General features: G+C 47.1%; 6 protein-coding genes, 1 non-coding gene and 1 pseudogene across 13 annotated transcripts; 5 read left to right on the top strand and 3 right to left on the bottom strand.

Annotated features, from left to right (window-relative positions):
* The first annotated feature begins 65,804 nt into the window (after positions 1-65,804).
* LOC123388797 lies at positions 65,805-65,911 on the top strand. Its single transcript, XR_006603302.1, has one exon. It is a non-coding gene; the product is annotated as a U6 spliceosomal RNA (small nuclear RNA).
* An 18,827-nt stretch (positions 65,912-84,738) lies between these two features.
* DOCK1 (dedicator of cytokinesis 1) lies at positions 84,739-582,007 on the top strand. 3 transcript variants are annotated; one of them, XM_045068856.1, is made up of 52 exons: positions 84,746-84,983; positions 139,180-139,263; positions 146,084-146,124; positions 148,872-148,927; positions 152,468-152,564; positions 154,908-155,056; positions 158,695-158,830; positions 159,728-159,885; positions 161,332-161,413; positions 161,827-161,962; positions 165,215-165,287; positions 168,416-168,558; positions 175,276-175,401; positions 179,991-180,115; positions 181,288-181,386; positions 182,343-182,415; positions 187,140-187,243; positions 187,608-187,791; positions 192,146-192,243; positions 196,742-196,831; positions 197,135-197,235; positions 201,725-201,859; positions 211,021-211,129; positions 249,925-249,995; positions 253,687-253,793; positions 271,592-271,719; positions 273,437-273,532; positions 388,645-388,746; positions 395,888-395,982; positions 476,672-476,750; positions 481,863-481,963; positions 497,778-497,836; positions 508,257-508,405; positions 518,709-518,794; positions 518,981-519,137; positions 525,959-525,999; positions 527,174-527,264; positions 530,142-530,261; positions 544,620-544,709; positions 545,481-545,585; positions 549,637-549,778; positions 549,913-549,991; positions 551,898-551,982; positions 554,875-554,961; positions 558,011-558,187; positions 559,187-559,270; positions 563,843-563,980; positions 569,908-570,053; positions 572,657-572,855; positions 574,942-575,095; positions 577,683-577,843; positions 580,879-582,007. In XM_045068856.1, exons 1-52 carry the CDS (start codon positions 84,938-84,940, stop codon positions 580,972-580,974), a joined length of 5,670 nt encoding a protein of 1,889 aa, XP_044924791.1. In that variant the 5' UTR covers positions 84,746-84,937; the 3' UTR covers positions 580,975-582,007. The 3 variants fall into 3 exon arrangements, with proteins under 3 accessions (XP_044924793.1, XP_044924791.1, XP_044924792.1); XM_045068857.1 differs by having other exon boundaries at positions 84,747-84,983; positions 168,479-168,558; XM_045068858.1 differs by lacking the exons at positions 476,672-476,750; positions 481,863-481,963; positions 497,778-497,836; ... (18 more) ...; positions 577,683-577,843; positions 580,879-582,007 and adding an exon at positions 458,078-458,219 and having other exon boundaries at positions 84,739-84,983.
* On the bottom strand, positions 280,234-337,848 carry INSYN2A (inhibitory synaptic factor 2A). 2 transcript variants are annotated; one of them, XM_004751722.3, is made up of 4 exons: positions 337,688-337,848; positions 318,263-319,454; positions 298,035-298,106; positions 280,234-282,810 (listed from the first exon to the last, which is right to left on the bottom strand). In XM_004751722.3, exons 2-4 carry the CDS (start codon positions 319,447-319,449, stop codon positions 282,627-282,629), a joined length of 1,443 nt encoding a protein of 480 aa, XP_004751779.1. In that variant the 5' UTR covers positions 319,450-319,454; positions 337,688-337,848; the 3' UTR covers positions 280,234-282,626. The 2 variants fall into 2 exon arrangements, with proteins under 2 accessions (XP_004751779.1, XP_004751780.1); XM_004751723.3 differs by lacking the exon at positions 337,688-337,848 and having other exon boundaries at positions 318,263-319,539.
* A 79,701-nt stretch (positions 582,008-661,708) lies between the features above and the next one.
* Positions 661,709-665,400, top strand: NPS (neuropeptide S). Its single transcript, XM_045068871.1, has 3 exons — positions 661,709-661,836; positions 661,948-662,029; positions 665,167-665,400. Exons 1-3 carry the CDS (start codon positions 661,709-661,711, stop codon positions 665,344-665,346), a joined length of 390 nt encoding a protein of 129 aa, XP_044924806.1. The 3' UTR covers positions 665,347-665,400.
* An 85,679-nt stretch (positions 665,401-751,079) lies between these two features.
* Positions 751,080-751,930, bottom strand: LOC101684895 (annotated as a pseudogene).
* Positions 751,931-800,828: 48,898 nt separating this feature from the next.
* On the top strand, positions 800,829-802,880 carry FOXI2 (forkhead box I2). The gene is made up of 2 exons (XM_004751721.2): positions 800,829-801,339; positions 802,076-802,880. The coding sequence occupies exons 1-2, from the start codon at positions 800,829-800,831 to the stop codon at positions 802,516-802,518; spliced, it is 954 nt and encodes a 317-aa protein (XP_004751778.1). The 3' UTR covers positions 802,519-802,880.
* A 70,427-nt stretch (positions 802,881-873,307) lies between these two features.
* On the top strand, positions 873,308-885,809 carry LOC101684417. 4 transcript variants are annotated; one of them, XR_006603165.1, is made up of 4 exons: positions 873,308-873,609; positions 877,199-877,390; positions 883,077-883,253; positions 884,319-885,809. XR_006603165.1 is itself a non-coding variant. In XM_045068804.1 (3 exons), the coding sequence occupies exons 1-3, from the start codon at positions 877,547-877,549 to the stop codon at positions 884,404-884,406; spliced, it is 633 nt and encodes a 210-aa protein (XP_044924739.1). In that variant the 5' UTR covers positions 877,420-877,546; the 3' UTR covers positions 884,407-885,809. The 4 variants fall into 4 exon arrangements, 1 of the variants encoding a protein (XP_044924739.1); XR_006603166.1 differs by lacking the exon at positions 877,199-877,390; XR_001179262.2 differs by lacking the exon at positions 873,308-873,609 and having other exon boundaries at positions 876,709-877,390.
* An 802-nt stretch (positions 885,810-886,611) lies between these two features.
* On the bottom strand, positions 886,612-898,890 carry CLRN3 (clarin 3). Its single transcript, XM_004751720.3, has 3 exons — positions 898,469-898,890; positions 891,770-891,949; positions 886,612-888,431 (listed from the first exon to the last, which is right to left on the bottom strand). Exons 1-3 carry the CDS (start codon positions 898,695-898,697, stop codon positions 888,151-888,153), a joined length of 690 nt encoding a protein of 229 aa, XP_004751777.1. The 5' UTR covers positions 898,698-898,890; the 3' UTR covers positions 886,612-888,150.
* Positions 898,891-909,330: the final 10,440 nt, after the last annotated feature.

Below are 909,330 nucleotides of genomic sequence, written 5' to 3'. Positions count from 1 at the left end.
AACACACAGGCCTCCTCTACAGAGCTACAGGAAGTCAGAATACGGTCCTATATTGCATGTAAGGCTTGTCTGATGATGAAAGGAAAGTGTCAGAGCTTGGCACAACATCTCTGGAGTTGGAACTCAACAGATCAGGAGGGGGTTGGGCCCTCCCTGCCATGTCCCAGGAAGCCCCCCAGGGCTGAACAGGCAAGACCTTTTGCAAGGCTGGAAGCAGGATCTCCGGCAACCACGGACCCCACCGTGCCAGCTACTACCACCAGCTATTGTGTCCCGAGACTCCGCTCCAGAGGCAACCTGAGGCATTCTAGAAAACTCACAACCACGTTCCCAACCATCTTGCACCCAAAAGCACCCCTGAAAGAGTTCTTGGTTAACCAAAAAGAAAGGAACCCCGTTTTCTGCCCCAAACTTGGGATTTTTTCAGTAGTCTTCCTCCACAGATGCTTCTATTTACACCCTGTAGGTTTTAAGCAAAGATAATTAAACGGATCTTTCTAGGCAGAGACCAGCCGGTGAGACTACATTATAGTTAAGCACATGCTTCTAATTGAAAGCTGCAACTTACCGAGCGGACCGAGCGCCTCCACCTGATTCGTGCCCAGGCCTGCAGCTGCCGGTCGGATCTTCACCGTCCAGTGCCGTAACCCGCTGGTGGGAGGCCTCTGCGAGCGCCGAGAAGACCATCCCATCTACGCACTCCCGCGCTTCCGTCCCAGTCCTTCCTTTGCTCGGTGCCCCCAAGCAAAGCGGCTTCCAAGCCTTGAGCCTCGTGCTGGGGAAGCGGCCGACCCCAAGGCCCGGCACGTTGTCCGGGGCCGGACGCGGAGCACCTGCCGGCGGCCCCCGGTTCCCGGCGGTGCCTGCCCGCTCTGCTCTCGGAGAACGCGGGGCCTGGGACCCGCCGCTGGGACCTCTTCTCTGGGAGCTCACAGGGGTGCAGCCGTCGAAGGCACGTGCGCGGGTGACAAGGACAGCAAGGCCACGGCGCCCACCGAGGCTCCGCCGCTCGCCTGGGGCGGGGTGGCCGAAGCCCTCCAGCCCCGGCGCACGGCCTGCCCTTCCGCGGCCGCCCTCCGCGGCTCCCCCTGCGTCTGCTCACCGTGGAATGTTCCCGAGCACGGCGCTCTGCTCAGCGGCGGGGATGGCCACGTCCTGCCCGCTTCGACCCTTTTGCACTAGGGGAGCGGCTTCCAGCACAGAACCTTCCCCATGGGGCTTGGTAAGACTCCGGCCTTCGCGGTGAGACGGCGGCTCATCTGAGCGGCGAGCGCAGAGAGTTGCAGCCCGGAACAGGCCACGCGCAGGGAGACCCTAGCGCAAAGCGGGCGAAGAGTGGTCGGGAGGGCGTCCCCGAAACCGGTCCCGGGAGCAAAGCGGGGGTTCGCCCACGGGGCTTCTCACTGGCTGCGTCGTGAGCCTCTCTCATTGGCTGGGCTGTTTCGGGGCGGGAAGGAAGCCTCCCTCTCCTGCGGGGAGAGTCCTTGTGTCCACGACAAGGTCCCTCTCTTCCGCTCGGATTTGCAGCTGAGGACCAGAGGTGGGGCGTGAGCGCTCCCCTGCCAGCCCCACGCTGCCCTGGAGGGAGGGCTCCCCTTATCGATTTTCACAATTCAGGGGCGCCTGGGTGGCTCAGTGGGTTAAGCCTCTGCCTTCAGCCCAGGTCATGATCTCAGGGTCCTGGAATCGAGTCCCACATCGGGCTCTCTGCTCGGTGGGGAGCCTGCTTCCTCCGCTCTCCCTCTGCCTGCCTCTCTGCCTATCTGAGATCTGTCTGTCAAATAAAAATCTTTTTAAAAAAAGTTTGGTTTTTGGTGGTTTTGTTTTGGGGTTTTTTTTTGTTTGTTTGTTTTTGTTTTTCACAATTCATGGGGCCCCGGGGTGGCTGGTTGGGCGGCTGCCTTCAGCTCCGGTCATGATGTCCGGATCCTGGGATCCAGCCCCACGTAGCCGGGCTCCCCACTCAGCGAGTCTCCTCCCTCTCCCTCTGCCTCTTCCCCCCTGCTTGTGTGCTCACTCACTCTCTAATGAATAAGTAGAATCTTTTAAAAAATAATAATTAAAAAATAAACATTCACAATTCCCCGATGACCCCCTGTTACCTACAATAAAGCCAAGGCTGACCTCTTCCCAGCACATTCCCATTCTTTGTCTTCTAAGTCATTGGCTGAACTACTTGTCCTCCTGGTCCAATCTGGACAAAACACCGCTAATGGGACTTAACCAAACTCCCATCAGGCTCTCCCTTTCCCCAGGCTCTTGGGTTTGTCCCGGAGCATTGGAACAAGGAACAGCTACTGCGGGGACGTGCTGAGAATCAGCCGACCTCAAGGAAAAACACTCCCTGCTCCACCATCCTGCCAGCCTCTCCCCTCGCTCCCCCACGCCTGTTCCTCCAGCCTGTTTACCGCTCCCTCTGAAAAGAAAAGCTTTGCCTATGGGGGGAACTTTGGGAGATTGTGCATCTCACACAAAAAGAGTGTTCTTTTTATTTTATTTTTCTTTTTAAGAACCTTTCTCCGAAGTCCCTTTATTTTCTATTTGCAGGAACATTAAGAATGATCAAATATTACCGATTCTTTTTCAAATCTCTAGCAACCAGTTATCTTGTTTTTATGTTCAGTTAGCCACTGTACAGTACATAATTCGTTTTTGATGTAGCGTTCAGTGATTCATTAGTTAAGTATAACACCCAGCGCTCATCACAGCAGGTGCCCTCCTCAATGGCCATCACTCTGTTACCCCCTCCCCCACCCTCCTCCTCTCTGAAACCCCCAGATTGTTTCTCCGCATCCACAGTCTCTCATCTCCTGCTCTGCTTTCTCCCCCTCCCAGTGAAGTGTTCTTATCCCGGTACCCCCCCCTTATGCCAGTGATCCTTCCAAGCCAAGTTCCCCCAAACCTAAGTCCAGATTCATGCTTATCCAACACTGCCAACTCCAGCTTCATTCATGCCCACTCAGTCTTCCGCTTTCTCCTTGATTACCTGGGAAAGTCTAACCAGCCTCTCACACCTCCACTCACCTCCTCCACGGAGCCCTCCCTGACTCTGCCCACATTTCAGCCCACTGGAAATCGGATGGCGTCTGCCTACCTGGCTTCTGATCCTTGTATTTCTGCGATGACCACACAGCCTGCGTCACCTCTCAGAGCTGAGTTTACAATTCTACAAAAGCTGGCTTTCCTCCCAAGAGGAATAAAAGGAGGGTTGGGAGCACAGTGACCATGCAGCACTCAGCCCATGGAAGCTAAGGCCAGCTAACATGACCCAAGTGTGCCATGACGTCACTCTAGCACCCAAGGTAAATGTCACTGGCCGGGCCCAGACATCTTGCCCTGCTGAGCAGTGGACAGAGCAGAACGGCCTGTGAGACGCTAGTTACTGTTAAGAAAGGAAACCAGCCAGGGCAGCTCCAAGAAGCCAGGCTCCGTAATGTCACCAGATGCAAAGCCACAAGCACTTTTGGGTGCCCTTGCTTCCCATGTAGTGGTTCCCACTGGGGTGGAGTCTGACAAGGTAGCAACAGGGTTCTCGTCTCTGTTTCCTATGCGCTTCTCTGGCTAAGGCCACAGATGCTCATTAAAATTCTCATTTTTAAAATTGCCTTGGTTGGTTTCAGAGCACGTCATTGCAGTAACACTGACCTGCTATTTGATAAATGTGCTTTGTATGCAAAGTCTTTCCCAGAATGAGATCTCGGGGGAGGAAAGTTCTGGAAGATGTCCTGTGGCTGAGAATGGTAGGGGGAGGATGTAGGAGTGTATTCACGGCACAAGAAGCAGGGTCACAGATTTTCAGATTTCCCTCTCACATGGTTTTCTGGGCCAGCATACAAATCTTGGTTTGGTTTTACTTTCAGCTTTCGTGTGCTCGCCATTCACAAATGCATTTGTCTACCTTCCGATTGCCACCACTGACTCATCCGTACCCAACACCCACCCTCAGCCGTCAGCAGGAGCCACTTCTGTGCCTTCAACCAGGCCTCCACAAGACACACATTCAAGAGTCCAAGACTCAGAAACTTCATTTATGTAACTAAGAAAGCACAATTTTCCTCTCTGACATAACTTTTCTATTTCTAGAAACATATCCCAAGGAAATGTGGTCCAAGAAAATACATCTAATGATATTCATCAGAGCACTGACTGAACACCAAAAACTTGGCCACAATATAAATGTCTAGCAATCGAGCATTAATACATAATTTATAGCCAGTAAGAAACTATACAGTCATTTAAAAATTATGTGTATGCTCGAGTCAAATATTTGTTTAATAACAATGGCATATCATCTAATGAGAAAATAATACATTATCCTGTAATGGACCCAGTTTGCTCGCTCCCTGATCACACACACACCTGGGGCCTTGGTTGCTGCCACCATGACCTGAGTCTGCCTGCCTCAGTCTCCCCAACCAAGGCTGGGTGTGAGCTTGGACTCAGGCCCCATTGCTCTAGCAGCCAGGTCCTCATCAAAAACTGGCATGGGCTGGCCCTGAGCCCCAGGGTGGGACAGGCTCTCTCCTTTACCTCTACAGGTAGATGCTGATAGCACGAAGCACAGAAATGGGAGGAAGGTGATGTCCCATGGGGCAAAATTTGCCCTGTGAGGCGCAGGAGAAGGAGCCCTGAGATAGGCAGCTCTCCTTTCTAAACCCAACAGCCTGTTCTGAGATGTGGAAGACAGGCCGCTCTGGTATCTCGTGAAGCTTCCGATAACTCAGTAAGGCATTCCCTGTTGTTTGGGCTTTTCCATCTCTGCTTCCTTCCTCCCTGCTGCTGCCCTGGGATGGCATGTCCCAAGAAAGTCTTAGGAAATGAGCCTGGTACCTGGGCTAACAGAACAAAATATCTAATAATCTCTGTATGTGTGCACTTACATGCATGCATGCGAGAGAGAACAGTGCCCATGGGTGATTTTCACTTTTACATATATTAAATTTTCTATAATTTTAATAATGAATATTATTACACTTATAATCATTAAATGTTATTTTTGAGAATGTCGCCCATGAAAAATTTTAACCACTCCTGCAAAGATGAGCCAACTGCAAAGTTGGAGGGTTCACAGTCTACTCTCACTTCGACACCAACTGCAAGTTCAGTGGAGGGAGCTCCCAAAACAAACTTCAGGTCTAATAACTTGCTAGAATGACTCACAGGACTCCCTGAAAACTTCTACTTGTGGTTATGGTTTACGATAAGGAGAGGATGCAAATTAAAATCAGCCAAGGAAAGAGGTTAATGGGCAGAATCCAGGAAAATAGCAAATGCAGAGCTTCCAACGTCCTCCCCTGTGGACTCAGGACCAGCACTGCTCTCCCAGCATCGACGTGTGAGAGCAGGCCTGGAATGTTGCCAATGAGGGATGCCCACCGCAGTCTTGGTGCCCAGGTTTTTACTGGGGCACCATAATGTAGACATGCTTGATCGCTGTTGGGGCTGAGGGGTCACCAGCCCCTCCAGAGGTCAACCGATACCATGTAACTGTAAGTCCCCATCCTACCTCAAACTGTTAGGATCCTGGTTGGCCCAAGGCCCCCAGGAAAACAAAGAAGCTGTTCCCAGAAGCTGAGAACAAGGCCGGACCTCTTTGGGGGCAGGGTTAAATGCTATACTTCACAAGCTCTATGGACTTCCTCCGGCCCTCCACTGCCCTGATGGTACAGCACACCTTCGCAGACCTCTCTAAGATCCAGCAGCACGCCTACTTCCGTCCCCCCAGGGTGGCAGGTGCACATGCATGGCGTCTTCCGCTCCAGGCCCTCGCCCTATCTCCTCTGCCCAGAACACTGGCTAATCCCCCTGGAGCTTAGACGCACTGAGCACCTGCGCCCTGAGCCTGGGATTCTTCCACCCACAAAGCTTTCTTCTTTCAGGAGCAGCTCTCCAAAAGTCATCCTTTTTTAATATTGTTCCTTTAGCAAAATAACACCAGAAGGAAAACTGGCACTGGTGAGGGAAGTAAAACATCTAAGTAAAGATGGTTCTTGGTCAGAAAGTGGAAGTTTGGGCTGGATTAGAGAGCAAAATGTCAAAAATGGCACAGCTTCGTATCTATGCCTGTCATGATTTCAGCCTGCCTGGAAAAGCAATGCAGGAGTTGATTCAACGAGCAGCCCTCTCCCTGCATAAGTTTCGCACCGAGCAAAAGGTACAACTTCAGTGATACTCGGAAGGACACTAAGACATCCTGTGCTGACATGCAGAGAAAGCACGTCGCTATCCATTAAGCAGTTTATTTACTTCATACCCTCTTCCGTCAAGTCTATCCCAAGCTTTTACTAAGAACTATTAAATCCTCTTAACAAGCCTATGAAGTCAGTACTATTATTATCCTCCATTTACCTGGGAGGAAAAGGATACACAGAGGGGCTAAGTGACTGGCTCAGAGTCACACAGCTTCTCAGTGCTGGAGCCAGGGTGGGCATCTAAGTTCTGATTCCACGATAATGCTGTAACACACTAGGGTAGAAACCCCAAGGCACCAGGAGCGGGAATCAATTTTCTCACTGTTGTATCCCCTATTATTAGCATGGTTCTCCACACCTAATAGATATGCAACAAAGGCTTATTGTTAATTGATTAATTAAGAGGACTAAATATGTTTAAATGTCCATTAATTCATTAGTCACAATGACAGTCTAATATGTGGATCATTTAATGGAGATTTGAAGACATTAATTGATCTGCCAGGCAGAAGGATGGTATTTTAGGGAAGGTTCTGCGGGTGTGCGAGAGAGCAAAGGAATTAAAGCCTTGTGTGTGTGTGTGGGGGGGGGGTACTACATGGAAAGAAAACGTTTGAGAGCCCTCTCCTAGCAAACAAGAGCGGGCAGATGACTTTCCAGGGTGACTGGAGCTAAGATACAATTAAATATATTTCTTGTTGAATTCCTGAGTATACTGTCATGTTCATTAGTCAGTGCCCATGAGGCTTAGGTCAAGAGAATCACAGAATTTCAAAGATGGAAGTGACCTTAGAGGTCATCATATTTAGGTTTCTCATTCTGCTTGTGATTTTCATAAAAAGGAACGAAGGCCCAGAGTATTCAAGTGGCTTGGTTGTGACCATCACTCCCTTTACATAGAACCCCCTCCTTCCCCTCCTTGAATGTCCTCATCTAATACGTCCTGCAGGGCTCTTCTCAACTCACATGGTCTTTCTTGCACCCTCAAAGCCACTGAAGCCAGTTATCTCCTTCTAACTCCCACAGCAGCCAGTCTGTAGTACTGTCTATGGCTTAGCTTTTACAGCAAATGATTATGTGTTTAACGTCCCAGATGGGCATAGAGCTCAACAATTACCTGTCGAATGAATGAATGAGTCCACCAAGCTCCATATTGGCTGGCACGGCAGCCCACACCTGGCAGGTCCACATGCCAGCCCAGGGGCCTGCCCAAGGAGAGGCCTAGGCAACATCTTTGCACCAACATACTTCCACCATCTAGAAGGTCGGTCCCCAGAGTAGCTGGGGTCCTGAGCTTCAGAACTTGGGTTCGCTTCCATTCTCCATTGCTAATGAACTGAATTATCCAGGCATTTACTTAACTTCTCTGCCCTCCTTGTCTAGAAAATGAGGATAAAAATAAACCACACTTCACAGCGTTTTCATGAGGATTAAAGGATAATGTTATGTAAAGCATTTAGAACAGTGTTTAGCACATAGCAAGTGCTCAATAGGTGTTAGCAAATGTTGATTTCTTATTATTGTGCTCAGAACAAAGCCTGGCATGTAGTAAGTGCGTAATAGATGGTAACTGCTTTCCGCACCCACGGCGTCTGGAACCTTTGTTGCTGCCTCTAACCACGTTTCAGAAGAGAACATTTCACATTATCAGAAGAACAAAGAACTTAGAGGAGACCAACAGTATGCCCCAAGCAGTAGTCAAATAACCAGGGCATGGTGATGGCAGAAAATCGTAGAAAAGCTTCTCTGTGCAGGAAGAAATGTGTGTAACTACTGCAGACTCTTAAAAATTCCATAAAGTAATATGAGCAATTAAAACACGTTAGGGACCAATTCTGTATGTGCTCCCAGAACCAAATGGTGTAATTGTGTTACTATACTAATATCATCATTTCCATTTAGCGGAAAGAGTTCTCAGGTCATAAACACAAGGATTTGCGTTCCACCATAGCTGACTTCCATGAGCATAACAGAGACCCAGTGCCCAGCCAGCTTACTCAAAGCAAGAAACCTTCCCTCTAGAAGCTTTTGTCACTCACATGGTAGGATCTAAACTCAATAACTACAGCATGGGGGCGCCTGGGTGGCTCAGGTGTTTAAGTATCCAAGTCCTGATTTTGGCTCAGGTCATGATCTCAGGGTCATGAGGTCAAGCCACATGTTGGGCTCCTGCTGGTCATGGAGCCTGCTTAAGATTCTCTCTCTCCCTCTGCCTCTCTCCATTCTCTCCCTAAAAATATTAAAAATTAAATATGAATAAATAAATAAAAAGTATGGCACAGCTTAAACAGAAGACAATGCTTGTTCATCTTTATGAAGCTCTTAGCTCAGATGATTTAAATATACTGAGACAAGTCCTTTGAATTCAGGGGAAAAAAATGCCTCCTCAGAGTTCAGTCACAGAGTGATAATAATTACGAGACATTATTAATTAACCTTTCCTGCCCTAGAACCACAATGCCCAGGTGATGAAGAGGGATTTTGCCCTTCTGTTCTTGACATCAGTGTCTTTCCTCTAATTTTAAATATTAGTCCCGGGTTCTTGTGGCCTGGGGTACGATGACAGAGTGCCCAAATTGCATCCTATTTTCTTAATGTGATTATATATTTCCCACATCTGGGCAAATCGTCGAAATAGCCAGCCTCAGCCAGAGCAAGCGAGGTTTGGGCGCCTCCAAGGGCTCAGACTGCCACGGTCCTGTTGTTTTCTGCACCCGCCCCCTCCATCAGCCTTGGCAGAAGAGGTAAATCTGCGACTTTAAGAAGGTCTCTATGTCCACGTTTATAGGTCTGCTTGACATGTGAGCAGCGCTTACAGCCGGAAGATAGAAACAGAAGCCTTTGTCAGAAAGAGCTTCTGTGGCAGGACACTTTGTGAAAAGAAATGAGACCATTTAATCCCATTGTTAGGCTGTGCTGTGACAGTCACTGCTTCCCTGTTCTTGGGGGGAAGTCTCATTGTGAGGGACGTTACTGGTGTATTTCTATCTAAGTTTTATTTGAAGATAATTCTTTTGCACTCGCAGAAAGTTTCTTTCTTCTTCGTTGAAAGAAGAGCAGCCCTGCCATGGTGTGCCATTCTTTCTAAACGGAGGGGTGTCATCTAGTGCTTTGGACTTTCATGGGACCCGACACTCTGGAGAGTGAGATCATTAGAAGGACACAGCTGAACAGCCAATGAATCCAAATGTCAGAAGAATGCATCGGCACAAACTGGCCGAATAAATGAAGGCATTAGTACAGTGGAATATTATAAAGCTACTTAAAAGAAAGAGGCCGTTCCTGTGTTGATACAGAATGTTCTCCAGGACAACTATTATTTAGTGAAAGATGCAAGACCAGGGGCTCCTGGAGGGCTCAGTCAGTGAGGCATCTGCCTTTGGCTCAGGTCATGATCCAGGGTCCTGGGATCAAGCCCCACATCCAGGCCCCCTGCTCGGTAGGGAGCCTGCTTCTCCCTCTCCTTCCTGCTGGTCCCTTGCTTATGCTCTCTCTCTGTGTGTCAAATAAATTAATTAAATCTTTAAAAAAAATATGTAAGACCATGAAGAGTAGGTAAAATGTGCTGCAATGGGGGGCTTTTTTTAAAAGGAGATATATATCCTTATACTGACAGATGCACACTATTTCACAGGGAGAGTCCACTAGAAATATGTAACAGGTGTTTTCCCTAGGGAGGTAACTAGCATAGTATAGTGAAAGAGATGTACTTTTTTACTGTGTTCTCCCTATATCTTTACTGAGTTATAATATCCTATTTAGAGAGAGAGATTTACATTTTTTTAAAAAAGAAGGATGTTCCTACAAATGTTGTTAGAACAATTGTCATCCATGTGCAAAAAAGTAAAACTTGACCTACATAAAGATTAACTCAAAAATAGTCAGAGATGAAAATACAAACAGATGGTAACACTTTTTAGAGAAAAACCACTAAAGCCTGCATTAGACAGATTTCCTAGAAGTAACCCAAATCATGATCTGTTAAAAACCAATAGATGCGGAGCGCCTGGGTGGCTCAGGGGGTTAAAGCCTCTTCCTTCAGCTCAGGTCATGATCTCAGGGTCCTGGGACTGAGTCTCGAATCGGGCTCCCTGCTCGGCGGAGAGCCTGCTTTCTCTCTCTCTCTCTCTCTCTCTGCCTACTTGTGATCTCTGTCTGTCAAATAAATAAATAAAATCTTTTTTAAAAATTATTTTAAAAAACCCCAATAGATGGGACAGGAGCAGATGGTCGAATTGGAGGTCCTTACAACCCTGAGCAACTGTAATTTGGCAGGAATCCACAAAGAAAAGTAAAAAAATAGTTAACAAATTGGATTTCATTAAAAATTTAAGACTGGTGCTCATGCAAAGATACTATCAAGAGAATAAAAAGACAAGCTATAAACTGGAAAAAAATAGTCACAAATCACGTATTTGATAAAGGACTTGAATCCAGAATATATAAAGAGCTCTCAAAACTCAACAATAAGAAAGCAAACAACCCAATTAGTCAAAGGGGAAAATTTTTGAACAGACACTTCACCAGAGACTATATGAGGATGGCAAATAAGCACATGAACAGATATCTAGCATCATTAGCCACTGGGGAAATGTAAATTAAAATCATGATAAAATACCATAACAGGCCTGTTAGTATAACAGAATTTTTTTTTTTAATGCTGATAATACCAAAGGCTGGCGAAGATGCAGAACAACTCAAATTCAGATACATTGACGATAGGAATACAAAATGATATGGCCACTTTGGAAAGCAGAGAGTCAATCTGTTATAATGTTAAATATGCATTTACCCTATGACCCAGCAATCCCATCCCTGGGTTTTTGTCCCAGAAAAAATGAAAACTTGAGTTTACATCAAAACCTATATGCAAAAATTCATAATGGCTTTCTTTGTGGTAACCAAAAGCTGGAAACAGTTCAGATACTGTCCAAGAGGTGAACCAATAAATAATGTTTGGTATATCCATACAATAGACTATCACTCCGCAATGAAAAAGAAGAAAAGGAACAAATTATTGATTCGTGGAACAGCTTAGATGGATGGCAGAGACATACTGAGTGAGAGAAGCTAGCTTCAAAAGCTAACGTACAATTCCATTTCTCTGACATTCTCAAAAAGACAAAGCTATAGCTATGGAAAACAGATCAGTGGTTGCCAGGAAAGCCAGGGGAGGGGAAGGTATCCCTGGGGAAGGATAGCATTAGGGCATTTGAGGGATAATGGAACTGTTCTGAATCCTGATTGTAATACTGATAACAGAAAGACACACATGGTCAAAACTCATTAAACTATACCAAAGAAAAATAACCTACCTTACTGCATGACTTTTTAAAGGGAAATGTAAGTTACAGCTTCCAGCAATACAGAGCATATTCACACCACTAAGATACTGTTATAATGTTCCTATATTATATAGAAAGCAGTAAAATATTAAGCCTAAGTTGATAAGTTAAAGACACATAATGTAATGCTTACAGGAACCACTAAAAAAATAATTAAAATAGAGATAACAGAGGCACCTGGGTGGCTCAGTCAGTTAAGTGTCTGCCTTTAGCTCAGATCATGATTCCAGGGTCCTGGGATCAAGCCCCACGTTGGGTTCCTGGCTCAGTGAGGAGCCTGCTTCTCCCTCGACCCCTCCTGTCTGCTCATGTCTCTCTCTCTCATGCTCTCTCTCTCAAATAAATATTTTTTTAAAAGGAGATAGGATTTAAAAATAAATATATCAAATAAAGTAGAGGAAAAGCCTAGAGAACCAAAGGGAATATTGTACTAACTCACTAGAAGATGAGAAAGGAGAAACAGAGAGGGTGACTGGGTGATGGACGTCGAGGAAGGTACGTGCTATGGTGAGTGCTGTGAAGTGTGTACACCTGGCAATTCACAGACCCATACTCCTGGGGCTAATAATACATTATATGTTAATAAAAAAAATTTTTTTTAATTTAAAAAAAGAAAAGAAAGGAGAAACAGAGAAACAAAAGACAAATGAGACAATCAGAAAACAATAGCAAAATTCACACCTACATCCAAATCTATCAGTAATTATTAAATTGATACCAAATTGATTATTAAGTGGATTTAAAACTCTAATCCAGAAACAGAGATTTTCAGATTGGATTTTAAAAATTTGAGATCTCAATATATGCTGTCCACAAAGGATACAGCTAACATTTCGAAAAGATACAAATAGGTTGAAAATGAAAAGAAGAAAAAGGATATACCATGCAAACACTAATCATAACAAAACTAGAATGGCTGCATTAATATCCAGCAAAATAGATTTTAAGGCAAAAAGCATTACTGAAGATAGAGCAGAGCCTTTTATAATGATAAAAAAAAAAGTCAACATAGCAGGGAGGCATAACATATTTATAACTGTGTCCTTAATAATAGAGCTTCAAAATACGTGAGGCAAAAACTAATAGAAACAAAGTAGAATACACGAAACCACAGAGCTGCAGATTTTAATACCCCCTCTCTAAGTAATGGACAGAATAATTAGAAAAAATTAGCAATGACAAAGAAGAACTGAATGACACTATAAAACCCCTAAGCTAATAGATATTTACAGAACACTGCAGCTCATAGCTACACGACATGCATTCTTTTTTTTTAACTTAATTTTATTTTTTTTCAGTGTTCCAAGATTCATTGTTTATGCACCACACCCAGTGCTCCATACAATACGTGCCTTCTTTTTAGATGTACGTGGAACGCTCATGACATAGGCCATACCTTGGGCCTAAAACAAGTCTCAGTAAGTGTTAAGAAAAAAGATGGAAATCTTAGAGAGTATGTATCCCTCCAAAATTAAAATAAACTACACATCAATAGGATATGCAGAAAAGTCCCAAGCATTGGAAATTAAACAATAAACTTCTAAATAAACTACTAATCAGATAATAAACCAAAACACCTATGCCAAGATTTAAGTTTTCCCTCACATATCTAGAGAAAAGATGACTAAACCCAAAGGAAGTAGAGGAAGGACATAATGAAGTGAAAAGTAAAATCCAATAAAAGAGAAAACAATGGAGGAAATTTTAAATGACAAAAGGTGATTCTTAGAATAGATAAATCAGGTTCATAAGTCCCTAGTAAGAATAAGGATAGAAAAAAAGAGAAACAATCCTGAGTAGGAAGAACAAGAACAGTGATGTCACTGTGACTCCTACAAACATCAAAAGGACAAGCAGTTGTGAACAGATTATGGCGATAAATTTAACAGCTTAAAAGAAATGGAAAAAGTCCTTGAAAAGCACAATTGATTAAAACTGAAATTACATAAAATATAAAATGTGATTCACATTTATCTAGTCCTGAAAATTAAATTTGTTCCTAAAAAAAATTCAGCAGGGGCGCCTGGCTGGTTCAGTTGTTTAAGGGGCTGCCTTTGGCTCAGGTCGTGATACCAGGGTCCCGGGATCGAGTCCCGCACTGGGCTCCCTGCTCAGTGGGGAGTCTGCTTACTTGCTCTTCCTCTCTCTCTGCTCCTTTCCCCCCACTCATTCTCTCGGTCTCAAATAAATAAAATAAAAAATCTTTAAAAGAAATGCAGCAAAAAGAAAATGTAACCCAGATGTTCTCGCTGGTGAAGTCTGTCAAACATTAAGGATGAAATAATACCAATTGTATTGGTATCGGCTCTTTCAGAAGATACAAAAATAAGGTACACTTTCTAACTCACTTAATAAGATGAGCATAAAAAAAATAAGATGAGCATAACTTTGACTCTGAACCTTAACAAAAACATTGTGAGGAAAGAAATTTATAGTATAATTTCCCTCACAGACATAGGAGCAAGAATTCTTAAAAAATATTAACAAATCAAAAATAAACATATGTATCATTATATATTACTATACAACATAGCATGTAATATGATTATATGTAATTACAAGTATAAATATAGAATACATGGCTATTATAACATATAATATGTTGTAATTCGTGGGTAATATAATTACATGTTATGTTGTTATATATAGTTATATAATACAGTAATGTTATTAATAATTACTATATCATATAATAATTCTAAATGTAATAATTCAATAAACAAGATTATTGTGCATATATTGATTAAATTATTAATTATGTATTATGGTGGTTTATTCATATAATGAGATACTATTCGTCAATAAAAAAGAACAAACTACTGACATACAATAATGTGGGTGAATCTGTCCTAAATTATGGTGACAGAGAAGCTAGGTACAAGAGAGTGCATACATGAGTCCATTTTTAAGAAGTTGTAAAACAGGCAAAAGTCATTTAAAGTGGAAAATAAATCAGAGCGCAGCTGTCCCTGGGGCAGGGGAGGAACTGACTGGAAACGGACCTGAGGGAGTTTTCCGGGCAGACGGAAGTAGTCTACATCACGATAGGCACACTGGCATCACGGGTACATCCCTTGGTCAAATCCCACAGTGAAGATTTGCGTGCTGCAGAGTTTGTAAATTTTACCTCAAAAGAAAACTGTTAAAATAAGTAAGAGGAGAGTGCGGTGAGGGAGAGTGAGGGGAACCAGTAACGAGAAGAAACTGGGGAGAAATGATCATAATTGCTGGAACTGGAGACGGGCACAGGGGTGGTTCACTCTACAGTTCTGTTCACTCTGTCCGTTTGGAATTTTGCAACATGAAAGCTAGAATTTAAGTTTAGGTCAGGAGATGTGGTCTTTCATGGATGGTTTTCATACTTCTCACACACACACACACACACACTCAAACACTCACACACTCACACACAGGCAGCGCTGTCTCTGAGGGTGGTGCCCCACCAATGGCACGTCCATGAACAGTGGCACCCACCCACTCCCTTCCTGTTCCCATGGGTCGTGGGTCTCCAGACCTTCCCACTCTCTCGGCACACCCAGCGCCTGGCAACATCGGCAGGATTGCTCCTATCATTCCCCCCAACTTCCTCTCCTCCTTCTCCACAGGCTCGAGCCCTGCTGTAGGGAACTCAATCCTCCTGCTCCCCTGGGGTCTTCCCCACCCGCTGGTCCTACGTCACCCTGTGAAGCCCTGCCCTGAACGTCCAGGCACTCACCTGATAGCACAGATTGTCTAGGAAAGTGAACTTCCTTTCATTAAATGTTCAAACAATGGACACAAAGTTTAAAAACTGTCAGGGAATCCACATTCTGGCGACAAAACTGGTATTCTGGTTTGGCAAACACATCGGGGCAAGCAAACCCTCAGGCAAAGAGCGCTCCCCACCACCCCCGCTGGAGGGGGTCAGTCACCACACAGGAGGCAGAGTAGGATGAGAAGCTGCCGTCTCCCACCGTGGTCCCCACACTATAGTGACAATGCACACAGCCCAGGAGCAGGTGGAGGGCCCCTCGCTGGCTGTGGGGGTGGGGGAGCAGACAAGAGACGATCGGGACACGTCTCCGAGGTCTGGTCCTTCTTGCCTTCCAGGCCAGTCTCTCCTTCTGCTTTCTGTGACAGCTAAGCTTTGGTTAAACTGTTTGAAGTCTCCCTTTCTCTTCTGATAACACAAAACACTCCACATCGGACTGTGCCACACCCATCACTCTAACTTCTGAAACTGACTCATACGTCAAGACTACCCAAACCCACCTGGAGAGCATCCTTTGAGCTCATGGACTGTCTTCAACCTGTACTTAACTTTTGGACACAACAGAACTAATACCAAGAGAAAGAAAGAAAGTTTTCTTAAAGATTAATTTGAGAGAGAGAGAGAAAGAGAGAGAACACGAGCAGGGGAAGAGGCAGAGGGAGAGAATCTCCAGCAGACTCCCCACTGAGTGCGGAGGCCCACTCAGGGCTCATTCTCACGACCCATGAGATCATGACCTGAGCCAAAACCAAAATCACACATCCAGCTAAGCCCCTCTAGGCACCCCAGAAACATGTTTTTTAAGATTTATTTTATTTTTGACACAGAGAGAAAGAGCTCACAAGCAGGGGGAACAACAGGCAGATGGAGAGAGAGAAGCAGACTCCACTGAGCAGGGAGCCCGAGGCGGGGCTCGATCCCAGGACCCCGGGGTTATGACCTGAGTTGAAGGCAGATGCTTAACCCACTGAGCCATCCAGGTGCCCCGACCCAGAAACATTTTTGTTGTGATACCTTCATGTTTTAAAAAAAGATACAATAATATTTAAGAGAAAATATGGAATACATGACCATGTTCATTTCTTAAAACATCCTGGAACATTACCAGAATGGGCGGTTGTCACTTTGCTTGGCACCGTGTGACTGAGCGCCGCACACTGGGACCATGGAAAATCCAGGAGGTCGGTGTTCTTGCTGAGTAATTTTCCACTCCTTAGAATTAGGAGTCCTGGTCGCTTTCTGATTAAAGATACATGAGTAGACCTGCTTCTCTCATGCCTTCCAATGCTACCCCAAACCACAGGAAAACATCATTCTCAAAGAGCCAGGAAGAGAACCCCAAAGTATAAGAGAACACACACCTGGTCAGCGATGTGAAGTGTGGTCTAGGAGAGAGAAACTGCCAAGAGAGAAGACAGGTCCTTAGATCTTAAGCTATTCACAATGTCCATAATAGTGTCACGGCCGTGAAGGGTTACTCTAGTCATCGGCTTTCAATTAGATCTGTGAATAAGGCAGACTTATGCAGGAAGCAAGCAGATCAATGGTCAGAGGAGGTCAGTAAAGGGGAAAGTATGACAAGTCACCCCTTTCATTATCGGAGACAGCATCCAAACAGAGGGCAAGTGCCAGAGGAAAAGATGAAGGGGAGGAAGCCATAACCAGGTCAGAAAACAGAGGCTAACACCAAGGATTTTATAAAACTCTGCTGGCTTCCTGGTTGCTGACAATTTAAACATTACTTCTCCTTCATCTCAAACATATCACAGCTGCAGTGAACCACATATTTATGTCTCTCCCCCCAAATTCCCATGTTGAGATCTAATCCCTAAAATAAGGCTATTAGCAGGTAGGCCCTTTGTGACAGGCTCGAGTCAAGAAGGTGGAATCCTCCCAAGGGGAACTAATGCTCTCGGGTGTTCCTTCCACCACGTGAGGACACGGGGGAGAGGACACGGGGGAATGATCCAGAAAGTGCGTTCTTACCCTCAATGAAAACGCCTGCCGTGATCTTGGATTCCCAGCCTCCAGAACCGTGAGAAATACATGTGTGTTGTATAAGCCACCTAGTTCATGGTATTTTGTAACAATAGTTCAGATGGTCTAGGACAATAGGCGACCTGATTCTCTAATAAAAGAGATCCAGGGGCACCTGGGTGGCTCAGTGGGTTAAAGCCTCTGCCTTTGGCACGTCATGATCCCAGGGTCCTGGGATCGAGCTCCGCATCAGGCTTTCTACTCTGCTTCCCCCTCTCTGTCTGCCTCTGCCTACTCATGATCTCTCTGTCAAATAAATAAATAAAATCTTTTAAAAAGAGAGAGAGATCCAAAAAGAGGTACAAAGATTCAAAACAGATATTACAAGGCAGCAGAAGAAGATAAGCAAATTGACCTAAGGACAACGAAAACATTGAATCATTCAAACATATTGAAAACAGCCAAAATCATTGTTGGGAAGCATAGTAGGGGCAAAACAAAATGCGAAAAGCAAAGCCATGAACTCGTAAGAGCTCCGCCTTTCTGTAGAACAGAACCGCTCCTGTCAAACCTGGTTATAGGAACTATGAACTCTGGACAAAATCTTTAAAAAATAATGTTTGAGGGCATTAGAGCACAACCAAATTCAAGCAGAAATGGGAGGTAATTCAACCCTTGGAAGAAAGGAATCGCTAGGTGTAATCTTTGCTTAATTGCTTTTCCTTCGAGAACACTCTGCTCCGTGGTAAGGTTCACGTAGATCTCAAGGGAAGGCGCGGTCCTGTCGGCAGAAGGAATCAGAGGAGAAATTGGGGGCTGCCGGGGTGACTAGAAATTAAGGAGAAAATCCAATAAAGGACGGAGGTACAAAAAAGGAGCCCCGCCTCTGAGACTCATCTCCCCCACCCCCACCCCCCCAAATCACTGAATGGCCCTGAACTGCACAGGCCGTGAGATGCCACATTGAGAGGAATGACAGGAGGCTAACGAGCCGCGCAGAGATTTCAGCCGCCACCGTCCCACAGGGAGAGAGTTTGGAATTCGAGTTACCAAGTTAGGAGGACTTTGTAATCACCTGGCTGCCCACTGTCACCCCAGAAAGACCACCCCTTGACCGTAAAGTCCTTATCCCAGGACTGAGAGACTTGCCCGAAGAGTAAAGGCAAAACTGGAACAACCTGCCCTAACAAAATCTAAGATCAAGCCTGTACACCTTCTAGATGGTCTGTCAGAAATCTCACCCTTGCTGTCACAAAAGCCAGCCCCCTTCTTTTCTTTACTTTTTTTTTTTCAGATTTTTATGTATTATTTGAGGCAGGGGGAGAGAGAAATCGAGTGGGAGGTGGGGCAGAGGGAGAAGCAGACTGGAGCAGCGAGCCGGAGGAGGGACTTGGTCCCAGGACCCTGGGATCGTGACCCGAGCTGAAGGCACCACTTAACTGACTGAGCCCCCCAGCCATCCCAAGCCAGCGCCCTTCTGAGCCTCTCCGCAACATGTAAATCACAGCATCCAATGTTAATAAAAATTTAGTCAACCTTGTAGGGTGCCTGGGTAGCTCAGTCGGTGAAGCGAACTCCAGCTAGTGATTTTAGATCAGCTCCTGGTCTCAGATCAAGCCCCTCGCCGTGCTCTGTGTGCTCTGTGCTCAGCCGGGAGCCTGCTTGAGATGCTCTCTCTCCGGCTCCCTGCCCCTCCCTCTGTTCATGTGCAAGTGCGCACGTGCGTGTGTGTGTGTGTGTGTGTGCACGCGCGCACATGCTCTCTTTCTCAAATAAGTAAGTCTTTAAAAGAAATTTAGTAGACATGAGAAGATTCAAGAAATATGGCTCACGGTCAAAAGAAAAAAAATCACTGACTGGAAACAGCACAAAAACTCAGTCTGGGGGGCACCTGGGTGGCTCAGTCATTGGGTGTCTGCCTTGGGCTCAGGTCACGATCCCAGAGTGCTGGGATTGAGCCCTGCATCGGGCTGCCTGCGCAGTGCGGAGCCTGCTTCTCCTGTTCCCACTCCCCTGCTTGCCTTCTCTCTTTCATTCACTGTGTCTCTCTCTGTCAGATAAATAAACAAAATCTTTAAAAAAACAAAACAGACCAAAAAAAAAAAAAAAAAAACCTCAGTTTGAAATTAGCAGAAAAGGGCCCCAAAAAAGCTGTGATAAATGTTTATATATAATTTATATTTTATATACATATAAACAGGATTTTTATATACATAAACAGGACATAACAGTGTGTGTATGTGTATATAATATATACATATGTCAGTAAAATTCAAATATGGTGAATAAAATCATTGAACCTAAAACACACAGAGAGCAAAGCTGCGTGAAACAACCAGGACATCAGTAGCCTGTGGGTCACTCCCGCGCAGCCTGGCATATCCGTGGCTGGAGTCCCTGAAGATGAGGAAGCAGAGAAGGAGGCAGAAAAAAATCTGGAGAAATAGTCACTGAAATTTTTCCAGGTTTGGCCAAAAACAGCAATTTGCCAATCCAAGAAATGCAGTGAATCCCAAACACGGTGAATACAAAGAAAACGGCACTTAAAATCTTAAACTACTGAAAACCATAAATGAGTTCTTTTTTAATCTGAACAGAAGGCAAAGAGAAGACATATTATATGCAAGGGAATAATGATAACAATGAAGCTTTTCAGAAATAACGGAGGCCAGGATACGCCGGAACATCTTTAAAGAGCTGAGAGGAACTGGGCGTCCGGGTGGCTCAGTCCCTTCAGCTCCTGCTCTGGATTTCGGCTCAGGTCGTGATCTCAGAGTCATGAATGGAGCCCCAGTCAGGCTCCTCGTTCATCGGGGAGTCGACCTGTCCCTCTCCCTTCCCCCCTGCATTCATTCTCTCTCTTTCTCTGTCAAATAAATAAATAAATAAAATCATTTAATAAAATAAAAATAAAGATCTGAGAGGGAAAAAATATCTCTCAAACTAAAATTCTATGTCCAGTGGGAAGATCCTTCTAAAATAAAGGTTAAAGACCTTTTCAGACAAAGAAAACTTGAGACAGCTTGTCAATACCATACCTATAAGAAATACTAAAGAACTTTTTATCAGACTGAAGAGATAGGAAGCCAGACAGAAATTCAGAAGAATACAGACTACAAGAGGTAGTAATTACATGGGTAAATATAAGAGACTCCTTTTTTATTTTTCTTAAATTATTTAAGAGTTAATTTACTGTTTTATAGCAAAATTAAAATAATGTATTGTGGGATTTTTAAGGTAGAGGTAAAATAAATGATCAGATTATCACAGTAAATGGAAGATTAATACTGTTATATAATGATACTGCGTCAGGATTCTTCCATTGCATCCGAAGCAGTGTGGTAAGTTAACATTGCACATGGTATTTCCTACCACCACCACCAGCACAACAAAATGCACAACAGTTTTCTAGGTAAAGGAGAGGCTAAACAGCCAATGGAAGGGGGCGCCTGGGTGGCTTAGTGGGTTAGGCATCTGCCTTTGGCTCAGGTCATGGGATCCTGGGATCCTGGGATCAAGCCCCACAGCAGGCTCTCTGTTTGATGGGAAGCCTCTTCCCCCTCTCTCTCTGCCTGCCTCTCTGCCTGCTTATGATCTCTCTCTCTCTCTCTCTCTGTCAAATTAAATAAGCTCTTAAAAAAAAAAAAAAGCCAATAGAAGGAGATCGAATAGGGTGCCTGAGTGGCTCAGTCAGTTAAGCCTCTGACTCTTTTTTTTTTTTTTAAGATTTTATTTACTTATTTGACAGAGAAGAGATCACAATTAGGCAGAGAGGCAGGTGGGGTGGGGGGAAGCAGACTCCCTGTTGAGCAGAGAGTCCAATGCACATCTCAATCCCAGGACCCTAAGATCATGACCTGAGCAGAAGACACAGGCTTAATCCATGGAGCCACCCAGACACACAAGTCTCTGACTCTTGATTGAGGCTCAGGTCATGATCTCAGGGTCCTGAGATCGAGCCTTGAGTCAGGCTCTGCGCACAGTCCATGAGTCAGCTTGTCTCTCTCCCCTGTTCCTCCCTCAGCTCTCGCTCTCTCTGTCTCATTCTCTCTCTCAAATAAAATCTTTTAAAAAGGAGGTAGAATATTAACAAGCACTCTATAAACACACACACCAAAAATAGATGGAAAAGATGAACAAAAGTGTGAAGAACAGAATCAATAAATAGCTATTGTAGATTTAAATCAACCATATCAATTAGCACCTTAAACACAAATTAATTAGGTGCTCTAATTAAGAGGCAGACTGTCAGACTGGATCTCAAAGCAAGACTCCACAATATTTTACAAGAGACCAACTTTAAATATAAAAACACACAGATTAAAAGTAAAATGATGGGAAAGAGCTCCAGGCATAATCATACACACTAGGAAGCTGCTAGAGGGACGCCTGTGTGGCTCTGTGGGTAAGCCTCTGCCTTTGGCTCTGGTCATGATCTCAGGGTCCTGGGATCAAGCCCCGCATTGGACTCCCTGCTCAGGGAGCCTGCTTCCCCTTTCTCTCTTCCTGCCTCTCTGCCTACTTGTGATCTCTCTCTGTCAAACCAATAAATAAAACCTTAAAAAAAAAAAAAAAGAAGAAAGAAAACTGGTAGAGCTCTATTGATGACAGACTTCAAATCAAGAAGAATAACTAGAGACAAAGAGAGATATTTCAAAATAGCAAAGGAATCAGGGACTCTTGGGTGGCTCAGTTGGTTAAGCATCTGTCTTCAGCTCAGGTCATGATCCCAGGGTCCTGGGGTAGAGCCCCATGTCTGGCTCTCTGCTCAGCAGGGAGCCTGCTTCTCCCTCCCCCTCCGCCTGCTTGTTCTCTCTCTCTCTCTCCCTCCCTCCCTCTGTCAAATAAATAAAATCTTAAAAAAACAAAAAATAACAAAGGAGCCATTCATCAAAAAGCCATAAAGACCCTAGAAAATGTATGCACTTAAAAACGAAGCTTAAACCATAGGAAGCAAAATGGACAGATTCAAATGGAGACAGGAAAAAGCCACTCGAAACGTTTCCCTTGCTCAGCCGGTCACTTTAACTGCATCCTATAATAAGCAATCGGGAATGGTACTGAAAGCTTTCTTTGTGCAGAGGGCCTTCTGCTCATCTCCTCCTCCTCTCTGCTAGGGTGCTTGTTGGGCAGTAACCTTCTCACAGCCCTTATAATATCACCTAAGTCAGTCCATATGGTCACCCACTTATTGGCTAAACACTAGGCATTGGCCATCATGATGTAACTTTTCACTTACATAGATTCTCATATTTCCCCTACTAGCACACCAGTCAAGATTTCTGAAGCTGAAGACCTATCCCCCCTAAAATCATTCATCTTTTTACCCATCACAGAGTTGAATGCACCACTGGGCGCATATTAGCCCCTTGGGGATATGTGGTCATTGAATATCACAGCCTCCAATCAGCCTCTAGGGAATAACCTAATTCCAATCCAATTTAAGGAAGGAGCCTCAGAAGCTTTTGGGTCATAAATTATCACCCACTGGGCCTGACCAGCAATGACCACAGTGGAACAGAGCAGATGATGGGCTGACTTTGGTGGTTGCGGGGACTGGATGATCCCCGCCTGCGGTGGACGAGGCGGGGAGAAAGGCCTTCCACCCTCCCTCTCTGCCCATGCACAGCTTTTGGGGGACCCGAAGCACTAAGCCGTGTGTCTAAAAGCTCTGCTGAGCCTGCCCGGAGAGGACAGCAAGCACAGAGGACAGCCTACTCATGCAGAATCGGCTCCGGAAGCCGGCCTGCGGGGACACCCACAGCTGCAGGATGAATGCGGAGGGATAGTCACGGAAGTGCGGAAGTAATTAAAACAAAACTAGACATCACTTTATCAATAGGAGAATGGCTAAATAAATTATGAAACCCACATAAAATGGAAGGCGGTGCAGAGATCACCCAAATATATTATTGACTGAAGAAAAGTGAAGCAGACGTCATTTTTAGACTAGAATCATCCTTCAGTAAAAAAGATATACATGTAAATAACTAAGAGATATATATGTATATATGAGATTATATAAAATATATCATGTTTGCATATTCTGGAATATATAAAATGGCCTCCTATATATAGATAGCCACACATATGACATATTCCAGAAGGATGTACAGGAAAGTATATCCGTAACAGAATGGCTACTGTGGAGGTCGGGGACTAGAATCAGGGTAGAAAGGAGGCGTCTCATTACAAACTTCTTTTTTTGTTGTTTTGTTAGTACTTGATTTATGTTCTATGTTAATAATTTTTTTTTTAATGGAGTGGATTTTGTCATAAAGAGTTAAGCTTGAAAACTTTATAGAATATTCCAGAACAAACCCATTGATTAAGGATAATGAATAAGGCCACAGGAACTCAGGGATTTAAGTAATCTCCCCAAGTCCCAGAGGCAGTTAGAGCAGAGCTGGGCTGAGAACCTTGCTCTTCGGGCCTGTGATTCAACCTTCAAATATCTACATGACCTGCTGCAGCCCTGCTCATTAAGTGTTGACAGTGCCCGTGGGGATTTTTTTTAAACAAGCAAAATATCAGTGTGAATGGAAAATGGTACAGCTATTTTAAGTTTTTAGTGAAGTAATCTCTACACCTAATGTGGGGCTCCCACTCTCGACCCCGAGATCAAGAGTCGCGGGCTCTGGGGCGCCTGGCTGGCTCAGGTGGGCAACTCTCTGACTCTTGACTCTCTGACTCTTGACCTCAGGGTTGTGAGCTGGAGCCTCCCGTCACGCTCTGTGCTAGACGTGGAGCCTGCTTGAGATTCTCTCTCTCCCAGCCCTGTCCACCCTGCCTCGGAGCGTGCACACACATTCACTCTGTCTAAAACAAGCAAACAAAAAGAGTCCTATGCTCTTCCAACTGAGCCAGCCAGGCACCCCAGAATGGTAAAGCTATATTATTGGAAAATAGGATATATCGGAAAATGGGCTTAAAATGCACCTACTATGATCCGGCAAGCCCACTCCTAGGATTACACTATAGAGAAATGAAAACATATGCCCACACAAAACCTTGGCCATGAATTAGCAGCCTTCTAATCGTCGAAAAGTGGAAATGGTGCGGATATCCATCGGTTGATAAATGAACACGCAAAATGTGACCTATCCATGGGTTGGAATATTATTTAGCCAAAAAATGGAAGAAAACACTAATATGCTACAACATGGGGGAACCTCGAAAACAGCATGCTGAGCGAAAGAAACCAGACCCAAAAGATCACATGCCATATGATCCCATTCATAAGAAAGTTCCGGAACAGGCAAATCCAAAGAGACAGAAGACATATTCATGGTTGCCAGGGGCTGGGGTGGGGTGAGGGGACTGCAGGGGAGGGTGACAGCAAATGGTGTGGAGGTTTCTTTGTTGGGTGACGGGAGTGATCTAAACGGACTCTGGCGAGCGCAGCACAAGGGACATACACTGACAGCACCTGAATTATACAAGGGCTTTGAATGCATGAGCTGTGTGGCGTGTGAATTAAATTGCAGTAGAGCTATTAAAAAAAAAGTCTTGGGTTCTACCAGAAGTGCTCAGACCAAGGCCCTGAGGCTTTGGGGAGCAACCCCACCTGCCCTTCTTTCTGCCTGGGGGACGGGGAAATGGAGTGAGCAGGAGAGGAGCAGTGTGGACGGGCCCCCAGGAGACCTACTGGCTGCTGGGAAGGTGGCTCTCTGGAGCCCCTATGTCCAGGCCATCAATGCAGCCACAGGAGTGAGGAGACAAGGCTGAGGCCAGGTCAGAAGGTAAACAGGCACCCTTCAGCTATGGGAGCCTCCAGCTGCCTGTGCTTCTGTCAGAGGAGGGTGTAGGTAGACCACAAAGCCCCACATTCATTCTGGAACCTTCCTCCTCCAGATGCATGGGCTTGCCTTTTCTGAAATGCAGTCTCCTTCTACAGTCTCTAAAACCCAACCGCTTTGCTCATCACCTTTCCAGGATTTCTGAGTGGCCTCCCGGGCCCGGTCCTGTGCTGATGCTGGGTTTCTTCCAGCTGGTTCTTTTTAGCTCCCAGCTTTCACTTCGTCCACCACCCCCTCAACTGCCTCCCTCCATTCTTTTTTTTTTTTTTAAGATTTTATTTATTTATTTGACAGAGAGAGATCACAAGCAGGCAGAGAGGCAGGCAGAGAGAGAGGAAGGGAAGCAGGCTCTCCGCTGAGCAGAGAGCCCGATGTGGGACTTGATCCCAGGACCCTGAGATCATGACCTGAGCCGAAGGCAGCAGCTTAACCCACTGAGCCACCCAGGCACCCCCCTCCATTCTGACGAGACACCATCCTCCCTTGGCTCCTCAGTGATAAGTCCTTGGTGCAGCCTGAGTTCTTGATAAGGGCAGTCAGACCTTAGAACGTGTGGTGGGGGTGTGTGGGGCATGATTTTCTGGTGACCTGCGTGAATCCAAGTCATGACAAGCAGTGTTCCGTAAGGGATGGTCTGCTCCTCCGTGAGGGTGTGCCTGCATTATTCGCTTTCCCATTCAATACCAATCGAGTGGTGATCCTTCCATGAATGGTAACACCGTTTTTAAAATATCGTCTTCACTAACGGGTACAAAGAATGGAAGGCCGCTTTGGAGCTTTCTGAAATCCAGCTGATCTCATGACTTTCAAATGTGCCTATGGGGCTTCTCTTTGAAGAATCAGAAATATAGATTTTTCTGAAGGAAACTTGACTCATTCATTAACTCAAATAGCTGTGCTCTGTCCGCCAGAGCTTGATCTGAAATGCTAGAGGACAAATGCTAACTGAGCTCTGTGACCTCATGTAAGCCCGTTATCTTCTATAAAATGGGAATAATAATGTCACATACTTGATAGAGGTGTTAAAAAAAATAAATGAAGAATGTGTAGGAGGCTTTAGCCCATGACTGGCACAGGGGAACCGCTCAGTGGAAGCTAGCAGGCAGGCGATGCCGTGTCGTTTACGGCTCCACGTAAGGGTTCGTGCAGGACGAGTGCAGAGGGACAGAGATTTGAACACCAGGCCACACAACCTCAGCACTCGGAACTTTGTCACACTTCCTGCAGCACGGACAGCCCTCAGCCCAAGGCTCCGTGCTCAGGAAACACCGGAAACATGCAATAAATCATAATGAGTACAGTTATAAACCAAGGTCTGCTCTCGCCAGGATTCACAATGGTACCTAAACAGATCTGCAGAGGCACAAAGACCCAAACGCAAAGGAAAAAACTGTCTTAGAATAATGAGTTATGGCCCTTTCCTTCCCCTTTCCCTTCATATTATAAAATTAAATAAACCCCTGGGAAGAAGGAGCACATCGTAACGACCGCTTATAATCATTACAAGTGGAGCCCGGGCCTCCACGAAGACATGAGCATTCCTAGAGACCGTCCTAGAACAGCGATGTCCCAACAGATGTGAGGGGAAGCTCGAGTATTTGGTTCAAGTCCAAGACCATCATGATTGTAATAGGTGATCTCTTTACATAAGTGAACATACAAAACGATAAAAAAAAAAAAAAGAAAACCCCACAATTTCTGCCCACTTTTTTTTTTGAAAGGTTGAGAAATGTACCAGTTTTGAGGTAACAATCATAAAGAATTTAAAGATCATTTTCCATTTTTTTACTGAGCTGCTATGTGAGTAGCCAGCTCTCACTCACAGTGGACAAGAAGGAAGCCTCCTAAGAAAAAATAAAATGGATTAATAGTTTAGAAAAGTAAGTTTAGCTCTCTCAATGGTCACAGCCAACAGGTTCCTGAAACTGAGGACCTCAACGGCACAGGTCATGTACTTCCCTGTCCTCCAATACCCCAAAATGCTTTCCATTTCTTAACACATGTCTAGTACCACATGGTTGCTGTTCACTAGAGGCTCCCTGGGTGCTGGGTAGGTACTGGGCACAGTGCTTCTCTGAACAGCTTTTCCCACCCAGTCCCAGCAATTACTAATGCCAGAGCCAGGATGCAGATCCAATATGGGCACGCTCAGCTCTACCGCAGAGTACAGAACCACTGGTGAGCCTCATTTCCTTTTATCACAAACCACTCCCTTGCAGTGTCCCATGCTTGCCTGTCCCTATGTCTTTAATTCTTTTGTTTTTTCTGCAAAAATGCCACCCCACCAAGTCTGTTGAAAGCCAATCCTCCTTCCACATAACCCGCACGGACCACATATCCCTCCCCAGAGAGACTGCTGCACTCCCAAGCCCCCACCTCCCACGCTCCCCAGCTCTGCCCCTACCTGCCTTTCCACACATATGGCATCTGGTACCTCTCTCAGCGAAACCAGAGGGTGTGGGGAGGTTCATGGTGTCCTGGAAAGCGCTTGTGTCTCCCACCAGATTTCGAATCCCGGCTCTGCTTTCCATTCACTATATGATCGTGGATAAGCTCCTAAGATCCGCCATCTGTAAAACAGAGGCATCAACTCCCACTTGGAAGAGCTCCCATGAGGGTTTGGTGGGATGACCCATGAGAAGCCCTCACTCCCTCTCCCTCCGCACCATGAGCAGCCCTCCTAGCTGCCTCCCCTGGTGGCAAGCTGGGATTTCTCTGGTTACCTGCTTAAGTTGTACGAGGCATACGATGGACCCTGCATTATTCATCTCGTGTTTCCTGCTCAGCCCAGTACGTAGTAGGACCTCTATGACTCCCAGTCGAATGGAACTTGATGCACATCTCCCCCAGAACAGGGAGTAAACACTTAGGCTGCCCCAGTCTATTCAGTCTGGATCTCCTAATACACAGTTTAAATGCAATAAGAATTACTCAGAGTTACTAACTTTTAGTAACAGTCTTTGCAAAGAACAAATAAATCTTTAGTAGGAGCTGTGTTTACACAAATATATATTGGTTTTAAGGATTTCAGTGTCTATTGTAAACAATACTTCCAGGCAGAGTTCCTATTATTGCTCAGAATAGACTGAATTTAATTTTTCATCTTCTGTTCTTCGTCATTAAGGACACATCACTCTGCCCTGGTGTGTCTGGAGCTACCAGCATAAAGAAACAAGCAGAGAAAGGAGAGAATTATTCCAGGATCCTCGGTCAGCATTATCATTCACCAGCTGAGGGATGGTAGATGGCTCCATAAATTCATCTCAGCCTCTATTTCTCCTCTGTAAAGTGGGGGTAATGCTAGTATCACCCTTGCAGCGATGTTGTGAGAACCCAGTAAGGAAGTGTATGCAAAAGTGCTTGCTGAGATGAGAGAAACACAATGTTAGTAATAATGATTGTTACCGCACTATTGCATTGGTGCCCCAAAACATAGCTCTGAGCTTCCTGGATATCTGGTCACAAGGGAAAACCACAATTTATATATTTAGTAAGGGGAAGCTGAAAGTTTCTTTAGGAAAGAACCTTTATGCTCAGGGGAATATGCCATGGTGACGCACACAGGAGACCAGCAATTTTCTAATGAACGATCTGTTGGGGGCCATCTTGGAAAGAACAGAGACCTTTTTCTTGGGAGCATTTCTCACAGTGACACTTGAGAAAAGTTGAGAACATAGTATCAGCTTGTCATAAGCGAAGGAGTTTCTGGCAGCCAGATTTCCTGCTCCTTGCAAAGCCTTTCTTAGCCTGGAGAATTTCTCAATATCAGAGAATGGCTTCATTATCTAGCGGTTCCCCCCCACCCATGGCACAAAGAAGAGAGAGAAAGAGAACATCCTTCATCGGGTGTCAGCTTCACCTACTCAAAAAGCAGAGAATCTAGGATCCATGATTTCCTATAATTGTCTCATTTGACAAGCTAGAAAGAGATGAACGACTTTAACTGGGACATAGTAGTTTGCTAGGAGGAAAATCCTTAACTGAAACACTTCCTGGTCCCACAGTAAATAATTAAGCCACAATTTATAACAATTACTTTCATTTAAGTAATGCTCAAATATTCAGCAAATGTGTATTGGGCACCTCTTATAGGCCCAACAGTATTGTTATTGATAAATGCACGTGATAAACATAATAGCAAGCAGTTACTGAGTGCTTTCTAGGAGCCAATGAACATTTGTGGACATTCATGGCCTTAAAGTCGGCAGGCCTTTCCTCTTCCCCTCCCAGGACCTCGAGAACAGGGTCCTTGTCTGCACCCCTAGAGAGGGAGCAAGGAGAGTACTGAAGGCCAGAAGGTTACCTTGAGGATGTGAAAGTACATCTTATAGCAAAAAACAGGGAGACCCAGTCTGCAGGGTGAAAAACCCCTGCATGTGAGGGAAGCAGGTTCAAGAAGGAAGGGTGAAGGATGGTTGGCACTGGGCAGAGGAAGGCGCCAGGACTGACCCAATCCCTGCAAAGAGCAAGTCTGCAGGTGAGGGTTTCATTGAAGTCAAACATCACAAACATGTACTTGCATGCCTGGAATCTTCTATCTGACCTGCCCCACCCTGTTCAAGCCATCATCCTCTCCTCTTGGAGAGTCATGCCCATTTCCTAACTGGCCCCTCCCACCATGCTCTGTACAGTGACCAGAAGGAGCATTCTGGGTTACTGATCTGACTTGTCTCTGCTCCCACTTGAAAGAAGTCTGCAGTGGCCCCCATACCCTCAGCAAAATGACAGACTCTTCACAAGGGCTCTGAAGGCCTTTCTTGACCTGTTCCCACCAATCTCCGTAGGCTCTGCTTCTCCGAGTTCTTCTGTCACTTCAGACCCACTCAGTCCTCTAAGGTTTCCTTCTGGCCCCTCACCTGCTGGCCTGCCTCAAGCCTCATCCACTTCCCTCCTCCCACCCTGCCCAGCTGGCTCCTCGAGCATCTGGGTCAGGTTCATGAAACACGTCCCCGCCCCTGTGTTCCTCTCATGGTGAGGCCACCACACTGGTGACCGTTGCCCGACTGCCTGCCCAGCTGAGGTTGACAGTAACAGCCCAGGGGCAGGCTCAGGGTGGACGTTCGGGAATGTCGATGGGATGAGCGCATCAAAGAAGAGGGGCAGAAGGACGCCGACAACGCCAGCTCCTGTCCCAGTCTCGACCAAGCCTGAGCAGGTGGAAGGGCCACATTAGATCAACCAACTCCTTGACTCTGTGATGACAAACCAACCACAGGCACTTTCTATGAAAGGCCAGAGTTCCTCTTCTGTCCACAACAGTGTTGTTCCTCTAATCGACACAAACATCAGTCAACGCGCACGTCCGTCTTCCTCCCTGGTACCATTCCTTCCTTTGAGAGGAGTACCGCCCCCCTATCTTAAATGTAGGTACCCCGTGCATTTCAGAGGATCTTCCCTCGTGAGCTCGGAAACAATCATCCACAGAACAATATGGTACATTTTCTAGGCCCCCAGGGTGTGAGGGGTTTGGGTTTGTTTTTTGTTTTTTTTTTTTGCCACATTTATGAAATCAAATGATTTTTTCCCTTCAGTGACATAGAGCTGAGTACAATCTCTCACTTATACTGCAAAATATGGACTTCTCAGAATTTTGAAGTTGACTCTCCACTGTAAGTGAAAATAATGGAATTGAATGACCGTGGTTTTCCCTACAATCACCTGAAAGGACCTCCCCTTCTCCACATGCCCACCACCGGCTCCAGGGACCTGAAACTTCCAGAGCAGAGTTCAATGCCAAGTTTAGTGAACCTCCCAAAACACTGGGGATCTCAAGGAAAATGGATAGACTCACCCTCTGAATACGATCAGAAAGTCTGAACAGAAAACACCAGCAATGTTTTGTTTCCACATAAAATGTAGCCCCTTGGGAAATTACACTTGGGTGATTTATGGAATGTCTGTGTTTAGCGATCTTAAACTTTGCGGTGCCGGCAAAGACAACAATAATGTATAATTGATTCCACTTGGATCTCAGCGAGTCAATAAAGAACTTTGTTTATACATAATTTTGTTGGGCAATTCTCCCAGATGGTACTGAAATGTTGCATTTTTAAGAAGTTGCGTTGGGTCCAGGAGGGTCATAAATTATAAAGATAATGTGTCTTTTGTATCATTACAGTCATATAATTGTAATCACAATTAGAGTCACTATGAGATCTAACTACATTCTATTTGAGCATTACTCTCAACATTTTTAAAGCTTCATTTATTTATGAGCCAAAAGTCAAAATAAGGGCTCCAGAACCCCAGAGCTCCACCTGCTAATGCAAGGGCATTTTTACAAATTAAAACCTATGTGAAGATAAAAATTTGCTCTTCTTCTAATAGGAATCAGCAGTACACATAAACTTCAGTGGGTTTAGGTTAACTTTCTCACTCTATAGAATAAGGCTTTTCAGCTAGGTTCCTAGAAAAACTAACACGTTATTTCTGCAATAATTTTCTACTCAACAAAACATGTAACTTGAGATTTTATTAAAGATAAAATTGTTTCCCTCTTATTGCTGCATCACAGAAAAATGCTCGAAGAGATTATCATGAAATTAGGAGAGCAGGTTTGGGATGGCGCGACTTAAAATCTAAGGCTCCTGCTTATGAAATGCTTCTAGGGGCCCCGAGTGGGTGTACCTCAAAGAGTCTGGCTGGTGTCCCAGCGTGCCCCACGTGACCCCTTTTTGGGGACTCACAAAGCCCTGAGTACTAAGCTAATGTAGACAGAGAGAGCAAGTAGCAGTTTCAAAAATGAGCCCCCGAATGGAAAATTACCGGGGCAGAGGCTCCAGATTGTAGACATTGGCTTATAATCCGGCTGCTTCTCCCGAGGGTGCCCGCAGGTCACCTGCTCCCGGTCAGAGGCTTCAGGGAATCAGGTGTGGATGATAGTTAATGATGCTCTCGGGTAATGGCAGGAAGCCCAGCTGCCTTCTGCACAGACGGGAGGAGATTCCGGGCAGCGGAAGAAGCCTCGCAGAAAGGACTAGAACAGCCGACCCAGCCGAAGCACCAGCGGCACACACTCATTGCTGACGGCGGGGTCGGACCCCACGGAGATTCTGATCTGAGCCCTAACGAGTCCCAGCTGCTGCTGCTGGTCCCGAAACCCCACGGGGAGATCCCAGCACTAGAGCCCCGCGGCTTGGGGTGGGGCTGGGGGGGTCCGCAGCCCCAGCAGCACCTGGGGGCCTGTTAGAAATGCAGGCGCTCAGACCCACCCCAGGCCTATGGATTCACACCCACAGTTTAACAAGACTGTTCAGGTGGTTCGTGCGCACGCTGAAGTTCAAAAAGCACCGTACTGCGTGATATTTAAGGCACTTTCGGTCCCTGGGACTCAACTGATTCTGTGGCCAGATGGTTCCGATAGGGTGATGTGCGCGTGCGCAGGCACAGGTGTTTGCCGCGGGAAAGAGAGGGTGTGGCTCCCTCCCAGGTGACGAGCTGCTGCGCGTGCCCTGAGCTGACCGCACCGGTCATGACACCGTGACGGCTGCGGCCCTTCCTTGAGAGGCACCCTGACCCCGTGTCCTGAGAGCAAGGCAGCGATGGTCCTGCCTCCGTGGTCCTGCTACAGCTTGGTCTCGGCCAATGGATGCTGGTGGTTTGACAGAGGGCTGTTGGTCAAGGACAGGTAATGAGACACACAACACCTGCTTCTGAGGTGATACCCCCCCCAAGCCCTCCCCAGCCCTGCCCCCCACCTTCACACCCAAATTCCCTCACCCCCAAAGCCCAAACTGAGCACAGCCCACTCGCCCCACACTCTCCGGATTCACAGCTCCTCTCTGGAAATTACTTGGTCCTGATGGGTTTAGCCCCTGGACCCTGGATGTGGAGGTCTCCATGTAGAGGAATGGACGGGCTTTTTCTTTCTCTTTTTTAAAAAGATTATATTCATTTATTTGACACACACACAGAGACAGAGCGAGAGAGAGACACACACACAAGCAGGAAGAGTGGGAGAGGGAGAGACGGGCTTCCTGCTGAGCAGGGAGCCCAGTGAGGGGCTCCATCCCAGGACCCTGAGATCATGACCTGAGCCGAAGGCAGATGCTTAAAGATTGAGCCACCCAAGCGTTTTCTATAAAGGGCCAAATGGCTAATATTTTAGACTTTTTGAGCCACAGTCTCAGTTGTGCAACTTCGTAACTCCGCATGTTGCTTAAAACAAGCCATAGATAGTATGTAAGCCAACATGCATGGCCACATTCCAACAAAACCATATTTATGGACACTGCATTTGAATTTGAATTTCATATAGTTTTCATGTATTACAAAATATTATCCCTCTTTTGATTTTTTTTCCCAACCATCTAAAAATGTAAAAAGTTCTTATCATGTGAGCCATACAAAAAAAACAGGAAACAAGCAACAAGCTGGATTTAGCTCATGGGCCACAGTCTGACCTCATCTAGAGGACAAGTACAAGGTTCAGGTCAAGTCCTAGCTGGGTGTCTGTCTGTGTGGCATTAACCCACCCACTTAACCTCTTCCTAGCACCTGCTTCAGAGGGCTGCTGCCAAGGGGAAACGAGAAGACCCAAAGTCTGTGCCTTAGTAAGTGACCAATAAACAGCAGTGGTTACCATTGTTGTCACAGCTAATGGAGGGGCACCTGGCTGGCTCAGTCGGCAGAATATGTGACTCTTGATCTCAGGGTTGTGAATTCAAGCCCATGTCAGGCGTGGAGCCTACTTAATTAGTTAATTAAGCCAATGAAAGCCAAGTTGAGGGAAGATCGGGATGCTTCAATCAGGAAAGAGGCCCCCATTTATTAAACGTGGGTGGGGATATAGACTCTCCAAAGGTGAGTGGGGTCTCTCCATGGTGCCCCAACTGCAGGGGCTTTGTGGCTGGTGAGGTGCCAACACAGTGGCCACCAGGAAGCCACACAAACACACCCAGCAGCTACCTGGGACAGGTCAGAAAGTAGGGCAAGTGAAGACATGGGCTACCGTGGCCAGGACAAGCCCTAACCCAGAGGGGAGAGAGCCAAGGAGCCCCTGAAGAGGCCAAGAATGGGTCTGGCTCTCCCCACTGTGAGCCCAATGACAGCCTGGTAATTCAGCGTCTCTGAACCTTACCTGCATCATTATCCTGTATTTGCTAATTGGTTTGACAAATATTTCTTGAATACCCACTCCATCCCAGGACTCCTCTTAGGACTACAGGCACAAATGAAGTAGACATTTTTTTAAAAAATGGAGAGAGAGATGATGGATCTATAGGAAGATGATAGTTGGACAGCTAGATGACGGACGGATGGATGGCAAGCAGACACTAACGTAGCTGCCGTCAGCACTTGCCTTGGCTCAGGGGACAGTTTGATGAACCTGCTGGGCTGTGCCAGGTCACTGCAGGTGTCAGCCTTCACGGGGCTTCTCCAGCTGGCTGCTCTAAGGTGGTAGGGGTGGCAGGACTCTGGCCAACTGGACAGCATGGACCTCCCCTTCAAGGGACAGACTGATTCACCCAGAAAGAGGTCCCCATTTTGCCCAATTGTCCAAATTTTCAAAAGATTTTGGCAGTGCACCAAGTGTTAAATATTGGTCTCTGTATCGAAAATTTTTAAATGCTATGGTCCAAGCAAAGCACACCTGTGAGCTGAACATATCTGGCCTGGAGGCCACCAGTTTGTGATCGCGGATTTAGAAAGAGGCAGCAGAACAGAGAAATTGCCAAGCTGCAGAAGAGCAGATCGGAGATGAGACCGAGGGGGCACGAGCCAGGAGGACAGAGGAGGGAGGCTAATGGGCTGTGTCCAGGGCACCGTGGTCAGCAGGCTCTGAAGGACAAAGAGTTTTCGTGTCCACACTGTGCTGTTCCCATCGTGCTGGCAACTCTCTCATCCCTGGCAGACCTTGGGTAGATCTGCCTTTCATGAGTGTTACGGAAGGAGAGGCAGGAAGGGGGCAGGGCGCCTGGCAAGTGCAGGAACCCCACAGCCCCTTGAAAATGGCAAAAATAGCCTGGATGTGGAATAGGAGATTGGGCTCCATCTAAGTCTCAAGGCCAGGGTGGCACCAGCCTGAGCCAGGCTAAACAGAGGAATGCAAAACCTGACCCCGTCCTCACGGCATCTCCGTGGGGAAACAGACACTATCCCTGCTGGCCTCACGGATAGAACAAGCAAATTTATCCACGAGGAGGTGCTTTCCCGGGCAGCTGCTGCCTGCCCAGAACGTTTGGTCCTCAGGGCACTCTGGGGGTGGTGGCTTTGCTCCCACAGGGCAAGCAAGGAGCGCACTAGTGGACAGAGTGCCCAGAGTCACAGACTGTGACTGGGATTCTGGAACCCTCCCAGGTCTGCCTGCCGGTTCCCTCGAGGGCGATGCTGTGCTTCTTGTTATGCTGGTGTGCCCTTGTCAATGCCCAGCACTGCCTAGAGGAGAGAGACACCAGCAAAGTAACCAAAGGGCAGAGAGACCACAGAGACCACACCATAGCTCCTGCGTGAGCATCTCCCAGCCCCCAAGTCCTTCTCTCCCTGCCCTGTCGCCGTTGCTGAAGGCTTGCGTGCCCGGGCAGGACGGTTGCGTGACCGCAGACACAGCTCTTCATCTCTGGGAGCCTCGTTTGTGAAGCGGGAATAATAGGGTCCCTATCTCTTTTGTGAAAGATGCTTTGTGCTTGGGTTGGTTTAGGGTTTCATTACCGGTGTTGGGGTGATCTCGTGCAGCCTCCACGCCTGGGCGCAGGAAGGAAGCCCTGAGTCGGCCACAGTCATGAACCCCCTCACCTGGCCCAACTCCAAATCTACGATGTGACTTGTCATCACACTGTCAGGTCCCCTCCTTGGGGGACTCATCGTTGGCCTTCCGGCTTGACCCAAAAAGCCTCCTGGGCTGTAGTCACCCATTGCAGTGGGCAGGGGCTCTCAGGGTCCCAAGAGAACTGGAACCACTCGGAGGACCAGGCGTCCAAGTTCAGGCCACTCGGTGTTTCTGCTTCTGCGGCAGCCCCCATCTCTGCTCACCTTGCTTCCAGGTGCGCCTCTGCTCTCCGGGCCAAAATGACTTGCACCAGCCAGTGTGCTGGCTTTCCCGCCCTGCTGGAGCACCAGCAGGACCCCGCACACCCCCCATCACTGCAGCCAGCCTCCCAGAGGGCATGATGGTGTTTACCAGGTAGGGCCTCTGCTGTGTGAATTCAGATACTAACCACAGGTGGACTCTGCGCCCCAGGAATGAGGGCCATGGGGCTTGTTCTTTAGGGGCTCTGCTTGCAAGTAGGGTTTCCTCCAAGAGCGCGGGTCGCAACCCTCATTCTAACTCAGAGCAGGTTCCCACTACAGCTCCAAGTAGGCTCCCCACATGGATGCTCACCGCCGGGAGTCCATGGGCACTGCTGGTAAACACACCTTTTTTTTTGTTTTTAATACCTCCTCATTTTGTGTATACTTAAGTAGGTTCACTAGTCCACTAGGTTCACTAGGGCTTCATGGCACACGAAGTCCCATGCTGTGTCCTGGACAGCAGAGGGTGACCAGGGCCGAGCTCAGTGACTCCAGAGTTGGAATTTCTCTTGAACCCAAAACAGGGGGACCAGGAGAAGGTCTCTCCTCCTGTTTGGAGTCTGCCTCGCCGGGACCAGCCAGCTACCTGCTATCAGCAGGAAAAGAAAAGGGATTTGTCCTCATACTTCCTAAAAGCATTGCTTCTTCCACTAATTTCATTATTTATTTATTTATTTATTTTTTAACGATTTTATTTATTTATTTAATAGAGATCACAAGTAGACAGAGAGGTGGTCAGAAAGAGAGAGAAGCAGGCTCCCTGCTGAACAGAGAGCCTGATGTGGGGGTAGATCTCAGAGCTCTGGGATCATGACCTGAGCCGAAGGCAGAGGCTTTAACCCACTGAGCCACCCAGGCACCCCCAATTTCATAATTTAATTTAAAAAAGCAATCAACTTTGCTTGATATGATCTGTCCTTTGTATACGAAAGGGATAGGCATTACTGCTTTAAATTAAATTTTGAAATGTGCCACCTGGATGCCACCGTCTCTTAAGCCCTTTAAACTATATTCTCTTGGAAACAACGTGACATTTTAGCTGAACACAGTGTCTTTTTTTCCCCAATTGTGAATGAGCATTTTATGTCCTGCAAAAATCAAAAGGATATTTTTGCTGTTATGATTTTATTATGCTTCTTTATAGTGTCATTTGCTTTTGTGAAGTTAAAGAAAGCAGTGGAGTGGAAACCAGTAACAAATAGGGCATACTGAAATCGGGCTCCATAGTTTAAAGTTTCCATTCATTTAATTGGGGAGAAAAGTGTGTGTTTGTTTGGATATCTAATTATTGGGAAAGGAGAGGTTCATTTGTCTGAGTTAATATCCCTTAACCAAGTTAAAAATTAGCATACATCTCTTTAATTACACCTTGGAGTGACAGCATTATGCATCAACCACACGCACGGGCCCATTTGCCACCGTCCGCGTTGGTCTAATCTCCAAACAAGCCTGGGAGGGGATGTTCTGACCACCTGCCCCCTGCACTACCTGTTGCTGGAGGGACGCCAGGCCCCCTCCCCAGGAGCTTCCAGCAACCCTGTCCCTGAGACTGGCTGGAGGCCAGCGTGGCCCTGGGTGACCAGCCTTCCTCCCTGCACTCGGCCACACGCCCTCAGTGCTTTACATGACTTCGTGCGTAGATGAGCATGATCATTGTGGAATGGACGGATGGACGGACGGACGGCCAGACGGACGGATGGGTGAATGGATGAATGCTTGTGAGCTCTCCTCTATGGCATCAGGAGGCACGTGGATTAATATTTGACCTCTGAAGCCAGGTTGTAATCTGTCTTCAGGCCTCTGGAAGACCATCCCGGCTCGGGGGCCGCGCCCCCTGGAGGCTGAGAAGAGAAGGAGCCTTTCCTGCCGCGGGTTACTGGCGAATTTCTTCAGCACATCATCCACCGATTCTGCTTATTGCCTGGCTTGTTATTGCCCAAAACAAATGACCTGTAACTTACGTGTCCAACAACCGAGAGATGGTTATGGAAAGAACAGAACTGTAGTGCATTAAGTTACTATTTGAAATGATGTTTATACAGCACTTATAATAACATGAAAAATTGTTTATGATCTAATAGCAATAGGAAACAAAGTAGTCTGTGCCATGTTATATGAAGACTATTACGGCAAATGCATTTCTTTAAAAAATCAGAATTCTAATATGATACCAGAAGAAAGCAGCAAGAAAGCTATCTTTGCATGACGAGTTTAAGATGCTTATTCTAAACAATGAATTCTGGAACACTGAAAAGAAATTAAAAAAAATAAATACATAATTTTAAAAATACAAAAATAAATACATTCATTTTGTTTTTTTAAAAAAGATGCTTATTCTCCTTTGCTTCTCCATACTGACCAGATTTTCTACCGTGAGCATGTAATACTTTTACTGTATAAAGAAACCATAAGGCTCTTTCATTCTAAGAAAGGGGGATCTCTAGTCACTTCTATACACACAGCTGGCTTAGATGATCATTTTGGTTTTCCTAAAAAAAAGGGTTCTGGTGACATCCGTGTGGCCAGGAGGCTTTCCCATCCTTGGGGGACTACCGGGTCTGTGCCGTAGGGCAGTCCAAGGCCCCGAGCCCCCTGGCAACCCCCCTTTCCAGGGACTGAGGACTGAGTTTCCAGATAACAGGGTCGGTGGAGGAATGGGGTGCGAGCTCTTACCTCTGCTTCTCTCATTAATTATTCAGGCTTGTATGCTGCGCTGCTTTCCACATTACATTGCCAAGGCGCTTTAAAATCAATAACTAATTTATACACGGTCTTCTAAGAAGTAGTTAGGTGTTATTTTTCATCTCATTAGAATGCATCCTCACTTAAGGCATGACGAGTGCTGGATTCGGCTCTGGGTGGGGATCCCGGTAGTGGGGGGTTGGGGGATGGCCAGGGCTGGAGGATGAGGAGGGTCTCTAGACAGTGCCGGTGCTGGGGAAAGGGAAGGCGGTTGGGCAGGAATTCCCAAGTGCTAGGCCCAAGAGCAAAGCCACTGTAGTCACAGGGGAGGGACCACCTGAGTTCCCACTAGGAAGTTTCTCACTGTGCCGTGGTGTGACTTCACTTTAGAGATTTTGTAACTGGTGATAATTGTACATAGAAGTGTATGTAGGAAGGGTTTTTCAGGAGTCCTGTTAGAAGTGTCGACGGCATGTGGCCATTACCACTAATGTGCTCCCCACGTGGACATGTCCTCTGCGCTGTCTGCTCAGGGAAACCAGCGAATATTCACATACTTCCTATAATGTTTCATTTTTGTATAAAAATCATTAAGATTTTATTTAACAGCACCTAAAGCATTGCTGTCATGGGGACAAAATCCCCTTTTAAATCGCTTATTGAACATTAGTCACTGGAGTTCCCAAAGATATGACAAAAATGTTATCACAGTACCATTTAGGTTCTAAAGGCACAGGAATCCATCAACCCCCAATTTCCAAGGCACATATCCTTTGATCCATTGCTATTTCTGAAATCCAGCAATCAAACGTGCTTTGACCAGTGGCCATGTACATGGTCCAGGTCACTGAATCTCTCTCCCCAAACCCCACCTTCCTGTACACTCGGCTCTGGTGACCTCTCCTCTCCTGCCCCACAGGACACCAGGGGCTATGTCATCTGGATGACTTGGCTCTCTGTCTTCTTCTCGGACCCTCTGGCTCCCCAGACTCCCGGTGCAGACCTACCACATCACCATCCCTCCACTGAGATGGTAAGGCTAGTGAGACCATGCGGTGGGGAAGTAAACGGTGGGAGGGAGAGGGTGTGAGGTCAGTCCACAACGGGGGAGGGTGTGAGGTCAGTCCACAACGGGGGAGGGTGTGAGGTCAGTCCACAACGGGAGAGGGTTGTCTCTTTTAAACACCCTTGAGTGCACTGTGAAGGCTCTTACACTTCATTCTGTGGGTAATAGGGAGCCACTGATGGTTTCCAAACATAGGAGTGAGGTGCTTAGAGATGCAGGTTTTGAAGGCCTTGCAAAAAAGATTAGAGCTGGGAAAAAACCACCCCACCCTTCCAGCCGGAAGCTAGACTGCCCCAGCTGAGACCCCCCTCATGTCTTCTATTCTCCGTTTAGGAAGGTTCCTTTCAACCTTGTGGCTCAGCATCTCTGTCCTCCTCTGTCTCATCTTCCCGCTGAGTGTCCGCATCTTGCCGACAGGTTTTATGCCGGATGTACCTTCCCCAATAGCATCTGGGGCAGGACTGCGTACCGCCCCTGCTACCTGCCTCTCCGCCTGATTTCAAACCTGTCTTATTTTGAAAAAGATTCTGGACAAATTGTTGGTGGTAAAGCAATTAGACGAATGTATGGATCTATGAACAAATGAAGACACAAATGAACGCTTGAGGGAGAGCCCGCTTTCACCATCCCAGAGGCCTCTGCTGCTCCTGCAGCCCATCAGGACCATGGCTGGCCATTCGGAGCAGATGAGCTGAGGGAGACTCTGGGACTCCTGCCCTCGTGTGGACCAGCCTCGCGCACCCACCCGCCGACATTCTCCCACCGCTGTTCTCCGTCGTGACTCTTCATCCTCCTCCTCTTATCCCTCAGGATAGAGATCTTCTCTAACACTAACTTTTCAAAGATCATTAGAGCGCAAGGCCCTAGTCGTGTCAAACCTTCCTTAATCACTCATCCTTAACCACACTGCTTTAGATAAACCAAAGCCCATATTACTTTGGCTGATCGTACGGGGGTCCACAGTGATGCACAGATCTCCCAGCTAAGCCTTTGTACGGTGAGTCCACCCCAGATCTGCCCACCTTTTCCAAGTGAACTAGACCCCTAGGTAAGAGAGCTTTTTTGTTTGTTTGTTTGTTTGTTTTAACATAGGCTTCATGCCCAGCGTGGAGCCCAACATGGAGTTTGAGACCTTGAGACCTGAGCTGATACTTGAATCAGATACTTAACCGACTGATACCCCAGGTGCCCCTGAGAGCATTTTTTAAATTCTAACTTCATACAAATATTATTGAAGAAAGTGGACTGGGAAGAAATACAGTGGGTATTGGAGAGATGAGTAGATCCTGATTCTCCACGTTATGCATTTTTTTTAAATAGCCATTACCCAAGGATCTTTATTTATGATTTTGAAAAGCTAACTGTTTGGAAAGCTATAATAACTTTAACCACAGCATAAAGGAAGGTACTATGTAGCATGATTTGCTTACCATTATGTTATTTGTACTGTATAGATACAAATTTTCAGAATCAGATGTTTTATGGGGAATCATTATAATTCTGAAAATGTGACTGAACTTTTCCTAAATATATCAAAACTGGAACAGCTTGTGAGCATACATAATTGAAAACAAAGTTTATGAGGCAGTAGATGTCTACAAATATCAACAGAAACTTAACAGAACTATGTCAAAATTTGTGTTTTGTATATTACACTCAGAAAAACACTCCACTGCATCTATCCACCATTCATGTAGTTGGTGGCAATGAGTCCATTCACAGATGGGTAAAATTATTTGATGCGGTCTATGGGGCTTGAGACTGATGGGGCTGTCATGGACAGCCATGCAGGTTGCATACTGAACAACTGCAGGAGACCCCCTTCAACATAAGGAATGATGTAAAAGGCCCTTCTGGAGCTGTATAGTGCACAGCCCACACAGCAGTAGAGTTCCTGAATCACATTGAGGGACAGGCAGAGTCCACCCATGTGTCCCCAGAAGAACAAAACCAAGAAGGAAAGCAAACTTGAACTCTAATTAAAAAAAAAAAAAAATCCCCTAAACTCTTGTGCACCATTGGTAAGGACGTAAATTGGTGCAGCCTCTATACAAAACAGTATGGATGGTCCTCAAAAAATTAAAAATAAGATTATCATATGATCCAACATCCTATTTCTGGATATAAATCTGAGGAAAACAAAAACACTCTGTTTGGGGTCCTGTGCTCAGTGCAGCATTATTTATAATGCTGAGACATGGAAACAGCCTAAAGTGTCCACGGATGGATGAATGGATAAAGAAATTGTATGTATACAAACACATACATACAGCACACACGAAGGGATATTACTTGGTTATGAAAAAGAATAAAATCTCACTCTTCGCAACACCATGAAAGAGGCTTGAGGCATTATGCTGCGTAAAATAAGTCAGAGAAAGACAAATACCATATGATCTCACTTCGGTGTAGAATCTTACCCTAAAAAGTACCAAGCTCGGTGATACGGAGGACAGATTGATGATTGCCAGAGGTGGGGGGGTAGGGATCAAATGAGAGTCCCAAGACACAAACTTCCAATTATTAAAAAAAAAAAAAGAAAAGGACCCCTTAGCAATCAGAACCACCTTCAATGCATTCATTCACTCATTCGCTTATTCATTCATTCAGCTCTTAAATATGTGCATGCGCGCGCACACACACATGCACACACTCACATGCACACATGCACACACCCAGGGATGCAGGTAGATTTCTGCATCTACAGAGAGCATAACTCCTCGGTCTGCCCTCACTCTGGGATCCATGATCTCACCAGCAAGCTAGAGGGTTTCATCCCATGTTCCTGCCCCTGGGTGCATCTTTCTTTGTCTCCAGGGTTTGTGAGTTGGATCCTGGGGCCTTCTAACAACCAGGAAGGCGATTTATGCCAATTTCGGTTTTGCATCTGGGATGGTCACTAACTCTACCCCGCAGAACATGAAATGACTCCTCAAGCCCTGCTCATGCTAATAGCCTAGAACCACCCCATGAAACATGCCCTCGCTTTAGGCCGAGCAAAACCAATTGCATTCCAACAAATGATTTAGAGCTGACCCAAAAAATCTCTCATAAATAACATAGAAACGAATAAGCACTGAGTAGGCAACTATCATGGCCTTTAAAGATGGCCAGTTGAGGGGCACCTCGGTGGTTCAGTCATGGTTAAGAGTCTGACTTCGGCTCAGGTCATGATCCCAGGGTCATGGGATCGAGTCCCACATCGGGCTCCCGACTCAGCATGGACCCTGCTTCTCCCTCTGCCTCTCTCTCACTCTCGATCATGAAAAAATAAATAAATCTTTTTAAAAAAATATATTCAGTTGGGTATGCAGAGACTCTGTAGCTACCAAGGTTTGGAATACTCAGAACATCGCCTCAAGGACCACCACCTGCCCTGCTCTGGAATTGGGTTTATTGATCCCTGGAAACTTCTTTGCTGATTCTTTCCCACTTAACTAGTGTTTAATACTATCCCACACATCAACACACATTGAATAACTGCAAGAACTTGAGTCTCTTCTGGAGAAAAGAAGCTCAGGTAATTTAGGAGTCAGAAAATAAGACCAAAGAGGAATTCAGCTGATGGAATTGGGACAATTTCACCCGGGGAAGAAACCGACTACGTGATGGGTCACTAATTCTGGCAAGTTTATTAAAAGTTATTTCATGTGGGAAAGTGACCATCTGGTTTCCCTTTCCTGAGCACAGAGAGGAAATGACTTGCAATTGCATCAGGAAGGATTTCGGTTGGAAAATAAGGAAGGATTTCCAGATGCTTAAGGTTGTTAAATCCTAACTGCTGAGAGGCTATAGCTTCACCTCCTGGAAATGATTCAGGGGACGACTGGCTGTCAGCCCAGGCCGTTTTAGGAGGAGTCTGAGCGGAGGACGCGGGACAAGGGAGGTGATCTCTCTAAAATACCTTCCAGAGAGCTCTTCGTTGAACTAAAAGTGCTTCTTGCAGAGCGTACATAATCTCTAGGCTTCCAAAACATTCTTGCTGCCTGGATTGCCCAGACCCTTGCTGGGGGGAGAAATGGGGAGTATCTGGCCCTGGTCCCCCGTCTCTTGTGGGTGAGTCGTGGGACCTGTGACATGTCAAAATCTTTAAGGCCCAGTTGCTTATCCAGGGTTGTTAGCAGGGGAAAGCCCCCCAGTGAGCGGCCTGCTGTATGCATCGGCTGCCACGTTCATCCCCCTGGCATTCCCTACCCTGCCCCTGGATCTGGAATCTGCTTCCTAATTGCAGGGGAGGGCACCCAGTCCAGGTTGCCGTCTCCTGTCCCCTGCCCCTATCCACTGTGACTGGTCTAGAGCTGGGGGTGTAACCCGGGCCAGGCCTATCAGAGCTTTGCCCAGAGTGTTCTATCTGAGGGTGCTGTTTCTTTGTAGAGACTAGTGGGGCTCCATGGTGCATGAAGTTATGTCTCCAACATCTGAAGAAAGCTGTTTCACAAGAATCCCAGGAGCTGGGAGGCAGAGAGGATGAATATGGAGAAAACTTTGCTCCAAGCCTCTAGGTCAGCCTCCCCTGTTATTTCCCCCTTGGGTTTTGTGAATCAAGAGAATACTCTTTTTCCCCCTCCCCGAGGCTAATTTGAGTTGGGTTTCTGTTGTTTGCAACCCCCAAGGCCTGACGAATAAGGAGTAGAAACGAGGTTCCCAGGACGTCGGTGCTGGCAAGAGCCAAAGACACCAAAGACAGTCCCAAGCTGCTCTGTATTAGAAATACCCATTAGCGATACCTCGTCACACCTCTGAGGAAGAGAGGAGAAGGAAGGACAGAAAGAGGGGGGAGAAGAGAAGAGTCAGGAAGAGGCAGAAGCAGGGCCCCAGTGTGTCCTCAAGCACCATGGGACCTGACCCAGGAAAGTAAATCCTCCCTGTGACCCATAAACTTTCAGAGAAAATTCTACCACGGGGAAGCAGCCTATATTCGTAGTAGTTGGAAGGTGGGTGGTGAATCCAGAGGAAGGGCTGTAGGGTCACAGCTGGGCTCACCATAGGGTGGAAATAAAAACAACCACAAGAGGCAGAATCTGGAAGGAAAATTCTTTAAGGCAGGAAAGCAAGAATTCTGGTCTGACTTCCTCCTAAGAAGGTGACCTAAGGACCATTTGCAGAAATCTAAGGATAGGCACAGAATGGGTATTTGCGTCACTGTTATCCAGATGGCATGGGACCTAGAGGCCCCAGAAGGAAATAAAACGTTTTCCTCCGATAATAAGGCTGCAGTGGTCCATGGTCCAGAATCTGTCTGTATTTGAGCACCGATTAAGCCAGGTCCTGTCCCATTTGCATGGGGCATTTTATAAGCGTAGGATGGATGGAGAGTAATAAAGAAAGGCTTCCCCAAGTCTTTCGGGGAGCTGAGCCGGAGCCAAGGTCAAACAGAAATTGTGAACAAGACAGCATCAGTAAAGCTAAGACCATTTCTCCCCCTAAATTGTGAGATGGAAGGAAATAACTTTCAGAAGGAAATTGATCTGGGAGATAATTACCAAGAACACTGCTTTAAGGAACAACCTACCTTTTCAACATCTAAGCTTATTCCGAAATTATTTTACCATTACATTTTAACAAAGAAGATTTCATGTGCGAGAAGCTAAACTTCCATTAAGTCGTTTCAAACACCCCCGATTCATATTTACTAATAATGATGATTTCCAAAAGCTCATTCCTGCAACCAAGAGCAGGCAGAACAGCAGGCAAACACTGTGCAGAGTAATCTCCATGAATAATTGCCTGTCAGCCTAGCATATTAAAAAGAAAACAGCAAGTTTACGAGACAATGCTTTGGTCTGATTTCTAACTTGAAGACACAAAGCCGACACTAGGCTTGAGGAAAATGCTTTTAGATTTCCAAGTATACATGAAATTCGGTAGTCCTAACCCATAGGAAGGGGCTTAAAAGGATCGATGGATGCCCTGAAAATTGGCACCAGATTATTTTCTGTATGTCTGCATCCTGTGCCTTTTCTAGGAAAAGGGTTGATAGAAGGAATATGACCCCCAGACATATAAGAACCACTGAATAAATGGACCTTTACTGGTATTGCCCAGTAGAATCTTCTGGAATGATGGGAATATTCTCTATGTGCACTGTCCAAAATGGTAGCCAGTAGCTGCACGTTGTTATTGAGTACATGGAAATGTGGCGGGTGCAACTGACCAACTGATCTTTTATTTTGTTTCATTTTAATTAATTTAAATTCTAAAAGGAAAAATTATAGAAGTATAAAATAGGTCAGTGGTTACTAGGGATTTGGAGTTGGGAGAAGGTTGACCCCAAAGGAACAGCCCAAGCAGATATTTGAAAGTGAACGACCTCTTCTGGGTCTTGACTTGGTTATATGACTTTATGTAATTGTCAAAGCAAAGGAAACATACATGAAAAATACTGTATTGCATTTAGTGAATTTATTATATATGAATTGAGAATAAAAATTTTAAAGATTTAATTGGCTGCAGGGGTTAGTGACTAGCAAATCAGATGTGCAGCTCTAGACTAGCACTTAAAAAGGCCTACATGTACTGCCTTCCGCCCAGAACATGATCCCAGGGTCCTGGGATGGAGCCCTGCGTCAGGATCCCTGCCCATCGGGGAATCTGCTTCTCCCTCTCCCGCTACCTGCTGCTCCCCCTGCTTTTGTGGTCTCTCTCTCTCTCTCTCTCTCTCTTTGTGTGTGTCAAATAAATAAGTAAAACAAAATTTTTTTAAGTCTACATGTTCATCAACTATGATGTACCTGAGCTTACCTGACCAACAGATTCATTGGCTTAGAAAGGGTTCCCCAAACCACCACTATAATAAAGGGCATTCCTGCCTCACTGACAAAGGCATCAGGCTAAAGGCAGGATGCTGACTCCTGTCCCGTTCCTCCAACTCTGCCAAGTGGCCCCACCCTTCCTTGGTTACCACAAAGTCAGGCCAAGTGATCTCGCCATGTATCTACTGCCATTGTCCCAAGTTCCAATCTCCAGGCTCGGGGCTGAGCTCCTGCCCTTGCACCATCCGCAGAGTCCCCCTAGGCAGAGAACAGGCACGGGGCCTTGCACACATAGTGAGAGCCTGGGTAGACTCCCCTGGCAACAAGATACTTCTTACTCAGAAGCAATCCCAGCCCACAGGCTCCTGCCGACCCTGACAGGCCCAGCCCTGGGTCTCTCCCATATGACCCTGCATTTGTTTCCAAGAGCCACCCTGACCCAGGACTGCAGACCGGTGGCTTCAAACGACAGAACGGATTCTCTTTGGAGGCCAGCAGTTTAAAATCAAGGTGTCAGCAAGGTCAGCATCTTCTTGAGTGGTCAGAGGGAGAAACTATGCCATGCCTCCCTTCTAGCCTCTGGTGGCTTCTGGACATCCTCCGTGTCCCTGGCTTTTGACAGCAGCAATCCCATCTCTGCCTCCCCCGGCCACCCTCACAAGGCATTCTCCCAACTATGGCTCCCTCTGAGTCTCTGTACAAATTTCTCTTTTCTTCTAAGGACACTAGAAATTTGTTTTGAGACTACCCTAATTCATATACTCTCATCTCAACTTAATGACATCTGTAAAGATCCTTTTTCCAAAATAAGTCATATTCCCAGGTAACAGGACTTCGGTGTATCTTTTTTGGTAGCAGGTGATGGGTGGGGGAGACACAACTGAACCCATAGGAGATCCCAACTATCACTGGGACAGAATCCCTTTCCCAGAGTGGAACATTCCAGACCGGGTATGGTTTCACCTCTGACTATCTTTAATTTCATTTGCATGTGTGTGTGTGTGTGTGTGTGTGTGTGTGTGTGTGTGTGTTTTTCCATTGCAATGTTTTTGCCATAATGTGAGTGTCCAGTTTGGGGCAAAAGGGTGATGCAGGCTGTCTGCCCTTAACGTTCAGGAGAAACTTCCCTTCGTTCACCAAAGGGCAGGGCCCCAAGGCATAGAGGTGGCCTGTCTTAGGTCAGTGGCCCTTGAGATGGTTGGCCGAACTCTGGGCATGTGAGTAAATGTGATGCCATAGACCAGAAAAACTGAAGCTGATTCTAAAACATGCTTCTTATTACAGGTGGCATTGGGTTCCTGGACTTTTTGAGCCTTCATCTCCTCATCAGTCATGTATAAATGTAAAGCCTTCTTCTTGGGTTGTTTCCATCAGTGGACAATACACATACTGGGTCCCTAGTGGCTAACTGACCAACGTTACCTTTCTGACTTTTTCCCTTTCCCTTTCCCACACACATAGGTGCCTTCTAAAAATAATTTTTACTTAATATAAAAATGAAGACAAATACAAAGAGTAAATTAAAATATCTGTAATTCCCTGACCTGGATATAGTTGTTATTTAAATGTTCGTGTATTTTCCTTAGTCTTTGTTAACACATATGTTTACATGCACTAGTTCCACAAACTCTGTCCCCTTCTGTACTTACTTTCCGGTAACTACTCTCACTGAACAAGATAGTTCATTTTCCTATTTAACGAAGTGGTCTTCAAAAGCATGGTTTATCATGGCTGTGGCATAATCCATCATGGATACAACATATTTCTTCAATGAACAACCTTCCATGAGCAATGATGGCTGTTGCCAGTTTTTTACTATTTTACACAATATTGTCGGACACATTCTTACAGGTAAACTGCTGTGCACCTCATTGTGGAGGAGAAGTCCATCTTAAGTTCTGTAAATGATCATTTTCTAATTTCCCCTTTCTTCCTCCTTTTCTTCCTCTTCATCTCAGCTGGTGACCTGCCCTCTGTGCTCCACTGAGCGAGCAGAAGGTGCCAGAGCAAGCGAAGTTCAGCCCTTCCGCTCGGGCACCGGAGCCTAACCTCCCTTCTCCCCAGGAAGGTGCTCTTAGAGGCCCCTTCCTCTCCTGCATCCCCCAACCCCTCTTGAATCCGGGTCACTCCCAACACCATGCAAACAGGCTGGCAGACCTCCTACACCCCCTTTCTGTGCCTGCTCCAGCAAATTCCTGCAGACACAGAGCCTTAAAGCAACACCAATTTATTATCATTCAGTTCTGTAGGTCGGAAGTCCAAACTGGGTTTTCATGGGTGAAAGCCAAGCTGTCAGGGCTGCGTCACTACGAAGGCTCCGGGGAGGAATCCATTGCCTTCCCTTTTCCAGCTTCAACAGGCTGCTCGCATTCCTTGGTTCCTGGTCCTTGCTTCCATCTTCAAAGCCAGCAATGACTCATGTTCAAATCTCTCTCTGGCTGACCCTTCTGTCTCCCCCTTCTAAGGACCTTGTAATTACATTGGGTCCACCCACATCATCTGGGATAATTTCCTCATCTCAAAATGCTTTACTTAATGATATCTGGAATGGCACCTGTTGCCATGTAAGGTCACAAACTATCACACATGGACATCTTCGGGAGATCAATATCCTGCCAACACCTTCCGTCTTTCTCCCAGAACCAACTCCAGCTGGACCTTTATTTCACAGGTGTCCTGCTCCTGCCAGCTCACCTGTGATCTCCATGGCTCCCCATCCAGTGGTCAAGTCTCAGTCCTGCTGTGCCCTGAGGTCTCTGCGACATTTGATCAACTGATCATTCTCTCCTTCATGGAACTTCTTCTTTAGCTTTTAGAATGCCAAGATTTTTTGGCTTTCCCTAGATTTCCCTTTATTTGGCTCCTTCTCAGTCTCTCCAATTCAATCCTGCCCTTCCTCTTGTCCATCAAGTAGCTCAAGACATAAGTCTTTATCTGCACTGACTCCTGGGGTGACCTCATTTGGTCCTCTGATGAGGCCCAAATCCATATTCCCAGTCCTGCCTCTCCTCTGAGCTTGCAAACTCAGAAAATTCCCTTTGGAGTCTAATAAGCTTCTCCAACTTGACATGTCCAAGCCTGCACTCCAGGTCCCTCTGCTTTCTCCTGGTCCAACATACTATTCTCATACCAGCAAATGGCACAGTAAACCCAAAGGCTCAGGCAAAAGGCACATCTTTATCCTGATTCCATTCTTTCCCACAAAACAAACATTTGGTCCAACAGTCAGTCCTGATGGTGCCACTTTCCCACATATCCCTAGATGACTCCTTCCTTCCTATAACACTCCTCACACTGCCCCCTCTTTCCCGCAGGGACCTCCAAGTTACCTGGCTTACTGGTTTCCCTATTGCTGGTCCGGCCTTACCCTCAGTTTCCCATGCACAAACTGGAATGACCTTTAGAATTTTACAACAAATCGTGTCATCCTTGTGCTCACACCCTCCATCAAGGGTGTACACAAGACTGGGAGGATAACAGTGGCCCATGGATCTCAGCCATGTAACAAAGGGAATAAGGACTTTGGTTGGTGACCATTGGACAATCCTGGTGGGTATTGGAGGTGCTGCAGGAAGTGAGCTAGAAATGGGTGGGGAAAGGGGAGATCACAATCCAGAAGAGCTACGCATCAAAATTCAACATTTCTGAAAAAATCCTACCCAGTGGCAAAATTAAGGGACATTTAAAAATAAATATATTTTAAATATGTTTAAAATATGTTTGTATGTGTGTTTGTATATATTTATATAGATAGATAGATAGGTATGTGTATATATATGAGCTCCAGCGAGTGGGCCAGGCAGTGGCTCTGGAACCTGGGTGTGCAGCAGAAGCAGCTCGAGAGAGTTTTGACAATATCAACACCCGGATCCTCCATAGATTATTGATCAGAACCTCTAGGGATGAGGTACCAGCATCCGTTCATTTTAAAAGCTCTCCAAACAATTCTGCTGTCAGAACTGAGAACCAGGACTCAAGGGTATGGGCATGGGAGGGAGTGGATAAGGTGAGAAGGAGGAGATACAGAACCACAAGGCCAAGCTGTCCACTGATTATTTATGTGGATACTGAAGTCTGTATACAGCTACAGAGCAAAAAAATCCAGTTCTAATTACAGATGCTTTCTTAAGCTAGTCTCCTGGGCATTTTATTGAGATAAGATGGGCAGCTCGTGATGGTAGCTGGGAGTGTGGTCTTATCAGGGGCATGTGAGCCTCTTAGGGTTTCCCTCAAATTCATCAGTGGGTGGTGTTGAGCCCCAGGGGTGGGATGATCTAAATAAGATCACTCTGAACTTGGGGGCCTCTCTCAGGTCTGTGGCAGGCAGAATAATGGCCCCCTGTCATGAATTAAATGATGTTTCCCCCAAAATCCATGTCTACCCTGAAACTCAGAATGAGATTCTTTGGCAATAGGTTCTCGGCAGATGAAATCAAGACAGGATCGTACTGGGTCAGAATGGTCTTTAACTCCAGTGACTGGTGTCCTTAAGATAAGAAGAAAGGACACAGGAGAGAGGGTAGCCATGTGAAGATGCTGGCCAAGTTTGAAGTGACAGAGCTATAAGCAAGGAGCACCAAAGACTGGTGTAGCCACCTAAAATTGGAAGAAGCAGGAAAGGATTCTTCCCTAGAACCTTCAGGGGGCGCATAGCCATGGGACACCCTCTGGTCTCTAGAACTGTGAGAGAATAAATTTCTGTTGTTTTAAGCCACCCAGTGTTTGGTACTTCCTTATAGAAGCCCTAGGACCCCCCAAGGATGTCCACGTCTGAATGCCCAGCTCCTATAAATGCATTATGTTTCATGGCAAAAGGGAATTAAGGTTGCAAATGGAATTAAGGCTGTTAATCAGCTGACTTTAAAATAGGGAGATTATTCTGGATGATCCAGGTGTTCCCACTGTAGTCATAAGTGTCGTTTAAGTGGAAGAAGAAGGTAGAAGAGTCGGTATCAGAAAGATGTGATGTTGGAAAGACTCAAGTGATCATTGGCTTCGAAGATGAAGATCTGATGAGAGGTCTAGATGCTCCACCTCCAAAGAACATAAACACATATGATTCAAATTTGCCATTATTATGAACCTGGTGTGGTGTTAAGCCAATTGTTGTTTCTTCAGGCGGAAGGCATGAAGCAGAGACCTTATTTCCAAAAGGATTTCTTGCCCCACTAATATGTCCCATAAAAAAAAAAAAAACAACCCTCAAATATACAATGGAAGGCTTTAATTCCCTCAGGCTGAATATTTCACGTCTGGAAAAGAAGGAAAAAGATCTTGTGTTTAAAAATGGATCTAGGCATATACCCCAAACAATCGAACACAAGGACTCAGAGTCTCGCATCCAGGGTCATAGCATGATTCGCAATAGCCAAATGCTTGCAAGGGACAACTCAATGTCCTTTGACAGGTGAACAGATTAGCAAAATGTGGTCCATCCATACAACAGAATATTAGTCGGCCTTAAACAGGAATGAAATTCTGACACAGGCCACAACAAGGTTGGACCTTAAAAACATTGTGCTGAGTAACATATAAACCAGGCACAGGAGAATAAATATGAGACGATCCCACTTATACACTGTGCCCGAAACACGCAAAGGTACAGAGACGAAGAGTAGAACGGAAGAGCTCCCAGGAGCCGGGAGATTGAGAAAAGGAGGAGTGATTGTTCAGTGGGTGCAGAGTGTCAACGGGGGTGAGAATGCTCTGTCCAGGAGCAGTGGGCACAGCCGGACAACACCGTGAACCTGATTAAAGCCTCTTAACTGGACCGGTCAAACAGTTAAAGGAGTATTTTATGTTGTGTATACTTCACCATCATAATAAAAATTAGGACTCCTCCCAGGACTGTCACAGGAAGTTCTAGGCAGAGAGACTAGCGAAGACCTCGAGTTAACTGTTCACATTAATTTTAAAAAGAGAACAAAGGGCGCCTGGGTGGCTCAGTTGGTTGGGAGACTGCCTTCGGCTCAGGTCATGATCCCAGAGTCCTGGAATCGAGTCCCGCATCGGGCTCCCAGCTTCATGGGGAGTCTGCTTCTTCCTCTGACTTTCTCCCTTCTCATGCTCTCTCACTCTCTCTCTCAAATAAATAAAATCTTTTTAGAAATAAATAAATAAGTTAAAAAAATATAAAGAGAACAAAAACAATGGGACTAAAAAATTATTTGCAAATAAAAATACAAAATGACTGCAGCTCAGCTACTCTAGGCTGTTCATTTGTGGATTTATTCATTCATGTAACAGCTATTCACCAAGGGCCCCCCACCTGGCGGCCTCCACTTGAGCTACGTAGACCTGCTCCCTCCCCGCCCGTGGCTGAGGCCAGAGACTGTGCCAGAGACGGCCGCCCTCCAGGCCCGCTTCAGAACCGAGTCCCTCTTTCTCCCAACTGCTGGGAGTTGGCAGGTGGTGGCTCTCAGCCGAGTCTCCAGGTATCACAAAGGCAGTCACCAGGCAAAGATGCTGCATCCCACCTGGGGACAGCCGCATCCAATGGCCAGTCTGTGATGAGTGATGGGGTGTGAAGGTCAAGCGGAGGGGGTCACCCAGCTCCAGCTCTCCATGTGGTAGACAGAGGCCGGTGTCACTGTCGGACCAGTCAGCGCCTTCCATTGCCAAATTCTGCTTCCTCTGCTGTGTCTCCCTCCACCATCTAAGAGGCTGATCTGAAGGATTCTGCCCCAAAAGTTCCTGCACGCAAATCTCCTTCATAGGACCTGTTTCTCAGAACTCGCCTAAGACAGAGGGGAGGCCACGCAGGTTGGTAAACAAGGGGAAGACAAAACACCAATGAGCCTCCCTAAAAGGAGAGAGAAAAATGTCTTCCTGGCTGGTCGGGTTGGTCTTGTTGGGGGTGGGAGGGGTGGCAAGGGGAGGAAAATTTTATCTAAAAATGTGAAGGATGGAAAGGGCTTCTGGTGGCCCCAGGTGGGAAGGCATCTCACCGGGAGGGACACACTTGAGCGCAGATGAGAAGTCAGGGAAGGTGGGGTGTGTCCCAAAGATGGCGCGAGCCTGCTGTGGCCGGGCCAGGGTCTGTGGCCGCGCCTGTGTATGTGGCTGGCGGTGGAATGAGCCTCACTGACCTGTTCCTGACCTGTTCCTGACCTCACCTCGGTTCAGGCACAGAGGCCCCTCCCTGATGAATCATGAAGACCTTATCCTGCAAACAAGCCAAGGAGGGTGCTAGAACCAGAGGAAAAGGCGTGCCTGGGTGGCTCATTCAATCAAGCCTCTGCCTTCAGCTCAGGTCATGATTGTGGGGCCCTGGGACCAAGAGTCCCACATTGGGCTCCCTGCTCAGTGGGGGAGTCTATTCCTCCCTCCCCCACAAAAAAAAAAAAAAAAGAAAGAAAAGGAAGGAAGGCAGGAAGTACATGCAGAGAGGAAGATCAGAAACTTGTGATAAAAGAACTCAGAGAAATTATATGCACGGAATATGGGTATCTGAGAGGTGGGAAAAACTCCCTGATGAGATAAACTGTGAAAGGGACAGTAACATCGGATTCTAAATGCTTCCTCTCATCTGTTCCCAATGACCTGCAGGAAAAATGGCAGGTATTATTTCTAACACCTCTTTTTACAGATGATGATTCAGACAAAGACAGAAGGAGATTAAGCAATTTGTCTAAGGTCAATGATTTGTAGAATCCTATCCTTGCAGGGCTGTGGGGAGCCGAGCAGCATACTCAGCACCAACATTAGCAGAATTTACGAATGCACAGACTTCTGGAAGCTTTAAGGGTTCTTAAAAGTCCTCCATACCATTCATTAACAAATAAGAACAGTGAGATCTGGGGAGGGGGGGTCAACTAGCCCATCCAAGACCACGGAGCTCTTAGAATTAGACTGGATCTCAGTTCGCGGCAATCCTTAGGACGGAGTGGCGACGTTAAATTTTGCCAACAATAGAGTGGGATTTGGGGTTGAATCCTCCTTTAGCTTTAGACCAGCTTTATAAGCAGCCCACCAGAGAGGGCACTTGGCTAGTGACCGGTGAGCAGGAGCTCTAGAAATTATCACTTTTCTGTGCTCCACTGAGATCCAGAAAACTTTTAATGTATTCCACTCCTGAGCAAGACGACATCAAATTACAACTTCCACAATGTGATATCTTGTGGCTAAGGGCCCTTTCTCTAGCATGTGGACCTGCCGTGATCCCAGCTCACTCAGCTTCCAGCCTTAGGTCACCTTATTCTATTTAACCTGCCTGGACCCCAGCAGCACAGACAGCCCACAGTATCCCAGAGCCACCGTGTTGTCACGATCTGAGGCCTTTGCATATGCTCAGCATGACCTGGTCTCTGCCTCCCCCGTTATGCCAGGGAAATCTTACTTCTTCAAGACTGATTTTAGGGGAGCCTGGGTGGCTCAGTCGGTAAAGCATCTGCCTTCAGCTCAGGTGGTGATCCCACAGTCCTGGAATCGAGTCCCACATCGGGCCTCCTGCTCAGTGGAGAGTCGGCTTCTCCCTCCCCCTCGGCCTCTCCATCCCCCACTCACACTTGCCTGCTCTCTCTCTCTCTCCAATGGATAAATAAAATCTTAAAAAAAATTTTTTTTTGCACTTATGTTTATAGCAGTGGATGAACTTTGAAGATACTATGCTAAGTGAAATAAGCCAGCCAGTAAAGACCAATAGCATGTGGTTCCACGTATATGAGATCCCCAAGGTCATCACATCCACAGAGACAGAAGGTGGAATGGTTGCCGTGGACTGGGGGCAGGGGAGAATGGTGAGTTAGTGTTTCATGGGTGCAGCATAGGAAGATCCACAGGCTCTGTGGACTGCTTCATTGTACAACAATGTGAATATATGTAACGATACTGACCTGTACACTCAAAAATGCCTAAAATGGTAATTTTCATGGCAAGTGTATTTTAACCACAATTAAAAAAAAAAAAAAAGCCCATGCTCTTGCAGAGTCTTCCTTGAGCCCCCACATGGGTGATTCACTCCCACCCAGATCTATAAGGTCTTCTGGACACACTTCCACTGATGCAGGGGAACGGTCACCACATCATTACTTACTGAGGTGTTTCCTTCAGTAAATGAGGGACCTTTTAAGAAAAGGATGGCCGGATTCCTTTGGTCTCTGTAGCCATGGCCCCTAAGCGGTTGCGCCCATGACCAGGGCTCAGCCGGTATTTGCTGATCAATTAGGACCCTAAGTAGGATGTTACCATGACATGTCAAGCCTGCCTAGCTCTTTGATATGACCACAGGTCCGCAGAGATTCAACCTGATGCCAGTACAACTGACAAGTCATTTATGAAGAATTGGCCTGACAGATTGAACACTTTCCCCTTGAAAAATGGAGATGAATAAGAAAATATTGAGCATCCCGAAGCAATTGGATGATTTACAGAGACATTAACGAGAGCAGAGCCCTGCCCAGCTCAACTTTGCATTGTTGGCATCTAATGCACCTCCCCAGCCCTCCTCCCCTTATCGGGATCTGCAATCCACAAGCCTATAAATATTGCAGGAGCATATGACCGGGGGTGTCAGGGATGTCAGCCGCGGTGATAAAAGTGTCTACTGAAGAAGCTTGAAGGTGCATCTAGGTGAAGGATGGACTGGAGGCAGGCCATGGCTAATGTTAATTACGGGGCTGGGTTGGGGATCCAGGCACAAAGGCAGCTGTGGAGGAAGGAGGGGGCTGGGCCACGGGCCCTCCCTGGGTCGTTCTTCTACCTCCTGAGCGGTTTGCTGCACTTAGTGCTTATGCTTTGGGCCCCATATTGAGCTGTACTTGGGTCTCAACCCACGTCTGCAGGTTTTCATAGTTCCCCCGTCCTTATGCTGCCTCCCCTGCCCCCACAGTCAGCCCTGGCCTTGGTAGGGATGTAAAGAGGAACCAGCTGTCTGGGGCAGGTGCCCTCAGATGGGTGAAGGGTAAACCCCAAGATTTGGGAGGAGAGAGGTCATCAGTGGGAACTGGGTAAAGGGATGGGAGCTGATTGAAAACGTGTCTCAGGGCCAAGGTCACCCAGATGGTCCGGAACGATTCATGCAAGACTGTGACAGGGGTCCGAAAGCAAAGAGCAATGCCTGCACACAACTGATTGGCTTCGTCGACAGCAACAACAGTGATAACGTCCATCGGCTCCGTGGTGAGCCCCGGGCGATGCAGTTTTCAATGGACTCTCTCCTTTGGTCCTGCGGTAACTCCCTACAGTGTGTTCCATTATCTCCACTCTCCTGTTAAGGAAATGGAGGCGCTAAGCGGTCAGGAAACCTGCTTGAGGACCTGTGTGATGCCTGGGTAGGGACAAACACGGGGAGGCCGGTCCGCACCATCATACTTAAAGATAAAGAGCTGAGACCCCGGCGCTGGGTCGCTGTGAAAACACAGGTTGAAGACCTGCCAGTGATCGCAGGCAGATGGTCAGAAGCTGGGACTAAACTGCCATCCAGGTGCCAAGCGTTCATATTAATCAGAGGGTAGGTTGGTATTTCAATAATAGAGCTATAGAGAAAGTGGCCACAGAGACGGCCCCTACCCCGAGACAGTGCGTTCCAGGCCACGAGGCCACCTGTCTCCCAGAGAATGCCCCAGTGGCAGGGAGCAGCTGTGCCAGCAGGGAAGGCGGGCTTCCGCCCCTGGGGTTCACCCACACTCACTCCAGCAAGACCTTGGCTGCATGTAGGGGGTGTCCCGATCTGGCGATTCGTGGACATCCATATCTTCAGAGAAAAGGAGTAGGCAGCTCCTCGGCAAGGATCCTCCACCTGTCCCTTCTTCAGAATCTGTAATGAAATCTGCCTGAAATTGCAGACTTAATTTTTAATGATCCCTTGGTAGAACGTGCCGTGGGAAAGAAAGATGGCGCACGTTCCCCAGCAGGCAGTGGGAGAACGCCGTCCGCTCCGATCATTTTCGCCCTGGAGATGTGCCACGTGAGAGGAGCCCATACCACACTCGGCACGTTTGTTATTGGGCTTCCTCGGGCCACGCGCTATGCCGGGTCCTGGGGCTCCAGCCTCGAGAAAGACATGGGTTCAGCCTGCAAGGGGCGCACCTTTGCAGGGGCCATGACGGGTCTGTCTGCTGCAACGTTGCAGGAAGCCCTGCGTCGGGAGGTGATGGGGTTGCCTGTGGAGCACAGTGGAGAGGGGCCCTTTGGTTTGGATGCACCTGGAAGCCAACCTTGAGGCCAGAACTGGAATGCCAGGAGCTGCTTGGGAAGTGCCAAGTCCGCTGGCAGGGGAGTGGGGAATGAGACAGGGAGAAAAGTACCAGGGGTCCTGCCTTCTTGAGCCAGCTTCCCTGTGGGAGGAAGGTGCTTCATCCTGCCAGGGAAACCGAGAGCCAGTGTGGAATGCCTGCCTCTGGGCCATCCCAGTGAGGACAAGGCAGCTGGGGCATTTAGGTGTCAACTCCCAGCATTCATCTACTAAATATGCTCCCCAGGGCTTTAATTCTCTGGCCCTTCTGACCTGCGCACAGGTGATAGACAGTTCGATGGGCAAACAGAATCCTCAGGAGCTGTGAGGGAAGAGCTTGTGCTGGTTGCTGGTGCTGGGACTCCAGCTAGTCTGCCCTGGCGCAGTAAAGGCGGAGGGGACATGGCCAAGATGCTCACTATGTCCATCCCAGGGTCACACCCCTCCCAGTGGTTGTTTTTAAGGGGCTGATCTTGTCTTTTAAACTAAAACATAAACCTGTCCAAAGACAAAGGCCACTGCCCTGCCTTTTGACATCCAGTCTTACACAATATTGCCACATGTTCAGCCAACACCCTGTGCCCTGCAACAGACCAGGAGTGTGGAATTCATAATTCCTCCAAGGACTCTGCTATGTGGTCATCAGCTGTTTTACAGAGAAGGAGACAGTCCAGGCTGCTGCCTGTGGGCTGTGGGTGTTGTGCACAACACACCCATAGGATGCTATTCATGCGGACTTCTATATGAATGGAGCCATCTAGAGTTGTGCAGTGTGGAGCCTGTGCAACATATTCAGAGGCCCTGTCTGAGAAAGGTTAAGCTACTTGCCAAGCATCCCACTATGAGGAACGGACATGGAGGAACCCTCACAGGTCTGCTCCAAAGCCCCAGCAACTAGTCCCTGCCTCTTCCCCTCCAAAACCCCGGGGGAAGGCAGTCATAAATGACTCACAACAGCATAGGGCTCCTAGAGAAAACCCATTAACTCTGAGTCCCTCCAGATGCCGCTGGGTCATCCAGCTTCATTCAGTGCTCTAGAATTGGAGCACATAAACAAGAAACTGGGCCCCACCAAAGGGTAGCATGCGTCATGATAGCAAAAAGAAAGAGAAGCAAGAAACTAGAGAAGGGGGTGGGACAGAATTGGCAGAGTTCCTTAGAAGACAGTGAAGCAGCTTCAAGAGGCAAATGGATATAGGAAGAGCCACTTCTGTTCCCTCGTGAGCTGGGAGTTCAGTGGCTCTGGAAGGAGCTGGATCACCAGAAGTAACATGGAAACAAGTCATGGGGACCCTGCAGACAGAAATCTGCAAAAGAGCGTGTGCCCCGGCTGGGTGGTCTTGTACTGGAATCAGGTGACCTTCCTGGGATGCTTGAAACGTCTCCCTTCAACCATCCAATCCCACCACTGAGCCCACGGCCACGCCTCCTTCCTGCCCCCAACTCTGCTCCTGGTGTCTAGAAGCCACATCCACTGACTGGGCGCAGGGTGGGGGTCTCCTCCCAATTCAGTGAGAGTCCCAGTGCTCTGGCCCCCAGCCCTGAGGTTACAGGAAGGGCTGGGCTCCCACACCCTTTCCCGGCTCCATCACTTTCTTCCCTCTCATCCTGCAAACCTGCCTTTGAAATAAATGTCTCTGCTCTCTCTCCCATTCCTGACCTCACCGCAAACAGACCTCACAACACCAGTCGTGGTACTGGTATCCAGGTCAGGCAGGAGATCCATCGCCGTGCAAATGGGCTCTCTTTTGTGTGCTCACCAGCTTCTCTGCTCCTTCCTGCTGAAGCACCACCTTCCTCCGCCTTCTGGGAACCCCTGTCTCCGAGCTTCCCTCCTGATCTTTCAGGTGCTCCTTCCCAGCTCCCTTTGCCACCTTCTCCTCCTTCTGAGCCTGACAGCATAGCCAGGTCTGCGCTGGGCCGCCTTCCTCTTTCTTCCCGCACATTCTCCCGGGTAACGCCATCTTGTCTCCAGGCTCTCCGTGCTGGGTGTTCGACATCCCTCTCTTCCACCCCCCATATCTCCTGCTCTCACCTCCTCCATGAGTTCCAGATCCCTAGATCCCACTGCCTAATGGCATGGCACTCAGATGCCTAGGAATTATCTCAGACTTAACAGGGCAAGCAGAATCCTTGGTTTTCTTCCCTTACCCACAGCTGGTACCTTCCTGCATCCCCTCCAGCTCCATAACCCGCCCCACCCCCCCCCAGATTTTCAAGCCAAACATCTGGGAATTCCCATGGGGGTCCCCTCTGTTCCTCATTCACTCACCACTTGCAGTCCTGCCATAGCCCCGCTACCAGGGCGAACCAGGACACCCTGATCCCCAGAGATCTTTAGCACCTTCCAGGGGGCTTTCTGCCTTGGACCCTCCTTAGTCTACTCACAGTAGAACAGCTGGCAAATTCTTAAAAAAAATATTAGATCTGTCTACTCTCAACACGCAAGGCTGGCTGCCACGTTCAGAGTAAAACCCATCCCTGTCTCCCTCTCAGCCGGATCTGCTCTGTTGTCCACTGTGCACACTTTGCCAGGCACACAGCTCTGCCTGTTCCTCAAACTCACCAAGCCCACCCTTCCGGCTAGCTCTTGGTTCTCCCCAGTCCCTCTCCTCGGAATGTGCACCCCCAGCTGGCACATCTAAAGGTCCTCCTGGTCTCTCTTACCTCCCCCTGTTGTAACTCCCCACAGAGCCCTTAACCCATCTGCTTGTTTTCTGGCTTATATGCGTTTGTTTATTGTCTGTCCCCCATCCCCCAACACCGTCAGGCCCACGCTTGGGGCTGTGACTGAGCGTGGTGGTTGTGAGAAGCACTTGCGCGGTTAAGATTGAACAGGTGTTTGAATTGATCGAAAGAGAGGGGAAGCAGGCTGTGCAGTTTCTTTCACAAATGGGCATCCCCAAGAGTCCACTGAGAGTTAAACCACCTACGAGACCAATGAGATCACTGCTCTTCTAATTGCCAAAGACCAAAAATAAATGAAAGTCAACCCCGCAAGTCCAGACAAGGACACCTCTTTCTAGGTCCTCCTCGAAATCAATCTCATCATTGCAATGAGCACATCTGACATTACGGTCAACCTGAGCTTGATGGCAAATCAATGACACCGGAAATGGCAGAGAAGACCCGGGCCCATTGTACCTTCTGCAGTCTCAGAATGTCAAGGAAGTGTTACTTCTCCTCTCACCCTTGACCCTGGGAGCTAGCCCCTTGGTGCTGTGCGGTGAGTAATAGCTTTATAATCGTGCTGTGGGCCAACTGCCTGGGTTTTCTTTCACTGGGATTTGGATCCTGATCTGTCATTTTTCTGTAATTACATGTCAGGATTATATTTCAGGAAGAAAGCTTCTTTGAAGCCAAAAGTATAGCTCTTAAGTTTAGATGTTTAAAAAAAAAAATGCACCAGCACAAGAAAGGCTTTGTGAACCTCTGTTGGATGATAACCTGGAAGCCAGAGTGGCCCACAGCTGGGCAAAGTCAAAACTTAATGCTATTACTATTCAAATGGGTAAAGTCTTTGGATGTTGTTTGTTAGAGGGAGGTATATGCAAAAAGATCTTGAAGGTGGAAGGGGCCACATGACTGAAGAAAAGGCCAAGACGTCCAGCTTGACAAGAAATGTTCTAGGAAGAGGAAGCACGGACGGCAGAAGCGTGTCCTGGGCTGCCTCGAGATAGTAACTTGCGGTGCCCCCCACCTTGGGGAAAACCTGATTTATCACCATGAAGGATGGTGAACACCCACTCTTAGTCCAATTTCCAGAGCAGATCAGAACCTTAGGTCCAGGGCGTCCTTAAGGGGGGGTCAGTTAGACCAAAGGAGAGAATGGGGGAGGGGTCCATGCTCCAGAAGGCTCCAGGTCACAGAGTGGTCATAGTGGCAGATTCTTCCATGGTGGCCCCAGTCTGGATCACATGGATGTGAAAAAGGGGGAGCATAATAAGAAGGATTAAGCTCTATTAAATGAAAATATGCAGGATTTGCACACCCTCCTCCCACCCCAGCCAGCAGTAAGTTTTGCCTTTTGGCACATGTGACACTCTGGGATGCCATGTGACATATAGCTATAGACTTTCATCTTAAAATCTTTGTAGGGAGAAGGGATGGCTCCTGGGTGGTTCAGTTGGCTAAGTATTTGCCTTTAGCTCGGGTCATGATCTCAGTATCCTGGGATCAAGCCCCATGGTCTGGGCTCCCTGCCCCGAGGAAAGTCTGCTTCTCCCTCTGCCTCGGCCCTCCTCTCCGCTCATACTCTCTCTCTCTCTCTCAAATAAATAAATATATAAAATCTTCCCCCTAAAATCTTTTTTTTTTTAAGTAGGCTCCATGTCCAGCATGGAGCCCAACACGGGGCTCGAACTCAGCACCTGAGATCAAGACCTGAGTCAAGATCGAGAGTTGGACATTTAACTGACTGAGCCACCCAGGCTCTCCTGATTTTAAGATCTCAGTGCATTTTATAATATGTGTCTTAAAGCCTGAGGAAAATAGCATGATTCATGTTGTATTAAGTTCTGATAAGCAACTTCTCAATATTACTGTGTTCTAGATGTTCATTCTATGACTTAAACTTGCGGGTTGAATGGAGTCACCCCACTTACCCACCCTGTGAATCGTGCCTAAGGATCCATCCAACAGCCGGAGATCTAGCTTTTTTGTGGTCTCTTATCTTATCTGCCATCTGTTCTACCAACACCTATCCTTCCTCCCTGCCTGGGGCCAGGCCCTCAGCGCTTCTCACCTGGCGGACTCACCCGCTTCACGGCCCAGACTCCTCATCTAAAGACGGGCATCTTCAGTCCAGCCTTCCCACTGTAGCCTCCGCCTCTGTTCCAAAGTACAAATCCAGGGTGCCTGTGGGGCTCAGTTGTTAAGCGTCTGCCTCTAGCTCACGTCCTGATCCCAGAGTCCTGGGATCCAGTCCCACGCTGGGCTCCTTTCTTAATGGGGAGTCTGCTTCTCCCTCTCCCTCTGCCCCCTACCCCCTGCCCATGCTTACTCTCTCTCTCTTTCTATCATATAAATAAAATATTTTAAAAAATAATAAAGTACAAATACAGGGGCACCTGGGGGGCTCAGTCAGTTGAGTGTCCTACTCTTCCTTTTGGCTCAGGTCATGATCTCAGGGTTGTGAGATCGAACCCCATGTCCGGCTCGGTGCTGGGCATGGAGTCTGCTTCAGATGCTCTCTCTGCCCCCCACGACCTTCTTCTCTAAAAAAATAAAGTAAAAACTCAGCACAGATCCCAGGAGCAGGCATCCGCTTGCAGCAGCATGGAGGGCGTGGGCTTCCCTCTGCAGGAGTGGCAGGCAGAATCTCCATCCTGGGGACCCGCAAATCCCCGACATCGCAGAGTTCCCGCTGCAATAGGGAAGATAAGCCAGAGATGTCACCGACGAAGCCGCTAACTGCGCCCACCACGTGTGGCAGCGGCACGAACCAGGCATGTCCTGGCAGAGCCCTCCATGCACCGGGCACCAGACATCAGTGACGCAGGTCCAGAAACTGACTCCAGGGATGATGAGACGTAGGAACACATTCCTGTGAGCAAAATTTCCATAAAGCGAATGTATAGATCAGAACAACCTAAGAAATAAAATGCTTAGCAGCCCGTAACTCACATCTACAGATCTGTGTATGCTCCCTCTGAAGGGAGCCCTGCAAGGGCAGTCACACCGCCAAGTGAGGTGCACTGGGGACACAGAGTCCAGCAAAGGCTGCTGGTTTGATGAGTCTAAGCCCAAAGCCAGGGGACTCTGCCAGCCAATGCCCTTGTCTCCACTGTAAGGTGGGGCCGCACTCAGCAGAAACTTGCATTTGTGGGCACCTGGGTGGCTCAGTCAGTTAAATCTCCGACTCTTGATTTTGGCTCAGGTCGTGATCTCAGGGGTCGTGAGATCGAGCCCTGCCTTGGGCTCTGTGCCGAGCATGCAGCCTGCTTGGGATTTCTCTTTCCCTCTCCCCTCTCCCCTCCCCCTCCTTGCTTGTGCATCTTCTCTCTCCCTCTCTCTCTCTAAAAAAGAAAGGAGAAAAGAAAGTTGCATTTGAATGGACCCCTTTTTTTTTTTTTTTTTTTTTTTTTTGCTTTCTGCCTGCCCATCTTCTGGCCCCTCTTCCTCAGAATGGACATAAGGGATCAGGTTTAAGACTTTTGGAAATAATACCAAAATTAGTTGATGTCATAGTTTGGAGCTCCTGAAAGCAGATACCATGACAAAGACTTGAATGAAGATAGTTTTTTGGATGGTGATCCCAGGAAGCACAAGGGAGGACATGAGAAAAATGAACCAAGGAAGGGAGAAAAGTCAGTGCCCGTTCATTAGCGCCACAGTACTCCGTTCTCCACCAGGGGCTGTCAGATACGTGGGAAGAAAGCTCAGTAGAGCATATTCCCACCGATTCGTTCTCCATTGTTTATTTACTACCCAGCACACCTCCAGGCATGCCTTAAGTGTCAAAGAAAGCCTTCAAGCAGAGAGGACGAGAGAGAAAGCGGAGTCTACGGTGGGGAGATGCCAGGGTGCTGAGAATTATCTGCAGGTGCCCATGAGCTCAGGGGTGTCCGCACGGACTGTGCTGTAGCTGAGAAGTCCCAGAGCCCTCTAGCCACACAGTCACACTCAGATAACTTGCTCCACAAATGACTGTCCTATACTCAATTCTTTTTTAGTCCCCTTGAGGAACAGTCTCCCAGTAACCTCTGTTCAAGCCCCTGCCCTGGGCTCGTGGTCCCAGAACATTCAGCCCAGGAATTCAAGCCCAAGAATAGGAAAGATACTCCATGAAAAAGACTGTTCTTTTTTCCCCAATGTTTTCATTTACCATGAACTATAAATGATTCACAATCTGATTTTCCCCACTTGCCACAGATTATGAATTTTCAGTTCATTTTAGAGATTAATTTTTTGGGGCACCTAGGTGGCTCAGTTGGTTAAGTGTCTGCCTTCGGGAGTCATGATCCGGGGGTCCTGGGATGGAGGCTCGTATCAGGCTCCCTGCCCAGCAGGGAGTCTGCCTCTCCCTCTGCCCCTCCCACTCTCTCTCTCCCTCTCTCTGTCAATTAAAATAATAGGAAATCTTTAAAAAAAAATAAAGATTAATTTTTCAACCTAAACCAGCCCTTAATAAGGTAGCGATATTTAAAATCATCTTTCAGTTCATTTCTATTTTAATATAGAGATCAACAGACCGATGTAAGATTTAAGATGTTGTCTTTTTACTCAATTAATATCTTAGAATTAAATATTTATTATTGATATTAAGGAAAACTAAAAAAAAATTAATTGTGCCTAAATTACAATCAAGTCAAAATTTTCCAAATGAAGATACAATACTCAAACAAACACTTCACACTCCCTTTGGCTCATGATGTAATTACAGAGACAGTCAACCTGCTATTTATCTACAGTATTTATTGAACCACATTACAAACCATTAATTTTTAGAGAAAATTCAGTTGCCAAACACTCTTGGCTTACGCCTGAGCATCTAGCGTATAATCTTTGTTTTTCCTCCAACTGTGAGAGCACATGGCAGTGACACAATTTCTGGGATCTTCCACTTGTAGCTGAAGTACTGTGATGAAAGAAGTGGACCATGATTCAAAGCCATCAGAAAGCAAAGGGACAGGGGAATTTCAAGAACAGCATTTGAAACCCGGAGAGGTTTTGCCCCTCCCAACAGCGAGTGACTGCAAAGGTCCTTGGGGGGAAGAAGGTCAGAAGGGGCTGTAGAGGCTCAGGCTCTTTGAAAGCTCCAAATGGCCCTGCCAGGATTGGCTTCTAAAACAGGACACACACAGAGGAAAAACCTCAGAAAATGAATCAAAATTGTCCAGGGCAGGAGCAATACAGACATAGGTAAGAGAAGACCCAGACCACAGTGGGGAAGGTGACAGGCCCAGGAAAGTTTTCCCAGAAAGCAAGGCGCCGTAGGTTTGAACAATACACAAAACAACAGAGAGGGGAGTTCTGGGAGTTAGAAAAGCTCTTCTGAATGCTGCTTTGATTGGAAAGTTCAGAAGAACTAATTCCACTTAAAAACAAGTAACAGACTTGCTCATTTTAGCAGCACATATACTAAAATTGGAATGATACAGAGAAGATTAGCATGGCCCCTGCGCAAGGAAGACACGCAAATCTGCGAAGCATTCCATATTAAAAAAAAAAAATGCGTAACAGAAAATATCGAGGTCAAACCCCATATGAAATGACTATAAGAGAGTAAGAAGCAGAATAAACATCCGTACAGATCATCAAAGCATGCCAGAAAGATGTGGCAACAGAACAGATCAGAATTAACCTATTATCTCAAAATAAGCTAAAATGATACAACATATGGGTAAACAACATTTAGGAAAACTCAGAAATGAGGTAACAGAACTCAAAACAATTCAAAGTCAAAGAAAGTTTGTATCAAAATGAAGTCTAGGGGGCTGCCTAGGTGGCTCAGTGGGTTAAAGCCTCTGCCTTAGACTCAGGTCATGATCCCAGGGTCCTGGGACCCAGCCCCACATCTGGCTCTCTGCTCAGTGGGGAGCCTGCCCCCCCTCACCTGCCTGTCTGCCTACTTGTGATCTCTGTCTGTCAAATAAATAAGTAAAATCTTTTTTAAAAAATGAAGTCTAAATTAGAAGAAACACAGTAGTGAATAGACAAAAATCATGCCTGAGAAGAAATAGCTGATTGAAAAAAGAAGAATTTTAAATCAGATAGAAACTTAAAAGTGACACCTCGGTGGTTGAGTTGGTTGGGTGTTCAGCTCTTGATTTTGGCTGAGGTCATGATCATGAGGTTGTGAGACAGAACCCCACCTTGGGCTCTGCACTTAGCCTGGAGTCTGCTGGAGATTCTTCTATCCCTCTGCCCCTCCCCCGCTCACCCTCATGCTCTCACTCTCTCTTTAGAGTAATGAATAAATAAATATTTTTTTAAAAGAAAATTTTAAGAAGTTTTGAGAAAAAAATAACAAGTCTTGAAAATAGGCAAAGAAGATTAAACACATTGCTAGTAGGAGTCTATTAAGAAGATAATAGAGGCAAGGGAATAAAAATATTAAAAACATAACTCAAGAAAAATTCCCAGAAATTAAAAAAGACTATGGGAGTCCATATTGAAAAAGCATAACGCACACCTGAGACTACTGAGTTAGAATAACTAACACCAAGATACTGTTTAGTAAAATTACTGAGTTTGAAAAATAAAAACCGAAAAACCCACTTTGGGCTTTTAGAAAAAAGGACCTGGGACTGGTAAGGAAAAGGAAATAAGATCACCTTCAGACTTTTTCACTGGAATTCTTCCTGCCAGAAGAAAATGGAGCTCGTATTTAAGAAACTCAAGGTACTGTAAGTCAAGGATTTTATATCCAGCAAAGCTGACTCTCAAATATAAACACAAATTACTGTGGACAAGCAAGAAATCCAGGGAGGCTCAGTCATCAGCCAGAAGGCTAGGTGGTGAGCATGGAATATACGGTTATTTGTAGATTAGCCGGGATGATGAGCAAGAGGTCTGCGTAAGTCACGACAGCGTGCTGTGACAACGCACATAAAGACAACTGTTTTTCTAACTAGGGGAAAAGAGAATATGGTGAACATTCACTTTAAAAAGATTTTAAATGTGTCTGTGGTAATATTGGTACTTTATTCACAGGCTGCTGTGTCCTCAATATAGGAGAGAACAAGTATGTGGCTATGAGCTATATTAATTCTATCATCCCTGTGTCCTTAACAACCAGGAATCTTGGTATTGAAGAAAAGATACAGACATATTAGAATAGAACTATAGGAGAAGCTTTTTGTTTGTTTGTTTGTTTGTTTTAAAGATTTTATTTATTTATTTGACAGACAAGAGATCACAAGTAGGCAGAGAGGCAGGCAGAGAGAGAGGGGGAAGCATGCTCGCCGCTGAGCAGAGAGCCCGCTGCGGGACTCGATCCCAGGACCCTGAGATCATGACCTGAGCTGAAGGCAGAGACTTAACCCACTGAGCCACCCAGGTGCCCTATAGGAGAAGTTTTATCAAAGCTCTGGAGTCTTAAATCTGAGTGGGAAATCAATGTGAATTTGGGAACATTTTTTTCACGTATAATATATACACATGTACATATCTACATATGAATAGACATTTGTATGATCAAAAGCCATAAACTTCCAGTTATAAGTACCAGAGATGAACAGTTTGATGACTGTAGTTACCACTGGTGCATGATATGTAGGAAAGGTGTTAAGGGAGTCAATCCTAAGAGTTTGGATTGCATTTGGAAGATTGCAAGGGAGAGAAGTCATGATCTTGAAAACAGGTGACTACAGAAGAGTCAAGCCTTATTCTCCCTTTTTTACATGAATCATCCCACTGGGAACCAAGCAGTAGATGAAGGGAAGCATCTCTTTAAAATTGTGTTCCAGGGTGCCTGGGTGGCTCAGTGGGTTAAGCCGCTGCCTTCGGCTCAGGTCATGATCTCAGGGTCCTGGGATCGAGTCCCACATCGGGCTCTCTGCTCAGCAGGGAGCCTGCTTCCCTTCCTCTCTCTCTGCCTGCCTCTCCATCTACTTGTGATTTCTCTCTGTCAAATAAATAAATAAAATCTTAAAAAAAAAAAATTGTGTTCCAGCTCAGAAACGAAAAATGAAATGGTAGAATTAGAACATCACTATTTAGCAATCTCCAATAATTTAACAGATAAAGACATGAAGCATCAAAGCCTGCTAAGGGACAAAGAAAAAGAGACAGCGAATTAAGTGCCTCCTATAATCTGGCCAAAGGGAGCTAACCTGAATCTGATCCAGTCTCTGAAGTCAGCTGCGAATTTTCAGGAAACACAAGGACAAAACACGTGTTAAACTATACCTAAGTGTGCATTCAGCAAAGGACAGACTGTGGGAAATTTTACAGGTCAAAGGTCCCCCAACAGATTAAAGTGTAAGAAAACAAAAGGATGGAAAAGGAACCAAGAGATTAAAAGAGGCTTGAAAGAGAAATATTTTTTTAAGTAAGCTCTACACCCAACGTGGGACTCAAGTTCATGCCTCCAAGATCAAGAGTTGCGTGCTCCTCTGCGGCGCCTGGGTAGCTCAGTGTGTTTAGCCTCTGCTTTCAGCTCAGGTCACGATCCCAGGGTCCTGGGATTGAGCCCCACATTGGGCTCCCTGTTCAGCAAGGAGCTTGCTTCCCCCTCTCTCTGTCTGCCTCTCTGCCTACTTGTGATCTCTCTCTGTGTGTCAAATAAATAAAATTTTTTAAAAATCTTAAAAAAAAAAAAAGTGTTGCATGCTCCATTGGCTGAGCCAGCCAGGTTCCCCAAAGATAAACGCTTATATTATAAGACAATAGTTGTGACATAATATGAAATATGAATCTGGTCTCTGCCCATTCTGGGAATAGAGCTTCTAAGACCTCTGGAATCTCCGGAGTCCTAGGTGTGTCTTTGGTATGCTAATGAGATGACATTGGGCTTGGGGGTCTCTAGTTAGTTGGTAGGGGGCTGGTTGCCAGGGGAACGAGCCCTGGGATTAGTGTTGAAATTTTAACCCCCACCAGCCCCCTTCCATCCCGACCCCTGCCCACTCCCACCAAATCTCCAGAGGGGACAGGAGGGGTAGAGATGGAGTCAATCACTGTGGCCAAGGATTTAATCCATCAGACTTACACAGGAGAACCTCCACAAAATCCCTAAATGATGGGGTCTGGAGAGCTTCTGGGTTGGTAAAGACATCCATGTGCCAGGAGGATGGTACATTCCAAATTCCAAGGGGTCAGAAGCTCCTGTGTTTGGGACCCTACCAGACCTCGCTCTCTGTACCTCTTCATCTGGCTGCTCATTTCTATCTTCTACTAAACCCTTTTTAATAAACAGGTAACAGTAAATAAAGTGTGTCCCCAAACTCTGTGAGTCGATAGAGCAAATTAGTTAAGTTATAGCTAAATCAAATGGAAGTGTACGTGACCTGGGGACTCACTCCTTGCAATCAGCATTGGAAGTTAGGAGTCACTGTAGTGGGACTGAGCCCTTAACCAGTGCGGTTAGTACTAACACTGGGTAGTTAGGGTCAGAACTGAATTAAACTGTAGTCCCCTGCTCCCAGGTAGAATCAAAGAATTGGAGAATTGCTTGGTGTAGAAAATCTGCACATTTGGTGTCAGAAGTGTCATGTGAGAGGAAGTTTTCCTTTAATCGTCGATAGGGATGCATATTTGGGTGATAAAGATGCATTTAAAAAAGCACAGGAAAGTTACTATGTAACAATCTGCATCACGGTTGTGTATGGGGCCACAGGAAGGGTTGTGGTCCGGACAGGCTCTTGTAATTGGATGGGGCCTCTGGGGTGGGCTGGTGAAGTTCTGTTTCGTAACCTGATGGGTTTGCCTCAAAATAATTCGCATGATTTAGCCAGATATTTGATTTGTGAAGTTTTCTATATTTGCGATTTATTATGCAATAAAAGGATTTTAAAAAACAAAAACAAAAGCGTGTTCCATGAGGATGATTTTCTTTCTGAAAGCTGAAACCTGATTTGTCTTGTGTTCTTCTCTATACATTATGAAATAACTGTTCAATAAAACAAAGAAGCATTTAAAACCTCTCCAGGAACTTGTACCTAGCATCTGAATGAACACAGAATTTTCCTCTTGCTTGGTTTCACAAGGCTTAGAATGGCTTTTCTAGACTGCAGAATAGAGAAATTCACCCATACAACTCTCGCTTTCATTACAGAATTAAGCCACGTTTCTTCAATAGAACAAAAACGTACTTCTCTATTATCTGCTTGAGAGTGGATGAGGGACAGACTGAGATTCTGTAATTATTTTAGAAAAGTATGGCCCAGTTTGGGCACTTAAAGTCATCCATGCCCGGTGCCCATTTGAGCTTGAGCTAGCCAAGGGCTCCCTGCCTCGACCTAACGAATGGATCTAGGAAGCTAGAAGAATAGATTGCATCCCAGGGACACCTTGGCTCCCTCTAAGCCTCCCTCTCATGCCCTTAGGCTGGATACTTCCCTGTGCACCTTGTTTATAAGCTTCCGGAATCAGTCACTTAGCAAATACACCGAGGGCTCTTGGGACACTGGGCTTGAACGTTGACCCAATAAACCCATTGATGAAGTAAAAACTTCCCCCGAGCATTGATTGCTCACAGGACAGGGAACCAGCAGGAAGGCATGATGGTCCGCCTTGTCCATAGCCCTTTCTGCAGCTGTACTCCCCTAAACTCATCAAGGCATAAACTGGGGGGAACCTAGTCACGTAACCTCGCCTGCCAGTGCAGTCATTCCCTAGCTACTAGCAGTGTAGTTATGAACGTTAAATATGATCTCTATAAAGGCTTCTAGAAAGTGGGACTTTACCTTTACAATGGCCCTCACAAAGCCTGGGGTGCTGGGTTCTCGAGAGAGCTCGAGCAGAAAAGGTCTCCTTCATTCCCAGCTGCCAGCCTCCAGCAGAAGCCCGGCACGGCAGAGGTCCTCGTGAGTGATAGAACACGGTAGTAAATATTTGTACTATATTAGGCATATAATGTACACTACAACACTCAGATAAATAAATGATCATACATAATACTGAGTAATTTTAGGGCACGGTTTCTGCCCTGGGCAGGGGGCGTATGTTGCGCTGACAAAAACATAAAGTAACAAGCAGCTGAAAGCTGAACTCTACCATCTGGCCCTCCGCACCGTCTACCGTCTCCCCTCAGAGTCACACTCCATGGTCTTTCGGATCCCAGCATCCACCAGGCACACTCCCGCCTCAGGACTTTTGTACTTGCTGTTCCCTCAATTCTATATACTTTGCCTTCAGATTTTGGGTGGGGGGGGGGAAGAACTCAGCTCTCAGCTCAATGGTCATCCCCTTCCAGAGGCTTTCCTGGAAGCCCGTCATCCACCTCATTTATTTGCTTGCTGGATTCTTTGCCGTCCTTGACTTAAACCGTAAACCTCATCAGAGCAGAAGTCCTTGCCGCTTGCGTATCTGAATGTGTAGACGACCACCCGACTCCCAGAGTGTTCCGGGGACCAGAAGATAAGCGGTGGCACCTGGCCTTCGGTGTCACCATCACCGTGTCAGGGCCCAGCAGGCTGTTGGGAGCAGGCTCCCAAGTGCTGGAGAGCAGGGTGCCTAGGGCTGGGGTCCCTGCCCACCCTGGGTCTCTTCTCAACCTGGAGGACCTCCGTCCTCTCCCTGATCTACACAGAAAGGGGAAGTCAACATCTTAGGCCTCCTAAGTGGGTCATTAGGCTAGTGGGTCATTGTCCCCAGTCTGGGTGGGGGTGGGGCTCCTGGCTCCCATCAGGGCGGGGTGGAGGGAAAGGCAGGTGTTCACCCCAGGGCTGCCAACACTCACAGCTGCTGCAGGTAAGGTCGCCTGGCTCTTGACTGCCCACAGCCCCTGCTTCCAGCCCTCAGAGCCCCCGCGAGGAGCATGTGCAGGGAGGGCCCCCATGCCGCCCCTCACAGAGAATGCAAGAACCGCTCATGGAACAACCCAGGTCCAAGTCTCAAACAACAGCCATGCCACCGAGTGCTCAGTACCTGGGAGCCCTCAGCCCCAGGCATGCTAGCTGCCCTCCTGCCCTCTCAAGGGCCCCCCGCGGACTCTGTGGCCCTGTCGGCTGGGTGGCACGGAGAGCAGGAGGGGGGACACCCCTGCCCCCGCAGCTCCTCTGCCAGAAGCACCTCCTTCTTTAGTTTCTTTCACAAGCAGTGGGGGAGCCCCGAGCTACAGATTTTATAGCCCTAGGAGATCCCATTCAAGTGGTGCTGTTCCAGCAGAATTTCTCCACGACTCTGCACTTGAGGAAAGAAAAGGAGAAAATCAAGGATGCCTAAAATATACCAAGAGCACCTGTTTCTTAAAACTATTTCATTCTGCTGATTAAAAAAATAAATAAATAAAAAGGAATGAACTTCAGAAAACGAAGATCTCCTTCAAATCCACGCTCACCCACAATAGGAATGCCATGCATATCGCTTCTTAAATTAAATTCAAATAGCCTGAAGCTTTAATTTTCTATAACCTGATAAAAAAACAGGCACATAAACCCTGGAAGATACGCATGTGTCCACCAGTGGTCTCGAGGTGGTGGTGGTAGCAGTGGCGGGGGAGGGGGAGGGGCTCTGCATCGCCAAGTTCAAGCGGAGTGTGGTAGGTGCAGAAAGAACTCAAACCAAACTCCTGCCATGGGCACATCTTACCGGGCTCCCTCCTGTCCTGTCTGGGACGCTGGGTTCTTTCCAGGACAACCCGCAGCCAGGTGGGGGGGGGTGCGGGGGCGGGGCAGCTAGAGGCCAGGAGGGCCAGGGGGAGCAACTCTCTCTTCAGGACTTTTTCCTCCCCCCACATCTAGAGTTGCAAGCTTGCCCTGGGGTACAGCATGGTCTTGGCCATCTTCTGTTTACCAAAAAGAACCGAAGGGCCGGCTGAGCAGGCCCAGCAGTGGGCAGCCTACAGCCTCAGCCTCGGGCAAACCCTGCTTCTCCAGACGCAGGCTGCCCTGCTTGGCCTTGGTCTTCAAGCCAGCAGCGTGGCTTTTGAACTCCCATCTTACCATGCATACCACTCCCTGCTGAAAACTCCAGTGCATGCACCTGCTCCTGACCCAGGCCTTGAAGGAGCACGATTCCACATGCCCCCCCCCCCAACGCCGTGAACATTCCTGCTGGGGTCTGAATGTTTCTCTACCACCCCCCCCATTCATGTGTGAAATCTTAGTGCCCAACGGGATGGTTTTAGGAGATGGGACCTTTAGGAGGTGATTAGTGGGACGAGTGTCCTTACAAAGAGGTGGTCAAGAGCTCCTGCACCTCTCCTGCCCTCTGAGGACACACCGACACCGTGCTATGAACCAGGGAACAGGCCTTCAGCATGTCTGTCAACACCTTGATCTTGGACTTCCAGCCTCCAGAACTTTGAGAACAGTGTCTGTTGTTTGTAAGTCACTCTGTCTGTGGTATTCTGCTACAGCAGGCCACATACACTAGGACAGTTCCCTGCCGGGGCTTCTAGATGGTGGGCTCTTGTAGCAAACACGCACACACGCACTCGCCCCCAGTGGCTTCCTACTGCCCCTGTGCCCTCTGCTCCCCTTGCTAGCAGATTCCTCTCCCTAACTCACGAGTTAAGCCCTGCTCCTGGAAAACCTTCCCCTGTCCCCCGTACTCCCAGCCCTGCCTCCTCTCAGCGGGACAGGGGGCAGCGGGGTTGCAGGGGGCGCAGAGTGTCCCAGAGTGTGGGACAGGAGGGGATTCGAAGTGGGCACAGAAATGAACACTTCTTTCTCAAGGTAGTTAGGCCTTTATTTTTAGTTGCTTTCTACTTACAGTAAGTAATACTGGTTCCCCTTTTCAAAAACATCTTATATATTTTTTAATGTTACATTTTCGTGATTAAAAAAAATTAAGCAGGGCGCTTGGGTGGCTCAGTAGGTTGGGCTTGGTTTTGGCTCAGGACATGATTTCAGGGTTGTGAGATTGAACCCCACATCGGGCTCTGTGCTCACAGATAAGTCTGCTTGTTCCGCTCTGCCCGCCCCGCACTTTGCTCGCTTGCTTTCTCATTAAAAAAAAAAAAAAAGAAATTAAGCAAATGAGAGCACAAGCAGGGCTGGGTGTGGCCAAACTCCTCAGTGTGGCAGGAGTTGCTGTGATTTTTAGAACCTGTGGCCCCGGTTTCTGTCCTTTCTTGCCACTTACACCTTTCTATGGAGCTGTTTCCTGATCTGTGTCCTCCAGACTGAGGTTCTGGGGAGTGGGGACATCTCTTGGCCATGGCTGGGTCCCCAGGACATGCACTGTGCCTTGCAGGGAGTGGGTATACCATGCATACTTCCTGCCCTGGGCTGAGCCCCCTGTGCTCCAGATCCCCCCACTGGGCCTCCGACACAGCTGGCTTCCAGAGGCCACTTCCTCATTGTCTGTGGTCTTGGTGCTTGGATGATGGCCAAGGGAGAGGGTTTGTGTGCCTGCCCGCCTCTGGCTATGGCCGTGCCTCAGAGGTTCCTACCCACTGTGCTGCTGAATTCTCCTCCCCTGGGGGCTCCGCAGAGCTTGCCCCAAGGCCCAGGAGCCAAGAGTACTTGCTGCTGAACGTGTTCACGGGTCGTAGGCTTGTCCTCTCCCCAGAAGGTCTGGGACCGGGCCCTCCATGGCGCTGAGCTTCAGCAGGCTTGTGCAGGCTCAAGAAAAGTTTCACTGGGATGGGTCCTGTCTCCACTGTCACTCGGCTGCACCCTTGCAGAAGCCAGATCAGCTGGCCCGCAGGCCCCGGACACGAGCTAGGAGCGCTCGGACAGTGTACACTGTGACTCCTGCAGCACCCAGCAGGGAGCCCAAGTTGCCCATGTATTCACTCACTCATTGATTCAGCAAACATCGATTAAGAACAGTAGCTAACATTTTTTTTCCAGATTTATCTATTTATTTGATAGAGATAGAGTGCAGCACGTGAGCAGGAGGAGAGAAGGAGAGAGAAGCTGAAGCTGATTCTGTGCTGAGTGTGCGGCCCAAGGCAGGGCCTGATCTCAGGACCCTGAGATCAGACCTGAGCCAAAACCAAGTGCCAGCCGCTTAACCAATTGTGGCCCCCCTCAGGCACAACAGTAGGCCCAATAGCAGCGAACATTTATTGCACACTCACAGTGATCAGAATGCTTCAGAATGCTTCCATAGTTATCTGCCAATGAGAGGCTGTAATTGAGTGAGATATTCTGTGAGGTCAATGAGGGCTGTCTGTTTGTGTTACGATTCCTCTCCCCTGACTGCTGTTAGCCCCAGGGGCGGCGCTCCCCAGACAGAAGGCTCCCTCCCAGCCCTCGGGGCAGACACCGATAACTACAGGATCCTGGAGGAAAGGGCTTCTGTGAGTGTTACTGAGGGAAGGACCAACTGCCTGTAGGGTGGCCCTCTGACCTCAGGCCCCCGGCTGACCTCTGACCCTGGGCTGGGATGCCGTGAGTCCCCGCCAGAAAGAGGAAGGTGCAGAGATGCCATACTGGCTGAAGAAGGCTGATTTCGGGCAACTCTATCCGTGCTCAAGGGCAGAGCAGGCTGTGTGTCCGGGGACCTGGAGAGAGCAGGTGTGGCCGGGGCCAGGTGGAGAGCGGTGTGGACCCTGAGAGCATCTGGTTAGCACTGTGCTCACGGTGGGCCGGGGTGAGGTGGGGGTGGGGGGGCAGGTGGGCTGCGGTGAGCCCGTGGGTGGGTGGTGAGCTGGGAGGTACGGTCTGGGTGCAGAGGCAGCCCCAGCAATGTTGTCCCGGGCCCAGGCCAAGTGGGACCAAAAAGAGCCAGCAGTCCGTCCCCGCAGGGCCTGGACCTCCATCCAGTCGTGGCACTGGGACATCGGGCCCTGCCTCTTCAGGCAGTTTGACTTTCGCTCTAAAGACGCATACAACTGTCTAACTACTTCCAAGAGGACAGCGGTGTCCACTTGGCCTAGCGGTCCAGGTGGCCCTTATGTGGCCCGGGCCGTGGGCATCCATTGGCTTCATTGTGTACCTTCGGGGTGCTAGGACCTAGCAGGAGCACCGGTCCCTGAGGACTAGAAGTCTGAGGGCCTGGCTGCAGCTGCCTCTGCACTTGAGGAAAGAAAAGGCAGCTTGGCTGCCACAGCGGGTCACGTGGCTGGCTAGACGTCTGGGGCCTGACGTCGGAATGATTGGGTTTAGTTTTGAGTCTACTGCTTTCTAGCTGTGAACCCTGAGCAAGTTCTCAAGAACCTTTAGGAGCCTCAGTTTCTTCTTCTATAAAATGGGAATAACCACAGCACATAACACATGGGTTATCATGAGGAATAAATGCTCTTGGCGCATTGGTGGGAACATTCTTAGTAAATTGGTTGTTTAATTTGTGAATGTCAAAACTCTAACAGATTTCCCAAACTCATCACCACCCCCCTTTCCTTTTTACTAGTTCTCTAGACCCAGTACCTCCTCTCCCCATCCATGTGCTCCTCTGCCACCAGAGTGAGCGTCCTTGGGCACACGTTTGGATTGTGCTGGCCCCTTGGCTCGGCAGGTGCAGCCCTTCCCACCCGTGCTGTTCACCCAACCCCCATCCTCCAGTCCCAGGCACGGTGCAGCTTCCCCGCCTGCGTTTACGTCTCGTGTTGCTCCCTTCTGCCCAGAATGACATGTTACCTTTCTATCTCCTTCTTCCCAGATCGTCACGTCTTTGTCCACTCTCTCTGATTCCTCCAGGGAATACACATTTCCCTTTCTTCCTTCTCTTCCTTCTTTCCTTCCTTCTCTTGCTAAGTCTCTGGAGGCAGGAGTGTGTGTGTGTGTGTGTGTGTGTGTGTGTGTGTGTATGTGTGTGCGCGTGTGCGCGCGCGCCTGGGTGCCCAGACTGACATCCCTGGGGCCCCCGCAGTGAGCCTTCTGTACTTCTGTAGGTTGGCACTCACCTAGACTTCCCATGGCATCTGAGGAGGTATGTCTGGGTCAAGGGATCAAGCTGTGACGCTCTCAGACGGGAAGATGCTGCCTCTGCCATTGGAACATCAGGAGGCAAGATCAAGGCCCTGAAGCAGGTCTGGCCTTCAGGGCTGTGGCTCACATCCTGTCCCTGGCTTTCCCAGTGACTCTGTGTGACCAGCAGTTCAGTGGGAAGCCTTGGCAGCTGCCATGCAGGGGACTGCCACAAGCCTGGGAGGGGACATTTATTCTCACATTTCTAGAAGCTCCAAATCTGAGGTCAGGCTGTCAGCAGGTTGGGCTCTCCCTGAGGCCTCTCTTCATGGCCATTTTCACGGCTTTCCCTCTGTGCACATGCGTCCCTGATGTCCATCTGTGTGTTCAGGTCTCCTCCTCCCGTAAAGACACCAGTCAGGCTGGGGTGGGGCCATCCCTAATGGCCTCATTTAACTCAGTCATCGGTTGATCGAATGATGGAGGCATGGTTAGCGCACAGCGTTCTACTTGTTGTAGGGGTATAGTATAATGATTCAGCGGTTCTATACATTTCTCAGTTCTCAGCTCGATCACTTGCGCCCTTGATCTCCTTCATGTATTTTACTCACTCCCTGTCTACTTGCCTTCTGGCAATCACCAGTTTGTTCTCCGCACTTAAGAGTTTGTCTTTTGTTTGGCTCTCTCTCGTTTTTTTTTTTTTTTTCTTTTTAAAGATTTTTATTTTCAAGTAATCTCTACACTCAATGCAGGGCTCAAATGTACAAATCCGAGATCAAGAGACACATGCTCTACTGACTGCACCGGCTAGGCGACCCACTTTTGTTTCTTAAATTCCATGTATGAGTGAAATCATATGGTACTTGTCTTTCCCTGACTTATTTTCGTTAGCATTACACTCTCTAGACCCATCCTTGTTGTTGCAAATGGCAAGATTTCATTCTTTTTTTTTTTTTTTTTTGTAAAGATTTTATTTATTTATTTATTTGTCAGAGAGAGAGATAGAGAGAGAGCTCACAGGTAGGCAGAGAGGCAGGCAGAGAGAGAGAGGGTGGGGGGGAAGCAGGCTCCCCGCCGAGCAGAGAGCCCAATGTGAGGCTCAATCCCAGGACCCTGAGATCATGACCTGAGTTGAATGCAGAGCCTTAACCCACTGAGCCACCCACCCAGGCACCCAGGTAATTCTATTTTTAACTTTCTGAGGAACTTCCATATGTCTTCCACAGTGGCTGCACCAGTCTGCATTCCCACCAACTGTGCACGAGGGCTCCTTTTCTCCACATCCTTGCTGCCACTTGTTAATTCTTGTCTTTTTGATTTCAGCCCTTCCGACAGGTGGGAGGTGGCATCTTGTTGTGGTTTTAATTTGCATTTTCCTAGTGTGAATGATGTTGAGCTTCTTTTCATGTGTTTGCTGTTCATCTGTATGTCTTTTCTGCAAAAAAAAAAAAAAAGTCTATTCTGGTCCTCTGCCCATCAGTAATGGAATTATTTTTTGTTGTTTTTTTTTTTGTGGTTGAATTGTACAAGTTCTTTATGTATTTTGGATATTAACCCCTTATTGGATAGATCATTTGCAAATATCTTCTCCCACTCCATAGCTTGCCTTTTTGTTTTGTTGATGTTTTCCTTTGCTGTGCAAAGGCTTTTTATTTCAGTGGAGTCCCAATAGTTTAATTTTGCTTTTGTTTTCCTTGCCTCGGGAGACATATCTAGAAAAACGTTGCTAAAGGCGATGTCAGAGAAATTACTGCTTACATTTTCTTCTAGGAGTTTCATGGTTTCAGGTCTCACATTTAGGTCTTTAATCTATTTTGACTTTATTTTTGTGTATGGTATAAGAAAATGATCCAGTTTCATTCTTTAGCATGTGGTGGTTCAGTTTTTCCTGGCGTCACTTTTTTTTTTTTTTAAAGATTTTATTTATTTATCTGACAGAGAGAAATCCCAAGTAGATGGAGAGGCAGGCAGAGAGAGAGACAGGGAAGCAGGCTCCCTGCTGAGCAGAGAGCCCGATGTGGGACTCGATCCCAGGACCCTGAGATCATGACCTGAGCTGAAGGCAGCGGCTTAACCCACTGAGCCACCCAGGCGCCCCCTCAGTCACCTTTTTAAAGGCCCTCTATCCAAATATAGTCGTCTCTTGAGGTACTGGGGGTTAGGGATTCAACATATGAACTTTGGGGGGCACAGTTCAGTGCATAACAGTGGGTCTTCAAAGGACAACCAGGATGGTGCTGTCCATAGGAAGAGGGGGGCAGACAAACTCAACAAATGCCCACTGTAACTCCTGACCACTCTTTACATGTCCCATGCCCACAGCAGTGAGCATGTGCAGAAGGGAGACAGGAGGGATCTCATCTGAATGAGTTTAAAGGAAGACACTTAGAGAATCCCAGATAGAATACGGTACCTTAGCGATATCCACCACCAATCCCACCATGACTGTAATAGCTCCCATTTCTGGGCATTTACTTTGACTTTATGGTCTCGGGTTTTTTTTTCTGAGTATTTTTTGTGTTTTCCCTTACATTTTTGGGTACATGGAACATACTGATAATACTGCCTTAAGGTTTTTGTATCTGCATCTGTTTCTACAGATGGATATTTTCCCCTGCTTATGGGTCATATTTTCCTGCATGTTTGCATGCCTGGTCACCTTTGGTAGGATGCCAGATATCATGCCCCTTTACATTGTTGGGTGCTGGGTTTTGTTGTATTCTTTTAGACAGCATTGGACTTTGTGCTGGCGATATTAAATTTCTTGGGCTCAGTTTCATTCTCTTGAGCTTGTTTTTCAGCTTCATCATGGCCTAGAGCAGCCTTTAGTTTAGGGCTGATGGAGCCCCACTACAAGGGTGTGACCCTTTGGAGGACCGTACTTGTCCCACTCTATATTATGAGCTCTTTGCACATTCCTGGAGGGAGCACTCACTACTCTGTGAGCTCTGGGAATTATCTGGGGCCTGCTACTTTCTGGTCTTCTTTTCACAGACAGCTTCATGAAGCTTTAATCCACACATGTGTAGTATTCAGAGACCCAAGGCAGCCCTTTTTGCAGATCTTTCGGATTCTCTCTCTCTCTCTGTGTGGATAGCCCCATCCTCCTGGGTACTCTGACCCTCAAGTCCTAGCAGTTGTGGCTTCTCTGAATTCCAGTTTCTGTTTCCAATGAGGGAGACTCAAGGCTTGGGTGAGTCCCCTACCTGGGCTTCCATCCCAAAACCACCTCTAGAAAGCCAGCCGGGCAACTGTGCGACGACACTCTCCATTCATTTCCCTTCTATCAGGGATCACAGTCTGGCACTGCCTAACATATGGCGCCTGAAAACCATCTGTTCCTCTGAGGTTCATGGTTGGGGTTACCGTGAGAGCATCCAGCTTCCAAGGGCAAGGCCTCGGCTGCCTTGCCACCCAGATCTAGGGCTCCTTGGATGTCAGGACACTACTTCTCTGGCAGGTGTCCTGGCCCCCAGCTCTAGAGCTCATTTCTTTGTGTACTCAGTGTGGGAAGGACTGCTTGGTGTGCATTTATACTCATAGTTACATTTGCCCACAAGGCACACTGGAGCAGCAGCCAGCATCCTCTACTAAACATATTTGCTCTGCGGAGCTGGTTGAAGTTTAACACCCAGGGTCTGTCTCCATAATCTTCACAGAGAATGCTGAGCAGCACCCCTGGGAGGCGAGGCGGAGGCTGAGCTGTCCCAATGAGGCCAGTCCAGGCTACTATTTCTCAAGTCGGGTTTTAAATCTCAAGCCCTTCCTTTTCCCCACTGACTTTATTTTCTAAAAAATTTCGAACATATAAAAAAGTAGAGGTGAAACACTCATCGACCTATCACCTAGATTGAACAATTTCATCTTTTTTGCAGTATATATTTTTTAAAGATGTTATTTATTATTTGGGAGAGAGAGAGAGAGCGTGCAAGGGGGAGGGACGGACAGAGGCCGAAGGAGAAGCAGACCCCCTGCTGAGCAGGGAGCCCTATGTGGGATCTGATCCCAGGACAAAGGGATCATGACTTGAGCTGAAGGCAGAGGCTTCACCAACTGAGTCATCTAGGTGCCTTGAATGTCATATTTCTTAAGTCTTTCAAAATCTAGAATGGTTCTTTCTTATCTACTCATGTTTTTCCCCTGTAATACTTTCTTGTTGATGACACCAGACCAGCGTCCTATAGAAGGTCCCACCTTCTGTCTAGGTCTGTATTTCTTGTCACATCATTTAACTTGCTGTTTGATCGTCTCTGTAAACTGAAGTTTAGATGTAAAGTCTTGGATACACCTTTTCTGTGCTATGTCACCTTGTGCACTGTGGTGACCTCATGCCTGGTCATCTAAAATGCTGTGGATATCTGCCACTGGTTCAAAGGGGCAGCAACTAGCGGCCTCCAATGCAAGACCATGGCCTCCCCTTTCAAGTGACAAGCAGCCTGTGGTCAAGCCCCTTGTTGAAGAATCAACCCTCCATATCTAGGTCCTGTTTTCATCTGTATTGCCTGCTGCAAATAAATATCTCCCCTTAATCACTGTGCCTTCTGGCGTCTCCACGGGGCAAGAATATACCTCCTGGATTTGTATTGTAAATATGGAAAACTATTTTCAAATTAAAAATCATTTTAATTTGGGCGCCTGGGTGGCTCAGTGGGTTAAGCCGCTGCCTTCGGCTCAGGTCATGATCTCAGAGTCCTGGGATCGAGTCCCGCATCGGGCTCTCTGCTGAGCAGAGAGCCTGCTTCCCTCTCTCTCTCTCTCTCTGGCTGCCTCTCGGTCTACTTGTGGTTTCTCTCTGTCAAATTAATTTTAAAAAAATCGTTTTAATTTACTTTTCGAAATTCAAAACTGTTATGTAGATGATGACATTTCATGGCTCCATCTTGCTTCTCCCACATGTTAAGGAGGTCACTAGGACGAGATGCTTAGGAGGGGACATCTAGGAACTCCATGGTGTGAACTTCCTGGGTGATCACACCTACAAGCACAGCAGAGACCTAAGTCCTGCACCAGGCCTGGTGGATGTGGCAGAGATCTGTGGCCCAGGCATGTAGACTCAGGAGTTAAAAATGCCAACAGGGCTCCTGGAACTGGAGATGTAGTCAGTCCCAAGCTCATGTAACCATAGGGCAAGGAGCCAGGGCCATGGACTTGATTTAGAACCACAAGATGAGACCACTGCTGGAATCAGCCACGGAACGCTGACAAACCTCAGAGCTGCATGAACTGTGGCCACATGTACAGTATCTTGGCCAAGCTCGGGCACACTTTGCAAGAATGGGACCACAGCCTCTGTCTCAAACACATGGTCCAGAGTTTTAAAGTTCTGATTTAGAAAATCATTTATGTGACAGTCTTATAAAAATGCATAAATATGTATTTATCTATATATTCAGTGGGTCACCTTTATCAGACTGCAAGTGGCCGCTGTTCTAGAAAATGTGAACCTTCTTCTATCAGATGAAGAATCTGGGGGCAGCATTACAGGAGGAAGTCAAGCAGAGTTACACATTCTCCTGCGATCTTCAGGAGAGCCTCATGAGCTTGGGACCATGACCCCTCCTTTATATGTTAGAAAGACCAGAACCCTAAGGCTCAGAACATTATAATGACCAGAAATGGAAGAAGAAGGGCCACACTGTGGCAGGGGCTAGCCCAGGCCTCCTGAGTCTTTCACTGAGTCTTTTCACAGCCCCTGGTCTTTCACCACAACACCCATCTTCCCCAATGTGTAGCCACATACGCAGAATTGAAATTGAGCATAAAAGAGAAGGTAAGTATCACCAAAATTTGTTTGCCAGATTTGCTTTGCAGAATCAGAATTCCTGGCAAGACCCTTCTTCTGCGGGCTCATTTTGTGTCCCTTTCTCAGTTTCCCCTATGCTTTAGTCTTTCAGTTCCTTCAGGGATATGTGTTATGTTCCACCCCGGGGCCTTTGTACGCGCTGCTCCCTCAGCAGTTGGCCTAGCTGGTTTCTGCTTGTCATTAAAGATCGGGCTCACATTGCTTTCTTAGGGAAGCCCTTCCTGACCGGGAGGAGCCAGGCTACCATGTCACCTGTCTTAGGACACCCTCCTGCTCCTGCATAGCCCCTTCACAGTAGCTTCTCTTTCAAGTGGTCAGAGTCACCAGGCCATGAGTTCAGGGTCTGAGCCCCTATGGTTTCTAATTTCCATAGAAGAGTTTAAGTGCGTGCATGAGGCCACATGGGATTGGAGCCAAGGTCCTCTGTGGGACCGAAGATCCTTATTGGTAGAATAAGGCCTATAACTTTCTAGGAAGCTGTGGTTGATACCCATGAACTCTGGAGTCACACACACAGCTTATCCTCTTGCTCTTAGCAGGTTCTCCAACCCACGTAGGCTGAAAGGCTCCTAGAGCATTCTGAAGTGTATTTAATCTGCATTCTAGGTGGGATGCTGAGACTTCTCTGGCTCAGAGTGGCCCCAATGGCAGGCAAGGGCATTCTCTATACAGAATGGGAGTCCACCTGGAGTTCCCAGGCCCTACTAGCTCCCTTCCCAGCTCTGCCACCCAGTGCCCTTCCAAGCCAATGGAGCCTTTCATCTTTTTTTTTTTTTTTTTTTTTTTTTAACCTGCCTTCCTCCAGTCCTTGAAGGTTCCCAGGCCTACTGCCATTGTCACTTCTGGGGGGGCATGACAGAGGACCGCCACTTAATATTATTCTGAATTAACTCCACTTACTGAGCATTCTGAGATTTCTCCTTCCTCCTTTTCTTGGTTTTAACCTCATGATGGTAGAATACATCTATGTGTGTGTGTTCAGTTTTTCCTTGGAGAATTCTAAGTGCCCGTGTTTGCTGGTGTGGAAACCCTGAGGGTCTGAGAACTCACCCAGAGGGCGAAGACCACGTTCCAAAGAGTCCCTGCGCATCTTCTCCCCGTCTGGCCTGAGCCTTCCTTCCCCAGCTGGCTCCTCTCCCCACTTCCTCTCTTCCCCTTCCTCACACTGAGTCCTCCTGAACTAGCAGAAGTTTCTGCGAGCCCAAGGAGGATGAAGACTCTGGGCGTCGGCGGGGCTTTTCTTGCCTCTCCCTCCCGGCTTCCCCCGGGGGAACCGCCCTCACTCAACACTCAAGAGAGAGGTCACCTCCCCGGGAAGCACTCCGTGATCGGCACTTCACCACCCCTTCGCCCCCGCCCCGGGCGTCCCCGCCCAAGCACGGGGAGCGAACCCCAGTCCACCTGTGGGTACTCTACCCGGCACCTCCGCGGCCCCAGTCTGGCTGGCGTGGCCAGGCGGTGAGTAGGTGCTCAGTTAAAGTCCGTCTCCTTGGGGGAGGGACCACGTGCTCGGGCAGGCAGGGAACCTCCGGGTCTGCTCCGCTCCGGGACTCCCCGCATCGAGGCGGACCCCGAGTCCGCGGCCGGAGCCCCGTGCTGGGCAAACCCCAAGCTTCATAAATCTCAGAGTCCCCCTCGCCCCACTCCGCCCAGGGCGCCCCCCTCTCGTCGTGGGACACCGCGGGCGGGGCGGGGGGTCGTCCCGCGGGCGGGGCGCGGGAGTCCCAGGCTGCGGCGCGCGGTGCCCGACGCAGGGGCCGCGCTCACAGGCCCGGGGCCGGCCCGCCTCTCGCCGGCGCTCCCGGCCTTTCCCATCCGGCCCGCGACGCTCCGCCCGCCCCGTCCCACATGACACCGCCTCCGCCGCAAACTTTTTCCTCCCCATCCTGTCGCGGCTCGCCAGGAATGGAAAATGGCGGCCTAGGCGCGGAGTTTCCTGCCCGGGCGGCGGCGGCGGCGGCGGCGGCTCTCGCGGCGGCGCCATGACGCGCTGGGTGCCCACCAAGAGAGAGGAGAAATACGGCGTGGGTGAGCTCCGCGCGCCCCACGCGGCGCCGGCCCGGCACGACCTCCCCGCGGCGCGCGCTCCGGAGGGGCGGCGGGGCCGGGCCGGGCGGGGCGCGGCGGGCGGGGGCGCCGGAGCCTGTTGCCGCCGGCCCGGCCGCGGCCCGAGTGCCCGGCGCCCCCTCCGGAGCGCGCGCGAGCGGGGCCGGGGACACGCGGGGGCGGGGGCGGGCCGTGTCACTCCCCGAGGGGTTCCCCCCCCCCTCCTCGCCCCCAGCTCCCCGGCCGGGCACCCGGTGGCGGAGTCCTCCAGCCTCCCGGGCCGCCCGAGCTCAGACCCCATCCTGCTCGCGGCCGAAGTCTGCGTGGGGCTGTGGGGGGGCCGGGCCGGGCCGGCCCGCGGTCGCTGTTGGGCCGCGGCTTTCTGCTTTCGCGTGCAGTTGGTGCCGGCGCTGGAGCTTCCCGGGCGCGCAGTTGCACGTTGCGGGGACCCGAGCGAAGAGTTGTGCTCTCTCCCGGTGGGAAGTGGCGCGCGCGACCTGGGCGGGCTGGGCGTCCTGCCCGCGCCTTGCTGGCCCGGGCCTGGCCCGCGCGGGACCCCGGGAGCGGAGCGGTTCGGGGTCGAGCGCTCCGGCGTCCTCGGGCTCCGGCGTCCCCGGGCTCCGGGAGCGGGCGGCGGAGGGCGGGACTGTTTTGGCTCCGCCGCTCTTTGTCGTTTCCTGAGGGGAGCGGGGCGGGTCGGGTTGCACGTTTACATTTCGGACCCAGCGAGTACGCATTCCAGAGAGCGAGGCTTTCCTGATGGCCGAACCAACGGACCGCAGCCCTCGCCGCGCCCTGCCCTGCTCTCCTCCGCAGCGGGGATTTGCAGCCCGCCTGTCAGGGTCTGGGGTCCGGCCTTCCTTGTCCACCGCTGTCGGGGCCGAGGCTGCTCTCCGGGATCCCGGATCCTGGACCGTCCCCGTTTTCCGCCTGACTTTCCTCCTGCTCCTTTAGCACCTCCGTCACCCGGGCTAGACTTTGCCTGACTTGTAAGGACTTTTGTGACCTTGGCCTCTCCTCTGCCGCCAGGTTGTGCCCTCTCAGGGCTCCTCCTCCGGGGACTTCTCCCACCGCGGCAGCCGCCCCCCCTCCCCCAGGGTCCCTGAGCTTTTGCGGTGCCATGCCTGTGTCCCCACCGCAGGTCACCTCCAGAGCTGGCCCTCTGAACTTGGGCAAGCCTTGGGGGGCGCCCTAGCCCTCAGGGTTCTTCCTTTTTTGTGATTCCAGTGGCTTCTCTCTTCTAGATGTCTGTGGTGTGACAGTGGAGCTGCTTGGGAAAGAGTCAGTCCTAGGACAGTCGTAGGTCCTCTGGGCCCACACTCCTCTTGTTCCACATGCCCATGTGTGGGGCGCTTCTTGCTCCAGGACTGCTCTGACTGAGCTCTCTTCCCGCCCCATTTCTGAGAGGAGGAAGGGAGGCCCAGACACAGGCGTGGAGGTCAGTGACAGGGTGCGGGACCCCAGTGTGTAAGCAGCACCCTAGGTGCCTCCGTATGGTCTCATCCCGGCCATCCCGGTAGAAAAGTCGCCATGCTTCTGCAGCACGTGGGGGAGGTGTGGGGTGCACGTTCAGTGTTGGCACTGATTCAGTGTGACAGTAAGGGTCGGGGCTGTGGAGAGCCTGCTGGGGTGTGTGTGTGAGAAGTGAGCTGAGGACTGGAACACAATAGGGGCAGATGAAGGGGGGCCTGGAGCACTCTGGAGAGGCCGGAGGGAGAGGCCTGAAGCCAGCGGAGGAGCAGAAGCACAGCCAGCCCTGGGGAGAGGAGGGAGGGCGCAGCTCTAGCGCTGGCTGAGGGCTTGCCTCCCCCTCCCAGTCCTGTGGGATGGGAGTCCTGTCACTCCCATTGACAGAGGTGGAGAGAAAATACATCATTCATACCACTAGTATGTGCTACATCTGGGACTGGAAGCCTGGCTCTGGAGTTTACACCATGCCCCTGAGAGCCAGGAGCCGGGGAGGGGGCTCTCTTTGGAGCAGGGAGTTTTAAGATACATTGACGCATCTTGTTGGCTCCCAGCATGACCCGTGACCTGATGGTGTCAGTGAAGACACTACGTGTGGCACTTGTTGACTTGCTCTCTAGAGAAGACCAGAGGGAGCATTCATGACACAGTGAGGGGGTCTCCTTGCTGGGGAGGTGACTGGGGGCAAGAACATGGCTGTGTCCCTCCCTATTACGTCACACACACACCACTCGCTATGGTGACTTCCAGCATCACACCTTCGGCTAATGCTGTGGTTTTAAGAAGAGTCTGTTAGGAAGTTTTCAAAGAACCATGTGCCCGATGGTTTTGCCAGGCAGTTCTAGAACAGTGTGAATGGCCGTCAGGTGGAGGAGAGAGTTTCTGCTCTGCTTGGTTTCACTAGGGTGGAGCCGAGGCTACAGAATGGGGTGGAAGGGAGGGGACAGCACAGCTCGAACGGCATCAGTGGCAGGCCCATGGATTCCGGGCAGAAGGGAAGGCGAGGATGCTCACATCCGGGTCAGCCCAAGCTCTCCACTGTTCTAGGAGTTGGCACTGGAGGGTCCCGAACGGAAGACAGTAGTGCTGGGGGGGCAGGGATTTTTGCCCATTGGCTAATGGGCTGTTTCCGCCCAAGGGAAAATTACTGACCATGCCCCTTACCAACCACAGCGTTTTTTGGGGGAGCCTAACAACAGGGCTGTGTTTCCCTGGAGGGCTGTGGCGGGTCGTGGGTGGGCCTTGCTTCCACTCCGACTACTGACTTGGCGGGATGAATGAATCACGAGGGGAAAGAAAATGATAAAACTCCATCTCATTTGGAAACATGAATCACAGCTCATTGTTTGAAAGTACTTGGAATCTGTTAGAAGCATTGTTTGTAAATGAGACACTTCACTTATTTATTTATTTTGTACGTGGGGGGGGAAGGAGTAAACAGCTGATCTGTTGCTTCCTCAGCCAGGCAGGAAGTGCTCATCCCCTCATCTCCGCCGGTTTATTCCAGTGGGGTTGGGGTTGGGGTTGCCCCCCCCCCCCGGAAATTTACCAGCCTGTTAATGTCTCCCCCTGGGGTTGAATGGGGTGACTCAGTGTTTATGGATTTGGTTATTTAACCCAGGGATGAGTTTTGAGCTACCTGTCACAGGGAGGGCTCGGACGGGGTAAACTTCTCCCTCATCCCCCAGCTGGCCAGAGGCTGGGGTCTCAGTGCCGATAAAATGATGATGGATCCTGCTCCTAAGATGAGGTGAAAAGATGCAGTGTGTTCTGGAGTCACACCTGAGGATGGTGTGCTCACCTCTCTCAGTGGTGTGAGAGGTGGGGTAGTGGCCTCCTTCCCAAAATGTCCATGCCCTAATCCCCAGAACCTGTAAATACGTTATGTGACTTGGTAGAAAGGGCTTTCAGGATGTGGTTAATGTAATGGGACTTAGGAGAGATGATCTACCACGGGCCCTCAAAGCAGAGAACTTTCTCTGGCTGCTAACAGAAGAGTAGAGTCAGAAGTTCTGAGCCTGGGCAGCGTCCCAGGCACAGTTGCTGGCCCTGAGTTGTAGGAGCCCCCTTATAAGGACCAGAGAAAGCCCAGGGAGCTCAGGGCAGCTGCACCCAGCTAGGGAACAGGAACCTTAGTCCTATAGGCACAACTGGGTTCTGCCAGGACTCCCAATGAGCCTGGAAACAGAGCCCTTCCTGGGCTCCCCACGAGAGCCCAGCTGGCCAGCAGCTGGACTTTGAGACCCAGAGCCACTGAGTGTCTGACCTGGGGAACTGTGAGATTATCCCTGCGGACCGTTTGAAGCTGCTCAGGATGCGGCCATTTGTTAAGGCGGCCAGAGAAACGGAACAGTTGGTGCAGAGAGCCGTTCGGGAGAGTAAGGTGCTCTCGCTAGCCTTCAGCTTTGTTGGGGTGGAGGGTGAACACCAGCGGACCCGAGTTGGGTGCTTTATTCTGGCGTTCTCTGTGGAGGGCTCAAACGGGATGCGGGATGCGGGTGTTGGTGCTGTGGGCACCTTTAACTCCCGGCTCTTACTCCTTATGTGGGCTGTAGGGAAATTACTCAGCTTCCTGAGCCTCGGTTTCCCCATCTGGAAGGCAGAGCTAAGCCTGGCGACCACGAAGACCAAGGACGATGCATTGAGATAATGTTGGTAGAGCAGGGAGCGTCGTGCTTGAGATCAGCCCGGCACTCGATGGAGCATTGCTTTTATTAGTATTTATTTAATAAAGTGCGGTTCAGAAGTGTGGTGACAAGTGATTTTGTGTTTGCACTTGACAGGCACAGTTGCTGCAAGAATACTTTTCTCCAAAAGGTGATTTCTTAATGGTGTGTTTTGCCCCTCTGTTGGGAGAAAGTCTCATTTGCTTGGTATAGGGGAGCATGACTTGTGTGTATTTAGATTAGTTCTGAGTGATGATAACTGCTAGGAGTAGTGTAATATCCAAATAAATTTGGGAGTGTGGGAGTTGCAGAAAGATCTCTTTTGTTATCTAGAGTAGCAAGCAAGCTGCTACTTTGGAGAAGAAAAATTAGATTTGATTGTAAGTAAATAGAAATGCGGACATTTTCATTCACTGGAGTTGCAGAAAAACCAAATTAGGGCATATTATATTTCTACAAACCTTATTTGACTTTGAAAACATTATAAAAATTTTAAATTTATTGTTGTGCCAATGTTTTCCTAGAATATTGCATCTTACCGTGATTGTCTTGGGTTGTGAGTGGTTCCTGCTTGTTCCCGTTCTTCCTCCCGTTCTTCCTTCCTCCTCGTTTTTATTTTTTCTTTAACTTTGTGTTTTCAGATAGTCCTAAACACATATGTTTGTAACAGCTAATTCAGAGAGACTCCACATAGCCATTGCCGGTCTCCCCCAAGGCGACCTCCCGCCAGACCGCAGTACCGCACAGAGCCGGGATGCTGGCGGGGACGCCGTCCGGGCACAGAGCAGTGCCATCACCCCCGAGGCTCCTCCTCTTGTCCTTTTGTAGCCACACCCACCTCCTTCCTCCTTCCTGCGTAATCCCTGGCAACTAGTAATCTCTGTTTCTATAGTTTCATCATTGCAAGAATGTTCCATGAATGGAATCATATAGTACGAGACCTCTTTGGATTGATTTTTATCAGGTCATGTAGTTCTCTGGAGATTTATCAGGTCTTTGTGTGTATGGGGGGTGGTTCCTTTTCTTTGCTGGGTGGTGGTCTGTGGCCTGGAGGTACCCAGAGGGATCAACCATTCACCTGACGAAGGATGTCTGGGTTTTGGCTGTTGTGAGTAAAGCTACTATGAACATTTATGCACAGGTTTGTGCGTGAACACAAGTCTCCTTTGTCTGGGATACATGCCCAGGAGGGCCGTTGCTGAGTTGTATGTAGTTGTGTGTTTGGATTTTTAAGAAACTGCCAAACTGCTCCAGAGTAACTGTACCATTTTGCATTCCCACCAGCCACAGATGTGTGATCTGGGTTCCCCTTGCCAGCCTTTCTTGTCCCTCTTGCCTATTTTAGCCAGTCTTGTGGAGTGTGGTGGTAGGTCGTTTCGGTTTGGGTTTGCATTTCCCTCTTTGCAGCCCCTCCTTGAAGGATATCTTGGTGTCATTTGAGACAGGAGCCTCTGGGCAGCTGTGTGAGCCGCAGTGCGCGGGAAGGCGGCTGACGGGTGCAGCAGGGGCTGCACTGAGGCCACCGAGCTGTGCAGGTGTTGAATGTGTTCGGGTCTTGAGAACAGCTGGAAGAGGAGATCGCGGCGTGGAAGGCCGGTAGCGCTGTCCAGCAGTGTGGAGGCAAGCCGTGCCCTATACCACTGGCTGACGGCGGGGCTCCAGGTTCAGACCCCTCCCCAGTTTCTTGGTACGGTCTTCTGAGAGGTGAGCCCCAAGGAGGGGATTCAGGGAGGGGTCAGAATCTGAGTTTTAGTCCTGGTGTGGCCACTCTTCATTGATGTGATCTGGGGCAAGTCTTTGAGCCTCTCCAGGCTGGTTCCACAGGTTCAAAATGGAGGATGATGCTTGGCCTTGTGTACAAGATCTGCTGATGGGAGGTCCACGGGAGCTAAAGGATGGTGAAGGCGCTTTGGAAACATTGTTATGTCAGTAGCAGCTTAGCTGCCGTATATAATCAGCAGTGCCTGAGTTAGCTTTCATTAATCAGGTGGGGAGTGCTTTGGGACCCTCCCTCAAGTCAACATGTGAAGTATGTGCATTAGTTTGCTGCCTTAACAAGTCCACTCGGAGGGGCTTAACTGCAGGAATTTATTTTCTCAGTTCTGGAGGCTGGAAGTCCAAGATCAAGGTGTTGGCAGGGCTGGTTCCTTTTTTTTTTTTTTAAGGATTTTATTTATTTATTTGTCAGAGAGAGTGAGCACAGGCAGACAGAGAGGCAGGCAGAGGCAGAGGGAGAAGCAGGCTCCCTCTTGAGCAAGGAGCCCGATGTGGGACTCGATCCCAGGACGCTGGGATCATGACCTGAGCTGAAGGCAACCGCTTAACCGACTGAGCCACCCAGGTGTCCCGGGTTGGTTCCTTCTGAGGCCACCTGCTTGCTGGCTGGTTGGCTGCGTTCTCACCTCCTTACAAGGTCTTCCTCTGTGGTGTTTGTGTCCTCACCTCCTGTTACTGGATTTGGGCCACCGTCATGATGTCATTTTCTTCATCCTCTCTTTCAAAACCCTGTCTCCATATACATTCTGAATTATGGTGGGGGCCAGAACTTCAGTGTTTGAATTTTGAGGGGCACAAGCCATAACATGATTATCACAAGTAAGATTCCCTCAATTTTTGTGTGCTTTTGGTGGCTACCATCTGAATGATTATTTTTTTGCAAGGTCGTGGGTTCCCAGTTCCTTGGGCATGCCTGGGAGAGTGAGAGGTGGGAGCTTGCAGTGTCTGCCCCCCCTCTCCCTGACAAGGCTCTCAGAATCTAATTTAAGGAATCACGTTAGTGTCTGTGTTCAGCCCTGGAGATTGCTTATATTCAAGTTAGTGACGGGGTGACACAGTCAGGGGGTTTGAGACCCGAACAGGAAGTTGAACATGTTGTAAGTGTGACCATTCACATGGTGGGCGTAGCTGGGGAACAGCTCTTTGCCGGCACACTTGGCTTAGCTGTACTCACGTGCCTGTGGCATTAGGAGACGGAGACCTCTAGCTTGGCTGTGTTTCCAGTTCCTTCCACTTGTAGTATTGGTGTGTGGGTAGGGTGGCCAGGCTCCCTGTGGTTTCAGAAGGCCAGTTGTCCAGTGATGGCAAGGACCGCCTTTGGTACCAACATTGCACAGTCACTGTTGGGCCAAGTGCACAGCTCTGGGGGCTTCTCTCTACTCTGTAACCGTGAAGCTGGCTTTTCCAACCCTCCTGCAGTCTGCAGAGGCCCTGGGCACTCACGGGAGTTTAGTTTTGGGAGCTAATGCGGAGAGGGCAGGTGCTGGCCTGTGACATATAAACGGCCCCATGCTTCCTGATGATGGCTCAGAAGCACAGTGGTAGCAGGCCACCCGGCAGCCATCCACGGCCCCACATGCTCCGGAGATGCTGAACTCTCTAAACCCAGGCACTCTGCTTCTAAAAACCAGGTCGTTTCACCCTAGACAGATGTCTGTCAGCTCGTTAACTTTTCATTTGGGTGCTTTGAGGAGAAAAAGGTGTTCTCTCTGTGAGGGGTACGTGCCAAAAGATGGCATGCAGATGGGGGGCTTGGAGGTGCAGCTTTGGATCTCTGCTTCCTCTCTTGCCAGCTGGGTGACCTTGGGTGAGTTATTTACTGTAAGCCGTTTCTCCTTTGTAAATGGATGATGATACCATCCTCTTCGGGCATTTCCAGGGATAAAGAGAGAGATAAGCCAGCACAAACCTGGCCCCGGTCTGTGCTCAGTAGCTGTGACTTTCATGCTCCCCTCGGCCCCTCTGACTGTGTGACTGAAGCCACGTGGGCCCCATTGTCTCTGCAGCCCCTACTTGTTGTAAGGGAGGGTCCAAGACGGGGAGTGAGGTTTGATGGCTTCCCTAGAATTTCAGCGTTGGCTTTGCGGTCCTGTCAGGTCGATCCCCAGAGCTCCTGAAGGGACCAGGGGAAGGGAGCCCAGTAAAGCTCCTGTGGATTAATCTCTTCCCAAAAATGTCACTTGGACTCCTTGTCCGGCTGGAGTTGCTCTTCACGGGTGCAGTTTGCTGCCGCGTTTTGTTCGGAGCACGGTCCATATTTTGTGGGCCATCTTGAGTGATTTTGTTTAACAGACTTAGATTTGTTAGGTCCACTTTTGTATGTAAATTAACTCTTGTGATTTCTGAATCAGGGTTGGGTGGCTGCTGTGACAAAGAGCCTCAAGATTTCCTAGGCTTCGTACAATGAAAGTTTGTTGTTTGTTTGTTTTAAAGATTTTATTTATTTGCGAGCGAGAACAGGGGATCAGCAGAGGGAGAGCGAGACGCAGGATCCCTGCTGAGCAGGGAGCCCAACATGGGGCTTGATCCCAGGACCCTGGAATCATGACCCAAGCCGAAGGCAGCCGCTTAACTGACTGAACCACCCAGGTGCCCCGAAAGTTTGTTATTTGTTTATGTCCAAGTGGCTGGTGGGGAGGGGGCACGGGGGCTCCACTGCCTCTAGTCATGTGGGGACTCAGGCTCCTTCCTGTGGCCGTGCCCTCCACTAGGCTCTTGGGCTCCTTGCCTTTGAGCTTGTGGATGGGGAAAGCAAGACACGGAGGACCTTTCACAGGAGCTTTTCTCCCCGGCCGGGGCTGGATGTGTGCCCATCCCAGAGCTCAGTGTCTGGCCCAAGCTAAGAGCACCAGGGGCTTTGAAGTAGCGTCTAGCTGTGCGCTCTGCGAGAAGAGGTGTGCGCTGGGGCTGTCTCGAATAGGTCCCTGTCGTCGACACCTGCTTTCTATTAATCAGGAGGAGTTAGGCCCTTCAGCGTTATTGGCATCGAACACAGAGATTGTAAGTTGTCACGCCATCTTGTCGTGAGAGTCGCTCGGCAGAACAGATGTCCAGACCCTGACAAAGATCTGAAGAGATGCGAGTCAGAACAGGTGCTGCCTTTTTCCTTGGCCTGTTTTCTGCTCCTTCTGTCCTGTAGATTCCAGGATGTCCTTCACTGTAGACCTGGCCCTGGGAGTACTCTAGGGGGTTGGGGCGGACCTGTGAGCCTAGGCGAGACTGCCTTCTAAATGAGTCACCTTCACGTTTGTCCGGCGGTTCCTAGTCTCACCATCCCGAGGCATACGCAGCACCCCCAGATCCATTCCTGCGGCTTTGGAATCCTTCTGGCCTCAGGAGGTGGTGAACTAAAGCCTGCTCTTTAGAACCGTGGCTTTGTGTCTGAGTGTTGGTGTTTGTGTATTAGAATGGAATCTCACTGTTCTGAAATAACACTTTATGACTAAGCATGTGCTGAAAAAATGCTATGAAGGTAAATCAGTCACAGCTATCGTAACTTACAGCTAGGTTGGGGGGCTATTGTGGTATAGGGTCAAGAGCACTTGGACCGGGAGTCAAAATGCCTGGAATCCAGGCCCGGGCGCCACGCTTCTGCCTTATCTACCCTCCCCAGCCTCAGGCCCTTGGAGATGGGGCAGTAGTGGCCTCCATCTACCTCTTTGCCACCAGTGCGGGGAGGAGCTAGCAAGAGAATGCATGTGGTAGAGCTTGGGGAAGGAGAAGTACTACTTTCTAGTATTTCCTCTTTCAGAAGGAGAAAGTACTACTTTGTAGTATTGTTGTCAGCCTGTTCTGGGGAAAATACATGGTTTCTGGTGAAACTTTCTTTCTCATTGGAAAGGGGCAATGAGGCAGAGTGAACATTACTTTTCCTAAGGTTTTGTAACTTTTGTTTTATTATCCGACCCGTTGTCTAGTCGCTGATTAACAGTGTGAGCCACAGAGCCTTGTGAGTTAGCCCTAAGCCGAGCGGTTGAACCGGCGTGCGTGATGGGTAGTGGTGAAGGTGAGGGCGTCCCCGCTTCCTTGAGGAGCAGCGCAGTGATACAAGCCACAGAGGAATTATTGGTCAAATAAGACTGTGCCTTCCCCCCTTCCCTCTGGTTTGCTCGCCCCCATTGTTCTTAGATGTGGGGGATCCAGAGTCGCCCTCTAGGGATGTAGATCATGGTACGGGTCAGCAGTGCCTTATGTGGAATCCTTGGGGCTAGTGGTGTTTCCGAATTCAGGTTGGTCTCGGCGTGGAGAGGAAGAGGGTACCTGTGCAGAAGGCTCACGTGTGTGCCGCAGAGCCCCGCAGGTCTGGGGACGTCCCCGCAGTCGGACACACTGGTGAGGCTGCGGGGGCGCCGTACGGTCTCCTGTGATGTGAGGGAAGTGACCCGCCTGCTTTCCGGGCCCGTTTAGGTTTTGCCACTCAGTGAATTACCAAAAACTAGGTTGGTTTTTTTTTTTTTTTTTTTTTAGCTTTGGGAGATTGCAGGGACAGGGATGGGTTTGGTGTTTTTCGTGGCAAACCAGAACATTCAGTGCTTGTCGATCCTGGGCTCTCAGGTTCCCAGATCAGTTTTCAGACTGTGGGGGCTGCTGCCTGCTTGGAAACCTTTTAAAAAAAAATGTCCTTCATAGCCCTCTGGCCTCATTCCCTGCTACGGTCCTGTCCAGTCAGGGGCCGGGCTGGTCCTGGGTCCCAGTCTGTAATCAGCCCATTCCTGTCTTAGCTCTTAGGACCTGTGCCTGGCGCCCCAGCATAGCAGGCCTTATTCTCTCTGCCTCCTGACCCCTTCTGGAAGATTGCCCCTCTTCCCAGCCCGGGCAGTGGGGACAAGTGTGTGTGTGAAGGCTGAGGGCCCAGCATGAATGGCCTTGAGTCCCCAGGGCAGAAGGAGAGATGGGGGGTGGTAGAGAGAGTGGGGGGCGGCGGGGAGTCAGGGTTGGGGAGAAGCCTGCCTTCCCCCAGAGCTCACAGCTCTGTGGTTTTCTCTTCCTGATCTCCTTAGCCACACTCCCCTGATGCCGACGTGTGGATGGGAGGTTGAGCTCTCGGCAGAGGGGCGCCGCCAGGGGCCTGGAGCAGCTGGTCCTGGATCTGGCTGAGAGGCCCATCTCCACCCAGTAGTGCTGGTGGTAAACCCAGGAAGTGAGGTAAACCTGTTTGAGGCTCAGCGCCTCCTTCCTCTGAATTCTCAGGCGCATCAGTGCCTGTGGAGGCTGCCCCGTCAAAGCCAGGGCTGGTTGTCCAGGTTGGGATGTGTGCACGGGGGACTGTGCACTGCCTGGCGCCCCAGTCGGCTCACTCGTCGACCGTGGATAACAGCAGTTGCTGCCTTGCAGAATTGCTTGACGGTTAAACGAGCTAATTCCTGTAAACTTGGGTTTCGGGACCTGTGTACTCTTGACATTCTGGGTTGGGTGATTTTTGGTTGTGGGGAGCTTTCCTTTGCCTTGTTGGGGTCTCAGCAGCATCCCTGCTCTCTCACTAGATCTTAGTAGCGCTCCCCTTCCCTCAGTGTGACAGCCTACATAGTTGTAGCTCTTGCCACATGTCCCCTGTGGGCAAGATGGCTGCCCTGCCGGAACTGCTGATATGAAGTGCAGGGGTGAAGCCTGCAGGGGTGAAGCTGGACTCTGAGGCAACACCCCCTGGCTGTCTGCTGTGGCATCCTGATAGTGTGGCTGGAAGCAGAGGCTCTCCTGATACATGGGAAGGCAGGCTGGGACCCTGCAGGACCGCTGCCTGAGGGGTGTGTGCTGGGGAGGCCGGAGGAGAGGAAGCGGGGAGGAAGGGGAGGAGCCGGCGGCCTCCGGCCAGGCTTGCTGGCTGTGGGAAGGTGGTCAGGAGCCAGCTGTTGTTTCTTCTCCTTTCTGAGAAACACAAATGGCAGTTTTGAGGTCAGGTTCTAGGACAGATGTGCAGTTTGCCAGGGGAATTCTGGACCCTCCCCACATTCTAATTTAGCAACACCTTTCCAGCTGCCCTGAGACCTCCAGAAATACAGGAGTAAGGCATTTGCCATTAGAGTTGTATTTGCTGGAATAAAGGCACTTATCAAGGCTCCTTTTTTTCCCCCCCGAAAATAATAGCTTATTTTCTTTAACATAATTGACTTTTCCAGGGGCAAATAATGATTTAGCAGGAGGGAAATGTGATTATTTTTCTTCCAAATTGCTGTGCTTCTATTAACTTCACAAGATTTATTTTCAAGTCCTTCTAACGTCATGTGTGTTCTACTGCCTATTTTTCAAAGGCAGGAATGCGTCTTGGTCCTCCAGGCACTGTGGCCAGGCTGCCAAGTTTCTTCAGCTGGTTCTTGGGGAGTGTTGCTTTGAGGATCAGCCTGGAGAGGCCAAGGGGAGGGAGAGGTGAGGATGGGAGCTGATACTGGGGATCCCGCAGCATAAAGGGATGGATGGCACTCAGTCCAGCTGGCCTCAGTGATGTCCGGGGCTATTTCTTTACCGAAACTCTGATACAGTCAATGCTGCTGTTCTGGCAGTGCCACTGGGCCTTTGCATATGTTCTTCTCTCTGCCTGCAGACAGTCTTTATTTGCCTTCCACCTCCAGGCTCAGCTCAACTTATAAACCTCTCTCAACCCCCCACCCCAGGCTGAATGCGGGCCTGCCTCCTTGCTGCTCTCTGCAGTTTTTTCACATACTTCCTTCCCGCCTTACCCTTGGCCGCTGCTGGACAGAGGGCCCTTGAGGACAAGGGCTGAGTTGTGTTCCCTTCTTCGTTCCCTGCACTTGACATGGTCCCTAACACACCTGTTGGATGAAAGCAGAGGGACAGAGGGATTTTATCTCAGCCAAGCACTGGGAACTAACTGGATGAGCAGGAGTGGAGAGTGGATGCGTGGAGAAGGAAAACCCGTTTCTGAAGGAAGGTGGCAGGGCGAGTCCCAGCTCCGGGTCCTGGTGGCTGCGGAACCCGAGGGAGGCTCTGAGCAGCTTTCGGGGCCTGTGATCATCCGTAAAGTGAAGCTCTTGCCCTGGTCTCTTGTGCCCTGCACCACGGTGATGAGATGCAGTGAAGTCAAAGTAGATCGTACACACTGAAGTGCTTTGTACCTGCAGAGCCGTGAGCAGCTGAAAGGAACAGCCAGACATTTTTCCTGAGAACAGAGATCTGTAGCCTTTTTTTCTGTCAAGGTCCAGATGATAAATACCTTAGGTTTTGCTGGCCAGGAGGCAGAACAGAGGGGGCTGCGTGGTTATGTATATAATCATTAAAAACATGAAACCCCTCGGGGCGGTTGGATCACTTGGTTGCTTAAGCGTTCGACTCTTGATCTCAGCTCAGGTCTTCATCTCAGGATCATAAGTTCAAGCCGGTGGTTGGGCTCCACATTGGGCATGGAGCCTGCTTAAGGACAAACAAACAATGGAACCACTCGGAAGTGTAAAAATCAGAAGATAGTTTGGCAATTCCTCAAAAAGTTTTAAGCACACAACTACCGTATCGCTCAGAGATTCCACTCCTGTGGCTGTTCCCTGAAGAACTGCAAACAGACGTTCCAGCAAATACTTGTACGTAAACGTCCAGAGTGGTGGTTTCTATAATTCTTGGGACACGGGAACTGTCCACGTGTCCATCGGCAGATGAGTGCGGGAATGAAATAGGGCACAGCCGTGCCACGGCCGATTCTTGAGCCATAAAAATGAGTGAAACACGGATACACATTCCAACATGGATAAACCTAGAAAACTGGGCAGAGTGAGAGAAGACGGTCACTAAAGGACATAAATTTCAGGATTCTCTCAGTATAGGAAATGTCCAGAACAGGCAAATCCATAGACCAGAAAGCAGATTCCGGGGCTGCGGGGGGCTGGGGGAAGAGGGAATGGCAGTGACTACTATAATGGGGGTGGGGTTTCTTTGGCCAGAGAAGAAAGTATTTTGGACCTAGAACAACGTAGCATTGGGGGTTGCACAAGGTTGTGAATGTACTAAACGCTACCGAACTGCACACTTTATTTATTTATACTGTCATTTATTTGACTTCTACAACTTTCCTGCAAAGGGAGTGCTACGTTTGATCTCTATTTTACAGAGGAGATTGAGGCACCGAAATTTCTTTAAGTAATTGCTTTAACCAAATCATACGGTCTAAAGTGGTTCATTTAATTTTAAATCGCATGAGTTTTGCCTCATTAAAAAAAAACTGGTGGAAAGCATTCTTGGTGGATGGGCAGTACCAAGCCAGGCTGTGGCCTGATCTGGTCTGCGGGCCGTGGTCTGCCAGCCCCTGGCTTAGTCTTCATGATCCTTTCACTTTAGAATAATGGCTGTTTTGTCATCGAATTATGTACTAATTAGAAAAGGAGGCAAGCTGTAGGAAAGGTAGAAAGACGTCAGAAGCTCATGGGCGCGCTCTAAAGACTGTACGGTTCAGAACTGTCCGCCCTTCCAAGTGCATCTGTATTCCTGTGTGCGTGTGGATAGAGAAATGGGACGTCCACAGGCTTTTCAGGCTTAAAGGGCACTTAGTCGCCTGCTTCTTGGGACTGTGGAGCTGGGGGTGGTGGGAGCAGAGAGGGGACCCTCTCTGGCACCCGGTCCAGAGCTTTAGTGAACACCGGGCCCTGCAGATGCTCTGGGTGGGGGAGGGGCAGTGAAAGGCGAGCGGAAGGTAAAGAAAAAAAAAAAAGATGCTTTAACAGAAATCCAATTCCTTCGGGTTCCTGCCTCTTCAACCGTGTTGCTTCGGCGGAACCGAAAATGAAATCTCCGTTTTGCTCTTTCTCTGACCAGCAGTTGCCGCTGGGGACCAGATGTGGTCGAGGGCTCCGAACCCTCTGCCTGCGCCTCCTGTCCTCCATCTCCGGGACGCGGAGGGACGCGGAGGGACGCGGAGGGACGCGGAGGGACGCGGAGGGACGCGGAGGCAGGCGCCAGTGAGCGGGTAACGCGGGAGGAGCCTTCGGGCGGAGAATCCAGTCCCTGCGCGTGAAGGACCGCGTGAAGGACCGGACGCCGGTGCTTCCCGAGGGCGGAGCTGTAATACTCGTGGCGGAGCGTCGGAGCGGCGCCTCACGGCCTCGGATGCCGAAGCCCGCGTCCGGGTTCCCCGCCCAGGTCCACCGCTCGCCGCACGCGGGTGCGGCCGCTCTGCGGCTTGTCCGGAAGCGTGGCCGCCCGCCGAGACCGGGTGCAGTCGTGTCGCTAGCCTTTCTGGGGACACGTCTAGCTCATGGAAGCTTCTGGTTTCTGCCTTCTGAGAAGATGAGGGAGGGGATACACGGACCGGCAAGGAGAGGGGATGCTTGCCCAGGAACGAACCTTCGCTCCCGGCGCCGCTGCTGGGTGCGGACGAGCGTCGTCTGTCTGTCGTCTGTCTGTCTGCAGCTCGACGGGGACAGCCCGGGGGGGGGGTGGGTGGGCTGCGGCTGACGCTCGGCCGGAAGCCGCCGCGGTGTGCACCGTGCGGCGGGGAGGCCGGCCTCTGCGTCCGTGGGGCCTCTGTGCCTGGAATAAAACGCTGTGGCGACTTTAAGTCAAAGGTTAAAAAGTCATCAGTGACCCCTGATGTGTGGGGGCGTGGGAGGGGCGGCTGAGGAATTAGCCTGGCTGGTTGTGGTGTGGAGACCGCAGTGTGTCAGGTGCCGGTGCGGTGACCGCTTGTGTCCGGCCGGTGCCGGTGTGGAGACCGCAGTGTGTCAGGTGCCGGTGCGGTGACCGCTTGTGTCCGGCCGGTGCCGGTGTGGTGACCGCAGTGTGTCAGGTGCCGGTGCGGTGACCGCTTGTGTCCGGCCGGTGCCGGTGTGGAGACCGCAGTGTGGCAGCCGGAGCCGCTGTGGTGCCTGTGGCGTTTGGTGAGAGCTAACAGCGCGCGCGTGCAGTGTGCAGTGTGGTGCCTGGCACCTCGTCACCACTTGGTACTTGGAACGCTAACACTGGCGTCAGCCTGAAAATCTGTCCCTGGTGACAGAACGACCCAAGTGTAGTTACTTCCATCTTCCGTTAAAAAAATTCCAAAAAGGTTAGAGCGCCGTTAAGGAGACTCATTGGATCTCCACATCAATTACTTGATGTTTGTTCTCAAAGTTCAAAATTACTCATAAGCTTTAATCCGAATTTAGATATCCAGGAAAAGGAGGCAAAAGAAAAAAAACACTAAGCAGTGAAAAACAGCATTTTCAGGTGAGGACTTGCATACATGTACATCGGAACGTCAAGGGCAGCACAGTTATGATGACACGCGATGACTTAGTAAACCCTTCCCGACGGAAAACGGAGATGTGCTGGGTTCCTGCCTCCGCCCCGCCAAAGAGAGGTGGGCCCTCCTGTGCTTCACAGTGTGACCTTCTTGGAAAGTGAGGGCTCCTGCAGATACAGTTAGATACGCCGAGGTCCCACGGGATCCGAGTTGTCCTTCCGAGAGGGGAGGAGGCACAGGAGCAGGAGGCCCTGCGAGGGCCGAGGCAGCAGGTGGAAGTGAGGCTGCCGCGAGGCCCAGGGGCACCCGTGGCTGCTGTGAGCTGGAGGAGGGGGGAAGGGCTCCTCTCCTAGAGGCTTTGGGGGCGCGTGGCCTTGCCCATACCCTGGTTTTGGATTTCTGGCCTTCAGCACTGTGAGGAAAGCAGGTTTCATTGCCCTGAGTCCCCACGTTTGCAGTCACTGGTGACGGCAGCCCGAAGACAGAGAATTAGGGCAGAGATGCGCTTGGGGAGCAGGTGCAGAGGGCCAGAGGAGAGAGAAGACGGTGAGCTTGTCGGGGCCCCCTTGAGACCCTGCGCCCGTGCTCTGTCTCCGTGCACGAGGCGTGGTCTCCTGTCCTGCAGAGAGGTCATGGCCGGTGACTTTTGTGCTACCGTGTTTGAGAACGGTCTGGAGACTGAGGTCGGTAACCGTGCGCCAGGTACGTGATTCTGTTAGCTGATGCTGGTCTTTCTTGGGTCTGGTTCTTTCTTTCAGTTTGGATTTGGTGTGGAGTTCATGGACCAGAGCTTGAGGTCAATAGGAGATGCGTAATTAACTGCCATCCCCCGAGGAGTCAGGCCCTGAAGTGTACGATGGGGATCGTTCCGGTGCAGTTGACTTGGGGTTTGTGTATGAGTCGACGGCTTCTTGCCCTCCCAGAGAATCTCCGCCGGGGGGTTACTCCTTCCACTCCTCCCTGCAGCGGATACCGAGTCACAGAGGCCTCTGTGGCTGACACCGTCCTTGGTGTTGGGGACCCCATGAAGAACAGGGCAGACTTTGGTGTGCGCCCTTGAGTTGCCAACAGTCTGGTGGGAAAGCAGGCTTGGGACCAGAGAGAGTGCTCCGACTTGCAGGTGAGGGCTACCTGCCCGGGGGCCAGATGGTCTGGTCTGGGAACTGCTCAGAGCAAAGATCCCTTGTAGACCCCTGCAGGGCCTCCAGAAAATACCCTGGGGAGGAGGGGGAGGTGCAGTGCTCTCAGTGGAGGGAGCTGTGTGCCTGAGGTTTGGAGCTCAGATGATTGGCTTGTTGGAGAACCTAAAAGAATAAAACATGAACTGAGCACAGATTCCCTGGATTCAGAATATAAAACCTGAGTGAGGGGAAGGATTCAGAGCCCTCCGGGTTTTGGTGGGGGGTCAGGGGTGGAGGAAGAGTGAGGGAGCAGCAGACCCATTTCTCTGGTGCGCGCCGCTCTGTGGCAGGCTTCACCTGGCTCTCCGCCCTGATTAATTCTGGAGAGCTGTGTGTCCTGGCCTGACGGCTGGGCCCTGTCCCCTGGGGGCCTCAGCAGAGCCCATAGCCTGACTTGTAAACTTGGCCGGCATTACTAAGTCTCCAACTTCCAATTTAGCAGAAATGAAGGAGAAATGGGCTTTCTTGCTTCCATTTATAAGCGTTATTTTGCACAATCGCCGCACAGGCAGTGTTGCCCGGAGCCAGAAGGGCTGATGGATTGAGTCTAGACTGGAATTACGGTTAAGTATTTAATCAGGTCACTTTCAGAACTTTGGCCGAGGGCATTTAATCTCTTGAGGCATTTTCATAGGTCTTGTTTGAGAATGGCATCTCTGTCCAGGGGGACCGCAGGGAAGAGACGGTGCTAACCGTGAAAGCTGCCCTTGCCTGGGCAGGCGACAGGAGCCGGGGTTTACAGCCACGTATAGCTTTATTAGGTGCAGGTGAAAATCCATGCAAGTTTATTTGTGTCAGAATTGATTCTGCAACTCCTTGTCAGGTCCTGTTACGGGCTGGATAGTCCCTGGCCTGGATCCCCGAGGGGTTAGGGATGGTTTGTGGTTGCGCTGAGCAGGGGGTGAGGCCTGGCGGTACCCCCGCAGGTTGTGACGTGTTTAGAATTAGCCTCGCCCTCCAGGCCATGGTTTGCTCATCCGTAAACCGTGGGTAGTACTCCTAGCTGCCCCCTGTGTTGCCACGGATTACAAGTCGACACCCAGGGTGTGTTGTTCCTTATTGGCCTCACATTCAAGAGTCTGGTGGGGAAACGTACCTCTCGGGGTGACGGTTGCAGGATTGGGGGGCAGGGTGGGGCAGGGGGGCATTTGCTGGTACAGTTGTAAGTTTACGAACCAGTTGAAGGACTTACTAAACTGCAGCCTTGAGGGGACATTCACGTGATGTGCAATCAGCCATGATACGTGGAGAGTTCAGTGGCGTTTGGTACATTCACAGCCTTGTGCAGCCATCCCCTCCGTGTGGCTGCAGAGCACTGACGTCCCTGTGAAGTAAACGCCCAGCCTGCCAAGCACTCGGTCGCCGCTCCCTCCGAGGTGGCCCTGGCTAACCCAGCCTGTGCTCTCCGTGGATTTCCCTTCTGATCGGTCATATAGATGGAGTCAGACGGTGTGCGACCTTTGTCGTCTGGCTCCTTTCACTTAGCATAATGCTTTTGAGGTCCTTCCACGATGTAGCCTGTGTCAGTTCTCCGCTCCTCTTTATGGCTGAATAATATTCCATTGTCTGGACACATACGCGATTTATTTATCCGCTCGGCTGTTGATAGATGCTTGGGCTGTTTCCACATTTTGGGTATTGTGAATAGTGCTGCTTTGGGCATTCATGGACAAGTATTTGTTCAAACACCTGTTTCGGTTCGTTTGGGGACAGGCCTAGAAGTGAAATTGTGGGGCCATATGGTGATTCCATGTTTCACTTCGTTGCACAGTTCTTGGGCAGAACAGTGGACGTGTGCTGGGCAATAAAGGTGGATCCTCTTGCTGGGACGCGCTGCTGACATCACAGAGTAGCAGACTCCGGAGGTCAGTTTTGGAGTTTGGGGTTCTCTTGGGCCAGTGACCGCACACCTGCCACTGAACGAGGTCTCTGGTCTCCCTGGAGCCCCAGACGTGCAGGTAGTCTAGGAGCCCCGCTCTGCCTGGTGCCCTGGGAGTCCGCGGCTCTGACATCCGGGATGTGGCGTGGTCCTGGTTTTCAGTAGTTGCAGGGGAAAAATGATGTGGGAGAGGGATGAGGGGAACTGTGGGTCTGAGTTCCATACCGGTGCTTAGAGTGAAGTGTCTGCTGATGTTAGCCACGCTCCCACACGAGGCACGTGCCACACAGCCCGGGGTGCCACACTCGGGTCGCAGGAGGGATGATGAGATGGAGGAGGACTGGGGTCTGTGCCCTGCCCTTACCAGTCTCTAGTAAGAAATCCTGGGTGAATTACAAGTCTTGGGTGTCCTCACCTACAGGCAGCGTGATTAGGAGCCTGCCTTGTAGGGTCATGGTAGGGATGTTGTGAGCTAATGGGTGTCAAGTACATGGACATTGCCTGCCCCATGTTGAGCGTGATTGACTAGTGGTGGCTCTAGTCTTAGCTTCCTGCCATAGTCACTAATCAGGTGGTCTCAAACAAGTGAAGTGTATTTTCTCAGTTCTGGAGCTGGAAGTCTGAAATCAGGGTGCTGGGGATTGGTTCCTCCTTCAGAGGGAGTATCTGTTCTTTGCCTCTCTAGCTTCTGGTGGCTTCTGAGATTCCTCGGCCTTCCTTGGCTCCTGGCAGCAACATTCCAGTCTCTGGTGGTTTTGCTTGCTGTGCTTTCTGTGCCTCTGGGTCTCTGTGTCCAGACTTCCCACTTAACAATGATACCAGTCATAAGATTAGGGACCACCCTAATCTTAACTTGATGACATCTGCAAAGACCCCCCCCCTTTTTAAAAGATTTTATTTATTTCTTAGAGCGGGCAAGCAGAGGGGGAGTGACAGGCAGAGGGAGAAGGAGAAGCAGGCGCCCCTCAGAGCAGGGGAAGCCTGATGCAGGACTCGATCCCAGGACCCCGGGTTCACTACCCTAGCCGAAGGTGTTGCCCAACCGAGGCACCCAGGTGCCCCTGCAAAGACCCTTTTTACAAATACGGTCACATTCACAGGTACCAGGGGTTAGATAGTTGAATGTAACTTTTGGGGTATAAAATTTCACCTATAACAGCTTCTAATAACGAACATCTCAAAACAAACTGATCTGACCAAGGGCTGTAGAATGTGTGGAAGGCTGCAAACCTGGGTGAGCCCTGATTTCTTGGGGTGAATGTGGTCCCGAGTGACAGCACTTTCCTAATCTACACTAGGGAACAGGTCCAGGCAGCAAAGAGCAGTGCCAGGTGAGTTCCTTTATCTGATACCTGCTGAAGACTTTGCTGAGTGGAGCTTCCCTAACTCTTGACTTGCTGGGCTGACAGTTGTCGCTCCTAGATGTTAGGGGGACCAGTGAAGGCAACAGCTACTTGGGTTCTAGTGAAGTGAAAGTGGGCAGGACTGGGCCCCGAGAGATCATTACCCTTCATCCCAGAAGTCATACCAGCTAAAGAAGCCAACTAGGGATTTGGGGAAGGGTTGTCAATAGCTTCAAAGATGAGACAGGCAAGAACTGATAATAAAATCTCTGAAAGGCCCAGTGACCCCCAGAGGGATGGGAGCGCCTCAGAAATAAGATCTAGACAGTGTATTCCCAGATGACCCTGGGGGAGTGGGGTGAAGGACATCACTGTGTCCTCATGGGAAGCCTCTTATGGGCTCCAGCATGGAGAGCTAGCATGGAACTTGGCGTGGTATGGGTCACTCCTGCTTCTGGTTCCTCATCTGTTGAATGGCATGGTTGGCTTCTCTGTGGTTCTCTCAGGCCCTCTTGTTCTATGTTTTTGGTGGAAGCCAGTCTAAAGTGGGAGGTGGTTACAGCACAGAGTTCATGCATTCCGGCTGTGGAGTAAGACACTCCTCTCATCTCCAGAAACCAAAGTGTTTTCATCTATCAGCTCATGGTGGACACGGACCCTGCCTTCCCTTGCCATTGGGGGACTCAGTGAGAGACTGAATGGAAAGTGCTCAGTGCTGTGCCTGTGACACAGTAACTGGCATTCCTGTTGTTGAAGGCGGCTCAGACTCAGTGCCTTTTCAGAAAGTTATTAGAAAGGTAGCAAGGATGGTCAGGTCTTAAAATGGCATTAAGTTCTTGGTTAACAAGATAGAGGAAAAGTGTGGACATAGTCTTAGGGGCTGGAATGACCATTTTTAGAGTTTGTTTTTTTTTTTTTAAGATTTTACTTATTTATTTGATAGACAGAGATCACAAGTAGACAGAGAGGCAGGCAGAGAGAGAGAGAGAGAGAGAGAGAGAGAGAGGAGGAAGCAGGCTCCCCGCTGAGCAGAGAGCCCAATGCGGGGCTTGATCCCAGGACCCTGAGATCATGACCTGAGCCGAAGGCAGAGGCTTTAACCCACTGAGCCACCCAGGTGCCCCATTTTTAGAGTATTGATGGATACATAGTGATTCTCTGGAGATCCTGCCTTTTGGGTTCTACCAGGTCCAGGGTAGTCTGAGCTGAGTGACAGGACCGTCTAGGGCCACAGGCCTGAAGACATTGGATGGACACCTGCCGGGCCAAATGTGGGGTCTTACAGTTAGGGCCCAAGTTGCCTGACAAACTGCAAGATGACAGAGTGGGGCCTTCAAAACCGGCCTCCCAGGGAGACTGGAGATTCCACCTCCGTGAACTCAACCACCAGGGGGACAAGATTGCAAGAAAAGCAAAATTCGCTGCATCGCAGTCTGTCCTGGAGAAGCAGATGGGCGACCTGCAGCTGGAAGGTTTGGGGAGAGATCTGAGGCTTCATGGCCCTTTCCTGGCGTCGAAGTCTATCCGAAAGCAGCAGACAGGCCTGGTCTGTGGCCCAGGGATGCAGGTTGAAGGAGCCAGACCCCTGCTGAGTACTGGGAAGCTCTTCTGGTGGATAGGGGGTGCACTGTCCCCTGGGGTACCATGAACCCACCATGAATGTGTGCACACCTTGATGTGTGGAGTGGATGTGACTTCAGAAGTCCAGGGGTGGGATGGGGATGGAGTCAGATCTCTAAGTTTCTTTCTCCCGGGATGCAGCTCAATTACTGCTGGTCTTGGGGAGCTTTTTATGACAGTGGGTGCCTAGGAGTGATGCGTAGCATCACCACGAGTGGCCCCTCCTTTCTCCATTTGTTCTCCAGCTCTAACATCCTGTCCGGTAATCTGTTCTCTGTGGGTTGACTGGGGTGGATACTGAGGGAGCCTGTAGGCCTATTTGTGGCTGGTGGAGGCAGACAGTGAGGGCTTTGCCTTCGGGCAGACAGTAGTGGAATGGCCATGGTCTAGGAGCTTGGCAACATAGCGCTGATGGGTGGCAGCCTGGACCCCCGGGAGGCTGCTGTGTATGCCAGGTGCTTGTCTGCTGGGAGCCACGTCCCCCAGTTGGGATGGATGCTGGGTGGGCATGGTGTCGAGATTGGTGGTTCTCGCAGGGGTGGAAGCATGACTTTATTTTGGGGGAACCAGTCTAGCTGATGAAAATGGTCCTCGCTGGTGCCGTGACATGGTAGAGCCCAGCAGCAGCAGCAGCAGCAGCAGCAGCAGCAGCAGCATCTCGTGGCTGAGGCCTTCCCTGTTGGGAGAGCTCTTCCCACCAGCAGGGCTGAGCCTCAGAAGTGACAGTGTCCTCTTGGAAGGATTTCTCTTTTGCCTTGTCCGAGGGACAAGGAAGAGGATCTCAGGGTCCCGTGGAACAGGGTTGCTTCCTGCCTCTTCAGTTCGGTGTCTCAAGGATTGCTCTAGATACAGTGATCTGTGAAGATCGTTGAGCCTGGTGAGTTTTACACATGGCTGTTGTTAGGGCTTCCATGTCCTCGCGCTGGCCTGGGTTGAGCCTCAGAGGGGTGGAGGAGGCACCCCTTCCCATTGGGATGCTCTGTGTGGGTGTGAGGGCACAGGAGGCTGAGATGCAGAGACATATAGTGACTTTATCCAACTCTGAACGATGATGTGCTTATTCGTCATGCTTCCCTCTGAGATGACTGTTTTGTGCCAGATGTTCCCTGCGGAGCAGCTCGAGTGTCTAGGACAGGAGTTCTCCAGCAATCTTCAGCTACGGGAGTTTGAAGTTATTTTATTTACTCTTAACACTAGGGCATTATTTATTTTGTAAATCGCGTTTACATTGTCTTTTCATCTTAGTGCAGTTTAGCTTTTCACTACCCCGAACTCAGCGCAGACAGCCTGCTACTTGCCTTGTTGTCACTGGCACTTTGGACATCCACGTTGGGGGTCAGCGTAGTGCCTTCATGTGACAGGTGCAGATTCCCAGTGGTGACCTTGAGCATCACGGGCACGTTGAATCTGAAGCCTGCCGTACCTCAGTGGCTCGTTGCCCACCTCCACCTCCGAAAAGAAGCCGTGCACTTGATTCACTTTCTCCTAATCGAACTCTTGTGCTTAGGACCCAAACCTGATAAATTCTGCAAGTACTTGAAGATGAGTTTTAATTTTATCTTAAAAAAATTGCTATTACCTGATCTGTTGCAGTGAACTGGAGCAAGCCTGGGCAGCCTCTCTAAATCCACTTTGCAGGTTTTTGGGCTTTGATTTCTGCTTAAAAGATGGGTGTCAGCTTTATCTATTTCTCGACCTGCTGTGGGTTGACTTGTAGGTGGCTCGATACCATGGCTGGCCATGGTCTATTTGGAATTTATGGATTTTTTTTTTTAAGATTTTTAAAATTTACTTGACAGAGATCACAAGTAGGCCGAGAGAGAGAGAGAGAGGGAGAGAGAGAGAGAGAGAGAGAGAAAAGCTGGCTTTTCACTGAGCAGAGAGCCCAACACAGGGCTTGATCCCAGGACGCTGAGATCATGACCTGAGCTGAAGGCAGAGGCCTAACCCATTGAGCCACCCAGGCGCCCCTGGGTGTTTGTTTTTAATTTTTGTCTTTACTTGCTGGAGCCCTTACAGGTATTAGGGTGACAAGAAGGATTATGAGGAGTATGCAACTTTTCCTTTGGAATGTGGACTGTAACCTCATAGCTACAGAAGCCCTGATTTTGATCTAGAATTTTCTGCTGAGAACATCATGAAGTTTGAAGAGCAGTTGTGATACTGATCCATTTCATTGGTTTCTGATCCGTGATCCCGTGGTTTAGCCAGACAGTGCTCAGTGTGTGTGGGCATGGGCAGCCCACTGGAGGGGGCAGGAAGCTGGAGCTCGTAATCACTCCATGGTGGATGGGGACCAGGGTGGTCTCCAGAGGAATTTTGGCTGCCTTATAGATGAAGGACCTGCTGGGAGATGCTTTAAAGGGTCAACAGAGCTTTTCTGAGCTTGCCCTGGCTTCTGTGGCTTCCCTGGTATGCCTCGTCACCGCTCTGCATCCAGGCTGAGCTGTGTCTTTGCAGCTGTCACTAAGCGAAGGTGTCGCTGTTCTCTCAACCTCCTTACCTCACCAGCACTTCCCCCTTCCTTCTGCCCTTTCCATTCCTCTCTCTGCCTGATTTCTCTTTGATCCTCTTTCAAGGGTTGGGGACCTTGCCTGCTGTCTGGTTGAGGTGCCCCTCCCATGTGCTGTCCACAACACCCTGTGCATTCGCGTCCAAGTGGCGGGCTGTGTTGTGACCATCTGGTTACTGCGCCATTTCTGCTGTGGCACCAGAAATTCCATGAGGTCAGGGGCTGCGTCAGCCCACCCTTCTTTATATGCCTGGTGTCTGCTGCTGTCCTTGGCACGGGGCCGGTGCTTGGTCCATATTTGTTGAATGAATGAAGTGGAAATGTTTAAAGTTCTGGAAACCTTTTGATAATTTGTGGGAGCAGTGTTGCAGAGCATTTGCAGTTGGGGCTGTTAGAGAAAAGAGTTAATGAACTTTTTTTGCTAAAGGCCAGAAAGTATGTATTTTTGGCTTGATGCTGCCTCTCATTTCTCCTGTTTTAGCCCCAGAGCAGCCGCAGATGAGGCGTCTGTGTATGAGCGTGCTGTGTTTCATCGAAACTGTTTCTGGACACCGAAATTTGAATTCTGTGTAATTTTTGCATGTCATGAAATAGTCTTATTTTGATATTTCCCAACTATTTAAAATGGAAAAACTGGGCTCCCCAGGTGGCCTAGTTGGTTAAGTGTCAGCCTTTGGCTCAGGTCATGGTCCCAGGGTCCTGGATTGAGCCTCATGTCCGGCTCCTTGCTCAGTGGGGAGTCTGCTTCTCCCTCTCTCCATCTCCCTCTTTCTCTCTAAAATAGATAAGTAAAAATCGTGAAAAGTATGTAAAAAAAACTATTTTGGAGTTACAGCAATGTAAACACTGGTGGTGGGCCAGGTGTCACTGGGGGATGTATTTTACAGACCTTTGGTACATGTGGTTACCAGAGATTAGGATCGCGTTCAAACTCTCTCCTGCAAGGGCAAGATTCCCACTTAAAAAGATTAATAAAACATTAGTGTAAAATCAAAGAAAAATGAGTAAATCCGCCAGGTTGAGTGGATTCCTCAAACTTCCCTTGGCATACCAGCTTGCTTACTTTTCATTAGGTGTGTTTTACCGCAATTAGTGGAACTTTGATTCATTTAGAGTTAGTTTTTGTGTATGGTGTTAGGTAAGGATCCAGCTTCATTGTTTCGTGTATGTGTATCCCTTTGTTTCAGCAGCATTTGTTGAAAAGACCGTCTTTTACCCATTAAATGGCTTGGCTCCTTTCAGGAACATTACTTGGCCATAGATGTGAGGGTTTATTTCTGGGCTCTCTGTTCTGTTGCCTTGGTCTGTGTATGTGTTTTTATGGGGTTACCAATCACAGTGTTTTTTTTAAAAATCATTAACTTATTATTATTATTAGTTTAGTAATCTCTGTGCCCATTGTGGGGATCAAACTCATGATCCTGTGATCAAGAGTTGTAAGCTTTACCAAGTAAGCCAGCCAGGCACCTTAAACACACTGTTTTGATTATTGTAGCTTTGTAGTAAGTTTTGAAATCAGGAAATGTGAGTCCCGTATCTTTGTTCTTTTTCCAGATTGTTTTGGCTATTCTGGGTCCCTTGAGATTCCTTATGAATTTTTGGATAAATTTTTCTATTTTTACAAATATCTGACTACTTTAGCTCTGTCTCCTATGCTGATAAAGGATATCAGTATTTTTATGTGGTGTAATCTATTATTATTATTTTTCTAAAGATTTTATTTATTTATTTGACAGACAGAGATCGCAAGTAGGCAGAGGCAGCAGAGAGAGGGGGAAGCAGGCTCCCTGCCTAGCAGAGAGCCTGATGCAGGGCTCCATTCTAGGATCCTGAGATCATGACCTGAGCTGAAGGCAGAGGCTTAACCCCCTGAGCCACCCAGGCGCCCCTATTTGGTGTGTTTTAAATGTATTTATCTTATAATTTTTTCTCATTGGTTGTGGCTTGATTGAGTAAGAATTTGCCCTTAAGCTACCAGATTAATGTTCTATGATAGCCTAGCTCAGGGACCTGGCTGGCTTTGGTGTAGCTGCTGTCATTCTTCCTGAATGTTTGGTATCAGATAAACCCCAAATTTAGAGTATTAGGCTTTTCTGTATTTGGATCCCTCTCCTGGTGGCCACAAGTACTTGCTCCTGGGGAACGGGGGATGGCCTTATTTGGACCCGGTGTCCCATGGGGGTCTTGCCCAGAGGCTAGGGCTGGGGTTAGGGTCAGGGAGCTCCTGGCTGGCGCTAGCACAGGCTCAGGGCTGGAGTGGCCGTATCTTCCAGGTGAAGACAGAGGAGGGGCAAAAGAGAGAGAAGAAAGAAGGGACAATTTATGTTTCCTCACAAATGTCTTTCTAAGCTTTGAAAAGTCTCCTTGTCTGAATTAGAGGCAACAGGAGCCTACATTTCTGTAGTTTCTGTCACCACCAAGAAATGGACGTTGTGAATTAAGCATGGTTTGTGTGAGCGGGGGCAGACCAGGGAGCATCTAAGGACTCGGCGACTTGCTTTGCTTTTTCATTTTGGTTAATTTGTTGGAAGTTGCTTGAGAATGATTTGGAATAAACCCGTCCTAGGAGGAGGAGGTCCATTCTGCTCATTCTTTCAAACCAGGGTGATTTTCCAAATTAGATAACAGAGGGAATCTGGGGCATTTCATACTCGATATAATTTTTCCAAGTACCTATTTGAGTAAACAGACTCGTCACTCCAAATAATTCAGAGTGCCAACTTTTGTTGTTGGCTAGGGTTTGTTTAATTAGGGTATCAAGTAAAATTTGAATGGTATTGACAAGAACTGGAGTTGTGATAACAAACAGTAATTGCTGACTCTTTATCTTATCAGGGAAATCAAAAGTGTCTATTGAATTATGGTGACTCTATTATGTTGCTCTCTGAACTCACCAAGATAATCCTTTTGAGGGTGATTAAATGTAATCGTGAAACCATATATACGAGAAAGCAAACAGATGGATAAACAACCAAAGTAATTATCAGTTGTACATTTACATTTTTCCATCGTAATATTTCAGGGACTGGCTGGTCCAGAGGAATCTGTGGGGTCATTGTCTGGAAGGATAGTCCCCGTGTTGCTTGACTGATTATCTGCTCTGAGATCTGATGGGAGGGCGTGGTAGCAGTTTAACCACGCAGATACTGTTTGGAGACGCTATAACCCAGATACAGTGGACAAAGAGGAAGAGAAAGTTGGATGGTGTGTGTTCTCTGGTCAGGAAAGGAGATGCTGTATTGTATAAAGAAGTCCTCCCCGAAGAAACAGATGAAGGAGATTACATCGTGCGGATATATTGCACAAACCCAAGTCCTGATGAACTTTTCTACTTCATGATGCCAGTTTTGACTCTAGGGATCCTTTAAAACATAAACACAAAGCACATCAGTCAGCCAACAACAAGAATCTGGTGAAGTCCTAGTTTAAACAGAATTTGTGGGTTTTCCCTGAGCAATGTCTGATTCCTCTCCTGGGAACTTTCTCCTTTTTTGGCCAGGTTTGCAGGCAGGATGTCAAGAGTTCAAGATCCCTTGTGAAGATACCGAGGATAGTGGTGCCTGTGGTTCTCTGTACATCTTTTTTTTTTTTTTTTTTAATTGACCTATCGCTGACATACACTATTGCATTAGTTTCAGGTGTACAGTGTAGCGATTCAACGTTTGTGTATGTTAGGAAGTGATCACCCCATAAATCATCTGTCACCTTATAAAGCTGTTAGCTATTATTAACTATATTAACTGCATTCCCTATGCTGTACGTTGTATTTCTGTGATTTATTTATTTCGGAACTGGAATTTTATATCTTTTAATCCCCTTCCATTTTGCCCATCTCCTGGCTCCTTTCCCCTCTGGCAACCACCGTATTGTTCTGTGTATCTGTGAATCTGTTTCTGTTTTGTTTGTTCATTTGTTTTTAATTGTTGTTTTTTTAAAATATTTTATTTATTTATTAGAGAGAAGGCTCGAGCAGGGTGAGGAGAGGACAGAGGGAGAGGGAGGTGCTGGGCTTGATCCGAGGGCCTCAGGATTGCCTAGGACCTGAGGCAAAGGCAGAGGCTCAATGGACTGAGCACCCAGGTGCCCTTGTTTGGTTTTTAGATGCTACATGTTAAGTGAGCTCACATGGTATTTGGCTTTCTCTGTCTGACTTATTTCACTTAATGTAATACCCTCTAGGTCTATCTCATGTTGTTGCAAATGGCAAGATCTTATTCTCCTTTTTTTTTTTTTTTTTTAAAGATTTTACTTGTTTATTTGACAGACAGAGATCACAGGTAGGCAGAGAGGCAGGCAGAGAGAGAGTGGTGGGGAAGCAGGCTCCCTGCTGAGCAGAGAGTCCAATGTGGGGCTCCATCCCAGGACCCTGAGATCATGACCTGAGCAAAGGCAGAGGCTTAACCCACTGAGCTACCCAGACACCCTGATCTCATTCTTTTTAAATGACTAATATTCCATTCTGTATGTTTATGTGTATATGATGATATATATGCATATTATATTTATAATATATATAATTTACACATTTAATTTATCCATTCATTGGTCGATGGATACTTGGGCTGCTTCCGTATCTTAGCTCTTCTAAATAATGCTTCTGTGGACATAGGGTGCATGTATCTTTTTGAGTTAGTGTTTTCATTTTTTTTGGATAAAAGCCCTTAAGTGGAAATATGGTTGTTTGATTTTAAGTTTTTTGGGGAACCTCTGTACGCTTTTCTGTAGTAGCTGCACATTTTACATTCTTTTCAGTGGTTCACAAGGGTTCCTTTTTCTCCCCAACCTCACCAATACCTTTTCTTTCTTGCCTGCATGTCTTTGAAGCTGCTTTGTTTGGGTATTCTAGGATGTGGATGGTCAGCTCACATGGGGAGGAGCTGAGGGCCAGGTGGTTCTGGGTGTGTGCTGGTGTCTGTGATGTTGGCTCACTGTCCCAGTTCTCCTGCAGGCTAAGTAATGGGCGCAGGAAGAGGTGGCCTCAGCCTGTCTCTTCTCCGTAGTTTTTCAATGGTGTGAGATCACTTTTTATTTCCAGTTGAAACTGTGCACTGGATTCGTTGGGGGAGCTGATTGCCTGATATTACAGTAGAAGTGTCTTGAAAGATCTTCGGACAGTAGCATCAAAGGGTCATAGATGAATCTGCTCCTTATTTCTGATTTGCAGGACGTTGCCTTAATGGAATGAGCTGGCCTCCAGGGATCAGCCATCTCTGGGAACCTGGGACCTATGATAAAGCAGAGAAATACCATCCTACTTGTTTTTACTGTAAATACACTCAGTGTTACACAAATTCATTAAGAGATAACTTCAAGCTCTGTCCTTTTGGGAAGCTTGTAATGGGAAGGAGGGGATAGCTGATGGTTTCTCTGGCTGGGTACTTACTTACAAGGCATTTCTTTCCAGAAAATACTTAAATACAGTACATGTTTCACAACCTCAGTATAGGCTCTTTTGCTTTTCACGAGCACTTGTGATTTTAATTACTATCTTAAAAAATATTGATTTCCCTTCCTTTTTCATCTAGAAATGGTCATTAAAATGAACAAACAAAAGTTTAAGACCTTCTTTGAACCTTACTGCCTTACTTTCTTTGAAAGGCTAATTTTTTGTGGTCAGGAGCACACGCTTTTGGAGCCAGACTGCCTAGGATCGAATCCCAGCCCTGCCACTTCTAGCTGGGTGACCTCAGGAGGGTCAGCGTGTGCGTACCTCTTTTTCTTTCTCTGCAGAACTGAGATGCTAATAGTGGTCTTGGCACAGGGCTGAGGTGATGGTTAAATGAGTTAGCATATGAAAGTATCTACCAAATGTTATTTAAGCTTGCAATCAATGAGTGGATTTTGGCCACCACAGGCTTGCATTCAGGAAATAATGCCTCCAGTATGCCAGCCACTGGGCTAGGCCGTGGGATACAGTTTGGACTGAGGTGGATGTGGAGGGACGGCCAGTAACTAGACAAGCACGCCACAGAGTGGTGGAGGATAGGAGGGAGAAGGGGCTGTCGCGGAAGGCTTCCTGGAGGAAGTGACATCTGTGTAGGTGATTTGAAGAATAGGTATGAGTTAATGTGATGAAAAAAGGCAGGTGGGAGTCATGTAGATACATCTGAAGGCCCAGAGGCACGAGATGCCTGTGACATTGAAGTTCAGTCTGGATCGTTCTGAGGATGGGAGGGGTCGGAGCAGACCGCAGGGTGGGCAGGAGAGCTCAGGTGGTTCCTGCGCTTTACGGAGGGATCCGCGTTTATTTTCAGGTCGGTGAGTAGTTATTAAAGGGTTTCAAGCTGAAGAGTAACCTCATCTGATTCTGTTCTGGAAAGATCCCATGGCTGGTTTGAAGGTCAAGGAGGAGGAAGGAGACGGGGTGGGAGGTCAGGCAGCTCCCGTGTTGACTCGGCTTCGAGATGGTGGTGGCCTGGGTGATGGCAGGAGCAAGAGGTGCTGGAGAAGTTGCTGCATAGGAGAAGCACGAGGCGGGTCCGCGGTGCAGTGTTGTGACTGTTGTGGGGGGAGCGGCGAGAGGGGCATGCGGACGGCATGGATTGTGCTGCTGCTGTCGTGGGTGGGTCGTCCTGAGGAAGCGTGGACTCCACCAGGACACGGGGACTCGCTCGAGGCAGACGTTCCGGAAGGACTTGCTGCTTTAAACGATGAGCAGTGAGCCTTGTTTGGAAGGGCCGAGTATGATGTGTGTGCCTCCGCACCTTGAGTGTTTGGTGCCAGGGATGTCTGTGATCCTGGGGGTGTCTTGGTGGCGAGGGGTTGGAGCCCGAGTGGGCGGGTTGGGGTCAGAGGTCCAGCTGTGGGAGGGAGAGAGCCCTGAGCAAGTAGGTAGAGGGAGGCGTGTGCTCAGGGCTGCTTTGGAACTCGAGCTGGGCACCTGCTGGACTTCCAAAAGCAGAGGACAAATTCTAGCTTTGCCAGTTTGTCTGTATTAGTTATCAGCTGCCGTGTAACAAATGACACCCAGCTTGGTGGCTTAAAAGAGTGTTTGTCATATCACAGTTCCTGCGTGTCAGGAATGTGCATATGGCTTGCTGGGTCTTCCAGCTCGCGGTGTCTCGGGAGGCTGCGTTCCAGTGAGCTCATGTCGGGGTTCAGCCCGGACAGGGTCCGCTTCCACGGTCACAGGACGGTTGTTGGCAGGATCCCTCAGTGGCTCTTACCTGCAGTTTCCTGCCACGTGGGTGCCTTCTTAGGGCAGCTTAGCACGGCAATTGGTTTTATCAAAATGAGTAAGCTCTGAGAGCGACGCAGACACACAGACCAGCCAGGGTCCTTCATGGAACCTCGTCATGGAAGTGACGTCCCATTACCTGCTGTTGGCTGGAAATGCATCAGTAGGTCGAGCCCACACTCAAAGGGAGGGGAACACCCAGGGCACGAGCCCCGGGAGATGGGGATCGTAGTAGCCATTTTGGAAGTCTGTCCATCCAGTCTTTGAGTTCGGGGTTCTCAGCCTTGAGATGTCCTGGTGACCTCATCCCGTCTGGCTGTCACGGGTGCCCAGCACATGCCCTCCCCACACCATGATGATTAGACAGGAAGTATTGGTTCCCCCTTGGGGTCCCTTTCTCAGCAAGGAGCAGGCGAATGCTGACCTAAGTCGCACGGATGCTGTGGCTGAGAGACGCCCCTGTGGAAAAAGAAAATGGACTTGAGTCTTCATGGGATGCAGTCTCTTTTATAAACTGTCTTACACCGAGTGGGTTTAACGTTCGGGAAGTGGGAGTGGGCACTCTTCCTGAGCATAAGTGAAGGCCAGCCTTGCTCAGGAGCGCCGCGTCTGTCACGAGCCGCGGGCAGGACCCCGGGGGTGGAGCGGGGAGCGATGGTGATGCTCCCGGGACTCCGCGGCCCCCGGGGATGCAGTGTAGGGTGTTTCCCAGGGCCCATAGCTGTGCTTGTTCTAGGAGTCCTGGAGCATATTCCCAGAGTCACGGTTTGAGGACTTTGGGGCAACGACTCGGCTGTCGTGCTACGCTGTACATAAATAAAACTTTATTTGTAAAAAACAGGCATCAGGCCAGATGGGTCTGTAGGCAGTGGTTGCTGACTCCTGATCTATGGCGTGAGCAAAACAAAATGCCTCGGATGCTTTGCACCAATTGTCCTCGATACACATTTACAATTTGTTGTTGTGTGTTATTGTCCCCGGTACAGTGTGTGGCTGGGCTTGTGGCGGTGGGATGGCGAATTTGGAGAGGTGCTGGGGGAGTGATGGTTGAGGCTTTGCTTTCCTGACAAGGGCTGCGTCTAAGTTCTGGGACCTCAGACAAACGGCCTATCCGGGTTTATTTTATAAAATCGAGCTCTCTCTCCTCCCTCTCCCCCTTTCCCCTCCCCCTCTCACTTCTCTCTAACTTGCTCTTGCCTTGGGCCTCTGAACAAGTTAGATTTTGTCTGGAGAAGTTTGTTGCACTGGCCTCTTCGTTGGGAGTATTCCCACTTCGAAACTGGTAGCTGAAGAAGCCGAGTCTGAGACCCGATCCTTGTCCAAGTAGTTGACCGAGAGGGCTCTTAGGGGAAAGCTGGAGGAAGTGACGAGGGACAGGATGGGGGAGAAGCCTCAGCCTGACCGCACCTGGGGGCTCTGCAGTCGGAAGAGCGGCGGGGATTTGATGCCGCCCAGGAACGGAGCCTGGCCTCTGTGTTCTGGAATCAGTGAGTCCCTGGCTGTGGGTTACGCTCCGGGTCATCCCTAGCATCCCCCGGCGTGCCTGAGGGAGGCGTGCTTGGGGGAGGCGAGGCAAGGGTGTGAGGAGACGAGGTCGAAGCTCAGGTGCTGTGAAGTCCTTCTTCCCTTCATGTAGACATCTGGGCCAACCCCAAGGACGTTCTTCCCAGGATGGGTCAAAGTGATGATCAAAAATGAAAAGAAACGTTCAATTTTGAAAGCAAGGTTTTTTTGGGGGTGGGGCTGTAATTTTTTGGGTAAGATTTAAAACTTTATTTATTTTAGAGAGAGAGAGAGAATGTGTGAGCACAGCGGTGGGGGAGGGGCAGAGGGAGAGAGAGAATCTCAAGCAGACTGTACTCTCCACTCGGAGCCTGACGTGGGGCTCGACCTCACAACCCTGAGATCATGACCTGAGCTGAAAGCATCCAGGACTCGGACTGTCCTCCGACAGACCCACCCTGGCGCCCCTGGCGGTATTCTTAAGTAGCAACGTACGGGTCGAATTTGGGTCACGGTATTTACGTGGGTTCTCTGGGAAGATGGGGGTGTGAGTGAGACACTCTTTAAACCCGCCTTGCTGGGCTGTGCGCCGGGTCCCTCATCTTCCTCTTTAGTCCTGAGAGGCCTGTGTTTGTGCAGCCCTCCTGTGCGCAGCCTGGGGCTCTGCCACTCGCGGTTTGTGTTTTCTTGGAAGCTCTGGTGGTCTGCTGATGGAGGCGGCCTGGTGTCGGTGCGGCCGTGCTCACAGGGTTCCGTGGCCAGTTCCGGGACATCTCACAGCCGCTGGGAAAGTCTCACTGAGCGACGCAGACCCACTGCTGGACAAGGCCACTGCGCACACACTCTGGTTTTTAAATGGCCTTACTGAGATCTTATTCATACATGATGCATTTTACTTACTTGAAGTGCAGTGGAATGGTTTCGGTTTGCACATTATTAACTCTTCCAAGGCTACAGTGAGATCTGTATACTAGAACCTTTCCTTTCTGCAGCGGGGTCCCGGATGGAGCAGTGGGGGAGGCCCTCCCGCCACTCTGGTGCAGGAAGACTGTGGGGCCCTCAGGCCACGTTTCCCCTGCATCTTAGCCTCTTAAAAAACCCATGATTTGTATATTCAGCTATTGAGCTACAATTAACCCCAAACTTCCCATCCCTGCAGGTGTGTCTGAGCAACGCTGGTCCTTTGGGGGTGATTTTCTATCCTGTCCCTCACAAGGGACCCTTGCACCTGTCTGTCCTCTCAAGGCAGGGGATGTATGCTGGTCTGGCTCGTGTCAGCTCACCTGCCCGCCCAGACGCCCACGGTGGTGCTGGCGCAGGAGGGAGGGCTGGCCAGCCCGGTGTGTTTGCCAGCAGGCCGGCGAGCTGGGCTCAGATTAACTTCTTACCCAGGCCTTCCTCCCTGTACATGCCTACTTTGGATCTTTCTCCCTTTATAACCACCCTTTTGCCTTTGCCCCTGGGACCCTGGGCACCCATTTGGGTCCTGTCCACCCTTACCGGATGGCAGTGCAGGTCCTGATGGGGACAGAGGGCTTTCCTAACTCAGGGGTTCCACCTGAGTGGGTCTTTCTCCGTGTCTTGTTTCCTGCCCAGTCCTTGAAGATGTAGGTAACAAGTGCACAGTGTGCTGGGCCATGGGGCCATAAACTTAAGAAACCCTTACTTCCCTGCTCATATAGAAGTATCCTTGCTCATATAGAAGCAAGGACAGGGGAGCTTTAAGATGCCCCTAAGCCATGCAGTACCTTTGTAAATCATAGAAAGGCTCCCCCTTGGGGTGGGCGTGCTGCTTGGCAAGCGCGGGTGGGGGCGCAGGGTTTTAGCTCCTCCTTGCCCCTTCGGCACGGAGTGTTTTTGTGAAGTTAGAACCTACCAAATGCAGAAGCAGGTCCTGAGCGTGGGATGTGATCCCATGATGGGACCCACCCTTGTACGCCCCTTCTCTCCCAGGGCACTGTACAGCTCCTGCTGTACTTCAGAGGAGCAGGGCAGAGCTGGGACATGGATGGATTTCTCTGTGCGATCGTGCTCTGGGAGCATGGGGTATTGGATGTCCTTTTCGTGCAGGAACAATAAATTTGTGTCAGACAGGAAAATGTAGGAGTTTGACGGATGCAGAAAAGATCTGCAGTGGGAAAGTATTAGTAGAGAATATTTCACCTAAAAAGGACTTGGTGACAAGGTTTGCTTGTGATAGTCCTTGTGTGATATTAGATGATATTTTGTGTGACTTTTGTTTTGACATCTTTCCGCCTGGTTTTATGGGAGCTATTTAGGGAGTGCCAGAGGGAGAAGAGCCAGGGAGGAAGAGCCTGTCCAGCTGCTGTTGGGGGGTAAGTGGGGGTGGGCAGGGCTCCTTTTGAATTCGGGCTGGGTGTTTTGTAGCAGTTGGCTTAGGACGCCTGGCTCCCAAGCCTGAACTTCCCTGTCTTCCAAAGGCCTGGGACTCTGAGGCAGCCTCAATCTCGAAGTCTCATTTCTTGACCTATATGATGGGTCTTGTCCTACTTCCCCGGCAGGGTTTTGTGATGATTGCATTGGATTGTCCTCGAGACGTACCTGGCTGTGGCCATCCCACGTGAAGGGCATCGCAGCTCTCTGTCCTTTGGGGATCTGGCTTCCAGCTGGAGTCCAGTGGCAGCGTGTCTGTATCAGACCTCTCTCTGCTTTTCGGACTGCGGGAGGTTGGTTGAGACTGTGAGCTGTCTTGGGTGGAGGATTCTTGTCTTGTTCGTCTCCACCTGCTCTCGGGGCGTACCTGGGATCTTCGGTGGTCCAGGCTGCTCTGTGGCTGGGCTGGATTGACTGATGGTCATAGAGGCTCTGGTGAGCTCGGCCTGAGGTGACCTGGAGAGGCAGTTTCTCCTCTAGCCTGGGCTTCCCTTCATGGGATTAATGGAATTGTTATTTCATGATGTCTCAAGGGCTTTCTCGAGTAAGGGATAGGAGGCCTGTGACAGTGTTCACTATTGTCACAGCCCCTTAGAAGTGCAGGGGAGCTGGTCTGGTGGAAGCACTCTGAAGCCCTTGTTTGTGAGAAGCAACAGCATAGCCTCTTTGTTTGGGAAGCCTGGAGCATTCAGGGAGGCTTCCCCTGCCATCTCAGAGGTCACATGATGCCCCAGGCTGCTCCCGCGGCTCAGCCTCCTTCCCCTGTTCCTGGCTCAGAGCTTTCTACGCAGAAACGGAAGCCCTTATGACCCCCGTCATGGGGCTGGTATAGGGCAAAATGAGGCAGTGCGTGAGTTCTTTAGTGGGGTGTCTGGTCTTAGGAAGTGCAGAAGGAAAGCTAGCTGTGATTATTACTGTGGCCTTGGGGATGGTGGTGATGGTGACGGTGGTGTTGCTGGTGTTGGTAGCAGTGCTGGTAGTGCTGATGCCGATCACGGTGGTGGTGTGTTGTCATTGGTGGTGTCAGTGATGGTGGTGACGGTGAGGCCCCCGGTCTTTCTCACTCACTGCCTTTGTGGCAAGGGCTTCAAGGGAACAGTGTGAAAAGAATATCCCTCGTTTGTGGTTGGGATTTTTCCTAGTAAACTGGTTTGGTGCAGGAAATAGTTTCTACGTGTGTTGGGGTCAGAGGCTCTTGTGGCTTCTCCGTGGTCAGCTGCAGCATTATCTCGAGCGTGCTGTGTGCGACTCAGATGGGACAGCGGGGGATGGTAGGGAAATCAGTGTTTTCCAGTGTCAGGCTTTTAAAAGGTAAAAATGGAACAAAGAAATGGTTGAGAAATATTCAATTGTTTGCTTAGTGCATTAGAAGAAATACCGAGTGGCTCCTGTCTATGGGGTATCATGGCGGATACACTGTTGGATGAATTTTCTGGGATAGAGTCTCCTCTGCCTTCCCTTTATCCTCTTCTGCTTTTGTCCTGTTTAGCAGCAACTCTATAAGCAAGCAAATAGGTTTTTATAGCCTCTTGCTAAGTATTTCTCATCTCTTGCTAAGTATTTCTTCCACGGTGCAAAAGCAATTTTGTTATGTGATGCTGTATTTTTATAGTCAATTGAGATGACTATTAAAATATAACATAGCTCGTCAGGCTCACAGTAGCTCTGCTGGAGAAACACTGCCCTTGCAAGATGGGGTAGCGGCGGCCTAGAAAGAGAGGCTTCTGGAAGCCAGAGCTGGAGTCACGGGCCTGAGACCTGCGTGGTCACATAGGACCCTGCACTTAACTGCTTGTTCCTTCTTTCTTTCCTTTTTTTATTATGGCAAAATGAACATCACATAAAGTTGGCCATTTGAGTCATTTTTTGGTGTACCATTTCATGGCATTAAGGACATTCACGTGGCTTTGCGGCCATCACCACCATCCTTCTCTAGAACTGCTTCATCTTGCAAAACTGACACTGTCCCGAGGAAACCTGAACTCTCCCGGCGCCCTCCGCCTGCCCCCGGCACCCCCCCATTCTGTATGAGGTTGACTCTCCCAGTACCTCATCTGAGAGGGGTCGTCTGGTATTTGCTTTTTGTGATTGGCTTATCTCACTTAACACAAGATCCTCAAGGTTGAGCCACGTGGCAGCCTGAGTGGAAATTTTCTTCCTTTTCAAGGCTGAATACTATTCCATCACACGGATGGCTCGTCATTTGTTGATGCCTTCATCTGCCCACGGGAGCTTGGCTTGCTTCCCCTTCTTGCTGCTGTGAGTCCTGCTGCAATGAACATGACTCCAGATACGGGTCGAGTTCCTGCTGTCAGTTCTTCTGGGTATCGGCCCAGAGGAAGAATTGCCCGGCTGTGTATTAATTATATGTGTTTTATGGGACCGCCACGCTGCTTTCTGCAGCAGCCGTACCCTTCACATTCCCATCAGCAGGGCACGGGGGTGGGGGCGGTGAGCAGGGCTTGTCCTGTCAAGCCTGAAGGCCCTTCGTGGCTGGCCTGGGTCTGGGCAGAGTGGCGTTGGAGGAGCACACAGGCAGGCCGTGCGAGGCTGCAAGCCTCTGGTGGACTTTCGACGCCTCATCTTAGATCTGTGCTCAGGCCTGGGTGTCCATGCTCCGTGTTGGTGGGCAGAGCCTGTGGCCTGCTCTGCGACGGGCAGCCCAGCTGCAAACACCCCTCTTACCTCTTACCACGCGGTCTTCCCCTCTTTGGGCACTGCCCGCGGAGGGCAGGTTCATCAAGTAAACACTTGATGGAAAGTAAACACTGAGGAAAGACTGGTCTTGCCTCCTCTGGGAACCTGTGCGGCTCACCAGATGGTTCAGACGGGACGCCGGGGGAGGCCTCGGGATCACACATGTCCACGCGCCTCGTGAAACAGACGTGACAGGCGGGTGGCCCAGTTCTGGCCATGTCAGGATGGCGGCTCCCTCTTTAAAGGCCATGGTGGGACGGGCTCCCTTCCCATTTCCCCGCTTCCCCCCTGCAAGTGTGGAAGTGTCCCTTTCTCCCCAGTGGCGCGTCCGGGCCAAGCCGCGGCTGTCCGGTGTTGCTTCTCTTCTCCTGGAACAAGAGGGCTGTGTCTGGGCGGCCTGGCCGAGGCGTGGCTCGTTAGCAGTTAGCCTCCGCAGGGTACAAACACATCGGAGCAGCTTTCCCCTTCCTTCCGGAGGGCAGTCCTTTATGGGGATTTCTGGAAGGCGGGGACTGCTCCAGGAGGAGAAGCACATGCTGATTCTGAACTTGCTTCCCTGCAATCGCAGCTTGTGCTGAGGCCCTGGCGGCCGTAAGCATCTTCCCTCTGTTTGCTCTTGCAGAAATGACTGAACCCTGTCCCGGGCCGGCTCAGGCAGTGAGAGGAGCGGGCCTCAGAAGAGGACGGCAGGGAGGAGGGGTGGCGAAGATGCCTCCTGGACGATGGCGAAAGAGCACTGCTTTCACTCCATGTGCATGGCAGCCTGCGGAAAGCAGATTCCAGCACAGAGCTGGCATTTACTGTGCACGTGCTCAGGGCTGGCCTTGGCCGGGTGGCTTTCCCATGCGTGGTGTCAGGTGCACCGAGGGCTGCTCCTTTGTCTGCCATCGGTCCCTTCCACAGAGGGAGAAACGGAGCCTTATAGATTGTGTGTTACTTGCCCAAGGGCTTGAGCGGGGGTTTGGCATTGGGCCTGTGTTTCCACGCTGGAGTGTGAGTGCCTTGCCCAGAGGGGATGGCTGACTGGTCTGTAGAGGGCCGGAGAGTGTGACCTGTTGCATCGAGGGGCCAGCAGGCCTTGGAGATGGCCTATGCAACTGGGTGGTGGGGGTGGCGTGCCCTGGGGCTGGGGTCCTGGATCGGGAGGTGTTGCCGGGGCCCCTTCTCAGGTACATCACACACGTGTCTCCCTGCTCTCACCTGTGAAAGGGGGCTGTGTGCGGACTGGCTGTGGGAGGGTCCGAGGTGTGGGAGGGTCAGGTCGGAGCACAGCGGAGGCAGAGGGCCTTGTCCTCTGAAAGACCCCTCCACCGGCCGGGGGTTGATGGCTTGTCCCTGGAGCACATGTCTGGAAACCTGGGGCTGCTGGGGGCTCCCCTCCAGCAGTGCCTGCTGAGGTTTCTTCGCGAACAACCCCATGTGTGCTCGGCTTTATTGTTTTTTCTCCAAGAGCGACTGATTGTTTTTTAATCTTCAATTTTGTATTTTATCAAAGCTAAGTCATGTAACACTCAGGAGGAGGAATTGCAACAAGCTGCAGAGGAACCAAATGTTTCCCTGGTGCGGAGCACGGCTTCCCTGGGAGCATGGCTTCCCTGGGAGATCCGGCGTGGAGGGGTGCCCACACCCCGAGCCTGCCTGCACCCGCTGGGCCTTTGGCCTGCTCCGGGGTTGCTAGGTGCTTCTGCTACGTGCTGCTTCTCAGAGCAAGGCAGAAATTCCCCCTGGTGGAAACATTCATGGGAGAAGGTTCGGTGCAGCCTCTAATGAGCAGCTCTATAAACGGGAAATAAATCACGCAAACATCTGTCCTCGGATCAGATGGTGTGTTGGGATGTGTTGATACAGCGGAAGGCTGTACACCCCCAGAAGGAACAGACCTGTGAGGGGGCCCTGTGCGTCCCTCTGGAAATGCTGAGCCAGAGAAGGCGGGATAATGACATACATGTGATAGAATGGCTCTTACAGCCAAGAGCTGACCGCACACGTTGGTACGTTTGGATTCCATGAGATCCAAGAGTGGACAGGATTGAGCTATGGTGAGACAAATCAGAACCTGGTGTTGTGGGAGGGAAATTGCCTGGAGAGGGGTGCAGGAGTACTTTCTGGAACTCTTACGTTGGGTTGATGAGGGGTGTAGAACGACCTTACACTCATTGAAGTGATGACCTAAGATGGTGCATTTTACCCCGCTCGTTGGAACGGGGCTCCGAGCGCAGGCAGGTGAGCGCATTCTCCTTTGCTAAGTGGTCACTGCATTCGTTTTTTTCTGTACCCAGAGATACTGGATGCCTCTGTGTTCATGCAGCACACAGGGTTATTGTTTCCTTTACCCGAAGCTTTAAACCCCTGTGGCTTCCAAAGGGTAGGTTGAAGGGAAGGAACGCTTGTGGGGACCACAGGTGGGGCTTTGTCTTTTGACATTTGGCACAGTGCATTTTCCCGTGTCTCTGCAGAAGCCCATCGCGGGTGATGAGGCTGTCTTGACTACAAGACAGGGAGATGGGGAGTATGGAGATGACGCTGTTTGAGGCTGAGGGCCCTGTTAGGAAGAGCAGGTAGTTGGTTGTTCTCCAGAAATTTGGGGGCCAGTGTCCGTGCACTGCAGTACATCCTACGTGACCCCAGTGACTTCATCCTGATTTTAGTGGGTTCTCATTCTTGGGTGGGTGCAGCTCAGCTCCCCGCTGAGATCTCTCTTTGTGGAGGGTCTCCAGGGAGTGGTCAGGGAAAGGGAGAACCTCCAGGGGGTGCCAGGCAGCATCTCTCCCAGGCAGAACCCCGCTCAGAGCCCAGGGTGACCTGCTTAGTCTCTGCTGCCCCATGGAGCCCGTCATGGTTGTGGGGTTCGCCGGCGAGGCTGAGCGTGTGCAGCTGTCTGGATGGGACCTTCCACACCATTTGTCCAAGTGAAACTGTGCTTTGTTTCTGGGCACACGGTTGGACCTCCAGGACATGCCTCCCTGGTTTGGCCGTCGAAATGCAGGGATAGGAAGTTGGTTCGCTAACTGAGACCCTCATCTGGTCTTCAGTTCCTAATGTGACGTCAGTGAAAACACAACTGCAGCGTTTTCCTGGGGATTTCAGGTTCAAGTCCCTGTGTTGATTTGTTAAGTGACTCAGTCCACATTTGTGCCGTGCTGGGTGTCCAGCACTGTTAAGCTTGGAGGCAAAGGTGGAAAAGAGGCAGGATGGGTGTGAGAGGAGGCTTGGGAGCAGCGAGCTAAAGGGAGGAGCTGGCCTCCGGTGTTCTAGAAGGACTGTTTGCAGAATGGGAAGCTTCCCGGCTCTCTTTGAGCGGTGTTGGGCACCTGTGATGTGGTGGGTGCATCCAGCATGAGTAGCGAATGGGCAGGTCTCTGCTGGCACTTTGTCAGAGTGGGAAGGCGGAGCTGTGGAGCTCGGTGCCCGCTCCCTTAACCCCTGCGAGGATGGAAGTGACAGGGAAACTTCCCGAGGTATGGGTGAGCTGCAGGGCCTAGCCCTGTGAGCAGGGGACAAAGGGCGTTTCAGACAGAGTCAACCTTTATCTAAAGACCTGATGTGGGAGTTGGGGGGCATATGGGTGCCTGTGGTTCAGTTCCTTGGGAACACCTCTGCTTACATTTGCATAATGACAAAGGCTTCTCCCAGGGCAATTGCTAGCTTTGTGATTTTCATATATAATATGAAGTAACATATAAACATATATTCTTATATATGTTTATAAATACACATGAAATATATATTTACACACATATGTACATATATTTTTTTAAGAAAAAAGAGTTAGCATTCTGGAATGTTCTCTATGTCCTTCCCTTTCTTTATTTGTCGCTAGTAATATTAGACTGAATGTTGTGAAAACGTAAGAAGTGGCATCATTCTATGGAAGAAATCACCTGAGACCTTTCTGCTAAAGCCCAGGAAGAGGAATTCAGGAACTTAACAAAGCACCCTTCTCGTTTAGGATCACAGAGAAATTGGTCTTAGCCCATTTCTTCTGCTCCTTTTTTTTTCCCCCCATTGCATCTGCTGTGGTTGGGGACTCTGCCTCAAGCCCTGATTCCTTGGGTGGATTTTCAGGGTGCCCTTTGTGTGGAATTTGCTGGACTGGTGTGGGGAGGAGTGCAAGTCTGGCGGGGTTGGTAGCACAGGAACTAAGCCCTGCATCCAGTCAGACGCTGGAGGGGTCCTGGCTGTGCATGGTCTCCATTGGGACTCTTCCTGGGACCAGTCCCGGCTGTGGAGTCCATTGGGTCCATCTTGTGCCCTTTTGCAGGGGGCCTTCTGGGGTGGCCTGTGGTGGGGTCTGCCCAGGCCCATGGGGTCCTGTCAAGTCCCCACGGCTGGGGGATAACAGCCGAACTATCTCTCTAGTATGTATTTCCTAAGCATCAGTAACCTTTCTGCCTAAAAGATGGATGATGCAAGAGATGAAAACTTTCCCCCTATCTTGTCTCTACCCTTCTTTGCTGCTGGGCAAAATGAAACACAAAAATAAATAATTTTCAGGTCATCTAAGCCTTTTCTTACTTGTGGGCAGATCCAGAAAGACTGTCAGTGATGAAGTCATTGGCTTCCTCTCCTGGCACCGCGTTTATGAAAGACAAAATGTTGAGAAGTGGACTCTGATTTTTCCTGTCAGAGAGAAGCAGGAACGCCAACACCCCTCCATAAGCCAGTGTCTTTCTTCGGAAAGCCACGTGCTGTGGACTCTGTGACCTTTCGGGCCGGATGGAAGCCAGGCGGTCAGTCCCTGGCTCGCTGTGGGTGAGGCGCGCAGTGACATTTCATTCTGGAGAAAGATATTAAAATATCTTTGAATTGTGTCTGTCAGTTGCATTAGAATTTGAGCAAAGGCTCTTTTGTATGTTTCTTCTCACACTCTTACCTTCACCATCCCTCCTACCTGTCTCCATCCAGAAGGCAAGAAGAAATCCTGAATAGCAAACAACTGGTCCTTTATCGTGCCGTGCCCCTGCTCCTTCTTGTAATTATTTAGATGAGTTCCTTGATTCTGATATTCAGACATTGCAGGGAATCCTGCCTTCGGGGATTTGATTGGCTGCGAAACCATCTCTGTTCCTAAGAAAGCAAGATAGGAACCCGAAAGAAAGAACACTGTGACTTTGAAACTTTGAAAGTGGTCTCCTTTTTAGAAATGTGGGTGTTTTGTCTCCTCTCTTTCTCTCTCTCTGTCATACGTACCTGTAGCTGTTCTTTGATCTTGAGCCCATCACCTCTAATTTCTTCTTGCTTCCCCTTCTGGTGTGAACCTCCCGTGTGGACCGAGGTAAGGGAGGGAAGAGGCTCCACCCCAGGGAGCTTGTAGGTGGAGCTGCTGAGTATTTCAGAGCTCCGGGGAATGGGAGATGCGAAATCCGAAATCCGCTAGGAAACTTCCTCATTCTCTCTAGCAGCCTTTCCTTTTTTTCCTTACATCCTTTAAAATTATCATGGTAAAATATGCACAACATGGATGTACCAGTTTAACCATTTTTTGGTCTGCAGTTCTGGGGGATTAAGTACATTCACATTATTGTGCAACTTCCACCACCTCCATCCATCCCTAGAACTTTCCCGTCTTCCCCAACTTAAGCCCTGTCCATTCAACACTAATGTCCCATCCCCCTTCTCCCCCCAACCCCTGGAAACCCACCATTCTCCTTTCTGTTAATTTGACAACCGTAGGAACCTCATGTTGGTGGAATGATGCCACATCTGTCCTGTTGCATCCGGCTTATTTCATCACGTCCTTAGTATCATGTCCTCAGGTTTCATCCCCATGACAGCAGGTGTCAGATCTTCCATCCTTTTTAAGACGGAATGATACTCGATTATATGGACAGGCCACATGTTGCTTATCTATTCATCCCTGGGTGGACACTTGGGTTGGTTCCACATCGTAGGTGTTGTGAATAGTGCTGCCGTGGACATGGCCGTACACATTCTCTCTTTGAGTTTCTGCTTTCGGGTCCCGAAAAAGTGTAATTGCTGGGCCATAGGGTACTTCTGAGTTTACATTTTCAAGGAACAGCTAGACTCTTGACAATGGCTGTACCCATTCACAGCCCCACCAGCAGTGTACAAGGTTTCCAGGTTCTCTGCAGCTTTGCCAATACCCGTTGTTTTCTAATACCGGTCATCCGGCGAGTGTGAAGGGCTGTGTCGTGGTGATGTGGAGCATCTTTCCGTGTGCCTCTTGGTCACTGTTGTATTTTCTTTGGAGAAAGGTCTGTTCAGGTCCTTCGCCCATTTTTAAAATTCTGTTGTTTGATTTTCATTGTGGTTGTTGAATTATGGAAACTCCTTCAGTATTTTGATGATCAATTCCTTATCAGAGACAGGATTTGCACACATTTTCTCCCATTCTGTGGTCCTGCCTTTTTACTCTGTTGGTGTTTCCTTTGGTGCCCCAACATTTAGAGTTGTGATCCAGTCCAACATCTGTTTTGTGTTTTATTGCCTTTGATTTTGAAATCATTGTGAAGTCCAAGGCTATGAAGTTTCTCGCCTATGTTTTCTTCTAAGAGTTTTATAGTTGTAGTTTTTGTGGTTAGGTCTTTCATCTATTTTCATCTTTCCTTCCTCCATGCCTTCTCCCCGCCTCCCTTCTTTCCACGCATCTATCCACCCATCCATTTTAAAGGTCCTGTTGTGTGTCAGGGACGTTCCGCTGCTTGGGAGAAATGAGACTACTGGCAAAGCAGTGCTCTGATTCAGTATGGCTCAGGGCTCTGGGACACTCTCACCTTGCCTGAGTGGTAAGCCTGCAAAACGGTGAGGGGGAAGGACTGGCTTACCGGCCAGAGAAGCTATTCATGGCATGGCTGCCAGTCTCTTTTTGAAGACAGAATTTAGGAAACCCAGCCCTCAGCTCCAGTACAGATTGGGGGTGCAGGGCTGGTGTCTGTCCAGAGTGAAGTTCAAAGGATATCTCTTGTCTCTGTCTCTATCTCAAACGTTCTGGTTCTTTCTGCACTGGTTTTTCTGATTGGGTCCAATGTGTGAAAGGGTTGCTCTTGGAGGTTCAGGCTGTAGGGTAACTGCTTCCAGAGGCTGCACTGGGCCCAGCACATCTCTCAAACCCCAGGACCAGCTCAGCTCTAGCCCAGAGCAGGAGCCCTCTAGTGTCTTGGGAAATACCAAGTGTATGTTTCTGTCATGGACTAGACAGCAGATGGATAGCCCCTTAGAATGAAGCCCTGTACCAGGCACAGACAGGGCCCTTGCCCAGGTCCCCTTAAGGTTATGGTTTACATTCCCCCTAGCCCTGAGAAGATGCATGCTTTTGAACATTTTTCTCCAACTGAAGGCAAGACAAAGGGAATGAGATAAAAAACAGAGCAATTAATCTTCACAAATTGACTTTTTAAAAGAATTAATTAACTTTTAAATTGCTACTTGAAATCCTGAAGTCATATTTCAAGGGGCACTGTGTGGGATAGAAAGAGCTGAGCTGATTTTAGAAGTAATGTGTGGTCAAGCCCATACCTTCCATGTTTTAAGGAGACTTTGAATCTGAGCGCTGATGGTGAGTTACTCATTAGATGGAAAAGATCCAAAGCAGAGACAGGAAAGCTAATGCTGTCTCTCTTTCTTACTGATTGAATATGTGTCAGCTCCTAGATCTTTCTGCGGGGGGGGGGGGCAGGGTCATTTTGAAGAAGGGGAACATATGCTTTCCTTTTTGCTCTCACTCTGTGGCAGACCACACAGGAAGGAGTACTCGCTGATCTGGTTTAATTCTGTGAATTTTTATTGAGTTGCCTGTGAGGCATGATATTAACTACTATGGGAAATCCGATGATTAATAAATGTTTACTTCCTCAAGGAAATCTGGTCTGGAGGGAGAGATAGATTCTTAGATAAGCACTTTTGCAAGGCCTTGGGATGTCAGATAGTTTATAGGAAAAAGTTGTGGAGCACGCAATGAATTTAGGTATGCACGTACCTTTTTTTGGTCAGTGGAGAAAGTCAGAGTTCAGGAAGGCTCTGGAGAAGGATGTGAAAAGAGAAATGGCCTTGTAGGCGAGGGGCCTTCAGAAGTGGAGGGAGTTAGGCATTTCCACAGGCAGAGCAGCTCTTGGAAGGCCTGTGGTGTGTGTGGGGCAGCTGGAGGCATGTGGGGGGGAGACGAGATGGGAAAGATGGGTTCAGGTCCCATCCCTCAGGGCTGTGCGTGCTCTGCTGGAGACTTGACGCATTATTGACACAGCCGAGGGAGATGGGCCGGTGTGTGGGAGCAAGATTTCTGGAGGGTAATTAGGGATGGAAGAAAAGAGAGCTTCTATGAGAAGGTCAGCTGAGATGATGTTGTTCATTGCAGAGAGAGGTGGGAAAGGCTTGGGTGAGGCAGCGTGGGGTGATGGAGACAGTCTGGAAGGGACCCTCTGGGGTCCCAGGGCTGTCATCGGCCCCCTGGGTCACCTTGAGCAGGTCAGAACTCCTCCTGCATTGGGTTCTGTGTTTTCGTCTGATGGGTGGTGGTAGTGGCTTTTTTCCTCACGTCAGAGTAGTCAGGTGGGTTTTTTTTTGTTTTTTTCCCTGAGCAGGAATTATATTTCCTCAAATGCTCTTTCTGTGCCATCTGGGATGATCCTATGACTTCCCCATCTACTCTGTTAACGTGGTGAGTTACCTTGATTGGTTTTTGGGAGTTACACCAACCTTAAATTCCTGGAGTAACCCGAACTTGAGTTCTTTGTAAGGAATGAGAAATCCGGGGTGCCTGGGTGACTCAGTGGATTAAAGCCTCTGCCTTTGGCTCAGGTCATGATTTCAGGGTCCTGGGATCGAGCCCCACATTGAGCTTTCTGCTTAGCAGGGAGCCTGCTTTCTCCTCTCTCTCTCTCTCTCTGTCTGCCTCTCTGCCTACTTGTGATCTCTGTCTGTCAAATAAATAAATAAAATCTTAAAAAAAAAAAAAAAGGGGAAGGAGAAACGGTCCGCGGGTTGCTTTAGATATTGGGGGACTTCAGAAGTGCGCAGGCTGTTTGCCTGTCAGGGAACTCCAGGCTGCATGTTACGATTTTCAGAGGAGCTACCGGGAGAGCCATCTGAGGCCCAGGAAGGGCTGTGGATGACACTGGCTAAGGATTGAGGAAGGTTCTGTGCAAGGTGTTGGCACTGAGACCCTTCCTTCAGGCTGGCTGTGACCCTGTACCACCCTCCAGGGGCTGCTCAGACATGGCAGACTCTAGGCTGCTATAAACTCTGTTGAAGGAGATGGAAAAAATTCTATACCCACCTCACAGGACTGTTGTGAGGTTTAAATTAGTATGAATATATGAAGTTCTTTGCCTGCTGCCTGGCCCAGAATGTAATCCGTAAATGTCAGCCAGCATCATTAGCATTGCTGCCACGGCCACCACCGTCATGGCCACTGTCATCACCGGCATCACCATCACTACCGCCAACATTACTGTCATCACCGCCATCTCCACTGTCACTGGCATCATCAGCACGATCATCCTCACCGCCATCACCAGCACCACCATCACTGCTCCCATCACTACCAGCCCCGTCACCATGATGATCACCAGTATCCCCACCATCACTGTTACCACCGCCCCACCACCATCAGCACCAGCACCAGCACCACCACCTCATTACCATCATTTTCACTGTCATTACTAGTCTTCCCGCCCTCACCGTCATTACTACCGTTCTGTCATCACCACTGCCACTATCCCCACCATCTCCATGATCACCATCCTACCCCTATCCGCATCACCACCACCACAGTCACCGTCATCACCACTGCCACTGTCCTCACCATCACCACCATCGTCACTGTCATCACCAGTATCACCACCAGCACTGTCCTCACTGCTGTTGTCACCATCGCCATGATGATGGTGATCACCATCCAAGGTGTCCCAGAATTGTACCATCCTCGTCAGTAGCAGCTTCATCTACAGCGTCATCACGGTTAGTATTGTGGATGGTATGAGTAACCGGGGAAGCCCTCTTCTTTCATTTTCAAGCCACGTTTCTTTCTTTACATCCCCAGGCAGCCATTTTTAGGGTGATTAGGAGATTGAGCAGAGGTGGTGACGTTGCCATTTCACATTGCTGATGCATAGAAGCTACGTGAGGCACAGACCAGCGTGTTTGTTTTTATTTTGGGGAGAAAAAAGGTCCATGTGCTTATTCACCCTGGGGTGCTACCGACTCTTCCAGAAAGAGAAAAAAAAAAAAAGAAACAAAACCCAGCATTCTGGGAAAGAATGTCCGTGCTGAGTTCATCTCTGCATCTTTCTCATTTCACGTGCTTATTTCCCACAAGCAGCATGGCGATCTGCTACACTGGGCTCTACAGTCCAGGACCGAGAAATTCAGCTGAATGTGCGTGTACACGCAGTGACGCCGCTTTAGCCAGGCTGTTAAAAAAGGCAAATGGGTCTGAGGAGGAGGAATGTATGAAGCATACAGCCCACCAGCCAGATGGAGGTGAATCCAGAGATGTCATTGGACACGGGATGACCATATCCTCTGTGGACTTATTCCCAGATCTTAGCAGATCAGAAAAATAAAGAAGACAAATGGGCAAGTCGCAAAGAGGCTGCCATCTTTGTGCTTCTGTCAAGCGAAAGACATTTTAAAACCCAGAGGTCATCTGTCATCATCCTCTTAAGAAGACGTTTCTGCTCTTTCTCGTCCTGTCCCCACTATCCAAAGAGGGGCGGCTTTAAAGGTCAAATAACCAGAATTCGGAATAGTCTCTTACCTTGAATACTTCTGGGTTTAAGGAAAATTCATTGCATTGTGTTCATTTCTCTATCACCCAAGAATTGGGGAACCTCAACCGAGGACTGTCAGGTTCTGATATGGTTCGTTGGGACCTCTGCTCCAGCTGCCTTCAGCAGTGAATAAATTAACCACAAAACACTGCTTTTGCGTTGTCTTCTGCATACCCCGCCCCCCCCTGTTTCCCATGGCTGTTGTAATGCATCACCACAGAGTCAGAAGCTTAAAACAACATGTATTTGTATTATAGCTCTGGAGGTCCAAATTCCCAAAATCAAGGTGTGGGCTATGTTCCTTCTGGAGGGCCTGGTGGGGGATGTGGGTGGGGGATTCCACTTTCTCGCCTTTTCTGGTTGCCTGGGGACCACCTGTTTTCCACCTGTGGCTCCTTCCTTGAGTCATTGCAGCCAGGCTGCGTCACATCTGACTGGGGCCCTCCTGCTCCCCTCCTGTGGACCCTTCTGATTGTACTGGTCCCACCTGGGCAATGCGGAATTAGCATTTTGAGGTCCTTACCTGTGACACCCCTGCAGGGGCCCCCTTTGCCAGGTAAGGTAACACCTCCCAGGGTTTGGGCCTCTCAGGGCTTGGATGGGGACGGTCTTTGGGGGAGGCAGTCATTTTTTCACACTTCCCCTTCCCTCCCATTCCTTTGGCCAATAATCTTATACAATTGATCTTGCAGTTTGCTTTTAAATAGGGGCTTGTTTAGGCTGTGATATTATCAACAGAGGGCCAGGGGCTAGACAGCCACTGTGGTGGTCCTCCCTCTGCCTAGTCTTGGGACCACAGGCATGAGCCCTCAGAGGCTCTTTCCCCCTTCATCTGTAAAGTCAGGGGTCTTTACGGCTTATTCATAGCTAAATTTGAAGTTCCGTTTCCCACAACTGCTTTTGTCTGCCTCCTTCCTTGGGAGGGGGCCGGTACTTAAAGATTTTTGCATGTGTGCCTTACAGATTCGTATGGGCCTGAATGTGTTTATAGTGGAGTGTTCATTTTATTTTATTATTTTTGATGTGTTTATTTTAGGCATGTCTCTAACAGAATAGGCATGCTGGCAGGATGCTGTTAAGAACTGTGAGAAACGCATTTATGGCTCCTAAAGGCTTAGGAATATGGTTATGCTGAACCAGGAAAGGCTGGCATATGCTCTGGGCTTCCTTTGCCTAATGCAGTTATTTCTTGTTAAACACTACCATAAAATGCTAAATAAACTTAATAACTACTAATAACCATTTATGTCAGTTTGAGGACATTGAAATTTTATGAATTTTGGTGGAAATAGAGAAAAAATAACTATGAAAATGGAATTTTCTGCTTGTATATGGTTTTTGATGTTTTAGGATTTTTGTGAACATGTGTTTTTTTGCTCGCTTTGGTTTTTAAAAAAGGATTCTGGTAGGGATGGACATCTTTATTGCAGTGAAAACAAAATACTCCCAACCACAGTAAGAGGCTTTATCATTTACTAAATGTTCAGTGCAGGACACCCAGTGTTCAAATCCCCAGATCTGTCAGTGGCATGATTGTCTTTGAGACAGAATGCACACGTGGTCCTACAAGGTGTAAATATCAAAAGCCTTATTTTGTGGGGAAAGCTGAATGTGGAAAAGACACGTCATTTGCTGGAGGTCCCTTGGATCCTCAGGGCTAGAGGTGGGACCCTGCGTATTTCGTTTGGCCGCAGGGACCATGGACGTGAAAACCAGGGAGGCTGCCTGGGCCTACAGCACCTTCCCAGCCACGGTAGCTCAGGTATGGAGTGGACAGCAGGCGGTATGCTGTGGTGGGGATGTTTGGAGATGGGTTGAGAGGAGGGGTTGGAGGAGGGGTTGGCTTTTTGAAGAGGTGCAGCTGTTGGGAAGACCCTGTGGATGGAGGGTAGGGTTGGTTGGTCCACACAGGTATGGGACAGGCTGGCTTCTGCTGTTCAGGGAGAAGCAGGGACAGGGGCCCTCCTGGAGCCCATACTGTGTGTGGTTGGAGAAGGCGAGGTGAGGTGGTCGGGTGGTGGAGGACCCACCATACTTGCTTGAGGAGTTTGCACACGCTACGATCCAGGAGAATTTTAGAGAAGGACACAGTGAAGGACCCTTTGTGACTAGCCTGGTCTGGCAGAGTGTTCGGGATGGATGGATGGGAAATGGACCATGACTTTTACATTTAAGTCTGCTACGTTTTCAAGTAGGATCCTTTGGGAAGGAGGATTATCACTGTAGCACTGTATTTCTGTCTTCTTTTCTCTTCTCTTCATTTCTTTTGTAGTGATTGGAAGTTTGTACCTCCTAATTACACCTGTTTCAATTGTCCCACATTCAGCTCCTCTCTGGCAACCACCACTTTGTTCTGTTTTTGTCAGTTTTTTAGTTCATTTCTTTGTTCATTTGTTTTTTTAGATTCCACATAGAAGTGGAATCTTAGGGTATTTGTCTTTGTCTGACTTATTTCACTTAGGATAATGGTGCCCTCTAGGTCCATCCGTGTTGTTGCCCATGGCAAGATCTTCCTCTCTTTATGGACGCGCAGTATTCCATGGTGTCCGTAGAGCCCGTCTCTAGCCATTCATCTGCTGATGGACACTTGCGCTGCTTCCGTATCATGGCTCTTGTAGCTGCAGTGAACACAGGAGTGCATATATTCTTTTGAATTAGTATTTTCATTTTCTACCCAGTAGTGGAATTGCTGAATCGTATGATGTTTATACTTTAAAGTTTTCGAGGACCCTCCACACTGTTTTCCACAGTGGCTGCAATTTTCATTGCCACCGAGAGTGTGCAAGGTTCCCTTTTCTCTACATCCTCGCCGGCACGTGTTACGTCTTGTCTTTTTGATTCTAGCCATTCCGATTGGTGGAAGGGGATGTTTTATTGTGGTTCTGTTTTGCATTTCCCTGATGATGAGTGATGTTCAGCATCTTTTCATCTGTCTGTTGGCCATCTGTGTGTCCTCTTTGGAAAAAAATATCTATTCAAGTTGTCTGCCCACTTTTTAATTGGATTTTTTTTTGGTGTTGAGTTGTAGAAGTGTGTTGTATGTTTCGGATACGATCCTCTTACCAGAGGATATCATTTGCAGAATATTTTCTCCTGTTCAGTATTTGTCGTTTTGTTTCATTGATGATTTCTTTCCTTGTACAAAAGGTGTTTTTTTTTTTTTTAAGATTTATTTATTTATTTGACAGAGAGAGGGAGAGAGAGAGAGAGATCACAAGTAGGCAGAGAGGCAGGCAGGGGGAAAGGGGGAAGCAGGCTCCCTGCTGAGCAGAGAGCCTGATGTGGGGCTCGAGAGCATGACCTGAGCCAAAGGCAGAGGCTTAACCCACTGAGCCACCCAGGTGCCCCAAAAGGTGTTTCTTTTTTTTTTTTTTTTTTTTTTTTTTTTTTTTTGGTCTGTGTCTGTTTTTGCTACAGTCCCAGTAGTTCATATTTGCTTCTATTTCTCATCCCTGAGGAGACATATCTAGAAACAAGTTTGATGTTAGAGAAATGGCTGCCTATGCTCCTGTCTAGGAGTTTTATGGTTTCAAGTCTCACATGTAGATTCTTAATCCATTTTTAAAAAAGATTTTATTGACTTATTTGACAGAGAGAGAGAGAGTATAAGCAGGGGGTGTGACAGGCAGAGGGAGAGGGAGAAGCAGGCTCCCCGCTGAGCAGGGAGCCCAGTGTGGGGTTTGAACCCAGGACCCTGAGCTGAAGGCATCCGCTTAACTGACTGAGCCACCCAGGTGCCAGCAGTGTTTTTTGCATATTAAACACATTCTAATGCCCTTTTCCCACTGTGGCTGTTACCTTCATCTCATCACGCGTGAGCAAGAGTGTGCTTGGCATTTAAAGGTATGAGTGTTTTAGGTGCTTATCTGAAAGGAATAGGAACTGTTTTATGTCAGAACACACATTAGGGATTTCAGAGATGTGTTGAGTATGCTAGTTTTAAGAATTTCTTAATGTTGGACATATTTTTGCCATTTGACTATAATGTAGCTTTTTGGCTTAATATCAGCTTTAATTATATGATTATTTTGATTTTATTTTTTAATTATATGGTAATTTTGGTTATATGATAATTTTAAAAATTAGATTGGTTTCCAAAGTCATTCAGCCCACCAGTATCTCATTCTTTTTTTACGGTTGGGTGGTGGTCCATAGTGTATATATATCAGATTTTTGTCTACTCATCTGTTGATGGACACTTGGGCTGGTCCCATAACTTGCCTATTATAAATAATGCTGCAGTAAACATAGGGGTATGTATATCTTTTCAAATTAAAAAAAATATTCAGCCCATATATAATTGATTCATAGAAAGTAATTATTTAATTAAAAAAATCTATTAAAGGAAATAAAAGGCAGTATATGAAGTGATAATTAAACTGTGAACAGTATCAGTTTTCTTCCTATTATAAACATTATTCAGCCGTAAAAAGGAATGAAGTTCTGATACATGGGGCAGCACCTTAAAGCATCATGTTGAAGAAACCAGGCAGGAAAAGTGTAGTATTGTTTGGTGTGCTTCTGTGAGGCAAGTAGAGAGAGCAGTCCTGTCCATAGGGACGGAAGGACTCAAAGTCTCCAGGGGCTGCAGGGAGGGAATGGGGGTAACTGGTCTGTGGGTACCGAGTTGCTGTTTAGAGGTTGAAAATAGTGTGGAAGGTGATCACAGTGACGGTTTCCCAACATTCTGAATGTCGCTGCCCCCACATTGGACACTTAAGATGGTTAAGACGCGGGACGTCACGGCATCGGTGCTGACCATGTAAGCGTGGGTTTATTTCCGGTTTATGTTCTTGGTCTGCGTGTTTACTTTTGTGCCAGCCCCACACAGCGTTGGTCACTAGTGCTCTTCAGGACCACACTAAAAAGATGAAGTCCCCTTGTATGGTGTTCCGAGTTTCTTCTAGTCGACGACGCTTTGTATTTGTCTCTTGAAAGAGAAGGCTACCTTTGTGGATATCAGAGGGGCTGATCCAGGCAGACACTGCCTCTAGTCCACCGTTAAAAACAGAAACAAGCCAGCAAAGTCACTTTACCTCTACTCATGTCTCCTTACCTCTTTCTCTCTCCTTCGCAGCGTTTTATAACTACGATGCCAGGGGAGCGGATGAACTTTCTTTACAAATAGGAGACACTGTGCACATCTTGGAAACATATGAAGGTGCGTATACTGCTGGTGTCTTTCCCTTACTGTTTTGGGCAGTTAGGTCACCTTCTCAGAGTTTCAGAGTATGTCCATCTGATCCGTCTTCCTGCAGGCGGTGGATGCCTTTTCCAGTGAGGGCAGCCGGGAGGCTTCTCATTATTTAAATAATAGTTGATTAACATGAAATTAGAACTAAAAATTCCAGTTTTTCGCCTCTACAGTCTTCTGTAGAGATCGCTATTTTCATTAAAAGCAACAGAACACGTTGGTTCCTTTGTTGCAAATGTATGTGAATCTTGACTGTGAATAACTGACCGCTTGAAAAACTATGAAAAAAAAAAAGTACATTTAAGATATTTCCATGTTCAAGTCATCGTTTTGATGTGTTTGATGTGAGTGGTGAGACTTCCTATGTTTTCTCTTAGATTTGTTAGGAAAGGAACTAAAACTTTTTATTTGACCCAGCTGTAGGATGTGGGCCAGTGAAACAGACATTATCCAATAGATTAGAAATCCAGAAAATACTATTATAATAGTAGTTTCTCAGTGTCCTTGGATTTTCATACAGTCGGGTTTCTTTTTAAAGATTTTAGTTATTAATTAGAGAGAGAGAGACAGAGAGACAGAGAGCACAAGGCGGGGAGGGCAGAAGGAGAGGGAGAAGTAGACTCCTCCCTGAGCAGGGAGCCCAACGTGGGACTCGATCCCAGGACCTCAAGGTCATGACCTGAGGTAAAAGCAGCCTCTTAACCCACTGAGCCACCCAGATGCCCCACACAATTGGTTTTTATATTTACCCCCTCTTCCTTTTATTCTGTGGTTATTGCGGCACAGAAGGGAAGCCGTGATGGGCTTGCTTTCTGAGACTCCTCGGATTTGGAAACTTTGTAGAATTGTGTAATTAGCGTTGGTGGCTTTACTTCCTGCTTGAAGGGGTGACTCCCATATAGCAGATGAATGAAAAGAACTGATTAAAATGGATCGTTTCAATAGAAGAATTGCTTTCAGAGTGGGTTTAGCTCAATCCTTCCCGTAGGAGCTGGGGGTTGGAGAGGAGACTGCAGCGGGCCCACAGTGAACCCACAGAGATCTGCGAACTGGCCCTCAGGCTCAGGCTGTGGAATTTGCATAAGAGTGAAGTGGATGTGAGCCTCTGGGCACTGGGTGGGCTGCAGCTTGCCCCAGGGCCCCTCCCAGAACTACAGGCAAGCAGGAACCTATCAGACACCCATGGCTCTGTCCCGTATTTCCCTTGTGGTGTGTGAGGACTTAGAATTCTGGTCCCTTTGCCTCTTTAACCCTAAAATCTTCCCACTGGGGGAAAAAAAAATCAGCATTAGTGGCGTATGCCTGGAAGCAGCTGTAGCTCTGTGAGAACAGACCCTGTCCTTAAGTGAATGAGTAGTTGTGATGGGTGCCTTCTGCTTGTTTTCAATTTTTGTAGCTGACAGTTGGATTGCCTTATCTGCTCTCAGTATATTCTGCCAGTGTTTGAGAGGAGACACGGAGAAATTAAGCAGAGGTTAAGGATCAAACCTCTCATCTCAAGACACTTTACTGATCTGAAGGGAAAAAAGCTCTTACATCTTCTTTATGTTTGCCCCTGCTCTGTTGAAGTGGAAATCCTGGTTAATAAACACTGGGTGATGACGTCATTCCTGAATAGATAGCAATTTCCGGTCAGCCTGGGTATGTGGGGACTGCCACCTCTTGTTCTCTGCTTCCCAAGAAGAATGTTCTCTTTAAACAGTGGGATCTTATCACCAGCAATCCTTGCTGTCTGTACGTTTGACTTAAAAACAAATTGGGTAGCCAGCATGATGGTTAAGTCTTCTTCAGTGAGCATTTTGTTTCAGGGCTAGTCAGTCTTCAAGATTCTGATTAAAATATTCCAGTCTTTATAAAGACCCTTTAACACAAAACAAATTCCTTTTCCTTGACAACTATCATTTTGGTTTTAATCAGAATCTGATCAGAGAAATGCTTTTGGGGAAGCAGTTTTGACTTTGGGAAACTTGGTGTCTTTATTCATGAAATAAGAATGGAATAATTGTTTTTCTGCTCTTTCCTTTTGTTCTATTTTAGTTTCACAGATCATACTCGTGTTTGGCATTTTTTTTCTTTCCTCCTCTCCCCTCCTACAATTCCTCTAAGAAAATGTATTTCTGTTTGTCAAATTTAATTTTCTTTTTCTTTGTGATCCTTTTCAGGATATTACTTGGCTTTCTGCAGAGAATATAAATTCTAGATGATGGCTCTTTATAGTAAAGTTCAAAGAAAAAATTTTACCTTTAAGTTATGGTTAAATTCTCTCTCTCTCAGGCTTGTGAAGGCCTGGAGCAGGGACACAGGAAAAGCAGGGTACAGGTCGCTGTGGGGGTAGAAGGAGCTTGGAGAGGTCATTGGAGGGCATATCCCCAGTTTTAAGCAGTGTCCAGACTCAGCCACAGGAGAGCGAGCCAAGATCCCATGTTTATAGGGCGATTGTCGAGGGGCTGAGGACGTGCGGGGCCTGCTGCCTGCTCCTTTCCATGCTGCCCTCTGGACGCTGGACACTGGACGTCATGGAGCCTGCAGGGTGCAAAGATTAGGGAATCATTCTTTTGATTAAACCACTACACTGGAACTGAATGTATTCCAGTTTTTAGAGGGTAATAATGTATTTTCTTCCAAAATATACCTTACTTCCCTCTTGTACTGTCAGCATATGTCAACTGAAGGTCACGTGAGACAGGGTGAGAGGTTTCCTGGGGCCTTTGCAACTAAGGACCATGGTTTATAACAAAGGACAGCGCTGAGTGGCTTAACTGGCAGGGGTGTGTTGTCTCCCACTTCTGGGAGCTGTGATATGAGATCAAGGTGTCAGCTGGGCTATGGGGGCGAAGCCGTTCCTTCTGGTGTTTGCTAATAGTCATTGGTGGTGTTTGGGTTGTAGCTGGGGCACTCTGGTTTCTGCCTTTGTCTTTGTGTGGCAGCCTTCCTGTGTGTGTCTCTGGTTGCTTCCCCTTTATACAAGGACACCAGTCATTTTGGTTTCTGGCCCACTGTCACTAACTCATTTTAACCCGATTGTCTGTGGAGACGACCTTATTTCCAAATAAGGTCACATTCACAGGTAGAGTGAGGACTTCACTGTCGAGTTTGAGGTGAACCTGTGACAGATGGGAAAAGGCAGTCACAGTGGTGAGGTTCTCATTTCTTAGACCTGGGAGCCCCCAGCCCAGCCTCCACTCAGCGAGCACCCTTCGTACCTTGTCACAGGTGACCGGCCACCTGGTCTTGGCCTGCGGAAAACTGATGTGGCTGTGGGTACTGTCTTCTGAGAGTGCTGGACATGCTGCTCCCGGAGCCTCCAGCCGCGGGACTGAGTCTGCACCTGCGGTGCCTGCAGCGTGTTCCACAGAGAGCACCTGCTGGTTCTTTCTCCAGAAGGCCCGTTGTGTGTGTGGATGCTGTCCATCAGGACATGACTGGTCGCTTCTGGAATTTGGCTCTCTTGCCATTCAGAGCATAGGCCACTGTCCTCCTGACAGAAGGGAATGTCCTGTCCATCTTCAGGCAGCTCCTGGTAAACTGGGCTGATCCCAGGACCGTGGTGATGTGGTCTTCACCTGTCAATCCTGAAGGAAACTCCAGCTTCTTCCTCATGCGTGTCTTGGCCTTGCTGCTGATGGTTTCACAGGGCACAGTGAGTGCACCTGCTGCTCTGCCTCCTCCGTCGTGACCCCTCCCTCCTCCATCTGGCTAACAGTGAGCCCTCCTCGAAGACTAAACCTAAGCACACCTGTCTGGGCAGGCACTCCTTCCTGCCTGTCCCCCACCTCCTTTGCTCTGCCTGATACTGTTCCCTCGTGGCACTGTCCCTGGACTTAAGTGTGTATGTGTGTTCCTCCCGGTTTTTCTGCTGTGGACACTGTATGGGACTCGCTGACTTGGTTGGTTGCCGTTTTCCTGTGCTGGACTGTGTGCTCCCTGAGTTTCAGGGCTGTGTCTTGCTCATACCTCCCTGTCTCTTAGGTTGGTTGACTCCATGGAGACTACTCATGAGCCCTGCCTGGGAGGAGTTAATCAGCCCGTTGCTGCTACAGACCATGGACCCTCCTGCCCCTAGCCTCACCCTGTCTTGCTCCTTCCCCTAAGAGCATCCAGGCCTGCATTCCCTTACAGCCCCTCCCTCCCCTGCAAGGAACCTGTGCAGGGATTCCTCTCTCCTTCATGCTAAAGTCTGTCCTGTAACATGGCTGGGCCCCTGCTTGTCTTAGGGGTCTTCCCATTTGTGAGCTCATGGAGGGCAGAAATGAAGTCTTACCTCTTTCGGTATTTTGCTCTGTCTAGTGCAGTCTCCGGCATGAGTGTATGAGCTGGAAGAACTAACGTATGCAGATGATCTTGGGGAGGGAAGCAGTAGGTTTTCATTTTTCCTAGGAAGGCAGTTAAAAAAGAAACTCCATCTATTATTATAACATTTAAAAAAAAAGACAGGACTCCCTATCTTTTATCCCCATGGCTCACCCCTTTCTTCTCCCTCTTCCCATTGAAAACCCTTTTACTGTGTCTGAAGTGGATTTTTGTGTTTGCCTGTGTTCTGGTAGTGTTTGGCGTGCATGTAGTTTTCATGTATATGAACGTGGGTGTAGCTCTTGCTCTCGTTCTGTTTCTTACTATTTTATTCAGTGCTGTCCTCTAAGAGGCACTTCTGTTTATTTTTAGTGTATGTTTAGTTCACGGTTCCCACTGCTGTGTGCACACTCCCCGTGTTTTACTGACAGCCCTCCCAGTTCCGGGCACTCTGCTCTCTTCCATGTGCTAACCCTAACCCTCACATCACACGGCCATGGGATCCTGCAGCCGTCCCCTGTGCACAGGAAGATGTGCACACGTCTTTCCCAGGGATGCGTTCCCAGGATGCGGGGACAGATACTGTGGGGACAGATGCTGGTTGCAGGCTGGGGGGACGGATACTTGGGATAAGCAGGGATGGCTGCTCCCATTCAGTTACTGCAGGCTCCTGTCCTCCCCAGCACCCGGGGCTGCCTATATCCTGGGGCATTACAGTTTTTAACCACTGAAGTTTGTTCAGTTAAATTGTATCTGATTATCTTTAAGTTTGAGCAATCTCTTCATATGTGGGTAAGTCCTTGGGCTCCTTCTATACACTGTTGGTAAGTATGGCTCTTTTTCACGTGGTTGCATCTCAAATCGTCCTGGCTTGTCATCGGGCAGTATTACCTTTTATGTTCTAGGACATTGATCCCTTGTCAGTTTCAGGAACGAAGGGGCGTGTTAATAATGAAGACGTGGGAAGGTTGTAATGACAGCATGGAAGACCGTCCTTAGAACTGAATAAATACAGCCTTTATTTGGCTCTAGATGTAAGCCGGTGACTGTGTAGACCTCCCCTCTTTCTCCCTTTAACTGCCTGGGAACGCTGCCCTGGATGGGCACGGATTCTGGGCCGGGTGCAGGAGCCAGCGAAGCAGACAGTGCAGCTCTACGGAGATAATCCTCCACACGTGCGACTGAGCTCCAGACACTCGAGTCTGCAGTGCCCCCGGTCCATCTGCCGGGCCCCTTTGTCAAGAGAGCCCTGCGGTCACCACTCAGTCTTAGCAAATCCTTTGCAGGGATCCTGGGAATGTCCATCTCCTGTTCTGAATGCTTGAGGAGCATCTGTTAGTAATCCCTTGAGGACTTTGCTCATTTCCACCCCATCCCTTTCTGGTCTGTGACCGTTCTCGCCTCTGGTTGATAACATGATTGCTGTTTAAGAAGGTGCTGTCCTTGGGGCACTATTTCGAGCTCACTCAGACATCGCTCGCTTCCGAGCTTTGACTTTCTGATACTGTGTGAGAGTCTAATATTTGGTTATTCTCCAGGAATTTACCCAACCTGCACTCTGCGCGCTTCTGTAATTCTCTGACCACGTCTTTTCTCTCGTGGGCAGAGTTAGAATTTGAGCTTTGGATCCACTTTCCCTGAGCAAGGTGGCCAGAGTGACTTGAAAACGTTGGGGGTGAGGACAGCTCCACAGTGGTCGTTGGCTGTCGTGGGGATGTCGGGACGCTGGTGACCGGCTGTGCACCCGCAGGGCACCTGCGAGGGTGTTTCTGCCCTCAGCTGTGGGCTCGAGGGGAGGTGCCGGGGTGTGGTCAGAGCTGCTCTGCCACCCTTAGGCCTGTTCCACGTAGCACTTCCTTCGTGCCAGCCGTTGTCGCGGGCCCGGCTTCAGCTTCCTCCCCTCATGGAGGCAACTGGGAACTTGAGTCTAGTCGCACCCCCAGGGCGAGGTCTGCCGTGTTCCTGGGTCTGGCGCTTCCTGTGGGGGGCTGAGGCTTTGCCACAGACACACTTTGTGAGATTATGGCTGCTCTGGGGCATGGCGTCTCCGGATTGAGGAGGGAGGAAGTTAGCGCTCAATGGGTCCTCTGTCTTGGAGCAGTTCCTGATGATCTGGGGATGCTGGTATGTGCATTTGGCAGTGACCCCGATTCAAGTCAGTTAGAGGGACAGATAGGGAAACGGATACCCAAGGAGCCTTCTCCGGGGTGAGTGGTCAAAAGGATGTTTCTTCCTGGGACGGTGTGGCCTAACTTCAAGGTGGCGGCTTTAAGTTCGCCAGCAGCAGACGGAGATGAATGGGCTGGTGGGGTGTTCAGGAAGGTCACTAGCCAGGACGATTTGAGGTGCAACTCTCTGGAACCTTCTAGTGTATTTTCACAGTGTTAGGATTATTGAATTCTGGTGACAAACTGATGAATTCTCCAAGACAGGAAGGTATCATGAGGGTCCTGGGGTGTCTGCTCCTTCTAACTGTTGCAACTTTGTATTTGTTTAGGGTGGTACAGAGGTTATACCTTAAGAAAAAAGTCCAAGAAGGTAAGTCCTTTTTTCTAAACCTCTGCATTTCCATTCATTCATCACACCGAGAGAGGAAATCAATCCTATCCCATTTGTGTCTTCGAGTTTTCTGTATATATCTCTTTCTCTGAACTTAACAAATGTGTGGGCTGACACGTGGGCTACCCTGAATTGTTTTCTTTTGAACAGTATGTGGGCACAGAAACACCAGCTCTGCATCCGTGGTGGGACTGCTGGGCTGTGGCTCAGTCCTGACCTGTCATCACGAAAGGCACAGTCCTCTTTTCCTGGTAGAACGTCACATCCTATTTAAGCTTGGGAGGTGAAGAGAAGGACCCTGGGGATAATGACTTCAGAAAAAAAAATACCACTTACGATTTTCAGTCTTACGTTATCCTCGATGACCACAGATTTGCAAAGTTCCTGCGTGCTTGTTTTCCCTTTGCGCAGAACTATTTTAAACTGCCTGACTTGCCTGCAAAAGAAAGGCTCTGCTTTCCAGGGCCTTTTGCATGTGAGGTTCTTTGAACTTCTGAAGCCAGGACCTGCAATTATGCCTCAATCCTTGTGGCGGACACTCCCTGACACGGTTCTGTTGTGGCTTTTCTGTTCTTAGCTTCTCAAAACCTAATTACAGCCCTTCGGTTTTATTCTGTGATTTTGAAATAATGTCCATTCTGAGCTGTGATTAGGCTCTGTCCACGTTAACTCACACACTTTAATATCGACGATAGCTTGACAGAGGGTTCGTTTTATTTCTGTTTTTTTTTTTTTTTTAAAGATTTTATTTATTTATTTGTCAGAGAGAGAGAGAGTGAGAGCGAGCACAGGCAGACAGAGTGGAAGGCAGAGGCAGAGGGAGAAGCAGGCTCCCTGTGGAGCAAGGAGCCCGATGTGGGACTCGATCCCAGGACGCTGGGATCATGACCTGAGCCGAAGGCAGCTGCCTAACCAACTGAGCCACCCAGGCGTCCCTTATTTCTGTTTCTTAACTCTGCCTCTCATGATCTCCTTACTGGACTGGACTCCTCATGTGGTCCTGAGCCTGTAACTTAAGGCCTCCGAGGTCCGGCGGCTGAAGCACAGGTCCTGCCTGCCCAGCTTCCCCCAGAAACCCTACATCTGGGCCCTGCTGGACAGGTGGGAGCTGTTTGTCCTTTGTAGCTGTCATTTGTGAAGGGCCCAGCTCGAGCCACATTTTTTTCTTCTGAAATCCTCATTGGAAGACCAGGCATTTGTGAAGCCTTTAAAGATACTATGGTTTCTTAGTTGGCCCCTGCATGCAGTGCAGAGAAGGCACTTGGCCCCCAGTCACGCAAACTCCCAGGACCCATCCTTTGTGTCAGTAGTCACACAGATGGAGTTTGTCTGGGCGAGTGTGAATGACCCCAGCTGGAGTGGTTGCTCATTTCATACCTCTGCGTGTGTTGCCTCTCTGCCTTCCACTCCTCCTTCTGTGGCTTCATGGTGCCTGCGAGCAGGTTGACTGAGACGGAGGGCTGTCTTTGCTTGTGGACACGGGTGAGGCTGCCTTGTTTATCCTCTTCCCTCTCCACCTGTGCGCACACCTTGACATTACCTGTGCTCCTGGAGGCATCCTGGGACTTGGGCATGTCCGGAACACCTGGGACCCTGTGGAGCTCCCAGCCTCGGGGCCCCTGAGTCCGCTTCCTTGCTCAGCTGTTTGTCTTCTGCCTGACCGCTCCCTCCTGTCTCTGCGGTAATTCTTTATGGGAAATTCCAGCTTTCCGTGTATGCAGGAGGAGCGTGAATCTGGGGTGTCCATGCTCCTTCCAGACAGATTAGTAGCTGTGGTTTCTGGTCCTCCTGTGTAAATCCTTTGGGGCCAGATGCCAGGGAAACGCGGTCAGAAGCTCCTTTCACACAACAGGTGCCTGGAAACCACCAGTGCTGCAGAGTAGATTTCCACTGCATGCACTAAATCTCACACGGGAAGCCCTTGGCTGTGCTGGGCAGCCCCGGATCCCAGCGCCTCTTGCCCACTACCCACTTTCAGGTCCTCGTTTCTGCCTCACTCCAGAGAGGGGGCTCTTTGTTTGCTTAGGAAGCAGGACAGCAAGTCTTGATTAAAGCCCCTAGCACTTTGCCGTCCGCACCCGACACTGAATTTGCGCTTGAGAAACTCCCTCGCACACTGTGCTGCTAAGCCCCCAGCCCCCAAGCATGCTGCCTTTGGGGGATGCCGAGAGCTGTGAAACCGGTGTCTGGTAGTTGTGTGGATTGGGCGAAATTTGCCCATTTCCTGTATTTTCTCACATGGCCCCTCTTTTGGAAGGTTGATATGAATCTGTGGGTCAGGCAAATAGTCCTCCATGCATACGTGGTGATAAGTGGTGGAAATAACTTTCCATGGCCATTTTAGCTTTTCCGGAAAGAAGGAACTGTCAGAGACCATCATCAGATTGTTTTTAGGCATCCTTTGGCTTTGGAGCTGCCTGAGTCAAGGGCATCAGAGGACTTGAGGTGCATCCAGTGGGGAAGACACAGGCCAGTCCTGTGCACTTTTTTCCTGGCACACAGACCGCTTCTGTTTTCTTCCGAGACATCTGTAGTCTCCGTGAAACGCGAGCAGGTTGAGCCCATACTTCCTGTTGGCCCCACTCTGTTGTCTGTGAGACTTAGCGTACGCCTTGCAGAATTAAGAGCGATCCAGCCATCTCTACCCTCACCTTGTCGGGGTGGTTTTTGATTTTCGGTTGGTATTCAAGTTGGTAATGAAATTACTGTTTTTTTCCCCCCCAAAGGGTATATTTCCTGCTTCATATATTCATCTTAAAGAAGCCATAGTTGAAGGAAAAGGGTGAGTCTGGTTTTAATGTTGAAATGAAGAAACATGGTGATTGTATTTGACTTTGCTGCTGGTCCATATGGCAGGGCCTATTAGGGGATTGGATGTGGGTGTGAGTGACCGTGATGGGACAGGAGTTCTGAATCGAGAAAGGGGGCTTGGGATAGAGATGTGTGTACAGCATGGCTTTGGACCTTTGAAAAGTCTCAAGTCTGCACTGCACCTGCACTCGTGCTTCTCAGACCTGAAGCTGGTTTTGGGTAGCATTGGCCCAGTGCTCTGTGCTTCTCTGTGAGCAGTCCCACTGGGTAGAGGCTCCAGCCCCCCAGCTCTGAGTCCATTTTTCTGGAAAACTTTGAACGCTATGACACCAGTGGAGTTTAGGGTGAAGCAACAGTTGGTAAATTGGGACGTGTGTGAATTTACATTTTGTGTAATTGTGATGTATGTTTCTTAGAGGTCATAAAACTGATGTATAAGATCATTAAAAGGACTTTTATAGAACGAGAACCCATTAGACAGGAATGGCAAATGAATAGCCAGGTGTGAACTTGGAAGAAGGAGCATTAAAATGTCTTCCTTTTTTGTCTCTTCTACATCTTCACCCTCAGTTAAATATGTAAATTATAAAATTACTAATCATATGATTACTGCATAATGACATCTCTTCGGCTGATTACAAAATTGCCTTTCCAAGCACTGTACTTTTAACATATGAAAAGGACTTGCTCGGGTTCTGTAGTTGCGTGATGGGTGATTAAAATGAAGAAAATAACTTAGAGGCATAGATGGGGATGACCCGTAATACGGTATTTTTTTATAGCGATAAAATGGTTTGTGTGCAGTTTTTTAAAGGGAAAGAAAAAAAAGCAAAGTTCTGACTCTTGTTGTAGAAATAATGGAACAAAGTATGCATTGAACGTATTTTACATCTGTCTGTGATTAATTTTTATAAGAGAGCACTGTGAGTATACAAAAGAACACATAGAGAATGTAATACGAAGCATACTAGTAATGTGAATGAGAGATTATTTCGATTCTCAATGAGTAGAGTCACACCCACGTAGACAGACACACTGCCTCCCGTTCCTGGGGCTCGTGGGAGATGCCCTAGGTTGAGTGACTGAACGGTGCACCGGGGACAGAAGCAGTTAAGAAACAGTTTCTCTGCCTATGCTTTGGGGCTCCCTGTGTTTTCTCCTCACGCTGCTCCTCTGGTCCTGCCTCTCCTCTGGTCCTGCTACTCCCAGCCACGCTCAGCTGCTTTCTGCCTCCCTCCTTGTAAAGACCCTCCTGCCTTCAGACTTGACAGGAGGTCTCAGCGCTCCTCCTTTCCGCCGGAGATCTGTGGACCTCGACCTCCCCTCCCCATGGTCCTTCCTCCTTTCCAGGGCAGGGTGCTCTGTCATCCAAACCTCCAGCCTGCCTGCTTGCTCTCCAAGGTCATTACTCCATCTCTCTTGCCGGGTTTTTTTCTTTCTGTGTCCCCTTGACTCTCACATCCTTCCCGCGTGCTGGCTGCCACTGATTCTCTACCTTTTCTCCCATAACCAAGGCTGTTCCCATTTGTCCTCTCTCCCATGCTCCCATGGCTGACCAATGTCTCCTCCTGTTGGAGCTTCCAGTATCTTCTCAGGGCTGCTCTTCTGGTGCTTTCCTGCAGTGTGGGACACTGGTGGCTAGCGCCTTCACCGAAGCCCCTTGTTTATTCTGATGCTTTCGTACCCTGTTTCTCTTGCGTCCTAGCCTATTTCCCTGCTGCCCACTACTCCCAGGGTACCCTCCTTGTCCTTCTCCTAGCCCTGTGTTGCCCCTCTGTTTGACATGGCCCATGTTGTATTTCCTCTCTGTGGGTGATGTTTAGATCGGGGCCTCCAGCCCTGACTGTCCCTTAATGCCTAGCTTGATCATTTAGAGCCAAGTGACTAAGGGGCCACCCCCGTTGGCTGAGCGTCTGCTGTGTCCTGCCCATCCTTCCACGCCCCGCGTGAGGTTCTTTCTCTAGGTCTTACAAACAACGCTATGAGGCAGCCGCTGTTGGCTTTGTACGCTGCTGACCCCTTGCAGGTAATGAGGTGCTTACGAGATGGTAATATAGTGAAGCCAGGTCTGATACATAAGAGCCAGTTGGCATATTCCTTCCAGGGACAGATCAGACCTACAGAGAGGGAGAAAGTGAGAAGGATCCAGAACTGAGACCAGGACACAATGTGAGCAGTGGGGCCTTCTCTGTGTGGGGGAAACAGGGTCGTCTGATGGAGTTCCAAGTTTTGGAGAGTGAGTGCAAGAGCCCAGTGGACTCAGCACGAAGTTCAGGATCTGGAGGACAGAAGTTTCCCAGTTATTGCCACACCTGCTCATCCTGCGAGAGAAGGGAAATCTGTCCCCCGAGGCTTTCTAAGGATGGCATCGCAGAGTGGGATGAACCTCATTTTCATCAGCATCCTTCCTGGGAACAGCAGAGACAGACTTGGCAGGGCTGTGCTAACAGCCACTTTCTGGGATAGACACTGAAGACGTCCCATCAGAGGGGAATTCCTGAAAGTAGTTTTGTGGGGTGTGGCCCCGCACACCGCGGACGGCTCGTCACTGCCGCTCCAGAGGCGCAGGCTGCCGCACCCGTCCACAGAGCCTGGCCTTTTCTCCCGGGACTCCACTATCTCTGCCTGTGGGAGTCTCCACCATCAGCTGGTCATCCAGGCCTAAACCCCAATGTGAGCCCAAGTGAGGGTCCCGCTCACCAAGATGGGCTGTGGCCAGAGCAGGAGCGGGGCGGGGGGGGGGCTAGCGCAGAATCCCGGCACGTTCCATGTGGTGGGCATATGGTCTGTTCTGGATGCCCGGTTTCCTGGGCCTGCCTTCCGTCTCTCCCTCAGTCCCAAGCATTCTGAGCCTTCCCTTCCAGGGCCTGTGACAATGGGAAGACAATGGCTGACAGGATTTAAAAAAAAGGCACAAAGCGATAGCAAGTTAATAATCAGTTCAGGGTTGCCGTGTCGGGGTGCAGGGAAAGGGAGAGGGTCACCGAGTGCTGGGATCAGATGGAGCACCTCCGGACATCGGACAGAGCCGAGGCCTCCTTTGTGTCTCACCAGGGTGACTGCTTCATGTATTATCAGACAATGAGTTTGATGCATGATGGAAATGTAAAAATCGTCTTAACCCGAGCCTGCATCTTAACGCGGCACAGACTGGCTATAATTGATGGTGTGTGTAAGGTAGATGGGCGCGCGTATTAGGAATGTGTTCTCAGACCCTGGTGCTCTGAAGACTTCTAATGGGATATTATTTTCCGCCTCCGCCTCACCTTGACGTGCGAGGTGGACGCCTTTACACGTAGGTAATGTGTGAACACACTTGAGCTGTGTACAGATGTGTCCTCTTGTTCTTAGAGGTGTGTGTGTTCATATGTGTGGACACAGTCTTGTTTGTATATTTTTTCTCCGTTTGCTTAAATATTTAATTCTATGGGCTAGATTTGGGATTTACAAGTACAACTTGCAGACTGTAATGAAGCCGTGAACGTGGCTGTGCTCTCCTCTTTTCCCTTAGGCAGCATGAAACGGTCATCCCGGGCGAGCTCCCGCTCATACAGGAAGTCACCACGACACTCCGCGAGTGGTCCACCATTTGGAGGCAGCTCTACGTGGTGAGAACACGGGATGTTGAATCTAAGCTTAAAAACAGAGAATGGTCTTTTTGGACCTTGCTATACCGGTGGGATTTTTTTTCCTTTCCCTGGGAACCTCAAAAGCAGAACTTCTGGGACTGAGTCATGTTCAGGGCGAAGAGAGCCCATTATTCTGGCCACCCTGGGGGGCTGTTTGTCCTCTCGGACCTGCTTTGCGTTGGGCTGCAGGCACGCTCACTGTGACAAAGCACCGGTACAGGGAAGGGCCGAGGATTTCCGCCTGCTGGTGCAGAACGGGAAACTGGCTCCTCGAGCCCTTTGGAAGACAGGAGTAGGCAGGCTGCAGGGTTTATATGTTGATCATGAAAACTAAAATCAGCTTTTAAGCTGTAATGGGTGCTTATTTATGGATGCAGTAGAGAACAATTGCTGTTTATTTATTTGTTTATTTATTTATTGGCCATTGCCTGTGTCTTATCGTTTGAGTAAGACTACGTAGTCTTCCAGACCTAAGCGTGCCTGTTACAGAGGTGGGGAAGTTGTGTGCATTCTGGCTTCACGTACGACTGTCCGGTTCTCCCAATCATGGGAGAAGCCTTATTAACGCAGGGAGGTTGAGACTCTGACATCTTCCATTTCCTATTTCCTCGGGGCATTTCTTTGCACATAAATTCATATTTGCAGAAGATTACCTTTTGTTAAGCCTGTATTTCTATTCAGAGTGTTGATTTCTCATATGCTAATGTTGTCAGCACAAAGCAAGGGCTCTGGAGAGAAGTCAGTGCATCGATTTCTTGGGAACACAGAAAACTTGCAAAAGTCCCACAGCTGCTCTCTGGGCAGGCTTGTTGTTTTTGATTATACAGTGGTTTCTTGTAAATGCACAGTAATAAGCAGTTGCAGTAATTGGTCATCAAATGTTCTCAAAAACCGAAAAGCGTAAAGTTAGCCATGAATGTTTTGTGTAAATCTGAGCAATTTTGTAGTTGGTCTTTCATGTTCAACTTAGCAATTTTTAAACAAAAATATGGCAGCAAAACAAACAGGGCTGATGCTGAGTGATCCGTTAGTGGGCATGGCTCTAGCCTTCCCACCCTGGATAGGCATGCCCGGCCATTACCTTGGTTTCCTTTTTAGAAATGAGGGTTTCCCTCTTGTGGACTTACATTGTTGGATTTGTACAAAGCTAGAAGAAATTCCTTATAGTACTTGTCTACGAATTGTTTTTTTTGCTGTGCTCTGTGGTTGTAGACAAGTTAGCAGAATATCATGGAGTTTAGATATTTGACAAGGCTTTAGGAAAAATGAATTATTAAGAGGAGATAAGCCTAGTGTGGAATAAACCATTATTTTTGGCCATTTAGTTATTATTTAAGAAATGAACACTAGGACAATGCTGGGAAGAGGAGTTTGTGGGGTGCAGGATAATCTACTGGGGTGGGGATCATAGAAATCGCTAAAAGAAGTTCACATGCTAGAAATAGTGGGATGAGAGCCTCAGAGATGTAGAGCAGAAGTCATTTTAAAAAGTAGTAGTGGCCACATTTTAATATTTATAGGGACCCTGTTTAGAATTTTATCAAAGTAAGTGTTTCCTAGATTTCTTTTTGTGGAAGGAACCACTGGCTTCTTTTAGGAGGTTGGGCAGTCCCCAATTTCCTCGATGAATTCTGCTCTCTTGGCTGTTGCAAAACTGTTGCCTTCTTTTTTTTTTTTTCTTTTGGTACCATCAACGCCTTCAAAATATGTAGAAAGTGATAAAAATGTGAATTTTTATCACTTTCCTTTTGATGTAAATGCCCCAGGAGCTTGTAGATTAAGGTTTTACTCCTTCCAGGACCGCTATGTGTGCGCTGAGCGAACCCTGGTGCGTGTGGTTCCATGTGATGCTGTTCCCTCTAACTCGCCTGATGTCAGGCCCAGGTGGTCACTTGCTTGGTGTGCTGAGCGTGGCACAGGGCACAGTCTTCAAATATTGAAGACTCCATGGCAAGATCTTCAGGCTCACAATGAACATGTGGGAGTTCCTGGGTAGCCAATCTTCAGGCCATGGACTTCTAGACTAGTTCATGGGCTCAGTTTGCAGCTCCACGTCGAGATCTTGCTCTGGTTAACTTCTCGATTCAGGGGTGCATACTCAGAACGTTGGCTGGAATATTGAGGATTATGTATGACTTCTTATCCTTTTGATCTGTGAGTGCCTGATGGGAAGCAGACTCCATATCATGTGTTCCTGTTTCATGCTTTTGACATTGACTGAATCCCATCACGTAAAGTCTGTGCTGCACGTGCATTTGGAAAACCATCCGCAGTGCTTGTTTCTACCAAGAGCTTCACGCACAGCTTTTGTCCCCCCTGCAGCAAGACAACAGGGAGATGTTCCGAAGTGTGCGGCACATGATCTACGACCTCATTGAGTGGCGGTCGCAGATTCTTTCTGGAACTCTGCCGCAGGATGAGCTCAAAGAACTGAAGAAGAAGGTCACTGCCAAAATTGATTATGGAAACAGGTTTGTTTATTTGAAAGATGATTTCATGCTTAAATTATCCAATCTAATAACATTACCATAAGCCTTGAGGAGGCTGAAATCCTATTTTATCATAAAAAATAATTTCTGACATCACAATAACGGCGAGTTTTCATTTTTGAAAGGATGGGTTATTTTCTGTTGGATTCTAAAAATCAGGAGTTTTCAGAGACATTGTCGAAACCTGTAGTGATCTGCAAGAAGCTGGGGCTGGGGTGGCCTGTCGTTTTCACTCTTCCATAGGTGGCACTGCTCTGATTTTCCCTGACAAGGGACTTCTTTTGTTTTCTGCTCACAGTTCTTGACTTGGAGTTCAGACCTAGGGATACTTTGTGCAATAACAAGCACTGGGTTGCTTTGTGGAACCCTAAGTTCTAAGAGTTGGAAGGGACGTCAGAGGTCACCTTGAAACTTAACACCGGGCCAGGGGCTCCAGGTTTGGCAAACCCAGATACAGCCAGCGAAATCTGAATCTCAGATAAACAACAACCAATTGTGCTTTGTGTAAGGATGTTTTTTGCAAAAGTTCCTGTCTACAGTGGGCCTCCACTCAGCTCTGCTTGAATGCCTTCAGCAGTGGTGCACTCCCTTCTCTACAGTGCTCACTGGGCGTGCCAGTGTTCGCTAGCCTTCCTGATGCTGAGCAGGATCGAACTGCCTCGTCTGTGATCTGAGTGAGGCCCTGCCCTTTCCCACGGGATAACTCTCTAGTTATTCCTATAATGTCAGAGCTGCAAGAGGCGTTTAAAAATGATCTGGTCATAGGATTCCCAGATACTGGTCTCTATCAGAATCATTCCTTCGAGCTTTCAAAATATAAAATTGTGGGACGTACTCCTGAAGATTTTGATTTCTAAGATGTGGAATGCTGGCTGGAAATCGCAGTTTTTAAAAATAGGGTTGGACCATGCTGGATTGCAGATTGGGGAACTTCTGGGAGAGTCAGAACCTCTCATTTTACATATTAGGACTGTGTGCCCAGAGACTGGGAGAAGTTTGCCCCCAGCTGTTTAGCTGAAAGTTGCCCTGGGTAGAATTATAACATAATGTTGTTTTCTAGTACTTCATCCTTTCAAGTGTGAAAAGTTTCTAAAAAAACATTATTACTTAGATGTAGTATTTGGATTAAAAGACCAACAGGAGAAGGTGTTTCTCCCCTACCCCCTTGCCCCACTAAAGCTGTGTGTAGGATATTAGATATTGTTGCAGGGAAAACCATTTCATGAGGACCTGCTTAAATAAGAAAACGACGAAGAACAACAACAAACTTTTGGAGCTTTGATTCTGTTTTCTGTTGGAATATTGTATTTTAAACTTATGTTCAGAAACCACCTGCTTAATTTGGCTGTGGGAAGAACCAAAGTACATCATGTCATGGAATAATCTAGTTAAGAAAGGAAGTGTTTCAAAACATAATTTACTACTTTGATCGGAAATACAGTCCTTATTAGGACTGTTTTTGACCTCTTGCTCTGCTAAGTTCTACTGTGATAGTAGAAGTTCACCGTAAATCAGAGCCATGTGAGCACCCGTTGCTGCAAAATACACAGAATGATTGGCATGAAGAAGACCCCTGACAGGCCACTTCCTGTACCATTTTCCATGTGGCATTCTGGAAGGAGCCTAGACGCGGCCATGAGAGTGTTCTGGCTCAGAATCCAGGCTCTGGGTTCTTCTAGATGGTTCCCTGAGCTTAGGTTACTGCTTCTGTGAAATGATCTGACCACCTGTCATGGCAGCAGTGAGAGGAGGAGCACATGGCAAGATGTATGCAGCAGGGGGCGCCTGGGTGGCTCAGTGGGTTAAAGCCGCTGCCTTCACCTCAGGTCATGATCCCAGGACTCGGGGATCGAGCCCCGCATTGGGCTCTCCGCTCAGCAGGGAGCCTGCTTCTCTCTCTGCCTGCCTCTCTGTCTGTCAAATCAATAAATAAAATCTTTAAAAAAGAAAAAAAAAAGAGGTATGCAGCAGGCTGGTACATAGCCTGGGCCTCTCTGCTCCTTAGGGAGCCTGTTTCTCTGTGGCCCCTCCTCCTAAAGCCAGGTGCTTTGTAGATAGGCCTAGGCCAGCACTGGCTCCGCCCATACAGGAAAGGAATCTCTCCCTGCCTCATTAGCATTGACTCCACCCATACTAGCATTGATCCTGCCTACACCAGCACTGGCTCCGCCCATGCAGGGAAGGATTCTCTCCCCGTCTCATTAGCATTGGCCCTACCCATACCAGCGCTGACTCCTCCCAGGGGCAGGTTTATGGTTTGGATGAGCTGTAATATTTGGGAGAGGGGCTTTTCCTCGTTAGTGGAACATGTTGCAGAGACAACTGATGAGGGCCCAAATTTATTTTTTTCTTTTTTAAAAATGTTTTTCTCTTCCTCTTGAGGCACCCCACAATCACTGCAACTACTGAGGCTGTTTTCATGCAGAGCAAAAAGCCTCTGACTCTTTGTTTAAAAGCCTGTTTACCCTCTTGTTGCTGACAGGACCAGTTGGTTCTGCTTCACCATCAGTAGATTTACTCAGTAGATATTTACAGGGAAAAACAAGGTCTTTATTTACAGGGAAAAACAAGGTCTTTGTGATGGCCTTCCAAATGGTGCAGTGGCCCAGCATATCTAGCAGAATGATCCTGCCTGACATGGTACCAGACTCCTATCCAGTGTTAAGGTGTGTGACTTTCAGAGAAGAGAGGTCAGAGATGAATTTTTCTCGTTGGAGTCATTATTACCAAGTCAACTTCCCTCCTAAAACTGTAACTGTTAAAGGTGTTACTTAATTGAAATTTATCTTTCCTTCAGCAGACTCTTTACATTGCTGTATGCTTAAAAAAAGCCCGAAAAGTTCCTGCTTCTATAGACTTGTTAATCACAGGAAGAAAATCCCAAAGGCAAACTATAAGGCATCTGTGGTTAAGAGCCTCATATCTTATTAAAAAGAAAACCATAACACATCACATAGCACAGCTCCTGGTTTGTTTCTTTACGTAATGGTCTTTGTTTATTCTTTAAATGAAAACTGTGCTAAAAATCACCTAACAGTTTTCTTGGATTTGGGGAACAGAATGTTGCCCAAAAGACATTTCCAGATATAGATGGACAGACTTATTAGACAGATGCTGCTCGTGTTTTAAGTTGGCTACTATGTTTAGCCATCTGGCCAGAAAGTTGCTTAATGTTATTGTGGGTAACTTCCACATGTTTGGTATTGAAACATAATAGAATGTCTTTACGGAAGATCTTCTGGTGGGATTATTTGGGGATTAGAACTGGCTGTACGTACAAGGAAAGCTGTGTGATAAAACTGACCAGAATAGAATATACCTCTGCTCCGGCTCTTCCTCCCTCTTCTCCCTAGCTTAGTGATGATGGGACAGTCACAACGACCAGTTTTAAGTATTTGGGCATGTGGGTTTGTATATCATTGCATATATACATATATATGAGGAATGACTACACACATATAGACACTCCATCTGTACATGCTATATATCCCACCCCTCCCCCGAATATACACAGCAGGTGTATGCTTCAAACTGTCCACGCTGTGCACGTAGTACTTAGTAACCCACACTTCAACGCCCTTGGTTTGTGTCCATGAAGTTCTGGATGCTTCTTGTTGTAGAATTCTCGACCTGGACTTGGTGGTGAGAGATGAAGACGGGAACATTTTGGATCCAGAACTAACTAGCACGATTAGTCTCTTTAGAGCTCACGAAATAGCTTCTAAACAAGTGGAGGAAAGATTGCAGGAAGAAAAGGTAAGTTCTATTCTCCAGAATGTACCCGTTTACGTCTGAAGTACCTTTCCTCCGTAACTGCTTTCAACAGTAATAAAATGCCAGTGAAGCCCAGAATTTGCACTAGAAAATCCCCCAGAAGCACAACTGAACCGCACACTTCATGCAGTGACGAATGGAAAGGAACCCAGGTCAAAACATGCTGCTGATGACCGGAAAGAGTTTCATCCTTTGGTTGGGGGAGGGTTGTAAAGCACTTGCTCTGTCTCAGGAGGCAGGGTCTTAATGACATTGACTTCGTGTTCTCATACTGTGGGAAACAGGACTCGATTCTGCATTTCCTCTTTGATAGGAGCCCACGGAGTGACATACTCTAAGCTCGATGAGGTCAGGGAGCACATGTCTCACTGGTCTTCATCCTATCTGGTCTGTCACGGGATCTTCTCTCTAGCAGCTATTCAGAAATCAGCTGATTGAGTCAGCCATTCATTCAGCGAGTCTTCATTGAGCACCTGCTGTGTGCCTCCTCCTGAGGACATAACAGTGAATAAGACAGAAATGTCCTTGGAGGATTTAGCCGGATGCAGAAACGAAAATTAAGCAAGTATGCTTGCAAACGCCATTGTGATCGATTGAGGAGACCCTCGGGTACCTGAGGACAGGACTCAGGACAAACTCTGATGGGATTTTGACCTTTGCAGAGGGTTGTAATTACTTCTCCTTTGGGTGTGTGCATGTGTTGAGAACTTGAAGTGGGGCAAGGAAGTGACTTGTGGCTTTGCTGTGTTAGGCCAACCGGTTGCACATAGTTTCTTCTTCTGTCGAAAATAAAGCGAGGGTTGATGGTAAAGAAAGTGAGGGAGAATAAAGAAAGCGAGGGTATTGCTAATTTCCACTTTCTGTTTTATTTCTACTTAGTCCCAAAAGCAGAACGTAGATATTAACAGACAAGCGAAGTTTGCTGCCACCCCTTCTCTGGCCTTGTTTGTCAACCTCAAAAATGTGGTTTGTAAAATCGGGGAAGATGCCGAGGTGCTCATGTCTCTTTATGACCCTGTGGAGTCCAAATTCATCAGGTCAGTGATGCGTCCCTGCCGCAGGCTTTCCTCTCTGGTTAGTGGGTTCGTGTTAGGAGAACGGCACTGGAACCGCCCTACTTGTTGCTCTCAAAGATAGCACGGGGGGTCGTCCGCTGGCCGGGCTTCCCCCAGCAGCTGAAGCCAGTGCTGTTTTGGGACTTCGTAATGGCAGGGCTTGGGCTCTGGGCCAGCGTCCCCTCTCTTCTTCCCTGCCCGCATGTGGGTATTTGAACGTAGTTTGGTCTTGTGATGTTTCAGGGACCTGGCAACTGAAGATTGAACTGATTGCTTCCTGCATTGTCCTTATAAGGTTCTATGTTTCTAGACCGCCCCCTCTCCCCCAAAGGAGTATCATTCTTATCTTAATCTTTTAAGCTTTTAGTTTTTTGTAAGTTGTATTTTTGGACCTTTGGCCCGTTGTTATTTCTGCAACACGATTGGCTGGAAAGTAGCATCTTGACCAGTGCCTGCTACAGTGCTCTCACTTAATATATGGTGAACAATTTGTTGAACAAAATAGTATAAATGTAAATATTATAAATCTTGTCTCTGCTGTTCCTGTCACTTGTAATATGGTCTCTTTTCCTAGTTCTAGCTTTTGTCTCTCAGTATAACGTTCACTTTGTCCATATGGAAAAATGACGGTTTAGATTATGTGTGACGTGTGTATGTGTATGCATTTAAAACGGAAACTTCTTCATTTATATCATTCACATTTTTTTAAAGAGAGAAAGCGTGCACATGCGTGTGAGGGTGGGGAAGGGAAGAGAGAGAAAGAGAGAGAATGGGTCTTAGGCGGACTCCACTCCTAGGGCGTAGCCTGATACAGGGCTCGATCTCATGACCTTGAGATCTTGACCTAAGCCAAAATCAAGAGTCGGGTGCTTAACCAACAAGTCACCCAGGCACCCCTGTATTATTCAAAAATTGAAGAGTTAGTATGTGACAGAAAACAGAATAAATGGATGAATTTCATCCTCATTTCTGATATGGACTTCATTTCTTATTAAGATTCAATTTAGGTATTTAGCATAGTTGTTTGTTATAGGCTATGAACTAGTCGTGCAGTGTTTTTTTATGCTGTAAATGAATGAATGCTGAATTTTGGATTATAATCGGTCTAAATAAACCAGTAATGCTCTTAAAATAATGAACTTTGAAATGACATTTGCAAATAGTTCCACTGCAGTTGTAACCCTAGACATCCCAAATGACAACCCCTCAAGGGTTTTGTACTGACCCTTCGCAACTGCTACCTTGTGTGGGAGATGACTTACATGTTAATGGAAGAGCCGCTCTGTGTGGCATGGTGACATTTTTGAGCTCATGCAGTCTCCTGCATTGTGGACCTCGTTGATGGTAATCATAAATCAGTGTGGGTGTCTGTTTAGTGCCGTGTTGTATTTGGAAAATGAATTCGCTTTTATTTCTTTTGTTTTCAAGTGAAAACTACCTGGTTCGCTGGTCCAGTTCAGGATTGCCTAAAGATATAGACAGATTACATAATTTGCGAGCTGTCTTTACTGTAAGTACACCCAAAGCAGTTCATTTGAATCATCCACCATCCTAATGATTATTTTTAACGACCTCCCTCTGTCTTCCTCCCTGCTGGAGCATGGGTCCTTGGGATGCCTGCAATCCATGGGAATTCAGTAATGACAAAATGCCTTCCCAGAGCTGTTCTGGGTCTCTAGCTTCCCTGTGAATCCCCGTGGCAGAGATCTACCCCAGCACTCTCTTAAACTTGTATCCGAAGTTTGCTTAACATTAATATGGACTGTTGTTACTCAGTTCCTTTTTGTTATGTGAATAACTTATTAAGATGCTAAAAAGTGGTCCGAGAAGAGCATCTCAATCCATCTTTTTACTGTCTGTTTCAATTGAACCTTCACTGAGTAATGGTTCTCTAAAATAATTTATGGAAATTAATATTTCTAGGACCTCGGAAGCAAAGACCTGAAAAGGGACAAAATCAGTTTTGTTTGTCAAATCGTTCGAGTGGGTCGCATGGAGCTGAGGGACAACAACACCAGGAAACTGACCTCAGGCTTGCGGCGGCCTTTCGGAGTGGCCGGTAATGCCCCCCTCTCCTTTTCCCCAGAGTTTCAGGATCTTCACTTTCACTGTGAGTCGGCCGCTGCAGCTGAATGCTGGACAGCAGGCTGCTCTGATTTATCAACTCTTCTGTTAGAAGAAAAAAGTCTTCTTTTCTTTGTGGTTTCTGTGGACGTGCAGCTCAGGAGGCTTCAGTCTGCAAGTTTCAGATGTAAATCATATATTTGGTTTTCAAGCAGATCCCATCTCCTGAGGGAGACCCTGACCCACATTCTCAGCCTGGAGGAAAGCCAGCCACTGGATGCTTTCAGAGTTTCTGGACTTGGGGATCGGTTGATTTAGGAGGGAATTTGCACTGCAGAGTCCAAGTGATGAAGAGGTAGAAGGAGAGCAGATCGCGAGGAGGACATGGTTATCTTGAAATAGGTGTCGTCTGGCTTCCATGCTTGTGTTCTGTTATTTTGCTAACACCTCAGGGAAAGGGAGAGATGAGTCACATCTGCTGGGGGAAGTGGGGGGAAGGTGAGAGTGTCCCTGGTCTGCTTGGGGGAAGGTGAAGGTGCCCCCGGTCTGCTGGGGGGAAGGTGAGAGTGTCCCCCCAGTCTGCTTGGGGGAAGGTGAAGGTGCCCCCCCGGTCTGCTGGGGGAAGGTGAGAGTGTCCCCCCCGGTCTGCTGGGGGAAGGTGAAGGTGTCCCCATTCTGCTGGAGGAAGGTGAGGTGTCCCCAGCTTGCTGGGGGAGGGTGAAGACAGCTACATGTTTTTGGTGTGAAAGATAGATACTTGAATGCAGTGATTCTTGATGCTAACTGTACCTGAGAATGGTTTGGAGAACTATTGAAAAATGTATTCTTGCCCAGCCCCCACAGCCTGCCAGTTAAATTAGAATTGCTGCTTTAACCAGCATCACCTGTGAGCCACTGTGGGCCCTGCAGTGAGGAGGGCACAGTTATCTTGAAGTAGACAGCGGACAGCAGGCCGCTGCCATCACACTCCTTCCTCCTTGTGTCGCGTGCGGCGCGGAGCATGCCGGTGGGGCCGTCCTGAGGTCGGGAGCACCCGTGACCTACTCAGGGTGTTCTCCCACTGGCTGTTCGCTCCCCACCTCAGAAGGTGGGTCACCTTTTTGGTAATCAGCTTCTGCCCATTTTGGTGCAATTCCCATTCCCATATAGGAACTTACTGAGGTTTTATCCAGAATAACTTATGCGTGTTTATGTCGACAGAGCCCAGATGAACGTGTCGTGGACCTTTAAGCCCATGGTTCTCTGGAAGCCTTCTATGAAAATATCATGTCACATTTCTCTCTTAATATGCTGCAACGGCAGGGATATAAAAAGTACAAGAAAGCAAAAAGCATCGTTAAGACATATGTCATTCAGATTCCGTGTAGCTGGGCTTGTGCCGGACTCCCAGCCAGAGCAAGATCTTTCGTGGCACGGGCCAGCATGCTGCAAGTGGCCGTGAGGGAGACACCCCACGAAATCTGTCCATATTGTCACGGCCTTCACCTCTGGGCTTGGGAGGGGGTCCTGGGAGCTGCTGGGAGGGCGGTCCCTTCCAGGACATAGGGGATGAAGGCTGCCTTCTCCTGCCTGGATGCCAGTCACCATCCTTGCTTCCTCGCTGCTTTCCTGCGAGACTTGGGTTCCTGATGTGTTCCCAAGGCAGACACTGGGCGTGTTTGACCAGGGGACACACTCAGCTGGCGGGATCAGCTCTGCGATGGAGGGTAGAGGTGTGCAGACACATAGGCAGGCGGGCCACCGTGGCTTACGGGCAGCAGGTGGTGTCCGAGGCTCAGACGCCTCGTGTCATGGCCCAGAGTTCCAGGCTGGTGCTAGAAGTGTGGTCTTGGTCACGGGAGCATCCAACAATAGGTGCACCTAGAGCCAATGGCTTGCCTCTAAGAAGGCTTCAAGCAGGGAGCATCTTCTGGGAGGTGGAGACTGCGGTCCAGGCTACACACTGCAGAGCAGCCGCAACCGGATGTTCCAGTTCGTGTGTGCTTCTGCGACCTGCATCTCTCAGCACACGCATAGGCTCTTTGCTCTGGGAGGAACACTGGTATAGCAGAGGACGTGAGGCTGCGTTCTGCCTGGGAGCATACCCAGGGGCTCCCTGGGCTCCACTGGACCAGCTAGGAGCAGGCATTGCCCCTCTTCTGGTCCTCTAGAGCCCTCCCCATTTCTGGGGGTCGGGTGGTAGAAATGGAAATTGTCCGCATTTGAAGTTAATGGCTGTGGACACCAAGGAAGGCACCATGAAGAGAGAAGCAGGCCTGCTGCCCACCTCTCTGGGGTCAGGGGTGGTGATCAAGTAGAGAGAGGGTGACTGTCCAGGACTGTTCTTCTTGGGGTCTCTGGCTGTGTCGGTCAGAGCTTGACCAGCAGAGATTTTCTGGCTGTCTGACTTGGGGCAGGGTCATCCGATTGTGTCCTTGAGCCTGAATTTCCTCAGTTGTGTGGGAGGTGATGGTGAGGAATCGCTGGTCTGGTGCCTCTTGGAAGAGTGTCCACAGATGGGGGCGTGCAGCGGGTTGGTGGATGGCAGTGACTTTACTATCATGATGTCACTCGGGGCAATGCGAGAACTTTCAGATGCCCCAGAGCTGGGCCAGGCAGTGTGGTCGGCCCTGGCCATGGGCGGTTGTTATGTAGAAGAATGAATTCAAAGGAAAAATTCCGTCCTACCACCACATTTCAGATGCCTGTGGTTCCAGAACATCTCATCACAGGACGTACTGCTGGGCAGTGCATCTCTAAAGTGTCTCTTGTATCCTAAGCAAAGGAATGAATGAATGAATGAATGAATGAATGAATGGATTTATTTTTAAAATTATTTTAAAATAAAGAAAAGATTTTATTTATCAGAGAGAGAGTGCACAAGTGGAGGAGAGACAGGCAGAGGAAGAGGGAGAAACAGGCTCCCAGTTGAGCAGGGAGTGTGACATGGGCTTGATCCCAGGACCCCGGGATCATGGCCTGAGCCAACGTCAGACGCTTAACGGACTGAGCCACCCAGGCGCCCCCAGGCAAAGGAGTGTGCTAAGTGGAACTCTGCTGTTTGAACCCCATTGGGCCAGCATTTTCATATAACTTCATTTTTCTTTTGAACATGGAAGTGCTGTAAACTCAGCTATTTAAAAAAAAAAAAATATTGCCGCTGCACGGTTTATGCTGTTGTTGGTCAGAAGACAATCTGCTGTTCCTTTTTGTTTGTTTTCTCTGATTATAGCACTTATACAAAACAGTGTTCTTTTCTTGTCCCCAGTGATGGATGTAACAGATATCATAAATGGGAAAGTTGACGACGAAGACAAGCAGCACTTCATTCCCTTTCAGCCGTAAGTATGGAGCCATCAGAGCATCGACGGGATAGAACATGGAGAACATGTGTTTGTAGTAATTCTCTTGGAAACTAAGTTTATAAGTTCAGTACCAATAGAGATTGCTTCTTTTCTAATAATGAAGAATTTGTGGAATCACTGCTGTCGTACATGGCATTTTGTAGCCCCAGGAATCTTGGGTTACAGTTGCTTAATGGTCTTGCATGGAGACGTTTTCTGTGTGTTTCAGGGGAGTCACCTTATATTACATGGGACACGCAGAAATACCCTTCTGTGAGCATGCGTGATTCTCTGCATCATGGATGTTTTCTAGTAGCTATTCACATACTCAAAATACAGTACATTCAAATTCATCACGGGAGGTGGCTCCTTTTAAAATAGAAAACTGAACAAAATAATTATGAATTGTTTTGTAAGGCGAGAAAGAATGCTGGAAGCAAATAATCATGCTGCTGATTTTCTGTCTCTGGGTTGCTTCGAGTGGACTGGGTCTGTGCTCGCCACTCTTAGGGTTTATCTAGTTCGGAAGCTGAGCGTGTGGAGAGGTGCGGGAAGCTTGGAAAACATTTAGAGGAGATTTGTTAAATTGATTCTCTGATTGGAAGGTAGATCCCATGGAAATGGTCAAAAGAATCAGTTATTTCCTTGGAGAGTAAGGTGAGAGAGTACCTATGTAACAGTCCGCAGCCATTTCACTGGGCACTTCTCCATCTCAGACGCCATGGAGAGGAAGGGGTTTAGAGTGGTTTAAGATAATCAGAAGAGACAGTTTCCTCCTGGGGGAGGGAAGTCTTAGAAGAGGTGACCATAAGGCGTGTTGGCATGACCTGTTTAGAATGCTCCGCCTTCTGCCTCTTCCCATTTCTGCTTTTACTTAAGTGGTTCCATGCTTGGAAAAAAAATTTATTTTAGGACCTGTACCTTGTGTTCAGGTGTTGGCCAAGGAGGCCTGGAGGCTGGTGATCCCCAGCGTGTGGCTGAGCGAGTCTCCCGGGGGTAAGGCGGGCTGGAGCTGTGAGCGAGGCTCCTCTTTGTACCACCCATTCTTGCATGGGGGATCCCCGCGCTCGGCCCCAGGCTGGAGAACCACGTGTTTAAGATGGGATTAGAGTGGTTTTCTTTGCTGGCAGGTGGTCTAGTCAGAAGGAAATTCTAGTCTAGTCTAGGAAATTCCACAGTCTGCTCAGTGGAAATTTTTGTGATCTTCCCAACATGAGACTAACTGAAAACACTGCATTAGCGAGCATGAAATGGGTGTCTCGCTACACAGAACTGGAGACACAGGTGTTTTGTGGCTTTATTCTGTTAGAGTTGCTCTTCTGCCCAATATGGTAACCTTCTGTCCAGTATGGTAATCATGAGCTACATGTGGCTATTTAAATTAGTGAAGATTGAATAAAAGTAAATACTTAGTTCTTCATTTACACTAGTCCCATTTAAAGTGTTCAGTACCACAGGTAGCTGGTGGCTACCGTATTTATCATTGCGGATCTGGAGCATTCCCATCATTGCAGAACATCCTGTTGGATAGTACGTCCTTGTAACCCCACCCAGTGAAGATAGTTACAAGGATAGTTACCAGTTCTGCACGATCTGGAAGTTTCCTCAGTAAACAAGGGAAACATCATCTTCGAACATGGGCAGATATTGAGGTAATAAATAAAATATACCCTTAAAAAATGATAATATTAAGTTGCTTCTTTTGCCCATGAGAAATAATGTAGCCCAGTGCTGATTTGAATGCTGTTTTATCTATTAGACCTCAGAGTTTCCTGATGCCCTGATGTACCACTGAGTTGAAATTACCTGTTGCCTGCTAGTATCTTCTGGGAAAAGTCAAAGAAAAAAAAGGAACTGTGGGTTATTGTTTGAAAAGTTCGGAGAGTTATTAGTTTTAGATTCCCTAGTTTAAATTTCAGTGGGACATGTTAGGAGCCATCTGAGCTAGCATATTGCCGCCATCTTTTTCTGTCTTATAGCAAACTCCCATCTTAAAAAATACTGTTACACGTTCAACTCTTACTGTAATTTGTGACTCCTTGCTCCATTAAAAGAAGACTAATACACAGATTAATATTTCCAGTGCTTGAAACAAAAGAGCAGCATGATTTTAATAGCAAAATAAGCAATGAAACCAGTTCTTTGGGAAATGCCATGCTAATGAAACTGTTTTTTGCTCCATTAAAACTGATTTATTCTATCACAGGATAAGTTTTAGGGAAGGAAACACAGTGCATATCTTTTTCTTTCTGTCTTTTTTAACTTGGTGAAGTAAATGAAAGCAGTCCTCAGCTCTCTTGAGTAATGTGGGCTCACACTTGGCCTTGGTTCTGGAAATGATTTTAAGCGTTAGGCACTTGATGTCCATTTTCTTGCTCTCATTGCATGCTGTGTTTGCTGTGCTACGTGGTATTTCTCTTTGCACGTGGTGCCTGTTTGTACTTACCTGTTGGTTTTAGTGTAGCTTCTATGAACAACTCATGGTCCACGGGACCGCCAAATGTTGATGGTTTACATTCATAATTGGGTCACAGTTTGACATTTCAGAGAGGGTACTTGTGTTCTCCAAAGACTGTGCCATTCTTCTCATACTTAATAATCAGAGGCCACATTGGGTAACACAGGTCGATGGAGCAGAGTGGTTGGTCGTCACCCAAGTTCCCCAAGCAATTAAGTTGTAGGGATCTTTTTTTTTTTGGTCTTGATTTTGCTTTTCCCTTTGCACCACCTGCCCCTTGACCTATGCCATCCATGGTCAGGAATTACTGAAATTGAAGAAACAGATCTAAACATTCCTTGCAATTAAATGTTGTCCAACCACATTATTTTCAGATAAGTGCCCTTTTTTATTATCTGGTAGAAAGGGAGTGGAGGCTTGGTGCATGTTTATGTCTGGGGATAGGGTCGACCTCGTTTGCTTTACTTCTTTTGTGTGGTTCAGCATTTTCCTGATCAATGCTCTTCCCTGTCTCTCTTGTCACCTATCCTGTCCTTTGTCGTGCGTTGATTCATGATGACTCTCTCGCATTCGGTGACGATGATCTCTTGTGTTCCCTTGTTACCGTGACCTCTGGGTCTCTGTGCCCTTTTGTCTCCTGTGGTCTTGGTCGTCCCGTGCCCTCCAGGCTCGCGTTGGACGACGCCATTCGACACAAGCCGCTGAACATGTCATCCCGTTTTTCACCCAGGGTGGCAGGGGAGAATGACTTCCTTCAGACTGTTATAAACAAAGTCATTGCTGCCAAAGAAGTCAACCACAAGGGCCAGGGTATGTATTCTGTTGTTTTATTGCTACAAATGTTCACTTATTACATGAACTTGGGATAATGCTGTATGGTTTGCATTTTAGTTTGATGATCATGATGGTGGTGATGATGATGAGGATGCTGCTGCTGATGGTGGTGATGGTGCTCCTGGTGGTGATGATGTTGGTGACGTGATTGGTGATGATGGTGGTGGTGATGGTGATGATAGTGATGATGTTGGCAATGGTGCTCATGGTTCTGATGATGTTGGTGATGAGGATGGTGATGAAGATGGTGGTGATCGTGATGATAGCGATGATGGTGGTGATGGTGCTCGTGGTTCTGATGACATTGGTGATGAGGATGGTGATGAAGATGGTGGTGATGGTGGTGATGGTGCTCGTGGTTCTGATGACGTTGGTGATGAGGATTGTGATGATGGTGGTGGTAATGGTGATGTTAGTGATGATGTTGATCATGGTGCTGATGGTTCTGATGATGTTGGTGTTGAGGATGGTCATGAAGATGGTGGTGATGGTGATGATAGTGATGTTGGCGATGATGCTTGTGGTGGTGATGATGTTGGTGATGAGGATGGTGATGATATGATGGTGATGGTGATGGTAGTGATGATGGTGGTGATGGTGCTCGTGGTTCTGAAGATGTTGGTGTTGAGGATGGTCGTGATATTGTTGGTGATGGTGATAGTGATGATATTGGCGATGGTGCTTGTGGTTCTGATGATGTTGGTGTTGAGGATGGTCGTGATATTGTTGGTGATGGTGATAGTGATGATTTTGGTCATGGTGCTCGTGGTGGTGATGATGTTGGTGATGAGGATGGTGATGATGATGATGACGTTAATGATGAGAACGAGGGTGGTGGTGGTAGTGGTGATGCTGCTGGTGGTGATGGTGAAATGGGCAGTGTTGGGTCATGATCTACATGGACAATGGATGTACAATGTATGGAGGTTTTATTGCTGGTCCCGCTTGTGAGCATAGCTGAGAGCCAACCCTTGGATGAGTGGGGGAAGGCTGAGTGGGACACAATGACATGTTTGCAAAGAGTCCAGAGTTGATGAGACCTCGAAGCAAGTAATTTGCCTTCCTGAGTCTTCTCCAGCTCTTCCCTCTCCTCCCAGCCATTTCTGAAAGCACATAAAGGATTTTACTAGAGAATACAGTCACTGTCCACCGGTTGTTACTCCATCTTTGCTGCTCAGAGAAATGTGGAGGCACTGGACACAGCCCAGCTCTGCGTGCACCCTTGGTTCTCTCTTCCATGCCCTTGTCACATGCTTGGTCCCAGCACATGGTTTCCTGGGCCTCTCCTTCCTCCCCCCCAAAGCTGTGGCTTTGTTTTGGAGATGAATCTCTCTTCAGTTTTGTAATGGAAGGGATTTTTCCTCCTGACTCCACCGTCTTGCACTCATCGTTTTTAATCCCACGCTGACAGGTTTCCCAGCAGCTGACCTTCTGTTGGCAGAGGCAATGAATCAATCACCCGGGGCTGGTGACAGTTGGCACTCGGGTTGGCCAGGACCGCTGCCAGAAAACAGCTGTTTATGGAGGCCTCGCCTCCGGCTCTAGGGCAAGTCACCTTCAGAACTTCTCCTACCTAAGGCTGCTCTCAGCAGCAGTGGGAGAACCCACTCTTTGGTCCTCGGTTAGATGCAGACTTATCAGAAACTCAGTGGAGCTTAAGTGGCTAGACCTCTTTCATGTCGAGTTATCTTATGTCACTAGCTTTTTAAGAAATGATTCTCTTGCCTCATCTCCCATTGTTATAAAGGAGAGTATGAATTGAGTTTGAAGAACGTTCTGGAGGAGGGAGAAGCCTTTGGCTTTCTCTGGTGTGAACCAGCCAGCCCCCTCCCTGATAAACAACAAGAAAACAAAAACCCTAACTAAAGCATTAATGAACTGTGGCCTCTGTTGACAGAGTGGTTTAAGCTGACCAGGACCCACCTTCTCATCAATTACCAGCTCTCTGATTTGCACTTTAATTGAAAACCATAGGGAGAGCCAATTAAAGCTGTTTTGATTGGAGCCAGCCTCAGCCTGGGAGCACCTGCCCCCAGACCCCAGGCTTCCACTGGATTGAATTTCTCTTTCAGAGCCATCAGATTCTGAGAAACACTGTCCCAGAGTTACACAGGAGAAGTCGAGGTTGGTGTCAGGCCAGCAGGAGGACCCACAACCAGGCTCATGGGTGTCGGGGTGCAAACCTGTGTCCCCAGAGCTGAGAACGGGGGGCTCAGTTTCTTGAAGTCCAGGAGGAGGGGTGTTTCCAGGTCACAGTGAGAACTGAGAGACAAGAACATTGTTTTTTCAAGGGGACCCCAGGTACCTTCCTGAACTGAGGTGCCCCTGGGCAATGTTGCTGGCTGGTTTTTAGATTGTCCTTGAAGCTAAAGTGAATGTCTCTCTTGGGGCTCACTGGCAAGCCTGCTTTTGTGTGTAGCACGGAGACCAGAGAGAGAGAGAGAGAGAGAGAGAGAGAGAGCGAGCTGTGAGGCGTGTAGGTTTGCCCCCTGGAGCTCCGTGTTTTCACCAGTGGTGACCCACGCTGCCCCTGGTGATGTCTGCCTGCCGGTCGGGCTGCAGTGGAGTCCCGGGCAGCACAAGGGATGGGAGGTGGGCGGTCGGCACAAAGAACCGGGGAGCTTCCCATGCTCATCTGTTCTGAGCTCCTCTCTAGGCTTTGCCCATTTTAGGTTGACGTCCGCATGTTTATTTGTCGCAATTGACATTTTTTATGTTTAGCCCAAATTATCCTGAACCCTGACCCCAGAGGTGCTGGGTGTTTAACGTGGACAGCGAGACTGCAGACACACCCGGACCTGGACCTCCGTTCCTATTGTTTGCCAGAGAATGTATGCTAATCTCTTTGGTTTGTAGCTACTCTGGTTAAGCAAAAGTCAACCTAGAGTGCACTTTTTCTTTGGAAATTGGCCTCATTTTCTCCTTTGAGGAAAGTGTTTTAAACCCAATGTAATCAGGAGAACTTAATCTCCGTGTTTAAATCGTGTTATAACAAATTGAATTGTGTCATTAAGTTACTTCGTTTATGAACTAAGATGGTTGAGCAAGCTGGTATTTGTGAGAAAGAAAAGGTGTTGGAAAGGCGGCGGGAGTTTTGCGAGGTGTTCTTAAACATTTCTCTGTCTCTGACCTCTGTAGGTGATCACTGTACCCCGTCCTACAGGGCCTTGTGAAATGTCTTTGAGTCCCATTCATTCTGGGGACATTCATTGCTTTGGCAGGTTTTTGGGGACTTGTGTGAGATTTGAGAGCCTGTCTGCAGCACCCTGGTGTCGCCAGAAGGGATCCCATGTGACTGTGTCACCTCCTCTGATAATTTCCCCTTGCATTTCCACGGGTGTCCCTTTCACATGGCTCTGCTCTGCCAGAGGACACAGCCATGGGTTCAGTGCCTGGCCCTTCAAGGGACCGCTCCTGCAGTTCCAGAGCGTCACCAGCCTGTGGTGCTTTTTTGGGAATTAGAAAAAGAGTGCCCGTCATCTGGGTGATTAGGGAGATGCAGGCAGTGCCTGGGTACACAGCTTGGGGAGCAAGAGTGTGGGTAGGGCTTAGCTCCCACTTGGCTTTCTTTCCGGGGCCTTGTGGCAGGGCACGTTTTTTTTTTTTTTTACAGATTTATTTCAGAGACAGACTTACAGAAATAGTGTGAGAGAGAGCATGAGTAGGCAGGAGAGGGAGAAGGCAGCCTTCCCACTGAGCAGGGAGCCTGGTGTGGGGCTCAGTCCCAGGACCCCTGAGATCATGACCTGATCCTAAGGCAAATGCTCAACTGACTGAGCCCACCAGGTGCCCCTGCAGTGCACATTCTGAGCCATGAGACACAGCCCCCTGTTCTGGTGTCGCACCCTGACATCGTCTTAGGGACGTCTCTTTATTGGTTATGCTTCTTTCCTCTTCCTTCAAACCCTCCCTCTTATGATTTGGAATTTTAGATTCTGAAAAGAAACAAAGGAAAAACTATGAAAGGAAAGGAAAATACCACGCATGAAACAGTCTACCTTAGATAACACATGTGTTTTTGTTTTTGCCTCTTTTCTCTCCCAGTTTCTCAACAGAGAGGCTTATGCCTCCTCCCTCTGACCTTGATTTTCTGTTTCTTCTTTGTCCTTCTCCCATCAGCATTGCCCCCCCCCCCAACCCCCGGCCTTAGCAGGGTGCCCTCGCTGAGGTCTGCGGTAACACCGGCTGCTCTCTGTGCCAGGACTCTGCCCTGGTGCCCTGTTCTCTGGGCTGCATTTTGTGCCTGTGGCCGCACTGTGCCACCCCTCTGGGCTTTCCATTTTCTCTGGCCTCTGATGTCCTGTGTGAGCTTTAATGTTGGGAATTCAGTGTGGAGTTCAGGGCCCTCTTCTTTCTATTCTTGCTTGTGCTCTCACCTTCCTCCCCTAGGATGCATGTTTCCAGGGAGCAGGGACCATTCACCACCACTCAGCTCAGCACACTGCCTTCAGTAGAAGGCCAACGGGAGAACTCTACACTCTGTCCACCAACGTGCATTCCAAGTAGATCTGGGAGACACCTGATGATCCCACACGGGAGATCACCTGAGGCCTTCAGGACGTGGCCGGGGTGTAGGGTTTTCTGGCTCAGGGATGGGTATTCCTGGCACCTGCTATTGCTTGTGCCCATGGCCCTCCCCTGTAGCCACCCCTCCTTCGTCAAGTTCTGGTTTGATCTCCACATAGGCCTCTCCACCCCCACCTCCATGGTGTTGCCTGGGTTCCTGCAGTGTCTTCTCTGCTGGGATCCTCACTTGGCTCTGAACTTTCCCCCCTCCCACCTGCTCACGAACCCCCACGATCCCCAGAGTACTGTCAAGTGGGGTCTTGGTACTTGCTTGTCTTTCCAGCCTCCCCACTCCTTCAGATGGAGCAGTTCCCACCATGGCTGATTGGGCCCTGCAGGGTTGGGACCCTGCTGCCTTCCGAGCCTCCTCTCATGCGTCTCCCCCTGCGGCTCAGGTCATCCAGCACCCGGGTAGGCACCCAAGCATGCTCCTTGCTTAGGGTCAACTCATCTCCTGATCTCTTGTGATGTCCCTTCGGGAGAGCCTTGGTGACCCTCAGGATCCCCATCTTGGGGATATACTCTCCAGGTGCCCTGGACTTTTCCTTACAAAGCTCTTGGCCATTGCATATTTCACTGAGCCCGTGGGTATTTTACTCGTGGGACAGAAGCTGAGTCCCTGGTGAGGATACAGTGAATGTTTGCTCTGTGTCTGCTGTGCCCAGTGTGTGTTGGGCACACAGTAGGTGCTTACCGACACTTCTGAGTAGATCAGAGGGATTGTCTAGATGGCAGGAGGAGAAGGCTTCACCACCTGGCAGAGAAAAAAATGTCATCATGACTGGGTTTTCACCAAAAGTGATGTAGGTCTTAGCAGAGGATGGATTTTTTGGGCCGGCTGATAAGAGACAGGAAGCTCGAGAAAAAGGGTGTGAAGTTTGGGGTTTCATCAAGCAGAACGACTCTGGACAGCAGCAGCCTCAGGTGATCTCCCGTGTGGGATCATCAGGTGTCTCCCAGGTCTACTTGGAATGCACGTTGGTGGACAGAGTGTACAGTTCTCCTGTTGGCCTTCTACTGAAGGCAGTGTGCTCCCTGGAAACATGCATCCTAGGGGAGGAATGGGCTGGACAGACAGATAAACACACACACACTAGTAGTGTTAATGAGAGCAAATGCCTTTGTATTCTTATGGGCACTTAGGGTCCTGCAGGGCCGAGTGACCAGAGAGCTAGCAGGCCAGGCCTCCAAGGTCCCAGGGATGGAGACCCAGATGTGTCAGCTGACAGCGACAACCTCCCTTCCCACCTGGAAGCGAGGCTCTGTCTTTTGAATGGCTGAGAGAGCCATGTACCTGATTTGTCTCCCGCCTTTGATTTTGTTAGAAAGTGCCTGCTGTATTCCCTCTTTTTACTTCCTGTGTGCTGGCTGCACAGCAGTACTTTCCACAAAATGCAACTCTTGCTTCGCATGGTAGAGGGAGAGGTTGGCAGATAGCCTCAGCTCACAGCTGGCAGCAAGTTCACCGTGTTCTCTGCGCAGCAGCCCTCCCGTCTAGCTTGGGGTTCTGGAGTCTTCAGTTGCCCTCCTTGGAGGGAAGAGCCAAGTAGGGGGCAGAGCATTAGTTCTCCTTCACTGTGATGTCATGCCACAGAGGGACCAGGCTTCCCTGGCTGTGCGGGAGCTGACTTGCTGGTGGCTCGCAGCCCAGCACCGTGCTCCCCACAGTCTGTGAAACTCCCTGGGTTAGGGAAGCTGTGCATTTACCTCCTGAACTTCACTTTGTGCTGTCATCCTTCTGGGGACAATGGAAAAGGAGAGTTTTCTTAATCACTCCTAGAAAAATGCTTCTTCCTGATTTATCTTCAGTGCCTATGAGAAGAGTCATTGGTTCAGGGCAGGTGCTGTGCATTGCTGCTGCTCTTGTGCCTTCGCCAGGGCACGGGGCCCCTCCAGGGTAGGGTTTGTTACCCCCGCTAGTCAGATGCAGGGGATTCCCCTGTGCCAGCTGTCTTTCCCTAGCCCCTCTCTTTCTCTCGCACCCATGTTTTCTCCAAAGATGTTGACTTGTTGACTTGTGAATTACCAGTTGCTCATTTGTTGAGGTTTTCCTGAAAAGGTTTTCTGAAATAATCTTTCAAAAATATAGAAGATAAAACATGACTCATGTGTCCATTGTTTTTCTAGGTTTGTGGGTAACACTGAAATTACTTCCTGGAGATATCCATCAGATTAGAAAAGAGTTTCCTCACTTAGTGGACAGGACCACAGCAGTGGCTCGGAAGACGGGGTTTCCGGAGATAATCATGCCTGGTAAGAACTGATTCCTTTTGCGCTCTGGGTGTGGTGTGGATGTGGATGGCGTTCGGGGAGCTTGTACAGCTGGCTGCAAGGTGCAGTATGGGGATGGTGTCCTGGGGGAGCTCTGGCAAGCAGAGAGTTGAGCTGGTGGGAGGTGATGTGTGAACCCCAGCATGGTCATAGTTCATCCCTGCAGGCAGGAGCTGAGGCCAGTCTGAGAGCTGACCACCTGGGTTTGGGCTGCGGGGGGGTGGCTTCTCTTGGTTGTCTTAACCTGCTGGTGGGAGTGACTTTTGGTGGCATTGTATAAGGATAAGCGAGGGAATGGATGTTTTCAGAAACCCAGCCCTGAGAACCTGAGGTGGATTTCCACCACCAGCTGGAATAAACATCATCATTCCCGTAAGCAAAGCCTCTGTTACCCTTAATCTAGAAGCCTTTCAGGTTATCTCTGCCCCATATCATCTGGTGAAAAGGAAGAATGGGAGTGAGACATTCCAACAACCCTGGCTGCCAGGCTACGGGAGCTGGGTCGGGGAATCTCAAATGTAACGAAGGACAGTGGAGCATGGGGCCCTTTCAAGGGCCCTGTGGGCTTCACTTTAGGTTGTGCTCAGTGGATCAGTCGTGGTGGTTGGTTCACTGTAGGATGAAGGCAGCAGTTTGGTGATGGTAACGTAGGTTCATAGTGAATGTCCTGTAACTTCTTTGGAATCATCTAGAACGTGTTCAAAGTTAAGGGGCACAGTTTAGGTAAATGGACCCTACTAGGTTCCAGACCCTCAGGGTCGGTTGTGGGTTAAATGTCTCTTCACCGCTGTGGTCCCTAGCCTCAAACTTCACCTTCAGCCCAGAGGTGAAAATGCAGGACCTGGAGTCTGGCCTCCATTTGGAGCTGTGCCAGGGCTCCTCCCCAACCTTGCTCAGCTGTGCTCTGCTGCTCTGAAGAGAGTATTGATAATTCTTACCCGTAGGGCGGGGTGGAGTTGGGATGCTGTAGTGGGTAAAGTCACAAAAACACAATTCCGGCTCAAATGGCTGAGCCCTAAGCATAATCACTGGCTTACGTCCCTGAGCGATGGACAGCCGGGCTCCCTTTCTTCATAGTAGTCTCTGCTGCGTTGTCTCCTGTGCGTATTGACTTTGTCGTCTGGGTAAGGGCTCTGCTGGCTTCCGTGTTCTTTCCAGACCCCAGTGTCCTAAAGGAGATAGTGTGCTTTGGACCCACTGTTGCCCAGCAGGGAGCCTGGGCGTCCTGCAGCCTGATCTGCTCAGGACCCTGCCCCGTGGCCCCTGGACAGCGATGGGTTGGGCAGTGGGGTGTGCACATCAGCCACCTAGACGTCCGTGCCTCCCAGCGGCAGGGGTTGTAGGAGGGAGACAGGGACACCAGACGTGTGTCTGGGTAGACACCTGATCAAAACAAGAAAGGAGGGGCAGCAAGTGAACGTTGACACCTGAAACCTGCTCAGTTCCTGTTACTTATTAGTACCGCTCAGACTCGGTAATGGATGTTAAGCTTCTTAAACCAATAATGGAATTCCGTGTAAAGATTAATCTCATATTTACATAATACTTTTCAGTTTCCAAATAACATTCATATTAATAATCTGATTTGATCCTCACGAGATCCTGGGCAAGCCCGTGAATATTTATCCTTTATATCTGTGGGATACTTTTTGGTCTGCTGATAATGCTCATGGAAGTCTACACGTTGGTGTTGAACTAATTGCAACTGAAATTAAGCCATAGCCTAAAGTTACACAACTAATGAGCAGTAGAAATGGGGCCACACCACCGCACATTCAAGGATTCCCCGTGGTGTCCCTTTAAGGGCCCTGCTGCACATTGCAGGAAGAGCTGTCCGCTCACTGCGTGCCCTGTCAGAGCTACTGGTTTGTGTAGTGTAGGGTAGGTGGGGGTGTGTTCCTTCTGCTTCCTCGATGTCTCGGGGCTGTTGTGGGTCATTGCGTTCTCTGGCTGGTGAGCTGATGTAAAGAACTTCTCAGATTGGTTAGGCTGGTGTGTAGCAGCTTCCCCATACAGAGGCTGGTGTGTAGCAGCTTCCCCATACCGGAGGAAAGCATGAGCTCCAGCTCGCTGTGAAACCGAGGGGTACCTTCAGCGGGCAGGATTGAAGTCTGTGCACAGCAAATTAATTTGGAGCTCTTAGTGGATGCATTGCTTGCATGTGGAATTGAAATGAAATTTATAGATTAGGATGACATTGGGTATTCGTCTTGGGTGGTCTGGGATGGCCTCATGTTCAAAGAGAGGCCCGGGAAACTTCTAGCTTGTACTGGTCATATTTCCCTTTATAACTGACCAACCTAAAAGGTAACTCTAGACCTCTAAAATAATCTCCTCATAGATTCCTGCAGAAGCCTTGTAGCTGCCTGTTGTTCAGTGGGTTCTGTGTACTGAGTTGGGAGTTGGGGTTCCTGTAGTGTGGGACTCTAGCTAGAGGGAGCCACCATGTTCTCTATGGCCAGGGAATCGTCGACAGGCTGTGGGTACCGCATGGTACCCTTGGGAAAGAGAGAGAGATTGAGACTCAGGGGTGTTTTCACTCAGGTCCCTGGCCTTTAGCTTGGTAGGACCTGTGCATTGTTCCCATCTTGTCCTGTCTTATGGAGATGTTTTTCTTTCTTTCTTTCTTTATAAAATTTTATTTATTTGATAGAGACACAGTGAGAAAGGGAACACAAGCAGAGGGAGTGGGAGAGAGAGAAGCGAGTTCCCCACTGAGCAGGGAGCCCAGTGCGGGGCTCGATCCCAGGACTCTGGGATCATAACCTGAGCCGAATGCAGATGCTCAATGACTGAGCCACCCAAGCGCCCCATGGAGATGTGTTTTACAGAGATGTGCATCTCCTTCACACAGTGGGAGAGCCTGCTGTGTCACCTGTGTGTTTCTGCCAGCTTTTCTGCCTTTCTGTGAGCCACTGGAAATCTGCAGGCTTTCTGAAGGATCCTGGTGGGGAACAGAGTTTTCCCCTGAGCCCAGAAGGTGGCGGGAGGCCTGCATGAGGCAGAGGGGGTGTGAATCCACCCACGCCTGCCTGCGATTCCTTCCTCCCCAGAGTGAGAACCTTGGGGCCCTGCAGGCCTCCACTGAGGGCACTCTTGTGAGTGTGCATCTGTGGGGCTCATCTGCCATAAAAAGGGTCTCACTTCTGGGCCGGCCCTGCGTCTGGATGTCTAGGCCAGTAGGAGAGTGAGACCATGGGGTTCACCACCTCGCTGCCCCAGCGTGTCATGGCCGTCTGGCTGATGAGGCCTTTAAGAAGCTCTTGTAGCCCTTTTTGATGACAGGTTTTGTGCTTTGGTAGAATGTGCAGGCCGAGGGGTCCTGCAGATGTACCCGGCCTTATCTTCTGCTCAGCGGTGGGTGGTGTGGGAGGTCCGGTGACTTGTCCGCAGCCGCTCAGGGCTTGGTGGCAGGTGTTGGCCTGGCAGCTTTGCTTTCTGCGCCTGGCCTGGGCTCCATCACTCTTAGCTTCTCGCAGAGTCAGTATTACTGACTACAGCCGCACTCCCTCTCCCAGCAGCGTCTGTGGCTGTGGAAACAACCCACTGGGATTATTATAATAATGACTTTTAAATGAAGGCTTAATTTAATAGCTGGAGACATTAAAAGCCAGAATAGAGCAGAAAAAAAGAAAGGAAGAAAACAAGAATGCAAGGGGACTTGTTCTTGGCCATAGTGGGCCATTTGCTTCTTTTGATGGGCCGGTTCCTCACGTCTCCTGTGGGAGGGCAGGTGGGTCCACGTGGGACGTGACCAGACACACAGCAGAGGGAGAAGCACTGGGTAGTGGTGCTTGCTCTAAATCATGCGGCTAATGAAGCTTGCTAAGTTTTCCCAGTCGGACCATTACCAGGGGCCTCATAGGCTCTCAGTAGGAAGAAGCATGTTGAGTTTGTTTGTTGTGTATGGGTTTTGTTTTTGTTTTCACAGTTTATGGCCAATCTCACTTTAAAACACACAGGTCTGTTCTGATCCTGACAGCGGCCCACCAGAAGGAGAGAAACTTCTCTCTTGACCCGCTCCTAGTCCCTGATCCCAGACATCAACTCAGAACCTTGGCTTGTGGCTCTGATTCTCGATCAGCTTCTTGCTCAAGTCCTTGGAATAATGTAGAGGAAGCCAGTATTACTCGTTGTCATCTGACATGTGCCACTGATGGTGTGATGATCTCGGGTGACGCATATACCGAGAACACAGCCCGTGGTCCACCATGCGATGGTGATGGGGGTCACGCTGGGCAATGGACACCGGAGAGGGGATGGTCACTGCGAACCCATCGGTGGCATTCGCATTGCGGTGGGCATGAGCTGTCCACTGAGGTGAAGGACCGTGCTGATAATTCAGGGCCTTGAAGTTTCTCCTCCTCCTTGTGATCTTACGATGACGATGCTGAAAACTGCTTTTGTCATGTGTTTAAATGCTGAGACTGTTTTGTAGAAAATATTTTGTAATTATATATACAGTATTTATAATTCTCTGCTAGGATTGGTAGCAATTTCAACAGTGTTGCAGAATTCCCTGTTATATTATGAATAATGGATTGGTTTTAAAGGTATAATTTCTCCCCCAGGTGATGTTCGAAATGATATCTATGTAACATTAGTTCAAGGAGATTTTGATAAAGGAAGCAAAACCACAGCAAAGAATGTGGAGGTTACAGTGTCTGTTTACGATGAAGACGGAAAACGGCTGGAGGTATTTATTGTTGCAAAGCTTTATCTGTGGTGTTGAAACTTTATTTTCCAAGTGTTTTCTTGGCTCTGCTGCCGAATAGGAAAAGACATAGCTAAGGCTGCTTGATCCCATTTCTGGGGATGAGAGTTGATTCTCTGCCCCTTTCTCCAGCTCACCATAAAGGGCTGGTGTCCTCGGGGTCCTGGCTGCCGCCTACCTTGAGAGACCCCTGCTTTGAGAGACCCCTACCTCGAGAGACCCCCTCTTTCCCGGTCCTATCACAGGGCCTCACTTGCCAACATAGACCCAAGCCTCAGAGGTCTAGTGGTCACACTAGAAGTTCAGACACAGTTATTATCACCATCTGAGAGATAGGGAAACTGAGGCCCGGGGAAGTCTTGTCCAGGGTCAGAGAGTTAAGTGGGAGTTGGAACTGGGTTTTGAATCTGGGCCTCTGACCTCGTGCTCTCCTGGGTGGTGGTGGTTACCATGGTGGCCTGCAGGACTCGGTGTGCTGGGCGATGCTCAGGGATGGTGACCTCCTCTGACGACTGGAGGCCGCGCCAGAGCAGGTGTCCCTGCCAGATACCCCTCTGGACCCTGGGGAGCGGACTGGGCTCCTCTGGGCCCACGTGTCTGAGAGCAATGCCCCGTGTGTGCACCTGAGGCTCAGCTGTGCCAGGAGGTGAGGGTGGCGTCCTTTCTGTGTGGGTGGCCCATGTCCAGGGTCACTGCCGGGTGGTGTTGCCCTTGCCACTTGGGCTTTATCGGTATAGCTTCTGCTGGAGCCGAGTGGTCAGTTTACGGCTGGTAGAATGGGAAGGAGCGTTGCCATCTCTTTCTCGCCTCTCGCTCTTCATCCTGGACCTGCTGAGTGAAGCCGGCAGCTTCCTGCCGATCCGAATGTGAAGGCTGTTAGGGGTGAGGGTCGGAAGGACAGAGGACAGTAGCGTTCCTATACTGATAGCCATCAAGATGCGGGAATGTCTGCGAGCGAGACTGTATGCTGGCCGCGGCGGCTCCAGATGGATCTGTCCTTCCATTGCTGGGAGCATATTCCATTTGTGATGGGGTTTATTGGCATTCCTGTAGTGCTCTGCTTAGCTCATCTAATGGGGGCGGGAGGTGGGGAGATGGATGCAGTGTCAAGCTCTATGAGGTCTGATGTGAACTCTTTATGCCTTCTTTTAAAGCATGTGATTTTCCCGGGTGCTGGTGATGAAGCGATTTCAGAGTACAAGTCCGTGATTTACTACCAAGTAAAACAGCCACGTTGGTTTGAGACCGTTAAGGTATCATGTACATGGTCATTTTATCCCACGGGGTTGATTATGAAATGCTCATTTGTATCCCAAGGAAGTCCCCGGCTCCCACCCCGCCCGGGGCTGCTCGCCAGCGGGCACCCTGAGCCGGCAGAGGAGCTCTCCCCACAAAGTCGTTCAAGGTTGCTAAGGAACCATGCCGGCATTTCTTGGAATACATTTACTCCCATCTCCTTTTGGACATAAAAATAGGACTTTCATGGAGACAAATGACAAAGTCCTTTAAAGATCGCTGTTATCTCTCTCTTCCCGGGTCTGTTATGTGTGTGGCACGCTGTCTTTACACCAAATGGGAAAAAATAGAGGTGACAGTGTATGGAGGACGTCTCTGGGGAGATGGGTCCCCATCCACGAGGTGACACTGCTCTCCCGACGCAGCTTGCTGGCGTCAGCACGGCAACCTGCCGTAGCACACCACAGCCCCGTACCAAGGGCTTGAACGTTGGGAAACCCAGCCTGGGGTTGGCCTTAGAAGACAGATGGTAGCTGGGAGAATTGGGGACAGTCATTGGTTAAAGGCAGCATGCATGGGGTCTGTCTGCTTTGACTGCTCGTCACAACAGGAAGGCTTTCTTCCTGATGCCCTAGGGTAGGTCCCTGAGCTGTGGAAGGACTGTGGACACCTCCAATAAGGGCTACTGGGAATATGGCAACTTGTAAAAGGTAGACTTTAACAGTGAGGACATGAACATTTATGAAATTTTCTGTTGTCTTACAGAATCGGTTTGGCATCCCTTACAACATTGTCTTGTTTAAATTTTCCAAAAGCATTTTGCCTTCGGGAAAGTCCCATCGGGATTAGGCATACCGTATTTTGGTCCCTGCAGGGAGGAAGTGCGCAGTCGCACAGTATCTCCACTTGAACAAAACCATTAATGCGAGAAGATACGGCACAGGTGCTGAAAGCTTCTTTTTCCATTGCACAGGTGGCCATTCCCATTGAGGACGTCAACCGCAGTCACCTTCGGTTTACCTTCCGCCACAGGTCATCCCAGGACTGTGAGTAATCCTTTGATTTTAGCCCGTGTTGTTTGCAAGGGGAAACTGGGCAAAGCTCCGTCGGCTACACTTGTCACTTGTTCTGGATCCAGAACTAGGTGATCCTAATAGATGCAGTTTTAATCCTTTAGCTCATTTCCATGTTGACTTGTGTCTGGAAGGTGTTACTGATTCTTTTTCATTGCGACGCTTACAGGAGATCTTCATTTTCTTCTCGACTTTCTCCTGCTGCTACCTCCTGTTCTTCCTTTCTGTTTCTTCTCTTCCACGTGACTTTCTAAGGCTGTTCCATTCATCCAGAAAGTCACTGAGATACAAGTAGATTTCAGAAATCAGCTCCTAATGCTGTTTGCATCAGAATGGAAAGCCTCGATATCTGTTTTGTGTTTGCGGGTAGCCCCCACGTCTGGCTTCAGACTGTACTTCTCTGGTGGGAGATGTTGGTGTAGTTGTGACTGATGCTGAGAAGAGGGGAAGAACTGGGGTTCGGATCCCTGCCCTTCCAGAAGAGTTCTTTATCAATGACTGCAGTTCCCCTCTCATGTTCATTCTTGTCTGCTAAGGACAAAGCCCTGTACTAGACAGTAAGACATCACGACAGACAGCTGTATCCCTCCTTGCCCTTTGTGGTCTGTACCCCCAGGGCAGTGAGCTAAGATTTGGGACAGTAATGCCCAGCAAGATGGGCTGCATTGTGTTGCTGTTGCTTTGAGGGGAAGGGTGGTTTGGGGGCTGTGTTTATCACTTGGGTGGGGACCACTTGAGGAAGGGGGGGTCCTCTGCCCTGGCTCTCTGGAGATGCTTCATCTGGAGGATAAGTGCCTGGGGGTCTTGACGAAGTGGGACGGAGGCTACGGAACCCATGGCACGATGTTTGGCATAGAGGAGGGGGTGGGCCCTCAGAAGCCACTTCTTTGTGGTAATATGTCCATCCTTCATGCTGTTTCTGGAAGGGGGCCTGCTTGACCTGGGCCCTTTCCGGGGTACGGGACCCGCACAGGTAGGGGGTGCAGGAGAGTGAGTGTGTGCGCAGCGGTGTGAAGCGGGGGGAAGGTGGGCCTTACTGTGCGGCCAGCAAGGAGCCAAGACCCCGTTGTTGTTGAGAAGCTCTGGGGAAGCATGTTCCTGTGGTCTGCAGGGCTGTTGTGTGCAGAGCACGCATCTCAGCCTGAAGACGGGCTGTTGGGGGGACGGGGCAGGTGGATCTGGAGCATCATCCTATCTCCTGTCCCTTCCCAGGGTTTCAGCAGAGCAGGGCCCTAGCTCATGAGGGGTTGGGGTTCAGGGAGACGGGGAAAAGCAGGGTGGCGAGGGCTGGGCAGCGTGGGAAGCGGTCCCCAGCCAAGGTGGACTTGCCTGACGGCCGGAGCCAGCCCGCCAGGTGGCGGCCTGGGGTCTGCTGGTTGTGCATGGCCCTCCTCGGTGCCCAGAACCGTGGGGTAGGAACAGTGACTCAAACATGAGCTAACATTCGTGTGCTCTTACTGTGCTGTTTGGATCTGTTCTCACCCATGACAGCCCCGTGGGCCCTCACTGTGGTCATTGCTCTGCACTTCCGGTGGAGGAACTTGTGGCTCACAGACCCAGCTCAGTCCCCAAAGTCACCCAGTTTGTCAGTGGGGGAGCTCGGGTTCAAACCCGGTCTGTGTGCATGAGTGTCCACTCCCACACCTCGGGGGCATGGCGAGGCCACTTAACGTCCTCTGGTCTTAGTTTAGCGCCTGCTGTCTACATCTCACAGAGAAGATCCTCTTTGCACACTTTAGTTTGAGATGAGTTGTGAGGTCAGCGCGGGAGGATCATGGAGCAGTAGACAGGGGCGCGGGGTCACCGGAGCGGGGTCCATCATGGGGGCCGCTCAGGGGAGGTCATTCCTTGCCCAAAGCAGGGAGCAGGGGGCCGGGTAGAGCGGCTGGGAGTGGGAGCAGGCCGCAGGGAAGAAGGTGGGAGCACTGGCGGGCAAGGAAAGAGTTCTAGAATCCACAGAAGCTTGTCTTAAAAGGCACACTCGCCCTTTACAATGAGCTTGTTCTCTGGTTAATAAATTACATTAGGGCAGAGGGATATCCTCTGTAGCATTTTAATTTTCAAAATCCTTGTTTTTCTAGTCAGTTTTAAGTACTTGTTACAGACAAGGTGCTGTCCCCCGACATGCCGCCACACATTTGCATAATTAATGAGGCTCCCTGGCTGTGGCTTGTGGGGTTTTGGAACCGTGTGGAACACCGGGAGTGTGAGGCTGACTCTGTCCTGAGCCGGCCACCGCGGGAGCGCTGACAGCCCCCAGGGCCTCCTCAGCCTGCCTGAGCGCACACCCGCAGGGTCAGAAACCGGCCAGTGTGGCCCCCCCGACCCCCTGCAGTGAGCTGCTTTTTTTTTTTTTCCCCTAAAGGGAGACACGGTGAGCATAGGGAACCAGTGATGGGGCTTCTCAGGCTGGGATTCGTTCCGGGGGGGCGGGAATTCCGGTGCTGATGTGACAAACACTCTAGCAGCCTGTGAGCACTTCAGGTGCGTCCGCTCCTGTTTCTCCCGAACTCGAGCTGGTGTGCAGCACTGGGTCCGGCTGGCCGGGAGCTGAGTTTCCTGGGCTCTCAGGGGGCCTGGCTGGGTGGGGCGGCCCTGCCTCCTGTGCCCCTGGTGTCCTGCAAAATTGTTGTCTCCTCCCGGTGGTGCCAGTGAGCATGTAGTCAGTCCTGCCTGTGGCCTCAAGATCAGGGTATAGGACATGAATCAAAGGTGCACAGTGTTACTTTGTCCTACTTACTAGTAAGATCAGGGGAACCCATGTGCTGACGGGGGTGCTCATGTGTCCTGAACCATGGCTGCTCGCACAGAGATCTCTTCCTTCTTACCTGAACATTATGGTAGTTCACGTTTTCTGTGTCCTTTTACAAAGTTGTTACTGCTATTTTTATTCCTAGAGTAAAAATTTTTTTGTCTTCATTCCTGCCTTTGTTTCGGTAGGTCAGTCATTCCTTTCTCTTTCTAATTAGCCAGAATTTATTGAGCACCTGCTACGTGCCGGGTACTCATGGACACCAGGACTGCAGAGATGAACAAGACACGTCATCTTTGGCAGTGGTGGTGACTCGGGATAGATATTTTGATCTCCTGGCTCAGGGTGTAGGTGGGTGTGCTCTTTTGTTGACCTCTGTCTGTCTGTCTCTCTCTCTTTTAAGATTTTATTATTTGAGAGAGAGAGAGTTCGGGGAGGGGCAGAGAGAGAGGAGCAGACTCTGTACTGAGAGTGGAGCCTACATGGGGCTCGAACCCAGGACCCTGGGATCATGACCTGAGCGGAAGGCAGAGGCTCAGCTGAGTGAGCCTGCCAGGCGCCCGCTCTTGTCATCTCTGAAAGAGAATGTAGGGTGTATAATTTTAATGATGATAGCCCTGGAACCCAATGTTTCCGTGCCACACTCTGTGGCCATCTTGCAGAACCTGTTCAGAATCTGCTTCTTCAGATTCCGCCTTATCTGCCTCCTGCTCTGGCCCTGGCCCACTCGCCCCCCGCTGCTCACCAGCCACCTGGCTCTCTGTCCCCAAGGGCCAAGCGCAGGGCCACTCAGGGACTCTGCCTTTGGCCGTGTCTCTTCTGGGAAGGTTTATGCACCAGCTCACATGTTGTCCATCTCCTCAGAGACCTCGTCCAACCATCTAGACATTCATCCCTGTTCCACCATGCCCCTCTCATGTGTCACTGTCACCAAGCTAAAGGACCGGTTTGTTGGTGTCTCCCCAGCTAGAACGGATGCTTACCGAGTATCTCATAGACGGCAGGCCCTGTTGCTCGTCCAGCTTGTGAACCCACAGAGGAGGAGAGCTCTGCTGTCTTGCTCTCTTTTCTCGAAGGGCACGGATTCTGTGGGGTTGGTGCTCCCCCTTTAAGGCCTCACTAACCTTGAGCTCTTTCCTATAGGCTGCACGTGGGGGGTGCTTCGGGTTCTAGGCCAGACTGGGGAGGGACACAATTCAGTCCATAGCAGTTGAGAAGAAGAACACATCGGGGGAGGGGAGAGAGTGTGCCCGGGTTATGATTTACTGCGTGAGATGGTCTGGTTACCTCGGAGCAGGGCATCTGTCAGCCAGAACTTGAATGAAGGGAAGGAATGAGTCTCACCCACACGCAGGTATCTAGGGGAGCGTTCTTGCCAAAGAACAAAATTTCACATTCATGCATTCCCTCCGCCTGAATTTATCGTAGTGGATGTCATGGGGTAGGAGTCTGTTCTGTTTTCCCATACTGATAGCCAGTTTTCTCAGGGAATGGCCAGTCCCTACTGCACTGCCTTTTGCACTGGGTTTCCGGACGCCGTCGCTTCTGTTGCCTCTGGGCGTCCCGGTATTAAGCCTTGCTGTGGTCTTTGTTGTCATTTCCCAGACACTGCTGGTTTCCTGGTTCGCAGACCTCCTGCCTCCCCATCCTTTGTGCTCTTGAGCTTCTTCCACTGCTCGTGACCGTGGGAATCCGCTTGCATGTTCCATGAGGAATCTCTTCTTTGAGGTTCTAATTGGAGTTACTTGGAATTTACAGGTTAATTGGAGCACCACTGGTCCCATTAGGAGGAGTCTTCCTCCTAGTGAACACACTCCCATTTTTCCATTTCTATTTCCTTTAATTCAGTGCAGTTTTGTCATGTTTTTGTAAAGGGTAGCCCTTGTAGTTTTTTATGTGATCTTGCCATGACGGGGTGGACAATGATGATGGATTTCTCTTGCAGCCAAGGATAAATCTGAGAAAATATTCGCACTAGCCTTTGTAAAGCTGATGAGATACGACGGGACCACGCTGAGGGACGGGGAGCACGATCTCATCGTCTACAAGGTATGCTGCTTGCTTGGTGCTGTACTGCTGGGGTGGAGCTCTCTCCTACTCCGTCCTCCCCTCGGGGACTCCTGGGCTGAGCTGACGTTTCCTGTGTGTGTGAGAAAGCTGCTCTCTGGTTTCACTTACCTGCATGCACATCTCCAATGACCAGCCCTTTTGCTGTCCCTAATGAGAGAACAGGATGTGCAATAAATGTTAAAATGAATGAACCTATACCAATAAGGGCAGCTGTTAAAATGAACAGTTTTGGAAGTGATAAGAGCAAACGTGGATAAAAGGATGAAGGACAGTGACGGATAGAACAGAAGCAGGGGTCGTCGGCTGTGACTTGCTTCCCACGTGCCCGTGATTAAACCCCCAGGCGGAGGCGAAGAAGCTGGAGGACGCCGCCACGTACCTGAGCCTGCCGTCCACGAAAGCAGAGCTCGAGGAAAAGGCGCACTCGGCCACCGGCAGGAGCATGCAGAGTCTTGGGAACTGCACGATCAGCAAAGACTCCTTCCAGATCTCAACTCTCGTGTGCTCCACCAAACTTACCCAGAACGGTGAGTCTGCGGATGGCCCCGTGTTCACCCTGCACTTTTCCTCCCTCAACCACATCCTTTTCGGGCTCCCAGCCCACTCTCTGCTCCCAGCGTCCTCCATGTGCTGGTATTGGCCGGCACCAATGTCCATGGACCAGAAGGGGGCGTGGCACCCGCTGCACCTGAAAATGTACTATAATTTTGGTCTGGGCGTTAACCTTATAGAGAGATAACCTTTTGGGTTTGCTTTCAGAAAAGATTTTTGGCCACAGGAAGGTAGCATGATGTAAGGGAAAACCCACGGGTTTTGGAGTCCGATCAAAGACCGGGTGTGGAGCGCTTGCTGTGTGCTCACCCTGGAAGCGAACTTGAATGGAGCCTGGAAACTGAACCTCACTCACCTCGTCTCCGCACACATGCGGGTGTGACATCTGCCTCAGAGGGCTTCGTGAGGGTGTGGGGATTACAACGCCAGAGGATCTGAGCTACCCGCTCTGCGTGTGTGCCTTTCTATCTCCCAGTTACTCGCCCAGAGAATCACCAGTTAGCTTTACTTCGAAAGGCCGGCTTGGTGGCCTGGGGCACGCCTTGGTCCCCGGGGCGCTGTCTGGCTGCAGCAGGGCTCCCTCTGCACACTTCCTCCATTTACAGATTCTGTCCCCCATGTGTGGCCGGATCACGGCCATGCAGAGGGATTGCATCCTCTTTCGAAACTCAGCTGGAAAATCCAATTTTTTCCTCTTCACCACCCAATATGGATTTTGATTATAAATGTTGGTTGGTATCTTGAATTGTGTCCCTGGGGATTGTCCGTAAATCTTGGCAGTAGTCTCGGATTTGTCCGAGGCACATTCATTGTTTGGACTCTAACCGGATAAACGTGCAACAAAGGGACCCCATCATCAGAAAGCCATGGTACTGGAGTAGAGAGCGGGCTGGGTATTGCTGCTGTCCATGCCTACTGTCTCCCTGCTGTTCTGCTGGCTTTATAGACTGTGCCTCCTCACCACTTGTCTTGTGAGTCACCCGTGTGGGGGAGCACGTCACTCAAATGCAGGAAGGCCATTTGGATGTGTCTCTCTAATGTTACTTTCATCATCACAGTTTGCCCGAAGTGTTATGAATTCTCCCAGCTGGTGGTGTGCAGTGATCTCCGTAAGCAAATGCAAACCCTTACCTGGGCATCAAGCTCTGTGCAAGTGTGGGGAGGGGTGCAGAATGCACTGGGAGTGTGCAGCTTTTGTGCCCAGGAGCATGTGGTCAGCAAAGCAGTTGCTGGTTTGGGACTGCATTATGGAAAGGGTGCCCCACTGGTCAAATGTTCCTCTCTGGATATGGTCCTGCGAATTCCCTCCCTAGCCTGACTGCTGCACTGTCCAGGGCCTCATTAAACTCAGGGCAATGGCCGCCTCACTGGTGAGTCACTACCCCACATGTGTGGCACGTGGCTTTTCATCACCTGCCAGATGAACGAGAGCTGCCGTGTTATGCCGTTTTCACTACGTAGGAAGTCACTCATGTTAGGCTTGGGTCACCACTCCAGAAGTACGTTTGGAAGTTGTTATTTGGAACTTGAACATGTTTTCCCCACCAGAACAGTGTTCCAAAGAGCAGTTAGGTTGGGAGGCTCACACACAGAATCCTTCTTAACCTGCGTATTGCTGGGGAAGGGGACTGGGAACCAGAAATCTCCCAAGGTATTAAGAAGCAGAAATCTCCCAGGGGTGTGAGGCCAACTCCTCCTCATACCTCCCAGCTCCCTGGCTGTCATCAGTCACAGGGTAATTCCCTCCCTGGAACTGAGGGCGCAGGGGCCCTGTTCTCCGCAGCGGCTGTTGCTGGGCAACAAGGAGATTCCAGGGTGATGCTGCCCGCAGAGTCAAGGGGACCTCTTTCGGCTCTCGTTGCACACCTGCCAGTGATTCTCCTTTTTTGGGATGGTGGCGTGGCAGGTGGTGTGGCAAGATGGAGCTGCCCCACTTGGCATCTGAGCAGCGAGTCTCAGATTCTCATTCTGGGAGTCATTTTTCTGCGTCTGTGATTTGTTCCTGCGAAGTTCCGTTACTTAGGGAAAAGTGGTGGCTGAATTATTCATTGAGGTTTGTATTAAACATCTCTGTTCTCAGCATTACTGGATGCTTTGGGGTATAAAAGGAGAAGTATAGGATGTGATTTCTCTCTTCAATGAGCTTCCTGTGTAATTAGTGAGAAGTCACAAAACACAGAATGGCCATGGGCCAAACCACGGTGGCTCCCTGGAATGAGGGCTGGGTCGGGGAGCACTGGTCTGACCAGGTAGCTGGAGGGTTGATCGAGTTCTGTCTTCTTAAAACACACTGCCCCTCCTCAGAGGCCCTCTCCCACTGTTCATTTGCCAGCTTTTCATTTTCTCAGGTTTGCCGTACAGAGGTCAGGCTCAGCCTCCCTCATTCCTAAAGTGCCACTAACTGCATGAATGGAATCCAGATTATTAGCTAGTTGCCATTAAAAACCAGATAAATAAACAACTCTTATGGGCTGGAAATCTGCCTTAACCTTGGGACCAAGAGCCGGTCTAGGCAGGATGTGGCCTTTGTCACTACTTTCCTTTAGGAAGGAAGAAAACAGGTGAATTTTCATTTAGAAATGAAAACATCTTAACTTTCACCATGAATGGTTAAAATTTTTCACTTCCTGATCATCTTGTTGATGGACGGCTGCTGTGGTCCGTCTTCTTGCTGTCCATCTTGCCTAGCACTTTTAGCAGGCCACACCTTTTAGTTCTGGTACCAGCCCTGACTCTGGCAACACCGTACTCATTGTACAGATAGGTAAGCTGAGGTGGGGTTCCTTGTCTGGGGTCCCCTGATGGCGGAGTGGCCCAGCGGGTGTTTGAGTCTCTTACACGGTCGTTCAGCTCCTGTTCTCTCTGTTTCCACGGGTCCCCTTGCCAGATGTACTTTGGAGTAAGGACAAAGAAATGAGAACAAATGTTTGGGTGCTCATCACATGAATAATGCCTTGTGCGTGGTTCCGTCCTTACTAGGTGTGTCGTGTTCCCTGAAATTCTACCTATTGCCAAAATGGTATTTTTCTTTCCAGTATTAATTAGGTTGTGGTTTGTTTTTTTTTTTAATGGAGGTACTTTGTGCAGCTGAAGTTTGTGCCCAATGAGCATAAATGGTAAATTGGATACACTTTGCTAATTGTGTTTTTTTCACATAATGGCATATGAGTATAACTTCCAGGGAAGATTGTGTAGGCCCATGTTCTTTCCTAGTGATGCTGTGTGTTCTGTCTTCATGCCTTCAAGAACATCTTGCTGCCTTAAACGAAGTCATTTCTGGACATTGTCTTCTGCATTTAGCCTGTAAAAATCCATCCATTCAGCCTATGGTTTTTTTATTAGAAAACAAACAGAACACACATTCAGCCCTAAGAAACGAGCAGCCTTGGAAGGCCAGGCCAGACTGAGGGCAGCAGTTGCCCTGTGGTTCAGCCTCCCTATGACCTTGCTGTTTCTGTACCTGAAGGTACATTTCTTACTTTATGTTATTTAATTTAAAAAAAAAAAAAAAAAAAAAAAAAGCCTTGTTCTCAAGCGGGAAAAAGCCATTTGGTGGAAGATTTCAGGGCCGTGCTTTGTGGGTGAACAGCCTTCCTCCAGACCCTCTGCTGGGCTGAGTCTACCTCCTTGCAGATTGGAGAGGCGAGCCCTTTTTCTTTAAGCTCCTGAATGCGTTTTAAAAATGATTTATCTGGGGCGCCTGGGTGGCTCAGTCATTGGGCGTCTGCCTTTGGCTCGGGTCATGATCCTGGGATTCTGGGATCGAGCCCCGCATCGGGCTGTCTGCTCGGCGGGAAGCCTGCTTCTCCCTCTCCCACTCCCCCTGCTTGTGTTCGTTCTCTCACTGTGTCTCTGTCAAATAAATAAATAAAATCTTAAAAAAATGATTTATCTATTTATTTGAGAGAGAGAGATAGGAGACTTATAAGTGTGGGGAGGGGCGGGGGGAAGGAAAGAGAGAGAGAAAATCTCAAGTAGACTCCCCACTGAGCATGGAGCCTGCTGTGGGGCTTGATCCCAGGACCTTGAGATCATGACGGGAGCCAAAATCAACAGTTGGCCACCCAACCGCCTGAGTATCGAGGTGCCCCCCAAATACATTGTTAAGCTTCAGTGTGGAAATCATTTCACAGGAAATGTCGTTGGAAATAATGAATTCAGCCATACTAGGTGTCAGGTATGTTCTAGAAAGAAATGAAGTATGGAACAGACAAATGTTTCCAGATAGGGTGGATTTTTCTTTTTCAACATTCTGTCAAAACCCTCGCCTGCTCCATGATGAAGGGAGACAAAGCTGCTGAGGAACTGATCTTGGTTCTGTGCTTTCAGTGGACCTGCTGGGGCTCTTGAAGTGGCGTTCCAACACCAGCCTGCTGCAGCAGAACTTGAGACAGCTGATGAAGGTGGACGGCGGCGAGGTGGTGAAGGTAACACACAGTGTGGGGGCCCTTGCTCCATTTCTCTTCCCCGTGGGAGCAGACCTAGGCACTGCCTCCACGGTGGCGTGGGCTCCTGGCTATAATCCCTTGATCGGACGTGAACATGGACCTAGAAGTGGACAGGCTCCGGCTTGGATTCCGATTGGGAGGGCCATCTGGCTTCCCGGTGATGGGCTCTGGGGTCAACCTAGTCTTGGGTTCTGGCCCTTCTTCTAGTGGGTCCTCCCTGTGGGACGGACAAAGGTGAAATAATCTGTTCCAGGCTTCTTTCCTCTTGCTATGTAAAGGAGACCATGGTAATGCCTTCTCATAGGGTTGTTTGGAGGTTCATGAAACCTGTAGTCTGGATCTGGCACATGGGGGCCCTAGCATTCAGCCCTATTATTATCATCTTATCAGCATTATTACCATCCTCATTATTATTAGTCCTGGCTCATGAGTCACCTAGAACTTCTGTGGTTGACCTGGAGAGATGGGTGGTGTGGCATGAGGATCACAGCCCTGGGAGTCCTCTCTTGACCGTTTTTGTCCCCCTTGTGATCTTGGACTCATTTCTTAGCCTTACACAGAGCAGGCTCTGGAAGAGTGTCAGATCAGACTGGAGTGACCCAAGATCCCTTGGAGAGACCCAGTTACGTAATTCTTCTTTAGGGAATTGCTGCTTCTGATACTAGGCTGTTCTCGCCTCTCATTGGCTCTGATGATGTCTCCTTGTTTTTTTAAAGATTTATTTATTTATTTTAGAGGGAGAGAGAGAGAGTGAGAGCGAGAGAGCATGAGTGGGATGGGCAGAAAGAGAGGGACAAAAAAAATCTCAAGCAGAGTCTGAACTGAGCGTGGAGCCTGACATGTGTCTCGATCCCCTGATCCTGAGATCATGACCTGAGCTGAAACCAAGAGTCAGACACTCCTCCAACCATACCACCTAGATGTCCAGACTTTTCCTTTTCTATTAGGAAACCCATTTCCAGTTTCAGGAGGCCCCATTTGGCCTGCAGACGATAAGCGGGTCCACACTTGCGGTGTTCTGTTAACGAGGTGTCTATAGCCAGGTCTTTCCGTCTCTGGCTCGGTCCTTCGCCCTCCACGAGAGTGACTGCAGGAGACTGCCTTATCTCTGTAAAAATTAATTACTTAAAATGGCCTTAATTAAGCAGCAATGTGGTTAACTTCAGTATAAATTAATTTGGTTGCACCACTTTCTGAGATTCATTGTATAACCATTCAAACATCTCCTTGCTAATCTTCTAATTTTAATCATCTTTTTAGGTTCTTGTCTGCTACCTCTGGCTTGGACAATGTTAATTGCATTTTAAACTTCCTGGGTTCTGTAACTTCCCTGATTCAGATGGAAACTGGGTGAATAAGTTAATGTAACTTTAGAAGATACACGGTTAATGAGATTTTGTCCTTTCTCATTTTTAAATCCCTGTATCACATCAGGAATTAGCTGTATTTCTGTTGGCCTATTGTTACACGTAAGGAGAAGATCTAGAACCATCTTGTCTTACTGTTGTCCTGCACTCCCCTTACCTAATCTATTATCAAACCCTGTTGTTCAGCCCAGGAGATGGTTTTCACCAGCCCCCTCCCTCCCGTGTGCACTGGTACCAGCAGGTCTGGATAACCTGTCTGTCCATTGCTGGGGCATCTTTTGTATCCTGTTGGCCCAGAGAGGTGAGAGGACCTAAGGCCACACGGATGTTAATGGGAGGCAGGGCTGGAGGGTTTCCCAGCGCTCATGGGGTTCCTTTTCCTCTGGGGACATCACAGACTGAACTTCTTATGCTCCTCCAAGGCCCCCTCCAACCCTTACATCCATTTATAACTGGTAGGAGAGAGATGACTTGATGCGTTAAGAGTAGTATTGGCTTATTTAGTAAAAGATACAGGTGCCCATCTTGGTGGAAAATGAAAATGGTGATTATTTTGGGCCTCCAGTGGCTAGCCATCGAGAGAGGGCAGGTGTCAAAGGAGTGTGTTCGTGGGTCTGGGTGCGGGCCCTCCTTGGGGATCCTGGCATCTCTGTGCGTCCGTGGCTGCACAGCCTAGTGCAGGCGGCTCCTTCTCACTATGGCCATGTTTCTGGGCTACTGATTATGACCTTTGTCTGGCTGGCGGGGTAGTCGACTGCAGGGACTCGGTGTGTGAACCAAGACGAGCCAAAGCTTGGCACCTGGCGAGCCCAATGGCGGTAACACAGGGCAGTTAGCAGATGGTGTAAAGGTTTGACCTTTGCAAAGGTTTTACAAACTGAAGATGCTAGGAGATAATACAAAAGTCATGAGGTGGTGTGGGCCCTAGTAACTGTGGGCTGGAGGAAGGCTGATATCCAGACCAGAATGTCGGGGTGAATTTCATTCTCCTGGTGCTTGTATGTGGCACTTTCTGGTATAAAATAGGTGGTGGGTGGGTAGCAGGGGTGAATGAGGCTTTGGGGTATCTGGCTGGCTGGTCAGAAGAGCATGTGGCTCTCGATCTTGGGGTCGTGAGTTCAAGCCCTAGAGATGGTTTAAATTAAAACTGAAAAGGAAAAAGAACATAATGAGGTTTTTAATGCTCTGGTGGGTCTGAGATCTCTAACTGGGTTTGGGAGTATGTTCCTCTTCCTGAGGGAGGTCTTGGCACTGGGTTTGGAGTTACACAAAGTTTCATAGCCCGAGGTGGAACTGTGGGGCAAGCGCTGGTTTTGGGAGCAGGTCCCGGTGATTTGGTTCCCCAGTCTGAGTGCTCTAACCATTGGAGACCCACTGTGAGGACCTGAGGGCCCCTGTGGTTCTGTGTTGTGTGCATGGGCTGAGCCTTCTGGGAAGAACCTGGACTGGACATCCCATTCAGCCATTCCTTTGACACCGTTGCTGTGGGACCCTCTAGCCTGTTCTTTTGTTTTGCATAACAGCTTCATGGAGATAGAATTCACACACAACGAAGTGCACTTAATTTCCATGGTGGCGGTATGCTCAGGAGTTGGTGCCACCATCTCTACTGTCTGGTTCCAGAACATTTCCATCACAAGAGAAAGCAACCCTGTAACCCGTGGGCACTGACTCCGTACTGTCCCTGCCATTGTATCTGCTTTCTGTCTCTATGGATTTGGCTCCTCAGATGACATTTTATTATTTTATATAAATTGAGAATTATACAATCTGTAGCCTTTTGCGACTGGCTTCTTTCAGTTAGTATATTTCAGAGCGTAACATGCCACATGTTAGAACGTCATCCCTTTCTGTGGCCGCATAACAAATATTCCGATGTATGGATTTGTTCTCCCATTTATCAGCTGGTGGGCATTTGGGTGTTTGCCGCATTTTGACATTTATGAGTCAAGCTGCCCTGAATATTTGTGTACAGGTTTTTGTGTGAGGTCTGTTTTCTGTTCATTTTGATACATCTTTACGAATGATTGCTTGTGCGGCAAACGTACATTTAACTCTTTGAGGATCTGTCACCCTGTGTTCGAAACTGTTGTACTATTTTACATTTCCACCAGTGATGTGCAAGGGCTCCAGTTCCTCCACATCTGTGGAGTACATTACACTGCATCAGTGTAGTACACTGACTGTACTGCTCAAGTCCTGATGAATGCTTTTTCAGTGGGTGTGAAGTCACATCTCACCGTGGATTGGGTTTGCATGGCCCTGATGACTCATGGTGACATATCTATACTTTATACTCTTTTATGTCCAGGATTCCGTCATGTGGCCTTCTGCCTATTCTTGAACTCCCCCACTAATGGGGAACTGATTACCTTCAAGATAGTCTTTCGTGGTCTGTCTTACACTTCTTCCAGGAGAAGATGGAGATAGGATTGGAAGCCAGTTTCTAGTGTGATATAACTTTGGCGTCTCCTGATTTTTATCTCGTTCTTTAATTAATTCATGATGGTTTGTCGTTTTGGGCCCTAATGTTTGTTTGGTGAATTATAGTAGGGCTATAAAAGGAATTAGTAAATTCCTCTTGAATAAAACATGCTTCCTAGTGTTCTGCCGGGTGCCCCAGTTTCAGAGTCCCTTGCCTCTTCCGTCTGTGGGCATCTGGGTCTGTGGAAGGTCCTTCATTATACTCAGCTGGATGTTTGTCTCTGTGCGGCTTCTGCCTACTCCTTGGCTCAGGTCCTACACTCGAAAGAGCTTGGGATGAGGCAGAGCCGGTCCTCTGAGAGCTGCTGTTGAGCTCTTTGTCCCCGGACTGGTGAAGACCTGGAAAACGGTTGGGAAAGTCTTATAGGGAGGGGACCACAGGGCGGTTCCCTGTTACCCATCCTCCTCTGCTTGGCGCAGGGTGCCATGCCTTTGTTCTGAGTTCATTCATCTCCGTTTTTGTCTTGCGCATCGCATGGCTGGGAAGAGCCCCTGAAGTGTGTGGCTTCATTGGTGACATTTGGGAAAGGTGGGTGTTTGGAGTATGGCCGAAGAGGGTAATTACTCTAGGTTGGGGGAAAGTGAGGTGAGTTGACTCTGTCTGCTGACATTTTGTGTGTTTCTAGTTCCTCCAGGACACCTTGGACGCCCTCTTCAACATCATGATGGAGAACTCTGAGAGTGAGACGTTTGACACGCTTGTGTTTGATGCTCTGGTAAGAGGCTTCTGCGTTTCATCTGCTCAGGTGGGGAGGAGCTTTTCATGCTCCAGCCTGTGAGGCTGGGGGAGGGCATCCCTCCCGGTCACCTTGGAAGTGTTTTCTGTTGTAATTCCAGTCAAAGCAGTTGGGTTGTGAGGCGGTTGCTTTCAGCAGGACAGTGTAGCTCAGCTAAGGTCGTTTCTGAGGTAGAAAGAGGGACCGTCCAAAAACGTTTTAGTTCACGGACGCGCAGCAGTGCCGCTGATTCAGATGCGGCCTGCCTTATTTTACTAATGCATGTGTTGATTTGACCAACAGGTATTTATCATTGGACTAATTGCTGACAGAAAATTTCAGCATTTTAATCCTGTTCTGGAAACCTACATCAAGAAACACTTCAGTGCAACGCTGGCCTACACGTAAGTTCCTTTTTGTTGTTTCAAAACCAATGCTTTGTTTGGTGAGTTTGTTACTAAGTGCCTTTTTCATGTACTTTTGTCTGTGGTTGGGTATGTGCCCCTGCCTCCAACTCTGAATTTACTGGGATAATTTTTATCGTTGTTCCCCTCGTAACAGGCCTAGAGATCTTGTTGAAAGAAGATACGTGAGAAATCCTACCATTTGGAATAGATTCTTGTTCTCCTCTCTACCTTCCATTTGTCTTTGAAATTTTCAGTTTATGCTCGACGAGACTGTCTGTGCCTCATGGCAGCCTCCGAACCAGCTTTTGGCAAATGAATAAATAGATGTGTTCCTGCTTTGAGATTATTGGTTGTTTAGTGTGAATAAAATTCAGCTTTTTACCTCTTTGTGTATCTTTTTGTTCTTTAAAAAAAATTCTTTTTTAAAGATTTTATTTATTTATTTGACAAAGAGAGAGATCACAAGCAGGCAGAGAGAGAAGGGGAAAGCAGGCTTCCCCACTGAGCAGAGAGCCCGATGCGGGGCTCGATCCCAGGACAGTGAGATCATGACCCGAGCTGAAGGCAGAGGCCCAACCCACTGAGTCACCCAGGCGCCCCTCTTTTTAAAACTTTTTTGTTTTTTTATTTTTAAATATTTTATTTATTTATTTGACAGAGAGAGACACAGTGAGAGAGGGATCACAAACAGGGGAAGAGAGATAGGGAGAAACAGGCTTCCTGCCGAGCAGGAATCCCGATGCAGGGCTCCGTCCCAGGACCCTGGGATCATGACCTGAGCCAAAGGCAGATGCTTACTGACTGAGCCACCGAGGCGCCCCCTATTTTTTTGCTCTTTAAAGAGGGCCTTCCTTTTTATTCTAGATGCTTCAGCTGTAACTAACGTATATTCTGACTGCCCAGCCAGCTGCTCTGAACCTGCCCCCACAACCCCATACCTGGGCATCTCTCTGCAGCCAGAGCAAATGCGGTACGTCCAGGCCTATGAGGCGGCTCACCTGGTGTAGACCAGCACTGTCCGGGAACCTGGCTTCACCTGTAACTGTGTCGCTTACAAGTTTAAATTTCTGAACCTCTCTGGCCCTCAGCCTTCACCTCAGTAAAACGGGCACAATCTTACGGTTTCTTGAGACTTTTAATGAGTTATTACACATTACGTATTTGGAGTAATCCTTGGCACTTAGAAAGCTGAAGCCATTGTTATGTTTCATTATTACTAGAATGATTAGGATGAGTTCCTCTGCCTCTCTCATGGTGGGATTTATTGGCATTTATTCCAACTTTGAATTGTGTGTATGTTGCAGTGAAAAACAGAAGTAAATAATTTCTTTAAGAATATCTCTCTCCTGAGAATCACTAGAAGTGGTTCTCTTTAGTGCCAGTGGCTTGAGTCAAAACTTGCGTGTGCCTTGACCGTATTTAAGTCAGAATCTGTTTCCTTGCATGTACGCAGCCATGAACTCTAGGTCAGAGGTCTGATGCTACCTATCTGTGGGACATCGGTCATCCCGTCCTGGGCTGTTTTCATGTGTGCCTTGAGTGGCTGAGTGGGCAGAGAGCTGCCACGTCCGCATGCACAAAGAACAAGCTGCCACTGGTCCTTTGTGCTTGCTAATAAATGTTTGTTTCAAGCAATTTGTTCTCTTTGTGGAGATGTCCAGTGTGACCATACTTTGGCCAGTTCCTTTCAGACCTTGGGGAGGGCGGACCAGGTGGCGCCATCTTGCTGTGGTGACCAAGCAGGGACTCCTGAAGTGACTTGTAAGTGGCTCCCCATGGGCCATAATCTCTCTCTGAGTCAGGTTCTATCTGTGTCTTTATTGAAATGTGGCCACACGGCTCTTCTCAGATTAGCTTCCGTATTAGAGTTTCAGAGAGTCCGCACAGTGACTAAGCCTGCCATGCTGCCTTCCAGACCTTCTGTTGGCACTGCTTTCTCTGTGCCGTTGTCCTAGGTGGCGAAGTGAATATCAGGGAGTCTCCGGCAAGTTACTGAATGGAAGAAACAGAGTCCCGCTCTGTCTTTAAGACAGGATGGCACTGAGCCGAGACTCGGTACCCTCCCATTCAGCCCCTGTGATCTGCAGGAAAGGAGATTCATTTTGCAAAATATCCTTATCATGTTTTGATAAAGTAGCAGCTCCAAGTGGCTCCTTGGCAGTGTGAATCTGAGTTTTTAAGCTTCAAAATACCAAGGAGATAACTCTGATTCACACGGCTCTAACTGAATCATGGAAGGTTGTCTCTGCGTTAATGGAGTGCTCGTGGTCGTTGCTGGGCAGGGGGACGCCCTGGTAGTAAGGATCATCACAGAGGGTCTCCCTGCCGCTGCCCCTCTAGAAGCCTCGGCAGGCACAGATGTAGGTTGGACTCTCTCCGAGATAGTTACTTATGTCTTTCTTTGCGTGATGTTGAGATCTGACTTTCTCCAGAAAGGATTCTAAGAGAAGAACGGAAAGGAACCTGGGCTGTAGCTCTTACCTGCCAGCACTCCGGGGACCTCCCTGCACAGGAAGTCAGGGTGCTGGAGCCTCAGCAGGCGCTGGTCCTGGCAAGAAGAGAGGGAGGCATCTGCTACGGGGACTGTTCTTCCAGAAAACCAGCAGGGGCAGGCTCCTTTTTGTCCACAGAACTACTTTTCCTGGAGGTGGTGCAGGTCTTGCCTCCTCCTACCTGATGCCCCATTCGGTCTGCCCCTCTCAGCCAGCGCCAGGGCCTTGATCTTTCTGCCATTGCAGATGGTCTGGCTCACAGGGGTCTGGGTCGTTGGACTTCCTTATTTATTTTCCGGATCTTCGTCATTCTCTTCCCAGATCCGTACCCATCCCTCCCTCTGTCCCTTCTGTCTGTCCATCCGTCTGTCTGTCTATCCATCTGTCTATGTATCTATCATCTATCTATTTATTTGTTTTTGATTAATCTGTTGGGAAAATTCCAAAGATGTGTTTTATGGAGTATATGTTTCTTGGACCATCCATGGCTTTAATAAGAAAAGGTGTCTGGTCAAGAAGCTTGAGAAAATAAGTTAAATCAGGTGAAGCAGGTTTTACGGCAGGAGTTTAGGTGTTCTCCTGTGCCTTGAGAACCACCAGAAGACATGTGTTTTGAGCTCCCCATCCCGGCATGGGACCTGAGGGAATCTGTGGAGAGGGCCTCTCTGGCCCTGCTTCTTCCCCACACCTTGCAGGGGGCTGCTCCTCTCAGAGTCAGGCTTCTTTGCGGGGGTTCTGCAACCTGATGAGTGTTACAAATGAATTCTCGTGCACTTGGTCACCCGGAAAGCTCTTTGTTGTGATTTATCCAGACAGGGGTTATGTTCAGGACTGTTCAGAGGTTCTCCTCCATGCACGTTACAGCAGCTCCTATGGGCATCTTGTAACAGTCTCCACTCACACTCTGTTACGGACGGGCTCACAGCCTAGCTGGAGGTGCTGGCCGTGCCCTAGCAGGTTGTTTTTATGAGTATAATGAATATTTAAAAAGCCGCAGTGAGTTCTTGTTGATGACATGAACAGTTGGGGGTCAGAGCAGTTTGGTTAATGGGCTAATCTTGTTGGTGGTTGTCCTATAGGCTGCACATATATGGCTAATTTTTGGAGAATTAGAGTGCAGACCGATACATTAGGCCCCGAAACTCCACGGAAGTTAATTTAGCTGTTCTTTTATGATGTAGAAGCACAGCTTTTGGGGGTCAGCCTCATGAACAGTGAACAACGATTATTAGTTTATGGGCCAGTAATAGTAGAAAATGTAGACGTCTGGGCAGAATTAAAAATTGATTATCGTCACTGCTGCCTCTATCATTGGGAAAAAATGCATGCTCGATGTTGGAAAAAGCATTGCAAAAATATATATGGCGATGAAGAAAATGTCTTCAGGTTTATTTAGTGTTGGGAAAGGTAGTTCATCTCCTCAACCCTGGGCTTCTTGACTTGTAAATTAGGGATAATATACCTGTTCGTATGCCCAATTATTATTATTATACTCCAAAATAGTACTTGTCTTATTATGTTATTGTGACAGTTAAATTATATAATACATCTAAATGCTTAGAAAAACATCCAAAACTTAGAAAAGCAGTTTTTCAATGTTCACATCTCACTCCTGAGTGTTTTTTATGGCTCACTTTTCTTCTGTTTTGAATACATTTTATAAATACACGTCTACTGACAAGGGTGAACCAAAATAACAATAGCGCACTTGTGTATTTCTGTCCCAGTTAAGAACTGAGATACTGGGGGCGCCTGGGTGGCTCAGTGGGTTGAGCCTCCGCCTTTGGCTCGGGTCATGATCTCAGGGTCCTGGGATCGAGCCCCGCATCGGGCTCTCTGCTCAACAGGGAAGCCTGCTTCCCCTCTCTCTCTGCCTGCCTCTCTGCCTACTTGTGATCTCTCTGTCAAATAAATAAAATCTTAAAAAAAAAAAAGAATTGAGATACTATAATCTTCTGAACTTACTAATTAATTTGTGATTCCGCTGTGATTAGGAAGCTGACAAAAGTGTTAAGGAACTACGTGGACAATGCCGAGAAGCCAGGAGTAAGCGACCAGCTGTACAGAGCCATGAAGGCTTTGGAGTACATCTTCAAGTTCATCGTACGCTCTAGGGTCCTGTTCAATCAGTAAGTGTCGTCTGTTCAGCCCTCCTAGGGGATTTTGGGAGATCTTTTCCTTCCTTCCTTTCCCTTGTCTGTCTTCCTCCCTCCTTCCCTCCCTTTCTCTCCTTTTTCCTCCCTGGATTTGCTGTCTAGTGTGACAGGACTGTAGGAGATGGCCGTCCCGCGCTGGGCTTCCCTCTCTTCGGGTGACTGCCGCCCGTCTGTGAAAGGCAGGCACAAGCTGGAGCCGCGAGTTCTGTTCCCACGTCTGGAGTTCGTGTGTGTGAGTAGTGCACTGACCCTGGGAAGTATTCCACGTTGGTCAGAGGTCTTGCAGGGTGTGCACAAGGATTCTGACGTTCTTTTCAGTTTATCTTCCTGCGGAACAAAAGCCTCCAAAGAGCAATCAAAACAAGCAACAACAACGAAAGGCCAAAACCAAGTTAAATTGCCTCCCTTGGGAAGGCTGTGGGACTTCCTCTCTTTCTTTCCTGCAACCAGAATGCTATTTTGTTTCTGGAGCGATGGGGTCACGTGTGGAGTTGACGGGGGAATGGGCACTTAGCTGTTCAGCTCAGTGACTTGTTTCTCATCTTCTCTGGCTGAATTTATGCATTGCTTTTGAACTTTAAAGTGGATTGGGGTGCTAATGACTTTGTTATTTTCTGGAGAACATTAATATTTTTCCAGATATCTGTGTGAAAAGCAGAACTCCAGGTGGCCCGTGGTATGTAACTGTATGCCCGGCGACATGTGGAAGTAGGATAGTGTTGAGTGTTGAGTGTTGCGGTGACTCTCTCTGCGTGTTTCTTTGGGAGGTCAGCTGCTTTAGGTGACATGCTGTGAGTGGTGTTGGTTCACGCGATTATTCAAGGCTGATGTTCTTGTCGTGAGTTCTACACACAGAGGTGAAGTTTCACAAAACGACATTCCTGTCACTTAGAGGACACACATCGCCTTTTAAAAGCACAGTGCTCTTGAAATTTGTGAGCGAAAACTAGTCTTTGAACCAGTGTAGACCCAAATCAGTCCCTCGCTCTTCATCTGCACTCTATCTTTGTTGGCCTAGGTGGCCTTCTTTAGAAGGGCCCAGGAGAAAGGGAGGGTATTCAGAATCTAATCTTGTGCATACACTGGTGCAGAAAAAACCCCAGAGGAGCAAGTTATTGACTGTGTGTAGATCTGGAGAAGTCCTACACAGGGTAGGACCCACACTGATGACAGTGGTGATCAGCGGTTACAGCCCCTGTGTTGCTGGTTAAGGATCATTGTGCTTGTGTTCTCCGTGGAGTTGATACGATGTAGACAGCAGTCTCTGCGCTGCCATTTGATTGTATGCAGACGCCAGTTTGAGGTCATCGTGCTGTCATTCCTGGGGAAGGCCTGGAAGCCGTGCTACTTCATTTTGCTGACTATGGGGGTAGGTGTGAATCTCGCTGTAGTCTCTTTTTATTTTTTTTCTTTAAGATTTTATTTACTTATTTCACAGAGAGAGAGAGAGAGAGACAGAGAGAGAGAGAGAAAAAAAGAGAGAGAGAGAGAAAATGTGCTAGGATGAGTGGTAGGGAGGAGCAGACTCCCCACTGAGCAGGGAGCCTGATGCAGGGCTTCATCCCAGGACCCTGGGGTCATGACCTGTGCCAAAGGCAGATGCTGGCTAAGGCTGAGCCACCCAGGTGCCCCTCAGCTTTCTCTTTTCTTTAGGGTCAAAGCCATTAATGATTTTCCCACTGCTAGTTGTGAAAGATGACAAAGTAATGTAGGTTTTGTTTTCCTGGATTTTATTTTTTTTTTCTAATAAAGTTAATTCTATGAAAATGAACTTCTTGGTACCCTCTATCTTGCTTTTGTGGATTTCCCCACTAATTTTAAATCATTAATTGCTCTAAACGAAAATGTACACTAAGGTAAGAGCATGAACTTGAAAGAGCAGTGTAGTTGGATAATATGTATGGATTTTGTCATGTTTTGTTTGAAAGAATCTTAATCTTGTACAATGTATAGTCAATATGACATTGAGTCAGGAGTTTGATGATGCTCATTTTCTTCTTGAGCACACTGCTGACTTCCCTTCTCATTTGGGGATTAGGATTCAAAAGAAATGTGCATTGATAATCTATGTTGCTGTTATTGTGGTAAATTCTTTAATCTTATATGAAATAATGTGGCTAGAAAAGACTGGGGTCATCCAAGTGGACCAGTGGCGAAGTTGTTTCTTTCTCTTAATCTCTTTCAATCTCTAAGTACAAATGGTGTGATATCTTAGAACCATGGTCCATAAATTGTTGAATTTGATCAATCTTACAGAGGTTAGGAATGTGATTGGCTGCTGTTACAGGAAAGCCTGACTTAACACGGCTTAATGTGATGAGCTTCACTTCTCCTCACCATATATATAACGTGGAGCCCAGAGTAAGATTCCAGGGTTGATGCACTTGGGCCCGGGTGTCCCCATGCGCTTGGCTCCGGAGTTGCCCTTCCTCTCCCGCATCCTTAGGGTCTGTCTCTGTGTCCTCCGGCCCCACACTGGTTCCTGCCCTGCCTTTCATCAGGACTGCATTCCAAGCAGCAGAGAGGGGAAGGTATGGTGTAAACAGCCTTCCGGTTCCTCTCCTTTTTTTTTTTTTTTTTTTAAAGATTTTTTTAATTTATTTGACAGAACAGAGATCAGAGGCAGGCAGAGAGGCAGGCAGAGAGAGAGAGGGAGGAAGCAGGCTCCCTGCTGAGCAGAGAGCCCGATGCGGGGCTCGATCCCAGGACCCTGAGATCATGACCTGAGCCGAAGGCAGAGGCTTTAACCACTGAGCCACCCAGGCGCCCCTTCCTCTCCTTTTAAAGAACTTTCCCAATGCCTACAAAGTGTCATCTCCAAACTGTGTCACATGACCACCCTAGATGCAAGGGAGATTGGTAAGGACTTTTAGATGGACTTATTGATGCTTTCAACAAAATCAGAGTTCTTATAGTAAAGGCGACCGGGAGGGATATATATTGGATAGGTGATTAACATTCTCTTCCTTATGCTTTTAACCTGAATTTCTCTTGCCTGACAGCTCAAAACGCCCCTAGCTTACTCTGGGTTCTGAAGTCCTACTTAATTAGGCCCCTGAGAGCTTTTCTCGCTGTTAGTTTGGGGTCGGTCTCTGAGACGCCTGTCACTAGTATCTCCTTGGCTTTAAGTCTCTGGAGCCCTGTGTGACCCAAAAATGTGGTTCAGTCTTCTGTGCTGCACAGAAGCTCAGCAGATCCTCGCCTGTGACCCAGGGAGATGTTTTATGTTTGATGTCCTGAAGAAAGCCTTTGTTTTGGTGCTGGGTCGTATGTTGGGACAGATCTTCATCCTGCTGCCTGCCTCTGATCTGGAGTGGCCTTTGCGGGAGCCGTGGCCTGATCACGACGGGGGTCTCTTTGCTGGGATGACTTGTTTGTCATGAGCTGACACTGTCCAGGACAGAAGGGGAGAGAGGTCATGAGGCGAGTAGCAGCAGTTGCCAAAAGGCAGTGAGACTTCCCAAGGCTTCCAAGGCCCTTGTCTGGGCTTTCCTGACCTCATCCGAATACTGTAGTGAACACGGAGATTTCGATGACCAGGTCCTTCCCTCCTGCCCTTCCTCCCGTGGCCCTTGCTTCTCCCGCGTAAGGACTTAATGAGCTTGGGAGCCCTGACTGTATCCCCGACTTTAATAGTTTATTGGCCTTAGTTTTTTCCCAATTGCTTCCTAAATGTGTATCTTGGCTGTCTTCTTTGGTTCCTGAGGGCAGAGAGGAACATATGTTCTCTTCAAAACTTAGAACACAGTTGCAGCCACATTATGTAGATAAGATACTATTTCCTGCATTTAAATCTGTACTCCAAAACCGAGAACTCGGATTCTGTGGGAAGGAAAAAATCACGGCCTTCAAATCACGGACCACAGGGCTGAAAACTTGAGTAGGATCTCATTCTGCTTACCCCCACTCGCCATGGCCCCAGATTTCAGCAGCTTTTCTTCTGTGATCATCAAAGGCATGAATTCTAGATGAAATAATATTCCTCTTTCGTATCGGCTTCTGAAAGAGAACGCAGTCCTGTGTCCTACCCAGGCGTCCCGTGTGTTTGCTCCATGAGAAGTTCCTGGCAGCACCTCTCGTGTGGTGCTCGCAGAGCTGGGGAGGAAGCAGATGAGGGTCCCGTTTTCTTACCTGTGCCACATGTATTAGCTTCGGAGGAAGACCATGGCGCTCATAGCTGGAGTTGACAAGAGTGTTTTCCTCTTTGCAGTTGGAACAAACGTTAGAGGTTCTTTATTTTTCTTCTCTCAAAATGGTCTGCTGTGTTTTCAGGTAATGTAGTACTTTGTAAAGTTCCCGGGTAATTGACAGTCATTATTCTTCCAACGAACAAAGAGGTGAAACATTGGAGATGTAGATATGGATGCTTATCCCACTATTTTTCTCACTATGCAAATCCATACTTTTTGTTTTGTTCAGAAGGCTCATTTTGTTTTGAAGTGAGAACAGCAATTTTAAAACTCTGGCCCAAAGACATTTGGTTCAGAACCCACAGAAAGATTCCTGACAGCCAGGGGCACTTCTCCACTGGTTTTTGTTTGTCTGTGTTTTCTGTGTGGGTGGATCACATTAAGTGGAAAGCCAAAAAACAGACACATCCTGCTTCGGACCTTCTGAAGCAAATTACTAAAGCTAGTTATTGCTGTATTCTTCTTCTGTCTTCCCGGTGCTTTGTGGAAGCTTTGCCTGTCATCCGGTGTGCATAATTAGTTATTGATCATGAATAACTTGTTGCAGATCTGTCATTCTGCTGTCATTTCCTGGGTCACAGAAATAGAATGTAGCTAATAGACAACAGTCTTGACATTCCCTGATAATGAATACTTTTAATGTGTAAATGGAGCAAGGAGCGATAACTAGCTCTAACTCATCTAGTTACCTGCTGATAGCTCTCGGAGCTCTTTGCTCAGCCCTTCTTCTATCTGAAGGTGGGTCAAACAAGTGGCTGTTGGGTTTATTGGATAAAACCAAGAGGTGAGATTCTAGAGGCCTCCCTTTCATTACAGAAGGATGCGTCAGTGGGAATGCTGTAAAATACTAGTCATTTCTGTGTTTTAAATATGTTGATTGTCAACAGAGAAACTGCTCAGTTTTAATCTTTGAGGGATTCTTGGTAGAAATTTAGATAGCATGTACTCACTACTTATACCTTATAGATTTTGAAACTGTTACTGGGGGCATACGGATTTAGAATTGGATCTCTTGCTTGTGGATTTATAGGCAAACTCACTTTATTGCTCTTTGCATATACTGTGGTTTTTATAAATCCAACAGTTGCGGCACCCCTGCATCAAGCAAGCCTTTTGGTGCCATTTTTCCAAAAGCATTTTTGCGCTTCGTATCTCTGTGTCATGCTCAGGTAATTCTTGCAATATTTCCAACTTTTCCCTTGTTACTATATTTGTTATGGTGCTCTGTGATCAGTGATTATCAGTGGGTGAAACCCCAGATGATTATTAACACTTCTTAGCAATAAAGTATTTTTTTAAATTAAAGTATGTACTTTTTTAAAAAGACAAAATGCTGTTACACATTTAATAGACTGCACTATAATGTAAACATAGTTTTCATATGCACTGGGAAACCAGAAAATTAATTTGACTCTCTTTATTGCCATACTCATTTTATTGCAGTTACCTGGAAACGGAACTTACAGTGTCTCTGAGGGATGCCTGTACCCTTTCATCAATCTGAAAACTTGCCCTTTATCTTTTGGTTAATGTTTGCATGCAATATCTCTTCTCTTTTTTGCTTTTAACCTTTCTGTGTCTTTATATTTAAGCTGTTTCTCTTACGCATAACACATAGCTGTATCTTTATTTCATCCAGTCTAAAAGTCCTTTTAACTTAGGATATAGTCTGTTTGGATGTGATGGGTTTAGACTTATTTTCTGTTCATTTCCTCTTTTATCCGTCTGTAGTACGATCTCCTTTTTCTCCTTCTTTGCGTTCTTTTGTAGAAAGCCTGATGGGCTTTTTCTGGTCTCGTTTTCTCCTCTTTTGATCTGTTAGTGATCTGTTCTTCTACTGTTCTTTTAATGATTTTCCTACATGTGACAACATGTGTGTTGGAATTCTTACAGAATAATTAAAATCATTACTCTTGCCACTCCCCTGATAACACTAGACATGGCTGGAACAGAGCACTCTATTTCCACATGAAATCTCCTTTTTAAAATTATTATTGTTTTGCATTTCAAGATACCTATATTTTATGCCTCATAAGACACAACTATTACTATTTTGTACAGTAAGTATTAATTCAATAAATTTTTAATTTATTATCATATTTTGAGTTTTCTTTCAATTTCATGTTTATCTATGAGGTTAGTTTCCTTCTGCACTCCCCCCTCCGACCCCCCCCCCCCCAAAACTCCTTGTAGAATTTCTTTTAATAAAAGACTGCTATAGGGTTTGTATGAAAATCATTTATTTCCTCCTTGGGGTTTTTTTTTTTTTTTTAAGATTTTATTCATTTATTTTACAGAGAGAGATGACAAGCAGGCAGAGAGGCAGGCAGAGAGAGAGAGGGAAGCAGGCTCCCTGCTGAGCAGAGAGCCCAATGTGGGGCTCGATCCCAGGACCCTGAGATCATGACCCGAACCGAAGGCAGTGGCTTAACCCACTGAGCCACCCAGGCGCCCCTCCTCCTTGTTTTGAAGGAAAATTTTTATTTAATATCGAATTATAGTTTGGCAGTTAGTTCTTTCAGATACTGTGCTCTTTTCTCTTCCTTTCCATCTTTTCTGGTGAGAAATCAGCTTTCAGACTTCTTGTTATGTCTTTGAAGGTGACGGTGTGTTTTGTTTGTTTGTTTTTCCTCTAGCTGTGCTTACAATATGTTGTTTCTGTGGTTATGAGCAGTTTTACTATGGATTTTATAGGAATGCTTTTACTTTTTTTTATCCTACATTGGATTTTCAGAGCATCTTGAACTTTGGATTGATTTTTCTCTATTCATTTTGGCAAATTTATTGTCATTATCTATTCTGGTGTCATATTTGTCACCTGTGTCTCTTCTGGAACTTCAGTCATATATGTATTAGACCCTTCATTATACCCTACATATCTCTAACACTCTTTTGTCTATTTTCTCCCTCTGTGCTTATTTTCATGTTGATCATCTTCCACTTCACTAATTCTACCTTTTACTTGGTCTGATCTCAATTTAACCCACATAATGAATTCTTAATTTTAGATATTATAGTTTCTAGTTCTAAAGTTTTCATTTGATTTTTTTTTGTAGATTTATTTCTCTACTAAACTTCTCATCTTTTTTTTTTCTCTATCAATTTTTTCATATTTCCATCTTTTTATTTTCTCCATTTTTTTCCTGCTTTAAAATATAGTAATTTATGTTGACATTTTTGCTAGCTAGCTACAGTATCTTGATCACCTGTCTGTCGTTCTGTTCCTGTTGTCTTTTTTTCTTTCTCGTTTGGTCACGTGGTCTGTTCTATTTTTAGTTAATTTTTACTTAAATGTAGCTCCAGATGATGGTCTCTTCTTTCAGAGATGATCATCCTTTCCCCTTCTAGGCAGGACATGGGACTGGCCTTTTACTTTAACAAGGCTGTGTGTAGCCTTCGCAGGCTTTGGTCTACATTTGGTTGGTTCCTGGTTCCCCAGAGTTTTCAGTGGAGAATCTGCTCTGTCATGTGGGACCCATCTCCCTGGCATTTTCTAATTCATTACCATTCATTATCTTTGGAGACTGATAGAAAGCCCACTCTACAGAGATTTTTAGTCTTCTACCCCCATGAGGCTCTAAGATTGGCAGATGTCCTGAGGACGAGAGTTGACTGTGTGCTTGAAGCCTCCCCAAGTGTTTGGACCGGTCTGTAAAACATGGCTCTGTTGCTTCATGTTCCCTGCAAGCAGGAGTTCATGATTGTAGGCTATGGACCTTTTAAACAAACTCCTATCGAATAAAATCCTTTATAAAATGGATACACTAGGTCACAGTTTCCCATTTTCGATTGCATTTGTTGCTTTACAGTGGAGCTCATTTAAATATAAGATGACCTCTAGGGTAATTAATTATCACTTAGTTTACAAAATTTTGTATTGTACACAAGTTTTCAGGTATGGTATACTTTAATTAGGCAGAAAGCTAGTCTATATTAAGAAACCATCTGCGTTGCAGCATTTTAAAATGCAAATGCGTTGCTTTTTAGTAACACAGCAACTTGAAGTAACTGCTAATAAATAATTTATACGTGAAACTTATTTATAATTAGCAACATGTATTTGTCTGTGTGTAACCAATGTATAACTTCCTTATTACCCATTTATTGAATATGCTCCACCTCGTGACAATTTTCCCTTTACCAGCAATTCTGTGATGAATGAATTGTATAGTGTCATTACTCTGAAATAAAGTAATTTTGAATTTACTATTATAATATCATTTTCAAATGGTTACAAGATGGTGTTAAATTCAGGAAATTAAATTTATGTTAATTACGTGACATTGTGGGTTTAAAAAAACACTGGCAGAAAATACACCAAAATATTGACGGTGTAATCTCCGTGGGCTAAAATTAAAGCTGAATTTCTCTGCTTCTCCTTCCTCTGGTCTTCCTTCCTCTTTTTCTCCTTCCCTCCCTTTCTTTTTTTTTTTTATACACTTTTTTTTTTAAGATTTTATTTATTTATTTGTCAGAGAGAGAGTGAGTGAGAGCGAGCACAGGCAGACAGAGTGGAAGGAAGAGTCAGAGGGAGAAGCAGGCTCCCTGCGGAGCAAGGAGCCCGATGTGGGACTCGATCCCAGGACGCTGGGATCATGACCTGAGCCGAAGGCAGCTGCTTAACCAACTGAGCCACCCAGGCGTCCCCCTCCCTTTCTATACATTTCCAATTTGCAGATTTAGAAAATGTAGTATGTTACAGTGAGAAAAGCACATAAATGGTACGGTTAAAAACCAGCTTCTTCTGCCTGAGGCCCCAGTCCCCTACCCATGTGGCCCAGATGAACCCCGTTTCTGAGCTGCCTCCTGTGTTCCATGGATGTGGCGTATTTTCTTGTTCTCAGTTGCCGCCCCAGCAGCAGCTTGCAAGGCTGTGATGCGGGGGCAGACAGGCATGAGGCCCTGTCCACCAGGCCCCATCGAGCGTCCTGTGCTCCTTTGCAGACTATATGAAGACAAAGGGGAGGCTGACTTCATGGAGTCCCTGCTGCAGCTGTTCAGATCCATCAGTGACATGATGAGCAGCGTGTCGGACCAGACCGTCAGGGTGAAGGTAGGCCCTGGGGTGCGGCGGGAGCGGCCATCCTCACGACCGCTGGGAGCTGCCGGGCTCCCCGCTGGGCATGTGAGAAGCAGGGGCTCTTCCTCCCGCAGAGCCTGAGCTCACGGGGCAGCTCAGGGGTGGCTTTGGCGGCGAGTGCATCCTGCCCGCCGTGTCCTGAGATGCTGTTTTCCCTCCTCTGGCGGTGTCTTCAAGCCTCCTGCCCTCTCTTTGCTCCGCAGCAAGTACGTGTTCTGAATTGATATAAACGTGAAGATGTTGATAAGAAAAATGTTCGCGTGTCACTTGTCGGGGTTTCTCGGGGGCTGGGAAGAGGTGGGGATGCTGAGGCTGTGGGCGCCTCGGGCATCAGTCGGACCTCAGGCTACGGTGCTGGATCGCCGCTCCGTCTTGGTCCCGCACGCTTGCCCAGAAGAGCGAGGGATCCAGGATCCCCACCGTCCCCATGTTTACCACCTCGAGTGACTTGTTCTCACCCTGTCGCCCCGTGGAAGGACCTCATGAGAGGTCGTCGGTCTGTGGTGTGGAGGTACTGGGAGGCGGGAGCACAAGGCGGCCAGCCCGCTCTCCGGCTTCCCCCGTTCTGGCCGTTTCCATGGGGCTGACTGACTGTGGACAGAGGTGTGGTGTGCGGGCCGCCGCCCAGGCTGGTGCCCTCAGAGGACAGGAATCTTCTGAGTGATTCACTTGGCGGCTTTCATGCGACTGTTCACTGTAGCTGCTGGTGCTGTTACTCTCTTCCCTTAATGCTCTTTTAATGCGTAATTCAGAAAACATCGTTACGGCTGTTGTCTTGAAAATGTTTTGGAAAGTGATTACCATTCCATTTGGAGCAAAGACGTGTGTGTGTCAGGTGTGTCCCAGAGTTGCTGTGACCAGGGCCACTGTCACAACCAGCCCTGGGTGGAGTGCACGGGGCCTTCTATCTCAAGGTGGTGCAGCTGTCCACAGAGCTGCTGATTCTTCCATGGACTTGCTTGATCTTGATGTGAACTTCCTGTACAAAAACTGGTGATCTACAGGCAAAGGGACGTGGTGCGTATGTTGAAGTTTTAGGCTAACCATTTTGGCAACTTGCTATGCCTCAAGCTTCCTTATTGTCTTAGGGTTAAAATTAGCAACGTGTTCAGGACACTTACTACTACATCCTGTGTCATTTCAGAAAAACAGGCGCGGCGGTTGTAAGAATAGATAAAAATTACAGGAAGTTTGAGCCCAGACGTAATTTTTAGATTTCTAAATATACTCTTACGTTACTAAATTTGGGTGGGCTTGACTCTTGTCTGCCCACCTCCCTGTGTGTCGGATTATTCAGTGAGTGGAGTCTTGCGAGACCTTCCTTCAGTGGGTGTTTTCTCGTAAGATGGGAGTGAAATCAGGGATGTTCATGCGTGATGAAGCCTTTATGTCTGCAAGACCGGCTGGTGGCAGAGTGTTGGTTCAAACGTTGCCTCCCCTGCGGCTAATTTTGTACCTTGTTTTTACACAATAGGTGCTCTCTGTCCAGGTGAGATTTAAAGACTCCTATCCCAGGTCCCTGGTTTTTGCGTTGTTCTCATCCTCCAGGCTTTGCTTTGTGGAAATGGAAATAACAGTTATGAATCATCTTCTAGAGAGAAGATACAAAAAAGACCGTGGCATTTCATAGGGTTACGTGTTGTTCCCCAAAGGGTGGCCCTTTTTGATTTTTTGTGGCCGTTTTGATATTTGAGAGGATCTGTGTGCCCTCATATGTGACTAGGAAGTCCGCACGCTGTTGTGTCTTCCTGGCACGATGTGGGGTGAGCTGACGGGACGGGGAGTGGGGGTGTGCCTGCTCTGTCCCCAGAGCCGGCCTCCTGCAGTCACCTTCCCAGAGCTGCAGCCGCTCCTTCCATCGCCCTGGCCGCCGAGGGTCAGCCCAGGCATGTATGCCTTCAGGGAGAAAGAGGCCAGAGGAGTTGGGGGGAATAATTAACTGCAGGATGAAGATGGCATCAATGTCATTGTCATCGTGGCTGCCTTCCGTTTGACTCAGTACCAGACATTGTTCCTGGGTCGCTGAGTGTATGGGAGCACACACACAAAAGGGGTATGTTTTTGTGATGTGAGCGAGGAAACTGCAGGGCTGTGTGCACTGTTCTCTCTCTCCCTTCTCTGCCTGGAGCACTTCTGGATCCTTCTCTGGGGAATCCACTTGTTTCTGATCTTTTTGCTGCTTTACTGTCCCTTAGTGAATGCCCCCAACCTCGGGACTGTTTACACCTTTTGGCCATTGTGAGTAATGCTGTGAACCTAAGTTTGCAGATAATTGTTCAAGTGTTTGCTTTTACTTGTTACTGATATGTAGGGTATATATCAGATGTGGAAAGGCTGGGTCATATGGTAATACCATGTTTAATTTTTTGATGAATTACCATATTTTCCACAGCAACTGTACCATTTTACTCAAAAAGATATTTTTCTTATATTTAAATTTATCTTTCTTTTTTTATCTTTAGATTCCTTTGTGAATTTACCTTACCAGCTATTTCTGGCAACTTCTCAAGCCTGAGCTTATCACCACCCCCCTGCCACCACCTTTAGCAAATGATGCTAGTCTGTTTGCTTTGCCGAGAAGATCCTTTACGATCTGTCTGACATCACCTTTCCTTTCTCAGTCCCCATCAGGACGCTGAACGTAGCCTTCCACGGTGCGGAGTCTCCCCTGCCCACTCCTGCCTCTGGGGTTTTGATTAGTCCCTTACCCATCCTCTCAGTCTAGAATCTTCTGTCTGCGTATCACATTGCCCTTTCAGTTTGTCTGCAGTCACGCCCAGACTTTCTCAACACTCAGCAGGTGCTTGTGGGATCCTTCTCTGCTGTCACACTTCTCTCTCTCCTTCCCATCCCACGAGTGGGTCCTTGTACCGTGGCCGGTGCCCCCTGGTCCTCTCCTCTGCTCTCCACTGTGTGATCGTGGTCCATCTCTCTCCCACGTTTGATGCATTGGCACTCAGATGTGCCCTCTCCAAAGCCAGATGTGGCCATTCCTTCCACTGACTTCTCTTCCGTTTGTTCTCCGGCTGTGATACACACGTATGTGTTTGCTCATGGCCCCAGTTCTTCTTGATAAAATTGTGCAGAGAGTTTCTTAACTCTGCTCTCTCTGCCCTCAGTGCTGTACCTGTCCTTTCTTATTTCCTGACTGTATTTCAGTGTTTTCCTAAAACTCACATCTGCTGGTGGTCTCCTTCTTCTCCGAAAGCTGTGATGTTTTCCAGCTGCCTGGAGAGATGGATCAGATCGCAGTTTCTGCATTTCAGAAACATTCATAGCCAGCCCAACCAACCCTCCTAGCCTTTAATTCCTTAGAGGCTGAAGTAAGTAGAGTGGCTTCCTTAGAGAACACAAAACATCTGGATGTAGGGAAGCCTCCCTGAATTAATTCCAGGGGTTGATAGAATCATGAGCTCCACGTGCTAGAATAGCAACAGCTGATACGCATTGATCACTTTCTGTCCTAAGTGCTTTATGTGTATCAGTTTATTTGATCCTTACGATAAAACTCTTAGGTAGTCTCCTTGCTTTCACATGCAGACAACCAGAGATGGGAACTAGCTTGCCCAAGGCCATATGACTAGCATGGGAATGGAGTGATGATTTAAGCCTAGCTTAAATTCTAGAGCCACATTCTTTTCTCTTCAACTCCCCTGGAGAGCAGTGTTAAGTACCAGCCATCTGACTGTATTTAGAAATGGCTCATACCTGTCGTCCACACTGGTGGACAGCAGCACTGTGTCTGATGCTTTGGGGCTGTCAAGGCATAAATATCATTTCTGGTGGACCTTTCCATCAAGTAGGCATGTGGTATGTTCATGCGTAAAGCAATTAAAAATACTTTGACCAGGGACGCCTGGGTGGCTCAGTTGGTTAAGCAGCTGCCTTCGGCTCGGGTCATGATCCCAGCGTCCTGGGATCGAGTCCCACATCGGGCTCTTTGCTCAGCAGGGAGCCTGCTTCTCCCTCTGCCTCTGCCTGCCATTCTTTCTGCCTGTGCTCGCTCTCTCCCCCTCTCTCTCTCTCTGATAAATAAATAAAATCTTAAAAAAAACAAACAAAAAAATATCTTAAAAAAAAAAAATACTTTGACCAGGGGTGCCTGGGTGGCTTAGTTAGTTGAGAGTTCAACTCTTGATTTCCACACAGGTCATGATCTCAGGGTCCTGAGATCAAGCCCTGTGTGGAGCCTGCTTTAAATTCTCCTTCCTTTCCCTCTCTACCCCCCCCAACAAAAAAACCAAACAAACGAATGAACAAGCAAACAAAAACAACTTTGACCAAATACCTCGCAATTCGGTACATTTGAAGGGAGTAAAGGGAGTCCGATGGGGCTGGTCACGGAGGCTTCTAGGAGGACCAGACAGATCTTGGTCATGGTCCCACTGTGTTGGCTGTGGGTTTTTCTCTTTCTTAACCAGATTTGGGGTGGTTGGGGTTTTACGATCAGAGTTAATACACACATTGCAGATTTACTCAATTCCAAAATATTGCAATATTAACTGTATGGAAGGATCCTAGAAAAGACCACCCTGCCTCCTAGGCATGGTCTACTGGTGTGTCTAGGGAGAATTCTAGAACTTTGTGTAGAGGGAAGCTTTGACCAAGATCCACATTAAGGAATAGATTCTTGGTGTGTGTGTGTGTGTGTGTGTGTGTGTGTGTGTGTGTATAAAGCTGAAAGATGTGGGCGCCTGGGTGACTCAGTGGGTTAAGCCCGCTGCCTTCGGCTCAGGTCATGATCTCAGGGTCCTGGGATCGAGTCGCGCATGGGGTTCTCTGCTCAGCAGGGAGCCTGCTTTTCTCTCTCTCTCTCTCTGCCTCTCCATCTACTTGTGATCTCTGTCAAAAAAATAAAAAAATCTTAAAAAAAAAAAAGCTGGAAGATGTTTCATGGAAAGGTTCTTACCTTTATTCCGTATGATACCCTCCAGCATTTTCTATTTTAATGTCCTTCAGTCTGTTCGGAACTAACATTATTACACAGAAACAAAAACGAAAAACAAATTGCGGGTCAACAGACACTAAATTTTTTTCCTGAACGTCTAGTGTATCTCACCCGACATTTAAAAGCCTTGCTCTTTATCATTCTTCAGGTTTTTTTCTACTGTTTCTCCTTCAGTTTAGTATGAGAATATGGTTCATTTTCTGTGCCTCCCATTGACTTATAAAGACTCGGGCCACTGTGGCTTGGTGACTTTCCCTTGCGGAGAATGGATTGGCCAGGAGTGAAGAGTGATTGAACTCGAGGGCCCCAAGCTGAGGACGGCGCACAGATGCGGGAGGCCTAGTCTTCCTTCCCGGGGCTGCCCCGGGTGTGGGCTTGCTTCTTACCATTCGTGGTGCTGGTCTATCTGGGCTTCTCTGGAAAGCTCTGTGTTGGGAGTAAGTTGTACCGTGATTGTGGTAAATGCCATTTTGGGTGAGTTTTGTCCTCTGAGAAGCACTGTTTCATTCCCTTAAAAACTGTATCCTGAATTGAAATGAACAGCACTCACTTGCCATACAGCTTGTTCTTTATCAGAGGATTTTGTTGATTTTCTATCATTTCTAAGCTAGCACTAGGGGTCCACACTGCCTGTCACAAATTTGAGAACTCAGAGTTTTGTGACCTCAGGAAAAGCTGTGTTGGTGTATTAGGGATGACGGCAGATAAGGATCCCAAATCATCGGTTCTTCTTGCAGATGAGGACGTGAGGCTCACAGGGACCTCCGGACCTTCCAGCGTTCAGTTACAGAACTGGCTTCTCCCCACTCCGCCCCTGCCTTCTGAGCCCTCCCGGTTTCTGCTTCTAGTGCTGGGTGCGAGATGGCGAGATTTCGTGAGGATGGAAATTACCGCTTCTCCTAAACAAAGCGGCGTTTCTTGTGCCCTTGCCCTCATTTTTAAATGTAATTGTGATCTTGTTAGAAAAGTGGAAAATGCCAAACATTGATAAGAAGAAGAAGACTCATTTACCATTCATCTCCCATGAATTAGTTACCCTGTTAGTGTGTTTGTCTTTATAATGGCAGGCTTTTTCTCCTTCATGTCATCAGATGTCTGTGGGGATATGTGCTGTATAGGATATGTACATGCATGCATATTGACATATATGTACATGTGTGTGTGTGTGTGTGTGTGTGTGTATTTCCATATGTATTTCCCTCTATCCTGAAGTATTTTTCAAGAACATGTTTCTTAAGGTTGCATGTGACCTCCTGGTTATGTCCTCACTGCTTGAACCACTTTTCTGTGTTTGGGAACTTGGATTGTTTCTGGTTTTCGTCTTGATAAACAGAGCTTTAGGAAGCCTCCCTGGCTGGCTCTCTGGTGGCACAGCCCTGGCTGTTTCTGTCTGGTTTCCTGGGAGGCAGCCAGAGTTCCGAGTGCTCTGACGTGCCCCCGAATTATGGCTCCATGTGCCCCTCTCTGCACTGTTGTATCCTGTGCCACCACCTGGCCTTGGTTTCCCCTGGAGCCCGGGTTCTCCCCGTGCTTGCACTTCACTGCCTGCCTCGTGGGACCCAGCCTCTCGGGTGCAGGGTCATGGGGTTGCAGAGCCATTCTGTCCATAGAAACCACCTCTTCTGTCGGTACCGGCTCAGTGGCCATGCCAGGTGTGAAGATGAGAGCTCTGCCGTCCAGCTCCTTCCACCCAGATGATTCTGGGCCCTGAGGGAACCAGGCAGGGAGAGGGAGGGACCAGAAGAGGTACCTTAAAGAGATCGGTAGCATCTGAGCCAGGAAGGTATACTAACAGCAAACAATGAAATGTTTCTTCATTCTTGTTCTGAGGTTGGGAATGGCTGTGGACTGTGGTGATAACCCAAGAGCAGCAGAGATGTGAGGCAGGATGTTGCTTATCTGTCTCTCGTCACCCACAAGGACCGGGGCGGGGGGAGGGTGGTTTGGATGGTGACCTTCCCGGTTATGCTGTCTGCTCTAGGGGAAGTCCTGTTGGATTAGAACATCCAGCCGCTGAGGGTCTGCAGCTCCGGAGAAGCCAGGTCAGGCCTCCCCGAGAGTTCTCGTACTGACACAGGAGGAGAGGGAGGGCCAGGACTCAGCAGCTGTGGGGACAGGCCAAGCCAAGCCTGGGGGAAGAGTCCATCTCTTGGGACAGCTGGACCAAGGGATTTCCAAGGGGGCTCCTAAGACAAATGTATTCTCTCCTGTTCCTTCTGGGTGCTTGTCTTCATCTGTTTGAGCCATTACCACAGAATATCATAGACTGCTTTTCCCTCACATGGAGGAGAGCAGAGGCAGGAAGCAGGTTCTTTTGATCCTTATTAGGGCACTTACCCTCTCACGGGCCCCACCGTCGTGACTGGCATCTGACCCTAGCCACTCCCCACAGGTCCCAGCTCCTGTCGCCATCGCGCTGGGGTGTGCAGGTTTGACATAGGAGTTTGGGGGGCGTATAAGCATACAGACGTAGCCGTGCTCTGGGGTCTGTTGCATGTCTTTCTCCGGGCTTCTTGTGGAGGCCAAGAGTCCTTGGCCTGTGGACACCTCACTCCTGTCTCTGTCTCTCTCTTCACACTGGGTTCCCCTGTGTGTCTGAGTTTTTGTGTCTTTCTTCTTCTAGGGACAGTGGTCCTATTGAATTTGAGGCCTACCCTGTTCTTGTATGACCTTGTGTTAACTTGAATCTGTCTGCAGAGACTCTTTCTAAATGAGGTCACTCTCACAGGTACTAGGGGTTAGGGTTTGAACAGATCTTTTTCTGGGACATAGTTCATCACAGCGGAAGTCAGTGTAGACTCTACAGGGATGCCAGCGGCACCCAGACCAGCGGTTCAGGAAGAGCTGGAGGGGCAGCGCACGGGGCCCGGGGCCCAGACCTCAGTGTAAGGTCTTGTCAAAATGGAGATTCTTACTCAGTAGTTTGGAGAAGGGGACCCAGGAGTTTTCATGTTAATTCTGCTCGTGTTGGTCCCTGGGTGACCAGTGGCCAGGGCTGACCTAGCATACAGAACATTCTGGCCGCTGTGTGAGCACCAGCAGGAGGGGAGGCACGGGAGTCCGAGCCTGGACAGGTTTCCCTTCAGGGCTGGCTTCACCTGGGCTTCCACCCCTCATCTGTCTGATGTTCTGGATTATTCTGATGGTATAACTTCTCCCTATAAACAGGTGAAGAGATGCTTGGAGGTCAAGTCATGACTCAAGTAAAAAAAGAAGCAGCAGTAAAAACAAAACCCCAGAAAGGTGAACGAAGTATTTTATGACTGTCTCTTAGTAAATCATCAGCTCAAAATGCTTCCAGTTTCCTCTCACTGCTTTCTGGTCTGTGGCTTCCAGACTCTGCAGAGAGTTCCACTGTCTGGCCGAGGGATTTGAACACATCAGACATCATGCTTCTGGCTTCTGCCAGACTGATAGTTTGTAACATTTGCCTAGCTTTGGATTTCTGGGATCTCTTCTGGCCCCAGTGCACACACTTCTCGGGTGCTCCCCTGGGATGCTTTTCTTGGGTGCTCCCCCGGGATGCTTGGGACACCACCCATGGGCAGGACGTGTGTACGGATACACGTGCCTCCTTGAGCCCCTCTTCACCCCCCTTGGTAGAACAGGGCTCATTGTAACAGTAGCAGAAATGAAAGTGGTTTCTTTCTGCCACTGTCCTTGAGCCATCAAACCATCTGTATTGGTTTTCCACCAGTTGTGGTGCATGGGAATGCAGATTTTGATGTTTCCAACACATGCCATTTGGTTTCCTGCTTCTTTGCCATTATATCACAGGCGTCTTCCCGTATAGTCATAATTACGACTGTCGTGGCTCAGTGCCCATTCAGGACAGGCACCTGAATTGATGTGCATTCAGTTAGTTAATCAAGTGATTTTTCTTTGTATTAATTTTTACATTGTTGGATACCAGGAGTTTGATTTTAGCATTTTAACCCTGCGATGAATCATTCTGTCGACAAGTAGTTGTTGGCATTTATCTTTTTAAAAAATTCTGTGGCAGGTTTCCTTCATGCTGGGCATCCCACTGTCCTGACCTGTATCAGAGGACAAGCCTTTAATTTGGGACTGCAGAATTCCAGGGATTTCCTCGCCATTCCCTCTGTCTTGGCCTTCGACATGATGCTCACTGGGGAAAAAGCGCTCCTTTAAATTTGTGGCTCCAGTGAATTCCTTCTCTCTGCCCCTGACCTTGGCCTTCTGGAGGTCACTCCCTCACCTACCTTCCATATCTGTGCTTTCTGCCTCTGGTTCCCCGACCTTCCACTCCTGGGCATGAGGTCATGCAGGCCGCCTTCCTCCCTCACAGTGCCAGTTTCTTCAGTGTCCCTCTGGGTGTGAGCAGGCCTCTGACCGCTTGAGGGCTCGCACTTAATCCCTTGGTCATATGTGTGTATGTGTGTGTTTCATTATTTTACATTTAAAAACATTTTAAAGAAATTCTAATTTATTTGTCAGAGAGAGAGACCATGTACTAGCAAGCGGAGAGGGAGAGGGAGAAGCAGGCTCCCTGCTTAGCAGGGAGCCTGATGCAGGACTTGATCCCAGGACCCTGAGCTGAAGGCAGCTGCTTAAGCAACTGAGCCACCCAGGCACCCTGGTCATACATTTTTAAAATGCACTTAATAATATGTTCATTCTCTGTTCTGGACACTGGGCACAAATAGCAGAGACAGGGCTTTTGTTCTCATGGTGATTGCATTTAAGAATGAGCCAGAAATTAACCAAGTAGCCATACCCATAAGCATAGAGTTGCAGATGGCAATACATGATTTTAAGCAAATCGTAGGCATAAGCTTCTCACTTTAGATTATAACAAGTCCACTTAAGGACAAGTAAGGGAGAGGATGACAAGGTATATCAGGAGGTGGGGATTGGAAATAATTTGGGGGTTCAGGGAAGGTTCCAAGGAGGAGCTGGTTAAAGTGTGAAGTGGGGAGGCCCCAGGTAGAGGCAGCAGACAAGAAGGTATTTGTTGCTGTCACAGAATCCCAAGATGATCAGTGGTTGTGGCTGGATAGGGTGACAGCGAGAAGGCCAGGACTGTGAGGAGAGAGGAGAGAGGCAGCTCTGGGCATATGGGGCAGAATGCTGTGGGCCTGGGGAGGATCCCTGGAAGCCACTCAGCAGGTCCCCGGGGAGGGTTCGGTCAGATCAGATCTGGCTGCCGTCTGCAGGATGGATTAGAGCATCCGAGGGAGGAAGCCGTGGGGTGAGAGGCTGTTAATGGAACCCAGGTGAGGGACCGTGGTTCTGGGGCCAGAGCAGAGCTCTCCACCTCAGCACTGTTGACCTTTGGGGCCAACAATTCTTGGTCCTGGGGCTGTCTTGTGCAGTACAGGATGGTTCACAGCATCCCTGCCATCTGCACATGGGAGCATGGAGAACCGGCAGTGTCCCCGGGCGTCCTGCCAGTGCCTCCTGGGCTTGGGATGGCAGCATTGTCCTTGGACAAGATCCGTTGGGCTGCGGTACTGGTCACGAGCTTCGAGGAGATGGGGACCTGCGGAATAATTTGCCGGCCATGGTGGTTGATCTGATGTAGGAGGGAGACCAAGGGAGGTGTCGTAATCGCCTACGAAGTCTTTGGCTTAAGCAGGCATGCTGGAGATGTCTCTCGGAGCAGGGGAGGGTTGTAGAACGTATGGACTTTGAGCATGGGCTTCTTCCAAGACTCTGCTGGAAACTTCTTTCCGGGAATTGCTGTGTGAGCTACTCTTCTCACTGTCAGAGGAAACCTGGCTCCATGCAGCTGTCGGGTGCTGACCCGTCTTTTTTTACTTCCCAGGCACCTTCTGGATAGCTTCACGGATGTCCACATGCCATTTCTGAGTGTACTGCTGTCTTTTAGGACCAGGCTCTCATTTCCTTTCTTGCTGAGCAGCTTCCCATTTCCACCCATCGCCGGAGTCTGCTCAGTGGTGCTGCAGGCCGACGGGCTGTTGGTGTTTGTGCAGATGCAGAGCCTGTCGCTGCTGGATGCTTGGTTATGTAACAGTGCGAGGGGGTACCAAGCCCAGGCTCCCATATGGTTTGGAGGGAATTTATCTGCTGCTTTTGTCCAGCCGGATTGTGGAGCGTGAAATAATCCTCATGCCTTGTATTTGTGTGGTTTTTTTCCTTGTCAAAGCCTTTGGATGCACGCCCTCTCTCTGATCCTCCCAGTGCCACCATGGTGTCCATTAGAAGTAATAACGGAAAAGCTCTCCCGAGGGATGGGCAGAAAGCATAATCATGTAAAAAGTCTGCATATTAGAAGCTGAGTTGTTGATAGAAACACTTGTGCCCCATGTTCACTGGCTCTTCTCTGGGATCCAGCTACAGCTACCCCGTGAAGCCCCTTCCCAGAGATTTATTTCTAAGAAGGATGACATTTAAAATGGTTTTAAAAAACCGCCCGACCCATCTAAAACAAGACCTTCACAAGGGAACTGAAGATGGGGCATCTGTAAGTGCTCGCGTGCAACTCCCTGGTGCAGTGGTGTGTACAAGTGCATTTGCTGTCGGTCTTGGGGATTGATTTTTATATTTTGAGTTTCTGTGGAATGAGGCTTCTTTTGATTGCAAATTTCATAAATCTCAAGAAAGAGATAAATGGGGAGATACTCCAGTGTATGGATAAAAGAACTCAACATTGTTAGGACACCCGTTCTTCCCCACCTGACCTGTACACGCGTTGTCATCTGAGTCAGGATCTCAGCAAATACCTTTGTGGGTATTGACACGTTGATTCTGAAGTTTGTGTGGAGAGTCAGAGGACCTAGAATAATCAGCTCGATGTGGAATTAGAACAGTGGCAGAACTCTGGACTACTTGATTTCAGGTCTTACTGGAAAGCTGCAGTAATCCGATTGCTGACACCCCACTCAAATTAGGTCCAGAAGGAAGTAGAATAATTGATTCTTGGAACTGGGGCATCCAAAGTGTTAGACAGGCACGACTGTGACCAGGGGGTAGAAGATCTCCTCTCTTGGCTCAGTTATCTGTTCGTGGAGAGAATGGCCACCAGTAATCAGGGGCTTGTATTTTTTTACTGTTTATAAACCGAGAGGACGTGGAGATCCATCTATCTCTTTAGGTCCATAACGACCTTCAGAACAAACGCTCATCAACCTCCTGGATGTAAAGGAGTAACCATTTCTCTAAGGAATAGACTCAAGGAAGTTGAAAAGAGAAATAGCAGCTTCGTGATGCAGAGATCATGGGGAGGGAGCTTGAAGGGCCGGGGGACGGAGGAGGGTGCGCGAGCCGTTTGTACATGTAGCTGAAGCCAGTGCAAATTTGTGACTTTGTGAGATGGGCCCCACAGCTCTTCTCTGGCCTTGTCCACTGGCTGATGGAAAAGTATTTAATGCCTTCATGTAGGATTGGTGTTCTGGCTGGCATGCCAAGTAGCCCAAGCTGAGGCCCAAGAAGAGACCAGACCTTAAATATGCCCAGGAAGAAATTTACTGAGAAACATGTTGGCTAGAGCTGTCGCACAAGCAAGTGTGAAAAAGGACTACGTCTTAGGTGTGCTTAGAAAATGAGCAGCTGCATTATAGTGAATAATTAGAAATTTCCTTCTAACTGTTGTGCAGAAGTTTATGGTGGAATGAATTATTTTTATATGTGTATTGATGGAGTCATGGACTTTATGTGAAGCTAAATTTCAAAAGCCTTCAAGTAGTTAACACTGGGGGATTGGTGAGCTGGGGAGTGAGACAGTGACATCCAGAGCTGTTTGAGTAACTTACGCAGGAGCTGGGTGGGTCCTGGGAGGGAGGGTTTTCCATCCCTCAACCCACTGCTTTTCCCGTGACATCCTGAGTCAGATAATAAGTTTGTACATTACACCGGCTTTATTTAGAATCCTGTGCTAGGCAGTATAATTTTGATGAGAAGCTGAGCAGTATTATTCTCTATGAACTGTGAATGTGACACTTTTATAATTCAAGTAGAATTATTTTTCCCTTGGGAAATCCTATGCATTCAATATGGTACATTGAATTAGGGAAGAGGTAAAGGGGAAAAAGCCATAAAAGGTGCATGTTATTAAAACAAAGCAGGTTTTATTCTTGCCTGTGTAACCTTTAGATATGGTGACTGATTCCTAGAGACACTATTTTTTTTTTCAGCATAAATTCTCTTCTCTCTAGTTTAATGATTAAGGAAGAACAGCAGTCCTCATCGTTTGATTAGGTGAAACATAACAAATGCGTAATTAAATTTTGGAAATGATATTTTCGTAACATTTCGTATCATTGTGACATTACACATTTTGTGTGGTCACCACTCAAGAGTTGCTGTGTCTGAGAAATGAGGTGTTTGCCAAGTCTTTTCATTGTTTGCCTTTTAAATGATTCATTTTATATGAAGATGGAAGAAAATACTATTACTACTGCTGTTTGTCACGCCAGTCTTCTTGTGATTGTTCCGTGGTAGGTCCCTTCTCTGCTCACACGTTCCCATCAGTGCATTCTGCAGAGGAGTAGCTTTGTGGATCTGTTATCCCTGGAAGTGACCTTGTTGCTTTACAAGGTCGACCAGTTGGCCATTCTCCGTTCTGCCGCCACATTTTATCAAATCCTCATAGCGGGCATGGCCACAAACTGCTGGCTCAGCAGCATGTAGGTTTGTGCCAGGTGATACGATTACATTTACCCTTTGCGGGTGTCTAGTATGTGAGTGTCAGGGACTTAGTGTCCCACCTTACGGCTGCAGCCAGAGCTACCCTCAGAGCAGTGGGCAGCCGTGCGTGGTAGCAAGCTAATGTGGGTGTTGAGTGTTCTTAGTGGTTCATTATCAAAACCTCTTCTATCACAGCATCTTGAGCCAACAAAAACTGTAGGAGGACTATTTTTAAATGAAATTTTCATTTCTTTATTTTGATGGCTTCTCAAAGACAGGGAACAAAAAAGAATGAAGTTCAGTAAAATAACACATGAATCTACCACTCAGATCATTCACTGTCAGCTGTTTGGTCATGATCATTTCTGAATTCTTTCTAGTCCTAGATGGATTATAGATAATGTTTTAACAAGCCAATGACAGATACATGGCAAGTGTTGTTCTCTACTTTGTGTCCCCACAGCTTATGTATGAATTCCATTCCATGTGCATAGGTAATACCTCCTTATTGACACACGGAAGCTTGGTGTTGGGTCCCCTCAGTATCCAATGAAATGATGGTCCATTGAGAGCTACCCGACACCCAGGGACACCAGAAAGCTCAACCAGAATGAGCAGCAAAGATGCAGGAAGGCAAAGCAAGGAACCAGAAAGCAGGGGTCCTGGTGTCCACCTCAGCAGAAACCTTGGACGTCAAGACCACAGGCAGAGTCCCTTCTGATGGAACTCTGCAGGTCTGGGGCGGGGGAGGTTTGCAAGGGCCGCAGATGCCACTGTGAAGCCTCCCAGGTTCTCTTGACTGCTCCAGTGCCCCCTCCAGTGCCCCAGACGCTTTCCCACTCTTCCTCGTCCTCTTTCTGCCCTGGGCGCGCACCTGCTTCTTGGGTCTGGTCCACGTAACACCGGGGCTCGTCTCTGGGCTGGCCCCTGGTTCCCCTTTGCTCTCTGCCCACTAGCCTCCTGTCTCACCTTCTTCCAGTGCCTGCTCTTTTGTTCGTTCTTCCTGGTGGCATTTCCAAGTGGGGATTTCTCCTGCTTGTTTCTCTTGGTGTGTAGAACTTCTCCATTGCCTCGGGCACTTTCCTCCTGGCCTTCTGGAGGTAGGCAGGGGCCTGAAGCCGGTGTGTTCACAGTGGGTAGGGACCTGATGGTTCTGTAGGAGTGGCCAGAAGGACTCTCTTCTTGAAAAAGAAAGTGGTCACTTAGATATTTGTGCAGTTAGTTTGGCTGATGTTCATTAAGTTCTTACCAAGAAAGGAACCTTAAGTGCTTGCCCAGCTCTGCTTTGCATTATTTATTTTTAGAGATTTTATTTATCTGAGAGAGAGAGACAGGAGAGAGCATGAGCTGTGGGGAGGGGCAGAGGGAGAAGCAGCTGCCCGCTGAGCAGGGAGCCTGATGTAGGGTTCAGTCCTGGGACCCTGGGATCGTGATCTGAACTGAAGGCCGATGCTTTATCGGCTGAGTCCCACAGGGGCCCCACTGTCCGGGTCTGCTGTAGATGGTGAAATCTTTGTGGTTGTTATTGTCAGGTTTTGCATTTTTATATATTTGCACTTTTCACATTGTGTACAAGATAATGTGGATTGGATTCTGTGACTTCTTAGTGTTTTATGTGCTTGTTTGGTACCAGCCTTGCGTCATACTGGCCCGAGGCCATCAGGAATGTATAGAGAAAGGTGTCGCCTTCTGTCTGCAAGAGGGGAAAGCAGGTGTTTGGTTCCCAAAACAGGTAACAGATGAGGTTGTGCATCATGACATCTTGGGGCATCTGAATGAGAGATTGCAGGTAAGGCAAGGAAGGACCTGTAGAAAGTGGCAGGTGGCCTGAAATCCTTAGAGCAGTGTTGTTGGAAGCAGAGAGGACTGGCTCTGAGCTCTGAGGGGTGAGAGGGAGTGGAGATGAGGTGAGATCCAGGGAGGGGGCAGAAGGAGGGGGAGATGGGCGAGACAGGGAGAAAGAAAAGGAGAGAGTGGGGGTCGCAGGAGTTGACTGGTTTTTTTGGAAGACCGGAACCCAAGGGCTGTCGTGGAGATTTGCATCAGCAGCAGGAAGCATGGGGTGGGGGCTTTCTTGGTCCTACCCTGTGTCCTCAGAGCTGAGAAGGGGAGCACAGTGTGTTCTGATCGTCAGATGTAATATCTGAGATCCTGGACTGACTCACTAAAAACTGACATATGGGTTTATTTTCTGAATCCAAAATTACATTTTTAGAAAAGGACAGGATCTCCCAGGAAAGAAATCCAAGTTGGGATTGGGGTGGGGTGGGGGTGAGGGAACCGGACTTTCCCCCAGGGATCCCTCAATATGAAAATTACATGAGTTCTTAAAAATTTTATCTTATGAGGTTCTTTATTAGTTCTTTTATTTTTATCATGGGATAACTATTTTCATTTACATTTTTAAGTAAAATATGTTTTTAATTGAAAAAAGTTTTCCTGGAATCAGGCAAGTCCCCTTTTGGAGCTTTGTGGCTGTCACTAGGAGCCTTCCCAGGGTGCCTGGCCAGTGAGGGCCCTGCCAGGGACTCCTGATGTTCTGGGGGGGGTGTGGGCCCAGCACCTATTTCCACACAGGAGGCCCCGATCAGCTGGTGAGGTGTTCGAAGTGGTGTGCTGCGTTTGTGAAAGTTATTCGTAGAAAAGAGCGATCACTTTCCAAGGGGTCCATCCTCTTCTCCGGAGGATATGATGTGTCCGGAGTCACTGATGTGAAGACGGGCTCCGTCCCCTGCTTTGGCTTCCCTTCACTTGTGTGATTCTAGTCGCTCCTGAGCTGCCCTGTGGGCTTTCCACTCTCCTCCTGCATGCACTCCTGCCTCTTCGCCAAGCCTCCTCCGCAGGGTGCAAGGAGACTGGTCCAGGGTATGGGAGACCCTGGACAAGTCCCTTCCTCACAGTCTCAGCTAGACAATGTGTGCAGGCAGGATTATCGGGGCATGAAGAGCTTGGGGACTTCTGACTGACTACGGTCACCCATGTCTGTGTGCTCCTGTTTGTTCTCATGGAGTATCTCTTTCCTTTGTTTTCAACATGTCCTCGTTCCTTTGTTCGAGGACAACATGTTGTAAGCAGCACGTTGGTGCCTTTATCTGGAGCTGACAACCTTCCTCCTTTATTTGAAGTATTTAATATACTTACTTTAAACATTTTTTTTATGATCCCTTTATCAAAAAGCTGAATTTTAGACCGAGGGATAACTCATAGACATCAAAATGCCCAAATGTGATGCGCACGGTATCCTCCGTATTGTCAGATGCGTACGTCATGTGTACATCTCTCCATCGAGGTGTAAAATGTGCCTGCCCCCGGTGCCTGGGCTTTGGCTTCTCCGGGGCTCCTCTTCTGTTCTTCTCTCTGGAATCTGAGTCTCTGAATCCCAGTTCGTCCAGACAGAAACTTTTCTACTTCAACTGAGTCTGCCTGTTCCCGCCTATAAAAGAAAGGACAGGGTGAGACTGTATTCTGAGGGCCTTTGTGTTGACGCTCTGTGATCGGCTCTTCCGAAATGAAATAGTCACCTCTTGAAAACAGTGAACAGCAAAGCAAACCTTGCATAGACTGAAAAGGACAAAATGCCATCATTTGCTTGCAATTCTTTCTAAAAGTAATTTTTTCAAAGTGTGCACAGAGACGGATTTTAAAAGAAATCTGTTGTGTGTGTAATGCAGTAGTCCGTCCTCTAAGAGGGATGTGTCTTTGTGTTTTAAACTAATTGTAGCTCCCCAAATTAGCATGCCAGCTGTGTGATATTGCAAATCTTTTCTCTAGTTCATTTTTTTTTTTTTGACACTGTGTTAAGTTCAGTAGAGCATAGTCTCATTTACACCCCCACTTATTTATAATTTGGGATAATTATTATAGTGGCTGGGCTGCCAGTCACCTCTCTGGTTAGGAAAATGAGGCTTTGCCAGGCAGATACGCAGCGTAGGTTGGGTTAAGTCATTGCTGGCACGGCTTATGCTTCAGGAGAGGATAACCTCTTCGGAGGCATTCCCAAGTCTTGTTTGCACTAGGTCGCTTTCAAGGAGTTTAGAGGTGATGAATTCCCAGTCCCCTCCTCTCCCACTCCCAGCCCAGAAATTCCGAGTTCTTGTGAATAACCATGCTAAGCTGGGTTGCTAATTTCCTTTGAAAACTAGAAAGTGACAGCATTTCATCTTTTGAAAATTTATTGCTCTCACTTCATAGATGTTCTACTAATCTCCCCCACGTCCACTCCAGGGTTTGATTGGTGATTGCTTTTGTATTATAGTTATGCTTACTTTAACTCCAGCTACCCTGAGGTTCTCTTCTCTGCAGCCTCTTTCCATTGGACCTGGTGGATGCCGTGCCTTCTGGAGATGCTGGGGTTGCTCTCTTAGTCCTCTGAGTTTTTGTGGGCATCTCTGGCTGCTGGGTCTCAGAGCTGAGCATGTACCTTCTTCCTGGAAGGAACCCTAAGTGTGTACGTACAATTGTGCATCACAGTGGACAGTGTCTCTACCAGCATGTCATTAATTCCAGGCTATTAAAAATCAGTTTTATTTATTCTGTGTTGGAATCTGGAGTTTCCTACCCCATAATTTAATATTTTTTAAATGACACCTTTGGTTTTTTACTTGTCATGAGCAAGGATAGAGTTAGCCAGCCTGCAATTTTGCCTCTCCTTTCCAGTATCTATTCATTAGCTCCTAATTGTTTTATAACCTCCTCCGAGTCTGCTGTGAGCTCACTCTCAACCCTTTGTGACACCCCCCCAAGGTAGTTAAATGAGGTTTTGCTATCTCTATGAATTAAATATGTCATCTCTTTTTGAAATGTTCCTGAACCCATGGTGTTATGTTTTGGCAAATAAATACTATTTTCAGAGAATTAAAACCCAACCCATCCATTTATATTTCCTTTGGTTAGGAGATATCATGGCTTCCCAGCTATGTAACTCTTAGTGGATACTCACCTTCCGGGTGGTTTTTTAATCCGTGCATGTGACAGTGCTTGCTCACTGGTTTGTACTTGTGCGGACCCTAAGGGTGGGGCGTTTTTGTTTTTTGAGACTTCTACCTTGAGTAGATAATGACATTTCATCCTGCTTGATGCTTCGTGGTCCCCAGGTCTGAGGGGCTTGCCCCTGGGTGCTCTCCATGCATCAGACCAAACCCAAGGGGTCAGCGTGGTTTCCGTCTCTGCCTGACTTCACTCCGGTCTTCTCCCCGTATCTCTTTTCCGGTAGGTCTCTGTGCTGTGACATGGAGCCGACTGTGGTCGCCACCCGCCCTCGACAGCCACTGCAAAAGCCACAGTCCAAGCCTGGGGAGGAATGCCTGGGTCTTGGTTCTGAATTTTCCACAGTCTCTTCAGCTCTGCTCTGCTGTGGACAAGCAGAATCAGGGTCCCTGTGGGTTGTTTTAAGATCAAGTTTATTGAGGTTTACCAGTGCAGCCTGTGAGTGCGTTGTCTTTCCTCACACCACAGCCCAGAGTCTGAGCATCTCCTGACCCCCACGAGCCTTCGGCCAGCCTCTGATGCTCATCCACGGGGCGTGTCTTCACACGAACGCAGCTGACTCCAGCGAGGGTGACGAGGGCCCCCATCTCTCTTCCCTTTGGCTTCTACTGCGAACTTCCTCTAAGCCACGGGGTTTTGCTGTTTAGTTACTCTCCTCTCCATGACCGGGAGGGGCTGCTGGTGCCTCAGGCCAGTGGAAGGTAATTGTAGGAACTAGAGGAGGAGCTTTCCCGCCAAGTGCCATTCTCACCCAGGCACAAGAGCCTGTCTTTCTCACATTCCTTTTCTCCTTCTCCAGGTGTGGACACAATAGGTCATCCTGGCCCTTCTGGGGCTAGGGGTGGGGGTTGGTGTCTGCTTGGGTCTGCTTGCAGGGGAGGGGACAAATCGAGGCTTAAGTGGGAGAAGAAGTGACAAGGAACTGGGCTTCTGTCCCCTTGGCCCCATGCGTGTCCCCTGCTGATTGGCCCCAAACACCTGTCAGCTGCCTCCTCCCTTGCTTTCGCTTTGCTCCCTCTTATTTCCACACATTACCCCCGAAAGTTCTGCTCATTTCCTGCCTGTTGCGCTTTCCTGTCTTCCTGTCTTTGCACGCAAATGCCTCTGCCTGGAACGTGTGTTCCTCCTGTCTCCGGGGGACCTGCCAGGCTGCTCTGAAACTCAGTGTGCGAGCTGCTTGTTCCAGCTTGCCCTGGTGTCCTGTGCCTCTTGCTTCTGTCTGCAGAGTCCTCTGCTCAGGCCTCTCTAATGTTACTGAACCGCGGCGAGCAGGTGTGTTGGCTTCACCAGCAAATCTAGTGTCTTGGCTGTTGAGTGCTTGGCCTAGCGTGCCATGGGCGCCAGCACCTTAGGAACAAATAATACGTGAATGAGAGATGAGAAAAGGACTCTGAAAATGTACCTGCCACCGGCATTCACGGAAAGGTAAAGCACCTGGTGCTTGCCTGTCGGGGCCGCCTCCCAGCTGCCTGGGCAGCGCCAGTCCTCCGTGGGCCTTCGTTCCTGCACGGCCGGCTGTGCGCCTTCTCACCTCCCTGTGCTGCCGTGGGGTTGCACTGTTGACTTCACTGCATGGATTGGAGAGACGCTTTGGCTATTAAAATAGGAGTTAATCATACAGGAAACTCACTAACTGAACGTCCTGGTGAGGAAGGCTGCTTCCTGTTGATAGATAATAAAACAGAGTGGAATAATTTGAATTCTTTATAATGGATGTGATTATAAATGATTTCCCTATTTACTCATATAAAAGGCTAAATGGAAGATGATTAGTGAGTTCTGTTTTCTGTTTTTCCTAAGGTGATTTCTTAATCTTCCAAACAAATACCTGTGATACATAGAAGAAAAAGAAAAACCCACTAAAAGTTACTTAACATCTTTAAGAAGCTTTTCAAAGCTTTAGAACGGAGTAATTTTTCTGTCCCTTAACTATGTCGTGATACAGGAGAGAAAATATATTCTCGGCAACCATTTTGTTGCGCTTTGTTAATCTCATGGTCAAAATTGATAGATGTGTTCTGATCACAGTATTGGCTTGTTGGCTCTTGACATCGGAGGAATGATGAGATTTTAGATTTAGCCGATATTTATACTTTTCTCTTTTATTGTATTGCCCCTAAAATATTAGTATTCTGAAACTGAATCTTTCTAAACCTTATTACTTAATGTCGTCTCGTCATTGGGTGACTAAAGGATGCTACTTTTTTTTAACTTTCTTTATCCTTAAATCCTTCCTCTAATCATCTCCTGGCCATACTGTGGATGTTTCGTGACTTGCAGTTAATTAGTTCTTCGTTGGCAATTGATTGTTGCACATTGCGATTGGAAGATACACGAAGCTGTCGTAACCCAAGTATGTGTACATTCTCCATCACACTTGGGTTCCAGCGGCGTCTGGTTGCCTCATTAGAATTCTCTCCTGTTTTATTTTTGTTAAGCATAGACATCTGGTTGACAGTGATTCTCTCACTAGCATGGCATGACATTAAGTTGAATCATGGTGTAGAAGACCCTCTCCCTAGATGGGCCTCTGAGCAGTAATGGGGTTGAGGCTGTCCTCTCGGCATCCAGCACCAACTTCTGGGAGCCCGAAAGGAAGCAGAAGTGTTGCTGAGGCTCCCACGGGTGCAGTGTTTCAGGGCTGCCTTCCTGACATGGAAGGGTGGGTGGCGATACCACCGTTTCCTAGGTCATGCCGGTGAGGACAGAAAACAGGATACTGTCTCAGCAAAGCATTACATTGCTCTGTCGTTCAGTGAGTTTCCACAAGGATTTCCATATTTGAGGGTAGAGCTTAAACACTGCAGTAGATTCCTCGCCAAGTACATGTGCCCCAGGGATGGTCCTGGTCCTCCCAGGGATGGTCCTGGTCCTCCCTGGTACCCTCAGCATGGGGATACAGAATCTTACAAAGGCCGGCAGAGGGTAGGGCAGTGCTCGATAGGGCATTGCTTCTGAGAAAGAGGGTTGATCCGGGGCGTCCTACCTCAGTAGTCCTGGCGATGAGTGAACCCAGGGCAGCCCGAGAGAGGCAGAGACCTCCTTAGCCCAAGCTGGGATGCCAGACTAGAATCCACTGCCTTTTGATTCCTAATTTGTTCATCATCCTTTATTCCAGTCTCTGGATTGTCGCCCTGACCTAATTCTTACACCCTCAATCCCTGGCCTCTGCAGCATGGAGAGAAGCCTTGGGCCTAGAGTCTGGGAAGGGAGGGGGAAGAAATGGAGGTTAAGAACCCTTCCTACACCTTCGCCATCTGTACTGTGGGCTTCCTGGATCCACTTACATAACCTTCAGCAGATGATCACAGGCCAGTTGTATTCATGAGATACATTTTAGCCCATGTGTACTTGCCAGGCACTCTTTTAGGCATGGAGACCTGTTAGCGGTCAGAGCGTGCGAGGGGGTTCTGTAAGCTGAGGTTATGTTCTTGTCATGGGGAGAATGATGTCATCCATCTTTTGGTGATAAATAATGATAGAAACTGCCATTTGTCAGCACTGTGGTTTTATTTAAGAACCTCCTGACCTTCTTAGAGGGAGAGGAGGTCAATCTCATGATCGGGAACAGGTCTAAAATTTTGAAACCTCTGGCTGTTATAAAATTATTTCTTTTCCTCCATTTTTCTTATTTTATCACAGTCCAGTGATAAAACTGTGGGGAATCTGTGATCGAGCACCCCATGTTGCACACAGGTAATTAGGACTCATGACTCTTCACGACATCTGTATCTTTGGGGTAAATACCCCATAGTGCAATTGCAGGGTCATAGGGAAGTTCTGTTTTTAATTTCTTGAGGAATCTGCACACTGTTTTCCAAAGAGGCTGCACTAACTTGCATTCCCACCAACAGTGAAAGAGGGTTCCCCTTTCTCCGCATCCCCTCCAACACATGTTGTTTCCTGTCTTGCTAATTTTGGCCATTCTAACTGGTGTAAGGTGGTATCTCAACATGGTTTTAATTTGAATCTCCCTGAGGGCTAGTGATGATGAACATTTTTTCATGTGTCTGATAGCCATTTGTATGTCTTCATTGGAGACGTGTCTGTTCATATCTTCTGCCCATTTTTTTATATGATTGTCTGTTTTGTGTGTGTTGAGTTTGAGGAGTTCTTTATAGATCCTGGATATCAACCTTTTGTCTATACTGTCATTTGCAAATATCTTCTCCCATTCCGTGGGTAGCCTCTTTGTTGACTGTCTCTTTGCTGTGCAGAAGCTTTTGATTTTGATGAAGTCCCAAAAGTTCATTTTCGCTTTAGTCTCCTTTGCCTTTGGAGACATATCTTGAAAGAACTTGCTGTGGCTGATATTGAAGAGATTACTGCCCATGTTCCCCTCTAGGATTCTGATGGATTCCTGTCTCACGTTGAGGTCTTTTATCCATTTTGAGTTTATCTTTGTGTACGGTGTAAGAGAATGGTCGAGTTTCATTTTTCTACATATAGCTGTCCAGTTTTCCCAGCACCATTTGTTTGTTTTTACTTGAATTTCAGTTAGTTAACATCAGTGTAATAGTGTTTCATCTGAGCTCTTTCTCCATAGCTTTGTTTTTTAATACACTGTTGTGTTTGTCAAATTCTAGACTTGCCCAGATCCTGAGCTAAATTACTGAATATTCTTGAATGATCACAGCATTTATTTCCCAACAAGTAGAATTATTTTCTTGCTGTTGGCTTTCGTAATTTCAGAGTTTTCTTAGATGGACTCTGAATCGTCCTTGACAAATGCAGAGTGGAAACTAGGTGGCTTTCTAGTTGGATGGTGGCAATTACAAGTGTAATTATAAAATTTATTCCAAATTTTATTTCACTTGATAACCACTTTTGCCATGAAGTGCCTCAGATTTTTCTTTGTCATATGTTCAGGCGCATTGCAGAGTCTTCAACTAACAAACCATTTGTAAATTGGAAGTTGATGCTTTTGTCCTTTTCGCTTATTATGGTGCTGTTTGCTGTCATTTCCTCTGACATTTGCTCTGTCCTTCAGTCCACTGTGGGAGCAGCGCTGTGCTCTGGAGCAAAAGACCACTTCCGCCCCGATTGCAAACAGGGTCTTCACTCTCATGTCTGTCTTAAACAGACTCGTCAGAAATCATTAAAAACTATAAAGTCGGCGACCATTTATGTGTGCAGTAGAACCGCAGCGTTGTGTTTTCATTTGCCCTGGTTTTCTGTCTTCATCCTTGTTGCATTGAAATGGATCTGTCATTTCTGTTCTTGCGTCTGAGCGTGCCATGAGGATGGCACTTTCCAGATAGCGCACCATTTATTTGAGCTGTATTGAGGAAAGGAGACATGAAAGGTACATTTTATTCCTTTTCCAGTTACTGGAACTACGTAAATGAAGCCAGGTTTTGGGAGAAGTCAATTTAAATGAATTTATGTTGCCTCTTCGGTGACTCTCGTCACGTTTGCCTGCGGTGCGCTCTCCGGGCACTTAGGCCTGAAGGGGGCTGAGAATCCACCGTCTGCCGCGTGGGCCACGCACTGCTCCTCAGAACTTTTATTAAAAAAGAAAAAGAAAACCCTTGTTTGTGGCCATGGACGGTCCCATGTGTCAGGGAAAGAAGCCGGACTTGGGCCTCTTGGGGTTGCGATCCCTGGAGTCCCTCAGCGGCCAGCTCAACTTCTCTGTAGGCTTGTGGCAGCTGTCCCCACAGGGAGCACTTTGAGGCTTCGAGGGCCACATGGGAGGCAGAGCACCCCTCTGTGCCCAGGAGGAGTGGAGGTGTGGATGGCAGAGGACTGTGGAACGGGAGGGAAGAACCTCTGCCTGGAAGCCGTGTCCCCCCGTGTGTGGAGGTGGCCTGTGGGTGTAAGAGGGGGTGGGCGTCGAAGGAAGCCAGTCTCCGCTCCTGAGCTCTGTGAGCTGGTGTGGAGGGCGGAGGGAAGCTGATGAGGGGAGCACAGTGCGCTGAGCGTGGGTGCGCACAGAGGCCATCTTCCCTGGTCATGGATCTCCTTATCTGTGACGGGCCTGCCCTGTGTGTCGCTGCAGAACAAGAGCCATTCCATTTGGTCCCACACTCAAGTACCTTGACTTGCTCCTTGTACATGGACACCTGTAGCTCTCCTGAATTGTAACTCGCTCTTGGCAGGCTCTGGGCTTCATTCTGTCCTTCTGCAGCAGCCACCGAGACCCACACGAAACACCCGATGCGATCGCCGTTTACGATTCGTTCTACAAATGTTTGTGGACCTTTCCTGCCTGTCAGGTGCTGGGCATGGTGTTTCGGGTACAGTCCTGAGCATGAGCGAGGTCTCTGCCCTCAGGATGCGGAGTCTAACATCTCAAAACTGTGGGTTTCAGTCCCCCAGTGCTGATGCTCGGCATCGTGGGGACGAGTCCCTGCCAGTAGACAGGTCAGTAAGGTGTCTGTGTGCTGTCCTGACGGGAGTCCATGTTCTCCGTGGCTGAGCATGGGGATGTTTGGAGAAGGAACTTTGGAAAGAGGTTTTGTTAGCAGATTTTGAACTTTCCCTATTTTTTCTTGCCTTTCAAAGGACCCCTTTTTAGTTATCGACCTTGCGGTAATTTGTAACAATGAGAATGCCATCAAGTAGAAGACAAACATCTTCTTTATGAATAAATGCGCTTGCTTGAAAGAGGGAGAAGTGGGAACGGCTGTGTTAGGTGTTGAAGTTCATCTCCCAGGTTCATAGGTTGCCCTCCCCCGAGTCCCCCAGAATGTGAATGTATTTGGAGGTAAGGCTTTTAGAGAGGTAATTAAGTCTGCATGAGGTCATTAGAGAGGACACTGATCCAGTCTGACTGGTGTCTTGGTAAGAAGAGGTGAGGACAGAGGAGAGGCCATCTGTGGACCCAGTGAGAAGGAGCCATCTACAAGCCGAGAGAAGAAGACTCAGAAGGAAGCAACCCACCGCCACCTTGACCTCGGGCTTCTAGAAGCTGCCTGGTCTGTGGGCTTTGGGGTTTCCCCAACAGACTCCTGCCTCGGTACAAACCCAGTAAAGCTGCCTGTACTTCCCGAAGGCGCTACCCTTTCTCACCACCTGATTTGGCTGCCACCCCGTGAAGGGGGCCTTCCCCAAGTGGCCAGACCTTGATGGAGTCCCTGGTCCTTGGCCTCCCTGGAGACTCATCCCTGCTGCCATTTTCTTTGTTGTCCTAGGTCATCTGTGCAGTCTCCGTGGGTTTCTCCCCCGAACCTGTTCCCTGGGTTCCTTCCATTCTTTTGCTCTGTCCGCCTCCCCTATGCCTTCCTGCATCCTTCTTTGGGGGACCACAGGATAATGGAGGTTTCAGACCCTGGCATCTAGGACAAAAGGATAGGAAACCCCACTCAGGAGCAGCTGCTCCAGGGTCTCAACCCCAGGCCAGCTTCTGCCTTTGCAGGCGTAGGATCTGTGGGGTCAGGGGGCATGCTGGGGGGGTGGGTGTGATAGATTTTGCCGGATGCTGGTGTCTGGGTTCCCTGATAATTAGTTTTCCTGACCAGCTTTTCCTTTGGAGAAGAAGATCTGACCCACAGAAGTATTTTTAATCACCTTAACCGAAGGCTTTTCTTTATTTTGGCAACATTTTAAAAAATTACCCATTCTCTGAGTACATTTTTCCGAAAGTTATGAATTTGGATGTTCATATTTTAAATCCTCTGACCTGTATAGTAACTGTTTGCTGAGGCAGAAATGAGAGATAGAGCTAGAGAACCATATGAAAGTGTTTAGGGGTGACGTTTGGGACAATGATGGGTATTGGAGACACTGGGATAGCTCTTTTTTTTCTGGTTTCCTTGGATTTCTGCTGTGGTAGTTGGTATTACATCTTGCTTAATTAAAACATTGGCACTGAGAGTGGCTTGCTTGAGGCAAGGTGTAGCTGTCCCAGTGAACCAATGACATTGGGATCATTATTATGATGACTAATTTCATGCCTCATTTTAGAAATAGCTGGAGGCACCATGCTGTTTCCAAGGTGTTGGTCTGTCACCGCTAGAAACCATCATGTGGGGCAGTCACACGTGTTACAGCATGAATGACAGTGATTCTGAGTTGCTTAGAGCGGTCCTGTGATTATTTTAATAAAAAGTGCCCTTTGTAGTTGAGGGCAGGTCATTATTTTTGAAGTTAATTAAACTTTTGTGGTGGCATCTACATCCATAGAATTTACCGTCTCCGCCATTTTAAAGTGGCCATTTGGTACATTCCCAGTATAATGCAAATGTCACCCCCACTGGTTCGAAAATATTTTTGTCATCCCGAAAGGAGGCCCTGTTCCCATTATTTTCACTGCCTAGGACTCCCTCCCATGGCCCCTGGTGTCAGTCACCTGTTTTCTGTTTCCGTGAGTTTGCCTGTCTTGTCATGTACATGACGGCATAGAGTACGTGGCCTCACTGTCTGACTTCCCAGCGTGTTCTCAGGGCTCATCTGTGTTGCAGATCTGTGTTGTCTCGGTATTTCCTTCTGTTTTATGGGAACTCCTGTTCCGTTATTTGGGCACCCTATTCCATATGGACAGTTTCTGTGTCCGTTCCTCAGTTGATGGACATCAAGTTGTGTCCCTTTTCTGAGGCTTTCACTAGTGCCGCTGTGAATGTTTGTGTACGAGTTTTTCTCTGAACACCTGCTTTCTGTTGTTAGGGGACAGACCTAGGAGTGGAACCACGGGGTCCGGTAACTATTCCCTTTAATTGATTGAAGAATAAACATTCTTTTTGTTGCTTTCTTTGCACGGACTCCTGAGTTGCACCTTCAAGTTTCTGTGCCCTTTCTCTGTAGGGCAGTTGAGGGGCTGGGCATTATATTTTCAGATATGGAGGGTCTTCCCTGAGTCAAGCTTCGAGGGATCCGCGCTCATGCTGTGGTGTCCCCTGAGCAGGAGGGCGGGCTGTGGAGCAGGAAGAGAAGAACACTTAGGGTCAGAGTCCTGGGATGGCAAATCCATCTTGAGATTTTTAGAAACCATTACAGATATGTGACTTTTCCAGGAGTATTTTATGTCAAATACAGCATTCCTAATACAGCAAAATCCGTGTTTGTTCCGGCTTGCACGCTGCCTCTGCCTCACACGTGTGTGCCTCTGTGCCCCGTCCCCCCCCCCCCCTTCTTGACTATAACGCCACCGGCACTGGATTCAAGGCCCGCCGTCGTCCGGTATGACCTCTTCTGAATTTCATCTGCAAAGACCTTCTTTCCAGTTAAGTTTGTATTCACGGGCATCTGGGGTTAGGGCGTGAATACATTTTGGAGGAAAACACAGTTCTGGCCGCCATGGGTGGGTTTGTGTATGGGATGCTGGGCAGCTTCTGGGCACGTGGCTTGGGCTTGGGGTCAGAGTGGGACAGCTGCTCCTTGGCCTCCTTGGAGACTCAGCCCTTTGCTTTCGCTGCTTCTCTCTGAGGGGACCCTTCTTCACCCTGCTCGGCCGCCTCTGCCTGTTGGGTGTCTCCCACCTTGATCTTCATCTCCAGGGCTTTGGCTCCGGGTTGATGTGGGCTGAGTGAGGAGGGCAGGGGGAAGTGGCTGGGGTTGGCCTGCCTGTGCTGCCCCCACCCTCCTCCTGCATCTTCGCGATCCCTGCCCTGCAGGGGCATTTCTCCCACCCGGTGCTCACAGGCTCTGTTTTGTGAGGTTGTTCGGACCACGAGGAAGACACAAGCGTGAGGTGTTGCGTTTTCTAGTTGCTGTTTTCAAAAGCACTTCACTGCAGTTCAGGCCCTTAAGATGCTTCTGAACTGGACCATTTTTCTGTATGTTCACTTCTGAATTTCAGGTGACTTTTAGAAAATCGCCATTATTTGTAAGTTATGCTTTGCTCTTGGCAGCTGTCCAGACCGGTAGCCAGTTTTCGCCAATTTGTTGCTGTGGAGGCCCGTTCAGAGGATCGCTCGCTCCCCTTCTCCGTCTCCCCGAGCCTCCTCGGCTACATGGCTGTGCTGGTAAAATGTGACAAAATAAAAGTTCAGGCATTTAATTCAGATTTGTTCTTGCCTACATTATGGTTAATAACCCTTTTTAGCGTGACGTAATTCCTGGCAAATGGATCTTCAGAGGTTAAGGAGAGCATCATGTCTCCAAAGAAGAGGGTTTATCCTCCCGTGTGTCGTGGTTCCATAATCTGTCCCTTTCTCATTCTCTTGCCGTGCCCTTTCTGCTGCCAGGTTGGGCTGCTTTGCCCCGCATCTGCGGCACCTGTGCTCTGTCCTCACTCCTCGAGTCACGGCGGCTCCAACCTGCTTCTTTATTGTTTTATAAGTCATTCCTTTCTTGACCTTTCTTGACCAAATGCCCGCTAGTGTCCTGTGTGCCCAGCAGTGGGGAACGAGGGCTGAAACAGGGGCAGGCCCCAGGCGCTCGTTGGAACAGTGTGCCTTACCATTGAGAGAGGAGGTAGCCCATAGCAGAGCCGGGGCTCCCCCAACTGCGTTTTCATACCGGGGCACAGAGATACTCGTCATTGTTCATTAGTGTGGCTTCTTGTGGCCCGAGTAGACCCTGTGGCCCAGGTCAGGCCAGGCTGACGCAGAGGCTGAGGGCTTCTGCGGACTGCTGGGGGCCTGTTTGTGACACAACTGCATGGCTGGGAAGGTTCTTGTCCAGGGCCCGTTTGGGAACATCCAGCCCTTGTTTGCTTGTGGCAGTGACAGTGTGTGGGTGTTGTGTGCACAGAGGTTATTTCTGACGTTTAATGTGCAGGAGACAGTGGTACAGCTCTGCTACAGTAGAGCCCTCCCGCCCAGGTGAGACCCTCTACCTGATGCTGGTACTCTCCAAGGAAGGCATGATGGATTGCTGTTTCTTTTACCTGTGTGTCTTTAACTGTGGTAGAAGCTGCATAATAGAACGTTCCTTAAACAGTTTTTACAGTTCAATAGTGTTAACTGTGTTTATACTGCTGTGGAACATTCTGGAACTTTTTCTCTTGCACAACTTAAACTCTGTCCTCATTAGACGACAGCATCCCATTTCCCAAAGCCCCCAGCCCCTGGCAGCCACTGTTCTGCTTTCTGTCTCTGTGAATGTAACAACCTCAGATATCTTGGATAAGTGGAATCATGCAGAATGTATCTTTTTGTGACTGGCATATTTCACTGAGCATTACGTCCTCAAGGATCATCTGTGCTACAGGATATGTCAGAATATCCTTCTTTCTTAGGGCTGAATTCCGCTCCCTGTGTGTATCCACTGCCTTTTTCTTTCTTCTTCTACCCATCGATGGACATGGGGTGGTTTTTTCACTTGGCTGTTGTGAACAGTGCAACTGTGAACATGGGTTTGCCTCTTTCTCTTCACGATCCTGCTTCTGTTGCTTTTGTGCTTATATTCCCAGACATGGGATTGCGGGATCATATGAGAATTCTGCTTCTAATTTGTGAGGATCCTCCTACTGTTTTGCTTAGTGGCTGTATCTGTTTCGATTCCCATCAACAGTGGACAAGGGCTCCGGTTTCTTCATGTCTTTGCCAACACCCCTTCCTCCCTTCTTTCCTGCCAGCTATCTGAACAGATATAGGATGGTAGCTCATTGTGGTTTTGATTTGCATTAATCATTAGTGCATCTATAGAATTGTTGGCCGTAACATGGACTTTCCCATATATTGTTGGCAATAAATGGATATTTTTTTTTTACAATTTTATTTTATTTTATTTTATTTATTTTTCTTTTTAAAGATTTTATTTATTCATTTGACAGAGAGAAATCACAAGTAGACGGAGAGGCAGGTAGAGAGAGAGGAAGGGAAGCAGGCTCCCTGCTGAGCAGAGAGCTCGATGCGGGACTCGATCCCAGGACCCTGAGATCATGACCTGAGCCGAAGGCAGCGGCTTAACCCACTGAGCCACCCAGGTGCCCAATAAATGGATTTTTAAGTGTAGGAGCTTATCTTGGATTTATTGAAGAATTTTAGTAAACATGTGCTTCTTTCTTTCTTTCTTTTTTTGGGGGGAGGGTTGGATTTCATGATAATTAAACATGAAACTACTCCTAGGAATGATTTCTTTCAACCGCTAAGTTGTCAGGTGGAGTTAAATGAACCAGCATTAGTAGTATGGTGGGGAATGCTATTTTAAAGACCAGTGTCTGCTTAAGGGAAGCTCGATTTATAAAACAGAAGAGTTATTTTTAGATTTAGGATACATTAGATGTAGGTAGTCTTTTTTAATAATAGGGTGTAAGGAATGGAAGCAATCACTGTCCTCATGTTTGTTGTTCTGGAATCTAGCAATTCCTATAGGAGGGTGACTCTCTCCAGAGTGCTCTGTGTTTCTGTCCAGCCATCTTGCCTGTTTCTTCCGTTTCCCCCGAAAGGCACAAGCTCAGGTGTAGGGGCTCTCATTGGCCGAACTGGTCTGGCCCCACTTTCCTGTATCAGAATGCCCTGGCTCTTCAGAGGCGGTTTGGCCATGCCCCAAATCTTCCAAAGATGCAGCACTGAGGTCTGGAGGGAGAATACGTGGGCCATATATATTTGAGCTCAAAACATCCAAATGGAATCATTTTAATATGCGTTTTCTTGAGAAATATGTAAATTAATAATTGCTTCATACATTATTCAAGGAAAACTTATTTTGTATCACCGATAGCTCTTGTAATCTTATATAAAGATATGCTAATGGATTTAATTAAAATAATTATACTGAATAATGTAGCCTGAACTTTACCCTAAAATAGTGTCTATTAATCATCATCAGTAGTAACAGTTTTAGCCAGAGAGACACTTACAACATTAAACCGATATTGGGTAGAAGGTGCACTTTCTGTGTTGTTTTACGGCTTGGATTAAGCTGGCATTCTCACGAGCTGCATGATGATTACATTTGCTCAGAGGAGAGTATACAATTTATTTAACTTCCTCAACCTGAACTATTTCAGTGGTTAGAAAACTTTTAGCGTTTCCTGCCACTTCATAATCCTTTCTATGTGTTTATTATTATTATTTTTTTTTCCTTCTAAAACTGTGGTTTTAAGATGCCTCTGGTCTGTTTGATTCAGGTCTGACCTTACCCCACCTGGAGCTGCTGTGGCTGGATATCCTGGGTTCTTGATTGCCGGGATATTAGGCAATGGACTCACGTTTAGGAGGGGCCCTTGGCAACTCGCCTCTCTTTTAGTAGAAATAGAAACAGCTTTACCATTGGCGGTGGTTCTTTCTAATTTTGTTTCTGGTGTCTTCACCACTCACTGGCTTTCAGTTATTGTTCATTGGTCGGGAGCCCTGTTGTATTTGGGGGTGATTTCAGTTTTCCCTAAAGCTTCATGTGCTGGGGTGTGCAGCGGACTCAGGCGTGTGACCCCAGCATGTCAGTGCACACGTGTCCATTGCCTGGAGGCCCGAGTGCATAGAAATGAACTGGTCTGTCCTCAGGTGGGCAGATGAAAGCTTTGCCAAGTTCAAAGAGAAAAGCAAGCTAGGATTTAAAGAGCCATTTCATTAATTTGCTTAGTTTTAAAGTCAAACCTGAAGAAATAACTTTCTGAGAAAGCAAACATTGATTCGATAAGGACAGTTATGTTTTAGAAAAGAGGAGATGAATAAACAAAGCTAAACACAGTGAAGTCATCTGAATCCCTATGTTGTGCTGTTCTCTTTCTGGCTAGGCCGTGTCAGAAAGGAGGTGCCCTCACAGGCTCTGTGGCAGTTTATTTAGAGAGAGCGCATGTGCGAGTGCGGAGTGGGGCAGTGGGAGAGGAGGAGAGAGGCTCGGGCGGACACAGCACTGAGCACGGAGCCCGGCACCGGGCTCGATCTCACGACCCTGAGATCACAACCTGAGCCGAAACCAAGAGTCAAAAGCTCAGCTCTCCTTAGTTAGAGCTGAGGAGCCACCCAGGCGCCCCTCAGCTCTGACTCCTGATGCATCCTGCAGGCCTTGCGCCCTTCCCACTCCCGGTCCCCAGGCCACAGCCCAGGGAGCTGGTTAGTGATTGCCATCCTGGTATATGGAGCCTCGCCAAGGTGCTGTGGGCAGGGGCTGCTGGCGGGCTGGCCCCACATACTCCGAGCAAGATTTTGTTTCAATAATGAACCAGATTTTAAAAAGATAATAAAAATAGAACTAGAAAAGAAAAAAGAAAAGAAAACCTCAAATGCATCCCTGAATTCAGTGATAAGCAAATCACTCTGCTCCTTGCTGTTTACCTCTTTGCATAGGACTTCATAAAATTCCCACCGTACATGGTGGAGTCCCGTTTGAGAGTTGTGCCTGTTCAAGAGGGTTTCTGTGCCAGCGTTTGCACACATCCTGGGCTCTTCTGCCGCACGACGGGTGGCAGCAGTGGCTGCTGTGGGTCGAACACCCATGTTCGGGAGGACTGCCGAGCGGCACACACACAGCAGCCTTCCATCCTGCTGGCGGTCTCTGGACGCCGGTGCGGGTAAACAGCAGGTTTTACCAATGAGAACCACTGCCAGGATGGGCCAGAGCTTCGTGTGCCCACAGCGTGGCTCTGGGACGAGCGCCCGTGTCCCAGGTACGGCGCTTCCCCCGCGCGTCATGCCGGCGTGGGTTCTCTTGCCGGCATCCGGGACTTCCTGTCCACGAGGGGTCTTTCTGCCCATGAGATTGCAGCCAGCCCCGTCTCCCGTCCCTGCGGAAGCCCCTGCTCTGTCTGGCCTGTGCTGCACGTCTGGGGAAGCTCCTGCACCGGCTGCTCCTTGCAGGAGACCTGAGTTGAGTGAAGCAGCCCCTGAGTCCAGAGAGAAAATGAAGCCTTTTGCTGCAAGCATGAGCGGAAACCAAAACACTTGAAGTTCTTGACAAATAACCAATATTAGGAACTGGCAGAGCTAGTTTTTCAGTCAGGAAGGTCTGAGCTCGGGGTGGCGTGGACATCAGCGTCTGTGCCTCTTCTGTCCGGCTCATCAGACTGGAGAGGATAGAGTTGTTTTTCTTGGCTGAGGAGGGGGAGTTCTGGGGGCTTGCAGCAAACAGGTGCAGTGTTTCTTGGGAATGAAGAGGTGATTTAATATAGAGCTCTGTCAGTCTGGCTGTCGTGGGGTTTCTGCTGTGTCTAAGAGACTCGGCACAGCTTGAGGGAGCCCAGAGAGAAGGAATAGCTGTGCCATACCTCAGGGGCTCTGGGCTGGGGGACACAGACACCAACCCTCTCTTCCAGCCCAGAGCTGGAGTCACTTTAGATGCCCAGCCCGGAATCCGTATATCTTGAAGAAAAGGACTGAGGAGTAACCAGGGGTTAACTTTGAGTGTTTTGGGGCAGCAGAGGGAGTGATGGGCAGGGAAGCAGGGGTCCAGGAAGAGGGAGCACTCATACACTGGTCTGCTGGTGGGAAGAGGCTCCTCCTTGGGTTGGAGAGGGTCCTGCACTGGCAGGTGGAGGTTGCTGAGCAGAGACACCAGGGAAGAGGGGCCCGAGCCTCCAAGGGTGCTCGCTTGTTGGGCTGGTGCCCGAATTGTTGGGTGGTGCCATCCAAGTGTCTAGATAAGTTGTGCATCTGGTCTCAGGAAAGCTACTCTGGCTTCAGCCTGAGGCGTGAGCTTGAGGGGCTCCTCCACGTGAAGGTGGGGGGGTCAGTCAGTAGGCTGCGGCGGGAGTGCTGGACAGGGACAGAGGACTAGTCTCTAGGTTGTACAGACTGTAGGAGTGGAGAAGGGGCTAGAACCCTGGGCAGGTAGTGGGGAGGCTCTGCCGTGCTTTGTGATTGGTCCGGAGTGGCTGTGAAGCAGAGGGGGCATCCGAGGGGGCTGTGACCTGGGGACTCAGCAGCCGTGTGGCGCCCTGAGTGGAGGTGTCCCAGGAAGGCAAGGGAGCGGCCGGCCTGTGGCAAGTGGGACAGCTGTACACAGAGGCGCAGCGACCATTGTGTGTGGGTGTGACGCGCAGAAGGAAGGTGGGGTCCCTGAGGAGTGAGTGGAGGAAGGAGAGAAGTCTGGCATGGGACCCCAGGGACACCCAGCTTTAAGGGGCAGTGGCGACAGGCCCCAGCGTGGAAAGCTGGGGAGAAGTGAGTGGGGAGGAAGGCCAGGCAGGTGGGCGAGGGGTCGCCTAGGAAGAGGCTGGTGGCCTTGGCAGGAATGGAGACGGTGGGGCTGAAGAGGGGCTACAGAGGGCCCAGCGGGGAGCGTTCTGGACAGCGGGCACCCTGCCAGCCCACAGTCCAGCTGCTGTTGCCGGTGGGACGAGGTCCCTGGGGCCCCCCAGACGTTGCTTCAAGAGACTGGGCTCATCTGCCGAGGGAAGGAGCCAGGTGGTGTGAGGACCGAGTAACCTGGAGGGACTGGGCCGGGGTGGGGGGGCGGTGTGTGTGTGTGACAGAGGGCGCGGAGGGTCTGCGCTGAGCCCAGGCACAGGATTGCGTCCCTTTTTGCGGTGGGTGCTCCCTCTCAGTCTGGGTGGCGCACAGAGGTGTGGGCACTTCTGGAGTCTCTGCTCTCTCCTGGTGGATTTTGTTTTTCTGGGAAGTAGGAGGTAAGATGGGCTGGGAGGGGTGGGCTCTCAGGCTTGAGGAGAATCATAAAGGGGGACCGTGAACAGGGAGGGACACCAGGTCCACGAGGTTCGAGCCTGCTGCTCCTGTTCTCTTTGTGCTTTCTTTCCATCCTTGGTTATTTAACCTGGGCTCAATGGCAGGTGCGTGGTTATCTCTGTTCTCTCGGAAACCCCAGAACTGTAAGAGGTACCAGCCCTAGGGTCTCGGTCTGTTAGGCAGACTTCTGTGTTAGACAGCATTTTGGAGTCGCAGTGGGCACATGCCCCTTTTAGTGGACATTGCTCTGACCTCTGGTTGGGCAGAAGCCCTAGGGAGCCCTGACCCTGGCCTGGTGCCCAGTGTGCCTGGTTAATGCAGTACCTGGGCGCCCCAGCGCAGCCCATAATGTCTGTCTTGTTTGTCCGCATCTGAATGGAGGTAACCTGCGATAACTCGGTGTGTTCCAAAGGTGAATCTCAGAGGACGAAGTTGGGATCCCTTGATCTGGCTGGCATTGAAGGACAGGGTCAAGACGTAGAAAAGAAGCCTTGGTGATTGTGCAGTGCAGAGCCCTGCTTCCTGCCCCGTCTCATCAAGACCATGAAGCACAGAGGAGGTGGTGAGGAGTCTTGTGCTGGCTTCATGCTCCCCGTGGACGTTCTCAGCCTCACTCCAGATCCCAGTACTATGAATCTGGATACACGCCTTCCCTGTGTGCCTCTACTTTGTCATCTGTGAAAGGGGATAGCAGAACTTTCTCATGCTTTCCTGAGGATGTGTTGTGTCCATGGAGTAGAGGATCTAGAAGAGTCTCAGGTGTAGACAGAGTATTCCCAAGCTACAAATTAGGAAACTTGGACTCTTTTGAGGTGACTGGAATCGACCATTTAGCTCTTTTTTCAGGCATCAGTGTTGAGATTCAAGAACATTCTCTTGGGCCTTTTCCGTGCCTGGCTCCCCAGGTGATAGAGCTTTTTACATTTTGACCTTGAAGGTCCAGTTTGCACCGAATCCTACGGTCGAGTTATGGCCCCGGCATTCCTCTTTCCCCCAATGCACACAAGCCCACCCGCCGCGCCACCCTACTGCTTTGCCTTTTCCAGAGTGTTTGAAAGATGGACCCACATGGTGTGGAGCCTTTTGAGTTTGTCCTGGTCTCTGTCTCACAGGGCATCTGAGATTCATCCGTGTGGGGTGTAACAGGAACCTGGGTTTTTCTTTTTTTTAATATGGAGTATGCTGCATAGTATGGAATCACCTCTAATTCTGAGTATGCTACATTGTATGGAATCATCTCTAATACCGAGTATGTTACATTGTATGGAATTACCTCTTGAGGGACTTTCGAGCAGTTTCTAGTTTCGCCTGATTACAGATAAAGCTACGGAAACACTTGCATGCAGGGTTTTCTGTGAGCGTTAGTTTTGCGTTTCAGCTGGTCAGGACTCTGGGGTGCAGTCGCTGGGCTGTGTGGGGAGTGTGCATCTGACTTCCTGAGAAGCTGTCTTGTGCTTTTCTGTGGTTGCTGACCTTGTTTTGCATTCAGTCCAGCAGCCCCACTTGATACTGTCAGGTCCTTTTTTTTTTTTTTTTTTTTTTTTTTTTTTTTGCAATTCTAATAGGTGTTAGTGATACTTCACTGTGGTTTTAATTTGCATTTCCCTGGTGACTAAAGCTGCTGGGCAACTCTTCAAATGCTTATTTGCCATCCATATATCTTCTTTGGCAAAGTGTCTTTTCAAAGCTTTGGCCTATTGCAGGGGGAAGACTATTTTCTCATTATTGTGTTTTAAGTGTTCATTTGGATATGCTGGATACAAATCTCGATCAGATACGTGATTTGCAATTACTTTCTCTGGGTGGGAGACTCATTTTTTATTATCTTACCAGTGTGTTTTAAAGAGCAGTTTTTATTTTGATGAACTATCATTTATGGATTTTTTTTTTCTTTTACAAATTGTGCTTTTGGTGTCCTAAGAAATCGTTGCTTAGTCCATTACAAATGTCTTCTAGAAGTTGTGTAGTTTTAAGTTTTATGTTTAAGATTTATGATCCGCTTAACTTAATTTTTATATAGGGTGTGAGGTATGGAACCCATTTCATTTCCTTTGTTGCAAATCAGTTGACCAATCATATATGTTCTGTATATTAAAGTGGGCTTTTCCTGTCAAAAACCAAAATTCAACGGAGTAAATTTGAAGATCCAATTGTCCTTATTCAGTGATTCAAAATGATTCAATTCGAAAGATTCAGTGATTATAGTTGATTCAAAGTGAATAGGACAGCATCCCGTCCAGCAGGCAGAAAGGAGCTCTGAAGAGCTGGGTAAAATGAGACTTTTATAGGCAGAAGGGGGCAGGCACAAGGAAAGAACAGGCCACCTCTTCTGTCTTGGAGGGATGGAAGGGGCTGTCAGGTGAATCACCTCACTGGTGCTGACCAGGGAGTTCCAGATTGAATGTTTGTTTTTTTTTTTTAAAGATATTATTTATTTATTTGACACAGAGAGAGAGAGAGAGAGAGAGAGAGAGAGAGTGCACACAAGCATGGGGAGGGGCAGAGGGAGAGGGAGAAGCAGGTTCCCTTTTGAGCCGGACACAGAGCTGGATCCCAGGACCCTGGGATCATGACCTAAGATGAAGGCAGATGCTTAACTGACTGGGCCACCCAGGCGCCGCTCCAGATTGAGTAGTCTGATCTTATATTCCGGAGAGAAACTACAACTGGAGTTTCTTTAGGTATGAAGCCTTGATTTGCTGACATGGAGTTAAGCAAAAATGACTCCATTTTGATATATTTTTTTTTTTATTAAACACTACCTTTTTGCATTCAGAAAATAATGCTAACAATTATATATGCAATAAGTATAGTATTTTCCAGCATTCAAAGTGTTATGTGTTCAGCTTGATTTTGAACTTTAATGCAACCTCTGGATGTTCTTGGTATGAGCGTTATTTCCCCCACATTATTCTGGGAGGTGGAGCCCAGCCTGGTACAAGAAGTTGTGTAGAGTCACAGATCGAGGGGGGCCCAGCATCGTCAGAACACTGAAAACACGAACTTTTCCCATCAGGGCGTGGCTGAGGGGTGGGACTCAGGCTGCCCACTGAACTGAGTTTTGATGCTCTCCCTGTTCAGTGCTCGCAGTGTGACCAGGGGACTTACCATCTCCATCGGCCGTTCCCCTGCTGTCCAGCAGCCGGCTCCCCACCAGAGGTCTGGTGGAATAAAGGAGAGAATGCACAAGGGTCCCTAGCTCAGCACACAGCGTGTAGTAGGAGCTGTCGTGCTTACCGTCACTCTTGTTTTTTGAGATCGTGGGTTTTCTGGAAGATACAAAATAGGAATAGAAGAGAGAAAGTTACTAAAGAAAAAACAGACTCCTAGTGAAGGGATGCATGGGTGTACAGAAACCAGTGTTGGAGTGGAACAAAGACAATCGTTTTAGATATTGAATATGGGGGAACTGCAGTGACTTGGACAGTAGGGAATTCTTTCGAGGGACACAGATCTTCCTCTGCCATTGCTTCATTAGGGTTAAGGAGAAAATCACACGGAAACTTAGTGCAATGTAGGCATTCTGTCAACAGGCACCAACTGTTGGGCTGTTAAATCATTATGTGTCAAGGTGACCAGTAACATCACCATTGTTTGTGGCCCAGAGGTTCTTTCTTTGCTCTGTTTTTGTTGTGTTTGGTGATTCCATTGTCTCATCTAAAAAGTGATCCTTCTCTTCTAGCTATGTCTGCGGTACTTCCTAGGAATTACAGATTTGTATTAACACTTGCCAGAGTGCACGAGGCTCAGCATTCTTTGCTCTTGGTTTGCAGGGGGCGGCGTTGAAGTACTTGCCGACTATTGTCAACGATGTGAAATTGGTGTTTGATCCCAAAGAGCTCAGGTAAGAAAGCACTCGGGGGGCGGGCTTCCCACATCCCGTGGTCTGCCTCCTTCCCGTGCAGAGAGGTCACAAGAGGCTCGGCCTCAGTCTCATGTTGGCAGACATCAGTGCCCTGGATTGTTCTAGAACAAACTCATGCTGGTTGTGGTGTCTCTGACACTTCCCTAATTATGACTTTATATGGAAAAGACATCATCTATCAACACAGTATTTTCTTTAGAGGGTTGCTTATAGCCCAATGGGTAGATCTTACAAATTTGGCATTTTGTTTTCTTTCAGGATTGAATTTCACTATGTGGTGGTTGGGTTTTTGTTTTGTTTTTAACACCTAAAATATCTGACACTGGAGACTGACTATTCACTCCCCTCCCTTGCCCCCCAGCATGCATGGCTGTTCTTCTGTGCTACCGGCTGATGGACTGTAAGCCTAAGGCAGAATAGTCAGGAGTTGTCACCTAAGATAATATTAACAAAACCACAACAAATGCCAAGGAAGCTGGTTGTTGGGCTTTCAGACCAAGGACAGAGGCTGGGGACCAAATCCTTCCTTTTGCACCTGTTTTTGCCACCTGATTGGCGAGCCCAGTCCTACTTGTGTAATCTGTAGGGGCTTGTATTTCACAAGATGGTTGAGCACCACGGGCATGTGCAGCCTGTTTAACCCCAGACATGTAAAGCATAGCCCTTGTCTGCTTTTGATTTTGACTTTGATTTAGCATTTAACACCATAAACTACCTGCAGGGGATGGCACCATTTTTAGCAGCCCGAAAGCTCATCTAAATATTAGTAAAGGTCCATGTGTCCCCTGAGTGGTTAAGCTGAATAAGAAATGCTCATCCCTCCTGTTCTTTATGTCCACTATAGGTTGCTCATGCCTGGGAGGGGAAGGAGGAGCATTTGGGGGGAGGGGGCGGTGGTCCTCTTCTCCATGAATCACCAGGTTTCTGATGTGCCTGAGGATTTAGTGTCCTGCATGGACACATTATTTTCTGTTCGTAGGCACTAACAATGCGGGGGACGGCTTCGCATGCCCTAAATGAGAACAGGAGATGTGAATCGGCCCATCGGGAGCAAGTCTGCCCTGGGTCTTCGGAGTGGGCCTGCCCCTGCATTGTGGCTGCTGTAGAAGCCATCACTAGCCCCTGAGGTCTTGTTAGAAAATGCTGAATCTGAGGCCCTTTCTCAGATCTTCTAAGTTAGGAATGGGGGATGGGGCCCAGCCGGTTGGTTTTAATGAACCTTCCAGGAGCTTTTGGTGAAGGTTCTTGTTTGAGAGCTTCAGGTTTGGAGAACAGAGCAAGTTGGGGAAGCTGTGGTTGGATGGACCATACTCTGGGCCTATTCTTAAGGGTCCCAGGGATCAGACTAACTGGTTAGTGGGGCAGCATCAGTGTTCCCGGTGGGTTCTGGTGCCTGTGCTTGGAGAGTCAAGGAAGACCCTTTTCTCCAGGGCCAGTGTAGTCAGCCCTTGACTGCTTGTCCCTTTAGGCATGTCTGTATGCTGTTTCAACTCCTTGTCTTCAATAACTTTTTTTTTTTTTTTTTTTTAAAGATTACTTTATTTGTTAGAAAGAGTGTGTGCATGTGGCTAGTGCGGAGAGGGACAGAGGGAGAGGATCTCCCAGACTCCCCACTGAGCGCAGAGCCTGACACTCACTCTCACGACCCAGGAGATCATGACCTGAGCCAAAACCAAGAGTCGATTGCTTAACCCAACGAGCCACCTTAACTACTGTTTTTTTTTTTTTTTTAATGTCCTTGTAAATCATGTACGTATTTTTTCCTTTTTAGAAAGTTGATTGATATTTTGATGAAACAGAGGAGAATAAATCAAACTTAATTCCACTGACTAAAAACAACTAGAAGGATCTGGTTTGTACACACGTATACACATGCATGTGTGCAGACGTATTCCCCTAAAAAATTCAACACGGTCATATTCTTTATTTTATAATGAGCTTCTGCACACAAGACCTCTTATTTTCCTACATTGTGGAGTAGTCTTTTTAGTAACTTCCATGGTGTTCGATCCAATGCTGGCCCCATCATTTATTTACTAGGCACTCACATTGATCACATGCTTTCTCCATATAAAAGAGGCTCCACACGAAGCACTTTCCATGTATTGTTCAGTTAATCTTTGCAACAATGGTGTAACATTGGGTTCTGTTATTAGCTCACTTCGTCCCTGAGAACTGAGCTGCTCAGTGGTCCTGCTTCCAGGCCAACACGGCTTTTGGATTACAGCGGACAGGCCTCCGTGCGATAGGGGTGTTAGGCTTGGTTCGGTTTTTCTTATGCAGTGTGCTAGGATAAATTCTTTTGTAGCTTCATTGTAGTATCTTGCCCTTATTTATATCATTAGCTTGAACAGTGAGTGATGTGGGATTACAAGGTCTTATGTTCTCTGCCTTTTTTTTTTCTTTGTATTTTCTTAAAGGATTTAAAAAAATATTTTATTTATTGATTGGAGAGAGAGAGAGAGCAGGAGCAGAGGGAGAGGGAGAAGCAGACTCCCCACTGAGCAGGGAGCCAGAGGTGGGGCTCCATCCCAGGACCCTAAGATCATGACCTAAGCCAAAGGCAGACCCTTAACTGACTGAGCCACCCAGGTGCCCCAAATGATTTGTCATAAATATGATCCAGTTGCCCTCTAAAGGTCAAAGCAACCTTTTGCCAAAGCATGTTGGTGTCTGTCTTCCCAAACTTTGTGGGTACTTGGAATTACTCTTTTACAGAGCCTTGCTGATAGGATCGGTGAAAGGCTTTTCTTTGTTGCCAACAAGAACCCTTCTTCTGAGACTCCTTTATAGTTTTATTGGCTGTTTGTAAAAGTAAAGTTGAAAAAAAAACACTCAAGTGAGAATAATTCACATATATAAAGTTCCCCAAGTGTAGAGTGTGTAATTAAATGAGCTGTGTGCCCGTCATCATGGTTTAATTGTGGGCATTTTGATCCCCATAAGATGCTGGTGCTCTGAATAGTCATTTTCTGTCCCCTCCCTGGCTCTTTTTGTATATATAGCTCTGCCTTTTCCAGGCATGTTATATGAATGAAATTATATAATATGTAGCCTCTTTGTCTGGCTCCTCTTCCTTGGCATTATGTTTTCAAGGTTCACCGTGTTGTTAGCATGCTTCAGAACTTCATTCCTTGATACGGATGAATTTTATGGAAATGGTATATCTTGTTTATCGGCTGCTCAGGCGACAGATATCTGGGTCTTCCCCCCACAGAATATGAAGGCTAATGTTCCTGGGATTCATCTACCAGACTGTGTGTTGGAGATGTATTTTTGTTTCTCTTGGGTATATATACCTGGGAGTGTAAATGCTGGATCACATGGTAACTGAGTTTAACATTTTCAGGAAATACCCAGCAGTTTCCCAAAGTGGCTGCACCAATTTACATTCCCATCAGCATGGTAGGAGGGTTTCAGTTTCTTTAAATCCTAGGGTGGTCTTTTGTTTGGATTATAGCCGTTTGAGTGGGTGTGAAGTGAAAAATAACATTTAAAGTATCATTTTGTTGGATGAGATTTTGGCCCATTTTGGATAATGGACCATCTCCAGTGTTCTGGTAGAACTTAATCACCATTTAATGACCTTACATTTTGATCTGGTCTTGAACACAGTAGATCATTTTGCTGTATATCCCTAAACTCTTTTCACTTGTGTTTTTCATTACAGCAAAATGTTCACTGATTTCATCCTAAATGTTCCCATGGGTTTGCTGACCATTCAGAAGCTGTATTGCTTGATTGAAATCATTCACAGTGACCTCTTCACACAGCACGGTGAGTGGAACCCCGAGTATTGCGAGGATGTCACGTTATTCATTGTCTATAGGCCTGTCCCTTCTGAATTCTCTCCTTCATGCCAACAGGAGTGGAGGTTGTAGCCAATTAAAACAGCTCCATTACAAGACAGGAAGATTTAGCCCCTACAAGAGAATGGTAATTGACATATGGTGGAGTAATAGATCATTGAAAGATGAAGGGGAAAACCTTGTAGTTGGTAATTTAGGTGTACACCAAAGCCCTACGATAATCAGCGTACATTGTAGCCTTTAAGATGTATGATTGTCTATCCTGAGGAGGCAATCACCTGCTTCCATTCAGATGATTGCAAAGAAAAATGTCAAGTTTTCTTTAAATTTACCTGAACTTTGCATTCTTTGACAGGGTTTCCTCAAGCCCTGCTCAAAGTAATAAGAATTTTAATGATTCCTCAACTCATTTATCCTAAGGAACACCTTCTATTTCCTCACATTATCTCCCTACCCTTTTTATTAATCATTTTCTTTCTATTTGGACAGATTGAATTAATATTTTACACTTGTCAAGCAGTTTTATTGAAAGCTTAAAACCTTTGCATAATTCCACAACCTTTCTCATTTAGCGGAGGCAGATGTGGGGACCGTTGAGTGACATTCTGACTGTGAAGCACGGGTTTCTGCTCTTCTATTTGTGTCCAGAAATTTGGCTGTTGGATTCGTTTTTTGTTTTTTTTTTTTTTTTTTTTTTTTTTTGGTCTCTATGTGTGGTGTTTCAAGGGCAGAGCAGCCTGGCCTGGGATTTCCTACTGAGCTCCTGGCTGCACCGAGAACTCAGTTTATGTCCACATTAGTCCTTTGTACCGTCTGGGCTCCTGGACCCTGTGCTCTCCTGCTGGTTTTAGCCTGATTTCTTGATTGAACTTTATCACTACCCTGGAGTCTAACACGTACAGCTAAGGCTTCTGTTAAGAGAAAAGGTTAAGACTTCATTTGAGTGGGTGTGTTTCTTTTTGAGAGAAGTCAGCAGACCAAGAAATAACTGGGTTTCCGCATCCCTTCCAAACCCCTCTCTCTGGGCCACAAGCCCATTGTTCACTTGCCTAAATGGAAGTCCGCTCCATTGCCCTTGGTTGGGATTCAAAGCACATGAATCTCCCTTACCTAACAATCTGGATTGTCCATACTTCAGGGTCTTGTTGGAGGGCTGGGTCTTGAATTATTCACAAGTTCTCCTGGTATCTTCTAAAGTTTGGTGAAAAAACATGGGGTGCAAGAGGACATGTTTATGTGGTGATGGGTGGGGACTTCTTCATTGTTTCTTTCCATATTGATGATATTTTATACCAAAACAAGTAAAGTCCCCTGGAAGTTTTCTGTTTGGATTTTGTTAGGTAGGTTATTGATGTCCCTTCTCCTAACCATCCAACCCCAGAGACACACACGGCAACTACCACCTCTGACTTAAACCACTTCACTGAATGAATAGTTAATCAATTAATAACAACCGTCAGTGGATTATTTGCACTTGACTTTTACTGACTGTTGCTGTAGGGGAGACCTTCTTCCCTGTATTGCATAATTACTGTTGCCGAACTTTGTGCTGTCTTTGAGTAAGGACTTAAAACATAAATGGTTCAGTTAAAATATTTAAAATAGGACTTCTTCAGAGAATACATTTCAACCAGCTGAGGGTTTCTCGAGGGTGGGGGAGTAGAGATAGGGTGGCTGGGTTATGGATATTGGTGAGGGTATGTGCTGTGGTGGGTGCTGTGAAGTGTGTAAGCCTGATGATTCACAGACTGTTCCCCTGGGGCTAATAATATATCATATGTTAATTAAGAAAGTGTATTTCAAGGGTATCTTTTCCTGTATTGAAACTTAACTTCATTCCCTTTGCTAGTAGAAAGCTGGAAGGGGCTCTTCCTATTTATTTTTGGTAATTTTGTCAGCCTGGGTATTTGGTGATTGTGTTTTTCTTCTTCTTTTCTGTGCCCTGTTTCTGTTTTCATTCTCGTTCTCTAAGTCTTTTATCAAAGACAGCCGCAAGTCCTGTTTGGGAAGTTTTTGCAGCATGCTGTTAATTATTAACTTAGCATCTTTTTAAGTACAAAGTTAGGGACTTAGTTTTCATTGCAAGCTGCACCCAATATGGAAAAGGAGGTCCTGTGGTATAATGCGAATCGAAACTGATCGTGTGGCCCAAGAGCCACCGTTCACCAGAAGCCTCAGTGTCTTAGAAGCAGCCCACCAGCTGCCCAGTCAGTAGCCTTGTCTTAAGCCAGTGCTGGCGGTCTAGACTCACTTCCAGATGCTCATGGGCGGTCTGGAAGTGTTTCAGAGTACATTGTCCAATGTCCAGTGTGGAAGAGGGCTCCCCCACCCCCGCACCCAGGTTTACCCAGGTTTTGAGTGTTGGGAATCTCTCGGGGAAGGGATCACGAAGACAGCCCTGATTTTTCTCACCTGCAGGCTCTCTGCTCCTTCAAGGCAGCCTGCAGCTGTCTTCCCTCCTTGTCAGGAAAGACCAATCTGTGGAAGCCTTCCCACTGGTTTGTTCGCACGCGGATGTCATTACTGTTGCGAAATATTCCCTGCCACGTTTGGTATAAATTGTTGAAGCCACAGTATTTTCTGAGGAGATATGATGGCCCTGATTTTCCTGCTTTGTTCCGTTTCTTGCTGATTTGTAACAATGGTCCTGGTCTGTGTACTCTTCCTGATCCCAGTGGAGCCAGTCAGCCTACGGCCTCACATGTCCAGAGTTCTAGAACCTGATAGAACCAGAGTTAGCTGCATAAGCCACCGATGCTGCTAGCCTGAAGTAAACATTTTCTCGGGAATGTGGTCCAGGTGCATGGCAGTGTGGCTCCTCCAGGTTCCTCAGTGAGGGCTCCAGGCCCTGTCTTTGCTCACCAGCATGTGGGTTGCCTCACTCATGGAAGGGACTCACTGAATTGCTTCACTCTCAAACATTGCTTTGCTCCTCCCCACAGTATCAAATACAGCCCATCGTTTGAAGGGTCTCCCTTCAGTGTGGGTGACAGGCTGATCTGCGTGCAGCATGGCTGGCCGTGAATACGGACACTGGAATTGCTTCTCGGCAGAGAGGCCTTCTTTTGCCCGGCATGGGTCCCAGGGGGCTGAGGCTGAGGTGCCCTGGGGTTTCAGCCGTGTTTTCCTGACTGCATCCCCAGCCTCTGAAGGACACGGAAACAGAGCAGAGCTCGCGAGGCTGGGGCAGGAGATGTGTGTTTTGGCAGAGAGGGGTGTTTGGCCCTAGTGGGTGTGGACACCAGAGCTGCTGTCACTGTCACTGTCCATGCACAGGTGTCCCAGCTGCCATGCTCCTTCTGGATCAGGGCCTTGCGACTCCTGCTTCTGCAGCCACCACCCAGTGGAAGAGGAGTGTGAGCTCTTCACAGAGCTGTCCCCCCCACCGTTGGCTGTGAGTGGCGTCAGGGCTCTCGGCAACGCCTGGGACGTACCCTGCCTTACAGTTGTCGCAAGAGTGGCAGTGGACATGTCCTGACTTCTGTGCGGGGGAGGGACAGCTCGTAATAGAGAGATCTCTCCCACGTATGAGAAGGTTTTTCTGCAGCTGGGGTGGACCCAGTGGCCACGGTAGTGTTCGCTACACAGTTTGCCCATAAAGCCAGCGTGCCAGCTCCTGGAAACTTCACTGCCTGCAGCGTGCTGTTGACTGCCCGCGCCTTCATCTTTGACTCTGAGCACATGGCCCTCTCCTTTATCTTTGATTTGTTTAAAAAAAAAAAAAAAAAAGGAATGACTTATTTGCATCATTTCTCCTACAAATGATTTTACTTCCTCGTTAATGAGGAGCTCTGCATTTCAGAAAGCCTCTCTGTGATGAGGGTGGGGCATACACAGTGGGGCTGAGTCTGGGCTTTACCATTACTCTGCCTGGGTTCAAATCCTGCCTCTAGCCCCCACTCACTCAGTGACCTTCGACAAGTTACCCTCCTGGCTTCAGCTTCCTCACCTGCCCTGTTCTTGTTGCCTACATCCTACATTTTGGAAAAAAGAGCTGAAAGTCAGTAGACCTGGATCAAATAAAGAAAAGCATTCCAGGGAGCGTCCTCTGGAGGTGCTCTGCTCGTCCGGTTCAGAACAGCCCCAGCCGCTCTGCCCTAGGCCTGCTCCTGCCACTCCCCACCAGGTGAAATCGTGGTGTCCTTTCTCCTTTTGGCTTGCTGATGATCTGTGGTCTCTCCCTCGAATGAGAGATCCCCGAGCCTGGCCGCCTTGTTCACGTTGTTCCTGCTTGATCACTGCTTTTAGGACAGTGCCTGGCGTCAGACATGGCCACAATGTCTGCATGAACAAAATTAGTCATGGATGTCCACGCCCGGCATTTCTTCTGTCAGGATGCAGCACAGAGAAGGAAGCCGGATCGGCTGCATACAGACGCGGTTCGGTGGATTGAGCGAGGAGAGTTTCTGTGTTTGTGCAGGGAGCCTGGCCGTCACTCTTATGTTCGGCGCTGACTGGATTGATCATGGAGGAGGAAGGAGTTGTCTTTGAGGAGGAAGGAGAGATGGAAAACGGAGACTCAGTGAGGGATTTGAGCTGTGGAGGGTCATCTGTGAGCGGTTCTATAAGATCAAAGTCATCTTTTTGCCCCTGATTTAGTTCTTCCTCAGTTTGTGGAAATGTGAGCTGGGGGAGGAGGACAGTTCAATTCTACCTCTGGATTCAAGGTAGATTTTGTTAAAATGATCAAAAGTTTTAATCAGAGAAAAATGGGAAGAAGAGTGTAATAACATGCGTGCAGACTCCTCACTGAGCTTCCGAAGGTATTGAGTCCTGGTTGGTCTTCTTTTTAATCTCTGTGCTCTTCCTCCAGCTATTTTGAAACAAATCCCAGTCACCCCAGATTGTCATTGGGATGGTTTTTTGCGAGTATGGTGGTATTCAAAGAGTGAATGATTTGTTTCAGGAAAGGGATGGTGTGCAGAGTGGCTGGTCCCTGGGCTGGTGTTTCCACTCCCCCTTGGATGTTCCTGCTTCTGCTCCCGCATGGAGGCCAAGGGCATCTGGCTCCTTAGCAAGCTGTTCACGAGAGCCAATGAATGGGTGGTAATGGCTTCCCAGCGTTGTCTCTGGATGTGACTTGACTACTTGAAAGCTGGTTAAATAGATTATGTGCTTCACAAAAAGATGCCTCTTGCATATCATCTGTGGTGTGGAGTGAGCAGATTTTCAAAGCAAGATACAAAGAGACAGAAAGGTCAGAGCTTCATAATTTGTGCATTTGTAGCTTTGTTCCCCTGTGATTATATTGTTGCCCACATATCTGACAAAAGCTGTGAAAATTAAAGCTTAAATCCTATTATAGAAATGAAAAGTTTCAATGTAATTAAATTAAAATAAACACTGGGACACCAAAGTTTAGGATTTATGCCCACAAAAAATGTTTTACGTTAGTGTTAACAGCAATTGGGGTAAAAAGGAATCAACCTGAAATAGCATTAACTTTCACATTAGTCAAGAGCATTGGACATACTTGGAAGATCCCCTTGAGTTAAGATGAGCGAGCCTCTGGAACACACGTTTTCACCCACATGGGCTCTTTTCACCATGGGTCTGAACCGGAGACCTTTGGGAAAGTTCATTCCAGTTAACACTGTATCATTTCTTTGTCTTTCAGGAACTGACCTTTCCATATTCCCATATTGAAAATGACCAAACCAACTGACAGATTTTCTTTAGAGCTTACTATGTTCTTACCATTGTGTCTTAAATTTTTTGGTTTTGGAAGGTAGTATAAGATTTGAAGAGTGAAGATTTGAAGACTTGGTGGCAAGATAATCTCTTTATAGTCTTGACAGTAGTTTAATACTCTTGGTGGATTACGTTGTTCTAAGCTCACTATTCATCGGCACCCCTTTGTCTGTTTTTCATTTTTGGGGTTTTTTTTCCCCCCTGACAGTTGTAATCTAGCGGTGAGTAGGAATGGGATGTGTGCCATTCCCTCATTTCCTGGCCATTCCCATGACTTTCTTTCAATATAGCAAAAAAGCTCCTTTTAGACAGTGTTCGTCAACCTCATAAAACTTCATTTGTGTTCCATTTTTGAACAATAGAGAGCTTCTTCAAGATATAGGCCTAGAGAGCTTGAATTATTTTCCTCATTCTTCTTTTCAAGGTGAATGATTCTTCCAGTTATCAAGCAGAGTGAAACTCTCCTTTTTAATGGTAGAAACATTAGTTACAGCAGCCCTTTGAAATCTGAGGGCAAAGGCTCAGATACCAATGAGACTAGTTATTAGGAAATATTGAAGTCAGATTTCCAGACTACTTTTGTTGTGATTAATATATGATATTATAAATATATTTACATCAAATATATTTATTTATAAATATAATATATAAAATATATAAATATAATTTATATTTCTTAAAATCATTCATTTAATTCATTTAAATTGCGGAAAGAATAGCTATATATTTAATACAGATTTATAATGCAATATACCTTCTTAATGCTTCGATTCATAAACAGATCAAAATAAAAATCTCTTGAGCTTCTCCGCTGTGGAAAATGGAGAGCTATTTCTCTTTTTTGAAGGGATCTTAAACCCAGAGCTACTGTATAGTAATTTTGTTAACTTGAGGGATATTGTACAGAAAGAAAAATTGAGGTTTGGGGCCTTCGTGTGACATAGTCACATAATGTATCATCCGTCTAGCATTCCAGGATACTTTAATTAGGTAGTCGTGCTGATGACTTCTAAGGAATGTTACTTAGTTTGAACCCCAAAGATCGGTTCTTGATATAATGGTGGAATGTGAAATCATTTTCTCCTCTTCTGTTTGAGACAATTTTAATCTTTATCTGTAAGGTACTGTGCCTTTTTCATACCTCATTGTATATATCACTCTATATCATTCATTATATGAGTGTTTGAAAAGACAATCTGTTAAAACAGTGCAGCCTTTTAGAAAGGGCTTATTGAGTCTAGGAGGGTGAACTCAATTTCGGTTTCTTAATTATATCTATTTCCATTCCATTATAATTTGTTGAGCACCTAGCATGTGCTCAGGACCGTTGGTTAGCAAGTTGATTCCTTTGAGAGGCTTCAGAGCCATCAGCTTAAAATTGTATAATTGGAAAAGAGTAATTCTCTTAATTTACAGATAAGGGCCCAGGAGTTAGGCAACAGGTCCTACTAATTTGTAAGCAAAATCCCAAGCAGGGAGCTGTCCACCACTCTAGTGCTGATTAAGGAGTTGTCTTCTTAGAAACCCGTCACCCACTCTGTTCTTAAACTGTTTCACATTTACTGTATGAGTAATACATTCCGAATACTGAATTCACTTCCAGTGCCATATGGAACAAGGTAAAATAGAAATATGTGGATAAACAAACACATAAATAAATGTAAACAAACTATGCAAAAATAAATAAGCCAAAATGCAGTGTTGTGCATAGGGAGTTTTCATACTTTTTTCCTTTGTGTGTGTGTGTGTGTGTGTGTGTGTGTGGCGGGGGAACTCTTATCTGTGATCAAATTGGTAGTTCCTCAGCATGTGTTTGGTCCACCTTTATTATAGTCTTTATTATAGTTAACCTCTTGTTCTGTACCCACCTCTGGGTGACCTCCTATCCCTGTTGCTTGATGTTGGGTGCAAGAAGAGCAGCCTTAGAAGAGCTTACCTCTCTCGTCCTGTATCTGTTCATGCTCACACGGGGCATCAGGACAGCAAGTCTGTGTGTCGCCCCAGTTCATGATTCCTTCTAAGCTGTATGAGACTAGCTCTGTACCTACATGATGTGTTATCTACAGTATCTTGCCTGGGACCGTTGGAGGAGCCCCAGGTCAGTCTGCTTTCTCCCAGGTTCTCCTCGAAGACCCCATTCTTTTTCTGTTGAATAAACCCTTTTCTGACTGCACAGACCATCTCTGAAGATAGAGTGGACTTGACTATAGGGTTTTGACACTGTTTTTACTGTGTACATTTCATTGTCAGGGCAAACGGGAGTTTGTAGGCTTGTTGTTTTTATTGTTGTTGTTGTTTCTGGTTTTTTGTTTTTATCTTAGCCGGTCGACTCAGTCTTGGAAGCCAGTGTAATTACAAAGAATCTATCACCTTGAGAAAACATTTATGAAAATCTTGATCAGATTCAAGAAACTCCACTTCAATTTTCAGCTCAGAAACTCCACTTAGTTGCAACAGATGTGGCGATGACGCTAAGCATCTCTAGTCTTTTCCATAGAGTGAATAAGGTAGAAGTTTGACAGAGATACTGGCCTTGAAGCAGCACTCCTCAGATTTCAGTATGGCCCTGTGCATTTTAAACAAGCAAGACTAGAATGAGCTGTAGAGTTTGTAGTAATATATTGAGTGACAGATGGCAGTTATATCAAGGGGGCTGAACAAACATGTGTAGTAACAAAACACTGTGTGTGCTGGAGTACAGTGGCCAAGACTTAGGTTCCTGTCTTCCCTCCCTTTCCTGGTTAAAAGAATGCATACCACACCTCAGCCCTGTACATTGTATCTTTATTTTCTTATCCTGCACTTGGTGAGATTCTGCCTAAGGACTGGCATACCTGTAGAATTCCTTCTGAACTTACTAAACCACCCCTTTAATGCACTTCCATCCATCTAGCGACTAGTTTCCTGGCCCGACTGGCATGTCCCACATAATTTTCCCCAGGACTTTACCTGACTGTTTCTAATTTTTTCATCTAGTCTTTTAATCTGCTTGTAAATGGGACTCTACTGATTTTTCTCCATTGGTTGTTTGTTCATTTCTTTCTTCTGAAAAATTATTTATTACTATAATACCAACGAATGTCTAATTCCTATTATTAACCGAGCAGTTAAGAAATATCTCCTTTTCCATTCTTTCTTCCAAAAAGACGACATGTATTGTGCTGGGTTCAGTGGCTTCATCCAGAAGATACCTTTGATCAGCGTTTTTTCCCATTGCTATAGTCTCTATGCTACCACATTCTCCTTCCGATTTCCAAGATTCATTTAATGTCTTGTGTTTTAAAGATTTTATTTATTTGAGTGAGAGAGACAGACAGACACAGAGAGAGTACATGAGCAGCAGAGGGAGAGGTAGAAGAGAATCTCAAGCAGACTCCATGAGCATGGAGCTGACATGGGGCTCGATCTCACGATCCTGAGATCATGATTGGAGCGGATGCCAAGAGTCGGATGCTCAGTCAACTGTGCCACCCAGGCACCCAGTGGATTCTTCTAATTTTAATGTCATCCTCTCAATTAAAATTCCATGACTTTGGGTACCTCAAAACTGACATGCAGGTTATCTTATTTCTGATAATTTCAGCACTTAGCTGAGTGGCACTGAGGAGCTTCTGACCAAACTATTTATGAAGGTGTTAACCGGATGGTAGGAGTAGAAACATGGTGAGGACAGTTGTATTTACTTCATTTCACAGACAAAGAGGAAAAATGAAAGAGGGAATCCAAAAATGAAAAATGATTTACCTAGGATTCCTCAGTTTGTATTGATTCTCTTGGTACTACCAATGATTATGACTTGTTACATTAAGAAGATCCTTGGAGAAATGTAATATGCATCTGACTTTTAAAGAAGCCAGAACCACATGTGGTTACAGGCATGTGTCATTTAATCTAAGGAGCTATGGCTTCAGAATCAGGCACCTAATTCTGGGTCAGCTGCTTAGTGGCACAATCCCTGGATATCCCTTCTCTCTGGCTCCTGGCACCCTCATCTGTCAATCTGGACATAAGTAGATGGCTCCAGTGATCGCTTCCACTGCTGACTCCATTTCCTACATTTCTGTTGTTTGAGGACTTGAGGGAGATAGTGATTAGAATAAACTGAATCGTGAGTACAGAGTTCTTAGGTAGTTGAAAAATAAGACGAGTGTCTATAACAAATGAGTAACCAGCATCCCCCATTTATATAGTTCCTACTGTTTAATTCTCATTAAAAGTGTTAATCTGGGTCTCAGTTCAATGTAACAGGCTCAAGGTTATTAAATGCACTTTATGGATCATTTGTTTAATGTGACCAAACTAAAAATTAAGCAGCGCATTACTCAGTGTTCATAAAATGAATGTTTTAAATGGACAAATTCATTCTCGTATTTGCATCTTGCTTTAATGTAGAGCCGTAATGGGGTTATAGACGGATATTCTACTTGGACATTTATAAGCTGATGATGCCTGTTGAATACCTTTTATAAAGATTAATATTTTTTACTTCGTGCCCATTACCAGAGCATTAATCATCATGGCTTCAGCCTGCACAGCTGAGGATGAACAGATGTTGAATTATTGCTGTCTGTAATCATAGCGGATCACACTGGGAGGGGGGTTCTGGAAGGGTGGCTGGGACCTCTGATCCCCACAGCCGATTTGTGTGGAGTCTGGGTCCACCGGGCTTCCTGCATTTCCCTTGTCTGGCGGGGAAATCAGGAGAACTGTGTCAGCTAGTTCTGCCTTCCCTGGGGTTTCTATCTCTACCTAACTCAGACTGTCGGGCGCTTCCAAGCCCTGTGGTCACATCCATGTGAAGAGAGATCTGATAGGAGAGATCTGCGGTGGCCTTCATTCTCCTTCCAGTAATGAACACGAGTTCATTAAAATGAGAAATCACACAGGAGGTCTTGAACATCTGCTTCCTAGCATCCTCGGAGACCAGGCTGTCCAACACAAATACAGTGTGAGCCACATATGCAATTTATGACTTTCTAGAGGCTATAGTAAAAAAAAAACCAAAAAGCAAAGCAATCGCTGAAATTAATTTTAATGATTTATCTAAAATATCATCTCAACATGACTTTGATCTAAGTATTACTAATGACCTGGTTTCCATTCATTTTTTTCCACACTGTGTCTCTGAAAGCCAGTGTGTTTTTGACACCAATTGCACGTCTCAGTGTGGATGCTTAATTTTCATCACAGATACTTAATCTGTGTTTTGAACATTTCATAGAATTTACTACTGAAAAGTAAATTCCCATCCTGAAGTTGTTCCAGTCTTCCATACTAATGTTTCCGATAAGCAATGTATCATTTTTTACATTTATGTTTTAATTACTTAAAAATTAACTAAATTTGAATTTCATTCCTTCTTGGCACCAGCTGTATTTCAAGTGTGCACTGTTAGGCACTCTGTTAGGTAGTGTATCTCTGAGGCATTCGCCTTTATGTACTTTTTGTTGAAAGGCTGACTTTACGCCATGATACTGTTTTGTTCCTGTTATTGGCAGCTCTCATTTATCGAACACCCCTATTTGCCAGATGCACACAATATACCATCTGATTGTCACAGTGAACCTCAGAGATATGTACGCAGCCCCATTTTGCAGATTAAAAAATTAAGGCTTTGAGAGTAGAGGAAACTTGCCCAAGATCCAAAGCAAAGAGTAAGCAGGGTGCGTTTTATCTTTTCCTAATGTGTGTGAGTAAACTGAATGTTAATGAGAGTAAAGCCTTTCCCAAAATTGAAGAGTGACCCAGGTTCCTAGGCTTCCAGTCAAATATTTAGTGTAGCTATTTTCCAATGGTTATGTGTGGGCAGTTGATTAAAATGTGTTCTCTGTTAAAATTCAAAGGTTTGTTTGTTTGCTTTTGAGGGGGATTGTCAGTTTCCCAGGCCATCTGTCTTGAACCTAATTGGGCTGTTGGCATCAGTCATGGTAGAGAAATGTCACTGTGTTCATGGGGAAGGGTATTTAGGACACCGAGTTGGGATGTTCAGAATATGACAGGAGATTCTTCTTTCTTGGCTGTGAGAGACTGCATCTGAGGCTTTAAGATTTTTCATTGCATGCATGAACATGTGTTTGCTGTGTGTGCATGTAGTGTGTGAGTATGCGTGGTGTGTGTGTAGTGAGTGGTGTGAATGTGTGGTGTGGTGTGAGTGAATGTGGTATATGTGTGTTGTGTAAATGTGTTATATGACTGTGGTTTATATGTGTGTTTGTGGTAGAAGGAAGTGTGTGTGGTGTGGTGTGTGGTAGGAATGTGTGGTGTTCGTGGTAGGAGTGTATGCAGTGTGTGTGGTGTGAGTGTGGTGTGCTGTGTGACAGTGTGTGTGGTAGATGTGTGGATGTGTGTTTGTGTTGAGTGTGTGTGGTGTACTTTCCTTTGTGCTCTGCATTTTTTGTCTTGACCTGATGGTACAATTTGAGACTTGTGAGTCACTTAGACCTTGCGCCCGCCACTTCTGGAAGAAGCTGGAAGTCACTGACATGTGGAGTAAGAGATGGCTTGGATAGTTGAGCTCGGGGATCCTCTGTCCCTTGGGCCCTGTTGGGGTCGGCTGAGAAGCTGGGATGGCACGGGGAGGCAGACCGGCTTTTTGCCGCACACCTCTCACTTGATCTGATGAGATCACCTGGAATGGCAGATCGCCCACATCAGCTCTCACATGTGTGTCCTCATGTGCACATGTACTTGCACACTCCCGTCCTGGCTGCCTTGGACACCATCCTGTGAAACCGGGTCACTGGCAATGGGGGATAGATCTTGTTATGGTGCCGTCTTCCCTCTGAAATCTTTCGAGGATGGGGCACTGGGCACGGTGGCTCTGACCGCAGGTCCTTCCTTCCCGCCAGTCAGGACCTGAACGCTGGTGTTTACAGACCAAGAACGAGGGACATGGGTAACAGCTGTCCTGCTAACAGGCAGCACACACAGGCACAGTCAGGTCTTAGAGTACGTGTGGCGTCCAGTTTTCTTGGGTGAGAGGAAGCCCTCTGCTCTCATTAAGACTGCATCCCAGCAAGGATGGTAGAACCGGTGGTCATTTACGGTGGTCCCCACATTGGGTGCCTGGGGCCCTTCTGCCCCAGTCTGTCCGTGGGCCATGCTGGGTCCTGCAGATCACGGGCCACCAACAAGATGTGCTGATTGGCCAGTCTCCAGCTTTGGTCCCCTTGGCTTCTCCAGGTCTCTGGGGCATTGCCTTTCTTCCTGTGGGCCTGGCACATAGTTCTGAGGTGTGCTGCTACCCTGTGACCCTCTGTCCTCAGAGACCTGCATGAGATGCCTGGTGAGTTCAGTGTGGTCTTTGAGGAAAGCCTGCACACCTTGGCTGCCCGTCTCCAGAACTCCACTCTGGAGATGGGCTGGGAGATGGTGATCCTTGACACCGGGGTGTCAGGCTGCTTTCATGAAGTCCTGCCGACACTGGCTTCTCTCATCCTTCCAGTGAAGGGTGCTGCTCCCCTTTTCCCACTTTCCCGCCACCAGCTGTGGGTGAGGAGGATGACAAAGGACAAATGAGGGGCACCTGGGTGGCTCAGTGGGTTAAGCCTCTGCCTTCCACTCGGGTCATGATCTCAGGGTCCTGGGATCGAGCCCCGCATCGGGCTCTCTGCTCAGCGGGGAGCCTGCTTCCCTCTCTCTCTCTCTGCCTGCCTGTGCCTACTTGTGATTTCTTCTGTCAAATAAATAAATAAAATATTTAAAAAAAAAAAAAAAAGACAGATGAGCTACATTCTTCCATGGTTACTGGAAGCATCCAGCTTGTGGTTGGGTCCCTTGGGATCATGGTTTTTATGTTCTCAGGGGACTAAGAGAATGAAATGTCTTTCCATGTGACAAAATGGCAGCAAAGTTTATAAAAAGTTTTGTCATTTCTCATCAAGAGAAGTGGATAACGAACAGGTGCAGCTCCCTAGCAGACCCCTGGCTCGGGGAGAAGGTGGGCGTTCCCACCGTGTAGCGGAAGAGGGCTGACAGCATCTCCTGCCGAGGATGAATGGGGCAGCCGTCACTTCTTCACCCTGGAGTAATTCTGACAAATGACACTAACACACTCAATTACCTCTGATAACGGGGACGTCAACAACTGCCGGTCCAGCATGACAGATAAATGGTTGGTAGGAGATGGATTTCGGCCAGGGCATCTCGGTCTTGGTGCCTACAGGGACATTGCTGCCATCTCGTGAGTCCAGAACTGCGCTCCTCTGGTTTTCTGATACTGCTCACGGACACCATCCTCCTTCCAACCTGGACTGGCCTTCCACCTCTGTTGGGTTCCTCCTACGCTTGTTAGACCTAGCTGACAGTCATTCATTCTCCTTTATCATGTTGTGAGGATCCAGGGCTTTGTGGCTCCAACTTCTCCCTCTGAGATGTCTTGGAAATCTGACTTGCCTTCAAGATGGGGGCAGTGGTAGGGATGAACCAGCGGACAGGGGCGACCAAGGAGCTTGGCCCCCTGGTGGAGGTGGTAAAGCTAGGTGATGTGTTTTGGCAAAAGAGAACGAAGACCATCGTCTTAGAGATGTCTTACCAAGGGCCATGAGGATGGATGCAAGCAGGGCTGGACCCAGACGGGTTTGCCAGAAAACCTTCCCAGCCTGTTGGGTTCAAGGAGGTCGGTGCGTAGTCGTTACACTGAATGCGGTCTTGTGGTTCAGGTCAGCGTGTCAAGAGCTACTGAGGGCAGATCTCGTTTATGAGTGTTGAGATTCTGTAAGAAAGACGGCGTGGGGTGCTTATGCTATTCGTGTGTTCGGTGGGTCAGCATTTGGAACCGATGCATTTTCAGGCTGGCTTCACTGCCATCGGTCATTTTCTTGCGGCATTTCCCTTGGACTGGCTTAGTCTCCGGCCGCTCTCTGACACCTGCTCCTGCACTGACTGTAGGCCTTGGCTCTTTGGAGCACTTCCCCTCATGAGTTTACAGGGCTGTGGTATTTGGGGAGATGCTCTCTCTGGGAGTCTGACTTCCCCGTTGGCATCACAGGGAGGGTTGGCTGAGAACGTAAGGGAATCTTGTGAGGGCCCCCTGACGTTGGTGAACACAGAGGATAGCGTCTCTCCACGTGCTCCGTGTCCCACTCCCTGGCCTCCGGTGTTTCCTGACATTACAGCCAGCAGGGTGAACTGGGCCTCTGTCCAGAAGATGAAGAGCACGTCAGTCCCTTGTGCATGAAGTATTGACTACTCTAATTGTCAACAAGTGAAATCATATAATCATTGGACGAAACTCTCTGGAAAAATGTAGCTGCTATTCGTCCTTTTCAGGGGACTTAGTATGGGATTTGGAAAAACCTTAGCCTGAGCTTCCCACATGCGGTTCCCTGAAGTCGGTGGAACAGAAGGGTGTGTGCTCTGTCTTCCTTCTCATGGCTCGCACCTGCACCCTTGGGCCTACATTACCGTGTAGTGCTTGTGGAAGTCTCGCTAAGTGGGTCTCACGTACTTGCAAGAAACATTTCAGCATTGCAGGCTTTGTTTTTTCTTACTAAAAAACCTCAGGAAACAATAGTGCAAAACGTGTTTTTATGTGTCATTAACGTAAGCCCTAAAATGTAAAATCCTAAAAACAAGCTAAGTATATCTAATGTTTCAGAGTTCTGCCATCTTCTGTCTCGTGCTCTGCATTTTAAAGGGAACAGCGGTGGCTGGGCTGGTTTCACCAGCAGAGCTTGCGTGGCGAGAAGATACTTGCTCATGGTGGGGGGAGGATGATACTGGATTTAAATGGGATTTCCCAACTGGAAGAGACAATTAGTAATTACATTTTGTCTTTAATCTCCTTGTGTTTGTTTCCTTATTTTTCTTTCATTTTCTGAACATTTTTTGCTCTGCTTCTCTCTAAAAAACAAATGAGAACCTGGATGTTCCTTGGTCCTTACATCCCAGTGTCCCTTCATCACACAGCTGTTCTCCTGGGAGCTGTGTCTTTATCTCTTATTGTCATTTTTTTAAAATAAAAATTTTATTTATTTGACAGAGAGAGACACAGCGAGAGAGGGAACACAGCAGGGGGGAGAGGGAGAGGGACAAACAGGCTCCCCGCTGAGGAGGGAGACCGATGCGGTGCTCAATCCCAGGACCCTGAGATCATGACCGAAGCTGAAGGCAGATGCTTAACGACTGAGCCCCCAGGTGCCCCCCCTTATTCCCATTTTTCATCCCCGCTCAGCCACTGCTGGAAGCTGCCTCAGGGGGCCCATGGGCCTCGAACCGCCTCATCCTATTCTGGAACATGCGCCTGTTCTTGCTGCTGTATTTGGCCACGTTGACCACTCTCCTTCTTTGGGGATGTCACTTGTCTCTGGCTCCTCCGCATCCCTGCCCTTTCCTCCTTCGTGTCCTGCGCCTCCTTCTAGTACTTCCTTCCTGAGGCTGGTCCGGGTTTCCTGCTCATTCTTCATTTTCCCTTTGATAGTCTTCTAGGATTTCATTACTGCCTAAAAGCTGATGATTCTTCATTTCTAAGCCAGAGATAACATCTAGAACCCTGTCTCCATTTGCCTTGTAGAGGCAACCAGGGTGTCCATCAGGCAACTCAAACTCAACTTGTACAAACTGAACCCTTCTCTTTTTAAAATAGATTTGTTTTCCCACTTTCCTCTCCTTGGGTGGCATCACATGGCTTCTTGGATGACACGTGTATGACCAGGGTGCTGGGCACTGGGTTGGACACTCTTTTATCTGCCACCTTCCCTCACCAAGCACTGTCTAGCCTGCCTTCAGTGGTCTTGTTCAAAGCCTCTTTCAGACTTACCCCTCCACAGGAGGTCAGGGCTCTGCTTTTTCTTGCCTGGATGATCCTAGGAGCTACCAGGTTTCTCTGCCTCCTCTGTCCCCACTGTCCTTCTCATGCTCTGTCCCAAAGTGTCTCTAGCCCTTAAATCTGCTCATATCTCTTCCCCGCCAGCATGTTCCACTTCTCAGCTTCCCTTCACTTATGCTTTCATTTTCATGCTGGTTTCCAACTGCCTGTCGGGCCTTTTATCCTGTCCCTCTTCTCCCTTCCTCTAGAATGTGTTCTGTGCACCTGCCACCCTGACTTTGTGTACAGTTTTCCCATTCTTCGGTTGCCTGCCCCATGTGAGAAGTTATTATTCCTCTTGCCAGCAGGTGAGGGTATTGCCCCTCTGAAGGAGGCCTCCCGGACCCTCATCTGCACACTCAGTGCTTGCCCCCTAGAGCTCCTTTCAGGAGCCCGCACGTTAGCACAGGAGTCTGGAAGCCAGAGAGAGCCTATGGCTCCTCATCTGTATCTCTCATGTCCTAAGAGCCAGTCCCTTGTCCTAAGCAACTAACTAGGCCCGGTCCTTCGCACTTAATCTTGTAGGAGTACATTGTATTCCAAGCCTGTGACTAGCTCGTGCCGTGTGTCCATGTCAGACTCAGCTAGCGTGAGCTGCTCAAGATGTCTTTGTTCAGAAGGGAGAACTTTAACCACCAGCCTCTTCAGAATCTGAGTCCTTTGCCCTCTGCAAACTGTCTGTAGGTGGGAGCCTAGCAGAAAGCTGTCCCTGAGTGAGCAAAGATCAGGCGCAGAATTTAGTTGGTTATGACCCCGCTGAGCTCAGAAACCTGCATTTATGAGGCATATGGGAGCAGAAGGAAACCATGCTTTGGTCCTCTTGGGAAAAAAAACAAGAGTAGCTGCCATTCAAATAATGTTTGTTGCAACTAGTATTTCTTTTAAAGTTGTAAATCAGTGAATTTATAGCTCAGCACAGAAAACTAGTCAGAACTCCCAACAGGTGCTTTTGTGTTTATCTCTCTGAACTCTAGGGGATGCATGTGTCAATGTGTTTATATATGTCTGTGGATTATTCTTGTGTAATTACAAGGTCCCACACATAGATGTGTGCACACGGACTTGTGTGTAAAGTATTTACAGAGCAAGATAAGTGATTTCCTCCCATCCAGCCATCTGACCCCCTCCAGATGTCAGTTTCACATTTGGAAGAAAGTAAATGTAACATGCTTGGAAATAATGTAACATGCTAGAAAAACAAGCTTCTAGCAAATAGAGTTGTGTCTTGGTGGGTCTCCTGCTGACTGGCAGCCCCGTGTCCCCTGCAGACTGCAGAGAGATCCTGCTTCCCATGATGACAGATCAGCTCAAGTACCATCTGGAGAGACAGGAAGACCTGGAGGCCTGTTGCCAGCTGCTCAGCACCATCCTGGAGGTTCTCTACAGGAAGGACGTGGTGAGTAATGGCTACGTTTGCCCAGGCTCCCTCTGGGGGCCTAGCGGGAGGGGTCCCTTAGCATCAACGTGAGCCCCCGCCTCACTGCACAAAGGTGCTTTGAATTTATTTCAGAAGGAATGACCTTACTTTTAAGGGTTAGCCTTTCTCTCCGTTGAGTGGTATCCTTTAATCGTGTGTATTTATTTATAAAGTGTGATACTAACGTGAAAATGTGTATTCTTCCAAGTTAAAAATCTTTCAAGTTTTTCCCGTGACTTCTTGGGTGAATGCCTCCCCAAGACGTGTTTTAATCTTTAAGGTCAGAAAATGGCTTTGATATTAAAAATTAGAAATAAACAAATGGAGGCTAGTTATCTATATTCTTTATGCCATTTCTTAGTTTAGAATAATGCAGGCACTGAGATTTGGGTTTCTTTTTGTTTTGTTTTACTTTTTGTTTTTGTTTTTTAAGTCATTGATGCTTCTGAGAGTTTTGAGAATGGCTCTCTGCCTCTGTTCCCACATTCCTCTCCTAACAAGTAATTTCCTCCTGTGCTTTTTTAGATAGCACTTTTTTTCTTTTTAAACGGTGTTTCCTTTTGAATTTATAAATTATATGCTTAGTTCCCTGAGCTTTTTTCTTAATCAGAAGTTGGTGCAGGTACATGTGGAAAATCGGACTCTCTGGATTCCCGTCCCCAACATACCCCCCAACCCCTCCAGCGTACACATCTGTGCACCCACGCACACACTTAGGAACTCACTGAGTCTCTGGGTGTGTCTGGAAAGGCATACAGGTCCTTGTCCATCCATCTGTGCCTCCAGCAGGAGACAGATGGGCCAGGTTTTTAAGGTCAGCAGGGCTTAATCTTTGCTCTCCCCCACATGACCTCTGTATACCTTCCTGGTCAACACACACATGTACCTGTCCTGCCCACTTCCTTCCTGCATGGGCTCATGCTCCAGAGCCTGGCTAGTGCTGTTGAAGGAAGAGGTGAGATTACATCACTTCATAGCAACGGTGGCCCCGCCAGCTCTTCCAGGGGGCTGCTTTGCAAGGTTGTAGACACCTTCGTCCAACAGCTAGCCTCTGGTGGCCCCACTCCAGGGCCTGCCCTTTTCTCAAAGGGGAGAAGGTTGGGAGTACAGGAGCTGTGTGGCCCAACCTCATCGTGGAGGTGGTACCTCTCCTGGCCTTGTGTGTGAGCACCTGGAGGACATATGTAAACAAGTTCCAAGTTCAAGAAGAATAATCAAGAATCCTGTCCCATACAAAATACAGGGCAAATTCTTACTGATGGAAAAAAGTTGGGGGCGTCTGAGTCCTAGATAGTGTGCTAGAATACAGGTGCTGTGTTCCCAGCGGTCGTTCCCCAGGTTATTCAGTCTTGCTTCCCATTTACAGATGGACAAGTATCTCTAAAAAACTAATTGGTGGGCTAATTAGGGATCATAAACATTATATTATTTACACAGATTGGTTTTATTTTTAAGGTTTGCTTAAATTAAATTACTATGATTATATAACAAATTACCACTAATGGTCTATAATTAATAAGATGCCTTGTGTTTTCTTTGTGAAGGCTTTTGCCTTTGACAAGGGCCATTCTTCATCTTGTTAAGGGTTATAATTGATTTACTTTTTCCAGGATAAATGGATTCAGTGACAATCGCCAGGGCTTGCATGCTAATGATTGTCTTGGGTGTTGGTTTTTACTGGTGTGTCTTCCTCTAGGGGCCAACTCAGAGGCATGTCCAGATAATCATGGAGAAGCTTCTCCGGACAGTGAACCGAACCGTCATTTCCATGGGGCGGGATTCCGAGCTCATCGTAAGTCTCAGTGAAGTGTGCTTGGGTGTGCAGTGGTGGCCAAGGCCGTCTTTCTCAGGCATGTCACTGTCGTCCACCTCCTCTTCCGGCTGCCTTTATTTTACTGCATTGTAGCAAGCAGCTGACGTACATTTATTTATAGTCTGATCTATAAAATAGGTTGATTTTCCATGGTTCTGGAACCAAGTGTCAGAGTTGAAGGGTCAGCAACCTAACATTTTGGAGACAGAAATTTCTGATTCTAGTTGACTCGTAATTTACTTCCAGTGAAGGATATGTATTTTCTTTAAGTCTTTATTCTTCTGGCTGTTTCTTTCTATGTATGTACATTTAAGGAGCCATTAATAAAATTTTATGAAGGACCTTAAAAAGTAATTGAGGTGCTCCAAACCAGCTATTTTATTGTCTGCTCTCAGATATTGTAGATGCTTCACTTCAACAGAAAGTTTTACCAATCATTTAGCCAGTTTTTCAAGCTTTGTATTATGGTCTCCCCCCACCCCCTGAATTTACCATTCTCCTTCCCAACCATTACTTTTAAGTTTGGTTTCTTAGGCAAAAGATGCACACGTAGGTCCTTTTATTTCCCCTCATTTCTAGTACCCGTTACCATTTCACTAAATTCGGTTGATGGCATTTCAAAAAGAAAATTTTTTTTTTTCGAATCCGGGAGCAACACATCCAGTTACAGAGTTTTCACTGGAAACCAGACCAGATACATTGGTCTTCCTTGTGTGACCATAGTTCCCTCTGCTCATCCTGGGAGGGGGTTAAGTAAGGGGACATATAGGACTGTTCAGGCAGCAAGGCAGGAACACAGGTAGCATTGGACTGTTTGGTTTCTGTGGCTGGCAGGAGTAAAGGATGTGGTTTTGGTGAAATCACAGATGGGTAGCACAGAAGTGGGACAACTGCTGCCTTAGTATGTTTCCATCCAGTGAAATAACCTACTTTATGCTTCAGAATTTCAACATGTGTTGTGTTCAGATTTTCCTTTTTAAGGTATGTCTCATTTGGGTTTGGACGATCACATTTATAAATAAGGAAATCAAATATTTCCCTGTAAGTTGGCTTTATTTGCAGTGGACTTTTCCACTATTCTGCAGTAGTAGACTTGTCTACCTTATCGTGGTTTTTTTCTGCAATTGTAACACCTTTGAATAGGTGGTTGGAGACGGAGTCCCGTGGAGTAAGATGTGAGGTCGTTGCAGGGTCACCCCCAAGGGCGGGTCCTCACGCCTTCCTGGGGTTGTGCCATGGGTGTCCTTGGAACACTCTCACGTTGTGGACCTCTGAGGGGCCCTGTGGTGGGATGGATGATGTGTGGTTTGAAGTTGAACCAAGTTCATCTGGCGGAACTGGCGGAATGGGTTGGAGTACAGAGGTGGGGGTGACATGGCACTGTGGGGGGCAGGGAGTAAGTGATGGGCAGATGGGGGTGGTGGCCAGTTTTCAGGCCAGTGAGCTGAGGAGATAGTTCCGGGGCTTGGGCGCTGACCCCGGCAGGGTGTTCACTGGGGCCATCGTCTGCTGGCAAGCAGTTAAGCTGGGATGAGGAGGAGCAGAGGAGCTCACGTTTTTCTGTGCACAAGGAGGACAAGGTTGGGCGGTGCCTAGAATATGGGTAGATTGCAAGGCGGTTTGAATCAGTGGATCTAGCAAAGGTTGAACAGAGCAGGTGGAGTGTGATGTCTTCTCTCAGACCATGTGGTCTTGGTTGCCTTGGGAAAGTTCTCATCTCGGGCATGGTGGCCCTCGCGGTGATCATAGCAGCAGCACGTTACCGACACGCAGCGTCTGTGCTGGCTGCCATGTGAGGAGTGGGAGCATTCTCATTTAACTTTCAACTTGACTGTGCTTATGGGACTGCAGAAAGTGTCCTACAGAGACATAAGAAATGGGTCTAGATGTCATAGCTGGCATGGGAATTGTGATTTGGCACTCTGGCTTGGTGCTGGCATTGGTTCTCCTAGTCTTTTCTGCAAGTTTGATACGTGGGGCACTCATCTCAGTGGCATCTGGGAGGCGTCAAGCGGGACTGTGAATCGCTCCCGGGTCTTCATCCTAGGTAAGGAGGCAGCTGTCCAGTGAAACAAGTGCACGTCTTTCCATTTAGCACCTTTAAGTCATTTCCATGGGCCAAACACTAGGACACTAGGATCTCCTGGAGGTTCAAGGGAGGGTTCGGTGCCCCTTTATCTAAGGGCTCAGAAAACCCCTCAGGAGTTCCTGACAAAGACCCATGCGTGTTTGAAGAAGGAGGGATGACAGTGAGAACCCACACTCAGTCTCACCCCAGCTGGGGACCTGTTCCTGTGGACCAGTTGGCAGGGGTTCAAGGCCCCGTCTGGGAACAGGGGTGCAGGGCCAACCACCCATGTCCGGACCCATCCGCCACCATCCTGACTTTCTCCAACAGACATTTCTAGAAGCAGGAAGGGGAAGTAGGCCCTAAGCTGACTCTTCCCAATTCCAACATCTTCAATATCTGTAAAAGGAGTCCAGAGATTCCTTTTGTAAAACGAGGACGTCATAGAAAGAATCTCAAAAGAAAAAATAAATTCTGAAAAAGCGATCATTATTCACGGAGCGACAGCGGCATCAAGATGTTTTCATGAGGGATGATTACCTTTGAAAATAAGTTCTTCAGAAGAATCTTCAAGTCCTCAACGAACCATGAGCCCTTGTGATGTCCACAGAGTGGGAAGACGGAAACGCTGTCTTAACTCTGTGTGCCTGACCTTGCTTTCCTGATCTGCTCAGGTGCAGATTGATGCGTCAGTTTCTCAATGTCACTGTTGTTGTTCTATGAGTTTAGATTAGACGAAGATGTGGAGAGAGAAATATCCATGACACAATGGATCAAAAACTCAATCAATGGACCTTTTAGAGTAGAAAAGAGCAGAGAGTGGTTTTCAGACCTGTTGTGGGTATGCTGTAATACTCCAGTTTAACATGGGGATTTCTGTCCCTATGTGTTCGCTACTCATTGTTGCATAAATGGAATGGAAATGCTGTAACGATGAGTCAGCTTGAGGATTCCAAGTCATCACTGCACGTGGATTTAAAAATTAAAGTGATTAAAAAAGTGTTGAATAGTTTTACTTCATGTAATGATTTATTCCACGATGCTGTCAACAATGATACCCGGAATGTGGCCTCTGTTTCCATCAGAATGTTGTCAGTTGGGAGTGCTGTTGTGGGCTGTCGGTTTTCCCACCTATTTATGTATGGAATTGAGAAATGAGGGACTTGTCCATCACGGGAGAATCTGTGATATATAGTGTGAGTCTTTTTAAATTTTTTTAAAATTACTTATTTGAGAGAGAGAGAGCAGGGGCAGGGGAGGGGCAGAGGGACACTCAGACTCTCCACTGAGCAGGCAGGGGTCCAATGGGGACTCAATCCCAGGACCCTGAGACCATGACCTGAGCCAAAGGCAGACGCTTAACCGACTGAGCTCCTCAGGTGCCCCGAGCCTTTTCTTTCATCTGTGTCTGTGCTGTGGTGTTTCCTAAACACTGTACAGTTGATTGTGTATTGTTTGTTTTAGTTCATTTTATACCTTTCAGCATTCTGTGTGAGAGTGAGCTATTAGAATGCATCTCATGCATAGGATAAAAATGTGCCATACTCCTAAGTATCATACTTTTTTAACAAAATTGCATCTGGCAAAGTACAGAAGTGTAGATCTTATAGATCCCTGAAACAGGCCCTGACCTGGTAACCTTGTAATGACCTTGCCACAGAATCAAGATGCCATTTTTATCTTTATTCCACTGGGGTCTCAAACTGTGGAATCATTGAATAACATGCTTAGTTTTGTATCGTCCAATTTCAGATTTTATTTTTTTATTCCCTTTTTGAAGTTTCTGAGGCCCTCAGGGTCTGGAGGCGTTCCTCATTGTGGTCTATGGTTCTGAGCTGGGCCGGATTAGGCGTTCTTGTTTGTGGACAGGCGGCCTGACCTGTCTTCTGCGGGGTGAGCTGTAGCCCTCCTGCCCCTCCCCCGCTCGCGTCTGTCTTTGCCGGGATGCAGCACTTGTACACAGCTGGGCTGAGGGAAGACCAACAGAGCCATCCGCGGGCTGTGCCTCCTCCTGTGGTATTAGGGTGCTGCTGCTGCTTCCCAGCGATCCGATTTACATGCTGCTAATGGTCCTTTAAAAGTGTAATCGAGTGAGAAAGACTTTTAAAGATTTTTCTATGGCCTGGATACCCACCAGAAGACTGGCAATTGCTAATTCACTAAAATGAAACTGTGGGCCTTTTCTAAGGACTGATTTCCTTACAAGATGCACCAGGAGGCCTTAGGAAAGGGGGAAATGGTGCCTGCGTTGTCTCCTTGCTCTTGTGACTGGCACACCTGTTCACTACACTCCTGTGATGGAATTCGTTCTGTCTCCGCCTCGAGCGCCAACTGAGGGCGACACAGATGGGCCGGGGTGCGGTTTATTGTGAGGTCTGCATCGCTGGTGGGGGAGACGCTGTTGGTGATGCTTTCTTTGGGCCTCGGTAACTTTTAAGGAGCTGACATGATTCTTCACTTGGAAAAGAGTGTTCTAGAACTGGCCTCCCAGTGAAGAGAGCCATTTTACCAAGACTCCTGACTGTATTTTCACCAAGATGTATTTTGTCCCCATGCACGAACGTTCATTTTTGTGATGTTTGCTCTAAAGGAGTTGAGATACGACTGTGCTTTTTAAAAAATTCTGTTCTTAATTTTTATTTGCAAAAGAAAGTAATATGTTATAAAAGTTCGAAATGTCTCCCTCTTCTATATGAGCGTCATAAGATGTGTCTTTAAACGGTATGTTTGCCAATAAATCTACCTTGAAGACTCGTGGCTTTTAGAAAAGCATAGCCTGACATGCGCGTGCATGCGAGCTCCTGTGGCTCTGTATATATTCATTTTACTTGGTATCAGTACCGCAATTCTTTCTGCTTTTTTCACATTTCTGGTGTTTTCTCAAGGTTGGTCCCTGACTGTGGATTCACCGCAGAGGGAGAAAACTCATGTCACTGCCTGAGGAAAATAGTCTGGGTAGTTCTTGCATATTCATAGTAAACCCCAAAGGTTTCTTCAGTGAATTATCGAGCTACTTAGAAGGCGATATGCTGCCCTCACATGCCCTTCTCAATAGGCCAAAACATATGCTGCATGCGACAGCACGACTCGTTGACGCCGATTCACAACATGGAACGCGCTCTCGGAGTCCTGTAGCTCCTGCAGTGAATAAATTGGTCGCACATGTATCTCATGCCAGATGTGTCAGGGAGAGAGTTTTTCTAGATAAAAGGACGTATTTCAGTAGGGAAAGCAGATGCTGTGATCTTTGGGTGACACTGCGCTGACAGAATGGCCTTACTTAGTAATTAAGTCAAATTTTACTTGCTGATAAAAATGCTCTGGAAGGGTCAGTCGGGTGGTGGTGGGCTTTGTAAAAGGCGGCACGGATGGATACGCTTCTGACCTGGTGCTCTCTTCTCCAGAGGCACAAAGCCGGCACTCTGATTTCTTTTCTGAGTTGTAACCCAGGATTGCGTACCTCAGTTCTGCCGGGCGACCATAGTCCCTGCGTCATCGGCCAGGCTCGTGGGTACTGTCTGAGGCAGCTAGTGCTGGCGGATAGACTGTGACTGCCGTCTCCCCAGCAACGGACACCTCGGCAGCCCTGCCCACTTCCTGTACCCTTTGCAAATTAGAAAGGTTTGCCCACACCTTGATTTCCTCCCTATATACACTCCGCTGTGATTGGGGGCGGGCCTGAGATCCAAGGAGCAGATGCAGAGACCCTGGGACCCCTCCTTGGAGGCGGTCACAAACCAGTCACTCGGAAAGTACCCACGAGGCAGAAAGCCCTTTGCCTATCTAGTTTGTAGAGCCAACACCTGTAGGTGGCTCAGAGGAGGGAATGGGACCTGGAGTCTTTTTTCCCCAGATGCCCCAGGCTGGCAGCCTGGGTCTTCCTCTCTACCCTGCACACGGGTTACGCCCATCTCTTCTTTTCCCTGGTGAGCGTGTGAGGCCGCAGAGCCTCTGTCTCAGCCTCAGTGGTCCCAGCATCCTGGCAGGCAGACTCTGTTAGTGCAGACAGCCAGAAAGGGTGTGAGACCTCTCGGCTCCCAGGCTTCCAGGTGGATCTCTCCCTTGGGATAGGGCATGAGTATTGGGTTGATCTCTGCTGGAGGGATGGGGTACTCAGCCCAGCTGGGGTGTGGATCTTTCACTCCCCCTCCCTTCTCCCCCAGACAAAAATGAGGAGACCAATCCCCTGGGGCTGGGGACCTGTCTGGTGGCTGATTTAGAGAGACACCGTCTCCATGGAGCCGTTAGAGGATTTGGCTTGGAAATACTGATGTGTTCACTTGTCTCTCTGAGGTTCTTTATAAATGACACAAGTTAGCCATATCCTGCTGTGAGCCGGTGTGGGGCTCTGTGCCCAGTCCTCCTGGTGGCTGATGCTCCTGCCGGGGCCCCGGGGTCTGGCAAGCACAGTCTGAGCTGCATTTCAGCCCTGTCCTCTCCAGCCGGGCCAGGTGAGCCGGCAGCTGCCTGACCATCATCTATCTGCTCTCCTGAACACTGCATGGAGTTCTTTTTACCCCCAGTATCCTTTCTTTATTATTACTTTCTTAGATTACTCCTATTTTCCCAAATTATCAAGACAATGAAATAAGTCTAAGAGCCACACAAAACATGACCTTTGATTTTTTATTTAAAAATTAATAAAGAACTTAGTGACAAGTATAATAATTTAACTTCTATACGTAATGCCATGTATACATGTACATATGAGGGAACACTGTACTTTTTACCTTGGTTTTGTATCAAAGTTTTTACTTAAATCTTTCTAAGAGAAGAATAGGCGTCTGTTCATGACACATTGCAATTAAACTATGAAATGATTTTGAAAAATTTTTTTTCTATTCTGAAGATAGTTTTAAATAGGAATTAGTTTATCTTCAGTTTCCTTTTTGACTTTGAATTTTTTTTCTTTGATCTAGACTGCTTTTAAACGGTGATGTCATTCTGTTTACTAGGATGCCCTCTTGTTGAGACAGATTTATAGCACTAATTAGAAAGCTGCTAACACCCTTATTTCAATTCACCAAGATCGTCGGGATTCTTAAAACACAAGGGGATATAACTTGCAAACATTTTTATAACTTTTAGTTAAAAACAGTATAAAATACATGAAACACTTTTTTTTTTTTTAATTATTGTCTACATGAAACAATTGCACTTCCTTCATGGTACGGGATCAATGTGTCCCTTTCCTTGCACAAAAACATTTCTCAATTCTGTTTACTGATAATTCAAGGATTTCTATGCTCACATAGTGTTTCCACAAAAGATGCGTGTTTTTCTTTTTAATTAAAGGATACATCTGCAGGATAGTGTGAGTAACCCCCAAAGAATGCTTACAGAATTTACTCTTCATTTGATCAATTCTGGGTCTGATGGCTGATCACTAGGTCCTTGTAGAATTGAAACACTTAGAACTAAAATAGATTTGATATTGAGCGAGGAGGAAGACGCATGGCAAGAAATAGCTCCAATGGGAAAAATGCAAGTAGACATCCTTTTGGCATCTAATCAATGACGTGTCCATGTCAGCATGAGGTTAGATGTGAAACTTTTGGACAGAAACTTGAAGACTAGGTTTTCTGGTATGTTCACAAACTATTCAAAGTTTTACTTGTACAAAAAAAAGGCAAAATAAGATTCCCTACTTCCTATCATGAAAAGCAAAAAATGGACAGACCAAGTCATTCGTAGACAAGGGGCTTTTGATTTCTATAAAAAGATAATTGCAAAGGTGCAAAAGAATGAGTGGAAAAATAAAGGAACTAAGATTTATATTGCAATGTGTAATCAAAAGAGAACTCTAAGTGTCACTGTTTATTTAAAAAATACCTAAAAACATTTGATTCACAGCTTTCCCCTAGGTATGTCATTGAGTACAACTGACTAATAGGTTGGATGTAGGTGACATTAAGTTTGCTGGCGGCAGCTAAACTAAACACGCGGCTTCTCTTTGAGATGGTCCGGTCTTCCACGGTGGTGACAGAGCAGAATGGATTGTATAAAAACAGTCTGGCTGCGTTTTTGGTGATGAACAAGGTCTCAAAGACTTATCCACAGAAACACTTTCCGGCGGCAGAGAACACCTATGATTTATTGGTGACGGCGTTATCTATTGTGTATCTCTATGTGTATTTTCAAATTCTTGCCAGAATTTATCATTTGGCCTTTGGGTACCAAAAGATTAAAAATGAGATCTAAGAAAGCTTAGTGTCCAATAGCTCTGACCCTGTCAACTTCAGTGAGTAAAGGCATGTCCTAGACTTTGGGGGACTCCTGGCTGCTGGCCATTTGGAAAATGAGCAGTAAACATGTCGCAGGTCTGGAGATGAAGAGAATGCTAAGTCTGAGGTGACAGTGTGGCACTGAGATGGGGTCACTTGGCTTAGCGCTACAGCACGTGAAGGCAAATATACATATAGTCACATTTTAGAGATTATTTACTGGTCTCCGACCACTTAAAAAAATTGTGCTTTCTCCAGAATTTGATGTGCTGAAAATGGCACTTGCCCCCTGCTTATTTGCAAAACTAAACATAAAAATGAAGTCTTTTGCAAACATAAGGCTTGCTTTGTCTTCTCATTAAAAAAAAAAGAAAAGAAAAGAAAAAAGAAAAAGAATAAGGAAAGGCTAGAAAATAATGATGAGTTTTAGCTGTGTACAGAGTGACAGCCCACCGTCTCGCAGGCTGATAATGTAACACTTGCCGATCTGGGGGTGGGGTGGGGGCATAGCGTTTTTCTTACCCTCTGACTACATAAGCTTCATTTCAGAGTTTACATCCCACATCCGTGAACGGCAGAGAACAGCCCGCAAGGTGTGACGTCTACTACCTTGCTCTGGTCACTACCTGTCGGGACAAAGGCCTTTTCGGTAAGCGGGGTGGGAAGTGGGAGGCGCCCGAGAGGCCGCCGCAGCTCACTCGATCCTGTTTGTTTTGGAAAAGGATTTACCATACTCCATTGGGTTTTAAAGACGGCCTTTAGACTCCACACGCCATGAGTTTTAAAGAAACCAGAGTTTCCATCTTCCGTGCTTTTTAGATTCGGGTTTGGATTTTTGCTTGGGAGTCGCGGAGTAGGGCTCCTGAGAGTAAGGCGAAGGTGCGACCTGAGTCTCCTCAAAAGGATGGAGTTTCTTCAGAACCGGCTGGAGCTTGTCTTCTTGCTGCTTAAAGTCCAGCTCCACACTGGGAAGAGGAGAGAGGGGAGAACTTAGTGCTTGAGCTTTCATATGTAAAGATCCCCCTTAGTGACAACAAAATGTGAGGACATCATAACCAGGGTGATGACAGTTTGCATTATGTTAATGTTTATTATGTAATTTCATGGCTCTGTAGTGAGCAGTCAGTTCTGATCTATTTTAGCTCTGTGTCACTGGGAGCTGTCTCAAGTAGGTTCATTTTCTTCAAAAATCACTTCCTTGCTTTTGTGATGAGCCTTTGAAGTTTCATGAATGCACTCAGTTTTATGAATGGTGTCAGAGTATGGCCTGTGTGTGTTGTAATGAGAAAGGTGTCATCCAAATAACCTTTTCTGGCTTGTCCGTAGACCACACACGTGCTTCATGGAATGAACGGGGAATCAGAAGTGTGAGTGTTGGGGGGCCTTCCCCGCTCACACAGAGCAGCGGTGTGAGAGCCCTGGGCTCGTGCACCTGTTCACAAGATCAGAGAAATCCGTGGATCTTGCCTCAGTTGGTGGCATGACATGACCTTGGCTTCCATTCTCCTTACGAAATCTCATTGCCTGCCAACACAATAGGCACCACGCTATCCATCCTCGGGGGAAATGGAGTGTTTATGGGGTCAGCGCCATTGAGTGTCACTGAGTGGTGATCAAGGGAAGTTTTCCTGGCAGTGAAAATAACCTAAAATTGCGATTACATTGCTTAAGCCGAAGTGTGCGGACGTGTAGCCATGAGGTACCTTTGGCAGTAGTGACGATGTTTCTGTTACAATGGCAGGATTCAAGAAATTATTTTCTTAGGAAATTTCTCCACAGAATACTGTGGCCTGCCTGGGGCCCTTCCTTCCCCTCATGGCTTTGGGAAGCCCATTGTTGATCCTCTAAGGGACTAACTTCTAGGGTTCCCCTGGGGCTTGGGGATCGGACGCCCTGGTCCAGTGACACTCTTCTGTGATGGCCCCAGTGGTGATGAGCCTTGCCTCCCTTCTCACTGCCCATGTACCCCAACTCTTTGAACGTGGGCATCGCATCGCTCCAGGCCTCTGGAGAATTCCACCCTGGGCTCCTTCCACATCTGGTCTGGAGGCCGACTAAATGTCAGTAGATTTCAGTAAAGGCTCAGCAATGATGATAAGACATGAGCTCATAACATTTTATATCCAGTAGAGCCATAAACCATTTATAAACATGAAATCCTATTGATTTAGAGAACCATTAATCCTAGCCAAATTTTGACATTTTGGAAAGACAAAACAGCAAAGCTGTATTATCCAGACTTTTAAAAACAAGTTCAAGACCCATCTAATGGACCATTTTATGTTTTAAATCCACTGTTCCATTTTTCTTACCGTCGAAGACTACTATAATAGTACTGGAAAAATTAAAAATATTGTCAGAGAAGTTTATGGCTAGTTAACCCCTGCTCCCAAAACAAGAATTATTTTTTTTTCCCTTCATTTCAGATGGCCCTTTTGAGTTACGCTGCAGTTTATAGGAGGCAGAATGAAACCTCGTACGCTCGTGCCTTGCTAATCTAGAGCACGTGATGCTGGAGGCACGGTTCCCCGGCAGGGCGGGCGTGCAGCTGCCCTTGCGAACTGTGAGTGCAGTGATGCGCTGCCATAGGAGGAACAAGGACCAGCATCCTGCCTTTTCCTCTTGTTGCTGCAGGGGCCATGTGGGCTTCCCCAAGTACCCGCCTGACAGTCTCCCTGAATTATGGTGAGGATTTCCAACCTCCCCCTGCCCCGCAAAGAAAAGTCAGTGTAAACATGTCCTAAACTCTTAAGCTGCAATTCAGATCTTATGTAAGCCTTATTATCTGATGATGCCTCATTTTATCATGGGAACCAGAGCGAGCAGTGACAAAGATACCCATCGGAGAAGTCTTCAGCTCGGGCCTTTCACAAGGAAAAAGAGGACCGTGCAGTTGAGTGTGGGAGATCCTGTGGTATCCAACCTGGTATGTTAGGTACAAAGGGGTCATTTTAGCAGGTGCATGTTAATACTGGAAGCGCGCTCTCCAGATCATAACCATGTCAACGGTCCCAGATAGGTTTTGAGTTATTAGATTGGCAGGCGGGTGCTCGCCTTTCCTAGGCTAACAGTATGATTCCGGGTACCTGTAATTACTGAATTCCCATTAAGCCGCTACATTGGGAACCCTGTTATTAACCAATTTATCACACCGCGGAACCATGTAATCACAGAGTAATCGAATCTGAGTTCTTGTTAGCAGAATGACTCGACGCTGTCTGTCGAGCTGATCCCTGTTTGCCTTCCCCCCAGTACTGAGACGCTGCCCTCAGGAGCGGGAGCAGGCTTCGTTACAGAGGGAGCGTGTGTGGCCACTGATGCCCTCGGGAAATGCCCCTGGTGGGGCTGGCAGTGACCTTGAGCCATGCCCCTCCCTCCCCTCCTGTCACTCATGAGGATTAGGGCATCTGCGGTGTGCCCTGGCTCGCAGACACATGATGCGTATTGCTGTGTACACTGTTGTCCTCTGGGGGCCTTCTGTCATTGTGGAAGGAACTCACCAAGTCACCAGGTTGATCTGAAGCAGACAACTCACTGGAGAGGGCAGCGTCTGAAGGTCAGTCATCTGGCCAGCTCTGGCTCACACAGAGCAAAGGTCCATTGAGTCTTAGGAGATGGCCAGAAGAAAGCAGCACCTGCTGTCCTCGCTAGAACAGAGGTCCTGGACAGAAACCCTCAGTGGACATAGGGCACTAAGACTCTGTGCACAGACCCCTGTCCCTGTGAGACACCCAGATTGTGCCTGTGGGAGGCTGCCTGGGCAAGAGCCACTGCTCTCACTCTGGGCTCGAGCACGGACACCTGAGTGATACCAGGTGTGGGGACGGGGCCCTGTGTGCTGACTGGCAGATGGTACGGTGTGGGAGTGGCCACCATTGCTGCGGTCTTTATGGCTTTTACTTTCTCCCTGCCCGAAACACCTGTCCTTGCTCCTGGCATGGCTGGCCACTCCTTTGTCCCCCAGGTACACGTGACCTCCTCATCCTCTACCATCTTCTGACAGATCACCCTCCACCATTTTCTTTTCTCCTTCTCTGCCCTCACCACCGATAACTGCTTACTTGTTTCTGTATTATCTTGCCTCTGTCCCCCAGATGCAGGTGCCAGCACTGGCGATGCTGTCCCGTCCCCATTACCAGCACCTACAGCGAGACCTGGATCCTGACGGTTGTCTGTGTACTAGTCACTGAATTAAACAAACGAGCACAGAGCCATAAAAGATAGATTCCCTTTGGCTTTAGTCCGAGTTGCCCCGGTTGGTCGGTTTGCATCAGCGCTGTGGCTTGTGCCCCCCTTTCCCCCCACCCTGGGAGCCCACTACTTGACCCAGTCAAACGGGGCTTCTTTTGAAAGAAGTTGGTGGGCTCACTCCAGGTGGAATCTGGCCCGGCTCCATTCTTTCAGAACTTAATCGAAGAAGATGGTGAAACATTGCAAAACACACAGGGATCTTTTTGGAGCTTGTTCCCTGCACTTCGACTTCCCTTTTTCTGGGAGAGTCTACAGTAAGGATGGATGGGGTCAGTAGGGGGCTCACAAGTGGCCAGCTGTTCCCGTGCTCTGCTCGTGGGAACTTGGGAGTAGCATTTTATCCTTCCTGTGTGCTGGAGGAAGGCCTGGGTCGAGTAGGAGGCCCCGGTGGCATCTTCCATTCTGTCAAAGGTGACCCGCCTCTACCATGCGGTTTGGGCCTGCTTCCCCAGAGCGGTCCCAGCTCAGAGACTTACCCCTGATGGAAATACAAACATTCGCATCTGCTCATTCCAAGTCTGGGCTTAGTCCTCATGGCCCTTTCAGACTCTGGTGGGGCTTTAAACAGCTCCCTGGATCCTCCGGGGCCTGTGTGCCCCGCAGCCACACAAGGTGGGAGGCTGCTGGGGTTGCAGGCAGGGTCTGGTGTCCGTGAGGCACTGTCCTGGGGAGACTCCCATCATGCTGAATGCTGTTTGTCAGAAGGAAAGCAATCGGGAAAAAGTCCTGGTGCTTGAGTTCTGAAGCATGAATGTGAAGGGGCTGGAGCCAGGCCGGGCTTACCTGTGCTTGGTACTCTCTGAACAGAACACAGGCTGCAGCTTGTGCCGGGTGAGACTCGGTGCCCAGACGTACTGGGACTGTGGACGAGACCTAAGTCCCCAGGAGCTCCTGTTACATTCCACATCTCTCCTTCCCCTGCTTGCCTCCCCTTCTCTGTCAGACAACTGAACCATGTGACCAAAGCTGTGCATTGAGACCGTCACGTGACCTGAAGGCGGCCGCGGTGCTACTGCAAAGCCATTTTCCGTACTCCATGTGACTCAACTGCGATGAATGATTAAAGCTGTAGATTCCATTTCTTTGGTTAGTCTTTTTCCTCTTAACAGTGGGAGTTTTAAGTATGGGCACTTTTCTTGCAAAATTATTATTCTGTACATTTCCAAAGAAATAAGTATCTGTTCTAAATCTCAGGCTGCTCCATTAGCTGGCAACGCAAGCTTTGTTCCCTTCCCGGAGACTCTGCTCAGCTTTGTAGTAACACCTCTTCCCCCGCTCCCTGTGCTTTTGCAGAGGAGCGTGCTCGTAGCTTCAGTCAGAGCTCTGCTCGTCTGCAGCTCCTATAAATACTTGGACCTCGCCACAGTTTCTTTAGCACACTGTCGCCAACTCCTCAAGTTAATTTAAGGGTAATGTAGTTAAAACATCCCTTTCTTCAGTCCTCTGTGTGTAGCCGTTAGGAGTTAAAGGCAAGTGAGTTTGGCTCCCAAGCGCTTGTGTTTTCTGGAATGGAGGAAAATTGGAAATCTTGGATTTCTCTGGCCTCGGCAATGTCGGCGGGCTCCGTAGACTGAGGAGCAGTAGCATCTGTTTTTAATTCTCCCTGAATTAGATCACCGAGTTCCCCTGGTGCTGTCTGTGGCTCTGACTGACTCACGCTCTGCCACTATGGATAAATCATCTCACCTATGGGGACCTGAGCTTGCTGGGTCGTGAAACAGTGGTGGAGATGCGCTCTTACTCCACGTGGGGGTTCTGTGGCACAACCTCGAGTGCAGGGAAGTGCAGCGCGTTGGGGCATGTGATGGTGCTTGCTGTATAGATCTGGATGGGACACACTGTGTTCCCCAAAGTGCAGTGCTTTTTGTCTAGGGCGCAAATCTGGCCCGGTGCATATCAGCACCATGGACAACTCCAGCACTGTCTGGAGGGAGCTTGAGGTTAGGCTCTGAGTTTCAGGCTTGCTGCCTCCCTTGCAAACTGGATGAATTTAGGCAAGTCTTTTCCTCTTGGGTCTTGGTTTATGTACATGTCGCTGGCCCTGACTCCAGGTAGTTAAAGAACCAAGACCCAAAATAGCCATCATACTCTCCCAAATGCGGCTCCCCTTGAATATCTGAGGGGCACCATACATCCAGCTTGTCCTAAATCAGATCTTTCCTTCAGCCTGCTGCTCTGTCCTTCCAGACAGTGTACGGCCAGCATTCATCCAGGAGGCCACACCGCGCACCTTGGCCTCAAGCTCCTCTAGTCCCACCATCTGGGTCAGTGGATCTGCCCTCAGGAGGCTCCAGCATCCTTCCTCTTGGGCCCCTTCCACTACCCTTGTTGAAACTTGGAGAAGTTTTCCCGTTGACCACGGAAACAACCAACAGTGGACTTGCCTTCTCCCTCGCTCCCTCCTCTGTCTCCCCTCCGTTTATGCCCTCTCTCCTCCCCCTTCATGCTCTCCCTCTCTCCAGCCCTCTCTGCCTTTCCTTCTCTTCCCTCCCCCCCCTCCCTAACCCGTTTCCCAATTACCTTCCGGGGTCACCTTCAGAAATCCCTAGACTCCTTGGTAAAGTCCTGCTATCCTTCAGCCTAGCTACATGTCGCCTCTTCTTTCTGTGGACTTTCCAGAATAATCACATCTGCCCACTCTTCGTCCTATCCAGAAATCCCCCAGAACAGGTTGCCCCTCGAGCATGCTTGTCTCCGCATCTTTACTAGAGCAAGTCTGTCCCATACTGGATTGTAGCTGTTTTTCTCATGACTGTGAACTCATTGAGGGACGGACCCTATTTAATTCATCTTATGTTCAAGGTGCATTTAGTACAATGTCAGGCTCAGAACATGCTTTATTACTGAATTGAAATAAATGGATGAACTGAACCCAAATCCCCTCACTTCTAATCTCTGCAGAATGCTGCTGGTCTATTTTTATCTTATATTTTAAAATTTGTCATCAAAATGAAGGTATGTTGTAAAATATGCCTATGTGTTAATATCCTTGTATTATCTGTGGCTCCCATTCCAGTTGTTTCAAATACTAAAATTTGTATTATCAGCTTTTAACACTTTGAACATAAAATGGATTCATCGTAACTTTGGATCCTTCTCTCACCACTATTTCACATAGTAGGTGCATAATTCAAGTTCATAGAATATCTATAAGATGTAAAATTCCAGATATGGATGAGTATTCAATAATATTATACCCAAACTATAAGATCTGTCCCCCTTGCCTGGTATTCTGTTCCAAGGAAATTATGATTACAGTTATAAAAACCAAAACCTCAGCCTATATCCTAGCTATCATTACACTCTGGTAGCCAAAGCTATTGTTACTGACTTTCTGAGCGATTATTCATCCTGGCCATATTGGAGAACAGTCCTCTTCCTTTGATGCTTGGCTGAACTCCATCCTCGATCTACATCTGATCCTTGAGTTCCTCTACAGTACAAACACTGGGCTGGCACCCAGGCCTCATCCAAGTGCCTGAGTTTATGGGCTGGCCACATGCACCAAAATCAAGGAACCACATGTTAGCTTCCCATAAATGTTGCCACAGAGAAGTCAAAGTGGAAAGACTTCAGCTCTATTTATAACTTCCACCCATAATAATTTACCAAGTAGGAAAGGGACCAGATCACTGACAAGACTGTCACATGTCTATTAAGCATATCTTATGGCATACTCCTAGCAAGCCATAGAGATTATACACTGTAATCACAGGGACACTGTACTTAACTACATGTAGCCTGCCCTGATGCTGCTGTCCTTGGCCTCACTGAAGAGGATGAGGTTTCTTTCTTTCTTTCTTTCTTTTTTTTTTTTTTTTGGTGTTGTTTTAAATTTTTGGTAGGAAGTACATTGTAACAACAGTTAAAAGGAGAAAACACACAACTCTCCAAAATTGGTTATAGTGAGCCTGCCAGGTACCGGGGTAGAACATGTAAGGTTACTGAGAGTTGGCCAACACCTTGGCCATCACGTCATTTGTTCTTACCCTTTTGAGGATGGGCACTTGTCTGCCTAGTGAGGCAGTGGCTTCCTGGGGTCACAGTGCTGGGGGTGGTATGCAAAGCAGCTGATCTCCTGAGCCACCAACCCAGGTCTCAAGTTCTAGATGCTCCAAGGAGCTCTCCTTCTATTCCAGTCTGAGCTGAGGAATGTCAGTGCCACTAAAGGAAAGCAGTGAGAGTCTCATCGTACAGACCAGAAAACCATTAACTTCTCGTACATGTCTTCTGGTGTCACCAGTGACTATCCAAACCCCAAGCTCCCCACTCTTCCCCCAGGGATGCTATGTGTAAAAGAGGAGTTTGTTCAAGTCGTCTGGGTGGTTCAGTCAATTAAGAGTCTGCCTTCAGCTCAAATCATGATTGCAGGGTCCTAGGATCGAGTCCCATGTTGGGCTCCCTGCTCTGTGGGGAGTTTGCTTCTCCCTCAGCCTCTGTCCCTCCCCCTGCTTGGGTGCTTCTGCATTCTCTCGCTTGCTCTCTCTCTCAAATAAATGAAATCTTAAAAAAAAAAAAAAAAGGAACTTTTTCCACAATGGCAGACAGGAGAGTCCTTCGGGTGGTCCTAGCAATCTTGTGGTCCTAGCAATCGAGCAATCTTGTCTAGTCACCACATTTCCTGTGGAATTTCAAATGCTCTAACTCGGCATTGTGGTAGGGACCAAGTCCTGCAATCTAGCCCCTAAAAACCCCAAATCTGTGTTCATGTAGTAACAAATCACATTCATTTTCTCATGATAGTGACAGTGCAGCCTCCTCTCAATGGTTTTGGACATCGATGAATGCATCCTTAAATACTACTCTGGGCGTAACCGAAAGTGAAGAGGAGGGTCATCAGTGTAATAAACCTTTCTCTGCTAAACGTATTTTAACTAATTGCTTTACAAACAATATGTTGAGATGAGGAATCAGTTTCAGTTTTCCAGCACCCAGAGTTCTATGTTAGAACAGAGGTGTTACTGTTACAGAAGCCTAAATCCTTATATATTAGGGAAAAAGAAATAATATGTTTATAAAGTTCTAATGGAATAAAAAAAAAACTTTGGTTGTTGGCTTTGGGAATTTTCAAGGAGAAGTGAGAGGTCTGTTTAATCTTTTGTTCTGGCTTTTAATTTACTTTATTAAAACAATGCTTCCTTACGCCAGAACCACCATGTAAGGTGTCGTCCCTCGACTCCTCGCTGTCCTCTTCCGCGCGGCCCGTCGTTCATGGTGAATACTAAGAACGGAGCACTAAATATTAGACAAAAGGCTAATTTCCTCCACATCAGTTCATGTTGTTAAAGAACTTAATATGCACAAGTGGTGGTAATTAGAGCAGGACTGGAAAGAGCACTTCCACTAAGAGATAATCACTAAATGACAAAGGCTGCAGAGATCCCGCTCCAAGTGGGCTCTGGACAGGCTAGACTTGGCACCATTTCTGCATACAAATGCAATTACCTCTCTTAACAATAAGACTTCATTAGTCAGGAGGCTTTCGGTCCTGGTGGCTGCGCTGATTCCGCGTCCCCCGCAACAGCTCTCTGCGGCTAGCGCCGTACCCTGGAATCGCTAGCTACAGTTTCCATGCACGATTTTATCTGGCATCTTTGTGTCCTTATATTTTGTGCTTTTCTTGGTGATGATATGAATTGCCAAGGCCGGTCTGAGAAGATGCCGCCTGCTTATTCTGGGAATTCCTCCTTCCGTCTCCTAGAAGGTTCACGGACTCCTCTTCCCTGAAATCCTCCAGTCATTTGGGAAACGGAGGTGCAGAATTAAGGAACTTCCTACTGGATGAACACTCAGAGATCGCAAGTACTAGAAAGTTTCCAGCTGCTATAGAGATGACTGTACACGTGCAGGGAGGCCTCTCCATCTACTCTTGGGCAAGCTCTGGCTGTTTCTCTGCCTAGTTCCTATCTGGTTTCCGACTGTCTAGCGTGGGGACTGGGCTCTAGAGCACACATCTGAACCCTCCCCAGCATGCTGTCCTTCCAAGACGGTCCTGCCTCCTGGGAGTCGGCCCCGTCACAGGTCAAGCATCCCTGCTTCCTTCAGCTTCTCCTTCTCTGTCTTTTGTCCTTGTGTCTGTGGTACACTTTGCGTCAGAGCTCTGTTCTAGTACAGTCTTCGTGTAGGGGGTGTATGCAGGGTTCTCTTCAACCCCATTATAGACTCCTTCCCATCTCCCGGTGCCTGGGGCAAAGCCCGTCATTTCCTAGGAGTCCCGCTGGAAGTGCGTGCTGTCGAAATGCATATAAGCACCACATGGAAGGGGACTCGGGTATTTCGTCCAGAGTGGGTGTTGGAAATCCTGCCCGTGCTTGACCATCAGTGGATCCCATCAAATGACAAAAATAGGACACAGACAACATGGTCTTCTGCAGGGTCCCTCCCTCAGTGGTTTTGAAAACAAAGCAGGCCCTCCGCATTTCTGTCCATCCAGAAAATGCCCCATTACTGGTCCACTATGTAATTAGTGCCCTGGAGGCCAGGTGTGTGGTGGCCTTGATGTATGGAAAAGGAGCAGGTATGGGCAGTATTGTCCTGGGGGAACAGCAGCCTCAGCCCTTCTCACATTCTCGCATTCGAACACTTACAGGAGAATTTAAAATTCTGGTGAAGATTCTATTTAGTGAATCTGAATCGGCATCATTATTGCCTTTCAGACCTTGCTTTCATTCCCACAAGCCTTTGAACCAAGGTTAGCACATGCTATTTTCATAAAAATGCATGAATCTGAATTCAAGCCATTTTGTGGTGGTGTTATTTTACAAATTAACCACTTCAGTAAAGGAGGGAAATCGTATATTTCATTGTTCCTTTCTGAACCACAATCTGAACAAAGGTGAGTCATCAGAACCATGACTCATCAGATTCGTCTGACAAGAGAATTAACCCAGACGGGCTGGGCGCAAAGGATCTTAGCTGCTTATGAGCAAACATTCCATTAGTAATTTATCCATAAAACACTGTCTGAAATAATTACAGAGTATTGTGGCAGGAAATACGGATGATTAGCCAGGGAAGTTTTACTACAGAAAACTGAAAGTTGGATCTCTCTTCATCTTTTTTTCATGCTGAGATGGTCTTCATTAGAATTTCCCAGTTGGTCCACATCACAATCCAAGGGATGTCGTCTTGGGGAAAAAATGGAATCCCGACAAGCACCTCCAAATTCCCGGTTATGGGAAATACTACTTTTGAGGTTTGAGGTTTCAGTGGACGAGGGAGCAGGCGATCAGTTTGTTGCCCAGGAACGGTTGTATAAATCGATTTGCCGATGCAGGAATGACGGTCCTTGGTTGAGGAATGCCTTGTGCCTGCCCTTGCTTCTCCCACCGTGTCTACTTTCTGTGGAAGCTCAGACTCACTGCTGCACTAAATTACTTGTAAATCACCCAGTCAGCGAGCTTTGAGAGCTGGAAGGGCCCTCTCTGATCCCTCCGTGCTGCCTCACGGGGACACTCTGCCAAAGAGCCAGAGTGGGGGTGCGGCCGAACCTCTGGGGTGCCTGGCTTGGGTAGGCGGATGTTGCCAACCTCTGGCTTCTGGTGCTGGCAGACTTGTTCCCCGAAATTGCTTCAAGACCTTTTGTCCTTTTAATGTTTCTTCCAAGTGCTGTATATTTCCATGACAGACTTATTTTTTTTAACGAGAAATCGGTACCGCCGCCCCTGGCCAAGGTACACATTTATTACAGGACTGTGTTGGTCAAACCACAGGAAACCAGGCCTTGAACATGGCACCCTTTACATCTCCCTGGGCCAAGCAGTACTGGAAACACGGTGGATTCTTATGCTGCTCAGAGAGGGTAATTGGGTTTCGAGTGAAAATCACTGTATACCTGCAAGACAGGCGAGGTCAAATTCATTGAGCTCCAGGGCTCTCTCCGCCAGCGAACAAGTATGATGAACTGCAGCATGTTGGTGCGGCAGCTCTGATGGCCTCTTACGTGCTCCCAGTTTCTGGGATATGCACAGTGTTTTGGGATTTAAAATTTCTTTATTTTTTGAAACTCCTTTAACCTGTTCAGTCCCGAGGTACTTGAGGCATCCCGCGGGTAAGACAAGGACAGCGGCTGTGATGGTGGTACGGGGACTCCTCGGGATTGTGGGATCGTGCCGAGGTCCAAGGCGCAGGCTCTGGTGTCCGAGGGCTTGGGGGCCAGAGCCATGTTTGGAACCAAGGACCATGATCTTGAGCTAACTCGCCCTTGGTGATAGGACCCTCCCTCTGTTGTATGCGGGAACTGAAGGAGGACTTGCTTGCACGTTTCTTTGGTGAGAAGACACGGACCTAAGTCATAAGGCCTCTGAAATCTGGACACTTTCTTTGGCTCACTTCTGAGATGCCGGGGCTGCCCACGTGCCTTGCTGCAGGCTCCGGAGCAGGTGATTTGTCCTGCAAAAGGACTGAGTTCTGAGTGCTTTTCTACCAAAGAAACCTCTATTCTTCATGAAGCATTTGGCCTTTGAGGATCAAATCCTAGGGCTGACCTGAAACCGAGAAGTCACCTGGCCGAATTCCCCTGTGCTGGCCTTTCTCTTTTGATGAAAGGGAATCCTACCATGGGGAAGTTAGGTGTGTCCACAATGGCCAGCCATCATGAAAGACCCAGAGAGATGCGAGGCTCCCAGGAACCAGACCAATTACCTTTTGTCCTGTTCTATTAGTCTTTGGTATTCAGACAGTGTGATGGGAGCCCCCTTAACGGCTGTCCGGGGTTAGTCACCATGTGCATCCCCCCGGGATGTTACTGATGCCCACACAAGCTGTCACTCCTGGTGAATGATCCATAGCCCTCTGGTTGTCCTCTGCAGCTGTGTGCTCACCGAGAGGATGTTGTGTTGCGAATGTACAAATTCATGCCACTTGTACCCCGCATCCGAATGATGTGATTCGTTTGAATGTTGCATAAACCAGTTTAATAGCACTTGGGCAAGAGAGAATTCCTTCTGTGAGTTACCTGCTTTGGACAGAGTAGGGAGTGGCCAGATAGCAAGTGTGGAAAAGCTAGGGGCAGATCAGGATCTAGAAGTGCTGTGAACTCAGATCCCTCACATGGTGGTTCATGGGTAATCACTAGGAGCTCGAGCATGAGGCCCACATTCACAGAAGGCATCTGGGCTGCCCCCCTCAAAAGTCTAGCATACCTTTAAATCAGCCACACGGAAGATCTCAATTTATACGATTCAGATTCAGTTAACAGGTTAAGTGCATGAGTTCCCTTTTGACTGGGTTTGGGTTAGCTGACTAGCAGTGAGCTTTACTTGTCTTAGCATCCACGGAGCTGGAGCTCGGAGAACTCTGGTCCAACCTCAGTAACCAGGGCACACAGTGTCACATTTTTCTTTTGTGACCTGTAACCTTGTGACCTGTAACCTTGTGCAGGTTAGCAACAGTTAAATTGCCATGATTTCTAATGTAAAATGAGAGGAAGATTGGAAAGATTGGGAGCCTGGTGAGCTGTGTGTGTTCACCTAGGTAGGGGCACTGAGCTGCATACTAGCAGCTGGTGGTCTGGACACTGTGGGGGTCCAGCTGAACTGTTGTTCCTGAGACCTCCTAAAATAATGTGTTTGCAGCACAAGTTCGGGGGCTGGGGAATTAGTGTTGCTCTCACTCTGAAGGGAGAGATTTTAAGACACTTTCCCCAAAAAGCAAGCTAACATTCCAGTTTTTGTAGCACCACCTCTCCAGGGATGCTTGGCTCTTTTAGAGGGAGGGCTTAGGGAGGGGGTGTGCCTGGCTCTGGAGGGTCCTGTCATGTGCCCCTGAAGAAGCACCCCAGGGCCTAGCCATCCCTGGGGTCACATCCCTGATGATAAAGGTCTCTGTGAGTGGAAGGGTGTTTCCCCCATTTTGTAGGAGGTAACCATAGTGATCCCAGTTGCCCAGTCCCTCTCACTGGTGAGTCTTGGTTAATTTTGGCAATTTCCTGTGATGCTGAGACACTCACGGTTCTTTCAGAAAGTGGGCCAGTAGCTGGTGTACGGGGATTCGTGCAGAAGCTGGTTGAGCCAATTCTAAATAGCAACCACTCCAAGCTAATTCCTGAAGAAGACAAATTTCTGTCCTTCACGGGCTTGTTAAATCACTTTTAATATCACTTTTAATGTAAGTTACTTCTGGATTTAGAGCTAAATTTACTTAAATTACTTCAGTTACACTGGAGAGTGCCCTAATAAATTCTTTTTTCCATCACCCACAAACTGTTAAAGGGTTTGTGCTCGTCAGGCTCACTCTGAACCTTCTCTGGAAAGCTTGCTCACTCCTGCTCTGCTGTACCCAGAGACTGGGTGAACCCTAGCTCCCAACCTAACAGAGGCCGGACAGTGAGGCTAGATGCCGGGCGCTCGACACTCCTCGCTTCTTTTCCTAATGACTAACATTAGCGAAGGGAAAATGGCCGAGTTACATCCCTTCACTGTTGATTCTAAATTCTCTTCCACAGTGTGATTGTAGTGAAAATATTCCCTCGAACCAAACCTCCCTGCAAAGGCATGGTCTCTGAGGAGGTAATTTGCCATTTGTGGGAGTTCCTGACAAACAAAATTTGCCGGGGGGCTTGCTTTCCACCTCTTCTTTGTTAAAAGTGGGAGGACAATCAGGCAGCTTGGCATGCTTTTAGAGACCTTAACCTGGCGATGGTTCTAGCAGGGCCGGCTTTGTCAACCTCGATGAATTCAATGATTCTTGTTGCGGGGCTAGCCTCTGCTTTATAGGATGTTAGTGGCATCCCTGGCCTGTACCTACTCAATGCCTGGGCACCTCTCTCATTGTGGCAGCTGAAAACGTCTCCCTTCGGACCTTGCCAGATGTCCCCTTTCAGGCCAAATTGACCTTTGTGAACGTCTGGAGTAAGGAAGTGCTAGGCTGACACCCGCTGCTTGTGTCTGCCTTTGGGTTCTCCTGCCTGGCCCCAGAGAAGGTTACCATGTGATTCAACTCTGCTTTTAAAGAGTCTGAGTCCCATGTGGGATGTTCTGCCTTGGCTGGAGATGTGTGATGGGCCCAGGAGGGTGTGGATTCAAGCTTTTTTGCTACATGGAAGACATTTACACGATCTCCCTGTCTCCTCCTTTTTGATGAAAGGATGGTGACTTTGAAGAACTTTGTAGAGGGTGTATTTGCGGTGGGGGTGTGGAGCGGAGGAGGGGACAGGATACATAACTGTGCAGTGAGAATTGTTTTGGATAATTTGGGAAGTCCACTAAAATTGTCCTGTAGGCTTTAGTTTCAACACTGAACTATATTGTAACATCTCTTACTACTCTCGCATCTTGTTTGCAAAAATTAGATTTCCGAAAAGAAAACCGAGAATAACCTCCCGGAAGGTTGTGACGACATCCGAAAATTCTAAATTTCCCTGAGAAGCCTAACATAGATTTTCCCCGTTGAAAGTTTCTGCTCTCTTCTTGTTGCTGTGAATATCCTAAATTAAAAAAACGTGATGAACCGCGGTACGGATTCCAGAAGGAATGATGTCCCAAGGGATGCCAGAGCCACGATCTGTGTGGGTTCCTAAGGAAATTAATGGCATACTGGTGCAAGCAGCCTGGGTTCTTCCACAGTATGCCTGGCACATCCAGTGTGGTTTACAGTCTTTGATTTATACCATCTGCAGGGGTCCACTTTCTGGTCTTGTGCGAACACACAGTACAGTGCTCGCGGCGGGCGATTCTGAGGGAGCAACCATCAAACTTACACCAAGTTTTGAAACCACCAAGATGTATTTGCAGGATGAGTGAGTTCAAGCTCTCCCTCATCCTGGGATTGTACACCTGGGGTTGAGTATTTAGAAGGAGCTGAGAGTTATGGTCAAGTAAGGCCCTTTACTTTGTGTCTGATATAATCATCCCAGCATGGCCCCCGATGATTCTTAAATTCGTGGGTAAACATCATTTGTCACTCATAATAGAAAAGTGGGAGGAGGAGGTTCACATACCTATAGATAATACATGCACTGTTCCTGCATGTGTCACAATTAGCTGTGTCTTGCCCCGTCCGATATGAAAGCCTACAAGATAAGAACAGGAGAGCATTACAAGTGGTGGCTGGTGGTCACTGGCTGTTACAGAGCTTTCCCAATGCCATTGCTTGTCATGGTAATGGAAACTGATTCCTGTGTGTTTCCCATTTGGCTCCTGTCTGCATTTATCATACAAAACCACTGCAACGTCTATAGCTAAGATGATAGCTAAAATAAATCCAGAATGTGAACATAAGCTACTGGGTGAAGGAGATAATCTGATTTTGCTAAAAGAGAATTGGGGGTGTTTCAATGCAGCTTTATGTTTACAGCTTTTGAAAGAAACATGGAGGGAAAACCATTGCCCGATATGCGGACTGCATGGCTTCACTTTGCCCCACAGCCTCTTGGCCTGCTGGAGTACAAGTCTGCAATCCTCGGTCTGATTTTGCCCAGCAAGCTAAGAATGGAGTTTCCATTTTAAATGGTTGGGAAAGAAAGAAGACAGAATAACAATATGTGGAAACTGTAAATTAATGAGATTTAAATTACAACGTCCATAAGGATTTTGAGAGTAAAGAAATTGTGAACAGTTTTTCCTAAGTATCTATGTGGCATCTTCCATTCTGCTTCTTGGTTTCCAGATTCCATTTATTCTCTGGCTTCAGAGAGAAAGCAGTTTACTCAGTCTTGTGGTAGAGTATCCAGTTTTGCTGTCTTGCCTTCCACTGCCCTTGTCTGCCTGGATCATCTGTGAGATCTGTCTGCCCAATGAGGCCACACAGTTTTGTGTTTTTTTGGGGTGTGTGTGGCCAGATTGGTAACTCTAGTCCTCTTAAAAAAAAAAAAAATTAGAGTATTTTTTGGGAGCGTACTGTGGAAGGTTGACTCAAAGGTTGATAAGCAGGATTTTCTTGACCAGGCCTTGACTATTTCTTGGCCTGGTCACCTCAAGGAATTGGCATTAGCAGTGCTTTCCTGCCATTTCTTGTAATAACTTCAGCTGACCTTTCTTCTCTGATATTTTTAACAGCCAGGTGTAGTTTTTCCGAATATTCCTTGGTACCCAGGGGGCAAACATGATAACCACAGCCTGTTAAATTTGTGACAGAAGAAAAGCTTCCATCTAAATTGGCTTATATATACTTAGGGGGTAAATTTACGTTCATAGAATCACTCAACGTGGGAAGAGTATGCACAGAAGGTTTTCCGTCAACGTCGATAGTCAATATTTTTATCACTTTTGCTATGTAAACTGCTCTTGTGTGTATCGTGGATTTTGAATTGAAAATAACTTTTGTTTTCCTCTCTGTATTTTGTGTTACATAAACATTTGACTAAAAGATTTCCCACTCAATGTCATGTTGTCTCAGTGAGCTTTGGTAAACTGGGGACTTGCCCTTTGAATTCTGTGTATTTTACTTATTAATCAAGTGGCCGTATTCTGCCCCAAAGTGCTGCTGATCATTGCCTGTGACCGCAGTGCATTGGGGCAAGGCCTGAAATGGTGGTGTGGCTGCGTGGGTGCTGACCTTTATCCAGCCTCACTTTTTGTGGGGCTCCTTGGCTGTGTGGGTTTGGTATTTTACTCTCCCCTTGGCTTAGTCTGTAGAGAGGAGCAGTCGAGAGCCCGTGTGCATCACAAGCTCTCCCTCCTCCTCCCCGGACATGGCCACTTTCTTACTTAGGCTTTTCCTTTTGACAGACCCCACCCGTATATTCCTCATGAACCTTCCCACCTGGCTCCAGATCAGTCAGACCCATTCCAGGGTTCCCCCGTGTCATGATGTCAACCATCTCCATTCTTCCATGCCTGATGTGTATCTAAAGGGACTTTCTCCATTAACCATATTCTGCTAGCGCTTGCCCTAAGGTCATGTCTCACTGACGTCATTCCGTACAATATTGTGCAACACTTGAGCCCGTGTCCTAGCAGTGACACAGGTGATGTGGAACGTGTCGTCACACTCTTAGATTGGGGTGCAGTTGAGGTACTGTTCTGCTTTTGTGTTGCACGAGCATATGCTAACCACCAGCCAGGGTGGCTGTTTATAGGAGCTAGGCACATGGCAGAGGTGAGGCTTTTAAAAGAAAGCAGGCAGAATCAGGGACATTTCTTAGCCCTCATCTGAGGGGCAGTTTTTCTGGGTTCTGAGGAAAATACGAATTCCAAGCTTGTAGAACCTTCCTGTCTTAGACCCCAGGAAAAATTCTGATCAAGCCTCATCAACACCAGCACCCCTTAATTGCCCAGTATTGTACAGTTCCCAAGTGTCTCACATTAAAGCCTTGGGCCCTCAAATTAATTATGGTATCCTCGTTTTAAAAAGGAAAATAGAGTAACATTTCACGTCCAGGATCTCATTATTCTTAGACCCCAGGCTGTTGATCGATTCTCTGTGATGCCTTCCTTCTACCTTGGGAAGGGTGTTCTGCATTCCGAGTAATTGGCAGCTTGGGATAGTCAGTGAGTCCAGCAATGCCAGGACAAGGGCTTCAGGTATCAGAAATGCACTTGAGGACTCTCTTCCAGGACCTTGGCATTTTTCGGTTATGCTTTCTTAAAGCATTTTCTGAAAGGACTCTACTCTTATCCCCTTCTTAAGCACACACACATTTTTTAAAAACACTGTTACAGTCAGTAAGCAAATAGTTATTAAGTGCTTATTTGGTGTTAGATTAGTTTGCTACCAAGGAGACATTTTTGAAAAAGACAAAGTCCTTGTCCTCACAAGGCTTGCAGTAGAGTGGCCAAGGCAGGCAGGCAGTGGGTGAACGCATGGATGGATGTATGGATGATTAACACATGATAACATGTGTTAATGGCTGTGAAGAGGTGGCTTTAGCTTGCTAGCACACTGAGGACATGGATTCTGAGGTGGGACCTTGATGATAATAAAGAAGGAGTCATCTGAAGACCCAGGGTTGAGTGGTGTAAGCAAGGGGACCGTCGCCTGTGAACATCCTGCAGTGGGAATGATACTGGTACGTTCGCCTGACAGAGAAAAAGGCCAGTGTGGCTAGAACAGACGTTGCATATAGGAACTGGGGAGGAGATGAGATTAGATCATGTAAAATGGGAAACACCTTGGACATTATTTTAAATTTAATGGGAAAGCCACTCTAGACTTTGTCGTATACTTGGATGAAACAGAGACGTGGAAAACACTTTTTGACTTTCTCTGACCCATGCCTCAACATCACTTTCATCCAATTTCCATTCTCTTGCTTTTTATTTACAACAAAACCCAATTTACTCAGTCCTGAGATACAGGATGGTTTGGCTGATGTCTATTGATAAGAAGCAAATGAGTCATCGCGCCTGCTTTGTATGGAGACATATCTGTGCGCACTGGTTGTTAGCTAATTTAAAAGAGAAACAGGCAGTCAGTCCTATTTCCCCTGTGTCTGCGAGGTATTTTCAGGATCTCATTGCCATGAACTTTTCTTAGAAAAAAACCCTTATGTTCCTGAGATTTTTTTTTTTAAAGGACCTTTCTTTTGTTTAAAGAATTTAAGTGTTTGGAGTCCATGAAGGCAGTTTATAGAAGGAGAGGTCAGTGGCAAATTCATTTGTGAATAAAATTGAAAGTGTTGCCCTTGTGTCATGGGGTTAAGTCATGGGCCGCCTCCAGCAGCTAACGTCAATCAAGGTATGCCTGCAAAAATTTTATTAAGCATGAGGGTGTTTTCAGTAGAGGGCTTAAGCCGTGTAATCCACTGTGCTTACTGCTTTGATAATCCATCTAATTGTCCTTGGAGCTTTCAAGCTGTAGGGTTTGGCTTCACTGATAATTTTATGGTCACATTAATAATTGTGTTACAGCATCTGAATGAATGTGTTCTCTAAATATAGATGAAACCGATAAATTCTTTCTATAGGACAGGGAACACAAAGTGCTGTTATGGAATTTCCCTAATTTTTCCTTCTCACTTGGAAGCAAGTCATAAAACCAATACTTGGAATGATTATAATTCCCACTGCCATGGAGAGGAGCAGTCCAGACTCTTTGAACTGCTGGACCAGATGCTTCTCTAGTGACAGCAGGGCTAGAGATCTTCGGTGACTCTACGTTTGGAGAAGAGAGAGCTAAGATTATTGATGTAAAAGCTGCAGAGGAAGAATGTCTTGATCAAAAATTTTAAGTTTTCCATCTTGCAAGTTACTTACTATCTTTGTAAAGCTCTCTTTCTTTTTGTTTTGAGGAGTTATACCTTATATGGGTTTATAATTCTCTGTCTGTCAGAGTGCCCAGTACACAGAGTATTTGGTTAACAGTAATGTGACCAGCTAATACAGTCCACTCTTTGGGTTCTCGTATTGAAGTTCAGTAATAGACAAATCTGATGAAAAAATTCCTACCAAGTACAAAAAGCAAGTGAAAAGTATACATTGTAAAAAGCTCTGGTCCCACTTTTTTTCCCAGTAGGAGCCCCTTTGTACCCTATGATAGGCATGCTCATTGTAACTACTTTTTTTTTTTTTTAAATACACTGATCTTTGTAGCACTCACTGTTGTCCACTGCAGTTAGTTGCCATTGGCCAGTATTCTCTGCTCTTAGCAATGTCTGAGACTAGGAAAGAACATAATATTCAGCACCAAGAACAGCACCAACCTATTGCATTCGCTTCAGACCTTTTTCTCTTCTGTTCCCTTGATTCTCTTGCTCCCATCACTCTAGAACACAGTTCTGACTGAGGAACGGACTCCAGAATCTGCAGCCTCTCCTTGCTTGATGCCCTTTTGACATTTATGATCTTGGAGGGCTTCACTGAAAGCTAAAGGAGACTAGACACGAGTTATGAGATGAATAGGGATGTAAAGAGCATGGACGTTGTGAAAACAATGGAGGAGGGAAGTGTTGCTCTGGATTTGTCCAGACAGAGGGATGAGGACAAGTGAAATTTACGTGGTTCTGGTACAGTCCAGGTGTGGAGCCATTTCCACCTCTGTTTTGTGGATTTCTTTATAAGACCTTGCTCTACTCTACAGAAAGCAAGATGAGCGTCCTTTATAGAAGACAGTGTGGAACTCTAGTTGGGGCACCCCCATCCAAACACAACACTGGGACCTCCTTTCTGGAGTGGCCTAGAATTCTCCAGGTTACCTCTGGGTGTAGTTCACCAGTTTCTCCAGTACCCCAGGCTTCTGCAGTAATCTGCTCCCATTTTTAGTTATCCTTTTCAAATGTATACGTTCGTTTGCTTATATAAAAAGGAGAAGAATGGTGCTGAATCTGGGGTTTGCAAGTCTTTGGTCATTCCTGTAGCAGAGCAACAACAAGAGGTGATGGAAAGTAGAATCAACAACAACGGCAACAAAGAAGTTAAGGCACATGGCCGAGCTTTTATAACAAAGATGTGGGGATGCGGAAGGAAGGATGGCTGCGGTGTCAGCCTGAGCTCTGCCCTGGGGGGCAGTGGCTGAAGAGCAGGGGTGTCGCTGACAGACAGCATCTGCTTTCTTGAGAATGTGTCCCAGGGCGATCTAAGATAGCAAGGCCCCAGGTGGTAGGAAAAGGTGCTGAGAAATGTCACAGAAAGGTCACTGAAAGCTTTCTTCCTGGCCAAATACCCAAGCTGCTCAGTGTCTCTGAGACCTTGAAGATAAGGCCTGAGAGGCAGGACAAACAACTCCGACCCCCTCCCAACACCCCCCGTCCCCAAAATTAATTGTTTGGTTAAAAGGTCAGGAAAGGAACACAAAACAAAACCTCTCACTGTGCCTGTTATCGGAAGCAAAGTCCAGCAAAGTCCTTCTCCATCTCGGAGAAGAATGGTTGGCAAGTAGAAATTAATCCTATAGTATTTAGCCAAAACTACTAGCACCAGATTATTGGATTGACTCTCTCCATGCTGTTCCTCCTGCCACATCCCACAACCCAATTTTCTCCTTAAGATCTTAATTTCCCAGTTGAAAATTTCCTTCTTTCATTCCTGGGTGACTATAGGTGGTTTTTGACTTCAGAAAAGCATTCTCTGAACTAATGTTGCAAGTGCATTGGCGCACAGCGTGCTGTGGGCCTGTCCCCTGGAGTCCCGCATTGGCACACCGTGCATGAGACCCTGGTCTGCACTGCTGGTCTTTTCAATGGCAGGTGATTTTCAATAAGTTCAGAATTTCTGTCGTGCAAACAGATGGTGTCTTAGGTGATGCTAAGCCCAGGGCATGGTCCTTTAATCGCGGTCTTCAAGACACGCGCATCACCTAGAGTATCTGATTGGTCACGTGGACTTAGCTCCGAGGTCTGTATTAGGGCCTTAGCTAGAGATGGTGGTTGCTGTAGAAGAGAAAATTGCATGCTCTCTACCATCAGTGATGATTTTATGCACTTGCTTAATTTATTCTTGTTTTGATCCTTCTTGTTCTTTTGGCTTTCTCACTGGATGCCAAGAAGTGTTTTTTCTACCACATTTTAGCCCAGGTTTGCGCTCCAGCTGTCCCCTTCATGATAACTGAGCCATCACTTATGTCAGCATCTTAAAAGGCTTTTTCATTTAATAGTCTCAAAGTGACTTTAATTAGAGGCATAAAGTGATACCACAACTATTGTTGGGAGAAACTAAACTTCAAAAAGTAGTCAAAGGCAGCTGTTTTCAGTGACCCCCTACTATGTTTTAAGACCACCCCTAGCAGTGGTTTTGGCTTACTCCTAAGGCTGAGTTCTCCCTAGGAATTTGCCAGATTATACTCTGAAAGTACAGTTACTTCGCATATTAGCTGTTCCATAATGAAAGTGAATTTAGACTTTCCCTGTATGTCCATGCAAACTGAACTGTATCTCTGTTTTGCATCTAAGCTACTAAATGCCAGAATTTGGGGAACATCCAATTTAATTTAGTGTTAAAAGAACTTGAAGTTGATTTTCCAAACCCAACTCCCAAGGTCGTCCGTTGATGAAAAAGAGGCAGTGCTGGCTTCAACGAGCAATGGTATGACCTGTTCCCTCTTCCCCAGAAGCTGAGAGGAGCTGTCTGTTAGCCAGTGGCCATCTTACTATGTTAGGCTGAGCAGTCCTCTGCTCATCAGTGGCCTGGGACGCCCCGCTGGCTAAGCATTTTGTGTCTTTTAGAAAGTGAGTGGTGTTTTAAAGAATGCAAAATCAATTGCCCCAGGTCTTTGTGGAACCCGTTTTCCCTTGCCTTCTGGGTGTCTGAGAGGGCTGACTGGTTGGAAGCCTTCCTGGGTTTCAGAGGAGTGGCACAGTCAACTGTGCCCCAGGTGCCTTCAGGCAGCTCCAAGTTCCATTCCTCTGCCACAATATCTGCCAGTCGATGTTGTCTTGGTACGCAGCAGTGTCCTCTGTTTACCCCGCCAACGACCTGCATGCCAGTCACAGGAGGGGTGGCCATAAAAACTGTGGCTACGTGCCCTGATGAGTGGAAGACAAGTAACAAAATTAATTGGGAAAGTAACTTGGATTCAGCAGATCTATGAGGGTTGGATTGATCTCAGATCTGGTGGCTCTTAACCTGGTTTAAATAAAACTCAGGAAGACCCATATCCATGCCTTCTGTTCAGTATCTTGAATATGGCATAATCACCAAATTATTTGTATTTTGAGAATTTTAACCAGCAGTCATTAGTTATTATATTACCGTGGTTTCTCTCTTCTTCTGCTCTTTTGCTTGTAGATACTAGTTCTGGCAGTAAGGCCAGTCCCATTACACTGCTGGTTTCCTCTGTTCATCTAGGGCTTCTTTTTGGAGAAAAGAGGTCTCGTTGACATTGAATTACATCAAACTCTTCTGTTCCACACACACTCATGTGATCCTCCAGAATACAAATGTGTATGTTCCAAGCGTCCCTTGTGTAAAAAATAGAGTTGTCCCGGCTGACTCCCCTAAAGGAGATCTATTTTTGGAATTTCACGCTAGAAGGGAGGAGCGATCTCCTATTATTAAGCTGATGGTTAGATTATGTAGCACTCTCTAGTGGAGTGGCAGGATAGCTATGAAGTCCCTGGAGCCTGGGAACCCCAACACCATTTTGGCTTGTTGGAAAGTGTGCTGTGGTCAGACAGATTACTAAGAAATGATGTTTTTATAGCACAGCACATAGATGGGGTGATTCTTTCTTCCCATTTGTCTCCACCTTCATTTCTTCCTTCCTCCCCCGTCCTTCCTTCGCTCCGCTCCTCTCCTCTCCTCCCCTCTCCTTCTCTGTCTTTCCTTCCCTTCCTTCCTTCCTTCCTTCCTTCTTGCTACTTTGAAATATCTTTTACTGTTTAAATAGGGGTATTTATTTATATATAAATATTGCCTTTCTGTACTTTCAACTGATGAAATGTTTTCTCCCTTAATCAAAATTACAGCGAGTAAGTATAAACACTTTTAAGTTAATAAATATGTATAAGTTGATCTCTTTATTTTTTCAGATTCAATTAACATATAATGTATTATTACTCGTTTCAGAGGTGGAGGTCAGTGATTGATGAGTCTCATGTATCACACCCAGTGCTCATTCCATCCTGTGCCCCTCTTCGTGCCCGTCACCCCATCTCCTAGCCCTGCCCCTCCAGCAGCCCCCAGTTTCTTTCCTATGGTTAAGAGTCTCTTGTGGTTTGTCTTTCTGTCGATTACGTCTTGTGGTTTTTTTTTTCTTCTTCTCCTGTGAGCCTCTTTCTTTTTTCTCAGATTCCACAGGGTAAAGTTCTCAACGTTGTTCACAGCCTGTTCCCCAGAGCTGGGAGTGGAGACGTTGATCCTTGAAGGAGCAGCTCCCCATGCGAGCCCCGTGTCATCTTAGTAAACACATCCTATGACCGAATCCTGCTTATTTCTGCTTCATCTTCTGGTTGTGAGACCTTAACGGGTTTGGCCACAGATGCGCCCGGACAGCAAGCCGGCCTGCAGCCTGGTTGCATGGTCACAGCTCATGGAGCTCTTCCTCGGCGTCAGCCTGGCGCTGGGCCTGTTCCAGGGAGAAGTTGCTTGGGTGACTAAAACAGTCCTTGCCCGCAAGACACCGAGCATCTAGAGGACATATGTTTCCAATAGGAAGGAGCTGCTTCTTTGCTGACCTAGGAGAGATGTAGATCTATTTCTGGGGACAGTTTCTGCGCTCATTCAAACGCACGTCTTGTTCTGGCCCAGATGCTCTGTTCCCTCATAGGCTGCTGGCAGGTTCCCAGCACTGTGCTGGTGGCTCTTTTGCAGCCGTTTTTCAGTGGATTATGATGGTGTGATGAGGTGTTTCTGTCCCACATGACTGAGAGTATCTTGGTGGCCCCAGATTTATCTGCCCAGTCCTGGCTCTGAGTTCACAAGCACTTTCCGTGGAGCAGAGGGCTTGAGGTGTCCATCGTAAATAACCTGTTTCTTGCGTGACTCTTGGAAAGTGAGTACTGTGCCTCTCTGCTTTCAGCCTTTCCACAGGATTTATCAGGTGGAACGTGCCAAACATTTTAGTCATTATTTTGCTTTCAGGTCCACCCCCTCCCCCGCATCATGTCAGCACCACGGGGGCAGATATTTTTGTCTGTCTGTCCTTGATGAACGTTCAGGGCTCACGTTGGATAATGAGTGAGAAAATGAGGCAATAGGGGAATGAATGAATGAAGAATCTGGATGAGCTCCTGCTGGGTTAACTGACCTCATACCCTGTGCTTCCAAAATGAAAATAGGACGGTCAGCTTTGCGCGGCTTCCAGCTGGATCAGGTGAGAGCATCTGTCTCAAAGTATTAACATTATCCTGTCTTAAATTTCCCAACAAGTGGAAAAGGTCAGTCAGCTTCTGCTTCCCGAACCCAGATATTAAAATAAATGGCTCAGCCCGCTGCTCCGCCAGCCCCTCCTCATCCCCGGGAAGTGTGTCTTCTTTATCTCAGAAGCAGTCCTAGTGACGGAATGTCCATGTGAAACAAACACCTGATTAATAATGAATGCAGGTGCTTTCTTTACATGGTGTTGACCAATTCAAGTTTACTGGCCAAGCAGCTCCCCCAGTGTGGTGACCCTATAATTCTCAGGAGGCTGTGGCTTGTAGGGAAGCTTGCAATGCTTTTTCTCCTTCTAAAGAGAAACAGAGTGGTGGCCAGTGGAGGCTCATGGCAGCCGGCGTGACGCTTTAAGCATGCAGGAGACCCTGGGGGCCAGCTGGTGTCCCTTGCTTCTCCCTTGGCGCTCTGCTGCACCCCGCAGGGCCTCCCTCCTCTCCCTAAGGCTCTGCTTCATCTTCCTGCTCACTTCCCTTTACACAGCGCCCCGCGTGACAAAGAACTAGGAATATATTACTATTATTACTATTATTATTATTACATATCCATTATTATTACTGTCAGAAATACACGCAGACTTGGACAGAGACAGACACAGAGATAAACACTATTATTAGGGCAGGCCTTCTCTCTTTAGAGTCTTATCATCATATTTCCATGATATAAAATCATCATAGGTAGAAACTGGGGAAGATAGTAATTTTTATTTTGTGCGTGGACTGCCTGGTTATGTTACAGACAGGGCAAAGCCTTCTTATATTCCTAAGTTGCAAAATGGTAACCATGATGACAAACAAGTCCCTCACCCCAAAGGGCACCAGGAGTAGCTTTTAATAAGGAAAACAACTTTTTAGGGCTGAGCTGAGGCTGAGTTGATTAACTTGTTTTCCTGGAAGACAGATAAAGCTTAAGCGATAATTTATTGAATATTGATGAAAATGAATTATGGTGGCAGTGGCTACCGAGCTAAAATGAGAATAGGGATCTGGGTATGTTGTCCTAAAGCAGAACTCGTTCTGGCTTGCCGTGCTCTGCCATGCTAGTTCTCTTCCATAGAGTCTGACTTCCAGAGGTTTTAATCTGAAAGCATTTGTGTGCATTTGCTGGTACTTCTGATCATAAATATCCATGGAGCCCTTCATGTTTGATGTACGGTTTCTTTTGATCTGTTTTTTATTTTTTTTTTTTTTAGAACAGTTAATTTTGAATCAGAACTTACTGTTTTTGAAGCATCTGCATTGTCTTGAAAGTCTGACCTTGTGCTGCTTTGTTTTTTAAACAATCGCTTCAGAGCTCTTGCAGTTGAAGATAAAATCTTTAACTTTTGGTGTCATCATTTATAAGATTCTTGAGGTCCAATTATGAGGCTTTGATCTGGGCAGATAGTTTAGTGCCCTAACCAATGAGATGTCGAGAGAAAAAACTGACTCCATTTTTGATGCCCAGGACCTCGACTCTCATAAATGTCCTTTCAGATGTGACCTTTAGAATACATGCATGCTTGTTTTTGTTGCATTGAAAACTTTTTCCTCCAACTTGTGGTTCATGTGAATTTAGCCATGTATTTGAGGAAAGCAGAGCCAGTGGGGCACCCGGCACCCAGCAGTCACTCACTGAGCCACTGATGTGACAGATGGTACCTTAAGGCCTTGAAGAGTCCTCTCCAGGGATGTTGCCTACGGATAGATTTTGTGCTTGCCACTCAGGTCCCTGAACTTCAAGATCAATGGTTCTGATTTTTTTTTTTTTCCTAAATTACCTCACAGAGGACATTCCTCTTACTGATTATGAATCCTTGAAAACATGCCTTAGTACTGGGATCCCTTTAAAAGGTGCTTTCTGCTTTCTTCAGAAAATAAGTTTGTAAAGATCTCACAAGCTCTGGACACAAGAACCCCTTAGTCCCTTCAAGTTAAAGGAAAAATCCAGATGTGCAGTAGCAATGAACATGCTTGCTTTTTAATTCTGTGTGGATACAGCAGGTTTGCCATTCTTCGAGGGTGAGATGGTGGGCACTTGGGCCCAGTAGAGATCGAGCTGGGAAGTCTGCCTTTGCCATTTCTCAGAGCCTTCTGACCTTGGGGATGTCACCATGCAGAGCCAGGCTTTACTTTTCTGGTGCAGAGAATCCCTACCTTCAGTGTTATTTTGAGCATTCTGTGAAACCGTGCAGAATGTTTGCCTATTGGAGGTGCTCAAAATAGATGGACATCGTGGGTGTAGTGCCCACTTCCCTGAACTCTTCCACAGATCCAGTGGGCAACAGAACTTAAAGCCGTTTTTGCAGAGCCTAGGAGAATTTGTATTGGATTTGAAAACGAGAACATGTATTTCATCTCTTAAAAAAAAAAATAAACCCCAATTCTGGGATACAAATCCATAAATGTTCATGTCATGCCTTGAACTGCTCATTTTATCTGCAAATGCGGGTCTGGATTGCCTAGGAAGTCTGTGGTGAGGCATTCATTCACCTACCAACTTAAAAGGCCAGGGAGATATTTGAAATCTGTTTTGTCATTCTGCACAGGAAGATTATTTAAATTACATTTTCAAGTAGGTGTGATACCCACATGAAGCCCAGAGCAAGAATTTGGAATGTGTTTTATATTCTTACAAATGTATTTGCTCCATTTTTCACATTAAGCGTGGAAAAGCTTATTATTTTTGAAGAACTTAAAAAAAAAGTGTTTATAAAGTTCTGTAAATATAAGCTGTACAAAAGACTCACTGTGGTCCTGTGCGTTAAGGGAAGAGAATGCTGGATGGTACGTGATCTGTGCCTCCATTGCAGAATCACAAAACAAAACTTACACTTAAGGGTTTAAACTTGAATATTTGATCCCAAGTACATAAAAGCCATTGGTTGCAGCAGAAAAAGAAAATGGAAAGGTATTTCTGAAATCTGTTCAAAGGATGACCGCCGAGAAGGATAGACACCAGTTCAAGCCGGTGTTGCAGGTGAAGAGATGAGAAGTATAGAGTCAGTAGACAGAAAACACTGCGGCGGGATCCCTGGACGCACTTACTGAAGGCCGCCCGCAGACAGGGCTCTGTTGCTTGATTCTGTGTCTCTCTCTGTCAACTTTTATATAAGGCAGTGGCTGAAGTCACCCTGTTGGGAGGCCTCTCTGGAGCAATTGTTCTTAGAGCAGAAGGGAGCTGCGAGATCCCCTGTGTCCCCTGGACTGTCCTGCTTTCTTAGGGGAACAGGGAGCTGGGAGAGGCCCAGCCAGGAGGAGCCGGGGAACATGTTTCCTGACTCCGCAGTCTGCCTTGCCCACGATGCTGGATCTGCCTGGCCTATGCGCGTCTCTGAAAACGAACATGGAGCTAATGTCTCCCTTTGTAATCCCCCTGCCTTGTAGCTTTCAGAACGAAACCAGCCTTTATCAGAAAGCAGGAGGATCTCTCACTTGAAAGGTTTAGGCCTGCCCCTTGCTTCACCTCCCCACACTGAGAACCTGGAAGGCTCCTTCTCAGTCACAAAGTAACCTGGAAGGAGGGTTGCTGAGACCAAAGACAGCCCTTGGCTGAGAGCCTTGTCCTCTGTGTTTGAGAAACCCATGAGGCCAGTATGCTCAGTGCTCCCTTACCAAGTCGCAAGCTGAAGTTCGGAGAGGTTAATCACCTTGCCTAAGCACAGCTAGGGGAGAGAGAGGCCGAGCAAAGTTGCCAGCTCGGGACCGGCTGACTGCAGGGCCCCAGTCGCTCCGCTCGGCTACGCTCCTGGATCTCACTCCTGGAAAATGGCACAACGAAGTGAGCAGGAGGCAGACCTCGGCCGGCCGGCTGGAACGTTTGAGTGACGACAAATGTGCAGAGACACCGAAACTGATTTATCAAGAAGATTAGGAAATGAAGTGCTGACATTTTCATCCTGTTCAGATAGGGAGCGCAGAGAGGGCCGGGAGGGCCTTGGCAGGAATGAGGACCTTTTCGCTCCTGATCTCCGTGCTGGGTGCTGCTTTCCCTTTGCTGCTCACAGTCTCCTGCGTTTCTGTGCTGCATCGTGCCAGACGCCTGGGAAGTCCGCACACGGCCTTCATCCCAGAAGAGACCCAAAGTGCTGTGTGCAGAACCGCTAACGCAACCCACCTCCCCTCTTCAAAAGGGGGCCATGCCAGCTAAGCAGGTGGAAAACTTCCATCTCAGTCAGTGGGTGGGTTCTGGCCACAACAAGCCCAGCATCCCTCCAGAGTGTGCTCTGGCACACTGAGACGGGCCTGCCTTACTGTGCCCAGCTTCTCGCTCTGCTCTAGCAGGCGGGCTCTGGGAAATTCCATCACAAGCTCCCACGGAGACCTTGATGATTCCCGTGTTCGAGGCCTGGCTGCCGACGCAGCAGGGCATGGGTTTCCATGGGGGTCTTTCTGCTCTGGGACTTCAACTGTCCCTTTGCGCTTCCTCTGTAATTGCGTTGCAGTGTTTGTGCTCTGAGGGCATAGGTGGTGAAGGAAACTTCGGAGACATTTCTGCTTCCCTGATGGGCCCTTCTGAACGGTGTCCGATTCCGAGTGATCTGTCAATACAGGGTCATAGAAGATGAAGCACGGGTATCATTTCTGTCCATGGGCCATCAGTATCTGGGTGAGAGCAAGTCATGGCCCACAATTCTGTGCTGTGACGACCTCTTCTTTGTGCTGGTGGGAAAGTGAGACCTTTCTCATGTTTTCAAGACCTGCTGTCGCCGTCATATATGTATTATATGTACAAATTACATAGCTGTGGGTAACACACGTGGAGTTTGCAGGCAGGAGGCCAAAGTTTGTGTGGGCTGAGGATGAACAGTCAGGTGGAGGCTTGGCCAAACTGATTGTCAGTGACCTGGGAACGCTTCAGAGGGGGACCTGAGCTCATGTGACTTGTAGCCCCTCCTTGCCTGGCACAGGGCTCAACACACAGGAGACTCTTGTTAGAGGCCTTCTGAACAGGCACATGAATGGTCCCTCTGTCTGGCGGTCCCGCACCCATCCTCTGACCCGGGTTTCCGTTGAGCAAATGTGGTCCCATTCACAAGATCGTGTGGCACAAGTCAGCATACCCTGCCTGTGGCCCAGATCTGGCTCCTTGGCTTTTCTGTGCGCAGTTCTGTGGGAACAGAGGAGAGCCATTCTCTTCTGTGCACATACTGTCCATGGCTCCTTTCGTGATACAGCGGCAGAGCTGAATTGTTGGAAGAGAGACGGTGTGGCCTTCAAATCCAAAAATATTTACTATCTGGCCTTTTATAGATAAAGTGTGCCAACATCTGCCAGGTCGAAAGGTGACGCTGAAGTCTTCAAATAACCATAGATCCCAAAAGGCTGATTTTTTCCCCCCCTAGATGTGAGTGTCTGCACATACCTTCACCTGCTGTGTGCTCAGCCCCCTTGCTTTAGTGATTAAAAGGAAAGCAAAGCTGGGCCAACAACACAGGACTCCTTGCTGGGTTTGCATGGACTTGTTGCTGCCCTCAGCTCTTTATTCCTACCTCTTTTGTCTTCAAAGTCACTGTGAGCACTGTCCTCAAAGGGCCCCTGGTCGAGGGGGGATTCCCTTGGCTTGTTGCTAGTCCCATGTGCCCTGGACCTCACATCGCGGAGAAATACTCTTTCTTGGGGAGGTTGAACCAGCTGGACAGGACCCCGGGAGCCATAGCAGGGAGGAGCGGGAGACCAGATCACCGGGTTCATAGCCTGCCTGCAAGCTGCTGGGGTCCTTGGGCTGTTGAGGCTTCGCTGCTTTTAACTGATGGTCTCACATTTGCTCTCAGTACAGCTGCAAAGCCTCTGGCTTCCAGGTTTCATCTCTGCCCATCCATCACATTTGACAGCCCAGAATGGCCCAGGTCCTCCTCTCTCGCTGCCTCTCCCAGCAGCCACGCCGGCAGGTAACACCCCTCTGACACGGGGAGAGATGTGACCGGCCAAAGAGGCTACTTGACTCCGGGCAACAGCCGATCCTGCCGTCACGCACGATAGCTCATGTCAAGCTGCTCATGTAGTTTTCGGGTCTTCTCTGCATTGCCGATTCTCATTAGGCTGTCACTTGACCCCCAAACGCACAAAGACACTCAGAGTGTGGGAGTGCAGTCCTGGAAGTAAATAACCATCTCCTCGTGCAGCGCCCGTCGCAGTTGCTGGTGAGTGCACACTTAGAACCTGCAGCCAGTGCGTCAGAGGGTCTCCTGCCCGGCCACCCCTGGCTGCTCTGGGGAATTACGGCTGTTACACGAAGCAATGGGGTTTTTTAATGCAGTTCCCTGTTCGCCTGGTTCCCAGCCGTCAGCGACTACATTAGTGGCCTAGTGAGGCAGCCTGTGTGACCCTGAACTTCCCGGAAAGAGACAAGCATAATGCTGAGAGCTCTGAAGTAAGCAGGTGTTCATACCAGCAGTGACCAAATGCTGCCCTCCCTGCATAAAGCGAGCGATGTTTGTGAACTGCCTGAATGTTTTTATAAGGGACTGAAAGGCGTGATTTTGAATACTTTTTGCACAGCTACCTCCTTTACGGAATGCGTCCTCTGAAATGCTCATACTAGGACATGGCCTTTCCTCCGTGCCCGCTGTGTGCTGTTTTCTGCTAGTAGTTTTGCAGACATTGTCTTTAAGCTTTTGGTAGCCTTGTCTGGTACAAGATGAAATTGGGGCTCTCTGAGATCCAGTAACTTCCCTACGCTGAGAACACTCTGCTGAGGCTTTTTGGAAATCGATATAAGTGAGATGAATGAATCACATGAAAAATAACTGGGAAGCTCCTGCACGGGGTTAGGGTTGGTGACCCAGGAATTCCTGTGCACAGAGGAGCGACTTCAGCGGGCTTGTCTGACGGACGCGATATGCAGTTTGTACAAACTCACTAGTGAAGGGAAGTCCCACAAAAAAGTTTATACCTTCAGTGTAGTTCAAGAAACGTAAGTTGGCCCATGGAGCCTCGCCACGGTCCAGGAGTGTTGCCTTCCCTGGCTCTGTCCTCCTCTCCCACACCGTAGCAAGCCCGTGGCCTCACTGTGCGATGTGGGTGTGGAGGCAGCATCTGTCACTGGGATTCGAAGTCGTGGGCTCCACAATGCACATGAGATGCCTGTGCCCACTGGGAAACCCCCACCCCCACCCCAAGCGCAGGTGAATTCTTGACAGAGCAGGATCTCTGTGCTTAATGGAGGGTGGAAGGTGAGTCCAGAAATTTTATCCAGCGCCTGCACATTCTCTACTGTTGATGGCTTTTTAAACTCTAGAATATTTTCCAAGGAAAGCTCTGCTGATCTTTTTAACTTGGTCATGAAATTCTTTGTCATGTTACATAATGACTGTATAATAATCTGTAAAAGTAGAGTGGGTTTTCCTGTTCTTTTACTGTGAGATGCAAAGAGAACACCTCATTCCCTGGCTCACATAAGGTACGTGAAGTAAGCCTTCCTCTAGAGTGACCCTCCTGCGTCATGCCCATCAGGGGCACGGTCTGGTGCTCGGAGGAGCAAAATGGTAAAGTTTCAGGGTTTTGTGACCTGGATGAAGGTGGCCACGGTAGCAATATTTACACCATGGAAATCAGCAAATGCTATTCATCCCCATCCCCCCTTGATAAAGAGGTACCAGCACACCTGTCTTTCACCCTCTGCTCTGTGATGGCGTCAGGCACCCAGGAGAAGGACGGAGAAAGAGCTTACCCCTTCTGTGTGCAGCTGCGAGGCTGCTGTCCCCTCACATTCTGACATAGACAAGAGTGGTGGAAATAGGAGTTTTGGCAAAATTAATGGCCTCAGGCACTGGCAAGAGGGGCGACCTTCAGGGTGGCCTTGGGGTTTGAAACCGCTTGACTCACTGTGATCTGAGTCCAGAGGGCTCAGAGACAGGTGGGAAGGAAGGTTCTGGAACGGCTGTGGAATATGGACCTTTCTGCCGCGAGCTGTACTGCGGCAGGCAGCAGCTGAGCTAGGGATTGATTTTAAAGTCATCTCTTGCCTTGATCAGTGCTGCTCAGTCCTCACACAGTTAGTAGCCAGGCACTGTGCCCCGTTTTGGGAAGACCAGGCTGAAGGCCTTCTTGTGAGGATGGCAGTGCTCTGTGTTCTGTGCAGTAACCAGTCATTACATATGGCTCTCAGGCACCTGAGATGTTGTCTGTATGGCTGAAGAACTGCAGTCAAATGCTCTACCACTGAGCTATACCCCCTGTATGGCTGAAGAACTGAAATTACAATTGTAATTCATCTGAATCTGAATTTCAGTAGCCCTTTGTGGCTGGTGGGTACTGCAATGGACCGAGAAGCTCCGGGGTTGTAGGAAGAATACTGATGGCAGCCTGTGTGCTGGGAGTGTGGAGGGTACATTCATCACACTGGACTCAGATGTGGGCTGCTAAGTGTTCCCCAAACCCCACCGTCTTTGACCAACCCGACTAATTAATACTCATGCCACCACAGATCTTAACCCATTCAGATGCACCTGGCACTGCATTGGAAAGTCACCCCACATCATCATCCCCCTCCATCTGCAGGCTGAGTGATGATCTCCAACTTAGAGATGAAGCAGTGGGGCACAGAGGGGTGTAGCCCTTGTCCCGTGTCCTCAGAGTCAGAATTTCCACCTAAAGGTGTCTCAGAAAGTGCAGAAGCAGTGTGTCCCCTGGCAGGGCTGCAGAGAACCTAGAAGCTCCCATTGAAAACAGATCTCTACACTCATTCGAATAGCGTAAGGAGCCTACAGCTCACCGTGGTTCTCCTTTCCTGGGTGTTCGCGGGTGTTCAGCCGCCTCAGCAGGGTTTTCGTTTGGCACCTGCCCGGTGAGCACACACAGTCCTCTAGCATATGCATTTGGCTTTATCCCATTTGGTCAGTTTTTTCCCCAGCAAGTAATGTTGATATCTTTCTATGTTGCTGTCTGATTTCAGTCACTACGAGCTGTACTGAAGTCAGCAATCAGGTCCCTATTTGGCCTTAGAATTCTGTGTGGTGTGGTCTCCTGATCTGCCAATCCTGTGTACACCCACCTGAGTATGTTGCTTTGGGATGTGTACATATTCAAGTCTAATAAATGATTGAAATGGGATGAAAATGGAAATGGACACCCAAGACTGAAAGAGGCCTTTTGAAAACATTCTGTAATGTTAGGTTACCCCTCATTGGCCAGCAGCTGAATACCATCGAGTGGAAACTGTGCTCTGTCCGGGGGGCTGGAGGCATTAGGGATCATCTCCCTTGTAGATGGGCCACCTACACTGTGCTGGAGAAACAGAAACCAGGGCCAGAGCCTGCACCAGGCACCTTGCCTCTGGAGCCACGGCCCACGTAAGCCTCACCTGCTGCCTTGGGCAGTAGAAACTGTCTCCTCTCCCTTGTTTGCAGTACACAAACACTGTATAACTGAACCACAGAAATCCTCTTGAGAAAACTGCTGGTTCCTGGTGATTTGCTGCCCTGATGATGCATTTCTTGGCTTCCGTTCACACTGGCTGCTAGCTCACTTAACAAGGGGGAGGGCCCCCAGGATGGGGAACTAACCCCATGAGGCAGCAAGGCCCTCCCTCAGATCCCACCTCTGGATCAGGGGTGGCAGGGAATCCAGACAGTGTCCAGGAGAAATGGGAAGTAGAAAACCTGGCAGTCAAGACGAGGGCCAGTCAGCTGTGGGCACGGTTTTGAGAAGCTTGGAACTAGAACAGTGCTGGCACTTTGTTTTCAGCGAAGCACACTGCCAGGCCCCCATGAGCCTTCCTAGCTGAGGGGCTCTAGGCTAGCATCCCTCCGTTAGGTCATTTACTTTTAAATTTGCCACTGCACAATTTCAAGTTCAAAAGATGGGAAACAAAGTTTAGCGATCTGTTATCAAGGCTGGATGGTTCTGGCTGCCTACTGGGTATGATTCCTTCTGTAGCCCAGCTGCACACGAGACACTCAGGAGGAAAGGCATGTCTCCTAATCACACACGGAGAGGCCTTGCCTGAGGGCAGGCATTGCTTCTAGGAGCTCCATAGCGGGACCCAGAAACATATCCTCTATTGTGTGAAGCCTTGTATAGTCCTGAATATCAATGTTATTCTAATGATTTAATAAAACCAAGTCAGCATTTGCTTTGCACAATGTCATTTCAGTTCTTTCTTTTTTCTTCCCTAATACGACTCCTAAGAGGCGAGTAGTTTCTTGGATATTTTGGGCTGGCGCACCTGTTGCACTGCCTTCCTAGCATGAACTTTTCGTTCTAAGACATACAGAGTTAAGAGCCGTCAATTCATGCATTCAAAGCAGAGGTATAGGGTTTGAATTTCAGGCCAGACAGATGAATACTAAGCATCACGTGAGTCTTTATGGTGAGCATGCAGTGACGCCCAGCCCTCATCAAGCAACCCGGGACCCCTTTGAACTTGGCCTGCCCTCAGACTGTCACCTGCTCCCAGAAATGCTGGCACCAGTCTCGAGAGGGATCTGGGGCATTACAGGCTACAGAGGGACCCTGGGGGTGGTGAGCCCACAGAGCTTCATGAGAAACATGGGCATACATACCCTTCCCGATGGGCCTCTCCTTTCTCCAGCTCCTGAATGACCCCCAGGAGCACTTTGATGGTTTCCTGGCTGGAGCTGATCAGGTCCTCCATCACTTGCAGCTGTGCTTTCAGATCGACAACTTCCGTGCGGGGCACGATCTGTCGGCATTCCTCGCCCACCGCGGCGGCCGAGGGGCAAGGCTGGTTCTCCTCCCCCGGCGGGGCTCGAGTCTGGGGGGGCTGCTTGCTACATTCGGGGGACAGGCACTGCATCGGGGGTGAGCAGGCCGCCGCGGGGCCCTGGGGGCCCTGGAGCCCGTTGAGACGCGGGGCTCTCCTCCGCTCCTGGTCAGCTGCCGGGCAGAGGGGCTGTTCGCTCGTGGCGGCAGAGTTTGACAAGGCAGCCTCGGGGGCCTTCGCGCTGGGGGCAGGTGCGTAAACGGTGGCCACCTCGGTTTTAAACACGGTCCCGTGGGCCGACAGAGCAGCTGCCTCGGGGTCTGGTGTTGCCCTGTCGTGCTTTGCTCTCCCGTGCAGCTGGTAATTGGGCTCCTGGGAGGGAGGCCGGGCGGAGTTCTGGAGTGGCTCATCTCGGCAGCTGTGCACATCAGGGTTTCTGCACGGCTCTGCACAGTTGACCCCGGCAGGCTGGTCCAGGGCGTTCACGTGTTCGTCGGAGTGGAAAACCAAGGCTGCCGTCTTGTGTACCCGGCCGGCACCCCACGGCCGGGCCTCCTCCCCCAGGCCTTCCTCGCGCTTCTCCTTCGTGTCCGACGGAAACCCATTGTTTTGATTCTTAAAAGCATCTTCAGCAGGAATGCTTTTGAGGTTCCCTTTTTTGCGGTCCAGCGGGAAGGTCTGGTAACACTTCTTTAGGTCCGGCGAGGTCTGCACGCCTGTGCTCTTGGTGACATTGGGGATGGACCTCCGGGCGGGCACAGTCATGTATTTGCGGTAGGCGGCCCTGTAGGACACGGGCTTAGCCTCGCGCTTCTCGCCCGGCTGCCCCGCCGAGAGCTGCGGGTCCCTCTGCTTGTTCTGTGCCTCGCAGATGTCCTTAAACCGCACCTGGAGGGCTTTATTCCGTTTCTTGATCTGCCGGTTGGGGTCCAGCGCGTACTTCATCTCCAGGGCCAGGCAGGCGGCAGGCTCCACGTCACTCTCCGATGTCGTGAGTACGCATTTGCCGCTTTCCTTACTGACCATGATTCCTGCGTTCAGAAACACCAACACAGGCGTCAGTGCAATAGAAACACACACATGAATACACGGGCAGCACAGACTGAGCAAACACTATTACTGCCTGCTTCCTAATTATTTTTAAACAGGTGAGGTTGGCCTTTATGTTAAGGAAAATCAGACAGGCGGAGAATTGCTGGCAGGCATAGCTTGAAATGCTTCTCTGATATTAAAGCCTACTTGCTTTTCCATGTGGGATACATTCGTTTCTTTTGATAGTGATGCATGTTTCCCCGTTAGACAAACCTGTTCCAGTATCTTCATCAAGAAGCCCAGCGACGCTGCCTCTTCCGCTTTGCAGATTATCATTTCACATACACTTCCTCACTTCAGAGGCAGATGGTTTTCCAAATGCATCTTACTTGGTTTGGGTTCTTACTAGTTTTTGGGTGACGTGATTAATCTATTATTGGAATCCAAGAGAATTGCTGTTTTCTTATTGGAGACTCTAGGTCCTGATCAGATAAATGTGGAGAGCCCTTCATGAAGGACTGACATAAATGTATTTGTCTTAGCCGTTATGGATGTCATGGGACAGTGGGGCCTCCTGCTCCATGGGACGACCTGAAGGGGTTAATCTTGTGATGCGGCTTACTTCTACTGGGTTAACGCTAGCCCTAGAAAGAACATGGGTTTCCCTGCATCTATAACTCTTTTCTTTGTGTTCTGTGGAGAGTGGTATTTGAAAATACTTAAAAAAAGAAAAAAGAAATTACTCATTCTAGATCAAGTTTTGTGTTTTGATCACAACCTCTGTGAAAACAATGGTGGTGGTTTGAGTATTTAAATCCTGAAAGAAAATAAAATCACAAGGCTTTATGTTAATCATGCAAATTCATCTTGGGCTGAATTATTAAATGCATCTAAAAAGGTGCAGGTGGCCGATGATCCCTCTGGGGAATACCAGTGGGGTAAATGCCTTTACTTTATCAGGCAGATTCACAGCTGCTCATTGCACGTGGAAGAATTTTCTTGCGGGCTGAACTTAAAGGAAGAAAATAGAGTTACGTTGCTTGTGAGTTAGCGTTTGAGAAGAAAGTAGTCCGATGGGACGGACTGGGGTGTGCAGGAACCTGGTGTTGGAGCACCATGTCCAGAGGCAAGGTCACAGACATAAGCTAGTGGAAAAGAACAGGCCCAGGCTGCACTGCCCAGTCCCTTCGGGTTGTCCGGGGAGGAGCTGTGGGCCAGCACAGAAACCCCCAGGAGCGCTTCTCCAGAAATGCCACAAGGAACTGGGTGGCTGGTGGCGGCCGCTCCAGAAGGCAGTGAGCGTGTAGGCCATCGGGAGCTTCACTGCTATGTGAGGGCTGTGCCTACCACCTTCAGGGCCATACCGCCCATCTGAAGGAGCGAAGTGGGGTTCAGAGAGGTGATGTTACTTATTAACGTCCTACAGCAAGTAGGACGTACAGGCAGGAGCTGCACCTGCTGTCCCTGATCTCGGAGTTCCTGCCGTCTCAGTGTCCGTTGTCTAACAGACAGGCAGGACACGTCCCCATGGCCTTAGTTCTTACTGCGTTAGAACTGCAGGCCATTGGGCGTGGTGGTCCGATGAAGGAAAAAAGTGGGGAGAAGCCCCAAGCCCCCATGTGAGAGTGCATTCTAGAACTTCCTCTCTGTGCAGTCTGGGGACCCCATGAGCCTGGTTTCTCATCACGGGCCAGCATGGCGCTGGCACTTTACAGGTCCCCACCTGAGCTCTTGAACAAAAGACTTAGAGAAGATGGAATTATTTCATCACTTATGCCCTGACAATGAACTGGCAACTCTGCTGGAGGGCCACAGAAATCAGCTCTGTGGAGTTTGGTTTTGGTCAGAGAGCCTGGCCACTTCTGGCATTTTAGGCCGGTTGACCGCTTACCCTCCTGTGCATGTAGAAATGTTTAGCAGCATCCCAGTTTCTACCCATTAGACCTAAGGAGCGCCCTCCCAGTGTGCCAGCTAGAAAAGTCTCTAGACATTGCCAGATGGCCGTGGGGGGTGAGGGGGCACAGCCATCCCCGGGGAAGAACTACCAAACTAGACCTTTCATCTTGGGTGGCTGGAGTGTGTCCCTGAAAGGGAAGGCCTGGGAGAGCAGAGCAAACGTCTGGGAACAGATGGCACTGTCCGGGCACCTGGGGACATGCATGGCTGGTCTGGAAGGTGGCTGCTTTGAAGGGCTCCTCCGGAGCCACCCCAGCTCTGTGCTGAGCCCGGAGGAAGCCACGTCCTCATGCCACTGTTGCCTCTGTGTGGCCTCGGACAGAAGAATTACCCGAGTGGTCGCTCTTGTAGGTTGTCTGGGGAAGACAGAGAATAAGTCTTCTTTGACTTTTAGAGCTTTACTGGGTGCTGAGGATAGCTGCAGGCCTTTGTAAGTTGGAAGCAGAAATACTGGGCAGCTTTGGAGAGACTGGAGAAGGAAACGAACAGACCAGAGCCATAGCATCTCCTGGCTCCGTGCTGGGAGGGCGAGACTCTGGAGAGTGGGTGGGATCCAGCACGCCAGTAAGAACGGTTAGTACGTATCTTTTACAGACATTTATCCCAACAGGTTAAAATGTTGCACACAAAACGACCTGGTGTGGGGTGGGTCTGGGGGCCGTGGGGGTATAATGAGAGAATTAAATCCTAACCCTCCTCTCTCAAAGTCATTCTTGAACTGCCTTTGTTGTCCAGCTGTGCCAGACTATATTGTGCCATCATTCTGCAGAAGACCTTCCTACCAGGGAAAATTTGAAAGGGAGAGCATTTTTACAAAAAGCAATTTACTAGTAATTTTTCAGCCTTTTCCCTGCCATTCCTGAAAAATGTGTGTCTGAATAAGTTTGTCCTACCATGCTATTCATCATTGCGATTTGCCAGGAACTGCACTGAAATAATTTTCTTACATCAGTCTGCTGGTTTGGAAAGATATTCTGAATCTTGGACCCAACCATCAAACTAATAAAACAAATCAAAAAAATTAATTGCCAGTGGCAAAATAATAATAATAAAGCAATTCTAAGCTCTTCTCTATTTTACATGGAGTTGCTAAGTTTATAAAAATCATTTTCTTATTAGTAAAAATGATGGTGATACTTAGAGGATTTTTTTTCTCAGGGTGGTTTGCTGATGTATTTGTTTTGCAAGTAGTAGAAATGGAATTGTCCTCATCCCACGGATAAGAAGGTTGTCACATGGTCCTTGTAGTTGGTTTACTTGGACTTCAGATGGAGATCGGTGCTCCTTTGATGGCTGGGTGTCATTTTCTAAAGCTTCAGAGTGGCTTTTTCCTGGACATTAAGAACTACTGTCATGTTATGGGGCTATACCTGTCCAGCGTGTTCATTTACTGTTTATTGGGGTGGGGAGGGGCTAGTCATCCCTCATCCCTTTACACATTCATTCAGCAAATGAGTGTGCGTACACCACAGCGTGATGTTGGCGTGCAGTCGTATGTACTTCTTTTCCTCCCCAAATGCCAGCATCCTTGGCGCTGCACTTGGATTTCCTCCTTGACCCTCAGAATAGCCTCACGAGGAGACGCTCTTACCACCCTCAAGCTGCAGGTCTTTTTTTTTTTTTTTTGTAATTTGTTGGGAGTCAAGCAGCTGGAGGAGGACCCCTGCCTGCACCAACCCCGTGCCCTGCATTGAATTTCTCAAAGCATCCGATGTTTGGGAATCATCTGAGCAATTTCCTTGGCCTGTTTCTCTCGAGGTTTCTGGGTCCAGGTTGTGCACAGCCCCTCCAGGTTGGTCCCAGGAACACACCTGGCCTTGGGCACAGATGTGGTGAGGTCTGTCGGGAGTGCTGGACCCCTCAGGAAGCCACAGTGGCATTTTCAGTGACGGCCTGTCACCTCCGAGGACCATGGGCTCTGGTTCTTAGAGTTAATCTCTTGGCTCTGAATCAGCAGGAGTTCATAAAGTTTATTTTTCATATGAGAATTGTGTTTTGGAATTCATCGGACTGTGCCATCTTGAGGTGACTCTGGCGAGTCACGGTGGAGCCCGTCTGGCTCAGGGAGAGCTGGTGTCGAGGAGCTGTTCGGAATGCAAATGTCTTAATTACCCTCCAATTAAAGTGCATAATCAAATGTGAGTTGTAAGTATATAAACCCTGTATTTTTAGATTAGTGATGGAGAGTCCTCTCTGCATGCTGCTTTAAATTAACAGCTTATATAAAAATGTTCTTTCCAGCTTAAAGGAGTGAAAAGCGGCAGCTACTAAAAGCCTAACAATAGGTAAACGGTTAAGTAAATAATGGCGTACATCCACTCAGTGTGGCCATTAAAGTGATAATTATAAAGATTATTTAGGATCGTAGAAAAACACTTATGAACTCATGTTAAGTGAAAGAAAGTGTTCTCCCAAATTGTACTGGAAGAAAATGAACCAACACGGTCATCATTGTGGTATTAAGATCGAGCGTTCTGGAAAATGAACCAACACGGTCATCATTGTGGTATTAAGATCATGCGTTCTGGGAGATCCGTCTTCCCTTCTGTTTTCCAGTTTTGGTTGGGGGAGCTGCAGTATTACTGTTTGCCAATTTAAAAAAAAAAAAAAAAAAAAAAAAGCAGGGCAATGTCAGGCCACTCCTGAAGCAGGATGACAGGATCAGGCCGCTCAAAAGTATAAACACTCGGATCAAAAGAAGAAAAACCCAGAAATGATTAGATTTGGGTACATGCCATCTCCCAAAGGTCATCTTTTATTGTTTTGAGGATGTTTTGAATAAAGAAAATGAATTTCGGAGCATTGACGGTGTTTGCGTGTGTGGTATGTACGTAGATGGTGTCTGCGTGTACATGTGTGTACATATGTGTGCACGGACTGCCTAGGAGAAGGGGTGTTCCGCTGAAGATATGTCAGTACATGAGCGAACTTGCGGCTGGGAGGAGGTCTGCCCTCTGTTTTAATTAGATGGAAAATGGATTTGGCGTATCCTCCGCGTTTAGTTTCTGAACTAAACTGGGATCCCCAGAGCTGACAGGAGACTCTCCACTGGATGAGCTCTGTTCCTAAATTGTGAGGTTTCTGGTTTGGCCTCGGTGAGGTGATGATGCCGGGCACGGGGCAGCCGACTTGACCGTGAGGGCTGGTGAGTGCACTGGTCTCGCCAAGACGCCCTGGTGTCCCATCCTTCTGGGCAGAGAGCAAAAGAGCTGGCCAAGCAATCCGATGACTCTGGAAGGGGACTGTGTGTTACTACTGGTTTTTCTAGTGGCTTTCCCGCTGTTGAGACACCTTGGAGTCACAGATGCTGGCTGGAATTCAAGATTAATTGGGTCAGCATTTTATTCCATATGCTGAGGGAATGCCTGAGCATTAGGCTGGTCAGGACGGGGGGAGGGGGGACCGAGAACCTCCCCTTCTTTTAACACTCAACTTCCTGGAGGGAAAGGAAGGGAAGACAGTGTTTCGGCCGTTAACTGAACTCAGTTGTGTTGTGAAATAGTTAACTCTAGTCCTATTTTATAGGCACTGATTGATTCTTCCAAAGTGGAAGGCCTCCCTTCCTCGGGGCACAGCTGACTGCTATAGATTTTGGACGGTGCTTTAGTTAGATTCATTATCCCGTTTAATTTCCTTTAATACACTGAAATGATATTTTTCCAGACGTTTGTTCACTTCTTCAAAGGTCACTGATTCAGGAGGGCTGGAATGGGGTCATGAAGTGAAAGCACACATCCCTGCGGGAGGGGTCACGGAGGAAGGAGGCTGTGTGTGAGGAAAAGGCCGGGTCGCAGCCCGGTCCCTTGTGGAAGATCGCACACAGGCCTCTGTCATTAGGACCGGATGGGCATCCGGTCAGAAGGAGGGAAAAGGGGAACTCACAGACTTTCTATGCAGGCTTGAGGCCGAAGGAGAACCACTCTAGGCGGGAGGTCCCCCGTTCATGCCCACGAATTCAGAAAACACACTGTCCCCGAGAGAAAACCTGTCGCCGAGGACTCCAGCCACACCGCGTAAATCCCTGTTGTCCCACACTCACACTGGCCTGTCTCCGATGAGTGGGGAACCATCTAACGAGGGGCCGTCAACCATCCATGCTATACATGGATGCTTGGGGTATGGCGCAGAGGGTCAGAGAAACCAGAAAATGGCCTCTTCCACAAACCACACCTCCTCCTTCATCTTTGCACGATTTACTTAGTTCCTCAGTCTTCGGCTTATACTGATAGTGACCTTTGCTCATCCTTTGTCCACATGGAGCCTAAATGAGTAAAAGTGAATTAGCAGAATTTTATGATGTCAGGAATAAACCAACTGGGAAAAATGCCTCCTCCGAGTGAGATGTTACATCAGTGTAGGAAGCGACTTTTATTTGCGGCAGTTAGCTCTGCTAACTAACAATGTCCATGGAGAGTCCAGAAAAACGGGTTCCAACAACCCATCAAAAATCCTATGTAAGATTAGTAAAAGGAACTAATTTCCCTGCTCCTCTCTTCTCCCCAGGAGGCAGGACAGCTCGAAAAGATGTTCAATGTAAGAGCTCTCGTTTGAATGTAGCTCATAGATGGGTAGAGATTACTGTAGCCGGATGTCCCTCCTGCTCTATTGCCTGGATGGCTCTAGGTAATTAAGCAACAACCGGCTGGTAGTTTGGAGCCCAATGCTAGGAAACTTGGAGTTGGTATGATGTGGAAGAGGTGGCCCCCCTTTCTTAGAATTTATGGGAATCTTGAGTGAAAACATGCACATTGCAAAATGAACTTTGGGATTGTTTTGTTTTACTGATTGTAACAAATCCATATGTTTTTTACTAAACAGCATATTTTCACTCATGCTATATCCTTGAGCTAAATTTAGAATGTTGATTTTTCCAAAAAAATAACTATGTCAGAAAAGTATGTGTTTTCCCTGATGTTTCTTGAAGTCGAATCTCAGGGTACCCAGGGCAGGATTTCTGCGTGGAATCAACCAGTCGCTGCAGTTGCAGTGACTTCGAGTTGAAGATGCAGTTCTGTCTTTCTGGCAAGACTATGTGAGCGCCCATCCATTACAATCAGAACAGACCCCCCGCCCCTTGTATTTTTCACTATAGTGCATCTCCCGTGTTTCCTTGGTCTAGCCAAACTATAGGGCTTACAAGGTCTTGAGTTTACTATAGAGGTAGCTAAGCCAAGAAAGATGGGGAGAAATGAACATTTCTTATAATCAGCTTCTATTTATAAGTAGACAGCAAAACGTAGAAAAATTATGGCCCCAGGAGCCTAGGTACAGAATCCTAACAAGAGGCCTTGGGCCATGACCTACGACCCTGAGGTGGACTATACTTAACCCAGAAACATAGCTTCTATGCTCCCGTTGGATGCATGGAGCAAGGGCACCCAGTGTTACATGCAGGACTGAACTTGGCTTGCAGTGGGGTCCAAAGACCCATGCCCCAATTTAGGATGGTGGAGAGTTCCTCGCTTTCTATTGTGAGGGCTCCCTAGTGGGTGCTGGCAGTGCTCTGTCTGATTCATTCTCTAGTTTAACTCATCAAAGCCAGTCTTCTGAAGGTCTTACTGATTTTTGTTTTTCCTCATTATTGATTTACCTCTTGGCTTCTTCCTTTCTGTTCCCACTGCTCCTACCCTGACCTTGGCATTCTTACACCCCCCATCCTCCAGGTCCTGCTCATCCAGGTTTCAGTTCCTGCTCTGTCTCTAGAACATGCCATGGCCTGTCCCTGCTTTGGGTCTTCAATTCCCATGGTCCATGTTCTAGGACTGTGGCCCTAGCCTCCTCTCCCTGGGTGGCCTCTGTGATCGTCCAGTTCTACTTCTGTCTTCTCTGCTTCAGTCCTCCTGCTGCCTTCACTGACATGAAGAAGAGCACGTGCGTGTCTGGGGTGACCCGGGATCATATCAGGTGCTGGGGAAAGACATGCATCTCTGAAAGGCACAGCGCACGGTACCTCCCTGGGGGACTTGGAAGAGCAGGCCTAATGCATGAGTCAGTCTTCTTTGATGTGCGTCAGTTCTCTCCATACACAAATGTAAGTGATTGTAGTTGAGGTCCCTTGATGCACCTCCTTTCTCCTGAACTGGGTCAGCTTTGAAACTTGCTAATTGATGAAAGAATATAATGATCTACATCACAGTGTCCTCACAGGCGGGGCCTTACCCATTGTTTTATAGAAGGCTTGAGATGTATTGGTGGCTTCCAAGGATTCTTTCTGTGTAAGCTGGATCATCAGACCAGGGGGAATGTGGCTGTTTTGTGAAATCTGGGTGGGAATTAGATGAATGGAAGGGAGAAGGCTATGGTTTTCTGAGGTTAGTAAGTAAAACCATGCGCAGAGATTCTGATCTTGTGAATCTTTGCATAACTATTTGAGTTTGAGTGTTGTATGGGATTACCTTAAACTTTTCTTCTATGCTCATGGAAGAGATAGAGATGACCCAGACATTCACAAAATTGAATGTATGGTTCAGAAATGCTATATACCGTTGACCCATGAACACCATGAGGCTTAAGGACGCTAAACCCTGCATAGTCAAAAAGGTGTTTTTTGACTTGTAACTTTTTTTTAAAATTTTTTAACTTTTAACTGCCTCAGAACTTAACTATTCATTGCCTTCTGTTGACCAGAAGCCTTACTGATAATGTTGATGAACACATTTTGTATGTTATATATATTACATACTATATTCTTAAAATAATGCAGGCTAGAGAAAAGAAAATGGTATCAAGAAAATTATAAGGAAGAAAAAATACATTTACAGTACTGGACTGAAAAAACCCACTTGCCTATAAAATCCCACTCGCACAGTTCAGGCCCACGTTGCTCAAGGCCATCTGTATGTTTAATCATGTGGTGCTGTGGGGCCTTTCGATTACCTCTGTGTTCTAGCAAACAGGACTTGCTGGGGAGTACAGTCTTTCAGGTCTTATGTTATCTAGCTCTGTGCTCCAGAGTGGGATGAGGTGGGGCAAAACTCATGAAGAACTTAACTGAAAAACGTAAGTGCTTGGGATGACAAAAACAGTTTAAAGTCTGGAGTCTTCGCTCATCTCGCCTTCTCATTGGACTCTGGTGTTGGCTGTAGAGAAGGAGCCATTGATGGGCATGGTTGTGGGGAGGAGAGAAGTGTGGGGGGGTGCATGGAGGGTCCTGAGCACCCCAGGGAGTCCAGCTACTTTCGAGGGGGTGTTAGGCTCAGCGCTTTTGAACAAAATCAGTAACTTTCATTTCTCCTTACTTTGAATTGAGTACCTGCTATCTAAAATTATACTCAATAAATAAGATCAATATGTAGAATTCTCCATTATGTCTTGTTCGCGCAATGAACATCGAGAGGAAGGGGAAGGGGAATGGAGAAGTAGGAAGAGCTAGAGGGCAGCAGGGGAACAGACAGACATGGGGGAGGAAGCGTGGTCCTCGGGCAGGTGAGTTGCAATACACCGCATCACGTCTGCTTGCTGTTTACTGAGAGCCTCTGCTGTCAGCTTTTGGATTCTCTAAGGGCTCTTGGAGCTGCGCCTTCTCGTCCCAGCCAGATCAGAGCCGGACAGCTCCTCAGGCTTGCCCAGGCCTCTGAGGCAGCACATCACATGGCCTCCTGCTCTAGGAACCCCCCAACTCGGTAAGGGCAAGTCATTTCATGAATAACCCCATCTTCAGTTTATCTTTCTGTATTCTCCTTCTACTTTTTCATCTGCCCAGTACCTCTTTGGATCAGACGGCCTCTTCCTTCACAAGGGATGTGGGAAAGGGAGTGAAAGGCCCACGGAATGGACTGTGCAGGTTCCTGAGAGAAGTTGGCAGCGTGGCAAGTGAGCAGGACTGCTGATCAGGAAGCAAGTCTCTGCGCACATCAGCACCCTCAGAGTACTTTTCAAAAGGAAAACCTAAGTTTTCCAAAACCTGAAGTGACCCCTCTAGGCTTTGGCCTCCTTGAAGCTGTAGGCGGGAGCACAGGTGTTAAAGAAGTGGAACCGTTTACAAGTTTTGGTTTCTTTGTTTTGTTTTGTTTTTTTCAAAGCATTTCCAGTTATGTAGAAGAGGCTCTGGAGGGAGACTGTGTTCCCACAGGAACAAGGAGATAGGATCTTCCTGAAGGACTCTACTCCTGAGCCTGGCTTTCTAGAAAACATAGATGAGGCCCCAGTCCAGGTCAGTCAGAATTTCTGGGGATGGAGACCTGCAAACAGGATGGCAGAGGTCAATGTATTAATTCATCTGTGAAGAACCACTAGGCACCCGTTATTCTCTTCTCTTTCCTGCTGTGTGGCTAGAGCACAGAGCAACATGTGGGACGTGAAGGTTCCCACAAGCCTTTGCCAAATGAAGGGAAGAACCAGTGATGCCCCAGGGGAGCAAGGAGCGCCGCCCCTTCCATGTGGTCTGCAGCGAACCTGCAGCTTAGCCAGGTGTTGGGCTGGCTGATCGCCCCCACTGGCCGGGCCGTGGCCCACAGTGTGCCACGCTGCCACTGGGGCAGCAGTGGGGATGGATTCTCATTCTACAGAGGGACAGTTAGTGACCATTGTCAGGGTACAAAATACAGGTGTTTTGTTTCTTTTTGTTTTTTGCCATGTGGACCAATTATTGGATGGCAGAGTCCAAATAAATTGTCCCCTGGCAGGTTAACCGCAGGAAGAGCAGGAACAGTACGGCATCTTCTCACCTTTGTTCTTTGCATGTTTCTGCTTTGGGATGCAAAATATCTAGAGTTCTGTCCCTTCCTGCTGGCAGCTCTTCCGAACCATCGACCGGGGGTTTGAGATCAGTTACTAGTATATTGCCGTTCTTTTCAGAGGATGATTTACTTTTGGGTTTTCCATGTCGGATTTTATCAGATGGTGAGTGGGGGTGGGTGGACACGCAAGATGACCAGTTGGGCACTGTCACACTCTGTAGGCTTCTCTGAACATAGCAGTTCCCGGCTGTGCAGGCTCATGATCCTTGGGAACGGCGGTGTAGACACCGACTGTCTGATTTTTGGTTCTGGCCGTCCCTGGACTTAGCCCAGAGTCCAGACCTCGTTATACAGTCTGGGGGAAGGAAGGTAAAGAGCCGATCCTTCTGTGGTGCTCGGCTTAGCTTCGGTGCCACCTCCCACTCCATGTGTGTTTTCGCATCGGCTTTTCCAAATACCCTGTCGAGGAGACGGTGCCATTTTTGATAAAGGAGTGGAATTCGAGCCACCGACAGGTGAATCTGTGCCCAGGACCACACAGACACACAGACAGTGCCTGGCTGAGCGGGGAGTGCACCTGCAGGCAGCTTCGCTTGGACGCTGCTCTCCCGCTCCCCTCTGTGACCAGGGCACAGTAGGTGGCTGCCTTGAAACCCTCTGTGTGTGGTCTTGGTGGTGCTGCTGCTGCAGAGGGAGGGGATGCCGACAGGGGCAGACACGCTTACAGCACATCCTGTGTGTGCATGTCACTAGATACCATTTGTTCCCAGACAGAAACATGCTTGAAAACCAGCTGGTAGTTTCAACCTTGAATGGCCAATGAAGAGAAGACAGTCATCCTAGGCTTTTACTTAAAGCTGGGCATGCCCTTGGTCATTCTCACTGGGTCTTCAAGTCTAGATTTAGAACTGGTGCCTTGATGTAGAAGATAATGATCGTTAGGTGTGGAGCCCTGGACGACAGTCCATCCCGCACTAATCAGCTGCTGACCCTGCGCCGTGGGGCCGCGTGCGCCACCCTCCTGCCCCTTAAGACCCGGTGGTCTTTTCAGCGGTCCAGCATCCCCAACACGTGGTGAATTCCACCATTCAGCCTCTCCCTGGGTATCTTTGGAACATTAGCAAATCTCACAGACACGATCAAGAAAAGGGTGATACACTTGAAGCAGAGTGAATGTCATTTATGGAGACAAACATAAATCAGCAGAACCAAGCACCTTCAGGCTGGAAACCAGTTCTGTGAAGCCACGGCACTGACGCCTACCATTAAAGCAAACACACCCAGTGAGGGAGGGAGGAAGAAATGCAGTTACCGTTGGGCTCTTCAATGACCAGAGAAGGCAGGTGAAAAATATGGTTGGAAATTTGAGGAACTTGTCCATTTCAGCATTTTTTAAATTTCAAATTCTCTACCGTTGCATGTGGCATGCCCTGTTCTGGGGAGTGATTCTTGTCCATGCTGCTCTGAGCCGTGAGAGTCTCATCAGCACAATTAACAGGACACTGGTCGTTGGTGTCATGTGATTCCCACAAGGGAAAAAGACAAAGAGCAAGTCTTTATGCACCAGTGCCGTTCTGATGAACAGAAGTGATAAATCGAGGAACCTGCCCCGGAGATCAATGAAGTTGATGTCATGATGTCAGACTGAGTTGGGAGGTCAATGCTGAGAGGCAGACGGACGTTGTCTGGCCATCTGGGCTTGACCCATTGGGCCCTCCAGTATTTTGGTAAAAGCTCTACTGAAAATTCCTTCCAACCAAAAATGTCAGCATTTGGGGTATAAGAGCATTGGATCTGATTGAGGCAAGTTAGACTCTCTCATTTCTCATTTGTTTCTTTTACTCAAATACTAGGCCATTGAACTTAAACACATTCTTTCCTTAGAGACTCAACTTCTACCCAAGTGAATTTTTACCAAGGAAAACTCTAAGGCTGAGTTTGGTGGTAGAAGAACCCAAATCTTTGATACCTTTTTCTTTAATCACCACCATGTGGCCACACGTAAGGATTGTCCATTTCTAGAAGCAGGCTTCCTTTAACCACCTTCTTAGGTGTTTCCTCTTAATTATGACTACAAGAAAGTTACAAGTTGAAGTGGAAGAAAAAAATTGTTGTCCAATATGGAGTCCCCAAATTTCTAACAAAATTGTTGACTATCTGATAGCTTTGTTAAATATTTATTAAGCATCTGTTATTAGACACTACTACTCTTAGTTCTGTAAGAATGTCTTTCTGTATTGAATCCTTTGGTCCATTGTTCTCTTCTTTGAAAGTATTCCTCATGTTCTAAGAAGTAAAAGATGATGAAAAATTTTTAATAATTTTATTATTATAGTATTTTTTAAAATAGTATTTCTTGTTGGAAACTCAAACTCAACTTTCTAATGGTAAGCCTATTTTTTCCCCAAAACCTGCTTGGTTCCCTGACTTCTCTCTTTCCATCTGGATCACCCACCACCATGTCGCCGCCATCTTTAATCCCTTCTTCATATTGCCATGTTACAAAGATTGGCCACGTGGGATGTTTCTCTCACAGCTGCTCCCATCTCTAGTGCCACCAGTCACCCATGATACCAATTAATTGTCACCTGTTCAACCCTCTCAACTGGTCTCCAGTTCCAGCTCTCTGGTTCGTCTTGAGCTAGCAAGACTCCGTCTTCTGGACATGTATGTTATTGTTCCAAGTACTCAGTGGTCGCCCACAGTCAGTGAACAGAGGCCCCTCTTGTCCTGCTGGTTCTTCCTCAGACTGGTTCTTCACTCTCTGATCCCCGTTCCTCCACCTTTTCCCAGCGTCACTTCTCATTCTCCCCATACCAATCTCTTGGTCTCAGCGCCCGGTGACTGGGTGTTAGCTCTAGGATTTGCCTGTGCTGGGCTCAGGAGTCCGGTCTTAGCCTTCATCCCGGGCAGGGCATTGCTTTCTCTTGGGAACCTCCAAGAGTACTGTCTCCTCTCCTGATTCTACTTCCCACCTCGTCCTCCTGGCCTGGAGGTTCTTGAGGACTTGTCACTTGGTTTCAGACACTCACACGCTGCCTTGGCCACTGCTGCTTGTGTTCAGTACATTTCCATGAACCGGCAGTCCTTTGTCGACAAAATCATCTTCATGTCAGTCTGTCTTTCCCGTGTTTGCCCACGTTCAGAACCCAGATTTTATAGTTCCACTACATTTCCCAGGACATGAAAGTCACTTACTATGAAAGTGAATTATGGATGATTTGAGGACTTTAGTCTAACCACAAAGGACATGTGCAAAGGACAGAGAAATGAGAAATTGTCACACGAGGATACTTCCTGGGAAAACCAGGGTGGAGGGACCCACATCACCACTGGAATGACCTAGAAACATGAACAAAGACTGGTCAGTTCCATGAAGGTTGAAGGTGACTGTGATATATCTCCATGGTGATTCCTCAGCAGGGCCGCTGGCAGGAGGCCCCAGACCACGAGCCTCCCCTCCCTCGTCTTTCCCTCCGGACTTCTGAGGAGAGAGCCACTTTCATTTGTGGTAGCCCACAGCCCCCTCCTCATGTCTCTTGTAGGCTGTGGTTTACTGCATTTCATCTTATGCCCAAGGCTAGATTATTAAGGATTGAATTGGAATTTTCCATAATAACTGCAACATAAACTTTGATTAGCATTTTGCCATGGTGTGATGATTTCTAAAAAATTTCCTTGCCCCTGTTATGGCTCTATTAGCGTAACTCAGGGGAACATACGCTGTGCCCACGTGATCCCTCTCTGATCTTTCCGTGCTCAAACTTCCCTCACAGCAAGATGACGTGGTAGAGAGAGTCCTGGGGATATATGTACTTTGGATAATCTGATCCATGCTCTATAAAAGCAACATTGATGAGTAATGCCTGGGAGATAGTTCTTTCCAAATCCCTCTGAAATACGGTATTGGCAAAAATGGTTTATACTTGGGAAACATGCTTCCTTCTTTCCCTAATACCTGCTTTTCTGTATTCAAGTTAATTTTTTTCAGTGTCCCAATGAGAGAGGGAAGTATACACTTAGCAGAGAGACATAGAGCCTTCAGGTTAATGTGTTTTGTTTTTATTTAGACCAGTGGTTCGTCTCTTGATAATATGTTTGTATACCTCCCAAGCCCCTTGACTCATCCATTGTGTTCTGAATGATGGCTGAAGTGCGTCTGACTCACACCCACACTGATGACTTAAGGTAGAGGAAGCTACTACGGATTTCTATCAGGAATTGTATTTGCAACCAGGAGCTGTCTCTGAAGTTATGGTTTCTCGTGCTTGGAGAGGTAGGGTTCTTGGTTGCTTGAAGACACCTCAGCGCTTCTGGATCTGAGGTGGATACATTATTGTACGTGGTCCTGAGGTTTGGACCTATGCTTCCTGTGGCTTACTGTTTGTCATGAGATGCTCTCTCCACAACTTGATTGTAGGAATCCTGGCAAGGGCCCCACAACTTGGTACCAATCCTCTAGCCTGCCCTTCATATAGAAGATATATTAACTTCTAACATAAGTGGCTTAAAAATTATGACGTTTTGCTACCTTCACATTCTAGGTTAGCTCACATATTGGAGAAAGACTTATCCAAATGTTTGTATGTGAATTTCATGGTAATAAAAGTGTTGTCATGTAATATCAATCATATTAAATTTCCCTTTAAAATATTGAAGTCACTCCATAATGTTATGAAATATTAAAATCAAATATGTGAGGAGACTGAAAAGGATCTGCCTCATAAATTATGTCAGCTAATTTTGGGCTGGAAACTAAGGTCTCGGTGGAATCACGGTGGGGAAGGGTTCTTCACGTTTATGAAGGAATTGTTTAAAATACAGCTGCTGGTTTTGTCTGGGGAGGCCCTAATAACCTTACTTTCCCCAGATGGCTGTGGTTTACCTCAAGCAGGAGTGCTGTTTCTGGTGAGGCCCTGACTGGTTAAGCAGCAGCCTGGACGCCACCTGCCCGGCTGTCTGATGGGCTGGTCCAGAGACTCAGAATAAAACATCCCACTGACCCTGCCTCTGCCTTCCTACCTGGATGCTGGTCCGCAGACTCGCTCTGTGGTGTAGCTGTGATTTCTTTATCATTAGTCCCCGAGAAGCAGCCTGTCCCCAACAGTAACTAATCTGCTCCTCATACAAGAGAGTTCGTAGCTGTTGCTCTAAGTGAGACAGCCACGGGTTAGGACAGCCAGGAGAATACAAATGTCTAGCTAAGTGAGCACATCTGTCCAGCTGCTCGGCTTTGATCAGCTGTGTTAGTTCTGAGAATCATTTGTATTTTCTGACTGCTTATTTCAGTGTGTAGGAGTCTTCCTGCTCGACTGGTGCCTTTCGTGCACAAGCCTTTCACTTATGTGCTTATTTAAATTTTTTTTTCTTTTTTTCTCTATAGAGGGAGAAACATGACAAAAATTCTCTATGCTGCCATGGAGAAAATAATTGTGGTGGAACAGAGAAGCCCCCAAGTAAACGGGGGGGGGTGATGATAATATCCAACTTTCCATTGGGCTTCTTGACAGCTCTTTGTGCAAACATGGATCTTTCCAGCTTTTCCCTCATTAGCCGGTTTCTTAACCAGCAGTTGTGCTTCTCAATAGGGTAATGGGCCTGATATAAGTAAAAGCTCCAGGTCTCCATCACAAGAAAAAAAGATGAAGTCCTGACAACTGTAGTAAGTTGAAAGGCATATAATTTGAGTTTCAAGGGCATCCTGTCTTAAAGTAGAGGTCTTTCCTTTAGCTAAAGAAATTAAACAGCATCCTTCTCTCTTTAAGGAAACGATGAATTTAGTGAAGAAAAGCACAAACTCTCTGTGCTAACCTAATTTATGCAAAATCATGCAATTAGTGATAGCTGTGCTAGACATTTTTTATCCAAATGCGCCTCTAATAAAACCATCACGAGGAGCAGTGCCATCTAATGTAAGTAGTAAACATGGGTAGTAAATTATTAATATCTGGTGAGGCATGCAGATGGCAGGGCTTCCATTTTCCCTTTGAGCTGCTTGTGCCCATTTGCTAATCCTTCTTGTAAAAAAAAATGGCAAAGATAAATATGAACTTTTCTTTGGAAAGTAACATTCAACAGGATATGAATGCAATAAATAGCACAGTGAATAGTACAGACCGCGCTTTCCACCTCCGCAAAGTGAAATGGTGGCTACTTTCTGCTTCATCTCTAGCATAACCTTAATCACGGAAGAGCGTTTTCACATGTGTACAGCTGGCTGGGAATGGCCCAGGTCAGGTGATTCGGGTGGTATTTTTCAATCAAGTCCCCATCGCTGTAACCTTGACAGGCCCCCACTGGCAAATGGAAAGGTAACCCCTAGCAAGTCCGTCCAAGGGAAGACATCCAAGTGCACGGACCCCGACCCTCTACCAGTCTGAGCTGTAGTCCTGGGGAATGACAGCGTGGCTTCTGAGCCAAGGCAGGGCCACCCCGAAGTTCCCACGCTGACCAGTGCACCTCGAAATGCTTCTGCAGAACATAAGCGCCTAAGCAGACAAGGTCAAATGAAACTGCCTCATTGCCGCCTCTGGCTCTGGGGCCCAACCGGCCTTGCAGCCCCCAGGCACAGACCTGCAGGGAAAGGGGTCAGCGTGGAAGTCCTGCTCTGTAGATGAGCCAAATGCACTGATTCTCTCCCCTGTTGACTCCAGAGGCGCCTCTCCTCCCCCACTCCTGGCATCCCCTTATCACTAGCTCCATCTCCCTGTGGCTTGTTTCTGGGGAGTAGAATGCTGAGGTCACAGGGACAGGTTCTTTATCCCAGCGATGCTGGAACCCTGAGCATGAACCAGCAAGACGCAGACTCTTGCTCTTGACTTTGGGCTCCAGGCGCCGCCCCGGCCACGGGCCGGCCTGGGGCATCCTCCTCCCTCCTGCCCTCGCCCTCCAGCAAGCTCGCTTGCTCCCTCTGCAGCGCTGGTTGGTTTCCCACACCTGTCCTGGGCTGACACGGGAACGGGACGCCATGCGCCCCGAAGCCCCGCGGACGCCGACCCCGGCCCGCAGCCCCGGGAAAGTGCCGACCCAAGAGAGCCCCGGCGCCACGGGAGGAAATGGGTATTTCACGTGGGCATCTGCCTTCGCTCCTGCTCGCGCCTCTCCTTCGCGGCAGGCGTCAGGGCCCCTCTGCTCGGACATATCCCCCCCCGAAGTTAATCAGCCGCGCTTGCCAGTTCGCTCTAGTTTGTAAAATACTTAAACACCTCGAAACGTTCCAGAGACGCGGCCGCCCGCGATCCCCCAGTTCTGCCTGGCTAGGGTTCTCGGGCGCTCACGAGGCTGTGGCGTTTGTCTAGAACCGACAGCGTAGACATGCAGCCCCACCGCTCCCAGGCCGTCGTCGCCAAAGTTGCCAGACGCCCCTCGGCGACCCGGCCGCGCCAGATGCAGTTGCATAACCTCGCTCGCCGCCCGGTCCGCTCCTGGCTGCACCGGCGCGTCCTGGCCCCGGGAGCCGCCGAGTCCCGGACGAAGCCTCTTTGGGGGCGAGCGGGAGCGCCCGACCGGGGTCAGCGCCCGTCCGAGCGGTGCTCTGCCTGCGGCCAAGTGCAGCGGGCGCCCGGGCGCGGGAGGAGGGCACGCGGGGCTACGCTTACCTTCGGCTGCTTACAGATAAGTCGAGGTCGGTGCAGCGCCTGGCTCGGGCATGTCTCGCCGCGGACCTGGGCAAGCCTGGCGCGGCACGGAGCACTCCGGGCAGGGCATCCGCGGCGAGGCTCGCCGGGCTCGCGCGGAGGAAGGCTCGGCTCCGGGGACTTGGCCGGCTGCGCGCCCGCCGCCCGCCCCCTCCACCGCCGCCGGCCCGGCCCGCCCGGCCCGGCCGGCCCCCGCGCCGCAGCTCGCGTCCGGCCCGGCTCAGCGACGCGCACGGGGAGGCAGCGGCTCGGCCGGCTCCGGGGACGCCCGCGCGTTCGCTCGCTGGCGGCGCGGCGGAGCCAGCCACAGCCACCGGGCTCCGTGCTCCTCCGATGTCCTCATTTACTGCAATTGTCTTCGGCGAGATCTCGGAGCCGGGGCCGGGAGGCGGGGGCGGAGTGGGGGAGGGAGCGGGAGGGAAGTCCTTGCAGCCGCCCCCGGGTCCCCGCTACTCCGCGGAGCCGGGCGGCCGGAGGAGAGGGCGCCGGAGCCGCGCGCCCGCCGCCTGTGCGCCCGGCTGGCACCGAGGCGGGCGGAGCCCCGGGCCCCGCGGGGCGGGGGCGGGGGCGGGGGCGGCGCGGGGCCCCGCGGGCCGCGTGCGCGGGGTGGGCGATCTGGAGGGAGTGGAGCGGGAGGGAGCGGGGAGCCCCCGCCCGCCGCCGCCCGCCGACGTCCGAGCCCGAGCTGGAGGAGGAGGTGGAAGGAGCCGCCGGCGGCTGCCGCCTGCGCGCGGGGCTCCACCGCGGCGCGTCCTCAGGGTTTCTGGGCTGCAGGCGGCGCTGCGCGGCCCGGGAACTTGTTGAGTCTGCCCTCCAGCCGCCTCTGGAGCAGCTGGAGGGCGGGGGACCTGGCGCTTTTCTCTAGGGAGGGGTCGCCGGGGTCGCCGTGTGATGGCTGCCTGCTTGCCCGTGGGCCTAGCCCGGCGTAGCTCTGAAAGCCTGGAGCTCGGGGGGCCGTAGACGTCTGTCCCCTCACCTGCGGATTGCTGCCTAGGGGAGGCCAGGGTCAGGGTCGTGTTTTCCTGCGGAGTCCAGCCCAGGGTCAGCATTTCTAAGTGGAGACTTACAGGCCCGCCAGCTGTGTGTAGTGAGGATAGAGGTGGGAGTGCCCTCCCCCACCTCCTGGGTCTGTGGCCCAAGGCCATTAGGAACACTCCAGAGCTGATGCTGCCACTGCTCCTCATCAAGACGCCCCCTCCCTCCCTGTTACACATACCACCTGCCTGCAGCCGCCACAGGGTATGTGTCCTTTTTGTCACAGAGCAGAGTTGAGCTCACTTGGGGAGGAACAGATCTAGGATGCCCAAGGAGCTCTTCCCCACCCACTCGGCAAATCCACCCAGTCCACCAATGGGTAGTGTGTCTTCTGAGCTCAAAGCGACTGGGCCACTGGCCTCCCTGATTCTGGCAGACCCTGGTGCCTGGGCCTGGGACCAAGCAGCCAGCTGGCCACAGGTCTCCCAGCTCCCCAAGTTTTCTCAGGATTGTAGCTTGAAGTTCACTCTTCTTGAACATTCTTGGAAGTGACCGCACTCGGTAGTGTGAATACTTCCCAAGAAAGGGCAGAGGAATGGTGGATCCAAGGGCAGTGGCTTTGGGGATGAAATGGGAGGACAAGAGGAAAAGTACCTTTACCACATGTTCAGGCAGAGCGGCAGGTGCACACACCTGCAGCCATCTCCACGCCCACCCCCCGTCCCTGCGGCAGCACCAGCCCCGTGCCCAGGACCCAGCCATTTCTAGTTCCTTGTTCACTGGGCTCAACTGAGTCTAGCAGGGTGCGTAATACAGTGTCTGTTCTTTATAAATTTCTTTATATGTAATGCTTTATTTGTCTTAATGTGGTACTTGGGGCATCGTGTCCAAATGTTCCAAAAGAACAGCATCCTGAAACCGCCTCCTTCCCCTCTTACCTCTTAGCCTCCTTATGGATACAAGTCTGCAGTCCTCTGGCATCCAGATATGTCCAGGAAGGGAATCCTGAACCTGGGTCTCCAAACTCTGTCTACTCACTCCTTTTCTTACTCCAGATTCTGGAGTGTAGTTTTTAGCCTGTTTTCTTCTCTGGCTGGCCCACGGTGCTGGTGAGAGCTGGCTGGAGACATGTAGCAGCAGATGCGTGCGTAGCCTGAAGACCTACAACTCCCTGTTCTGCCTGGATGGGACCTGATGTTGGGAATGTGTCGGACTTGGGGACATTTGATGCCACGTGGAAGGGATCACTGTCATGGATCGCTCCAAGATAATTCCCCTGGGGATATGCCATTGCCACTGCCTGCCCAGTATTTCTCCAGCTTTCTATAAATCTTGCTTTATTGCTAATCCATAAAATCGAAATCTGCCTTCCATCCCTTAAACATGTCACTGTAAAAAAAACTTCCAGGAAATACTGAAATTGTGCCGGTGGTAATGGACAGCCACATTTCTAGGACCCTGAGTAAAAACAGATAAACATAAAAGCATGCACCGCAGGACGGAGCAGAGCCCTGGGGGGCCGTGTGAGCTGCCAAGAAAATGGCTTCAGGGACAGTGTTATTGAGATCCCCATGATGTGTGATTGTAGGAAGAAAAACTGTAAGTGGCAGGTTAGAAAACCCACTTACAGGAAGACGAGAACTTAATGAACTTCTTAGTATCGTCAAGACTATCTCTAGGTGTCTGGTTGTCTCCTAGACTCCTGGTTGTTTTTCAGTTATCCACGTCACTGGTATCCTCCCTCTGTTTTGAAGTAAGTCATCTTTTGTCTACCGTGTTTACCTTGCAGGTCTTCACATCACAAGTGTAAATACTGTTGAAAACATGTTTCACTGTAACTTTGCCTGTGGAGGGAGGTTCCACATGCGTGAGGCTGATGAGTCCTTGTGTCCATCCTGTTCTCACCTTGAAAGCAGACACTGCGAGGGGCTGGCCTGGGAGACTGGGGACTCATGAATGCCGTCTTCCTGCCTGCACACTCCCCCCTGCATTATAATTAGTGTCTTTTACAGATGAGACACATGCATGTTTTTAGGGGCTAGGATGAATCATTATGTTCAGTTTCCGCAGAAAAAGAGTTACAGTTGGTAGAGAGTTGATTCATTGTAGGAGTCAATTAGGTAAAATTGGTTTTGATTCAGATTTTTGCTGAAAAAGATGGACTTCCAAAAGGAGAAATAGCTACTTTTAAAGTGGGATTTCCTGAAAGCAGAAGGCCCTAAGAATTAAAGAGATGAGAAAGTACGAGAGAGATGACTAAGAAAATAGCCAAAGCTCTCCTCTCTTGCCTTCTTCTTGGCTGCGTGCAGGTGTCTCACAGAGATTTGCTGGATGCCCGCCCTCTTGTTGAGTTGTTATGAAGTCCCAGTTTCCACCTTTAAAAAGACGAGAATGTACCAGTCAGAGACAGACAAGGATGTTCATAACAGTTCTGACCACCTGAGTTCCAAACTGGAAAGAACTCCAGGATTTATCAGTTGTAGAAGGGATACCGTTTTTCTGGGTTTACTCCTGCAGCAGGGTCCCACCCAGCAGGGGAAAGGACCGGCTCAACGCGAATAACTTCACAAACGTTATGCAGAAGCAGCCAGGCACCCGAGTACACGTCGTAGTCCTAGGATTTCATTTCAGTGACGTTGCAAGAATGCAAAAAAGTCCAATGTCAGGTGGGGGTTGTCTTTGGCCTGGGCCACACTGCCTCTTGTGGTGTGGATTATCTGTATCTTGAACTAGGTGGTCACACACCGTATTCATACAGATCAATTCACTGAGACGCTCTCATCTTTCGAGTACGCCTCCTTTCTCTCTGGGCAGACGCGCTGTCTTTGCAGCATCGACACACGTGCCCCCTAGTAATCTTCCCTTTGATGGGACCGGCTTATGGTCAGTGAAGTTGGCTTGCTATATTGCCAATTCATAGAATCGTCAAAGCTGCTTTCTCTCCACATCCCAAGGTAAGAGAAAACAGGTCGCCTGCACAGGCCCTGCTGATGTCAATAAGACTTCTTGTCTAGCTAAGTACTGGGACCTCCTTCTTTGAGAGGCTGCCGCGAGCATCTGCTCGACTGTTGCGCACAGCCATGGTGGGGTTCCCTCTGGAAAGGATGTTCCGACCTTGTGCTTTATTGTCCTGAGTGACTGTCAGGTGAGCCGGTGTCTGTGATGGCAGGTTCTGTCCTCCAGCCCCGAAGCAGTGGTTGCAGATCAGCTGTACGCCACCACTGCAAAGGAGAGGGAACTCGACTGGCCTGAACCTGGAGGGGAGACATCAGTAACACCCAAATGCTTCTCTTTTCTCTTTCAAGAACAAGACATCCTGCAAAGGGGCTCCAGCCAGACCTCATCTTTTGCCTGGAAGACCTGAGAGGAGGCCTTCTGAATCATTTCCTTTGTCCTGTTCTGCTCAAGCATTGATGCTCCCCTTTCTGGACTGACTTTCTGAGCAAAAGAGTCTCTCTCTGTGTGTAACCCCATGCCTGTGGCTCTGCCATTGTCCTGGCAACAGAGGCTGTGTTTCCTCCTGGTGGGAAGCAGAGCTATGTTTCTGAAATGCTGGCCTGTGCTCCTGGGACGCTCCCCACCCTGAATTTCTTTTCCTTCCTGATAAGCGACCAGAGATGGTTTATTGGCCTGGAATACAATTTGGTTTGGAAAAACTGAACATCACACAGATTAGTTGAAATCCCTCGTTTTCTATTATGCATCATTGTGAATCTGATGTATCTGTGGGCAGTGCAATGGTTTTCTTTTTCAAGAGAACAAAGGTGGCTCTAGGTTTCCTTTACCACAGGGACAGCAACAGGAGGAGACGGTTGAAGAGGGACCCTGTGCTTCTGGCTGGCCCCTTTCTACCCTTCAGCCCCTTTTGAGTAGGGCTCTGATGGAACCCAAAGGCTTTCAAAGGCTTTGGCCCCCCACTAAGTCAGTAACTACCCCTCCCTGCCTTCAGGTGGCTACATTGAGAGAGAAGCAGGGAGACTGTTTTGCTGACCTTCGTCTTGTGAGTGGGGGCTTTTCCATTGTCCAAGTCTGACCTGTTGGGGAGCGGACCTCCCCCGCAGGAGGAGAAGACTAAGGGGCTTTTCTGAGTCCCTTCTGGTAACACCGGTGTCTCTCTGAGCCCGCCGCACAGCAGGTTGTGTGCCAGGCCGGAGAACCATACCTTGGACCAGAATTAGGTCAAGAAGGGATAAAAATTGCTTTCAGATTTCAGTGTCTGCTCTGCTAATTTACTCTGCTGGTGTCAACCGTGGACAGCCCTTCCACGGCCCTCTGCCAGGTGCTTGCAAGGCCTCTGCTGGTGGAGGAGAGCTCCGAGGGGAGGCCTGAGGTATTGCACAGCGCCCCCTGTGGGCTGTGTACCCTGGGTGTTTCTGAATGCCCTCCATTGACCCCCAAGCTTTCCTAGACCTGAAGGCAGGAGGGAGAGAGGGGAGGGAATAGAAAACGAACCTCTCCTGTTCCACTCCTGTCCTGGCACAGAGTCTGTCTGACGGTGGCCGGCCACTTTGGTTTTCTGCCTACAGAATGGGAGGTGCCCGGACTCTGCTCAGCATCTCCTTTTCTCCTCACCGGAACACCCTGAACTGGATAGTGTTAAATTGTTCTCATAGATGAAGACCAGAGACGTTAGGTAATTTCTCCAAGGTCACGCAGATCGGAAGTGAGGAGGCCTAGATTCCAGTTCAGTTCTGCCTGGTGCCGCAATGCAGCTGCCTGCTTGGGCTCATTGTTGTGATGCGAACTTGAGTAGCGTTCAAGAGCACACGTTACCATTTAGTGTTACTCGAAAGGACCGCCTGCTCCTCAGATGTCATGGCGTGTCCACACTGGAACCCTCCCTTCTGGGCTCTTGTGGTATTAGTGGGGCTCTCTCATGGGTGAGATACTGGCTTGAAATGTTAACTGCCAAGACCACTGTCTCCTCAAGCAGATAACACGCCCAGGCTGACTAAAGAGTGTCTTTGAGCCGGTCATCTTTTACCTTTACTAGCTCTACCTCCTCTTATCCCTGTATCAGTCACACTTCGAAGTCAAAGCTGTCCTTGGAGCAGCGGTGTGCCATCACCGTGGCACGTTTGGATAGCACTGTATGCTCGTCCAGTAGAATCTTGAGATCGTGACGCATTTTCTTCATTGAATGACAACAGCTGTCCATCGCTGTATGTGTCTGTTCCATATTTACCCCAAAGACCATTTCAGGTTCTTTGGGCACCAGTGATGGTGACATAGTCTTACTGTGGTCTTTGTGGACTTTGCCCAACCCATTGGTGGTCTCAGCACCTGACTTCAGGTGTACTGCTCAGGGCTGTGGATCATGGATGACATGGTAGCAAGCTACCATCTATTGGAAAGCAGGCATTTTGCTTTTAAATGCCACATTCCAAATGAGAAGAGTACAGAATTGTTTAAAAATCTCCAGTTACGTTTGATGACTTCTAAGGTCGTGTATGGATTTTCAGTTCCATATATTTTTTTAAAAAAATAGTTCTTTTCCTTGTATCATTGGGTCCTCGAAGGATTAAATAGGTCGCTACTTTAATTCCGCTGCACTGTAGAGTTGCAGATCTCCTGTTTCCTATTTGCCTAATTTGTGGTTTGGCACATTCTGGAACTTTGGGGGGCTCTAAATGCGCGTGGTGCCTTACATACTCACTTCTAGGTTGCCATTCCTGAGCCCTAGTGTTCCTTTAACCAATGTTAAAGCACGCATCAAAAACACATTTTAACACAGTTCTTGCCCAGTCATAACTGTTTGGGATTTCAAGAAAAGGAAGACGTTTTGGTTTTAAATGTTGCTCAGCAGTCTTTCTTAAACACAAACCTAGTGCGCATTGGTCAGTGTTCTGTGGTCAGAGGTGAAGATGTCATGGTTCTCCCCGATCCTGGTGTCCCAGTGAACACCGCTCCAAGACAGGTTCTTTCCCTGCCCTGGAAGGAGAACTCCGAGCGGTCCCCAGGCCTCCCAGAGTCAGAAGGTGGAAGCATCTCAATGTTCCAGAGCACGTGTTGCTTTCAAGTGAAGGAGGCAAATCATGGAAAACTTTTTCCCACTTGTGCTCATTGTTTGGTTGTTTTGGTGGATTAAAAGAAGAAACTTGAAAATTAGTGTTTCTTTAAAGAATAAGTTTGAGATGTGAATTTGGAGATTGTCACCAGTGAGATGAAACAGCATCAGCAGAAAAATCAGTTAGTATAAAATTTAAAGGAAATCTCAATTCACTTTATGTGTATTCTCAGCCTGAGCCTGAACCTGAATTTGGTGAATATTGAAAAGTTCACCTGGGGTAAGACAGTTAAGCCATAAGTGAGGGTTCCAGAAGCCGGGATAGGTGAGGACCAAAGAGGCCTCTTTTGGCCACAGTTCAGCACGCCGTCCTTCCATAGGATCTGTCTTCCCTCGGCCCGTCTTGCGCGTGAGATCTCTCTGCCTGTTCCAATGTGGGTTGCTCTGCTCCATTTGAGCAGCATAAGCAAATGTAAAATTACCCTTTTATTAGGATGTCTTGGGCTGTGAGCTTTGTGCCCTCAAGTTCCATAGAAGGTAAAATTTATTGATGATTTATTTTGCTCCCTGAATCCAAGTATGTAAGTGAAGAAATTCATTTTAATGGTGCCTCCCCCCCCCCTTCCCAGCAGAGTAAATATTGTCACATGAATTTGCTGATGATACTTCCGAGTCCCTTAAAATAAGACTTGTGATTCATTCACACCATGAAAATAGTAAAGAGCCAACAGCTTCACCTGTGGGTTCATAAGTTACTGGCTCTTTCCTTTTTGGTCCCTGGGTGTTAATGAACATTTTGACTTCTGGAGCTTTCTCTGCTTCCAGTTCCTGCAAGGACAAGGAATAAGGGCTCTGGCTCTCCGGTTCAGGCTCTGGGGCTCAGCCCCGGGGATTTCATGTGCAGGCTCCACCGCTGTGGGCAAAGGGAAGAGATTCCATCCGACATTCTGGACAGCTTCTCATAAGAAAATAGGGTACCCCCTCCTGGTTGTGGAAGTGGTCTGAGCCCAGTGCCCACGCCTTAGAGCATGTGGCTTGCCAAAGAAATGATTTCCTCTCGCACTTTAGGCTCATACAGAGTTCTTTTTTGACTTCTTGCTTTCTTGATGGGAGTACATACCTTGTTAGTACTGAAAGGACATTTTAAAACGTTGCCGAAGTGAAATTAGCTTAAGGTGTGAGGCGTATGACAAGCGTTGAAACGTGGCTGGTCTTTGCCGTGAAATTTAAACAACCCCTGCTAAAGCAGAAATAATATTTCTATACCATGTAAAACGCAAGGATCTCCTGTAGACTTGCCTGTTCTTTATTTCTTGACAAGCGTGCATAATCTCTACACTTGTATACAGAAAGATCCAGTATTTTTGAAGTTATTCATTCATGGGTGCGGCTCACTTTAAACAAACCCCTCGTATGAGAGAAGGGCTTGGCCACAGGTGCACTGTGAGGTTGCCCTTTTACAAGTGCTCATTTTGTATAATGCTCCTTGCAAAGACCCACTGCCTGTTATGCACTTACAGGGTTTCTGTCTTCTGAAAATTATTTGCTTCGCGACTGTGTAGCATTGCATCTCTTTCAGCAAGTGTGATCTTTGGTGTTTTCTTGCATGTACGCATGTAGCAAGGCTCATGTATGCTGGGCAGTATCCGACATTGCTTGTGCTGGGTTCCTGCACTTGTTCCATGAGGAGGATGATTTGGGCGTGACTAGGGCAAAGCAGGACGTAGGCTAATTTCCCTAAAGTCCCCTTCTAAGTCTGGGCGGCATTTCCTCAGTAAGAACCAGAGCTCAAACAACAAAGAAGCCAACGTGTCTGCCACAGGGCCAGGCTCCATGCTTGGAGCTTTAGACATTTTTCTCTTGTGTTCAGCCCCCCCCCCCCAGCAGTGTTAGGAAGCTCTAACACATGATCCGTTCATGTGCTATGTAAACTGGAGGGCTGGTTGTATAGCTGTGTGAAGGAATCGTGGAAGATTCCTTGCCGATACCTCTTGTCAAAGTTGCAGTAAATTGGAACTTACTGATGTGCTCTTCTTAGTTCTTCTACAGATCTTGTCCAGTTTGACGCTGTCTCTTCGTTTTTATGATTGCCAACGCTCTGCTTTCCCTAATCTAACTATAGCAGACCCTTGGACAACATGGGTTTGAGCTGCATGGGTCCACTTAGATGTGAATGTCTTTTATATAAATACCATACTCTAATTTTCTCTTCTGATTTCTTTTAACACTTTCTTTCCTCTAATTTATTTTACTGTAAGAATACATCATTTAATATATACAACATATAAAATATGTGTTAATTGGTTGTTTCTTGTTTTTGGTCAGGCTTCCAGTCAATGGCAGGTCCTTGGTAGGTGAGTTTTCTGGAGGTCGGAAGTTCCACGCAGACTTCCCTCTGCATAGACATCACTGCCCCCCTTCCCCACATTGTTCAAGGTTCAACTGCAGACTCCTTGCTTATTAAATACTTTCTTCAGAATGTATGCTAATTTTTTCTGGGTAAAAGGCAAGCCTTGGCATCTCAGGTCTTATTCTCCATGAAGTGCAGTCTGGTTTTAGGTACACTCTTTCCCCCATAACTGTTATTACACTCGGGACCTTCATGTGGAAATAGAAAAACACTACTACCCTCATTCTCCAGTCTTCATTGAGCTAACTTGAGTTTATGCCAATTGGTTCTTCTCTGCTGCTCATGATTGTAGAGCTTTACATGAATCAGCACCTTAATCATCCTAAAATCTCTGTAAACCTAAGTACTGTTATCAGCACCATTTGTCAGATGAAGAAAGAAGCACAGGGAGGTCAACAAATGTGATGAAGTAAGCCAGGAATCTTCCTTAGAAATCACTAGAAGTTGTGGAGAATTAAAAGTAGTCTCTAGAAGTATCAGATAACAATTCAACTTCCACTGAGGCAAAAACCATATTTTGGCCTCGTTCGTTTTTCCCTCACACCTGCATGAGCCAGTGTCCCTTTTGGGAGGCCTGGAATCACTGTCTCCCTTTTCGCGGGACAACAGATTAGCATTTGTTCTTGGACACGTTGAGAACGTGGATGAGTATCTTATTTTGGGATTGCCTTCATAGACAACTGACTTTACTGCCTAATTGTTGATGGGAAGAATAGTTTATAGCAGTGGTTATCAACTTTTTCTTGGAGAGTTACATAATAAGTGTTTTCAGCTTTGTGGGTCATACTATCTCTTGTGAAAACTCATCTCTGCTATTGAAGCAGGAAGTAGCCATAGAAAATACGTAAACTGTGAATACGGGTGAGTTCCAATAAAACTTTATTTGTAAAACCAGGGAGTGGGCCAGATTTGCCCCATGCTGTAGTTTGCTTTTTCCTGATTTATACCATAAGTCCCTTTGTAAGAATTTTGATTCCCATGCATAGACCCCAGTTTTTTGTTTTTGGTTTTTTTTTTTTTTTAAGATTCTATTTATTTCCTTGACAGACAGAGATCACAGGTAGGCAGAGAGGCAGGCAGAGAGAGGAGGAAGCAGGCTCCCCGAGGAGCAGAGAGCCCGACGCGGGGCTTGATCCCAGGACCCTGGGACCATGACCTGAGCCGAAGGCAGAGGCTCTAACCCACTGAGCCACCCAGGCCTCCCTAGACCCCAGTTTTTAAGGATGAATTTATAAAGCATTTGATTCATCACAGGAAACTGTTTTTTCCCTTTTGCTTCTTGTATATGCTGGATTCTTAGAAACCTGCCTTATTTGAGATCTGAGCAGAATTAGATCAGTATATTCTATGAAGGATTACTTTTGGTGAAGAGTATGGTGATGGAACTATTCGTGTGTATTTGAGATGCACCTTTTTGGAAAAACAGAAAAAAACTAAAACTGGGGATGGCAACATCTTTGTCATTGTGTGCTAGAAGAATTTTGCTTTTCTGGGTATGACATAACTCTAGTTACTGGAACTTGAATGCAGTTGTCTCTTCAATGGGAAGCCATGTATGCTGGGGGCTTTTTTCCTTCCCATACTCCCCCTGAGAGAACATTGTGTAAGTCAAGACGAGACAATGCCGGACAGTTAATATTGGATTTTCATCTCTGGCTGATTTATTTAAGTGCTTCATGAGACCAAATGAAATATCTTTGCTGTAGGCTTTTCATACTAGAGCTTTTATGCTGACTGATGTATTTTTTGTTTTGTTTTGTTTTGTTTTTGTTTTGAGAACTTCCAAGCAATTGAGATAAATAGTTAAGTTTCTATAATTGTTCTTTGGTACCCATTTGAAGAATGCTTACTAGCTTAATGTGAATTTTCTCACCAAAGGAAGGATCAATAATCAGTCAGATATCATTTATTAATGTTGTATTTAATTCTTCAGATTTGAGTATCGTTAGGGAGCAATGATCCCATGGCCTATATGTCTCTCAACTTGCCAAAGATGTGACATGGTGATCGTTTAATTCCATAAACTTTGTTATATGTTCCTCCCGACTTTCATTTTTGTCAATTCTATATCTGTTAGGGCTTTGCAAATTCTCCAGAGACATAAGATCAAACTTCTGACTTTCATGTACAGTGTTTTTGTGTAGCCTGTCATGGGGACTGTGGGGCTCCTGTGTTGATTAAAATTAGTTCCTTGTGCACGGTGCTAGAATCTGCCTCCTGGTCTTTAGTACAGTTTCTCTTTGGTGGCGCCACGTGCTTACCTAGCAACGAGAAGCCTGGCCTACCTTCTTTTCTCTCAAGTGTGTTTAACTGAAGGAAGTATTTGAAAATTTATCTTCTCACTGCATAACTCTCGGAAGCACTGAAATTCCCTTGAATATCCAGAGGCAATCTTTGGTTTTATACTCTGCGCCAGCCGACAATGCATAGTGGCTTTGAGAACCAACGCGTCAGGATGTTGAACTCACAGAAGGTAGGAGAAGGGTGAAGTTGTCTTTGGATTTGGGGACAAATAGGTGTGTATGTGTGTGTGGATGCGTGTGTTTTAGGGCTTGGTTTGGATTTTATAAAAGAAAAAAATCAGAGGTCACTTTGCATGGGAAGATCTCACTTAGGATTTTCTGTAGGTTGGAGAAAAGAGCAAGGGAAGGTTGAAGCTTTGAGGAGAGCGGAACTGGGGATCGGGTGGCCTCTGCATGGCCTTCGCTTCCCTGGTGGCTTCTGGACGCGAGGTCGAAGGCACGTGTCATCCCCTTGTCAGAACTGACAGCATGACCAGGCACGTCCTGCAGTGCCCCAGTGGAGCTGGAGGGCTTCGCGGGCTCACCAAACCCATCCTTCCTTCTTCCCTTGGTCAGAGCTGCCTTGCATTTTTAAATGATGGATCTGGAAACTGGAAGAAGTATAAATGCAAGAAGTGATCCCTGCCAGTGAGTGCTCCGTCAGATGAGTCGTCCAAACAAACATGTCCCCCAACTGGGTGATTAAGTCTTACACGTAGAATTTCCTGAGGGAACTTTGCCGAGACCCCAGGGTCATAGCAAGCCTCAGGAGTGGGCGTGTCTGCCGCCTTGGGTCCCCGTGTACTCCCAGGCAGCACAGCCCCTGAGCACCTGACTTCACCTGAGACATGTCATTTTGATTGGAGTTCGCCCTAGTAGTTTCCACATCTGCCCTGCTGTTTTCCAAGGACAAGAGGACTTGGCTTGGGAACTGCAAGTTTGGCCGCTGCATGGGCCGGTGGCCGTCCGCAGTCCCTCCCCGGCGCCCCTTGGACACATCATCCTGCTATGCCAGTCTTACTGTTAGGTTTTCAATCAGGGGGATAAAAAAAGAGAGAAGATTTCTATCTCTGTTTCTTGGTTCCCTCACAGCGAGAATGAAATTTTTTATGAAGTCTTAAATTTGGTGGTTACCGTCCCATTACCTGTAGAAGCTAGCATAAAGACTCTGCTCTGCTGCCATCAGCACGTGCTGTGGGCCCCGTCAGGGCCCGGAACAGGGCCCCAGTGCTCGTCCCAGGAAGAACGGCCCCTGCTCGGCTCTGCAAATGGCTCCCACGGTTGCCGTGGAGCTCCAGGGAGGTGACACGGGAGGCCTTAGCGCTGCTGTAAAGGGACCGCGCCTGAGACCCTGTGTAACTGGATGATAATACAGTCAGGAGGGGCTTTCTGTGATTACAGCCAAATAACTCTCCGGTTGAGCTCCGGAATCCAGACGAGCAAACTACCAGGAGCCAAGTTAGGCTGCTGCTTTTCCCTCCTCCTCTTTCTGCTGTCTGTCACCGGGCACCTCGAGAAGCTAATGGCGCAGGCCCCGAAATCTGGAATCTGTGGGGCCCAGCGAGCTCTTGGCTCTGCCCGTCCCCGCAGGAGCTGAGCTGGTTGAGCTTGGAAGCAGGATGACCTCTGCTGGTCTCTCTCTTTGTTTTCTTCCCCAAGGATTCCTGGGTACATGAAGTTGAAATGCTAATGCAAATTCTCTCCCTCTGCCTCATTGTTCTAGGCATTACTATTTTTATTTTTTTAAAGAGTGGACTAAAAGCTCTGATGACTCTTGTGGCTGATTTCTGAGTGTGAGGAGGGCTTTATGACTTAAATTCGTGCCAGTCAGTCCCTCTCGGCGTCTCTCCTCAGGGCTAGGCTGCTGAGCCCTGCACACCCTTTGCAGGAAGGGCAGCAGGGGAAGGCCAAGTGCGCCTTGCTGGACGGAAGGGGTTTGTGTGTCTCCTCGGTTGGGTGGGGCATTTCTCTTCATTTACTCAGTGGGTTAATAGTCTAGGGTTACAGGCAGGTGGTATCGCTTGCTTTAAGAGGAGACACGCTCCTGGCAGGGGGCTCCGAAGCCTCATTTGCTGACCTTAGGAAACCATCATCTGAGTCTCCCATGTGCTGTCTTTACAGAGGCAGGCAGAGGGACTGCCTCCCCTTCCTTGTGAATTCGGGGTCTCGAGATACGCTCTGGTCCTCCTTAGAGGACACTTTTATTATTATCTTATTTGTTTCTGACATTTTACAACTTTTATTATTGAATTTTTAATACATGGATTTTTTTTTGTTTTTTCCTAGTAGATGTAGTTTCCTAGTGGGAATTACATCTGGGTCAAATAAGAGAAGTTCCAACACCATGATTTCTGTTAAAACATACTCAAAAGTAATGCAGGTAGCTGGTGGCCCAGGAAAGTGGTGTCACAGGGTGTTGGGGGATCTCTACTTATCAGCCACCCCTGCATGGGGCCCTGAGTCCTCCCTGGGATGTGCCCTGAGACGCACACAGTGGCCGGGAGACTCACCCTTTCCTCACTCGGGTCCTTCTCCTCTCCTCCCCCCCCCCCACCTCTTTGTTTCTTTCTTTGTTTCCTTCCTTCCTTCCTTCCTTTCTTGATTTTATTTATTTATTTGACAGAGAGATAGTGAGAGCAGGAACACAGCAGGGGAGCAGGAGGAGAAGCAGGCCACCCACGGAGCAGGGACACCGATGGGGCTGGATCCCAGGACCCTGGGATCAGGACGTGAGCTGAAGGCAGACACTTAATGCTTGAGCCACCCGGCGCCGCCACACTCAGTTTGGTCTTTGAACTCACACGAACAGTTTCTTTACAGGCAGACATATGCAGGGCTGCTATGTGATGACCCTGGTCACTTTTCAAGAAAAGTATGTGCTTGAGGGGCTATGAAAGCATGTGTTAGAAATCCAGATGGAATTCTGTTAGTACGTAGAAAGACTTGACTGTTATAAACTTTCGATTCAGGCCCGTGCTGCCTAAGGAGGACCAGGCCCCTTGCTTCCAAGAACCCTCACGTCCTAGACTGGTCACCCCTTTGTGCTTTCTGATCACCTGGCTGAGTTAAGCCATTCCCTGTGGGGCTTCCCTGAAGCACAGTCACTCAGAAGCTCTCGTTCCTGTATGAATTTGTGCAGACTTTTTTTTCTTGCCGAAGGAGGAGTTTATCGAGTCTGTAAGGTGCCTGACCGCAATGGCAGCGCCCCTGCTAAGGACGGACGACCTCATCGGTTAGCTGTCCTGCCGGCTCTTCTTCGTTCCCTCCCCCCGTGCTGTCCCCAGAACGACGGAGAGGATCACGTTCACTTCCAGGCTGACTCCCTGCCATCTCTGTTCCATGAGGATGTTCTGCTTCTTTGTTTTTCTTTTTCCCTTTCAAGATTTTATTTAAATTCAAGTCACTTCACATATGGTATAGTATTAGTTTTGGGGGTAGAATGTAGTGATTCATCAGTTGCAAATAACACCCAGTGCTGCCTGTGTCAAAGGCTCCTGAATGCCATCACCCGGCTCCTCCATCCTCCGACCGCCTCCCCTCCGGCAGCCCCAGCTTGTTCCCTAGAGTTAATAGTCTCTTATGTATTAGGCTAAGTGAAATAACTCAGAGGAAGAGAAATACCATATGATTTTATTCATATGTGGAATTTCTGAAACAAAATGATGATGTCTACTGCTTTATAAAGGTTTTATTTATTTATTTGTCAGAGAGAGAGAGAGAGCGAGTGAGCGAGAGTACAGGCAGGCAGAGTGGCAGGCAGAGGCAGAGAAAGAAGCAGGTTCCCTGCTGAGCAAGGAGCCCGATGTGGGACTCCATCCCAAGCACGGTGGGATCATGACCTGAGCCAAAGGCAGCCCCTTAACTGACTGAGCCACCGGGTATCCCAATGATGTCTTCTTTTTCTTCTTTTAAGAAGATTTCATTCATTTATTTAACAGAGAGAAATCACAAGTAGGCAGAGAGGCAGGCAGAGGGAGAGGGGGAAGCAGGCTTCCAGCTGAGCAGAGAGCCTGATGTGGGGCTCCATCCCAGGACCCCGAGATCATGACCCAAGCTGAAGGCAGAGGCTTAACCCACTGAGCCACCCAGGTACCCCTGATGTCTACTTCTTAAATTTAACTTTGGAGAAGTGTTTTCACTTAGAAATCTCTCTCTCTCTCAAATATATATATTTACTTTTAGCTGTAGTATGTGCATTTTATAATGTGTGATAACCACACAATGAAAGGATGCATGAAATCAGATTCTCTGCCCACTCCCCCTATCCCATCCAGACAGCCTGGCGTATTATCTTTCCACACCTGTCTTCTTGTTCATGAGTACTTAGACAACATTTTTATTTACATATATATAATCTCAGATTATTACCGAGAGTGGGAGAGTGATGTTTTCTTTGTTTTGTGTTTATAAAGTGGAATCAACATATTCACATTACTCTGCATTTTTTGAGGAATTTTTTAGAACAGTTTTAGGCTCACAGCAAAACTGGGGGAAGCACAGAGATTTCCATGGATGTCCTGTCCCCACACATGCCCAGCCTCCCCGACAGTCAGCATCCCCCTCCAGAGCGGTCCATCTGTTAACGCTGATGAGCCCACACTGACGTGGCGTCATCACCCGAAGGTCACAGTTGAGGGTCCACTCTTGGTGTTAGAAATTCTGTGGGTTTGAATGAATGTATAATCACGCACATCCACCATTGTAAAATCATACAGAATAGTGTCATTGCCCTAAAAGTCCTATGTGTCCTCCCCTGCTCATCTGTCCCCAACAGTCCCTGGCGACTACTGATCTTTTCATGGTCTCCAGAGTTTTGCCTTTTCCAAAATGTCATGTACGTGACCTTTTCAGATTGTCTTCTTTCACTTAGTAATATGAATTTAGGGTTTCTACTTCATTTGGTGTGATTGCTCATTTCTATTTCGTGCTGAGTAACACTCCATTGTCTGGGTGTAACTATTTATACATCCTTCTACTGAAGGATGTCTTGGTTGCTTCTAAGTTTTGGCCACAATGAGAAAAACTCTTGTAGACATCTATGTACAGGCTTCTGTTTGGGTATAAGTTTTCATCCACTTTGGGTAAATACCAAGGACCACAATTGCTGGATCTAGTGGTAAGAGTGTGTTAAGATTTGTCAAGTTGCTTTTTTACATTTGACAATAAACGTGCACGTTCCTGCAGTCTGTAGATAGGGGCCTGAGTGTTCTGTTTATTCCACCAGGATATTCTTTAAACATTTCTCATCTGTAATGAACTGAAGGCTATCATTCCTTCCCTAATTTTTCAGAACAAATGTATTAGTACTAATTACCTTTGCTGCAAATACATTCATGTTTGTTCTTCCTGGTGGAATTAGTGATTTTAACATACTGTTTACAAGATAAGTTGTTTTGGGGTAGCATCCCCAGCAGCAGTAGGATCCTAGATAAAGAAAACAACAGATAATTTTTCTTTTTATTCAAAGCAATCACATGATATTTTCTAGTGCTTCAAAAGGTGATAGATCTAGAGCATTCCTAGGAACGATCCGATGTATGCTTCATAAGGTACTCTTGTCTACTCTAGGCTAGGGTACAACATATATGATTTGGAATCTTATGTGGGGGTGTTGTCAAACATTTTCTGAGCGATCGTGATCAGTTCCACTTAATGGACTGGTCAATAAGATTGTGTAATACCAAGCTGAACCAAATAAAAATGTTTCCTGACAGCAGCATTTGCAGAAACTTTCATAGCTGAACATATGTTGTGAATTTATAAAGGCTGAGCTAGAGCTCAGCATTGCAATGTTTTCCTGACTCTCCTTCCCCAGGAGCTCTTTCTTTACGTATTTTGGTGAAGCATGCCAGGGCATGTTCCAGGGGATACACTTTGGGGAATGACGCTCCATTTTTGCACACTGCATGTAGATCCTGGAGCTTTCCTACTGCAGAGCACTCTGCCTTTTCCCGCCTCACTGTCAGTGCTCAACAGCATCCTTCCTTCTAAATTGATATTTGTTGTACACACGAGAGAATAAATACAAGTGTGTACGGTTTGTTTATTTGATTCTGTTAGTTAACGTACGGTGTTATATTCATTCCAGTGTACTACGTCGTGATTCAGCACTGCCGTACGAGTATGTACAGGTTAAAACGTAATAAAATGGGTCGTGTATCGCCTCAAGCTCAAGATCCTAAGATGTTCTTGTCCCTCAACCAAATGCCTCCTCTTTTTCTGGTGTCGTCTTTCGTCAGGCTTCTGGGTTACTCGCCTCCTTGTTCTTCAGCATCGTCTCCTCACGTATTTACATAGTCCTTCACAGTATTTTCTTCTCTTTTGCCTCTATGAGCCTTCCATCGACATGGAATCATAGGACACACATTTTCCCATGACGATATGGTTTTGTGATCTGTCCACGTCGGCGGGTTCGGCTGTGGTTCCTTCCTTTTCTTTGCAGATTATAGTTCCAGGCGGAGGATAACATCACGGCCGGGTTATCCTTCCTACCGCACGGACATGTGGGTGGTGTCCGTGTGTGTCCTTGGAACCGTGTTGTGAAGACCATCCCTCTGGCCGTGTCCTGGCATTGCTGTGCCAGCGTTCCTCTAGGTTACAGACCCCAGAGTGGAAAGGGGCTCAGTTTCTCTTTAAGGCAAATGCATACATAGTCAAGGAGTCCCGGTGTTTCTTGGGCTCCCAGATCTAATCTGTGCCGTAATGGTGGCATTTACTCTCTGCCTCTGGGATTCTGCCACTCCTCATTCTCTTTTTCCAATCCAGAATTATATGTATTAAGTGGGTGCCTGTGCCGTTCTGTGTCACGAGGATATATTAATGGCCTGAACCTGAGCCCCCTCCTGCTGTCTCTATCTCCTGGCCCCCCCAGAAGCTCAGGGCCCCTTACGTAGACCGTGTAGCACAGAAGCCTCCGTGCACATCTGTGCCCTGTTGGTCTTGAGTTCCTGCTCGCAGGGATGAACAATGATGGATTGTGGACAAATGACTCTGTCTTGTTTTGTTAGACCCTGAAATAGACAGGATGGCTTTGGTAATGCTCTTTGGCTGATGGGCACTTTTTGTAACTCAGGCACATTCAGGGTCTTAAAATATGCTTCCACAAGGTTGATTTTAGGATAAATTATGCAGAGCTAAAGAAGAAAAGGCAGAAAAACCCTACCCACACAGGAGATAACTTACAGACATTTTCGAACTTGTCAAAGCCAACTCTTTTGGTTATTTCTGTTGCAGATTCAAACAAACAAACATACAAATCCCTAGAAACATCTACATGCCATGGGCAGTGAGAGCCCATGTATTTGCCTGTATTGCCCTGTCCCCTTGGCCTGAAGGAACCACTGTCTGTCCCATTGTGGCTCTGCATGGTCGGCTGTGTTTCTGCGTTGAATTGGCGATTGCCCCTTTCCATCTGATGTGGAAGCTCTTAGGGCTGTCGCTTCTCAGTCAGTGTATCTGAACTGTCCCAGAAAGGTTCATTCACAGGAATTGACATCACAGAATCCTTGGTACCTGGGAGTCAGGGAAGGGACTGGTTGTGAGAGTCACGAATGAACAGTTTTCTAGAAGGTGTGTCATCTGCCAGGTCCTTGGGCTGCATGAGGGAAAACTAGGAACATAAGGTCCCCTGTAGCGTCACTGGTGAGTCACTTATCGGAACCTGTGCGGGAAGGTGTCATTCATTATGTGGTCTCTGAAGTCCTCAAGTTTGGAAGTACCTTCTGTGAGTTTCTCTGTCAAACTTCACATGGAATGACTGCCTGGTCCAGAAGGAAAGAAACAAGGCATTGCAATGGCACAGATACTCGCTGTGCAGAGACGAACACAAGAGAGGTCAGTTGTCTTCAGAAGCATTGACAGCTTTGAAAGGGAAAATCACCTGCAACTTAGTGGGAATCTGTTGTTCTTTCTAAGTCAGTGATTCCCAGGAGCCACCACCCTAGAGTTAGTCTTCATGACCATGTGTGGCAGTGTCTGGGCTGGGCAGCCTCCCTGTTCCGCCTTTTGGAGAATGAAGAGGCTGAAATTCATGCTTATGCCTGAGCAAACGGCTGCTGTTGATCGTTGAGAATTTCTCGATGCCTTCCTAATCACATGCCTCCCCCCTGTCTGCCGCAGCGCTTCGCAGCTGGGGAACGGGGGCGTGTCGCCCCGTACGCTCCTCTGGGGGCAGAAGGCTCGTCTTTTCTCCTTACTTTTCAAAATTAGTGAAGCTTTGAAACATTAAGGAAAAAAAAGTTAACTTGCTAATGTAACATAGGGCTTGGGTGAGGCTGTGACTTTGTGCTCACTCCTGGAGCAGGTGCATGTCCCCTGCGGTGGAGACGTCCTCTTGGAACTGGCATGCTTTCTCTTCAGTTAAGAGCACAGCCTCCGGGGTGCCTGGTTGGTTTAAAGCCTTGGCCTTTGGCTTAGGTCATGATCCCAGGGTTCTGGGATGGAGCCCCGCATCGGGCTCTCTGCTCCACGGGGAGCCTCCTTCCTCCTCTCTCTCTGCCTGCCTCTCTGCCTACTTGTGATCTCTGCCTGTCAAATAAATAAATAAATTTAAAAAAACAAAAAAGAGCACAACCTCACGATCCTGCCTTGGGAACCGGGCCCACGACCCTTGCGTTTGGGAGGTCGGCCCACGCCCGTCAGTCCGTGAGCTCTGCTTTGCTCGTGGCACTGCAGGGTACAGAGGTTTGTGATACAGGACTTCGGTCAGTTCTGTTTGCTGTTCTGGCAGCTGGCTGTGTCTGCCACCAGCTGCCTCGCAGATGGCATGGCCGTCCTCCTCGAGCCCCCGCCCAGAGGTCGTCCTTCCGCCACACACTGCGTCCGAGCCGTCAGACGGGAGTGGCCGCGGGCTCCTTTCCCTGCTCTTGTCATTTGAGAATGGCATGCCTGTCACTGCAGTCCCGTCCACAGGTCTCTCCTGAATCGGAGACAAGACTGTCCTCTCCCATTCAAAGCCAGTCACGCTTGTTCCTTGCTTTTATTCCCTGACTTTTTCGGCACTTGCCGCGTTCCTGATCCCCACGTCTCTCGCGTCCTCTCCCCTGTCTTGCTCGAGCTGCGAACTCTCCTGCCCTCATGCTGCCAGCGTGCTTCCCTTAGGCCAGGTCAGCCTGGCCTGTTCGTTCCTGGCCCATCAGCCTTCAGTGGCTCCTAGAGAACGTCCAGCTGCTGCCTCCATTTCTAGCCACACCTGCAGCCTTCTCCCCTCTTGCGTGGGGAACAATTCTGCCTTGGGGACGCTGACAGAATCCTTACAGCCACATCTGCTGCCTTGAGCACAGTCGTCCTTCTCGGAGTCTCTCGTGGACACTGGGTTACCTTTTCCTTGTTGCCGATGCACACGTTTGACAATTTATTAGGTATCAGACATTTTTAAGACAATACTAGTGGGTAGTACAGTCACCCTAGATTTATATACATGAACACGTTGATAACTCAAAGAGATTAAATAATGTGCTTATGTTATGTGATATATGCAGTTACTGGAATTATGCTACCAAAATGTGTGCCTGTGTGTGTTAAATACACCACAGCCCCTTACTGACGACCTTCAGTCTTTAGTTCTTCCACCTCTCTGAGCGCTTTCGCTCCCTGTCTTTTTTATGGCATTGCGCGGTCTGCCTGCCACCATCCTGGTCACTCTGTTAATGTTTTCTCTTTCAGTTTCTCTCATTTCTTATCCCGCTCGCACTGCATGAACCTTGGCCTTCCATGCAGACTGCCACGTTCTGCATCCTTCTTCCCCGCCTCTGCTGGGGGCCCTCGCTGTGTTCACACGGAACATCCTACCGCTGGCTCTTGGTTCCCTGTGATTGCTTTGCCTTCCAAACATCGCTTTGTAAATTTTATCAGCCTAAAAGAGAGTTCCTTATTTTTCTTCACTATTTTATAACTCTGAAAGATTTCAGTTATTACCAGGGATAAGGAATGCTGCCTTGACCTTCTTTCTACTTCAAACATTTCTCCGTTTAGGTTTGTTTCCCTAGGACCTGCTCCCACAAGCAGTTTGCTGAGTCAAAAGTAGTTGAAAGGAATACTTAAAGATGTCAACGTGAGAGATCGGATGAGTGAAACAGGAAAACAAGTCGAGACTGCAAAGCTTAAAAGCTAACAATGAGATGGGATCTGTAAATCGAAGCATTGAAGTGCCTATTTGTAGATCAAATATTATTGTTGATCATGGTCATGAACCGTGTGTTGCGCTGGCTGTAAGCTGCTTACGGATCTCTGTAAACGGGCAGGGGCTGGCGTTTCTACACACATGTTTGACTCCATCACCTGTCCTTGTGGCAACCATCCACATTCCATTCTGCCAACCGTCGAGGTCCCAAATACCACCGTGGGCACCCAGATTGGGCCTTACACGAAAGCAGGGTTTTACTGGTAGTGGGATTCTGGTTCGTTAATTTCATAAATTAATTCTTCCCTGCCTTTGCAAGAGTTCTGGCCTTCAGAGCAATGTTTTCATAGCTGCAGTCAGACAGAGGCCAGAAGTCTGCTGTTGTCAGCTGGAAGAGCTCTCCCAGGAATGGGGGTGGGGTGGGGTGGGGATTTGAACTGCTCTCCAAGGGAGGAAAGCCTTGTAGTCATTGGGAGGGAAAACCATCTTCTCCCAGGGCAGTGGGCTCCCCCTAGCTGGCGGCGTTGTAACCTTTCCATCATTGAGTCTGTGCAAGGGGAAGGGTTTGGTGTTCTGGCGTGGTTGGTCCTATAGCTCTGGTCTGGTGAGGTCCAAGGAAGGTTGGACACTGACCATTGTTTCTGCTCTTCGCTCCATCTGTCCGCTGGCCAGGTGCTGTAGAGGCGGGGATGGTTAGAGGTGAGATTTGTTCATCCACTCGTCCACCATATTTATAAGGTGCTACCAAGTGCCCACATTCTCAGTTCTGAGCCTTTAGTCCTGCACTGTAACCCTGTTCCTGCCCTTGTGGACGTCGTGTATAACCAAGTGAGGGAAGGGGCACGGGCAGTTAAAGCGAGAAAACTTCCAGAGACCTGCATCTCAGGGACATCTGCATCTCAGGGACATGTTCCTAGAATGAGCATCTGCTAATGGGATCCCTGCTAACACCTTCTTTTGTGGGGCCTCAACTTTGTCCTTGATTTCCAGCTTTAAGAGATGAAAACTGGTTTTTTAATTGGATTCTGCACATTACTTCTGTGAAACTGCATAGTGTAAGCGGTCTAGGCCGTTTCCTGCTGGGTTTTATTTCATTAGTTACACCATGTGTGGATTATAATTCTCATAAAGTGATAATATGCTGATTTGCCAGAAGCCAAAATGATGAGACGCCTACTGTGTGTATATACCGTCTGGGGTGTATTGTCCTTCTAGGGGGATTCTGAGCTCCGGCAGAGTTCTTGTCGTCTTCTCAAAAAAAAAAAAAAAAAAGAAAAAGAAAAAGAAAAAGCAAAGACGTATTTTTACTGGTTGTGGTGCATAAACAATGACTCTTGGAGCACTGAAAAAATTAAATTTAAAAATATTTCTACTTAATATGTTTTAAGTTCACCTAATAGTTTCTTGTCTGTTTGGAGATCTTCAAGGAAATAATGGCAAGGTCACGCTTCGGACATGGAATGTCGACACACAGGCAGTCTGGGCAGCTCAGATAGGCTTTTGCATATTGAAGAGTGAAGTTCTCTTACACTCTGGTGGCCTTGATCTGAGGAGAAAATGCCCTATGGGGAAGATATTTATGAGAGTTAAAAGCCGTGGAATAGAAATACTTTCATTAATCTGAGAGAATCTCCATCAAGATACTTGGGGTTTTCCTTTTGAGAAATTTAAGAGGCACCATTTGACGTCACATGCCGTTGCGTGCATAAGACCGCAGGACTGACAATCTCGTCGTGTCCAAGGACAATCTGCTTCTGTTCTTCAGGCATCGCTAATGGTAGAGCCCGGCGCATAACGTCGGTTCACAGTGGACTCATCGAGTCATAACATTTTGAGCTGGAGGACTCTCTTTATTTGTCCTGCTTTAGTTTAATCGAAGTCCTATTGACGTATGGTGTTACATTAATTTCCGGGGCATTCACAGCGACAGGACACTTCTGTACGTTGCGCAGTACTCAGCACAGAAGTCTGGCTACCACCTGTTGCCATCCGACGCTACTATGGTATCATTGACTCTATTCCCTATGCTCTGCTTTTCGTCCTCACAACTTACTTATTTTATAACTGCAAGTTTCTATCTCTGAATCCCCTTCAGCTGTTTCACACCCCCCTACACACACACACACCTCCACCAGTTAGTTCTCAGTATTTAGGAGTCTATTTTTGTTTTTATTTTTGTGTTTTGGCTGGAGGTAGAAGGTACGAGAATCTTCTTTAAACGAGAAAAATAGGTGCCTGGCATAGCTTGCCGGCGTGTGACTAGGACAGACGGTATCGGGGCCCTCTGTGGTTCAGTCTCCTGCCCAGACTCATGCTGCTCATGCTTCTCTCCATTCTCCAGCCAGCAGCGCTCTCGTGGCACGGCCTCCTGCAGTTTGCACTGAGGTAAAGCTGTGTTTTGCCAAAGTTCACACGTTTCTGTCGTCTGCACCGCTGGTAAGCGTAGTCTGTGCCATATTAAAATTTCCCTTCTGATGTCCTGCTGTTATTTTCCAAGTGAACGACAACTGTGTTATATGGTCCAACTTACAGGATGTTGTTTGCTTAATTCTGCAAATTCAGAATTGGGCCTATGGATTTGTTCTGGAGTTTTTATTTTAGGTGAAAACAGATCAAGGGGGAAAGCAGAAACCACAGAAAATGCATCTTCATGTTCAACCACTGTGGTTGTACTAGACTTGCGGGAACATTCCGCAGGCCCTAACAAGCTTGAACATGAAGATGCATTTTCTGTTCAGACCAGCCCTAAGGAAGCAAAGATTTTGGTGAAGCTGACTGCTGTTTCACGGCCACTTACTTAGCTTTTTGCTGACTTCTTCTACCTCCGTCATGTTAGTTGTTCCCCTCCTGGGCCATTTGGTCCTTATAGAGGTGCGAGGTCATGTCAGTGGAGTGCTAGATCATGTCAAGGCTGATTTTTTTTTTTTTTTCTTAAAGATTTAATTTATTTATTTGGCGGAGAGAGAGATCACAAGCAGGCAGAGAGAGAGGAAGGGAAGCAGGCTCCTGCTGAGCAGAGACCCTGATGCGGGGGTCGATCCCAGGACCCTGAGATCATGACCTGAGCCAGAGGCAGAGGCATAACCCACTGAGCCACCCAGGCGCCCCAAGGCTGATTTTTTAAAAATTAAGAAAATATTAATTGTGGTCAAATATACATAACAAAATTTTACCACCACCCGCCTTTTTGTTTGTTTGTTTGTTTGTTTGTTTTGAGCAAGAGCATGGTGGTGGTGAGTGGGTAAGGGCAGAAGGAGAGGGATTCAGAGAATCTTAAATAGCGTCCGTGCCCATCGTCGCAGAGTGTGGCGTGAGGCTTGATCTCGGACCCTGAGTTCGTGACCTGAGCTGAAATACAGAGTCGGACAATCACTTAACTGACTGAGCAACCCAGGTGCCCCGCCCCTTAACCTTTTTTAAGTGCACTGCTCAATGGCATTGAGTACATGCACATGTTTGTGCAACCTTCACTCTGTCCATCTGCAGACTTCATTTTATCCTCCCAAACTGAAACTCTTACTACCCATTAATTAATAGGTCTCCCTTCTCCCCTCCTGGCACCATTCTTCCCTCTGTCTCTGTGGATTTGACCACTCTGGGTAATGAAGCTGATTTTGACAGCTTTTCTGGACGTGAAATCCCATTCAGTGACAAGTGCAGTGTGCAAAGCCCAGCCCTACAGGTTGTGGCACCTCTGTCCCCAGCCCACATGCTCTGTGATGCTCACCGCGCCCTAGCCCCCACCCATGGCAGGTGTAGGCTGGCCCTTTCCATTCTGACCTGCCCTCATGCAGCACCGTCCAGTGGTCATGCTGTCTTCTCCCTTATGGATTGAGATTCCCACATACTGAGACTGTGCCCTCATGTTTCAGGATCCTTAGCCTCTTGCTCAGCCTTGGGCACAGAATTAATACCAAGAGTAGTAGGGATAAATTGTAGGAAAAACAGTTCAAAGATTTCATCTGGTTAAAGATCTTCCCTCTCTTGGGTCCTCGAATGGCCTTCCTTATATCTTCCTGGGCAATGAGCATTTGTCTTTCTCCATAGACATGATACTTGAATGTACAAAAGTTTACAGTTTGCCCGGAGAGAATGAGCAGAAGCTCAGAAAGGGGCCTTGGGGAACACCTAGACTGAGCAGACAGGAGGAGGTAGAGGGGGGACAGTCTGAGAACAGAGAGGCTCAGGGAAGTGTGCATCAGAGCAGCTTTGACTAGACTGGGCAACAGCAAGTCACAGGTGCGGCTGCCACATTCAGCAAATGAAAATACAGGACATGCTGTTAAATTTGAATTTCAGATAAGCAACGAATTTTTAAAGTATAAATATGTCTCGCATATTGCATGAAATATACATTAAAAGTAATTTGCTCTTTATCTGAAATTAACATCCAGCAGGGTGTCCTGCATTCCTGCATTTTCTTTGGTAGCCTTAGCAGCAGAGGGAGGAGTCTGGGGGTGGGGACAGCTGAGCAGAGGAGCCCCCTAGCCCAGCCACAGGGGCCTGTGGGGGTGGGGATTCCAAGAAGCACAAGGGAGATGGAGATGTGGAACTCAGTCCTCCACCTTTTAGGAATTTGCTTTTTTCCCCCCCTTTTGTCTTTATGTCTGTTTTGAGCTATTTTCTTTTGGATATTCATAAACCCAGTCCCCAAACATCCTCTCTTACATGCCCTGTCCTTAGTGCGGTGAGTGCGCGCCGTGCCTTGCTTGGTGCTGCCCTGGGACTCAGGGCAGTAGGCTGCTGCTGCTGTGAGGTGAGCTGAGCTCCGTGCTTTGATGTGCATGTTTGTCAAGCATCACCCGTGTTTGTCTCCAAACCTGTTGTGATAGCGCCTTCCCTGTTAAAATTACTTAGCTTTGTTACCTGTCATCGGAAGATATTTTCTTTTCCACAAGCTATGGAAAGGCCAAGAAAAGTCCGTTGCTGAACAGTTGTTGAGTTGGGTGCAGTGAGACCACTGTCAGAGGTTGGGGAAAATTATAAGAACCAAGGAAAATTTTATATTCAGCTTGTTTTTCATATGTCATCAAGTTTTGTAATGGAACTGAAAACTGTAGAAAATGTATTGGGCTTAGGATTTAAGAGACAGAGATGGGCCGGTGTTTCATGCCCTGAACCCACATGCAGGAAAAAGGCCTGTCTGTGTCTTCCCCGAAATGCACATGTGAAGTGTCAAACCTCAGCTCCTCAGGAGGCATCCTGATTTGTAGAGCAGGTCTTTAAAGAGGTAATTAAGTTAAGCCATTCATTTGGGTTCTAATCTAATCTGACTGGTGTCTGGAGGACACAGAAGAAGGGGAGCAGGGTCTCCAGGAACTGTGTGAAGAGGCCGCAGGGGTGACCCTGTCCAGCCCAGGATGGAAGCCTCAGGAGAGAAGAGCTCTGCTGAGCCCTTGATCTTGGATCCAGCCTTTTGAACTGACAAAGTAAATTTCTGCTCTCTAAGCTCCCACCGTGTGGCATTTGGTAATGGCAGCCCTTAGTGGCCAGGTTCAGGCAAACATACTGATAACGCATAGGTAAGTTCCCATGAAAGGCACATTTGTATTGTGTTTGGTTCCTCCCTGCTTTGAGCTGCCATGTGGTTGTCAGATCAGAGCCGCGTAGAGGTTCTCCATTGTGCCTTGCATGACCAGCCAGCGCCCTCTTAGCTTCTCTGCAGGACTGTTCCCATTCTTGGACTCTGCTTCAGTGCTCCCACCAGGTACATGGTTGAAAATGGAGATGCCCAGCAAGGGTGGACAGCCACCCTTGAGCTCACATGCCCCCTTCTTTGAGGAGCCAGTGTGACATGGAAGGACTGAGTGAACGTGGCCTCTGTGGCACGTGGTCGCTTCCAGAGGGCTTCCTGGCACATTTGTCAGTCCATCTTAGGAAGTGGCACCTTGGGCAGTGCCTCGAGTCAGAATGTGTCTCAAAATGGTGATCTAGAGTGTGGAACGTGAAGCATTATGGCTTATCTTTCCGTTACTCGGTCTCCTTCAGTCATTTCCTTAATTTAATATATAGAGCTTAGTGCTATTTTAATGAAAAAACATGGAAGTTAAACATTTGGGAGGACATTCTGCATCTTGGGCATTCATCCAGCATTTTCCGTTCTGAAGCACAGCAGAGGCATCGTCCTCTCTCGGAGAAGACTGAAGTGCCATGCCGGGTGTAGATGGGCCTATTGGGTACGCGGTCTTAACACGTGAGCATCTGGCTGAGGCTCTTTAGTTCCGTGACATTCCGTCAGGATGCGGTTCCAGTAGCATCGTCTGGTGGTGTTGTCTCTGTAGTCTTGGACCTGGGCATGGAGAGGGGTGTTTGCTGTATCTGAGCTTCCTGGAGCCACACGGAAGGTCCAGACCTCCAACTCTCCACATGCTGAGATTGCCAGCATTCATTTTTAATCAGGATTTGTGCTTACAAATAGCCGGCTGGGAAGTAATTGCATAATTGGCTTACTAAATCACCTTTTTGTCATTAGCGTCTCCCTATCTCTGAAAAATACACCCCGTCTTCGAGACACCCCATCCATCAACGTAGGTTACCTTCTTTTATGATCAGCTCCTAGCAAGAAGCATGTAGCACACCCAAAAATCTGGGCTTGGTGAGATTCAGATGCCCCTCTTGAAGCCTCAATTCCTTTGTTGTGTCCAAGTATTAAAAAAAGCTCAAATCAGAGCGTGTCACATTACGAGCAGGATGGACCTCACTGGGCGGCAGTAGCTGACTCATGCAGGGTTCTTTTTGTTCAGGCTCTTTGATTAGACAGCTTTACATAAGTACAAAAAAATCTTTATATCACAAACAGTTGTCCTCATTAGATGAATTTTACAGTTTTTCTAGAAAGACAGATCCCCCCCCTTTTGGGGATATAGCATTTCTCCTGTTTTTTTTTTTTGTTTGTTTGTTTGTTTTGTTTGTTTGATTTTTTAATAGCTTTATAATTTGGAATAGTTAGATTTATGGATGAGTTGCCAAGATCCTACAGAGCGTCCGCTGGTATCCCTTGCCTGGCGTTGGCATCTCCTGTCACTGTCGGATCCATGTCCCAACTCAGCAGTCAACCCTCCCATCCACTCTGAGTTCAAGACGATGTTTCATTGTTTTTATTTTATAAACAACACAAATCAGTACCTTTTGAGGAGATTTTGAATAAAAATAGCTTAGAAATGTGTACAGAAACAAGTGAACTATAAAATTTTGTGCACTTATTGTTTTGAAATGCCCTTTAGTTTAATAAAATGTTACTTAACTCACCATTTTTTGAGCCTACTTATTTTATTTTGCTAATATACCTTCAATTCCTACTTCTTGAGTAGAATACTAATAATATTCTCCACCGAGGAACCGATGGAGGATGAGCGTCTGAATCAAGCTCTAATGAGTGCTTCGCTCCGTTGGGAGTGATGTCTGTGTCTCTAAAGCATCGGTCCATCCTCGTGCGCTCCCCGCTCCGTGTTGCAAGGAGCCCCGGACACCTCCCTGGAGGTGAAGGTCAGGGGAGCTCTGCTTCATGGTCGCCCCAGTGGTGCAGGGGCCAGTGAGACAGTGTGGAGCAGCTGTAGAAGGGGGAATGAGTTAGTGTGACCGTGGAGAGGGCCCTTGCTGTGGGTTGTTTTCCGCTACTTTGCTTATCAAAAGGAGTTGGAGACTCACAACAACAGTAAGATATTGATGTTTTTTGGGGTATGTGTATATAACCATGGTTTGGGCTTTGGGCTTACATGCTCCTTCTTAAAAATTCATGTATTTACTTTCTGTCCCTGGAAAAATCAAGTTTTTGTTCATTTTTGTTTTGTTTCTACAAGCCATCAATTATTTATTAAGAAAAGATACCCTGTTTTATTACATACAAAGATAACTTTGGATCATGCTTTTCAGGAGGAGAAAGACGATTAAGCAATACTAATGTATGGTAGGTGGTCAGAGAAGCAGAAAGAGGGGATATATATTATATATATTACATATGTATTTTATTATATATAATTATAAATCTAGTATATATTATTTATTTTATTATATATTTATTATATTATGTACTTTATTATATATATTATATATATTTAAAGACATATATATGTATTTTTTACCTTGCCTTATATTATTTGAAATAAATAATTTCAAATAAAAATGAAGATTTGAAGCAGGAGTCTCAAGAAGGGCAGGGAGGAGTATATATAATAAACATTCTTTTAAACTCAAAGTAGTAGATAGTTTATATATGTCTTAATGAATCCAAATATGTTAATAGGAGAAAGAAGGAAAAAGCTGTACATAACCATTGGACTGGAAGTAGGTATCAGAAAAATCACCGTCTACTTTGGCAATCGAATGTTGAGTAGGTTACTACACACGTAAAATTATGTTTACAAAATATATGCTGAAATTCACATTTCTCACTAATAATCATTCTCTCTTTGCCAGAAAATCTGAATTAGAGAGATTTGGAACCCATATGTTATTATACGTCAAAATATAAAAAATAATTACTGGGAAGGAGAACATGAATTGTGATTTGTTAGCAGGTCCCTTGTAATTGGATTTTCTAAGTACTAAACTGACATTTTTTTTTTTTTTATGATTGAATGTTTTATTGGCAATGACCGGCAAGGAGGAAGCTGTACTCGGTCAAGCACAGCGCCCTCCGCCTTGCTCCATCCGAGCTGTAGGCCAGGAAGGGCACCTACAGGTGCATCCCCAGGGGACACAGGGAGCAGCTCGTGTGCCCTCTGCCTTCTCATCTTGACATTGTCTCTGATCATTGTTTTTTCCTTTTAGAATCAAGAGAAATGACCACAGAGTGCCCCTAAGCCTTCTCTTGTTGACAGTCTTCTCTGCCTCGTGTCCTTCCACACTGCAGCCACCAAAGGCAGGGCTTAATCACTTGTGCCTTTTCATGGCATCGGCCTTATGAGTTCTAACTGTTGGCTACATCGTCCAGAACCCCCTTTTCACTCTGTCTTTGTCAGAAGGGGAATGGCATTTGTGTGGAAGAGCGTGTAAACACCAAGCCACATACAAAATAGTTAATGGAATATGCTCATTTCCCAGTGAACATCCAAGTTGTTGGTGTTTCAAAGTTTCCATAATAGGCAACTTTCTTTCCCTATCGTGTTGGTTGTGTTTGTGGGCTGGACTAGTGTCCACTGGACACTACTCTGTAGACATAGGAGGCTTGAAAGGCAAATAAAAAGAAGCAGTGCTCCTCCCCCCATTATTTCCTGGCTTCTAATGAAGCCTTGCATATAGGAACAGGACTGGTAAATGCTGCCAGCCCGGCGCATTGGCCTTCTAGCTCTGCATAGCGCACTGCATCGCGTTCCTGGTGTCCATGGGCTTTTCTTCGCCCCCTCTTTCTGCCTCTCTGACCACCTACCATAAGGAGTCCTGTTGGGCTCCCAGATTTCGGGATCCTGCGGCCTTCCCCACTGCAGTTGCGCAGCACCTCTTCCCAGACTGAATTTGTCCGCCCCTATCCGTGCCTCCTCCCGGCTAGGTGGCCCCTGTTCCGTTCCCCTGCAGCACTCATGTCGCCCTGCAGACGTGGCTCCTCCACTGGTCGTTTCTCACTGGACATGGGCAGATACTTCATTGGTTTATTGTCACTCATGATCCAAGCCCCAGCACAGGTCCTGGCCTGCAGCAAAGATGACACGCGGGCTTGCTGGCAGCAGCGGGCGGACCATCCCGAGGACCCGGTTCCAGCAAGCTCCCCAGGTGGCCGTCCTCGGCGCTGTCGACCCACGCTGGGGCTCGGCAGCAGGCCCCGAAGGACACGCCTGGACTGATCTCCCACCGGTCCTCTTCGTTCGCCAGCTTTGGCTCGGCCTCTTCTCGTCCTTGGTCCTTCTGCTCTAGAGCTTCTGGTCTGGACACCCTGCGTCAGGGACAGGGCAGCGTGAGACAGATGGAGAGAGCCGGCCGTCAGTGAGAGCCCTGGGGCAGGGGGAGGCGAGGCTGGACTTGGGAGCCTCTGGCGGCGGTGGCTCCCGGAGCTCTGGGCATAGTTGGCACCATTTCTGGGCAACACATTTTGTAAGCAGTGCTCCTAATGCCTGTGCTCTGTGTCCTCTGTGTGTCCTGAGCACCCGTCCGACTTGTAGGAGAGGGACACGAAATGGGTGTGAGCTGGCCTCTCAGGTCCTCTGCTGTCTTCATTCTGAGCCACCTGCTAGCAGCCCTTGACCAAAATGTCTGGCTGCAGAGGACGGTCTGAACACTTTGCACAGATTCTATGCAAAGGACCCTGTTCTTCCTGGACCCGAAATGTTGCCCTCTGTTTGCAAAAAGCTGAGATCATGCTAGTTGTAAGCGGAAGGTAGTGCGGAGAAAGAGCTGAAGCCACAGTGCTGTTCCGCTCTGCCCCGGGGCCTCTCCGCTCCAGGTGGGAAGGACCTCGTGGTCACACCAAGGCTGGCGGGAGTCAGAACGACACTGCCTTCAACTTGGGCCCCTAATATTGGGGCATGGACGCAGGTTTTCATTGTGGCTCAGACCCAGTCAGCTGTGGAAGCCACATCTCAGAGCGGCTCTCAGGCTGGTCTGAGAATGGATTCTCAGCGATCCCACCCATGGCGATGTGATTAGGGAGGACTTTTTGAGCCTTTTCTAAAGCCGGCCATATTAAATTTTTCTGAGCTCTGGCTGTTTCTTCCCCATTACCTTCATAACCCTTAGCTTGAAATTTTACGGCCTGACTCATAACTGATGTTAGTAATCAAGTAGATTGTCCATCTGGCAAAATCACAAAAGTGTTAGCAATATGGAGATAATTTTGATATTTTGAAACAAGCCACATTTGCCCTTGCCTACTTTCCTTAGGGGAAGATGATGCTCTCAGGTGGTAGAGTGAGGGGGATTGAGTCATTTGGCTGCACGACCTCCCTGTGTCCTGATCCATCCAGATGCAGTGTGCCGAGGAAACCCTCCAGAAAGTTGTGTCTGGGTCCCGTTCGCTCTGTCCGAGTCCCGTGGGGGCCAGGGAAAGACTCCCTTTGTTTCTCAACTGCCGGGCAGCAACCAGCACAGGGCACTGGGCTTGAGGTTCTCTGAAAGGCAAGAGAAGCCCTTCAGCAAAATGAGGCTTTCTGCTTCCTCACTTTTCCTGGGTTACAGGGCTGCACTGTGATGGCTGGGTGGGCACCAGCACCTGCCTTCTGGTCTTAGTCTTTGCCGTGTGTTTTGATGGAGGCTTGTCATGATCTGATGTGGCTGAGCCCCGAGGGGAAGCTTTGCCTGGGAGAGAAGCCACAGGCTTCACTTGGATGCTGGAGCAGAACCTCGTTAGTGTCTAGTAAATATACTCGCAGACCATACTTTTGTCTTACTACAGAGCCCTGTGCTTTTGCCGTACATACAAAATTGCACAAATTCACCAGCATATCGAATTGTCATTATTAATGCAATTTCCATTCAGTGAGCGAGCAGTTTTCTTTAAGACTCATCCGGTGATTCCTTTTTCCTGAGCAGGCTTTAATTTGCTTTGAAAACGATAAAATGGCAGGAGTGCACACTTGAGAGGAAGGAGAACACCTGGGAATACCTGGGAATCTATGAAGGTAGATTCTAGCATTCAGGTGCCCTCTTGGCAAACCCTAGCATGGAGATGTGTGGAAAACATGCATTCAGTGCGATTCTAGAAGCACCCTTGTCCCAGTTTATGCATTTTGAGGTTATTGTAAAAATTGCTTTTATACATGAATTTCTTTCGATTGGTACCTGTTAGCTATCAGTTTAGGAATTTTTTTTAAGACTTCATTTATTTGACAGAGAGGGAGAGCACAAGCAGGGGGAGCAGAAGGCAGAGGGAGAAGCAGACTCCCCGCTGAGCAGGGAGCCTCACTACATGGGACTCGATCCCAGGACCCTGGGATCATGACACGAGCCAAAGGCAGACACTTAACCTACTAAGCCACCCAAGTGCCCAGTTTAGGGATCTTTAAAAGGATTAGAAAACAGTGGGTAACGTCATGAAAAGTCCATTCTTCTGTCCACTGCTAGAATCGGTCCCTCCTTATTTCAAGTCATAACTTTTGCCAGACGGTACAGTTTTCCCTTCTAGTGTTTGTATTAGGCCTTGTTCTTTTCTCAGACTTTAGACATTAATTTTTAAGAAAATGACAACCGAATGCATACATGGATTCGTTGTTCTTTTCTAGAAACGAGAGAGGTCTGTTGGTGGCCAGACAACGATACCTGTCCTTGCAGAGTTTACGTTCTAAGGAGGAGAGTGGCTAGACAATGATGATAAGCCAGTGTGCATCTTACAATGTTCCTGAGATGGGAGTCAGGTGCGACGGTGTGCACAGTGAGGCTGACGCTTGAAGTGGGATGCTGTAGGCTTAGCTCTTCGGAAAGAAGGCCTTGAAGCTGAGCAGGAGGAAGGGGATGGAGGGAGTCAGGTGGTCTTCTAGCTGAGGAGCCTTTTGCCAAGGGCAGGGGCAGGCAGTGTCTGCAGGGGGAGGAAGCTGGTAAAGGTTCTAGGACCCCAGGGAAGTGTGGCTTCAGTAATGAGGGAGGTTGCTAGTGCTGCCCTATCCAATACCATCCAGTGAGTGGCCTACCCTACAGAAACTCATTTTCCCACCTTTCTGGGGGAAATCCAGAAATCTTGGATCGAGGCTTTGATGCCTCTTCTAAGGACTGCATCCTTGCCTTCTCCCCCTCTGCGTGGCTCTGCCTGCATCTTCTCTTCTCATAATGACGTACTGGATTCCCCGTCCATCTCCGTGACCTCATGTAGCCTTCATTACCTCCTTTAAGGCCTTCTTTCCAAATAGCCGTGTTCCGAGGGTGGTGAGGATTGGGACTTCGACATAACGAATTTGGGGGGCCACACTTCCGCCTGCAATAGAGCTGGAGTTGTTGAGGATGGTCTGGGAGGCCGGAACCTTCCTCTGCAGTAATAGTGCCATTTTGCTTTTTAAGTCTGGTAACGGTTTTATCCCAAATAATGGTGATTGGCTTACCAGAATTTGCATGTAGTCCTGCTTGAGGTTTGTGATTCTCTCCAACGAATGCCTCCTGTTGGCTGTGCTTCTTTTTGATTGATCCGCCTAGATTCCCGCTTTTACCTCTTCCTGACGCCTCAACCGTTGACTTAAATTCAAAACAAGTGGCTTCATTATCCTGGCTGCTGTTTGTTTAGACCGGAACTCGGAGCATTCCATTTCGCAAACTTTTAACTGTGTAGCCAGATAATTAGCTTGTGAAAAACATACTGAATTTTGCAAACCAGTAATGACTCTGGAAAATAATTAAAATTAGTCACTATAGTACCACTTTGTGGGTTTACCTTCCACTACATGCTGTTAAGATCTTGCCTACGCAAGATTAATAAAAAAATAAAGAAATCTTGATGGAGCATCTGTTGGAAAGTGACTTCCAATTTGCATCTTCTCTATGTGACTTGTGGTTCAAGTTTTGGGTTCAGGTAATGGGAAACCAGTTTGATTTGTGATGGTTTCTTTTTTAATTTTATGTGCTTGGCGAGTAACAGTGATGTCCCATGATTGTCATAAGGTAAAACATTAATCTGGGGGCACCTGGGTGGCTCAGTGTGTTAAGCCTCTGCCTTCGGCTCAGGTCATGATCTCAGGATCCTGGGATCGAGTCCCACATCAGGCTCTTGGCTCAGCGGGGAGCCTCCTTCCCCCTCTCTCTCTGCCTACTTGTGATTTCTCGCTCTCTGTTAAATAAATAAATAAATGAAATCTTTTAAAAAAACCTTCAATCTTAAAAATATATGAATTTTGTTTAAGGGGATTAATCTCGGTAAACCAATGTTTTGTACTCTCTAATTTAAAATCATGATGGTCACTGTTATGATCAAAGCTAAGTAATTTAGTAATTATAAAATGCGACTCTAAATTTTAATCAGATTAGTGCAGTGACTTCTTCTAGTATTCTCATTATGTCTATGTAGAAATAAATAGAAAATATGAAAACCATTTACTTAACTCTGGGTAATTGCTACATATTTTAATTGATATTTCCTTGACTGTTTTCACCGAGCAGACATCCAAGAGGGCTCTTTTTTTTTTAAGACTTTTTTTGTTTTTTGTTGTTTAAAGATTTTATTTATTTAACAGAGAGAGATCACTGTTAAATAAGTAGGCAGAGAGGCAGGCAGAGAGAGGGTGAAGAGGCTCCCTGGGGAGCAAAGAGCCTGATGCGGGGCTCAATCCCAGGACCCTCAGATCATGACCTGAGCAGGGGCTTAACCCACTGAGCCATCCAGGCGCCCTCCAACAAGGGTTTTTTATTTTGTTTTTACAAAATTTGCTATGAAGATGTCTGCAGTGTGTGCTTGTCCAGTGTGTGACGTCACCTTACTCCAGGCTCCAGGGTCTCCGTTGTTAACATGCTCGTTCACCCCCACTCTGACCAGTGAAGCTGACGTTTCTGCTGCTAGGCTCCCTGTCAGCGAACTCTGTCCAGCAGAGTGTGAGCTTTGGGCGAGCTCCAGAGTGTGCTGCACATACAGCAGGCCTCTGGGAGTGCCTGTTAAATGAATGAATTAATAATGTGGCTCCGTTCCCCTCCTAGGAAATGAGATTTGTTAAAAGTGTTACTGTTCTAAGTTTTGTTTTATTATAGCTTGTCTTACATATTTATGTTTCCTAGGCAGTCCTATTTTTACCCATTAGTAAGAAGTTACAAGCATACCTATGTGCTTTTTTGGATGCTTAATTTTTTAACATTGTTTTAATTTATTTTTTCATTGAAATTCAATGAATTAAGCTGTAGTATATTGTGAGTTTCAGAGGTAGAAGTCGGTGGTTCATCAGTCTTACGTAACACCCAGTGCGCATTGCATCACGGGCCCTCCTTAATGCCCATCACTCGCTCCCCCATCCTCCTACCCCACTCCTGTCCAGCAACCCTCAGTTCGTTTCCTGTGATAAGAATCTCTTACGGTTTGTGTCCCTCTCTTATCACTTTGTTTTATTTTCCCTCCCTTCCCTGTGCTCAGTTTTGTTACTGATCCGTTCGCTCCTCAGTGATCAGCCTCTCGCAGTAATGCCCGGAACCACATTTGTTTAGCCTCCTCCGTCTTGTTGTAGTGATCTCTAAGTTAGGAATACTTCCTTAACATGATACACAAGTTCTGTCCTCAGCTAATATTCAAGAGACGAGATCTTAAACGGTCCCACTGCGTACAAGAAGTGGTGACTTTGTGGCCTGGTAGAGGTGCTCCTCATGGTACAGTCATAATCGTACTGCAAGAGTGTAAAGTGTGTCAGATCAACTCATCGCACACCTCCAGCTTATACCGTGTTATGGCCCGTTACACCTCCCTCAGCAGAAATGTAGAAATAAAAAATCAGACCCTTTGAGCATGCCGGCTAAAATCTCTAAGAAAACAAAGACGTCAGGAGTCATTAGTACAACCTGACGTTGCCTTGGTGGTGATGCACTGCGTCATGAATCTAGACACAAGAATAAGAAACAGAAGCGCAGCACTGGCAGGAGTACACAGTTATTGACAGATTTTATTTCTTTAGAGCCCATCCTTCCCCCACCCCCCTAATAACCAAAACTATTGGGGGTAGTAACTAAATTCTGTTAAGTTCAATCACAAACTATACACGTTAAATTCAGTCATTTCCCAAATATACAAATAAAGATAGAAAATTCAAAAGGTTTTAAAGAAGGCGCCCCTCCCAGTAGGAACAGCAGTGACAAGGGCTGTTTACGATCCGTGTGACGAAACCGCAAAATATGCTTGAATGGCCTAAAAATAGACTCGAACAAATGGATACACATTGTATTTGTGGAAATGAGAAGGCTGATATCCTGAGCCTCCTCGATTAATTAGAAAATTCTGTGGAATCTCAAGTTAAATCCCACTGGGACCCGTTTCAGATCGAGTCACGTGGCTGTAATGTTCATGGGCAAGAATAAATTGGCACGGCTACTCCGGAACAATAGGAAAGACACGGGTAATGATTGGGCTCGCACCACCGCATAACAAAGCCATTTGGAAGTGACAATAATTAAAGTGTGGTCCTGCTTTTATTAAACCTAGCCTGTTTCCCTATGTGTAAGAGCAAGAAAGAATCCTTTATAATATCAGGATTAGTTACATTTCCTGTACAGGGAATTTTATGACGCTCAAATTTTCTTCTTTATGTGCGTTTTCAGGGTCATACAGTAACATCCCTACTTTTCAGTTCTGCATTTTCACAGTATCTACATTTGGCATCTTCAGGACCCATTGCACGGGTTGGAGGATTCCCGTTCACCTCCAACAGTCCCTAGTGCCCATCTGGAGCCCTTCTCCCCCTCTGTCACTGTCGTGCTCAGCACTGTTCTATCCTATGTACGTAGCACAATTTGTTCACCCATCTACTGACAGGGGGTGGGTTGGGTGTCTCCCTGAGGGGAGTTAGGAATAGAACTGTCTATAAAATTTGTGTAGAGGTCTTTGTAGGGACCTGTATTTTCATTTCTCTCAGGTAAATACTTAGAAGCAGGATGGATTTATCTTCTCATCAAGTAAGTATATGATTAACCGTGTAGGAAACTGCTGCAGCGTTTTCTAGAATAGCTGTATCATTTTGCCTTCAGACCAGCAATTCAGGAGAATTTCACTTGCCCTGCATCTTTCTGCCTTTTTTTTTTTTTTTTCCCTTAGACTTTAGCCATTCTAATAGTTGTGTCCTGGCATTTCCTTGTGGCTTTAATTTGCATTACCCTATTGACGAGTGACACCGATTGTGTTTTCTTGTGTGTCTTTGCCATTTGTTTCTCTTTTTTGGTGAAGTATCTTTATAAATGTTTTCTTTTTTGCCAAGTTTTTGATGGGTTGTTTTTATTATTGAGTTTTCAGAGTTTTTATATCCACTGGGTATGAGTCTTCTGTCGGATATGCAGTTTGCAACTATCCAGTTCCACTGCTTGCCTTTTTATTCTCTTTGCAAAGTCATTCATAAAACCAGTGTTTTTAATTTGAAGAAGTCCAATTTACCCTGTTTTTCCCTTTTGTTTTAAGCTCTTTGCATCCTGAGAAAAACTCGCCTAACCCAACTCATGAAGGTTTTCTCCTGTGTTTTCCTGTAGTTTTGTTGTCGTAACTTTAGCATTTCCGACGATGATCTATTCTGAGTGGATTTTGTGTGTGGTGTAGGGTACGCATCAGCCTTCCTTCCCTCCCTTCCTGTCTCATTGTACCTTTTGGAAGTACCACTTGTTGAAAATGCTCTACTTTCTCATGGAGTTCTTTGGGCACTTGTTTTGTGAATCCGTGAGCCCGGCGCGTGGTCAGTTCATTTTATGGACGGCCTGTTTCACCAGCGCACCTGCTCCTTTGATGCTGGTAGTTCTATAATAAATCTTAAAATCTGGTAGTGTTCTACTTGGTTCAGTCTGTCTTTGGCAGTTTCCTGTCCCTGTTTTTTCTGTGTAAAGTTTGGAATTAGATCGTTGATTCCTACGGTAAACACCTGCTGGTGTTTTGTAACAGTAGATCGTTGGTGGCATCTCCACTAGGCTGATTCTTCCAGATCACGAATATATCTCTTCCCTTTTTTCTAAGGTCCTCTTTGGTTCTGTCTTGAATATGTTGTGAGTTTTCGTATATAAACTTAGTGGCTTTAAAATAATCTTCTGTGTGTTTTTTTGTATTTTATTCTTCGTCATCACTGTCTCCGCCACCATGAGAGCCGTCACTCATTACATAGCCAACGACTATGCTAATATCCTTTCGTATGTGATCGAGTTAAACCTTTCAGGAAGCCTGGATTTTAAATCATTGTTGCCATTGTGCAGATGAGTAAACTGAGGCTCGGAGACATGAAAAAGTCTGTTCTGCTTTGCATGGTATTCTTGGTCTCGGTCCGGTGGTGATTGTAAAATGCCTCTGGAAATTTGACTGCTGAACTACTCTTCTGCGACACAGCTGTGTGACTCTTACCATAAAGAGAATGAGCCTGTGAAACGTCAGGAGTCTGAGTGGTACGAAGATCCCTATTTGGTGGGGAAACAGGATGTTTCTGCTCTTCCCTTTGTGCTTTCTCTGTAGGGCGAGAACACACGTGTGCAGCCATCCCAGCATTCACGAAGAACGCATGTGGTGGCTCTTTATATGCAAAAACCATACACCCCTATTTGGTTATACTTCAGCTCCTCAAACATTTTCCCGAGTGAATATTCCTGAATTTGGGTTACTTAAAGCTCTTCACTTCTCCAGTCTCCCCTCCCCAAGCATATCTTAAAATAGCTAAATCATTGCTTGTGTTCCTGTTATTATATTGAGTAATAGTTCCTGGGATTGGAAAAGAAACACTTCCTCCTTAGAATTCCCTTGTCAGTCTGTAATAACTCCCTTTTCTCGTATTTGTGACATTGTGTCTTAATTAATTGTCATGTGTGTCTTCTCTACTAGACTGTGGGTAGACTCTGTATTCCCTCAGTTTTTTTATTTTGAAAGTTTTTCTTAGATAAAGAAATTGGGGGGGGGGGAAATGATAATTAAAACCAGTAGTCTCATCAACTAGATCCACCGTTTATGGACATTTTGCCTAAATGCATTATCTCTGCCCCTCTTCCTTGGTGGAGTTGTGTATGTGTGTCTTGTAAACTTGTTATTTACTAGACCAAGAGTTCGACACAGACGTCATGACTGGTCACCCTTGTTTCATGTATCTCCTAAGGATGATTCTGCTACATAATCTAAGATTATGACATCTATTAAAATTAACCATGATCCCTTATTAAAATGTAATACGTGACCCAATTGAAATTTCCTCATTGATTCTTTTGAAGGCCTAGGTCAGTTGTCTTGCCAGGTGTCCCATTTCTGGATCTGTCCTGCATTTCCTCATGAGCAAATGTTTTTGGCACAAAACGCTACCCGGGTGATCATGTGTCCTTCATGTGCCAACATACTAGGAGACACAGAAGAACCTGTGGGCAGGATACAGTACTTTCAAAGTGAGCAGCTGTCTTCCTTTTCTGTGACCTCAACCTGTGGGTTTCAGTGTCCAAAGCACACCCTGGCTGGAATCAACCAGTCCTTTTGGGGTTGAAAGTGCAATCTTCGAATTCTTCTATTCTTCTGTCTGAAATCTTTTATCCATCTGTGTTTTTTCTTCTTCTCTAAGGAAGAGCTTTGCCCCTCCTTCTCATCTTCCACTCCCCTTACTTATTTATCAGTTTATCAGTTTAGATTCATATTTTCAAAATTTAGTGTTTATAACCCTTCTCTCCTACTCTTCTTTTTGAAACGCAGTGTCCCAATTGCCCCACCTGTGGCCAAGGGAGCCTCGTCAATCATCCTTCTGTGTCCTCTTGAAGACTTGGTTACCCTGGTGTGGAAGAAGGTTTTGTCTCTGGCCCCATGTGTGCTGGTCTGGGCAGGACTCTTTCTAGTCCCCTCTGACCTCCCCCCAGGAACCCCATCTGCCAACACACACTCACGCTTTAATGGTCATTGAGTGTTGCATTTGTTAATACTCTGCTCCATTTGGAATCTTCTCATCATTTTGGCCTTATTCCCTCAGTTTCTCCTGGTGCATTCCAAGTGACCCCATTTCCTGAGAATCTCAGGAAACTTTGATTTCCTCAGGACTGTGGTGAGGTGAAGACGGGTCAGGATGTAGCGCCGGTGGGGTGTGTTTTCTTTTATACATCTGCTAGACAGGTACATTGCTCTGCAGAATTCCTCTTGGATACGCCCGACTTGAGTCACACTTCCCCACAGCAGGAGACTTTTAAAATAAGTATCAGGGGCATTTAGCTTCCATATATACCTTTGGGGGCATAGAGTCATAAGCAGACAAACTGTGAGTGCTGTGTTGGGATGTGTAGTGTTTGAGCACATATCTGCTCATTATGTGTATATATGTGTGTGTGTGTGTGTGTGTGTGTGTGTGTGTGTATTTATGCGTAATAGATATTAGAAATAATGTTATAACTGAGATTTTTCTATTATATAATAATCTCATATTTCAAAATATATCTTCTCTCCTTACGATTCATGAACTTAATTTTTATAACACTTGGTATGGCACATAGTTTCCTAAAGAGGAAATCCACACATCCAACCAATATAAATAATATTGAGAATAATATCCTTTGTGATTCATGAAGAGGAATTTCATCTTATTCCAGGAAGTTTCAACTGTAATCTGTAAGTAGGATGATGATAGTCTCATTTATGGACAGAAGTCAATTAAAGGAAATATGTAGGCATATTGATCCTTCAGTGGTAAAATTTTATTATGTCTGAATTATCCTTATTTCTACTACAGTGTGTTTAAAGATGCTGTATTTCATGGGAGAAGATTTGGAAAATCCTAAGCTCTGTAAGGCTTTAATATTATCTGATTGCCGAGTTTATGAAAATAAATAAAAAATTTTCTGCTTTACTCCCTGACTTGTGTTAGCAACAAATGGGTTATATTAAGAAGTTGTATACAAAGTATATATTCCTCATTGAATCCTAAAGTATAATTGTATATGTAGAATTTTATTGTAATTTATTTTTGTCCTCTGTAACAAATGTGAATATGTGTTTAATTTATTGCATTGAATAAGTAGCAGATAATTGTTACGGGTAACTTAAGATCCAGATAGTTCCTTTTGGAATGTTTGGCCTATAAACATCTTCCTACAATTACTGCCATTGTAAAATTGAAATTGATTTTGTTTTTTAAAATTAGATTTCTTTCCTTACAGTGTCTGTGATAATATGAAATACCAGTACTCTATGAACTCAACCAGGCACTCAATTTAAATTTAAGATACAGGTGTAATTTTGTTACTAGGAGTTGAAGAAAGCTAATGGATGACATTAGTGTAGTCTCTCAACCATTCCATTTTTAATTTCGTGTAGTTTCTTTTTACCAACATTCCTCACTTTATGGTCCTTCATAAAATAAGAAATTGCAATGTTTTGGAAACTAAATTAATAAAAAGATGCCCATACATTGGATAAAGACTTTATGAGACTGAATTGCTCTTGAAATGAGAAAAGAAACGTAACACAGTCCTCAGTTTTACCATGGATTGTCTTTCTGGGAAAGTTCACTAAGTTCAAATGTTGTGAATGAATACTCATTTTTCTGAGGACCTTCATTTTAACAATAGAACCTGATTGGGTCTTTCAATTATATCTTATGTTTCATCAAATATTTAATTAACAACGTATGAAATACCTTTATACAAGTACAGCAGTGACTTGTGCCTTCTGATGTATTTTTCATGGCCTGCTTTTCCTTTCATTTTGCAGCATGTTCCACCTCTGCATTTTCAATGTTAATTTCTTCTCTATAGTTCCCCTCCAATCCTGAAAGGGTTAAGATGTTTCATATGACATGGAAACACATAAGTGAGAAAATTTAAAGCAACAGGGAAGAACTGTCATCTGTGTATTTCAAAAAATCTAAGGAGAAAGAACAACTTCACAAGGATCATAGAATTTGCAATTTTTTTTTGAAGTATTTACTATTATTTTACATCTGAGTAGTACATTTCCATGGTTGATCAGGGCAACTCTTCCCTTTCCTTTTCTCTTTAATGTTTTAGAATCATTGTTTTATCCTTAGTATTGTGAACTCTCATAAGGATGAGTCTTGGTCATCCTTGACGCTCAGTGCGTGCCATTTGAGAATAATTATCTCATTGAATTATTTTCTGTCTTTAAAAGTTTTTGACAGCTTTATCGAGATATAATTCACATACTCTAAAATTCATCTATTTCAGGTGAACAGTTTAAGTGTTTAGTGTAATCACAGAGTTGTTTATTACCATAATCAACTTTAGATTATTGTCATCATCCCCAAAAGAAATAAGAACCCATGAGCAGTCACTTCCCATTTACCCCCAACCTTGAACTCTTGCCCATCACTAATTCCTTTCTGCCTTTATAGGTTTACCTATTCTGGATGTTTTCTAGCAATGGAATCATGCAGTCTGTGGTTGTCCGTGATTGGCTGGTCCGTTTCTACAGCGCTGCTGGCTGGGATTTGGATAGGGAGTGCACGGAATCTCTACGCTAATTTGGGGGATGCCGCTATCATAGCAATATTAAGTCTTTCCATGAACATGGGGTATACTTCCATTAAGTATTTTTTTTTGATGTTCTTATAAATAGAGTTATTTTCTGAATTTCATTCTTGGGTTGTTCATTGCTAGTGTAGAGAAAGGCCATTGTTTTTTATATTTTGATCCTGTATCCTGCAATCAGCTGAACTCGTTTATTCAAATAGTGTTTATGTGGATATCCTATCATTTTATAAAAACAGCTTTTGTCTCTCCGTTTTCTGTATTTTTTCTTTCTGGAATCCTTGCCTATCAGATACCGAGCGTTTGTTGTTGTTTTTAGATGTTATTTATTTGAGAGAAAGAGAAAGAAGGAACGAAAGTGGGGGGAGGAACAGGGAGAGGGACATCAGACTCTGTGTGCTGAGTTCGGAGCCCCAGGCAGGCCTCGACCACATGACCCCAGGATCGCAGGAGCAGAGCCCAAATCCAGAGTTGGACACCCAAGCGATCAAGCTACCTGTGCGCCCCAGATACTGAATCTCTTGAATGGATTCTCTGATGTTCTTAGTCTGTATGTGTGTGCGTCGTTTTGTTTCACTCTCTGGAGGATTTTGTTTTACCTCCCCATGTTTGGTTAAACTGTTTATTTCTGCTATTGTAGTTTGAATATTCCAGAATCTGTTCTTGGTCTTTGTTCCTATTTTTTATAACATTATGTTCTTGTTTTATGCATATAATCTATCTAATCTATTTATAGTAATTAGTATAGATCTTTGAATTCTCTTATATATCCCCAGTTTTTTTCTTTCCTCTGGGTCTGTTTTTGCTCGTTCGTTTGGGTTTCTCTTACTCATGCTTGATTAACTTCACTCATGAGGCCACGTGGTCTCGATCAGACTTTCTGTTTCCCACATGTGCATGGAGGTTGGAGGGGCAGTGAGCCTGGGTGGGCTGAACCTCTGTGGGCAGACAGTGCATATGCTCCCTTGGGCTGTTCAGTTTCTCCAAAGAGGATTCTTCTCATCCCTTGTTCCAGTTTGATGTGGGTCTGAGACCGGTGGAAGGGGTTCTTCTGTCCTTGCTGCTTTGCCGGAAGCCGGGCGTAATGAGAGTGGGGGACATACAGTGTTTGGTTGCCTGTAACTAGTACTTTCAGCCACGTGGCTCCTGCCGCCATTTCTCTCCGACTTTGTCAGGCACCCCCCACCTTGCCGGGAATCAACATGTGGTCGCCTGCCTGGGGGTGAGTGGGAGCATCCCCTCCGCGGACGTGCTGGGAGTGGGCACATTGGCACCGTTGATTTCCACCTCATAATGTAGCCTTCGCTTTCTGAGTCTTCCTAGGGTTCTGTGCCTGGAATCAGCAGTTTCCTGTTAGAGGATTATCCCCTTCCTGCATCTGGGGTGCTTGATAACCATTCATGCTTCCCTTGTCAGCTTCCAGAATTCTCTTGTCTTTAGTTGTGTCTTTCCTCAGTCTCTTCATCCTTGTGGGTTTGTGAAGTAAACGGTGTTCTCTGTTGTCTGCTTAATGTGAGGAAACAGAGGTGAGGTGTGTTTGGATTATTTTTAATTCTTCATGCAGAAGCCCTGAGGTATATTCTCACAAACATCTTCTCTACAGAGACTTTGGAGGAATCTTTGGGCCAGGGAACATTTTGAGGTATTCCTCAAAATGTTTTGTTGTTAACATTTTGGACTCCCTATTCTATTTTATATTTCCTCCTAGCAAATAGCACCCTTACACATTTCCCTTGTGGCTTTCCCTTTCTGAATACAGAATGCCTTCAGGAGCCCTAGAGCTTCCCCTTCGCTGTAACAAGAACTCATTCATCCAAGTCTTGCCTGGCTTTGGAATGGCAGACCCTGCTCTCAGTTCCTTCCCTTTCTCTACTTTCCGTGCTCATAATGTAGCTTTACAGTATTGGTTCTTTGGTTTGAATGCCCCCCAAAATGAAAATCATTTTGCCAAGGCTTCCATCTTCGCACCTGGACCACGAGCCTTGCCTGGTGCTGCTGAGCGCTGTTCCCACCTGTCGAGGGTTCCTTTTTCTTTCGTCTCTAGTGATGATCATGAGGTCTCTTTCCATCACCACACCTGAAACTTCAACATCTAAATGAGAGTTTCTCTTTAGAGTGCTTACCTCGGTGAAAATGTGTTCAAAATCTTTTAATAAGCCATCCCTAGAAGTCAAGAAGCATAATCCCAGACTTCAGTGGGATTCTCTGGTCCTTCAGACCTGGATTCCCCCCTCCCCCTGCACTTGGGGCTGCTTGCCATTTGGAGCACTTTGAAGAGAATTAAAATTTCTGCCTGTACCATGTGCCCAGAGAGAAGAGGCGGGCTGTGTGCCAAGTGTGAGCTCCAAGGTCGTGAGTACCATTTTTGTCTCGTCGACGGAACCACCAAGGGCAGTTTCGTACGGCACCTTCACGTCGCGTGGCTACCCTGCGTCTTAGTACAGCGAGGAGGCGTACACTCGCAGGACTGCTCCGGGCCAGGCGTTCGAATCCTTGGGGTTTCTCCTTCCCATTCACGCACTCACCCTTAGCCCTTACACGAGGCAAAGCAGACAAAGATACTGTTTCTAGGGTAGGTCTCGCCCTTGATTCCCGTTCTCCCAAATGTGTCCTTTTCAAAAATCTTTTGCTTCTGTAACCCGTGGTGACGTCATAGATTGATTTGCAAAATGTCCCCTCCTCCAAGGGAAGGGTTTGCATCTGCCTGTTGGTAGTTTTCCTGTTCCCGCTCCTGCCTGTCTGTCTGCCTGGTGCCCTGGGAGCCCAAGCAGCTTTGACACAGGAGCACCGACACATGGACAAGGTGGCCCGCAGCTGAGATTTTTGAGGCTAGGGGAGCCGGAAACACGGAACTCGGGAACAGGGACAGCTGGTTCCTGCTACCAGATGACATCTTCTTCTCTCAGGACCATCTTCTAAAATACTAACATATTTCCAGTTTAAAAAAATAATTTAGTTTTGCCCTCCGACCCCTGGTGCCTGTTTCTTTCCCTTCGTTCTCTTCCTTGTTGTTCCTTTATCTCTTTGCTTTCTGGTGCTCTATCCTCTATCGCGCCGCAGTATGGCTCAGGTAGTGATCTCCGTGCTTGCTCCTCGAGCATTTTCTCATCTTATTGAAATATTTCAGATTTGCATGTCAACGTTTGATGTTTTCATGGTTGCACCACGTTCCTCGATCACGCTCTGGGGGAGGGTTGCCTGATTTAGCCAATAGCAATACAGGGGACCCGGTTCAACCTGAGCTTCTGCTAAATGATACAGGGCTGGCTTCGTGTAAGGTATTCCATGCAGTATTTTCCAGCACGGTATTTGGGACATACCTATTTTTCTGTTGTCCACCTGAGATTCCGAATGAACTGGGCACCCTATGGCTTATCCCGCCGTCCTACAAAACATCATATTGTTCAACACAGTTGCTTGTTTTTCAACATGATGCACATATTTTCAGCAATGCGACGGACATCTTTAGGCATAAAATTTCATATTTTGAATTAACTTCCTTAGGTGGATTGTTAGCAGTAGAATTACCAAGGAAATGAATATTTTTTTTCTAAGACTTTTCAAAGCTGTTGCCAAATCGCTTTTTAAAAAGGTTATAGCAATTTATGCTCCCACCAGCAGTGTGTAAGAGTGCTTGTGCCCTGCCCCCTTGCTAACAGGATCCTCACTTAAATACTCCTTTGCTCTTTTGGCAGGCAAATAATGATAAATCATTTTCATCTGTGATTACTAATGAAGTTCACATTTTTTTTTTTTTATTAGCATTCTGTGTCCTGATTTTTAAATTTTCTGCCACTGAATCCTGACTTCTCTGCTCCTGCTTTGCATTGCTTTGAAATGTAAGGAATATGTCTGATCCTTATTTATTTCCTTGTGTTTACTCCGCCGCTGGGGCGGGACCCTGGTCCCCATGCTCAGATTTCAGGACGAGTTCTGTACAGTCCTCACCAGCCTACCTGCCAACCCCCCATTGTTCAAAAGCAAAAGCTTCCTAAGACTTCTAAATGCATTTCAAATAAATCAATTAAAAAGCATAGGAGAGTAGTTTTCTTTTGAGCCTGCAGCATGAAAGTTTTTTCACAGTTCTCCTTCATTGCTGCTTCTTGGGCATGGACTGGGTTCAAATACAGCTTCGGTAACCACTCCCTGGGTCTGTCCCCAGAACCAAACCCTCCTTCCCCACCCATGTCCGCTCTACAGAAGAGTTCTGCTAGGTTCATGAGAGCGTAAAGCCTCATGGTCCCCACATCCCTTCCCTCTGGAAATATGGGCACCCCGTGTGTGGGCCTCCATTCCAAAGGTAAGGGGGAGCATTGCTATGAATTTCAACAGGCATGTTACCCTGTTCCTGCTGGGGTCCAAAGCTTCAGCCTAGTACAGAGTACAAAATAGCAAGATTTGCTTCCTCTAAGGAAGAAAGTCTGAATAGTACACATGTTCTGGAATACTTCTGTAGGTGAAGTAAAATAGCACCTTTGTGCTTCCTGGCCTTTTGACCTCTAACTCATGGTATCGCCCTGCCTCTGTCTCCCTCCCTTGGCGGCCTCCCGATTGGTCCTCATCACTGTGAAGAGGCCGTTGGCTGGCCTTGAGAGTGCTGCGTTCTCCTGACTTCTTCATTTCATGCACTGTGCCAGCTAGCCCAGCCTTGGCCCTCCAGGAAGTTCACAGCATTCTGGGGCAATCTGCTTTCTCGATCGAGTATCTCTCTACTACCGGCTCGAGGACCTGCCCGGGCCCCCGATGCGTCGCTTTTGCTCCCTGGTGCTGCTTCGCGCTCCTGCTCTTGGCGTTCTCAAACCTGCTCGGGGGCCTCGCTTTCCTTCTTCCGACTTGATATTGACATTAAGTACTGGGGTATTCTGCATTGAATTACCCAAAGCTGGCTTTGGGATTTTAGTGATTCTAATGTGGAAGCCCCCATTTTTCAACTGTTCTGACCTGCAGTGAGATAACTTGAGCCCCTGCCAGGTGCATCTCGGCCGGTTCAGGCCCCTTCTTGCTCCGGAAAAGCTCTGGTCTCTGGAGGAGGAGCCCAGCCATAGAAGGCTGCATCGGGAGGAAACTGGGGGTGCCCGGTGACGCCCTCTTCTCATCCTCCTACAGCTTTCTCTGATGCCTGCAGAACGTGAGTCTCCATCTCACGTTGGCCATTAGCAGCGGCCTCATTTTTCTTAGAAAAAGCATTAAAATGTATATCTGGACAAGAGGAAAGACTTGAGCTCTGCTGCTAGGCTCCCACCTTGCCAACGGCAACACTAGGGCCGTGCCCACCTTTGCCGCTAACTCATGGCAGGGGGGTGCGTGGCGCTCAGCCTCAGTCTTACTGCCTGTAAAATGGGTCAAGAAGAGAGTCAGTGGTGGGTTTGAATGAGGCCTCAGCACAGCCCTTGACACATGGTGGTTGATTGACACATAATATCATGAAGACCCTTATCCAAGAGTAGCTAGCATCTTGTTAAGAGTAGAGAGACAAAGGCAGGTTCTCCTGAGCTCATGGGAATGCCAAATATTTACATATTTCAAAAGTTCATCTTCAAAGACATTGTGCCATTTTACAAATCCTTCCTCCAGCAGAAGAGAAGCATTCTTCATGTTTTCTTTTGTTTTTTCTTGTTGCTGTTTTTGAAGATTTTACTTATTTATTTCACAGAGATCACAAGTAGGCAGAGAGGCAGGCAGGGGGGGGTGGGGAAGCAGGCTCACTGCCAAGCAGAGAGCCCGATGCGGGGCTCAATCCCAGGACCCCGGGACCATGACCTGAGCCGCAGGCAGAGGCCTCAACCCACTGAGCCACCCAGGCGCCCTTTATCTCTTCTTTTGAACTCTGTCTCGGAATCTGAGTCTAGGCAATTGTCATCATTCACAAGTAATTTTACATTTCTGGGCAAACAGAATGTCCCCTAGTTCATACTTGTATTTGTTCAATTTGTGTCATGTACAATTTGGGGACTCATTTGGAAGCATACATGTGTGTTAGAGGAATACAGGGGATTGGGGCAAAGAGTGGGCTGTCCCGTTCACTGTCAAGTGTGTGTTTAGGTACATGTAGTAGACCTGGGGGTATCGGGTGTGCTGCTTGTAGGAGTGGGGTTCCTAAAGAAATGCGGTCTGGGATCTCATTAAAGAGGGCAAAACTGGGGATAGGCCTGAACGTGTGTCTCATCCAACAACTGGACCATACTTGTATTGGTTTAGTGGGAGAAAATATATGTCCCGTGTGTCTTAAATGTCATTAATTTAGGGGGACATATGGAAGAGCAAGGATGGCTTTTAAGATGTCCTGTGCCGTGACTCCCAGAAGGGGTAGACGGTGGACAGTGGCAACAGGACTACTTGGCCCTCCACCGACCCACAAGCTCAGTCCCCTTCAGTGCACACACATGCACATGTGCGTACACACACATGCACACACACACACCTGCCTGTGTGCACAGACCCGAGTATACCCACGATTGCACACATACCGGCTGCCTCTTCGTTAGCTGCTTTGGTCTTGCTGTTTTCTCGAGGTCTTGATTCTGTTGGTTGGTTTCTGTGTTCCCTCTTCCTCTTCCTTTTCTGCAGGAGAAACCCTTCTCTCGCCCACTTTGCATTCTGATGAGCCTGCCTGCCTCTTCACATTCTTCTTGTGGACGAGAATTGGACCATAAGTCATTGTGGAATCGGTGGTGATTGCCTCCAAATTGGCCAAGGGGGACACAGGCAGAGTTTGAGAAATAAAAGTACTCTCTTTGCCACGGCCCGAGAGGAAGGGCTGCACACGTGGTCCGCCCAGTAACAAGAGCAGCGACTTTCCGTGGAGCACCAAACAGGAGCGGCGGTGCTTTCAATCTTGTCTCTAATTTTTGCATATTTAATGCAAAACATATTTAGAGCTTGTCTTTCCAGCCTCAGGAAGCATTTAATGCAGTTCAAGAGAAGGAGGTGTAGCAAAGCCCAAGATGGTGAAGTCGGAGGGCCTGGTCCTCGTAATGCCAGCCATCCAGCCAGGGGGCTGGAGCTCGGGGACCCCCTGCCCACGCCCCTGACCCTTTCCACGACAGAATCTTAGTGGATACCGATGTTTCCTGGGAGTGGTGTTCTCTCCCCATCTAACTGATTCTTCTCATTCCTTTACAGGGAAACTTCGTGGCTTGTATGACAGCGATTTTACGGCAAATGGAAGATTACCATTATGCCCATTTGATCAAGACTTTTGGAAAAATGAGGACTGACGTTGTGGTGAGTGTGAATTTGGCCCTTTTCATAGGAGTATGTTTGGGGGCGAGTGTTATAGGCAAGACACTGTTGTCGGTGTTTCCATTTTAAGTATGACTTTCCGTATGGGGACTGATTTAAGTATAAATTTGTGTGGGGACTTGGCTCCAGTTGGTTTGAGAAGCTACCTGGCAAAAAGGAAGCTGTGTTTCTAAGAAGACGAGGGTCCCAACACACAGGCTTATTCTTAACACTGAATTTGGGAGTAACTCAACATGTCAGCCCAGAAAGGGATTCCTTATGCTCTGGGGTCACTGGAGATGTGGAGACCCTACCCATGGAGAGTGTTCTAGTAACTCCTGTTCACGTATTGATTGGCTTCTCAATAGCAGAAGGCAGAGAGTCTTTTCAGCTGTAAATCATACTCTTGTATTAATTAGCTCTAATCATGGGAGCTCATCAGCATTTCTCCAAATAATTCTTCAGTCTTCCTCAATGCAACTATGATACGGCTTAATTAGGACAAGCATAATAGAGGGGAAGTTCTTGCTTCAGAAGCACCTCCCTAACAACCTGAAATCCCGTGGCCGGACGGTAGATGTCTTCCGTGAAGCTGCCACCACACTCGTTGGCAGAATTCTCGGCTAGATGGTGACCTAAACTCTGGTAACACAGATTTCATTTCTGAGACCCCTAGATTCCTAGTGGATCTAGCAAATGGCACTAGTGTTTCTAGAACAAGGTTGGTGACACTTTACATCATTATATCTACTTTACTAAGGGAGGAGAAGAAGAATGCATGCGATGATTATTTTCCAAAGGATTATTTCTAATGAAAAACAGCCTTATTAATTGTTGCCACTCTGAGTGTGTTGCATGCATGTTTTTAAATTTCTAAGGAGACAAAAATGGGTCTGCACCTTAAAATCATAGCAATTTTCCTTAAATGAAAGTGAAGGAGAAAGAATATACATGTGTTTGTGTCTCTTGGTGTTTAGTTCTTTAGCTTAAAGGACGGATTGCTCAGGTATGTGATCTGTATTACCTTTGGTCCTGTCCCTCCTCGGCTGTCATGGTGGAGTGAAATCATGTGATACGGGGACGTTCCGTGCCATCACTGAATCTGAGCGGTATCCTTCATCCCCGTTTGGGTCAGTCGAAGGGAGTTACAGCCAAACCTACATGAACAGTTTCCTAGATGGCATTCCAGGCTGAAGAATACAGTTTTCAGAATGAGAAGCATTACCCGTCCTGGATACTTAGGGCTGCGATTAATCATTTGTCCTTTATCAGAACAGTCCTATGATCCAAATCCACACATGCAAACCGTGAAAAATATTTCATCTGAACCATTAAGAGGTGTCGTTGGTAGGGAAGCTCTAGTGCCTCGAGAAACGTGATTCTACAGAGTGGTTTTTAAAAATGACTCTAATTTGCTGAATTCTGAGTGGTGCCCTCTCTCCTTGCTCAGAGAAGATTCCAGATATTTACTACATGTTGTGGTCCTGATTTCCCGAGGGATTTTTTTTTTCCCTTTAGACACAGCAGTTCAGAAAATCAATTATGTGCAGACGATTTGATTTCCAGTATAAAATGGCATTTGTGGTTTGGATATCATGAATTCCTATTGCAAGGACTGTAGACATGTTTATTGTTGTTGATCTGTCAGAACCTTTGTGAAGTGTGTTCCTATCTGTTAACTGTACATAGAAAGTATTCGTTTTTCAACTCCGACAACTGCCCACAAAAAGGAGAGATCATTTTGTGTTCAGTAATTGAAAGTTAGTTAGTACTGCGATCTGAAAACAGCCTAGACCATATTCTTGGGACCACGTCCTCGTAACTGGTGCTGCTTCAGGTTTTCAAATTGAGCCCTTGTTTGGTTGGATGAGTGATCCCCATACAAAACTGTAGTCACTGTCAATGCCAAAGTCATGGGGTCAGCGCTGTTACTTTTACGGTCTCTCAAATGGCCCTGGGACTCCAGGCCAGGGAGTGGAGGGAGCACGGTGTGAGGCAGAATGATCTAGAAAAGAAAAACAATGGACATGTACGGGTCCATATTCTTGGGACAGACTGATTTCCAGTGTGGTGTGCCTCATGGGACTGTTCTGTTCCTGTGCAGTGGAGATGTTGAGTGGAAGGATGGGCGGCTGGCTCTTACCTGTCCAGCTGCACCATCAGGAACACAAGTAGAGAACTTGCTCTGTGTCTGTTGTAAGATCAGAGGTGATGAGGAGCACCCTGGACCTTCCAGGGAAGACGGCTGCCTTGCCACATGTCCCAGATTCCCACTGGGTGGCCCTACAGAAATGTCTGTTGAGTGACCGAATGAACAGTGCCCTAACTGAGGACAGTGCAGGTAGAAGTAATGCTTGCTGGTTAAATGTCAAGTGAAGGGGTGCCTGGGTGGCTCAGTTGTTAAGCATCTGCCTTCAGCTCAGGTGATGAACTCAGGGTACTGGGATTGAGCCCTGCGCCGGGCTCTCTGGCTCTCTGCTCAGTGGGAAGTCTGCTTCTCCCTCTCCCACTCCCTCTGCTTGTGCTCCCTCTCTCGTGGTGTGTGTGTGTGTCTCTCTCTCTCTCTGTGCCAAATAAATAAATAAATAAATAAATAAATAAAATAAAATAAAAAAAAAATAAATGTTGTGTGAATGCAAAACTCGAGGGCCATGGCCTTCTGGCTTCCGCATGGACTCACAGTGACTGTGTGTCCCCAAGCAGCCCCACCTGTCCCGTGGCCTCTCCACTTCTGGGTTCTTACCTAGGGAAGCCTAGGGAGTAGGCCGGTGAGCCAGCAGGCTTCTGTCTCTGGAATGCCCTGTGCCTTCATTCAGTGTCAGTCCCACCCGTTCTCAGGACCATGACCTGACAGCTGTTCCCGTCTCGCCAGGCAGACACACACCCTTTGCTCATTGTTCCTTACCCTGTGTGTCCCACTCAGCCATCAGCCTGTCCTGAGGTGGTCCTGACATCTCCCACCGGGGCCGCGGTGAGTGAGGATGCTCGTGGGGCTTAGGAAATCAAGGATGTTGGCAGGCAGCTGTCCATGTGTCTGCGAGACCCTCCGCTTATGGCTGAGCCTTGAGCTCCACATGGAGGGCGACCACACGGTGACCTGAGCGTCCTCAGTGGCCGGGGAGCCTTGTGCGGAATGTTTATTTCTTGGGGCCTTTTCCTTGTAAAACGAAGCTATAGTGGAGGAACTCGTCACTAGATGGTGAGTCTGGGGAGCGCAGAAGCCTTTCTCAGTGAATTCCCCCCGTGACCTGTTGAGCGTCAACCTGATGGTCGCACAGTGGAGGAAGCAGGCAAAGCAGACAGGCCTGCTCTCGGGGCCCTGTAGTCTGCGGGAACGTCCCCTCTAATCGGGGCGTCCTCCCGCCCCACCCCCGCTGGCCGTGCTGCAGCACAGTGACCTCCTGAAGTAGCCGGACCAGACGGAGTCCGCTGGGCAGGAAGGCTTTGCGGAGGAGAATCGTGGAGCACTGAGGAGTAGAAGGCTGAGCCCTGCAGGTCGGGGAGCGGGAGGGCCGCTGTCTTGCTCAGGAGGCTGTGCGGGGGCGGGGCGTGGGGGTGGGAAGGGGCAGTGAGAGGACCAGGGCTGAGGTGAGCCTCCACAGGGCCATCCGACCACACAGGACCCTGTACACCATGCTGAGAAACGCTGTGTTCTTCGCTTGTTTTCAACTTCCTACACCATTTATTTGTTCCTCTTTGTTTTAAAATTATTTTTCCAGGCCTTTGTCTTTTTTGAGTAACCTTTTTGAGATAATTGTGGCATCACATGTGGCTGTACAAAGTAAAATTCTACCTGCTTTCCCCAGTGCTAACGTTGTACAGATCTATAGCCCGGGATCCAGACTGAAGGGCGACGTTGCTGTGGTCCCCGGATCTCAGGAGCATTCCCCCAATTCTAGCTGTACTCTCTCCCCTGTTGGTCACGCAAAACTTCAACTGTGCAGAGAGCCTGAAAGAATAGCACCATGAACGCTATGATTCTTGCCACCCAAATGCACCAGGCACGAGCACTTTGGTTCCCGTAAGTGTGTGAGGATGGTGCCTCTGCCTTAGTGGGTCCGTGAGCCTCTCTCACGAATGAGGACCTCCCCCAACAGCCTCACTGCCGCTCCAGAATGTCACACACAGAAGCATGCATACTCAGATTTTCTCCATTCTTCCCGGTCTTTCTTGTCTTTCATGAGGGGCTTCCTCAATCCAGGATCCCGTCCAGATTCCCTCATTGCATTTGCTTGTGCCTCCTTCATCTCTTTTTTCTAGAACAGTTCCCTCACCCTGTCTTGTCTTTCTTCATGCTGCTTTGTATGGTTTTCGGCATACGTATGGTATGCTGAAATATGGTCCCTCCGTGGGACCGTATGTCCCGTGGTATGGTCCCTCCATACGTCCTGCACACTGGAAGCTTGGCCTGAAGTTCAGATCCATCCTTTTGGCAGGAGAGCTTCAGACCTGGGGGGATGTGCTCCCCGTTTTGCCCACTGGGAGGGTGGGGATGCCAAACTCTCCGTGACCTGACCGTGAGTTTGATCACTTGGTTGAGAGTGGGCACCAGCCTGACCTCCCCATTGTGAAGACTCCTAGCCCTTCACAACTGTCACGTGATCTTTAGCTTATGCTTCAGCATCCCCACAGCATTGGCCAGTGACCAGTCTCCTGCCCGTTCTTCATCTGATGATCCTCTACTGAGGGTCCTTGTCTGAAACACGTTCTCCTTTGGCATAGCAGGATTTCTTTCGAGTATCAAGATGCTTTGTCTTTAAGAACATTGGGAAGCCTCCGGGCATGTGGGTGAAATGGAAGGTTGGGAAGTGTTGGTGCCGTGGCCAGATTTGTAATTTGAAAAGGCCACTCTGGGTCAGGGGGAGGGATCATGAGGGACAAGAGTGGACTTGGGTAGGGAGGCCAGGATTCCCCTCAACAGTCTGGGTGAGAGAAGATGACCATTTGTTCAGTGGGTGCGGATGGGAATGGTCAGAAGCAGATAGATTCGTGACAAGAAGATTGTGGCTGTGGACTGACGGCTGTTGTTAGAGCTGCCCACTTATTATATGGGGCATCCTGTGAATAATCAAACTGAAAAAGGCAGCGGGAATGGATTGGCACTGAAAGAGGAAATTTTTTTTTTTTTTTTTTTTTTTTAAGATTTTATTTATTTATTTGACAGAGAGAAATCACAAGTAGATGGAGAGGCAGGCAGAGAGAGAGAGAGAGGGAAGCAGGCTCCCTGCTGAGCAGAGAGCCCGATGCGGGCCTCGATCCCAGGACCCTGAGATCATGACCTGAGCCGAAGGCAGCGGCTTAACCCACTGAGCCACCCAGGCGCCCGAAAGAGGAAATTTTCACCAAAGATCTTATTTTAGTCCTCTGTGTCCCCTTGTTGACTTGGAGATAGCAGTGTAATCGTCTGCTAAGCCTCATCGGCCATGGAGAGGACCATCGCCATGGCTAGTAAATTCTGCAGACGGACAAGGACGCCTTGCAAAACCTCATCCTCCACAATATGCAGCATTTTGCCTGATCAGCAAAGTACCAAAATTTAACAGCTGAGCCATACTAATGAAGTATGGGACTGTGTTTCCTAGGAAAAAAAAATAAGGGAGTTGGGGAAAATGTGCTTCTCTTCCAGAATAATAAAACCCAGACCCTGTATCTCAATTATTAGGCTTTGAGGAGTGATCAGCAAGAAAGCAATTTTATGCAAATAGAGATGTGGCTAAATGGTGGCACTCAGCCGGCCAAATATGCAACCTGGTCATTAAAATGTGAAACTCTTGACAAAGTGGGGAAACTTAAGTGGGGAAATATAAATTGCTGTTATTAGCCTTGGGAGAGATGCCCCATTCGCTGTGTCCAGGGCCCCCGGAGCACCCTGCCCGGCGTGAACTCAGGGCTTTGTGGTCAGAGCTCGTGCAAGCAGAGTCTGGAGGACGGGGGTGACTTCTCTCTCTCTCGAAGAGGCCCAGGTGCTCATCTTCTCCTTGACTGGGGGCCTCTACTGTCAAAAGGGGATCACGGTTGCTCACTATTTTATTCATGGTAGGGTGCACACAGTAGGCATCACTTGCCAGAATCCGGCATGGCTAGTTCGGTTGCAAAGAAAGGATTTGACTTGGCCCAGCAGCTCACCGATGCTATCAAATTTAGCTGGTGCCTTTTTGCGAGAAGCACTTGTTTACGACTTTGCTGAGAGTTGCTTTCTTGGCTGCTTAAATTCTGTACACTACCGTGGGCTTCACAGCCAGTGCACCTAATTATGATTCCATAGATTAAATAAATGAGAAATAGCCACTCATTTGGTAATCTCTGACCATGGCCTCATTTTTCTAAGTGAATTCTCTGTGGCTTTCCCCACCGTCCACGCTGCACTGGAGGGAGCTTGCAGACTCCTGGAGAGGTGTGCTTTTCAGGATACGTGCTAGTTCTGTGCTGGTCAGCTCAGAACAAGGGCCGGCCTGCAGGTTCAAGAAATTCTCCAGATTCTGACAGGCCCAGGCTGGAGCCCCTCCGACACGGATACCCCTTTGGTACGCCACGAGCAGCACAGCACGTCAGGGAATGACCCGTATGGTAGAGAGGATCGTGCCCAAGGTTGGCATCAGCGTCACTGAGTAGGCTGTGGGGTTGCAGCTGCCATCTGAAAGTGGCCACATGACCACGTGCTCCGATGGTTATGATGAACTGAGCTGCTGCAGATGGTCAGGAGTTCCCACCTGAGCCTTTGGCTTGTAAATTACATAAGAAAAAGGAATGGTATAACTACCCCATATTAAACCTGCTGGGCCCTGTTCATAATGAAAAATATGTTTTGAGTAAATCCTGCATGTGATGTTTGCAAAATGCACGTTTCCTATAAGCAGAAAGAATGCAGTATTTGTAACCTGGAGAGCTCCTCTTTATGACTATGACAGAGAGCCGCCCAGGTCCCGTTTCTGAAAATATCCCTGCGAAAGTTATCGCAGGCAGGAGGTACCCCGGCAAACAGAAAGCAAAAAGCTCCTGTGAAATACATCTTCATTACCTTTTAGAATGTTTTCATTCCGCTAAAAAAAATGAGGTCATTTATACTGTAATTATTCCAGAGGGGATTGGTTTTCTCCTTTCTCTTGGTGGGCTGTTGCAATGTTCTATTTTTTTTTTATTTCAGGATTTCCTGATGGAAACATTCATCATGTTTAAGAACCTCATTGGGAAGAACGTCTACCCTTTTGACTGGGTGATAATGAACATGATGCAGAATAAGTGAGTATGGAGGGGAAAGCTCCCACCTCTTCCAAGGTGTCTGATTCACATCTGCTGGGAGCAGTGGTGTTGCCTGGATACCACGGGGGCTCTCCTGTGAGGAACACATCCTCCCCGTTCTGTGATGCAAACAGTTGTTTGGAGAAGCAGACCTGGAGAGTGGGTGATTTCCTTAAGCTAACTTGGGGCTCTGCCTTCTGGGGAAACACAGAGCCGAGCCCTAGCCCCCTTAGCCTTGGTCTGCAGCAGCCTCTGGCCAGGGTACAGTTTGCCATCTTACTTTAACCACGTGTTTATTAGCCCAGGTGATTCTCCTCTGTCTAGGTTTTTGAAAGGTGTTTGCATTTCTCCTATTTCAGCTTTAAAAAGTGAGCATTTTCTTTGTACTTATTATATATTAATCTCATGCCTTGTTTATCATTTCCCCGTGAAGGCTGTTGGTTAACTTTCCAGTGCTTGTGTTCTATAATTTCTCTAAGCGCCAGTAACAGTCCTTGGGTTCTCAGTCACATGTGATTCCTGCAAGAAATGACCGTTGACCTCCTTTCTTCCCCTCCTTCCGTATTGCATTGTTCACGGAGATAATCGTAGATCCGTAGGCGTTGCGGTCATAAAAAGAACTACAGAGAGATCTGTGTATACTTTACCCGGTTCCCTTAGTGATAACATTTTGCAAAACTCGAACTCCTTGCTGCAGCGAGGGGCTCAGCGATGAGAGTTCATGGGGGTCCCACAGATCTTCCTGCGGTGCTTGTGCTTGGCCATGGCGCCTTTTCTTGAATCTGCTGACACGTGGGTCCTTCTCGCTGTCCATGTCGCACACGTCCACCTCGCCCCTCCAGCTCTACCCTCTCGAAAACCGGGGTACCCACTAATTTTTCTTCCACTCCTAAAATTTTGGCATCTCAACTGTGATGTGTAAATGGAATTATACCAAATGTAACATTCCAGGATTGGCTTTTTTTTTTTTTTTTAAAGATTTTATTTATTTATTTATTTGACAGAGAGAAATCACAAGTAGATGGAGAGGCAGGCAGAGAGAGAGAGAGAGGAGGAAGCAGGCTCCCCGCTGAGCAGAGAGCCCGATGCGGGACTCGATCCCAGGACCCTGAGATCATGACCTGAGCCGAAGGCAGCGGCCCAACCCACTGAGCCACCCAGGCGTCCCAGGATTGGCTTTTTTCATTCTCCTTCATCCCCTACAGATGCATTCAGGTTGCCGGGCACAGGGTCATTTGTTCCTTTGGATTGCGGGGCAGCGTTCCGTGGTCTGGATTGTTTAACCATTCACCTGCCGAAGGACAGTTGGGCTCTTTCCAGTTTGGGGCTATGACGAATAAAGCCTCCACGAACATTGGCATATGGAGTTTTATGTGAGCATAAGTTCATTTCCTTGGCATATACCCCCTGGGGTAGGTCTGCAGGGTTCTGTGCCCGCTCCTCGTTTAGGTTTATAAAAACTGCCTGACTACGGCTGTACCATGTTACGGTCTCGCTAGCTGGGTGATAATGAGCCTGCTTTTCTGCATCCCCGCCAACATTTGCCAGGGTCACTGTTTCTCATTTTAGCCCTGGGGAGAGATGTACCGTGTGTTTCATTGTGGTCTGGATTCGCATTTTTCCCGATGCGACAAACAATGGCATCATTCAAGAGACTGTTGACCTGGTCTTCGTGCTGACCAGAACTGAAGGCAGGCCATGGTGCAGAGTGTGGTCTCTCTTCTCTTCCTGGTGACCGTGAACGAGAATGGCACCTGCATCTCTCAGACAGAGTGGCCGCTGCGGCCTGGTGCCCAGCCCATCCGTTCCGCACCCTGGCGTGGGGCTTGAGGGGGCGCTGCTCCCTCAAAGGTCAGATGCGATTCACACCTCTAAGTTTGACTTGGCGCCTCTAATCCCAGGCTCCCACGGGGTAAACTGTCCGGATGGTACAGCTGCACTCTATTGAGTGGTGCTATTTGATGACGAGCGAGAGTCTGTTTCCATTTTTACCACGATGATCGCCTCATTCCCTCTCCCTTCTAGTCCATCCTTGGCCTTCTGCTGCCACCCTGACGTGTCTGAGCGTCTTCCCATCACCCCAGAACCGCAGTGTGGCTGAAAGCCACGTGGCCTCTAGTTCAAAGTGTGGAGCTCTGTGCTCAGAGCCTCCTTCCCTGGATATTCTGTCCAGCTGCTCCCGACGTGTTCTGTTGTTTCTGCGGTGAGAAGATAGCTTAACCTGTGGTCTCCAGAATCACGTGTTCCCTGCACATCAAGCCACTCCTGTCCCTGTGTCCCAGCTCACTGGCGCACGTCTGCGGGGCCCAGCTGCGGGACAGAGACACCCGGTGTGCGGTGGCATCTGGGAGCCAAGCCTTTGCATCTCATTGCAGGGAGGAGCGTTCTTGTCTGGGGGCAGGGAACCTCTACGAAGGAGAAGCCATGTCTGCTGTGTCCTCATTGCAAAGGCTGTGACGGCCACTTTGAGGATGAAGTCTGGTGTAGGTGATAATGGAATTCAAGTCTGGAGCCGGGCATGCATGCTCTCCTCTTGTTTGGGGTGCCCAGAGGCTGCAGCACCAAGAGACATCTTGATGAGGGACACACTGTGAATTTAAACTCCCTGTGGTTTATGTCACACATAAAATGTGGTACAGAACTGTCTCATCTAAAATCCTAGCACTCTGGGGCTGAGCCATCCAGCTGAGAGTGCTTCCTCTGGTAGAACTTTCTAAGGCTGAGCAGTGTTTGTGCGTGTACGTGTATCCCTGTGTCTGTGTGCCTGGGCGAGTGCTGGTACCAAGCGAAAGGTCTTGGGCTTGCAGAGATTCTGGCTGTGCGAGGCTCTGAGCCACGCAGGTTCCTGTCACAGTCAACACATGCTATAGTAACGGGTTCCCAAGCCAACATGTAGTGCAGAGGAGTGAGCCACAAAGGATGCATGTAGGTCAGTGTTTGTGCAGCAGTGAGTGTAGGCTTCGTTCGGGAATCCCACTGTGGCCCGCTCTGTTGAGTGAACAGTACTGGTTTTTAGAAGCTGAATTGGTTGGGTTTGGGAAGACACCTGGGTGTGTGGCCCTTCAGTTCTCTTGAACGTTCTTGCTTACATGTCCGCTTCCGAATGAAGAGCTTATTTCGTTTTTCATGGGAGGCGGTCATTCCTTGCGATGTGTCCTGTGTTTGCATCCGAGGGCTGCACATGAGCATTTGACAGGCTTTCCGTGTGCCAGGCGCTGCCGTAGGGATAGCCCAGGAATCATGCCCACATGGCCGCAGCAGCACTCTGAGACAGCTGGGGTTTTATGCCCATCCTACAGATGGGGAGGTTGGAGCCTGAAGGTTTGGTAACTTGCCAGAAGACACACCGCTGGGAAGGGATAGGGCCAGACTTTACACCCAGAGCCCCCCCTCTAAACCACCTTGCTACCTTGGATATGTCTCCCGTGCCTCAGAGAGAGTGTCGTTTTTAACCCCGGTGTCCTTCGAGTGCACCTTCCCTGGGAGACTCCTGCTTACCTGAGTGACTGTGAAGCACAGAAGTCAAAATGTTCTGTGCTCGGCTTTCTTCGCCGTGAAACGGTGCTTGTTGAAGAGGATATCACTGATTGCCGCAATGGAGGGAGTCCTGCTGTAAACTTCTAGAACAGAAGCTCACGACTATTGTAATGAAGTAATTTCCTAGAAATTATATAGATGCCATATGGCATTGTCTCTGTGCTATTACCTATTTGTTTTTTTTTTTTTTTTTTTTATCTATAACTTCATAGCTTGATACCTTCCATGTCACCAGACTGCTATGCTCTTCCTCTTCCCGGCATGGGTCAGAGACCTCCTTGCTTCCGCAGGATAAGCAGTAATTCCCAGAAGCTTCCACAAGCCTGTATTTAAGTTTAATGGCACAGCTGGACATGCAGTTTTACCATCCGCAGCTTAGAAATTGACAGATTCCGCCTCCGTGGTCTCTTCCGTGTTTGCTGCTTGTTCAGCTTTGTGTCTGCAAGTGTTCCATCATCCCTCAATACCGGGGGCTCGCCCAGTGTCATTGAAGATGGCGCCCATCAGTTCTGGAGCAATCACTCGTAAATCAGGAACCAAAGTTAGAGGATCCAGTGACTGTCCCAAGGACAGGGGTTACTTGGTTGCTATGTTCAGGGTAGCAACCGAGTGATGATGGCCTGACATCATAGCTCTGCTCTTGGATACAGCAGTGCCAGATGGTAAGATGACATTTAAGATGAGCACAGTTCACGTCTCGTAGAAGTGTGCTTGCGTGTTATCTCCCAGAAGTGCTTCATAATCTTTCCCGAGGGAAGCAAAGGCTAAGTCTCCTTGTAAGATCTGATGCTGTACTAGAAGCAGAGACCTTCTGTGTTAGCCTTTAAGTGCTAATATCCATCCTTGAACTCCTAGTAGCCAACTTTCCCAGATTTATGCTTCACGGTGTGCACATGGAGTCTAATACTGAAGACTCGTGCTGTGGGTCTCCTGGAGTTCTCTCTGGTTCTTGGTAGAAGTGTGGCCACTTGGTTGAGTTTCTGTGTCTTTCTTTTGTTCTTAGGACTTGAATTCATCCCAGTAGTGTGTCTGTACACTAAAAATCCCAGACTAGAATTGTGAGGCGTAGTCCATGAGTCTACTCGCTAGTTTGACTGAATTCCTTTTTCACCTTGAAGAAAGCTTTTCTTGTTAACTGCCATAATTTCACCTGAGAAAGGCACTTCTACAGTGTACATTGGGGGAAGAAAAGGGCAATACAGAGTTTAATTTTCAGATTTTTAACATTAGACTTCCTAACTCATGCTGTGTGTGTGACATGGACCAAAACCCTTCCTGCATTTGTCAACCATTTTGTTTTGCAACAGAATTTTTTAAAAAATTCAGCTACCCTGAATTGGATTCTCAGTAGGCTTTGTTGCATGTGTTCCTCTCTCAGGATAAAAAAAATAAATAAATGAAACCACCAGTTTTACTTCCTCAGATCACTCAAAGCTTGCAATGGTGATTATCAATAATTTTTGAGTGTCCCTCTGTATTAGCACACATTTGGGGTCTGGTACTTTCTGCTTTTGTACACGTTAAAGCTGAGGCCCATTTATGATTTGTGGTTTATATCCTACATACTTTCATATAGGGCTTGGTCTGTTTTATAAGTAATGATTCATAGATCCTGAATATAAAATAGAACATGGAAAACCATAGAGAAAACACGAAACTCTCTAGAAGCCAAGAGACTCAAAGCTGCCTGGAAGACAAAGCAAAAAGGAAAATAGAACAAGTTTCAGAATTCTCACTGGATGATAAAAAAATATTCCTTGTAGTTTGTCAGCAGAGACTGACAATGGGTGGTGTAGATCCTTCAGTGACACGTGGAGCAAGAGGAGATCGCAGTTAAGGAATCAGACGAGAACTCAGAATTCTGCCCGTGGAAGACGGGAGAGATCATCATTTCAATTTTAAAATGCTTAGAATCTTGCCACGTGGCATATATTGGCCATGACAGAGTCCGATCATAATTGGACCTACCTGGAACACTGCCTCATCAAATTCAGTGCATTTTGCTGACTTGCCAAATACAGTCTTGTCTCATTGTTGACCACTTCAACATTGAAGACCATCAGTCAGACACGATGGTCTGGTTTTATTTTATCTAGAGTCAAGTTAATCTTACTTTTGTCCTTAGAAACCTTGAAATTGTGTCTCTATTTGAAATTTGTGAGATCACCATTGCCATTGAGCTCATGGGTCTAGGTCAGGGTTTTTGATCATGGCCACGTGCAGACTGTCCCAGGACAGTGCAGGCTGATGTTTGTTCCATCTGCCCTTTTGATCCCCTTTCTTTTGGCTGTAGTGTTAGTGCATTTGGATGTGCCCCCTTCTGTTCCTCCTTCTCTCCCCCGTGAGTCAGGCATCTTATGACCAGAATGTGTTTGCCTCAGTCCATTAACACAGCACATTGTGTTTCCACCAACCTAACGTGCACAGTGCGTATTCACATCATCCTAATCACCTGTGGCTCCTCGTGTGCAGTAAATCTCCCGTGCATAGTTTTATAAAGGAGCCATTTCTCTCCTTCTAAATAGAGCACATTTCCCCCACTCGGCAGCAGTATCCATCAGATGTGTCGGAGTCCAAGATGGCAAGCTCCTGGATGTTTCTGCCAAGATTAATTTGGCGTGTAGTCAGGACAAGAAAGGGCCTTAAGCCTTAGAAAGGTATTCTACCTTTAAGATGCCAGGCTTCTTAAGGGTAAATCATGATAATGGTCAGAAAGCAAATTTGCCGGGAAGGCTGTTTGCAGGGACATCGCCATTTGGTTCCAGTGTTGTGGAAGAATTTTTGTCCTTGCTAGCACATACCTTGGGCTCAGAGCAGAGAAAATGTGCCATTTGCCCAGGGATGAAAGAAAGAGAGGTGGGGGGTCCCCACTCGCTGGGAAGCTGCTGCAGGGGCTCTGCCATCAGGCAGCCGATAATGGTAGCATTTGGGAGGACCGTGTTTTCCTGTTGGACCTCCTCCTCAGGAAACACCTCACCCATGGAAGGGCACGTGGCTAAAATCTTTGTGCAGGTTGAAAGCATGGACAGAAAGCGTTTTGGGCTCCAGAGACTCTTGGATTATTTCAAATCTTTCCCTTGAAGCCTGGAGTCTTAGTTGATGTTGTTACTTTTAATTTAATTTATTTTTTCAACTTACTGGCTTCCTACTGAGGTTTTGCATATCCAGTGGCTTGAAGATTTTAAGCACACCCAAGAATCATCTTTCCCTTTGAAACTCTGTACAGTGGCTGTTGACATAAACATTGTCACAACACGACTTACTGAGGACCACAGGAAAAAATAAATAAATATTGTTTCTCAGGAAAGAACTAAGAATTCAAAGTCAGTATAATGAAAGCATTCTGGAATGAAAATTTCCCCAGAGCTCAGCATGCCCACGTTTTACCCGGCTCACACACTTAATAATATCCGTCTTTGAACCTTTTTGCTCTCCAAAGAAATTGGCCTAACCTGAGATGTTTCGCTGCTCAGACATCAGTCTGCAGACACTGAGGCACACGCCTGCGGGTTGGACCAAACCAGGCTAGAGCTGAGCTAGAGGCAAGTCTCCTGGAGAAACACACGAGGCGTTTCTCTGGGACTGGGTTGGCCACTTTAAGCACTGGGATTTCAAGACAGATACCAAATCACATCTAGTAATGGCACCCCGGGTCCCCCAGCGGGAAAAGGACCCCATCTGCATGGTACGTGGCTGCCGTTGGGAGTTCCCTTTGTTTTTTGTGGTCTTTTCATAAATTATTTTAATGTTTTCCGTGTATTTTTTCTGTGACATGCATGCTTTTGCTCTGTGCTTAATAATTAAACTGGGCCTGAAATTAAAACAAATAATTTCAGATCTTCCCCAGTCTGTGTAACCAATTTATTGCACGGAACTTGGATCTTTCATCCAGTTGGATTTTATTCAGATCGCCTCTTTATTTAATTCAGACATGAGAACTCATGCTACTCTCAGGGGAACGGCAGTGATGAAGAGCTCTCAGCCAGGACTCTTACTTAGGGAAACTTGCTTCAGAGGAAAGTTTTGAAAGGGCAAAGTCTGTTTAAGAATTCTCAGAGCGGACGCACACCTTGCTGTGAGCTCGTGGCTGGTGTTGATGAGGCCGTCTGCGGGCTCTTAATCCTGGAGGACGTACTTCAGTTTATGAGAAATGAAGCCAAGTGAGCTCTCTGTTTGATGCATGAAACTTCCCTCCATGCACAAATCAAAAAGGAGGAAATACACTTTATTAAGGTCATTCTCCAGATTCTTCCGTCCTAAATGTTTACCTCCAGCGCTCCTGGGACTTGGAAGAAATCGTGTGCCCTGTAAGACCCTGGGCCGGGGTGCTTTCATTTTTAGGCTCGGAGGGAGGAGGAGGAGACGGCCAAGGCGAGTTGAATGCCTGCTGGGTTGCTGGTGTGGTCTTGGTCCCTTTCTCGTGGGTCTCAACCAGGGGGATTTTGTTATTCTCCCCCAGCCCCCACCATGGAACATGGCCACGACCAGGCACGTTTTTGTTGTCACAGCTGGGGGAAGGCAGGCTGCTGGCATCTCGTGCATGGACCCCAGACATGCCACTAAATGTCCTTCCCTGTATAGGACGGCCCCCTTCAAAGAATCATTCGACTCAGAAATGCCCATGATAACCCTATTTTCTGGATGGAAGGAAACAGAATGTCAGTGACAGGAAGTAATTAATGGAAACACCGTGATTTGTTTCCGTGATCTTCTTCTCTTTATTTCCACGTCTCTCAGCACCCGCTCCCTGTTGCCTGACCCCAGCAACGACAGTGTCCCTTACAGTAAACACTAGAGGCCATTGCCTGAAGAGGCCAGGACTGACCTTTCACCTGCCAAGGATGCGCCTGTGAACCGGAGGTAGTTTTCTCTGAGATGCCCAGGCAGGTGCCCCAGCTTCACAGTGAAGACCTGTGGGCGTAGCCCGGGCTCACCTGGGGGTGGGAGTGCGGAGCGGGTGGAGATTAGAGTCACACTGACCCGAATGCAGATCCCAGGCTGCGCCTACTCGGACCTGGTACGGAGGACACGTGCACGGAATATTAGCCAGTATCTCTTCTGGGCGAGTTTGTGTGTGTGCGTTTTAGAAAACATTACATATCATACATAATTATATTAATTAATAACATATGATATATAAAATATATTCATGTATGAATTCTAGATAAATAAATAAGAGCTCATAGATCTGTGAGATCACTTAACTATTTGTCTTTCTCTGTCTGACTTGTCCCACTTAGCTTAACATCCTCAAGGACCCTCCGTGTTGACACAAATGTCAAGATTTCGTTCTTCCTTCTGGCTGAATTGTATTCCGTTTTCTCTGTCTGCGTCACATACTCTTTATTTACCCACTGATGGACGAGTGCTTAGGTTGTTTCTGTGCCTTAGTCTTTGTCAATAACCCGGCAACAGATGTGGGGGTGCAGATAGCATTTCAAGATAGTGCTTTTGTTTCCTGTGGAAATACACTTGGAAGGAGACTGTCTGCATTGGATGCTGATGCTATTTTTAATTTTTTGGAGGAGGCTCTGTACTCTTTTCCACAATGGCTGCTCCAGCCATAGTACTCAAGTGTCCTTTTCTCCAAAAACTCACCAAAGTTGCTCTCTTCTATTTTTGACAATAACCATCCTAACCGGTGGAAGGGGATACTTCACTGTCACCTGATGTGTGTTTCCCTGATGATGAGCGACGTCAGCAGGATTGTGGCATCTTCTATACGTGTCTGCTCATAGAAGAGGGTTTTCCATGTCCCTTCTCTGTCTTCATGGAATTCATGGCCTTTGATGCCGTGTGGGGGAAAATCCCTTCTTGTCATTCTGGTGGCTGGTCTGTGCCCAGTGATCCTGCCTGGCACAGAGCAGGTGCTCAACAGACAGTAACTACCCGACTGAAAGAATGTCAGTGGGAAATGTGTTCTGTTTTTTTTGTTTTTTAATTACGAAGTCAACCGATAAAGTACATGACATATTTTTGTAGCCTTGCTTTCCCTGGAATAAAATGCAGTTACCTGTTTTATATTCGGGTCCACAAAGAAATAATTACGGGTAGAGGTATCCAGTGAACAAAAGAATGCTTCTTACTATCTTGACGATCTCTTAATGAATTGCCTTAATTGAAGGTCATCTGACACTGACCACAGAGGCGGGGCGGGGTGGGGGTGGGGAGGTGGTGGATGCGCATTTGTCCTGACTTGCCAGCATCTGGTATCCACCAGGAGGGTGCTGTCTGCTGTTTCCTGTTGCGCTTTCCACCGAGACTTCGCAGGAGGGCTTTTACTTAACACTGTACCTGTCAAATACCCAGAGCTGCAAGTAAATTGAAGATACAAATTATATTGTAAAGTGAAATATTTCGTGTTATTCTACAGTTTGGTTGATTTAGGAAGAAAATGAACGCTGACAGCTTGGTCTTTTCAGTTCACTGGATTCTAATGGTTCAAAAACAAAAGCCTGGACTGAAAGCCTTTTCCCACGTTGCCACATCAGAGATGCCCCGATTCTTTCTCTGCGCTCAAGACCCAGTGCCCCGCAACTCCATGTCACGGATACAGAGGACCCGGGGAAGGGAAAGGCAGTGCTAAGGGTGACTATTTGAGAATATAAATATTAACCGTGCCCAGCAGAGGAAGGGGTGCGTTAGCTGTCTGGCAGTCTGGGCAGCTTTTTAGCACTTGACACTTTTCTTAGCATGCAATCTATTTTTCATAGCAGGAACGATTTTCCCCCCATTCTGCCTGATACGTTTTCCTTGCAGCAGGAACACGGGGCTGCTTGGGATGCAGACATGGTTGGGGAGAGTCGGTTAGAGGAAGCCCCTCTGTCTCTCCTTTTCTGTGATTATTCTTGACAGCCTGTCTTCTCTCCTGATGCATCGCGTTCAGGGGAAAATCACTGAGGTTTCCTGCAAGAACTAGAAAACCCTAAATGGTCAGAGTGAGTGCCTCCCCTGTAATGGACTGGGATGCGATGTGTTTTGGAAAGATGGGTGAGTGTTTTGTTACGCTGTGCTCCTTTGACCGAGGCTGAATTATAAATAGTCCCCAGTTCGGTTTGCTTAAACTTCCAGTACCTGCAGTGCTATGGATAGCGGAGGCATTGGACCGGTGGCAGCCTGGGAGGGTCCTCCCCACCCAGCTCTGGTCCCTGCCATGTGGAAGTGGTCCCTGTGCTACTTCCCCCAGCCTCGAGGGATTAAGTGGTCAGAAATCTGATTTGATTCTTCAGACAGAGTGTTATTGCTCAACTAAAGTAAATGACCATCTCAGTTCCCGTCTGACTCTATAGCTTACTGTGGGGACAGTATTTTCAATTAGCCATTTACCTGCAGATGATTGGGACATGGGAAATCGGAGTCAAGCTGAATATTGGACAGATTTCTTTATTTTTGATATTAAACCTAAGACTTAAGCTTGATTTAAAAAGAATGGTGTGTTTTCGTTTCATGACACCCTGGAGGTAAACACAGTCTGTATGTCACTTAAGGGGGGCCCGGCTTTTCCGAGTGGTGTTTGTCCAGACAGTTGGGTGTTCTCTGTTGGACCCTGAGGTCTCCAAATGTGTGGTGCCTTATGAAGTGAGTTTCTAATACTGAGAAAAATGCGAGAGAAAGGAAGTTCCCCACTTGTTATTTATATTTTGCCTATATATATGTATTTGGGGTGGTTTTCCAGTTTAAGGAAACCATACATACAGCATGACGCCTAAAAGTAACTATGTAGTAAGATGGGCATCACTGAAAAGTGGACCGGAGGGAACCCCATGGGAACTCAGCACGCTGTGAGGCACCTGCTCTGCCCCCAGGCCTCGCCAGGTGAGCCCAGTGAGGGCTGGTGTGATTCCATCATTCATGCGGCCTGATCAGAAAGGGTCAGACTTTCTCCCACTTTTCCCTGATACTAATTTCTTTTTTTTTAAAAAAAGATTTTATTTATTTACTTTTGCAAGAAAGAAAGAGCACAAGTGGGGGGCACAGTGGCACAAGGAGAAGCTGGCTCCACACTGAGCAGGGAGCCCAATGTGGGGCTCGATCCCAGGACCCCGAGATCATGACCTGAGCCAAATCCCAGACACAAATTGCTCAGGAAATTTCTTAGTGTCATCCTCGGAGGCCGAGCAGGAGTTGTTTGGTTTTGTTTTACATGATAGAAGACGTGCTCCACAGCAGATGTGAAGAAGTGGTACAGACCTTCTTCATGTGTTCTTCCCTGTGGTCACCTGGTCAGTCAGGACCAACCATACAAGGAGCTCACTTTGTAGATGGGGAAGCGTGCCTGCCTTAGCACAGGGTGTGTGTTGTTTTCAGCACACCCTGCGAGTTGGGTGGCCTTGGGAAAGAGTTCCTGGGGACGCCTTTGCGTGAAGAACATTCGGGAAGATGCAGATTCATGCTGGTGGATGCCAAGTGTCCAGCAAAGACTACCATTCCCCACGTGCTGGAGGGAGTGACCTCCCCATGCCCAGGATTTTCACTACTGTATTATTTCCTCATGCGGGGAGTGCCGAGGTCCAGCTTTGGGAACCTGGACAGCAAGTGTCTCCTGAGGCCCTGGGCTCTTCCTTCCCATTGTCAGTTGAGCTGCCCTTGCAGGAGGGGCTGCATGCGGAGCGGTCTGCCTCCAGCTCTGCAGAGCCGGTGATCCCAGTTAGTGGACGGAGATCAGCCCAACGTGGGAACCGCAAGCGGTAAACTTCTGTGGTTCAGTGTGTTCCTGCCCTGGCAGAGCCCGACCCTACCGTGCCTGTGGGGACGGGAACCACTTTGTATTTTAAGTCCTGTGCACAGTCAGTGCCACTGACCAGAGAGGGTATCGGCCTTCGCTTTGGCCTTGAGTCTGGTCCTGGTGGGGGGCACAGGATCCAGCCGTGTCCATGTGTCCCCTCTGAGATTCCAGGAGACAGCTCTCTGCCATCCTTGTGGCACATTTCCCAGGGTGAATACGGTCTCTAATTGCCCCAGCCTCCTCTTGCCTGCAGTGTTGGTGACCTTGAACCTGAGTTCTCTCCTCCCTAGACAATGCTGTTCCAAGGAAGCCAGACTCCTGCTGATAGGGGTCCCCAGGGGAGAGCTGGCTTCCTGTGCTTCAGGCTGTGGGGTCCTCATGGGGCAGCACCTGTCTCCCTGCCCAGCCCGGGTAGCTTTGCCCAGAGAATGCCCCTCCTAGCTGCTCCTGTTGCATTTACAGAGCTGCGGGGAGTCAGAGCCAAAACCCTTTTCTGGAGGGCGTGGGATAGGGTCCCCTGTGGCTGTACAATGCTCCTATAGTTGGGGAGCTGCAATCTTCACGTTGGTGTGCTAGGGTCTGCTGTGTAACACGCCCTCTGAACACACGGTGGCAAGTGTGCCCAAGACTGGGCCAGTGAGGCCACAGGGCTGGAGCATTTTGGGGTTCTGGGTGTGACAAAGAGGAAGAAAGGTCTGGTTCCTTCAGCTACTTGGGAGACCAGCCATGTAGGATGATTGGGTAGGACCCCCCGATGGTGGAGTTCAAGGCAGATTTTGCAGTGGTTGCTTTGAGACCAGTCACAAGTCTTGAGTTTAGACTTAAGGAGAACTCCTTGTATTTGGGGGGGGGGGTGGTTCTGATTTGTTCTGTGAGGGGCAAATCAGGGTCCCAGACTCCCAGAGTGAGGGCGTGTCTGAGGCCAGAAGGTTTGGGACAGAACTCTGTACCCTTGGTCACATTGTATTGTTGTGACAAAGGGGAAATGAAAACGCGGGGTGTTACACTGTCCTGTAGCCCGGCCGTGGCAGGGATTTGCTTCCTTCTCTCCGTTAGTTGTCTTGATATTTCTGCTGCTCATAAAAAGAAAATATTTGCTAAATTTAGTTATTCGATTTTTGATTGTGTTAGGGTGCCGTAGGAAGCTTGCGGTGATGTGGCATCGAGCCCCCTAGGTAGCAAGAGAACATCTTGAGGTCCTATGGTGAGGGTGTTGAATTCCTGACATCTCTCTCACACAGACAGATCCTGCACTGCCTCATTGCTGATTTTCACTTTTCTTGGGTCGTTGTTTCTTTCAAGTAATTCCCTTTGGATTTCTCGATTCATCTTCTTGGAAAGCAGTTTCTGCTTTGCGTGGAGCTATTCAAGGACAGGTCTTCTCCCTAACACAGAGCTACACACACACACACACACACACACACACACACACACACACACTTGTTATCGAATGGGTGTAGGGGGTAGAGGGGGACCTAAAGGTGTCTCTGGAAATCCTCCACAGACAGAACAAATAAGGGATGAAAATAGCATGAAACTTTCCAGTTTGCCAATCCTCGGCCCTTATACTTGGCAAGCTACTTCTTGAAATTATACTTTCCATAAATGGCTTGGGGTGACCTTTGTTTTCTTTCCATGAACATCGGCCGTTGGATGGCCGCCCCCTCCGCTGTGTTCTCCCCGCCCAGCCACGGCTCCCCGCTCTTCCTCCGGCTCCTCCCTGTTGTCCTCCTGTTGCTCGTGCTCTCCAGTTGCTGGGGCCTCTCCCTACCAGACTTCCTTGTTTTCATACCTTCCCTGGACTCTCACCTGGTGTTTTTCCCTTGGGTTTTTGTGCACCTTTCCTCCATCCGCGATGCTTGATACATACATGTTTCAGAGAACAGTGCACCTCCTCCGCGGCAGGGCTGCTGGGGGTGGGGAAGCCCAGAAGTAGTGAGCGGACTCGGAACACGTGGAGGGATCAGCCCCAGGCTTGTGGTCTAGGCTCGCATAGAAGGCACGTTGAGTCTCAGGTGACTCCCATTAATTCTGGAGTTTCAGCTTCCTTATTCCTGAAGTGGAGAAAATAATGTTTTGCAATGAGCATTTCAGATGTTACAAACCCGAAAACTGGCCTGCAACAGACACACTGTATCATAAGGGACAAAGCAAAGAATTTGATGTCTGTAAGAATAAAGACTTCTCCGAAAGCACATGGGTCCTCGCTGTAAGAGAAGACAGAAAGATGTTACAAATAAACAAGAGATGAAGCTTTTGTCTTAACTACGTTCGAACATCTTTAACACAGTATGACGTCCTCAGCCACAGATGGATGTACGGTTTTGTGTGGTGCTCTGTAACGAGAGACAATTTCACTTCGCTTTCATGCCGCATGGATTGTGATAGGTGCATATGTTCTTGCTCCTGGATCAATGCCTATTGATTGATAGTTTATTGGAGGAAAGGTATGGTTCTGGCTCCGGGAACATAGAAGGAACACGGCAGAGCAGACCCAGCCTCCAATAGCTCCGGGCATTTCAGAGTTCAGGGTATTTGGGAAGGACGGACCAGAAAGAAACTGACCAGAGAATTAGTAAGCCTGAGTCTAACCACGAGAAAAACTTAAGACAAACCCAGATTGAGGGACCTTCTGCAGGGTACCTGACCAGCTTCTCAAAACTATCAAGGTCATCAAAGATGGAGAAAAGTCTAAGAAACTGTCACAGCCAAAGGGGCCTGAGAAGACATGAAGATTACAAATGACATAGTGTCCTAGGGGAGATCCTGGGACAGGAGAAGGACATTAGGAGGAAACCTGTGAAATCTGAGTAAGGCGTGAGGTTTTGATTAATAGCTTAGTAAGGCAGGGGAGCCTGGGTGGCTCAGTTGGTTAAGCATGCAACCCTTGATTTCAGCTCAGGTCATGATCTCAGAGTCGTGAGATCGAGCCCTGAGTTGGGCTCTCTGCTCAGCAGTGAGTCTGCTTGAGATTCTCTCTCTCCCCCCCCTCCCCCTCTGCCCCTCGCCCCCATGCATGCATGCTCGCTCTCTCTCTCGCAAATAAATAAATCGCTTTTAAAAAAAAAAAAGGCAATGAAGTCTTTCTTTTTTTTTTTTTTTTAAATATGACAAAAAAACAAGGCAGGCAGATGAGAGAGAGAGAGAGGGAAGCAGGCTCCCTGCCGAGCAGAGAGAGCCCGATGCGGGACTCGATCCCAGGACCCTAAGATCATGACCTGAGCCGAAGGCAGCGGCTCAACCCACTGAGCCACCCAGGCACCCGAGGCAGTGTTGCTTCTTGATGGAGACAAACGTACCGCAGCAACCAGGAAAACCGAGTGAGGAGCGTATCCCAGAACTCTGCACACCGTTTCTATAAAGCTACAGCTATTCTAGATTGACATTTATTTCAAATTAAAGAAAAAAGAAAAACAGCAAGTTGGCAAGTCTCAGGTGGTGAAGGTGGTGAGGATTGCTTGAGGATTGGAGTCCACGGCTATGACACACTGGGGGTGAGGGGGTGGGGGTGGGGAGGATGCCTGAGATCTGGCCCTCGGTGAAGGGCTCCCAGGGGAATGGCAGCCAAGCTGGGCTCTGAATGATCAGTAGATGGCAGAATGTTCCAGGGAGAGCAGGCACCACAAAGCTCTTGGTCAAAGGAGCAGAAGGAAGGCCAGTTTACTGTCATAGCAGGGGTTTATTTTGAGGTGGAAAGTTGGTGAACACTTTATTTTTATTTATTTGAGGGTGAGGTGGGTGGGCTTTTGGGGAGAGGGAGAGGAAGAGAGGGTCTCCGGCAGATTCCCTGCTGGGCGTGGAGCCTGGCACGGGGCTCCAACCCAGGACCCCGAGATCATGGCCTGAGCGGAAATCAAGAGTCTGACATTTAACTGACCGCCTCACCCAGGCGCCCCAGTGATGGCCACTTTAAAACAGAGAAGTGACATCACTGACCTGTGTTTCCACATAACTATTCGGTCTGCCGTTGAGAGCACAGAGCACAGGCGGAAACTGAACTGGAGAGCCGGGTGGGAGCCCGTGGAATAATGGAGCAGGAGAGGTTTGGCCAGGGCTCAGGCGGTGTTTGGGGAAAGAAAGAAATGGAAGATTTGGGGCCTATTTCGGAGGCAGGTCAAGCAGACTATTACAGGTTATATGCAGGGAGGGAAGAAAAAGGAAGAATCGGGGAAAAGTCCCAGGTTTTTGGCTGGAGCCACGGATTGGTGGCGTTCCTGTGAGAGACTCGGGATTGCGGGTGGGGCTCACTTGCTCTGTCCGGGCAGCTCCGTGGTTCTCAGCCTGTTTTTCATTATCACTCTCCTAAGGAGAAGGATTAGATTAGATTTACATTTAATTAAGGGACATTAAATGCTAAGAAATAAGCGTTAGTAGGGGAGGGTATGCTTTGGAGGGGCGCAGGCCAATATAATGCCTACAGTGTTCTGCTCCTCCTGCTTCTTCTGCTCCGAGAACCCGTTTGCACCCCCTTGGGGGAGATGCTGCCCCCATGGGAAATGCGTGGCCCTGTGAGTTATGAGGTGCCTGGGGGGTGGCGGGTGGGACAGGTTCGGGAGCAAGTGGAAATGTCAGCCCAACGTCGAGAAGAAAAGTAATGCTAGAAGGTCTGGTGTGGGGTGCCACTGGCATCTAGATGGTGACTGTGAGGCCAGCTGGAGAGGGACAGAGACTGGAGAAGAGAAGCGGACCAGGTGAAGTCCAGGGGCACCCTCATTTTTAGGGGCCTACCAGTTGCAGGGAAGTCAGCAAAGCAATTGCTGGCATCAGGAGAAACGTCAGGGATGGGAAATGGTGTTACAGGGAAGCTGCCCCTGGTTTCTGCCCCCCGGGTCCCTGGCAGTGTGGGCCAGAGCAGCACCCTTGGCCTGGCAAGGAGCTCAGCAGCCTGCAGGGGTCACACTGAGAGTGGGGTGTGAAGAAGCGGGCACCCCATCCGGGGTTTTGACATGCCTGGCTCAGAGACGTGGTGCCTGGAGGGGATGTGACGTTCCTCTTGTGGCTGTGGATTTGGGGCCTGTTGGGAGAGACACAGTCAGGGTCACCGAGGAGGCTAGCGGGAGCCATGAGGTGCAGAGTGGAAGGTCTGGAAGGGCAAGGGCTGGCCGTTGATGGGAACAAGGACAGCTGGTCCGCTGGGACAGGAGCCAGGGCCCTGTGGGTAGAGATGTCAGCATGGGGTTAGATGTGGGGGATGGGTGATGAGGAAAACTCTGTGTAGTTGCTTCCTGTTTTCTCCCTAAAGCATGAACAAGACGGTGTTTAGGGAACAAAAGTTAAATGCCCTGCATCGTGACCGCGCAAATCCGCCATCCGCATCCTGGTCCTGCTGGGGCACACTCCTGGGCACTGAGCATGAGTGAGGTCCCTGTAGATCGTGCCGCCCTCTTATGTAAGCCCAGGAGAGGCCTCATAAGCAGACGCGTTTAAAAGGATACACTGCTTTAAATAACTCCTATGAAATCATCCTTCTGTGAACATTTCTAGATGGATCTTGTCTTTTAAGCTTCAGCGAACCCTATTAGCCATCCAAACCGTCCAGTCTCCCAAAATAGCCCTCCTCCAGCTTCTCCCCACACACCTGCACCATGGCTGCATGGCCACCGGCGAGGCTGGAGTGGGATGCTGGCCTGGAGCCCCTGGGAAGCGGCACTGGGCCACCGCCATTCTGTAGCGGTCCCATTCTCAGGGGCCTCCTGGCGTCTGGAGTGTGGACTCTCTGAGCCTGTGTGTGTCTCCTCTTTTGGGCTCAGCTGAGGACTTCAATCTCTGGGAATGGGGCAGCCTTAAAACAGTGTTTGCAGGTGCCTTGACCCTCCCACCGCCTTCCGCTCCCTTGGCAGTGAGTTCTGCGATGCTCTGTCAGGAGCCTTCCGTGACCGCTTCCCTCTGCTGCTGCTTCGTTCCTCTGCTTGCATCCCAGGCCCCAGTCTTCCTCACCTCCACTCCGTAAGGACAACAAAAGCAGGTTCTACTCTGGCCTGACATTGCAGGTCCCAGCCGTGCTGTCGTTCAGTCCTTTGTTTGTTATAGAATATACAGCTCTGTGCAGGGGAAGGCTTGGATGCCGCAAACATTTTGAGAATCAAATTCTTCCTCTGTGACCCCAATGACTCTGGTCTCCATGAGGCCCCTGCTGGCCCTGCATCTCCGTGGCAAAAGGCTTGAAGGGACTATAGAAATCACACGGTAAGTGTTCTGGGCCATTTCCTGGCTCTGCCTTCACCTTCCTGGTTCCTCCCCAACAGGAGACCAAGGTCCCTGGTGCCCATGGGCAGCCGGTCGACGTGTGCCAAGTTTGGAAGGCTGATGGCCTAGATGTGTTTTACCAAGGATGTTTCTACAGAGGCGTCCGCTCTCTTGGCCCAGCTGAAGCCTGATGCCAGCTGGGCAGCCATGACGGAGGGAATCCTGTCACAGCTGCCATGATGTTGGGTGGGAGCCAGCGCCCTGGGATCCCAGTCGGTTTCCGTGGTAGAAGAGATGGCACTGTAGACACAACTCGTGAGCACCAGTGATCTGATGGCCTCTGAACTCGACCCCAGTTTTAGTTTCAGTCCTGCAGCTTAGCCAATTCCATCATAGCATAGTTGGTGGTTGATGGAGAAATGGGGTCGGGTAGTGAGTCATTGAAAACAAGATGCATAGAGTCCTGCACTCAACTTAGCAGCGGTCGGCCCGCATTCCTGTGACCGGCTGTGCTCCTCATGGGGCTTTACTCTGGTCAAGGAAGGAGGGTCTCCTCATGAGCCTCTCGCGTCATCTTCCCGCAGAGAGCTCCCCTGGTGAGAGGTTCTCCTGCCTTCAGACTGCGGAATGGAAGCCTGCTCGGACCGCAGCCGAGCAGTTTTCGGCTTGCCCGGGCTCCCCCAGGTGTGTCGTGCCCACCTGATGGGACAGCGATGTTTATAATGAGTCATCTTTTTACTCTTTTCAAAGCTTCAACTTCATTTTCACATAAAAGTCAACTTTCCTTTCATAGCCCTATTTTATCATTTTATATAACATAAACCAGGCCGTTATTCTGATGGGTTTAATGGGCAGAAGCCAGGTGAAGATCATATCCAAGCGGGTGGAGAACGTGCGTGTGCTTTCCTCTTAGCTGCCGACCGTACCTGGTGCCATCCCTGGGGAGCTCCTGAACAGAACCCGTGGTGTGGTTGTTGTACGGATTTTTTAAAAAAAGCCCAACAACTCTGTTAAAGAAGTTAGATCCTCCTTGGGGAGTGCCGTGTGTGGGCATTTTTGTTTACGGGTGTCTCTGCAGTCCAGGACGTGAAAACAGAGGCTTGCTCTCTAGACCGTGCTGGACCGCTCCACGCAGAGACACAACATACATAAACTGGCATTAGTTGAAGTCCTGCCGGCGACACGGCCGGTGGTGTTCGCTCTCACTCGCCAGCCGTTCACTGAGCTCTGATGTGGCGGGTTGGATCCTCGGGAAGCGAGACCCAGTTTTATGAAGAGCTGAGAGAAAAGTATTAAAGGAAGCAGAACCAGAAGTCAGGGGACCGGAGGGTTTTGTTCTCATTTATCTCCTGAATAGCCCTCATCCCGTCCTGGGGAGAATTACGTGAGGGTGACAGAGATCGAGCAAACTGAGTTCGGAAAGTTATAAAGGAAGGTTGATTTAGCTTTAAAGGTTTATGTTCTTCCCTGGCCCTGAGTATTTAACCTCAGCATTCATGGAAACACGAGCTGATCACGTGGTCATCGATGGGAGAGCGCGGTGCCTGAGGACAGGGTGACTGGGGTCGCGTGGAGAAAGCACCGCCCAGGCTGTGAGCTGGCAGGGGAGGGGCTGGGTGGGGGGCCGCGGAGAGAGCAGAGGGCGTGTGCTCTCCCTTGTCGAAAGGGAATCACTCAGCAAACTCATGAAATGCTCTTGGCATTTTTTTTTACCAAAAGAGGAAGTTTCCTTCTGTAAGACAAACAGAATGTTTGCTGTTTCTAAGATGATGGGGGCAGAAATAAGTCCCTTCACTAAGAAATGAGTTCCGAGATGGACTCTTGAGGGATGAGCCGCTAGAAACCCCAGCATGGGGCCCGCCACCTGCTGGAGGGAACATCTGGGTTCCCAGGCAGTATTTGATGAATTGATGAATCTGTTGTTCCTGGGTCATATTTAATTAATAATTTTCCCATGTAGTGTCTCCCGCAGAAGGGTATAAATCTGTACGCATGTACTTAATTCACAATAAAGTAGCTTTCATGATATTTGAGACAGCTTAGAAAGGCCCAGATTGTTTCTTAGAATTCCAGGTGTATTTCACAGGAATTATTATCAAGGATGACGAAAATCATTATCTCTAATCTTTATCAAGCCTTCGTCTGAGCTACACGCCATATGTACATCATTGTGTTTAATCCTCTCAGTTGTAGAAGGCCGGTCATATGGTCCTTGTTTTGCAAGGGAGTTTGATACTGATTTAGGGGTTCACACGAGGTCGCTGGGCTGAACAGTCAGAGAAGACCAAATTCAGACCCAGGTTTGCCTGGCCCCAAAGCTTGTGTCTTAATTTTTTAGTCTCGTGACTTTTCACCTCTCTTGTACCTTCTTTTCTCTTATTGGGGGTAAACCGGGTTGTAAATGCATGCGATTGTCCAGGATTGTTGGACGAGACTTCCCACTGTTGTTTGGACGGAGAACCTACTCCACGAATGTCCTCTGTCAGCTAGTAAGCACATGTTTGGGACCCTAAAGTAAAGAAATTCTTTGTGAGACTCGTCAAAGATCGGTCCAGCAGGTTTTACAGAGGAGGAGAGAGACGGGGCTCCACTCTGAACGCAGCCCGGGCAAGTGGGGTTTAGAGCCACAGAGCGTGGGGGTCCGTGGATGGAAGACCACCGAAGAAACATCGTGGGTAAGGGGAGATCCTAGCTAAACTGACCTAAGGGGATTCCCAGTGAGGGCGGCCAGCGTGGTCAGACCTCAGGTGGGGGATGGTGGGGAGAGACGCCCCATCCCATGTCAAGGATGGGTGATGCTGGCTAAACCGACTTAGCAGGGTTCTCGCTGGAGATCAATGTGGAGATGAACACAGAAGCTGGAAAGACAGGGTCCGTGGAGGGCAGAGTTCAGGAGAGCCTGAGCTGGCCTAGGAGAGGATCTTTCCACGGGCCTGTGCAGAGCTTGGGAAGCATGGCGGAGGGGTGGGACTGAGGGAGGGTCTGTTTGACTCACCATTTGTCATTTATCACAGCAGGGGCTTTCCCCACGGAATACTGCCCGTCACCAAATTGTAGAAAAGTGACCTCACAGTTGGGTCAGATGTCCTGCTTGGAGAACACATTCATTGGTTTAGAAATTTTGGTAGTTTCAAAATGAATTACATGTATTGTGTTTTATTTTTTAAAAAGGGAGAAACCTTCATTATTTGAATAAAATGCCCTAATAGTGAATATCTCTCTTTATTTTGAGAACACGGACAAAAACACCACATATTTCACCGAGCACATCCTCACCCGCCATTGAGACGGCTTTCGGGCACTTGGGAAATGGAAAGCCAAAATGCAGGGGACCCACTCAGCCTTAACAACTGCTGGGGACGAGTCTGGCAATTTGTTCAGTATTCTCCCAAGCGCTCGGACATAGAGGCATTCAGGGTGTAGATCGGGAACTGCGAAAACACATGATGGCCAGGGAAGCTGGGGGCCTAGAGCCGGAATCCAGAACGCCGTGCTTCTCCAACATCTGCTGAGAGGTGACCCTGTTTGTGTCGAATCAAGGTTGCCTTCCTGGTTTCTTCCCTCCTAGATGGGCAAAATCCAGACTATTTGCAACTTTTCCAGTTGCAAAATGGTGCAGAGGAGACAAAGATCAGATCAGGGTCACGGTCCTCATTTTATTCCTTGAGTTAGCGAATCACCGACACTGTTTAGTTTAGGAAGTTACTCTGCTGGAATTTACAGTGCAGCCTTATTTAATATATTTCCATTTAGTGAGTATTTGTTTTCAATAACTGCCCTGGCTTCCTTGTTTGGTTTGTGCTGGAGACTTTGTCTCTCTGTTTCCAGTGTGGCTGGGAAGGGAGGCCCAAGGGTTTTGCCACACTGATCCAGTTTTATTTTTAACTTGAAAAGCCGATTTGTTTAATGTCCGTCAAGAAGCAAATTCATAAAGCTGCGGCATTCCTAAAATGCTTTGCCAAAGTCATAATTGGTAGAAAGTTAGCAAGAGAGAGGGATCAGCTCATTGAGCCATGGTACAGCAAATTGTAACCGTCTCGAGTAGTTCTGTGGCTTGTTGAGAGAATGATACATGGTTTAGCGTGCATAAGCACCCAGGCTTTGACATAAAGCCCACCTTCGCTGGAAGAATTTGTAATAGGATGGTTCTCACCCCTCCTGGAGGAACACACGAGGACACATCATTCCAGAAAGGATTAGGAGTCTTCTTTCGTCATTTGCCAGGAATCGTGCCGGTCCTTGGGAATCGGTATAGCCAGTGCTCATCTTGCTCGTGGGGCCCCTGGGAGGCACACGTTCGGGTCCCGGTTCCTCCTTGCCTCGTGACTCAGCTCCGCTGGCATCGCTGAGAGGCGACCAGAGAGCCTGTGGCAGTCAGAGTCTAGCAGAGTCACCCCAGCCTCGTCCAGCCCTCACACATTCTCATCACAAAGAGCTGGGTGTCTATTTTAAAGGGAAAGTAGGATTTGCTTGGCAGAAAGTGTGTGGGGGCGGGGGTGGGTGGGTGGGATCCGTGTACCTTGAGGGCACAGAGTGTGCACAGACAGAGGGCTACGCCGGGGCCTTTGTTAGGGGATCACCTGGTCACCCAGGATGGCTGAGCAGAGAGGGCCATGGGATTTAGCAGGCCAGGGCCATGGAGAGAGGCTCTCAGGCCAGATCACAGGATTCCTGAATGGCCATCTCAGGAAGAACGTTTCCACAGGAGCCACTGAGAGGTTTCTCACGTGGGAGGGCCTGTGTCCTGGCGGCCCGTGGCTGCTGCAGCAAGTGACCGCAAGCAGAGTGGCTCACAGCACTGCCATGATCTCGCAGTTCTGGGGCTCAGGAGTCCGAAATGGTCTCCTGTGCTAACATCACTTGTCAGCAGGGCTGTAGTCTTTTCTGGAAGCTCCTAGGGAGAGTCTGTTTTCTTGCCTTTTCCAGTTTTGGGGGCCTGCTCGCCTTTCGTGGTGCATGGTCCCCTTGCCTCTTCAAAGACAGCCACGGCCAGTTGATCTGCTCACGCTGTGGCAGTCTGACATTGACCCCCTGCCTCCCTCTCCCACTTGGGAAGACTGTTGTGATTCTACTGGGCCCGCGTGGATCGACCATCTCAGGGTCAGAGGAACAGCTCCTTCATTCCACCTGCAACCTTCCGATCCCCGCACATGTCCCGTAACCCGCGTTCCCAGGCTTCTGCAGAGTGTGGCAGACCTTGCGGGGTGGGAGCTGTTATTTTGCCTGCCGAAAGGGGCACAGTTGTTCTTGTTTGTCCTGATATGCGAATCTTAGAACAGGGCTTGACACCGGCTAGGAACTCGGCGTTCTCCTGGAAAGCACAGTCGGTTTCCACACAGTGTCCTTTCCTCTTTTCTCCTTCCCACCACAAAATGTGCGTAGGGAGATGTGTATGTTTTGTGCTGTAGGAAGTTCTCTACAAGATTTATGGGGGCACCGACTGAATTTTGTCCTTCTGTACAAATCATAGACAATTGGATCCTCAGTGGGTGTTGCACTCAGGGAAAGAGCTGTCTCCTCTGGCTTGCTGAGTCACTTTCTAATCAACTAAATTTTAATCAGCTGTAGACTTTCCCGTACCTGTTACATTTACACATCATCACATCGGCAAAAAAAAACCCCACAAAAAACAAAAAGCAATCCCCCCTCCAAAAAGCACTCCCAAATTAGGAAAGACTCAATGGCTTTGGCTATTGTAAGACTTTTATCCAGCAAAAAGACAGTATTATCTTCAGAGATGGTTACAGTATGTGAAATTTTATGTACATAAAAAGGATAATTAATGATTTGGTGGTTTTTGATCTTCTTTCTTTCTTTTTTATGGGGGCAGATTGCACGTTTCTGGGAGGAAAACCTAGGGGGAAGAGGCAGGTATCCCCACTTCTGAAGGGGAAAGTCGTCGGTCAGTGCTCACTGCACCATCATTATAGCAAATGAATCTGAGCTGGTTCTCTTTGACGGACTGTTTTCTTTCATCAGGGTTATGGAGCTTTAGTCTACGCTTAGGGCAGTTGGCCCATTTTAAGTGTACAGATTATTTTTGAAAACCTACCTGATTCCGAGATCCTGTTGGGAGAATGAGGTTGAATGGCTGCTACCCTTTTGCACAACTTTGGGAAAAGGTTGGTAGTTCATGATCGTGGTCCTGGGACGGCCTTTACTAGCCATGATTCTGATTCCTTGAATCAGCTACATCACATATGCCTGAAAATACAGCTGTTGTTTCATCTTTCAGTGATGTCCCATTCTTCAGGGCTTTAAGCGTACAGGGTCACAGAATCTTCCAGAAGGCTCAAAGTTTCTGGGCCTTTGTGTTAAACATGGAAACTCTCAGGGCCTCTTTCCTCTTCCTACTTCGTTGTGTCCTCTTTATGGGAGAGAAGCTGAAGGTGCAGACTGATGTGACTTGCCCAGCGCTCCCTGGTCCCTCCATGGAGCTGGTGGTGTCTATGCAGCTGAGGGACAGGCGGGGCCTTCTGGCAGGTGGTTCCATCCCAGAGAGTGGCTGCAAGAGCAGAGCCAGTCCCCCTTGTGCTGTGCAGGAGATCCGTGAGCAGCCGGCCTCTAACTGAGTTGGGCCTAGAATCCTTGAGCCTTCAGCCACCTGATGGGGTCTGCCCAGAGTGGACAGCGGTCAGGATTCTGTTGCCGAGGTGAATTTAAAGAAGCCAGTGTAAGCCCACAAGGCGGTGGCCCTCGACCTTTTGATTTCCGTACCACACTGTCCCACCACGGTTTCCCTCTCCTCTCTGCTCTTGGCCATTTTCGCCGGGCTCCTTCAGCAGCAGCTCATCTGTGACTGGCTCTGTGCTGTCTTTACTCAGGTGGTTCTGGACTTACGCTGAGTCCTGAGAGCACACTCTCTTTTGGTAACACACAGTGGTCATTTCTCCGTAGCCGACTTTTATAAAAGAAACAGCAAGGAAAGGCGGTCTCTGCAGAGGGATACTGTGTCCCCGTGAAAGAGGCAAACCCACGCAGCCTGTGGGTTGTCTGTGACTTCTCTGTTTACTTTCCTCCTGCCACATGAGATTAAAGACATGAGTGGAGTTCTCCTAACAGAGACGATGTGGCCCATGAGCTCCAAGGGTAGTAGGTGAGCAGGGCGTTGTGGGGGATCTGGGGGGACCGAGTGTCACTGGGTCTGCAGTGGCCCGCGGTGTCCTCTGCTGTCCTCTGTCCTCTGCAGAAGTGGACCTTGAAGGCCACTTGCAGAGCTGTGCCCCTGGAGCGTGGCTGCACGGAGTAGTGACTCAGCAGTTTGCCTCCGCCAGCTGTGCTCTCAAGGCCACACTCCTGCAGGGAACCGCTGGCTCCTGGGTCACAGGAGGTAATCACTTCGAGTACCAGGGCAGGCGAGGGAGGGAAGTCAACTTCATAGCCAAGCAAGCTGGCAAGATGGGGACAAAGCCCTTAGCATGCACCTAGCCCTGCTGTGCAGCCTTGACCTGATTTCTCAGCATGGACTTCACAGAAGGCTCCAGAAGGCATGCTGTCTCCCAGGGCAATCTCCTAGGGCAAGGAGCATGGAAGAGTGCTCCTTTCCCATCATTGTATTCGTTCGATTACGGAAGGGAAAAAGCCATCCTCTGCCCACCTGGAAAGGAGTGAGACTCCCGTGACCACCACAGCTCCTCCCAGTTTGGATTCCTGTGGATCTTTATGCATGTTTATTTTACTCTCTTGCATTTGTAGTATAAATATCATCTGTGCCCTGCATTTTGTTACGCACCAGTCTATCACAAGGATTTCCCATCTCGCCACAGACCCATCGTCAGCAACTTTCTTACTGGCTGCATGCAAATCAGGCCAGTGATTTGCCAGCATATTCTCTCATGTTGTGTACTTTCAGGCTGCTCTCAAGTTGTATCTGTTACAGAGAACATTGTGGTGAGTGTCTCCATGCATATGGTTTCTGTATTTTGGATTATTTCCTAGGATGCATTCCCAGAAATGGGATTACTGGGGCCTGATGCATTTTGTCAAGTTGCTTTCCAAGAGGATTTTTACCATTTTATTGTGCCCTTGCCAGAATTCAGTGTTACCTTCAAAATGAAAGTTTTGTTAATTTAACAGGTAAATAGTTGCCTCATTTTGTTTAGAAATGTATTTTTCCCTTTTTTGCAGGATAATAGTTTCTATCCATTTTCTAACTGTAATTTCTGTTCTATAAACTGTTCATCTTTTGCATATTTATGTATCGGGTTTCAGTGTGTTTTACGTAAGAATTTTATTAGCATTGGCTCATATGAACCCATTTAATTTTTCATGAATGCTTCATTCTATGTTGTTTGCCATCTCATTTGGTTGTGTGTGTGTGTGTGTATATATATGTGTATATATATATGTTAATGCATAGTATGTTTATGTGACTGTACATACAGAGTATGTTAACGCATGGTATGTGTGTGTGACTGTACATACAGAGTATGTTAACGCATAGTGTGTGTGTGTGACTGTACATACAGAGTATGTTAACGCATGGTATGTGTGTGTGACTGTACATACAGAGTATGTTAACGCATGGTATGTGTGTGTGACTGTACATACAGAGTATGTTAACGCATAGTGTGTGTGTGGCTGTACATACAGAGTATGTTAACGCATGGTATGTGTGTGTGACTGTACATACAGAGTATGTTAACGCATGGTATGTGTGTGTGACTGTACATACAGAGTATGTTAACGCATGGTATGTGTGTGTGACTGTACATACAGAGTATGTTAACGCATGGTATGTGTGTGTGACTGTACATACAGAGTATGTTAACGCATGGTATGTGTGTGTGACTGTACATACAGAGAATGTTAACGCATGGTATGTGTGTGTGACTGTACATACAGAGTATGTTAACACATAGTGTGTGTGTGTGACTGTACATACAGAGTATGTTAATGCATAGTGTGTGTGTGTGACTGTACATACAGACACTAACTTTTCACATCTTTCCACCTGTCTCTTTATCATTTCTCTCCTTTGGCACCCTCTGTCCGCAAATTTGGATATTCAATTCTAGGGTTTATTATTTTATATTTACATTTTTAGTTTAATCTCGAATTTGGCTCTGTGCTAAATGTATATGAATTGATTTTGAAGTTGCAAATAGTGATTACCACACCATTTATTAAATAATCTTCTATAGTTTAAAAATGATCTTTCAATTAATTTTTTTTTAAGATTTTATTTATTTATTTGACAGAGAGAGAGAGAGCACAAGCAGGGGGAGCAGCAGGCCAAGGGAGAGGGAGAAACAGGCTTCTTGCAGAGCAGGGGAAGCCCAACACGGGACTTGATCCCAGGACTCTGGATCATGACCTGAGCCAAAGGCAATGGCTTAACCCACTGAGCCACTCAGGTGCCCTCTATTAAATTTTTTAGGTAACATTATTGGTCATTTTTGGGCGATCTGTTGCTTCAGCGATACCATCTTCTATTCTTGGCTTAGGACCACATTATTTTGATTATTACTGTAAAGGCATTTTTTAATATCCGGCATCTTTAGAAGCTCTCTTACCCTTCTTTCTCTGTTTCTTCTTTATTATTCTTAACTATTGTTCTACCAAATGAGATTTAAAGTCACATTGTCTAAAAACAGGTAAAGTAAAATAAAATGATATTGTCTAATCACCTCTCAAAAGTAACTATTTTCAAGTTCTGATTGGATTTGTATTCGAGCTGAGTGTGAAACAGGCACATTTTATGGCACTGAATTTCCTGCTTTGTGTATTTTATTTTGTCAAGGAGATCCATGTTTATCATGGAAAGTCTTGGAAGATAAAAAGTAAAATGGCTCGTCACTCACTAATGACCTTGCTGACCATTTTACACAGAACTTTCTGGTTTATTAATTTGTTTCCTCTTTCCTGGCTTTGGTGGTGGGGGTTCCCCACCCTGCGCCCTGTCAGTGTGGAGGCGAGACAGGGACTCCATGGCGAGGACCCCAGATGCCATCTGTCCCATCTGCAGGGGGCTGGGCTCTGGGGGTGAGGCAGGCATGCTCACTTGGTGAGGGTACAGTTAGACTACAAGGTCCAGCTGTCCTTGGGATCTTGGTCTTTATAAACTGCTGCTGGGACAGGCTGGAGGGTGTGGACCTCTGAGGATGCTCTTCCACATGCTTCTACAACCCCACCACAGTGCTTTCCAGCCTGGGGAAATCGTGGCTTTGTAGCCAGAGGTTACCTGAAAGTCCTTCCTCTGGCCTCAGTGGAGCTGTCTGAGCAGATGACTCACTGAGCTGATTTGATGGGCTGGGGCTCCAGAGAGCCTCGAAGCGGCCCTCCCTCTCACATCATCTGTCATGTGCCAGGGCAGGTGTCCCTCTGATGGTCCCTGTGTGGTGTCCTGGCATGTGCCTTTTCTGGTGGGCTTCACAGTCCACTCAGACATCAGCGTGCCTCCCTGGACTCAGCTGTCCACTCACCTTTCTCTCGTTCTCCTTTTCCTGCCTTCCTTCAGATAGCTTCTAGTGTAGAGCTCCACCTGACTCCCTTGCCGTGGTAATTAAATGGTCCCTTCACATAACCCCTTACTTCCCCTCTGGAACTTTTTCCCCCTTGCTCAAAGAACACTTTAATCTGCTGATTTTACATTCTTTAATTATTTGTCTAAACATGTCTTCAGTTTGACTTTATTTCTGGAGATTATTCTAGGTAAAAAATGTTCGACTGCCTGTTCCTTTTTTTCAGTGACTTGAAGATAATTCTGCGGTCCTTTGGCTTTTGTTGTTTCTGTTGAGTCTTGTCGCTGCTTGGAAGGGGATGTGTCTCTTCCTCCAGTGGGGTTTTCATCCCAGTGTGTTTGCTTGTTCCTTTTGAACTTTATATTACGGAAGCTTCAGCATGTATGCAAAATGAGAATAGTATAGGGACGCCCCGTTATAGCCCGTCACTCAACTGTAACATCCCAAACCATGGATGAACTTATCCTCCTAGGTGCTGGCTTGGCTCTCTGATAGGATAGAATTTCCCCGGCTGATATGGTACGTTACTTGCCTCATATCTGGAATCAGCCAGCAGACTGTAGGTGCTTTTCCTGGGACGTGGTGTTTAGAGATCAGAAGATGGGCCACAAGGGTACTCAGTGTGACTCGTTTGTCATTGCTTCCAAGCCTTTCAGTTGGCAGGACTGGGAAATGCATTTCCAATAGAAAAAGCAACACCATGAATTCCGACTGATATTTCCTATTCCATTTTAGGATTATGAAATTCCTGCTTTTCTTTTTGAGTGTTTATTTGTACATTTCTTTTTCTTCCACTGAAAATCTTTGTTCCTAATTATGCTAGCGTAATTAATTTTTCCTATCTTTGTGTATTTATAGGTGTATGTGTGAATAATATACAATTTACAACACATAGTATATCATATAAAATAATAGCGTATAACATTTATTTATCACACACACATATAAGTTTGTAAAATAGTTTCAGAATAGAAATGTCAATATTATTGCTAACATTGTGATTAGTTTCTTGGAGGAGATGTGTCCCACAAGAAATAAACAGTTGAATTATTTCATTTTGCACATACTTGAAGTGATTACCCTATGTGGCTAAAGTCATCAATTTGATAACTTTGATACTACTTAGGATAATTTCACTTTATTTTGATCTTTTTTTATTGGTTACCCCTTTACTATGTTTTATAATTATGTGTATCAAATATACTAACAAGACATGTTTAGATTACTTTCATTTCTGCCTTGTGTTATGCTGGGAAACCTATATATTATGTCCCAAATTTCTGTTACGGAATTTCCATTTTGTTATTTTAGCTGATGAAAAACAAAATGGTTCATCCATTCTTTTAATCACTTAAATACTGTTGGTGGGTCTGTTTCTATTGCCTTTTTTTGTGGGGAAAGGGGTCTTGGTCTGTGGTTGCATCTTGATTTCTTGCATGCCTGGATTTTATAAATTAATGCCAGAGATCACATGTGAAAAATATATAGAATTAATTGGATCTGAATGACGTTACTTCAGATAGGACTTACTTTTTTTTGGTCATTTCCTGTGGTTTTCATAGTGTGTTTATTTAGAGAGTATGATCAAACCCCCTTCCTGTGATATACACGATGAGGGTCAGAGTACTCTGGAGTAGAAAGAGTTTTGACTGCATTTCTTTAGCTTGTTACTCTCAGATAATTACAGATTTCCCTGCAGCATTAAGAAATACTGCAAAGAGATGCACTTACCTTCGCCCGATTTCTCCCCTTGGTAACATCTTACAGGATGAGGCTGTGTCACAACCAAGAAACTGGATGTTGATGCAGTTCATGGGCTTTGTTGAGATTTTGACAGTTTTGCCGGAGCTCCTCGGTTTGTGTGTGTGTGAGTGTATATTTAGTTCTCTGCAGTTCCGCCTCACGTACAGGTGCCCTCCGCCCGGCAAACTCCAGTCTCTTCCTCCTCCCTACGGTTTCCACCTGACGGTGTTCTGTAGATGGGGTCGTACAGTGCATACCCTCCAAGAGTGGACACTCTCACTCGGCCTGATTCCCTTGAGAGCCATCCGGATTGTTGGATGTATTGTTATATTTTCCTTTGATTGCTAAGCACTCTTGCATGTCATGGCTGTAACGCACTTGTAACCTGCAAGGTATATCTGGGTCATGGCCAGCCTCGGGGCTATAATGATAAAGCTGCTATGGCCATTTGTGAAGCGGGGTCAGTGCCTGAAGGGTAGCTGAGTCATATGGCAATTGCGTGCTTGGTTTTGTAAGAACCTGGAAGTCAGGATTCTAAGGTTGCTGAGCCTTGGGGATGGAGGGCCCAACTGAGACTTTGTCTCTCCTTCTGCTTCAATCATGGGCACATACCCAGGACCTGGTGGCTGCTGGTTTAGGGAAGACATTGCGAAGCTAACAGGTGTCTTCTCCTTGGAATATTTGGTGCTACTCAAGACTCTTGGTTACAAGGATCAGGACGCAGGCTCAGAGTAGCTTAGGTATGACATGGATTTACTGGAAGGATTGCTGAGGCAGACGTAGGCGGCATGTAGATGGGCATCTGGGGCTAATCAGAACCAGCAGCTTGGATGTTGTCCTTCTCTCCCCGAGTGCGTGTCAGCCGCATTCCTTCTTGCCTTGTCCTGTCGTCCTCATGGCAGGCAGGCGGTATGGCCACTTGCCGTGCTCAGCCCCGCCCCCACAGCTCCTGTGCTCAGAGGTCATACGTGACCGTTATTTCAGTTCTAGAAATCCCGAGTGGAACTCCGAATCCCCTGGGAGGGTCAGATGCCTCCTTCACAGCCCAGGAATCAGCCAGGTGCTGGAGATGGGGGGATCGTTGTAAGCCAGAAGGACTCACAGTTGATTCCTAGGAGAACCGAAGGGTGCGGGCTTAGTCTAGGTCAGACAGGGCTCGGCAGCCGAGCCACAGTTGCCTGGTATCTGTTCTTCTCCTTTTTCAAGAGGCAGGGCTCAGCCTCCCTGCTCTGCTGTTGTGCTGGGTGTATATTGTTTAGGAAAAGCCTGGCTCAGTAGAACCCAGGGACAGACGGTACTTCCAATCACAAGACAAGTGGAGTGAAATGCAGGCCATAAATAATGAAATAAGGGGTCGCTGGCAGCAGGAGTGTCTGTGTGAGGAAGTTGGTGGGCCTGGACTCTCTGCGGGCTCCCGCTGTCCCCTCAGTGTCCTCATGGACCTGAGCTGTTAGGCTCTGCCCCTGGGTACCTCTCCGGAGCAAGGATCTGTGGCTTCACAAGGACACGAGTTCCCGCGGATTCTTGGAAAGTCTTTGTGTCCCAAGTGCCTCCAGATACATTTCATCGATTTGCCTGAGCTGTCACGGTTGGCCTCTGACAGCATTTCTTATAGACCACTCTGATTTTGGACAGTTTTCACTATGTGCATTTTCAATATGACAATTCCAGGTCCGTTTCTCTCTCTCTTTCTTTTTAAAGCCTCTGTAAAATGTTTGCTGGGGAACCTGTGTCACCCGAGATGGGATATTTCCAGACCCTGTGGGCTCTGTGTACCCCTAATGCCAGCCCCTAGGAAGGCAGCTGTGAGTCCTCCCTGGCTCTGTGACCTCGGGGACTCAGGGGACTTTTCCAGGGTGTTGAGGGGGGACCCTCACTGCTGCAGGTGGGTCACTGGCTGCCTCTGCCGCAGAGCCCTTCTGTGTTGCTTCATGGGACCTGGAAGTGTGAAACTGTGTTTTTGGTCTCTTAGTGTCTTCACAAGAAAGAAGGGCGACCAGTGTGTGTCACAGGCCTTCAAGTTAACAGTGGGACAACGTTGGCCAAAAAAGGAAGTTGGTAATGGACGATCCAGGGGGTGACATTAGGGACTTACTTGTTTTCGGAGGCTCTGTCGGGTCAGCTTCCTGTGCGCTCGCACCTGTCACTGGATTAAAGGTGCTTGTGCCTCTGTTTCCTGCCCGTCGGGAGTATGTTGGCCACCTCGATTTGAGAGGGAACCTTGTGCTTCACGTTGCTTACCCACAGCAGTGGGCATTAGGTTTTGCCCTCCCCAAGGAAAACCTGCCGCTGATGCGAGGTGACAGCCGACCAGCCGAGCACTGACGCTGGCGGACAGACCTCAGAGCCTGTCTTGGCTGCTCCTGTGCCGCCTCGTCGTCGGGGACACTGACTACCGGGTGGGAAGTCCCAACCTGCAGTTTGTACTGTGAAAGCCTCTGGGGAGAAACCAAACAGGGTCCCCGGCAGTGCCCCGCCAAACCCGCTGACCAGGAACTCGGCAAGACCACGAGAGGGGGTGTGCAGCAGGAGAGTGCCAGAGAGACCCCTGTGGGATGCCCGGAGACCTTCCCCACAGCACCACGAGAAGGGCTGACGGCTGCCTGGGTCAGGAGACTCTAGGGAAGTGTAGACTTGGTGGGAGGGGCCGTTGCAAGGAGACATTAGTACAGGCGAGAGGGAAAGAATGCCTCCCTCTGAAGAGAGGATGCTGCTGGCCCACTGGTGGCTGTGGCTCTCCCAGACCTATGGGGTGGGTCCTGTGTCTGGACACTGAAGGGCCAGGGCCGAGTTTCATGTGTCGCTCCCTTCCTCCTTCGGTGCACCCAGCCCAGACCCAGTGTGTGGGCCAGTGTCAGTGAGGGGAGCAGTGGCTTGGATGCTGATGTGGACATAGGTCCTTCACCAAGGCGCACTTCTCACCCTCTCCACCCTCATGATGGGCAGGTTGTCTTCTTCAACCTGCTGACAGTGCTGGGAGGGTTGAGTCCAGGGCCGGAAGGTGGGAGAGGGGAAGGTTATTTGCCTGCCTAATGAGACAGGTGCTCAGCCCCTCTGAACCTGGCACAGATTCTGTGACCAGATTGCCCTTAAATACTGCATAAGACCTAGCACGGAGGTGGCACCCAGGATATACTTGTGGAATGACTACCTGAAGTAAAGGAAACCAGCAGAAATAGGAGGGTTCTTTGTTTACTAAAATAACCCAGTGAGAAGATCTAGGAGCCCCTATCCCCAGATCCCCTCCTCTGCCAGACCCTTTACCTCTGACTTGCCCCTAGAACTTTGTGGTCACCTGGTCTACCTCAAGCATTCAAGCACCGAGCCGCCTCAGTTCTCAGGGAGGCTACAGTGGACGCATCAGTTTCCATTCCCACCAGCAGTGCACGAGGGTGCCTTTGTCTCTACATCTTTGCCAACACCTCTTGTTTCTTGTGTCCTGATTTTAGCCATTTTGACAGGTGTGAAGTGATATCTCATTGTTTTGATTTGTGTTTCCCAGGGAATCGGTGATGTTGAGCATCTTTTCATGTGTCTCTTGGCCATCGGTATGTCTTCTTTGGAGAAACGTCTGTTCATGTCTTCTGCACATTTTTAATTGGATTATTTGTTTTTGGGTGTTGAGTAGTATAAGTTCTTTACATATTTTGGATATTAATCCTTTATCAGATACATCATTTGTAAGTTTCTTCTCCCATTCCATAGGTTGTCTTTTAGTTTTGTTGTTTCTTCTGCTTTGAAGAAGCTTTTTGTTTTGATGAAGTCTCAAGAATTTATTTTTGCTTTTGTTTCCCCTGCCTCAGGAGAAATACTTGGGAAAAAAGTTGCTATGGCCAATGTTGGAGAAATTGCTGCCTGTGCTGTCATCTAGGATTTTTATAGTTTTAAGTCTCACATATGGGTCCTTAATCCATTTTGAATATCTTTTTGTGTGGTGTAAGCCAACAGTCCAGTCTCCTTCTTTTGCATATAGCTGTCCAGTTTTCCCATCACCTTTTGGTGCAGAGACCACTTCCCATTGCATATCCTTGCCTACTTTGTTGAAAATGAATTGACCATATAAACGTGTGTTTATTTCTGGGTTGTCTCTTTTGTTCCCTTGATCTGTGGATCTGTTTTTGTGCCAATACCATACTAATTTGATTACTGCAACTTTATTTTATTTTATTTTTTTTTAAGATTTTATTTATTTGACAGAGAGAAATCACAAGTACACTGAGAGGCAGGCAGAGAGAGAGAGAGAAGGAAGCAGGCTCCCTGCTGAGCAGAGAGCCCGATGCGGGACTCGATCCCAGGACCCTGAGATCATGACCTGAGCCGAAGGCAGCGGCTTAACCCACTGAGCCACCCAGGCGCCCCGATTACTACAACTTTATAGTATAACTTGAAACCCGGAATTGTGAGGCCTCCAGCTTTGTTTTTCTTTTTTAAGACTGTTTTGGCTATTCTTGGTCTTCTTTGGTTCCATGCAAATTTTAGGATTGTTTGTTCTAGTTCTCTGTCAAATGTCGGTACTTTGATAAGGTCTGCATTAAACCTGTACATTGCTTTCGGTTATTTGAACAATACTGGTTCTTCCGATCCATGAGCCTGGAATACCTTTCTACTTGTTCATGTCACCTTCAGTTTCTTTCATCAGTGTTTTACAGTTTTCAGAGTACAGGTCTTTCACCTCCTAAGGTTTGTAGCCTATGTGAATTGTCCTGTTATTGAATAAGGATGACAGAACTATGATAGGGGGAATTTGGGGCTGGGCTGGGGAGAGGAGCCTTTTTAACAAACGCAGCCCACAGGTGTGTGCTAATGGAGGCTCAGGGTTCCTAATTCCAATATCAGATGGTTATAATATATTCTTTTTGTTCCTAAAAACAGTTATAGGTGTAACTAAGGTCTTGACAATATAAGAAACCTAAATGAGGTTTGTGAACAATACTTACCCCTTCTCCATTGGATATTGATAATTGGTCTTTTAAGTTAAATACAGGGGTCCTGATTAGAAGGGACAGGTTCTGGCTTCCTTACAGCATGCCCTATGATTCTGGGCAAATTTTTTTTTTAAACATATAATGTATTATTAACCTCAGGGGTATAGGTCTGTGAATCATCAGGCTTATACAATTCACAGCACTCACCACAGCACATACCCTCCCCAATGTCCATAACCCTACCAACATCTCCCTATCCCCCTCCCCTTGGCAACCCTCAATTTGTTTTGTAAGATTAAGAGTCTCTTATGGTTTGTCTCCCTCCCAATTCTATGTTTCATTTTTTCCCCCCAAACCCCCCACTTTGCCTCTCAAATTCCTCATATCAGGGAGATCATATGATAATTGTCTTTCTTTGGTTGACTTATTTAGCTCAGCATAATACCCTCTAGTTCCATCCATGTCGTTGCAAATGGCAAGATTTCATTTCTTTTGATGGCTGCATACTATTCCATTGTGTGTGTGTGTGTGTGTGTGTGTGTGTGTGTGTACACACCACATCTTCTTCATCCGTTCATCTGTTGATGGACATCTAGGTTCTTTCCATAGTTTGGCTCTTGTGGACATTGCTGCTATAAACATTTAGGTGCACGTACCTTTTTGGATCATTACATTTGTAACTTTAGGGTAAATATCCAGTAGTGCGATTGCTGGGTCATAGGGTAGCTCTGTTTTCAACATTTTGAGGAACCTCCATGCTGTTCTCCAGAGTGGCTGCACCAGCTTGCATTCTCACCAACAGTGTAGGAGGGTTCCCCTTTCTCCGCATCTTCCCCAGCATCTGTCAATTCCTGACTTGCTAATTTTAGCCATTCTGGTGTGAGGTGGTATCTCATTGTGCTTTTGATTTGTATTTCCCTGATGCCGAGTGATGTGGAACAGTTTTTCATGTGTCTGTTGGCCATCTGGATGTCTTCTTTGCAGACATGTCTGTTCATGTCCTCTGCCCGTTTCTTGATTGGATTATTTGTTTGGGTGTTGGGTTTGATAAGCTCTTTATATATTTTGGATACTAGCCCTTTATCTGATATGTCATTTGCAAGTATCTTCTCCCATTCTGTCAGTTATCTTTTGGTTTTGTTGACTGTTTCCTTTGCTGTGCAAAGTTTTTGATCTTGATGAAGTCCCAATAGTTCATTTTTGCCCTTGCTTCCCTTGCCTTTGGCGATATTCCTAGGAAAAGGTTGCTGCTGCTGAGGTCAAAGAGGTTGCTGCCTGTGTTTTCCACAAGGATTTTGATGGATTCCTTTCTCACATTGAGGTCTTTCATCCATTTTCAGTCTATTTTTGTGTGTGGTGTAAGGGAATTGTCTAGTTCCATTCTTCTGCATGTCGCAGTCCAATTTTCCCAATGCCATTTGTTGAAGAGACTCTCTTTTTTCCATTGGACATTCTTTCCTGCTTTGTCAAAGATCAGTTGACTGTAGAGTTGAGGGTCTGTTTCCGGGCTCTCTGTTCTGTTTCATTGATCTCTGTGTCTGTCTTTGTGCCATTACCATACTGTCTTGATGATGACAGCTTTGTAATAGAGCTTGAAGTCTGGAGTTCTGATGCCACCAACTTTGGCTTTCTTTTTCAACATTACACTGGCTATTCGGGGTCTTTTCTGGTTCCATATAAGTTTTAGGATTATTTGTTCCATTTCTTTGGGGGAAAAAAAAAGATGGTATTTTGATAGGGATTGCATTAAACTTGTAGATTGCTTTAGATAGCATAGACATTTTCACAATATTTGTTCTTCCAGTCCATGAGCATGGAACGTTTTTCCATTTCTTTGTGTCTTCCTCAATTTCTTTCATGAGTTCTTTATTGTTTTCTGAGTACAGATTCTTTACCTCTTGGTTCAGGTTTATTCCTAGGTATCTTATGGTTTCAGGTGCAATTGTAAATGGGATTGACACCTTAGTTTCTCTTTCTTCTGTCTTGTTGTTAGTGTATAGAAGTGCAACTGATTTCTGTGTATTGATTTTATATCCTGACACTTTACTGAATTCCTGTACAAGTTCTAGCAATTTTGGAGTGGAGTCTTTTGGGTTTTTCACATAAAGTATCATATCATCTGCAAAGAGTGATAGTTTGACTTCGTTGCCATTTGGATGCCTTTAATTTGTTGTTTGATTCCTAAGGCTAGGTGTTCTAGTACTATGTTGAATAGCGGTGGTGATAATGGACATCCCTGCCATGTTCCTGACCTTAGTGGAAAAGCTCTCAGTTTTTCTCCATTGAGAATGATATTCACTGTGGGTTTTTCATAGATGGCTTTGATGATATTGAGGTATGTACCTTCTGTCCCTACACTTTGAAGAGTTTTGATCAAGAATGGATGCTGTACTTTGTCAAATGCTTTCTCAGCATCTATTGAGAGTATCATATGGTTCTTATTCTTTCTTTTATTAATGTGTTATATCACATGGATTGATTTGCAGATTTTAACCAACCTTGCAGCCCTGGAATAAATCCCCCTTGGTTGTGGTGAATAATCCTTTTAATGTACTGTTGGATCTTATTAGCTAGTATTATGGTGAGAATTTTTGCATCTGTGTTCATCAAGGATATTGGTCTGTAATTCCCTTTTTTGATGGGATCCTTGTCTGGTTTGGGGATCAAGGTGATGCTGGCCTCATAAAATGAGTTTGGAAGTTTTCCTTTTATTTTGATTTTTAGGAACAGTTTCAGGAGAATAGGTATTAATTCTTCTTTAAATGTTTGATAGAATTCCCCTGGGAAGCTGTCCCGCCCCGGGCTCTTGTTTGTTGGGAGATTTTTGATGACTGCTTCAATCTCCTTACTGGATATGGGTCTTTTCATGTTTTCTGTTTCTTTCTGGTTCAGTTTTGATAGTTTATAAGTCTCTAGGAATGCATCCATTTCTTCCAGATTGTCAAATTTGCTGGCATATAGTTGCTCATAATATGTTCTTATAGTTGTTTGTATTTCTTTGGTGTTGGTTATGATCTCTCCTCTTTCATTCATGATTTTATTTATTTGGGTCCTTTCTCTTTTCTTTTTGATATGTCTGGCCAGGGGTTTATCAATCTTATTAATTCTTTCAAAGAACCAGCTCCTTGTTTCATTGATTTGTTCTACTTTTTTTTTTGTTTGTTTCTATTTCATTGATTTCTTCTCTGATCTTTATTATTTCTCTTCTCCTATTGGGTTTAGGCTTTCTTTGCTGTTCTTTCTCCAGCTCCTTTAGGTGTAGGGTTAGGTTGTGTATTTGAGACCTTTATTGTTTCTTGAGAAAGGCTTGTGTTGCTATATAGTTTCCTCTCAGGACTGCCTTTCCTGTGTCCCACAGAGTTTGAACCATTGTGTTTTCATTATCATTTGTTTCCATAAATTTTTTAAACTCTTCTTTAATTTCCTGGTTGACCCATTCATTCTTTAGTAGGATGCTCTTTTTTTTTTTTTTTTTTTTTTTTATTTGACAGAGAGAGATCACAAGAAGGCAGAGAGGCAGGCAGAGAGAGAGGAAGGGAAGCAGGCTCCCCGCTGAGCAGAGAGCCCGATGTGGGACTCGATCCCAGGACCCTGAGATCGTGACCTGAGCTGAAGGCAGCGGCCCAACCCACTGAGCCACCCAGGCGCCCAGTAGGATGCTCTTTAGTCTCCATGTATTTGGGTTCTTTCCAACTTTCCTCTTGTGATTGAGTTCTAGCTTCAGAGCATTGTGGTCTGAAAATATGCAGGGAATGATCCCAATATTTTGGTACTGGTTGAAACCTGATTTGTGGCCCAGGATGTGATCTATTCTGGAGAATAGATCCACGTGCACTAGAGAAGAATGTGTATTCTGTTGCTTTGGGATGGAATGTTCTGAATGAATGTTCTGAATATATCTTCTGTTGCTTTGGGATGGAATGTTCTGAATGAATATTCTGAATATATCTGTGATGTCCATCTGATCCAGTGTGTCATTTAAGGCCTTTATTTCCCAGTTGATCTTTTGCTTGGATGAGCTGTCCACTTCAGTGAGGGGTTGTTCAAGTCCCCTACTATTATTGTATTATTGTCAGTATGTTTCTTTGATTTTGTTATTAATTGTTTTATATAGTTGGCTGCTCCCACGTTAGGGACATAGATATTTAAAATGGTTAGATGTTCTTGTTGGACAGACCCTTTGAGTATGATATAGTGTCCTTCCTCATCTCTTATTATATTTTTTAGCTTAAAATCTAATTGATCTGATATAAGGATTGCCACCCTAGCATTCTTTTCATGTCCATTAGCTTGGCAAGTTGTTTTCCACCCCCTCAAATCTGTAGTTGTCTTTTGGTCCAAAATGAGTTTCTTGTAGACAGCATATTGATGGGTTTTGTTTTTTTATCCATTCAGATACCCTGTATCTTTCGATTGGGGCATTTAGCCCATTTACATTCAGGGTAACTATTGAAAGAGAATAATTTAGTGCCATTGTATTGCCATTGTATTGTCTCTGTTCCTTTCTGGTCTACTACTTTTAGGTTCTCTCTTTGCTTAGAAGTCCCCTTTCAGTATTTCCTGTAGGGCTGGTTTGGTGTTTACAAATTATTTTACATTTTGTTTGTCCTGGAAGCTTTTTATCTCTCCTTTTATTTTCAATGGTAGCTTAGCTGGATATAGTATTCTTGGCTGCATATATTTCTCATTTAGTGCTCTGAATATATCATGCCTGTTTTTTCTGGCCTGCCAGGTCTCTGTGAATACGTCTGCTGCCAATCTAATATTTTTACCATTGTATGTTACAGACTTCTTGTCCTCAGCTGCTTTCAGGGTTTTCTCTTTGTCACTAGGACTTACAAGTTTTATTATTAGATGATAGGGTGTGGACCTGTTTTTATTGATTTTGATGGGGGTTCTTTGTGCCTCCTGGATTTTCATGCTTGTTCCCTTTGCCATGTTAGGGAAATTCTCTACTATAATTCACTCTAATATACCTTCTGTCCCCCTCTCTCTTTCTTCCCCTTCTGGAATCCTAAGTATTCTAATATTGTTTGTCTTATGGTATCACTTACCTCTCGAATTCTCCCTTCATGTTCCAGTGGTTGTTTGTCCTTCTTTTGCTCAGCTTCTGTATTCTCCATCATTTGGTCTTCTATATCACTAATTCTCTCTTCTGCCTCATTTATCCTGGCAGTAAGAGCCTCCATTTTTGATTGCTCCTCATTAATAGTTTTTTTATTTTCGTTTGGTTAGATTTTAGTTCTTTTATTTCTCCAGATAGGGTTTCCCTAATATCTTCCATGCCTTTTTTGAGGCCCGCTAGCACCTTGAGAATCGTTATTCTGAACTCTAGATCTGACATATTATCAATGGAGAGAATTTGCTCAGGCTGGAGACTAGAAGAAAGCCGTGTGCTAGATTTATGGTATATTTTGATCTATTAAAAAAACTATATTCCAAAAAGTTTTTAGAAGAAAAAACCCTGTATGTATGCAAAAAATAAGGTTAGATACAATGAAGGATAAAGTATGACTATAATGTCGAAGGTTTAAAAATGTTTTTCGTTATGAAAGGCATTGTTAAGATAAACTAGTTTAAAAACGTTAAACGAGGAAAGAGGAAAAGTTTAATAAATTAGAATAAGAAAAAAATAAAATTAGAAAAATTTAACTTTGCACGACTAGGGAATTGTGGGGAGAAAGCCATGAATTCCATGCTTTGCTTTCCCCTCCTCTTGAATTTTGCTCTTCTTGGTCAGTGAGCTTGGTCTTGGCTGGATGTTTTTGCTGATCTTCTGGCCTGTTGTGATGCTCAAGTGTCTTTGCCTGCGGCGGAATTGCGCTGCCCTCGCCAGGTCCCCGGCTAAGCAATCTGCTGGGGTTCCTTCTTGGAGTTTTTTGTTCCCTGAGCGCTTTCCGTAGCGCTCTGGAGAACAGGAATGGAAATAGCGGCCTCCCAGTCTCTGCCTGGAGGAGCCGAGAGAGCAGGGCCTCCTCCTCAGTGCGTCCCCAGAGAAAGGCACTCCCGTCTCCCTGGCCTCCGGCCGCGCTCCGAGCTCATCCAGCCTGTGACCTGTGTCTCTGCCTCTTGCGCGCGGCCCCTTTGGAATCTCCAAACCCGGCAGATCCTGCCGCTCTGCTCTTTGGCCCCTGGAGGTGCGTCTCTGAGCAACCTTCCCGAGCTCTCTAGCGTTCTTCCTCATCTCTGAAATGAGCAGATGTACAGCTGTACACGTCTGAGGGCCCTTCTCACTCAAGAATTCTGACTCTGCTTCAGAGAAGTGGATTTCCTCCCTATCCCTGGCTCAGGATGGCCGTGCAGCCCTGGTTCCATTAGAGGAACAGACTAACCGATCACTTTTCACACGGACCTTTGCAAACCGCTGAAAGTTTGCAGGTTTCTTGCTTGCAAGGGTTACTTCCAAGGGAAAGCCGAAGAAGAGGGAGATGTGGGGCCCGCAGCGAGAACCTTCCCGGAGCCAGGCAGCCACACCTGCGGGTTCCCGTTAGGTTCCCACGCTCCTCCTAGCACCTGAGCACACAGGCCTGTTCTGGGCACGTTGGTGCCCTGCGGCCCTGACACAGGTCAAGTGTGCTCTGATTTACAAAATAAATGATCCAGTAGTTGAGTGTGCTTTTGTCTCTTTGCCAGGCTGTCACAGCAGGCGGATGGGAAACCTGCTGTTCTCTGTGTCGTTGCCGCTGAGGTCCGTTTGCAGGAGCTGAGGTTGTCCTCGCCCTGTGTACACTCACCCTCCACTCTGATTCGACAAAGTGGTTGCTGTACCGATGAGTCTCAGCTCCTCTGCCTCAGTGCTGAGCACCTAAAAACCCAGGTCCCTCGGAAGGCCCAGGCCTGTGCACAGCCCACTGCAGGACAGAGTGCTGAGGGCAGGAAGAGTGAGGGCAGCCAAGGTGGCCTTTGTGTGGCACTCATACACGGAGAAGATGAGACACTCCACTCTGGGTCGGGATTGATATGTGCAGAGGATTCGGCCCTCAAGGCTTGACTCTTGGGGGCACGGTGAGGGAGAGAGAGCCTTCCGGAAAAGTGCCCTGGAGGAATGTGTCTGCCTTGTGTGGGAACGAGCTGTGTCCCGTCAGTGGCTTGAGGTGGAGTCGTCGCTGTTTTTCACCCGGAGTAGGACTGGGGCAGGGCCTCTGGCACACTTGCTGTGACATCAGGTGAGGGTGGCCATGGGGACACGGCGACCAGTGGAGAGGACGCAGCAGCCCGTCGCAGCTCGCAGGACACCAGTGGCTGGGGAGTGTACACAAGGGCTGGGAGTCTGTTGTGTCGGCAGCTGCCCAGATGTGGAAGGCAAGGAAGGGCTGACGGAACGCAAGGCTGGAGCTACGACCAGAGCTAAGTGGGCTCCAAGGGCAGAAGGCCATCGCAGGTTTGATGCGGGGTTCGCTTGGTTTGCGAAGCCTCTGGTAGGATGGGCTGGCCTGGAGGACACAGAAGCACAGGTCTGAGGCTCAAAGCAAGTGGTGTCCAGAGGACCTTGTCCCCATGGGCAGTAGAGAGGTGAAGGGTCATGAGAACAATGAGACCTCGTGCTGCGGTCAGAGGGTTAGGAGACTTAGGACACGGTCATGGGGGCCATCTTCACGGAATGGGACAGCAAGGACAGATGGGCGTGGAGCACGGAAGGAGGACCCTCCTGGCTTTGTGCAGCGTACCCCAGCGAAGGAAGCATTTGATGGGCCTGTTCTTCTCCAGGTTTTGCAATTAGGCAGCAGAATGATATTCCTCAGAAAGGCAGCGTGCCTCTGACTCTATGTCCCTCCCTGATCAGCAGTTTCAAATTTTAGTAACTCTGCAGTTACATTTGAGAATCTTGGAATGTTGGAAACGTAAGCCAGACTCTCTCATGCCTTTGGCTTGGGAGGCCCTTACGATGACAGCTTCGTGAGGAAGGAAGTGAGGGAGTTTGTTCTCTAGGAAAGCGCTGATGGCCACGGGCATCGTGCTGAATTCAGTTCACCACTCATAGCCCGTCAGGTACCTTCTTCTCCACTGCCTGGGCAGGACAGGGCTCCTTTTAAGGTTTTGTTGATATTTTCTGGAGGGGAAGCTGACACTACTTAATTAATCCCACCAAACCTCCTATTGTAAAAACAATATTATTCCTACCACGTGTAATAATCCATCTGTAGTGAAAATAATCCATTAAGTGTGAATCAATGTGAATTTGAAAACTTGTGATTAAGATCAGATTGGATCCTAGGTACGAGCACTTTAATCCGTGTTTGCTCGTGCGTACTTTGTGATACCATGTTCTATGACCCTAAAACCTAATACCACACAAATAATATCTATATGGCGATTAGTGTCAACAGTCACAGGTAAGCCAATCAAATGTTTCACAGATGAATTCCTTTGTTTAGGGTTAATTTAGAACTGTGACTAATTAGATGGTGATCCTCTGTTTTTAAATTCGAGTGATAATTGTAGCAGAGGGTGAGTTTGTTTGCATTTTCAATAAATCATTCATTAACTGAAATGAAATCTTTTCATTAAATTACCTCTCATGGTTGAGTTAATAGGGAGTTTTCCTTTCTTTTCAAATTTACTGGAGTATCCTTCAGTTCTCCTTGAGTGAACCGTGCAATTGCTTTGACCATTGTCAACCAGAAAGCATTTCCCCTCAGCATTCTCTCTTCCCCAACTGGGCCATAAATTGTCTCACAGCTGAGATTGCTGTCTGCTTCCGCAGAGTGTGGAGGCTGACGGTCTGCTCCGAGCTGCTGCTTGTCACACCTAATAAGGCGCATAAAAACGGCTATTGGTTGATTTCAAGAGAAACACCTAGCAAACTTATCTGGGTTTATATCACGAGGCCCAAGGCTACAGTCAGAAGAGCATCACTTTTGAAAATCCACTGGGCACATTTGTACGACCTTTCCTGCATTTTGATTGTGGAAGGGACGTGAAGGCCCCGCTGGTGAGATAAGAGAAAATCTACCTGCCTCATGTGATTTGGAGGTGTTCAGAGGAGGTGTGAAACCGCCGGCCGGGGTGCCTGTTTTTTGGTGAAGTATGTCCCTCAGAAGACAGGTAGAGTTCCTAAACCCGGGTGCCCGTGGAAATGAGATTATATGGAACTAGAGTCTTTGCAGACGTAGTCACATCAAGATGAGGTCATGGCGAAGTAGGGTGAACCCAAATCCAATGATTGGTGTCCTTATAAGAAGAGAAAGCAGGGCCAGACACAGACACACATTGTGACTCAACATGACAGTGAGGACAGAGGTCCGAGTGACGTATCCATAAGGAATGTCAGCTATACCAGAGAGAAACTAAGGGAAAGGCAAGGAACAGAGTCTCGCACACAGGCTACAGAGGGAGCCTGTTGCAGCGGACACCTCGATTCTTGCCCGTGTGAGGGGAAAGTTCCTCGTCTTTTGCCACCCGTGTGTGGTCCTTTGCTGCTGCAGTCCTGGGACCTGAGAATGTCACTGTTGGCACGTCTGGTTGAGTCCTAGTCTCGCCTAACTGAACCTTTCTGGCCCCTCTGGAAGGGAGGACTTGGTCAGTTTGGCTCAGCTCTCACTCCCCATCCTCACCTCAGGCCTTACCTCCTGGCTCTTTTCCTCTGCCTTTCTGGAGATAGGTTTTTTGTTTTTTTGTTTTAAGATTTTATTTATTTATTTGACAGACAGAGATCACACTGAGCCACCCAGGTGCCCCTGGAGATAGGGTTTTAAGAAAAGAAAAGTGTCAGGGCGCCTGGGTGGCTCAGTGGGTTAAAGCCTCTGCCTTCAGCTCAGGTCATGATCCCAGGGTCCTGGGATCGAGCCCTGCATCGGGCTGTCTGCTGAGTGGGGAGCCTGCTTCCCTCTCTCTCTGCCTGTCTCTCTGCCTACTTGTGATCTCTGTCAAATAAATAAATAAAATCTTAAAAAAAAAAAAAAAGAAAAGAAAAGTGTCTTTGTGGTGTGCTGTATCCCAGACTCTATGTCCTTTTTTTTTTTTTTAAATTTTTGAAGATTTTATTTATTTATTTGACAGAGAGAGAGATCGCAAGTAGGCAGAGAGGCAGGCAGAAAGAGAAGAGGAAGCAGGCTCCCTGCTGAGTGGAGGGCCAGACATGGGGCTCGGTCCCAGAGCCCTGACATCATGACCTGAGCTGAAGGCAGAGGCTTAACCCACTGAGCCACCCAGGCACCCCAACTCTGTGTCCTTTCTTGGCGCATCCTGGTCTTTGGGACCTGACTCTGGTTCCCCCATATTAATCATGTGCCCAGAGAAGACTGTGAGAACCATGGAAGGGAAGGGTGGTTGGCAGCCTCCAGAGGCACAGTAAGCTCTGCTTTCCTCCAGGAACACCCCACAGGCTGCCAGCAGCCCCGGGAGGGAGCTGGTACCCTCCTTCGGTGGCAGCCACCAGCGGGGGAGACCTGCTCCACCTCAGCTTTGGGAATGGCAGGATAGAGGTCACAGGGGGCGAACCCGTTGAGAGATGACACCAGAAGGCCTCTCACTCCTCCTGCTCCTTTCCGCACCTGACCCCACTGGCCTGTGCTTTCCAGATAATTCTCTTTCCCGAACTACCTGGAGAAAACCAAATAGGAAATGAGCCACTGGGCCCAAGTAGTAAAGATTAGTATGTTCTAGAATGTAGGGCCCCAGGCAAGGTGATCAGGACCTAGAGAGATGTGTAGAGCATCAGGGACCGCATGCTGGGGGGTAGTGGGGAGGCTGGTCATTCGGCCACAGAACAGAGAAGGGATGCCCCCTGCCTTCATGCTGTGAATTTTACCCATCTCGCTGGGGCCAGGGATGATATTCCCGTGTGTTCCCCTTTTCCTTCACAGGCCCTGCGATTCCTTATCTATCTGCTTTGAGTTTTTTGTGAATGCTCATTTTGGGGGGCCTTCGGTCTGCACACCTGTCATGACTGCTCTGGAATTTCTCCCTTTTCTTCTCCAGGCTGGCCTGCCTGTCCTCCCTGGGCACCACCCGGCTTCCTTTACTTTGTGTTTGTGATTAAATGTGTTCATTCCTTCCTCCTGGCGGCGTGGAAGGCTCTGAGAGCCGCTTTCGGCCCCTGCCCACGAAGCCAGGCTGGGCGAAGCCAGGCTGGGCGCACCCACTGATGGCAGTCTGCCGGCAGATCCAGCTTTCCCTTATCTCCCAGCCTCGCTCAAATCCTCAAACTGTCGGAGATGTCGGACTCATACCTCCCCTGGGAAGATGAGCCGACGTTTCTGTCTCAGCCTCGACAATACCCATCTGAGCCGGGGAGTCTCTGTAAAATAAGCCAAGATCAAGGAGGGGAGGGTGGGGCTTGACTCTTTCTCCCTTTATGGTGAGAAGCTGAAGTCCACTTGCGGGCATGCCCAGGGCCTCGGTTACTGCTCTGCTGTGTGCAGGCTTTGTTCTAGATCAGAGGGTTAATGACTGAGTTTCTCCTAGGTGGTTTCACACACTGGCGTGATTCAACAAAAGCTTTGAAAAGTAAATTTTGCTTTCTTTGTTTGAGCTTCTAGCCACATGTATTGATTCTAGCAAAATGACCCAAATGTTTGGTTGATTTAACAAATAAGAGTTTGTAAAACTAACCTTAATGAGTATTAACAGCTTTTTCTTTTGCAGGGCTAAGAGAAAGACGGCTGTTTGCAAAACAGCCACACTTTTGTAGTCTGGAATAATAATTTTCATCAGTGCTGGATGATGATTTCTTAAGGCTCTGAGGTCACCCATGAATATGCATGTCAGATTTCAGTATTGGCCAAAAAACAGAAAAAACCTGAATGTGTCCCGAGCATGGTTTTAGACCGAGTCAGTGACTCGAGGATCCTTGGACCTGAAGGAACACCAGGAGCCCACCGCCACCTGACCTCTCTGTTTCTGTTTGGTGATGGTCTCTTGGGCCTCTTTCCTTCTGGGCTGTTTTCAGTGCCAGGCTTCAGAATCCATGTCCCTTTGCCGCAGGGCAGAGCCTCGAATGCCGACCCGGACCCCGTTCTTGCCCAGCTGTTGTCCACTGTCTGTGTGTCCTTCTCTCGGGCTGCCCTGGAGCATTTCAGATGAGCCTTGACCTCTGCTTGCTCACCGGGGCCCCTGGGCACTTGCCCTTTCTGCACCCGCCTGCGAGGGAGGAGGGGCGGCAGCTGGGTGGAGGCACGGCTCAGGGGTCACTGAAGAGACGCCTGGCACTGAGCTGAAGGGTGGCCACCCGGAGGCGGTTCCCAGAAGGCCGGAGCCCCTCTCTGAGGGAACTGTGGGCCTGTCCTGTCATTCTCTGTTAGCTCTGCCTGCCCCTGCAAGAAGGCTGTGCCTGCTCTCCAGAGTTCAAGTTAATTTGAGGATGGGAGATTTAATATGATACTGTCCCTCTGGTGCCAGCTTTGTGTGCGGGTGAAAAGGCGGGTTCGAGGTCACTAGAAAAGCTGCATTGTTCTTTAAATTTCTAGCTCCTTTGAACACCATTGTAATTTTTTTTTTTTTAACCAAAATGTAGCATGATTAAATCCCGTGTTTAAGTTTGGAATAAACAAAAACACTCTACATTGTTTAAAAAAAAAATTATCCCGACCCTTGTTAAGAGGGTGAGTACGACTGACTTTATTCAGGGCTATTGTGATGGGCATCAGGGGGATCCGGCTCAGCTCTGAATAGGACATGAACAGCAGGGAAGTGTGGTCAGGGAGCTGGTGTGGGGGTCAGTGGATGGAAAATTACTAAGAGTTGGGCATGTTGCACCTTAACACGAATCCTGCTGAAGGTGCCAGGTGCTCCTACATCCTCCTTGGGGAGGAGCATCAGGTCTCTAGTCTCAATAAGTAAGGTTGGGGGTGAAAGTCAAGGCCTTATTGAGAAGGGGGCCCGGGAGAGCCTGCCTAAAGTTTGGTCAATGAGAGAGTCTGTCTGTTGGCACTTGATTTAAAGTCTTACTACGCAACAAACGGTTACTGACGTTTTCTGGGTTTGGCTGGGGCTTAAACAATTTTTAATGGAGGATGAGAAAGAGAGCGTCAGACAATCTCAAGGCATTGAAAAGCGCAGTGTGCCTTCCTCATTAGAAGTGTTCACTCTGGCCCAGGCTGCCGTTGCCAGGAGTTCAACGAGGAGGCTATTTTGGGGATTGTCCTTATAAGATTTTTTAACAGTTTGTTGAGGCTGGGAGTATTTGAGAATGGGAAGGGCATAGGGTAAAGGAACAGCATTTGCACAGCGGAGAGGATCACATGTGTCTCCCAGCCTCTCTGGATGCAGAGGCCCAGATGGGCCCAAGGGGCCCTAGAGAATTAGGAATAGAGACTAGAGACTAGGCAGAGGGAAGGTTTTTCCACGTTCGTGAATGAATCCCAGCCGTGCTGTTCTATGAGCTTTTCTGCCCCGGCAACTTGTTTCTCATAGGCTGGTGACCTGAGACCATCTCAGTGTGGGACTTCAGAAAATAAATCTCCTCTTTTGTGATGGGGAACATTCTACTGTATTTTTGCATTTATACCAGAGAGAAAAGCATCGTGCCTTTTCCTGAAGTCTCTTATGCCCACTCGTGACCTTCAGTTAAATTTTAAAGCCTTCCAGACTAGGAGGGGGTCTTCTGCAGAGTGGTTAAACAAGAAGTTAGGTGATTCATTGAGAAAGTGGAGGATTTTGTGGGCACCTGAACAGCTCAGTCTCTTAAGCATTTGACTTCAGCTCAGGCCCTGACCTCAGGATCTTTGGGATCGGGCCCTGCTTAGGGGTTCCCTGCTCCATCTCTCCTGTGTTCTATCTCAAATAAATGATTAAATACATCTTAGAAAAAAACGTTTTCACTTTTCTCTTTTTTTTTTTTTTTGGCTAATTTTGTTATGTAGGGCTAATGCCTGCTTTTAATGTCGTTCCGCTGATTAACTTTCATGTAAGATTCCTTTCACGTGGAGTTAGTAGATTTTCACATTTTCTCGTTTTTCCACTTGTCTCCTCCCCACCCCCACCTAAATTCGCCAAATTTGTAAAGCTGTTTACCTTGATAATCTTTCTAAAAGATTCAGTTTTGTTTTCCACATTGGTTCTTCTTTTGGGCTCTCTTACTGCATCGCTTCCTATTGTATTTAATTGCCCGTCTCCCCTTGGGACTGTGAGCCTCGGTGGGTGCGTGCAGACAGAAGAGCCCGGATGTCTAGAAAGGAGGCTCTGGCTTCAGTGGTTAGGGTGCCATGGAGACTGATCAGCATGTTTTACCGAGGCTCCACAAAGCGTCCGTGAACTCGGGAACTTGTTTCCCTGAAAATAATTCTGAAGGATTTCTACTGGACTTAAGTGTCCAATACATGCGTTTCCTTGTGTGAGGTCCTGAGGGGAGCACCCACGATCTATCTGTATGACCAGGGCCCTTGAGACATACAGTTTAGGAGGCAGGATGGCCATCTGGTCACAGTGCAGAGAATGAGATGTGCCCTCAGGGAGACAAGTCAAGGAGCTCCTGGGGACAAACGGAGCAGCGGTGACCCTGTGTAAGCCTCTGCAGTGGTCCTCAGGAACACAGTCTTCCATGAGATTGACAGTCTGTTTGCTATCAGAAAGAATCTGGAGGGAGGATGTTTATGACCAAAATTGAGATGTGGGTTCGCTGTGGCACCTCTGTATGAAGGTGCAAGTTTGCTAGTCAGTTTCAGAGGTGGGTTTTCCCAGACCGTGTTCATTTCATCTGTTCACGGGCATCCTAGAGCAGGCGCGTGACCTTCACAGGACCCGGCTGACCAGATGGCTTCAACCCTGGTCTGTGTATGGAAATCAAGGTAATTGGAGGTTGAATGATTTTTGTGTTTAGCTCAAGTGTATTTTAGCCATCTGTTTGATTTCGAGTTGGTGTATGTACTTGAAAAACCTCAAAAGTGCTTGTGAGAAACACGGGAACTTCTTAGGGACGTGTCTCCATGTTCACTCACTCATCTCAGCAGACTCTTGGTGTTTGGTTCTGCGGCAGCGTCTCTGGTCCCCACATTCGGGAGCAGCAAATCATCTGAAGATGTTCATCTACAACCTGGTTCACGAACAAGTGAACAAGCGTATGAGAAACAAACAAACGGTCTCTGAAATACAGAGAACAAACCGGTGGTTGCCAGAGGGGAGGAGGGTGCAGGGTGGGCGAAATTGATGATTTATTATAAAATAAATAACTCACGGGGAGGAAAAGCACAGCAGAGGGAATATTGTCCGTGATATTGTAATAATGTTGTCTGAGGACAGACGGTGACTACGCTTGCGGCGGGGATGGGGGGGCACTGAGTAATGTATGGGAGTGTCGAACCAGTGTATTGTACACCCAAAATTAAGCTAACATGGTATGTCAACTGTACTTCACAATGAATAATTAATAATAATAATAATAATTATTATTATTATTATAATAGAACCCTGCTTTATAACTGCCTATAGAAGTGAAATGTTGTATCATAGGGGCTCTTTGGAGTGTTGGAAAACATTTTGTGTTGATGGGAATGAGGACTTTTTTCTTTCTTGTAGAGATTTTTCCCACATTCAGTATAGGGCCTACTTTCTCTGACTTTGACATTTTATGGTCTTAGGAATTTATCAGGGAAATGTGTTTTGTTTATACTGACTATATTATGGGAAGTGTGGATAACTGTTTGGGGGGCTTTAAAATTTACCTCTATGTACTGGATTTTTAGTTATTATGAAATTAAACCAAAAGTGAAGCAGTGGGGGGCATTAAAATTGAAGTTTCAGAATCTGAATGTCTTGATTTCTTAAAAGGAATTTTGCCGTAATCTCTCTCTGGATAAGAATTAAGAAAAATATTTACATGTATTATATGCAAAGTATAACAGTTAAATTAGCCATAATTGAAAAGATGTAATACGCTGACAATAATTTGGAACTGTTTTAGGATTAAAAGTAGGATCCATTTATAAGAAAATGTTTTCATTTGGTTTTTGTAGTGGTAATTTGGTAAGTTCGGTATATTGCTTTGAAAGTGGGTGAGGAGGGTGAGGGCCCACTGCACCACGCGCATCGGTTTGAAGGTGCCTCTGGCCCTGCCTTACTTTATTGGAACATTTCAGCCTCGTGTTGACTGTTCCATCATTTGATGAAAGGCAGACGAAGCTCCTCCCTTGGACACACACATCGGGCCGCGAGGTCCTTGGCACCAGTGGCAGTGTTGCCGTTCTCCGTTGCACCTTTTCAGGGTCTGTTCTTCCTCAGCGGGCCTGTCCACTCTCGCCTCCCTTCCTCCTCTCTCTGAGAGGACTTAGATCTTCATTTCGTCTCTAAAACTAGAAACCAAGTCGCCAAAGGATATTCTGGTGTTCAGCGCACAGTGTCCTGGCTATCAGTTGTCTCATCGGGAGACGGATGTGCTTTGCTGTCGCAGGCTGCCGTGCCCTTCCCAGAGCCTCCGTGGGTGGTGGACATCGGGTGGCCCTTCCCCAGCCCTGGCCTGGGACAGAAGCGGAAGCCAGACACCTCTGAGGCTCCTGGCAGGGGCATCCTGCCCTCCTGGCGGGGACGCATCTTCTCCTGGGCAAGGCTGTACTCGGAGCCTGGTACTGTTCGGATCACTTCCACTATCGAGTTGCTGGCCCATCTCGGTTGTCACCCGCTTCGGCGATGCATGCTGAGTATCGAGCACCTGGTGATACAAATGCCACCTTCCCTGGGACATCCTGCTGTCCAGACCTCTCTGTCTCTTTGTCTCCTGCCAGCTTTGTCTTTGCTTGGGAGCTACTCTTCCCAGGAGCTCTTTCCTCTTCTGCCACCTGTTCTCCCCAGTTGTCACAGCCCAGGTGAGGCTCTGTGGTGAGGGGCCGGGGCCGGGCAGGTAGCCCTCTGGTTGTCTCGGTAATGGCCCCTGTGTGGTGACGGGACACCCTCCTGCTGGGCTGGTTCCATTTAGGACTGCCTTTTGAAGCAGGAAGAAATCCGTGGGGGAAGTGGCTGGAGTTGTCCCGTCGACGTGGTAGATGAGATGGCTGTGTTTCTAGCTGTCCCACAGGAGGAGGCTCAGATTGTGTTTCTTGATCCAGTCCTATTGGCTTTGTGGTTTGTGGAAATTAAAACCGCACTTGACTCTGTCCTGGCCTGACAGCACTGTGAGCTTACGTTTACTTTTGTTAATCCTCGAGAGTATTTCAGTCCCAGACTGGGACCCGCCTGTGTGCCTGGCAGCTAGCCAGCCGCCTCTGTGCCGTGGGATCCTTCCTCTTGCTTCTTTGGGCTCGGTGGAGGTGACCTGGGGTACTGAGCCCACTCTCTCTTTGATCTCAGTTTGGGATTATCTGCATCATCTTAATAAGGACGCAGCTGCAACCATGTTTCTCTGGTTCTCTGAGCATTTCTTAGGCCTGTTGGGACCAATCTCATGGAGAACTTCCTTAATTCTCCGTGTTAGCACTTTTTAATCACCAAGATAGCTCACAACGTAGAAAAACTCCTTTCACATTTTATGTTCTAGATCAAAGGAATTTCGTGTTTTGTATTTCTTATTACATTCCCGGTGATAATTAAAATCGAGGACTAGGTTTTGGGACGTTCTATGAATGGGAGCCCATTGCACCTTGCATCCCACACGCCCCCACTAACTAACCTTCTGGCTAACGTCCTGAAGATTGGAGCAGCCCTCGCTGCGTTAAGCAGGCGCCCTGGGAAACGAAGAAAATGGGTATGACGCTGTCCTCGGTGACCGAGTGCTAAATTAGCTGAACAACTGGATGGCAAGTAAATAGTTGAGCTCGTTGCCTCCTGATTCCGGGTTGGTTTGGTAGGGAGCAACTTTTCCGACTGTTTACATCCCGGAAATTTGATAACCTATTTGTATTACTTAAACTGCATATTTTGTAAGTGTTGTCAAAGCAAGGGAGTAATTTGTAACAGAAGCAGAGTATGTAGAAACTGTTCTCATAAAAGTGTTCTCTAAATTGCTTTGCTTGCAGCTATGGGCGCTGCTGTAAAGAATGGTTTCTCATATTGGATTTCTAAAGCCGCAGGAGTGGTCACAGAGCAGGCGAGGGACAGCGTGATGATTTAAGACTATTTAATGCCTCAGTTGTCATGAAATAGAAGAAAATAAACTCCAGTGGGCTGCTAGAACACATCACTACAATCTCTTAATGCCCCAAACTAGGAGGCTGATTTATCTCCTTTCTGTCTTATTAGATGGCAATCGGACGAAGAGAAATAAAGGGACAAGCAGAGCCAATGGCAGAAAATTAATCTGAAACGAGCGTGATTCAGAACAACACACTGTTCGAGTCAAGCTTGGACATAGTGCTCCTAGAGTACGTTTTATTTCTTGTGGTCACAGATACAGCGGAATGGGCATAAGAGTGAACCAGGAAGCCCTCTCCCCCGCTCTTCCCAGAATTTCTTATGCACAGCACTCCCCTGGAGATCTTACTAAAGTGCAGATTCAAATCAAGAAGATCTAGGAAGGGGCCTTGCACTCCTGCCTTTCCAGCAGGTTCCCAGGTGCTTTGAAGGCAGCGCTGCTCGAGGCCACAGTGGGAACGGTGCGCTCCTAACCTTCCTGTGCTGATGGCAAGCCAGCTGGCTGTCATCCTGTTCAGGGCACCCTCCCTGTGCACATGTGGGGACCAGGGAGCACCCTCCTCCTGCGGTCGGCACACTGTCCAGCGGGTTTGCCCTTCCTCCCGGAGACAGGCTTCCTGCGCCCCTGCAGTGAAGTCCGTTCCCGTCCTGTGTCCTCCCCAGTGAAGGGAAACAGGGTTCCCTGCCTATCACAGAGCAGCCCAGAATTTATTTGAGGGAATTAAAGTATCGCCTTCCAATCTCCCTCAGGCCTGAGTCAGCCTTGCTCCTGTCCTTGCGGTCCCCGGGCCTCATTTTAGTCCCTCTAGACGAGATGGTCTTGGTTTTCTCTGGATCTCTGGATGGGTCTTGCCGTTTTGCAGTTTGTGATGAGTGCGCAATCTTGTTTAATCTTGCCTGGTGCTTCTGGTACCCGCAGCAGACAACGCTTTCCTAATTTCACAGTGCAGAAAAAGACACCAGTTCACCTGCTGTTCACTCGCCTAGAGAGAGAGCCAGTGGAGGTCGGCCGTCACCAGCCTTTTGGTTCTACCCCAAAATCCATGGCTGAGAAGAACAAAGGAAGGTGCTGAGCCTTTCCTGTATCCTAAGCACGTGTTTTTTAGTTTTTGCTGTTTAAGAGAGAGAGGAAACAAGGAGAGGCAGAGGGAGGGGGAGAGTGAATCCCAAGCAGGCTCCGTGCCCAGCATGGGGCGACCCAGGGTTGGATCTCACGACCCCAAGATCACGACCTGAGCCAAAATCAAGAGTCAGACGCTTAACTGACTGAGCCACCCAGGTGCCCCCAACTGTGTGTTTTTTAATTAAAAAAAATAAATTTTTAATTGTGACATAGTACCTAGGACATAAAATGCCCCATCTGAAACATTTTTAAGTGTACAGTTCACTTGTGTTAAGAATATTAGCATTGTTGTGCCGAAGCTTTTTTTAATCTTATAAAACTGAAACTTTTTCTCCATTAAACACTAATTCCCCATTTTCTTCTTCTCTCCCGAGCCCCTGGTATCCACCATCCTACTTTCATTTTCTATGAATTCAGCTACTCTTGGAATCTCATGTAAGTGGTATCCTGCAGCATCTGTCCTTTTGTGGCCAGCTCATTTGGCAGAGTGTTGTACTGTCCCCAGCTTTAAGCATATTGGGGCAGGGTTCGGCGTTTCCTTCCTCTTGGAGACTGAATCATAGTCCATTGTGCGGATAGACCCTGTTTTGTCTAACCATGCTGCCGTGGATGGACCCTTGGGTTGCTTGCGTGTTTTGTCTGTCGTGAATAATGCCGCTGTGAACAGGAATGTGCCAATACCGTTTGTGAGCCTGCTGTTTAATTTTGAGAGGTATATCCCCAGAAGTTTATCCCCAGATACGCTTTATAAGGTATATAAGATACACCTTCCCCAGAAGGTGTATCCCCAGAAGGGAGACTGCTGAACAGTCGAATGGTCATTCTATTTTTAAGTTTTTGAGGAACAGCCCCTGTGTTTTTCGTAGCACCTGTGACATTTACATCCCCACCAGTGGTGCAAAGAGATTGCAATTTTTCTACAAGTGCTCACCAATGCTTGTTTTATTCCCTGTCCCCCATTTTTATAGTAGACATCCTTATGGGTACCTTATGCCATCCTTATGGGCATGAGGCGTGTTTTGTTTTGTTTTTTATTTAAATATATTGGCTTCCCATTATAATCCTCATGAAACGCCTCAGGCTGTGTTCTTTTTACAGATCAGGACTCTCTGGGGTGCTAACGAGTGTGTCCCAGGGACAGACGCAGGGATGGGTGGGGATGGAGCTGCCCCGCGGGTCCCTGTCCTTCTCCCCGTGGAGCATGTTGGCAGTGCTAGCCCCAGAAGGCCACCACACCCCAAACGGCCGAACAGGGCAGTCATCTATTGACTGTTCACGTCTCATTATTATTTTGGAGTCGAGATAGTGACCAACGATGTTTCCGAACATCTGATACGAGCAACGTTGATACGTTGATTTTCCGAACAACTGATACGTTTCCAGAGACGTTGTCAAATGGAGTATCTCCTCCTTGAGTCAATGAGCTCATTTCTCCTTGTCTGATGTTGTTGTGAGTTTGCTTAGGACCTAGTCATACCCCTCCAGAGGTCTCGATGCACGCCCCCTCTCCGTCCTGTCCAGCCTCCACTGCTCCGTCTCTCGCCTCCCTTCCCCCTCCTCACCCAGCTCTCTGGACCCCGCTGCGCTCTAGCTTCCCTCCGCAGATGCCAGCCAGCGCTCCTTCTTGAGACCATTCACCTGCGGGCAGAGGGACCCAATCTAGACTGGAATGGCCTGCCTGGCCACTCCAGGGACTCAGCTCCCAGGGGCTCCCACTGTGCAGTTCTGACTTTGCACATGCTTGCGCTCGATCCGGGTGTGTGTGTGTGTGTGTGTGTGATTTTTGTATAGCAGCTCCCTGTGATGTATGCAGTTGATTTGTTTGGTGAAGACTTTCTGTGTGCAACAGATTTTATGTGGTAGTTTTTGGAGCCTTGCACCCTTTAAGGAACAACTTTTCATGCCCACAGATACTGAAACTGGAAACATTTTTCTTGACTTGGGAGCATCTTGCATGCACCTGTTTTATTCTGTGGCTGGTGAGTCTGCTTGTGACCCGAGACTCCTTCAGGGACCTGGGCTATTGTACTGATGTACTGTTCTGCTATTTAGCGGAACCTAAAAACAAGACAGGGCAGGCCACAGAAATTCTTTCCTTTGGAGTAGGAGGGTGTAGAGTTGGTGAGATTGTGGGGACGTGTGTGTGTTTGCTTTGATTCACCATTTTTCTCATGTTGAGGTAAAGAAAGGGAAAAAAAGAATAACAAAGGGCCAAAGCCAACAGCCACTTGGAAATAAACGATGCTTCCTTGGAGTGGGTTCTGGGCGAGCTGTGGGTAAGCTTTACTTGCTAATTTCTTTCTTTTTTTTTAAATTTTATTTTATTTATTTATCTGTCAGACAGAGAGCACAAGCAAGGGGGTGGCAGGCAGGAGGAGAAGCAGGCCCGCTGCCGAGCAGAGAGCCCAATGCGGGACTCAGTCTCAGGACCCTGGGTTCATGACTGAGCTGCAGGCAGATGTTCAACTGACTGAGCTTCCCAGGTGTCCCTACCTGCTAATTTCTTTCTTTCTTCTTTCTTTCTTTCTTTCTTTCTTTCTTTCTTTCTTCCTTCCTTCCTTCCTTCCTTCCTTCCTTCAAGATTTTGTTTATTCATTTGAGGGAGAGAATGAGAGAGGACAGCGAGGTGTAGAAGGTCCGAGGGAGAAGCGGAGCCCTTGCTGAGCAGGGAGCCCGATGCAGGACCAGATCCCAGGACTCCAGTATCATGACCTGAGCCGAAGGCAGTCGCTCAACTGACTGAGCCCCCCAGGTGCCCATTACCTGGTAATTTGGGAGATGAGCATCACATTGGTCTTGGGGAAAGTCCAAAATTACTTTAGCAACTTCCGTTCTAAATGGGTTTCGTTCAGTTGTGACTTATTTTGAATGTTCTCTGGCTCCAAAGCTGCCATCTCTGTAAGGAATTTTGAATCCGTGTGTATATAGGCAAAGCCACACGTGTTGTGGTCTCTGTTAGGTTTCTGTTGAAAACTAGGAATCACGATGTGACTAAATGCCCTTGCTCTCAAACTGAGAGGAGCCCACCTGGGCCACAGAAGCATATGAGAGAGGCTGGTATTCACAGTCTCCCCAAGTTCCTTTTAGAAATGGCTGTGGGGGCAGGAATCTTGTCTGTCTGTCTGTCTCATGTGGAAGTTCCTTTATGTGTGAGCCCCAGCTCGGCTCCCCCTCCTAGGACTGGCCAACGGGCTCAGCACCGGCATTTACGAGCACACACACTGTAGGGCTGTGTGGTGTTTACAAAACTTGTGTTGTGTCTCTGCTTTGTGTGCTGGGGATTCAGAGATGGCCTAGTTGGGCTCTACCTTCAAAACACTTGCTGTTCAGATGGGCAGATGAACATAGGTAAACAGTGTAGACAGTTGTGGTTGTAAAACAGTGACTACATAGGATGTGAGCGGTGCCAGCCAAGATGCAAGTCCCCTGGTCCCCCCGGCTGGTCCTGGGCCAGCTCCTTTTCCCATATACCCCTTGGGGTTATCCGGATGGCACCGCAGAGAGCTGCCCTCCCCTCCATGAGAGGAAGGGAGTAAGTTGGTGTGGAATGTTGGCCAGGAAAAATAACATACACATACACATACACATAGGTATAGCAGGGGAAACCTGTCCATAGTCTCTAAAAATAGATGTGGAAGGGTCTTCGGGAATGAACCTGTTATGGGATGAATTATGTACTCTCCTCCCGAATTCCTTGGTTGAAATCCTCATCCCCAGTACCTCCAGAATGTGACAGTATTTGGACATAAGGCCTTTATAATGATAATTAAAGTTAGAACGAGATCATTAGAATGAACCCTCTTACTAAGAATTCGGGGGAGAGGCAAATGACAGACTCTGCTGATGCCACGGTAGGACCCCGCGATACTGGTTAGAAGGTGGGAGGCACTATGGGATTCTTGGTTTGGAACTCCGCATCATGTTTAGAGAAAGGAAAAACCATTGTGTTCTGTTTGGTTTTGTTCTTTGGTTCATTTTGAATAGAGCATTAAAACCAAAAAGCTTTGCTTCCTTTCTTATCTCTTTTTCATATTTGGAAGTACTGTGTCTGTGTTATTATTTTTGTGACACCTCGGGCCTTTTTTTTTGGACTATGGGTGATTTGAGCGGAGAAGGATGACTTTTAGCTTCAAAGGACAATGGTAACAAGATAACTGAGGGTGAGCCTGGGACATAGCATCATCCTTCAGAGAAGCCAAAGCAGAAGTGGGGAGCTGCTCTCCGTCCGCAGCTCACCCCTGCCCCAGCCCTGCTCCCGTGCACCTGTGCGGCTCACGGGCGGAAGGACTTGGGAATAGCTCCCCTCCAGCTCCACGGCCCCCTGGCCAAGAGCAAAGACCCTGCCCACCCCCAGCTAGGCCATGAGAAACACATCAGCATGGAGCATAGAAATTCCCCTTAAATAAGGAAGCGTTGCACTTCCATCTTGTTCGCTGCTGTCATTAGCTAAAATGAGCCGATGCTTCTGTGTACATTCTTGTATCCTTTCCTGGATGATTTCCCAACACTTGACAGACCTTAGTAAAGCTATTTTGAGACTTTGCTGACAGTTTTTCTGGGCCCACACTATGTGTTTCAGCCATTTCAGTCTTAACTCTGTGACCTCATTAAATGTGTATTTTTGTATAAGCCTGTGGGTACGGGTGCAGTAACACGCGCCGAGTTCTTAGTCAAGAATCCCAAGTTAAAAACAACCCTGCTCTTTTTCTGAGCTCTCTGTGTGTCCGCGTTTTGGCCAGGAGAGAAAGGCTTCGTCCACTACAGCCTTTTACAAAAAAAGAAGCATTAAAACGGTGTTGGGTTTTTTTTCCTCGAAAATTTCATATAACGTGGCATCTTTTGATTTGTTGAAGTCATGCAGACTTCCCACTCTTGAGTTGCTTGCCGTGTTCACAGAGATGTTCTCAAACATCCAACCCCGGACCCAGGTGTCCTGCTGCACACACAGGGCACAGCTCCTCTGATCACCTGCCGTGACGAATGATTAAGGAATTGACGGAGCCATCCTGAGAGCACATGTGGCCGGAGCAGGCGCTGTGGGTTCTAGATCTGATCCCCTCATTGGTCCTTCCAGGAAGGTCATTCTCTAGCGTCTCCTCGTGCTGCGGCTTCCTGGAGCCATCTCATGGGGTTCGGTCAGTGGAGGGAATGAATTTGGCGGGCCTTGGAAATCTTGCACTGAGCCTTGCAAACTTTGGAACTTGCCTGCATATTCGGGGCTCACATGCAACTGGGGGCACCTTTCCTGCTTTGTGTGTTACCGGAGGACCCTGAGAGTTCTTCCGTCGACACCCCAAAGTGTCCACCTTGCTGGGATGGGCTGCTATTCCAGCCCCACTCCGCTCGGCCTCGGCTGTGCTCAAGTGGTCTTGGAGCCAGTAGACTGAAGGCAACAGAGTGTCTTGTGTGCCGCATGACTGGGCCACAGACCCTGCTCAGCGGTTACTCACCTTCCCTTTTCCCACCTTAATGTAGAAATGTATATAAGGACACAACTGGAAAGTGACGTGCTCTGTGCAACGACTTTCGGATCAAGTGAGCGAGCTTAGGGATCATTTTCATGGCAATGCATGTTTATTCTTGTTCCGTTCGAGGGTTCACTGCATGCCTGCTAAGGGCCATGCGGTGTGCTAGCTGCTGGGGGGTAAATGTGAGCGAAAGCAGATGCGGAGTCTGCTGTCAGGGAGCCGAGAATCCCAGGGGAGATGCGGGACATTGCTCAGACTGCCAAAGGAGAAAACCTAGACTGGCAGACGCGACCCTCTCACTCCATCGGGAGGCACATGGATCTGTGCAGTGCGTCATGAGGGACGAGTGGGTCTGTGAAGGCTCGAAACGGAAGCCTGGAAGCTGCTGGCCAGGAGGAGTTTCAAGGCAGGAAGCGGAAGCCCTGCAGGGAGAGGGAACAGCATTTGCGAAGTCCCTGCAAATGGGAAGCACTGAATAAAGGTCAGTGGGGCCTAGCGCTGTGTTCAGCCTACGAGTTGAGGTCACAGAGCAAGCCCCAAGGCCGCCTTCCATAAACACCTTCCCTCCCTACACCTTCCAGCTGGGATGAAACTTACCGAGCTTTGGACTCAAGATGGTGGCCTCGTCACAGTTGAGAAGGTGTGACTACATACCTACGTTGGTGCCTGGCCCTTTGTAGACATGGGCATCTAATGCTGAATGTTCCCTTCGTGGAGGTGGCCTGCTGTTGGGCAAGGGCTCAGACGATCCGCTAGCAAGCGGACGACGAGACCGCGCAGTGTCGATGACAGGGAAGCAGACACGGCCGGGGCTGGGGAGCGCTTGGTGGCTGTGGGGCTCCCGCAGGGAGGTCGGGAATTGCTTCGCGGGAGGGAGGGAACGGACCCTCCTCCACCAGAGACGGGGGTGCTGTGCGGCCTTGCCAGGGGTTCCCCTCTCGGGCTTGCGCCCACCTGCCTCCTCTCCACCCGCAGAACTGAAGCTTCCCCAAGGACGACGGAGGGGAGGGAAGGGAACTAAGAAACAAGAAGGGATGAAACTGACAGAGATCGCCAAAGCATGTGGCGCGAACGCTGATCACATCAGTAAGAAGATTGTTTCCATCCCTGATTTGCTTTTCCTTTAAATAGGACATTCAGTCATAGCTTCACCATAAAATTGATTTATTGTGTGGAAATAATTTCCGTAGCAGGGGAACTAATTTGATTGTGTAGCATAAAGAAAATGTATGTGGGACAATCGGGAAGAATAGAGCCAAAATGAATCCAATATATTTTAATCTCCGCAATACAGATTATATTTTCAATTAAGAAGCTCAACTTGTGTGTGTTCGGCTGGCGGGAGCTTCCCGGAGCACTTTGTGTGTGTGTTTATGGGGAATAAGTCACTCAGCGTTAAGAAGGTAGACGATCATTAGCCCATGATCACCCAGTTGCTTCCGCTAATAGCAGAGTCAATGCGTACCGTCGCCAGGCCGCATCTCGGTGGTAAAAAGTGGAGTAGCGTGGAAAATGAAACTGTCGTGTTGCTGAATGTGACACGGCTCGGCAGAACGAAGGGATCCTCCCTCCCGTCCCCTTCAGCCCAAGCAATGCTTGGGTCCCTGTAATCCTGGTCGGGTGGCAGGCGGCCTTCAGATCACCACCACCAGGCTCTCCGGAGCAGAGCCGAGCAGAGCATGGCCTTGGGTCTGTACAGCTTTATTAATTATGTCTAAGGAACATGGACTTGGGAGCAGACAGACTTTCATCTTGGCACCATGGCTTGCTTGGTTCCTCTCCGCCCTTGGTGTTGCTCCTCACCTCCCAGCTCTGGGGGCTCCTCAGCGAAGGGGAAGTGAGGGTACCAGCCTGTCCCCTTGTCTCGGGTCTCATTTAATCTGAAGTCAAACCCACGAGGTGGAGCCACCGTCATTCCTGTTTTACAGGCGGTGGAGTCGGGCCTTTTGTTCAAGAGTCGACGAGCCAACAGCCAGCATCCTTCTGCGCCTTGCCCGTGCGCCCAGTTCCTCGTCAGCTCCCGTCTGCTGCTGCCTCCCGGTTCCCATCTGCTGAGCCAGAGGGTTCCTGCCCCTGCAGACCCGCACTTTGACGGACTTCCTCCCCTCTTTAGCACAGAGACATAGGATTAGGAGAAGTGCAGGGAAGAAATAAAGGGGTCATTTAAACAGAGAGAGAGAGAGGGAGAGAGAGAGAGAGGGAGGGAATCTGGCAGGAAGAGCAGAGGCAGATGTGGAGTTCGTGGGTTTTTTGTTTGTTTTTTTTTTTTAAATCTATTTCGGGCCTTTCCAGAAGGCTGGCTGGGAAGGCTGGGGCTGTGGACACACAGGGGCTGGTGCAGCCAGAGCACAGTTGTGTAAGTGTGCGAGATGCTCAAGGCTCCCTCCTGCGCGGCCACGTGGCTGCGATCCCATGGGGTTTGATAGCATCAAACCGGACACCATGGAGCCGGATGAAGGACGGGAAACAAGGTCAGAGCCGCGAGTGGGGCTCGGGGCCTGACCCAGAGGCCAAATGAGGACGTTGCTCAAGGTGGAGGGTGTGAGCAGCAGGGGTGAGGAGGCCGACATCGGGACACACACGGGCCGCAGGACGCACACGGGCTGCTCAGCCAAAGGGAGGAGAACCAAGATGTCAGGTGCCAGGTTCAAACTCTGGCCTCCCCAGTGCCTTTGGGCATTCAGTAGTTCTGGGACTGTTCGTGGAGCTGCCCCTGCTGGGGTGCAAGTGAGTCAGCCCCAGGCCCCGCCAGTAGGAACCTCTCCCCTCTTTTCCTCTCCCTCTGTCCCCTCCCCGCCAGCCCTTCCCCTTGTCACCTGTCTCCCCTGCTCTCCCCTCCCCTCTCGCCCCTCCTCATCCCTCCCTCCCTCCTCTCCCTGCCCTCCCAGCCTCTTAGGTCCTCTCTCGCCTCCTCACACGCCTCACACATGCGCCTCCCTCACAAGTTCTTCCTCTTCCGCCCAGAACAACTGCTGGGGTTCCCCAAGTCTCTATGCTTGGCCGGCCTGCCTTTCTTTCTTTCTTTCTTTCTTTCTTTCTTTCTTCTCTGCTTACTCTCACATCTCTCTTCCTTGGACGCTCATCTGTCCTCCAGGATTGGTTTATATGTGCGCTCATAGCCTGTTCCAAATATACATCCCCCCTTTGACCTTTTCTCTGATCTCAGGCCTTGCTGACATTTGGGGGACCAAAGCCTGAAGCCAGGGTCTAACTCCTGCAGGGGCCCTCTGAGAGCAGTGCGCACCTCCCTAAACACCGCGGACATGGTGCCCAACCTTCGTCTTGGTGCACCGTGTCATCGTGCTCCCCGACCCCACATCCAGCCCATCACCCCTTCTGGACCCGCTCCGGCCCGGCACAGTGTGGGCACTCAGTCCTGATAAAGAATGAGTGGGCGAGAGCGGGACAGTGGGCAGTGGGCCCAAACATAATTTTCTAAGCCATGGGTTGGCAAAGCATCATCTCTGGGCCAGAGTGGTCCTGCCACCGGTGGTGGTGGATGTTTGCGACTCTCAAGCTTAGTTGTTACATTTTCAAATGGTTGAAAACAAAAAGTCAAAGGAAGAATGCTATTTCATGACACACACAAATTATATGGAGGTCAGATTTCAGTGTCCATAAATAAAGTTTTATTGGCACCTAGCCATTTCCCTGCTCATTTGATTTTTGCCTTTGGTTCTTTTTGCTAAAACAGCAGATTCAGATAATTGCAGTCGAGACCATATGGCCCACAAAGCCTAACTTATTTACTGTTTGCTCTCAACTGAACAAGGTTGCTGATCCCTGGTCTGAACCGTTTAGCGTGTAACACACCGTGTCAATAACAGACACAGTTATTCACATGCTGTCAACAATGATTAATCTTTTAAAAAATCAATAATCAATCAATAATTCTGATATTAACCGGGGACCTATTATGTAGGAGGTGGGATGAAGGGCCCAGAAAGTGGCTTCCATGTGGATTCTGGCTTCTGGGAGATAGGACCGTTCCCATGGAAGGGAGAGTGAAAAACACCAGCCTCGGGAAGTAATGCAGGTGGCGGCAGCAGGAGCGATACGCCGTATTGATACACTGGATCAATGCAGGTGTTGTGGTTGCCAGGTCCTTTGATTATCATTGCGGGAGGCAGAATATAAGTTCCCTGGAGGTGTCCGGATCCTCACCCCTGGATCCTGGGACTGCGTCGTGCTACTTGGTGAGGGGCTGTTCATTACAGATGCAGATGGATGTGAGAAGCCAGGAAAGGCAAAAAGATGGAAGCCTCTGGAGCCTTCTCTAGATCCTCCAGAAAGCGTGCCTCTCTTCTAACCCTTGAACTTTAGCCCAGGGAGACCCGTTCTGGATGTCCAGCCACCAGAGCTGTAAGACCATGCATTTGGGTTGTTTGAAGCCGCTGATAGTAATGTGTACACTCGGGAATATTATATTTGAATTTCCTACTTAAAAACACACGAAGTGCCGGGACTCCTTCTGGTCTCCTTCTGTCGGTCACCCGTCGGCTTGGCTCTCCCTGTCCTTGGCCTTCCCTCTTTCCAAGCTGGGTCAGGCAGGGTCTGGGATTCCAGGTGCTGGCTGTCTGTGACCCCGAGAAGAAAATCAGCACAAAGCTGGAGGGCTGCAGAGTTCCCTTGTTGTAACTTGACATTGGTGAACTTTGTTGTAAGTGGCAGTGCATAAAGATTTTCTTTACCTCAGTGTAAAAAGTCATTAGGCTCGTTGCAGTTCTAATGGTTCTTAACACCTTGGGCAGGTGGGACCACTCGGTGTTTATTCTGCTGTCCCCCCAGTTCTGGAAAAGGCTCTGCTCTTCTCTGTGGAGCTCCCTGGCCCCCTGGGGCCCTCTGTTCCCATTGGCAGTGTCCTGCCCATGGCCCCAGGGAAGGGTCTGTTAGAGCCCATGCTCCAGCCCTTGATGAGGGCTTCCCTGGTGTGCTCACAGCCCACGTCTCATATTCTGGGTGCTCCACATGTCACTGGGTCACCCCATGTCACAGCCCCAGGAACCCCAAAGACTAATCCAATGAAACACTTAACTTACAGGGTGAACAGCAGACACTTCCATAGGTAGAAGATCCAGCTTTCCTAAGTCCCTTTGCTCCAAGCCTGTGGGCGTAAACGGTATGGGGGGTGGGGGTAACATGGTGTCCACGCAGGCTTTCCTGATAGCCTTCTGGAGCTGGGCAGCGCACCCCACGCACAGCTCACCTGGACAGCAGCGGCTGCACCCAGGGCTAGGCCGTGTGCTGCTGCTTCATGTGATGGGCCACTCCTGCGTCCTGGGAAGACTAGAGGCATGGCCTTGGTCTGCAGCCACTCTGCCAAATGAGTGTGACGATGCCCGAGGTGTCCGCTGCCATGAGCGCTCTTGCCCCTCACCCGCTTCCCTGGCCTCCCCACAAGGTCCCCTGCGGTGGGGGTGTCCCGTCCACGGGTGCTTGGTGCTGGAGCGATGTGCCCGTAGTTCCTTTCAGCCCAATATGCACACGCGAAGGCAGCTGCGTGCACTGGTTTTCCTGACGTATCTTCCCTCACCCACTTTGTGATCTATAGAAGGTGCTCCTGTGGTGACCCCAGGCAGCTCAGTCAGATTTCAGGGGGCTTCTGGGTGAGGGATCTGGACACCTGCCGCCACCCTCACACCTTGTGGCCGGCGTGCCTTGCCTGGGGACAAGGACGGGCAGCAACTTGGCTTTTGCCAGCTGCTCTGTGCCTTCCCGCTGGGCAGCCAGAGCCAGCCTCCTGCACCCTTCGAATGCCACCTGTCCGACGCAGAGAGCAAACGGGGGCGCGGGGGTGCCCCTCGCCTGCCAGGCCCCTGCCAGCGTTGCTTGATGCGTCCACTCCCGTCCTTGTGCCGGGTGAGCAGGAGCCTGCTCTTCCCCTCCCGTGCACTTCAGCCCTCAGCCCATGTCCACTGTTTCCCTTGCTGCTGGGTGGTGTCAAGGTCAATTGTGAAGTCAGCCACTGCACGTCTGACTTCCGAGCAGTCCCTCCAAGGCTAGGTGTTGCAGCAGAGGTGAAGGGAGCTGCTTGCATGAAGCTGCTTTTTGGTTCTTGAGGAGGCGGGAGGGGTCCAGAGCTTCATCCTGTGTTGTCACGGGATCTGGAAACAGCCGAAAAGAAAGGCCCTCAAGGCCATCGAGAAGTGTAATGGAGAGGCTGAGAGTAGACGCTTGTGGGAAGGGAATTCGCCTTCTGATGCCTTCAGCCCATGACTCTGAAATGACAATGGGACGGGCTGAGCAGAAATAACCCATCTCAGATTCAGTTGACAAGCTAGCACCAGCCGCATCTCCTGGGAAACGGGAGGCGGCCCTGTCATCTGCCTGTCATCTCATATTGCCCTTAATTGGGCATTCACGAAGCAGCACGCCAATATTAGAATTCAGAAGTGCCCGGAAGGTTGGTTTCCTAAGGGGCAGCTTGAGAAGATGCACCTGTCTGGCCCCCAGCTGAGGCGATGTGTGCGCCTCTTGTCCCGTGCATAGCCCATTTTACAGATGTGGCAGCTCAAGTCCAGTCCAGCCCCAAGACATACCTCTGCAAGGGGCCAAGCCACACTGTTAGGAACTGACCCAAGGCGAGTCTTAGTGCTGTTTTGGGTTTTTACTTTTTCTTTTTCTTTCGATATTCTTAGTCGTTCCTCATTAAAAATGGGAAAGTTACCTGTTCTCTTTGCTACCAGCTTAAAATGAAGGCAAGTCTCAGGCCAAAGGCAGCCACACAGACAGTTAAAAGACAGTTCTTCACCAGCTGGTACAATCATGAAGCCCCAGTTCCCTGTAATTTTCGGTGCTGAGCAAGTATTCTGGAAGCAAAATTCACTGAAGCTTGTAGTCATCATCCGGCCACTAGGATCCTCAAACCAGTGACAGGAACTAGAGCACAGGCTCCAGCTTTAGGCCCTGTCCCTTGAGTCCAGGCTTCTTAGAACCGTAGGGGAGAGGCCCTAACATATTTCAGTTTGTCCACATACCTTACATGGCATTGGTTTCAAGTGGGAGAGCCCATTTCTGTTACCCATTACACTCATTAAGAAGGCCCAAATTTGGGGCACCTGGGTGGCTCAGTGGGTTAAAGCCTCTGCCTTCAGCTCAGATCATGATCTCAGGGTCCTGGGATCGAGCCCCTCATCGGACTCTGCTCAGCGGGCTGCTTGCTTCCTCCTCTCTCTGCCTACTTGTGGTCTTTCTCTCTCTGTGTCAAGTAAATAAAATCTTTGGGAAAAAAAAAAAGGCCCAAATTTCAAAAAGAGTAATTTCTAACCATTAATATTCTTGTGTTTCTGCTTTTGATCAAATAGGAGAGCCAAAGCACTCCTGTGGAAAGTGGTTTTCCTATGGAGGGCTAGGCCAGCTGATGACTACACTGTATCCCTAAAGTTTGTGCTCGCTGTTGAAGTACTTGAGAGTGATTCGCAGGCCTCCTAACCCTTGGTGCTCACCATTTGCAGGAGCTGTTCTAGATGCTGCACACATTTCATCTCACTGAATCTTTACCACCAAACCAGTAAATGTACTCTTAATACCCATTTCACAGAAGCGGGAAAGGCAGAAACCCGCTCAAGGTCTCCAGAGCTGGTCAGTGGTAGAGCCTAGATTTCTTCTCAGGCTCTTCATTCCCTTGCTCCTGCTGTCTGTGCATGCTCAGCTGCCCCCAACACCGAACGAGGCCCAGTTGTCACTCTGGGGCTTCTGTTGTGGGGAAATAACTTCGGCCAAGGTCTTGGAGATGCTGACTTTTCTATCCAGGAAAGAATAAACCAGACCAAATGGCCTTAGTAGTGAAAGGAATTGATTTTAATTTAAAAAGTAGGGAAGGGTTAATTAGAGAAACTGTTGTTAGAGGTAGGACTAGGTAGTAATACCTGTTCTCCTTGAGTATTATTTGACTGAGTAATGGACCACATTCTCGTCTTGGTGGGCTGTGCCTTCTGTGTTGCAGCATATAAACAAATGCGTGTGGCTGTGTACTAATAAAACTTTATTTGCAGAAACAGGCAGCAGGCCAGACTTGGCCCAGAGGCTATAATTTGCCCATCTCCGAGATAGAGTGCTGTTGAACATTGGGTAGGATACTGTTCAATTTTATATGTCCCTGTTGGGGGTTATAGCACAGGTATGGAAGATGTGGTTTCATTATTTAGTGTGCAGGACCACACTCCGCTCAGTAAAGAGACAGCCTCGTCTCTTTCATGTGGATCAGAGGAATTATGTAAATGTGAGGGACTATTTAGGTGCATATTAGGGACTGTATGGGGAAGAAAATCATTATTCGGTTCTTGAGCCCTTCACAATCTGAGTTGCTACACTGAATCCGGTGAACAGATGAGCTTGGCATCAGATGACATCACGAGCTTCGAATAAGGTTATACCTGTTAATAGAAAGTGTCACTCAGTGGATTGCAGACAAGTGGCCTCCTGAAACTGCACTTCATTCTCACAAGACCTGGTTCAGGTTTGTATTTCTAGCTCTGTCTTCTACCCTCCCCTTCCCTATACGTCTTTCACCTTGTCACAAATACTCAGAACAGCACAGGGGCCACCGAAGGCAAGAATTACGTGATGACAGCCTGTCCTTCTGGGCTTAGTCTCAGGCTGCAAGAAAGTGGGAGTAGGGCCCAGGAAAACCAGTCTGATTCTGAGGTTTGTGGCCCTAAGGGATCAGTGAGGGTCTTCAGGGCCCTCCTCCTTCGAGGATGTCGGTGTGGGTGGAGCCATGAATAGCACGCCTTGTCCGTCCTATGGTTTTGTTATGGACAAAGGGTCCTGCAGGTATCATGAACAGTAATAATTAGCCTTAGATAGGAGTTATCCAGGAGGGCCTTGTGTAATCATGAGAGCTCTTTGAAAAGAAAGAGTTTCTCTGGCTTGCAGTAAAAGAAAGAAGCAAGGAATTTGAAGCAGGAGAAGCACACCACATGCCCTTGCTGATTTGAAGATGGAGGGACCGTGGGAGAAGGAATGCAGGCAGCCCCTCAGAGCAGACAGTGGATCCCAGCTGAGAGTCAGCGAGGAGACAAGGAGCTCGCACGCACAGGGACCTCAGACCACAAGGATGGCTTCTGCCTGCAACCTGGATGAGCTGGGGAGACAGGAGCCGTGGATCAGAACGCAGCCTGGTCCACACCTTCACCTGGGCCCTCTGTGAGCTTTAGCAGAAAACCCTGCTGACCCTCCAGGGAATTCTGACCCACAGAACAGTGAGATAATTACTGGGCATTGTGTTAAGCCACCAGGTTTGTGGTCATTTGTTACGCACAGAGGAAAACCTTCTAAGATGGTGGCCTTCCCCATAGGAGGCTCCTATTGTGCTGGGAGCCAGGGGTGAGCTACAGTCCAGCGGTGACACCTGTCTCTGGTACCGTTTAGAAAACGGTCTCAGGATCTGAGCACAGACTTCACCAGGTCACCCATCTCCATCCATCTGGGGAAGTTAACCCCTTCCATCAAAGTCTCGGAGCTGCTCTCCGTCGACAAAGATGGTTGAGGAAATCACCATACACTCAACAGCTGAGTGGTGAGAATTCTGAGCCACAATAGAATCAAAGAACTAGAATCTCTCAGTTGTAACATTTTCTCTTTTTCTAACATCTCGTCAACAGCTGAACATTCATGAACATTGGTCTCCTAATTTTTCCTGTACCTTCCTTTGGATGCCTCTTCTGAAACCAATAAGAGAGGAGAAGTCGAGGCCTTCATCTCTAGTATCATTCTCATATTCCCCAGAGTAGCTGCCAATCAGTCACTAAACAGCTAGTATGGCCCAGGCCCTTGACAAACACGGACTCCCTCTAGTCTCTCCTACCCACCAGGAAAAGCAAGTTCAGAGTCCTTTATTTACTTGCCCAAGGTTGCACAGACTGTATGTGGGAAACATGACTTGGGCACAGAGCTCAAGACTCCTGCTTCTCTCCACTGCCCACCTCGTGCTTTTCTCCATGGGGATACACCACAGGGAGAGGCCTAGCTGGCCTCTTGAGAAGGAAACTAAACCAGGAGTGAGTAGAAGTAGAAAGTAGCCAAACACCAGCAAAGATGGGGAAACGTGTAAAACCTCACCCACTGCCAGGTAGTCACTTTCAGAACATTCGTGAGCACCTAGGCCCCCGACAGGGCAAAAAATGGTGACCCAGTTTTTAGCCTGTAATACACGAGCCTAAAGCAAATTACATTCATTTGCTAAATGATGGCAGTGCCCTTTAGCAAGTCTCGAAAACGAACCAGAATAAATTCCTCGGCATGGCTGGGATATTCCAAGCATGAAATAACTGGAAAGCTTTCCCCTTTGTAATTATCCTAGATTCTCTTTAGAATTTCTGCCTTGAACCCTACAGTTGGCTCAAGGCCTCCGACCACTTAATTTTTCCCTGGGCTCGCTAGATGGATTCAGTTATACTGTATTTTATTTTATACAAGATACATTGCTTGGTGCTACAGGGAGTAAAGATTCAGCACAGATGGGCCATCAGTGGGCTCACAGTAGATCTGGGACACACCATGTCTGTGACCACTGTCGTGTGTGGAGTCAAGTGAGAAGTGACATACGGGCCATAAAGGACTTTGGGTGGATGGTTATTGCCATTATTATTTCTGTTTACTTATGTTTATGCTTATTTATTAACGGCCCATCTGCTCCCAGAACAGATCTGAACAATCTTATTCTTTGAGAAGCAGAGGCCAGAGTTTCTTGTTTCTAAGAACACGTGCGTGCGTGCGTGTGTGCGGGTGTGTGTGTGTTTATGTGTGTGTGAAATTGTGGAGCCGAATCACACTGATGGTAGAGTTATAGACAGAGAAATCATGGTCCCCACTGCTGCAGTTTCTGGAAATGTCTCGTTCCTTTCCTTCTCATGTTTTCTTTCTTTTCTGTGGTAAAATATATGTGACTTAAAATTCCCCATTTTAACCGTGTATACAGGTATAGTTCATTGGCATTAATTACATTCACAATGTTGTGCAACCATCACCAGGGCTTATTTCCAGAATGTTTCATCACCAAACAGAAACTTCAATGCCCCACACCCGCCCTCCCCTTCCCAATGCCATATTTGGAACTCGGAAAATACTGCAGTGACAGGTGCTCTTCCGCACAGCCTTACGTAGACTGCGTGGGCCTCGGCCCCAAGGACGGGGCAGTGGTGACCCCGTGCTCTGCTTGCTCTGTGCTCTTGCCCGCCTCTCGCCCGTGCGGCAGATCCACCCGTGGTTCCCATGGTCTTGGGAAATTTTTCCTGTGCCCATGGTGCTCCTAAATCCATCAGCACTTTATCTTGTGATGTGGACAAAGGGAAGCCAGGAGGGTTGGGAGGAAGAGGAAGGTAAGAAGGAGGAGGAAGCGAGAGAGCAGAGGGAAAGGATGGCTTTCTGATCTTTAAAACTTGCCCCTGAGCTAAGACTGCTGCTTGAGACATGCTTGGTGCCCTAGAGATGGAAGTGGCAAGGCCCTGCCTGCTTTGGATTCTAAATCCCTTGTATCCCAAACTCTGCTTCGGAGCTTGAAGCAACCTCCTCCCAAGTAAACATTCAAGGGGGTTGTCTGGGGCCTTTTTGATCAACACGTCGTCTTTTCTGATGACCGAGAACCAGGTGTGAGCCCCATTCCCAACCGTCTACAGGCAAAAAATTCTCCAAAACCCTGTAAAGGATGATCAGAATAGAATCACAGCTTCCAAGGGATGGCAGAATGTTCCCTCAAGAGCCAGGTAACGTGGCAGGCACGGCTGCTCAACACTGCTCCTGTAGGAAATAGCCACAGAAAATCCCTAAATGAGTGGGTGTGGCCGTGTTCTAATAATACTTTATTTATAGCACCAAACACTTAGGAGGGTGGCTACCATGACCAGAAGCAAAAGCTGACAAGCGTGGCTGAGGATGTGGAAACATTGGCATCCTTGGGGGTTGTAGGTGAAACAGCAGGTCGTGCAGCCGCTGGGGAAGACCGTGTCATGGCTCCTCAGAACGTCGATAATAGAATTCCCACATGGTCTGGCAAGTCCACTTGTGGGAATACACCGCAGAGAATGGAAAGCAGGGACGTGAACACACCTGTGCACCCGTGCTCTCCACAGCATGATTCACGGTAGCCGAGAGAGGGTCGCCACCCAAGTGTCCGTCTGCGGTTGAGCAGAGAAATGAAATGTGGGCCATTCTTAGCATGGAATGTTCTTCAGTCTTTAAAGGAAGGACATTCGGACAGTGCGGCAGCACGGATGCACCCAGAAGACCCTGTGCTCACTGAAATAAGCCGGTGACAACAGGACAAGTCCTGTTTGAGGTGCCTAGATCATTCTGACTCTGGACAAAGGAAGTAGAACGGCGGTTGCCAGGGCTGAGGGAGGGGAGCGCGGGGAGTTGTTGCTTTTTGGGTTCAGAGCTTCTGTTGGGGAGGAGGAAGGTTCTGGAGGTGATGGTTCCACGGCAGTGTGAATGGGCTCGATGGCAATGAAGTGTCCACTTACAAATGGTTAAGATGGTAAATTTATGTCATATGTATTTTACCAGGGTTTTTAAAAATTTTCTTTTATTAAAAGAACTTTATTTGCAAAAACAGGCTGTGGGGCTTAGTTTGCTGCTCTGAAGCCTGGGACAGGGTGGGGATTGTAGGCAGTGTAAGAAACAGAATTCCAACCAGTGAGCTCGGTGAGAATTAGCTCAAGTGGGATGTGCATCCAGCTGGTCTCGATGTAGAGAGAGCCATACTGTACGAGTTACGAGGGCTTTGGTGCCAATCACAGGACACCTGCTGGGCTGCGGACACAGGACTCTGTGAAAGCCTCGTGTCGTTGCTGTCAACAGCCCATTTTACATAGGTGAAGACTGAGGCTCTAGGGGCAGAGTGACCTGCTCAAAACCATGCAGCTCATTGGTGGCAGGGATGTGTCTGAGCTCTAGGTAGCAGCATGGGGCACCGTGTGCCCTGATGCTGGGAATGGCCCCGAAACCCTTCGGAAGGCTGGCCCTCTCAGCGGCCACGGTGTGTAAGAAGGGAGCCTCATGAGAGTGTCGCACACCCTTCCTGTAAAGCGCCTTAAGCATCGGAGGTCTGAAACCTGGCAAGAGGGGACTTAGGAAATACTATCATGATCACATAAGCAATCTGAAAAGGCTACATACTGTATCACGCCAACTATAGAATATCCTGGAAAAGGCAGAGCGGTGGAGACAGCAGAAGGACGCGCGGTGGTCAGAGGCTCAGTGGGAGGAAGGGTGGGAGAGCGCGGCTCCGAGGGTGTCCCGGGCGGTGTAGCCCTCAGCAGGGCACCGTGATCCTGAGTTTCCGTTGTCACATGTGTCTCCAAACCCGCAGGTTGTTCACAGTGTGTGCCCTCCCACCGACCACGGACTTGGGGCGTAACTGTGACCGTGCGCATTCGTCCAGAGAAGGCTGTGTAGCCCCAGTGCAGTGCAGGACACTGACCAGGGGAGGCAGGGGACATCCGGGAACCTCTGATCTCTACGCTCCATTTTGCTGTGAACCTACAGCCACTCTCTAACGTTTTAGGCCCTTAAGGAAACACTAATAATAACAATAACGTGAAAGGGTTTGGATGGGAGAAAGACGAAACGCTCAGAAGGTGATAATCATTGAAGCCCAGGGAGGGGGACATGAGTTCCTTATGGGGTCTACTGTTGTACGTGCCTGGAATTTTCTGGAATATATTGTAAAAGCAAAATAATTTCTGGGATTTATTTGTATTCTGCTGAGAACGCCGGCTGGGCTTCCTGAGGAAGGCTGTGCAGTGTGGGCGCCGGTCCTGGGCTTGGCTGAGCCTGCCGTGCCCTTCTGGGACCATGTGCTTTTGCCTCTTGGAGCCTTTTGGGTAAAATACGAGGTAATTCATACCCCGCCGGACTTGGGTGCATTAACTGGCACAGTTTTTACGAAGTGACAGAAGTCACTGGGAATATACAAGGCACTCGGTGAGTGCTCACCAGCAAAGCCGCAGAGGTGAGGGGTGGCCGGGCATGGCCGAGCTGGGTGGGTCTCCGCCACCATCAGGGCTTCTCACCTGCAGCCCACTGTGGTAGTAGCTCCTTAGCCATAGTCCTGTTTTGGTGGGACCTGGACACAGAGTATGTCCCCAGAGTGGTGGGACGGGGACCCCGTGCCACGGATGTCTGCCCTGGGAACCCACACAGCAGGGGTGATGTGGCCTCAGCCCTGAGCGGCCAGTCCCTGGGAGCCCCTGCATCCCGCGAGCTGAGCCTGCTTCCACCAGGGCTGGCCAGCGTGATGGTTCACAGCACTTTGGACTTTAGTTCAGAGTTTGACGGATGCTAAAGCCTGAAAGGAAAAACGAATCAGGCCATCTCGACAAAAGGAAACACCTCCAGTGTGTTGGGGAGACCATGGCAGCTGCCTCTTTGGACTTTACTGCTCTTTCCCTGCTTGAAGTCACTGCCGTGGGCTGCACCCCAGCCTTCCCAGCCTCCCGCAGTCCAACCCCTGCCGATCCTTCCAGCCTCTTCCCTGGAGGCTCTCTTGACATTGGTCTTCCCACCATCTCCCAGATCACACATGTGAGCCGAGGTCCCAGCCAGGCCGCCTTCCGTGTTCCGCGGCTCACGTGCGATCCCAGGGTCTTGCCACTTCTTGTGCACGTGTGGTCGTCACTGCCCGTCCAGGCTCCCAATGGAGGAAGCGGCTGATCCCATTTGGTCCCGGCCTAGACCGGAGCCTCTGTGGTGTGTGGCTGTGCTCACGGGCCGGTCAGTGGCGATGACCCGGTCCTTCTCTCGCTGTGCCGGCTGGCTGAAGTGATGTTCTCTGCATCTGCTTATCACGTGCCCCCAAGTCCTCCCTCCTTCCCAGCATTCCTGAATTCTGTGGAAATCATTTAAAGGCATAGTTAATCACTTTAAATTTTTTTCCTTTCTTCCATTTGTTTCGGGAAAACATTTTGTTAAAAGGTGCTTCCCCCCCGCCCCCAGAGCATCTCTTGTCTTAATGCCAGAGGTGTTTAAATGCCCTCGTGGTGAACTGTACGATCTAATTACAGAACTTAAAGTGAGTTTAGGAAAGGAATGAAATACCCCGCAGGTTCACTGCCTGAGAACAGGGTTTTGGGTTCCACTGGAAGTTCACTGGCTTTCTTTCTTGCTGTTTTTCCCAGTGTCGTAACGAGGCACCTCATCTTCCAGTTTTATTGGCAGCAAACACCGGGTAACAGTGATGCTAGAAAAGCCCGAGGCTCCATCATGATAAAGTCATTTTAGCGACTGTAATTGTGCCAGGAACTTGTAATAGTTAAATTGGTTCCTGATTATGTTCCACTTGCTAAGCCCTCTCCACTCAATTAACACATAATTATTTAGGACTCTGATACTTTTATTGCTCGGCACACACTGCTTTCCAATAGGCAGCTTATCGGGCAGGGCCCCCATTGGAGCCCACGCGGCTTCCGAGGCCCTTTCGGTGCAAGGACAGAGCAGGATGTGGCCCCAGAGGCAAGGCCTGCAGGACTTTTCTGGTGAAATGCTCATGTTTGAGGGGCTTGGATCCCCGCAGGTGCCTCCTGCCACTGAGCTCCACATACCCAGCTGGTCTCCCAAGATGGGTATCGAAGTGTAGAGCTCCATGGCATGTCTTCTCCAGTCTGCCAAACGCCACTTAACATTCTGTAAAGTGTTGGTGGAGGTCATGGTGTTAAAATGACTTTAGACTATGTGGTGATAGCTCTGTGTTACCTTTAATCTCTACGTTTAAAAAAAAAAAAACCAACAAAACCCTTACATTCAAAGTTCACAGTTCAGAGGTATCTCAGTTAGTACTTCCTTTGCTGGTTGAAAATAGGAGAATCTCAAGGACATGAGTCACTTTCTGAGGGTCCTGGAGCAAAATGTTTACATGGACATGAAGAAGATAGACCAGTAGATAGATAGATGATTGACAGGTAGATGAGAGATGGCTAGAAAGACTTTTCTGAAGGTCTCATAGCTAAATGTTTACACGGATGTGAAGAGATGGGTAGATTGATTGATAGGGAGGGAAAAAGAGAGAGTGAGCAAGAGATAACAGATAGATGATAGATAATGGATAGAAAGAAGTGAATCCAGACTGTAATTGGTTGTGTGTGTGGACAAGAATCCAGCTCATATCTGACACCATTAGGAATTACAGTAGGCATTTTATTTCTAGTGGGAGCTCACTGTGTTTAAGTGTCCACATAGAAGAGAAGGAAGTCAGGAAAACTTCCTGTTTGTTTTAGTTGTATGAGGTTTGGGAACAAACTCCATCTCACACTGACCCCTAAATGATTGAAAATGAGAACATTGTAACAAGATCGGTAAAGGGGATGACTCTGACTTTGGGGAGACGGGAATCAGTTACCAAGAAGCGTGAGATCAAGTCCTTTCCTTGCGGCCATTAAAAATAAAATTTGCAGTCATTTGCTTTGAGTAATTTGAGTGTCTTAGAGAAAAGTGCATCTAGACCTTATGGCTCTTTAAGTCTTTTCGAGATGACATAATTTGCCTGTGTTTCGCTCTACATTATTTATTTGTAGGTTTGGTTTCATCTTCCAAGATTTTAGGTTATAAATAAAGCCATTCAAAGATTAAAAATGATTGAAAATAACTCTATTAAGTACAGGCTCACACTTTTTCTTAATCATTTGACCACATGGGACAGCCTCCATGGAAGCATTTCATTCTCACACCATTAGTTTTGTTTTCAGAAATTACTTAATCCTCCCGGCTGGGAATAGACATAACTTGTTTGGCACACGGACTTATGAATCTTCTTCCCCCGAGCACCTCACTTTTCTGGCAGAGTAGAAGCAATGCCGGTCTGTACCGTTTCCGCCTTCCATTGCCCGCAGTCTCTACCCCCTGCAGCGTCTCACGGCCGTGTTCTTGGAAGCTCGGACATGAGGAACATTATGCATTGTGTACAGTAATATTGAGTGGGGAGGGTGGATTCTCTCTCTGCACTAGGGCGGGCTCGGGGTGTGTTTATTTGTTTTTGTTTTGTTGTATTCGGCTGGTGCCAATCCTGGACACACCACAGGCTCTGAGAGATCTGTTAGTGTGGGTAGAGACCAAAGGTTTCTTAGATCAGAACACTTGAGAATATTCATGGTGCTGAAGGGGTCCTTTAAAATGCTCTAGGGGATCCTGATATGTAAGTGACAAGGTTCCTGTCATCAGGAACAGGTTCCAGTGGTGGAGAGGCGAAGGGAGAACCAGCTCTAGGTGGGCAGAGAAGAAAGAGAGGACCAGCTCTGGAGGTGGAGAGAAAGAGGAAATGTAGGACTAGCTTGAGAAGTGGAGAAGAGAATCAGGACCTGCTCTGGGAGGTGGAGAGGAACATGAGGGGACTAGCTTGGGAGGTGGAGAGGAGAAGGAGGGAGCAGTGCCCACTGATAAATGCCAAGTGTCTAATGAGAAATTTGGTTAATGAGAAACTCAAAACAGCAGAACCCCACAGTGGACAATCTACTCATGGATATCAGGGGCTACTGACTATTCTAACCTCTCTGTGCCCTCTGATTTGGGTTAGAGTCTGATCTTCTGAACCACACACCCATCTATCCATCAATCTGTCTGTCCATCCATCCATCTGTCCGTCTGTCCATTCATGCATCCATGCCTCCACCCATCCTTTCCTATGACAGACACCTCGGGGGCTTATGAAACCATGCTGGATCCTGACGTAGCATCACAGGCACAGGAATGAATAAGCAGACAGGACTATTTGGGAACCGTTTGGAGGGCTTCCCTGTCCCTGAGCCCAGCTCTAGCAGTCACCAGGACCGCAGAGCCAGCCCATTCACATTGCCCCTTGAATAAAGGATTTGATCTTGAGCGATGTGGAACCCGCCTGAGTTCCTCTTGCAGACTGGGAAGGTGTCCCGCTGTCCAGTCGCTCAGCTTAGCTCGCAATCCTCTCCATATTCCTCTGTGTGACTGACAGCAGATTTTTATGCATAAGCTTCTCATGTGATTTTCTTATTTCTTCTCTCTAATTTGACATTTATTAGAAATAACCTATGAATTGTAGCAAATAATAGATGTTCTTATGTAAAAGTTAACCCCTGTTCATGTTTCTTTTTCCCTAGTTGGGTCAATGGTTCATCCTCAGAGGGCCTTGGCATGGCTCAGCTTTTGATCCCATCATGTGTGGGCTCTGGGGTGTATATAATTTATGGGTCCCGGCTGGTTCTGTGGGCCTCGAGGCAGAGCCTGAGCAGCTCGCCCTTGTTGATGGCGCTAATGACTGTTTTCATTTGGTCTTCCCTTTAGTTGTCCTGCTACAACTCTCACTCTGTGTTAGTTGCTTCTTGTCCTTGCCCTTTAAAAAACTTAGAGTGAATCTAAGTTACAGAATCTCTCAGCCCCGTACTTTCTCAGCTGTCGGTTCATTACAAAGTTTTTATTTGGCCTTCGTATTATTTCAGCACGGCATATTTTTTTTTAAAGTCATTTTGAGAAATACCTTTATTTAACTGACTGAAATTGTTCCAGAGCTTAATTAGAAGGGGCACATTGCAGTTGTTTGGGTGCTGTCTTGAGGCAGAATCATTGCCATGTAATAATTACGCATGTTCTAGTGAACTTGCCTTTATTGTCCCAGAGGGCTGGTGGGAGGGTCTTCCTTCAAGCTCGGAAGGACCCCGGGGGACCCTAGTCAACAGCTGAGTTCTAAAACTGAAGGAAAAATTACAAGGTGGTCAGTAGCCCAGGGTTTTGTGCTGCGTGAGAGCCCCTCTCTAACGACAGGGAGTGGTCCCACACCACTGACACTGGCTGTTGGGGTTAATGCCTGTGCGGGTCCCCAGATGCTCTCAGAGCATAATTGCTGGGGGTCAGATGGATAAGGCAGACCATTTTCTCTTCAGGCTTGCATCTTGTGCTTCTGAGGGCTAACCCTGGCCCAGGAGACCCCAGCCCAGGCCTGGAGGGCTGATGAGGCTTGCCGGGTGTACTCTAGATACAAGACCCATCCTAACTTGAGTGATTTTTATCCTGGTCCTCTATTAATTCATCAAGACACCCTTAGTGCCCTGTGTTCAGTTTTTCCCAATAAATCCCAAATTTCAGCTGTAAGAGCTGCTTTTCAATTTAACTAGGCCACCTGTAGTCATATTTTCTGGCAACCCTCTGGCTGTGAGATGCTGCTGTCCCTTCTGTGCCCCTGACTAATGGACAAGGCCAGGATCCCCACACCCCTCCACTCAGAGTCACTTAAAACACGGATGCCTCCTTTTCGGTTCTATTTAATGTCCCCAGGGAAGAATTCTGGTAAGTCTGACCACAGTTTTCTTCAGCAGCTGCAATGGCAGACTCCGTCCCGGCCCTTTTGTCACACCTGTTTGGGCCCTGGATCCAACCGATCAGTCCGTTAATGAGATGCTGTCTGCAAACCTCCTTTCTTGGAGTTGTCTGAGGATGTGAGACGCTGAAGTGCTGGGCAGGAGGTGGGGGATAGAGACCTCCTTAAAGCCCCAGGCAGAAAGCCCCTTTCTTCCCCCTCCCAGGTGCCTGGCCTTCAGGGGACTCAGGGACACTCTGGCACGGGGAGCTTCTCCAGGCAGGCATAGCTAAAGAAAACGTGCTTTCGGAGATCCGGAGAGCGCTGATTCCTGGGAAGTAACCTAGATTTTTCTTACACTCTCTGGCTGCTTCCTGCTGCCTAAACAGAGGAAGTGTAATTAAGTTTATTATCTGTGACCTAATGCTAGTTCTCCATGCATCCTGCCTTTGTGCAGAGGGAGAAGGGTCCTTTAAAAAGGAGTATCTGGACGGAGCTATATTATTGTGAGCACTCAGGGACAATAAAAGTAATCTGCAGGTCGCACAAGCTGGGGGAAGGCTTAGACCTCCGGGGTCATCTGTAACCCGTCAACACAGACAAGCAAAAGTCCAGGTATTAAAGGATGTAATAGTTTGCTCTGGGTGCTTAAAATTGTCCGTTATCAGTGGATCAATGCATTGAAATTCCTGCTAACCTTCTTGTCAAATCGCTTATGCATCTACCATAGCTTTTTTATTTTTTTTAACAAGTCGTTAGTTACCAAAATCAACATGTGGATCAGAGGATGAATAACACCGAAGTAAGCTGTACCTCCAGGTAGTCACCAGACCGTGCCACACCTGATAGATGGTGTATCACAGCACTTTCAAATGCTTACCTGTAAAAAGCCTGCAAAGCAAAGACCAGTTTAATAATGTTCCATGAAGACATGGTGACTTGACAGGAGGCTTTAATTATCACCTTTTCCTTTCTTTTAAAAAAAAATTGGGTTTTTTTTTTTAGTGATACTTTTCATATGTTACTTTCAGATGCTAGCATTTTGGTCTGTTTCTTTTATTCTGCATGTGCTGATTTCCTTGATCAATTTGGAGCACATATGCGTATAATTCTCTGGGCTTTTTATTGGCACAACCTCATAGCTTTTCACAGGACTTCGAGCGCTCACTTTCCAGACAGACGCGGGCTGTGTCTCATTGAAATGCCAAGCTGACAGAGGTGCCGAGCCTAAGTGTGTAATTATGTAATTTTCTCTTGATCTTTTCAGAGTCTTCCTGCGAGCGATTAATCAGTATGCAGATATGCTGAACAAAAAATTTCTGGATCAAGCCAACTTTGAGCTACAGGTAAGAGAAGAGGTAGACGTGCCCTTTGTTGGGAAATATGCTAAAACAAATTGCTGGTCGGAGCCAATATCTTGGATTTCTAATCCCCGAACTTAATTGGTTTCCCATGCAAGGTATGGAAATGGAATTTACAAGATGTACTATTGGAACCCGAGGACTGAAAATTATGCCTTTGGAGTATTTGCTCGATTAGCAAGGAGGGAGATGGAGCGGTTTCAGAGCAAAAGTAGGAATCAGAGTGACACGTAGGGAGTGAGCAGACAGGCCACCCACGTGTGTTGTAGCAGAGAGGCTGACTCAGACCCATACTGTCCACACGTTGGGAGGGGGGGCTCTGCAGACGGGGCCAAGCGGGTTTGCATCCCTGAGGTCTGCTGGCATTGAGAACGGGGTTCTCTGTGGGTGCTGCCTGCAGGGGTCTTTCCTTGAACAGACCCTCCCCAGACCCTCCCCCACGTGGCTCTGGGTTGCGTCAGCCCATCTATGGGTTTGGGCCCTGTTTCTTCAGTGCTTGCCGGGAGAGGCGGGGGAGGGAGAGGGAGGCTGTGTTGTGTGTGTATGTGTGTGTGTGAATGATAAGGATTGATGTTGCCTGGCATGATTTACCACATCTGGAGTTTGTGACTTTCAATTTCATTGCACTCTGGGTGTATAATAATGATCTATCTGCTAATAATGATTTTTTTTTTTAATTACGCAGTCTACTAAAGTTTGTTAATTAAAAAAAAAAAAAAATCCAGATGTAAATGGTACTAGTTTCCCTGGGCAGGACTCTTCATTGAGATGGAACCCATGCCTGTATTTCCTTAATAATTTTTAAATGGTAAATGTCTGTTCTATCTATGCTGTGGAATATAAGTGTATATTAATGTATCAAGAACTGTAGATCTAAAGTGTTACTATTTTTATTTTTTACAATATTAAGGATGGTATCATTTGCTCTGCTTAATGCTTATTTTCCCACATCCTAAAATACAGGTCTATGCTCATTGTAAAATATTCAGGCACTGAAAACCAGCACATGAGGTGAAATATGAAAGACCCCTCCTCACCCTTTTCCCCTCTGCGGAGTGACTTTTAACTAACTGTGGGCGCTTCCTGATACCTAGTTAAGCATTCATCCAGACCTGTGCATGCTTTCTTTTGGCTTTTAACGCTAATCGGATTATATTCTGTACTTTTTGCTCTGTTCCGTCACACTTAGCGATGTATATGTACGAGTGTTTGTGCAGGCCCTCCTGCACGGAGGACCTCCGCACCGTGCCGGGTTGCCCCTGCTGCAGGCAATGCCCCTCTGTGCTGCATTGCTGTGAACGGGCTCCTGGAATGGTAGCTGCCAGGCGGAGTGGTAAGAAAGTGTACGTGAACGGACACTGATACATTATCCTCTGTAGCAATTTACAATCCCATCAACCTTCTTTGAGAGCAGCCACTCTCTAAAACCATCTCCAGGACCAATTTCTTTAAAATTGTTGTTTCTTATTTTTGTTGGAATTTCTCTGATTGCTACTTAGGCTGAGAATACTTACTGTCTGTGTGATTTCTATTGTGAACTGACTGATCTTTCCCTATACTCATTTTTCTATTGGGCTATTTGTCTTTCTTTTTTCTAAGTTGAAATTTGTAATACAGCCTAGTCATGGGTTTAGGCTTATCATATAGAAATTTTTAATTTTTCTGCAGTTGATTCTGTCATTTCTTTTAATGCCGCTTTGGTTTTATGTTTTGCTTGGCAAATCCTTCTTTGCCTCAGCGTTATAAAGGTAACTTTTTTTACATAGTTAGTATGTGCTAACTATACTTTATAATTCTGCCTTTTTTACAAAAACTTCCTGATGATTAATTTACCTGGAATTTTTTTGTTAGTGTTAGAGCTAAGAGTTTAAACTTCACTTTTCCCCATATCATTTCATGAATAGATTTAAAACGCCACTGTAAAAACGGTGATTTAAAACACCACCGTAAAAAACACAATTGCGTGTGTGTGTGTGTGTGTGTGTGTGTGCGCGCGTGTACGCGTGTGCATCCATTCAATTCCCTGCGTTATTACCTTCTGGTTTTACATACCCTGCTAGTAGAGCCAGGACTTCCCCATTAGTTTGCCATTGCAAAACCATCTTGGTTTCTTTTTTGTATTTCCTTTCCTTTCCTTTTTTTTTTTTTTTTTTTAAGATTTTATTTGTTTATTTGACAGAGAGAGTGCACAAGCAGGGGGAGTGGCTGGCAGAGGCAGCGAGAGCACCAGGCTCCCCGGAGCCCAACATGGGGCTCGATCCCAGGACCCTGAGATCATGACCTGAGCTGAAGACAGACCCTTAACCAACTGAGCCACCCAGGCACCCCTTTTGTATTTCGTTTTTCCATACGAAATGCAAGAGCAGCTTGTTATCCTTACTTTTTCAAAACGCTGCATTTACTTATTGGGAAGCCATTGAGTTTACAAATAAATGAAGGGGAACTGATACAGGATGAGGGGGAGTACTTCGCAGTATTCCTTTTTTCCCATCCCATACAGGAGTATTTAGGTCGTCTTTTTGTGTCCTTCATTAGGGTTTTCCATTTTACCCCTATGAGCCTCACGCCGTCCTCGCTGGGTAGATTGTCGTGCTTTGGAAGAGTGGCTGCTGTGAGTCTGGGCTCCTTTTCCCCAGCGTGTCTGTTGTTGCTGCTCTTGTGCACGGTTTCCTGAGGAAGGACCCGAGGCTGCTTCCCTCACGCGTACACACTTTGGTGGCCCAGTGTTCTATGGGCCAACATAGCACCTTGGCCATTGGGGAGCGTGAAGTACATTGGGCCTGCCATTCCAGCCAGCAGCAGCCGCCCCTGCCCACCCTCAGGTGGAGGGCTTGGGTGTCGTACGGCGGCAGCGGCCTTCAGTGTGAGCTCCGGGGAGCTGGGGCTCCGACGGGCTCCAACGGGCACGCTGCTATGTTCTTACACCGTGGTGTTCACCGCACAGTTCTGTCCACTGACGCCTCCTTCTCCCTGAACTCATCAACCCTGAGGGCTGCCACCTGCTTCCCCTTCGGTGTCCCCGAGCTCCAGCCCAGCCTGCCTCCCTTTCCTGGCAATACAGCACAAAGGACTCTCATCCAATAGCCCCCAGTGTTATAATGCGTATTTCCTACAAACAGGAACTTTCTCCTGCATAACTACTGTAAAAGGACCCACACCAAGCTCACATTATTACTACCGCCCAGTGCTCAGACCCTGTTCAAGGTCGGACACCCCAGTCACAGCTTGGCATACCTCAAATCACGCAGGACATGCTGTTTCTTGGCTTGTATTTTTATGTGATTTTTTTTACGACCTTTTTGTTTTTTAAAGATTTTTAATTTTTTAAGAGAGAAAGTTCACAAGACAGTGAGCACGAGCAGGGGAAGGGGAGAGGGAGAGAGAGAAAGAAGCAGACTCCCTGCTGAGCAGGAAGCCCCACATGGGCTCCATCCCGGGACACCCCACTCGAGACTGTCCGTCACGTTTAACCCATGGCTTTGTGCGAGTCTCTGCACCGCATCCAGGAAGCAGGGGCCCCGCACTTACTTGGATAATTCTGCAGCAATCAAACGAGCTGCTGTGCTACTGAAGAAAGTGCCCCGTGCATGAAAAGTGTTCGGTAAATGGAAGACCACACATTCTTACAACTAGGCTCTAAAATCCCACTTACTTCACAGGTGACCAAAAATAGAGTCGCTACTGTTTATTTTTACATAGCCTTTTGCAACTGTCTCATTTGATATAATAAATATTTTTCCTATTTGGTAAACAAGAAAACCCACACCCCCAGGTTTCTTCTAAAGATTGTGGAAGCCTTTCGAGCTTGGACGTGTGATGGGAGCTCTGTCCAGGCTCTTTCCCTCCTGGGAGCAGGTGGAAGCCCCCCCACCCCGCCCCAGACTGTCGTCTGGAACAAGCTTGGTGGGTGTAGGAATTACGTGTAAAGGCCAGGAGTATGTCCAAATCATCACTGTTTGTGATCCAAGAATTCTTCCTGAGTCATGATGTTCTTGACCTGGTCTTAAGCACTGATCCAACCAGGGCTATTAGTTCCATGACTTTAAGAATCCACACATGATGATGCTATTAATTAATTTTAGCGGGGAGGGGCAGAGGGCTAAGGGGAGAATCTCAAGCAGACTCCCTGTGAGCAGGGAGCCCGACGCAGGGCTCGATCTCAGTTCCCTGAGATCACGACCTGAGCCCTTATCAAGAGTCAACTGACTGAGCCACCCAGGTGCCCCCATAATGACACTGTTAAGATAGTAAATCTATGTTACTGTGTTCAAGTAGACTGAGCTTCCACAGGTCAGAGCTTTATAACAAAATTATTTCAGGGGCTTCTGGGTGGCTCAGTGGGTTAAAGCCTCTGCCTTCGGCTCAGTCATGATCCCAGGGTCCTGGGATCGAGCCCCGCATCGGGCTCTCTGCTTGGCAGGGAGCATACTTCCCTTCCTTTCTCTCTGCCTGTCTCTCTGCTACTTGTGATCTGTGTCAAATAAATAAATAAAATCTTTTAAAAAAATCATTTCATAGTAAATCATCTGTTAAGCCATGTATCACCTGTAAGTCTTTGAAATATAAAATGTTCAAAGTTTTTCCAACTCACTTTCTTAGTTATCTAGTGTTTATGGACATTTTTGGTACCCGAAAAAGTCGTAAATTATAGAAATCTATATACTAGTAAGGAAGGGGCTCCACGATGCCCCGGTAACAGGAAACAACATTATCTTGTCCTTACTGCTTGCTCCGCAGCCCCCCAGGCCCCCTGCCGAAGCCTCTCCCCTGTTCACACCTGTGACCCTCTTGCAACCCCAGGAGACGGACCCTGTGAGACTCCCCTTTTACCTCTCAGGAAACCAAGGCCCCAGGAGATTAGATTAGTTGCCCAAGGAGGTGGCAGAGCTAGGATTTGAGCACGCGCACTGGGACCTCGGTGCCCACACATGGCTGTGAACCACACCGTGGCCGGCTGGCTCACCACCTGCCTAGAGTGGGTGTGGATTTCTAAACATTTAAGAAGAGTGTGCAGGAAGATGAGGAACGCCTCCGAGCGTTCTGAGACCCACTAGTAAGCTATCCGGCACTCAGCATTTCCCCTTTTTTGGTTTTCAGCTTTGGAACAATTACTTCCACCTGGCTGTTGCTTTCCTCACTCAGGAGTCCTTGCAACTGGAGAATTTTTCAAGTGCGAAGAGAGCCAAAATCCTTAACAAGTAAGTCTGCGTCCAGCCCTGAAATCGCGGGCAGGAGCCTGCCAGTCTGTTAGCATCATTTCTGGGTCAGGTCTAAACCAGCTGGGTGTGCACCTGGGTTCCAAATCCCGACTCTGGTGCTGCCTTTTCTGGCCCACAGATCAAGATCTAAAACTGCAGGGTTCATTCTGGTGAGTTCTAGTCATTGTCACTCACCACCGCTAGCACCACCCAGAATGGGAGTTTCAGGAGATAATCACTTCTGCTCTGCACCGTCCTGATGTCTTTCCACATGTGCTTTTCTTTATTGTCTGCTGTGCAATGATCCTTCGAGAAAGGAAGCATCTCGTGCAAGTGGTTGGCACAGTTGAGATTGTTGAAGAACGCCGTTAGAGTGAGAGCTGCCCAGGGTCTCCTCCTTTGAGGTTACCCAGGTCCTGCTCGAGGTGGGAGATCCAAACGGCTAAACTAGTTCTTGGGTGATCCTAACCTCTCAGGAGCCCTGCGTCGCTGCCTTGGTCCTTCAGTTCTGAATCCTGCCATGCTTTCTGGCCTTGGGTGCCCTGGAGGGTCTTGCCACCTCTCTGCCTCAGTTTCCCTAACTTCTCTCTCTGAGCACCCCTTTCATAAATACTTGACAGGGGGGAGGAGTCAAGATGGCGGAGAAGTAGCAAGCTGAGACTGCTTCAGCTAGCCGGAGATCAGCTAGATAGCTTATCTAAAGATTGCAAACACCTGAAAATCCATCGGCAGATCGAAGAGAAGAAGAACAGCAATTCTGGAAACAGAAAAACAACCACTTTCTGAAAGGTAGGACCAGCAGAGAAGTGAATCCAAAGCGACGGGAAGATAGACCCCGGTGGGGGAGGGGCCGGCTCCCGGCAAGCGGCGGAGCAACCGCGCACAAAATCAGGACTTTTAAAAGTCTGTTCCGCTGAGGGACATCGCTCCAGAGGCTAAACCGGGGCGAAGCCCACGCGGGGTCAGCGTGGCCTCAGGTCCCGCAGGGTCACAGAAGGATCGGGGGTGTCTGAGTGTCGCAGAGCTTGCGGGTATTGGAACGGGAAAGCCGGCTACAGAGACAGAGCCGACAGTGAGCGTGCAGCTCCGTGTTACCTTGAACCGGTCGCAGGCTCGGTGAGCTCGGAGCGCGGCCGGAGGTCAGGCAGACGGGAGTAACTGGGCGCGGTTCTCTGAGCACGCACTGAGGAGTGCGGCCCTGGGCTCTCGGCTCCTCCGGGCCGGAGACCAGGAGGCCGCCATTTGTATTCCCGTCCTCTGGAACTCTACGGAAAGCGCTCAGGGAACAAAAGCTCCTGAAAGCAAACCCGAGCGGATTACTCACCCCGGCCCCGGGTAAGGGCGGTGTAATTCCGCCTGGGGCAAAGACACTTGAGAATCACTAAAACAGGCCCCTCCCCCAGAAGATCAACAAGAAATCCAGCCAAGACCAAGTTCACCTACCAAGGAGTGCGGTTTCAATACCAAGGAGAGCAGCAGAATTCCAGAGGAGGAGAAAGCCAAGCACGGAACTCATGGCTTTTTTCCTGTGATTTTTTTTAGTCTTGCAGTTAATTTAATTTTTTCTTTTTCATTTTTTTTTTTTTTCTCGCCTTCGGGTAAAATTTTTTTTTAACTGTTACCTTTTTCTTTTTTAACGATTTTATACTAGTTTATCTAATATATATATTTTTTCTTTTTTACATTTTTCTTAGGTGTTTTCTTTTTTAAAAAATTCTTTTCTTTTCTTTTCTTTTTTTTTCTTTTTCTTTTTTTCTTTTTTTTTTTTTTTTCTTTCTTCCTTTTTGAACCTCTTTTTATCCCCTTTCTCCCCACTCACGACTTTGGATCTCCTCTAATTTGGTTAAAGCATATTTTCCTGGGGTTGTTGCCACCCTTTTAGTATTTTACTTGCCCCTTCATTTACTCTTATCTGGACAAAATGACAAGACGTAAAAATTCAACACAAAAAAAAGAACAAGAGGCAGTACCGAAGGCTAGGGACCTAATCAATACAGACATCGGTAATATGTCAGATCTAGAGTTCAGAATGACAATTCTCAAGCTTCTAGCCGGGCTCGAAAAAGGCATGGAAGATATTAGAGAAACCCTCTCGAGAGATATAAAAGCCCTTTCTGGAGAAATAAAAGAACTAAAATCTAACCAAGGTGAAATCAAAAAAGCTATTAATGAGGTGCAATCAAAAATGGAGGCTCTAACTGCTAGGATAAGTGAGGCAGAAGAAAGAATTAGTGATATAGAAGACCAAATGACAGAGAATAAAGAAGCTGAGCAAAAGAGGGACAAACAGCTACTGGACCACGAGGGGAGAATTCGAGAGATAAGTGACACCATAAGACGAAACAACATTAGAATAATTGGGATTCCAGAAGAAGAAGAAAGTGAGAGGGGAGCAGAAGGTATACTGGAGAGAATTATTGGGGAGAATTTCCCCAATATGGCAAAGGGAACGAGCATCAAAATTCAGGAGGTTCAGAGAATGCCCCTCAAAATCAATAAGAATAGGACCACACCCCGTCACCTAATAGTAAAATTTACAAGTCTCAATGACAAAGAGAAAATCCTGAAAGCAGCCCGGGAAAAGAAGTCTGTAACATACAATGGTAAAAATATTAGACTGGCAGCTGACTTATCCACAGAGACCTGGCAGGCCAGAAAGAGCTGGCATGATATTTTCAGAGCACTAAACGAGAAAAACATGCAGCCAAGAATACTATATCCAGCTAGGCTATCATTGAAAATAGAAGGAGAGATTAAAAGCTTCCAGGACAAACAACAACTGAAAGAATTTGCAAATACCAAACCAGCTCTACAGGAAATATTGAAAGGGGTCCTCTAAGCAAAGAGAGAGCCTACAAGTGGTAGATCAGAAAGGAACAGAGACCATATACAGTAACAGTCACCTTACAGGCAATACAATGGCACTAAATTCATATCTCTCAATAGTTACCCTGAATGTGAATGGGCTAAATGCCCCTGTCAAAAGACACAGGGTATCAGAATGGATAAAAAAACAAAACCCATCTATATGTTGCCTCCAAGAAACACATTTTAAGCCCGAAGACACCTCCAGATTTAAAGTGAGGGGGTGGAAAAGAATTTACCATGCTAATGGACATCAGAAGAAAGCAGGAGTGGCAATCCTTATATCAGATCAATTAGATTTTAAGCCAAAGACTATAATAAGAGATGAGGAAGGACACTATATCATACTCAAAGGGTCTGTCCAAACAAGAAGATTTAACAATTTTAAATATCTATGCCCCCAATGTGGGAGCAGCCAACTATATAAACCAATTAATAACAAAATCAAAGAAACACATCAACAATAATACAATGATAGTAGGGGACTTTAACACTCCCCTCACTGAAATGGACAGGTCATCCAAGCAAAAGATCAGCAAGGAAATAAAGGCCTTAAATGACACACTGGACCAGATGGACATCACAGATATATTCAGAATATTTCATCCCAAAGCAACAGAATACACATTCTTCTCTAGTGCACATGGAACATTCTCCAGAATAGATCACATCCTCGGTCCTAAATCAGGACTCAACCGGTATCAAAAGATTGGGATCATTCCCTGCATATTTTCAGACCACAATGCTCTAAAGCTAGAACTCAACCACAAAAGGAAGTTTGGAAAGAACCCAAATACATGGAGACTAAACAGTATCCTTCTAAAGAATGAATGGGTCAACCGGGAAATTAAAGAAGAATTGAAAAAAATCATGGAAACAAATGATAATGAAAATACAACGGTTCAAAAATCTGTGGGACACAACAAAGGCAGTCCTGAGAGGAAAATATATAGCGGTACAAGCCTTTCTCAAGAAACAAGAAAGGTCTCAGGTACACAACCTAACCCTACACCTAAAGGAGCTGGAGAAAGAACAAGAAAGAAACCCTAAGCCCAGCAGGAGAAGAGAAATCATAAAGATCAGAGCAGAAATCAATGAAATAGAAACCAAAAAAACAATAGAACAAATCAACGAAACTAGGAGCTGGTTCTTTGAAAGAATTAATAAGATTGATAAACCCCTGGCCCGACTTATCAAAAAGAAAAGAGAAAGGACCCAAATAAATAAAATCATGAATGAAAGAGGAGAGATCACAACTAACACCAAAGAAATACAAACTATTATAAGAACATACTATGAGCAACTCTACGGCAATAAATTTGACAATCTGGAAGAAATGGATGCATTCCTAGAAACATATAAACTACCGCAACTGAACCAGAAAGAAATAGAAAGCCTGAACAGACCCATAACCAGTAAGGAGATAGAAACAGTCATTAAAAATCTCCAAACAAACAAAAGCCCAGGGCCAGACGGCTTCCCGGGGGAATTCTACCAAACATTTAAAGAAGAACTAATTCCTATTCTCCTGAAACTGTTCCAAAAAAATAGAAATGGAAGGAAAACTTCCAAACTCATTTTATGAGGCCAGCATCACCTTGATCCCAAAACCAGACAAGGATCCCACCAAAAAAGAGAGCTATAGACCGATATCCTTGATGAACACAGATGCGAAAATACTCAACAAAATACTAGCCAATAGGATTCAACAGTACATTAAAAAGATTATTCACCACGACCAAGTGGGATTTATTCCAGGGCTGCAAGGTTGGTTCAACATCCGCAAATCAGTCAATGTGATACAACACATCAATAAAAGAAAGAACAAGAACCATATGATACTCTCAATAGATGCTGAAAAAGCATTTGACAAAGTACAACATCCCTTCCTGATCAAAACTCTTCAAAGTGTAGGGATAGAGGGCACATACCCTCAATATCATCAAAGCCATCTATGAAAAACCCACCGCAAATATCATTCTCAATGGAGAAAAACTGAAAGCTTTTCCGCTAAGGTCAGGAACACGGCAGGGATGTCCATTATCACCACTGCTATTCAACATAGTACTAGAGGTCCTAGCCTCAGCAATCAGACAACAAAAGGAAATTAAAGGCATCCAAATCGGCAAAGAAGAAGTCAAATTATCACTCTTCGCAGATGATATGATACTATATGTGGAAAACCCAAAAGACTCCACTCCAAAACTGCTAGAACTTATACAGGAATTCAGTAAAGTGTCAGGATATAAAATCAATGCACAGAAATCAGTTGCATTTCTCTACACCAACAGCAAGACAGAAGAAAGAGATATTAAGGAGTCAATCCCATTTACAATTGCATCCAAAACCATAAGATACCTAGGAATAAACCTAACCAAAGAGACACAGAATCTATACTCAGAAAACTATAAAGTACTCATGAAAGAAATTGAGGAAGACACAAAGAAATGGAAAAATGTTCCATGCTCCTGGATTGGAAGAATAAATATTGTGAAAATGTCTATGCTACCTAAAGCAATCTACACATTTAATGCAATTCCTATCAAAGTACCATCCATCTTTTTCAAAGAAATGGAACAAATAATGCTAAAATTTATATGGAACCAGAAAAGACCTCGAATAGCCAAAGGGATATTGAAAAAGAAAGCCAACGTTGGTGGCATCACAATTCCGGACTTCAAGCTCTATTACAAAGCTGTCATCATCAAGACAGCATGGTACTGGCACAAAAACAGACACATAGATCAATGGAACAGAATAGAGAGCCCAGAAATAGACCCTCAAATCTATGGTCAACTAATCTTCGACAAAGCAGGAAAGAATGTCCAATGGAAAAAAGACAGCCTTTTCAATAAATGGTGCTGGGAAAATTGGACAGCCACATGCAGGAAAATGAAATTTGGACCATTTCCTTACACCACACACCAAAAATAGACTCAAAATGGATGAAGGACCTCAATGTACGAAAGGAATCCATCAAAATCCTTGAGGAGAACACGGGCAGCAACCTCTTCGACCTCTGCCGCAGCAACATCTTCCTAGGAACAACGCAAAAGGCAAGGGAAGCAAGGGAAAAAATGAACTACTGGGATTTCATCAAGATCAAAAGCTTTTGCACAGCAAAGGAAACAGTTAACAAAATCAAAAGACAACTGACAGAATGGGAGAAGATATTTGCAAACGACATATCAGATAAAGGACTAGTGTCCAGAATCTATAAAGAACTTAGCAAACTCAATACCCAAAAACAAATAATCCAATCAAGAAATGGGCAGAAGACATGAACAGACATTTCTGCAAAGAAGACATCCAGATGGCGAACAGACACATGAAAAAGTGCTCCATATCACTCGGCATCAGGGAAATACAAATCAAAACCACAATGAGATATCACCTCACACCAGTCAGAATGGCTAAAATCAACAAGTCAGGAAATGACAGATGCTGGCGAGGATGCGGAGAAAGGGGAACCCTCCTACACTGTTGGTGGGAATGCAAGCTGGTGCAGCCACTCTGGAAAACAGCATGGAGGTTCCTCAAAATGTTGAAAATAGAACTGCCCTATGATCCAGCAATTGCACTATTGGGTATTTACCCTAAAGATACAAATGTAGTGATCCAAAGGGACACATGCACCCGAATGTTTATAGCAGCAATGTCCACAATAGCCAAACTATGGAAAGAACCTAGATGTCCATCAACAGATGAATGGATCAAGAAGATGTGGTATATATACACAATGGAATACTATGCAGCCATCAAAAGAAATGAAATCTTGCCATTTGCAATAACATGGATGGAACTAGAGCGTATCATGCTTAGCGAAATAAGTCAAGCAGAGAAAGACAACTATCATATGATCTCCCTGATATGAGGAAGTGGTGATGCAACATGGAGGCTTAAGTGGGTAGAAGAATAAATGAAACAAGATGGGATTGGGAGGGAGACAAACCATAAGTGACTCTTAATCTCACAAAACAAACTGAGGGTTGCCGGGGGGAGGGGGTTTGGGAGAAGGGGGTGGGATTATGGACATTGGGGAGGGTATGTGATTTGGTGAGTGCTGTGAAGTGTGTAAACCTGGTGATTCACAGACCTGTACCCCTGGGGATAAAAATATATGTTTATAAAAAATAAAAAATTTAAAAAAAAAAAAATAAAAATAAAAAAAAAATAAAAAACTAAAAAAAAAAAAAAAAAAAAAAAAAAAAAAAAAAAAAATACTTGACAGAGTTCTCTTGCTGCTCCCATGTCTCCGTGTCACCGGATCCTATGTGTTGTTTCATAATTCCTCTGCCTTACATTGACTTTTCTAAGACTTTGTCCCTCCCTGACATTGGGGACTCCAGAGGGAGTCTCAGAAGATGGCAAAGGCACGGCTCAGCGCCCCTCATGCTCTCTGAGCACGTCTCTCACTTGCTGGCCTCACCAATAGCACGTCATCCCTTCAAAGTGAGAATTATGTCAGCAAATATTTATCGAACTTGTACGCCAGTGACTTTCTAAGCGCTCCGAGTGCAGTTTTCATATATCATCATTAAAACCAGAACAGAAGTTGTTCATTGGATTCCCTTTTCATCTTTAACTTTCCAGAAAGGAAGGTGAAACATGTTTGAACAAGTCACATGGCCGGTGCTACACGCCCAGTCATTCTAACCCAGGCAGTTCTGAACCAAGATGTTCACCCGCTGGTCACTGCTGGGAAGGCGGGCTCTGCCTACACGCAGACCATGTGGGGTCTGACTGCCAGCCCTGGCTCTAGAGACAGACGCCAGGTGGCACCTTCTGGGGACTGGCTCCGTCGGGAAGCTTCCACTTTGCCAAATTTACATCTTCTCAGGGCTCATGTGAAGTTAGGGATGGTACCTGGTGGCTGTCTCTGCCCTTGTTTCGATGTGCTCATGGTGGAAATTTCCATAGTAGAGGCAGAGATAACTCGCACGCTCTGAGCACCGAACAGCTTACTCACAGCCAGCCCCGGGCACTGGGGACGCCTTGTTATCCAGTCCCGTGGAATGACAGCTAGGACGTGGCAGGTGGATTTCGTGTGTGCGGGGGTCACTGTGCGGTGAGGTTGGAATCCAGACCCAGCTCCAGCCGGCAGCACAACCCATTCTCTGCCAAGCGCACAGCGTGGCCAACCCTTCAAGATGCCTGTAGGACAAGAGAATTTAAACCAGAAATCTGTCTTAAAAGAGCTGCATCTCCTGTGAGGTTTTTAGAGTAAAACCATTGATTCCGAGCTGTCTCCAGGCCAGGGCCGGGTGTCTCTGTGCTGGGCCTCCTTTTGGCCTGCGGATGTTAATAGCCTAATAAGCTAAAGCCACGTCATACATGCATTGTCCACACAGGGTCCTCAACTGCCAAAGAAAACACTTGCTTCCCACATAGCCCTGTGCCTTCAAAGGGTTCAAAGCCAAGGAAAATGAAACACGGCCAGCTGGTGTCTCCCTTCCAGAGATGCAGGGCTTCCAAATAGAGCTTTGAGTCTTCTCTTCCTCATAACCGTGGCAAGGAGAGACTGCGGATTTTCCCTTTGAAATTTTCTCTTGGATTTCCCCAAGGGGGAGTGGGGAACCCAAGCGTTTTAGAAATTGTCTTTGCAAGACTCTGGCAGGACGGCCTCAGCCCCTTATGCGCCCTGAGGGGCCCTCTCCCAGGGACCTAGGCTCGGTGTGTGGCCGTGATGGGCCACCAGGCAGAAGTGTTCTCTGTCGGAGACAAGCGCCTGTGGGCTGGGAGGCCGTGTGCCTCAGACATGTGGCCGGTTCACCTGTGCTTCTTGTACTCATCATGCCTCTGTCTCTACCTTAAACACTTTATAATCAATGTGCCATTTTAGTTCTAAATACCAAAAGCTACATAAGACATATTTGAAGTCATCCTACCCACATGGTTCAATTTCCCCAGTGCCTAGAAAGGTTTTAATCTGCTTCCAGTGGTTCTAGTGAAAAGGGATCATGTGCCTGTCCCGTCCGTGCTCGGGGTCCTGGTGCTTGGGACGCCTAGGCGAGAGGTTCACAGTCTCGGATCGTGTGCCTGTCCCGTACGTGCTTGGGGTCCTGGTGCTCGGGACGCCAAGGCGAGAGGTTCACAGTCTCGGATCGTGTGCCTGTCCCGTCCGTGCTCGGGGTCCTGGTGCTCGGGACGCCAAGGCGAGAGGTTCACAGTCTCGGATCGTGTGCCTGTCCCGTCCGTGCTCGGGGTCCTGGTGCTCGGGACGCCAAGGCGAGAGGTTCACAGTCTCGGATCGTGTGCCTGTCCCGTCCGTGCTCGGGGTCCTGGTGCTTGGGACGCCAAGGCGAGAGGTTCACAGTCTCGGATCGTGTGCCTGTCCCGTCCGTGCTCGGGGTCCTGGTGCTCGGGACGCCAAGGCGAGAAGTTCACAGTCTCGGGCAGTTGGTGATCATGTGGAGTGTCAGGGCCCAGCGGGCACCTTGACAGCCTGCACATTCGCGTTTGGGAGTGGACAGGGGTGCCCCAAGGCCTCCGGTGGGAGAGGCTTCCAGACTGGGTGGGATAGGAACAGGGAGGTCGGCAGGTTGGCTGGCTGAGCCACGGGCCCACGGACAGCCAATCTTCAAAGGGGACGTCAAGCCCCCAAGGCCATGGCCTGCTTCACGAGCAGAGCGATGCGCTGGATTGTTGAAGTGTGAGTGAGTGGCTTGACCCTGCTGGCTTGGGGCAGAGTGGGAGGCCCAGCGATCTGGGAATCGACCTCACGGGTCTCAGCAAAGGGTCCGGTGCTGACACAGGGCACACCCGGTAATTCACCTGGCTCTCTCTTTCTAGAGGGGAAACTCGTGAGCTCTGAAGGCGGAAGGATGCCACCCCCCTTCAGGAGCCTCTGGCTGCCTCCCTTTGGGCCAGTCTGCTGCTCTAGGGTTCCTGAAGTCAACTAAATGCATCTCTGAGTGAGGGCTTCAGTGAGGAGCTCCGCTGCCCTCACACCCTTCACACTCAAGCCTGCCTTCTCTTCCTCTCCGCCAAGCTACGGCATGGGGCCCCAGACAACAGGAAATCCCAGGGTCAGAAGATCTACCTGCTCCTTCCCTCACGTGAAGCTCTCTGCCCTCCTGATGACCTAGTTGGGGAGATAATTAGGATATTCATTCCAGAGACATTCCCCAATGTGTATGGGAGTAGCATAAAATAATGGGCCAGACCATGCAGAGAACTGGTTATATCAAACCCAAACTGAGTATGAGATTTTCCAATGAACCACAAAATAAATAACCACCAGGAATCAAAGTCTATAATAAGAAAATGTAACTGACTCAGCCTTCAGACACCCTTGGTGCTAGTGACTCCCAGCAAAGGATAGAGGTGTCACAGGCATGAGAAAACTGACCATTATTTCTCCTCACCCCATCCTCCACCCCCACCCCACCCCCAGCCTCTGACATTACGGGGACTTAGGGAATATGATTCAGATAGAAAAAAGTTGGCTGTTCATCAGCAGCCAGCTTGACCACGTTAGTATGCAGGACATGTGTGTCCTCGTGTGGGACAATGTGACCCGTGACTGCAAACAGCCTTCTGTGTTCAGGACCAGACTTCGTTCTAGAAGAGAAAGGGGTTGAGGCACCGGGCATCCGACATATCTAAGCATAAAAGGCTCACTTAAAATTTTCAGCCCGAGAGTCAAGCTTGAAGGCCAACCCCAGGTCCATGCATTTGAAGCTGTGTGCGGAGAGCGCCCTCCACAAAGACCGTCTCCTCGGTTTGTCTCCACGCTGTATCTCATCTTTATTTACTTATTTCTATGTGTTTTTTCGTGCAGGAGTCACACCCTCTGAGAGGACAGGTTTTGCGACCAGGTTGAAATTCCATATACACAAAGATCTCCATCTTCCTGAGCACGGGGTTCTGAGATGGTCGTGTGTTAGGTCAAACTAAAGACGTTGCTTTTAGGGAAACCCAAAGAAAGCTGCAAAAAGCCCCACCTTGCAGTGTGGGCTGATCTGAAGCTGGGATTGGAGACCCCAGATTATAATAAGGAATGGTTTAGAAAGTAGAGTTTGTGTTTATGCTCATTGGTTAAGAGACTCCAATTATTCAAAATAACTCCACTCTAAACCAGAATTAGCAGGGGGCCCAGGGAGACAGATTTAATGAACAGTGACCTGTGCCGAGTCCCTGGCCAAGGGAGGTGTCCCATGTGCTCTGTCCACACGGTAAACCTTGGACGGCGCAGGGCACCGTGGCACATCCAAGCCCTGTGTGTAGTAAACTTGATTCCCTGGGTTACAGATGGGGTCCCACCTCCTCTCACCTCCCCCCAGGGACTTGCCATTCAACCCAGCACATCTTGCCTCACCATGTCCCTCCAGCAGCCTCTGTCTGTCCGCCTTCTTCAGCCTCCACCTACTCCCCACACGGTCTTCCTCTTTCCTTTCTCTGCAGAGCCCCATGGAGATCTTCCTCCTCCTTTCTGGTGTCTCTGTTCCCTCGTCAGGTTCCTGACCCTCCGTTAGACCTTGCAGTGGGGGAGCCCCTCACGCCTTGGTCTTTGGGCTTCTCATTCCATCCTCCCTCTGTCAGATGGCGCGCTTCAGCTCTGCGTCTCGACCCTTCCTTGGGCCATGATGGCAGCTTAATGGGTGTTTGTATTTGTTCCCTACAGTCATCTGCCCTCAAAGTTAACAGAGCCTGGACAGCTAAGACCTACGGAAATTTATTGTCTCCCAGGTCAGGGGGCCAGGAGTCCAGATCAAGGTGTGGGCAGAGGTGGTTCCTTCTGGAGGCTCAGAGAGAGAACGTGCTCTGTGCCTCTCACTGCTGGTGGTTGTCCCCAGGCCTTGGCACTCCTTGGCGCCACACTCGACCTCCATCTTCTCGTGGCCTTCTTCCCGTGTCTCCAAATATCCCTCCCCTTATGATGACGCCAGTCCTTGGACTTAACTCCCCTCTGACATCTGCAGTCCAGTATGATGTCACCTTAACCTGGTAACACCTGCAAAGTTCCTAATTCCAGATGAGGTCCCCTTCACAGGTCCCAGGGTTTCAGACTTGAACATGATATTGTGGAGGACATAGTTCAACCCACAACAGTCATGCCCAACAGATTTTTTTTTTCAGTGAAATAAAATGTAAGAAAGCATCCAAATTTACTGAAGATAGTACGGTTAAGTGTTATTTCATAAAACAGTCCTACACAGATATTTATATGTGCGCTACTTAGTGAAGTAAAACCTACTTCTTATTTCAAAAATAGTTGGAAAATGAATCTTTAAAAAACTGCCTCTGTGGCCTTTGGTCACACTGTATCACCCTTGGTCTCTTAAAGGGAAGGAGCAGGCTCTCTGTCTTCTAGCCATACATCGTCCTTTGGTCCATATACTTACCTAACCTGTCCCTGCCACAGGGCCTTTGCACCTGCTGGTCCATCTGCCCAGAATGCCTGGATTCTGTCTTTCCTTCTTCATATCTGAGGGTCAGTTGTCCCAGGGAACTGCCACGGCAGTCTGGGCCCACTGTTACACTCTCACTCCTATTTTTCCTAAAGGGCCATGATCACAGACTTCGAAGGACTACTGTATGTATAAATGTGTGTGTTGTTCTAGTGCGATTATTTGTTTAATGTCTGCTACCATGCTACTAGAGCCCGAAGGTCTGTGGACTTTGTTCTCCATGTTATATTACTTTTCCCATAATAGCTCTGAGCCTGGCCTCTAGTGAGTATTCAGTAATCAGTGCATCAGTGAGTTATGTTCCCTGAATGAATCAATGTAAATGACCATTGTAACCACGAGGGGGTTCCTGTGATGAGGTCTCGTCTGGGCTTTTAAAGGAAGCAGCTAGCCTGGCTTGAGTGCGCTCTAGGACATACAAGGACGTCATGTCTCTCATTCTCAGAAACTCGGGGAGATGGAACATCATACATCATTATTCCAGTACTACAGATGAGGAGACTGAGGGTCAGAGCGCCCAGGTCACTGGCCCAGAGTGCTTAGATTTAGGCGCAGGTCAAGGCTTATCCCCAGGCCTGAGCTATCTGTGGTGGACATGGGTTTTCTGCTTTTTGGGATGAAGATTCATAAAACCAGGAGCTGAGATGAGGCCCCAGAGACCAGATTCATATGCTATTTTAGCCCAGAGTTCCGGGGCTGGATGTGGACTACAGCTTTGGCTGTGGAAAGCTTGCCTCCTCAGCGGCCCCCTTGGCAGCCTTCAGGTGCGCTCTGACTTGTGTGTGTGGTGGGTGGGGCGTGATGGGACGCGCCAGGTCACTCTGCTTCTGCTGCTATAGCCTTGTGGGGTTAGGCGCAGTGGTTCAGCTTCGGGAATCTCTGCTTCCTCAGTGGAAAGAGGGCCTCGGCAGCTTCTCTCTGCTCACCTGGTAGTCTTGTTACCTGAGTCAGATGAGACCAGGGCCCTTTGAGAGATGTGACACAGCGCTGTGCCGTGGCGTCATGGAGGTCCGGACTTGCCAGGCTTCGAGATGTGTGCCATGGGGCTGAGCACGGACCTTGCGGTCTGAAGATCGGGTTCTCTTTCTTCTCTCCTTGCCTGTGACTCGGCCAGGTCCTTGGGCTTCTCCCTCTGGGACCGCTTCTGTTCCCTCCTCAAATGTCAGTTGTCGGAGTTGAACTTGTCTGTGTCTGTAAGGCTGCCACCAGCCCTGGGAGCCCGTGGCTGTGTAAGGAGCCAGGGTCCCCGCACCCCGCATCACGGCTGCTCTCTCCTTCCCAGGAGGAAGGTATGAACGGTTCGGGAGTCCCTCTTGAGGTCTGGTGGCAGCCGTAACTAGATTGGGGGATTACGCTGACATGCGTATAGATTCATCAAAGCTGCCTTCTTATAAAAACTAAAGAAAAGACCAGTCTCTCTGCCAGAGAGTCAGCCCTGCCCCTCACCTTCCAGCGCCTTGTTCCCCTTGTTACCTTTGTTCTGGCTCTGAGTACCTTTGTCTTATTTGAGTATGAAAACAGCATTTTAGCCCCTTGCTACAGCAGGCCTGGACCTAGCGAGGGCTGTGCTCTCAGGTCTTTGTTGATCGCCCATCCCCCGTCCTCCAATCCTGTGAGGACGTGTCATTGTCCACATCCAGGACAGAATAGTGTCACTGGGAAATGTGCATCGGACATCCACGAGCATGTCATCCTCTGCCAACCCCACAAGGAGAGAGGGTGTCCAGGGAGAAGCAGGAGTGGTGAGGCTTCCCTCTCCACATGGGCCTCCTGGTCTCCAGGTGTCCACCCCAGCTCAGGGGAAATGACACATCACTGCAGGACACCAGACATTGGGTCACTCTGCAATGACCCAAACCACCTAGCATTTTAGCCATCCTTCTTTTTTGTGAGAGATTATTCCAGAACCAGAAGGAATCACTCAGCCGTTGGAAGAGTATTTAAAGCTTGAGTCAGTCTGTGGCAGGCCAGCTGCTGTGACCAGCTCACACCACCTCCATTGGTCGGGGGCGGGGTAGGGGCGGTGCTCAGGCCGGCTCTGCTCAGGCTCCGTAGGCTGGGATCTGAACATGTGCTGGCAGGCCCTGGGGGTCAGGCCTGTGACCTGGAGCTCCCCTGGCTCAGCACATGCCCACTCCACCGAGGCGCGACTCGCCCACCTACATGGCAAGCACCAGCACTGGGTGTGAGCCTGGCTCTGTGCTGCGCCGTGTGTCTCCCTGGTGGTTGCCAGGAGCCTGTGGGCTGTATCCTCTCCCGGCCCCGGGCTGTAGCGGCCGCTGGGGGCCTCTGTCATTTATGCATGAGCCAGATGGGAGTCGGGAAACTGGACCCCCAAGGCCAGGAAGGGTGTACAACTGAAGGGGGCTTCGATCGTATGGACTGTGGGCCATGTGGGGTGTCAGTTAGACAGTGGAGCCTGCTCTCCTGTCACCCCTTGGCTGGGTCCAGTAGCTTTGCTGACAGTGGACAGGCATCTCCTCCCTGGGGCGCTGGCGATGGCTGCATTCCCCAGACCCTCCCTCTGTCACCCACGTCGGCACTCCTCTCGGATGGAGAGCAGGAGGTCCGCAGACCTCTCCTGCCGAAAGTGACAGCTGGGTGCGTAGGGCCCTGGAGACTCCTCTACGGTGGCAGCCCTGGACGGCTGTGGGTTGACCAGGAGGCGTTTTGCCTCGAGAGCCCCAACCAGGTCATCTGTGAACAGCCGCTTCCCTTTCCATGTGAGCTGACGTGAGGATGAACAGAGCAGCTTGATGACCTAGCAGCTGCTAAACTGTAATCCTGTACGATAATTGCGCAAATTATTATTTTTAATATAATCAGTTCCTTCCTTAGGCAATAAAGGAAAAAGTGAAATTGCTCACAAACTAATAAACGTTTATCTTCTGAAGCATCAAATTCTGTTTACTCACGAAAGGCACACCTCCTCTGCTGACCCTGTGGGAGGAAAATTAACATTTCTTTTCCCTGATAAACAAAAACAGGAATGTTTGTTGACATCTTTTGGTGCAGAGCACTTCCTTACATGGAAAATGCTAAGGAAGGGTGGGAGGTATTTGAAAGAGGCCTTCCCTGCTCTGATTGTCCACTCTGGGGCTTAATTGTAACCTGTGAGAGCTGGTTTTGTGAGCGGGGCTGGAGGATGTCTTTTGGTGTCTGCAGGGTTCGGATGCTGAGAGCAGGCTCTGAAAACAAGCTTCCCCTCAGGCCAGGGACCCAGGTCGTCCTCTTGCCATTAGAGACTGAAGAAGGAAAATGCCTTCCTTACCCTCCAAGACTTCGCCCAAGTTCCCTGCAGGGTGGGGGGTGGAGGGGAGTTACATAATCAGCGTTGGGGGGGTGGGGATGGGTAGGTGAGACTCCCTTGGCTGGATTCTTCCTCCTTCATTTCCCTTTGGTGGCAAGAGAAGCTTTGATCCTCTCTTTGTTTGTCTCAGTGCTGGGAGACTTTCGTTTCACTTAAAATTAATCAAAGTCTGATTTCCAAATGCCCAAAAGAGTGACTCAGCATTTCCCTTGTCCTCGGTTCCCAGGTATGGAGATATGAGGAGGCAGATCGGCTTCGAAATCAGAGACATGTGGTACAACCTCGGTGAGTAGCTGGGATTGCTGGGGAACCGCGGTGACTCTCCCGAAACTGGTGAGGAAAGACATCAGCCCTGGCTGTCAGTGCCGGGGAGTTTTGAAAGTCTGGATTGCGTCTCTATCTCAGAGAGCAATTGCTACCTTTGCAGTAGTTGTTTTCGGTAAGTAAGACATAGGAAGAAACTCTGAACCGTGGGGCAAATGGAAAAATCAGTAAGAGTGCCCCTCTGTCAGGTAAACACGGCTCTGCCTTGAAATTTCTTGCTTCCGGGCCTCACTAACATTCACCCCGCGTCCAGGCATCAGAGCAGGTGACCGGGTGGCTCATCCCACTGCTTACTGAATTCAGTTGATCACATTTTACCCTCAAAGGGGTTTTTTTTGGCCTGCTCCAAACCAGACACGGTGTGTAGGTACACTGCCACCCGGTGGTGACAGTAGGACATGCTCGCACACTGAGAACACACTAGGGGCTCCTTGTGCTCAGATGAGAAATTAATGTAGGTGTGTGTCACTACAAACTTCCCTCTTACTACTGCTTTTGCTGCATCTCGGGAATTTTCGTAGATTTTGTTTTCATTTTCATTTGTCTCAAGGTATTTTCTGATTTCCCATTTGATGTCTTTGACCCATTGGTTATTCAGGAACAGGCTTTTTAATTTCCTCTGTTTGTGAATTTTCTAGTTTTCCTTTTGTTTTTGATTTCTGATTTCATTCCATGGTTGTTGGTATGACTTCAGTCTCCTTAAATTTGTTAAGAAATGTTTTATGACCTAAGATGTGACATATCTGAGGGACACTTCGTGTGCCCTTGAGAAAACCATGATTCTTTTGCTTCTAAGTGGAATGTTCTAGGTGTCTGTTAGATCCATTTGGTCTATAATGTTGCCTTGATCAGTAAATATAAACAATCTAACCTTACACCTCCAGGAACTATAAAAAGCACAAAGCCTAAAGTCAGCAAAGGGAAGAAAATAATAAAATTTAGAGCAGAAATAAATGAAATCGAGAATGAAAAAAATCAATAGAAAATTCAACACAACTAGAGTTCGTTTTTTGAAAAGATAAACAAAATTGACCAACCTTTAGCTAGATTAACTAAGAACAGAGGAGACGTAAGTCAATAAAATCAGAAATGGAAGCAGAACCATTACAATCAATACCACAGAATAAAAAGGGTCAAAAGAGGCTACTATGAATGATTATTCATCAGTCAACCTTGAGGAAATGGACAAATTCCTAGAAACATGCAGCCTACCAAGACTGGATTATGAAGAGACAGAAAATCTGAACAGACGGATGACTTGTAATCAGCAATCGAAAATTTACCAACAAAGAAAAGCCTAGGACCGGATAGCTTCAGTGATGAATTCTACCCAACATTTAAAGAACTAATGCCAGTCCTTCTCAGACTCTTTCAGAACATCGAAGAGAAGGGAACACTTCCCAACGCATTTTATGAGGCAAGCTTTACCCTGATAATGAAGCCAGATAAAGACACTACAAGAAAAGGAAACTATAGGCCACTGTCTGTCATGAACATAGATGTAAAAATCCACCAGAAAATACTAGCAAACTAAGTTCTGCAGCACATCAATGGGATCATACCCCATGATCAAGTGGGATTTTTCCTTGGGATACGAGGATGGTTCTGCATACACACGCTAACAAAAGTGATACACTGCATTTACAGATTGGAGTATAAAAGTCTTATGATTATTTCAATAGACACAGAAAAAGCATTTGACGAAATTTAATACCCTTTCATGTTAGAAACTCAACAAACTGGGTGTGGAAGTAATGTACCTTAACATGACAAAGGCCACATAGGACAACCCCACACCTAAGATACTCAGGAGTGAAGAACTGAAAGCTTTTCCTGTTAGATCTGGAACACAAGGGGGCCCACTCTCTTGTTCCTATTCAGCATAGTACGGGAAGTCCCAGCCAAAGCTATTAGGCAAGAAAAAGCAATAAAATCCATTGAGATCACAAAGGAAGAAGTGAAATTATCTGTTTATAGAAGGCATAATCGTTTATATAGAAAACTCTAAAGCCTCCATCAAAAATGCTATTAGAACTAACAGATTAAGAAAACTTGCAGGATACAAAATGAGCATAGGAAAACCAGTTGCATTTCTATGTACTAACAACTATCTGGAAAGGAAATTAAGAAAATAATCCCATTTCCAGTAGTGTCAAAATGAACAAAATACTAAAAGTAAACTTAAAACAAGGAGGTGAAAGACCTAAACAGTGAAAAGTACAAAAATTCAATGACAGAAATGAAGGAAGAAATAAATAAATCTAAAGACATCTCATCTTTGTAGATTGTAAGACTTGAGAGTGTTAAAATGTCCATATTACCCCAAGCAGTCTGTAGACTCAATGCTATCTCCACCAAAATTCCAATGGCGTTTTTCACAGACATTAAAAAATAAGATTCCTAAAGTCATATGGAAGCACAAAAGACCCTAAGTCACCAAAGCAGTCCTGACAAAGAACAAAAGTGGAGGCATCATACCTCCTGACTTCAGAATATGTGACGAAGCAGGAGTCAGAATACTCTAGTATTCTAGGCAGACACAGAGACCAACAGGACAGGAAAGAGAGCCCAGACCTAAACCTGCACGTATGCAGTCCCCTGACCTTAGACAAAAGACCTGAGAATACACAGTGGGGAAAGGGTCACCACTTTGGTAAATGGTGTTGGGAAAACTGGGTGTCCACATACAAAGGGAAGAAGCTGGACCGTTGGCTAACATCATACCCCAAAACCAACTCATCGTGGGCTAAAAACTTAAACACAGACTCCAAACCTTAAAACTCTAAAAGAAACCATAGGAGAAAAGCTTCTTGATACTGGTCTTGGTGATGATTTCTCGGAAATGACAGCAAAAGCAAAAATAGAGAAGCAGGACTACGTCAAACTCAAAAGCTCCTGCACAGTAAAGGCAGCGATCAGCAAAATGAAAGACACTCTGTGGAATGAGAGAGAACAGTTGCAAACCATAGATCTGCTAAAGGGTTAGTTTCCAAAATGTATTGGGAAAACTTACAACTTAATAGCAAAAAAAAACCCCACCAATTTAAAAACGGACCAAGGACTTGAACTGACATTTCTCCAAGGGAAAAATGCAAATGACCAGTAGGTATGAAAAGGTACACAACATCACTGACCATCAAGGAAATGCAAATCAAAACCCCAATGAGATGTCCCCTCACACCTGTTAGGATGGCTATTATGAAAAAAGCCGAAGATAACAAGTGTCAGCCAGGATTTACAGAAGTTTGAACACTTGCACAGGGTTGGTGGGAGTGTGGCAAACAGCATGGAGGTTTCTCAAAAGTTAAAAATAGAACTACCATATGGTCCAGCCGTCTCCCTTCTAGGGGTACATCCAAATGGATTGAAATCAGGATCTTGATGAGGTATTTGCACACTCGTGTTCATGGCAGCATTATTCACAATAGCCGAGAAATGGAAATAACCTAAGTGCCCAGCGACGGCTGAATGGATAAAGAAAATGTGGCATGTGCATCTTCAATGGAATTTTATTCAGCTTTATTTTTTTAGTAAAAACGAAATCTTGCCAAATGCAAAAACATTCCACTTACATGAGTTTCTGAAGAGTTATCCTCTCAGAAGCCGTGAGTAGAATGATGGTGGCCAGAGGCAGGGCTGAGGGGAGCCGGACGCAACGGGGAGGTTTTGGTCAAAGGTACAAACTGTCAGTTATGCAAGATGAAAACGTTCTAGAGATCTGCTATACAACATAACACCCAGAGTTAACAATACTGAGTCCTGCATTTAAAAATTTGTTAAGAGGGTAGATCTCATCTTAAGTGTTCTTCTGAGGGTAAACAATAAAAAGAAAAAAGAATATAATAAAACAGTTTTCAAAGATTTTTTAAATTTACTCATTTGAGAGGGAAAGAGTGAGCGAGAGCATGAGCGGGGTGGGGGTGTCAGAGAGGGAGAAAGATACTCCCCGCCGAGCAGGGAGCCTGATGCGGAGCTCGATCCCAGGACCCCAGGATCATAACCTGAGCTAAAGGCAGACGCTTAACCAACTGACCCACGGAGGAGCCCCAGTAAAATTTTATTAATGAAAATAACATGGGATTCACTATTAAAATGTTAGTCACTATGCCATGTAATTCAGTTAGGTAAGGAATAAAGAACTGGTAATTGGGCGTCCTATCACCATCTTGAATGGGTCCTCAATGGACCCGCCTCTCTCCTAGATGAAAACTCTAGGAGTTTTCTAGTTTGGATCATATGGTGGTTCTATTTCCAGTTGCTGGGAGATGAAACTCTTCCCAGCACCTGTTCTCCACTGTCAGCTGGCTTCGTGCCAAGGCATCCAGGTGCCTTTCTTCAGCCTCACGGAGGGTCCTGTGGAGGGTCCTGTCACTTCCATGGTATTTCCCATATGAAATGTTCGTTTTGTTTACTTTGGCCCATGAAGCCAGAAACGGCTGACGGCTGCAGAGGCCACCCCTCCCTGCTCTCCCCAGTGACTCTCTTCTCTCCAAGGAGGCAGGTGTCTGTGCACCTCTCCCTCTAGTTTCCCCATAGCGCCCGGGTTAAATTTGTTCCCCCAAGACTGGAGCAGCTCAGTTGCATCCCACATTGCTCCGTTCTTGAATCGACTCCCGCTATCTGTGCCGTGGCTAGAGACCTTAGCCAGAAAGATCCCCTGACATATCTCTGTTCCTTGGGAAGAATGCAGCAGGATGATAAACATGGAACATGATGGTTTTTTCCCTGAAGGTGGGGACCTGGACTCCATCGCTCTCCCGAGGTCCCTCCGAGCAGACGGGGTCAGGGTTTGGGGACCTCGCCTGTAGTCCAGCTTTGCAGTCAGCAAGTTCATGGCCCCTTGTTTTCAGCCTGAGCCAGGTTTCCTCACGGGGGGTTGCTGGCTCATCCTTCTTGAGTCTCCGGATGTCAGCAAACATGTGTAAAGGCAGGCCCTCTCACTTCTGTAGGAAAAGTTAGAATTTCCAAATATCCTTTGTCCACCTGTCTATATGAAGGATGGAGTCTTGATCAAATGGGTGTTACACGAAAAATAAATGCAAAAGGCCTTGGGGAAAAAGCTATACGATATCCTATGGATAATGCTAATAACATAGAAATTAAGAAGCCTGGTTTAAAGGGAGGCAGCAGCTGGGTTCTCAGGGATCAGATTCCAGCACAAACGCTCTCAGGAGCTGCTGATGAGCCCGTCGGAATGGCTCCATCTGCTTGGAACCTGCAGCCGGCATGCTGTTCGGGCCTCAGGCACTTGAGCACCCCTTAAGGAAACTCTTTGCTGGGTCATTGGAAGGGACTTTCCTGCAGCAGCTTCAATGCCCAGAAGCTGAGTTACAGCTCCAGGCTGTCCAAGGGCTTCCTGCATCTCCCAAACTGTGCCTTCCCAGGCCTTGTCCTGTCCTGGATCTTCCTGCCAACCGCCCCCCCTTCACCCCACCCCCCTTCCCCGGGAAGAGAGGAGGAGCCCTGGCTCCAAGTGAAGACTTGAATCCTACCACAGATTTCTTCCTGCCTTGCCTCTACCTGGCCGTGTGGCCTCCCCCATCACCCAGTCTTTCTGGGCTTCCATCTGTTTTCTAGGCTGTAAGATAGAGAGGTTGGACCGAAGTTTTCAAGAGCCTTCCAATCCTGACGCTCCATAATTCCTTAGATATGTATGATGATCTCAATAATGAAATGCCAAGGCTTCTAGAACAGGGAGGAGGGCCATCCATGATTCATTTTAATTGATCATGTTCTGACAGATGCATTTGTCATTTGCCCTGCGGAACTCAATGTAAGCAAGGGACCAGGCGCAGCCCCAGTAGAGAGCACAGAACAAGGGACGTTTAGAGAGTGGCATGGAAGGAATCGCTGTCTGCTGGCCGAGAGGGAATCCAGGGCTCTCCTAGCTGCCAGCAACCACCTGGCAGGTGCTGTAGGCTTACCTGCCTCCCCGGCCCTGCATGTGAGCCTCCGGGCCGTCTCTCAACACACTCACCCTTCCCAAGAGAGGGGCATCACCCTCTTGTGAATTGTTCAGTTTCATTTCCCAAGTACACACTGTAAGTTGTGTGTTTACCCCCAAAAGAGAATTTTAGGTATGATTTCCAATGACAGTACTTAAGGAAATGGCTTGATACCTGGTGCATCATTTAGGATAACTAGAAACATCCACCCAGAAAGGTGAAGCGTCTGCCTTCAGCTCAGGTCATGATCCCAGGGTCCTCGGATTGAGTCCCGCATCCAGCTCCCTGCTCAGCGGGGAGTCTGCTTTCCCTCTGCCCCTCCCCCTGCTCAAACAAAAATAAATTAAAAAATCTTTAAAAAAAATAGAAAAGAAAAGAAAAAGAAAGGAAAAAGATAAATAAAGTGCTTTTTTCGTGCTTGATAAATAATTTTTTCCCCAACTCCACCCATCCTGGCCCTTTAGTGCTCCCCAGGACCTTCCCTTTTGTGAGGGTCACCGAAGGGTCACTGCCTGGCAATGGAAGGCTCCAGAACTCAGCTCAAGCCATGACTGGCCTGACTGATGGATGCAGCTGCCTTTCTGACTTTTCTTTCTTCTTATAAAAATTTTGTTCCTAGTCATCTCTCGGGTCCCTGAGACTGGCCACCATTTGCAACTGGCCCCATCTCCAGGGCTGTCCTGAAGGAAGGTATAAAGGGCCCGGGGTAGTGTGAGCTGCTCTGTGACACCACTTTCAGGCTCTGAGAAAGGTTTGACCTTCTGAGGATGCCCCCTTAGGTGGAAATCGGGTCTTTAAAGCTGTTTTGGAGCAGTTGGTTCCCTTGACATTATCTGTCATTATGCTCCAAACAGGCTGAGTCAAGCAGATCTTCTGATTTGCTAGGTAAAGGATGCAGTTAGGAGCGCAAATGTCCCGTTGCATCCTGGCGGTGGCTGATTTGAATACGGTGATGAAAGATCTGCGTTCTGCCGCTTTTCAGCCAGGAACCTTGACTCTGGCCTGAGAGGCTGCCAAAAGGTCAAATGTATCATGGCCTTGGTCAGTGAAGGGTAGGAATCTGGTAACAGCAAGAAATAACCATCAACCAACATGATTGCTTTCCTTGCTTGTAAAATAATTGCATTATTTTGGGAAAATTAAAAACATAATAAAAAGTATCAGTTGCCCAAAGGATCTGCCCTGAGCAGCCCATCAGAAGAGCTAAGAACGGTTCCATGGGGTCACGTCAGGCTGCCTGGCTCTTTCCTACTGCGAACTCAGGTGTTGGAGCCTGCCCCAAGTGTCACTGCCAAGGCCCCCGCTCTAGAAGTTTATGACAGCACGTCTCAGTTCCCCAGAATGTACACAACCTATTTTCTACACAGCCTTTTTTTTCTAATGGGCTCAGGTTTGGGAACATATTGGCAGCTTGATCTAGCCAGCTCTGCCAAGAAAATAAAAATGGAAGTCAGGTATATTTATCATCTTAAAATTAGTCACCTATCGCACGATGGGGCCTTGAGCCTTTCAAAAGGTCACCAATCACAGAAGCAAAATGAGGGAGTCACCGAAGTAGTATCAGTAAAGGTTTATTGTGCACACACCACGGAGACAGTTAGCAGGCCGAGAGCCCTCAGACCAGTACGTGGGGGGAGGCTCAGAGGTATATGTTAGGAAGCAGCTTTTGTCGTGAGAAAACATGGACTGTTTATTGGTTATAATATTAGTGATCAGTTATAATTTTAGAATTCTCTTAAATGAGGGGGAATTGGTTCGTGGTTATCTCATGTCAGTCATTGGAAAATGTTTTGTTTTTGTTTGTGTTTGTGTATGTGTATGCCTATGATTTCCAGAGGCAGAAGCACGAAACACCTCAGGTCAAGTTAGCCTTGCAAAATCAGCTAAATGTAGTTTTGCTTGTAGGACTGAACTGGTTTTGTACGCTCGGAGAATGTTTGACGCTGGTCTCCATTTGTTTTTGATTTTAACAAGCCAAATGCTCCACGAGACTGTTTCTTCCCTGAGTCCTTGCAGTCATATGTGCGGTACATTGAGATGAACGTCTCGGATCTCCCCTCCGAGCAGAGCTTCATAGCAAGGACTGCAAACACGGCGTTGCCCCGTGGGACAGAGCGTGTGTTTCTCCCCTCCCAAACCTGTCACATGTTGAGTCTGAAAGGAGAAATCAAAAGTACACTCTCTCCCAGAGAAAGGAGGGGGCAGGAGGGATGTGCCTCCTTCCCGAGCTTTTCAGTTATTTATCAAAGCTGCTCTGGGAAGCAGCGCCGGAGCACCTGCTTTCCCCTCGGCCCACGCCGCCTCCACTTCCGATTTGTTTATTACACACGGTGGGCCAGCCGGCGGGGCCGGTGCCCCCCGAGCCAGCGTGCCTGTGGCAAGATCCCGATTGGCTGGGTTTGTCTGGAATAGTTTTCAACTGGGGGTTCCCTTCGTGGTTGATGCTGGGGACTGGACAAATTAGGTGCTTTCCTTAAAGCCTGCATCGATGGTCCTCAGTTTGCCTGGATAGTGGACATTTTTGCTCAGTCTACCTGTGTGTACCTGGAGATTTTCCTGGGGTAAGACTGGGTTTAATGTCCCGGATTTTTGGACCCCCGTGTTTGCTGAGATCATCTCTCACCCAGGGAGAGGCTGCTGATGGGTGAGACCTTCCCCCGCCAGAGAGAGCATGGCCCGGTGTCCAGACGGAATGGGTCGGCGCCATGTTTTGTAACTAGAAGAGAGACGCTTGGTGGGTTTTAAAGAATCTGGGAGTTGTAACTAGGGGATTGGCAAGGTGACCCGAGGTAAAGCGTTCCTACAGTGATCTGATAATTACCTTGTTCTTCCTTTGGCCCAAAGGGGGAAAAAAAAGTGAATCCTCTTTTTCTTGAAGTCTACACTGCAAGAGTCACCTTGATCCTCATTGATTTCAAACCTGAGTTCATCATTAAATTTGAGCAAGATATGCTCCAGGGGAAATCCATAATGCAAATGCAAAAAAAAAAAAAAAAGAGAGAGAGAGAAAGGAAAAACAAGAAAGTAAAGATGATTCCTGGAGAACACCCAAGCCTTGCTCACCGTGAGGACCATTTGTTCGCAGAGGTTAAATCCCCGGGGTTATCACTATAGGTAGAGCTCAGCACTGACCCCTGGCCGGGTTCCCGTACTAAAGGGCAGGAAAGTCAATAATTGAAAATTAGAAAACTGTCATTCTTATAGCCTAGTTTTCCAATCCTTGCATCTACGACCACTTGCTCCTGCCATTTCTAAATGTCACTGCCAGCTTGGAACAGTAACAGCTGTCAGCGACAGACCGAGTACTCCATGACACTCAAATTGTATTGATGAACGACTTGGTGTCACTATCATCTGTTTTCTGAAACACTGGCTCTGACATCTTTTCGGCATAATACAAGACAAGTGTCACCTGAGAGACTGAGTATAATAGCATTTTTAAGAGAATGCTTTGCCACAGTTACATGCCTATCAGAGACATTAAGCATTTGAGGAAGTGATGAGAATCCCGTTTTTATAGCCTTAGTCCAAATACCACATATTTAGTAAAAGTTGAAAATAAGATTTTCATTTTATTCAGATTCCTTATTGGAGGTTACATTTTATATATGTGTCCACTTAATGTAAATTTTAGAAATCTATTAATTTAAGTTTATTAGGAGGGTTATGAACTTTGTTAAGTGTGGCTATTTATTATAGCCAGATTTATTTTATGGCTTCCTTTACAGGAATCCTTATTAGCTGAGTAACTAAAAAAAAACTAAACTAAATTCTTTAGAGGATCCATTCTCTTTTCTGATTGTGCAGAAAGATGAGTAAGATAGATTAACTCTGGATAAGTTGTGACTGTTAATAACAAAATGGTACCACTGAGATCCCAGGTATGCTGTCTCCCAGCCCTGCTGTAGAGCCCCGCTGATTTTTGTGATAAAGTTGTCTGATTGTGAAATAGCATTTATCTTATGTAACACGTAAGTCATGACTACAGATCTTACACTGGATGGATATTTTAATAGCTTCCTTTACAACATTTCAAATACAGTCCACTTGTTTTTTCTATTTTAAGATTTTATTTGTTTATTTGAGAGAGAGAAAGAGAGAAAGTGAGCGGGGGAGGAGTCGGGGAAGAAGGACAAGCAGACTCCATGCTGAGGACAGAGCTGATGTGGGACTCAGTCCCAGGACCCTGAGATCACGACCTGAGCTGAAATCAAGAGTCAGATACTTAACTGACTGAGCCACCAAGGAGCTACTGCAGTCCACTTCATATGCTAAAAGCTGAACACATTGAAAAGTCTTCTGGATGAGAAATGGTTGCATGTTCTAATATCTCAGCTTTCAAAGTCAAACTGATCTGTGTTCAGTTTGGTCCATCAAAGCTCATTTAAAATCCTTTAAAAAGAAAAAATTCTGAATAATGCCTTTCTGTATTTAAGGTCAACACAAGATAAAGTTCATTCCAGAAATGGTCGGCCCGATATTAGAAATGACGCTGATTCCTGAGACAGAACTGCGCAAAGCCACCATCCCCATCTTCTTCGATATGATGCAGTGTGAATTCCATTCGACGCGAAGCTTCCAGATGGTAAGGGCATACATAGTAGGTGTGCGGTAAGGGACTTGGGGAGAAGTCACACAAGGCTGAAAACCTTGAAAAAGGCTTTTTAAGTGGCTCTGGAGATAAAGATGTTGAACATGAAAACCCAATTCCCTGCAGTTTAAAAGAGAAAAACCCTAGGCCTTCCCTTTTTGAAGAAGCTTATCATCCTTTGTCCTCTTCTTTAGGGAGAAATACTTCCAATTATTATTAGCTTTTACTTATTTTAACTAGATTTACTACACATTCCACCCTGGATAAAAGTCTCTTCCCCCTTGGTACGTACCCTCCAGATGTTTAACCAGATGTTACCACACTCTGTCAGACTGGCTGCTTCTTGCCAACGTGTGTTATTTTCAAGTCAAAAAAGTCTTTGCTTTTCCTCTCTCACCTGGGTCTTGGTCTTTACCTGTGCAGCAGAACTGATAAGAGCTCCTCGAAGAAAGTCCGTGTGCCGTGCTCAGAACATATGGTATCAATAGGAAAGACAAAATCTGAATATTTATGTTGGAAGATTAAATAAATCTTCCCTGGATTCCATGAAGAGAAGTATGTGTTTACATATTCGCTGTCGGGTAACACACTCACATGCACGAGAAGAGCCAAGTGGTAGTGGGTCCTCCCTACTGAAAGCAACCTTTGCTTAAATATTATAATAATTCAAGTACGTGAGTATCCATTTCACATGGATTTTTGAGAAATATTAAGGAAAAAACTCCTATATTGGAAGGAAACCAAAACTGCCCTAGAATAGCATGATTGTTGTGGGATCTCTTATTTATTTATTTATTTATTTATTTTTATTTTTTTAAAAAGATCTTATAGAGATCACAAGTAGGCAGAGAGGCAGGCAGAGAGAGAGAGAGAGAGGAGGGGAAGCAGACTCCCCGCTGAGCAGAGAGCCTGACGCGGGGCCCGATCCCAGGACCCTGAGATCATGACCCAAACCGAAGGCAGCGGCTTAACCCACTGAGCCACCTGGATCTCTTATTTAAAGAGTAGAAGTTCCTTCTCCCCTTGATGCTGTTTGGTTCTTCGATTGTGCATTGTTTATGGATTTCCACTGGTCGGTCCTCATTATTGTGGCATGAAGGTGGTAGCCAGGCAGAATAATTTTGGTATTTTCTAGAGCCAGAAACAGATCAAAGCTAAAAGAACCTCTCCTCTGTGAGAAACAGTTAGGTTTGCCCCCACCGAGGTCGGGAAACCGTGACTCCCGGGACCACCTGGTTCTCCAGCAGATGACCAGACGTCCTTGGTCTTCGATTCAGGCCGTGACGTTGGTACAGAATGGAACCAACTCCAAAGGGATGTTGTGTGAAAAGGGAATAAAGCAGACCCGTGAGAACCCCCCGCCCACCCGCCACCTCCTTCCCTCCCTCCCTTTGCTTCTTACCCCCTTTCTTTGGTTCTCTCTCTCTTTATTTGCGTAAGGGAAGAGGGCTTCCTTGCACTTATTTATCTATAAAAATTAAAGAGATTGTTTTAAAAGAACAGCTATTTCTATTCCTCTGGTTTGCAATCAGTCTTTGTACACATGTAATGTAATGTTGTAAACATTGTCCAAATTTTGGGGGTTCTCTTTGTTTGGCAATCTATCACAGACATCTTTCTTGATTACAACGTGGTAACCATGATTTTTATGATGGCATAACATTTCATAAAATGAAATGGGTAATCTTCTCGTACCCATCCCTCTTGCTGAGCATTTAGGTGGCTTGCACGTCTCACTACTGTGAGTAAATGTGCAGTGAACACGTGCATGTATATAGCTTGACTTTCTTTGGAAAGTTTTCCTCGTATGCATTCTCAGAAATGGAATTGCCAATTCAAAATATTTTTGTAAGTTTTGACATCGCCAGTTTTTTTGGGGGCGTTGTTGCCGTAAGATTTGACCCATCTCCACTGCCACTGGCCCTAAGTCATGGTCCAGCTCATTGCCAACCTACCAGAAGTAGGATTTGGAGTTTAAAACGCCTTTTCCTAGTCTGAAAATACATCTGACTTTTTGAATTTTATATGAATTAAGCCCCAAAGAAGGACCTTATGAAAAAATGCTATTAAAGAATCAGGTAGGAGCACCCAGATGGCTCAGTCTATTAAGCATCCAACTCTGGATTTCCGCTCAGGTCGTGCTGTCAGGGTTGTGAAACTGAGCCCTGCGCTGGGCTCCACACTGAGTGAGGAGTCTGTCAAGGAGTCTCTCCCTGTCCCTGTCCCTCTGCCCCTTCCCCTAACCCCCACCTGTGCTAGCACGCCCACGCTCTCTTGTGCTCTCACTCTCTCAAATAAAGAAATAAATCTCTAAAAAACAAAGAATCAGATAAAGGAGAAAACTGTGTTTATATGGTAAGTGTTATGAGCCCAGGAAACTAAGATCAAAGGCCTTTAAAACACTGCGTCATTTGTAATTCTTCAAAGCCAACTTTGGGGCCAAACTAAGGTCAAGAGCAGTTGGAACAAGGACCAGGGCATGAAGGAGAATTTGGCTTCTGAGTTGTTCCTCTTCTCCCTTCCATTCTTGTGGTTCTTATTGCTGCAGCTTTAAAACATCTCACCTGGTCGCCTGTGGCAGGGATTCATTTTCTCCAACTCGCAGGGTCTCTGGCTCCTCCCTAAAGGGCAGGAAGTGGATGAAGGAGAGTCCTGGTGTTTCTCCCTCTGTTCTCAACGCTGCCCCCAGTGGTGGGTTCAAAAACGGTCTCGTATCAGGAGACCTCATTCCAGAAAGCCGAACTGTCTGTGTGATACCAAGAAGTAGTTCTGCACATTTAACTCTATTCCACAAACAGTTTCATGTCCCTAAAACATGTCCCGCTAGGATATATGTGAATAAAAGCATCAACCTGAAGACACAGGTCCCCAGATCCTGCCACCAGGCTGAGGGTGGTCCGCTACTTGGATATTTTTGGTTAGTGGTCATCGACTATTCATTCATCTGTGTTGTCATCTACTCGTACATTCAAAGACAAAGGGTAGGACATGCCAACATTTTGTTTTGTTTTGTTTTTTAACATTTTATTTATTTGTTTTATTCATGAGCAATAGAGAGAGAGAAAGAGAGAGAGAGAGGAAGAGGCAGAGGGAGAAGCAGGCTCCCCGCTGAGCAGAGAGCCTGATGCTGGGCTCCATCCCAGGACCTGGGATCATGACCTGAGCCGAAGGCAGACATTTAACCCACTGAGCCACCCAGGCGCCCCAAGGCCAAAGGTTTTTAAAAGCAGAAAAACAAACTTGTGAGAGGAAAAAAAAATCAATAAAATCTCTCTGCTCTATTAACCCCATCTTAGGAACTGGGGAAAGACCCGTCTCCTTTTCTCCTGTGATGCCTCCATTTATTTTTTCTCTTGATCTCTCTCGGCCTCCCGGGCCCGGTGTCACACACAGTATCATCCTTCCTAGACCTGCTCCCCTGTCATCCCCATTTCTGTCAGGCTCCTCCTCATTTGGTTTGAGGGTGCAGGTTACAGTCGTCTTGTCTTTGTTTGGTCTTCTGGCCTCCGGGTGGGTTGCGGTGACTCATGCGTCCTTCCTCTGTCTCATCTCCAGCACGGCAGCAGCTTCTCTTGGGCCCTCGCCCAGGCCTGTTCCGGACCCCAGCATCTGTCTCTTGACTTCTTCTATCTTGTCGAACTCTTTCCCAGTCTCAGGTCAGCCCTCATCTCCTTGGGGCGCCTCCTCTTGCTGAGGCACGAGGTGTGCCCTCTGGCCTTGCTGGGGGTGTCGGGCTCTTGCCACGAGGGGGCGCGCGCACAGAACAGCGGGGCACAGGCAGCCCCGCCTCCATCCCAGGAGCTTCCGGTTGGGGCTGGCTGGTGGCTGTGTCACTAATCCGCCACCAATCCAATTACCTAACCTTATTAGTCACATCAACAAGGGCTTAAATTGGCTTCACTTTTAGAGCAGATGCGCAAACCTAATGAAGTGTGGGAAGACATTAGGGTTTTTTGTTTTTACAGAACATACGTGTTTTGAACCTGTTTTGTTGCTTATTTATTTATTTTTTTAAGTGTGCTGTGTCTTTCTGAGTGGGTCTGTTAATGGGCTGTCCTCGGTGAGGTGTGCATTCTGTCTGCGGGGGTAGTGTGCTCTTCCCGCTGGAGTCGACAGTGAACCCTCTGGACGCAGAAGGACCTGCGTTTTACTCAAGATAAGACTGCATCCGGCCAAAGCCTGCGTTCCAGATGCGCTTTTCTCCAGTTCCCCAGAGCTGCAGCTCCTGTGGTCTTCTGCTGCAGTGGAGGACTTGCATTAGAATGTTCTTACACATACATTTCCCCAAAAGTCTACTTCTTTCCTCTACTTCTCCAAGAAAGAGCATGACTCTTCATCCAAAGAGACGTGTCCCTGCCGTTGTCTCTGCCTCTCCCGGGTCCAGCCACTGGATGGCTTCACCTGGCTGTGGGATGGGGACGCATGGAGTTACCTTTCAGGTGCTTTGTCCTCCTGCTGGTCTGGGACATGCTTTCCAGGGCCTCGGGCAGTGCCTTTTGTCCCCTTGATACTGTTTGTGCTGGGCAGACCTTCACAGGTGCTGAAGAAGCCCTGCGAAGGCCAGCTCACAGCAGTTCCTGGCTCTTCTCGCCCTTCCTAAGAATCTTTTATGCTATGGATGCCACTTCCGTTCTCCTCCGTGGTCCCCCTCTCCTGCTCCTCCTCTGCCCATTAGCCCTGGAGGATGCATTTTCTGGTCTCTCTCCTTGCCACTTGCCCCCTTCTCAAGTCATCCCGACAGGGGGTTCCCTGTCCCCCATGCCCACCCGCCCCCTGGCTGTCCCCAGTCCTGGATTTGACTTTTTTCAAAGAAAAGCTCTGACATGGGACTTAAGGATCTGCTCTGCTAATGTGTCAAGGTCTGGAGGCACCGGCATCTTTGGGTCCCTTGCATCGTCCGTGTGCACCCGCTGGACCACATTACTGCGAGACCAACCTTCACGGGCCTGAAACTGACCTCTCCCCTGGCTCACCAACATCCCCCTTCAAGACCAGCAATGCTCCAAGTCTCAGCCTCACTGGATTTTGCTTCATAAAAAACAAAACAAAACATACTTTTAAGTTCCCTCCTGGCACCTTTTTAAAGAATACCATTTGTTATGTCTTTGGGAAAAACAGAATTAACAGCTGGGAAATGTGGCCAGTGACCGTCCGGGCTGTATACCATTAATAAAAATGGAATGGAAAAGTCCCTACAGCAAAATTATATTTTCAGTCATGGAGCTATTTTCTGTCATCTTTGTGACGGTCAGTAAAATGCTCCACAATTTCCGGAAATTCCTGTTTCGTTGTAACACTATTAGAACATGAGTAATCTTGGCATCTTCGATGTTTTTGAGGTGCTGTTTCAATAATCTCTTTCTACGGCCCATGCTGGGAACTCTTGAGTGACCTAAGAGGATGTTGGCAGCTTCTGCCACTTGGAGGGCGAGCAGGATAGTTTGCACTAGCCTGTGGATGTGATTTTGGTGGTGATTTTATCCTGCTTATTCTTTAATTCTTTGGGATTTTGTTTGTTGGCTTATTTTTGCTTTCGATTTCAAAATACTACTTGATTTTATTGTTTTGGACCCTGAAAGGGAACGTACAGCACAAGAACTAGGCTTTTATTTCATTGAATCCCAGACCTAAGAGTCTTTGAGAGATCATGGAAATGAAAGCCCTTGAGTTTAAGAGTTCGGATTACCTTGAATTCTGTTCTTACAAGCCCTCCAGCAGAGAGATGCCCACACTTCTGTATGTCTTTTAGCCAAATCAAACAGGATGCACTCTAAGAGCATGTTCCTGGAGTCCAGGGTCGTTGAATACCGCCCAAAAGTCACTTGTCAGTGTGTGTGTAGGGTGTGGACATGGGGAGCGGCTGTACCTGTCTGAGCCATTCCCAGCCAACCAGGCAGTGGACAGTTCCCCAGCCTTGGGGCTCTTGGGCTCTAGACAGAAGCTTCAAGGTCAGTGAATAGCCTTCTTGTTGGATTTGGAAGGATGTGGGGATTTTAGAATGTGAGATATGGCGTGTGGGAGATTAACTGTGTAATTAAGTTTACAGAGCGGTTAAGCAAGAGGAATGCAATATACATAAAAATATTCGTGTGTCTGAGCGCAGGGATTAAAGGCTGTGACAGGCTGGGGGGACTCAGTGGCTTCTAAGATGTCACATGAACACAGAGCCCTGAGAGTGTGCGCATGCCAGGCTGCTCCCTGCCCAGCATGCTGGCTCCTTTGTCCCTCGGCCCTGCTTTCCCCACAGGTACGATTCAGTGATGTTCTCCTGCCCGCCCCTCCTGCCCACACTAATGAGAAGGGACATGGTTCTGCAGTCCTAATGGATTGGCCCGGTTCCTTCTGGAAGGTCAGAAATTGAGAATCTGATTTGTTGGAGCTCTCTGAGACCAGGGCGTGCTCACGAATCATAACCTTCCCCTGCGGCACCTGTGAGCACGTTTTCTTGAACAACAGGAGAAGGCAGAGCAGAGTTGGATGAAGAGCACTTTCACTAAAGCTTATCTGTATGAAAGTCAAGAAGCACTTCTGCGAATGCATGTAGAAGACCCTGTGCCTAGATTTTAGATTTCACCCCATTCTTGATAACCTCCGAGCACTCTATCGATGTGGTGAGCCATCTGTGCAAACCCTTCCCTCTGGGTCCATCCAGCTCCCTTCCTTGCTCTGACGTAAGCTCTGATCTCTTTTATAAATGTGTTCCTGGATGCCTGGAAAATGCAGGCCTGGTTCTAAACATTTATAAGCGCATTAGGCCGGGAATGGTCAGTCTGGCTCCCAAGAAAAATGAAACATTCTCAATCAAATAGACTTGGCTTTTGGATTATCCACTACTGAGCTCTTTCACCGTATGATCCCTCAAATCGGAGCCAATAACCTGTGGATAACTGAGCGTTGAGCATCGAAAGCAGTCATCACTTCCAAAGTTAATTGAATTAACAACGCTGTCAATACCCCTGTGAGTGTAGCCCCCTGCTCTGCCACATTTGGCTTCACAGCAGCCTTCCAGAAAGCCCTCCACTTACACGTGGACTCCGTTCCATATTCTTGGAAGGCCAATGGTATCAGATGCTTAGGGATGCTCTGGTTGGTATTTTAAGTTGGACACCTGTGGACATTTTTGTAGTGCTACTGGTGATTTCTGAAAAGAGAAGAACTGTAATGATTTTGCTTATCACGTGAGTGAGCCTCTGCCACCTTTTAAGCAACGCAGTAAACCCTTGCTAATTTTAACCTAAACGTCGAGAACCCTGCTGCACGTTAGACATTTGAGTCCTATAATCAACAAACTTTTTAATAAAACCAGCTCTGCTCAATCAGCAAATGGACTTTCTCTCGTTTATTTGGACAGGATCGTTGAGTTCTGATGATGATCACAGTTCGCAGCACACTCACAAATTGATTCCGGTATATTCTGTAAAAAACAATGCAGACCCTGGAATGAGAGGCTGGCTGCAGATCCTGGGGTATTGAATCCTTGCTGATAAACAGAATAGGGTTGCCAGGTGTTTGTGCAAATTACTTGGTTTAGAGGTTAGTAAAATTAGAATCAGCTGTGTTCTTCTGATTTACTTATCATTCATCCGCTCATTTTAGGAAACATTAAATTCATCAGTCAAATCTGATAAGCAGCACACTTAAAGAGCTGGTGTTTCCTTAGTGCCCTGGTTTGTGACAGCTACGTTTACGTGGAAGCAGAGAAGACATGCCATTTCCATAAAGTAGACTCCAAGTTCCAATACACCCGTTTAACTAGGGATGAAGAGTGGAAATGCCTGCATGTGTTGGTCCACGCTAGGATAAAGCCCGTTTTTCTGCATTCTCTGTGCCTTCCTCATTGTATGCTCATTAAACATGTGCGGCATGCAGTCGTGTGTTTTAATGAAGTTGAGCCTTATTTTGTACTTCAATTATTTGTCTTGAAGAACCAGCATTCTCCAAAATCTCTGTGGTGTCCCATCATGGTCCCCTCCGGGAAATGGGACTGGCCTGAAGCATCAGTGTTTGGGCTAATGGCAGCTGATCTGCCTCATAGTTGATTCCCAAAAGGCCCACCTTTTGCAGAACTCTTGACTGAATAGAACAGTGTACTAGTGGGTTAGTATCAAAAGGTGGTTATTTTACAGGAGAGTCGTTATCATGAGGCTTCAGGTAAAAACAATAAAACAAGCTTTTTTTCTTCTTCACTAGAGCTGCCTTTTTATCTATGTTCCTAAAATCCCTGAACCTTTCAGGCCAAACAGGATCAAACAGAGGGTGTTTACTTGGGGAGGAGACAACAGGGAAGATCAAGGAGAGAACCGCAGGATATGCATCGAGGTCTGGGCTCCGTGATGCGGCCGAGTCCTTGATGTCAAGCAGGAATCAATACACCTCTTGAGTCCCGTTTAAGCCTCCACTTCATCTGCACTGTGATAAAATTGTGGCTGCAGGCAGCAAGTCCCGATCAAGGTCAGGCAGCCCTGTGCCTATGTGAGTCTCCCCAGACCCCTTGCCTTCTGCCTCACAGGGGCCACAGTCAGCTGCCCCCCAGAGTGACAACAGCACCCCGAGTGCCCAGCGCGGACCAGATGCCTGCAGCCCCTGTTGCCAGCCATCGTCATATGAGTGTGTCCAGCCCTTGGCTTGCGTGGCCAAGAGCCCAGGCTGTGTCTTAGCAACCTGCGGCACTGTGCCCCTGCTGACCTGTGAAGCCCTCCCCGGCTCCAATGCATTACGGATCCCCTAAAGGTCCTTGTGCACGTCGCACCTTCATGCCGTTAAACACCACCACAGACTGTTCTAGAAGAGACCCAGAGAGACGGAAATTCTTTCTGTTGCACAGCTTAAATAACTACAGGATCCTAGTATCCATGGGAGACTTGGAGATTCTTCCCTGGGAAGGCATTGCCTGAGCATGTATTTTAAGGGGATCCTAGGGGCACATAGGTGGCTCAGTGGGTTAAGTGTCTCCCTTCAGCTCATGATCCTAGGGTCCTGGGACTGAGCCCCGTGTTGGGCTCCCCGCTTGGCGGCGAGTCTGCTGCTTCCTTTCCCTTGGTCCTTCCCCACTCGCCCTGCTCGTGCATGCTCTCTCTCAAATAAACACCTCAAATCATTTTGTAAAAATGTTTATTCTTTTAAAATTTCTTTTCAGTGTTCCAGAATTCATTGTTTATGCACCACACCCAGCTCTGTGTAATACGTGCCCTCCACAATACCCACCTAAAATCTTTAAAAAATAAAACTAAGGGGCTTCTAGAGACCCCTGCCTACATACAGAGTGTTCTTGCTTTCTGAATCCTGAATTTAGCTGTTTCCCTCAATTCCTCCTAAACTTGCCTTCTTTGAGTTTGGTGTGGATTTTCCCACTCTGTGGGAACTAACTTTCTCCTAGGCTTCCTTCCTCCCTGACCCAAGTCAGTGGGTAATTTCGGGGCCCCTGCTACATGGAGATAAACTGTGAAGAATCCCATAGGAGTGGGCCTGAACTCTGCCAAGGGGAGGGGACTGAGCAGCAAGGAAGGGCTCAGATCTGTCATTAGTGAGGTAGTTACTTCTGGCCTGGTCAGCCCAAGGTTCATGACCCCTGTGAAAACAGCCTGGAGATTTGTACCTCTCCAGAATTTAGAGTTTTCCTAAAAACTCCAAGAGACAGAGTTTGGGTCCAAGAGACAGTTCTGGGGATCCTTGCCCACTGTGCTCTGGAATTCTGATCGGAAGCTTTGGGGTGTTCAAGAAGGCCTGCAGATGGACCTTCTTGAGACGTCTGCTGGTCTTTTAGAGACTTTGTCCCTCCTGTGTTTTGTGACCTTTTTTTTCAACCAAAGTGAGCTGTTTCCTTAGATCCATCAAGGAATGGCAGTGAAGTGGCCTCTTGGATGTTTTGCGATTGCAGGGAACTCTCTGCTGGCAAGTGAAATGCCATCTGTTCCTTTCCAGGAACCACTGAGCTATTTTCAATGTTACTTGTTCGCAGAGATGAAGTTTGAGACGCTGTTTCCTACTGCTCCTTGGTTGTTTTTCCTGTGGTTCCCTCGTCTGTCTTTCTTTAGTTCTTGTTCCTGCTATCAGAATATGCATGTTTATTAACTCAGTTAACCAGGGGAGGAAATGAAAGGGTCCCCCTGTGACAGGGAATCGTCAGACATTTCCAGGGCTCCAGGATGGCAACTCTTCAATGAAGTCAGGCTTCAAAGGCTTAGGGTAACTAACTGTCTGATGACAATCTCTCACCGATTCACGTACTACTGATGCTCAGTTTTAAAAGGAAATATCCACCATGCTAATTATTTACACTTCCTGTGTTTAATTATAGTTTGAAAATGAGATCATCACCAAGCTGGATCATGAAGTGGAAGGAGGCCGAGGAGATGAACAGTACAAAGTGTTATTTGATAAAATGTAAGTGTTGATTAACAGTAGGATTTATGTCAGAACAGAGACAGAGAGACTGTAATTAGACTACAATGAACTTTGTAGCCCAGAAATAATTAAAATGTGTTAATAATGGAAAATATTTTAAATTGCACCTCAGTCAACTTTCCTTTTCTGAGCGTGATTAACAAGGTGTGCATAATTATTTTTCAGCCTCTTGGAGCACTGCAGGAAGCACAAATACCTCGCCAAAACAGGAGAAACTTTCGTCAAACTCGTTGTGCGCCTGATGGAAAGACTCCTGGATTACAGAACCATCATGCATGATGAGAACAAAGAAAATCGCATGAGCTGCACTGTCAACGTGCTGGTGAGTGAAATGCGAGTTCATTAAATTTCCAGTCTTCACAGGGAGCCAGAAACTGGACCAGAAAGTTCAAAGGCCTCATGGCAGCTGGCCTTGGAGCGTTTTGTGGGGGGAACTCAGCCTCCTTCGCTCATTTCCTCGTCTGCTGTGGGGAAGGGCAAATGAAGATGAGTCCTGCTGCTCCACTGTAAACAAGTCTGCAGAATCATCACCCCTGGGGGTTTCCAGGTGGTTCTTCCTGGGGCTGAGAATAATCAGCCAAACTGTTTTGTTGCCAGGTAGCACCCTCGTTGATGACAGGTGTCTAGGGCTTCGTCATTAGGAGATTGCAAACATGTCCTGTTGTGGGTTGAGTGGTGGCCCCCATGAGATGGGTCCAGCTCCCAATCCTCAGAACCTGTGACCGCACTTGGGCCAAAAGCCTCCTTACAGATGTGATTTAGTTAAGGGTCACAAGATGAGATTGTCCTGAATTACTGTCCAGTTGGGACCCTAAATCCAATAACAAGCATCCTTATAAGAGACAAAAGGAGATGCACAGAAGACCACATGAAGGTACAGGTAGAGACTGCAGTGATATAATTACCAGCCAAGGGGCTCTTGGAGTCCCCAAAAGTGAGGAGTGGCTGGGTGGGATTCTTTCCTGGAGCCTTTAGAGGGAGCATGGCCCTGGTGATGCCTGGATTTCCAACTCTGGCCTCCAGAACTGTGAGAGAATATATATCATTTTAAGCCACCAGGATTATGATGATTTGCTACAGCAGCCTCGAGGAACTAGCTCATGGCCTCTTGAAGAGCGGGGGCTCGGGTAAATGTGGCTGCTGCCATCCACAGTCCTCTTGCACACCTGCTATCACTGTGACATGGCCAGGTCCTACAGACACCCCCTTCCTGGCTTAGTGGTGGTGCAGAGCTCGGGGCAGTGCACTTTCAGGAAGCTTGATGACAAGCTCAGCTGCAGGGAGTGGTTGGTCAGCCTCGTCACTGTCAGGAACCACGTGACTCCTATATCTCCCTCCAGAGCTCTCTGCCCCTCTCTGCCTCATCCTCCTCTGTCACTCCCAGAAGGAGCCAGAAAAGCAGACTCTTGGCCCTGAGAGGGTTTGTTTTTATTGCCCCTGCCTGTCCCAAGGCAAGAATGTGAGAAAGCATATTCCTGCTTCGGGCTGCCTACTTCACTTCTCAGGAGCTTGTATATCACCATCTGGTCGTTAGATGACATGTGGATGTTCTGCCCTCACTTCATACTGTCCACCTCCATTGGAATGGACTTGTAGGCACTTTGAGCTCGTGGAAGTGGACTTTTGTGCCAAGAGGAATATGACCCATCCTTCATTCTTTAGAAAACCACCAGAGATGTGATAGGTTTAAAAACATATTTCCACCTTCCATCCAGTTTATTGTCAATACTGAATTTGTACTTTGCGTGAGAAACTGGAAACTGAAGGCTCATGGGCCACCTCAGCCCCTGCCTTCTGTGGATAGGCAGCCAGTTCTCACTAATGATAAATACCATCTGTAGCAAGTTTTCTTTTCCCTAAACATCCAAATATGGAGGACTTCTGGTTTCCGGTTTAAAAGGAGCTTGGACTCTTCACCATAAGAAAAAAGCTGAAAAACCAAAAATCAACAAATCTTCTTAGTTCTGTCTTTCAGATCTGCAGGGAAAACTGCTGCCCCCCAGACTGGAGAGGCAAGAGAATCCAGTGAATGACAGCTCAGTGGAACAGAAACCATCCCTAGAGCCAGGACTAGCTTAGATGCCTCTTACCTAGTGCATTGTGTCTGCTGGCGACCTGAAATTACAAGGCATACTAAAGGCAGAAAACACAGTTTGAAAAGAGAGAGCAATCATCAGAGCTAGGCTTGGATATGGCCCAAGTTTTGGAATTTTAAGCCTGGGAATTTAAAAGAACTATGATTAGTATGTGAAGAGCTCTAATGGAAAAAGTGGACCTTATGCAAAAATGTTGAAGTAATACAAGCAAAAAGATGGAACTCTAAGAAAGAACCAAAAAGAAATGCTAGAAATCCAGAACACAGTAATGGAATAAAGAATGTCTTTGGTCTCTTCTTGTTTTTTAAAGACCTTATTTATTTATTTGTTTGTTTGTTTGTTGATAGAGAGGCAAGACAGGGAGAGAGGGAATACAAACAGGGGGAGTGGGAGAGGGAGAAACAGGCCTCCCACCAAGAAGGGAGTCTGACAGAGGGCTTGATCCCAGGACCTCGGATCATGACCTGAGCTGAAGGCAGAATGCTTAATGACTGAGCCACCCAGGTGCCCCTTTCTTTGATCTCATTGGTAGACTGGCCAGAGCCAAGGAAGGAATCAGTGAGCTTGAAAGTTCTAAATAAGTACGTGGATGTCATAAGGGTCTTAGGCAACTGTGAGTATTATGTGCTTCTGGCTTCTCTCCCTGAGATCTGGCCTACTGCTAAGTTTGCTTTTATAGTCACCTGGAGGCTAGTTGGGTGAGGGCCCCAGTCTTTTGCTCAGGAATGCCCTGACCCTTGCTTCATTGTCTTCCTGCATTCTAACAGCTGTTCAGAGAAATTTGCTTTTATAATGACAAAATGATTAACATGAAATAGAAATCAATATTTTCCTGTTTGAGAGAAATGGAAACCTTTTAAAAATAATTTCCTACTATGGACATACTGTTCTAGTGCTCACTAGGATTTTTAAGGGGATCTAAGAAGCTGATTTGTGTCCAGAGGGAAGAATTATTAGTAAGTTTCTTCACTTTCCAACTTTGATGATTGAGAATACTATTTTTTTTTTTTTTAATTTTAAGCAAGATCTCTCATGCTCACCAGGATGTGAAACCTAGTGGAGATGTACTCGGAATGTGGCCTTTTATCATCAGAACCCAGGGGCAGAAAATCAGCTCTCGAAATGCCACCTGCAGTCACAGTTTCTGATGTTAACCTGTGTTCCTCTGCCATACGGAGCCTCACGCAGTACCTACCTGTTGCTGCAGTCAGCACTAGCCAGGCTCTAACCAAGAAGCACACCTGACATCATTAACCTCTCTGAACTTGTAACACCCTGAATCATTCAAGGAAGAGTCAGGTGTTCTATTCTTAGCCTTTTCCTAGGGATCATAAGATGGGTCCCAACCTATCACAAGGCCTTCCCGGGTTTTTACAGACCAATGTTCTGTCTCTTAATAGTCACTACCCAGCTCGTGTTTAGTCACATAAGTAGAAACATAAATATATTTTTATCTCCTAGTCCATTTTCACCTTTTCTCTTGGTACTTTCCTTATGAAACAAATTATGAATATGTATATCCATCTCTAGATGAAAATAGATGTCTAAGCATACATTAGGGATATATAAAATGCACTCTGTTTATTACTAACCTGGAAATCCTAAAGTTAAAAAATAGAATAAAAAAATAATAAATAGAATCAAGAACATAGGATTTATTGATGCTCTTTAAGCCCATTGCCAAATTTCCTTTAGAACCAGTGCTTTTTTTTTTTTAATGGAATCAATGGAACATTCTAACTTGTGTGGGTTCATTAATGTGTTACTGTTCCTTGCATTTAAACAAAAATTTTTAAAAATAATTGAGCAGTCACTCTGTGCAGGGACCAGAGTCCGCTACCCGTACCCATCCCTGAAGCACATCTGTATTACACTAGATCACGGTTGCCCCTGGACAGAATGTGCATTTGTAATGAAGTAGAGTTTTGTTGTCCCCTTAGAGTCGTGCAGTCTTTCATGACTGGTTGGTAATTCGTTGTGTGTCACCACTATTCTACACAGTCATCAAGACAGCCCTCTCTCAGACACGATAGACTCCTTGTTATTTTTTAGATATAAGTTACTTTCTTCGTGGCCCCTTTAGAAAGGTAATTAAGCTGGCTGTCACGAGAATTCTAAAAATCTCAGCATTTGTTGTCATCATGAAGGAACACAGAACTGGAATATAAAGCAAATGTGTAAGTTCTGGAAGATGGGTGTGTCATGGTGCATTAGCACTGGAGGTCTAGTCCTGAAAGGGTTGCAGAGATCCACAATGATCCACAGAGCTGGAACCTGGCCCAGACCCAGCACCAGTGCAGAGGGGACCTGAGAAGCGGGAATGATGGGGAGAGGGGAGGGGGGAGGGGGTGCTGCTGCAGGGCCCAGAAGTGGAGCGCCGGAGCAATGTGACCTTTTACGTAAGAAACCCACAGTTTTATATAGAAACTGGGGTTTGAGATGAGCGTCCTTCAGTTGTAGAGAGGTTTTGAAGTCCTAGGAAGGGAACAGAACTAAGCACAGGCAGGAAATAGAAGACATTTCCATATCCGTGAGAGAGGAATAAAGGTCACCTGATATGCCCATTGTGAAATTGTAAAGGAGAATGATCAAAAGCTTGGGGAAAGATTAAAAATACCAGTGCAAAATAGGATAGTATAAAATCGTAGCTTGTAAATACTGGTGAGTTAGAGCTGGAAGTGAAGGGCTCATCCTCTCCCTTTGATGCGGATTCTCTTTGTTACGTCCCTCTGAGTTGTCGGCTGAAAATATCCTCATTACTGAGCCATAGCATATGAACCAGAGGACATTGAAATCTCAGATGCAGCAAAATAGGAAAATCTTGGAGCATTTTTCTAAAGGTGCCCCCTCTTACTTTCTATATTTATTTATCACTTCTTTTCAGAGAGATCAATTTCAGAAGCAGGGTCTCTTTTTTTGCTCATGAAATTAAACAACTTATTCCATCTTAAGGGATAATTGGAGTCCTTTATAATGGTGATATGGACTATGATCTTGGGGCCTAATCCTAGAGTCCTCACATTGTATTCAGGTGCTAAATTTCACACTGACAGTGGCTGTGATGTTGCCTGCCCTCCCTTGGGCCTGGTTAGGTGAGTGTTCTGCGCCTTTTTGGGGCCCCAAATCTTAAAAAAGATTTAAACCTTTAAAAAATTTTTTAAATGTTTATGGAGATGTTTACATTAAGAGATAGAATTTTTTTTTTCTTTTTTAAAAATATATTTAATTTATTTATTTGAGAGAGAGAGAGAGAGAGCACAACCAGCAGGAGGGGCTGAGAGGGTAGGAGAAGCAAACTTCCTGCTGAGCAGGGAACCCAATGTGGGGCTCGATTCCAGGACCCTGAGATCATGACCTGAGCTGAAGGCATACACTTAACCAACTGAGCCACCCAGGTGCCCCAAGAATAAAAGGTAGAAAGAAATTTTCTTGGTCACATTTTACAGTATGTGGAAATAGCCCATTGCTTATAACCTGCTAATTAATATTTTTCATCAATAAGCATTGAAATACAGAATGTGCTTCCAAGGCCAACTGGTTTCTTTACTGTGGCTTGCAAGGTTGGTCTGTCTGGAACAGCAGTGTCCAATAGAAATTTCTGTGATGATGAAATGTTCTCTCTCTGTACCATTTGGTACAGTAACAGTAGCCCCACAGGGTTACTGAGTCCTCAGGGTATGGCAAACATAACAGAGGGAGCATGGAAGCACCTTAAAATGAAAACACGACAGTCCAAAACCTTTGGGATGCGGCAAAGGCAGCCCTAAGAGGGAAGTATATATATAGCAATACAGGCCTTCCTCAGGAAGGAAGAAAAGTCTCAAATACACAGCCTAACCTTATAGCTAAAGGAGCTGGAAAAAGAACAGCAAACAAAGCCTAAGTCCAGCAGAAGAAGGGAAATAATAAAGATTAAAGCAGAAATCAATGATGTAGAAATTAAAAAAAAAAAAATCCAGTAGAACAGATCAACGAAACTGGGAGCTGCTTCTTTGAAAGAATTAACAGATTAATAAAGCCCTAGCCAGACTTATCAAAAAGAAAAGAGAAAGGACAGAGTAAATAAGTCATGAAAGAAAGAGGAGAGATCCCAACCAACACTGCAGAAATGCAAACAATGAAAAGAGAATACTATGAGCAGTCGTATGCCAACAAATTAGACAACCTGGAAGAAACAGATAATTTCCTAGAAATATATAAACTACCATGACTGAAACGAAAAGAAATAGAAAATCTGAACAGACCCATAACCAGCAAAGAAATTGAAGGAGTAATAAAAAATCTCCCAATAAACAAGAGTCCAGGGCCAGAGGGCTTCCCAGGGGAAGCAAATGTTTAACTTTATTTAATTTTTTTTTTAAAGATTTATTTATTTATTTAAGAGAGAAAGAAAGAGAGCAGTGGGGAGGGGCACAGGGAGAGAGAAAATCAGAGAATCTCAGGTAGATGTAGATGCCCTGCCAAGGAAGGAGCCTGACTCGGGGCCCCTGACCCTGAGATCATGACCTGAGCCCAAGAGTCAGATGCTTAACCAACTGAGCCACCCAGCCAGCCCTAACTTTATTTAATTTTAATTAAATTTACTTTACATCGCATACAGGTAGCATGGCTACTGTATTGGCCACCTCATGTCTAGAATACCACATTGCCCTCTCGTGGCTCTAGCCAAGTCTGGGCCCAGCATGGTTTAAGTCTTGTTAGATATGGGATCTTGTTAGATATGGGATCTTTCATGTATTTTTCATGAATGACTTTCTAATGTCTAAGGCATCATATCTTTGGGGTAATACCTTTATTTAGCTAAAGACTAGGTTTCAGTCCTTTCAGTGTAGGAAGTGGAATCATTAGCATCACCCCCCGCCCCCCAAAAATTGAAGACCAATGTAAGACATCTTTGTACTTTATGTGAATTTATGGTTCTAAACCAAAGAGCTCGGTCCCTTTGGCTGTGCTTGACACCAGTGGAAGAACCTTGAGTGTTTAGTGCTTATGTGACACCTTTTGTAGAACAGGTTTCTTAAAACAGTGTTGTGGTTTGATTTTTCAGAATTTCTACAAAGAAATTGAAAGAGAAGAAATGTACATAAGGTATGTCAGCATCCCGCTTGTCCGTACCCTCTGCAGGTTTATGATAATTGCTGTTTGTCAAGTGCATGCTAACAACTGTTGTATGACCACAGGGGTTTATCTTGTAGGAGTCATGAATCCTGGAGGTTGAATTTGGTGTATCCTGACTCCTGTGCAGATGCCAGTGCTGACATTTCGGGGGTCATATTTAGCTAAATACTATTTCACAGGGTTTTGGTATCTCTTGACTGACTCATGTGGCCCTTTTAAAAAGAGATAAGAGCACAATTTTCATGTTTTACAGTAAACCATATGATCAAATGAGAAATCAGTTTTAATTATATCATAAATAGACAATAGTATATTTTTTCAGTCTATTCTTTTAACTGATGCTATATTCTGATGTTTTATATTTTCTGCTGGATTTCCCTCCTTCGTTTGCCTTTTTCTCTAGAGGGGGTTGGCTGGGATGGATCCCCTCTCTTGGTCATTTCAAGGGGCCAGTGCCAATATTTAGCAAGATGATAACTTAGAAGAGAATAAGATTATGTTCATGTGGCTTAATGTTTAATGATGTGTTTACTATATCAAGCATGCTCTTCTAACTTGATTTCTAAGAATGTTTTTAGTTTCTCCTTTATTAAAATATACCAAATAAACTTAATAAACTTCTGCAAAAGCAGCCAGATTCTTTTATCTAAAATGTAGTTTACTCTATATTAAAAAGCAATTTTATAACTTTATGGCAGAGAAATTTTTTGATCACATTCAGTGTGATCATTGGAGCTCTTTATTTTTATGGATTTGTGTTTTTATGGATTTCGGGAGGGGGTGCCTTTGTAGTCAATAGAAACGTAAGAAATTACAATCAGACTTCGTGATCTCATTTCACATGTAAGATGAAAAGGAAAGAGAGACCCTTGAAGTACAATTCTTTTCATTCTTGGGCTGTCTTCATTTTCAACCTGAAAAAGGAGCACTTAAAATTTTTTTACAAAATACGATTGTATATTACTCTTACTGGCTTTCCTTAGTGCTTTCTGCACCAAAAGTGTTCAGGGCTTTGGGAATTGTGAACTCTGTGAAGAGAAAATGTAGATACAGTTTACTGTTGAAGGTAGAGTTTAACTCTTGCAATCTTCAACACAAATGATTTGTTGACATCTTAGACGATCACTCTGTTTTGTCATCTCAGATACCTGTACAAGCTGTGTGACCTACACAGAGAGTGTGACAACTACACAGAGGCGGCCTACACCTTGCTTCTCCACGCAAAACTTCTGAAGGTAACAGAAATTGCTACATACTTTCATGATTCTGTTATTATAAATTCTGAGATGATTTAAAATTTTATTTTTCCATGATAAATTTTAATAAACCTATAATTTAAGTTCTTATGGATTTTGACTAAAGGCAGTGACATAAACAAAGATATTTAGAAGGCACTTTGATGACAGACTTGGCCCTACTGAATGCAGATTTAACAAGATGTTAGAACGAATTATCACTAAGCATCATAAACACCCATTGTTGGGGTGTTTGCTGTCATTGAGTTAGAGATTCTGTAGGTCCTTCTTCATGCCAGCAGGACACAGTAGTAGAGGAAGGTGCTGTCAGTAAGAAGGAATTTCTGAGGTGGACAGTTAAGAGATAAGATGAAACGTATCCCTGATTACCTTAGAGAAGAGTTTACACTGAGATACTGTATTGGTCCATCAGTTCACGTGAGACCTCCCGCCTCATTCTCCTGGAGTGTTGCTCCTGAGCACAGGTCTGGCATGACAACTTTTAGTTCCAGTGATTCTTTTGTTATGCACATATCTTTTGACATTGGTCGTTGTTTGGTTGGTTGGTTTTCAATAATATATTCATGCTCTTCCCTCATATCGTTCTCGCCCAGCTAATCATAGAGTAGACCCTCAGTAAATAATGGGATGGGTGGATGATGAATGGATGGATGATGCATGGATGGTTGACTAGTTGGTTGGATTGAAGAATGAAAGTGTGGGTGGGTGGGTGGATAGATAGATGACTGGTTGGATGGTTGATTGGTTGGCTAAGAATGAGAAGGTGGGTGGGTAGGTGGATGGGTGGACGGATGGAAGTATGGGTGGGTAGATGGATGGAAGGAAGGAGGCATGGAAGTGTGGGGGGGAAGGTGGATGGATGGGTAGATGGATGGATGGACACATCGATGGACAGATGAGTGGGTGGGTAAATAGATTTATCCAAATGTCTAGGTAGGTGGGAAGGTGGGAAGATGGATGGACGAGTGAATGGATGAAGGAAATGCTATACAACCTCGAGTTTTACATTTTAAAACTTCAGGTGATCATTAGATCATCCTTCCTATCACATCCTTGGAAAAAAAATGAAAAATTATAAAGTAGATAGACAAGAACAATTAGGAGAATTAGAATTTAGTTGAGTGACCCAACAGAAAGACCGCTCGTTCAAGGAATCCTGTTTTCAAAATCAGGACAGCCTTTGAGCACCAAAAACGGAACGAAAGAAAACCAGGAAAGATTACTTTAAAACGGGCATTAAGCAATGTCTGTGAATGATGAGAAGCCATCAGGAGGATACTGTATTGGGAGTGAAACTCCCAAGAATCTTCCAGCCTTTGGACCAACCCCAAAATCTCCAGCATCTCTTGATGCTACAAATCTACACAGGCTGCTATGGAGACACTGGAGTGTGGGCATTTACCTTTGCTTGAAAACAAAAGGGTCCATGACAAAGAAAAGAGGAGAAGGCTCCATCTGGGGTCTTCATCAGTAGGCATCAATAGACCCCCTTTGGCTTCACAACACATAAAGCTCTCACAAGGAATGCGATTAGGACGATAAAGATTTCCCTTGGCATACCTGACACCAGCCGTACCACTAGGAATTCTAATGGTTTTCATTTCTGAGGACCCCAAATTTCAATAATAAGGCATTTTTGCAAAGACGAAGGTATTTCTTTTTACCAGGATTGAAATGGGGTTGACAAAATGCTCACTCAGCTTCCTCTTTCATAGTACATAAACGTCTGTTGAGCACAGATGGGTTTGTCATAGATCACACGAGGGCATTTCACATCCCAAACCACAGGCCCGGATGCATTATCTTTTCTACTGGGACTCTGGATTTTCCAGTTAAGTGGCGAATGCTCTGTAATTTCTCTCCATATCTTTTACACCATGACGTTTCACAGTGTTCCCTAAAGACGTTTTGATAATTGCAGTCAGCGTGAACTCATGCTGGTTAATCAACTTACGAAAGGCATTATTTGAAAAAAAAAGAGGAAGGGGGAAGAAAGGCATTATTTGTATTGCTATGAAAAGTGTTCTTCAACGTGACAGATATATTCTTGTTCATTAACAAAACATTCTCAAATATAATCTTTTTTGGTTATTTTGTCAAAAACAAGAGCAGTAAAACTGTTAGCCTTGAGCCCTAGTAATCAAGTGAAATCATGTGAGTGTTTAAGTGGGAGGGGGAGAGGGATTTTTACTTCCCTGCTCAATATTTTTTAAGTGATTTTAAAATGCAAGGAAGTTATTAGACATCAGAACCTTATTTATTTTATTGTAGTTACACAGTAGACTCACCTAAAATTTTACGTTTATCCCCCACGAAGTCAGGACTCTAGCTAGGCCGCGAGAATCCCATAATTAATGATTTGTAGCGACTGGTTGTAGTCAGGATACGCGAGTCTGATTTTTAAGGCGAAGCCTAAAGGTACGACTGCTATATGAGATCCGAGTGTCTTCTCTGCTGTTGACTAAAATGTTGAGGATCTCCAGATGGAGGGCAGCCCCCCGGGATGCCTCACCTGAGACAGCCCCTAAATCGCCCAGCTCGTGATTCACCTCAGGAGTTACAAGGCGCTATCAGCAAGAGGACGGTTCTGTGATTTCCAGAAACTGCTGGGTTTCTCTTCTGTATGAATCGAGGCTCAGCTTTGCCTCCCTCTTGTCTTTCCTTCCTCGTGGGCTTCTGCACAGAGGTTCTGCACTCATTTCCAGGTCCCAGCAGCCCCGAGTGTCCCTGGGACCATGGCCTGTGTACGTGCAGGGCATGGGGGCCTCGCCGTGGTGCATTCTGACCAACAGTGGGCCAGGGGTGGCACTGGACACACCCTCGCCTGACCTGTCTTGTGCTTTGCTTTGGCCTCAGTGGTCGGAGGACGTGTGTGCGGCCCACCTCACCCAGCGGGACGGGTACCAGGCGACGACACAGGGCCAGCTGAAGGAACAGCTCTACCAGGAAATCATCCACTACTTCGACAAAGGCAAGGTAAAAAAAAAAAAAAAAAAAAAAAAAAAAAAAAAGACTTTTTTTTTTTTCCTCTGCTTTCCTTTTTATGTGTACCTTCCTACAGCACATGTCTTGTAACATAGGATGTTTGTGGAATCGGACACTTGTCACAGACTGTGTATTGGAAGGTTTTATGCATGGTCCACCTGCTGGGACTTCTAAGTAGAAATCCTAGCCCAAAACCCTGCAGTTCTTCCCTTTGCAGAGGCTCTGCAAGTAAGGACTAAAAAGCACAAGTGTTTTGCTTGTCCTGCCGGAGAGCACTGTGGCTGGAACCTTGATATGGAAAAGCTTCTGGGCACGTAGAACGAATGGATTCCTTTCACAGTTTGTGTTTTTCTGTGAGCGCTGAAAAATGAATCCTGTGGTAAGACCCATAGTGCTCCGTTTTGGTGGATTCTAGATTAAGTGGCTCCCACAAATTATTTATTTCTTGGACTTCTGTGAAAAGGAAACATGCCATCATTTTTCCCAGCCAGTAACAGATCTCATTAGCGTAGTTTGTGATTCACATAAGCCGTAACTATTTGGGGGAGAGAAAAAGGTACCTGAACTTTGGAAGTTTTGAAAATCTGCCACCAAAGGGACGTTGGAGCTCATTCTGGGACTTCCTTAGGATTCTGAACTCCTCTTGGTTACCTGCTTTTCTTTCCTCACTCGGGGGAAGGTAACCAGAGACTCCATGGAGGTACCATGTGTGTCTCCTAGGGCTCCTATAGGAAAGCACTACCAACTGAGTGGCCTTAAATGACAGCAGTGGGTTCTGTCACCGTCCTGGAGGCTCTCAGTCTGACGCAAATGTGTTGGCAGGGCCGTGCTCTCTGTGTGAGGATGACGTAAGGGAGAATCTGTTCCGTGCCTTCCTCTTAGTTCCTGGGGCTGCTAGCCACCCTCAGCGCCCCAAGCTCCGCCTCCGACAGCACATGGCACCCCCCCTGTATGTGTCGCCGTGTCCAGATTACCCTCTTCCAGGCCCACCAGTCTTTGGATTTACCGCCCAGTCCAGTGTGACCTCCTCTTCACTGATCACATCCAAGGGCTCTATTTCCAAATAAGGTCACATTCACAGAAACCAGGGATTAAGACTTCAACCTATGTTTGGAGGGAGGGAGCGGGGGGAGGCAGGACACATAAAATTCTACCCACAACAGCACTTAGAGCACAAAAGGATGCTGGCCACCTCTTTTCGTGGCTGTCGATACAGACCAAACCCTGCTGAAAAGATAATGTGTGTTGTATTCATTCCCTACTGTCCTTCACATAGACAAAAAATCAAACTATTCGGAATAGCATGGAGATCGCCCAGAGGCCACTTGGAAATGTTCTGTTGGATTATGCCTAGTCCTGCAGTGGAACAGAATATATTTCTTCGTGGCAACGAGATGCTTTCGTAATTAAGGCTGATTACTAAAATTTTATTAGTTCAGCTGGGGGAACCCTGTTTCTCAGCAAAGTCCTAGAAGAAATGAGGCTGATTCAGCCATTCCTTACCCTGATGACTTCCTGGCTTGCTGTCTCCTGGCCTTGCCTTGGAGTGGGCAGAGCAGGAGAGGGACCTGGGGGAGCCGAATGTCATCGGGGCTGAAGGAATGTGTGCCTTTGCTCATGACCATTCTGGGCTCTCACAGTTTCGATGCCTCCTCTGACAGCGTCGGCCCTGAGACTTCCTCCTGTCACCCCTATTCCCTCCCTCACACCCTGTATTCCGGCCACATCACCCAAATGTGGGGGGGCTCACACACACCAGCCCGGCCTGCCTCTGCCTGGTGGCTTCTGCTTCTCCTGCTCTTGGCTGTTTTCTTCTCATCTCAGCTTGAATGTCATCTCTCCTCTGACCCCACGGTGTCTCTCCTCCTCCACAGCACTCTACAGTTTGCAGCGGTAAGTTTGTGCGTGTAGGTTGTCAGCAGCTCTATCAATAGGCCGTCCGTGCCAAGAACATAGCCGCACATTTTCTTCCCACCGTGTGTCTAATTCTCAAAATGATTGGCATGTAACCCGGTGGGCTTTTGTTGGAGAAACCAGTGAAAGAGTGAATGGATACTCAGCAGTTAAGAGTGACTCCTGACAGTGGGAAATGCTCATTTATCGCAGGTCCGTGGCCTGCAATAAATAATAAATCAAAGAACAGAGTCCTTTTCATTTCTAGCAAAGGCAGGCTCGTATGGAAAGGGGAAAGAAAAGAATATGCTCAGTTTAGAGTAGAGTGGTTCTCAACCAGGACCCTCCCGGAGACATTTGAGGTTGGCGTGACTGGGAGAGAAGACAGCCCTCGCCCTGGTGGATGAAGGTCAGGGAACTGCTGAGCATCCTGGGACGTACAGACAGTCATACGACAAAGAATTCTCCAGCCCAAAATGTCAGTATTACCAAGGTTGAGACATCCTGGTTTTGAAAAAGCTCAAGGGACAAAAGATTAGAGGCAGGAAGAGAAGCAGGCAGAGGGAGCGCTCTCGTGTGGTCCTGTTTTCGAAGGAGACATGGAGATGGTTATGGGAAAGTGACCAGTTGGCTTTCCTGGAGTCCGGAAGACAGTGCTTGTTAATCACAGTGTACGAGGGTTGTCTCCACAGTAGCTTTTAGACTTGTCTTGGCAAAACAGATTGAAAAGCACTTTCTGAGGATTTGTTACTTTTCCACCAGAGTGTCAGAGAACCAAAGCCCCCTCATTTGTCGGAAGCTCACTTGGAGAGTGAGCACAGGTGAGGGAGAAAGTTCATCAGATGAGATCTGAAGTACCCGAGTGATTAGCTTCAAGGCACAAAAACTTAGTCTGACGTCAACAAGCATGACATTTCCTGGGAAGAAGAGAACAGAAGGAAGCAATTACTCATCGCCTCCATCAGTCCCGGTGGATAGGAATATGCTAGAGTTTCAGCCACCCAAAGTCTCAGTGGCTCTGGGCCACCCAGGAGTGTTTTTCACTCATGCCACATGTGTGTCCTGCTGTCCCAGAGCCCAGAAGGGCACAGGTTTCACTACAAAGAAACACAGCCATGAAGGGACGGTGAGTTGCAAGTCTGGGCCTTGCACACCCTTGTCCAGAAATGACCCACGTGTTTCTGCTCATGCCATTGGCTAAAGCAAGTCACAGGACCACAGTGGGCCCCGGGGATGGAAGTTCCCAGAAGGAGGGGCAGACGTGAAGCACCTCCCCCTCTGAGGACGTAGAAGTAGACATGTGAGTCGGGCTTCTAACGGGGGCCTCTCAGGGCCCATGGAGATTACCCCAGTAGGTGTATGTTTTAGAAAAGGTGATATACACACAAGTCCCCCAGCTAGTACAGCTCCCCACAACTGGACTTGTGAAAATGGAGAGATCTCACAGAACCTGGTGTTGGGCTTTGATCGCCATTTCTCCATAGGTCAATTTCCTTCTTCCATCAGGGCAGGGCTGGGCATGGCATGCACAGCAGGAGAAAGTGGGCTCCTGTTCCCTGTGCCTAGGACCCTGGAAACTGCCCAGCCGGGGAGGGAGGGAGGTAGGAGGTCACAGAGGGGATCTGATTTGGGCATTTTGTGCCAGATCACTTTCATGTGGACATGGGTGTCCCTGCCAGGTGCAGGCCTGTGCAGGACTTGAGAAAAAGAACGTCCTCTGTGCCTTTTCGGAACACAGTGGAGTAAGACAAGTGGCTGTGCTCATTGCTGCAGATCACCAAAGCTGATTTTGGGAGAGCCTCGATGTACACGTCTCTGTTTGCAGATTGCAGTCATCTTGGGGGGAGCCTATCTCACAGTGGCTCTTGGGTGATGGATGGCAAGTGTTCTCGGCAATGGGAACTTGAGAAGGGCCTCAGTTAATGCGGGGGACCCCTGAGCAGGTGCCCTGCGGAAGCTGGTGCTTAGGTAGTGCTGTGGGACTGTAACCTGAGCATTCTGATCCTAGAGTCACAAGGGGCATGTGGTCATTGGCACCTGAACATAGTCATTGGCATCTGAAGTGTGGCCAGTCCAAACCAAGACGGGCTGTCAGCATCTAATACACGCGGGATTTTTAAGACTGAGTGTAAAATAGAGAACATTGTTCAGAGCTGAGCTGTTTGTGCCAGCAATTCACACGGTCAAGTCCTAATCTCGAGGACCTCTGTCTATGAAAGAGTTGACAAAGCAAAGTGAGGTCACTGGGATGGGCCCTGATCCAATCAGACCCGTGCACTTCTAAGAAGAGATTAGGACACAGACACACAGTAAGGACCCTGTGAGGGCAGAGTGAGAAGAGGTGCCTGTACACGCCAAGGACAGAGGCCTCCCAAGAAACCATCCAGCCGGGGGCTTGGTCTTGGGCATGCAGCCTCCAGAACTCTGAGGGGATAAGTGAAGGGCAGATATCCAGTCCATGTACCTTCTTGCGGCCACTAGAGCGACTCATGCCAGCATCAAGTATCTCACTAATTTCTGTGTTCTGATTACGTGCCAGAATGGTAATGTTGTAGGTAAATTTTACTAAAATGAATTCCACTTTTTAAAATGTGGCTACTAGTAATTGACATGACATACTTCCTGTGCATCATGTTTCTATCGGACGGTGCTGATCTGAGCCAAAGACTCTGAGTGTCTAGACCCTGGTCCTGCTGGCACATCCGTCCACCTGCTGGTGTGAAGGGAGGGTTTGTCCTTCACCCTCCGGGGCCGTCTCAGGCAGCTGGGACTGCTTCTCTGCCTGTTGGCACTCGTGCTGAGTGGATATTCGAAAAACTAGACAGTATCTAAGAGAATTAGAACATGGGGACCAAAGCCAAGAAATAATAGAACTTATGTCAGAACGGAAAGGGAAAGCATGATAACTAGCATCAAAATTAGATTTTTTTTTTCTTGTGACCCAATGTCTTTTCTACAATTTGGGGGGAAAAAAACCTGTCAGGAGTGTGGGAGTTATTCACGTCAGGAAATTTGAGGGGATGCGTGAGTCAGAGACTCTTTTATGGCAGAGGATTCTTGGAAGGGAAAACACGGGGCAAATGTTAGGAAAGGAAAGAGGCAGAAACAGAGCTGTGAATGAAGATAAACCATGAGAAACCAAGAAAAACTAACATAGCTTTGTTGGAGCAAGAGGCAGCTTTCTGGTGCTCATTTTATTTTATTTTTAAAATGGAGCATTATGCCCCTCAGGTATGTTCTCTTTCCTGCTTTGACCAAAATCAGTTATAATCTCATTCTCAGGTTCCAAGCTCTGAAGGAGGAGTCCTGTTCTCTCATTGTGATTTGCGTATTTAAGTGCCTTTGGGAATGACAGCCCCTGACCGATGCACTCTGATCCCTTCACTGGCTGGGCCAGGATCCTACCTGAGGCCCCGCTGAGCCCTTCCAGTCTTTGGACAGAGAAGGTCCTTCTAGAGCCAGCTCATCCACAGTCCTCTTTGCATGAGCTCTCTCTTCCCGGCGTCTAGTCCCAGGGGCCTGCCCCCCTCTCCCTGCCACTCTTCCCCGGGGGCCACCACACTTCATGAAACATACAGTAAAGTGTGTGGCCACAGCATCTAGCATGGCTTGAAGCACTTCAAAGATTCCCATGCCCCCGGGGCCCCCCACCTCCTCCTTCAAGCCTCTCTCTACCCACAACATCTGGCCTTTGTCGAGAAAAGGTCAGATGCTCTTTGATTCCTAACCGCCTGGACTTGCCATGGTCTTCCCTGGGTGTGGAAGGTCCCTTGTCACCTGCTGTTGTGTTCCCACGCTCTCTCCATGTTGGACCCTCCCTGCCCCCATCATCCATGAAGATGTCTCCTAGGCACCCTTTGCCCTGGCCTTAGAACTATTTCTATGTCTCCTGTCTCCATGCTTTGAATATCTCATTCTTTTCAGCCCCCTGAGCGCCCGGGGATCTTGGTAAAGTGCAGACTGGGATTCAGTAGGTCTTGGGTGGGGCCCGAGGCTGCATATTTCTAAGCAGCTCCTGGTAATGACAAGGGAGCAGGTCCAGGGACCACCTCAGTCACCAGGCCCTGCTTTGGCTGAAGCTCCTTGAGCTTCTGTGTCCCTCTCAGGGAGACCGGGTCTTCATAGAAACTGGACACTCGGGTGAAAAACGTTTTTAGTAAGCTTTACTTTTGAGAGCAGTTTCGGGTTCACAACAGAATTGAATGGGTAGTGCAGGGAGTTCCCCTCCCCCTCCCCCCACCCCTACCCTGACACAGGCGCTGCTCCACCAGCATCAGCGCTGCCATTCTGGCTCGTCCTTTACTGAGTGGAGCACCTTCCAGCCGGCACTTGAGCAAAGACTCGGGAGGGCACCGTCACTCAGACCTACCACAAAGTGCCTTCTGTTGGGCACCTTTGTCTCCTCTGTGTGGTCTTGCTTCCTGGCTCAGACTCTGAGTCCCTGAGAGATCTAAGGGGGCAGATCTCTGAGCTCACTTCTGCAGTGTGTGAGCTCTGGGGGGGCTGGGAACGCTTCCCCAGCCCCCTTTCCCAAGCCTGATGCTTGCTGGTTCTCCAGCACCACGTTCACTGCAGAGCCTACAGATCAGACAAAGATCATCTTGCAACACCTGAGCCGCTTTTCCTTCCTGGATTCTGTGCATCTTCTAGAAACGGCAGTTCTCGGTCAGGATGGCTGCGGGGGCTCCTCAGTGAGTGAGCAAGACCGGGAGGGCGTCCGGGGCGGGCCACGCCCTCTGATTTCATTGCTGACCCAGGTTCCATCCCCAACGCCGTGATCTGCGCGATCGCGGGACGCAGGATCATTTAAATCACAAGCATTTGGTGTGATCTCACATTTATTTCATCTTAAGGAGAAAACATTACAGCTCTGATTTAAAAACATATATCCGGGTAAGGGGACCTCACGGCATCGTTGGATTTAAAGGCTGGGGATCACGAAATTCTAAAATGGAAACTCAGTAGGGCCTCAGTCTGGCAAAAGTATGACTCAGTTAAAGCTTCATCGATGCAGGCTGTCACCATGTGGCCGGATCCCTGGGTAATTAAGGAAGTCTTCATTATGTCCTTAATGTATGGAAACTTTACGCATTCCAGAGCTCATTTGCACTGTTAAATTTATTCATCTTCCCAAGGGACACAGGGACAGAATCCAAGGCAGGGACGTCCCTCAAACACCTTGGCGGGCAGTGAAGGAGTGGGCGCCCGTGGAAGGCGTCCCAGGGGCTGCGGGGACAGCGGAGGACAAGGGACCAGGCTTGGAGTACATTAAAACTTTCTCTGCCTTTGTGCTCTGAACACTGGAACGCTGAATGGATTTTCTGCTGCTTAATACCGGACACTCCGGCTTTTGAATTATGTCCTGTTATCTTTCCGTGTTTCTTCCACACGAAGTCATTCTTCTATTTTTGCCTTTCTATCGTTTTAAAAAGTTTTGAATGTCTTTCAGCCAAGCTCTTGGGCTTTTCATCTTTTTCTCTGTCTCCAAAAAACGTCATTTCCATCTGTTGCCCCTTTCATTCTCTTGCAGTTCTTCCTTCCTGGGCTAATAACCACTCCTCGCTCCTTCTCCATTCTGTTCTTACCACCCGTTTGAGCATCCCCCTGAAAGCCTGCTGTCGGGTTTCATCCTGGCAGACGGGTGTTCTTTCGCGAACACGCGCTGCATTGTCTGCCTTATTGTGTTTGGTTGAGGCCTAGTAATTTTCAATAAAGCCCTTAATCCAAGTGCTTCGCTGAAAATTACCAGGCTTCTCTATGGAGGATGAGGCAAAAATAGCAGCCGCGCTACCAGGAGAGCGGCGTCGGAGTGCGGGAGTCCGCAGTAAGCCGCGTTAAGCCACCTCGGAAACTGGGAAGCAGCCCGGCGGCGCCTGGAGAGGGAGCAGGACTGCTGGCCGGCGTGCGGGGCGAGGCTCCGACTCTGCTTCCAGCCGCAGCTCCGTTTCCTTTTCCCTTAAAATAACCTCGCCTCGACAAAGTTCCCACTTTGCCTTGTGCCCAAGTCAAAAATGAGGCATCGCGCGTCTTCCTGTGAACTAAAAATAGGGATTTGGGGAGCCAGTGTCTGCATTTGGTGAAATGAGTCCATTTCTTCTTGAAGTCTTTGGGGTGAAGTTTTCCCATCCTATGAGTTTCCCTTGTAAAGCGCTGCGGCGATTGCGGGAATTCAGGCACAGGCAGAGACACCGTCTTCCTGGGTTGCTCTCAGCATCCCCAGATGTTTGGGTGTCTGGGTATTTGCCAGCATCTGTTCAGTTAGGGAGAATCTGACCTGCTAATGTGTTCCCAGAGATCACATTGATACTTATTTGCTCCTGTAAAAAAGGAATAAATTTGTCTTTTTATCAAAGCATGAGCAAAATCAGTGCTTAGAGTCTGTAACCACACTACTCCCCACGGTCTGCAGGGTCCCTAACAGGTGTTCCATGGCCAGGGCTGGAATGACGGAGGCCTGCCTCCAGGGGGGCTAGTCCACCCCCGGGCTTGTGTGCAAGCAGATACGTAAAACCTTCCTCTGGTCTGTCATGCTGGTGGGTTCTGGGTGTACCAGTCTAACAGGTGTGGGAGTGACTGCTTCTTTTAGGGAGAAAGGAAAGCCTTCCTGGAGGAGGTGACACACAGATTGGCTCCTGAGGAAGGAGATAAAGTTTGCCTGGCGATGGCTGGGAGAAGCAGAAATGGTAAGGAGTGGGAGTCGTGCTAGCTCACGGAGGGCTCCCGGGCCATCTTGCTTTTCTGGGGATGCCAAGGAATGTGTCTACAGGCTGGGGGGGTGAGGGGTCCCAAGACACACGGATGTAGGAGACTTGAGAGCCACTTAGCCCTTGGCCTCGTACGTCTCCTGAGGATTGGATTTACTGCATCAGGCACAAGGAGCCCTTGAGATCACATGAGAAGAGGCAGCGGTGACTTCCTTTTCCTCTTGCCCAGCAGAGGAGGGCGGTGTTGCTGGGGGCGTGAGGGGTGGAGACCTGCGGGGAGGCCAGAGCAGCTGTGCAGGCCTGGGATGCGGGGGCCCCAGGCAAAGTGGCCGGCAGCAGGGATCACAAAAGGGAGGGGACGTCTCCAGAGACTTGAAGTCAGCTGATCACGGAGTGCCTCTTAAATAGGCCGATGTCAGAAGAGCAAATGCTGGAGGAGCCAGGGTGCCCGGCACAGCCCAGCAGCCTGAGGCAGAGCGAGGGCCGGTATCCTCACCAGGCTACGCAGTCGGAAGGGGCGCTCCAGCTAAGCCCAGTGAGGTTTGACTTCCCACGAAACAGTTAAAGCCATTCCGAGGGACAAGGCTCCGTTCCTGGCACATGTTCACTCTCTTTTCCGAGTAGTTGACTCTCCAGCAAGCAGTTCCCCGGCTCTGTGATGCCCCGTCACCGTCCACACATCCCTGGTGTGCCCTCCCCCACTGGTCTCTGTCCCTGTATGCTCTGCTTCCGTCCTTTTGGAGGGATGGGCTCTCCATGCCCCTATCCTGTGCCCCGGAGCCCCTCGCCTGTCCCTGGACGTCAGGCCAGCCTGTCTGTCCATGTTTTGCTCTCTGTAGGCTAATAATACATATTTGCCTACATCCGTGCCCTTGTTTCTCCCAACTTAAGTTCTCTCTCTTTCTGACTCCTCTCTCCAGCGACTGTCCGTCTCCTCCTTCCCGCACTGTTCCTCAAAGAGCTCTCTGTCCTCACTTCTGTCCCTCTCCCTGTTCTCTGGAGCCCGCTCCCATCATAGATGCCCAGTAACTCCCCGCGGAACGAAGCAGCATCCCTTCTTTGCTGCCTGACGTAGGCTTTTCTCTTGCAGGACTGCAGATGTCCTGGCCAGAAGAAAAACCGCAAAACCTCTATGTTATAAAGATATCTTTCCTTCCTCGCTTTTCCTTTCAGGGCGTTAAAAGCTGAGCAGATAGTTTCCTGTTCTGACAGGTCTTCCCTTCGGGGAGAAACAGGCCAGGTTCATGACCGTGACTTAGATGGACAGTGATTCCTTGAGTACCTGACTGCTCAGAGGGGCAGGGTTTATTGTTGATGTGGTTTGAGAACCTTGTCATCGAGGCTCCCTGAGCCCAGCCCAAGTCCCAGGTCCCCCTGGCTTCCTGCCCCATCTGATCAGCTTTCTCAGGTGCTGACTCTGTCTCTGCGCCCTCAAGAGGAGGACAATATTATGACTGCCCGATCGGGCAGCTCTGAGCTGCAGACCACAGAGACAGTGCACCTGCTGGGCTGGGAAGGGGGAGCCTGACCCTGTCCCTGAGAAATGTCTTTGGAAAAATGTGGCTCCCTTGATTTGATCAGCCGACGCCAGGTAAAAACACCAGGACCCAGGATAGGGCTTGGCTCAGGAAAGCAAGAGGCCTAGAGAGAGGGTGAGGCCTGCAGGGTCTCTGTTTTTTCAGCTGAGCCACAGCCCTTGGAGTCACGTGACCCTTCTCATGACACATTTTCTCTGGGACTCCCTCCCCTCCTGCTAGAGGGACTGGAAAGAGACTGACGCACAGGCTCCTGGACCTGCTTACTGTTTCTGGGCTGCCTCGCTTCCCTCTGTGCTGCGGGACCTCAGCTGGAGTTCTGGATTCTTCCAGGCCATAGCACCTTCATCCATTCAGACATGAGAGACCTACATGGGATGGGAAATCCAGAGGTTGCTGAATAGGAGTCTTCCCCCAACAATTGCCTGGAGAAACAGCTGACTTGCAGAGGAACGGCTGAAACCTGGCATCCCATAACACGTCTTCACTGAGGACTCCTAGGGGGCTCAGTTGGTTAAGCATCTGCCTTTGGCCCAGGTCATGATGCCACGCCCACGGTCGCAGAATCAAGGCCCACGTCGGCTCCATGCTTATCAAGGAGTCTGCTTCTCCCTCCCTCTGCCTCTGCTCATGTGCTTTTTCTCTTTCTCAAATAAATAAATAAACAAATAAAATCTGAAAACAAAACAAAACAAAAAGCGTCTTCACCAGTGAGTCACTTAGACTAGTAAGTGAATTAAACTAGCATTGTCCGCGCGGTCCAGCGAGTCAGCGCCAGCCCGAATTATCAGAAAGGGCCGGTTGTCCCGGCTGGCGTCTTCTCTCTCGTCTGCCACGGCTCCTTGGTCCAGGGAGGTCAGTGTTGTTCTGCCCGAGTGGCTCACCATCAACTGAGTCGTTCTCCATAGGAAATCCGTAGCTGTTCTGTTCTCTACAGCCACTGCTGTCTGGGAATTAAGGGAAGAGTTTCATCAGAGGAAGAATAAAAAAAGAGTTTCGGGCGCCAGGTGGCTCATTCGGTTGAACATCCACCTCTTGGTTTTGACTCAGGTCATGATCTCAGGGTCATGAGATCCAGGCCCGCAAGGAGCCTGGTGTCTGCTTGAGATTCTCTCTCCCTGCCCCTCCCACTTGTGCGCGCTCTCTCTCTCAAATAAATAAATCTTTTTTAAAAAAAAGAAAGGAAAAAAAAGTTATATTCATGAAACGTGAAGAAATGGGACTTCCAGAAACTGGGAGGTTCAGAATGGTGGGGACAAGATGGTCCTCTCAAGCCTGAAGGAGCCCAGACCCTCTGACGGCAAGAGCTGGTGGTATGGCGCTCTGCGCTGCGAGGAACCCGCGGTGTCAAGACGCGGTGAAGTGGGGTAAGGATTTTAATCAGAAAACAGGCCCGTGTGAGGATCTGGTGCTATTTCATTCAGGGCTATGGTAAACCTCATTGCCTAGCCCAGAAGCTGAGGCAGGACGTTCAAACCCACAGGTCAAAGCAGTTCTTTCCTGGAGGTCATCTCGGTCTTGATCGCATGGAATCTGTCTTCTCCCTGGCACTGAAGCATCTTTCAGGGTGTTCATATCGGAAATAGGAATTGCCCCCCTCACTCCCCCCTCCTTCGAGCCCTATCCAATTAAAATCTCCCTAATGCAGAATCCTTTAAGGCCCTGGGCGGGGGAGGGAGTGGGGAGAAGGTGTATTTATAGAGAATCTGATAGAAAACACAATCGTGTCACCTTAGGGTGAGTCGGATAAGATATTTACTCAAGACTAACATTTCTTTTAAAAACAATTACTTTTGATATGTATCTAAAGCATCTCATCTGTCTTTTAGGATAAAAACAGATTAAGCTTTTACTCGGTAATAAATTAGATGCCCAAACATTCTAGGCAGCTAATAGAGTATGTGTTTGCTTGCAAAAAACTTAAACAAAATTCTCTTGACAGAGAATCGCAAGTAAAGGTAATGTTTTCTTTGAAATGGAAAGACTCTAAGGGAGGAATTGGTCACTGGAGCTTTAAAGAAATACAAAGTGCGAGAGGCTTCTCCTTCCTAGAAATGTGAGTTTGGGCTCCGGCAGAGGACCCAGGAGGATCTGAGGCTGCAGATTAAAACAGAAAATGCAGGGCAGCTCTGAATGCTCCAGCGGGATGGAGACTTGATGACTTTAGGAAGGGGAACAGGTGCGCGGACCCAGGAAGGGCACCTTGGCCACTTTCTCTTCCCTGGGCACTGGTCCCATCTCAGAAATCTTTCTCTACTCTGGGCTTATTTTTATTTTGTCTTGCAGAGTATTAAAGTGTAACTCTTATTCCAGAATAGCTTTTTTCCTCCTAAAAAATAGCAGATGGTTTATTTAAGTAGTGGCTCTAAAGAGTATTTTAAATCTATTGGGCTGTTTATTAATAGGTAAGGCCCACAATGGTCATTCTCCTAAGAAGCAAAGACCAACCAGCAGAGGAGTCCTTAGCAACAAGGATGTGCCAGGAAGGGGCCCAGCAGCTTGTTTCTCAGCAGGAGTTCATGGAGTTCAGCTGGGATTCATGGTTAGCCTAGTATCCTCTCAAACCCATCCCAGTAGGAGGGGGTGGGAGAAGCTGGAAATGCTCTGACATCATCGTCGTTACGGGCTGAATGTTTGTGTTCCTCCCTCCCCACGCCGAACCACCAAATTCATCTGTTGATCTACCACCTAATAGTATTTGGAGATGGAACTTTGGGACGTGATTATGTTCATATTGGGTCATGAGTAGGCTTGGCGCCATGATGGGATTCCTGCTCTTCTACGAAGAAGAAGAGAGCTCGCTTAAGGCCCTTGGAGCACACGGTGAGAAGGTGCTGGCCCACAAGTCAAGACGAGAGCCCACACCAAGAACCGAATCTGCCTGCACCTTGATCTTGGACGTTCCAGCTTCTAGAACTGTGAGAAATAAATGTCTGCTGTTTAAGCCGCCCCATCTACAGTGCTTTATTATATATAGCAGCCCAAACTATGACAGCCATCAAAAGCAAGAACTTTGGAAGAAGATCCGGTTGGGCCAGGTATACCTCTCTGTGCCCTTGGGCAACTTGCTGATCTGTCTGATCCCCAACCTCCTTATCTGCAAAATGGGTATAATGAAGTCCCACCTGACAAGGCAGGGGACTTGCTGGACAGAGAGCAAGTTCGGAGTCACTTGTCCTGACTTGAGCACTGCCATCTTGTGGGAATAGTGGCAGTTGGGAAACGGATGGTTCCTGGCTGCGGACATGTGGGGGACATGTGGGAGACATGTGGGGGATGGTGCCATGCTTTCCTGGTTCGAAGTCAGCAAGCTTCAGTTCTTTTGATAAACATTCTTGAGCAGACCCTCGGCTGCGATCCAGTGGTTTCCACTAACGCTCAGTTCCTCAAGGGGGTTGCGGTCTCTGAGAAGGAATGACAGAGAAGCACTTCAGTTTCTCTACATAACCAGAAGGTTGGAAGTCAGGGGATGCTGGGTCATCGAGAGGGCATGAGAGTTGGCACCCAGAAAGCCTTCCTGGAGGAGATGGTTCCTCCATATGTGATCTATTCTTCTTGAGTAAACCACTTAATTTTCCCCAAGAAAAATAAGGGAAATTCAGGTCTTACTGTATGCATCAGCAAAGTATTCTGTATGTCAAAATTTATCAGCTTTCTAATAAGTCAGTTACCTGATTGGAAATCCTCTTTCAAACTAATACCCCAGAAAGTTCCCTCTTTCAGAGTTAACACAAAGCAACTCCTTGTGAGCTTCCATTTAGAGCTGAAATACATCCTCTTCTTTCTGACAGTCCAGCGTTTGTTTAATGGGACAACTGGGGAAAGGAGCAAAACCAGGCTCCTTGTAGCTTCTCCTGTACGGTGGCTCCTTCCGCTGGCTCCCCTGTTGCTCCAACCAGCGGGCTTCAGCAGCTGTGCCTGGCAGCCGGAGAGAGGACAGAGTGGGCCAGACCTGGTGGGCAGACTGCTCTGACCCTGGGCAGAGGCCAGCATGACTGACCAGCCAGTAGTGGACCCGTTTAGTCACTGACGTCTGGTCATGAGCCAAAGGACTGTAGGCTCTAGAAAATGCTTGTATTTTTGTGACATTATTCCTGTGGTGTTTTCAGATTCGGCCAGCGTGTTTCCAGATTGTTAAATGATGTTAAATAAATTCTTTGACTGCATGATTCCGCGTTGGGTTTCTCTTTCTCCTTTTTCTTTCTTTTTCCTCACAGATGTGGGAGGAGGCCATTGCTCTTGGTAAGGAACTTGCCGAACAGTATGAAAACGAGATGTTTGATTACGAACAGCTCAGTGAATTGCTGGTAAGCCCACTTTTCTTTATAGTTAAACGAACACGGGTGATCTGTGCTTGTTTTTTTTGGATTTCCCTTTCCATTCTAACTCAGAGATTCTCTCCAGGTCTTCTGCAGCTGTGGCCACGGTCCTCCATTTTGTCTAGGAGGATGGTCTTGATGTATTTGCTGGCTGATTCTGGCCCACAAGTACTCACTTATATTCCCAGCAGTGCTTTGGAAGCCAGACTCCACGATTTTTCTGAGCTTTTCTATGTCAGCAACTGCCGGCTCCATGTGTGCACTGCTCTTGGTGGCCCGAGAGACGCTGAGAGTCGCTGCTGGGTTAAAACTGACCCCGTCCATGAGGCGGGTGGGGGTGGGAGAGGAGCCTAGACCCTTCTGCCATTAATTTAGACCAGAATTCTGCCCTTTTAAATTCTTCTTTAATGTATCCCAGTATTTAATTGATACCAGTTTTTTAAATCCTGAAGACTAGCCATTTAACTATAAGAAAAGAACATTTCTGTGGCACCTCTTTGGTTATCAGAAACATGGATAAATCCTACTGGTTACTGAATTCGGCTCTTCTGGTCAGATTCTCTGCTAAACACTGGGGGTGAGTGACAGATTCTGTCAAGGCCACATGGCAAGGTGACCAGATGCCTGTGTCCCGGGCTGAGCCTCCCACATCCTCACACTCCCACCCAACTGGAATTGCCAAAGCTTGAAGAGCCCACCGGAAGATTCTAGAAGAAACTGAATGCTATTAAAACCTGACGTTTTCTTTCTGCCTTTCAGAAAAAGCAGGCTCAGTTTTATGAAAACATCGTGAAAGTGATAAGACCGAAACCAGACTACTTCGCTGTCGGCTACTATGGACAAGGATTCCCCACATTCCTTCGGGTAAATTTTGATTCTGTTGAATCTGAGCCAGGGTTGTTCCCTGGCTCGAGAGCCCCTTCCCATTCTGAGAAACGACTTGGACTTTGCATTTGTGGGTCAGAGTCTGAATCCGTGCTCTTAACAGCTCTGTGCTTGGCTTAGGGGGTGAAAGAAGGTCTGATAATATTTTCTTTGCATATAAACCTTCCATCTGCTTTCTCCTAAACATAACTGGGGATTTACGTGTGTTTTTTTCTTAATTGTGATAAAGTACAGATTACATAAAATTTACCATCTTACCAGTTTGAAGTGATGGTTCCGTACACTGCTGTGCGGTCATCCGTCTGCAAACTTTTTCATCTCTCCAAAGGGAAATTCCATAGCCAGTTAAACAGTAAGTCTGCATTACCCCACTTTCCAGCCCCTGGCAACACCCTGCTCCTTTATGTCTCTAGGAATTGGCCTGTTATCAGTAGCTCATAAAGTGAAATCATACAGTGCTCGTCCTTTTGTGTCTGGTCCGTCTCCCTCGGCTTGGTGTTTTCAGGTTATCCGTGTTGGAGCACGTGTCGCGTTCCCCTCCTTTTTATGGCTGAGTAATATTCCACCACACAGTTTTACCGTATTTTACTTGTCCGTCTGTCCTTCAGTGAACGCTTGGGTTGTTTTGGCTACTGTGAATGATATTGCCATGAACATGTATATTTTTAATTATATGAGCAATTGCAAGTGGATTTCCATGGCCGAGTTGCTGGGGACTCTGGGTCAGGCTCCCTCCCTTGGACAGGTGTGTGTCATTTGACACACGATTGAAGACACACTGTGACTGTCCACCGGATGCCCCTTCCCTGGCACTCACGAGGCCAGAGGAGAAGTTGTGTAAATAAATACTTCTTGACCTACTAATAGAATTGTTTGAAGTTTCTCATGGTGCCATTGACCAGTGGGTCATGATTTCTTATCACTCCTTACGATATTTTTTTTAAGACACACGGTTTTCTCTCATGCTGGGAGACCTTGCGTGATTCCTCTGGTTTCCGGGAAGGCGGTCTCTTGCCTGGAATACGGCTGTCTGGGGCAGTTAGATCTGGTCAGGAGGTTTTTCCCATCCCAGAGTGTGTCCCTTTGTCTCTAGTGGTTCTGATCACATGGAAGTCCCTGATAGGGTAAGATCCTCCTTGGTGCCACAAGGAGGAAGGACTTCTTGCTGAGGGCCTGATGTTGTTTATCAGACAACCAGTGAGCCTTGCAGGCCTGGTCTGCTCCGAAAAGTGACCTGTTGGTTTGTGCACTCTCTCGGGGTCCTGCGTGACTGGGGCATGGGCCCCGCCCTGTCACTGCTGGTCGGCCCTCTCTCCTTGAGCCAGGACACACCTAAGACAGCAGTCGGTCAGAAGCCCAGATTCTGGAGCAGTCTTCTTACCAAAGAATAACTAAAGGACATTTCATTATAAATTAAGTTATAAATGTTCCCCAAATCAGGGAAGATTTTTGAAATCAATTCTATTTTATATAAAAAACCCAGCTATAGTAGGAGCTTGGAGTCGATGTTGTTAAAGCCTTTAATTAATGTGTATGAATCTGTGGGTGCATTCCCATTTGTGTCTGTAAGAAACAGAGGGACCGACCCTAAACCACAGCTGACCTCTGTTGTGCCGAGGCGTTCCAGCACGTATGTGGCCCTCCAGGGATAGTGCTGTGGCTTAAGGCCACTGACTAGCTCTGCCCTGGCTTCCTGACTTGCTGGCGGTGGGGTGGGCACTTTGCAGTCCCCGAGCGAAGAAACGCCTGGTGTGTGCGGGGAGGGCACACACAATGTGTGCTCCAGGGACCGCACTGGGTCACCTCCCCCGTCCAAAGAACAAAATGCGAAGTGCGAATGAAGAGTTTAACGGGCTTGATTAATATTGAACTGATTACCCAGTTCCCCGCCGCACCTGAATAATTGCATGGGACTATAGCAATATATTTACGATGCTTCACAGATCACCTGTCAGGGGTCAGTCTGACAATGACATTAGCAGTTACAAAAAAGCAGGTGAAATGTTTGGCTGTTTAATGCCTCTGAGAATTGGCTGTCCCTTTTGCTTTGTTTTTCTTTGAGAGTTGGTCTCATTAGGTTGTTTCTTTGGTTTCATTTTTTGTTTGTTTGTTTGTTTGTTTGTTTTTTGCCTTCATGTTAATATTTATGGCTCTTACAAGCAATAAATATCTGACTGTATGTATCTTTCTCCCTTATTTTCATGTTTGAAGGGACTGCTTCAGAATGCACAATAATTGACATTTCTAGAAAATGTTAGTGCTGTTTTCATCTGTAATTCACTAGTGTTTTTCTGTTAAAGCCTTTATATACATTTTATTATTGTGTCTTTCTTCCAGTGCAGGGAGTAATAGATGCATGCAAGCTCGCAGTAGCCTGTTACACATTAAATCTTTCTGGATTTCTGAAATGTTTGGCTTTATATGGCCTTAAAAGATGCCCACACTGTGTTTGTATTTCTAATTAAGACTACATATTACTTTGGTTTCTGCTTGACATTATTTTTTCGGGAAAGAGAACATTTTTCTTCCATAATGGGTACTTTAAGACATACCTGAACACAAATTGAAAAAAAATATTCAATTCTTAAACTGTTCCTTCTTTAGTGATTTATAAGGACTCAGATAAGTCAGGGCCAAGGAAGGAAATAAACTGAGTGCCGTAGGATCTCTCTTTATCTTTTAAAAATTAATTAATTAGACAAACTTTAATTTGACTTTGCACGTAGTCTCCAGGAGATGAGGGAAAGAACGTGCAGCAGAATGCTCTCCTGTCTGGCTGGCTGTCTCTCCTCTCGGGCATCTGTCTGCTGGCTGTCTCTCTTCTCGGGCATCCGGCCGGGGTCATGACAGAGGATAAGGCCGCACCTGACTTGCAGCCAGCCAGCCTAGGGTCTCCGGCTCAGGGTCCCCTGGTTGAAATAACAGATCCTGTGAGGGAAAGCGTCAGCCCCAGCCTTCCATTTCTCGGGTCCTGTGGCATCTTTTCCTTGTTACAGTTTTCCTTCAGGATCAGACAGGTGGGCCGGGCAGGGTGTTGGGAGACAGGAGGTATAGGCTCGGGGGGCGTCACACTACCCATTGCCACCTTTCCGTGACTCAGTTGACAACTCAGGACACACCATTGACTTTTGAAGGTACAGAGACCTGCTACATCTTAGAAGCAGAAAATTCCCTAGAGCTACATTTCCTGAGGGACCGTGTCACACCCAGACAGAAATGGCCTCGACAGGGCAGCCTGTGTGAGGAAGAACGCTCGCCTGCCTAACACCCACCCCAGGGACACCTCGCCCTCAAAAAGCACCCCCACTTGGGCTCTCTCCAGCTCGGAATTTATGGAGGTGATGGAGTGTCATGGGAGATGGACAAAAGCCAGCTGTTCGAAGGAGATCTCTGACACTCTGCCCCCCACTCATCAGTGGGTAATTCTTCACACGAGGCGGCCGTGCGGCGAGGGAAGTGCTGCCATCGCCCTCTGGTTTCTCACCACCAGAGAGGCCGCCGGTCCTCACCCCTCTCTCCTCTGCTCTCGACCCCATTCCCTGGTTCGGCTCTGCCCTGGCTGCGTCCTCTGAGACGCCGCAGAAGGTCGTGCTCGGGCTCCGAGCGGTGAGCCCCTCCTCGGACTCACGGAGTCTCACTTCCTCTCGGGAGACGAAGGCTAGCGCATCGGGGCCTACCCGCAAAGACCCACTTGCCCTCGTGCCTTGACCCTTTCCGCCCGCCTCACGCCCCCCCGAAGGCGGGCCCCGATGGCCCCCTCGGTCCCCCGTGGTTCTAGCCGAGCGCCGCTGTCGCACGGAAGCGCAGCCGCGGCCGTCGGGCATGTGGCCTTCGGTGCTGCTTCGACACCGGCGACTGCTGTGCGCGGCCGGCGCGGTGCTGATTAACAAGGCTGGTGCACTTCCAAGCTGTTCTTCAATCAGTGGCTTAAAAAAAGGAAAAAGAAAGCATCTTTCGAAGATCAGTGCGTTGGCGCGTGCGTGGGTCCTGGCCTTCCCCGCTGGTATTTGATGAATGTCATTGTTTCCAGGGGAAAGTTTTCATTTACCGAGGGAAGGAGTACGAGCGCCGGGAAGATTTCGAAGCGCGGCTGTTAACCCAGTTCCCCAACGCCGAGAAAATGAAGACCACGTCCCCACCAGGCGACGACATTAAGAACTCTCCTGGCCAGTGTATCCTTTCCGACAAGCCTGCGGAATGGGACGCGGCCCCCGCGCCGTGCGCCTGGGTGGCTGGGTGGGCCTGGGGGCCCCGTCGCGGCCGACGCGCACCCCGTCCGCTGGTCCTTAACCCCCTTTGCCCTCAGATATCCAGTGCTTCACCGTAAAGCCCAAACTCGATCTGCCCCCGAAATTTCACAGGCCTGTGTCGGAGCAGATTGTAAGGTAAGCACCCCGTGTCTGCCACCCGCCGGGAGGCCGGAGAAGGGCTGGGCGCTAAGAATTTCACCCTCCAGACGTGGATTGTAGCCTTTGATTCGCTTTCCAGATGCTCTTTCTCTTGACTTAGAAGAGCAAGGGAAGCAAATTCTTTCTAGCATCCGAACAGTGAGGGGAGAGGTTAGTGTGTGTTGCCGGTGGGTACAAGACGTTCCTTTCCTGACGTGGGGAGACGAGGAAAACTCGGGAGGACCGAAGGGAAACTCTGGTCTCCTTATGCCCTGCCAGGGGGCTGGGGGTGGGGGCGGTGGTCCCCGCAGAGCTTAGTGGGGCTCCAGCCCAGTCCCAACCCAGCACTTCCGAGTCCACACGCCTGGGGAGGGCCAGAGTGTTTGCGTGCTGTAAGGCAGGACAAGGGATTGGGGCATTTGCTTTTCTGGGTGGAGAAGCCCCAGATCCCTGCAACCCCACAATTATGTAATGTGGGATGATGGGGCTGATGGTTAGACCCACTCGCCGGCTGTCCGAATTTGAGGGTTTATGCCTCTCTGGTGAGTTGCCCCTGACCTAGCAGTGCTGTAGAGACCCCCTGCTTGAGATGTTCCATTGATGTTCCGACTTTTCTTTCTATGCAATCCATGTTCTGGTTAAGAAATTAACCTCTTTGGTGGCCTGATAATGCTCAGAATCTGCTCAGTTCGTATCCTGAAGTGTGGGGGGCTGTGTTCTTCCTCCACATTCCCTCTCCTTTCTTTAACCTTGTATCTCAGCCATGGCGGCAGGTCAGCCAGGACTCCGTTTACCGATGTTTATCAGTTTATGGATGAACGATGGCTGCCACAAGTTTTGCAGCAGTGTATTTCGGAGAGAGGCATTAAAGCCAATAGTGAATCATAGCTGATGCTCGGCTGTTCGCTGGGACGTGGGGAGGTGGCCGACGTCTCAGTGCTGACGAGGGATGTCTGCCTCTGGCACACGTGTGCCACCCAGCCCTTCCCCAGGGAAAGAAAGGACACACTTGTCGTGCATGCTGTCCTTTTGGTTGCAGACTCTACCTTTGGTAGAGCTGAAACGAAGGCATATAAGGTCTTTTTAAAAATAAGAAACATGTTTGTGGAGCATAAGAAATAACACAGAGGACATGGCGAGATGCAGAGGAGAAGGGAGTTGGGGGAAACTGGAGGGGGAGATGAACCATGAGAGACTGTGGACTCTGAAAAACAATCTAAGGGTTTTGGAGGGGAGGGGGGTGAGGGGTTCGGGGAGCCTGGTGGTGGGTATTATGGAGGGCACGGATTGCATGGAACACTGGGTGTGATGCATAAACAATGAATTCTGGTACACTGAAAAGAAATTAAAAAAAAAAGAAATAAAAAAATAAATATATCAATGAGTAGCTCATCTAATCCATGGGAAGTGTTATAGAATGAAAAATAATTCTTAGGAAAAGGATTATAAGTAAAGCTGGATTCTTTACAGTAAAAAAAATTAGAAACATAATTTTTAAAAAAATTAATAAAAATCATTAAATCATTTCAATAACATAATCGTTGAATCACTCAGTCAAACTAACAGAGTCAATGGGATTTTGAAGGGGGAAACACCGGAGTGGGGGACCCAGGCCCGTTTCCGCTCTGCCCGCTTCACCTTTTCTCCGCGTGTGCCCGCCTCCCTCCTACTCAGCATCTCCTCTCCCCTGAGGGTTTGCAGGGACAGGGAAGAGGCAAAAACTCAAGGCAATTTTTCCACCTGCCGACATCTCTCTTCCGAGGCTGGCGGGGAGAGAGAGCCACAGCGACCGCTCGGGGTCAGGGTTGGGGGCGCTCGCAGGGCTGCAGGGACCCCACGTCTTAAAAGCATATCGGCTGCTTTGGGGGTTATTAAATGTCTAACGCTTTATCTGTCTCTATAGTTTTTACAGGGTGAATGAAGTCCAGCGGTTTGAATATTCTCGGCCGATACGCAAGGGAGAGAAAAACCCAGACAATGAATTCGCGGTAAAGAAAACAACCAAAAAACCCCCAAAGGGCTCCCTCCACCACCACCGCCCCTGCCTGTGGAAAATGGCCTCAGAGGCCACCACGGGGCAGTATTAGATGCCTTTGTGCCTTGTGTGCAGAAATCCGAATTCCAGATCCTAAGCCCTTCAACTGTAGCGAAAGGATGACCATCTTACGGACGATGTCGTTAAGGCCTTACGTACGTTGCTAGCAGAGGGGACGAGTGCTGGGAGTCTGCTGCTTATGCTCCTGCATCCTCGCTTCCCTCCTCGGCTTCTCTGAGTTGTCTCCCTCTGGGCCCTGGACCCCCGAGCACCCTGCTGGTGTCTCTAATACGAATAGGCAAAGGGGCCTGAGCACTCTGGCTTCTGCTGATGGCAAGCAGTTGGAGGTGAGCGGAGCAGAGACCCGGACAGACACTCCTATTCAGCACCTGAGTTTTCCTGAGTCTTGAGGCCCAGGGGCTCCTGGGTGCCACAGAGTCGTGGACCCGGTCATTCTCTGTGACGGAGCCACCCTGTGCCTCGGAGGACATCGAGCGGTCCCCTGTCCCTCTGCCCATTAGATAACGTAGAACCTCCCCAGCTGTGACAACCAACCAAAAAGGTCATCACACCTTGTCCCCTGCAGTAGTCATAGAACTAGTAACAGAAATTTTTGCAGCTTTTAAAAAAATACGCATGCACTTGGTTTAATGGTTTCCATTTGCAAAGAATATTCTTTGCAATAAAGCGGAGTTCTTTAACACGTCAACATTTCCCTCCTTCTGGCCTGCAAACTTCCTCGGGAGTCGCGAGGTGGGCCCTTATTTCCATGACCCATTCGCTGCAGGGACTTCCAAGGAGGGCCAGCAGCTCTGCTGGGGACTGCGTCCCCTTGCCTGTCATTCGGAGGTGTCTAGGGGCGCAGAAGGTCAAAGGTGACCTGACCCAGAGTGAAGTTTGGGGCACTGCCAGCCGCGATGCTTCTATCCAGCCTCCCCCTAAAGCCCTCCCTTTCCTGCGGTCTTCCCATGAGAATCTCTAGTCACAGGCCCTTCCTGCCCGAGCCGTGGCCTGGTGTCGACGACGAGCTCGTCTTCCGAGAACCCCAGTCATTCCCGCTTCCCACACTGCTGATCTCAAAACGAAGACCCAATTTCTTGGTTGGTGCCAGCGTCCCAGGATCCTGCACTCAGTAACTGGTCACTGCGCTGTTGTCTCTAATAGTGAGGGAGGGGACAAGACATCAGCCCCAAGGGGGCGGCTTTCTGAGCCATCTCTGGTGGGGCCCTTGTGGCCACAACATGACCGTTTATGTACATCTCTGGACTGTGGGACTTACAGGCAGTTCCTGAATTTCCCCCACACGTCTCGCCTCCAGCGGCTGCGCCGTATACGGTCATACCGTAGAGAAAGAGACGCACGGACGTCAGGCAAATTGCTGACAGGGGTGCAGCCAATTGGGGGACAGCCAAGAATAACCGAGACCCCTGACATCTGGGGCTTCACTAAGCCTCGTGCTTCTTCCAAATGGCCCTGAAATCCCCTAATGGCCCCGTTAGGCCCTCGCACTTGGATGAGGCTTTCTGAAGCCACGGGATTTAGTCCTTCACACGCCTGACAAAGCCTAAAGCTTCCAGATAAGCGTGGGGCTTTTTGCAGCAGTGAGAAGCGGGGCTCGGCCCCGTTTCGGGAGGCCTGGCTCTGCGGGCGGGACGCTGGGCAGGCCCCCTGCCAGGCTAAGCGCTCTCCGTGGCTGCACAACAGGGGATGAAACCCTGGGCCCCAAGAGCGGCCGAGGAGGTGGGAGACAGAGAGCTCTGGGTTAGCCCATGCCAGTTGTCCAGAGAGCCCTTGGTGGAGCCCAGGGCCCCAGCGGGCTGTGTCAGCCTCTGGGGAGACCCTGCAGGTGCTCTGAAATGTCACACTGCTGTTGCCTTGGGCAAGCGCCCAGGGGAGCCTTCTCCTAGGTCCCCTTCCTTCTCCCCTCTAGAGCCTCACAGGTGGGGGAACGATGCTTATCTAAGATCCAGTGCAGCCCCCTGGACTGGCTGATGTCAGCCCACTGTGGCTGGACCCCTCCCAACACACCTGCATGGCCCAGTTATGACCCAGGACAGGGAGAGGGTGGCCGGAAGCAGACCATGGGCTCCCAGATGGGCGAAAGGTCCCCGCTGGTTAGCTCACTGCGGGTTTCTGCAGCCTGGGAGAGGCACAGGGGGGTGATGCTCGTTGGCTTGCAGCAGTTTCCTGCCACACATAATGTACTGTTCTATGAAGACTCTGGATTATCAAATGGTATCTTATGGAAAATACGCATCTACATCTGCCTTTCCAGTGCTTAGTGAGAAGTCTTGAACAACAGTTACTGAAAGGTTTAAGTTACCGTCTCCAGGGGGTGGGTGATTTGTCCACATCTTTATTTTCTGATGTGAATAGAGATCAGTTGTGCAGGAAACACACTGAAGCCCAGCGTACTGACTGGTCTGCATCTGGCGTGAGCGGTCACTTACATGAAACCCGGATTTCCTTAGCACCCTTCCTGTGGGTTTCTGTTGAACCCGAAGTCAGGCCAACATGGGAGCCTCTTCAAAAATCCCTTTGCTCAGAGGGAACGTCCCTTGTTCTGGCGTACAGAGTCCTCCCTGGCTCTCCAGCTGGGGTTTCTTGCCAAATGCCAGGGAGGCCGACGCCACCGGCCAGCCAAAGCAGGGGACATTGCTGTGCCTCGTGTGACTGTCCGACTCACAGGCGAAAAGGCACGCAAAAGGGCCACGTGCGATTCCTTGCAGGGAGACCCGTCCCCTGGGAGGACGTGCCTCACAAAGAGTGGTCAGTCCCCATGAGGGCCGACACTGTCCACCTGCTGACATCCTTGTGACCAGTACCGTGTGTGTTTCCTTTGCAGAACATGTGGATCGAGAGAACCATATACACCACGGCGTACAAGTTACCTGGAATTTTAAGGTGGTTTGAGGTCAAATCTGTCTTCATGGTAAGGATACCCCCCCTCCCAGGAGGGATTGTGCGTTGCCCTCTGTTACAGGGTGTGGTGGGCACATGGAGACCCCAGGCCAGATGAGGCTGAGCCCGTCGTCACCCTGCACATTCCCCGGGCCATCGACTGTGCAGGTCCACAAACATTGTTGTAGAAATGCTGTGTAATCACGACCAGTGCTAGCTGACGAGAAAACCAGCATTAAGATTTTCTTTCTTCTTACAAAATATTTAAATCTAGTCATTGCTGTGCTGTTTTGACAGCTCTTTCTGTTAACTAAATGAAAAGTTTAAGACAAGTTCCAATTTACATACACTTTTTAAGATCTTTCTTCCTGATGGTTTTATTGCCATTTACATGACAAACGACTTGATTAATAGCAATTGCTTATTTCAAGTAAAAATAGCTTGAGAATATACCCCTCACTGGCACTTTTTTAAAGAAATAATGACTCGCATCTCATTAGCTAAACTTTGCTTTGCCTCAGTGGTGAGCCCTGGGACAGTTCCATCTCCGTGAACCAGAGTTGGGCGGCAGATTCTTACTGAATACACAGAAGTATCAGAGAGTGGGATAAAGAGATCTGATTGAAATATGTATTTTAATTCACGTATCTCAATGCCTTTTGTGTTCAGCCAGCAGGATCTTATCCAGAGGGCTGGTGGCCCCCCCTGGAGTTTATAGTGAGTCTCCTCAAAACTCCCTGCTCAGTTCAACCTGGCTGGAACCTCTCTTCCCAGCCCTGTTTCTGTTTCCTCTCTTTTTCTGTCATCCATGCCCATCTGAGCTCAGGGCCACATCTGCCCCCCCCCCCATCCCAGGTGCCCCCTCCTGCTTCTCTGAAGCCCTGGGTCTCTCTACCTGTCCCTGCCCTGGGCACTTGGATTTTGTGCCCAGGGAGTGCCCACTCTGTGCCCCCCCCAACACCCAGGCAGCCCAGATGCCTGGAGGGCTCAGAAGGTATGTGGCAGTGGCAAGTTTTTGCTGGCACCATATAGAGCTGGTGATGTAGCACGTGAGAGGGCGGAGTAGGGGACACTTGGTGTAAATAGGCACTAAGCTTCCTAATGAGCCTCTTCCCAAAGCCCTCAGTAATCCGGGATTTTGTGAGCCAGCCAGATTTCGAGAGGAAGGAGCTTAAGAGCTCAAGGTGGAGAGGGTGAGTCCTGACTTTCTGTAAAGATGTGGTTCTGCCACCGGCGCTGTTTGCCATTTTTAACAAACTAAGAGGCCGGAAGCCGAGTAATCCCAGAGCACAAAACGAAGAGCCGCTCTTGATACCCATCCCACCGCCCTTGCCTTGTGCATGCCCCCCGGGACAATCCGCTGGGGATGTCCAGGGGGTGGCGCCAGCTCTCCCGCTGAATGAATAGAGGAAACTATTCTTGCTTGAGGCAAACGGGGTCAGGGTCAGGGTCAGCGGTCAGTCAGAACAGAGTCCTGCCCTGGGGTGTGCCATTGGCGAAGGCGTGTGCCTGGGATGCTGCGTTCCAGGCTCTGAGCCCGCCAGGGCCCACGTGGGCCCACCTGGGAGCCACAGTCCTGCTTGGACTACACGCAGTGAGGACGAAGGGCCGACCGGAAGCCACCTTTCTGTACGGGACAGCCTGTCCCTCAGCTCCCAGGCTGCACGGGACAAGTGCAGTGGGTGTTTTCCTCCTCTGTGACTTCCAAGTGTCGCTCTGCAATGTGGGACCTGCCGTGAGAAGAGCTGTCTGTTCTCAGGTCCCTGTTCCCCGTGCTCTCTTTGTCCCTTGCTACAGATACCCTGGGCTTCCAGGCACGGGTAGGGATGCCTCCTACCTCCTTCAGGAGGACCAAAATGCTCCTGTGTTGAGGTGACCCCTGGATGTGGCTTTGTGGCCAGCTGAGCATCTCTTAGAGGAGACCTGGAGGGCAGGGGCTGCTGTTGTTTTAAACCCAGCCATGTTTTCGTGGCACCTTAGGGCTGAGCCAGAGAGACATGCTCTGCTGGGCCTTGCAGGGAGCTGTTGGGTCCCCAGACAAAGGAGGGCAGTTGCAGGATGGACAGTGGTCCCCTGCCTCCTGCACGAAGTTCCCGCTGACCGGTGGTCGGTGTTCTGATGGACAGGATGGACAGTGGTCCCCTGCCTCCTGCACGAAGTGTCCCGCTGACCGGTGGTCGGTGTTCTGATGGACAGGATGGACAGTGGTCCCCTGCCTCCTGCACGAAGTTCCCGCTGACCGGTGGTCGGTGTTCTGATGAGGCCTGTGAGGTACCATTGGAAGTGGTGACGTGCTCCCCCTGGGGCAGCAGAGCTCTTCCTTCCTAAGAGAGTACATGGTCTACTCTGGAGATCAGGGCAGGGCCCAACCCCCTTCCCTGACCAAACAGTTACCAGAGGATTACAAAGTGCCAAGGCCTCCTGCCTCAGGGACAGTGACAGATGGCTCAGAATTCCTTAAAATCTTACCCTTCTTTTTGTAAGATTTTATTTATTTGACGGAGCTAGCAAACACAAGCAGGGTGGAGGTGAGGGGAATGGCAGAGGGGGAGGGAGAAGCAGACTCCCCACCGAGCAAGGGAGCCTGATGCGGGACTCGATCCCAGCACCCTGGGATCCTCACCCGAACCGAAGGCAGATGGTTCACCGACTGAGCCCAAAATCTCACCCATTTTAAAAGAAGCAGACCACATGTGTATGCGCACATACTTACACATGTGCACGTGTGTACAGGCACACAACACACACATACACACACACACACACTCGTGCACACACACATACCCCCTCAGAGCCAGCCCGCCTTGTATTATCGCTTCGGAATTTGTGTGCGAGGCCCATGCCTACTGGCAATGCACAGTGATGCAGAGATACCCAGCTGCTCTTGTTGGGTGATAACAGACAACCCCGAAACCGCCCCCACCCCGGGAAGAAAGGTGTGATGGAGGAATAGGAAGCCTGGCCCCCCTTGGGAGTGCTCGTCCTCTGGCAGGACCTCACGGGCCAGAGACACAGCAGAAGACCCTGGCGGGGTGGACACAGCAGCTGGCCTGGGGTCCCATCTTCTTCCTTCCCCGCAGGTGGAGATCAGCCCCCTGGAGAACGCCATCGAGACCATGCAGCTGACCAATGACAAGATGAACAGCATGGTGCAGCAGCACCTTGATGACCCCAGCCTCCCCATCAACCCCCTCTCCATGCTCCTGAATGGCATCGTGGACCCTGCCGTCATGGGAGGCTTCGCGAATTATGAGAAGGCATGTGACATGCCTGAGGTCCAGCCCTGTCCCGGGACAGATGTCTCCAGAAATATACCTCCCAGCCCAGAAGCTGTGCTGGTCTCTCTGGCCAACCTCAGCCGTGACTGAGCCAAGGCTGGGGACCCCCTAGAGGTGACCCCTGCTGGCTGCGGAAGGTCAAGGCCCGACCCCGGGCATGACTCCCCTGGGTGTTGTCCTCCCAGGCTGGGCTGACGGAGCTCTGCGGGGCTGCCCTCGGGGGGCTCTCAAGAGTCCTAGGATCACGAAAGGCCAAGAGACACGGTTTTAGTGAGAGACGAAAGGCTTAGAATGTGTGGGATAGGTAGGCATGGCGGGTACACAGCAGAAGGCCAGCCGGGCTCGCTGGAAAGCCTCTCAGTGGGAATGGGCAGAAGTTGAAGGATGTGGGGTGTGGTCTAGACCAGTGGTCGGCCCTACGGTCTGCTCTCTGTGTTTGACATCAAGTTCGGACTTGGCCGCGGCCATTCACCACTTAGTGTCTGTGACTGTTTTCCTGATGGAAAGGGGCGGCATTGAGGCCCTTCTCAGAAAAGTTTGCTGAGCCCTTGTCCAGACAGAGTAAGAACTGAGGCAGAGAGCAGGCCGCGAGGAGTCATTGCCCTGGACCTAGAGACGGCTCTTGGTTGTAAGCAGCCGGAGGTGGAGGACCAGCCCGGGGTGGGGGGCAGGGCGGGAGTTAGGGCGCTGGGGAGCTGCCTCCCAGCCGGCTGAGCATCCAGGTCAGCTTGGGTTCCGAGGACAGAGATGCCACCCGAAATGCCCCTCCTGGCTGCCCCGTTCAACGTCTCAACATCTGTGGTGTTGGGCCCAAGCAGACGTTTAGCCCGGAGTGCTGGGGAGGGTCCGTCCCCGGCGGTGCGTCTGTTTGACACACACAGGGTGGGCCTGGCTCTCTCCCCGGCTCTGGTGCACAGCCAGGGTGCAGAGTTGGGACCGGGAAGCGGTGTACCGAGTGGCCCTTCCTGTCCCCACCAGGCCTTCTTCACAGATCGGTACCTGCAGGAGCACCCAGAGGCCCATGAGAAGATCGAGAAGCTCAAGGACCTCATCGCATGGCAGGTAAGTGTGGGGTGGCCGCCCTGCAGGCCAGACCCACGTCCTCCTGGGCCACCTCAGCACACACACCAGCCAGCACAGAGGCCTGGGACATGCGCCACAGTGCGCGGAGCCACATGTGTCCCCAGATAACCCACCCCCAGATATATTAACTAGACTCCTAGGCTACATCATGAGGTTGAACACACAGAGCATTCTCACTTACCAGTGAGCCTGGTCTGTCTCTACTGGAAGACTCTATCTGGTATAGACAGAACTTCAGAGGAAAGCTGAGAGCTGTGATGTGTTCGAGAGCTTGGCTCCTGCCTGTCCCGGGAAGGGCACTCGGGCCGGTGCTGCCCGTGTGGGAGGTGACAGCGGGCCACTGTAGAGCGCCCGCCGCTCACGTTCTCCCTGGTGGTAGCCAGGGCTGGGGGCGTCCACATCGTGTTTTCCCAGCTGTAATTCTGCATATAATGGTGCTTCTGTGCTCGTGCTCCTGAGGTCTCTGAGTCTCACCTTAGAGGGGCCTGCTGTTAGGACGACGTCACGGTAATAAACAGAACATACAAGGTAACACATTGACCAGTTTGACGTCACGGTAATAAGCAGAACATACAAGGTAACACCGTGACCAGTTTGCAGTACAGTCGGGCGACATTAAGCACATTCACACTGCTGTGCGACCATCCCCTCTGTCCGTCTCCCGAACTTTGCCACCTTGCCAAAAACCTCTGCACTGATTCTCCATTCTCCGCCCCTGCAAACCACTCTTCCTCTGTCTGTCTCCATGAACTTGATGGTTCCAGGTGCTTCACATTTGCAGACTCATACGGTAAAGTCATACGGCTCTGGGGACTGGCTTGTTTCACTGAGTACAGTCTTCGGGGTTCATCCGTGTTGTAGCCTGAGTCAGAATCTCCGTCCTTGTGGGGCTGAATAACACTCCCTTGCGTGGACAGGCCACATTCGGTTCTTCCGTTCATCCGCCTGTGGACACTCAGGCTCCTTCTGCTATTTGGCCGTGAACATGGCCACACACGAGTCTGTTCATTTTCCTGCTTTCTGTTCTTTGGGGTGTATTCCCAGAAGTGGCATTTCTGGATCAAACCATGATTCTACTTGTCAATCTTTCGAGGAACCACGTTCCTCTCACCCCCTTGTCAACACTTGTCAGTTTCTAGTTTCTTTTTGTTTTGTTTTTCACAATGGCTGTCCTCATGGGTGTGACTTGGCCACAAATCACTAGACATTTGTTTGCAGTAGAATTACCCTGTGATAATGAACCCGGGGGGGGGCTGGCTCCGGCGACCTGACAGGCCAAGGACGGTTCTCTGCGTGGAATATAAGCCTCATGTGGACGGTCTCCCTCTGTTTCCAAAAAGAGAGTTTAAAAGTCTGAGTGATTCCATTTTAGATGTAGAAACCAAAAGGTACAAAATTCAAACTGCATTGAAGGCTATAACATCATTGCCACACAAAAACTAGTTTGGTCTGCAAAAGTTGTATTGATTTTTTTTTTTTTGTAAGCTTTTACAGCAAATTGGATTTTAAGAGTTTCAAGTCCTACAGAGGAAAATAATTTGTTCCCCAGAGAGAACTTTATGTCAGCACTATGTCATCACCCCTAATAACTATATTAAAGGATGAATTTTAAAGCAGTTCACAGGAAAGCCGAAAGAAAGAATCCATTTTCTAGCAACTTCATTAAATCAAAGGGTGATGGAAAATGCATATTCAAAACATTACCTGTGATTTCGCTTTCATTTGCAAATGTTTGGAAACCCATATTTTAGTATCACTGATTGAGTCATGCAGTCATTAAAAATAAGAAGTTTGGGGTTATCAGGATGCTGTCTTAATGTTTTCGTTTGTGAGTTTGTTTGGTTTGGTTTTTTTCTGGAAGCTCCATCAGGGCAGAGTGAGTCTTTCTCTGGGGAATCCCAAAGACTCACTGGCAGAGTTTCCATCACTGATAAGCAATAAGCACATCTTGGTACTGAAACTGGTTGTGAAGGCAGGTTGTTAAATCCCAGGCAGCTCTTGGCTCTGCTCTTGACATCCCCAAACCAGGACGATGCTGACCCGCTTCTCCCAGCTGGGAGCCAGTGGCTGCAGGCGTGTGGGGCCTTCCTCTATGTTTACAGCCGACGCCAGGTCAGAGTGGGCTCCAGCCCCTTCCTCAAAGGCACAGCTCTGCCCTTCCCCAGATGCAGCCGTTTCACTGAGCATCCCTGCCAAGGCCCGAAGATGAGTCCATACAGACCATACACCACTGCTGTGTTGTGCACCTACGTCTCTTTCGAGACGACAAAGACAAAAGACCGGACTCACGCCGCATCCCCAACTGATAAGGGGCTCAGCCGTTGCCCTGCAGGGGTGGTGCTCTTGGAGCACTGAGCTCTGCTCCCTGATGTGCCGTGCGCTGGTGGGCTCTGAGTGAGTGCAGGGGACACACAGGGGCAAACTTCACATGCAGCACTGCTGTTCAGAAGGGCGTCTCAGGAGAGCAGGCTGTGTGCTCATTTTGAACAACCCAAGGTGTTAACTTTGGGGATGTCTTCTCTCCTCTCCCCACTCTGGGTTCTGGGAGACTTTTAAGAAATGGAGATTCCTGAGATCTACTCCAGAGCAAACCAGGACTCCAGAGGTGGGGTTCAGGAACCAGCCCAGAGATGCTGATGCTCATCCAGCTTGGAACCCACCGAATTACAGGGTCCCCGGAGATCGCTTCAGGCCTCATTCCATGCCCCATGTTTGTATGTTAAGCACCCAGTATGTTAGAGTGTTTGCGCAGAGCATGTTTTTACGCAGAGCCGGGGCTTAGCCCCAGTCGGACACAGAACAGAGGCCAGAAGAAGAAGGTTGTATCTGACAGCGTCAGGGACCTGCAGAAGTGGTCAGTGCTTGTTCCCTCTAGATGTTGCCTGCCAAGCTGCCGCTCACACAGCCCCAGGGACCGAAACCAAACGGTCTTCACTTTAGTCCAGCCGGTAGCTTCTGGTAGGTCAGCGCGTCTGGCCCATTAAGGCTTTTAATCAAACCAACAAGAAGAAAACAACAACAAAATGCAGAGACATTTAGACTGCATTTTATGTATTTGAAAATGGTTGATTCTACACAAAAATGCTTGTAGGAACTCACGTAGCTGGGCTTTCACCTTGAGACAGCACCCCCATCCTCAACTCCGCACCCAGAGAGATCCAACACATCTGCCATCCCACCAAAAGTTGTCTCCAGCCTGCCTGTGCCATGCCCCGAGGCGGAACTCGGGAAGCATAAGGATTACTGTGAGCATTTTCTAGTGTGGAACCTGACCACACTGCGGCGAGCTCCGGGGAAGCTGCCATCTGTAGGAGTAATTCACGTGGAATGTCAGAACGTCTTCTCCATCGTGAAAGCTCACCTGTACACCCATCGTCCTCTTGGCGGTCACCGGCCAGAAGGGGACGCCTGGCCCGAACCCTGGTGGGGAGGCCCAACTGTCAGCGAAACAAGCTTTGAGCCCGTGCAGCCCCAGGGCAGGCTGGGTGGGCTGCCGGGCGGGCTGTGACATGGGGGCCCTGACTTCTTCTGTCTTTCCCCGGAGACCACAACAGGCAATAAATAGCGCCTGCTCCACATGGCAACCAAATACATTTTATGCATTGATTCATCTTGATAAGAGTTCTCAAATTTGTTCACATGAAATTCAATTGTGTACTTATTATCCTGCTTCCTAATAAATCTGCTTATTTAGGTAGGTGTTCTGTCATATTAGGGAAATCTGTTTTTAATCAGGATTTTGATTTAATTATAAATTATTAAGAGGAAGCCTCTTAGCTTGATTGCATTGAGGAATGTCTAACTCCTGGTCCACGCATTGGGGGAAAGCAGAGCCTGGGGAGAGAAGCCCTCCTGAGAGCCCTCCCCACCCCCCAACAGCAGTGATTCTAGAGGGCCTCCGGGGCTGGGGAATGAAAATGTCTCCCTGCGACGCTTTTAAAGGTCAGCTACATCTCTGCGCTTGGGAGTGAAGTGTTGGCACGGATATTTGTGACAGCAGTGTTGGCAGGGAAGCGATTATTTTTAGTTTTAAGGAAGAATAGATTTGGTTTTCCTTTCCAAATAAGAAGATCCTTCAGGACTATAGATCACATATAATTAGATTTTTTTTAAGTTTTAGAATAGGGTTCTCAATTGCCTACAAAGGCGATATTCTGAACTAAAGAAATCTTTGCGCTGTGCCATGACCCTTTGCTAATAGACCAAGTTACAGCTAAACAGATTCAAACTGCAGATCTTTCCAGATTCACGTGGAAGGCACAGATGAGTTTATTCTGGAGTTGGTCGGCCAATGGGAGTCAGGCATAGTCACCGAGTGGCCATTGTGTGCCCAGCACTGCACTGAACGTGTCCAATTTAAAACACAAAGGATTTTAATTTGAGCATTTTGGTCTTTGGGGGTAATGTGCCTGCTGATGACTTTGATTCACGGTTTGATTTGGAAACAAAACAGTTGCATTTTGCACACAGCGCCACTTTCTGCCTGGTGTGCACGCCTCTCTCTAGGCCATTAACCAGGAAATAAGGAGTGTTGACTGCTATGTTTTTCAGATTCCGTTTTTGGCTGAAGGGATCAGGATTCATGGAGACAAAGTCACTGAAGCACTGAGGCCATTTCATGAGAGAATGGAAGCCTGTTTCAAACAGCTGAAGGAGAAAGTGGAAAAGCAATATGGTGTCCGCACCATGGTAAGTGGGGAGCCCTGCAGAAGGGCAGGTGGGCGTCTTTGCGTCACATTGTCCAACTGTGTCGGGCTCACAGGCAGGGTGAGTAAGAGGTATACGTGATGCCTGCTGGGGAAGTAGGATTCGAAGGACCTCGGACCCTCGGAAGTCTGTCTGCCAGTAAGCCAGCAACCTCCTTTCAATAACTGGAAATGTCAGGGTGAGTAAGCCTTCATGAGTGTGCCTGATCACCGAGCGCCCTGCTCGCCTGCCTCGGACACAGTCTGTCCTCAGTGCGGTGGGGCCCCATGGGCCTCAACTTTGGCTGGTCGTGGAGGCCACTCCTACAGCCATACCCCACACACAGAGGGGTAGGGAACACACACGCAACAGTACTCGTGTCCTGAGGCAGAGCTGGGGCCTTTGTCCAGTCCAAAGTCAAAGTCGTTGGAGAGAGTTGCTGGGATTACTGAAATTGTCATCAAAGACTTTAAGTCTTAAAGGCGTGGTTACGGGTCTGAGCCAAGAAAGGTAAGCTGGACACAGTCAGGGGAGGAGGTGAGGAGAAAGGCCTGGAGACTGGAAATCGAATGGCAGGCCCGAGGCCGTGCAGACATAGCCGTGCCTGGGATGGAAGAGAATTCACAGGAGAAGCTGGAAAGGTGCCCAGCCTCCAAGAGCCTGGAATGGCAGTGTGGGGCAGGAAGCTTTGCTCTGGATGAAGGGCAGAACTGGGCTTTTGCTAGGAGTTTGTAGAAGTTTCAAGTTTGCGGCTGGGTTCAAGCTCATGATTAGAGTGGCTTGTGATAGGCAGTGATGCAGACTGGCCGGCAGTGAGAGCCTGTGGCAGGCTTGAGATGCTGTTGCGAGCCACGCGTCAAAGCCACCTGGGGGCAAGGCCGAGCCCCGGAAACCAGAACGCCACACAGTGGTCTCTAGGGGCCTTGGTGGGTCCGAACTTTGGCCATCCCTGGACTCTGGAGATGTCCGGCACAGCAGATGATGCAAGGCCTGCTTTCCGTGATTTTCAGGGAAGCAACAGTGTGACACAAAGAGGCAGCAAGGCTTCCGATCTAGAAGCCCAGCCCTTGGCATGAAGGGGGTGAGGGTGCACGTGGTCTCCACCTTCCTGCCAATGAAAGGCATGCTGCTCACATCGCACGGCACTCTTCTCTCCTTCCGAAAGGACCAGGTGTCTAATGTAGGGCACCATTTTGGGTTCTTTTTTGGCCCAATTCCATCCGTCTGCCAGCAGCTCTCTGTTGCTCTTCCTGTTGAACTCACTTCTTTTCCCCACACACGTGGCTCACTCAGCAGACACTCGTTCATACTCACCGTGTGCCAGGGACCTTTCCATGTGCTTCACAAGTACGAACTGGCTTCATCCACTTAACACTATGAATGAGGCACCGCAGTCATTGTCATTTGACAGATGGGGAGAAGGGGGACATGCGGTCACACAGTAACAGTGGCCACTGCAGCCACTGATGGAGTTTGAAGCCTGCTGGTCTGACTCCAAGTTTTTGCTTCTAGCCACCACTCAAGTGACACGGCAGAGGTTTCCTTTTTCTTGCTCATGTGGTCGGAGGCTGGTAAGAGGCTGAGAAGCCCCCAGAGCGGGGCTATTGGGCTCTGAGCCCACTCCATGCTGGCGCAGCCTACCCGCCCACGCCCGTGTGTCCCCAGCAGAGTGTGAACCTGACAAAGCCAAGAGAGTGCAACCTTTGGGCTCTGGTCTGAAAACTCAGTGCATGGGGACCCAGGGCAGCCAGCCCAGCAGGAGCTGGACAGGCTTCGGACTGGGATGCCCTCATGCCAGCCAGAACCCTTAAGGAGGGCTTGATGGCCTCAGGACTTGTGACTCATCGTGGTCGGAGTCGAGGGGCCAGAATTTCGTAGCTCCTCATCCTGCATCTCTTCCCAAGTCTAACACAGCTCTTAAGTCTTCTAAGAAACAAACACTTGTGAGATCTCAGAGTTTGCCTCCTAAGTGAAAGTCTTCCCTTTTACCGCTCATGTAATTTATATTTCAAAGTGACAGACACCTGTCTGGCTCACCACATGTCCTTCCTGTTCCGTTCTCTGCCGGGATGCGGCACGTCTGTGCGGGCTTGCTGCTGGGCCCAGGGGAGACGGAAGGCCAGGCCAGGAGGCAGGGTGTTGAGGGTGTCCCCCTCCTCATGGACAGGTTTCCCCTGTTCCTATGCAGCCATCTTTGGCCAGAGGTGAGCAGTGTCCTCCACATCGTGGGACTTGGTCATGTCCCCCAAACTGCCCGCCTCTCTGTGGGGGCAGCCAGCGCAGCCCCCCACCCCTGCCCAGCTAGGGGCTAGTCAGGCTTACTGGGATTGAGGAGTAGAATTAAGGATGTATTTCCTCCCCTTGGATGCTTTGTTGGTTGGAGCTGCCTTCCTGGGTCCTCTGTCCTGGGAGCCCGCTTCCCTCGAGCAGACAGAGACAGACAGATGCCCTTGTCAGGTTCTGAGAAATGCGGCAAATAAAAAGCAGTCTGGTATGAGCCTTTCCTGTCTTATCTACTCTGAAAACTTGCAAGCATCTCAGAATACTTGGAAAAGCAATATAGTACCATCCTGTTTAAAAAAAAAATGGATTTAAAAATAAAAACCCCATAGAAAAGACATAAACCATTTTGTCAATTTTTCTGATCCAGCCAAAGCCATAGATAGAAACAGAAGACTTGGACACCCTCTGACTTCTTAATCCATAGCCGGCTTCACCAGAGCCCGGCTCCCGCCCCGCTGGCCTTCTCCCTGCCTGTGCTGGGGCTCTAGGGGGCCACAGCTCCCTGGACAAAAGCTCACACACAGCCCAGCTTCTCCAGATGCAGAGGGAGTGAAGAGTGCAGACCCCGAGGTCCCTGAGGAAAGGGCCATGAGCACCTCCTGCATTCAGCACCAGCGTCTGGGTCTTCCAGAAAAGCAACGTGCCTGCTTCTTACCCTACCCAGTAAAACACTGGTCGCCTCAACGAAATCCAGCCCTGCCCACCCGCCCCTGATCTCTGGGCAGTAGGCAGGTGTGGGGGTCAAGGGGGGGGGCATTTGGGCACAGTTGGAAGAAAAGGACACACTGGGCAGGGTGGGGCTCGCTTCTTGTAAAAAGCAAAATGAGTGTTTGCTTCAGGCCGTGATAATGACAACAGCAGGGACAGCTACCCGAGGAGTGTGCCAAGGCCCCGGGATTCCGGCTGCTTCCTCCCATCTCGCCCTCACACCGTCCTCTCGAGGCGGGATGATTCATCCCTGCGTGCTCTGGAGAAAGCCGGCGCCCAGAGTGGTTCGTTCCTTCCACGCGTGGTGCCAGGTCACATCGTCGGTCCCAGAGCTAAAATTCTAGCCTAGTTGTCACTGCCCCACCCCCACCCCTGCCAGACCTGGTGCCAGGATACAGGGCCACCAGATGACTCATGTCATGATGCTGGGGCTACACCTGTCAGGGCTGGGAGAAACTCCGATTGCTTCAGAAGGGGGAAAAAGTCCCAGTTCTTCAATTTTTAGAGGCTCTACTCAGTCAAGACGGAATTGTGAGACAAATGGCCCAGTGGGCGCCCTGGAAGTACGGGACCCAACAGTGGCTTCTGTCCCTTTTGGCCAGAACCCTGCTCCTGCCACCTCCCTCCCCTTGTTCTACAGATAGATCCGCCAGAACTGCAGTTTGCTTCTCCAGAGACATCACCAGCCCTTTGTGGTCAGAGGGAGGATGTTCAAGGCTCTTCCTGGACTGAGGTGGTTCTTCCTGGCCGTCGCCCCCTCCTGGTCCATGGCTGGCTCTCTCCTCTGCCCTGCGCACCTAACATAGCTGGGAGCGGCATTTCACCAGAAAGACAGAAACCATCAGGCCAGGAGCGGGGCTCACAGCACCCGGATGGCGGACAGTCACGTTTCTTCTCTGTACGCTCAGCTGCATTTCCTTGAATGCGAGTCTCCCTGTGGCCGACAGACCATGGGCTGTGAAGGCAGCATCCTCCCGGCCGCAGAAATCACCGGAGCCTGACTCCGCTGGCCTTCTGCCCTTCTGCTCCCCGCCTGCCGCCGCCCCCCACCCCTGCCTCCAGTCCAGGGGGGCTCCGTGGAAATGAAACCCAAGGCTGTTGCAGGGGAGGGGCGGGAAGGCGGCCCCCCAGGGTTGGCAGCGGCTGCTCGGATTCCGCCCCCTCCCCGTGAGCCGCCCTCAGACGCTGCTGCTGTGGAGGAAATCGTAGGGGACAGTGTGGGCTTCGAGAGGCAGAGGCTGCCCGCGGGTCTCAGTCAAACCATGAAGAGGGTCAAATTGCACCGAGATGCAGAAAAGAGCGGTGGCCAGGCGGGGCCCCGGGGGATGCGGCGGTCAGCCGGGCCTAGAGCAGCAGGCAGGCCTCTGGCCTGACCGTGTTGGGAGCGGTGGGACACGGACCGTCCCGGGGTGCAGGGGTGGTGGTGGGGAGCCACGTGTCCGAGAACCAGGCCTTCTCCATGACTCGTCATGTGTCTCAGCCTGAGAAGAGCCTCCTGTGGACCTTGAGTTGCTAGATTTTGTACAAGAAACGTGTCCCCGATTCGGACTAAGTTGTACTTCGTTTCCTTTCTGGTTTCCTCACAAGGCCAGTTAGTGCCAGTGGACGTTGCCTTGAAGGGGTGCGATGGCGCCGTCCCTGTGCCAAACCCAAGACCTCCCCTCTGCGCGGGCAGACTCCAGCGACACGTGGCTCTGCACTGGGGCTTGGCAAACCGGGGCCCGCTGCCCTTTTTGTAGCTCAGGTTTTATCAGAACGCAGCCCTGCTCACTCGTCTCTGTGTCGTCTCTGGCTGCTTTCGTGCTCTGATGGATGAGCGGGGTCGGGGGCGGAGAGCCTAAAACCCGTCTGGCCATTCACAGAACGAGTTTACCAGCTCCTGCTTTAAACTGTTCTTTTGTGGTGGTGACCCTTCTACTCCTAACAAGAGAGCGAACAGATCAAGTCGTAGTTCACATGCGAAACACCTCTTGAAGAAACGGGCCCACTTTTCAGATGCGGAAGTTGTGTTCAGTGTATCATCAGCTGCGGTCCTAAGCCCGTCTTCTACCAGTGACGGCCCGAGGAACTGGCTTCGGAGCTGTGGGGCAGGGCGGTGGGGAGGTCAAAGCCGCACAGAGAGGAAGGGCCCTCCCTCCTCAGGTCAAAGGAAGGAGCCTCTGCAGCAGCTGGCCTTGGGGCACAGGGACGCTAGCGTTTTCCAGGTAATTAAATAGTGACATGAGCTATAGCGCAGTGAGTCGTGTTTGGGTGATAGAAATCCTACTTCAAAGAGAGGATGGAAAATTCCATCCAGAGGCCATTTTTCTCCAGAATGCATCTCTAGTTCACAGCCTGGCTGGGAGGAGGAGCTTGAGTGGGCCCAGCCGTGGCTTCCTCGGCCCCGCTGTACTGGCAGGGGAGCAAATCTGCCTTTAAATAAGCGGCAGGAGTATCTTACTTTGTTCTAGAGTCAGATGCGTGACTCGGTGATCTGTGTGGTTTGTCAACCTGCAGAGAGGCGCAGGGTTCATCTAAGGGTCCTAACAGTCTCTTTAATATAGATGCTACTCCACAGATTTCTTTCCTCCAGATGCGACTCTGTACATTTTCTGGTCAATACATTCTACGATGGCTCTCAGACGGGTTGATGGATTGTAGTGTTGGTTAAAAAAAAGGTGCATTTAAAATTTTAGAAAAATAGGGAGGTTACTATATTTTTCACAATATCGGGTAAGATTTCAGAAAACCCTGAAATAATCGTCATTTTCATCTTTCACTCTGGACGAGAGTATGCACTGCTCATCCAGGTGTGGACGGTTTTGGTCTAGAAGCTCGGTTGCTAAGACCACTTGGTCCCAAGGGTCTGACCACAGGGGCCAGAAGTCTTTTGGCAAAGAGCATCAAACAAGCCTCTCTCTCTCTCTCTCTCTCTCACTCACTCTCTCTCTCACTGTCAGCCCTCAAGTCTGGATGACCGAAGAGGCAGCCGTCCCCGGTCCATGGTCCGATCCTTCACAATGCCTTCTTCATCCCGGCCTCTGTCGGTGGCCTCCGTGTCTTCCCTGTCGTCGGACAGCACCCCTTCCAGGCCGGGCTCTGATGGGTGAGTCCTCCCAGCAGCAGGGAGGGGACATAGAGGGTCCGTCCTGTGAGCAGCCACTGGGACTGTGGGTTTGTCTGATCACAGCGGAGAATTTTTCTTAAAATCGAAACCATCTTTGAAACTAAAACCCTCCAAGACGTGGCAACTCTCGTGCTCACAATGACTTTCAGGGTCTTGTGAGTTTTTGAGAAAATATTCTTTGGGTAAGGTTTCCATCAGATTTTAAAACACTGCAGTGAGTGTTGATTTAGTTCTGTTCTGGAAGTTCTAGAAGGACTGTCTACATTCCTTGCTGGCTGTGTACTTGTACTTTTCCTCTCCTGCTCATTTCCCTGGTGTCAGAGCAGCGCAGAACTGTCTCACACTGTCAGCCTTGAGGGCCGGCAGGGCCGCCTTCCTTCTCCAAGACTTCTCTGGAGACCCCGGTTTTGCTGCTGAGCACCCAACAGCACAAAGTGACCTCAGAGCGAAACAAGAAGCTAATAGACTAGTTAATTTTGGTTGAGCTCCCACTGTGTCTCTTGTATTAACTTTGAGTGTTAAAAAGCATCAATAATTTTTTTGTGGTTTTGAGTAACAAACATGTTAAGTTTGTTTTTATTAAATAAAGAGGAAAAATGTGTCCTGCCGTTTAAACCCCAGAGAACAACTGCTTATTATTTTACTGGTGAGTTTGCACAGTGGTGTGTGTGTACAGCCCCATTTGGGTTTCCGTCCATTGCCTTACCAAACCTGCATGCTCCCGGCCTTGGCCACACACAGACACACACTTCTAGAGCGCCCCAAGGAACAGCTCAAATCTATGTGCCCTTTTTTGCCGATGACCGGTGTGCCCAGTGGAGGATTGAAAACTAAACCCACTTTTTTTTCCTGAATAGTAATTTTTATCAGTGTCTGCTACTTATAAAGCCAAATCCATATGGAAATTCTCAATTTAGAGGTATTTAAATCATGTGTGCTTGTCACTTAGAGCAAGATTGCTAAAGAAATTTAATTCAACTTTTCCCCAAGAAAATCCCCAAGCTAGTTATGAAAAGGTTTTTACATTTCCAGGAATGTAGGGGTGACGGTGGAAATGGATCTAGCGCTTGTAGATAGAGGTGTGGTGCATCACACGTGTGAACTGAATGCGCGCCTCCTTCTCCCAGGAGGCGTTGTTTAACCTTGAACTGGAAGGCATCTTTATTAGACTCCAGATTTTTGTTCGTTCTAGGGTTACCACCCTTAGCTGTGTAATTAATGTGGAGAAAATGAGACTTCGGTCCCAAATGGCACAGGTTACATGCAGAATAAAGGTTCATCCTGTCCACAGGTGCTTCTCATAATGTGAAAAATTTTAAACGTAACCTGCCTTTCTCTTGGCTCTTTGCGCACCCATCAGGATGTTTGCAGCTGTTCCGCCGGAGATGAAAGATGTCCACTGATCTTATCCCCCACCATGTTAATTGTCTCAAGTTATATGAAACCTAGAATAAAATCTTGAGGATTATTCTGTTTTTATTGACTATATCCTATATGTTCTGCTCCTCCTTCCTGTGCCTTGTTTCTTGTATAACTGGAAATTTATGAAGTTTCTGAGATATTTTCATACCATTATCCATGTTGACCCTCTCTCCTAACTCCTTCCTGCAGCAGAGGCTGTAACTTCAACCTCACACTGTCATTTCTTCTCTCTCCTGGTGGCTTACTAGGACAGAAATAGGATGGACCTCCCCTCATGGCTGGCTGCCCCAGTCTTGTGTTAAAATAGCAAAACCACAATTGCATGTGGAAGTGTGTGCGTGGTCAGCTTTGACACATGCCCTAGAAGCTAGTCCAAGGCCCGCCTACTCAGTAGAACCATTAACATGGTTTTAGACCAGCCAGTTGGCCTTAGTAGGCCCAAGGGCAGTGGTGTCTTTTCTTTATCTTGAGACTGGGGATGTCCAGCCCACAGGGCTTAGGGCATGGCGAGACTCCCCAGTAGGTGGCAGAGCCAAACCCCAGGTCTTCTAGCTTGGTGCTCAGCTGAAAAACTGAGGGTCTCTCATGTACCTGTGAGCAGGAATCTGCTAGCTTCTCCCCGAGTCATCCAAAGGGCTTTCAAATTGAAGCAGCTGACGTACCTGTAATCTTGAGCCAGCTGTGGGAACTTGGTCAGAATCGAGATACCAGAAATTTCTTTGCATTAGCATCTGCCTATTCTTACTGCAGTTGGGATATTTTAGTATGAATCTCTGTAAGCGAGGGCGCCCCTTTTGAAACATACCCCAAATGCCTTCCTCCCATCAGACATCTGCGATCATCTCTTTATGTCATCGTGTCCTGTCTGCTCCTCAGACTTCACATCTCCCAGGTCCTCCTGTACATGTTCTGCTTCTTTCCACTTTGTCTCTGTTTCTTTCCAGTTCGATCTTGTCGGGTTGCACAGTCTCTCTGTTACAGCTGGTTAATATGTATCTTAATTCCCCCTTGGCCTCTCTTTATAAATCATTCCTTTCGACGTTCACGTTCCCAGTCAGCGCTTGGCGTCCGCGGGAGCGCGCTCACATTCCTCTGCAGGTGAGAAGCTACTGTTCTCCTCCTCCGAAGTCCTGAGTGGTTGAAGGAACCGTTTCTTCTAGGTTTGCTCTGGAGCCTCTCCTGCCAAAGAAAATGCACTGTAGGTCCCAGGACAAGCTGGACAAGGACGACCCAGAGAAGGAGAAGAAGGACAAGAAGAAGGAGAAAAGGAACAGCAAACATCAGGAGATGTTCGATAAGGAATTTAAACCCACCGATGTTGCCGTGCAGCAGTCTGAGGCCGTGATTCTTTCTGAGACGGTAATTTTTTTTTTTAAGATTTTATTTATTTATTTGACAGACAGAGATCACAAGCAGGCAGAGAGGTAGGCAGAGAGAGGAGGAAGCAGGCTCCCTGCTGAGCAGAGAGCATGATGCGGGGCTCGATCCCAGGACCCTGAGATCATGACCTGAGCTGAAGGCAGAGGCTTTAACCCACCGAGCCACCCAGGCGCCCCTGAGACAGTAATTTGTCCCCACTCCGCGGTGGCTTCTGGGACCTACCTCTGCTCCACATTTAGCCAATGAGGCTGTAAATTGGATTTCACTGAATTTTCTGTCAACCAGTCACTTTGCAAATCTGAGGTCTCCCTCGACCCTCCCCTTGTATCACACAATGCTGTGGGGCCCCAGAGGCTCAGAGAGGAGCTGAGCTTCTCTGGAAGGTTCTGCCTTAGCAATCATCCCCATCCCAAAGGGGCTCCGCTGGTTCTAGGCTCTCCAGACTGCGTGCCAGTCAGACCGGCAGGCACATGCTGCTTGGCTGTCTGAGGGCAGAAGGCCGATTCGGGTGCCACAACATGGCCTTCAAGAAGGCAAATGCCCTTCTGAGGCCTTCAGACACAGCTCTGACTGCTGTGTGAGTGTGGCCGAGGGCGTCAGAGCATGGGGAGGGGACTGGCCAGAGGCCAGTGTTCATGCCCAGGCGCTGGGCCTCCAGCAGCTGGATGGAGAGCCAGATGGTTCCTGGTGAACCACCCAGTGTTCTCTGTCCACTAGTCTGGAAAGCTGGGGTGCCGGTGACATGGCACACATGGCCAAGGTCGCCATCTCTTGAGCTCAGGATAGAGATCTCAAGTCTAGAACATCAGAACTGGGTGGGGGAGTTAACAGAAGCTCAGGATATTTACCGGGGGCTGGACACGCCACATGTCCTTTCATGGATCTTCAGTTAAGCTGCCTTTTAAGCTGCCAAGACCAAGGGCCTGAGGGAAGTTGAGCCTCATGGGAGAGCTGGTCATAGTTAAATTGTGTGAAAAGGGGTCAAAGGTCAGGCCAGGCACTTGGCCATTCCACACAGGGTCTGTCCCTCCCTGCTTTGGCCCTGTTGGCTTGCAGGGACACTAGCAGAAATGGGGTGAGTTCAGCCAAAGTAGGCCTGCCGTGCCCTCGGCAAGTGCATAGAAATGGCCGAGGGTCAGCGCACTGAACCCGGTCCCCTGTCAGCCTCTCATGACTCTCAGAATAACCACAGCCATGGTGGCCCCGGGGACAGGAAGCGCGACCTCTGGCTGGGGGCAGACTCACTGTGCTCGGTCCAGCCCAGCTACCTATCTCTCTCCAGAGGGACTTGTCCTCTGGAAGACAGGGGTCAGCGAGGTCTGTAGCACTGGGGGTAGGACCTGGAGTTTCCTAGGCCAGCCTCCTCGTGCCTGGGACCAGCCAGGGGCCGCAGGACAGAGCAGGTGGGCAGATTGGAGGCAGGTTTGCTGGAGTGGAAGCAGCAGCCCCATTCCCAGGGGCAAAGCCAGCACCCACTAGCATTCCCTGGGCCCGCCAGGGTGGCCTTGGCTTTCTGCCCCACACTGGCCCTCGAAGCTATACCTCTGTCACTCGGGGGGCTGGGCTCAGTTTCCTGCTTGATTGGCCTCATCACCAGTCTTGTGACCTTCTGCTCAGACTCAGAGCCTGCGGCAGGACACCTAGGTGGGGGGGCCCTCCGGGGCAGTTTGCTTCACACCAAGAAAGCATCCTTTGATGTACTGAGTCATCAGAATGTGCCTCGGGGGATAGGACTGTCACCAGTCCTCATGCACATTAGTCCTGTCCAGGCCGCCCTGCCCCGCCCAGGCCCATCAATATCCGGTATACCTTGGCTCATGGAAGCATCACCCTGATCGCTGCCTTCACACTCACTGAGTGCATGTGTCTGTGTCCAAATTCCCCCTTTTCATAAGGACACCAGTCCTGTTGGGTTAGGGGCCCACCCTAATGGCCGCATCTGCAGAGGATCTGTTTCCAGGTAAGGTCACAGTCACAGCTGCTGAGGGTGAGGACTTCAACCCGTGAGTCATGGGGGGAAACAAAGCCATGGCAGACCCTGACTGTGCTCTTTCCTCCACCGTAGATAAGCCCCCTGCGGCCCCAGAGACCGAAGAGCCAGGTGATCAGCGTCACTGGAAGCGAACGACGTTTCTCAGTCTCCCCGTCGTCACCGTCCCCACAGCCGGTGCCCCCTCCGGTCACGCCAAGGGCCAAGCTCAGCTTCAGTTTGCAGTCGAGTGAGTAGAACATTCTCCACATTGGAATTCGCGACTTTGCTCTGGGACCCCCTCCTTGCCCAGAGGCTTCCAGTTAGGCTCGCCTCCTCCCCTTCATACAGATAGAGTTTCCACGGGCACCTGGGTCCAGGGAGTCCCCTCAGGCTTCGGCAGACCAGTCTTCCCAAGTTCCCTGGGTGGAGAAGTGAGCTCTCAGAACCTCCCTGTGGGCACGAGCGGCGCATGGACGGCCTCCCTCTTTGTATCATGGGGTACGAGCCGCAGGAGGGTCTTGGGCATTCCTGCGTTGAGGTGGAACGTGAAGTGAAAAGCATTTCCAGGCTATTCTGAAGAGCTAAGCACATAACTAATTTTTCTAGTTTCTCCCAATTTCTAGGGTTGCCGTGACTTATTACCCTATACTTGTTGGTTAAAGTGACAGAGATTTATTCCCTCACCCTTGTGGGGGCCAGAAATCAGAAATCAAAATAATAGGGTTGTTTCCAGAGGCTCAAAGAAAGACTCTGTTTCATGCCTTTCTTGCTGTTGGTAGCTTCTGACAGTCCTCAGCGTTCCTCAGCTTCCAGTCTGCCTCCCTTCGTGTGGCCTGCTCTCCCCGGTGCTCTGCTCTTCATACAAGGACACCAGACCTTGGCTTTAGGACCCACCATAAGTCAAAGATGATTTCATCTTGGGATCCTTAATTCATTTCATCTGCAAAGAGCCTATATTCAAATCAGGTCACATTCTGGGGTTCTGGGTGGACATGAATTTTGGAGGGACACAGTTCAACCTACTACCAGTGGTAATCAGCTTTTCACCGCTAAATCCAGGCCTGTCAGAGAGGAGAGGTCTTGGCAAGGGGAAGGTGTGCGGGAGTGCGGGCCACCTTCCTCCTTGGGAGAACCTGCCTTCCTTCCTGTGCCCTGTGTAGAGGGTCTGGAAGGCAGGGACTGTTGTCCTTTGCACCTGGTTTTCTTCTTGCTGAAGGGAGCGGTGGCCGTTCTGGGGACCGTCAGGTGGGGGTCGGCACTGCACCTGCGGACAAGCCCAACTGAGAGACAGCTTCCCGGCCGCTGGGAAGCAGATAGGCTCTGTGTGTTCTATCCTCATATCCTTACACTATTGCCCCAGAAGCTGCTTCTGAAAATATTTTATTATCTCCTTTAATAATTAAAAAACAAGCTGCACTGCAGCTGGGAAACAGTTGGCGGTGTCTTGACATTAGACCTAGGATCACCACAGGCCCCAGCAAAGCCACTCCGAGTCTATACCCCAAAGAATTAAAAACAAGGACTCATTGTATATGAATGTTCACAGCTGCATTCTTCACAGAAACAGAAGGTAGAAACATCCCAAGTGTTCATCACCCGATGGATGAATAAACGAGACGTGCATCCAAAGACAGTTAGCCACACGGTGGAGTAGTACTCAGGCATAAAAAGGAACAGACCTCCATCATGAGCGAGCCTCAAACACGTTACGTTCAGTGAAATACACCAGAAGCAAAAGGACAAGTTTGCTAGGATTCCACTTATGTGAAATATCTAAATCAGGCAAATTCGTAGAGATGGTAGATTAGAGGTATCAGGCTGGGGGAGGGGGTGTTGCTCTCTGGGGACAGACTGTGCATTCGGGGTGATAAGAAAGTTTAGAAATGGGTAATGGTTGCCCAACACTGAATGTAATCAATGCCTCCAATTTATATAATGAATTACAGCTAAAATGGCAAACTGTAGGTTCTGTGAAGTTTCACAAATACGCAAGCGAGAAGTGGTGAGGGCGGTCGTCCCATCAGATGTGTTCTGGCTCGCTGCCTTGGCTTCACCGGCGAGCCTCCCTCAGAAGCCCACAGCTCCCCCGGAAATTCTTTCCCCTAAAGAAGGATTTTTCATCCAGTGGGTGGGTGGGAAAACCTTCAAGAGACCCATCAGTAAAAATGTCCATTTACCTCTAATATAAAAGAAAAACACATTTGTTTTTCCAAGTCTCCACAAAGGTTGAGAGTATCCTATCTTAATGATTTTACTGCCATTTGAAACCGGCTGTTTTTTCAGTTGGCTTTAAAAATCAATTGTACTTCCCCCTCGGCTTCTGGAAAAGTCATAGCCGCCGTGCCCATGACCGCTATAATGGTCTTCCAGACCGTTGTGGGTTTCCGTGTCAGGAGAGACTTGAAGGCTGGATGACTGGCCAGCTGTTGCGTCGCTAGCTTTCCCTTCCTGCAGCCCTCCCAGTAACAGCCACAGGACACTGGTTCGGGCTCTGAAACCGCCAGTGTAGACAGTCCTTGTGACCCCCTGCTGTTTAGATGCCACCACGGCACAGAGGCTTGAGGAGGGGTCAGGAGGGGCCCTGGCTTGACATGGCTGGGTTTACAATGGATTGATGCCTCCTTTAAACTCGGGTTTTACATGTCTTCACGGCGCTTAGTATTCTCATTCTAGAACATTCCTTTAGGAAAGGATCCGACCCTTCCCCTGCTCTACCCCTCCCAGCTCACCTTCTCCATCAGCCTCCCCTGCCTCTCCTGAGAGAAGGTGAAGCAGCCGTGTGGGCACTCGGGCCTAGTGGCCCAGCTTGATTCTAAATCCGTCCGGTTTTCCAGGTTTGGAGTTGAACGGCGTGAGCAGCATGACCGGGATGGACACGGCCGAGGTCCCACCGCCCCTTCCTCTCAAAGGCAGCATGGCAGATTATGGGAACTTGGTGGAAAACCAGGATTTGATGGGCTCACCCACACCCCCGCCCCCTCCTCCTCACCAGAGGGTAAGTCAGCCAGGAGCCTGAAATGTGGGTTTTTAAAACCGTTCCCTCCTCCACCCAATAGGAATCCCTCCTTCCCGATGTTAGCGTGCTTGCGTTGGGCCAGCCCACGTTTGATTTTGACAAAAGAGGTCAAAGCGAGAAGATCTCTGTCTACCGGATCTTGGCTCTGTGGCACCCAACCCGCTCTGGAAACACTCCTTAGAGATCCAGCCCATTCCTCTCCTGGTTCTCAAGGGTTTTTGTTCTTAGGAGGCCACAGGCCGAGGTCAGCGTGCACGCTTTTCCCCCTAAAAACCAATATAAATCCTATGGACTCTTTCTTTCTTTCTTCCTATGGGTACTTTTCATGGGGTGTTCTGCAAGTTTATTATCTGCTCCTGTGAGTGGGGCAGGAGAGAGCGGGGGTTTTCTTACGGTACATGTATTTCATTCTTTCTCTTATATAAAGACACACACCAGCAGGGGGCTTCTTCTTGGATGCTGAAGGGATGCTGACCTTCTGAGACCTTTCAGATCAGCCCTCTGTCCCCAGAGATGCCATGATGGGGAACTGGCCCTGGAGATGGGGCCACGTTCCTCCCTGAGGGCTCTGCAGGAGGCTGCGATGGTTCGATCAACCACAGAAAACAGGAGTCTGACCTTTCCCGCTGACTTTTAACTCTAAGTTAGAAGGAGAGAGGCCCAGGGAGTCGAGTGAGAACATTGATTGTTTGGGGTGTTGTTTTCCTAACAGCTTAGTTAACCGATCACACCTTTGTTTTCATACCTTTATTTAATTGGAAAAGCAGGACTGTCTCCTGGGTCTCTCTACACCACTGAACTGAAAATTCTGAACTTGGAAATATGACCCGATCTATTTTGTTACAGATCAGTGCAGGGGCAACGTGTTCTCATCTCCAGTGCCTTCTCTCCATCATTCGAAGGGACTGATGCCACGTGCTGCTGGGTCAGGAAGGAACATGTGCGAGCCTTGGCTCCCCTTAGAAATGGTTGTGATTTCAATTAGATTAATTACCCAAGTCTCGTTGCTGTGTGTGTCTTGATTCCCCTGCAGCACGAGAGTGAGTTCCAGTGACACGCCTGTGGATTCGTGGGTCTTAATCCGTTGGGGGCGGTGGTGTTTCCAGGGCGTCCCCCTCTGAGCAGGCCTTGCGGGCTGTTGTAGGGGAACGATCGCTCATCTGCCTTCGGGGGATGATCGATACCTCCTGTCGCTGTCATTGATCGGCCTCGGGCTTGTGGTCAACCCTGTCTCTGGTTGTCGCCACTTTAAGCTGTCATTTCTTTCCCAGTGACTCTTGCAAGCAATAATCTGACCTGTCACTTTGCTTCATTGCAATAAATCCACTGTCCTCCTGCCTGGCACAGGGGCATCTCCAGCATTGTGCCCGCGTCTGGCTGGGTTCACCCGACTCACTCCGACCCCCCGTGGTGGCTTGAACGCGTACAGAAGCGACCATTTCATCACATCTCGAAATAGGTGTTTGCTTCTGTTTTTAACCGTTCTGACCGACCTTGAGAAAACTCAAGAGTCTGCTTGCTACTTCATTTTTTATCACGTTTCAATGTCCATGCCTCAGCTGTGCATGTCCCTATTTATTCTCTTCTGTGTGTTAGGCATGGGGTCATCTCAGTAGTTCCCTGTCTGGGAATTGGGAGGAAATTCGGTCACTAGCAGAGAAACTGCCGTGTCGCCGTTCTGTCCTTGAGACTTCGTCCCTCACGTTGCATTACACATGAGCCTCCGCCGAGAGACGCTGCCACAAGACCCCCCTCGCTTAGGTGACGGTGTTCTGCGATCTCCCTCTGGTTCACTCTGCCTGTGTCCCATCTGTCATGTTTTCTTCGTCCGCTCATTCGAGGCTTCATTTTCTCCCCACGTTGACTCATTCGCTTACGTGTTCGGCCCACGTGTATTTACAGAGCATCTCCCACGGGGCAGGAGCCTGACTGTGGGGAGGGTGCGGCCGGCTGCCCTCAGTCACTGACGCCCGGACAGGTCCATGAAGCAGGAGGTCTTCCCATCACCTTGGCAACTGTCAAATCCTTTGCAGGACTCCAAGGGCAAACGGTGGCCCGTGGACCAAGCACAGCCACTGCCTTTTCTTTTTTCTTTTCCCGAGAGACAGAGAGTTGGGGGGGGGGTGCAGAGGGAGAGGGAGAATCCCAGGCAGACTCCCCACGGAGCACAGAGCCTGACGCAGGGCTCGATTGAGTTCATGATCTGAGCTGAAATCAAGAGTCGGACCCCTCACTGACTGAGCTACCAGGTGTCCTGACCAGCTACCTTTTTTTGGTAAATAGTCCCAGGGAGACCCAGCTGTGTGCGCTCTGTGGAGGGCATGTTTCCCCCTTGAATAGTTCAGCCACCCCCTACGCTGCTCTTCCCCTCAGTTTGCAGTTTTGGAAGAGACTGGATGGAAAACTGCCTTTAAAGGGGTCTCTTGGCTAGTGGCCACAGGTACCCAGCTGGCACTCTCTCGGGAAGCTTTTCCAGTTCCAAGAGCAAAGGGAGGGCTTCTCACCCACCCCCGGAGAGTCTGTCCCGGACCGCTTTTCCCTGTACAGTTGAGGAACATCGTCGGGGGACACGAGCCAAGGCCCATGGATCCTCATCAAAGGGCACTTGGCTGGGACAGCGCCAGGCCACGGGGGGGGGGGGGGGCTGGGTCAGCTCTGACCCTGGGATCCCCTGTCTCTTCACCATTTAAACTGCCCAGTTCTGAAACCAGTCCGTTTCCAGGGGCCCCGGGGACCGAAAGGCCCTGGAATAAAAGCCGCCAGGCAAAGAGCAGCGGTGTCCCTTCTCAGGTCCATGCAGACAGACGGCTGATGCGCTTTGCAAAAAGCAGCTGATTGGAGATGCCAGAAAGGCCTGTCGCCACCAGCTGTCCGGCCGCAGGGCCCACGGAGAGGGCCGTCCCCTCAGCCCCCCGAGGGTGCGGAGTAACTTTCCGTGGCCGCCCTGACTCCGCCGCTGGGCCCCACCCAGAGCGCCTCACTAACGCCGCCGCTGCCGTCTGTCTGTCTTCCAGCACCTGCCCCCGCCGCTGCCCAGCAAAACCCCGCCGCCGCCCCCGCCAAAGACGACGCGCAAGCAGACGTCGGTGGACTCGGGCATCGTGCAGTGAAGGCCTCGGGCCCGCCCTCCTCTCCCTCCGCGTCTTCTCCCGCGTCTGCTCTTTACCTCATGGGGCCCGTGGTGTCGGACACGTGGTGGGGTCGCTTGTCCTGCAGAGGAGCCTCTTTCCCGCTGCGGCGTGAGCGGCCTTCTGCATCGGGGAGCGGCGTGGATGTAGGTCTGGACCGTCCTGTTGCGCTTATCGAAACTGGCGGCTTCTGACCGTGTCTGTCTGGAGAGAGCCCAAGTCTTGCCCGAAGCCCTCTGTCTGTGCCACGTGACACGAGCAGGGACCACGGTTGACCCGGGTTTGGCGCAGTACGAGGGGCAAGGCGGTCCCCTGTGAGACCATGTAGTGAGTGAGTGCTCATTTCTCCCAGGGCCGCCCCCAGGCTGTCCCCGGAGGGTGTTGACTCAGCCCTGGTCCTGCGGGTGGGATTTCGTGGTCAAGTGTATCTTCAACCTGTATGGGGCGTTTAAGGTCAGCCCTTTGGAGGAGGGGGACAGTTTCCTGATTTCCTTTGGTATAATTTAAAATAGGATTATTTCTCAGCTACTGAACAGTTACTAATTTATGGAGTGGAAACACCAGTAGAAATACCGGATCAAGAGGAAGAGGGAATACAAGTATAGGAAGTCCATTTTCTTTCTTTTTAAAAAGAAAAGGTCCATAGCACACAGATGGCTTTAATTGATGAGTTCTTCCTGTCCTCAGTCTGTACAGAAGTTTGTATATATGGTGGTTCTTAGTTCCGGCTATTGTGATAGGCTTCCACACAAGATTCTCCGTACGTGTTAATTTTTAACTGCTGGAAGTGTAAAAAAACACAAATTAAGTTTTGTTGATTTTTTTTTCCCCTAAGCGCTGAAGTCCTGACAGTGTTGGTGGACGATGATTTAAAAAAACAAAACAACTAACTTTGTATGACCTAATATTTTTATTCTGTCATCCATATTTTTTTATCCACTATAATCATGCTACTCTCCTAGTAGGCTCAGATGTTATTCATTGACAGCAAAAAATAAAAAGCCAGTTAAAAAGACGCAGTGTCTGAACACTATGTTTTTATCCCTTGGTGTGATACAATGTATCTCCAAATGCCATTGTTGTGTTTTTCTTTCTTAAAGAGCTTTGTGATTTAAACTTAATTTAATTTAAATTAGATTTGTGATTTAAAGAGCTCACCTTTACAGATGTGTGCATGTTTCTTAACTGCCTCTGTTGTCTCTCACTTGTGGCCCCACCCTGACTGACAGCACCCCGTCTGTCCCTCCTGTGTCTGTGTGTCCCTACAGAGGGAGCGGAGCGGAGCCCAGCTTGCTGATGCTTCCCCCCTGAGCCCGACCCGGCTCCGGCTGCGCATCATTTCTGCCCCTTACAGCCTTTCAGCGGCTGACCTGAGAGCGGGTTTTGTTTGATGCGATGCGTCATTCGGCATCAGACTCCAGAGCTCTCTGGATCTTCAGTGGTTAGAAACAAGGCGACGGGGTGCTCTTTTCCGTGTAAAGCTCACTTGCCTGTTCCTTCCAGATGTGTCCCTGTTGCCACCACAAGAATGCGCTCCACGGCCCCGTTAACCAGACCTCCAGGGAACCTGCCGCAGAACCCAGGAGACTCAGGATTCTTCTCTCCTACTCGATCTCTCCCTCGCCCAACCCAGTTTATTCGTCTTTGCTGTAAATATCCCATCAACCCCGAGGAAGTGTGAGACTCAAGTGAATATAGAATTTTTTCCTTTGTGAATTCTTACTCTTCAACTGAGATAAATATTCCTCCTCCCTTGAGTGTACTGGAAACCACACACCATCGGAGATCCTAAAAGAAGTGCATTAGGCGTCCTGACCTGGGAGACGAGAGGAGAGAGTCCGGCCCCTGGCGGTGGGTCCTTGTGCAGTAGCCAGCATCGCACACTGCAGAAGCTGTTGCCCCAAATTGTAAAAGTAGTTCCTGGCCCTACAAAAAAAAAAAAAATGGTTCTTTTTCTTTGAGAATGGTCTCTGGTTCCAGTTGTCTCCCCATGCGGCCTCCTCCTGAAAGTCTTCCTGGATGATGCTTTTCAACCTTTCTTTCCTCATTAACTTCCAAGGAGCATTTTTAGACATTTTCTTCCTAATCATTTCCCCATTAAGAAATTTTGACCATACAGATGTGCTATGTGTATATTTATGTACTTTATGTGTATCTCTGCTTTTTACATGAGCCAAACAAGTTTTTTGGTCCCTTAAGCACTGATTTCCACCCCCTTAGAGGTAATATGGCTTCATTGAGAATGCATGCTCTAACACAGGAATGGTGGGGATCTTAGGTTCTGTTTTTGCTTTGGGTGCCAGGAAGCTCAAAGCCAAATTTAGCTCTCACACATCGAGCTACATTTTGGTTTTACTCGCCAGCCTTCCAAAATGCTCTCTAGTCTATTACAAATCCATCTTGATTTCACCTTACTTAACTTCATTTTATTTTTAACTACCCAGTTTAATACATATTTTTCTCAAATCTTTATTAAAAGAAGATAGCGCATGAGCTGTATTTTACAAGTATACAAGTCTTTTTTCCTTTTTAAAAGCCACCCTTGGTGCTTGAAGAGTGCTCGCTAGTATTTAAAGAAATTCATTTTTAATCAATGTTAAGATCATTCTTTCTGCCAAAGATCTGATCGTTTCACGTCTCACAGGTTTCTTCACTCCAATTCTTCTGCGCGGTCGGGTGCTCTGGTCCACGTCCCCGAAGTTTTGGCTGACGTCATGGATTTTAGCTCTCATGTTTTCCTTCTATCTCTGATTACTTTTTAGCATTTTGTGTACTTTTTAAGGTCTTTTTTAGGACTTTACATTTTGGTTTTTTTTTTTTTAATCTGCCCCCTCTGAATTAAACATCTAATGTTTAGTTGGTGATGCCTCCGAAAGACCCAACAGGGAACCTGATGGGTCAATAACCCTTTGCACCCGATAAAACCAAATGAGGCTTTTGTCTTCCACCAGTACAGAGAAACCCATGCTCCATCCATGTCCTGCGATGGCCTAAACCCAGCAGCCTGGGCCCCAGAGGGGAGCAGGGACTGTGTGCTGTGTGATGCACAGCAAAGCTCTTTTTGCTAACGCTGGTGGGTTCATTTCAGCCCCCAGCAAAAGACTTGTGACATTACTATTACATGTCAACTTGACCGAGCTATAGCATCTGTGAGTCAGATGCTAATCTAGCTATTGTGTTGGAGATACTTGGTGAATGTGGTTCACATCTATAGTTGACTTGAAGTAAAGGGAATCACTCTCAGTAATGTGGGTGGGCCTCGCCCAATCAGTTGAAATCCTTAAGGGCAAGAACTGAGGTTTCCTGGAGAAGAAATTCAGCCTCCAGACTGCAGTGTGGAAACCTGGCCTGAGTTTCCAGACTGGGCTAGGAATGCTGGATTTGCCAGTCTCTAGAATCACACGAACCAATTCCTTTAACTGAATCCCTCAGTCTCTGTGTATCCGTATCTCCTGTTGGCTCAGTTTCCATGAGGAGCCATGATACAAGAGTATTGGGACCTATTCAGAGCAAAAATGGTCGCACAAGAGACAAGAGGTGGAGCACAGCAAACGTCCTCTAGACAAGCTGTGTTCGAACTGACAGCGGTAGCTGGAGAGGGGAAATACCCAGACAGATGCCCAGGGTAGAGATCGCAGAGAAGCACTCGGCCTCTGCAGTTCACCAGTCCGATGATAACGACGACTGCTCACATTGTCCTTTGTGTCCTGGGGCTGGCGTGTCCCAATGGCTTCCTCCACGGGTCTGGCACTGCGGCTACCTGAGGGCCCTCTCTCTAACTCTCTTTCTCGGTGTCTGTCTCTCTGGGTCCCCTCTCCACCCCACCCCACTGTCTTTCATCTTCTAGGGCCATTTTATCTGTAGGAGGTGACTTTGGAAAGCCAAGTTTCTCCCTGTTGGAACTCTGCACAGAACGTACCTTCTCTGTGAAGCCACTGTGAGGCTGTGGCGTGACCTTCCCGGTGGCCCAGCAGCAGGGCCGGGTGCCCGTTCTAGGCCATGCAGTGGAGTTCTGCGTTCTCCCTCCGAATCCCAGCCTGTCCCAGTGAGTCGCAGCCTCTCCTGGGCTCCCGGGGGCCAGCGCTGCCCAACCCTTTGCAGGTCGGCTTCGGAGCTGGTGCTGGAAACGGCCCCCCGCAGCAGCCCTGCTTCCGCCGCACGGTCTCTGCACTACCTTCGCAGCGTCTGCCGTCTCCCCGGCGCGTCCTGTAGTCCTGCGGCGGCCTCGCTGCCTCTCCGGCCCCGGCAGGAGCCCCATCCCCCGGTGTCCTGTAGTTCTACCCACCTGTGGCCACCCCTCTAGCTGTTGCTACTCATGTTTATTTTCAGTATTGGAAAGTGCTGCATTTCCTTTACTGTTTTCCCTTCTCTTACTTCTCTTAACTGGGCGTGCCACTTTGTATCCATTCAGATGGTGTTCACAGCGACAGGCCCTGTTCTTTGTCAGGCGCAGTGGCGCCTGGTGATGGAGCATGAAGAACACGGAGAGCGTGATGGCGTAGGGAGCACGGGGAGCACGGGGAGCGTGTCAGGCGCAGTGGTGCCTGGTGATGGAGCATGAAGAACACGGGGAGCGTGATGGCGTAGGGAGCACGGGGAGCACGGGGAGCGTGGGGGAGCACGGCGAGTGGGGCGGGGTGCGGGGAGTGGGGCGGAGCATGGCTGACGGAAGCTGATGTGGGCGGTGTGAGCAGGGCTGCGGTGTGTTTACGTGGACTTGCCAGCCACTCCAGAGCACATCCTGGACTGCGGTGGCCTGGGCGTGGCAGGGACTGTGAGTGCTCCAGGACACATGGATCCCATATCCCCAGGGGACCGGCCTGTGAAGGGGCCCCTCGTCAGACCTCTCCTGGTCAGTGGTGTCCGAACAGCCCTCAGCTGCTCTTCCAGGAAAGGGTCTTGGGGCCGTGGCGCCGCTTGCCCTTGTTGGCTTCAGGCAGCGTCGCAAGCCACAAGAAGCAGCAGGACCGTCTTGCGTCCTGGTACCCTCCTGTCATCTTGTCTTCCCAAGTAGACGCGCTCCTCGTCACAGACTATGTGGGGGCGGAGTCCTTCGGATCTTCCATAAATCCCGTGGCTCCCAAAGTAACGCTCCGCTCCTTTCTCTTCGTTCCCCTCCCCTTCCTTCCGGAACAGTTGAGCCCTAAGGCAGGCATCTGTGCTGGGGCCAGAGCTGGGGGAGGGGGCTGGCGAGTCCTGGACCCAAATGCAGCAGGAGGGACCCGTGACCTGCTTTCCCCAGGGTGAGGGCCAAGGGGGGCACCGTCCCTGCGAAGGACTGAAGGCAGCTGGAAGGTGTGGCTGCGGGCTCTCCCGAAATGTACTCCCTTAGGTGAAGCAGATGGCCACACCTCACCGTGGCGGTGGGCTTTGGGTTTGCCGCAGCGGCAGAGTCCGTGATGCTTTCACTGGGGGTGAACAGGGAGAGAGAGAGGCTCCGAGGAGGGGTGTCCACAAGCAAACCTGAGCCACTCCCTCCCCATGAAGCCAGATCAGGCAGGAGCAGACAGCTTTCTCCCGAGCTGCCCTGACCTTGAGAGATGACACTTAACGTCGGCCAGGGCTGGTGGCGTCCCTTGTCCCACCGAGATCGTGACGGGGCATATCCGCAGGACACGGCAGCAGGCTGTGCGGAAACCACCACGTGGAAATGGCCAGGCGTCTAGAAGCCGCTCTGAAAGCCCGAGTCCTCGGCTCCTAATGCAGAAGTGCAGTAATTGGGGGTAAAAATAAGCAGTTTGGGAAAGAAATATTTCTGAATTAGCATAAATTATACCTATTTAAAAATCCTTGTTAACAGTTAATTTAGCATTAGGAACACTTGCGTTGGAGTGGAGGGCACTGACTATGGAAAAAGGAGCTACCTGCAGAAGGCACGGTTATTTTTAAGCTCCTGCATATTTGGGGTTTCTCCGCAGGGAGCACAGACGACCTCCATGGGCTTTCACTGCCTCCAAAAGCTCTTTCACATGAAAAGTGGATTTTGGAAAGTGAAGCAATTATAATGGAAAAGCAGCATCGGAACCTTCCCTCAGCTTTGCAGAATCGGTAGGGAAATGAATATTCTCCTGTACAAAGGAAAACCACATTCTCCTGAAGAGGCTGCTGCCTCCTGTGTTTCACGAGCCCCAGAGAAGGCTCCGTGGGTAGAAGAGGTTGGTGGCTGCAGCTTTTCCTCCTCTGAACACCCTTTGGATAACGCCACCTCAGGGGAGGATGTCCCAGGAGAAACCGTGGAGACGGGAGGCGTGGATGGTTCTCGCCTCCTTTCTGGGACAAGAGACAGCTCGCCTGGAACGATGGAGGACCTGGAGTGGTCTGGGGACCATCCCAGGCCCGCGCACGGCAGCTCAGGGTTAGAGACGGGCCAGCAGAGCTGGAACGGGACATCCAGAGCCCCTTCCACTGCAAGGCAGCCTGGAACCTTCGAACGTGCAGTGCCGGGGAGGACCGCCTCTATGACGCCTGCTTGTGGTCCTGCCCCCGCGCCTGGGGAGCACTACTGCCAGGTGAAAAGGAACTGGGGGCCCACAAGTGGCACAGACTCAAACTTTGCAAAAGTAGAAAGTGAATCCTAGAATTGGGGCTCAGTAAGGACCCTTAGAGCTCCCAGGACTCAAAACCTAGTTTTGAGATTCTTCACTTGTTGGGACACTTTCTGCGAGCCTGGCAGGTGCGGAGCACTGTGCAGGAGCACAGGACGGTCAGGCGGTGGACCGACCTCACACGGCGGGCTCGCTGTCTGGGAACATTTTTAAAAAACTCACTTTGGATTAGAAATGGACAGTGCAGGAGGCACATCTTACATTCTTAGTAAGGCTCCAAACCTTCCCAAACAGATGTTGAGCACAACTCAGTCCCCAGACTCGGGAGCCAGTCGTGCTGCTTTCTTGGGCCGCTATAGTTTTCTCTGCACAGAGTGTGACGGAATGGCCCGCGGGGCTGCGGGGGCTTTTCCCACAACGGTGCCATCAGGAACTGGCATCGCAGGATTGTTCATGCCACGGTACCTTAGCAAACTGTGTACATAGTAATTACTCCAAGCTATTACCTGCTGATAATTTGGAAAGCAGTCATCTCACATCACCTCTCGTGGATAACCCTGTTGACACCGAGAAGACTTGAGTGCGGGTGTAGGTCTTGCCCACGTGGCTTCCCTTTGCGGGCGGAAGGGGGCACATCCTGGACTGGTCTTCATCTGTGGCCAAGGGCCTCGGTGAGCCAGTCTTTGGGGAAAGTGGATTCAAAGAGATAAGATTTGGATAGAAAAACAGAACCGAAACCAGCAGACTTGCAGAAAACCACTGAATTTAAGGGAAGGGGGAGCAACAGGTAAGTTTTTTGAAAGCCCCCAGAACACAGTTTGAGAATACTCTGTCCCCAGCCCTGTCACTCTCTCTCCTCAACCCAACCCAACTCAGCGGTGCCCCCCAACACGCACACTAAAGAAACAGTCGCACTAAAGAAACGATTTTCCTCTTAGAATTGCCTTGCCTCCACTGCTCTGATTTCTGCCTGACAAAGAGCGTTAAGTGACGGGGCCACATGACTGAAAGTGACTGGTCACCACGCAGCTGTGCGGCCAGGGGTCCGTTCTCGGACGCCGGGAGGCAGGGAGCGCACCTGCCTTCGCAGGAAGAGGGGCTCGGCTGCAGGTCTTCTGTCGTCTGAGATGAAGCAAGGCTCTCACGGGGACCTGCCGGCCCACACTGCACAGGCTGGTAGACAAGGTGTCTCTGGGTCTGGGGCAGCCCAGACCCCTCGTCCTGAAGGCACTGAGTCTCATATCCATGATTTTCCCCAAATCATCTTGGTGACTCCAGCACAGCATCGTTGGCATCTGCACGCTCATAGAATAGTGGGAAACCACCGGGGTCTTCCCTCTCATTTAATCCTATTTTTCACTGGGATGTGGCTACGGTTCCCATTTATGTGCCAGCGTGCTGGTAGTGTTCAGCTCGGGGCACACACGTCCCCCACGATGCATCAAGAGACCAGAAGTTTGCCTCGAGTTAGTGTCCCTGGACTCCAGAGCGACACCTGCCCCAGCAGCTCCTGTTACGCCTCCGCCCAGGGGTGTGGCCGGTGGGGGGCTTGTGCCCCCTGCACAGAGTAGACAGAATGTTTCTGGAATGTTCCTCCGTCTCCACTCCACTTCCTTTGTAAATGAAGATGATGGGGAGACGCAGGGGCTTTGGGTAATAGCTGAAGACCCAGTAGATCACGGCTCTCCCGGCTTCGCTCCCGGGAAACGCTGCGTCAGCTCCTGTACTGGGACCTGGGGCATTTGGGAGTGTGTGTGTGTGTGTGTGTGTGTGTTCCCGCATGTGCCCAGGATGCTTTAGGAATCCCTGATCACAGATAGTTATTAGGGTAGAAAAGCCGTCTGTGGAGTGCCTACTGTACGTTTCTTGGCACATTAGACACTTTGTCTACATTATCAGACAAGATTGTATCCATGTCACGGGAGAGGAAACGAGGTGCAGGCTGGACCCTGCGCTCTGCCCACCCCCCAGTGTATCCCCCACCCCACGTTGTTTTCAGGAGGTGACACCGATGTTCTAAACCCAAGTAGGACCCAGTGGGGGGGAGTTCAGCCGTGCTCCCGGCTGCTTCCAGGGCTGGGCCCCTCCAGCGGCGTCACAGAAGGAGGCCTTGTATCGTCCGCCGATCCGACGGGAGGAGAGCAGCCCGCTCCCGGTGCCCGACGCGGCAGGGGTGACCCGCCGGCTTCCGCTCGCTTGCGGCCGAGGCTGGGCAGGTGAGGGTCGGCGCCTTCACGTCCCCTGTGCGCACAGACCGTCTCCCGGAACAAACTCGCTCTCTCAGGCTCGGCTTCTGGGGGGCAGAGGGAGGGACCTGGATTAAAACAGAGGCGGTGCACCCGCTGAATGAGGGAGTAAATGCAGAGGACAGTCACTGGCTGGGGCCCCGACCCACCAAGACAGGGGAAAGTACAGAGGATGGAGGCCAGCCAAGCCAGATGAGGGGCAGGTGCGGCCCGCGACCAGCACGGAGCGGCGTGCCAGCTGGCAACCTGAAGCGGCTTTGGAGCTCCTGCACCTGTCTGCGGGGCCAGCTAGCTGTCAGGCCTTCGGTTCTCCCAGGGACTGAGTCAGCCTCCCTTCTGAAACCGGCAGGTGGTCACAGAGCTGGATAGCCCCAGAGCACAGAGCAGGGCCCCAAGTGGCACGGCTGTTGTGTTCCGGATGGAAGATGAGGATCCCGGCTCAGGGCTTGGGCTCATCCGTGTCCCCCCACCCCTGCATGTCTACACAGCCTCCTCCCAGCCCGGTTCAGGCCGTCCCTCCCTACCCAGCATGCCTTCCTATCCTGTGCCCGTCACTCCACGCCCCTGACTCCCTTTCAAATGCGATTCAGACGGAGCCTGGTCCCCGGCCCACCCTGCACCTGTGCACGTCTCGCCCCTGCTGCACTCTTGTTTAAAGTCTGCCTGAGCTTCCTCTGGCTTTCCATTCCTTCAGCTTTCTTGGGCTCCCTGTAGCTCTTCGTTCCCAGCCCTTTATACAGTAAGCGCACAGCTAGTAACCGCTGAATGAGTTAAGCCACTGCACTAGGTTTCTAGAAAAAAAAAAAAGAAGCCAGCAGAAACCTGAGTCAGGAGTAATAACAGGAAAAAAAAAAAAAAAAACCTCTAGAACACATAATCTTTAATATAGACCTCTCTCCTGAGCATATCGACTTTGGAAACCTCCAGCAAGCCTATCTTGCTGAACTTCCTATAATAAACTGTTAAGCTCCTTAGTAATGAATTCTAGAACCTAAAATATGTCTGTAGGGAGCCCTGCCCTGCTGTAATAGTTTATGTGAGTCTTACCAAGCGGGAGGGACAGACTGGCCCAAGAGTCCGCTCTTCTGTTTTGGGTCTTGCAGAAATTCATTTTCCAATCCATGTGTCCAGGGAAATACTCTGGCCTTCACGGTCTCGAGACTTTTCATGTAACAAACGGAGTTAAGGTCCAGCTCTGGTTCTGTCTCTGCCCATCCTAGAACATGCTGGCTGGCGGGGATCTTGCTTCAGGCCTGAGCAGATGAGAGGAGAGCCGGAGGCCAGAGCAGGCAGGAGAGAGCCGCTGGGGGAGTGTGTCCCTGACTGTCCCGGTGACAGCCATCCTGGCCATGGCCAGTCGGGAGGCATCACATCCCCGTTGTTTGGGCTTGTGTGCACTGACCCCTGTTTCCCTTCGAAGGTCTCCTGCGGGGCCCCGGGCAGATCCATCGTAGTCTGGGCATAGAGCAGGCCTTCAGGAGGCCGGGCCCCGAGTCAGAAAGCTCCTCGGCGGTGGTTTGGAAACCTGCATGGAAAGCCCCGCCCCGGGAGGACTCAGCCCAGAGAACGGCCCCCGCAGACTGGAGATCCTGGCACGGAGGCACCAGCCCAGCTCCACAAGCGGCAAAGTCTTCCCGACCTCCCATGGTCTCCGAACCCAAACCAGCCTTCCCTCACCGCCCCCGAGATTTGCCTGGTCATTCAGGCACCGTCGGTCCAACACGAAAGCAGGGATCTTAGGAAGTCTGCAAGTGTGTCCTCAGATGGCATTATTAGACCTAATCTCCAGGGATGCTGGTAGGGGCCTAAGCCCTGGGTAGCTCTTGTCAGTGAAAACAGGTTTGGTTGCTCCAGAGTGAGTGTCGCTCTGTGATGAGGGCACGGGGGTGGGGGGGGGCACAAAGTTGCCTGGGTTTGGCTTCCCAGGGTGGGCTGCACTTCTCAGGGCAGGCCAGGGGCTGGTCTGTCTTTATAGCTCCCCGGCGCCTGGCGGCCCGCCCGGAATGGGTACCTGGTCCGAGTGATGCGCAGGCGGCTGGATGGATCCTTCATCCTTCCCAGTGGAAGACGTCGGAGAGGAGAACGGCTTCCCCCGAAACAGAGATCATGAGCAGAGGAGAAACGCAGGCTCGAGTCAAAGGACCACATGAAAGGCCGCTGGGGAAGAACCTCCTGCTCTCCTCTCTGCTCTGCGTTCATACAACCGGGACTCAAAACTGTCCTGCTCGTTCCCCATCGACAAACGACCCAGGGGGCGCCTTGCCGCCAGGACCCCCATTCCCCGGTCTGGGGCCCGCGAGATGCCAGTGGTGCTTCTTTCTAAGCCCCCCCTCCCCCGAGCCCAGGGCTCCCTTTGAGGATAGCGGGCACTTACGGAACCAGGGGGGTTCCTCCCCGTTTTTAAATTCAGGAATAAGTGATCTACAGTGTCGTGTTTATTTTAGGGTAAAATACAGTGATTCGATAATTCCGGACATCCCTCTGTGCTCATCAACTGGTCTTAAAGAGAAGCAGATTCGGGCTGCCCATGCGTTCCTGGACGTCCGCACGCGCCGTGAGTCTGGATCAAGCAAAGCCAGTCTGGTCGTGGCAGGACCGGTGAGTGGAGGGCCGTGGGGACCCCTCACGCCCGCGGCGCGCAGCTCCCTGGCTCGTTCCGATACGGTGATTCGTTCATTGTAAAATGAACCAAGAACGGAATTCTGAAAAAGAACAAAGACTCATTTCTAGAAGGGAAGAAATGAAGACGCACACGCACGTCACTCCCTGGTTGAGGGGTGTGGGGCTGCACGCGTAGGGCTGTGAGGGAGCCTGCCGGCCCGAAGGGCCCTGGGAAGGCCGGTGGAGATGCTGGGATGGAGAAGGGGGAGGGGGAAGCAGGGCGAGGAGGAGGGGAGAGGCGGGGAGGGGCGGGGGGGGAGCAGCTGCGTCTGCGGGAACCATTGCTCGTGGTAGACACGATGGAATTAAACACGATGGACAGCCCGTTCCGTAGCGCCAGAGCTTGATGGCTTCCAAGTCTCTACCCTGGGTTCCAGAAAGCCTCAAACGTCACACTACTCTCTCCACCCCGGTTCCAGAATGATGTTGTGGCTCAGTTTCAGGATTGCCCAAGGCATGCCTGATGGCTGCTGAATGCAGAAAAAAAGATCCATCTTTTTAGAGATCTTACAGCGGGGGCCCTCTCACTGCAATTCTCTTAACCTCTTTTCTTGGCTCTTACTGCTAACTTAGCCTTCCGAATGTATTCTCACTCATTTATTTTTCAAAATCAATTTTGAGATAATGGAGTCAATTTGTTGGGGGAAAAGATGTTCATTAGTTTTCTAATATTGAATCACCGTTTCGCTCCTGCGTACACCTTCCTCGGTCATGGAGTAGCATCAATATTCATTTAATGCCCTTGCAGATTCCGTGTGGCAATATTGTAGCAGGAATTTTTAATTTTGTCTTTATAAGTGAGGTTTGTTTACTGTCTTGTGCTGGAGAACTGTGTCCTGTTGGTTTCACACTTCGTTGGTGTTAGGGCTTGGTGGCTTTAGAGTACAACTTGGCTAGGTTGAAGTAGGCTTCCAAAAAGTCTTTTCCTTGTATGCTTTGAGCTAAGATAAGCCACGAGATATTTTTGGAAGATGGCAATGCAGATTTGGAAGGTGGCAATGACACAGCACCCGTGTGTGTGTGTGTGTGTGTGTGTGTGTGCACGCACGCTCACTTGGAAGGTCAGGCAGGGGCTTCCATGGCTCACACACATCGCTACGTATCTGCTGACTCACCTCCTTGGCACGGGGCAGCGGCCGGACCCACAGCTTCTCTACTGTCCCTGGAACCCTCTTCAGCTCCTGTGACTCCCGGGTCAGCTGTGTGGTGGGTTACGTTTGTGATGCAGGGTCCCAGCTTCCCCCAAAGGAAGAGACGAGGCAGGAAGCCTGACGAGGGCACTAGTCTGTCATGGACTCAAGTTCATCTTTGCTGTTCTCCACTTTATACCCATTTGCTCTTCCCAACCACCCCCACGGCGGACCTCAGGCTCCACCAGCAGCCGGGGAAGCAGGGTCTTACTGGGACCGTTGGACCAGGCTTCCCAACCAGTAGAGTCAAGTCGCTTTATGTACGTTCTAGTGGTCCCTTCTCTGACTGAAACATTGCTGCTGATACAGAATTTGGTCCCAAGGGTAGAGGACTGTCATAACGAAAGCTGAGAAGGTCAGCGTGGCTTCGGAACTGGACAGCGGGCAGAAGCTGAAAGGTTCTGAGGAGAGTTTAGCGAGAGCTTCGAAAGCCTTGGTGGGGCTGCTTGTGGAAGTGTGGTGGCCGCCGATGGGGGAGCGCCTCGCGGAAAGTGAGGCCAATGTCATGGACGCCAGAGGAGCAGGGATCCCTGTTAGGGGGCAGTAGAAGATCATAGAACTGTGAGCGCCCCAGAGAGTGCTGTGCAGGGGCGCTGCCACCTGAGCTCACGTCGGAAGCAGAATACTGAACTGGAGGAGGCAGCTGAGAACACTCCAGGCCCAGTGGTGACAGACGCGGTCCGGTTTCTTCCTGCTGTTCATACTCAAGTAGGAGCGAGGGAAAATAACCTAAAGAAAGATCATAAACGTGAAAGGAGCTAGGATTTCATGTTTTCAAAACTTCTTAGTCTCTCCAGATGGCAGATGGTGCTGGAATTAAGAAATGGTTGCCAAGTAAAGGTCAAATTCAGAGCACTCGCAGGAAAGCATGGCCTCAAGATGAAGCCGAGGGTATTGCTGAGTGTCCTTGGGTCGACCTCAGAAGGGTGGAATGTGGCGGCTCAGAGAATTATTTAGTCAATTAAGAAACAGAATCTTAATAAACAAGAATCTTAAGGGAGTTTTCCCTTAGCAGAAGCTCAAGGAGAGCCAGGTTTATCTCTAAGGTATTTATGACGACAGCTTTTGTTTAATGGACTAAATCTCCGATAAGATTTGTAAGAGAACTACAAACTTCAGGGGAATAAAAAGGAGGGGGGGGGGATTGGCCAGAATAACACCAACTGGGACTGGAAGGGGTGGGGACAATACAAAAGGCAAAGAGGCGGTGGGACCCCCGACGTTCCACGGGCACAAAGCAAGCTGAGAAAAGTTTGTGACGGCAAACATGGTTGCCTTTTATAGAAAAAGAAAGGATGAGTCAAAAAGCAGAGCCAAGAGCCCAGAGGATAGAGCCAAGAGCCCAGACAGTAGTAGGACTGAGTCCTACTAATCCTGGCTGGATTTCAGAATGGGTGTGCTGACTTCTCTGAGCTTTCCCTGTCCCCCTTTTGAACAAGTGTCCATAGCAGTGTTGCCATCGCATTTCTAGATGTTGGGCGTGTGAGGGCCAGATAACTCTTCTCTGTCCAGGTCCCAAGTTCACAAGTCTCCAAGAACAGGAAGGGTCCTGGAGGAGCTGTCCTAAGGAGCTGCATGAGAGGAGACTTATTGGGTCTGAACCCAACTCAGAAGACAACAGTCTGGACTGAGAGCTAATGCCCTAGGGAAATGGGCTTCGGGGAAGCATTTACGGATGGGGTGAGGGTATTTGCACGTAGGGGGAATGTAAATAACTTGGGGCTGGAAGACAGACTATGTTGGTTTTACAGAACGTCCATGAACCCTTTGATGCACCTTCCTCCGAGCTGTAAGACTTCGTGCCCTTCCCCCGAACGCGGGCAGGGACTCCCGATGAAGGACCGCGGTGAGGCGGGATGGACAGGTTGTGGCTTCTGAGCCTACATCAGACAAGTCACTGCGACCGCCTCCTTATTCTCTGACATCACTCTTTCTGGAAGCCATTGGCCCTGTCATGAACACACTCAAGAAGCTCTCTGGAGAGCCCTACGTGGTGAGCTAGGCCACCAAAAAAGAGGCAGAAAAGGGAAGACCATCTTGAATAGGGGGGGGGGGGGGGGCTCCGGGCACCTGGGAAGGCTTCAGAGGCTGGAGCCCCCCCAGCGTCTTGGCTGCAGCCTCAGAGGGACCAAGCCCCAGAACCACCCACCCAAGTTGCTTTTGAATTCCTGACGTGCAGAAACTGTGAGATAAGAAGTGTTTGTTGTATAAAGCCCCTAAGTCTTGGGCTAATTGATGAAGCAGTAGTGGGTAACTAATGTAGCTCTGTTATGCTGGAAAATTAAATTGGAATACTTTCCAGCCCTCTGGATGGTGAAAAGCACATCAAAATTATCTGTTTCTTGGGAATTCAATAGAAGTCCCTCAAAAATCCATTTGTTGCAAGAGGCTTTATTGCTCTGTTTTTTAAATTTTGTAAGTAGATCGTTGATAGATTTTAGATGTCCCCTTCGGCTTATTTGGATTTTTGACTTTTTAGTGGTTCCTTGATAGATTTAAAAATTATTTCAACTTCCTTTAAAAACGGTTTGTGTTTATTTGTGTTTTCCTAAAACATCAACCATTTCATTTAAGTTTTAAAATGTCTTATCTTAGGGGCACCTTGGTGGCTCAGTGGTTTAAGCCTCTGCCTTCAGCTCAGGTCAGGATCTCAGGGTCCTGGGATCGAGCCCCACATCGGGCTCTCTGCTCAGCGGGGAGCCTGCTTCCCCCCGCCTCTCTCTGCCTGCCTCTCTGCCTACTTGTGATCTCTGTCTATCAAATAAATAAATAAAAATCTTTAAAAAAAATAAAATGTCTTATCTTAGAGTTATATTTTACCTTAAAATCTATTAGACTCACCTGTATATCCCTTTCTCATTCAGAATGATGTGCTTCTGTTGTCAATCATTTCCCCTGGCTACATTTTTTTAGAGGTTTGCCTGTTTTACTGTTTTTTAGAGAAACATTGCTTAAACCCATCAATGTCTTTTTTTTTTTTTTAAATATATTCCAGCTCTGTTCTTTGGCTTTTATCTTATTCCATTTCTCCACTATGTTTTCCTCAGGCCCCCCCATTCAGTTCTTTAGTTGAATGCTAAGTGTACTTAAAGTTTTGTGACTTAATAATAGTAAGCTAATGAGCATATGACTAAGGTTTTTACCTTTAGAGTTCCCATTGTCATTATTACATAAACATCCAGTAATTGCAATTCTGATATCCTGTTGTCTCAAGTATTAGCTAAAGGACTGATAGACTTTGCTTTTAAATGGTTGATTTTTTTTATTACACATTTGTAATTTATTACACTGTGGTCTGAGAAGGTGACTTAAGCATTCTTTACTTCTTAGAATATTTTCATTTTTGTACATGGCCCACAGATTTTTTTTATTTGTTTCATAGGTAGAGGTCAGTGATTCATCCGTTGTGTGCACCACCCAGTGCTCACCACATCCCGCCACCCCTCTCCCATCCAGCAGCCCGCAGTCTGCTTGTTTCCTGGAGTTCAGCATCTCTTGGGGTTGGCGTCCCTCTCAATTTTCATCTTATTTTATTTTTCCTTCCTTTCTGCTATGTTCATCTGTTTTGCCTCTTAAATTCCATGAGGTACAATGTCTATGCTACCCAAAGCAGTCTACATATCCAATGCCATCCCGATCAAAATACCCTCAGCATTTTTCACGGAGCTGCCCCATGGATATTTTGAAATAGTGTATATTATCTAGCGAGTGCCAAGTTTTCTATATTTGCATATTGTTTTATATATTTAGATATACATACATGTATATAAATTTAAGTATATAAAACCAGTAACAAGGTTAATAATGTATACATCTATGTATGTATATATACACATATGTATATATAATATAATATATATATTATATTATATATATAATATACACTGTATATATATATATAATGTGTATATTATATATATAATTTATATATTTAATCGTAGTCTCAGTTTTTCCTGAGACAGAACCATAATTAATCTCCTCTACAAAGCTTTTCCTGGTGCGGTGGCCCGAGACGGCTCTCCCGGATCCCCTGTCGACCCCGTCACTGTCACCATGCAGGCGGGTCTCCCTGCCCTCCCCGGCATCAACACTGTGCTCAGCACAGAGGGGTAAGCATCTTTTGAACAATGTATTATTCTCATACATACAGCAGTAAGCATTTATTGAATCATATAATTTCCAAAGCCAGCTACTCTAGTGTCAGTTGGGTACGCATTTTCTCTGCGCAGTGTCCTGTTTTCTAGAAGAACACAGATCAGCTACCTTTTCAATCAATGCACAGTATTATCTTTTGTGTTAAAATTCAGCCCTTGTCCCAGATACGTTGTTATGAACCTTTTTCCAACTTCAGTCTTGTCAAGCTTCATTATTCTCAATCCAGTCTGACAATTGGAGGTTAAGAAGACACCCGTGGCCCGTGCAAACTACCCGGCCCTACAGGTGGCAGTGCCGGTGAGCGGCTCTCCCTGAGAAGGTCTAGGGTACTCAGGAGATTTAAAATCCTCAGAGCATTCCGTTTGCAACTATTTACCCAATGCTTACCTACTGGCACTAATTGTCATTCCACGTGTTATATGCGGGTACCATATGGTATAGGCAAGACATTTTCTAAGAAAGAATATTTACCGTATTCCCAAATGTTACATGAGGGTGATTCTTTTTATGTTACATTTTACTTTTATTAGGAACAGCTGAGGTTGTAATCTGCCTTCTTTACACTCCTCATCATTTAGGAGTTTTAAAATTCAGAGTTTCCTTCTGAGATTACTTTTCAAAGATTTATTTAATTAGTCAGTTAATTAATTAATTTAGAGAAGGGGGGCAGAGGGAGACGGAGAGAGAAAATCTCAAGCAGACTCCCGTTAAGTTCGGAGCTCGACATGGGGCTCGATCTTCACAGTCCTGGGAGGCGGACAGACCCGAAATCAAGAATCGGACACTTAACCCACCGAGCCACCCAGATGGCCCTGGAGACAGCTTTAATTTGCAAAACGGCCCACGACCAAGGTGCTGAAAGGCTGCTGATACCTTGTTGACTCCCTGAATGCTGGGATCATCTCTGCCAGGGACCGAAAGCCTAATTAGGGGCGCTGTACTCGGAAAGTAGCTGACCATTGCTTAGGAACTTGACCTGAGAGCTTTCGTCCTGCAGAAGAAAAAGGGCAACGCTTTGGCGAAATGATCACATTCTATTTCCCATCCTCGATGCTCCTATGAGAGATGATGACATTTATGAGGGAAAGGAAATGTTTCAACTTACCTTATTGTGTAATAAAGCCATTGTGGGGTATATAATCCTCGTCTTCTGTTTTCGAGCCCTCTCACGGGGATCACTGTCCGAAGGGGACAGTGTCATCGGCTTATTGGACACGTATTCTGTCTTCTAGTAGTTCATAATGGTTGTAGCGATGCCCTCTACTGAATGCAGAGGTGAATTGTGGTTAAGCACAGGAGATGAACCAATAATAATTGGGGGGTGTTTTGACCAATGATAGACTGTAAAGTGTTTAAAAAAATGTATCCATCAAGAGAACTTTATTTACTCTCCTTTTTTTCCCTAATGTGGTCACATCATTTCTTTCACTTTCATGGGTCAATAGGTATGACTAATCTCATGGTGCTTCATTCTACTTAATGTATTAGGAAGATGACTTACAAACGTCCTACATACTATGCTCCCACTTACAGATACGAATGATGGTTCTTTCGAAGTTCCGAAGTTCCGTGGGGTCCCCGCAGCTACGTGAGAATCTGCTTTGAACAATGTCTTCAAATTCTTACACCAGGAAGTGTTCCCCATGCAACTGAAAGAGGTTAAAATGGTTCATAAATTTGTAACAAATCTGTTGACAATTACATAATTCCTGTGGAAAAAGAACAGTTAAGAGATGCTGGAAAAAAAAAAATAGAATGTCCTCCCCCCTACCCTCTTCAATTGTTTGCTAGTAGCTAGATGTTTTTTTTTAGCTGGCATGGTTTCATTTTTTCCTCTGAAAATTTAGGGAGCTAGAGCCTGAACTAATTAAAACCAACATTAAATAAGGGTTGAATGACCTGTCAAAAAGGTTTATTCTGTTTTTATTTTAAATACCAGCTGAAACACTATCTGGTAAAGCACTTTTCTTTGGTTCCTCTACATCATTAAAGATTTCCACCCACCGGCTCGGCTGGCTGCGGGTTAGGACACCCCTCCTCGGGGACACTTGGGTGCCCTGTGGCGTTAGAAGGAAGGTGAACTCTTCTCTACCTTTCCCCCTACCACGATACTCAGGCCATTCCCTTTGACCTTGCAGGTTTCAAGTCTTCTTTGTCGATGGGAGAGGTCAGAGAAACATACAGGAGTGGGGAGAAGCACTAACGTTTTGTGCACCGACTATGTGCCCGTTGTGTCTTGGCATTTGACCTTCACCATCCCGTGGAACGGTCACCGTGACATTATGGAGGGATATGGCGATATTCAGTTAGTGAATGAAGTCAGGTCAGAACCTGAAGGGACCAAAGAATTTTCCTGAGGCCGTATTATGCACAAGCGACTGGCATCCCTGGGAAGTCTCCTGTGTTTCATAGCCCGTGTCCTCCGCTCTCTGCGAGGCTGTGCACACCAGCTCCCTCTTCGCTTCCACTTCCTCCGTGGCGCAAGCAGGGAAGCCCCTGGCTCCCCTCGCTCCCCTCAGCACAGAAAAAAGGAGCTGGACCAAAAAATGTTCAAATATCCTTTATGTGAGGTTCCAGGGCTTTATTGGGACGGAAACCCACAGAGTTCGCTGGGCCAGGGAAATGGGGGTCTGTTAGGGCTGCCCTGACTTGCCCGGCTCCCCAGCGAATCCGCGAGCCTGTTCTGACTCTGCACCGGCCCCGGGAGCCCCAGGCTCCCGCACCAGAAAGCCCCTCCCACTGCCATGCGCTTCTGCTTCTTCCCCCTTCGAGACCGAGACCGAGACCGAGACCGAGACCGAACCGAACCGCCCTGACACCTGTTCTCCCTTACCTCCCCTGCCACCCAGCGCTGGTGCGTTTTTCCCTCCCCGGCCAGGGACATTCCCAGGGCTGAGGTCCCCAGGGGTGCTCTGCCGTGCCGGGGGGCTGTGGCGAGTCTCTGCTGGTGTCTTCTCTTACCACCGCGCGGCACAGTACTCTTCCCTCTCAGAAGCACCTTCTCCTTGGTCTCCTGACTGTCTCCCCACCGCCCTGACGGCCCCTCTTGGGGTCCTTTGTGGGGTCTTCCCCTGCCCGTCCCAGGTCCAGGCTCGTGGCTCCTCGCACGTGTGTCTGTGGCTCAGACGTGCTCCCGAGCTCCCGGCGCCCGCGTCCTGCCGCCCAGGCCGGCGCCACCTGCGCGCCCCGTCGGACGTGAGCGCCCCGCGCTGTGCTGCGCGGCCGGGGCTGGGCCGGGCGGCGTCTCCGTCCTCCCGCGGGATCCTGGCTGGCGCGGGCCGCGCGGGGCGGGCTGGCTCCGTCGCCCTCCGCCCCCTTAGGAGGCTGTCGGGTTTCCGGAGGTTGAGGTGGGGGTTTTCTCGCCAGTCCCCTTCCCGGGGGGCAAGGGATTGACCCGGTGTCCCCCTCCTTCCACGCAGCCAATCTCTCTGACTCAGTAACTGATGCTCCTCTTTACCTTCTGGCGTTGAAGGGGGGTCTGGCCTCCCGCCCCCACGTCCTGCACCTTCCCCGTCTTCTTGCCCCTGAAAGCCGCCCGCTCCGCCTCCGGGCGCCTCTGCGGCTGTCCCCTCCGTTCCTGGTGCCGGCGTCTCCTGCTCCCTGGCGGCCGACGGGGCTCTCCCCGTGGACTCTACGTTTCCTTGCCTGCCTTGCCTCCTGCCCAGAAACCCCGAGGGCAAAACACCACCCAGAAGCCGGGCCAGGACCCCGGGGCTCGTCCTTGACGTGTGCCTCTCCCTCACGCCCGCGTCGCTCCATCCAAGCTCCTCTGGAGCCCGCACCCCTCGGAGCTCCGCCCCCGCGGCCGCTGGCCTTGGCCGCACCACCCCTCTCCCCGGCTCGGGACCCCCAGGGCCTGCTGCCTGGTCCCCACTCTCCGCACTCCTCTTTTTGACGCATTCTTTTCGCTGCAACCAGAGCAATTATTTCTTAAACACTAGCCTGCTTATGGCGCCTCCTCCAGGAAACCCTTGTTGAGTTCCTAGGGGTCTCAGGATGACCCCACAAGTCACACGTCTCCCGGGTCCGGCCGACCCTCCCAGCATCGTGTCTCACACGCACCTCTCCAGCCGTGCTGTGTTGGTTTCACACATACCGGGGATACGTGTGACAGCCCGGGGCGCACCTCGCCTGGTAACAGCAGCTGACTCGTCAGATAACATCTTCCACACCCCTTCTTCCAGGAAGCCTTCCCTGAGGTCGCCCACAGCTGCCATCCCAGCGCTCCTTCAGCTTCCTGCACACCTGCCTTCCTCCTCGTCGTCATCATCAGTAGCTGCGGTTTACCGGACTCTGACTCCACAACGAGAACCGTGCTAGGCGCTCCGTGTCACCTACCTCCTAGAACAGGGACAGACTCCCCGAGAGGCCCTGGGGCACCTGTAGGCCGTATTGTACCAGACATTTGCTCAGACAGGGGCTGGATTGGCAAACATCCCCTGAGTGTCATCACCCCAGGCTCTGTGGGCCATGTGGCCTCTGTCACAAGTTCTGCCACCTGCCACCTGCAGCAGCCACAGACCACGCAGAAATAAAGACACATGGCCATGTGCCAAGAACACTGTTGACAAGGACAGGAGGTGCGTGGGTGGCTGTTTGCTGAGCCTCGCTAGAGACGATACAACCTGTGAAGACAGGGACCGTGTCTGCACTTGCCCCACCGTGTCCCCAGCATGGAGATCCACACGTGATGGTACTTTGCTGCTGCCTCCAAGATGGCACCTGGGGTGGGACAAGGAATGAGGAAGAACGAGGTGTTTGTGATTGCCGGGGAAGCTGGTTTCCCTGCTCAGCACGCCGTTGTCCCCCAAGAGAGCCCCCCTTTCCTGAGCTCAGGTCCTTGGGACTCCACGGGACTCTTCCTCATCAGTCCTCCACCGGCTCTTAGGAAGTGCAAAGTCTTCTCTGATGGGAGACCTTCTCCTGTTGCTGTTGGTCTCCGTCCCCACGGCGGCCAGACTCCCCTTCACCCTCTCTGCACCTCCGGGTCCCCTCTTTGACAAAGACCCGTTAAGCGAAACTAACTCGCTCTCTTTCTCTGATCATCGACCCCTCCAGATTCTGGGGACACCTTGGCCTAGACCGCATCCAACCCCAGAGGTGGTCCTGCCTCCTCCAGTGGACGAGCTCCTTGCCGGAGCTCTCCCAGGGGCGCCTCCGGGTTCTAACAGCGTCCGTCTCTGGAATTCCCAGAACGCTCTTAGGGGAGCTCCTCCGAAAGCAGGACTCCCCCACATTTTACTGAGAATGTCTCTCTGTTCCATGGATTTGAAAAAAATGTAAATGCAGAGTCACTGCAGGATTTTGAACTAGGAGTGACATGATGAAAACAGTGTTTTCGGAAAAGTCCTTCCACCGGTGCAGGCATTCAAGACGCACTGCTCACCGCACAGAGAGGCAGAGGGGCTATCAAAATGCAAGGTCACACATTCTTAGGGAGCGGTGTTAAAACAATTTCATGCTCGAGAAAAGGGAAAATCATGTCCTATTTCAGAAAGCCTCCCTCAACACCTCCCCTCACTTGCAATCACCCTTAGCGACCAAGGGCTCAGCTGGAATGCCCGGAGTCTCTGGAGGCCCACGGTCACCTTCGGACTCATCGTCCTTCTCTGTCTTAGCCCCCGTCACACACCTGTCAGCTCCGGGCTTGGGCTGGGGCTTGTTCGATGTGGGGCTTCTGGATATGTTGGTCTGAGCTCCTTGAGAATGGGGACTGTTCTCTGCGAGTCCCCTGTGCCTGGCCCAGCCCAGGGTAGGGGTCTGTGCATAGCGATGGACTTGAGTGGGTTTTCTAGAAAGGGATAAGATGCGTCATTGGGCAGAGAGCTTATGGTTGGTGCCACCAGCCGAGGGCTGACTCGAAGTCTGCCCCGTGTCACCTCCTTGGAGCAGCTGGCAATGCCCCGTGCCCAGCATTTGTGTCCTTGTGTTCGGGTCTTCTGGCCTGTCCCCCCCCCCCACCCGCCCCAGCTGTCCTGGGTGCTGAGCCACGCCAGGGACATCACCCGAGCCTGTGGCCTCCACACAGCTCTGTCACTCCCACTGCTGAAGCATACATAAGATTTAGGTCCTAAACTTTCTGGCACGAATCTCTTGGCAAAATAATTTCATGAAGGTGACTTCTTTGTGTTCCCAGGATGGCCATCACACAATTCCGGAGGCTTCTCAAAATTCATGACAGCACTTTTCAGTGTTGTCCCATGCTGCCCGATTCTCAGATTGCCTCTGTGGGCAGCACAGATGTGCTTCAAGGGTGAGGTTTAATCAGATCTTGTACACAACCAAACACCAGCCTGGTACCTAGTCAATCCTCGGGAAGTAGGGTGCAGTGAATGAGGGAATCAGGTCATGACCAGATACTTTCTGTGGAGGATCCGGAACGCCACCGCCATGTTGGCACCCAGGGTTGAGCGTCCCCAGCTGCGTGGGGCACATCCGTCTCACTAAGCGGTTCTAGGACCCTTCATTTTTAAGGACTCTATTTTTGTTCTTGAAACCCATTAATGAATATTTTCACTTATTTCCTGTCTCCGTATTTGTGCTTCTCGTCTGTCTCCTTGGATAAACTGAGCTGCCAGATTGATTTTCCTGGAGTGCAGCTTCCATCCCGGAAGGAAAGGATCGCTCCCTCAAGCTCCTGGCGGCTCCCCTGCTTGTCCTGCTCCACGGCACAAGCCTTTGAGGCAGCACGGGCTTGCCCGGGCCACCACGCCAACCTTCACCCACCTGCTCCTTCCTCATTTCTACTGCCCATTGGATCTGCGCCTCATTCCCTGGAACCCCTCCTCCCGCTGCTGGCCTCTGAGCCTCTGCCCGGGCTCTTCCCCTGCGGAGAAGGTCCTGTTCACATCTCTGTCCACATCCCCTTCGCTGAACCACGTGTCCTCCCCAGGCCGCCTCCTCTTGTTCCCAGGCTTCCTCCGGGGGCGAGCTTCAGCTCTTGGTTTATATCGCTTTCAGGGTGAGGGAATCAGGAGGACAGGGTTCCAGACCTGGGGGACCCAGAACCCTTCTGCAGGACCTGGATGAGTCCCTCAGCCCCCCGGGGTGAGGTTTTCGTCGAAGTCTTGGCTGGGCCGTTCACGTGCAGTGCTCCATCTGGTTCAAGAGACTGTGGCCGATGGAGAGCTCCTCTCCTTAGGTTTTCTTGTTTCGTGTGGTTCTAAAAATAGTGTATATTCATTTAAACATTAGAACGTTCCAGGAGTTTCTAAAGAAGAAATTCCCCTTAAATGCCAGCATCACAGGTAATTACTGGAAATAGTTTCTAGAGCTTTCTATATAAACTCTCCTTTGATTTATTTTTATTTAAAAATTTTTTTTTAATTTATTTCAGAGAGAGAGAGAGAGAGAGAGAGCGCGAGCGCACAAGAGCAGGGTAAGAGACAGAGGGAGAAGCAGACTCCCCACTGAGCAGGAAACCCATGTGGGGCTCCAGCCAGGGACTCCGGGATCATGACCTGAGCTGAAGGCACACGCTTAACCGACTGAGCCACCTGGGTGCCCCAAAACTCTCTTTTTATTTTTTAGCACCAAAAAGTGGGTTTAGTTTAGAACTTTTCCTTCCATCAAAACCAGCTTTTCACGTTAGACCTTACAGGAAGGCCACGTCTCTTGTGAGAGCCTCCAGTTCCTGCCGGGCTGCGTGGCCCAAAACCTCCTTCAGAGACAGGACGCTCGTTCCCCAGCTGCCTGGAGAGCTGCGGGCCCTCAGCTCCCAGCCCTGCAGGGCCTGACTAAGCACTGGCTTGGCTTGAGGGACTCCGCTGTCCTGGTCCCGCCCACTCCAGAGACTGAGCCCCGAGATGACAGGGCGGGAAGACCTGGTTGCCCAGGCCCTTCGGTGCCTCTGGAAGGGAAGATGAACGGATACCTCTTTTGCAAGAGCATCTGCTTAGTCTTGCTTCCTCCATGTTCTTACAGATGTTCCAGAACCCACTTCCCAGCAACCCTCCAGGGGGCAGATCTCTGTCTCTTGTCTGGTTCCCCCGACGCCCGACCTCTGTTCTGTTTGATTGCACAGGTGCACCAACATGTAAACGGTGTCCTCCTTAGGAACATGCAGATGATTTCAATTTTCCACTGTCTCAAAGATGTGGAGATTGACATTCCTGACCGTCCATCTTGGAAGAAACTTCTGCTTATTTCCGTGGAGTAGCCCAGCACAGGCTCTTCGAGTATAGACCTCTAGGGTCCCTGACACTCCTACTGGAGATCTGTGAGGTCAGAACTGTTTTCAGAATTATGCAAAGATTTCCTTTCTCTCTTTCACCGCGCTGGCATGGCAAAGGGCAGCAGGGGGCCTCACTCGCCGTCCTTCTGTGCACGCCCAATTAACAGAAAAAAAGCTGGATTCACCAAAGAATGCCCTTGATGAAACAACAAAAACTATTAATTTGATTACAGCTCGACCCGATTTGTGTCTCTTTCACATTCTGGGGAATGAGCACCATCACTTCGGCTCCCTCCCCTGGTATCTGCTCCGACTGGAAGAACAGCACGTCTGTGATGCTTTCTGTTTTGAGCCGAATGAGCGGTGTTCTTTGACTTCAAAGGATGACGGACAGACATGCTGCGGCAATTCAGACTGGGGTATTTGCTAGACATTTTCTCAAAAATGAACAAAGTGAGCCTGTCATTTTGACGAAAGCGACTGACAGTGTTTTTTTTTTTTTTTTTTTTTTACCAGTGATAAAATTCTAACTTTCAAGTGAATATCGGAATTTTGGAACACTCACAGCAGCCACCATGGGCTTGACAGCTTCCCGGGGCTTAAGGACTTCACTGACGAGGCTGGTGGTGATTTTTGACAAATATAATTTTTTTAATATTGTTTAAATGTTCCAGCATTTTGGAAGATCTGCATAACCCAGTGAACCAACATTTTCCCAGATGATCAATGCCTGATGATACAAAATCACACGTGGGTTTTAAAAAACCCATTGAAAGTAACAAATGAACCAAAGTGTTTAATTTAGTGGGGGTAGAAAAAGGTCATTGGTGCCTTGATGGGTTTCTGCTTCTTCATGGTTACTAACTTTAAGCACCTATAACTCTTTTGAGTTTTAGTGTCATGTGCAAGACTATCCACCATTATGTGAAAACACTGTTCACTATTGTTCTTTCCTTGGATTGCAAGTCTTTGGGAGGTCAACCAACATATGACCGCACAGCTCCTGTAGAAGCAATCCAGAAGTCAGACAGTAAAGAGATCCAGGGAAATGTACTCTTCTCATTACCCTCTTGTTTTGAAAAACATGGCTAGTTTTTATAAAGTAATTTGTTTATGTTAACAGATAATGGCTTTATTATTCTTCTTTTAAAATGTATTATCAACACTTAGAAGCATTCTTAGTTTTGGTTTCTAATATAGTAAATACGGGTAGATATAACTCATTTTTTACAAAAGCTATTTGTTCCTCAATAGATTTTTAGAATGTAAAGAGCTTCTGAGACTAAAAGGTTTGAGAACTGATAGCGTATACATCTTTCTCCTCATTCCGCAGTCTTATCTGAGGAAGGGAAGACAGTAATCTCATAGACCACTGATCACATCACATTCACTGATAAACCAGGTCACCACCCAAGTATGTTGCAATCTTTCCAGGTTTGTTGCTTATTTTTAAACTCTCTTTGATGACACCTTTGGATATAAAAATTGCTTGAAATGTTTTATAGAACATAAACTTTTAATCTTTTAATTATGCCTTTGCTTAACTGTCATGAAACTTAAATTATTTTTTACCATAAGGTTATAAGAATATTCTCCTAAATTTTCTTTTGACATTTTAATGTCCTCTTTTATTTTAGGTTTGTCCCTTGAATAAAATTAGGATTTTTAAGTGATTTTATTTAAGTAATTTAAATTTAAATTAAATTTTGTATTAATTATAGTGTATTATAATTATAATAAATAATATAAAATATAATTATAATTTTGTAATAATTATAATGTAATAATAATTGTATTTAAATAATTTTAAAACAATAAAATGAATGCTTCTGTATTAAGTATAGGTTTATGAGTTTTATGTTCTTAATGTATATATTTTTATATATAAATGTTTGCCACACGTGTTCACCATTGTATCACAGCGACACTCTTTAGACATTCAATAGTTGATGGACAATTGAGTTGTTTCTATTTAGAGGCTATTGTTAATAAAGCATATGTGAGTCTTCCTGCATATGCAGTCTTTAAAATTATATATTCAAATTGGTTATTACTGATATCAAGGAAAGCTGTTTTGGAAAATATATTAATGTGTATGCAGGAATCTAAAGGAGTGCCCTTTTTGGTTTTGATGGTGTTTCAGTTAATGCTCTTTGATTTTCCATGTAGAAAATGAGATAATGTTCCAGTGACAATATTCTTGTCTTTGAAATTTTTATTTCAGAGAATAATCTCGTCTTTTACTTTCCAATATTTAAAGATTTTGCTTCTTTGTCTTGACTTAGACATGGTTAGAGCCTTCAGAACAAAAGCTGAATGATAGCACTGTTCTTGCCCCCAATTATAGAAGTCATTTATTGTTGTGTAATGTTACAGTTTGAACAGTGTGTCCCCCCATTCATATGTTGATGTCCTAACTCCCAGTCCTTCAGAATGTGGCCTTTACTGGAAATAGGGTCTTTAAAGAGATCATTGAATTAAAATGAGGTCATTAGAGTGAACACTAATCTAATATGACTAATGTCCTTATGAAAAGGGGAAATTTAGAAGTAGACACACATGGAGAAAGGGATGTGAACATGAAGACGGCCACCATAAGCCAAGCAGAAAAGCCTGAGATGGACCCTTCCCTCCCAGTCCTCAGTGGGAATCAACCCTATTGACACTTTGACTTCAGACTTCTGGTTTCCAGAACTGTGAGACAATATACTTCAGTTGTTTATGTTTAAGCCAAAGTATGGGTCCTCTTTTTTTTTTTTTTTTTTAATGGCAGCTCTAGCAAAGTAATACACAGAGCAAATTATCCCAATACCTGGTGGCTTAGACTAGTTCCTGTTTTTATTTGTTTGCTGTGCTGTGGGTCAGTCAGTTGGTCTGGCTTAACTGGACTACCCCTTGCTAGTCTCACCCAGGATCCTTGATGGGGCTGTGGTCATTTGTAGCTCTATCGAGACAGAGTAGCCTAAGATGGTCCATTCACATATCGAATGGTTGTGCTAGCCGTCGGCTGAGACAGCTCAACTCCACTCCATATAGCCTCACAAGCTCCTGTAGGTGAGACTGGTGTTCTCACCTACAGAACACATGGTGTTCTCAGAGCAGCACCCCCAGGGGGCATGAGCAGGAACTACAAGGTCTCCAAGGTCCTAGGTCTGGACTCACTTCAAGTCACTTCCAGCACGTTCCTTTGTCAAAACACATCATAAGGCCAGCCCATATCAAGAGGTTGGGCCAGAGACTCCACCACTTATGGGACAAGAGGCAAAGCAACACCACAAAGGAGTGTGCACACAGGGGTGGGGCAAATGTGTGGCCATTACAACCATCTACCGCTCTGACTTTAATGGGAATGTCCAATGATTTATTATTAGTATGATATCCTGGTCCATGTTTCTAGTAGATACTCTTAATTTAAAAAAAAATTTATGTCTGCTCTCCAACTACTTAGAATTTTTATTAGAAGCAGATGTGCAATTTTATTAAATGTCTTCTTGGCATCCCATAGATGACCATATGGTTTTCCCATTTGACCTCTTAATAAAAGAAATGGCAGTGATGGGATTCCTAATGTTCTGCTCTTGTCTGTACACAGTTTATTTTATCTCTCCACTGAGAAGGGAGCTCTTCGAGGGCATGGACATCTCTGTATCTATGTTCTGGCACACAGTAGACTCACAATTAATGTCTGTTGAAGTAAGTGCTATTGATAATCATCTAAATTCCAGGCATGTTCTATTCGTTAGATCAAACAGGGGCTGGAAGCGGCATTTCCTTCCCCACCGTTCCCACAGCAGATTCCTGGACATCTCGTGAGGGTCGTGAGGGCTGCTGCAGTTCTTCCTTCCTCGCCCAGCCCCCTGCTTCTGTCCCCCTTCCCACTGCAGTACTCCAGCGTCCAGCCCCCTCGGAACTACGCTTCTTCATCATTGTCCAGTGACTGCGGCGTCTACAGAAACGAGAAAGCGGATGACTTATTTTTACGATGGCTGCTCTCTCCCCTGCAGGTGCATGACTTCCCCTACTAGTTTCGGATAACAAGTCATTCTCTCGCGTAGAGCCACATTCACAGAGAAGGAGCCTCTGGGTGGATTCCAACGGGAATTCGGTTCCATGTTTTAACTGCATGCTTATGATTTCACTAGTTTCAAAATTTTCATAGGAAAAGAATTGGGGCAAAATAATCCAATTTTAAACTCTCTCTCACGTGGAATCACTGTTGTGACTTCACTAGAAGAGAATATTACTTCATCATTGCATATCACTGCAATGGCAGAGGCAAAGCTTTCTGGAAAGATGCAGGCCTAGGACTTCATGCAGCTCTGCGGGCTGCACAGACCAGTCCCGGACCTGGAGTAACAGCTGAGGCCCAGGAAGGGGTGTGCACGCTGACTACCACAGCAGCACGCCATTGGACGTGACCTAGTGAAATCCTGCTGAGCTAAGAGATGCAGGTCGAAGACTGATTTGGAGGACGGACGATGTGCTGTGAGCCTGTGGACCTCTGCAAATATCAGGCAGCAAGACAAGATGCCAGGTAAGAGAAGGGCCTTGGGAACCAGGAACCAGGGTCCAGGGCTCACCTGCTGGGGTGCTGGGCTTGTCCGCACACTCTCTTCCTCTTGTCCACGAGTCTCACTGCCAGGAAATGTCGGAGCCTCCGAGATGGCTGTAGGCCTTCCCAGCTTCTTCCTTCTCTCTAACTGCAAACCCCTGGTGGGAAACAGGTAGGCTCTCTAAGGCCACCTTCAGATTCTGGTCCTGACACCTCTTCACTTTCAATGATAACCTGCTTATGACTCAATTCCTGCACCTTGAAGATAGGGTGAGGAAAGGTGCCCGGCCCTCGGGTTGCTGTAGGGCTGGGGTAAGAAGGTCCGCGCGCGCCGGCCGCATGCCGAGTGCTCGGGAATGTGTGTTCGGTCAATGTCACGTCTCGTCTACTCGTTTTTGACCGAGGCAGTAACAAGGTGCCACCAATCTAGAGGCATAAAAACAAAAAATTCAATAAAACACATTTATTATCTGACGGACCTGTAGGCTCGAAGCCCCACCAGGCCAAAATCAAGGAGTCAGCAGGGGTGCCTCCTTCTGGAAGATCCAGGGGACAATCTGCATCCTGGGTGGCTCCGGCTCATGGAGGTTTCCTGCGCTCCGTGGGCCCTTTCCTCCGTCTTCCAAGCCAGAAACACAGGCCAAGTTTTTCTCAAAGAATTTCTCTGATCTCCTCTGCTGCTTCTATGAAAGAATAGAAAATACATGTATTGGTCTCTGTGCTTCCCCTCCCCCATTTCTGGCAGAGATGCTGGGCATCTTCATAATTTCCTAGTGCTAAGAGCACGAGGAGCATCTTTTGTTCTAGTGTTTGGTCTCTGACCGGGTTCCTGACACAGAGCTCCTAAGTCCCTTGGAATTTTCTGGATGACGGGAGTGTCTTTTGCTCTATCCCAGTGACTCTTGGTGGATAGCCTCGGGTTGGGGGCTGGACACCAGAAAGACCGCATCTTGATGAGAAGCTCGGAGCCTTCAGCCCTACCCCCATCCTCCGGGAAGGGAAGAAGCGGAGAGTGAGTCACTGACCGCTCATGCTTAGGTGAGGAAGCCTCCAGTAAAAACAAACAAAACAAAACTCACCGGAGCGCAGGATGCAGAGAGTTTCTGGACTGATGCACACACGGAGGCCCTGGGAGAGGCCCAGAGGGGGCAGGGGCGCTCCACACCCTCCCCCCACCCAGTGCCCCCCCCCATGCAGAGAGTTCCCACAGTCTCTGCAACTCCTCCATCCGGCTGCTCCTGGGTCATATCCTTTTTATAATAAACCGGCAATTAGTAAACCATTCCTTCGAGTTCTGGGAGCCAATTTAGCAAATTAATTGAACTTGAGGGCGGGTCATGAGGACGTCTGATCCGTCGCCACGTCTGCCAGCAGCTGTGGGTAAGCAGAGGACATGGGCCTCCCGTTGGTGTCTTCAGTGGGGCCGCCCTGGGGGACCGAGCCCTTCACCTGTGCGGCCTGGGGTAACTCCAGTTGCGTCAGTATTGAGTTGAACTGCAGCCCCTCAGGTGTTGTTGCAGAGAATTGCTTGGTGAGGGGAGACTCCCCGCCCCCGTCTGAGGTCAGAAGGGTGGAGTGCGGTAGGTGGGGGACAGTGACGGGGAGCTACGGGAGGAGGAGTGAAGGTTTTTCCGACGCTGTCTCCCCTTTTAAGGACTGTTGTGATCACATCCAGTACTCCCAAATAATCCAAGCTGATTTCTCGATTTTTAAAAAGACTTTATTTATTTATTTGAGAGAGAGAGAGAGAGAACGAGCATGAGATGGGGGAGAGTCAAAGGGAGAAGCAGACCCCCGGCTGAGCAGGTTTCACGACGGGCAACTTGATCCTGGGACTCCAGGAGCATGACCTGAGCTGAAGGCTGTCACTTACCCAACTGAGCCCCCCAGGCGCCCCTAATTTCCCTATTTTAAGGTCAGCTGATGAGCAGTCTTAATTCCCCTGCAGCCTGCGTACCCCATGTCATTAACCTCACATAGTCACAGGTCCCCCAGACCAGGGCAGGGCATATTGGTGGTGGGCACTCTTCTTTATCTCCGTACTGCATAACTATTTCTATAATTGCTCGAACAAAATAATAAAACGGGGCGTAATAATTATGGTGAGAATGACGTTGTGCTGAGCTCCTGGCATAGGCCTATGATTCACCCTGTGGTGGCTGAGCGTGAGGATGCAGGGGCGGGCAGAGACCCGGGGCTGGAATCGCAGCGCCCACGGTCACCCCCTGTTCAGTTCGAACGATTTCTTGACTCCCTTTATGCCTCCGTTTCCCAATTTATAGAATGGGGTGACAGTCACAGCTCCCATCGCAAGGATTGCATGAAAAGCTCTCAGGACTTTAGCATCTGGCACTTGCTAAGTATTTTGTAAGGATTGTTCTTATGTGTTAAATGAATGCAAGTTAGCTCATGTATGGACCATCCTTTGCTCACTTTAATGTTTGGGGGCCTCACGCTTGCCCTTTTGATGGGCTACGTGTACTCTCTTGCTCTTCTCTTTTGCTAGATATGTATGCTTTTTGCTTCTCATCTTTATCCACATATGCATCACGTTTCTGACACTATTCCCGGAAAAGCTGGCCTCTGGCCTCCAGGGTCTTCTGTCCTCTCCACCTCTTTTCCAGAGGGCCTGGTCCCTGTGCCCGCCCCGTGGCCTTCGGGAGCAGCCGTTTTCTTTAGCAAGTTTTCAAGAGACGATTCCGCTTCTTTGCATTCCAGCTTTGCCGTCCTCACCCCTGACTCCGGCGCCGTCTCCTCTTGTCCCCCGAGCCCCTCAGGAGCTTCTCATGGTTCTCATGTATTGGAATCAACATCCTTGCCATTCGCAGGAGTCAATGGATATAGATACATATACACAGATGCCGTTCTAACGACTGTCACCAGGACCCCAGGGCCACGTCCGGCCATACAGAGGTCTCGTATTTCTGCACTTCTCTGCACGCACAGACACGCCCTGTTCTCACCACTGTTCCCTCGGGAACCATCTCTACCATTATATCCGTCATAACCATACTCATTGCAAGTCTCAGCATTTGCTTAGGCTCTGATTTCTTTTGTGCTGATCCAGCACTGGGAAGTTAGAGCTGTTTTGACAGCCCTCCACCCAGAGCCCTAACCCATCCCACTCAAGAGGAAGCCAACGGGAGGGTCCAAGACCCAGCGTGACCGCTGACGCCCTCTGTGGGTGGTGGGCGCGTGTGTGGGATGTTAATGTCCTACTTCTGTCCCTTCCAACCCTGAACCTGTGCGCAGAGGCTGTGGTTCTCTGATTTCCCGGCGGGGGGCGGGGGGGGGGGGTCCTGGGCAGCTCCAAGTGTATCTTAGCACATCACTGAAGAACCTTGTCTCCTCCCCAGGGCTCTGAGGGAAGTGGAGCATCTTACTGTCAGGCTCCGACCATGTTCCCTCTGCCGGAGCCGTGTCTCATCAGCACCACAACCCCCAGCGGGTCCAAGGTGAAGGACAATGGAAAGCTGCAGAGCAGTCTAAGCTCAGACGCACAAAACCAAAGCCGTGAATTTAACCACACCCGTGGGTTACCAGAAATAAAACTGCTTCTTGGAGACAGCCACTGAAAAGAAGTCGTCAGTGACGGAAGACAGGCTTTTCATTCTCCTCGGTGGTTTGCAGCAAATTCGGAGCATGCCAGGTCTTCTCTGCATGTGTTTCTGAGCTGACTACAGATCTAACATCATGAAAGTTCTAGAATGTTTCTAAATTGCTATTTAGTCTTGTTCATGATTCCAAACGAAAAGTTCCACGGTAAGGTGCTGTTTTCCCAAGACACTCGGTGGGAGGAACTGCGCATGATTTGGGGGAAGAGCTCCAGCAGATGGAAAAGCTGGCGCCACTATTTTGAGAAAGACCTCCCTGTTTGTGTGTCGTCTAACCCACAACAATATGAACGCCAGGTGAACGGAGGCCTTCACCAAGGCCTGTTTGCGTGCAGGGACATGCAAACGCGAAATCTTTGCAGAAGCCACAAAGGAGGAAGCCGAGGTAAGCTCGTGTCAAACATGGGGCAGGTTTCCTAGTACGATGTGGTGAGTGAGGCTCCCCTAGAACTGTGGGATGACCCAGGGTCACTGGGTGGGGACATGGCTTCTGTGTCCTCATCGCCTGTCACATTTAACAGCTGTATGCGGGAGATCAATTAGGTCCTCTTCCTTAATTAATAGACTTTCTTTCCTTTAAAAAAAAAAGATTTTATTTATTTATTTGAGAGAGAGAGAAAGAGAACATGACGGGGAGGGGCAGAGCAAGAAGCAGATTCCCCGCTGAGCGGGGAACCCCGATCCCAGGACCCTAAGATCATGAGAACTGAGCTGCAGGCAGACACAAGGAACTGAGCCAGCCTGGCACCCCTAGACTTTATTCCTTGGAGCAGTTTGGGGTTTACTTTAAATTTAAGCCAACAGTATAGAGAATTTCCTCCCCTCCCTGAAGCTGTCCCTGTAACCGCCACCTTGCTCGGGTGTGGAGCGTTGCTCACGGCGGGCGAACCGCGCGGCCTGAGCTCAGCCACTCACAGCCGTCGCTGGCTCTAGGTCCTCCTGTGTGTGGTGCGCCCTGTGGGTTTCGACAGACGCATTCGTCACGTATCCGCCCTTACAGGGTCCCTGGGGATACCTTCACTGCCCTAAAGATCCTCTGTGGGGGGTGCCCTCTTTAGGGTCCCAGTGGCAAGCGTCCCTCCTTGTTTTGTGTTTGGTGGCGACTGTCCATGTAGGGCCTTCGACCCGCCAGGACCCCCTGCTGCCGCTTCTGTCCCCATCCTTTCGTCCTTGTGCGCCGCGCCCGGGTTTTGAGCAGACCCCCACCTGATCCGGAGGCTCGCTCTCCTTCCCTGGCTCCACCTTGACTACTTGGGCCCCCGCCGGGCCGCTCTGCCCTCCCCAGCCCGTGTCCCCGGGGCGGCTTGCGCTCGCCGTGGCCCTGGCAGCCTGATGGCCCCGATTCCTGTCCGGGCCAAGCTCCGTTTGGCTCCCCGGTGAGTGGGTAACATGTGCTCCGTGGAGTGACCCGACCCTTCGTCGACTCTGCTGTCCCCGTTTGTGCCTCGCGGGCTCCTCTCCTGTCGCGGGAGCCTGCCACGAGGAACGGTCTGGCCGGGTCACCTCTGTCAATAGCTGCTTCCGGATGCACGGTCACGGCTGTGCTCCGAGCCCACCCTGGAGCCCCGGGACATGAGCCGGGCGACCCGAGCTGCCTGCGCCCTTCCCGGCAGGCGGACGTCCTGCACCCCCGCCTGCTCTCTGCAGCAGACCCAGGAGTTCACTTGTTTTTTCGTGGCGCAGGCAAGTCAGGGGCCGGGCCTGCATGTGTCCCAGAAGCACACACGGGGGCCGTGGCCGGAGGTGGCTCCCCTCTCTGCCGCAGAGTCCCAGCTGTCGGGGTCTGACTGTTCTGCTGTGGCCCGGGGGTCCGGGGATCCAGAGCTGGGTTCGGCACGGGCACAGCCGGTGCCTTGTGATCACCCGCAGCCTCTGGAATGTGTCCTTCTCTCCCCAACGGGCTTCCCCTCTCGAAGATTAGTCTTGTCTGCTTGGAGAGGCTCGTTGGCTGCCCAGACCTGTGGCGCCTGCGGGCTGTAGAATCTCAGCGAGCAGCTTGGGGTCCCCAGGCGCACAGCAGGGTCATGGTGGTTTTGAGGAGACCCTCCTTCTGTCCTCTGTGAGCTTGGGCTGGTGGGACCCTCGGTGCTGCGGCTGAGCCCGCACTTCACCTTTTCACGCTCGCTGAGCACCGAGGCGACATTTCCAGAGAGGACACCGTCTGGCTCTCGGCTAAGCCGCGAGGCGGCTGCAGCAGCCTCTTCCCGTGACCCCGCCGGAGCACCCCGTGGGGCCTGAACAGCGGGTACAGCGGTCAAGGGGACAGGCAGCACAGCGAAGAGCCCTGTGCCGGCCGGTGTCTGGGCTGCAGGGTCGGCAGACGTGTCTGCAGCAAGGAAAGAGGGAATTCAGGGGTGGGGACATTTGCCGTCTCCTCGCTCCTCGCGTGAAATTTCGGGTCAAAAGCAGGACAGAAGCATCTTGTTAGGGAGCTGGGGTGGGGGGAGCAAGAGGCGCTCTCCGCGGGACCGTGCAGGGGAGGGAAGCAGGGCAGGTGTCTGAGCCGAGATGGAAGACGTTCTAAGATCTCTTTTTTAAACCAGAAAACACCGGCACCTTTTTTATGACAGGGAAAGGATTCAGGGGTGTGTGTGCGCTTCCTTCAGGGGCGCTCTAAGTGACGGCTGAACCCAGGGCTCCCAGTGGTCCCCTTCCTGCCAGCAGCTGGGTGAGGGCAGACCTGGTGAGGGAGAGTGTGGGGCCTTCCTCAGGGGTCTGCCTGGGTCATAAGACTCAAATACTGGCTGGTTTATTTGAGCAGAGGGTTGGCATAGTCTACACGGTGTTCCGGAGATTTCACCGGGTGGGCGTGTGCAGGAGGAGTCAGACGCAGGAAGACAGACAGCAGATGCCTGAGCAAATGCAGGGCAGCTGCAGGGGAAGGAAGGCGCGGCCTTGGGAGCCACCGACCGACTGTCCTAGTGCACTCGCAGGTGTTACGGAGACAGGCGATCTGATGAGGAAGATGGCAAGGCCATTGCCGAAATACGGAGCTCAGGATGGGGGGGGGGCAGAAGATAGTGAGGGTGAAGGACCAAAGACTCCCTGTGGGAATCCGGGTGAGGCCACAGAAGGGTGGTCCTGAGCTCAGAAGACATGTCAGGGGCAGGGCCTGTGGGTGTCAGAGAGAGGAATGGAGTTCACGGTTGAAACTGGGGGGATGGGCACGGGACCGTCAGTGGTTGTAGAGAAACAGGCAAAGCTGATGGACAAGGACACAAAGTAACAGAAGGCCTCCAGGAAGGGGGAACAATGACCAGAGAGCAGGGACGGAGTCAGAGGAGAGGCTAGGCAGGGAGGTTGGGAAGAGGGAAGGCTCCGGTATGTCTGTCTGTGGCTCGGGAGGGCAGGCGCATGAGGGGCTGCGGAGAGCCCTGTGGCGGCCTGCGGCGGGGTCCGAATGCTGGTGGACTCAGGGCTGGGGATGGCGGACTGGGATTCAGAGGTGACATTTTGTGTGACTCTCCAGTGAGTATCAAGCAAGCACTTAGGAATTACGTAAATCACTGCAGAGTCAAAGGAGATGATAGATGCGCGGTGGCCCTTGTCACATCCAAAAAGACAGACATCAAAACAAGGAGAGGCCAGCTCACAGGGAACAGCGCGGCTGCGGCACTGAGGAAGGCAGCTCCCTCTGGGGAACGAGAGGAGCATCTGCTGAGCTGAATGTTCCAGATTTCTAGCAAACCTGGCATTAACAAGGCTGCCTGCCGGTAACACAGATGTTTGCTGGGTCAGCGTGTGCACGTGTCCCACCCTCTGAAGACTCAGTTTCCTCATTTAAAATGAGCGGGGCCTGCCCTGGCTCCACATGGGCATTTCTGCCTCCAATAGTCAACTGTTCTAAGAGTCTTTGAAGTACAGAAAACAGTATGGTTGTACCTCAAAATATTCAAGGAGAATTACCATATGATCGCCACTTTCCACTTCTTGGTATATACGCACAGGAATCGAAAGAAGGGTTGTGAAGAGATATGTGGGTGTGTGCATGACCACGTTCGCAGCGTCAATCACAAGAGCCGAGAGGTGGATGGAGCCCAAGTGTCCATCCAGACAAATGGATAAACACAAGACGGCAGACCCCGACATTGGACTCTTACTCAGCCTTGGAAAGGAAGGAAGTTCTGATGCCGGCTGCGGCCTGGGTGGACCTCAAGGACATGATACAAAGGAAAATAAACCCATCACAAAAGCAGATACTGTGTGATTCTACGTATATGAGATGTTTCTACTGGTCGATTCACAGAGACAGCAAGCAGTGGTGGCTGTCGGGAGCTGGGGGAGGGGAGAAGGGGGCGTGGTTTCATGGACGCAGACTTCCAGTTCTGCCACATGAAGAGTTCTAGAGATGGTTACTGATCGATGCACAACAGTGAGACTACACTTCCTGCCCCTGAGGTGCACACCGAGAAGTGATTAAAATGGTAATGTGTATTTTATCACAATTTAAGAAGAGTGATATGAATACAGATATAACTCATTCAAAGTTCTAAATCTTTTTATAAAATGGGAATTTTGAATTTTTACAAAACGTAAAGCCACTGGGAAAGGCAAACCACATTAGATTGTGTGTCAGAGATTTAAGTTTTACTCAGTTTCAATTGAAAAAACAAGCTTTGAAATGAGCAGTGGGGTGAATCTACTCGAGGCCTGGCTGGTCAGCTCTCTCACTGGTGGGTTGACTGACCATGGCTCCTGGCTAGGGGTCAGGTTCAGGTCTTCTTAGAGGGTTTGTCCTTGAACCAGCAGCTACCTGGAGCATGACATTGCATGGAAATGGCAGGAGTACAAGGGACCAGGGCCAACTGTGCTGCACAGTCGTGGCTTCTACTCATGTCAAACCAGCCAACAGTCCATCGGCTCCATCAGTCCAACTCACATGGCTAAGGCCAAAAGAATGCACAGGGGAAGAATATTTTTCTGATAGCCAGGGGGGACTGACTGAAATGGCTCTGACTGTGTCTGCATATAATCCCATGACAGAGTGGAAGAGAGGGGTCAATGCTCCAATCTTCCTCAATCAAATTCCAGAACTGAAGCCCATTTCAGAGTGAATGCGACCATTTCTTAATGTTGTTCCATACTTGTTTGATTTCTTGCAAAATCCTCTCTATAATGAGCCCTTGTTTTCATGACTGTGTTTGTATTGCTATTTAGGTAAACAAATCACAGCCTTTCTGAGAAGCCCTTGCTTCTCTGTTTGTTCTATTTCTGTCGATGAAAGTGGTTCACAGGAGCTGAACTCTTCTGACTCCCATGCGTTCCGCCAGCATCCTTCCTGTCTGCTAGAGTCACACTTTTTAATTTTTGCCAATAGATTTTTTTTTATTTCCACACTACATCAATTTCATCACTGTGCAGTAGCCTGACCCCGTGTCTAGCTCTCACTAATTTCCTAAGACCATCTTGGTCATTAGTTGGAAATAGATCTAGACATTAAGCATTCCTGATAATGCCTCTGACATGTAATCATTGACTGCATCCATCACATCCACCTTCATTATGCCATGTGTCAGGAAAGTTCCCCAATTAACACAGGGAAAGTTGAAATCAGACATATTGTCATCACAGCCGAGTTGTCTTATCAGGACTCTCCTGTTTCCGTGTAACTGCACGGGAAGCTATGCGGGCAGCAGAATTTTTATTAGATAGTATGGTCCAATTTCCTTGGCTCACAGGAAATAATAGAAGTGGAAACCCTCAGGAAGAACATAAAGTGCTAATACTCCTACTCAGTTTATCATCAATGACAAACACCGGCAAAGTCCAGATGTCATTTTGTGTTTCAGTACTCAGAGCCTCACCTGTTAATTCTAGGCTTTGAAACAATGTTTTTGGAAGTGTTGCCTTCATTCTTTGTAAAATGAGTGGATTTCCAGTGAGAAGGCTTTCTTTTTGCCAGGATGCAAGCGTTGCTTCTGGAAGCACACACCTGTGTGCCTGCTAGTTGAGCCGCAGGAGAATGCTGTGTAGGTGCCAAGAAAGTGCAGAGGCTCTGCAGATGTTGCACCGTGAATCAGGTTCTGCAGGACCAAGTGGCCAAACTGGAATCATGGGTTCTGGCGGAGCATCCCTGAGAATGTTGTGACATTATACAGTTCCAGGGGAGGAAGTACTGAAGCAGGACTCATGCAGACACAGCATCTCTGCAAGAAAATTGATTGTGTTAAGTATAAGGTATTAAGAAAGACAGTTGGTGCTGATCAGCTCTGCAGCTGTTGATTTCGTTGGCAGAAAAGACATAACCATTAAGTCACCACCAGAAGGACCTGCTCTACCCTGGCTTCTCTGTGAGCCAGGCAAATCTCCTGCTCATCGGGGGAAACATGGGTCTTGAGGGCAGATTACCCAGTGGAGAGGACAGTGTTCTTCAGTTTGTCCTATTCACTCTCCTGGCCCACCCTCCACGCTGTATTTGAGCACGTGGCTGGCCTTGAATGGACTCACTTAGAGATGAATAGCAACCAAAAAGGAATAGGCGTGGGTCTCAGAAGTAAAAGTGCAAAATAAAATGATACAAAGAACATATTAAAGCAAATGTAGGTCCGAAATACACAACTGAAGAATTACACCATGGGATGGCATATATTTGTGGGCAAACACTTCTCTACGATAACAAACAAAAGATGGTACAATCACTCTGAAACAAACACACCTAAATGAGCTACAAAAACTCAAAAGCAGATGATAAAACAAAAGGAGATGAAGACTGACCTGGAAAAGCTTGGGAAAGAAATGGAGAAAAAAAATCAATTGCAGAAATCCATGCCAAATTAGAATGAATATAGAGAAAATTGAGATTGGCTTGAAGGAGAAAATTGAGGCAATAAAATGGAAAAGAACAGAGTTTAAAAGTCATATATAACATATCACAAATGGAAGATAGAGGAGATGAGAGGAGATGCACACTATAAAAATGGCGTCCTTTGAGAAGGGGAAAAAATGAAATGGAACTGAAAACACATCCAAAGATACAACAGAAGAAAACTTCCCTGTGATGATGGGATTCCTGCATATGAACCTGGAAAGAACAGGTACAGAATGAAACAGGTGCAGAAGAAGGAGAACAGATACAGAAGAATGGATACAGAATGAAAACTTGAGACAGATGCCCAGAAATTTAATGATAAATTGTGTGAGTGTCAGACAAAAGGGAATAAAAATCAAGTTCACAAGGACATAGGGAATATTTGAGCCTTTATTTAAAATGTGACATGACAAAATCCAGCAAAATGAAAAAATTGTGGTGAGCATTGAATCTATGTCAATGTGGTAATTATGTGTAGAAAACAAAGTAAATATTGTAAATCTTGAAATGTAGAACAATCCAAGCATCAGAAGGTCGAGGGTGTAGAGGAGGTGGGAGAGGTGTAAATCATGTGGGTTCTTCATTGTTCCATAGACTCTTGGAAAGATGATAAATCAAGCAAATGTGATAAGGAAGTCAAGGTTTAGACATATTAACGTTATAGGTAACTTCTGAAAGAATTAAACAGCAATGTAACAAAAGAAATTTACAAGAAAGTAGAAATCATACATAATGCAAATGCTGATGCAAATTAAGTAAAACTAAGTATTAAGAGAGAAACATTTCTCACTTCAGTATTTAAAAACTCTCTTAAACCCAAGTGTGAGAGGCAATTATAACCAAAATGACCTGGGACATTATAGCAGGTAAAGAATTATATACCAAAACTTACAAGTAGTTAAAGGATGAACAAATTTATAGCTTTAAATACACGTTATGAACAGGAAAGGCTGAAAATAAATTATTATATAACTAGTGAAGTGTAAAAACAAACAGTAAGACAAAAGGAAATTAAAATGTTAATAAAGATAAATGTAGAAATTAATGTATTATAAATAGAAGAGTGTAGAACTAATAAATTACTTCAAGAGATGGTTCTTTGCAGTGGGAGAGATTATAGCTAACATAATTAATAGAAAAGGACACAAGACATAAATAAAAAAAAAATCAAAAAAGAAATGGAAAAAAATTAGGGCAGAAAATATAATTAAATGCCTCGATGGAATAATGGATGACTTGTTTGGGAAAACATTAATTACCAAACTTGATAATTAATCTCTAGGCGATTGTGGTAGAATATCTAGAATGGCCTCCCAAAGATGTTCTATTCTAATACTTGGAATCTGTGACTATGTTGAAGTCTCACTGCCATGCTTGTTATACACCATAGCTAACCCTACACTAGGAGATCATGTGGGTGGACTTTATCTGGTCACCTGAACCCTTAAAACCGAAAACTTCCTCCAGCTGGTGGTGGGAGAGAAACTCATAAAGGTTTGAAGCGTGAGAAGGACACAGCATACTGTTGCTGATTTGGAGATGGAAGGGCCACATGATAAGGAATGCAGCTGACGTCCACTGACAGCCAATGAGGAAATGTGGACAACAGTCCTACAACCACAAAGGGCTGAATTCTTCTGACAACCTGAATATTCTTGGAAGAAGTTTCTTCCCTAGAGTTTCCAGTTAAGAGCCCAGGCCGGGTGACACCTTGGTCGCAGCTTTGTGCAGCCCTAACAAAAGACCAGCTAGTGCCTGGTCTTTTGGTGGACAGAACTGTGAGATAGTGGATGGATGTTGTTTTAAGATGCTACATTGGTGCTCATTTCAGCACAATGCTGCAATAAGGAACACATACAAAGACACAAAACATCAAAGAAGACAGATTTCCATAAAAGAAACAAGATTGTCAATAAGTTTCAGAGACAAATTCTGTAAAAACTTCCAAGTACACATAATCTTAATTATTTATTGAAACCAGAATAACATAGATGATAGAACTTGACACATATAGCATTACCACAAAGACTCATGGCAATTGCATGTATGAATACCGATGCAGTAAATTTAAAGATTTTATTTATTTATTTGACAGAGAGAGATCACAAGTAGGCAGAGAGGCAGGCAGAGAGAGAGAGAGGAGGAAGCAGGCTCCATGCTGAGCAGAGAGCCTGATGTGGGACTCGATCCCAGGACTCTGAGATCATGACCTGAGCCGAAGGCAGCGGCTTAACCCACTGAGCCACCCAGGTCTCCCCGATGCAGTAAGTATAAAACCAAATAGTAGCAATAGATCACAGCAACATATTATAAAAGCTTAAATATACTACTACCAAATGTGTTCCCCCAAGGAATGCATGGATAGTTTGACATCAGGACATCTGTTAATATAATTCATGATACTCATTGATCAAAGAAGAATGATCAAATGACTTTGATGGGTGATAAAATATATATATTAAGAAAATTCACATTAAGTCTTGTCAAGATAAAAAAATCTTAATGAACTGAGTTGATAGCAGGTCTTTCTTTTTTTTTAAATTTTTATTTATTTTTTAAATTTCATTTCAGTGTTTCAGAATTTATTGTTTATGCACCACACCCAGTGCTCCATGCAATAAGTGTCCTCCATAATACCACCACCAGCCTCACCCCACCTCCAACCCCCTGCCCCTCCAAAACCCTCAGATTGCTTTTCAGTGTCCACAGTCTACAATATAAGGCCAAAAGCTAGTATCCAGCTAGTGTGAACACTGGAAACTATTCCAATAAAACCAGGATAAAGGTGATTTTAAGAAATTGTATGAAAAATAAATAAATAAAAATCATATGAGTTTTAAATATAAAATAAAATATGAAGCTTACATGCTAAAGAACAGACCTCTCTTTACAACATTTTGGACAGGGGTTTGAAAGGCAAGGCAGGTCATATTTCCCAACCTGGACCTCATTCCAATAACAAAATGGTAACTTAGTATGTACCTTTTATTACTAAGCACTGACTATGAGCCTGTGGCTGTGTTAAACACCTTAGTTTCATCCTCCCAGAGACTTTGTAAGTAGTCCATGCTATTCCCTTGTTGCTAGTGGGGGAATTGAGGCACAAGGAGAGAGGCTAGGGGACATGCCCAAGGCCATCTAGCTAGCACTGGATGCAGATGGGATTTTAAAGATCTTATTTATTTCATTTGGGAGCTTGTTTGGAAGTTTTAGCAAGGAGAACAGCTGCTCCTATGCCCTTGACTGAAGAACGGTCCTCCTCTATCAGGGAAGATTGTCCTCTTCCACTAGGCCCGCAGCTTCTAGATGGATGTACATGGAGACATGAGCAAGGTAGGGGACACCCGCCCATCCAGCTAGATCAGCCGAAACAATGCTGGTGGTCAATGGGATGACAGGTGTCACAGCCAGATCACCTTCACATCCTATTTATTTCATTAGAGAGAGAGAGAGAGAGAGAGCATTCAAGCAGAAGTAGGGGCAAAGAGAGAAGGAGAGATATAATCTAGAGCAGACTCCAAGCACAGGCATGGAATCTTATGGGGGTTCTCAATCCCATGATCCTGAGATCATGACCTGAGCAGAAATCAAGAGCTGGATGCTTAACCAAATGAGCCACCAGGAGGGCCAATGGAGACAGGATGTTAACCTCCAGTTAATTAACCCCCAAATCTAAACCTTTACCCTCGGGCTATTTCCTTCTACTTTTAAAGAGAAATAGTAGATGTGAGTGGCCATTTTCCAATAAAAATGTCGTGAATAGTCCATCTGGGTTTACATTGCAGCCCATGATGTTGAAACACCATGGGGGAAGTTGCCCACAAGAGTTGGTGACGACCCACATGAAGATTGAAAAGGGAGCAGAAGGCCGGAAGAGTCAACAAGATGCCGTGGTCCCAAAGCACTCCAGTGGTACCATGGTGGGGAGCTGTGGGGCCCAGGGGATGCTCTGTCACTGGGGGTTTCCTGACAAGGTATGCCTGAGATAGCTGTGTTTGGGGCTGGGGGCCATGCTGGTTCTAGGGGTTGGGAGGGCAGGCAGGATGATGATTTTGATGCTTTTCTCTTTCATCTACACTCTTCAGTGAGGCCTTGGAGTAGGGAACGCTGAGTTGTGTGGCCAGCCAGCCTGGGTTGTGAGTCCTGCTTCCACCCCCTCCCCCATCTCCAGCTTGTGACCCAACCTCTCTGTGTTTACAAGAAGGGTAACTGTGCTGTTGTTTATGCAATGATCCATGGAAATGGCCTAGAACTGTTACCTGAATCATATCAATCACTCAGGAAGGCTCCTATTAAACAAAAGCATGACTTTTTAAATGTTGCATAGACTAAAGGGCCCTGGGATGGAGCTGCTCCTCCCACCTGCCATTAGGCAGCACACGCCTTGAAGACATGCCTTGATGACAAGCAGCTGGCTTTCTGTGGTGGAAATGACCATTCACCAGGTGTCCACGCCCACCCTTTCTCTCAGGTGTCAGAGTCACCTGGGCTCAGGTATTATGATTCCCATCTTACAAGGGATTTTTCTCCTCCGGGTTATGAAGGGGATGACTGGAAAATCCAGAACTATTTCCAAAGTAAAGCTGCCTCTAGATGTTCGAGATCCATATTCATATTTCAAGATCATTTCCCAAGATCTTAGTGCTAGTCAGCGAGGCTGAGTGAAATTTACTTATGTTATCATATTTTATTCCATCTTGACAAAAATATGGAGGTAGGAGCAGTTTTTTTTTTTTAATTGCTACACTGCAAGTTCAACTCCATTTTGATGATGAGAAAAAGTAAGTCTCAGCAAGGCTAAGTGACTTGCCCAAGCAAAATAGCTAATGAGGGCCGGGGGTGTGATTTCAATCCTGAGGGTTTTAATCAGGAACCTGGCAAACTTTCTTTCTTCTTAGCATTTATTGATTGATTGAATAGCTTAGTGTATTATTTTAATGCAAATAGTCTTCAACCATTGCCTCAGTCAGGAAATAGAACTTGGCCAGCCACCTTAGAAATCCTTCCACATGCCCCAGTCCGATCATAGACCCTCTTACTTCTGGAACAGCCACATCCTTGGAGGTTTCTGTGTTTTTATCACTCAAGTGTTGTTTTGCCATTACAGTTTAATCTTGCCCATATTTCAAAACAATATCTATTTTTAAAGTTTTAGGTAATCAACATCTTTTTTTTCCCTTCTAATTTATGTGACCCTTTGTCCTATAGTTTCCCATAGGTTGGGCTTTGCTGGGTGCCTGTTGACAATGTGGTTTAACATTGTCAACTTCTGTATCTCCTGGAATTTGGCACCCAGATCCCAGCGGTGGTTCAGACTCAGGTTGGACGTCTTTGCAAGACCACAGGTTTTATTCTTTCATTAGGAGGGTCTGGTTTATGAGCAACCACGATTCTCAATCCATTGATCCATTCATTCCCTGGAGGTTGTCCTGACTCTATCATTTCATTGCATGTATTCTCTGGAATAATTTAATAAGGATATACTTCTTTCACCTGCTATTTGATCATTCAGTGGCATAATTCTTACAGGAAAAGGAGAGGAAATGCTTGATTCTTTTACCTGTTTTTCCTATCCAAGACAATGAATTAGTCCCTGTCATTGGTTCCTGGATTTAAACATGTTTGTAAACACTACCATTCTTATTCTTATTGAAGTTCACTCTAATTGTCTCATATGTGGTCAGTAGTAGAAAGTAGTCTTAGGGGCTTCCTTGCTATCTGGTATTACAACATGTCCTAGATTCATCTTATACATATTCTAGTCCAGGCCCGAAACCAGTCATTTCTCTAACCATGGTTTCTTTCACTGAGAAAAATTTCAAGACCACAATCTGTGTTCTTGGAATGATCATTGCTGTTGGATGTCAGAAAGGACAGAGTTAGGAGATCTATGTATTTCTCCCCCAAAATAAAGAAACAACAACACATAAATTCATACTTACATTTCCAAATTATCTTCAAGGCTATGGAGGTTTAATTTGGCCTCAGATATATTGTATCTGAATCTCTCTCTCTCTCTTTTTTTTTTTTTTGCACTAAAAATCTTGGTTCCACAGAATGCAAGGGATAATAAAAATAGACTACTCCATAATTATTGATTTGTTCAGCCCATGTAGACACAGTAGCATCTCTTGATGACAGTTCTAATGCTACCACCACCAACTATGATTATTGCAAACATCTTAATTCTTTCATTATGCTTTTACTCTAGCCATTTCTTCAGGTCATATATCAATTACATTCCCTTTTAGCTTATTTATTCGTATTTCTACAAGTAACTATATGTGTAATGCTCACTGCCAGTTCTCATGCTCATGGTTCTCTGATCATTTTGACAGTATAAAGTTTGTTTTCTACTAGACTCCTTAGGAAGATCTCATGTGAACATTATTATCTGAGTTCTTTTATCTTGATAACCATTTGTCCATGCTTTTGATTCTTGAAAATAAGCTTTGCTGGTTATGAAATCCTGGCTCAAATTAATATTTCCTTAAATGTCTTAAATGTGCTTCATTTTCTGCCACAAAAACAGTGCTGGAAAATTTCTGATAATAGCTTAATTTTATTTTCCATATAAAGCCATTTTCTTTTGCCAAAGTGTATTTTTTTCACACTTTTAATTTTTTTCACACTTTTTATTTTAATAAATATAGTAATTTGCTAGGATGTGTCTTTTTTACTGGTTGTTCTATGTTAATGTTGTCTTGCTTCAATATGTAGTTTCATATCTTTTTATTTATTTCAGGAAGCCTTCCTTGCATTCAAGTTTGTCTTATTTATTCTCCATTCTTCATGTAGCATTTTCCTTCAGATATTGCCATGATCTGCATGTTGGACCTTCTTTGCCCATCTTCAATACTTTTTGTGCTCTCTTGCATCTTTTAAAAATCTCTTTTTTTCATATCTTGTTTATTTGCACTTACTTTTTTTTATTAAGACATTACTTATGCTCATTTATGCTTGCATTCTTTCCAATTTAATCTTCCTCTCCAAGATATTTTTAAATTCTTATTTTTCATTGTTTTCAAGTCCTGTTAACCTCATTCTGAGTTTATCTAATTCTGATTTATATTGTTCTTTTGTGTCTTGTGTTGTTTTTAAAAATATCTTTTATTTACTTTTGAAATAGTTTTTCTTCGCTCTTAATACAAATTTTGGGAGTGTTTTCATTGTTGGTTGGGATGTTATTCTTGCTCCATAATCTATTTTTCCTTATTGTAACTTCATATGGGGTTTGATCATGATTGTCTTTTGTGTGTGTGTGTGTGTGTGTGTGTTTAAAGATTTTATTTATTTATTTGACAAAGAGAGAGAGATTACAAGCAGGCAGAGCAGCAGGCAGAGTGAGGGGGGAAGCAGGCTCCCTGCCAAGCAGAGAGCCCAATGCAGGGCTTGATCCCAAGACCCTGAGATCATGACCTGAGCCGAAGGCAGAGGCTTAATCCACTGAGCCACCCAGGTGCCTCATTTGTAGTTTTATGTACACATATGACATTAGTTTTCCTGAACTTTTAGAAAGAAGATTGGTTCAAATATAGCCTTTTGAGCTTCACAGAACTCCTTCTGCTGTTTAGATATGATGTTCAAAATAGGGTTGCTCACCTTCTAATACTTTTCTGGCTCTGTTTCCTCCACCTACACTTTTTTTAAAAAAAGATTTTATTTATTTATTTGTCAGAGAGAGATACATAGAGGGGAACACAAGCAGGGGGAGTAGGAGAGGGAGAAGCAGGCTTCCTGTTGAGCAGGGACCCTGATGTGGGGCTTGATCCCAGGACCCTGAGATCATGACCTGAGCCAAAGGCAGCCACTTAAAGACTAAGCAGGTGCCCCCTCCACCTACACTTTATCTTACTTTCTATTTCTAATGTTCTGGGACTCCTTTCCTCCTCAGTTTTGATGACAATTCTAATAGGATCTTCTTAACTTGGAGCCCTGTCCTAGGTGGAAGCACCAAGGGTCAGTTTTAAGAGTTCATGGGGCCTGGACATTGTCAGACCCTTCAAATCTTCTTCACTTCAGTCTGGGTCTCACTCATCACTAGAACAGTCAAAATCCCTCCATCTTCTAGCTGCTGTTCTTGGATGGACATGTGTTGCTTCTCAATAAATATGTTAACTATTTTGAGGGCTTCTTGTTCTTCTGCTTTCCTTTACACTAGCACCAAAAGTCTGATGGCTTTAGGAGATTCTTCTTTTCTTGCTTACACTTTGGGGTTTGCAGGAATATCTTACTGTCTAGTTTTATTGTGTATTTTGTCCTTGAATTTTGACCTGCAATGTAGTTGTTCTATCTTTATCTCCATACAGATTCTGGAAAATCCAAAAAATATACCTTCTGCCATCTTCCCTGAATTGTGTTTGTTCTTTTTATAAAAGAAATAGTATTAAGGTTTTTCAGAGAAACAGAACCATTAGGAGATTCATACACACATAGGCACACACATGTCTATGAAGAGATTTATTGTAGGAATTGGCTCACATGGTTATGGAAGCTGAGAAGTCCCACCATCTGCCATCTGCAAGCCGGGGACCCAAGAAAGCCGGTGCTGGAATTCCATCTGGGTCCAAAGGCCTGAGAACAGGAGGTTGCTGTTGTCTCAGTGTCAGCCTGAAAGCCCGAGAACCAGAAGCATCAAGGGCAGGAGAAGATGGATATCTCAGCTCAAGCAGAGAGAGTGCACACTCACCCTTCCTCCGCCTATTTGTTCTATTTGGGGCCTCAACAGATTGGACGGGGTCCACCCACATTGGGGGGAGCCATCTGCTTTACTCAGTTCACCAATTCAAATGCTAATATCTTCTACAAACACCCCAGAAATAGTGTTTTACTAGCTATCTGGACATCCCTTAGCCCAGTCAAATTGACACATAAAATTAGCCATCACAGTAATTACAAATTATTTCAGATGAACAAAAACATGGAGAATGATATAACACATATCATCGTATAGTCACCATCCAGGTTAAGAAGTAAAGTATCACAAACACAGTAGAAGCCCACTGGGTATTCCCTTTCAAACACATGGCACAAACCCATAGCAGTGTTCACCACTCCCCAGAGGTAGCCACCAACTGATTAATTATTCTACATTCATAGACTAGAATATACAGCCATGCAAATGAATGACTGGACCATTGTATCACCCAAGATAGGTCTCAAGTACTCTGGTGCTATTTCCACAATAAATTCACATTTCTATCTTTGTTGGGCATGGGAACAGCTGTTTTCATATTTTCTCCAATGACAGTGCTCTCTAGCCATGTGGGAAGCTGACGAACTGACCAGTACTTTCCTTGAGGGAGGCTTCACAGCACCAGCTAATTCACTTAGACTGGAATATTTAGTAGGCCAAATTTGGTATATTCCCACTAGAAACACAGACCTTTCTTAGACTTCATGGTTTGTAATTTCCACAGGTTAATATGCTTTGCACCAAGAAAAAACATAATTACTTTGCACCAAGCTGTAAGGAGCTGTACCAACTCAAGAACATAATTATTGCTGTGTGGTGAGCACAGCACAGTTGATTCTTATTTGTGATCTTGAGTTATTATGCTGCAAGTCTGCAAAATTATTTAGACAGAAATAATTATACCCAATGTAGTCAGATTCAGAGTACTACAGATTGCAGTAAATTAGAAAGCCTGATCCTAAATATATATATTATCTTGTTTTCGTTCTCTCTTTCCCTGAGTCATTTAGTCTTTTCCTTGAAAACTTTTGATTCCCTTAACTGCTTGTCTTTGAAGTTTTTTTTTCTTTTTATATCATAGTTTAATAAGATGTAAATTTTGAGCATCACAGAGAATCAGTCCATCCTTGGCTGGCTGTCTTCTAGGAGGGTGTGTTCTCCCCCCTGTCCCTGGACAATTATCTGCCACTCAAAGTCAAGCTGAGAGACTCACATCGTCTTTAAAAGACCATCATCAAATAACCTCTAACCCGAAAGAGGTCAAACTCAGCGGTAAAGTTTTAAACATGGTGCAGACCACGTGGTGCAATGGAAAGACCACGGACTTGGGGCTGTAAGCCCGCCAGCTGGTCCCCTAGTGTGCAGCTCTGCTAACTCGTGCACCACCTTTCTGAGCATCACTCTCTTCACCTGAAAGATGGAGTTCGTAAAATCAGCCCTGCAAAATTCAGAGTGTGACTGTGTACTTAGCAAAGTATAGACTCTTATTAAGGTAACTGACAAGCAACTGGGACCAACTGACATGAATTTGAACAGGGTTTTATTTAACTCAGTCATCCTCAACCTGGGCTGCTCTAGAATCTTCCAGGGAAGCCCTCAAAAAATAATGATGCCTAAGTCCCACTGCAGGGATTCTGACTTAAGTGGTCTGGAAAGAAGGCAAAGCATCATGTTTTTAAAAAGCTCTCCCAAGGGACTGGACTGTGCAGCCAAGACCAAAAGCCTTGAACTGCTTGACTCCCCCTCTGAGATGATCTATTATCTTGCAATGATTTATTCCTCCTTCAAAGTAGGCTTTGCTGCTGGCTTTGAATAGTCACAAATTTGTGGTTCCCAGAATGGGCTTGCTCAGAACCATCCCAAAAGATATTTAAAGGTGGAGATTTCTATGGGGCACCTGGGTGGCTCAGCTGGTTAAGCATCTGCTTTTGGCTCAGGTCATAATCTCAGGGTCCTAGGATGGAGTCACAAGTTGGGCTCCCGGCTCAACAGGGAGTGTGTTTCTCCCTCTCCCTCTGCCTCTCCCCCCTGCTCGCTCGCTCGCTCTCAAATAAGTAAATAAATAAATAATAAATCATCTTTTAGAAAAATAAAATGAAAGTGGAGATTTCTGAGCAAAGTTCCAGATTTGCTGAGTCAGAATGTCTAGGAGAGAAGACCAGAAAGGAGAGCTTTTTTTTTTTTTTCATAAGTTCCACAACTCTAAATAATTTTCTGAATGTTAACAGGGCTTGCTTTGTTACCCATGGAGAGATTGCCTTCAGGATAAAAAAAATGAGCATGGATCTAGATTTCTCCTTTGAAAAACCAAACACGGTAGATGAAATCGAGTGGTCTACATGAGTCCTTGCTAAATCAGTCTTTATACCTTGATTTCTCCCAATAACCTTTATCAAGCACCTGAAAGCCCACACCAAGCAGACAACCTGTGAGTCTTTACTGGGAAGCACCGATAAATCAGACATCAACTTCTCCTTATAGCATCCTGGTGGAGAAATAGTGATCCAGGAACCTTAAGAGTATCTGTGCATTTCTTTCCTTTCTGGTATCTTCAGGAGGAAAAAAAAGTACATGAAATGTTTTACTATGTCTTGAAAATACACACTGTTTGATGTCTATGTGCATCTCTGATTATGAGCAGCGTCGACTCATTGCTGTAAGTCACCGTGAGCTTAGAGTCTCCATCCTGCTGAATTCCAAAGCACCCGCTTCCTATCATCCAATCAGGAAGGCAGAGAGAGGTTCATGATTGCTGCGTGGGTGCCCTCTACCTCTGTCCTCTGAGACTTAGGGGAGAATTATTTTCTTGTCAACACTCCTTTTACAAATGCTCCAGCTGCAGGAGGATCGACTTGTCCTCATTCTTCCTAGTCAGCTTCTAAAGTGCCAAGATTGTAAGGGACAGTGGGAGGCAAATCTTACTGAGAAAATGTTTTAGTAAGTGGGAATCTGTGACAGGTTTAAGCATCAAAGCTACTCTCTTCTTTGTGATACATTGTTTGAGAGTCTTGTGATGTTTGCAAAAGGATCACAAGATTAGAACCAGCTCCATGCTGCAGCTCATAGGATAGACAAGACCTCCTGAAGGACAATCTGCAATGACCAGGTGTTAAAACTGGTCCTAAATCTGGTGTTTTCATAAAGCACAAAGGCTGAGTTAATGCTCCAAAGATGGTCGGTCATTCATTCATTCATTCATTCATTCAAGAAATATGTGTCGCATGCGCCAGTCATCGTTACAGACTATGACAGAGGGCTTGCTCTACCCAGTATTCACGTTTCTGGGTCTGTGCTTGCGCAAAAGTACCGTTCCATAAGCGGGGAGTCTAGAGAGGACGAAACATGACCTCATCCTGCAAAAGCCTGGGGTCTGGTGGGGCACACTGGCTTGAGAGCTCCTTGGACTTTGGAGACAGAAAGAGTAAAAATTCGGGTGCAACCACCTATCTGCAGCCTTGAGAAAATGACTAACCTCTTCAAAAGCTAGTGTCTTCATTTGCAAAATGGATATAATGAGAGTGTCAGGATGTCTTCGTTGTAGGTTGCCTCGAGGATTCCATAAGACAATGCATGTAATGCGCTTAACACGATTCTCTGGCTCAGTGTAACTTCTTATCCTTCTTATCACAATCCTATATTAATTCTGTAGATTTTTAAAAATATGCACATTTTAAAAATGTGAATTATGAAAGCTTGGTAAACCATAGATAAGGAACAAATTAAGCCACAATTCAAGAAAACAAATAAATCTGGAACATGGGGCATTCTTCAAGACAATTGGGCTTGTTTTTTCAGAGTCAACGTCATTGGAAACAAGACTTTTAATTTGGAGACATAACAGCTACATGCAGTACATGCAACTTGATGGGATTAAGTTAGAAAACAGACTGGCTATAAAAGGTATTTGGAGACCATAGATTAAATACGAACATAAACTGAACATTGGACAAGGTCAGGAAATTATCAGTCATACTCTCATCTGTGATAATTCATATTTTTAAGAGATACAAGTTGAATTATTAAATAATAAAATGTCAGGAAGTGTGTGACATACTTTTTATTTATTTATTTTTAAATATTTTATTTACTTATTTGAGAGAGAGAGTGAGTTTTGGGGGTTGGAGGGGCAGAGGGAGAGGAAGAGAAAGAAGCAAGCTCCCCACTGAGCAGGAAGCTGTACGCCAGGCTGGATATGGGACTCCACACCTGAGATCATGACCTGAGCCAAAATCAAGGGTCAGATGCTTAACTGACTGAGCCACCCAGGTGCCCCAAGACATAATTTTTCATGGTTCAACAAACTCCTTTCTGGACAAGTAACTATAGACAGTTCTTGTGTTAGATGGTGGTTATTCATTTGGACATTTCACTTTTCCATTTCTTGCTTTTGTTCAAACTTGTTGTATGCTTGATTTTATTCTTAAGAAAACACTGAGATTATTTTCTAATTAAATACTTAGTTGTTGTCTAGCCCATCTTGGAGGTAGATTGATGCTGAGGAAGATGTACAGGGTTTATCTGGAAACTTTCGGAACCAGCCCTTCGCCCCAAGGCTGGTGCAGTGATGTCAGAAGCAGGGAATAGATGGTTGATTGTTGAGGTCTAGGTGGGGCTTCCCATCACCAGGACTGAGGGAAATTAAACCTGAATCCCCAACTCTGGGTCCATCCCCCTCTTCCCGGGCTCCCCAACGTGGTCCTGGCCAGCTGTTCTCTTCAGAGCTATGTAAAGAACTGTGATTACAAAACCACATGGAAGACTCCAGTCTCGGATCCCACATCCTTCCTCTCGGGGGACCCTCTGTGGACCCGTGTAGACCAGGATCTCTCCTGAACACTCAGTGCAATTTATAAGAATTGTGGTTTTCCCACCTGTGGTTTAGGTGTTTTCTGTAACCCAGCCACCTGCCTCCCTCACTTCCCCTTAGCCCCAGTAAAGGTAACCTGTTGCCTCTTGCTTGAGATATGGTCAAAATGGGGCGATGCCTAAGCAACTCAGGGTTGTCTCCTTCCTTCTCCATGCCCCACTCTCTCGGCTTGCAACCCAGATGCCATGGGCATGGAGGAAGGAGCTCTTGTGTCACTTGGAACCAGAGGTGGCACCTGGGTCCTGGGTTGCCTTCATCTTTGCTCTTGTCCAGTCCTTGGTATCAGTGGCTGCTCTTAAAGGCTCACCCTCCTCTTGTCCCTAAACTTGGGACCCATTAGTTCCTTTTCAGGGCCTTCTGCTCCCATCTGGAAGAAAACAAGGATGTCTCAGATGCCTTCCTACCCCACTGAAGGGTGCACAGACCTGCAGATCCAGGGAGGACAGGAGAGCGGGGAGAGCCACGGGCACAGCTGGCTGCCCTGAGCCTGCAGGAGCCTGAGGGCCGCCCCCAGGGCCCTGGAGACCCAATGGTCACACCGCTCCCCCTTCTGGAGTTTTGATCTTAGTGGGAAGTCAGGGCTGCAGACCACTTAGGGACCCATGGTTCCTAAATTCACACCAGTTGCCTCTGGTCTCTCTCGTGATCAGGTGGGCAAAGCTTTCTCCACCTTCTGGACAGAAACCAGTGAGTCTTCTTTCTAATCTATTTTATACGGATTCATTTTTGCCCTCATCCTTCAGACTTCAGCTTTGATTTTCCAAATGGAGGTTTTTAGAATTCAAATCAGCTTTTCTCTCCCAGGAGCCTGGCCCTTGCAATGAACACCATAGCTTTTGAGGTCATCATCTTATGGCTGCTCTGAGTGGGGGAAAGGAGTTCCTGGAGAAAGCCCTTCTTGCTGCTAGAATGTTGGAGGGGACGGAAGGAGTAAAAGGAATTCAGAGGAAAAACAGATGACTATTATATTAGGCTGAATAATGGCCACCAAAGATGAGCACAACCTTCTCTCTGAGACAGGGATGTCACCCTGGATGGCAAAAGGGACAGGGCAGATGTGATTAAGCTAGGTATCTTGAGATGGGAATATTATCTTGGTCTATCTGGGTGGGCCCAATGTAACCACAGGGTCCTTGTAAAGGAGAGACAAGAGGGTCAGACTCAGGAAAAGATGTGACAAAAGAAACAGTAGTTGGGGAGTAATGAACCTTGCCAGTGGAAGAAAGGGCCAGGATCTAAGGAATTCAGGTGGCTTTGGAAGAGGACAAGGCAGGGAAATAGATCCTCTCTAGACTCCAGAAGGAGCACAACCCTTTGAAAGGCAATGAAGTGTGCTTTATTCTTTATGTATTTGTGTTTATTGAGATACAACTGACGTAAAACATTGTGTAAGCTTAAGATACATGATGTGTTGTTTTGATCTATTTATTTACTGCAATATAATTACCACTATAGTGTTTGCTAACACCTCTATCACATCCCATAAATATCATTTCTTTTTCATGGAGATGGCAATTCAGAGCTCCCAGGTTTAGAATAGAGCAGTGTTGACTCTCGTCACTGTGCTGTGGACTTGCTGTCCAGCACTTACTTATCTACTGGTGATAAGTATGTATCCTTTTTTTTTTTTAAAGAATTTATTACTTATTTATTTATTTGACAGAGAGATACACAGCAAAAGAGGGAATGTAAGCACAGGGAGTAGGAGAGGGAGAAGCAGACTTCCCGCTGAGCAGGGGGCCCAACACGGGGCTTGAGTCCCAGGACCCAGGGATCAAGACCTGAGAGGAAGGCAGATGCTTACGGACTGAACCACCCAGGGGCCTCACAAATTTGTACCTTAAACAACGCTCCTCCCCCCACACCCCCGCCTTGGTACTACTGTGTCTTTCTGAGTTTGGCTTTTTTAGATTCTCCATAGAAGCGATACCTTACAGTGTTTGTCTTTCTCTGACTTACAGCACTTAGCATAATGCAGTCAAGGTCCGCCCATATTGTGTCAAATGACAGCATTCCCTTCTTTCCCATTCTGCTGTTGCCTTAATTTTAGCCCAGTAAGACTCATTTTGGACCTGTGGCCTCCAGAACTTGAAGCTAATAAATGTGATTTGTCTTAAACCACTACTTTTGTGATGATTTGTTACAGCAGAAATAAGAAACCAGTACAGTAATGTGTCAAGATATTACCCAGTCTGTCAGCGTTTGTGGGGGAGGATGAGGAATGCCATCTCTTTTGAGTGCGCCATAAACCCCACGAGTGAACCCCAATCTATTTTCCTGCGATTGTGGTCTGTCTGTGGCAGACGCACAGGAGATATCTGTTGAACAAATGAATGAATAAATTATTTCCTTTCTTCAAAACTCTGCTCTGAAGACAACCATCTGTCCATCTCAAGGACCCATTACCCAGCAATTCTTGGGCTCTGGTCTCCACATCATAAGAGTAACAGTAAGTTATTCCTGCTACGTCATCTGCTTTTCAGGGTCAAGCACCCCCGTGTCCGTCTTACCTTGCAGGTTTAGTTTCTGTCCCAAACATGCTTTATCTCAGCCAAGTGGTAAGACTGGGGTGCTTGACATGGCAATGAAGATGGCCCTTCCAGGCAAGACTATATTTTCTGCCCATCTTGGGAATTATTTATGGGGACTCAGGTAGGACCCCCACATTTTAGCCCCCACTAAATGGCTTAGAACAGGTGACCTCATCTCTCCCCAAGAGGGAAACACACCTGAGACCTCCCCAGCTTAATGTCAGAGAATCTGAGCTTATCCAGAAGAGTCATGGTAACTCTTCCATACTCAAATATTTTATTCCTAAGGACGTCGACCGTTGTCTGTAATTTCTGGCTCATCTCTGACAAGGTGGGCAGACTGGTATCCGCAGTGTCAGCAGATATGAACCCGTCCATGGAGGCACCTCCTTCTCCTCCCCAGCACAGGCCATCTGTACCAGGGAGGACACATGGGTGTCCTTATATATGGCCCCTGGCACTGATCAATGGTTGCCTAGAGGTCCATGCCGGGAAAAACTGAGGCTCCATCTCAGTTCAGACAAAAGGAGTACTATGATCAATTAGTGACGCCTGCCGGGGACAGTAGGGAAGGGAGCAGTGGCATTGTCCATGTCCCATTCCTATGCCATCCTGCTAGCGTGTCTATGCAACTCGAACCACCCATTTTCTTTGTGTATGCCTCTCTCTAACTGTATTAGAAACATTTGAGGACAGAAATTAGGATACAGACTTCTTTGAGTCCCTAGCACCATGCAGTAGTGCTTGGCATATAGTGGGGCTTTTGTAGACAAGTGCTTCATCGCTTTCAGAATATCGAAATACTCACTTAAATAGAGCCAGGATTTCTTACTCTATGTTATTAAGCCCCTAGGAGAGCAGCCTTGTCTGCTGTCTCTTTCCCCTTCCCTGCAGAGCGCCCCAGGCACATAAGTGAACCCACCTTGATCACTGTTGCTTGTGTCCTTTTGCTGATTCCTCCCCATCCTACTTGGGTTCCTTTTATTCTGCCCTCCACAAATTAGAAGCCTCTCCTCTCGGGGTTTAAGACATGCGCAAATAGCTGTTCTCTAAGTCTGGCGTTGAAGTAGTTGTGAACAGGTTAATTTTCTAGGATAACATCTCTAAATTAGGCAGAGGCACTAGCAGTTAGTAATTTGGGGAAACAACCACTGAAAATTTATGTACATACTAATAGAGTTTTTTATTACATACTTTTGAGTTGAGTATGTGGAACCAGGATGCTGATAAAATGGCAATTGTGATTCTGGATTTAGCTGAAATAATGATCCCAACTTCTTAACCATGTTGTGGTTAAGAATGAATCGACTATCATACAAATTTCAATGAGGAAATTCTCTTCTTAATGATCCTTCCATATTTAACCATCATTCACAGATGACTCAGCTAAATGAATCGATGGAGTTTAATTCCCCCCAACCTTTCTTTGGAGTGACTACTAACCAGCTGTCTTATTTCATAGGTTCTTTCTGGTCTACTAAGGATACACCAGATGGTTTAAAACCCTCTTCCCGCCACCCCACCCCCACCCAATTCAAGCCGGAGAGTGAGAGAGGCGGGTCCATAACCAAGATGTTGTATCAGCTCTTGAAATGAGTTGTGCTCGTGCCTAAAGCTTTTTAGCACTGCTGTGGGTGTCAGGAAATGACAGTTAACTCTAAAAAGGGTTAATCAGATTTAGCGGATTGCTATCCAAGTTTTATCAAATGTCAGGGTTTGCTCAATATGCTGCACGTCGGCAAGCTGAGAATATCATTGAGAGGAAAATGTATAGAATATGTCTTTGCCGATCCCAGGACACAAAGGGAGCTGTTTCCTGGGCAACAGAAGTATCTCCAAGCTCACCAGGTTCAGGGCGATCGCTCAGCCTCCTCCCTCCTGGACTTGTGGATTTGGTCAGGGGCAGGATCCGTCCTCTTTGCGGCGGGTGCTAGGGGCTGTCCTGGCAGAGCTGACCCGGGATCACAGACGTCTCTCCTCCACCTTTCTCGCAGATGGGACGGAGAGGCTGGCGGCTGGGCAGAGGGTGGGGTGGCTGGAACCCAGCCCGGGGAAGGTTATTACCGTCTTGGTCAGCTGCTGTAGATACCTGGACTTTGGGAACAGATGGTGCCATCTGCAACCCAAATTATAGGAGGCAGATTCAATGGAGAGGTAAATAGTACCTACCTTCTTGGCTAACAGATGGACAGCCTTCCACGTATTTCCCAGCTACAAGATATAGTTTCAATTACCTGTATTTAAAATTCCAATTGGGAACGGTTGGAGGAGTATAAAAATAAGGGGAAGCAGAAAGCAAGCAGAGCTGAAGTTTCTAGGGGCAGAGAAGAACTTTAAAACGAATGCTACTCATTAACTGTTTCAACCACAGATTTTATTTATTTATTTATTTTTTAGATACAACAAGAGAGAGGAATTTCGGGACAATAGTCAAAAGGCCAACTTTAAAGAAGCACTGTCCCAAGGCATTCCGGGTGGTTCTGAGTTGTACCCAACATTCGCCTTGGTTTCTTCGAGCCTAGACATCATCTCTTGAAGTAAAAACCTACAACTCACCCTGGGGCAGAGATGGCTGTTCTTCATTCAAACCCACTTCCTCTCCCAGCCCACCTGCAGCCTCCTGACTGCACTCTAGGAGTGCACGATGAATCCAGTTCAGGACCCTGACTTCCAAGTGGCAAATGGCTCCTCTGGTCACGTTTCCTCTTTTGCCCGCTGAATACAATGATGAGGCTCTAGAGGACTTCGGAGTTCTGGGGTGGAAAGAGACTTGACCCCTTTACCACCCCATGGAGAAGAGCCACCCACTGACCAGGAACCCCTCCATGGGGGACGGCATTAGCAAACTCTGTTGTGTTTGATCCGAGGCCCATATTTAGGTCTATTTGTTACCGCAGCCTAGCCCAAGCTGATGAATACACCCATCATTTTATAGACGTGAGTGGTACCCAAATGCATTTGTTTAATAGATGTTTGTTGAATACTATTTTGATTGTTCTGGGGATACCCAGGCATATAAAGAGGATATAATTTCTGTCACTGTGGACTTGTGAGTTACATGGGGGCAGTCAGGTGAAACTCAGGTCAATGAAAAAAAATTAGAAACTGCTGTAAGCTCTATAAAGGAATGGAGGGGGTGTCTGAGAGCCCTTCAGAGGGGGAATTCAGGGAAAGCATGTTCAAAGAAATCATACTTATGCTTCTCTAAAGGATGGGAGAAACCAGGCTTATGGAGAGGGAAGTAAAGGTGTTTCTGGGGGAGAGAAGTGTATGTGTAAAGGCTCAGGGGTGGAAAGGTTGGAGGGTTTGCGAGGAGGACACTGAGGCAGAGACAGGACGATGGTGAGTGCTACAGACATTCTAGGTCAGGGCACATTACAGCGATCCAGTAGAGTCTTGGTCAGAGACAAGCATCAGCTCTATCCTGGCGTTCAATGACCAGGACTTGTTGGTGAATTGAGTTGGGAGGGAAGAGAATAACTTTCAGATTTTAAGCATGAACAACTGGGTGGTTTGTTTACAATGAGAGAGAGACCACAGAGCGGGAAGAGCCAAAGTTCAGTTTTGAACACAGTAAATTAAGGTGTCCCAGAGATATTCTTGTAAATATGCCAAACACATAGTTTGAAACATAAGCCTGTGACTCCGAAGGGAGTGTGGGCTTTGGGTACACTTCTGAGGCCATCAGTGTGTGAGTCCCAGGTCCAGCTTTGGGAAGGCACACGGTCCCCTGGTGGGAAGCTACAGCTGGGACCAAGAAAGGCCAGGACGAGCCAGAGGAGCAAACATCTTGAGGACACGCAGGCATGGAGACATCAGCAGAGGTGATGGAGAAATAGAGGGCCATTTGGACAACAAATCCGGACAACAAATTTTCTTTTTTTTTTTTTTTTTTTTTAATTTTTTATTTTTTATAAACATATATTTTTATCCCCAGGGGTACAGGTCTGTGAATCACCAGGTTTACACACTTCACAGCACTCACCAAATCACATACCCTCCCCAATGTCCATAATCCCACCCCCTTCTCCCAAACCCCCTCCCCCCGGCAACCCTCAGTTTGTTTTGTGAGATTAAGAGTCACTTATGGTTTGTCTACCTCCCAATCCCATCTTGTTTCATTTATTCTTCTTCTACCCACTTAAGCCTCCATGTTGCATCACCACTTCCTCATATCAGGGAGATCATATGATAGTTGTCTTTCTCTGCTTGACTTATTTCGCTAAGCATGATACGCTCTAGTTCCATCCATGTTGTTGCAAATGGCAAGATTTCATTTCTTTTGATGGCTGCATAGTATTCCATTGTGTATATATACCACATCTTCTTGATCCATTCATCTGTTGATGGACATCTAGGTTCTTTCCATAGTTTGGCTATTGTGGACATTGCTGCTATAAACATTCGGGTGCATGTGTCCCTTTGGATCACTACATTTGTATCTTTAGGGTAAATACCCAATAGTGCAATTGCTGGGTCATAGGGCAGTTCTATTTTCAACATTTTGAGGAACCTCCATGCTGTTTTCCAGAGTGGCTGCACCAGCTTGCATTCCCACCAACAGTGTAGGAGGGTTCCCCTTTCTCCGCATCCTCGCCAGCATCTGTCATTTCCTGACTTGTTGATTTTAGCCATTCTGACTGGTGTGAGGTGATATCTCATTGTGGTTTTGATTTGTATTTCCCTGATGCCGAGTGATATGGAGCACTTTTTCATGTGTCTGTTCGCCATCTGGATGTCTTCTTTGCAGAAATGTCTGTTCATGTCTTCTGCCCATTTCTTGATTGGATTATTTGTTCTTTGGGTATTGAGTTTGCTAAGTTCTTTATAGATTCTGGACACTAGTCCTTTATCTGATATGTCGTTTGCAAATATCTTCTCCCATTCTGTCAGTTGTCTTTTGATTTTGCTAACTGTTTCCTTTGCTGTGCAAAAGCTTTTCAACCAAGACAAAGCTGTGATTTTCAGTAAAGGACAACTTGTGGCCCTCTCAGGACAGGAAAGGATGGCAGCAGGACACCTGGAGAAAGGGGTGGCTGGGAAGGGGGTGGGGGTGTGCAGGAGGGTCATAGGATGAGGCTGGAAAATGGGTGAGCCCAGGGTGAAGGAACCTATTGGCCATGGGAAGGATTTTTCACATGACCCTCAAGCCAGTGAGGAGAAAGTAGTCTTAAAACATGGACGTGAGTGGCTTACTCCATGACTTTGGGAGATCACCCTGGAAGATCACCTACATCAAGAAAGGGCGAGTGTAGCAGCAGATCTCAGGGTCCAGATGGAAGGTCATGGGCATGTGCAGGGCAGCTGTGTCAAAGGAAGACAATGAGGCTAAGACAGGTGCAGACATTTGGCAGAACTTGGGTTCAGCAAGGCTTGGGGTTAAGACCCAAGGAGACAAAGACACCTGAGCATGGAAATAGGGTGCACTCTTGAAGCCATAATCCCCAGAGCCTAATTGCAAAGGATCAAGCATCAGCTCAGAAAGCAATTTCGAGTTCACCCAGATTCCTTGCTTGTACTTTCCACTCCTGTGAATGGTGACGGACGGCATGTGGAGACATTTTTCCAGTGCCTCCTTCGTTCAGCCACTTGCCTCACCCGCCCCAGGCCCTGGCATCTCTCCCCGCACATGCTTCTCCACTACCTCTCCCTGTCCCTGTCTCACTGCTTTCCTACTCTGCAGCGCAACACAAACACCTAAAACACTGGTTGGCGGTGCAGAACGTTCCTCAGGGAGAGGAAGGAGATTGAGCGCATAAACCAGAATCGAGGAGTGAGTGACGCCATCCCACCAAGCGAGCAGCAGAGCACCAAGGCTCATATGTCCTCTGGGTAGAACAGAGGAGGCTGGCTGGAGGGGCGGTGGGCGGCTGGTTTTCCCCATCAATGGTTTCCCCCATCAATGGTTTCCCCCATCAATGGTTTTCCCCATCAATGGTTTCCCCCATTAAGCACAGGGTCCCCCTGAGAAGACAAGCGCTCTCAGTATTTTCTCACTGTTCACCCAGGGCAGATGAAATGACAGCAGGAGAATCGGCCCCGCCAGGAAGAAGCCAAGTGAAATGCCCGAGAAGGTTCCTTGCATCTTTTGGGGGGGTGCTGCTTCCTGTTGCAAGTTGCCAACGTTTGGGGGAGAGGGAGTTGGTAGGAGCCACGGTATTCCCAGGCAGCCAGGCTTTCCGGAGACCGGAGCCCAGGATGGTTTTCAGGTAGCCCGACTGTATGCACCTCGCACCTCAGGATGGTCCTTGGAAAATGGGGTCACGCACAGAAGAAAGTAATACGGCAGTTCTGTGAAGTCATGAATTAGCACTCCAACGTGGAAATAAGACTTGAGCATGTCAAATAGCTATCGCGGAGGAAAGAGCGGAAAGTCTCAGTTACAGCCATTTGCTGACCTGGAGTAAAGACACAGTCATTGCGGGACCAACAGCGGCCGGACTGCTGCGCCCCCGGGAAGATCTCCTGCCCTCCAGACGCCAGAGCTTGTGATACCGAAGCCTTGTGAAGTGCGTGTGTGTTTGTGTGTGTGCGAGTGATCAGATTCCCACTTTACTACAGAAATAAGAAGTCAGAGAGGTCTCAGGTCCTTATTGGTGATTGCCGCTGTGTTTGCATAAACTGCAATTTGGTTGATTCAGTTAACTCTGAGAAGCACGTCCCGCTTTTGAAGAGCTAGCCCATCCCCTGCACGTGCCACATTTCAGAGCTGTAACGAGGCATGATTACAATGGGATGAGAGTGTGGTTTTTAATATAACCCCAAATGGAAGCGTTCAAGAGCATGCCATCCCTTCTCAAAATCATTGTTTTGTGAGTCTGCTCATGTCTTCCAGGGCTTCTGTGATTGCTCAAACAATTGTTTGATTTGGTGTTCAGAGCCACAGGATTGAAACTCCAGAAAATCATTCTGTGGCTTCCCAGCCATGCTTCACTTCTTTTTTACCCTAATAGTAGTGCTTGTTTTGGTCCCCTACTGAATTCACAGGCCCGGTTCTGAATGACTTTTCCTCTTTTTGAAAGTCATCACCATCCAAGGCAAAATGGGTGAGAACAGCACGGAAGTGCGAAGGAATCATTTTTCTTATCCTCCCGAATTTGGAAGTAAGGTTTAGGGTTTTTTTTTTCCCAAGTAGTTGCTTTGGGGTTACAAACATACCTGCAGACGTCAATGATCATGATGGGTTATTTGTGAACGAATGAATGGATGAAACTGACAAGCATTCAGTGTTTGTTTTATGTCCTTTATTACCGGGCCAGGTAGGTATTGGGACGGGTCACTGGATAAGCAGTGGCTGTTGGTCTCACGGGGTTCTCAGACGGATGGGAAGATAGACCCGCATGCGGGCAAGCAAAGTGGGTCATGTGCTTGGGACATCTCGGTCAGAGGCAGCAAGTGTGGGCTGGGATGGCTCCCACCGAGACTCCCACCGAGACCAGTCGGCTGTGGGGAAGCAGCGCCAGGGAAAAGAGAAAGACCAGCAAGGGTGTGAGCGCTGACCAACCTCTCCCTCGGGAACCAACTACGACCGGACACTTCATCCAAGAGGCCCAGCAAGGCCAGTGGCTGGGCAGCCCACAATAACTTCAGGGCCCCCCCAGAATGTTTTAATTTCTTTTAAAAATCAGAAGGATGTAAGCCAGTCTGGATTCTATTTGTCTGTATACAAATACAGCCATAAAATGTAACTTTTAATATTTCTTTAAAAGGAATCATTATATTTCTTTTTAGATGAAGGGGTTCATGAAGGCAAAAGTGCCTCGGGCCCCAGAAAGGCGCAATGGGGTCCTGCTTCAGACGGATTCTCTTAAGTGATGTCTCGGTGTTGCCCATATGCGGTAGCACAGCCAGGTTTGCACCCTTGTGCAGGGACAGCTCTGGCTGATGTCTGCAGTGTCAGGTCCTGGCACGTCACCCTTTGCTCACGCGGTGCTGGCCTTCAAAAGCACGTTGGAAGCTTTGGGTGCAGAATCAGCGAAGTAGGACAGGAGAGCTGCTGAGCCGAGAACTGACTCCTGGTTTGCAAAGCCCCCACATATCAGGTGGGGATCAGGGAAGACAGCAGGGAAAAGAGGTGCTGTGGTCACCAGGGAGCTTAGCCGATGAGAACCAGAACCGAGCATCAGAAGAGAGCTGCTTTGATTTTTCTTTCTTGGAAAACGGTGGATTCGGGCTGTGGGAGAGAGAAAGACATGCGTGGGTTCTCCCCTGCTTTCCAACGTGTTGTCCCAAATCAGGAAGGCAGACATAATGTGGCTATCCAGGGTCAAGAGGAAGATGCTGGCAAAGCAGAGTCAAAGGAGGCTGAGATGTGAAACACCTTCCCCTCCCCGCAAGTGTCTAACAGCCTCCAACAAGAGAGCACACGGGCCAGGGGCTCAGACCCAGACAAGGCTCCTCAACACGGGCAGCTGCTTTCTCTGGGAGGAGGCTCTGTGGACGGTGATAGGATGCAGGGCCTCGGCTCCCGGGCTCCCAGACCCTGGCTGGCATTTACAGCATCACCGGCAGCTCTCCCCGGCCAGTCACTTCTTAACCATGTCACCTGGAGATGGCACGGTGCTGAGCTCCTTCTGGCCTTTCTTCTTCGCACCTGCCTTCTTTCCATTATCGAGGTCTGACTCTGCCACCATAGCTTTCTCCCCAGAGCCGCAGACCTCCGAGATGCGAGGCGGCTGGTTCCAGTTCCGAGACCCTCACTGCCGTCTGTTCTCCATTGTTCCGATTGGCCAGTTCACCTCCTGCCAAAGAGAGGGAAGATGTCATCTTCCTGCTCTGCCTCTCTGATGTTTGATAATTCCTGAGCTCCTAAGAAAACCCAGCTATTTCCCAGAGACAGATCTTAAGCATGAGAAGATAGAGCGACTGGAGAGGTGAGCCGGGGTGACGGTGCAGCAGCCTCGGAGTGCCATGGTGGGCCCCCGTGTGGTCCACGCAGTGCATCTGCTCAGTCCCGTGGGGCCCGGGGCTCAGGAGGGCCCGTGCTGGCTGCCCTGCTGTTCTGCTGCTGCCTGGCAACACCTACTGCTCTTTGAAAAAAGATCCCCAAAATTTCACCTTGCTCTGGGCTCTGCAGCCATGTGCTGGGTCCTGGATCTTGGGCCAGGTCATAAGAGCAGGAACAAACTCCATGGCAGTACCAGGCCCTGTTCTAAGCTCGCGTACATCGACACATCTCACCCCGAGTGAGACTGGGATTGAGGCAGTGACTGGGATTTATTGTTAGCTCCATGCTGCGGGGGAGAAATCAGAGGTGCAGAGAGGTTAGGCCACTTGTGTAAGGTCACAGAGCTAGGATGTGGGAGGCCTGGGATCCATCCAGTCTGTTCTCAGGGCCCTATGTCCGGGGACTGCCCAGCCTCCCCTGAGTCTGTCTCTGTGTCTCTGGGGACCAGACATTCCAGGGCTCCACTTCTGGAGAAGGGCCCTGCTTGCTTTCCAGATGGTTCTGGTGCACAAATTCTCCCGTACCCTGAGCCCAGTCGAGGGAGGTTTTCTGACCCAGCCGGGTTATTCCAACCTCCTCTTGTGGGGGTCTTGCCCCAGGGCAACGCCATCAAGCAGTCTCCCACGTCCCGTAGCAGACCACGAGTTCCTGCGAGCTGGATGCTGGGTCTGCCTTGTCCCTGCCCCAGGCCCCCTCGTTCAGCTCCTCCTTGAATTCCATGCATCTCCCTCGGGCTCTGAATTACCCTGAGCCCCCATCAGTGTCTCACAACCATAGAGCCCCAACGGGGCAGGACCTCAGGCGCTCCCTTGCGGCACGGGGACCACACCTGCCTCCCGGGCTGTGATGACAATGATGTTCGCTTCCTGCCTGGCACAAACGTGACACACAGTAGGTACCCAGAGAAAGGTGTGGTAGTAGCCGTTCGAGCTGGAAGTTAAGAAATACGTTCCTCCGGTTCTTGCAACTTCGCGTTTTCACAGTATTACTGGGAATTCGTTCTTGCGGCTGCGAGGAGAAATTACGTGTTTATCATACGCTCAGCTGAGAATCCAAAGGAGCTCTTTATTCTAAAGTGAAATGAGGTTTCATCTTTGACAGGTGTCTTTTTCGTAACGCTGACATCTTTCTCAAGTAGCTGCTTCCTTTAGAATCCCGGCGAGCGGCTGGTGAGTGGTGATCCGTGTTGGCAGAGACAGTCCTTCCGCTTCTCCGGCGGCTGCCGAGAAGAGGCCTCGTATGTCACATTCAAAACACCGCACGATTGTCCCATTTTCTGCCTGCAGACCCCACACCCTCCTTCAGAGCATCATGTGTGAATGTAAGGGAAATGAGTGGTCTGCCGTGGAGACACGGTCATGCTCTAGGCGGAACTGGGCAAATCTTTAATAGGCTCTGGTTGAAGATAAGTAAAATAATGCCCAAAGAAGTAGAGTTCATAAGTCCTCATAATGCTTACAAGACCAGATTTTTTTGTGCTATTCAAATCTGGGGTTGACGTCGACAGCAGGAAGGTCCCCCTAGCTCCCGTGGCTCAGCGGGGGCTGTCCCTGGGGGCCAGGGACCGTCATAGCAGGATCCACCGGGCTCGCCTCTGGCACTCAGGGTCCCACTTAGAAATCCCCAGAATGTAGTCCGCCCTTTCTCCACCCTGCCGGTTCTGGACCATCCACCCAGACATTTACGAGAGGATGCAATAGGCAAATACTAAAACGACTTTGGGTCTGATGACTTTAAGTCCTTCAAGGCCCAGCAATTCTACATCAAATCCTCTGACCACGGGGGCTTTCTTTTACTCTTCCCATCTTGAGGCCAACTCGATCAAGATGAAGTCCAAAATCTATCCTTGCCAACAGCAAAGAGCCTTAATACTTCCTCGTGTGCTCTTTGCGCATGAACTACTCGCTGGCTACGGACGCAGGCTCGAAAGGACCTTGGCGATGTGACCCCCTTTCAGGGCCCCTTGCCCCGCTCATTGGTTCCTCCCGTGCACAGGAAGTTGCCGCAGGCTCCCCGTTAGAGGGCTTTCCCTCGTCTCTTCAACCTAGAGCAACTGGTATTTATCTTATGAAAGTTAAATAAAGGAAACCGAAGGACGCCCTGCGCCAGCTGTCAGATCCACTTTCTTTGTGCTCTTCTGCTGGGCAGGGGAACCCCGTGTCCACCGGAGAAGGAACATGGTCACGTTTGGGGGCGTTGCTTGCAATTCAGAAAGGAGAGGTAAAAGAAACCATTTTCTGTTCCTCCAGGAAAGGAAGCAGGCGAGAGGAAGATGTCAGCTCTCCCCTCACCCTCTCCCCCGTGCGAACTGGGTGTAGGCAGGTCAGTCACAAGAGCTCTGGGAGATAGAGTGAAAAACAGGCAGAGAAGTCCGACCTCTCTGCTTAGTTTCTGGAAGGACTTTGTTGGGGATGACGCTGGGAGCACAGGAAGTGCCCCTCTGTTTTCCAAGCCAGAAAGAGAGCCTGAGATAATTCCTCCAGGTCATCGGGTGGAGACGGAGAGATCTAGAAGTTTCTGCTGCTCCAGGGGAGGACCCGGAGAGCAGTCAGCCCTTGTAGTCTCAGTTGCCTGCGGGACCCTCCGTCCCAGCTGCCAACAGGTGGTTCCCACCTTACCCAGATGCTTCCGTGACGGGGCAGGAGGCAGCGGGAGAAATCCCAGACACGGAGTCCTCAGCCCAGCAGCCCACCTGAAGGTGGCCCTTTAAACAGAAGGAGATCCTTATGGAGCAGGTATGTTGAAATGGCAAGTTTCACACATTTCCAGACCCTCCTCCTACCTTACAGATCTGGGTGTGGCCCTGAAAGGACAGAAACCACCGGGCAGAGAAAATCGGAGGCTGGGGTTATCCTCACCCGCCACTCTGTGGCTCGCCTGCCCCATCTGTATCTACAAAGTTGTCCTAAGGATGGAATGGTGCTGGAAAAGTGAATGTGCAGATCACAGTGACAGCTCCTCAGCCCGCAGGAGGAGGGGGCAGGGGATGAAGATGAGCAGGTACCCCCACCACCCCCATGCCAGGCACATAAGACTTTTCCCGGTGCCCCGGGAGCTGAGGTGCTTCTCCTGGCCTCACGTTGGGAGGTCATGTGCTCCGGCTTGGCTGTCCGGCTTGATTAGATTTTTCTGATGAAGTAGATCCTTGCCTGAACCTTCCTCGTCTCCCTTCCTTCCTCCCACACACCCCCACTACTCAGGTGTTACATTTTTCCTTCTGGCCAGCATCTGACCCCGATTACAAATGTTTCTCCACTAAACTTCTGACAAGAGAAGGAGAAATGACACATAGAGTAGGTGAGATGCTTTCAGTGGGCTCAGAACCTTTCATTAGTTCAGGAGGGAATTGTACTATGACTAACTGTACGGCAAGAATATGAGTTGGAAGCCTTTGAAATGTTCACAGGCAACCGTAGTTAAATAATTAGCCTGAACAGGCGAGGGAGCGACGCCACAGCAGCAGGGGCACGTGGGCGAGAAGCCCCCCGCCCCGCACTCACACTGTGTGTAGTGTGGGTTTCATATTTATAACCAGGTTAGCGTTCCTTTTTGCAGAAAATCGAAGCATACTTAATATTCATTGATAGCTTCTGATTTCTAAATAAAATGATTTTTTTAAATGGTAAAAAAAAAAAAAAATGCCAGAAACAACAAGCATTTTGGTTAGGTGGAAATTTATCTTCACCCTTTTTAGGCATCTGTGGCTCAAAAGGCTCTGTCTTTTAGAGATGATGGTGCGGAATCCGTTGAGCTGGGAGACGGGGATCGTTTTGTAGGCCAGCGTGGAAGCTTCCAGTGGATAAACTTTCAAGGGCCTCATATTTATTTGCCAATGAATACAACCCTAATAAAAGACTGTAAAGTTTAAATGGGTACATAGTTGGACAATAACTATGGTGCTCATAAAAGCTAGAGAGCAGAATCCATGGATGAGAGGTCTGAACCTTCTGGGGGAGCAGATGCAGAGAGGGTCAAGATTAAGAGCATATTCAGCGGCTTCATCCAAGAGATAAGGTTTATGGGAATGTCTGGGTCCTGGAGGGCTGCCTACAGGGAAAAGCCTGCTCTAGGCAAATCCAGCAAGTTCTCCCCTCAGAGCCTGGAGGGTCTGAGGATTTTTCCCCTTTAAGACCTTATTGGGGAGCCCTTCCAAAGTTCTATGGGGGGTGTGAGTCCCTGCTCCAGCCCCATGATGGGAGCAGGTGGGACCTCAGCAGCTGGGCAAAGGCTGTTCTTTTTCTTTGAATTTGCTTTCCTCTTGATGATACTTGGGAAGTGACCTCTGCCAGGTGAAGGAGGGGAGTGGGAAGAAGAGGCAGGGCTGGGTCCCAGGCTGGTGGTCATCTCTTTGAAGACTCTAATCTCCTCTGGGCACCATTGTGCGGGTGTTACACCTTGGTTGGAGCATCATGAGAGGGACCCAAGATGACCACAGCAGAGCCCATACAGTGTCTCTGGGTCCCCTCTACGAATGCAGCCGGTGCAGAGGGTGGCAGTGTGAAGGCCCATGGGGCACCTTGTTCTCTTTCCCGGAGATCACCTTAGCCTGGTCTCCTCTGGGAGGGGGTGGGGAGGGGAGAGCGTTGGAAGGAAGAGATGGCCATTTGTTGTGGTGGCAGTGTCTTCCCAGCTTCCAGAGTTTCCTCTCCAGTTGGCTTCCCTGCAGTTGCCACCGCCACTGAGCAAGGCGACGCCGGTTTCCTCCTCTGACCTTTCTCCTGCCCTTCCTCCTCTGCCTCCTCATTTCTGCTCTTCCAATTGGTTCTGTCTTCCTCTTCGTCAAAGCCAGAGCTGCACTCAATCCATCAGCCTCTCCTGGCTCCACTTGGCCATGACACCCTGCTGTGTGACGTCCGGTCAGCCATGCCAGGACCATCTTTATGGGGACCCTCGGACATCTCTCAAGACTCTTAGGCAGCCATTGCTAATTTCCAAGTGAGGAAGCCAGGCACTCTTGGCATCCTTGGTGCAGCTCCCAGTGTCTGTCCTTTCTCCTGCACAGGTGATGAGGGGACGGGGTCTGCCACACCTTAGTGTACACTGCTATCTCCCAGGCTTTCCCCACTGACAGGCAGTGCCATCAATCTTGCGTTTGCCCGCAACCCCGCCCACCCCAGTCTGGGAGGGAGTGTGGGGGTGGGGGGACTGGTGGGACATCAGGCAGGAAAAGCAGGAAGAAGACACCCTTGGTGCACATATAGTTCATCTCCCCCACAGCCCACCCTGTGATTGATGAGAACAGGACATGGCCTGGGGAGGGGGTTATAAAGTCTTTGTTGAATAAACACATCCTTTTCCCAGAATAAAACCGGTTATTTTCCTTGTAAAATAACCTTTTCCATAATCCTCACTTTTTTTTTTTTTTAAAGTGGTTCTACACTCAATGTGGGATTTAAACTCAAGACCTTGGGATCAAGAGTCAGATGCTTTACCAATTGAGCCAACTGGGCTTCTCTCTCACCATAATCCTTTTGCAGCTTAGCGGCTCATTTTCTTTATTCCCTCATTCATTCACTTGCTCAGCCATTCCACAAATAATTACTGAGTCCTTCCTGTTCTTTGTGGGGATGGTGGAGCAGGAAACACGGCAGTATACATCCTGTTGCTGGGGGGATTGGGACAGGGTACCAAAGGCAAACAAAAGGAACAAAGTGGAGGCTTCCTGGGGGCTCAGTGAAGTCTCGCTGCAGAAGGGACATTAGACCAAGTCTAATGCAGGTGGAGCCAAGTGCCTGGACTCAGAGGGGATTACATCCCAGGTAGACAGAGGTGTTCCAGGTTCAAGGGGGAGAGAGCAGGCCGGCGCGGTTGGGAGGAGAGGGTGAATGAATCTGGGAGGTGGGCTGAGTTCAGATGGTGTGCATCATTTCTCGGGGTAAGACACGCTGACACTTCGGCCAGGTCGGATCCTCACTGTGGAGGACTGAGTCCGGGTTTTGAGCACTGAGTGCAGATGACACTTGCCAGTCATTGTGATACCCGGAAGTCGACACCTTTCATCTCCCGCCCCCCGGAGGCCAGCACCTGCTGAGTAGGGCTTTTAGGCGAGGGACAATAGCGTGGACTCATTCTCTGTGCCATGGGAGACAGTGCCGTGCCGAGGTTGTCACTGGTCACTCTGGCAATTGTATGGCAAAGATTGTGGGAGTAAATAGTGCAATGGTGAGAGCAGGCTGCAGGCTCAACGCAGGCTGCGTCCAATGTTGGCTTCGTCCATACGGAACCCGAGGGAGTGTCAGAGAAGGAGACACAAACTGGGGACTGGGGGCAAACGTCCGGACTCTACAAGGGTGTGGAGGGAGACATGAGAAGGGGGTGCAGGATGGAGCCTGGGCACTCGGAACAGTCACAGTCTGATGGGAGGAGGGAGAGCTGGAAAGAGGTGGCAGAGGAATTATCAGCGAGGGAGGAGAAACCAGGGGAGGGATGTCATGGCTGGTGAGAGGAGAAAGGGCTTCAGGAGGGGAAGGGGCTAGTAATCTGCATCCAGTGTGCTGACAGAGAACAGGGGACACAGGGGCAGAGAGGTGACCACATGTTTGAAAAGATCTTTGGTGATCTTCACAGAGAAGGTCGTGGTGGAAGTATCAGCCTGTGGGCTATTTAAAAATAAACATCCAGATGTTTTATTATAAAATTCTAATGACATGTTTGTAAGCTGATGGTAGGAATCTCTGAGAGACTGAGAGAGAGAGAGACAGAACACAAGGGGTGGGGAGATAACCATGGTCACAAAGTCCTTGGGGGACCTGGGGGACTTGACCCCTCCTGGGGGCAGGGACTCTCATCCACAACAACCCGGCAGAGGCTGTACGGGGAACAGATATGAGTGGGCTGATACGTTTCGTGGTGAGAAGATGACAAAGCATGTGACTCATGGCTTCAGCTTTCTCAACAATGTAAGAGGCAAAGCTGTGAGCTCAGATTTGCGTGTCCGGGTTGGTGGGGAGTGGGGGCTGGCGTACAGTGGGACCATAGGAGGGTTAGATGAGAAGGTATGAAACCCCCCTTTCGTCTCCCGAGAGGATGGGCCTACTTATGAGGGACTGTGTGCTTACCGGGGAGAGCGGAAATCACTAGGGATTTGTGGTCACGAATTTTTGCACAAGACCAGGAGACATGATTGTCAAGTTTTCCTTTAATCTGAAGGAAGATCACAGATAGGTTTGCCCAAGTTTGAAGTTTTGCCAGTCGTGCTTGTTGGAGGGAGAGAGAAGCACTTTTAGGGGTGTGATTCTGACGATGGATGGTGGTCTCTGAGCTCATTGGTGGGGAGGAGGACCCCAAGTGAGGATGTGGCAAGAACACAGACTGGAAACCTCACATGGTTGGGGAGGTTCTCTGGAGCGGGAAGGCGGGAGGCAGCAACCGGGCTCGGGGGGAGTGGCATTCTGGAGGCGCTGTATTTCTGTGTGGCCATTTGAGCTGGTGCGAAAGCTGGTGATAGCTCCCCACTCCGCTCGTCCAGCTAGGAGCCAGGTCAGCTCCACCTCCACTGCCACCCCCCTGGGCCCGTCTTCTCTTCTGGACTCCAACCACAGCCCACGGAAGGGGGCAGACCCTCCTTTTCTGCTTGCTTCTGGCAGCCAGGCCATTCTTCTCAAGCACAGATAGGATTGGGCCATCACTCCTGCTTCAAGGCCTCTACTGGCATCTATGGATCAAGTCCAGGGCACGCCCTATGCAGCAGGGATCCTGCTCTATGTTTGGAAATGGGTTTCTGCAGCACCTGGACTGAGTCACTGGTGGGTCCTCCAGTGACTGTGGCTCCTTCCCTGTCCTACCGGGACACCTGCCTTTCTGTCCCTTCCTCACCATCAAGACAGAGCTCTGCATGCTTTTACCACCCCATCCCGACTTTGGAGCTCCCATTTCTCTCTTCGCTGACTCCTCTGTGACTTTTTCTAATTACTGCACCCCAGAGCCTCACACGGTCCCTGGCATATAGTGCACTCTACGGATTCTTTGATGAATCTATCAATGAAACATTGACTGGCTGCAAAGAACATTCCCGAAAATGCTTTCAGGAGGCTGCCCAGCCTCTGGCAGAGCTCAGTGCTTTATAACAGGTTTTCCCTCTCTCTTGGTCGTTCCTTAGAAAGGCTATTTCCAACTGCTACTCATTGGGTACCTATGTAGTATCCTGTAAAGAGCACATCAGTGATTAATGGGCTTGCTAAATAAAATGCCATTCATGATATGGGGAAACTATGTCTAACATAACAGCTGCCTCCTTAAAAAATTCACAGAATCATTAAAATGAAAACAAAGTGTAAGAAAAATAGAACCATGTGCAGAAGTTTGTGATTAAGAACATATGTTAGTGGGAAAAAAAACGAGTAGCATATTTTATTACTAATTATCTAAATCAACATGTAAAATATGTCATTTACCTCAAATACTGTTTTTGACAGTTTCTAAAAATAACTCTATCTCATTAAGTTGAAGACCCTGTCAATTAGAAGATACACTGCTATTTTATGCATCACCAAGAAAGAAAAATATACCGCCAATTATCTGTGATACCTTTATTGTAAAGCGTATTCCTGCCCCAAATGTCTGCCACCAGCAGAACAAAGAAAGAGCTTAGACCTTCTTTATTTCTTTAACAGTGGTTCTCAACAGGGAGTGATTTTGTTTCCCTACCCCAGGACATTGGGTCCTATCCACAGACATTTTTGGTGGTCACAGGTAGGGTGGTGGTATTACTGTTATCTACTGAGTAGAGGCCAGGGATCCTGCTAACCATCCTGCAAGGTCCAGGGCAGCTTCCAACAACCAAGGATCGTCAGCCCCAAATGCCAATATTGCCAGTGCTGCAAAACCAGGCTCTGAACAGTCAAGGCGAATTGCTTGTGTTTTTTTTTACAGTCCACCATCACCTTCTGGATTTTCTTTGCCTTTTATTTCCATAGAACCTGGATCTTAAGAACTAGGCCCACTCTAGGGGCACCTGGGTGGCTCAGTGGGTTAAGCCTCTGCCTTTGGGTCAGGTCATGATCTCAGGGTCTTGGGATCAAGCCTAGCATTGGGCTCTCCACTCAGCAGGGAGCCTGCTTCCCCCACTCTCTCTGCCTGCCTCTCTGCCTACTTGTGATCTCTGTCTGTCAAATAAATGAAAACAAAATTTTAAGCACTAGGCCCTCTCTAAATTCACATATAAAAACTATAGAAGCATTTTAGGAGGAACCATGAATGAGAGCAATGGATTTTTTTCAATAAATTAACCTAAGCCCTGCACAAGCCTTTATTTCTCCTACTCTAATATAATACCAGAAAATTCACTCAGCCACATTCTACTTTCAGAGTATAATTATGCTTTTAGAGGGTATAACTATTCTATGAATTAAGAAGCAGTAAACTTAAACTGATTTTTTCATATACTCTGAAAGATGGAGGCCTTAATGTGTGTCATAATGCACAAGCAATGGAATCAACTGTAGAATTTTTTTGAAGACACCAGAATCTTACATTACTGAGCTAATAGTTGTTTCCAACTGGTGATGTGTCTCCTTAACATCATTTGAACACAGTTCCACATCGCAGGCTTAGCAAGGAGCTAAACCCAATAGCAAAAAAGTTCGTGTTTGTGGGAAGTTTCCCTGCGTTGTAACAGGAAGCTCTGAAAATTGTAAAAAAAGAGGCCTTCTTTGATCTTTTCAGTCCAAGTTCTATCTGACTTGATGTGCTTGAACTTCTGAAGCATGATTCAGAAAGTGTCACCCAACGTTAGGGGTGACCAAGGAGAAGCAAAAGTCAAAAAGAATTTGTTCCTTCTCTCTCTGGCTTTTACGCTGATGTCAAGAAGACATTTGTGAGAAGGGCATGGGAATCTCTAAGACAGTTACCTTGTGACAAATGAGAGGTAAACTTTCACTGGGAAGTCCATTAAATTCCAAGGCCGAGTCGAGTGCTAACCCGCCCTTTAGGGATTGACAATAGGTCTTCAAATGTTCTAACTGCACCATAAGTATTTGTCATAGACATCTGACTACAGGCCTGGTCACCAAGACGGTCCAGTTCCAGGCAAAAACTCTGGTAAGCCAATGCCAGGCAGAAATCTGACTCCAATCCCATTTCTCACTCCATTCTGTGCCCAGAAGCCACCGAACATACTCAGGTTGCCTGTACTTGGCATTCTACCTGCTCTCTATAATCAGAACCCAGTTGAAATAATAGTTTTGCACTAGACATTTACAGACATTGGTGATAATGCTGTGGATTCTAACATTTTGTTCCTAAACTCTAATTAAGCGCAAAAGGCTCTGCTTCTGGTTCACAGGAAGTCATGCTTTGACCAATAGTTTGGAAAGGAAACTGAGAAGGTAGAGCTTTGGCCCTGCCTCAGAAGTCAGAGCCGTTCTAGGGTGCCTGGGTGGCTCAGTCGGTTAAGTGTCATGGTCTCAGGGTAGTGAGATCGAGCCCCACATCCAGCTCCATGTTTGGCGTGGAGTCTGCTTGAGATTTTCTCTCTCCCTCCTCCTCCCACCTCCGCTCATGCTCTATCTCTCAAATAAATAAATACAATCTTTTTTAAAAAAACAAAGAAGTCAGAGCTGTTTACATGATCTGAGCCTCAGTCGTGTCCCGTCCTAGGTTTTGTCCACCTGCTTGCCGCCTAGATCTTATTTTTAATAAGTTTGAAATGCAAATGAGAATCCTGCTGATGGAGCTTTAGCTGACAGTTCAACAAAGACAAGAGCTGGAGCTGTCTTCTTCACTCTGTGTCTCCTGGTCCTAGGGCATAGCAGGTGACCAGAATACAGATATCCAATGAGGAGATGGTGGATGGAACAGTTCTCCAGTGAAACACTGTTTGCTGGGATGGTTCCTGTTGTGCAAGTCACTTTTGAAGGCAGAAGTCTTTCCTGGGGATATAGGCCCCAGTTGAACACAGATTTAAAACCTCCCTGCTCTATAATTTTGGTTACCATGTATGAGAGGTGACTGCTCTTTGGCCGGCTGCCTGTGTGGGAAGAGAGTTCCCTCCCCCCAATCATGGTGCCAGGCAGTATTGCCGGGTGATCTTTTGAGCTGGACTTCTGGAGAGCATGTTGATATTAAACTCCCTGGGGAGTCTGTTCTACCTGAGAACTAGACCTTGAGGGACTCCAGGATTTTCAGATTTGATAATGTCTCTGGATCTCCTATACTGAACTAATTCCAAGTGATATGGAATTATTTCAACAAAGAAAAAATTATTTCAACAACAAAAAAAGAATTATTTCAACCAGCAATACACTCAGCAATATCTTTAGAAATGTGAAGCTCCCAAGAAGGAGTTCCCAGGAGACCAAGCAAACACTGGAAAAGAAGAGAAACATTTTAAAGCCATTTAAGGCAGTATATGTTTAAGCGTCCAAATGATGCCATTGAGGTGAGTGCAAAATCTCAGATGGTGGTCTTCAAGGATCTCTGAGGATGCAAAGGGGAATGTGGACCTTAAAATTATGGAGGGTTTCTCTGCTCTGGAAAAGTAGGGTAACGAGAGACAACCAGCTAACGGCTGCCATGTCTAGAGGAAGAACCAGGTCATGAGCTGGGGTTGGGGATGAGCATGAAAGCATTAAGGATTGTCAAGTGGTGGGATGGGGAAGTAGTATCAAGACAGTCCCATTAACATCTTGCTTCAAAGACACAGAAGATTAAACTTCAAGGGCATGTGCATGCATGTGTGTGTGTGTGTGTGTGTGTGTGTGTGTGTTGGTTGATGAGGGAGGGGTTTTTGAACGTTGTAAATGCTGTCTCCTACAGATCTGAGTAGATGATCTATGTTCTAGGTCCATGAGAGGGGACTCTGGCATACTGTTTGAAATGTGGTCTCTAAAGTCACACAGGACTGGGATGAAAACAGGACTGTTCCCTTCACAAACAGGGTTATGTTTAACCACCACGAGACTCAGTCTCTTCAACTGAGGCTCGAACTAGTAACAGTGCTTTCTTAGAATAGTGATGGAGACTTCCTGAACGGACCCAGGGGAAGAGTGGTGCACTCTTCAGCGCACAGTCAGTGCTTAGTAAGCAAACACATCCTCAGGTGTGGTGGTTAAACTTTTTTGTGAAAATAACTAGTCTGTGGAAAAGGGGGATTTGGCTTATATGAATGGGGTGTCAGAGGAGAGAAATTAGTTTCAAGCATGGATCTGGAAGTTTAACAATACCAGTCAGTCTCTATCTCTGTTTTTTCCTCTCTCTACATCTGTCTCTCTCAATGTCTGTCCTTTCTCCCTCTTTGTTTCCTCTGACTTCTGGCATAGGTCTCCTTATCAGCCAAGCTTTTTATACATCCCAGTAAATATGTTCTCTGGCATCTCCAGATATATCTGGCCCATAACCACATAATTTTTTAAACTTACCTTCGTCCCAGTTTTATCACATGCACCTGATTTAAAGGATCAACTAGCTCTAAGGGGACACTTCTGTGAAAACAACACTTTCTGCCTCCTGTTCCATTCCTGATCTCAGAATCATCACTTTCAAACTTTTTGGCTGATTGTCTTTCTATTTATCTCTCAATAACATGATCTTTTTTGATTTTTTATTTTCCAGTAGTATAGTATGAATTTTGTCTGTACAAATTAGACAATTCACCGTACTACAGAAATACACCCTTTCCAACATCTAGCTCCCAATTTAGTGAAATTACCCCTTGGTTAGATCATTGTTCAATAATTACATTACTATAAGTATGCAAATGATACTCTCTGCTGAGTCAAGTAGTTAGCTGTGATGACTTTTGTTTCTTACACAACTTTGTTTAATTGGAACAAATGGCTTTTTCTGTACTTTTGCTTTTCTTTTTCTTTACTTTTATGTAGACTTGTCACTAAGTCAACCCCAAATTCTCTGGTTGTTTAATTCTCCTCTCAAGATATGCAGATATTTGATGGCTTTCATTTTCTTACAGAAATCTCTCCCAGGATCATTTAGAACACACCAATCCGGACTTTTTGCCCTTCAAGCCTGGTGTGCAGATCTCACTGGGGATCTCTTCTTACTGTCATTCTGTGAATTTTCTTGCTTTGTTTTCTGTGTTGATGTCCTGTTACATGTATCTCTCACATTCTCTTCTTTATAGGTTCATCTGCTTATTTTTGGTGGATCATATTCTGAAATGCTTCCTGACAAAGGATGTGGGGGAAATATAATTTGGAGATCTAATATATCTGAAAATGTTTATTATAGCCTTTCACTGAAGGGATAGTTTGGTTGGGAATAAATTCTAGATTGGGTATCATTTCACTTCAGAATTTTGAAGTCATTGCTCTATTCTCCTCCAAGCTCTCAATGTTATTTTTGTGAATTCCGAAATATTTCTGGTGTCCGAATCTTTGTAGATAATTTAGAAGTTTGCAGGATGCAATTTGCTGAAATCATATGATTATGTGGCTAAGTATGGGTCAAATTTATCTGTAGCACAAGTCACTTGATAGTTCCTTCCTTCCCCAAAGTCAGTATCTTCTGTTACAGAAAACGTTCTTGAGTTTCTTTATTGATGATTTCCTCTCCTCTCATTTTTTTTCATTTTCTTTTCTAGAATCCCTACTATTTATATGTTGGAACTACTAGATGGATACTATTCTTTAATTATCTTAAATGTTCTCCTTAAATTTTATTCTGTAATGTCTGGGAGATTTATGCAACCCTATCTTTCAATACTTCCACTGAGTTTTTTTTATAGTTTTAATTTTCATGAACTCCTATTTGTCCCTAAATGATTTGCCTTACATAGCTTTCTTTTCTTATTTTATAGACACAACATCTTCTCTTCTCTCTGGGAGAATATTAGTTTTTTTTTTTTTTTTAAGTTTTCTTCTCTTACATTCTCTCCTCTCTCTTTCAAGTTACTTTCACTTCCTGTTGGTTGGTTTCTGTCTTTCAGGATGAAACACTGCTGCTATGGACTTCCCTCCCATTTTCTTCACTTTAACCAATTCTGCCTTTATAAATATACTGCACTGCTTTCAGTTGCATCTATGAGTTGTTTGTTTACATTAGGAATACAAAACAATTAAAAATATCCATAAATTTTGTGTGTATTTTAGTGGGTACTATCAGCCCTGAACTTTAGTGGGTTTCACTTGCCTGGTCTGCTTTTATGCAAAAATGTCTGTATCTCTAGGTTTATCACCTTGGGCTGGGTAGATTCCTCAGAGAAGGTGTTCCAATCACTTGTCTTGAGGATAAAGACCCATCTAGCAGTGTGTGGGAGCTGTGCCAAGGAGATGACCCATCGGTCTCAGCACTGAGTATAACACTTGTTCAACCTTTGTTTTCAGAAATGTAACCTTTTAATAGCACTACACCTGGTTGCCTGAGTCGGGGATATTCTGCTTAAGTGTTTCCATAGCGTGGACCTATAGTCCTCTGCTGGAGCAGAAGTTGTTTGGACATGGGAAGTGGAGAGGGGATGTGGGATTGATTTGAGTCATGTCTTAAACTTCCAGCTGGTCCTCTTCATTTTAGCTCCACCTTCACCACATCCAAAAGTAACTGGTCCCACGAAGACTTAAGACTGTTGATGGTGTATTACTAAACTATTCTAATAAGAAACTTTCTCAGGATCTACTTGGTCAATTTCTCATCAGTCAAAACAACACTTGCTGTCATCTTCTCTCCCATTCTTTTTGTTCTTATGTGTTTATTTTAGCTGGTTTTAAAGAGACACCAAAAGGAAATATGTCTGTTCAGTTTTTGGTGTTCTTAAAACTTTATATCTCGCAACCTCCATGTGATATCCCACAAAAGACTTTGATATATATGTTGGATCACATACCCTGGGTCCCAACTCAGCATTAATCCCTGTGATCTTTATTCTCTTGAGAATCTGGGTCACCTGCTTTTCCTCGTGGTAGACAAAGGGTGACTATCTGATTGACAACTACATGAGAATCATACCGAGCAGCAGTTCCCTAAAGAAAGGGATATAGCACTGACAAATAGGTAACAAATGTCCCAGACACAGGGCAGCTTTGTCCTCCAAAAGGTGCTGATCTTGAGGAAGCAAGGATTTCCCTTGGTTGCTTTGTATTCAAAAAATGCTGGCTCCATCTCAGAAACACTAGTTATCCAAGCAGAAGGCACCTCCCTTGATGTTTTTCTCCATTGTAAGCTTCAGCAACATCTGTCCACACTTAGTGCTCCTGAATCAATTTATTAATGTGGATGCCCATTGGTTTGCAAGGACAGCAAAGGCTTCCTAGAGAAACTCTATGCCCTGGAGAGAAAAAGGAGGCCATGGCAGGAAGCTTTTTCAGAACGCTGGGGCTGGAACTCTGGGTCTGCACATAGAAAGGGGTAGATGCAGCACCCTTCCTTTATCTGAGTGACCAGTGACAAAGGGACATGATACTTTTTTACCTTCTTTCACCTCAGAAGTCCTAAAGAAGGGAAATTCATTGTGGAAAACTTAAGGGGTAGATATTCTTTATTCTTGTAAGTATTTTGTGTTAGTCTCTGGAACATGATGCTGGGACCTTCAAAGAAATAAAGTCGTCCCTCTCAAGTTTTAAACTCTAAGCAAAACAAACTTGTGGTTTCTTTTGAGACCTCTAGCTATGTGTGTCACAGTGACACAGTTTAGAAGACAATGCTTTTGAAGGACATTTTAAATGGCAAACTTTAAATGAAGTCGATCCTTGGTAGTTCACTGACAATGCCTGTGCGTTATTGTCCTTTTCCAACTTAACGAGAACAAAAAAAGAACCAATTAGTCACATATGATGAGACGTGATGACATTTTTACTCCTGAACTTTTCTGGTATAAAAGGGTCACCCACGGAGGATCTGACAGTAAGTGTGAGGAATTTGGCAATAAAACCACTGGCCTGCAGAAATTTTGGAAAATCCAAAATGATTAGGTAAGACTGCCTTTTTTCCATAAAGAAAACTGTTGAGTTCATATATGCTTTTTTACTTATACTTGCCTAAATGATACTGATCTTAGGGTTTTTTCTCTCCCTACCATATAGCTCATTAAAATTCAGCTTTACTCTACTTCTATTGATTTCTACAATGCATATGTTTTGGTGTTATCCTGTTACACCTTCTAAGGTAAGAGTTTTGCCTCCGTTTTTCATGTTTGACTCAATGGCTTATAAGTGTTTAAGTTCAAAGTAATTGCAAGGAATATGTGACAGAAGAGTAATTTCTCTTATTATTAGAGCTTGCAATGAAAAAAAATAAGTAGAGTCATGAAATTAGTAAAAGGAAGCATTTATGTGACAAAAATAATGCCAGACTTATTAAATTTGTTTCGAATTATTTGGAAGTTGGCTCCTACATAAAAAAGCATTCATTTCAATGTAAAATGTAGTTTTGTCCATGAAAAATTATTTATTCCATGTGTCCACTCATGATCAAAGTGAACATTTAGCCATTGGAGCTATATTACAAATACAATGGATCAGTTTTTTAAAATAGTGAGTTTACCAATTTTATAAAAATGGTAACTTTTTCAGATACAGACTATAGATAAAATGTCATATCAGTGAAATACCACATACAATACTAATTCATATGTTTATTCAAAAATATTGATTGTCTAACATTAATCACTCAACTGTTCAAAAGATTCAGAAAATGAGTGTCTTTCTCTGGAATTTTTAATACTATTTCTACATAATATTTCAGTTGTTTTAATGTCAATACTTTGTTTAAAATTAAAAATTTTTTTTATCACTGATAATATGATAATAATACTGTCAGTATTCACTGAAACTTAACCTGGCATACTGTAATTACTGAAACAATGTAATTCATGGAACTACTTTTAGGATAATGAGATGTTACATATATCCTAAATAACAGATATATGTCCAAACATAATGATCTAGCTGTTCATATAATTGGTCTTTTTACTAATCTTTGCATCTGTCATCTTTCTACTTTTGTTTACTTAAGTTAGTTTCTTTTTTTCCTGATTTAGTCCTATGAGCATTCAACACTAATTGAGTCATTGATTCTATAAGACACAAACCATATTGATCAAGTCGATGAGTCACAACCCATAAATTGGTATATTTTCTCAAGTGTCTTCGTAATTACTTTCTATTCTTTTCCCGAAGGTTTGTTCATGACATTTCTGTTGAACAAGAGGCATTTGTGAGCAACTTTTTTTTAAAAATTAAGAATGTACTTTCAAATGTACTTACAAATCTGCTTGTCCATAAATGAAATGCTTCCTTTTTCCATGCATTTTCCATACTTCTATTTTAGCATGTGACAATTTCATTCTCATTACAATTACTTCATGTAGCAATGGTATCAATTTGACTGTTCAAGGTGAGTAATTACAAACAAAAGATCTATTGGTTCTTGAAATATTTGTTGTACTTCACAAAGTACATCAAGGAGGCACGTATACCATATTATTCTGTTAACAACTCAGCTCTGGCAAGGACTCCCTTCAATGATCAGCAAAATACATCAGAATCTTTTTAGGGATGTTTTCAGCATCTTATAACCAGAAATGATGCATTTCTTTTGCAATACAAAGGTGGTATCATGAGTATTTCTGGAAAGAACTGGAATGCTTCCCTTCCTGAATGACTCATAGGGTCCTCCTTGTTGGGGATTTAAAATAGATGGCATTATATCATGCTTAGATTTCCTCCATTAACACAGGGAAAAACACATAGTGGGCTTTCAAATAAGAGTTTTTTTATTGGTTTCCCATGACCAATATTTCTGAAACTCTGTTTGACTGTTTCCAGGTCTAAAAAAAGAAAAAAAAGAAAGTTGCCCATCTTTTTTTCCCCAGAGGCCAGTAAGAGTGATTTGCCTGGGCACTCTAACTGCTGGAACCTTCAGTAACCTACCCAGACATGGGGTGAAGCATCTCAGAGAACATTTTTTTTTTCACTCTGTCCCTATTTCAGCTTCCAAAGTAACCTGAAGCCACACTTGTGTCCCTGCACCAGGAAAGGAAAATGTGTAATTTTTACTCTGGAGTATGTTTCTTTCCTTATAATGAAACCATTCAGCCCCTTTTTCTTTTATTGCTCTCATGTGGTTGAGAAATGGGCTTGGAGTCGTGTGATTCCACTCAAACCCATGCTTCACCTACAAGCCATTTTTTAAAAAATATTTTATTTATTCATTTGAAAGAGAGAGAGAGAGAGAGAAAGCAAGAGACAGAGCACAGGCAGGAGGAGGGGCAGAGGACAAAGGACAAGCAGACTCCCCGCTGAGCAGGGAGCCTGGGCGGGGGCAGTGGGAGGGAGTGCTCGATCCCAGGACCCTGGCATTATGACCAACTGAGCCACCCAGGTGCCCCACCTAGGAGCCATTCAATTTCCTCTCTTAAAACTGAGGAAATGATAATACCACTTCATACAGAGAACTTTCTGGGGAGTAAAATGAGATGATGCCCATAAACGATTTACCACAAAGAAGATCATTGATAAATCTTTGTTCTTTTATCGCCAGAACTTGCAGTTGTAACTCATCAGCATGTACTTCCTCTGAAACCACAAAGGAGGGGACATAGGACAAGTGTTGAAAATTCTTACTTGATCTCTGGGTTGGGCCCACTTCTTGGAACAGCCAGCCCAGTTTCTTGGGACAAGGCCCTTTGCTCTCTACTTGGTTTCTTCATATGGAAAATATACTTGATGGTCATTTTGAGCTCTGATTCCAGACATGCGCTTCTTTCAAGACTAAGTACCCCCTATACCATCCAGACCTTCACATCACTGATAAAGAACTGAATCAAAGTCAAAAGATGAAGATGATATTTTTCAAGTAGCAAGACAGCCTTATGGAGAAACTGGGTAAATGGCTGAAGACAGATCTCAGAGGGAACGTGTTTCCAAATGGAACCTAAAATCTGGTTATCATGGGTTGTTTTTCTTAGTGAATTTTTGAAGACCTCTCAGGACTAATTAGTGCCACTTGAAAGATTCTTTATAAAGTAAAAGCAACAAGAGAACTATGTATGGTGTATGATGCAAATCCCAAAGGATGACAATTACATAAGTGGTATAAAAATTAGACAAGAGAGTAGATAGCTCTGAATAACACTTTATGTTTAGGTAAAGTATATGTTGTGTTCTAGCGTAATTTCTCCCTCACAAAGTTTGGAGACATTGTATTTATAGCCCTTAAGATTTTTTAAAAATTGTTACAACCGAAATAACTTTTCACCTTAAACCTGTTTTTTCTCCTTCCTCCCCCAACTGAATTGCCAGGTGTCTGGAAAATCTGATTACTTTCTCATCCTGTTGAACAGCTGCCCAACCAGGATGGACAGGAGAGAGGGACTAGATTTTCTAAAGCCCATTTTTGAGAAGACGTTTATGAAAAGGTCCTTTCGCAATGGAGTTGGCACAGGAATGAAAAAAACTTCCTTTCGAAGAGCAAAATCATGAATAAGTGTGCAAAGGACTCTGGGAATTGATCTCAAACTTTGTAGAGTGTGACTAATGTGCTAAAAGTCAGTTATATCTTTATCATTAAGTATTGGTGTGCTCTCAATGCTTAAATATCATTTCACTCTGAGCTGGTACAGAGTAAATTGAGTTTTTTTAAAAAAAATGTAAACCTGCCTCAAACTTCCCCTGCAAGAGAATAAACTATTTATGTTATTAGTTAGCAACTTCCCTGGCTAAGGATGGACACATTTGCTTTGATCTTAAATTGGCCAGAAAGTATGAACATTTTTTACTGTAATGACAATGGTATGATTTCTTTCTTGCCTGTAATACGTACTCTCACAGTACTGATTTCTCTTTCTTTTAAGTACAGTGCTCTGAAATGACTCAGCAGGGCCAATTCTTTTGGGATGTGCTATTTCAGTTTCTAAGAGAGTCTTGTGAGATTAGCCAAAGTTAAGATTCATGCCACCATTGTATTTTCCTCCACCAGTTGATTGATAGAGAAACAAACATCACCTGTGCCCTCTGGGAGTAAACTCTTGTTCTTTCCAACAAATATACTTGCACATGGATTTTTGTTTTGTCTTGGAAGTTTGTTGATTCCTTTTATCTTAAAACACAGAAACACCGCCAGTAACAATAATGACAACAAAGGGACTGCTGGTTGCCCTATGGTGTGGGGGAGAGCTTTGGAAGCCGGTTTGCCCAAATTGTGCTGATTAATGCCCCACTCCTTTCCTCTCCACAAAACACCTGGACTTTCCTTCCACAGAAACCCCTGGCATTACTTTTCTTCTTTTTTTAAAGTAAGCTCCACGCCCAGCATGGAGCCCAACATGGGGCTTGAACCCGTGACCCCAAGATCAAGATCAGTGCTGAGATCAAGAGTAGGATGCTTCACCAACTAAGCCACCCACTTGTCCCCTGACATTACTCCTTTTAAAAGATAATGCAACCCTGGTTGATGGGATATTTCTCCAAAGGCCTAACTTCAATAAATGTGTATGTGCATGTCTGATTCTGCAACACAGTAAGGGCATTCTGACCGAGAAAATCATTGTTTTCTACTACGCTCTATGTGTATAGACGCAGATGGGGTGAAAAAGTCCTCACGCACTTTAAAATGGACTAGGGACCCTCATGTCCTTTCTCTTTCTCTCCCTGTGGTCCAGGCCTTTGTTCCTATGGGGACATCTTTAGAAGTCTAACCAGGAGGCCAGCCATAGCTCTACTCTCCCTAGCCTCGATGACCAAACTTCTTTAGTCGCATCTAGAAATGTGGCAAAGGAATTTATCTGTTAGTTGTGTCCTGTCCGCTCACTGGCTCTGCAGCACCATGAGGCCTAATGGATGAGATGCAAAGGACTCCCATTAAGCTGGAAAGTCTGACAGCAGACTGTCAAGGAATCTAGTGTCTTTTTTTTTTTTTTAATCTGCCTAGCGTTATTGGCAGGGAGGCTAATTAGCTAGCCCAATAGGTGTTATTTACTCCTGCATAGTTGAAAAATAGTTACTGCATTGATATGCTCATGGTAAGTGCGATGTCGATTGTGCATCTTGTGTAGGGAAGAGATAATTGTTGCAAAAGAGTCTTCCTGATTTTCTATTTGCATTTATATGGATTGGATGGAGTAATAAAACACTAAAAACATAATTGGAAAAATTCTTTTCCTCCTTCTGGATCTAAAATACCATTCTAACCTAAGGGGGAAAAAGGCCCATGGAAAAGTAGTAGCATTCTAAAAACTGTATCAGAGGAAAAGCTGGAAGTAGGGAAATTTACTTTCTGATGAGAAATTGTACCTCTTGCTAAAATTTTAGGAATAAAGTGTTTAAGGTGAGAAGTACTTACAAGTCGTGTTTGGATAGTTGTCATTGGAGAGGTGACCAAAAGCTATACCCCATGTCAAGCTGGGGAAAGTGAACCCTAAGCCAGTGTAGAAATGAAGGAGCCAGGGGGCTGTATTCAATCCTCCACACCAGTTCAATCATCGGATCCCATCAACCATTCAATCCTTGATACTAGGACACCCGACACTCAGCAGGGCCCTGAGCCCACCTGCTCCCCAGTTTACATGAGAACGACCTTAAATGACAGGAGGTGGAGATGAGCTGGTAACCAGATGTTAATGACTGGCTGCCCTTCCCTTGTCCCCAAGGGCTGTTGATGGAGGGCTGAATTTCACCTTTGGAGCCAACTGCCTCTGGCAAGGCTTTGGAAGCCCTCAGAATGCACACATCTCCAGGGAAAAGGAATGGTGTGAGTTAGTTTCCGTCAACAGTACCTTAACTCGTTTAAGTTTAATTTCTTATCTGGAGAGATTTTTTTTTGAAGGGGAAGGAAAAGAACTCAAGATGTCCATGGGCACCTGAGGGGAAGAGGCTGATATGGAGAAGGTGCATACAAAGCAGGGCTGGGCAGGCATGGTGCCACAGACCCCTAGGCCACATGGACCTGTTTGGATTCCAGAACAGCATTTATTCAGTTGCATGACCTTGCCTGAGCTTCTAGAATCTTTCTGAGCCCAAGTTTCAGCACCTATGAAATAGGGCTAGTATCCTTGCCCTTATAGGATTGTCTATTTACTTAATCATTTGTTGATTTAGTCACTTGAGCAATATTTACTGAGCACCTTGTATATTCCAGGGAGAGTGCTGTAGGCAATAGGAAGGCAATCATTAAGGAAACAAACCGAATTCCTGCTCTTATTGATTTTTTATTAAAGTGGGAGGGGAGTTGGAGAAAAGAGGATAGTTTTGTTAGATCATGATAAATGATAAGGAGAAAGAGCAGGAATGGGGAAAGGGAGGTGAAGGGGTAAGAATCTTGGTATAATTTTAGATAGTGTTGTCAGGGAAGGTGTTGCTGAAAATGAGTAGCAAGAATTCCAAAATTTCTACAGTGGAGTGATGAGGGAGAGGGTGGAAAGGATGGAACCAGACGGGTAGGGGATTTATACAGAGTCTAATCCGAATTCTTGCATTCCTCCGAATGGCGTGGGAAGCCACTCAGGAGTTCTGAGCAGAGAAATGACATTATCAAATATATCCTTTAGCCATCATTAATTTGTAAGCACGAGAAATAAAATGCATGCCTAGTAAGTCTCCGTAACAGCAGCAGTAATTCCTTCTCTTCCTCTCCTTCCTCTCCGATTCTCTTCCTCTCCTGCCTGTCCCACAACCCTACCCTGGGAAATAATCACACTGTGAACTGGAGCCTGTGGCTGGGTGAGGACCCTGGGAAGGGAGGGTTGTCACTCTCCAAGGTGCTGAAAGAATCTTGGTGAGAGATCTGATTCTCATTCCATCGACCAAAACTTGGCTTGAAGGAGAAATTCCACGGGAGTCCCTATTTAAGAGCGAGGAGCAAATTGTTCTTAGAAACACTGACTGAGAATTCCATAGAAGCATCCCAAATTTTGAGGGAGTGACGCATGGGTGTGTGAATCTGTGGGTAGAAAACCCAAGCAAAGAAATACAAGAATAGAGATTTCAACTCACACACATGAATTTTGGGACCCTCACCTCATTTTCTTTCTCCTGGCAATTTATTTCTAATGCAGAAGCATTAAAAACCAAACAAGGATGTTTGTTACAAAATTTCCACTCCGAACACTCATTCATTTTTGAGCATTCCCAGGAAGGAGCAATATTTTAGGGAAGGAAAATCTGAAAACAATTAGATTTCATTTCCCACATATAGTAAGACCCAGAATATAGCATTTTGACTTAAAGTCCCATTTCTACACTCAATACTCTCAACTATTTTTTGCCTGTCAGACAATAACAGCAAAAAACAAATGTCCAGGTGGCTGCTCTCTGCTCCTCCCCTCTGGACTCATTTCTCTCTGCTAATATTCATGTGGACTCCTGTGTTAAGGTAGAGGTGGGTTTCACTGTCAATGGAAAATTATTGCTTTAGTTCCTCTCTGTGGAGGAAAGATTGTTTTCTGGGTGGCCTGACAGCTCTTCTGAGCTGCCTGCGATTAACTGTGTGGCCCATGACGCCTCTTTTTTATGATGCTGGGCCCGCTTTCAGTGACCCCCCCCTTCCAGGGTGTGAAGCTTTCCTGAGCAGCTGACACTCCAGTTCAGTCTGTTTCTCCCTGGCTAACAAATCCATTCTCCTGCTTGCCCTACAAAAAGTGAGACAGCTGGCAGGCTCTCTCTCCTGGAGCACAAACCGTGGTGGACGCAGCCGTGCAGGTGCAGGATGCCTCTGCGTGGACATGACAGAGACCCACACCAGGTCCGGCAGGCACTGCCCAGCTGCCGAGCCTTCTGTTCCTGAGCGCTGCCTTCCATGGTGTGCTGTTGACATTGAGCCTGGGCCTTTTGGCTTTTTACCTTCCTGGCGGACCTCTGCCCATCAACTGTGAAAGCTCTAGTTCAAACAAACTCGCAAAAAATCACATTGAACAAGATCTTTACTAAGTGGGACTCAATGTGTGGTTACACACAGACTCCACTGCAGTTACACTCAACTCCCACTAGCCAGGTTTGGGGCTTTGTGCCAAAAAATTTCCCTATACTGTCCCATTTACACCCTCCATAGCCCTGTGGGAAGACACTGGGATGTTATCCCCATATACAGACAAGGAAACTGATGCTTAGACTGACTGTGATCTTTCTCATGGAGGATCAAGGTCAAATACCTGCTACGTGGCAGGTTTGCATTGCCCAGAGAGTAATGTTAGACACTGAATGGGAGAAAAGGAAAAGAGAAATCAGAGAAGGTATATGTAATTGTTAATTTTATGAGCCAACTTCACTGGGCGGTGGGGTGCCTAGACACTTGGCTAAACATTACTTCTGGGAGTGTCTGTGAGCGTGTTTCTGGATGAGATTAGCATTTGAATCTTCACACTAAGTAAAGCAGGTTGCTCTCCCCACAGTAGATGGACTTCATCTAATCTGTTGAAACCCTGATTAGAATATAAAGCTGAGTAAGAAAAGAATTCTCTCTCTGTCTGCCTCACTGTCTTTGAGCTGGACATCTGAGTCTTCTGCTCTCAGACTCAGATCAGACTAGAACTTGAACCATGGGCTCTCCTGCTTCTCAGGTGTTCAGACTCAGGCTGGGACTGTATTATTGGCTTTCCTGAATCCTGACTTTGCAGCCTTCATAATTGCATGAGCCAGTTGCTTATAATAATCTCTCATAATCACTCTCTGTCTCTCTCTTCTTTCCCTCCTTCTCCATGTATACCCTATTGGTTTTGTTTCTCTGAAGAACACTGAGTAATACAGTGTATTTGTTTTCTATTGCTACATAACAAATGATCAGAAATGTAGTGACTGAAAACAACACACATTTGTTATGTTCTAGAGACAGGAGTGCAGATATAACTTAACTGAGTCCCCTAATTCAGGGTCTTACAAGAGTGCAATTCATGGGTCACCTGGGGCTCTGGCCAAGTCTCAAGGCTCAAACAGGGAAGGATCTACTTCCATGTTTATACAATTGCTGGCAGAATTCTGGTCTTTGTGGCTGAAGACCTGAGTACCTCAAATTCTTGCTGGTTGTTGGAGGGAGAAGACCCTCGGTTCATAGAGACTGCTAACAATTCTTTGCCAGGTGGCTTCCCCACCATGGCTTCTAGCTTCATCAAAGCTGGCCATGGGGAGAATCTTCCAGAAAATTCGCATTGGAGTTTTGTGTAATATAATGATGAAATTGACATCCCATCATCTTTGTTGTATTCTATTGGCCTGAAGTAAGCCATATGTCCTGTCTACACTCATGGGGTTGGGTTGACACAGGAGTGTGAACACCAGGAAGTGGGAATCATGGGGCTACTTCAGAGTATGTCTACCATAGAAGTTATGGGTGACTACCCTGGCTATGGGAGATAAGCATCTATCTCTAGATTAGAGCCCTAAGAAGGAGGAGGAACCATATCAAATGTGACTCACTCAATGTGGGCAACCTCTGGAAGGAAATGTCTGTGAGGTACTACATCCTCAAGTTTGTGCACCTCAGCCGAGCTTCTTCTCTCCCCCGTGTGATTGACCTGCACATTCATGTCCTATGAAACAATCTTGGAATAATTTGGATAACTTGGATTCATTTTAAGGCTTAAACACATAGTGAAGATTACACTATTGGTGTCCTACTATATGCCGGACATTGGCTAAAGAGTTTGCATGTATGATCTCATTTGATTCCTATAACAACTTTAAAAATACAGTAAAATACCTCTGATGTAGGTGCTCTTCTTAATCCCATTTTCTAGATAAGGCTTTAGGTGCAGAGAGGCTAAGTAACCTGTCCAAGGTCACATGACTTGTGAGCAATAGAGCCAAGATACAAACCTGGGTGGCCTTCCTCCTGAGATGGAGCACCTGCCCACTTCAGAATCTGACCAGTTAGACTTAAGAAAGATGCCATTTCCTGGGGGATTTCAGGCATTTTGAATGGCACAGCTGGGTCAAGAAAACCTGGCCACAGCAGGACTATGGGAAGGATATTACGTTGAGTAAGTAAATAAACAAGGAAGAAAGACTCGGTGAGTGAAAATGAAGATATATCTGAAATTTCCAAGACATGTTTGCCATGGAGAAATGTTTTCCCAAAGGAGAGAACCAAGAAGCTATTAGAAAATGACTGGATCCAGTTCAAGTAGAAAATTTTTAAATTACAAAGGTGCTGCCTATGCACTTGGTAAACAAGAACAGAACATCGTACAGGAACCTCGTTGCAAATGACGGAGAGACCATGTTTCTCCGTCTACAACAGCAAAAGTGTTAAAGGTTTTACTGGAGAGGACAGCTTAAAGGAGGTTTGTCACTCTTGTCCTCCTATCCGTGATGGGACTTCTCGGATCCTTGAGCAAGCAGGTTAGTAATTATCAAACTGAATTATAGTCACTGCCAAATGGTGACGTTAGTGAGAATCCTGCTTCCTGCCACCATGATGGAAATCCTCCAGGTACATAAAAGAATTGTGAGTTTAGGTTTTTTTTTTTTTTTTATATATAGCCTTTAAGGAACAAGAGCTGCAACTCAATATTGGTGCCCTGCATCCTCTTTCTGAATTCCTCGGGGCTTTGATGACCCAGGCGTGTGGCCAGTCAGTTCCAAGCGTCTCATGATGCTTGAGATGTATAAGAACAGGCTTTGGATTTAGACACATGTGAGCCCCAAAGCATGCCACTTAAGAAGCTGTGACTGTGGCCAGGATCCTGGACTCCCCCAAACCTCAGTTTCCTTATCTGTAAAATGGAACTCATAGTGGTATCCCAGTAGAGTGGTAGTAAAAGATAAGTGAAACAGTACATGTGATGACCTAACACAGTGCTCAACCTGGTGAATGGTCCATAAATAGTAGCCAGCTGCAGCAGAAGGATGAACATTCCAGTTTAACAGTGCTTAGAAAATTGAGTGTGGGGGCACTTGGGTGGCTCAGTCGGTCGAGCGTCCAACTCTTGGTTTCAGCTCAGGTTATGATCTCAGGCTTGTGAGATCAAGCCTTGCATCTGGCTCTGCACTCAGTGCACAGAGTCTGTTTAAGACTCTCTCCCTCTGCCTCTGCCCTGCAAATAAGTAAATCTTTCTTAAAAAGTGGGTGTAAAACTCACTTTACAAAGAATTGGAAGCAGCTATTGTTTGTCAGTGATGGAGCAATAGGTTGGCTGTCATTCCAAATATACTGCTAAGCTAATACAGATGTTTGTATGACTGAGTACAGGGAAAATTTCCTATATTCTTTAGAAATAGTGTGGCGAAATAATGTATATTTATGGAAGTACACTGAGAGAACGAATACACAGACAACAATGGCCAGACCATATATAACAAGGCAACCTCAGCAGCAACCAGCCTAGAAAGCCAACCTTGCAGCAGTTGCTCCAAAATACTCAGGACTTGATCAACAACCTCCAGTTTCTCTATTCCCCCTCTCCCAACTTCCAACTCAAAGCCAGCAGAGAAAGGCAAATATACTCCCAAACCAATTACATAGGATGCCCCATTTCTGGTCAGGTGCCTCCAGCTTCCCCAGCCTCCAGCACACCGAAGCCATCCCTTTCCCCACACTAAAGCTTTCCTCCTCCTTTGCCTCCTTGTGAGTCTCTGTCAAATGCAAATGGTGGTGGCTGACTCCCTTTCTATAGCAAGCTCTGAACCAGTAGCCTGCTTGTTCTAATTTGGATGTTCTATTCATTTCTACAACATTGATGCAACCAAGGCGGAAACTTCACAGGAATTCCACACTATTGATTAAAAGTAAAAATCTATTGGCATGAACTGTTTTTTTTTTTTTAAGATTTCTGACTTATTTGTTAGGAGGGCAGGGAAGAGCAGAGGGAGAGGGACAAGTAGACTCCACGCTGAGCCTGGAGCCTGATGCAGGGCTCCATCTCAGGACCCTGAGATCATGACCTGAGCCGAAACTAAGACTTGGATCCTTAATCCACTGAGCCACCCAGGTACCCTTTAAGTGTTTCTTTTGAGTAAAGACATTTTAATTTATCTTACTATAAGCTAAAAAATTGGGCATTCAGAAATTGTAAGAAAAAAGTACAAAGAAGCTAAAAATATAATCCTAATCTCATAACCCCTCAGCGTTTTCAGATGCTTAAGTGATGTGGATGAAAATGTGCACACACAGTTTTACATAAATGTAATCATGCAATTCCAGGTCCGAAATCTGTTTTTCCAATTCCAGAGTATGCACGAACAGTTTTCCATGTCTGTGAATGATAAAATATACCATTGCGTTTTATGTCTCTATAGTATTCAATTGTGTGTATATATCACAATTAGATAAACCATCTCATTTCTTATTAATGGACATTTAGATCATTCAATATTGTGCTAATGGGGAAAAATGCTATAATTTATGCTTCTACACAATTGGCCAATTGCTTTATAATGACAAATTGCTAGAAGCGGGAAAGCCATTCAAGAGATATACACATTTGAAATTTACACATATATGGATAGATTGCCCTCCAGAACACTTATATCATTGCGGCAACACTGGACATTGTCTTCTTTAATTTTGCTGGCATGATAGGTAAAGAGCAATGATACGCTATTTAAAATTGCACTGCTCACTTTTCCATTACTGGTAAGGATAAACATTTACGTGTCTGTCTGTCTGCATCTCTACACACATGCTTTGTGGAATATCTTTTATGAATTGCCTTATCAGGTACTTGGTCCATTTTCAGTTGGATTTCTTTTCTTACTGATGTTAAAACTTCCTTATGTAATAGGATATTAAGCATTTTTGTCATATTTCATAATTACATTTTTGTTTTATTTTATTTTATTTTTTTAGCTTCCAAATATCTTTCATTTTTCTCCTTCACAGTTTCTGGCTATTAGGTCACAGGAAAGAAAATGTTCTCATTCCAAGACAATAAAAGGTTTTAAGGTTTTATTTAAATCTTTGATCCAGGACCTTGTCTCTTGCTGAGTCAGATTATATACTCAGGTGTATTTTCATAAAGGCATTTCAATCCTCTTTGCATATCAAGAATGTCCTTCTGCTGACTTCTTGTACAAGGAACAGTGTTTTGGGTATAGCGTTTTGAGGTTAGCTTTTTTTTTTTTTCTGTCAAGATTTTGTAAACATTTGATAGCTCCATTTTCTCCTGGAGTCCTATGTTGTTGGTAAGTCCTAGCCAGTCTTTAGTTTTTTTACTGGTAAATTTCCTATTTCTTATTGATCATTTATAAGTCTTCCAGTTTCTTCAAAGTTCAGAAATGTTACCAGGATAAATCTCCATATTTATATTCTCTATTAACTTTCTGGGTTATGGTGTTTCTTTGAAAGTTCTCTTTTCTTACATTTTTATATTGTTCAATTCCACTTGTTTATTCTCCAGCTTGTAGAACCCAGTACCCACATCGTCTCCAATGCCAATCACATTTTGATCACTGTTTTAGTCTGAATTCCCCAGGACACAGAAAATGGGCAAAACTTCATGGCAACCCCTTGTTTGGAGAGCAACCTCAGGACAATAAGGTTGAAAGCCAAACAGAGGTGAGGGAAAGAAGGAGGAAAAGCAAACACAAAGTTGTGCACCACGAGCTGCTCCTAATGCTTCAGAAAACACAGCTGGTATCTGCGGTGACAGGAGCCATTGGGTCTTGGAACAGGTCATTGGAGAGGAGGGGGAGGTGCAAGTCATGGGTCTACCAAGGCTTCGGTCTAATTTGTCTGCTTGCTCCTTTTCACTGAAGTTTGTCCAGCAGGGTGCTCACTCCTCCGTCCTCCTCATCTGTTTTGCCCTGAAGCCCCAGGCAGCTGCCAAGGAGACTGCATTCCCTGTCCCATCATGTGAGGCTTCCTCTGAGCCTGGAAGTGGTGGGAGGAGCGGGAGGGTCTCATCCTGGTGGGCTGCATGCAGATGCACACCCCGCGGCACTGGGAGCAGCGGTGGAGGTGGATTCTGTCCCGAATGCTAAGCCACATTCTGTCCCGAATGTTAAGCAGGCTTCTGAAGGATTGATTCTGATCGTGGGAGCGCCTAAAACATTTTCAATTTCTGCAATAATACCGTTTCTTTCTCTATTTTTATTTAGGCCGACCCGATCTATTTTAATCTCATTCTGCTATCTTTCTCTACTTTGTATCTTTTGTCCTTCCTACCCTCTAAGAATGTGAAGAAAATTCCCTGGCTTCTTTGATTTCCAAAAATGGCTGTTTTGGGATATTTATTTCCACTCTCTTTTCCTTTTTTTAAAAAAATAAAATTTCAGACTAATCATGCATTTTGAGGGCTTATGATGGCAAATATGTTGTTAGTCATGTAGCCTAAGTTATCTCTTAAGGCTCACAACAGAACGAGGGCATCAGTAGTATTATCTCAGTGAGGCATAGAGTGATTCATTGAATTCCCCAAGGTCACCAGCGAGAACACAGAGGAGCCAAGGGTTCAGCCAGCTGTGCTTGACTCCAAGCCCTGTTTCCATTGACTGAGTGCTTTACATGTGAGTGCTCCGGTGTCCTCCCAGATAGGTCGAGGATTGCCTTTTTAACCTTGTTTATTCATCAAATTAGCTGCAGATCCTTGACCAGGCAGTTGCACCACATCAGTTTCCTCATCTGTGACATAGTTTAAATTGTGTTCTTTCTGGCTCTGAGCGTCTTGGCTCTATTTTCTCTGTACTCTGCACTGCACTGGTTTTTGGAGACCTAACCCAGATTTTCAACATGGGCCACTATTTGTCCAAGATGGAAGCAGTGAGGCTTCAATCTTAGCTCCTTGTCTGCTAAAAAGAAGTTATAAAAACCAGACGCAAATGCCAGGCATTCTCCCTGCAACATTTTCTTGATTGGGTAGCAGAGTTCAATGGATCATTGATTACTGGAAATAGGAAAAGAACTAGAATTTTGCTTCTCAGAGCTCAAAAGTTGGAAAACATCTTTGGGGTAGATCTTTTCTTTGTGCTCAGAAAGGTTGTTCCAGGATGCCCCCTTGACCACCACGTGCGGTTTAAACAGTTACTCAGCACAGCTCCAGGCCCTGGCTTAATGTGAATCCCCACCCAAACTCTTCAGACCAGGGTCATGATAACATAAATGCTGTCCTGTGGAGGGAGCATACATCTCTGCAGAGAAAAAAGAAAAAAATTAACTTCTCTCTATTGGTAACTTCTTCGGTTTTCAAGAGTTGACATTTGAGAATGCTGGGAATATGGGTAGAGACAGAGCTGGTAAAATGGACTTTTCCATAGGGACAGGAGAATGCCTGATTTTTAACCACAAAGAGCAGCATTTGGACTTCACTTCTAAAGTCAAGGACGTGTCATGCAGTGACGTGGCCATGAGGTCCTTAAGCTTTCTCCATGTGCGTGTGTGGACACTGGTTGGTTGCCACCCAAGTATCCATTTCCCCTTCTGATATCGGTAATGGAAGGTTGTGTTTTGGGGCCTCACACTCACTTACGTTGGACCCTGTGGTCCCAGTGGGGTGACCAGTCAGGCCACTTAGCTCCTCTTCAGGAATGACCGCAGGAATCAGCAGATGAAGCATCACAGTTTGTTGAACCTGCCTGGAGGGACAGTTCTCTTTCCTCCATGGCCTTAGAGCTGTGCTGTTGGCAGCCATCTTTCCATGATGACATGACGCTAAGTGATATGGGGATGTGGGGAAAGGCCTGGCTCTGAAGGCAAGGGCTGGGGCCCTGAAGTCTGTCAAGCCTGAAGACATATCATATCCACCTTAACCCTTCCCTTGATGTGAACCAATAAAATCGCCTTTTATTTAAACAGCTTTGAGCTGAGTTTTCTGCAGCTTGCCAACAAGCACTTCTGTCCCACGGTGTACACCTCTGTGGCTTGGACGTCACTGAAGGAAGTCGTTCTTCGTTTCTGCTGACGTCAGATGTCAGCCCTTCCTCTCAGGTCTTGGTTTCTACTAAAAAACTTTGATGTTCTCTAATAACTTGGTCACAGCATTTCATTTGCCCGAGGAACCTGCCTCAGGGTGCCATTTAACTAGAAGTATTACAGAAAGCTTTCAACAAGCAAAATTAATATAAAGTGATCTTCTTCTTAGGTAGGAGACTCCCCTCAGCTTCAGAGTGAACGGCTAAAACACTCCCAGGGCCATGGTGGATATGAGAAAGCTCTGAATGACGCCCCATCTCGCGTGTGCACTAACTGTCTGCCGGGTGCAAATTGGGAGCAGTGAGGAACAGTGAAGTCAGGGGCATCTTCTGTTATAAATTCCTGCCAACCAGATGAGAAAGGGTGACATGAAGGAGGAGCGGGAAGAGGAGGTAGAGATTTTAAAATTTCTTTGGTTTCACGTGGTTGGAACCATAAAATCCAATGACTTCCTTTTGGATGAGTTTTTCTTTTTTTCTCTTTTTTTTCCCTTTTTTTCCACAGAGAGAGTTCACATCAATATCTGAATTGACATAGTAGGAAAGATACCGGAATTTCCATTTTACGGTTGATGAAACTGAGACCCATAGGAATAAGCCCAGGATAAACAGCTCATTACCAATCTGTACTTTTTGAGTATTCTAACTCTGGGGTTCTCATGCTTAGCACTGTCTTGTTTTCCGATTTACAGAGGATATTAGCATGTTAGATTTTGAGGGCAGGATCCATGAGCTTACTGCTGAGCACATGGAGTGGGTTGGTCAGATGCCCTGGAAGTGTCCAGTTCACAGAAGGACTTTGCAATGGGCCAGCATTCCAACCAATGTTATACTTCCATTAGTAACTTGTAAAACTAATTAATTTTAAAGGTACATACAATATTTTAGAAGAACTTTCGAAGGTTAAATCATTATTTCATTTGTAATGTCTCGAAGGTGACCATTTCAGGAGCAGAACGTTGTACCTGGTAGGAGGGACAGACATTTGCAAGATGATGGTTAAAGGACACCGTACCTCAGTTATGGGATAGAAACAGCCATATTGTTGCAAGTCGAGTGTGGACAGGCAGCTCTCCCTGGGCTCCTGGCCTCAGATCAATGGGCACCATTGGGTGGGATTAGAATGTACTGGATTCCATCCACTCCCTGTCAGGGTCATGGGCTCTGCTTCAAGACCCCAGTTGGCAATCCTGCCTTGGCATTGACTAACTGGTAGCCTGCCACATTACTTATTTCTCTATGATTTAGTTCCCTAATCTGCAAAACATCCTTGGTAACAGTAACAATTTTATAGGGTTTTATGAAGATTAAATGAGGTAATACCTATAAATGCCCAGTACCATACCTGATGTTCAGCAAGTACTCAGAAAATGCCTTTAGTCCCAGCATCATACTCAACATGGCACCACTGCCATCAGCGCCACCACTGTTGTCATCATTGACATCAAAACTCAGTTAGGTCTGTCTTTCAGGGGACCTAGCTATCCATCTTCTTGTGATATACTGCAGTTTATCCCCCTGATCCCAGGGTCCACGACCTTGCCTGTCTGCCCATGATGGAGAGATGTGTTCTGCATAGCACACTTCAAGCATCACACCCAAGGGTCAGGATAAACTACGACAAGACATGCAATTTCTTACACACACATTGTGTTTTATGTCATTCAAGCCAAATGGCTCAGTCACTCTACAAACACTGCACCAACAAATTAGAGGGTCATGTGGGTCTGTTGCACAGCTGTGATGCTAAGTGTCTTGCAACCGCCCTCCCTTGCTGTCTGTAGTCACTACTCTGCTTTTCCTTCCCTCTGCTTCCCACATAAGCACAGCCCAAGAGGACACTCCGGGATCCACAGTAGACCCCTGCACGGTAAGGGGCACGTTTTACTTGGAGCTCCTTCTAGGTCTAAGTCATAAGACTTCATTTACCACGATCTTGCTGATTAATGTTACCTTGTAATAACTATATACATATCTATATATAAACTGTATTTGTTTTTATAAAGCTATAGGTATATAAATATGATTTAAAAAGAATAAATAATATATAATTATATCAATACATTAATTATAATTATAGAATATATTAATAATTATAACATACAATTATAAATAATAATATAATAAATAATATATATATTTTAAATCTATGGCTTGGAGAATCATTTACTGTTAGAAAACCCCTTCATCTGGCTATGTTTACTATGCTGAAAAAATGTTGCTAAAAGCTCTTGAGTCTCCAGGATATAATTTGATGTAATGAAAGAAAAGAAAATCTCCTGCTTGGTGAAGAATCTGGGACAGATGGAATAGAATACACCAAGAATTAAGAAAAACAGGTTTGAAAAGTTAATTTTGCTCTCCCCTCCCTCCTCTCCTCCATAGTAAGGTATCCAGTTTCTGAAAAGAAAAGTAATTATAACATTTAGACTGCATATTGTAAAAAGCCATAAGGGTTTTGAATTCTTATGGTAGAGTGGCTGTGTGGGATGTCTATTTACTTTCAGCTAAATTTTCTTTGCTTAAGTTATGTGCATAAGTTTTGCTTTCCACATTTAATTTTAGGATGGCACTCAAGTTTGAGAAAATATTTACACAAAGAAAACTAAGCTTATATTGTACTATTATTAACTCCAATCCTGCTGACACTTACAGCATTTCTTTGTCAGTATCAAATCCAAAATTCTAGCCCTTGTGAAACTATAGGCCCAGCCCTCTGAGCTGTGTGTTAGGTATTTTTGTGGGTTTGGGTTTTTTGTTTTTGTTATTTTTTGGCTGTAACTTAATTGGTTTGGGGCACAGGAAAAGCCACTACTACAAAACACACGGAAACATAGTAATTCTGGTGTCTTGTGATATAGACATAATCATATAAGAAATTTTTCACATTACTGGGCACCAGGAAAAACATTTGGCTTATTGCAAGGTAATCAGATCCTTGGTGAAGGAAGGCACTTGGTAATCTATTAATATACAAGGGTCTGCTGTGTACCTCTTCCACTACATAGAAGTCAAAGAAGGAGGGAGGGCAGGAGAAGAAGAGGCATTCCCTGTCTCCAAGCAGCTGCCACTAAGTAGGAGGCTTCCTGAAATATTACAGTAGCCAAGTAAGTAAGCAAGTAAACCAGTGGAGAAAGAAATGTGACAAATCAGCCTCAGTTGGCTCCTTGCTTCAAATAGAGATTTTCTTGCAAACAGAGGAAGAGGCTTCCCCTCTGAGCGTGGAGTGACCCCTCATGGCAGTTGGATTTCTTCACTGTGGCTGGCTCAGAGAGATGTGTTCTGTGCATTTCAAAGCAACTTTGATCCCAGCAGACTCTCTTTTTCCTTTTCTTCTCCCATTTTTCACTCTAAGTTGAAACACTGTGTTAAGTGAGTGTTTAGAAAGAGCAACACCAATGGAAGAGGCGCACGGGCCTCTCCAGAGTTTTGGCTTCATGTACTGGAGGCAGGAAGAACCACAGGAAATCAGTAACACCTGCTTCTGAGGAACACCAAATGGCATTTGGTGGGCTGCAGGGGGAGGGTTGGTTGAGAGCCCTTTTTGAACAAGAACCCAACCCAAATGAGCTTCAGGAATAAAGGAGTGTGTCAGGATACGGAGTAAGGAATGTGGCTGGAGCCTCAGTGAGGGTGCCTGTCTGGGCAGCTGTCCTCATTCTCCATGTAGGCGTCAATCTTCTCTCACTCTGTGGAAATGCGTTCCTCACAGAATTGGACGTGGGGTTACCTTGAACTCATCTAACAGCTTCAGCCTGAGAGGTCCCCTCCTGTATCCACTGACTACAACCAAGAGTTAAACCCCTTTGTATGACTGTGGTATGTGATATCATGTTGAACTTCAGGTGTGAACCGCTTGTATGAACCTCATTGATGAGTCACAACCATGAAGCAATGATGTGGAGCACCTTCTTAGAAGGGAGCCATTCAGGGAAGACAATCCCATGGGAGTGCACCAGAAGGTAGACTGTCTATTGGCCTTTCATTCCAAGACAGCATTTCTCTGAGTCTTCCATCAGGTCTATAAAACATCAAAAATGTCAGGACAAATCAGTAGGAAAAAAAAATTAAATCAACCAGTTGCTTTGATACTATGTAGACTAAACTTGGTCATCAGGATTGGTCATTCTTGATGTATAAGCACCTCCCCTCAGCTTTTTGGAATAGGACAGGTGAGCTGAGTGATAAGATGTGACAATGCCACCTCCACCATCCCCTTAGATCAGCTGGCTTTTGTAGCTCTTCCTTGGACACAGACATTCCACCCTTCCCTGGAAAAAGAATGTGTGACAGTTAATGTTATGTTATCTCGACAAGTTCAGCCATGCACAGATAGCTGGTAAAACATTATTTCTGGGTGTGTCTGTATGGGTATTTTTGGAAGAAATTAGCATTTGAATCAGTAGCCCCAGTGGAGCAGTCTGTCCTCATCAATATGGGCAGGGATCATCCAAATGCTGAGGGTCCAAATAGGAAAAAAAAAAAAAAAGTGATGGAAAGGTAAATTCTCTCTCTTCTTGAACTAGGATGTCCATGTTTCCTGGCTTCAGACATCAGAGGTCCTGGTTCTCAGGCTTTTTGAATCGGACTGCATTATACCACTGGCTTTCCTGGGTCCCCAGTTTGCATATGGCAGATTGTGGAACTTTTCATCTTCTATAACTGTGTAAGCCAATTCCTATAATAAATTTCCATACATATATCTTATTGGTTCTGTTTTTCTGGAGAACTCAGAGTGCTTCAGACAGAAGAGGAAGCACTCAGTGTTGCTTGCCTCAGAGAATATGGTTTTTCCTGGATTCCTGGCCATGTACAATGAGCCCATTTGGCATGGGTAGCCACTTCTGTGGGGGTGATTAGGAAATGCCCAGGTAACTTTTTTAAACTAAATATGTCCACAAAGCCTTCAGAGGTGCACATTTATTTCTAAGTTTTGGTATGGTTTTCTTATATCTGGTGAGGTGCAAGTTTTATGCCAGTGTTCCAGCCTGATACCAAAATGCAGCAGTTGCAGTTGATTTGTTTCATACACCATCTTCTTGAAGTTTATTTTATGTCCTTATTAATAACCATTTCCCAAACATGGTTCTTATAAATACATAAATGTTTTAGCATAGTGTTTAATGATAGGCAAATCTAAATATACTGAAATGTAAAATGTTCAAGTTAAAAAATTGTGTATCATAAAAGAATAGAAGGAAATGGAGTCGTTACTTTTCCATGATGCCCCCATTAGGATCTGGGAAAAAAGATAAGATTAGTTAAGTGGCATTTCTGTGTCACATATAACAGATAACCATCTTGCCCAGAAGACCAGCGATGTTCCCATTATGAGTCAAAGGGAACTGAAATCTAATCCCATCTCCCGGGCAAAATGTCATCTAAAATGATTATTTAGTTTTGTGTCTGTGTGTTTGATTTTTTTGAGATATTACTGGGATTGTTACACTGAAGAAGAAAACCTCAGAAAAGAATTCCAAGTTACCATGAACACATTTGAGAAATAGCCAGTCAGGAGAACATTAGGATGTCAGATTTCAATTATCAGTTTAGAAAATGACCACCAGGGTTTATGCAATGGGATGTGACACCCTTGGGACAAGATACATTTTTCTTATTTCCTGTTGCAATCCTTGCACTAATCACAGTGACTGGAAAAATCACACTCACTCCACTTGTTAACTTAATGAATAAATTATTTACTTACCTATACTTTGCTTTATTTTAAGAAATGACTAGCTAGAATAAAGAGAGCTAAAAAAAAAAAAGAGCTGAGGAATCATAATGAATCATAAAGTGCACTTAAGTGCAAATTAAAAATTAAGATGACTCTTTTCTTTTTTTTTTTTTTTTTGGTGGGGGTGCAGGGGAGAGTTGGAGGTAGAGAGAGAATCCTAAGCAGGCTCCATGTCCAGCATGGACCCTGACATAGGGCTCCATCTCACAACCCTAAGACCATTACCTGAGCTGAAATCAAAAGTCAGATGTTCAACCAACTAAGCCACCCAGGTGCCCCAGAAACTAAGATGATTCTTAATGAAAAGGAAGAGTCACTTCCATTTATGTTTGATAGTTGCTTAATAGAGTACTTGACAGTGTAAGCAAGGAAGACATTGATTAGCTGTCTTTTATCTTCATGGAAAATCAGACAAGAGAAAATGAGTTAGACATTAGTATGTGATATTTGAGGTAGACATAAGAAAGAGATTTCTGGAGACATTGATTTTCAAAATCTTTAGCAGAGAAATGTTCATTGACATTCCAGTTAAACATGGAAGATGGAACACATATGTCTATGTTTATATCCTCCAGCATCTGCACAGAAATCACAACAAAGGGGTTTTAAAAATAGGCATAAACCCATAAAACTAAGGAGAATGAGAAAGAAAACAATAACAACCAAATTTGGGAATATAGAAAGAATACAGAAAAGGAAAAATAACCTAGTAGACCCCAGAAAAATTAATTTTAGTATGGCAGTGGGAAAAATTTAGAATTAAGCTGACTTACACTACATAAATCTCAAAAGCCCTAATGATTGGTAGCACTGGATATCTCTGAAAGTAGGTTAAAGTAAGGTGACTAAAATAGGAGGATTTCCAGAAGTCTGTTGAAGAAACAATCAGACTTCCAGATCAAGATTTTCTCTTTCATTTTAGGTGGTCACTTCTCATCTGCATCCTGCATGGTCCAAGACTGGAAATTTATTCTCTGACAGTGATAAAAAAGAGAGTTTCTACAGTGTGGAGATTGCTCAAGAAATTAAAAACAGAGCTTCCCTATGACCCTGCAATTGCACTACTGGGTATTTACCCCAAAGATACAGATGTAGTGTAGTACATATGGGGTACCATGTGTACCCCAATGTTTATAGCAGCAATGGCCACGGTCGCCAAACTGTGGAAAGAACCAAGATGCCCTTCAACGGACGAAGGGATGAAGAAGATGTGGTCCATATACACTAGGGAGTATTATGCTTCCATCAGAAAGGATGAATATCCAACTTTTGTAGCAACATGGACAGGACTGGGAGAGATTATGCTGAGTGAAATAAGTCAAGCAGAGAGAGTCAATTATCATATGGTTTCACTTATTTGTGGAGCATAACAAATAGCATGGAGGACAAGGGGAGATGGAGAGGAGAAGGGAGTTGAGGGAAGTTGGAAGGGGAGGTGAACCATGAGAGACTATGGACTCTGAAAAACAATTGGAGGGTTTTGAAGGGGTGGGGGGGTGGGAGTTTGGGGGAACCAGGTGGTGGGTATTAGAGAGGGCACAGATTGCATGGAGCACTGGGTGTGGTGCAAAAACAATGAATACTGTTACGCTGAAAAAAATAAATAAATTTAAAAAAAGAGGGTTTCTAGATTGAAAAAAAGGAAGTAAAACTATACAAGTATAGAAAACAACAATATCAAAAACCAAAGCAAACCAAAACAACAACCAAACTGCCAGTGATATTATTACATAGATAAGGGGGTATAATGAAACCACAAAACAAGAACAGAATGGTATAGAAAGGAACATTCAAGGAGCAACAGTAGAAGAAAAAATTATCAGGAACAATACCACAGCTGTGGAGATCACAAGTCAATGGAAAGGTTTGAAAAGAAGTTGAGAAAGAATTTGAGAATGCGGAACCAAATGAGGAGGAAATGTAACATAAGAGAAAGGAATTAGAGGAGCACTCCAGTAGAGTCAATATTAAATACTGATAGTCCCCAAAAGAAAGAACAAAGAAAAAGAAATGATAAATGAAATAATTCAAGAAAATTTCCCATAATAGAAGGACTCAATTTTAAGGCTTGGAAAAAAAAAAAAACACACATCAAGCATGGAGTACAAGAGTTATAAAGAAACCTCGCCAAAGCACACATTATGACATTTTGGAACATTCAGGACAAAAAAGATCCTATGATTCGATGAACAAGAGAGAGAACCAAAGGTCACTGTGAAGGATCCAGAATCAGAAAGGCTTCAGGCTACTCAAGGACACTAGCCAATTGCTAAAAGCCAAAGAAGTACGATTTTTATAATTCTAAAGAAAATGGTTTCCTACAGACAATTCTATACCTAACTAATATAGCAAAAAATTATGAGAGGAAAAGAAAGGTATTTTGAGAGAAGTAGGTCTCAGAAATGTACTTCTTATATGTTCAGTCTCAGGACACTAGAGTAAGATGTACTTCTCACTGGAAGAGAGTATAGACCAAGGAAGTGGAATACAGGATAAAAGACGGTGATAAAGAAAGAAGATAAATGAAGGGAGCCCTGATAGGGACAGGGAAGGGAGAGCTGGGAGACAGCTGTGTGTAGGCATACAGGGCAGCTCCTCCAGATGGAATAAGTCAGAAGTCTCTGGGAGAGGCTTCATCTGAAAGTTTAAAATGACAACAATCCCGATGTGTCTGAATGTCTTGAGAGATTATATCACTATGAAGCTTTCTTGGTGGGATTAATGAAAAGTGTGTAGAAAATCAGGCACATTAGGGAGATGAAATGTGAACTCCGGGAAAACAAAAATTGTATAAGAAAGCAAATCCAAGCTTGGGTAACTACACGACTTACCTGGGAATGGTGCTACACAGTCCTAAGATGAAAACAACAAAGATTGATCTCACCAAATTGTGACTTAACTTCATAATACCTAAAACTGAGAAATGAAGAATACAAGATTGTATTTAGAGATATGGAGATGAACATCAAAATAATAAGCGGAAGGTGTTGAAAGGGGTTGCCTCTGGAAAGGGGGAAATAGCAGTGACACGGGGGGTTACTGCTTTTATAAGGACATGTGTTGACTAGTTGACTCTTTTATGTATACACCTGTTTGAGTTTGGCAAAACTAAACACTAATGGAAAGAAAAAAAGAAAGGAAGAGAGAGATAGAGGGAGGAAGAGGAGGAAGAAGAGAAAGAAGGAAGGAAGGAAGGAGGGCAGGAAGGAAAAAGAATGAAGAAAAGGGCAAGGAATAAAGGAAAAGAGCCTTGTGGATTCTTTTCTCTGGAGAGACGACACTTTGGTTCATATATGACCTTGTTGGTATACAGGGTTCTGGACCTCAGGTGGCAGAGTTTTCAGAATGCAAAAATTGGTCTACCTTGTGTTGGCTCATTTGCTCTCCTTTCTTCACAACATTAGTTGTAGGTTTTAGCGCACGCTTGAACTGACTATAATCATTCATTAACAAACCAAATGACTATCACAGGAAAATTCTCCCAATATAGGCTGGGCTAAGATAGACATGTCTGAGGTGAGTCAATTAACACCAATGTTGCCTTTGCCCAGCTGTTCACACTTCCATGGTACGCTCGGGAGATCACAGCTATGTTTGTTGAGTTTACAGTCCAGATTGAAGGAGAACTTTACAGCTATTTAGAACAGATTTGTGAAGATAACCCTTTGATCTTCTCTCGCTTTATGCACTTGCAGGTTTGGCTGCTGTGTGGAACAGAGGAGCAGGGCACTTCTGTAGAATAACAAGAGCCAAACAACCTTGAAACTGATGCTGACCTCCTGGATGTCATTTGACCTCAATGGGCGGAGATTTGTAACAAGGCACACTTTGTACCAGCCTCCCATTTTGCATTGCAAGACATGCTGTCAGAATCACTGAATATCAACCCTCTTGCTTGACTAAAAGGGGCATTTGAGAGACTAGGGGCAGCTAAGTGGAAGGGCAGTGAAAAGGCCCCTTGGACTTGGTTTCAAATTTCAGCTCTGTCATTCATTTGGGCAATTTACATCACATCTCCAAGCCGCAATTTCCTTACCTATGAGATAAGGATTACAATGTTCTTTCAAAGGTTCCTAAAGGATTATCTGAGGTCCTGTAAACAAGCAGTGCAGATCTGGTGTACCAGGTGTTCAACAAATGCAACTTTTATTACCCTAAGAATTGCTTCATCATCAATCTCGGTAGCCACTGGCTCTACTTCATCTGAAAAAAGATGACCTCTTCAAGCAGTATCATCTATAGTTCCACTGGGGACCCAACACATGCATTCTTTTATGTGGCCAGAAGAACAACTCTAAGAAGTAGGATGAGCAGGGGCACCTGGGAGGCTTAGTTAGTTAAGTGTCCGCCTTTGACTTCGGGCCAAGATCTCAAGGTCCTGAGATTGAGCCCTGCATCGGGCAATTCTCTCTTTCCTGCTCCCCCTTGCTTGTGCTCCCTTTCTCTGTCAAATAAATAAATAATTCCTTAAAAAAAGAAGACGAAGACAAAGACGAAGAAGAAGAAGGATGAGCAGGACCAGAGGAGTTAAAAAACCTCCAACTGGTCATCCAACTGGTAAGTAGGTAAGCTGAGTTGAATCTAGGACTCTGAATCATTTGAACTCCACATGTAGGAGTGTTCTCACCAGTGTAATTTCTGGGGAGCAGAGTGAATTATTAGACAGCTCTTCCTTGCACTGAGGTAGAATCAATCACCGTTTGACATCAGCTCCTTTTTTGGATCTGATGACCCTTAAAACATTTGAAAACAGCTAATCTGCTCTTCAGGCTTCCAGACCTCCCAGTCAATGGTTGGAAGCTAAGACTCAATTACCACCATTTCTAGGTAAGATGCTAAATGTCCTTCAGGCACGAGCATCCATGAGGACATGAGCATCTTGGATCATTGGCCAAGGTCAGTTTCTTTTTTTTTTTTTCCTTTTTGGTCATGTAATTCAATTAGCCAACATAGAGTAGATCATTAGTTTCAGATGTAGTGTTCAATAATTTTTCAGTTGCATTTAACACCCAGTGCTCATCACATCACATGCCCTTCTTAATGCCCACCACCCACTTGCCACACCCCACCCACCTCCCCTCCAGCAACCCTCAGCTTGTTTCCTATAATTAAAAGTATCTCATGGTTTTTCTCCCTCTCTGATGACCTCCCATTCAGTTTTCCTTCCCCTATGATTCTCTGTGCTGTTTCTTATATTCCACATATGAGTGAAACCATATGATAATTGTCTTTCTCTGGTTGACTTACTTCACTCAGCATAATACCCGCCAGTTCCATTTGTGTCAATTTAAATGGTAAGTATTCACCTTTTCTGATGGCATATATATATATATATATATAATCTCACATCTTCTTTATCTATTCATCTGTTGATGGACATCTCAGCTCTTTCCACAGCCTGTCTATTGTGTACTTTTCTGCTATGAACATTGGGGTGCAGGTGCCCCTTTGGATCACTGCATTTGTATCTTTGGGGTAAATATCAAGTAGCACAGTTGCTGGGTCATAGGGCAACTCTATTTTTAACTTCTTAAGGAACCTCCATATTTTTCCAGAGTGGCTGCACCAGCTTGCATTCTCACCAACAGTGTAAGAAGGCTCCCCTTTGTCCACATCCTTCTCAACATTTGTTGTTTCCTGTCTTGTTAATTTTAGCCATTCTGACTGGCATGAGGTGGTATCTCATTGTGGTTTTAATTTGTATTTCCCTGATGCCAAGTGATATGAAGCATTCTTTCATGTGTTTATTGGCCATTTGTATGTCTTTTTGGAGACATGTCTGTTTGTGTCTTCTGCCCATTTCTTGACTGGATTTTTTTGAGGGGTGGGTGTTGAGTTTGAGAAGTTTTTTAGAGATCATGGATACTAGCCCTTTATCTGATGTGTGATTTGCAAATTTATTCTCCCATTTCCTAGGTTGCCTTTTAGTTTTGTTGACTGTTTCCTTTGCTGTGCAGTAGATTTTCATCTTGATGAAGTCCCAATAGTTCATTTTTGCTTTTGTTTCACATGCCTTTGGAGACGTGTCTATCAAGAAGTTGCTGCAGCTGTGGTCAAAGAGGTTGCTGCATCTGTTTTCCTCTAGGAGTTTGATGGATTCCTGTCTCACATTTGGGTCTTTCATCCATTTTAGTTTATCTTTTTGTATGGTGTAAGAAAACGGTCCAGTTTCATTCTTCTACATGTGGCTGTCCAATTTCCCCAGCACCATTTATTGAAGAGACTGTCTTTTTTCCATTGGATATTTTTTTCTGCTTTGTCAAAGATTAGTTGACCACAGAGTTGAGGGTCCATTTCTGCGCTCTCTATTCTGTACCATTAATCTATGTGTCTTTTTTGTGTGCCAGTTCCATACTGTCTTGATGATTACAGCTTTGTAATAGAGCTTGAAGTCTGGCATTGTGATGCCACCAGCTTTGGCTTTCTTTTCCTGGCTCTTTGGGGTCTTTTCTGGTTCCATAAAAATTTTGGGATTATTTGTTCCAGCTCTGTGAAAAATGTCAAAGGTATTTTGATAGAGATTGCTTTGAGTGTATAGATTGCTCTCGGTAGCATATATATTTTAACAATATCTATTCTTCTAATCCATAAGCATGGACTGTTTTTCCATTTCTTTGTGTCTTCCTCAGTTTCTTTCATAAGTGTTCTGTAGTTTTTAGAGTACAGATCCTTTACCCATTTGGTTAGGTTTATTCCTAGGTATCTTACAGTTTTGGGTACAATTGTAGATGGGATTGACTCCTTAATTTCTCTTTCTTCTGTTTCATTGTTAGTGTATAGAGATACAGTTGATTTCTGTGAATTGATTTTGTATCCTGCCATGTTGCTGAATTGCTGTATGAGTTCTAGCAATTTTGGGGTGGAGTCTTTTGGGTTTCCCATGTAAAGTATCATGTCATATGTGAAGAGTGAGAATTTGACTTCTTCTTTGCCAATTTGAATGCCTTTCATTTCTTTTTGTTATCTGATTGCTGAGGCTAGGACTTCTAGTACTATGTTGAACAACAGTGGTGAGAGTGGGCATCCTTGTCATGTTCCTGACCTTAGAGGAAAAGCTCAAAGACCGCATCAAAAAGAATTACAGACTGATATCTTCGATGAACATGGATGCCAAAATTCTCACCAAGATACTAGCCAATAGGATCCAACAGTATATTAAAAGGATTATTAACCACAACCAAGTGCGATTTATTCTGGGGCTGCAAGGGTGGCTCAACATTTGCAAGTCAATCAATGTGATATATCACATTAATAAAAGGAAGGACAAGAACCATATGATCCTCTCAATTGGTGCAGAAAAAGTATTTGACAATATACAGCATCCTTTCCTGATTAAAACTCTCCACAGTGTAGAGATAGAAGGAACATACCTCAATAGCATAAAAGCCATCTACGAAAAGCCCACAGCGAATATCATTCTCAATGAGGAAAACCAAGGTTGCCTTCAAGGACATTTGGAAAGTTTCTCCTCCCTGGTGACCATTTTGTGAATCCTGCAAGATACTGGGTTCTCAGATCTTCAGATGGTCTTACCCCAAAGCTCTTTGTGACAGCCTTTGTTATAAACATTAGACTTATTTAGTCATCTTTGCAAGCTTATGCCAGATTGAACAGTGCAAAGATTGGAGTAACCACCCGAGAGAAAGTTGTTCAAGGCCCATTTGCTCTTGGCCATGGCATCTTTATTATTGGAGTGGGCTCCGCACTCCTTTTTATTTAAATCAGCAAAGTGCATTTCACTCACACACAATCTTTTTCACGGACTGAAAACTGTACATCCAAGGCTGCCAAGTTCATCTTCCTATAATCTGCTTTGCAACTCGGCAGGTGACCCCAATCCTCCATCAGTATGGAGGCCTTTGCATTTTATGGCTACAGGGGAGAGCACAGGAGCTTTATAATACCCATTAGCAAAGATCATCCTAAATACAATGCCAATTAGAAAAATATACCTTTGGAAATAAAACTCTCAACACAAAATAACTCAGTTCTGGTCCCAGGGAGAGTAAGAAAGCACAGGAGCAAGGATCCTAGATGAGGAAGCACAATAGAGATTGACAAATTGCTCTCTGCTGCTCAATATTTCCTACCGGGCCCAGGGGTCAGGGAGTCTGCTGGGTATAGGCACTGGCTTTGAGTACATCTGTGTGGGTTTAGGATCTGATTCCCAGATGGAGACGGTGCAGATGGTGCCGGCAGCACGTACGGGTGGGAGGATTTGGTCCCTTGGAGGAGAAACATCATATTCCCAGATGGAGAGGTCAAGGTTGCGGATATTTTTGGTGCCTTTCCGTAGGAGGACAACGTTATTCCCAGACCTGATTGGCAATCCTTTTTGGCATAGTGGAATTTAAATGTTGGCAAGGATGCTGGCTTGTTTGTCACCTGGTTGTGTTACAGAAATAAAACTCGGGTGCTCTTGCTTGTCTGTGACGTACGACTCAGTGGTGCTGTCTGCAGGGAGTGGAGGAGCAAAGGATTCATTGGGTAAGTTTAGAGAAGAAAGCAGGACACAACTCTCTCCTCCTCTGTGATAGAACATGAAAAAGAGAAATGTTTAAAGTTGTCAGAAATGCATCTTAGCCATGTAACTCAAAGTCAACTGGTAAACCAGTCAGTCTGGTTACCCCAGCCAAGCAGTACTGTAGTCCATTTCTATAAATCTTAACAAAGGGGTAGCAACAGAAAAAGTGCCAAACATTTTAATTTTGCCTCGTATAATCTATGTAATTTCCTCGTGGTAGAAACTACCAATAATTATCAGGAACCCCCCGAGACACTGCTTCCCATTGTTTGGTTGGAATTTTAAGCATTTTAGTAAGAAGGACCCAAAAATCTGTCCTCTTAATCGTTTGATAAAATGGATCAGAAGTGTGCATAATAACACTTCATCTTTTCTTAATGAAAACACTGCCACCATCTGGTTAATAAATGGTTTTGTCTACTCTTTTTATTGAGTGAAATAAGCAAGTCATGTTCCCTTCATTTAAAACAGGATCACAATTTCTAGTAAAGGTAATTTTTCTTCTTTTCATAAAAATTAATAGCATCTCATAATGCCTGTCATTCTTCAATCAATTCCAGGGTAAACTGCTCTGAAAAGGCGTGTTCCCCCAGCAACAGTGGGAATCATTCTATAGGGCACTGGCAGTTTGCAGACAGGATTGTCGCATCTCGTGATTTCTGGAGGGTTGATCACACAATGCATTTCATCTAGTTCACGGGACAGTTGTCCTCACTTCCATAAAAGCAGGGAGAACCTGGGTTAGGGTCCTGACCATCACAGCTAATGTCCTCCAGTAGCCTCAAAACACTCAAAGCTTGGTGGGTGGTCCTTCATTCTCCAGAACAGTAGTCCAGCTTTATCTCTGCATTTGTGCATGATATGCTCTGAAGAACTTATTTGGACAGTAGGACATCTTTTAGTGACCTACAATTTCTTCAAATGTTAGGACACAATACAGGAAGAGAAGAGAAAAATCCAGAACAGCTACATCTGGTAAGCGTGAAACAGAACTCAAGACCTGATCGAATTTTATAAAATCGGAGGGATCCCTTCAGTACTTACATGCATTTGTTGAAGTCAAATGTGGCACCAGGATCAGGGGCTGTGCCCGTTACTTTGTTTGAAAACATCCTCTACCAAGGAGAGCTGGGAGCCTTTGACACAGATCATAGAGCACGTAATGAACATGTTCCATGTGCCAGGCCCATTTCAGGCTCTTCTTCATAGAGGGTAGAGTTAGATTTTCAAGGTCAGGAAGTGCTCCGGGAAAGGGAGTGAAGAACATCACCTTGGGAGCCCCCTCTGAATTAGTGCTCCCATTTTGGCCAGAATCACTGGAGGGTGATAGGATTCACCCACGGGGGCTGGGAACAGAGGGAGTGTGTGAAGAGGAGGTAGGAACTCCTCAGCCACAGTGACTATAGAATGGGGTGGGGGTGATCTGAGGTGCCCATGTTGGAGAATGTCAGCCATGGAAGTGGTTTTTGCTCTGTTTCTTGGGTTTGGTTTGATTTTAACTGTTACAACAACCTCTGGGGTTTTCCTAACTGCTCTCATTCACCAAGATGGTGGTGGATGAAGTCCAATCATTTCAGGATCTGCAGAATTAACTGGAGTTGCAATATGTGTAGTGTTACACAAACTCGTTGCATTACAAAATCCCTTTTTACTAAGTGTGGGGCAGGAAATGTGCCCAAGGAAGACACACTGGATGCCTGGCAGTGTTGGCTGCATGGCCTCCACACTCAGGGTGGCATCACCATCATGGGACCCAAAAGACAAGAGCTGGGTAATAACTCTAATATTTCTAGGATCTGCTTCCAGTGGGGCACTGTAAGAGCTCGAAAGTACATCACCCCTTCTAACACCTCCCCACTGGTGGGGTGGGTGATACCAGCCCTGCTTTGAGGACAGGAAATGGGCTTGAAAAAGAAGGAAAGTGATCTGTGAAAGTTTACACAGTGGGCAAGCAGCAGGCTGATATTCAAACTCACGAGTTCCTGCTTCCTGCATACCACATGGACAGAGGACAAGAAGCCTAGGCAGTGACCTCAAGGCTACCTAGAACCTGATGGTAACCTTGAATGGTTTACTTGCCCTCTTTGGACTTCAGTTTTCTGACATGTAGAATGAAGTTGTTGGACGGAATGCTATCTAGGGGACTTCAGCTTTTTTTAAGTTCTGAGGTTTCCCACAACTACAATTGTGTGTGTGTGCGTGCACATGTGCGTGTGTGCTCACTATAGTAAGAGCTAAGTAGGGGAGAACATGTCGATGCCCCACCTTTACAACATGATCATATCAACTGAATTTTCACACTGACATTTAATTCCAGTTTTTTCAATTGAAAAGTCAGATAGAAGCCAGAGAGAGAGAGAGAAAGAGAGAGAGAGAGAGAGAGAGAGAGAGAGAGAGAGAGCTGGCATTCACTGGGGTCCCTTTCCTTCCAGCTAATGAGGAAAATGTTAAGGATTTCCAGGACAAAAAGATTCATTTCTCCAACAGGCTTTACTAAGAAAGGGGGAGGAATCATTAAGAATTTAAAATATGAAGATAAAAGCTCTCAAAAGTTCCTAAGCACCGGCATTAAGCTGCAACATCATTTATTAACTGCGTGGTTTTGCAGAACTCTTTATACTTAATACTTAACTCAATTGAGTTCACAGGCATGAAAGTATTTATGCAACACTCTTATGTAACAGAGGGACAAGTGCCCATTTCAGGATATTATAAATGCCTGATGGCACGTGCATTCCATGGTAGAGTTAATGTAAAAAAAGGTGCAAGGCAAATACTTTTAGTGCCCTCTGGCCCTCATAGTGGTCCCCAGAAATAAGGCAGAGAAAAATAATTTTTATTCAGAAATGTTTATTTGAACATTTTTATTCAGAAAATGGGGCTTGGGAGTTTTAGGAGAAAATTTTTAAAAAAATCCTTATGTTTGAAAAATTCTTGCTGAACTACAGTCTACCTTATCTTTTAATATCCGATCAACCTGATACTTTAATGATTTCAAGGCCCAAAGGAATTCATGGTACTGATTTTAGCAAGAACTGGTGCTCATTTATTAAATGTCCCAGGTCTTCCACATGTATCCCGGGTCCTTTCTGCCACAAGACTCAGGCTCTCCTCGCACACTGTCCCATATGCAGAAGGACACACTTGACGGTCCTGACTCTGCTGGGACTGAGTCTGGGCTGCTGGGGCTCTTTTTCCAGTCCAGGAATCAAATCCTTCACTAAGAGGAAGCCCCAAAGCATACATCCCCCACTAATTCCCCAAAGAGCAATTTCCCCCGAATGGGTGCTCTCGGCCTCCATTTCATTACCCTCTTCAACCTCAGAGGTTGAGGAAATCAGAAGCAGCATCTTACCAGGCTTACTCACCTCACACTGCCTTAGGTGCTTCTGCCAAGCTCCCCCTCCAGGAGGTGTGCTAACCTCGGCTGCACAAATGGGACTTTTTCCAGAAATCCAAGGCCTACGGTCGTCTATCTGATGACTCAGACTTGATCAGGAGGGACAGGATCCTGGTGCCAGGGCCGCCTCTGGCTGGAAGATTTTGACAAACAGCTCTACATTCTCACACATTTTTCCACCTGGCCTTTTCACAGTTTTTCTCCTGTTTTGTGCTCACTCCCTCAAGCCATATGATTTCTTTTTTCTTTGTTCTTTTTTTAAGATTTTGTTTATTTATTTGACAGAGAGAGACAGTGGGAGAGAGAACACAAGCAGGGGAAGTGGGAGAGGGAGAAGCAGGCTTCCCACTGAGCAAGGAGCCCAACGTGGGGCTCAATCCCAGGACCCTGAGATCATGACCTGAGCCGAAGGCAAACACTTAATGACTGAGCCACCCAGGTGCCCCAAACCATACGATTTTAAGAAGAACGTTCTCATCACTATTTGAACGTTACTCAACTGGCAAAGATGAATCTAGTGGTGGAAGTAAATTGGAAAGGGGCTCTTCTTGGATGCCCCTTCGTCAGCTGAGAGTAGAACTTGATGGGTGGGGGTCAAGGGAGTTGACATGAAAACTCTGGAAGACAGAACAACTGGATTTTTCCTACTTCATCTGATGCAAGGTTTTATTTCATTCTATTTTGATGTTGTAAGAGTAATGCACAATTAGAAAGTACTATAATGTTCTTAAGGCATATTTAAAAATGATTTCTTAGTGAACAACTCACTTTAAATCCAGAGAGTTTGCCATGATTAGGTGAATGCTTGTGAATCAGTCAGTCCATCAAGCATGTTCTGAACTCATTCAGTGTTACTATTGTCTCACCACTATTGTCAGATAACCTATGGATACTTGTTTTGAGAGATTTTCCTGGATACACTGTTTCCTTTCCAATGCACTGCAATGTTAAACTCAAACAAATTTTCAGATGTTCCAGAGGGAAAAAAAAGGAATATGCTCAGTGTAGAAAATTGGAAAAAAGGACAAAATATAAACAAAAATAAATCCCATTGCCAAAGACAATCTTTAACTTTTTAGTTTATTTCCTTCCAGGGTTTCTCTCCATGTTTTTTTTTTTAAATATGTTTTTAGAAAATAGCTTCATATATATAGGTTTTGTAACTTGATTTTTTAATTTAACACAGCATAAGCATTTTCCATTTCATTATATATTTAGAAAACACATTTAATGTTTGCATAGCACTGCATTACGTTATCCTGTAATTTACTTACCCATTGACCTTTGATACCAATGATCATTTTTGAAAATAAAAATGTATTGAGCGTCGGTCTGAGTCGGGTCTTGCGGTGTTGGACATCTCCGCACTTTGTAACGTTTCAGTTTTATGAACTTTAGAGTGTGGAGTATATTTTCCTTACAACTTTGTGTATAGTTTCAATTATTTTATTTGAATAAACTTCTTCAAAGTTCACCATTGTATAAAAAAGGAATTAACGCTTTCTGGGCCAACTTTTTGTTTGAAAAATTGCAAATCTACAGAAAAATAGAATGATAAAACTGCCATTTCTCTTAGATTCACTGGTTGTGAACATTTTGTTCATTTTCCCCTCTCACCACCTCCCCTCCCCCACAGAAGCTTTCCTCTCAATAGTCTGGAGCTTTGGAAAGTGACTTGCAGAAGTCACGATATTTCACTCACTCGTAAACACTTCAGCCTGTGTCTCCATAGAGAGGACTTTCTCTTACACAGTAATGCTGCCTTTGCCATGTCCGAGAAATTTACCACTTACACAATAACATTAACCAATATGCTGTTCACTGATTTTTCCCCCCAACTCTTCCAATAATGTCATGGGTCTCGAAAATGTGGTGGGCTTGTTTGTTTATACTTTGGATCAGCTTCCTGTTGAGATCACACATCACACTTGGTTATCATGTCTCATTCTTCCCTCACCCCACAGACTTTCTGTGGCAGAATTGACATTGAGTAAAATTCACTCTTTCTAGGTGTATAGTTCTATAGATTGTGGCAAACTTCTATAGTAAGGAAGCTACTTTGGTGGTAGTTTCAAGATACAGAGGATTTCCATCATGACCTCCGTCCACTTCTCCCTGGAAACCACTGATCTAATTTCTGTTCCCAAGTATTTGCCTTTTCAAGAATGTCATATAGATGGACTCACATGGTACATTGCCTGTTGAGTTTGACTTTTTTCAATTAACACTATGCTCCTGGGAGTGATGCTTCCCCTTGCAAGGGTCAGCGGTGTGCTCCTGCGGGTCACCGAGCAGCTTTCCATCATGTGGATGAGCAGTTTTTTCCATCCATTTACCAGCTGATGGATGTTTGAGCTGTTTCCAGTTTGGGACAATGATGAATTAAGCTGCTATAAAGAGTTGGGTATAGGTTTTTGTGCACTAAATTTCTTTTAGGTAGATATACAGAAGCGGGATTGCTGGGTCGAATAGTAAGAGTGTGTTTGACTTTATTAAAAGCTACCAAATCGGGGTGCCTGGGTGGCTCAGTGGGTTAAGCCGCTGCCTTCGGCTCAGGTCATGATCTCAGGATCCTGGGATCGAGTCCCGCATCGGGCTCTCTGCTCAGCAGGAAGCCTGCTTCCCTCTCTCTCTGCCTGCCTCTCCATCTACTTGTGATTTCTCTCTGTCAAATAAATAAATAAAATCTTAAAAAAAAAAAAAGTTTTGAAGAGACACTCAGGCACTTAAACAAAGAAGATGGATGATAGTAAGAATAGTAAGAATTTGAAAAGAGGGCCAGCACCATCAATGATTAAGAAAATGACAATTAAAATTATAGGATCTATATCATACCTGTTAGGACAGCCTTAAAAAAAGGACAAAACCAAACACTGAATAGAGTACATAGCAACTGAAACTCTCATACAACTCAGGGGAACAGACAACAGTGCAAACGCTTGGAAAGCAGTTTGGTAGCTTTTATTTTATTTTTTTTTTAAGATTTTATTTATTTATTTGACAGAGAGAAATCACAAGTAGATGGAGAGGCAGGCAGAGAGAGAGAGAGGGAAGCAGGCTCCCTGCTGAGCAGAGAGCCCGATGCGGGACTCGATCCCAGGACTCTGAGATCGTGACCTGAGCCGAAGGCAATGGCTTAACCCACTGAGCCACCCAGGCGCCCGTCTCTTCAAAACTTTTGTCCATGGGGTTGTTTTCTTAATATTGAATGTTGAGTGTTCTTTAGATAGTCTGGGTACAGGTACTTCATCCAGTATGTGTTTTGCAGACATGTCTTCCCAGTGTGTGTCTTGCCTTCTTCTTCTTATTATTATTATATTTTTTAGTACTGTAGCCCCTCTCATCCTCAGGGGATGCATTTCCTGCAGATAGTACCAAACCTGAAACATATGATGTTTTCTTATACATGCACACTTCTTACAATTTAATTTATAAATGAAGCAACAATAACTAACAGAATGACCAACTATACTGTAATGAAAGTGATGTGACTGTGGTATCTCTTTCCCCAAATCCCTCATTCTCCTACTCAGCCCTCCCCTTGTGATGATGTGAGATAATGAAATAAAGTGTGATCAAGTCACAAAGATTCTCTGCTGATATTTCTTCTGACGGTTTTTATTTTTTGGTTTATTTTTAAAAGATTTTATTTATTTATTTGAGACAGAGAGAGAGCAAACATAAGCAGGGAGAAGCCGACTCCCTACCGAGCAGGGAGTCCGACATGGGGCTCCATCCCAGGACCCTGGGATCATGACCCAAGCCAAAGGCAGATACCTAACCCACTGAGCCACCCAGGCACCCCTCTTCTAACAGTTTTAAAATTTTAGATTTTTATGTTTAGAACTACTCACATAGTTAATTTTTTGTCTATAGTACGAGGTATGAATCAGTGTTTACTGCTCAGGAGGTAGATGTCCAGTTACTCAGCACAGTCTTTTGAAGAGTATTATTTCTGCACTGAGCTTCTCTGCTTTATAAACAAAAGTACACAAGAGTAAAGATTATGTGAAGAGTAGATTCTACTCAGAAATGTTAGACTCCGTGGTACACACATGGGAAATGACCAAGCACTTGGAATTTTAACTGATGAAGTCTACGGATTTAAGATGAAGAGCCAAGGGTCCATTCTTCTAGGGGTTCATTTGTTTGAGGAGACTTTTGGATAAAGAGGGCATTTAGTTGCCAGTCCTCAGTACTAGAATTTAATGCCATATAACAAATTTTAATGAGACTTTATCTAACTCCTGTTTCTTCAGAATATTTATGTTAATATTTTCCTTTTCATAGACTAAAAGAAGGTTAATAAATAGAAAATGTGATTTTTTTTTTTTTTTTTGGAAAATGCAAGTTTTTCAGAACTATTAGACTTGAAGGACAACTTTATGCCTGTAAGACCTCTTTGCACTGTACCATACACCCTTGGGGATACTAGTTCATTCTCTCTACCATAGGGGTTATTAGATGGGAAAAAACATAAACTCCTTTTGATTTTTTTGTCCTTCCCAGTTGTTCTCCACCCTTAGAAATTTCGTGTTTCCATTCAATCACAAGTTAATTCTATGTTCTGATTCAGTGTTTATTTAACATGAAAAATAATAGTTTAAATATACCGTGAAGGAACAAAAGATTTCCTTCCTGCTTCGTTCTTTAGCAGAAGATGACATGTTGCTGTAGCGTGTCTGCCAATTTCCCCAAACTGGACTGAATTGCAAAAAGCTGTCCCTGCCTATCAGGTTCTGTATCCAGTATCTTTTATCTCCTGACTCATTAGGGCGATATTTCAAGGACCCAGGCTGACCTAATGCGTGAATACGAATGCTGTCAGTGTTGATCATTTTCCGTCACCACTGGGAGACTCATTCTGACGAAAGATGCTCTCAACGCCACGCAGGAAGTCGTCATAGGCAGTGCCGGCTCTCGTTGGTGGGGCTTTCCGGGAACTGTCCCTGAGAACTCTCCGTGGGACTCTCCGTGGACTCCCCCCGAGAACTCTCTGTGGGACTCTCCGTGGACTCGCCCCGAGATCTCTCCGTGGGACTCTCCGGGAACGCCGACTGGGAGGCTAACTCTTTGTGCAGGTGGCAGACTGAAGGAGCCGCTGGCCCTCTCTGGGATTACGCATCCGTGATATTTGCAAGTCCATCGTGTGGCCAAGGAAAGGGATAAGACAAAGAACAGAGATGTCTCCTCCCTTCTGGAGCTCAGAACTTGATGGAGAAAGCTGGCAATCGTGCCCGCTGCCATCACGACGTCGATGTCGGGGAGCTCTGGGGACTGAACACACGGAATGCACCCTGGTCGGTCCTTTGCACGGTCACCACGACTATTTCTCAGTGAGGAAAGAGGGTTAGTGATGTACTTTATTTTGCTGCAAATGCAGTAAATCTCCTCACATGTAAATGAGCCGTCAGCTCCCAATGATTAATCATCTTCATGATCAATTGTCTTCATCCGTCCCCGAGCTTCTCTTCATTTCAACAATCTTGTCATGTGCAATAAACAGATTCCATTTTGCCTTGCAATTGTTGATTAAGAATGTTAAACATCTGCTGAAATATACCAGATCTGTGAGCCACTCTTTATTGTTTGGATGAACAATGAATTCATTCCCCTTATGCACGTGATGTCTATTGCTCTTCCTCTGTGGAAGGAAAACACCTGTTTGACCTTGAGTTGGGAACCCTGACCAGGGCCTGCTTCCCTCTGACTCAGCTGTGTCCCTCGGGCAGGAGGACAAACATTCAGAGGCACTTCCTATTTTTATTAAAATCTGACTAGAAACAAACAATAAACCACGGTCTGCTTCAATTGGTATATCTTTACCCCTGCATTTAATGCTTCGTTCACTAGGAACAGTTTCGGCTGCAAATAACCCTCTGACCAGGAAGACTTAGCTTGGGCTATCGTTCAGCCTCAGCATAGGAAGTTAGGAGGTGGCCACCTAGGGCTGATTCAGGTGTCCCCGAGGTGCAGGCCATTGCCATCTCCATGCTTGCGCTCCACTGCACTCACGGCGTCCTCTTCATCACACTTGCCATCTCTGGTCCCAAGATGGTCCCTGCAGCCTGGCATCGAGCAGAAGGAAGAAAACAAGGGGAAGCATCGAAGGAGCATCACATCAGCCACTTGCTACTTCAAGGAGTCTAGAAATGTGTGCATTGAGTCAGACACCATGTGCTGGACCTCAAAGAGTTCCATCAGTGGGGAGCACGGGGCTGTAGGTACTGGCTGGACAACTTGGAGCCTGCCATAAACATGCAAAAAAGAAAGGAGAGGCTCTCTGAAGGGACGTGTGCTTGATGCACTACAGGTGTGCACCAGCAATGGGCACAGCTTGATCGTCTGCTGTTCTCCTGCGCGCTTGTTCCCACTCTTCACTGGCAGCGCCTACATCACTTTGTTGGACGGCTGTCGCCGGCGGCTGGAGCTGGAAATGGCCCATGCACAGGAAGGGAAGAACAGGGCATGGGGATCTGCATCCTTGCACATTAGAGCTCAGCTGTCTTTCCACGAAGAGATGTGACCTACTCGGTCCCCTGCTCCCCCTGGGGCGGGGACGGGGGCAAAGCTGCACTTCCGGAAACTCTGCCTGCTGCCCAGCTTCACTTGACTCCTTGCCTTCCTGGTCCCACCTCCCCCTCCTCCTCCTCCTTTGTCAGATTTTCTGGGAATCCTTCTTAATAAACCCCTTTCCCAGATATCTGCACCTCGGTGGGGGCTTCGGGAACCGAAACTATAACCTCAGCCTTCGTTTTAGCCCCATTGGTGCATCCAAAGGTACAGTTTTTTTCCTTAGTCTATCCAGCAATTACTAAAAAGATATTCACACATTGAAAATTTCTGTACGAGATCCATCAGCTGCTTTGTGGGACCTGGCTCTTGTTAACAGGTATCGCCATCACAAGCATAGGAAATCCACGTAGGTATCCGGCGACCAATCAACAGCAAGGTAGCAAATTGAAGGAAGCTCAGTCTCTTAACCATTTATTTGAGCAAAGGGTGACTTTTAATGGGAATAAAATGCTTTCTTGTCATGCCATTTGAAAAGGGCAGGTTTTCCAACAAAATTGCTTGTATTGGTTCCAGACTAGAATTCATCAGACTAATCTTGTAGGGCTTCACCGACTTTTCTCCTGGTATGTGAATGCCACATTCAAGGGATTTCTGAGACCAAGCTTGGTGGAAGAGCCAAGCAACTTTTTTTTGTAAGTTTTAGGTACTTGTACTTTGCTTTCATTGTTTCTGGTCAGGCTCTTTCTAGATGCAAAATGACCTTAGATTTTCCTCAACGCTCGCAGGTTTGTTCTCAAATACCCTGTCATGATCCTGACCTCAAGTAATTAATTGTTCTGTTCTCCCAAACAGGAGACAATTAGAGGTAAGCATGCTTGTTTGCCACAATCATAAAATTCATCTCTGGAATAACTTTCTAAGAGTACAGTGCCTTCTATGTCAGCCGGTGCTGCTGACTTCTGATGGCTGATGGCTGGGAGCAGCTTCTGCCATGTCAAGTCCAAGGTCGGAATCGCCAGAGACAAAGGGATGTTTGTCTCAATCTTCAGCGAGGCCAGAGGGCTCTGAATGTCTCCATTATCTGGCATGTGTTCACTCATTTCAAGCTGAGGCTTCTAACTTCCTATTTTGAAAACAAAATGTTTCAAGTTCCCGATTGAAAATATAATTTTTAAATTATCATGTTTTAAGCGAGCAAATGAAGAATGGCACCACTGCAGCAAAAGCCAGTTTGCAGTCCTTGTTGTCAGAGAATTCACTGCAGCTTGAACCAGGCAAAGTTGCATTTTCATAAACAAAACGCTTGAATCAACACAACAATGGCAAGCAGTGAAAGTGGCTTGTGTGGGCCGATTTTATTTTCTGTAATCAAACACTGGTTCAGGAAGGGACACATTCACTTGAAAAATGGCTTTCAGTTCAAGATTTTGCACCAAGGACATGTCTTTACTCCCCAGAACAAACCTCCAGCGACAGTAAAAGAAAAAAAAAACCTATAAAAGGGAAGAAATTTGTAAAAAAAAAATTATTACATCTTAAAATGCCAAATGAGGAATGACAGGAGCTCATAAAATCCATCGTTTTTTAGTACATTTATGTCATCAGGGAAACTCTCTGTGGCTGACCCTTACTTAAGTGACTTTTTTTGCTGGTGGTTGTTTTTTGTTTTGTTTTGTAAACAATGTTTACAGGGAGGCCAACAGGATCCACAGGGCCAAGGGCATGTATTGAATTCAACAGCAGCTCATCTTCAGCTCACCAGGGATCTCACTGCTCCCCACACCTCAGCTTTCAGTTCAAGATGGTCTCTGAGCCACGCATTTCCCTTTGCCAGTAGGAAACACACTAAGCCCATGGGAAGGGGAACAAGCAGGGACACGCTCCTAAGAAATAGTGGGTCAAAGACGTCCGTGAACTTCAGAATGACCAACGCCACTATAGAACACGCAGTGAGGGAGCTGGAATCAAGGAGCAGCACGTCGTGCAGTAGACAGCACGGAGGTCAGCGGTGGAAGGATCTGGACCCAAGGGCAGTTTGGGATTCTCTGGGCACGAGCTTGATCCCACTTCCCTGTGAGCTGCGTCATGCACTCAAGTGCAAGTACAAGACTGAGACTCCCCACCTTAACGAAGCAATCACCGGCTGGGGAGAAGCCCGGTTCTAAACAGGTATGCAGCATCTACGGTGTGTCAGGCATGTGTTAAGCCCCAGCAGGTGGGACAAGCTGACTGCTGGGCTCCTCCTTCCTATGCTCCCTGCAGAGCAGGCAAAGCACATTCAGCATCTAGAAGCCTCCGTCTCCCCTCCTGGAGTTCAGATTGGTAAGTCACTGACGCACATGAGAACCTTTCCGAACACCATCTATTTCTAACGTGAACCAATCGGGCCATCTGTCGGGTACCTTTTTAACGACTGTCAATGCGCCAAGAAGTTCTCTGTCCAGATTTGTATGCAGCAAAGGGTGATGGGTTCACGCCAATCAGCAGAGTTCAGAAAGCTCAACTCACTTTAGAAAACTGAGTCTTAAAACAGAAGTTTGTGCTCTGCCCATCTGTTTTGAGGCAACTGAAATCATCCCATGACATGAATAATGATTAACCAAGAACTTACGATTAATTATACCTTTACAAGCCCCTTTAATTGATTTTTTACATGAGGAATTGGTCACACGCTGATACCCTGGATGCTCTGAGCTGCTCCCTGAGAGCCTTGTGGGGGTGGTCAGTGCATTTCCCACCCACTGAGACTCAACTCCCAGTCCCCTTGATTCCTGGCCCAGGGGGCCCCTGAGAGGAGTTTGGGTGTCTCTGGGCAGACACAGACTGCAAAACAGCCATGCCTTTTTAGTGCCATCTTTTCGTGTGAAGGAGACTTAAAATTCCTGTTGCTGAAACTATGAAAAATATAAAAACAAAAACATTCTTGTGCCTTAGCCTCTCTTACTGAGGTTGGTCTCAAGATGGCCCGTGGCTTGTCCTTCTTATCCTCCAGGGATCTCGGCATCCTAAAGACTGGCAGCGTTCCCCAAAGCCCAGGGAATGCATCAGATGGTGTTACAGAAGACAAAGGTTTATTATTATTATTGTTCTTGTTGCTGCTTGGGTTCTTTTGTTTGTTTTCTTTTTTAAATTCTTATAATTTTTATGTATTTGTTTATTTATTGAGAGAAAGAGAGAGAGAGTGCATGAGGCGGAGGGTGCGGGGAGGGGCAGAGGAAGGGGGAATCCCAAGCAGGGTCCACGCCAAGCGGGGAGCCCAACCTGGGGCTCCGTCTCAGGACCCTGAGATCATGACCTAAACTGAAACCAGGAGTTAGACGATTAACAGACTGAGCCACCCAGGTGTTCCTGTTCCTTTGTTTTCTGAGAGAAAGTCTGGGGTTTTGGTGTCTGTGTTTCCGGAATGGCTCAGAGATCTGATGATTGGGGGGGGGGGGGGTGATGGCTGGGGTGAGTGGGTGGAGGATGGTCTGCAGTGCGTGTCTTTTTAAATTTATTTATAATAAGTATGAGTTTTCATTAAGATAAACGTAGAAAGGGTACTGGTAGCATTACAGATGACAAAACACTGGGTTACTTTCACTGAGCCATTGGAAAGACGGGGCTGTCCTCCCTGGGGTGGGGAAGAGTGTGGGTGAAGGAGGTATGGGGGCCAGAGTCAGGAGGGTAGGAATTCAGTGGGGGAAACTCTCAAAAGTGTGTAACAACAACAGCCACAGCAACCAAACTCCACATTACAAGAAATATCAAAGAGCCCAAAATAAAAATAGGAAAAGAACTCTAATAGGCAACTAATTGATAAAGAAATATAAATAGGCAATAAACCAATGGGAAAAAAAGGACTTCTTATAAGAAAAAATGTATATAAAACATTAATGAGCATGTATTTCTTTTCCAATCTAATTTGCCAAGTTACAAAATAGTAATAATCATCGTAATAATAATAATAATCAAGTCCTGGTAAGGATGTGGTTACCTGGGCAACTTCACCGACTGTTTAAGGAGATGCTAATTGCTAGAAAGTCAGAAAATGCTTTGGGAACTAGTTAAATCACTAAATTGCCCGAGATAAATTGTCTTCACATTGATTTAGGTTTTCAAGTCCTATAAACTCTGATGAGCTTTTTGAGAATAAAGATCTTCTTTTAATTGGTTGCATTGTTTGGTTTGAGCTACTTCTAGACTAGAAAGTTAAATTGGATTTTGAAAATAAATACTAATACTTTCTTCCCTTTGCCAAATTTGATTCCTCTTGAGTAAGCCATTGGAACTCAGAGAAAGTAAGTGGCAATCCTGAAATGGCAGATTCTTGAACCACATTCAGTGGGTCAAGAGGACATGGCAAGTGGCACAGCAGCCAATGAGGTTTAGGGGTTGAGTCTAGAAGAAATCACTTCCTATTATTACCACTGCTGCTAACTTAAGCTAAGAGGATGGTGGGGGTCTAATTATGGTTGAGTGTAGATAGCCCCTTCCAAATGTAACATCAGAGGAGATCCTAAATTACCCGGTTCCACAGAAACCACACTCACTGGATGCATTTATCTAATTCTACTAGAAGAGACAGCACGAGTGGTCTTAAGAAGTCCGTGTAGGCACACCCAGTCCTTCACTAAGTCTGCAAGGTCTGTGAGCATAGGACCAGATCTCTCCCATCCCTGAATCTCTAGGGAAATAGATTAGTGCCTGGCATAGAGAAATCACACGAAGGCATAGAGAAGCCACTCAACTAATTCCTCATGAGTAACGAGATAGATCGATGAGTGGAGGGATAAAGTGGGTAGGTGGGCGGTGGGGGGCGGTGGGTGGATGGAAGGATAGGCAGAAGCGGCGAGAAACAAAATTAGTCTTCATGGCATGGCTAAGTTGGTTCTAAATAGCCCAAGGAAAACCTCGCTCTGAAGCAGGCTTGGAAAACATGGTCAGAAAAAAAGATCCAGCTAAGCAACCACTTAAAAGAAGACATTTCCAGAACTATTTGCTTATGGGGAAAGCTCAAGTTTGAAGGTATTCGTGCACTAAGTGTTTCCATGAACTGGTCCGTTCCTGATTCTGCAGATTTAATGATGAACATGTGCTTTCTTATTTTTTAAAAATTTTAAAGAATTATGTATTTATTTTAGAGAGGGAGGGAGAGAGGGAGAGAGCAAGAGAGAGAGTCGGGGAGGGGCAGAGGGAGAGCAGACTCCCTATTGAGCGTGGAGCCTGATGCGGGGGTTGATCTCACAACCCGTGAGATCATGACCTGAGCCAAAAACCAAGAGTCAGACGCTTAATGGACTGAACTACTTAGGCATCCCGGAAGTTATAACTTCCAAAATTCCTGACTTGTTTTCAGAAAAAATTGTTAACAAAGGCTTTTATTTTAATACTTATGATTTCATAAAGGAAGGCCAGCTGAATTTGTAGGTTATTTTAAAGCAAATGACATTTTCTTTCTTGGTCTTATTAGTTAGATGATGCCTCTAGTGTCCCATCTGTGTGTGACAATTCAGTCTAAGGGCTGTTTGAGAATGCTTACTGCATCGTTAGCCACATGCCCTTTACTCACTGTCTGGGGTGATACTCACAGGGCACAAAGGAAGGATGCGTGAGCGATTCCTGTATATGTCACACTTCTCTGAGATTTATAGCTATGCAACTTCATTGGAAATTTGTGCGGCAAAATCTCTCCAAACTTTGCAAAATCCGATGTTTATAATGTCGGTTTGAATACAAAGTGGAGTTAGACTGTCTTGGTAGCTCTGATTCCTTCCCTCCTTGTAGAAAGAATGATTTTACAAAGTAAGACTTGAGGTATTTGGAGACAAAACGAGATACTCTTCTCAAAGGCTGTCTGTGGCCTCAGAAATTGTTTGTTTGATTAAGGCACATGGGGAGAGCTTGAAAACTCTGTCGGAAGAGAAAACTAGACTAGGCCAGTGACTGCTTTGCAAAAGGTAAGGGTTAAGTAAACACCTGTTCATTAGATTTGAAAATATTTTGGGGAAACTTTCAAATGAATGATTTTTAAAATTTTCACATGTTTGTGCTTAGATAACTTCTGGAAATGACTTCTCTCCCACATTAGGGGAGTCAATGGGTCACAATTTGGGGGACAACTGGAGAGCACATGTGGTGATGAGAGAAGACAGTGGTCTTCAACCAGGGACATTTGGCCCCCATGGAGTGTTGGCAATGCCTGGAGACATTTCCGGTGGTAACAACCTAGGTGTGGGAAGTGTTATTGGCCTCTTGTGGGTGGAGACCAGAGAGACTCTAGAACATTCTGTAATGCATGGTTAGCTCCACACAATAAAGAAGTAATCAGGCCAGAATTTCAATACTGCAGGATTGACATAAAGGATATATATAAAGGATTTGGTGGGGGCACTTGGGTGGCTCAGATGATTAAACATCTGCCTTCAGCTCAGGTCATGGTCTCCAGGTGCTGGGATCAAGCCCCATATTGGGCTCCCTGCTCAGTGGGGAATGTGCTTCTTTTTCTCCCTCTGCCTCTCCCCCGGCTTGTGCTCTCTCTCTCTCTGAAATAAATAAATAAAATCTTATAAATAAATAAATAAATAAAGGATTCGGTAGGTTTGAAGGCCAGGGCTGGGTGGCCGGAATTTCCACTGCTGCAGATGGGGGGAGGGGCTCCCAATTTCTCCACTCCATGTCCAGGTGGGAAGGTCAGAACAGCTCATTCATCACACGGAGTTAACAATCAGCCCATGTTTCAATGGAGACTTTCAGTCCCAAACACAAACATGACACTATATGCAATTTCAAAATTTATCTTTACCACATCATGCTTTTCTTATAAAATTAATTGAAAGTAAACTAAAGAGTGTTCACTTCGTGCTAAATGGAAAAACGTCAGATGTGTTATAAATAACATTCAATTGTATTGCAATTAATTTGGGTAAAGTCAATAATATGATTAAAAGCGAAATGTTTAACATGTAAAATACGTTTTAAAAGTAATATGCTTACCAAAAACTCAAATAATTACAAGCCCTTGGGGTTTCAAAAGACCCCCTATTCTTGAGAATGGGACCCATGCGGGCGGATTGGAGGGGATGTGGCAGCCCAGAGGCACCCAAGGTGGAGGGGCTTCTGCAGTCCTCTCGGGTCCGCACCTTGATTCCATCCTGCTCTCTGCATGCCTCAGACCCTCATCCCGCCCAGCCTGATCACCCAAGCCCAGGTGTGCCATTTCTTTACTGGAGATATGAAACACTGCAACCAAGGACATTTCCAATGCAGATGTTCTCTAAAAACATGACTTTTAGAAAGATAAAATCTATCATTCAGCCTAATCCCCAAATGCATATTGCTTATCAATCTCCTGACTCACGTCAAGTAGAGTGAACTTACTTCTCTTTGTCTACCCTGTAATGAGCCCCTCTGGGTCCTGAATCTTCCTTCTAATACACCAGATATAACGGTCTGGCATGCCCGCTCGAATGCCCTCAGGACCGCTGGTCAGTAAAACTACCCACCACCGCTGTGTGTCACTGCAGACTGTGGGTGAATTCCCTACAGTTAGGAAACTGCCTCGAACGTCGGCTCTCCTCCACAGTGACTTGTGAGTCCAGTGTTCATTCGTCACGCTCTCGTCACCTCAAAGGCAATAAAGCCCTGTTTATACACGACCGCCGGATAACTTCATCTGTGCTGCTGTTTGTCGCTCGTCATTAACCATCTTTTTAAAAGATTTTATTTATTTATTTGACAGACAGATCACAAGTAGGCAAAGCAGCAGGCAGAGAGAAAGGGGGAAGCAGGCTCCCCGCTGAGCAGAGAGCCCAATGCGGGGCTCGATCCCAGGACCCTGAGATCATGACCTGAGCCAAAGGTGGAGGCTTTAACCCACTGAGCCACCCAGGCACCCCAGTCATTAACCATTTTTAAAGCACACTCGCGTTTGGAGCCAGGTAGTGTTCAGTGACTGAGAGGTCATTACCAGGGGTCAAGGGCAGTGACTGCAGCTGGGTGCCGATGACATGTCACTAACTGGACGCTCCTGTGGACTGAGCCCTATATCAATGCCGGTGACCGAGTGTTCCGAGCCCTCTCTCCACAAACTGGAGACATCACTGATCTGTCATAAAGCTGCCCATCCCTTCTCCTTCCGTTCCTCCAGGCTTTGGAAAGAATACTGTACGCTGTGGTGTATACATTACTGCGGACTATGTCTTCTACACTTAGCCCACACTGTGCCGTACACGCAGAGTATGCACCATGTTATATGCATATACTACGCAGTGTGCAATGTGAACACACTATACATGGTGCTACGTACACACTTACTACATGCAGTACTATATATACATACAGTGCATTATGCTATATACTTCCTACATGCTGTGCTGTGTATGCATACCATGCACTGTGCTGTATCTACACTTACTACATGCTGTACTATATACACATACTACACCCTGTGCTGTATACACTTACTACACTCTATGCTATATACACTAACTGCACACGGTCCTGTATATTCACTTACTACACCCTGTGCTGTATATACACTTACTACACGCTGTACTATAGATACATACTATGTATTGTGCTACATGCACACATAACACACGGTGCCACATACACACTACATGCTGTGTCAGCTATACATGCCACACACTGTGCTACATACATATAACTAATATGCTTACTACACAGTGTATTATGTACACACACGACACGCTGTGCTCCCTACACTTACGACACATGGTAGTGTACTCTACACTCTGCCGCTGGATGAATTAACAGGCCAGGAATGCCTGAGCTCACTTTTCCTGTCAGTTTTTGTAATATCTCACTTCCTACCCTCCTGTGGGCCGAAGCACAGCCCCAAACCTGGGGTATTTCGGCTTCAAGTCTGAGAAAAGCTCTGATTTGGTGTCTCCTGGCTCTCTTAATTCTAGCTCTGCATGGTCTTTAAATTCAGTTACTGGAAAATTTCCAATTGCGTCCTGCAGAATAAACTTAGATTCACAAATGAGGTGTGTCTGACTGGCCTCCTCACGACTACTGCCCACAGATTCGCTCAGCCCTTTCTATGGTAACATTTTCTTTTCTTTCCAGAGGGGCTCTGTTCTCGCTCCATTTGCATAAACGGAATTTTCTTAACCCATACTTTCCTATTCTTCAACATCACCGCTGATGACGAGGAAGGACTGGAGGCTGCAGGAAGCGCCTCCTGCATAGAGGCCGCCCCTCCCCAGCATCCCTCCACCCCTCTCAGCGCCCCCACCCTCCACTTACTTTGAACCTCCAGAGAGCAAATTGAAAACAATACCTTGAAAGATCTTTTCACTTCCCAGAACTGAGCCCTGGGCTCCCGAAGGCTCCCCACGCCTTCTGTGAAGAATGGTGCCCGGTTTCCGGGGCAGATCCAGGTTTGATAGGACAAGAAATGTATACAATTTGGGGTACTTCTTCGAGAGGAATGTAGTCTCATAAATACATAAGTAGGTATGCAAGTAAACGTTTATTTAAAATGATATATATTGCAACAAATTACAAATTTTAAGAAGCTGAAAATCTGCAAACATTACAAAATCTACAGAAGACAATATATTCTCCTGCATATCTAGCTGCATACTCTGAGTACCTTTCATACAAAAACAACTTAGCAATCGTTTCTGTAAAGCAATGGTGTCCAATGGAAACCTAAAGGGGAGGCACATTTATACTTTTCAGTTTTCTAATGGTCACATTTAAAAAGGTAAAAACGGAGGACATGAGGGTAATTTGAACTGAATGTTTCATTTAACCCAATACAGCCGAAATACAGGAGCTATAAAGTTTCAGTGTTTTTTTCCCTCTGTCCCTCATTCTTTCTCTTCCTCTCTCGGAGAGAAATGGCTGGTCAGAGAAAGACAGACCTTGCTGGACTGTAGTAAGTCTCTTAAGAAGAAGGTCATTAAAACCCTGTTGAGGCTGATCTGCTTCACAGATAGAGATGACTGTTAAAAGTTACTACAAGAATGTTAAAGCAAACCACTCTATTGCAAAGGTTTGGACATCCTTTCTTCTCTGCGCTCCCTCCCGCTCAGGCCTCACGCAAACAGTAGTCAACCCTGTATACCTCCTGCGCAGCCGCTGTAGGCACTCACGCATCTTCCCGCCTGTCTCCTGTAGGATCGATCTGTGACAGCATCTCACTAGGCCAACAGGAAGGGGTCTGCCCGGCTGTGTTCCTTCTGGAAGTTCTAGCCGAGAACCCATTCCCTTGCTTTTCTGGCTTCTAGAGACATCCATGTTCCATGGCTTGGGGCTGCTTCTTCCATCTTCAAAGCCGGCCCGGTGTCTGTCCCAGCTCCCGCTTTCTTACTACCCCACGGCCCCTTACTACCGATTTCTGTCTCCTTCCGCCACATGTAAGAAGCCTTCTGATTACAATGGGCCTTCCTGGATAATTCAGGGAAATGTCTCCATCTCCAGGTCAGCTGATTAGGAACCTTAATTCCAACTGCAGCCTTAATCCCTCATGGTCACGCTGAGTAACCTAACAAATTCCTTAGGTTCTGGGGGATTGAGGTGCGGTCATCTCTGGGGACCATCACAACACCTACCACAGCACACAATTTTGCAGAAGGTGAATTTTGTGTTTTTTTTTAATTTATTTTTATTTTTTTATTATTTTTTTTATTATTGTTACGTTTGTCACCATACAGATCATTAGTTTTTGATGCAGTGTTCTATGGGTCATTGTTTGCACATCACACCCAGTGCTCCATGCAATCCCTGACCTCCTTAATACCCGTCACCGGGCTCACCCATCCCCCACACCCTCTCCCCTCTAAAACCCTCAGTTTGTTTCTCGGAATCCAGAGTCTCTCATGGTTGTTTCCCCCTGTGATTCCCTCCCTTCATTTTCCCCTTCCTTCTCCTAAAGTCCTCCATGCTCATCTTTATGCTCTACAAATGATTGAAACCATATGATAATTGACTTTGTCTGCTTGGATGGAACTGGAGGAGATTATGCTCTTGTTTCTTTGTTTTGTTTCAAAGATAACCTACGCCCTTGCGAGCTGCATCCTCCTCCTACCGCCAGCGGCTGGAGGCCTGAGGCTCCGGAAAGAGCTCATCAGGGTGGTCCTCCCCCGGCGCTTGTACCTCCTGGGGCGGGCCTGAGGTGGCAGGGGAGGGGAGGGGTGGAGGTCCTCCCAGTGCTGCCTTGGCAGCTCCCAGGAGCCAGAAGAGAAGCCACCAGTGGAGGTTGGGGGTGGGAAGGGTCAGACGTGGTTCAGAGACTTTTAAGGCTAGGGAAGCCTAGCATCCAACTTTCAGTTGATTGGCTGGAAGTCAGTGACGCAGAGCTGAGTGGAAGGGGAGAGGTTGGAGCCAAGCACTGCGGTGTGGGGAGGGAGCCAGCCAGACGAAGATGTGAGAGGAGTTAGCACTGAGGACGGAGAATGCAGCGGCTACATTGCAGCCAAGACCAGCGGAGCCCCTGCCCTTCCATAGGCTTCCCCAGAGGACTGGAAAGGATGCTGGCTTTCCCGCCCATCTGCAGCCCGCAGGGACAGTAGGTTAGGCACTTTCACGTAATTCTTTTTTTAATGTGAAATTGACATACAATGACACGCAGAGATCCTAAGTGACCATTTGCTGTGTCTTGAACATGCAGAAACCTGTCTAGCACAGATCCCTACCAATGATGCATATCCCCAGGGCCACCACCCCATGGAGCTCCCTCGGGCCCTTTCCCAATCAAACCCTGTTCTGCCTTGAGTTTTGAGCATTTAACTAAAATCTTTATCTTGAGATAACTATGGATTCACATGTGGTTTTTTTTTTTTTAAGATTTTTATTTATTTATTTGACAGACATATCACAAGTAGGCAGAGAGACAGGCAGAGAGAGAGAGGAGGAAGCAGGCTACCTGCGGAGCAGAGAGCCTGATGCAGGTCTCCATCCCTGGATCCTGAGATCATGACCTTGAGCCGAAGGTAGAGGCTTTAACCCACTGAGCCACCCAGGCACCCCTGCACGTGGTTTTGAGAAATAACACAGAAAGATACTCCAGGTCTTTTACACAGTTTCCTCCAGTGGTGGAATCTTTTAAAACAGTATCATGAGATCCAGTGTCACAACCAGGACGTCGACATTGATGGAGCCAGATAAAGAATACGTCCATATTGGCAAGGACCCTTCTCCTCACTCGCCTTCTCTTTATAGCCATGGCCTCCCTAACCCCTGGCAACCACTTACCTTGTCTCCATTTCTAGAATTTTGTCATCTCAAGACTGTTCTATAAATGAAATCATACAGTACGTAAGCGTTTTGGATGGGCTTTTCACCCCCCACAGCATAATTCTCTGGATGTTAACCAGATTGCTGCATATGCCAATAGTTAGGCTCTTAGAACTGCTGAGTACTCGTCTAGGGGCCACGTGGGTCTGTGGGTCCGTGCATGGGCCACGGATTATTCAACAATTCACCTGTTGAAGAACGCATGGACGGGCTTCCGTTTTGGTTACTGTGAATGGAGCCGTCATAAACATGTGGATCTGTGTGAACAATCATCCTGATTTCTCTGAGATTAACGCACCGGAGCACCTCGTTGGGCTGTGTAGCATTTAAATATTTATTTTTCTTTTTTTAAGAAGCTGCCAAGCTGTTTTCTAGAACAGTCGTAGCACTTTGCGTTCCTGCCAGCCACAAACGCGAGGTCCAAGTTGTCCCTTTCTTCGGCTCCAGGCCTAGGACACCCTCAGGCCTACACCCAAGGAAGGGCCCACTCTGTTGTTTCAGGGTCCCACGGTCCTTGGCTAGTCTGCTTTCTTTGTCCCATGTTTTAGAATTTCCTTATGTTTGCTTCATACATGGGACGTCCAATTGTACGTAGTGGGAGCAGGAGAGAACGTATGTCTACCTCATCTTTCCAGAAGCAGAGGTCGTCCCACAGTGCTTGCTTAGTAGCACTTGGTTAAGTTATAGTTTGCATACAGACAAATTCTTAAATTTTAAGCGCATTGCTGGTTAACATTTCAGATGTGTATACGCCCCATCGTGACCATCACTAATTCCCAATCCATCACTCCAGAAAGTTCTCTTGTGCCCTTCACAGTGAGGAACCACCACCTCCTAGCCAGCCGCTAGTCGGAACTTTACTCCTATAGATTAGTCTTGCCCTTTTTAAAAATTCACATAAGTGGAATCATAGACATCATTGCCGGTGGCTTCTTTTCTGCCACACAGCAGTTTCGAGATGCACCCATGCTGCTCCCCATATCAAAAGCGCATTCCTTTTTACTGCTGAGTAGCGTTAGCAAAATACGCCACAGCTGATCCATCCCTTTTAAAGTTTGTCTTAAAGGGCCATTCAGTGCCGGCAAGCTGAAGGGCTGGAAGTAAAATTCGGGCTGACAAGGCCGATGGCACTGAGGTTACAAAGGTAACGATTACAAAGAAAAATCAGAGTTCTTTCTCACACTTTGAAGCAGGCGAATATGAAACGTGCCGCCTACTTTGCTCAAATACAGTAAATTTAGGAAATTCTATTAGGCGTCCCTGGATAGCAGCACCTTTTGAAATTCTGATGCGTTGAGAGCTTGGGCTTCTCTGTTCATACTCTCAGGATTCGCCCCATGCGCACCACCAGCAACCGGCCTGGAAGAACCGGATAAATCAGCAAAGCGTGGTGCAATTACAGATAAGATTTTCACTTCATACGTGGATTTAAAAAATAGAAAAGCCCCTTCATGCTGCTTTGCTTGGACAGCAACACGAAACACTGGAGGAAACAACGAGATGGTACGTCAGTGACCGCGATGGATTTTGTTCGCAGAGACTTCCACCCACAGTACGTGATGACAAACGTCGCTGCTCAGACAGGGACAGGATCGCACGCCCGTGGTCCCCAGCTGCAGAAGTGGTACCTGTGCTTGGTCCTGGGAGGCATTCACTGGGCCCTGGTGAAGCCCACGTTATAGGACAAGTTGCTCGGTGCCCACAAAGAAAGCAACGGCGGGGCTCTCCCTGGAAAGAGCTTGAGGACAAAGACAAATGCATGGAAACGGAATTAAAGATTCAAGATTTCTCCACAAGCACTCTGGCTGTGAATACATCTGCGTATGGGTTGGTACGTTCTTCACAGAGGACCTGACCCAGCAATCCTGAGGTAATGATAACTAGGAGAGTTTTTTTTTTTTTCATTTTGAAGTGAGTGCGACTTAGGGCAAGTAAGTGGTGTGTCCAAGGTCACCTCAGGTGAGAGTGTGGCCCTCCCTCGGGCACCCTCGCCGGAAGCACACTTGGAGCGTGGGATGCGGATGGGAGAGGCGGGAAAGGACCGAGGGTCTCGGCTGAAGCGGACCCTTCTGGCTGGGTCGGGCGGGCTGAGGTGGATAAGAGGGGATCCCCGCCCCCCAAGAAGGAGTCGTGTGCGCCGAGCCTTTGCGGCTGGCTGGCGAGTACAGCCAGATTTCGGGGAGGGTGTCCAGGGGAGGAGTCGTGCTCGGGATTTCCGGACCTACGGGGCCAGGGGAGGGAAGGAGAGATGCTGCGTTTGCAGCAGAGGAGGGCTGGCGTCAGGACGGGAAGGAGGCTGGCACCGGGTGGGAGCTGCGAAACCGGGAGACGCATGGGCTCTGCGTCCATGCCCGTCCATGCCCGTGTACGCTTTTAGTGTGCCTCCTCTCGCTTCTGTGCGGTTTAGGTCGCGTTCAGTCTTTTTGTTGAAAGGCAGACAGACTGTCCTGGGGGCGAGGAGGCGAGGCAGGTGCCCTCTGGCGTGAGGCCCCCGTGGATCTTGTCAGGTGTTGGGCCTCGCAGACGGCCTTTGCGGCAGGTGTCACCGGCTACTTTCCTTTGGTGTCCGTTCTTGTCCCCCTGGGTCTTCGGGATTCTCTAGAGATGTCTTCTCCAGTGAGGGCTGAGATGCGCGGTTCTTCCCGTGCTTAGAAGGAGCCCAGGGATGCGGTGGTGAGGTATGGGGCAGGAAGTCCTGCAGTCCGTGCTTGGGTCTCGGTCTTTTGCGAGTCCCTGTCCCCACAAGTGCTGCTCAGTTTCGTTCTGCTCTCCCCTCTTCAGCGGGAGCGGGAAGACTACAAGGGGTCAGAGTCCGGTATTTCCCTTCCCCTAGGCCGGTGAAGCTGGGGTGAACCCCAAGGTCTTCAGGCTCTGCTTGAGGGCAGTAGAATGCTCTCAAAGTTCATTTTCAGGATGATTGCTTTTCCCTTACCCCAGCCAGCAGTGGGTTTTTTGTTTTTGATTGTTTGTTTTATTCTCTGATGTACACCCTGAGAACATGGTAGGGTTCCTAGAGGTAAAATTCCTACAAGTGCAGTACTCCCCTACAATTGGGTCCCCCAGGAATTTTTAATCTTGAAGTCTGTGTCCCTGGAGCCTCCGTGGCCTGTGATTTGACCATCACAATGTAGGTTTTCTTACTCCGCCTGGTTCCAGCCATGTGTCACCTCCTGAGCGTCAGTGCCAGGAAGCTGTGATTCTCAGCGTCCGCCTGTCTTTCTCTCCAGTTTCGGGGGCAGCAGTTTGTCCCGTGACCTTGGGTCTCTGATGGATTCAGGAATACTTTGTTCAGCTTCCTTCTTGTGGTGAGAATAGATGTAACAACTTCCAGCCTCCTTATGTGTCAGACCAGAAATGGCAGTTTTTAATCATTTTATTGTGAAACAAATGAACCAATATAGTATTCGAGAAGCTCCCTAACCCCATCACCCAGCTTCAGTAATTATCAATGTGTTCCCAAGCCTGCTTTGTCTCTCCCAACCCCTTTCCAAATCCTTGAATTATATTCCAGGATTGCACCATTTCAGAAATGTCGTTATGTGTCTCTAAGCTATAAGGAATACTGAAAAAAATCTGAGACCATTTCCACAGCTAAAAATCCCCGCTCATCGTGCCCTAATATCTTCAAGTATTGTCATGCAAATTTTCCCGATTACTTCATATTTTAAAATTTATGTGGGTTAGTATCCAAACTAACTTGAGCCTCTTTTAAAAAATTGTAGACTTTATTTTTGTTTATCTCTGCTTTTCCCTCCTCTCCCTCTTTCTGGAACTTGAAACCGATATTAGCAATACCCCTCCCCCTCCAACACACAGAGTCATGTGACATGAGCTTGGTCATTATTTCACAAAAGGAGAACAAATTTGCATGCACACATCTACATCTTGGTTTTCTCACTTAGCAACACACTTGGTACATTAGCTACCAGCTGCTGGAGATTCAGCTCAATCTTTTAAAAAAGCTGCATAATATTTCAAGACAAATATGGACCAGAACTTACTTAATTGCCCATTTATTAATAAGCATCAGGATAAACATTGCAAAAGCATCTCTTTACATGATTTGTACCTAGAGGTGATGTAATTTTTAAAGCATAGGCACTACTGGGCACAGCATAAACGCAGGTGGCATTTTTTATGTCTTTGGTGGAGTATAACTTACATACCGTCAATTGCACCTACTCAAATTTACAACCTGATACGGCTTGATCTTCCTACACGACACCCATGAGACCATCAACACAATCAAAGTAGAACATGTCCTGACCCCCAAAAGTTTCCTTGGGTTTTCCTGTAATCCCTTCCACCCTCTTTGTCCTTAGTGTCTCCCTCCTGTCTTCAGACAACTCTGATCTACGTCCGGTCACGACAAAATGTGTTCATTTTCTAGAATTTTACACAAATGGCATCATACAGTATTCACTCTTTGGTATGTGGCTTCTGTCACTCAGCATAATTCCTTTGAGATTCATCCACTTTGCTGTATGTACCCGTAGACCATCCTTCTATATTGCTCAGTAGTATTCCACTGTGTGGTTAAACTGTTGTCTGTCTCCCCATTCATCTTCCGAACGCTGAGTTCAGGTTTGGGGATGTTACAAATAAAGCAGCTGTGAATGCTAATCATCCAGTTGTTGTTTTGTCTATGCTAGGGCTTTTGCAATTTCCATATAATTTTAGAATAAACTTTTCAATTTCTACCCCTCCAAAAATGCCTGCTAGAATTTTAGCGGGGATTGTGTTGAATCTACAGATTGGTTTGGAGGAGTTACAACTTGATGATACTGAGTTCTCCACCCATGGGTGAGGTGCATCTCTCTGCTATGTGGGTCTCTAATGTCCTCCACTTTTACGGCTTTCAGTGTGAGGGTCTTGAACTCTTGTGTCAGATTTATTCCTCAGTATTTCATGCCGTTGATGCTGTTGTTGGTTACCTATCATGGTAATTTTCAAGTGCCCTATTATATATGTGTAATTAGAGTCTGCAAAGAAGACTAGAACGAGGGAAAAATGTTGCATTCCACAAATCTTAGCATGTTGTATTTCCAGATGGTTTCAAAATACTATGTTTTTGTTTTTAAAATACTATTTTAAAATGTCTACTTATCATGGTTTCTTATTAACATTACAATCAATTTTTAAGATTAATCTGTACCCCATATATTAATTATTTCATATACATTTTATACAATGTGCATTTTGTAGACTAATTGTATCCTGTAATCTTACAAAACTCACTTGTCAATTACAGTATTCTATAACATTATGTACATAGATTATCATGTTGTTCATAATTAAGGATAACTTTTACATCTTTGTTTCCAATTTAGATCACTTCCATTTATTCTTGCACTGACTAGAACTTCCACAACAATGTTGAATAAAAGTGGTGAGTTCTTTCTTCCACTATTAAGTATTGTTTATCAGATTGAGGAAGTTCCTTCTTTTCCTAGACTATTGAAAAATTTTTAAGAAAGGAATACATGTTAGATTTTGTCACATACTGTTTCTGCATCTACTGAGACAATCATATGGTGGTTCTTTTTTAAATAGTATGATAATGTATTGAATTATATTCATTGATTTTCCATTGTTAACTCAATATTGCATTTCTGGGATAAAAACTCCACTTCTCATAATACTTTATTTTTTTGCATATGTGTTCATTAGAGGTATTAGTGTATCGTTTTCTTTTCTTGGTATAGTTTTGGCTGCATGGAAAAGCTAAATTCATAGAACAAATTAGGGATTAGTCTTTCCTACATAATTTTCTGGAACAGTTTTATAAAATTCGTGTTATATTTTCCTGAAATGATTGGTTGATCATCATTGATGTCATTTGGGCCTAGGGTTTTTCTTTTTCCTTTATTTTTTAAAAAATATTTAATTGAAGCATAGTCAACACATAATGTTGCATTAGTTTTGGGCGTACAACAGAGTGATTCACCACTCTCTAAGTTGTACCATGCTCTCCACAATTATCACCATCGCCATACGACACTACTGCGATTCCATTGACACTATACCATAATTCCCATGACTTACTCCATAACTGAAAGCCTGTATCCCCTACCTCCTTCACCCATTTTTTCCAACCTCCACCCATTTTCCCTCTGGCAACCAGTTTATACTCTGTATTTACGGTGTCTATTTCTCCTTTTTAAATATGTTTGTTTATTTGTTTTAGTTTTTTAGATTCCATATATAAGTGAAACATATGGCATTTCTCTGGCAGATTTTTAATTACAAATAACTACAAATATGACTTCTCAGTGGGCTTTGATAATTTTTAGGCTTTTCAAGAAATTTATCCATTTCATCTCAGTGTTAAATGTACCGGCATAAAGTTGTTTATACTGTTTCCTTTTTTTTTAAATATCTGTAAAATATGTTGTGGTGCCATTTATTACAAGCCTGTTATTGGTAATTTTTGTCTGCTCTTTTTTTTTTTCCTGATCAACCTGGTTAAGCATTTATCAATTTTATTAATTTTCATGAATAACCAGCTTTTGGGTTCATTGATTTCCTCTTTCAATTTCCTTTTTTATATTTCATTGGCTTCCACTCTGATCTGCATTATTTATTTTCTTCTGCTCTCTTTGGGTTTGAGTTGCTCTATTTTTAAAATTTTATGAAGGTAGAACCTGCAGCCATATATTGTGGTTTTTCTTCTCTTCTAATGTAGACATTCAGGACTACAAATTTCCCTCAAATTGTAGCATTGGCTGCATTCCACAAATATTCGCGTGTTGTATTTCCAGATCGTTTCAAAATACTATGTTTTTATTTTTAAAATACTATTTTAAAATACTTCTAATTTTTAAATTTCTTCTTTAATCCACTGGTTATTTGAAGAAATGTTATTTAGTTTCCAAATATTTAGAATATATTTAATACCACTGTAGTAAAATAATATAGTTTGCATAAACTGAATCCCTTAACATGTATTAAGACTTTTTTTTTTATATCTCAGAATTTGCTTAATGTTGGTAAACTTTCTGTGCGTCCTTGTAAAGGATGTGTGTTCTGTTAATGTTGGATGCAGTATTCTTAAATTTTTGATTATGTCAATCTGGTTGATAACAGTCTCTATGATAATATACTTTCTTCAACTCTGCTGCATATTAACAATCTACTTTAAATATAAAGACGGGAATAAGTTAAAAGGATTAGGGTAGTAAAAGGTATATTTATACTGATTATAAGAAGACTGAATTGGCTATATTAAAATCAAAATTTTTTTTATAAAGATTTTATTTATTTATTTGACAGACAGAGATCACAAGTAGGCAGAGAGGCAGGCAGAGAGAGAGAGGAGGAAGCAGGCTCCCTGCTGAGCAGAGAGCTCGATGCGGGGCTCAATCCCAGGACCCTGGGATCATGACCTGAGCCGAAGGCAGAGGCTTTAACCCACTGAGCCACCCAGGCGCCCCTAAAATCAAAATTAATTTTAGATTTCCTTACTGATTTTCTCTCTCTTTGTTCTTGTAGTGATTGGAAAGGAAAGTTGAAATCTCGGACAGGTTTGATTTTTTCTATTTCTCTTCCTAGTTCTGTCAGTTTTTGCTTCATATATTTTGAAACTCTCTTATTAGGTACATAAATGTTTAAGACTGTTATGTACTCTTGATGAAGTAATCCCTATATCATTTTGATATAACTTTATTTCTAATAATGTTCTTTGCTCTGCAATCTACTTTGTTGGAAGTTTTTTAAAGATTGGCCATTATTTCTTCAAATGTTTTTTTCTATCTCTTCCTCTTTCTATTCTTCTTTGCAGACTCCAATTACACATATATAATAGGGCACTTGAAAATTTCCAGTAGCTCACTGATTATTAAATTTTGCAGACTTCTTTGCTCTGTTTTATTTTGGATAGTTTTGATCGCCATGTCTTCCCCCACTCTTTCTTCTGCAGTGTCTAATCTGCCACTAATGCAGTCTGGTGGCTCATTGCAGGCCAGGCATTGGGGCTTGGTCAACAAGGTGGGCAGGTGGGAAAACTGCTTGCAAAACTGAGCAGCAAGATGGACAAGAATGGGGCTGATCCATGACCAGGTGGGCTGAGGAGAGCCACGAGCAGGGATCTGAGCAACGCAGCATGTACACAGACAGACCAACCCGTGAGTGACAGGTTAGCATCAGAAATACCAGAGAAGGAAAAAGAAAGACTGGAGACTCCCCCAACATATGGGGGGCCAAGTCCTGAGTGATTTATCTGCTGCAAGTCCACTTCCTTGGCCAGACTGACTTGTGAGGGCACAGACAGGTATTTGTCCTACCCGTGCCAAGTACTTGGTCCAGAAAACTGCTCAGAATATATTTTTAAATAATTGGAAGAATCAGACCTGTGGATTGCCAAAGACCTAAGAGCTGGGTTTAGGGCAAAAAGCCCTTGACATAGGCATTGGGGTTTGGGGTTTTGTGACCTGGAAGCAAAGAGACAGATCAGCTCTTGCCTCGAAGAATTTCCCTCCAACTATGGCTTTCTGGCAATTGTTATATTTTTACAGAATGAGGGGGGCATACATGCAGGATAGTTGTAATTATGCCCACAATGTATAATAGCTACCCAACCGATCCTATATAACTGGATTATGTTTATAATTGGAGTAAATTGTAATTTTAAGTAAAATAAAAATTGGAGTTCTACAAAACATCTCAAATATCTAATTACCAAGAAGCAGTTTGCATAAAACGTTCTAATCTATTATTAACCACAAGCACATTTTCAAAGTGTAACTATCGTAGTTGCTCTGACATGATATTTCATGTCCTTTGCAAAGGCTATTAAAGCACTTTTAACAATGTTTAGCGATGCTGGAGGCTACTGCTTATAGGAAGTCTGAAAAGTGAAGCCATAACAAGATGTGGAGTTCTCAAAACTGTCAAGGTCATCAAAAACAAGGGACATCTGAGGGAGCTGCTGCACTCAAGACAAGCCCGAGGAGACAAGACAATTAAACATCCTGTGGGAGCCTGGAATGGAAAAAAGACGTTAGGTGAAACCAAAGGAAATCTGAATAAGGTAGGGAAATAAGTTAATAGTAATATATCAATATTGGTTGGTTAACCATAACAAATGGGCCAGAATTCTATGAGATGTTACTCATCAGGGACACGGATACGAGGTATATGGTAACTGCCTGTCCCGTCTTCCCAGTTTTTCTATAAATCTAAAACTGTCCTAAGACTAAAATCTATTTGACCTAGAGAAAATGAGTAAGAGCCTGTGGAGGTCCAGACCCCATGTACAGCTGCACCGAAGCATGTTGGTTGGCTACTCCCATCACGTAGTACCTGCAGAGCATGAGCTCCGTTCTCATGGGGCAATGCAGCCATGCAAATGCTAACGTAGGCACTAAGTCACTCTCGTTTTATTTTGCTCAGTCCTTCAGGCATATGTACACGTGTATGGGCATTCACAGTCACCAACATTCAAGTTCAATTATTCATATTTGCCAAATTTTTAAGTTTGCTCGTAATTAGTTGAGCGAGAGCTCTTGAATGTGCTCTGTAAAGTGCAGGAGGCCTCTTGTTTCTGTGTAAAGCCATTTTTACTGGGACAAGTGCAGAGAGAAGACCAGAATACTCCAGGGAAAAGTGATGTTTAAGCTTTTCTCGCTGTCTTCAAATCACTTATGTCCCGTTGGTGAAAATTTATTGTCACACCAAAATGTTTCATTTGTATAGAGCATAAAACCTGAGAAGGACAGTGGTGTTGTTGGTACAGCTGAGAGAACAGTACTGTTCCATCTCTTCCTTGAATTAAAAAAATTTTTTAATCAAATGATTATCCCGTTGAAGATAGTGACATTTAATCTGAATATTCAAACTCTGCTCCCAGTATAATTTGAGAGGTCCTTACAATATACAAATTGGGGCCCACAGAGTGTTTTTTTTTTTTTTCTTCCAATTTACATTTTAGGTAGTTGACATACAGTGCAGTTTTGGTTTCTGGAGTAGAATCCAGTGATTTCTCACTCACATACAACACCCGGCGCCTATCGTAACAAGTGCCTCCTTAACGCCCGTCACCCATCCAGGCTCTCCCCCGTCCACCTCTCTCCGGCAACCCTCAGTTTGTTCTCCATCATTAAGAGTCTCCCATGGCTTCTTTCCATTTCTCCTTTTTTTCTTTTTCCTTTTCCCGTATGTTCATCTGTTTTCTTAAATCCCACGTATAAGCCAGATCATAGGGTATTTGTCTTGCTCCGACTTATTTCACCTAGCATAATACTCTCTAGTTCCATCCATGTTGTTGCAAAAGGCAAGATTTCACTCTTTTTGATGGCGGAGTGAGACCCCATGGTGTACATATACCAACCACATTGTCTTTATCCATTTGTCTGTCGTTGGACAACTGAACTCTCCCGATAGTTTGGCTATTGTTGATAATGCTGTTATTTTCTACTGCAGGATGCTGTGTGACCATTCAGCCCTCTGGGAGAACAGGGCATCTGCAGAGCTGTCAGCAAGCCCCCTGAGCCTGTAGGAGTGATCACTTGCGCTGGGCAGAAATAGGACTCGGTAAGGTTTAAGCAGAAAGCTTAACATAGTATCAGTGGTTATGATAATCAAGTCATTTTCTGAGCCATTACATGGGTCAGGCTCCACATCAAATGCCTCAGATGCTGGCTCTCTCCTTAATCTTCCACAGCGCCACGTGGGCCAGCAGACCCTCCCATTGCATTTGTTACACAGATGCTGAAACCCGTGGGCAGGTGGCTTCAGTGTCTTGCTGGGGCCCCTTGGCTCGTAGGTAGTAGAGTGGGGATCATTAGTTAGAGCAGAGTGTTTGCTAGGAGAGCTAAATCCCAAGACCCAGGATAGCTGCAGAGCTGGGCAGGTATTACCAACTAGTCTCTAGAACTAGCAAACTTCTAGAAAAGCGAAAACAGTAAAATGAACACCCACATACCCTTCCCCTGGGTTTGTCCCTGGATTTGACATTTGTTGATGCCTTGTCTCGTTGTGTGTGTGTCTCTCTCTCGGCATGTAACAGTTTTTGTTGGACTACTTGGGAATAAATTTCAGACATCATCAGACTTCACTCCAAAATTTATCAACACCATCTCCTAAAAATGAGGACCTCCAGTAAAGGACATAGTGGATCAATTCTTCCAAAAGGGATAATGAAGCCGAAATGAGCATGGCAGCATCCCACTGTCTTTTGGAAAATGTCTGGTCTCCTGAACTGCTGTGTCAGGTTCTCCCAACCCAGTTTGAATAATCACATCTGTGTCCTACCATTATTCCCTGTGTGCAGCTGACCACTTACCTTTGTTCGAAAACACCAGCAACTTGATGCTGCTGAACCAGCATTCCCTTCTCTGCCCCTCTAAATCCTGCTCCCTCTTTGAGGCCCAGATAACACCATCCCTCCCCATGGCACGTCCCCTAATGCCCCAGTCTGTGGGGCAGCAGCAGCTGTCTGTAGTCGATAACCCTCCGAGTGCTTGGCTTTGCTTTGGGGTAGCTGTCTTCCTGCCTTTCTCACTGGGCAGCAAGCTCCTTGCAAGCCATGGGGGGAACAAGTCATCTTTGAATCCCCCAACAGTGGGACATGGAGACTTGTACAGTGTAGGTGCTGGATAAGCACTCACGGAATAGGATGGATCTATTTGCTAAAGAAAAACAACACATTGCAACCACTTCAGAGGTCAGACACTAGAAATGTTCCTTTTTTCGTACAAGAGATAATTATTTGAATTAATTCACAGTAACCAACACAAGAAAACCCAGAGCAAAACTAGAGTGGTCTCCCTCTCTCAGATGGCAGCACTTAAGCTTGGAAGTGCTTTCGCTTCTTCTCAACACCATGCTAATGAACAGAGCTGGCCCCGTTACAGAGTCATCCAGCGACTACGCAGCAGGTCGTTCTATCCTGTTTACACCGGGGATCTTACACCACGCAAGGAAAGATGAAATGCTATTAGAAAGGAAATTGTGATTGACAAAACCACAGAAAGGGGAAACATGGCTTTCTTCAAAAGTGCGTGGAGCCTCAAAAGACTGCCGCAAAAAGGAGCTTGTTAACCGCAGAGAGTTCAACAGTGACATTATTATACCCCACTGCCAAAGTTTTGCAGAAAAAGGCAGTAAATGAAGCAGTTGAGATGAACAGAGCTTATTTAGAAGGGGGGAAATACATTGTATTTCTGAATGCAACAGCTGCATGTAAGTGTAACGAGATCCTGGCTCAAATTATAGCTTTGGAGTCTGCCCCCCTTCGCGGGGTCCAATCTGCTCTCGGGAGCCCTGGCAGAGGCTGCTGGTGCGCGCGTCAAGGATGCTCCGGCTCCGCAGCACGGGCGCCGCCAGCTGTGCACCGCGCAGCTGCCGCCTGGGGACTTCAGGTCAGGGCGCGCGGACCGCGGCGACTTCGGGGACGAGCTGCGGGAGCGGCCCAGGCCCCGCGGAGCCAGCCGGCCCACATGACCGGTGCTGCGTGGCTGGGCGGCCGCGCTTCTGTTCCTGAAACACGTCCACCGTCTGGTCCCCCTCAACTAGGGCCAGGTCGGAAGGGCCTTGAGCAACCGCATAGGCGACCCGAAAGACCCAGCACCTTGCTGTTGCCCCGGTCCTTAGCATTCATCCTCCAACGGGGCCGAGGGTCAGGGCCTGGGGCGGGGTGGGAGAAGCCCCGGGAGCCGCCATCCCTCCCCGGACCGGGACACACACGAGAGTCCGCGTGGAATGAGCTCCGAGCCCGCGATGGCGTCCTCTCCGCACGCCCAGACGCGTGACCCTCCCCAAAGGGACGGTGAACCGCCCTGAGTGGCCCATGCGGCCAGGCCTTTTGTCCTTCGTTCCCTCCTGCGTTGTCCCCCAGGACAACGACGCAGGGAAGTGCAAGGAAGAACCACGTGGTAGACAGGTGGTTCCGCTCAGCGTCCCCTCCGTGGGGCGTCACACCCTGCCGCCCCCCGCCCCCCGGCCCCCGGGGTTCTTTGAAGTCAGTTCAACCCCTTTGCCTGGCGACAGGCTGGGCCCCCTCCTTGGTCCCAGGACTGAGCATCTGACCCAAACTGGCACCCAGAGCCCTCTGAGCCACGGTGACTGGTCGGGAGATGGGCACATGACCAGAGCAGGCCGGCCAGAGCCCTCCTGGAGAGGCCCGTTCTCTTCTGTGTGGGCAAAGGCTGCAGGGGCAGGTAGGCTTGGCCAGAAATAGGTCACTCCAGAGCCCTGGGGACAGCTGGAAAGGAGCCAAGCAGGCCAGGCTGCATCAAAAAGAAAAAGGCGAGGCTCCATGACTTTGTTTTCCTAACGCCTAAAGAGCATTTAGCCCTTGGATTTTCCAAGGACATGACCCAAATAATTTGCAGCTTCAGTGTGATTGAACTGGGCTTCTGTTGTTTAATTATTTGCTACCTAGTCTGTGCCCTCTTCTAGGGTGGGAGTTCCTCGAAATCAGGGACTTTGCCGTACTCAAGGTTTTTCGCAGCTTCTAGGATATTTCTTACACACAGTGCAGGTGCTCACTGCCTTTGGGAGAGAAACTAACCTCAAAGGAGAGCTGGGGGTATGGCACTCCTAGGGCTCATATTGCCAGTTTTGGACCTAAGGTGTGAGTTAAGATAGCTGCAAAGGGGAAGCCACCCACAGCACTCCTGCTCGCCTCTGCGCCCGATAGGGAGCTGGGCTGTCTGCAGTGCAGGTGCGGGGCCCTTCAGCCAGGACTGAGACGGGGAAGACTTATTCCCAGAAGAGCAGCCTGGAGGTCTTGAGCCTTTGATTATGGTGATGGTGCATGTCTGAGGAGCCCAGAACCGTCAGGCCCCGCACTAGTCTGAGAAGCAGAGATGCTCCCTGTCCAGTCAGAGGGATCGTCATAACCAAAACTCCTCGGGCCTTGAATTTGGGTTGTGGGGCAGCAGTCGCAAGAACTATGATGTCGGTGACTGAAAACAACAGAATCTTGCTACCTCATGGTTCGGGAAGCCAGAAGTCCAGAATCAAGATGTTAGCAAGACTGCTCCCTCCTAAAGCTCTAGGAGGGAATCCATTCCTTGCCTCTTCCAGTTTCTCGTCCTTCTCAGATGGTGGCTGCAACATTCCAAATTCTGCTTCTGTGATCTCACTGCTCTTCCCCACTTCCTAGTGTGTGGAAACTCCCTCTGCCTCACAGGGATACATACGGCGGCGTTTAGAGCTCACTGCAGATAACCCAGGCTCAATTCCTCATCTCGCCATGCTTCATTTAATCACATCTTTTGCCTTTTAAGGGACAGTCACAGATTGTGGGGATACGATGTGGGTATCTTTGGGAGGTCATCTTTCAGTCTACCAGGGATGAAAAGGAAGGGCCTGGAGGACCGTGGGTTGCCCAGCTTGCAGCGCAGAAGGAAATCAGCAGGCGAACAGGGAGGAAGTATGCAGACCCAGCCATCAAATGTGCGGTGAGACCCCTGGGGACCCCAAGGGGATGAGAATGTCCAGGACTTACACCTGCCTTCCCAGGCTCAGAGTTCACAGCTGCCTTCTGCCCCTAAGTCCACAGGATGGCCAGTGGAGTCGGGGTCACTCACTTGTGCCCACCGTTGAAAGGGTTGAGCTGGTGGTCTGGTGGGAGGCATCAAAGCGCAGAGGAAGGTGTGGGTGTGTGTTGGGAGACCAGCTGCTGGCGGGTGGGGGGAGAGTGGGTCTAGACCCAGCGGGTCCTGTAGCTGCCTCCTAGCTCTAGAAGTATACAGACACTTGACACAGAGCAGGGTGTCAGCAAATGTCTGTCCTCCCCAGCCCTGGTGTGAGCATCCCAGGAGGCAGAGTGAAAAGGTGATCCAGGGAATTCTGGGCAACGTCCATGTCTAACCACAAATGACATTCTTCTTCCCCTGAAAACAGAGGAAGTTTCATCTCTGCCTTCCCTTTTCTGTTCTCAGTAGGCCAGAGAGCACGGGTTGGTGACAGAGTTGCAGGACAGAGGAGACCAGTGATGGGGCCTCTCAGTACAGGAGGCCAATCATAGTGGTTTCAATTCTGGCTGCTCCACTGACCAGTGCTCTAACCGTGGGCAAATGACTTAGCCTACTTTAGTGGTGAAAAATTACCCAAATGTGGTTTTATGTTTTATTCTTTATACCATACAATTTTTAGCTCTAAGAAGAAAACAAGCAAATCGATGTTTTCTGCAGGTGAAGCCTTGATCATACACCTGGCAAAGGAACATGCGAAAGGTCAGTCTTCTCACACTGTTGGTGAGAATGTGAACTGGAGTGGCCACTCTGGGAAACAGTCTGGAGGGTCCTCAGAAAGTTCAAAGTCAAGCTACCCTATGATGCAGCAACTGCACTACTGGGTATTTATCCAAAGGACACAAACAGTGATTCGAAGGGGCACATACACCCCAATGTTTATGACAGCCATGTCCACCATAGCCAAACTGTGGGAAGAGTCCAGACAACCACTGACTGATGAGCGGATAGAGAAGATGTGGTGTAGGTATATGCAGTGGACTATGACTTGGCCATCAAAATGAATGAAATCTTGCCATTTGCAATGATGTGGGTGGAATTAAAGGGTATTATGCTAAGTGAAATGAGCCAGTCCTATAAAGGCAAATGTCCTATGATTTCACTCATATTGGAATTTAAGAAACAAAGCAGATGAACGTAGGGAAAGGGAAAGAAGAATAAAGTAAGATGAAATCAGAGAGGGAGACGAACTCTAGGAAATAAATGGAATTGTTGGGGAGGTGGGCGGTGGGGTAACTGGCAGATGGGCGTGAGGGAAGGCGTGCGGTGTACCGACACGGGGTGTCGTATATAACTAACGAGTCACTGAACTCTACCCCGGAAACTAAGACTACACTAATGTTAACTAATTGTTTTTAAATTTAAAAAATGGTTTTACTTGAAACAGAAAAAAGGCATGTGATTCCAGAACTAAGCATGGGGCCCAGTGGATCTGCCAGGCTCCAGGGGCAACTTTGCAACAAATTCCTCTTTTAAGAAGCCACGAAGAACATAATCTAAAAGTGAGATCTAAGAAAACCTCATTAATTCAGATGTTTCCATTCTCAATGTGTGATCACTTGAATTTTACCTCTGTAATGAAGAGCTTGCAAGGCAAACTAAGAATATAAATAAGATTAGAGGCATCATTTAAACCACTCAAGAGAACCGTGTTTTCATGAATTCATTTACATACCAACTTGATGGGCTAATTAAAATGTCTTCTAATTAATGAAGTCACCTACTGTACATTAGCCTGATAAAATAAATTTACTTGAAAATAAGTTAATTTTATGTTTCTTAAAATAGCGACTTTGGTGTAAATCCATGAAGTTTGGTGTTTAGGCAAGAAACTCAAATCACCTCTAATATTTCCTCTTTAATATTTTCATTTTTTTTTTTTTTAGACATTTTGTATAGACATGCTTTGGTTCTTGTTTTTAGGTCAGTTTTATTAAACAGTTGATGGACATTTGGGTTTTCTATAGTTCTTGGCTCTTATGCATAAAGCTGTTATAAATACCCAAGTATATATACTTGTGTGGACATATGTTTTAATTTCTTTTAGGTAAATAAGTAAGAGTGGACAAAAATGTTTGTACCATTTTGCATTTCTACCAGCAATATGCAAGAGCTACATTTCTCCACATCCTCACAATCACTGTAATTTCAGGCTTTTTACATTTTATCTATTCTTGTAGGTATAGAGGCATATTTCATCATAGTTTTAGTTTGCAGTTCCCTAATACTAATGTGATTGAGCATCCTTTTGTGTACTAATATGCCTTTCAAATATCTTCTTTGGTAAAGTGTCCAATTCTTTTCTTTTTTATTTGGATTGTTTATTTTCTAATCACTGTATCATAAGAATTCTTTATACATGGGGCACCTGGGTGGTTCAGTGGTTAAGCCTCTGCCTTTGGCTCGGGTCATGATCTCAGGGTCCTGGGATCAAGCCCCGTATGGGGCTCTCTGCTCAGTGGGGAGCCTGCTTTTCCCTCTCTCTCTGCCTGCTTCTCTGCCTACTTGTGATCTTTGTCAGTCAAATAAATAAATAGAATCTTTAAAAAAAAATTCTTTATATATTCTGATTCATGTTTTGCAAATAGTTTCTCCCAACCTAAAACTTCTGTTTTCATTTTCTTAAGTGTCTTTTCAAGACCAAACATTTTAAATTCCAGTAAAATCTAAATCACACATATTTTAAAAGTTGGTGGTTTTTGTGTCCTAGTGAAGAAATGTTCCCTAAGCAAAGATCACTGAGAATTCTTTAAAATATTTTATTCCAGAAGCTTTATTACTTAAGGTACAATTATATCTATTTTTGTTACTTTTTATTATATGATATAAAAGAACTTTCTCTCTTTGCTTATGGCAATCTAATTGTTCTGGTATTATACATCAAAAGGATTATCTTTTCCCTTGTTGAATTGCCTTGGCAAATTTTTATGTGTTTATTTTCTGAACTCTCTCTTCTGTTCCACTGATCTAGATGTCTATCTTTTGCTAATGCCACACTGTCTTATTTACTATAACTTTAGAGCAAATTTTGATATCAGGTGTAGTATGTTCCTCAATTTGGTTTTGCTTTATAAATTTTTTTTGGTTAATTTTGGAATTCGCTTGTCCATTTCTTTAAAAAAATTAGTACTGCCTTGCATTAGAGATAAGTTTGAAGGAAACTCACATATTAATATTGAATCTTTTGGCCCATGAACATGGCATATTGCTCCCATTATGTCGTCTTGATGAGTTAACCCTTTATCATTATGACATGCTTCTTTTTAAAGCAAGTCTCAAAAGTATCAGATTGATTTCATGTCACTTAACTGTATCCCAAAACAAAGCCAAAATATGCATATAGAAATAAAACAAAAATCAGCACCTAACAACATAAAATTTAGCTGAATGGGCATCCAGCTAAAAATCACCATGCATGCAAAGAAGCAAGAAAATGAAGTCATAACCAGAACAAAAATTGGTGAGCAGTAACAGATGCAAAATGACAAAGATGATAGAATTAGTAAACATTGATGTTAAAACAGCTGTTGTAAACATTCCCTCTTGGTTCCAGAAGGTGGAGGAAACATGAACACAACACGGAGGGTGGAAAATATCAAAAGACCCAGATCAAACGTCAGAGATAGAAAACATTACCTGAAATGAGAAATGCACTGGAAGAGATTGTCAAGGGGTTAGACTAGAGAAGAAAAGATCATTGAACTTGAAAGCCACAGCTCCCACTGTCTGCAGTCAGCATTGTTAACATGTACTTTCCTGGGTAGCAACCTAATCAACCAGCATGCAAGACTTGCGTACAATTTCTTTTGTCTTGTACTCTTACAGTAACATTTCCAACTTTGGTCCCCTTCAGTGAGATTGTTTCATATATTTGTGTATAATTAGATTCATTTATCACATTCTACATTCCATCCTGGGATTCTCTGATATCCTAAGTGGTTTATTTTTTAAATGAAAATTTGGCATTCATATTCTATAAAGTTCTACGGGTTTTGACAAATATATAATAACATGACAAATGCTTTACAGTGTCATGCAGAATCACTTCACCACCCTATGGTGCTTCATCCACCCAACCTTCCCCCTCTACCCCCTAAACTCCTAGCAATTCCTGATCTCAGTACTATGTCCCAGTTTTGCCTTTTCCGGAATGTCATATAATTGGTATGATATAGTGTGTAGCCTTTTCAGACTAACTTCCTTCACTAGGCAAAATGAACTTAGGATTCATTCACACCTTTTTGTGGCTTATTAACTTATTTCTTCTTATTGCTCTGTACTATATTTTATTGTATTAAAGTTTTTATTATGGTAAAATACATATAGCATATTATTTGCCATCACTGTTTAGTAATTTTAATTATGTTATGTTTGTCACCATACCATGCATCATTAGGTTTTTGATGCAGTGTTCCATGATGCATTGTGTATAACACCCAATGCTCCATGCAATCCGTGCCCTCCTCAACACCAGGCTCACCCATCCCCCCACTCCCTCCCCACCAAAACACTCAGTTTGATTCCTGGAGTCCATATTCTCTCATGGTTCATCCCCCTCTGATTTCTCCCTCTTCATTTCCCCCTTCTTCTCCTAATGACCTCCATTCTATTCCCTATGTTCTGCAAATAAGTGAAAACATGTTTATTGTCTTCTCTGTTTGACTTATTTCACTTAGCATAATCTCCTCCAGTTCCATCCATGTTGATACAAATGTTTGGTATTCATCCTTTCTGATGGCTGAGTAATATTCCACTGTATATATGGACCATATCTTCTTTATCCATTCATCTGTTGAAGGGCATCTTGGCTCCTTCCATACTTAGGTTATTGTGAACATTGCTGCTATGAACATTGGGGTACATGTGATTCTTTTCACTACATCTATATCTTTGGGGTCATGTTGCCTGATTTCAAGCTATATTACAAAGCTGTGATCACCAAGACAGCATGGTACTGGCACATAAACACATGGATCAATAGAACAGAATAGGGGGCTGAGATACGGACCATAAACTCTACAGTCAACCAATCTTCGACAAAGCAGGAAAAAAATATCCAATGGAAAAGAGGACAGTCTTTTTAATAAATAGTGCTTGGAAATTGGACTGCTATATACAGAAGAATGAAACTCTTCTCTTATACCATACACAAAGATAAACTCTGAAAGGATGAAAGACCTCAATGTGAGCCAGAAATCCATCAAAATCTTAGAGGACAACATAGGCAGTAACATCTTCAACATCAGGCACAGCAACTTCTTTCAAAATGCATCTCCAAAGATAAAGGAAACAAAAGCAAAAATTAACTTCTAGGACTTTAAGATAAAAATCTTCTGCATAGCAAAGGAAACAGTCAACAAAACAAGGAGACAGTCCATGGAATGGAAGAATGTATTGGGAAATGACACTACAGATAAAGGGCTGGTATCCAAGATCTATAAAGAACTTCTCAAACTCAACACCCAAAAATCAATAATTCATGTCAAAAAATGCGCAGAAGACATGAAGAGACACTTCGCTATAGAAGAGATACAAATGACCAAGAGACACATAAAAAAAATGTTCATCATCACTAGCCGTCAGGGAAATTCAAATCAAAGCCACATTGAGATACCACTTTACATCAGTTAGAATGGCAAAAACTGACAAGACAAGAAACAGTGAATGTTGGAGAGGTTGTGGAGAAAGGGGAACCCTTCTACAGTGTTGGTGGGAAAGCAAGGTGGTACAGCTACTTTGGAAAACAGAGTGGAGTTTCCTGAAAAAGATAAAAATGGAGCTACCCTATGCCCCAGCAGTTGCGCTACTGGGTATCTGTACTATTTTTAAAAGCCCAAGTTTCTTTGAACTGGGACAGACACATATACATATATCTAGAAAACAATAGTACATTCTTATTTCAAAATACGTTACCACCATTCATCTGATTGCTCAGGCAGGACACTGAGAGCCTTTGAGCACCTTCTTCATCCCTCTTCACATTCAATGGAACATCCATTCTTTTGAATTCCACCCCCAACATATATCTTGGCTGCATTGATTTTTTCCTCCGTTTCTACTCCTATTATCCCATCCACAGAACCATTCCCTCCCCCCTGGACTACTTTAATAAATTTCTAATTATTATCCCCACCTCTCCTCCTAACAATTCTCCAGTTGGCAGCTAGGACCACAACTGGATGTTATACCCCTGCTTAAGATCCCCCAAAGTCTCCCAAATTTATTGAAATGAAATCCAACACCTTAACAGAGCAGCAGATCTCTGCAGACTGAGATCCTGTCCACTCTCAAAGCTCAGTGGCCACCCCTCCCTCTCTTGCTCACAACTCAGCGCTGGTCTTTCAGCTGCAACAACAAACTCCCTCTCAATGCCAGAGCACTTCCATACACTGTGCCCCATGTAAGAATGCTCCTTGCCCAGCTGTCTGCACTGCTGACTTCTTGTCCTTCCAGCTTTCCTTTTGAAGTCACCTCAACAGAGAGGTCTTCCTTGCTCACTGGGTCTAAAAATGTATTCCTCTAGTTATTTTTGCTCTTAGCCTGTATCACAAATTTTAATTATATATATATATTTTGTTTGTCTTCCTTACTGTCTTGTAAAAGCCATGAGGCAAGTTCACATGAGTTTTGTTTACCTAGACTCCAGCATGGAGAGGTATGGCCGGCACTGTAGTTGCTCAAGAAATATGTGTTGAATTAATGGATGGATGAGCTGTAGTGATGAGAGAAAGAACTCAGGCCAACCCAGCTTTAAGTTCTCACTCTTATTCTTAGGGATCTTGGACACATTCTGTAAGATTTCTGATTGACAATTTCTTAATCTATTAAGTAAATATAATATTTGTTTCCTGGTAAACTTAGAGACAGGATGGAAATGAGAAGTATGATAGAGATAAGCTACTACCTGGCTATATTATAGAAATTTAACAGATACTAGTTAAAGAATCAGACCCAGAAACACAGAGAACAAACTGGTGCTTGTCAGAAGGGCGAGGGAAAGGGAGATGGAAAAATTGGTGAAGGGGATGGTGGGAGATCCAACTTTCCAGTTACTGAGTGAATAATGCACAGGAATAAAAGGTACAGCACAGAGAATATAGTCAATGATATTGTAATAGTACTGTACAGTGACAGAAGGTAGCGACACTTGGGGTGAGCATAGACTAATGTGTAGAAATGTTGCATCACTAGGTTGTATACCTGAAACTAAGGTGACACTGTGTCAACTAGACTAAAAAAATTACAATGAAAAAATGTAGAGATGCTAGCTAAAATCATCTTCTAGTATTTTCTATTTTAATTATAACATGGTTAGATGCTGCGGACAATAATTTTTGCTTTGGGGCCCCTGGGTGGCTCAATATGTTAAGCATCTGATTCCTGGTTTCACTCTAGGTCGTGATCTCAGGGTCGTGGGACGGAGCCCTGCTTGGGGCTTCTTGCTCATAGAGGAGTCTGCTTGAGATTCTCTCTCCCTCTCCTGATGTGCCCCCACCCCCATTCACCCTCACACATTCTCTCTCTCTAAAATAAGTAAATAAAATTTTAAAAGTAATAATAATTTTTGCTTTCTGGGTATTACTGAATTGATGATTTGTTTGTTTTTATTATATATTATATGCTCCTAATTTTTGTGATTGCTTATTAGTTTAAGGATAGAAAGAATGCTGGAAAGGAGGAGAGAAAAAGGGAAAATCTAAGGGCCCTCATAATTTCTTAATATCTTGTTTTATGTGCATATATGGTTAATTCAACATAGTTCATTAATTATTTTATTCTTTGGGAATGACACCTTTTATCAATATCAAATTCCTTTTTTCTTACTTAATCATTTTGGCCTTAACTCTACTGTGTTTGTAGCATAGGGAGGGAGTATAGTCAATCATGTAATAATGTTTTATGGTGACTACAGTATGAGTGGTGAGCACTGAGTAATATATGGAAATGTTGAGTCGGTATGGTCTACACCTGAAATCAATAGAACATCATATGTTGATTATACTTTAATAGAGAAAATTCTGCTATGTTTGAGATTGATGTGGCTGTCCCTTTCTATGATTATACTTTCCTAATTCTTTACTCATCTGTTCATTTCTAACGTTCCACTGTATTGTTACCTCAGATGTGTCTTTGGCCAGTGTGCTTCTGGATTTTCTTAAATCCAAGCCCAACTCTTGGAAATTCATGAGGAATTCACTCAACTACAAAATCTTATTCTCTATGCTGCAGACCCTACTTCAGCACAGACCATGTGGGGCCTAGGAGTCTGCATTTTAGCAGAGAATACCAGTTTCTGAAACAGCCAATCAACAGAACACTGTTCAGTAATCATGAATTAAAGAGTTCTGCCTCTTGCCACAACTGAGCACTTCCACTTGGCTTCTCTCACCCCGTTTTATACATGGTTTCATTTTATGCTTTTTTACTTCATTTTATTTTTCAGCCTGGGCCAACTATATTTGGTTAAATTTTCTCCATTTGTTGTTGTTGTTTTAAACTAAATAACATGTGCCTTTATGCATTCTCCAAAATATTTAAACCTGCATTTCTCTAGGTACAATGTCAAGAATTAATTGATTTCTTTTCATTTCTCCTTGCCCTAGGTAAAAGGGAGAATTATGCATATTCTTGGTTCGAGGCCATAATTATTATTATTAGTGTATGCATTAGTGTACAGTATAACTCTCTGGTTTCAGAATACTTATTTATATTTGTGGTCTTTTTAGAACCATGGTCTCAGGTATCACATGTAGCTGTCTAATTGGCTTACCTCTTGCTGTCTGTTTTCTAATGACATACCCAACATGGAACATTTAATGAGGACATATCTCTTCATTAGGAGGAGTGTGTATGTCAACATGAGTTTTTTAAAGACCATGTCTCAGACCCTGCCCAGGTGAGGACATCCCTGTATTATTTCTGCACATGATCAAAATGTGCAGCTGACTGGGTATAAAATTTGACCTTAACAATACTTGCCCCCTATGGACAGTGATCCTTTGTTTTCTGGTCTGTGGTTTTTCAGGGAAGTCTCAGACCAACTGAGTTTTCTGTCCCTAGGAGCAACATGCCTTATTTATCCAAGATGCTTCTAGGATGTTTCCTTTGATTATCTTCTTCAAAAATGTGATAATTTTCTAATTAATTTTGTCTAGAACATGGTGGCTATTGTCAACCTGCATATAATTAGATTTTTCTTAATTGAGGACATGGTTCTTTACTTCTGCTTCTCTTTGATCAAATTCTTCACCAAGCCTTCTGGTTTCTTTGTTTGATCTGCTGCCGGTTCCTAGGGTTGTGTGCTCCTGCTCATGATGTGAAGTTTCTCAGTGGAAAGCACCAGCTTATAGAACTGCTAGTTAGCTGTCCAAGCTCGGGGACCTGGTCTCTGCCAATACTGCAGGAGACACCCACTGCCGCCGTGCCTCTCTAAGACTGCCATCCTCAACATCGCTGAGCTCAAATAAATCAAAATCCTCGGAGGGGAGTGGGCGGAAGGAAGGGACAATGCTAGGCTACAAGTCATATGTGTCACACACCTGTCAGGTGGACAGGATCGCTGCATCCACATTACAGATGAGAAACCCAAGGCCATGATCTTAATGCTTATGCAACACTGCCCTTCACCTTTGATCCAGAAGAATTCTGGAGAAGCAGGAAAGAAACACTCTGTAGAAAAATGGCACCTGGAAAAAGAAGCAGGCACCTCATCAAATATTATTCTCAAAAAGTGAATGCGTAGTTTGGAGAGGGCCGGGCATGCTCTTTGTCTGGTCTCCCCTAAGGATGCAGCATCCCTAGGAAGCTGCACTGGTCAGAACTTTGCCAAAGAACAAGACCAGGAAAATCCATGTCCACGCTTAACCGCAGGGCCTGGTGCTCCTTCTCCCTTCCTCCCCCAGAGATCTGGGAACAGTGGAAAAATCCTACAAGCGGATCGACCTTTCAGCAGAAAGGCAGCCTTGAGGGAGACAACAAGGCAGAGCATCGTGCCTCGCCCGGAAGGCTCAGGAAGACTGCCCTTGGCGTGAAGGGAGCCTTGCATCTGAATTCCCCTGCAGCCATCTGGCCACTAGATAAGAAGTCCCTCCAGGACAGGGACTGCGTCTCGGGCATCACTCTCCCCAGGAGGTAATTAAAAAGTTGGCTAGATGAATGGGCTCCGTTTCAATTCATTAGAATAAGGGGAAATCTTAATATCACTCGGCTGGCAAGGGCGAGGTGACACAGGAAGACTCACACTTTGTAGGTGACAGTGTGAAATGGTGCAACTCCTTTGGAAGCAGTTTGGTAATGGGTATTAAATCTTTAATCCAGTAATTCTGCTCTTTGAAGGTAGCAATTTTAAACATGGGGGGATGTATTCATAAAGATATATAACACAGCATTACTTAGAATTTAAGAAAACTAAAAATAACTTGTGTTGGACAATGTGGGAAGAGTGGATAAACACGCAGCCTTGAAAATTTATAGTTAACTCTATGTGTGTGAGTCTGCATGTGTGCGTGTGTGCGTGTGTGTGCGTGTGTGTGTGTGTGTTTCAGTCTAGGCAACAAAGAGAAGTGATAAAAATATATCAAAGTGGGATTAGATTATTTTGTTAGAATCCTAGGACCTTGGATGGTTTTCTCTATTTTCAACTTTCAATTCAAAGTGATTATACTTGTAATAAAGATAGAGATTTATATTACTATATTATATATAGTTATCTAGGTGAATGAACCAGAAGGCTGCCTTCTGCCTTTTAGTTTTCGTTAGCCTGGTTCACCCATGCTGCTTTCAAAATGTGTGCAATATATATATATATATATTGTTTGTTTGTTTTTCAGGAAAGAAATAGAGAATGGGAAAGAGAAAAAAGAAAGCTGACCTAAAGCAAACCCGAACCCACCATTTTCTCTAATTTTTTAAAAACTTAAGGACAATGTCAGGAGGAAGTATAGCCCTGGGGAACTGCTGGTGCTTCACATTTTTAGAACCTTCTCTTTTATGTTACTTTTCTTTGGGGCATCACCATGCTCACCCTGTCAAAACACACCCCACTTCTTGTTCAGGATTTTCTATTTATTACACAACGACCGGCTTGCTGTGTTGAATGCTTATGGGACTCTATTTTAGTACCACTTACAGAGTTTTTAGTAATCCCCTAGTTTATTTGCTTTTCTTGTTGAATGCTCTTTAGAACGTGTTTTGAAATACGAGGTTGGGGACTTTGTGCATGAGAAATAATTACGATACCACTTATTCCAGGGTAGAAGCAGGCCTCAGCAGTCTGCTGGTATTCCTAAATCCAGAACCTGTCATTTTCCCTGGAATTGTTAACATACTGGGCACCGCTGTTGTGAGATGCTCTGAAATGCTCGACTCATCAGGAACTTTAAGATCTGGAGGCTGTGCTTTATTTTTCATGATGTGAATGTTCGTGCATGTGACTACTTATGAATATTGTGGAGCTGATGCTGAGAGTTTATTCAAATGTGCTTATAAAGAATGTTTGGTCCACTTATTTTTGTTAAAGACAGTGATTCTCACTGATAAGACTTACCAATTACAAGTATATGAAATAGGCAGGTTTGAAATGATTTAAGTAAAATTTAATTTATGGTCAGTGTGAGGGCCTATTTAGCCAGAGCGATTCCATCCAGTTAAACAGTGGTTTTGTTGTTTATGCAGTAAAACTTAAACTGACCCTGCCCGCCCCCAACCCCAGGGAACTTACTTAAAAGCAAGTCCAGGAAACTAGTCCCAGGTAACAAAGCCCAAATACAATGGCGGGGCAGGCCAGGTGGAGACATCCAATCAGTGGGGTGCATACTGTCTCCCTAGCTACCAAGGAGTGTGGGTCCCACCTTTTGGGCGCCAGTTCTGACCAAGGGGATAGGCTTGTTCAAATATCTACTATGGGGTAAACTGTAATTCAATTAGCCCCCTCCCCCCCCTCCCCGTGTGTGACCTAGCATGACTGTGCAGCTTTCTCTGTGTGTTACAATCCCATTGGCCACCTGTGTGTGGCCAGGCCCAACCACAGGGCCTTTGCTCTATAAAAGTTAGTCTGTGAGGCAGGGAGGGGTCGCCTCTCTGTAAGAGGCGGCCCCGGCCAGTGGGTTTGATGGTCCGTTTGATTCTCGATGCTTGGCGTGAAATAAAGCTTTGCTTGACCTTCGCTTTGTTTCAGTCTTGTTCCTTTGGTTACAGACCCAACAGTCAGCTGCAAATTTAAAAAAGATACCCAGATTATGAAGTTATACCTATAAACTGAAAATATTTTCAATATATAAATAGATAGATAAGTCAGTGAGAGAGAGAGAGAGAGAGAGGTTTTGGTAAGTACTTGAAAATAACTAAAAAATTTCTTTGGGGAGGTGCCTGGGTGGCTTAGTTTGTTAAGCGCCTGCCTGCGGCTCAGGTCACAATTTCAGGGTGCGGGGACCGATCCTGCATCAGGCTTCCTGGTCCACGGAGACCCTGCTTCTCCCTTTCCTTCCACCTGCCGCTCCCCCGGGTTCTGTTCCCTCTCTCCCTCTTTCTGCCAAATATATAAATAAAATCTTTAAAGAAAATTCCTTTAAAATTTTTCTTTCTATAGATAGAGAGAAATTACAATCTAGTAAGTGGACCTTGTGAAAAAATGTCCCACTTCTTCAGATATAAATCTGCCTTATAGTAGATAGAAAGATTACCTTCAAAATGTGATCGAATAAGACACAGAAATAAATCTGAATCACAAAGACAGAATATATACAAAATATTTCTGTGAAATTCACTTATGAGAGGATATCCATTTTATGCCAGTTATATTCACTGATCTCTGGTTCCTGTTTTGATTATCTGAAAAATATAGCTATTGTCTAAAACTGCAGCTTTGAATCTAAATTTTGTTTAGAGGTAGATATATAGAATGTGGCAAAAAGAAAAGAAAAGAAAAGAAAACAAACAAACAAACAAACATTATCATGTGCCTTTACTAAAGCCCTAGATGTCAAGTCGGAAACTGTAACATCTTACAATTTGAACTTATGTTTGAAGCAAGATTTGCCCTTTTTTTCCAGACATTTTAAAATATTGTTTACAACTGTTCTTTTAAGATTTTATTTATTTGTCTGAGAGGGAAAGAGAGCGAGCACAGGCACAAGCAGGGGGAGGGAGATCCAGGCTCCCTGCTGAACAAGGAGTCCGGTTGGAGGCTCCATCCCAGGCCCCTGGGAGCCCGATCTGGGTGAAAGGCAGATGCTTAATGGACAGCCATCCAGGTGCCCCCATAACTGTTTTTTGAAAAAAATTCAAGACCAAACCATTCAAGTGGTCAGGAATCCCTCCCGGTCCTAGTCCTCTATTTTAATGCTATAAATGTCTACAAAATACTATGCAGGCACCTTGCGGGACCCTGGGGCAGAGAAGCAGGGAGCACAATGTGCATTTCACACAGGACACAGCTGCTGCGTCTCACCCCTTCTGTCTGGTTCTCATTAATCATTTAGCAAATGTTTTCCGAGCTCTTCCCATGACCGTGTGCTGTGGTGGCCCTGGAGTTATCTAGGTGAATGAACCAGAAGGCTGCCTTCTGCCTTTTAGTTTTCGTTAGCCTGGTTCACCCATGCTGCTTTCAAAATGTGTACACAGTATAGAGTTTCGGTTTTGCAAGTTGAAACAGTTCTGGAGATCTGTTGCCTGATAATATGAATATATTTAACACTTACTGAGGTTCACACTTAAAAATGACTAAAGTGGCAAATTGTATAGCCTTTTAAACCACAGTTCAAAAAATATTAGAAAAACATATTGAATAATTTCTAAAAGGTACAGAGGCTTTGCTACTCCTCCCTTCAAATGCTGGAGTCTGATTTCTCTTCCCTTGAATGTGGACCAGACCTAGTACCTCCCATCTAAGGAGTAGAATATGGTGGGGAGTGGTACTATGTCTTTTCCAAAGGTAAGTCATTAAAATAGCCCACCATCTGCCTGCTCTTTTATTTTTTTTATTTTCTTTTTATATTTCTTTTTATTTTGAGGGGAGTGGAAGGTCATGCAGCGAAAGCCCTCAGCAGCCCTTGGAGGGGTCCATGTACAGAGGGGCTGAGATCTACCAGTCCAGCGCCATCTTGCTGGCCATGGGGATGTACCTTCTTGGACACAGATCCCCCAGCCCAGTCAAGCCTTTCGGTGACTGCAGACCTGGCCAACATCCAGCTGAACCACATGAGGGACCCCAAGCCAAAACAATCCACTGACCTACTCTTGAATTATACAGAAAGATAATAAGCTATTGAGTTTTTAGGTGATTTTCTACACAGCAGTAGGTAGCCTCTGCCAGGTAGGGGAAAAGACAAGCTACTTGGAAGAGGAAAAGCAAGGCCTTTTTCATTGCCTTGGGTTGACATCCTTTTCTGACTCTCGGCACCTGTAGTCCTATTCAAAACCTTAGAATTCCCCTTCGAGAAGTGGGAAGGCAGCCCATGTGCTTTGCAAAGCTGTGGCTGACATTAAATGGAACGATGAATGGCAAGACAGAGTCCTTAGCAGGTGTTTAATGACCGATAGCTATTATTAGTTGAGTTCATAGGGCACCTCAGGGGTGGGAAATCTTATTTCTGTCACCTCAGCCAAATTCAATATGCTCCTTTTGTTACTATTCAATGCAATCTAACCCAAAATCTCATCCACAATTTGAGGAGCCCCAGAAGATCTGGGCTAGAAGGGATCAGAGAGTTCTACCATTCAATGCCCTCATTAAGCAGGTGTGTAAGCTTAGACCTGGACTGGCAAACAGCTTGCCCCCAGTCTACCCGGCCAGTCCAGACTAAGCCCCAGATTGCTGAGAGCCTGGTGTGCTAGCCTGTCAAGTTCTAGACCGATGTGCCAGTCACATTTTCTATGACTTAAGAGACTTCATTAGCTTTGACAAAGAGCCTGTTAATTACTCCCATAAACCATCTCCACTGAGCACCCACAGGAACCCCTTTTCCACAGAGGTGTTTGAACCAAATCCATGCACAAGTTCCCAGGTGGTGCTACGTGGCGGAAATGAAATGAGTTGAGGAAGCTGCACTGTCAGACCAGCCTGCCCATAGCCAGCCGTGCCCCGACTTATCACCGTGAACACACATTCAGATTTTGATAGACCCTTCCCCTGCTCTAATCCGTTTAACACTCCCCTTCCCATCACCTCTGCGGGAACCAAGACGTGAGCGTTCACCGGGTACCAGCGAGTTTCCACGTCCTTGACTGACACCCAAGAGCTCTGCCTGAGTGTTCAGGCTAAAACATTAAACTTAGGTCGAGAGCGCAGAGAAGTTGCCTTCTGTAGATGCTTTTAAAGAAATCAGAAATTTCAATGAAGTTCATCATCTCTAATATCTGAAATCAACTCAATGAAAGCATTTTTGAAATTTAATGTCTTCCAGATTTTTGTTTATGAAGGGTTTCCTTCCGTCCGTCCGTCCGTCCGTCCGTCCTTCCTTCCTTCCTTCCTAGTTTTCTCTTGATTTTAAAACCCCAATCATTTTTATCTAGTTATTTCTTTTTCTTTTAGCTGGTTATTTATTCACCCTTATCTACCATGGCATGCTTCTGGATTTCCTTGTCTTCTTACTGGAGTACCTCCTTCAAGAAAGATCAAAGAAAATCTTGGACAGATAAGCTTTCTGACCCTTATGTGCCTCAGAATATATTTGCTATGCCCTCACACAGAAATTATAATTTAGCTGAATAGGAAATATGTTCCTGCTTCCAGGACTACGTTGGGGAATCCAGAGTCAAAGTATCCTGTGAGAGATCAGCGCTTCCTACCTAAAAGCCTTTGGAATTTTATGTTTGTCTCAGAGGGTCTTAAACTACATGTGTGCATGTGCGGTTTTTCCTTATTTACAGTTTGCTTTCGATGAGCCTTTGTGATCTGAGATCACTGTTTGTTTATTTCTAGGAAATTTTTACTCATTATTTTTGCATGTATTTTCTCCTTGACTTTTTTTGTGGGACATCTTTTATACATGCTGTATAATATATACTCATATACTACACATAATTATACATATATCTTTTATATATATAATATATTTGTTTGTGAAGGGGAGTGTGACACAGCAAAGGGATGAGAGGCAACGGACAGCATGGCTCCCCCCCCAGCCCAGCCCACCATCTGCTTCCGCTCAGCTTCCCCAGTATTTTCTCCCAAACCAGGTCCCACCTCCATCTGAGTCCCCAGGAGGCCTCATGGGCTTTATTTTCCTTTTCTGAAACCATACAGTTTCCTCTTTCTTTTTTGGCACCTTTCATTTTGGACTGGGAAGGGGGCCAACAGCCCACATTCCTGATAGGGAGCAGTTATAAAATAATTTTACCTGTGTACCTCTTCAAGTTTTTATTCTCAAGGTAAGTTATTAATTCAATCAGGGCCTTTTCCTTGATTGGAGTGAGTGCTTTGACTGAGCTTCAGTCCAGAGAATATTCCGACATGCACGCTGAAAGTTAAACCTTCTTTCATTTACCAAGGAATATGCTGCTGTTTACAACTTATTCAATCAATGTTTATTGAGCACTTACCACGTGTCAGGCCCTGTTCTAGTTGCTGGACAGACACTAATGAACCAAGAGTGAAAGTCCCTTGTCCTGTGGAAACTGAAATAAACCACAGACATCATAAACAAGTTTTAGTGTGTTAGAAGGTGCTAAGTGCTATAAATATATTTTTTGAAGAAGAACTGGGAACAGAGGGAGGGTGTGGGTTGTAATTTTAAATGGGGTGGTCAGAGTTGTTTCAATGAGAAGGTGGCACTTGGGCTAAGATAGAAGGAACGGCAAAGAATTGAAGGAAAGTCTGGGTCCTACTCAACATTAAGGTCAACTAAGAGCTTTCAGAATGACAGAGCAAAAAGATGAGCACGAAGAACACCGGTCAGCCTTTTAGTGCTGGTGGTGTGATGGAGATCTAGGTCCCAGGTAGCTCCTCTTTTTCTTCTAAGGAGAGATTCTGACCAAAGGTAGTAGAATGAAAATTTATCACAGGGAACTGAAAGTCAAGATGGGAACAGATACTATTCTTAAAAATAGAACACTAAGGTGCTTTAAAAAATGACAAGTCTCCTACCTAGACCATCTGTGTACTAAGATGTCGAGTGGAGGGACAGTTAGTGAGTATGTATCACTCTTATCTCTTGCCTCTGGGACCCTCCATCCATCTCCTTGATATGGGTCCTCATGAGGGTCTGCCAGGTATTCTCACCTTTACTCTTGCTGTGGTGAAACATACAGGCTATAAAGTTGGGCGATTCATGGTCAAATCCAAATGTTCCCTCTTTTCAGCAGAGTTCTAACTTGGCCTAGAATTTCCCAGAAACAGAGCCTGAGACAAAAGCTTTCATGCAGGCGGCTTACTTGGAAAGCAATCCCAAGAAGCAAGAGTAAAGGACTGAGGGGGGCCAGGGAAAAAGGGTGACTTACTGCGTTGGCCACTGCAGTGAATGACAGTGTTCCATTCTCCTGGGGAGCCCTAGGAAAGTGTTCCACAACCACCCAGCTGGGGTCAAATGTGGGAGCATTCTGTCCCCCATGAGTGTTAACTCCCCATATTTGTAGGGTGAGAGCACAAAGTTTGGACCACAGGTTTGTGTCACTAGCCTCTCCTCACCCCAAACCCAGGACTTCTGCTGACACCCTGGTTTCTCCTGACACCCGCCATATTGCTTTGTCTCCTCCATCTTCTGACAGGGACTTTGGACTGAGCGGCCAACAGTGATGTCATACTTACCTTTTCCTAAAACTGGCCGTGTGGAACCACCTTCTCTCTTTCACAGAAAAAAAAAGGCATATCACTTACCATTGCGTATTGCTCTGGTGCTCAAAGCCAGCTCTACACAAAGGGGCAACGGAAAATATCTGGGTCGCTGTGGGAACAGGAATAAGGCTAAGGAGTAGGTACAAAGTCCTTGTTCAATCCGGGTGTTTCTGACACCTTTGCTTTTTAACAAAGCTGAAGGAGAAACTAACAGAGTTGGCAGCTAAGAGATTTTTTTAAACTTCAGGTCACGAAGATGTTTGGCATATAACTCAGAAACATTCCAATACATTACTGTCATGACACTCCTTACCTGTCTACTTAAGTCAACAAGCTTGCTCAGTATTCACATCCATTTTTAAATAGATGTTGAGCTCTGCCTCACTTCTAAAACCTCATCCTCAACCATATTCATTTATGTATATTCAAACCAACTGTAAAAACCCCTACCCATCTTACCAAAAGACTTGTTTCCCATTACCTTTTCTCTCTTTTTTTTTTAAGAATTTATTTATTTATTTGACAGAGAGAGATCACAAGTAGGCAGAGAGGCAGGCAGAGAGAGAGAGGAGGAAGCAGGCTCCCCGCCGAGCAGAGAGCCCCATGAGGGACTCGATCCCAGGACCCTGGGATCATGACCCGAGCCGAAGGCAGTGGCTTAACCCACTGAGCCACCCAGGCACCCCCCATAACCTTTTATATGTGTTTAACTCTGACTTACAAGATGACATACTGTTATGCTGTGTTGATCAATTCATATTAATAGTACTTTTAATAGTAGCTTCAGACAGGATAAATTTTTAAACACAGTTTTAGGACCATAAAAAGGATTTTAAAAATTTAGATATAAGTATATATACATTTTTGTTTTTCTCTAAGAAGCACTAAATTGATCAATAACAGACTTTCAGTCATAGAATGAATGTAAAGGCCTAGAGAAAATTCTGTATCAGAAGGGTCACAGAAATGCAAGGGAAAAAAAAAGAAAATGTAAAATTTCTGACTGTTAAAGGTTAGGTTGTGTATTTTGTAAATAGATGATGGTGGGTATCGAATCCCTGTAGCCTCACAGTCCATCAAATGCGTTACATAGAATGATAGACTACTTTGATTCTCAGTGTAAAACAAAATTCTGGAAATTTCACCTATTTGCATCTGGCACACATATGATGAAAGCCAAAAGGTGTTGAATTAAAAGTATTTTAGGAGGTTGGCTAGTTTTCAAATTTCCTATTTCAGAACAAATGAGCCAAACACCTCAGATGTTAGGGCCACAGCTCCCAGCCTGTGACCCTCGGACTGCTGGGACAACACCAAGTCCCCAGGGTAGGAGGCCAGGAGCAGGAGGGGGAGATGTAAGGCTTCCTCAGGACACCTGAAGGTAGGTTTGCACAGCTTGAGAGATGTCCTTACACTGGAAGCCAGGACTCCGAATTCAGGAAAGATGAAAACTAAAACTGACGTCAGAAAAACCAAGGTTTGAAGTCCCTAACTTCAGGAGCATGATCTAAGTCTAGTCATGGCAAGTGGAAGATGTTGAGGTCGGAAGTATTCCAACCAAATGTATAACCGTCTATAAGAGAGGCTGAAGGAAAAAAAAAAAAGCATGGCTAGACCTTACATTCAAGAAAGTGAATTAAGATAAAGGATTATGAAAATTAAAATGATTAAAATAAAATCAGAAAAGGGTAGCAAAGGGCCTCAGGAAGTGTCCAGATCTTCCAAACAGTTGGAGCACAAAGGTCTACTGCTATCCACTTACTGTTTTCTAACCAGTTTTCACTTCTTACATATATCATAATGCCTATGTCCAACTCCCAGGAAATGAATTTCTCTGATTAGAAGAGTTTCAGCCAAAATTCTGGAATTTTGGTGATTCAATTTTAGCCTGGGTAACTACTTAAAATGTTGACAAAGCTATTTTATGATCTAAGAACAGATGGAAAGCTCTACCATTCCAGAAAAGTAAACTTAATGTTTATCAAGAAGCATATATATCTTTTGCAAGATAAGCATGCAGCAAGCATCAAAGAAATGTTTCTGCACCTGATTTATTCTCACTGCCAGACTAGTAGAAAAAACAGAATTTTTATATTTATAAACTTAGATCAAAATATTATTTAAAAACGTCCCAAAGAGACCAATTTTTAAAAATATTAATTGTGGCTGTCATTATCACACAGCAAGCAATAATGTGACCTAGAGTATTTGGCCTGGGACTTTCAGATACCAAATTACTATCTCTGAAAAATGCATAAAGCGGATTCTAATAAATCAGAGGTTACACCATGTGTCACATATCTGTCTGAAATATATTCCTGTGGGTAAGCTATGAATCAAAAATTGGGTCTTAACTTCCACTTCACAGTTCCCAGTACAGTTAAAAAAAAAAAAAAAAAAGAGCATCCTATAACTTTACCTCTCTGAATAATTTCTTTGAAATGGTGACTTTACAGCCCAAATAATTGTGTAAGTAAGTACAAAAATGCTGAGTAACACCGAATTTGTCTAATGGTATAAGAATCTTTTCTTCCTCATTAAGTCATGTACTGGGTGGGAGTGTCCGCGCGCATGTGCTCCCACATGCTGGGTTTCAGCCCTCAGGACCAGGTCTTTAAGCATTGACCTTACTTAAAGAAGTCTGACTAGGGATTTGAAACTCATAAAGTTCTTATTACTGACCCTTCCTTTACGGGAATCAAATCTGACTCTTCCCTGGGTGAAAATAATAAGTGTCTATTACACATGACAAAAAAAATAATATAACTTGCTGTGTGCACTATTTTGACGTGGAAAGATATACTTTACCCCTGTCTTAGGATGGATTTTCCATACTAGAAAAAAGGAAAAAATGATTTAGATGAATGTGTCAGAAAGGGTGAGCATTGGGTTCATATTGATCTGATTAAGACTTATGAGCAGAGGTGGAATTTGGCTCAAAAAACAGTTTGGAAAGAAATGCACCCAATGACTTCAGACATCGAAGGCTTCCTAGGAAATTGCCATCTCTCTGTGGACTGAAAAATGATTAGGCATGCATGGTTTTAGAGACCCAGTGTAACAAGGACTTCTGCTCTATTGATGAAGCATGGAAACAGCTTCATCAGAAAAAGCGGGGGAAGACCCAGACAGCCATGCTGGGTTTGTGTATTAAATGTCTCATCCATAACTGTGTGATCAATAATTGATTCCATTCCTTCATTCTTTTTTTTCCTTATCTTCATCCATTTCCCAAAACTTTCTATGAAGTAGAAACAATTTAAAGTCTAAGTCAATAAAGATGCCTCGGTTGAGAGTAAAGCTTTAATCCTAGCTTCCTAAATACAATCTAATAGAGAATGTTGAATCAATTTGCAAGCAATTAAGTGGAAGAGTATACAGATCTTCCTCATTATACGATAAGGTCACAAACCAATAAACCCACCTTAAGTTGAAAATGCACAGAGTACACCTCACCTGCCAAACATCATAGCTCAGCCTCGCCTACTTTGAAGGTACTCAGAACATGTGCACTAGCCTACAGTTGGGAAAAATCATTCACAAAGCCTATGTATATTAAAGTGTTGAATAATAATTATTGGATGGTGTATGGAAAGTGAAAACAACACTTTTCAAAGGTTGCTGACCCTCGTGATCACTGGCAGACTGAAGGCCGTAGCTGCTCAGGCCAGCACTGTAGGGAGGACTCTCTGCATTGCGCTAGTCTGGGAAAAGATCCAGATTCAAAATTTGAACTGTAGTTTCTACTGATGTGCATCATTTTCATACCATTATAACATGGAAAATCCCTAAGTCAAACCATGGCAAGTTGAAGACCATCTGTGGTTGAGAGGACACTGAATGAGGAGAGAGAGAAGACTTCTGTTCTAGTCCTAGTTATCTTTGCAGGGCAGCTGATTTTAGCAAGTCATGCTAGCTTAGGTTCCCCATATATTGAAGGGGAGATGATAATACTTGTGTTGTGTAATTAACAGGTTGTAGGTGGCTCGTTTAGACTGCACATAAATACATCTTTATGACGTTAAAGCATCACAGAAAGTTTTTGCAATTAAACATTCTCTTTCTATCCACCTTTGTCACACATAGTCTCAATATTTCAGAAGAAAGTGTGATTTAATGGAAGGTGAACTGATCTGTAGTCAACACTTGATTATTCATGGTTAGAGAATAAATGTCACACACCGATAGTGACTTTTTGTCAATAAGCTTAACCTTCTTCCATGGGTGACATTAAAGTAATTTGAATCAGACCTGTCAGAAGGAATTACGAAGGTCCATAAGGAAGATCCATTTAATCAAGATTTCTCCATGGTTGTGACATAAACCTTCCTGTTGCCAGATGCTATTCAAAATCTTTTTTTTTTCTGAGATGAAAGAAAGGAAAATTTTATTAGAAGACTTCATAAAGGGAAATTTATTATTTCCATGGGAGTTCTGGATCAGGGTTACAAAGAATCAGGTAACTGGGTGGAATATCCCAGAGATCTCACAGTAAGTAAAAACTGAGAAAAGAAAAAAAAAATCAGACATTCAAGGCACAGAATTCCAAAGGATATGTGAGCTCTCAGAGGATGTAGCTGGACCTTAAATCCTAGAGAAGAGGTGAGAGGGGCAACGTTGGACAGAGAAGGAATATGACGAACTCAGCCAGGCAATAGTGCTAGGTCACCTATCAAGTTCACGCTCCTGCTCTGGTCAGTGAGCATGCGGTGCTCCTTCCTTTCTAGGGTGCGGCTCACAAGGGTCCTTGATGTCTGGAAGCACCACTTGAGCGCAGGCCTTGGATAATGAAGACGGTGCCCACCACAATGCCCACAAGGCCCACAGACAACCCCAGGGCACAGACCACGGTTTCTGTCAGCTCTGACATAGGGGCTGGAATTTCAGGTTCCCAGTGTTTCAGAAGTGGTTCATCCAGGCCTCAGTGATCCACCTTGCAATCATAAATATCATCAGCAGAAGAGAGGAAGGTGAGGTAACTGAACTTTAGGAAGGAATGGTCCTTCCTGGCGAGGAATCTGGTTTCAGAAACACCTTCTGTGACTGAGTGCCTGTTCTTCAACCACGTGACATTGATCACAGGAGGAAAGATGTTGTCCACAAGACAGATGAGGGTGTTGGGCTGACCCAGACTCACAGGAGACTTGGGAAACACTGTCACCTCAGGAACCTCATTGGTAGCAGTGGTATAGTTGGAGCGTTTAGTCAAGATGTTCAAGTTTTGTTTTGCTATTGCCAATTTTCTCAGTGCACCTTGTGGGTCAAAACTTGCAAATGTACTAAACACAGGCAGCCGCCAGACAGTTTCCTTTTTCTCCAAGTCCACATAGAATTCCTCATCTCCATCAAATTCTTGAGTGGACTGTCCAGAGGGACCATAGGACTGGTAGACGTCTATGTTATAGGAACCAACATGGTCAGCCACAATGTCTTCACTGCCACCAGGGCTCATCATGGTGGTCAGGGCAAGAGTCCCCAGAATCAGAACTCTGCTTAGGGTCATCCTTTTCTCAATGTGGTCTCCTCAGTGGTCCTTCTGAGTTGCAGAGCAGTGGTAAGAACCAAAATCTCTTTGCCATGAATTCATGCCAGGCTCAAAGTCTCACACAAAAAAACTATCACTCCGACTTCTAGTCATATATTTTACATGGACAAGGACTTCCTTCCATGTTAAATTTTCCTTATTCACAGTGTTTTAATGGTAAGGCTAGAACATAGGTTAAGACACTGTTAGGAAGATATGCTTGTTATCTCTACTGTGTTTCATTTTACTACCATTACGACCCATGCTCATAATTATTCTCATAAGGTGCGTGTTTGTGTGTGAATGTCTGTGTGGATGTAAAAATATGTGTGTGTTTAATAGTAATATTACACTCTGGGAAAAAATCAAGGAAGATTAATAGGGTGTAAAATTTCTAATAACAACAGGATATTAGAAGAAAATAGGAGAATAATTACTTGAGTACATAAACAATATGGTTCAAACTTATTATTTTGCAATTGTTGAATCCATAATTTATATCTTTAATAAACTTCAGCATTTTCTCCAAAACACATCCCCATTGTTTTTATTATCTGCCTAACAGGAAGACTCATTATGCAATATAATTATTTTGTATAAACAAACTTCTAATCACTGTTATGAAATTATTTATGAACATGTAACACTAAAGAAATCTCAACAAGGTTAAATCCTGCAGATTGTATAGTTTAAACCTCTTTAATCCTCTTTGGTTCCCTTGCTGCTCCCTATCTCTAGAAAGCATGATGAATACTATATTAAGAATCCCATGTTGAGATGTGGTTCAGCTATTTCAGACAGGATTCATACATTGTCCAGTTTTTCAAAGGTCAGGAAATAAATTTTAACTAAATGTGTGATTTTGAGTTTTTCAATAGAAGCATACACAATATTGATGGCTATTTCAATTTTATTAACAATTGAACATATACTACATGTTAATTTAGTCTTAACAAAAACAACAAATCAAATATTGAGGAAATGCTTTTCTACTTATTCTATAAATATAATTTTCCCTTATTTAATGAGCATGCATGAAGAGACAAAGATGAAAAAGGGACAAATATGAATTAAAACAGCATTGGGGGGATTTCCTGGTACCCAGGTACCAAGGCAGCCATATTTAAGCCATACTTAAATATGAGATCTCCACACATTCACCACAAACTTTACCAGTCCTCAAGAAAACCAAATTAAATCACATAAATCCCATGCTGTCTGGAAACTCCCCCCCCCCCACAAAAAACCCAAATAAACAAAAACAAAAATGCAGAACACTGAATACTTCTAATTAGTGAGAAAAAGAAACATCAAGATCCAGCAGACTGATTTTTCAAACGTTTACTACAAACCCTTGCCAGAGAATAGGCAAAGGTTCTGGGGAAAGAAAAAAAAAAAGCTGCACAGGAAAGAACAAAGGGGCTGAGATAAATTATCCTCAGAAGTAGCAAGTTCACAGTAAGTGTGAATATCCTGGAAAAGAGTCCTTGTAGATAAGAACACTGCCTAGATTTGTATGGCCAGTTTGAAAAGTAATGTTTCTGAAGGAAAAAGATGACAAGAAAGAGACTCTGGAGATTGGGTGATAATGGAAGACAGGGAACAAGGGAGGAAATTTGGGGTTCTGCATGACGGAATAAAATAAAAATAAAATCCAAGTGTGCACACCCTCCTTCCAAAAAGAAGCCAGCCATTGAAGGCGCCATAGAACATATTAAAAAAAGAAAGAAAGAAAGAAAAGAAACCTGCTCTTGTAATCTTTCCAAACTTCTGTGTGTGAAAAGGACTGAAACATAGGAAACCTTCCTCTGAAAACTCTCACAAGAAGAAAACAAAAAAATTTTAAAAATCACAGGATTTCAGCTGGTAATAATATTCCTCTCTATCCCAAACAACAATAAAACAGAGAAAAAAAAATGTAAGAAAAGGCCCTAAACTGAATTAAATTTCACTAAATAAGCATTTGGGGAATATGGAAAACCACCATGAAACAGAATTTTTTAAAAATTTAATTAAAAAGGATGTAAAACAAGAATGGAGTAAACTTAGAAAAAAATTCAAGACACATATAAATCAGTCAGAAATGACAGCTCCATTCTGTGGTGCCCAAGAGAGAAAATAGTTGAATAAAAATGTGATGACAAGCATAGAGGAAAACTAAAGTATAACAGAGGGAGAAAATGAGAATAAAAGAGGAAGAGGAGGAGGAGAAATGTTAGGAGGAAAAGTGGTTCAAATGGAAGCTAGGTAAAAACGATCTCATATATGTATAATTGGTGCCCCTAAAGTTAGACAGCAGATAAGGAACCAGAACTAATATTTAAAACTATAATTCAGTTCAACTCTCTGAAAGGAGAAAAAGCCCGAGTGTACATAATGAAAGAGCTCCCTGGGCACCTGTGAGAACTCACCCAGAATGGTGGACTCTGATCCATAGCTAAGGGAAATGATTAGATTTTTTAAAGGTAAAGAAAAACATTCAAAGAGTCTTCAAACAGAAAGATCAAATTATTTATGAGGGCAAAAGAATTCAAGTAGCACAGGACTTCCAGAAAGTGTGTAAAGCCAAGCAAAATTGAGCAGCATTTTTAAGAAACATGAGGAAAGAAATTATGAGCCAGGAATTTGAGTATGTCCTTCAAATGCTGAAGAAAAGCCCAGAAAAGAAAACCCCAATTTCAAACAGGCAAGAATGGGGGGAATTCTGTACCCATTGGTCTTTCCTGAGGAATGTACTAGAGAATGGGTTTTCTCCTACCACGAGAAGACAGGGGAGAAGCAGCAGGAGCACTAACTGGGAATATTCAACCATAGATGTAAGACCAAAACAAAGGTGGGCAGATAATATCCACATGTTATATGTTTGGATGAAATAAAAATAATGTAACTAAAAGTGAGGACAAAGGGAAGGGTGAAGGAGAAAATAGAATAAGCTCATTTCGAATCATGTCAGTGCTATGTGGGAGGCAAATGATACTACAAAAAACAACAATTGGAGAAGAAATACTTAAGTTAAGAAAAATCAGGGAACTAGAGTGAGATGGGTCCCAACGGAGTTGTGACTGAGGGATTTTTATGGTTGGTCTTTTATAGAAAACTGACTACGGAACTTGTTAATATTTTGTCTATAACGTTTAAGACAAAGTGGATTTGTAAATATTAGGAAAATATCTCACCTGCATTTAGAACAAACAGGGTGGATTTGTTATGTTCCCTTCTCTCTGGTTAATATCTCGTCTATAATATTTCTCCACATCTGGGGTTCCCGAGAGCCTGGTTACATAACCCCCTACCTGTCTCTCCCTACTTAGCGTTGCCTGTCCCTCACTTATCACCACTTCAGATGTGTTCCATATAAACTGATACACAGTGTTTTCATTATTTTTCACATTCTGAACTTTCTGATTGTATTGCATTTCCACTCAATAATTGTTTTATAGATGGCCTCTTAATTTCCAGGTAGAAGGATCTTTTCAAGCTTTGGTCTTGTTGAATATTAAGCTGAGATGAATTCACTGATGAATTACATTAAACATTTAATAAAAATATTATGCTAGTATTACACAAATTCTATCAGAAATAAGGAGGATAGATCACATCTCAATTCCTTTATTATGCAGCCAGCATAACTTTTTAATACTAAACCCTGATTTTAGAAAAAAATCAGATCAATAGAACTCATTTGTGGAGATTGGTAAATGCTAAATAAAATATTCATAATTTGAATTCAACAATCTATGAAATGTAATGCCACATGAACAACTGATTTTAGAATTTATATCAAAATGTAGGGGACCTAGAATAGCTAAGATAATTTTGTAAAAGGACAAAATTGGAGAATCTTATCCTAAGATTTACTATAGAGCTACAGTAATCAAAACAAACTGAAATCACTATGGGATGAGACCAGCATGGAAGAATGTAGGGTCTATAAATAGACCCATGGGTATATATCCAATTGATTTTTGATACAAGTTCCCAAGAAATTCAATGTGAAAAGGATATTTTTTTTTAAACAGCACTGAAACAACTGGGTATATCCACATGCAAAAATATGAACCTCCATTCTTTCTTCACACATTCACAATATTAACTTGAATTGCATCACAGATCTAAACATAGCAGCTACAACTATAAAATTTGTGACCAGGAAGTAAATACATCAAAATGCAACAATCATTAAAAAAAAAAATTAGGTAAATTGGGTGTCGTGAAAATGAAAAGAGGAGCACCTGGGTGGCTCAGTCAGTTAAGTGTCTGTCTTCTGTTCAGGTCATGATCCCAGGGTCCTGGGATCGGGCCCCACATCTGGCTCCCTGCTCAGCGGGGAATCTGCTTCTCCCTCTGCCTCACCCCCTCTCATTCTTTCTGTCTCAAAATAAAAAAAAATGAAAAGATTCCATTCTTCAAAATATGATATTAGGAAAATGAAAAGACAAGTCACAGGATAAGAAAATATTTGCAAAACACACATCTGGTAAAGTGACTGTATAATATATATATATTATATAATATAAAAATGACTCTTACAATTTAATAATTAAAAAACAACTCAATTAAAATATGGGCAAAACATTTAAATAGACACGTCTCACGGAAGATATATAAATGGTCAGTAAGCACATAAAAAGATGCTCAACATTCGTAGTCAGTGGAGAAATTAAAATAAAAGCCTCAATAAGATATTATGGACATCCACTAGAGTAGCTGGAAATAGAAATGACTAAGAATACAAAAGCTTGGCGGGAATCTGGAAGATCTAGAGCTCTACTAAGCTGATATTATCAAATTTGTAACTGAAAGATAACTACAAAAATCTCCAAAGAGTTGAAAACAAAGCACTCTAATTCTGGGTTGTCCATTGGTCAAAGAGAAGTTCCAATGGAAACTGGAAAATATTTTGAACTAAATTGCAATGAAAATATAATATATCAAAATGTGTAGAATATAGTTAAAACTGTTCAGAGAAAAAGTTTTAGCTACAAAGGTACACAACAGAAAAGAAAGAGGACAATGATAAATAACATAAACTGTCTTCTCAAGAAGCTAGAAATGCAGTAAATTAAGCCCAAAGAAAATAGAGGGAAAAAATAATAAAAATCAGCATGAAAATTAATAAAATAGAAATCAAATGCACAACAGAGAACATCGACAAAGTCAAAAGCTGTTTCTTTTAACAAGTTTGTAAATCTCAAGTGAGTTTCATCTGAGGAAAAAAGAGAGAAAACAAGTTTTTGGTATCAGAAACAAAAATAAAAAAAGATGTCATAAAAGATGCTATGGATGTTTAAAATATAAAAAATTTATACCAATAAGTTTGAAAACTTTGATGATGTGTATGGATTTCATGAAATAACACTTACCAAAACTCACAAAAGAAAACACAGAAAACCAAACAATCTAACATATAACAAGTACATTGGATTCCTAATTTAAAAACTTTCTGAAAAGAAAACTTCAGGTCTAGATGGCTTTACTGGTGAACAATTCCAAGTATTTATAGAAGAGAAAATATTAACTTTACTCAAAAATTTTTTTAGTATAGCACAGATACAAAACCTAATAAACATTACAACTACAATACCAGTGCAAGGCAGACAAAGTTCTGTCCCATATGATGGGAGAGAGCAGAGTCCAGAAGCAGATTTGTGTCCATATCCAAATCCACATACATCTGTTATGGAAAGGCAGGAAAAAAATGCCAGTTGGATAGCCATGTAGAAAGGCATGAGCCATATGTAAAATTAATGCAAGATGTATCATAAACTTAATACGAGAGGTAAAGCAATTAAGCTTCTAGAAGAACACATAGAGGAATATGGTAAAGATTTCTTAAACAGAATGCAAAAGTACTAACATGAGAATTAAGAAATATTATTCATCAAAAGGTGCTATGAGAAGAGCAGAATGCATACCTTGAGAGACGATATTTTCAGTTCAGATCTCTGACACTGAATTTTCATTCTGAATATACAAAGAGCTCTTACAAACAAACAAGCAAACAAAAAAATCCCAATTAAAAAAATGGGGAAAAGACTTAAAGAAACATGTACAGCCACAGCATTCATCATAGCTAAAAACTGGAAATTGGCTAAATGTTCATCAAGAGTAAATGAATAAATAAATATCCACACAATGGAATTCCACATAGTCATGAGAAAGAAGGGCCTATAGGTCCAGGCAACAACGGGGAGAGAATCCACGTTGATAATTATGAGAGGAGAAAGTCAGACATAAAAGGACATGGGACTCCTTTCCAGGAGGTTCAAAACCAAACACTTGTCTTGGTGTCCTTTGGTGAACTAGCAACCTGGAGGACCCTTGAGGAAACAATTTGGAGTACTATAAATATTCTGTATTTTATTTTGGATCAGGCTCACATATTAAAAAATACGCCAAGCTATACAGTTAAGATGTACACACATAAGTGTATATAAGTAACAATTAATTTTTTAAAAGACAAAAGAAGAAGTTTAATGAATTAAAGGGGAAATGAGGGCAAAATAAAGACATTTTTGGACCAATAAAAACCATCACTCACAAAACTACACTACCGGTAACACTAGACAATTCTCCAGGCTGAGGGAAAATGACGCTGTTGGAGCCAAAGAACCGGGGAATGTAAGAGGAGCTTTGGAAAGGTAAGCACGGGGTAAATTAAAATAATATTGCCTGCGTAAAGCAGCTTTCGACGTCACATGGCATTTAGAGCATACGTAGAAGGAGAGCAGATGACGACAAACACAAGGGGTGGGGTAAGAAGGAGCGAGCTCGAAAGCCCCAGGGCTACTGCACTGTCCACAAAGTGTTAAAAGCGCCAAACGTGGGCGGATTGTAACAAATGAATAACTGACGTATGATCTCTGGTATAACCATTATAGAATAACCAAAGAACTTACAGAAATCTAATAGACAAAATATTTGAAGTCGATGTATCAGGAAGCAGAGGTATACGCATGTTATCTAAGGTGATGAGGGTAACTCTGGAAAGAACCAGAACAGAAACTATTACAAGAGCTCATCTCTGGGAAATGGGACTGGGCTGGAGGAGGTGGAGAGGCAGGGGCCTTTCCCCCTCCAGTTCATGAACATTCTGTACCTTCGGGCTATGAACATGTGATACTTTGATATCGCATGTTAAGGAACTGGAGTAGGGCCGTCAGTTAAATGACCACCTGCACCAAACTTTGGTGTCCACAGTCATTCCTGAGAAAGTCACGTGTTCCAGGCTGTGGGGCTTCCAAGGCCTTTGTGGGCCTTGACTTTGAACCTCCCATTCCAAAGAGCCAGTGTGCCCGAGACAGGAGACAAGGAAGCACAAGCAGATGTGGGGTCTGCCAGTCAGCTCACCCTGGTCAACATGGGACTCAGGGCGTAGCTGGGGTGACATTAGACTGTCGTGTTGTAGGGGGACTGTCTCACCTCCGGTGGGTAGATTCCCAGATGTTGAGATGCTGGAGCGGTGGGCCAGCAGGAACAGCGTACCTGGGCGGCAATGCCCAGCAAGGGCCCACAGCCCCAGGCAGAGACACAGAGCAAGGGGAGGACAGTCCACCTGGAACACACCCTTCTTTAAACAGAAGCAGGACCGCAGGCTGAGAGTTGGGCCTTATTTCTCCATAAGGGGCTGAGAATGACTGCGTTAGCCTGTCGAGTTTCAAGAACATTTCTTTAAAAACAATTTTTTAAGAAAGGTTTTTGTTTATTTGACACAGAGAGAGAGAGAGTGAGAGAGAACACAAACAGGGGGAGCAGCAGAGGGAGGGGGAGAATGAGCAGGGAGCCCGACTCGGGGCGCGATCCCAAGACCCTGGCATCAGGACCTGAGCCGAAGGCAGACGCTTAACCAACAGAGTCACCCAGGCTCCAGGAATATCAAGGATATTTCTAAGTGAAAAAGAGTATTTTTCCAGTTGGATTCAACATGGATTTTAGATCGACAGGTGTTCCGCTCTGATGGTGCGTTTGGCAACGTGGAGGTTCTCTAGGTCCGTTGAGGTTACCGGTTACTTCACTTCAGAAATGTCAGTTTCAGCTGAAATAACTCAAGTAGCTCCAGCCAAATACCTCTACACATGACTGACAGTGCTGCTCCGGGCTTCCCAGGAACGGTCCTTCGAAGGAATGTTCTGGGTTGCAGGGACATGGAAGTGATTCATGGGGTGAAGACACAGACCATGACAGAGGTAGGTAGGACGTGCTGCCTCACAGGTATGTGTCCAACCTTGGCTCTGACCTTAAGGACAAAGTCCTTAACCCCTTACATATCTGTTCCTTTTTTTGTAAAGGGGGAATCCTAACACTTGCCCACCTATGTGACACGTCGATGTGAGGAGCTCCTGAAGGCCTGGACAGTAATGTGAATATTTTTCAGAATCTAAAACACTCTAATAATACGAGGCCACCACCGTTCTTAATCATTTTAGTGATGATTCAAAATGTACAGGTCAACATATTAATACATTTCATTATAGCTATTCCCTGAAATACTTTTGAACTAGAGCAATATTCAAAGGCAGTTAAAAAGATGCCCCCCCGGGGTTGGTCTTACACTACTAGCTTAAAAAAAAATCATGCATAGATTTGAGGAAATCTCATTAGCTGGTATGTTAAATCCCACTAGTTCATTTGTTAATGAATAGCAAAGATTTACCAGATGTGAATGATGCTCATGTAGGCTATGGGGCCCCTCTTCCTGCACTCAGCTGGATCTGCCTGTAATCCTCAGATCGAAAGGCAGAAATCAACTTCTACTTAGGATTGGGAGAGTCTCACTATTAGGGATATCCTACTTACCCAAGAGTGGACCTAATCTATTAGAAAACAGGGCAGCTATAGCTCTCAGAACAACCTATAGGATACCAAGAGCAATGCACTCATTGACAATGAAAGATAATCCATTGCTGCCCCAATGGTTGAGACACACATGTCCTAAAGAGGTTCCTCCCTTTAAAACTTCAACTTCCCCAAAACCTTGGCTTTTTAGCATCTAGCGACATGCTAGATTTATGGGCTTGTGTCCTTTTATCCACCTGACAATTAAAGCACAAATCATCTTCTGGGTAGATCTACAAGGACCACTCCACTGTAAAGAGCGTCGGTCGCCCTTCTTGAAACAAAACCCACTCTGAAGTCTGTCCTTTCGCCTTCAAAAAGGACCCAGTGAACAGTTTTGTGAGTATATATCAGAAAGAGGGCAGTTCATCACTGAGTGAATTGTGTCTCCCAGGGCCTATTGTGCCATCCATCACGAAAGCAAATTGTTGCTTTAATGATATATTAGTGTAATAACCTACACAGGACACACCGGTGATGTATTACTCAAGATGGCCCCACTTATGCAAGCCAGGCTCCAGGAAGAGCCTGGATAACCTGGAAGGCGATTGGAAGGCTTCCACCAAGTCTAAAATCAGCCAGCAAGGCACTTTCCTAGGAGCAGAGAGCAATACCAGTTTTAAATTAAACCTCCTGTCATCTTTGTAACAAATCTGCAGCCCTCTTTGACCTTGGTGTCTTGGCTAATTCTAATTTGTAGGCACCATCTTGGTTGGTGGTGAGGAATGTGGAATTTTGCTCTGGGGAGTTTCTGAATCACACCATGGCCAAGCTCTTTTCTGCATGTCTGTCTTAGGAAAGCTGTGGTGCAGGATACCTTAGAGATTTTCCAATGACTCTGGAATAATTGAAATCACCTATAATGATCATCTTATTGAACACATACTTGGCCTTCTCACAGGGTACTTCACTGCTTCTCCTGCTCTATAAAAATAGATTTACTCTCCTCTCTGTTTCTCTTCCTTCAAAATGTTTCATGTTATTAAAAACAGAAGATTGCTCATCAATGTTTTATTTGCCACATGGGTGGGGCCATCGATCATCTCGACTCACTCTGTGTGCTCATGTGTACCTCATTAGCAGAAATCCATGCATCGTGCTCATGTGGAAATGTTGCTAATTGGATTCACGTATATATAAGAACTAATTAAAACATAACATTTCATCCTCAGTGCAGTTAGTGGAAGAATAGTAGAAGCATCACATCAGGTCAGTGAAAAGTCCACCCTACAAATTGTCCTCCAGGGACATAATTGCTCTGGTGGTGAAGGTGAGTTCTTTAGGTGACATCTACGAGGGTAGAGACATTCATCTCCATTTGGCCCTGAATTAGGCGTATAATGGCCGTGAAGGAAGCATTGCACATAAGGTTCAGTAGTAAAGAAGGAAGCATATGGTCTAACAGTTCTGAGTGCTTCTGTGGGTGGAGCTGGTCTGTGTGGTTTCTCTCCAGGCCTCCATCTCTACTTCCAAGCACACACAAAACAGACCCCTTCCTGCATGTGAGCCCAGAGGATCAAGTTGTTAAGGGTTCTAAGGAAAAGAAGCCAGAATGGCTGACCTCTCGGAGGGTGCTTTGGATTAGTGACCACAGAGAACGCTCCATGTGAGTTTACTCAGGATAAACATGGAGCTACTCTTTGATGCTTTGGTTTATCTGACAGAGACACTCTAATTCTACAGACTGTGAGATGGTGCTCTGGTGTTGTTGGTAGAAACTACTGCTTCCCTTCCAGCTTCCTACCTCCCCTCGAACCCCAGCAGCCTCAACCTCCTGTCCCTCTCTTCTCAGCTGTCAACCAATCTCACTCCAATTTTTCCCATGGCTGGTCCTGCTCCAGGTCACATCTAGTCTCTGAATAAAGCAGAGATTGAGAAAATCAGGGAACGGATACACAAGGATCCATGGATTCGGACCCTCCCCTGCAACACGACCCAGAAGACTCGGAGAACCCCCGCTCTTCTGCTAACACAATAGAGTGTTGATGGTTGCGGATGCTAAAGGCGATCATGGCAAAAATAATGACAAAGGAAGTGAGCCACTGACATTAAAGCATGCATTCAAAGGATAATTCTTCTTGATGAAGCAAGATTTATTCCAGGAAATCAAGGATGGTTCAAAGGCTGGAACACAAATAGATTGTAAAAACCAAAGAGGAAGAGATCTACCCGTGCAATGGCATTATAAACTGGTACAGTCTTTTTGGAAAGCAATTTAGCTACTCATGTTAAAAGAGGTCAATCTCCCGGTAGCGGAAACTGAAATACGGTTCCCAGGAGCTGGGTTGAGGGAGAAGTAAGGAGTTGGTCTTCAATGGGTGTGGAGTTTGTTTTACAAGATGAAGTTCTAGAGATTTGTGGCTTACCAATGCACACATGGTTAACACTGCTGTAAGTACACTTAAAAATTGGTAAAGTGGTGAATTTTACACAGTGTTCTTTTTAGCCCAATTAAAAAAAAATAAAACCCTATTGAACCAAGTACCTCCACAGATAAATTGAGATTTCTTGCCACGAGACATTTTCTTATGTTGCTCCAGCTGCTCAGTTCCGCTGGGTGTGCTAAGTCCCTAACCAATATTGCTTCCTCCACTGATGACAGACTCGAGTAACCCATCACAGCCTTTCACTGGAAGACTGCTAGAATTGGTCACTTACATTGGTGTCTCCCCAGCAATGTCCCACCAGAGGTCAATGTTAGAGAGGTGTCCATCCCCAAAGATTCTGTAAGCTGGGAGGTTAAGACATTTCTCTCAGCTTTCCCTAAATCCAGCACCTTCCTTCACCTTGGCAGCCACCCCCACCCCCATAACAAAGGAACAGAAGGGAAGTTTCCTGGCCCAAGATCGCCTAATAGTCCTGTGTCCCATGCGTGTCACAACAGCAAAGCCTAGGCAATGCTTTGGTCATCCTAAGTCACCTCGTAGTTCACATCGGTGGGACTGAATCCCCCCAGAAGGAACTGGAATGCACAGGGGTTTCCCAGAGGACATCCGTGGGGGCAAGAGAGAATAAAACATATCAGCAACTGTCTGGTCTGCTGTTTGCATTTTGCTTTTATGCCACTTTGGGGAGAGGAAAGCGGCCCCACCAATAAATACGTCCGTCGAGGTCACTTCTAAGTATCTTTTCATATTCCGTATGATTAATAATAATTGATTAATAATAAATGATTAATAAAGTCCTTCTCAGCCTTTCTGGTTGGAGAATTGCTACTTCTGCTGTGCAGCCTTGAGAGATTATTTCGTTTGGCTTTTTATTCTTATTGTAGATTGTTTCACACCTGTCTCCTAGGAAAGCCACACACACCTTCCAAGAGGAGGTCTAGCTACTAATACATCCATTCAGAACCGAGTAAGAGCCCTTGCCCGTGCCAGGCACGAGTCTTGGTACTGGGACCGTGCCGGCTGGGGGTGCAACAGGGTCTGAGGGGAAGCTGGGGCCACTTCTTCCCAGCCTGCCTCTCTTCACTGAAGGCCCCGCGGCGGGGAGAGCCTTCCTCTCCCAGACGGTCCGGCAGCCAGGGACGGGGATGCAGACGAGGACCCAGCAGTTCAATGTGCGATGCACTCAGGTGAGACATGGAAGAGAGAAGGAAGGCCGAAGCCATGCTTGATTCTGCTCTGGGGCTGTTCCCCTCGTTATGTCAGGCCGTGGAGACATGGAGCTTAAGACGTGGGGGCGGCAGTCACCGTCCGAGCTCAGTGTCTTGAAAACAGGAGTTCCTGTGACATTCTCTAATTCCTCCTCTGTGAGCCTTTGTGTCAGGTGTGAAAACGCCTGCTTCCCTGTACTAAATCTCCCTCTGCTTAAACTATCCCCAGTGTTTTTTGTCTCCTGCACTGAGCCCCGAGTCACAAACAGTAAATCGGACTTGGTTTCACTCTCTCAGAGTTTGTAGCCAGGCATGGGCACACCTGCGGGGGGAAGGTCTCAGGAGTTAACGGTGTATTAACTCTAAGGAAATAACTGAGGAGATATTTTGCAGACATGAAAATTCATAAAACTGTAGAGAAAGAATAAAAGGTATTTTGTTTGGGGAGTGGTGACCCAATAAATCAAACATAAAATTTTTATCATGATTTCACCTCTCTACATTGAGTTTTATACATGGATAAATCTTCTTAGTAAAGACAGAAATAAGATAATTGCTTTGGAGTTATGGTATGTTACTTGAATTGGGGAAATTTTTATCCATTTGAAGTTTCCTTTAAGGACGACGTAAACTGTTCTGGTAAAAGTAACAGGAGAAATGGAACGTGCGGCCGGCTCCCCACGGAAGTCGAACGGATGATGACGTGAACTGGAAAATTAACCAGAGCAGTCAGGCTGGAATTGAGTTGAAAAGGCATATTTATAAAACATTTAATATCATATTCTGCATCTCATAGATTAAATTGTGCTTCTTGGCTCTCACCACGTGTGTCTCCTGACTTGCTTTTCCAGCGGCTTTTCATGAGAAAATATCTGTTCCAGGCACTAATCCGAGGGCCTCGTACGGTTCGCTCTCGCAGTTGTATTTACTGCCTCCTGGCTGAGATCAGCTCATCACCAGACACATTCCTACCCACCTCTTATGCAGAGCAGACGGGTCCCAGAGAGGTTGAGGAATTTCCTAGAGGCGTGCGGTTGGCTGGCAGCACAGGAGGAACTAAATCCCGGGGCTCTCAACACAGCTTCCGCCCCTCTGCAGAAGTGAGCAAGGGCTTATGGCACCATTGAAGAGCGCTCTCGGGTTCGAAACCGAGGAAAGTTCCCAATGGCAAGGGCTATTGAACATCATGTCAAGCCACGCAAGGCAGAATGACTGGAAAATGAAGCGGCTTACAAGGAAAAACACATGTAGGGGAGAGAAAGGGAAAAGCACAGGAGAAGCGGGCAAAAATGATAAACAGTGGAGTTCGCGCCTCGATAACTGAATGTGACTAATTTGGCATTTATTGTTTTGTTTATTTTTGTCTGGAGGGTGGGAAAAATAATTGCCAATCTGTACAACGTGAACGTATCTTTGATAATTTAAAAACCCTGTGGCATCTTCTTATTTGGGAGTCAAAGGAAACAGACAGAATTTTTTTTTTTTCTCCTTGGAAGCAGGCTAACCCACTATGTTTTTCCTCAATAGAATACAGAAACATTTTAATGTGAAAGCATAAGGATCCCCAGAGACACTGGAAGCGAGGAGGCAACCAACAGAGCACTAGCCCGGAGTGCTGGTCCCCACTAGACCCCAACTCTGCATCCAGCCCTGGGGATGGAGGTCTGCCCAGATCACCCAGCACGGGTGAATGGAGACCCTCTGGGCTAAGCGATGCCCGCGTGGTAGGGACGTTTCCTTAGAGGCCACAGCTCAGACTCCCTTGGCTTCAAGGACAGCAGAGCAAAGCTCTTCTTGGTGCCAAGAAGCTGTGACTCATGTCTCGACACTTGACTTGCAGCCGCTGGTAAACCAAGAAGATGAAGATCTCTGTGCCTGAGAAGTTCCTCGGTCCACAGGCCGGCTGCTTCTGGAACTGAAGTTCCGATCAGCTTCTCCACCAGAGTCTTAAGCTATAGCTCATGAGCGGAACTTAGCCTGCGGATGCCTTTTGGTCGACTTTCACCAAATTCCAAAATCAAATTAGTTACTGACCTCTTTAAAATTTAGACTCTGACAGACACACGCCTCTGGTCTTCTGGCTTCTTTTGTGCAGGAGGAAGCGCGCACACGCTGGCCCGGCTCTCCGACGGGGCCCTGACGGCCTGGACCTGGGGGCAGCTGCCCTTCCCGGAGAAAGTGTGAGCACCTCCTTTTGCTCAAAGCCTCACCACCTTCTCTCTCCTTGCTGAAATGAGATCAAGAGTCGCCTGGCCTCGCAGCGCTTCGCAAGTCCTGCTTTCTTTATCAGTCGAAGGCGTGTGGCATCCCTGCGCAGGGCAAGTCTGTCAGCGCCATCTTCTCTCATGTGCGTGTCACATTTCAGCAATTTTCAAAATTTTTTTCATTTTGAAACTTTTTCATGATTATTTTAGTTGTCATAGTGACCTGTGATTATGATTGAAAGCTCAGATGATGGTTAGCATTTTTCAAAGATTTATATATTTATTTGAGAGAGAGCGAGAGCGAGAGCATGGCAGTGGTAGGGAGAGGCCGACGGCGAGGAAGGGCGAAAGAATCCCAAGATGACTCCCCGTGGAGCGTGGGGGCCGAATCTGGGCTGGATCTCGGGACCGTGAGCTCATGATCTGTGCTAAAATCCAGAATCAGACACTTAACCCACTGAGCCACCCAGGTGTCCCAGTAAATAATAAGGTATTTTCAAATTCAGGGATGTATATTGTTTTTTTTAGACATAACCCTATGCCACAGGGTAGACTATAGTCAATTATAAATATAACTTTTACATTCACTGGGAAACCAACAGTCATTCAGCTTGCTTTATTGTGGCATCATGGTATTCTGGAACTTAACGCACAGTATCTCCGAGGTATACCTCTATCGGCCCAACTCATTCCTTCGTTTTCTGTGCCAGGCTCTGTCAGGCATTCAGGTGTGTGACTCCTATCCTTGTGCCTCCAGGACTGGATGAAATACATCGTGTCCTTACCACTCGGAAAAGGTCCAAGCCTTTATACTCAGTGTTGAACAAAGTTAGTATATAATAAAAAAGGCAAGCTTGCTATGTAACCTTCATCATTTCCCTACGCAGGAATCCATTTGCTCTCTCATGAAATAGGATAGAAGCCCTTGGTACTTTCCAGAGCTCCTCCTGATCCAACACTCTATGGCCTAAACCACCGCCCAGTTCCACTTGTTCTTATCCGTCAGCCTGCTAAAATTCAAATGTATTAAATTTGGGTTTCTCTTCCTCTCTCTGTTTGGCATTTGTTGAGATGTCTTAATCATTTTGAAAGCTCCCCAAGTTGTCAGTGACAGAACACTGCTCATGAAGACGACCAGGAACCCTTCCTGAACCTAATGACCATCCACTGTACAAGAGGCCCCCATATGCACCCAAACTCCCCCAGCCTGTCAAGAAGCTCTCTGGCAGGACCATTGGGTCTCACAAAGAGGCCAGAGATTCAACGGGCCTGAAAATTGAGTTTTTTCTCTCCTAGAATTCATTTGCTGTATGCAGGTTTGAGGCAGCTTGATATGGGAGAAATGGAGCCTGAAAGCCCTTCTGTACGAGTTCCTCTATCCAGCATTTCAGTTCTTCATGAAGGTAGCTCGTGTCCCCGGAGCTATTACATCCGACCCACAGCCCTGGCATTCATCCCGGGCGCTGAGAGAGGCAGCAAGAAGGCAGGGGGCACCACTCTTGCCAAGTGCTTTTAGGGGAGGCTGTTAATGAAGAGGAAGGTTCCATGGAACCGCACCAATGTATTCTGCCTCATGTAAAAACATTTTTCTGGCAAGTAATGTCCTTGACTTTTTTCCCTTCAAAAAATGCCTAAGAGTACAATACATCTTGAGGCTTGTTACTAGTTAGGCAGCGTGTGGTAAAATATGAGCTAAAAGGTATAATTCCAAAATACACAGCACAATAGATCTTCTTTCCTTGGAATGAATTTATTTGGTCACTGCCCAGCTCAGGTCTGTTTTAAATGACTCTGTAATGCATAGCTCTGACAAGGAATTGAAAATGAAGCCGAAAAATGCTTCAAATTAAATGTGACATCAAATGAGAACATTTTTTTTTTTTCAGCACTGAAAACTCTAATGAGAGGAGTGGAATTCAGCTTTGGAACTTCTGTATACCTAGTTTTGCATTTAGAGTGCTGATCAGTATGATATACAGTAAAACAAACAAACAAAAACCCCCACACCCCACAACTTAATGTGTTTATCTGTGCCCATGAGTCATTCTAAACGATGGTAGGGGAGGCGATTATTTTTAAATACAGAAAATAACAAGTTTCTAAATATTAACTTCAACGTATGTAATATATTCAATCAGCTTTTTTCTGAAGATTTTTTTTCTTGAAAAAAACATATAAATGACTTTGTGGCTCTCTTGCAAATAAAAATGCTGTTGTATAAATTTTATCTACTGAAGTTATCAGTAGCATTTGGGCAAAAAATGATTTATTTCTCTTGTGCCTTTTCAGATCCGCTTGCTTTGGCTTCTCTGATATATATCTGCCTTCAACGCATTGCTGGATGGTCGGGATAAGGGGTACATGGTTGCTTCTGAAAAAAATGCTTCCAAAAACAGTATAAAAATCTTGCCAGATGCTTTAGTCATAATAAAAGCACTAACCCAGGATCCTTTCATTTTAAGGGAAAGCTGTATTGAACACAGGCTATGAGCTAAGTGAAATTTAATCCAAGACAATTTTCTCCTGTTCGGCCATTTTTATTCCATTGTTACTTGATAAAAATTAGAATTGGCCATCTGCAGAAGAGCTATGTGTCAAAGAGACAATCAGGTGTGCGAGTGTGAATCACCCCGCTTGGTTCTTCATCAGTAAAATGAGCATATTGGGCAACATTATCTCTAATGTCGCTTTAAGCTCTGAGGCTCCTTGACTCCCTAATGTCCTCACAATGCTGAAAAGAATTAATCTGCCTTCCCTGATGCTGAAATTAGTTTCCAGAGCATTTCATTAATTGTACCATCACCAAAATTCATGCCTCTCTAAATACAGAAGTCTACTTGATTTTCACATTTACCCCCTTTGTAAGCAGTGACCTAATTTGATTAAGGTTTCATGGTCTCCTGTAGCAATAGATTATAAAACACAAAAATCTAAGAAAAGAATTGCATTTTTAATGTTATGTCATTTAAACACTTTGTAAGGAGTAATGCTGATGAAAATGATTATTTCCCCTATTGAGCCAAAAGTAAGGGTCTTGTGTGCACATCTCACGAGAACATGTGGGGGTCTTTACTGCAGGAGATGCAGGTGTGGTCCAGACTCTTCTTCAACAGCCCACATTTTGAAATGTGATCGAAGGGAGGTCATGGACATCGCCTTATTGAGCCTTAAGATCATGTCTGGATTTTTTATGGGTTTCCATATTGTCAGGGAATGGAACTCTATCTCAAGGCCAACAACTAAGATTGCTTTTGAGAGGGTGGTCTGGATTATGCTTGACCTGGCTAGCTCAACCATTTATTTTCCGCACACCCTGCAGCAAACTGTCTAGCTCCACTCAGCTTATGTCTTCACCTACAAAGAGGCAATGATGGTGTCATTGACAGCCTGTTAGGTTATTATACAGATTAAAGGAGGAATCACCTGCAAAGTGTTGGGCCCCTTGTCTAGCATGTGTCCAATGCCCCCTATTTCAGATATCAGAATTTATCACTAACAAACCTTGTAGGACCAACATCTTAGAAACCCCTTTTAAAGACCCAGTTCCTTCTCCAATCCTGAAAGAAGATCAATGAAGTGCTCCTAGGCTTGCCAACCTAATGTCAACAGGGCCTTGAGGATCTTTCCATGTAACATAAGAGGTTTTTCAAGAGAGTTGTTTATTAGTCACATTTTAGATCTAATAATAGCATTGATAATTATTCATGGGGGATAAAGGTAATCAGGAAACAAACTGATTGCTAGTTTTCTCAGAAAGGACACATCAAGGCCATGACACAAATTCATCACTTTGCTTGGAGAAATCAAGCACCAGAAGCCACCAGACTGACAATGGGGCTGAATGTTCAGAGCCACAGGGAGAGTGAAGCCTATAGACCCATTTCTGTCCACACTCAAACCATTGAGACTTGATCAGTTCTTAAAACCTGGCAGTGCTGGGCAGATGGGCCGCTTCTAGATTTTTCCAAGGGGTCTAAATCTACCTCGTGCACTCATCCGTTCATGCGTACATTCATTTGTTCATTCACTCATTCAGTATCTACCATGCCTCCCACTGCAGGAGGATAGACTTCCTTTGGGAGACTGAAACTACACGAATGATGATCACCCAGATAAATACCTGGTTATAAATTATAATAAAGATTATCCAGGAGAAGGACAGGTGCTATGAGGATAGCAGGGGGACTGTTTTCTGAAGACGATCAGCGAAGACTGCTCTGAGGAGTGATTCTTTAAGAAGATTTGTGTAGGGGCGCCTGGAGGGCTCAGGGAGGCACCAAAAGCCTCTGCTCTTGGCTCAGGTCATGATCCCAGAGCCCTGGGATTGAGTCCCACATCGGGCTCTCTGCTCAGGGGGGAGCCTGCTTCCCTTCCTCTCTCACTCTCTGCCTGCCTCTCTGCCTACTTGTGATCTCTGTCAAATAAATAAATACACAAATCTTAAAGAGATTTGTGTATTTATTTGAGTGGGGAGAGGCAGAGGGAGAGGGAGAGATTGAAGCAGAGACTCAATCCTCAAGCAGACTCCCTGCAGAGTGCAGAACCGACGACGGGTTCAATCCCAGGACCCTGAGATCACGACCTGAGCTGAAATCAAGAGTCATCTGCTTAATTGACTGAGCCACCCAGGCTCCCTAAGGAGTGACTTTTAAACAGAACTGAAGAAAGAGTAGGACTGAGTAGGTAAATCTTGGAGCAGGAACATCCTGGGCAAATGGCCTTCACAGGTGGAAAGATTGCTGACTTCCTTTAAGGAGCTGGAGGTTGCCAATATATTTGGGGCTTGGGAAGGGAGCAAGAAGAGCTGGAAACAAAATCACAGTCACAGTGGCGGTTAGGAGCCAACCAGCAGAGCCTTGAGGATACAGCATGCTTTGTGGTTTTGTCTTAAATGTCAACAGAAGCAACTTACAAGTCCCAAGGAGGAGAATAACATGATCAGAACTGCAGTTTAGAAGACCGCCAGTGGCAGTCTGAAAGCTAATTCAAAGGGGGCTCATGGCAAGTAAAGGTGGGGGGTCAGATGGGAGAGGAATCCAGGAGGTGGGAATGTGCAACAGAATCAGATCATCTGTTTCTATTTTTTATTTTTAGTCCAACCCCCATGCATCAAGATGGCCCACTGTTGCAGAGGGCCACACATCTCATTCTAATCAGGTCCCAAAGAGTCCCTTCACACCACTTCTGGACTGGGAGGTTTCTGACTTCCAAACCCTTGAAAGTCAGGGACCATCCACAGAGTCGTTCAGGGGTGGCTGTTCTGTTCCTAACTCCCTAGTTCACATTGATTCACTCCTTCCTCGCTTGTTCACTAAATCAAGAGGAGTAGGAAGACACCTTGTCTCCTTGGTGTCCACAAAAACAGGAGAAACAGACTGAGGACTGAAATGAAAACAGAAAATTCAGCCCACTATTCAGATGGCCTACCTATCAGCTAGGGTCTGGTCAGGAGGCAGGAAACATCCCAGCTATATTAGCAAGAGAATTTAACACAAGGATTGTTAAGTGTTATAGAAATGAAAAGGGAAGAAAATAAATACTGAAATCTAGGGCTCGGGGAACAAATGGAAGCTGTTGGAATTGTCAAGGCTTAGAAGTTTGGAGGAGGGTCCTTTTGGAGCTGGGACCTTTGAGAGGAAGTCACTGCTTTTTTGGCAGGGCAGGTGTCCCTGATTGAAGCGTGATGAGGCTGAGTGTCTAGATGTTGGGAAAACTGAAGACAGAAATCAACTCTTCCTAGAACAAAACAATGCAGATGGTCAGAGGGAATAGTCTCTTCTGTATCCTGTAGGTTTGCTGCCTCCCTCTAGTACCACATGGGAGAAGTTCCCAACAGGGACTAGCAGGCTAGACAAATCTGCAGAGTCCTAGCCCTAGATCACACAAAAGAGAAAAAAAGGTGTCTCTGGCTGGGAACCAAGAACTCAATTGCTGGCAATATCCCAAGCGATCATTTGACAAAATGTAATCCCTAAGTTCCAATTTTTAAATATTGCTCATTGTTTTGTTGAGATATATGCATGTGCATTCATACCTACATTTTCACATAGGTATATAGACTAAATAAGTGATTGATTGATAGATGATAGAATTCAAAAAAATGTTACTTTTCCTTGTTATATTATCTAGTAAATACACCTGCCTGCAAGAGGTCTTTAAATAGGTAGAGTATATAAAGAACTCTCACAACTCAACAAAAAGAGAATCCTTTTTAAAAACAGCCAAAGGATCAGAATAGATATTTCTCCAAAGAAGATAGGTGACCAATCAGCACATAAGACTATGGTCAACATCATTAGTTATTTGGGAGATACAAATCAAAACCACATACCCCCTAGGATGGCTAGAATAAAAAAAACAAACAAACAAACAGATAAGACAAGTATTGGCAAGGATGTGGAGAAATTGGAACCCGTGTACACTGGACTGGGAGTGTAAAATGGTGCAGCCTCTTTGAAGAACAGTCTGGAGATCCCCCGATAGTTAAACAAGAGAAATAAAACAAGTCCACACAAAGTCCTTGTACATGAATATATATAGCCACATTATTTAAGTGATGCAAAATGTGGAAAGGAACCAAATGCCCATCAACTTATGGATGGATAAATAAATGTGGTATATCCATTCAATGGACTATTAACTGGCAATAAAAAGGGATGAAGTACTGATTCATGTCACAACAGGGACCAACCTTGAAAATGGTATGTTAAGTGTAAGAAGCCAGTCAGAGAAGCCCACATATTTTATGATTTTCTTTATATTAGGCATCATCCAGAATAAGCAAATAGAGATCTAGAGTAAACTAGTGGTTATTCAGGGCTAGGGGTCGGGCTGAGAGCTTATGAAGTGATTGCTAAAGGGTACAGGGTTTCTTTTGGGGGTGATGAGGATGTTCTTGAATCGATGATGACAATGGTTGTGCAATCCTGCATTTACTAAAAACCACTGAATTGCACACTTAAAATGGGTGAATTATACATGAATAATATCTCAATAAAACTGTTACTAAAAAAAAAAAAAAAAAAAAAAAAAAGACATGAAGGGGTAAATGCTTACAGGCATTTTCACCAGAAGAGAAAAGCAATAGGAAACCCAGTGATCCTAACTCCACACAAGTCATATTTAGACTTTCTCTTCTTTTAGTTAAGAAGGAGCTTTTAAGTATTTTGCTTCAAATCCCATAACTACCAAGTGACTGAGGGGGCAGGTACAAATCAGAGCTAAAAAAAAAAAATTAAAAATAAATAAAAATAATTGGGGAGGGTATGTGATTTGGTGAGTGCTGTGAAGTGTGTAAACCTGTTGATTCACAGACCTGTACCCCTGGGGATAAAAATATATGTTTATCAAAAAAAATAAATAAAAATAAATAATAAAAAAATAAACTCCCCAAAATAAAAAAAAAATTCTTGATCAGAGTCATTTCCATCTTCTAGGCTTCTATAAGTTCCTCCAGGATCTCTGTGTACGGTTGGGCAATTTGTACAGGGGACAATTTTGTCTGAATAAGGAGCCCAATGGAGGCTAGGTTTCTTCCCAAACCCTGTTTACCAAGCTTTGATGGCCTGGCATGAGAAAGGGACTTCTTCTTTCCTTTAAGCCCTATTATTTGTAATGACGTGTATTCAGAGACAGCCTGCCCAGGATCTCTCATCCCTTGTGCTATTGTCATCATATATATATATATATATATATATATATATATATATATATATTGCATCCAACTCTACTAGAAACTACACAACACAGTGTTGTAATTAATATTTTAATCCATCATGTGTTTTAAAGAAGTTAAGAAGAGGGGCACCTGGACAGCTCAGAAGGTTGTGTGCTCATGTCGTCACCTTGGGGTCTTGGCATTGAGCCATGGCACTCCATGCTCAGCAGAGAGCCTAGTTCTCCTCTCCTGCCTGCTTATGCTCCCTCTTGTTACCTTTCTCTCTCTCTCAAATAAATAATTTTAAAAAAATTACCCCCATATTCACCATTTCCAGTGCTCTTCATTCCTTTTCATATTTCCTTCAACCTGAAGAATTTTTTTTAATATTTCTTATATTGCTGTTTGGAAGGTGAAAAATTCTCCCAATTTTCATGTATCTAAATACATCTTTATTTTGTTTTCCTTTTGAAGAATATTTTCACAGAATTCTGGACTGATAATTTTTGATACTTAAAAAATATCTGATTATCTCTTTGCCTCTATTGATACTGATGAAAAGTTAGCTGGTTTTTATATTATTGTTCTCTTGCAAAAACATTTTTTTCCTTTGCTTTCAATATTTTCCCTTTATATTGGTTTTCTTCAATTTAACTATGATGTACTTAGACAATTTTTTCTTTGTATGTATCCTTCTGGGCATTTGTTGATCTTCTTGGATCTATAGGCTTAAGATTTTACCAATTTAAGAAATACTAGCCTCTATTTCTTCAAATACTTTTTGCTTTATTTTCTTTCTTCTTTGGAACTTCAATTACAGGTCGATTAGATTATTTGATAGTCCCAAAGGTCACTGAGGGTCTGTTAATTTTTAAAATTTCTCTCTTTTTCTTTTTCAAGATTTATTTATGTATTTTAGAGAGAGAGAGGATGAATGGGAGGGACAGAAGGAGAGGGAGAGAGAATCTCAAGCAGACTCCATGCTGAGTGTGGAGCCTGACTTGGGGCTCAGTCTCATCACTCTGACATCACAACTTGAGCTGAAACCAAGAGTCAAATGTTCAACCAACTGTGCCCCCCAGGTTAATTGTTTTTCTAATCTTTGTTTTTTCTTTTTATTCTTCAGCTTTGATAATTTCTCTTCATTTATCTTCAGGTTTAGTGATTCTTTTTCTGCTGTCTCTAATTTGCTGTGAAGTCTTTTCTGTGAATTTTATATTTGGGGTAGTATTATTTTCAGTTCCAAAATTACAACTTTGTCCTTTTTTAAGTTGCCATCTCTCTCCCACGATTCCCTATCCGTATAGTCACAATGTTTCATTTTCCTTTGAGTCCTTGAACATATCTATAGTAACTGCTTTTAGATTCCTACAAACTAATTTCAACACTTAAGTCACACAAGAGGATCAATTTCTATTGTCTTTCTTTCCTCTTGATTGTAACATTTTCCTGTTCCTTCCTCTCTACAGTGATTCTTTAATTTATGTTGAACAATGTGGAAACCTTGGATTTTGTTATGTTTCTTTGAAATCGTTGATGGTTTTCCCAGCATGCAATAAACTTGGATAGATTAAACTCTGGACCCTGTCCTGGGGTGGGCAGAAGCTAAAATTCCCACTCATTTCTTTCAGTCTTTCATTTGTTGCTGTCAGGTCTCTTGGTGTCTTCCCCCAAGTATATGTAGTTCAGGAATCAGTCAAGCATTTGAGTAGATTTTATGTTCAGATTTTGCGTCTCTTCCCTCTGTGCCCCTCTCTATTTCTGGAGATCCTCTCTTACATTTTCAGCTACCCTTGTAAGCCTAAACTCTACGTTTTGAACATTCAGGCAGTGAATCTGTGGGGTTTTGTTTCATGTCTAGCTACCTCACATGGTGAAGAAGATGAGTGCCCTCAAGCAAAAGGCTGCCTAAAAGTAAATCTCATTCAATGCATTTCTTTCACTTTAACATTCAACCCCTTCCATTTTCTGACTTCTTTTGAACACTTTCTAATATACTCAAATAGTTACTTAAAAATATTTTATAATTATTTTATGTGGATTGGGTCTAAAACCAGCTATCCTACCAGAATTTCTTACCCCAAGCAGAAATTCTGGTACATATTTTTAAATTTTAAAAAATGTTAAATTTTAAATTTTAAATTTCAAAATAGTCAAACAGAGCTCTTTGTTTTCTTTGAAGAGTGTTGATGTTTTTATATTTTATATTCTATGTTCTGACCATAAGTAACTGGGGTTTTAGGTTTCATACTTAGACTAGCACTGGATACTGTAAAATTTTTAACACAGAGATTTTAAAATGTTGTATATTAATTTTACTTACATTTCTTTAGTTATGCATAAGATATTCTTAAGTTAATTAGTCGGTAGACTTTCTTTGCCATGAACTCCATGTTTATTCCCTTTGCTTGATTTTCTGTTGGGTTTTCTGTCTTTCTTTCATTGGTTTTATGACCTTTTGGAAATTAAGGAAATTAGCCTATGATTTGCCATATGGGTCACAAATGTTTCTTCCTAGTTTGTCACTTGTCTTTTGACTTTGCTTAAAATATTTTATCTATACTGAAATTTTAATTTTATAAGTAGGAAAATCTCTCAATTTTCTTTTATGGCTTTTGAGTTCTGTGCCATTTAAAAAGGATTTCTGCATTATGAAATTATAAATAAATTCATGTGTAAGTTTTTTTTGTCTTTTATGGCTTTATTTTATTTTATTTAGCTTACTCTTCAATCTGTTTAGAGGTGATCACGATGTAAGAAGTAAACAGAAATCTCTCTCCCCTTCTCTCTTAACTCCTTACTTTGTTTTCTTTCTAAATTCCAGTCTACCGTTTAGTTATACTTTTTAGTAAATATTCTTCCTTTTCCCCATTTATTTGAAGTGTTTACCTATATTATACAGTAGTCCTCCCTTATCCACTGGGGAGGTGTTCCGAGATCCCCAGTGGATGTTTGAAACTGTATGGTACCAAGCCCTATATATGCTAAGTTCTTTCCTACGCATACATACCTATGATATAATCTAACTTATTATTTAAGGGAAGTAAGATGCTTACAAAAAAATTATAACAATACATATAATAAGTTATGTGAAGGTGGTCTCTCTATCTTCCAGAATATCTTATTATACTGTACTTACCTTTTTCTTGTGATGATATGAGATGATAAAATGTTTACATGATGAGATGAAGGGGGTGAATGACGCTGGCACTGTGGGACAGGGTGAGGCTTCTACTGACCTTCTGCTGATATTTCAGAAGGAGGGTCATCTGGTTCCAAACTGTAGCTGACCCCGGATATCTGAAATGTGGGAAAGCAGAGCCATTATGAGCAGGGACTTTCGGATAATGAGTTACCTTTTGAGTGCAATCCTTCTGTTAGTCTACTGCTCCCTTGTGCATTCTTCTCCTTTTCATCATCAAAGTATGTTCCTTATCGGGACCTCACTTAACACATTAACCTCTATTAAGGCTACTCTTGAGGAGTAATTACTTTAAGTGTGTTATACTTTAATAGTGCACTTCTCTGAACATTATTCTCACTTCCTCAGTTTAATTATGGCCACTAAGGTTGTCTGGTTGCATCACGTGACTGCTTTCTGCTGACCATGCTCGTGGGGAAAGATGATGATGACCCTTTTGGAGAGAAGAGCACTATTTTGGAGTCTTCAGCCAATTGCCTTCCCTCATAAATAACATGGATTAAGTTTCTCAAGCCTATTTTTTAAGTGTAACAAAAATAATTCTAATATTATAAAAGTACAGATCTGAGTATATTTCAGTCATAATAAATGATCATTATCAAAGTTCAATTGAAAACAATTCAATGTAGCCATAATAAATTCGTTCGCTAAGTAAATGAATACGACAAAGGCTCTAAAACTTATAAATCAAATGAAAATGTGCTAGAAATTAGAAACATAGAGTAAAAGCATTTTTAAGAGATTACAGACTTAAAGGTAATATTGAGCTTTGAACACATTTTAGGAGGCTGTATTTCATTCCAGCGTAAGATGTTAGTTTGTTTGCTGACATTTGGTCAGATGCAGAAGCATTCCCACTAGACAGCATAACCCGGAGGCTGGGAATGACACAGCTAAATTAGCTAGAAACATTCAGAGAAATTTTATTTTTAAGTGAAATCTACTTCTTGATAGGATGAGTGAAAACATGAGAGTTAAAAGGAATTCAAGATCAAACAAAATAAATAAAAGTATATACGAAATCTGAGGGGGTTGAGCACCATTTTTCCTGTCGATAGTTAATATTTTCAGTTTATATTCAAACTCAGCCCCAAGAGAAAAATAAGTCTGGGTTTCAGTAGCAGTAAATAAAACGTAATAAACCCATAGGAGTAGAGTAAGAAACCAATCCACCCTTGCAAAGGCGACTGAGGACTGAAACCCTATGAAATCAGGAAACCGAAATGTCAAGTAATAGAAATATTTTGTTAAAAACTATATGTGCTCAGGGGTGCCTGGATGGCTCAGTGGGTTAAAGCCTCTGCCTTCAGCTCAGGTCATGATCTCAGGGTCCTGGGATCGAGCCCCACATCGGGCTCTCTGCTCAGCAAGGAACTTGCTTCCCCCTCTCTCTCTCTGCCTGCCTCTCTGCCGACTTGTCATCTCTGTCTGTCAAATAAATACACCTTTAAAAAAATAAAAAAATAAAAGCTATATGTGCACAAATATATTTATGTATATGCAAATGTATGTCTATGCATATGCATATTTTATACACATGTATGTGTCTTTATAAATAGATGTGCACATATTTTTAGTTTTATCTTACTACTGCTTTTAAAAATGGCACTTCATAATTTCTTTTGATTTTTTCACTAAGAAGTATGTTACTTAGCTTTTTAAAAATACAACTGAACCCTAACTTATCAACATGCCAATATTACTGAAGTACAAGGTAGAGGCTCAGAAGACAAGTGATGGTGGTAGCTACTGCTTGCACATAGATCTCCTTATCTTTTAAAAAAAAGCTTACCTCCGAAATGGAATGCAAATTATTGACCCATCAAATTTGAAATACTAATATATAGAGAGAATACTTTTCATTATTTCCTAAAACGGTAGACTACAAGAGTCCCATAAATAATGGTTTAGGCCACCGTCCATACACCTATTCACCTGCACGTCACAGAAAGTATTCAACAGTCTGAAGGGTGTCCACTGGGAACAGGGCAGCCTGCCCACCCTTCCAAACGGTGAGAGGCACCTGTTGAGGGCACATCAGATTAGACCGTTGGGTTGTACGCAGAAACGAGTACTAGCGCCAGGCGCCCGCCGCGGAAAGCACAACTCCGTGTGCGTGCGCCCCGGGAGGGAACAGGAAAGTGAGGACAAGGAAGAGAGAAAGCAAGTGTCAGCCGGCCGTGAATGAGAGGACTTGCCAGAAATGACCCCATTCTAGCTTCCACGGGCGAATGCTGTAAACCGGGGGCAGAGAAAGCCGGTCCATGCCACAGGAACGCCCCAACCGTGGCCACTTGGAGGGGCAGCAAGAGCCCGCACCCAGGGCTTCCTGGGAAACCATGCAGAGGACGCCGGAGAAACTCTAAAATAGACAGTGTTGATCTGTCCCCTGGGTACTTTCAGGTTCTGGCTTTTAAAGCAAGACCTCTGTGCCTCTGTATTCCCTTCAAAGAGTGCTTTGCTGCTCTCCTGTTTCCATCTTGCCCCATATCACAGCATTATTTATAAAACACGAGGAAAAACGGACCCCAAACAGATAGGCGTGCCCCTGCGGCGGGCCGGGGCGAGTACTGAAACACTCGAGGACTGTCCACGGTTCTCTGTGACTAGGCAGAGGACGAACTGGGGAGACCCCCCGGAATCTGAAGGTGTGTTCCAAGCGCCCGCCAGCCCCTCCTACGGCTCTCCTATTTTTAAAGGTCCTGCGGGGTGGGGGGAGGAAGCACCTCTTTGTCCTGGAACTTGGGGCCAACACAGAACATACTCCTGGGCAGCCGTCTGCTCTGCTCCTGTGTGGGTGGTTGAGCCTTCCTGCCCGGTGAGCTCAAGCCCGATTGCGGGAGAATTCCAGCCCAGCTAGAAGTCTGCGCTAATGGGGAGTGTTCACAGCAGCAGGGCCGGCTGGGTGCAGTGGGGTGGGAGGAGTGAGGGGCAGGATGTGTCAAATGAAGCCTGAAGTCATTTCATAGAAGCCACAGGACGAGGATGGCCAGGACCATTAGCAGCCCAGCTGGGCCTGCTTTGTGTCTGCCTTGCACCAACATTCCAGAAGCGTCTCTCCCGCCACGACGGGCCTTGGTTGTATATTTTAATTCCTGTCTTCAACTGAACATTGATCACAACGCCTCACCACGTGATGTTTCACGGAGTGAGACTTACCTCTGAAAAATTTCACGAGGCTCCTTCGCAGAGAAATTGATCGCACAGTGGCTCACGGGCCAGGAAGACAGATGAGTTGTAGGACGCCCTATCCTGGGCATGAGGAGCTCCGAGAGAGGCCGTGATGCAAGAAAATGCATCTGGACTCTAGACAGCCACACAGTGTCCTGCTTCAACCAGAAAATAAAGTAGGGCTCACCTGGCTCCACGCTTTGTTGTCCTGACCTTAATGTTCTACACGCCTGGTGAACCGGAGCTTCTTTGGCTTCCTGGAGAATGTGCATGTTGGTCTTCCCCCGCCTCTGTTGGCATCATCGTTGAACTCGATTATTCCCGAACTGGTATAAACCATCCAACTGATTCTGACCTGGAAATGAGAAAAATGATAGATAGAAGTTCAAACTTTAAGATCCCTGTTACTGCGTTTTCTAAAAGACCCACCTCGTGTACCAAATACTTTTGTAGAAGGATGCTATGGGGCTTCACGCACTGATCAGCTCTCGTTTTTCCTGTGCCCCTGTGCCTAAAAGTGGGGGCCACTCTATTCACAGGCGAGTCTAGGAAGCTGCGTAGGGGACATCTGTGGCTTCTCAGATGTGACAATTACCGATAAGCATGCCATTCATATGGATTTGCACATTATAGATGATTTCTGGCTTCCGTTCTTAATAGAACCGCAGATTTCTGGAATCAGAGTGTAATGAACGAATTACAAATCTATGTACCTCTCAAGCAATTTTAGCACTGATGTGACTTCTAAATTGTGAGTTCTTTACTTCTGATTCCCGTATTTGCATATCTGTTCAAATCCAAATGATTAAAAGGACCTATCAAGGTTGATAGGCCTAAAATTAGACCTGTCTGTTCATTTTGAATGTACACATTAATATAGATGTCTCTACTTGCTGTTTTTCTCTGAACCTTCCATGGAGGAGGGTAGAGCGCCCACAGTTTGAGACGTTTTATTTCTTTTCCAAAGGAGCCACTAACAGCATGTAAATCAATCAAGAATGAAAAGCCATTCCACTTTAGAAACACAAACAAGACATTATTAAAACCACAGTTTTGGGAAAGAGTAAATTTCTACCAGCTCAATTTAAATTGCTCTCTGATGACTTATCCAAGAAGAAATAGCAACAATCTCTTACACTGAGAATTATCATAGGTGTCTTTAAAAATCATTTTATCCAATGTGACTAGTCCACGAGCAAACATATTTTAACACGTCTTTAAACCCACAAAATGCATTCTGATTACATCATTCACTGTAATTCCCCATACATTTAGTCACCAGGAAAATTACTATGAGACAATTTTTTATATCTTTTCTTTCTGCTTAAAAATGTAACTCATTATTTAAAAGAATTTTACAATATTTATGGACCCTTCTTTGAAACACAGTGTGCAGAAACAACAGTCCATAAATAAATAAAGAGCTTGTTGGTTTAAAAAAAAATTACCTTGGTTTCGCACATCCACAAGGCAGTGGAGGACAGGTAGGATCTGTCCCACTCTCAAGGGATGGGATACTACCCAGAATTTCAGGGCTGCTACCCTCCATCTGGCAACATATGCGCTTTTCAATCATGCCTCAGATAAAATCAGAACCAGAAGGATTCAGTCTGGTTTTTGACAGCTCTTCAATCAGTCACTGGATAGGACACATGATACGGCTGTTCGCTTTTTCCAGGAAGCCCCTGTTTTATAAAGAGCCAAATAAGGTACACTCACCTTGCTTCGGCAAAGACTAAGCCCATGACCTTTGTCTGAGAAAAGACGCTGGTGTCAACTAAACCATTGTTGCTGCTGCCTTCTTCAGAGGATGGAGGTCTGTTGGGGAGGTTCCGGCTGCTGAAGCTACTGGCAGAATTAGTCATGCCCGGGGTAGGAAGTTAATACTGCCGAAGTTCAAAGGTGGTTTGGGTTGTTCATTCCAGGCTGGGGCTGTCTTTCGTGTTTTGTAACTTGAGTACTTCTGCTTTTATAGGAAGGGACTTGGAAAATAAAACCATGATTCCTTCAAGGCAGATTCTGGACCCCAGGTAACTTCTTGAAAGAATTTTTGTATCCATCTTGCTTTGCCTTAATAAGGTCCTAATGATTTTCCCCCTTGTGTGATTAATTGTTGAAGAGTCCTGCCATCTGGGACGTCAGCTCACCAACAAAGAGATTCTTAGTGTGAGTGATTTAACGGTGTCTGTGTTCAAGCCTTCCGTTCTCCTGTCTTCTGTATCATCAATTAAGGTGTCTTACAGATTAAGTTACTGGAGGCTGGCTCGCCTGTGCTGGGGGTTGGGGGATAGGGCTCCCCGAGAGGGACAAATGCTGTAATAACTCCACAAAAGTGTCCGACTGGGCTATTAAGTGCTGGGAAGGCTGTGTCAGCTGCTTATTTGAAATAAGGACGTGTTCTGGTACCTACACACTGCTGTATCCCGCCACAGAATTAGACAGAGACTCTTTCTTTAAAGCACAGGAGGGATTCTTTTTCCAGCCACTTCCTCCTCGGTGACCCCAAGTGTCTGGGAGCTATACCACCCCCCACAGAAGGTTACAGACACTCAGGTCTATACACCTGTCGGTTCCCACACAAAATCATTGTGTGGTAAAATGATCTTTGGGTCCTAACTCAGGGGGGTCTTGATCTAATGTTAGAGCCACGATTTTACAGGAACGGGCCAGAAGATCTGGTTTCAGCAGTTGCTTGGTCAATACTGTAACTTCTCATAGGGTTTAAAGCTTAGATAGACAGGGATGGAGGGGCAGGTGATTAAGTCAAGGATGGGGTAGAGTAACTGCTGAGAATGGAGTCCCCAAAGGCATTAAGGACTTTTGGTTTCATGGTAATTAGCGAACTTCGCTGATCCTTACAAAATATCAGACTCATCATGTTATCAGGAGCCAGTCAGTACATCCTGAGAACTGAAAGTACCAATTACTGAGGAAGGCAGGGTTGCCGCAGAGGACTAAAGATAGAGGAATGGCTTGAGAATCCACATAAAAGAGTAATTGCACCTCCTGGTCCTATCCAGTTTTTCTGAGACCCTATGCCCGTAAAAGAAAGAACATTTGATTTTTCAAGCAACTAAACCAGAGGGTCTCAGACTCCAGAGCATCAAGCACGGAGGGAGATGGAAGTAAAATGTCTTACCCAAACAGGGAGATTGAGTGAAATTCTACAAGATGAACAGCGAGGCAGCAGTCCTTCCGTCTCCCAGCCCACAATACCACAAACAGGCTCTGTATCCAGGCAGAGTGCAGGGGCATCTCTCTAAGAAATTTGCCTCTGTGCTATTTTCTGATTTGGCATTCAGCAGTCAACTCCAAAGTTGCCTTGGTTTTGCACGTGTGTGCATCCGTGCGCACACACACGAGCTACAAACGGTTTTATTGCCTCACTTCTCAATATGAATTGTCAGCCAAGAATCGCTGGACCTTTAATGATAGGATCCAACATGAAGATAAAGCTCTAAATTATTAAAACATAAAAAAGTGTAAATGAGCTCAACGGAAAGAGAGACAACAGATAATTTCAAAATAATTATAGCTAATATCCTAAAAGATGTAAGAGAGAATTTTGCAACCATGAAACAAAAAGAAGCTGTAACAAGGAACAGGCAAAAAATAAGGAAGGTTAAAAAATTGTTGAAAATATCCATGAAAACTAAAACAAAGCAAATATAGAACAATTGGAACATAAAACCAAGGATTTATCTCAGAAAGTAGAATAAGAACAGAGGATTCATAGGACAGAGAAGATAAGAAAATAATGAATCACTCTAGGATGTGCAGGGGAAGACCTGAAACACTTCTGAGGAGGAAAAAATAGACCGTAACCCAGGAATCAAGAATTTAAATAACTTTGTACACTCGGCAGCTTTTGAAGCTGGGGTATAATGGAAAAATTATTCAAAATTCTGTGTAAAAAAATTTTCCAACCTATGTATCTATACCCTGATAGACCGCTAACTAAAGTGAAGGTAGAAATTTCAATGTATAAAATTCTCAAAAACATGCACTTCCCAATCACCCTTTCTTGTGGAACAATAAGAAGTGCTCTACCTTAAAAGAAGTATGTTGTCCAAGAAAGAGATATATATGAGACCCAGAAAGCAGGAGGCCCAAGAAGGAAAGAAAGAGGGAAAAGAAATTCCCTGGATAATTGCAAAGGAAAGTCCACAGGAAAACAGAGAGCAGGAAGTCTGGTCTAGAGAAACTAATTAAAAGAAGAACTTCATTCCGGAGAAGGGGTAAGTGTTACGTTCATCATCTTGATGGCAGTGATGGATTCACACGTGTACGTGTAAGTCAAAATGTATAGACATTCGTATGTCAAAAATACGAATGATTGATTTTCTGGGCAGCTTCTTGCATGTTGATTATACCTCAATAAAACTTTTTTTTTTTTAATGAAAAAAAAAACCAACTTCAGAAAGATGATTTCTCAGACATATATACAAAACTAGGTAATTTATCATCAGACAAGTTAGACTTTGTAAAGAATTGTACTTATATGCCTTGTAGAACATATTAAAGGTAAGGAAAGACTTGGAAGTTCAAGGAAAACAGTGCAAATTTTAAACACTGAGGCAATCATTAACTCCTGGAAAAATAACATTTTATGTAAAGGAAAACGTAATCACACCATTCTGCTCGATCAGCAGTGAATGATAGTTACAGAAGTAAAATAGATAAAATACTGAGAATGAATTTAAACAAAAGTTAAGATGCTAAACTCAGAGACTGTGTGGGAGGTTTAGGTATAAGTGAACCAAAATCTCATCTCTTTTCAAATGAAACCAATAGGTAAAGCTAAAAATTGATGCGTCGGGCCATAACAATATCGGCGTATTATTTAAATGTGCTTGTAAAAATTTAAAAAACGGCCAATAGAGTTTAAAAATTATCACTTCTATGGAGCAGAATAGGTAGGGAGATAGGAAGGTAAATAAGTTCCTGCGATACGCTCTTTGAATTACTTTGATTAAAATATTAATTAAAAAAAGAAAATGAGCACTAGCATGTACTTTCGAATTACGGAGGAAACTTCAGAATGCGCGCCCAAAGTGGTCGCCTCTGTGCAGCAGGGAAGGGGGCAGGGAAAGGAGGGCTCTCTCTTTTGCTTCCACCCATTTAGCATCATGACCATTGCTTTAATAGCCAAAACAAAATACAGGATAAAAAGTGACCTATTTAAGTACAGTATCAGAATTTTAAAAATAGATATCGAAATATCTTAGTAATCCAACAAAAGGAAAAGGTCCTTAAGCTAACAAACACTGAAAGCTTACTGAGTGCCCATTTACTGAGTTAAGTGCTTTTAGATGAGTTAACATGTTTGGTGTTTAAAGTGCTACGAGGTAGTCACAGTCAACTTACCCCAAATTGAATGCCTGGAAAAGTTAATGCTTAGCAGGGTTAATAACTTGATTACTTACAAACCATAGTGGAAGAAGATTCAAGACTAATGAATTCCAAACTCAGTCTGGTTTTTAACCACCATATTGCATTATCCCTGTGCAATCTGAAGTCTCCAAAATGTGCTCAAACCTTTCTTTTCTTGTCAAAATGGCATCCGCAGTGAGTCATGTCTGGAAGACATGGACGGCTAGACTTTCAGGTCTTACATTTCACTTTCGCTCAAGTTCTTGTTCTCTCATTTATGTTGAAACATTTTCCCCCTTAGAACTTGGATTTTGGGTCTGTGTCAGAGTATAGAGCTGTGTTAGGCTATAAAAAGAAGCTCTGGTTTTGGAAATATGAGCTCTCAGTGAAGAACATGTCAGCGATTTGAAAATTCAGTGGCATCTCACAAAACAAAGCCCACTGCTAATCCTATTAGGGCTCAGGGCAAGATACTTTGTTTATGGACCTGTCTATTACGAATCCAGAAGACCAAAACCTTACACTTACCACCCACTCAAAGTGTACTGAGTCCATAAGATGAATAAGTTGGACACCTAAAGGGTTAGTGAGGACCAGAGCAGAACAATGATGCAGGTGTGGCGTGGAGAATGGTGTAACCTCTTTAGAAAATTATCTGTGTGTAATAAATCTAAACGTATACATACACTATGAGTAGGTATTTCTACTCCCAGAAAGTCATATGTATCTTGAACAAAAGATGTGTGTGGGGTATTCATAGCAGCACTATATCTAATAACCACAATACTAGAGACAGTACAAATATCCGCCTATAGGAGGGATGGATAAAATGGTCACACAACAGAATGTATTACAGGAAAAAAAAAAAAAGGCACTATAAGTGCTTGCAACAATATAGCTGAATTTCACCAAAAGAAATGTTGAATGAAAGATCTAGACCAAAAACAGCACATAGTAATGATTGTACTCGTGTAAAGTTCAAAACCAGGCACAACTCATCCATGTTAGAAACCACCATAGAAATCAGCATAGAAATCCTCCCATGGTTAGGAGGACAGACGCTGCCTGCAGTTCTCTAATGGGCTGTAACCTAATTCACTATGAAAATTTGTCAATTTGTACACTTGGCTTACTTTCTGTAGAGATAATCAATAACATTCGCACATACACACACAAAATTGAACTAGAGAAGAAGTCTTGATATATTTGATCCATTCGGAGGCATGTGTACCCTCTGTTAAATTCGGGTACATTTTAAAATTCCTGGCCACCTTGGAAAACAGTGTAGAGATTCCTTAAGAAATTAAAAATAGAGCTACCCCATGACCCTGCAACTGCACTACTGGGTATTTACCCAGAAGATACAGATGTACTGAAAAGAAGGACCATCTGTACCCCAATGTTCATAGCAGCAGTGGCCACAATTGCCAAACTGTGGAAAGAGCCAAGATGCCCTTCAACAGACAGATGGATAATGAAGCTGTGGTCCATTTGTACAATGGAATATTACTGAGCCATCAGAAAGGATGAATACCAAACATTTGTATCAACATGGATAGGACTGGAGGACATTCTGCTGTGTGAAATAAGTCAAGCAGAGAAAGTCAATTATCATATGGCTTCACTTACTTGTGGAGCAAAGGAATACCAAGGAGGACATTAGGAGAAGGAAAGGAAAAGTGAATTGGGGCAAATTGGAGGGGGAGATGAGCCATGAGACACTGTGGACGCTGAAAAACAAACTGAGGGTTTTGGAAGGGAGGGGGAGGGGGGAACGTATGAGCCTGGTGGTGGGTATTCAGGATGGCACGTATTGCATGGAGCACTGGATGTGGTGCATAAACAATGAATCTTGGAACACTGAAGAAATAAAAGTAAATTTAAAAAAATTTTAAAAAATTTCCTGGTTTAGTGGAGGAAATACTGCATACACATATCATTTTAAAAAGCTTAGCTGCCCTTACCTGCTCTAAAGTTTTGTTCCAGCTTGCTCTGTCTTTGAGCCTTTGCTCCTTCCATGCCTCCTTCCTAGCACACACTTTCTTGCCTTCCCAACCCTGCCAAAGGCATGTCTCCACAGGGAACCAATATGGCCTCTTTGCAATATTCTCTCCTTCTGTGTCCTGCTCTGCACTTAGATGCTTGCCTCGGTCCTTCCTTACTGGTGTTCATCCCTCTAGACAGTGTCATGCCTGCACAAATTAACACAGATCCTGGCATACAGTTTAGGTGTTGATTAAATCCTGGTTGACAAGGCATTAATACACGTTCTTCTGGGAATTTAGGAAACTATGAAGTGTGGCCAAGGGAAAAAAAATCACAGGAACTGGCATAACCTTGCCCCACACATGTTCATGCGGGTGACCCCGTGTTGAAAGGATAATCGTGGACACGCTTTGAGGAAGAAGAAATGATCCAGAAGGGTATTGTGCAATCAAAGGTGGAGGAGAGGGTAAAGTTGAACCTGGGGAAGTCACTTTCTCCTTCCAGGAGAGCTTTCTCCAGGAGCAATTTCTGTACCCGTGCTGGGCGTTTGCACATCTGCCTCTGACAGATGAGTCAACCTTCAGTCAGGAGATTTACGGTCATACTTTCCTGAACCACCTCTGCCTGATTTTCGTGTTCTCACTTGCATAACGGTGATCTACTTTTCCTACCTCTTGGATCCCTGGAAAATTTCAAAGGACATCACTTCTGTAAGGGTGTTCGGCGTGATCCAAAGCACATGTAGATATGACAAGTTATAATTTTTTTGCTGATAGCACAGATTCTGAATCATACCATTAAAAGGATCCCAATAATCCAATAAATAGCTCCGAATTCACCTGTGGCGTATCAGTGCCCAATTAAGAAAACAGACGTTACTTTGGGTATTACAAGCAGGGAAGATTTCACGCAGGGAATCTGGTGATGAAACTATGGGATAAAGGTATTGTGAAAGTGACACAGAAAGTTGCCACTTCCTGCTGGAGCCAATGGTGAGCCACTGCTTCAGCCTGCAGTCCACCATCTCTGCCCTCCTGAGCAGGACTCCAGGAGCCACCGTCTGTGGGCGGTCACCTCTGTGGAATGAAATCAGCTCACCTGCCAAAGCTGGCGGCTTCCCATAGTTTCCCATTCCCACCCTTGACCTATGGCTGCGTCTCGGCTGGAGGCACTGTCTGGAAGAGAGCGGCTCCTTTGTGCACCTGCCAGATACAACCTTACGTTGCCAGAAGTCCATGGGAAGCCTGTGTCTGCTGGGAGCGCTGCTTCCGAAGGCGTCTGTCCTAGCGGAACCAAAGGGCACAGAGACGTCTGGAAAGACAGAAGCATGAGGAGCTGCAGCAGACGATATCTCGACACCCCGCACTGTGTTCAATACGTGTTATTTTAAAATCCAGCCCCAATCATTATAACCACACTGATAGGTAAGGATAACTAGACCAATGGGTTAGAATTCATTTTAAAAATAATTCTTTCAAAAATAAGTGGTAAGAAGATATTTCTGGCTTGTAAAGTCTTCATTGAACATAACCTCTTCTTAAAAAGTATATCTATTTGGTTCTCGACAAAGTGTTTTCTGCAGAGAAAAAAAAAAGACCACTGTAATCTTGCATAGCACATTGCAAATACTTCTACAACATTTTTTTTTTTAAATCCCTCATAAAACCTCTCTGAGATAAGGCATGTTTTATGGATAGAGCAATCTAAGGTTTGGGGAAGTTTGAGGAACATGTCCAGGGCGCAGGGCTGGTGATCTGTCTGCTTCCCTGGCCCGGGGTCTTCCCTCAGAAACGCCTCTGAAGTAGAAAGAAGCCGCTAGACTGGGCGGGCGAAGTCCGGCTCCTCGACCCATCCTTTGCGAACTGTGGAGGTGCATGGAGGCCACCGACCCAGTGATGCCTCAAGGTGCATGGGCCAACCTTGAACTGGTGCCCTGCTCCACTGGGCCTGCAGAGACCCACAGCTAATTATCATCTTGTAATTAGATGGGTTTCATTTTTCCTTAATGCAATTCTCTACAGATGTGTAACCAAACTAAACAGATGTTGGGTATTTGCCTCCATGTCTGCAGAGCTGCTGTTCTGTGGGTAGCTTTCCAAAGGTAACTGAAGACACAGGGGATAGTCATCAAATGCTGAGAAAATTACTTCTTTTCCATCAGGCCCTGGGAGAATCTGACGGAAACTGAGCAAATGCTTAGCCATCGGCTGGGAAGAAGACAGTGCCTGGCATGGCAAAGAGTTCATTTCCTTTGAACGCAGTGCCCTTTCCATCAATTTCAGACCATCATAGACAATGCTTGAGCCAATGTGGGCACAAAGGGAACCTTCAGGTGAAGTCCACGGAGATCAGAGGGTGTGACCTGAGGGTCCTGATCTGCTCCAGCAAGCATCCCCCAAACATACAAAATTGACAAAATCGCAGGAATCCAAAAGTTTTTTTTTAATATGCAGTCATCTTTATTTTAATTCATAGATACATTATAAACAGACCTAAGACACACTTAGGATCTGATAGGCTTCTGTTCTCCATTCAGTTATGTAGTTTGAAAACACAGTTTACTTGAGAATAGTAGAAAAGACCAAGCAGTATCTTAATGTTCTTAAGACAAGTTTTCTCCTCATAGGCATTCTGGAATCTGTAGGCTTTGTGGGTCAAAGGACCAGACCGTCTTGGTAGATATGCCCGTATTCAGTGCTGTCCACAATCCAAAAAATTTTTAAAAATACTATAAACAAGCAAACTCCAAGGGGGTAACCCCTGAAAAATCCCTGGAAAATGCAGCAAGAGGAAGAAGTCAGACTCATCTAACTGACGTGTGGAGTTGGCAAAAGCTAAGAACCAATTTAGAGGCAATCATCATGTAGAAATAGGAACATCATTTCCTTCAGCCAGCTTTCCCAGAAAACCAATTAAATAAGTAAACCAATACATAAAATTTAACAGGTTAGCATTAAACGATATACTGAACTTTTAATTCAATATTTTAATCTAATTTAATATGTTATTAAATATCTAAGTAATATATATTTTATGTTATATAAAGTATTAATATAATTTTGTTCTATAACATGTATCAACATATAAGATAAAACATAAAATGTGATTGCTACATTATTAATATATTAATATACAATTATCTTGATATTTATAACTGTTACTCTTTAATAATGATGTATTGAGCAATAAACAGGTGTTTTGTATGCATTACCTCGCTTACCCTCCATGACCCAGAGAAGCAGATCGTATTACTACATAGGTTATCCACTGGGATAATGAGACTCAGAGAGGTTTGCTAACTTAGACAAAGGGACAGAGCAAAGAAGTGGATTGTAAGCCAGGACTGCCTACCTCCAGGGTCCATGCTCCTAAGTGCTAATTTCCTTGCCACTTAGGCAAGGTGTGGGCTCCCGTGGCCGTCTGGTTCCTGGCTCGAGCATTCCTGGCCCGTGCTCTGTGTCAGGACAGAACAGTTAGAGGCAATCTGGGCCGCAGTAAGATCTGGAAAACCACCTCTTCTACTTCTGGAGCGGCAGCAACCTTCTCTCTGTGGCACCTACGCAGACCAGACGGCTGGAGATACCTGCCCATCCCCTGCACGCTCCGCATCATCTCCACCTGCCTCCCTGGTGAGAAGGGGCCAGGAGCCCGACCCCTTCTGTCTGCCTGCGCTGGCCCAATTCAAGACTGAACCAAAGTGGTCAGGAATCAGGGGACATCACTTAAACTTGAGGAAAACAAATGATAAGAAATTGAAAAATAAAACGATTTTGGACGTTTTGTCATCGTAGGATGTAGCCAGAATCGCATCTGGGAAGCAGCAAGCAAGGGGTCAAGAGCATCCTAACCTCTATCCTGGTCTATTACATGCACATTACCGTACACATTTCCTAATAAAAATAGGATTTAGATGCTCATACAGTTGGCGAGTTAAGAGCTGTAAAAAGCAGATCTCGCTTTTACAGACTTGATCATTCACATGCAAAGCTTGGGTGGAGGCTCTGCCCAGCTGAGATCACCTGTCATGGGTGGACACTCGGGTCTACTGGCCCCCAAACTCTTCCTGCCTCCAACTAGGAACTGGGTGCACTTTCTCGAATAATCAGTGAAACTTTAAATTCATTTCAAATACATTCTTCTTCTTCTTTTTTTTCTTTCTAAATCAAGGGGATATTCACGGTGTTTAACTTTAGGAGATCTTTCTCTGAAATAAAATTTCTACACCTATTACAAAGTCCTGTGTATTTAATAGCATTTTGTTGAAAAAAAATCAATGAAATTATCATGAAAATTGGCATTATAATTTTTAATTCAAATTTTAAAAATACAAGGAAGGAAACATAAGATGAAAATTTAAAGGGAGTCAAACCCTGAGAAAGGCTGGACTCTAGGAGACAAACTGAGGGTTGCTGGAGGGGAGGTGGAGGGTTGGGGTAACTGGGTGACGGGCAGGGAGGGACCGTGAGGGGGCTGAGGAGGGACGTGACGGACTGAGCACTGGGTGCTATAGGCAACTGATGAACCATCCAATTCTACCTCTGAAACTAGTCAAAAAGGGTCAAATGAGTTGATTTCTAAAAAATTTACATATCAAAGAAAACTTTATGATAAGAACAACTTGTCCACTTTGCACAGTATCTTTCCTGAAGAAAGATTATATCCTCAAAAAACTATGAATATTATTTTCCTCTTATTTGTTTCACTGCTTAAGCTTAAGTTCCTTGGAAGTAATGGAACTCAAGCTACCTGGTATGTGACACACGTGTGGGATTTTTCTCATCAAACGGGTCTACTTGAGGAAATAGATTCTAACTTCCCACTAGATGGCATTACAGTCACATAATTAGGGACGGAGACACTCCCAAGAGGGATGATCGACACACAAAGCCATCACATGGTCACAAAGAGGGTGACTGCAGTCTCTTAACTCAGCTTCCTGGAGTTTGTGGTCTGTTTATGGGTGACAATGAAGACAAGGTGCACTCATTATTTTTAAAAAAGTTATTAGGAAAAAAAATCCTAATACAGGAAAAAAAAGCACCATTATCTACCTCCCTAACGACACAAATAGACATGTTTTGTGCCAGGTGATGTGCAAGATAAGACATCACAAAAATAATGAGAATTTATTAAAACATTAAGTACATGAAAAATTCCTGACTCCATAGTGATACTCAAAAAAACCTTCTCTTATTAAACTTATTGTTTCCAATTAGGATGACTGTTTTACCAACACCTTACTCTTAAAATGGATCAGTAAGGGGAAAGAATCATGGGGGGAGTTGTCTTTTTAATAGGAATTACAGTTCAATTGATGACAGGTCTATTTTACAGAAAGATGGAAGCTATTAATGAATGTTAATGGAGTGATGGAATTAGGAAATTCCCGGGTTGTAACCCTCAGGAGACTGATTCAGGCAGACACCACCAACAGAAAATAAGATCAGTGGATATTCCTACCTAGGGATCCTTTTCCTTGGGGGACTGAATTTTTGTTTCTGTTTTTAATTTTTTACTTAAACTCAATTTAGTTAACACATACTGCATTATTCGTTTCAGGGGTAGAATTTAGTGGTTCATCAGTCGCATACAAGAGCCAGTGCTCATTATGTCACATGCCCTTCTTAATACTCCTCACCCAATTACCCCCTCCCATCCACCTCCCCTCCAGCAACCCTCAGTTTATTTCCCATAATTAAGAGTTTCTTACGGTTTGTCTCCCTGTTTTTATTTTATTTTTCCTTCCCTTCCCCTGTGTTCCTCTGTTTTGTTTTTTAAATGTCACATACGAGTGAAATCAAAAGGTATTTGTCTTTCTCTGACTTATTTCATTTAGCATAATACCCCCAGTTCCATCCACATCACTGCAAATGGCAAGATTTCATTCTTTTTGATGGCCGAGTAATATTCCCGTGTATATATACACCACATCTTCTTTATCCATTCATCAGTCAACAGCCATCTGGACTCTTTCTATATTTGGGCTATAGTGGACATTGCTATGACTATCAGCATACAAGTGCCCCTTTGAGTCACTATGATTGTATCTTTTGGATGGATACCTATTAGCACAATTGCTGTGTGGGTTTTTTTTTAATTGTATTCAAGCATCATACCATGCATTAATTCCTAATTGCCTTTACAATGGGGAGATCTAGCTCTCACTCCCTTAACCCAGTGACCACACTTAGTGGGAGGGGACCTACCTGGTGTTGTGTGCCTGCCAATACGATGGGGTGAAACAACTTAACCAGAATCCATATCAATCTTGAAACCTAACTTCCAGCATAAAAGAAGTGTGGGGGATATGTTAACAAGGTTACCATTACCAGAGGAGACAAGCAGACGAATCCAGATTGTGGGACCTCCCACAAGTCAGTGCCTTAAATAAAAACTTTGGGGCAGGAAGCAGAAGGTAGGGAATGTTCTAGAATAAAATAAACTAAAGGGACATGACCAATACAGGAAAGCTCTCATAGATGCATTGGATTCTGATTTGGAAAGAAAAAGGCTAAAAAGTTATTTAGGAAAAATTGGAGAAATTCTGATATGAAGTGTATATTAGATAACATTATAGAATTACTGCCAGTTTGTTTGTTGTGATTATGAGATGGTGTCTAAGATGATGTCTTTTTTTAAAAGATGGATGCTGACACATTTAAGAGCAGAGAATCAAAAGGTTTACAATTTATATTTAAAGGCTTCAATGACAAAATACTCACATGCACAGAGATGAAGCACATGCAGCCAGAACTTACAGACTAGAACTCAACATTTGATCTGGGTGAGAATGAAAGTTAAAATATACAAAATTTAAGAGTTGAAAAATCAGTGAGATGTCATCTATTTAAATATTATATTTAAGTATGGTCAGGTTTTTCCTTAGTAAAAGAAAAAAGGAGGAGAAAAACATCTAGTAAATAAAGCCTTTCCTCAGTTATCTGTCAGGAATAGAAAGAACATTATGTGAGTATTTAACTTATAGCGGGAGACGAATGCTACATGTAAGATTCATTCTCTAGACCAGTGGATGATTGATTAATTGAAAGAGAGAATGCCAACAGAGGTTCGATAGCAATCACTCACTCATGCATATTCTACATGTATCAACTCAGGGAGTCTTTGTCATAACTATGAGATGGGCATGATTGGTTTCATTTTGCAGATGGAGAAACCGAGGCTTGGAGGAGGCTAACAGGTGTGTTTGGGACTAAAGCCCACATCTGGATTCAGATGTATCTGTAGGTAATCTCTCACCCTCTACGTTCTCCAAAAAATGTTTTGGCATCTGCTGAACCCTGATGATGTTCTAGTCTCTTTTCTCAGTAAAAAAGGTTTGAAGCAAATTTCAGTTCTCGTATTAATCAAGAAACCTAATATGTCAAAGCACCTCACAGGTGGGGAAAACATGGAAGTCAGAGGTGGAATCACTGACCTAAGGTCTGTGGCGTGAGGCCAAGGTTGGGTTCAGCGCCGCCAGAGCTCTTGGCCACAGTGGCCCCTGGCCTGACCTTTTCTAGAGTGAGAAACTAGAAGTCCATATGTCATTCTAGAACATGGGACCTTCTTTGCAACGTGAGAACTGCAAAAGTCAAGGACAGTTGTTGTGGATGCTGTAAGTGATCCATTCAAGGACCAAAAGCTTGAGTTCTCTCCAATTTCAAATGTTTAAAAAAAGTTAGGTAGACATTTTCACCCTGGGTGGGTCCTGCCAATCAGCCTTGAAAATCAGTGGATGTGCCTTTCTTAGAGTCCCACACAAGAGATAATAAGCAGTAAGGGCACAGGGGCAGGGCCAGACTCAGTGAGACGTGGGAACCTCCTTCTCACTGCAAAGAGTGGGGGTCACTGAACTGGAATGACGTGGCCCTGTTGGCCTTTGTTTTAAGTCGGCTGTTGCTATGTGACAAATTACCACCCCTTAGCAGCTTAAAGCAATGCCCCTTCACTGGCTCATGATTCTGTAGGCCAGGTGTCTGGAAAGCATAGCTGGGTATTCTGTTGAGGTTAAATCAAAGTGTTGGCTACTGTCTCTGGCACCCTGCCCTCTTCTAAGGTAACTGCTGTTACTGACAGGACTCAGTTCCTGATGGTTAGAGGACTGGAGTTCCTGCTTCCTTGATGGCTGTCAGCCTGGGGCCACTCTCAGCTGCTAGAGGTTGCTGTCATTGTTCTTGTGTGAAGGATGATGAATTCATTTGGGGCATGTTGAGTTAGAGAAGAGGACATCCAAACGGCTGACAAAAATGACAGACTCTTTAGGGAATTCAGGAGTTCTCTACTGGAAGTGGTTTGGCCTGTCAGGGAACCGTTGGCAATGCTTAGGAGGCATTTAGTTGTCACACCAGAGGGGTACGGCCAGCACCTGGGAGCCAGACATCAGGGACACCGCTAATCATCCTACAAGACACAGGGTGACGAAGACTTACCAGCCCAGCGTCAATCACCCTGAGTCTAAGAAACCATGAGTTACTGGCTGGTACTTAAACCCACAGGGCATGGAGAAAGGGGTCCTAAAACAGAGCCCTGGGGGGGGGGCAGGCCAACCTAGAGCTTGAGAAGAACCCAGGAAAGGGGAGATAAATCAGAAAACAGAGCTGAAAACTAGGGAAAGGAAGGGGTGTGGATCTGGAAGGCATCAAGGGCTGTTGAGGGTCAGGCGAGGAGGAGAGAGAGTCATCACCATCCAGTGATGTCCTTGGAGACAGCAGACACCAGAGACATCCCAGAGCAGGGCTTGGGCTTTGGGCTGACTGTGTTTTCCAAGGGGAAGACAGAGCAAGCGCCAGCAGAGGCAGGAGGGAAGGAAACAGAGGGAGCAGCGTCTGGAGAGGGACCCCGGGGTGGGGGGGAGACTTCAAGACCTGTAATCAGCAGGGCGGCGGGGGAGGGGGACGGTCACAGAGGGAGGCCCTTGGGAGAAGTGTGGGCACAAGAACTGGGAGCACTGCACCTCTCACTCGGGGCCCTGCCAGGGGGTGCCTCCTTAAATGGTGCACATCGGGTGGCCCTTGTGCCCCACCTGGTCCCAGTCCTACCTCCCTCACCCAGAGACCAGTGTGACAAAGAGGGACTCCTCTCCCATGATGACCAGAAGGAAGGAAAACAAGGTGCGGGTGCAGCTGTGGGGAAGCTCAGACGTTTGGTGGAAAAGGTTGGGGAGACCCATCCTCACAGCAGGCAGTGGGGTCATTTTTGAGAATAAAGGGGAAGGGGCAAGGGTTTGAGGAAGGGGTGCGGCTCTGTGGGGAAACCTGGGAAGGGCTGAGGGCGCAAGGGGAGCCGGGGACTCTGAAGATGGAGTCTTCTTCCGTGTTATTTCATCCCCATGAGTTTTTTGGGTTTTTTTCCCCCTTTTCGAAAAATTCTCATCAGAGTTCCATCCAACTCTGACTCAAATGTTAAAGCATTTCTTCCCGCAAATGACTGTACTCCATCTACTAGATACTCATTTTATGGGTCCAATCTGTTGAAAGATGGGAAACTATTACAGTAGAGAAGGAAGATGGACACTGGGCTCAGAAAGCCAGGAACAATGATTGAAATATGGGCCTTCCTGCGCAAACCGTAATGCTTTTTATAAAAGCAAAATTGAGAGAAATTACATGAAGCTTCATCTTATTTTCTTAGAAGTCCTGAAACTCACAAGTGTTAAAGAATTACAATATCAACAGAAAGAAAGGCTATTAAAATTAAAGGGGATTTGGAAAGAATGATCATCTTTTTCTTATTCCTTTTCATTGTAAGAGATGAGCCAAGATGTTCTTTAAAATTCACTGTCTCTGATTTTATTATCACAGTCACGCAGTTCACGGGGATAACCTTAATGCTTCCTCCTTCATCACAGTGTTACTCCACCAAGACAAGTGTCTCCTACACTCAGTGCCTTGGGAAATCTACCCCCCTCCCCGCACCCCTCCCTAGGGAGGAGCAGAAGCTTCTGGACTCTGCAGAAACTACATATCCACACCCACTGCTAGAACAAAGGGAAGAAGGGCTATAGGTCCTCTGGATGCAGGCTGCGCTGGAAACCACCCCCCTGCTCCACCCACATGGCTGTGCTGCTGAGTCTGATGCTTTTTCTCCATGACTCCTATGGTTCAGGTCAAGACCAAGCTGGGTGGCTTCTGCACTGTCCTAGCCTCGCAAAGCCTGGTTTCTGGAAAGCTGCCTCCTAACTGGCAGTCTTTTCAAAATGTCCATGTGGAAACCTACTTAGACTCTCACCAAACTAAGTATTGTTGCGGAGGGGAAGAGGCGCGGACATGAGCCAAGACAGTTTGCTTCATCAGGAGCACATCTGAGTCGTGCTTGCAACCGTATTCGCGGATGGGAAGACGTTTTCTCTTTAAAGATGCTGTTACCGGGGCGCCTGGCTGGCTCAGTGGGGTAAAGCCTCTGTCTTCAGCTCAGGTCACGATCCCAGGGTCCTGGGATCGAGCCCCGCATCAGGCTTTCTGCTCAGCGGGGAGCCTGCTTTCTCCTCTCTCTCTCTCTCTCTCTCTGCCTGCCTCACTGCCTACTTGTGATCTCTGTCTGTCAAATAAATAAATAAAATCTTAAAAAAAAAAAAGATGCTGTTACTGGGGCGCCTGGGTGACTCAGTGGGTTAAGCCTCCGCCTTCGGCTCAGGTCATGATCTCAGGGTACTGAGATCAAGCCCCGCATTGGGCTCTCTACTCAGCGGGGAGTCTGCTTCCCCCCCTCTCTCTGCCTGCCTCTCCCCCTACTCGTGATCTCTCTCTCTGTGTCAAATAAATAAATAAAATCTTTAAAAAAATAAACAAAGATGCTGTTACCAAAAAGCTTTTCACACCCACCCAGAATGCACATGTTTAAAATTGTGAGGAAGCACTGAGAATTGCCAGTGGGCAGATGGGTCTGGCTGCTGTTTGTGATGTGAGCAAGAGGAAGCAGGTAGTGTTTTCCACACTGAGAACACCCATCCCTCTGCCCCCAGCTGTCCCTGCAGCAATGAGCCTGGGGAGCTTCTGGAAGGTACCTGAGATCCTCACTACCTGTACTCCTCTGACAACAATCAGAAATCTCTGGGGGAGGGGGAGAGGACAGGTGGGTACAGAACAGCTGAGGGGCTGGCTTCTACCCTCTAGAAGTCTGGAACACCCTGAGTCACCTTGAGATCACCCCCTACTTCTTAAAGGCAGTTACTTTTTTTTTTAGGTGTAAAATATAATAATTTTATATTTGTATATTTTGCAGAATGATTACCATAAAAAAATCTAGTTAACATCCATCACCATACATAGTTACAAATTTGTTTCCTTGTGTGAGAACTTTTTTTTTTTTTTGCTAATGTCCAGATTTCACATTGCTATTTATTATAAACATATATTTTTTATCCCCAGGGGTAAGGGCAGTTACTTCTAAGGAGAACCCTGTGTTGCAATGGAGGGACTCTGTCTTCTGCTCTTTGTTAAATTGTTCCACAAATCAGTTGTACAGAAAATTTGAAATTAGGATTTGAGAGGCCTTAAGCCCATCCCGACAGTAAACGGCTGACACAAGCTGGGACCCTTAATTCCAAAGTCCAAACCTTTCCCTCCACCCCATCCTTAGGCCAGATCCACCGCCCTCCTCCTTAAGTGGAGAAGGAGGCTGGCAGTGGGATTGAAACTTTGGTTTGTTAAATGCATTTAAATGTATTTGCTTTGAGGATCCACAGACCCAGGGCGAAACCAATTTCAGTGAGACTGGCTCTATTTCAGCAGGCGCTGCATTTCAGAGTGATGGGCCCCTTCCACTATCTCGGAAACTTGATCACCAGAGAATTTTCACTTCTCCGTGTGCGCGCTGGCAGGTGGCAAGAACCCTGAGTCCTGGGGGCTGGCGTTCTTCCCAGGCACCCAGCTTGGGGAGCCAGGCACATGGGGTCGGGGCGCTGGATGGGGGGGAGCCCCCGCAGAGCTGGTGGGGATTAGGGAGGCAGGAAGCCTGGAGACAGGGGGACCTGGAGGTAGGGGGAGATGCAGCCCAGGAGCTTGGGGGAGCCAGGAGAATGGCTCCAGAGCAGGGAATCAGGGGCACAAAGAAGCCCAGTGTTTTGGGAGTTCCAGTAAAGGCAGTGGAGGGTTTTGCTAATCCTGCACTCCGTGTAGGAGGCCACTGCGCGAACATGCCAGACAGGGTTTGGGGAAAAAAGAGGCTTCCCTGGACAGCTGGGGTGTCCCGAGCTTCCAGCATCTCGGCTTTCTCAGGGGTGTGGCCCACCTTAGCGCATTAATTGCGCGGGGACTCCGTATGACTCCAGTGCCACTGTCTTGGCCCAGTCAGGCCTGGCGGGCACTCGCATCCTTCACCGAACTGCCTCTCCTCGTGGCCCCAGCCCATCGACATCCGTGAGCTTCATGGAGACTCCTTGCCCAGCGCAGCGGCCCTCTGCTCCCCTCCCAGTGGCCCCAACCACACAGCGGCCCCGGGGTGATGAGAGATTCCGCAAGGGCAGGGTCCCCCAGGGGCGAACTTGGGTGCTGTGCCTTCACTGGGGCCTGCGGGAGACCTGGTACCTGCGCGAGGGTCCATGACAGCCAGGACTTCCGGGCCCTAGAGGCCAGATGAGGCCGGGATAGGTGAGATTCCCGGGGATTCTGGTCTCTGGCACAGGAGGCACAGAGTAGGGGAGTCACCGGGGCTGCGTGTCTGGATCTAGTCCGGACCGGGGCGGGGCGGAAAGTTGACCTCGGGGCGGGGACCCAGACAACACTCTAACGACGCTGTCGGGGGAGGGGGCTGGTAACCCACACTCACCCGGGCGAGGGCCCCGACGGCATTTAAAGGGCGGAGGGCGGGGCCCGGCGGGCGGCACCTGGGAGCTGCTGGCGGCCACGCTTGATGGGGCTCCCATGAGCTTCGGCGCCCAGCCTCCCGGCCAGGCCCGGGAACCACTGAACATGGCCTCGTACTGCGACGGCTCGGGTGTCTGCCGGGCCCCGCACAGCCAGGCCCGGGCAGCCGCGCACCCGGTGGGCTACGGGCGCGGGGATCTGGGCGCCGCGGGCGCCGGCCAGCGCCTGTGGCTGAACGCGCCGGCTCTCAGCCCCGCGCCCTATGCGCCCTGCCCTGGGTCCGCGCAGCCCTACGCGGCCTCTGGCTACGCGGCCCCCGGCCCCCTCCTCGGCGCCCCGGGCAGCCTGGCGGGCGCCGACCTGGCGTGGCTGAGCCTCTCGGGCCAGCAGGAGCTGCTGCGGCTGGTGCGGCCGCCTTACTCGTACTCGGCGCTCATCGCCATGGCCATCCAGAGCGCGCCGCTGCGGAAGCTGACGCTCAGCCAGATCTACCAGTACGTGGCCAGCAACTTCCCCTTCTACAAGCGCAGCAAAGCGGGCTGGCAGAACTCCATCCGCCACAACCTGTCGCTCAATGACTGCTTCAAGAAGGTGCCCCGCGAGGAGGATGACCCAGGTGAAAAGGGCGCGCGCGGATGCCCGGTCCAGGACTCCGCTTCTCCCCTCAGCCCCGCTGCTGGCACTCTAGGACTGGGGCGGCCTGGGACAACCCAGTCCCTCAGACACTGCACAGCTAGGGGTACTGAGGCGGGAGGAGGGGGAGGAGGAGAGTCGTGCTTGGCAGCAGCCAGGACCAGAGAAGACCCCGGGACCCGCAGACCCTGACTTCAAGTCTGTGACTCTGTGAGTCTCGAAACCTCTGTGCGCTCCTGCGGAGGAAGAACCAGGAGAGTTGGGTCAACTGGGCGACTTTGGGGCTCCTCTCCTTCTCTGGGCTTCAGTGTCTTGCTGTAAAACAGGCAGGACAGTGCCTCGCCAAGGAATTGGTAAAGCCAGTGAGATGCCGCTTCGTGAAGCGCGGAGACAACACAGAGCCCAAGGCTGGTCCGCGCCGCTCCATCGGCAGAGGGACTGCCACAGTCCAGGGGCCCGTGCACCCCATACGCTTTCTCCCTGGCCTTGGACTTAGAGGGGCTCGGTATTCTTGGTTGTTGCCCTTCCCTGGCCTTTCTGGGATGTCCACATTCTTCCCAGTCGGCCTGTGGAGGCCCTTCCCTGCACAAAACTCAAGGTTCAGGGTGGGGGTGAGGACTCGTGGGGCTGGTGGGGAAATCCTGAAGTTGACCTGGGTTCGTCACGTTCCCACCATGGTCGGTCAGACTTTCTGAACTGAGTCCTCTCTTCCTGCTCAGGTAAAGGCAATTACTGGACCCTGGACCCAAACTGCGAGAAGATGTTCGACAACGGGAACTTCCGACGGAAGAGGAGGCGGAGAGGAGAGCCGAGCGCCGCTGCTCCCTCGGGAGCCGGGAGCCCGGGAGGAGCCGCGGCACCGGAGCTGGAGCCCCTCGGCGCGGCCTCCCCGGACCTGCAGGCCCCGCCGTCCCCGCCCGGGCCCGACGCTGCCGCCTGCTTCTCCAGTTTCGCCTCGGCCATGGGGGCCCTGGCTGGCGGCCTCGGTACCTTCCCCGCGGGCCTGGCGGGAGACTTTCCTTTCGGGAGACCGACGCCCGTCGCCGCCCACGGGTCGCAAGCCCCAGGCCCAGCGCCCGGCTTCAGCACCGGCCATCAGACAGCGGCCACCGGCTTCCGCGTGGGCCACTTCGTCTACAGTCGGGAGGGGACCGAAGTCTAAGGGGGAGGCGGGGATTGTCCCAAGTGCTGCGCCGCGGTGCTGAGCTCAAGCCCTGATTCCCGCCGCTGCAGAGTGGGTGTCGCAGAAGGAGCTCACGCAGACAGCTGAGCGCATCTTAGCCTCCCAGTGGCCGGCGCGTCATGCCTCATCCCAGCGACCATTCAGATGGAGACTGTGGCTGCTCCCTGTGCCAAGGCTTCTACTTCCTCTGAGCCTCCACCCGTGCTCTGGTCGGATCCACCTTCAAGGGGCAACATGCTGGCACCCAGCTCCTGCTTTTTGGAGAGGAGCCTGGGCCACTGTAAAGAGACTTCTAGGTGTTGTGGGAGCGCCGCCTGGGTGCTATCAGGGGTCCATTTCCTCTTCCAGCCCAGCCTGGTTCACCTGGAGGCTTGGGGTCTTCCCTTAGTGCTCTAGGGAAGCCCGAGCGGGGTGTGTGTGTGGGGGGGGGCAGGTAGCTTCTCTTCACCCTCATGGGCAGTGTAGCTTTGAGGGGGATCTGGGACTCCTGGGACTCGGATGGTGAAGGAGGGGCTCCCTTGTGGCTGCACCTGCTGCGTAGGGCTGTCAGAGGCCAGGGGATAGCAGCTCCTTTCCCTACTGGTGCCTGGCTCTTTCTGACTTTGCCCTAGGAGCGGGTGCCTGGACCTGGGACCACAGGAGCACTGCCTGGCACCCCAGAGTCACAGGATGGGGTCCGGTTTGCTTCCCACCCCACTCACACTCATACCCAGTGTGCTCTCACTTCTTATCCCCCAGTTTGGGCCTGGGCTGCCCCTGTACACAGAGGGGAACTGCAGCCTCCTGCCTCAGTGAAGCGCACTCTCCTAGTTTGTATTTACCCAGAAGGTTCTCTTTGGCACCCACAGCCACTAGGAGGAGGAAGTTTGGCCCTGGCACAAAACTTAGGCCCTCTCCAAGTCTCTGGTGGCTTAGGGGTACCAGTCATTTCGGGGTGCTTGGTGGGCTCACCCTCTTTCCCTGCACCCAAGGACTCCGGAGAGGTGCCTTCCCTGGAGCAGCGCAGGGCCAAAGGGGTTAACTTCTGGAGTGGAGCAGTGATGATGAGCAAGCACCCCTGCCTCCACTCACTGCAGTTTTCCATGCCTAATTCAGAATACCAGCATTGCTGCTGTGCTGGGAAGGAGGCTGCCCTTGCATCTGGTCCTCAGAGCTACCCCCAGTGGTCCTGATGAACAGTGGTGTGTGTGTGTATGTGTGTGTGTGTGTGTGTGTGTGTGTGAGGTGGGTGGGGGGAGAAGAGGTCAGAGACTGGGGACATGAATAGGACAACCAAGAGTTGTCCAAGAATAGGACAAGCCAGTTTGGATCCTGGGGCTTATGTCACTGAGCCTTCCTGGCAGCAGCCACAATCCTGCTCACTTCTCAGCATCTCAGGACATCTGGCTGCCGCTGGCCCGCTGGAAGAAGGTAAGCAGCGGCTGGTTCTGTCAGCGCTTACCGTGCTGCCCAGGCCCAGGCTGACTGACAGCCAAGGGCAAATCTTTTTTGGAGAAACACTCCCCAAATGTAATATGATTAAAGAAGGCCAGAAAAGAGAAAGAGAATCCTTACCCTATAAGTAAAAGAATTTTATCTTGAGCCTATTTTAATAAACTATAATGATGAAAAGAAACAGCAGTATATGGAACTGGAATGTGTGTGTTATTTTATACACGAGAAGAGTCCCGGCCATAGTCTCCGCCTCCCCACCAGAGACTCTGAGTCTGCCGGAAACTTAGAGGGAATTGAAAAGAAAAAAACTTTGACAGCTTTGGGAAAATACAATGTGTAATTTGACAATCAATGGAACTTCCAGAAAGTCGGCTGACAAATCCGTAGGCAAGCACTGTGTATCTTACCTAATGGCGTGACTGCTAGACATTGGTGCAGAGCTGGCCTTTTCCTTCCAACAATAGTTTTCTGATAAAAATTTGAAAAAAAAACTTTTCAAAAACATTTTCCAGTTTTTGGTGTTTTTGACTCTAAATCAGTTTTTTGTGTTTGAAATTGTTCATCTGTATTCAAGCTTTATACGATTAATAGGTCAGAACCAAATCGATGGAAGCTTCATGAAAAATGCATCATTACAAATAGTTCTAGTCCTGTGGGGCATTCGGAAATCAGAATCCATCTCTCCTCTCCTTGGTGACAGTCCAGGCATCTGGATGTCTTTTCACAGCAGGAGTGGGGGGTGAGGAGGGGCAGCCCAAATGCCCTTTCTGGGCCCTGGCCTGTCAGCTTGGGAGCCACTTATTTAATCCCCAAAGAGATGCTTTCTCAGAAAAAGGAAAGTGTGTACTGAAATCACAATAAATAAACCAAACAAAAATGCTTGTAGTCAGTTTATAATTAAATCCTTTCTTTGGTCAGGAGTCAATGAACTTGACCATGGTTCTAAAGCAAGCTGTCCATGAGCCACTGAAGGGCCAACACCTCTTCCTCAGATGGGGAACTGCTGCCAGGAGGCCAGGAGAACCCCCTTTCCTGGGGACTTGGAGTCCTATCACAGCTCTCAGGCCCCATCTTCTCCGCCTCTCTGCCCCTTCAGTCTTTAAGGAAGCCTATGGAAAATTCCAAAACTGTAAGCCTTGATGAAGCAAGTGTTTCTGTGTGATGTGATAGGAAAGGATGGTATGCCATTGGAATATTCTGCTCTTCCTCTGAGTAAACATTTTGGTGCTAAGTAGTTGCAAATATAGAAACAATGTGTCTTCAATTTCAGAAGGGAAAGACAACTGAAATTGCCAGGATAGCAAGTTATTAGAATTCTTTCCATTGCTGAACAGTAGTGGAAATTTTCAGGTCATTGAAAACCCAAGAACATGATAATAAAATAAATTGTAATCTCCTCCAGAAACATGTTAGTCATGGGTGAAGAGGAATCCCCAGGCAAAGAATAATCCATGATGAAAACCCTAAAATATGTTAAAAGTATTTTTTCAAAGTGGAGTAACTAGTATTCTAAAAGGTGAGCACTGGATTTCAAGATACGGGTTTAAGGTTCACATATTGATTAAACATTGAGTACGTTTATTTATGATGGACAGAAGTTTTATATTTTAGTCATGTTGCCCTGGGATATAAATGTTCAACTTTCAGTCTTTAATTTCCTAAGTGTATCCACTGCAATCCAAGCAGTGTTTTTCATTGGAGGAAATAACATTACAGTAATTATTATAACTCTTCAGTGAAGCGGGAAACTGAAGTTCATTGCCATTGTGCTGATAGAAAAGCTGAGCCAGTGGGCTGTGTTCTCCAGAAGCTGATGTAATGAGAGCTAGAAAGGATTCTGGATGGACATGCAGTCTTCCTATGGCCCGCACTCAGAAGTGCATTTTCATACCCAAAGAACTGCACGCGCCCATGCGCGCGCGCACACACACACACACACATCATAGTGCCACGCCATGGCTAGGATCCTCAAGAGAAAAGCCATGCCTGACAGCACCTGTGCAAAGGCATAGTATTTCCAACTAATACTGTGCGAGCATCACATTCGCATTCAGGATTTGACTTCAGATGGAGAGAAGCACGTGTGAATATCACAGGCTGCAGTTGGGGTCCAGTCGCACACATCTAATGAAATGCAGGGTTTTGAATAAACTGTTTCAGGTGTCAGATATGCACTGGGCTTTGTGTTCCAGCCCTGCAGCGAATTGCCTGGGCCCAAAGCTGCTTTCCCAGGACCCCCTTCCCGTGGGCGAGACGGAGAAGAGAGAACGTTCCAGCCTGCATCTTGGTTATTTGGCTCCAGAATGATGACTTTGTGGTCAAGTCAGTAAGCTGTTCCATCTGCGAACACACGATGAGGGCATTTTGTCTTTAAATACACCTCACTGTGTTTTCCACACTCTGCTAACTCAGGATATGTTTGATTGATTTCTCCGTTTTATAACTTCATTGTGATTAAGGCCAGGAGTTGAGCCCTGCCCCAGACTGGACCCAGTCCAGTCTGCTCCCTTCTCCAAAGCATCAATCATTCAGGAACCTTAATGTGAACCCTGTCCTCTTACTAGAAGATCTAGAGTCTGATAGTAACAGGAGGCAGCAATAGTTCTGACCAGAGCTGGTCCTTCCTCGGGGCTCCTGGGTATGGATTCCTTTTGTGTGTCTTGGCAACCATTAGTTGAAATTTTGGGAACTCTTCCTCTTTTAATCTAATATAAAATTTGATAAACAACATTATTCAAGACAAATTGCCTGACACCTGCAATAAATTGACTTATTTCTTTGATCGTCGGTGGCTGAACACAAAGAACTTGAAATAGTTTTAGTTTCACTCAGCCCAGAGAGGGTGAATGCAAAGTATATCACATTTGATTTTCATTTAAAAATTCAGAATTGTATCCCTGCTTTAACATAGAGCAAATTGAACTGGTGGGTAGATTCCTACCCCCAAGAATCAAACATCCATCCATCAGACACTGGCTGATCATTAAGGTGATGAGGACTCTGTTAACTGTTTGCGGACATATCTCATGAAGCCCCACAACTACCCAGTGAGGCAAGTACTATTATCCCCATTTTACTGATATGGAAATTAACCTGGTAAGTGATTCATTTCCCAGAGGCTACAGATAATACCAAGCACTGTCATCAGGAAACTGCCTGCTGCCCCTGACTTCTCCGCTTCCCACCCCATCCTTCAGGTTCCAGAATGATCTCACTTTTCAAGAGTCTTTCCCTGGCATCCAAAGTCAAAGTTAGGTGTCCCTCTGTTCTGTTTTTGCAGCTGCTGGATGGTCTGCGTCTCCACCAGTCCTTGCTCCTGGCTGTAGTCCTTTGTGTGTGGGGGGGCATCCTTCCTGCTTTAATCTACAGTAATATCCCTAGAGTAGACACCCAGGTGGTAGCAGTTAAATGAATAAATGAATGAAGGAATGAGCAAATGAGTATGTGAGTGGGTGTAGTTGTACCTTAAGCTTTCCATGCACTCCATCTCAACAGAAGAACCCCCATCCCCACCATCACTGTCCCCTATGACAGGCCAGATTCTGCCATACGTAAGGTCAGGTCTTTTTCTGAACCCTCCAGATACACAAATGACTGGCACAGAACCCTGGGGATAACTGTCCTTATGCAGAATGACTTACACTGGAGGCGTGGAGCAGGGGGACAGTGGGTAGGGGAATTCAGACACCAGTAAGGTCTGGTGAGCCCACGTGAGCTCCACACTTGGATCACAAAAGCCATCAGAACACCCCAATGTTGTTCCAGACAATGAAGCCGACACTCAGTGGCCACACCTTGATGAGAGGTTCACCACCTAGTCCTTTACCAGAAGGTTGATTCCATAAATGCCAGTGATGCCCGGGCATTTTCCAGGCCACTCTTCCCTTCCACCTCTGCTCTCCCTAGCTCAAAGTCCCCTTGTCCAGAATTAGGCTTAGCCCTCAAGGTGGCAGGAAGAATCTGGGTACAGGAATTGTGTCATATTTCTGGGTTCTTTCCCCAGGGTCTGGGTTTAACAAGACTGAAAGACAGGGCGAGGTAAAGCATGTGTGTGCAATAGATAATTTTCACTGTCTACTTCTGCAAGTGTTCAGGAGTCTGCCTGCCCCCCCCCAAATCCATTGCAACAATCCATCACTGTGACTGGCCCCCACACGTGCACGCACCAGCGGTTTGGCTCTGCCTAAGGCATACATTAACTTCTGCACCTGAACCAAACCACCTGCTCCTTTGACTGGACTTTGCTTTGCTGGATCCACTTTACTCCGGGAAGCCTGAGGGCAGGTCAGTGTAGGGGGAGATGGACTTCAGGAGTGAGTAGAATTAATACTTTCATGAAAGGTTTCTGTTTCAGGATTCTTGAAAAGTATGGTGCTGGATTCTCTATGCTGTTTTTGGAATCCTGAGTGGGACATGACTGCTTCATTGCTCCATTTACAGCCCTTCCTCTGATTTTTTTTTTAAATTTTTAAATTCCTGCTAAAAATAATAAATCCCATCATATATTTTAATTGGGGATTATTCCAAACATTTGGTCACATTCAACAGAACAGCATAAGAAAGAAATTGTACAAAGAGGAAGGAAAGAAAAACTTTAAATGATCATTTGTTATTCAATTCTTTTCTTGAGATATAACTGACATACAATCATATTAGTTTCAGGTGTGCAATGTGATAATTCAATATTTGTGTATCTTGAGAAATGATCAACACAGTAAGTCTGGTTCCATCCATCAACTCACATGATTAACATTTTTCTCTTGTGATGAGACCTTTAAGGATCTATTCTCTCAGCAAGTTTCTAATACACAGGACAGTATTATCAACTACAGTCACGATGGTGTATGCTACATCCCCACAGCATATTTTATGAGCAAGAAGTTTGGACTTTTTAACACCTTTATGCAATTCTTCAGAGATTTATTGCCCCCCAACATTTGGGGGAGTCAATTACTACTCCTTTCATTTTTCTGCTGCACCCTGGTTGGTATCTATAATGAATGAAAGATGTATAAGAGACCTACAAAATATAAGAATCCACATCAATAACACTTTTTTATTAACAAGGTTTCTTATTCATCATTGTCAGGAATATTTATTTCCAGGGTGTGAGAGTAGGAGTCTGTTGGTACACATAACCATATTGATGCATTTATTTCAGGCACAAAATTAAAATGAGATTTATAACAGGAAAAGGCCATCCATTTTCAAGCAACTACAAGATGGATGTTACCACATTCTTCTGACCTCTCAGGAGGGACCCCACTCTTTGGCTCAGATTTCACATGGGCTCATTCATACAGCAACCTCAAAGCTCCCTTGATGGCTTAATGGGGCATCCTTAGTCGAAAGGACTGTCAGCATAAGCAAGTGTAGAAAGATGAGCCTCTGCTGAGACAGATTGTCGAGCTCCCCACCTGCTGGACCAGGCTTTCACCAAAGCAGACACGGTGCGGTGGCCATTGTGAAATAAACACATTAAGTCTAGAGCTGACCATTATAAATGATACCACACTTAGAGACTAAGTGAACTCTCCATAAGAGTGCACAGAGATGGGCTTTTGAATGTAGAAGTGCAGAGTCCTGCAGTTGAAATGAACCCAGCTGAGGTGTACCGGCTGGGGCACCAGTGAAGGTCATGGTGGTGACGTACGAATGGGCCTTCATGAGCAGGGGCTTCACGGACACCATGTCTACTAAAAGCTCATTCGCAGGGGAGTTATTGTTAACTACGCTTTACAAGTGAGAGAACTTAGGGTTGGAGAGGTACAGTGATTTGTCTAAAGTGGGCCAGAGACCAAAGTTGAAAGCCACACATGTGTGACCCCCCTAGTCCACCTTCCCATAACCTACATAGCCTTTCCTATAACAGACAGATGGGGCAGAGAAACTCAGTGTCTTTGGTTCTCAAGCTCAGCTCTTGAGAACTGAATCCATTGTGTCCCATTCCTGTGAGAGATCAGGCACAGGACAGAAACATGACCAACTATGGACTTTATTATAAATAAATTAATTAATAAATATGTGTATATATATATAAAATTCAGTAAAAATGATTTTAAAAAACAGAAACATGACCAACTTTTGACTTTCTTGTAAGAAACACAACTCAGTAGACATGCGCTTTTAAATAACTAAGTAGGACTTACTCCTCTGTATTATAAAATATAATTTATTAGAAGTGATTTTTAAAATTAAGGGAAATCGCTAAATGAATAGAGATATGATCTATAGCTGCCAGATAGGATGGAAAGGACAAATGAATTACAGTAAGAAATTCCAAATTATTTATCATATATGACCCACCACCTGTTTCTGTGTGGCCCAGAGGCTAAGAGCATTTTTCCTCCATTGGTTAAAGAAAAACACAAAGGAAGGCTATTTCATGACATGTGAAAATTACATGAAATTACAATTTCAGTGCCCATAAATTCAGATGTACTGAACACAACATGCCCCTTTGTTTACGTGCTGCCCACGCAGTGTTGGCGCTGCGCTGACACTCATCGCAGACCCCAGCTGCATTGGACATGATCACCACCAACACAGCCTCACACTGTCAATCTTGGTGACAGCCCCCGTGCTGCCTCTTGAGAAGCACATACGTTGACATTCCTAGACTTTTTTTTTCCCATCACCAGTGGCATACCCATTATATCAAAAGAAGAAAAGAGTGTTGTAATTTGTGTTGCAATACAAAAAAGTGTTGTAGTTTGAAGACACGGTAGTGTGGATTATTTGGTATCGAGTTTTATGGCGAGGCATTGTGTGTCTTATACAGTAACAACATACCCGTGCTAAGGACACACAACGCTGCATCAGAATTATCAGACTAAGCACTTCCTTATTCAGGACAGCGATGCTCAGAAGAATCAGACAATTGCCAACAGGCATATTGGCACAGCAAAATTTCTTCACAAAAATAAGATGAACACAAGGCTGCTGTCATGGTAAGTTTCTGAGTATCTCATTTGTCAGATAGGTAAGGAAAGCCATTAATTCATGATAAAATAATTAAACTGTATCTGGTGCAGCTGCTGAAAAATGTGCCCAGGAAATGTCCAGACAAAAAATAAACTCACTTAAGACTATTAGCATACATCTTTAATTTTGTTCTATTATAATTATGTTTTATAATTTGAATGTCATAAAAAATTTGTAGAAATTGGTTTTCTCTCCTATTATAGAAGTATCAAAAAGATATCCTTTCCAGAAGAGAGTTGTTGACACCTAATTTATTAGATAATAGGAAAGGAGACTAGTAAGAATCAAGTGTGAGCACAAAATAAAATGTAGAAATAAGCCCAAATACGTGATCAATTATAAGAAATGCAAATGGCTAAACTACTCTGATAAGGACAGAGGACTGAGTTTATTTTTACTGATGCTGATTAGAAATATATCTAGAATAAACCTCAAGGAAAATTAAAAGTGAAGAAAGAGAGACACAGCTGTCCCATTCTAACCAAGAAAAACTGGAATAGTAATATTAATACAAAATAGAATTTAGGTAAAAACATATTGATATGGGTAAAGAACAAGTCTACATAGTAATAAATTCACATCAAGAATATACAAGGAATGTAAACAACATACAATATTTTCTCACAATTTAGTAAAGAAAAACTGACAGAAAAAGACACATTTGACAAATTCAGAGTAAGTGATCTGAATCCACTTCTACCTAGCTCAAGCAGACACATACACACAGGTTAGCAACATTGTGGACTAGAACATTGAAATTACTCAACCTGATATAACAGAGATAATTAGAACCATATGCTAAAGATGATGGTATGCATTTTACGCAAGTGTTATTTTGTAAATTAACCACAAGCTAGATCTCAGGGGGAATTTGAACAATGATGGAAGAAGTTTGTGACATAGACCATGTTCTCTGGCCATGAGGCAATTAAATTAGAAACCAACAATAAAAGATCATTAAGGAAATGTCTGGATATTAAAATAAATTCTTAAAATTCTTAAAAATGTTCATGGGTTAAAAAGGAAATTGAAATGAACAATTATAAAAATGCTTGAGAGATGGTTGCTAAGGTAAATATTTAGCATTATATATTTTTGATGAATTTATTTAGAAAAACAAGGGCTATAAAAATAATTAAGTTATGGGTTACTCAGTCAGTTAAGTATTTGCCTTCAGCTCAGCTCCTGATCCTGGGGTCCTGGGATCCAGTGGGGAGCCAGCTTCTCCCCTCCCTCTGCTTGTGCACTCTCACTCTTTCCCTGTCGAATAAATAAATAAAATCTTTAGAAAAAATGATTGGGTTACATGTCCAATAAAAGAAAGTAACTGGCAAAGAGGAAGTATGTTAAAGAAACAAGCAAGAAGGAAGAAACTCAAAAGGTAAGCACGGATTAATGAAAAGGATAACAAAGCAATAGAGACAATCAGCAAACCCAAGTGTGGGTTCTTTATTCTTAGGTTATTTTATGTATTTATTTAATAAAGATTTTATTTATTTATTTATTTGACCCAAAGAGAGAGCATAAGCAGGGAGAGTGGCAGGCAGAGGGAGAAGCAGGCTCCCCGCTGAGCAGGGCGGCTAACACTGGGCTTGATCCCAGGACCCCAGGATCATGACCTGAGCTGAAGGCAAATGCTTAACTGACTGAGCCACCCAGGTGCCCCACAGGTGGGTTCTTCACAAAAGTAAATAAATTGGCCAAATTTTAGCAAGGCAGATCAAGAAGAAAAGGAAAAGGAAGTGCTCACTAAGCGGTCCTGGGAAATTTGGGTGCTCCAGTCCCTTCTACCGCATTACCCAGAAGTTCTGATTGCACTGGGAGGACTGGTCCTACAGGCCTTCGTGCCAGCTGCTCCCTGAGACCTCCCTGGCCGATGATTATGGCATCACTGACTCCTGACAGGTCACGTGGTGCCTGAGTCGGCTTCTTCACACTAGACATCATTCCTGAACTCCAAGCATGTATATCCATCTGCCTCATGGACATCTGCATGTAGATGACCTCCACGCACCTCAAGTCCAGGGTGTTCCAAGCAGAAATCATTTTAGAGACAAGAGTTTCAGCCCTGAGACAGGTACCAGAACTTCGGGAGGACTGGAAGGCGAGGCAGCAGTGAGAGGTCAGAGGGTGTGGACAGCTACTTCAAATACTGACCCCAAAGAGGAGAGGGGAGCAGGAGGTCAAATTGTTTTTAATTTTGCTTGGTGTTTAGAGGGAGCCTGTTCAGATGCAGAAGATAAAGGGTCACTAGGCAGAGCAAAGGGAAAATTAGAGGCCAGAGAGGGGAGAGCAGAGAGAGGAAGCAGGAGGCTGCTTAGAAGTGGGGAAGGGTTGAACCAGAGGGGACAAAGGCCATGTTCTCCTTTGAGGCCCCAGGGAAGGGGCTGGGGGTGGGGGAGAGGGCGCAGTTCCCATGGGAGTCTCTATTTTCTCTGAGAAGCAAAAGGGGAAGTCAACCTGTTGAGAGGTAAGAAATAAAGAGGGAGTGAAGAAGTTAAGGAGGAAATGGTCTTAAAAGGGAAGGTGCTGGAGACTATAGGGGCAATAACAAAAGGAGATGAGTAAGTGTTCCTAAAAGTTTTGAGGACTATCAACAGGATTCCAGATGAAGGCAGAAACAGGTTCCTTACTCAGATCTGAATCCTGGCATCAAGTAGTGGGGGCAAAAACATTGAGGCCCCACCTAAAACCTAAAACCCTATGTCAAGGATCTTCAACAAATTTTTTCCAATGAAAACCTTAAAGTGACATTGGTTTAAAGTAGTGTTACAAATGCAAGCATTTTAGAGCCTGAAAGACCCTTGAGGTCATTCTCCCGGGGATGGCTAATACATTGTACCTGTTGCTCCTTTCCTTCCTTCTACAGCAGACATCGGTAATCGTGGGGCTCTTATCTTCTCCGTCTTGACTCATCTTCAGAATCTTTTTCACCGTTGTCCTTCCAGAAGCCGTTTTCTGCCTTCCAGCATTCACCCACGGAGTTCAGTGTGCTTCCAGCCATGGTTTGTTCAAAGTGGGAGTTGTGGTTCATGCAGTGCTATGCCTAGATTCCCAGTTTCTCAACTCAGTCCGCCATTTTGTTACGCTAAGGTACTGTGGAAAAGGTAGCCTACCCACCCTAAGGAGTAGTTATTCATATTTTCAAATATTTTTCTCTCTTCCCCTGGAAAGGATGTGGCTTTTTTTTTTTTTTTTTAAGAGCATTTATCCCTCATCTACCTCTTACTGTCTTACAAGCTTGCAATGCACAATAAGGAGTGAATAGTAGTTTCAGCACCAAGCACCTCTATGAAAATTGGAATGTTTGATTTAAGATTTTTATTGCACAGATGCTGCTACTATAGAATGGAAGAATCTGCCCTTCTCACGGACTTTTTCTTCATGCAGGCCTGGAGGTGTCCTGGCAGATTTCCAGGTCTGTCCCCGCTCACTTGTCATTCTCATCATAGCCTCACTGGACACACGCTAGGTAAACAGTCAAATGTTGTGTTAACCCATCATGTAGTTTAGGAGAAGTAAACAGAATCCCATGCATCTTTCAATGTTTGCTTGGCTCATTTTGCTGGTTTTCATTTCTTGAGTAAATTATTTGACTTAAATGTTTAAGATTCAACTTGAAGGAGCCCTGAGTATTCGTTGAGGAAGAAAATAGTGGGATAAACAAACTCTCCATTAATGTGTTTTCAGATTGAGTCAGACACGCCTCATAAAACAATAGACAGCAGCTTCTGGTTAATTAAGCTGGAGTCACGTTATTTTTTAAGTAGTTGTGTGTGTGGGGGGGGACCAGGCAGATTAATGACTTTCTGACTGAATTGATGTTATTGTACTGGAGGAGCTTGAATAAAAGCTTATCAAAATTGTGAACAGGTCTGTGTACTTCTTCTCTCAGCAAACAATGACGGGGTGCTCAGCATAAATGCTATGAAGGCAGCTTGTAGGTGAGTTGGGAAAGGGAGTCAGTAAATCAAGGAGGGTCCTGACTTGGGAGATGGGGTGATATCCAACTCCATGGCTATGCATGGCCCAAGAAAGCTTCATTATGAGGAAGCTTCATTATGAGGGCGCCGGATGGTTGAATAGAGTGTCCACGTGAGCTGAGTGGGAAGCACCTCTGGTAGCAGAAACTAGGTGAGCAAGGTCCTGGGAGTATGGAAACAGCAAACAGATGTAGAGAGTGCGGGGATGAAGGTATGACCTCTATCACTGACGTTCCATTAGGTGAACAGAGGAGTGTAGCAGGGGACTGAAATAGGACGTGGCATTAGTCATAGTTTTCTTTTCTTTTCTTTTCTTTTTTTTAATATTTTATTTATTTATTTGACAGAGAGAAATCACAAGTAGTCGGAGAGGCAGGCAGAGAGAGAGAGACGGAAGCAGGCTCCCTGCCGAGCAGAGAGCCCGATGCGGGACTCGATCCCAGGACCCTGAGATCATGACCTGAGCCGAAGGCAGTGGCTTAACCCACTGAGCCACCCAGGCTCCCCAGTCATAGTTTTGATTAAAAAACCACCACCACCACCACCACCAGAAATCAAGTTTCAGATGGCACTGATACTAGACCCAGTGGGAGAAGAAGCCAGGTTAACCACTCTGGAGAACTTCTCAAGGAAAGGGCTTAATGGAGCTAGAATTTTATTATTATTTTTTTCTTTTCAGCATAACAGTATTCATTGTTTTTGCACCATACCCAGTGCTCCATGCCATCTGTGCCCTCTCTAACACCCACCACCTGGTTCCCCCAACCTCCCACCCCCCACCCCTTCAAAACCCTCAGATTTTTTTTTTAAAGATTTTATTTATTAGACAGAGATCACAAGTAGGCAGAGAGGGAAGCAGGCTCCTTGTTGAGCAGAGAGCCTGATGCGGGGTTTGATCCCAGGACCCTGAGATCATGACCTGAGCTGAAGGCAGAGGCTTAACCCACTGAGCCACCCAGGTGCCCCTAGAATTTTATTCTATGTGAATCTTGGGTCTCATGTCTTTGCTGTGACTCCAAGGAGATCACACTCTGGGGTCTAAGCTCTGGTTGCGGTCTCTGGAAATATGCTGTGCCTGGTCTTTTTAACAGAGATGACAAGAATCCTACTTATTCTAGATCCCCGGTGAAGGAGTCACTCAGTTCAGATTTCAATCAGTGGTTCTGTTTTTCTACATTTTCACAGACACTTTCTGTGGCTTCCAAAAAACAAAACAAAACACCTCTTCCATGAAAATATTTATCTAATGGAAAGCTCTCTAATGTCTACACTGTGGTCTCTGGGAAGACAGCCAGAAGCTTGAAGCATGTGAGTCTAGCTGAAGAGCATCTCTGTGATATGTGACATGCACAAAAGGTAATGAATATCCCCCAAAGTCTTATGGTGGCAGTATGTTCACAGCACAGGTCACCTTGTCTGGGCCCCCTTCTGCCATCAGTGGGACGCACTCACTTCCTAGTGACTCATCACAGGTCGCCTTGTCTGGGACCCCTTCTGCCATCAGTGGGACGCACTCACTTCTTAGTGACTCATCACAGGTCGCCTTCTCTGGGCCCCCTTCTGCCATCAGTGGGACGCACTCACTTCCTAGTGACTCATCACAGGTCGCCTTGTCTGGGCCCCCTTCTGCCATCAGTGGGACGCACTCACTTCCTAGGGACTCCCTTTGTCTCTCATGTACCTGTCTCACTGTACTGAGACTTCATTGTGAACAGATTTGTTTCCCCACTTGGTCTTCTCCTTCTTGGAAAAAAAAAAAAAAAATCCTAGAACTTGTGTTTCTCTGCCAGCCAGCATGCGGCTTTGTCCCTGGCGTCCAGAAGATGCTAGAAGGGTTTATTTTGTATTTACTTTACCTGCCATCCCCTGCCCACTTTTTATTCTTAGGCTGCGATGTTTCTGACTCATCACTGTATGTTCTCTGTCCCTGTCAAACGGCTTGGATCTTTTCATTCCGGGCCCAGAGCTAGAATTCTTTCTTCACCAAAGAAGCCTGTTACTGGCAACATGACAACCTCTCTGGAGAATTAATATTTTCATTCCAATGTCACTCATTTTTTAAAAAAATTTACTTCAATTTCAACCAGGTCTAGACAATATTCACAGGTGTGTTTATTCGGCCCATGGTTTTGCATAAATAATGGGTCAACAGGCAAATGCTGGGTAAATACAGTTCCATTGTGGTTTTTTGTTTGTTTTTTTGTTACATCTCCCCACTTGGGCCTTGGGAGGCTTCACCATGACCCAGATTGAAGCCCCCTTAAAGCACTGAATATTAGAAGAAGTAATTCAGAGCTGACAGGCAACACAGCTTCTGAAGGGATATTTTCTAGGCAAAATCTCTTTCCTAAATGCATCCTACTGGTTCCAGATATTTTCTGAAAATCATCATAATGTTGAACTTCAAGCTTGTACAGGTTTAAAGTGAAAGACCTGATTGGATTACCTATATGACCAAGCTTTATTGTTCTCTTGAAATTGGAAGGGATAAAAAGTAGTAAAAATGAAAATACTTTCAGAAACTCCCTCTCCCAATGTCATCTCTCTGAAGAATGGCCTCGGCTCTTACTTATAGATAGTCTGATAAACAGTGGAAATAAAGAGCCCGTAACTACAAAAACCTCTTTTAAGCTGAATTTATATGAAATACTTAGGATAGCGTTCTTCTGCTGCACTGGCTGAAAATCAGCCTTCCGCATCTCCTTGCCTGTCTAAACAGTGATGACACGTACCCAGAGGAGCAGTCCGATGGGGCTGCCGTGTGCTGGGGACAGGGTATGACGGGGTCCAGCTCGGGTGGGAGGGGGCTCCTCTCTTCTCCCCAGCCCAATTTCCCTCCACCAGACGAGGCCCCAGAAAGTTGGAGTCAGAAGGTTTGATTTCTTTTCCCTTCCCAGCTGAAGGCTCTATGGGTCAAGGCCGCACTGTTTTCAACCTCACTGGGGTTTACAGATAGGGCTATTTCATTCTAACAATGGGACTGAAAACAGTGTTTCCTATAAGAGCCCGGGCCCACCACCTGTAGGGACTATTGGGTGAAGGGACAGGGAGGCCCTAGTTGATCCAGCCATATAGTCTTCCATAAAATTTACCTCTCTCCGGGGTCTTTGTTCTCCCAGAAAGGGTGCCGATGGCCCTCTAGGGAGTACAGACTGTGAAGCAATGGACTCTGTCCTTCTCCTGTATCCCGTTCGTTCGGCATCCTACTGACAACCCTATAGTTTTGGAGAGGACACATTTCCGAAAAGCATCATCAGAGGAAGGTTCAGCTGAATCAAGCCCATTCCCGCACATTTCATGTAAGATCCAGAAGCTGTGCATTTTATTCATTATAAATCTAACGGATCCTTTAAAAGTTCTATCCTGAGAACACAAAACTGGGAGAAGATTTTTAATGACCTCAGGCTTTCTTTCAAGCACCATCAAACACCACTTTGGCACAAAGTTCCTTGTTCAAGGGAAAGCGAAATTTGTCATTATTTTCCCTTGAATCATTACTATCTCTCAGTAATGAATGTGAGTCATTATCACTGAACTACCCTCGTCTCTGAAGCCCGGGCCTGGCTAATGACCGCAGCACTCAGGACAGAGGCTGTGTGGCATGGAGTAGAGCAAGAAAGGGAAGACTCGGTCACTCAGCCACCTCGCGTTTCAGGTGCAAGCAGATGGCCAGGTAACGGAATGAATCAAGGCGACTAAGATACCAACTCACGTTTGGTGGATTCGCTGCCCCAGCAGCCACTTTTCTTACCAACTCATGATGCACGCTGCGGCCAAGTTTGGGTTCCCAAAACAGGTCACCTCATTCACCTCTGGAAATACCCTGGGGGCTCCAGAAAACAGAAACTGCCCAGAATTCAAGTTCCACTAGAATAAGCAATAAAGCCTTTCTGGCTTCAAGCACCAAGGCCTTTGGGAAGTTGCTTTCCCATCAACCCATCTTTCTCTTCTTCCCAAGGGCTTTCTGCCTCATCCCAGCTCTTAACCTTATTTTATTTTTTCTTGTGGGTTGACAACATTGCCTACGGGTCTCCCGAACGGGATTGTCAACCCCCTGGAGACAAAGTTAGCCGATTCATCTTCTCATTCTCAAGACCCAGGTATGGTGCAGGACAAAGGAGCATTGGTAGAGAGAGTGTCTCACTGTGTAGTGTTCCTGCTAAGAGCACCTGGACCCCAGAGGAGGCCCTGGACACTCCCTTTGTATTAACAGAAACTTGCTTTCCATCTGTAAGTTGATAGGGAAGAGAGGGTGCCTGATTCCTCTTTGGAAGGTCCCCCCTCCCCAAACAGTCCTCTTACAAGGAGAGGGCTTGGGACGGCACCACCTCCCAGACATCCTGACTGGTCTCTAATTTTCCTAAGAGGGGCTGGTAAACTTCAAGGTCAGTAGAAAGTGCAAGGCTCACCCTCTGTCCCCTGTGGCCTTCCCCTGCCTCCCTCCAGCCACCCACGTGTGCAGTCCCAGGCTCATGACTCCTGGCCCCTGGCTGGACCCTTTCAGCAGCTTCTTCTTCCTTTTAAACCCAGTTTGCTGACATCTCCTACAGGTCTCTATCTTTCCTCAGGCCATACACACACACACACACACACACACACACACACGCCTCAGCGTATAGGGTCCAGCCATGCAGCTGTGCTGGGCCTGCTCTGTCCATTTCTCTCCTGCCTCACCCCCTTTGCACACACAGCTTTTTCTGCCTGAACTCTCTTGCTAGTGTACCTGCTGTGGTCATCCTCACAACACCACTCACTCCATAAGCATTCACATCCTCCAGGAAGCCCTCCTGGGTTTAACCTGGTCTTTATCTTCACAGCCCTGACTTCCTCTTGCAGATGACTCAACACAGTCCTCATTGCTCTTTGAAGGTGGGGACATGCTTGCATTTTCCATCAGAGTGTAACCCGGGGATACCACAGGAGCCCAACCGGGGCTGTGGCCTTCTTCTGTATAGCCCTGAGCTAAGAGTGACATTCAAGTTTCTAGATGGTTGGACACAAATCCTAGCAAACAAACAAGCAAGTGAACAAAAATGAAGAATGTGGGGCAGAGACTCTGGCTGAAAAAGCCTCAAATATTGACGACCCGGCTCTTTTTAGGAAAAGTATGCTAATCTTGGCCAAGGACACTGTCTGCTCATCCAGAATCTCCTGTTTTCTAGTTCAGAGTTTTCAACTTTAGAGTTAACATAAGCCTTTGCTTGGAAGGTTCTATTCCTGAGAAATTAAAACAGAGTCTGCAGTAAAATAATTTGACATTTCAGGGACCCATTTCTGCCATGCGCTGAATGTCAAGAAACACAGAACAGGATCTCTAATTAATGATAATGAATACGGAACAGCCACGGTTACCCTCATGTCTATTGCTCCAACCTGATTAGTCAGATAAACACTTTCCGAGTTCAGCCCGCTGAGTGATGGCAATTCTGTCTCCTTTTCTAGTTTTCTCTTGCAGAAGGAGGGATACTTTTCAGCACAGCCCCCTAACACACAGAATCAATTTGGGTCCTTGAGGTGGTTTTCCAGGCCTTTTGACTGTGTTTCATTGTGACTCATCATTTTGTTTAAATAAAAAGCGGGGGGGTGGGGGACCTGGGTGGCTCAGTCCACTACACGTCCGACTCGTGATCCCAGCTCAGATCTTGATCTTGAGGTCGTGAGTTCCAGCCCTGTGTTGGGATCCACACTGGGTGTGGGGCCTACTTCAAACAAACAAACAAACAAACAAACAAACAGCTGAAAGTGGAGCAAGAATATGAGTAGTTCAGGCAGCAGGGGCAAACACAGGCTTGGAGGCAAGAAAGAAGTTGGCCTGTTTCAGGGAAGTCAAAGGCCTGTTTGACACAGCACCAAGCTTGGGGCAGCATGAAGAGGCTAGAAGAGTAGGCAGGGGCCACAACCTCAGCAGAGCTGGGACTCGACCGGAAGGCTAACTAGCAAGGGAGTGGTTGCTTATGGTAATGAGAGGGACTGACGTGGTGAGGAGGGCACTGTGTGGAAGCAGGTGCTTCCTTGCTTTTGGAGACAATCATGGTAGAGTGGACACTTCTAATATTGGCTCTATGTTTGCCATCAGGATGACTTTGGGCAATTGTTCAGTTCATGAGTTTCCTGGCTTCTCACTCCCCCATGGTAAAGGACCTGCTACCTGGCAGGCTTTCTGTGGGGACTGAATGGGAAAGTATCCACAAAGGGCCTGGAAAGTGCATGGCACCTGGCAGAGACACAGTGTAGGGACATCATCCTGTGATTCCCAACCATGTCTGAAAATTCCTCCATTTGTAATTGTTGTAACTAACATACTAGGTGCCGTACCTTGTTCTCTGTATCTATCTACCTGTCTGTCTGTCTATCTATCCGTCTTTGCTTTTTTTACTAATTCGTGGAATCCTCACACCTTATGCAGCAAGGGTTATTGATTCTTTACAGATGATGATACTGAGGCACAAAGAGGGTTAAATAACTTGCCCAAAATAACACAAGCCCTAAGTGTAGAGCTGGGCTCGGACCCCAAATAGTCTGGCTTGAGTCTTCCCACGAGCACTAACCTGGTTGCCTCTGGCTCATCAATGACCCATCGGAGCCCCACCAACCTCTAGGGGAGACAGATTATTTTTATCACAACTTTTCATATGGGGAAGTCGAGGCTGACGGTCTCCCTGGCTGGTCCCTACCCGACCCTTTAGCAGTGATGAGACCACACAAGGTCTTTGATCTAAGCCAGAGGACAACTCCTGGGCCCTTCTCACCGCTTGGGAGGTCCACTTCCCGAAGACGAACCACTGTCAGCTTCCAGTTTAATCACTAGAGTAGAGGTCTGTGTGCTGGTCTGCTAAAGCCCTGTAGTAACAGGAGGATACGCTTTCTCTTAGCCCCACACCAGCCATACCTCAAGCTCCTCCCATGCTCCAGCGCTTGCAAAGCCCAGGAGCTGTGGCTCATATGTACGATTACACATGTATTAGTATTTGCATGTGCATTACAAACAGGCTTATATGTACTACCTATACATAGTGCTCGACAATAACAGCAAATATCGAATTCATCCTAGTTATCAAAAGACACAACACAGCCGTCAATCTTGACTTGCGAGCCGAGAAAGGCCAAAGACAGATCAAAGAGGTATGTGTCACATATATGCCAGTATTCTAATCCTGGAAAAAGTGTTCTCTGAAAAGACAAAAATACGAACTCGAGAAAATGAGAAACTTAACCAGGATCTGGCTAATGCCATCAATAAATTAGAGCAGCGCAAAGGCAGGCATGGGAAGCCCGTAGAGCTTCCTCACCCCCTACTGGTGTGTCTGCCCGGCTCATTACCAGCCTATAGCCTGACCCGTCTTCATGCTTTCGGGCTGCGCTTAGCATAGAGCCACTCATCACCTGGCGAGAGAGTTACCAGAGACCCTCTAAGAGCTCCTAATAACAAGGAGGGATACGATGACTGTGGTCATGCTGGGAACCAGAGTCACAGCTCTGTCTCTTCCAGAAGTGATCCATGTCCAAACCATGCCCCTGCGGCTTCCCGCGGACTTGAAAGTAACCCAAGCAGAAAGCTGTGAGGGGCCCGGGGTATTTCATGCTTGTGAAATTTCCCACCCTTTTGATGGTGAAAAGAGAATGTATTTGCAGAAATTTCCTTTTATGCCCTCAAAATTTCATGCTGATTATTGATTAATTAAATGCACAAGAGAATCAACTGAATATATAGTCATTCTTAACTGTCAAGTATCAGTTTGATTCAGTTACACAGATCTAAGACCTTTGGTACATTCTGAGGCAAAAATATCTCACGAGTACTGGATGTGTTTAAATGTTTGTGAAAATGAACAAGAGATGTACATGTAAAAAATGAAACCTTATATGTACGAGACAAAAATAAATGAGTGATTTTTGTCTACACAGTTAGGTACAGGTTAAGTGGGAAAAACTCAAAATCCAGAATCAGTATGGAAAAAGTTTAATGTCACAAAGGAAGTTTTTGCAAGATCCAAAATAATAAGCTCTGCTCGGCAGGGGGCCTGAGTTCCCCCCCACCGCTGCCTGCTTCTCTGCCTACTTGTGATGTCTCTTTCCCTCTGTCAAATAAATAAATAAATAAATCTTAAAAAAAATTATTTAAATTCAGTGAGCCAACATGTAGGACATCACTAGTTTCAGATGTAGTGTTCAATAATTGATCAGTTGCTTTTAACCCTCAGTGCTCATCACAGCACATGCCCTTCTTAATGTCCATCACACAATTACCCTATCCGCTCGCTGCTGCCAGCCCTCCAGCAGCCCTCCGTTTGTTTCCTAGGGTTAAGAGTCTCTCATGGTTTTTCTCACAGTATATATCTTGTAATACGTATGTTATACAGTTGGTTCTTGAATTGTTAACCTGCATTTTGAGGAGTGTTTAATCCATTTGAACTTAATTACTGATAATATTTTAAGATCCCCATTTTCTGATTTATTTTTTTGTCTCCTCTGTTTATTTTCCATCTCTTCTTTGTTCCCCCTCCCCGGCGGGTGTGGATGTGTGTGAGTATGTGTGTGGATGTGTGTTAATCTGATATTTTAATAGTCTGTTTTTATTCCTCTTGTGGCTTTATAACTATCTCTTTGCATTATGTTTTATTGGTTGCTCTAAGGATTACCACATACATCTTAAACTTATATCAAGCTATTTACAATTACTATTGACTTAGTTCAGGTAAAATATAGGAAACTGAAAACTGTATATTTTTGTTCATCTCCACATACATTCTCAGTGAGACTGTTACAGAGTCCATCTAAACATGTGAAAAACCCCTCAATGCAGTATTATCACGCTTACTTTAAGAAGTCACATATCTGTTAAGAAAGTTAAGAAAAAAAAGCACATGAATAATATTTATATATGCCCGTATATTTAACATTTCTGGTACTTTCTATTCCTCTAGTAAATCCAAGTTGTCTGTGCTCTTTTCCTTCACCCTGAAAAACATTCTTTGGCATTTGTTGTTGTTTTTGTTGTTAACATGTCTATTTTTGATGGATTTGCTGTTCTTGTTTAACTGAAAATTTTTTAATCTTGCCTTCTTTTTTGAAGGATAACTTCAATGGATATCAAATTCTTAATTGACAGTGTTTTATTATTATTATTATTATTATTAATTCTTTGAATAGGCTATTCTGATCTTTAGTTTCCATGACTTTGAATGAGAAGTCAGCCATTGTCTTTCTGCACATGATGTGTTTCTTAATTTCTGGATGCTTTCAAGATTGTCCCTCTATCTTTGTCTTTTGGCAATTTGTCCATGCCATGGTTAAGAGCAATTTCTTTGGGTTTATCCTTCCTGGGGTCTATTAGACCCTTGAATTTGTAAAATATTATTTTACTCCAAAATCAGAACCATTCTTTCTCCAAAAAGGTTTTCTTTTTCCTGCCCCCTTTCTCTCTCTCCTTTCCTGTGATTCCAATTATACATATGTTAGGCCCCTACATATTTCCCACAGGTCTCTACAGTTCTGTCAATATCTCTACTTATTATTTTCTCTTCTGGTCAGATTACGTCATTTTTATTGATCTATTGTCCAGTTTACTAACTCTTCTGCTATCTCCAAAGGGATAATGCAGTCAGGTGGAAAGTTTTATTTCATTATCAAACTTTTTAGATCAAATATTTTCTCTTTTTTAAAAGATTTTATTTATTTATTTGAGAGAGAGACACAGAGAGAGAGAGAGAGAGCAAGGGAGAGAGAGAGAAAGAGCATGAACAGGGAAGAAAGGAAGGAGGAGAGAGAGAAGCAGGCTCCCTGCTCTGAAGACCATCTTGGAGTGCAGTGCCAGGACATGGGATCAAGACCTGGGCTGAAGACTGGACACTTAACCAGCTGAAGACTGGACACTTAACCGATTGAACTACACAGGTGCCCCTTCTATATTTTCTGTTATTTTCATTTTTGTATCGAGATTCTAGATCCATTCATTGGTAACATATTTTCCCCCCGGATTTGAACATTTTTCTTTTAATTCTTTGAGCATACTTATAATAGCTGCTCTGAAGTCTTTTCTGCTAAATCTAACAAATGATTCTGCTTGCCGTTTATTTGTATTGACTGTTTTTCTTCCAGAGTATGGGTCACACTTTCCTGTTTCTTTGCACATCTAGTAACTTTTGCTTAAAAACTGGACCATGTAAATGATGTGTGGTAATGGTTCTGAATTCTGTCATATTCTTCTGAGGATTATTGGCCTTTTGTCTGGATTCAAGCTGCAAATCTTATCTCCTACTATCGGGAGCCTTCTGGTATCTGTTCTTATGGTGCTCTCTGCTCCTTTCATGGGTTGGTTCCCTATAGTTCTCCCCCGTGCCTCTGAAATGTGGTCAGCCAAGCACCTGGGAGGGCCAACCTCTCTGTGTTTTCTTTGCTTTTAGAAATTCTCTAATTTTCAGCGACTCTCCTGGATTTGAGTTCTATAGTCTGACACCTTAAGCTCTTTGAGCTCCAGTTTTCTGCCATTCAATATTCTCATGGTTGGAGAAGGCACGCTGTTTAAAAAAAAAAAAAAAAAAAAAGCACCAAACTCACTGAACCGCTTTGAATAGCAAATCTCTCAAAAATCTATTTTCCTTTGTCCCCTTATTTTCCTTCAAGGACCTTTGCCCCACATCTGTGTGTTCAACTGTGAGCCAGGGTTTGGGTCTACACTATCGGAGTTCTCATATTGCCATAATTTCCACTTTCAATTTTCAGCTGCTTTCCCAGCCAGCTCTGAACTCTGATCCCTGGAACTAAGATCATATTTTGTCTAACCACCATTTCTTGCAGCCATAGCCTTGGGGTGGAGGAGCACCCTTGTTCCAGTGAGCTACAATTTTTATCTCTTCTATTTGCAGTCTTTTGAAATTAAACTTCTCTAGCTTCAGTTTGCTTTTGGATGCTTTCCAGCATCTTTAAATAGTTGGTTATTTTATTTCACCCATTTTTTATGTTGTTATCTGCAGAGATTCACATGACCACTTTATTTCTCTGCCAGTAATGGAAACTGAGAAATTTTCCTGAAGTTTTAGTTATTTTATTATTATTTATTATTGCTTCCTAAAGTTTTAAAGCTTCCTGTTAAAAGATTACAGGTATATTTCATTATCTCAGAGAGTCTAAATCCATTTTACATTTTGGAAGGAGTTTATTGAGATGTTATTTGTAGCTTAAGATATAGTCAATACTTGTTTATGGGGCACCATAAGCACTGGACAAAACCGATGTATTCATGGGTAGAATGGAGTAAAGTTTGATATATGTATTAGGTAATGGTATCCATTATGTTTTTAATGTTGTCCATATCACCTATTGTTTTTTGTCTTCTAGGTGTGTGTTAGGCTGTTAGAAATTAGAGTAAACTCCCACTGCTATTATGTTTCTGTCCACTTTTTTCTTTTATTTCTTGGAGTTTACATTTTATGCATAGTGGTGCTCTTATTCTTATATATTTTATGCACAGTGATGCTAATAATATTATGTGGTATATAAAGAATTATGGCAGTTATAGCCTTATTATACAATGTACCTTTATTGTTGTAAAAGACTTCTAAGTAATTCTTTTCAATCATAAATTTTTTATTGTGTTACATATTCTTCCCATTTGACATGATTTTAGTTGTTTAAAACTAATCTGTGCATTCCTTTCCTGATTCAAAAATAACACTAAATAGAATTTTGTTGCAATATATTATAGGAACACGGACAAGGTGGAAAATATTCTACGTCCTTTTCAGCTATTCATCCCTTCCAAATTCTTTCATATCCAGGACAAAAATGTACATCAGGCTCAGCACATATCCCAACCAGTGAGTCACTTGGCATCACTGGACATCACAGGAGCTCATATGGCCCATCTTCTCCTCTCCCATGAGCATCCCTGTTGAAGGCAGGTTATGCTTTACTTGGCCCTTTCTACAAGCCAGAAGCCGTGATACACACTGTAATGCTATGACATTACTGAGTCCTTGCAACAACTCTCTGAGAAAAGCATCACCCTCACCCGTGGTACAGATGAAGATACTGAGAGTTAGAGATTGACTTGCTCAAGGGTATAAGCATTTTCAAGGTTATTTGCCAGTTAGGCCATGCATACATTCATAAGGGTCACAGCCAGATGAATAAGACTGCTAACTTCAGACCACCTTACTCCTCTACCTACCTCTATGTTAACCACCATCTACCCTCCTCCCTCTCATGCGACTTCTCAAAGGGAAGCTTTGAGCACTGTAGGAACCTCCATGGATGGTTTCCTCTTGCTCATGCACCAATTTCTGGTGTGATTAGCTTTGGCCAAAGAGCCAGGAAAGAACCCACACATGATGATTAAGCATAGCAAGGCAGGCTATGAAGGATCACTGGGGACAATCTTCCTGGGAAGAAGGCGGAGTTACTAGCATCTTTCTGGATGCTCCTGGAATCCTATGGAGACTTTCTGCGCAATGCCACACTACCCACTATCAGATCCTTCCTGTCCATTGCATTACTGCCTACATCACAACCGGCTCTTCCAAAGCAGGATATTCCTTTGGTCACCTTCATATTCCCAGAACCCAGCATGCGCCCATCCCAGAATAGGCCTACAGTGCATGCTAGTTGAGTTTTAAACACAGTGTGTCATCAGAATGAGTTTACTGCACAAGAAAACCAATTACTCAGGATAGCTGAAAGAAAAGCAAATATGAGTTGTTTAAAACATCGTATTATAGTCTTTTATGCTATTTTGTAATTTCCAAGTCTAAATAATAGCTGATGGCTAAATGGAGAATTTATGTCAGGGCTTTTATATGATACATACAAATCCCAGTAAGCACAAATTTTAAAATAAAAATGATGCAGCCAAGATACAAACAGGAAGAGAACTTCTCTTCCAATAGTTACATATACTCATTGCCACAACACTGCACCTTGGGGCTGAAGTTTTGGATTTAAAGCTTTAGGGACTATTTTAACCGACAGTATTCTGCTACAGATTTCTTTTCTTTAATAATTTTCTAACAAGAGGTCACATGGAATGTAATAAATCTTAGACATAAAGCACGTGCATCGTGCATTTGAAGAACTTCTAAAATTCTAACTTGTTTATAAAGTCAAGATCTCCTTTTAAAAATGCCAGCAATACTACTCAACTGGTTGGAAACCTTGTTTGCATGTATATTTGAATTAAAACGAAAATCCCCAAAGTTCTATTTCAGTGGGTTATATACTTTGAGTATAGTGGTGATAGAGCTTCATTCTCCAATGTTCATCAATTAAATGTTTTATTTTGAAAAGGAGATAGTTAATTGCCTTCATAATAAATAGTCTCTCTTCTTTCTTTATCTACAAGGTCTCGATATTATTCTGTGAGAGGGTACTGGCAATATACCTGGTTAAAAAGAGAAAAAAGAAACCTAAATTTCCCATCATCCCATGGAAACGTGGTAGCCCTATAACTAAGTTCCCAGCAATGAAATATGATCAGAAGTAGTTTGGTAAAGATCTAGAAAATCTTAAAATTGAAGTAAAAGGCATCCATTCAGATTGTGTGCTATCTTTTTGCTTTTGTTCCTTGTCTTCCTCCTCTTTTTTCTGCCTGGGAAGCAGAGAGGGGAGACAAGTGATGAAGACATTGTCCGTTTACACCCCAACTCTGCCTTACTTCCTCTGTGATGCGGGGTCACAACAAAAGTGCCTATTCTACCCTCCATTGTATCTTCAAGCAAATGACGGGCTCAACAATTCACGTCCTTCCTCAAATGTTTGGTGAGTATCTAACCCATGAAGCACTCTGCTTGGTGTCTAGAGCGTTGGTGACAAGCAGTGACATGCAAATCCTGCTGTTATACCACTCAGGGTTGGATCCAACTTGTACTGGCAAAGAGAAGATGGTGCAGTTCTCATTTTATGCCTGGCCCGGAGAGATGCTGCGTAGTGCTTGATGAAGGGATGTGGGGAGGAAGAAAGGAGAGGCGCAGAAGAGGCAGGGGAGGAAGGCCCTCCTCATCTTCCAGGGAAACAATAACTTGAACTCTACTTCCCCTTCCCAACTAAACACACACACACACACACACACACACACACACACACAGCGCGAGCGCCCCCTCTGGGCTAGCTCTGCCTAGGGATGTTAGCCCTGTTTGACCACGCAGAGCCCTGGGCTTGCTCTTCCATTAGCAATTTGCATACAGCCAGAGCAAGCCAGCTGTTGTTGCCAACCTTCTGAGCCAGTATTTACCTACAAAGAAAATGCTATTTACTGATACTTTTCAACTGAAACTTGATGCCCATAGGCACTTATGCCAAGAATGAGGAGTACTTTTGTCTTTGAAGGACTTCGAGCTTTCACTTTTTGATGGCATTTATTGGCTTTCTCCCCTGGCTGAGCCTGTTTTAGGGCACCTGCAGGACAAAGAGGTAAAGTCTCTTGCTGTCACAGCCAATGTTCTCTATAAGTCAAATATATTGGACATCCTTCCTCCCGAGAACATTTCCATACTTTGCTGTGGATATTTGCTCTTTCTTAAACTTTCATACCGAATCCACAGTGCAAAAAGGTGACATAAGGTGAGGGACGCTCCTCATCTACATCCTTGCTCTAGAAAATGTCAGAGCGGGAGGAGAATTAGACACAAACTATGACTCGTGTGCCCCTAAAAAAGGCCAAAGCAGTGGCAATGCCTCAGACCTTAAAGCCACACACTCATTTTATGATTTAAGATTCACAAATCCTACCCAGGAAGGGTCTTTGATCATTTTAGTGATTGTGTGACTCAAGGTCATGAGGAAGGGGGAAACACACCTAGGTCAGCTAAGCCATGCATCTCTTCAACGTAAGCTAAGTTTTCCTTGCTTATATTTTCCTTTAATCATAACTGAAGCTGTAGATGCTCTACCTCTAGGTCTGGGAGTGAAGAAGTTTCTAGAAGACTCATTATTAAAGCACCTTCTCTGTTCTGGCCCTGAATTTTCAACCTCTTTGATAGCACTCCACTCTGTCCAAACCATGTGTCTTTCCACTCTCCAAACACACTTCCACCAGTCACTAAAATCTAACATGGAGACAGTCTGTCTTGGTTTAGCAGGCCCTGCGTGGGGCTCAGGAGATAGCTGCCACCCACTAGCTGTATAGCCAGACCCAAAGTCGACTTCTTTGGGTCTTAAACTAAAACTGAGAGAACCAGACAGTATTATTTATGAGTTTCCTTCATCTCTGAAAGATGTCAACTGTTTGATAAAATAATCAATGATTAAGAAGTGTCTTGAATTATGGCACCAGATATGTCTGCTTTAAACATAGTGCTATGAAGAAATGGAAGGAGTGGGATGATAGTGGGCCCCCATCAGGGACTGGGGGAACCACGTCATCCAGGGGGCAGTGCAGAGCCTTCCCACTGGAAAGTGCCCAAGGATGACACACTCCTGCTGTTCCCTTTGCCCGGTGGAAGGAGGGCTTGGGTTAGGACATCCTTGCCTGCAAGTGGGCAGGAGGCTGTGCCTTCCACCCACCCCATGTTGGACCTCTAGGCCCAAGGCTGTTTCAGCACATCAGGAAACCACCCAGTGCCCTTCCGTAAATGCCCTGGATGTGGCTTCTGGAAAGCTGGGGACTTGGGACAGGCATTCATTGGTCTTTCAGGCTTCTGTGGTTATTTTTGTTTTGTTTTGCTTTGTTTTGTTTTGTTTTGTTTTACCTGAAGTGGATTTTGCAGAGAAACTGCTGCTGTTTCTCAGAAGGAAAAGGCAGCCCTGGGAACTTTTTCTTCTTGGGGATTCTGTCCAAAGGCTAAAATCACACTCAAAATCGCTGAGGCAGGTTGTTCCGCTAGAGAAGTTGGCAGCTTCCCCAGAAGCACAGGGAAGTTTATGAACTCAACAAGAAACGAAACGTGAAAAGCAAAACTCTGCTGTTGGCTCACGCCTCAGTGAAGCCGGGAGATGGTGCAGGAGGCTCAGGGAACTTGGTGCATCCCTCCATGGAGGGTTCACCTGGGAAGGTTGCCCCAGCCCAGCCCAACAGACCTCCACCCTCTAGTACAGGAACGCCAGCCCCTGGTGGCGTTATCTGTCTGGAGTCTACACTCTTTCTCCCCCTCTGGCTTGGCAGGGGAGGACAGGCAGGCACCCTGGACAGTGACAGAGCAGCAAGGCTGGAACTCAAGGCCATGGAGGGATTGCCTGTGTCGCCCTGACAAAGAGCCTTTTGAGGAGGCTGTGGGGCCTTCAATATTTCCTTATCACTCAGAACAGAAAGTGCCCCAAGATGGAGAGGGAATCAATCACTTCATATGAATGTTCTTACTGTTCAAGCTGTGCAAGTACTTCACACTTTCCAACCCCGCTGACAGAGCGGCATCAGCAGCAAAATAAATGGTGATCGCGTCATCTCAAAAAGAGACTATCTCTCATAATCAATCAAACTCACGGTCCTCCAGCACTCGATTCCTGCCAATATGCAATTTCAATCAGTGCTTCAAAATAATGTATTTTTTTTTTTTTATTCTGGGGACTACTGCAATGGCTTCTCAGAATAAATTCCTTGTGGAGAGATTGCCAAGTTGCTGTCAGAGACAGAGGGGTGCAGGAGAGTCCCCCCTTGTCTGCCTCCCAGCCAGGTCTTCTGCAAAATGGGGTACCAGAAGACTTGGACACTTTGGGGGTATTTCCACCCCTGATGTCGTGCAATTCGCATCTGAACCTCGCTGCATCCTCCGTACCACCTCGGCTGGCTGCACCCCTAGACTGCCTGTTTCTGGGATTTAAATTTATAAGTGAATCTCATATCATTAATCAAATAGCATCCCGTCAAGTCTCAGCTTGCAAAGACCAAGAAGAAAACTCCATAACCTCCCATTTTCAGGCTCTGTGTTTGATTGTTTTGTTCTCAGTTTTTAACCAAACCACTTGATCCTCTATGTTGTTGGTATAGTAATTTATATTATAATGAAATTGTCCTTAAGACATTTTTTGCTGTATGGTGATGCATCACACTGATGGCAGGAAAAGCACAGATATTGGAGCCAATCCCTTTGGATTCAAATTTATTCCAGTTCCACAATTTGCTGTGTGACCTTGAGCAGGTTGCTTAATGTCTCTGAGCCTCATGATTCTCATCTATCTTTTAAGTACCTGGGACAGTGCCTAACACATAACCCACACTCAAACTGGAAGGTCCTTTCTCTTTACTTATTTGTTTCTAGATAGAAAAACCACAGTCCTGAAAGTTGAGTAATTTGTTTAATACTGTATAGTAATTATAATTGTCATTAATGAATATTGTTGGCTCCATTATTATATTATTACCATGTCCATTACTTTTAAAATATTTTATTTATTTATTTGACAGACAGAGATCACAAGTAGGCAGAGCAGCAGGCAGAGAGAGAGGAGGAAGCAGGCTCCCCACCAAGCAGAGAGCCCAATGTGGGGCTCAATCCCAGGACCCTGAGATCATGACCTGAGCCAAAGGCAGAGGCTTATTTACCCACTGAGCCACCCAGGCGGCCCTATCATGTCCATTACTATAGCTAACATTCTCTGAGCACTTTTTTCCTCTCCCAGACAATATGGTCAGTTACCCATGTACATCAGAAGTATGCAGAGGGCTGAATTATCTGAAATTTCAAAGCCATTTATCATTAGATTTCAAAAACACAAGCAAGCAACAAAAGAACAAATAGATAAATTAGACGTCATCAAAACAAAAGACTTTCTTGCTTCAAAGGACACCATTAAAGGATGAAAGGAACCCGCAGAACGGGAGAAGAGTTTTGCAAACCATATATCTGATAAGGAACTTGTGTCTGGATTATATAAAGAACACTTGAGGCTCAACGCTAAAAAGACAACCCAGTGAAAAATGGGCAAAGGATCTGAATAAACATGTCTTTGTGGAAGATGTACAAATGTCCAGTAAACACATGAAAAGATGCTTGGAGTCGTTAGCTATCAGGGAAAAGTATATCAGAACCACAAGGAGATGCCATTTAGCCCCCCATCCCCCCGGCGAGCTAAAATATAAAAAGAATCCTCGTAAGGATGGGGAAGGATGGGGTAAAAAACAGAACCTGCATGCTGGGAGTGGGGATGTACCATGGAACATCCAGTTTGGGAAACAGCATGACAGATCCTGAAATGGTGAAACAGAGTTACTCTACGACCCAGAAACTCTATCCTAGTTCCACAACCAGGAGACACGAAAACATATGTTCACATAAAAACGTGTACATGAATACCTACAACAGTGTTATTCAGAATAACCAAAAGGTCCAAATAACCCAGTATTCACCAGCTGACTAACGGATGCATAAATGTGGTATGTCCATACGATAGAATCTAACCCAGCCATACACAGGAATAACATAGTGATACGCGCTCCAGCAGTTACATGGTGGGAGTGACAAAAGCCCAGCACAAAAGACCACCTATTGTATGATTCCATGGACGTGAACTATCTAGACGAGGCAGATTCACGAAGAAGGAAAGTAGGTTAGCGGCCGCCTACAGCTGGGGGTTGGAAGGTCACGGGAAGTCACTGCCAATGAGAACAGGAGTTTCCTTTTGAGGAGACTAGATGTCCTAAACTTGACAATGGTGATGCTTGGACAACTCTGTGAGGCTTCGACAAGCCATTGAACTGCATGCTTTAAATGAGTGTATTGTATGGTATGTGGATTCTATCTTACCCAAACTATTATTTTAAAAAGAAGCAAGTGGTTGGTGTATGTTGATTTTTTTTTTGGACAAACCGCACTCATAGTCTCAGGACAGTCTGTGGTCCCCGACCACCCTCCACCCTTCCCTACCCGCAACCCACACAGTGACCAGGGAGCTGTCCAGGAGGCTTTGGGTGACTGCCCGGGGTGGGAACCTGTCCAGCCACCTGCAGCACCCCTCGTGCACCGGGAAGCCCCGCCCTCTGCTCCAGCGCTGTTCTGGCCAGGGATGTCCTTCCAGTCGTGCCTCCTTCTGGTAAACCCCTGTACGCTTTGCAGGACATCGTGTGGGGGCCACCTTCTCTGGAGCCTCACCCAGCTCTTCCGGCAGGCGTGTCCAGCGTGTCTATTCTCTGTCTCTTGTCTCTTCTTGTCTATGCTCTGCTTTCACATTGGTCATACCACATCCCCGCTAGATGAATACCTCTTCACCGGCCTTCCCCACTGGGTTCCCACCTCCTTGAGGTACGACCTGAAGCACATGCAGCAGAGTGTCCACATCACTCAGCAATGCCCAGTAAGCGGTGCATGAGAAAGCCGGGGAGGTCACTGAGCACTTGGCCTGTGTCAGGGCCAGGAACACAGTGATCACACATGCCACGGCACTCAATCCTCCCAGATGTCTGCAGGGGTTAAAATTATAAACCACAGTTTTCCAATAAAATACCTGAGGCTCAGAGAGGTCATGTAACTTCTACCAAGTCACAGAATTAATACTTCACACACGCTGTATGTAGCCTAGGCTATGTCTTCCTTTTTTTTTTTTTAAATGTTAATCACTGTACAGCAAGTACATCATTAGATTTTGATGCAGTGTTCCATGATTCATTGTCTGCGTATAATACCCAGTGCTCCTTGCAATCCATGGCCCCCTTAATACCCACCACCGGGTCAACCCACCCCCCGCCCCCTCCCCTCTGAAACCCTCAGTTTGTTTCCCAGAGTCCATAGTCTCTCATGGTTCACTCCCCCTCTGATCTCCGCCTCCCATTTTTCCTTTCCTTTTCCTAATGTCCTCCGTGCTGTTCCTTATGTTCCACAAAAAAGTGAAACCGTATGATAATTGTCTTTCTCTTGACTTATTTCACTCAGCGTCATCTCCACTTCCATCCATGTTGATGCACAAGTTGGGTGTTCATCCTTTCTGATGGCGGAGTCATATTCCATTGTGTATATGGACCACATCTTCTTTACCCATTCATCTGTGGACGGACATCTGGGCCTTTTCCATGGTTTGGCGATTGTGGCCATTGCTGATATGAACATTGGGGTACATGTGGCCCTTCTTTTCACGACATCTGTATCTTTGTGGTAGATACCCACTAGTACAATTGCAGGGACATAGGGTAGCTCTATTTTTAACTTTTGGAGGAACCTCCAAAAGTGATTGTATCACCTTGCATTCCCACCGACAGTTTGAGAGGGTTCCTCTTGCTCCACAACCTCTCCAACATTTGTTGTTTCTTTATGCCATGTCTTCTTAAAGACGAGCACTTCCATGAAGAATTAACCCATCATCTGTGCACTATTTGCCTAGAAACTCTTTCTTTTGTCTTCTAGCTACTCCTGTTTTTCCTCAGGGGTTTTGGCATGCTGTGGCAGAGGCTTCAGGACTTGTGCTTGGTCTTGGACTTTTCTTAAGATTGACTTCATCTAGGGGCACCTGGTTGGCTCATTCGGTTAAACGTCTGTCTTTGGCTCAGGTCATGATCTCGGGGTCTTGGGAAGCAAGCCCCGGGTCAGGCTCTCTGCTCAGCTTCTTCCTCTCCCTCTGCCCCTATCATGCCTTGTGCATGCTCTCTCTCTCTCTCTCTCATTCTCTCTCTCTCAAATAAATAAAATCTTTTAAAAAATTTACTTCATCGTAGGATGTATGACAAATGACTCCTTGTTTTCCTGGGCCGAACTCATGGCTTCTCCGTGGAGAACTCCCTGACCTTTATTTTTTTTTTCTTGCCAGCTGCTAAGTTAGACTTCCAGTCAACTTTCAGTTGACTGACCATTATTGTGTGTGTGTGTGTGCACATGTGTGGGTGTTTGTGTGTGTGTGGGGGGGTTGGGGAGGTTCATTTGGGCAAAATTCCCCAGTCTGAGCATTCTTGAACCTCGCGCATACTCTGCATGAGTTCTCCAGCAGGTGCTCTGTAGGTTCAGTGTCAGGTTGAAATGTCCGCTGGGAAAGGACCCCCCAGACACTTTGGGAAATGGTTCCGGCAAAGCCAAGGTGGTGTTGCAGAGAGATGCCTGCGCCTCTGGTTGCCATGGTAACACCACGTGAGTTTCTGACACAGCCTGCAGTCTGGTAAACACCAATGCATTGTCTCGTTGCCTGGGCAGAAACAAAACAGCTCTTCTGAAATCCGTCCCGCTCCCTCCCTCGGTGGGAACTCTAATATGATGAAGAGGCAGGTCCACATGCTTTCCCTTCTTCGTTGGAGTGTTTGTCTGGAAACTAGAGTGTGGGGCTACGCAGCCCCTGGGGTTCCCTGTAATGACATTGGAGTCGGGATCTCTATAGACTTACTTTTCTTCCAACTGTATGCCAGGAGCTCTTGGGACAAAGAAGAGCTGGGCCCACACAGTCGCTTTTCTGGGACATAATTCTTGCAATCCAGCAGAGATCCCGATTTCCTTTTCAAATGGGTTTAGAAGATATGAAGCAACCCGAATGATTTACAGTAAATATTGTTTTTACACTGGCCAAAATAACACCGAGACACCTGCCTTCACTGACATTCTAAACAGCTGGGACAACTCTCCTCACTGTTGACTGTCAATACTGTAGGACAAAAACAAGAGAAACAAGAGGGTGCTTCCCAAGGTCACCGCAGGTGGGTGTAGGTAGGACCTCATTTTCCAGAGATTGAGCTCGAAACACTGGGTTAGTCAAAGAGTCAGAAAGAGATTTTCATTGTAGAAACTCCGATGGCTTCCTTCCCAGATACCTAGGGGACCAAATGCAGTAGTAGACTGAGGCTGGGGGCAGCAAGGGGACCACAGTTAATGAGATGAGGTCCTCACTGTTGCTGTCTTATGGTTGTTTGAGAGAGACAGAGCTGGGAATCCATTATTCTAAATTCCAGCCGATAGGAAGAACATGCAGGAATGGACAGCCTTGTCAGAGCACGGGTTCGATGTGAGGCTGTGGACTTCTTGCTGTCCCTCTGGGATGAGCTCTTCTCATCACTGGCCATGTGGCCCCTGCTTGGCCAGACTCCGCTTGCCCTCAGCAAACTCCTTAGCAGGACCCTGGAACCTTCCCCCGCAGACTCTGAGCCTTTCTTACCTGCAGGGTCTACTTGTCTCGCAGTAACCAGAGAATCCTGGGTCTCCGGCGGCCAGTCCCGGTCAGAACTCCCTTCTAGACACTGCCCACGGCATGACCCACGCTGCTCTCTGTTATTCGCTTAGTATTAATTGTTTGGACTTGAACATGCTGCTGTAGAAAGGCTTATTCTCCTACCGGTACTGAGTAGGGATACTTCCTTTCTTTTTATTTTAATCCTAAGCCATGATGCCACGTTCTGCCCTCAGCAAATGGTCTAGAGATGGTTGGCTGATCTGGGACATCAGTACCACTACCCGCGTTGGCAATTCTCCACGCACAGGTTAAAAATGCCACCTGCCCCTTTCACACACGCTCCCTGCTAAGCAGCTTTGCCTTTTTGAGCCAGTGTTTGTGGACTTGTTAATCCTCCGTGTGCTTTTTAATAAACTCTCGGGGTTTTTTTTTAAGATCGATTTATTTATTTATTTGTTTGTTTGTTTATTTTAGAAGAGGAGGATGGCGCAGAGGGTGAGGTAGGGAGAGAATCTTAAGCATACCTTGCAGAGAGCGTGGTGCCCCACTTGGTCCTCGATCTCACAACCCTGAGATCATGACCTGAGCTGAAACCAAGAGTCAGACACCTAATGGACTGTGCCACCCAGACGCCCCCAACTCTCTAAGCTTTTACAAAGATTCATTTTTTTAAAAGTATAACCATGAAACCTGTGCTCTCCAAATAGTGTAAACAAGCCTCCCCGCGTCCCCCCGCCCCAACTAACTTAGTTACTTGTAGTTAGGCTTGTGCTAAGGGACTGTAAAGGTACCTTTGGTTTCTCTAGAAAGAGAGGAGCCCAGGGGTACTGGGGTGCTTCCCTGCTGTGTCTAACTGAGCGCCTCGCCTCGGGGGATGGTGCAATCACAAAGGGAGGCAGGAGTAGAGGGAAGGAGAGAATGTGTTTCTATACCTAACCGTCCCCGTCCAGGCAGCAGCCAGGAGCACAGGAAGGACTCCACAGGGAGGTCTGTCTGTCACATTTATGGCAGCTTCTTTGCACACCCTCTGCTCTTGCCCAAGACAAATTCAAAGAGCTCTGTTGTTTTGCAGAGAAGATGAAAACCACCCCACACTGCCCTTTTGCGCTCATGTGAAATTACTGCAGGGACCCGGTGGTTTCTCGGGGCCAGCAAAGCTGACCCGGCTGCCAGCTCCCAATTAGCTCCGTCTGCCAGTGACACAGCGGACAATGATGTGCCGACCTGGGCACGAGCTGAGCACACTTCCCCAGCTGCAGAGCCCAGTCTGATCCTCAGATGGAGCCCATCCCTCTATTGTGATGATAAATACCACAGCAATTAGCCAGGAGCCCAGCAGGCTGCTCGATGCCCTGAAGAGCTGGTGTGCAGAGCTCTTCTTTGGACAAAGGGACCTGATTCCAGAGCAGCTGCGAGTCTGGTTCTCTGATGTGGGGAACCAAGACCAGGATCCTAGGAAAGACGGGGTATGTCCGGCCATCTGTACGCATGCAGCACAGACTTCCAGGTCCCTGCACTGAGCCACAGGCAGCCTGAGCGAGACAACCTTCACTCTGGAGGAGGGGGATGGGTGTGGGTGTCAACCCCAGCTCCCCAAGGCTCCTCAGGGCATGCAAGTCATTCCCATGGGCGGGCGCTGTCAGCTTGTGGCTTTGTCCAAAGCACCTTCCCATCCGGACTTGACACTGTGACCTTGTGCGATGACTTGTGGTTCTGATGCCAGCCCTGCTCTTGCACAACCCTATGCCTTCCTGTTTGATGTTCCCGCTGCCTGGACGGCCTTCTCCGCTGATGAGTGCCCACCCATCCCTCACCACCAGCTTCAGTTTCATCACCTCTGAAAGCCTTCCCTGACCCCGAGCCTAGCAGGGCTGGTCCCCTCTCCTCTGTATCCCTAGAGGAGTCTGTGTCTTGTCACAGTTATAATAGTTCCCAGGCTGCCCTATAGTTATTGATTCTGAGACCCGAGCCCCCTGCCCACCGCACTGACTGCCAGCCCCACAGAGGATGAGGGTCTTGTTTTATCTTGGACTTCCTTGTGCCGTCTGTGCTAGTATCTAAGACGGGTATGGCATTAAGATGACTGGACCAGTATCCTAGGTTATGGCCACTGTTCCAGTTACTACCGTCAGTGTACAAGCTCACTGCATGAGGGAAGGTGCTTCTCTTTCCCTCTCCCTCTCTCTCTCTCTCTTGCTCTCTCTTTAGAGAGAGCAAGAGCCGTGCGAGAGCCAGAGGGAGAAGGAGAAGCAGATTTTCTGTGAAGTGAAGAAATGCCCCTCTGCTCTGAAAAGACTGTATTATCTCAGGAGCAAATGATGAGGAAAAAAAATAGTTTTTTACCTCAATGGCATCAGTTACTGAGCAAAACCTTCAAGGGTTAAATTGTGGAGCAAACAGTGTGGTGTGGCCGTTACTCCCCATGCAATCTGGAGAAGTCTGAAATAGTCCATACAAAGGAGGAAGAAGGTATAGAGTAAGTTAGTGTGTGACTGGACTCTTACAAATGACTGGGAAAGGAGCCCTTTTCTGCCCTGGTCTTTTTCTGGAAGCGTCGGTGGATAAAGCTAATTCAGAACGAGCACACCCAGATCTTTGTCCTGTGTCTTTGCTCTTCCTGGGGCTAGTTCTACCTGCCTACGCCGCCATCCCAGGTTTTCACTGACGGAAGAAGGATGAGAAAGAAGATAAAAGGCAATTTCTTGGTTCTCCCAAGATCCGTGTAATGACTCTGTAAGCACACAGCAGAAATCCTTTAACACTTTCTGCATCATATGCACCCAGCTGTGGGGACCGAAAAGCTCAGGAAGGTGTAGCCGTGACCTCCCGACAGCAGCGTGACATAAAATCTAAGTTTAAACCCCAGCCTTCTCCTGTCTCGCTTCCCATGCCCCAGGCCCTCAGCTCTCAAATGTCTTAGCAGGACGCAGGGGCCATGAGATCTGAGCCCTGAGAGCAAGGGTGATCTAGCAGGAGCAGGGTTTCTGTGCAAAAGAACTGAGTCTCAACGTTCCCTAAACTTTACTCTGAAAAACTATGAACGGAAGCTCAGGAAGTCAACAAACTCTCATTTAACAAAAAGGTCGTGGATGTGTTCATCACAATAAAATGAAACAATCCCGGGAGAGATGACCGGCTGGGAACACAGTGTGGTTCCCAGGATTTAGGGAGAGAGGTTGGGGGACGCCGTGAGGTTTTAGGGAGTGTTCACACATTTGGTCAGGGACTCCAGCACAGATGACATCCCTGGAAAGAGACCTGGCATCCCACGGAGATTAACACGGAACACTTAGCCTCCTCAAGCCGCTCCTGGTGAAGAGGGGTTCTCGACTGTTCCACAAGAACTGCCAAGCCCACTTCACAGCGATTTAAATGAAGGATTCCAAAGGATCTGGGCACTTTGAGTCTGAGGTTTGGTTCACTGGACACGCTCCGCACAAAGGGGCTGCATGGGAGCTCCGTGTTCAGGGTACCAACCCGTCTCTCCTTCTATTCCGTATTTCAGACTTTGCTCAGGATTGCCGTATTTACTAGCCAACCCGTATGTATAGGGTCTGTTTACATAGGGTCTATAATGGAGGGTAGGTATTAGCTACTAGATCCTTAAATGTAGGATTAAAGTCTAATTTTTGTTCATTCATTTATTCATTCATTCACTTATTCATTTATTCAGCAAACGTTAGCTAAATGTCCGTCACAGGCGAGAACTTTGTAGAGTTGACATCTTTGCTTGAGTTCTACTTCCCGCTGATCGTGACTGGCCAAGATAATAATTTTCCAAACACGTCTACTCACACTCTCCTTCCTTTTTTTTTCACATATGCAAAAAATCCTTTATCTTACTTTATGAATCACTGAATACTTTTTTAAAATTCTTTTTTCCATTTTTTTTTTTTTTTTTACTATGTTTGGTTAACCAACATATAGCACATCATTAGTTTCTGATGTAGTGTCCAACGTTTGGTTAGTTGTGTGTAACAACCAGTGTTCATCACGGTACGTGCTCTTCTTAATCCCCGACGCCCGGCTCCCTCACCCTCCCATCCCCTCCCTTCTGTAACTCTCAGTTTGTTTTCCAGAATCCAGAGTCTCTCGTGGTTTGTCTCCCATTCAGTTTTCCCTCCCCTCCCCTCTGGTCCTCTGTGTTATTCCTTATGTTCCACATATGAGTGAAACCACTTGAGAATTGTCTTCCTCTGCTTGACTTATTTCACTCAGCATCATCCCCTCCAGTTCCATCCATGTTGATGCAAATGGTGGTTATTTCTCCTTTCTGATGGCTGAGTAATATTCCATTGTATGTGTGGACCACATCTTTTTTATCCATCTCTCTGTTGAAGGACATCTCGGCTCCTTCCACAGTTTGGCTATTGTAGACAATGTTGTTATGAACGTTGGGGTGCACGTGCCCCTTCTTTTCACTACATCTATATCTTTAGGGTAAATACCTAGAAGTGCAAATGCTGGGTCATAGGGTAGCTCTGTTTTTAATGTCTTGAGGAAACAGGATACTGTTTTCCAGAATGGCTGTACCAGTTTGCATTCCCACCAACATCAGTGGAACAGCATAGAGATCCCAGAAATTGATTCTCAACTCTATGGTCAACTAATCTTCAACAAAGCAAGAAAGAATGTCCAATGAAAAAAAGACATTCTCTTCAACAGATGGTGCTGGGAAAATTGGACAGCCACATGCAGAAGAATGAAACTGGACCATTCTTTTACACCATACACAAAGATCAACTCAGAAGGGATAAAAAACCTCAATGTACCTCAATGTGAGACAGGAATCATCAAAATCCTAGAGGAGAACATAAGCAGTAGCCTCTTTGACATCAGTCACAGCAAATTCTTTCAAGACCCATCTCTAAAGTCAAGGGAAACAAAAGCAAAAATGAAGTTTTGGGACCCCATCAAGGTAAAAACTTCTGCACAGCAAAGGAAACAGTCAGCAAAACTAAGAAGCAACCCACGGAATGGGAGAAGATATTTGGAAATGACACTACAGACAAAGGGTTAGTATCCAAGATCTATAAAGAACTCCTCAAACTCAACACCCAAAAAACAAATAATCCAGTCAAAAAGTGGGCAGAAGACATGAACAGACACCTCTCCAAAGAAGACATCCAAATGGCCCACAGACACATGAAAAAATGTTCACATCCTCTTTTCAACCACCTTCCTCATCTTTGCTCTTTCCCGAGACCAGACAGCGATTTGTTCCATAAAATGTGCACAAGGCATAAAACCCACAGATTAGACATATCCATTCAATCATGTCCGCAGGGTCTGTCTGGTTTCTCAGACACACATGGGCCCCATTAGGACAGACTCACAGCAGAAGAATTTTGTTTTATTTTTATTTATTTATTTTTTCCTCTTTGCCCATTATGGGCACCAGAATCTTGATTTTTATAGTTAAATGGAGATTCCCTAGGTAAAAATAGAAATACTTCCGAAGTTCTTATTTAAGGATTCAGGGGTGAGAACAGAAGGATCTGTATTTACTAATAAGGCTCCAGGCAGCTCTCACTGAGAACCTTGTGTGTTCACTCAGAGTCCCTTTATGTGGGGTGGTGTGAAGGTGACAGCAGGTTCTGAGGGAAAATCTGTTTTTTTCTCGGAGGACCAGGGCTAAGCCTCACCCCAGCGGCAGAGGGCTCGGTGCTGTGTACTCTGTCTGGGCCTCTTGACCTGTAGGCACATTGCAAGGGCCTCTCAAGGCACCACGTCTGTATCTTCACTTCCGGTGAGGTGCATGCTTCTGTCACAGCAGCTCTCTGGGATGAGCCCTCTCTCAGACCTGCTGTGAGCCTGATTCCATGTGCTGTGGTAACAGGGGAGACACTGTGAGTTGCCTCAGAAATCTCTGTGGGGTCCGGGTGGAAACTGGGCCCTGGGCTTCACAACTTAGGCAGCTCGTAGAGTTTTCTGTGTCGCCACTACACTCTCCTCCCATCCTGCCAACTGATAGCTAAGGGCCTTTCCTTCCTTTTTTTTTTTTTTTTTTTTTAGAATTTTTTATTTCTTTTCAGCGTAACACTATTCATTGTTTTTGCACCACAAACAGTGCTCCATGCAATCCGTGCCCTCTGTAATACCCACCACCTGGTTCCCCCAACCTCCCACCCCCCGCCCCTTCAAAACCCTCAGATTGTTTTTCAGAGTCCATAGTCTCTCATGGTTCCCCTCCCCTTCCATTTTCCCCCAACTCCCTTCTCCTCTCCATCTCCCCTTGTCCTCCATGTTATTTGTTATGCTCCACAAATAAGTGAAACCATATACTTGACTCTCTCTGCTTGACTTATTTCACTCAGCATAATCTCTTCCAGTCCCGTCCATGTTGCTACAAAAGTTGGGGATTCATCCTTTCTGATGGAGGCATCATACTCCATAGTGTATATGGACCACATCTTCCTTATCCATTCGTCTGTTGAAGGGCATCTTGGTTCTTTCCACAGTTTGGTGACCGTAGCCATTGCTGCTATAAACATTGGGGTACATATGGTCCTTCTTTTCACTACATCTGTATCTTTGGGGTAAATACCCTGTTCTCCAAAGTGGCTGCACCAACTTGCATTCCCACCAACAGTGTAAGAGGGTTCCCCTTTCTCCACATCCCCTCCAACACATGTTGTTTCCTGTCTTGCTAATTTTGGCCATTCTCACAGGTGTAAGGTGGTATCTCAATGTGGTTTTAATTTGAATCTCCCTGATGGCTAGTGATGATGAACATTTTTTCATGTGTCTGATAGCCATTTGTATGTCTTCATTGGAGACGTGTCTGTTCATATCTTCTGCCCATTTTTTGAGATGATTGTTTTGTGTGTGTTGAGTTTGAGGAGTTCTTTATAGATCCTGGATATCAACCTTTTGTCTGTACTGTCATTCGCAAATATCTTCTCCCATTCTGTGGGTTGCCTCTTAGTTTTGCTGTTTCCTTTGCTGTGCAGAAGCTTTTGATCTTGATGAAGTCCTAAAAGTTCATTTTCACTTTTGTTTCCTTTGCCTTTGGAGACATATCCTGAAAGAAGTTGCTGTGGCTGATATCGAAGGGATTACTGCTTATGTTCTCCTCTAGGATTCTGATGGATTCCTGTCTCACATTGAGGTCTTTTATCCACTCTCACCACTCTTGTTCAATATAGTATTAGAAGTCTTAGCAACAGCGATCAGACAACAAAGAGAAATAAAAGGTATCCAAGTTGGCAATGAAGAAGTCAAACTTTCTCTCTTTGCAGATGACATGATTCTTTATATGGAAAACCCAAAAGACTCCTCCCCCAAACTACTAGAACTCATACAGCAATTCAGTAACGTGGCAGGATACAAAGTCAATGTATAGATATCAGTGGCTTTCTTATACACTAACAATGAAAATACAGAAAGGGAAATTAGAGAATCGATTCCATTTACTATAGCACCAAGAACCATAAGATACCTGGTGATTGATTTATGATTTATACCATAATGGTTTATACCATAATGATTTATACCATAATGATTTATGATTTATACCATAATAAACCTAACCAAAGAGGTAGGTTCTGTACTACCTGTTTTGTACAAGGATCTGTACTCGAGGAACTACAGAACACTCATGATTTATACCATTTATACCATTATACCATTATATTTATACCATTATACCATAATGATTTATGATTTATACCAAAATAAACCTAACCAAAGAGATAAAGGATCTGTACTCGAGGAACTACAGAACACTCATGAAAGAGATTGAAGAAGACACAAAAAGATGGAAGACCATTCCATGCTCTTGGATTGGAAGAATAAACATTGTTAAAATGTCTCTACTGCCTAGAATAATCTATACTTTTAATGCCATTCCGATCAAAATTCCACCGGTATTTTTCAAAGAGCTGGAGCAAATAATCCTATAATTTGTATGGAATCATGGAATCAGAAGAGGCCCTGAATCACTAAGGAAATGTTGAAAAACAAAAACAAAACTGGGGGCATCACGTTACCTGATTTCAAGCTTTACTACAAAGCTGTGATCACCAAGACAGCGTGATACTGGCATAAAAACAGACACATAGACCAGTGGAACAGAGTAGAGAGCCCAGATATAGACCTTCAACTCTATGGTCAAATAATCTTCAACAAAACAGGAAAAAAATATACAGTGGAAAAAAGACAGTCTCTTCAATAAATGGTGCTGGAAAAACTGGACAGCTATATGTAGAAGAATGAAACTCGACCGTACACAACGTACACAACGATAAACTCAAAATGGGCCATTCCTTCTTTATCATCCCATGTCTCCTTGGTGCTGGACCTTTTGCGGAACGAAGAAATGGGGAAGGAGCACAGAGCAGAGCGGTTATTGGTGCCCCAGGCCCCGGGACCTTCAGTTTGTAGACATGTGACGTCACATCTTTGCCAGCCAAGTGCACAAGGACCTAACTCTAGAAAGCTCATCTCTAGCTCATTTTAAATGGTTAATGTTGGTAGTTGTGTGTGTGCATTGCGTGAGACATGAAAGGAACTAGGTGTTAATGGAGCTGACCATGAACTAACGCTGCCCTGTCTTATGCACATAAGACACGGGCCATGCCTACCAGCTACAGTGAAGTTAGAGACTGGGTTGTGAGCCTGGTTGTGTCATGAGGGAGATTCCATAGGGCAACAGCTACAAGTTCAGTCTGGTCAGTCGGACATCTGGGTCTGAGGGTAGGCTCTACTTCTTAGAAGCCACACAGTCTTGGGCCGACTATTTTAACCTTGTTTTCCCTAACTATAGAACCAACATGAGACATGTGGGGGAATGCACTTAGCTCAGAGAGGTGGATTTAGGAGGCACTCAGTGAATCTTAGCTCTCTAGGCTGTATTTAGTGTTGGAAGCCAGTGGACTATTTCCCAGAGAAGACATCCTACTTGATTTCTCCAGCAAACTGCTTAGATTCTTCCTGAATAATATCTTTCCTCTCCCCCTCCGCCAGTCCGATTCCTACCCACCTCCCCAAGCCCTTCCTCCCTGAAGCCCCTCTAACCATACACACACACGGTGCTTGCACGACCCCACCCACTGGAAGCGCCTGGGTCGCTGCTGCTGAGTCTAGACCCTTCTGCAGAATTCTGCCACAACCAGGCAGCAATTATCCTGGGGGGCTCACAAACCCCCTGCGGTCTGTGGACAGGTGAGGTTTTGATAAGGAAACCCCCGTGATCCTCATGGTCCATGATAAGGGAAGGGCTAATATTCAGGGGCCACCATCACGAGTCACAGATACAAATGGCAGCGTGAGGGACCCGTGCCAGGCACGAGGACAGTGGCAGTTTGGCTTCCATTTTCTCTGTCATGATATGTGATGCTCAGCTGACGGGCGGCTTGGTGGCTCAGAGGGTGTCTCCCGCACCTCTCCATGGCTGCTTGCCATTGTGGCATCTCTGCAAACACTGCTGAAATGTAAAGCCCAGAACAATCAGATCTGTTCGCTAAGATTTAAAAAAACAAAAAACCTTCCATCATCACAAAGGCAAGTGTGACCTCTGCTGGAAGATTCTTGAGCCTGACCATTATTAGGCAGGAAGGAAGGAGGGAAAGAGGGAAAAGAAGAGAAGCGGAGAGGAAGAAGAGAAGGCAGGGACAGGGGAAGGAGGAAGGGGGGGAGGAAGGGGGGCCCTGGACTCCAGCCCAGAGTCCTTTCCATGTGAAACGCCAGGCTGACAAGCCTGTCTGCTTGACCTCTGGCCCCTGGCCTGTGTGTCTGCTTTCCCGGCGCCCCGACATGCCTCCCAGAGGCGAAACCAGCTTTCAGTCACCCCCAGGAAGCAGAGTTTCTGTAAGCGAATCCTAACCGTTCCCTACTGACCATTTAAAAGACTTTTTTTTTTTTTTTTTTCAAATAAGGTTTTGGGGCAAACCATTTTATTACTGAATTTGGTGGGGGGGAGGGCGGCTGGCATACGGTCAGGAAACACAGCCTTTATGTGCTGAAAATAACGCTAACTTTTTGAAGTTTCTTGTCACCAAACCTCCTGGGACAGGGGGTGCGAAGCAGCTGCTTTCCTTTGAGAAATTCAATCTTCATAAAGAGCCCTTCCCACATGTTCCCGCATGATAAGTGGTCAGTTCACATAAACGCTAGGAGCATTCCAGACCCTAGGCTCTCAGACACACCTCACTTCCTTGATCACTGAGACGGCAGGACTTCTCAGGTGTCCATCAGCCAGGGGCCCGCCGAGTCTTGGGTTCAGTTCCACCTTCTGGTGCAAAGACAATAGCCCCAGGAAGGTGCCCACAAGTATCTTCGGAAAAGAAAATCCTTTGGGTTCCCTTGCAACCCTTTGTTCCCACACAGACCTTGCAAGTCTTCTGGGTCCTCTGCGTCTAGAGAGCTGTGCCCTCTGTTTGCAGTCCCATGCGTATCACGGTGGGCTTGCATTAGAGCCCCCGTCCGACAGGCAAAGTGGACACAGGAGATAGGAGAGCTGTTGCTGTGGGCCGTTTGAGTGTGGACGGGCGTAGGATTGTGGAAGCTTTTGCAAACAGAATACCTCCGATCTGGAAGCTGGATGCCACTGGGACATATTGGACTGCTAAGACGAGGGGAGGAAAGAGGCACTAGCCAGAAGGTTAAATGCCCCCCAAACTTTAGGTGAGCATAAGCTGGGAAGGTTAAAGCCTTATTGCTGAAACAATTTCTCAGATCCCCGTGTGGCTCGGGTGTATCTTTCCTCTGACAGACTCCGGTCCCTGAGGTGAGCAGAACAGACACAGGCAACCAGAAGGGGGGGGCCCCATCCCATAACGGGAGCCCATGGGTCAGGACGGTCACACCCTGGCCACACTGGTGTTCTCCCCTCCTGTGAATGGTTTGCACCCACACATGCTTTCGCTTTGTGTCAGGTTTAGAAGGCCGTGTGGACTCAGGGCCTAGGAAACAGACTGAACAGGGAGAGAGGAACAGGGAGCAAGTGGCCTACTGCCCAGACCCAGTTTCCCCTTTTCTCAAGTGGTGACAATCACAGTATCTACTTTGTAGAGTTCTGTGGGTGCTAATGAGATCTCATCATTACTTTGATTTTGTATTTGTTATTTGCTGATCTAGTGCCTGCCACTAAATCAATGTAAACCATTTTTGTTTTGTTGCCATTAACCTTTGTGTCTCTTGCTGAGTCTAAGCCACCTTCCTCACTCCCCCGGAAGCTCCAAGAGGTTGGCCGCTGAGCCTCCATCCTGCTCTGTCTTTGCAGCCCCTGCGTGGCTGTGGATGATGGGCTATAGTAGGTGCTCCATAAAGGTTTATCAACTCACATATGCATCTTGGCAGCCACTTTTCAAACTTCAGAAACAAAAATAAAATGGTCCTTAAAACAGTACAAAGGGAGGGGGCGACTGGCCGTGGGAGATGGAGGGAGAGGCAGCAGCAAGCCCCCACCCGCGGAGAGCCACCAGCTCGGGAGGGAGCCCGTTCCGCCCGCACTCTGGGCTGGCGTGATGAAGACTGTAGATCAGACCCCGTAATTACATTCCGCTTCCTGAGAGTGCAAAATTGATCACCAAAATAACTTCCTCTCTTCCTGGCATGCATCAAAAATGTTTGTTTACAGACAGCGGAGGGGCTACTAATTACCTCCTGACACCTTTTGACAACACTCATTCATTCTCCATGCCGGCCGTGAAGTGTGTCCCTGTCACCCGACTTGGCCAAGCAGCGATTTCCCCCGTTGGGGCTGCCAGCCTCACTCTCCTTTGAATGACAGAGATCAGGGGGTTCCTCACGCACCCAGCCCGACCCTCACACAACCTAATCCGTTCTTTTGCAGAATCCCTTCAGCTAATGAACACTGTGCTTACGGGGCTGCGGCTTCCCAATAATTGCTGTGTGATTGTATATCACAGCCCTTGGCAGCTCATTATGAGAAGGAGGGGAAAAAAAAAAAAAAAAAAGGAAACAAGCCTCAGGATCTGGGTGAGTCCAACATCAGGCAATTCTCATTTTAATTGTCACATTGAGCACTCGTGGTCCACAAAGTATTTCTCACCATTTAAGGTTATAATCTTCCTCTTAGCCTATTTATAACCTTGCCAATTTTGACGTTCTGCCTCTCATCTTAAAGTAGTGGATCTAACAGAGACTAATTCGGGTGGGAAGGAGTCTTCAGAAGTCCCACCTGTTTCTTAACTAAGGGATGCCCAGGGAGCTCACGGAGATTGAATGCCCGCCATGAGCCGGGCATTGAGTGGCACCTTGGACGCCATCTTGGATGTCATCTCAGCCTTGTCAATGGCGTCTGGTGGGAGTCTAGGTCCTTTGGAAATATGTCCTCATGTCTCACCCCTCACTGACTACTGTACAGAAGCATGCCCTGGGCCAGTATTTGGAGTCTTGTAGAGTCACCCTGTTCTTGTAGATGTTACTTCCACTGAAGGTCATTCAATCTTAACAAATATTCCCTGAGCACCTACTGTGTGCCTAGCACTGTGTCTAGCCCTGGGGCTCTAGCAGAGAACAAATCAAAGCCTGTAACCTTAGAGACCTCCCAGTCCAGGGCAAGAAACAAGCGTAACAGTGTGGATCCTTTGCTGTCAAGAGGGAGTCCGTGTTACGAAGAAAATGAAGCGTGTTGGAAAGACCAAAAGAGCAGACTCTGCCCTCAAGGTTCTGGAAAGAAGCAGGTAGAGCCTGCAAACAGATTTAAGGAAGGAAGGAAGGGGTTCGGAGGTGTTGGTGGGCTGAAGGGACCACCAAGGCGGCTGAGGATCCAGCAACGAGCAGGAGTGGGGAGCCAGAACTTTCCAGAGCCTATAGGGGTGGAGAGGGTAATGGAATCAGCAGGGCCAGAGAGGCTCGTAGTGGAAGTGAGAGCCCTGGGGCCCAGGGCAAGCACACAGGTGAAGGCCTGCTCGCCTTTAAAGGGATATGTCAAGCTAACAAGTTGTTAAATAAAACGTGTTCTATCCTCCTGTTATGATAAATTTATCTTCATGATGATGAAATAGAGAAATACATGGAGAGTTATGGTTGTTTATGTCTGAAAACCAACAAACTACGGGTCATAACTGAATTTAGTTATCCATCTCTGGGTACTCTGTTGAGGGGTTAGCAATATTTCGATGAGCGGCAAAATGACTTTAATATATATGTAATCCACAAGTGTATTACACTTGTATGGAAATATCTTCTTTTCGGGAAAAGCACAGATTGTATTTTACTTCAAGACTTTTCCATCATTTGTGTTCTATTGACAGTGATGCCGAAACGGACAACACTCCTGGAGCTGCTGTCATTCCCGGTTGTGGCTTAAGTTCAAATTCAAGGACGCTTGCCCTGCTGAGGCAGAAGCAATTGGAATTGGCGGTAAAAATGTAAGCATTACTTAAATTCACAAGTGAATCGTGAATTTTACACACACATACTCAACAATTTATGATGGGGTCTTCTACGATAAATGATTATTACAGAAAAAAATAACTCAAAATATGTTAGATTTACCACGTACATCATTAAGGAATGAAGCAATCACATGAAGCAATTTTGCTGTCTCATGAGCAATACCAAGATGTGTGTTTTATCGAAATGTTCCATCGTGGACAGATGCGTGACATGCGATTCATGACCTTTGAATGGCACCCCGTAGCCAGCGTGGTTTTGGCAAAGCTGTGGCCGTGTGTCCAGGCAGCAGATGTGGGGGTGCCTGCTGTGTGAGGCCCGGCAGAGCTGGGGATGGGGCAGGAGGAGAGGCGAGCAGAGAGGTGGGGGCAACGCTGATCCCTCCGGCTGTCTCAGGCTGGAATGTCCACACTGCCCCACTCGACAGGAAGGGTTTGATAGGAATTAACCTGTTTCTTTTCAGTCTGAGAGCTTCTCTCACCCAAGACCCCCAGTTCTCCAAAGCAACATCCATCCCTGCTTTGATGGTGGCCCAGCCGGCACATCCAGATGGCGGAGGCCAGGGCTGTCTTCCACTGGGGGGAGGGATGTGGAGGTGTGTCCCCAGGGCTCATTGTCTGCTGTGCAGAAATGCAACATCTAAGCCTGGCTCAGTGCATCATTCATTCATTCATTTGTTTGTTCATTCATTACCTTAATACTGTCCATCACCCCCCAGAGCCACGTGGCTGGGGCAGCAGTGGGGCTCAGAACCACAAGGCCCATCTCATAGCACAGAGGTCACACAGCCCCGTCTAGGTATTTCCCTCTGCCTGGGCATAGGAGAGCCTGTCACACGGCAGGAGACAGGAACTTTTTTTAAGTTTATTTATTTATTTTAGAGAGAGAAAGAGAGAGAGATTGAGCACCAGTGGGAGGAAAGGGAGACGGAGAGAGACTCTGAAGCAGACTTTGCCCTGAGTGTGCAGCCCGATGCAGAGCTTGATCTCACAACCCTGAGATCATGGCCTGAACCCAAACCAAGAGTTGGACACTTAACCGACTGAGCTGCCCAGGCGCGCCCTGACTGGGACGCCACTCCTAATCGAAGGTGGTCAGATTGAGAAATTGATCTTTGAGTTGAGTTACATGGCTTTTGGTGCCTTTGTTTCCTTGTCTGTAAAACGGTGATATAATAATCCCCGCACTGGCACCGGGAAGGGGCCCCCAGAACTTCCGCTGGGGGGGGCTTTGCAGACCAACTTAGGCCCGGTGGACACAGAATTGCTGAGGCTTGGGAAAGAATGCAGGATCAGGGGCCACCTGGGTGGCTCCATCATTGGACGTCTGCCTTCAGCTCCGGTCATGATCCCGGGGTCCCGGGATCGAGCCCTGTATCGAGCTCCCTGCCCAGTGGGAAGCCTGCTTCTCCCTCTCCCACGCCCGCTTGTGTTCACTCTCTCATTTATCAAATAAACTAATACAATCTTAAAAAAATAAAAAGAATGCAGGATCAGAACTTCATACCATCTTCTTCAGGCCCTTTGAGACACCTTCTCCCACCTTCCCTCTTCCACACACCCTGAGCACATCCGCTTCAGACTGGGCTCTCCTCAGGAGTGTCTGAGGGCCCTGAACCCCAGCTTCATCTCCACCGTCCTCCCTTGGCCTCTCTGTGACTTCATCCGCAGGCCTGGGCTCGGTAATTTCCTGTTCCCTTTCTCTCTCTCTCAAGCACTAGCTGCCCTCAAAATTTCGTTTCCCACATACATTGAGGAATCTGGGGACCCCTTCCCCTGTCACGTGCTCTTCAGAGCCTGAAGGGAGGGGATCCCAGGTGTTTACAGCCTGGTCCTTCCCGTCAGTACCACTGCCTTGAGCCCTGTGGCTGCTGTTGAGTGTCCTCAGTGGGGGGTCAGCTTACATCCCAGGCACCCAAGCCAAGATGTGGAGGACTCCAGGGTTTCCAGAGACACCCCTCCAGGACCCCCAAAGCACCTTGTCTCCCAAAGAGGCTGGGAAGCCCACCTGAAAGCCATTGCATCCTCCCTCTGGGTGAAGACCAAAACCCCATTAGTTTGAGCTTTATTTCTTTAACTTAAGAATCTTTTTATCCCTGTGATGGTTTTAAACTATGCCCACAGGGTTGGTAACATTTCCCTCTTCAAGGATTGGAGACTAACACTTTTCTTGAGTGTGGGCTGGACCCAGTGACTGGCTTCTAATGAATGGACCAGTGGATGTGACTAGGTTATGAAAGTCATGACGAACTTTCTTTTTTTGTTGTTTTTGTTTCAGATTTTTATTTAAATTCTAGTTAGCTAATATACAGTGCCATATTGGTTTCAGAAGTAGAATTCAGTGATTCATCACTTACATACAACACCCAGTGCTCATCATAGATGCCTCCTGAGGACCCAGCCCCCTCCAGTCCACTCCCCACCCATCTTCCTCCATCAAACCCTCCGTTTGTTCTCTATTGTTAAGAGTCTTTTATGGTTTTCTTCCCTCTCTCTCTTCCCTTTTTCCCTTCCACATGTTCATCCATTTTGTTTTTTACATTCTACATATGAGTGAAATCATAATGATGTTTGTCTTTCTCTGATTTATTTCATTTAACGTAATACTCTCTAGCTCCATCTACCTCACTGCAAATGGCAAGATTTCATTCCTTTTGATGGCTGAGTAATATTCCATTGTATGCATATCTATCTATCTATCTATCTATTCCACATCTTCTTTATCCATTCATCAGTACATGGACATTTAGGCTCCTTCCATATTTGGCTAGAGTGGATAATGCTGCTGTAAATATCAGGGTGCACAAACCCTTCTGAATCTCTATTTTTGTATCCTCGGGATAAATACCTAGTAGTACAATGGCTAGACCACAGGGTAGCTCTATTTTTAACTTTCTGAGGAACCTCCATACAGTTTCCCAGAGTGGCTACACTAGTTTGCATTCCCACCAATAGTTCCCCTTTCTCTACATCTTCACCAACATCAGCTGTTTCTTGTGTTGTTATTTTTAACCATTCTGACAGATGTGAGGTGGTATCTCATCTTGGTTTTGATTTGAATTTCCTTGATGATGAATGATATTGACCATATTTTCATGTGTCTGTTAGCCATCTGTTTGCCTTCTTTGGAAAAATGTCTATTCGTGTCTTCTGCCCATTGCTTAAATGGGTTATTTGGTTTTTGGGTGTTGACTTTGTTAAGTTCTTTATAGATTTTGGATACTAACCCTTTATCATGTATGTTATTTACAAATATCTTCTCTTATTCCACAGGATGCCTTTTAGTTTTGTTGATCATTTCCTTTGCTGTGCAGATGTTTTTTTATCTTGATGAAGCTCCTGTTGTTCATTTTTGCTTTTGTTTCCCTTGCCTCTGAAGATGTGTCTAGTAAGATGTTGCTGTGGCCAGGGTTACAGAGGTTGCTGCCTGTGTTTTCCACAGGATTTTGGATGGTTTCCTGTCTCAAATTGAGGTCTTCATCCATTTCAAATTTATTTTTGTGAATGGTGTAAGAAAGTGGTCCAGGTTCATTCTTCTGCATGTTGCTGTCCAGTTTTCCCAGTATCATTTTTTGAAGCGACTGTCTTTTTTTCCACTGGTATTCTTTTTTTTTTTTTTTTAAAGATTTTTATTTATTTATTTGACAGACAGAGATCACAAGTAGGCAGAGAAGCAGGCAGAGAGAGGAGGAAGCTGGCTCCCTGCTGAGCAGAAAGCCTGATGTGGGGCTCGATCCCAGGACCCTGGGATCATGACCTGAGCTGAAGGCAGAGGCTTTAACCCACTGAGCCACCAAGGTGCCCCTTTCCATTGGATATTCTTGTTGGGGGTTAGTTGACCATATAGTTGTGGGTCCAACGGACTTTCTTTGTACTCTCTGTTGTATCACTCACACCGGGAAAGACAACTGCCATATTGTGAGGACACTCAAGCAGCCCTATGGAGAATTTCAGGAGGTGAGGACCTGAGGTTTTGTGCCAACAGCCATGTGAGGGCGCCATCTTGGAAGCAGCTCCTCCAAACCTAGAAAGGTGACTACAGGCCCCTGTCAATCCATGAGATCTCTGTCAGTCTCTACAAATCTTGACTGCAGCCTCAGGAGAGACCCCAGGCTGGAGCCATCCAGCAAACAATGGGCAAATTCCTGCCCCATAGACACAGTGTGAAGTAATAAGTATTTATTGAGATTTAAGTTGCTAAATATGAGGTCAATAATTGATATGTACCAAGTTAAAAGAAAATTCTGGACAAGGTTAGCCTAAAACATTCCTCTCAACATCCCTTGAGGAGTTGCCACACTGGATACTAATATACCATATATCTGAAGTAATTTGGCATTTTTTAATTCCCCTAGAAGGGGGACAGAGGGCTGGATGGATGCCTGAGCAGTGCCTTATGTTCATTGTGCCACATCAAACAACAATGCATCCGCAGGTTCAGAGACCAGAATCCTACAGCTCTGTCCCAGTGAGAGCCCTGCAGGTCCCTAGGCTGTCTCACTGCTCACACTCTGGAGAACACATATGGGAAGAGCCTTGGCAAGAGGCATTACTCACACTATCCTTCTCTCCTAAAATGTTTTTTGACTGAACCCATGTAGTTACGGTCCATATAACTTGCATAAATTAAGTGCCTGCTAGATACTATGCAACTGTAGTCAAATATCTTGAAAGTACATTTTGACACTTTAAATACTGTGATGTTTACAAAGTGCATACTCCTTTATCAACACCAAATTTTAACCCGTTGGTGTTTACCAAAATATCAATTTTTTTCTAATTATTTGACTTTGTAATAAATAAATGTCAAGGGGCCTGGTTGGCTCAGTCGGCTGAGTGTCCGACTCTTGATCTCAGGTCGTGATTGCAGGGTTATGGGATGGAGCCCCGCGTTGGGCTAGCTTTCGGCGTGGGGTTGCTGAGAACTCTCTCCCTCCTGCCTCTCACCCTCCCTCTCGACCCCTCTACACTCATGCTTTCTCTTCCTCTCTAAGAAACAAAAATAAAATCTTTAAGAATAAATAAATAAATAAATGCATTCTCATTAAAGACCATATTCATTTCCTAAGGCCTATGAAAAAGGACAACAAACTGGATGGCTTAAAATAACAGATATGGGTGGCCTCACAGCTCTGGCTGCTAAAAGTCTGAAATCAAGGTGCAGGCAGGGCTGTGCTCCCTCTGGAGTCTGTAGGGGAACCCTTCCTTGCCTCTTCCTAGCTTCTGGTGCTGGCAAAGGCCGGCATTCTGGGGCTTGCCAGGCTGAATGCCAGATTCTGCCTGCACGATCACACAGCATCCTCCCTCTGTGTGTCCTGTCTTCACGTAGCCATCCTAGAAGGATACTGGTCATATTGGGGTAGGGGGTCTACCCTACTCCAGCAGGATGTCATCTCCACTAATCACACCTGTAATAACCATTTCCAAATACGGTAACATTTTGAGGTCTGGAGCGGGGACTTCAACATCTTTTCCTCAGGGGATACAGTTCAACCCATGACAAATACTCTTTCTTTTTTTTTTCTTTTTGTTTTTTGTTTGTTTTCTTTTCTTTTCTTTTTTCTTTTTTTAAGTGAGAAAGCTTTGTTGTTTCGGCTTCCTTCAAGTTTGACAGTCACTGATCTATCGGGAAAATCCTTGGGAGCAAAATGGGCCCCCACTAAACCATGGTTGAATAAATGTGTGGACGAACATCCCAGCTCTGTCAGAGCCCACATGCACTGAACGAGTCTTGATCTGCTCCAGGTCTTGGGTCATGACAAACAAATGGGCACACTAATTTTCTTTTGTAGGATAAAGCCAGGGAGCAGCCTGTGTCCCGGGAGAAGATCAGGAGTCAGGTCCGGTCTGCCCTTCCTGCTGGGAAGAAATTCAGGAAATCATTCAACAGTTTATTAGATGCCTACTGTGTGCAGGCAACTGTCACCAAAAGATTGATCAAACAGGGAAACTCATGTGATGTCTTCCCATGAGGGGATACAGTCTAAGGGGAGAGCCCCCGGTCACATAATCCCACTCCACAAATATCGCACCTGCGAAGTGCCTTGAAGGACAGAAGCTTGGTGCTCTGGGTGCCTCCAAGTGGGCATCTGCCCTCCTTGGGGTGCACTGAGGTCTGAAGCCCAGTGCAGTTTACATGATGCTATGACATATGATGGACTGGATTTTTCCCCTCCCCATCAAATCCAAATCCATATCTTCAAATCCTAACCCTCACTTCCTGAGAAATGTGACTGTATTTCGATCTCACATCGAATGAGGTAATTAAGTTAAAATTAGGTCATGAGGATGGACTTGAGCCCATCATGGACGGTGTCTTTAAAGAAGAGGAGTTCAGGACACGGACACATACAGAGGGGTGACCGTAGGAAGACACAGGGAGAAGGCAGCCATCTACAAACTGAGAGAGGCTTCGGAAAAAGCCAATCCTACTGACAACTTACTCTCGGACTTCTAACCTTCCGAACGATGGAGAGATAGATTTCTGTTGTTTAAGCTGCTCGGTCACTGATACTGTGTTACGCTGTCCAAGGAAACTGATACACATAAGGAAGGAGGAAGAGAAGAGCTTCTTGGTCATGACACAGCATCTGCCAAGGTCCTGGGGTAGAGGACCGAGGGAGGATACCAGGATTCAAAGAGCAAGGAAGGCTACAGCACAGGCTGGCAGGGAGAAGTGATGGGCCCGACTCTGTGACGGGGCCCAAGGGCATTAGTAAAGAAACTTCTCCTAAGAAGTGTGAGAGTGTCCGGTGTCGTGAGGAAAGAGGACAGGCAGGATCCGCTTGCACGTGAGAGGTCTGTCTCCCTGCGGCTGCTGCACGGAGAAGAGGCAAGAGAAGGCAAATGTGGGAGAGGGGTGAGGCCCAGGCTGGGGGGCGAGGACGCCGGGGAGGGGTGAGAAGTCAGGTTTGGTTTGCACCTGTGGAATGAGGGACGTGGCATGCCTAGTGCTTTCTCCCAGGCAACTCCCTGTATAAAAGGCCCATTTGTGATTCATTTGCTTGTTTGAACCCATTAGAGAGGGAATAGGGTCTTTTTGGTTTTGTAATGTATAGTTCAGCTATAAATGAATATAAATGTTGATATTAGCATAATTGAGATAATCTTAGAAACATACACAAATGTCTTAGGTTTTTGTTGCTGTTGTCCTCACAAATCCTTTTTTTTTTTTTTTTTAAGATTTTATCTATTCATTTGACAGATCGCAAGCAGGCAGAGAGGCAGGCAGCGAGGGGCAGGGGTGGGGCAGGGGGAGCAGGCTCCTTGCTGAGCAGATTCCAGGACCCTGAGACCATGACCTGAGACCATGACCGGAGCTGAGGCTTAACCCACTGAGTCACCCAGGGGTCCCAACAAATACCTTGGGTTTTAAGCTTGACAATTACTGAGCTCAACAAACAGGCCAAGAAAGTGTTGGTTTGGATGAATCTGGCTCCTGGGAAATCCCGCTCTGTGTTCATAGGTTCTTTTTTCTTATTTGGGGCTGCAAGAAGCCTGGATGCTCCCTTCCCTAAATGACAACGACCAAGGTTTCCACATTTTACAGACCGAAATCTCATCTATTAAACATAGTAAACATATTGACCAGCTCCACCTTGGTCAAAACACTGGCTGATTCAGGTAAGAAAGAAAAAAATGACCTTTCTTAGAGGCAGTATGGCAGGCCAGGGTCACCAAACTGTATTCCAGAGAACAGTGATATCTTACAAATAATACCATTAATAACAGCAATTCACTACATGTCTACTCTGGGTAGAATATGCATGTGAGGTTTGCAAGCATACTTATTGTCGACAAGCAGTTTTCCTTGGAAAAAGTGTTATAGAACAGTTTCAGTTTCCTCTTGGCAAATTCTTAATGCAGTTTTTGGGAAGAAAATATATTTCATTTTGTTTAACTTGCTGTTGTCCTAAAGAACACAGTTTGGGGGGAAAATGATGTTGGATCCAAACACTTGGCAGCTTCATTGAAGGTCTTGCTTTATATCGAGCTGTATAGGCTTTAATAAAATGGATGATTCATCAAAAAGCAAAGGGAAATTAAATTGTGGGCAGATAATTTTGAAGATGGCTCAAGCAAGTTTTCCTTGTCCAAAAGCAGAAACCAAGAGGTGAAGTCGCCCATTATAGCTCCTGGCAGCAGGTTACAATGAGGCTGAGCTGGACCCCCGTCTCCCAGGCTGTAGCCCGGGGCCCTCAACTATCCCCCTCAGGGTGAAATTAGGGGCTTCCCTCTGAGCTGAGGCCAGGCTCCCGGTGAGGGTGCACATGAAATGCAGGCTGCCTGGTTAAATTTGAATGTTTTATAAAAACAAAGGATTTTTAGTCTAAATATGTCTTACCTATTATTTATCTGAAATGCAAATTTAATTTGGTCTGCTGTACCTTTTTTTGCTCAGTTGGGCAACACTGCTGCCCAAGCTTTGGGCTGGCCAAGGCCTTCAGAGGCAAAAGACTTTCCATGTGAGCTGCTTAAGATGTCCCATTCCCACTGTCCTCTGTACCCTGACCAAGGCACTGCCTTAGATGAGACCCAGACATCAGCCGCCGGAGAGCAGGGATAAGGAGAAAATCTTCATGATTTATAGATTTACAGCACCTGTACCCATGCATACTCCCGCTGGTACTTAGACTAGTAATTCTTTCTTTAAACAGCCACTTGCATTCCTCAGCAAGGCCAGAGCTGCCCTGCGGGGCCCTCCCCCGGGGAGCACAGAGAGACCTGGGTCTCTACCCACCAGGCCCAGAGCCCCCGCCGAGCTCGTCCAGGCAGGGCCAGGGGGCTGACGTCGCCAGGGTTATGGCTCTGAGTTACCTTCCAGGCTGTGTGTGGGAGGCCTGGTCTCCCTGTGGGAGGGCTCCTGAGAGAGGGGCCGGTGCTCTCTGTCTTCCCACCTCCACAAGGGGCCCCGCGTCGGGCAGCCGCGGAGCACCCCAAGCTCCTGATCCCTGCGGCCCCGCATCCTGGTGCCTGGCACAATGCCTGGTAGACAAGAAGTCTATGACTCGCCGCTCAGCGCTGCATGGACCGACGGACGAGAAAAGCCTGTGGAGATGCCTCTGGGCCCTCTCACGCCTTCCCTCACACCCGCCCCCCCGTCTGCACGATGTGAAGTTCCATCTTCAAGGCCCGGACAGACGGCTCACTCTGCTCTGTTCTGGGGTCTGATCCTCAAAGAAGACGCGGCAGGGAGGGAAGGCCCAGGGGAACCCTCCGTGTGCCTTTTTTCACCTGTAGACAGCGCCGGTCTCGGGCTTTGTGGAGGTCACAGGGAGACGGAACAGGCCACCTACCACGGCGAGGCTGCCTGCGCTCCCGGCGCGGTCCAGTCCTGACTGAATCCTGGGCTCAGTTTCCCTGTCCAGGGCTGACCTTTCACAGCTTTATAACTCGTGGTAACAGCCCTCAGGAGTCAGAGTGCACGTGGCTCTTGGGGCCAGGAGCCTGAAAAATGGTGGCCTGGAGCCTTCCTCGTTGGGTCTGCAGAGAAGGCCACTGGCCTCGTCCCCGAGGAATGCAGGATGTGAAGGCGGGAGCTGTGCCCTGAGGCAAACTCTCCCTCATCAATCAGGAAAGCGGTGTCAGGGGCTACGGGAAACTGGCCAGGTGGGTTAGGGCCGAGGCGGGGGGCCCAGGTGCGGAGTCCTGGGAATGGCCCACGGAGCCCCTTCAGCTCATGTATCTTCCGAAGTCAGCGCTCCTGTCGCCATTGTCCCAGAGGTTCCTGGACCAGGTGGGGGTCCAGGAGAGGGACTGAAAGGGCAGAAGGCAGAACCCTGAAGGCAAAGTGAACGGAGCTTCCTCAAGATGGATCTGATTAATCTTTCTCAAGACACCAGCTGTCCACCTGTTTTGTCAGGTAAACAGGAAAGGAGAAACTGTCCTGAGAACCACTGTCCCTTGGACAAGTACCAGGTGGCTTGGAACCGACCCCACGGAGGAGTGTCTGGGGTATGCGTGCGGCTGTGTAACTCCCGTTACGGGTAGCCCATGCACACATGTGCACACGCACACGCACACACACAGGTCTCCACACGGTGGACTGCACTCGGGGTGAGTTTGTCCTTCAGGGACATGTGGCAATAACTAGACAAGTCTTTGGTCACCATGACTTAGGTGGCAAGGGAACGCTCCTGGCATCAAGTGAGAGTATCCGCTCAGGGATGCACGGAAACAACCTGTGACACAGGACAGTCGCGCCTGCAAAGAATCCTCAGACCCAAAACGTCATCTGTGCATAGGCTTAGAAATTCTGCTCTACAGGGCGCCTGGGTGGCTCCATGGGTTAAAGCCTCTGCCTTTGGCTCAGGTCATGATCTCAAGGTCCTGGGATCGAGCCCCACATTGGGATCTCTGCTCAGTGGGGAGCCTGCTTCCCCCCTCTCTCTGCCTGCTGCTTTGCCTACTTGTGATCTCTGTCTGTCAAATAAATAAATAAAATCTTAAAAAAAAAAAAAAAGAAATCCTGCTCTAAAACAATGAGCGCACCCACAAACTTCTGCTAGAAACGACCTCAGGATTTCCTGTCGGTTTTGCTGGCTGGACGGCTCCAAGGCTCTGTCCACCGTCCGCCTGCCGTTGGGATCAGGCGATGTAGATGCTCACGAAAGCTGCTGCTTTTGATGAAGCCGCCCTCCAGGTCTCAGCTCCTCCACCAGTAAAGATTCTGCAGACACACACACACACATGCACACGCATGCATGCACGTCCTGCGGGCTGTGCAGAGAGTGACAGCAGAGGCACCTTCAGAATGCTCAAAGCTGCCACTACCCTAGGAGACCAGAAACAGGCAGGAGGGACACGTGTATGAAGACGTCGTGGCGTCGGCCCTCACGCAGACTGGAGACAGGATCCTGGAGCCCTTTTTCTCTCCGGTGTTCAACACCTCATCTCCGTTTTAAAGCACCGAACTTTAAGAGACAGATAATAAAGTAAATCCATTTGAAGTGTCACCTGACAGATGACAAAAATGTGTCTTTTCAGTAATTTAGGCTAATTTTTCACCGCCATTGCACTCCACGCTCCTGGGGACTCTCGCCGGGCTCCCCTGGCTGTTAGTGCCAGAGAAGGACACCAAGCAGTTCTGTGCAAAGGGAAATATCCTGCCTCCTTAGCTGGCGGACCTCCCCTCCGCGCCTCGTCTGGGAGCCTAGGGAAAGGCCGAGATGCAGCGGCGACGATTTCCTTCCCGGAAGTGCGACACAGTTTACAAATCATGAACGTGCATTTAATTGGGAGAAACCTGGAAGAGACGGTCCGTTCCTCCTCATTTCCGCAGGCTGGCGGGGCGGGTTACGGCCGGGGACAGGGGCACGGTGGACCTGAGGCAGGCTGCTGGTGGCGGGTTTCTGATGAAGGAGATGCACCACGAAGGAGCCGGAAACGGTCTCATTTGTCTACTTTTCCATTGCTAAAAAGCTTGTCAACTCCTCAAGACAGCAGTCGAGAAAGGCTGAGGAAGTTGTCCTGCTGGAATTATGCAGCCCGTAGGTCCTCGGACGCCTGCCTGTGGTCTCCCTTTTAAGGAAAGAAATGTCTCTTTTGCTGGACCTTTTCTCCTGGAGCACAGGCCCCACACGGGGGGCGTCTGAGGAGGGCGTTTTCGTGCCGTCTGTGCTGGCGAGCGACACAGCAGCCATCGGGGCGGGAAGAGCAGGACGGACCCAGACGGTGGACAGGACGGCTTCGTGCGATGGGAAAAGTGCACTCCAGTCCCCGGAGCTGAGCGTCCCGTGAGGCAGTTGTCTGGGTGTGTGTTGAGGAAAACAGAGGACTCAAGGGACCACCGGGGTTGTCAAAAGTTGACACCGTGTTAAAACCCGTCCGCCCTGTTACACAGCGGGAGTGTGGGCCCACGCGGGGGCCAACCCCCCCCCCCCAGCTCACCTCACAGCACCGCAGTCTGGGCAGCAGCAGCTACTCTGGGTAGCGTCTGCTCTTGTTTTATAACATTTTAAAAACCCATTCCGCAGGTTCTCAGCCCCAAAGTGTTCGTATCAATTTCACAGCGCTAACGACCGGGCCTTGGTCTGGGGGGAAAAAACAAAAAGCTGTCACTGGGTTCTGCTCAATGGTCTTATTAACATCCCGTCTCAGCAAAGCGGTCTTTACTCGGGAGAGCATGGAGTTGTAAATGTTCGCTTCGTAGACCTTGCTCTTAGGATAGCTTAACTATGATATTCTTAAATAGAGATTAAAGTGTTTTAAAAACGCCCCTCGCCTCTCAGTTTGTAGTCGGAACGGTGGTGTATTTCCTGAAGATTCAAACAAGGAGTGGCATGAAATCAGTCGAACAAGAGGGACTATTTTCATTTCACTGTGTCCGCAGGAGAGTGCACGCCGGGAAATTCTGTGAGCAGTCACCATCACAAGTTTTGTTTTGTTTTGTTTGCGGAGGAGGGGGCTTCTAAAAACCACTTACGGGAGGGGAGGGGCAGGCTGAGTGGTTCTCCCCACTGTGAAAGACAAATGAAGACTGACTGACGAGGGAGGGCGGGCGGCTTCTCCTGTCGGGCTGACGGAAGGTGCCACGAGGTGGTCTTTCACAGAGCGGCCAGGTAAATCAAGCAGCACAGGCCGATAAGGACATCGGAGGGACTCCCTGGCTCTTCGTCCCGAAGCCATTGGTCTGCTAACTGCTGACGTCTGTCAGGGTTTGGGGAGGTGTTCACAGAGCTGAAGCTGGGTTTGCTTTCTAAGACTTATTATAGAAATAAAACTTCATTCCCTGGAGGGCTCAGCTGGAGCCTAGTTCCATAAGCCTTCGACGAGTCGAGAATGGCACCCGTGGGCGAATGGGTCACCGATGGTTTTCCTAGGCGGAAAACCTGTTGCCACGTCAGCATCTCAACACTCAGGAAGCCGGCGCCCAGGTCTACAGCACGAGGCTTCCTCAACTCTGCAGAGTGAACAAGGGGAAGGCAGGCGAGTTGCTCCAGAACATAAAGCCTGGAAAGAATGCTGGAACCCTGGTAACCTCCTTCGGTCAGTACGGTCCCAGCAGCAGAGGGGGAAGCGGTCCCCCAGGAGCACCTGAGAACCGTTGAAAAGGATGTGTGTTCAGATCATACACCCAGGATTGGGACTCACGCCTTTGAGAGCAGATCAGCCCCCAACAAGGACTCTCCACAGGGAGGGTGGTCTGACTCTGGGCCAGCAGCTGGAATGCTCCTGAGCCCAGAGCCCGGAAGCCCATCTGGGGAGGAGTGATGCTCTCTCAAGGGCAGCTCCTGGACATTTGGGGAATACGCTCGGCTCAGGGCATTGACCACAAGCGAAAATTTTTCTTGGAAGGTATCATGGGAGTTGCGTTCCCTGTGAACAGCCGCAGACCGCACACCTGGCTACACCTGGCTCTAAAGTTCTACCGACCCCGCGGCCAGCTTCAGGCCACTCCCCTCTGAAGACAGGCAAGAAAAAGGAATGAGCTTATTTCATTGTGTTTTGCCAAAGGCCCAGTTTGGACAAAGACCCCGGGGTGATGAAGCCAGTTTAGATCAATAGCTTTCGAGGCAAATGGGAGGTCACTGGGGAGGGACCAAGGGCTGCAGGAGCCTGGGCGGTGGCTGCACGTGGACTGTGGGCACCCGAGTGAGCCGTGAGCAGAGGTGGAGACGGACACGCAAGACATACATCCAAAGCTGGCTCGGGTCCCCTTCGGATTCACCCCATTGCCATCCTGCCCGTGCCTGTCATTGTGGCTCCTACAGAGAGATCCCTGTAGAAAGCCTGGGGGCTTCTCCACTCCGCTGCTCTGTAGGGAGCCACGGGAGCTTGCACGTGCCACTCAACCTCTGCGGGCCTCAGTGTACCCATGTGGGGAATGGAGATCGCTAGAGCACATGCGTCACATTCATTGTAGGTGACGTCACGCGTAAAACACTGAGGGTGGGGCTGGGACCTAGGAAGTGCTGTCTGATTGTCAATCATCATTATTTTAATTTGTTGGTGTCAACCAGATGAGAAACGGCATTGCTGGAACTGGCCCTTAATTATATCCACGGAAAACATATGGGAGCCACAGAATTGACATGCCCAAGGTTCCAGGCCTGGCAGTCGGCAGATCCAACACCAGACTCAAGGACCAGTCACAGTCCTGGACCTTCCCAGCATGGCTCCTTCTTCCCGCCGCAAACCCTGTTCTACTTGTTCTGTCCATAGGAAGGCTCCCTGGGGAGCAAATAGCACAGTGATTTTAGAACTATGCCTTCTCCATGGGTCAAGTCTCAGTCCGTCAACTACTCTTTTCTAGGTAGAGGACCCATCGTTCCCTGGCATTCTGTAGACACCTGTTTCCATCTGCTGATTTCACTGCAGCTAACATCAGTGCTTTGGGGGTTGGGGCCTGATTATAAATATCATCTCATCATCAAAGTGGTTCATCCCATGAGAATGAAAAAAGAGTCTGCATTTGGGTGCAGAATCACCCTTGAGGGTCATGAAATACCCTCTCGCAGGAGCCAGGGTGGTAGCTCCATTGCATGGACCAGATATCCAGGGCTCAGCTGGGAGATGTCCTCAGGAAGGCAGGGTTGGTGGTGCTGATGGGCTGGCTGGTCTGTCAGCAGGTGGGTGGGGGGTACGACCTGCCCTCTTTGGTTCTCTGCGGTAGAGTCAGGGGTGAGAATCCTCCGTCTGAAACTCTGGAGAGGTGATGGGCATCTCCTTTGAACGCGTGAAATGTCTTCCCAGGTCCAGGATGCCAATGATGGCTGGAAGTCTATAAGCAGATGGGCCATCGTCCCTGGGTGACCTTCAGAAATCCAGTGCCCCAGAAGAGCAAGTGTGCTAAATCTCCCACACCGTGCAACCTCGGGGTAAAGTCAGTCATAAGCAGAGTTTCCACCTCTAAGCCCAGATGGCATGGGTGATCACACCCACGGATCCACAGACACACATACAAAATGGCAGGGGGTGCCCTGTGTCCAGCAACTACTGTCCCCAACAAGGGCTTCTCAAAGTCCCCAGGGGCCCTGGCAAGGAGCCATCCAACCAGGCGCTAGCAGGGTTTGTAACCAGTCACGGGGGACCTGGCTCATCCACGGGAAGCCTTGGCTGAGTGCACTTGGCCTTGTGTCCGGTAGTCTTACTTGTGGAAAGACATCCCAAAGCAGGACAAACTTCCCTGTGTGCAGTGGTCCCCAGTCAGCTCAGTGGGGTGACTCCCTTCAGGGGATGGACGTGAATGGGGTGTGGCCATGTCGTGGGGAGCCCAGCAGAGACGTCCCTGAGGCACAGCAAAGTCTCCCCGTGTCTTCTCTGTTCCCTGATGAAGAAAGAGAGGGTGTCCCACCTGGTGGAGGTGAGAGAGGGCTACCTGGGCAGGCCACCCGGAGCCTGGAGACCCACAAGAGAGAGCTCCCACCCGAGCACATGCTACAAGGCATTCTGCCAACGTAAGAGGCTGTTGGCTTTCTCCTTCTGCACCTTCTCCAGCGGTTCACCTCCAGTCCCGTTGGTGTATAGACCAGGAGACGGGATCTCAGGCACACACAGTCTTACGATTGCTTGGGACTAAACCAGGTCTTTGTCCTCCTCTGGGAAAGAGGACAGCCTGTGCTTGTGTTCGTTTGTCCACGACCAAGGCTCAGCACTAACCCTGGCTGGGGCTCTGAGGCACAGGTCAGAGCCTGGAATCAAGTCCCCGCTGGGGGTTGGTTTCTAGGCACCCAAGCCTCCTCCAGGAAAGGACAAAGCCCCGTGTGCCTTTCACCTCTCTTGGGGCCTTCTGATCCCTGTTATCTTTTGCTTAAATGAAGGTGCAGCAGAGGAAGAGATTAGTGGGTACTCAGTCCCTGTGGGTTTCTGTTGACAGGTAAACAAGGAGAGATCTCTATCACGGCCTGCCATTCAACCACTGGGCACTCCATTAGCCAGGTACTGAAACTGATCCGGAGAGATTTTCAGGCTTTATCTTTCCCGGGCAGTCAGGTGGGGGGGGGGCAGCACCGGGAAGTTCCCGGGGTGGGGGCTGCAGGGCGCCTCCCACTCTCTCTGCCCCACTCAGGGCTGCAGTGCCCTGGGGCTGCTTCCTGGTAGCTTCACCCCAGAACCAGGCATAGGGAAGGAAGTCTGGGGATTTCTGGGCTCAGCCCTCAGCTTGACCCCATTTCATGCTCCGTGCTTTTCCGGGCCTATCTGGTCTCTCCCTTCTCTTCCTCTGTTGCCTGTCCCCAGATGCATGACTCCCCAAGCCTCAGCCGTCAGACCCTCCTCCGGGCTCCTGGCCGCCGTAGCCAGTTGGCTCCTGGATAGAGTTCCTCCATGTCCCAAATGCCCCAAAATGCTGCTGTCCTAAAGTGAGCTCTTCCCCACTGGCCTATACCTGCTTCTCCTTAGGAAACCCCTTCTAAGTGAAGGGCCCCCCGCACCCCCTTTCCCTCGCCCCCAGAAACCACGATGTCCTGCCTCTGCCCTCCAACCCACTCCAGAGCCCGTCAGTTCCATCCTCCTATCTTGCTGACTTACAGTCTCCCCTCCCCCTCTACATCAGTCTGTGGCTCAGCCGTCCCCCGCTGTCCAGAGACCACGGCTGCCACGGCCTCATGGTCTCCTGGCGGCTCGCTGTGTTCACTCTGCCCCACCATCCCCACTGATTGATGGCCCCAGTGTCTGCGCAGACACCCAGATGGCCTATCGTAATAAGCCACTCTCACAGCCACCCCTCCCAGGCCGGATCCGCCCCCTCCTCACTGCCTCTGTCCTCTGAGTCCAGCCACCACCAGTCCCCACCACACGCACCCCCAGAATCTCCCGTTTCCTCAGAGCTCTGCCTCCGCGGCTCCTTCTACCTGAGTGTCCTTCCCTCCCTTAACTGCCTGACTGGCTCGACCAGCCTTCACATCACCTCCTCCAGGAAGCCTTCTCTGATATGCCCCTCCATCCCATGCCACCCTCCTCGTCCCCCAGTGAGCTGCACGTTTGCCTTCTGTGCCCTGAAGTGTAGTAGACACTTTCCAACACTAAGTTAATCTAAGTGGGGGCTTACACACTAGGCCACAGTTCTGCTGGTCCTTGGTTTGGGGGTGAGGGAGCCCATCACCAAGGTTAATATCACTGCAGCTTAAAGGATAACCATGTTTTTAAATTAAAACATTTTAAACAAATCATGCATTTAAGAGCGTAGCTGTGACTGTGGTATAGGGTTTGTATATAGGTGTGTGCTATTTTATTTTCTCATATGTTTACATACGAAGAATGGTTTATTATAGCACATCTTTATTATATATATTACCCAAATGCTTATATATAATGTAAACTATATATACATATAAATATAAATGCAAAACAAAACATGTATGTAATAAAGATGGGCTGCCAGGAGCTCTGGTTTTGAAAAACACAGTTCTGTAGTTTTGTTCCTTTATCCTAAAATCTGAGTTCCTTTGTAGAGCACCTCCTCACAGTGGAACCTGGGGGGTGGTCTGTGCCCCCATATCTTCTTGAAATCTCACATACTCTTCTCAGACCCCAGTGTCAGGGGCATGGACAATTTTCATGCAGCAGTTACTGAATGCTATTTTGCTCAGCAAGTGATGCTTCTCCTGTTTCCCTCCCTAATGATTTTTACTCAGGTCCCACCTGTATGGCAAAGTGGGAGGCATGTCCCTGCGGCGGGGTGGCCCGGGGCTGTGTGCCCCCTGGGAGCCGCCAGAGGGCTGGAGCGACAGCGGTCCGGCGGGCAGATCCCCAGGCTCCCCTGGAGGGGAGAAGACACAGCTCTGCGGGGAGTCCCTGGCGTGTTCAGAAAGGAGGAGACCCAGCCCCTCTCCCCGCTGCTCCCCCACGGCGCACAGACACGGCGGCCGCAGGAACCCCCAAACATGTGCTGATTCAACAGCAGCTGACGGGGCCTCCTGCCTGCCCCCCGCTCTACTGGGCACCAGGGGCACAGAGATGAAGGAGACCCCAGTCCTGTGCTCACAGAGGGCAGGGGGCCAACACTGATGACATTGCTGTGTGACATGGGTGCCCCGCGGTGAGCCGGGTGTCCTGGGAATCCATGGAGAGCTGTCCCCCGGAGATGAGACTCACCCCTGTCGGGGCATCCGTCACCCCCCAGCAGACGGCAGAGACCCCAGTAGTCTCTGGAGCAACTCACTAGCCTCCCTGTCCCAGCCGGCAGGGCAGGGCTGAGATGCCGGACGGTTCACCAGAGCATCAGGGGCTGCAGGGCCAACCTGAACCGGACCCCAAACCCGCTCCCCCCAGCCCCCAACACGGGGCATCAGCTGTGAAGCTGGGCCGCAGCCAGGTCTGCCCTCACGGAACTTTAGGACGGAAGGTGGAGACAGGGAGTCGGACAAATCCAAAAATGAAGGGCCAGGGACTCGGAATACAGGGTTGGGGACACAGGGCAAGTGGGGCAGGTTCTCTGAGCGAGGAGGAGAGAAGCAGGTCTGGGGAAGGAGGCGCGAGCCCAGAGACCCGACCTGGGGGAGGCCGTGGCCCGTGGGAGCAGGAGCCACAGCCTCTGTGGGGGACGGTCCTTAGGTCTCTCCCAGGGCCAGCTCGGAGACTGTGGACAGTCACAGCACATGGATTCCAGTAGGACACTGTCCTCCGGATACCGGGAGACACGGGTGAAGCCCACGCCATGTCCACACCCAGCGTCCAGGGTGATGGCAGGGCTCGCTCTTTAGTGGACATGGTTTATAGAATTAACGCACCGAGTTACTTCAAGTAAATCAGAGGCCGACATGGAACACCCGACAGGAAGAGCAACCACAAACATCTACCTTCGTCCTAGAGTTCTCTCTGAGAGAAAGATAATCTTACTTAGCGACTGATACGGACACTGTCCAAGAGCAGCAAATTTATGGGAAATCCCTATTGAGAAAGAATGTAAGTGGACTGTGAGAAATCATTTTTCAAGAAGAAGAAAAAGAAAGAAATGCTTCTCCCCCAGGCGGTGGGATGTTTCCGGACTGGCCCCGCCAAAGGCCATCGGTCAGAGCCCATTAGGTGAACCGGAGCCCCAGCAGCCCCAGTAATCCCATCAAAGGGGAAGAGGGTCGAAGGGGCCGTGCGACGGCCCTCCCAGGGCAGGAGGAAGTTTGCTCAAAACGCAAACAGGTCTCCACTGTCTGAAGGGTTCAGCCCGCCTCCCGCTAGCCCGAAGGTCCCATTCGGCAGCCACTGCAGCCCTCACCTCCTCCGAGGCGGGCAGGGCCCTCGGCAGTGTTTCTCCCAGCTTCATGAGACTCTTCCTGATTACTTGCTTTTAAAAACAGGGCATTAGTTATCAAACAAGGAGCTGTGTGGCCTTCCCGGGTCAGCCCGCAAGCGGGGCCGGGACACAGATCCCAGCCGGCGACAATCACTACCGCGTGAAAACTCGTTCTGAAAATAAATCAGAAAAGTCAGCCAGTGGTTGTTCTTCTTCTTTTAAGTCTAATAAAATAATTAACGTTTACATCTCAATTTCCACTGCCAGAGAGCTTGTTTCTCGAAGCAACGCTCGGGGTGGTGGGGAGCTCTGCAGGGGGGTGGGGAGGGTGAGAACCACGAGGGGAGGCAGAGGCAGCCCCCGGCAGGGGTGTCAGTGCGCAGGGGCTCTGGGGCTTTGTTGCTGGGGAACATGCTGCTCGGGAGGCCAGGGTCCAGCCACGGCCGCCGCTCTTCAAGGCAGTAAGAAAGGGGGTTTTGTTTTTTTGTTTTTTTAAAGATTTTATTTATTTATTTGACAGATAGAGATCACAAGTAGGCAGAGAGGCAGGCAGAGAGAGAGAGGGAAGCAAGCTTGCTGCTGAGCAGAGAGCCCGATGTGGGGCTCAATCCCAGGACCCTGAGACCATGACCTGAGCCAAAGGCAGAGGCTTACCCCACGGAGCCACCCAGGCGTTATAACTGTCCTTCTCCAAGACGGACACAGCGAGCGCTCAAAGCTGAGTGCGAGCACTGACACACCCCGTAAGTGCGGTCTGTGAGCCCTGCCTGCTGATTCGGGGCCCCGCCTGTCCCTTTCTGTCCACAGGGCATTGTGGGGCGTGGCCAGGCAGGGGGACACGGCTGACCTGGGCTGGGCTGGCTGGTGGGGGTGAGGGCGGTAGGTCCCCAAAGTCCAGAGCACTGGGTGGCTGCGGGTGGGCAGGCCTGCCGTGAGGAAGCGGCCCCCAGAGAGCCCCCAGGGGCGCCCCAGCGGCTGCATCTAGTCCCGAGCTCAGGGAGATGGAGGAGGGGCAGGCAGGCCAGGAAAATGCTCCTGGACAGTGTGAAGTGTTGGGGACTCCCGGGTGGCTGGAGCCCAGACAACCAGAAAAAGAAGGGGTGGAGGCTGCGGGAGGCAGGGGGAGGAGGCTGTGGGGGGAGGAGGGCAGTGGGCAGGGCGCGGGGAAGGCAGGAGGGCAGCAGGTGCCCCACGAGGGGGTGGGTGGGAGAGGGGAGGGCCCGAGACACTTGCCCTGGAAACGGAGGCCGCAGGACATGGAAAGCTGGCTTGGGGACACGGAGCTGATGGTTTCAGATGAGAGGAAGCAGGTCCGACAGGCTGGGGTCGGCGGGGAGTGTGAAGGGCAGCCCCCTTCCCCGGACTTCTCCGACTGGACCTTCCGAAGAAGAGCTTTCATGACTCCCACTTCGAGCGGGAGATTTCCCAGAGGAAGGAGAGGGGGCCAGGGTCTGCTTTGGCGGGGATGTCCGAGAAGCGCAGGAAGGGGGGACGGGGCGGTGGCCAGCAGGAGAGGCCACAGAGGAAGCCACAGGGACGGGCCGGCTGGAGCCGGCTGCGTGGGTCCCTAAATAGGAAAGTGCAGGAGACGCGCCAGGCCGAGGGGGAAGAGCTGCCCGAGGTTGCGGGGCCGAGAGCCAAGAGGAGCTGTGCCCCTGCCTAACGTGGGACCCCGCCAAGGGGAGGTCGGCCAGGTGGGAAGGGGTGGGGGCCTGGAAAGGAGAGCCCAGTGCCGTGACGCTCACTCTTCACCCGACATGAGATCCGCTTGCTAGAAGTGGGTCTGAATACCGCCTCTTGCTACTTACCGAGGCTCCGGGTGCCTTCAGGCGGCTGCGAGGAGTATGTCCCTGCTTTAGTCATCACCCAGTTCCAGGGGAAACAAATAATGTCACTGACGCATCCTTGATTGAACCCACTTAGTCTGTGCAAGAGGGATCCGGTGCCGGGACCCCCAGCCTGTCCTGAGGTAGGATGGGCGGGAGGCCAGCGCCCAAGAAATGCAAAGAAAATGCTGGGGGTGAGCAGCAGAGGGCACTCTGGAGGGCGGCATGAAGGAGGTGGCCTGATCTCAGGGCCCAGAGCAGCACAAAGTGGGACAAGTGCGTAGCTTAGGTTGTCACGGGTCCGTGGGTAAGGTTGCGTGGACGGGCGTTTCCCACACTCGGAATCTACAAGGATGTAACGGGCATGGAGCTGAAAAGGATTTCAGCCAGAATCAGTGTGGTGACACTCGCTGGCGATGACGGGGACCCTCACTGCCTGAGTGAGCTGCCGCATCATGGAGGAGCAAGGTTAATGTCGCTGCTCAGGGCTTGCGTTTCCTCCCGGCTACGTCCACCCTGGGATCTCGTTCTATAGCAGGGGACTGTGTTCTCAGGCTGGGAGGGATGGAGAGGAGGACCCCACCACGGGGCCCCCCAGCCTCCAGTCCAGAAGCCAGTGGTCCAGCAGCGAGATTCACCTACTCAGATGGAGAGGAAGAGCCAAGATCTGGGGTCTCTGCATTTCTTAAATAACTCTCCTTAAATAACTCCCAGTAACCCACAGTCTGCCCGGACACGGGGTCCAAGGGAGACCCAGGGATCAGGAGAAGCAAACTCGCCCACAGGTGTGACAGGTACAGTCCCAGTGCACTTAGAATCCCAGAGCCCCCCACCCTGGGCACACACCCCCTCACCCCGAGTCTGCTCAGTCCTGTGGGGGAGAGGCAGGACTCGGCGTGGGGAAACCAATCTCCTTACTGGCAAAGATGGCTTGAAAATGAACAAAATCCCACTTAAAAAGAAAAAAGAAAAAAGGACTAAGCCAGCATTTACCGAGGCCTGCTTCGTGGCCTAAATAATTGTTACACACACAGGCTCCCACAAAGAACCCGAATGTCACATAAGTTGGAGAAAGCGTCAGTTTAGCTGAATGCGCAGATTTGTTTGATGCCTGGAACCAGGAGTGCGCAGACGTGCGCCCGCGCGGCCGGAGCGAACGGGGCGGCGAGGGAGCGGCTGCAGGACAGGGGCGTCTCCCTGGGGTGGGGGCGCGGGTGCAGGGCATCCTCGGCTCCGAGGCCCCTGACATGACCCCTCAGGACCAGGCCCCGGGGTTCTCGCCGCGCGCCCCGGGCGCCGCGTGGTCCGCGGGCTCGTGCTGCCCTCTCGTGGCGGCGCCGGGAAACGGCCGCGCGGACGCTGATGGGGCGCCGGTCCCCGCGGTCTGAGGCGTCCTGCCCCGGAGAAGCCCTCTTCACGGCCTCCGGGGACGTCCACCGAGACTGCCACCTGCTTGGGCCCCAGATCTCAAGGATGAATAGGAAGACTCCACTCTTCATGAAGTGGAACCGCAAGAACTAAAAAAGTCATTTTTTGAGTTTCTATTACTATTTCTGTTACCCGTGGGGCCAGTTCACAGGGGGGTAAGTCCGTCGCAGGGGCGCGAGCTGGTGATTCAACGATTCCATATATGCTCCGTGCTCGCGCGACAGGGCGCCCCACCGCGTGCCCGGGTTCCCCCATCCCCCCCAGCGTGTCCCGTAGAGCTGAGCCTGTCCCTGTCGCCCGCTCCTTCCCGCTTGCTCGTTTTTGTTCCTCCAGCTCCACGCGTGAGCGAAATCACGCGGTGTTTGTCCTGGCCGGGCTTCCCTGAGCCTATACCCTCCAGTGCCGTCCATAGTGTTGCAAATGGCAAGATTGCATGTTGCTTTTTATTTTCTTGGCAAGGTTTCGGTTTCAATATTTTTATTACTGGCGAACGGCCGGTGCGCCGCGCTCCGTGAGTTGCAGGTGCACGACGTAAGGCTCCGGCAGTCGTGTTCACGGACCAGGCTGCGAGGACTGTTTCACGGACGCTCCAGGCTGCGGTTTCCAAGCCGCCCACCAGGAGGCGGTGTTGCTCCCGTAGAGACGCGCTCCGCCGAGCGGGGACCCGGGAAAGGATTACCGGGCTTCGGGCCGCGGGCTCCGGGACAAGCTATTCCACCTGCGGGGTGCCCCACAGCAGCTAGAGACCCTGCGTAAAGCACGGGCATGGCTGGGTTCCAGGGAGGCTTTGCTTACAAAAGCAGGTAGTCCGGCTGGATTTGGGCACAAAACCCGCTGTTTACTGAGCCCTGGCCTAGGGCAGCCCCTTCAGGTCACAGGTAAGCAAGCTGGGGTTGGGGAGGGCAGGGGGTGGCAGAGAGCGGCCCAGGCTAGGACGGCAGACCCTGACCCAGTGAGCGCAAAGCCAGGTGCCCTGACCCACCCACCCTGCGTGGCTCCTTGCTGAGTCCCCCTGCTGCCGCTCCTCAGCTGTGTGTGGGGTGGGGGAGTGTAGGGGGTGGGGAGAGGGGGAGGGGTGGCGGGCAGCAGGGAGAAGACCTGCGGTCAGCTCTGTCACCTGCGGTTCCCTCCAGCCGCCCAAACACTCACGCACTCATTCATCCTCCATGGATTCGTTGGAGTCCCGGCTGAACGCCCGCCCGCCGCCCCCACAGCCGTCCCATCAGCCGCCGCGGCCACGGGGAGCCTCCCCAGGGCAGGGCTAGTTATCTCAGACACGCGGCACGAGAAGCCATCTCGGCTTTCCTAGCGAGCCCCGCTGCGCGGCTCTGCGTCTCCTCCTTGTCTCTCTGGCTCGCCAGGGGATCGGCTTCCTCCTGTATGTCCACAGGATGGGTCCTGTGAGGCGCACTGGGCACCAGGGCCAGAGGACAGAGCCCGATGGGGCCAGGTACCTTCAGTCATACCCCCAGGGTCCCCTGGATCTCTGGCAGCTGCTTGTCCCTGGGCCTGGACACAAGAGTTGCGCCTGGAGCTCTCGGGGAGCTCTCGGCACCTGCTGCACCGGCCCAGCCAAGGAGAGCGAGGCCCCGGGTTCAGGACAGGGAAGCTTCCTGCCAGATGGAGGCTCGTCAAGGGCAGGGCCTTCATCATCAAGGGGCCGGAGGCCTGAGGCTCCCCCAGCTGCCTGACTCCTCGCCCTGTCCTTGTCTCAGAGGTCTGGGCAAGCGCCGGCACCAGATTTCTGGAGAGAGAAGGCGGCCGGGGACTAGCAAACATCGGGATGGTCCTGCAGGGATTGGGGCTGGCTGAGGCCGGGGGCTCCTTGGGGCCAGGGCACAGGCACCTTCCATGAGCTTCTTGGGTCCTAGACATAGCTGACCAGTGTCACAGGCCTGGGGGACTCTCCTAGACCTTCGACTCAGACCCTATGATTAGTCAGGAGGTTGACGGGACTCGATTCTGTGTCCTGTCTGTGACAGAGCATCTCGGAGAGAGACCGCAGAGGACAGTGGGGGCAGAAACCCAGGAGCCCATCTTGGGGGCTCTCCAAGGGGCCCTGGGGTGAATCCAGGCTAGGTTCGTGCAGACAGGGAGTGGTCCCAGGCTCAGGAGCAGAGGGAAGCCTAGAACAGCAAGGGCGGGCAAGACTCAGGTCCAGGACCCCCTGCTCCACAAAGAGAGGGATACCCTCAGCTTTCTGTGGCCCCAGATGTCCCTCGGCTGTCGTCTTGTCACTCCAGGTCCTGCCTTGGTTCCACGTTCTCTCTTGTCCCAGCATCTGTGCCTTCATGGAGTTGTGGCCCAGATTTCTCTCTTCTAAGGACACCAGTCGTATTGGACTAAAGGCCCACCCTCCTCCAGTCCGACCTCCTATTAGCTGGTCACATCTGTAATGATCCTATTTCCAAAGAAGGCCACACTCACAGGTGTCGGGACTAGGGCTTCATATCGTACTGGGGGACACAGTTCAACCTGTAACAACAAGGTTCTCACCTAGATTGCCCCGAGCAAAGCTGGGTTCTCTGGCCAGTAGCTCATCCACCAAACCTCATGGCCTGAGATGCACCCATGAATTTGTGCGTCTCTATTCCCGGGGGTAAAGGGTGTCTAAAAAGCCCTGCTTTTTTTTTTTTTTTCAAGACACCGTTCACTATTACGGGCCAGCTTTCAATAGGAAACAACTCGACATCAGTTAATCTGTAACATCACACGGGAGGCAAGAGCCAGACCTTGTTCATCACTATGTCTCCCATGACACTTAGCAGATACGGGGGACCCAGATACGCTGGTGGGCTCCACTGCTCATCCCAGGGGCTCAGGGCTGGTTTCTTAAAGCAAGTGGTGGAAGTGGGGCGTCTGGGGTGTCGGCCTTCCAGAAAGTTTCCGTGTCGACTTCTCCCTTTTTTGGTAACTATTTCATGGCTCCAAGAAGGTCCGTTTCCACCATGACGGGGTGTCTGGGATACAAGGCATCTCTGCTCCGCGCTGTTTTTCATCCTTTGCCGACAAAAGCAGTGACATTTTCAAGACTCATAGGGAGATTTGTGACATTTGCAGGTCTGGGACGTGAGAATTAGTTGAGTTCTGCTTAAGAAGTCTAGACCGTCTGCTCGAGCTGTTCGGAATAGCGATTTTTCACCTTTTAGACAAGGACTTATAAAATCACTTGGGACTATAAAAATGTTTCCTGGAAAATACCAGAGATGCTTTGGGATTTTTGCACACAACGTATTCACAGCTAATGTTATTTGCAACATTTTTTTCGGGGGCACAGATTGATGGGGATTATTTGTGAGATTTGGCCAAAGAAGCTTGCTGGGAAACTAGGGAATGGAAGTTGGGTTTGTAACACGGAGATGGACCGATAACATCGGCCCTGGCCACCCTGGCTCTTTGACCTTGGGTAGCTCAGGTGCGACCTCTTTCACACCAGTTTGCTCATCCGTCCAGTGGAGGTAGAGGTGGCCCAGTCTCACAGAGCTCTCGTGGTGGTTAAGAAAGGGAAGCAAGGGGCATGGGGCACCTGACCAGTGAGCCCAAGAAGAGCGGAAGGGAATCCATGCTCACGGTTGCCTCAGGATGAGGGCAGTGCAGGCCGGGAGGGACAGAAAGCGGATTTCTACGTGTTTAGCAATATTTTGTTTCTTTTATGTGAAAACGTTGGAGGAGAATATTGTAGACTTTTAAGTAGCTTTGTTGGAGGTAAAATTTACATACCGTTCAACCCATGAATGCGCTCAATTCAGTGATTTTAATTAATTAATTTATTTATTCATCCGATTTTATTTATTTATTTGAGAGCGAGAGAGAGAGCACAGGTGGGGTGGAGAGAGAAGCAGACTCCCCAGTGAGCAGGGATCCCGATGTGGGGCTCGATCCAAGGACCCTGGGATCATGACCAGAGCTGAAGGCAGACGTTGAACTGACTGAGCCCCCGTGGGCACCTCAGTTCGGTGGTTTTTAGCCTGTCCCCAGAGAGGCGCAACCATCACCATGGTCAATTTTAGGACACTCCCATGTCCTCAGCAAGAGCCCTGCCCCCTTCAGCAGTCGCTGCCCGGTTCTCCCGCTCCCCTTCTCGGCTCTAAGCAAGCCCTTTCTGCTGTTCCCGATTTCCCTATACTGGACATCTCACAGGAGTGGAATTACAGCATCTACGGGCTTTGGTGTCTGGCTTGTTTCTCCAAGCAGCGTGTTTTTACCACCCATCCATGTCGTACGCGGCTTCAGAACTTCCTTCCGTTCTGTGGCCCTGGGCACATTCCATTGTGTGGCTGGTGACATTGTTTATATGTTCGTCACCCGACGGACAGTTAGACGTTTCCTCCGTCTGGCTTCGACAAAGGATGCTGCATGGACATGCACATACGAGTCTCCACGCGGACGTGGGCTTTCAGTTCTCTGGGGTGGCCGCCCAGCCGGGTTTGCTGGCTTGTGTGTGACTCTCTTTCATTGTCTGAGCAGCTGCCGGACTGTTTCTCGAAGTGGCTGCCCCGTTTGGCGTTCCCACTGGCAGCGCCTACAGATTCCGACCCTTCCGCATCCTCTCCAGCTCCCCCTGCTCTCTGGCTCTTGGATTCCAGCCCGACGAGGGGGTATGAAGTGGTATTTCACTGTGGTTTTGGTTTGCGTCTTCCTGGGGATGAGTGATGTCAGGTAAAGTCTTCCAACATCTTGAATTCGAAGTGGTGGGAGCAGGGGCATTGGGCACATTTATTGTCTGTATTGTCTGTGTGTCTGTGTGTCTGAAACTGGGTTGCTGACGCTCTGCTGTACAGAGTGCTTCTGCATTGCCTCGCCCAGAAAAGCGGAATGATGCACTGCCCGTGGAGAAGCTGGGGTGTGAGCCGGTTCCCCACACTTGCCCTGGTTCCTCCTCACGCAGGGAGGAAGCTCAGTGAGGGCCCTGCAGGGCCCAGGAGCACCTGCGGCTGCGTCTCTGCCCTGCTTCCCGCCCCCCACCCCCGCCGGCCCCAAGGCCTGCCCCAAACCACAGGCGTGGAGGGAGGGAGGACCCTCTGGAGGCTGGTCTTCGGCAATCAGGAGTCAGCGCTATGGTTTTCCACCTTCCTCCATCGGCCCCTCTTTGGGCTCCCAACGGCCCTCAGAGCCCCGGCCCCACCCGGCCCTGCGTCCGGCGCTCTCCTCCCTCCGTCCTCCCGACGGAGACCCTTCTGGAAGTGAGTCAGCGGCGGGGAGGGCTGGGGCTGATTCACATGGGAGCCGCAGTGGTTTCTCAGGACTGCGTACGCTGCTAACAATAGGCCTGCCGCGTCAGGGGCTGGCCACGGGCCAGGCCTCCCCAGGGACCGCCCCATGGAGCCTTGTACAACGTACAACGGTCTGAGGAGGGCCTGCTCGTAGCCCCTCTTCCCAGATGAAGAGATAGGGCCAGCATGAGGGGATTCCGGGGCATCCCTTGGGGACCTCCCAGGGATGTGGCTGGGACACAGGCTCTCGAGGACAGAACCAGGCTCACCCTCAGGGCTGCAGAGCCCCAAATTCCAGATGGTCCGCACCCAACTCTCCTGCTCCCTGTGTGTGAGTGCCAAAGCTGGCAAAAACACTTAGAAAAAAACCTCTTGTTTCTCTTCATTATGTGTATTTATTTGTTCCAAAGAACACTCTTGGCCCCACTGTCTGCCTTCAGCTGGACAACGGCCATCGCCTCCCACCTGAGGTGCCTCAGCGGGGACAGAGGACACGGGCTGCAGACCCCCTGAGAGCCTGCCCAGCGCAGGGCCTGCTGTTCCAGCTGCCTGGGAGTGGGACTTCCGTGGGCCCGGGGCTTCCGTCTGTGCACGTGCAGGAGGCAGAGTGAAGGCCGTCCCTGGGCACTTTCCCAATCATCTGGGGCTGATATGTTATCTCGGGGAGGTGCGGTGAGTGCTCGCCAGGCAGGTCCTATGAGGAGAGCGTTGGCCCACACTGCTACCTTCCCCCGAGTCCCCACATAGGAGGGACACATGGGCACTGTGGGTCCCTTCCGTGGGGAGCCAGATGCCAGTGTCACCACCAGGGTCAGCCATGCTACAGCTGCTCCTCCAGCCCGGTCTCCTACTGACTCCGGTGGAAGGGCATCAGAGCATCAGGCATCTGGGTGAAGTTAGGCCAATTGTGGTCGTCCCAAAGTACAGGTGACAGTACTTTGACAGTAAGTCTTAGGCAAGGAAGCAGGACTGTTCCTCGGAGCAGAAGTTCCCAGGGATAAGCAGCACATGGACTGACGGGCTTTCTGCGCACCTCTGGTCAGCACATTGCTAAGGTGACTTGCAGTAGTCACGATGAACGGAAAATGCTTCCCCTGCCACCACCCTTGGTATCTTGGTCCTACAAAAATTGTGGCTCTCTCTCCTCATGTCTAGCTGGTCATGATCAAGATTCCAGTCTCTTTTGGAAGCTCTTGCTGGATTTTCTTTCTTCCCACGTTGGGCTCAGGCAGGCACAAGCCCTGTGCTCTGCCCTCCTCACATGCTCACAGCTCGAACAATGGTCTTTGAAAGGCTTTATCTCTCTTCTCCTGACCTGGACACCAGCCGCCCTCCCTGAACCGGGGCTGAGTCATGGGGACAGATAACAGCAGCCAGGTGTCTTCTAAGTGACACAGGGGAGTACGTGCCAGGCTCCAGAGCTAGCATATGCTGTTGACCGTCTACCTGCATGGACTGTTCTTTTTCCTTCTTCACTACAATCTGTCCTCACTTGGAGGATACGCGCCTGGGGTTAGCTTCTTGCCTCTCCCCTCCACCCCAGTCAAGAGTCACAGGCAAGTTCAGTGCTTTTCTGCACCTGCTGCTACTTACCTTTTGGTGTTGATGGAATATAGTTACCTCTGAGCCTGCCTTCTGCTCAAGCTCCCCGTGGCTCCTTCGGTGAGCGGTGACCACAGTCCCCGTGGTCAACTATGGTTGCTGCCACCAAGTGCGGCAGACTCAGGGGCTGGAAGAGTGGACACTGGCTTTGCACAGCTGGAGGCTGAGATGTCCAAGTTCAAGGGGCCAAAAGACTCCAAACCCAACCCAGATTCATTAAAAATATTTTCTGCCTTTTGAGGAGTCCCTAAAACGATCCTTTCTTTGTTTTCTTCATTTCCTGCATTTAAAGATAGAAATAAAGGAGATTATGGATTACCTTGACCTAAAACGAAGCTTACAGAAGCCAGAGGCTTCAGACAACATTCTGGAAGAAGATTTCTCTCAAGTTCCAATGAAAATCTCAGGCTAGAAGGTCTTTGGATGAACCTCCCAGAGGAATCATCCGCTCCAACAGAAACTGGCTTGTGATTTTAAAGCCTAAAATCAGGTTCCACATGTGAGGCACGGCTGATTTCTACATCACTCCATCACTCCGTACGCTTCCCATTAATTCCAGGCAGGTTCTTTAAGACAAAGGAGTGTTGACTGTAAATACTTTGCAACAATATGAATTTTTGTAAAAACATCCCAAAGCCCTCAAAAAGAAAGTTAATTCTACTTTACAGAGCACAGCCTTGGGCTGGTAAACACACAGGGACTGACAATGTCGTGGAGCAAACCCACCCGATGGCGGCCAGGCCCCACAGACTGGATGCACCCAGACCAATTGGAGATGTTGACTTCACGTTTCTGTGTTGAAGTAATGAGCTGGTTTTCTCTAAATCAATGGGCAACTCTTCAACGCTTTTGGAGATCTAATCTCCAAAACTTAGATTCTTGACTGGTCTCCATGGACCACCTTTTAGGGAAGGGGCATTTGCCCAAAGGCTCAAAGACACTTACTTACCCACTGGGATGTGAATAGCAACAAACTAGATAGAAGATTGTCTTAAAGATTCAGAGCACTTCAACTCTCAGATCAGTCTCACACTGAAACCTAATCAATGGAAAACCAAAATCAGGTGTGTGACATGTATCTAATAATTTTAGTCAACTCACTTGTTATCGAATGGCAGAGCTTTGATGGGGAATATCTACAGAGGCAGTTCTCGAAGAGTGGTCCCAGACTCCTGGTGGTTCCTGAGATTCCCGCGTGGGGTCTATGAGGTCAGAACCATTTTCGTGATAATAGTAAGATGTTATTTGCCATTTTTTTTTTTAAACTGTGTTGATACTCGAGCTGATGATAGAAAAGCAGTGGTGGGTCAAATTGCTTACACCTCAGCCCAAATCAAGGTGTGTGCATCCAACTGCACTAGAATCCCTGTGTGCGTTGTGTGATTTGTTGAATTGCGAGCTCTGCTGCCTTTTCCATGGGACTCCATTTTTGTTTGGATGAACGACTAACAAACTGTGGTTATTCAGCATTGCGTGCGTACTTGGCAACATTTTCTCCAAAATGAATAAAGGGAGTCTGTCACTTCAAGGAAAACAACTGACAGTATTTGTTGCCAATGATAAAATTTGAGCTTTCAAGTAAGGATGGGAATTTTGGAAAACTCATAATATCTGCCAAGCTGAACTCACTAACTCCCCAATACTTACAGATTTTTCTGATGAAATTGGCGGCAGCATTTATAAAAGTGATTTTTCCATGTTTATAATGAATTTATCAACTTTTGGAAGATCCACGTAATTCAGTGAATGGTATTTTTTTTAAGTGATCACTATTTGGTGTTAAAAAGTCATGCATGGCTGAGTGGTTCTTTCATAGCACAAGAGACCAATGTTTGCATGTAACAGAGAAGGAAAAATTGGCTCATGTGGTTTCAGATTTTACATCACAACTGACTTTGAAGCAATGACCTTTTATCGAGTTTTGGTGTAGTATCAAAAAAGGATATCTGTGGTTTTCTAAAAAGACCATTAAAATACTCCTCCCTTCTCCGACTATATCTCTATGCGTGCTCGGGTTCAAAATAACTCGTCATGACAGATGGAAGAAAGAGCAGACATTAGAGACTAGCTGTCTTCTTATTAAGCCAAATACTGATGAAATTCATGCTTTTTTTTTAAATTTTTCACATTTTTCATTAAAATACATTAGCATATAATGTGTTTATTGATTCTATTTTTCTCCTTCTACAGATTTTATTTATTTGAGAGAAAGAGTGCGAGGGAGAGAGTATAAGTGCAGGGAGGGACAGGGAGAAGCCGCCTTCCTGCTGAGCAGGGAACCCGGCACTGAACGTGATCCCAGGACGCCAGGATCAAGACCCGATCTGAAGGCAGATGCTTAACCAGCTGAACCACCCAGGCATCCCTGTTTATTGATTTTTAAATAAATAAATATTTTTGTGAATACTTATAATAATTTTAATTTCTAATGTAAATATTGGCAGAATCAACCCAAGCAAACAAAAGCTTTTCAGGGTCTTCAATGCCACAACCTATACAACCCTCTCCAGAGACGATGCTTCACCTAACTTGCTGCCAAAGCTCTGTGCAAGTTTCTATTTGATTGGACATGTCCATGATGGACACATTTTCGTGGAGGCATTAAGCTGGATACTTGACATTGGGTGACACTGGACTTGGCTGTTTCTAAGTTGGTGTGGCATTGATTGACTTGGTCAGAGAGGAGCTATGAAGGGCTTGCCAAGAAGCTGCATTTCGAGCTGGCCGTGAGATGTCCGTGGGTTGGGATGCTCAGTAAAAAGCCAGGGAGCTCCCAGAGGGATGACCCTGGAGTTTCTCAACAGCACATGTACCACTAGCTCTTGGTGTCTAAGCAAACGTGAAAAATGAAGGAAGAGTCTGGAAAACAAACTCTCTTTTTGTTGTTGTTGTTGTTGTTCAAAGATCCCCTCCTCTGGAGCATAAAATGAGCTTTTCACATCCTGTCAATTGTTGTTCATTCATTTATTCATCGTTTTTGTTAGGCAAAAGCTGAAGAGGACAAGCACACTGGGAAGGACAGTGAGATCCCACCGCGTAGGCTCATTATGTCCCTTGCGGAATGAGAGCATTCGTGAAACTAAAATTTTACAGGAACATTCTCTGGAGCACACCTGTTCCAGGAGTCCTCCATATTTGAAAACTTGACCCGACCACATTTGGTGTTTTTATAAGTGTGTCTTTAAAAAATCAACTCCATGAAATAAAAAGGAAAAAAAAAATTAGAGGTTCCTAAATCTTCTTCTACCCATGTTATTTTTATTTTTCCAGTGAGGAAGCAGAGACGAAGTGCCTTAGCTCACCATGTTCCAGCTCCCCCGACTCCTCCAGGGGACTGGCAGCTTGGGTTAGATCCCTTCCAAAGTCTGTTGCTGTCCTTGCTTAAGGTCACAGAGTGTGGGGAAGCCTTCTGGTCTCCATCGGGATGCTCCCGCAACACTCAGAGCTTCTGCTTCGAAAGCCACCTTGTGATGGCACACTTGTCCGTCTGTCCAGCGGCACTGAAGCTCCAAACCCATCGTGCCTTGCAGGGTCCTGAGCTCCTGCTCCGCGTCTTACGTCAACAAAACCTTCAGTAAATATCTGTGCGCTGCGTCTTCACTAAAACCTCCGTCTGTTAACACAGAAGCATGTTCTGTACTATCCTGCCCGCCTTCAACAGAATCCTTAATCCTTGCTCACAACGGGGATGGGGCCATCAGCAAGAGGTGAGTCTTACCGTAAGTAAATCAAGATTACACGCAGTGTGTAGTGAAAATGGTTAAATTTTTTATCAAAAGGTGAATGATTACCCAATTAAACACTTGGAGAATCCAGCAGACTCGGTCACCCTAAATGCCACATGTCTGGGGGACGCCCAGTGGAGGCCAAGCTCTAATGGTGGGAGGTGCACTTGAGACTTCTTGCAGCCTTTCCCTGTGCAGGCGCGGCGCCCCGTAAGATGACTGGTCCCAGCCACGTGCACCTCTCAGGAGACCTGGGCTGAGGCTCCAGGATGCAATTTCTGCCCAGCCTCTCCCAGTTGCCTAAAAAATGGGATTAATTATAAACCAACCCATGCGTCTGTTGTGAGGATCCAGTGGAGCCTTGTGGAGAGCCTTTGGGGGAGGGCACACTGGGAGAGAGTCACGCTGACGGTCATGTTTGCTGCGGCTGCTGTTCCTGCAGACCCCAGAGCCCCTGGCCCAGTCTTCCCTGAGCCCCACCTTGCTGTGTGGAGCTAGAGAGTCTGCACCCCCCGCCCCCTTCTGCAAGAGTGACTTGCCGGTTGAACACTTTGTTGAAGTAGCGTGCTGCCGCATAACCCGACCAGCAGAGCATTTCACAGAGGGTCAAGGTTAAACTTTAAAGTCGAACCCTCTTGGTGAGGAGCGAGGTGGGCGGTAGGAGGAGCCTTCCTTTTCAAGCAGCGTCTTTAAAACTCTGAGTCATAAAAGGAAATGCACTTCTACCTGAATTTTTCTTTCTGACGAAACAATGAAAGCTTTTGGAAAGCGGACCCGAAGGCCGGCACAAACACGGGTGCCTTGTGGCCCTAGTAGGAGGCTGTCGGACATTCTGCCGGCATGATTCATTTTCAGTCACTGGGCTGGGTGAGAACACGCCGCGGGAAGAGCATGGGGAACAGGAACAGAATGTGGGCGTTCTTGGGGCTTCCCGCTCCGGTCATGCCATGTGTCAGGCTTCCTACCTCTCAGTTCCTCCTGGAGCACAGCTGTAGGAGTCCGTGACCCTGGTCATCATGAGTAAACTGAACCTCTTTCTATTTTTAGGAGCACAAAGTCCCTTGGCCGCAGGATGTGCTGGCTTCTCCGGGCGTGTCCTGTCCCCCCACAGCCCACCCCCCCCAGCTGGGGTTAGCGCCCCGCCCTGCGGAAGGTTCGCGCCCTGTGCTGGAGCCAGCCAGCCACTCCTTTGGGTTCTGAGCCAATCAGACCCACCGTGGGCCTCCCACATGCAAAGAAACGTGCTGGGCACACCCAGGAGGCTCGTTTCTGTGGGAACCACACTGCTTTCCCACTGTTGTCCCTGTGGGCACCCCCCAACACCTGCCACCCTGCACGCCTGGGCCACCAGCCTGATGTGAACAAAGCTCGTGGAACTGAGTTAAATACAGGCAAAAAAGAAGAGGTGTCTGGGGCCTGCTTTGACCTCTGCTTGGCCACCTGCCGGCCTTGGATGCTTGGTCAAGTTTCTTAACTTCCCTGGGTCTGCGTTGTTTGTTGCTTCCTCATCGACAGAGTAAGAGAGTCGTGGGGCCTGCAGTAGCTCAGGGTGGCAGCGTGAGCTCCCCTTCAGACGTGATGGTGGCACTTACGTACTGAAGGGTCCGCGACGGAGGAGGACGGCCGCGAGGTCTCGGGCCCCGGGAGCCCTTTGCATACCTTGTCAGATCCCTTGCTTCAACCTGAGAGCCAGTCCTGCTTTTGTCAGCCCCTCTCATGGATGATTAGAATGACGCTCTCGGAGGTGAAGTACCTTCCCCACCGCCGGCAGCCGGCCTCCAGCATTGCCTCTCCGTCCGACTCCGAAGGTCATTTCTATTACTTATGTTTTATTTTTTAGTCATGAGAAAACAAACAGACGTTCAGAAGGGGCCGCGACGGGGCTGGCCCTGGAGGACGGGGAACAGGGCTGTGATGGAGGGATCCGCCTTCCACGCGCCCGGCCGAAGGGTTTATCTGCCCGCCGCTCCCCCGGCAGGGTGGGGGGTGCTGGGTGCCAGGGTCAGGAAGGCAAAGTGTGCGGTTCAGGGACCAAGGTCTCTCCGTGCTGCAATTCCAGAAACCAGAAAGGCTCCTGCCTCTGAGCCGTCCACCGTCCGTCCCCACACGCGACGTGCCCACGTCCTTATTCAGGCTGTTTTCAGAGAGACGCTGGACCAGGCAGCTAAGAACCCGGCTCCGAGTCCGCTCGGTGGCGGGTTTCACTGAAGGAGCACCATGGTCCCCGGCGGACAAGGCACAGGCAGGAGGACCTGCTCCGGAGTGTTGCTTGGTGCCTGCCTGCCCTTTGCAGCATCTGCGGGCTTGCAGGACTTCCAAGCGCACGAGCAGCCCCCGGGGGCAGAAGGCCACTGATAGGTCTACCTCGATGGCCCTGGGTCACTCACAGGAGTACCACGACGATACAGCCGTGTGGGGCCGGCTGCTGGATCGCCATGGAGACCCCGAAAAATGTCACATCCGAGGAGACAACGCTTCCTGCCCTGCTTCCTCCACAGGGTATTTTTGAGGTGACCAAATAAAATGACCATAGTGGCAGCAGAGCTTACCTGGAGGGTATCTCTGTTTCCCGTCGGGCTTTGCCAACATCAGCTCATGGGGGTGGGGCATTAACCACATGGACATGAGTGTAGAGAATGACTTTCTCCAGAATTATCATCATAGACCCTGTGTTCTTGCAAAATCTTAGAGCACAATATTCTATAAGGTTTATTTATTTTGCTAATGTGGATGAACCTTGTCATCCAGCTCATCGTAATAGGGCCACACGGGTTGATTAGTGGGTCATATCATGACTGCTAGAACACTCTAATTCCACAGAATAGTTGGGACTTTGAAAATAGTGTTTTACGTGGTTCCACTACAGCAAAGGTAATGTACTTCTGTGAAGTCACGTCTGTGTCTCTGAGTAGTCTGCAAACTTTGTTCTTCCTTAACAGAATTTCTAAGTTACGCACACACACAGGTTCATGACCTTCTACCTTCAGACACAGTAAGAGAGAGTTAGGCTCCTCATCCCCAGAACTGTGACCCGTACTTCCCTGAAGCTGTTCTGAGTGGTTCCTTAAAGGTCACCTGTGGGATAAGGATTGAGGCAGTTTGTGCCCTAAAGAAACCGAGGCCGCTCAGACTGAGAAACACAGTAAACGTGTTTTCTGTATCTTGTAGTGTCCTTTGCACTAACCCGGGGTGTGAGCCCCGGCCTACTCAGCGATCATTTGCACGGATTGTCACCCATACCCGTTTCCTTTTCTATTACTTTCCCACACTATCAAAATCTGATCCAAAATGCAAACTTCAAAGAACATAAATGTTTTTAGCCTCAAAGGATTTAGAACTATTTTCACTGTTGAGAATCATAATTTTAATAGGTTCCAAGTTTCACAACAAGTTAATTTGTTAGAGTGACCTTGACTTTGGGGTGGGCGGTTAGAGAGGACTGACCTTTCAGAGGATGAGCACAGTCTGGTGACTAAGTCCCTGTTTGATGTGGAATTTAACAGCTGCTCTTGGAATGCTTGTCTTGACTTCTCCACAGTAAGCCCGGCCGCATTAGCACACGGCTAATCACATCAGATGTGTTCGGTGGGCATTTCTTGAATGAAGAATATTAATTCTAAGACAGATTGTTTAAAAATAGTAGATAAGAAGTTGTGAATCCCAAATAGCTTCATAAAGATCTTTCCGTCCAAAGAGCAGCTGCTTTGTAAGTTACACTAAGAGTGTAAATTACACTAAATTTCTGCTCCGTTTGACTTTGGTTCAATCAAGACATGACGGGTCATGATTTCAGAATCCTGTCAATGTTCAACTGGGCTGACTTGTGGGAGAGTCAATCACAAAAGATCCTCAAGGGGACTATCTGGAAGTGTATCTTACTGGCCAAGTAGATCTAATCCATTCCAGAGGTCTTCAAAATTTTCCTGGTGGCCCACTGAGTTCTTTTGAGTCTGCAAACCAGTCTGACCCACCCGTTCTTAGCAGGCAGCCCAGCATCTGTGATGCTGTGTTCTCCATCTGCCCAGCCTTCACTGCAAACCCGGTGCTCTAGACCTCTGGCCGGACTGACATTCGCTGATGGCTGATCGACTCCGGCCAACTCTACCATGTCCACAGCAAAGGCTTATTCCTAGAACTCATTGCAACGTTACATTTCCCTTTTGACTATCTTACCATAAAGCTTTTAAACTAAAAATACATTTAGCCTCCCTAGTGTGAAGGCTATAGGCTTATAATTTTTGTCTTAAATCTTCTCACTTCCTCCTCTCTTCCATACCAAAATCTGCTCCTTGGAACCTCAAAAATAGGTTTGAATGTCATATGTCAGCACTTCTACCCACCACTGGGTTTGGATTATGTCAGGAACCAGGGGTCCAAAAGACCAGGGTGTTTATTCCAGACTTTCGCCCACCTTTTGTCTCCAACACCTTGTCCTGGGTAGATGAGTTCTGAGTCTCTCTGTACCTGGAGTCTTCATTCATACAGCGGAATAAAAGTACCTGGTCCCTCCTGAGGAGAAAGAGGTGCTAGGGGCTCACGTGCTCTGAGCTACTTAAAGGAAAGGTATAAGCCACAAACCTTTATTGTCTTAGAGAGTGGGACCAGGCCGGGGGGTTCCGTAGCCTTGGGGTCATTCTACCACGCTGAATGCTGCGTGGACTGGAGAGATTCCCCCTTCATCTTTCCCACCCCAGTGGGAAGAACCCTTTGCAGGGTGACATCATTTATGGGGCGTCATGAGATACAAAACGATCACAAAGTGGCAGTCAACCAGGGCCGCACTTAACCTTGCTGATTGTCCAGACAAGCGAGCCAGTCACCGCGCCAGAGCTGACGTACAATAGAATAGACCTAACAACTAAACAACAAAACGTCAAATTCAGAATAAAATTCCATCTCTCGGAGCACATTCCATGGGCTTTCTCTGCTCCTGCTTTCGCTGGTATCTGGCTTTCTGGTAGAAAACAACGATGACCACAGAGTCAATACTTAGAAGAATGACAGGCAGCGTGAGCCAGAACGAGTACCCGTAACTGTGGGTCGTAACTCCGTAGGCGGCCGCCGGATACAATGGGTACAGCGTCCGGGCCAGGTCTTCCGAGAGATGGTTGGATTGTGTGTTCCCCACGAACAGTATCATGGCCACGAAAATGAAGAAAGCTGGAAAGAAGATTCAGTCTCGTAAATTATACGGTGATATCTTTTTTAATGTCACTTTCTTTCTTAAAGAAACCTGTGGGCACATTCTAAAGGAACCTGTGCTCTGTGGGCACGAATGCTCTCTACACAGGGGTTACGGTTGTCTAGGTATTGGGATACAAAGCAAGTGTAAGACCGGAGCTAGATTCTAGGCACGAACCGCTAAAGACTGAGGGCAGCGTCTGGCCAAGAACAGACATATGGCTCAAGTCCTTATGGCAGGGGATGTGTGAAATGAACTTGGGAATGAGAAGACAGGAGAATCAAGCTTTCTAGAGAGGACTGGGTGGGTGACAAGACTCGAAGGACAGAGCACTGCAAACAGAAGAGGCAGTCCATGCAAGACACCCGGGGTGGGGTGGGCTGTGAACTCAGAGCCCCTGGGACCCTGAGACAGGACCTGGCCCCTGGGGAGCCTCTCTGAGGGTCCTGAGCACCGACTACAGAGGAGGAGACCACCCTGGAGAGCCTCAGACACTGACTCAGAGCCTGGACATTCATTCTGCTCACAGTGGAGTGTGGCGTCTAACCAGGAAGGGTCTCTTTGCTAAACTTGTGTGAGAAGAGAACTTGTTAATTGTCTAATTGTCTTCTCTTCCTTTTGTTTATTCTTCATAATGTCCTCCCCCGGAGAGTGTGTCTTGGTAGTGACTTTGGACAGTCACCTTGGCCCAGCTGGAGAACACAGTTCTGGAGTCAGAGAGAGCCCGGTTCCGCGGATCCAGCCCCACGGCCCCCGGGGCTTCTCTGGACCGTATCCCTCCCCTTCCAAAGGGGATCAGCCTAACCAAGGCAAAGGGCAGGTTCGAGGTTGGCTGGAATGGGGCTGGGCTAGCAGCGGAGAGGCGGCGGTGGTCAGAGGGCACGGGGTGTTCTCTGAGCTGATGGAATGTTCCAAGACTGATGGAGGGGATGGTTGCCCATCTCGGAGAATATTTACCCACAACTGGAGAGGTATGCTGGGGTCAACGTGCGGCCATCGCCCGCACCCGGAGACTTTTCCCAATCCTCCAAAGGCCCTGACGTGAGGGCTTTTGGGTGAGGAGAACCCTCCTACTGTCCTTGATGACAGATTTTCGTGTTCAGGGTGACGGTTTTACTTCTCGATAATTCGGACGTACAAGAGCCCCTTCCTCTGATGCTTTATGCATCTCTTCCTCCTTAACTGTCCTTCATTATGCTCTTGTGAAATTCTCATAAAAAAGGTTAGTCACAAAGGGGCAGGGTGAACACAGGGTTACACACTTTTCTCTGCAGTGGGACGGGCATGACTTTGATCTGAGTCGGAGGGGCCGCCGCTGACACTTGACCTCAGCCCCTGTGGCTGCCTCTCCCTGTGGCTTCCCTGGCTCTCTGGGACGGGGGATTTACAGAGGGATAAAGGGGGCTCTTTGGCAGCAGGGGGAGCTCCTGAAGCCTCAGGACACTGTCACCTCTGCTTAACCCCAGAGAGACCACTGGGAAAATCAAGAGACAAGCACCAAAGGGAATCAGAGTGCTGATTGCGTGGGCCAAGATCCAGCCGTACCTGAAGCTGCTGCTTTCTTTAGCTGCTTAATTATATGAGCAAAAATTAAAGTAATCCATTTTTAACCCTGGCAGAGTGCCGAGGAGTCTTGCCTTTGGTTTGACTGAGGTGAGCTATGATCCTAGAAATAGTTTGGGGAAAGGACCTGGCCTTGGGGGGAGGATGTCTGAGTTCGTAACCAAGTCCGTCATCCTGACCCCGGTGCATCTGGGCGGTCAGCGCGCCCCACAGCACTGCTGTGACTGGCCCACCGCGGGTCCCCAGTGCACTGGGGGCAGGGGCAGGTTGTTTGTTTTTACGACCAGTCATAAAACCACAGAAAGAAAGGAAATCGCAAGTCGTGTATGGATGCAGCTTCTCCAGCCCGACACCACCTCCTCAGGCCTAGGAGCCCCGTGCCATGTGGCCAGACCTGCGGTCCCAGGTCCCACCGCTCGCCTGCATGAATAGTGAGGAATTGCACCCCTAAAAGTATCCCCCTTTGAGGAGTGAGTGGCACAGACTTCCCTTGATCCCTGCCACCTGGGGCTGGCTCTCGAATCTTCTCCAGAAAGCCAAGTGCTACCGGCAGGGCGTCCCTCCCCTGGGAGCCAGATGTTTCTGCAGGGCCGCACTGCGGACGGCCGCAGCACAGAGACTGGGGATCTCTTCCCACCACCTGCCCTGGGCTTGTGCAGGGGCGACCTCTCACAGAAGGACAAGCTGCCCAGAGTTCTGGAGGCTTCCGGACACCTCAATGTCCAGACCACCTTTCCTGTGCTTGAAAGTCCCTGGCCTCTGTTAAAATGCTCTCCCTGGCCCAGACAGGAAGCCACCTCCAGAGGCATTCCATAGGTGGGACAGGCTTCTTCACGTCCTTTCTCAAGCTCAGGTTTTCATGGTGGAGAGCAGGAGAGAGCAGAAGACCTCTGGCCGCCTGGCAAGGGCAGAGGCTCCCCCACTTGGCCACACCTCTGGGCACTCACGGTCGCTGCTGAGCCTCGTGACGCCCCAGGGAGAGCCACACATACTGTGACCGAAGCTGGGGTCTGCTTCCCACCCGCGCTGCACCCCCACCCCAACCGTGACCAGTGCACGAATAGAGTAAGCTAGCCACACCCTACAGAGTCACCCGGAGCTCACAGGTCACCCACAAGAAGGGTGTTGCCCCAGTTTCTCTAAATGACCTTCTTTGTGGCTCTCTGAGGGACATTCACAGAGATGTGTCATGTTTGGATTTTAACCCACACTGACTGTTATTTGGAGGTGAGGAGAGTAATTATGTGTGCGTGTATGCGTGTGTGTGCATGTGTGTGTGGGTGCATGTGCGCCTGTGTATATGTGTGCGTGTGTGTGCGCATGTGTACGCGTGTGTGCGTGTACTTCCACATGCTATTTGCACCCTGATCTGGCGTTAAGAACACAGCAGGAGTTGCCAACAGTGAATGTCTCGTGGAGTTAGGGACATTGCGTTTAACTCCTTACAGTTCCACACGCAACAACAAGAGCGGTTATAATTATGTATTTTAACACCTAACACCCAGCCCGCATGTCACTGCCCGCCTCTCCACCAAGGCAGTTAAAACCATTCTATCTCCAAGATGCTTCATAAATGCTGTTGGTTTGCAGACATAAATCCCAGGCCCTGGCACACAACTTGGCAAGTATGAGGTCTGCGTAATCTCCATGGCTCCCCCGGGATCGTGTGCGTTCCCATGTGGGACCAAGCAGCAGAGGGACAGAGACCCAGAGGCCGTGCCTGTCAGCAGTGGTGTCCCCGGGGGATACTCACCACCAAGTCCACTCCCGGTGTACACACCCACAGGCCCCAAGAACGTCTGATAGGGGTTGCTGATGCTGTTGTAGAAGGTGAGCCCGGAGCTGAGCAGCAGCGTGCACAGACTGAGGACCAGGACCAGGATAACCACCAAATGCAGCGTTCTTTGGGAAGAACTGTTCAGTTTCTCTAGAACTAAAGCAGTGTGTGGTGAGCATGCAGCACAAAGAGCAGACAGCAGTGCTAGACCCGAGGGCAATACCATGCCACCCTGGAGTCCCCTGCACTCTCTCTGCCTGGACACTGGGGGTAGGAATTGCAGGAGGCACCTCGCAGGTGTGCGGGGGAACAGGAAGGGGTGGGAACTCGAGGCACTCATTCCTCCTTGAATGTGTGTAACCACAGGACTTCGGGTAACTGACTCTCCACCCCAATTTTAATTTCCCCGAGAAAAGAGGGTACCCTTCCTGATAAGCTGCGGCAGAGCTGGGCACCCCTCCTCTGCGCATTCTGGCCTCAGAGGTCTGCCAGCGGACATCACTACTCTTCCCCATGGGTGGTGTTCCTTTGCTCGGAGCACTGCTGTGCTTCCACTCTGGGACACTTACTGAAAACCTGCGATCGAGAGGATCTGGTGCACCCGGAGATTTTGGAGGTGAACCCATTACACAGAGGCCAGGAGGGCAGGGAGACAAAGACAGCCTTGGGGACAGACAGATGACCGCTGTGTGTGCCCCTGGGGTGTCGGCCACACTTCCTTCGCTTTTCCCAGGAATCAGAGGACCTAGTGCCCATGTGGCTCAAATGCGGAAGGTGACCCGTGGGTAAACGATCAGAATTCTTCCCAAGCTCAATTCTTCTGAGCTCAAACAGCATTTTATAAAATGTGCCTATTTCTTAAGTGCAAAGGAGCCCCAGGCATGGATACGCACTTGTTCCAGACAGAACACAGATGCCCTGGGCTGGTAGCCGTGAGTTCTAGCGCCTGCCGCCATCCTGTTTCTAACCACAACCCACCGCCGTCCCTACGCATCAGCTTCCTCTGCTCGCTCCTGTGTTTACGACACAAGAGGACCACACGGCAGAGGCACGCTGTCCCCACACTTACCTGTAACCCCAGCCACGCACTTACAAAACATCCCCAAAGGCCACCGTGTTTTAGGGCAGTAGGCGATTGCCACCACATTAAGTAAACCGTTTACCGCAACGATATACAGTAAAAGTAATCAGGGGGAAAGACTTCAGACTTCACAGTAAGGCCAACAAAGTCACGGGGAACTGTGAGACCTAAGAACCGCGACGGGCGGCGGGGGAGGATGGTAGGAGAAAGTAAAAGCCACCTTCTTTCCATTCCTGTTTCCCAGGCCTCTGGGAGAGAGTGAGGAGCCCCTCCAGCGCCCCCGCAGAGCCGCTTGAAAGAACAGAAACCAGAAAGGCCAGGGAAGATGGCTTGTTCCAGGGCTTGGGGCTCCTTATCTCTCTCTCACTCTGAACCCGAGTGCTCCAAAAAACGGGGTCCCTGGGAACTGGAGGGGACCCCGGGACGTGGTGTGCACCAGGGGAGGACCTGCCAAGCTTGAGCCTGACGCGTGTCCTGGCAGCCAGGGGCCCTCTCTTCGCGAGGGTGGTCCTTTTCATGCCGTGTTGCCTTTGTCATTTAAAAGCTCTTCCCTGGTGTCCTATGGAAGTCATGAGTCACTGAGCTGGACTCCAGAAACCAGCATTTCCCTGTATGCTAGATAACTAAAACTTAAACAGAAAATAAATAAATAAATAAATAAAGTAAAAAATGGCCCTGCCCACACAAATAAATAAATGAATAAATAAATAAATGCAAGCTCTTCACTGTGCCGGACCCAAACGTGCATGTCTCCCATCCGCCCGGCGTCCTGCCGCTCCGTCGGGAGGAGTTCAGTGGCCCCTCGCGCTGCTCTGCCGCAGCCTCTCTTGTCACTGAAGGGAGGCCTGAACCCCAGCGCGATGAGCAGCCCGCATCTCCAGAATGCGCTTTGCGAGGCACGATTCCGAAGCTCCTGCCCACCTGTCCCTGGCTCTGAGCACACTTGACTCTGACTCCCAGCCCCCAAACACGCGGGCCAGAGCGGCACAGCTCCCCCGCTCTGAGCAGACACGACCTGCACCGGCTCCCTCCCCTCTCCAGGCATGAGCATCTAGATCCTTCATTCTGATTTTTATTTTTAATCGGCAGTACTCTAGAAGGGGGGCAGATTTCCTGCCGTCGGAGAGGGGACAGCGGGAGGCCACAGGAAGGGAACTGGTGGGAAGAGGAGAGAGCAGGAGACCCGCAGCCGCCCCCTGCAGGCGTGGCCACGCCTCCCTGGGAACTGCCTGGGAGAACACTGAGGCCAGAAGAGGGGAGCGACCAGCCCAGCAACGTGGGCCCAATGACGTCACCGCCCTTGGCCCGAGAACACTTTGCTCCTCCGTGAGAGGCACTCCTGGGAGCAAAGTTCAGCTCACAGGGACCCAGCGGTGACTGGACTGTTCACAACGTCTGCTAATGACCCACAGGCTGGCTGGGCCAAGTCCTCAGCACAGCCCTGTGGGATGCATCCCAAGGAAGAACTCTGAGCACACAGAGTTCAACTAAAACTGTGCCTATGCCTGCCACTACCTATGGCCTGGGCGAGGAAGGCTGGGGTCCGGTGGGCCACCTGCCCTCTGGGAACCGCGTGGGCTGGGCGGTTTGGAAGGCCCTGAGCTCAGGCTAAGACTCTTGCTCTTCGGCTGACCGTGCGGATGCCAGGGCGAGGCAGTTCTCTAACGGAGCACACGTCCGTCTTGACACAAGCAGATCATGACCCCAGAGGAGCAAGGAAAAGCCGGAAGCAGGACGCACCTGTCTGACGGTTTCCAGCCCTCACCGTGAGGAAGGACCGCTTCCCATGCCACCCATCCTGTTCCTTCCAGGCCACCCAGGGGGAAAGCTGAAGCTCTACCCAGAAATGTGCTGGGGACCAAATAAACTCTGGGTTTAGCCAATAAGAAATAATTTGGATACTTAACTAGAAAATAGACATTTTGGTGTGGGGAGAATGTCATCTCTGGCGTGCCCTGGAGAATATTTCTGCTCTGTACACTTATTAAAAGCTGTAAATGGATGTGTGTTTGCAAAAGGTGAACATTCCACTTTTTCAGAGTAGACCAGAAAGTGACGATTAGGTTAGGCTTTGTTTTTGACTGTTGGTAAGACCTAACACACGATTTTTCAAAAGGGCGCCCATTTGGAGCCTACTGACTCATACTTTTCTTTGTATTAATGCAACAGTTTATCTTAATTTTAACAGCCGTCTTTTAACATTCTTTTTCAGCATCTGAATCTCCTGCCACACAGTATGACAGCCCCCTCCCAGCTCAGAACTCAGACAATGAAAGCTGGAAATTCAGGGCAAGTTAGCAAGAATGAAACAGAATAAAGCCGCCCTAGCATCTGACAGCTGCTCTCTGCCTACAAAATTAGCAAATACATTCCGTTCTTTCCCCCTTCCGTTTCAGGGCCAAGTGTTGGAATCAGGAAAACCACCTCACAATTGGAACTAATTGCCTGGCTTCTAGCAACTTCAGGAAAGAGGCCATGTCTCCCACAGCTGGGAGGCAGAAGATGTGCTGGGTGCGGTGCTTAGCGTACGGAAATGGGTCATCTGGACATTGGGCTTTCTGTGCCTGGAGAGTTAACCCTTCAGGAGCCGCTTGCCACAGGGTCTTCCTAGCTCTGGTTTTCCATCAGTCCTCAAACCTAGAGGGAGAGCCGGTGGCTTTGCCGGTGGGTGGGAACCGCCTTCCCCTTCTCAAGCATCTGGTCATCAGGGAGCCTGACCTGGTGGAACCCTCCACCCGTGGACCCCAGTACGCCCCTGAGAAGCCGAGCGTTTGAGGTCTTCCAAGAAGTGCCAGGTGGCATGCCCGGCCTCTGGGAAATTTATCTGGGTTCTGTCACAGAGAAGGAGGGGGAGCGCATTTTCCGCCCATTAAACACCATCACCCAGGGTGGTCATGTCTCTGGGGACAGATAATAAGGTGCTCATCCTCGGAAAAGTATAACGCATATGGGGGGGGGAGGTGGTGAGTAGGAATACTAAGGAAGAAATAAGCCTCTTTGTCTCCTTGCAATTAGTTGATTTTTGCAACAGATTTACTATTCTAATTATTGTTATTATTATTTTTTACCTTGGGCCAATAGTGCAATTTTGAGTCCCCTGAGAGCAAGCAGGGTAGGCGGAGAAGAGACTGGTGGGGGGGTGGGCAGGCAGACTGGGCGAAGCCCCTCCCTGCTGTCATAGCGACCTCCACTGTGTGATTTAACTGAGGGGCCCCTTTCTCTAGATTATGGTGATTTACATAATGTAATAAAAAATTATTATTTTTTTTTTTTAAAGGAAGCTATGGTGAATTCACCAAGCCCAGGAGCCACGGGCAGTTCCTCCTCGCAGTGTCCCAGCCCCTCCCTCATGGAGCAGCTGCTCCGGGGAAATGTTTTGGACCGAAATTCAATATCCAGAACTTTCGGAGTAGCAAAAGCAAAGTGTTTCCTGGTGGACAAAGGGGCTGTAACTTTTTATCTGGATATTAGACAAACCGAGAGGCCACCAGATGAAGCTAGTAGATCTCCTGGTCAGGCTGAGCTGGCCACATAACTTGGTCACATATGGGAGAGTTTCCTTGCCAGGTCTGATGGATTATCTTCCCTACCGGTGGACCTACTGGCGGCTGGATTCTCTTGGCATGTTGAAATCAGCCTCGGTCACTTGGTACTGTGCTGTCATCTCAAAATCTATAGCCAAAATCGGCGCAATGTCTTAAGTCTTATTCAGAAATAGAGGAGAACTTTGCGATATTCACGCCTCTTTAGAGATTTTCATTGTGACCTCATCCTGGGCAAGAAGCTGGTATGTTAATGTCTTCAATGGAAACCTGAATGCATCATTGTTGGGGAAGGAACTGGCATTTATACAGATTTTATTTTGCTGCCAACAATCGGTTTCTGATTGGAGGTGAGCCCCATGCGGTCCCAAGAAACCGGCAGGGCAGCAGCTGGCCCTCAGCCTCTGGTTCTGCTCTCCAGGGAGAACATCCACGGGTCTGCAGCTGCTGAACCCAGGGTACATCCGGCTCTAGTTCTGACTTTCCCCTATCCTAGAGAACAGTTAACAAATGTCCCTCATCCAGTAACTGCTAAAACCCTCAGCAGTGAACGTCCCCTCAGCTCTGCGGAGCCCTGAGCAGACATCAGCCAAAGCAAATTGGGGTGCACTCTGTCTGATTGGGGGTGCAGCTTATCTTCTGGACGCTGGGCAGTGACTTCAGAGAGCTGACTGTGGCTCTGCGGTGACGAAGAATAAAAGTAGGGAGCCAGGCAAAGCAAATGCAAATAGTGTGTCTCATTCCTGCTGCCGTATGGCACCGTGGGGACCACTTGGCCCTGCGCCCCCAGGGTTGATCTAGGCTACGCCTTTCCCTGCGATCTCCATGCCTCCCCCACCCCCCACCCCCAGGGCTTGAGAGCCAGGCTCAGACCTTCCCCGGCCTCCCTGAGCTTTGCTGATGATACAGGTCACCAGGGCTGTCCCTGAAGCCACGTAGCTCAGATGGGAACCAACTGGTTCCAACCAGACAGCATGAAAATCAGAAACTTCACCGGCTGTTGTTATCTCATAGTTAAATTTTTTTTTTCAGTGTGTCTGGAGGCTCAGGAACTAGTACACATTCTGGTTTTGCAAATGCTCTTCACATACTGAATGTGCGACTCCGTGTTTGAAAGTCTCCGTTTCGGGTTGCTGCAGGGGGAGTCCGCCTCGAATTCCCCGGGAGCCGCGGCACGGCCTGGAGGAGGCGGGTACCGTGACTGCGCGTTACTGCGCGGCTCGAGGAGCTGCTGCTTTTGCTGATGTCTAGGAGACAATTTTCATAAGTTGGACGTACACCTATATTGCTCAGGGTTTAAGGCTCAAACTCAAACTGAATACGACATCTTATATGCGGTAGGAAATGGTGCACAATTACAAGACAGCAGGAAATGGCTGAGTCACGGCTGATAATTCCTGTCTCTCCGTAGGCAGTGCTGCTCCGTGCAGAGTCTATCCCAGGGGCTAAATAATAGACAAATGTTGCTTTTAGGGGCACCTGGTGGGCTCGTTCAGTTAAGCGTCTGTCTTCGGCTCAGGTCACGGTCCCAGAGTACTGGGATCAAGCCCTGCGTCAGGCTCCCTGTTTGGCGGGGACATCTGGTTCTCCCTCTGCCCCTCACCTGGCTCGTGCTGTCTCTCTCGCTCTCTCTCTCTTTCACATAAATAAATAAAATCTTAAAAAAATAAATAAAAAACTGCAGTCAGTACACCTAAAAATACTGTTCCTACTATCCTCCTATGTTGGCTACCATATTCCTGCTAATTATTTTCTTGTCAGTAAACTTGGGAATGCTGCTTCAACAGAGCGTCTGCCAGAATCATCTAGACTGCGGTGCTAACAGACACAACCAGAACCGAGGAAGCTAGAAGAATAATGCGGGTGAATTTTCAAAAATTAAAATATATGTTCATATTAATTAAATCAATTAAAATACATGTTCATATCTGTACCCCATCTCAGAGCTTAGGCGGACGTCATTGATTGGAGGAGCTGCTATCTGGCCCAGACAGAGGTTGACATGAGTCTTACCCCGTTCACACACTCTCGCTGTACCCCCCGCACATTTACCTCCAAAGTCCTTCTTTGACTCCTCAAGTCCATGACTGAATTCCTGATGACTGTTCCCACGGAAGAGTCCATAGGCGATAACGAGACTACCGTTCGAAGACGAGTCGCTGACGGCGATTCTGCTGCTGACCCATTCTTGGGTCCCAAGCATGGCGCAGACTACGATGAACGCCCCAAAGCATGTGAGAAAGCTTGATAAGAACGTCAGGGTCTTCTTCGCTGTAGGCATCTTCTCAGGAAAGGAGGGGTCCTCTGGTAAACAAAGAAAGCAACAATCTTTTTGTATTATGTTTGGACCTTATCATTTGGAGTCCAGTATTTAGAAAGTGAGTCGAACGGAGTGAACGCTTCTTGTAAAATATAAAAGCTTGCTCTTCAGGGGACAAAATGCCCCAAGGAACATTGGACTATGAATACGGTCATAAAGATTTACAGTGGCTGAACTTTGGTCTGGAGCTAGGGGTTGCTGTGGTGACAGCCAACCAGCAGAAACAAGGGGCAGGCACAGTATTCCTAGGGACTTCCTCGATCACACAATTAATTTATAACTCTATGTCACGTGCCTGCGAAGCACACTCAGCCTTCCATGTCAGGACTAGAATCCCTAAAACATGAAGGAGGTCCTGTCCTCTGCCCATCGCAGATGTTGTGGATTCTAGCAGATTCTAGTGGATTCTAGCAGCCAACCACCTAGACTAGCTTTACCTGTTAAAGACGCGACCCTAACAACAGTTCAGAAAGGAATGCTCAGAAGATCAAGACTTTGCTGAAAACACTGTGAAATGAAATGAGTAAACTTGACCTTACTTTTAGACCTTATGGAGAGGTGCACCTTTCCAATTCCCGCCTCCAAACCAGATTATATTCGCACATTTGATTTGATTTGATTTTTTTAAAGATTTTATTTATTCATTTGACAGGGAAAGACCACAAGTAGGCAGAGAGGCAGGCAGGGAGAGAGGAGGAAGCAGGCTCCCAGCCGAGCAGAGAGCCCAACGTGGGGCTCAATCCCAGGACCCCGAGACCATGACCGGAGCCAATATTTGCACATTTTAAATGATAACTTGGGAGGTACATCTTTATTTGTCCTTAGGGCTCTGATGGACATGGTTCTGAGCATTCTTGCTTTAGGTCTTCATGCTGCCTCTCCTTCCTCCCTGTTGAGTGGCTAATGGTTTATAAGTGGTTCTTTCTGTCTCTCAGAGACACTCTTCCATTCGGCAAGCACGTCACTTCTCAAGATAGTAAATAGATGTTCACAACTCTTTTGCACTCTTTTTTGAAATTTCATTCTTTGATTATAAAGTAATAGCGTGTATGCACATTTGTGTCCCGTGGTTTCCTTGAATAACATCTACCTTATGTGGGGTGCAATGAGCCCACCGTCGGACGTCCCCCTCAGAGGAACTGGACTATGGGCTTCAGGAGGTGTGCCATGTTTGTTTTGCTGAACGGTAGACTCCAGGGTCTGTCCAAGAGCAGACACCCAGCGAGTACTTATTAAATGAATTATTGGAGACATACAGACCAATGTTCCAATGTCATGGACATGTGTGCTGTTTCGATTTTTTAATTCACAATTTAAAAAAACACATACAAATATCCTTCTACATAATCCTTGTCCATATCTCTGGGTATTTCTTGCCTCAGATTTCTGGAAGTGGGTCAACGCATGTGAACCTTCACTGATGCAATTGCTACGTCTTGCTCATCCGCTCTTTAGAAAAATTCGTACCAATTTGACCGCCCACCTTCATGCAGTTGAATGGGCACGCTTTACTCTTTTTTCACAACATTGCATATTATTGGGAAAACTGATTTTTTTTTTCCCAAGCAAGTCTTTATTCTGACATCATTTTTAAGTAGTTATTTCAGTAGTTTCAGGAGGTCTTTCCTTGGAGTCCATTTTCTTTTCTTTTTCTTTCTTTCTTTTTTTTTTTAAGATTTTATTTAGTTATTTGTCAGAGAGAGAGAGAGAGAGCAAGCACAAGCAGGGGCAGCGGCAGGCAGAGGGAGAAGCGGGCTCGCCGCTGAGCAGGAAGCCCACTGTGGTCTCTGTGTTCGTGCAAATCTAGAGATGCTTGTTCCTGTATGATTATACAGTCAGGAGAGTGACCTGTGTCATCTCCATGTCAGCCTCATTTTGTGGTTTGTATTTCACATATTGGTGGGGGTTTTGTGTGTTTTTTGTTTTTTGGGTGTTTTTACATCTCTATAGATGCTTTGCTGCCTACTGTTAAAAAGGTCTATGTAGTCAGTCAAATACTTTAGTCTTACACTTGTGATTCCTGCATTCGGTATCTCAACTCCAAAGCCAGAAGTCTGTCTGCACATTCAAACCAGCTCTAGCTTGCTTACAAACATAAAAGCAATGTACTTTAAGGGCACACGGTTACTTCACAGGTCCCGAGGGGAGGGTGACATGAGGACTCTGGGAATCCCCCAGACTAGCGATTTTCCATTTTCTCTGCTCCTTTCTACACATATCCCATTCTTCTGGGTTTATTTTTTTTAAACATTAAAAGTCATTCTTGTCAGTATTGAATTTCTGTCCTTACATTTAATTTGCTTTCTCTTTCTAAATTTTCTGAGGTAAATGTTTTATTTCCTTAATTTTTTTTTTGCTGTTGGATTAATAATGAAAGTATTTAAACTGAATTTTCCTCTCAAAATAGGATGTTGGCCGAGTCCCACAGGTTTCGTGCAGAATCTTTTGTAAACTGATTCGTAGTATTTTTTACTTCCTTATTGAAGCATAAGTTTGTGAAATGATTGATTGATAGGATTGTTTCTATTTTTCGTTATTTATTTTTACTTTTCTATAATTTTATATTTTACTTTTCTGTAATTTTGATAAGAGGTTGTAGTTCTCATGATGTTTACTCTTTGATTTTATTGATATTGTCTGTGCAGGCCCATTTAGAAGCCACTTTTAGAAAGGCTTGTAACATCTCATGTCACTTGATGCTAGCCCGTTTTATGGATTTACCCTCGTTCATTTAACAATGTCCTGTTTTGGACATTTGGAGTATTACTATTTTTTTTCTTTTGCCCATATAAACTTGTTAGATTACAGATTGTTAAATATAGCCTCAGGATAAGTTTCTGGAGAAGAACTGCTGGTTCAGATAGCCATTTCTGGATTTTTTCATACCAAATGCAAATAGGCTTTTTGAGTGGTCTCCAGTTCATAATCCTACCAGCAACGTTTGAGAAAGCTCTCTTGTCTGTGGTACTAGAAAAGGCTAGCTATTAAGGTTTTAAATTTTGGTCTTTCTTTTAGGAAATCTTGCATTACCTATACATTTTACTTATGCAGCAATACTATGATCCACTTTCCTGGGTCACTAGAGTTTTGTCTTTTCTAGAATTTCATAGAAATGATACACTACAGTATGCAATCTTTGGTGTCTGCCTTGCTTTGAGCGTCATCTGAATATTCACAAATTTGTTAATCCATTCAACCATTGGTGGACATTTAGATGGAGTCAAGTTATCAACGAATAATGCTATTATGAAAACGTGTTACAAGTCTTTGGGCGGTCATTTTCTTTCCTTTCTCTTGGATAAATAAAAGGAACGGAATTGCTGGGGCCTATGACAAATACATTTAGTTTTAGAAGAAGCTGATGGAACGTTTTCCAAAGGGGCGGTGCTAACGTGCATTCCCACGAGCCTTGAGCAGGGGGTCCTAGTTACTCCATATCTCCTCCAACAACTGCTGTTATTGGTCCCTTATAACCGGGCGTTCTAATGAGTGCTTAGTAGTGTCTCACTATGGTTTTGATTTGGATTTTGTTAATATGAGTACCTGAGCATCTTTCTATGTGCTTATTTGCCACCTGCACGCTTCCTTGGGTGAGAGACCCGTCTACATCTAGTGCCCATTCTCTTGACTTGGTTTGACTTCTTATCGAGTTCTAGGAGTTCTTCGCTTTGTGTTTTCTGCATGTCAGTCCGTGATTAGATCCATGCTTTGTAAGTGCTTCCACCCCAGTCTCCGGCTATCTTCCCATTTCTTTAACACTATTTTTGGAAGAGAAAAAATTTTTAATTTTGGTGAAGTTATATTTACCAATTTTTCTATTTTACGAATTGTGATTCAAATGGGATACTTAGAAAATATTTTTCTAACCCGGGATTGCAAAGATTCTTTTTTGCTATGTCTTCTTCTAGAAGTTTCATCATTTTAGCTCTTACATTTATGATTACTGCATATTTTAAGTTATTTTTGTATATACTATAGAACAAGATCAAAAGCTCCTCCTTAGACATGTGGATATGCAACTCTTCAAGGCTGATGTCATGAGAAGCTTGTTTCCTAGTGAATTGCCTTGACATTTTTGTTGAAAAGCAGATGACCGCACTCGCGTGGGTCTCTTTCTGGATTCTCTGTAACGAGGCCTTTCTTCCCAGCTCTGCATAAGCTTCAGGAAGGCTTGTCACCTGTTTTTCAGTGGGTCTTTTGCCGGTCCCGGTAGCTTCCTCTCACAGGTGCGGATCAGCACTCCACCAAAGATTCAAGGGACCCCTCTTTCCACGAGGACTGTACTACCAGTTCTAGCCAATTTCGCCTGCCCATTTTCTCACTTCCCTCTCTTTGGTCTCTTTATGGTTTCCCCTCTTTCCTTGGAAAACACCTGGGGCAGTGGTCAGTCTCCTCTCATTTGTTTTTCTCTCAAGAATCACAGCCTATTCTGCCTGACGTCTCGTGTCTAGAGACCTTTCCTTTGTGTATCATTTTCTGTTCTATTGATTTCTTTTTATTTCACTCTATCTTATTTTATTTAAAGATTTTATATATTTATTTGAGGAAGAGAGAGACCAGGGGGGAGGGGTAGAGGGAGAGGGAGCTGCAGACTCCCCACTGAACAGGGAGCCTTACACGAGATTCGATCCCAAGACCCTGGGATTACAACCTCAGCTGAAGGAGATGCTTAACCCAAGGAGCCACCCAGGCCCCCTATTCTAGTGATTTCTTAAGTCCAGAGGGCCGTTCTGATCCGCGTTACTCCATCATGGTCAAAGAAGGCTTTATTTTTGAATGACGACATGGCCGCCACATTGTCTTCACCTAAGACTTCTGTACATGTTTGTTGTCTTTTGACGTTGAACAGCAGTTGTGGGAGAGCCGGAGGTCAGCCTTCTTTCTTGCTTCTGCCTGGGACTTCCTTGTCCCAACAGCATAGCTCCGGAAGTCTTCATTTGTGAGATCTAGGCAGCTGGAAACCTGGGTAAGTTTTGTATAGATCCTTCTGTATAATTCTTTTTCTTTTTCCTTTTCTTTTTCTTTTTCTTTGTATTCGTGGGTTCTCTTTTCACTCTAGTCCCGCAGTTCATTGTAAAGATACTTTTCTGTGCTATTTCTCTGAGTCTTGAGCTGCCGCTGCTGAAATCTTACCATAGGCTCCCTGGTTATTCTTGAGTTAGGTGGTCTTTGACTCCCCGCTCTCTCTGATTGCTCAGTTGCCCGTCTTTTTCTCTGAATGCCCCGAACTTCCCTCCATAATGAGAACTTGTCTTTTAGCCAAGCCTTTTCCTAGTTTATGTGAAAATAGGAAATACGTAAATCTGAAATTGGGTGGTTTGGAGTTCTAATTTGTTTTCTTTGTTCTGAAATTTCCTTGTCATCTCATCTCAGTTGCTTTATTATCTATTAGTCCCTTATTTTATTAAATTCTTCTTATTATAAGTTCTTACATAGCACAGTGTATGCACTGGGAACTGCTACTGTTCATGGGATTGGGTGTTTTCTGGTCTGAAGAGGGTTTACTCTGCCTTTTCTCTTGCTATATAGTTGCATTGTTCCCTTGGTGTTTCTCCCCCATTGCTTATACAGAAAGTGGGCAGTCCTGTCTAATCATTGGTTCGTTCTCTTGGATTTTGAGTGCTTCTTCCTGGCTCCTGCTCGCCTTATCTGGCCTACTTGGTCGTATCCTCTCCAAGCTTCAGTTTTGGGCTGGATGTTTTTCTATCTTGTTTTTCTCCAAACGCATCCAGGAAGGAAAGAAGGTCTAGAGCTCGGACCCAAGGCAGGTGGCTTCAGCTCATGTTAATCTGGGGCAATGGCAGCTCCAGGCGGCACCTGCCACAAGGCCCCAGTCATGGTCACCTCATCGGGCTCCGTTCCACTGGCGGCTTATGTTTCTTGAGCCTCTGCTCCTGAGTTCCCTGCTCTCATCCTTGTCCAGCACTTCTGTCAGCTTCAAGTTATTGCAAAACAAAACAAAGCAAAGCAAGCAAACAAACAAAAAATCCCAGAACAAGGAGCAGCATCCCCCTCATATCTCTACCCTGGAAATCTGTTGGCATTTTATTAGCTTGAATGTTGTCAGACACCTGCAGGTCTGGAGTTCTGGGGAGGAGGTCTTGTTAGTGGAATTGCATTTGACTCATTTTGAGTTTGAGGAGGCAGAAACTGGGACCTTGCTTCAAATCCAGCACCTTTACCAAAGACTTTTGGGAACCCCACCGCCACCCCCGGGGTGTGATGTGTACATGGTCTCACCTTTTTTTAGGGAACAACGAGGCCTGGCACTCCTTCCGGAAAGGGGTAGGGAGGTTACTTAAAGGCAGGCCAAGCCCGGGCGAGGAGACAGGCAGAGGAGGCCAGTGCACATGGAACACAGTCTGCAGCACGAAGCCCTCACGGGTTCGGGCAGCGCCAGACCCAAACCCAAGATGGCGGTCGGAGCACCGGCCGGCAGGTGGCTCTGGCCTGGTCATTTCCGCCGCAACTTGTGATCTTTCACACTAGCATCTCTATATCCTTAACGTTTCTATCTACATGAATTGTGTCTAAATTAATCAGCGGTGACACCTGACTGTGACACATCGACTGTGATACACGAGCTTAGTCCTAGCAAAATCTCAAGTGGTATTGCCAGTAACCGTTTTCTAGTAGCTGAAAACAAATACGCAGCTTGCATATGAAATAAAATTTCTCACATCCTCCCCATACGGGATTTTACTTTGGGAAATGCTAGTCCGGATGATTCGAAGAAGGAAATGCCCTCTGGGTGGCCACAAGGCACCAGGACAAGCTGTTACCTTTTTTCCTTTTCACTCCAATTTGAAGCTGCGGATTCCTTTCTCTGTTTGTCATGGGGTCATGGAATGCGAGTGTTGTTGTTGTTGTTTTAATCACAAATATGCACCTCGTGGCACACAAAGTTCTCGAACATGTGATAGGATTCATTTTACTTTTTAATTAATTCATGTCCATGTTGCTTCTCTTCCAGAATGTGTGCAGTTCACACGTATTTTCAGGATATTTCCATAGAAAGACTGTCTTGATATGATCTGAATGTTCCACTGAAGAGCCAATCATTTTTTATACATAAAAGCCTTTCTTACCATTGCAGTGCTTCAAGGAATCAAATATTTAAGATTTTTTATCTTGCTTCAACCACTGATAAGAAATTGCTACCATATCCTATTTGCCAAGAGTGTCTCCCTAGGACCTCAGTGCCGCAGTATGTCTGATCCCCAACTTTTCCCTCAATTCCCAGAGCAAAGTGAAAATACACACAAGGCAAAAGCTAGAGGGATAATAAACCATTTCCTAAGTGGTAAGGTTCTGCGGATTTCACGGTGAAAATGAAGCCATGAAATCATTTCCTTTTGTTAAAAATCTTGTTGCAGGTCTCTCGGATTTTCAGAGGTTGAGGGAAGAAATACACTTTTGCCAGAATATAAACATTTCTGTGAGGAATGGAAGGGTATGCCATGCAGTATGAAAGTATGAAATTATTTGAAGCGTATCACAGAACTTCTGTGTTGGATTGTGTTATTTTTTGGCCTTCCAATGGTATCAAGCACGATTTTTAGACATCAGTTTACTTAAGGGACTGAATCAAAGGTTCCAAATGACGTAGGAAGTAAAGCACTTAATGGTATTTGTTACTGGGAATGGAACCCTAACCTGCCCTCATACTTACATATGTGAAAACTTGTTTCCAGAAGAATCACACATGTGCGCGCACACACACACACACACACACACATAAACGCACATGCACACATACGATGTATTAATCATCTCTTTAAAAAACCACAACCTGTATTCTCTGTTCACACATACTCTCCTATGCGGGGGAATGACACAGGGACGAGAAGATTCCTCACAGAATCTTCACGTTAGAAAACAGTTGTGAATCCCCTACGTGACTTATAACAGAAACGTATTCGAATAAATGTTGGTGCATCTGCATATTGACATCGTTGATTAAAATGGGCAGGAGTATGAAAAATATTGATGGAGCACAATTTAGGTGGCAGAAAATTCATATGTATATAGGTTTGTAAGTGCCTAGGATTTTTCTGGAAGGATAGAGAAGAAAGTGGCTACTGACCTTGTCTCAGAGAGGCGAACTGGTTGTCTGGGGAGCAAGGAAGTAGGCAAGACTTGCGTTTATTCATTTTCACTTTTAAAAAATTCTGTATTTTGAGCTGTGTCTACGTATTCCCTATTTTTTAAGCATAACATTAACTGCCATTTACATGACATAACACAGAACTTCACTGTATATACTGACTGCAAATCTGAACAGGACATAACACAGAACTAGAATAGTTACATATGTGTTTAATGTAAATAATAGTACATTTAAATTATTTAAAATTTACATGATTTAAAATCTTTCGTTTGGTGCCATTTAAGGTGCTTGCCAAGTGTTAAAGATGCAAAACTGAGGGGGACTCAGCCTCTGGGGAAGTGATCCATGTCAACAACCACAGACCAATGTCGTAAGTGCTTGAAATAAAGGTGGCATGGGGCGTGTGGGTGGCTCAGTGGGTTAAACGTCTGCCTTCGGCTCAGGTCTGATCCCGGAGTCCTGGGATCGAGCCCCGCGTCGGGCTCCCTGCTCTATCCCTTCCCCTGCTCGTGCTCTCTCTCTCTCCCTCTCTCAAATAAATAAATAAATAAAATCTTAAAAAAAAAATAAAGGTAGCAAATACAGTTACAACCATGATAACGTGATAGGTACCAAATGTATCCTCATGCCATTAAAAAGTATAAAACAGGAGAAAAAGTATCCGGTAAAGGATTTTGGGGTCGACGGACTGCTGTGACCCTTGAGAGGAACAGAACAGGCAGATGAGCACATTAACTCCTTCGCGCTGCCAGGGACGGTCTCTGAACAGGGCACAGAGAGGTAAACTCATCCAGGGAGCAGCTGTGTTTCTGGGCCGAAGACAGAAATCCAAGTTTGCAGCCAGGAAGACTGGCCTGTGGGAGGCAGGTACAGAAGCAGAATGAAGCTGTGCAGAAACAGAAGGTCCATCATTCTGCACAAGCCTGAAAAGTCTTCCATCTCGTAAGAAGCAGCATGTTTCTAGGATGAAGGAGCGTGTCATCAAGGGTTTACGGTGGGCTGAGGGGTTGGGGGATTGTAGGAGTTCCAATCAGAGAGTGGAAAGACCTTGCCAATGCCTCATAAATTCAGCTCAGACCTCAAAAAGGCCATGCCCTAGGACTGGGGCCACCCTAGCTCTGGAGAGGGGGTTTCTATTGGCATATCCCTGTAGAAGCCAAAACCAATGTAGACTCTCAAGAATGTTGCATCCAGCAGACAATTAAAAAATTGGACGTGTACAGGAACAGGAAAATAGTCAAGATGCACAGATGACACAGATGAGAAAATTAGCAAAGAGCTTGGAAGTGCTATTAGAAGTACATTCTTGGGGCACTTGCCTGGCTCAGTTGGTTAAGCTTCTGCCTTAAGGCTCAGATCATGATCCCAGGGTCCTGCTTCTCTGTGTCAACTAAATAAATAAAATCTTAAAAAGAAGAAGTTTATTCAAGGATTTAAAGGAAAAGATGAATGAACGTGGAAAATCTTGAGAGAGAAATAAAAATTACTTTAACACTAACCAAATACAAATTCTCTGACCTAAAAAAATGCAATATCTGAAATGAAAAGTTCACTGAATGGACCAAACAGAGGGTAGAACAGTGTGAAAGGAAAGATCAGGACAACTAAAGATGCAGCAGTAGAAACTATCCCGACTGAAACCCAGAGAGGAGGAAGGCCTTAAATGTTTTAAAACCTTGATGACCTGCGGACCGAATCTGGAGGTATCATGTACCTCTTATTGGAGCCTCAGAAATGGGAGGAGGTGGAAAACATTTTTAAAAAATAATAGCTGGGGCGCCTGGGTGGCTCAGTGGGTTAAGCCACTGCCTTCGGCTCAGGTCATGATCCCAGGGTCCTGGGATCGAGTCCCACATCGGGCTCTCTGCTCAGCGGGGAGTCTGCTTCCTCCTCTCTCTCTCTCTGCCTGCCTCTCTGCCTACTTGTGATCTCTCTCTCTCTCTGTCAAATAAATAAATAAATTCTTTAAATAAATAAATAAATAAAATAAAAAATAATGGCTGAAAAATGTCCAAATCTGACGAAAAACATACACTTAAGAACAAAGCAGCACAGTCCCAAGTATGATAGATACAAAGAAAACCACAGGAGGACACATTTTAATCACATTTCTTTTTAAATAAATATTTATTTATTTATCTTAGAGGGGGAGGGGCAGAGGGAGAGAGAGAGAGAGAGAGAATCTTCAAGCAGACACTCCGCTGAGCATGGAGCCCAATGTGGGGCGTGCTCTCAAGACCCCAAGAGCACGACCTAAGTGGAAACCAAGAGTTGGACGCTTAACCGACTGTACACCCAGGCGCCCCTTAAATTGCATTTCTAAAAAACAATAAGGAGAACGTCTTAAAAGGAACTAGAGAAACCAGATACAATACCTGAACTACTGGTATAGTTAATAAAGCATGAATGCCCCCCCCCCAATTTTGCTACATGGAAGAAATTGAAAGTAAAAGATTCCTGTAAAAAAAAATAAAGGATAAAAAT

The sequence above is a fragment of the Mustela putorius genome, unplaced genomic scaffold, assembly GCF_011764305.1.
Source record: "Mustela putorius furo isolate JIRA1106 unplaced genomic scaffold, ASM1176430v1.1 tig00003909_pilon_pilon_pilon, whole genome shotgun sequence".
Taxonomy (NCBI): domain Eukaryota; kingdom Metazoa; phylum Chordata; class Mammalia; order Carnivora; family Mustelidae; genus Mustela; species Mustela putorius.
Note: the sequence above shows the minus strand (reverse complement) of the source record. Positions and strands in the feature narration are given on the sequence as shown.

What these genes read in the sequence shown, in the direction of transcription:
- FOXI2 (XM_004751721.2), top strand. Translation starts at nt 800,829, where the DNA reads ATGGCCTCGTACTGCGACGGCTCGGGTGTCTGCCGGGCCCCGCACAGC. An exon ending in CCGCGAGGAGGATGACCCAG is followed by an intron (nt 801,340 to 802,075) that starts GTGAAAAGGGCG and finishes CTTCCTGCTCAG; the next exon opens with GTAAAGGCAATTACTGGACC.
- LOC101684417 (XM_045068804.1), top strand. Translation starts at nt 877,547, where the DNA reads ATGATGCACTGCCCGTGGAGAAGCTGGGGTGTGAGCCGGTTCCCCACA. An exon ending in CGACGGAGACCCTTCTGGAA is followed by an intron (nt 877,915 to 883,076) that starts GTGAGTCAGCGG and finishes CGTGCCTTGCAG; the next exon opens with GGTCCTGAGCTCCTGCTCCG. An exon ending in GATGGGGCCATCAGCAAGAG is followed by an intron (nt 883,254 to 884,318) that starts GTGAGTCTTACC and finishes TTCTATTTTTAG; the next exon opens with GAGCACAAAGTCCCTTGGCC.
- DOCK1 (XM_045068856.1), top strand. Translation starts at nt 84,938, where the DNA reads ATGACGCGCTGGGTGCCCACCAAGAGAGAGGAGAAATACGGCGTGG. An exon ending in TTTGGAGGCAGCTCTACGTG is followed by an intron (nt 152,565 to 154,907) that starts GTGAGAACACGG and finishes TCCCCCCTGCAG; the next exon opens with CAAGACAACAGGGAGATGTT. An exon ending in AGAGAAGAAATGTACATAAG is followed by an intron (nt 526,000 to 527,173) that starts GTATGTCAGCAT and finishes TTGTCATCTCAG; the next exon opens with ATACCTGTACAAGCTGTGTG.
- NPS (XM_045068871.1), top strand. Translation starts at nt 661,709, where the DNA reads ATGACATTTTTACTCCTGAACTTTTCTGGTATAAAAGGGTCACCCACG. An exon ending in GGAAAATCCAAAATGATTAG is followed by an intron (nt 661,837 to 661,947) that starts GTAAGACTGCCT and finishes CCTACCATATAG; the next exon opens with CTCATTAAAATTCAGCTTTA. An exon ending in ATCCTGTTACACCTTCTAAG is followed by an intron (nt 662,030 to 665,166) that starts GTAAGAGTTTTG and finishes CTGAATTGCCAG; the next exon opens with GTGTCTGGAAAATCTGATTA.
- INSYN2A (XM_004751722.3), bottom strand. Translation starts at nt 319,449, where the DNA reads ATGGTCAGTAAGGAAAGCGGCAAATGCGTACTCACGACATCGGAGAGT. An exon ending in GGAGAGGCCCATCGGGAAGG is followed by an intron (nt 298,107 to 318,262) that starts GTATGTATGCCC and finishes CTTATCTTGTAG; the next exon opens with GCTTTCATATCGGACGGGGC. An exon ending in AGTGCATGTATTATCTATAG is followed by an intron (nt 282,811 to 298,034) that starts GTATGTGAACCT and finishes TCCTCTTCCCAG; the next exon opens with TGTGGAGCTGGACTTTAAGC.
- CLRN3 (XM_004751720.3), bottom strand. Translation starts at nt 898,697, where the DNA reads ATGCCTACAGCGAAGAAGACCCTGACGTTCTTATCAAGCTTTCTCACA. An exon ending in GTCAAAGAAGGACTTTGGAG is followed by an intron (nt 891,950 to 898,468) that starts GTAAATGTGCGG and finishes ACACTGCTTTAG; the next exon opens with TTCTAGAGAAACTGAACAGT. An exon ending in CACCGGGAGTGGACTTGGTG is followed by an intron (nt 888,432 to 891,769) that starts GTGAGTATCCCC and finishes TCTTCTTTCCAG; the next exon opens with CTTTCTTCATTTTCGTGGCC.